The following is a 949,832-nucleotide window of genomic DNA, read 5'->3' as shown; positions in this document are numbered from 1 at the left end:
TTCGACAGACAATTTGATGTCTGTAATGTTTACGAATATAGTACTCACTGTCCGAGTCATTTGCGAATTTTTATAAGATAAATCACGATTTGAATTCACGAGAAAACACGACGAATAAATAAGTCGATAATATGCGGAATATTTGATCACGATACGTATAATTTTTATATTTGATCGCGCGATGTATATACTTAATATGTATATACTTTAGACGGCACTCACGGTTTCGGTACGAGCGAAAATCCCATTTCACTTACGAGACTCAGCTTTGAGTCAACAGGTCGGGAATGCAACGATACAACGAGCAAGGACTAGGCCCAAACCGGAAAGAAGACAAAACGATTGACGGAAATAGAGGAAAATGAAGTTCACCAGCTCTTTTTCGCGCATAATTATCCTATCTCGTATCGAACCTGGACCCGCTAAGCACGATTTCAGGTGACCCGCACGGATGCTATATCACTAGCGCAGTACACAAGGCTGATAGACGGTAAAAGAAGAGGATACTCACATTTTTTAAATGCTAACATTCAGCAATTTAAAAAATGGAGAGGCAACCCCTTTTACCGAGCAAAAATCGTGCCTAGGGGAATCCACTCGACTCCTCGACAGGGTTAACACACGCTGGGCGTGTGGCTGTAGACGAGCAAAGAGAAGGGACCCATTAACGACCATTCCGAACAATCGATCGAGTCCTAGACAATTCGGGCCGAATCACTTGACGAAGTAGAGCGTGACCATCACTAAGCCGATCGAGCGCGAAGCTCGAATCCGCGCGCCCATGTACATTTTGTACTGGACATACGTTCTGCGCGGCCGGCATCACCAAGTGCCGCGATGCACAAGGCGCGAGTGTACGTTGCATAGCAACGTGTGCAAACTCGGTGAAACATCCCAGTTAATTGGCATCGGAAGTAGAGACTCGTGACAATAAATGAAATTGGGATTTTATATGAAAAAGTCCAAAAGTTCCGCGAAAACGCGACGACGCGATAATACTACAACGCGGAAACGCGGTAACGAAATGCCGCCGTCCGCGACACGTTGACGGCACCGACGACGGAAAGTCGACGACGCAATGTGCGTTCAACGCATTAAAAGAGCATTATGGGATCTTACAATAAAAATGCCCAATTTTTAACAGGGCACCGAACTAGACGTCGCGAATGGATCTCACAAGAACCGATGAGAAATAATTCTCCATGATGAAAATCGTTTTGACTCGTCGGCGGTACGAGCCACGCAACTTTCATTAACGTTTATTTAACGAAAGGGACAACGACAATCTCGTCTATGAACGCGAAGAGAACGAGGGAAAAGCACGGTGTTTTCGCAACCGTAATTTATTAATTTATTTATAAATATTTTCCGATACGAAATTCGTAAATACACAAATATAACCGAAGAAACAAATTATTAAATTCATAATAATTAACTCGCGATTTTATAATATCGAAGGTGATCGTTAAATTCTGTGAAGCTAATATTTAATCGTTGACTTATAACATCGAATCTTCACTTATTCGATATTTCTTTATATATAATTAGCAATATTTAGGAATATTATCTAACGAGAGGGAAAATTCTTTTGTTAAAACAATAATTTTGTATAAGAACGCGAAAACAACGCGAAAAGAACGCGGAAATGCACGGTATTTTCGTAATCATAATTTATTCATTTATTTTACGAAGACGAGTATTCAGTTCCGCGCAATATGGAATTCATAAATAGATAAATCTAACGAAAAGTATATCATTAAATTTATAATAATTGACTCGCGATTCTATAACGAAGACGTTCGTCATATTTTATAAAGCTTACATTTAATCATTAATTTAGCATCGAATTTTTACATTTCATATAAAAATTTCCCGAATTTATTAATGATTCTTTGATATGAATATATAAATAGTTACTCTTTTATGAATATTTCAAAAATATGTACTATAGAAACAAATATGTTAATTTAACAAATTACTATTATATAACCATTATACGTATACTTTCGACCATTTTTCCTGTAATTTACATAAGAATGCATTGATATAATTGACAATCTTAAATACAATTTTATATAATATAATTATAGTTATAATTGTATTTTATACACAATTATCTCAATAAAATAAAAATATCAATATTAAATATCAATATCAAAAATATCAATAATTAAAAATATCAATATTAAATTATAATTAATATACAATTATAACTATTTACAATTTATAAAACACAATTTACTACTTACAAATTACAACTTACAAAATAGAATTTATGATGTTATCAATATCAAATAAATGGATTCGTTTTATTATCAAATGTTTAATAACATAAATAATTTGATATTGACAGCATTAACATTTGGACTTAATATTATATATCACATATATGTGTAAATTATATATTTAATTTTTAATTTTTTAAATAAAATATAACATGTTAAAATATATTTTGAACATTTACAATTATGCAATTTGTTTTATCTTTTTGAAAATAACTGATAATTTAAATTTCATTTTTGAAATATTTTTAAAAATAAATTACATTTAATTTTTTAAAAACAATTTTAATTTATTACAAAGAATTACACGAAAGTATTTAAAATATACGTATACTATAAAATTTATTAAAAAGTTCTACAAACAAGACTGATTAGCGATGATGAATTACGCGATATTTATTATTATTAATCGACATAATAGAATTTTATTCAAAACGCGAAAAGATAGATCAAGCTTCGATGTAAGTCAAAATACATTAAAATACAAGATCAATAACGATTTAAAATTCGTGAGAAAACGGATAAATACGATAACGAATAAATAAATCGATAATATTAGGAATATTCGATTACGATATGCATAATTTTTGTAATAATAATGAATAATTTATGTAATTGATAATCGAAACCGCCAACAGACAGCGCGCGACATAATTATTATCAAACAAATGCGAAAATATTTCGAGACATTTGAGATCTATAATATTTGCGGATATAGAATTTATTGTCTGATATATTTGCGAATATTTAGAAGATATATCGCGATTTACAATTTCCGAGAAGACGCGACAAATAAATAAATCGACAATATTCGGAATATTTGATTGCGGTATGTATAATTTTTATAATATAATCGGAGCCCTAATAAACACGCGCGATATAATTACTATCACACACAAGTGCGAAGACATTTCAACAGACATTTAAGGTCTGTAATATTTGCGAATTTATTTGCGATTAATATAAATGTCTATTTTATATAAATGTCGCGATTGAAAAAATACATGTTGAAAATAAATATTGCATCTCGCGCATAATTAGTTAAATGAAATAAAATGAATCTTAAGACTTTACATATTTTAAATGTAATTAACATATAATTAAAAAATCGCGTTGTTCGCCACGTTTAATAGGGAATAACGGAACGAATGATTTTATCAAAGTCCCTCTCTAATAATTTAACTATCTAACTATATCTCTAACTGTCGATGTATTAGTAGAGTTTAATAAGATTTAAATAATGATTTAAACAATCGCGATTAATCATTAATAAAATTATCGTCTTTTTAAATAGTAAAGAAAAATATTTGCACTATTAGCGCAGACTATAAAAGACAATATTCAAACACGTGGAAAGATAGACAAAGCTTCGACGTACAAGTCAACGATTAAATTAAGATAATATTAAGTTATAAGATAAATCGCGATTTAAAATTCTCGAGAAAACGCGACGACTAAATAAATCGATAGTATTCGGAATATCCGATTGCGATATGTATATCTTTTATAATATAATAATCAAAGCGCCCTCAATAGACATTATTATCGCGCGCGATATAATTATTATCACATAAATGCGAAGATATTTCGACAGACAATTTGATGTCTGTAATGTTTACGAATATAGTACTCACTGTCCGAGTCATTTGCGAATCTTTATAAGATAAATCATGATTTGAAATCACGAGAAAACGCGACGAATAAATAAGTCGATAATATGCGGAATATTTGTTCACGATACATATAATTTTTATATTTGATCGCGCGATGTATATACTTAATATGTATATACTTTGGACAGCATTCCCGGTTTCGGTACGAGCGAAAATCCCATTTCACTTACTAAAATCAGCTTCGAGCCAACCGGTCGGGAATGCAACGATACAACGAGCAAGGACTAGGCCCAAACTGGAAAGAAGACGAAACGATTGACGGAAATAGAGGAAAATGAAGTTCACCAGCTCTTTTTCGCGCATAATTATCCTATCTCGTATCGAACCTGGACCCGCTAAGCACGATTTCAGGTGACCCGCACGGATGCTATATCACTAGCGCAGTACACAAGGCTAGTAGACGGTAAAAGAAGAGGATACCCACATTTTTTAAATGCTAACATTCAGCAATTTAGAAAATGGGGAGGCAACCCCTTTTACCGAGCGAAAATCGTGCCTAGGGGAATCCACTCGACTCCTCGACAGGGTTAACACACGCTGGGCGTGTGGCTGTAGACGAGCAAAGAGAAGGGACCCATTAACGACCATTCCGAACAATCGATCGAGTCCTAGACAATTCGGGCCGAATCACTTGACGAAGTAGAGCGTGACCATCACTAAGCCGATCGAGCGCGAAGCTCGAACCCGCGCGCCCATGTACATTTTGTACTGGACATACGTTCTGCGCGGCCGGCATCACCAAGTGCCGCGATGCACAAGGCGCGAGTGTACGTTGCATAGCAACGTGTGCAAACTCGGTGAAACATCCCAGTTAATTGGCATCGGAAGTAGAGACTCGTGACAATAAATGAAATTGGGATTTTATATGAAAAAGTCCAAAAGTTCCGCGAAAACGCGATGACGCGATAATACTACAACGCGAAAACGCGGTAACGAGACGCCGCCGTCCGCGACACGTTGACGGCACCGACGACGCAATGCGTTCAACGCATTAAATGCACGTGCCACATAAGAGCCATTGTGGGATCTTACAATAAAAATTCGCAATTTTCAACAGGGCACCGAACTAGACGTCGCGAATGGATCTCACAAGAACCGATGAGAAAAAATTCTCCATGATGAAAATCGTTTCGACTCCTCGGCGGTACGAGCCACGCAACTTTCATTAACGTTTATTTAACGAAAGGAACAACGACAATCTCGTCTAAGAATGCGAAAAGAACGCGGGAAAAACACCGTGTTTTCGCAACCGTAATTTATTAATTTATTTATGAATATTTTCCGATACGAAATTCGTAAATATAAATATAACTGAAGAAACAAATTATTAAATTCATAATAATTAATTCGCGATTCTTTAATAGCGAAGGTTATCGCGATAAATTTTGTGAAGCTAATATTTAATCGTTGACTTATCACATCGAATCTTCACTCTCTTATTCGATATTTCTTTATATTTAAATAGCAATATTTAGGAATATTATCTGACGAGAGGGACAGGGATAAAATTCTTTTGTTAAAACGATAATCTTGTATAATTACGCGAAAAGAACGCGGAAAGAGCACGGAATTTCGCAATCATAATTTATTAATTTATTTTACGAATACGAGTATTCAGTTCCGCGTGACATGAAATTCATAAATAGATAAATCTAACGAAAAGCATATCATTAAATTTATAATAATTGAATCGCGATTCTATAACGAAGGCGTTCGTCAAATTTTGTAAAGCTTATATTCGATCATTAATTTAGTATCGAATTTTTACATTAATATTATATAATCGTTATACGTATACTTTCAATTATTTTTCGTGTAATTTACATAAGAATGTATTCACGTAATTTAAAATCGTAAATACAATTTTATGTAATATCATTATAGTTATAATTGTATTTCATACAAAACTATGTCAATAATTAAAAATATCAATATTGGATTATAATTAATATACAATTATAACTATTTACAATTTACAAAATACAATTTATGATGTTATCAATATCAAATATATGTACTCGATTTATTCAAATGTTTAATAACATAAATAATTTGATATTAATAGCATCAATATTTGGACTTAATATTATAGCTATATATTAATTTACACATATATATGATATATTTTTAATTTTTAAAATATATCTTGAACATTTATAATTATACAATTTGTTGAATCTTCTTGAAAATAATTTTGATAATTTAAATTTCATTTTTAAAACTTTTTAAAAACTAAATTCAATTTAATTTTTTAAAAATAATTTTAATTTATTACAAAGAATTACACGAAAGTATCCAAAATATATGAATAATATAAAATTTATTAAAAATTTCTACATAGTCCAAACAAGACTGATTAGCAATGATGAATTACGCGATATTTATTATTAATAATTGACATACAATAATAAAATTTAAGAATAGAAATTAGTTTTATATAAATAACGTTTAAACGTAAATAATCGTGATCAAAAGAGTCATTAATAAAATTATTGATCGTTTTTTTGATTGTAGAGAAAAGTATTTGCATTACTGGCGCATTTTATGTAGGTTATCAATATTCAAAACGCGAAAAGATAGAGCAAGCGTCGATTATAAATCAGTGATTTAAATACAAAATAAATGACGATTTAAAATTTGCGAGAAAAAATAACGAATAAATAAATCGATAATATTAGGAATATTCGATTACGATACGCATAATTTTTGTATAATATGAAAATTGAAACCGTCGATAGACAGCGCGCGACGAAATTATTATCAAACAAATACGAAGATATTTCGAGATCTATAATATTTGCTAATATAGAATTTATTGTCTGATTTATTTGCGAATTTTTAGAAGATAAATCACGATTTACAATTCGCGAGAAGACGCGACAAATAAATAAATCGACAATATTCGGAATATTCGATTGCGATATGTATAATTTTTATAATATAATCGGTGCCGCTATAGACACGCGCGATATAATTACTATCACACACAAGTGCGAAGATATTTCGACAGACATTTAAGGTCTGTAATATTCGCGAATTTATTTGCGATTTATTTGCGATTAATACGCTATTTTATATAAATGTCGCGATTGAAAAAATACATATTGAAAATACATGTTGCATCTCGCGCATGATTAGTTAAATGAAATAAAATGAATCTTAAGACTTTACAATTTTGAATATAATTAACATATAATTAAAAAATCGCGTTGTTCGTCACGCTTAATAGAGAATAACGGAACGAATGATTTTATCAAAGTCCCTCTCTAATAATTTAACTATCTAACTATATCTCTAATTGTCGATGTATTAGTAGAGTTTAATAAGATTTATATAATGATTTAAATAGTCGCGATTAATCATTAATAAAATTATCGTCTATTTAAATAGTAGAAAAAAAATATTTGCACTACTAGCGCAGACTATAAAAGACAATATTCAAACACGTGGAAAGATAGACAAAGTTTCGATGTAAGTCAGCGATTAAGTTAGATAAATCGTGATTTAAAATTCGTGAGAAAACGCGACGAATAAATAAATTGATAATACACGGAATATTCGATACGTATAATTTTTATAATATAATAATCGCGAAGTCCTCAATAGATACGCGCGCAATATAATTATGCTGTCACATATAAGTGCGAAGATATATATCGACAGACATTCGAGGTCTGTAATATTTGCGAATATAAAATTCACTATCCGATTTATTTGCGATTAACACGCAATTTTATATGAACGCCGTCAAATAAGATACATATCCTATCTCGCGTATGATTAGTTAAATAAGATAAAATGGAAAATTTTTATAATATGATAATCGAAATCATCAAGACGCGTGCGCGATATATTATTATCACTCAAATTATCACACAATTTGTAAATAATCGCGATTAAAACATTCATTAAGAAAATTATCGATCGTCTTTTAAATAGTAGCAAAAAATATTCGCACTACTAGCGCCTTTTGCGCGGACTATTAAAAACAATATTCAAAGACGTGGAAGGATAAACAAAGGTTCAATGTATAAGTCAACGATTAAATTATAAGATAAATCACGATTTAAAATTCCCGAGAAAACGCGACAAATAAATAAATCGGTAATATTCGGAATATCCGATTGCGCGATATCTATATTAATTTTTATAATATAATAACCGAAGCGCTTCTCGATAGACATTATTATCGCGCGCGATATAATTATTATCATAAATGCGAAGATATTTCGACAGACAATTTGATGTCTATAATGTTTGCCAATATAGTTCTCACTATCCGAGTCATTTGCGAATCTTTATAAGATAAATCGCGATTTGAATTTACGAGAAAACGCGACGAATAAAATAAATCGATAATATTCGGAATATCCGATTGCGACATGTATTAATTTTTATAATATGATAATCGAAGCGCCCTCAATAGACACGAATAAATAAATCTATAATATTCAAAATATACGATTGCGCATAATTCTTATAATATAATTCGACGTCATTTGATACGCGGATGACATACCGGTAATATCCAATAAAAGAGGAGCGATCTTAAAAATGGAGAACGATTAACATCTTGTTTCTCATCAGATTTCGCAAGATCAATCTGCGAAGAAAAGTTAAGTGATCCATTGAACGTCGGGAACTTCACTGTAGGAGGGAACGAATCCCGGATCTTCCGGACTATTCCCAATAGCAATGATTTCAGTAATAAATCAACGACAATTCCCTCGTCATTATCTTCTATTCACGAAATTGATATGCACGTCAGAAAACATGTTCTTTCATTATTAAGAAATATATTTCTTTATTGAAAATTAAATGGATATAACGATTTTTTTTATAGAAATGTGATTACGAACGATTATATTTATAAATAATAAAATCCATGCACCATTGAAGTTTGTGTTAAATGTGCGAACACAATAATTTTGGGGTACCGTTTGCGCGCGCGAGACGAATCGAACCCGATAACAGCAAGATTTAAAAAATTTCAATTCGAATAGTGTGCAAAATAAAATAAATCAAATAATTTTAAATATATAATTAATTCTAGATTAATTTTCTAAATTCTTATTCTTATAATGTTTAAATTAATAATTTTTTTTCTTTTAATCAATATCTTGCTGATATAAGGGTACCCATTCGATTCGTCTCAAAATTTTTAAGTATTCGCACATTTTATGTAACATTCATGTATAATTTCGCGTACATATAATATATAATATTAATAAAAATTATAAAAATATTTTGGATACGTTAATTTGTGCATGTATTTTATTATACATATATATAAAATGGTATATATCTAAAAACTAATATTCTAAAATGGCGATGGATGTCCAATACCTGCAAATAGTTTCTTAAAAGAAACTAAAAACTAATATTAATATCCCCAGTACCTAGAAATAATTAATAATTAATAATAAAATATATTCGTTCGTAATCATTTTTATCAAACAATTAATAAAAACTATTACAATATGAAATTACTTGAAAAATAAAAATTTATACACAACGCTATATCCATATTTAATCTACTATTAAATCTTTCTGGCATTAGACAATAATAATACCAATCCTAATAATGACAGAACATTTTTAACGAGAAGAAAAAAATAGATGCATTTTCTCTCACATCTAAATATATATTATTTAAATTAATTCGACTTTAAAGAAGCGTATGGCGTTCGTCGTTGAATGACTACCGAAATCATTGCTGTCGGAAATTGCCAGGAAAACCTGGGATTAGTTCCAATCTTACAATAAAAATTCCCAATTTTCAACGAGGCACCGAACTAGACGTCGCGAATGGATCTTACAAAAACCGATAAGAAATAATTCTCCATGATGAAAATCGTTTCGACTCCTCGGCGGTACGAGTTACGCAACTTTCATTAACGTTTACCTAACGAAAAAAACAACGATAAGACTCTTATATTACAACGACAATCTCGTCTAAGAACGCGAAAAAAACGAGGGAAAAACACGGTGTTTTCGCAACCGTAATTTATTAATTTATTTATAAATATTTTCCGATACGAAATTCGTAAATACACAAATATAACCGAAGAAACAAATTATTAAATTCATAATAATTAACTCGCGATTCTATAATATCGAAGGTGATCGTTTAATTTTATGAAGCTAATATTTAATCGTTGACTTAACATCGAATCTTCACACTCTTATTCCATATTTCTTTTATTTAATTAGCGCAATATTCAGGAATATTATTTCACGAAAGGGACAGCGATAAGATCCTTTATTAAAATGGCAATTTCGTCTAAGAACGCGAAAAGAACGAAGGAAAAACACGGTGTTTTCGCAACCGTAATTTATTAATTTATTAATGAATATTTTCCGGCACGAAATTCGTAAGTGTACCAATATAATAACTGAAAAAATAAATTATTAAATTCATAATAATTAACGCGCGATTCTATAATATTGAGGGCGATCGTTAAATTTTGTGATGCTAATACTTAATCGCTAACTTAACATCGACTCTTTATACTCTTATTCGATATTTTTTTATTTTTAATTAGCAATATTTAAGAATATTATTTGAGAGGGACGGCAATAAGATTTATTAAAACGGCAATCTCGTCTAAAAACGCGAAAAGAACGCGGAAAGAGCACGGTATTTTCGCTATCATAATTTATTTAATGAATATTCAGTTCCGCGCGATATGGAATTCATAAATCTAACGAAATAGATAAATCTAACGAAAAGTGTATCATTAAATTTATAATTGAGCCGCGATTCTATAACGAAGACGTTCGTCAAATTTTGTGAAGCTTGTATTTAATCATTAATTTAACATCGTATTTTTACATTTTTACATTTTTTATATTTAATACCGACACGAAAATTAGCAATATTAGTAAAGTTTCTAATCAAATATTTATGAAATTTAAAATATATAAAATTATACATATATATCTAAAATTTATATATAAAAATTTTCCGAATTTATTAATGACTCTTTGATATGGAAATACAAACAGTTACTCTTTTATGATTATTTCAATAAATATATAGAATTAAATATGTTAATTTAATAAATTATTATTATATAATTATTATACGTATACTTTGGATAATTTTTCGTGTAATTTGCATAAGAATGTATTCATGATATTTTTTAAACACTAATAATTATGTACAATTTTCTTAATATTCCTGAAAAAAATAATTTAAATAATTTAGATTTTATTTTTAAAACATTTTTAAAAATAAATTCAATTTCATTTTTTAAACTGAAATAAAGCCAAATTACAAATTTCTATATATTGTATTAGAGTGCTAACACGGCCATATTTCATATGGTAAAATATAAAACAAGAGCAACCGTTTATAATTGGGCAGAATTTATTCCGGGTATCACAGAATTTAATATAACACTGTCACTCTCGAAAGATGCAATTGTAATTTATATAATTATTGCTTGTATATTTATTTTAATACTATATTTTAATATTTTATAACTGCTTATATTTATTTTTATCTCGTTGCAGTTTATATTTATTTTAATAAATGCCGGCGAAATGAAATAATATGTATATATTAATCTAATCTGTATATGTATCCTGCCCAATTGTAAATGGTTATCCTGACTTTAGTTGTTAGCAGCCTAGTATAATATATAAAATTCTGATAATATAAAAACCTCTGTCCAGATTACCAATAAAGATTGATTGATATTATAATAATATATATAAATAATAAATTTTTATAGTAATACACAATTTATAATAAAATATAAAATTAATATGTGTATAACATTAATCATATTACATTTATCATATTACAAGTTATTTCATTAATGATTTATTTGGCTTTATATTAAGCTTAAAAACAATATCTACAACAAATTCTATAATGGATGAGCTATAAGATATTAGAAATAAGATAAGTGAATAAGATAAATGCGCGTTATAAAAATAAATTAGCATCAGATGTAATTGATAAAATTTTTAGTGTTCTTTTCAATAAATTAGGTAAAATTTATACAAAAATAATCTTTTCTCGATCTTCTTTCTTTATAGTTAAAAAATACTGCAATATATTTTCGTGATGCATTACATTTCGAACGAATCTATTAAAAATTATTTAATTTAAACTATCCTAGCTCATCCATTTTAAGGCAACGGATTTATCTACAATCTACATCTGCAATCTCTATGGATCCGTTACATTAAAATTAAATAAAAGTTTTTGTCACTCACCGGGCCATTGATGTGCAATAACGGAGTTGTCGTTATCGAAGTTACAGGATTGTTATTGAAGTTACGGAGTTGTCTTTATCGAAACTATGTTGTCGTTATTGAAACTACGTCTGTAACATGCAAATATAAAATTCATTTATAACACAGCTCAAAATACAATCAATATTTCAAAAAATTATTATTGTGCGGAATTTCATATCCGGTGTGTAAAATAATAAGCAGATATAAACACGTATGGAAAGAATTTATAAAGTTTGAAATTATTTTTTAAATAGAAATTTTTAATATGATTTTTATAAAAATCTTTCTCTTTAATTTTTTCTTTAATTCCTTTAAATTATAAGAACGAATTATTGTGCGATTTATAACAATCGATATACAAATAATAAATATTCACCATCAAGTTGCTTCGCCGATGCAAGATGCCTCTCCCAGGCCTCCTCCTCCTCTCACAATAGTTCATTGATCTGTAACATACAAAGAAGATTCCAATTGTAGTTACGGTCAAAAAATTAACATTTCAAAAAATTATTATTATATGTATTTAATTTTATATCCAACGCATATAACAATAAGCAGATAAACAATTTTATAAATTTTGAAAAAGATTCTACTATTATTGTGCGATTTATAACAATCGATATACAAATATTTTATTGTGCGATTTATAACAATCGATATACAAATAATAAATATTCACCATCAAGTTGCTTCGCCGATGCAAGATGCCTCTCCCAGGCCTCCTCCTCCTCTCACAATAGTTCATTGATCTGTAACATACAAAGAAGATTCCAATTGTAGTTACGGTCAAAAAATTAACATTTCAAAAAATTATTACTATATGTATTTAATTTTATATCCAACGCATATAACAATAAGCAGATAAACAATTTTATAAATTTTGAAAAAGATTCTACTATTATTGTGCGATTTATAACAATCGATATACAAATATTTTATTGTGCGATTTATAACAATCGATATACAAATAATAAATATTCACCATCAAGTTGCTTCGCCGATGCAAGATGCCTCTCCCAGGCCTCCTCCTCCTCTCACAATAGTTCATTGATCTGTAACATACAAAGAAGATTCCAATTGTAGTTACGGTCAAAAAATTAACATTTCAAAAAATTATTATTATATGTATTTAATTTTATATCCAACGCATATAACAATAAGCAGATAAACAATTTTATAAATTTTGAAAAAGATTCTACTATTAACTAATAATTTAATATTTCTATTAAGAAGTTTATAATTATAATTCTATTAATAAATTATAATTCTTTTTAATAAGTTTAATGATTTAATAATACTATTAAAAGCTATTCAAAAGTAAAAACTTTTAGATTACAGTTTTCATGTAAAAATTTCTCGCTTTTTTCTCTTGTTTAAGTCATGTAAATAAAAAGTTAAATTACGCGATTAATTACTTAATTTAAATCTCGCGTAGAAATTAATAAATAATTATATATAAGTAATATAATTTATTTACCATAGAGTTGCTTTACCGGTGCCTGATGTCTCTCCCAGACCTCCTCCTTCTCTGATGTTGTTAACGCGCGATACTTTCAACGACACTCCCGCACTCACGAGCGATATTTTTATATCGCTATTTCCGCTATTTTACGCGCGATACTTAACGATGTCCGCACTATTTCGATGCGATTAAAAATTGTATATTTGATCGCGCGTGTATATACTTAATATGTATATACTTTTAACGGCACCCGGTTTCGGTACGAGCGAAAATCCCATTTCACTTTTGAGAATCAGCTTCGAGCCAACCGGTCGGGAATGCAACGATACAACGAGCAAGGACTAGGCCCAAACCGGAAAGAAGACGAAACGATTGACGGAAATAGAGGAAAATGAAGTTCACCAGCTCTTTTTCGCGCATAATTATCCTATCTCATATCGAACCTGGACCCGCTAAGCACGATTTCAGGTGACCCGCACGGATGCTATATCACTAGCGCAGTACACAAGGCTAGTAGACGGTAAAAGAAGAGGATACCCACATTTTTTAAATGCTAACATTCAGCAATTTAGAAAATGGGGAGGCAACCCCTTTTACCGAGCGAAAATTGTGCCTAGGGGAATCCACTCGACTCCTCGACAGGGTTAACACACGCTGGGCGTGTGGCTGTAGACGAGCAAAGAGAAGGGACCCATTAACGACCATTCCGAACAATCGATCGAGTCCTAGACAATTCGGGCCGAATCACTTGACGAAGCAGAGCGTGACCATCACTAAGCCGATCGAGCGCGAAGCTCGAACCCGCGCGCCCATGTACATTTTGTACTGGACATACGTTCTGCGCGGCCGGCATCACCAAGTGCCACGATGCACAAGGCGCGAGTGTACGTTGCATAGCAACGTGTGCAAACTCGGTGAAACATCCCAGTTAATTGGCATCTGAAGTAGAGACTCGTGACAATAAATGAAATTGGGATTTTATATGAAAAAGTCCAAAAGTTTCGCGAAAACGCGACGACGCGAGAATACTACAACGCGAAAACGCGGTAACGAAGCGCTTGCCGTCCGCGGCACGTTGACGGCACCGACGACGCGAAAGGGTACTTGGCTTCCTCTTCAGGCTCCTTAAGATTTATCATAAATAGAAAAATTTAAGATAAACCTCAAGGCACCATCCAAGTACTAAGCCCTCCCACCGCGACAAGGTGTACCCCATGGGAGGGTTATATTATATATAATTTTATATATAATATAATATATAATTTATTTTGTAACATACTATATAAATTTTAATTCGCAAATATAAACGATAAATAAAAATATAAAAGATAAGAGAAAATCTATTATATAAAGCAATGTTCAAAATAATTGATTTTAAAACTAATTATTGCGCGCAATTAATTTTTACATTTTTACTTTTAAATAGATATATTTTAATGTTATAAATTGCATATTACAAAATAATTTATATTTCTTAGATATAAACTTTTAAAAATATGATAAATAAAAAAATTTCTATTTTTTTCTATTTTTTCTATATTACAATTTAAAATCACTATTGAATCACAATTAAAGAAATAAAACCAAACGAGAAATATATAAATTTTCAATATATTGTTACATCCGCGGCGGTGACTTCGAGATATCGAAGCGCGTTCAACACAATCGGGCACTCGCGTACCGCGTAAAATAACAAGACACTCTTAACGGAAATTAAGAATTTTAATTAGAAACACAGAATACACAAACAACAAATAATAACAGGGGAAATCTCGCGTTAACGACCCATAATGTAAAACGCGTCCGGAAGAATAGCTTGACAGCTATCCTTCGACTCAGTTGACCGTCGTTGTTATACTACAATATATACTATTGATAAATAATTTATACATTGTTGCGTCCGCGAAACGATATATATCGAACGTGTGTGACACAATCGATCGACACACGCTTCAGAAAAATTCAGAATAATCGTAAAACGGATCAGAGATAGACGCGCGTCCGCACAGTTTGACAGCTGGGCTCAGACTCTCTGACAGTCGTTGTTTATAACATCTTGACAACGCGCGCGGAAACAATCTTGTTCCGTCGACGTACTTCCCGCCGAAAGAATTCAACGGGTGACGAATACATCCAAGGGGATGGGACGCGGGGACGCAACAATATAATAAATAATTAATGTAATAAATAATTAAAATATTAATGACTTACATCATATCTTATTGATCCATCCATTTCCAAGATCTCCTTTTTTCTTTTGCTTTCTTCGCTTTTTCCTCGTGGCACTTCAATCCTCGTTACACTCGATTGAACTCCTCGTTGCACTTACACTCACTCACGAAAAGTTTCTCGTTGCACTTGCAATTGTCGTTAGAGAAAGAATTTGATAATATATGGAACGTCTCACATCACTACCTCACTGCTCGAGAGCCACTGAGCGAATGATCGTAAGTCAGAAACATTACCGCGGTACTGTTTATATCGCCAAGGTTGACTATGGAAAGGAAGAATTTGATAATATATGAAACGTCACTACTTTATTGTTCAAGGATACTGTGCGAATGATCGTATCATAAACATTATCGCGATACTGTTTATATCGCCAAGGCCGACTTATACTATGTTATTGTTATAATTCGTCGTTGAAATATTCTATGAGTGATTGCCGATTAAGAAAATTTAAAATTGATCGAAATTTATTTAATTTTAATAAGTATCGTTAGAGAAATTATTATAATAAGCATTAATAATCGAAAGATTATAACAAAATTAATTCTTTTATCCCCTTTTATGTATCCTTTGTTTCAATTGTTATTCGCAGTAATTAATGATTACGATTCGATAAGGATTTATCGCTGCGATACAATTTTATATCGTTTTTCATAAGTTAATTAATTTTTAATTATTAATAATTATATCAAATTGTTTCGATATTAATCGTAATCGTATTTAGAAAGAAATTCGATAATATGCGAAGCGTTTCGTACCACTTTATTGCTCGAGTATCACCGTGCGAATGATAACAAAGCCGTAACATATTAATAATAGCGTGCTATTGTTTATATTGTCAAAAGTCGAACACCGTGTTATTGATAATTCGTTGCCGAAATATTTTACGTACTATAATATATACATGAAAATATTAAATTGTAGAAGTTTTTCAATTTATAGATTAATTAAACGATTATTTATTAAACAATTAATTAACATACAAAGCATTTCGCATCATTACTTTACTGCTCGAATGTCACCGAGCAAATGATAACAAAACCATAACATACAAACAATAGCACGCTATTGTTTACGTTGTAAAAGTCGACCATTATGTTATTGATAATTCGTCGAAATATTTTATATACTATAAAATATACACGAGCGGAATATTAAATTATTAGATTTTAATTTATTGATTAAATTTGATTATTTATTAAACAATTCATCACGGAGCTAATTATTTGAATTTATTCGATTGTTTTTGAATAATGTATTAATTAATTCAATTTTGTTTTTTCGCGCAGGGAGAAATACACTTTATAGCGCATCGATCGGATCTGATGGGGTAGTGTTGGGCAACTAAAAAACCTCTCAGACGACTCATCTTTGAACACTAATATCCGGTCTCTGGGAACTATTCGCACAATCACCTAGGACCCATACTGGGATTTATTTAATCAAAGGTAATCTTAAAATTTAATATAACTGTAATTTTGAAGCCTTAAAACATTTTTACATCTATACACACACACACACACACACACATACACACACACACACACATACACACACACACACACACACACACACACACACACACACACATGACAACGAGACCGTAATATGTAAACAATAACGCGTTACTGTTTATATCAGCAAAGCTGAACATATTATTGGTAATTCGTTGCCGAAATATTCTATGCATTATATATTATACACGCGAAATATTAATGAAGAATTTTAATATTTATAGATTATTTAATTGATTATTTATAAAACAATTAAATCATTATTTTGAAAATAATATATAAACGTGATAAATAATTTTTATAAATTACTTATCTATACGTACTTACCTGTATGTGTGTGCCCATACGTTGGAAATTGTTACACAACTATTTTAATAACTGTACGGAATCTTAAGACGCGATCTAAGATCATTATTAAAATGAATTTAAATATAAGAATATGAATATCAGCGTATGTTACCGCCGGCATAGCTCTCAGGTTCATAAGAGTACTGAAACCTTCTCACCCAGCAAATGTCTTCGTTAAGGTGGGGAGATACATTGAGGAGGAAAATTTTTATTTTATTTTTATTTTCTTTTTAATACAGAGTTTCCAAACAGAGAATATAATACATATATAAAATATATATTTATATATGTATTAATATATATATAATTATAATGTATACAACGTAAATTATAATTATAATTTGCAATTTACATAAAAAACACATTACAAAATATTAAATTATGTAGTATAAAAATAATTACATTACAAATATATATATTACAAAATATATTACAAAATATATTACAAAATTTAATACAGAATATATAATATACAATGTATATTACAAAATATAATACAAATTTAATATAAAATATTTGAAATTTAATACAAAATAAAATTTATTATACAGAATTACACGAAAGTGTCCAAAGTATACGTATAATATAAAATTTACTAAAAATTTTTATATAGACCAGACAAGACTGATTAGTGATGATTAATTACGCGATATTTATTATTAATAATCGACATACAATAATAGAATTTAATAGAATTTAATTAGATTTATATAAATAACGTATAAACGTAAATAATCATGATCAAAAAAGTCATTAATAAAATTATTGATCGTTTCTTCGATTGTAGGAGAAAGTATTTGCATTATTGGTGCATTTTGCGCGGACTATTAAAGACAATATTCAAAGACGTGGAAAGATAGACAAAGATTCGATGTAAGTCAACGATTAAATTATAAAATATTAAATTATAAAATAAATCGCGATTTAAAATTCCCGACGAATAATTAAATCGATAATATCTGGAATATCCGATTGCGATATGTATATCTTTTATAATATAATAATCGAAGCGCCCTCAATAGACATTATTATCGCGCGCGATATAATTAATATCATATAAATGCGAAAATATTTCGACAGACAATTTGATGTCTATAATGTTTACGAATATAGTACTCACTGTCCGATTCATTTGCGAATCCTTTATAAGATAAATCGCGACTTGAATTCACGAGAAAACGCGACGAATAAATAAATCGATAATATTTCAAATATTTAATTGCATATAATTTTTATAATATAATAATCGAAGTTATCAAATACGCGGGTGATATACCGGTAATATGCGATAAAAAGAGGAGCGATCTTAAAAATGGAAAACGATTAGCATCTTGTTTCTCATCAGATTTCGCAAGATCAATCTGCGAAAAAAAGTTAAGTGATCCATTGAACGTCGGGAACTTCACTGTAGGAGGGAACGAATCTCGGATCTTCCGGACTATTCCCAATAGCAATGATTTCAGTAATAAATCAACGACAATTCCCTCGTCATTAACTTCGATTCACGAAATTGATATTCACGTCAGAAAACATGTTCTTCCATTATTAAGAAATATATTTCTTTATTAAAAATTAAATGGATATAGCAATTTTTATAGAAATGTGATTACGAACGATTATATTTATAAATAATAAAATCCATGCACCATTGGAGTTTGTGTTAAATGTGCGAACACAATAATTTTGGGGTACCGTTTGCGCGCGCGAGACGAATCGAACCCGATAACAGCAAGATTTAAAAAATTTCAATTCGAATAGTGTGCAAAATAAAATAAATCAAATAATTTTAAATATATAATTAATTCTAGATTAATTTTCTAAAATTTTCTTATTCTTATAATGTTTAAATTAATAATTTTTTTTTTTTAATCAATATCTTGCTGATATAAGGGTACCCATTCGATTCGTCTCAAAATTTTTAAGTATTCGCACATTTTATGTAACATTCATGTATAATTTCGCGTATATATAATATATAATATTAATAAAAATTATAAAAATATTTTGGATACGTTAATTTGTGCATGTATTTTATTATACATATATATAAAATGGTATATATCTAAAAACTAATATTCTAAAATGGCGATGGATGTCCAATACCTGCAAATAGTTTCTTAAAAGAAACTAAAAACTAATATTAATATCCCCAGTACCTAGAAATAATTAATAATTAATAATAAAATATATTCGTTCGTAATCATTTTTATCAAACAATTAATAAAAACTATTACAATATGAAATTACTTGAAAAATAAAAATTTATACACAACGCTATATCCATATTTAATCTACTATTAAATCTTTCTGGCATTAGACAATAATAATACCAATCCTAATAATGACAGAACATTTTTAACGAGAAGAAAAAGATAGATGCATTTTCTCTCACATCTAAATATATATTATTTAAATTAATTCGACTTTAAAGAAGCGTATGGCGTTCGTCGTTGAATGACTACCGAAATCATTGCTGTCGGAAATTGCCAGGAAAACCTGGGATTAGTTCCAATCTTACAATAAAAATTCCCAATTTTCAACGGGGCACCGAACTAGACGTCGCGAATGGATCTTACAAAAACCGATAAGAAATAATTCTCCATGATGAAAATCGTTTCGACTCCTCGGTGGTACGAGTCACGCAACTTTCATTAACGTTTACCTAACGAAAAGAACAACGATTACTCTTTTATTAAAACGATAATCTCGTCTAAGAACGCGAAGAGAACGAGGGAAAAGCACGGTGTTTTCGCAACCGTAATTTATTAATTTATTTATAAATATTTTCCGATACGAAATTCGTAAATACACAAATATAACCGAAGAAACAAATTATTAAATTCATAATAATTAACTCGCGATTTTATAATATCGAAGGTGATCGTTAAATTCTGTGAAGCTAATATTTAATCGTTGACTTATAACATCGAATCTTCACTTATTCGATATTTCTTTATATATAATTAGCAATATTTAGGAATATTATCTAACGAGAGGGAAAATTCTTTTGTTAAAACAATAATTTTGTATAAGAACGCGAAAACAACGCGAAAAGAACGCGGAAATGCACGGTATTTTCGTAATCATAATTTATTCATTTATTTTACGAAGACGAGTATTCAGTTCCGCGCAATATGGAATTCATAAATAGATAAATCTAACGAAAAGTATATCATTAAATTTATAATAATTGACTCGCGATTCTATAACGAAGACGTTCGTCATATTTTATAAAGCTTACATTTAATCATTAATTTAGCATCGAATTTTTACATTTCATATAAAAATTTCCCGAATTTATTAATGATTCTTTGATATGAATATATAAATAGTTACTCTTTTATGAATATTTCAAAAATATGTACTATAGAAACAAATATGTTAATTTAACAAATTACTATTATATAACCATTATACGTATACTTTCGACCATTTTTCCTGTAATTTACATAAGAATGCATTGATATAATTGACAATCTTAAATACAATTTTATATAATATAATTATAGTTATAATTGTATTTTATACACAATTATCTCAATAAAATAAAAATATCAATATTAAATATCAATATCAAAAATATCAATAATTAAAAATATCAATATTAAATTATAATTAATATACAATTATAACTATTTACAATTTATAAAACACAATTTACTACTTACAAATTACAACTTACAAAATAGAATTTATGATGTTATCAATATCAAATAAATGGATTCGTTTTATTATCAAATGTTTAATAACATAAATAATTTGATATTGACAGCATTAACATTTGGACTTAATATTATATATCACATATATGTGTAAATTATATATTTAATTTTTAATTTTTTAAATAAAATATAACATGTTAAAATATATTTTGAACATTTACAATTATGCAATTTGTTTTATCTTTTTGAAAATAACTGATAATTTAAATTTCATTTTTGAAATATTTTTAAAAATAAATTACATTTAATTTTTTAAAAACAATTTTAATTTATTACAAAGAATTACACGAAAGTATTTAAAATATACGTATACTATAAAATTTATTAAAAAGTTCTACAAACAAGACTGATTAGCGATGATGAATTACGCGATATTTATTATTATTAATCGACATAATAGAATTTTATTCAAAACGCGAAAAGATAGATCAAGCTTCGATGTAAGTCAAAATACATTAAAATACAAGATCAATAACGATTTAAAATTCGTGAGAAAACGGATAAATACGATAACGAATAAATAAATCGATAATATTAGGAATATTCGATTACGATATGCATAATTTTTGTAATAATAATGAATAATTTATGTAATTGATAATCGAAACCGCCAACAGACAGCGCGCGACATAATTATTATCAAACAAATGCGAAAATATTTCGAGACATTTGAGATCTATAATATTTGCGGATATAGAATTTATTGTCTGATATATTTGCGAATATTTAGAAGATATATCGCGATTTACAATTTCCGAGAAGACGCGACAAATAAATAAATCGACAATATTCGGAATATTTGATTGCGGTATGTATAATTTTTATAATATAATCGGAGCCCTAATAAACACGCGCGATATAATTACTATCACACACAAGTGCGAAGACATTTCAACAGACATTTAAGGTCTGTAATATTTGCGAATTTATTTGCGATTAATATAAATGTCTATTTTATATAAATGTCGCGATTGAAAAAATACATGTTGAAAATAAATATTGCATCTCGCGCATAATTAGTTAAATGAAATAAAATGAATCTTAAGACTTTACATATTTTAAATGTAATTAACATATAATTAAAAAATCGCGTTGTTCGCCACGTTTAATAGGGAATAACGGAACGAATGATTTTATCAAAGTCCCTCTCTAATAATTTAACTATCTAACTATATCTCTAACTGTCGATGTATTAGTAGAGTTTAATAAGATTTAAATAATGATTTAAACAATCGCGATTAATCATTAATAAAATTATCGTCTTTTTAAATAGTAAAGAAAAATATTTGCACTATTAGCGCAGACTATAAAAGACAATATTCAAACACGTGGAAAGATAGACAAAGCTTCGACGTACAAGTCAACGATTAAATTAAGATAATATTAAGTTATAAGATAAATCGCGATTTAAAATTCTCGAGAAAACGCGACGACTAAATAAATCGATAGTATTCGGAATATCCGATTGCGATATGTATATCTTTTATAATATAATAATCAAAGCGCCCTCAATAGACATTATTATCGCGCGCGATATAATTATTATCACATAAATGCGAAGATATTTCGACAGACAATTTGATGTCTGTAATGTTTACGAATATAGTACTCACTGTCCGAGTCATTTGCGAATCTTTATAAGATAAATCATGATTTGAAATCACGAGAAAACGCGACGAATAAATAAGTCGATAATATGCGGAATATTTGTTCACGATACATATAATTTTTATATTTGATCGCGCGATGTATATACTTAATATGTATATACTTTGGACAGCATTCCCGGTTTCGGTACGAGCGAAAATCCCATTTCACTTACTAAAATCAGCTTCGAGCCAACCGGTCGGGAATGCAACGATACAACGAGCAAGGACTAGGCCCAAACTGGAAAGAAGACGAAACGATTGACGGAAATAGAGGAAAATGAAGTTCACCAGCTCTTTTTCGCGCATAATTATCCTATCTCGTATCGAACCTGGACCCGCTAAGCACGATTTCAGGTGACCCGCACGGATGCTATATCACTAGCGCAGTACACAAGGCTAGTAGACGGTAAAAGAAGAGGATACCCACATTTTTTAAATGCTAACATTCAGCAATTTAGAAAATGGGGAGGCAACCCCTTTTACCGAGCGAAAATCGTGCCTAGGGGAATCCACTCGACTCCTCGACAGGGTTAACACACGCTGGGCGTGTGGCTGTAGACGAGCAAAGAGAAGGGACCCATTAACGACCATTCCGAACAATCGATCGAGTCCTAGACAATTCGGGCCGAATCACTTGACGAAGTAGAGCGTGACCATCACTAAGCCGATCGAGCGCGAAGCTCGAACCCGCGCGCCCATGTACATTTTGTACTGGACATACGTTCTGCGCGGCCGGCATCACCAAGTGCCGCGATGCACAAGGCGCGAGTGTACGTTGCATAGCAACGTGTGCAAACTCGGTGAAACATCCCAGTTAATTGGCATCGGAAGTAGAGACTCGTGACAATAAATGAAATTGGGATTTTATATGAAAAAGTCCAAAAGTTCCGCGAAAACGCGATGACGCGATAATACTACAACGCGAAAACGCGGTAACGAGACGCCGCCGTCCGCGACACGTTGACGGCACCGACGACGCAATGCGTTCAACGCATTAAATGCACGTGCCACATAAGAGCCATTGTGGGATCTTACAATAAAAATTCGCAATTTTCAACAGGGCACCGAACTAGACGTCGCGAATGGATCTCACAAGAACCGATGAGAAAAAATTCTCCATGATGAAAATCGTTTCGACTCCTCGGCGGTACGAGCCACGCAACTTTCATTAACGTTTATTTAACGAAAGGAACAACGACAATCTCGTCTAAGAATGCGAAAAGAACGCGGGAAAAACACCGTGTTTTCGCAACCGTAATTTATTAATTTATTTATGAATATTTTCCGATACGAAATTCGTAAATATAAATATAACTGAAGAAACAAATTATTAAATTCATAATAATTAATTCGCGATTCTTTAATAGCGAAGGTTATCGCGATAAATTTTGTGAAGCTAATATTTAATCGTTGACTTATCACATCGAATCTTCACTCTCTTATTCGATATTTCTTTATATTTAAATAGCAATATTTAGGAATATTATCTGACGAGAGGGACAGGGATAAAATTCTTTTGTTAAAACGATAATCTTGTATAATTACGCGAAAAGAACGCGGAAAGAGCACGGAATTTCGCAATCATAATTTATTAATTTATTTTACGAATACGAGTATTCAGTTCCGCGTGACATGAAATTCATAAATAGATAAATCTAACGAAAAGCATATCATTAAATTTATAATAATTGAATCGCGATTCTATAACGAAGGCGTTCGTCAAATTTTGTAAAGCTTATATTCGATCATTAATTTAGTATCGAATTTTTACATTAATATTATATAATCGTTATACGTATACTTTCAATTATTTTTCGTGTAATTTACATAAGAATGTATTCACGTAATTTAAAATCGTAAATACAATTTTATGTAATATCATTATAGTTATAATTGTATTTCATACAAAACTATGTCAATAATTAAAAATATCAATATTGGATTATAATTAATATACAATTATAACTATTTACAATTTACAAAATACAATTTATGATGTTATCAATATCAAATATATGTACTCGATTTATTCAAATGTTTAATAACATAAATAATTTGATATTAATAGCATCAATATTTGGACTTAATATTATAGCTATATATTAATTTACACATATATATGATATATTTTTAATTTTTAAAATATATCTTGAACATTTATAATTATACAATTTGTTGAATCTTCTTGAAAATAATTTTGATAATTTAAATTTCATTTTTAAAACTTTTTAAAAACTAAATTCAATTTAATTTTTTAAAAATAATTTTAATTTATTACAAAGAATTACACGAAAGTATCCAAAATATATGAATAATATAAAATTTATTAAAAATTTCTACATAGTCCAAACAAGACTGATTAGCAATGATGAATTACGCGATATTTATTATTAATAATTGACATACAATAATAAAATTTAAGAATAGAAATTAGTTTTATATAAATAACGTTTAAACGTAAATAATCGTGATCAAAAGAGTCATTAATAAAATTATTGATCGTTTTTTTGATTGTAGAGAAAAGTATTTGCATTACTGGCGCATTTTATGTAGGTTATCAATATTCAAAACGCGAAAAGATAGAGCAAGCGTCGATTATAAATCAGTGATTTAAATACAAAATAAATGACGATTTAAAATTTGCGAGAAAAAATAACGAATAAATAAATCGATAATATTAGGAATATTCGATTACGATACGCATAATTTTTGTATAATATGAAAATTGAAACCGTCGATAGACAGCGCGCGACGAAATTATTATCAAACAAATACGAAGATATTTCGAGATCTATAATATTTGCTAATATAGAATTTATTGTCTGATTTATTTGCGAATTTTTAGAAGATAAATCACGATTTACAATTCGCGAGAAGACGCGACAAATAAATAAATCGACAATATTCGGAATATTCGATTGCGATATGTATAATTTTTATAATATAATCGGTGCCGCTATAGACACGCGCGATATAATTACTATCACACACAAGTGCGAAGATATTTCGACAGACATTTAAGGTCTGTAATATTCGCGAATTTATTTGCGATTTATTTGCGATTAATACGCTATTTTATATAAATGTCGCGATTGAAAAAATACATATTGAAAATACATGTTGCATCTCGCGCATGATTAGTTAAATGAAATAAAATGAATCTTAAGACTTTACAATTTTGAATATAATTAACATATAATTAAAAAATCGCGTTGTTCGTCACGCTTAATAGAGAATAACGGAACGAATGATTTTATCAAAGTCCCTCTCTAATAATTTAACTATCTAACTATATCTCTAATTGTCGATGTATTAGTAGAGTTTAATAAGATTTATATAATGATTTAAATAGTCGCGATTAATCATTAATAAAATTATCGTCTATTTAAATAGTAGAAAAAAAATATTTGCACTACTAGCGCAGACTATAAAAGACAATATTCAAACACGTGGAAAGATAGACAAAGTTTCGATGTAAGTCAGCGATTAAGTTAGATAAATCGTGATTTAAAATTCGTGAGAAAACGCGACGAATAAATAAATTGATAATACACGGAATATTCGATACGTATAATTTTTATAATATAATAATCGCGAAGTCCTCAATAGATACGCGCGCAATATAATTATGCTGTCACATATAAGTGCGAAGATATATATCGACAGACATTCGAGGTCTGTAATATTTGCGAATATAAAATTCACTATCCGATTTATTTGCGATTAACACGCAATTTTATATGAACGCCGTCAAATAAGATACATATCCTATCTCGCGTATGATTAGTTAAATAAGATAAAATGGAAAATTTTTATAATATGATAATCGAAATCATCAAGACGCGTGCGCGATATATTATTATCACTCAAATTATCACACAATTTGTAAATAATCGCGATTAAAACATTCATTAAGAAAATTATCGATCGTCTTTTAAATAGTAGCAAAAAATATTCGCACTACTAGCGCCTTTTGCGCGGACTATTAAAAACAATATTCAAAGACGTGGAAGGATAAACAAAGGTTCAATGTATAAGTCAACGATTAAATTATAAGATAAATCACGATTTAAAATTCCCGAGAAAACGCGACAAATAAATAAATCGGTAATATTCGGAATATCCGATTGCGCGATATCTATATTAATTTTTATAATATAATAACCGAAGCGCTTCTCGATAGACATTATTATCGCGCGCGATATAATTATTATCATAAATGCGAAGATATTTCGACAGACAATTTGATGTCTATAATGTTTGCCAATATAGTTCTCACTATCCGAGTCATTTGCGAATCTTTATAAGATAAATCGCGATTTGAATTTACGAGAAAACGCGACGAATAAAATAAATCGATAATATTCGGAATATCCGATTGCGACATGTATTAATTTTTATAATATGATAATCGAAGCGCCCTCAATAGACACGAATAAATAAATCTATAATATTCAAAATATACGATTGCGCATAATTCTTATAATATAATTCGACGTCATTTGATACGCGGATGACATACCGGTAATATCCAATAAAAGAGGAGCGATCTTAAAAATGGAGAACGATTAACATCTTGTTTCTCATCAGATTTCGCAAGATCAATCTGCGAAGAAAAGTTAAGTGATCCATTGAACGTCGGGAACTTCACTGTAGGAGGGAACGAATCCCGGATCTTCCGGACTATTCCCAATAGCAATGATTTCAGTAATAAATCAACGACAATTCCCTCGTCATTATCTTCTATTCACGAAATTGATATGCACGTCAGAAAACATGTTCTTTCATTATTAAGAAATATATTTCTTTATTGAAAATTAAATGGATATAACGATTTTTTTTATAGAAATGTGATTACGAACGATTATATTTATAAATAATAAAATCCATGCACCATTGAAGTTTGTGTTAAATGTGCGAACACAATAATTTTGGGGTACCGTTTGCGCGCGCGAGACGAATCGAACCCGATAACAGCAAGATTTAAAAAATTTCAATTCGAATAGTGTGCAAAATAAAATAAATCAAATAATTTTAAATATATAATTAATTCTAGATTAATTTTCTAAATTCTTATTCTTATAATGTTTAAATTAATAATTTTTTTTCTTTTAATCAATATCTTGCTGATATAAGGGTACCCATTCGATTCGTCTCAAAATTTTTAAGTATTCGCACATTTTATGTAACATTCATGTATAATTTCGCGTACATATAATATATAATATTAATAAAAATTATAAAAATATTTTGGATACGTTAATTTGTGCATGTATTTTATTATACATATATATAAAATGGTATATATCTAAAAACTAATATTCTAAAATGGCGATGGATGTCCAATACCTGCAAATAGTTTCTTAAAAGAAACTAAAAACTAATATTAATATCCCCAGTACCTAGAAATAATTAATAATTAATAATAAAATATATTCGTTCGTAATCATTTTTATCAAACAATTAATAAAAACTATTACAATATGAAATTACTTGAAAAATAAAAATTTATACACAACGCTATATCCATATTTAATCTACTATTAAATCTTTCTGGCATTAGACAATAATAATACCAATCCTAATAATGACAGAACATTTTTAACGAGAAGAAAAACATAGATGCATTTTCTCTCACATCTAAATATATATTATTTAAATTAATTCGACTTTAAAGAAGCGTATGGCGTTCGTCGTTGAATGACTACCGAAATCATTGCTGTCGGAAATTGCCAGGAAAACCTGGGATTAGTTCCAATCTTACAATAAAAATTCCCAATTTTCAACGAGGCACCGAACTAGACGTCGCGAATGGATCTTACAAAAACCGATAAGAAATAATTCTCCATGATGAAAATCGTTTCGACTCCTCGGCGGTACGAGTCACGCAACTTTCATTAACGTTTACCTAACGAAAAAAACAACGATAAGACTCTTATATTACAACGACAATCTCGTCTAAGAACGCGAAAAGAACGAGGGAAAAACACGGTGTTTTCGCAACCGTAATTTATTAATTTATTTATAAATATTTTCCGATACGAAATTCGTAAATACACAAATATAACCGAAGAAACAAATTATTAAATTCATAATAATTAACTCGCGATTCTATAATATCGAAGGTGATCGTTTAATTTTATGAAGCTAATATTTAATCGTTGACTTAACATCGAATCTTCACACTCTTATTCCATATTTCTTTTATTTAATTAGCGCAATATTCAGGAATATTATTTCACGAAAGGGACAGCGATAAGATCCTTTATTAAAATGGCAATTTCGTCTAAGAACACGAAAAGAACGAAGGAAAAACACGGTGTTTTCGCAACCGTAATTTATTAATTTATTAATGAATATTTTCCGGCACGAAATTCGTAAGTGTACCAATATAATAACTGAAAAAATAAATTATTAAATTCATAATAATTAACGCGCGATTCTATAATATTGAGGGCGATCGTTAAATTTTGTGATGCTAATACTTAATCGCTAACTTAACATCGACTCTTTATACTCTTATTCGATATTTTTTTATTTTTAATTAGCAATATTTAAGAATATTATTTGAGAGGGACGGCAATAAGATCCTTTATTAAAACGGCAATCTCGTCTAAAAACGCGAAAAGAACGCGGAAAGAGCACGGTATTTTCGCTATCATAATTTATTTAATGAATATTCAGTTCCGCGCGATATGGAATTCATAAATAGATAAATCTAACGAAAAGTGTATCATTAAATTTATAATTGAGCCGCGATTCTATAACGAAGACATTCGTCAAATTTTGTGAAGCTTGTATTTAATCATTAATTTAACATCGTATTTTTACATTTTTACATTTTTTATATTTAATACCGACACGAAAATTAGCAATATTTGTAAAGTTTCTAATCAAATATTTATGAAATTTAAAATATATAAAATTATACATATATATCTAAAATTTATATATAAAAATTTTCCGAATTTATTAATGACTCTTTGATATGGAAATACAAACAGTTACTCGTTTATGATTATTTCAATAAATATATAGAATTAAATATGTTAATTTAATAAATTATTATTATATAATTATTATACGTATACTTTGGATAATTTTTCGTGTAATTTGCATAAGAATGTATTCATGATATTTTTTAAACACTAATAATTATGTACAATTTTCTTAATATTCCTGAAAAAAATAATTTAAATAATTTAGATTTTATTTTTAAAGCATTTTTAAAAATAAATTCAATTTCATTTTTTAAACTGAAATAAAGCCAAATTACAAATTTCTATATATTGTATTAGAGTGCTAACACGGCCATATTTCATATGGTAAAATATAAAACAAGAGCAACCGTTTATAATTGGGCAGAATTTATTCCGGGTATCACAGAATTTAACATAACACTGTCACTCTCGAAAGATGCAATTGTAATTTATATAATTATTGCTTGTATATTTATTTTAGTACTATATTTTAATATTTTATAACTGCTTATATTTATTTTTATCTCGTTGCAGTTTATATTTATTTTAATAAATGCCGGCGAAATGAAATAATATGTATATATTAATCTAATCTGTATATGTATCCTGCCCAATTGTAAATGGTTATCCTGACTTTAGTTGTTAGCAGCCTAGTATAATATATAAAATTCTGATAATATAAAAACCTCTGTCCAGATTACCAATAAAGATTGATTGATATTATAATAATATATATAAATAATAAATTTTTATAGTAATACACAATTTATAATAAAATATAAAATTAATATGTGTATAACATTAATCATATTACATTTATCATATTACAAGTTATTTCATTAATGATTTATTTGGCTTTATATTAAGCTTAAAAACAATATCTACAACAAATTCTATAATGGATGAGCTATAAGATATTAGAAATAAGATAAGTGAATAAGATAAATGCGCGTTATAAAAATAAATTAGCATCAGATGTAATTGATAAAATTTTTAGTGTTCTTTTCAAAAAATTAAATAAAATTTATACAAAAATAATCTTTTCTCGATCTTCTTTCTTTATAATTAAAATACTGCAATATATTTTCGCGATGGATGCATTACATTTCGAACGAATCTATTAAAAGTTATTTAATTTAAACTATCCTAGCTCATCCATAAGGCAACGGATTTATCTACAATCTACATCTGCAATCTCTATGGATCCGTTACATTAAAATTAAATAAAAATTTTTGTCACTCACGGGGCCATTGATGTGCAACAGCGGAGTTGTCGTTATCGAAGTTACGGAATTGTCGTTATTAAAACTACATCTGTAACATGCGAATATAAAATTCATTTATAACAGCTCAAAATACAATCAATATTTCAAAAAATTATTATTGTGCGGAATTTCATATCCGGTGTGTAAAATATAATAAGCAGATATAAACACGTATGGGAAGAATTTATAAAGTTTGAAATTATTTTTTTAATAGAAATTTTTATATATGATTTTTATAAAAATCTTTTTCTTTAATTTTTTCTTTAATTCCTTTAAATTATAAGAACGAATTATTGTGCGATTTATAACAATTGATATACAAATAATAAATATTCACCATCAAGTTGCTTCGCCGATGCAAGATGTCTCTCCCAGGCCTCCTCCTCATCTCACAATAGTTCATTGATCTGTAACATACAAAGAAGATTCCAATTGTAGTCACGGTCAAAAAATTAACATTTCAAAAAATTATTATTATATGCATTTAATTTTATATCCGACTCATATAACAATAAGCAGATAAACAATTTTATAAATTTTGAAAAATATTCTACTATTAACTAATAATTTGATATTTCTATTAATAAATTTATAATTATAATTCTATTAATAAATTATAATTCTTTTTAATAAGTTTAATGATTTAATAATTCTATTAAAAGCTATTCGAAAGTAAAAGCTTTTAGATTACAGTTTTCATGTAAAAATTTCTCACTTTTTCTCTTGTTTAAGTCATGTAAATAAAAAGTTAAATTACGCGATTAATTACTTAATTTAAATCTCGCGTACGCAATTAATAAATTATATATAAGCGATAATTTATTTACCATAGAGTTGCTTTATCGGTGCCTGATGTTTCTCCCAGGCCTCCTCCTTCTCTGATGTTGTTAACGCGCGATACTTTCAACGGCACTCCCGCACTCACGAGCGATATTTTTATATCGCTATTTCCTCTATTTTACGCGCGATACTTAACGGTGTCCGCACTATTTCGATGCGAAGCTCGAACCCGCGCGCCCATGTACATTTTGTACTGGACATACGTTCTGCGCGGCCGGCATCATCAAGTGCCGCGATGCACAAGGCGCGAGTGTACGTTGCATAGCAGCATGTGCAAACTCGGTGAAACATCCCAGTTAATTGGCATCGGAAGTAGAGACTCGTGACAATAAATGAAATTGGGATTTTTATATGAAAAAGTCCAAAAGTTCCGCGAAAACGCGACGACGCGAGAATACTACAACGCGAAAACGCGGTAACGAAGCACTTGCCGTCCGCGACACGTTGACGGCACCGATGACGCAAAAGGGTACTTAGCTTCCCATTCAGGCACCTTAAGATTTATCATAAATAGAAAAATTTAAGATAAACCTCAAGGCACCATCCAAGTACTAAGCCCTCCCACCGCGACAAGGTGTACCCCATGGGAGGGTTATATTATATATAATTTTATATATAATATAATATATAATTTATTTTGTAATATACTATATGAATTTTAATTTGCAAATATAAACGATAAATAAAAATATAAAAGATAAGAGAAAATCTATTATATAAAACAATGTTCAAAATAATTAATTTTAAAACTAATTATTGTGCGGAATTAACTTTTACATTTTTACTTTTAAATAGATATATTTTTATGTTATAAATTGCATAATTACAAAATAATTTATATTTCTTAGATATAAACTTTTAAAAATATGATAAATAAAAAGGTTTCTATTTTTTTTTATTTTTTCTACGTTACAATTTAAAATCACTATTGAATCACAATTAAAGAAATAAAAACAAACAAGAAATATGTAAATTTTGAATATATTGTTACGTTCGCTGTGGCGACTTCGAGATATCGGAGCGCGTTCAACATAATCGGGCACTCGCGTACCGCGTAAAATAACAAGACACTCTTAACGGAAATTAAGAATTTTAATTAGAAACACAGAATACACAAACAACAAATAATAACACGGGAAATCTCGCGATAACGACCGATAATGTAAAACGCGTCCGGAAGAATAGCTTGACAGCTATCCTCAGCTGACCATCGTTGTTATACAACAATATATACTATTGGTAAATAATTTATATATTGTTGCGTCCGCGAAACGATATATATCGAACGCGCGCGACACAATCGATCGGCACACGCTGACGATCGCGCAGTAAATAATAACGCGGTTTAAGGTACACAAGAACTTTAATAACCACGAGTAACATATAAGAATTCAGAATAATCGTAAAACGGATTACAGATAGACACGCGTCCGCACAGCTTGACAGCTGGGCTCAGACTCTCTGACAGTCGTTGTTTATAACAACATCTTGACAACGCGCGCGGAAACGATCTTGTTCCGTCGACGTACTTCCCGCCGAAAGAATTCAACGGGTGGCGAATACATCCAGTGACGCGGGGACGTAACAGTATAATAAATAACGAATGTGATAAATAATTTATATTAATGACTTACATCATATCTCTTATTGATCCATTCATTTCCAAAATCTTCTTTTTTCTTTTACTTTCTTCTCCCTTTCCTCGTGGCACTTCAATCCTCGTTACACTCATTTGAATTCCTCGTTGCACTTACACTCATACACGAAAAGTTCCTCGTTGTACTTGTAATTGTGTTTAGAGAAAGAATTTGATAATATATGGAACGTCTCATATCACTACTTCACTGCTCAAGAGCCACTGAGCGAATGATCATAAGTCAGAAACATTACCGCGGTACTGTTTATATCGCCAAGGTTGACTATGTAAAGGAAGAATTTGATAATATATGGAACGTCTCACATCACTACTTCACTGCTCAAGAGCCACTGAGCGAATGATCGTAAGTCAGAAACATTACCACGGTACTGTTTATATCGCCAAGTTCGACTATGTAAAGGAAGAATTTGATAATATATGGAACGTCTCACATCACTACTTCAATGCTCAAGAGCCACTGAGCGAATGATCGTAAGTCAGAAACATTATCACGGTACTATTTATATCGCCAAGTTCGACTATGTAAAGAAAGAATTTGATAATATGTGAAACGTCTCTCACATTCCTACTTTATTACCCAAGGTTACTGTGCGAATGATAATAAAGCCGTGTAACGTATTAACAATAGCGCGCGATACTGTTTATCAAGGTCGAACACGGTGTTATTGATAATTCTCTCGTTGCCGAAATATTTTCTGTAATATAAAATATTCGCGCGCGGAATATTAAAGTATAGAAGTATTTTAATTTACTGATTAAGATTAATTGATTATTTATTAAACTATTCATCATGAAGTCTTTCGTTATGCTAATTATTTGCATTTATAATTCGATTGTTTTATTTCGTGTTCCCTCATAATCCAAATTATATTTAGATTGTCAAGTAAAATGGTAAATTAACACGGATGAAATATATTTGACTTTAAGTATTAAAATAATAATTATTGCCCGTAAAGATCGCAATAATCGAAATGATTATTTGATGTTTTGGATTTGTATCACTTAATCGATTCTCAATTAAATTGTATACATCGTGAAATATGCATTTTGAGATCTATCGTCGCGACGTAATTTTACGTATTATTTAACATATATGAAATTAAGTATTAATCATATCAAATTATTTCTCAATGTACTTATCAAATTAATCGCGTTTAGAAAAGGAATTTGACGGAGCTTCTCGCGTCATTTTTCTGTTCAAGTATCATTGCGCGAATGATAAGAACCATAACACTTTTAAATATCAATGCGTTATATGTTGCAAAGATCGAACGCGGTATTATTATTAATTTGTTGCAAAAATATTTTATATATTATTACATATATATTTACGCGATATATTAAACTAATGTAGAGAAGTATTTTAAATTATTAATTTATTATACGATTGATGTATCACGAATCTTTTTGTTAATTACTCGATCATGCGATTTCACTGTCAGGCTAAAGAAACGATAACGAAATAAATACATTTAGTCAAGTTAATAATTTTTGATTAATAATTTTTTTCTGTGTATAATATATGTCTTAACTATTATATAGATAAAAGATTAAAATGAATTTTTTTAAGGGAGAGAGAGAGAGGAAGAGAGAATTATATATTAAAATAATTTTAAGTACTATATTATATAATATCAATTACTAACAATACTTAGCCGTAAATTGAGCTTTAATATTCATCAATTTTTTTAAGTAATTAGATTTTAATTAGTAATGCATATATAGAATTTGTCAAAATGATTCTTTTGAGGTATCAGTATATAAAGCTCCAAAAATGCTCCAAAAATACAGACATTGCAAAATATCTCAAATGCTTTTTCCTTTATATAAGATTTTCGAAAGTTCCACTCTATATAGCAAACATATTTTATAATATTTTACTATAGTTTCTATAATAGTAAAATATTACTAAATTATAAAATGTAACATAATTAAAAAATATTATTATTAACGGATCGTATATAATTGCAAGCTGTTTTTTCGTTCGTACTGTGCATTTTTATTCAACGCATCCTCTTCTTTGAATCTTTAGATTGTTATGGATTGTTGCATTCTCAAGACCATAGGCACTTGTCGTGTTTCTTTCTTCTTATGATGTTTATCGTGATGATTAATATCTTCTAGCCATTTATATATATATATATATATAGTTAGGAATTCTTAAAAAGTGTTCAAATCACACAAAATTTTTTTTCTACTCTCTCAATTGCTATTTCTTTTACTTCTGATTTATTTAAAAATATTATATATAATATATATGTATTTTTGTGTATCTCTCTTAGTCTGACTCTTCCCCTTCGACCTGTCCGACATGGGTGACCCTACCGGTAACTACCACCGGTATTCATGGTTTTATATTTAAGATCATAAATAAAATTTGGAAATGTGTTATACTACTATTTGTCGAACATAATCTTAAGACGCGATCTAAGATATTTAATATGATTAAATATAAGAATAGACACTGTATGAATACCAGCTTATGTTACCGCCGGCATAGATCTCCGGATCATTAAAATATTCAAACCTCCTCACCCGGCAAATGCCTTCGTTAAGGAGATACCATCAAGGAGGAAAAATTTTTATTATAATTATTATATTTATATACAAGTTATTCTATATTGTAAAATAAAGAGGATATATATGTAATATATATTCTCTTTATTTTACAATATAGAATAAGTATGTAATATACAATTTAATAATTATGGAATACTATACATTATTAATATCTAACTCTATATTATGAATAATATATATAGAATATATATAACAATATAGAATTACTAATATAATATATAATTTATAAAATACAATATTATTACATATATAAAAATATTTATAAATTATACAAATATCTTATCTATTATTTATAGAATTGCACGAAAATGTCTGAAATGCGTACAACACAAAATTTATTCAAAATTTTTAAATCAGATGATTAACTAAGCGATACTCGATTCTCGATTTTCAGTTACAAAACTTATTAACGATTAGAGTCCCGCTACAGGATGGAACAAATCTTGAATCTTCCGAACTGTTCCCAATAGCAATGATTTTAATATTTCAATGTCATCAACGACAAATATCATTTTCATCTTCAATTCATAAGATCAAAATTTACGCGAGAAAACGTTCTTCCATTATTCAGAAATATCTCATATATTTATGAAAAATTGAAAATAAATTAATATTGAATTTATTTTTTATTGAAAAATAATTATGAATATAATTATTTTTATGAAAATATGGTTACGAACGAGTATATTTAAGGATAATGAAATATATGCGCATTTATTGCTTGTTAAATGTACAAATACAATAATTCTCGGGTACCAACTGTTCGAGACAAATCGAACCCAATATCAGCAAGATTTAAAAAAAATCATATTTACATATTTATATTTATTTATTAAATAAATAATTATCCATTTTGGATTTTTCTATAACATTTAGATATTTTAATATGTCTCAATATCTTACAGATATCAGGATACCCATTTGATTTGCCTGGAATTTTTTAGTACTTATACATTTCATGTTACACATTTATGTACATTAATAATATAATATATTAACAATAGAAAAGTTTTTAAATAATATGTCACATATTACGCATATATTTTATTATACATGTATACAGATATCTAACGAATTATATTTAAGAATTAATATTGATGACCTGGAATGGTGGGATGTCCAATACCTAGAAATGATTTCTCAAAAAAAACCAAAAATGAAATTAAAAATTAATTAATAAAACATATTCGTCCATAACCATATGCTGTGTTAAAAAAATCGCCACAGATACAAACAGATTATAATTTAAAATTGCCATTTAATAAATTAATATTTATCTATTAACATGGTTCAATTTTTATGTTCAATGTTTTACTATTAAGTTTTCTTCAAAGGCAATATTAATATTAACAAAAATAATAATAGAAGAACACTTAATAAGAAAAGAAGAAACTTTTTCTTCAAAATATACTATTTAAAGGATCATTAAAAAATATATATAATCGACCAAAACTAGCCAAAATTCTTGTTTATTTATTAAAAATTACGACGTTTCGACCATATGGTTGTGGTCCTTTTCAAGTATACACTGGAATAATGAAATTGATAATTAGATTTTTAACGGTTTGAATAAAAACAGCAATAGACATGAATTTACTGTGAACAATTTGAGTACATACGGTTCAGATAAAAGAGTATAACAATGTAAATCTTAATTTTGTAAACTCCACATATCACAGTTACAAGATCATTAACGTCTTGCCACATTTGAAAAAGAGAGATAAAACGTTGTGTCAGTGTGAGACTTCGTCAAAAACTGAATATGTTAAATCAAAGAATAATAAACTACACGACCTTTATTATTTTGTCGTAGATGTTGTTTAAGCTATCCGTGTCCTTCTGTAGGTTGATTGAATTATTGAATTTTTTAATATAAAACATTTCAGCAATTTCTCTCTTTCGCACGTATTTCTCATTGTGTAATATATTAGGTTTCGTCCAGTCAAATTCGTGTCCTGATTCTAATTTATGTTTACTTATAACGGAATGATTCGTTTCATGCAATTTTATATTACTAGAATGCTCTTTCACTCGAGTACGTAAATGCCTTTTTGTTTGCCCAATATATGACACATTACAATTTTTGCAATTTAATTTATATACAACATTTGTTTTATCGTTATTATGTAAAATATCCTTGCCACGTTTTATTAAGGTATTTAGTTTTTTTGTTATTTTATAGACGATGTTAAAGCCATTGCCTCGCAATAAACGGCACAAGTCATGACTCACATCTTTAACGTATGGTAATGAAATAAAAGATGTCCTGTCGAAATGTATAAGATTTGCGTCAACGTTCTTGTTGTGGTCACGCTTATTTAAAAAATTAATTCTTTTTTGTATGTGTCGTTTTATGATATGTTCAGGGAAACAGTTGTTGAGTAAAATATCATGTACTAACTCAATGTTTTTTTGTTGGAAACTGTCATTAGATAATAAAATTGCATAGTCAACTAAATTATAAATAGTATTAATTTTATATTTCAACGGGTGGTTGGAATGGTAGTTTATATATCTCCCAGACCAAGTAGGTTTTCTATACCAGTTAGTAATAAGTCTGTTGTCGAACCGAATGACAGTTGCATTTAAAAAACTAATAGACGAATTAACTTCAATTTCATAAGTGAATTTCAAGCGTTGGTGGTAATTATTAAAAGTCGTTAAAATCTCGTCTATTTTTGTACGTGGCACTATGGCAAAAACATCGTCTACAAATCTATAATAAATGGGAACAGTAAAATTCAAAGAATTTAAACATTGTGTCTCCAGATCGTCCATCACCATATCTGCTAAATATCTTAATAAAACGTGGCAAGGATATTTTACATAATAACGATAAAACAAATGTTGTATATAAATTAAATTGCAAAAATTGTAATGTGTCATATTGTCATATTGTAATGTGTCATATTGTAATTGTGTATATTGGGCAAACAAAAAGGCATTTACGTACTCGAGTGAAAGAGCATTCTAGTAATATAAAATTGCATGAAACGAATCATTCCGTTATAAGTAAACATAAATTAGAATCAGGACACGAATTTGACTGGACGAAACCTAATATATTACACAATGAGAAATACGTGCGAAAGAGAGAAATTGCTGAAATGTTTTATATTAAAAAATTCAATAATTCAATCAACCTACAGAAGGACACGGATAGCTTAAACAACATCTACGACAAAATAATAAAGGTCGTGTAGTTTATTATTTTTTGATTTAACATATTCAGTTTTTGACGAAGTCTCACACTGACACAACGTTTTATCTCTCTTTTTCAAATGTGGCAAGACGTTAATGATCTTGTAACTGTAATATGTGGAGTTTACAAAATTAAGATTTACATTGTTATACTCTTTTATCTGAACCGTATGTACTCAAATTGTTCACAGTCAATTCATGTCTATTGCTGTTTTTATTCAAACCGTCAAAAATCGAATTATCAATTTCATTATTCCAGTGTATACTTGAAAAAGATCACAACCATATGGTCGAAACGTCGTAATTTTTAATAAATAAACAAGAATTTTGGCTAGTTTTGGTCGATTATATATATTTTTTAATGATCCTTTGATTATTCTACTAGCGATATTAAGATAATTTAAGAATATACTATTTAATTGATTTCTCGTGATTCGACTTTAAAAAATCGGTCGTTAACTCATTGTTAAAATCATTGCTCTCAGGAACTGTCAAGAAAACCCAAGTTTAATTCCAACTCTATAACGAAAACCCCTAGTTTTCAACGAGACATCGAATTAGACGTCGTAAATTAATTTCATAAAAGCCAACGAAAAATGACCTCTCCGTAATAAAGATCATTTCGATTCTTCGATAGTACGAACTACGTATTCGTTAGTGTTTACAAGGAACAACAATAAAATAGTAATTATGCCTCAGATCAAAAATGCAAAGAAACGTAATGTTTACAATATTAATTTATTAACTTATTTAACAAATATTTAATTTCAATATGGAATTCACGAATACATTTAATTCAATTTTCGATATTAAATCCCGAACTTTTCAATAATTTTGTCGAATTGCGATTTTGCATTGTCGAAAGAACAAGTATTAAATTTCACGAGTGAGAAACTTATTGAATCGATGGTTTAATATTAAATCTTTACACACATTATTTAATCATTTTTATGTTATACATTAAAATAATCAGAGAGATAAGTGAAATCACGGAATTTGGAAACAAAAATTTTCTATATTTATTGATTTTATCAAAAGCAAAGTATTAAGTTCTAGAATAATTTTAAACTAAAAAGTTTAAAAGACAACGAGTATTTATTGAATATATTAATTTAATAAACTTTGCATTATATATTGTATGCATTCTTTCAGTTTCTTTCGTGCAATTATTACAATATTATTACAAAATATTGTTACAATAATATTACAATAATATTACATTACACGTTATTATAATATATGTATATAAATTACAATGTATAGATTGTACATATATAGATTTAGATATAAATAATATAGATTCACAATATAAATTATATTTGATGCTATCACTATCGAATAAATCGATATTAGTTGAATTTATAAAGACCTTTCAAAATAAGTGCAATACTTTTATTATTTAAATCGATAAATAACAAATTTTATCAAATTAAATAAATTAGAAATTTTAAAAGAATTTTTTTTTATTTTTTCAAGAAATTACTTATGTTTTAGTATAATTTAGATTTATTTAATATTATCAGAATTATTGGATACTGACAGCATTTACATTTGAACTTAACATTATATAAAATGTTTATAATAATATACAATTTACATAATATAAATTATATATATATATATATATATATATATATATATATATATATATATATATATATATATAAAATTCATACAATATAAAAATGTAATTTACAATACAATCAATTATTAAACATTCACATTACGTGTAATTCACATACGTAATGTAAATGTTTATAAAAAAATCAAGAATGATGTCAAACATCAATCATACATCAATTTTGATTGTACAACTTTTTTAAAAGTAATATATAAATATGCGATCTTAAATTATAATCTTATACTTTAAGAAAGGAAAGGCTTTATATTATATTATATAGCGATCATGCTATATAAAATACTATAATCTAACAATTTACAGCCCTATCAATTCTAATAGCCCTACCGATCTTAACAGCTCTATTGATCCTAACAGTCCTATCAATCTTAACAATCCACAATTGATCCTAACAGCCCTATCAATCCTAACAATCCACAATCGATCCTAACAGCCCTATCAATCCTAACAATCCTATCGATCCTAACAGCCCTATCAATCCTAACAATCCTATCGATCCTAACAGCCTTATCAATCCTAACAGCCCTATCGGTTCTAATAGTCCTACTGATCCTAATAGCCCTATCAGTCTTAACGGTTCTATTTATTAATTATGCCAGCGGAGATCCGCGATTCCTCAAGATCTGAGAAATGTGTTTTAATCAAGATTTTGTTCACGAGTCGATAGCGTTTTTTTATTTATTTTTCGCGTCTCTGTTTATTTTTTAAATGTTATTATTTATTTTATGTCTACCCCATTTATTTTATATGTTTATTTTATTATATTTATTTATTTATATTATTATATTTATTTTATTTATGCCATTGTGCACGTATAAATGCATATATATTTTTCGTTTTTTTTTCAGATATTATTTATACGCCTTTTGACCAATATTTTGGTCTCTCATCTATCTTGTTTAAAATAATTATTCGTTAGATCAGTTAAACTTACTTTTTACTGACTCGGTCGTGTTTAATTTGGCTACTTTTAGCCAAAAACTTCGACTTCTCTATTATAGTAGAAGTCAATGAAGAAGAAAAACTCCTTTCATTGCAGGGTATTTATTTTTACACCTTGATACATGAGTGTAATTTTACGCTCGTTTATGATCGTAATATATAACGACTATTGTTGTATGTCGTTTTAATATAACTTTGCTTTAACTAATATATAATGCTAAATTATCAATCAAAATTGATTGATTGAAATTTTTATATGTAATGTAATATATATTTTTATAATATATAATAATATTTATAAAATAAATAAAATTTGTAATAAAATAAAATAAATTAAATATTTATTTTTATATTTTTATTTATTATATTTTTTCTTTATACTAATTTATTTATTTAATAATCTTTTTAAATATTTATATGATGTATTGATAATTTAGATTGATAATTTAGATTTATATCCGTCAAAGCAAAGTTTTCGACATGCATATACACTACATGATATACACTACACTACAGAGACGAATGGACTACAACAAATTAAAATAAAATCAGCATGTTATAAAAAAATTAATTATTATGTACAATATTAATAAAATTATTAACGCGTTATTTATTAAATAAAATAAATAATTAATTATAATAAAGAATTGAAATTTTTTTCTATATTCATTTAATTTTAGTTTGCATTCGTAATATACTGTATTAATATATATTGAAAAAACCTATTAAAAGTTATGTAGTTTGTAATTTATCTAATTTATTCTAGCCCATCCATTTTAAGATAATGGACACTACAAGCTCTACAAATCCGTTACCTTAAAATTAAATAAAAGTTTTTCACTCACCGACACTGATGCGCAACAGCGGAGTTGTCAATATTGAAGCTACGTTGTCTATAACATACAAATATAAAATTCAAATTATAGTATCTTTTAAAATAATTAATATTTTATTATATTTCATTATAATTCAATTATTATTGTACGCAATTTTATATCCGAATTTTATATCCAATGCGTGCAATAATAAACAAATATATAAATCTGCAATAATTTTTTAAATTCTGAAAAGACTATTTTTTAAATAGCAACTTTTATAGGATTTACATAAAATCACTTTTTTTAATTTTTCTTGTTTAATCATTCAACTAAATGAGCCAAATTAATATGTGTGTATGCGATATAATAATTAATATAAGTAATAATATTCACCATCAGGTTGTTCCGCCGGTGCAGGATGCCTCTCCTAGGCCTGCTCCTCCTCTCAGATGATCAGAGTTGTTGCATCGATCTATAACATACAAAAGAAGATGCCAATGTAGCAGTATTATTTATTCAAAATAATTAATATTTCAAAAATTATTGTATACATTGAATTTTATATTCGATGCATATAATAATAGCAGATTAATAAAATAATTCTATAAATTTTAAAAAAAATTACTAATAATTCTCTTATAACTTTATAAAAGCTTACGCCTTTACAAGATTATAGCTTTAATTTAAAAATCTTTTTCTTTAATTCTCTCTTATTTAAATATAAATAAAAAAATATAAATAAAAACATCAAATTAATTGTTGCGATTAATTGTTTAATTTAAATTATAATAAATATATTTAATATTTAATATGTAATTACAAATAAATAAATTGCTTACCAGAAGGTCGCTCTGCCGGAGCCTGATGCCTCTCCTAGGCCTCCTCCTCCTCTCAGTCTTAGACGCGCGATACTTAACGGCACTCCCGCACTCACGAGCGATATTTTTATATCGCTATTTTCGCTATTTTACGCGCGATACTAAACGGTTCTCGCACTATTTCGGTACAATAAAAAATGTTCTATTTGATCGCACGATGTATATACTTAATATATATATATATTTGTACGACACTCCCGGTTTCGGTACAAGCGAAAATCCCATTTTACTTACGAGAATCAGCTTCGAGTCAACAGATCGGGAATGCAACGATACAACGAGCAAGGACTAAGCCCAAACCAGAAAGAAGACGAAACGATTAACGGAAATAGAGGAAAATGAAGTTCACCAACTCTTTTTCGCGCATAATTCCTATCTCGTCTCGAACCTGGACCCGCTAAGCACGATTTCAGGTGCTCCGCCCGGACATATTATGCCTCCCGCGGTTGCTATATGCTACACCAGGCTGGTAGACGGCAAAAGAAGAGGATACCCACATTTTTTAAATGCTAACATTCAGCAATTTAGAAAATGGGGAGGCAACTCCTTTTCCGAGCGAAAATCGTGCCTAGGGGAATCCACTCGACTCCTCGACAGGGTTAACACACGCTGTTCGTGTGGCTGTTGACGAACAAAGAGAAGGGACCCATTGACGACCATTCCGAACAATCGATCGAGTTCTAACTAATTCGGACCGAATCACTTGACGAAGCACGAAGCGCGATTGTACGTGGCATAGCAACGTGTGCAAACTCGAAACATTCCAGTTAGTTGGCATCGGAAGTAGAGACTCGTGACAATAAATGAAATTGGGATTTTATATGAAAAAGTCTAAAAGTTCCGCGAAAACGCGACGACGCGAGAATACTACAACGCGAAAACGCGGTAACGAAGCGTTTGCCGTCCGCGGCACGTTAACGGCACCGACGACACGAAAGGGTACTTAGCTTCCTATTCAGGCACCTTAAGATTTATCATAAATAGAAAAATTTAAGATAAACCTCAAGGCACCATCCAAGTACTAAGCCCTCCCACCGCGACAAGGTGTACCCCATGGGAGGGTTATATTATATATAATTTTATATATAATATAATACATAATTTGAAATTTATTTTGTAATATAAATTTAAATTCGCAAATATAAACGATAAATAAAAATATAAAGGATAAGAGAACATCTATATTATATAAAGCAATATTCAAAATAATTAATTTTAAACCTAATTATTGCGCGCAATTAATTTTTACATTTTTACTTTTAAATAGATATATTTTAATATTATAAATTACGTAATTACAAAATAATTTATATTTCTTAGACATAAACTTTTAAAAATATAATAAATAAAAAAGTTTCTATTTTTTTATGTATGAAATATTTAAATAAATATATTAATTTAAAATGTTTTATAAAATATAAGAAATATCTGAAAATATTAATTAATAAAAAATTTTATAAATGTTTTAATTATTTTAAAATAAAATGAAATATTTTTTATAAGTATATGTATTATATATGTTACAATTTAAAATCACTATCAAATCACAATCAAAGAAATAAAACAAAACGAGAAATATGTATATTTTGAATATATAAACTGATAAATGACTAATTGATAAATAATTTATATATATTGTTGCGTCCGCGGAACGATATATATCGAACGCGCACAACCAACCAATCGGCACACGCTGACGCTTGTAAATAATAACGCGGTTTAAGGTACACAAGAACTTTAATAACCACGAGTAACATACAAGAATTCAGAATAATCGTAAAACGGATTACAGATAGACACGCGTCCGCACAGCTTGACAGCTGGGCTCAGACTCTCTGACAGTCGTTGTTTATAACAACATCTTGACAACGCGCGCGGAAACGATCTTGTTCCGTCGACGTACTTCCCGCCGAAAGAATTCAACGGGTGGCGAATACATCCAGGGACGCGGGGACGCAACAATATAATAAATAACGAATGTGATAAATAATTTATATTAATGACTTACATCATATCTCTTATTGATTCATTCATTTCCATTCATTTCTTCTTTTTTCTTTTACTTTCTTCTCCCTTTCCTCGTGGCACTTCAAACCTCGTTACACTCATTTGAATTCCTCGTTGCACTTACACTCATACACGAAAAGTTCCTCGTTGTACTTGTAATTGTGTTTAGAGAAAGAATTTGATAATATATGGAACGTCTCATATCATTACTTCACTGCTCAAGAGCCACTGAGCGAATGATCATAAGTCAGAAACATTACCGCGGTACTGTTTATATCGCCAAGGTTGACTATGTAAAGGAAGAATTTGATAATATATGGAACGTCTCACATCACTACTTCACTGCTCAAGAGCCACTGAGCGAATGATCGTAAGTCAGAAACATTACCACGGTACTGTTTATATCGCCAAGTTCGACTATGTAAAGAAGGAATTTGATAATATGTGAAACGTCTCTCACATTCCTACTTTATTACCCAAGGTTACTGTGCGAATGATAATAAAGCCGTGTAACGTATTAACAATAGCGCGCGATACTGTTTATCAAGGTCGAACACGGTGTTATTGATAATTCTCTCGTTGCCGAAATATTTTCTGTAATATAAAATATTCGCGCGCGGAATATTACATTATAGAAGTATTTTAATTTATTGATTAAGATTGATTATTTATTAAACTATTTGCGGAGCCTTTCGTTTTGCTATTTATTTGCATCTATAATTCGATTGTTTTACTTCGTGTTCTCTCATAATCCCCCCTCCCAAATTATATTTAGATTGTCAAGTAGAATGATAAAGTAACACTGATGGAATATATTTGTGACTTTAAGTATTAAAATAATAATTATTGTCCGTAAAAATTGCAAACATCGATGTGATTATTTAATATGTTGGATTCCTATCACATTAAATCGATTCTCAATTAAATTGTATATTGTTTAATTAACCAGTCTCGTGTAAATGTCATGTTGCTCTCTTATAATATAATAAGTGCGTGTATAAGTTTCGTATGATTATAAAAGGAGATAAAAGAATTAATTATGTTATGATATCGATCATTAATGTTTATTATAATATTTCTTTAACAATATTAGAATTAACTATATTTCGACCAATGCTTTAAATTTTCCCAATCCTTGTTAATTAAACAATATACAATTTAATCCAGAATCGAATGAATGATGGAAATCCAAAATATTAAATCATCACTTTGATCGTTGCGATCTTTACGGACAATAATTATTATTTTAATACTTAGAATCACAGATATATTTTATCCGTGTTACTCTTTATCGTTCTACTTGACAATCTAAATATAATTTGGGGAGGGGGGGATTGTGAGAGAACACGAAGTAAAACATTCGAATTATATATGCAAATAATTAGCATAACGAAAGGCTCCGCGAATTGTTTAATAAATAATCAATTTTAATCAGTAAATTAAAATACTTTCATAATTTAATATTCCGCGTTATTGTATATTTTATAATATATAAAATATTTCAGCAACGAATTATCGATAACATGGCGTTCGACTTTGGCAATATAAAATATAAACAGTAGCGTCCTATACGTTACCGCTTTGTTATCATTCGCACGGTGACTCTGGAGTAATAAAGTAGTGGTGAGAAACGCTTCGTATATTGTAATTTTTTTAATAAACACGATTACGATTAGTATCGAAACATAATTTACTATAAATATTAATAAAAATTAATTAATTAAAAACTAATTAGCGACATGAAACAGTATCGCAACGATAAATCTTTATCGAATCGCAATCATTCATTACTGCGAATAAAAATTGAAGCATGGGATACGTAAAAGGAGATAAAAGAATTAATTATGTTATGATATCGATCATTAATGTTTATTATAATATTTCTTTAACAATATTAGAATTAACTATATTTCGACCAATGCTTTAAATTTTCCCAATCCTTGTTAATTAAACAATATATAATTTAATCCAGAATCGAATGAATGATGGAAATCCAAAATATTAAATCATCTCTTCAATCGTTACGATCTTTACGGACAATAATTATTATTTTAATACTTAAAATCACAAATATATTTTATCCGTATTACTTTATCGTTCTACTTGACAATCTAAATATAATTTGGGGGGGGGGATTGTGAGAGAACACGAAGTAAAGGAATGGAATTATATATGCAAATAATTAGCATAACGAAAGGCTCCGTGAATTGTTTAATAAATAATCAATTTTAATCAGTAAATTAAAATACTTTCATAATTTAATATTCCGCGTTATTGTATATTTTATAATATATAAAATATTTCAGCAACGAATTATCGATAACACGGCGTTCGACTTTGGCAATATAAAATATAAACAGTAGCGTCCTATACGTTACCGCTTTGTTATCATTCGCACGGTGACTCTGGAGTAATAAAGTAGTGGTGAGAAACGCTTCGTATATTGTAATTTTTTTAATAAACACGATTACGATTAGTATCGAAACATAATTTACTATAAATATTAATAAAAATTAATTAATTAAAAATTAATTAGCGACATGAAACAGTATCGCAACGATAAATCTTTATCGAATCGCAATCATTCATTACTGCGAATAAAAATTGAAGCATGGGATACGTAAAAGGAGATAAAAGAATTAATTATGTTATGATATCGATCATTAATGTTTATTATAATATTTCTTTAACAATATTAGAATTAACTATATTTCGACCAATGCTTTAAATTTTCCCAATCCTTGTTAATTAAACAATATATAATTTAATCCAGAATCGAATGAATGATGGAAATCCAAAATATTAAATCATCTCTTCAATCGTTACGATCTTTACGGACAATAATTATTATTTTAATACTTAAAATCACAAATATATTTTATCCGTATTACTTTATCGTTCTACTTGACAATCTAAATATAATTTGGGGAGGGGGGGATTGTGAGAGAACACGAAGTAAAACATTCGAATTATAGATGCAAATAATTAGCATAACGAAAGGCTCCGTAAATTGTTTAATAAATAATCAATTTTAATCAGTAAATTAAAATACTTTCATAATTTAATATTCCGCGTTAATGTATATTTTATAATATATAAAATATTTCGGCAACGAATTATCGATAACTCGGCGTTCGACTTTGGCAGTATAAAATATAAACAGTAGCGTCCTATACGTTACCGCTTTGTTATCATTCGCACGGTGACTCTGGAGTAATAAAGTAGTGGTGAGAAACGCTTCGTATATTGTAATTTTTTTACTAAACACGATTACGATTAGTATCGAAACATAATTTACTATCAATATTAATAAAAATTAATTAATTAAAAATTAATTAGCGACATGAAACAGTATCGCAACGATAAATCTTTATCGAATCGCAATAATTCATTACTGCGAATAAAAATTGAAACATGGGATACGTAAAAGGAGATAAAAGAATTAATTATGTTATGATATCGATCATTAATGTTTATTATAATATTTCTTTAACAATATTAGAATTAACTATATTTCGACCAATGCTTTAAATTTTCCCAATCCTTGTTAATTAAACAATATATAATACAATTTAATCCAGAATCGAATGAATGATGGAAATCCAAAATATTAAATCATCACTTTGATCGTTGCGATCTTTACGGACAATAATTATTATTTTAATACTTAGAATCACAGATATATTTTATCCGTGTTACTCTTTATCGTTCTACTTGACAATCTAAATATAATTTGGGGGGGGGGGATTGTGAGAGAACACGAAGTAAAGGAATGGAATTATATATGCAAATAATTAGCATAACGAAAGGCTCCGCGAATTGTTTAATAAATAATCAATTTTAATCAGTAAATTAAAATACTTTCATAATTTAATATTCCGCGTTAATGTATATTTTATAATATATAAAATATTTCGGCAACGAATTATCGATAACTCGGCGTTCGACTTTGGCAGTATAAAATATAAACAGTAGCGTCCTATACGTTACCGCTTTGTTATCATTCGCACGGTGACTCTGGAGTAATAAAGTAGTGGTGAGAAACGCTTCGTATATTGTAATTTTTTTACTAAACACGATTACGATTAGTATCGAAACATAATTTACTATCAATATTAATAAAAATTAATTAATTAAAAATTAATTAGCGACATGAAACAGTATCGCAACGATAAATCTTTATCGAATCGCAATAATTCATTACTGCGAATAAAAATTGAAACATGGGATACGTAAAAGGAGATAAAAGAATTAATTATGTTATGATATCGATCATTAATGTTTATTATAATATTTCTTTAACAATATTAGAATTAACTATATTTCGACCAATGCTTTAAATTTTCCCAATCCTTGTTAATTAAACAATATACAATTTAATCCAGAATCGAATGAATGATGGAAATCCAAAATATTAAATCATCACTTTGATCGTTGCGATCTTTACGGACAATAATTATTATTTTAATACTTAGAATCACAGATATATTTTATCCGTGTTACTCTTTATCGTTCTACTTGACAATCTAAATATAATTTGGGGGGGGGGGGATTGTGAGAGAACACGAAGTAAAGGAATGGAATTATATATGCAAATAATTAGCATAACGAAAGGCTCCGCGAATTGTTTAATAAATAATCAATTTTAATCAGTAAATTAAAATACTTTCATAATTTAATATTCCGCGTTATTGTATATTTTATAATATATAAAATATTTCAGCAACGAATTATCGATAACACGGCGTTCGACTTTGGCAATATAAAATATAAACAGTAGCGTCCTATACGTTACCGCTTTGTTATCATTCGCACGGTGACTCTGGAGTAATAAAGTAGTGGTGAGAAACGCTTCGTATATTGTAATTTTTTTAATAAACACGATTACGATTAGTATCGAAACATAATTTACTATAAATATTAATAAAAATTAATTAACTAAAAATTAATTAGCGACATGAAACTGTATTGCAACGATAAATCTTTATCGAATCGCAATCATTCATTACTGCGAATAAAAATTGAAACATGGGATGCGTAAAAAGGGATAAGAGAATTAATTGTGTTATGATATCGATCATTGATGCTTATTATAATATTTCTTTAACAATATTAGAATTAATTATATTTTGACCAATGCTTTAAATATTCTCCTTGTTAATTAAATCCTTGTTAATTAAACAATAGTTATGTATCACAACATGTAATTATTTTAATTTTTTAATTTTACGATACATTAATACGTTAGATATATGAGATACATTAATATGTTAAAATATTTCAGCATTGAATTAACAACAACATAGTATTCGACATAAACAGTACCGCCTTAATGATTTTGTTTTACGGTCTTGTTATGCAAATTTAAATTTATATACTATATTACAAAATAAATTCCAAATTATATATATTATATTATATATAAAAAGAAATTATATATAATATAACCCTCCCATGGGGTACACCTTGTCGCGGTGGGAGGGCTTAGTACTTGGATGGTGCCTTGAGATTTATCTTAAATTTTTCTATTTATGATAAATCTTATGGTGCCTGAAAGGGAAGCTAAGTACCCTTTCGCGTCGTCGGTGCCGTTAACGTGCCGCGGACGGCTGCGCTTCGTAACCGCGTTTTCGCGTTGTAGCATTCTCGCGTTATCGCGTTTTCGCGTTTTCAAAATCCCAATTTCGTTTTTGTCAACGAGTCTCTCCTTCCGACGCCAACTAACTGGGATGTTTCATCGAGTCGTTGCTTTGCGACGTACTCGCGCCTTGTGCATCGCGGCACTTGGTGATGCCGGCCGCGCAGAACGTATGTCCAGTACAAAATGTGCATGGGCGCGCGGGTTCGAGCTTTGCGCTCGATCGGCTTAGTGATGGACACGCTCTGCTTCGTCAATTGATTTGGCCCGAATCGGTTAGAACTCGATCGATTGTTCGGAATGGTCGTTAATGGGTCCCTTCTCTTTGCTCGTCTACAGCCATACGCCCAGCGTGTGTTAACCCTGTCGAGACTCTGTCGAGTGGATTCCCCTAGGCACGATTTTCGCTCGGTAAAAGGGGTTGCCTCCCCATTTTCTAAATTGCTGAATGTTAGCATTTAAAAAATGTGGGTATCCTCTTCTTTTACCGTCTACCAGCCTTGTGTACTGCGCTAGTGATATAGCATCCGTGCGGGTCACCTGAAATCGTGCTTAGCGGGTCCAGGTTCGATACGAGATAGGATAATTATGCGCGAAAAAGAGCTGGTGAACTTCATTTTCCTCTATTTCGTCAATCGTTTCGTCTTCTTTCCGGTTCGGGCCTAATCTTTGCTCGTTGTATCGTTGCATTCTCGACCTGTTGGCTCTAAGTTGATTCTCGTGAAATGAAATGGGATTTTCGCTCGTACCGAAACCGGGAGTGTCGTACAAAGTATATATATTTATTAAATATATACATCGCGCGACCAAATTTTTAATCGTACCAAAATAGTGCGGGAGTGCCGTTCAGTATCGCGCGTAAAATAACGAAAATAGCGATATAAAAATATCGCTCGTGAGTGCGGGAGTGCCGTTAAAAGAATCGCGCGTCAACGACATGAGAGGAGGAGGAGGCCTGGGAAAAGCATCAAGCATCTGTGAAGCAACTCTATGGTAAATAAATTATCGCTTATATATAATTATTTATTAATTGCGTACGCGCGATTTAAATTAAATAATTAATCGCGTAATTTGATTTTTTATTTACATGACTTAAACAAGAGAAAAAGAGAGAAATTTTTACATGAAAACTGTAATTTAAAAGTTTCTACGTTCGAATAGCTTTTAATAGAATTATTAAAGCATTACTTATTAGTAGAATTTTTTTCAAAATTTATAAAATTGTTTATTATTTATCTGCTTATTATTTATGTGCATCGGATATAAAATTAAATGCATATAATAATAATTTTTTGACCGTGACTACAATTTTAATCTTTTTTGTATGTTACAGACCAACAAACTATTGTGAGAGGAGGAGGAGGCCTTGGAGAGGCATCTTGCATCAGCGGAGCAACCTGATGGTGAGTATCTATTATTTGTATATCAATTGTTATAAATTGTTATAAACAAACAATAATTCGATCTTATTATTTAAATGAATTAAAAAGAAAATTAGAGAGAAAGATTTTTATAAAAGTCATATAAAACTTTCTATTTAAAAAACAGTTTCAAACATTTATAAAATTTTTGCACACGTGTTTATCTCTGCTTATTATTTTACACATCGGATATAAAATTTCGCACGATAAAAATTTTTTGAAATATTGATTTTATTTTGAGCATTGTTGTAAATGAATTTTATATTTGTATGTTACAGACAACGTAGCTACGATAACTCCGCTGTTGCGCATCAGTGCCGGTGAGTGAAAAAAACTTTTATTTAATTTTAAGGTAACGGTTTCGTAGAGATTGTAGATGTAGATGTAGATTGTAGATTGTAGATAAATCCGTTGCCTTAAAATGGATGAGCTAGGATAGATTAAGTTAAATAAATTTTAATAAGTCCTTTTTTGAAATGCTTTGCATCTATTGCGAAAATATATTGAAGTATTAATTAAAAAAAAGAAGATCAAGAAAAGATTTTTTTGTAAAGATTTTGTCTAATTTATTAAATTAAGAATACGCATTAATAATTTTATCAATTTTATCAATTTCTGATGCTACTTTATTTTTATAACGAGCGCTTAACTTATTCTAATTTCTTAGCTCATCCATTGTAGAATTTATTTGTAGATATTGTTTTTAAACTTTACTTTAACTTAATATATAAAGCCAAATGATTAATTAATTAAATAATTTGTAATATGATAAAAGTTCTACACACACATTAATTTTATATTTTATTAGAAAATATAAAATATATAGAAATTTATAGTAATTTGGCTTTATTTGAGTTAATATAAAGTTATATTCAAATATTTAACGAACGATCGTTACGATGAGCGAAATATTTACGCTCATTTGCCGGTAATTAGCCGGCAAAAGAAGGAGTGTTTATCTCCTTTTTCGATCTCTGATTAGAGAGCTCTGAAAAGAGCTCTGAAAGAGAGCGAGAAAGTGGCCAGGATCAACGAAAAGTAAGTTCAACTGGCCTGAAGAAAAGCTTTACGTGCAATAGTACGTAATGTCGGACATTTATTCATGCGGTTAGGGCACACTGTTAGGGAATGTAATTAGGGCACGTAATTAAAATATACGTGATTAGAGATAGGCTCTCCTCGAATAATTTCACTTAATCCAGAAGTTGAATTGTTAGGGCTGTGAGGTGATTATTAAGATTTTTTTAATATTCCTTTCAAGAGGTGTAGAGGATTGTTAGGGATATTAGGTGATTAATATATTATGTATTTTTTAGAGAGTCAGGAAATGTAGGGTTAAATAATATTAGGGAAAACAGATTAATTAATATTTCAATAATTATATTATTAATATTAAGAATTTTTAGGGCGTCAATATTTTTTGTGTTTTTTTATAGGTATTTTATTTATTTGAAGATAAAAATTAAATTGTTAACAATTATTTTTATAGTAATACGAATCTTTTTGTAAATTTATGCATATGAAAAATTTATAATACAAATTTATATATTCAGATATTTCAGATATTTTTTTAGTTCAATATGGATAATAAATTTAATTTATGAATTTATAAGCCATTTTTAAATATAGGAATAAAAAGATTTAAAATAGATAAAGAATGAATAGAATTTATAGAAAAGGATTTATTATTAAAATTTATAAAAGGTTTTAATTTAAATTATAATTTTGAATAATAATTTTTATAAAATTTATATATTTATATATTTATATATTTATTTATTTATATATGTAAGGTTTTAATTTAAATAATAATTTTTATAAAATTTATATATTTATATATTTATGTATTTATTATTATTTATTTATTTATTTATATATTTAATGTTTCAATTTAAATAATAATTTTTATATAATTTATATATTTGTATATTTATTTATTTATATAGTTAAGGTTTTAATTTAAATAATAATTTTTATAAAATTTATATATTTATATATTTATGTATTTATTTATTTAGTTAAGGTTTTATATAGTTAAGGTTTTAATTTAAATAATAATTTTAATAAAATTTTTATATTTATATCTATTATAAGAGTAATTTCATTAATTGTATTTCATTAATTATATTTATATAAATTTATCTAATTAGCTTATATTATTAAAGTTTAATATTGAAAATATTAAGAAAATTATTTTTTTTAGATATTTATGAATGTATATTATATATATGAATAGAAATTTAATTATATTAAATATTATTTTTATAATGAAAATATAATGTTTTATTATTAAATTATATAAATTAAAGAAGTAAAATAAAATAAATCATTAAAATTTTTTTAATATTCCTTTCAAGGAGTAGGATTGTTAGAGCTATTAGGTGATCATTAAAATTTCTTTAATATTCCTTTCAAGAAGTAGGATAGTAGTTTGTTAGGGCTACTCCGGATGTAATGCTTACACGGTTTCGAGGGCCCGAGCGTTGGAAGACTAAGGGCGCGTGGGGTTTTTAGTTGGTAGGCCCCGCCGTTAGAATGGCGGCGGGGAGAGCCCAACACTACCCCGGCAGGACCTATTTAGCGGTCCTGCCGGGGTGTGCATAAGGAGCATTTTCCCCACGTAAAAAAAAAAAAAAAAAAAGTATTGTTAGGGCTATTAGGCGATCATTAAAATTTTTTAAATATTCCTTTAATGCTAAGGAAAATATATTAAAATTCCAATAATCTTAGGGATTAATCATCGCTAATCTTGTCTCGACTATGTAAAAATTTTTAGTAAATTTATATTTTAATTCGTCTAATTATTTTTTTATTATTGGAAATGTATTCTTTTATGTAACTCTCTTAAGAACGAAATGAACGTTTCCATTTTAATAAAAAGTACTATTTTACATTATCAATAATGTAAAAATCTATTTAGCTACAGAACACAGAGTAAGTTTTCTTCAGAATTTTGTACTATAGATTTCAAAATTATATTTACATGAATTGTGTATGTATTGTTTATATGATGTTTCCACGGAAATTTTTTCATGTAAATATATAAATAAACTATTATAAATTAAATATCAAAATACAAAAGAAAATAGTAATTATATATACATTATGAAAATAATATGTTATAATATAAAATATTAAAATATATATAATTTTATTAATTTTCTTTTCTTATCAGTATGAAATTCAGTTTGTTGAATCTTTTTTCTGATTTTTCGTGGCATCATAAGATAATAAAATTGTACCGTTATGCAACATAAACGTAACATATGTTCAATAAACGATATTTCTTAAATTACTCATTTTTTATATATGTAGATGATACATTAAACATAATTTACATTATTTAATGAAATTTATAGCTCAAATTTTTACTAAGTTTTTTCTAATTTGTACGTTAATTTTCATAAGGAAATTCTGACTGTCTTTATTATATTTCATTGGTATTTTGAGAGACGATGAGTCAAGGCAGTTTATGGTAGATTCCATATCTTATCTACATATTTTTAGCAGTTAATACGTAACGTATCCGTTGGTGGCGTTCGCTGCAGTCTGAGTGAGTCTGACCATGGTGTAAGTAGAAAGGTGAACCATTCCGATAGATGCGCAGTAGGTTAAAATAAGTGGGGGACAGTCAGCCAATTACGCTTTGAGCTTTTATGCGAAATTCAATATGGCTGCTTATATACTTTCACTGTCACATTGAATGAGTTGAACATGAGTTGAACTGATCGTTATTAATTATCGGTTGAATGTTGTTCTCATCGTGATTAAAATGTGCTGAAAATGCCAGTGTGCTGCGTTAAAAATTGCAAAATACAAAACTGTACTAAAAAAGAAAAAAAAAAACTCAAACATATGTGCAATAAACAATCTGTATAGTCATACTTCGCATCTGTAATATTTATATTAAATATAACATATTTTTATCCAAATTGCGTTAGATACAATCTCATTTCATTTTTGAAACTTTCAAACAGCGCGCTGCCTAGAAGCTCAAGTTCTGATTGGTCAAGATCTCAGACCTCTGCCATTGGCTGCGTTCAGCAGAAAAAGCTGCTTTGCAACTGTTGTAAAATTCATGAATCTGATTGGTGTATGCTCTTAGATTCAGTCAAAATTAAGAGCATACACCAATCAGGCTCACGAATTTTACAACAGTTGCAAAGCAGCTTTTTCTGCTGAACGCAGCCATTATGCGCAATGGTTCATCTTTCTACTTACACCATGGGTCTGTTCTTTTTAGCTGCACTGCTACACTAGTGCAATAAGTTGGAAAGAGACAAACGTACTTTCTTTCACTCTAACTAATTGCACTAGTGCAGCAGTGCAGCTAAAAAGAACAGGCCCTATGAGTCTGACATATATCGCGCGTCGGTCACGTAGCCTGGTTTTCTATCAATTATAATATGTGATTATTGTCATTGTGATTGCATATAAATGCATGAATTATTCATCAAATAACGCAACGATTTCCGCAGAATTTGCTGGTGACATAAATGCTGGTAAGTATATCGTGGAAATTCTTTTATTGTCGCTTTTCGTCATGTTTCTAACCTTACTTTACCAAATTTTCAAGTAAACTGTTTTGTACTTTTATGTTCTCGCTTTTAATTTAGAAACTGTAAGGTTAAAGTTAATAAACTATATGAGCGAAAGTAAAAGATCCCAGACAGCACACATGTCCAAAAGACGACTTAAAGACGTTTGAAAATCTTTTAGACATTTTTTGGCCTTTTTGCGCTGTCTGAGATGTTACATTAACATATTTCTAAAAATATTTGCATAATATTTCGCATTTGTATTTTTTTGTTTGTATTGTATTTCTCTGTTGTCATAATACAAAGGTTAATAACTAATTAATGCTGTTTAGATTAATATGAGGCACAGCTGTCTGCGCTATATAGATGACAGTTAGATTTTCTGTTTCTAAATTAAAACTTATTTTTTCTGCTTCTGAATTAAAACTTATTTTTTATCGATAATTTCTATCTTTTTGCATTACAGATTTGTTATTTGAAAGCTGACTTAATGAATTATTGAAAATGGCCGATACACAATCAAATACAGAAAAGTCGGAAAAACAAGATGATCCTATGAAGAACTATGAGTTTGACGGACAAACTTACATCTATACCGATAAAGCAACAAATATTACCTACAAATTTGATCAGGAGAATACTAAATGGGTAGTAAAAGATGATAATGTGAGCTCCGATAACAAGGAAAGCTCCAATAGAAAAGAGAAAAAAGAAAATTCTGGTCCTGAAGTTAGTTCAGCTGGTACTTTTGGCTTTGAAAATGATACACATACTTATACAGATCCAAATGATGGTAGCGTTTACTTCTGGGATAAGGAGAAAAACGCTTGGTTTCCAAAAGTTGATCAGGATTTCATGGCTAGATATCAAATGAACTATGGTTTTGCGGATACTAGTGCGCCACAGCCAAATCCATCAGAGCCAAAACAGCCTACATCCCTTCAGAAAGCCAAAGAAGAAAAGGAACAGAGAAGAACAGATGCAAAACGAAAAGCTCAGGAACCGCCGACTTGGTTTGAGGTCGATGAGGCGCATAACACTGCTATTTACGTATCTGGCCTACCTCTGAACATTACCATGGAAGAGCTTACGGAACTCTTCACCAAGTGCGGCCTCATAGCTAGGGACGAAAGAGGGAAAGATAAAATCAAGCTGTACAAAGACGTCAATGGTGAACCAAAGGGAGATGCTCTTTGTACTTATATCAAGGTAAGAATAAGTATATGTTTTTCGACTTTTCTTTATACATATATTAGTTAATACAGTTCATCCTTGATTTATTTCTTAATATTACTAATAATATTAATCATAAGAATTCGTGTATCAATATTTTATATTTTATTATACATCATTAAATACACAGGGGTTATATATTGATGATCCTATGTTGATATATTTACAAACGAAGCGGTGAAAAAATAACGAACACGAAAGAGTAGATCGAAATATGAAGATACGAATTATTATATTCATTATTATACGAATTATTTTACTTTTTGATTCACTATCTGATTACATAATATAAAACCTATGATTAGCATATATTGTGAAATAATTATTGAATAATAATTGTAGATTATTTAATTCGTGTAATAATCTAATCCATCGCGAGTACCAGTGATAAGAATCGGCAGTTTTAGATTTCTAATTGATACATAAACTATTCACGCGTTACAATTAATCAATTAATCAATTGCACAAGACGCTTAGCAAAATATTCGCGAGATAGAGAAAGATAGAGAGAAAGATAAGAGAAACAATGAATAATTTTTTATATTATGATAAATAAGTACAGAGAATATTTAAACGAATGTTTTTAATAATATCGAATGCAATTGATAATGAACTACATAAATATCGTATGATCATTACTTATCATTATTTATTATATTTATATTATATGATTGATCTATATTCATTAATTAGTAAATTTTTGAAATTTTTACGAACATGAATATTCAGGAACATTAAGAAATCTATTCTGAAATTAATCTTGATTGCAATAATTCTTTGCAATTCTACAAAATTTATTTTTGCAATTGGTGATATATATTGCAATGATTGTTTCGGCATATTGGCAGTTCGCTAGTATTATTATAACAAAAATTTCATACTGTAAATATTTTTTTTAGTTGCGTACGTTATTTAATATAGAGAGTAATAAAGTCAAAATTGCAACCGTAATTAATCATTAATGATTCATTCATTCATTTTTCTTTACGGTTTCAACAAAATCTCCTCCCGCGCGAAATCATTTATTTTATTGTGGAATTGCGAAAGAACATTATTTATGTCCAAATTTTGTGACTGGCTATCGAGTCTGCCGCCCTGAAAAGCGCCGTATTCTCGCCCTTGAGGCAATACTTGGGCAACTCTTGGCACAACTGGTTGCAAACGGGTTCTATTTGAACGATGTCGCGTGCGTTCTCTAGGCTGCGTCACTTTGGTACTGTCAAAAGAAATTTTGAAAAGATCATTAATTGTAGAAAATCTTGATTACTAATAATTTAAATTAAAAAATTTTTTTTCGAGTTTTACATTAAAATTTATTTAGTGTAATCGAATTATCATACTTGGGTGGCCGTGATCCCAGTTTGACACCATGAGCCCATTGTTCATTCTCTCTTCGATCCGTCCAATTTCTTCTCCAGTTTACCCGATTCTTCTTCTTTCCCTCTAGCTTCCTCTTTTCGTCCAGGTATTTCTTACCCTTCTTTCTGGGTTTTAATCTTTGGTTTTGCGGCGCAAAAGGATCCGACTTCTTGCGTCTTCTTGCTGAAGGTAAAAATATCATATGGTTAAAATGAATTATAAACTGTATCGACATTAAATACGATTAAAATGCGACACTAAATACGATTTAAATATTTTTACACAGCTTTTTCTGCTGTCTTTCGAATTTCGAATGCATTTCTTACCTAAACGACCGGCGGGCACTTCGCATATATAATACTTCCGTTCGACGCAGCTTCTCGCGCTCCACTTGTATTTCAATGCGGGATCCATTATGATACAATGCCACGCGTACTTCTCAGATTTCCCGGGTTCCATTTTTCCGAAACTCTGGAAAACCATCTTCTCACCCGTCACACCCCATTCCCAGGCCATCTGTTGCCAGTTGAAAATTCCGCCGATCCATCGCTCCAATTTTGCTGTCGAGTTCCGTTGAATTTAGGCGGAGTTGCACGGCATTATAGTCAGAGACGAGACGAGAATAGCTTATACTCACTGAACTGATCCCCCATCAAGTACTTTCTCAGCATCCTGTCCTTTCCATTTCTGTCCAATATAGCCAAGGTGGCATTTCTGTCCTTGCAATGGAAATACGCGTCCCTCCATGGTGCTGTGCCGGCGCTCAAGTAATAACAGAATCGTTTCAATCGAAAAAACCCAATGGGACACGCGAATCGTCTCACGGGTTCGTGCTGTCGCACTGTTCTGGATTGATTAGTCGTCAAGGAATTAACGCTGAAGTTCGACAAGTCCGAAACAGCCGAGGATAAGCCTGGAAAGGAAAATCAGACATATATAATCATACATCAGTTTCTTATCACATTGCAATTATAAATGGGCACTTTGATAAATTTCTGAATATTTTATAACACATATGAAATTTTAGACGAATGGAAAATTCAAGTTATTCCGATATTTTTCGCTCATTAAACTCGTTTTTTCAGCATCAATAATTTCCAGCAGTTGGGCATTTGATAGGAATTTCTTGTTCTGATAAATCTCGATATTTTAAAATCCATAATTTCCTCTTTTGCTGGTATAATTTATGCGCATATCTGATGCGCATTTCGTTCCATGTGAATACATTTTTGTTCCGTGGCCTTGAGCGGAATTTAAGCATTATGTAATGCCGTCTGCAGTTCATGCGTGACTAGGCGCCACATCATTGCATAGCTAAGATATAGTATCGAGTATTGAATTATCGAGTATTGTCTCATAAAATAGATTCTTTTCCATTTCTGGCCCGATAACAAATTTGCAACGTTTTCAGGCTTATCATTAAGACGTAAATATCTTATTTTGATGGAACGCCTGTTTGTGATCTAATTTTTCTTGTGACATGTATTAAATCATAATTTTATCTCTCACATATTCTTTTTAAATATGCGTTTATATAATTCTGCAGATTTTATTTATCTAAAAAGAGAAATAAAGTACAACAGAAAGAAAAGCATCATGACTTGTTTTCGAAAGATACAGAGAAATTTTCGTTCATTATAATTTTACATAATCTGCCTGCGGAGGATTAGGTAATTCTCTTGATTGAAACTTTTTAGGGCGTGACAAGTCCTTCGAATGGAACCGGTAAAGCAATTTTTATGACAGCTATACTGTATGCGCATACAATAGGTATTCAAAATTTAACTGCCTGTTTAAGAAGCTAGTTAATGAGAATCTCAAAATATAAATAATTCAACACATTTTAAAGATTGCATAATGTTCGAAAATATTGAAAACAATAAGCAACTTATGTATTACAGATTTTCTGAAAAAGTATAGAACAATTTGCCTGATATGTGTCGATATTTATTGCAAATTAATATAACTTTTTAAAGTATGCGCAGTTATAAAGTCAGCGCAGCAGGCAATTATTGTCATATATCCAATTAATTCTCAAAAAGCCATTTCTATGAGTCATTGTCGCATAGAAGAATCTCGTGGCACGCACACCGCCATAAATTTCATTTATGATACACAACTAATATCGTATGACTATTAATAAATACCAGAGATTTAACCTTTATACGGGAAGCCCGCAGGCTTCTAGTATAGAAAATATATTCTTGTTCGCACGACAATTAGCCATAGAACTAATTATTCTATTTATTATATTTAACCATAGCACGCATTTAATTTACAATAACATCTCTAGCGGATCATTTCATGAGATAAACAAGTTTGAAAGGGACTCTATAAAATCAGACAATTTTAATGGCGAAATAATGTAATGGTCTTAATATCATATCAGTTTTGACTTTTATGATAAACGACATAAGATTAATAAATTGGGTAGCAAGTTTATCTACATTCTTTTATTATTATTTTATGAACGTAAAAAGGAGTAATTACACGTAAGATGAAGTAGAAAAACAGAACTAAAATTGCGTTTCAATCGAGCTCGAATGTGTTACGGTTTTTTATTGTCTTATCATTTTATGCATTTTACTTTGACAGGATCATTATTCAAATTGTTAGAACGAAACATAAAGAACACACGTCGCTTTATGCTAAGTATAGTTTATATTTGTATTACGTAGCATTTTCTAAGTGAACATTTAATTACTATTCGCGGAATCTTGATTTTGAGTTACGAGTACATATAGATCATAGATATAAATGAGTTAAATTTAAATGGACCAGATCAATTTAATTGGTTAGTTAATACTTGGAGCACGTGTTAAAGCATAGCGATTGTACTCAGAATTTATTCGAGCATTCAAATGGATGGATGTTTACATAACAGAATTATGCGAGAACTAGTTTCCACGAATAATAAAAACCAGTAGCTGCTGATTACAATTTCACGCCTCTTAATTACAGTACGATTGATTTTAGTTAGTCATCAACTCAAAGTAGTACTGTGCACATATCAATCTGAAATAATTATAACTGGCTGCAGAACAAAATTTTAATAAAAATAAAATTAATTAAAGAATTAAAAAATTATCTTGTCTAAAAAGAACATGGTTCGCGAAATTGTTACGAAATTTATAAAATGTTCTTGTTGGAATTTTTTTACATGCCGTTCCTCTCAACCGCACGTAAATTTGCGAACTATGTTAAAGTTCGTTGCAGCTTTGGATACCGCGATATACGACTTGCTTTAAAATGCGAGACATAACAAACGAGATGGCCAGCGCGTATGTTGCATATTTCATTTTGACTTGAAATTCTCAGGTTCCGAGGGGCCATATCTAAATCTTTAACGTGGAAATTCACCCAGTTTCCTGAGTTTCAAATATACAAAGTGCTATTTTTTGCGAATACTGATGATAAAAAAAATTAGATTTCCTATCTTACAATATGTATTTCACGTATTTAAAAATTTAAAAATCGATGAGTCATAAACCTTTATTTCTCAGAAACATGATGTTTATGAGAATAGGAACAATAAATATTTCTTTGTCAAGCAAAGTACTTTGCACGTACGTATCTTTGTGTAATCATTTAATCGTATGCGTTTCCTTATCACAGGTGTGTGCACAAACTGTTGTCTGATACTAAAATATCTTTTTACACCAGCCGCAGAAAATATCGTGCGACTTATTCACATAAATATTCAGTCACGCAGAAAGTCATGCAAAACTCTATTTTTTCCTTTTTTAAATAGGCAATTGTATATAATTATTAATAAATTAAATTAAATAATTATATTTTAATATTAAATTGCCAAGCATTTATTATTTCTATTTAAGAAGATTGTAAAAAAATAAGGAAAAATATTTTTTTGCTTATATTGGAATGATATTTCCATGCAAATATCCTCGCATATCTATCTAGGAATTGTGTAAATGCTGCAAAACAAAGTCAATGAATTTGCGTAAATACATCCGCTGAGATTAATTATGATCACGTTAGCAATTAAAATCGAAATTATAAAGTTAATAAGTTTACCTCATTTATCATCGATAATATTGTTTCATGGTATACACTTTAAGTAAATGTCATCTGATATTTTCAAACTCGTCTAATCGACTGATATTGATAGACATGACAGAATTATATTTATGGTATATGTCTACCCACAACTTACACTTTCATTCATGTAACATTTGTGGGACAAGGCTAACCTCGGTGACTTGGATGAACATTCTTCTCATATTTCCAGAATTTATCGTCATCTTCGCGAACAAGTTGGTATTATTAGTAATTGGTCAATTAATTTTTAATTTATACGTATACCACGTTATTGAAGGCAATTTATTAATTCAGGTCAAAGTTTTGTTTGACATAATGACTGCACTCGATTATAATTAGCAGTCATTAGGTCATTTTTATCAATGAAAGCAAATTTTGTCAAATAATATTGAGAAATTTTTTACATGACAGCCACATTGTTGACTTTAATTCTTAAGAAGTTTTTTTTCGATAGCCACAAGCAGGTTTACGATTGTTGCGATCGAAGCTATTCTCGACACAGATTCGATTTGATGGTATCGTTTCGTTGGTATCATTCCCGCCTAGATCCGATCTCGCGAAAATAGATTGCTGCGTCTGCTCAGAAACTGTCTATCTGTATGAGGACATGTGCTTCGATCGTTAATTTATTTGCGGTTTCCATTAGAAAATGCTTGGTAAAATATGCGCGTCCCGAAACTGTCTGTGCAACGTAGTCGTTTCACTTGCAGGCTGGTTAATCTTATATGCAGAAATTTCACGTGTGTTCGATATAAAGTATGCATCTCGCAACGTGCATCCCATTTAAGGTCTGTTAGGAATTTTTTCTTAAATTTTATTAAGGAAATTTTTGTTAAATTATATTAAAATCAGCTGCCTTGGTAAAAACAAATATATTTAAATTTAAAAAAGATAAAAAATATATAAGCAGACAGAATTAATAATTAAAATAGCTCTTTCAGGAGAAAAAATCGTTATATAATTTATCTTAAAGATATAGATTATCTATATTATTCTATACAGACATTCAATTATCTGTATTAATACAATTGTACAATTGTTTAACACATCAAAACTTGATAGATACTCATCAATTATAGTCATTAAAGTATTACGCAATTTCAAAAATCATATAGATAATTATATGTTGCGTTATTGTATCTCTCAGAGTTGCTATTAGGTTGCCAATTAGCAAAGTGCATAACTGCTAATAGGTACAACAACCAACACAGCTGTATCTCAGCATCTGAAAGATATCTTCTCACGATTATACTTCTCTACATCAGGTGAATTACCTTAAGTATCATCAAGATTTTAACGGCATTTAGCTTTTAAATTCGCGAATTCTGGAGTTTCAGTTTCTCATCAGTTCAATTCAATCGTTTATGTTAATCAATAAATAATAAATGCGCGCGAACAAATTGCAGAAATTTAATTTTGTGAAATTATAATAGATGTAAAATTAATCCAGATATCTCGCTTGTTTTAATAGAGTGATTTTAATTGATGTTGCTTACATTTTCGCGGTCAACAGAATTGCATTTGGCATTTCAATATATACACTACATTGATATATTAACTGGAGGTTAAATATTGATTAATTATATGATAATACTGAATTATATATTATTTTATTAGAGGAAATATATATAATTGTTTGCAAAGAGGAGGCATCAAATTTTTTTTCATTAAGAAACCGTTTATTATCGCAATTTCATTGTTTAGATGCAATTATTTGTACTGACATCCTTCAATCATCGTACAAAAAAATTACCATTTCGTATACATTATTTTATGATACTTTTTTCCGCAAATTTTAATTACGATTTTTATCTCAGAATTTAATGATCATCTTTCTTTACTACTTATCTCTTTGAATTAATCGCTTCTTACAATCTCGCCGCATTTACCTACTCATTCGTGCTTTCGCGCGTACCTCGCTGTTAACACCTCGGACTCTCCCTCTCATTAGGATCATCCGCGATCTACTTAAACCCATCGCGCACTTCAAACGATTAATTACCTGCAAAGCACAGAAACAGGATCCAACACTTCCACATGTCTACTCTACAGGTCGCTTACTCGTCGAAGTATTCGATACAAAGGTCACAATTCGCGCTCAGGATTGTCCTCATTCTCGTTTCTTGAATCTCGCCTCGCTTCCGATTTCGCGCATTGTCATAATCGCACTGGTTTGCAAATTTTCGCGACGAAAAAGAGAGAAAAAATCGGCCGCTTCACTTTTATACTCCTCGATTGGTTTCCCTGGAGATCGCAGGTACACTCTATCGCGATCGATAGGGTGCCCGGACTACGTCGATCGTAGAGACCGTTCTTCGACGGAGGTTCGCGCCCGACTGAAGCCGTTGCTTCCATTCCGCTCGGCGCGTACCTTCGCGCGCTCCACGAGCTTACGAGAGGAATTCTCTCGCGCTTCCCCTAACTCCAGATGTTACCGCGTTTATTTTCTGAATCCAAAGAGCCATGGATCCGCCGTACAGAGAATCCTTCTAGCTTACTGCGATTTCTATTCGAATCAACGAATGTGCTTCATGCGGTTACGCACACACTCGCGGAGATACATGCGGACTGTATGACAGATATGCTGTTCTTTCGCATGCTCTGCTTATTTTAGGAAAAACATGTATGTGACGTTTCCCCGAGAAAATTTTTCATGGGCAACGCCGCAGAGCACATGTAGAACATTTATTTATGTCCATATGTCGTTTTTATGTAAAAATGTTAGAGCGAATTTTAAGTCTGTATTCCTTTAATATCTGGCCTTGATTTTTTACGCTATTTCAAAATAGTAAAGTTTATTACTACACACGGCATATACAAATGCGTATACACAATTTAATAGATTTCTATTCACGGTTTGCATAACGCCACCAATCGTCTTCGGTCGGACTCAAGGATGTACGAGCTTAGCAAACATAGAACGTGCGATAATTGCGCGCCAATATAGGAATTGTTAAACAAATTCTACGTAGTTGCGTCGATAACTCGCAAAATGTTTGAAAAACTACGTGTCAACAAAGCTAAAGCATCTAATATTCTGCACTTAATATTCCTATCATAAAACAGGATTAAAATATATATATTAATCAATAACTATACAGGGTGTCCCGAAACTAACGCTTGATATTTTACAGGCAGATTCTCTGGCTAATTTAAAAACGACTTTTCCTCAGCGAAAATGTCGAGGGAGATCATTATTTTTTGCATATTCCCAATTTTTGTCATCATGTATCTTTCTAACTAAGCCTTAAATTAAAATTCTATTAAAGTAAACTCTACCTAAAATTAACTAAAGAATGTGACTTTATTAATATTTTATTCCCATAAGCCTTAGTTTGCGAAAAATCCTTTATTTTCAATCGTTTATAACTCGAAAACTATTAGTGCCGCGACATTTTCGCTGAGGAAAAATCGTTTTTAAATTTGCCAGAGAATCCGCCTTTAAAATATCAAGCGTTAGTTTCGGGGCACCCTGTATATCAGAATATGTGAGAGAAAGGACTATCCAAAAATATGAAAAATTTTAGGTCAGAATTTCATGAATATTGAAAGAGCGAAGGATTATTTTTTTCGCGTATAAAATAATGCAAAGTTATGTAAGTTAGCAAAAATAAAAGCAAGTGAGAAATAATGTATGTAAAAGCGGTCGCTTGTTATTTACGATGATAATAATTTGAAATTAATTCAGAATTAATCAACTTATTTATATGGAAGAATTATCTGACGATAACTTTATCCCCTCTTGTCGATCAATTTTTAATGTTTGAGTTTATCTCTGGATAAATGTTCATCTGAATGAATGTTCATTTATTATTGATTATTTATTATTAATTGATAATGTGAGAATAAGATGCGTGATTGGCAAATTCGATATTTATATAATATAATTAACAATATACAACAGTTTATATAAGGCAGTATCAAGGCACGACGACCTCAAATCGAGCCCACTTTTAAAATATCATCGCGCTAGTAGACCAGCATTTCCGTTTAATGGCAAGCTGCCAATTGGGTGCATTAACATCTATCTGTCCGATAGTATCTTTTAGGAAATTAACGTCTAAATTGAATTGATTAAAACATAGTAGCAGAAGTAAAAGGAAATGTTAGTATGTAAGTAAATCTGAGATAGCGCGGAACTAGAAGCGTAATTTGCTATCGTTGAATCGGATTTCGCGAATCTTTTAATAATATCTCTACTTACTTATCACTCGCAGAGACATGGCGATAATAATGTGGAAAAAGTATGTCAACAACAGCTGCAAAAAAAGAGAGAAATTGAGGACTAGCCAGAAAGGAAATACAATGCATGCGCGCATGAAATGCATGAGATGCATTCTGAAAATTCGACTATTGTATTACACATGTATTATAAATATCATCTCTGTGACATTTTACTTAATATCTCTAAAAAATACACCGATATACTCATTTGTAATTATTATGTATTCTGTACAATGTTCTGTACAATGTACTTGTTATCGCGGTTGCATAATTTAGATATATTTATATTTTTCTTCTTTTTCTGTACCATAGATAGCTATTTTTACATACATCGTATACCTATATATTTCTCGTGCACGCAAATATATAAATAGCGACTACATTCTTGTTATTTACACAGTGATGAAAGTATCGTTCAAAATAATCTAAAACATTTAAATATTGCCCATTCGAACAACGTATATATTTAAATACTGCACGTTTGATGTTGGAATGTTTTATATGCTTGAAACATCAAAGAGAAAAAGAGAGAAACGCGAATTTTATTTTTTATTACCTATATAAATACGGGCTGCATTTGGGTGACGACGTGGCCGAGATTACGTTCAAACTACTATGACGACGATTCATTTGCGCATTCCTGATGCTTTGAAAGGTACACTAGGAATGCTGCAATTCGCGGAATTGCAATTTGGGGATGGGTTGACAACTGCGTGCCTGAAATCACAACGGAGCGATTGACAGATTCAAATAATTCTAGATATTGCGTCAGGCATTATGGAGATGTAGATGCAGTGGTCATGTTTATGGCTTCAGGAACATTATCATCATTACGTCAGTATAATCTGACGTCATTTACAAGTGTAGCTTACGTTTTCAAGCTTATAGTCTGATTAGTATATAGAAAAAAAATGTCTTAACTTCCATGCTCTTGAATTAATTCCACTTTAGTTCTTTAGTATAGTGGAACAACTATTTTTAGAATAGAATAACTACATTTTATTTTCTTTATAAACTGGACTTTAATATTTCAGATGCGATGTAATATTTCAAGTTCAATTCAATGGTACAAATGAAAAGGCAATTCTGGGCGAGACATGCATCTCCATATTAGGCAAGACCGCGCATGCTTTTAACGCACGTGTGTCGTTAAATTTCTCTCAAGGACAGAGAAATATACATTAGAAAATTTAAATTTTGTAAAGCGCTACATCTCTCAACAATAAAGCTGAGAAGTTTGGCATTCTCTCAAAATTAAGTTTAACTATGATACAAACATACCGCGCAGACATCAAGGCATTGCCATTTGCCACTGCAATCGAAATGTCGGGAGAACTCGATCTTCCTGAGACTGTCTGGCTATGGATTTATAAGCGAGCGCGTTCTTCTTCCACATGTAATCACCGAGAAAGGAAGCGGTCGGCTCTTACGAAGCAACAGGAAGGTCAGGTGCACCATTAAAACTGCGAATGCAGGTGACACATTCAATATGTTAACCAAATATTCCTAAATATCGATTTCCTTATTTGCTCCTAAGAGAGTTAAGTAACCTTTCATTCGTCGCCGAAAGGTCAAGGAAAAGATCGGCGTAACATGTCTGGCCATCGGCGACTCTCATATTCATTCACAACTCATTTTTTTTTTTGCCGCGTGAGAATATCTCGCCGGCGCGAATCTGCAATTTTGCGGAGCCGTAATTTTCGGCGACGTCGTTAGTTAGATACCGATTCGTTAACAGTTTCCTAATTGTACTGTCGGCGAGGAACGGTTCTCCCTTTTGCGCCGCAAAAACGACGAGAAACACAAAACGGCGTTTTTTACGAGCGCTCCCATGCGCGCTCGCGGACACTTCGGACTTTATGGAATTCTGGAAACCGGTTTTGTGCAAAATCTGCCGCGCATATATCCGCTCACGATGCGCGGTGTCATCTCTTAGGAGCCTAATATGGGAAGGGTTTTATCGTAGAGTCTCTACGGTTTCAGAACAATCGAGCAAAATGGCGAAAGGATGCTTCACTCGTTATATTAATCAGAAGAAATAACTTACTAAATGAATTTGACTGTTAGAATTTGAAAGGACAGCCCAAGAACAGCTCATACGATATTTTGCGGAGACAGAGATCAAAGAAATGCTAAATTGATGAAGATTTAGCACCTACGCTAATATATAAATAGTCATTTTTAATAAAATGTAGCGTAATATGTTCTTAGAAAAGATTATTTTATTTTATTTTATTCGAGGGTATCTTGATAAATAAAATTTGAGTCAGAGTTCGAGAGATATCCTGCAGCTTTTCCCTTGGCGTTTATCTGCAAAGTGAAATGCATCTCGAAATATACTTCTCAAGAGAAACCGGAGCTGCCTGGTACCACTTGAGATATCGCGCTGCAAGATACAGCGATGTATTATCTAATGTAAAACAAAATCATTTCTTAATGAATGTTGCATCTTTGAAGGAAGAGACTTTATTGATCTTCAATTGCATTTTATTGCATTTACCTATCAACTTTATGTCGAACTTTATATTTAAATTTGCTCCAATATGAAAGCCATGGAGTTTCATGTAATAACAATTTTTTCTTATGACTTTTTAAGTCAAAGGGACTTTTTGATTGGCGTCGTAATCTCGTGAAGCAAATTAGGCTATAAAAATTCGGCTCGCGCTTCATGCGATGATACGTTCGGCTGGGCCGCGACTGTAAATCGGCCACGATGTAATGAAACTTGCATGCGCGATCATCAAGTGCAATTGTTTGACTCATCTCGGTGTTTCATGCGATGCAAATTAGTGCAAATAGCCGCGATCTTAAATGTCAATAGCGTAGGCGTAGCGCCAATCATTCTCATGATAATTCAGTTTGATCCTTCAGTTGAGTCAACATATGACGCGATATATATATATATATAAATATATAAGCGTTCTCGTCATTTATGCTGTCTTCAAGTCATCGCGATATGAATACCATTGCTTAATATGTCTTTGTTTTATTCCTTTTATTCCTCATTTCTTTTTTCTTGCCCTAAGGGGCAAGATGTATGTATGTTAAAAAGATGACGAGATGTCGCGTTGAGATTTTTACAATATCACTCGAGAGATTTTTACTGTCTAGTCGAGAAAGGATTTCAAATAATCTTTAATCGTCGTCGAAAAATTTTTTTCCATCGACAGCCTCTTCCGAATGCGAGTGTTCTTCGAATCTTCTGCGTTCTTCTTAGCTTTACACTTCAACTTGTCTCTTCACAGTTACAAAAATGGCAGTGGCTAGAATGCAGAATATGCAAGATATAATAGTACACGTCAACCGTGTAAAATTTAGAGGAAGCAACATTTGTTTACAAATTGTAAATTATCATCGTTTGTATAAACACCCAGTAGTAATTGATTATATTTTGCTAGGGATTATTTCGGGTTTGATATTTTCTCGTATTCGTGTAATCGATTAGATAAATAAGTCCTTCGAGGAAAGATCTTTCCTGCTCTTGAGGATTCCAGCGAATTTTCTTGTCGCGCGTGCAACGGTATTTAATGCATCTCCGCGAGAAATTTGGCCCGGCGCCAGTACAGTAATGATAATAGACGTCGGCTAACTATAGTTACTTAGGGGGGAACGTCAGTATTCATTTCAAGGCGTGTTAGAAACACGACATCCCGTAATAACTGTGATCCATGGTGCCTCAAAATCTCATCGTCTGTCATTAATCAACGTTACACGTAGATAAATGCATACTTCCGACGACGTCTTGCACATACGTACCGTTTCGTGTATCTGTTCCGCATCTCGTATATTACGATAAACGCAGAGCTTGACTTTTTATTAAATTATTCAATGGGATTTTAAACTGCTGTGCGTACGCGGTTACATCGTTAGGTATTAGTCATTAAGGAAATCGCGCCACGATGTGTACCTTCGGGGAAGCTTATCTTATCACGGAACCACCTTGGCAAGCAGTCACGTAATTGTCTAATTTATGTATTCTTAGTACGTAGCCATGACTATATGGGAGAAACGAGAGAGCTAATTACACACGTAGGAAGACAAACATGAAATACCAAAGTGCCGAACTTTTCCCATTATCAAATATATTAATTATGGAAAAATATTTCCACGTTCTCCTGTCTTTCCCCTCCCCCTTTCTTTCTCTCTCTTTCCCTATATATATACTATATATTTTTTTTTCTGACAATAAGAGCTATTGACGATTGTGACGCTTTACGTGTACATCGACTGGAGGAACGCGTGTAATTTAACGTGAACTGGATGCGAGGGTATACCGTAATTGCAGTGATCTAACATAGGCTGTATGTGCGGCAAGATGACCGCGGGAACCTGCGTCTGGGTGGTCGAGAATCCTGACAATAAGTCGAGTTCCGTTTCTCATTGGTCGAGAGCGTTGCCTCTGGAAAGGCTGAAATCACATTCCCAGCAAAACCAGCATTTTAATCACTGCTGGGCGTTTACGCGTGAACGATAATCTATGTCTGTTATGTTGACTATGTAGATCATCGCTTCACGCGTTATCTAGTGCACGCGCTCTGCCTTCTCCACCTTAATCCTGTTTAGCGGAATTGAGTTTGAATCAATCTTGTTTCCGAGAAGCTAATCTTAATAGAAGAAAATAATTATATATGTGGATATTGCGTGATTAACTTCCTCGACATCGCCATACCGTGTATCAAGACCTAACAGCTTTAACAACCGTGGCGGGAAAGTGCTGCCTCACGAGAGAGACAGATCATGCGATAGGAATTGAGAAAGGAGATCCTATTTAAATCACTTTGCAAGTCCTGTGAAGATGATGACGTCAGCGATCACGTCGCTTTCCGCTCGCGCCCCGCTGGTTAAGGGTTAAACGAAAGCGAGACGTGCTAAGAGAAAAAAAAAATAGAAAAGAGCGAAGCCTTGAAGCCTGTCTGGCGCGTAGGTGTTGCAGGATGATGCATCAAAGGAATATCGCGAGGCCCTTTATGTCCGCAGGTTCTCGAGGTGTATTTACACGACTCTTTATTTTTCGTGTGTGTGGATATCCTTGAGACTAGAAGTCTTACGTGCCCAGATAAACACGCGGCGCCGATTGGCTGTAGCATTGCATCTCTCCCCCAGCTAATTTCCTCCAAATGAAGTTGCTTTAAATTCTTCATCAGTAGCAATTTTATGACACATCGCATCGAAAATTATTCTTCTTTTCTTCAGCCTTTCACTGGAGTAAACGATAGATCGCTTTGAATCTAAGAATTTCGCTTAAGTGGGTCGACGGTAAATCATTGCGACCGCCTCTGAATACTTCCCAGAATATTCTCTACACTTGGTTTCTCGATCTTCTTGAGATATCAAGCATAGTAGGGAAGCTATTTTTTAGGTCATCGTTACAAGGGAGAGTTGTCTCGGGATCGTTACGTCATCCATCGCCGGCATCACGTCGTGTGCATATTTAGACACTCTGACCATTCTCGTCACGTGTTGCTTCATCATGTACATTATCATACCGAATTCATGTATAACAAAAGCCAACCGTCCTATTATATCCAGAAAAAAATGTAAAATTTTATTCATGCTTCCACTATTTTTCTCCCGAAAATTTTTTTATGGCTACAAAAATTCTTATTCTCGATTTATCGCACTTTTCATTTACCCGTTTATTGATACACAATATTCGTATCTTTCTTTGAAGTATGAAAGGAGTCAACAAATATAGTTATTTCTTGTCATTTATTTCGTGCTTTATTTCCAGTATTCGTCCAAGAGTGGCATGAAGTCACGGTTAAAATGGCCCTAAGCGGTTTATGTTTTACGTGTTTGGTAGCAATAAGCGTGACACCATTACCACGGAAACAGTTTGCTATTTCTGATATATTTTATATGTTTTTTTCGACACATCGGATGTTCAAAACGAACGATGATGCAACAGCTGAAAATAATTCTCGAAATGCTGCGAATATAAAATTTACCCTCTATGTGCACGTACATATAACTGTCTGTGTTTTTGAAGCAATAAGTTATTTAAGTTTTTATGACTTCCTTATACTATGAGCTCTATGGGATTTCTTTGAAGCTATTAAGAATGCTGAGAAATGTAACTTACGTTTGACAATATAAACCCACATTGATGGCTAAGTTCGGAATTCATGTTTAATTTCAATCTCCTTATCTGTAATCTTCTCATTTGTAGTCATAATTTTTTTCCGCATGTGCTGCTAAAGTTTCATGAAATACATCTCTTCTCTGCTCGATGAAAAATATAGAAGAAAAATTTTTTTTCAAATAATAAATTCATTAAAATAATAAAATTATTAATTAAGAAATAACATAAAATACAAACTTAATTCGTTCATCGTTTACTTAGCTAACGTAATCGCGCGTGAACCGTGCAAATTCGAATTACGTATATGTCGGTCGAAAGACCGGATTGCGCAATGAAAAGACCGATCCGCTTAATTAAATGGCCATTATAAATGGAGAATACGCCCATTTCATAAATCTAGGGCCAAACCTTTTGCATGTAAGCCGGAATTTGTTTTTTCGGCGATTGTGTATGTCGAGGGCGTAGCCGGTTAATGAAACGTATTTAAATCGATCGCGAATTTTTATCACATGGACTTATCGCCCTTACACATTGCTAGGCAACAATGGCAATTACTTTGGCACAATAAATAGGAAGTGCAGCCTATTAACGCCGCCTCTTTTACATCCTGCGTTAATAACTATCGGTACAAAATACGCAAAAAAATTGTTGAATAACACATCATCCGTTTCTTGTTTAATCTCGAATGAATTTTTATGAACTCGCGATTTATCGTCGGTTATTTAATATTTATTTCAGGTCGAGTCGGTGGATTTGGCCCTAAAAATTTTGGACGGCTCGCAAATCCGAGGGAAAACATTATCGGTCCAGAGAGCAAAGTTCCAAATGAAGGGCGCATATGATCCCGCGCTAAAACCAAAGCGGAAAAAAAAGGATAAGGAGCGGCAGAAGAAGATGCAAGAAAAGTAAGTCTCTACATATTTTACGAATCTTAAAACGATAATGTTGATTAACTTTTAATTAAAGTAATGGCGCGTGCAAGTGTGTCTTTTTTAGAATAAATATATATAATTTAATTTTATCTATATTTTTATTACTCATTTATATTTTTTAATTTATTTATAAATTTTATAAGTATAAATTTTGTTACTGGAAATGCTTGCCGCGCCTTCTTTACCGATTTAAAGCGTAGTGTTACTTCCTGCCGAGTATAATTCGGTCCGTATAATTCGGGTTCGGTGAATCGCGTTGCAAAATCATGATCGCGTTTCTCCTCGGTTTCTCCTCGGTCCATTCATCTCTCTTTTCGCTCGCGTCCATGCGAGACGACGTATCCTCGGAGGGAGATCAAGATACGTTTCATCCACGATGCGTCCGCCACGCGTGTATCTTATTAAGGCCTAACCGCGTTACACACGTGTCGCAAGCGGCTCGTTGAAAACAGTATCGGGATGATTTTGAATCACGATGCTCGCTTGTGGGCGATAATATGAAGGAAACGTTTTCACATACGTGCCTTTCGCGCATGTAACGCGTATTGCAGTGTGCGTAAAGGCTCTTATAATTGCACTGCCATCGGCTCGCAGTCGCCAGACTGCCAGACTGCTTGGCGTTGGCGGTTCCGGCAAAGGCAGCTGCGCACGTCGATTACCCGCATTTAGTCTGTCAGTCCGTGTATACAGGCGAACCCAAAATTATACGGGCAGGGTATGCTTCCAGGAAGATTGCAACGGAGACTTGATTCGTTAATCGAAACGTACGATTGCGTCGAGTGACATTGATTTTTTCGCGCATACATTAATGTATAATGAATAATGACGTGAGAGCGAAATCTATTTTTTATTTGATCCAGAAAAAAAATATGCTTGATATTAGGCACATTGATAACGATTTTTTACTGATTCAATTATAATTGAATTAAAATACAACCATGAAATGTAGGAATAATTAAATGATTTACTTTTAAAAATGGCCCGCTTATATCGCTTCATGCGTTGCATCTTTAACATCGATTCGAAGATTTCGCGCCACGTCATATTTCATTGTATTGTCCAGTCGCGAGACGCATCTCTGTCATTTTTATCGTCTGCATCGTCTCGTTATCCGGCGTAGGTCGCGAGTACAGGGTCAATGCCCTGAACTTTGCGAAAACCAGTTATCGGCGAACGTGCACGGGCCCACGTTTGTCGGCCGGAAGTAGTCTTTGCAGCAACACGCTCTTTCAACACCCGTCGTGAATCTACGCGCATTGGTGCACTATAACGTTTCCTATCGACATTATTTCCCCCGAGCCATTCCGAGAAGCAGAATCGTGAGCCACGATCTGTCGATCATCGCGACTATTCTCACGATGATGACGAGTTGTTCTCGATTATGCAGCTCGATATTGGCAATTATTATTATTACTGGCAGTGCTGCATCAGCAATATTTGCCGGCGTCTTTTAATCATTGAAGAACGCCACTTTCAATAATGATAGCAAGTGAGTCGACATGATATTGTATAACGTGTAGAATCGAAAGATGCAGTATTCCAATAGCTCGCTGTTATTTTCGTTAATTGGAAGCGATGTTTTTTGAAGACTGCAATTGCTAATAAGAAGAAACATTCATGATTGATCTAAATAAAATTTTTATTGCCACATCTTCTCATTAGATCTTGTGCCATTTTTTGTTTACAATAGATTGTTTGACTGGCGACCAGATCGCATGCGGGGTGAACCGTTAAAGTGCGAAAGGGTCGTTATATTAAAGAACCTTTTCACACCGGAGGATTTTGACAGGGATGTCAAGCTGCTTCTAGAATACCAGCAGGATATCCGATCCGAATGTCTCAAGTGCGGCGACGTCAGAAAAGTCATCATTTATGACGTGAGTTTTTCTTTTTTACTTCTATGTATTCTTGCTATTCTTGTTATTCTTTGCGCTGATTGTGAATGCTATTAAGTTTAATCGCTGAATAATTATTAAATATGCACAATTCAATTAATAATTAAAATTACCTTTATTCACATTCTCTCTAATATGTAAAAAAATGCCGATACGAATCTAAAAACTTTTGGCATATCTAAAATCTTTGTTGAAATCGCCGTTTCTCCTTCAAATTAAATCAAGTGATTGACCCTTTTCAGAGTATTTTTAGCAATTGAATTTCATGAATAGGCGACAGTTAGAAAATGCCTTCGAAAGGGGATGCCCTAACCCCCATAAATCGAGAGGCGAGAAGCAAGATACTCCCAGTCTTTGCGTCTCAGCCGTGAAACTATTCAATGTCAAAGTACATTCCATTCGCACGACGTGTGACACTCCTCTCCGCGTATATCTCTCTACTTTTCTATTTTTGTTTAGACATGTCTTTTATGTTGTCACATACACATGTCCATTTCTAATCATTTCTATTTAGTATTATTTAAAAGATTAAGTATTTATATATTATTATTATTTTGACGCATTTATGATGAATTCTTTTAACGCATTTGCTAATGAATTTGTTCTGATTATGGATTTTTGCAAAATAAAAATCCACGTATATATATATATATATATATATATATATATATATATATATATATAACATCATGTATATATATCACGCATATATAATCTTATTTTATCAGAACCTCGTTCTTTTGGTGCGATGTGAAAAATAACATCGACTCCAAAAACTATGCGAGGTATTTCATGTTCTGCTACCTAATTTACCATAAGCATCTCACTGCTATTTTTTCTCATTCTGAGAGCACGTGTTACCGCCAATGCTCCAGAGTGAACCATGACCCTTTACTGTCGTGCTTGTCGTACGGTTGCTGAAGCAGTGGATCAAAGAAGGTCCGCTGAAAGTTTTATAGAATTCGTTTTATAGAACTCCTATAATTTTTTAAATGAGAAAAAGATACGAAATTTAACATTAAAACTTGTAAATTCTAATTAAAACTAATATTAGAAACAGAAAGTAAATTAATTTGAAATTTATGTATGGACTTTATTCAACAAAAAATCAATTTTATATGTTGAAATATATATTATTTTATACGTCTAAATATATATAATATGATATTATATATATGCCAAAAAATATATTACTACTGAAGTTGCCTGTATGTATTTTTGTATATTCAATTAAATAGAAAGGATCTATCAATTATTCGACAAAACGAAATACTCAAGCAGTAAGTTTTAATTAAAATTATTTAATTAAAATTATTTTAATTGAAATTATTCTTGTTTATTCTTATATGTTCTGTTTAATTTCCAGTGATATTGGCTTCAACAGGCATCTAAAATGTGATTCAATAAAATAAAACGGTTTATATTTGATCCATATTTTTAATGGATCGCCTTGTTTTTGTCTTTCTTTTTTAGAGGCATCCTGAAGGAGTAGCGCAAGTCACATTCCGAGAACCAGCAGAGGCGCAAGCTTGCATACAGCTTCTGAACGGCCGTTGGTTCAGCCAGAGAAAGATCTCAGCGGAGATCTGGGATGGCAAGACCAAATACAAGTGAGTATTATTACATTGCTGATTCCTACTATACCGGCTTTAGAATCAACACCGATAGTTGCTGGAACAGGTATCCGCGGATCGATCAGGAACCTAAAACATATATTTCCTGTATTCCCTTGCATATTTGTTGTTTTAAAAAATATTATAAAAGATATATAATTTATCACATTATATTATTGATGTTTATATATATTGGTGTTTTCGAGATATATTTCATTGGCATCTATTCCTGAATAAATCCGCTCACTTGAATCAAGAGAGGAATGTTCCTTGTTGATATCCGTACCATTTATCAATTGTTGGTATCTATCTTTATTTAATTAGCATACAATAAACGCTGTAGTTTAATTGCAGTACTGATTGCAAACACTTCTCAAAGTTGCCATACAATTGATTCATAATTACACGTCCTGGAATTAAAGATATAGCTGTTAATGCATCGAAATATGCTTCACAGAATTACAGAAACTGATGCGGAGATTGAAGCGCGACTAACAAACTGGGACATATACCTGGAGCAAGAAGATGAGCAAAAGGAAGAAACGGAGCAGGAAACAAAAAGCAGTAACCTAGAACAAAAAACATCGCAATGAGAATGCATTCCACGACCGATAAAATTGTAATTATATTTTAACGGATTCTATTTTCCTTATTTCCAAAAATCCTCGTCGTCGTTTCGCACTGAATGTTAAGCTCAGAGCTTTTTCTTTGAGCGTTTTAATGAGAACGCGATGATTAATCGATTCTGTCAACGACGACGTGGTTGAGATTATAAGCTGCTCGTAATCTTCGTCGTTGAATCGACGCTACTGTTGTATTAGTAACATATTGTTAGTCGTTGCAACAATAAAGATATCTCTTCGGGTTATCTTCTCATCGCATTCATTTGCCAAGATGTCACGCCGCATCAATCTATTTTCTTGAGTCTCCTTCCTCAATTCCAAACCTGTATAGATAAGAAGAGTCACGCACACGTGATATGATGAAATCATATATTAAAGAAATATAATAATACGCTAGAAGTAATTAAAAAGCAAATTTTAGATATATATTATTAGAATTAAATTTAAAACGTGATCAAAACGCCAACAATATGTTAATGTGGCTTAATATTCTATAAATATAATCTCTCAATATTCGGACTTCAGAACATTTATAAAGAAAAAAATAAGAATAAAATAAGAAAAAGAGACAGAGAGCCAGGAATTCCTTGGAATTCTCTAATTTGCTATTTCGACGTTCCTGACAATCTCCTTTCGTGGGACTGCATCAGCGGGAGATCGTTGCTGCCGACTTGTCAAAAAACATGGTTTGCAGCATCCTTGGACCGCAGCATTCTTTCTCGCGGTGATCCACTCGAATTGTTCGTCGAAGTCACCTGATCGGCAGTAAATGCTATTTACCGGAGATACTTTGAAACGTCAGTTGAAAAACCAAAGTTAATGGTCGCTTTTGTCTCTCGAAATTTTCTTGAGACTTAAGCCTCGCGAGTTTTTCTCTGAAGATTTCTTTTGCAAGATATTGTAAAATTATTCTGAAATAAATATAAGATTTTTTAGATTCTTAATTTTTCTTGTATCTAGATATCTTAATATTCTTATAATTAAATTTTGTAAGATTCTTTGTAATATTCTTATATTTAAATTTTGTTAAATTAAAGATTCTTAAATGAGACATAATGGAAATAATTTTTAAAATATATTTAACTACTTAAACGTCTATATCTTTTTTTTAACAATGATCAAGCAACTAAATTGACACCGATTTTTCGATCGGCACACGTGGCGAAAAAGAACAACACTTCAAAGCGCGAGGGTTTATTCGAGCAGTGTCTTTGCTTCCTATTGTTCGGCGTATATTCGAGCCATCCCCCTCGCAATGGGGATAAAAGCACGAGGCATATTTCGCGTCATTCATGATCCAGAGAGCAAGACGATCCCATCGGCAATATCACTGACAAATTTAATGCCCAGCTATTAGGCAGCGGGGGGGTTCACTTCGCCCCTTCTATCTGTCTATTGTCGAAGTGGCCACGTGCAAGATGACTACTGTCCCTCTCGCCCGGGCGAAAACGTTTAATCGTCATGTTGTCCGGAGATCTCCTGCGAAAAAACCCCCGCGCCCTTGTCACGCTTGTCGAGGGTTATTGGATTTGCCCGTCGCATGGAAGTGCTAAGTCGTTCGGGAACCTGCTAAGTTACACGCGAGATTACACCGACCGGTGTAATGTCGATTTGATACGGTCAAGTGTTTGTCGAATATTACGTGTTTTTCGCCATACGCAATTATTTACTCTGCAAATATATAATAAGAATTAAATGAAATTTATTTTATGAAACTAAATTTCTTTGTAATCTTTGAGATAAAAAATTAGTTATGAAATATTTGAAGGACATAACTAATATAAAGTCGCAATTAGTTTTTACCCAATCTTTAAAATGATACATCAATCTATCTAAGATCTCAACGTTAAGGACAACTATTTTATTTATATGATAAAGTACTTATATATTAAATATATACATACATATTAACAGAAAAAAATATTTCTATAAAAAAATTTTATTTATATAAATATATGATATTAAATACACGCGTATGTTACATAATATTTTGTGAAACAGCCTCAAAATATAATTTCTTATAAATTTATGTATATATATATATATATATATATATATATATATATATATATATATAAAATATCGATTTAAATATTAATCTAAGATTTAATACTCTTCGGCAGATATTGCTTCATCGACATCTTCAGTTTCTCTTCTGAATCGAAAGCCACCACTTACACTACCCGAGGGGGAGAGTCCACTGCCTCCTGGACGTGGTTGAAATTGAGTGTGACCTCTGATGAAACCATTCTTGCCAATGTTTCTTTCAGCCTGGATGCCGAAATGCGGCTGCGCTCGTTGTCCAGGTACTTTGCTCATTCCTCCATAGATATCCGCTGTTGTACGACCATTGTTATAAATATTGCGATTGGCATTAAGATCCCAGCTTGGTTGGCGCATTGGGCCGCTTAGAGGCTGTGTCCCCTGGAAGCTTAGTGAAGTTCCTTGTGGTTCTGCTTCTCGCCTGAAGCGAAAGCCACCACTTACACCAACCGAGGGGGAGAGTCCATTGCCTCCCGGGCGTGGTTGAAATTGAGTGTGACCTCTGATGAAACCGTTATTGCCGAAGTTCCTTTCAGCCTGGACGCCAAAGTGCGGCTGCACTCGTTGTCCAGGTACTTTGCTCATTCCTCCGTAGACATCCGCTGTTGTGCGACCATTGTTATAAATATTACGATTAGCGTTAAGATCCCAGCTTGGTTGGCGCATCGGGCCGCTCAGAGGCTGCGTCCCCTGGAAGCTTAGTGAAGTTCCTTGTGGTTCTGCTTCTCGCCTGAAGCGAAAACCACCACTTACACCAACCGAGGGGGAGAGTCCATTGCCTCCCGGGCGTGGTTGAAATTGAGTGTGACCTCTGATGAAACCATTCTTGCCAATGTTCCTTTCAGCCTGGATGCCGAAGTGCGGCTGCACTCGTTGTCCAGGTACTTTACTCATTCCTCCGTAGATATCCGCTGTTGTGCGACCATTGTTATAAATATTACGATTAGCGTTAAGATCCCAGCTTGGTTGGCGCATCGGGCCGCTCAGAGGCTGCGTCCCCTGGAAGCTTAGTGAAGTTCCTTGTGGTTCTGCCTCTCGCCTGAAGCGGTAGCCAGCACTTATACCACCTGAGGGGGAGAGTCCATTGCCTCCCGGGCGTGGTTGAAATTGAGTGTGACCTCTGATGAAACCATTCTTGCCAATGTTCCTTTCAGCTTGGATGCCGAAGTGCGGTTGCGCTCGTTGTCCAGGTACTTTACTCATTCCTCCATAGATATCCGCTGTTGTGCGACCATTGTTATAAATATTGCGATTGGCATTAAGATCCCAGCTTGGTTGGCGCATTGGGCCGCTTAGAGGCTGTGTCCCCTGGAAGCTTAGTGAAGTTCCTTGTGGTTCTGCTTCTCGCCTGAAGCGAAAGCCACCACTTACACCAACCGAGGGGGAGAGTCCATTGCCTCCCGGGCGTGGTTGAAATTGAGTGTGACCTCTGATGAAACCGTTATTGCCGAAGTTCCTTTCAGCCTGGACGCCAAAGTGCGGCTGCACTCGTTGTCCAGGTACTTTGCTCATTCCTCCGTAGACATCCGCTGTTGTGCGACCATTGTTATAAATATTACGATTAGCGTTAAGATCCCAGCTTGGTTGGCGCATCGGGCCGCTCAGAGGCTGCGTCCCCTGGAAGCTTAGTGAAGTTCCTTGTGGTTCTGCTTCTCGCCTGAAGCGAAAACCACCACTTACACCAACCGAGGGGGAGAGTCCATTGCCTCCCGGGCGTGGTTGAAATTGAGTGTGACCTCTGATGAAACCGTTATTGCCGAAGTTTCTTTCAGCCTGGACGCCAAAGTGCGGCTGCACTCGTTGTCCAGGTACTTTGCTCATTCCTCCGTAGACATCCGCTGTTGTGCGACCATTGTTATAAATATTACGATTAGCGTTAAGATCCCAGCTTGGTTGGCGCATCGGGCCGCTCAGAGGCTGCGTCCCCTGGAAGCTTAGTGAAGTTCCTTGTGGTTCTGCTTCTCGCCTGAAGCGAAAGCCACCACTTACACCAACCGAGGGGGAGAGTCCATTGCCTCCCGGGCGTGGTTGAAATTGAGTGTGACCTCTGATGAAACCGTTATTGCCGAAGTTTCTTTCAGCCTGGACGCCAAAGTGCGGCTGCACTCGTTGTCTAGGTACTTTGCTCATTCCGCCGTAGACATCCGCTGTTGTGCGACCATTGTTATAAATATTACGATTAGCGTTAAGATCCCAGCTTGGTTGGCGCATCGGGCCGCTTAGAGGCTGCGTCCCCTGGAAGCTTAGTGAAGTTCCTTGTGGTTCTGCCTCTCGCCTGAAGCGGTAGCCAGCACTTATACCACCTGAGGGGGAGAGTCCATTGCCTCCCGGGCGTGGTTGAAATTGAGTGTGACCTCTGATGAAACCATTCTTGCCAATGTTCCTTTCAGCTTGGATGCCGAAGTGCGGTTGCGCTCGTTGTCCAGGTACTTTACTCATTCCTCCATAGATATCCGCTGTTGTGCGACCATTGTTATAAATATTACGATTAGCGTTAAGATCCCAGCTTGGTTGGCGCATCGGGCCGCTCAGAGGCTGCGTCCCCTGGAAGCTTAGTGAAGTTCCTTGTGGTTTTGCCTCTCGCCTGAAGCGGTAGCCAGCACTTATACCACTCGAGGGGGAGAGTCCATTGCCTCCCGGGCGTGGTTGAAATTGAGTGTGACCTCTGATGAAACCATTCTTGCCAATGTTCCTTTCAGCCTGGATGCCGAAGTGCGGCTGCACTCGTTGTCCAGGTACTTTACTCATTCCTCCATAGATATCCGCTGTTGTGCGACCATTGTTATAAATATTACGATTAGTGTTAAGATCCCAGCTTGGTTGGCGCATCGGGCCGCTGAGAGGCTGTGTGCCCTGGAAACTTATCGAACCCTTTTCGGCATCACGACGTAGACGCGAATCCTACGAAGAAAAGAGAAAATTAATAATTTTTGTGTATACAAAATACATGTTTTTCTCGACATATTTATTTTAAATTCTATTTATAGTTTTAAATTAATTTTTAAATAAAATTTTTTTTTAATTTGATTATTAAATTATCTAAATTGAAATATTAATATTTTATATTTAAGAATAAAAAACTTTAAATAATCATATATATTGCATATTTTTATATATACAATAAATGATGCCTTGCTTATATGATAATATAATAAATTGATGACACATTATATATAGTTACATATAAATATATAAGAACAATAGAAATTATTGGAAAATTCCTGCCACAAAGCTTTTTATTTATTATCATATTTGGAAGTTAGAAATAAGTATGCAGGAACGATAAAAGTCATTTGCGAAAGCGGAAAGGTACTTTCCAATCTAGGAAATTCCGATTCAATGACAATTTCCATATCTGACAATTGTCTTTGTGAGTCAGTAAGTGAGAAATACAAGATAATTATGGTGCAACATGTTATTATAATGTATGCAAAACCACACAGTCATTGATTTTTCATACTACATCAAGTAGAGCGATATTTAATGTGCTCTCATATAAAAAAAAGGATATTTTTTATTTAGAAAACGTGTAAATCGATATATACTTAATTTCAATAATTTAATTTAATTTAATTTAGATTTAAAAAGAAAAGATTAATGAGAATCAGTAGCTATGAATTTAAATTTCAAATAAATTTATAGATTTCAGTTTTGATTTATTTTTTTAGTATATTGATTTATTTTGTAATATATTAAGTAAGCAATTACTTACATGTGGAATAATCGGATCGGGCAGTTGATATTGGACGAGTTCCTTTGATGAAGTTTCCTGGGCACTCGCATAAGCGATAGCGCACGATAAGGCCAACACAAAAATTAACAGCTTCATAGTTGATATTAACTGTGTTCCTTTGAGAAAGTAAGGAATGTTTTCGTTTCTACTGTGAAACTACTTCTGATGCCTGTCTGTCTTACCTCGGTCGCTTATATACAAATTTCTGACTCGGGGATGTACTATCAAGATTTTTTCCAATATTCCCGTTACATTATCTGTCGCTCTGGGTAATACCCAACAGTAGATTTCGTGCGCCTGTGAGTTGAGCTCACAGTAAGCATCGCATTACGGTCGGGAACCCCTCGCGCAATAAACAGCTGTAAAACTGTCACTGTGCGCGAACATGTTTCCTTCAACACGTGCATTGTCACAACATTGTATTCACATATCGCACCTTTGTTTCCAGTAATATGAGTAATGATATTTTCAATTATCTCATTTGACGTTATTTGGACGCCGAATACGAAATAAATGACAAATCATCAATGTCGTCATATGTTCTTAATTTCTCTTTTAAATAATAGATATTATTAATTTCTCTTTTTAAATCATAGATATTATTCTAAATAATTATACAATTGTTAATAAAATTTTAGGAAACGAAAGAAACTTAACTTTGCTTTTGTACATTTGAAAATCTTATTACCATAAATGTTCAAAATAATGATTTGTTCCATTTTTTTCGATTCGTAAAATGTATATATTTTTGTGATTTAAACATAATATTCTTATAACGTTGTCTCTCTTTTTCTCGCTTTCTCTCGCACATATATACGTACATACCTATATTTTTGAAATAAAATATAAAAAAAAGTCTATCGGAAATCTCAAGTTATTTTTTTAAGTTATTTAAGGCCTATCTCAATCTTTATATTACTTTTACAAAAATATAAATTATGTAAAATTATGGATTATATTTGCGTAAGATACAAAAAATAGTATACAAAATAAATGATATCACAAACATATGCACATATATATATATATAGATATGCACTTAATCATTAAATGTCGAAACGGCAAGATAATAGGAAAAATAATATGAGTGATACGTTTTACGTAATCGAGGTGAGAGTTCACGGAGATGTCAGTAATCCGCGAATCGGGAATGTCCCTCATTCTGTCATCACGAAGGCATTAACCTCGACAACCGTTTGTGGTTATTAGATAAAAACTCTCTATATTTATAAAAAAATAAAAAGCCGGTAATATCCCGTAGAAATGACGTAGGCTTGAAAATCCTAAATCTTAATTAAATGTTAAGACTTCTCATATTTGTCTCGTAGAATCTCATCTGCGCTCAATGGATTCACTTATCGCTATATTATCTCTTACAATTACTTTTCTCTTATTTATTTCTTCAATTAATAATCAAAATGAAGCTCGCGCTCATTTTGATTTTATCTCAATTACTATTGCTTTCACTACTTTAGTTAATAAAAAAAATTAGTAGAAACAAAGGGAAATCTGTAAGTAATTATATAATTAAGTAATCTTTAAGTTATTAAACACTAAATAATTTACGTTTAATAAAATTCGATTTAATTCGAATTAATTGTTATAACTGTATTATATGCAAATTAAAAAATAAATTTTTTAATTACGATTTTTTATACACCATTTATAATGTTATTAGTTATGCATATTTTTGCAATATAATAAATAAATAAATAAATAATATTGTGAACAAGTTTTATCATTATTTTAAATAGAAAATTATTATCTGATGACAATATTAATATACGAAAAATTACATTTAATTTTAATAAAACAAATATCATTTTTAACTCACATTCGACTCTTAGACTCTATCCTAACAAGCAATAACATGCCGCAAACATGTGGAAACTAAAACATTCATATATTTTACAATAAACAGATGATTGTTGATTTTACTGAAATGTGAAACATAATCTAACGTCCAGTCGAGCATCTGGTAAGCAAGATTAATTATTTCAAGGTCTACAATAGTTTCCCGTTAGAGACTGTTCGAAATTTTGAAATCAGCAATAGGTTCTACTGAAGAAAAGAAACCGACATGTGCAGCCAAATTGTTGTTTTAAAGATAAAACGCAACAAAAACATTTCATTAAATAAATTTTTTAACAAAGAGCGACCATGTGTGTAGAATACAGTTTTTCTTCAACGCTACTGCTGGTATCTGTTTCAGAAAATCGAGCAAATGAAACAAAACTGAGGATGTGAAAAGTCATACAATGTATTTAATTATTTCTTCTTGTATTTATTCCAATAATATGTTCTAATAATGTTATTCTAGTTTATGCAATATGATTATTAAGCGATGATACTAAATAATAAAAGATATTTGAAAAAATATTTTAATGTATGTTTTCACCGAAGAAAGTACATAGTTTTTCATATCGTTCTTATATGAAACCATGCTCCAGTTTCATTTGAATTATTTTAATATTTAAAGAAATATATATATATATATATATATATATATATATATATATATATAATATTTCCACGAATATACATACATTTATTTACAAATTTAAATTATCCATTCGTAATATTAAGGGTGGATTTAGCATTTTTCTTTCTTTTCACTCATCCTTGTGTAAATTCAAATTCATCTTGAAGATTATGCCGGATGTATCTGAAACCAGACCGTAAGTCGGTCGATCGGTGCCGCGTGAAAATGCGATTTCCACGACAGCAACATTTCCGTAGGAATTCCATCCTGAAGACGCCATCTTCTCCCCCTCTCTCCTTCCCTTTCGCCACGGCAAATTAAGCTTCCCAAAACACCACGAAACTGTTAATTAAGACTCATTATGCGCGCTGCGGGGGATGGTTGCCTGGGATGGAAGGAAGGTGGCCGTAGCGGAGGATGAAGACCACGAAGAAGCCGGAGGAAGGGGTAGAAGGTGGCAGGGGACGGAGATAGGCGGGGGTGGTTTAACCCGAGTACGAACTTCTTAATACCACAGCTGCAGTCGGGTTCATTGTGGGATCAATACGGGGAGAATCCGTGGTAGTGGCAGGCCAAGTGCGATTGGTTCCAACAATCGGGCACGGTGATTGGCCAACACCGGCACTACCAGGAGGCGGGTTCTGTCGCCACGAACCCGACGTGTTGGGGTGGCGGAAAAGAGGAAGAGGACATGCGGCGTCGCCGCTCGCTCGAAAAGGACGGCGACGGGAACGGTTCAGAAAAAGACAGCGACAAGCTCCAGGGAGAGAGAGGGTGACACACGGTGTCGTGTCTGGGGGGTTTCAGTCTGTGTTCACCCATGAGAGACACACCACCAGCGGCGACACGCTCCGCTCACATTGCGAGGGTGAGGGCTCGTTTTTCGCTCGCCAACTGGTCGTCCTTTGCCACTTGTCTTCCGCGTTGAATTCAAACACATCGCGATCGGAGTCTTACCGCCGTAGAGGATCTAAACGAGAGTAAATCGGTTCATCAAGACCGGCGAAAAAAACCGTGGAATAAATTGTGAGAGGAATTGTACGTGTCATCTTGAACTGCAGGTGGTCCTGCATATGACGTATGAAATGAAGTGTCAGAAGCGGTGACAACAGTTCTGTTACTAGCTAAGTGAAGTGTCAATGAAGTGTTAATAAACAAAAAATTAGACAGCTCGAGACAATTAAACAAACCTCTTCATCGACACAAACTGTAATTGAGAACAATTAAAATTTATCAAACTAAGAATCATGAAGAAAATCGTGCGCGTTATTAAAAGTAATCTTACACGATAAGTTGATCCGTATTGGAAAGTTTCGGAAACAGATACCTGAAAGGAAAAAAGTTTTGAATAGAAAAGAAAACTTTACAAGTATTAATTATTGGCAATAAAAAATTCGAAGTCAAGTTTCTGAAACCAAAATCATAGAAGAAAAAATTTTCATGAGGACTGTTACTAGGCATATGCCTAGCATATGCCTTCGTTTATCTTGTACATCTTCGTAGAATTCTTTGTAAGTAAGATATATGTCGCAATTCAATCTATCCAACTGATGACAATTATCTGAATCCTTTCGCATTTGTACTAAGGAAAAGAAAGGAGAGCGATCGACTTGTGCAACTTTTTGTATTGCTTCAACTATCTTGAAGAATTAACTGCGTGTATTTATTATAGTTCAGTGGTTCTTGAAAAATAAGAAAGAACGCGTTTAAAAACTCTGCTATAAAATATTCTACTACATTTTAATAAAAAAAGAAAAAATTGTGTCTAAACGAAATTGATGAGCATATGTTATGTTGTGATCAACTTGAAAATGTCTAATCTTTCGCAATTATTTTTTCTGCTTTCTTCGCGATATATGCATGAAGGCTTTTGTGATTATGATATAACGCTGAAAAATTAAACATTTTTCTACAATAATATAATTAAATAAAAATAAATTGTGATATAATTGGATGAACGTCCGCAACATATTTAAAAAAATATAAATATTGAAATTAAGTATACAATAATACAACCAAAATATGTTCATTATCATCCTTGTGTGTTTTACTTGTGTAATTTACGTTGATTTGATAAATTTTTAAATAAACGTATCTTAGACAATTGAAATAATTAGTGTAAAAAAGAATAAAAGAAGACAAGACTGTTAAAAACAGTATTCAACAGCATACTATCCAATTTTTCACGAACGGTATAATATGCTGTTAATTATAACATTGATTTGATGTATCTTGTAGATCGTGAATAATTTTAAATATTTAAATTATTAATCGTGTGAAGCCATCGAAGAAATTAAAATTATCCAAGATAGATACATATATATCAGAACATTTGACAACAATATATTAAACTACCTCACTGTCGCTATGTGTTACAGCACGGACTGTTATCCTTAGTGTCGAATCTAGTGATTTCGAATGACTCTTCACGCTTGAGCCGATCGAGGTGCGCCATTGACGGAATTGGAGGACGAGTTAAGGAGTGGTGTTATTCAAAAGGGTGGTGCGACGTTCGGGTACGCAAGTCTGCAGGCCAGCTCTGGGGTGCCGGGCCCGGGCGGGGTGATGAGCTGCTCCGATGTGATGTATCAATATTATCCTTATCTTTACCAGACCCACCGGCCACCGCCGCCGCATCCGACCCACCCCCATGCGGCCCCGCACAGTCACCCCCATGCCAATCCACACGCGGCCCACCACAGCCCGGCCAGACCGGCGCCCTTTCAACCCTTCCCGGCGGCTACGGCGACGCATCAGTATGACAGGGTGAGTCTACGGTTTTTATTTCAATCATTGGTTTAACGTTCTTACCGGAAGCTCCTTGGCTTTGAGAGAGGAGAGGTGTAAGCTCCTTGTCAATCTTAATAATTTGTATAAAAATCATTAATAGTAAAATTAAAAATAATAATAATAAGTGATATAAAGTTATGAAGCTAATTCACGTTTATCTGTATAATTAAAATAAATTAAATAGGTAGATTATTCGATTAATCGCTGATTAATCAATTTATTTAATAATGCTACGATATGAGATAAAATCTGTCATTATATAATAGACGAGATAGAAAATTGTACAAAGGCGCGAATAGAATACATCAAAACGCCCACATTTCTAAAGTGGTCTATCAACACATTTTTATAACCCCGCTTTAGAACGTTGTAGCCAGCATTCTTGAATTGCCTAAAGCAATTAAAAATGGATCCACGTTCGTTAGTCATTAAGTTTGACGCGTTTGGTAAAAAAAATTACGTCCCCATTTATGGCGAACAGACACTCTTTACTGCTATATAAATTAAATTGAGGAGAGATAATTTTATGTCATGCAAAATATATAATTTTTTTCATTTATATAATAAATAAATAGCAAAATGAAGTGAGATAAAATACATTGTTAAAGTAAGCAAATATTCGATTCGCGCGCGCGAAATCTCGTATCTATTGTGTACAAATATGATTTAATTTTTGCTAAAAGTTATTGTTTCTTTGAATTTTGGATTTCTCTTGAATTTTTGCTCTTTGGTCCTTTTTCCTCGGTTTTTATTTAATCTGCTGATTCTCAGATTGTATAGCAAGTTCTCCGAGTTGCCGAATAGCAAGCAGTCCTTCGAATCACTCGATTGTCGAATCCTCGATCCGCGAATATCTTGCCAGTGGCCTTTCTTAGAAATCGAGGAACACTGTCGCCAGAATAATATTGCGCCCAACTATACTCATCCTGAAATAGTTTCGAAACCGCAAGCAAGAAGTAAGTTTTCTCGGGTAACGCGTGGAATCGTCTATGCATCATTTTAATTTGTCTGCTGGGAGATCAGGCGTGCTTCTGCATTCATGCACCCATGCGTGCATCGTAGGGTGTCGAGCACCGTTTCGTTATTTTTTCCAGCTCGGTAGGAAAGTAACGTTTCTTTTTTCCAGTATCAAATCTTTCGCATAAATAAAATTAAACTTGTAATTAACGATGCGAACTGAGAAATTCTTGAGAGTAGCTCTTCGGAAAACGAAGACATTAAGAATGAAAATGTGAGAGAATTTTTAAAAAATATTTTTTAAATATTATTTGAAACAAAAAGAATTAGTATACATTATACATTACACTTCGAAAATATTATCAAAAAGTAAAAAATTTTACGCTGAAAAACTCCATCATAAAATAAAATATTGCAATTGATTAAACTTTTAATTATAAAAAACGAATCTCGATATCACATTACAATCTTAATAAAATAAAAGCTGTTAAAATTTGATAATGAAATGAGAAAAAGAAAAGAAGGAAAAAGAGCAACTGTTATCTCTCAGAAGTAAAGTACGTTAAAAATTGTGTGAAATTAAAAACCTTTCCATCATAAAAAATTAGAAATTCAATCCTAGTTTAGACATTTAAATTAATGCGACTTTTTTTAAATTTTGCAAAAAGTTTTACTTATAATTTCAGAATTTTCTCGGATACTTGGAATCTTTAATTTTTCTATTCTACATATCACATATATTCTTGTTCAGAAATTTATTTAAAATGTAACATTAGATTGACCAGAGTTTAATTAATCAAAGAAAACCGGCTATCTCTCTTCCTCTTCTTCCAAGATATATAGTTATGAGCATCGTTGGCCCATTTATCTATCAATCTCCCAGCGACATTGTAGAAACACGTCCCGACGTTCTCGCCACTTTTCTCTTTCTCTCTCGTGGTCTCGCGATCGCGAGATAACATCCGGCGAGAGCGTTAAGCGCGCGCGATACGAGCGAAGAGGAGGAAAGGAGGGAAAGCCGATCCCGGACAGCCAGACAGGACAGGTTCTCCACAAAGGAGGCTCCCCCGAGGGAAGAAGAGGGAGCACCGGGGCTCACACCGGCTCATATCCTCGGGGTCCGGGTAGTTCACGCGAACGCGGCGCGACACGAGTTTACTTTTATTTAAATCTCTCTCCTGCTCTTTTTATTTAGGGCCCTGAGAAACGCCGCTCATTTTGTTCCTTTGCCGGTCTCCGCTCTCTGTGTCCCCCTGGTCTCTGAATTAATAGCCGCGCTAGTGTTTTTCGCAGTGTGTCGGCCGCAACGTGCATGCGTACGAAGGCGCGTACCGACGTGACGCACGTTAAAAATGCGCCTCGTTTTCTCATGGGACGCACCGAAACCGCCATGCTTTATCGCTCCCGCTCGCTTGGTCGAGTAAACGAGCGAGTGTTCAACTCGTGCCGAGGACTCCACTCGCGAAGAATGATATACGAAGTGTCGCAGAAGCTGCGCGATTCTTTGGAGAACCGCAGACATTACTTAATTCCTTCAAAAAATATTTTAAAAAGGACTTGAGTATCATTATATCAGTAATTTTTATCCTTAAATATGAAGAAGAGAAAATTGATGAGAAGAACTCGACGTGAATATATAATTAGATCCCTTGAAATGAAATCGAACCTTATTAAGAAGAAGCATAGAATATCCATTAACTGATATCATCTTCGCATAATGCGAAGGCTCGCAAGAAATTAGGGGAAATAGAGAGAGAAATGCAGAGATCGCAATACGCACAATCGTTTCGTCGGAGAAACGCATGCATCGAGGAAGAGGCAGGTGCTGGTCGCAGGAGAAGTCCACAAGAACTCGACTATCCTTCATTAGCACTCTCGTTACTCGACTGCCGTTTCTTCTACGCGCAGCGAATGCACACATTCGGAGACTGCATCGCTGTACGGACAGTCTTGCAACATCGTCGCAAGTTATGTCATGCAGTTTGCACTCGAGAGTCAGTTAACGAATATAGGATAGATATAAAGACGGCTTAATGTATTCAACGCCGAGTACGTATCTATCTGAAAAAGTGTACAAGGTTTAAGAAATTTAATATATTATATTTAATCTGTGTTTATCTTATTTTAATATCTTGTCTTCGCGATATATAAAATTTAAAAAATTTGAAATTTAAAGTATCTAGTCACGAAGATTTTAGAATTGAAAAGGAACCTAGCATTTAGCAGCCAACAATAAGTCTAAGGAAACTGAGATATATCTGGAATTCAAGGAATCTAAATTTGAAGCTAATAGAATTCAAAATATGTAGAATCTGGAGCATTTAAGGACAAAGAATTTTATGAACTCGTGTAATTCGGAGCTCGAGCCGACGTATCAATGGCTGGTCGCGAATGAAATCGAAACAACGTTGTCAAGTATCGCGTTAATCGAGTTCTACCCAGTAATTACCTGGTTTCTCTTCCCGTGATCTTCTCGGCGAACGATAATAAGCCACCGGGCGCCTCTTTCACGAAACTGGTAGAGACACCGTGACACACCATGGTAATCGAGAAGGGGAAGGAGAACGAGAGATTGGGAGCGAGAGAGAGCAAACGAAGAGCAAAGGCGAGATAGAGTGAGGAAGAGAGAGTAGTCGTAAAAGCGCATTTTTCTCGGGTATCTGGCCGATTAATGAACCGATGTCGTCGCCAGGACCACCCCGAAGGACGCGCGTACGGGACGCATCCCTCGCGAGAGATAGACCGACAGCGCGGTCCAAGACTATAATGCCTATCCTATAACCAGCTCCTGTCCGTCCTCCTAGCAGCAGGTCTCAAACGGACCGCGCCTTTACCTGACCAAGTTTTACGATCGTCGCGTCGAGGTGGCGATGTGTCCTCGTGTTATCGTCCCGGCGGGATCTGGCCTGGCTAAAGCAGCCTCCTGCCACGGTTTCTTTTATTATATTTCTCATTCTTCCCCTTTCTTTCCTCCTTTCCTCACGTGCACCTCCTCGTCGTTGCCTTCGCGATTAAAGAACGAAGGACACCGCTTTGCCATGTTCATCAATTTGACTTAGTCGCCGTGCTGTTTTGGAGAGAAAAAATAATAGCAATGACGATAAGCAGGATCGCTTTATCAATCTTTTATGCATGAACAAGTATATAGTATTTAAATGTATATTATTTAATGTAAAATTGACTTCACCAATAATTCTCTTATATTATATAAGAATGCATGCTTAATTTTTATGCGGCAATTTTTTTATGTTCTCTAGGTTTTCTTCCCAAATTTTTAACGTATCGCATAATTTGATTCACTTGCTACTATTTTTTCCATAATTAATTATAATTAAAGAAGCCACCGGAGCGGACTTGCTTTTCAGCGAACTGTCAACACATTGTCAATCTTTCACGCAATGTCGACATCGCGCCGAGTTTCAAACTCTGGCATTTCCGTCGCGTCTTATTAGGAGAGATCGACTATCGTCCGGTAATTTGTTGTTCTCGCTTCGCCGGAATAAATTTTCACCGGGACTAGTTTCTCGGCCAGAACGCCAGAGCCCTACGCGAACGCACGCCCTTTCCCCTGCCGTCTTTGCATTCCATTTATGAGATCGCTGTCGCAAGCGTTTATACAACCTGTCGCGGAAAATCGCCGCAGAATGCGACGTCGATTTCTAAAACCGCGAAACGATCGCAGCAGCCGAACGGAACTCGACCTGTTGATCGCAAAGTCGCGAGGCGGGGAGCCGATATAGTCGCGATTAAAATTCCATAAAATTCTCGATAAAATTATAAGTCAAGAAAGCGGAATTATACAATCTCGTGCATCTCAAATCAACCGCGAATAAAGATTAACGATCGCGTTTACTAATGAGAAAAGAAAGTATGAGTGATTAAACAGCCCGATGCATTGGCATCGCTTAAAGATTTTTGATCTGGCAATAATTTATATTTTTTATACAACATTTTTGTCTAGTTATTACTTGGTAAATTACTAGTTAATATACATATCGGAGATTGCATCGAAGTCTCTCGAGACAATATCTGGAACATACGTATTATTCCAAGATTATATCGAGTAACATCCTGATCATTTTAATAATAATATCCCATTAATACACATATGTTTTTTCACATATTTTTGCCATTTTATGTTCATTCGTTTCATCTGACGAAACAAATTCGAATTTCGGTCTTCCCTTTCATCATCGATTTTTTCCAAGAATGTTTTTTGGATCCGAATTTCGGGAATCTACGCCACTGTGCGAGTCACGCAGAAAATTCGCTCATAAAGCGCGCGGAACGACCGCGCGCTCGTCCGTAAAAGAAAGAAGAAGCGAACCGAGCGGTACATTTAAACGCTTCCCGGGCGCACAGGAGTTCCCAGAGAGAAGCACGCAAGACTTTACGCTTACGTCTTTACTTAACCCCTTGACCATACGATGAACGGCAACATTTTTCCGACGCGGGATCAACAGGAGGGAATCTTCCTGCCCCCCCATCGCATGAATCGCCTTCAATATTCGCCGGCGCGATCACGCGAGTATCTGGTACCTGGCGTGGCATTTCGATATCTCACCGGGTATACCACGGTGCCCGCAGCGCGTAGGAAAAACTAATTAATTACGATCAATCTACGCGTCGTAAAAGCCAGCCAGATCCGCCGCCCGTTCGACCGGCTGACCCTGTCGAAGTCGAGAAGGCGTTGCTATACCGGGTATGAGCTACGATCGCCGTTTTCGTCGTGCTCGGCCGAGCAGGGAGCATCGACATCGGCAAAAGCTTTTTTCTCCACGCGACTCTTCTCGCTGTATCATCTACGAAAATCAACGCGGCGCATTGTCGGTCATTTGCAAAGAGAAATACCGAGAACACAATTGCATTTTTTAAATTATATTGAACTTTTAGGTGTTTAGATTGGAAGTTAATCAAGAATGCCGTTGCATCCTAGATTCCTTTGGAATCTAAAATATAGCTGTTCTTAGATTCTTTTATTGTTTAAATATATATTATATAAAGACGTTTCAAATTTTAAATCTGAGGAATAGTGTTTTATTTCGTAGATGTCTTTTGATTTTAAATTACGCACATCCTCACGCATAAATTACAGTTATCTTGATGTATCAGAGAATCCACGATTTTAAAAATTTTCAAATATTTTAACAATAGATCCATCGTACAGACGATACATAGATAATTTTATTAAATAGATAAAAATTTGTGACAATGATGGATACTTTGAGCAGCTTACTCGTCGAAAGAATCTTGATCAGCTGATAAAATTTTGTGCACCGACTTTTCCTTGTTGCACGCCAATGTGCGTAAGAGATATAAAAAGAAAGAAAAATTGAAAATAAAAGACACACGACCGGGTAATATCGAGAGACGCTCGCCATGACGACGATGATACTTCAGACCGGTACAGCAACGGCATCCTCGACCGCGGTACGATCAAACGGTGCGGTACGGATAGAAAGAGGGCCGTAAGTAGGGGTGTTGCGAGGTCTCGATAAATTCAGGATCTGGAAGTCCGAGTCGTTGACTTTTTTATCGCCAGTTAAACGGGAAAATGGTGTTTCTGCCAGCCTCCTGGCATTCGACCCCGTATGCATATATTATGCAATAAATGTTATTTATTATTTATTTCCAGAAAACACTCTGCCCTCTCTCGCACCTTATCCCATCGACATTGCACGAATAAATAAATCTTCTCGAGTGTTTTTTATTAATGTAAAAATAAAGGTTTTATGAATTTTATTTATTGATTATTAATGTTAATACATTATGAATTCTCTTGTTTATGAAGAGGAAATTATAATATTTGAAATCCTGCGGAGAATATATGCAGTTTTCTCTGTTCACTATATAATTCTCGCTTCTAGAACAAATCGCATGATTAAAAGTATTGAATGATTTACTCGACTCGTGAGTTATTGACGTTATCTTTTGCGACATGAAAAAAACGGCGGTCAGTTGCACAGTGACATAGCGCGCTAAGAAGGGACGCGCAAAACTTTCACCGAATCGTCGCGAAATCGAGGTGAACTCGCCTTACCGGTTTAAACGAAAAAATTAATACGTGACCCAGCGCGGCGGCGGAGATCGGCGACCGCGTGGCTGAGATAAAACGGCGTCCAGGTATCGGGAATCGGGTACCACGAGCGCGCGCCAGGTAAAGACAACACACCGCGCGGTGGACAATCCGTTGCTCATCGGGCAAAAAAACGATCGGGCCGCTCCTGGCGTAAGACCTGATCTGGCTGCCCAAAGACCGGGATGATGATGATTCTGTCGTAACCGCTCGCGAATACTATCTGTTTCTCAGGATATAGACATTCTTCAATTTAACGTACCACGTGGTATAATCGCGGGTACAATGATTTTAAAATCTTATAATGTAGAATAATAACTAACAATTCATGAGTGAGATCTATAAATGTAACATAATTGCAATTAATAGCAATATAAGATTTTTATCTAAGAAAAAGGTAAGATTAATTAATAAAACCGCTGACGAATGGGAATGATATCCAAGGGAACACGAGGCGGAAGACGAGCAAGGAGAAGGAAGTATCGCGGAAGCGACAGCCGCTTCTTTTGTGCCGTCGGATTGGTGTCCTCCTCGTCAGAGAGCGTGGATGCGTTTCTGCTCGAGGCGGTTGCATTGAATTGCAGATCGCGCGCGGACAGATGGACATGTCCATGGACGAACTCGCGGTCGCTTGTTGCGACAGCAGAAAAAAAAAGAGACCCTGGAAATCTTCCGATCTTGCCGATCCCGTATCGTATCCTCGTAACCTCGATTCCACACGGCCATTCGTATTCTAGGATCTCTAGATATCCTGAATAAAGAAAAGAACAATGAAGAAATTGTACATATACTCTCTAAGGAAAGAGAGAATACATCGTACTTTGACATTTCTTCAATCGTACTCCCTAAATCGTTTGAATTTTTCATAGTTTCACCTGCTATCTGAAAAAAACGCGAAAGGCTTAATATTATCCTCATCTCTTCGGGGTATCGGTTCGTCAGGACGAGGAACCGATGGCGATCGAATCTTTTGGTGAAAAAAAATCCCACGTCAGCTATCAGCCCGTTCGTCGTTAGTCACGTGCGCCGCGCGACTCGGCCATTTGTCTTTGTTCACTTTGCGCACCCGGTGTCCGAGAAAATGCCCGCGTGTCTATTTGTTACGAAGCCGAAGCCACAAATCACACGCCGCTGCTGCATCCCTCTCCGCGTGTCCTCGTCGCCGAACTCTTCCTCGCGGGCGACCACACGCTCGAGTATATTTAAACGCAATTACGCACAAGAGAGCGGCCGCACCCGGTAATCCCGCCGAAACGCGCACCACCGCGAGATTAACTGCCGCAAACATCGGGCAAAGTCAGAAGTCTGGAATCCAGACGTCGGATATCTCTCCCGTACGTTATTATAACTTTGCGCGATTCTTGATGAACACGCATTGCGGTGCGACACGCATTTCTCGCAGTTCGGGATGAAATCGTCGTCCACATGCCTGCTAACTCCAAGGAGCCATGAGAGAGATCTGAAATCCATCATCCTTGCAGATAGGCAATGATACTTATTAGTGGCAAAAATTATGCTGAATACTTTATGAAAAATGCAAACGTATAAAAACATCACAAGTCTCCAGGATCCACACAGTAATAAATAACTGTTTTAAGTGCAATTTATAAAAATTGAAATCGCTTAGCACTTATAGTTAGTCGTATCGCGACGGAAAATGTATTTACAACATGGCGATTTTGACGGCGACTTCGTCGAGCGTATGCATAATTTAAGGGGATGATAAACGCGGCGTTATTTTCTCATCTCTATCGGAAGAAACGAGCCGCGTGTATTCACGGTAAGTGGCGAAAATTAATAAACACCGTCGAGACTCGGTGTGACTGACGTCGTGACTCGAGAGACCGAGGCTCGAATGCACCAGCTGCCGACTTTGTCGCCGCCGAGGACTCGGACTTCTGCGGTAGCCGGCGATAAGACTCCATTATTGAAATACCGGCTGTTTAACTCCGCGGAATTCTCTCGCCCCTCTCTTCAGGACTTCTTCCTTTTACTTCTCCCGATGCCGCCTTTCTGCGCGGCGAGTTGTCTATTTTCTCTCGCCGAGGACTCGCGGACTCTCTTTCGCAGCATTCTGCCTCTCTCTTTCTCCTCTTCCTCTAGTTAGGCAATTCCGTTAACAGAATACTAATGGAATGGGATTGTATTAACCCGTCGCGTTTGAGAAACTAATATACAGCGTGTTCCTGAAGAAGATGATAATCTATATGAGAATCCTCCTTTCTTCGATAGCTCGGGACCGATACTTGCTGAGCAAAATTAAACGTCTTTAGAGACGGAAGTACTAACATAACTTCGAAGATGACTGCGTTATACTTATATGCAATTTTTGCGTTCTTGAATTTAAATATTTTGGCCACTTGTCGTTAACGAGAATGAGAATAATGATAAGATTCTGCATTGTTAGAGCCAGTCCTCCGTCAAAATACCTTATATATGGATATGTCCAAGAGAGTGATCGAGCTAGATCCTCAATCGCTCAATGCATCGATAGACATTTCGCCGGCTCTCTCTGGCTGTCGACTACCACGTGACACGTGTGTTGGGCCAGATATTATTTCGACCGGACGGCAAGCAGAGAACTGGTCCGGTCGGGCAGTTGACGTATCAAAGAGATACCGACGAATGTCGCTCGTCCACAGCTTGATCTCTCGCTTAGATATCGCTATTTCTAATTAATCGCTCCACGCGATTCGAATACAACCGATCGGGATACAGCGTCCGTTTATCCTCGAGAGGTTTGCGATTCTAGCCGATCAAGTCTTCGTTGAGGGAAGTTCTTCAAAGATATTTTTCAAGTTCGTCCAAGGGTCTCCTGTTCACCAGTAGTTTTAGACTCTCTGTATAGACTATGTGTTTTTTGCCCGTTTGAGAATTCGTCGAGAATACTGAGACACTCTGGCTGTTTAAGTAGATGAGCGTAAAACCAGAACGGCGCCTCATAAATTTAAGGGCGATCCGTCGAAGGATTCGCAAGACGGAAAGAGAACAAGAGAGAGAGAGAAAGAGAGAGAGTTTAGAGATCCGCCACCGGTTACATTGCTATGTTCGTCTTGCACGTGCTCGCTCGGTTTTGCGCGGGACGCTCGAGCGCCAGTCGACGTGTAGGCTGTCCAGTAGGCTATGATTTGTCGCATCGCCAACCAGCTGCCGTCCTCGTGTTGCCGCAGATTTTTCGTTAGCGATGAACGTTTAACCCGGCAAAAATATCTCTGTCCAATCGCTTCTCATTTCTTCTCGTTGCTTCGTCGTTTGGCGAAGATTATTAACCTTTTGATTCTCGAAAAACGCTTCAATTTGATATCTAAGAAAATCGATTTAAATTTCAAGAACAAAATAAAGAAAGAGAAACTAAAATGCAAGATATCATTCCTAGAAATCTAGGATGCGGAAGATTCAGAATCCCAAAAAACTTAAACTTTCTCGAGTCTCTCAGGATCGGTCTAAAAATTTAACATTGGAATGGTCTAGGATCCCAGCATCTGTTTCCGTGATGAATCACTCGAGCGGGCCACTGACTTTGGGGCATGTAAATATAGAGACGACGCGTTGTTCGACGTCCCAGCGTCGTCGTGCTGAAGGAAGAATACTCAGACATTGTCTTAGCTACAAAAACGCCGCATGTCTGTCGACATTTTGTTCGTTTTTTATGACGTTCTCCAAAGTTCTCCGACAGCTTAAACTAACAAACAACGTTTCAAGCAGGAGAGCTAGGAAGCTAGCAAGGAACAATAGAGTATTCGTAACTGTGATGATAAGCTGACTGCAATGTATAACGTTCAAACATTATGAATATTAATTTTTATGTTTTAGTAGAGAAGATATATGTTCATAATACGTAATACATTTTTCAATGTACATGTCTTATTAATATTTTATTACATAAGAAGCTTCAAGAACTACTTAACATGAGAATTCATTAAGACAGTGCGAATTTCTTAACTAATAGCATAATGATTTTATCGATTATCAAGCATTCATTTTACGCAATTATTTCTCGATTAACTTTTATTTTGAGATGGCAATTTTGTACTTTGCGATTAAGACGAACATGATTACGATGAAAGTAATTCGACAATTTAATTTATAATACGATGCGGTCGAGGACAATGTATCGGGCAAACATTCCGATGCATTTTATGCGACCACTAAAACCTGGCGGTACGCCAACCGACCAAAGGTCTATTATAGTTTTGTTATGACAGCGGGTCGTTTTCGTAAATTAATGTCGAAACAAATGTATCTCGTTTTAAGGGACCGCTGGTTGTATCCCTAATTGAATCGGTAAACACCATAAGTTAGCCAGTAACTAGTCATGTCGACATAAATCTCTTTTTGGAAGATGGGCCGTCACCTCGTGTCTCATAGACTTCTTTAATCTCATAAACGAACAAGATTGACGAAATAAAAAGATACAAATGTCGTTAAACTCTAAACTAAATATCGCATAAACCTGCGATCGATAACCATGTATGTCCAGGTTTTCATAAGTAATTCAACAATTCATAAAATTTATTATTGAAAAACATTTTTTAATTATTTTATTTTTTTATCAAATAGTTTATATTATTATTTTAGTGTGATGTTTTATATATATGTGACTTTGGATGACTCTTTACAGTAGGTAGACATATATCCTCGCTAGATATTCTGTGATTAGAAGTTCCTTGGATCCTTCTCGCGTGTGCTCTTAATTGCACGCATCGTAGCATGCGGTGTCTGTATTATCCTGAGAAACTGGAGAGAAGCGTTCGCACCTCATAGAAGGAGGACCTCTATATTAACTCACTTTACGCCAACATCGTGCTTTCCATTAAATTAAGTCCAAGTCTTGCTGCAAGTCTTACTCTCGACGCACCGAATTTTAATTCGTAACTTTCTTTTTATTCATCGATGTTTACTCCTGAATTTAAATTACATGTTTTGACATGTTTAAAATAAAAATTGCTATTAATTCTTTTTATAAATTTTTGTTGTCAAAATTTTACGTGAACGGTGGTTTGCGCAATAAAGTAATTTATTTAAAACGTTATTATGAGAGCGTCGAAATAACAAGATATTATTTAAAAAATATATTATATAACACATTTCGCACACATAAAATTCATACGGGGTCGAATATTAAATTTACTTGAACGACAACTTTGAAATTTATATAAAACGAATATTTCTCATATAGTCTGACTATCGCGTTTTTATCTACTGATTACGAACTTTTCATCTTAACTACTTGAGAAGCTAAATTACATGTGAAAATTGTATCGAGTATCTCACCTTTAGCTAAACAATTATTTATCTGATTGCCTAAGAATGTGCATTAATTTCCGGTATCGAATAATAAATTTACTTGAACGGCAACTTTGAAATTTAGATAAAACGAATATTTCTCATACAGTCTGACTATCGCGTTTTTATCTACTGATTACAAACTTTTCATTCTAACTACTTGAGAAGCTAAATTACATGTGAAAATTGCATCGAGTATTTCACCTTTAGCTAAACAATTATTTATCTGATTGCTTAAGAATGTGCATTAACTTCCGGTGTCGAATAATAAATTTATTTGAACGACAACTTTGAAATTTATATAAAACGAATATTTCTCATACAGTCTGACTATCGCGTTTTTATCTACTGATTACAAACTTTTCATTCTAACTACTTGAGAAGCTAAATTACATGTGAAAATTGCATCGAGTATCTCACCTTTAACTAAACAATTATTTATCTGATTGCCTAAGAATGTGCATTAACTTCCGGTGTCGAATATTAATTTATTTGAACGACAACTTTGAAATTTATATAAGACAAGTATTTCTCATACAGCCTCAGTATCGCGTTTCTATCTATTGATTACAAACTTTTCTGGCTACTTGAGAAGCTAAATTATGTGCGAAAATTTCATCGAGTATTTCACCTTTAGCTAAAAAGTCATTTATCTGATTGCCTAAGAATGTGCACTAGCTTCCCGGTGCTTTTGACCAGGATCAGACCTCCCTTTCTCTTTGTTGACGATAATGTCGACGCTTTCTTGGAGAACTGTCATCTCCATCATATATAATTCTTTTCCGCGTGACGGCAGGCGGTTTGGATGGATACAAGACATTAACTCTACGTGCGGAGAACGTAATATGTTAATGTCACCGATGACAACTGGTCGTTTAATCACTTAACGCCTCCTTTGAATGCCAGAAATCGCGTGCCCGGAATGATTCATCGGCCGCAACGGCATCTCCTCTAATCTCGAAATTCCTTTCAAATAGTCGCAGCAGCTGCCTACTTCACGCACGAAGCATTTTCATTTTTTACGTTCTCTTAATAAATCCGTTACCGATCCGACGTACATTATAGCATATATTACTTGTAAACATCGATGTAGAAAGGGAATGCTGTTTTTATAATAATTCTTACGTGGACGAAGACACTTTGCAATTTGTCAATATTTCCATAAAATATATAAACCTCCGAGAAATTACATATATATATAAATTCTTTGGATACTGCATTCCTTGGACCGTCAGTATTTCTTGTGCTGAGATTTCCAGTTTCTCGACTTTTGCTTTTACACATCTTTTATACTTTCGCTTTCATAAATCCGATTTTTAGATTCTTCACTCAATTAGAGCTCAGATTTATCATATTTATGGAATTTAATGTTCTCAGATCCGAGTTTTCAAACTTAAAATATTATCAAGATTATAACGATAAGAGAGGAATTGTCGATTGTCATTAATTAACAACAACTAATTATTCGAAGATAATTATCGTGAAATTCAACTCTGCGAGATTATGTATTTCGACGACCTTATATTATCGCAAAGTACTCGCCATGTGGCATACAAATGAGGCTATTAATGTCGGTTCTTAGCTGTATCTGTTTTACAAGGAGAGTTCGCTTCTTTTGCCATAAGTTATACTTTGCGGGCCGTGTACTGAGGAGACACGTGAGAAAAAGGACGATTGTCGTGTATTCGTTTTCCGTTCTTAGTTGCCGCTCGTAGCCGTCACTCGCGTTTCCATTCCACGCGAAGTGAATCCATCACGTCGGATCTGATCGGTAGACGAGATGCGCCGAGCCTGCAACAATGAATGAGCACGCGCGTGAAGATCCGGATGCAAGAATCGAACGAGGTCACATTTTTCACGCATTACACGCAAGTCCGAGATATTTCGAAATTTCGTGCAATATTTTACACATAATTTCAAGATATCTAAAACAGATAAGAAAGATTAAAAAAAAAATTAATCAATTATCAGTTAATAATTAGTTTTAATAACGATAATTATGATGTTTTTGTTAGTTATCAATTTTTTATCATTACTTTCCGGCAAAAGTTGATTTTAAAACCTTTTCTATTAAAAAGTTAAATAAATATCAATTAATATATAAGGTTTACACTTATCTTTGATAGACTATTACATTTTTTATTATCTATTGAGGAATTTTCTGATTGTTCTATAGCTGAAATCTAAATTTATGCAATAAAGCCGAACAATCGCAGAATATATTAAATATGCTGGAAACTTTACATCTCTCTTCAAAGAGAAAGAAGATGTTATCATACAGAAGGAATTGTACGATTTTACCGCGAACGATGCGGCTGATTTTCTCGTTTCTTGAAGGTGGTCTGTCCGTATTCGTTAAATCTGGCCGGAGACCGATACGAAGATAAACAGAAGTTACACCTTGGCTAACACGCGCGGGAATTAACATAGCTGTGCGCGGTTCGACGTTTAAAGGCCGATTGCATTTCCATACCGGTGCTATTCGGTCCCGTTCGGCCCATCGGGAATCCTTTCCTCTTGATGTCCTATCCTGGTCTATATTTGCCCTCGGACTGCGGCCAGGGCCCATTTATATCCCCTTATCCGTACATCTTTGCGCAGCGGGTCTCCGCGGGGCCCGAAGGCCGAAACTGCACCCTCTCTCTTTCTTTCTTTCTCTCTTTGGTTCTCATCTCTTTCCCTCCAGTTTGTCCCAGGAAGATGAAGTGTCGACTCCTTCGCCGTGAAATTTTGACCCTTCACCTTCGAAGTTAAGTGAGAGAAGTGAATGCATCAACCTCCGCCTAAACAGAGAAAATGTTGCGTTTTAGATAATAAATTACCTAGTTCTTAATCTCTCCTAACTGGATGCAATGTATCTTAATCGTCTAATTTTATCTTGTTTCGATCGAAGAGAAAAATTCAGTTAAGATTTTTCGCTCGTAGAACCCTTGTCTTTAATTATTCGTATTAAAATGTAAGAGGAAATAAACGCGAATGCGCGCGTCAGACTCTTGACAAAATACTTGGTCGGCGTTCGACTTTTGTTAGCGGCTTGCTGCGACGTGATCGATGCAGATTCTGGCTGACGCGAATAACTCGCGAGACCGCAACACACTTCGTAATTGGATGTATTCGAAGCCGTCGACATTAAAATGCGTATGGCGGCCTCGCCTGATCTCGCCCCCGTTCAGGATCAAAAGACGAGAGCGAGAGATGGATTTCTGTGCGTGCCCATCTGTTTTTCATTCATTCGCGCGAACGAGTTGATTTCCGCGCGCGAGATTCCTCGTCTCTTCGTCCGCGCGCGATTTGCGCATCCAGCCGCGAACAGGGACGCGAATCTCGCCGGGAATGTTCCTTCATTAATAAAGAACAGAGAGGAGAGAGAAAGAGAGCACAGGCGAATCGTCGTCGTAGGTGCTCGCGCGAATCCGCTCCGCTCCGCTCGACGGCAAACCCGAGCGGAATGCGTGCAGCGCGCATACTTCCATCAATTTCACGTGTCTCGCAGCACCGCTCGCAGCTATTTCATTGACGACCTGTCGGCGAGGAAAAGGGTGAGAAAGAGAGAAAGAGATTGAGAGGGAGGGACAGAGCCGTGTATTTTGGGAACGCAAGGAAACATCGAGATTATAAAGACAGCGGGAGCACAATGAAAGTGCAATCTGACAACGTACACTTCGAAATATTTGCCACGAAGGATCGCGGAAGGGGTAATCAGCTGTTAGAGGGTGGATGGGGAGGGAAGGGCTCTAAGCATCCGCGCCTCCCGATCTCCCCCCACGACGAGAAAGTGCTCTTCATCGTCCGAATATCGAAGAGTTTGTCGCTCGGCTTGCCTCCACCCGAGCGAGAATACATCAAAGCGTTTTACCCACCTTCGTCTCACCCCCGCATCTCCATCCTGCCCTTTCTTCGCGATGGCGTAATAATCATTTATTATCCCGGCAAGTAATAACGACCGCGACTATGCTATGAAGTTGCGGAAATTAGGCTTTGTTTAAAAATTAGCTGCTCATCTGGAGGGGCTCATAAACTTTCCTCCGCTCGCTTCATCAGCCAGCAAATTTCCCCATTTTCGCCGAAAAACTTTCCACAAAGCATCCTCTGTGTCTTCTTTACTCTTGCCGCTCATCGAAATGGCTTATTATTTAGTAAGAAGCCTAAAAAAATACTGCTACAGCGATACAATTCTACCAACCATATCAACGATGCAATACTTTCCTCCTCTGAGAAATAAATTATTTATATTAAAATATTTATTTATTTATATTAAAATATTTTAATTTCTTTGCTATGCTCTAGTGTAATAAGAAAAATTAAAGGCAAAAGGAATATTTATTGCGTTTAAAAATATTTAAATCTGAGACATGAAAATTTCTCAAATTGATGCAAAAAAATTAGGATACATACTCACGTACGAACTCTCGGCATATCTCGATGAATGCAGTTAGAGGAACCGATGATGGTTCAATTATGTGTTAATGCGGCCACTCGTTTGACACTCAACCGAGAGAAAGAAAATTCGCATGCAAAGAAAATCGCGAATCCGATTAATCCGCAGTTGATTCGTTAAAACCCGGAAGTGCGACCCTGTGTTCGGCGAACTCTCCGTTAATTGTCTTAGTCTTCGATCGTGTCCCTTCCTCTCCATCTCTCTCGTCCACTAATTGAAATTCTTACCTAAGTACCTGCGCAAACACAGAATTCACTGTTAATTGATCGGAGATTAACTCATTGAATTATCGTGCACGTTAGGATACGATGATCCAAGAATTCTAAGACTCAACAAGTCGTGAACCGAAAGAGCCAATATTCCAAAAAATCCGCGAAATCGAGCTTCAAACGCAAAAACTGTAAAATTATTAACAAATGTCGATGATTGTTATAGTTAAAATAACAAATTTTATTTATTTAATAAAAATAATTTATTCATTTATTGTAGATGTCAATTTTTAAAAAAATATTTTAAACGATCTTTTAGTAATATTTTACAAGATAAAATAATCGATAATAATATAAGAAGGTGAATTTACTATAATTGCACGCAGAATTCGAGCAATTAAAAAAATCGGCTTGAAACTCATAGGTTTTTGTTTCACACTAGGCAATATTTTCTCTATTTCTCTATTTTTACTAACGCAAATATTTTTGTGCAAAAAAAGAGAAAGATAAATTTATAAAAATGTTTAGCTAAGATAAATTTTTAGCAGCCGCCTTGCTTTTTCTTCTTCTCAACGAAGCATTTCATTCCCTTTCTTCTCTCTTTAACCACGTACATGCCAACCGTCAGTCTAGACATGTAATTGAAGAAACAAAGGGGCAATTATAATGTGCAATTATATCGTGTGTCTCACAATTACCGTGTCGCGTCTGCGCGTGCCAACAAGTATGGCAGCCGCGACTTGCATTTTTAACGAAATCATTTACCCCGAAGAGATAGCGGAAATCATCTTACGATATGAATGTTAATTGAAATCATTTATTTTATATTTTTTATTGTATTTTAACATTATTTTATAAATTTTGGTCTAAAAGATATAATAATTAAAATAAAAATATCGACATATTCATTGATTATTTGGTTGCTAATAAATAAGCATTTTTGTTATCATTATCAGATTTAAAAAATTTATAAGAATCCAAGATAATATCCATACATATCGTATATTGTTTTGTTTCTTGTCTAGTTTAAACCGGCACAAACTTATCTCAATGTATCACTAATCGTTAATCGCTATGCAATCGCGCGAAAGACAATATGGAAATGATTCCTCTTATTTCTCATTTCCGATCTAGCAGGACATTTTCATTAGTCACGAGACGCGACGGACAGAAAGACACTGGCGCTGCCCGATGACTCAAGGATTGACTCGAGGACTGTCGATTCGTCACTGTCAGCTAATGCAATGTCACGAGTGCCGAGATGAGACGAGCGATTACGGGAGTGAAAAATGATCCGCGAAAAGTCTCGGCATTTCGTCCATAATTTCTCTATGGTGAACCATGATCGCCTATGTACTGCTGAAAACGAGACGACGGAGCGTCTTCTTAGCTTCAACATCCGCGTCTCGAATTTTATCGAGGCAAATATAAAAGTTTTTAGTTGTCTAAATTTTTTCGATCCTTGAAGAAGTATGAATCTCTGAATATTTACCTCTCTAAAATTGAGTATTTTGAGATTCAATGATTTAAAAAATACGTCAAAATATTATAAAATCTACGAAAAAAAAAAAATAATTTCAAAAATATATAATTTTCTACGAAAAAAAAATTTTTATCGCGAATTATTATGACTATGCCCAGATAGCTGCTACAATTGGACCGCTCTATTTTTCGCCGTGAATTCGATATAGATGTTTCCTAGCTCGTGGATTGGATTTTTGAACGATCGTCGCCTCTGACTGGAATGCACTTGCCGCCCCGGGCTCGAGGAGGTTCAAAGGTTAAACAGAAAATGTCGTACGGAGGCATGCCGAGGAGGCGGCAGTCGGAGGATATGGCCGCGACGAGAGAGAAGAAAGCCGGAGGCATCGCGAGCCCGAGCTACCGGCGGAAGCTAAACGCATATTAAAGAGGCTCGTAAAATCATAAACATTCCGCAAGATTCGCTAATACGTCGACGAGCTTCAATGTTGCCCGTCGGCGTGCGGTGGGTGTAATGAATGTACGTTAATGTTAATAACGGCGATGAGACGCGCCGCCGACTCTAGGGAAGATCGCGCGATCGTGCATTTCCCGAATGCCAGATTCGACGCGAGCTATCTGGAACGATTACGATACTACAATAAACATTATAAATACCTTAATATTTATTACAAGTATTTTATGAAAGCTATTTCACCCCCAAAATTCACAATATTCCCCTTTGATCTTTAGATTCCTTGAATTTTGCATTCGTTTTGCATATTTTATACATATTCCGCGAATTTTATCTACGAAGGTGAACCTGAAGGTGTAGCTTCTCCAGGAATCTAGTTTCCGGATTCCTTTTAAAAATCACAATTCATCGTCAATCTTTACGTAGTGAGAATACTCTCATCATTCGGAACGGCCGTAAATGCCGAGCGCAATAGCTTCCAGGCCGCGATCTCGAGATCGAGTACTCGATTCTGTTTGCTGCGGCATTAGAATTGAATTGAATGAGGTTTTCCTCGAGAGCCAGTTTCCACGGAGCGGGCTCGTGTCGCCATTGAGACGCCTTTTGCCTTTTTTCCTTCCCTTCAGGAGCATAGGCGTCGACTTTGAAACATTTTTGCGAGAAATACTTCAGATAAAATTCTCCAAGTTGAGATGGGTACAATTCGCATTTTGCGCGACTTTTAATATTAATTAATTTAATAATGAATAATTCTTTACAAAATTAAAAAGACTAAGCTAATAAAGTTAAGTTAGAAATATAGAAAAGTACAAAATAAATATAAGGCTTATTTATATATATAATAAAAAATTTCAAGTCATAATTGCAAATTGTTCCATTATAATTTTCACTAGCATAATCTTTTGGTAAACATCATAATTATTAAAACATGATGATAATGATACGTGAACAATAGAATCGCAAATATTGGACATCATGCAACGTTCGTGCAAACAGCTCGAAGAATTCTTATTGTCGGCATCTATGTCCGCTTACTTTCGTTTTACCGCATTGATCCGGTCGATCGATCGATCAGATGAGGAATCCTTGAGAGCGTGATTTGTGTCCGCGAAAATTAATTGCTGCGCGTCGCGCGCTTTTATGCAGCGAAATCGTCGCCGATGCTTCGTAGAATCGCGGAAGCCACGCGACCTGTTGTTATTTATGATCGGCAACCGGACGCTATTACCCGGCACAGATTTCTCAACCTAGTTGCCTCCACATTGCCGAACACTGACGTATCACATACGGAACGTACCTGAAACGGCAAAGAATGGAAAAGAACACGCGACTCGCACATGATAGATACAGATATGAATCGCATGGCAAGAAATTCTAGTGGAATTATTTTTATAAAAAGAAATGAAAAGAGTGTAAAACATTGTTATTATATTATAGCATAATTAAATAGACCTTCCATTGTTTTAAATATTTCATAAATTTCACTATAAATTATGTAGAAATTTTTTTATCAAATTATTAATAGAATTTTTATATGAAATGACGGTGAGAGTTATCGGTTCCTCAACGTTTGTCGTTGTAATCTGGCGGAAAGTAACATGTCGTGCTGGTCGACAAGGAAGTCGTTGGAATCGTCGGGATATGCGACAATTATTGGCGCGACTTTGCCATATCTCACACGCGTCACGTGATGATCGAGTCGTAAGTCCGTCGTCGTGCGAGTGTTGGACTCGCTGTCAACTGCCGGCAGCAAGGTGTGCCGCAATGCGTTGCATTCCTTGGAGCTGTTCTGTTTTTAGTCTAGGATCGCCATTCTTTGCGACACGCGCATCGCTACGCTTCGCGTCCGCTATTCCGCACGCACGCACGCACGCGCCCGCTCTCGGCGAGCACGCATTCCGCGCGGAGAGACGCGGGGATCCAGAGATATTCACGGCGAATCGAGACATCGATATCGAATATTTTCACACTCGCTTTTTCTCGATATTATGAAAGAAATAAAAAAAAAATGATAAAGATCCTTCATGCGTGTCTATCAATTTTTTTTAAATGCTTCATTTCTTAAAACGTTCTTCCAATTGAACTAGTTATCAACACGGGGAGTTTTTCTGTTCGACGTAATAAGAGTCCTCGCTGCATCGGAGACGGAGTCGAACGAGTGTCCTCAATATTCTTGCATCGGGGGTAATGGGATGCGCGGAAAAAAATGATTGATCCGCAGCATGCGATGAAGAAGTTTCCAAGTTATGCGAGAAAAGTTAAGTTCGATCGATTGGCAGTAGCCTCGCGCTGTCGTCGTCGTCGTCGTCGAGCGTTCAATATTAATCGAGTCACGCCGCCGTGGATCGCGTTCCTCGATCTCCGGGTCGGCTCATTCGCCGCTATAATGAATCAGAAAAACGCGAGTGCCGACACGATCGACGAGAATTATTCGTAAAATCTGATCGGTTACGTCTTAGTATCCGGCAGTTTATTATTCGCATGTACTCGTAACTTCTCGAAGGTATTCAGCATCCATTGTTCATTTCTGGACGTTACGTAGTGTCTTTGAAAATACAAGTGAAAAGAAAGGAAAAAATAAATTAAATCAAGATTAATATATTTTTTATTCTAATTGAATTAAATTTAAATATTATTTAATTTCAATAATCGATAGATTTATTTTCTTTCGGACAATGTCGCTTAAAAGCTTCCGTCTAAAGATTGCTTTCAGTTTCGAAATTCTGGCCGCGGAATAGATAAAAATATAACGAAGAACTTCGAATTGAAGGTCGATCTCTGATTAAAGAAAAAAAAAAGACAGAAACGGTGAGAAGGTTTCGAGATGCGAGGCGCTTTTAACGCTCTCTTATCAGACCTGATCCGATATGGTGACCAGTAACGACGGCTACCTACCGCAGCGTCCGTGGGTTATACTCTCGCCGACCAGGACCATTACCAGCTTATTACTATGTACCTCGGCAGCTTATTGAAAGTTCGCGGTTGAGCACATGTTGTCTAATAAAAACGTGATGTTTACGTCCCAGCTGTGCTCACCGTTGCCGCGAAACTTGCCGCGCTCTTCTGCGTTTCGCTATGACTCCTCAGCGTTTCTAGATTTTGAGATATCTGGATCTTGAAATTGAAAATGACGTTATGTCCCATTTTAGGATTTTAATTATCCTTTTGTTGAAAATTTTGAATATTTATGGCTAAAGTTCAACATCTCAGTATCTCTATTTTTTTATGTTTTTTAGATATTTTCAGATTTCTATCCCTTTTTATCTTATTTATTATATATTATATATTTTTATCTTTTATATATTATCTTGAATTTATAAATCATTTGACGTTTTAAGCTTAATCGGTGCGATACCAAGTACAAACATAAAAGCGATTATTCAGGACAATTGATGTCGCAAAATTGAAATAATTTTCAAAAAAATAATTATCCGCTGAAATAATTATGGCAGAAATATTTTCTCTTCCTTTTGATCTCTTGTACTTATCGTTGGCTCTTTCTCTCTTTCTTTATCGGGAAGTAATCCAAAATGGCTGAGAAAGATTATCCTATGCGAAGAAGATGAAGGACGAGTGGTGCGGAGTAGGGAGCCGGTAACAAGCTGCCATGGCGTATCTTGCAATTTGTTTGCCAGACACGGCCATTCATCGACGCGATTCTCCTATCTTCCATGAAGATGAGAGGAGTCCGAGTGTGGGGATCGTTTCTATCGATAAGCCACGCCACTGAGCGAACAGGCTGCCTTCGCTTTTAAATTTAGTTCATTAGCGGCTTCGCCAGGTGGACGATGCCGCGATTTCGTCGACAAATTACAGTGGAATCGCACCAGACGTTACTATGTCGATTCGATATAATTCTACTAGTTCGAAAAATTCCTTAAAGCATATTTATTTGGGAGACTTAATAGAAAAAAGGAAAAATTAATAGTAAGAAATTAAATTTTTGCTTCTCTAACAATTAAATCTCTATTTCAGATCAAAAATTCTATTTGTTTCTTTTTAACTTTTTAAATTTCTTTTTTAGCTTATTATCTATCGTATTTAATTCTTCTTAATCTAAAAATAATCTATCGAAACTTATGTTACCGATGGGAAATCGTATGCAATGGGAAAAATTATCAATTATCAAATTATCAAACTGAGTGACATGATAATTCAGACTAAAAGCAATGCAACGATAAGCGTTATCGTTTGTGCAGAAAGTATCATACTCGCGGAAATTCTGATGCTACCCGAATAAACTGACCCTATGAATTTCGCCCGATAGCATAATCGTAAAGTCGATAAATAGACCCGGATTCCAGTCGGCATTTAACGACGCATCATTTCGATCATACTTGCACCTCGCGCTAATTAATTGAACGATTTACAGACTCTCGTGGACAGTTATCGGTTAACGTTGTGTTGGCAAAGACGGTAAACGTGTCAATCGAAGGATTCCTCTAGGAAGTACCTAGCTATCGCTCGTCTCAATTACCATCTTACGCGAATGCGAAAACATTGGCCGATCATGCAAGAAGATAACGTAGAAACGCGTGTAACGCTTCCTCGCGACAATATTTTCGACAGTCTTCCTTCGGTGTCAACGGGATGTCTTCGCGATTGCGAATGCGTCTCAAGATAAACAACATCATGTCGCTAGATGCCTGAAATTCCTGATTTGATTTCTGATTTGATCGATCGTCACTGCGGTGGATCTTATAAGCACGTGATGCTACCTCAAAGTACTACAAGCTTACGTTATCATTTCGGTCATCAATCTCTTCTGTTTTAATGTTCTTCTAATTGTGACTTATTTATAATATTTTTACATATATTTTATATATTTTCTATGTTATTATATTTTATTTTATATTTTATTCTTTTATATATCTTATATTATTCATTTATTAAAACCGTTTCTGGATATTATTCTGGATATTATTCTCAATTTTTGTACTTTTTAATATTTTACATATATTTTATATATTTTCTATGTTATTATATTTTATTTTATATATCTTATATTATTCATTTATTAAAACCGTTTCTGGATATTATTCTCAATTTTTGTACTCTTTAAATTTCAAGTTTCTTGAACGCTTCTTCAACGTGTTAAATGATTCACAATTAAAATCACGATCTCTGAACACTCGATATTTTATTTTCAATATTCTTGACCCTCGTTTTCCCAGATCTCGAGAGTCCTTTGCACTCTTTACATCCTATTCCTTCTTTACTTCCCACGTTCGCTATTCCTGCGCGCCTCGCAATTCCAGCTAATCGTTTGGTTTCAGCGTGTACTATTCGCTTTATCTCCCGCGGGACTTCGCTTCATAATAACAGCTAAGTGCTACCAGACGTCCACAAATGAGTAAACGGTGTGCCACCCGCTGATAAGGGTATTCCGCCGCAAGAAAGAAGCGCGCCGGTATCCGCTTAATGCGGCTCCGCTGCAAAGATACACACCGTGAATAATATCGCCGGTTCGCGATATAAATGCAAACGCGCGGTCCAGGTTTGACTAAAGGGTTTACCTGCTCGTTACCACCTTCGGCTGCCCGTCGTACCCCACACGAGACGATAAATAGTATCAGCTTGCACATTTCTTCCCTCCCTCCGCTGCTTTATACGATGACGTCGACCTTAAACCCTTGAACGATGAAGAGAATCATGGAACATCTGTGAAACGTGAAAATTAACAGGTCGAGAAGCAGGAGAATCAAGTGACGTTCGGTTCAGTGAACTTCAAACAAGGACTCTCGAAACCAATGAGCATAGGATCAGGAGCTACGATCTATGAGACCTAAAAGATCCTAAGATACATATCGTTGGTCTCAGATCTATAAGACAAAAGGGAAAGAAATAAAGATGCGGTCTCTCAGGCCTTTCGTGAAATGACTCGACACCGGCAGGAAGGGGAACGCGGGAGGGAGGGAGGGAGGAAAGGAGAGGGTGCAAGAAGAAGAAGAAGCGAGCGGAGGCTGTGGAGAGGAACGGGCGGACTCGCGCTTTGGAATGCTTTGAAAGGCCGCGAGCAGCTCTCTCTTTCTCTCTTTCTCTCTTGGCTAGAGCTGCCTGTTGGCTGCGAGGCGAAGAAGGGAGAAAAAGCAAAAGAGGAAGAGGGGCTGTCGGGGACGGTCTTGCTTCAATTAATTACCACATTGTCGTCCGGTCGACCGGCGCTGGATGTTCCACCGGGCACGGTAATCTATGGAAGACCCGCAGCTCCCCTTGATTTAATCTCCTACGCGCGCTTTCGTCCTCGCGGACGGTGAGTTTCGCAATTGAACGGGCATCGATTGAACGGGCGTCAACAAAATATTTGAAGCTTCCGATAAATTCACAAAATAATAATCCTTCGATTTGAGATTCTTTTATGTATTTATTTCACTATAATTTTGTTCAGCGAAGTAAACACGTTGCATAATTAGATTGATCCTCATCAAATCCTAATTATCAAAATCAAGCGACATTATTTTAATAGCTGCACCATATAATGCTCGTTATTTCTGATGCAATCGTCTGGAATACTCGTTCGCCGTAAACGAATCACGCGAGTGTCCGAATATTTGTAGTTATGTGCGCCGAGTTTATAAAGCTACTCCGCCTTTCATCGCGAACCGCCTACCAATCAGCAGTCGCAAAGGCCGCGGATGACAAGCGAATATAGTTTCATTCGACGACGCCTACTCCGGGTCATCGTTCGTCATCACTTTGTGAATCAGGACGGTGATGTACTGCACCATGAAGCGCGCCGAGTCCGAGTTTATTGGAGTAGATAACGATAACATCTTTCTCTTTCGGAGGCGTAGTCGTTCGTCTTTTTCCTCTTCTTCATCGCTTCCTTCACCCTCGTCCCGCACACCCTTCCGCCGACCGGCACATACATCAGCGTCAGCTTATTTCCGTGCATCGCTGATGCATGCACGTAATTGGCGGGGTGGCGAACGAAACGCTCGTCTCGTCGTCCATACCGCCGACGAGGGGCAGGAAAAGCACAATTCGCAGTGATTTGTTGGACATCGATACGCATTCTTGCTTCAGCAACATCGGGGAACTAATTAAAAAATATATCTACGTATAAAACCAGTAGTAAAACAGCAATATAAATTCATATACCCATCGGTCGAAATTAATTTATAGCGGATAAGAAATGTTGTAATTTATTTAATTCTTCCATTCTTTAATTCGTCAACTATAGTTTCTGATAATAAATATTTTTATAATGCATTAACATTCGTCACTTTTAAAATTAATCTTACGCAAGGAAAGCTCGACTTCAGATTTCTTCTAGTTCTGATGTTTCAAAAATTAGGGCATTTCACGTATGTGCTATCACCTAATCTTTAAGAATAATGCTCGTTTCAAGAATGCACGCAACGATCGAAAGGGTTGAATCGGTAGGCCGCTGCGATGTCGAATTGTGAGCGTGCCGACAACGTGGAAGTCAATGGGCCACCGTTCGTCGCCGTTCCCGTCGTCGACATTCTCTTTATAGCGCGCGAGAAAACGCATGGCCTCGATGTCACGCGGAAAATCCCGGCTATCGCCGTTAAAACGCACCGGTATTTACACGCTCGTATTTCTCTTGTCGTCCCATCATCGCGATCACTGCGTCACGCGAGCAATGCGATCGTCGTGATTACGTTTCACCTTGGCTCGCACGATTTGCCATTCGAGAATTTCGTCGATCGATTATGACGAGATGTTGACGTTCTAGAGGATACAGAATGATCGAGGAAGTCGACGAAAATTTAAAATTGCATCATTATAATTTCGAAAAGTTCGATTCAAGTCCTCATAAACGTGAAGATTCAAGATTCTAAAAGTGTTTGAAATTAAAGAAAATTGAATTTAAAGAATCTCAAAGGAGCATTTAAAATGATTTAAAAAATTCCGGGTTATTTTAAAACAATCTTAAATTTCTCATATTCCAGAATTCGATCATTTCTAATAGATTTTTTTTCACTCTTTGATCTGCCAGCGGTACAGTTAACTAATCATAACGATTGTGCAAATTGTATCGACTAATTAAACCGGTTAAATAGTTATCATTAATGATTGGTCAAGTCTTAAGCTAACCGGTTAAGCAATGTCATTAACCTAATAACCGATAAACAGCACGCATGAGTTACACAAGCAATTATATTTTTCTTTACAAATCCTTCATTTTTATTTCATCATATCTGACTAAAAAGATAACTGGTAATTTATGTTATTTTATGACTTGAAATCAAGAAATTTAGTATATCAGATAGAAAGAGAAAGAATTAGGGTCGATAAAAACTTATTACATCAAATAGAATTTTACAATTACATCCACGAGAATTGTAGAATTTGTTATAAAAAAACATGTACAAAAATCTAATAATAAGATATAAAAATATATAGATATAATATCGAGACATAATTGAATATATATATAATCTCAAACTATAAATATACATATATATATATATATATATATATATATATATTTAATAATCATATTTAATCATATTTAATAATCATATTTAATCTTCAAATATCATATTTAATAATACCTTTAATTCGAAAGCCAAAATTTACCGTGATATTGCATTATATTGTTGCAAAATATTAAAAATCATTGATTATTTCTCGTTGACAATTTAGAATCTTACTAAGGCTATTATATAACTATTATATAACTATTATGATCGTCACATATAAAATCAAGAAATTTTTATAATACCGAAATGGATAAAATGGATTAAAAAATCTGAGTAAAGAATAACATTTTAAAGATCGATAACATTGCACGCGAGATTAATGTTATGAATCGCGTCTCATTCCAGCTGAATGTCCATCAAAGGTCGTTGGAAGCAGCTGGTATCGAGCTTTGCGGCACCGGCGGAAGTGTCCCTCAAGGTCAGCCGAGTAGCGCGGGTTCCGTAGGGTCCGCGCCGAGTCCCGCATCCCCAAGGCCAACGCCGCAACCGCGACCACCCCTTGCAACCACCACCTCGCAACCCTCGCGAACACTAGACGACGACAGGTCGACAGACGGTAAGGCGGATGATTAATTGAAATCGTTCTCAATTTGAGGCGATGTGTGTACTTGTTACTTTAATATCTATTTAATATGTATTTTAATCGGTTAATTCAGGCGTAGGTGCTGGTACCGCCACTGAGGACTCCGAGGACGGCGAGAGGGCAGCGCAATATGTTAATGCAAATTGCGTAGTGTTTACGCATTATCGAGGCGACGCGGCGTCGGAAGTCGAGGAACACTTTCAGAGAGCCCTCGCTCACGACAAGTTAAAGGGTGAGTAAATACATGTATCTAGATAAAATTAAATATTCATTTTTGTATTGAAGGAAACGAATAACTTATTTAAAAAGTACACCTATACTTTTATATACATATATTATAAACTTACGGACATTTTGAGGGCTCCAAAAAGATTAAAGTTTGCACTTTCGTTTATCAGAATTCATCTTTTCGATCTCGATGAAGTCGAGCAACATCGAGAAACGTTTCTGAGGCGGGTAATAAAGTACGCCATTAGCCGGCGACAAGGCTAACAAGCCTCGTGACAATTGTAACTCGCCTGTCGTACTCGCGCCGAGCTTAAAACGCGGGCAGGGCAGCAGTGGGGAGAAAAGAGCAGAGGGAACATCCCGACCGCAGAAGAGAGGATGGGAGGCAGGGTGGGATAAGAGGGAGGATTGTCAGCACGCGAGCGGGTTTGGCAAGCGATCGGCAAGCTCGTCTATATCGGTGTCGTTTAAGGCCGCATTTATCCCGACTACGAGGTGCCGAGGATCAGTTCAGTAGCCTGCTTAGAATTCAAGACAACACGACCTAATTGTTACGCCTCACCACTTCCCTGCCCTCCCTCCCTCCCTCCCCTTTCCTCCGCCCTTTATCCTCTCTCTCTTCTGCTGCGCGTTAACTTCCCGCGACCGTGTTCGTACGAAAGGTAAATTAAGAGCTTCTGCGTTGGGAAAAGAGGGATGGTGGTGGAGGGCTGAGGAAAGACATTGTGAGGGAAAAGGAGGGATAGAGGGGTGACATCGCGGGAGACAGTTTTAGCCGCGGAATGCCGGGTAACGTACGTACAAGGACTGAAGCAGCTTTAAGCTTAAACGCGCGTACTGCCAAAACAAAGAGGAAGAGGATAGGATGGTTGGAGGGAGAAAGGTTTACTCTTGGAATTAAAAAGGTATTCGAATAATTGGCTTGAAAAAATATGGCCGGGTTCCGGTTTGAAGTAAACAAAAACTGTTCTATAACAAAGACAGTTATTTTCGGGATTGTGTATGGATGAAAGAATAAAAGAGAGTTAATATAATTTATAATTAATAAATAATAAATTAATAAATAATTTATAATTAATTTATAATAAATAAATTAATAAATAATTTATAATTAATATAAATAAATTCAAATGTGTGTGTAAAACATTTCATATTTAATATATTATATATACGTGTATTAGTGTCTTTTTCGAATATCATCGTTGCGTGCTATGTGCGAGAATATTTTACTATTAATTTCGTGAAAATGCGACTGCAAGAGCGATATCGAGATTCGCAAGCCGTCGATTAAAACGTCGGCGTTTTCTAAAGTTCTAAGGAACACACTGGTACTTATTGGCGAACCAAGCATCGACAACCCTTTCTACTCGATCCTTCCCTTCGCTCCCCTTTACATAGAACGATACCTTTTCTCTCTTCGGTCGCGGCATCGGCAAAGAATAAAGCTGGCCGCAGACGGTCGACACTCTGTTTCTTTAATTGCGTTAATAAATAAAGGACAGTCGGCGAACCGAGACCGAGGTAGATACTAGATGGGAAAGGAGAGAGGAGTCACAATCGGTCCCACGAGATTCTCAGCTATATTCTTGTCTCTCGAGGATTGAAGTATCATACTGTGATGACAACATGGAATTTTTTAATTGTCATTTAATTACTCTTTAAAAGTAAATTAAATATATATGTTAATTTAATTTCGCGATTAATTCCTGAAATATCTGTATTCAATTCTGTTAAAGAACATTTCTCTGTTGACACTTTATAACTCTTTAATTTCTTAATTAATTTCTTTAATTAATTTTCAGGAAAAAGCTCTTGCTAACATTTAATTAAATACAAAAATTAAAAAAATTGGTACGTAAGAGCCACAGCGCGGTAGTTGGAGCGCAAAGCAACACTTCCTTCTTTTTTATTATTGGTTTATTTCAAAATTAAAATTATAGTAATAAAAAGCGAACGTTTCGGATCATCTTTTGATCCTTCCTCAGCGCGATGTTAATAAATATTACGAATTATGACGCATTATAAAAGTTTATTTCTCGACGCGCAGGTGACGCTAAATTACATCCCGCGGAGATCTAGCAAGTGCGCTGCTTCCAACAGTCCATCAAATATATTATAATTTTGTTGTGCAAAGTCGCAACAGATTTAACAAATCGAGTAAAAATCGAGATATATTATACGTGAATTAGTTTTTTTGTTTAAATTAATAGTTATAGCATGACTCACCAGATTCCGCGCTTTTTAAATTAATAATAGTATGCCGTTGTGTATCTGTCATGCCAATTTAAAATTAGATGTTGGAATGTATAAGCATATCTTCGATGATAACAAAGTCAACTGAGTCACTTTGTCGTCGGTTAAATCTATGTTTACGTCTTAACAATCGAGGACATGCTTATACATTTCATCATCGAATCTTAAACCGACATGACAGATACATAACGGCATACTGTTATTAATTTAAAAAGCGCGGAATCTGGTGAGTCATGTCAATTTTTAATCATTTGAGCCAAAATTCAAATTATTAAATTTAAATTAAATACATGTTAACCTATATTACATATATATTAAATATACATATATTAAATATATATATTACATATCACGCATTAATCATTATTCCATATATAATTAATATTAATACTATTATGACAATATAATAATTTAATCGCGATTGTTGGAAATCTTTATTAAAATATTCCGCATCGTTCCCACGGATTTTAAAGGACCTCGCTAAACGGGCAAGCAGAATCCCACGGGATCGAATCGGCGGAAGGCAGAAGGGTACCGCTCGGTTGTTTTACAAGCGGCCACTCTGAAGCCAGAAGCTTGTCGTGTATCCTCCCGCAATCCTCTCGCGCGGTCCTCGCTCACGTTGAATTCCTCTTCTTTTCTTTATTTTTTTTCTCCCTCTTTTTTTTCACCCATCCCCCCCGGCCAATCGAAACGCGCGCCCGAAGGTTGCGTGGACCAACGCGAGGTCGACCGCACGGTCCACGATTTATACCCTCCAATTCCCTCCCCGCGCACACGATTTCATCTCCGGCTAAGTCACTTCGATTATCTGCTACGGGAGGCATACCGGCTGCTAATTTACTCCGTCGTTACAAACTACGATGATTTAGCCGGCCAGCTGCGTTATTTATTTCCGCTGGTTAGGACGAGTGGTTTCTGGTGGAAGCGCGACTGCTTGAGAACCCGTTTTCCGGGAGAAGATCGTCCTCTCCCCCGGGGAAAAGAAACACAACGAGTTATCGGTAGAATTCATCACTCAAGGATCATCGGTTTGTTACCGGTATTTATGATGCTGCCTGCGCTCCAAACACCGTTTCCCTTAACAATACGATCGACTTTTAAACGAAAAAATAATAACGGTGCGATATTTATATAGCTGTAAATATAATTGTTTTCCTCAATCAGATTCCGACGAAAAAGTGCCAAAGCGTTCGGGAATGATTAAAATTACGGAAACAATCGATAATTTTTTAATTTTTTTTTTCTTATTTTCTCAAGACCAAGAATCTTCACCAGGAAAATAAAAAGAGACGAGAGATTTCTCTCTCTTTCTTTCTCTTGCTCTCTTTCTTTCTTGAAGATTTTTCGTAGGCATGCGTTTTCTCGCACAGTCCATTAAAAGCGCACGTCGCTGAAACTGTTTTCTTTTTTTATTGCAGAAAATATCTCTCCCATGTCCATGAGGAATTTCCCCCCTTCCTTTTGGAATAGTCAGCATCCCGGTGATGTCTACGAGTACCCGACGGATCCGTGGCATTACCCGCAGTATCACCACAGGTCAGTTACCGATTATTGTCGCTTTTCTTTATTTTTTCTCTCTCTTTCTGTCTTGATCTTTCTATATCTCTTCTTCGTTTTACATAGATAGGATTTTTTCCCGTCCCTTAATAAGCATTCTTTACAACGTTGCGTGAATCGGCGCCGTATTCCGTGACGTCTCATTGATTCTTAAACGCGCGGATCGAGTAATGGCGTGTGACTCCAGTATCTAACCACACCATAAAGACGTAAAACCGGGATCGCATACCGAAGATTTTTCTAACGAGCTCACCATTAATGCAGCTCGAGCGTTAATTATCGAGATGAGTCATATACATTTTCTGAATACAATCTTCAGTCGGATTAATTATTTGATAAGTCATTATTTCCTTTTCTTTTTTCATGATTTGTCCGGTTTTTCATAGCTTACATTTTCATCCACGTTCTCGAAATAACACTGATAACGTTGAATGCAATCTTTGCGTTAATAGAATCAAGTTCAATATCCGCCAATCACACTTACAATTAGTAGGTATATATATATTACACGTGATTAAGAAGCGAATGCTCGTCGATATTTTTAAAATACGATAAAATCCCGAAAGAGAGAAAATTACATATGGAAAAGAGGAGCGCGAAGAGGGAAAAATTGAATGAGAGGGAAGAAAGGAGTCGCCAATATCTTCCGTCCTCTTTCTACGGCGACGGTGACAGAGACTCGTAATTTATACGAGTGGTCGTGGTCGGATCAGTGTTAAAGATCTCGGCGTTACCTGCTGCTCCCGACGGTTTTCAGTATTTTTCACATGCTCGTGCTCTTTCTTTTTTCTCTTGAAGCGCGTCGCTATCCTTCTTCTTCGCCGCATCTCTTTTTTCTCTTTTTCTCTACCTTTTATCTCACCTCTTTAGGGTATCTCTTATCCAAAATATTACATTAATCTTTTTTATTCTACACATTTTTCTATATATACAACTTTACTGCTTTAATCATCTTGGAATAAGATTTGCATTTGACGGCGTATATTTATATCTCATTGCCATTTAAATACTAGTGCTGTAATTAAGGCAACCATATTGGCATGCTGAGGCTCGCGATACTATTTTTGCATCACTTTGCAACGCATTTCTATCAGCGTACGCCAAAACACGCTACGCATCATTAGTGGTTAATTTTAATCATCTCTGACCCGAAAATTTATACGTGCTCTATTTCGGAGTATTTTTCCCTCACGCTATCTCAGATACGCTATCCGCGATTCTCATTTCGCCACTCGGGTCGCGAATTTTTTCGCATTTTTTTTTCTTTTTTTTCTGTTTTTAGAGCTGTGCACGAGTACCACCACCACAATATGGCGGCGGCAGCGAGTTACGGTGGCCTTCTGCTTGGTGGTGCACGCGGCCTCGGTCATCATACATCTCACCATGCGGCGCATCACGCGCACGCCGCAGCATCCTACAAGGAGTGGACGTCGACGACGCCGTCGCAGTCCCTCGTCGACGCTTCCTCGGCGCCGCCCTATCCTCACGGCCACTACGCACCCCTCTCCGGTAAGTAAGTAGACTTTTGGTTTCACCAAACGGCGAATGGATTCCGAGAGTAACGCTTCGTTTCAAGAGCATATCTATTTATAACTCGTCTAAAAGTAATTGCCTACTTAAATAAGTGGCAATCTTTCGTCGTTGGCGAAAAATTGCGAAATCCTCACGTTTGCTTTCAGCACAGTGAAAAACAGAATATGCGAAAAGCGCGTAATTTAATTAAAATGGATTTTCGCGAATTCTTAATATTAATTTTAAGGTAAAAAAAAATTAGCTCTTTGTCGAAATCTTGACATAGTGTGATCTTAATTTAACCGAACAAAAAGATATTATTATTTACAATTTCTAATTTAGTATCGCGATTATTTGAAGCAATGAAATAATTAAGTAAATTATTAAAGGAAAATTTTCAAATTAAGTACTTTCTTAGAGAAAATTTTCGATTCCTAATTTATCATAAATCCTCATTATTTCATCTGATATACTCGCGTACGAATCGTCGGTATATCGAAGGTACATCAAAGCATCCTGCCATGTCCTGATTGTGTCGAACGACAGCAGGACGAGCTTTACTCGGCTAACGGATGGTACGCAGGTAGCGCAAGAAAGATCGGTCGGTCCTTTAGATGCTCGCAATTAATAAGGGCTTAATGGGAGCCGCGATCCATACGGCGTCCTCGTTCGACTCGCTGTTCACCCACCAAAATCGTCCGCAGGACAAAAAGCCGCGGATACGTCTGCAAAACATCTTGCTCCTATTGCCGCCAGGATCTTGCCGCTCGCATCCTCGTTCCTTGAACGCGCCGCTTCTCTGTCGGTGAATTATGCGAGGCTGAAAAATAGCGTCAAATTATGCGACATAGAAAAATGGCATTTCTCTTCATCGCCGATCTAATTTTTTGCGAGGAAAAATCGCCGATGTAGTCGTATAGTCGAAACATACACACACACAAATCTAATATGTTATTAAAATATTTCGTCTCTTCGTATAGTTATATATGCGAAATGTTCTGAAAAGAACAGATCGATAATATTGTGATTCCTGCATAACTTGGAGAGAAATAATTATTTAATTTTTTTGTTCTGTTATCGAATAATTTATTCTTTGGTAAAAATGACAGATTCGAATTGCTCACATATGGGATGCAGATGCAGTTATGAAAAACCACATTGTTATGGGGAAACCATTCTTCTCAATTGTATACCTTTCTTTCATCTTGATATAACTACTATACAATTTCGAATTTTCTGTTATACGTCAACATATGTTGGAATTTTCGATATTTTGTATTTTCATGACTTTATTTTAGTCCTCTTTCTTCGGCTTCTTGTGCTTTCAATCAAGATTATAATTCTCATATTTTTTATTTACTACTTTAATTTTTTAGATTTTTTAGATTCTTTCTATGTAGCTTTTACACATTCTGTGATACATAATTTTTCTAGAATTGTGAATTTTCCAATTCTTGATTTAATTTTATATTGTTTGGATTTTTATTGCATGATGAAATCTGAAAGTAATTTCTACTTTTGTAAAAATTCTCAGATCCTCTAAATGCTATATCATTTCAACGCGACTGTCAAGATCTAAGACTATCCGAATTTCTCCTTAGAAAGGCATGGCTGCCAAGCACGGAAACAGTGACATCCATCCCGAGTAGGGAGAGGAGGTCTAGTATCGATTTTGTACCCTCACTTTGCTATACGCCGAGACCAAGCATCGCGCCGCAAAATGAATCCCAACCCTCTACCATCTCTCTTACTAGACCCTCTCATTCGAGCGATGGAAAATGTAATGGGATAAAACTAAAAGTCATAAATATAATGTTTTGTATGATTAAAAAAAATATATACATAAGCGAGAATTTAGAAGAAAAGCAGCAGAAGTACTTTGTATAAAGGAAAATAGTTTTATTATATAACAAAAATTTAAATCTCTAAATTAAATTTTCTTTTAATAACGTAACTAAATACATTACAAATTAAATTCTTTAATTGTCATTTTTTTTAAATTAATATATAAACAAATTCAAAAAATGTACATAGTATGGAATTTTATAAAGAAAAGCGTTTAATCTTATCAATTTGTAAAAACACATTTTGGTTCACAACTGTTAAAAACATAATAGAAACTCACGTCTCCTCGAAGGATTCGCGAAGAGTTTCGCGAAAGATAATAGAGGGTAAAAACACCGAGTTGAAACCGGGGTGAATTGCAAAGTGTACGTAAAGTCGTCAAAATGCCTTTAAATTTAAATGCTGCCATTAAATGTGCGCTTTGCTCGATTCAAACCGATTAGGTTTGTTGCCCGCACGATGGTCGCTGGGCTCGGTAATTATATAATTGCGCGAAATTAACTCGAATCGCATAAATCGGCTACCGTTTACGCGACGATTAAGAGAAATAAATCGCAATTACCGGATGACGCGTCCGCGTCTTAACATGGCGAGACGTCTGTCATGCTACTTTTATTTCGCGGCCTGCCACTGTTGTTCGTCTCGTGAGACGTCGTCATGTTAGCTTCAATATTGGACAGTTCGCCATTTTCGAATGATGGGAGTGAATTACTCGAATCATTTGATTTGAGAATAACTCAAGTTTAGTTTTGAAAATTTTATTAAAATAAATCACATCGATTTATTCAAGATTTTAAAATTTAATCTTTATTAATAATTTTTCTTCCTCGAGATAAAGTTAATTATAATTAAGCTATTATTCAACATATATCGCTCTAGTTTAAATGATTAATTTTGATGATTATTATCTTTTGCATTAAATCTAAATAAATTTAAAGGAATCTGAGCATTACATTGCATTTCTCTATGGAATTTAGAATACAGTTGGAGAACATGAACAAATAACATGCAAGTACAACTGTGTGTTGAAACACTTTCTATATGAATTTACCATTAATTTACTTTCAAAGAGTAGAGATTGACAAATTCGATATGGCGCGGTGAATTATTTGTTCTGTCACGTGTACACAACTTTGATCTTACAGTTTGATTTTAAATAAATTAGCGCAACTTTCCCCTAAAACTATATTTGATACATAAAGAGTGTTCACTGTGTTTTAAAATATATTGATTTCAAAATGTACGATAAAATGAATTATTTGTTTGCAATTCAGACACAGGTACGATTCTAATCTGTGTAGTCTGGTTTTAGATAAACACGCTCAACATTCTTACTGTTCTGATAAATGAACTGTGTTCGGAATGCAGCGAACCCGAAGCAGGATCTAAAGATGCTGTGCTTTAAACCATTGCAGCAGTGTTTTACCCATTGCTTTAAACCAGCAACTAAGGTTCCAAGGTATGCAAGTTCAAAGAATTATGGATTTAGCACTTAACGAATCAGGAACCGTATAATCCGGAAACAGTCTTCTATTAAATTAGGAAAATCGATTAATCTAAATAGTTTTTATTAAAAAGGAAGATAACAAAATATAAAATAAGAAATCAGGATTTTTTTTTAATGCAAAATATAAGAAATTTAGAATCGGAGAGAAACTATGAAATCTAGGCTCTCTCTCTACGTGAAAATCTAGAATCGAGAAAATTTGAGGCCCAATTTAAGATTTAAGAATAATAAGTTTCTTTTCGCGTTCTTTTCTCGAATGACATTCTTTATAGAACATTCTCGCGCGACGTAATCCGTCGGGGTGCTCCGATCATTCGTACGCTTTCTGGCACGCGCCTCGAAAATGGCGTCGTACAATGACGTCACGTAATTCACCGTTGCAAGAGAAGAAGGGAAAAGAGAGACCAGACTCAGGCCAGAGCCGGGGATGACCATCCTCGATTGGTCAGCCTGCGAACGGAGGGAGTGGTCGAGCAGTTGCTGGGGTTCTATCGATCTCTCAAACTCTGCTTTGCTACGAATGAAGCGAACCAGACAGGTCGCCGCATTGGCGAACGCGAGAGATTCATGGTGCCTCTTCGGCGCAGATCTTTTTTAATTTCTTGGTTTAGGATTTTGAAAGTAGATCGACACCGTTGCATTTTTTTTTTCATCTAGATTTCTAGATTTTATAGAGATGAATTCTTTAATTGCCAGATATTAGCTTCGCGCTTTGAAATAAAAGATGTTAAATTTTTATAATTAAAAAAATCATCAAATAAAATTAAAAAATCTTCAGGAATCTTGACTTATCAATTTCGATCGTTATCTTCTTGTTCTTTGAATTCTTTACGTCTCTCGTTACACTGTAAAACGAAAGCGATCACTTTTCTCACCGCGTGAAGAATGCGCTCGATGTACAGAAACAAGGGCATCGAAATTAAATTAAATCGAACACCCTCGCTCTGCAAAAAGTGAGGAGTCGACCCTTGCTATCCCTTCACCGGCGGGAGATGTGCGCACACGGGGCGAGTATTGTGATGACCCTTATCAATGGGGGCGGAAGGGTCAGACCCCTCGCCGTCTCTGGAATCCAATATACTTGAACTCGTTGTAACCCTGGTCGGCCGGCGCCCCTCGCAAACTCGTATGCATCGATGAACGACTATTAATTACAAATTAAACCTCTCCAAATCTCTCCGGGATCACTGACGTGCGTCGGACGCAATATTGTACATGTCGGAATAATCACCAGGTCATTCTTAGACAAAAACGAGTATTTATAAAAGCAAAGCATCTGCTTAATAGTTTTTGAGTTCAAAACGCATGTCATATTTTTCTTGTTTTGACAAGTAGAAAAATTATTATGCATATAAGTCTATGTAAATATTTTTAAAACGGTCTGTTTTTGATTTATTGTTTGATCATATTAAGGATTTAAATTCTTAAATACGGTCATTATCTAAAACATCGTAAATCGAACACCTAGTTTTAAAAATTTTTTTAAAATTTTCAATAAATTTTCTACGTGTTAAGTAATTAAGACCGATTAAAACCGATGCGGTTACGATTCACCATTAAACATCCACTTCGAAATTAGGCAGTTATCATGTGGCTCTCTTACTGCAAACACCGGAGGGTGACTTCAGGGTAATATGGCAAACATCGAGCAATATTGTTCGGGTTATTCGACACACCATTTACCAAGCCACCCCTTGCGTCGCCATTTTCCCCGTGTTGTATCGGCTTCGCATGTGCGTCGGTGAAAACGCGTATATATGCGGTTCGCATAAATCGTCCCAGCCGGTGACACTTATGGCATATTATGCTCGGCATTCGTGATATCGCAGGACATATTGAATCAGAACATTCTCCCATGAGGATTATACGCTGACCTTTCAGGACTTTCATGAGGGATTAACGATGTTATAAGGATCATACTGACCATATTGGATTATCATTTTTCTCGAGAAGTTCCCATTAGTAATAGAATGATACGAGAAGATTTATAATTTTGAATGCATTTGATTTCTATTTAGAAAATCTCGTGGTATTAATTTAATTATTCGCAGTATTTTATCGACGTGTTTCTCTCTCATCTCTGCTTTACTTTGTCTTATCTTATTTTATTAAATATAACGATTCGTTTAAATTATATATTTTATTAATATAAGTTATACTTAATTTAATTTATTGACTTTTGCACAAACTTTAGGGTAACATTTCGCGAAGAAATCATTCAAGAAATTTATCATATTCTTAAGAAATGCAGAACGGGATGTTTCCGTTTGAAACCTCAAACGCACACACAAATCAGCGGAATACAAAGTTACGGACGGACGCACCTGTTATGAATGTTCCAACATTCAATATCGTGATATCAAAGAGCAGTGCGAGATCCCGCGCGAAGGAATTCCCTTTAGTCCTACCGACAAAGAAGTGAAGCGTACAAACTCCAAGGAAACCAGCGAAACGAAACGTTTTGTCAGAAATTGCCAAGAATTTCTTCGCTCTATCTTACTAAAAATTTAACCTTGAAAAATAACATTTTAAATAAATTAGCAAAAATGCTGCAATAATTAATAAATTATTTAGAGAAATTTCATGTATACCTACACATATATACAAATTAATGGTATCAAAGATCACACAATGTATGTATTTGTGTGTGTATATTAATTTGTGTAGCACACACATAATTATATCTGCGTAAAAGAAAGACTATTATAATCTCATTGCATTTTTTAGACAAAATATATTTGTTTAAAACCGCTCTAAATTAGAATTTTAAAATTATAATAAGTCTTTGATTTTTAATTTCAATTAATAATTAATTATTTTCATTTTATCCCATTTTATATAATTTATCGATAAGTTTCGAAGACTGTTTTTCTTCCTACCTCCACCAATGCCTTTTTCTGGGATCATTTTCCAGCTCAGTGACTCTCGATCAAATAATACTTCGCGTTTCATGCGACGATTACTCATATGATCGTGTCTTTTGTGTTTGCATCCGTGTATGTATATTCTTGCGCCAATACGGCGACATATCGTGAGTCGCACGCTGACTTTGAAGCAGGTAGATACGTCCACGTGCCGACACGTGCGTATCGATGGATACAAACTCAATCTCCCGTATCACGTGCTAGCAATTCACGATGTCGAAACGTCGATGTGTTGCGCGATAATCGATGGCGAAGTTCGCTTGTGATCCGATCAAGAAATATTAAAAGAGAAATTGAAAAGATATCTGCAATTTTAATACTTTTGATCTTTGCAATGATTTAATATATATATATATATTTTAAGAATGACTTTTTATATTACATTTATTCTTAAAAAAGATATTTTCTAAAAAATTAATTTGATTTTTTCCTTCTTCGAAAATAATTATGAAAAATTTTATGAGGTTGTTCTCAATTCTAAATGAAAATAAAAACAATATCTTGCAAAGTGTTCCACATTCATAGCTTGAAATTTCAACGATTATAGAGTATCTTTTATCCGGATATAAGGATACTATATAAGGATGCTGTATCGGCGACGATGATCTGTCATTTCAGTCTTCGGTATATCGAGATAAGAGATAAATTCGGTCGCAAGAGACATGAGATCTTAACTGACCAGTCTCGTGACATCGGGCCCCATCTGTCTAGCCGTTCGTTCGTCCATCCGTTTGTTCGTCCGTGTTGCTCAGCGGGTGCCATCACCAGTTCTGCACCTTCGCATCCGTCATAACGTTGTCTCTCCTTTTATTACTGCCGATAAATAATTTCAAGCAACGACAAGAGACGCCTTTCAAATCAGAAAGCAGCTTTAAACAGCTGATCGCTTGTATAACGTTTAGGAATCTCTCACTGGAATGCCGGAAGCCTCTTTATATGAGATCGATCTTTTATTTAGTAATGTAGCTCTTGAACAATTTACAAAATATTTTCTAAAAAGCAGCTGTTTTATAATCTGAAGAAAAATTTAGAGAAATGTTTTATGTTTTTTTGTAAGTATAAAATAAAATTTTAATTTTAATTATTTATACGAACAGATCTCAGAAATATTGATAGGTTAAATAAAAATTGTATATTTAACGATATTTCTTTTGTTTCGTGTTGCAGGACTCGAGTCTCAAGTTCAAGATTCCAAGGACCTCTACTGGTTCTAGGATCGAGTGTTGCAGATCGGCAGGAGGCATGCAGTTTCCTTACATTCAGAGGACGACTGAACGATTGTGTTTCGATTAATGAGAAAATTTAATAACACAATTCATAAATGAAACGTAAGAGGAATGAGAACGTTGTTGAGCAAAAATGACGACCGAGCATTCGTCGTTGTCGTTTGTTCATCGTTGTACATAATGTTACCTACGTCTTTTAAGGATCTACTACTAGCATAAAGAGGATAGTATTAGACGAATTATTTGCGCGCACTATTACCTTTATAGTGACTGCTGTCTGACATTAAAGAGAAATTGGCCGTGGGAATGCGATCGAGAATTGTCTTCAGCTGGTACAATAGCGTAGCGCGATCTAGATCGTCAAGGCACATCTAAATTTTCCAAATAATTATATAATGATACGCGTCTTCGATTTTTGCTACAAGATATTATCTTTGAATTTCTTTATTCATTAAGAATGCGATGATTAAATGAAAATAACCTCCCTATGAATATTCGATAAATTATTTATTATATTGGTAATTTATTAAAAGCAAGTTAAAAACTATAAGAGAGGAAAAGAAAAATTCTTCTTTCAGAATTTAAATAGAGACATTACACCAGATTAGCAAATAATTATTTGGTAAATTTAGCTGCCGATTTAAGTGAAGTATTTATTGACCAATGATCTTGCCATATATATATATATATATATATAAATATATTATTATTAATTATTATTAATTATTATTATTATTATTAATGTATTATAAACAATGGGCGCTGCAGATATGAAATCTTCTCGAGAGAGTTAGCGAATTAAAATAGTTATTATCCGACGAGTCAACTATTCTTTACACCCTAATTACACCCCACATGCATCTTACCTTCATCTTTCACAAGTCTTTCTTACTCGCTACTTCACCATTTAGTATCTGTCCGGTATAATCACTATCGTATTACATTAAGCACATCGTATCCATTTCATGTTATTGCCTGCCTAATTGTTAAATAAATAATTCACATATCACGTCATTTGCTTCTTTTTCACTTACCGTCGATATCATTTTTTTCTCAAAAAAAAAAAATTGATTTATTTTTGATTTTAAAATTTTTACATTCTTAATTTTCCTGTTCAATTATTTTAATAAATTATCGCGCTAATAAGAGTAACATTTGTTATTCTTGCCTAGAAATATGTTTTATATAAGATTTATAATTTATTTTTTAATTTATACATTTATTATGTTTTTTTTCATTGATTTTAATCATCTAATTCCTAAAAAGTAATTTTCCGCCATGGGAAATAGGATTTTATGTTTTTCGCGGTTCGTTACGCTCACCCTGGTTAATTACACATCGTTGGATTTAGTGGTGCTCCAGGCACGGAAAGTTAATCGAGCACGTAATAAGAACAGGAAGTTTAATCTGTTCTCTGTCCAACGGCTTTCTATCTCGCTTTGAAAAGTGCAGGTAAGTGAATTATTGCAAATTATAACATAAAATACATTATTAAAACTTCGGTATTAAAACTGTAATTTCTCTCTATTACACTCTATTATTTTCTTCGAGGAAATTATTTTTGATTAACAAAGAGGGTACCAAGAGGCATTTTGTCTTCTGGAGGATCTTGAAGAAAACTCGATGTTCTACATGCAGCTTAATAACTCGAGGGTATTAATTTAAACCCGTAACACGTGGGCATTTGTTTTCCCGACACAGGCGGAAGTAACGCTAACGAGATGAGAAAACGAGCAATTAACTTCGTCACTTCGGCCGAGGAGGAAACGCGCAGATGATCGACGGGCGTGTTATCACGTGTAAAGCATATGCCGTTCGTAGCTCGCGTCTGCTTTAAGATAAATGGTGTGTATATGTATGTATGTATAGTCTTTAATAAATTATTGCTTCTATCTCGGGTTTTTATCGGGCATTATTATTTTGACTCACAGTGATATTACGTAAAAATAAAAATCTTTAGAACGATTTTACTCTAAGACACTAGTCATAATCTTAATTTGAGAGAGAAAATAAATCTCTCGTTTTGTGCAAAACTATAAGAATTGAATCGGCTTTTGAGATGTAAAAATACATGCAATTTTTTTGCTTAATTTTCTTTTATATGATCCAAAAAGATACAATAAATCTCAAAACTTCAGAATTTTTGCATCATTTTGCGATATATTAAATAATATATCTTCGAGATTCGAGTAAATATAGTTAATAGTATTTTACAAAGAATAATTCGAGTATTTTTATTGTATCATGTAGCAGTGATGCTTATATTGTGTCAGCTTATATACGCTATAAATGTTCTGCAAAGGATCGCGTTTTGTCCGGCGATTTAACATCGTCGACTTTAGTCGGGACATCGCCCCGGCAACGTACATAAATCAGTCTGTTCCGTTTCTTCTGCCATTTCGTATGATCCCCGTGTTTTCTTACGCAATCGTGCATATGCCATGGCTAGACGCGGAAAAACTACCGACAGGAAACCACGTGAGACCCACGTGAAGAACGGCGAAATGCTGAGCTTCCTAGTTTTCATTGTCTAGATATACATATATTATTAGCATAATTTCATTTTCTTTCTTTGTGTGATGATAAAATTATATATAAATTGTATTAAACTTAATTGCAATATAAAAATCCACTTATATATAATTTAAAATATATAATCTTTAATATTTTTATAAAAATAGTTAAAAATAGATATAATACATATAGAATAATTTAATTTTTCATCGATGGAAATTTATAGCATTTTCAATTTTTTTATTTTTTACCTACCAAATTAATAGAATAAAATTAAAATTGTTCTAAAATTAAATAATAAAATTTACGTCGTTAAATAGGATGTTTGATTTATTGCCATTAATAATAGTTCTATGAGCTTTTCGTATGCAAGATTTATGTGATGATAAAATTCCGAGACACATTTTCAAAATGCATTTAAGCTTTGCTGAGCCTATCGCGCGTAGGCGTAAGAAAGCGCGTAGGCGCTTTGCGTTTACCGAAGAAATATCTTTTGTAATGTGTCAGTTTCGTCGAGTTTGTTTCGTTTTAGTAATAATTAAACGCCTCATAATGACGACGGACGTTGCCCCGTTATTGCCTTGTAATCTCAGCTCGGGATCTGATTTCAATAAACGGTAGCCCCATTAAATCTAGCATATAATAAAATAAATTCTTGCACGGCAATAACTAAGAAAGGCCTTTCGATTCTCGGATAAGAGGAAAACGATTGATATACAAGGTGTCAATTCTCTTCACATGATTAGAATTGATTTTTTATTAACAAAAATTCAATGCAAGAATTATAAATAATTAAATTATATACTTAATGCTATTTGCAATATAACTTACAATAGTACAAATAAATTTCAACGCCAAATTCTTCAAAGAGTTTAGTATGAACAAGAAAGATAATAGCAGAAACACCATGTATATACAGAAGACGAAAAGGTTGAAGGAAGATGGAGAGAGGAAAGGAGAGTAGAGGCGAGATTTATTGCAGACTCTAGAATATACTATGCTGTTGTAATTACCAAACTGGCTTTTGTTTGGTCGATAGTTTATTCACTGTTCCTATTACGCTCGCGATAGGATCGCATATGCAAATTTATTAGCGCATTTGAACTTTCTTCTATAATGTAAAAAATTAATGTTAAAAATCGAAATCAAAAAATTAGAATATTAAAATAAATAACTGCTTTTTTGTCTATTGCGATTCTCTTATCTTTAAAAATTTAACTTATTCTGTATATCTATCAAAGAATTATAACTGGAAGAAAATGTTACAAATAAAATAAATATTATAATATATTAAATGTTAAAAATAAAATTGATTAACCTTTTGTGTGTGGATGAAACATTAAAAGCACCAAAATATTTATGATAAATAATCAAACACTCTTGCGCGAATCACCCCTCAAACTTTGCGGTAATTAAATACCAAATACATGTGAGCTCCCCTCTTTATTGTAACTCACTGGGATAATATAAGGGGGGTCGAATCATCGATATTGCACCAGTGCAATAAATGGCTCGACCGTGAATATGAATATTAATTTTTCTTTGAATTTGTCGACCATTTGTCAAAGTCCAAATTTATCATCCATATAAATGAAACAATTTTAATGACAATGGAATGTAAAAAGCTGCATGTCTCCAATCTTTGAATCAATTTTAGTTATGGAAATAGGCTTCTATAACTTCTTTGCTCTATTTTTATGTGTCTATTTTGACGTGTTTGTATTAAATTCTTCTAACTAATATTTTCGACTAATATTTCTAAGAGTTTGCCAGAACGTGGCCAGAACATAAATGAAGAAATAAAAAATATCGGAAGCTTCTCTTCTCTAGATTTACTTAAATTCCTATTTTACCCAAAATTACCATCAGCCTCGATGTACCTTTGTCTTCACCCTGGACCCCACATGATATCAGCGTCTTCTCCCACGAGGTAGATTTATGATCGGGGAAATATAGGATCTCTCTCTTTCCTCTTCCCCGTCCCTCTGTTGTCCTCCTGCCACCAGCACGCTATCCACGGTAGGAATCCCCTATTACATAAACGAGCCGCATGTTCTCTCGTACATAGAACAGGGACATTCGGCTATCTCTCGTAGCTGACATAGGCGTAGATAAACGTATAGATATAATCGGCCACGCTGACAGAAGTCTCTCCCCCCTTCTCGCGCAAGAGGCTACCTGCCGCGCGGGATGTCTCTTCAAGCATAGATCGTAGACGATCGCGGTAGATCTTCGTATAGTCGGCCTGGATCATCGAGGAATTAGGGAGCATGATTCGAGCATTCCACGGCGTCGCGATCCTCGAATCGAGGAATGCAGCCGGTCAACTGCGATCGGCAGGACATCTTTTCCAAGGACGGAAGTCCGGAAGCCACTACTATATCTGTTAAGCTCGTTATACATTACGATAGAATTATCTTACAACGGATTTTACGAAAGTACATACATTTTATATAATATACTGGCAATTAATAAAATAAATAAATCACTCAGTCATGAAACATCGCCCAATGAAATTTTCAGTCATCAGAAAGGATGCTTATGACTTATCACCAACATTATTTAACTTTGATTTCATTTCTCTTTATTATTTAATTTTTTATTTCGTTGATGAATATTTATATTTATAATTTTTAAAAGATTAAAGCCAATATTTGTAAAAATCGCTTTTATAATTTGTTATTATTTACTGCGTCATTGAGACGTCGATGAGATGAGAAGTAAGAGGTGTCTATCTGAGTCAAGGGGATTGTCCTTCCTCTTTCTCTCGTCGTCGTGCGCCAAGGAGCCGGCAAGCAGCTGTGGAATGTCTTCATTAAAATACTCGGGCTCATCATTTATGCAGAGCAAAAACGCAACGAGGTGAGCGTCTCGCGAACGAATCCGACGTCAACGAGATTCGCACTCTATTCACGGACATCCTTTGATTCTATTTCACGTATATTCTAACGATACAGACGCTTTCATTCTCGTTTATTAAACAACGTAGGATATCATACATTTTCGAAGTTTTGCTGAAATTCTTAAAACCTTTTATCATCTTATTCTTTCTTATCAAAATTTAAATTCTATTCTTTCTATAATTTCATAAATATTAAAAGTTAAGAAGGTAAATTAATTAATTTAAACATTAATTTTCTATATATCATAGAAATAAGAGTACAAAATACAGGATAAACAAGTGAGTGTTGCCTTTATTTGTTTGATTAAAAAAGAAATCCTAAAGCAGCGGAATGATTTATATCATCATGATTGTTCCCGAAGCGCATCGGCATAACAATAGTTACGCGAGTGCATCGTCAGGCGCACGTGGGTTCCCTTTAAAAGTCCTACTATGGGCAAGCAGTTCGATCCCTACTCATTTTTCCGGTCACGTCTCATTTAGCGTATTCAGCGTGTCGTTAGGGTTCGCCATCCATTAAAACGCTCTCGCGAGAAGGCAGGTGCACAGTGATTCGCGAAAAATCATAAAAAATCAACTGAACTATTAAATCGAGAGTCCGATTAAAATTCTCTTGTCTACTCGCTTCGTTCAATTTCTTTCGAAGAAATCTCTTAACGTTCGATATAAAATTAATAGTTATATGTTTTACTCAAATTTTCGTATTTCAAAAAGTCATTTTCGAAGTCAGACAATACGCTCTTTGATAAACTCAACATTGAGTTATGATCAAATATCGATCCGATCATGATACAACGTCGTACAATCGCGCGCTCGACAAAGGCAGAAAAAATCTCTAGGAATGTCGGCGGACATTTTTCGGCGGTGTCACCTCAGAGAGAGAGGGAGGGATTCACTATTCCTTCTTCCAATCTTCTGTCTTCCTCTCACATGCGCTCTTGCATACTCGTTTTGTCTCCCTCTGTAGCTCATGTTGTCTTTCTCTGTAGCTTCTTCGTCGCCTGACTCGTCTAGGCAGACCCTTGTTGTCTACCTGGAGCACGGGCCCAGGGGGGCCTCGAGCAGGGCCCCCGTTGTCGGACTTGTAGGCATCTTGTGTTCCCACGAGCTCGGGCTCCTCTGACGTACGATGTCCCGAATGTGCGGCTACAAGGCGTCCTCCTTTACTCGATATCGTCGATTTTTTCTCCTCTCTGTCGATCCTCTCACGCATTTCACTGGTTTCGTCCTCCTCCTCGTCCCTCCTTTTCGTTTCTATCCTTTCCATTTTATTTTGGAACTCGCGAGGAAACCGGTAGCTCGAGCTTAGTCGTCGGCGCCGATCTTTGAACGACTTCCGGATCTTTCGAGAGACTTCATTTGTTTTTACAGTTATGCGAAGAAGATTAATACGTAGCCTATTCATTCAGTATAAGCCTTATATAATAATTATATAAATGCTATAGCTTGTTAAATTCCATTAATTGAGAATCTTAATCATCTTTATAAAATCAAATAATGCGTTTTTTTAAATATTGGAATAAAACGAAACAAAAATATACAAAAAACTATATAAAATGTAACTTATGTGGCCACATCTAATAATGTGCACCGAGCAAATCGACACACACAGTCAGTTATTCGTTTAACAAATGCATCGGAAGCGTACATAAGTCATTGCGTGGATACAAATGCAAGTTTCCGTTGCCCAACTGTCTGATATGCATACAATGTCACGACTGCCGTATGTCCGTCCTCTGCGAAATTTTGGTATAATGGATAAGTTCGCGTTGACATTGATTTGCGTACTCTGATAAACTGATAATCGGTTCGATCAAAAATCCCAAATTTGCAAAGAATTCTAAACTATTAATATCAATTCGGAAACGTATTTTTGAAAATATTTTGAAAACATTAGTAATACGTATTTATAAAAACAAATTTACGTGTTTGTGTGGTAAGAATAACATGTTGGATATATAAAATAAGATATAAGATTTCATACAACATAATGTATGTTGAATTATTGAAATTTCGTTTCAAATTCTATTGATTTTTGAAACAATTTTATTGATATATCATATAGATATTTTTGGAGTTTGCATTTTTATCTTAGAATATTATCGAAGTGAGGATAGTAGATCGTCGTTTAATTAAAATTAAATAAATACAGGTTCAAATTCATGGCTTCCGCGTCTTTCTTCCTCATTTTTGATCCTATTCCACCATCTGGCCTGTGCCATCAGTATCAAAGCAGCAATAATTATTATAACAAATGCCCAAGATTTCTGCAATATTAAGAGAAAAGGAAATATTCTTTAAATTATTATTTCATTCATATTTAATATCTCCTATTATATTGTATAATAATTTTAAAGAGAAAGATTGCAATATCTTTAAATATACATCTCATATTTTCCAAAATTAATTTATAATTCACAAATCTAAAAACTTTTATCATAGAATGCCAGATTATAAAACTTTATAAGTTTCTCTATCTTATTTGTCTAAATAGTATAAATTTTTTCGGAAATTTTAAGACTTAAATATTTCAAAATCTTATGTTCCATTATTTAAATATTTAAATTTTTTAAATTTAGGATTTAAAGCAAGCACATTCTATAAAATATATCTACACATGTAAAAATTATATCATGACACTCAGAAATTTGATACAAAAGCTAGCACAAAATTTTTTTTCTTCCGAAATAATCATTCGATGCAATCAAAATCAACACTATGTAGCTATCAGATTGATGATTAATCGAATTAACAATGGACACTTACGTTCAACATGATTACTGCGATTTTCTCTTAATACAGGTCTGTTCAGTTCGCGACTGACAGTATTGAATAGTACTGATATTGCTTCGAATTTCGAACATCTTTATACTGACGGCAACAGCTGTGCAAATAAACGAAGTTGATTACGTCCTTTCTTTTTAATTTACAATTGTCAATCAATGAAATTTAGGCACTATCTCTCCTCAAATAAAGTTTAACAAATTTTTTATAAGACACAGATTGTAGAATGATCGAAAAGATAAAAAAAAAAAGAAAATGTTAAAAATTATCGTGTATTATTGCAACATATTTCTTCGCAGGTTAAATGATTAAGAAAAAATCCGAGGAATCAGTGATGTCAATTCGAGCCGAAATCGACGGCGATTCTATCGGCGTTAATCGGTAACTGATCTCATGCAAATCTGCAGTAGCACCTCGAAGATTCAGAAAGAAAACAAGAGGAAAAAGAGAAGCCTGAGAGAATCCCTTTACTCGGCCCTCGAGCGTTGTGACCGAGATAAAATCTTCGCTTGTACCACGCTGTCTTCGCGCTGGACCACGATCTCAATACACAAGATTGCGTTTATCTCTTCACATAGCACGAATCGCCAATTAGTTACGTCTTTCTATTTCGCGTTAATTGATATGCATTGATGTTGATAAATTATATTAGAGTTGACAAAAAAGCATGTTCATTAAACATGCTTCATATATCTCTTTCTTTGTTTTTATGCATTTATGCTTAAGATAAAGATTATGCTTAAGATAAAGGAATTTTTGTCATTGAACTAAGGAGAGGAGAGAGGGAATATGAATCGAATATACCGTATTTGCGATATGTGCAACGAGCCTTATGAGATCAACCACTGAGAAGGAAGGCAGAGGAGGTGAGTCTCGTTTCAACTCTCGCAAATGCCGGACCGCGCGTTGATCCAGGAGGCCGTGTTGTACGTTGCCGGTACGTACGTATCTGAAATACTCTTCGTCCCTGGCACAACGGACAGGAAATCGTCGTTAGGGCCGGCGGAATTCAACGAGTGACACCACAAGTCACCGGAATTTGAGCATCGCATAGCGTAGGTACCGCGCGAATCGCGAGTCTCTTTCCGTGTCGGATTCTGATGAATCCGTACTTCTCATGGACTCTTGGATATGCGAATTTGGAAATTGATGCGAGGGGCTCGAACGAGATGAGAGACTGAGTTTTTCTTGATCATTTAATCTGAAGTAATGCTGCGAATCTGATGAAACTTTTTTGAAGATTTAAAAATCCACCTTCTCGTTTTTAAATATAACTATTTTAGGTATTTATTAAATAAGAGAAACATCTCACTTTGTGTACTTTTGTATATAGATATTTCGAATCACTTGGAAGACTAGTATACATCTGAATTTTTAAGTTTTCCATAATTTTTGTAATTCTTACAGATTTTTGAAACTCATAGACTTTTAAATATTTCTAATTCTTTTTGTTTTTTTGTTTGTTTCTCTGTGGATTGTTTAAGTGCTTCGGCCTTCTTTCGCATTCTTGCGTTCCCCGGTTCGCGACCTCGTCTCGTTTGAAAGCGAGGGTATTCTCTCCTCGCGAATCCTTCCTCTTATTTTTATCCCGCAATGAACTTCCGAGTGGCGAGCAAAGCGCGGCGCTTTTCGATTGTCGATTTAACCCCCCCGCTCCATCACGAAACCGCCAACCCGTCCGCTCATCCCCGCACAACCCCTGATGTGGCACCCTACCTTCCCCATCAATTATTATCGTCCTTCTCGTCCTCGCAGGGCCGACGTCGACTCGGTGTAGGCGCCCTACGATTGGGCGCCGGGACGCCCGGCATCGCCATGGCAACCGACCCCCTTCGACGAGGGTTGCGCAGGGGGATGGGAGAGCGAATAACTCGCGAAAACACGTAAATTAAACGCACTATGGGGGTTGATGGGGCGGAATGGGGCCGAGTGGGTGTCTCAGACTGTGAAACATAGCCGTCATAAGCGGATATTAAAGCGTCCTTCCTTGGGGCAGGGTCCTTCCGCAGCCCTGAATCGGCTCTTAAACGCCAAATAAAAATTTTCATCCCCTTCCAAGAATCTCTCCGTTCCATCCTCCTCTCTGTCTTTCTACCTCTCTTCCTATCGTGATAATGAGATGAATCTCCATAAGGTGAATATCTCTAAAGACTTGTTTCTTTTTGTTTAAACATTTTATATCATTTCTTGTAAAAACTAATGAAAGAATTGTGAATTTTCAGCCCGTAAAACAGTAAAAAAGACTTTCTCTCGGATAAATTTGATTCGATATCAAGAGTGCTACGTTCGAGAATAGATAAAGTTTCTTTTGCGCAAAATAAATATACATATTACAGTCGCTAAAATACGATAAAGAGGTCTCGCTTTTATTATCTTATCGTTTTTTGTAGTGACAAGGTCGCGCTATGCAAACGTCTGTCGTTTGATTACTCGCAAAAAAGTAAAAAAAATAATCTCTCTTGACATAAATTACACCTTGCGTAAAAGAATCAAAAGATATACGTATGATCAGTTGATCGGGTATGATGCATTCGGTACTCGTCGCTGAATGAACAGGTGTCCCTGGCCATTTGTACGCATAGATTACCGTCACTCGCCGTCTCGGCGACGACGGTGTACTTGCTGACAGTTCTCCAGTTCAACAGTCACCGAACGTGCAACGTCCACTCGAACAGGTGACCACCGGTCGTCGAAGAAGTCGACTAATATCGTCACGGTTTCTGCGCGACGGGTGACACGTGGACACGGTGCGATCCGTCTCCTTCTTCGGATTCCTCGCGCAGAGAGAAAGAGAGAATGCGTTCTCCATAAATTAACTTCTTAACTACGCCATTACTCGTCGTGCAAGAAATGTCGACACACTTTGATCGTCAGTATTTTCGGTGTCGTAATGTAATACCGTATTTCTCTTCGTTTTAAATGTATTTCAAATAATTTCGGACAAATTCTAGACTTCTATTCTCACATCTTTTATCGTATATTACTTTAGGAAAGAAGAGATGGATTTCGATATTAAAAAAAAATAATATCCGCTATAAAACACTGATAAATTTTCTGATAGTAGCACATAATAATAATATCTAGAATAATATTTCAAGATTCTCGGATCAAAGGACGGAAGAAAAGCGGAGAGAGAGACGACGTGAATGCGCCAAGACGAACACGGCGTGATTTACGTCGACATGTAAAAACGGCCGGTGAAACGTATTCGAAATAATGTCGTGGAATGTCCATATATTTCAGCGGAACGTTAAACGTTTACGCAGCAGACGTTTAACGCATATTGACCGCACGGTTATTCTTCGCGTTGTCAACGCTGACTCGCGCCAGTAGGTCGTTATCGCTTCTCTCCTCTTGTCACGAAAAACACGAGCGACATCTTTACAATGATGTTTCCGACCGTTCGTGCCAGAATTGCATCGTATAAATGAAATGTCTGAAAATTACGTCTTTATATCTCGTATGTGATGTTTAATTTTGAATTCTAAGTCATACAGAATCTGAATATACTTTGAAGCCAACATTATTTAGATTCTATATTTTATGGTTTTTTTTGTTTAGATTTTTTATTTTGACTTCTTTAAAATTCTACCTACTTTCATTCTGTTTATTTCGACATAGAATAATTTCTGTTATATTGTATATGTCATTGTTTATATTCGCCATATAACTAAGAAAAAAAACGGCAAAGAGAGATGGATCGCAAGTAGAGAAAGCGGCGGAGAGGAGCAGATTAGTGGTTAATCGAAGGACGATCTACCAATGAGGAGTAGTCGAGGGGAGAGAGAGGATAGAAGATGGAAAGGCTGATGGACCAGATCGAAGGACGCGAATTGCATTTCAATGGGCCCAACGCGTACGTAAAAGCGTTTCGTGGATTCCACGAGGGTAAAAACCCTCGACGGTCGTCGGCGAAGGAGGACCTCAAAGGCTGTCGGTGTTTTCGCGATAGCGAGCGAGGACTGCCGGGAATGCCGGGATCATCGCGCCGACTTTTCGGTTCCCGAATGCGAAGGAAAGTAGTTCGAGAAGCACGGATTTACGACGCCTAGGATTAATGATGTTCGGAATGTATGAAATGCAGAATTTGCTACGATTTTAAACGTGATTAATCCACAATAATCGAAGTGCTAAATAGACAAATTATTGTCTTCTTGAATGAAATTATTTATCGGTAAAACGACTTATCAATTGCATGTAGAATAATCGTCAGAAAAAGATCTTTAATCCTTCTAATATTCTTTTTATTATGCACACATGCATATGTGTATGTCTCTTATATATAAATCTAATCGAATTTTCTCTATTCTCTTTTATTTAAGAAATAATCTAAATAATTATGCAATGCTTGTAAATATTTCTATATAAAAGTATTAATTACTGTATAAAAATATTGATTACAAATATTTTATTAAATAAGAACTTTAACTATTTAAAAAAATAAAATTTAGAGTATTTTTATATCCAGTTATATAATGATATAAATGATTTATTAGTACTGAGGAGGTAATCGAACAATTTATTTCATAGGTATAATAAATTAATTAAATAATAAAAAATTTAATAATTAATTAAATAAGTTTTTACTCACCTCTATAATTGTCCCGTTATCAATCCAGGATTTCTCTTTCCCTCTGATTCACTTCATCCTTTGTTGTTCTTAATTAACATTCACTCGCGAAAACGCACGCGTGCAGTAATCAAGAATACAGAATACAATAATCGTGCGAACTTTGCACGGCACTCCCGATATTATCGCACGCGATTTTATATTGCACTTTATTACATTTCGACGATTCACTCAACCATCGTTCGTCAATCAAATTCACGTATCGTTCACCGTGAATGCTATTTCTATTGTTAACAAATGCGCTCGCGTTTTACAATAATTTTGCTATCGCGCGTTATAAATGGACAAAGAATTCACAATGCGAGGTAAAATATATTCCAAATATATTTGTAAAAATAGTAATCGCCTACGAATACTGTAATAAAACTATTTATGATTTCGATTTTCTATCATTTAACCTTAGTTCTTATTGAAAATATATCGATTGCGCAAGTCAAAATTATATTAATATGAATATATTATATAGCCGTCACTTCCGATATGTTTACTCGTTAACAGCGAAAATTAATCGAGCTGATAATCTACTCGTAATAAGAATCACGATTATATATTTCGAGAGATAATAATACGACGACACATCACACTGCTACCTTCTCACTCAAGCCTTGTCATGTGAATGACAACAAGGCCACGGCCTTGTAGACATAGCGTGTTATGATAGCGCGTTATACGTCACTAGAATCAAAGGTCACGCGTACATACAATGTTTAGTGTCGTTACGAAATATTTAACACAATACGAGAAGTAAATTCATGCAGTAGTTTTACTCCGTCAATTTTTCAAAACCAATATTATATAGTGCGGTATCAGTGCGACATTAATATCATTTTTAATATAATCTTTACGCAGTATTATTAGCATGTATTTAAATGTATTTTTAAAAATTTAGCAGTGTTTTTTACAAAGTTTTGTGTATTTATAAAGTTAATTGTTAAAAAATTTTATTTTGTTTACAACAAGAAAGCAAAAGTTTATTTAGGTAAGTACATTTATGTGTATATTTCCTATTATTTCTTTTATTTTTAATTTTCTATCAAGAATTTGATACAAAGATTAATCATAGTTATTAAAAATATACTACAAAATAATTATTTTACATGTAAATATTTTTGTACAATATATTTTATACGTATATGTGTGTGTGTGTGTGTGTACATATGATTTTCTTTTGAATTAGCGCAATGAGAGCATTATTTTCACCTGATCTCTGGATGTATCTTAATTTTTCAAATCAATTTAATGAATTTCTAATTCATTTTAAACCTGCTTCTACGTAACTTATATTTATCCTAAAATTTATATCTCTTTTAAGAACTTTTAAGAGGCACGTGGCTCGACGACAGACCTCAGGATTTGACGCTCGAAAAGCGCTTAGATAAGGCACTTAGATTTAGGTGACACGCGCTACGAAAATACACGGTGAAAGACTGGCCGGAACGACAAGACAGAATTAGAAGCGGAGAAAGAGAGAGGCGCGACGTCCGACCGTTTGTTTTACGGCTTCGCCCGTTTCCACGACATCGAGCGCAATTTTTCTCTCTTGGCGCATCCTCCTCCTTTTTCTCGTTTCCATTCTCCTTCTTCTTCTTCAGCCTCGCCCGATCGAGACTCCTTCATTCCGGAGAGAGCTCGCATCCTCCCGACCCCGGTAGCGGAGAATTAATGCCCGCCTTGACGTAATTGCTCGTGATACCGTGATAATATTCTCGAATCTTGAGATTTATTCGTGAAACATGTATATAAAAGTACAGAATATATGGTATACACGGTGAATCGTAAGGAAAATTTTATTTTTTTTATTTTTTATTTCTAAATAAATAATTTTCTATAATAATATCAAAAATTACAATGTATTTCGAGAAATTTTACATTTTTTTATATTTTTTTACATTTTTTACATTTTTAAAATATTTTTATTTAATTTTTTTATCATTATGAATACTAAAGTAGTAGATTTTATTGTGTTTTTCATGTTCAATTAATTCTTTTATGTATCAAAACCCATTTTTTCTATAAAGCACTAATTATTTTAAAGGAAACATTATCAATACCGTTGGCATCCTATTATATTTAAACACCCTTAGAAAAGGGTCGGACAAAGATATTGTTAGTGTTCCATTTACGACGCGTCCGCAAATTCGTCAACAGGCACTCCGTTTAAAAATAAGACGTAAGAACTCACCATCCCTCTGCCGAGGACCGAAGACGCACTAGCTTATTGGCGTTTCTGCTCATTAGGATAACCCAGGGGGTTCTCCGACGCGATAACTCATTCAGCTCTGAGAAAAAGTAAATAGAGCGAGAAACGGAGAAGCACGCTAGTCGGGAATTCTGCGAGCAACCGAGATTATCGAGGAAACGTTTTATTTTTGCTTGTTAATTTCACGTCTCGCTTCCGTCGCTCGTTTATCTCTTGCCCTTTTCATAATCTACATATCCCTTTTGGTCTTGACTCATTCGAATTCAAGCATAGATAGTTCTCCAACATTTCCCAAAATAATTTCCTTTTAAGAATCAATGCCTGAAAAATCTGTCCAAATTCATATGTAATGTTTCTCATAAAAATTTCTCGAATTCGCCTCATGATATCAAGAATAATGATAATTTGCAACATTTAATACAAATTTTGTAAAAATTTAATATGAAGTTTGAAATCTTTACAAGAACAAGTGAATTGAATGACGAGATTTATAATTTTTTTTATTAATTAATAATGTTGCATATTATCCTATCAATTTAATATCATCATTAATATTAATTGATGCTCAGTTTTTGCATCATATAATTACTTATCTGTGTGCCTTATTTTTTATTATCTGTATCTTTAATTTAATAATAAAAACTTTATTACAATTAGAATTACCAGGAATAATACTATTTGTTTTTAGCGAAAAGCATGGTAATTTTTCGTGCGTAGAGGAATTGAAAAGATTATTATTAATGCTGCATAATTAATTAAAAAATCAAGATTGCAAAAATTTTTATGTAATCAAGGGAATCATTACAGGGTCAGAAATTATATATTATTGCAGCGTAAAAAATATATATATAGTAGAGTTTTGATTTTATTTTTACATTAATTATATCTTGGAAAAGACTATCTATCTTCTGAAATATCGTTACAATATTTAGAATCCTATTACTATTGACAATCGATTACATCTATAACTAGGTTTACTTCTATGCCACAAATCGATATGAGAGAATTAGTACCAACATAGGATTGCTCAGTCTCTTGTACATATTTAAATAATGAACTCTTATGAATCTTTTGTTATTACAAAAAATTAATAGGTGTTAGATCATAAAAATCATTAGATATTTTTCAGAATCAAAATTAAAACAATAAATGATAACATTTTTTATTAGTATAGCATATTATATCTTAAACTAGCATTCACGTAAAATCTGTCTATAACGTAGAGATCTATAAACATTAAATGATATTCTCCTAAATTCCAATTATTAAATTTTTTTCTTTAAGAATAGTCGTGATTAATTTCGTTCAACTACATGAATTTGTATTAAGCATTTGAAAGAGCTGAAAAGATTTACTAATCTTTTATTTTCTAATTAATAGAATAATAAATAGCTTTATGCAGAAAAGAATATTCTTCTAGGCAAAATATATTGAATAAAAATTTATAGAATAAAAAAATCAATAGTGCAAGGTTTTTACAAATAGTTTTTTCCTTCAAATTTAAGAATATAGAATTAAAAATATAGATATTACTACAGAATTGGAAATGAAAAATTAAATATCTTTTTATTGATTAATAAAATAGTTTCTTATTTCTCATCTCTTCATCTTGACATGAGGCTATCTCCGAGGAAACTGTCGGTAGAGCAGAAAAATCAATAGCCTGCAACGTTGCCGCGTTGAACATGTCAAAGGTCGAGTGTCGGAGTTTTCACGAGAAAGCGATTTTCGTTGCGGAGGGTGAGAAAGAAGTAAAGGGAAAATTCAAGGAAGTCTGATCACACGTGGGTCATGACTACGTCGCACATCGCGAGTACGTAGCTCGAGTGTTGTATGTTCTTTACGGTTCGTTCTGTGTGTTCAATGTTGCGAGAGAACTGCTGTCCAGAAGATGTATTGTTGATGTCACGCATGTTCTTCAGGGAATGTGTATCTTTCGTGTAAATTTTCTTACGTTTTGGTCATGGCAAACGGATGGATAAGTAATTAAATTGTTACATCCAATCAAGATCTTTGAAAAAAATTTAAAATTTAAGAAACGGAAAAGACAATCTAAAAATCCGATAATTTTGAAAATAAAAAAATATTAAAATTTAATCTAAATCAAGGTTCTTAGAGAGCTTAAAAATTATCAAGGATGTATAAAAATCTAAAAACACAAAATATAATAATATATATCCAAGAATTTTAGAAACGCTCAAAGAAAAAATAAATAAGCAAACTCTCTCAAGAACCTGCAGATCTGTCTAAAAGCACTGATACTTTCTTATCGATTTCTGCGATAAGTTAAATATGTTTGAGGTTTCAAATCCAGTTACATGTAGCTATTTATAGATTGACCTGTAAGATATTCGATAATGCTTTCGATTCAAATTACTAGACATTTTTTGATTTTCAGGATATCAGCATGAGTCTCTGCCCACGGAGACGCTTTCGCATCACTCCTATGCGAGCTCTAGCAGCGTTCTTTTTAATGGTCGTGCTCTTCTGGTATAGCCTCAGTCGGCAAGAAATTCCACAGCAACCTTGTAGCGTGCCCGAAGAATTTACCGAGAAATTACATGAGCTTGCTTACAGGTCCGTATTTATGATACTCGAAGAGAAGATCTAAAAAAATTAAAATATAAAGAGTACATGGAGTGTCTCTTTCTCCCTGGTGAACTCACGCTTTTCGTTTCAATTATAAACATTAGATTAAACTGCAACAATAGATATATGTTTAATGAAATTTTATTTTTAATTCGTTTCGTATATTAAATTTAAATTAAAAGATCTCCACGTAATATGTAAGGCTTATAATTGTAATACCAAGTCTTCAAATATACTAACATTAAAAATTTTAGAAAAGGGAAAGAGAAAATTTTAATTCTAAAATATTAAATTAGAAATCTTCCTTGAATATGCAAATATTTTTCAAATTTTACCAGGGCTCATTTGGTTCTCTCTAAGTTGAACATCGTTCACTTTCTCTGTCTGGGTGGCCTTTGGGGTCAAGTTCGTATAGGCCGTGCACTGCCGTGGGCTCGCAAAGTGGAACTATGCTTGGTGGACACTCTCCGCGACGATGTCTTGATCACGAAGGCCTTTCGAGAGGTCGGTCTGAGTGCAACCTATCTTCACGCGGCAGGAATTTACAGAATACAGGAACACGAGGTCGGCGAGGATGCACCCAAAGTGGAGGTGGTTGTTTTCGAGGAAGACGCAGTGGTAAGAAACTTTTCCTCGCACGAAGAAATAGTTTTATATTTAAAATAAATTTTATATTAATAAAAGTTATTAAATTTTGAAATTTAAATTTGAACGACTCAATTTTTTAAAGATGCAAAGATACATTCGTAGACAAAAATAAAAAATAAATTAAAATCGAAGATGAGTACTATTTCTTTCGTTAATATTTCGCTTCACATTTAGATCCATTTCAATGTTATTTTATTGTTTTGTTATTGACACTTTATTGTTTAGTTAATATCCATTTCATATTTAAAATCATTTTATCGTCATTTTAATCGCCGGCTGTAACTTTAACGATTCTTCCTTGCTTTTATGTCGAGAGCAGAATTTGTATTCAGTAAGGTTGCATTTTATGTATCTGGCATGTGAATGTCAGTTTACGCTTTGAGCACTATTTCCATTTCTATGAAAGAACTAAAAAAACTAAAATATCTGCAATTTTTATGTTATTTTACAACGTATTTTATGGGCAAACAAAAAGAGCTCGTTTAGCAGTGCATTTGTTTATAAATCGACAATAGACGTTTTATTACTCTTTATTTAAGAATTATGACCCAGATTTTTTGACAAATCATTAATTTGCTATATCGACTTTAATTTTAGATTTATATAACTTATAATATTTAATTTCATTAAACCAAATTTCTTTCGATTTAAGATAAAAAATTTTTTAAAGATCATCCAAACGAAAAAAGATATATATTGAAAAACATGTTGTTACAACACTTCGAAAAGATTTAGTTACTTATATGACACTTACAGACACAGATGGTAAGGAGAGTTGGTTGGACCAGAAGGGTCCTGCCTCCGGATTGCGAGTTCTCGCCAAGTTTACAATGCTTTCCACCGCAATTAGTAATACCGCCCTTACCGGCGAAACAATTTGGCGGTCGACTGATACCCGTGCCACGAGAAGGCATAGAATTACAAAAGTATCATTATCCCAACGACTGGTGGCTAGAAATCAAGCCCACTGATTGTACTGAACCTCAAGAGACGAATGTGTAATCCTTGTGTGAGAAATTAATCCTAGTGCAATTAGATTGTCTTCGTTAAATCATAACATTTCCTATGATTTAATCAGCCTGAATAGAATCTAAGTATTATGTTTTAGTTGACTTAAACACAGTGTCGAAACCGAAATAATTTAACCGAATTAATTTAAAATTTAAACTATACATATTATAGAAAAAAAGAGGGTGACAGATTTTATTATAGCATAGATATTTTCTAGAAATAGACGTGACGAGTAGAAGAGGTTGCATGTGATAAGAATGATAGGAATATGAATATTTTCTAATTGTTTACAAATTTAATTTAAATTAAGAAAAAAGAAAAGAATGAATGAGTTTGATTTGTGACTTCAATGTGGCGACGCGATTACTACTTATAGAAAGTATTCAAGTGTCGTTAAATGAAATCTATTAATAATAATGTTATTGATAATGACTGATTACTATAATTATCGTAGCGACTATATTATTAGAATTATGAGCGGTGTCAATTAGAATTAAGTTATATTTTCTAACCATTTTTTATTCCAGATGTTCTTCTATCGTTGCCATTTTCACCATTTCCATTTTTATATCTTGTATTTTCTCATTTTTTTCTTTAGATATATTTTTATCCATATTTAAATAAGAATTTTTATAAGAGCTGAAAATTTATATTTACAGCAGACAATTAATTAAGATTTTTTTATATAACTTTGTAATTGTTTTGAAAATTTCCTAATTCTTTTTAGGCTAGGAATTTTTAAATACATATTTACTACCAGAAGTGCTAAGAAGATTTAAATACATGTGAATTATAATATTCATACATTCTTTGAAGCGCAAAGTATTATATTTAATCGTGAAGTTATACTGAAAGTAGATGTTATACTACGATAAGAAGAAAGCGAACTTTTAATTAAAATACCTAACTTTAATGTACTTAATTATATACTTATTTACATATTCCTCCAATGTTTTTTTATGGGTTTAAAAATGACGTACTTTGTTTAAACGCTTAATTATAGATGACTGTTATTTAAGTAAGCAATCCTGTTATAATTTATTATAAGCTTTAATTGCAATTGTAATTATTATTCAGTGCAAAATAGCGAGAACAATAATGTGCAGTATAATAAAATGTATGAAGAGTTGTACTTTTATGATATGAACTGAATTCACGAATCTGTACTAATTACGAATGTAATTATAACAATACATTCTGTAATGTTATAGTTATATCCCGAAATCTTCCAAAAGTTGAATAAAAATCTGTACAAGATACGTGCAAACGTGCCTTTGATTCATAGTGATTATATACTGCGTGAAATATTCTCTTCTATAATTAAAAAAAGAAAGTACTCAAGAACTTGAGCAAAAAATCCGTGATAACTAAATTGACAAAATGGACAGCAAAGCAATAGCTTCATTTACAACGATGAGCACTTTTTCTAAAGAAATCTTCTCGAAAGTAAGTACATGTATCGCACGTGTTTGAAAGTATCTCGAAAGTATAGTACTTTTATAGACGTCCTCATTCACTTTTCTTTCTGCTGGCTTCACGGCTCATCAACTATTTCTCAACGTAAACATCTTTTTTACTCTATCACTTTTCTAAGAGTGTGATGTTTTAATGATTAAAAATAATTCTAAATTATTTATAAATTTATAAAAATGTATTTTAATTTTTATTTATATATATATTGACGAAAAATTTATGTAACTTAGCAATTTTGAAAAGTATTTTATAATATATGTTAAATTTAAAAAAACTTTTAAAAAAATTTTTAGTTGATAGCTATTTTGTTGAAAAAGAAACTGTTTTTATCTAATATTTTTATATGATTTAATCATTTACACAGATGCATGTATCTACAAGATTACAAACAATATTAATATTCTACAAGTGAAGAAAATAACTAATAATGCAACACATAAATCATATATTTAATTTGCAAATGACTCATTTGTTTGAGTATATGATCCCTCATATCACAAATTATTATATATCGAAATTTCCTTGAATTTTTTATGTTAATTATATGCCATTTGATACATTTAATTTGATTTATCAAATAATTTCTTGTTTTATCCACTTGCTTATTTGCAAGCATAGTTTAAATATATATTTTCTGTAGTAAATTTGCTTTATTAAAAAAAATTGTAATAAATTTGATCTCAGTGTTACGACGACATGTGTAAACCATTGTACACGTACATTGTGTCTTGGTCGATTTAGAAGAAATGGGGAAGGGAACATATAAAAGAAAGTCGCCCGTTCGAAGACTTTCGAGTTATTGGTTTCATTTCGGTCCATTCAAGTTCCATCCGACCACATGAACATTTCTCTTTATCCAAAACTTCAGTGATGACAAAGATTAATGTGGCCTGAATTTTGTTTCGAGAAAGAACACGGATTGACACACGATATTAATAACAATTTAAAATCGACGAATTTTATTGCTAGTGATATCTAACAAGTTAAATTGCTCATTTTTCGAATGTGTGGTATGAAAATTTTGCTTTTAAAATTATTAAAATTATTAAAATGATTAAAATAGAAATTAAGAAATAATTATTTTAGAGAAAGTGATAAATTAACAAATACCAGTTGGTAAAGAAAAGAGATGATAAAAAGAATCTCTAGGAAATGTCATTCCGTTCCAGTACATACATAAATCAACTATGTATTCATTTAATTACTAATTTAATTAAGGTGGGTTAAGTGCATTGGAAAGAGACACATTCGTATTAATTAAAGGAATATTCCACATTATATCGCAAATGCAGGTAAGTTAATTAATTAATACTAAAAAGAATGAATATTTCCAGTTGCGAGAATCGATATTAATTAAATTTGATACGCTAATAATAATTTCCAGCTATCTGTGATTGTTCTGTTTTTTGCCTTAATATTGGAATTCGTGGAATTTAATGAAACTTATAAAATTATAAGACCATATAAATTTTACAATCGCCATTCATGGCATCCACCATCCGTTTGGCGTCCGTTTCCAAAACCCCAAAGACACTACCATTCCAAAAAAATACGACCGCCTAAATATCATTCTCACGAACCAGATTACCATAAGTAAAACCATTATATTTATTTAAGAAAATTTTATCTTTATTTTATTAATTTGATAATATTTTTTGTTAATTGTGCTTATTTTTATTATTATATAGATATGTACCGCATTCTGAGGATTCAGTAGATACATTTAACAATGACAAACCTTATGTCATAATCATACAATTTCCACAAAAAAAGGAGAAAAAGGAAAAGAAGGAACATCAGTCTCATCAGCGTCAACATATTATAGATTCTCCACGAGATACTGATTATATTGAGGATGATGATGATGATGATGATGATGAATTGAAACTATATGAGATTGATGATAAAGGAGTACAAGTAAAAATAAATCACTGATTGTCGTTGCTTGCTTCGTAACAAGTAATGAGATTTTATAAGCTAATTAACAAATTCTAACGAAATAACGAATTAAGTTTTCAGTTTTTGTCTCTTTATTTGTTGCTATATTTTATATGTTGCTCTTTATTTGTTGCTATATTTTATATGTTAATCTTTTTTGCATATTTAAAGGATACTGCTAATTTAAGATATATGCTTATTTAAATGTATAATTTATGTTACTCTGAAAATATATATATATATATTCTCTTTATGTCTAAATATATATTATAGAATATGTATGTAGAATATTAATTCTTGAAATTATATTTCATTTTTATTTGCAATTTCTGAATTATATTATATTGTGAATTATAATAATAGCGAGAAAAACCATAAGTTAGAACGAGGATAAGTTGGCTCATTTTTAATGTTACACCTCACATTTTTCAATGTATTTTTATTTCTAACATAATAGTCAACGAACATATTGTAATCGTAAATAATAATAATATACAATGTCGTGATGTTGATGTGTCGCTGCTGCAGTCTCCATCTCACGCAATTTGTTTTGCTTTCGTTTATTCTCTCTTGAACGTCGACAAAGATCACTCAAACAAATCCATTCGTACTTTAGGCTCGTGTCTACGTCGGAAAATAGATCAGTCTTGCACAAATAAATTTTCTCAAAATTCAAATTAATCCTAAAATCAATCCGACAAATATATCGCGACAATATTAATCAATTTAGAGAGGAAATATTGCAAATATTATTCAAACTAACAAACTTACAATACCAGTCAGCAACTCAGTCTTTTCAAAATTTCGATTATTATAAATATATAAAGTTATTATATATATATTTTTCGATTTATTATATATATATTTATATGTCCAGTTGTTACAAAAGCAACTACATAACGATGGAATATTACAATGATATTTCGTCTGATTTGACGAAAGTAATTTCTACTTGAACGACGGCGATCCTTTCCGACGTGCGCCTCTTAGAACATACTCTGCACACACTCCTTCGTAACGTTACAATACTCTACAGCCATTTTTGCATTTTTTAACATTTACACTCGACTCTACACAGCCGTTTTAATTAATTTTATTTCCTTTACGTGTTTTGTTTAATCGTTTGTGCGTCTTTATTGATCTTCTACAGCCTCGCTCTCACACGCGGCGATTATATAAACATAGAAACATACAAACACACATGTTTTTTTTTTCTTCTACGTTATGCACGACGTATATTTTTTCCCGTTTAATCTGCGTGAATAATTAAACTTTGTTTTATAATTTGTATCTCGCCATCAACTACTTTTTTCGAAGCACTTTATTGCAGGCTTTTTTTTTTTTAACGAAGCACTTATTGTTTTACTCTTGAGTTATTCGACATGTGTTTCCATTTCACTTTTTCAGTTTTTTTTCTGTTTATTTATTTAACGCGTTTTATATTTGATTAAGGAAGTGCAAATGGAATTTCTTTCCGTTCGCCGGATAAAATCTGCTGCGTGTTTTCTCAATATATCACATTTATCGTGAATGCGCATTTTATGCACTAATTTTATACAACGATTCCAATTTGTGCTATTCAGATGTCTTTCGCTAATATAATATAATTTTACTTTCTAAAGAGCATATATGTAATAATGTAAAGATATATAAAAATTCGACAATTTACGGAGAGCAAACGTTTGTATAAAAAAATTAAAGGCTTCACGGAAGCATCGAAAACAGAAATCCGCCGGAAACGTATAAAACAAATAAAAATTTGTGTAAAATTAGAAATCTTGTAAATGCAGGATTATCCTAAACCGAAAATCGTCGCACGCTTTTTAACGGAGGACACCTGAATTCACGCAAGCGTTAGGATTGATCATGCGTGTGTGATTACCGCGGCAGCTAATTAACGCACGTGTCTCTTTTTGTATGTGTATATAATCAGCGTTTCTCTGAAAGACTTAATAATTATATCCGTTGTAATCACAGTCGATGTAAAGGTGTGTGTACATAGAGACGATGCTCATCGATACATTATATTCTATATTTAGTCTTTCGTTTACGATTTTCATCGTACTCTATCTCTCTCCACGTTAATTCACGAACGATTCACGTCACCTTTCGATCCACCTCAAAATTCCGACGGACGTCCCGATCTCGTAGGGACATCGGAATTGTCTTCACGGCTATCATCGCGGTTTCGAGTTCACACGTGCATGCGTGTCTATGTAAGGCGTGGCACTTGCAGGATATGAAAATCAATGGCACACCCCAAAACTGCACCCGCAACAACTTCGTTTTCTTCCGCGTTCTCTCTTGCATTTACGCGGTACCAAGAAGGCTTCCATGATATCTTAAAGAATACCCGTACCGTGATCGTCGCATTCTCCCTTCCCATTCGAGGAGGTAGGCCATTCGTTGACCGGAAGTTCAAAGAGTGAGTTTTGCGATGTGCTTTAGGGTGACAACGAGACCACGACGGGGCTAGGTAGAGCGCTGCGGCGACAGTGAAAGCAGAGGCACGCTGGCAGGACCTTCCCCGTCAAGTGAGCGTCATACCGGCGTCTCGAAGGTCACCTGGAGGAGAGCATCATTATTTTACAAATTCGTGAAACGCATAAAATTATTTGTTCGAAATGCAAACAAATAATAATAAAAGATATTTTTTATTTTGTTATACGCAATATATTATTGGAAACGATATCATCAATCATATCTTAATGCATGCATATCTAGATGCCTGCTTATGAAGCTATCGAAATAGATCGATATGGTTGTTATCTCTAAATCGGTCAAAGTCTTAATAAACGCAAATATATGAAATGCCCACAACTAAACGCATAAGACAATATAATTACAGTGTTAGAATTATATAAACAATAACTACGTTGCATTTAAGTACACTAGAGAATTTATGCACATTTGCTGGGTATATTTGCTTGAAGGATAAGTTTACAAATATCTCTCTTGATATATCCAGGTGTACATAGCATATAAAGTACACTTGGAATGACAATCAGGACTACTATAACTCTCTCGTAATAGCGCAGTATACATATAGTTTGATTGTTTGAAAGGAAAGCGTTAATGATGGTGCGCGCGATAAGGTTCTCTTCCAACAATATCATATATTATTATACGTGACATTCCTACATATCAAAAGAAGGACGATTAGATTTAAATAAAAATTAAATAAAAATACTTTTTGAGATATTACATTTCTTGTTAATCTTAAAAAATATAAAAAGGCGTTTAATTAAATATCTCTAATAAGATATCGATTAAGCGATGAATATGATAAAACATTAAATGTGTTAATTCATTTCAAATTTGCGTGTGCCTTTTGCTTTATCTACATCTAAAAATAGTTGCTACATCTTTTGTGCCATGGAAAAGGCACTTAAGCCACTATCTTCATAATAAGGTTAAAGTAATAAAGTCAAAGAATGACATCGACCCACCTCTCTAGTCCCTTTTTTCGATCGTTTCCTCTCGAGCTTCGGTGTCTGAGGTAGCAGGGTGTAATCGCCGCCAGCACCTCCGCTTCGTTGCCGCGCCACAGGGGGGTGAGACAGGGCGGGTGCTCGCGGAGGTGGCGAAAATTGGACACCCTGCGGCAGTAACGAGTAGCCGAGGTTTTGGCTCTGAATAAACGGCGAAGTCGGCGGAAAGTGGTTGGCAACCACCGGCGTCCAATATTGATGCGAATTCCGGGCTGGGGAATATCCTGAAGAGGGAGGGCATAAAGATTGCGACCATCTCTTGATACAACTCTTTGTCTTAGCCTTTAAAAATCCAACGTCAGGATATTCCAATCGAAATGACTGATTATGTAAATCGAATTAGTGAAGATTATAAATTATAGGGAGATAATATGCAAAATTGTATGAGGTAAATGTGAAATGACGTGAACATATATCGGAATCTTTATGAAAGACTAAAATTCAAGATCTACAGACAGATGATATAGATGATATAGAATAAGGAAAATGTCATTTAGTACAAAGGAAAAGGTTACGAGAGACTCACTGTCATTACGCGGGTTGCTGTACCGCCTCTGCGCCTTCCAGGTCGTCGATCGAACCTTTCCGGCGGTTTCCATGTTAACGGCGTCGACGCTGACGCTTCTCGAGACTCCCCTGTAAGGATTCGACGTGGCGTTCTCACTGGCGGTCGCGACACCAGCGAGCTGCTCGTTAAGGGCGTACAACTTGGACGTAATGTCCTTACCGATGAGGGTGTTGAGAACGACCTTGAGCAGCGGCCTGTGCCGGAGCACCCTGAGCAACTTCATTCTCGTCCAACAGATGTAAGTGCTAGGCTCCTCGGCTCGTATTGTCACCTGGAAGACGTCGGCGTCGTTTTCGTGCATGGCCTCCCATTCGGGTGAGTCGACGAATTGGTAAGCTCTGATATAATGCAAGTGTGTTCCATCGCAAGTTACCTTCAGTCTGGAATCGAAAGCGAGATTTAATATAATATCGACACACCACACACACTGTAGGCGACTTTTCTACGCCCGACAAAAAAATGTTGAATAAGATCTTTTTTTTTCCAATTGATAATAATGGATGAATACAACTAATAAAAAGATTAATTAAAGGATATAAAAAAGGTTTCACAAGTTCCTTTCTCTTTTTGATATTAATTTTACTTCATAAAAATCATAGAAATAATATAAAAAGGTATTAGCATTTTTATTAATCCAGCTTCAATTAGTCTTCTATTAGGAACAATTTTCTTTCACAGAAAATAATATCTTTATTCGGAAGGAATTAACTTTTAATTAAAAAGAAGAATACTCACTTTCCACGTAAAAGAATGGACAGCCTTTTATCTGCCGGCGTAACTCCTTCCGTTGCGTACGTCTGATCGGAATCCAGCTTAAGTATTCTCGCCTCTTTCGCCAACTCCTGGAAGTGTTTCTTGCTGACTTTGTAGGGCTTGAAGAGCTTAAGATAGAGCTCGGCTAATTCGGGACTGAGAGCCGGGGGCAGGAATCGACAGGCGAGTATCAATGAGTGAATACCATTCAGCAGACCGAGGGCCAAGCACCACAACATAGCATCCAGGGCGCATATAGTGATTCCGGCCCAGAGAGCCGCCAACATAAAGCCCGCCGTAAGAAACGTGCGAAGAGCTAAGACGGAAGCTTTAAACGAGCGCGGCACCAGAAACGCAGCCGCAAAAAATAAATTCGCTGCCTGAAATTAATGTATAATCAATAACAAATTTTTAAATTTTCCAAGAAAACGGAAAAAAGTTTTTAGAAAGAAAAATAAAAGACATTGATAATCCAATATTACATAAAATATTTAAAGGAAATTAAATTTAACTTCGACTTTAATTAAACTTTATTATTAAATGAATTATTAATATTAAATTTAACTTTAATGTCTTCGAAAGCGAATTGTCACCTGGAAGAGCTTGTGCTGAGCAGCCTCCCATTCGTCACAGTAGCCACCCGGTATCAATACTGTCGCATTCAGCCTCTCAGTGACATTGTTGACCTCGGTGCCATTCCAGACGTCCAGCCACGTATAGTTGAGATCATCCAGCGAATAGCCGCCTAGACTGGGCAGACCGCTATAGTTGAGGGTATAACCCTCACTCGAGTAGGTCGCCGCCGATGTCGATGAGTTGGTAAACGGCGTCGTCGTCGAGGACGAGAGGAGGCTGCCGCCGGCCGTCGCGGGTGAATCAGTCGTATTCGCCATTTTTTGTCGAGGGCGCGTGACACGTGCCATCACCATCGACCTCTGCAATACCAGGAGCATTAATCCCTTTTAGATATCGATCTTTGAAGATCTGTACCTGTAAATTCTTATTATATATATGTATGCTATATTTAATTATTTTCATAATTTTAAAAAGATATTCAATGTTATTATGTAAAAATTTTATAGAAAATGTAGTTATAAAACCATTATTATAAAAAAGAAAACGATTCTTGATAATAAGAAAGTGAAATACTGTAGATTTTTCGAGAAGATAACTTTAATATCATGACCTTTATATATCTCTTCGAGATAACTAAAATCTTGATTGCCAAATGAATATTAGCAACTAATTAAGCTATCGTATTTTGAGTCAGAGAAGTTTTTTTTATATGAACAATTTTCGATATCCGTTAGTCGCTTAAGCTGACCTTTCATATCTGAGCGCTATATATATTCTTGCCCTTAATTTATCGAAAATATAGTTAAGTACTGACTGTCAGATTTACAGTGGAAGCCACAAACAACTGTGCGATTAACGTAGAATATTGATTCGGCTCTTCGTGATTCGGGATGCAATATCTGAGCTTTATTATCTTCGAGGTCGCGCCGAAGGGCTGCGTGACTTTAGCCTTTCGTTTCGCCGCCGGCTCAAAGATTTCGCGGGATATTTTCTGACCAAACGGCGAAAATCTCAAAATAGCATGCAGTTAAGGATCGATTACGTCATTGCCCAGAGAAGTCGATCTTATCTGCTTTCAAGCTGAATTGTGCCCCGAAATTGCGCGAATGACTTCCAAACCGCGAAACCGAACAAAATCTCTTGGCACGTACCGGCTTTTAGATCACTCCATTTTCCAAGATATATCTGCATAACTTTTATACTATAAAACAAGATTTTAGATTTTATACGCAAATTCCCTTTTATATAAAATCTACTTTTTGCCATCGTTTTGATCCAACAATTTCACGTGATTTCTTACCATATAAGCTAAAACTAGCAAATTGTGTTTCTTAGATTGAAGAGAATAAATGCATGCAATTCTTATTCAGAATTAAAAACTGCATATCTAACGATAACAAAAATACCTATCTTTATATGAAAGTAAAGAGAAAAAGAAAAAAAATATATACATATATATTTATATCTTATATATAAAATATATGTTATAAAATTACATAGATTAAAATAATTTTAAATAAATGTCCTTCATTTATTCTGTAAAGAAAAGCAATTCATATCATTGATTCAGAATCGATTGCGATTCAACAAAAACATCGTCGGTTATCTTGATTATCTAAAAATTGATTAAAAAAAAATAAAATTACACAAAAGAAATGTCAGTTATCTTTTATTGCGAGACACTGTTATCGATGCGAGCTACGCAACCAGTTAGAAATGGCCAAAAATGCCATTAAAGTCCTTTCCGCTGACACAGTATGCGCCAATAAGCGTGAATCCGCTCTCGGAATGATTCAATATTATTATTCGATTTTCGATATTTCCGTCCGAGGTAGGCCGATGCCACGCTTTCATCTAACGGAACTACGTTCCATTGAACGGAAATTCGTTAGGACACTCTTTCCGGCCTGATTCAACTACCGTACAATAGGTGTAAACTGACACCCAAGATCGTAGGAGACATGAATATTCATGGATAACTGTAGTCACAGGATTTCGACCGTATTTTTTTACAGTTGAATATTTTTTACACATTTAACTGCAAAAAAACAGAGAGCGATTGCGTATATATCTAGAATCTATATCCAAAAGAGATCACTATATTTACTCAAATATTCTGGACTATAAATAAAAATTTCATCTATTTCTTGTGCAACATTTTTGTGTCGTATCATGAAATAATGCATACAAATATAAATATCCTTTTTTTGTGAGATATTTTTCTCAAAAGAGTTATAAATTGGCGACCGAGATTCTTCAAATAGTCAATGTAGAACCTGTATTTAAAATAGCTATTATATAGGTCATATTACATTGCGAATTCTGGAGATAATTACATCTAGGGCAAACCATTATTACTGTTAAAGCTTGATTTATCTTTGTGATACAGTCTAGTTTTCTCTAAACGTATTAACTTAATTTCGTGTTCGTGCGATCCCTAAAGAGTTAACGTCTGTTTGCTACAAGGGTAGCTCATCCGTTTCGTTATGCAAATCCTAATTTGCGGCTTAGACCGCACCGCGATACAAGTTTGAACATATCTTGATATCTTTTCGCTTAAATCTCGTTGTGACGTGAACCGTTCTTCGCAAACGGAAACGGGAAGTAGCCAGAGATAGTCGGCTTTACAGACGAGATTTCAACTATAGATTTCATCAGAATTGCTGTATCTGAAGATTAGGTTGCTATGCCGTGTGAATTCCAATTATCCTAATACATTCCATAAACATAAATAGAATAAATAGAATATTCTAATCATTTTATATAATCTTTTTCTATTTAAAATTTTAATATGAATAATTGTGAAGGCGAAAATGTATATTTATTTTAGAATATTATGCCAGAGAGTTATAAAAATTGATTTCTATATAAATCTTACGATTATTATAAGTTTAAGAAACTGAATTTTGTCTTTATTCATCTATTTTTCATAAGAAAATCTAAAATTTCTCTATTATCTGTGTGGCGTTACTTCTATTGTATTCCAGCTCGCGTTGATCGATTGATCTACTCGATGACATTACAGAAGCAATTCGCACGAAACGAATGAATTAGCCGAAGATGCTTCTTACAGACAGACGAAAAGTTTCAAGGTCATCGTGCCGCTGTATCGACTTAGCTCGTATGCTAATTAAGGACGAAGGTGGAGGAGAGGCTTTCGTGACTGGCCGTGCTCACTATCGCCCCAGAAGACTTATTCGCGGGTTCTATGTGGGCTCGGCTGGGTCAGGGTAAATCACATGACATTATAACAGGGTGTGGTGATTTACACTAGGCTCTAAATGCCGCCCTGCAATGTGTGCAGTTTGCATATTTACGAAGTGTCGAATTTTTGCTCGACCGATGTCACGGATTTGAAAAGATTGATTTTTCCTGCAGGGAATTTTGAAAAAAAGTTTTGCAAAGGATCGATGGTAAAGAGAAATACATAATACGTAATCATAGAGTCACGCGATTCAAACATGTTTATACGTATATTATATTTAGCGCATATCGTGCGCTAAGTATCTTATTTATCTCGACTACTTTGAATTACTGCATGTTACATTTTTGTGCTTTAAATTTCTGTTTAAAAATTAATTATTAAATTAAATTAAATTAAATTATTAAATTAAAAATTAATAATTTTATTTGAAAAAAATGAATCACACACACAAAATTTTGACGAAAGGTCAATGAAGTAGAAGAACAATAGCATTTCAAAAGATCAAATAATATATGCATTATATATTGATTTAAACGCTACGATATTTTCTTCTTGAGTGCATTTCTATGCAAATTACGTTAATTGAGTTGATTCGAGCGAACAAATTATCATCGATGATATATCGGGAGAAAATGAAGAAACCAATATGCTCTCTTTTATTACTTGTGCCGTGAGTCCGTATGTAAATTAGGTCTCCTGAAAATATGAAAATAATCTTGTCGACGGGCAAGATACGGCTTGCGTGACGACAAGCTTCCTTGAGATTTTACTTCCGTTTGCCACTTTGTTCCGACCTCGAAGATGTCGGCTTGCGGTATAGAAAACATTGATTTCGCTAATTGCAGGATATTTTTAGAAAATCGAGAAAATTTAAATCCGGAAAAATCATAGATATTTAAATTGTACATACTGTAGATATAAACACATGCGGAAAAAATACATTTTTCTTTATAATATATACATGCATTATAAAAGAAAATCTTAATGTACAAACGGTCGCTTAGAAACTAATTTTATCATTCTATTATTTGATATAAAATCAATCAAAAGGATTAAAGTAGGTAATAAAAATGTAAATGAGAAAAATGACTGAAATTCAGCAGCGATAACGTTACGTGACTATTCTAAAATCACCCTGGAATTGCCAAGCGAACACATTCTGTCACTCCCCGATTCGTTTTACGATGGGCTGCGGTGGCTTGTCGGACAGCTTTCGAATTAGATTAAAGCCGCATATTGAGGGTCTGATGCCAACCCTTTACTCTATCCCATGAATTTCACTAAAATGGTAACCGACAAGTCATAGAAGACAGAAACTGCGGCGCTTGATCGGTCAATCCAATTTATGCTGATGGAATTACTTATTTCCTATGCTCTCCATGAAAATGGTTCATCCGTTCCAGATCATCACCGAGATCCTTCGTGAGTTATTGAATTCGTAATTTCTTTCTCCTTATACTGAATATTATTATATTTATTTTATTTGTGACTTTATCATTTTAAATCTCAAGAAACCGCGCTAATAATTATGCTTAAGAATAATTAAATTGGAAGAATAATTAAAGATTCATTAGAATTATATAGAAATGGTCATTAATTATTATTATATTCTATCTTAATTTTTTAATTGAAATTAAAAAGACATATAAAGTATTAAATTATTATTCCTTCGACAAAATTTATTGCAAATTAATAATTGAAGTAAATTGATTCATATAGTAGATTTTAGATTTTACAATGAAAAATAGTGATATAAAATTTAAAAAATAACAATGTTTGCAAAAAATGCATGTCAATTTTTGCAAAAATACCGTTTGCCAAGTCATGAAGATCTTCGCCAGAATATATTGGATTTGCGTTTGGACTTGGGCCGGAAACACTTGTTGCCCCGTCAAGCTTATCGTGTGCGAGTCCATCGCACATAAATTGTTTCGTGCGATTTTCTCGAGCTCCGCGTCTGGAATTCGCGATTACTTCATAAGTAAATCGAAATAGTGTGTAGCAGCATTATTCTTTTCTCGTCTTTTACATATCGTTATTAATTGTCACCCAAATTATTTTTACACTCTAAACTATTTTTTTCAAATGCGATATTATCAATGTTTTATCCGTGTTACAGATTAATTGCATTAACTGCTTGATGTTGAACAAATCGCCTTTTATCGCAAGTCCTCTTCTACTTAAGCGAGTAGTGAAGGACTTAACTACTCGGACGGATAACCCAGTAAAACCCAATTGCCACAGTTAAGCACAGTAAGATTCTGCTCGATTCTTACGAAGCACGATACTACTTATCATATAAAGTGGCAATCTTAACCCGAAGACGGAGGAGAAAGAATGAATACAGGGTGATGCAAAGAAACCTTCGTGAATTTTACGAAATGTGATATCGAAGCGATTTCGAATAATGAATCAATGATACGACATCAAAGAAAAGAGAATTAATTTCTCAAATTACGAAGGTCGACAATTTTGTGTAAAATACTCCGACGAGACAGCCTTTTGCCGTAGTAAACAGCCAACAGCTGAAAGCAACTGTAACGAGGCGCGTGGGGTTGGCGCGAGCGCTGTGCGAAGAGAGAGAGGGCTATCGACCCTTTCGACGGTGACGGAGGAACCACGCGGTCTACTACGTGCAACTCTCCTTCTTAAAGGCCGCTACACACTACGAACACACGTGTCGGCAAATCGACTGTATAATCTCCAGTTTTATCGAGACGTGATCTGAATTCAAATTCCAGCTCGCAAGGCGTATCTTGTAGGTTTTTTTTTGTTCGTCCAGAATGAAAAATATTAATGCACAGCTTACGTGCAGTCGCGGGCTTCAGCGTATGAATGTTGCGTCATATCGTGATATTCAAAGGCATATCGCATACGTATACATAAAATGACCAATTTTATAAAATGCTGAATTATTCAAAAGGCATCATTATACTAATAATAATTTATAATTAAATCTGAATACGTGGAAAACGAGTTGAATTATAAATTACAACTATTTCGTCCAATATTAGATTATAAATTTATGTATACTTATATTATTATTATGAAAATCAAATTATACATTTGATATATTCACAATTAAGTCAGTTTGCAGATTCAAAATTAAAAGCATTTTCTTTTGATAAAATATTACTCGTCTTGGCTTTCCTTGAATATTTGAAGGATTATGTTCAATTTCACCGAATTGTTACAAATTACGAAGTTAGCGACCCGTTACTTGCAAGTCTCGTCACCTCTTTGCACGAACGTAAAGCAACAGGTAAATGCTCTAACGTCGCATGTCACAATTAATTCTTTTTTTTTACGTCGAGACAACGCGAACACGACCACGATTAGAGAGATTATCACGTAAGAGATAGAGATCTTAATGGCTAAAAAGTGTTTAATTTCTCTCGTAACGCGACTTTTTTTCGCGAAAAGACGTAATCTTCCATTATTTGCAGCTTACATCTAGTATTCTTATTGCATGTCGTACTATCTCTCAATCGAACGACTCAATTGTTACTATGCTATGTGTGATTCATTTAACTTATACTAATATCTTCTATATTCTTACCTTATGGTGGATAAGCGATATGTCTTTTGAAGTGCAGGATGATACACCTCAGTCTACTGTGAGTATGTGACGACAGCAGCGAGCACGAAGACGCTGGGCTTCCTCTGTCCTCGTCGAAATCCGCGACGCGAACGAGCATCATTGCGCGCGACACCATCGCAACCAATTACTTTTTGACCTCGGTAAGCTTGCCACGCAAGGAAAGGTCTCACCACAAATAGAGTCACAATAATTATCGTGAGTTTGCTGTAATTTGTTTTAACGAAACGTTTCTTTGCTTTCTTCGCGGCCTTATCGTAGATGCCTGAAACATTACACGATTTGTTGGAATCAACGAGAATCCTTCATTGAACTATTAAAAATATAAGCAAGCGTCTCATAATCTTGTCTCTCTGATATTACAAAGTTCAGATGAGTTAACGTCAGTTAATAGAGTTTTCATGATTAACTCGTGCGAAGTGATTATAAGCGCCAGCTACTTTGTCATTAATCTGAATTAGAATTTAATTGATAAACTGTGAAGTGAAGTACCTTTTTCCAATTAATTTTTAAATTTTTTAATCTTTCACAACATCCATAAATGAATAGACATAAGAAATCCGTTTTCTTTTTTAAATTGATTTAAATTTAAATTTCTTAAACACTCGTCTGAAATAAATCATCATCAGAGTTTTATTCTCGGTTAATTTAAACTAAACTTTTTGAGAAGACTAAAAGTTCTGCTAAATATGAATTAAAACGGAGTTTGACGGAATACCAGTTTTACAATTAATTTCATTTAAAATTGATACAATTCAAACAGCTATTAATTTAAAATAATTTCAAATTATAACTTTGTCAAATGGGAGGAAAAATGTTTTATCATAAAACCATCACTTTTATATAATCATCAAACTATTATTTTATCATAAAACCATTACTTTTATATAATCGTCACATTATTCTCGTCGTTATTACAAAGCAATTTACTACATATAGACAGCAAGATGAATAGATATCTCATCCATCATTAACAACTGCTTATCAAATATCATCGTTTTATTCATAATTCAATTAATCTTTACTGATTGCGATATGGTATCAACTCAAACGACCACTATCATTTTTCGTAATTTTCGTGAAATAAACGCGGATCATCTCTTTCAGCGTTTCGTAAATTAAAACATCATATATTCTTGCATCAGCTGTAGATCAATTGGAATCAATTTTCATAAACTTGTCTATACAAAAATTAAAATAGCCAAATTAAAAGATATTTCTTTTCTGTCACAATATTTAAGAGCCAACAACCATATACACGCATACGCACACGTACACGCGCGAACACATACACGCACATACACATACATGCACACATATACACACTTGAAAGCATCACTTTGGATCAATATATATATATAGTAATCAGATATTATTCATTTCTCACTCTTTCTAGAACTCTTTTGAAGCTTTTTGGGAAGATATTCTTACCACTATATCGAGATCAGAGCAACTTACACAAATAAGGAGTACAATCGCCGATTCACGCTACAGTCTCTCACGAGTCAACAACCGTGCGTCCGAGATGCGTGTTCTCATCATATTATTGATCAATAACATTCACACATCATGCTTATCAATTCTTTCGTTCACGATTCTTCATCAACCTCCAACGCGATCATACGCCACCAGAAATAAGATCATCATCAACACTCTCTCCTCTGGTAGCTTCGTTGGAAGCTGCTCGACATTCTCTCTTTTTCTCTCCTTCCTCTTTCTCTTTTCTCTCTCTTTCTCTTTCTCTCTCTCTTTCTCTCTCTTTCTCCAGCATCCCTTGTTCTCAACGCACCAGATGTTCCGTCCGCTCGTCAGCAAGGGCACAACGACAGCATCATTAATCTGGAAAACGGACCGTATCCTCCGCTAGAACACTGTTTACACGACAGGACTGGCGCCATGGTCACTGCCGCCAGGAGCGATGGAAAACGATGGTTCTCGATGGCGATGTATCCTTCGTCCTGCCGATGGTGATGGTGGCGATGACGTTCTCCTGCTCTCCGTATGGAATCCTTTTCCGGCAAGGACACGACGTCATCGGAGGGAGAACGAGGCATACAGGACGGCGATCACTCGTACGCTCATCTCCGCGCGAAATCTTCGCTTGTCGATGTATGCGCGGAGTACGCCAGCCTTGCTCTCTCGTTGGTCACCCCCTAAGCGGAGCTTTTCTCACCCCTTCTTCGCTGCCCCTTCTTCAATTTGCCCACCTGCCCGCTTTCGACCCCCTCGCGCTCGCTCGATCGCTCAAGCGCGCGTCCCTCTCGCTCTTAACCACCCTGATCCAAGGGCGCGAAACTGTGCACTCCGGAGGTTGCGTTCCATGCGATGATGCGCCTCTGGAGGCCCTCGCGACACTAAATCACCCTTGGAACTAGCGCCACGCCCTCCGCGTAGGTGGCACCACCGCTTGTTAACCCTCTTTCCGAAGCGAATGCTGGATCTCATTCAAGAGTCCTTCAATTGGTTTTCTTCTACTACTACCTGTTAAGGGCTTTCTTTCTTTCTTTTTCTCTTTCTTTTCCCTTCTTATAGATTTCTTAGATTTTTCTATATGCACTTCCTTTTCTATTTGAACTTGGCTTTTTTTATAAACATGCATAAAAAATATAAATTTATTAAAAAAAAAATAAAAGAAAATATTTCCTGAAAAATTTGACAATTAGACTACAGTTACAATTAGAACAATGTAAAAACAGACATATAATTAATAGTAACAAACATATACAATATAATTATTATAAATATATACACTTTTTATAAATATTTATAAAAAGATATTTAATTTTTATACTCTTCTCCAAATTTTGTTTGAAAGTATCCAGGAGCTCATAAAGGATAAAAGGATAAAATAAAAATCATTGATAGAATGTTGGGATTAACGAGCCGCTTTTTGTTGCATATTATGTTTTTATTTATTTAATTATAAATATGTTGCTTTAAAATTTGAGTAAATATGTTATGTGTATTTTTCTTATATTTTTCGTAAAAATCTTTTTAGTAAGAAATTCTAGATTCTCTCTTATACGATTCTTCGATTGATCTTGATATTTACAAAAATTTTATAGGCGTATTTGTGTGCATTTATTTATATAAATATTAGATTTACTTAACTCGTTTTAGCTTTTTCCGAAAATTGATTAAAATATTTTCGTAAGCATCGTTTTTTTTTCCTCGGACTAGAGTTTCTATTCTCCGAGTTCGTCATTAAGTTTGATATTTACAAATATGTACAAAGCTAAATTTATATTACATTATATTTATATTACTTTTCGAAAGGTGCTTTCGTTGCAAATGTCGTTGCTGAGCAACAAATCTACAGAATATATCGTACAATGTTGTGTCTAGTGAAGATATATTCTTTGATGAATTTTGTTGCTGTTGATGAATTTACTATCAAAAATTCAAGAAATGTCTAATTATGAAATTAATATTAAAATATTAAAAAACTCTAAAATTAAACCGTCTTAACGGTTTTATTAAAGTCCAACAGTGTCAACGCTTTGAACGGAAATAAAAGCTGATGCTTCTATTTACCGCCATTTTGTTTATCGTTAGTCGTCGTATGATCCCCAATAATCAGTACTCTTGTAATCAAAAAGCTGTATATCGTGCTCGGCGTCCTCAGCATCACCGAGCAAACTCTCGTAATTCGAGTAGGAAGCGTAATGCTATTCCTCATCGACAATTTCACAACTGTGATACTTGCTGGAGGAGTCCAACCAGCTCTCCACACCACTGGAGGCCAGGTCATCGCAGGACGGCAGCTCCGGAAGAGGTTCCATGTTCGGCGCACCCTTCTTCGTTAGATTATTCACCGTGCGTTCTTTAGACTTTACGCTAACTAAAATGCAATCAATTAATATTAATACAAATAATATTTTTGAAATATAATTTTTGTTATAATTAGTGCACACACAGAATTTTTAAAAGAATAATTTGGATTATTTAATATGATCTATTGTCTTAGATAACAAATATACCATTGTTAGGTGTCGGTTTAGTTTCTTTCTTGCGGATCAATGCCTGTCTGTAAGCTCGAGGACTCCTATACTCGGTACTGATACCTAAACCAGCGCTAATCGTAGGAAGACGAATGTCCAAGTGTGATCCTTTGTCTGTAACTATCTAAGATATCGATAAAATATCAATCAAAACTCCAATAAAAAATTTAATAAGAAATAGTGCATATATATATAATATTTTATTATATATTAATTAAGAAAATATATAATTTCATAAATATTTATAAAAATATAATAAAAAAATTAAAAAGTTAAAGAAAAAGAAGCTAGATTCTACAGTAAAAATTAAAAAATAAAATATATCATTACAATTTATTTTTTGTAAGTCTAAAAGTTTACGATTTTATTCTATTATCAAATACCTTATTATTCATTGCATATAATTTCGTTGCTATATCTCTTGCTACCAACGTAGTTAAGACGGTTGCAAGATAAGTTTCCTTTACGAGGAGGTACTCCAAGGCTGATCTTTGCCAATACAGATACCTGCAGGAACTCGCCGCTATGATAGACACCTGAAGGATTTAATTTTATTTCGGATTTTTACTAATTAGATAGGAAATAAATAAAATCGTACCTTAAATTTATCATCGACAGAGGCTCGAGAACTTTCGAATTCCGGTGAATCTAGGAATTCGCAAGGCAATATGGGATGCAGAAAATTGGTATCGCTCAAAACATTAACTTTACCCGTGAGAAGCAAACCTAATCTATCTGTTCTCGTTAGATTTTGCATCGCGTACGCCTCGCCGGCATGAAGAGCCATTATCGTTGCAAATTCTGGCGATACTAATCGTTTGAATTGCAGTCGTGAAACCTGCATTAAGAAAAAAGGAATTAATTCCAAGACGCTTTAGAAAAATGGATCATATTTACGAATTTGCAACATTATTGTAAAAAATTTACCTTGAAAGGGTAAAAGAGCGTATGATAAACTTCTTCCAATTCGGGATCAAATTTGATTGGTCTCATCTGATAAACGATGTAGACTAATTGACCGATATTGAGCAATAAAAAGCTAAAGTTCCAGGAGAAGATATCTGGTGCACATATCACGTGCCAAGCCCACCCTGATAGCAACATAAAACCTGAAAGAAATATTGTAAAATTACAAAAGAATTTTATAATTGCAAGTTAAGATTAGAATGATAGAATTACATGCGCCTAGTAGAGTAAATAAAAATAGCAATAAAAAAATGTTCAAATTATTTCGCGATCTTTTTAATGCAATATATTATTTTAGAATAAATTTTTTCGAAATTACTTTACATAAATTCTGTTTACATTATTAATTACTTACCTAAGATTAACACTGAATGCATGAACAAAATCCCCTTTTTAGAGGACGGCGCCGAATATGATAACGCGAAGCAGAAGTTTGCCAACTGGAACAAAACGTGTTGCGGCTGTTGCCACAAGCAAAGAGCAGTGTTTCCTTGAAAAGAATGAAAAAGAACTGATAGATTGATTTATTGCTTTTCACATAAACTTTCTATTCACGTAAACGCGGCAATATTCCTGCGGGCGACAACTTTTCATTCATACGGTGGACGTCTCTTATTATTGCGCTTTCGTGTCTTTAACAAGGAAAAAAAGATGAGAAAAAGTAATTTGTTTTTTTTTTCTCGTAATTTCACGAATAAATAATTGTGATATTTCGTGCGAATACGAGAGATAATAAATCTTGCTCCAAAAAAAATATAAGGGTCATTCTTCTCTCAAACTCACCGAGAGTAGTGATGTTGTACGATGGCAAAGGATCGTGCCCCAAGCCAGGACTCATTTTTCTCAGAACGAAAATGCACTATTACGTATTAACAAGGATATCGGAATCGGCTGTACATGTTCACTGATATTTCTCGGATAAGAACTCAGTGTGTTTTCACCCCTCGCACACGCGGACGCTGAAGGATATTCTTCAGGGCGCATGTGCTAACTTTGCAAGATCGATATTATTTCCTGTCGGTCCGAAGGGATTAAAGATGACAATTTTGCAATACCGATATGCGATAAAGGAAAAGGACAAGATAATGTGTAAAAAGAATGAATTATTATAACAACACTGAATTGTTATAACTGGAAACAATAATAAAGACTGTAATACGCTTTTCAGGAAGTGCATTGTTAAAGTGAACTTAAAAGAGATTTTTTTGTAATTTTATTATCAGATTTTTTAATTCTTTTTACACAAACATACATAAAATTTTAATTCTAATATTTCAAAATCATATTGTATTTCTCATATCAATTCTTTGAATGAATTTCTAATTCAATTTATGGAAATTTTTTACATAATATGTAATTTATAATATAATTAATATATTATATATAATATATTCTTTTTTTTATTATACAAGTATAATTATCTTTTTCTTTTTTAATCATATCTTTTTTTCATATTACATTCTTTTTAATCAATTACAATTTTTAAAAACAAATTTATTAAATTTTAAAATATGTAGTATGTGATAGACGCGCAACATATATAATAAAGACATATAGCTAAGATATATAGCTAAGAAAATGAAACAATTATTTAAAAATAATTAAATTTATTTCTTCTTTGTCTAAAATTTAATTGCTAATAACAAGATATTTTAATATTTCTATATATATAATAATTATAATATATCTCAGAATACACACCACGTGTTGTTCAAATTTTTAAACGATTAGTGACATTTTATCGTAGAATAATATTTTTATTTCTCATCGTTTGCAACACTGACACGACACAACGCGCACTTCCGTTCGACCGGCAAGGCGCTGAAGTTACTACGGAATCGATAAAGAGTTCAGAATGGAAGCCAGTCATAAACAGCTTATTTATCTTCGCAATAATCGGCCGCCGCGAGCGCTTGCGACGTGCGACAAATCATTTTGGGGTTTCAAGTGAGTGCAAAGGAAAATGCGCCGTTAATATCGAAGCTGATTAAAGACTGACATTTGTTTCTTCGCACGATTAAACAGCTGACGTATAAGTTTACGCGTTTCTTGCACGACTTAACCTCCCAGAAGAAACTCAAAGTGCGTCTCTCAAGATCTTTTTATTCATTTTATTATATTTATTCGGTTATTTTCGAGATGTTTCTTTATTATTGGATAACTTTACTTTTTAGTTTAACTTTATATGATTCGCGATACAACTTTTGTATTGCAATGTTGAGTAAGATAATTTTGATCAAAAAGAAAGTAGAAAGAGAATTTTTGATAAATACTGTTATCTTTAAAAAGAATTTTCTTTTACAGTTGCAGATGATCAATGTTGGAAGGATGGTATTGCAGATCCATTGCCAACAACAATGCAGACGCAGAAGAGGAAGACGATGAAGATAGTCCTGAGGAAGAAGTGCCTAACTATAAGGACCAGTACCGCAATCTCAAAAGGAAGCTGAAATTCCTGATTTATGTATGCAAGAAACATTTTCGTGTTTAGTGCTTTCTTCTTCTTTCATTTTAATCAAATATATATTCCATTACAGGAAAATGAGTGTTTCCAAGAAGCTCTGCGTTCTACACAAAGAAAATTGCTCAAGGTGAATAGAGACAAGAGTTTCCTATTGGATCGCTTGCTGCAATATGAAAAGGTAGATGCATCGTTCAGTGAAAGCGACGAAACAGAGTCATCAGATGAGGAAGTTGTTCGTCTTGACAATTCTAAAAGGTATAATTCTATACACATATACATATATGTATATATTATAACAATTATACATACACATATATGTATATAACAATTTAATTTTGAAAAATTTTATTTTAAATTGATAAGGAATTATAAAAATTTATTCAATTAATAACTTATTTAATTGTAATTATTATATCATAATAGAAACTTGTATCATAAAATGAATAATAAAATTTTATGATATAATAGGGAAAATAATATAGAAAAAATCTTTATTTAATCACAATTTTATATGCAATTTTTAGGAAAAAAGTTGAGGTGAATATCAACAATCATACTTCTCATCATTCATCAACAATTACAAAACCACTCAGTACCAGTAAGAAAAAAAAGAGTACACCAAAAGTTGCAAAAACAAACAATACACCTATAGTAAGTGCACTTATATATTCTGCATAATGTACTTAAAGAACAAATATGTATAAATTGTAAGAATAACTGATATACTTTCATCTTCAGGTACAATCTTCAAATAATGTAGTTCCAATGTCTTTAATGTCTGATGGACACATGACGCCAGAGGAAGTGGAGAGACATTTGGAATCTCGTCAAACATATCTGGAACTTGTACCAGAAAAAGCACCACCCACAGTTCCAACGGAAATGTTTAGTAACGATCCTTCCTTGGACAGGTGAGCCTTCTCTTACTAATATTTCTTTTTCTAAATCTTTTATTAAAAACAAAATATTAAAATGAAGAATTTATAGCGAATCAAATGAAATTGGAGAACTTGAGACATCCCCTAGTAATATGGGGGAAGATTGCCTCAGTGTGGACATGATGGCGGAGTGACAAACATTCGTTTATAGTTTACTCATTAATTATTACAAAGTGCACATAGTTACATGGCTCTTTAAGATATTCACGCGACTAACTCAATTGTATCCACTATAACATAATACAAATTTTTATACACAATAATAAAGGACGCTCCTCGCTTTAAGTCCCTTTTCTAAGAACATCTATAAGTTACAAGGATACATCTGTCTTATGTTTTATGCAATTGTTTATGAATATATTTGCAGAAATTCTCACTATGATTGAATTCTCTCACTATGACTGCAAAAAGTTCGGTGATTAGCATTTTAGATAGCATAATTTCAAAAATAGAAATAGAAGTCGAATTAGAACAAGAGACGGCATCATTATATACAAATCAATCAGAGCTGGAAAATTCTGTAACCTCAAATAAAAGGAGCAAATTATCATGCAATTCAATGGAAGATATAAACTGTCGCATTTGTTATGATCCTAATCAAGAATTGCCTGTTATATATCCATGCAAGTGCAAGGTTTGAGAAAATTTTATAAATGACAATTCAAATATCAAAAAATTTTGAGATCTAAAAATCCAAACCTGGAATATCAAAAATTATTTAATTTTACAATAAATCACATTAATCTATGGAATGACTTATTTGACGTTATTGATTGAAAACATATATTTGAAAAAAAGTTTTAATAATTACATAATTACAAATTTGACAACTGGAATTAGGGAACAATGGGTGCAATCCATCTGAAATGTTTGGAACGATGGCTAGAAGAGAGCAATAGAAATAATTGCGAATTATGTGGCTATGAATTCCAAATAGAACGAACACCTCGTTACAAAGTTCTCCGCTCCATCATTGTTTGGTTGTGCCTAAATCAGGATGAGCATCAAATGTACGCTCGCAATGTGAAAGCCGATTTACTCAGATGTCTTATAGTCATTCCTGTAACCATCGCGTGTTCCTACATCTGCGTAGTTGCTGCGGATTTTTATGCTATGAACAATTACGACAATTTCCCACCCGCGCGATGGACCACCTGCTCCCTGTTGTCAATGATGGCATTACTGATTTTATCTTTCTTCGTCTGGATTTACATGGCATTACAATATCATCAAAAAGCATGGTTTCATTGGTGGCAGAAGTCCAGCATTGTGAAGATAATTAATTTGACGCGGGAAAATGCTGCTTTAGAAATTAGAAATGAAAAACGAAATATAGAGATCTGACAATGGATGTCGAGTTAATCGAGACATTGATTAAGAGGCCCGTCGTTTGATAGAGATCTTCCCACGACTCAATTGCGATATGTAAATGCGTACTTTGCTGCTGTCTGAAACCTTTTTCACCCAGATCTGAAAAAAATAACATCTTGCGATGATATGCGATTTATATAATATATCTCGAATACTTACCGCCTCAGTACCAATTGCCGAAATATGTGCTGCGAATCTGTTAAGATCCTTGCCTTCGACATAAACAGGTTGACCACGATGAAACCTGATATTAAAAAATTTGTAATAAAGTATTTTTTTATATTTTTGAGAAAAATTAAGCTTTAAATATAAAATAGTAAAAAATAAAAGTACCATCTTCGTTCATATGACAATTTGCCGTCCTCTATCCGAGTTTCCACCAATGGAGTCTCAGGCGGTTGCGGTATATGTTGAGATGATATATTTACCGCGTTGTAATGTGGTAAAACTACTGTAAATACAAACAGTTATAATTATTTATTAAAAAATTTATTTCTTATTTTTAGTTTTTACATACATATATATGTATTTGTTTTTTTATATTTATACATAGTGTTTCAAAATTTGTGAAACAAATTAACTAGAGCAGAAATAACTAAGTAAAATAAATTTTTGAATGATTTATCCCAAGCATTAATTTCTTATAAGAATTTAAAAGTAGTAACCAAGTTATGATTAAGCACCAATTGAAAAATGCTTGAAATTAAAAACTGTAAATTTGTATTACTTAGTTTTTCAAGAACTTTTATACTAAAGAATATTTATGAATTTTGAAACAGCCTGTAGATGTGCACCTGGTTTACGAACAGCTGCAGACGTTTTCGCGCGATTAATCGCTTTCAAATCGAGCTCGATCTCTTTATCCTCCAATATATAATTTAATGTTGCCGGAGGTGGTTTTCGTCGTTTTTCTACTTTTTCAGGTACTGGATCATTGGGACGTCTGCGTAATTTTCTTGTCATTACTGGTTTCACCTAATTAATAAAATAGTAATGTTGAAAAATATATATTATTTTAGCAAGCATAATCTTCAATACCTCCATCGAATCACCAGTAAGTTCCATTGTATGACGGTCTGATTCAATTATTTTCCTCTTTTCTTCCATATCGGTAAGCAGATTTTCCTTCAGATCAATTTTTTTCTCTTCAAATTCTTTCACCGCTGCTTTTTTCTCTAATATATAATCTCGTTCAACCCATTCTGTCAAATAGTCTCGATAGATTATATTCAATCTCAATCTAATAAAAATAAAAGATTAATTAATAGGATTATTAAAGTTTTCCACAAATAATTATTATATATTAATTACAATGATAAATTAATTACCGTTCTTTATATTGTGCTTCTAATCGTTTTAATTTTCGATTATATTCAGGATGTGTCCCATCTTTCAATTGCTGTAACTGTTTTTTCAAGCTTGCTAACTTATCTTGATACATCCTGAAAAATTGAATATTGAATATAGTTCGAGCACTAAATTTATTGTTGATATGCAAATATAAATGTTTCGTAAACTTACTGTTCTTTAATTTCTGTATATTCTTCAGATTTTCTTTCTCCCATATCAGTTTCACTTGCTTCTTCGGTATCTAAAAAATTTCCACTTGCTTTATTAGTTTTACACAAATATTTCATTATTATTTAAAATGTTTATGTCATAAAAAAAACTATACAATTCTAAAAATAAAAACCAAAAAAACAAGAAATAATAGAATTTATCTTTATCTCATATATTATTATTTATTATTACAGATACCTTCATCGCTATCATCTTGTTCCTCGGCGTCCCTGTCTTCTTCCAAATATTCCTCGTTGTCCTCGTCGAGATCATAATCGTCTTGGCGATCGTACATCGTGCAAAATTGTGAATCTTGATAAGACATGATCATTTATACTCGTACAATGCATTCTTCAATCATTGACTAGTTGTTTATGGTCATGTTAGGTTAAATCTGGGTTAGGTTCAATCTATTTTACGGGCTGCGGTCAAAGAGACGCTGAGGATGCTTTGAAGCGTTTGATTGACCAATCAGGTTAAAGAAATCCTTACTCCTTTTACCCTGATTGGTCCATCAAACGCTTCAAAGCATCTTTAGCGTCCTCTTGACCGCAGCCATGATCGCACGCGACGAAGCGCTGCAAAACTGAACACATGGTGATCACGTGATCAGCTGACTCAAAATGGTCGCCGCGCGCGGTAACTGCGTCAAACGTGCCTCTGCGTTTCTTTGCAAATATCGGAAAAGTGATAATTAAAAGTGCTAATTAATTGAAAAAAGTCTATCGTAGTGATCCGTCTGGTGTTTTTACTCTTGAATATCGAGAAACCGCGCCGCGATATTGCGTACGTCGAATGTTAGCTTGCAAAGTATCTGTCAATTTCAATTTTGCGCCGCTATTCGAGAAGTGTTAAATGTAACCGATAAAAAATCCTTACTTTGAGATTATACTGTCGTATCGAGGGATCAAACAGGTATGTAAAACAGCTTTTGAAACTTCTCAAGTTTTCGCATTGCATTTATATGATTATGTATATATATATAACAAGATATATTTATATAAAATTTGACAACGCTAGATAGTTTTGATAACGCTAGTTTCTCGAGCTTCTTTATTCGACTAAATAAATTCATGAATTAATTTATTCATTAATTACGATTACTGTGAGATGTTGAAGAAGATAAAGTTGCAAGAAGATAAAATAACAGACACAATGAAATTTGAGTAAATCGTTTTACTAATGTTTATTAATAAACATTTCATATAGATTATTTGAATTTAATATAATTTAATACGTGTGTTGTTGTTGTTATAATCGTCGCAATTACAGTTTATCGTTATTTACACTATTCAGTATAAAATGCGAGTTCGAGATTAAATCATCGTCATCATCGTCATCATTGTCACACCACTATACTGTTTTATTATTATTATTATTATTAGTATCATTATTATTATTATTATTATTATTATTATTATTATTACGACTTTTTTCCCTTTTCTCTCCTTTTTCCTCAGACACTATCTGTCATCGATTAATTAATTATCAATGCTTGTACTCAGGAAAATGCGTGGGGGGCAGTAGGGCAGTATTTTCGTTATCACTAGAGTTGTTGGTAATTAATTCTTTGGGGGAACCATTATTCATTATGTTACAATCTAGACTAAAGTTATCGTCTAGTGGGCGTTTGTTAATATTAGGCAAATGATTAACATCGATTCCACGAACGTCGCTTAGCGTTTGCTGTTGGGATTGAGCAGATTCGGCCTCGGCGTTGTTGCCAGCGTCGGGGCTGTTTTCGGTTTGTGGGGGGGATGGATAATAGCCGCGCTGCTTTATTGGCAGTTGTTCCACCGGCAGTTGGTGTTGCTGTTGCTGCTGCTGTTGTTGCTGCACCGGCAACGGCATCGCAGGTGGCGGGGGTGGTTGCTGCGGCGGCCGGTGCTGCACTCCTCCTCCTCCACCATCCTCACTAGTCCACCGGGCTACTTGTTGTTGAGCTTGAATAAATGCATCACTAGAAAATAATAAGATTACACGAGCCCATTGGATCTAGTCCACCGCCACTAATGCTGCATTCGAACGCGAGACATAACAACATTCAGTAAAACGGAGCCAATCGGGAGACCAAGTTGACCTAAGAAGCGAAAGCTTCGGTGCATACGTGATTTTCCAAGCTGTTATTTGATGGGATAAATGATATATAAAAAGAATAAAAAATTTATAAAGAAAAAATAAAAAGTATGTCATATATATATTAAACTGACACGAGCATCGGTCAATTTTTAATAATATTCTTAATTTCAATTAATTAACAGCTTTTTAAAAAATAATAGTTAAGTTAATAATAGTTAGTTGAATAAATTACATTCATAATTTAACAATTAGACTTATTATTATTATTATTATTGTTTTTATCTAATAAAGACACTTTTATATTTATTTCATAAAGTTTTCCATATAATTTTATTTTAATGAGCTCTAAATTAAATTAAAAAATTAAGCTCGAATCCTGAGAAAACATCACGTATGCACAAGAAGTAAAAAGTTAATTAAGACATTCAAAGCGCGCGTGCGAAGCCTTATGATTTACCACTACGATTATTCTATTTAAAATTCAACATTCCTTATACACATTATCTTCGAACAAACCAACACGAAGAAAAACTTCAGATAAGGATAAGTGCGCATATTGGTTACAATGTAAATTATTTGATTAAAAGATGAATTAGAAGTAGATGTCTCTTACAATCGCTTGAAAAATTAAAAATTCGTTCCGCATTTTAATTTTACAATAAAAAAAAAACTAGAAGCAGCATGCGCGAGATTCGACCATAATTGTGGACTTTATCAAGTGTCCCAGATCTGTTTAGATGTTAACTTTCATTAAGTAAAACTGGAAAAAAACACAAAATTTAGTTATTTGAAAAATATAAATTAACGATGTTTTGATCAACGCTATTTGAAAGAATATTTGTGAAGTAGATTTGGGACATACTTGATCGAGCTCACTAGCCGGATATGTGTGTTGTTATTGTTCGATTGTTTAGAGTAACATTCATACAATGCAAAAGCGAACGAAAAAGCGTGCAGACTTCCATGTATATTTTGCTTCTCAATATATTTCTTTTTCAATATTTTTTAAACATTATTGTTGATGAACATTTTTACATCTCATTGTGAATTTTCTGATTCATTTGATAATATATGCAATTGCGGAATTACAAATTAAATTGTATGCTGAGTCCATTTATACTTTACGTAAACTTCAAATCCTTTCTAGCTAATAATAATAATTTCTTATAATACAATTTTTTACTGTTCTTGAATATTAGCGACGTGTACATAACAATTATATATGTAATGAGATTAAAAATATAGTTTTGTCTAAAATATGTAGAATCTTGCTTTTTTCAAATTGCGCCATAATTTTTATATTGTTTACAATTATTTCGTTGTCAACTTGTCAATATTTTTTATTCTTTTTTTTTACAAACAACAATACATGCACCATCCTTATCTGAGGTATGCGCGATTATCGTAGGATTCGTGATAGTGGGAGTGTAGACGTAAACCGAGAAATAATATCAGTGAATAATCGCTACTAGTGAAGCCGTAGGATTTTTCGTGATGCAAGAATCTTGCGATACCTTTCACAATCGGGTGTTTCACCCCTAGTATTTGAGCCTCTGTCAGGATCGGCAGTTTCATAGATACCCTCGTCCTCAGGGTGCATTTGATGGGAGTGTTGATGGGTGTGTTGATGGTTGCCGTAAGGACTTCGGGACGTCGGCTGACGATATCTACCGTAGACGAATCTACTAGCGTCCTCGTCGCGGCCGCGGCTACATCTTCTGCTTCTACGTAGGAAATCTAATCAATTCCTACATAGATCTACGCGACTTGTATTCGCTTTCTATCTAAGACTTTTATCTGCTATTTATAGTTTCTGTTCTTGATATTTGATAAATTAATTTAGAAACAGAGAAAGATATTAATATTTGATAATTATATAAAAAATACTCAGGGCGCTTATCTATTTATTTGTTTACTCCATTTCTTGTATAATTAATTCGTCTATATATTTGTATAATTCATGATATAAACAATTATTCTCTTTATGTTCTCTAGGGTGCAGCAACAGCGACATTCACACCTGTGGTATCGGTAAATCAATTTTACTTGACGTTCACAGCGACATTCACACTGTGGTATTGGTAAGTCAATTTTGACGTTGAAGAATTTATACAATTTCACTGCTACTCGGCGCTTAATATTTTAATTGTATTACAATTAATTTATTATAATCAAGCTCGTTGCGATTATTTAGTATAAACAGACTCCGCATTTTACCTTGAATAAATTTTCTCTATGTAAATATTTATTGTATATGCTATATTAAATGTGTATTCTTTTCCGTTATCCTTGCGCGTGTTTTGTAATCTATAGTTTCGCAAAACATGAATATAGTGTCTGATATACATAAATAAATGCGTCGAGTTTGACAGCCTTTTGATGCGTAAGATAGAAAAAGCAGAATAAGATAATAAATTAACCCTCTCATTTTATTATAATTATTGAAATATTTTCATTATTTTAACAAAAAGTGCATTAATTTGTATACTTTTTTATTTTTATTTTTTGCTTTTTACGCATTTGAAATATGTTAGAATTATATAACGCCAAATTTTCTAAGAAAAGTTTAACTTGATTTCTGCAAAGTGATAAAAATATACAATAATAAAAACGAGAAAAGATTTATACATGCAATATACGTATAGAATATATTATTGAATATAAAAATTATATCTCAAATTATATATATTAATTTAAAGAGAGAAATCAAATCGATATAAATTTATAAAAATGTAATTTAGAAATATTTATAAAATATTTACAAAAATATATTTATAAAATATCTTTTGCGACAATTTGCAACTAATTAATGTATGAGAGGGTTAAGATAATATAAATTAGCGAAAGAGAAGATAGTAAGCAATTCACAGTGAGAGTTATAGCAGCGTGTGAAATGTCTGCTGACAATAATCGTGATTAACAAAGTATGAAAAAGCTCAAATGTATTTAGTCGGTTGTTTCGGTAAGTACATATTGTTGAAAATTGAATTGAAACGAATATCTATTTTACAAATCATTACTAAAACATCTAAGAATATTTTTTGTGTATTGTAATAAACATTTTCGAATAATTCGAAATTAGAATCTGCATTTTTTTTTAAATTCAGGCTCTAAGTTTAAAAGCTTGTCTTATATAAGCGCGTATTTTATCTCGCAAGTTCTTACCCTTGAGATGACTCGCTACAGACAGAAGAATCGATTCTGTAGTGTCGATCCGGTTCGCCCTCGGATATTCGAATCTCTTCGGATCCACTCGGACTCATTTGACCAGTCAAATAGGGTCTGATGACAGATTTAGTCATTAATATCATTTTAATTTAAAAAAAATTTTAAATAATTATTACATTTTATAAAAATCGAGCAACTAGCGAATGCAATATGTTAAGATTAAAGAACTGAAAATTTCAAATTCTTAAAAATTGTATGATCTGAGGCATCGAAATCGATATTCGAATAGCACGTATTTAAAGAGCTATGAGTCAAAGCATCTGACAATCTAAAGCAACATCAAGAAATTACTGCTGCACGTAAGAATCATCTTACCTCGTTGCACGATGCTCGAGCTGACGAATGAGATCCTCGAGAGTGCGTATACGAATAGTGCCGCATGGCGGTTGCAACTCTACGTCGTCGTCGTCCTCCTCTTGTCCATTATCGATGCCGTTGTCCTGACCATCGGTGTCCTTGCGGTAAACATCGGGATAACCGCATTCGGCCAACGATTTGCGTAGCGCGTCCTCATCCAAAAGATTACTGCTGCCCGACGGGGTACCCGCGAGATCGCGACGACTCGCCGCGTTTTTCAACACCTCGAGTATGTCCTCATGATAGCCATTCAGCTGATTCAAGGTCCTCTCTACATGCTCAATTGCGCCTCCACCTAGTCCTGGCAAACACGTGACTTAGAGTTACCGCTCCATAAAAGAGGATTCTCGTGATGCAATTTGCTTTAACTCTTTCGTGCGCAATTCATTTCTTCTTCAGAGATTTCTTTCATGTATATTTGCAGATTAATATCTTGTTAATTTTCGGGGGATGTAAAAATTATCTGAATAATCTGATATATTTTATTTACATGTAATAAAATGTTAATTTACGATCTAGGATTAATCAGCGCATGAGAGAGTTAAGGGATTATAAAATTCTTTAGAAGATTTTTAAAAAATAATCCTGTATTAACCCTTTATATCTTGGGATAATATTAAATCCTACAGTAAATTTTTAATAATATTATATAGTATTTAAAGTTGTATATGTTGAGTTTATTTCTTATGATGAGTCAGATGATGAAAATGAAATATATGAATATTATTGATTTATAAAAGGTTAACGTTCGTGAAGGATCGATGCAAGAAGTTCAATTTTGCAAGGAATCGAAAGATACAATGCATGTAGCGTGCGCAATTGATAATTTTTTTTAGAGATATTTAATTACTTTGATTCTAAAATAAAAATGCAAATTTACCTGCAACAAATATATCTGCATGTAATAGTACAAAGTAGGAAATATATTTACTTAGTTTCATAATCAAAAATATTTTCTTGATCAGGAAAGATAGCTAAGAACTAAATATTTTCACTTGATTTAATCTATATGTGTCAAAAAATAGATAATTATAATTCGATAATTTATAGAATAACTTTTTAAACGAATAATTTGTTAAAATTATCACTAATATTTTCAAAAATAGAATCAAAATATTTAATATTGATAATTATTTAAAATGCTCAATAAGCGCTGAAGAAGAATATTCTATTAAAGTCTTTTTACATCGATTATGTAAGGTTGATAATTATTCGTATAACTTAAACTACAAGTTAGCTATTTGATCTTTCAACTCGTCAAAGTTCGAACTTCTTCTAGCTACTCTTCACGAGATATCATGAGTCATTACGCCCGCTTGTTGTGTTACAACTATCAGGTATTACAATACCGTAACCACCGTGTTTCTTTAAAATTCCCTTCTCAGGCAACTTTGTGAGATTGTTCGGTGGAAGATCAATGAAAGAGACAACCTCCTCTGCTCCCGTACCTCCATCTTCCTCCTCCACGTGTCTCTTCGGCTGCGGTTTATGCTCCCTGAAAGATCGATCAGACGTATATCGAGATATTTTAACATTATTTTCTTAATATTTTATACTATTTTCTGTGTTTCCGAAAAGAAATGTGCAGTAACTCAATCAAATCAATTTTTTAAAGGTGTATCATAAAAACAAAATTTTTAAATTTTATTTCCTTATATTTCCATCTCATAATATTATAATTCTTATATTTATAACCTTATGTATTATATTACATAATTTTTTCTATATTTATCTCATAAATATAAATCCAACACAAAAATATAAGTCAAGACAATACGTCTGTAAATTTTTGAAACTAATATTATTATTAGGATTGTTTTAGTATAGGTTTTTTAAATACAATTATGTCTGTTTGATTTTTCTTTACTTTTTCATTAGACAACTATTTTATTAGACCATCCAAATCTGACAATAATTTATAAAAAATAAATCGTCTAATTGTAGATAACAATCTTCTCTTTGAACAAAAAGAAACAGAATTTTGACTTAGTTATCGATAATCACAATATTTTTATTCAAGTATATTGTTTTAAAATAAAGATTTAAAAAACTATAATAAATTATAGAGTGATGGAGAGCACTTGCAATGTGTGCTGAAATTTATTTTCAAAATAAATTGTCGATAAATCGCAATTATTATTGCAATTTTTTTCTCATTGCCTACTTGCATCAGTCTGATTGTGAAAATGAACGGTGATAATATTTAATGATATTTAATGCTCTTGCGATGAAATGCCAAGTGAGAAATTAATTTTTGGTGAATTTCGTGTACAGTATCGTTCACGTTTAATAGCATAATTAAAAATCATATGCTAATTAGCATCTGTACACGAGATACACTGATTTTATCTTGCGAAGAAAAAGGATATCTTGATGACAAAATACTTGCACTTATATACGGGATATCCCGTATATAAGTGCACTTATTTTCATGCAATAAAGAAAAAATTCTAGCGGGATAAAATAATATCAATGCAATGGATAGCAATAAGCGTGCGAGGATCAAATTATTTATATTTGGTTCGACCGCAGCGTGTGTTGCAAAGTTAGCTGAATTGAAATTGCGATTGTGCAGAAAATGATTTCGTGCGAAATACGAGAAGAGAAATGAAAGAGGACTCCAGGTCGGATTATTTATTTTAATGCAGATTAATTGGATGCAGAGAAGACTTGACTCTGTACATCGGTAGAAATTGCGAAACTGTAATTACAGTAACAGCAACGCGACAAACACTATTTTCGATATCATTAAAACGCAGATGGACTACCGATCGATAATCTATCGAATCGGAGCAATGCTATGGCCCAAATAAGGAATAAAAGCTAAATTTATACACAGATGTACAATTTTAAATGGATATTATTTCATTTAGCTTTTTTCAAATTTTAATTAACGATTATTATATCGATGATTTATTGATTTTTAATAGCTAATAAAATAGAAATGAATGTCGATGATTATTATAATGGCAATTATACATATCAATCAAGAATTATTTACCAAATTAAATTTTTCAAGTCTTCGAAAACATTTTAGAAAAATCTGTTGAAAGAAAATCAAAATTGATTTAAAAAATGACTCCTTGATTGGACCAACTGATTGATAGTGAGACATGACGACGAGACACATGAGACTTACTTGACTCTTGGCCCGTCGGCGGCGGCGACGTTATTCGGGGGTCGAAACAGCACGCGCTGGGTCTCGCCGCGGCTAGAAATATACTAATATAGGCATGCCGCGGCTATTCTTATTAACCCTCAACTACCATGTGCACCGTTCATTTAATCCGCTTGTCATTCTAATTCCGATAAGAAATATATTATACATCTATTTTCATAATTTCAATAATAAAAATATTCTTTATTTATATTATAATTAATTTAATTACTTCATTATTTGTTGGATAGTGATATCTGTTGTGATATTTGTTAGATCGTGATTCTCCACGCGCATGAAATTATAATATAATGAAAACTTTAATACATTATACTTGAACTATTTTACTTGAATTATTTCTGTCTGTAACATTAATCTATAAACTTACATTGAAAAATTATCATAGATTATTCTTTAATAATCAAAATATTTTATTTGAAAAAATATCTTATTTGAAAACTTTAATTATTTAGAAAGATATTTGAAGACAATTGTATACAGATATCTAGCCGAAATAAGTAAAATTATTAGAGATTGCAATTAATATTTTTTACCATGTTTAAATTATTTACACTGAGATTAGCGCTGCACTCTTTATAATTGAGGGTTAATAAAATTTTGTGTGTAATGCCATCTTCCACTTCCTTACTTGCGGAATAAAAAAATTGACCGAGCTAGTCTCGTAATTTTCTGTCGTTCGCGCGCTTCGATTTTATTACCGATAAACAGGATTAATAAATAAATTATTTTTTTTAATAATATTTAAACTATTTTACAGAACAAAATCTTTATTATTTTAGTTTAAAAACTTTAAAGTGAACAATTTATATAAAATGTTATAATTTGGTATTATAATGAAGATTATTATCAAGATATTTATGAATCAGAATAAAGTTTTATGGAAAAAAATACATATTTCATTAAAGTATAATAATTTCACATTACTATATAATAATTCATTATATGTACATATTATTTTGTAATTCTTCAAAAATTCAGTATTTTATATTCAAAAATTTAACGCAATTAACAGTATCATAATAGGAAGATCATTACGAAGCGCATACTAAAAGCTTATGTAAAGTTGAGGAGTCAAGATTTACCTGAAATAAAAAGGTATTGAACTCCTCGCAAAATCACATTGATTCAAGCAAACTTCAGCTCATTTTTTATATAAAGCTGCTTATGCATTTTTATTAATAAGCTCATTATTATACAGAATGAGCCAAAAGTACAATCAAAAGTCGATTTATAAAAAGAATGATTAAAAAAGAGAAGAAAAGAAAGGAATAAAATATTATAAAAGTTTTCTCAAATGTAGTAATAATTGATCACCTTTGGCTCTTTCTGTAGCTATCTATATTAGGAAGATGCGAACTGCGTTCATCGTTACATAATGACGATATTTCTCGAAAACGATCGAACGACAGAAGCATTTCGAGCTGCAATCAATCCTACATTATACATCGATAAATGCATGTTACTTATTAATATCTGTAGGATATATTCTGGGACATCGCGATGGTTTAATAAAAGAATATGTTTAACATGCATGTTAAGATTTGCCGATTGAGAGAAATGATGAGAAATATGATGAAAAATAAAATGGGATGTAAGATGTAATGAGATGCTCTTATTACAATGTGTACGTCATATTTATATATTAATGTGTATATTCTGTTAATGTAGTAATTTGTAATTTCATTATTGTGAAAATTTTTACTTTGAAACCTTCAGTAAGAAAACCAACATCAAGTTGTAAGTTAAATAGGATTATATTACAATCATGTAAATTATTCCATTAACAATTTGTTTAAGATTTCTAGTCTCCCGTGGTAGGCCCGACAACTATATCAATATATGTTATCTAAATCAACGCAATGCATTTAATTAACATCAAAATATTTCAATCATGTGAAATGAGAAAGAAAGAGAGTTTTAAGTAAAATAATAAAATTAAAAATATTTATTGTTATAAGATTTTTAAATTTTTTCAAGTAAACAAGATTTCATATGTACATTTTTTGCTAAAGTATAAATTACATTTAGTGAAATCAGTTTAATCAATTGAATTTAGTGGAATCAGAAAATCAAACTAGCTAATATATTCGTAAATACATTAAAAATTTACGGTATTTTTTATAATTTATGAACATTAACTAATGTATATGTGTTTGACTATAAATGACATAATTTTTAAAATCGATTCTTTACTTTAAATACATATTAATTCCATTTAACAAATTCAATTTTGATGTGCTATATATACTTCACCTATTTCTTATAAAATTTGATAATTTTTTGACAAGTTCTTCGAATATATTAGAATATTCTGTAATCTAAAATAGCCAGTGACTAGCAAAATAAACAACGAAATGAATCAGTACATACAGTCGTACCTGTAATGAGGCATTCTGCCGAAAGTGAGGATTTTATTGACCGTGTCCAACGCCGCAGCTTCCGCATGATGATTACCGGAAACTCCGCTATAGCTCTTCTGCTGCGGCTTTTTCGAGTATGGCGGGTCATATTTCTGGACGGTGCTCTTCCTTCTGCGAGAAATTCGCCCATTACGCATAGCTTATATTACGGGAAAAATGGCAAAGCACATGCAGACTAGCAGCAGGTTCGTTTGAATATCAGAAAATTATTCAATGGTTTTAATGATGTTAACAGAGATTATCAATTGTGAGAATTGTGATTAATCTTGTTATTGATTACGAACATATTTGCCAATGTACAATTAATTAGTTGAAAAAAACTTGAGTTTTTTGTTAGTTGTATTAATGGATCAAAAAATTACCTGAATTAACTAGATTTGTGAAAGATATAAATGTTACTATATAACATACCAATCAAAGAATTTATCGATATAATTTAAAGCGCCGATGAATGTAAAGAAAATTTAGATAATATAAACGTCTATGTAATACAAATCTAAAAATTCTGAGCCTTTTTAAGTATATATAATTCTTTACACAGATCCAATATAGAAATAAATATTTCTAATGCTAATCAATGTATTGATCGAATCTTAATTGACATTGATTAATATGCAACACTTTTTTTAATATAATTATTGCAAATATAATTATACATATAATATTACATAATACATATAATTATTATTCATAATTATCAATATTCAACAAAGTTCAATACTTTGCAATGATTATCCTTGTATTGATTTATTCTGACAAACGAATCCATCGATGCAAACTTGAAATTGATAATCCCTCTTAAGCTGGTGGAGGAGGCTCATCAGAGTTTATGTACATAATTCTGTGATCAAAAATATTACAGATAATACAAAGTTACATCACAAAAATTCGCGTTTCAATCAACGTCGTCAATTTACATTCTTGCTACAAAGTCATCGAATTTTTTTGGCATGCAAAAGTTAATAGCTGAAGCAAAATAGATAACCAGTCAATTGGTACATCCGCAGCTGCCCTTACAGGGGTCACCTTCCACTGCAGTACCCATTAACCAATCAGCAAAAAACAAAGCAGTTTAACCCTAAACAGCATTAAATTCAACAATGTGAGAAAAAACATTTAAAAGATATTTACCAAGTGATTAATTTATTTTATCGTTTTGATATAGAAGATATAAACAAAAAAAATGTACAAATATAAAAAAGATATAAATTTTGAAATTATTATTTTAAAGAATTAAGATTATTACATTTCAAAATATATATAACATTTTCAATATATATATATATATATATATATATATATATATATGTATGTATGTACATATAGAAATATATTATACATATACTGTTTAAGGTTAAATAGATAAGAGATAAGTCAAGCTTAAAAGGAATAGTGACTCACAAGTGGGTAATATTCATTTCCGAGTAATAAACAATTATTTCAAATTTTTTTGTAAAATAATAAATTTTGAAATGTGCGTAATATTAATCGAGAAATACACTGTAAATATTCCTGATAACATGGATAATTTGAGACAAACTCATTAATTATTGTATTCTTAAGGGCAAACGTTATAATATTTTAATATGAAACTCCTTTCACCATTAGCAAAGGAAATAAAAATTATGGTAAAGAATCATGATAGAGAAGAGAAACTCAAAGTGAAGAAATGTAGAAAAGACATAAATATTGAAAATTTAATGGATATATGCATGAATATATGCATGTATATATGCATATAAGTACATATGTACATGTATAAAAAGAAAAGCTTATGCTAGGAGCGAAGCATCATTCTCTTCGAGGAATTTGAAATCATATTTCTTACATTCTTCTATATTTGAAACTTCTATTTGCAATAATCTTTTAATTAATAATTAAAAAATAAATATTTCTTAAAACAAAATCAACTTCTTTCTGTAAAATTCATAAAATATATGAGCGCTACTAAAACCTACAGTTCAAGAGATTCTAAAGAGGATTTAATAGATCTAATTATATTAATATCTATATTAAATAATTGTAATAAATGTTATTAATTAGAAACTATATTCAATTTTATCAGAAGTATATTGTTATAAATAGACGTTTATCATGAGAACGAATTATGTAATCAAATTAGATAAAGATGTAATAATAAAATTAAACCTATATATACCAAAACATATGTCACTGCGCATTATTATGGACACTAGTCTGAAAGCGAACATGAAGCAACAAAACAGAATGCTGGCTGAAGAAAAGAAGCGATATGCAAATTTCCCGAAGAGCAGCATGCCACTCTTAACACACTCTTTCCACCCCGCGCATCATACATACAGAGAAAGGAAGAGAAGAAAAGAGAGACAGAAAGAAAGAAAAACGACAAAAATGACAGAAACAGAAAAAGAAAGAACACAGAGAGAAAAATTCTACTTGTGTATGTTTCTGCACACTAACCTGAGACAGAGGGAGAAGTTTTTATGTACTACGACTGACCTGTAGCAGAGAGCCATCAGAGCAAATACTACGAAAACACCCCCTACCACCGACATGAGCATACCAACTAAAAATACAGTGTTAGAGCCGTGGTAGTTCTCTGTATGCGTATTGTATGTATGTAATTCGTCGTCATCATATCGTCATCATTATTATAGCATACATCACCAGCATCACCATCATTATCATCATCATCAACATCATCATCGTTATTAGCGGATGTGGCGAGCCATCGATTACACCGTCATACATGAGTGGATTATTGTTTGTTCATTTATTTTTTGTTTTGCGAAACGAGGATTTACACCATTGCAGTTTACGCAGTGCAGGAGGGTGGTTCGATTCGGTATTTTCGTATCCGAGCGTCCCACAGCATGCAGACAGACAGAGATGGCAGACAGAAACAGATAAGAAACAGAGAAGCCAATATCAGCACGTGAAAAAAGACATACATATATATGTATATTATTGTATATACGTAAATGTTTGAGATCTAACACAGAGTATTCATTTTTAAAATAATGCCATCAAAGTTTTATTTATGTTATCATTATTATTATAATGTTTAAAAACGCGATATACGATTACAAACTTATTGCAGTCTACTCTAGTATTATATTGTATTATATTTTGTGTATTAAATTTCTATAATTAATATAAAAGCAGAATATATATATATATATATATATATATATATATATATATATATATATATATATATATATATATTTCGAGTTTTAAAATGAACACTCTATATATGATTCTAATTACCAAACTTCATAACTCAAAAAATGCAGATTCAGCGTTACATTTTTAACATTGAAATTTGATTGTCAGCAATAAAAATAAAAATCTGCAAATTTGTAGTTATCAAGTTTCATAATTAAGACATGGTTATGCTTGACAAATTTTTAGAATTTCTTGATTCTCAGATCTGAGAATCTATTTTAGTATTCAAAGACTTAAAATCTTAATCTTAAGAATATTATGAATAATTCAAAGATTAGTAAGATTTCCAAACTCTTAGAAATCAAGGAATTCAATATTAAGGAAAAACATTAAAATCTATAGATCTCGGTATCCAAAGATTCAATGACATGTAGATTCGTAGATTTGAGAGAACCCAAAGATCACGTATCATAATCCTGCCCTTGTATTCTTTCTAGGAAAAGACAGCTCCTCTCTCTTGAACCCTTTCAGTTTTAAATATTCTTTTATCAGTTATATAATAATGCTTAACTATAAATAGATTAAATGATATAGAGGATAAAATATATCTTGAGCGAACAATTGTAGAAAGGGTTAATCTAATTACTTAATTCATCGAAATATCGATTTTTCGCAAAGAACCTATTTCGTTGACTCGAAAAAAATCGATCGTTCTAACTTGCAAGCGTCCTCCAAATTGCACACAATTATTAGTAAATGACGATGTCCAATAGGTTGTTCGCTAATCAGCTTCTTTCATGCTTTCATAGGGCATACAAGCAGCTGGCACATTGTATAGTTTTTTTGACGTCGCCTTTTGAGGGACAGTCAAAAATTATGTATAATGTAAACTTTTTTAATATTTGACAAATTTTATTTATAATTATCTGACATCTCTTCTCTTGATATATAATTATTTAAAAGAAATGTCACACGAAATATAACGAATTTAAAGAAATATGACATTTCCAAATTTATATTTATATTATATTCTTTCTACTCATTTAACCGATTCTACTCTTATTTTTTAATTCACAGCGTTTTTTTTCACTGTTATCCCTCGAAACGCGATAATCAACTAATATCGAAGTCTTCGTTCGAAACAACATAGTCACGATCATAAATCACTATGCCATGAGCACATTCATAGCACACCACATAGTGACAATATATTATTAATATATAATATATAATATATAAAAAAAGATGTACATATATTTTGTCATGTATACGAGCGGTACAGACACAAAATTAGCTGCATTCTATTTTCATGAAAAATATTATTAAATACAGCTGAGAAAAAGAGAGAAAGATAAAAAACATTAAGTATAAATATTTGAATTGTTAATAATTAATAACTGCTTTTAACTTTTATTAATTTATAATTATTTTTTAATAAACACTCAAATACTAACAATAAATAATTTAATATATCTAGGATTTAAGGATTTTAGGGAAATTAACTATATGTTGTCTAAAATAACATACAAGTAACTTAAGATTCATGAAGCATAGAGTTATATATGTGATGCGAATTAAACAATCTCGAATTCATAGCATTCTAGGACAATTATACTTTTCTGAGGAACTTTTTAGCGAGGAATCTAGGATGCGAGATAACTAATCTAAGTAAATTGAAAGCTGAAGTATCGAGAAAGCTAAGGACACAAGCAATCTAAATTGCAAAACACTATAATAGGATCGAAGAAAGTTTCAAAAGATTATTTGTATTGACGGTTCTTGCACCTTAATCAATATCAAACGGAGCCAAAGAAAAACGAAAGATAAATAAGAGACATCAACATATAAATAATTTTATCGTTGTATGAGCTGAACACAGCAATTTTTGTTTCTGCAACTCTCGCGTTTGTATGAATATGTGAGTAAGAGTAAACACCGAGTAGAATAGGCTAAGAGTGATCGATATCATGATAGAGCATTTATGGCCGCGTGCGATGCCTCCGTATCATCATCATCATCATCATTATCATCATCATCCAGCTAGCCACGAATTACGACGACGAAGACGACAGGCCTTGATCGCGGGCGATCTGTTCCCGCTGTTACTGTACCTGTAGCAAACAGCCATTAGTGCAAAACAAAGGAAGACGCCAGTCACGACACCCACTAGGATCACTACCATCAATCCTGTAGAGAGATTGTTGTTGGTGCCTCCTGAAATGATCAAGCATTTTGTATCCTGCGCATGCGGTGTGCACGTGTGTGTCTTATTCGGTGTGTACGTGAGTGTGTGTGTATTCCGTAGTGTGATTCCATCCTAATATAATATGAAGATATCGTCTCTTTCATCGTAAAACTTTGTAACTCCAAAGATTCTGAAATCTTCCTCTTCTCAATAATTTTAAAGACACGCCGTTAGAAAGTTCTACAATAGCGAGCGACTTTTACAACACGCATCATTTTTAATATATCGCTATACTAATTGTAAGATATGCTACTTAATATGAAAAGGAAGGTATAGTGAATCGGAAGGTACAGTGAATTTAAGAAATATAAAACGGAAAACATATGATTTTAGGAATTTAGCAAACTCAAGGATCTAAAAGTCTGAAGTTTTAAATATAATTTGTGATCTTTTTTTCGGCTTAAAAGTATTGCTTGAGGGATAAAAGCGGGGATGTCGCATCCGGAAGGACCGAGAAAGTACTAAAAGGATATATAGTAGGATACAAAAGGATCCTTCTATTCCACTTTCGCACGATATATGAATTCACATCATGAGTACGCATCTAATTTTATGTGCACAGCTGATAGTATGACCCTAAAAAATCCTAACTTTGTCTTATCGCGAGCCTAAAGTCGATTAGGACGATCGACTGGACCTATATTGCTAGAATTGAAGGTACAGTAGACTTCCTTTTTATCGGAACATCGGACATTACTTCCGGCTCAAATGCTCATCGTTTTTCGACGATGAGACAAGGCTTATCGCTAATCGAATGTGGAATCGATTTAGAAAAGTAGCTTCTACCTATCTATCGATCTACTCTCTTCCCTGAGATTCTATTTTCAAATAGATTTTATTTAGTTTACTCTTCTTGAGATTAATCTTGAAATTAAATATGTATAATACTTATTTGGAACTCACAATTTCTATATAAATTTTATTTATGTAACGATTATTATAATAAATGTAGTCTTTTTAAACAAAAACTTAAATATGACTCTTATAAGAATTACGATAGATTTAAAAATTTCGATCGAGAAACCGGAAAGTAATTAAAATTTTGTAATAATTACAATTTTCTGAACGGATACATCACATTTCGCATAATTGTGAGTGATAACGGTTCAATGGAAGTCTTCTGTACTCTCACATGATAATTAATAATGATTAAATAACTTGATAATTAATAATGGCAAAATATGAAAACAAGTATTATGATGTAATATAATTATAAGTATTACATATTTTTACGCTTAAATCCTACGATATAAAATTAATGCGAAATATTGGAGCTGTTATTCACTCTTATTTATTTTCTCTCGTATCGTAATAATATTATATATAATAATTTTTAAATAACGTACTTTATGTAATATATCGAGAACTCAATTTAAATATCAACAGTACAACATCCTAAATTTAACTTTTATTCGCATCTTTGTACGTAAAGGATTAATAGCGTATTTTTTTAATAATATTTAAAAAATTATTATAATATCTAAAAAATTATTAAAATATCTAAATATTTTTTACATAATCTATGAATTCCTTTAAATTTCAGATTACATATTCCTTTATTTGCTGTCTTTTTAAAGTGAGTCATCGATAATATAAGAATGATAAATAATCATAGCAGTAACAAATGTGTCAAGACTATTATTCGATTATTTGCCCCTTGTAGGCAATTAAGTCTCTAGAAAGCACGCATATAGTAAAAACAAATTCACACTTAACTCGCATAATAGAAAGTTACATAAAAGTCCTGTGTGTTAATTTATATGCCTGCTCTCTAGAGAGTTAATTATATGTATAACATATAATTATATGTATCAGTTAATTATATGTATAACATATAAAAAAATTCTGCAACATATAAAAAATGGATGATGGCGCATCAATTTCCCGCTTTTATCCTCTATATATACATGTATAAAAATGTATGTACAATTGACAATTATGAAAAAAATAAGAAACCAAATAGCTTACCGTAGGGGGTCTCTTTCTTCTCCATTATTTTAGAATCAGATTTTGATTGGACTACTTCGGGCACGGCTGTTGTCGGCAATGCTGTCGGAATAGATTGCGCTAAGGAACAGTCCGGTCCGCTCCAACCGGGATAGCAGTAACACTTGTTGACGTTTGTACATACCTGTAACAAAACAGCAATTTTCAACAACATATATATTTAATATTTAATATAAACTAATATAATATTATATTATATAATATTATATTATATATTTAATATAAACTAATATAATTGTATAACTAATATGCCATTTTAAAACTTTAATCTCATATATAATCATAAAATCAAAAAAGAGAGAATTGAAATAAAAAGATTTTAGACATTATTGTATAGTTTTAATCGGGTATAAGAACATTATTTAAAAATCGACTCTTTCAAATATATAATTCAAATCGACATATGTATTCTCTTGTTTTAATTTTTTATATCAGAATTACTATTTGCCACTATCGTTTATTAGGAGTAAATTGCTCTAAATTATTCATTATGAAATATACTTACGCCATTTCCCGAACATTCGTTGTTATCGTGATTACTAGGACATTTCTCTTGATCGATGTGCGGAAATAAGCTCGTGCAAGTTTGATTCACGCAAATCTAGAATATATAATTAACTCATGTAATATGACGTATTAAAATCAGTTCTAAAAATTATTTAAAGGAGCATTATTAATGTAAAGCTACGTATATATATTTAATAATTTTCACTTAAATGCGCAATTTGGATATAGTATTATTTAACTAATAATTACCAAATTATCACCGCAAGATGTACCGTCTCGGACCAATCCCATTCCTGGTATATCAGATCCTTCCACTCTTCCAGTCGTAGCTCTTGCAAATCGGAATAATTGATTTAATAAAGTCGCAAATTATATCAAACACGATTGATTAAATATTAATATTCAATTTAATGAAATATTAATATTTCATTTGATCACATATTAGTAATAATTTGACTTGATTGTCAAATACTCACTTGCATTCATATTCCTGGCTTTTGATGGAAATTATAGTTCTAGAATAATAATCCTTCATTTCTTCGATTACCGGTTGCTTGCTTCCTTGCTGACATTGAAGAGATCCGCAACGAACGTTTCTATAGGAAAACATTTTCGATACTTCAATATTATAAATCAATATGTCTAAACTGAAATAAATGAGATTGAAATAAATCAGATTTTTATAATATTTAATTATAAATTTAGAAAAATAGGAATTTATGTTAATATAAATTTCTCTGTAATTTTTTTCCATTTAATTTGTGATTTTTTATATATTTTATTTTATATCTCTCTTATCAATATATGCAATAAAAACGGTTACTCACTCCGCCTCACACTTGATAAGATGACCGCTGGCGTCGGTGCCACAGTGACCGTTGATGGACCCCTTAGAATTGAACTGCTCGAAACATTGCTGATCGGCAACGACCCCGCCGTAACCCCAGACTTGCTCGCATTGCAAATCTAGAGCCGGACACACGCCGTTGAAGCAACTTCCGGCATTGTTCGAACACGGGCTACCGTTTTTCTTGTAAACATCCGGCGGACACTGGCCGGTATCGCCGGAACACATTTCCGGCAAATCGCACTCGTTCATTGAATCGCGGCAGATGACACCACGGGCATGGAGCTATAATTTTATATTGAAAAATTAGAATTAAAATGACAACAAATGCAAAAAATAACATATATATGACGTAAAGATTAATGAAATTATCTGTCTCTTCACGAATCTGCATTCGCTATATTATTATGTATTTTTTAAGAAGAATTTTATACAATTTAATGTTTTTTAGATTGTATTGGATGTTTGAAATATTTCTTTGGGGACAAGTTGAAACAATATATCTCAATATTAAGCACATCATGTGCATTTATCACTTATGCCATATTACTTCCACAGGTTGCTCGCTAAAGGGTAAACGGATCTTATCTCTCTTGCCTTGCAATTGCTACAACAAGGACCGGTCGCGCATTCAGCCTCCGTCGTCAGTTTGCAGGTGATAGGATCGCAGCAAGGATCGTACTCCTTGCATTCATCGATTGATCCACAATCACATTGTTCCCCGTCATCGATTACCCTGTTTCCGCATTTTCTCATCTCCACCTAACCCAAGGCAGATCCAATCGATTAATGTTAATTGAAATCCCGTTCGATCCCCTCTAATTCGATGGAAACGTTAATTAATCGCAAGTAGATTTCCGATTTACCTCGTTTGGTTTGTTAAAAAGGCAGAATCCCTGGCCGTTCTTCAAGGCTTCTATATAATCAGTTTTACTACACTCGGAAAACTTATACGGCTGAACGTTTTCTAAGCCGACGATGGATTGAGCCATGATGCATCCATGCCAGTCGCGGCAATTGCAATCGTTTCCTAGAATTTTTGACAGAAAATTTTATCGCTCTCGGAGAGGAAAATTATTTTTCTGCTTGCACAAGAGATCCGATTGCTATGTCAGAAAATTAAAATAGATAAATGCATGATATACTAACTTCCATCGTCGTGACTCATGCCGATATTGTGACCGATCATGTGAGCCATGGTACCAGCTAAAAGATGAGGCTCATAAGTGTTTAAATCGACGCTGATTCCTACGGATCTTTGGGTGCACACGGTCGAGGATACAGCCACCCCTGATTCTCCACCTGAGAATGTCTCACCCCTGCCATCACGAGAATATATCTTCAATTATTATTCAGAAAATTAATAATATTAGACAAAATAAAAGTATCGAAATAGGCTGTTTAATATTTAGCATTAAAAAAATTAAATTGGATTGAGGGAAGGGTCAAAAATCGAAAGACAAATAATGAACTCACGTGAGCAATTGGGTGGTATCCTGAGAAACTTGAAACATTCTCCGCATCGTATAATCGTTAAAATTTAACAAGGCTTGACCGATGTCGATACCGTTATCGATTTGCGCCTGGTTGCTACCTTTCCAAGTTTCGATGTATACGACGGAGACTCTAGTATTTAACGTACGGAAATACTGTAAAAGAAATTCACAAGAATTAGCGCATATTTTATCGTAATGAATTATGCGCGTATCGAGCTTACCAAATCTGCGATATTAGCGACTTGGATGGCATCGTGAACAACCTCAGCTCTGGTACTACCGTTTCTTTTGTCAAACTGTATGCATATAAATATAAAAAAGTATTATTAATATATAAATATATATTATAAAATAAATATATTTAAAAAAATATAAATAATAAAATAATAATCAAAATATATGTAATAATAAAGCGTACCATAGCCTTATCGATAATGATGGCAGTTTCGATGTATTTGGTTGCTTCACGGACGTCTCTTTTATATCGATCGGAAGTGATCTTTGATAGTCCGTAAATGTGCTTCTGCCGGCGGTTTTTTGTACGCCAGTCAAGACTTCCCGAATTAGCGCAGCCTTTGTTAACTTTTGTTCGGGCTTCAAATATAATGTGAGGATGTTTCTGCTAAAAGAGAGGCCTGCATATAGTTTATGTTCTTGCCGGCCATCTTGCATCCGTTCCCGACACTCGACATTCCATTTAATTATAGCACGACCTAAACTTCCGCAAAGTTATGTCTAATCTAGTAATAAAATCGAGCCAAATTAACCAGCTCGAATTCAAAGCTTTTGATTCGGATTTAGTCGTCTCGACGAATTATTTCGACATAGTGCACGCTTTGTGTATGTGAGTTGGCACAAATTAGGTTTTCGTTCATTTTATTGCATATATATGTGTGTAAGATAATTATTATTATAAATTATTAGTTTAAAATTTTTCTAATATTTTTTGGCAATAATAAAAGTAATTATTAATCTTTTTTGTTAATTGTTATTAATAATCTGTAGTATACAAATATTATTTTGGAAGCATTTGATTAAAAAGCATTCGTTAAAGAATTTTGTGATAGTTCCTATAAAAATATCACATACACAATTATTTTAACATTTCCTTATAATAATTAATGAGAAGTAATTTCACTGACCGACAAATCGCCGCCGTAAAATGGATGAATGACGAAAGTCTCGTTGCCTAAATGAATGACACCACTGACACCATTACACGTATGAAAAGCAGCGCTTGCTCCTGGATAATCTCTCACAGTGCCATGATAATAACAATGTTCTATCTCCTGCAAGGATTAATAACATCATCCTGAATATTATACTATACGCTATACTCGAGAGTGTCTTTCTCTTAATACTCAAGTTTCACGTAAATTTTAAATTTTATATAAATCTCCCATTTATATAGAGTGGACTCTGCTTTTGCAAATAAACGCAATTTCATTTAACAAAATGAATAATATAACAGTGTATATATACTTATATATGTGACATTTTTTCCCTTCGTGATATTAAAATAACTCGTTAACTCTGTCGATATAAAGAGCTTTTTTTTATTCCTTTTTAGCGCTCATGTCTGGAAAGATCTCTGACACGGTAATGAGATCATTTATATCGAAAGTAATTGATTAAACTAAATTCGTTTTGTAACAGCTTACAGAGCGAAATAATCAATTATGCAAGAACATGCTTTTATTAATAACCATAAATGCGTCGGTTCGTATCACGTGAATATTGAAGTGTCATTAGATTGTTGTATATATTTTTACTGGAATTATTTTACCTGTTTACTTATTTGTTCCGCACCGGATAAAAAGTCTTTCTGCATAAGATTTGGAGCTAGAAGTTGCCTGCAACAAGAAAAAAGATTTTTTTCATCAAAAACGTATACTAATCTTTTAATAAATATAAAATTGTTTTAATTAAACTTCTTACAATTCGAATCATTTGTAAAATATTATCAATATATTAAAAATATATTTTAATTACTATATAATCGGAAACACACACTTACGTATTTAATTCTAAATCTAGGCGAAATTTGTGATTAAAGGCCTTGATTAGAAGGGACGTCCGGTGAAAATGTCTCCCTGTCTGAAAATACCAACATTGCAATTAATTTTCATCGCTAAAAATATATTTCAAGGACAATTATTTGCCTCGAAAATTCCATTTTAATAATTAAATAATTATCAAAATATCTATATTATAAAACTTACTCTCATTCTGCCTCTAGCATTTTGATATCCTCCATCTCCGTAACCTCTTTGAGGAAACTAAATTGAATTCATAGTACAATTAACCATTATATTAATGGGAATATTAAATAATTATGGCATTAAAGAGAGATAATATAAATACATTAGATATAATATGTATTAATTAAAATGTATATATAATGTATAAAAATTATAAGACTCTTTCATAATATAATTTCTTTCATTATATAATTTTCTATAATTTTTAATGTGTTTAATTTTTATTGTGTATAATGTGCTTAATTTTTATTGAATTTCAAAAGTATCTCCATGTGTAAAAAACAGTATAGAAAGCAACGTGACTTTACCTTCGACACACCAACTTCTCTCGTGGATATCCCCATTTTCTCGTGATGCCGTAGCTGTACCGGATAGATGATCTGATAGAAATGGCCACCGATATTTCGTACTAGCTCCTGGTTTTGTCGATATTCGCGTAGTAGTCGTTCGACCTCACCTGAAATCAATTTCCACGTTCAATCGAACGCCCTAATTTTACCCCCCACTCTTTGGCCGTCCCTCTTTACCCCTACGATCTCTAATTTTATCTCGAATGGACTTTGGAGAGATTCATCGCGCTGTTGCCATTAACCTGCCCTCTCAACCATCACCATGGAAATTTTAGTTCATATGACTCAATAATAATGGTAGTAATAAAGTAGATTTTATTGTCCCATTTCCTCTGTATCCACGTATTAGACCCCTTAATCTCGATTGATCCGATTTCTTGTATGTATAAAAGGAAATCGGCTTTTTCCCCTCAAATCTTCAAGTCTCATACGCGAGTCAATTGATGATATGCATATATTTTTCTTAAAATATTATGAGATATTATATATTTAATATTCGTAAACTATTGAAACTTTACACTTTTAAATTAATAATTTAATGATTTAAATTTAAAATTATTGCCACATTGTTTTAATTCATATTTTTGATCCTTCACAAACAATTTATATTTTTCATTGCCACTTCCGTTTATATCCCATCTGAGAGATTGCAAAACACCTTGCATGTGGAGAATTGCCATTACCTAGATAGACATTGATTGTTTGAGAGCTCCTCTGGGCCAATGCTTATTCAACGATGCTTATTCAACGTAATTCAAGAATTATTTCGTATTCTTCTTTCAAGAAGTTTGTCAAATAAGATTTGCGAAATTAATTTTTATTTTTAATCCTCAAACGTCGCCTAAACTCGTTAAGATTACTCGCCAATTAATTTATTCATATTATTCGTAATCTCCCGTCTTTTTTCTCTCGCTGATTATTGTTGTTACCGCAGAAATGGCACAAGTATTTTGCAATTGATTTATTCGATATGATATCATTATTATATTTTACTCTGCAATAATATCTATTGCGGCAGAAATTCTTTTTCAACGGTTTTAATTTTTCATCAGAAGGCTGTAACGTTTATTTTTAGACTTCATAATTCTTGGAATTTCTCGTAGAATAATCTTTTACGACACTTTACGATTGTCGAATCTTATATTCTCGTACAACACAATGTCCAACATTACTTTAAACTTTAGTTTTTAATTAAATTTCTTAATTTTTTGTATTTCTAGGTTCTCTGTTACCAGCATGCCCGTAATGTGTTTTCCGACGCTTTCAATCTAGGATTAATTAAGTCATAAATTAAATTTCTGAGTAAATATTCAAGTAGTATATCAAATTAAATTAAATTTTATATTATGCGTTATTGCTGTTTGCTCATGTACATACGCTCAACATCGCTTTACACCCTAATCTCTAATTAAACTTCTTAATTCCAACGAATCTTGCATTCAATGTTACATTATGTAGAATTTTCTCAGCTTTTAAAGAGAGATTAAAATAGAGCTGAAATAACTCGAAATTTTTCTTCTCTTAAGGCAGATTTCCTATTACACAATCATCGTAATATCTAGGCCGGAATTCGCGCCGTCGAGTTCTGTCCCCGTGCATTGTCCCCGTCTAAAATGTAATCCAATTTAAGTTTCGCGTTTCCGACCAATCAGTGGTGTTGACTTAACAATAAACCGCTCTCGAGGATTTGTCGTATCCTCAAGGATCAAGTTTCTAACGAAAGTGCTGCATTGCGGTCCTTCCACTTTACGGTGGTTTGTTTACGCAGAGTCTTATCCCACAGCCATCGCAATTACGCAAAAATTGCGGTAGCAGATCTTTGTAAATTTTTGCAATAGTATATTAATTACGTTATAGATTTGTTATGTAAAATAATGATGGGACTAAAGTTCAACTGTTTAGTTAAATCGAAATTAATCACATAGAGGGAAAAGAATAAATCAATTAATTTGTTCATAAAGCTTTGCACATCGAATTTCGATAATTTTACAAATTAGTCGATTATATATTTTAAACTATGTAATTATTATTTATGATAATAAAATTATCGATAATTAAGCTTAACGTTAATTTGGACTGATTATACATTATGTAGTACTATATATGTATAATGTATGTGCATATATTTACTTACCAACGGGAGTTTCCTCTTCTTTCCAAAAGGAATCATCTAAAGTGTAGTCGGCTTCTAAAACATAACAGAAAATGTGCGATTTAATAAATAATAATAATAATAATAGATAATTTTCTATATATATACATATACAAATAAACATATACATGTAAATATACATATACAAATAAACAATACATATAAATATACATATACAAATAAACATATAAATATACATATCCATATAAATATACAAATAATATACTTAAATATAATATACGATGATAATGGCGTTCAAAAATAAAAACAGTTTTTAATAAAAAATAATTAATATGTAAAACAAACATGCATAGATACATGAAAACTACTTTCTACAATAGGAAGATTACAAGATTGATGTCTCAAAGATCAACAATGCATTAACGTAATATGTGTTTAGACGTTTTAGTGGTTCACTTGAGAGTTTTAAACAAAACGAACTTTAGCGAACTTTCTCGAGCAAAGCAAACTCTTTGTTGATTATGTTGAAAAAATCGAGGATCAGAAAAAATAAAAGATCAAAGAATTTAAGAAGCTTATAATTTTTAATATCTTATTTCAAAATATCAGAATATAAAAAAAAATCTTAGGAGACAGTTACTTTATACTTTACGATAAACTCTAATTAAAAATCGAGTTTTAATTTGAGCATTAATTGCAAAAATGTTTAATGTATTGATTATTGAAATATTTAAAACATACAAGATTTCATTAAATTTTTGCTTACAATTAGCTTTTATTATCGATTCTGAAATTTTATAACTTTAGTATAAAATATAATATATTAATATATTTAGTATAAAATATAAATAATATAAAATATATATTATTTATCTAATCAATCTACTTATTGACTTTAAAAGCATTTTGTTTAAAATGTCAAATATTATAACAGTAAAGAAGACAAACAACGAACGTTAAATATTTCAATATTGAAACATCCGTAATAAATCCATTAATTATGCATCAGTTGTTCGTCATATTATTGTCGTACATATTTACTTAACTTCCTCTGTTCATCTGTTACATAAGATTAATTCAGAAAATTACAATCTTTTTCTATTCGTGTATACAAACAGAATAATTTATTTATATTGCTCAAATATATTAGATATATTATCTCCTATTTGTATATGTTGATTCAAGCTTTTTTATTCTTTTATATGATTATCGTAATACCATGCTATGTGTTCCTTTCATATAAAAATCGTGGAAATGACCGCGCTATTTATCACATCCTGAATCTGGATTGTGCAGAACGTCCATGTGGTCAGCGGGAAAATGAATATACGACGATATTTGCACTTTTATCCTGCGTAAAGACAAGAATGGATGGCGAAACTTTTTCATTTTCGCACGAAATTTCTCGCCTAAAAATTCATAAGACGGACATAATGCCGGATAAGGGGATGGCGGTTTGCACTGGCCTACTTCCGACACTGTAACACAAAAAAATCAGCCGTAGGCGAAGTCGACCCCGAATGGATCAGAGTCAATGACGCGACGGCTTTATAACGGTATTTCTAAATCTTTTGGAGCTCTTTCGTGCGAAACCGGAGTACTCGGTAAAATCTTTTCATCACTGTAGTATTCATCGAGTAGATAGTTTTTAAATACTAACAATAGATGCATGATAAATTATTATAATTTATAATCGTACACATTTTTGTGTAAAATACAATAATATTAGAGTCTTTAAAATTTTTTGCATGGATGAAAGCAAAAGAGTGTGAAAGATCGATCACTTGATAAATTTAATAATTGAGTTACCTAGAACTTGAAGAGCTTGAAGGACTCTGACATCGCTTAAGTTCATGGTATCATTTGCGACGAAACACAGCTGTATCTTAAGAGCTATATAAATCTGCAGAAAATTCATATCTAGTACATATACACGAGGAGTTTTAATCTAATTATCTTAAAATAAATAATCGGAAGCTTGAAAATCTCTGAATAAACGATTCAAATGATTCGAACAATATTTGAGAAGAGAAATAAACACGCGAGAGGGATAAAGCGTCCCCAAGGAAACTTTACTAGGTTCGAGATAAGCATCATGTTGCCGCGTATAGAATTGAACAATCGGTTTATCTAAAACTCAAAGAAGAATCAGGCTTCAAAGGAGAAATCCTAAAATCCTTTAAGTTTCGAAACATACTCGAGAAAAGTGTATGAGTGTACAAAAGAATGCGTAAGAATGTAAGATGTTTAAGATTAGGTTCGAACTAGGACATAAACTTGAATAATCTAATTTTAATTAAAATAGATCAATCCAGTTATTTATTATTCAAGTTTGGAAAATTTCTGAAAAAGACTAAAGTTCCGAATAATATATGAAAGAAAAAAGATAACCAAGTAAGAGAGATAGAGAAGGTCCCCGGGGAAGGTTGGAGACATCGGGTTGTCGCGTATGGGACTGAACAGTCGGTTTATCTAGGACTCGAAGAGTCGAGCTTCAAAAGGAGTCCAAGTTTCGAAGCACGCTCGAGAAGATAGGGCAAAAGGGCACGCGTAAAAGAGAAGAAGAAAACGAGTGAGAATGAGAGAGAGGGAGCGAGAGGGGGAGGGGGGAGAGAGAGAGAGAGAGAGAGAGAGAGAGAGAGAGAGAGAGAGAGAGAGAGAGAGAGAGAGAGAGAGAGAGAGAGAGAGAGAGAGAGAGAGAGAGAGAGAGAGAGAGAGAGAGAGAGAGAGAGATACTTTTGAACAAGGTTCGACTAGGTTCAGTTCGGTGGCATTGCATATCCCGGCACATCTCGCAGGTGCAGGGCGTGGTGCCTTGTCGGCAATATCGATTACAAACCCGGGCGGTTGCGCATTCACGTCGACACGTGGACGTGGACCGGCAGCCAGACTAAATTTGTGTTGCCCTATATTTTAGGTTCCCGCACTCATCTGCCTCTCAAAGATTGATTGCTTTCCCTCTGTCTCTTACCTTCCGCCCTTCCTTTTCATTCTCTATGTTCCTTTGTCTCTATCTCTCTCTTTCTCTTCTTCTTCCCCCTCGCTGTAATGGTGTTGTACCGGAAGTTACGGCCCTAGAGTCGCAGATTGAGGATCTAAGGTTCAAGCGCACGAAAGCCCAAGGATGCAGAAATTCATACAAAAGAGTTTAAGGATAAAAGCCACTTAATATCACGAGTTATAAGTAAAAAGATTGAAGAGTCTATTTAACTAAAAATCTAAGCCAAAAAATATGCTTTTTTCAGATACATTGTATCTTTTATCGGCTTTTAAATTTTTTTTTAATTTGAAATAATTTATAAAATTAATTAAATTTTATAACAATGAATATTTCCAAGGTAGAAAATAATTCCAAATATTTGTGGTTGTATCTATTTTCGTAAAAAGACTGAAGGTTTTTAGAAAGTTGGAACTGCAGGTAGTGGTTCTCTGAGGTAGTGGAGTCACACACATTCATGAAGTATATGTTTCCGAGTTCCTAAAATTTCTTCGCGACTCGTTACCGGAAAATAAACTTTCTAGGATGGCGGCTCACTTCGTCCGTTCCGTTGAATTCATTTTGTACAAAAACCACATTACTTGGCAAACGCCTTAAGCTTAAACTGCCTCTTTACTTTAAGGCCTCTTAACTTTATTGCCGCAGAAAGCGGCAGCTGTCGATTCTTTCGTGGCCAAGACTCTTCCTGCCGGCCCATATTGATTTCTTTTCACAGTCGCGTAAACTATTTCCGCAAAAGACTCATTGTGCTCAACAAAGACAAGTCCGCGAGTTTAGAATCAGTAACTACATAATTTTTTATATACATATATATATATATATTCTGAAAATTAAATAATTTGACCATACACATATCGAAAAAATCGATAAAGAAAATTATAAATTATAATCTCTTGAATGGAGAAAACTTTAAAGATATTTAAAAGATATTTAATGATCTATAATTTTAAAAGATATTGAAAAATATATAAAAGAAATTAAAAAAAAAATTGATTAAATCATACATAAATCTCTATATTTCGGATAAAATATATAATTAACATGTACTAATAGAACTTCATTTTATTGATTTATTATTATAATTAATTAATAAGTTATTAAAAAATATTTTAATAATGTGATAAAAAGTTTTTAAAAAATGATATTCAATTAATATTTATTAAATTGTTACTTTTTGCTCTTTTTTCGAAGAAGAAGCAGTTATGTACAGAAGAAGCAATAATCTACACTGGTAAAAATAAAAATTATCGAAAATCTCGACACGATCATACGCAAAGTAATTTCCTCCGAAATTATCGGCGGCCTTGTCGTCGTGTTCCAAGCGTCCCGAAATCCTACGATTACAGCCCTAAATCCATGCGCAATCCCAAATCCGCAACATCCTACACTCTCCAGACTCAAAGAGTTGCGTCTCCGCTTAATGGAGCCGCGTACGTTCGAGATAAATTGCCGGCGTGGAGAAATCCTTTTCCTGTGCAAACTATTTATCCCGAAGACCGGCATAGAAACGTTTTCCCATGGAATGAGAAGCGGCGAGAAGAGCGAGAAATAAGCGAGAAGAAAGAGAAGAGTGAGCAAAGTACTGTGTGAATGGCGGATTGGTTGAAACACAACTTCAACCCCTTCGCCACTTCTATTTACTTGCTTTTTTCTTAATTCCTCGAGACTCCTCGGAAATTCAAGGACTTCAAGATTTATGGATTAAGATAGGAAATCTAAGAGGTGGAGGATTTGATTCTTAAAATATATATACATATATATACATTGTCCAATTTTTGAATGCTTAAAAATTGTTACGTTAATTTTTATATAATTGTATAATTATGCGTATGTACAAAATTAAGAAGCAGAAGTCCGAAATTGAAAAAGAGGAATGAAATCAGTTCTTTATGTAATATTACAAGAAGAAACCTGCAGATTCAAGATTAACGAGGAGAACCGACATTAAAGTCATTTTAGAAATGCGTTTTTAATTTATTTTTTAAAGCGATAAAGTGCATCGCATAATTACTGCGCATTAACTTGAAAAGTGAATTAAAATGAAAGTGCATAAATTCGTATTTGCAGCTAAACTTTTCCTGGTTGCGCCAGTTTCTTTCGCTTCAGCTTTTGATTTCTGATTTGTCCCGTCAACATTTCGTCGCATACGAGAAAGATCTAAAATCGAATAAATATGCAATCAAACACCAACGGAGATTTGCTTTGAACCGTTTTCCCTCTCAGAATTTGTCTCTCTTTTTCGTGTTTGTCGCAACTGTTTATTTCCTGCATTTATGGAAGATTGGCGAATCTCAGGCTGTAGGTTGAATAAATACTTGTATATACGACATCTCGGAAATACTGACGGAAATGCTTTCGTCTATGAATTCTTTGACCAATTTAAAATCGTTCGTAACGAAACTTTCTCCAGATATTATATTTCCTAGTTTACAATGTTAAACATCTCAATAAATAGTCTGTTAAAGTTTGAGAATAACTAAATCTAAATTTATGCTTTTGTTTCTAAGGAAAAAATTAACTTTCAGCTCAACAAAGGAATGCAATTTCACTAATGTGTTTCTCATATTTTATAATACTCTACAAAGGGAAACATGGAAATATATAAAGAGAAAGAATCTTTTTCAAAAATAAATGAGCATTATTATATTTGCGTGCGAGGTCGCAATCAAAGTAAAAACCTGCAAAATTCACGCATAATAAAAGGCTTCTAACGAACGACACAGGTCGAAATTCTCCACTTTTCCCACACATATGATGTTCCAACATAATATCACATTCTCCCAGCAGGACATCATAGCACAAGACAAAAATAATATACCAACGGTGCGTAATTCCAGAGGGAGTGGAGACAATGATTAATAACGCTCAAGTGGCTCACTTTTCCCTTCACGCAGTGACCTCATGCATGTAGGATCTCGCATCTCTTCCACGGATTATGACTCACCTGGCTAAGATGAAGATTTGCGCGCATTCGTTTCAGATTTCAAACGCTTTGCCACTTCGAACATCGGTAAAGCGTAGGAATTCTAAAACAAATACCACGCTTTGCGCTCGTCCTGGCCTGCGCTCCTCTCTTCGATATCTCGATCCTTTCTCGCGTCGTATCAGGATATGATTCAACAGATCCAAATCCTTTGATTGCCAAATTTGACGACGTTAGATCCTTGAACCTTTGCATTTTTAAATCTTTCGTTTTTTAATACCTAATTTCTACATTTTTTTCAAATTTTAAGATTCACATAATAAGATTCAATTCTAGAGAATTATAAATCCAAGATATCCAGCTAAAGAATCAACAATCTAGCGAATTCTTTGTGTATTACGCCGTCGGATGTTCGCGATTTAAAAATTTATATATTGTGGCAATTTAACAAAGTAGACATTTCCGCCACAGCAAACCTGCGTCGTCATATTTATCTCTTGTCGTAACACCCTGTCACTGCCGTTTGCCGGTTCCCACAATATTCGCCGCGTATCGAGATAGAGAATGATGACAGTCATTCCCGAAAAAGGAAAATGGACGAGAGGTTGTGGGGGAATCGGCCGGAAAAGCGGCAGCCAGGTTCGAGCGGAATTTCTCAGGCGTCAAGAACGATTTAAGAGAACATCCGGGAAAAATGATCCGCCACGAGTCCAGCAGATTTTGATCCCGAGCTACGATTTGCGGCTAATTCAAAAATTCAGAATTATTATTCTGAAAAATAACAATATACATATATATTATTACGTAATATATATATATATATAATAATTCTGAATAATAACATTACTGAGTAATGACAAATTTTTAAAAACTTGATTACTATATTTGTGATATAGACATTTATTATTTATACTGTTAACATTATTACTAATATTATTATTTTCATGCAATTAAAATAAAATGTTTCAATTTTTGTTTTTTGAAAATTTTTATAAATTTAAAATATAAAATATAAAATAAGATGTTTCAATTTTTATTTTTTGAAAATTTTTATAAATTATTATAAGATATATTGAGATATATTCTACGTATATGTGTGTGTGTATTAAATTGCGTATTTGTACCATATATTCAATTTAGATATTAAATTAAAAATAATCTGTAATTTAAAATATTTAACGGTATAAAAAATGACTACAATATTTATTATATAAAATGCAGCCATATCAAAAAGATTATTGGATATAAATTCGAACAGAATTTTTCACACATCAATGCGTCTCAGGCAACATGTGGAGAAAACGATCCGGAAATTTGCTAACCCCACTCCACCATGGTATTGTTTGTACACAAGTAAGCAATACGACGTGACACGTCTCGCCATCAGAAAGGGGTGAATGTAACAGCTGCGGAACGAATTGATATCTCGTTCTTTTAGCGATAATCTGTTCGAGTAGCTCTCTGAAATTCTTTAGATTCTCGCTCGTCCAAGTCGTCGAAATTCTTTTTTCTCGATTCGCATAAATTAACCGAGCAGACAGGTGCCCGCACAAATCTAATAATGCGATTTCGAGGCGAAATAAAGGGTGTGCGGAGGCGCATAAAAGAGCATCTTTCGCGTATACAGCCCAGTTTCGTTGCCGCTTTCAGAGATCATGCAAAAATTGGAGATCTTTTCACTTCACCGGTGAGGTGAGGTGTCTCGGCCTCTTTCCGCGAGAAATTTAATTTCGACCCGCGTTCGTTCAACCCCTTGCGCGCCATCCCGCGCTGCCAGAGCTCTACTACCCTCCCTGAATTTTCATCGCTACGTGACCAAGTTTTCAATTCTGCGAAAAACGTCAAAATTCCCGCGGAAGACAAAATTTGAACGGGGGGAGCAACAACAAATTTGCGGGAAAAGACGACATAATTCATGAAGTACGATCAAATTTGTTTCGAACATAAGGGTAGGTCATCTTTTGTTCATTGATAATCGACATGATACGCTAGGTGCATCCGATCTATTTTATTCAAAGTCTGCGGCGTTTCTTCTTCGTATTATCACACGAAAATATTCTAAAAGTCGATTGTCCACGGAGTCGCTCGAGCAAAATAGCCGATATACAATTTACATTTGAAGGTAGAGAAAACTGAGATCAGATTGACCCACATCATGCATTCCAGGGTTTAGTGAATCCATCGTTCTTCCGTCACTCGATAACCGCGTAAGATCCCCTTTCCCGTCCGACCCTCCCCCGTCGCCTCCTACCCCTTCTCTTCGCGTTTCCACCCTCATTACGTCATCACTACCAACGCATACGTCAATGTAGACTGCAGGCGCTCTGCAGTTGACTACCTCGTTATTTCGCGATTTCCTGTTGATCGCCACCCTACGATATCGCGAGAGATCGATCGAATAGATATATACGAATGAAAGGACACGCGTGTACATGTGTTTAAATCGATTGTCCTTTTACATACTTGTGTATATGTTGATATGCGAATAGAACTTTTATCATACAATCGCTATCGTTAAAATGCAACGTCGATCGATATTTCGGATCGATTTGTGACTTAGTCGGAATATTAACGCTATTTGTGTGCGATTCCATTAATCGCATTCTGTCTACCGGAAAGGATAGCAATAGAGAATGAAATTTGAAAAATAAATTGTCCTACATTTTCTATAGAACCTACTTATCCCCATTTCGGTGAAAACCATTTCACGAAAATACAGAATGTCCCAGACCAAACCAAGTCGTCTTTTATCTGAAAGTTCTTTCATCAATTTGTGGAGCTGATTTTTCCTTAATAAATGGGAAAGCTATATAACACACACACATATACACACACGCGCGCTCTTTAAGATGTTCAATCTTTAAAAAAATATCGATTCCAGATTGATCAAAGAGCACATAGGTGAAAGATGACTCGATAGATCTAGGGCATTCTTTACAAATCGACAAAATGTCACATTATTGATAATTAAGTTTCTCTTCTTTTCTTTCTCTTTTTTTCTTCATTTCATAAATCTTACATATTGGAAAAAATATTAAGAAAAACATGCATATTAAAAGATAATATACTAAATTATATATTACATTATTGAACAAGAAATATTAAAATATTACGAGTTAAGTTTACAAGAGCAAACCAAAGGCGAGCGTTAATCGTAGATAATAATACAGGAAAATATATTCACACTAAGGAAATGAGTTAAACAAGTGGATACATAAGCAGGTAGACTCGAATGAATGAGCATTTAATCGTTGTAAAGACTATATCTTTACTATTATTTATCGGCTTGCTTAGAACTTCTATTATTCTTCAGTATTTACTAATATTGCACTAATCATCATCAAATTATGAGAATCATTATTTCTGTTCTTATACAAAATATTATACATATCTTCTATCTATCATAAAAGGGAGCAATCATTTGTTTGAATTATTCTGTGCGATAAAGTTCTTGAATCTAAGGCATTTAATCTTCAACTTCTGAAATCTTGTCATCTCGAATGGCGATAAATTTCGCATTAAATCCGTGCGCATTATTTCGATTTTTCGAAGAGCTGTCGTTCTATTTCGTTGAGCTGCAAAATCGGCCGCGGATTCACGTATTAAAAGCCAATAAGTTAGAACTGGCACGCTGCCATTTCAATCTCGTGGGTCTTGCTCGAGGAAACTCGTCGACAAGCCGTCTTCCCGTTTTACGTCCTTGATTAATTGCAGGATACAAGTTGATTGATTTCGCGTATAACGGGTAAACAAAATATTCGTCGGCTATAACCCCTTCGTTATAGCCGATGTCATTTTTTCTCTCTCTCAAGAGAGTTTGGTCGATTCTTAAAAGTATGGATACATTTAACACTATAATTAATTATTGTAAAAATAGCTTTTTTAAAATGCTTGATATATTTAAGATACTTTAATTGGGAATTTTCAATATTTCTTTAATTGCGATTATTTTTGTAATTTCATTTATTTATATATATTACGCTTTGTGTCTGCAAACTGGCGGCAAGAGAATGCATTACAGGATGATATCATTTACAAATGTATTTTGCAACGACTAGAGATAAATATCATTTAATGTGCAACTACTTGTGAATGTTTCATAGATGCTTATATCGGAGCTTATAGCTATAGCTTGAGCACATTTTACGATTATGGAAATATCTAGTAAACATATACGGGTATCTCCCCGGAAGTATGTCGCGTTTACGGCTCCTCCGAACAATTTGATATCGATCTTTCCTTAACGAAAATATGATTAGGCGCCATCTTGCTACGCAGCTTGTGCAGTTTTCGCGTTAGCTGACTTTATAACTAAGCTTCAAATGAAAATTTTTATCAAAGTAAGTTTGCTGAAATTAACTTAAAAGGAGGATTATGTTTCCTCATTATCATTTTTTAATTTTAAGTAGATTTAAACATGGCCCAATGAAGCTGGTTGTAAAAGATGTTGTTTTTTCAGTCGATATTCTTCTTCCAATCATATAAGAAGAGCGTTAAAACTGTCATCAAAATATATTAGTGACTCACAACAAGCTATATATTTTTGAAACCGGTCTTTAAGAACCTGTCTTATAAACATTTTATGGCTGTTATATTAAAACGTTTCTTAAAAATATTTTACAGGAACAAAAAGCACACGATACAAATAAAATCAAATCGCCCAATGTTAATATGTAACTCCAAGAATCTATCATTTATCGAAATTTTATTACTTCCGCTCGTGGAAGTAATAAAATTACCCGATAATTTTGGGGACATTTCGCGGGGAATTGTGCGGCCTTTTAACATTGCGACACAAATATCCGATTATTAAGGAACGCCTCATCATCGTCGCCGTTGTCGTTGGGAAAATCGACGGTGCGATAAGCCGCTGCGGTGCGATGATGCATGTGCAAAGCGCACATTCGCATGCTCCGCGGTTTTACGCGGCGATGAGCGGCGACGGCATGCAAAGTGAGCGAGCGAGCGAGTGTAATTCCACGCTATAACATTATGAATAATGCAGCGGCGGGATTTGAAGCTCGACGGAAATGTACGTAACGATTACGCGCATTCCGACGCCCGGCGTCGCGTTTTCCCGCGGCCGTTCCGGGAAAATCCGCGGCGTGCCGTATGCAGAGTCATAAGCACCGTCGTTCCGCTGATCTATATTCGCATTTTCCGCCGCCGGCAAATACCAGAATGCGCGAATCTGCGGAATTTATGAGGAGCGCCACGCGCGCGGTCAGCGGTTTTTATTACGTGCGAGTTAGCGAAATTAACAAGATGCTTCTTGCGACAACGCGTGGCAGCGGATATTATATCGGGTTTTCGTAGGTTCTAGATTTTACACGAATCAACATGTTGATTTGCATGAATTATATATTCGGATAATTTTTCATAAAATTAAATATATTAGACAAATTAAAATATATACTATTTAAACTAAATAATTTAATATAAATGCGCACGCTTTATTTGCATCGTAAAATATTCGTTTCGTTATTCGCCGTTTACAGTTCACTTATATTATATTTTATGCTAACATTATTTGCGTTTTCCTACCATAAGAAAATAATTATGTAATAAGATATATATGTAATAAGAAAGTACATGTGTAACAAATCATGCATGACAACAAATTGTCGACATATCGTAAGGAGCAAACATGCATTACAAAGATACATATTGATAATTGATAAAAAATCTAAAAAATAGAAGGAAACGTAATAAGAGATGTAAGTCTCGACATGTTAGGATGCTGATGCTTTTTAAAAGATCTGATTAAAGATAACAGATTAAGATTTAACGCAAAAACTCGAGGATCCAAAGACTCGAGAATATTAAGATTCATGGATCCAAGAAATTAAGGATGTTAAAATTCAAAAGGATCTAAGGAATAAAGAATGTATATTCCTAAATGCAGAAAATTGAAAATTTCTTCAACAATTCGAAGATCTAAAAAATCTAGTACCTAAAGGTTCAAGAACTCGATAAGTTGAAGGTGTAAGAATTTAACTCGATAATTTAAGAGGTCGAGGATTGCAACCCGATGGGGTGCTCATCCTTGTTCAAGGATGCAGAGAGCTAGCGAGCTCTCTGCAGTATCCTGGGAACGGCGAAGACTCGATCGAGCGGTCCTCTCAGTTCCTTAGATTTTAATGTGAAATTCTCGAATATTCTCGAAAGTTTCAAGTTTCTAAATTTTTAAATTATTAGATTTCGCAATTTTTTAAATTTCTACTTTTCGCGAGATCAAAATTTTTTACATTCTATAACTTTATCTAGTTGCGTAGATCCTGGATCTTTGATTTTGTTAAATACTTTGGTATGCTTTAATATTAAATTAAATTTTAAATTGCTTTTTAATCTTTAAATCCTGGTATTTGTAAACTCCACACGGATTTCCTTCACTGGAGATTAATCTAATCTCTAGATTAAATTATTTGAATCCTACATTCTCTGAATTTCTCGAATTCTGAGAGTTCCAACCAACACGACATTATAAGTTCTTTGACGTTAAAAGCAACGACATTCTTCGATTCCGAGAGGAATCTGTAATTCAATGGATCGAAGATCAAAACAACTTTGATTCAAAAAACATAAAACTTTATGTATCCGACACTAAAAGAACCTCTTAGACACTTAAAGTTTAAAAATCTGCCGACCAAAAAACTTAAACTAACTAGCTAGAAAAGTTTAGAATCTATATATTTTATTAATTTAAAAATTTTAAAAAGAAATGTGTGTGACATAAAAATATTAAAATTATCTAATTATATAATCTAAAAAATGATTTCTCTCAAAACTAAATAAACAATATACTGCTTGATATGATTGCACTCGGTTATCTAGATAAATGTGGTAACTCGATGAATAATTCGCGCTCGCGTTTAATTATAAACCAGATTGTTATCCGTTCACACTAGAAATTATTACAGTAAAATTATTCTAGTTTATGAGGCAGACACGGTTAGTTAATAAATAATATGGACCAGTTCTCACGTTAAATTAATTTAAATTAGAAGGTTGTTTTTTATGTAGATAATTTCAATTATTTGCATAGAATGACAGTCGAGAAATTTTAGATCTTTCTTGAACCCGTAGATGTCTTAAATTCAGTTCTCCTTTCGTGAGTGCTATCTCCTTAAGACTATTAAGCGGATAGGGTGGCCAAGCAAGGTGCGCAGGTAGGTGCAATACCTCCATAACGATCAGCGCTTTACATCCATTCATTCAAGCAGCCATCTGTACAGAGAATCGTAACTCCTAGTTAGCCCGATAAATAATTTTTACTATTTTATGTCGAATTACGCGACTCGGATCACGCTATCTTTTTCGAAATAGGCGCATCCAGCTTGTCGACAAACATGATAGCTTAGTTAAAAATTCGAACCGATTAAAAACCCGAATTTGATTGATCGAATTATGATTTCTCTGGACCGATATCGCGGATTGATTGTCTGATACATCAGACAAACAAACGAACAAAAGATAAACTAAGACAGGCAGGTAAGCAGGCAGGCATTACCTCGCTTGGATGTAGTGTCGGCTAAGCTGCTAATAAATCCACGTACGGCAATCACGAGAACAAAGAGTCCACAGTGTAGCCAGAACATGTTTACGTCTTAACAACATTGTTTAATTCCATATTACATGACGCTCGTGAAACACTGCGACGATGGCGGCTGCTGCGATCCCGACGGGCTTTATAGGATTACTCATTACTACGCGCATAATCACCGACATCTACCACCTTTTTGCTCATCAGACGCGATACGCGGAGCCGAGCGGATCGGAGACGCAATGAAGCTGTACGAAGCGGATGACGGAGACGATCCTCGATACGACGATAGTATACTAGCGATCTCGTGTACCGATCTTTGGGATACGCGCGTTCGCGTGGGCGATTGTATATGTACGGCGACGAAAAAAACGACAGAAAAACAGCGAGACGGACACGTCGCGCGAGCGGAGCGTAGCCGAGCGAAGCGGAGCGGAGCGGTGCGGATCTCTCTTATTCTGCCTCTCTTTCTCCCTTTCTCTCCCTCTCTCTGACCGTCTTTCTTTCAGCGTTAGTCAATCAGTCTCTCTTTCTCTCTCTTTCTCTCTCCCTCGTTCTATTTCTCCTCAAATCATTTTCCGGGAGCTTCCTTCCGGGATTTTTCGAGCCACGGGCACCGACAACGAGGAGACCGAGCCACGAAGGGAGAGCACACTATTTTCCGGCGACTTCTTCCTCTCAAACCCGGAGCGGATTGCGGCCCTGCTACTCTCGCGCGCGCGCGGCCAGAAGAGAGGAAACTGCCCGGACCGAATCACGCCTCGGCTGCCATCTTCTACCTACGCCGGGAGTCTGGAGTATGAAAATATTCTCCGCTCCCTCTCTCCCGGTTCTCCTCCTCGCACTCTACCTCTCCCTCCTCTACCTGCTCGCTTCCACAACCCCCACAAAGCCCTCCGCGGCTCGTTCGCTCGCTCTAGAGCGCTCGCTACATCAGCGGTCTTCCTTCTTCTTGCGCGCGCGCACCCCCGCGCAGCGCACCACCGGCAGCTTTGGACCACCACTTCCTCTTATCGATTCCTGCGCCATTCCGCCTGCTGTCGTTCCTGTCAAATCAATAACTCGCGCCGGCCGCGCCGGCGGCTTCCTCGCTACCGCCGCGGGGGCAGAAGCGGCATCGAGATACGAAAACCCCCTCTGGCTGGGGTAGCGCACAGGGCAGGAGAGAGAGAACGAACCCTGGACCAGGTGGCGGGAGTTGCCACGGAGCATCAACCGCCTGGAGATGGTGATCCTACCGGTGACTGGATCCTACGATACGAAGAGTCGCGGAAAGTGCTGACGTGGATGCGAAGAGAGAGGGTTACAGATGAATGGTGAATATATAGGGAATAGGAGAAGGGGGACGAAGAAAGAGAAGGGACGAAGCTGGGATGTATCTCAGAATCAAGTACTCAGTGGAACGCAAAGTTGGAAACGGAGGACTAAGAAGCTTACTCCGTGTCTTGATTCCGCGGATTCTAAATTTTGCATAAAAAGTCTGGTTTTTCCAGACTGGTTTTCCACTTTTGTAATTCTCAGCAACGGAGAAAAATAAGGAGAGGCATAAACAGAGAAATAAAAAGAAAGAAAATGAGATATAAGAGTAAAAATATATTGCTTTTAAATTTAGTCATCTTAAGATATTATATAGATGATTAAAATTGTAATTAAAATTATAATTAATAAAGTAAAAGAAAATTAGACCGAATATAAAAATATTATGGATGCACAGTACATTAAAACAAAGGCAAATTAATAATTGAAATATCAATCATAGAAACTTTATCTTCAGTTTCGTTTGACAGAAATGAAGAAAATGCACACGTAAGCCACTAATTGATAGTACGATCATTAGCGTCAATCAAACAAGTGAATTGGAAAGGAAAGAGGGGAAGAGACAGAAAGAGAGAGAGAGGGCGGGGGGGGATGAAGCTGGATTAGGTGACGATAGTTGGAATGGAGCATGAGATATTGGAGATGGTGGATCAAATGGAGATTGTGGAACGAAGAGTAGAGGAATTATTGAAGTGTAGTAGTAATGGTATGCGAAGAGCGTTTGAGATTGCTCTGAATAAGAGGAGATCTGTGGATGCTCTAGGTACGAAGTAGCTGGAATGAAAAGAATTAGGGACTTGTGTGAACCAGAGTAAGGTTTCAAAAATTCCTGGAACGTGAGGCGCTAGATAGGCGAACGCTAAATAATTTAAGATCTGTAGAACCTAGAATTTAAGGAATCCTGATCCCGAGATAGTTGCTTTGCAACAAATATGAGAGTTAGAGTAACTGGAGTGCGAGGAATATATAAAAGCACAAGTTTCTAGAAAGCCGGAAAAATTTATGAGTTATAATATATCCAACATTTCAGGAAGATCGAAGATTTAATTTATAGTTGAAGAGATTCTCTATAAGTCAAGGAAAATTTATATATATAACGTAATTTATAGAGAACATACTAAATTTAGGATCTAGAAAATCTCTGATTTACTTGAAATTTGCTTAAGATCTAGAAACTTACTGAATTTAATTGCAATAATTAGTTTGCTGCTTCCTATCGTTTATTATTCTTTTAGCACGCAAGGACAAATTTACTACTTCCTACATAATTTGATTCAATTATTGTTGTTTGCGTGACTCGGATTCCTGGGAGATTTATCAGTAACAGAATCTTCTTACCTGTTGGTTAATCTTACAGCAGTCTGTCGCGTGGCTTTCTCGTCTCATTTCTAAATTTAAACGCACAACAGCTTGCATAGCTTGCAAAAACAATCTGTCATTTATAGCTGACCCAGCTGTTCCATGTTCGCGTTCTGTAGTCTACCCTTACCTCTGATGGGGTAACTCAATAAAAATTTCAAGATTTGCTGATGTGTAAATTATTAAGTAAAGTTTAAGAAGTACAAAATCTAAAGAAGATCGAAAAGTTTTTAGAAATCTAAAAATATGTACATAATATGCATAATAAAAGCATAGTTCACTAAAGAATTTATCATAAAACATTTCAGAAGAATTAAATTTTAAAAAAATCGTAAAAAAGTTAACTGAAAATTTTTAGAAATCTAAATGTTATGAATTATTATTACAATTTTTGAATTTTTTCTCTCTTGGAGAAGGAAAAATAAAATTTCCTTCGAATTTCTATCAACAAAACAAATATAAATCGCATCACTAAGAAAAGCGATAGCATAACGTGCCGAAACTATTTTGTAACAAGCGTAATAATCGATTTTAGTTTATACGAGAAATGGGGAGTCAACACAACGAGAGGCACGTGAGAGATTCATTCACGTGTTGGTCTAAATATAGGTCGCCGCGTTGGCTGCACTGCAGACGATTCGGCTGACAGTTATTTATTTATTACAGACAGCGTGAGTGCAATAATACTATATTTTTCAAATTTGATAGACTCTACTAAAAATTTTATTAAAATAAAAAAATTTATTAGAAAATATAGAAACGAGAAAATAATATTGTTTAAATTATTCATTATAAATAAATTATTTAATTTCTTTATTTAACGTATTAATTTAGATATATACACTGTAAATAATTATCTAACATATGTTAGATTTTAATTATGAAAACTGAATTGTTTTCTTTAGACTTTGTAGAGATAGGTATATACATAGCAAAAACAACTAAAAATTAGATAAGAGAAAATAGTCGATTATACTATAATAATAATTTTTTTAAATATTTAAATAAATATGACAGGTTAATATAATATATATATATTAAAAAACAATAATTATGCAACAAAAGTGATTATCTGATAAATTAATTTCTAACAAGAACATGCATTTTTACGCGAATATTGAAAAATACGTAAAATACTAACTATTTTTATATTGAACGGAAAATAATAACTATTTTTAAATAATAGAAAAGATACCGAACGGCCTAATCTCCGCCTTCTCACTTTGTTCCATTTATTCGTTTATTTATTTATTTATTTATTTACGTATGGTAGGTACATTTCGGCTGTATATTAATCCGTCGAGAGAAACAAATTCGCAGCGGAACTCACTTGCCGCGCACAGAATTCGCCGACGCGTTTTCTGCGGCGAGGGGAGAAAATAATGGAGAAAAACACTTTTGCGCCAGCGGAAAACGGAATCAACGTACAGTGTGAAATTTTACCAATTCGGGAGAACAAAAATATTTTATCTAATTGCGTCTAAATATTGATTTTACGAAAAATGTTTAATTCTATTTATTAATTTCATAATTATATATATAGTTATGGTGCGTATATATTGGTGCGTATATATATAGTTTGCATTCTTTTAAAAGCATATGTAAAAATTTAAAATTTTATTATATATATTTTAATAAATCTACATAAAAAGATCCTAAGGTTTAGAATGCGGAAATGATTGGAATTTATCTTTTTCTATATTTCACTCATCAATATCAATTTGAACACGAGATTTTAATTTGTTGGAGCATTTCTATTGAAAAGTTAATATGTTATAAAATTTATACATGAAAGCAATTAATTCAATAATAAAAATCAGTTATTTTCAATACAGAATATGCATATATATAATCAAAATATGTTTATATATTTTCTCGCACTGAAAAGATTGAAAAAAATAGAATTTATTTATAACTTACTTCTTTTCCTATTTCTTGAAAAAAATTATATATAAATTATATGTAATTTATTTTTTATTTTTTTACTCGAGATATGTTGTGCAATTTATATTTTTCAAATATATATCTAAATTTTATATTTTAATATAAAATTATTTAAATCATATAATCTTAAAATAAAAGAAAATACAGATAGGTAAAACATCTTTGTTCTCTTCTTGATAGTTTGGGTAAAAATTTCATACTGTGCGGCGGCGATAGACATGCGCGTCAGCCACCGAAACAAACAATTGTAATCTTATGTCATTGTAAAGTGGCAGTCGTGTAAAAACATTTTTCTAACATTAAGTAACTTTATAAGCTCGACGTCAGCGCGGAACATTCCTCTTCAACAATCGAGCAATCTCTCCCGGCATTATCCTGCGACTTCTCTCTAGTGATTTTTTTTAATAATCGTATCAATTACATCGGTTATGATGGAAGGATTAACCCTTCCTGCGCGTGGCACGAAATAGGATCTATCGAACCCCACGAAATTTATATACGATAAACAGGATGAAAAATTTCACTTTCATCTTCTTCTTGATTTACCTATTTTTGAGTGAAAAAAATAGGACTACACATCTTAAGCTATAAATGGCGTGAAATCTGATCATAGTTTTAAGTATCCAGGAAAGAACGCCATTATACATATGCCCAGAAAGGGTTAACGAGGAATGTCTAATTATTGATGATATTCATATATCAGAAATCATTTTGCACCGCTTTTTTGTTGGTGAATTTTTCTAACAACGATTATTGGCGACAGTTCAGATATAACTTTCAAAAAAAATAAAACAAAATAAAATTTTCAGAGGAATTCTCAGAGAATTTTCAAAGGATTTAAGGAGTGATAAATTCAAGAAAGGATTCAGGGGGAGAAGCAGTGGATTTATAGGTCTAATAATCCAATTGTTTGTGAGAATTCAAAAAATCCAGAAAGAGTAAAATATTGTGTCGATATTTTTATTAGTCGCAAATTTCTTTAAACATTATTTTGCAAGAAAATTCACGAACAAAGTGGTGCAAAAATTTGCTTGCCAGAAAATCGCACAGGATAATGCGATTGTCACTATTGTGTGTGCATCGAACTCATATATTATATATATATATATATATATATATATATATATATATATATATATGACGTATGTATTGTGTGTGGCTTATACACTTGGTAATTATAGATCCTCGTGGATAATCATGGTATTATACGGTCTTTATTATTTACATGCTTGCTGCACACTTGATCAGACATGCACACGCACACTTTCACGCACGCGCGATTATATGAATTGTATATATATGTATATACATAGACACATGTGGTCTACGTGTGTTCTTGCTGTGGGTACATGTTATGCATTTATGTATATATACACATATTATACTCCGTAACGCGATAAAACGTTAAAAAAGTCGTCATCGTCAGTACATTAGTTCTCTCTTTTTCTTTCATCGTTAATGCTTAAAAAACCTTAATTTGCACTACTTGTTTTATGTTTCGTTTTCGACAGTGCACTGTAGGATTGCAAATCATGATTAGTTTATATTATATAGTATATATTATGTATAAATATGCATGGTATGCAAAGAAAGCACTCGCGTCATACTTCATCTAAAAAGATAGTCTTAATTAAGCGCTAAATGTATTTTATGTAATAATATATTTCTATGAAAAATTGCGTAAATGTAGTAACTTAAAATCCAATTAAATGAATATTCAAATAATTTCAAAGTTTCTCTCTCTATGATTTAAATATGTAATTATTTATATGTAAATATATATGTATTTTGATGATGAATAATTTTTAGAAGATTTAGAATTACAAGAGTTTTATAGAATTTAAAAAAACTTGAGATTTTATAATTTAATAAAAACTTATATATATATTAAATTTACAATAAATCTCTATACTTATGCTAATGAATAATTTTGTTTGCCACATAACGTAAATACATATAATCCACGATGAAAAAAGTATAACATAATAGTCGTGTATTAAAACCATGATGATGTGCGAGCGCTTTGTTGGCATATTGTATACGTGTATATAGGGCAATGTGCCTCTCGCGAGGGAAGACTCCTCCTAAGTACCTCGTCTTGAATAAATCTCGCAGGAATCCCCGTCTTTTGATTTACTCCCCTGCTTCATTGTTTCGAATCTTACCTTCATAAGTTAACGCAATTAATTAATTATTTTATTTATCCATTAATACGAGCTAATCGCTACGCGACAAGAGATGCTAAATGTACATATTTCGCGATCGATACGAATATTTATACAGAATGCTCCGAAAGTCTTGCGCGATAATAATTAATTTTTCGCGACAAAAATGAATGTCTTGCAACGTATATCTCACTTGAAAAAAAGAATTTTATCTTATTCGAATCCAGAATCATATACGAAGATTTATGGAATCCGTGAATTTATGAATTATTGTTTAGATATTTTTAAAAATCCTGTATTCGAAAAGCACTCGAAAGAAACGCTCAAACATATTCAAGAGAAGTATTCTTACTTAATAATTCTCACAATAAGAATTATATAAAAGGACATTTACAATGGGAAAGATTGTCGTCGCGAAGGTAAAATACTAACACCGAGTACTCTTGACACGCATTTGGCACATACTTTTGGAACGCTCTGTATAGAGTTTTTTTCTGCTACATTGAGTAGTGGCTATGTTTTTTCTTCTTTTAAAAGTAGTTAAAGGTTATTGTAATGTGGTCATGCAGATACATAGAGGTAATCATAATGCGAGGTTGCTTACGCTAGATCTCTCCCTTACGTTGATCGTCAGTTACTTGCTGTAGAACGATCAATCGATAGGTCGTGGAAAAATCGCGTTATTATGCGTTATACGTAAAATGACAGAAGAATCGCAACAATATTTTAGGCAACAAATCGCATAAATAAGAATAGCGTGAACTAGAATGTCACAAAAATATTCTTGTAAAAAATAAAGCTCTTCTCCGATAAGATTAATAATATTTTATACGATCAGAAACATTTAAGAGAATGTATCGTAGATAATATAAATTACTTGATAATATAAAAATTATGTATAGTGTAAATATATGTATAAATATTATCAGGATTATAAGATCAGGATTAAAAGATCTGATATGAATATTAGGGTTTCAGAAGAATTTAAGAAAAATTCAAGAATCTATGAATTTATGGCTCTTGTTCTAGAAAGATACAAGAAATCTATAATAATTATAAGTAAATTGCTCTATGTTTGTGCGATACAAGTGAAATATATGAAATACGGGTTCATTTCTCTGTCTTATATATATAATTCCAGGACATTATAATCTTTGCATAAAAGGATCATAGGATGAAGTTTTGTTTAAATAAACAACAGAGGCCATATCCTTATAGTTTAGGGTGTGTATAGTATCTGCATGTACCAGAAACAACAGTTACAACTTATAACAATTTTTTTATTCTTTTTATCATTATTATTTTATTGTTATTATTAATATATTATTTGTTGTTGTTTTATTTTATTATATTATTATTCATTATTATTTAAAGTGGCACTACGAGACCAGAAACCTGTAAAAGGTTTTTTTTCTTATCATGAAATAGTTCTCGGGAGCAGAAATCGTTTCACATTTTTTTTATTGCAAAAGCATGTGTTCTTTTACAACGAAAAAAATGCATGATTGATTCGACAAATCATTCTATTCATAGTTTCCCTCTTCTCCTTTTGCTCTTGCGACTTCTTTCTCATATTTTATTTTTTGTGATTATCTTAAGTTCCTTCTTTATGTGATCTTAGGTGAAAATATCAAGGTTCAAAAATCCATGAAGAAAGTTTAATATGATGATCTAGAAAAATAATAGAGTTTAAATTATCTGTATATCAAGAAATACAAGATCCACAAAATCTAGAGTCTTATAATAACTTGGGAGAATCGCATATATAAGTTTAAATTGGAAAAAGATCTATTTTCGAGAAGATTCTCCATGGAATTTGGAATTTCAAATCTGAGGGATCTAAAATCCCGAAGAAATTAAAATCCTAGATTCTAAGGATTCAAGTAAATCGGCGAATGCGGAAGATTCGAAAGATCCGCAGGATCGTGGAACCCAGATTATTCCTAGATTTTCAAGATTTAATAAAGCGCATTAAAGATAAGATGATCACGAATGAAGTATGAGATGAGATAAGACACATGGAAAAATCTTAATGTCAACGTAACAACGAATTTAACTCCTTTCTCTATTCGCGGGTGCATCTTTTTTCTTTTTTTATCTTTTTTTTCATTTTTTTTGAGTCGCCCCAAATTCGCCCTCGAGTGTTCCTCGAATCGGCCTTAACGAAACGACCCGTATATGTAAAGTAGTTTCCTCACGACAGTTCGCTGTATTATTATATAATATATGTATATCTATATATATATATATGTATATATGTATATATTTATATACGCTATCGAATACCTCCCGCGCGTCGTGTGCCATCTCCTCTTTCTTCCTCTTTCTTTCTCTTTCTATTTATCTCACACACATACACACAGACACACACATACAGTTTCTCGAGTATACTTACAATAGAAATATATTAAAATTGCAAAGTTTCACATAGAGCGTATCCCCGACACGTATCGATATATCACTTATATAATCATGTAATACATCCGCTAACGTAAATTCCGAATAATTCCGACTATATTTATATCATTACACGTAATCTATACGCGCGTATATGTATGCATATGTGTTTTTGAAGCACCGTTCGAAACTTTCAATTTTTCCTTTCTTCTCGTAAAATCAATTCAATGTTAATTTCTTGTTAAAAAGAGGGCTAAATTAGAGCTTAATACTTTGATAGTAATAAGTATGTAAAAAAAGTCAATAAATTAATTAAAAAATTCGAGAATATTATCTTATTGTATATAGAATAGCTCATAAGAAGGAGACCATATATAACGGGTTCCTTAATTCCATCTTAATTCCTCAAATATTTTTGCTTTATTGCCATTTGAGAGCTAAAAATATATAGAATTAGAAAAAAAATAAGATTCTCTACTATTGGGTTAATAACTTGACAATAGCAATTATTAGACAAGAAGAAATAAAATGTAATTACGCACAGAACAATTTGATATCTTAAAGGAAGAGAAGCAAGCTTTGAACGATGCTGTCTTTGTGTATGTGCTCCGCCTCGAATGAAATGCAATTTTCATTCGCGGATCCAATCTGAAATATCGCAGCTGCAACGAGCCAAAATGAGTGAAGTGAGTACTAGATTCTGTGAGAATTAGTAGAATAAGAATTTCGGATTTAAAGAAGAATAAACGAATTTTAAGAAATAAGCAAATCGAAAGATTGAATATTGAAAAATTTCGTTAACTTAGATTTATAATTTATTATAAAATTCACGAAAAAAACTTATAAAAAAATTAAAATTTTTAAATCTAGAAATTGAAATTAATCCTTCTACAAAAAATTATTTAAATTATTTAGATTATAAAAAAATGGAATTTAAAGAACCCAGTACTCAGATGATCGAAGATCGGAGAATCCGAAGGATCCAAGGATCTTAGGCTACGAGAACATGTTTCACAAGTCTACGTCGGCGAGAATTTACGTCGGCGAGAAATCAACAGATTCATTGTCGCGTCACTTTCTCATTAACTTTGATGTCGATCTTTGCGCAGTGAATCGTTCGCGATGTTCGATGAATAAAAGGCAGCCACGCGATTACATTTATCCATATTTAATATCGATAGTGAGCATTCTGACATGTGGCGATCTGATGGATCGATATATGTGCTCGCCACGTGTTATCTATCCGCTGTTCGAGATCATCGATCGTTCCTGACGTCAATGATCAATCTTGCATCTTCGCGAGATTTTCACATTCTTGATCATCATCGCCTATTAAAAGTGTAGATTAATCTTTTATTGCAAGATATGTCTCAGAATTTTATTTGAAAAAAAGATATAATATTCATAGATCCATTTACTATGTTAATTATTTACGAGCTATAAATTCTTAAGTGCACTCACATTTTTGGCGAGCTAAATTTTTAAATGTATCGCTTAAGAAAGTTAAAAATTCGAAAATAATTATAATCTAGAAATTGTGTAATCAACAATTAAAAAACTTAAAGAATTTAATATTTAGCTACACTGAAATTCAAAAAACTATTTGCTTTAGAACTTTTCATAAATCTAAATTATATATATTTTATATATATTATATATATATTTTAGAATATCGAGATAAAATTAAATTAATCAAGATTATGAAAAGGTTTACAAAGATTACATTTGAATCTTGCAATAAGAGATTAATTAACGGCGCATCACGAGCGAAGAAAAAGAATTATGTCATTGAGTTTAGTTAAGTCTCGAATAGTTACATTGTATATATATTCATATCTTTTAGTTCATTCTCTTTCCTCTCTCCTTCTTTCTCTATTTCTCACTCTCTCCTACTTTGTCTCTCCACTTTAGATAGGGCAGTGTTGTGGACGGTTACGGAATCGGCGTCCGTAATCCCAAAAATGTTTCCTACAAGTATACATGCTAGTTTTAATAAGTACATATTTCTCAACAACCGTCTTTAGAACTAGGTTTTTAATAAAGTTGTATCATATTACATGATTCCAATATGATGCGCTCTTTTCTTTCCCTTCCGTTTTGTTTTCTCTTCTGCTCTTTTTTATTACGAAACATCTCCGGAAGGGAAAAGCGGCGCTTTTCGTCGATCTACCCTCTGTCATCTTTCGATCTTAGAATTAGATTTTTCCCGCAACGCAAATGCAATTCGCGCACTTTTCGCTTTTTCGTGAACCTTATCTTCGATTCGAGGATTTCATGAATACCAAAAAAACTGAAAATCCTTAGGCTGCTCACAAATTCGTCGTAAATGATGGATAATTGATATGATTTGGCACAACAATACAGTTTAGTACAACATTACTCATTTTTGTAAAAACTTTAGAAAATTGATCTATATTTAATTTTTTAAATTCGCGAATACTTATATTCATACATCCGTACAAGTGAAAAAAGAAATTATATTAATAATTGCACAGAATTTAATTATTATCTATCTATTCAGCAAAATGTAGCATTAAATTGAAATTTATCATCTTTTCTATTCTTCTCCTATAATTTCTCTTTATAGCCAGAATTATAAGGAGATAAGAAAATTTGTAAGAAATTGTGTAATAATTCGAGGAATGATTTACAGCATACAGGCCTAAAAAATCAAAAATATGTCAAGATTTAAAAAATTTAAAATTCATATCAAGATTGCGACTCTACGAAAAATCTAAGATCTAAAAAACCTAGAATTTATATCTGCGATCTAAGACATCTAAAATGTTTGACTCTAAAATCTGTGCGATTTTAGATATCTGAAATCTAAGGCATTTAAGATTATAATGTTCAAGAGTCTACAAAGATGCTTCGTAACATTTCTAATATCGTAAGTTTTACGGCGCATTCAAAATTAAACTTTAAATTTATCCACACAAATAAGCTATTGAAATTTAAAAGAATTAGTATCTCTTATACTTTAAAAATCATAACAATATTTTTTAGATAATTTTAAAACTAAAAATTTTTGAAAGACCTAAAAAATTAATGAGATTAATATTATAAATTCTACACGTACAGAATCTTAGGGAGATAATCTTAAATTTCTACAAGATATAGGAAATTTCTAAATGAAATTTTTTGAGAATTCTGAAAAAAGGAAATCTTAAAATCTTAAAAAAAGTTTAAGATCATCCTAAAAAATCTTAGAAGGCTAGATTTAGAGAATTCTTAATTCACCAAATCTTGGATGATTTCTACATAGTTATATATTATTCAAGAATTGCGAAATTCTATGTTAATTCTGTAGAACATTTATAAATGTATTTGGCACAAGACAACGCTATCTCGTTTCTTGATCTTAAAAGCATATTTGGCAATCATAGGAAGACTCAAGGGTAGGAAGCTCTTGGGAAATTCTTGACAGATTGTGAAAATTTTAAGGAGATTCCAAAAAATATTATGACTTTCGAAAAAGAAATCACAAAAAAGTTGGAAAATCCTCGAATCTAAGAATGAGACCACATAATGTTCCCCATCCTTATTTCCGTTTACAACATGTCCTAAGTTAATAATAACCAGGAATAGGTGTATAATCTATCTATCTATCTATCTAGTAAAACAGCATCATATTAAAGTCTATCCTCCTCCTCCTCCTCATTATCCTCGTTATTCTCCTCGGACTCCTCCTTGTAGCCGGGATGCTCCGAAATCGCGTAGTAGTTCCCGTTATAAATCACTCCGAGCTCCCGCAGAACATCGCCTCGGATGATCGCCTTGATCGTCCAATTGTAGCACTCTTCGCTTTCGCTTTCGCGATCCAATCGCTCAACGTCGAGGATCTTGGAGCTAAGTCGTTCTAGTATAATGCCGATGTCCTTGATGCTAAGATGATGCTTCTGATCAACCGTTAATTGATCGATCAAAAGCAGAAATTTCTCCGAGGTCACGATCTCGTCTTCCATTATCGTGTTCTCCGTCTCAGACTCGGAGCTGTCATGCTCTTGATGATGATGATGATTATGATGCAGATGGAAACTGGTGGCGCCGATTAGACGCGAGGTCGACTCCTCGTCGGCGGTGTCACGAAAGCGAACGTGACCTTTGCTGAGGCCGGGTCGCTTAGTGCCATCCGACAGGGAGGATGGCGGCTGCGGCGATGGTGTCTGCGTCTGCGTCTGCTGTTGTTGCTGTTGATGCGGATGATGCGGATGTTGATACTGTGCGTGCTGCGCGTCCTGGATCGGCGACGTCGCCACCGATTTATGCACAGCGATTCTGCGACCTTCCTCGTGCAGGGCGCAGCAGTGGAAGTCGCACTCGCCGACGGCGCCGCCGTCAGCGCCGTTCACCGGACTACCGTTTCGCGCGACCGGCTGATGAATGTGGTTGGAGCACTCTGGCGTGTGAATGTGGATGGTCGTGCTGTCAAACGAATTCGTGCCCTGTTTCACTAGGCGGCCCGGCATGTGCGGCTGTGTTGGTTGCTGTTATCGAAATGAAAATTAATTTAATAATGATTGTTTAATTTGTGTCAAATAAAAAGAGAGAAGTAATGTAATTAAAATCGAAAAATTTAAAACGATGCAATAATGCAACGATGTGATATATCTAGCGCATTGTTTTAAAAATTTGAACAAAATTAACTTAGAAAATTAGTGAATATTGTATCGACTTCTTTAATTAGAGGTGATATACGACGGTTTATCGATAAAATTTAAAAAATTGAAATTGTCGTAAGATTATAATCTAAAAGATGAAGCATTCAATCTAGTTGACATTGAAAAATTCAATGTGTGTACAATAGTTTTATTTTCTTAATAATATCCGGCAAATAGTTTTCTCGGAATCTTAAGAAAATGAATTAAATCACTGTCGCACCATTAATCCCTTTAATTACAGATGACACAACAGTTTCAGGAAATCACAAACTAGTAAAAATTGTCGAGCTAAAATCTGGAAAGGGAGAACGCTTGAACTAATAAAAGCATAGTTTTAATACCATATCGTCATGATTTATCACAGTGATTCGCGGGCTGGTATACCGCGTCGGACCGATCTCGCCGGGCAAATGCGTCGCCTTGCCATCATAGCCGAGTTTGTCCAAGCTGGTCTGGATCACCAAGGATGGTCGTTGAGCACCGCTCAGGTCGACTTTCTTGGTCGGCGAGTACTTGGAGGTTTGGGCATCCTGGCCTGCCTTGGATTGCTGCTGCTGTACCTGCGACGACGACGACGAACGCTGGTCCCAGTGTAGCACCACTGTGACTCGGCCTTTATTGTCCATGATTTTCCACGATGGCGTCTCATCGTGCAACTCCAGCGCGTGGATCGTCTCGCAGACTATTTTCGGGATCGCCGAAATTGCTGAGAATACAAAAAGAGAACGAATTGTAAATTATTGCCGGATGCGAAGACAAAGATACGGGTGGTGTTTGGTGCTGCAAGACGTGACAATCAGTGCTGATGATCCATCGCAAAAGTGCGAGATCCACAGATCTTAAGGGAGCTAAAGAATTTACAGATTTAAAAGTCTAAATAAAGGCTTTGGGTATAAAGAAGATTGTAAAAGAATTCAAAACATCTAAAGAGAGCTTAAGAATAGAAAAAAACCTACTTGGTTGATCGTTTAAAGGCTTGTGTGTGTGTAAAGATTCAGTTTGATCCACGTGTAATTCAGTTTGATCAATTTTATCAGTTGCCTCGAAGTTAGTTTCCTCAACCAAGTTGCCGATTTCCATCAACCAAAGTTGATCGTTGTAATATCCCCTTTACATAGCAGCGCGTATGATTCTAAAGCAGCTATATATTCGAGGGTTCAAAAATCCAGAAAATCGAGACATTTGATAGTAGAAGAAGAGCTACTTGGTTGATCATTTAAAGGTCTATGTAAGAAACCAATTTTTATTTGTAAAATAATTCAATAAGAATTTAATTTTTCAAATAATATACGTTTAAAAAGACACCGTGACTTCCTGATATCTCTCGTAATCTTTTAGGTCCTTTACATTATCGTTTTCTTCAAACATCCTTTCGAATTTTCTGTCGTCCGTGTTGCTTCAACCTTAAATCTCTCAACCAAGCTGCCGATTTCCCCTAAGATCGATGGATGCAACGGGCCTTTTCACCTACCAGCGCGAATGATGTCGACGCCAGTGGGGCACCAGCGTTCACCATGCCGCAGCAGGAGCAAGATCGTGTTGTTGCCTAATGTCTTGAAGTACTCGCCGTCCTCGACTTGCGTGCCGTCCGATTCCAAAACTAGCGAGACATTCTCGTTTTGTGGCACGCCCAGTTTTTCCTTACCTGAAATCAAGGATTGGCCGAGGATTGAATGTCAAATGACATTCAACATTACAAGCGATAACGCTTCAACATCAGCGTGTATTGGTATATGCATATGCATGTGTATCACGTATTTGTGCCTGTATTAGTGTGCGTATGCCACGTGTCGCTTGTGTAATCGTGTGAATGGCGTAGTTGCAAATAATAGTGGTGTGTCCTCGAACGAACGAACGGCGCTTTGTCTCTGAGAAATGTTGCGAGAAATGTGTGTTGCGGGAGCGACATTTTCAAAGGAACTTTGCAGATAATGCAATTCCGCGCTGCGATACGCCGCGCGGAAATATTTCCGACCGGAAATATTTCTTCGCCACCGGACAGGTAAAAAATGTATCTCGAAAAGATGATGCGTGATGCTCGGCAGAAATTATCCTCGACGAGACATGTATTGATTTTTCATAAAAAATGAATCTGATATCTGATTCCTTCACGTGTGATCTTGAAATCTTTTTTAAATTTATTTTCTTCTGAGAAAATGTTCTGTATAAAAGAAAAATGATACCTCTTATAACCTCTTGTAAGTATTGTAAAAAAGAAAAGATTTACATACAATACGTTGTGCTGCTAATTTGTAATATTACGAAATAATAGATGGATAGGAAATTACTGTTTAAAAAGTATTTGTTCTGATAAATACGATATTTTGGAAGCGAAATTTTTTAAACGAAAATGTTTCAACGATAACACGAAAACCACTATAATATCAAAGTTATATTATTAAAGTACGTATTTAATTGTTTAATATTAAATTTAATGGCTAATCTTTTAGATCTTAACATATTCTCTTTACCCCGGACAATCAATTCTTCAAAATTGCTAACGACCAGTCCTTTTCTTACGTTACGCCAGCTGTCCCATATCTTAAAAGGTCTCTTGGTCCGTAACTCCTGCAAAAATTAAATAAGATACAATTAACTTTCTTTTAAATAATATTATTGACAGCTATTAAAATATATGTATAAAATATAATAAAAAAATAAATTATACTATAAATACTAAATTATAATTCTTTAATAATTCTTATATAATTCTAAATATAATTCTTTAAAAAAAAATATAGATTAGAAATTTATAGAATATTAGATGTGTAAATAGAATTGTAAATTAAATATCAAAGATTGCTAAGTAAAAATTAAATGTCAAAAGAAAAAAAAGACAAAAGTTCTATGGTGAAAAAGGTTTTATGATTTTATTCTGGTGGAAAGGGCATGTGATATCTGGCATCGATTAATTTTAATATAGTGAAAAAATACAGTGTGTATTGGACTTTAACGCACGGTAAAGTTAAAAATGGTTGACATTTGCGATTTATTATTGACCTTAAATATTCTCCGGAAGTTCATGCGAGTTAAAACGCTTTGTAAAAATAAAGATATTGAACATTAGAAAAAGGGTAAAATAGCAGATTTATATCGGCATTGTTTAAGTTACAATTTACTACTTATTCGCACGCATGTTAGAATGCAATTCTGTGCGAATCTTATATTTTGGAAGAGTATTTTAACTTACATAAAAGTTCCCGAAATTTAGATAACTATATTATAGATTATAATAGATTTGTCATGCATCTCGTAGCAAATTAACAGACTTTGCAAATAAGCAATAACTCACACATAAATTAAAAATAATTTGCAGCAAGAAAAGCTATGTGAAGGCCTGAAGAGGTGACCCCGGGAAACGCTTGTCGCCCAGATGTTAAGTGGGGTAAATAATTTTCCAGCAAGCTTTGTACACATAGTAACCATGTAGAACGGCTGATAAATAAAATCTTTCATATAAAACTTTCACTCTGTTGTGAATGAAATTAACACGACATTTTGGTCTATCAAAAATGTCACAAAATTGAAAACGGCAATATTTTTAGTAGTTTAACTTGCTTATATTTATCGTTCTTTTAAGAAAGAAGTTATAAATCAAATTTAAAATATTTTATTCGATGATTGCTGAACTTAATTTTTTAATTTTTATCATAATATCACAATAAGCATTAAAGAAAATATTGCTCAGCTTATATTTATTATTTATACAAATTTTATATAAATTTAGATAAAAATTAATACATGTTATTAATTATACAAAATGTATAGGACCAAATAAAATTATCCTAAATCCATTAACATGTGATTAACATATTTATAATAAACAAAAAAAGGGAGAAAGAAAAAATTACCCTAGGTCCATTAACATGCGATTAACATATTGATAATTGATACGAAGAAGCGATAAAAATATAATATGAAATAAAAACTATATAGAAAAAAATGAAAATCAACATTTAGATGTATGCAAAGTGTCCCAAAACTATTGCACTTTAATGTAACATATTACGGAAGACTTAAAAATTCTAGTTTTATTCTAAATTATTCACACATCTAAAAATACATCTAAAAATCTGAAGATATATCTTTTCTTGTAAATTCTGAGACTATTTAGATTCTAAATATCCACAAATTTTTTCTTTCCTTTCTTTTCTTTTTCCCTCCATGAGTATTCAAAATTCTCTTCTATTTATGTTACATTTATTTATATATAAAATAGTATAAAATTTATTATATATATCAAATCATAAACGAGATAATATTTAATTATATCTGTATTAAAAGCATACAAAAATAAATAAAAGTAAGACACTTACTATAATAATTTACACGAATTTTTCTATAAACTTTCCACTCGAGAGCTTTACGATGTTTATTGAAAGAAAATTATTTTATTAATTTATTTTAGGATTGTGTTTATTTTACATGATTCATTCGCGAATATTTGCTGGACTCGTTTCATACACTTTATCATACTTTACACTGTAGATACACTTTGCACTGTTCGATCGGCGAAATTGCATCCCGACGACGTCGCTAGCGATCTCGGAATAATGCGAGCCGAAGGGGTGCATTATGTTTGGGGTTGTCCCTAGTCTTCATCGGGGTGGCGCTAAGTGTACAGGACGCGTGCGCAGTTTATGCTCGAAAGCACTGACCTGGTTCAACCGGTCTTAACTCGTAATATCGCTTATTTATTCTGTGCAGTGGTCGAATAATATGCCGGTCATTCATCATCTATATATCAATGTATTACATTTGTTAAGCATTTATTATTATTAAGTATATATGCCACAGCAAAAGATACGAATATTCAATTTAACCGAAAAGAGGAATTCTATTTAATTATTTGTTTTTATTTCATGATAAGTTTATTACGTTATTATTCTCCAAATTTTATTATCATATTGTTCTCCAAATTAATTTTCAAAATTGACATATGCAGAGATTTAAACTGAGACGACGTTTCAAAAACTCATTCTTTTACGTGTACAACGATATAATTAAATTATGATGTAATTAATTTAAAATTTCAAAACTTAACCGAGAGAGAGAGAGAGAGAGTTACAGGATATATAAATGTATATATAATAATCTAAATAATATTACATATAAAAATACAGAAAAATTATAACAAGAAGATACAATAAATTTGGAATTTTGAATCAGGTATCTCAAAGCGGTCAACATCTTTAAGAATTCAGAAATTCAGAGATTGAAAAATTCAAAGATCTAAAATTGGAATGTTTATTTGAGCAATATAAGCCCCTCTCTTCGCATTCGCAAAGTCGCCATGGATGGAACTTAGTAAACAACATCGCAACGTGCTAACGAGCAAATAGGGAACTGCCTGCAGCTGCAGCGGGTTGTGCAACGTGGATGTACCCAGGTGTATCCCTTAACGAAGTATCGCCGAGAACCGCTGCCGTTGCTGACGATTCCTCTGCGAATTTTTGATTTACTGAAACTCATCACACTCGAAGGATTCTAAAGTCATGGAATTCCAAGTAATCAATAAGAAAATAACGCTAAACAAATATTTAACGAAATTCTTCATTTTATGACAATGTTTCTTCAATGTGCCTATGTACTGAAACGTTTTTAAATATATATTCATGTTAAATATATCTTTTAAAATTTTTTTAAATTTTTTGAATTTTTTTCTTTTCTTTTTTACATATTTGTCCTTTGATTTATTTATACATGAAAAATTAAATACAGATAATCTACAAAAATGATTTTTTTTACTAGAATTCATGAACTCAGGTGTATTCTTTAAGAAATCTGTTGGGCTTTACCATCTCAAAAAATTGTTTTTTCTTAATTTTTATTAAATTAATTTAATTAAGGATCTAAAGATTTGCTCTTATACATATGTAATTTACTTAGTTTTTTGTTCTGTCCGAATTTGTTTATTTTAAAAATTATAATAAAGCCAAACACTGCAAATCCGAAAGTCTTTTTTAAATATTCCAAAGGATCTGACACGAGACCGCAAATGTGCGAAGAAGCTTCTACAATGAAACAAAAAGGTATATAGGAATTCCGTAAAACGTGACAAACGATGATAAGGATTTTGCATGAAAGAGTCTGCGAACGTGCAAAACGACGAGAAGAATTTTGTGAGCATGCAAAGTAGCGACGAACGAACATACAATGAGGTAAAGAACGTTCTACGAACGAGAAAAGCATTCCAGCAATGAAAGAGTAACATTCTCGCGACTCTGCTCTGCTCTGTATAATTTTTAACATAATAAATAGACTGAGAGAGAATATTTGAAAAAAGCGTATCGAATTAAAAATTTGTGTCCTGATTTTCTTTAAAAGAAGACTCGAGCAATCCAACTGATACAAGATGATACGAGGATTCTAAGATCCTGCAAATCAGTGAAGCAAAATTTACGAGTGAATAGTGAGATGGATTGTAAGAAGATGAAAAGCAATGAGGACGAGTCTATATGAGCGGGAAAAGCGTGAATAAAAAAAGTTCCTTACCAGTGAACAAAACGGACGCAAGGATTCTGTGAACGCGCAGAGCGATAAAGGAGTTTCTAGGAATAAAACGATGAAATGAAATTTTGCGAGTGTAAAAAATATCAAAAACGCACGAATAAAACAAAAAAGAATGAGAGGAACAACGAGAAGAATACCACTAATGCTAAAAACATCGTTGAAAGTTTCACTAATGGAAGAGAAATATTGGCAACAAATGATAAGGAGCAAATGCAAGACGCATTCTAGTCATTTGAGAGAGACATAAAATAAAATTACAAGAAATATAAACTAGAAAAAATAAGAATAAAAATTACGTTTTTAAAAAATATGCAAAAATAAGTATTCATTAATACTAGACAGATAATTAAGAATCATCATTAAATAATTATTAATTAAATTAATAAGAAAAATATCTTGCAAGGAGAATTTGAATATCCTATGAAAAAAATTTTGTTTAATTAATAAAGAGATGGAAAGAAACCTAATAAAATATTTTTTTAAGAAAAAGAAGATGAAAGAGGATGATCATATAAGGAAAATATCAAAGATAATTCTGTATTTATCAAGAGATACATTCGAATATATTTTTCCCTATTTATTATTCCCCTTGGAAGTCGCGGATGGTGATAAACGACTCGAATCATAACTCAGAACATGTTCATAAACTAGGACAACAGCAGCGAGTATCTCTACAACTATGTGCTTCCATATTACAAATGAAGAAAAAGTGTGTCCATCACAATGGGTGCTAGATGCGAAGGGATTAGGAATCTCAGGAATTATCGGAAAATGTTACAGAAGAATTTTCAACTGATAAAATCTAGCGAGAAGAGATTTCTGATTGAATTTGAAATACATCCGCGAAACAATAAAAAGAAATGCGAAATTATTCTTAAAAGCATAATTTCTGAGAGAGATTCTAAACAGATAAAGAAATAGAACGAGATTTCTGAAAAAGCAATCGTAGAATAACTCAAAAGAATGAAACAAGGCTGAAAAATTTAGCGAGCGAGAAACTAGAGCATTCGCGCGAATATCAATCTTTTCGTGAAGAAACGCGAACTTATCGAGAAAGAAAGAAGGGGCCAAAGGGCTCGTCCCTTCGGCTGTTCGGCCTTGCCAAGAGGGTGATGCACTCTAGGGGGGTGCAAGCCGAGGACCGACCGTCGGGTGTCACGAGGTCACGTGAAAATAGGTCACCGAGAGGCGTCCTCTCCGCTAAAAGAAGATTTCCACGACGACAGGTTCCTTTGTTCGCAATTTAAATAGGCAGGAATTTCCACGAGAATTTCCTCCCGGTTGCGGGAATGGATCCGCGGGGTGGATGCTGCATGCGCGCGAGAAAGGAGAGAAGGAGCTACCGGAAGAACATACATACCTCTCTTGCCATTACGTCATAGCCCTGCAGGTAAGGAACCGTCCCAGCAGCAAGCGCGCGGTTTTATTCCGAAGGAACGACCACCAAGGTGAGGAAGAAGAAGGCTGTACGTCGCATTATATATCGGTGGATGCTGCTCTCTGGTCGCGCTGCTGTCCGCCCAACCTGCTCGCGCGTACACCCTCGCAAGGTGTCTCTCTCTCTCTCTTTCTCTCTCTCTCTCCCTTGCACCGTCTCTGCCTCTCTTTCCCTTTCCGTCTTTCTCTTCCTCCTCTGTCTCTCGAGCGCGAGGACAAAACGCGTTGCGACACCGCGTCTGGCTGGCTGCACTCTGACTGGACCCACTGATCGAACAGCAGCGGACTGTATCTACTGACGGCTGGCTGGCTTCACTGGCTGTCAACGATCGTGCTGTCTTTCCTTCCTCACGCAGCTGCTTCTCACCGAGACGCTGTCGCTGTCTTTGTTGAACCCGCGGCGCCGCGCCTCGCTCCGTCCCGCTCGCTCGCACGCACGTATGCGAGGTAGACGAGAGCGAGGAGCGCACAACACTCGCCGTTATATCCCCCGCGATTAAAGCACGGCCACCCCCGGCCGGCCACCCCTGTGCTGCCGTGCCGCCAGGAGAAACGGAGGAGAAAGAGGGAGAGAGAGAGAGAGTGAGAGAGAGGGCGAGCGGAACGGAGGAGCGCGTGACTAGCAGGGGTTGCGGCGACGTACGTACGTTCGTCGACGTGGACGTACCTGGCCCCGACGACCGTGCGATTAACCGACCGTACGTTTAAGATTTCACTGGCGCATACGACGGGGGCCCTCGTCGCGAATTGTAACACTAGCTTCCTCCCAGCGGTTACTGCGGCGACTCCTAGTTTTAGGATCGATTCTCCTACAGTACGTACCGCCGCGAGGGGTCGGAAGGGCCGCTCTGCACGTATCTTCTCCCCGTGCGTCCCAGTCACCCGCTTCGCCAACCCCGCCGCCGCCCGAAACCCCTAGGAAACCTCGCCCCGCGAGCGCCACCGACAGCCAGCATCCACGACTACTATGTGGGAAATGTCATCCTCGCGTCCATCCGCCGGGAGGGTGCAACGAAGGTGATCTTGAGAGAAGATGTCTCCGAGGGTAAAATCAATGCAGTTCTGTGGACAATGCTGTTATTATAATTTTTTCTCAGGATTACCCGAAGAACAAGATTTTTCTCTTGACCGAGAGCTGAAATAAAAGGTAGCGGATGGAAAATAAACAATCCCATCGTGTATGTTCAGAAAGCTGAGTCCTATATGAGAAGATTCCTGAAAATATGAAAACTGCAATTATATATATTTCAGAATAAATATACATTAAAAAACAAAAAGACAAATTCTTCATTTAAAATTGCGCCCTTTGAAGAGAATAATGCATAAGATTCTCTTGCTATGTGAATATCATAAATAATATAAATAATACATTTTGACCAAGTAGAAAAGGATAATTATAAAAAAGGTGTTCCCTTCGTTACAATTTAATTAACTTATGCACATGCACTGTAAAGTGCTTTTCCGATTGTATCACCACCCCTCTTTGTAACACGTGCATTGCCATAGCGATCGCCAATAAATAGAAGCGTCTGCGCCTTGCGCCCCAATCCTCAATGCATGTACGAAAGTTTGTCGACTAGCTTAGCTTCAACAACACGCGTGTTTTTTTTCTATAAAAGTAGATATGTCAAACGTAGAAGAGAATTTTTGCGAAAAGAAACATGATTTCAATCAAAATTTGATCGAGCCGCCTAACTCGTTCGAACAATTGTGCAACATGATAAACCAACTGGAAAAAGATAGCAGTATTGAAATTGCGGAATACAATCGAATTGATTTATTGGCTACTGACATAAAACACGATGTCAATCTAGAGCTAGCATTACACAAGTATCTGGAACATGTAAGCAAAAGTTTTACTTGTCACAATTTCTTAATTTTTAAAATAAAGATTGACTTATATTTCATATAATTGCATTATATTATTATTATACTAAATGTAACAATTTTATTAATGTTGTAAATCAAATATGATCAAGTCCAGATTGAACCGGAAAAAGATGTCACCGCAAATAAATGTGATTCAGTTGCAACGACTTACGAAGACATGATGTCTTTCCTAGAAAATATTGAAAATGGTATTAAAAGTTAGAAGATTAAATTTCTTTCTCTCTCTTTCTTCCTTTCTAATTGTATTTAAATTCGCATTTTAAAATTTTACTTATCTCATTACATTAAAACAATTTTTCAACAATGTTATAGACGTGCAAGCGAATAACGTCATTAAGGAAAATGCAGCTACTATAATCTCGTCGTGTCAAAATCCTAGGTGACAATATTAATAATTAATTGACTGGCATAGACATTATTATATACGAAATACGGGGAAAGAATCTTGTATATATAAAAAATGTTTCTTTCGGCAGAAATGACATACAAAACAGCCGGATTTTCGACTGTCAGCAGAATGATTTAGAAACCGCGAGATTGCAAATCGAAGAAAAGAACGCGACAATAGAATGTTTGAAAAATCAATTAAAATCCGAACGCAAAGCAGCATGCGACAAAATGATGTCACAAAAACGGTGCAACGCTACCAAGATAAAAGAGCTGGAGAATAAGTACAGGATGATCGTGAAACGTCATCAGAAGTTTATCGAACAGCTGATCGCCGAAAAGACGGATCTCGCGCAAAAATGTGACTCTCTGGCACAACAGATAAAAAATACAGAACAGAAAATTCAGCGAGATTTGAAAGTAATTAGTGAAAGACACGCCGTTGAGCTGCAACGCGCGAAAGAAAATATAGTTGCGTCCGAAAAGATCCGGCGCGAGCGATGGTTGGAGATGAAAACTTCAAAAATTAAGGTTGTCATTAATTTACGTTGATTATTATTAACAAACCTAATTCAAGAACTTGTTTTAGCTCTTCTATAAAATGATGATTGAAAATAATAATTTATTGTAGAAGACTCTCAATTCCTTTGTGAAAAAGGAACGATATTAAATAGCTTATATCTTTGAATTATAATAATGATAAAAATGTTGTGCATAACATAATAATTACACAGTTTGTGATAAATAACAGAAATTATTAATATCACAGGAAATGACAGTGAAAGGATTAGAACCAGAGCTGCACAACATGATGGAACAACATCAACGAGAAATACAGGAATTGAGACGCGCGCATATAAAAGAATTACAAGACACAGAATTGCGTGCGATGCGTAGATCAAATCAACAATTAGAGCAATTGCGAATCGAATTAACAGACAATCATGAGAAAATGTTGGCCAAGGAGAAAGATATACTAACGACAAGGCGAGACATTAATTCATGCATGAATTGATTTTAATATATTTTTAATTAAGTATTATATAAATTATAACAAAATTTTGCATTTGATTAGATATAAGGAAAAACTGGAAGAGCAAGAAGCGCACTATCAGGTCCAACAAAAAACATTTGCGGAGCATTTCGAAAGAGAAAAGTCTATACTTATTGCAGAGCAAAAGAAACGCGACCAGGAAACAAGCATGATGATACAACAAACGCAGTTGCATTTTCAGGTTTGTTTTAGAATAAAATTATTCTCTTATTATTGACAAGAGGAAAATTGTATGGTAGACTTTTCTTTGCAGAAAGAAACAGAAAGATTGAAAGAGCAACAAGAAATTGCTAAGAGAAATTTTGAGGAATCCCTGAGGAATAAATGGCTCGCATGGGCAGATAATTATAAAAAACAACAAAGCGCAAATTTGATAAAGGCAGAGACTGCAATTCGTAGTGATTGTCAAAAGGAAAGAGACAAGCAGATAGAAATCGCTATAGCTAGATTGGAAAAAGAATCTCGTGAGATGCGAGCTAAGTTGCAGCAAAGTTTCGATAATAAATTGGAGTAAGTTTAATGATATGACTTTTGTGTATGAAAATACACATACATAATTATAACAATTTTGTGCCAAAATAATTTTTAGATTAATGAAAGAAGATTACGATACGAAATTGCAATCTGCAACTAAAAGCGAAAGTATTCATAAAAATAAATTATTATTATTAGAAGAAAGATTTAAGTGTACAGAAATCCAATTTGAGAAAACAGAAAATAGATTGAAGGAATGCATGTCCAATTTAAATGATATGAATGAGGTAAATTTTTTATAAATGTAAACACATTTTAAAACATAAACATATTGATTGTGATCATATAATTACAATTTCTTTAATTTCTTTATTTATAATTTATAGATAATCGTAAAATTGACCACAGAAAAAGATAATGCAAAAGAGTTAGCAAAGCAAGAAATTGAAACAGAAAAAAGAGAATTGGAAGACAAGATTGCATCGCTTTATCAAGAAATAATTCAGAATAATGCTAATAGAGATCAATTTATGGCACAATTGCAGAGCAGGTTAAAATTTAATATTCAACAGTAAAATATTAAAAAAATTAAACATATGCGTCGTTTAAAAATGAGTACACTATATAGCACATATAGCACAATATATAGCACATTCACTAAAATATTTTTGTTTCAGGATAAAATTGATAATTACTCAAAAAGCTTTAACTATAAAAAATCTCAACAAAAAACTCCATGATGCTAATTCAAGGTGCGAACACTTGGAAAAATTGCTAGATCAGCAAAGAAAAGAATATATTTTAAAAACTTTATAAATTTTATTTATGTATAAAAATGTGTGCATATATATGTTATTTGTAAGATGAATTAATATTTTTACTATATATACATACACAACAAAAATAGCTTTCAATGTAAAATGCAAATTGTGTATGTTTTTCCGTGAACATGAAAAAAATTATATGCTATATAAAATATTGGGTTGGCAAATAAGTTCGTTCGGTTTTTTAGGGTGGAATAAAACACAATTTTTTTGATACACAAAATAAATTTTAATCAATTATATATTGACCATTTTTATCAATGACCTCTTGCCATCTTTCCACCAACTTCATTATGCCGCGTTCGTAGAACATCTGTGGCTTATCGGCGAAAAACCAATCCAAATGCTTTTTGACCGTCTCCTCATTATTGAAGGATTTCCCGTTCATAGAGTTCTGCAACGATCGGAATAAGTGATAGTCGGAAGGGGCCAGGTCCGGTGAGTACGCAGGATGAGGCAAAACATCCCAGCCAAGACTAATCAATTTGTTCCGAGTGATCAATGACGTATGCGGTCTGGCATTGTCATAATGGAAGACAACACCTTTGCGATTTGCTAATTCTGGACGTTTTGTGCGGATTGCTTGGTCCAATTTTGTTAATTGCGAGCAGTATACGGTTGAATCAATCGTTTTGCCTAACGGTAACAGCTCGTAGTAAATGACACCTTTAAAATCCCACCATACGGATAACATGATCTTCTTCGGATGCAATCCCGCTTTTGAAGTTGTTTGCGGCGGCTTACTGCTGTGCTTCCATGATCTTTTACGCACTATATTATCATAGACGATCCATTTTTCATTTCCCGTCACCATTCGCTTTAAAAATGGGTCGTTTTCTTGGCGTTTCCGTAGCAAATCGCAGATGGATATACGAGTGGCCAAGTTGGCTTCGGTTAATTTATGCGGCACCCAAACATTGAGACAAGAAACATATCCCAGCTGGTGCAAATGGTTTTCTACGCTTGTATGGGATATATTAAGTGCTGTAGCAATCTCTCGCACCGATTGGGATGGATCTTTATCGATGATGGCCTTGACACTATCCGAATCAATCTCGGTCGAGCGACCAGAGCGGGGCGCATCATTGATGTCAAAATCTCCAGAACGGAATTTGGCGAACCACTTTTGGCATACGCGTTCTGTTAAGGCATCATCCCCATATACACGGCATATCTTTTTATGAGCCTCCGCAGCTCGTTTACCTTTTTTGAAATAAAAGAGCAAAATATGACGAAAATGCACGTTATTTACTTCCATCTTTACAGCTATGCAGCACACAATATCACAATGTTAGCCAAACCAAAATTCATAGAAAGATTAAGTGAAACATAACCTTTCAAATGCGCAATCGAGTTACGCGAAGTTAGGCGAGAAAAAAAAAGTGAATCGGAATAAATCTGTATCAACATAAAAACCGAACGAACTTATTTGCCAACCCAATACAATATTAGATAAGTATAAAAAAAAATTATCAAACTAATTAATAATATATCAATATATATAATATGTAAATGTAACTATATAAAAATAGATTTATACTTTATATTATATATAGATTATAGTGTTAAGAAGAAAAAGATTAAATAACAGACAGATATATAAAAACAAAATTATTTTATACATAATTTTACATATAAAATCTATAATGCTGTAAAAATTAAACATACTTTCATCAATTGCATTTGTGCATATTCTATTTATCAAATGTGACAGTAATTTAAACATATTATATGTGCATATATATATAACATACAATCATATATATAATTTATTAAAATGTAATCTTTTTACAAATCTGATCATTAATCTCATCGGTAAAGTTTTTATTTGCGCTAAAAAATGACCATATAAGAAAAAATCACACTTTTTTTACAATCTGCACAACATCTTCGTCACAAAGAAGATGATCCTTCCCCACTTTTTGTGGCTGGTGTTTCACTGATGAGCCCCATACCAAAGCACTGCAATATAACGATTTAGTTACAATATTTATGAAAAAATATACAAAATCTAAAAACTAAAAATACAAAAGACTATACACATACTATTTAAATTCTTTTGCAATCGATCTGTGTAGTTTATTACAAAAGTCTTCAACGGTTCGCCTTTCAGTATTTAATACTACAGGTGCATTATAGTCAGGGAGTTGTCCTTTAGGTTTGGTATAACTGTTGTAAAAATTCAAATTAATCTTAAACGTTGATAAACTTACATAAATTATATAATAGTTATATATAAATTAAGTTATAAAATTAAATAAACTTACATTCTAACGAGTTGCAAATAATCCCACATCTTCTCTAGCAAATCATCAAAGTTCCATTTGTGATGGGCTGAGATTGGTACACAATGTGGAATTTTATAAATAACATCCAATTCTTCTATACTTATTTGATCTGTTCGAAAATTCCCATTCATAAATATCATTTTTTTTATTATATGAACAATATAGATCACATAGTTATCATAGTTATTGAAATTACCTATTTTATTTAAGAGATAAATGCAAGGAACATAAACACGATTCCCTTCTATAACGTCGATCAGATCGTCGGAGGTAGCATCGTACCTTAATGTAATATCCGCATTGCTGATTTTGTATTCCGACAAAATCATTCTCACTGTATCATAATCGAGTTCGGATTGTGGACACTGAATCAAACACAATAGTATCTTATAGTATTTTTTGCCCTATATATATTATTTATATTAATCGATTATTCTCTCAACACATTATTCTCTTACCATGGTTTGTAGATTAATACCGCCTTTGTCCTTCTTCTTGAAAGTTATATTTGGTGGTTGTTTGTTCAATCGCAAACCAAAACCTTCCAATTCATGCTCGATTAATCGTTTATGCCCAAGTGGTTTGAGGACATCCAAAACAATGAAGATTAAGCTGCATGTTCGTGCTACGGCAATGACTTGTCGTCCACGTCCTTTACCATCCTTTGCACCTTCTATAATACCTGGAAGATCTAACAGCTGCAAGATGCATTCTGTTACAATCTTAACTTGATTTTATTTCTGTATACAAATGATTCTAAATCTTAATTCTAAGTAAGAAATATACAAAATAACAAATATGTTAATCCCAAAATTATTTATAAAAATTCATACAGAACATAAAACCAAATATTTCTTAACAATAATTCAGGTTAGATTTTGAATTACCTGTATCTTTGCTCCTTTATATTTTATACAACCAGGAACAGTTGTAAGTGTTGTAAATTCATATTCAGCTACCTCAGAATAGACACCAGCAAGTGTACTCAATAGTGTGGATTTTCCAACAGATGGAAAGCCTATAAAAATTTAATCCTTACATAAATCTTTATAAATCCTTATAAAATCATATACAAGATGAAATGTAAAATATTGTCATATGTAATCTATAAATGTTTGTTACATTCTCCAAGATGTAAATTATATGGAATATGAATAAAAAGAGACTGTCAGAAATTGACATATTATAATAGACTGCCAGACTGACATTAAGTTTTATAATGCAACTATTATACGGATTATAAAATATCGACGCAATTACGAGAAACGCACCGACAAAACCAATACGAGCATCACCGGTCTTGGCAACCTCGAAACCCTGTTCGCCACCTCCGCCGCCACCCTTTGGAGTGATTAGCTCGCGTCTGAGTTTGGCTAGCTTCGCTTTCAGCAGACCCAAGTGTCCAGAAGTCGCCTTGTTCTTCTGAGTACGGGCCATCTGGAAGAAAAAAATCATCGTGAGTGAGATAACATATAGATAAATTGCGAAAAATTCGTTGTGATTTTCAAAATAGAAGGTTACCTCGGCCTCGATGGAGGCAATTTTTTCCAGAATCGTGCTCATTCTTGAATCTGCAAAGAATCGTGGAAAATAGCTTCAAGCTTAAAAACAAATCATCCAGCTGAAGGAACCTGTCACATTATTAGAATCACAGAATCATCGAAATAATAAAGCAACCGGGCACGTTACACGTGCACACATGCATATGTTAATTCTGCCAACACAGCCATAGATCATGTGAAATCTCTGAAATCTCTAGATGAGAAACCGAGTAGGTAAAATTGGAACACTAAGAAGACACTAGACACAATATTACGTAATTGGCTGCGATCAGGAAAACGCTAAAAATGCTTTGAAGCATTTGACCAATCAGATTAAAGAAATCTTTATTCCTTTTATCTCTATTCCTTTTTCCATTTGACAACCAATCATGTGACATTGTTTCTATGTATGATTCTTGCTTGGAAGCTTTCATTGATATACGATAAATCAATGGAATCAGATGCTGAATGACAAATATCTGAAGTCATTTCCCAGTTTTACAAAACTTACAAAATTTTTTTTTAATGAATCTATATAATATGGTATTTAAAATTGTATTATTAAAAAATTTTAAGATTTCAAATTACATAAATGTATAAGGAACACATACTTATAGAGAAATTTATTTATTAAATGCATTTTTACTAATTTTTATACAAATCTGAATAGGCATTTGTGGAATCGTTTGAATAAATTTTCATATGATTTCATTCATAAATTCCACCCGTATAAAACGAACCTGAAGGCAAAGTCTAATCGGTCTCGACGCCAGCGCGCCACGTGACCGCGCACCAAGTCGATCGTCAACGCCAACCCTTTCGTGCACCCCATGTAAGCGAATGGTTTTAGTGTGGTGTATGAACGATAAGTTACGATAAGCGTGAGGATCACGCTAGCTTCCCATCTTACGATTCCCACGAGACTAGATAGAGCATATAAAACGAGAAATAGAGAGAGAGGATGGCGCTGAGACGGCTGTGAGAGTCGTCAATTGCGAAGCGATTGAGGAAAACGAGACGAGGAAAAAAGAAAGAAGAATGCGTGTTGTAATGTCATTCTCCCCGGTCGCGTGCTGGTAAGCGCGACACTCGATCAGTATCATTTCGCGCGATGCAATCCATCTACTGGACCGGACGGCTGCTGTCGCGTGCACTCTGGAACGGCATCGCGAGCTACAGCAACTCGTGCAGCTCCGAGCAGCAACCGAACGCGGTCGTCGCGAGCAGCAGCAGGCGCCGCGAAGCCTCGCTCATCTCCGCCGTATGCGGCTTCCCGAAGGAACTTGTCCGAAGCCGAATACGCAAGGGTCAATTCGGCGACGACGCCTGGTTCACCGCCAAATTCAGGACGGCCGAAGTCATAGGTGAGGCAAAAGAAACGTGACTTTTTTGACGATTACATCCTCTCTGATTCACAATAAAAGTTTGTCTTTTCTTTTCATGTCTTATTATATTTTTTTTTTGACGTTTATCATTATATCTTCTTTTGACATTTATCATAATGTTTAATTATCTTGACGTTTTCTCTCTTTTCTCCTTTGAATCCGGTGTACTTATTTCAAATACAAAAAATGCAACGCTGCTGAAAGGATCTTCCTAGTCTATTTTTCTCAGCTAGCTTCTGTACTTTTGTATAAATGTTCTCTTCTTCTTCCTACTTTCCCTCATCTTGATTATATTGCTTCACTTTGATTGCAAAAAATTAAATATAATGTATCTGAAAAAATAGACTTACTTTGGTATTGATGCAAGAAATGAGTCACTATTGGAGACAATGCATAATTTTTAAATTGCTAAATTTTTCACAGGCTTTTAAATTTAAATTCTAAATATATTCATCAGAAAAATCAAACAGATCTGTTTACTATATTTAAAAAAAAAATAAGTATAACATATATAGCTTTCTTTGGAAAAAGAGAAAGAAGAGACAATTTTGGAAACAAAAAGAAAAAATACAAGAAAGTACAGAAAGCAGTTAAAAAAAGTAAAATTTAGAGTTCAATGTAAAACAAAATTTAAATTATATTTTTTTAAATAAATTTTAAAGTCATATTCTCTTTTTTGTTTCATGTAATTATTTATATTATTTATGTTATATTATTTATATTATTCATGTAATTATAGATGGTTATATTCTTTCTTCTTGCAATTATGTTTTATTATAAAAATATAAAATTTTTTGACTAGCATTATATAGATAATATTACATAAAGTGTTAAAGATAATATTACATACATTTGGTGCTAATTAGTTTAAATTATAATTTTCCAGGTGTAGCTGATGGTGTTGGAGGATGGCGACACTATGGAATCGATCCAGGAGAGTTTTCCAATTTCTTGATGAGAACTTGTGAGAGGCTAGTTTCTATGGGTAAATTCAGACCTACAGAACCAGCCGGCTTATTAGCACGTAGTTATTATGAATTATTAGAAAATAAACAACCAATATTAGGTAAGCAAACAGATAAATTAAAAAAACGTCAAAATTGATTTATGACAATATATAACTAGTATTGATTTACAATATATAATATTTTTTCGAGATTAATTTCAGATTGATAATACCTTTTTTAGGTAGCAGCACGGCATGTGTTATAGTTCTCAATAAAGAGACAAGCAGCATTTATGCAGCTAATATAGGAGATAGCGGCTTTGTAGTCGTGCGAAGGGGAGAAGTAGTGCATCGCTCTTCAGAGCAACAACATTATTTCAACACTCCCTTCCAATTGTCGCTTCCACCTCCAGGACATTCTAATATGGTACTTCGCGATAGGTACATCATTTTTTATATGTTTATATTTTAGCTACATATTTAACCGCATGCAATAAGACTTATATAATACCATAATTACCATGAAGAAGTTATAAATAATAATCTTCTCTCTTCTTTTTTAGTCCAGAATCTGCTGACACTTCGAGTTTCGGTGTTGAGGATGGCGACGTGATTCTCTTAGCAACCGACGGGGTATTCGACAATGTGCCTGACCAGTTGCTAGTCACCGAGATGCAGAAAATCGAAGGCGAAAGGGATCCGACAAAAATACAGTGCGTCGCTAACACGATAGCATGGATGGCCCGTCGTTTGGCCTTTGACGACGCCTTCATGTCTCCGTTTGCTCAAAGTGCTCGAGAAAATGGGATTGATGCAATAGGTATGTAAGAGAAAATTTTATTAATTATTTCATATATCTCGTTTCAAGCAGCTTTGATATAAACAGAGAAATTGCTTTATAAGAACATCCTAAAAAATTAAATTTTTAATATGTTGCAATATTTTATTCCTTTTTTTTCTTGTTGTAAGAATTGAATCTTAATTGCAGTTCCTTTTTTATTTTATTGATTATATTAGAATTTGATCCATTAATGTGAATAAATTAATAAATGCAATGTTTAAATTAAGAATGCTTGATGATAGAAAAAGTGTGCAAAAATAGATTCACAATTTTCAGGTGGTAAACCGGACGATATTACGGTGCTTTTAGCAACGGTGGCGATATGATAAAACAATAAGCAACAAGTGTATAATAGAGCCCTGATGATCATTGTATTATAGTCCATGTCATTGCGTATATGTATTTAGTTATACATCATTATATTAATCTTACACATATATATGTACATACATACATATATATATGTATGTGTGTGTATGTATGTATGTATATATTTGTATATATAATCCTAATCATTTATTATTTAAATCGAAATAAATGATTTTATAAAATCATTTCTTATTCTCTATTCATTATTATTCATTTCTTTACAACTCTTTGATAATTAATAACGTACTCTTTGGCGATTATGGATGCACTTGTCGATTCACCCTTTCAGCACTCTTATGTGTATATTTATTTACAATAAATTTGTCATTTTTTTTTATAAGCCTTTGCTTAAAAAAAAATGTTTAAGAATTAGAGACAAATCAAGATTGGAGACAAATTAAGATTGGTGAGAAAACATCTTATGTTATGCTTTGTATATTTAATGAGATACTGAAAGAGTTAATACAAATGCATTCTAACAAGAAATGATTAAAGATGTAATTGTCATTAATGACATCGATTGTCGGAATGACAATATATTAATGTCTAATAAGCCAGGAATCCCAGGATTAACGATTAAAAAATTTAAAATCAAATATAATATCAAAATTAGAAGTATATATTAATTATAAGTATTAAATATTTAGCAAGAATTTAATATAGATATGAAATTACATAAAGTTAAGAATTAAGGAAATAAATCGTGCAAAGGGTAAGCATCCTAGGATTCTGGAAGCCAAAAATATAAGAAAAGATAAATATAGGCAAATCTAAAAGAAATTAAAATTTTATAATGATTTAAATCTAGAATTTAAAAGAGAAAATATTTGAAGAATTTAAAGCACACTTGAGAAATCGCGTTAAAAATGATTATTTCTCATAATTTGAATTCCCTCTTTTCTTTGTTTAAATTAGTATATTGCAAAATAAATTCATATTAATATTTAGAGACAATCTGCATTAAAAATTCACGTTTGTTTAGCTTAGAATACCATTGCGCATAACATTTACAAGGATCACAGAAAAAGTTATATCAAAGTTAGTTATTAATCACACATGGTAAAGTAATGTCTACTTTCAAAATAAAAAAGAATTTTAACTTACACAAAATTGTATTGTAATTTAAGAATTCACTCTTTTAAAGCCTTAAGATAGTCTCTTTTGCTTGTCTTTTTCTTTCTCTTTTATTAAAGAATTCAAGAGAAAAATAATATGCAAAATTTGTTATAACATTTATTAATATTAAACAATAACTACAAACAAAAAAAGGAAAAAACATTACTTTTCCATTATTCCCACAGTGAAATGAAGAAGCAATAGTTATTAACTATAATCAATGCAAATCTTCAATGTATTCACATAGTACATAATATACATGTATAAACAAAGTGTGGGAAGTGTGTATATATTATTTCTTTAGATTATATTTAACGATTTGTACTTTGTAGATGTTGCCTAGATTACACTTCACTATTAATAAATATAAATAAATGCTTCAATACACTTTAAAATAGTTTCCCTTGCACAATGGCATTTTTTCTTTCTCTCTCTCTTTTTTTTCCATTGTTACTTGCAAAACTATGAATACGATGAATGTATCACAAAATTACCATCAATCGCAGATATCGTTCTTACAAAAATGACGCTCTCGATATAGTAAATCTAATTAATTTGCGAAAAATTACAACTTCCGTGCACAAAACCGGAAGTATATTCGCGATAGATAGATTTAACCCTCGGAATGCCAATTTAATTGCACTTGCGTGCATATGAAACACTATTTCTATTGAATTGCAGAATTCAGATATAAATCTGCAAAAATTTTAATACTCATTACTATTACAATATGTTAGGATGAAATAAGCTACCGTACACGACATTAGAATCATATATAAACAGTCTGTACACATTGTATATATCTACATAATAACAATTAAAATTACTAATTTTTACAGTTGGATTCACACATTTCAAATTAGTTATAGAATAATCTTCTGAGATTAAAAAATAATATAATTTTATTTATATATTTTAAATAAATCAAGTTAATTTATTTTTTGCAATAACGCTAGAAGCGCAAAGTTTGGCTTCCAAAGAGTTAATCGATAGAGGCCGGATTTTGTATGCAAAAACGAATAATGAAGAACATGTCTGTAAATGTCTGTAAATATGTATGTACAAAATTAAGAAAATAATAACTCCCTGATGATAAACGTCTTACATATCTTCAGCTCTTGTTCATATATAGAATGTACAAGAATTTGTATGCTTTTTCTTATTAAATTCCTTGAAAAACTATCAATTTTCATAATTTAATTATAGACAAGATTATCAATTTTCATCAAACAATTTCTAAATTAAAGAAAATTTCTCTAATATATATATCTTATATATTATTCTTTACATTCTATATACATCTTGGCGCATATTCTGAGTTTTCTTTTATCAATAAAAGTGGTTTGTGTAGCCAATCAGAAGACTTATAAGCCATTTTTAAAGGCACTTTTATTGATAAAAGAGAATTCAGAATATAGGCTCTTGTATATATTATCCTTGTCATATTCTTGTCATATGTGTCTTTGCATACACAAATCCAAATATCAAGTTATTAATAATTCTAAAGATGAAGGAACAACGATAGGGACACGCGCTTCCGCAATGTTCTCGAATAATTTGACATAAGAAACAACATTAGGAAGAAAACTATTGAATGTTTTGATCACTGCACATTGGCTTCCTGCCCCCAATTGAAGCCACCTGGCCTGTCTTCCGGCGGCGGCATGTAATCCGGATCTTCAGGATGTGCGTCGAACAAAGTCTTACTATGGAAAAGGAAAGAAAGATTATATATTATCTTTTCACCAATAATCTCTTATTTTTTACCTATTATTAATTAATTCTATGACATTTCTCAATAAGAAAAGTTTCTCGATTAATGTTTTTATTAATTTTGCAAAGAGAGAGAGAAAGAGAGAGAGAGAGAGAGAGAGATAAAGAAAGAGAGAGAAACAATTTCAACTTATTTAATCATAAGAATTTTTATAATTTTAATTTTAATTTTGCATGACTGTAGCAGTATACTTACAGTATTTGTGGAGTTTTCAAAATCCGGAAACCGCCTCTTAACCGCGGGAATACATCCTCTGCGAAATAATAAGTATGTCCTACTGCCATTCCAACAAGATCGACCCATATTGTATTACCAAGCAATACAGAGAAACCTAACAGTACCCATGGTAGATATGGAGCCTATGAAATATAAAAATAATATCAATAATAATATAAATAATCGTTAGACAAATCATTTATCTAATACAATAATATATCATAACTAGTTTATATCTAACATAAATAATAATGAAAGAATAAATGATAATACAATTTAAGTCAACTTTTAAAATAAAAAAGTAAGACCTACTTGAAAATTTAAAAGTCCGAAGAAGTTCATCCTGACGAAAGGATTTCGTCGCGACCATACATATACTAACATTATAGTAAATGCATGCCCCAGAAATAGCAAATTCACGAAGAATGCAAAAGTCTGTAGATATTTAAGGAATAATAATAATAAAGGACAAAAATATTGTCAACAATATAATCTTAATCTTTGAGTAGCAATATTACTAATTATAACAGACAATATATTTTCCCAAGGATACAATCATGCATATTCCGCCAAAAATGAACATCATTACAAAATCAGCTGTTCTCCTGCGAAAAGATCCTTCTTCCAACATACGGCAATATCGATATGTGAATATCATATTGAACAACAGATTGAACCCAATATTTCCAAAAAACAAGAATGTTGTTATTAACCGCCATATCTGTAATAAATCAAAGTGACATTTCTTAAAAAGCACTTTAAAATGAGTATTGATTATATAATTCTAAACTACCAATAATTTTTAAAACAATTGTATGCAATATGTACTGTCGCAATATATAACACAACAAAGAACAATATAAATCGACATATGCGTTTTTTCTAGCAGTAATGACTTTTGGACTGTCTTATATAATGAAGTCAAGTTTGCATAATTATTTGCATATCTGTATTTTCATACCTGGTACTGTTCCACAATAAGAATGGGATTGAAATACAGTTGAAATGGGGATACCAAGTCCAATTGCTAAAATATTTAAAGTAATTAAGTTCAAGTATACTTAACTCACAAATATATTTCAAAGCGCTTTATTTACAATTAAGTTTAATATTCAATATTCAATATTAATATTCATACAATTAAGTTTACTATAAAATTTATTAATTTAACAAAAATTATTTGTAAATTCATAAATTTGTAATATTATAAAAAATGTATTTATTTTTACAGAATTTTCATTAGTTATTATCTTTTTTACATAATTAAAAAGATAGCAAAGGGGGGAATTGCACTGATATAAATTGTTATTAAATATATAGGATATATCACATGTAAGATTTAATGCTCTCAAAGACAGAGATTTATAAATCTTTCAAGTGCAGACATTTAAAACTGGGAGAAATGAAAGGTCTGAATAGGGGCTAAGAAGTATGCCTCAAGAATTTAGAAATTTAGAAATTCAAAGGATTCTGAGTTATGAAAATATATGCACAGAATAGAAGTCGTCCCGAGATAGAAATCGTCTAAGAAATCGCGATGACAACGAAAGATACGTAGAACGTACGCAATTAAAAAGAGAGAGACAGAGAGAAAGAAGAAAAAAAAGGCATAAATACCACGGCAAGGGTCGTGATGACACAGGCAGTAGTGTAAGCCCGCGTCACCACGGGCATCTGCATGTACTCATGCCATAATGCTTCGTAGGCCATTGGCATTGATTATCGGCGATCTTACGCCCGTATTCCTTCCTTGAGACCTCGCTGCACTCTCGCCGCTCCTTATCCTCTTTCCGCTTCACCATCGCATGTTGCACCAGCGTGGCGGTGTTATCTGCACATCGTATCACGAATTTGTTGTCCGCACGATTTTTGTACACGTAACACGTGAAATTGTCGCCGATTTGCCAAATCTTCGACACGTTGTCGCCAATTGCCGAGAAGTGACTTTTTCTCTCGCAAGTTGCCGATCTGTTCATCGATCATCTGTTCGCGAAGCAGCGAACTTCATCCGTCATCCTTGGATTGTTTACGATCGGACGCTGACCAGGCTGAATTAGACGCTGAAAATTCGTAAAGTTGATTCTTTGCGCGATCGCTCAACGAGAGTACTCGCGAATATAAAGTCGGTTAATATTGCTGTGATTAACCGTTAATAAATAATTAAGAATGGTTCTCACCAAGGAATATCGCATTTGTATGCCGCTCACTACGGAAGAGGTAGTCTTTTCATGCGTTATTTAATTATTTAATTATGCCTCCGGGTAGTAGAGTTATCTACTTATCTGAAAATTTATTATTACAATTATATATTTTTAAATGTTTATCTATATTAATTCTTTTCATGCAAGATAATATTTTTAAAAACTTTTGTTTATATTAATCAATTTTATTTCAGTATCATATTGGTCAGTTATATATGATAGCCAGACATAGCCATGAACAATCTGATAACGATGAGGGAGTAGAAGTAGTAGAAAATACTGCCTGTGAAGATCCTGTTCATGGGAAAGGTCAATACACTGAAAAAAGGATTCATCTCTCCAGGTAAATTTTTTTTTATAATATACTGTAAAATATATATTTATATATATGTATATATAGACAGCATATAGACTTATACATCATGGCCCGTATTCAGAACGCGCTTATAAAGATGTTAGTGCGTTGTTATCCAATAAAAGTATCTGTTTTATGTAAAACAGATACTTCTATTGGATAACAACGCACTAACATCTTTATAAGCGCGTTCTGAATACGGGCCCATGATTTCATCTTTGTCTTTTTAAAATAATTACTATGTTATTTTTTTTTTGTAGTAAACTCCCTTATTGGATACAGTCTATCCTACCGCGAATATTTTACGTAACGGAAAAAGCATGGAATTATTATCCTTTCACTATCACAGGTATGCTATTTTATTTATATAGTACACTGTATCTTTTATAAAGTTTCATATTAGATGCTTTTCTAATAAATATCACTAATTTTATATAAAAATATCCTTGATGAAGATAATATATTCAAATATATTAAAATTTTATACTTTTCTCAATAAAAAAAAATTGGATTTTCTTATTAACATTGTTCTTTTTCTTGCATATTTTCTTGATGACTGCAGAATATACTGTGAGTAATATATAGTATAAGAATTCTTATAAAATTTCCTAAATTTTATCTTTAAATTTTTCTTTTTCAGTGTTCTTTTATACCAAAGTTTCATATAGCAATAAACACTCGGTATGAAAACAACAATGGTTCCACAGAGAATGTAAGTAACATTGTATCTTTCTTACATTAAATATTTTGTCATACTAATTAATATTTTATAATTAATATATAATGTTATTAGTAATAATAATAATTTTATTATTATTTCTAAATTGTAGTGCTTAGGTTTGTCACCTATTGAATTGATCCATCGCGAGGTTGATTTTGTGGACATTGCATATGATGAGATTTCTGCGAAACATTACAAAGAAGAAGAAGTAAGCTTACACAATATAAAATGACACACATTTAATTTTTAACAATTTATTCTAAATAAAATATTATTTTAATACTTGTAACAGGATCCGAAGTTTTTCCAATCAAAACGAACAGGACGCGGTCCTTTGGTTGAAGGTTGGAGAGATACGACACAACCCATAATGTGTTCGTATAAATTAGTTCACGCATCATTCGAAGTCTGGGGCATGCAAACACGAGTTGAGGATTTCATACATAGAGTAAGTTTATCCAGTTAGTTATTTGCTTGCCTCATATTTTAATAATGTTATTTTCTTAATAATATCTAATATGAAGATCGTGATTATCTAGAAGATATTTAAATGCTACATATCATTATATGTTTGATTCAACTTGCACACAGAATGAGGCTGAAACATTTAAAAAAATTTGATATTTACTATTCATTCATTTTTCATAATTTTAGTGTATAAGGGACATCCTGCTGCTGGGTCACAGACAAGCTTTTGCCTGGATTGACGAGTGGTACGACATGAACTTGGAGGACGTCCGGCAGTATGAGCAGAAGATGCAGGCCGAGACGAATGAAAAAGTCAGATTAAGGAATCAGCTCAACGAGAAGCAGCCCGGTACACCAACTTCGCCCGCGCCGACCACACCGACGGCAAAGTCGCCCACGCAATTGAATCGATCGTGGTTTTCTTGGTCGTAGCCACAAGATTAGCGCGACAGTTGATCTCGGGTGCTAAAGCAATTCTTTGTCGATTTAGTTAATATTCAAGTGATTTTCTCTATTTTTCACATTCAAGTATATCGACTATTCTGGAGAATGTGCAAATCGATAACAATGATATATTCTTTCAATGAATTCTATATTAATAATTTAATCAACAGTTTGATTGCTTGCAACTTTAAAGCATTTTTTAAAAATATATATATTTCTTTAATAAAGTTTATGTTTTTATCACATTGATCTGTGGTTTTTCCACAAATAGAATATCAGTATTTTTTTTATAAAAAAAGATTTTTCATATAGGAGATTAGAAGATAATTAATTTATTAATAGTGATTTTAATTACATATATATAAAGATATAATTCCTCTCTTTATATATAGTTACATATATAAAGAGTAGTCAATAAAAATATATTAAAAGAATATGTCTTTGTAATTGATTACAGCATTTCTAGGGATGTCTCATATACATATGAACAATTCTGTGTACGTAGGCTTGTCGTAAAACGATTTTTATTTCCGTTTCAATGTACAAGTGCACTCCGAAATGTCGCATACTAGTTAAATTGCATGGTTCAAGTTCAGGAATAAAGGAGCTGATCTAAGTTGATCATTTCAAAAATAGCGTACAGTCAAATTTTGAAATACTTGTTTTTTAGATATAATTAAGATATTATAATTTAGATTTCGAGGTTCCACATATTTAGGCTTTCCACACAACTTATACATATAAATTACTTTTGTCTCATTTGTGTTTTACTCGTGAATTAGCAATAAATTAATTTTATCGTTTAAATTATATTTTATAAGTTATATAGCGTAATTTATTAAGAATAAGTTAAATTTTTATCTGCAGTTTATGTATAGAAGCACTTAAAAATATATGTATTTGCAAATAATTCAAATTTATTCAAATATGAATATATATCCACTATATTATGCATATAGTTATATATTTACATTATTTTTAGATCAATAATTTATTTTATTCTTCATTGGCCAGCATATAATATTTACCAATAAATACATAATGTTTTAATTGAAATACAATTGAGTCATTCAGTATTAATACAAATAAAATTGCAACAATATAGACACAATAATTTATACTCAAAAATAATTTGCATATTTGCTCCATTACCGCCTAATTAGGATTAACAAATATCGAATGTAATCTGCTGACGACCGGATGTTGTAACGGTGTAATGAGAACACGTGCCATTTCGCCAACATGACCTATCAGCAAAATTTCGTTTGAATCATCAGCTGCTACTAAATCGCTAACATACTATTAAGTTAATAAAAAATGGATTAAAATAATGAAATCTTCTACAACTTATTATATTAATAAGATTAAAATATCAAAATTATTATTTTACAAAATTGTTCATAAAAATTAATATCTTACAAGCATTACAATGATCTGTAAGTTGAACAAGAGGATATAACAAAGAAAGTTCTTGCAATCTCATTAATTCCTCAGGTTCTTCTAACGAAGTCGAAGCTATCTAAAAATACATGATAAATGACATTGGATGTGTTCTTTTTCTCCTTAGTTCATCAAAATTTAAAACTAAAATAACCATGTAGTACGATTTGTAGTAAAGTTGATACAAAACGAAAAAATTTTAATCGGCTTTTAACTGCTCTTCTCCAGTAGAAATTTCTTACATTGGCATAACTTGTCGCGGAATTTAACATAGTTTCCGAATGAATGCCACGTTGCTCATTCCGATGGAGTTGCGTGGCGGCTTCCGTAATTAATTCGCTGAATCTAGCTGCTACTTCCTTCCATCTCATCAAATCACTAGGCTATAAAATAAAATTGGAATGAAATATAAGGAAAATATTTAAGAATATATTTAAGAATGAGTTGTATTTAAATATATGATTTTCATCATATAAAGTTAAAGAAGAGCAAATTAATATATAATTAAAAATTAATATATGTGAAAGTATATATATATATATATATATATATATATATATATATATATATAAATTTTTAATTCTTAATTAAATTTAATTTAATGAAATAATGTCTCTCTTTTTGTTTGATATTAAGCAAATAAATATGATCACCGATAAATTAAAAAACACTGGCAAAAGAGCGATAGGCAAGGGAGATCCACGCAATTCAGAACATTCAGACGGCGGTCCTGATAAAGTCAAATATCTCAAAAGATCCAAGATATCAATCAAAAGCTCGCCATGACGACCACCGACATCCTGTCTAATGAGCCCTAAAGCATCCTGCGCGATAACTTGTGCTTCCACACCTGGATTATCAGCTGTTCATAAAATATTTATTTAAAACTTGTGTATTACATTCATAAAACATATATCACAAAAAAGTTATTAAAATATTTAACATTGAAAATTAATATGTTAATAAGAATCTATAGAAAATTAAGTGGACAAAAAAGATTAACTACAAATTCTTGTTTTAACATTAAAGACATTTTTTAGACATTTAATCTTGATTAAAATTTTAATTAAGTTTTTAATAAAGTTATCATGATATCATAATTGGCAAAACTTGAATTTTGCTGACGATGTATTTATAAATGTATGTCGAAGAATATTGCGTTTTTCGCATTGTGATTTTAATAACAAATAAGTTGCGATATAAGAAATAATTTCACCACTATTCTCTCTCTTTCTTTCTCTTTCTCTCTCTTGTATAATTTAAATGCATTCTTAATTTTTATTTTTTATTTATCATTATTTACTTACCGAGGATCAATTCTTGTACATGCTGCGGCATAATCGGCTTTTTTAGGTGACTGAGAAAAATCTGTAAAGCCGCTGCACATTCCAAAGCCGCATTGTTTGACCCTTCAAAGTACGGTTTATGGCCCTTCTTTAAAGAATTAAGGATATATCGTCGAAGTTCACGACGTCCTGCCCGACGAAATAGTCCTTCCACTCTAGCATCTTTAATGAACAATTAAAAAAAATATTGTTATATATATAAAATAAATATTTTGTACAACGCATAAAGTAAATTCTTACTTTTCTTCAAAAAATGTATAAGTTCTCTCACTGCATCTAAAGACTTTTGCGATATTATGTCATCACCTGCGTCTTGTCTGAAAATTAAAAGAATACGGAAGTGAATAATGAGAAACATTAAACAAATAAGCAATTTTTTTAAAGTTAACGGATGTATGTAAAAAGTTGGTAAATGATTTGATGCAAATCAAAAAACATTTTTGTTCTCAGCATCATGTGTCCTTGTTACATCCTTCATATACGAGTTTATAAAGAGCTGTAACAATCCCCTTGTTCGAATCTTTTAAGTATGTCGAGACAAATTTTTCATCGCTATTTGTTATTTTATTTATCTGTGAGCGCGATCCTAGTTTGTGGATTGTCGCGAAGAGTTCCTAGAGGTGCGTCCTGTCCCTCATGTAGTCAAGATTGTCCAGAAGCTTTGACTGTTCAGTTACCATGGTAAGAATAATTTAAATATAAGAGTTTTATATAAATAGGCATCCTTTTAAAGGATTTCAGAATTAAAATTTTTAATATATATTAATTTAAAAATTCAATTATATCAGATTCGAAAGATTCATATAAAACATACTCTTAAAATTCCACTTAATATCAGATATTAAAAGACTAGAAAAATTTAAAAAAATTGTTTAAGAGCTTATTTTTTAAGTTTAAAGAAAATTAAAAAATTTACACAAATGTTCCAGGTATCCAGAACAAGAATCAAATTTGCAGCCGCGAGTCTTACAAGATTCTCCTGTTAATTCGCTTCAAAATTCTTTTCACTCCAGTTTGATAAAAGGAGGAATTTCCCAGGATATAACATACGACAATAATATTTTATCAAGTCAAAATTCAGCGTCTCTCGGAAACTACAAGAGTTTCTCTCCACAAGAACCTGCGAGCGAAAATTTATTATTCAAAAACTCTGTTAATAAGTATCCGAAATTTATAGACAGGCGAGAAATCTTTTCTCAGGACAAATCTGCGACTAGATATCCTCTTGCTCGCGTTCTTCCATTAAGGCAAATTTTCAAACCGGAAAATATTTTCAGAAATCCTCGTAATAAATATTCTAGCTCTTCATTAGAAGATAGAAGCTTCGCGAATAATATAAAAGACAAAAAAGAGCCTACAAATAAAATGTTCATTTATCGTGCCGATAGAGACACAGAGTCTTTAAATTCAAACAACGCTTCTTCTTCAAATGTCATCTGGCCACAGAAATTCAGCCCGAAGACTGAAAATACTTTTCGATTCCGCCCGGATCCAGCTTTTCGCATCTTCGATAGAAAAAGAAATGCAATTAGAAAATCTCTGAGTCCTGTTAATCAGCAGCATAATCTAACGTATCCTCGAAAAAGATATAATTCCGTAGATTTCGTTCTGCCAGAACTTAAACGTGATTCTTACGTTCATCCTCTTAAAGATATTTGGAAGCCGACGAAAAACGATGAGTTCTCCGATAATTGGGACAACAAAATAGAATATTTATCACAGTCTTCAAATCAAGAACAGTTAAAACAAGCTGATAATTTCTTAGAAATGTATCCTGCGAAAGAACAAGAAATTACTACCGAGGATAATAGTAAGCAAATCAATAAGTCTTATGTGTTCCCTCAGAATTTAGATACCTGGAAATTGACGGACAATAAGGAATCCTTCGGTAATTGGGATTACATCGCATACAAAGATTCGCAGGAATCTGCAAAAATTAATCAATTGCAAGAAGCTGAAAATAATTGGCTACAAATGTTCCCCGCGATGGAAAAGAATATTAAACACTTTGAAAATGAGAAAGACAAAGATAAGGAATTCGCGGAGCAAGAAAATATGAATGAGGAATATTTTGAAGATGAGATTGTACAAGATGCCCTTGAAGAAATTGAACAAAGGAGATATAATCCTTATGCTTTTCCACAAAATATGAATTGGAAGACAACGCAAGATAAAGAACTTTTCGATAACTTAGATTATACGCACAAAAATTTACAACAGACAGATCAATTGAAAATATATTCTGAAGAGAATAATGATAAATTCTTTCAGAATAAAGGAAACGAAAATATAATTCTTGAAACACAAGCTGATGATGATCAAATTAATCCTGCACTCATGCTTAGTACCCATAATGCTTACATTCTTCCTCAATATTTAAATAATGCGAAATATCCTGTCGATTCCTTAGAGATGCACAAAATACCAGAAGCTAAAAATAATATATTACATGTGAATTCTATGGAAGAAAGCGATGAGAGCTTCTTTGTAAACGAAGATATTATTCAGAATAACGCGCCTATTCAAGATTTGCCTCTATCTAAGCACATTTTTGATATGGATAAATATAGCAGCCGTATTATAAATAAAGAAAATAAAGATAACACTCAAGTTTTGACGAGACTTGATCCTGATCTGTTGGATGATATTGAAGATCTCCCACTAGAACCAACCGAATCGACATCAGTAGAATCTCTTGCAGAATTTTCCACATCCGAGCAATAATAATATAAAATTAGCATTATACGTAGTGTGCCACACTTTACGAGTTATTGATTTATTTAAAATTGTCATTAATATAACTGATACTTAATCAAGAACTTGTTGTATATGTTATATGTTTGAAAAAAAAATTTTATATGTAGATTTCATATGTATATTATTTGTAATGAAACGGATTGTTTCAAACTTCATTATTATCATTCATCAAAATAAATAAGAAACCAAAGATTTGTGTGGTTTTATTGCATTATTTGATTTCGTAAATTATTATCATTCTCCAAAAATATAGAATATATGTGTAAAAATTAATATAAATATAAAAAAATTAATACGCAATAAAAAGTAATTTGCAATAGATGATTTCTTTTTCTCAAGCAATTATATTAAATATTTTATTCTATTATTTTATAAAAATCTTTTGTTCAAAATTAGCTTTGAATGAATATTGCAACTTGTATCCTCTATATAATAATTACGCACAAAAATTTACAATAGATGGATCAATTGAAAATATATTCTGAAGAGAATAATGATAGGTCTTTCAGAATAAGAGAAACCAAAATATAATTTTTGAAAGTAAAACACAAGCTAGTGATGCTCAAATCCCACACCCGTGATTAATATTTATAATGCTTACATCTCAATACTTAATTCTTCCTCAATATTTAAATATTTTAAATGATGCGAAATATCCTGTCGATTCCTTGGAGATGCAGAAAATACCAGAAGTTAAAAATAATATATTACATGTAAATCCTATGGCATAAAAAATTCTTTGTAAACAAATATATTATTCAGATATCATTCATTATTTACTTTTTTGACATGAATTTGTTCTGCTCTTATTGTAATTAATAAATACATAATAAAAAATAAAATGTATATATGTTTTTGAACATTCGTATGAATGAATGAGTTATCTGCTGATCCACATAAATTTTTCTACATGCAAAAAGCGAATATGCTTCTTATTGCCTGTTAGATCCATCAAACCTATGGAATTTGATATATAAGCGAAAAGAAGTGCGTACAAAGAAATCAGAACGATATGTGTAATTTCGTTGCGACATGAATGGAAATGCAATTAAATCGATGAAGTTTTGCAAGTTAATAATACGCAGCAAATTGTCAAGGTGTTGTAATACACGTATTTACCCGTATTTATAAACAATTTGCTTTGCAAAGAAAAATTCAGGACATGTATGTATAATTAATAAATGTATAAAAATGTTATTGATTATGTAAATTAGGTAGGTACAGAAGATTTTTTTATTATTACTTCCCCTTCAATATTTTTATGTTTTAATTTCATAAATTCCATCTTAAATGTTTTTATAAATGCTAGGAATCGCAAAAAGAATATTTCTTATTATATCAATAATTAATTATTTTCTGTAATTTTGAACGGACTATAATTGAATAGTATAATAAAGTGTAATTTATAGAATAGTATAATTTAATTTAGCTAGAAAAATAATTATTAGTAGTCAAAGAGGTAATAAATAATTTTAATTTAAATAATTTTTAAATTAATATTTTTTCAAGTTTTTGATTACCCAGATATCTACGATTAAATTTAATAAATAAAGAGACAAACAAATAATAAATAAATAGATAAATAATAAATTAAATAAACAGGAACCGTATATAATAAAACAATTGAATAAGATTAAGTAATTAAATAAAAACAAGACATTTATCAAAAAAACGATATAAAATATTGTTGATCACGTGCTATATTATTTCTATTTATTAAAAAATATGAAATTAAATATATAATAAAAAAGCAATTATCTTCTTTTTAATTTTCCTTTAATTTTACCTACATAACTTGATCGTCACGCGCAATTCCGCGGTAACGCAATAATGAAGGAGCATATATTGATTAATCATGTGTTGAAATTTGCCGATGCATCGAATTGTTCGCATAATTTCGCAACGTGGGTGATTTCGTCGTCAACTCCGATTTCGCAGCTAGTCGCGGATTCCCTTAAAAAACCGACGCACTCGTCGTGCTTCATCAGTTCGGTTTCAACTCTGATTTCGACTTGCCAACATGCATTCGAAGAGTTGCTACGCGTTATTCCTGCTGGCGCTAGTCGCCTGTCAGGCTGCACCTTCACACAAGATAATCGAGAAGTCAAACAACGAAACAGAAGCCAAGCTTGCCAAAGAAGACCTCAAGTTAGAAAGTACTGGTGCGGATAAAGATAGAGCAAAGAAGTCGACAACTTTCTGCGTGCAGGTCCACTCGGGAAAGGAAGAAATAGTTCCTTGTAAGCAGGAGATAAAAGAAACGCCGGTTGTAAATATCAAATCTCCCGAGTACAGACCGCAAACCGCACCGCTACAGTATCCAGTTTCGAATATCGTGATCCAACAACCGGTACCGCAATCCTCTTCGAGCGTTCCTGTGCATCAAGCTCCTCAAGTAATTCCTCAGCAGACCGTCGTACATGTTCCGGTTCAGCCTCAACAGAGCGCCAGCTTTACAGCTCCTCAGCTAGTTCCTCAGCCAATACCTCAACAACACGTCCATGTTCAAACTCAACCGCAACACTTCTCCGTGCCAGAGCTAGTTCCTCAAGTTCATGTGCAACAGCCTGTAGTACCAGCTCCGGCTCCAACGCCGATCATTAACATCGTACCGGCTCCCGCCGCACCCTGCGAAAAACCAGAACCCCAGCCACCACAACAAATTCATACAGTCCACGTTGTTCAACCATCCCAACCGGCACCACAATTACCTGTGAACCATCCCGTTGTTCAACCATCCCAACCGGCACCACAATTACCTGTGAACCATCCCGTTGTTCAACCACCCCAACCGGCACCACAACCGCCTGCGATCCACGAGAAACCACTGGTCAGACCGATAAAAGTGGAGCAAGAAAGGCCACCACAGGTAGGAAGAGAATAAGTTCAGATATAAATATATATAGAGTACACACAGGATATGTTACAAAAGTTATAAGTCAATACATGATATAAATTTAACTTCTTTTGAAAACTATCGATATTTAAAAATTTAATTGTAGATAAAAAAGATCTAGATAAAAAATTGGAAAAAATTAATTTAAAAATTATTTAAAAATTGATTACTTATCTTGCTATCTTTGCTATTAATAATTATCTTTCTAATTGAATTAGATTAGTTATTATACTATTCGATTATATAAAGTTCGTTTGAAATTAACAAAGAAGTAATTAAAAAATTATTGATATATTAATAAATATTTTTCGCAACAGGAAATAAATGTACCTGTCGCACATCTTCCCTGTAAATCCAACGTGATATTTGCAGCACCTTCTCCTGTGGAAGTTATTTACCGTGAGGAAGAGCCGGCAAAGTTCGTCGAGGTACAATGTCATATGTATAAGATTTGTCAATTTGGCAAATTGTTAAATTTTTGAATTTTCTTTTTCAAAAGTTCTTGTAGTTTTAATTTTCTGAATCTGCAAACTTTTTTTTAATAACTACTATATCTCACATAAAATATCAATACCATATAAAATGTTATTTCTCGTTCTAATATGTGTTCCATTATCATGCAGTATGTACCAGTATCGCAAGAATCATATGAGTGCAGTTGTCGATCCGAACAGCAGTCTAAGGTCAAGCCATCCAAGCATCACGTAACGTTATATCCTACCAGCGGAAGTATGTCCCTTAGGTCTCCGATGATGGCCGTACAATACAATCCCAGCATGGGAAGTGAAGACACATCGCCCGTAGTTTTTGCCACACAGACCAGAGAAGCGGTGAGTATCACACCGATTAGAATTAAACACATAATCTGACACTGATATGCAACAGCTTGTGATATTAAACGAGCAATATCTTGTGATTTCGATTGTGCGATTTTTAAAAAGCAAAAAACCTTGAAGAAAACGACATCAAAAGATTCCTATCTACGCTATTCTATTTTTTCCATGAAGAATTGATATAATAAAGAGAGATTCTTTCTTCTTTAAAGATTCGACAGTTCGATTGAAAGACCTAAAAATATAATATTTGGTTTTACGCACACAGGTTTAATCCTTTATATCCTCGGTGACCTCGTTAAGGAAATTGGACCAAGCGACTTAAAGATTGTACTGCAAATTTTGATTCAACGTCTATGACGTTGTATTGAACGTGTATTTTTGACTTCCTTGAAATTTTCTTATGTATTATATTTGTTTAGAAAATAAAAAGAATTATATATAAAACCTTTTCGATTGTTCTCCTCCGACTCCCGATATACACATCCACTTCTATCATATATAATATAGCGTAATATATCAGTTATTGCGTTACGTGGAATCTTTTGATGCGTATGAAGCGAAACACTAGTCAAGTGCTTAACTAAGGGTAGAAATTGAATACTGAAAATTAAAAATCGATTCTAAATACAGATGCATTCAAACTATAAAAAAATGCAAGTCCTGACCTTGAAAAGAATTAAGAAAAGAAAAAAATAATTACATATACCAAATATATTAGAAAATACAATTTTTACATAGATAATAAATATCACATTATCTTTTTTCAGGAAGGAAGACATCATCATAAAAAAAAGCTCCCTTTGCATCTCTCGGTACAATATCCTGCATATAGTTCCTTCAATCCTCCTACATATGAATCTAACTCATATCTTCCCTCGACATATAATAATTACCCTTATGCATATTCATCTTCCGGAACCTATAGCTCTTACCCTGCGACAAATTACAATTCTTATTCCAAGGAATACTCTTATCCCTACAGTACCGTACCGCTGATCACTGTAAATACAGGAGGACCATTTTATAGGAATTTAGAAAACGAAAACTCACAGGAGTTTTCGACAGATAACAAAAGTATACAAGAAACCCTTTCAAATGTGGAGGATGTCTCTTTCAGTAATCAAAAGCGAGGGGCTATCTCCACTCAATTTACGAATGACAAACAGAAAGAAATCACGAAAGAATTATCGGTGGAGGAAGAAAACATTAAACAGATCGGTCCAAAAACTGACGAGATTTTGAAACAAAAAGAAGAATAGAACGAGCTCTCAAATCTTTGAAGACATGCCTAAATAATTTGTTAATTGACTTAACGTAAATATGTATTTAATAACTACATATTTTATTATTTATATATAACGTTATTAATTTTTATCTAATTTTTTTAATTTTTTATACATATATTGTAAATGTTAAGAAATGGAAAATTTTTCCCTATTAATAAATATAATAAAATATTAAACTTTTTTTTCAATTGTAATTTATAAGTTCAAACACTCACCGTCTCGAGCTCTGCACTCCCATTTTTATAATGTTCCTCTATGTATCTTTCGGCCGATATAGGTTTTTTCAACACGAGACATATTTACACACGTGATTTGTTTTCTGATCGTACGTTTACAAATTTTAAAGTTGTCAGATTTGAGGTTGAAATTTTTCGAAACGCTTCAATTAATTTTCATGAACAAATTCATGTTGTTAATTGAAGAATCTAAATCCTGCAAAATATTAAATGTGACAATAAAAAATTCATCATATGCATATAATTTTATGGTTTAAAAATTTACTTTTCACGATTTTTTTGTTGTATTAATATATGTAAAATATTTTTATATATTTTACATACACATATGAAATATAGAATATACCCTATATTCTAAGAATATTGTGTCTTATAGGGTATGAAAATTTTTTCTATATATTAACATAATAAAAATGTCTTATATATATATGTTTCTTATATAGTTAAAAAATATATTCATTTCATTTATTGAGAAGATTTGCAGTATAAACTAAATGCAGTATAAATTACATGACTCATAATATAAATATGAATGTAGCAATATAAAAAATTATTATGTAAATATTATTATGTAGCATATTTTTACAGTTTAAAAATTAAATTATTAACTCTTTTATACATATATTGAAGTCATGTTATTGAGGTGTCTGAAATCTATGGACAAAATCATTTAATATTTCTTCTAAATTTGCTCCGAATTGTTGGAAACACCATTTACTTGTTGCTGGATATATCAACGCTATAACAATGGCGCTTATTGTTAAAGGAATGAACAACTTCCAAATCAACTATAAAAAAATTAATTATGATTAATTATAAATTAATCAAATGCATTTTAAATACACACGTGAAATATCCAAGATATAAGCAGCCATCCCATCAACATTATCGCAACTGTGATTAAATACGGAATGTATTCCGAACGAAGAATATATTTCAAATAGGGAATTTTATCGCTCAAATCCATTAACATGATTTCCAGCTGTATTATTAAAAATATTTATAATAGATCCTAATTATTATAATAAATTCAATTGAAAACATTAACTCACATCCATTTCCTCTTCAATAAATTTATGAAACAGAAACAATTTCTTTCAATTTAATGCAAGTAAAAAACGATTATAATGTAACATACAAGATACTACATTTTGATATAAAAAATAATTTTCTTAATGGTTTGCAAGAGAAGCAAAATTTTGTCAACCGATTTGGTCAATTGCAACTTCGATCGATCGTATTAATATGGCAATAAACTGATTACTTCATCGCGTTTGTTTTTATGTACTCATAATACACTGTGTATTTATTGAAATAATTTTTAGCATTCGTTACCTTTTCATAAATTCCACAAAATTTAATTCTCTTAGAATGTATGTAATGCACATACACAAATTTATTATGCAATAAAAAAAAATATATATGTATATATACATATACATATACATATACATATGTACATATATATATATAATTTTATATAAAAAAAATTTTTGTATAAAATTATTTCTTTATACAAATATCTTTTCTATAAATAATCCATTTTTATGTATCCGTAATACACAGCATACATTAACAATCAATCATATTCTTGCATGTTATTTATTCCATCGAACTATTATTCTGTGATTGATTTTGCGGAGATTCGATGATACCCTTCTCTGCCGATGATGTGGAAAATTCGTTTTTTGAAAGCAAAATGTCTTCTGGTATTTCTTCAAGAATGCTTCTCTTGTATGGTACGAACGGAGTTTGCACATCGAGAAATTGAGGTAATTCTGGCGAAGGAGGAATTCTTTCTTGTTGAGGAATTCTTTCTGATTGATCAACCAGATATTGATCACGTTTAACAAGTGCGCACAGTTTCTGAAACGCTGAGGACGTCATTCTTGCTGTCAGGATTGTTAGAAGCTGTGCAAGACCAGGTGTTCAAAATTAACTGACCACGGGGCTATTTTGCCCTGTTGGTCTTGATTATGCATATTGCTTAATAAGACATTTATTAATATTCATAATATAAAATTCTTGCAGAGAAAGACAAAGATATTTACAAATAGATATAGAAATATAAAATAGATATAGAAACAAAAATTAATTAGTAGTAGAAGATTGAAATTGAAATACAACTATATACTCACAATGATTAAATTTGCAGACTGTCTCAATAAAAATACAGTAGTAGGATATATCAGAATAATCATTATTTCCATCAAACGTGAAATGGCAGCAACAGAAAATAGAATACCAGACAACATCAATAGGATTACAAGTTGGAAAAGTCCAATCAATGCCTATGAGAAAAATATCCAAAATCATGAAATTAAAAAAAATAATTCTTTAAAATTCTGTGACTGTAAAACTATAAATATACTTATATAAATTTTTTCATTTTTTAAATATTAAAACAATATATAACTGTGTGAATATGTATGTGTATATATCCATATACATATAAGATCCTTGTATATCTCAATTACAAATTACCAAAAGTAATTCTTACACAAAAAATCCACATGGTTAATGTTTCCTTGTGTTAATGAAGAATTGCATTTGCAGTACTGTCAATTGCAGATTGTTCACAATTCTGCTGCTGAAGATTCACGTTCGATTCACATTTAATGATTTGCATTCCACATTTCTTGATTTAATTTTATTTGACAACATATGAACTTTCTTTCAAACTCTTGGAGAAGTTTTTATCATTCAATGTCACATGAATAATATACTATTCATACTAGTTATTTTTATTATTACATTAACTGCTAAATTAACTAAAATATGAATGTCTAACTTCACATTGCACTGTCATATTTATAGAAAAAAATTTAAATGATATTAATATAAATTATTGTTGATATATATATATATATATATATATATATATATATGTAATATTATATAAAATATTATCTAAAATATCTATTTAATCATAAATTTTCATTGATAATAAAAATATAATTTAATAAATATAAATATAATGCAAATCTTTATAAGAGTATTGTAATGTCATGCAAATCTTTTTAAGAGTCTTTTTTACTCTTGCTTGCAAATTTCGAGTTCCTAAAATAAAAAATATATTTTAATTCATATATTATTTTGAAAAATATAATAGATAATAATTCATATATTTTACACACACACAATATACTTAAAAAAAATGTATATATACACAACTATACATAGCATGAAGATTTTAATAACTTATGATTTAATTATATACATTAAAATATGATCAATATTACTCACATTAGCAATTTCATTATTATAAATTTTTTCCCAATTGTAGATAAGAACTGCAGTTTCTTCCTCTTTTTTCTTAATGTCTGCTTCTAAGTTATTCTTTTTTAAATATTTCTCATTGATGTAGACTTGATTTGTATCAAATTTAGTTTTCTGTTCTTTTTTCTCACTAAAAATATTATCCAATTTTAATTATCTTTAAAATCGGAGTATTTATTTTATATATATATATATATATATATATATATATATATATATATATATATGTGTGTGTGTGTGTGTGTGTGTGTGTGTGTATGTAAAATCAAAATTAAAAAATATATGTATATAAAATAAAAATTAAGAAATAATGTGTAAAAAAATTCTCTTTCAAAAAATTTAACTTTTAAGCCAAACTTAAGCAATATTACCTCAATAGTTGGTTACACAAGTTGCGTAATGGGACAATATCTTCTTCACGATGTAACTGTAGTTTGTTCATTTCTGTATCCATTTGATCTTTATGCATTATTAATTTATTTTGCCATTCATTCAATGTATTATTTAATGAGTCAATCTGCTTTTGAATATTATTTACCTTTGTTTTCTTACTTCTATAAGAAAAATAGAGTAATATATGTGTGTATATATATATATGCATAAAATTATTGATAGCATAAACAATCTGAACATGAATAAAAACATACATCAATTCTTTATCTGTATCTATTAAAGTAGAGAATATATCATTCATTTTTGGGACAAAATTTAATTTTTCTCCTATTTGCTTTATGGATTGTTTCTTTTCCTGAATAGCTTCCTGTATTATATCACGTTCTTCTAATTTTAATTTCTTTTGTTCTTTGAGTGCATCTAAACGGGATTGATATTCTTCTGGTGAATATACAATTTCTGACTGTAATTCAGCTATCTCCTTGGATAACTAAAAATTATATTGTACACGCATATTACAAATTTATCATTTATTTTTTGGCAAATAAAAATATCACATAATTATGAAAGATCAAGATTTAAATAAAGATATTTACTTTTCCCATTGCTGTTTTAACAGACCCACATTGTTCCTTGGCAATCTGGTTTTCTTTTTGTACTTCATTTTTCGTTACTTCAAGTTGTAATTCACTTTTATTAATTTTTTCTATTTGTGATGATATATGATGTATATCACTCTCCAGCTAATATACAAAAATATGTAATCATTGCATACTGTAGTAAAATATTAGTTAAAAGCAAAAATATATTTTAATAAAAATTATTTTTTATTACTTTCTTTATCATAGATGACTGATTTGATTTGTGCTTAGCTTTATCATTAATTGACTCCACAATTTGAACATTTCTTTCTTTTAGTTCTTCTAGTAGCCTTGATGTAGCTTCAATTTGATCATTTTTATCATTATATTCTGGCTTTTTGTGCATTGTGTACAATACAAAATTAGAAAGAAATTTTGCATGTTTTTTAAGTCGTTTTTGCCCTATAAAATTTGTAATATCACAAATATTAATTTTTGTATCTATATGTAGATATAATCTTTTAAAAATTTTTAAATTGAAATTTGTACCAGGATTAGTGATATCAGTAAAACAAAAATCATGTAGAAATATCTTATCAAATATTTGTGTCACAACTGTATGTAAATTTATCAGATTGATTAAATCAGAATCCTCATAATGCGTCATAACAATGTGTTGTTCCGGAAGCGGCTGTAAAATTTTGTTCGGATAATAAATATATATATACATATATATCCAAGAAATATAATCCACATCTAACATGTAAGTGAAAAGTAAAGTCTTACCTGATTAATTAAGTTTACTTCGATACAAAATCGTGATAAGAATACTGTCAACAAATTCACAATATAGTCTTCTTTTGGATTTTTGAGATCTTCAATAGTTGATGGTAATGCAGCATCCACTAAAATGTGATGGATTTTATTGATAGACAGATCCATGATGATCGATTAAGAGTTATCTGCAAATCAATTGATTCTAAAAAAATGAGAAAAAGAATAATGAAATAAATACAATAAGAAATCTTTACATAAAATATAACATGTATAATAATATTCAATAATATTAATTATATTAATATCAATAAATAATATAAATAATATCAATATATATTTTATTTTCATTATTACTTTAAATAGAGTTGCATACACACATAACATTTATCGAAGATACAGGTAAATCTTTTACTAAAGACTTTTTTAATGAAAACTTACTATATATTTCAAAAGCAGTTTTAATTTTTCGCGTTATTCCTGTACTCTCTTAGAAACACGCAGCTTCTTCTGTGCTGTGGATGATGATTGCGATGACTTGTTCCGTAACGCTCCGGAAAATATTTGAATCTGTTTGAATCTAGTACTTTTCTATCTTTATGTCATCGATCATATAATTTTCCCCAGAATATTCCTATAAAAAAAATTATTATTAGAACTATTTGAAAGATAAAGTTGGACAACGCTCAACATCACCAGATTATGCCGCATGGCGGTCGTGACGTCATTGTAGTTGCGTTCCAATATCCTTGCCACGTATTTTTGCTGCTTGAGTGTCTCCAAGTATCTTGCGCGATCAACAATTGATTTAATGTCTTTTACTTGCTTGTCTCAAGTGACTTAAAAAGTTTTTGGCAGAAATGGGATCGTCTCAAAGCGTGGAGATACCAGGAGGTGGTACAGAAGGTTATCATGTATTAAGGGTAAGGTGATCTGTCAAGAATATTTAATTACTCTAAATATATTATTTATTTTTCAAATTTGTTTGTATATAAATGTTGTAAAGAATGAACAATAATAAAACTTAACAAAATATTAAGTTACTTGTGTAGCTATTTGTATTCATGTATCTGTCATGGTCCAATTTGACATATTGATATATTGACTATTAGAAATGTCATCCATGTGTAATACATTTGTTGTTTCTTTTCATTTTCCTTGATACACATATTATAGAAAATTTTACTCAATTCTATTAAATTTTTACTAAATTGTTTTGTATTACAAGTTCTTTGAACAATTCTAGATCTATTTCTCCTTCGATAAAAATATTAAGAAAAGTCTCAATATTTTTCATAAACTCTATCAATCTTTTTTATTAAATATTTTTTTTTCATTGAATCTAAAATTGTAATTAGAATATAAAATCGATTTAAAATTAAATGATATGGAAATTCAAATTACATCTTGTTTTAGTTTTTGCTATGAAAAAAATACAGAAATGAGAAATATTAAATACAGGACATTTTATATATTATTTATGTATGTGTATATATATTATGGTTTACTGATTGTCAATATGATGTATATTAGAAATTAGGAAAATAAAATTTTTAATTCACAATACATACTAAAAATACAAGTATATATGCATAAGATGATATATCTTTTTTTAACAGGTTCAGGAAGGTTCTCCTGGCCAGCAAGCAGGACTTGAAGCATTTTTTGATTTTATTGTGGCAATTGGAAATACTCGACTAGTATGTTTACTAATAATTTTTATTGATAAAGATTCCTTGTGCAGTTCCAGTAATTATTGTAGTACAATATACTGTACCTGCATTTTAAAGTGCTGCATATTTGTTCCTCATAGGACCAAGATAATGATACTTTGAAGGAACTTCTAAAGGCTGGTGTAAATAAAGAATTAACAATTACAGTGTATAGTAGTAAAACACAATCTGTAAGGCGAACAAAAATTGTACCAAGCATGACATGGGGTGGACAGGGTTTATTGGGTGTTAGTATACGGTTTTGTTCATTTGAAGGCGCAAACGAAAACGTTTGGCATGTACTTGTGAGTGCTTTAAATTCCATATTAATTTTATATAATGATATGTTATTTTATAGTGAAAAAAAGGTTAATATATAAATTTGTAGGAAGTACATCCATCATCTCCTGCAGAATTGGCTGGTTTACAACCATTTACTGATTACATTATTGGTGCAGATTCCATTCTCCATGAAAGTGAAGATTTATTTACTTTAATAGAGGCACATGAATCACGATCTCTTAAATTGTATGTATACAATACTAAGGATGATTCCTGCAGAGAAGTGACTATTACACCTAATAATACCTGGGGTGGAGAAGGAAGGTAACAACTTTTTACAAAGTATCCAAGATATAATAATTATTAAAATCATAATGCAATGTGTAGATATTATTATTGTATTCTTATTTAATAGCTTAGGATGTGGAATTGGATATGGATATTTGCATAGAATACCTGTTAGAAGTGTGCCGGAGTCTAAGCCTGTTAATTCATATGTGGTAAAAAGTAGCATTATAAATTTTTAAAAAGTGGCAATATAAACTTCTATAAATTATCTATAAATATTTTGCTTCTTCTTTGCTATATATATATATATATATATATATATATATATATATATATATAAAATTATTATTATTATTATTATATATTTATGTATATTTTATGAGTATTTCTATTTAAGAATGTCAAGATTGCTACACAAACTCAACCAGCAATGACAACAATTACTACAACTACTGCAGCAGAAATCAATCCAGCTATCAATACACCACTTGAGTTATCTGTTCCACCAAATTATACTGCCTCATTGAATAACTCTGAACATACTGTGAAAATTTTGAAAAACGAACAGGAAGTTAAATTAATTGAAAATATATCTAACTTAAATATACAACCACAGACAACAAGTCATCTTAATTTCACTGGTGCTGCTAGTAGCTACACACCAGTCAGTTCAGTTCCTCACACGTTTTCGAATCAGCCTTCTGTTAGTTTCACACCTGGTAAGCATGAAAAAAATTTTATATATATATATATTCTCTTAATATGTACTTTTATTTTTCAAATTGCATAACTATATTTAAGAATTTAAAAGAAAATAGTAAGAAATTAATAAAAAATGGATAAAATTTTATTTATAATTTTCTTTTTTTCATGGAATTTAAAACATTAATTTACTCTAATGTATTGCTAAGTTTCTGTTAAAAATTTTATTAAATTTTTCGAAATTTTTATGTCTATAGATATCAAATTTTCAATAAAAAAAAAGAAACTGATAGATTTTTGAATTTATATTTTTGTAATCTTTAGCTATTTAAACCATTATTTATTTAATTATTTAGGCACTTATCAAGCAACTCCAAGCATTCCTGGTATGCCAACTATTCCGGTATTACCAACAACATTACCTACGAGCGTCACCAATTCTTATGAAGCAGCAACAGCTGGACCAATCAATATCCCAAGACAGCAGAGAGAACAAAACTTTGTTCAAGGTGCTAGTATAGTCAATGTTTCAGAATTGCAAAGAGAACAAAATCCTATCCATAGTGCAACTATGACTACTAGATTTAATGTGCCTCAGTCTCATATTGTGACGACACCCATTTCACTGCCAGGAATGCCGCCTATTACAGTTAGCGCCTCTCTCCCACAAAACACTCCCCTCTATCCTTCTGTTCTTCAACAACAAAATCAATTTTCACCTAATATCAGCACTACTACTGTTGCTCCAACATTGACTCCAACATCGTCATCGTCTATACAGCAAAATGCGCATTCTTAAAAATTAAATTTAAAAAAAGATGTGATTTTTCACTTTAATAAAACGTACTTTTAATCATGTTAGTAAAGTAAAACCGGATTAATTTGCTTGTTATAAATATGATTATAGCTCGATAAAATTAAGTTAATTTTTTTTTTCATAAATATGAAGTATACACAACTCATAATAAATTTTTTAATGTGTATTAAAGAAAATATATAATTAATATAATATTGTAATATTGTACATAAATAAAACAATTATAAGATCTTAATTATATATTGTAGCACAAAATTCCCAAAATTTATTCTACAAGTAATATTTTACTTTCTATGTGTTATCTACAAAGCTTTAATTATACAATAACAATAGATATATAAAATTGGACAGTATACACATATGTATGCATATGTTTTTATATTGAAAACATTTTATTTCAATTGAGGATTTGAAAGATAAGAGATTGTACAATGTAGGTACGTTTTTCAATTTGAAAGAGATTTAATTCATAAAAGCAATATTTATTATATATACATAATCCTCAATTAACATTATTATAACAAGTACTAAGTTTATACAGATAGGCAGCAATGAGATACTTGAATTTCATCAAACAAAATTCTTCTCTTCATTGTCAACACATTTTTAAATAATAATCTCGGTATCACCTAATTCCTCATCGCTTGGCAGTATTATCTTAGATGGATCGATTAGATTAGGATCGATGAGAGGAAGTCCATGTTCCTCTCTATAACGAAGTTGCAGATATGCTTCTCGTTGCGCCCAGTCTCTGCCTCTTACATCGGGCAGATAAGCCATAACAGTGAATCCAAGTACAAAGACTATAGTTACAAGGACGAACATAGTCACATGCAGAGTATGACGATCTTCCTCTTCGTTTTCCTCGCTGAAGCCATAACTCACCCATTTTTTCTTGACAAGCGATTTCTCTTTGACATTATCGTAATATCTCGGTGTCGTCGCTATCCTGCGATATATCATCGTCTCCTTGGGTATCATTAAAGCTAACCCTCTGCGCAAACCTTGCACGCAACTCATGCGAAATAACGTTGTCATTGTTAATTGTCTTCACTCGCTGTGTGACAATTGTCACGAAAAATACGAGAGATTATCAATGCTGATTTTTTTATGAGTACTGCATTAAAAGAGCGAGACTTGAAATTAGATAATGTTTCTTCAATACTGTTCAATACTCGCGTAATTCATATACATGCGAGTATACATATAGGGCCTGTTCTTTTTAGCTGCACTGCTGCACTAGTGCAATTAGTTAGAGTGAAAGGTCCATATTTTGAATCCTCTTTTATCGATAAAAGTGCCTCTAAAAGTGGTTTATAAGCCTTCTAATTGGCTATAAGTCACTTTTACATGCACTTTTATCGATAAAAGAGGATTCAGAATATGGACCAAAGAAAGTATGGATGCATCCAGAAGCACAACCGCTCACTGAGCGGCTAAGTAGCACTCGAATGTGATTGGTGAATTCAAAGATAGAAACCAATCACATTCAATTGCTACTTAGCCGCTCAGAGAGCGGTTGTGCTTCTGGATGCACCCTATGTTTGTCTCTTTCTAACTTATTGCACTAGTGCAGCAGTGCAGCTAAAAAGAACAGACTCATAGCCATGATAATCAATGGCCGCATTCAGCGGACTCAACAGTTGGCAACATTATTAGATTTTCCGATGTAATTCGACGCTGATTGGTCGGACCTGAAAGTAGAAACCAATCATATTCGATTGCTACTTAGCGGTTGAGTCCGCTGAATGCGACCAATGGCTGCGTTCAGCAGAAAAAGCTGCTTTGCAACTGTTGTAAAATTCGTGAGCCTGATTGGTGTATGCTCTTAATTTTGACTGAATCTAAGAGCATACACCAATCAGGCTCACGAATTTTACAACAGTTGCAAAGCAGCTTTTTCTGCTGAACGCAGCCAATGATTCCTACTTTCAGATCCAGCAAATCAGCGTCGAATATTACAAGAATATGACACATGTATGGTTACATTCTTCAGAAGAATGGCTGTGATTCGTCAATGACATCTAGAAAACTACCCCGGAACGATTAAACCCGACCATTCGAACAGAGAGAAGACTGATGTCATGGCCCGCTTTTAGGTGATCCCTGGAAGCGATACTCCCTCTGTGGACATTAAAAACGTGAACATGAACTACAAAGCCAATGTCCACGAATGTTCTCAGAGGGTAACATATATGTCTCTCTGATAATATAAATAATATAAATAAAAATATAAATAATTTAATTAATAATAATTTATATAAAAATATTAGTATGTTCTCTCTTTCCACGCTATTATTTATTTATTTATTTATGTGTGTTCTTTTTCTTCTCAACATCATTTATTTATTTTTTATTTATTTATTTATTTATTTAGCTCGCTCTAAATCAGTCTTCTAAAATGCAAAACTAAATATTATAGAATTTGACTTTGAAAATAAAATAATCGAATAAATTCAAATAATTAGCAAAACGAAAGGTTCCGTGATAAGTTATTTAATAAATAATCAATTTTAATTAATTAATGAAAATACTTCTATAATTTAATATTCCGCGTTAGCGTATATTTTATAATATATAAAATATTTCAGCAACGAATTATCGATAACACGGTGTTCGACTTTGGCAATACAAAAAATAAACAGTAGCGCGCTATGTTAAAGCTTTAATATTAGAATTAACTATATTTCGACCAATGCTTTAAATTTTCTCAATCCTTGTTATTAAACAATATATAATTTAATCGAAAATCGATTAAATGATAGAAATCCAAAATATTAAATAATTACTTCGATCGTTGCGATTTTTACGGACAATAATAATTATTATAATATTTAGAGTCACAAATATATTTCATCCGTGTTACTTTATCGTTCTACTTGACAATCTAAATGTAATTTGGATTGTGAGAGAACACGAAGTAAATCAATCGAATTATAGATGCAAATAATTAGCATAATGAAAGGATAAATTGTTTAATAAATAATCAATTTTAATCAATAAATTAAAATACTTCATTAATTTAATATTCCGCGTTAATATGTACATTTTATAATATATAAAATATTTTGGCAACGAATTATTGATAACATGGTGTTCGACTTTGGCAATATAAAATATAAACAGTAGCGCGCTATGTTTCAGCTTTGTCATCATTCGCACGGTGACTCTCGAGTAATAAGATAGTGGTGAGAAACGTTTCGTATTGTATTGTAATTTTTTTACTAAACACCGATTACGATTAGTATCGAAACATAATTTGCTTTAAATATTAATATAAATTAATTAATTAAAAATTAATTCACGACATGAAACTGTATCGCAACTATAAATTTTTATCGAATCGCGCAATCATTCATTACCGTGATTAAAAATTGAAACAAAATATACATAAAAGGGGATAAGAGACTTAATTATGTTATGAACTTTCGATTATGCTCATTGATGCTTATTATATTTCATTAACAATATTAGAATTAATTATATTTCGACCAATACCTTAAATTTTTACAATCCTTGTTAATTAAACAATGTACAATTTAATCGAGAATCGATTAAATGATAGGAATCCAAAATGTTAAATAAATGCTTCGATCGTTGCGATCTTTACGGACAATAATTATTATTTCAATACCTAGAGTCACAAATATATTTCATCCGTGTTACTTTATCGTTCTACTTGAAAATCTAAAAATAATTTGGATTATGAGAAAATACAAAGTAAAACAATCGAATTATAGATGCAAATAAATAGCATAACGAAAGTCTCCGTGATAAATTGTTAAAAAATAATCAATTTAAATCAATAAATTAAAATACTTCTATAATTTAATATTCCGCGCGCGAATATTTTATATTACAGAAAATATTTCGGCAACGAGAGAATTATCAATAACACCGTGTTCGACCTTGATAAACAGTATCGCGCTATTGTTAATACGGCTATTGTTACACGGCTTTATTATCATTCGCACAGTAACCTTGAGCAATAAAGTAGTGACGTTTCATATATTATCAAATTCTTTCTTTACATAGTCGACCCTGACGATATAAACAGTACCGCGATAATGTTCTTGACTTACGATCATTCGCTCAGTGACTCTTGAGCAATAAAGTAGTGACGTTTCATATATTATCAAATTCTTTCTATACATAGTCGACTCTGACGATATAAACAGTACCGCGGTAACGTTCTTGACTTACGATCATTCGCTCAGTGGCTCTTGAGCAGTGAAGTAGTGATGTGAGATATTTCATATATTATCAAATTCTTTCTCTAAACACAATTGCAAGTGCAACGAGGAACTTTTCGTGAATAAGTGTAAGTGCAACGAGGATTAAAGTGCCACGAGAAAAGAGCGAAGGAAGCAAAAGAAAAAAGGAGGTTTTGGAAATGGATGGATCAATAAGATATGATGTAAGTCATTAATATAAATTATTTATCACATTCATTATTTATTATATTGTTGCGTCCCCGCGTCCCGTCCCGCTGAATGTATTCGTCACCCGTTGAATTCTTTCGAAGAAGATCGTTTTCGCACGCGTTGTCAAGATATTGTTATAAACAACGACTGTCAGAGAGTCTAAGCCCAGCTGTCAAGTTGTGCGGACGCGCGTCTATTTGTGATCCGTTTTACAATTATTCTGAATTCTTGTATGTTACTCGCGATTTATTAAAATTCTTGTGCACCTTAAATCGCGTTATTATTTACGAGTGCACGAGCGTCAGCGTATGCTATGTATTTTGCCGATTGTGTCGCGCGCGTTCGATATATATCGCGTTCGATATATACCGCGGACGCAACAATATATAAATTATTTATCAATAATATATATATTCAAAATATACATATTTCTCGTTTCGTTTTATTTCTTTGATTGTGATTTAATAGTGATTTTAAATTGTAACATATATAATACATATACTTATAAAAAATATTCCATTTTATTTTAAAATAATTAAAACATTTATAAAATTTTTTATTAATTAATATTTTCAGATACTTTTGTTTTATAAAACATTTCAAATTAATATATTTATTTAAATATTTCATATATAAAAAAATAGAAATTTTTTTATTTATCATATTTTTAAAAGTTTATATCTAAGAAATATAAATTATTTTGTAATTACGCAGTTTATAATATTAAAATATATCTATTTAAAAGTGAAAATGTAAAAATTAATTGCGCGCAATAATTAGGTTTAAAATCAATTATTTTGAACATTGCTTTGTATAATAGATGTTCTCTTATCCTTTATATTTTTATTTATCGTATATTTATTTATATTTGCAAATTTAAACTTATGTACTATATTACAAAATAAATTTCAAATTATGTATTATATTATATATAAAATTATATATAATATAACCCTCCCATGGGGTACACCTTGTCGCGGTGGGAGGGCTTAGTACTTGGATGGTGCCTTGAGGTTTATCTGAAATTTTTCTATTTATGATAAATCTTAAGGTGCCTGAATGGGAAGCTAAGTACCCTTTCGCGTCGTCGGTGCCGTCAACGTGCCACGGACGGCAAGCGCTTCGTTACCGCGTTTTCGCGTTGTAGTATTCTCGCGTCGTCGCGTTTTCGCGGAACTTTTGGACTTTTCATATAAAATCCCAATTTCAATTATTGTCACGAGTCTCTACTTCCGATGCCAACTAACTGGGATGTTTCGAGTTTGCACACGTTGCTATGCAACGTACACTCTTGCTTCGTGCTTCGTCAAGTGATTCGGCCCGAATTAGTTAGAACTCGATCGATTGCTCGGAATGGTCGTCAATGGGTCCCTTTTCTTTGCTCGTCTACAGCCACACGCACTGCGTGTGTTAACCCTGTCGAGGAGTCGAGTGGATTCCCCTAGGCACGATTTTCGCTCGGTAAAAGGGGTTGCCTCCCCATTTTCTAAATTGCTGGATGTTAGCATTTAAAAAATGTGGGTATCCTCTTCTTTTGCCGTCTACTAGCCTGGTGTAGCATATAGCAACCGCGAGAGGCATAATATGTCCGGGCGGAGCACCTGAAATCGTGCTTAGCGGGTCCAGGTTCGATACGAGATAGGATAATTGCGCGAAAAAGAGTTGGTGAACTTCATTTTCCTCTATTTCCGTCAATCGTTTCGTCTTCTTTCCGGTTTGGGCTTAGTCCTTGCTCGTTGTATCGTTGCAATCCCGACAGGTTGACTCGAAGTTGATTCTCGTAAGTGAAATGGGATTTTCGCTCGTATCGAAACCGGGAGTGCCGTCTAATGTATAGGTATACATATTAAGTATATACATCGCGCGATCAAATATAAAATTTTTGATCGCATCGAAATAGTGCGGAAATCGTTAAGTATCGCGCGTAAAATAGCGAAAATAGCGATATAAAAATATCGCTCGTGAGTGCGGGAGTGCCGTTGAAAGTATCGCGCGTCAACAACATGAAAGGAGGAGGAGGCCTGGGAGAGGCATCAGGCACCTGTGAAGCAACTCTATGGTAAATAAATTATCGCTTATATATAATTATTTATTAATTGCGTACGCGCGATTTAAATTAAATAATTAATCGCGTAATTTGATTTTTTATTTACATGACTTAAACAAGAGAAAAAGAGAGAAATTTTTACATAAAAACTGTAATTTAAAAGTTTCTACGTTCGAATAGCTTTTGATAGAATTATTAAAATTATTACTTATCAGTAGAATTTTTCTCAAAATTTATAAAATTGTTTATCTGCTTATTATTTATGTGCGTCGGATATAAAATTAAATGCATATAATAATAATTTTTTGACCGTGACTACAAGTTGAATCTTCTTTGTATGTTACAGACCAACAAAAACTATTGTGAGAGGAGGAGGAGGCCTGGGAGAGGCATCGACGAAGCAACCTGATGGTAAATATTTATTATTTATATATCAATTGTTATAAATCGTACGCATAATAATTCGTTCTTATAATTTAAAGGAATTAAAAAGAAAATTAGAGAGAAAGATTTTTATAAATATAAAAATTTCTATTTAAAAAATAATTTCAAAATTCATAAAATCTTCCCATACGTGTTTATATCTGCTTATTACTTTTGCACACTGGATATGAAATGCCGCACAATAATAATTTTTTGAAATATTGAATGTATTTTGAGCTTTGTTATATATGAATTTTATATTTGTTATATATGAATTTTATATGTATGTTACAGACGTAGTTTTAATAACGACAATGTAGTTTCGATAACAACAATTCCGTAGTTTCGATAACGACAACTCTGCTGCTGCACATCAATGTCTCGGTGAGTGACAAACACTTTTATTTAATTTTAAGGTAACTGTAGAGATTGTAGATAAATCTGTTAACTTAAAATGGATGAGCTAGGATAGATTAAATTAAATAACTTTTAATAAATTCTCTCGTTCGAAATGTATTGCATCCATCGCGAAAATATATTGCAGTATTTTAATTATAAAGAAAGAACATCGAGAAAAAATTATTTTTGTATAAATTTTACCTAATTTATTGAAAAGAACATTAAAAATAAATTCTAAATTATTAAAATTATTTTTATTTATTATTGTTTCAGGAATATTAAGAAAATTGTACATAATTATTAATGAATTTAAGAAATATCTTAACATATTTACATTGTAAATATTTATAATTATATTTTAATTATAATATTGATATTATAATTGTGTAAAATACAATATAATTATAAACTATAATTAATTTAACTATAATTATATTACATGAAATTGTATTTTACGATTGTAAATTACATGAATACATTCTTATGTAAATTACACGAAAAATTATCCGAAGTATACGTATAATGATTACATAATAGTAATTCATTAAATTAAGATATTTAATTCCATAGTATATATTTTTGAAATTTTCATAAAAGAATAATTGTTTGTATTTTCATATCAAAGAGTCATTAATAAAAAATAAATTCGGAATCTATTTATGAATTCCATATCGCGCGGAACTGAATATTCATGAAATAAATTATGATTGCGAAAATACCGTACTCTTTCCGCGTTTTTTTCGCGTTCTTAGATAAGATTGCCGTTTTAATAAAGGATCTTATTGCCGTCCCTCTCAAATAATATTCTTAAATATTGCTAATTAAAAGTAAAAAGATATCAAAGAAGAGTATAAAGAGTCGATGTTAAGTTAGCGATTAAGTATTAGCTTCACAAAATTTAACGATCGCCTTCGATGTTATGAAGTTGCGAGTCAATTATTATACGGATTTAGTGATACTTTCAATTCGATTTATGTATTTACGAATTTCGTATCCGAAATAAATATTCGTAAAATTAATAAATTACGGAAACATATCATATTTATTTCCGCATTCTTTCCCTATTCTTAGACAAAATTGCCATTGTAATAAAGGATCTTACCCCTGTCCCTCTCGTGAAATAATATTCCTGAATATTGCGCTAACTAAATTTAAAGAAATATGGAATAAGAGTGTGAAGATTCAATGTGTTAAGTCAACGATTAAATATTAGCTTTATAAAATTAAACGATCACCTTTGATATTATAGAATCGCGAGTTAATTATTATGAATTTAATAATTTGTTTCTTCGGTTATATTTGTGTATTTACGAATTTCGTATCGGAAAATATTCATAAATAAATTAATAAATTACGGTTGCGAAAACACCGTGTTTTTCCCGCGTTCTTTTCGTGTTCTTATACGAGATTAATGAAAGAGTTATCGTTGTTCCTTTCGTTAGATAAACGTTAATGAAAGTTGCGTAACTCGTACCGCCGAGGAGTCGAAACGATTTTCATTATGGAGAATTATTTCTCATCGGTTCTTGTAAGATCCATTCGCGACGTCTAGTTCGGTACCCTGTTGAAAATTGAGGATTTTTATTGTAGGAATGGAACTAATCCCAGGTTTTCCTGGCAATTTCCGTCAGCAATGATTTCGGTAGTCATTCAACGACGAACGCCATACGCTTCTTTAAAGTCGAATTAATTTAAATAATATATATATAGATGTGAGAGAAATGCATCTATTCTTTTCTTCGTTAAAAATGTTTTGTCATTATTAGGATTGGTATTATTATTGCCTAATGCCAGAAATATTTAATAGTAGATTAAATATGGATATAGCGTTGTGTATAAATTTCTATTTTTCAAGTAATTTCATATTATAATTAGTTTTTATTAACTTTTTGGATAAAAATGATTACGAACGAATATATTTTATTAATTATTAATTAATTATCTCATTTGAAAAATTATTTCTAGGTACTGGGGATATTAATATTAGTTTTTAGTTTCTTTTAAGAAACTATTTGCAGGTATTGGACATCCATCGCCATTTTAGAATATTAGTTTTTAGATATATACTATTTTATATATATGTATAATAAAATACATGCACAAATTAACGTATCCAAAATATTTTTATAATTTTTATTAATATGATATATTATATATACGCGAAATTATGCATGAATGTTACATAAAATGTGCGAATACTTAAAAATTTAGAGACGAATCGAATGGGTACCCTTATATCAGTAAGATATTGATTAAAAGAAAAAAAATTATTAATTTAAACGTTATAAGAATAAGAATCTAGAGAATTAATCTAGAATTAATTATATATTTAAAACTATTTCATTTATTTTATTTTGCACACTATTCGAAATGAAATTTTTAAATCTTGCTGTTATCGGGTTCGATTCGTCTCGCGCGCGCAAACGGTACCCCAAATTATGTGTTCGCACATTTAACACAAACTCCAATGATGCATGTATTTTATTATTTATAAATATAATCGTTCGTAATCACATTTCTATAAAAAAATTGTTATATCCATTTATTTGTCAATAAAGAAATATATTTCTTAATAATGTGAGAACATGTTTTCTGACGTGAATATCAATTTCGTGAATTAAAGATAATGACGAGGGATAATTGTCGTTGATTTATTACTGAAATCATTGCTATTGGGAATAGTCCGGAAGATCCGGGATTCGTTTCCTCCTACAGTGAAGTTCCCGACGTTCAATGGATCACTTAACTTTTCTTCGCAAATTGATCTTGCGAAATCTGATGTAGAAACAAGATGTAATATCGTTCTTCATTTTTAAGGTCGCTCCTATTTTTATCGGATATTACCAGTATGTCATCCGCGTATCAAATGGCGTCGAATTATATTATAAAATTTATGCGCAATCGATTATTTTGAATATTATAGATTTATTTATTCGTTGCGTTTTATCGCAATTTATCTTATAAAAATTCGCACGTAAATCAGTCGATGAATTATATATTCGCAAACATTACAGACCTCAAATTGTCTATCGAAATATCTTCGCCTTTGTGTGATAATAATTATATCGCGCGCGTGTCTATTGAGGGCGCTTTGATTATTATATTATAAAAATTATAGATATCGCGGAATCGGTTATTCCGAATATTATCAATTTATTTATTTGTCGCGTTTTCTCGGGAATTTTAAATCGCGATGTGTCTTATATTTTAATATTATCTTATAATTTAATCGTTGACTTATACATCGAAGTTTTGTCTATCTTTTTACGTCTTTGAATACTGTTTCTAATAGTCCGCGCAAAATGCGCTAGTAGTGCAAATATTTTTTTCTACTATTTAAAAAACGATCGATAATTTTTTTAATGACTATTTTAATCGCGATTATTTACAAATTGTGTGATAATTTGAGTGGTAATAATTATGTCGCGCGCACGTCTATTGATGATTTCGATTATCATATTATAAAAATTTTCTATTTTATCTTATTTAGTTAGTCATGCGCGAGATATGTATCTTATTTTCAGTCGCGGCGTTCATATAAAATTGCATATTAATCGCAAATAAATCAGATAGTGAATTTTATATTCGCAAATATTACAGACCTCGAATGTCTGTCGAAATATATCTTCGCATTTATATGTGACAGCATAATTACATTGCGCGTATCTATTGAGGATTTCGCGATTATTATATTATAAAAATTATACATATCGAATATTCCGTGTATTATCAATTTATTTATTCGTCGCGTTTTCCCGCGAATTTTAAATCGCGATTTACCTAACTTAATCACTGACTTACATCGAAGCTTTGTTTATCTTTCCATGTCTTTGAATATTGTCGTTAATAGTCTGCGCTAGTAGGGCAAATATTTTTTTCTACTATTTAAAAGACGATTGATAATTTTATTAATGACTGTTTTAATCGCGATTTTTTTTACATTATTTAAATCTTATTAAACTCTACTATTACATTGATAGTTACAGATATAGTTAAATATGTAGAGTATTAGAGGGACGTTGATAAAATCATTTGTTCCGTTATTCTCTTAAACGTGGTGATAACGCGATTTTTTAATTATATATTAATTATATATTAAAATTGTAAAGTTTTAAGATTTATTTTATTTCATTGAATTAATCATGCGCAAGATGTAATATGTATTTTCAATGCGTCTTCTCAATCGCGACATTTATATAAAATAGCGTATTAATCGCAAATAAATCGCAAATAAATTCGTAAATATTTACAGACCTTAAATGTCTATCGAAATATCTTCGCACTTGTGTGTGATAGTAATTATATCGCGCGTGTCTATTAGGGGCTCCGATTATATTATTAAAATTATACATATCGCAATCAAATATTTCGAATATTGTCGATTTATTTATTTGTCGCGTCTTCTCGCAAATTGTAAATCGTGATTTATCTTCTAAAAATTCGCAAATGAATCAGACAATAAATTCTATATTTGCAAATATTATAGATCTCAAATGTCTCGAAATATCTTCGTATTTGTTTGATAATAATTATGTCGCGCGCTGTCTATTGGCGGTTTCGATTATCGTATTATAAAAATTATGCATATCGTAATCGAATATTACTACTATTATCGATTTATTTATTCGTTATCGTTTCCTCGCTAATTTTAAATCGTTATTTATCTTGTATTATGCGCCAATAATGCAAATATTTTCTTCTACAATCGAAAAAACGACCAATAATTTTATTAATGACTCTTTTGATCACGATTATATATATTTACGTTACATAAAACTTATTAAATTCTATTATTGCCTATCAATTATTAATAATGAATATCGCATAATTCACCAACGCTAATCAGTCTTGTTTTGACTATGTAGAAATTTTTAATAAATTTTATATTATACGTATATTTTGGATACTTTCGTGTAATTCTTTGTAATAAATTAAAATTATTTTTAAGAAATTAAATTAAATGTATTTTTAAAAATGTTTTAAAAATGAAATTTAAATTATTAAAATTATTTTCAAAAAGATTAAACAAATTGCATAATTATAGATGTTCAAGATATTTTTTAACATGTTATATTTTATTTAGAAATTAAAAATATATAAATATATAATTTACACATATATATGATATATAACATTAAATCCAAATGTTAATGCTGTCAATATCAAATTATTTATGTTATTAAACATTTGAATAAATCGAATCCATTTATTTGATATTGATAACATTATAAATTGTGTTTTGTAAATTGTATTTTGTAAATTGTAATTTGTAATTTGTAAATTGTAAATAGTTATAATTGTATATTAATTATAATCTAATATTGATATTTTTAATTATTGACATAAATGTGTATAAAATACAATTATAACTATAATTTAATGATATGCTTTCCGTTAGAATTATCTATTTATGAATTCCATATCGCGCGGAACTGAATATTCGTATTCGTAAAATAAATTAATAAATTATGATTGCGAAAATACCGTGCTTTTTCCGCGTTCTTTTCGAGTTCTTATAAAAGATTACCGTTTTAACAAAAGAATTTTATCTGTCCCTCTCGTCAGATAATATTCCTGAACATTGCGCTAATTAAATATAAAGAAATATGGAATAAGTATGTGAAGATTCGATGTGATAAGTCGACAATTAAATATTAGCTTTACACAATTTATCGCGGTCACCTTTGCTATTATAGAATCGCAAGTTAATTATTATAAATTTAATAATTTATTTCTTGAGTTATATTTGTGTATTTACGAATTTCGTATCGGAAAATATTCATAAATAAATTAATAAATTACGGTTGCGAAAAAATTACGGTGTTTTTCCCGCATTCTTTTCGCCCTCTTAGACGAGATTGACGTTTTAATAAAAAAGTAATCGTTGTTCCTTTCGTTAGATAAACGTTAATGAAAGTTGCGTGGCTCATACCGCCGAGGAGTCGAACCGATTTCCATCATGGAGAATTATTTCTCATCGGTTCTTGTGAGATCCATTCGCGACGTCTAATTCGGTGCCCTGTTAAAAATTGGGGATTTTTATTGTAAGATCTCACAATGGCTCTTATGTAGAACGCGCATTTAATGCGTTAACGCACATTGCGTCGTCGACTTTCCATCGTCGGTGCTGTCAACGTGTCGCGGACGGCGGCATTTCGTTACCGTGTTTCCGCGTGTAGTATTCTCGCGTCGTCGCGTTTTCGCGCTTCCGCGTTGTATAAAACTTTTTGTATAAAAATCCCAATTTCATTGATTGTCACGAGTCTCTACTTCCGATGCCAATTAACTGGGATATTCGAGTTTGCACACGTTGTTATGCAACGTATACTCGCGCTTCGTGCTTCGTCAAGTGATTCGGCCCGAATTGATTAGAACTCGATCGATTGCTCGGAATGGTCGTCAATGGGTCCCTTCTCTTTGCTCGTCTACAGCCACACGCACTGCGTGTGTTAACCCTGTCGAGGAGTCGAGTGGATTCCCCTAGGCACGATTTTCGCTCGGTAAAAGGGGTTGCCTCCCCATTTTCTAAATTGCTGAATGTTAGCATTTAAAAAATGTGGGTATCCTCTTCTTTTGCCGTCTACTAGCCTGGTGTAGCATATAGCAACCGCGAGAGGCATAATATGTCCGGGCGGAGCACCTGAAATCGTGCTTAGCGGGTCCAGGTTCGATACGAGATAGGATAATTGCGCGAAAAAGAGTTGGTGAACTTCATTTTCCTCTATTTCTGTCAATCGTTTCGTCTTCTTTCCGGTTTGGGCTTAGTCCTTGCTCGTTGTATCGTTGCGTTCCCGACCTATTGGCTCGAAGCTGATTCTCGTAAGTGAAATGAGATTTTTGCTCGTACTGAAACCGGGACTGCCGTCTAAAGTATATACATATTAAGTATATACACATGGCGTGATCAAATATAAAATTTTTAATCGTTCTTATACAAGATTACCGTTTTAACAAAAGAATTTTATCGCTGTCCCTCTGCAATTGAGTATTTTGAATATTATCGATTTATTTATTCGTCGCGTTTTATCACGAATTCAAAAGCGCGATTTATCTTATAAAAATTCGGATGTAATTCGGTCGGTGAATTGTATATTCGCAAACATTACAGATCTCAAATGATAGTGAAAATATTTTCGATTTTCTATATTTACGTGATAATAATTATACCGTGCTCGTGTCTGTTGAGAGCTTCGATTATTATATTATAAAAATTATACGTATCGGAATCAGATATTCCGAATATTATCGATTTATTTAGTCGTCGTGTTTTCTCGGGAATTTTAAATCGCGATTTATCTTAATATTATCTTATAATTTAATCGTTGACTTTTACGTCGAAACTTTGTCTGTCTTTCCACGTCTTTGAATATTATCTTTTATAGTCTGCGCTAGTAGTGCAAATATTTTTTTACTATTTAAAAAGATGATGGATAATTTTATTAATGATTAATCGCGATTGTTTAAATCATTATATAAATCTTATTAAACTCTACTAATACATCGATAGTTAGAGATATAGTTAGATAATTAAATTATTAGAGAGGAACTTTGGTAAAATCATTCGTTCCGTTATTCTCTATTAAGTGGCGAACAACGTGATTTTTTAATTATATTTAGAATTGTAAAGTCTTAAGATTCATTTTATTTCATTTAACTAATTATACGCGAATTGAATTTACTTTTAAAAATGTTTTAAAAATAAAATTTAAATTATCAAAATTATTTTCAACAATATTAAACAAATTGCATAATTATAAATGTTCAAGATATATTTTAACATGTTATATTTTATTTTAAAAATTAAAAGTATATCATATATATGTGTAAATTAATATATAGCTATAATATTAAGTCCAAATGTTAATGCTGTCAATATCAAATTATTTATGCTATTAAACATTTGAATAAATCAAGTACATTTATTTGATATTGATAACATAAATTGTATTTTGTAAATTGTAAATAGTTATAATTGTATATTAATTATAACCTAATATTGATATTTTTAATTATTGACATAAATGTGTATAAAATACAATTATAACTATAATTATATTATATGAAATTGTATTTACGATTGTAAATTACGTAAATACATTCTTATGTAAATTACACGAAAGTTATCGAAACTATACGTATAATGATGATATAATAGTAATTTCATTAAATTAACATATTTGATTCTATAGTATATATTTTTGAAATATTCATAAAAGAGTAACTGTTTATATTTTCATATCAAAGAGTCACTAATAAATTCGGAAAATTTTTATATAAAATGTAAAAATTTGGTGCTAAATTAATGATCAAATATAAGCTTTACAAAATTTGACGAACGCCTTCGTTATAGAATCGCGAGTCAAATTATTATAAATTTAATGATATGCTTTCCGTTAGATTTATCTATTTATGAATTCCATATCGCGCGTAATTAAATAATCGTAAAATAAATTAATAAATTATGATTATGAAAATACCGTGCTCTTTCCGCGTTCTTTCTGCGTTTTTAAACGAGATTGAATTAATAAAGAATCTTATCGCTGTCTCTCTTGTCAAATAATATTGCTAAATATTGTTAATTAAATATAAAGAAATATGGAATAAGAATGTGAAGATTCGATGTGATAAGTCAACGATTATTACGAAATATTAGCTTCACAAAATTTAACGGTCACCTTCGATTATAGAATCGCGAGTTAATTATTATGAATTTAATAATTTGTTTCTTCGGTTATATTTGTGTATTTACGAATTTCGTATCGGAAAATATTCATAAATAAATTAATAAATTACGGTTGCGAAAACACCGTGTTTTTCCCGCGTTCTTTTCGTGTTCTTATACGAGATTAATGAAAGAGTTATCGTTGTTCCTTTCGTTAGATAAACGTTAATGAAAGTTGCGTGACTCGTACCGCCGAGGAGTCGAAACGATTTTCATTATGGAGAATTATTTCTCATCGGTTCTTGTAAGATCCATTCGCGACCTCTAGTTCGGTACCCTGTTGAAAATTGAGGATTTTTATTGTAGGAATGGAACTAATCCCAGGTTTTCCTGGCAATTTCCGTCAGCAATGATTTCGGTAGTCATTCAACGACGAACGCCATACGCTTCTTTAAAGTCGAATTAATTTAAATAATATATATATAGATGTGAGAGAAATGCATCTATTCTTTTCTTCGTTAAAAATGTTCTGTCATTATTAGGATTGGTATTATTATTGCCTAATGCCAGAAATATTTAATAGTAGATTAAATATGGATATAGCGTTGTGTATAAATTTCTATTTTTCAAGTAATTTCATATTATAATTAGTTTTTATTAACTTTTTGGATAAAAATGATTACGAACGAATATATTTTATTAATTATTAATTAATTATCTCATTTGAAAAATTATTTCTAGGTACTGGGGATATTAATATTAGTTTTTAGTTTCTTTTAAGAAACTATTTGCAGGTATTGGACATCCATCGCCATTTTAGAATATTAGTTTTTAGATATATATTATTTTATATATATGTATAATAAAATACATGCACAAATTAACGTATCCAAAATATTTTTATAATTTTTATTAATATGATATATTATACATACGCGAAATTATACATGAATGTTACATAAAATGTGCGAATACTTAAAAATTTAGAGACGAATCGAATGGGTACCCTTATATCAGTAAGATATTGATTAAAAAAAAAAATTATTAATTTAAACGTTACAAGAATAAGAATCTAGATAATTAATCTAGAATTAATTTTATATATAAAATTATTTCATTTATTTTATTTTGAACACTATTCGAATTGAAATTTTTTAAATCTTGCTGTTATCGGATTCGATTCGTCTCGCGCGCGCAGACGGTACCCCAAATTATGTGTTCGCACATTTAACACAAACTCCAATAATGCATGTATTTTATTATTTATAAATATAATCGTTCGTAATCACATTTCAATAACAAAGGTTATATCCATTTAATTTTCAATAAAGAAATATATTTCTTAGTAATGGAAGAACATGTTTTCTGACGTGAATATCAATTTGAATTGAAAATAATGACGAGGGATAATTGTCTTTGATTTAATACTGAAATCATTGCTATCGGGAATAGTCCGGAAGATCCAGGATTCGTTCTCTCCTACAGTGGAATTCCCGACGTTCAATGGATCACTTAACTTTTCTTTGCAGATTGATCTTGCGAAATCTGATGTAGAAACAAGATGTTAATCGTTCTCCATTTTTAAGGTTGCTCCTCTTTTTATCGGATTACCGGTATGTCATTCGCGTATCTGCAATTGAATATTTTGAATATTATCGATTTATTTATCGTCGCGTTTTATCGCGAATTTTAAATCGCGATATATCTTATAAAAATTCGCAGTAATTCGGTCGCTGAATTGCATATTCACAAACATTACAGACTTCAAATGATTGTTGAAATATTTTCGATTTTCTATATTTACGTGATAATAATTATATCGCGCACGTGTCTATTGAGAGCTTCGATTATTATATTATAAAAATTATACGTATCGCGATCAAATATTCCGCATATTATCGACTTATTTATTCGTCGCGTTTTCTCGTGAATTTTAAATCGCGATTTATCTTATAATTTAATCGTTGACTTATACATTGAAGCTTTGTTTATCTTTCCACGTCTTTGAATATTGTTTTTAATTCGTGCAAAATGCTGGTAGTGTAAATATTTTCTTCTATAATTTAAAAGACGATCGATAACTATATTAATGAAAATCATTCGTTCCGTTATTTTCTATTAAACGTGGCCACAACGCGATTTTTAATTATATTTTAGAACTTATAGAGCTCATTTCTTCTTATTCAGCTAATCATGCGAGAAATAGGATATGTATTTTATTCTCAATCGTGAAATTCGTATAAAGTCGCGTATATATTAATCGCAAATAAATCGGACAGTGAATTTTATGTTCATAAATAATACGGATCACAAATGTTTGTTAAAATATCTTCGTCTGTCAACATTTGTGTGATAATAATTATACCGCACGCCTGTCTATTGATTCGATTATTATATTATAAAAATTATGCGTATCTCGCAATTGAATATCCGATTATTGTCGATTTATTTATTCGTCGCGTTTTCTCGCGAATTTTAAATCGCAATTTATTTTGTAATTTAATCTTTGATTTACATCAAAGCTTGTTCTATCTTTACACGTTTTAAATATTTCTTTTCATGGTCTGCACGAAATGCGTCAATAATGCAAATACTTTGTTTTACAATCGAAGAAATGATCAATAATTTTATTAATGACTCTTTTGATCATGATTATTTACGTTTATACGTTATTTATATCAAACTAATTAAATTCTATTATTCTATGTCGATTATTAATAATAAATATCGCGTAATTAATCATCACTAATCAATCTTGTCTGGTCTATGTAAAAATTTTTAGTAAATTTTATATTATACGTATACTTTGGACACTTTGGTGTAATAAATTTTATTTTGTATTAAGTTTAAAATGATAGTTTATATTAAATTTGTATTATATTTTGTAATACATATTTCTAATGCATTGTATTTTATATATTCTGAATTAAATTTTGTAATATGTATATATATTTGTAATGTAATTATTTTTATATTACATAATTTAATATTTTGTAATATGTTTTTTATGTAATTGCAAATTAATTATAATTTACGTTGTATATATTATAATTATGTAATATATATTTTTTATATGTATTATATTCTCTGTTTAAAAACTCTATTAAAAAAAATAAAAAAAATAAAAAAATTTTCCTCAATTTTTCCTCCCCTGTATTTCCGCCTTAACGAAGGCATTTGCCAGGTGAGGAGGTTTCAGTACTCTCATGAACCTGAGAGCTATGCCGGCGGTAACATACGCCGATATTCATATAGTCTATTCTTATATTTAAAATCATTTGGACAACGTATGGGCACACATACATATACATATAGGTAAGTAATTTATAAAAATTATTTTTATAAAAATTATTATTTATCATATTTATATATTATTTTCAAAATAATGATTGTTATACTCTGGTGCTACCGGCATTTCGTGCACATAGCACGGAATAAAACCAGAAATTGTGCACATTATATATTACCCTCTGAGAACATTCATGGACATTGGCTTTGTAGTTCATGTCCACGTTTTCAATGTCCATAGAGGGAGTATCGCTTTCAGGGATCACCTAAAAACAGGCCATGACATCTCTCAGTCTTCTCTCTGATTCGAAAACGCCACAGCTAGTGTTTTCTCTAAGGCCGATACTCATAGTTTGTTCTTATATTTATGTTATGAATCACCAATCACTGAGCTGTATTAGCATCTTAAGGTCTTGAAATAAGAACGGACTATAAATGCAGAATCGTGAATATCCATCGAGTCTGCTATCAAGTGAGATGCGGATTCGTGGTCGATCGTTGTATGGTGGCTCTTGCACGAACGAACGAAGGAATTGTTGAATAGCGTCGTCGGGATTACGATTTCTCGTCGAGGACGCGGCATATTTATGTGTCACCGAGGCTGCCGGCGGACACGAAGCCTTTAATTAAGTACAAACGAACGCAGCACGAGAAAATCGAGTGAGTAACCATCACTGTCGCAGTCATCGCCGCCGCTGAGGGAGGCTCGCGCGCGAATTTACACTGATAACCACAAACCGGAATGAGTTAGATCGATCGACGAATTCGAAGGAGACCTCGACCTTGGCTGCGGCGAGCGATTGACTACAATGCGTACGAATTCCTGAGTACTGATCTGTGAAAAGAGGTGGTGAGATGATAGTCTGAATGACAGTCCAAGTGATATGGATTGTGATCTAATAAATCGCGATTACATATTTCCGCCAATCACCATTAGATCGCGACGCGCGAAATGAATATGGAGGCAATATATGTAATGTGTATACGTCTTTGTATATATGTGCGTTTGATGCCTCAATTGTTGAAAAATATGTAAAACTTGCTACTCCAGATGAATGTTTTATTTTTAAGCTATATTAAAAATTTTATCAAATCTATATCATGATAGATTACATGGGAAAACATTGATATAATTTGTAAACATTTTATGATTATATGTTGTAATCTCAGATAACTGGATAAATTAAATATGCATGATTATAACAATTTTGTTATTCTTTAGGTATGAGGCGCAAGAGTGAAAGAAATAAAGCAAAGGGATCTCCAGAGAAGAAAATTGAGAAACCAACGAGGAAGTCAATGCGTAGACGTAAGAAATCGCCTTCCACTTCGCCTTCTAAGCAAGATAATTTTGTCGAAGAAGCGGCTAAAAGCGCCGCTCCACTCAAAGAAATTGAGAAGGAAACAAGCGTACAAACGCGCTTACAAAGTAAAGAATTGGAACAGACGCCACATGGGCGCGAAGAAAAAGTGTCGTCTACTGAGAGAGACGTGAAGGCAGACTCACCAGAAAATGAAGAGGATAACGGCGGCTCTGTGTGGAAAGTAGCGAGGGCGGATGCATCACCTGGCGAGATACAGAAGTTGAAGCTATGTAGGCAGCGCAACACATCAGAAGCATCATCAGATACAGCATCTTCTAGTAGGAAAAGTGTTAAGTCAAGTAGCAAGTGGCAAGAAAGTGGTGAGGGCGTTGCAGAGGAGGCTGACTCGGCGGATGAGCAACTGGTTTCTTGTACAAGAATGCTTAGTAGCACTGAACAGCCGAACGATCCCTCCTCTTCATACCCAGGTCAGGACTCCAACGAAGAGGTAAGTGATAGCAAGGAGATCCTGCCTGAAACCACTTCAGTCAACTTGTTGTCTGACGATAAACCAAACATAGATCAGCATGGTGAATCAAATGAGGCAAATTGCGCTGCCCAAATCGTTGATAACGAATCTGGTAGCACGAAACCGGGTAGCACGACAACCGCGCTGACTCCTAGTGCAGACAGCGATTATCTTTGTGAGAAGCCAGCTGCCACTGTCACCGTTCAGGAAGAGAAGTCTATGGAAGATATCAGCGAAAAATCAACAGAAATATTCAGTCATGAGACTAATGTGGAAAATGTCCATAAAGATACTAGTAGTGAGGATGAGGAAGATGATAAAGCGAAAACGCATCGTCCGGTAGACTCGTCGTCTGATTCTAACGATGAGTCGCGTCCTAAAAGAAGAACAAGTAGCGACCGAACATCGCCACGCGCGATTCGCAGAAAACATCGAAACAAATATGGAGATTCATCTAATTCTGATACACCTGATTCCGAAGATGAAACTGTTGATAGTAAAGTCTCCAAACCTTATGTCGAGGAGGAGGAAGAGGAAGAGGATGAGAAACCAACTACAGAGTATTCACAAGAAAACGATAAGGAACGATCGGTCTCGCCGGAAAGAACAAACTCTCACTCAAACAATGTAGAGAAAATAGAGATTGAGCAGTGTGAAACTGTGCAGGATAAATCAGAGGAAAATACAACTGAAAAATCGGAACAAACTGCACCAGCCGGTACTCAGACGATCGCTCATAAGCCAGTGAAAGTCAACTTGAAGAGATCATTGTAAGAATAATTATCCTTGTGCAATGAGTATTTTTCTTTAATAAGGAAATTTTATCTACAAAAAATACACAGTTTATAATAGATATTATTAAAAATTTTTGAACATATATCATTATCTGCAGATTTGATTTAAATGATATTTCAATACTTTTAATGACAATTAAAGAAATAATTTAACTTATTCTTTCGATTTTTTAATTATATGTATATATCAAATAAATCTAATAATTTCTATCTCATTTTTCAGTTCAACAAGGATATTATCTGAAAAGAACGAAATGAAAAGAGACGATGCTGATACAAGCGTCGACAATGAATCCAATAGTCAAAATAAGGTATATGATGTTTCTATAACACTATTAATCTTGTGAAAAAATATTTTCCCTTTCTAAATTTGTATATATATGTTATATATAAGTGATATGTATTTCAGGAAAACGGCAACGAACAAGAACCTAAATGTGTGCCGAGGAAACGGCGATGGGGAACTGCGCTTTCTACAGATACTGCACCTTCATTCTCTATCTCGACTGATTCACTCAAAGTAACTAATTCATTTTATTATGTATATATATATATATATATATATATATATATATATATATATCATCTTTATTTTTATGAATATCGAAATTCAATAACAATAATGTCGATAGGCATTGGTACCGGGTGCAAAACCATTATCTATCAATGAAGTTCGTCTCTCGAAAGATGACGACGAGGATAAAGATCGTCATAGAAGTAATGACAAACGGCACAATTCCAATGACAGTACAAATGATAATAAAATAACAGACGAAAATTTACAGAAGAATGGCACTGCTAAAAAGGGCAATGGAAAAACAGATAATCACATTGGTATGTAATTTATATTTGTAACTTATTAATATCGATAAATTATATATTATCTGAAATATATAATGTTTCAATTCTTCCTATACAGCGACAAGGCGGAAGATATCGATCGTGAAAGAAATGCCACATATAAAATCACCGAGTCCGCCTACGTCTAAACCTACTAATATTCTCCTGATTAAGAATCTAGTTCGCCCTTTTACATTAAATCAGATTAAGGAACTTCTTTCGCGTACTGGCACTATTGTGGAGAACGGATTTTGGATGGATCGGATTAAGTCCAAATGCATTGTTGAGGTACATAAAATGAATTACATAAAATATAAAATACTACAATTACTATTGAACCGAATATTTCATGTTATTCTAATATTATAGTATTCCAACGAGGATCAGGCTTTTGAGACAAGACAGGCACTTCACGGAATTTCTTGGCCTATGTCGAATCCAAAGAAGCTCCATGTGGAATACGCTACAAAGGAGGACATGGAGGCTGCACGGGAATCATCCAAGGAACAACCAGTCGCTCGCAAAGCCGAGCCGCTTTCGTCGGATCCATGGCAACAGGATTGGAGTCGCGACGAAAAGATCAATACAACTAAAGTAAGAGAGAATTTTCACAAATAAGATAACATAATCTCACTCATGATAATTTAAAACATCAGAGCATTTTGAGTCAACAAGATATGTTCATATATTAGGTGACCGTAGTGAGAGAATGGGATTTAGGTAAAGAGGATGGCCAACAGCACATCAGGGAGAAGGAACGTGAGAAAAAGGAACACGACAAAAAGCGACGAGCGAGAAGTCGGAGCCCTGCATTGGACGCGCATTTATCGGCACCAGCTCGTAAATTCAAGAAGAAGGAGGATGATCCGCCGCCAGCCAAGCTCCTGGATGATCTCTTCAGAAAGACGAAGGCGACACCTTGCATATATTGGCTGCCACTTACGAATGAGCAAGTAAGTTAATTCAATAAAGAGTTATAAGAAATAACGATATAAGTTATCTAATTTTATTATGGCCGGTATTCATAATCCGTTCTTATATTTAAGATCATCTTAAGTCTGGTTTTAAATCGTCTTAAGATTTTGTTTAGCCAATGAATGGCCATATAACATTTTCAACTTAAGACGATCTTAAATATAAGGACGAATTATGATTACTAGCTTATGAAATACATTTGTCGGAATAGAATTGTAAATATAAAGTACAGTAAGATGCTTTTAAAAAAATGTTTTACAATTTTATTACTTAAGCCTTTACCTTGTCGATTAAAAAATGTTCCATTCCGGAAATTTGGATTATGAAGCAAATAAATGAATTAACAATGAAATATAAAATTGTTTACGATATGTACAGATAGTCGTCAAGGAAGAAATGCGACGGCAACACATGGCCGAACACGCGCGCAGATTAGAAGAGATGAGACGTGCTGACAGAAATAGAGATGGCCGGCGTCGACGTAGTCCGAGAAAATAGAGAAGATAAATGTATCATCGGCAACGATAAACGTACCTTTCCTTTAACCTAATTTGATCCAAACCTAAACTTGATTCAACTTTAATCAATCCTCTCAATCATTCTTGTAGTTCTAGATCCCCATTGTTTTTTATTATATGTTACTTATCACAGATATATATATATATATATATATATATATTTTTTTTTAATCAAAAACATCCAAGATGATAAATTGATAATTCATTTGTTAATACATTTATGTTCTGATTTTTTTCTTTCATAAGGATGAGACAATTTAATTGTTTCATAGTAGTTTCCTTTGTATTGTTTTCTCTCTTCATCCTATTTTTTATATTTCTTTTCTTAGTTTGTTTCCAAATCGCTTACAAATGATACGATTTGATGCATGACTATCAAGAATCCTTCCAATTCCTTTCCTTATATATCAGAATTAAACCATACTTCTTACAGGTCAACATTTATCTATCCTACAGAGAGCCAATAATTAGATCAGACATGGTGTAGTGATACTGTGTATTGCATCGACCACAACAGGTGATACTGATTTATGATCTCTACGTCATATTAAGATCATATGTGAGAGACATCTACTCGCAAGTATCCACATGAAACATTTTACAACGTGGGAAGCTCTTTGAAGAAAATAGACGAGACACATGTCGAATGTGAAATGGACTTGACACGATTGACTAATTTTCGTTTCTTCGTTCTATTGTTATTTTGTTTCTTTTTTTTTACAAATTAAACATTGACAAGTTTATTTGGATTGATATGACGTAATCTGGTTGGAAAATATTGCCGCTCGAACTATAGAAGAACATTGTTGTGAAGACGTTGTCTCGAACATCGTTTGATGAATGAAAAAGAAACTATATCTCTGCATTAAAAAAAATATTCTTCTTCATAGTCTGTTTCGATCTCAGCGAGCTCGACGACTACCAACCATTCAATTTTGATAGTGGCTACACTTGAAAACGTCGCGTCAGTGTTTTAATTGTGCGATAGACTAGCGCAGAACGAAGACATATATGTAAATATAACCGATATTCCATAGTGTGACACATGTAAAATTATTAATAAATCTTAAACAAAAAAAAGAGAATATACTACTAGGATATATAGAAATACATTTACCGCTTACTTTTTACAATACATCTATCGGAAACTTTGTTATTCATCTGTAGACAAAAGATTAAGAAGAACGTGGATAAGCAAATACATTCATGCTTAAAACAAAGCACTGTCTATTGTATGTTATGTTCTTAAAATTGTATTTAATAAATTTCTAACAAAAAATATCTCGCGAAGTAGAAACGCGGCAAGATAAATATCTCTACAAAATATATAAACTTATTCGATAATTTTATTTGTATTTTCTTAATAACATTACCACCGACGAGATAATACCTCGTCGGTGCCAACGCTAACATCGTAATTATTTTAATTTACAAAATCAAGCTACAGAAAGTATACATATCGACTATTAAATATATATCACGATTACAAATATTAGTAATAACAATGAAAAAAAGAAAGAGAGACTGATTAAGATTGGTTCTCAATTTATACACATTTACTTGGGTAAATTTATATAATTTGAAAAACATGATACGGTTTCGTTTTATTTAATGAAATTGTACTTTTCTCTCATGTACCTCACCATTAATACTTTTATCAATTTTTAATATAAAGAAATCATCTTTGCATTTCTTTAGTAAATAGATAAATAAACTATAAATAATCTGAGTCAGATTTTATATAACATCAAAGATTAATATTACGAGAGATATTGAACTCAAAACGTAACTGCACATTGTATAAGATTTCTTCAAATGTTCCAAAAACAAAAAAATGAAGTAAAATACTTATGTGTAATAGATAATTTTTTCGAATATCTAAAACACACATCAATATGCATAATGTATGTTAGATGCTTATTCGGAAAAATATTTCTGAAGAATGTCAGATAGTCGATAACGCGATATTGATGTGTATCTAAAAATGTACCTCTTTTATATTAATAAAATAAATCACATTTATTATTTATGACGATGAAATACGAGGTAATTCAACAATAACGACGCGAAGAGTATATTAATATTCGCTCATTATTATCGTAACAAATTTTTCTTTTCTGTTCTAATACCAGTTTATGTAATATCGACTATCGCTCATTCTCATTTCAATCAGTTTTGCACTAATTTTACCACATTCATGAAACAGGCATTGTTCTCGCCTCTCACCAGTTTTATTTAATCAACCTTCACAACACTATAAATCTTGCGCACAAACCAAAAACAGGCGAAGAAACCAATGGAACCTGGAAAAAAGATATATTTGCTTGTTTTTTAAATACTGCAGAAGTATACATATAATGAATAATATTTACCAGTCAAGAGGAAGAATAAGTAAACCATGATAAACGTATATCCAAAATACAGGAACGTGGAAATGGCGCCTTCAATATCTAATTTAGTGACGAAAAAGTGTATACAATAAATTAACAAGTATACAGCAGTAAAACCGGATGTGAGAAAACTGCGCCACCACCAGTGATAGTCCTACAAATAATTTTCATTATTTATTACATGATATTTAACAAAAGAGATTCAAGCTCTCATTATTTATATATATATATATATGTATATATATATATATATATATATATATATATATATATATATATGTATATGTATATGTGTGTGTATATATATATATATATATATATATATATATATATATATATATATATATATATTTACCTCCGCGCAAAGATGGAAATAACAGAGTAGAATTGTCGTCTCGGAACACGTGATAACGAGTATAAGGAAAACCAAAAAGAGAAATCCAAACATATAATACACTTGGCTTGACCTATGAAAAGTGATTTATTATTTATTAATAAAGATATATATATATATATATATATATATATATATATATATATAATGTAAAAATATACTTGCCAAAGGGAATTAAGTATGAAGAATAATTGTATAAATATGCAACCGAATGGTAAAACGCCACCCATTATGACACCAGGTACTGGTTGCGTATAGAAATTTTGCTCTGGTATCTGTCGAGGAATCTGATTAGTCCGCACTGGATGTTCCAAAGCCTATGGCATTATTTATAATATTATTTATAGTTATTTGTATATATATATTATGGTGAAGTAACATTAATCGATAATTACTCTTTTTTTAAAACCAAAATAGGCACCGATGAATGTTAATGGTACTGATACTCCAAACCATAATGCCAGTAGCGCGATTAAAGTACTGAAAGGTACTGCAGCAGAACTTCCATTAACCCAGAATATCAAATTCATTATAAAAAATAAGCTAAATACGATTCTGAAAAAGGAAACATAATCTTATAATATATATCTCTTTCTATGTCTCAAATATAAGTGATAAAAGAGAGACAAATATCTCTTATTTCAAATACAACAAAATTAACAAATTTATAATTATATATTTTACCCTGGACTAAGCATGGATGTAAGTAAGACATTGGATTTCCATTTTTCTCCGCCGAAACTCTTATATATTCGTGCGGCTGCGTATCCCGCAGTGGTTCCCAAACAAACATATAAAACCATTGCACAAGTCATCAGCGCGCCTCTATTAGCAGGTGAAAGGAAACCCAAGCAAGCGAATGCTAGAATTATAATATTTGTAATTTATCGTTTGAGAAAGATAAAAGAAAAATGAAGCATGAATCTAATTTAATTAATATATGTTAAAAACTTAAAAATTTTTCATAATTCTAAAATAATCTTTAAATTTAAGTTTTAAATTTAAATTAAAATTAAATTCTTAATTAATTTCGTAAATACGATCTACCTAGTGTAACTAACGTCATGAAAAACATTTGAACACCAGATCCAAGCAGAACTGAAAGCAACATTCCTTTACGCGGAGGGCGGAATACATCGCCGTGTACCAATTTCCACCCAAACTCCTCTTGTGCATCCTCTCCTGATTCTATCTGGAAGTAGGCCTGCGTTATCACAACACAGACAAACAGATCACAATTTTGTAAAAGTGAAGAAAACTTGGTTACCTTCCAAAAATTTGGTTACCTTCACCTTTTTATAAAATATGTTATATTGTTCTATAAATATATTATATTGTTCAATTTTGCGCAATTGGTTAAATTATTCAAAGCATTTCTTATTATTAGTATGGGATATCTGAATTATTGAATTAAAAGGGCATAATTCAATAAAACTAAATTTTGAGAAAATTTAAAATTTCTAATATAAAAGTGGAAAGTTTTTTTGCGAAAAACATCAGAGCACATTAAGTTATGGATGTTCCATATGATGTTTTGATCAATCAGAGTAAATGGACAGAACAAATATTTCTTTATCTTGATTGATCAATCAAATATTTCAAAGTATTTATAATATTAAATGTAGTGCACTCTATATGTCTGTATTTTTGAATAATTCTGTAAAATTTCATTAAATTTTAATACTTTCAACACAAACACATATACTGTGTGAAATAAGATCTTTAATAAAAAAAAAAGAGAAAAAAATTAATTTTTAAAAAATTTCTCCCTTTAATATATCCTTTTAATATATAATTCAATTGTTAATGTTATTATCAAAAAGACTTTTAGAAATGTATTTTATTTATTCATTTTGTAATAAAATAAAAGGATGTGTATAGAATATAGGGAAAATTATGTGCAATTATGTTAAGTTAAAGCTATTTAAAAATATTTATAAAGTTAAAAAAATATTTAAGCTATTTAAATAAAAAGTTCTATAAAATGATTGATTGTGATATATAAGTACCTGATTATATCGAGCGATATCTTTGTGCAGTGTGCGAAGCATTATCATAGCCACCATACCAGAGAGAAACAGAACAATTATCAGTGAGTTAAGAATACTAAACCACTGAATATTTGTATGTGGCATTGATTCCAAAATGTAATCCCATCTGGATGACCATTTGATCGTGTTATTTCTCTGAAATGATAACAAATATACAATAATAAATTATGATATATAAAATAAAAAATAAATTTTGCAAATTGTTATTAAAATATTCTTATATTATCATACTATTTCATATTTATTATTTCATATTTCATATTAACTTACCACAAATTTAACGGAATATGTGTATTTCACTTCAAATCGAGGTGGGAGCTCATTGGGTATCTCTAATGGTATTTGACTTTCACAATCAATTGCACTGGGATGCTTAATACTGTGAGGCACTACTTTTGCAGCTATTACAAATATATAATTAATACAATATTTTTAATACATAAACGTTGTTAAAATTGAATTAGATTTAATTTAATTTACGAATACTCACATATGATACGACCACCGTTATCCTTAAAGTTTGATCCCCATTCTTCTGTAGCACCACTATGATAAGTTATAGTAAGATTCACATGATTGAACAGATAGTAAGTTTTCGGTTTGTTGTATGGACCCTAACATACATAAAGAAAAATATAATTTAATATTTCTATAATATTTAAATAATTCAATAACTCTTCCTTTACTCACATGTATAGTACAAGTATCTTGCTGAGATCTAGACTCTTTGGAATAGCAACCCATAGGGAAACCAGTACTACAATACTGTCGTTCATCTTCTAACTGATAACACCATGTTACTGGCATATTATCTGACAGAAATAGAACACATTAATGAAGTATTAGCAAAATCTTATAAATATATAGATAACAATGAAAGTATTGTAATTACAAAATTGTAACTTTTCAAGAGAATTATGTTACAATAATCTTTCTCATATAAGTTTGTTAATCAATTAGAATAAAGAAATAAAATAAATTAATAAATGATTTAATAGAAAATAAATAAAAAATTATTGAGTAAATATAAGTTAAATGTGCTATTTTTTTAAGTAATTTATATAATTTTTGTATATTTTGAATATATTTCTGTATATTAAATCACACACACGTGCACACACATACACATACATTCTTTCTCTTTTTCACACACACACACACACACACGAGTTCAAAATAATTTTATTGACATTTATCATTTCTTTATTTTTTCATTTTTTTAAAATAAATAAATAATAATATATATTTTGTAATAATATAAATAATATACCTTTCTAATATTAACAAAATAATATTTTCTGGGAAGTAATTATAGTTGAAAATTTATCCAAAGAAACAATTTTAATCACTAAATATATTTCGATTGTTTAAAGTTTTTTTGATACTTTACCAACAATCCAGTGATGTTGATAATTGACTGCTATCCCTTTTCTCAATAACTGTATCTTCTTTTCAGAGTTTTCATCACCTCCTGTATATACTTTCATACAAGTGGCGGCACACTTGATGTCTTTTAAAAATTCCAACTAAAAATACAATATATTTTAATTAATTTTTTTGCAAATTAAGCTTTAAAAAAATTAATCTTGAATCTTATTGCTTCTACCTTGTATGGAGATGGCCGTATACGTTCTCCGAATACAACTTGTCCCAAATTTTCAACTGGGGATGGTTCATCTTCCACCGTACAGAAGTCAAAACTAGATTAAAATTTTGTAAAATATTAAAAACGTACAAAAATTATACATGTTACAAAAGTTATATATTTTATATTAGAAAATTAAAAAATAGATTAAATATTATATTACTTACTGACTATATTCATATGGTATGACATACTTCTCCGTGTTTAGACGATTTACATACAGTTTAATCTGAGACTGAAACAAATTTAAATAGACATATATAATTTTACTAATTAAATGCATATAAAATTTAGATAAAAATTGCAAAATTTACTTTGATATATTAGAAAAAGAGACAAAAATAATTATAAGGAAATAAGACACTGATACAATTTGCTTGTATTGAAATTTATATTAAAAATTAACGAGATAAGAGATATAATTAAGGAGATAAGAGATAAAATTTAGTACGTAATAAAAAAGATAAAGGACATAATGTATGCGCGCAGGTGCATCAAAAATATATAATGACACGGACATTCATGATCCATGATCCGTCATAACCAACCGGTCGCAATTCTTATACATGCGTACCTTGCAGGTTGCAGTAGTCTCACCGGCCTTGCAGTAATTCACAGGCGCCAGGCCGGGCAAATAGAAGGCCGAGGCACCGTGAAATACGCATAGCGTATAAAAGATCACCGTCGTCGTCGTCGTCGTCGTCGTCGTCGTTCTTATCGCCGTCATCGTCGACGCAATAGCTGTTCTTCTTAAAGCCTTCTGTCGTCTCGTTCGCGTTCTAAAATATACTATACTCTCCTACATGAAAGCGTCCGATCGCATCATACACCCCACGGGTTTCTCTCGTTTACGAGGGATTGTGCGAAACGTCGTCGCGAGCGCACGTAAACGCGTATCACATCTCGAACGCTGCCATGACACGTCATGCAGTAATGCCAGAATCGAGACGCGAGACGCGAGCACACGCAACTACAGTGGAGGGGAGATAACGCACACAAGCGAAACTGCGTGTGTCATACATGTCACTTGACGATTCGGCTAATTAAAGATAACAGAAGACAGATGTGTTCCCTGTCTCCTTCCAAGTCGAGAACGAAAATGACGAGCTGTATTATATTAAACGGATAAATTGATGCTGATTTATATTAAACGAATTTTTTTACAATCTTGTATCATATGTGCCTTCCATAAATCGACACCGTTGTCAGTTTTGAATTTCGTGCCATTTAGGCTGCGGTCAAAGTATCACTCAGTATCAGATTGGTCAATCAAACGCTTCAAAGCATCTTCAGCGTCCCCTTGACCGCAGCCTTAGGGTGCTTTCCATTTAGCGACACAAATCGACACAAGTGTCATTCTATCTTTGTTTGTGTTATTCACTGAAAAAAGATAGAATAATGCTTGTGTCGACTTGTGTCGCTAAATGGAAAGCACCCTTAGTTAACGCAAGAGGTGGTGACGCACACCATTCGCAACGATTCGTGCTTAGGGATTTTTACTACATGGACCAATCAGAAAGTTTCGCGGGCAAACGAGTGTCGTTCTGATTGTAAACCTAAAGCCTATTTACATGTATTATTTTTCAGATTCAATCCTCAGCATACCTATCGTGATACTCGATAGTACATGGACGAATCGAACCAGCAGCTGATAACAGCTGAAATTTTCTAATATACATGTATAAACTATATGTATATATCTGTGACAATTGTATAAAAATCTAAAAAAAACAGTAAGATAATGCAATGTAAGCCTCAATTAGGATAAATTAGGACTTTGTTCGTGACGAGCTCTGATCCCTCGATTATACATCAGTGTACTCCGATCAATGTCAGCGATGCGGCGGTGATACAGTGATCTTAACGGCGTCAGTACGTCGTCCAAGCAAGTCTTATTAAATTTACGATGATGCGCACAAATGTAAATTTCGCAACGTCGATTAATAAATGTTACGCGTATTCACAATTTACACGCATAAAAGTTCTGTTTACGTAGTTAGAATAGTTATAGCAGCTATAATGTTCACGATCGTGTATGTACTCTAACAATTCCTTGCATCCAATTGTACTATGATGGGCATATTGTACGAGAAAAGGCCGCTGAAGAGGCCGAGACTGGGTCCTCCAGACGTTTATCCGCAGGAGCCGAAGCAAAAAGAGGATGAGCTTTCGCTTACAAACGTCAAGCATGGCTTTACTACTATACCTCAACTCGCGGATGAATTTGGAACAGCCAGAAGTTCCAATGTCACTGCCGCCAAAGTTGGCGCGTATTTTAACGCGATCCTCGCCAAAAAGGAAGAACTCGCGACGATGCCTGACACTGGTAGGAAGAGACAGCAGATTAATCCCAAAGATAACTTTTGGCCAGTGACAGCTAGAACTAAAAATGGTATTGAAGCATGGTTTAAAGATCTTTCGGGTAGCAAGCCGTTGGTTGCCCTCGCGAAGAAAGCTCCAAACTTCAATAAAAAGGAGGAGATATTTATGATGCTCTGCGAATACCAAGTGCCAATGCTGAGAGCAGCTTGGTTTATCAAGCTTAGTTCAGCTTATACGGTTGCAGTTTCAGAGGCCAAGATAAAAAAGCGTCAGCTACCTGATCCAACTACAGGTAAAACACAACTTTATTTCATATACTGTCAGGAAATACAGCTATTGTTGTCTCTTATAAAATTGGTAAAATATAGAATCATTAAATAGAAAAATACTTTGTAAATTTTATAGGATTATTTTCTAGTTATTATTTTAAACTTCATAATTTATTGTTTAAAACACCATAACTTAATAAGAATTTATAAAATTTCGTGATTATAAGGAATATTACTAAATGTGATTGTTTTTCTTCTTGCAGAATGGACAGGTACCTTGATAAAATTTTTAAAAGATCAATTATCTAAACTGCAAGAATACTATCATATGGGTAATCATGTAGCCAATACCAGCAACAATAGTAGTACAACAAACAATTCCTGCAACAGTAATGGAACTGCTGTAACAAATAATAGCAGTACCAACAATAGTAACAATAACAATATTAATACTAATAATGCAAGCAATAATAACAATTCTATCAATAATCAACCACCCACACCTACTTCGAGCAGTCAGCCTGTAACAGGCAATACAATGAATGAAGAACATAAATTAGCGCTTAAACAATGGCACTATTGTGTACAGTTGGCTAAATACATGTTTGAGGAAGGTTTGCTGGATAGACAAGAATTGTTACAATGGATCCTAGAATTATTAGATAAGATTAGATCTTCACCTTCGGAAGATGGTATATTGAAGCTTTTATTACCATTGGCTCTGCAATATTTAGAGGAGTTTATACAATCTGAATTATTAGCCAGACGATTGGCATACTTGTGTTGTCGTAAATTAGCACATATGTGCAATAATATTGAAAGTAACAACAATCCTCAGAGTCCTTCTATTATTAAGAATGAAGTTAATAGCAGTAAAGATGCTAATGTTGCTGTCCAAGCACCATTAAATCCTTTGACAATTGCTTTTAATGATTATTTGACTTGTGCGCATCACAGAGATATAATTTACAGTTTATCTACTATAATACAGGTAAACAAAATGTTATTATTCTCTATAGAATATATTATTAATATATATATATATATATATATATATATATATATATATATATATATATATATATATTACTAATTTAGATATATTATTAATTTACATAAATTAATTCTATCACAATATTAAGAAATAATAAGAAATTTATTTAATTTTAGGTCATAACATTGGAGTGCTCCACAGCATTGGTCTGGAATAGCGTTGGTGAGGGAAAGGCTCCATCAGTTTTAAATGGATCACCCTTAGACTATTTACCATGTCCTCCTGCAGCTTTGCCATGTCCACCAGCGAGTTCCAGTAATCCTACAATGAAACAGCTCAGAATTGCACAGGAAAATATAAGAGCACGATCTCAAGCAGCAGAAGGTAGATGGTCGTGCGACAAATGGCAACAGAGTAGTGCTGGAACAACGACTACTAAAGTGTTGGCTGCATTAGATGCTCTTGATCGGCATAGTTTTGATAGAATGGATGCCTCTAATTCACTCGATACGTTGTATGCAAAAATCTTTACATCATCCCCGAAAGACAGCTGTAACGAACGTGACACAAAAACAGAATATAATCCACAACAGGATTCAGCAGTGGTTGAAATTTTATGCGAATGGGCTGTAAGCGCTGAACGTTGGGGAGAACACAGAGCAATGGCGGTCGCTAAGCTTCTTGAAAAAAGACAAAGTGAGGCTACTGGTGAGACTAATGATAATGATGATAAAGATAGTACATGCAGTAATGGAAGTCCGCCTGTACTTCCAATCTTTCAACCTCTACTCATGAAATTCTTGGATATGGACGCTCCCGTATTGGATAATACTTCTTCTCAATCTAAGACTCAGTTTACAAATTTAGTTCATCTGTTCTCAGAATTAATAAGGCATGACGTTTTCTCACATGATGCATACATGTGCACTCTTATTTCAAGAGGTGATCTTATACAAGGTAATGTCAATATATATTTACTTACTCTAAAAACTACTTGTTTATATGTTTCAGTTTGTGTTTGTAAAGAAAAATTAAATTATATATAAATTTATAATTTTTCAAAATCAAGAAATGTATTTAATAATATTTTGCACTAATTTGCAATTTTTTAACATAACAGTAAAGTACAAAAGAGATGCTAAAGCATCTTAACATATTCAAAATGTTTCAAAGATATTTCTTAGACATAAATATTAAGTGCATGTTTTTTCTATCTTATTTTTTATAAAATATTTTTCTGGAAATTGGTAAATTATTTAATCGATCATAAAATTATCTATCTTAACTAGGTCCAGTAGCTAGCAAACCTGGAACACCCAGTAACAGGGAACCAATCGATGAAGATAGCCTTTTTCCGGGTATAGATTTAAAACCGACTAAATTGGAAGTATCAGATCATGGACGTACTATGGACTATGATGACAGTAAAATTGATGATGATTTAGACAAAATATTACAACATATTAAAGAAGACCAACAAAATAGCATGGATGCACCAGACAGTCCCAAAGAGGATGCATTAACTGGACATGGTGGTCATGAAAGTCTTGATTCAAAGATGCCTTCAAGTCATAGCAGGCATTTATTGTATACTACTCATTTCCCTCTGCCACAAGTAATTTTTTTTTAATATTTCCTTTATCAAACAATTTCAGCAAATTGTTAGATCAAATTGTGATCTCATATCTTTAGTATCTTTTATATGCTTGTTAAAATCGTTTGAATACAGATTATATACATAAATATTTTTAATACAATGTTCTCAATATTAAAACTTTTTTTTTATAATTTATAAATATTTATAAATATTTACTGATATAGGATGAAACATGTAGTCAGCATGATTGTAATCAGCGACATGTATTACTTTATGGTGTTGGACGTGTCAGAGACGAGGCCAGACATGTCGTGAAAAAAATGACGAAAGAAGTATGTAAATTATTTGGCAAAAAATTTAGTATTGATGTCGCAGAAGGTGGTAAAGTAAAAAAACATTCTCGAAGTGAATTTAATTTTGAAGCTGTCACTATGAAATTTCAAAATCTAAGTTACTTTGATCAACATGTTGTGACATGGCAGTGTGCAACACAAGTTATAGAAATGCTCAACTCATTTTCAACTACTCAATTCTATTATTTGCCAGTTCATGAGCATGTAGCTTTTCTTTTTGATCTAATGGAGCTGGCATTGAATATATATGGCCTAATTGATGTTTGTATACAAATCCTGAAAGAGCTACCAGAAGTAGAAGTCCAATTGACAACTAGAAGTAGTCAATTAGTTCGAAGTTATACCACAAATTTGAGTTTGTATGTGGTTGGTGTATTAAGAAGATATCACTGTTGTTTATTATGTAAGTATTGATATCACTATCTTACATATATATTTAAATTATATATTCATATATAGAATATCATGTATTATGATATATATTAATTTTGCATTTAAATAATTGTTACAGTATCACCTGAGCAGACGACAGCAGTGTTTGATTTATTGTGTAAAGTAGTGAAGCATGTTTCAAATCCAAGCGATTGTAGCTCGGCCGAACGATGCGTATTAGCGCATTTATATGATTTATATTCGACATGTTCTCTTCTGAAAACGAAGTCACACGGAGTGGAAGCATTTAGTAACGCTTATCCGAAAATTCGCGCTGCTCTTTATAGTACATTGCAACCAACACCTTCGAGCCATGTTTATAATTCGCAATTTATGGTGGATGTCTTTACTAGTCCACGAAGAGGTGGAAAAATTGAGGCGCAATGGGCGAGACAATTAAATGAAACGCCAGCCAATCGTTATAGTTTCGTTTGTAATGCGATTGTTGCTGTCTGTAGCGAAACGGATAACGATAAACTCAATGACATCGCTATAACTTGTGCAGAATTAACTGCATGTTGCAATGCTCTCAATGCTGAATGGTTAGGAGTACTTATGGCACTTTGTTGTTCCTCCAATAGTTCTGCTTTTTATATCGATGTGTTAAATCAAGTTGATGTACAAGATTTGAGTATACACAATTCTCTGGCTATATTCACATCAATTTTAATCGGTAAGTTATAAGGGTATTATATTTCGTGATTATTAAATATAAGGTGTTGTAATAGCACTTACATAATCCAGAGCATTTTATAATTCAGTGATTTATTATATTTACAGCAAGGCACTGTTTCTCTTTGGAAGATTTTGTTGTGCATATAGCATTGCCATCATTGGTAAAAACTTGTAATGACGGTCGTGGCGACATCGATATTGAAGCAGAAGCAGGTGCACGTTTAACCTGTCATTTATTATTGAGACTCTTTAAAACTGTCGAATGTCCGCAACCGGCTTTATACTCAGTTAGCACAAGTCCTCATCCACTTCCAAGTGGAAATACAAGAGGTTACAGCATAAAATTAAGTTGCGATAGGCACTTACTAGCAGCTGCACACAATAATATAAGAGTAGGGCCTGTATTGGCAGTGCTCAAGGCTATATTAGTTGTAGGGGATGCTACAGCTACTAAGCAACCCCCGAAAAAGGTAGATATACCCCTAAGCCATTCCAGTAAAGGAGGTGGTCCAGCTAGTGTCGGAGTTGGAGTCGGTGTAAGCAGTAGCGGACCCGGCGAATTATCAATCAGCCACATTTTAGGAACTAGTGATATCTTAGGCGGTGGTGATGATCTCGGTCTCGATTTAGCTATGTCTTCGTCCAGCAGTAGCGCCGGTATGACAACGGAAAACGTTAAGGGATTTTCTGATTTTGCTCATCATGTTTTACGTCAGATCTGTAGTCAGGAATGGGTGCTAGAGAGATGTTTACAAAATCCGGAAGAACTTTGTCATCAAGATATGTTACTAGACAATATGTTGATACCACGGCAAGCGCAAAAATTATTACATATGATTTGTTATCCTGAAACTCCTATCGAAGCTTTTATCGATCAGAAAACTCATATTACGAATATTTTGGAGAATTTGGAGCAGTGGAGTCTGAGAATGTCGTGGCTGGATTTACAACTTATGTATAAACAATTCGCGCCAGGCTGTAACGATCTTTCTCAATGGTTGGATACAGTTGCAAAAGCTGCAATTGATGTTTTTCAATTAAATAATAGTTTGAGTAGCAAACCTGATAAAAGATCCGGTTCTATATGGCTAGTTGCTCCGCTAGTTTCAAAGTTGCCGAGTGCGGTACAAGGCAGAGTTCTCAAAGTAGCAGGACAAGTATTAGAATCTGGTAATTGGTCGAAAACAGCTGGTCGCGAAAGAGGTAGATCCAAATCCCCTTCCTTATTTAATCATCAGCCATTTTTATCATTGGTATTAACATGTCTGAAAGGTCAAGATGATCAGAGAGAAGGCTTATTGACATCACTACATTCACAGCTTTCACAGTTTCTGAATACCAGTAAAGAGGAAAAACATATTGGCTCTGAAGATCCTAAGACCAGAGAGGTACTGCAAGATGCACTGCAATTAAGATTCAGTCTCGTTGGAGGTGTATTTGACACAATACAGAGAAATACGACTGCTACAACGGACTGGGCAATTTTATTAGTTCAATTGGTCAGCTATGGTGTTATAGATTTAAATAATAATGCGGAACTTTTCACAACCGTTATAGATATGCTAGCAACGTTAATCCACTCTACTCTAGTGTCAGATTCGCAGTCTGAAAAAGATGAAAATAAAAAGCATTATCAGAATTTAATGAAAAAATTGAAGAAAGAATTGGGTGATAGAAATTCTCCGAGCATTCGTTTTGTTAGACAACTTTTACCATTACCAAAGTTGGCTATGGAAGTCATCACGTGCGAACCGGTTGGCTGTTTGACTGATACTAAAGGCAATAAAATTGCTGGTTTTGATAGCATCGATAAAAAGCAGGTACATTTATTTGATTAATATCTTTAAAGAAAAATATTTCTTTTCATATTACATAAAAATGTTTTTTTTTTAAGTATATTAATGTATTATATTTAAAATTAGGGATTGCAAGTATGCGATTCTCAAAGAGTATCAGCGTGGGAGCTCTTAGAAGGTCATAAAAATCCTGCACCGCTTTCTTGGGCTTGGTTCAGAGCTGTTCGGTTGGAACGTAAACCTCTTACATATCAAAATGCCCACAAATTATTGCGATATCATACACACAGTCAAATTCGTCAGGCTAGTCATTATCTGGATCCGCCACCATTACCACCGGAAGATTTAGAACCTGATAAGAAAGAATCGGAACCTGGCAAAGCTGATACTCCAATGAGTATTGATTCACCAGGACGAGTTGGTGGTAGCGTGGGTAACGTCGGAGTGGGCAATGCTAGCACTAATGGTAAAGGGAAAGCTATGAAAACTAAACGTAATAGTAGACGTGTGAAAGGTGCTGCTACACCCACAACACCCATATCACAGCAGATGCAGGTGAATTTAATTATATATGATAATTAAATGATAATGATAATGATATAGTACTATATAAGATATTATTAAATTTAATATTTTTTTTCTTTTATAACTAATAGCAACCACCATCTCAATTGCAACAAATGGCATTCGCCAATCAACAAGCTCCTGTTACACAACAACCCGGAATGTTTACTGGACAACCACCGCAACCTCAACAGCAATGGTATGGCAATCAACAAACTCATACACCTGCGCAACAGTATGGCTATGGACAACAGTTGCCGCCTGCGCCGGTCGGTGGCCCGCGTTATGAGAGACCGGGGATGAATAATCAATCCAAGCAAGCTCTATCCAATATGCTGCGCTTGCGATTACCGTCCACTCAATTCATGGGCTCGCAGCAGCAGCCACCGAATGCTACGCCGGTTGCCGGACCGGGCGCATTCCAAGGAATGCAGAGGCAACAGTTTATCAGACAACAATTGAGAGCGCAGCATGGAGCACCTGGCATAAATCCGCAACAGGGCATGTTCGCGGCACAGCAGCAACAACAGCAACAACAACAACAACAAGGAATATATGCTGGAATTCAACAAGGTATGTATAAAAAATATAATTCACAGGCTTATATGTTGCCTTAATAAATAGTACTTTCTTTAAAGAAAATACAGTTATTAAAATGCGTTTAACAAATTAAATAAGTGCGACATATTATGAAACATTATATAGTTGCAATTTTAGTTAATGGTCTAATAAAAAAATTCATCAACATAGTTTACGACTATTTTTCTTAATGGTTTAATAAAAATATTCTTTAACATAGTTTACGACAATTTTCCTTTACAGGTATGAATCAGAATTATGCAGGATATGGTGGACAGCAAATGATACAGCAACAGCAGCAGCAGCAACAACAGCAGCAAACGCCACAGCAAACACAGCAGCAGCAACAACAGTTGCTCCAACAGCAGCAGCAGCAACAGCAACAAGGCATTTTAAATCAACAACAAAATATGATGTTTAATCAACAACAGCAAATGATGGCTCCGCAGAGAGGACAAGAATATATGCCACAACAGAGAATGCAACCTGGTACTGCAAGACCGCCCTATTTACAGGTATATTCAAAAATACATTTATGATATTCGATGATTAATGTGATAAAAAATAACTAATTCATATATGATCCTCTCACTATTTATTTAAAATTTTTTTAATTGATAATGTAAAGAATGAGAGATATTGTATTACTCATTTAGGCGCCGAACGTAACAATGAATGCAATGGGACCAATGGGTGGAGGTGTTCAGAATCAACCTGCTCCTCCTTACCGACAATCTGCCGGGAAACCAGGTGCAGTTGGAGTAACGGGGGTAGGAACGACAAACGTTAGCTTACAGCAAAATCAACAATTTCAGCAGGTACGCAAATTAAGACATCGTGCGATAGCAGCATAATATTTGTAAAAAATTTCACGAATTATTGTTGTTAATTGTTTTTATATATATAGCAACAAGCGATTAATCAACAACGCATAAGGCAACAGATGTTGGCCATGCAACAACAGCAGCAAGCACAGCAGCAACAGCAGCAGGCCGCTCAACAGCAGCAGCAACAACAAGGTGGTGCTGGTGGCCAACAACCAACTCCTCAACTCGTGACGCATTTGCAAAGGCACTTGAGTCAACCACCACAACATTCCTATCAGCATCAACCGCCACCTTATTGAAAATATAAAAGAAAAATTCTACTGATTGAAAATGTGCTAATGAGATATCAATGGAACTTATAAATAATTGAAATAGATTATTTTATTCCGGATTTCACGTTGCAAACTAAATGAATAAGCGACGCCTATAACAAAAGGTAAGGTCTAAAGAAATTTTTATCAGATTGGCTGCAGTCTTTTTTACTGGTCAATATTTTTTACATATTTGGTGTTGAGATGCTATTATGTTTCTTGATATAGAGAAATCACTAAATTACAAAACTTGTATCAAGCCGAATGTCACGATTATTTTTATTATTGGATATTTGACAATTATTGTGGTAGGTTTTATCACATAAAATAGTTAATTGAGAAATTAAAGATAAAAATACTTTACATTCTACGTAGAAATTTTTTTAGCACATATAAAAAATTATGTTTAAATGATTATTCGATATATTATATATTGACTTGATATACTTCTGTAATCAAAAAAATCATAAACAAAGATTTTAGAAAAGAAAGAACATTGATTTTTTTCTTTATGCAAATTCTTGTAAAATATTATTATTACTATGTAAAATCTCCAAAGCATATTAGTGAATGATAATGAGTAAGGTAACAAGTATTGTATAAGATCATGTGTATTATAACTTGTGTAGCTCACAAAGTAGATTTATTGTTATTGTTATCTGATTATTTAAGCGCTACTTGTATATCATATTTTTTACATAGAATTGTATATTATAACATTAATTATATATATACTAATAATAAAAACAAGTGTATTTAACAAGAGTGCATTTAACACAAAGTCTCAGTAATAAAGAATTGCTCAATAATTATTAAAATTCATAGACATAATTATAATCGCATATAAATTAGTATTTCTATTATTGTTATTTAAGAGCAAATTTCATTCAATTATTATTATTTAAAAGCAAATTTCATGGGCAAAAAATTTTTCCATTATAATAAAATCCTTTCGGAAATATCTTTGCTACTCGATAATGTTTGGAAAAAGTACAATTCGATCTAAATAATCAAAATGTTATTATGCTAATTAAAATAAGTACGCACATACACAACGATATTTAAAACATTTAATACAGAGAGATAAAAAACACGCAAGAAAAGTTGCGCTATTTTTTAATATTTGCATCTAATAGAGATTTCCAATATTCCAATAGCTTATTGAAATAAGTGGAACATAACCTATAATTATCATAGTCATGCTCGAGAATCGATTGTGACGACACTCGACTGTGATTGGTCCGCTGCTTCGATCGATCCTATCGCGAGAAATCCTCCGATTCTCGAAAGTTGAAGAGCAGTCAGTAAAATTGCGCCGTGTCAGTAAAATCGTACTCGTATCGCTCCGAATATTTCTCGCGATTATTACTGTCGAAAGGTGAATTTCGCGCGCGATTCTTTGTCGGCAGTGCTTTGAAGTTACGTCGTAAAGTGAATATACCAAGTACAATTCATAATACACGCCGATATCGCCAATTTCGAAAGTATTGGCAATCGCATTTTGTGCACCCGGATTCGAGGAAAGATAACCTTGCGTATTTCGCGTTATTTTCTCGCCGAAGCTGGACACAATCCGTCAGGTATGCAATCATTATCGTATGCTAACATCGCGATTCGAATATCGCCGATTTGTCTTTTTATGCTCGATAATGTCCGAAAGAAAGCGCGATTAATATATTAATATATCGGTTATAATTTTCTGAGAAAAGATTCGTCTACGAAATTCATGATTTTAAATATATATTTCTATATGAAAATTGAGAAAATTAGCATTCAATATAATTATAAGTGTGGTCGGTTTGGCATAAGTGTCAAAGCGCTTGATTAATCGATCGGAACAAAGAAATCTTTGTTCCTTTCTGATCGACCAATTAGACGCCTTGAAATATTTGTAATATCAATTCAAACGGGTCCAATGTGTCATGGTATATGTAACAAATAATAGAAGTGCAAATAATGGGCAATACGAAGATCACTAGAAAAAAGTCACTAGAATCATTATGCCATCTTTCTAATATTCACTTCTTCAAATAAGCGTATCTATGTTATTTACAGGCTGGAGATTATATCGATTGTGCGACTCTCAACTGCGATTGGTCCGCTGCTTCGATCGAGAAATGTGCACATCTGTTCTTTAGAGCTGAACTGGCTGCACTGGACTGCACTAGTGCAGAGGTTATCCTTTTTACTCTACATTGGGAGGAAAGAGATAACTTCTGAACTAGTGCAGCCCAGTGCAACTAGTTCAGCTATAAAGAACAGATCTTGCGATTCTCGAAGCACAGTCAGGGCGCGTCGCGAAGATTCATATTCGTGTCGTAACGGATATTTTTCGGGATTATTAGTGTCGAAAAGTGAATAGTCGTGATTCGTGCGCGATTCATTATCGAGAGTGTTTCAAAGTTCCTCGTATATGCGAATACGTCGCGTATAATCCTTATAATAACGCCGATATCGCGAATTTGAAAGTTCGGCAATCGTGCTTTGTGTGCTTCGAAGAAGGACCCCCCCCATCCATTCCGTATCAGTTTCTCATCGGAGTATAATTCATCGAGATAAAGATGCAATTGGCGGGCAATTGTTGTCAGGTACTTACATATCATCATTTTTACGTTTATTATTGCACATAATAATCATTGTTCGGAATTTATTGTCTCTTACAGTTCGCTTTTTCATCTTATGCGCTTATACTTGAGAATAGCATGTCATAAATACTGGTATAAATTTATTTCTCGATCCCTCTTCGATATATGTATTGTGTATTCATGTATTAACATTCGGTTTCCACCAGTTAATACAGTCTATCTATCTAGTATTTGCGCCATTGCTATTCTCAATATTTGACTCTACGATGAAGAAGCTAATTGTAAGAGAAGGTAATATCTCGAGCAGGTTAAATTTATATGATACATGATCATCATCGTAATCTTATCGATAATCGGTCATGTAAAGATTTTTCAATTATTTCCTACATTATAGTTGATAACTGAGAGAATTGATGGTAATACTAATTTTGAAATAGAAATTATCGATTGTGCACGACGATGTTTTATCGATAACTGTCAAATTGTTCTTTACCTCATCATGAGAGATGGAGATAACATTAACTTTTTACACGAAATTATTCAAGTCTTTTTTTGTTGGGTAATTAATTTAATTTTGTCATTATAAATGAAACGAGCTTTTAATTACTGTAACGATCATGTATTATTGATTATTATTTTATATGCATATGTATATAATTTCATTTTATTAAAATAAAATTATTGCATATACATGTGTAGAACATTTAAAAGTTGTAAATAATAATAATTGCAGGACATTATTATTAATACAATTTATAATGTCTATAAATTTAAATGCATCATATATATTATTCTTATTTTATATTGAATTAACTATAAAAATATCCATTAAAAACAGGATCCATTTTTAATTATTCATTAATAAAATTTTTTATTAAAAAAAAATTAATACTTTATAGTGAAGCAGAAAATTATGTAATATTAAAAATTAAAATATAAATTGCTTTAATAGTTTATTATGAAACATAGTAAATGAAAGGCAGAAATTACTAAAACATTATTTTTTATAATTTATTCAACAAGCTTTACTAATAATAAGTTTAATGATGAAAGTATTTTTCAAATTTATTTAGATCGACATCGAAATTAATATATTAAAATATAACTTATTTTAAATATAAATTATTTTATTTGCATTGTGTAAAATTTATTTTAAACTTTTTTTTTATATTAATTGATTTAATATTTAAGCAATGATTTCTTTTTTCTGTGAAAGTTAATAAAATTAAAATAGTCATACAAATAAAAAATCTAGTTTTGAAAGTTTCTTATTCTTATAATCTGAATATCTTTAACTTATTGAATATATTTAACATGTTATTGTGCTTTTGGAATACGAAGAGAAAACAACACATAAAAATATCATATTTAAAGTATTTCCATGCCATAATCTTTCCAATAACTGCTTGATAAGCATTGTACAACTTTATGTAAATATATCACAATCATATACGAAAAGGACGCGGTTTGGAATCTCTATTAAATTATAAAAGATATTTTTCGCAATTTCCAATATTCTCGATATTTTACGTATCAAACGAAAATCAGACCGTTAAGAAAGATGAATTTAATTGTAAATCAGAATGTCTTTGTTTTACCGTGCTCGCTACTTATGATACACGAAATAAGCGCGAGCCTTTATGCCAAAAACCGCAAGCGGCAATCTCGTAAATGCGATTGGTCGTTGATGCCAACCCGACCTAGACTGTATCTGATTAGAGTCGAGCTCGTAGCTCTCATCCCAAGTTTCTGCGGACGCTTCGGAAATCGCAGACTAAATCGCAGAGCACGAAACATCGCGGGCGAATTTGGAGCCTGCTCGCGAAACTTGATAAGCCAGCGCAATATTTTTCCTAGATGCATCTAAAATGCGTATGACTTGGAATCCTATTTCTGCCTCGGCGCTCCGATTTTTATATTTCGTACGATGGAATATGACTCGGCAAAATATATTTGATATGCTATTTAATAGGTCTGCTGTCTTCAATTCTACATTTCGTACTTTATTTTATTATTCATTCTAGTAATGTCAAGTATATTTCTTTAAAAAAGTATTTTAATATAGTTGATATTAATAGAAAATTAATAATAAAATAAACTATAGACAAATGCAAAATAATAAATAAATCCGAATATTAATAGGATTGCTCCAAAACTGAGGATAAATATAAATTAAAATTATATTTCTCTCCCTCTTTTTCTCTTTTTTTTTTCTTTTTATCGATATTTTTTGAACATAACGGTAGAATATCACGGGATACATTATTTGTTGTAATTAACATTAACAAGATAATAAAATGAAAAATTTGGTGCACACGTGTAGAAAATTAGATTTATTTATTTCAATTAATATTGTATCTTGATTTTATCAAGTTATGTCTAAAATTAATCAATATCAAAGTCGCTCGTTCAAATGAATCCGATATTTTTCTTTTTCTTTTATTTTTTTATCAAAGTTATAATAATTATATGTAATCAATACGTATAATTTTTAACATAAATTTACAAAACTTTATTTTTTATATATAAGGTGACTCTTTAATTGATATCTAGCTGTGATAGCGAAGAAATTAATTTATTATAGCACGTAGCATTTGCTAATATACTGAGATTGTTGAATAATTGAAATTGAGATATATATGGTGTTCCTTGAAACAGCAGCTCGACTAAACTACTGTTCTTCGCGGTTACGTGCCACATTTTCCGACATTTCTCTCGAGTGCTCGCTTCTGTCGCGGCATTATCGCAAAAACGTTCCGTCGAATATTTCGGAAAAAAAGACGTCACGAGAAAAGCGGCGGATAAGCGACGGTGGAGGTGGTTACGAGAAGCGCCTTAACGAAATTCCGCTCGCACTTGGATGCACGGCCTGGCAAAGTGACACTCCTCCGACGAGTAATCGAGTTATTCGACGTCTTCCCGGGCCCTATCCTCGTCTTACCATCTCCTGCGATCGCTTGCCAGCATCGCTCAGCGATTTGCTTCACGAGTTAAAAAGAAAAAGAGTTCGACATGAAAGAGAAGAACGCGAACTGAAACAAGCGAATTTTTCCGCGAGTCTATCTCATGTGTGACATAAAATTTTTCCCTCATCCTTGAATCATATAGGTGAAGTGTTGCTGCTAAATCGGTGATATAATTAACAAAATTATTGATCATCTGTCAAACAATGAGGTCAAAACAGGTCTAGCGAAAGACGATTACATGCGATTATAATTATCACCGGGCATGTAATATTAGTGTACAATATTTATAGATATTATTAATATTATAAAATAAACAATATATAGAGAATATTTATAGTTCAATTACAATTTTTAAATATTTACGAAATAGTAGTGTTACTAAGAAATACATCATATTATTTAATACTCGTCTTGATATTTTTTATTCATTATCTTAGACATAATAAATATTATAATTGAAAGATTTAATATTTATTTTAGCTAGAGAAGAGTGTTTTTCATTTATTTATGAGTGAATGAAGTGAGATAGAGAATTACATATAGATATTCGACTTTATACTTATGATTCTTGTTTCTTTTAATCGCAAAATAAATGACAAAAGTTACTTTTTAGCTTTTTACTATCTTTATTGGCAAAATTGTCAATCGAAAAGTTGTAGAAATTATGGAAAGCATGCGTGTCTCTCTCATATTTAGTATAGTCGAGTATATTAATTTTTTGCGATGCTTATCGGCGATGTAGACGAAACATGTCTTATCTTCGTCATTGGAGATGGCTTCACTAATTGGACAAATCTTTTCGTCGGCTGCATGACCAAGCATTGAGTTCCCAATTACCTTAGCACTTCGTAAGAAAGTAAAAAGCTATCGAGATTAAGATACTTTCGATAAAAGAACAAGCGTAGGAGATATTAAAATCATATAATATCAAGGAAAGAGAATAATTTTTTTTCTCTAGCTTCGATATCAATGCACATAATCGCACATATAATATTAATCATTTTTTTTATTGAGCGCGTATCTAAGTTTATATTGAAAAGATTCTACCATAAGGAAAATAAATTCGTTTCACCGGAAATCGTTGAGCGACGAAGACGAGAATTCAATGTGACGCGGACGATATGGTGTTCTGTATGTTCCACTTCGCGATACACGTGGTAGTCCTGAAGATTTCCGCCGGTTGGATATTCCTTGTTTTTAACAATCGCGGAATCCGCAGCAGATCTCCAAGGGTACGTTGAGGGAGAGCGGGGGAGAGGGGGATCGAGGTCGGGAGATACGAGGGGTGGTGGTTGGCTTTGTAGCACGGCCCAGCTCGGCCAATATTTCAAACGGCCAGACATTCGGAAAGAATTGACAAGGTACGCGCGCGTTCTCTCCTTTCGCAAAACAACCCTTTCGTCCGCGGGCCAGGCTGGCGTCGCGGCGCACCCCCTGGCAGAACCGAGAGGAGGGGGCGGGAGGGCGCCGAAGGAGCCCCGCCGGCGGCCATCTTGTTGTTTGTGCAACCACCCTCGGCCGTCACACTCGCACCCGTCGCAGGGCGCCACCCTCCATCGTGTCCCATTGGCGCATTTAATCGCCAACAACCGGCTAACGTCGAAAAGCGGATTAATCCTTAAGGATAATTGGAAGGGAATCGTCCCGACTGCATTTATGCGGAAAAATAAGGGAATCGAGAGGTGGAAGCAGTTGACGGGCAAAAGAGGAGAGCGAATCATTGGTAACGCGCCAAGTTTCGCTTCCTTGTGTCGCAATTCGCGTGTTTTTTTTATTTTCAAACGTACAAAGATATAGAAATAATAATAAAAATTTATCTTTTGCGTGGCAAGATAGACTGGTGTACGGATCGTTTTGGATTTAAAGCGTGTTCCAATCACGATACCGATTCTTGAATACAGTATTTCGATATTATCTCAACGCGGCAATAAATAAAAGGCAAGGATAAACTGCAACTCTTATATCTCCGTAGCAAAGAGAAAATGCGATTTTTATTAGAATTTATTTAGATGCGGCGAAATTAATTACAGCAATGGAATAAGTCACGTGTCACACTTGCCGGATACCGACGATTCCATGAAAGATCCTGTTTTCCGGAAAGCAAATGCATTTTGCAGGGGCCAATGCTCGCGTTTTGTTCGCGCCACGCGAAAAAATATTTTCACGCCATGCCAGAATTGTTTTCGCGGTCGCGCGCGGATTTAACGGAAAATGTCCCCGGGCGTGAAAGCGCTCGCTTTTAACGCGTCATGTGTAGTCCGCGACTCGTAAATCCGGCCGCGTCGATTTGAAACGCCCGGTAGCGCGACAGAGGATGCCGATAGAGTCTCCGATAGAAAGCGAGGGGGTCAATAACCCCGATGTACCCATCGCTTTTTCCATAGCCGCGAAATGGATGTGGAGGCCCGTTGCGGCCGGCAGCCGAAAACGCGCAAGTATTTCTTCGACGGAGATGATCGAGTTTCGCCGCAATTGAAATTGATATTGATATTTTTTTTTTACACGACCGCCGTCGCCGCGTCGCTGTTGCGAGGGAAGTATATTCATTCAAATGCGTTGTTAAATGCTTGAAACTTTGAAATATTTAATATTTCTATAATTCTATGTCTCTCTCAATTTTTCTTTTCCCTTCGAATAATGTCTTTAATTTAAAAATTTGATTATTAAATGTTTAGCTTTCCCTCGGAAGAGATGTAGTATTCTTGTGCTATAATTAATAATTTTATAACTTTAACAGTAAATCTATTTGTAATCACTCATGAATCATCATTATAATTAATCTCAATTTATGGAGGAATATACAATATATTTATATATTCCTATAATCGCATAATATATTCTTTTTTATTAAATAGCACAAAATACTCTCGGCTTTTGAGAATAACATTTCTACAACACTAACTGTAATTAATTTTTTATCCGAAATAAAGCTAGTATTATGATATAATATATATGTGTGTGGTTGCATGAAACCACTTGATTTTAAAATTATTATAAAGTTTCGTTTTGGAAAGCATAGAGGAGATTTAATAATAAAATTGGGACAACTGAGGATTTTTTCAAAAATTCTAATAGTAAACTTTATTAAAAGTATTATTAAACCTGGCAGAATTTTAGTAAAACAAGTTTAACTTTTGGAGCACTTTAATATTTAGCGACCGAATTCCTCGAGAATAGTATAAACATGTTATGTAATGATATATGATATTAACTAATTCGCGCGTGCGCTGCAAACTGAGAAAAATTAAAATTAAATATAAATTTAATGAAAAAAGCAATTATTTTACGAATTATGGATTTAATTATATTATACGATTAAGAGCGTTGATAAAAACTATTATTAACGTCATAACGATGCATGACATTAAAAACGATCTTGTATATTTCTTTGTAAGGCGAAAGGAATAAAAGTATTTTTTCCGTCCTGAAAGAAACAATAAAGAACGTGCCTTCTTGGATCGTTTGCCGATTGTTGAAACAGAACGAGAAAACCTCCTTTTGCGGTATAGATAGTGTAGACGGAAATCGTAAACTCGCGAAAGGATCGTGCGACAGTCCGGAACTCGTAGAAACGAATGCGGAAACAGGACGCGGAAGAAGAAAAGGGAGCACTCGCGCTTTCTCGGGGGTATCGGTCGGCGAGGATGAGACGAGGGAAGGGGGATATAACGCGAGGGTGGCCCGAAACGGCGCTTTGAAACTTTTCCACTTTAACAATTATGAGCCGGAATTGAATACAGCTTGGTCCGATTGTGAGTTCGCTCGATTTGCTGTCCTTATCGCTATCGGCCGCCTCCATAAATAACGTGCGCGATTTCTCGGAGTTTGGAACGATAGTGCTCTCTCGATTAGATCACGGCATTCTCATTCTTATCCGGCGTTTCCCTGACGCGCCATAGATTGCATTTATGAAATTTAATACGGACGAGCGGCACAACGAAATTGAAAAGATTGTCGGAAGATTGTGAAGATGGTCGAAATCGTTACTAAGTATGATGGCAATATGGAATATTCGGGTTTGGGAAGTAAGAAAGGAAACACATAGCGAATAAAACTGATATGAAGAGCTCGTTGAAGTAGATCATAGATGTAGATCCAATGATTCATAGCTAGGAAGATAATCTCACGAAAATATAGGATATACAGAATAAAATTAGCGTTGAAAGGATATTGAAATATACATCATAACAGTAGATCAAAAGCAGATTGACAATGCAAAATGAAACATTGTAAATGATATAAAAGGTCGTTAAAATTTTTTAAATGCTATAAAAAGTATCAAGTTGTCGTCGCTATTAAAATTATTTAGGAAATTAATTGAGAATTTTAAATAAGAGTTCATTAAATATTAAAAATCTTTAAGTATTGCAGTGAGATTCTTGCACCATCTAAAGCATCGAAAGGGTTAACTATTCAAGGCGTGATTTAGATTCGCGAATATTTTACGCGGCTGAAGTTATATACCGGCTAACCCGAAAGTCTCGAACCCCGAAAACTGTGGTGAAACGAATTCGAAAATTGCATTTGAAAGTTGTCGAAGGTTCCGTCAAGTCTCGCCAAGCGCATTCGAGGCTGAAGTTCGGCCTGTAGCTTGTTTGTTTGCGACAGAAGGGAAAAGACCGAAGTTAGAAAGAGGAACAGCGAGGAATCGGCACGAAGGGAGGACGGAAAGAGGGAAAGGAAAGAGAGAGGGAGGAAAGCCCTTCTAACCGATGCAAAAACGCCGGGAATCGTCGCAAAAGTTAAACAAACGACAGTGGCAGTTGCCCGTTTCCGCTCCATGCTCGTCGAAGAAACTTTCTTTCAAACTGCTTTTTTACCGCGTTCACATTGCGGCATAATCGTTTCAATTCGACATTATCGCCGAGGAGGTTTGAACGAGAGCAATATTTCGCCGCACTCAACCCTTTCAATGCTTGCAAAAATGGATTAATCCTAGAAATTAGATAAAAAACGAGCCAAATACTATTATCTGATGACGGATTAGTCTGCTTTTTTAATTGTAACATTAACTTATTAATGTTTATTTCTGTATCATTTTCATTATTTGAATTTGCGATTCGACAATTCCCATATTATTTCGCGTTGTCAATTCGAAAATAATAAAAAAATTATACTTACATTTGAAGTAAATAATTCAAGGTGTGCAAAATCAACTGTTACATTCTTGCATATTATTTATTACACGAACTAAATAATCGCTTTTAATAATCGTTACGAATAATTACAGCACCTTCTCGCGATCGCGTGACAGATAGTGTGATGACACACTTTACACTATTTCCTATATGTGTATATGTATTGTGTGTATCTTATTATGTTTTTTATATAATATCGAGTAATGTGTAAATATGATATTACTATATATTTCATTAATATATTTGTTGGTCGCGCGTAGAAAAAAAACAAAAAACTTATTCTAATAGTATTTGATATATTAATGAAAAATTATAATTAGAGAAACTATAATTAATTATACTTCAATTATAATTAATTATTAAATATATATTTCTTTTTTGAAAATAAAAAAGACTAAAAAATTGAACAGACTTCCAAAGATTTTAAATGTCATTTTCAGAAAATAAAATAAAATAAAAATTAATAATGGGAGGTGTTCTCTGTAAGCATATTTAATTATGTACTTACAAAATTGTTAATCTTTCACTGATACTTACTGTTGACCCATATTAAAATAAGCCAATATTAAAATATAAAACCATATTAAAATAAGCCAATTTTATTGAAAATCCTGTCGTTGACAAGGAACAGCTGTTAATTCTAGTAGATGCTATACATGTTGAACGAAGTGGAATAATGTAATGTAAAAAAAAATTATGCGTCATTTCTCATTTCCCGGGGGCATCGCTTTGATTCGAGATCCGCGATACCTAATAAAGCTACATTTTTGGCGAGCGCAGTCCCCGTTCCATAGTTCCGGCCGAACCCGAAAGCTTCTGATAGTGGCTTAGCCAGGATCCGCCAGTCAGTCGACGGATTAGGGTATCTCTCGGCGGCCGCGCGTAATCTCTCCCCGCCACCGGACATTTTCGCCATCCAAATCGTTTATCGTCTCCACGCTCCCGTTACGTCGACCGTTTGAACGCACTATCGTATAACCGTGCGCGTTCCCATGTCGTCATATTTCTCCTTTATCCCGCGTATCCCCGCAAAACAGGCTCTTCCGTGCACGAAATTACTCATACGCCACAAGCTGCAGCAATTTTCGTTTTTTTCCCCTCTCTTTTCTTCCTTTTCTATCCGTATCGATGGACTCAGCCTTTCCGTGTCGATTGCTTTTTTATTATTGAAGATATAAATATAATCTTTGACTTTTAAGTAACGTGTTCAATAATATTAGAATTGAAGCGGTGATATTGAAAAAATTTATATATAAAGACAAGAAACCTGTTTTAAAAAAAATTAAAATTTTATTTTTTTTATGATATTCTTGTTATTATATTAGACATACTATAGATAACATTTTCGCTCTTTCTCTCTTAATGAGAATGGATTTTAATTAGAACCAAGTAATATTACACTAACTACATGAAAGTATATTCTTCTAATTTTTTAAATGAGTCAAGTATCATGTAAAATTACGTATTCATAAAATTATCTATATATATTTATGATTTAAATAATTGCTAAATTTCTTATTTATAAATTGCATAAAAAATTTAGTTACCTTCTCTTAAGTAAGTATGGAATAAAATATGAAAAATAAAAATTCTTAATTATTATAGCACGTTATCTTTAAAATTATATATGTGTGTGTGTGATAAAACAATACGTAATATATACTTATTTGGAATTCAAAAAAATATATAGAGATTTAATAAATTATAATACACCTAAGATACCGCATAGAAAATAAAGTCAAGAATTTTGATCGACTGCGGTATCCGTCGATATTTCCGTTCCGTTTGGAATATGGAACTACTTCGCGATATCTTCCGGTATTTCCTGTTCGGAATGTAGAATCGCCAGTTTGACATTAACGCGATAGGACCTTCACTTAAAAGGACCTAGGAATATTGCGTTGCCGCGACATTTCTGGCATGAGAACGCAACTTTTCCCGACCGCGCGATTATGTATCGACGACGCCCGGCGTCGGGGTTGTTTTATGGCGCGTCTCTCGCGTTCTCGGTTTACTCACGAAGACGCTCGTCTTCCTCGTCTACGTCGGGGAGGACTGAAAGATGGAGAGGATGCGCGTGTAGGGTGGATATATATCGGGTGGATCGCGGGGAGGAATCCGGCTGCTTCTTGCCGAGTTGACGATAAACTTTCGTACAAGTTAAATACGAGCGGGATGAAGATGCATTACCCGGGTGCGTCCTTCGCCGGCGGTGGACGCCACTAAATTGAAGGGAGATTCGGTGCTGTCCGGAAAACTGAGAGGAAGCGAAACGAGTTTTGCGATTTCTTTGTGCAGCGACGATTCGGAGAGATTTCCTTCCGTCTCGTTGTCATCGCGCTTTCTCTTGAATTTCCGGCTGATTGCCTCTGCTGTTTTCGCCTTTATTCATTATGGCTGAATTGAATATTCTTTTCCTTTAGCGTGTTTATATAATATCTTCCTCTTCTCTTTTAGATATTAATAAAACTATTAAAATATAAAATTTTATTACGATATAAAAATATGATATTGAAATATAAATAAGCTTATCTTTTTGACAATTATAATCGTTGTGATTTATAAACGCACGTATTTTTTTATATAAAAACTTAACTCCCGCTCTTTTTAATTCTCGCACAGAAATTTTATACACGGACAACTCTGACAAATAGTCATTTCAACTCAAAGAATGTTTAAATTGCAAATGTGGTTTTCACTTCTATTGTAAATGCATATTTAGTATTAACATATATATATATATAAGTATCAGAATGAGGTAATCTCTCTTTTAATCCAGCCATTTCATTCAGTTTTAAAAATAGAACAATAGCTTTTAACGAGTTAAACGAAAAGCCGTATTCCATTTTCGGATGTAATTCATGAAAACGCTGACGTAACTTACACCAGAATTATAACTGTCAGGCAATGAGATTGCGCTTTTGTTTCCGGAAAAGGATAAACGTCACGTTTTATTATTCCCATTCTCAAATTAGTTGACTAGATATTGTATCGAAACTCGCATATGTTCCTTGACCTAATTTATTTTATTCATTTTACATCAATATATGTTTATATGTCATTAAATATTTGATTATTATAATTAATGTAATTATTATATTATTTTAATTGAACCTATATTTAACTTAAATGCAGATTTATTGAAACATTTAGAATGTAATGGAATAAATAAAAGCTTATTAATTTCTGATGTTTTGATTGCTAATACATATATATTAGGAAATTTTGAAATTTTATTATAGTGAAAGAAAGACAACAAAAAACTAAAGTCGTTTTATTTTCTGTATTTAAAAATTAAATTTACTTTGTCAATTATGTTCTTTTTTTTAAATTACGAAATCTTGTTATCAATACTCAATTAATTGTCTTTAGGTTCTTTCGCAAGAAAGACTTTACTGATTTTATTAAAATTATGTTCATGTCCTTTTCGCTCTTTTAATTAATTAATTAATCAGTCCACTATTAATGAATATATCAATCAAGTATTTTCTTTGGTACTAGTTGATCCGCGAGTTCACGTCAGGTAGAAACGTAAGTTTGTCACGTTTCGACGAGAAAATTAAAAATCAGGATACATTGGTTGATGTGACAGTGATGTCTCTCTCTCTTTCCCAAGGCCTCCGACCTCTATGGCTGTGTCCTACCGTGATTGTTCGCGGTGGTTGCGACGCAACGTGTATTAGCCGGCGCGCGAGATGCAGGCCTGAGAGGCCTGAAGGGCCTGAGTTAGCAATAGTGAAGAGCACCCACTCGCTGCGACACTCGTGAGCGGCCTCATTGTCTCTCGAGGGTCTCCTTCAGCTTCATCCTTTCCCCACACCATCCCTAGTCATCTCCTAGTCCCTTCTCGTCCTCGCGACTTGTTCTGCTTGCGCCTTTGCAATTCCCTTGCCTCTCTGCATCCTCATGCACACTCGCCGTCCCCTTTTCTTTGAAATTGTCCGCTCGATCCGACGAGCAACCCTCTCGGGACACGACGTCGGTACGGTAGATTCCGTTTTTGCGTCGCACGAACCTGAGGAGAGTTGTGAGCGGAGGCTGAGACACGAAGAGACAGGCTTGTCCTGTCTTACTTAGCTTGTCTCGCCTTGTCTTGCCTTAACAAGCTTATGCAGCACTCTCCAACTGCATCGGCCGCCACCTCCAGTCGATATCTTCATCTCTGGAAAGATGCTGCGGAATAGCAAAATATCTAGTGTAGGCTCTGTCAAATCGACTAGTAGGAATTTAAATCGAAACTTTGCTTCTATTTTCAATCTCTTTTTTATTTTCAACAGTTTCCCATTTGTTAGGGGTTTAAAAGAGGAGTTTTTGGCAAAAAACTAGACTAAATAATTTCAAAATTTTAAAATGATCTGATTGTTTAAAGTATCATAAAATAAATTGAATAATAAAGTTGAAAGTTGAAGAAAAATTTTGATTTATTATGTACCTTATCGTGGATTATCTTTCTTTTTTTTATAACAAAAGGATATTATGCTCCTTCTCTCTTACAATTTCATGATAAATTTATCATTTGTTGATTGATTAATTAATAAATTTAAAAATAAGACAAAAATAAATTTTAGTTGAAAAGATTGTTGTGTTGAATGATATTTAAAATTATTGATTTAGTTCGCATCTTATATAAAATATTATGAAAAATAAGAGTATGTTGCGATTATTTGTTTTCCTCCACGTTTATAAATAACAGGTTTTGCTGAGAGAGATTAATTTAAGACTGTAAATTTTTTTTCAATTATATACTACTTTTGCATAAAAGATTGAAGAAGGCCAATGGATTAATTGATTCATATAAATGTTAGAATCGTGAGTTCTGCTTAGAGATATGTCCCTGTACGTTTTATCAGTTCATTATACGAAAGATCGATGGCATCTACGAGGCCGTAACATTTTTCGGATAAGACCGTTCTAACCCTCCGTCACTTTCTTGGTCGTTGTTTGTATGTGCGTGTGCGCGCTCCGCAGACCCGTCTTATCTTAGCGTTTCCGGTCCAGCGAGCCGGAAATGCGTAATAGAGGGAGTAGACGAGTAGACGCGAGGGACCGGCAGGGCGAAACGAGAGAAAGAACGCGAGCACGTGCGGAAAATGGAGAGGGAAAACACGCGCGAATATCGCTTCTGGTATAACGAGTGCCCTCGCTCTCTTGCGCTCTTTTTCCTTCTTTTTCTTTCCTCTAGCTTCCGCAAACTAATCCCGAACAAAATCCCAAAGTCCCCTTCAAAAATTATAAACCAGGCTAGTCTGTTTTCAACGACATTATTATACAGTCTTTTGCAACTTTATATGTTTTGTCATGCGTTGTTAAGTGAGAGAATTCTGGAAATGTTTATTAATTCGAGAAACAAAACGTGTGTATTTATTTCAGAATAAAATTTCATACAATAGGTGGCAATGTTTGTTAACGTAAGAAATTATATGTTGTATAAGTGATATTTATACAATATATTTATACAATATTTTAACCTAAAAGAATATAAAATTAAATCTTTATTAATGAAATTGTTTCATTAATTTTATAGACATATTTATAAAAATGTATTGAAAGTGTATTGAAATTATTACGTGGTGATAAAATAAAGTATAATCGATTACGATTTATTTTACCGTTCTTGGAACAGCCTGTATAATAATGTTGAATCAATGATCCTTTAAGTCGGTTATATGCCAGCATTAAATTAAATTTGCGATCCCCTCAATATCTTCGTTTGAAATTTGAATATTATTTAACTGAAACCTTGTTCTTCCTGAGAAGAGGAGGACTTTTATCGTTGACAAGTAAGGATCAGTAATTGAAGATGGCGGAGTCAAATTTCTGCGCGAAGAAAATAGTTTGACCGCCTGATAGCGTGATCCTGGAAATTAAAGATGCAGGAAGACAGCGTAGGATCTCCTTAAGCCCCTGCTTCGTATAAATTAATCCTGAAGCCTTCACACTCGTCGGATTACGGGAATTATCCGGATCATAGGAAATCCGCGGTCCAATTAATCTGAATAGGACTTTGAAATAAACTCGGTATGAAGTAGCAATTGCGACGACTATTTAGGTAGCGAACAAAACTGAAAATTTATGTGCCTATCCGTCTATCAAATTAAAATAAATTGTGTAGACAAAACTAAAAGGGTGTCAATTTGTATTTATACTCGGAACTTTTTATTTTTTTTAATTATTAGAAAATTTGAATACCTTGAGAATATTGATTTCGAATTTGAAATTGTATAGTTTTTCGAGTTTGAAAGTAAAATATATTCAAACTTGATTGAAGTAAAATAATAAAGTTTGGAGATATTTTGTGAGAACAGTTTTCTGCCTGCAACAAATACTATTCAAATTTTTTATATCTTTTTTTTATTTGATCTTTTTTTACATTTATGTTTCCCTTGAACAATTAAATCTTTATAGATTGTAAATTGATTAAACAATCTAATCATGCTGCTGTTAAAGAATAATATACTTAAAATCGAATGAATAAAGCTATATTAATATCTCTCTATATTTTCTTACTAAAATTCTTAAAATTCAATTCTTGAGAGAGAGATAAAGAGATGTAAAAGTTATCGACATCAAAATTTTTATTAAAAAACAATTTAATTCAAATAGATTAGAAAGAACAAGTAAAAAAGATATTGTGAACAATTACCGCAGCCAGAAGAAAGTTAAAAAATTATAGTATATTATGATATGTGTTCAATATTATATACACATACACATAACAGAGAAGGCCGCGGCGATTTCGACACAGAGACGCTTCACATCGGCGAATTCGAGTACCATCGAAGTCGACGAAACGCCTGACGTTGCAGTCGCTTCGCGAGTTCGCCGTAGCGTGAAGTACAGCAGGATACGCTTTCGCCTTTCGCCCCCGTTCCTTTAGTTCCCCTCCCTCCCCTTTTCGTCTCTCCCTTTTTATCCCATCGCTGTTGACGACTTTGGAAAACGCCACTTCGCCTCGCACCCACCGTCCCGCTGGCAACGGGTATGAATATCGTCAGCTCTTTTTCACCCTCGTCGAACATATTTCAACGACAGTAGGCGTCGAGAGAGAATCGACTGATGCCTCGGCACAATTCCGAATACGCCGCGGGGGTGGCTCAATCGCTCGTTCACTTCGATTGGGATTCCACCACTTCCGGGGAAAGAATGCACGGCTGCCAAAGAATGGGGGAGGACGTTGAAAGGGTTGAGATCTGGTGAAGTTCTCCATTTCTTGCGGTGGCGATTACATGTGATGAAGTTTATACACAGATTTAGAAATAAATTCAGACACACATACAAATTTAGATTCGTTTCAATCAATGTCAACAATTCTAAGGAAATGAAAAAAAATGTTTTATTAAAATATAAATTTGTTAAAATATAATAATACATTATATAAAGATAGTTTTATCGAAAGATAAAGAAGATTTAATGATTTGAAATTTTTCTATATCTAAAAATTTAATAAAAAGATATCTTGAGATAATATAGGCTTTAAGTAAAGCATAACTTTTGCAGTAGTTATACGACGAGAGAAAAACTAAAATAACAGAGTTATCTTCCTTATAGTCGAATAAAATTTTTATAACAGTGCTTTGACGTCTTCTGCGGTTTAGTTCTCTTCTTTTGCTTACTTTACTTAATTCAACCATTTAATTTGAGTTACGGGAGCTATATGAGTTAATTATCTGTCGCAGCTTGCAGAGATTCTATTGTTGGTTGACACGGCTAATTAACTTGTGTTGCTTGCTTTAGTTGAGTTTCATTTAACTCAACCGTATAAGTATAGATAGCATTTACTTAACTTAATTGTTTAACTAGAATTAACGAAGATGTGAGTAACATACAAATTAATACGGAAAAATAATTAGTATGCCAAGCACAGTAATATGAGTCAATCTGAAATACACATAAGTATCTTTCTGATAAAAGAAAATGTTTAAAACAAATGTATACCGAGAAAAGAATGCTTTTCAGATTAAATGGATTTAAATATTATTTTTTGCAAAAATTGAATGATTGAAAAACGAGAGAAATAGTACGAAAATTGTACGAATATTCTTTTTAGCGTAACAATATCCGTATTAATAAAATTAATAAATTAATATTAATAAATAAAAAAATGAATCTTTCGTAATAATATTAAGAAATAAGAAGATTTGGAGAAAACTTTTACAGAATCACAAAAATTCTTCTAAAAGCGCTTCTACCAATTCGACAAATTATTAACTCACGTTAATTTAAAATACTGCCGTTATGTCTACACTTTATTTTTCGGGAAAAATGGAACATCGTCTTTACGGAAAATTCGCACGGCGGTGCGTCAGGAAACCGAATCCCCCGGAGTCGTTCTCTAGAGAAGTGGGTCGAAATTCGTTGAAGTACCAAAAAATATATCGCCTGGATGTTGCCGCGAAGATCGCGGAGAAGAGCTCCGGAACGTCCGTGGGATCGTCGTCGCCCCTCGAGAACGATTTATAAGCCAGCCGTTCCGACGAGTTCGCCCGGCGCTCTCTCCTTTCGGAGCAGCCCGGCTCCCTTTTTGCAGCTTTGAGGCTCCCGATTCTTTACGCCGCGCCTCATTTTAAGGATGAATTTGCGCGAAACTTCTTCCACGAGCTTCGCGTCTTACCGCTCCTTCGTCGTCTCGACGTCGAGAGAAATTGCGGCGCGAAGCGACGAGAAGCGGCTTCATCTTATCGAGATTGAATTTTATTCCTTTACGGAACGCACTATTAATGTAGAGAGGAAATTGTTTTATATAAGAATTTTATTATCTTATATCTCAACACATCTTTTTCTACATATAATGTATAATGGAATAATATGTAATAGAGTATAGTGCATTAGGGATTAGCAAATTTCGTAATATTTTCTTATTATTTTACTTGTGATTATTTCTCCAACTTTTGCTTTAACAGATAAATCATTAGCAAAAATTTCAATGAAAAAAATTATAAGTAAATGGGTATAAATCCTTAACGTAATAATTTAAAAGCAATTTAAAACTCAGCAGAAACTAGCAGAAACTTATTTCAATAAAAAAATTTAGCAATTAACGAAATTAATAATAAATCTACTTCTTCTTTTCTTTTTCTTTTCCTTTAATATTTAGAACTATTCGAAATGAAAACTCACTAAATTATTGACAAATAAATCTTATTATATTTATGTGTCCCAAAATATGTAACTTTATTTTGAATTTCAAAATTTAGAAAAAAAGAGAATAACATTTATGCTTAATTAATTAGAATTTAGATTTTTTGCTTAGAAAATGGAGAATTTTATATTAATATTATTCTTTAATTTCTCTTTCAAGAAATATCACACATGATATTTATTGATAGAAACATAAATATATATAACGTATAGCACTTTTAAGATGTGTAGTTCCTTCTCGTATCCAGAGATGGTAGCACATGTTTTTCGCGAGAGTTTATATTTAACTACATAAAATGTTTTTTTCGTAAAAGAGATGTGCATATGTATATACATAAGAAATGTATAATTTGTGTACATTTTTTCTTAGCAGAAATATTAAATAAAATAATGAAAAAGGTAAATTAGTGAAAGAGAATATTCATACAATTCATCTTTTGACTAAATAAACATTTTATCTTATATATTTATCTATTAAATATTGTATAAGATTTATATTTTTATTTACTATTATTTTTATGGCTGGTTTATAAATTATTCTCGATGATGATCCTACAGACATTACAAAATTTTTTTTTATGATTTTCGACATGTAAAAATATTTTTAATTCATAATTTTATTACGAAAAATAGAAATTTAGTTTATATTATTATTATCTATTACTTTTATATATCTCACATCTAGCTTTATCTCTCTATTTTAAAATTCATACTTTTCTAATCGAAAAAATTACAGTTATTGTGCATCAAACTTTATCATTGTAAGATTTATTTCAACTTTATTAACAAAGAATGTGTGCCGCCTGTGACAAAGAATGCTAGCGGAGGTAGAACCTCGGGAACTTCGTAAGATCCTTTATGATCTAAGGTCCACGAAGTGGCTGTGTTCTGCGCGATAACCGTTTCTAATCTACTTTTCGCGCCTTCGTGGTGCTCGGAGACATCTCTTTGCGAGGGTTAATGGAATTAAAGTTCAGTCTCGGAATGCGGTTTTCCACATAGACCACGATAAGACTAATTGATACGCTCTCCCGAATGAAGCGTTGCTCGCAAAGTCGATTCGTTTAACTGACGATCTTTCAAGTCTTCTGAAAAGGCAAAGGAAAATCTTTTCCAAACAATTCCAAGGTTCTTTTTCATCCATTCAATATCTTATTTTTCATGATCTAAATTTGATTGATTGTTCTTTTTAAGCTGTATAGTTCCAATTATAACATAAAAAACAAAATTTAAATTGATGATAGTGATTTAACGCGATTTTTCTGCGTAAAAAATGTAATCTCGATAAATTTAGTCAAAGAAAATGTACAAATTATGATATTTTTGCTATTATATTTTATGATTTTTTTATTTAAATTAATGGAACAAGAAATATGAATTTATATAGAGAGTAAGGGTTAAGTGGTTATTAACTGATATTGTTACAAGCGGCTTTACACCAGTCATCACGAGCACTTGCAGAATGAAGAGATACATTATGTCTTCTCCTGCGCTTCTCTATCTTAAGAAGAAGCGCGGTCTTTGTGCTCGAAACAACGTTCGCTGTCACTCTCAGCTATTCACTCGCTACCGCGTGAGAGTTGCGAAGTTTGCCTGAAAGTTTTACCGAAAGTCAGCAGGCCGAGTGACGCCCGTAAGAAACTGCTGCGAAGCTTGGGAGTGAGTGGAATCGATTATTATACACAAGCAGCCCAACAATCTACGGAAATTTCTCAATACGGAATTTTGTTGCAGTGCGAAATTTAATTCGTAATTGAATTTTGATTGATGTGAAATTCAAACACTTTTAATTGTTTTTTATAGATTTATGACACTAACATTAATAACACTTTTATGTATTACATTTTTTTCTCTGTAGATAATAAATATTTTTTTATAATTATTTTTACACAAAGTTAGAGAGATTGGTTAAAGTTAAAAAAAATACTTAAATGAAAAAATGTAATTTTATAATTAAAATAAAACAACATAATTATTTCATTTCTTTTCTGTTAATTATTAATAATAATTTTTGTTAATTAATAGTAATAATTTGTTTAAAAAATACATCACAGAATAGAACTCCTATTAATAAAAAAATGTTAATAAATTGTATCATCATATTTTGATGTAATACGTAAACAGTTATAACACAGTTTAAAGCTTTACAATAAGATTATATTGTGAACAGATTGAAAGGGCGTGACTATTCTTTAAGATTTCGATGTTACTCTTACATGGAAAATAGCGAACGTATGTAAGGTTGGAATGCGTTTTCTTCCTGTCGATAAATTGTCGGGATTCCTGTTATTCCCTTTTCGTCAAGAAGTTTTCATTCGATGCAAGAAGTGTAGGCGAAATATTTGTAAGCAAACTTAAGCGATACATCTCTTTTCGCTTACTATCACGTTTATTTAATTATTATCTTGCCATTATATTAGATGATGCACAAATTAAAAATAAAATAATCTTCATACATTAAAAAATCTAGGCAATGTGTATATCGAACATAAATATAAAATGCAATTTCTTTTAATATTCAAAAAATAAAATGATTACAAACAAAATTATAAAAAGATACTATTCTCGTTTAACAGTTATTGTGAAATTATTAAAATTATCTACAAATTATCTACAGTATGATAATTTACTTTTTTACTCTCTTTTGATTAAAATATAGATGTTCATGTAATTATTCTCTTTTATTGAGAAACAGACTATTTCGTTAGAAAATAATATTATTTTATTCATACAAATTTTGTGCATATAAATCAATTATGTCCGAAAATGAATAAGATTTTAGAAAATTACGAAATGTCGCTTTGGTCTCTTATTTCTATGATTATTCACGAAATGAATTCTCACTTCTGTTTTAGCCTCGTTCATCGATGTGACCCTCTGCATCGTCAGCCACGTCGTTTAAACACCTGCGGGTATTTGTTCAGGACGAACGGCAGCGCGAGTTCGCTAATTGACCGGTTTCGACTTATTAGAGTGTCTGCGGCGCATTTTAAAACTGGATTAACTGTGCTCTGCGCCTTCACCCGCCTTGTTCGATGTGGTCTTTCTTCTGGAACACTATTCATCAGGTAAGTCCTTCGTAATGAAATCGGCAAATTTGCCTTCATTTGGATGAAAATCGCGGAAGAAAGTAGGCTTGGTTATAATTAAAAGATAGGTGAGCGTGTCCAAATTTAACGTCTCTCCTTTCAATTAATCGAATGCCAGATTTGATTATTTGATTCTCATTAGGTTTTTTAAGTTTGATATTTATATGTTTCTTGAAGAAATCAGCATCTCTTATTTATACTTTTGTGTAAAATGATTTTTAATAATTATATTCTTGATCACACGCGAAAGCATTAAATGTTAACGTATAAGTCGTAAATTGCAATATGGGATATCGTTTGCAAGGAGGAAAATCGTTAGCGCAATGTCGAAATATCACGTTTGATGTGATAAATCTGATGCGATATTGAGTTGCAAGTTGTCTCTCACAAAATATTAATTAGATCGCGAGATAACTCACCTATGAGCACGAGGGGATTAATTACCCGCGAAAACCACGTTTCCCGTGTCTTCTTGGTATTTCGCGTTCCGAAACACGCACCGTTACCGCGCGGTCCTTTGTCGACATAGAAACGCCTGAGGCCTGTTGAACCACGTGTATATACACAATAGAGAGAGAGAGAGAGAGAGAGAGAGAGGGAGGAAGGAAGGGAGAGAGAAACAGAGAGAGGGGGCGGATGAAAACGAGTGAGGAGGGAGTCTCTCAATCAGACGTTGAATTGGGGCGCGTGTCGCGTGAACGAAATCCACATCGATCAACTCAATTAACTAATTGCCCCGCAGGTCTCCCGCTTACCTCCCGTGTTACTCCGTCCTCATCATCCTCAGTCTCTCTTATTCGCAGCCACTTCAGAGGAAGCCAGGTGAATTCCGTCGAATTTTGCCACGCGCTCTCTTACGCCGCGTTTTCTGCTTCGATCGCGTTTTGCCGAGCTCAAAATATGCCATGGCTGCCAATTGACAGCGGAGTTTATTGGTCAACAGTGATTCGCATCGACGAACCTTTCCTACTATGTTATTCCGAGGCGGATATGGAAAGCGACGGATTGAAGCTCGTTTTATTTGCCCATACATTCGTTACATGTTTCACTGCTCGATTCTTTCTAACGCGTTACGGTATTGATATGCAATGTGTTACAAAAGTACTGCGGAGCAATTATAGAATAAGAAAAATCGATAAAGAGAATCATGAGTCCTCGTTAGAATTCATAATTTACGCCAAAGAATTTTCAGGAGATAAAACATTAATTTTATTAATTAAATTATTATGCTATATAATAGATTTGTTCGCGGAATCATGGGGTTTTACCTTTTTTTTTAAAGAAAACTTTTATTTTTGTGGAAGTATTAAATATATAATAATTTTTTTGACAGACTTAATGAGTTAATATCTTTGTACTCTACATATTTCAACCTTAAATATTTAATTTATTTTGTATTTAGCGACTGTAAACATAGTTATTTCCTTTTTTTCAATTATTGTCTTTTTTAAAGTAATAACTAGGAGGATATTATCTGTTCCATCGTATTTTGAAATCAATTTGAAATAGATTTGCCGATGGTGTTAACGTAACTATACGCATAACAGGAGGCTACGTGAAAAATAAAGTATGACGAGGCGCAGAAAGTCGATAAAAATTTGATCGACGTTCTTACGGTCCGCTTACGGCACTATCATCTTCATAGCATCCTTTATTTCGTACTCACGAACACGTGAATATCTCAAAATCGTTTTTGGCTCGGGGCGACATAAAGCTCTTGTCAGCACTGGAGAAATATGATTTTATCTTGAACAAATAACGCGCGTCTAAGACGATGATGAGGACATCCCTGAAATTTAATTTTCTAAAGTTCTTCAATTTTCAACGTTAAAAATAACTTCATAATTATGACTCATTTTAAATTTTTGCCGAAAGGCAAATCAAAGTGTAAAAAAGTTTGTTTATTTTGAAATTTATCGCACAGTTTTTTTACAAAACAAAAGCTATGCAATAAAGGGATGATAAAAATTATGAAAATTATTAAATTGTGATATATAACTAATAATAATTGTATATACAATATTTATATTTTTATACTGTTTTATCTTAAAATTTTACAGATAGAAGAAAATTTAAAAATTTCAAGATTCTGGATTAATTGCATACAATTATTTTTAATTTTATTCTTATTTGTGTAACTATATATGATTCTGTGTGTATGTGTTAAACGTATCATGTGTGAATAAAATATAGTTACACAAATAAGAATAAGACTAAAAATAATTTTATATAAAATTACTCTAGAGAATTTGTAAATTTTTTTAAATTTTCTTCTATCTGTAAAATTTTAAGATAAAACTGTATAAAATTGTAAAAATTGTATAATATATATATACTACTAAATTTAAATTCTCTTCTCTCTATTTCTCTTATTCTCTCATTTCGTATTATGCAAATCCGCGGGATGAGTGCGAACCTTTGGCTGAAGGATGCAGTACAGTTGGGCGATGTCATAGCTTAGGACGATTTTGTATGAGCTACCACGAGGGGTCACTTCTGGGACGTAAATCCCCGAATAGTGATTGGCAAGTTCCCGGCGATCTCATGGGATATATCATCAGGTGCAGACGGTCACGACTGCGACAGTTTCAGTCTAGGAAGTCTTTTCTTCGCGACTACTTATTGTGAATACCGATTTCTTGTGAATCGTCTGCTCTGCTTCACAAGAAATTGCGAATTTTACATGTATATTCGATAAAACTCTTATTAATTTAATAAAATATTGGAATAGCGCAAGAAACTGTGAAGATTTTAGAAATTTATTAATCTATATTTTTTTATAAATCTAATCTCTTTATCGCTTAAAAATATTATAACATTCCTATATAAAGGAAAAATAAAGAAGAATAAATAGATAACAGAAAAGTATATTTTTCTATCAATTTTTTAATGCAAAACAATATATGCATCTATTTTGCTATATCGATAGCGGATAGAATTTTGAAATATATCGGTTAAAACATAGATTCTTTTTTATCTTTTTCAAATTTTTAGAAAAATGGGTTTAGAGTTTATTTTGTTATATTAAATCTTTTAATTCATAAATATATTTAATAATGCATGAAATGTTAAAATAAGCCCTTTTATAATAGATAATAGGAATTTCACTTCCAATTAGGAACATATTATTATCGACTAATGCTGCCCGATTATATTTTGCTCATTTTGATTCCTATTCTTATCCAACATTTTGATAGAAAAGAGTAAGGGGAAAAAAACATTTCTTCGAGCGTGTGAAGATCTCATGCGATCATCAGTTATTGTTCCGCGGATGAGATTGTGGGAAGAAATATTGCGCTAGAATAGTGTAACGCAACTGACAACTTGCTATCTTAAAAGAACACGTGTGCACGTATAGTCTATTTTCCACGCCAGACTGTTCCAACAGTTATAATCCTCGAGAATGCAATGAGAGATTACGAATAAGATAATCGAATCAGTATATTTGATAATTATATAATTACTTTAATATTAATGATACGTTTTCTAGACCATTCATCTCTTAAAATATGCATGATTGATCAATTTTTTAAATAGCATATATATATAAAGTTTTAATCGATAAATTAATCATTAACGATACACATATTGTTATATCGAATTAATATCAGGAATTATCATATAATTAATTGGTTATTGTCATTAAATATGACATTTTAAGAAGCGTAATAAATGTAATAAAAGCACGGGAAAAAATGCAATAAAAAGCACGCAAAGTACATATTGTAGCACGTATCAATATCGTGTGTTAAATTATCACTTCTACATATCGCGATGCATATGTATCATCCTCTCACAAGCTATTGAATATAATAATAGAGATATACAAGTCGCAAAAATCGTTTATAGCAGTTGTGTTAATTTAATTAGTTCTGCAAACATGACAATTGCTACGTTGTATTTGACGTGACATTTATTAACACGTTTAAAGTATTTATATATGAATCTTCGTGTACAAAATATTAAATTTATCGTTTAATCTGTAATTTATGTACTCTTTTAAATTGAGTTTTTCTTAATGTTATAAATGTAACAAGTAAAATTACGAATCTATTTTGGTAATGAAATTAATTATTTATACATGCAATACAAACAAGTATCTAAAGATTTCAAATATGCTATATATAAAGATCTTAAATATGTCTGTAAAACAATTATATGCGTGTTCAAATTCAGCGCGTCGCTAAAAATATTTTATAATTAAGCTTTATATTTTGAGTCTTTAAGTCTTTGTCAAAGCAGCTGTTTAAAATTAAGTGAATAAGGTTCCATAATATTCTCAATATTTAATCCGCTAAAACGTATTTACGTTCAGTACGCAGTATCGACTTAATTAAGCTACTGTTCAGTATTTTGCTCCAAAGGACTGCCGATTGCAAATTATCACGAGAAATCGCGTTATCACAAGCGTTGGGTAAATCATACGATCGCGTAGAAAATTCGATTAGGTCGACGTCAAATCGAAAGGCAAACGACTGGGAATGATTTGTTGCACAAACGAACCGCTCATTCGACGGTTCTATTAAAACTAGTGGAAACGCGCGGTCCGATAAACTTTAGAAGCAAGCAAAAATTCTGCCGGAGGTTTCGACCGATCAAATCGATAATCACCGGCACTGCATTGAAAGGCAAATTAATAGTCGACAGGGAGTGAGATGTGCACGAACGAGGGAAACGGGCAACTATTAACCCCTTGCTTTCCATACTGGCAGTAGGTCGACAGTCACTTCCGCTTGTTTTTTTTTCGTGTAATTGGGTTGAACGATAAAACATGATGCATGCATGAAAGTCTGCATAAATCAGTATAGTCGAAAAAAATGCAATATGAAACATTTGTTATATTTGGTGAGAAATACTTGGAGGATGACAGAATTAAAACGAGCGATATTTGCATGGATTTTAAGGATAATTGGATACGAATGGAGAAATGCATCCGATAAAATGTTAAATTTTAATTATTAGTCGTTTAGTGCATAAAATAATATGTGGATAATATGACTGTTTTTGAAATGAGAGGATTCTGCACGTGCTTCATACGACACAATTCTTCGACTATTCTTTAACGATGATAAAACATGGTGATTACAACTATTTTCTAAAGACAAATAATTATTAAATCTCTGTTTATCATATGTTGCATAATGACAATATTTTTTTATTATTATTTCTTCCTTCAATCGCATATCTGCATTTAATATCTTTTTACAGACAATACGAAAAAAGGTATGATTAAAAAAGAGGAGCGTATGAAAGATGAAATGAAAAAAATAAGTAAATTTTTCACAATAGCCATTCGTTACTCGCACGAGGGTTGTGCTTTCGGTCGCGGGTCACGCGGAGGCGAGGAAGTGGAGCAAGTAGTGAAGGAGCGCGGGTGGTCGGCCTTCCTCGCGTGAGGATCACGCTAGTTTTTCTCGCTCGCCCGTGTTCGCGCTAGCGCGAATGTTAATGTTAGCGCTACCGCGAGCGAGCGAGCGAGCGAGCAGGCGAGCAGGCCGCGATCGGAGGCGGGTACGCGGTCGTGGCGGTCCCTTCTCCGCTTCGCGGCTAGCACGCTACGTGGGGATGGCGCAAGCGCACTATCCTCTCCGTTCCCCTGTCGTCGTTACCATCGCCACGACCGCCACCATCACCACCACCGCCTTCGTCGTCGCTGCTGCTGCTGCTGCTGCTGCCGTTGCCGCCGCCGCCGCCGCCGCCGCCGCCGCCGCAGCCGCCGCCGCCGCCGCCGCCGCCGCCGCCGCCGCCGCCGCCGCCGCCGCCGCCGCCGCCACCACCGCCACCGCCGCCGCCGCCGCCGCCGCCGCCGCCGCCGCCGCCGCCGCCGCCGCCGCCGCCGCCGCCGCTGCCGCCGCCACCGCCGCCGCCGTATGCCCCTCTCCCCGCGATGCCCCTTCCCCCCGCCCCGCGCCGAGAGCGCAGTGTCGCGTCGAACCTCTCGCAGAGCGCGTCGCACGTCCAAGTACCGGCCGCCGCCCGTCATCAGTAGTCGCCGTACCGCGCAGCCACGTAACCTCTCACCTTCTCCTTAGTTTTTAGTAGTCGGTAGTGTGAGGAGAGTGCGGAGAAAGAAAGAGAGAGAGAAAGAGAGAGAGAGAGAGCGAAAGGGAAGGAGAAAGCAATCGGCGAAGAGACAAGGGAAGAGTAATATCGGAGTCAAGAGAGCGAGCGAGAGGTCGACAGCCTTTTTCCCTCGTGTACACTCTATTTAGTCGTCGTCGTCATCATCCTCGTACTCGTCATCCTCGTCGTTGTCGTCGTCACCTTCACCGCCGTCGCTGTCATCGTCGTTGTCATCGTCGTTATTCGGCGCGACGAGCGCGGGTATCCTCCGGCCCGCAAAATCCGTTCGCACATCTCCTTTTCGCCGTCAATAATCGCGCTCTCATTGTAGTGCCGCGCGCGATTATCAACATCTCCGTAATCCGCGGAGTGAACGAAAGATAAGTGGAGCGAGAGAAGGGGAAGACGGAAGGAAAGACGTAGTCGCGAGAGGAAGAGTTTCCGAAAGGCAGCGGGAGAATCACCGGCGACGAGCAAGTTCTCGAGAAAATCTTGTGTGCGCGTCGTTGTGTGACAGCACCCCTTCACGCACGTCACGAGCATCACCGCGGCTCGACGAGGCTCGCCGCTGCCGTCGGCGACGAGGACACAACCGTCCGCGACTGCGGTAACAACGTCAACGTCAACAACAACAACAACAACGACTAGCGCGACAACTGTAGTGGACAGCATCGCTCCGGACGGATACGCAGAGCAAACCTCGACGAGCACCGTCGCTTCCACACCGGGCACGCGAGAATCTCGCGACGACGACGACGACAACGAGTAATCGTGCGCCGCGCGTCGCTATGGAGTCCCAGAATCAGGAGATCGTAGCAAGTGGCTCACCCGCCGAGGTGCCGAACGATCCAGGGTACGGAGAAAGAGAGAAAACACGAGAGAGAATGCGGGAGGTTGTCACCGTCCACCACGTGAACGGCGCGGCCTCCGTTTAAAACTCCCAGACAACCCCGAAATGTTTCACTACATCGACCATCAACGATCGACCACACGAGAGAGAACGGATAGAGAGGGAGGGAGGGAGGGAGGGAGAGAAAGAGAGGGAGAATGAGAGAAAGAGCGGGTGCAAGAGAAGATGTGTGCATGCATGAATGCGTGGGTGAGTGTGAAAGGAGAAAGAGGATGGACGAGAGGGGGGAAAATGGAGCACGTTCGTTCTCAGTGCGTTGATATGATGCCGCGCGACGTTCGTTCGTTCTCGGGGAAATCTTGTGTTTTCTGTTATCCTGTTTCGTGTTAGTGCCGGTTTTGACGTCGGTCGCTTCCTAAAACGGATCGGTACTCTTGCCTCGTGGCCTCGACCTGACCGGTCACCGTCGACGACGCGGATGCCGCCGTGGATCACGCATGGTGTTTATGTTTGCCGGGCGCATGAATATGCGTACCTCTCCTCGGACCGGTGGCGCCTTCTTTCAATGTTTGGTACTCCCTCTCCCCCGCATACTGCTTGGGGGCGGTTGCGGGGATAGGGGTGGGGAAGAGGGTCAGATGAATGGAAAAGAAGGAGGAGAGAGGTTGAGGAGATGCCGCCACCTTCGAATCTGCCGCCAGCCGTCACACTTCACAGGCGCGAAAGAACGCGAAATTCTGGAATACGTACACATGTGAAGACACATGGAATACACCGTGGAATACACCACGTCTTGGCCACGTGGTAGATCGAAATCTCTTTCAACGAAATCACGCGTGTATCTGTCACGTGATTGCTCCGAAAGACGCGACAGATGCTCCACTCCCCTTCTGAGCAATGTGCAGTGATCTTGTATTGAACGAGATTTAAAAGTTGCCGTCTTAATTATTCTTATATATTTGAAATGATGCGTAGTTTCGTTTAGATTTAGTTGTGGTTGATTAATTAATTATGTTCATGTCGAATAGATTCTATTCGTTAGATTGTTCTGGTTTAACATATTTTCTGATAGCTCTTTAATGTTTGAGGCAATGTGATAGTTTCATTCAATTTTGATTGTGCTTGGCGTATGATAAAATCATACTTTTGATTATAATTTTACTTTTGATTGTGGAATAACAAGTTGATTGGATATTGCTTAGATTGCACTGTGGTTCATCCTAGTCTTGAAAGTTTGAAAGATGTGACAATTCCGTTTAGTTTCGTTCATGATTATTGAATTAATCAAACTATATTACTATTATTAACGCGAGATATCGATCAGTATTCATTCTATACTTGATTTGATGTTTATTCGGTGGCGTTATATTTTTGATTATCAATTTGATTGAATCATACTTTTATTCTACATACTGACGATCGTGAAATAATAAACAATTCGAATTTTCTTCTCCGGAAATTGCCTTAATGTGTTGTTATCCGTTCAATTGCTTTTCACATAACGAGAAATTATGAATCTTTAATTTTGTGATGAACATTTCGCCATTTATTTTATTTTTAATAATGCTGAAAAAATACAATAATCTCTATTTATGTTCAATTTGAATCATATTTAATATACAGAATATATTTACCAGAAGAAAATTATAAATGTATAATTTATTGAGTACACATATTCAAATTTTTTAAGATCATATTTCTTAAATATTTAAACTACGTTTGGCGCGATTTTAAAGTCAGCAGTAATATCCAACTGTAGTATGTATCATTGATGTATTAAATTAAAGATTAATTCTGGAACTGATTATATTGATAAGAAAATAGGCAAAATTGTTGATACAATTCATGCAACTTTTAAGAATCATGATATAATGTTAATTGAAAAAAAAAATGTTTTGAATAAAATTTGACGTTTATTTTCCGAATCGATATTAAATGTATTCTGAAACATGAATACATCTCCATAAAGTGATTCCAATGAAAACTGTATGGTATTGAAAAGTCTTTAATCACGTGTTTAAATTTTACAAAGAAAATTAAAGTATTGGAATTTTGATACTTTCTTTAAATGAATGCATAAACATATTTATGATTTATATAATGTCTGACTATAAAATATCTGATTAGATTTTTTTAATAATATGATGATAGTCTGCTTTAAATTCAATGATATCGAAATTAAATGTAGTTTATCTTGATTCATTTATCTTGTCGATAGATATATAATGCCAAACATACAATCAACATAAAATAATTACATAACAACCGAGATATTGATAATTTATTTTTATTCAAAGAGAAAATAATAATATTGAATGATATTAATATAAAACTTTATGATTTTCACATTGAAACAATCTCCAATATGATAACCAGTTCCAGATTTAACTTTCGCTGATTAGGAGCTAGAAAACAGTAGCCTACTTTGATTCCTCCAATTCGGAAGATCTATATGGATAGCTGGATGGCGATAGAACTAGGGAGAAGGCGGGGGAAGAAGAGGTAGCAGGAGGGAAGGGGGAGGAGAATACGCGTGGGAGGAAGATGGCTATATTGCGGCCTCGGAAAATCGATGTTCAAATGCACCACCACGTGATTACGTCCACAAAGCGGGAGCGTTATCTCGGCGTGTAATAATGCGAGGCGCGATTATTTACGACGACGATGATGAAGAGCGAGCAGGAATGGGAAGGGGAGGAAGGGGGGTTTCTCGTTCGTGAGATGGAAGAGGGAGGGGATCATGAATGAAAAGGATGGGAGGTCGTTTCCTTATCGACGCGCGCTGACGGATACTTAAGCCAGCTAATTAATGACGCGTACGTGGATCGATTATGGTCATTGCCGAGAACTTCCCCACTTATACGGGAAGTGCGATTCGCTTCCTCCAAGATCGGCGATTACACCAGCCGGTGGCGATCTTTTCCGATCGGCCAGTTTATTTACAAACCCAATTGTGCCGCGTTCATGCGGCCTATCTAAAAAGTCCAAGTGCCGTCGTTTTTTTATCGTTGATGACCTTGATAGCAAAAGGTTTCTATCTAAAATTCTTTTCATGGCGCTAAAATTATCGTAAAACTTGGCAAACGCACGTTGTGCTCAGTCGTAGAAATTATTAGTCTCAATCATCATGTATATTATTTATTTATCGATCTTCATAACGATGCCCTATAATAATTAGCACTCATTAGTTTTTCCATGTTGGATTAGTGATTGATGAGCGATTGTTCACGTTAAGCTCTTTTTCGATAGAGAAATTTTAAACGAATTAATATTATTATTAATTTCCTGTTATTGTTCAATTTTTTGTTATATTCAAAGATTTAAGAATTAAAATTTTTTTAAATAATCATAAAATTTGTTTCACTCTAAAAATTTAAAAAAAGATGCGAAAATTCTAAACTGTAAAATATGGATTCTTTACTCTGATAATTTTTCAAACTTTGCAACTGTGGTAAAAGATAAGTAAATTAGTAAAGTTTTCACCTAGAACATTATGAATATTACATTGCTTAGATCTAATTCTATATTCTAATATTTTTTATTTATATATTCGTTTATTTTAATAACCTATTTCGAAAGAGTATAAGATATTGATAGATAGCATTGTACGTTATCTAACAGCACAAAATCGAGATGGAAGGAACTTTCATTGTTCCGGAAAAGAAAATAGCAAAGATTTGGTTGATGGATTAGTGGATTGATTCATTGGTGGATGTGTGAGGGAGAACGTATACGAGGAAAAGAAGGATATGGAACGCAGGTACCGGTTCGAGGAAGAGAAATGCGTTTTGGCCGCGATCGGAAGATCCGGTCTTCGGGCGCGCCGTGATCGAAACGTGTTCGCGAGGAAAGACGAAACGAGGGTGTTGTTCGATTGTTGGTTGATGTGTGGTGACACCTGCTGCCGAGGGCGGGAGACTGCGCAGGGGGTCGCAAAGTAGTACCGGAAGTTACCCTCTGCTGGCAGTCTCCCCGCATCCGCTTCCTCTTCCGCCGATGACCCGCGACCGGATGGCGAGCCTGATGGAATCGTCTTTCTTTTCTAGGAAAATGTTCATCGGCGGCCTGTCTTGGCAGACCAGTCCAGGTATGTGACAGACACGTAATAGAGATCGAATCATGTCGATTTGACAATTCTGTACGATGGATGCCAGTGGCGGCGATGGCATCCACCGTTCGGTCAAGAACGAATCCCGTTTTGCAAGAGCGCGAGTCTGACTGTTGCAGATATTATTTCCTTCTATACGTCTTCGATTATTATTTACCAACTTATACATAGACTTCCGTTTTTCTCGCGATGTGCTGAGTATCATTGAAGAATATCGTTATTGACAAGTTGAAAAGCGGCTTTTTTATAAGGACGCCATTAACGACAACTTAACTAACGGACTTTGATGACTGAATTCTTCTTTGAAAGTTTGAGTTTATTATATGTTGCGCTTTTCAAACTTTAATTATTATATTCAATAATTAAATTGATTAAATTTAAAATTAACAATTAAAATTACGTTAAAAGAAGTAAAAGCAATTTTACATCAGTTAAACAAGAAAATATTTGTTTATATTTAAATGGAAACAATTTACTGAAACATTTTAAAATAGTTTCATATTAAAATAATTTATAATTAAATTTTTCATTAAATTTTTACCAAGAAAATACCAAAGATTTGAAAATTCCTCTTTATTTTATAACAGAGAATAATGCCTCATATATCATCTCTTAAAAATAATTTTTTATGAAAAATATATTTATAGCAGTATATATAACAATTTTATCATCACATTGCGAAATACTGTTTTGAAATAGTCCATTATTTTTTAGAAAATAAAAAGTAACGTAAAAAATTAGGATTATTTATAAAAAAAATATTTTTAAAAAATAGTAGCGAATGTTTCAGTTGCGGTAAAAATTTTGGCAGTGATTTAAAAATTATTTTACACTAACACTATTTTATAATTTGATACGTCCTCTTTTATTCCATGGCGAATAATATTGTTGAAAAATGTCATCAAAAAGTTGGAAAGAGTATGCTTTCTAAAACTTTAGGAAATATCAAATTTTTATATTTTTTACTATTTTACAACATGACGTATTTCTTTATTTTGTGTCATAAAGTGCGTTGAGAGTTATATATTTACCTCTATAAAATACCTTTTTGTTTAAAAAGAGAAATATATATGAAAAAATGAATTTAATGTCAAATTTTACGCGTTACGTAACGACGACTATATTTTTATAAATTTACACAATTTTGTAAAGACTATTATCTACGTTTATACATTTGGAATCTTAAACAAAGATAGGCTCCTTTTTATTATATCTGCATTATATCTTTCTGCGATACAAAACATTTGGAAAGAAATGTTTTTTTTGACGCTTAAGAAGAAAGAATAATGAGAAAACTTGAGTGATAGAACTAGATCTGTCCTGCATAAGATGTATCTTTAAAGAAATGAAAAACATATATGAAAAATTAATGTCAATCTTTATTATATAATATCACTTACATATATTTTTGCAAATTTATTAAGTTTAAAAACTAAAGATGATGCGACTTTTTGACACAATTGTGATGTTCCAAAATATAAATAGTTTTATATAAATACTATTTATATAAATACTATCTTTTTACATATTATTTATATGCTTTTTATATGGGTCTCTTAAAATATACAGAAATATATGGTAAAAAGTATATTTTGAGAAAGCTATGTAAAAATGTGTGATGAGGAAAATAGAATATATTCGAATCTTTCTTTCTCTACCTCTGTTCTATAATATGCGATTAAATTTTATTACATTGGCACAATAATAATACATATACGATACGTCACTTTATAATACCTCGCCGAGGAAACACATTACGAAATAAACGAACAGAGATGCTCACGGTTGTATTTTGCGGAATACTTATTACGGTCATGTATTAGCGTCGGTTTTTTCGCGATATCTAATCAGATCGACTTAATGATGCCCGCGTGCTAATCTTATTCACTTTCGTTACCTGTACATTCGCATTCATTAAGGGTGTTGCCGACGATCTCTCAGTAAGATTGATTATATTTTGTCATGATAATATTTATAACGTTTTATATGTGGAAGTTTATTGAATTAAATTAAAATATATAAACAAAAGATGATTGTTGTATAACAAAAAATATATTTATAATATATTCGTATAAAAATATATCTATAATATATTCGTATAATATATTGTATAAAGCATATTATTATTATTAATATTGTTTAAATAGAGGAGGATAAATATTTATTATCATTGCTAGTATTATTAAAGGGGAAGGACAATAAATATTATTATTATTATTATTATTATTATATATAATTATATTATTATTATATAATAATTAATAACATATAATATATCTTTATGTGTATATGTGCTGTGAGATATAATTATTATATATGTAGGATTATGTAATACATAGTATACGATTTTGTCTCGCAATTATGTCGCTAGTTTTTGTTCCAATATTCTTCAGTAACGAGTTCTTTCAAGTATAGCTAAAAGAATGGAAGAGTGCGAGGAGCGAACTCATTAGCGTTATTTGCCATTGTTGCATAAGTCGTGCCTCTATCTCGCATGTTTCTTGCCATCCCACTCGCTTCTCGCTTCGCTTTTCGCACCACAATTCGCTTTCTTCGCAAGCCATTTACAGAATGTAGACAAATAACTTTTATAAACTTCGTAGAAACGCCGGTACATGTAAGCTTTCGAGCAAAATATAGAGTCCGTGAAATCCCATGTTGACGTTCTAGGACGATAAAAGCTACTCATGTAACATGAACTCGTAAATTAACTTTCGTTAAACTTACACTCCTGCTGTTATGTTTCAAATGGGTTTATTAATACTAAATTGCATGAAAATGAGGTAATCAATATTCTCTCATCAGATTTTCTGGCGCAAAATAGAGTTTACACGGAACCTCTGTTACATTTTCAAAGTTATTTGTATTGAGAAAGGATTAAGTTGCTTGTGCATTATATTGTCTACGCATTCATGAAGTTTGTAAAATATCTATTTACATTTTACATAATTGGAGCATGTATATGTGAAGTTCTTATTTTCGTACTTTTCTGGTATTTTTAATGAACTCAGTTTAAGCGTACAAGTATATGACTAATATATTCCATTTAAAAAGTACACACATTTAAAAGTCATTATAAATTTTATGATGTTTATTTAAAAGTTTAAAATTAAAATTTTTCTAAAGCAAATTTTTTAAGCCACAAGAAGTATAAATGTTTTTCAGAGATATTAACTATAATTGCGATTTTCATACAAGTGAAACCTTAATAAATCATGATTCTTCTCTCTTGATTTATATAATAAGAGAAATTTAATACATAATAAGAGCGAAAGTGTATAGATAAACTGTACATGTTTTTTTACACATTTTTTTACATGATACGATACCCGATCTAGAAAAGCAATAACTGATGAAATAACATTTTTCTTTGCGTGTTTGCTACTATGACTCGACTGCGTGCTGCTGATATTATTCGAGATGAATAGTTGTCGATCAAATTATTTGCAACGTTCAACAACATTGAATATTCTTGTAAAGTGTATCAGTAATGATAATTATGTATAATTTAACTGTATTATTTTATTTATATGATTCTAATTAGCTTATTTTTATTAATGGAAAATTTTCTTATTTAACACAATATACATTTTTTAAAATATATTGCTGAATTTGCTCGGATATATAGGAATATGATATAAAGTTTATTATTTTATGATAGATTAATTCACGAATGATTCTAAACAATTCAGATTATTCTATCTACATTTATTATGTAATCTCCTGATTTATAATACAATACCCTTCCTCAATGTGTGATTGATTTTATATTAAATTACCAGAGATATTCATTCATAGATAAATCGGAAATAATACCGCGATTAATTAATTATACAGCGTTAATGTGATTGTTACTAAAATTATTTAACTATTAATGCGATAGGAGCTTACAAGCATGCGTCAGTTTACGCCTGATTTTCGATATACATTTGTCTTATTCGGGCATTTATGGAAATTAAATATTAAGTTATTATGTAACTTTTGATCGAAAACACATACTCTGCAATTCATGACTGCTCATATAAGCGTGTTTCCTAACAAGCGCTACGACATCTTTGGCGATTCAAACATTAGACTAACGCTTTGGGACCAGTCCAGAGGTTGTGGAAACAATGTACACTACTCGGAGCTTACAAGCATGCGTCAGTTTACGCCTGATTTTCGTCACTCTCACCGAGAGTTAATGTACGAGGTTTACAACAGCTGAGAAATTGTGGCACAAATACAAACGTGCCTCGCGTGATTGTTCTGAATAGAGCAATTTCATGATATGTCTTGTTCATTTTCGAAACTATTTTGCTGTTTGATTTGAAGCAATACGAATACAATACAGAAAATATATCAGCATTTATTTATTATATTCGCTTTAAAAATAAAATCGAATATGAATTTTTCAAACATAGGAAACATATGGCAACACACAATTGTAATGAATTAGTGTAATGAATTATTATAATAACAAAATTTTATTTTTTACTTAATAATAATCTCAGACCTCGTAACATTTTTTCAATTTGAAATTTCAGAATTGAAATTACAAAGATATTTTAAGAATGTATTATATTAAAATGTTGTAAAAGAATAATCTACTTGAGTTATTATTAAAAAAATTATTTTGCAATTGATCAAAATTTTGTAATCAAAAGATTTGTATAGATGTATGTAAATCTGTGAAATCTAAAACGCTTTAATTTTTCTTTTTTTTCTTTTTCTTCATATGTTTCTTATAATTTATTTATGTTATTATGATATATGCTTTTATTCCGAGATTTATTTATAATAATATAATACATTCTTGTCAGACAATTTTTTAAACGAAAAATAAAGATAACGATTACAAAGTTAGAGATTAGTATTATTCTCTTTGCACGATAATGTATGGCATGCAAAACATGAACGAGCATACTATCGAATCTCACAGCTAAAGCAAGTCGATCGCAAAGTGCAGACGAGCGAAACCTTTGACGTTTCCCTGTCGTCGTTGTCGTTGTTGGCCTCTTTGTCCTTGTCGTCGTCGTCTTCGTTGTCGTCGTCGTTGTGGTTGCTTCCTCCGCCGCCATCCGCTTCGTCGTCGTCGTCGTCGTCGACATCGTCATCGTTGTCGTCGTTGTCGTAGTAGTGTCTGATGCAATCGAGCGCAACAGACTCTACTCTCGACTCTCGCTATTTTTAAACGTAATTGCACCCGGCCATTTTAATGGGCGACCAGGCATAGTGACGGAGATAGAGCCACGACATGGAGAAATAACGGCAAAAATTCGCCGACAAATTTCACCGAGTGCATTAACTCGGATGAGAAGATATTGATATTTAATCGTTGCCTAGGGAGATAATTTAAGATGGGAGAAATTTTTATGCTTTATGTAAGTGTGATTATTAACTTGTACAGATAATAAACATATATATTTGTGATTCATGTGGAATTTTCGCAAAAAAAATATAAGTTATTACTTGAAGAAAATACTCGTACTTGATATTACAGTCTCGATATTCGATAACGATACTTCCGTTTGATTAGCAAATGTCGATCGTATTTTGTCCATATTCGAAGGTGACCGGATCGATTTTTAATTACCATGAATTATGCACTTTGCGATAAGATCACAATGACGAAGTTTGTCACGCGCCACTCCGCCTGCTCCAGCTTAATGTGGAGCGAAACGAGAGACGTCAGTCGATTAGTCACAGAACACCGCCGTCGTCATCCCTAAACAACGCCAATTAGTACCACTCTAAAGCGGATTATAAATAGCACGTTAGATAGGTCTGGGTTGAATTAGACGAGCTTTAAGCCGTGTATTAACGTGAATGACGTATTTCGTATGAATGTGTGTTGTTCGACACATTTTTAGGCTAATTTCAACAAGTGCGTAGTAATTCAATTGCACCGACAATACATTAGTTAATTATATTTATCGATATTTGATCGTTTCTGGATCATATAATATATGCACAGATCAAAATTTAATTAAATCGTTTATCTAATTTCAATTTAAGGTTTGGTAATAATTAATTTTAATACACATATAGAAAGAGAGAGTAGAGGGAGTATTTAATTAATTAACATAGAGAGAGCAAGGAAACATATATCATGTATTTACATGTATTTGATTGATTTAATAAATTGATAGTACTATAAGAAAGATTTCTATTAGGAGGATATTTCTTCTGCAAAAGCAAAAGCGATTTTGCGATTTATAATTTTATATTCGATATAATTAATATATTTTACATTTCTCAGTTATTTATCTTATATTTAGTTTTATGATTTATAAATATTGAACAATTTTATACTGTGTATCAATAAAATATATTTATTTCGTACGATTGATGTCAACAACATGTGTGAAGATTTTTGCATCGTACTATAACTGGGTATTCAAAATATCGATGAACAAAATAAATACTCTCTTTTATTTTCCAGAAATATTAACGCAAATCGGGGCTTGTTTTGATCAGGAGCGGGCAAACGTTATTTCCGCTATATTTCACTGAAACATGCAGCACATACACACACAGTGCGGTATGGCAAATTTCGACCAGTAGAATGTATATCCGTCGAATGCGCGACCTGTCGTGGCATCAGAAATATTATTCGCAGATGGATGCCGTTTATAATTTAACGAGTGTTTCAATAAATATTTTTCGCCTCGCAACGTTTTATCATCACGTGTTCACTGTTGACTTAACCATTGAATACTTTTCTTATGAAAAAAAAATATATTGATAGTATTATATATAAAAGTATTACTTGAAAAGAATAATATATTTCTTTTTTTAGAGCGTTAATTATTAGTTTAAAGTATTAGTTAGTAAAAATATTAGTTTAAAACTTTATGTATTTTATAATTATATATATATATGATATTGAAGTAAGAAAAAAGTGAATCGAAATGTTGGATAAAATAATAATAAAATAAAAGAAAATCATATATTGAAAAATTATCTTGAAAATATAACACGAATTAGAGATATAGTACATAATAATAAGATAAAATAAATAGAATTATCTCCTTTTAAGAGATATCTTTTTTATTTTAAGATTTAGGTAACATTTAGGTAATGCTAGTTTTCTTTAAAATTTTATAAATTTTTTTTTATCGTATGGTTGTAAATATAATATTTTAAAGTAAGGTGAGAAAAAAATATTTTAAAGGATTTATATTTTATTCTTTTAATAATGCATATATAAATTTTTATTTATTTCATTTTTTATTACTGTCCTAAAACTGTTACACTGTTGTTTTACAAGAAAAAAGTTCAATTTCATAAAAAAATTGCAAAGAGTGCGGACAAGTGCCCATAGGTTTGTTGTCCAAAATTTTCCAAACATGAGATTGTACTTTATTTTTAGCTTAAAATGAAGTTTATATAACGCATAGATTATAAATATGCAAATTTCCAGATGGGCCGAGTTACCGTTTAATATTTTCACTCTTATAAAAATTTAAATTTTTATCGTTATAAAAGATACTTATTTTATACCGGCCATTTTCTCTAAAACGATAATTCGGTCCATCTGGAAACTTGCATATTCGTAATTTACGCGTCATAAACTTTATTTTAAGAAATTTCAAAAATAAAGTTTAATCTCGAGTTGGAAAAATTTTGGGCAACAGTCCGCACTTTTTATTAAAATTGTTTACGTGGAAATTCGTATGCGAAATTTATACTGCGAATTTAAGAATTAAAAGGTTTAAAAAGGGATTTAAATAGAATCTAAGTACTATTTAAAAATTTTTAAAGCTTTATATTTTTTAGAATGGGTTATAATTCTTATTTTATATCTCTCAAAACTTTAAAATGATCGATATCCCTCGACGTGGAAACAAGCATTCTTGTTTAGCTCGACTTTTTAAAACAACGATCGAGAGAAATGGCGGTATATCCTGCAACACTTTTGCACATAGATCTCTTTTCGGAAGAAACGAATGGATTGACAACAGTGAGCGTGGTTTTGAATATATGTATATATGGATGTATGTATACATCGGATTTATGTATGCATCGGCAGTCTTTCGCACGGTCGACGAACACTCTTATCCGTGAGCATCTCGTTTTGCCGGCTCGCAGATCTCGAACAAGAAACGCCTTGTGCCGATATGCGTATGTTAGAAAGAATCTCATAACAGTCGTTGCCTCTTTCCTTATCGGGCAAAAACGTCGTCACGACGTGCTTCTTTTTTTCCTCCTTTCTCCCTCTTCAGTCTCATATGCGTCGCAAAAGATAAGCCAAAGCTTAGAGATAAAGGGAAATATTGCATGCAATCGGAAGTTGCGAAAGGATAGTTAAATAAATGAGATATGTCATAATTATAATAATACAATTTTTTTTATAACGTGCTTAAAAAATGCTAAATATCTATCGCAAATCGGCACAAAAACCCGGAATCTCGAGTTTTCAATATTACTCTTATGTCTATTTTTGGATAGGGATAATTAATGTTGTCATTATAATGTATAATCTGACGTATATGTGTGATCGGCGCAAGTATATTTACGTCATCATGCTTCTTAAGATTGCAATCAAGAGTTTGAAAGAAATTTGCTATGCTATTGTGTTAATTACATAAAGTTAGTGATACCATATAATACATATATAATCCATACCATATATAATTAATAAATATTATATTAATATATATATTATATTAATATATATAATATTATATTAATTAATATTATAAATATTATAAATGTTACATTAATATAATTAATGTATTAAGGATTAATAGAAAAAATATGTTAATGAAAAATGTATTAATAGAACAAATATGATTAACTCTTGAGATCTTTTTTATTTTACGTACATATATTGCTTACACTGATCTGATATTCTTGGCTTTTTAAATAAATCCAGATAAGCTATAAACGATCGCGTAACACCTAATCAAACGAAAGATATCGCATTATGAATTTTTTTATGTATTCTAAATTTATTTTTTTCGATAATATTGCATAACAATTCTCTATCTTTGAATATCAATAAGTTCTCGTTTAAAACTAACGAATGGCGATAGAAAAAGTAGGACAAATCGCGGACTTGACCTAGATTACGATTTATAACAGCAATTCTTTGATTTGTTTCAATCGAACATTAAAATTCAGGAGAAAAATAAAAAAAGCGCTGCATTAAAATTTGAAAGAAAATTTACTTTACTAAAATATCATAAAAAATACTTCTATTTAATTATGTTCTACTTTAATTGTGCTTTAATTTTCAATCATGATATAGGCTTTTTTACTTTATTATTATTGCAATTTTATCCGCTATATACATTAATTCACTTTTTCTTTTTCATTTATACGTATATTTGACATTTTCCAGATTATAATATTAATGTAATGCAATGTGGAGCGCATCGAGTGCACAGTTTAAATCATCGTTTACATTGCTATTGATTCATTGCTATTGATGCTGCTCAATAATATCTTAATTTCTCTCAAATAACTCGCGATAATCTTTATTTATAATATTTTTGTTTCACGGAAAAGATATGAAAACACTTGCGTTTAAGATACATTGTTATTGCCTCACATGCTCCCATTTGCTACTAGGATATATTTGCCGAGTGCATGTAGCGCTTAAGTTGCGACTTTATTTAATGCAACTGCGAATTTTTCTCAGATTGGATTACAATGTTTTCATTTTATTAAAGGAACGCTCGCGTATTTAAAGGATCTATGTTAACATTTCTAAGACTAGCCAACAGTAAGTAATTATTAATAAGATAATCTCTTATATAAAATCTTATATAAAAGAAAGTAAAGTATAATAAATTGATTTTTACATTGATGAAAGATTCGACATTCTGTTCCTTTGTAACTTTTTTTCTCCCTAGCTCTGTACGTCATAGAATTTATTATTATTTGAAATCACCGTCAGTGTAAATAATAATAAGATGCAGAAACGCACTGCTTCACATAAATAGGAGTGGATTAAGCATAAACTCTTGCATTAGAGAGAGAGAGAGAGACTTACCACAGTTCCGTAATGGTTAATAATAATAACCGGCCATATATACGCTACATCTCCTAATAGAAGCAGGATTATTACCTTTGACATTTCCGTTTTACGATACTGTAGCGTTTACATATAACAGCTGCATCCAATGCCTCACATGTTACGAATTGCAGTGGAATCCGTCCACGACGACGATGGACGCGGAGTAAGTGCATCGCGGAGTGCATCCCAGCGCATCGTTCCCACTGCTTCCCTCCCTCCCTTCCTCCCTCCTCCCGCTACCTATCCCGTCAGCGGTCGTTCGCGCCAGATGCTTCGTCGTTTTCTCCTGTCGGGCGCACGTGCTGCTCGTATCGTTCGTTCGTTCGGGCACCGGCCGTTCGGAGATTGTATGTACGAGATGGAGGAGGAGAGGACGGATGGCGCGAGAGGATCGCGTCGATGCGAGCATAAATGTTTATGCTTCGTGTCGCTCGATAACGTTCGTTATCGGCACTCTTTGGAGTTCCGCGTCGTGTCGTGCAGCTCATCGAGTCCGGATGCATTTTGACTTGAACCGCAGAGATGCGGACGAAGCGCTATAAATCTTTTTTTTAGAGAGAGAGAGAGAGAGATAAAGAAAATAGGGAAGTCGCATTAAAATAGAATCGACTGTCTTAAATGTAATCGTTTTCATTAGGTTTCGATAGCATGCATGGGCTTTATAATTCTTTAATGATTCCGAAGAAATCTGGAAAATTGATTTTTGAGAGATAATAAATATATATATAAAGATAATAAATATATATAAATGGATGGAAGTTAAATAATATTAGAATTTTGAAAATTGTCCGAATCTTAAAAATTTCATATATATTTCGGTACTTTTAGAATTCAGAGGGAGAATTTTCAACATCTTAAAAAATCAATGCACATATATAAATACGATATAATTATATTCGAAAAGAATTGAAATATTTTTAATATTATTATGCTATTCATTTTTTTTTAATCCATTGATTTGATAATTTGTATGTTTAAACTGCTTTAAATAACATCATTAAGTACACCACAGTGAAAGCCACGGTACCGAATTAAGATTCGCATCGCGTATTGTATTTGCGGCGACTAAAAGATTCAATTAAACGATTCGACGATGTGAATAAGAAATGGAATTAATCGGTGCTAATTAGCGTACCGCTCAAGAACATGATGGTGTACAGTTAAGCGGGACAAATAAACGATTTCCTCCGATCGCTTATGTTTTCTTTTGATTACGAATATATTAAATGATTAATTTTTATGCATATTTAAATGCGTTGAAAAATTATTCTAAAAATAGAGTACGCAAATTATTTATTCCGAAAGTTAAAATAATCATTGCTACTCATGTCTTGTTCTAGTAAATTTTGCTTGATCATTGAAAAGACTCTATCATTTAAAAGATAATCACGGCTAAATACAAATTATTTTATTCTTCACGGATTATAGTGTAATTCCAAATATCAGTACAAATTCTGATCCTAAATTTTAATGCATTAAAACGCGTCTTTCAATTTTACATTTTATACCGCGCGTTGTTGAAACTCAAATTCTTTGGGATTTGACAGGAGAGAGTTTTGGGAGTTTCGGGATGCTGGGACGAGAGTATGATAGTTGTAATTGGCAAAGCTACGCAGGAACAAAAAAAAAATCATTGTCGAACACGTGAACGAGGTCGATGCAGGGGCGCGGGTGGCTGCGCATCGCGAGGATTTCCTGTGCGGCATCGGAGCGCTTTAGTTTCCAACAATGGCAGTCATATTGCCCTGCCCCGCGTTTCCTCCCCCTCTCGCGCTCGATCCTTTCCCACCGCACTCAAATTCATTCAACGTTTCCAATTAAGGGGTTAGTCCACTTTGCGTCGGCAGTGAGGTGTGACTTTGCACCGCGAATGCGCGCCGTTCTCGCATGTTCTAGAACTTTATTCGACTGAAACGCTCATCATTAAAGCCGCACGATTACACGCGTCTCGATCAAAAGTTTACCGCACAGATTCGAAAAAATAGGAAAAAATTTTTTAGTTTAAAAAGTAGTCAGAAACTTCACAAATCTCCTTAAAAATTTCAAGATTTTCTTATCCGGTTCATAAGTTCTACCAACATATCATCTCTTGCATTCTAGCATTCGAGAAGGTACACAATGAGGACTAACAATGTATAAACAGATTATGTCTGCTAATTTCTAGATTTTAGAATTTTACCTTGAAAGCCTCTGTAAATAATTGTAAAATCTTTAACATCTAAATTTATTCATTTGTTTTATCATAAGCTCCACCTTTGTTTCATCACATGTTCCTAATCTCTGTGATTTTAAAATTTCAAAACTTCTGTATTTAAAATTCTTTTATTTTAAAATACTTATAATTTTTTTCTCTGTGAAATACTTTCGCTTTTTAAATCCTAGAAATTCATACGGACATTGCTTACATAACACTATTACACACATCACTCTTCGCATTAAGATCTTTGAGATATACATTATAGTTAAATATATTCCATATATATTGATGTAATCAATATATATGTCTTGTAAATTTTATTCGTTTTCTGTTTCGTAACGGTTCGATTCATTGAAATAAATGCTTGTTCACATGTGGATTAGAGACAGTTGCAGCCAATCAGCTAGCGATTACTACTACCGTGACCGTTCATCATTTCATGTATCGTTAACTTTAATCAGTATTTATCTCTTTCAAACTGATATCAATTAATATATATACGGTTGTCGTGCGTCAAAATTGTACGCTGCGGATCAATTTTCAAAGGGATGTTTTATCTGCAGTAGTCCAAAACATATAGTGAGTAAATCGATTATCGTGTATCTAACATGTTCACTCAAATGTAACGTTTATTACATTTATTTCGATAGACATCAGATGGATATGAAAAGTAGCAAGCAACTCGTTATAGCCTATTTTATAATATTTTATATTAAAGTTTTATTTTATGAATATGTAAGTACGTATGTATACAACTTGGGTTTGTAAACACATTTATAAAATATATTTCTGATGTGTATTATAGATATTTACTTTATTGCTATATATATTTATACATTTATATATAAATATGTGCTGTTATATAGAGATTTTAAAAGAAAAATGTATGGAAAAATATTTGCATTTCATATGAAATAACGCTCGATATAAAGCATTACAAGTATGTCATTCTTGACTTTTTGAAACTTTGAATTTAATATCGAATAAATATTTAATATTGAATTTAATATTTATATAAGCAATATTATTATTTCAGATATTACATTAAATCTGCGGAAGAACTCAGTCGGTATTTAATTTTAAATATTGGCAATTTTGTTTTTTTTACGATGAAAGCAAAAAAAAAACTGGAGCAAATCTTTCTACATGTAATCAAGATGGTATAAAAATCGCGAATTTCGTTCGTTAACATGTATAGCGATCGCGAAAAATATTGAAGTCGAGGGCCTCTTCCGCAATAGGAGCGACACGGTGCGCATAAGCTTATCGAGATCATCCGAAACGAGCCATTGTCAGCACGTGGTTAACCGTGACTATCTAAATTAGAATCGGTGTTGACGACGCCTCGGCCTCCCTCGTACTCGGCGCGTCGGCGTTTGCGGCCAACTTTTACATCGCCTTTTACGTCCGTGGTTTTTACACCGAGTGAAAAACTTTCGCGAAGCGGTTCATATGCGAGAAAAGCAAAAGCGAATATACGCGGCTTATCCTCGACGATTATCCTGAAGGAAACGCATAAAGCGAGGGTGTCGAATGAGCAAATTTTTGTATGAACATGTCCTAATAAAACGTAATTATTCATAATTTCTTAATTTAAATTTGTAGTATGAATTGGAATTTATTTGGTAAAAAAATATATATTAAATTACATAGTAAAAAATATATATTAAAATTCATATGTGTATATTTATATTTTTTTAAAATATTAAAATTTTAGTTTGAATATTTTAGCATTCAAGAAAAAAGGTGAAACGAGATTAGAGAATAATTTAATTTTTTTCATTATTTATCTTTTGATTATTATTTTGGTTATTTGTATGATACTTTAATTCAAAATAAGAACTCATCTTAGATCATTTTCGTGAAACTTGCGAGAACTTTCTGTGACATGATAAAAGGCGGTCGGATGTAGATAGAAGCGAGTAAGGTGATAGGTTTTTGCGCTGACTCGTCGCTGACACGAAGTGGTTTGGGTTACGTCGCGATGGTGAGATGATCGTCGAAAGGGAACAGCATGCTTCGACGGTCGGAAAATGTCATGTAGTAAACGTGATGCATCTCGAATATAAGTCATCTTTAGCTTACAGAGCTAAATAAACGTCAAATGTTCGCCTGGTGCACACACTTGTATCAGTTGTACAATTTTCAGTAAAAACTTTTTGAATGCTCATTATAAAATTGCATATATTATGATTCAGACATATCTAATAACAAAATTTTACTTTGCATCATCGTAAACAGATAATCTTATTTTTACATATCTGATGCATATATTAAAGATTTTATTTTATCACGTCAAAAAAGAGAAAAATTTCTGCAAATGAGAAAAATTAATTTCAGACATACAATTTCATTTTATCACGTTTTACAGGGGAATTAATAGAGTTATAAAATACAGTACAAATAAAATTCTTGATTATACTTGATTATATTTTCTTATACTTTTATTGTTTTAATTTTGTAGAATATATGAAACATGTTTTTTCTGAATTTTATTAAAAATGAATTAATTTGTTTGTGTCTTTCTTTAACGCCTAGTTTAAATAGTCTTTAAATAGTCTTTCTCTATGATATAAATTAAGTAATAATGCAATAGAATAAGTAACTATTTTTTACTTTAATCATTTATATATACTATGTATAATTGAAATAAATGGAAAAAAGTTAATAATATGTAATAGAAAAAGATGGAGAAGTAACAGATAGTGAAATTGCAAAAAAGCGAGGAGGAAAGTTCTTTCCTACTAGGCATAGTATCATTTTACCCAGTTTAACATTTCAACATGTGAATGCGCCATCCCGTGCAGGTAACTGCGAACAGTAATATCTTATGTCCCCGATACATTCAGGAATTTCTAACGATCGATTAATGTTTAGTAGTAAGTCGCCAGTAGTGTATCGTTCTGAAAGTGGCGCGTATAGCACGTTCCGGAAGTTTGTTTAACTCTTTAACCGATATGTTGCTTTTCTCATCGCAAGTGTTATCATTGAAGAACAAAGAGATATTCATATTTCTGTTTTAGATTCATTTATTATAGAGATAAACGTTTGATTCACTAATTGTGAGAATAATTTTTATTTTTTATTGTGTATACATAAAATCTAATAATTTAGCTTTATTAATTTGATGCAGGAATTTTGAAGACATAATTAAATTTATGCTAATTTATTGTTAATTTGTTCTTTTAATTTATCGCTTCTATCAAGTAATGAGAAATTTATATTAAAAATAAAATATTGATTTTTATCATCACTTATCAAAAATACATATAACGAATCGTAAATAAGAAATAAATATTATTAATTGATTGTATTAATTAGTTGTTTTCCAGATACTGCAAATAGATTTTAAAAACATTAAATTTTTATGGATGTGTGTATCAACTCGAACTCTACTATTACGTCATAAGAAGACAAAATGATTAAAAGTCAAAAGTCGAGAATTAACTCGATAACAAACTATCTTCTGAATTCACTATCATCGAAATGTCCTATGTAATTTTGAATTTATTTGCGAAAAAAATAAGTGTGAGAAATAATAGAAAATCGCTTTAACTGATATCGCTACTAAAATAAATTATGTTGAACAATTAATTGCTTTTCTTTGAAATGTTTAATATTGTACATTTTTCCCGAATTATTTATTTTTCAGATATGCCGAATTTATTTCTTATAGTATAATTTTATTTAAAAAACGCAATATATTAAAAAAATTAATTGATTCTTTTGGTAGAAGATTTTTCGAATTCATTGTTAAAAAAATCACTGTCGTGAAACTAAGGAAGTAATTAATTTTACATAAATAACAAATAATAAATATATCTATGTTAAAATAAAAATTTGCTCACCTCATGTTGCTCCGCCGTCTTCCTTGTATTTCCCTCTTCTCTTGTTTATCGTTTGCTACTCCTTTATGACACTTACTCATAAAAGCACAGTTAATTATGATCGCCCGACACATTACATAATATTTTCGACGTTAATTTAACATGACACGCACTTTATTTTATTATAAATTTTTCTGCAAAGCACACACACACGCGAGAAGAACAGTTAGATGAAGCTACGATACAATCGGGAAATCACGCGGCCAAATTTATACAATGCTATTTCTGTTACTACCGAATATTATAAGCACGCATTATAAACAGTTCGAGTATCAGTTTTGTACTGATAATACAACGACCTTGTGTCTGTAACGACGTTGTTTATATGTGATGTACTCAAGGTTATTTGCGTAGTTCATTCGAGAGAGTGAGACGCGTCGCAGGACGCTCCGTGTGTTACCTTATTATTTGATGGTTAAAATTCGTTTTAAAGTGCGTGCTTGTACTATTCATTAGTAAACTTTGTAAAAGATAACATTGTGTGAATTCGGCCGTGTGATTTTCCACTGCCGATCGGATCAATGCCTTTCTGTGACATAATCGTTAATGTTCGCGTTCTTTCGACGTAAAATAAAGTGCGCGTTATGTCGAGGATATATGTAAGATGCCGGGCGATTGTAATTAACCGTGTTTTCACGAGTGAGTGTTATGTGAGTGCCAAAAAGCAACAAATGAGGAGGAAATCCGAGGAAACAGCGGGCGATAGTAAAGCATCTACGAGGTGAGCAATTTATACTTTTGTTGTTCAATACATCGTATTTTTCGATGGCGTTTTGTTAAAAAGTGTGATGCGTGCGAAGAAAATTTTTATTATGATAAAATATAGAGAATAATATAACAAATTAATCAACTCTTAAAATTTTTAAATAAATATATTGTCACAAAAAATAAACCATCTTACCAGTATATCTTTCTCACATTAAAATAAAAAATGTTATCACTTAATATACGTGGATTTTTGCGTCTGTAAATTCATAAAATTTTATGAATATAAGTAAATCGAAGAATCATTGATTAGAGAAAATAAATATGTGAGAAATGGATGCTATGTTAAATGAAGAGGGAAGTAAAGAGATAAGTGCGCAGACAACTCGTTCTTTTTTTTTGCGTGTTCTCCGTTTTTATCGTAGGCGTAAGTAGGAATATTTCTCTCATCGGAATCGTGTCGGCTCCCTTACTGTGTTTGCGCGTTATAGGCTAGGTCAGGTCTCTAGATAGGGACGCTACAAGTACGGTACAAATGCACTTGCACGCATGCAAGCACGAATGAATAGATCATCCCGTTTGCCGTATCGAACGAGTTAGACGAACAACGGTTACTTCTTAATGGACTCACCATGCTCGTCCATTACCCTAGGCTGACACGCTTGTATCCCCCTCGACGTGCACACGCACGCAATAAGGCATACGTGACACCATTGTCATATGGTTGTAACTAACTCGCACGAGCTCTCGTTGACAAACGCGACCTTTTATTCCGACATGCGGCTCTAACGCGAGAAAATCGGTGAAAACATAACGGGACGCTTAGCTCTTTAGAGCTAATTTAAAGCCCGGGTCTATATTCGCGTTTCATGTTCACCATGAAATGTGATGTTACGATTTTGCGAGTTATATTTGTCTAATACACACCTGAAGACCGTATATTACAGCGGATTTTTGAAGCTATATTTAATTCTAGATACGAACGCGTAATTATTAATATGCTTTCTCTGTAAATTCTTGAACTGTCAAAAATATCTGTTGCTTAGATTTTAGAATTTTCTTTGCGAATTTATGTCGACAACACAATGTCAATATGAATTCGCAATGATAGATTCTATTGTTTGCATTCTCTCTAAAGTTTAATATCGCGTGGCTTTTGAAATGTTACTATTATAGTCACAAAATTGAGTTTGAAAATAATTCTAAATAAATTATTGAACCGTCAAATATTTAATGCTTAGATTTTAGAATCTCTTATGTGAATTTATATCGATTATATCAATTATATCGGTAGATTCTGTTTATTCTCTTTAAAGTTCATTATCGCTCTTGGGTTTTAGAATTATTATAATTAGAATTTAATTTGAGATACTACAACTATTAATAATGTTGGAGTAAATTCATAGTTACGTATATCTCAAGTTTATAAATTAATTTATCGCACTCTCAAGTGTTATATCACACTTCCCTTACTATTTCACTACGCTCACTGTACTCTTGGCCAAGTTTTTCTGAAAAAATGCCACCGTGCGGCGTTTACATAATCCGGCACGAAGCTCAGCGTGCGTGCGGAATCCGTCACGCGGTTCTCGCAAATTTGCGGCTAACCACGTGGGCGGCTGATATTTTCGGGCGCTTTCATGAACCACGGAGCAGAAATTTATGCGGACCCCTGGGAATGCGTTCGCGGAAGCGTGAGAGAAAGCGGAAGGAATACGACAACTTTAATCCTCGGTTGTTAGCGCGGCTTGCACGACACAGCCGCTCACGTAGAGCATTTTACACGCCACATTAGGAAATAAAACGTTATTCTTGAGGCAGTTGGTTTTTATATATCTCGAAGTTAGTTTTTATATCTCGAAAAGTTAGATTGCTTTGTAAGTGGGACGACTGAGGATATCTTTCTGCGAAGATATTGTTTCGAAAAGCGAATCTATTGTGTTTAGCATTAAATTTGGCTTATACCAAAATTTTGATTACACACGCATTGAAAATTCGCCAAGATTTAATCTAATGATTTAACTAAATTTATAGTTATTTTTTACATATATATATATACTAATTCTTTATATATATGATACAAAATATAACACTTATCATAAAACAATTTTGTTTTACATGATATAATGATATAATGCTCTTATCGTAAAACAATTCTGTTTCACGTGACATTCTAGCATTATCATTATTCTCTTTAGTATAGAATGAGGATTTTCGAGAGAAATTATTGTCGAGTTAGTAGAGAGAGAACATAAAATATTTTATGAATTATATTTTTTTTAAATATAAATAGAATCTTTTTTTTATATTTTTTAATTAATTGCAATTAATTGTAATTTGAGAGCATAATAATCAAATATTCTCATTAATTAATTATAATAATTATTAAATACAAAATGTTTAATATTATAAGATAAAAAATTGCAAAAAAAAGAAGCTGGACAATTTTTTCTCGAGAAACATCAAATTATTGAATTGACATTAAAAAAAATCATTAGATTTAATCTTAGAATATTTTGTACATATTTGCAAAAAAAACTTTTGGGAAAATAATGGGTATAAGTTTGCTAGATACACGATGCGCTAGTTTGCAAAGAGTCAACCAAATGAAGATGCTTACGCTAAGTAACACTTTCGTGCAGCTTCTCTTCGTCTCTCTCTTTTTCGTCGCGTCATTCTCGATCCCTTCCTGCGCTGCTCGTCCGTCGAACTAAGTAGATTACTCAACAAGTGGCTGCCAAACCTTGCACGGTCACCGACCGCCACAGTTTTAACGCCGAACGTTTTCCGTCACTCCATGATGTAAATCGAACTGTCGTCGAACTTTGAGTGTCCGTGTATTTAATTAGTTCACTCTACTAGTGATATTAAATCAACACGAAAGCGACGTAAATTAATAATTTTATGTATATACATATATAACTTTAAGATTCAATTATATGTATAAGGACGAATATATTTTGAAAAATTCAACAATTAAAAGCAATTTAAAATACAATTTATTTTTTTAAATTTTATTTGCATCAATAGCATGTTTTAGTATTCCTTGAGACATGCTTAATTATCACTCAATTATCGTTTGATCGATCATTATTCTCTGAATACTATTTGATGATTAATTCATTTATTCAAGATAACAAACACAATCGCTGGATTTCGCAAGTTTACCATTTCTGTAATTCGGTCAGCGGGAAAAAGCTAAACGCGCGGGAAACGAGAAATGCGTCCTGTATATATAGATTCGATCAAGTAGGTTAGTAGAAATCATTCTATACATCGTAGTGGTCTAACAGTCGCAAACGCGCGGCGGAAGTTTCGTCGTGAATATTACATACCGGCTGCAAACGGTAACGATTTCTTTCAGTCGAGGGATTGCCGCAAACTAGGTAGACTGCATTATCGGTCTTATAGACGGAGAGACAGACGCGAAATGTCATCAGGGAACGATATCTTGATGTCAGAATATTAAATATCGCAGTTGGACGAAGTACATTCGTTTCAATTTAGGATAAAAAATTCGAAAATTTGTTAGAAAATCGGCATTAGTGTAAAAGTAATATTTTTTTATATCAAATTGAATCTAATTTCTGTTAAAGCGAATAATCTACAAATGATGAATATCATATTCTTTTTATAAATTAATTTTCTTTGTAAAAAGTATAATAATATTGTATGTTTAATTTATGAAAATAAAGATATAACCGTTTAAGCAATTGCGAACATTGCGTGACATTGGAGATAGTTAAATAAATTCCCATGGGAGATGTCGGGAAAGAGAAGAGTAAATTCGCGCGCAAGATTTCAGTCCGCGCTTCCATACACGCTACATTTTTCAAGCATTGAATTTCCAGCTTGTATTTCAGACGGATTTCCAATTTATCATCCCGCCATTATACACATTACTGCACTTGTTATTCTTATATCATGGTATACTCCTACTACTTTCTAAAACTCCAGCCTTTCTTTCTTCACCTTTTCTCGGTTTCTCGGTTTCTTTCAACCGCGACGGATTCGCCAGACTCCTTACTGCTTCTTTTTCTCCTGCCTGCTCTTTTTTTCTCGTTCCTCCCACAGTTTCGTCTTATTTCCCTTTGTCTTTACCTCTCTTTCCATCTCCTTTCATCTCTTATTCTCTTCTATCGACTAAACATCCTACGAACCTTTGCCGTAGCCGAAGGTACTAAAGTTGAAGGTACTGATGGCCTTGCGCGCCTTTTTGCCGTGAGACTTCTTCCGGTACAGTCGCCGTCAACATTGCAACATCTCCGCGTTATATTATTTTGAAATAATCGGAATCGGACTATAAATTGTTATTATGAGAAGATGATAATTTATTAACAAGCAAAAGCCGGATATTAACTCTAAACGCAATATTTTGAAATCTTTTTTTTTATAAATATGAAAATGGATATCTAAATCAATATATTCAAAAAACAATTAGATATCATTGCTTCCTTCATTAATTAATAAATATTTTGAAAATTTAGTAAATATTATTCCATAAAATTTGCAATCTTTTTTCTTGTTGAAAATTTTTATATTTACTATTGTTTTTTTTATTTATATAATATATTTTTTTATTTTTATTACTTTATACTTAATTTATTAGTATTAAAATTGGAAGAAACTATTTTTTATTCATTATAATCATTAAATATGATATAATTTTTGCTTCTTGAAAGAGTCTTGAGATTTAATTATGCAGTATGTTTTTCGTTGAAAAGAATAAAAGAAATTAAACTAAAATTTTATTTAGATTAGTTAGATACATTCAATCTTCCAGAAATGATGTAAAGTTAGTTCGAGTTGAATTAGCTCGATAAATTGACGTAGAACCAATATCGGAATGTACTGTGCAAATGCATTCTTATTTAACCGCTGCTAAAAATAAAATATGCAAACTTATTTTGAGACACGATTGCCCATGCGCTTGAATGCAAATACGTACGCGCATGTAATTATGCCCACGCGGATCGATTAAAAAAGATGGAATTGTCGAAAGCGAATATATCGTGGGATGTGCATGAAAAATATCAACGATATAGACCCTGATTGGAAACTTCGATATGCGTACAAAATATTTTAGGTCAAACACTTTTTTTATAGATGAGAGTTGTAATAGTTCAGAGAATTGCTATTGATCCAGTTAGCTTGCATCATGTGATAGAGGCCACGATATTAAAATGTTACTATAAATGGTACCCTAGAATATCACAAATAAACATTGATGAATGAAATTTTTAATTAATTTTTATTTATAGATACGTTTGTACGACGTTTATAAAATTTATTAGTATGTTCATAAAAATGTCAAAACTCACTTAGGCACAAAACGGTGATGAATAAATCTGCTGGACGAATAAAGTACTGCAAAGATGTATTTATTAAAAATTAACGTATCGGGATTTATTAAACGATTTATTAAAAATCTTTAAATATATTCGACATGTAAAACATCTCAGATTCTCTTATATATTACTTTTTATGCAGAAAAATAGCTAATTTAAATTAAATTTTAAAAGTATTGACCGATATTATAATTATATTTGTTTTTTAATTGAACTTGAGTGGTGATCGCCAACTATCGTCGCAGGTAGAAATGTAACGCGGCGCACGCGCGCACGTACATCATTACGCGTGCATCCTGCACTCGTCATACGCATTATTCCGCGGTGGTTTATGCGTCACGTCGTATTCGTTTGTGCATCCATCCCCACTCTGACCTCGACACACATGCATACGTGCGCATAGCGCATACCCGCTTCCCCTGTCGCTCTTTCCTTCCTATTTGTCTAATAGTACGTCCGCGTGTTTCTCGCTGCGACAGCACGCGTATGCGTGCGAATTCCCTCGGTGAGGGGAGGAAAATGAGCAGGGAGGAGGGAAGCGCTGTTGCTGCGCTATAGAAATTGAAGGGTTGCACATTGCGGGGGACGGCGGGGTTAGGCGCGTGTGTAAGCGACGTGTTAATGACATTACGTAATACCGAGCAAGCCAATCAATATGGCAGACACTGTGTGCACTCCGATGTACGTCATGTCTCTCCGCGCGTTATTGCATCGGGCAACGTCAGTGTCGCATTCGAGTGTCCACGTGCGACATGGGGCTCGTCGGTTCTCGACGCGTAGTCCAGCAGTCGAGATTTGTAAGATTTGATATGTAAAACATTCCTCTCTGACGGGAAATTCCGAGATCGAAACATTGAATCGATTTCTTACGGAAATGCATTGTCCTTGTTATCACTAAATAAAGCAACGTGTCCGAACATATGAAACAAATTTCTTCTCTTCCTGAGAATAATATTCTTGCAATATTTTTATTTTGTAAATCCTTTAAATAGGAAATATTAGATCTTTGTTTTGTCATATTGTTCAATTCTTAGTTGTTAATATTAAATGTTTAATTAATATTAAATCGAAAATCTATCGCTACGTATATATCGTTGAGATTACATCGGGTATGAAAATAAATTACCGTTTTGTTATCGGAAAATTTATGGTGATTTGAATTTGCAACAATTGCGTATGAAAATAAAAAGACGAAAAGTGATTTGTGGCTCGAGTCAAAAGTCGTAATTCGGTATACAACGATTGCAAGGAAAGTCTTCGAGGAAATGCAGAAATAATTGCAAACGAGGCATGTCCGGTACAACGAAGTGACAGTCGCGGCAGGATGCAACGGTATGCACCGCTGCACGACCATGCGCATTGGACAGGTCGAGGGGGAACGATCGCATGGTTGCGCAATCGATCATTGCGTGTTAGGGCCCGTTTCTACGTGACGAGGTGTCACGACATTTCGCTGTCATGTCCAGAGCCATAACTAAAGTCGAGCCATAACTAAAGTGAGAATAAATTCGCGCGTTGCCTATATAAAAACTGAATTAATTAGAACACGAAATAATTAATTGGAAATTTTTTATAATAAATTTACAAGCACATTTATCAATTTTCAATAAGAACATTATTTAGAAGAGCACATTTATAATATTTAATAAACATGTTCAATATTATAATGCTCTTTTGTAACTGCCCTAGAAATTAAAACTCTATTAATGCGAATCTGCAAAGTTTTCTGTAAATTAATTGAGTTGCTTTTATAGTTTGTGAAAAATTTGAACATTTTTTTTTATTTAAATATTATTGTTCTCTGAAATAAATGTATAAGAAAATTTGAAATTAATCGAGGAACACGCGAGGGATTGAACGTAACACGATAATAATTCCGAGACACTTTGTGTATGGAAGCCTGTGGGCCAGTCGCTGATTATCATTACCGCAAAGTGAGTCTCCTCGTGTTGCTTTGCGCAGGATTGCGTGCTCGATCACGTGCTGCGGCTTACGCACACGTTTGTCATGCGACATAGCGGGAAACAAGTTTCCCTGGTTTCAAACGCCCACGGAGACAATCAGCTGATTCCTGTCAGGTTTTTAAATCCACGATTAGCACATATGCATATCGCGTATATACACACTAATCCTTATACGATAGTATATGCGTAGGCGATTCTAAAATTTTTTTTACTACAGAGAGCATATCAAATAGCATTTATTATGATGCATTCAAACAAAGATTAAATATACATTAAAATGCTTTTCTTTATTTCATTTTTTTAATTACAAGCAACAATATTTTCTAGTAAAACAAAATCAAAATCCACAGATTTTATATATCTTGTTCGATTACGAAACGAAAATTGGCTCGATTTTTGCTACCAATCATACTTTGTTGACAGATTGTTCGATTTTTGCTGAAATTCTATTGACGTCACTGAAAAAAATATGACAGAGCCTATATCAAATCTGTCATTTTCTGCTAACAAAATCTCTAATAAACGTTCTGTGAAATCGATAAATTTAGCTATCTCTCAGCATATTTCTATTAATATTTATTTTCAATTATTTTATTTTTTTCGAATGAAATTTTGCTTATAATTCTATTGAGAACTTTTCTTACGACGCTTTGTTCGATAAAAGTATATACACGTATTTTTTTCTAACTGATAAACATCAGAAACACATGAATGTCAATTTCAACTTGATGTTTCTTTTAATAGGTAGATAAGATAAGACTTATTACACGCGAGAAGTTTAATTGCGCGCGAATGTAGAATGATTGGCGACGTGGATATAAAAAATGTTCTATAAATCAAGTTACGTCCTTCTTCCGCATATTATAAAAACGAGATCTTTGATATATGCAGTTTCATGTAACTACACTTCTAGATTACTTCATTGTCCGTTGAAGGAAACAGGAAACCATGTGTCCAGTAATGTCGTTCTTATGAATATCATGCAACTACGAGTTACTCAGTCTGTGCCTTTCTTCCATTCACGTCATCAATTTGTCGAAATCGTGGCAACAAGAGCTCGTGCGCGTGAACGTGTTGCACGGTAGAAAGTAATGTGTCAGGTAGACCTACGCTACATACCTGCCTACGAGCGTGTTCGCAGGTGGAAAAGAAACATCTTTCCTTACATCTTCCGCCTCACCCCTCGAGCAGTAAGTGCGTCACGCGTGCATGCATGCGTGATCGATCGGTGTCGCGTGTGTTGCGCCGCGTGCGCGGTCACGTGCCGTGTCACGAGGAGAAAATGACGACGTCATGAGAAAACTTTCAAGAATTATACGCGTGTAGATATGTATTTAACATGTGCGTATGGGACGACACGTGCTACGTTGCTAGCTTCTCGCGTAAACTTTGATAATAACTAGTGAAGAAAAATATCACGTTATCACAAGACATACAAGCTTGATCTCGGAGAAATATATTTAACATTTATATATAACTTTCTGATTTTTTAACATTAAATTAAAGGAGTTGCATAGTAGTTGATATAGTTTAATCTATATTAATTAATGCGAAATACATTTACTTTTCTTAGATATACATCTTTGAATATATAATCTTATAAAAAACCACATCTTGTAAAATCATATCTTATAAAACAGTTGGTGTATAGTTTGTTTCATGCAAATTATTTGCAAGAAAAATTGGTCTTTATTATTTCTTTGAACTTATCTTTTATCGTATAATTCCTCTTATCATATTTTTATCATACAGTACCTTTTCGTAGATCGTAAAAAAGTTGTCTGATCGCTGTTTCACGAAAACGCTTGCTCGATACATAAGTTCGTAAAGTTCGTTTTACTCGGTTATTTCGTGATTACGTTTGCATTCGCTCAAATGGCTTACATCCGCGCGAACACATTTGGCGAACTATGTTAAATCACATCTTACACGATATTCACGGCTCGAAATCATCACCGCACTTTCCCGTTGAGTTTGACCTCCTTTGCTTTTGACCAATTGCAACGAGTTTATTCTACTCCGAAAAGGGAAAATGTCTATCATTCTATTTCTTGCAAATTGCATTGTTCAAGAGATTGGAAATTCGATTATTATATCTTTCGAGAGATTCTTTTTTCGATATGTTATGGAACAAGAAGTCCTTGTATCATAAAGAATCGGAGCAAGATGAAGTAAAAGCGGAAAGAGTAACTTATATCGCGTTATTAATATTATATTTATCAAGCTAAATATTAATATATAATTACTATGATAGTTGTACATTATTGATATTACTCAGTTAATAATCCGACATTTAAAATAATATTAAGTTACTTTCCAGCTTATCTCTGTAATTTTCTTTAGCTTTATTAAATAAGTTTAGCTTTTTATTAATAAATTTTTTATTTGTCAGAGATGTATATATATATATATATACATACACACACACTATTATAAGAATTTTTCATTTGAATTTATTGTACATTTGTTTTACTATTTTTTCTTTATACTAAATTTATACTCGCACTAGACGAGTATAGTTTGGTATAAAAAAACATCAGTCTTGGAGTTTTTTCGATCATCCCCATTCGATAATATCTTGACTGTTTGCTTCCATATTCATGTACATTAATATCACAAGCTTTAAGATCGATATATGAACGAACCTCGGTTGTACAAAGAGCTCGAAGATGTTTTTGCGTAGATGCGGACGCATCGATCGATAGTCACTTTATCAGAATACTGGAACTTACTCGTTCGATTAATTGAGGAAGGAAGTAAGCGATGAGTTTTAAAAGAAAGTTTTGTATCTCAGAATTAGATTAAAAATTTGCGAAAAAGACAAGAAATCTATACAATATACGTGTTTGGTTTCTTTCTTGTAAAATTAAGATCCAGAAATTTTATTCGCAAATTTTAATTATTAGTATTATTTATAAATTAGAATTATTTCACGTGTTGAAAAGAAAATGCGATTAATATAAAAGTATTCAAATTAGGTCGCGCTGTAAATATATGTAATTATACATAGAGTTGCATATATTTGAGTATCGGTATATTTTTATATAATTTAAATTCTTCATATACATTATATATTATTTTTAAACTCTTAATTGATTTATTTTTGAACTGTTAATTGATTTATTTTTGAACTCTTAATTGATTAATTATTTAAGTTGCATTTTCTCTGTTGCTCGACGATACGAACGATTATTATCATAGAAATATTGTTTATATAATTCGCTTTTTTTTCATTCTGGATGATTTATGCGGGACCATGATCAAGAGTGAAATTCGTGCGAATTCGCTTTAAGAAATGTCGAGGGTGCGGCAGCGACACCGAGGACGTAAATCAGACGAAACTGTACCGTGGAATTAAAGGACTCTCCACCGGCCTTAATGAATGTACCGCCGCCACTAATTAGACGTCCTTAGTGCCGCGCGCGTCGCTTTATACCGGGAGGAAAGAGAACGGAGAGAAAGTATCGTCATAACCGCTATTCATAAGCGATTTAGGTTGCGAATTACGAGCTGAGAAGCTAAAATTTTATTGATAAGGATTAAGCAGTTTATATATTTAGATGCAACAAGTAAACATAAATTGATTCTAATTTTTAAATTTTCTAGATTGAAATTCTAAGAAAGTTTTATTAATTGTTAAAATTATTATATTGATTTCGAAATCACTTTTTTCTGCTTCCGTTTCTTCTTCGGTAGAAAGTGATAGTAAAGATATTTAGCGTCCCATATATCTAGAAATCTACGAGACTAGTGTTGTTTGGGTGCACCCGTTTCCTTGACATCGAAAGGCAAATACATATCTACAAAGGCAAGCATTGAAGCTTGTAGAGAACGGATCGTAATATCGATACATACATTAGTTTCTCGTCTATCATATCGCTGGCGTTCGGCCGATCGGTCAATCACTGTAGTCAAACGTCAACGTAACAGGTTGCACCGTTGAACATCGTTTGAGGGTTGGTAGTTACCTCGACCGGTTCCCTTCAGGGGTCGAGAGTGGGTACGGATTGCAAGCAGACACAGTCGGAGTAATTTCTATCTACGAGGGTCGCTGGAAATGGTGGTTGTTCCCTTTCCCCTCTCTTCTCCCTATTTCTCTCTCCCCTCCTCTTCTCTCTCTCTGTCTCTATCCTTTCCAGAAGGAATCTAGATGAAAGGCTACTCTCTAAAGCTAAGGACCCTTTGCTCTTCGTCCCTCGTCGACCACAATTCTGTCTTCGAAGACCGATTATGGATAATTATCCGCAACCTATTACGCGCTAAAATCTTGTCACTGCGATTATTGGCGGAGCGTGAAGAAGCTGCTTTCTGTGTGATGCCATGACATTGAATAGAGCACTCGACGCTCGCCATCATCTTCGAGTATCGACGTCGAGACTTAGTACTTGACGAACTGAATCTTTGCCGTATCGAGAAATCTTAGAATGATAGAACTATTATTATAGAGCTATATTTTTCTCACTTTTTTTATTGGAAACGATAAAATTATTTATCCAGCGTATCATATAATCATATTATTTATCTTTCAGCGTATTTTTACTTTTAAGTGATGAGTATTATTACTTATTGATAGCTATTACAACATATAAATAATCAACAATGAGGTTCTGTAGTAGCGAGACGAGATTTACTTTTTTTTGAGTACGAAAAGTGAATGTGTAATAAAAAAATTTGATGTAGAAATTTTTTAAATTGCAGAATTTGGAATAATGCATTTTAACTTTTCGTAGAGATTGAAATTTAAAACTTAAATCTTATTTCGGATTTTCGGATTTTTTAGAATTTTGATATTTGGAATATTATGATGATAGAATATTTAAAATTAAAATTTTAAAATATGTATTTCCTGAAACTTTAATACTTTAAGAAATTCAAATGTGGTTTAAATTTTAAAATTATAAATTCCACACATATAAGACTCGAAATTTATAAATCAAAATTTCGATCATCGAAATCATTTTCCAACAGAAGGAAACAGACCGATAGAGACAAAGAGAAAAAGAAGCGGCAAGAAAGAATATTTCAAGATTACATTTCATATAAATATTGGAAATGTTGTAACTATCTTGACTATACTAGTTAAATAATATAGGTAAATTGTACCGTGTGTGTTCACTAGATACATTGTACTTTCTGTCGCAGTGCAGCTTTGAGCGCTGTAATAAGCCGAAGAAAGATTAGCTATCCATCTAAACAGCTGCTTTACAATCCGCAATGTAGGGCATTTAGTTAGCACCGAATCGGTTGCGGCATTATTTCTGCGCAAAGTCGCGACAGCCAGAATATTATATTCGACGCGGAATTATGCCATCCATCAAAATACCGATGCCTAGGATAATTGATGCCATCGGAACGGCGACGCCAGTCACGCTAGACAGCGCATGGCGTAAAATTGAATATCGATTAGACGTTCGGAGAGGGTTCGAAATGGGGCTCGCCGCGTTAAAGTTATTAATTCCCCTCGCAAGCAAAATCTCGCGATTAAATGGCAGCAACAACGCCCGGTTTGCAATGTAAATTCGCCATTAGTTAGTCTCTCTCCTAATTAATTCTTAGTTTCGGTAAAGTTAACTATGCAAGTATTTTAAGACTTCGAAGTTCCAAGAGATGTTAAGGTTTCGATATTTTTAGAATAATAACATCCCAAAATGCTGAGGACTTAAAATATTAATTTTAATACGCATGCAATGTCTGTTTTCAGATTTTAATGTTCGATTATTCAAAAGTTCCAAACTTCTTATATTTCGGTAGTTAATTTATAATTAAAAAATTGTTCTTCTCAGTCTCGAAACTGTGAAATTATAGATTTTGATATATTGAAGACATTCTCGGACTATGAAATTTCAGGCAAAATATTGATATTTTATAATTGAATTGAATTGAATGGAGAGAATCATGCGATTCGTGCGACTTGATATTTTGGTAGTTGGGAATTTTGATATCACGATATTGACATATGATATAATATCTATCCATATATGAAAATAATTGCTCCTATATACTATTCGCGTTTTATTCCGCTTCATTTATTGTTTCATTCCGGAACAACGAGTGAAACGCGAACATCTTTGTGCAAACCCATTTCCGTGGAACGGATTGTAACTTATCAGATTTGATGAAATTTCCGGCGGCGGTTTTATCACAGGTTTTTGCAAGTGTTTACGCTCTTCGCGTCCTATACTCCATTGGTCCAATAGTAAGACGATTTTATTTTTGCTCTTTTTTTGCTCTCTCGCCTCCTTCGCGGTAGGATCCGTTTCCGACCGAGGAAGAGTGAAGAGGAAACCATTCTGCTTCGCTCTCTTTCGATCGATATTTTAACGGAGAATGGACGGACTCTCGAGAGGGTAGAAGCCTTTACGTAAGCGCGCGACATGAAATCGGAAAATGAAACTCGCATCGACCTTTGATCCTTTCGCGTAACGTCGAAAGAAGGATGACGCTCGGACACGCCAGAGTTTTCTATGTATGTAACTTTTTCGGGACATGGAAAGCATTGTAGAGAAGATTATTTCTTGTTATAGGTGGAGATATAAAATCCCCGAGAGAGACGCGAGAAAAGAAACGAATTTTGGATAAAATTTGAAAAACAAAATTACTTGTAGAACATAAAAAGATCTAATAATTTGATATTATATGCAAGATTTATTTATTTTAAAAAATTACGTAAAAGTTAATTTTATGGGAAAAATTCGACAAATGTTGAACGAAGTGTTTGCACGTACATACAATACATTTACATTGAAATAATATAAATATAAATTAAGATTCCAGACGTTAATATGTTAATTGAAATCAAAACGAAATCGGAACGAATGCAGTAAGTGACGTCGCAATCGTTACGTCGGGAATACAGAGACGACGGTATTACTTTAATGACGTTAATGCACGGCTAGATACTAGTAGAGCATGTAGCATTTGCATTTTAAAAACGCCGCTGTGCATAATTGAAGTTGAAAGTGAGCAAGTCGTTCGCTCTCTCTCTTCTCTCTCGATTTCTCTCTACACTTTTGTCGATATTACACTCGATTCGCAGTTATCGAATTACACGCATTATGAAACACATATTTGCTACGAGCAAATAAGCGGACGTAGTAGTACTACATCGTTATAAACTAGTGCTTTCTCTAAAGAAATAGACAATATATAGACGATATATAAATTAATAAGTAATAAGATAAATATTTCAGAAGCAATACTTTTTCTTCATTTTTATTGTTTATTTTTTTCTTATATATTTCTTTTTTCTTTTGAAAATTCGTCCTCGTTGATCTTATTTTCATGAAAAATGTTTTGCATGCAAAACGGAGATATTTAGAAGGAACATATGTCGCGTAAGAAGAAAGCAATTTCGCATCTGAGCTCATAGCGTAAACTCGCAAATTAATCGCGATCACCAACGCAGCCCGAGGTGCACTCACATACTTGATATGTGCAATAAAGGGAGACATGCGAAATTACCGCGGCTACAAAATCAGCTTCCGAAAGACCGCGGAAGCAGTTGCGTAATATCCTTGGGCTTACACGTGTTTCCCTGGCTTAGGACAAGGTTGTACGTATAATAACGACGCAAGATAAATCACGTGAGGGTTGCGTATAAAGATCCTGCAAAGTCAGAATGCTGCGTGCAATATCATATTCAGAATGCTGTAGACTAAGGTTTTGATTAACCCTTTTGAGACCGTTAGTATTAGTGCGATATTGTGCAGCGCATGTTACATAATGCTTCATTTTGAACAATTATATCTAACGCTATATAAACGCGAATATAATTGTACGTTCATTTTTAATCATGCAAATATTGAAGCTGGCATTTATTTTAATTATAAATATATATATAATTAAAATTAATTTTAATTATATATATATATATATATAAAATTAAAATAAATAGTTAAAAAGTTGTATCCATATTTAATACATTTAATATAAGCCTAAAATAGACGTAAATAAAGATAACAATTTTGTAATTTTTTGATGCTTTATAATTCTCGTTTTGAATGATATGTCAGTCTCATCGGACTGCGCTCTTTACTATAGAGAATGTAATATGCCCGAAGGCATATAGAGAATATCCGCTTTCATTGAAATATACGGTAATCCACAAACAAAACCGCACAGATGTTCATAGGATATTTTCTGCCCTACTGTACTACATTGCATTGTTTACATTGCGTAGTGCGCTATATTTATCTGTATTCATGAAAGTTGCTCGACATACGAAAATTCATATCGTAACGATGAATGACTTTAAAAAAAGAATTTTTGCACGGGAAAGTTGTATATTGTTCCGAAACGTGTCGGAAAATTCAAAATATATAGATTGACATATACACATCTGCATACATTTTTATACGTTTGTTATTCATGCTCTTTATATTTCGTTTACGTCTATTTTTTATATGCATATTATACATACGTACATACTAATATATATACAGGGTGTTCCTAAATTCACGATAAATATTTTAATGACATTCTTTGTAACATTTTAAGACGAAAAGTCTAATACGAAAATGTCGAGGCTATAAAAAATGAGAGGCTATGAAATCCTTGAATATTTTCACAATAATTTCACCAGTGTCGAAAGTATTCGATTCATGGAAGCACCTTTATCATTAGCCATTCACCCCTGAGCGTGCGAAACTCTAGCTCTGTCATCAGTGATTTTTAAACTTTCCCATTTGAAAACTATTATAGCCTCGACATTTTCGTATTAGACTTTTCGTCTTAAAATGTTACAAAGAATTTGTCATTAAAATATTTATCGCGAATTTAGGAACAACCCTATATATGTAAATTTTCAGTAATAATCATACAACACACGACTGTTACTATTTGCGGGAATTGATTTATGTGCTTTTTTATTTTCGAACGTTGAGCAGCATTGCTGCTAACATCCGTCGCCGATATCCAGCGTGCCGTGAGCGCGAAAATCCGAAAGCGTGACGACGGGGACGTCACGGCGTGTCGCCGCGCGACCAGGTTAACGAAAACTGATGCGGAATGACCGGCCGTTTCGCTCGTTTCCCCGCGCGCGACACGAGAGGCTCGTATATTTAGAACGCGGGCCTTTACTTCGCGAAATCTTCGAGACGTTTCCGCAACCGGAGACAAATCGTCGGCTCTAGTCACGTTGACGTTGGCGTTTTGAAAGAAAAGAACCGTTGATCGCGACAGTTAGCGGTTGCCTGCCTGTCGACGTTCCTCCATAAATAAAATGTCTATTTTAAAAACAACGCATCTCATATTTCAAAAATCCTATTGGAGAATTGACGTATCGTAAGAATAGTAAGTGCTTAACTCAAGAGACACTTTGAGTCTCCTGTGAACAAAATTACGAAAAGTAAATGATCGTGCACGCGAATTACACGAGTTAAATTTTTATGGTTATTAAGACGCAGCGTTATTTTTATATTTGAGTTTTTATATTTTATTGTGCCTTTATTCATAAATGTCACCTGTCAATTGATCAGAATTTATTAAACGCGAAACGAACTTTGGACGAATATAGAAAGACCTGTTGTTAACTTTTATACTTGTCAATACAAAATCGAGTATTAAATTAATTGCATTTATTTTTAACGCGTATATATTTTAACGATTTATTATATTTTAAATCCACTCCAAAATTTTGTTACCGCATCTGTTGCGATCTGATACGGTCCCGTGCATTAGAAATTCACGAAATTAAAATTATACATTTGATTTCTATAGAGTATTTACAGTCGCCAATAATATGGTTGGGTCGATCCCTACAATGGAGATAGCCGATGGTGTGACTAAAGTTTAATTGACGTCGGGATTTGCATTCGTTCGTTGTTCCATTCGCGAGCTTACATTGGCGCGCCGATAAAAATTCAGACCGGCCCATTGTATTCAAATTCCTGCGTGGCAACCTCGCCGGCTGGTATTCTCGTCCTGGTACACTTGTAAAACGAGCGTGTAAAAAGGAGCGCGACGACATAACGGCCGTGATTTCGCGTACAGGCTTAACCGTTTCGAATCTAACAATAAGTTCAGTTTTTTACCTTTCGCATTCTCGCCTTTTGAAACTTTAGTTTGATCGGTTCCATTTTCAATAGCAAAACTACTAGCTCGAGGTGTCGGATAATTAGTCGACGGTGCTGTGTCTGCATTGTTATCATTGTCATTGTCATTGTCAGCCATTAGTATCTCTTTGTCGTCCTCGAGGTACACGTGTCATTTCCATTGACATTCTTACATAATTGTCGTTAACGCCAAATTTTATAGTACTGAAGCTTAATATGCATTTTAAATTTTAAAATGCTGAATCTAATATGCATATACATGAGTGTAATATATAAACATACACGTACGATATTATTTTTACCATGATTTTTATTTGCTTAAGTGTAAGTAAATCTCTAACGTAGAATTTAGTGTAATAACAGCGTAATAATAGATTTATGTGCTATCACAATATTTGTCAAATAATATTTATAGAGGATATTTCGCACATACACGTGCCTCTTTTAAAGAACTCGCTTATTGTTGGTCTTAAGAGTAACACTCATTTGTCTACTACATCTGCGCCTCGTTTAAACAATGCTCGTATCCTTCCTCGAAGCTCTTAGCTTCGTCACGGATGTCCCGGAGGATCGTGTTAGCCCTGACCTTCGGTCTCGTTATCCGCGAGCAGAAGGGAGAAATTGGAGGTGAAGGGCGGAGGAAAGATTGGGGCAAAGAGTCCCGGAATAAGGCGAGTACTCTTGTTTTGCCGCTCGTACAGCCTCCGCGGTATGCGATTTCCGTGGAGGCTCGAGGGGTCTATCGACGTCGCGGGAGGGCACAGAGAGGACAAGGGGAGAGGGGGAGGGAGGGAGGAAGAGGCTTGGTACGCCAGGGCGGTCGTGTGGATGCGTGGGCTCGGGTTCGACCCCGAAAGCGAGACGGAGATAGAGGGCACGCGGTGAAGCAGGGGGTTGCGCAGGAAGGCGGCTACGGGCAGAGGGAGGAGAGGAGAGGAGAGGAGAGGAGCGGAGAGGTGAGAGGCGAGAGAGGGTTGGACGGGTTGGATTCGCCGGCTCGCCGCTATTGATTTTTCCCGTCAGACTCGCGGCCTCTTCGTTCCGCTCTTGGTCCTCGTTCTCCTACTCCCCCTACGTTCCTCTCTCGTTCCCTCTTTCCCTCTTCCCCGGCGTCCCCGTCCCGCGCATCCGGCATCCCCTCCCCCCTCCCCCTCCCCGCCCCCGCCGTTCCTTCCATTCTCGCTCACTCGCTCCCTCTTTGTTCTCTGGCTCGTTAATACCTTGCCGCCCTTCGACTCTCGATTTGCGCTCTCTCTCTTTTTCTTTTTGCCTCTCCTTTTTCCATACATTTGCATCCGAAGATCTTTCTTTATTGTTCTTTCGCTCTTCTCCTCTCTTTCTTTCCATATTCTACTCTTTTCCACTTTTATTTTTTTTTATTTTTTTCTCCTTCACTCATAGTTCTTAAGGGATTTAATTTCTGTCCCTCTATTCCTTTTTGCAACACTTTGTTACATTTCTTACCTCTATACCTTATCTTTATTTTTGACTTGCTCATTACTTTTATAGTTTTCACACTTTTAGCAAATAATTCTTTTTATGTCTTGAAGCGACTTGCATAAGTCCCAGGATGTGTAATTATCTCTATTCTGTTCTATTCTCTGTAATCTAGTCTTGTTCCTTTTATTCTTACCTTTCTCTTCTGTTCTCTTTCTTTTAATGAGTCCATTCATTTGACTTTTCTTCTTCTTACCTCTCATTATTGGAGATCTGTTGCGAATGTATGTGTATGTGTGTGTGTGTGTGTGTATATGTATATATATATGAATCTATCCCAATGCGAGCGATTAAATATGGATTATACATGCGCACGAAAGATCTGCTTAATAATCAATTGATCTAGATTCTTGCATCTATGAAATAGACCGCTTCCGATCGTCCCGCTTTCCATCCGTCATTTTTTAAACGTCGCAAAAACTTTGAATGATGCCGATCACCAGCTCTTACCGCGTTGTCATAGAATTACGTTTCTGATTAATTAACAGGATTTCAAGTTCTTGGATAGATTGAAAGATAAATAGTTAGGTTAATGAATGACGCTTTTATTATATTAATTTACCTTACAGCAGATAATTATTTTCTTCGACACAGTGAAAAAAATCCTCTTAGCAAATTGTCTCTTTATTAACTTTATTAGAAGAGAAAGTTATTAAAATATTTTTTGCAATAGCGTATACAGTTTATACACGACATGTCGAGGTTCTAGAAGATTTAATATTATACTATAATCAATTGTCATGGCAATTCTTATTTAGACTCATCATACATTTAATGTACAAACGGTATAACGTTTGTTATCGTATCTGGAATACGTTATTGCAAGAAGTCTCTTTTAAGGAGCAGTCTAGAAGACCTTAAAATGAGATTAATGTCATTAATCGCAATTGAAGCTATTCTTCCCTTGTTCGTATTTGATAGCTTTTATCTGCTACACATTTCACGAACCTGCTCCTTGAGATTGTCCGGGCATTCCGCCGTCGTACAACAATGTTTTCTTATACGGTAGTTATACCAATCGTGTGTATTTCCATATCTCGATCGAGAGTACTCTCGTAAAAGTTTTCACGATCTCCGTAAAACGGCGCTATCAGTATCTCCAGCGCTATCTGCGATCTAGTTTCAGAACCGATTAAACTATATCAATTTTGTATCTGCTACTTCCTCTTCGATCGAAGGCGGAAATTGCGTCTGCGTTCGTGCAGTCAGTGAGATTGATAATCCTTAACTCTTTCCGTCCTAGTAATTTCGAATGGACTTACATCTGTTATGTTTAAAATATGCTGATCGCTCATAAAATGGTAAACTTTCTTCTTTAAATGCTTACTACAAAAAATAAAGCATTATATATGTATGTGTGTGTAATTTCGAATGGATAATAGAAAAATACTCCGATAAAACATGTATATCTTTATTTTTCAAAACTGGTATAAAACTGGTATAAACATGTGTAATTTATTTGACACGTGAAAATATTTTGAGGAATTCTCATGCAATGTAAAACCATGTGTACGATTGAAATACGATGAATAAAATTTCAACGCGCGGAATTCATGTAATATAATTTTCCCGCTTTCATAATTTTTAGTAGATAATTTTACACTATAAAATACTATTAATCGAAAATTATTTATATGAGTATCAACACGAAAGCAATGTCAATTTAATCAAGTATCATATATTTCTATTATATAACGTATATTTTATAAATATTATATAAATTATTTTATTCGAATCAAAACGTGAAAAAGAGTAACACGCTTTTTAAAACGTAGCGCATACATTCGATGAATTTTAAAAATATTGGTAAATTTTAATAATAGATACGTGTAGTGCTTATATATAAAAGGTAATTCTTGAATGACATTTACATTTCGTTTATAAGTTCGCGCTTGGTCAGGGCATCATCACCAGAGTTTATCACTTTCGACCTATCTGCAGGCTAATCGTATCGGGTCTAGACCGTTTATCGGCTTCCTTGGCCTTTCTTGATAGGAGAGAAAGAAAGAGAAAAATAGGAAGAGACAAAGATGGAAAAAAGATGCAGAGGAGAGCCTGCAAATTCACTCTCCGTCTGCCTTCGTTACCTCGTAAAGTAGAGTGACAAGTTTGGCCTGTGTCATGCTTGTGTTTCACGTAAATTCAATCAATCTTATGATCCGAATACTTCCGATAATCCTTTCTAAAAATCTTTCCTTAAAAAAACACTTACTTTTTTCCAGAAGAAAATAGAGTTTTCTTGTTTTAAAAATTCTCTTTTATTCAGAAAAAGATTATACATTTTATCATTAAATAAATTTTGTATTTGTTATTTTATAACTTTTATATAGTTGCTGATATATTGAAAATGATAAATTTATATAATATACGCAATAAAATTATAATGCTGATGAAGTAAAAATTTTTTTAATTTTTTGTTTTTATATCTTTCTATGTGAAATGCTTTATAGATATATAAATTTTAGAGCATAGATATATCAATTTCATTGCGAAAGTACTATCTATAGCATAAGATATTTTTTAAATATCTATCAATAGACGAAGTGACATATAAAAAATTGAAAATTGATTTTGTTACCCAAAATGTAAAAATCCAACAAATCTCCGAAAAAAGAAATTCACATAGAAAATTAATACTGTTTAATCTTTGTTTTTTCTCTCTCTTGACTTGAATAAAAAATAAATATTTGGGAAATATAAAACTCAAAATAAGAACGCTTCTATGAATATAAATTACTAACCGCCGAATGTGTCCACCGTTGCGACATTTTCCTCCTAGATTCGGAGGAGTACCATGTTGCCTATACTGTTCATGACTATGCTTCGGGAGTAATTTCCATGAGCCCGCGTACGAGAGCGTTCTCATACATAAACAATTTGCGTTTCCCGCTCGAAAAAGCGAAAAAAAGATCTATCGTAAAAGCGAGTCTTTCGACGGCGATGATTATGGATCTGGGACGGTATGCATGCGAATAGGGAACATAATCTTGTTGCTTGGCCAGAGATGCATAAAGATACGACGTGATTAATTACGTAGGCGCCCTTTACGAGGCGAATAATGCGCGCCAAATATTTTCATACTATGGCGATCCGTCAATTGCATCTAATAACTGGGTATCGATAAATGTAAACAGATTCTATCGCGTTGTACAGAATTTTCTAATAAAATATTAGCAGATTAAAGATTTTTCCTCGTGTTAGCTTCGCGATCAGAATGCTCTCAAAATATTTTGAAGGTAAACATTTTACTTCTGTTAATTTTACGGTCGTGGTGTATTATTTTTATCACATCTTTCAATTTTGACATGCATGCCTTATTCATGCATATCGTTCATGCGAGAATCTGGATGGAGAATAGTGGAACATGTTATTTCCACACTTTTTGTGAATAGTACATTGATGGATTTCTTTATTATTATACGCATGCGATTTTTTTGTACGTGTCAGTTTTTTTTATTTTTTGCTCGCTTTACTTTTAAAGTATCATTCAGTTTTCCACAAGACAAGTTATTCTTTTACATCTCTTCCATCTATGCAATGAGCAAATTACAAGCGTGATTTGGAAATGATCTCCGATTTCTTCGCATGAATATCTCGGTAATAAAGGACAATAGGATGGGGTATATACCTTTTTCTTCCATCTCGGTTTCGTTCGTACGCTTATTTTCTGCATCTCACCGCGAACGAAACCACGGAGACGACGAATCTCGGTTGCGCAGCAACCACGTTTCCTTGTGAGGTGAATAAGCGGACTCTTCCGGAAAAGAGAAATTGGAAACGGATGTATATGTATATACACATACACACGCATATATACGTAGCATGTATATAGATATGTATGTGTATACTTCCATGCGAAATTGCGCGAAACTCGCGAAGACGAGATTGGGATGAAACAACTTTAAACTGCATTCCAGTGATCTGCTTGATTGAATAGCAAATTGGTAGACGATATAACGTACACTTGCGGCCGCTTGTTTCCGAGGAGAATACGAAAGCAGCGTCAAGTAATCGCCATGCTGCACGTTGCGATCGATCTTTTCCATCTGACGAAACGATTTCGAGATGGGAAACGCGTAAACTTGGCATATTTCATTCCCAACATAAGTGTTGAACGGATCGTTTAATCGCAACGTTTGCTGCCTGCAAAAATTCATATTTTGCGGAATATCATAAAACCGCTAACCATAAAAAATATTTCAAAATATAAATTAATTTTTTTATTTCGTCACGCACACACATTTATTCTCTCTCTTTCTCTTTCTTTCCTCTTCTTTTTTCTTATCTAATTCATTAATTTAAAAATATTATTTTATAGCATTCATTTTAAATTATTTATTTTATCTGCAAATTTGAAAAAATAAGGTTTATAACTTTTTTTTATTTAAATAAAGTTATTGAACGATCTAAAATATACTAAAAATAATTTATTTGTATATAAGAAAAATTAATATAATTAAGGTAATAAATTTATTTAAATTATTGTATAAAAATTTGCATTATGGCGTAAAGATGATTTTTTTATCATATATTGATACTCTGATTTTGTGATAGGTTTTGGGTTTGATGATAAATAAAGAATACGAAACGTGAAACAGTACGTACATGAATATACACATACACACATGTACATATACAAGAAAGACGAATCGCTTTGTTCGAATCGCGGCAACGTTAACAGTCTGAGAATAAAGTTTCCTTTTGCGACGTTTGCCAAATCTAGTTCGCGTCGTGCGTGGGTCGTGAGAAATGCGAACGATGACAGTAAGCGGAATTCGAAGGAGCTGCAGCTGAAGATTGACGATGCTCTGCGAAGGGCAGAGATACGGGGAGAGTGCCAATATATATGGTGTGCAGAAAACGATTCTTACATCTAGGCAAATCTTTTTTTGGAATTTTATTTATGATTATCAATTTCGGTAATATTTTTATACTACTTATTAACTTTATCATACACATACGTACTAAGAATCGTTGTTTCATTAATTAATTTACTTCATTTCAATTACTACGTTCGATGTTATTTGAAAATGGGCAAAAAAGAAAGTAGGCCTCCTGCTAGTTCATTTACTGAATCTATAAGAAGACAAAAAATTGCATGATAGAATCAGTCTTTGAATAATCGAACCTAGATAGATATTTATCTGGATGATACTAAAATATATTGCTTATTTTGATAAATTTTGTTTTTTGCTAGAATCAGCATTATTTTTCGTACACTCTATATAAAATGCGAGAAAATGCTGAATAAGGTAAACAAAGTGGGATAGAGATAGGAAGGGCTGCGACTGATTCACATAGAGCCCTCGTAAAATCGGTGCACTTCGTCGAGAATTCCGTTACGTCGTTTTTCCGCAGCGCGTTCGGATTCCGCGGGATGCGATTTCTTTTTGATATCATTCTACCCGCAGGCATCTACAGGGTGTCTTATAATGTATATATTAAATAGCTGATATATCAAATTTATTTCCCATTTTTTTGCGACTTTTCAAATTATTAGAATTTATCCAAGTATGCATATTTTGAATTTGAAATAAATTTTTGCTCTTTTCTAAAAATTTAAATTAATATGTTGTATATTGCTATTTCTGTATATTGATAATAAATAATGTTCTAATAAGTAAGAATTGAATTTAAAAAAACAGTTAAAAAATAAATTTATTTATAATTAAACATCTCTTTTTGCTTTTGAGGCTTTTGAATTATTTTAATTTCTTAATTTTCGAGAATTTTCTCAAATAATTCAATTATAAAAAATCAGTATTTTATTATAATTGATTTTGTGAGATAATAAAAGAAATTAGGGCTGTAATTAAAAAAAAAGAACAAAATTATAAGACGTTAATTTTCATATAATCTTATAATCAAAATTATATTGTACTTTATTAATTATTTATAATTATTCGATGTGCATACCGCATAGCATATGCATACACTTCACATTTATGTTTAAATATTGCTTAAATAAATTGCAGTGAGAAATGGAACAATGATATTCTGTTTGGTGTTTTTAAATTTTAAAACACAGCGTAGGAGAAATAGAATAAAATACATGTAACTTTTTCATGTTTTTTAAATGAAAAACTGGGACAAACTAAGACAAATTTCAAAGTGCACGAGTACATTCGAGGATACCTTAAGAAAAAAGGAAAGAAAGAAAGAAAGGATATGTTCTTGAAAATGAAGACATCTAGCCAACTTATTTTATTGAAAACTTCTTAAAGAGCAAGTTGACGTTATAATCTGATTAAATATTTTATAGAGGAAGATCGTCTTTATATAGTACTGCATATTTTTTCTTGACACTGTCTACATTCTATCAGTAATCGTACGAAATAAAATTAATTTGATAATCATTGCTTTCGCGAATTGACAGAAAGATCGATATTGAATTTCATATAATCAGTTGGTTTATTAGGAATGATAGCTGGGAGAGAGAGGAGAGAAATGTTTTCATTAATTACGCGGCGATTGTATCATCGTTTTTATTTCGGGCTTCATTCAGCATTCGCCGACGTTTCCATTTTTGTCCGTTTCGATTGTGACGTATCCGCAGCTAGTAATTTTTTTGTCCACATACAAGAACGCGCCATCGATCCCGGCTGGGAACCTGTTACCGCGTCAATGACGCTTTCACAAAGCTCTACGAAGCACGTGCTCTCCTCTGTAATCGCGTTCATTTGTCGATTTGATTCTTTAAATCGTTCATAGTATATTTTGCGATACAGATATAATGACTATAAATATGTATATTATATGTCATATTTAAAGATGATATAATATGTAATATGATAAATATCACATGTATTTAAATGAAATCATAATATACTAACATTTATTACTCGAACAATATTTCTCGAAAATATTAATTTGATATAGCGCACTCACTTTACATTTGTATTTCATTAAAATTTATGATGTTTTAAAATCGATCCGTTTTACAACAAGTGATTACAATAAAGTTTCCGTCACGTGTATTTCGTTGTATCGTTTTATCGATACGCTACTGCAATGTTTATACCTATCTGAGATGACCCGGGCTCATTTTCGCGCATTGCACCGAATGATTTATAACAGCCCGCCGATTCGTAACGTTATTAACTCGCATGATTGATTTCCGGCGCTGGAATGGCAGGCGTGATTATACTGGCCGAAGGACGCGCGCGGATAATCACTCTTGTCAGATCCATTAAGGGATTAAAACCCCTACGAAGCCGACCCGCGTAACAGATTCCTCATCGTCGCTCGAGGAGGTCATGCAATCTGTTGGAGAAGATTTTTTTAAGTCATTATGATAAATCGATATTTTGAACGTAGAACGCGCGACCAATGTCGTTCCATCGAAAAGGTAAAAGAAATAAAATATTATCGGATACTGTCTGGGAAGGCAGAAAAAAAGTCAAAAAAAATATGACGGTGATTTTATGATATAGAGAATATGAGAGGATTGAACAAAATTAATGGAATGTAATTTAGTTTTGGAATTTATAAATTATTATAAGATATTTTGAGATTTCAAGATAAATCTGTTTTCAAAGCATTTTATTAGAGATCCTAAAAATATATAAAGTGGGAAAAATTTTGAAGGCTACTATTATATTTTAATAATTAATATAAATTTTATAAATATGAAATATTCTATTTATATGTTCATACGACTTTACGATCATAAAAGTATAAGTAGATGATAAAGATGTTTTTCTTTTTAAATATTTGAAATAAATCTTAATGAAAAAAAATTCTTAGGATATAATAAAAGATTGATAACACACGTTAAATCGACGATATTTGCAAATGGTTATCGAGAAGTTTTCTAGGATCTTTTCGATATCAGCAATTTAGATTTCCTATTTCGAAGAGAGAAGTTTTATTCGACTTGGGAGATTACTGGCGGATCACCTTGTTTAACCTCATCTCACCTAATATTCTCAAGTTCGATCTCTATGATATTTAAACGGCAATAGAGGGCAAAGGGTGAGATAAGAACGGAGAGAAAGGGAGAGAAAATGAAAGAGAGAAACAGAGCCGCAGAGGTTCCTTTCTTTCCCACGCTTGAGAATCGTTATGAGTCGTATAGGTATAAACTAGCAGTTCGATCAGACGTGATGGTGATATACCGAACGATATTGCGAGAGGATAGCTCGAGTATAGGAGAGTATCGATATGGAATACACCTCCATCCTCTCTTTCTCTCTGTGGCACGTTTCTCGTCCTCTCGCTCTTTTTTCTCCTTTTTCACCATTGCAATTCGCCGCTCTTCCTTTTACCACTTCGGAACTCGCGGGACGCTCGAGAGGGAGGGGGTCAACGATCCCGATGGGGATTTTCAGGGATCTGCCGACTGAAACCACCGACGGGACTCGTCACGACTCAATTCCAATTGCTGGGGCGATATAAAAAAGGTAAAAAGAGTAAAAGCGAGGAGGAACGGCACTTCGCGCGGGAATCCGAACGTGTGCTACTCACTTTCGATTCGCATTCTGGAACGTATGGATCCCGAAGCGTATTATTTGTACATTGGAAATGTAAAAGCGTTATAGACGTTAAAAAAGACAATTGTGTGGATAAATTGAGGAAAAGAGCTCCTTACAAAATTGCACACATCGACATTATATATCAACATGTATTACAATATACAAAATATATTTTATATAATATTATATATATTTTTTTTTATTATTTACGCGCGTCGTAAATTGTCTTTTTTTTTTAAACAAGCTGCATATATTTCCAAATATTTATGCATTCCAAGACTTTTGAATACTCTTATATTTCATAAATAATACTCCGTTGAAGCGCGACTACAGCGTCACTGAGACATGACCATTTCTACGAAATAAATCAGACCTGAGTCTTCACGAGGCGAAAGCGCAAAGCGCGCTCATCGTTCGTTCTATTCCGGAGCCGATGTCCCGGAAAATGTAAAGAAATTCACGCTGGAATTTCCGCCTGGGGAATCTTTTGACCTCTCGCGCGACAAAATTCAACTGAGAAATGATTTTCGGGGGCGTCGTCAGTTGTGTAAAAATAATTGAGTCGGCGAGAGCGCGCGCGTACTCCCTTTCGTGCTGTTATAAAATGTTTTAACTACCTTCGGCGAGATCAACGAACATTGCGCACGTTGCTGCTCTGCGCGCAATTGGTTCGCGAAGTGGTGTTGAAAAAAACGTATGCCCGACGTGGGGGCCCAGTATTGAAGTTTTTAAAGCGGAAACACTGAATTTAATTGGCGAACGAAAAATGTTTTAATTATGTCGTGTTGCATATGAAAGAGAGATTAGTCTTTATTATTTCTGATTATATAAATGTTTTTATATATTTATTTGTTATTATATAATTATTATGAGATAATAAAAATTGTTACGAAATTTTTATCGGGTGATAAAACAAATACCGCTAAAAAAATAAAGGAAAAAGATAAAGAGACTGGTCTTTTTTCTATTTATTATTTTATCTCACAATCAGATACTTGCAGTTTATATCTAAATTTATAATTCAAATATATATAATTATTATTTGCAAGTGCCACTTATTTATTAAACAAATCTATGACTCAAAGAAGCATGATAACAATTTTTATTGCTGTTTTATTACATATACAGGGTGTCCCGTAACTAACGCTTGATATTTTAAAGGCAGATTCTCTGGCCAATTTAAAAACGATTTTTCCTCAGCGAAAATGTCGCGGCACTAATAGTTTTCGAGTTATAAACGATTGAAAATAAAGGGTTTTTCGCAAACTAAGGCTTATGGGAATAAAATATTAATAAAGTCACACATTCTTTAGTTAATTTTAGGTAGAGTTTACTTTAATAGAATTTTAATTTAAGGCTTAGTTAGAAAGATACATGATGACAAAAATTGGGAATATGCAAAAAATAATGATCCTCCTCGACATTTTCGCTGAGGAAAAATCGTTTTTAAATTGGCCAGAAAATCTGCCTTTAAAATATCAAGCGTTAGTTTCGGGACACCCTGTATGTATTTTTTTTCAATTAATGCGGCAAAGATATAGTATAATAAATAAATATAGTAATTATAATAAATAATAAATAATAATTTTTTAAAAATATAAATATTAATTTTTTATAAATATAAATATAAATTGTTTTCAAAGATTGTTAAATGTACATAAAAGGCGAATTTTCTTTGTGTGAAGAATGAAAACTTATTTTTTATATCAAGAGTGGCTCGAAATTATTGGACTTGGCTACATCGCAGTCACTTTTAAATCGAATATCTAATACTTCAAAATATCGAGTACTCGCATGTCCCTGATACCCTCATTCTTCCAACGAAAGCTAGAATCGATCGGCGTTTACCCAAGTAATCCTGCACGACGTTTATTCAATTTGATCGCAAGTACGGTGGCGCGACGTGTGCGTTACGTCGGACGATCCAATTAATAGTTCAATTAAATAAACCGATAATTGCCTGAAAATGGAATATAGCCGCTGAATATTGGATCTTCCGGTTTCTCATATTCATTATTCTCCATCCTCGGCAGTATTCGCGGAGATTGCAGACACTCTCATGCACAGAGGCATATGTATTGGCGCATATGCATAGCCCTGTGCGCTGCACATATACATATTAAAATCTCTTATTTTCCAATGCCTGAGTTATAAACAACGCATCGATAGTTTATCGACGTTATCATCTCGTAGCGATTATTAAAATTTTTTACAGGACAGATATTACATGTATCTATAGTGTATCGAGCTTTGGAAAATAGATAACTAGATAAAACGATAAAATATTAATAAATAGATAAAATGTTATTTTTTATTTAATTCAAGTAAAACTTGATGTAGAAAAATTACGTTTGAATATTATATAATGTTTAATGGTATTAGTGTAAGATTTTCCATCGGATTTTTGAAAGAAAAATCCGAGAAACATTGAAGCGAAGATGAAACGCGGCGAACTTGGCGAACACCCAGTATAAGCGACGCTCTAATGCGCATATCCTCGCATGGTCGTGCGTCAAAACGCGGACGGAAGACGCTGTGTAATGTGTGTGCCGAGGCAATATTAGGTGTATTAGTCATTGCAAACAGGGACCGTGCCGTCTACGTCGGACGTGCGCACGCAAGCACGACACACGACGACCGGGAAACACGCGTGCACGCGATATGCATACACGACGTAAGTATGTGCGATTACGTAAACTTGAGTCACGACGCATTCTCGGCGTCTGGCGCGGTTCTTTAACTCGCGAGATATTTACCATACAAACGGTTTCTTTCGGAAGTGGCGTAAAATCAAACTCGTTTAGACTTCGTTAGTCTTTGCAAAGCCGATTCCTTTTCGCCGAGAAACAATTCCCGATTTCCCGTACACTACCAATACACTCGACTGGCGCTGTCGGATAAGTAGAGGTAGAAAATAACGAAAGTTTCGAGCAGACTAAAGCTATCTTTTTCTGTTGTTTTTAAAGAGCTTGGAGTTAATTAGAAAAAATCGGAGTCGTTAAATTTAAAAACTGAATTTATAAATAATTTTGTGGCCATCAATTCGGGTCAATTTTTTAATTTAATATTCGAAATAAAGAGAAGTACCTATTAAGGACTTAAAGAAGAGATTGATTGACTTGTTTTAATGTATTAAAATACATTAGACATATATATGGCGATATCATTACTTCGATATACTCCGAAGATTTTAACATCCTCTTGCACGATAATATTATCGGATACGACCGTTTATTATAATTCTTAATTTCCGACGTTCATATCTCGCGACGGTACGCGCTTTCCCTAAAGAACCTCCTCTATTCTTCAAAAAGAGAGACAAACTTCCCTTCTACGCGCTATCGCACCAGCTAGCGTTTTGTAAACGCCGGCTGAGCGACTTTAAACTTTTATCTCGCTGCAATTTTCCGGCCGCATCGCGGCGTAAAAGGCGGCTTGGAGCAAAACAGCGCTCTGCCGACGAGCGCAAAAAGTCTGCAAAAAGGAAGGAGAGCGGAAGAGAACGCAGTGCGTTTACAAGATTACGGTTGCGGTACTCAGGAGGGATGGAGGCAGAGGGAGAAGAAAAACTGTTCGGTCGTGAAAGTTAACATCTTCCGGAGTTAAACGAGCCACGCCGCCGCGACTCGAAGTCGCGGATTTACGCGACTCATTCTTAATAATCGCCTTGAATAATTCAAAACGCACGTAACGTTCGAAAACATTTGTTTATCACTTTAGAAATAAACGCATGCAACGCATCCCACACATTCGTCAAATGGGATAAAATGAGAGACATATGAGAGCTTAACCGTGTAGAGGCTATATACAGTTGTATGCACTCACAATATCGTTTCAGTATAACAGCTAATGGATTCTATTCCATCAATCTGGAAAAGATTTCTCTTCAGCAAAATTGTCGTTTGATATGTTTTTTTTACAATTATTTTTTAATATACAACTTGAAATATGTTTAAATATTTGATATATAAAAAATTTTTTTAGTTATATATTACATATATGTTTAAATATCGCAATTTAAATTATTTAATAGTCCTGAAATTAAAAATCTATTAAAATAAATGCCAGTTGAAATTAAACTAAAAAAACGTTTCATCTTATTTTTACTATAAAAAGTTTAATACACAAGTCTATCTAAAATATTTGATCACTTATAATACAAAGACACCTTGATACTTTAACACCTTGACATTTTTGACATGCACTATTATAAATTCTAATGAGATTTTATAAGTGAAAAGGATTGAATTGAGAATTTACACACATCTCATATACATACTATACATTCTCTCACGAATGAGATGAAATCATCTCACGAGTCGTACAGAGGACGCAATTTACATGTTTTACCTTAGGTGATTTTACCGTGGTAATTATACCAAAGTAAAATTGATTGGAAGCCATGTACGCGTTCATAACTCTTGTTTACACTCTTATTACTAAATTTACTGAAGCTCTTTAATATCTAGTTGCTTGTAATTGGAATACATATTATTGAAAAATCTCTCTTTAGAGATAGTAGATATTCTATTCAATAACTCGAGAAAAATAATTTCTATGACACTTTACAACAAGCTAATTAAAGACTATCTTGTTTTATTTGTTAAAATTTTAGTTTTTTATGATTGCTAAAAAATCAATGCATTTATCGCTGTTATTCGTTTCGAATTCACACTTGATTGAAATGTGTGTGTGACTGATTAATATTTTCATTTGAAAAAGAGAATTCATCTTTAGATAAGAACATATCTAATTTATACAAACAACAGGAAGCTGAATATTTCTTTCTGATTTTCTATTTAATATTATTTTTTGATATTCATACGAAATACTTATTTTGTTACAAGGATATTTCGAGCGCAACGAAAATTTATGAAAATTAATTGTGCTCTTTAAAATCTCTAAATAAAAAGCGTGCGCGAATACACTGTTTCATAAGCTATACAACTTGCGCCTTTATTCCTCTTTTTTTTTATAAAAGCACTTCTGAAAATTGTCTTGTTCATCATCTAAGATCAATTTTGACGAACCACAGCTTGTACATACTTCGCGGAGCCAAGAGTCATTTGTGTTGCGGGGGAGGGAAAAGCGCGGGAGGAAAAGAGAGAAGAGTAGGAGGTAGAGAAGAGTAGGGGGTGGAGTGGGATACGGAGGTTCAGAGCGGCGCGCTCTTGCCTCTCCAGTCACGTGTTCGCCCACACTCATTCATTTGTGCGGTCGCAGAGGCGCTCAACCTGTAGCGCGGATCCCGGCGACCACCCACTTCGTATGCGTTGGATGCAAGTCTTGTATGTGGGTCGTGATCTTGTATTGTGAACACACGCGCTTTTTCTCTCTCTCGTTCTCTATCTCTTTCTCTCTTTCTCTCGAATGCGATGCAGCAGCGGCTCTCAGCCGACATCTGTCAAAGCGACCACATTATCTCGTTACCGTCTGCAAACATCTATGCCTTATGTAATTGTGTTGCTAAATCGCACTGATGACCTCGTCTTAATATTTGAAACTTTTAAAAGTTTAGGCAATCATTTTTTTATTTTAACATCGATCTCGCGGTATTTTACTGGTTTTTTTTCATATCGATCAAGATAATGAGATAATGTTGAGTGTAATAGAAGAATTATACGTGTTAAGAAGAAATAGAAGAAGAGTGTAATATAAAATTATGGATTGTATGATTCAATTCCGTAAAATAACGAATTTGATATTTTTCTTTGTTTTTCCTTCTTTATTTTTCTTTTCTTTTTTTAACAATTCAACAAATTTTGTTTCTCTGCAGTATGAAAAAGTTGAAGATCATGAAAATTTACAGAATAAATTAAAATGTAAAAATATATAATAATACTCTTACAATAGTATCGCAATTGTGAGAATAATTGACAGAATTTATCGAAATTCTTAGTTAAACACGATGAAGCAAAGTAACTATTTTCAAGAGATAACGAGATATTCCGATCGCTCTTTGTAGAATGCATAATGCTGATGAATCAGATGAGTCGGCTCATTGAGTATAAACAATGACTGAGTAAAGATTAAATTGCTGCGTAGCATGAAAGCGCGGAATGATTCAAGATGATCCGACATTCCTAACAATCAAGAAATTAAGACAGATTAAATGAATTCTAGTTTGTGCTTTATCATACTAACCCTCTTTTCTTTCTGTTGCAGGTGAGTGATCATTTCTGTAAGTGACTGTGAAGTCAGGAAAGCAATGTAACTTTGGTGAGTCTTTTTTTCGATCTTTTTCCTCGAAATATAACATTATAATTTAATCGACAAAGTATAGAAATCAGAGTAAAGCTAAGAATACATAGCAGGAAGAAAGGGGAAAAAATTTCGCGAAACATGAAAAAGTAGACGGGCTAGAGATCTTAATACCGTTTTACACAGTGTACCAAAAAAATGGAAAAGAGAAGAAATAATTGATGGAAATGTATTTTCAACCGACAGGAGAGTGTCAAGTCTCAAATGTTCGCTATTAACGGATCACAATTTAAATCTACTGACGCGAAGTTTGCACTTCTAAGACAGTGTTGTATGACATTGCTCTCGAAGACACGAATATCACGCGAATAATATTGCCAAAATGGGAATTTAGATTCGTCCAATAACGATATATTTAGTCTTTGCAATAATAATATATCATCGATATAGGTAGATGTAACAAAACTTGAAATTCTCTCATTTATATTTTCTAGTTTGACAAATTTAGTCACGTATGATTCCTGATATGACTTTTAGAAAACGTTAGTATAAATGTCACATTTTAAAATATAGTGTAGTATTTTCGGAGTAGATCAAGAGAAATACATATTTTGAACGATTTGTAGGTATAAATTAAAAATATCTAAGGAATTAGGTATACATATCAGCGTGATTAAACCATCTTTTTTTGTGAAAATAGTAAAAATATCGGAATGACAAAAATATAAAAATGAGATAAAATAGCGTAAAGAAGCGTATTGAGAATATCACACGTCCACAGGTCTTTAACCTCTGCACGTGCGCAAAGATACCGGCGGCGAATGCCGTAGATTTCCGCCGACGATTGCCGCTACCCTTAAACCACCGTCGCGGGTTGAAACTCGTGTAACGCGAGACGACTCATAATCAAAGTTAAATGGGGCAAAAATCGTTCCGCGGGAAACATGATAAAGCCGTCTTCATATAATTCGCAGTCCGATATACACCTGCTTATTTGCCGTGTAAGAGGTGTGATTTCGACGACGACGGTCTCGACAAAGAGAGATGTTCACTAAACGCTGAAGCGAAGGATAAAGATATAAAGAGAAAGAGAAAATAAGAAAAGCGGAAGAGATGGGGAGGAAATTCTCTTCTCGAAAGGACAGAGATTCCTCTGGAGACCCTTGATCGGAGGAACTCCGTTGTTCTTTCGAATCACCCTCGACTCGTTCGAGGACGATAATGGAGTCCCCCAATTTATCGTATCGGAAGCCACGCGATCGGCAGCACGTTGCGTGTATCATTATTTACACGATCATTCGCGAACGAGAATCCTCCGGGATCGAGCCCTTTTCACGGTCGTTTCTCTCTCTGGGAAATGTTATAGTGTCCGAAAGTTTGATTTCTCTTTCTCTTTCTCTCTTTAAGTATTTAATCTTTAGACGAAACATCCGAAAAATCTGATATCTAATTCTTTCACAATTTTGACAGAAAGAATCGTCGGCGCGTAAATAATTTTGAAATGATAAGGAATTTATTAGGTGAAGATTATTGTGCCAATTAATTTTTAAAAATTAAATCACAATTACATTTATGAAATCTCTCGCAATTGTATTCAAAATTAAATCTCGACAAATTAAATTTTGTTTCAAGTCAACATCAAAAGAATGTATAAAGTAGCACGTTTAGTGGTAAAACTTTCGCGATATGAAATTCATCATTTTAACGCGTTTGTGTCTCTCTGTGCCGCCTATCTTTGTGATGCAAAACCCAAGTTCACATGTTGGAACTTGCATCTGTATCGTGAGTTATATTTCAACGTCTCGTTCCGGGCGAGAAACACGATGCTCGCATTGCAACTTAAAATCTCGCTTGAAATCATGTTTCAACAATCGCCATATCATGAAACTGTTTTATGAGAGGTCGGGTTTCTGGTTTACGGGATACACGGTTTTCGCTCGAAGCGAGAAACCTCAAAATACAATTCATGACACCGACGGCAGTTTTTAAAGTGCGTACGCGCGTGTTACGCTACGTGTTATCAAAATGTTATCTTGCATTGTGTAAAAATAGTTGCGTCACACTCTGTGCAAAATATTATTTATATTTCTCAACAATAATTTACGATGGAATTCATAAATCTCTCTCTCTCCCTCTCTCTCATTCAATTTTAGATTAACGTATTGAATGAAACAGAAATTAATGATTATACAATACAATTCGATTGACTATAAATAACAAGTGAAAATGATGTCTAAATATTTAATATTCGTCTGAATGCTTTTGAATTTCAACATACATAGAGTGCAATGCGCATTACATATTTCATTCCAAAAATTAAAAGCGGTACAATTTATCAGATATCAGATTTCGGTGTAGCCACACGAAAATGATCTCTTAATTATTCGGAACAATGAAAACGCGCGACAATTGGAAAGGACGATGGACAGGAGCATGCGAGGGAGAGGTGTGTGTATATATATATATATATATATATATATATATATATATTTTTTTTTTTTTATTTTTTTTTTATTTTTTACATATATTTTATATATATATATTTTTTATATATTTTTTTCTTCACTTTTTCGTATAAAATCGAAAATCGAACGTATTCTGAAATCGTGCAGTTTTCAGTCTGTGCTTCGTACATGCGCGGCCATCGTGTATAGATGGATACGCTTTCGTGTACCGACGATGGTCACGCGCGAGGCGCATCACGGATAGTGCACACGACGCGCCCACGTGCACGCGCGTGCACAGTGCACGCCTACGGGCGGCACGGCAGTTGCGTGCATATCTGATCACACGGAACGGCAGCGTGCATCCAAATGCATTCCGTCGGTCTTCCTTGTCGCCGGCCTGTCTGAATTGACCCTCCGATGCGCTTTGAATTTCGAAATGATCGTGTATATTCGTTTTTTTTACTGCGCGTGAAACATTTTCAGCGCATCGGCCCGCGTTCGCATTTTATTTTAAGCTCTTATCAAAAATTCAAATGTCAAATTTATCATATTAAAGTTGTACAGTATTGTAAATTACGATGTATAATTTTTTCATTGGTTATGAAATAATTCATCGGAGCATTAAATTATTAAAACTCATAATTCGTTTTTTTTTTCGCGAAATTGTTATTTTTTTGTAAACAGGAGTTTGTTAACAATCGCTATGTGCAGTATCAAGTAGAGAAAGCCGTGCCAATCAAGTTTTCCATCAGAATTTAATGGATTAAAATTGGGGAAAAACGAATAAATTTCGGCAAATATTTTTTGACATATTATAAATATAATATTATGCGACTCTTCAAACATACATATTGATACAATTAAACTAAACTAATTAATTAATGATACAAGGGAAAAAATAAAACCGAAAAAAAGTGAAGACAAATCTATATTATAATAATCGGACAACCTATAGCATAAATAAAAATGTTTTCAATTATCATTGCGATAATCATGACAACATTATAATATTACATTACAACATATTTAATTGCTCCAACTTTTAGAACCGAGTTTTATTGTAGCGGTATCTGGACCAAATTAAAGAGATTTACCAAGAGATACCCGCAGATGTAGAAATAAAATCGTACTATACACGAGATCGCGAAACAAAGAGTTATCAGTAATCAACAAAGCCGCCCACGCGTACTGCGCGTTGCTTCTTGGCTGGAAAACAAACGCGAGGCGCACATCGGGAACGCGGCTCGGATGCATCACGTTGACCTCGGGGGAAACGTGATGCACTCGGTAGCCATTATAGCGCGATGAACCGCGGAGCTGCTACGGGGAATACCACTAAATAACTCGTTACAGCGGCGAATCAAAGGAGTGCGCGGGTGTTTTCGCAATGATCATCTGCCCGATCTTGCACAGTCACTGTGTTTCCTTCGGCGAATTATTCTTCGTCGGAATACAGCGAAGCAAATACGAGAATTGCCCTTCGTTCATGAATCTTTTCCCACGCAATTCACTTTCAGATCCTTATTTATATTGCCGACTTTTTCTTTCTTTGAATTGAAATCTAGACCAGAATTATTATATAACGATAAGGAAAGGATGAAGATTTTTTAGTTGCGAATATACGTATAAATTATTAAGTTGCTGTATATGAAATGTGTCAATATTGTATCAATAATCTTCGAATTTCTCTCGAGAGTCGTTGATGTAAAATCGATATTTAATTTCGAGAAAATTAACGTATTTTATTGAAATAATACGTGTTATATTCTCTTTGCAATCAGAAATTAATTGTATAATCCTATTTCGATAAAATCCGGCGAAATTTCCGAGCTAAAGTGAATTAATTTTTTTTTATTTTACCGAGAAACCTATGTTGTTCTCGCGCGAATTGCATATTTCGAATTATTTTATAAATATAAGAGTTTATGCTTTATACATATATTTGCATATACTTTTTTCAAAAGAAAATATAGGAAAAATATAGAAATAATAGAGAATTAAAACATTATAAAAGATTACTAGAAATATTTGTTTTAAAGAAATCTTTAAATTATAAATTTAAGGACACATTTTGCTAAATATTAGGTATCTTCTAAAATTATAGAATAAATTCGATATTTTTTTTTATCGGATGAAGTACAGCATTTTTCTTAAATCTTCAATAATGATTTGAGTATGACTTAAAAGCAAAGCATCAACAAGCATCGACAATGCTGCGTCAGCAGGATCGATAAATTAACTTAATAGCTCGAGTTATGAAAGCGTAGTCACTCGAATGCGAGTTCGACGTCGACCTAAAGAACAGCGAGCATACTCAAGTACATATCTTATTCAGGAAGCATCGTAACTTGCCGCGAAACGTCTATTAAATTATAGTCGCCGCAGATGTTGCATACTTGGGTCATAATTCTCATTCGAATAACAACTGTTCCCACCGTTGTAGAAATCCGTGAGTTTAAATAATTAGACCGAGTTATGACAACGATAAATATAGCCCCTATATATAAGTTTAAAGTTCGCCGCACAACCTTTCAAAATGTTATTTTATGATTAATTTAAAGCTACATATATATATCTGCTCTTTTATAAAATTAATAATTTATATGCATAAAGTAACGCGTAATATAATCTAAATGAATATTACAAGGCGTGTTATTACAATATGTAGAGAGATTCTCCCCCCATCAGTCTGCGTCAGTTGATTTAACACCCTTACGTAATCCAGGTAGTATCTAGCGTTATTTAGCATTGTAATTGACATTATCGATCCGATACCTGTTCAATTCAGCTGCCGTTTTGTCGTTTACGTTTCCGCGAATTTGCTGCATTTGTTCGATGGGATTCGCGCGGCGGCATTTACGAATCAGAGCTTCGCAAAGCAAATTCTCCGTAAATCAGCGTTTGCGTGGCTGATCGACCGCGCGTGCAAACGTATCGCGGTGCGCGTGTTGGAATTGTTTTCAGCGACAATAACATCCTCGATTATTTATTCACCGCTGGAAAATGAATCAGCGTAATCCGTCGAATTTTATCTTTCTGGGCGAGCGACGAGATTAAATCGCTCTTTTCGTCGCCGCTATTCGCTATTGTTTAACATACTGACGACCGCGCGTTACATATGATAATCGATAGTATGCTCTGTATGATTAATATTCCGCGATTAATATTCATCCCTTGTTAAACATATATAATCGTGATATTATCTCTGACAACACAGTTCCAGGGAAAAAAAAGTACATCGATGATTGAAAGAAGCAATTGATTTTGAATACTTTGGAAAATAATTATTATTAATAATCATTAATCATAATTATAATTTTATAACATGATTTAATGATACATTACATCGCTACAATCTCAGCGAATTATTAATGATAATATCTTTGATAACGTTTTTTTTGTACATGGCATTTCTTGGGGAATATGTATAATCGCATTGTTTTTTTTCGACGACGAAGCTGAACGTTGCAAAGGAAGCGACGTATTGCGATCGATGCATGGCAATTACACGGTACACGGTTCTTGTAATAATTTCCATTTTTGAGCGGATAATCCATATTCGATAACCACGCGAGTTCCAATCCGTTCCGATATCGTAATGCTGATCGCTTCTCGCTTGAGGTGGTATCGATCCGGCCAGGTACCAACTCGTTTCTTGGAACTGTACGTTGCTATACTCAACAAATTCCAATAAGAAGATAGATATAACTTGACATACATAATTGTACTGTAAAACAAGGTTTTTAAGAAACTTCAATTTATTAAAATCAATACATAATAGTGATAATTATAATAGTAATTAAGAAAATATTTCCAAACATGTATACATAGAATATCGTTAAAAAGATATGCAAATTTTGTTTTCGAGATAATATAAAATCTACACATTTTTATCTGAAATTGTATCTTATTTAAAATCATAATTTTTATTTTTATTTTTAGTGTTGGAAAATAAAGATTATCTTTGAATTGGAGTTTTAAGCCTGAACCTATCTTAATTAATAATATAAAATTTTTTTTCATAAATTAAATTAAATTAAATTTTTTATTTAGAATAGACGCATCTAAACTTGTAATTAAATCATGTTATTTCCCTCTCTCTCTCTCTCTCTCTCTCTCTCTCTCTCTCTCTCTCTCTCTCTCTCTGTCTCTCTCTCTCCCTACTTATTCTCTTTTTGTGTTTTCTATAACTATAGAAATATTTATCTGAGAACATTCTCTCTTATCTTCACAGTTAATTCTTATCAGCAAGCGAGGACTCGCGGCTCAGAATGACATAAAGCGCTAAAGCGATAAAAATTCACCCCATGTTGCATAGAAGAGATTAGCAGTAGTGAGAAAGAGAGAGAAAGAGAACACACTGTTCTCGCCGTTAGTCCCCTCCACTGCGGCAGCGTCATTTACGACGTTTAAAAACTCGTTAAAAACTTGGCCGATGCGAGCATAGAGATCCGTCGGCGTTTAAAGCAGCTACACTCCTTCTCTGCCCCGTCCCCGTCCCGCATCGGGATTATGAAAGTTTGATAAGGCGATAAATAATTATCCACGAGCCCATCGCGAGCTCCGACGTAACTTTTGAGTTAGTCCAACAGTTTCGTGCCGCCTCCCCATCCTACTTCCTCCACCCTCCCTCCTCCTCTCCTCTCCTACTATCACATCCTTCCGTACCCTATTCAACTTTTCTCTCTCTCTCTCTCTTTTACTTCGCCTTTTCTCTTCCTTTCCGCCGATCCTCCGTTCACCCTCTCCTCTTCTCCCCTCCGCTACTTTATCTGCTTCTTTTTCTTCAACCTCACCATCAAACTTTCGAACCCCCTCACGGCTGATCCGTATGGAGTTGATGGAGGGCACAGGAGGACGGTAGAACTCGTTGCACCGTACGTCCCATGTCGACGTCGGCGATATTCGCTGTCGTATCCATACCGCACCGCTGGCTCCCCTCGAGCTTTACGGGCCGCTATCGAGCTTCGTGACCGGGAATCCGAGCCGAGCCGCGTGTGGATTTTCGGTTCCCGACAGAGGGGAACGACCTGGGTTTGCTTGGCCTCGGGCTGCCATCGTCCGGTGCGCCTTATGTATGGTGACCATACGTTTTGAATTTTTTGGGAATGCTCGGAATTTAAACGGTGTCAAAACAGCCTTTTTCTGGAGGCAAAAGAGCGTAAACGTCCTTCAAAATATCACGACCATGCTATTAATCTTTCTTATATTAATAACTTTAATTTAATGGCATACATATATTTTACGATATATACGTAACATTCCTATGTGACAGCTGATGCATATACGCATCATATAAATTTTGTAATTAATTTTACTGAACTTTATATGAAAGATTAATTATCACGCTCTTATAATTAAAAACAATAAAAAATGTAAGTCTATTGATCTGTACGTTGATCATTTCGCTCTGAAAATCGCAACAATGTCTAATGGTTTGAATAATTTTAATCTCGAAGGGGAAATAACTTTTTTGTTAATTATACATGTATTGATGTTTTTCAAACATTTTTCTAACATCGTTTAAATATATAAAAAATAAATAGAGAAATTAAAAAGAACTTTTAAAAGCTTTCTGATAAATTATCAATTAGAAATATTTAATTAATATACGTATATATAATTATGGTCATTATATTATTGTGGTTCATAAAAGCGTGCAGTTCAGAATTAATTTTTCCGCTATTTAAATAGCAGGACGTTGGCAGGAACAATAATGCAGGCATCTTAAGGCAATGATCTTCCAGCCAGGACACATCAAATTTGTCGGGAAACTGGCTGGGAGAGGATAAATCGTTGCATTGGTAATGGCGGCCATTGTGAGTGGATGCGAATCGTCGTCCTCGTGTTCGTCCTATCGTTTGCCATTCGGCGCGTATTTCGGGGTCCGCTATCGGCACATAGTAGTAGGTAACTCCCGGATTATGCAGAGCTCTGAAGGGATGGGAGAAGAGGAGAGAGAACGGATCCCGTATGCACTTGTGTACATGTATATGCAGTTGCGCGACGAATGGAGAGACAGAGCGATCAAGCAGAGACCAAAGGCTCGATTTCAAAAGAGATCCTTGAAAGAGGCCTGAAAGATTTATAAATTTGTCCGCGTGATGAGAAGTAAGTAATCGTTTCCGTATCACATTTACGATAATCCTCAAATGTTATATACGATCAAAAAATTAATTTATCTTATCTCTTGAATGTACGCGATAAGAAAATATTATGGTATTTCTCAATGCAATTAAAATTTAAGAGGCAATTTTATGTTACACATTTTTAAAAATAAAAAGTCATTGTTAGTAATTTCATCGTGAAAAAATTTTGTATAAAAATATTTGCCACATTAAACAACTTTAGAAATGTTAAAAAGTTCAATATAAAAGCGAAAGTTTAATACATTTTCCTTTAAATATTGAAAATAATTTATATATAATATATAATTTATATTTATATTTATATAATATATATGTTTATAGTCGTTAAATATCGTTTTAAATCTAGGAGATGAAATTACTCTGGAAGATATGAAATTTTATTTCTTAGTGCAGTGTACAATATACATGACATAGAGTTTTATTATTTATTTATTCGACTCTGTTTTTCATTTAACTAACAGTTTCTTTAAATGCATATATATGATTATAAGGAGACATGATATTCTTATTCTGTCACTTCTCTCTTGAGTACAATGAAAAGCGACGACGACGAATTTATCCGCATAATCGCAGTCAGGCATATCATAGCGCTATTCGCGCATTGCAGAAGAGATCCGGTATATAACAGATTCACCGTAGAGGAGCTTCGGACGCGAGGGACAATTTATATGCTAATTTATATGCGCTTAATAACGATGTCCGACGGTGCTTACCGACACGCCCTGCGGGCGGTGCCTGACGATTAAATCGATGCGAACGGCGTCTCTATATAGCCGATCCAGTTGTCATTGCCCCAATTATCCGTGTCTTGCATTTGCGGCGAGTTTATTTCGGCTAGTCAGCTGCAACGACGGGTTTTGTTGTTTGGTCGTCCTATTAGCGGTCCTCCTTTCCCTTTCTAGATCACGGCTCATGTAATATGTAAGCGGTTTCCACTGTGCCTATTAATATTAAGTATTTGATGGCAGGTTTAATTAGAAGTTACCTGTGAGCTATTTAGTCTCAATCTTAAGATATTTATGTAGAAATATTTTCTTAGTAAATATATATACTGTCAAGTTATATCTTAATATAAATCTCTCTTCAAAAATTGAAGGAAATGTATAAAACTAAGAGATTCTTGAATGTAAAATCTTATTAAATATATGCATGTGTGGATTTTATTTGTTTTTAATAGGAATTTAATGCGAGTCTTAATTACAAAGATATTTAATGTTGCGAATTTATATCTCACATTATAGTATCTAAAGATGAAATGAGATTAACGAATTGAGATAATATTTAAATTATTTTACGTGATATTTAATACATATAATCGCGCCTTGAAATTTGAATAAAACATGAAACTGAAGTATTTTTTAAATATATTATTTGATGCTTATTATGATACAAAGCCATTCCATATCGAATTTAAAAAATCGAGACTCATAATTTATATCGCAGAAAGTACATAAAATAATCAACAGTTGCAGACTTCAGGTATACAAGGACCGTTGGACTATTACCAGGGCATAGTTTCATCAAGAGGTTTCCATAATGAATGCCGCGTACTGAAAGATACCGTTCTTGAGAAGTTATGAAAGTTTAACACGTCAGAACTCGAGTTCTGACTGAATGTTAACACGTTTAACTCTTTTTCTACGCCATCTCTCTCTCTCTCTCTCTCTCTCTCTCCTTTCTTTGTGTGTGTTTTTTCTCATTCATGAATATGTTCTCGAAATTTGTGAATTTATATGTGTTTTCATAAGAGATTAAAAAAAATATTACAATATATACTTAATATTTGTTAATCCACTTACTTTTGTGCAGCTAGTTCCGAATACTTACGCGGAATTTAGACTTTGCATATTCATTACTATTTATAACATGTTAATTTTATCGATTTACATATTTTTTTAATATTTTGACACACTATCCAACTTTTCATTTTATTCGAAAGTTAGACATTTAAAACTATTTTTATAAGTAAACTTTCATACTATATACGCACAGTTCAATTTCTCTCTCTGTCTCTCTCAAGACTATAAAACAAAATTAAGATTCGTATTTTAAAAATCCAATACCTGCCTAATAAATATTCCGCAAGTTGTAGGATAATTTTAATCTCTAAAAGAGAAAGAGAGAGAGACATATTTTACAAAGTTGTATCTCAATGATACACTTTAAAATTATTCGTGGGAATGAATAATGATGTTGAAATAATTTTATTCTTCTCTCTTTTCCCCTCGAGATTGCCTCTCTGCACTAGTCTCTCCACTACTCTGCTTGACCAATAAGCGGATCAAAAGCATCCTTTGACTGCGGCACTGGCGCGTTTCCTCGTTCGCCAGTTTATTAACTACGGACGAAAAGGCGAGAGGCTTCGTGCTCGGAAGTGACGAAAGTATAGCCGTTAACCCCCTATCGATTTCCTATCTCGCCGACGAGACCGGTCCTGACCTCGGGGCACGCAGCACCCCAACGTCGATTTATTTAACCGGTGCACGTCCACGCGCTGTAAAATGTTTCCGCGCGGAAAACACGCGGGATAACCGTTTCTCCTCGCGTTTACGCGAGGGATTCAACGGATGGAACTAGTATTTTCGGGGATTTCCGCATAAAATGCTCCTGCCGTGCATCTCGCGCGTTAGAATCCACTTTTCCGCGTTTAGGTCCAGCTGCCAGTTGGCCTGAAATGTTTCTGGAATAAATGTTTATTTTACATCTGCCACTATGATTTCTGAGAAGGCATGTCGGGATTTAAATATGACGCTTTGCACGTTATTCTTCAAATAAATAAATGGATAAGTGCTGGAAGAGATCAGTAGTTATCGGGGATATAAAATAGTTTTGAGCAAGTTTGATAAATAAGTGATCTTGACTCGCATTTTTATTAAAGTATGCTCTTTGACTTTTTATTAGTACGGAAATTTATTCGAAAACTTTAACTTGGCTGCTTCGTAATAATCATCAAATGAAAACAAGAGGAACAGCATGTGGCGTGAAATTATATAAGACATTTATAATTATGAATAATCTGTGTACAAGTCTCATTTTCGCATTTTCTTTATCGACATCTGTCTCATATATATAGTTACTTTGATATTTGTAATTAATTTTCACATTCAAAATTATTTTTGAAGGAATCAATGAAAATAAAGGATGTTTTTTTTCACTTTTTTGTATTTTTATGTATTTTTTCGTTTAATCTTAAATTTGTTGTGTACGTATTTCTGTTTTTTGTACTCGCGATTTCCATACTTGCAGTTTTATACAACGCCATTTTTGCAAAAATGGAGCTTTTAATCTCCAACGACATAAAAAGCTTTCCTGCAGCACGCTTGAAATCTTCTTCGATGAGATTTTTCTGCAATCTTTCTGATTCCGCGTATCTCTATCATTTACGGTAGCGATTTTTTAAAGAATCCAAGCGTATAAAATTTGCTCCTTTAATAAATAGCGTACGATCAAAGTAGTTAGAAAGATTTTACAAGGCAACGCGGGAGCGGAGTATGGGCAACTTGCGACACAAGTAAGAAAAATTGTCAAAGAAGTAGCACGATCCGTTTCTTATTTTTCGACGTCGCGACGCGATTTCAGCATTGATCCGCGGAGAATTGCAGTACGGTGTGTATGTACCTCTACCGATGCACTTGCCCCGACCTCGACCACAGTATACACAGACGATTCTCGCGTTCAAAGAATGCTGAGGATGTTTGCCGAGCCGAAGCTGAGCGCGAGCAAACCGTGTACCTAATCCACCGGCCGTGAGACCTTGCTCGCCCCGTCTAGGCGTTCTCTCGCTCTCGTGTGTACATATATATATATACAACCGAGGACGCAGATAATACACGGTGTTCGAGTACATGCGAGAAAACTGGCCGTGGGTAACCGAGAGAGTGTGATGAACCCTGGACGAGCAGAGCGTACGCGAGTGGTTTTCCCACCGAATCAAAGACGCGGAAGTCGAGTATCTCTCGTATTCTTTTTCGATGCCACGATTTTCACGTGATAGATCGTTATCCTATTCCAAATTAACGCGAAATATATACGGATATAAATCTCTCTGCATTTTTCTTTTTAATATATACTGATGTTTTTTACAATATTCTTTTTCGTCTGATATTTTGTCTTTCGCTGTATTATCTTGAAACAATGTCTACATTGAAATATATTAATTGTATCGATTGTACAATCAATGTATGTATATTGTTCTAATAATGAGAGAATTATCTTTTTAATCTCTTCATTCCCTTTAAATATCAAGATATTATTGGATCGTCATGTTATAGACTTGGCAAAAAAAATTATAATTAAACTTACGAGATTTGTTTCACTAATTTAATATTGATTTTTCGTAAATGAAAATTTATCCAAAGTTAAATAGATGTGACAATTCTTGTGAATTATGATATAATATATTAGTATTATATTATTTTCTCTCTAATTCTAAATAAAAAATGATGAAATAAAATCGAAAGAATGACAAGAATAAACGCTGTTATCAAGTGTGATAAACGCATTATATCGCATGACTATGTGTGAGCATGTTGTCTCATAGATAACATCTCAACGTCGAAATGAATAGATTTCGTCACGTACAAGAATGCAATGGTCGACAATAGTTTCTGGGATCCGCTTGTCAAGAGAAGCATGCTGATGGGTTATCATATTAAGATCATCGTGATCGTCTCAACCGAATGAGTTTCCCGTTTCTATAGCTTGTACAAAAATAAAGAAACATTGCTCTCTCTGCAAATAGGCCGATATATTAATATGTACTACTAGTAAGCGAATAGTATTAAAAACACACATGTAATGTGAGTTCAAGATAGATAATGCTTGGAAAAGGAAATAATAATTAGATATATTAGATAAATAATTAGATAAATATTAAATAAATAATAATTAGATATATTTATTTCTAAAAATTGTTATACATATTTGCAGAGATTTATTTAAAGAACAAATTTAGCCTATTACTTATTTCTGCCTTTTTTTTTGTTTAAACATCTACTATATTTTTAGCTCTTCTCTGTTTGTTTTTTTTTTCTTGCACGATTATTTTCTTTCCACTTCCTTTAACCGTGACTTTTCGTTTCTCCTTTCTTAGTCAAGTCGCGGGAGATCTACATACATATTATTAAGATCATTCCCGTTTGACAAACACGTCTCCCTATTCGTTGGAGCGTATGATGCAGCGCGTATGCAACGCGATGCAACGCATGGAGCGTCAATCCGCCTCCGTAATCTCGCGTGTCTCGCGCCGACGGATTCCGCCGTGCGAATATCGCTTGCCGGATAGGATAAATGGCAGCACTTTGGAGTACGACACATTTCCATTGTCGCCATGGCGTTGTAGATTGAAACGACTTGGCGGTTCCGTGAGTTATACGCCGACGCCGAGAATCGGCCGGGCGCCTCGGTGTCCGATCGCGATGCCGGCCGATTACAATGTAAATGATTGATTATGCTTACGCGACGATGACAGTCGATAAATCTCGAGGAGCGCACGATGTACGCGGCGCGTGCGCCCCATCGGCAGGGGTCGAAGCGTGGTAAACTCCGTAAAGCATAGGGATTAAGGGATTAAGGGATGAGAGAGACGTTTTTTTATTAATGCATGTATATTATATATATATATATATATATATATATATATAATATATATATATATATAAACACATGTATGTATATATGAATTCATAAGGCTTCCAAACTAACTAGGTCAATTTAATAAGATACAGATTAGGATAATTGCGTTTTTATTTTATTAAAATATTCATGACGCACGAATAAGAGATGAATATAGTGCTTTCGAATTACAGAAAACGATGATGTAGAATACGGATGTGAACAATTATATTTAATTATATTATTAATTTATTTATAACATTTGCTTTTTAGTTATCAATTAATAGAATTGTTGGATGGACACGTACACTTGGCAGAATTGTGCAAAATGTGACATTACGCTCATTTCTATGTTATCATATTAATCGGTAATTTCGGGTTGACACTTCTTATTATATTATTTTATCGTAATTATTATTTATCGTTCTACGGCATGCTTTATTTGTTACATTACGTATTCATATTCCACATTTGGAACATTGACTGAGTTAAATCATTAAATAATTTTGCTGTTGCAACAAAGCAAGATTCTAAAAAGACTTCGAAATTTGTATGTATATTTTATTTAAATTAATAGTGCGTATTTGTCATGTATTCAAATTTATAGCTTGTCACTCTGTATTTATTCTTATACTATATTTTATCTCAGTTTTAATTTAATAAATAAACTTCAGCTTGACGTGCCATTCTTATCATTATCTCATCTGTTTATAGAACATTGACCATAAGTTTCAACGATATCAGTATGATATATCGATTATTAAAGTATGCAATACATAAACATGCATCGCGGTTCTGCGTAACGAAAAGTTGGTTACCGTTCTTTCGAACAGGTTTGCCCATGATTATTACGTTGAATATAATTTTCAACAATGTCAGCTTGCCATCCTTTAGCGTGTCAGTTGGAACATTTGTAATACTTTATTACCGCCTCTCGTATGAACGTATATTTCTACGAGTGATCGTATTAGTGAGATTGTAAATCTAACCTGGCTCAACTTTCAACGGTGTCGGTGTTAGACCAATCGCTTCAGTCACAAGCTGTAAAGCCCGTCGTATATTTTATCACGTGCCCCGCCCGCTGTACGCGCGTAACCAGTCGTTATAATTATTCGCACTATACTCTCGGTACAATATCTTCGGCGTGCCAGACTTCTGAAACACAATATTACGTTAAAAGCCAAGCTATCCGGTTTCTCGACGCGAGCCTCGCGCACTCCGCGAAATCCAAGTCGAATCTATTATTCCCACCGCGTTATTCCAGTAATTGCACGAAGAGATTAAACTCGAGCCAGCGGTCGAAATGGCTCGCAAACGGGACGGAGAGGCAAGGAATCGAGATACGAGCGCCATGCTATTTTAGCTGCATGGAAGTTAAATTGCAGGATGCATCACTCGGAGCACATTTTCTCAAGTGCCGATGTTACGATCATATTTATATTTGATGAACCCACCATGGAAATCATCCATATATGTATCACATGTGTGATTGACTGTGAAAGACTGTGGAAGTAAAATATTATATATTATATATATTATATTTTTTTTATATTTTCTAAATATCTACATCATTAACGATAATTAGAATTATTTATTGTATATGAAAACCGCTTGATTGATTTGAAAAAGGAATTGCATATATATTGTATATAGAGAGAAAGAGAGGACAATCTAATATAATGATATTCCAAAGTTTATTTGAAGAATAATAATTCTAATATCACGCTTCTTGATAAATAATTTGTTAGTGATGAGAATCGCAGAGTTGATTACATCCGGGAGAATTTTTTTCCTTTTGAATCATGATATCTAGAAATATTTATCGTATCGTGGCTACTGATCATTTAAAATTCACTTTCCGCAGACTTTCAATATAGTATATTTATTCAACATAGATTTCTATGTCGGTTGATTGGGAAAAAAGGGATCGATCGAGATGGGTATTAGATCGATTTCAATGCGGGCGAAGGCAGGATAATAAAACGGTGTGAAAGAACTTTTTTTCGCGTGTACGTGTATGCGTGCGCGCGTGTATTGCCGCATCGTGTCTCAGTCTTTGAGAGAGGCATGTCAACGAGCGCTGATCGGAGCTTTCTGCTGATCCTTTTCGAGCCGCGAAGCCTCGCCGTGACTATCCAGCGCGAGTGACGACTCGCGTCGTGCCCGGTAATTGCATCGTGCTCGCTCGCTTTTCTGTCCGTCAGGCGGGAGGAGTGACTCCGACAACAAAATGCCTTTCGTCAAAGTAGAGCTGCGCCAGCTTTTTCCAGTCAACGATGGCCACCCTCCTCCCTTCTCCCCCTCCCCCATCCATCTAGTGTTGCCTCTGTGTGTTCCCTCCTCGTGCCTCCTCGCCCATCAGTCTCTGTTGGAGAAGTCCGCTCGATGGACGTCGGCTCGTGCCTCGGGCCCCGTGCCATTAACGGCGGATCCTTTAGCGGCAGCGTTACCTATCAGAACTACTCCAGGAACGCGATGAGAGCACGATGCACTCATCCGTCTTAACTCTTATATATTCTTATATACGTATCTATTACATATTTTACGCGATTATTGTTAAATTGATTCGAAACGAAGATAGCAACATCCTTATCTTAAGCCACTTCCTTTGCAGATTAATATAAGATAAAACATATGAGGAATTTTCCCCCTCCTTTCTGTAGGTCTAAATAAAAAAATGTGTTTCCGAGATAAAATTAATCTAACAGTTAATTATTTAAAATTAATACAAAATGATAGAGATGTGTTTATTTAATAATTATCAAGGTTTCTTCAAAATTATAATTATTAATTTGATTATTGGAAATTTATTTTATTTACGTTTAAATTAATTTTATTTTATTACACTTAAATTTTTGTAATTATTTGAACGAGTCCAAGATAATCGTTAGTCGCACAAATTCATCTTTATTATTATTTGCTAGAGGAAGATCCTTCTGTGGGAAAGATTTTCTCGAGCGAAGAGGCAGAGCTCGGCTCTCGGCCTATCTCGGTCGTATATCGGCGCGCGGAAACCGCGCGCGGCGGTTACGAATCGCGGTCCGTCTTATTTACGAGCCTCTTGAAAGTGGGGTACCACCGCATCGGCTCTTCTTCTCCGGCGGGTTTGCTCGGTCCGCTTGCTTGCTGACGGCCGAGCAAAAATAGCTGTAAATTAGGCGTCGTGACGTTTACGTCGCGGTCGGCTTTTGCGCGCATGGCGAGTTGCGCAAACACGGCGCTCCTCATCCATCCTTCTGCGAAGACAAAGGAAATGCAGCGCATAGAACTGCTTAAAGAATTATCGATCGATAGAGAAAACAGGTCGTCTTTCTAATGGAATGTCAATAAAGTCAATTTTGTGGGGAAAAATTCGAGTACTTTATCATAATTTGTATCACGAATCGTGCATTTTTATGTCAGATTTTATATAAAACAGATTTTATAATAAAATGTTTACTTTTGTATTGATTTTTTTGCTGTTGGATGTAATATATGAATTGAATATGTGGTTGATACGATGACAATTGTGATGGAATAATCGGCATGACTTCTTTTCTCTCTCTAAGATTTTTTCCGCGAATTTAATAATCAATTTTTCGATCTATTATATTTCTCTCAACCTTGAGAAAATTCTTTCTTTCCGACGCATTAATTATCTTCCAAGAGAGGAAAAGAAATTGTCTTCGAAAAAGAACCTCGAGTCGATGCGGACTCATAGAAGCCTTAGTCTACCGCGCAGTATGAAAGGCAAAAGGGAGGATCGTAGCTGGGTGATCCCAGGCATAGGGTCTCAGGTCGAGCGTGACGATAGCAACCCTCCAGAAGGTCGGACAATAATTCCCGACCAGACCCAAAGTCGATTGAGCCTTGACGAGGCGGAAGCGCGCGGGCCCGGTGATCCGGAACACGCTTCTACATCCGGACGTATCTTGAACGTTCAGTCCAGCGGCAAACGGCGGCTTCGCGGCGCATCCACGACAAGACGATCCGATGTAAAAAGAAGCGGTGAGGAAAGAGAGAGAGGGAGAGAGTGAGAGAATGAGAGAGGAGAGCCATAAGGGCGGTTGGCATCAGGGAGACAGGGACCGTTTGTGCGTCTAGACACGAGTCCGTATTCGTTCTACCGTGAATCGAATAAATGGCTTGGGCCTTCCTAAGCGTCCATCCCTCCTCGACTTTCCACCACGGCGATGGCCTTCCGTCGCCACGATGCGATTAACCTTGAGTACTTCCTATCTGCCGCTTCTTTTTCTTCTTCTTCGTAGCTCTCTTCGAGTTGTCTCTTTTTGCGAAAGTCATTGACTTTGGAAAATTTAGCAAGCTTCTTTGGAATTGAACCATGATGAGTTTAATAAGAAAGTAGAAATTATACAGTTTTTTTTCCACATATAAATATTGTATTTGTTTAAACTAAAATGCAGTATTTAAAAATATATATACAGAGGAATTTAAAAAGAACTAAGAATAAGAAAGAAAGAAAGAAAGATTCAATAGTAATGAATAATAGAAAAGAATTAATAGTAAAAAGTTTTATGAAAAATTGAGAATTTAAAGAACACGATAATTCTAAGGGAAATGGTCAGTCCATTTAATAATAATAAAAAATAAAAAATTTTACAAATGCAAGAATTCATGCATCGAGAAATGTTCTTTCTTTCTTCGCTTTTTACGTATACATTTGCGATCGTATTTGCATACAGTTTTCGAAGAAAGAGTAAAAAATCGATTATCGAGTTCGTGCGATCGGTACGTGTATCGGGGTGTGGTTGCGATACATTAATTAATAACACTTTGCCGATAGCGTCTTAATTGCTCTCCATACCGACGCTGGGCCACGTCGCATTTAATTAAATTAGCAATTAAAATGCCACAAATACGACGTCCATCGGTTATTCAATCAGCGACGCGATTTACACGTATCGAAATGCAGAACTCGGTACTTTAATGCGTGCGTGAAACTATACGCGATTATTCCGCGTGCAGATCGGTTCGATTTGTCTCGTGCGATATAATTTGAATATGCGAAATATTGTGGAGACACTGTCTCTTCTTTCTGTTGATTTTGTCTAAATGCGGAAATGTGTAATTAATTCTAATATTTTATCAATAGCGGTCTTTTTTTTATAATATATAACATTGGGTATTTAGCTAACCGTTTAATAATAATTTCAATTTAAAATTTAATTAAAGTTTCACGCGAAATCGAACGAGAGCTTATATTGTTTTCCATATTTACATCCTGAAATTTTAATCGTTCGAAACATTAATTTTTATTCACTTATAAATTTCTTATTAGGTTCATATATCTCTCGTTATTCTGTCTCCTTGCATATTGATGCGTCTGATTATCGTGAATTACCATGGCAATTCATGATGAATGTTATACTGTATACTGTATTGAATATTAAATCACTTTGCTTCACGCGATCGATCAGATGGTTCACTTTTTGTCGATCGCGTGCAGTTTCAGTCGACAGCTGACTTGATATTGGAAGCTGAGATGATTATACATGAAATATATGCATATAACATTGCATTTCGCTCGAGCCATAAATACTGCAAGAAAAGAGACGATGACTTTTGCATTATAAGTTAACGATTAGATTAGAATCTAAAGTGGCCTAATCTTAGGCCATCTGGAAAGTTAATTTACCGAACTTCATCTAGCATTGGCCGAGCTGGAGGAGAAATCGCGGCCTAGCCGACAACGCGATATATCATTACCTACGTTGTCACCATGACGCGGCCATTATTATCGTCGATTTGCAATTTTCTAGCTTTATTCCTGACCTTAATCATCCGCGGCAAATGTAACACGTCACTGCCGCGTTCGTTGCGCACGTGCGCAATGTTTCCATTATCCTGGGCGTTAAATCGGCTCGTCGTATCTTGGCGCAGGATCACGAGTGATTCCTAGTCTGGCACGATTGTAATGTTTGCGCGGGAGAAACGAGTCGGCGAATATCGCGATTTCGCTCCGGAATGACGCGACGTTCTCTCGCGTTCTCTCTCCGTTCCGTTTGCGCGACCCGTCTCCCTAGGGCGATGCTTGAAATTGAGATTAATTCGAGTCTTCCGGGTGTGCACGTAACGTGTAGCGCGGCGGTGAATTAACGCGAGTCCGTCGCTCTCGCCGCGGGAGCGAAAGATTACGATTCTATTAACGCGTGAACGAAGCAACCGCTGTCGGCCGGATTTTGCTTCACGCATTGATTCGCGTTGTAGTCTCATCATCTCCTTCGCGATTCAATTCGATACGTACGGAGAGATCCGCGTCTTTGATCTCTTGGATTTTTCGTTCCCTGAAAATCTCCCTATCGATCGATGATCAATCGATCCTCCGGATCTTCGATATGAACGAGGCGAAATGTAATTACGCGACGGTGTTGTGTCGCTTTACATTTAACAATGTCGCAAATAATTCCACGGGATGGTGTAACTGTCGGAATTTTAATTGAAGAAAATTGATATTGGATGTTTTGGCTCCGGGAGTAACTGGGATTGTAATGTAATTGGCATACTTTCGATCGCGCTTAGAACCACGAGTGATTCGGACGGTTGCGCCGGCATGCGCGAATTAACGAGCGATTTTGTCACTTGCCGCGTGTGCAAAAGCCCGCGTCAATTTAATTATCGGACCAAGGCCGACGCTATTGTTCGCCGTAGCTCGCCCTCGGTTTTGCGCGTTTGAATTTGTGCTGTTTGCACTTGTCGTTGGGATGATCTCTCGACACTAGCAGGTTCGATACACGCGCGAAAACACGTCCGGATAGCTTTAATTCCAACTCGTTTGTAATTTTTTGCTTTTACACAGCTCGATTAATCCTTTTTTTATTCATTCACGTTATATTCGATTCGTCATATTCCAGATGAACTCGATATTCTTGATGGTAATCATGTTTTTTTTTTGTTTTTTTTCCATATCTGTGCGATATCGCGAGCAATATTTTGTCATCGGGTTAAGGGCGGCACATGTTCCTGTATTTCGTTAAATTAAAATGGAATTTAATAACGTTACAAAACGCGAGTTTTGAGTTACGCAATATTCACATAACATTCGTTACTTATCTCGTATGAAATTATTTTCAAAAATAAAAATAAATGTCAAAATAACGTTTATTCGATACGATGATATGCGCGTTTAGAATGCTTCTTATACGACGTACTAACTGTACGTTATGAAAAATGAATGAAAATACTCAATTTTGATTTAACAGCCAGTATACCATGTTTACCTTAGAAGAAAGTTAAATAATAGAATTCAATAAATTTAATTTTCTCGAAGAAGGTAGATATATTCTTTTTATATACGTTTCATTAATTTAGAAAGCGATGTACTTAATTTTGCCTATTCTTTTTATTGAGATAAAGTAAAATGTTGGAAAAATATAAATCTTTTTTTATTTTTCTCTGAATTATTTAAATTTCTTCCATTAATACTGGCAATCTAATAAAATCTTAAACATCCGAAAGATTAATATACAAATTAAATATTTAAACTTATAAAAACTTTAGGATATGCAAAATAATTCTTAAATTTTTTACATTTACAATGTTAGATTTTCTTAGTTTTTGATCCAGAAACCAATGATTTTTGAAGATTAAGAATGTTTAAAGTTTTACGGACAAAGGATCGTACAGCCTAAATAAGCATAAAAAATAAATAAGGATTTATAAAACATGCTCATTACGAGAAATGAGGGAGAATTTCGTTTTGCGACGCGGATTTTGCTCGCAGCATCCAGCTTCCGTTTGAGATGTAAGATATCGAAAGTTGTGCGCCTACGCGCACGGTCGCGCTCTTTGCTTTCATCGGGTTATTCACCACCCGTGCGAAAAAGAAACACGAGAAACTACGCATTGGCGCCGCCAGAATTTTTTGCACAAGATATCGAAGAAATCTTTTTATCACATTCATTTTATTTATCTCGAAAAATATAGCGCAGTATCCATATCCTATATCGAAATTTTCCATAGTCCATTGAAACGTTTCATAAAAATCTATTCTATCTCATGAAACGAAATATATCACACGTTATACGAAGAAATTTCATTAAATAGAGTGCTTGAAATAATTGTTTTTTTTTTCTATTTTGACGAGTTGAGAGCGCAAGTGCAATTGCAACTCGTTGCTAGTTGATTGTGAAATTCTTACGACGCCCATGAGCAGGGTTACAAACGGGACGAGGGCCCATGGACCCCTCGCGGTGTGCAGAGCTCTTCCTCGACGGTAATTGGTGTTCGGGCCTCATTGTGTAACTGGTATCGCCGTGTACTCGTCGAGGTATCGTCACGTACGATCTCCGGACGGTGGCGAGCCTCTCTATGACGCCGCTTCAGCGTCGAGATAAGCCATTGTAGGTATATACGTGTGTACCTCAGGGCTGCCAGTAAATCTTTGCAGAGCATCATGGACCATCATAGATCATTTTCCAGACTTTCCTTGCTACGGTTAATACCTGTTAGAGCTTTGACAATCTCTTACTAAGTAGACCTGTCATCTGTGAACACGTGAATTATATGTAACTTTGAAATAGGATTACAAATTGAAAAATGTAATGTATTATTTTAAGTTTTTCTAAATATAGATATTTTTTCTTTTGTTTTTAAATTGTAAATTATCTGTAAAAATTGATGAAATAATTTGGAAGAAAATAATAAAAAGAGCGAAATCTTTAAATCGGGATTTAACCGCAGCTGAGAAATCTTACCATTTGTTCGTCGTCTTTAGTGGTAATAATTGTCTAGAATTTGATACCTTTTGAACATTCGTCGTAAATTGAATTTACGATCGCTAAAATCGTTTCGTTAAATCGCGGAAATGTATTTGAGCACATGTGAAGCATTGATAATTCGATAACATACTTTATCGACCGATATTCGTAGAAGCGATATAACATTTATAGGCATCATTTTACACAATTGCTTTACAAATTTCTTGTTTCTGTAAATCTAATTTTAAAATAAAATAATATATATGTATATATAAAAAGATAAAAACAACAAATTTAATATTTTGAGAGGATCAGTGTACCTTGAAATAAGAAAACTTGCACGTGAAAAAATAATCATTAGGTTCTTTATATAAATATACGCTAAAAATATAAGATCTGTGTTGATTTATTACGATTTATAACATTTAGAAATTTTTCCAAATATATCAATATCCTCTCTTTAACGACATGGAATACTTTTCTCTTTTTGCTTCATAGACAAAATTCACTTTACGTCGACGACTCTCAGGTTTATTTAGGACGGCTTGTACGTAATCTGTCGTTGATGGGCGTATGACCTGCTTCTTGCAATGAAGGCCCCCGTGAGCGATTGTCACAAAAACTGGTCTTTCTGCTCGCACGAGGCCGAGGACGTGGCCTTTACGCTTGTTAAGAGATCAGTCTCCACTAGTTTCCGACTTACATAAACTCTTAGAACTCTTTTCTTTTCATAATATTTCTGTTTTAATTTGTCGATTATTTTGGCAATCAAAATTTAAAGTAATAAACAATCGAAAAATGTGTATATAATTAGCTTTGAAATCTTTTAAATTACAATCTTCTCAGGCGACATAAAAAGATTTATTACAAAAGAAAATTGTATCAAGATATCGCTTAAGAAGATAATTTTTTTTGGAATTTATTTTTGACATTCTTTTTTAATTTTAAGCATTTGCTTGTCTTTAATTACTTATATGAATAGAAATAATAGTATTCCTCATGCGTTTTTGATGTCGAATTTCGTGTGTCTTTGTATATGAAAACAAATTTTACATATTTTCATGCCGTTTGTTGCATACATCTATCATATTTCATAGAATGCTTATTAATTATTTTTATTAAAGTATAACTATCTCTAAGCTATCGTAGAAGTGTGATTATTGTACATAGCAGATGCACAGTTTGCACCAATTGTGACTGTAAAACTGCCAATTAATGACAACTGTTTGTCTCGTGAGACTGGCTCGATAACGAGGTGGATGTCGGGTGTAAATCAGTCGATTTCGTTGCTCGTTTTGCAGCGGTCGAAGGGTAGACGGATCAACCGGAGAATTCGAGACGAACTTCTGGGAATTGTTAACGACTCGACATTAGTTGCGTGAGGAAACAATCATCGATTCAACTTATGGTCGTTATATTTGACACGTTAAGAACGTCGAGGCAATAATGCTTTTTTTTGGCGTTAATTTTTTTTACTTTTACTTTGATACGTCACCATCTAATACATGTATGCATTTACGTATTTACTATTTTTATAATAAATATGATTTAATTTCAATAATCGCATCATTTCTCTTTATAATTAAATATTTTTATCATTTTAGAAAGAATACAGAATCATTTTAAATCTAATATTTCAACATGCTAAATAAAATATATTAAACGAAATAATTTTTAATAATAGACAAGAATAATTTACAAGAATGTTATTACATGAAGCGCTAATCTCTTTTTCATTAAATTAATAATTCAATTTGATATTAATTTCTTGGTGTGTAAAATTATAAATGTATTAATTTTATAAAATGGCTTTATCACACATGTGAAAAAATTTCTATATTTTATTAGAGGCAGAAAATAAATTATATTATTTCACTTTTGTTGTATAATCTAATACACTTCGCTTTATAAAATGGATATTGATCAGGTGTTTTAACGCAATCAAAGGAAATTGTTCTTTCCGGTCATATTCGCTGATAGGATAGCGCGTGTATGTATGCGGCAAAATGGCAAATGTCGATGCGCCTAGCGTGCTTCCCCGAATCATTAAGCTACGAGACCGAGTTCGTTCTTATGGTTGGTTGATTGCAAATGATTATGGACACTCTTCAAACAACAGCGGCATTTGTGCGCGCATAATTATCATAAATCACCAGCCTTCATTTTATGTCGGCCACTATGCAAGTCTTGTTATGTCAAATCCGCCACAGAGCTTATTTCCTCTCTCTCTCTCTCTATCAATAGTTTCGAAACCAATATCTATTTTGGCTGCGTCGCAACCGAACAACGCAGATGTTCGTCCGCAAGATATCGATATTGCATTGCGTTGGTTATCAACATTCCAGTGTGACAAACCAAATATCACAATTTTAAACTACACTTTTTATGTGTTATTCAACACGCGTTATTGCAATAAGTCAATGAGTTTATGCATGCATTTGTGAAAGATAAAATAGATTTAAATTTGATATGAATCAAAATGAAAGTTCTATGAAAATCAGTGTAAAAGAAAATTTGAGAGAAGTCCCATTAATATTTGATGCATATTATATCATATAAATATAGAGCGCATGATTTAATGAAATAAGAAAAATATTAAATTCGTACAGTTTAGTTAGAGTATATTTTTACCCTTTGCACTTTAATGAAACGAGCATAGTCATTGAAAGAGATAGAGACAGAGAAGGAAGAATGTAAGTGGGAAAACGTAAGGTATATGTGTGGCACACGAACGTAAAGTGCTATGTGTGCACTTTTTCTTATTTGTTATCTCGTTCAATATACTTTATCAATTCTCTCATGCTTGTGACACATCGATACCCGGTCAAGAGGAATCGATATCTCGCGTAAGACTGTCCGACACCTCTCGAAAAAAGGACGCATGTGCAACAGGACATCCAATATCTCGCATGCAGGCATCGTCGCCATCACTATCGGTAACGTAGCGTGTACTCTCGATGCGGAGCGATAAATTTTCCCGAATTAATTCGCCTTTTGTGCGTTGCATCTCTCTCTCTCTTTCTCTTTCCCTATTGCCTCGGTTCGTTCTCGTAAAATCGTGCGATTAATGGCCGTACACTTGGTGTCCGCTTGTCGACCGGGGACCCGACGTCGATGCTACCGAGCGATGCTGCAAGCTTAAGTTAGGTTTATTACTGATTTAGTGTGCTTCAGGCTTTAACCCTCGACTACCGCGGTTCAATCGCTCAATTCGCGTAACAAGATTACGAATGTCTTTTTTAGCTTGATCTTACCGAAAGGAGACCTCGTACGCTATAAAAAGCTTTTCGATTTTACTATATCAATTTTAGCATTATCAAAAACGAGCTGTTGCTAGATTTATACAGAGGAAGTTGAAATTAGATAGTTAAATATTCGATTATGATTTCTAACGATAGAAATTCTGTATGTTGCTAAACAGTTATTTAATATGAATTAAAATGTAAATATGTAAATATTGCGAGCGGTATATAAAATTTTTCATTCATGACTTTTAACTTGCAAAATTAAAAAATAAAAAATTCTATGTATCATTAAAAATATTCATTTTTATATTTTAAAATAATTACAAAATATTTACATTTTAATTTTTATTATTGAATTTTCAAGAAAGATAACTATTAAATCTTTTGAATATCTCTTGCAGAGTTTATATATATCTAAATTCTCGCCGTAATAATAATAATTGGAAATCTCTCTTTCTTAATAGGATTTTTCAAAAGTAATTGACTTATTACTTAATCAGTATATTGCATCATTAAAGATTAATTATAAATAATTTCAATAATATCATTTGCATACTAGTTATACTTCACATATTAGTACTCAAAAAAGCACATTTGCTCTTAATATCCTATATCCTGATTTGAAGCTGTAATATGTTGAATGTGCATTCTGCCATCCCGTTGATCGCACTGTCCATATGTCGTGATCTAATGCCCTCAGGAACGGGTGATCGGCTGAAATTAATTGCCAGATTATGCAGAGCAGATTATGCGCCATAGACACGGACATAATTACGTGAAACGGATAAGATTAGAATTGGACTCGTGAGATTTTCGTTGTCAGAAACTGGAACAGATCCATTTATTTCCTTTCAAATCGATTCTCCTTCTTTCTTGAAACTTATAGCAGCACTTATATAACACTCTTTGATTTCGTAATACAATTCTAGATTAAATTTTAAATATTCAATTTTATTATTATTTTTCTAGGATATATACTGTCTCGAAATAATTAATCCTTAATAGATACAAAAAATGTGTTCCTTGTTAAATCATTAAGTACTTATATAAACACACACGATTTTATTTATTTTTTATAAAGTTTTGCCGTCAGAGCGTATTGTTTGCAATTTTAATTAGAATTTAATTTCAAGTCTGAAATTTTTGTTCCCCACTAAAAATTCAAATTGCATTTCAAAATTAAAATGCAATTTCACGCAGAATTTAAATTTAATTCCGCGTCCTTTTAAAAGCTCTCGGCCACATCACCAGTTACGTCGTTACGTGAAGCGGATGGAACACTTGTGGTGTATTAATTACTATTTTATTTCGCACGTAACACACGTAGCGACGTGCAATGCACGGTAAATAACCAGAAAAAAACAAAAGTGTTCGTAAAAAATATATCGTTATAATTTATAGTTGCATATATAGCAACAATCAAAGTATTTATGAATTAGTTGCAAGATACAGAGTTTTACAAAATATATATTAAATATATTTTTTCTTAGTGCAAATATCCTAATTTAATTAATAATTTATTTGAGTTAGCTCTCTTAAAGTTAATTTTTTTCTACATACGAATTGAATTTGACGTCATTTTTACGAGGTATTTGTTAATGTTAACTAGATTAATAAGTAAAAAATAAATATTTTTACTAAATAAATAAATAATAAATAAAATAAATAAAACTTTTATGTCATATCTTTTGTTTAAAAGATTTTAATATTTATAATCGATTTTTTTAGTGTATAAATTCATAAATTGACTATAATTGAACTTTTTATATTTATACAACAATTTTTTCGGATAATTGCATCTTTCTCTCTCTCTCTTTCTCTCCAAGTTAATTAGAGATTTACAAAAAGTCGGGCATTAGTATGAAAAAATTATGAAAATTGCTTGACAGCGTCTCGTTAATGTCACGTGATTGACAGTTTCGAGTTCCACATGTGGGCTCATGGAACGATAGACCTCACGCGGTTCCCCAAGCTCATGTTTCACTGATGATTTCCGCGATTCCGGAAAAACACAAATTCATTGTGGAAACGATGGCGACAGACGGAGACACGCTGGTTTCCTCCCTTTCCGTAGAGGAAGAGTCCCCTTCGGCAGCTAGTGCGCTTAACGATTTGTTTCCCCATGAGGTGTCGGGCGCATTGAAACATTCTTTTCCGATTTTCTTTTCTTATCATCGCGAGAATGATCGTCTTCGACGAAATAAACGATAAATTCGATTCTTAATGACTTTTTAATAAATATTAAAGAAATGAAAGAATACTATTTATAGCAACTATTATTTTTTTTCATGAGAGAAAAAATCACAATGTTATGTAATACTGTCTCGAGTGTTGTGTATTTAAGCTTTTTATTTCTTATACATATATGTTCTTATACATATATTTAGAAATATATTGAAGTATATTAATAGAATACATTAATAGAAGAAAAATAACGATGCTAATGAGCGCAAAAAACTGTTAATAGTTAGAAGTATCGATTTTGTATTCATGTATAGTATGTATGTGTAATATATGTGGTACACTCACAGAGAGATAGTAACAACACTTAACGCGATGAATGCACTAGCGAAGAGTTGTTCGCGATAATTGATGATTAGCGGCGAACTTTGGTGCGCCGTATAATTAAAACAAATTAATAACGACAATAATAAGGTGAAATAAGACGACAAGATCACTGGGAGTCGTTAAGAACGCGCCGATACCACGACAGTGGGAAAGGACGAATGTGGGGAAAGAGGGAGGGAAGAGAGGAGGCGGGGGGGAGGAAGACGATGGACGAGGAAGGAGAGAGGAAAATCTGCGGTTCTTTCGCGGCGAAAATTTGCGGTTCGGGGGATTTCGGGAGGGGAAAGGGAACTAGGGCGCTACGGTTTAATTAAAGGCTCTCTTCTTCTCCCAGCCGCGACTTTCCTTCCCAGGCGGTTAACGAATCTAATTTTTCCTCGGATTTTAGATTACTACAGGGATTCATCCGTACTCGATCTTATAATGCAGCTTTCACAGAAAAGTGATGGGAGGGGACAGGAGGATATCACGTTCGTTAGCCGAAGCGAAGCGGATAACTGAATCTTTTAATCGCACATTGCGACCGACGTTCGCAAATCCGTTTTTCGATATATCGAAGGAGCCTACGGAGAGAGCGATGAATCTCTATTCAGTGATGAGTGTATCTCTCGACTTGGTGTTTTATCTCAATTGTAGATTATAGAGATTTAGCTAGGATGAATGGGAAATATTTCATATCCTGATACAGGCAGTTTTTAAGTTATGAATGTTCGATAATATTTAGTAAATATTAAAATTTTCTTTTAAATTAAATTTATACGGATATAGTTTTAAACGGATTTTTTAATTGAGATTTAAATGATGAGATATTTAAAGTGTTGGGGATATAAAAAAACCATATAATATACTTAATTAATATTGATTCAAATTTATATGTTATTCTGTATCCTGTTATTCTGTGTCCTTTTTCGAATGATAATTTATTAATTAATTTATCCGCAGTGTTTTTTAAAATATGATATCGGATTTGAAAGTAATAAGATTGAGATTGATTAATCGTTTTAACATCGGTAATGATGCTAATTCAAAGCTCACGCATACGAGAATAATTGAAATTTTAACGCACGGCACAAATTGAAATTGCTACGATCTTATCTAATAATTTTCATCGTGGGTTGCTTTAAAATTCGCGAATCCCGCATCGACATTTTTCGGCGAAATTTTCGCGTATAACGACTGATTTTTAATAATGAACGCTCCGAGAAACGCACGCTCGGAGATACACTCGGTGTAAATCCGGCGGCCGGCGCGATATCGCATCGAACCATGCAAATTTTCGACACGCGAGTTTTATGGAATGCAAAACGCAAGCGTGCTGGAATATATATTTTAGCCTCCGCCACCGAAACAGCGATTCCTTCTGGCCACTGACGTTGCTGTGCCGTAAAAATTTATGACTTTGCTCGCCACAAATGCTGCGCGAAACGAATATTTCTCACGCCCATACTCCTGCATGCACAATCCGATTGCCCAGTTTTGCTTAGGGTAGCATGCGAGTTAAAGTATATATTTCAACTGGTAATGTGCACAAAATGATGCATCTAATGTATTACGTGAAATTTTTTTTCTTTCAACTTTGAAACTTTATGCAATGCACACGCGACGACGGAAAAGCGCATCTAGAGCACTGTATCGAAGTATTTTCTTTTCGAATTTGCATGAAAAAATATTTCACATGATAAATGAATCGTATAAATGTATTCACATATGTAGAGATATAACAACGTAAATTTTGAATAAATAAAAGCATGTTAAATCGAAACGAAGCACGTTAAATCAGATGTAAAATTGGATAAAATTGCAAAACTTGAGGCTAATATTAAATAATACGATTTTAAATTAAAATGTTTTAATATATATCCTAAAAATAGATTATCATTTGCTTTTTAAAATTTCATTATACGAGTGTATTCTTTATGTCATACATATTTGTTTATTGAAGAAATAATGCGAGCAATGGAACGTATTGCACATTTACAGTTCGTATTTCATGGGACTGCCATTCGTATCACTGTCGCATCGCATTGCACTCTACTATGCAACGATGTGGAATTGGACAGTCGTGGTTTACAGACGCGTCAACTAATTAACCAACAAATTAGTAGCGTCTCGTCACTGCCGTTTCTCAAACTTTGCGAACGTTTAGCAGCTACACTCGTCTCGCGCATTTCGCGTTATATAGGCAAACTTTACCTTACTGGGAATTAGTTGTTCCGTGCACCAGCAACACGTTATTTATTTTAACGCGTAACACAAGTAACATTGTTTTGCAATTTCGTATTTTAGCGCACCGCAATTAAGCCGATATTCGTTTTTCTAACGCGATCAATATAATAGCGAATGCTGAATATTAAATCTAATTATTTAGGAAATTGCAATTACGGCAACGAATATAAATTTGTTTTAATTAATAACATAAAGTGTGTCGGATTACCAAAATAATTAAATAATGAAACATGAAATTGAATATATAATTATCATATTGTTATATAATTTGGAGCTTCATTGACAGTTCATTCTAGTTTCATAGTTTCGCGTTTCTTTCTCTCTCTCTCTTTTATTGATATTTTTCTTATTTTTTTAACGTGTACAATAAATTCAATAAATCAAATTTTTAAGAAAATGTTAAATTGATGTTTAATTTAGAAATAATTTTTTTTGTTAAAAGTACGTATGTATGTATATATGATTTAATTATCATATTTATCATATCAGTAAAAGGAGACGCGAAAAGTTAATCTTATTTTACAAAATGCCAACACATTACTAAAATTCATTTTATACAGTTAATATGCAGTATATTAATGATAAATTATACATGTTATTTCATAGATTGTATCATCATGTTCGAGACCACTAATTAGCCAGTATTTTTTTTTTTTCATTGTGTCTCCAACGACGCGTAATGGTGCTGTTTGATTTGGCCAGGGCGGGGGGGGTCTGATTGAATCGGGGGAAGATTCCATAGCAACCGCGTTGCAATCGAAAGTTACGGCAGACCGCTAACTAGCAATGGACATCCTGTTGAGCGTGAGAGATCCTGTGATCTAGATTGTGATCCTGTTATTTACCGATAATGATGTTCAGCGTTTGACACTGATTGCAACATTTCCCCCATCTCAAGATAAAGATACCGTTATGTATCGGTTCTTGTATGCGTTGTAGTTTTTTTTTAGATTTTACATTTCCATTTATCTACTCTACATTATTATTGTTTGTACTTTATGATAAGATTCTAATTATATAATTAAATTTTATTTTTTAAAAATAAAACTTGAAAATACTTTTTTAAAATATTTTGATGAAGTCAGAAAACTATTGAATAAACATTATATTAATAATTGTATTGTTATAGATTTAAAGAATGTAATGATTAACTTTAGAAATTTAGAGATTTGATTTGATTTTAATAGAATGATTATATTACTTAAGTTAGTAATGATTTTAATTGCAATTTAAAGAAAGTCTAGCGTGTTCAATCTTTTGTGAAAAAACAAATTAATAATTTTTATCAATGTTATTAAGTACAATAAATAAATAAATAAATTGATAGATAAATAGAGACGCTTAAGAAATTTATGAGATAGTATTATTTAATTAACGGGATGTGTTTAATTTTTAATTAAATTCAAAATGACATGCACACATTTAAATTTTTTAAGTTGTTTAAATTCTTAAAATTCTTGGATTGATAAGATAAATAGGTAGATATTTTTATCGTTGTAAGAGAGAGATTGTGACACCACCCTCCCGATCGATCGTGGTTTATCCACGCGAGCAGGATAAGGTGGGGCATATTTCGTAAATCTTTGCGGTTTCTCGGCTTTTTCATTGATGGTGCGATTTTTGAATATACATGAGAAGCGACGATAGCGCGCGCGACCATGCCATAAACTTCGCATAAGCCATCGAAATCTCCGTATTCTTCTCGCACAAGTTTTGTCGTAGCACGAATGGGACGAGCCCCTGCCACCGACCGGAAAACGAAAGAACGAAACAAAGCGAATGAACAAAAGAACGCGTTCTCCGTCGCTCTTTCTCTCTTTTTCTGTCGCTTTCTGTCGCCGGAAACAAAAGCGCCTTCGTACTTTCGCGGCGAAGTGTAAATCGGATTTTAATAAGACCGGTGAAAATGAGGACGCGCTACACGTTCTTTAAGGTCTATTATCATACGACATGATATCTCGATGTCAGTTGTCACAGCAGAGATTCTCACAATAAGTGTCAGTCATAATTATAAGAGTTGATGTTTGTTCTAATAGCGGCTTATGGCGGTTTACAGGCTCCAAACGGAAATTATGTAATCTCTTAAAAGATAATATAAATATAAAATTAAGAATACTTTAAAAGACATATTAAATATTTATATTTTGGAGAATTAATAATGTGATAAATTTCTCATGCAAAAAGAGAAGAGATTAAATTTTTAAAGTCTACAAATTTCAAAATGTTACGGTAAAAGTTATTACGAATAGAATCTTAGAAAACAAAAACTAGGCAGAGGAAATAAGAACATAAATTTATAATGCATCATTATTGTAAGAATGAGTTTTAAATGGCAACAATGTCACGCTGAAAAGTTGAAACTTTATTTTCATTAATTAACTCAACCGCTGTTCCGTAATCACGCTGGGAAATCGTTAAACTGGGACACCGTGTAATGAGCGAGTCTAGAGAGAGAGTCTATGAGAGTTTCACGATGGTTGTCGTTTAACCCTTTCGTTAGCAATGGTGGGTCATAGTCGCATCTCCGCAGTGTTCACTTTGTAAAAACGGTTCTTCAACGGAAACTGACATCCCTGTATTTTTTATGATATTCGGATGCAGCAATTTGTTGAAACTCTTCTTATGTAGGTACGCATATATTTCTATAAGAATATAAATACAAGAAGTCTTGAAACTTTTGAATCTTTTTTGCAGATATTTTTCACAAAAGAAAATTAAGAGGAATATATTTGTATTTAAATAAATAGTAAGACTTTACATATTATTTGATTACGTCTCACGGAATTGGTATAAGTGGCAATACGAGTCTAGTGTCGATATTATCGTTCGCAATCTACTCACATGTATACTTATTATGTATACTTATATGAATATTTTTATATGATTGTTTTTGTACAATAAATAACGGTGTAATAATATCGACACTAAACTCGTATTGCCACTTATATCAATTTACATTTAATTATACATTAGAAAATTCATTATTAAAATGAATTCATTATTGACGAGAAAGTTTTTCTTTACCTTCCGCGTTGAATGTTCAATATTTTATTGATTGATGAATTATTGATGTCAAAGTTTAATTGCGCAGTAAGACGATAAAATACATAAACAAAGCTTATGGAATATATTTTGCATCTTTCTGTGAATTTCCGGGCTTCCTTAATTCCGGCTACATGATAACTACGCTCCTATTAGTTACTTGGGAAGGCAAGGGTTACGAATGCCCCTAGAGGCTCTCGTGGTCCGATTTAAAGAGTCAATAAATTGCGCGGCCAGGAAAAGGGCTCCGAAGGGAGGCAGAGAAGGGGAGATAGAACGAGGCTCGGCGCGATAGTTCGCCGCATTAATAACGCGGCTGGGACACGATTTCGCGCTCTTTATTGCCGGTCGGCGCACATATCGGCGCGACCATCCATCGTCCAGGATCTCTCGGGTTTGCACACGACATATCCGCTTACGGGATATATCGCAACGACGACGACAACGACGACGACGACGACGACGACGACGGCGTTAAGGTGCCTCGTATAACGTGTCGCTAGTTTATTGCCTGGCCGAGAACAGGCGAGAGAACCTTGCGCTGCACTAGCACGTGCACGTTAATGAAACCTACCGGTTGACGACCTCGTATCCGCAGGTGTGTACGGCGTTTTTTTTTCCTTTTTTAATTGAGGATCATAAAAGTAAAACCGATCGTGTTACAGATAGAAACGTATTTCTCACTGCATTGGAATATATATTTCGATAAATTTGCGTTTTCAGTTTTTTGAGCAGCAGATATGTTTAAAAAAAATTTCATATATGATTAACAATATTTAAAAGGCGATTATTAAACATTGTATAAAATTAAGAAGCTTTCAGAGTATATTTCCTGGTAAGTTTGATATTGCTTTTTTCATAAAAATTTGAATAAAGTAATATTAAATTTAATTATTAATAAAATAGAAGAGAGAAATATACATGAAAACGTACGATAATATATAATGATTTAACGATAAATTTGCAATTCTAAATCTCTTAGGCAAAAATAGTATGTGCAATTAAATTAATTAATTCAATTCGTTACATTCTTCTTGGACAAGACACACGTGGCGACAACTTTTTGCGACAAGAACGCAGATAGGGCTTCGAAAACCTGATGGTTCCTCGAAAAATCGAGGCGCGCGTATACAGATTGACGCGATGTATGTAAGAAAAAAAAAATTAACGGGCGAACCGCTAACGATATCGACTTTATTTCTGCCCGTTAAGCTCGAAACTTCAGTTTAGCGGAGTTTCATGTGGCCGGCGGATTCGATAATAAAAGCTAGCAGGTCGACGTTTACGACTGGCCGTGACTATCGTTCCTTGCCCGTGTATTTCCCTGGCATATATGCATAAACGTACGTATCACTTACGTTGACAGTTATGCCTTTATTTACGGACGGCGTGTGACGCGTTGCGTAGCGATAAAAATCGACGCGTATCGACGCATCGTGATATGGTAGCGTCGCGTTCCCGTGTGATTTTGCGCCCGGCTTGATTTCTTATTAAGATACCGGGGCTGAACCTATGGACAGCCTCGACACGGATACGTCCCGTAGATAAGGATCGGCCTCTCCACAATGGCTGGTCTGGCAGAAACGAGCTTCTGCTGTCGTCGCATACAAAGAAGCGCTTTATGAATGAGCATCTGCAGTTGCACGTCGTCGCATTCCGATAACGTGCCGCTGGAACGTTGATTAACCTTTTACGGGGATATAGCGCGTCTCTCTGTTACGGAAAAATATTGTAATTGTGGCTCGCGCGGCGGGGGAGGCAACGGGAGGGAGATATTCATGGGAGAGCAACGAGCAATTTAACTGTCAACGTTCTCTCTTTCCCATTCTTTGGAATGAAAAGCTCGTACAATCACGGACATTGAAAATAACACATAAAGACAATTTATACGAACATCGATTATATAACTAAATTTTTTTATGGATTTAGGGATCCAATCCAAAGGCTATGTTGCCCGGAAAGAAACAATTTTAGATATTGCAATTGTAATAAAAATTATACAATAGTGAAAAAAATAATTACTAGCGCGTAGTAAAATAAATATATTTTTATTTTTATGATATAAAACTTTATACATAATTAGTATTTTTTTTCAACGATAATTGACTACAAAAATTCGTCGAAAAATGCGTAGGAGAAGGAATGGACGATAGTATTGCACTATGCACGTAAAGCCAATCTCCGGCGCGCAGTTCTATTCAACCGACGGATATATGTCGCATTAATTATATCTCTGTCAATGCGCCGTCAGACCGAAGCAACGTGTCAGTAACCACAGTCGGCCATTGTTCGCCGGACTAGTTGGATACCTGGCGGTGGCCACCGCGGGAATTGTTGCGCTTATTAGCTCCCCCAAAGTGCCTGGCGACCAACGTCGTTGAAGATATCATATTGAGAAATGTCCTGATATATTACACATGATTGATTGCAAATAAAATATCGCAATGAAATATCCATAATTTGGTTGCAAATAAAAATACTCGCAATTTATTTAAATTTAACAATGAATATTTATACTTGAATATTTATACTATATTAAAAAAATTTTGGGAAATGACATATTTTTAACGGCGGAATATAGACTTTAAGTTTTAAATGATAAACGATTAAAACTCTGCGCAGTTTGAATGACGGAAATTTGATTAAATGAATTTGATTTTACGAATTTTATGAATTTTTTAACAAATGTACAGATGCAAATATATTATAAAAAGTAGGCGTAAGAATTGCATTTTCAATATGCGTTTAATCGAAGGAAATGTGTATAAGTGAAACTAATTGATTATCAAATAGTCTCCCTTTATGGAACATATTGTTCGGAAAAACAAGAAGAAGAGATTGATTAATTATTCAAAAATGGAAATGACAATACATCATCATACGTGAAACGAACCCTATTGCTGCCCAGAGAATGTTCTGATTTAGTCGATTCGATTGACCTTTAGAACAATTGATACACTTCGCCGATGATTAATCGAAATTAGCAATATGCCGCATGCGCCGTGACTAATGTGTTTGAAGATTTACCTTACATGTGACACTCCCAACATACTTGAGATGTGAGCCATACACACATATAACTTTGATATATTTAAATATTACTTAATATTTCAGAAACACTTTATCTTTTCATCTGTATTTGAAAATTTAACACAGCAATTATTAACTAAATTATTTGATGTGACGCGTAAAAGATCTGAGAAAATAATTTCATATTACAATAGGTACATAAATTTCTATACAAAATATTGCCATTGCGACCGATAAAGCTTTAAATATTAAATACGCATAATAAAAGAGTTGAGAGTTTTGCGCTTCCTTATTTTAATTAAAATTCAATCTAAATTACAATAGAGTCTCTCAATAATTAAGTTTAACGCAAACTAACGGATACGTCATTGTTTTGAAATTTATGGATGAAGTCCTGATGCGCGCATGCATATCCGTATGACACACACGGACACCACCACGTTCATTTGGACACATGAGATGGTATAAGTTAATACTCGGCCGAGGTTACCTCCGCTTCCTGTTCGGAGGCCGGAGTTCTCCGACGCGGCGGATAATAATTGAAAATCGGTCCGGTCGACGAAATATTTTCCATAGCTCGGTGGAACCGGTCGGTCGGTCGTTGGTTGATCTTTTGTAGCGCGGCGCCAGAAAGTGCGACGCAGGAAGATGAAAGCCGGAAAAAAAGAACGCGCGCGTGGTATGACCGTGGAGAGTAGGTGGATAAAGAGCGGCAAGGTAGAATCGCGAATAAAGAGACGCGAGGGGAGGAGGAGGTGGAGGAGAAAGAAGAGGATGACCGCGAATAAAGAGGCGCGGACGAAGAGCGGGAAGAGAGACGGGAGACAGCGGGGGTAGGCGTGGGAGAGGAGAGAGGGGAATGCGGCAGGCTCTCTCTTCACTTTTCATCCAATATTCAACAAAGGTTCATTCAATTCATCCTTACACGCTAGCGCATGAAACACCGCGCGACGTATGCAAATGGCTGGTGACAAATGATCTTGTTATTCCCGTCGCTCCTCTCGCTCCCGGCCGCCGTGTCCGTTCAGGCATTATACGATGTCGTGCGTCCCTTTGAACCCGGGCGCTCTGGCATTTCCCCTGCACGTCGTCGCTCGATGCGTTCGCGCTCGCGCGTCGACGTTCATGAGAGCGAATAGGGCGAAGATGAACGAAAATTCAGAATCTGATCAATCAATTGTAAGGAACAGAAGGTGTAATCAAATTATGTCGTTTCGATATATTTTTCATAACGTTGCGACATATTTTATTCAACTGTAATCATCGTATTTCACAATCGTTCGTGACAATCGATATATGTATATGTGTGTATGGGCGCGTGAAATACGTCATTTTTATCTTACAATGTAAACAATAGAATATTTTTGCCACAATTTGTCGAGCGTACTATCATATGAGACGAGATGAATTTCAAATGCTTGATTAATGAAAGAAAAATGATTTGGATTATGTACAATGTCTGTTTAATCAAGCGGGAGAGCATTAAAGTGGGCCAAAGTGTCTGCAATCTACGTCGTAATCGACCTAAACTTTGGATCGAAAAGTATGTACGGCGTCGAGAGAAATTACAGGGGAACGCCGGAGGATTCGCGACACCGAGAGAGAGAGAAAGAGAGATCCCGCCGTTTACGATTCTCTCGTTTCCCTGTCATCTGCTTCCTTTTTTTGCGCGCGCGACGTGTGTAATCTTCTGGGACGTGACCGTGAACGCTGTCGGAATTTTTCACAGAGGGCCGGGGGCGAAAACGAGTTTTCGTACCTCGCTAGAAGAGAACGGGCCGCGCTATTTTTCGAAACGGTTCGCCAAAAATCGTCAGACAAATACGTGAACACCGTCACATATTACATACGACTCGTTTATTTACATACGTTCTTGATTAGCTATTATATGCGAAGAAGAAAAAAATAACCGTAAAATTGATGATAAAACGGAGTGCATTTTATCTGACAGTTCTCGCATGAACTAGGAAAATGATATAAAAAACGATTATAATTTCTCTCGCGATCGAATACTCATTTTCCTTGCGCCGTGGCTGTCATATAAATCGCAAGACAATCTCGAAAGAATTCCAACTCTCGCGCGAGATGTATGTGTGCTTTCCGATATCGAACCTTCCCTCTGTCTCGGTACTTTTCCTTTTTTTTTTATTTTATTAAAGTTATTCCGCGAGTGTGTGCGCCGAGACTTGGGCGTAACTTTTTTAATATTCGCTGCGTCTTCGCTCGGAAGAAAACGTTTCTTATTATCCGGAAAATCGCGTAGATAACCTTCCCCCCCCGCCTTTCGAGTAAAAAATTTCCCGAGGACGCGTGCGTATTTCAAACCGACCAAGGGTACCGAGAGGAGGCAAGGAAAGAGGGAAAGGAAGGAAATTATTTAGCCCCCATTAATGTCAGTCGCATTTATTCGTCGGGATGTATTCCTTTCGTCTTTCTGCCGTTTTCTCATTTTCACTTAAAGTTCGTTTCTCTCGTTCCCTCTCTTTCTCACCTCCACTTTCTCCCTTTTTCCTTCGCGACTTCGGTTTCCTCTCCTCTTTCGACGTCGGAAACCCACCGTAGCTCGTTATTTAACCTCCTCACTCGACGACGGGGGAACGGCGGATTTGATTTCATTCGTTTCGCGGGAGAAGGATAATATTATGTTATTCTCGTAACTCTAATAATAACGCGGCTACTTGCACTAACGACCTAAACGCTTACGCTAGTTAACTCAAAGTGCCTTATATACGCTGCAGATATAAGCCCGCGTGCTCGAGCCGTACATTAGTTTCCCAGAAGCGTCGAGAATTCGCCGGCTAAATGGGGAAAAAAATACGCCCCCGGCAATTTGCTTTGCCGAATGTTAAGCTGTTAACGTTCCGGTGTACAATTCCGTTAGGCATTTGTCACTTATTCGGAAATTAAAGAAAAATCTGAACGCCAGCGTTTAACGACATTGAATTAATAACTCGAGTTGACAATTTTAGGAATACATGCATGTTATATGGCATTGAAAATATTTGTAAAAAGATTATTAAATTAAATAAACGCAATATTTTTCTTAGATTTTTCATGGCATCTCAATAAGAACATGAATGAATGCGAATAGAGCAACAAAGTAATGCAGAAATTATGTGGTCGAATTTCTATTAGAGTTATAGAAGTGGCTATATATATAAAAAAATTTGCAAGATATTCATCATTAATTAAATTTCAAACTGGTTGAATTTGTTCGAGACGACTTTATCGCGGTTATTTCACTCGCGTCTTTCGATTCCACCTTTTCCTCCTTATATTCCTCATTTCGCGAAGCGGTGCGAGAACTAATATTTCCTCGCAACATCCGCATCCAGGACTCGGGAGGAATCGAGAAGGGGACTTTCTCTCTCTTCATCGGGGCGCACTCTTTTATAAATATTTATCCTCATTTGAATCTATCGGGGACCGAGCTTCGGCCTCTCCCTTCTCTGCCTCTTTTCCTCCCATCCGTTGTTCTTCGCGCCCTCCTCATCTCCGAGACCGAACTCTCGGGCGTGTATTTGTTCTTGCAAATCTTTTATACGTTTCGTACGCGGATTTGCATCCATAACGGCCATGGACGACCCGAACCGGCTCTTCCATCTCGGCTTCTCCTTTTTATGCCTTTTTCCTGTTTCTCTTCTGTTCTTCTTTTTCCGCTTTTTGTCATGCGCTGCAAGTTTTCAACAATTCTGTCTACTAAACTTGCACTTTTTTGACGAAGTGGCAGTCGGTACTTTTGCACTTTGGTCATTCATATCAGCATGTCATTTTCATATTATTTTTTAGCTCCTATATAAAAATAATAAATATTAAAGAAAAATAAAATATGAAATAGCATTGAATATAATATCGTTTAATATATTTAAAATCTGCCTCGATTGACTTTGCAAAATTACGTCACCAATTGACCCTCGAAAAAGTATCGAGTCCATAGTTAAACTCTTAAGTGGTAGAAAGAAACTACGATCACTCTCGTTGCGTTGTAAAAAAATGACGACAAAGAGGATCGTTTTGTCTTCTGCGTAATTGATCTCTGAGTCCACGGTCACGAGGCGGATAAGTAGTATGCGCTTTCTCGTGTACGCGATTCTCGAGGATATCACGGTCGACCTCGGTCAACGGCAATGGGCGCTCTCTTCGTGGTGAGCCAGCAGTCGGTGCACTATTACTGTCTTTCCGAGAATATTAATTACACGGCGAACGAGACGGGAAAAGCCATTCCAGGCTTCGAGGAAACACGCTGAGGTCGACGAGAGCCGGCTTAACCCTTCCGCGTTCGAGATGGTTTACTTTTGCGTTTAACCCTTTCGCTCCTGCCGCTCGTGAACGTCGCTGCAATATTTAAGCGATCCCAACTTACGGCTCGCTCTGGATAATTACTTTACTTTTACAAATTGCAAACTTTCTTACCTAATTGAAATGTAAATATTTTATTCTGCATTGACTTCTTATTGCATAACGCTTTTTTTTGCAAAGTAAATTTTCTAAGAGCGGAGAATAATCTTAATATAAGAGAAGAAGATGCCTGAAAAATATTCAGATAATTATTATCATTAAGCGATTATATACATATCGTATGCTACAAGAATTAATATTTTAGAATCATTTATCATTTATAATAGATGAATATGTGCGGTTGTTTAGATGATTTTTTATGAGGCATAATGCATGATACTTTGAAAGATATTATTAAAATAATGTTATAGATACACATTCATCTCTAAATAAAATCTCTAGATGCGACATATATAATTCTCTATGTTTTATAAGACCACTTATTCTGTTTCTGGTGGTTATCCTCGTGTCCATGTTCCTCTCGCATTTATTTGCAAGTTAAAAGTTGAGCACCATCGAAGCCGTACGATGTCACAAATACGATTCTTGATGCACTTTCCTCTCTCGTTTCTGCCCCAGACTGCTCTTGAGTTTGATTATACGTCATGGCCTTCCGTTTCTTCTCTCTCTCTTCCTTCCTATACCTTCGGTTCTCTTCATCTATCCGACAAACCCTTTGGCGTCGCAGGTGCGTGCGCGCACGATACGCGCATTGAATTCGCGCGTACGGCAAATGGATCGATCTCGTTTGCGAAATGTCATGCGAAACGAAGATTAATCGCACGTGGAATCGACCGCGTCCATTGTCGCGGGTTTTTCGATTTTGACGCTCGCCACGAGGGCGGTGATCGACGGTGATAACACGAGGGCATCGACGGACACCCATTAAAGAGATCACTCTTCGCGTCACTCTTCAAGGCCAGATGAGACATGTAGCGCGAAAATGATTCCGAACACGTTTTCATATCACACCTTAAGCGATATAGGACGGCTCTGGCTTAGCAGCTTGTCGGTAACACGCAACATCTTTTAGTGGCTTTCCAGATAGACAGCAAGAAAGTGCAAGAAAGTTTATCATAAGACAACTAAAAATTTATAAATACTATTTCACACACACACATGCAACTTCAATATATATTTAATTTATATCGTATATTTATATTTTTATATAATGTATGTATGTATATATAAACTTCCGATCTATCATATAATGATTAATGAATGATTATTTTCACTTTGCAAGTCCGGGATTTGTCTTTAGACAAATTAGATTAAAGAATGATATAAATTTATTTACACTTTTTCTTACTGCTTAGAGTCACTAGTTAGATATTCGAGCATAATTCTTCTTCTCACTATGTTAAAAAGTATCGCAAACATATTCTACCGTTACATTGTCATTGTCAGCTGTAACGCTCTGCGGCGCAGCATCACGACTCTACTTAGCGCATCCGCTTCCGGAGTATCTCGTTAGAACGAATCGACGAGTATCGCGTTGGCACGCATACCCAAAATCTCGCGGGCTTTTCCGATGCCCGTCTCTTCTGTCCCTCGAGTGCGAGCGCAAAAGGAAAAAAAAAGAGACCTGAAGAGACGGCCTCGCGCGTTGCCAAAAACCGAAATGAAGCGCGCCTCGGGGGAAAAGCAATGCGCCGTCGACGACGATGGCTCTGGCAGCCATCGTCGTCGTGGTTGTTGTACTCATTTTCCAGTGTAATCGCAAAGCTAAAACAAAAACCACGTAAATAAAGGCAGTCGCAGCAAGCAGAATGAGAAGAGGAGAGGGATTGAAAGGTGATGGGATGAGAGGTCTAGATTTATTTAAGAGTGGAAGCGATAGAGAAAAGGAGAGAGATAGGAAAAAAGCAATGGGATGAATTCGAAAAATTTAAAATACGATATGAAGAGTTATATAGGATAATTGCAGAATATGTTTTTTAATTTTTGGAATATATAGGATTATATAATATAAGGAATAAGCTAAATATATTAATAAATGAATAGAAGCAGAGTGATATACAGGTACTTTAGTTTCACATGAAAACAAAATTATATAGATAGATTTTATCAACTTAATTAAGTGTCTGTAAAATTGATATTTTGTTTAAAACTAGAAAATAAAAGAAAAGACAATTTATATCGAATAAATTTCTATTAACAATTATTGTCATTAGTCATTACAAAAGATATAAGAAGTATTAATAAATTAAAAGTTTCGAATGTTAACGAAATGATGATAAATATAAATGCTAAGTTAGAAAAGAGAGACTCAAACCAAGAGTTTTAACTACATATTAACAATAGTAGTATAATATTAAAGATTGCGGTGACAATAACAATAGTAATGAAAATGGTAGTCGTAATATTTTATAGTCAATAAAGAATCATTTCGCAATAAGTAGAACATAATCTCATGAACCAATACAATAAGCACCGGATTGTGAGAGGAAGAAGGTGGGGAAAGGGGGAAGCGGAAATAAGCAGAATAGAAAGACTTCTTCCTTCTGTATCTCGACCATGTAATGAACCGCGCGGTAAGAAATGAACAAAGATGTGGAGAGGGAAGGGAAAACTAGAACCTAAAAGGGCAAAGTAAGAAGTAAGAAGAGAGAAAAGTTGTAATTGTGGAAGAGGAGGGGGTGTGGAATGGAGTTGGAGAGAAATACAAGATAAACATAATCGTGGTATCGGCTTCGCGGTGCCAGCCAGCAAGTCGGTGCCTCCTCTCGAGAAGAGAAAAGCGTCGCTGAATTAGGGGACTTAAATTTCCGGTTGGGTCTGCGCTGGTCTTAGCCGACCCTTTGCGATGCCTACCATCGGGTGAGAGAAAATCCAAGTAGTCGTAAAAGTCGCCTCTTGGCACTCGTCTCGACGCCATTTCGGACGCCATTTCGGTAATCGCGGTGTCTTAGGCGAAGTCCCTTATGATTTCGCGCACAGAGTGCTTGCGAAGGGTCTCCGCGACAGATATCTAACTCTTTCTTGATTTTATGTCCTTGAGCTTGAAAACTTCAGATCTGATACCATCGCTGGCTTTCTGAAATTTAAAGAAACGGAGAGATACTTTACGAAATTTTATGAGGAGAAGTTTAAATGACGTGATGTACAGATTAGAGTCTCGCAATTATTGGCATGTTCCAATTAAAAAATTTCTTTGTTCTTTCTGTGTTTTTATTCGAATTTAAATTATTTAAAAAAGCAACTTACTCACAGAGTTTTATTTTAAGTTTATTTCTCTCTTACTCTCTATTATAAATATGTCACTTATCAAATCAATACACTCGATGTAATATTCGATAAATAGTGACCTATTAAATTTATCATTACATAAACATCAAATGTATTTCAATACTTCAAATTTCACTTTAACATACAAAAGGAACGAAACGTGCAATTCAATTAAAATTTGACATTCGACAAATACAAAATTGCGATTATGCATTTGTTAATGAAGCAAAAAAGACTTGGTGAATTTTTAAAATGTCTTCGACAGAAATGTAACGTTTGAAAAAATTAACTCGAAGTTTCCGAACTTTTGGTATATCATTTTAACATCGTCGAAAAGTAACAATTACACGTTTTAGCAACTTCCGGTGTCATTCCTTCGTCGTTAACTACGACGACGTTAGCGATTAAAGTTGGCGGTCGCGATCATCATCCGGGAGATTAGCGAAAATGGAATTTTCGCTTGGCGCACTCCAAATTCGATGCGCCGTCCCAGTTCGGGGATGGAGAAACTTCCGGTTAATGTTGCTAACGTTAATTTTAACGTGCAGTAAAGTCGTTCCACTTTCGCTACCATCGAAAAGGACCTCAAAGAGAAAGAGATGCGAGAGAAGGGGACAAGGGGGAAAAATCGGCTGAAGGCCACCTGGAGATTTGAAGACACCTCAACAGTTGCGGCAGCGGCGTTTTAACGAGCCTTTTATGCCGTCAGCTTCATTACCTTCGTTAACGACCAGAAGTCGGTAGTTTGGTATGCAAATCGATTCGAATCGCGAGACATAAACCGAGTGTCGGGTGTCAATGGAACTTCCGCGAAAGTTGCACGTAATTTGCATGACGTCCTGTCACATTTACTATCGTGTTGCCCCTCGCAGGATAGAAAAATTATACAGAATGAGAATTTCGATTTATTGTATATTCCAATTATCGTTTTCGAATAACACACTATTAGTATTATCCTTTATCATAAAAAAACGCTTGATTTATTTTATTATGAATCATTTGACATAATTCTGTCTCAATGAGCTTTTTTAAATGTTGAATATAACAATTAAAATGCAGCTGTCTGCACGCGATAAAAAAGAAAAAACTGTAGTAAGCAAAGTTACTAATGAGCCGTACTCTGGAAACAAATGGATTAAGAACTTGCAAATGAAAGGTTCGTGCGTGGAAAAAAATGGTTCAGGTTTCGAGTAAAATATAATTTAGCATTTTAATGTTAATAACGATAAAAAATCATAATTGCCATGCGAAAACGATTATGACATAGATACAACAGTATCATATCGTGTTCGTAAACGTTATGACGTTTAAACGTTATGTACGTTTAACATTACGTGAAATAGAGCCTTGTCTCGCAACTTTTCTTTCTTCGTAATATTTCTTACTGTAATTCTTTGTAAATTTCTTAATCCGCACGCTGAATGCATACATTAACATGCAATTATTATACTATAACGCATTGATATCACATAGAAAATGGATTGTTATGCTAATATTATGCACACTTATATTTTATTTGTTATCTTTGTCTCATATAATGAAATATGATTCATGTATAATAAAAGAATTACATGTCTGTATTTCAACTATTATTCTTTGATTAAACTTTTATGATCAATTTTATAAAAATAAAATTTTACATTCTCTGTAAATTCATGTACAAATTATAGTATATGGTCCACTTTCAATTTGCGAAATAAGCGCATTTAAAATTTGCGAGATATAAAAAAGAACGAGATAAAAAGAGATGTTAATTAAAATATAAATATAAGATGATAAATATACGTTGATAGCTGTTCTCTCTTGTACGATTGTTCTATAACTTGATATATAAAATATAATAATATCATAAATTTGAAAATTAACATCATTATTGTACATCACGATCGTGCAACTTTCAACGTCGTGTGAAATAAATCTTTAATGCTCGTTTTAATTTATCCCCTTGCACAGTTTTTCTTGCAGATTCCTATTTTACGAGTGGCTCATTATTCGCGAGGACAATCGACATCAGATCTCTCTTGCAGGTTCCTTATTCTATTTGTTCTTTCTCTTTCCGTGTAACGAAATCAGCGATTCATTAGCGTGGATTTACGTTTGGGTCATCATGTCATCTCACGAATCCCATTTAATTAAACGTGGCTACTCCGATCAGTGAGTGCTTTAAATGAAATTACAAATGATTCCGACGATTATATTAAGAATCATACTAAAAAAATTCTCGAGTAAACATACATAAGAAAAGTTCTTGTAAATATATATTATTGAAAAGCATATAATATATGTATATCGCAGAATTAATATTTTCTATATCATTTTTTGAAGTTATGGATTAGAATCGATATTTATTCGAAATATTATCAGAGAAATATTTGATGTATAAAATTACGATTTTTCAAACACAGGTGGATTAAACTGTTGAAATTTTATTACATCAAATTGCTCATATAATGAGTGTTTTAAAAAAATATATGTCATAATAAACTTGTTGAAATTTTACAATGTTTCTTTTGCAAATATATAGATTAAAAAATAAAAGGAGAGAAGCACATGTTCTAAAAAAGTTCACCAAGTTCACAAATTTAAGATAGAAATAAAATTAAAGTATAATATACTGCTTTATATTGCAATATATTTTGCATTTTTTTTTAATTATTTTTCGTAAAACTAACAACACATTTTACTTTTTCTTTCTTATTTTTCTTCTGACTTCTTTATATTTTATTCAAATTTACAATTAGCATGGTACACACTTACGTTGCAAGACGCTCGCATAAAATGCATAAAATTCTTTTCGCATGAATTCCGAAATGCGAAGCGAACGGAATTATGGTGGCAAACGCGAGGATCGTAACGTCCACCGCATGTCGGACACAGAAAGCCCATTAAGAACGAACTCGTATGCTCAATGCCCAGCTTCGCAACAATGCGGCACTTTTGCTGGACAAACACACGCTCCCGCGAAACCCTTCCCTCCGTTAGGAGCCTTTCCTCTTCCTGGAAGTTTACAACGACAAAACGGTACACTCCACAAAATTCGTTGCCATTTGTCGTCATACATAGCAAAGTTTGAGGATTTCAAAGTTGACACGAGAAGTAATAATAACACAAACTCACACAACGCACCGCGAATAACAGTCGATTGACGTACGGGAAATATCGCTGTTTGAATATTACTTAATCGATTGAAATTTATGAATTCGAAAGTCGATATAAATATCTACAAAGAGATTATATTTTCACAATAAGTCTTATCTCTCGTGTATCAATTCCTGTTGGTCGTTGTGGACCGCAAATTGAATTTTCTCAACCTGAAAGTTTTTAATTGTTTCAAGGCTAGATAAACATTGAAAGTAACGGAATGAACTTCCAAGACTTCTCCATTAATTTCTATACCGAGGGACTCAACCATGCGATACGCTTAAAGCAAAGTCACAGAGCAACACCAGTTTTGCAATAATCAAGATCGTAACGTCGGTCAAGCCTTCTGGAGGGAGAAAGGGAGAGAAGGAGAGGCTTGGGCACGAAGAGGCTCATACCAGAAAGATGAAAGAAGGCGTAGAATCGCGATGGGAAAATGAAAGGAAGCGACTAGAGCAACGAGAAAACGATAGACATAGAGAAAGAGAGCGAGAGAGCAAATGAGAGAAAAATCCGAGAGCTTCGTCGACATCCGGTCTACTCGGCACGGCGGACTCATTAAGGGGTTATTTCAAAGTTTAACTGAATCGAGTCGGGAGGAAGAGATGATAAAAACTCAGAGCACCTCCCTCCTTCTCCCCCTCTCCCTTCCTCTCCTCTCTCGCTATTCCTGCGTACCACTGTCTTCTTTCAATCCTGCCCGACATCCCCGCACTCGGGCGGACTTCTTCATCTCTCCGTCGACACTCCGTTGGCAATATTAATTAACGTCATCCTGCAGCCGCAGTTCAGTTATTTGCAGTTTGTTAGCCGGAAGGATGCTAAATCGCGACGCTCTTCCTTCTTCTACTCCCTCTTCGTCCCTTCCATCGTATCTTTCTTTACTGCTTAGCAGCGCATTGCTATATCTTTCATACTGCATTATTAAAGGACGTGACATACTTTCTCTCTTTCGCGACAATCGGGAATCACGAAAATGAGAGAGAGAAATATTCTGTCAAAGGGCAATCTTGACAAATAACGATTAAAATATTAATCGTCTCCATTATTTATAATCGTTAATACTATGTGTTATCTAGGTCGAATATATTTAAAGTTTGATTTATGGCAACTAGTAACTTAATCATCAAAAAATTTAATAGTTAAATATAAGAAAATTGCAACATACACATATATATATTATGCTTTACATTAATTTTTTTTTCTTCTCTAGCATTTGATATTAAATTTTATAATAAATTTTTATTCTTATACATATAATAATAAATTTTTATTTTTATATTATTTTTATGTTTCATACATATTCGAAATATTTTTAATATTGTTGTGAGATTCTCTAAATTCTGAGACAAGTAACGGATACGAAAAGCACTCGAAATTTTGAAGACGAAGGCGGAAGACGGTTTGTCTGCCAGAGTCGCCCCTTTTTCCTCCTCAATTCAATTATAAAGTGATCAACGTCCACCCTCGCTCGGTGGCACGATTAACGATTCCAGATGGAAAACTTCAGCTTTACGTAATTCCCCTTTACACTCGGCGAAATCCGCTCGTTAGTGTGTAAAACGTACTCATACAATCTCACATATCTGCGCGCGTGAAAGCGAATACATCTATAGCTATCTCATTCCTGCTTCTACGTTTAACGATAAGTCTTCCAGAATAGCTACCACTAAGACCCGATATTCACAGATAGAAGTAGACTCTTCGTTTTTCGCGAAATGGATATCGAGCCAAAAAGAATAATAAAAATGTAAGATAAAATACTTCTATTATCCATTTAGAATAATCTTGATTATGCATCTGCAAACTTTATATTTTTTTTAATGGAAAATAAATTGTATATCTTTATCTTTGGGAGAAGCGCTTAGACATGTAACATTTTATCAGAAATAAAACTGTGTTATGAAAAATTTTATTATGTCAATGATACACTGCTTTACGCAAATATAATCACAAGGATTTTCAATACATTAATCATTTGACAGATGTTCATCCTCATTTATTAAAAAAAAAATAGCAGTAATATGTGCACTTGGACTTAAGATAAAAACGATGTAAATTTTAATATTGCGGATGTGTGAGATTGTAGCACATATTAGCATTAGGATATTAGTAGAGAGTCGTACGTTCCAATAATTCAACATGTATGCTAGGCGCGCTTTGCCTGCTTGACTTATCCACCTGATAAATACATGGAATCCTCGAGGAGGCCCGTTCCAGAGTTCCAACCTCGTGTTACCGGCTATCCGGCGGCGTGTAAACAAATTGGCAGTAATGACGTTGCAATTTGTCAGATCGCCCGTACCATACGAACGCGTGCGTATCTGGCTTTGTGTGTATGTGCGTGTGTTACATATGTGATATCTGAAGCCAAGATTGCTACCTGATGTGCCTGAGATCGTGCACTAGATACATGCTCTGTCTTATTTGCATATATGCACACTTAGAGTTTTATGCTAAAAAAACTGATGCAATCGTAATAATTGCGCAGGATTTGAAAGAAATCGTTTAATAGTTTTTAACTTTTGAAATTAACAAACTTATCAAACATGGTAATATCGATCATTGCATTTCAAGATTTGCTTTTTATCTATTTAATATATTATGCGTCCACTGGATAAGTTGAAATTCTTTATTTCGCCCTTTTTACCTGAGCACAAGAAAGAAATGTTATTTTAAACATGCAATTTTTGTGTGTGTGTTATTAATTTATGTTTGCTTCGTAATCGAGGAAAGAGACAATTTGACGAGAAAACAAGCTTAAGTTAAAAGTCGGTGGTGCGCGCGTTTACCGTGTTGCGTCGTGTAATGCAATTAAAATGACTACGCGCATATAAAAATTAGTCGGATGTTAGGCTAATAAAGAAACTTACTTAACGAGTTACGACGCGACTCGGTATTTTCTGAGCAAACCGCCAATTTAGTCATACATAGCAATTTCAAGAAAAATATGTTACATAATCATCGCAGTTTTAGCATACACACACACATGCATACACGCGCTTGTGAAATGTGTAATATATGAAATCAAAATATATGGTAAAATGTACTTTAATATTAATGCATTAACATTACGTATGCTAATATGTAATATATATTTTCATGTTAATATTTATACCTTTGTAGATATACCTGTCGGGGTAGTTAGAAATAAAATTTCACATTGAAATGACATATTATACATGTGGAAACAGTTACAGCTTTCATTTTATTTTAACACATGGGTGACAAAATATTTCAATATTCATGAAACCAAAATTACTTTTAAAGAGAGGAGGCAATCAATTACATACGTTATACCAACTTTTACCGGAGTAAAATAATTTCCCTTGTTTCTTCATTTTGTCATTCTTGAATTATTGCTTCTATATTGTTATTGACTGTTATTTATGGAGTAGAATGTTCAAAATACCTGTCAATACATCGTTTACTTCAAATCATACCGATTCTAATTTTGGAGACTCTCGCAGGAAGTCTCTCTTTAAAGTCGTTAAAATCTAAGTCTCCAGATTTAGTAAGTAAGCCCTCATCGCTCCGTGCCACGTCTCTCATGTTCTTTATTAACGTTGACGTCGCTAATGATCGATGGGATAGTAACGAGCATTTTTTATTTCTGTTTTAGGTAAGCAGACGTCCGAGTCGAACGAGCGGAAAGTGTGTTACGCTCGCATATGTTAGTCGTCACCCACGTGGTCCACAAAGTGAGTACACCCCCGCCGTCTTGTTCGATAATCAGCGCGTCACATATACAAGGCGGCCGTCTCTTACGGCGACCGTAAATTCTCAACGAAATGAGGGGAAGCCGAGCTATCTGTTCTGAAAATCGCGCTAATCGTTATCGCGATGTCTTATACACGTCCGCTATCCCTCGTTTCTCGCGTTTTCCTTGGTTTTCGTAGAATTAATTATTTGATTCCGCTTTAATTATTTTACAGTTGGATAATGATAGGGAAAGCAATTTCGCTCTCGATTTTATATAATTCAAACGAATTTAGTGACTCTGAAATAATAATTTGACGTAGTACATTTTGACAAGTACCAATATATTTTTAATAGATGAGTGAATGATTATAGAAGTATAACAAAATAAATTCCAGTCAATTATATATTTTTTCAGTACTTCGAATTTTGTGACAAGAATAAGTAAACACTTTCGCATCAAAAATTTATGATATCTATATTAACATTTGTTTTATACATCTTAAGCTCTTATAATAAAATAGACTGTTCTTTTTGTGTTGATTATATTATTGTAAAATTCACTTTAAATTAGCATAAAATTATTTACAATTATATACACATCACTTTCACTTATCTAATATTCTTAAAAGTCTCAATATAATTTTCTAATTATATGTAAATTCATTTACGAAGTTTATGTCACGAGAAATGATTACTCGTATCAACGCAAATATACGTATGGAAATAATTATCGTCAAAATTCTTGAAAAGTCAATACCGATTCCGTTCGTGAAGAAGGAGCATAATTAATTAAGAGGAGGGGTTGATCCTGACATATATTCACGAAACGATGGAGAGAGAGAGAGAGAGCTCTGCTTTGATATTGCCAGGGTCACAGGGGCGGATGAACGCGTTTGGGGCGAGGTCAGAGGGGGAAAGGAAGCGAGACTGGTCGCTTTAATTACGTAGAGCCATTGTTGCGGCTGGTTGTTTATAATTAATCGTTCGAAAGCCTGTCCCTGCCAGCGACAGATATGACGGCCAATAAAGTACGTCGCTACCAGCCGCTACCGGCCGGGCCGATGGGGAATTTCGGTTATGGCGGAATTTCGGTTTGTCGAAACGGCACACGCTGTATCGAAACGCGAGCGTGTCGCGGTCGATCGTCGCTAACGAGCGGCCGATCTCTAGCTTCCGGAAATAGCTCATCATGATTGAATGCGAATTTCGCGTAACAGACGATGCGCTATCGAATCATTACGATTGAAAGTCGTAGTCTCGATATTATCGAATAAATTTGAACCAAGTATAAATAATATATACAACAGTAACGCGGTATACGAGCAAAACTATCCCATAATGATAGTAATATCAAGCGTAGATTAATACGAAGTAAATCTCCTTGTACTATTAGTGCAATTCTGACTTAGTGAAACTAGAAACTAAACTTGTAGACTACTTATTCAAGGACTGCTAGTATAGTCTCAACTTATTACTAAACTTACGAACCATGAACTTAGAGATTATCAATGCGGAGTTCAACTTGTTAGTGAAATTAGAAGGACTACTAATCCACACAAGTACTAGAAATATAATTCCGACTTAATGAGAATTTGTCATTGGTATCAACGTTATATATGTGATTTTATATTGCAGTGTAATGCAATAAGACGGTAGAGTGCGTCTCGTACTCCTTGCCAGAGTGTTCGAATTAACTATTCCACGTGTTTGACAAGGGCGGCGAGGGAGGGAAGAAGGGAGGGGACGATCTCTGCGGAGCTCGCTTTTTACGAGGTGCTCGACCATGCCAGATTCAAATGAGGCATGCTTTAATGCCGCCTGTGCGTGCTCGGCTATATCCGTCTTGCCAAGTCGAATAGCAACCCTTCTGTTTTCGTTTCCTTTCATTGGCATTAACCGTTACCATCGCTATGTTCCTTGACCGAGTTTTCTCCGCCGCCGACCTCTTGTCCGCCCGCAAACGCGGGCGCGTTCGTTATCACAGTTTTCGGGAAGTAATTCGTAACTTGTCCAAAGTTTCCTTTTCCCCATCATACGGAATAAATCGTAAAGAAGGTTAAATCGTATCCGATGGATATGTTTAACCTGGTGGACGTAGATTGCATCAGCTGAGTAAACAAATTATTATCGAGTCAATTGTTGCGAATGATAAATCACGAGGATGATAAATCACTATAATATGTTACATTTATGTGAAAATAAAAAAGCTGTAATTACACAGTACATTTAGATGCAAAAAGTCATTTTAAGCCATTTAAAATTTTCTATTTTGTAAATTTTATTCCATGATACCTTTCATAAACGTTTTCTAATGTATAAAAAAATAAACTTGTTATATGAAATAATGATGACAGAAATTATATAATAATAACTAGAAACTTTAAAAGCTTATTATCCAGTTTCAACATCATGTTGCATTACAAGAGATATTAAATTTCATTTTAAATGTATCACACAAAACTATTTAATTAAAATTCAATTTTCTTTTACATCACCGGTCGCATTGTTTTATAAATCACATTTTGCATTTTTCAAGTGTGTCTGAAGTAGAATTTTTAAGTACCAGAAATTATTAAATGACGCATTAGAGACATTCCACGCGATTATTATCTCTAGGAGTGCCAGCGGCATTCGCAGAATTAATTCTCGTGTCAGTTTTTTTTTCTCAATTGACTCCACCATTGTTGAATCAGCGAACGTTAAATGACGCACGAGCGACGTTAAAGCGCTAAATTTCCAGTGCGGCGAGCGCCGTTTCTTCTTCTTTCGGGAAGGAGAGCCGGCTCCCCTTTGTATTCCGTCCCCGAAGAAAAGCAGCCGGTTGTGACAGCGCGGATGAAATAATGCGCGAGTATGGGCGGCGAGAGCAGGGTCGATATTCCAGAGGGGGCTCTCCAAAACTTTCCGCAGAAGTCACTCGATAAAGTGATTAGGTAACTTTCGGCGAAACGGAGGAAAGGGACGGGAGGAAAATGGAGAGGCAATCGGTCAACGGCCATTACAAGTTGTCCCGCCATCAAGACAAAATGACTTATTAGGTCGCAAAACGGTTCGGATGCTTGCGTTTCGCGGGAAGTTAAAGCATGATTCGAAATGAAGCCAAATTTTATAATCTTACTTATCGCTTAATTTTGCGAAGGATCTTGAAAAAATTAAGCGAATGAGAAACATACAACATTGATTTTTACAGTCATAATTCATGATAATAACTAAATATTTTTTTATAATTTTTTAGACAAATCTTAATTTTTTAAAATTTCATTTAATCGCGTTTAAAGCTGTTATTTAAATTATCACAACAATCATTATCATTTTAATCAGCTTTTATCTCGCATAATTAGCTATTATAAGTTCGTTTTAGATTTTATTATTAAAGGCTCGTGAATATATCCAGTGAATATTAGATTAAACTATAATGTACTCAACTATTTTAATGATACGAATATGTTGTAAAATTGTACATAATTATTCATGAGCATCTCACGCTAGCTGATCGATGCAATATCGTCCAATGTTGCAAACTATCACTATTGCAAACTCAGAGTTATCCCTTGGGTCATCATTGCACCTTGCTATGCTTTCCCACGAGCACTGCCCAATTTGTGTATATTTCGACTGTCATTTTGGGACACACGTGAGTGTACAACATTGCGTGGGCGCGAACACGACGGTGACAAGATTGCTCTTGACCCGTTGTGATGACTGCCGTTACATATCACATTGTTTTATCAACCGTACAATTTGTGATGACGAACGTCAGACTAGCATGGGATAAAACAAGGTGCCATGCTTTCATTGTTTATCATCGCACGTATTTCATAGTATATCATCTGCACACGTGCCAGTGGCGTAACTTTCAACCAGAAAGATATGACCAGTGTGATAAATATATAATATAATAAATTACGTAGTCAATAGCAATCACAATCGAATATCACCAGAAAATATAAATTTATTTTAAAAATGGAATCAACGAAATTTTTTTTACATATTTATTCGTAATATGTTTTTTGTCGTTGATCTCGTTTAATTTATTTATTGTTAATTAGCACATTATAAATCGATTTTTCATGAAGAATGTTATAAGATTAATACCGCTGTAATATTGAAATTTATACTATTGACATGTTTCCACGATACTAACAATTTGATCAGTGTGTACTTATTTAATGTGTTAATTGAACTATTGTATCTCCGTTACGCCACTATTCTCATCACGCATCACGTTTCAGCTTGACATTGTACGCGAGATGAATTCAAATGTTCGAAAGTCATCTCCGTTCGCGATACATTTAATGTGGACATGGATATTACATTTGCTTTCGCGAAAGTCTCTGCATTACTTGTCGGAACGTCATCGAGGTATCAGATTAAACGAGGTGACAAAATGATGGATATTTATGTTTATTAAACGACACGATGACGCTGCTGATGTGCTCTCTCGGAGATGAAGTACATACTCTCACGAGTCATCTCGTGTGATGCAGCGGATTTGCGATACGCGCGCGTATTTCACGTTGCATAGTACGCGCGTCGTGAAGTGATTGTTCGTCACTTGCCGCGATCAAGCACGTAGAATCGAGTACGTTTGAGCCGAGAAATTGGTAAGATACTTTTTAAATATTTTCCCACTTGTGTGCTCTTAGATTGACATGTGTTTTGAAAGAGCGAAACACGTCGTGTCATAACTTACGCTTTATTGAATGCGATCATCCTGCTCATCAATCTTGAACAAAATCCCGAATATTATTCAAAGATCCGAATTAATTAAACATTTTTAAATAATTTCAAGTGCGAACGGATAACGAATTAATCTTACCGTATTCTCTCGTTGGGGATGATAATTAAGCGGGGCCAATTATAAAATTCGTGACGTGAAAAAAGTTTCTCGAGAGCGAAATCTATCGTCGAGAAGAGGATATCCAGAGAATACGCTTGTGCATTATTTGACGCAAATCTTACGAAACGCTCGGTGCTGCTGCGGCAAACTCGCGCACGCACACGCGTCACCGTCCACGTACGTCATTCGCTCGCTCGTTCGTTCGTTCGTTTCTTCGTTCTAGCCAGCGGCAAAGCAGCCTTGTGGCCAAGGTTGCGCAACGGATGGGCGCAGCAGCACGTGGTGCGCCAGGCTGTGACGCAGAGCTTGGACGCATACATATATACATGCACACGTACACAAGCACACATACGTGTGCGCGAACGCTGCACACGCATACTCGCATACACGAAGCGTAAGTAACTAGGCGCGCTCGCGGCCCCGCCAATTGACTCAAATGCACATTTACCCTACATCCTCGCCGATTACATAATGAAACTCGGCGGAGTCGCGCAGATCCCGACCGATTTTTCTTCCTCTTAAACGCGCGCATGTCGACGCGAGCGCGGTGAAAGAACGGTGATTTTCCATCTGAATATAGATCAGGTAGTCGGAGAAAGATTATTCGCACATACAGATGAGTAATGTTGCGTGCGATTTCCTCGATAGATTTAGCGCGTTGAAATTAGTTAGAGAAAGCTTATCTCATTATTTGTAATTTTGAGCTTTGGTTCTCATATCACCGATCATTCTCATTTACTTATTTTTAGATGTAAATGCCTTAAGATATTTAAATATCTATCAATAAATATGCCCATAATTATAAAGATTCCTCTGAAAAAAAAATTTGAATACCTATGTCTGTATATTGCTTTATTTAAATAATGCAATTTTTATTTTATTAATGAATTAATATATTTTATATGTGAATTAATTTTTATTATGAATTAATTTTATTATGAATTAATTTTTATATATGAATTAATATATTTTATGAATTAATATATTTAACAGATTTTATATGTATATATTTATTTTAATAATATTTACACAAATATTTAACACAATAAAAAACTCAAACATGTATAATATAAAAATACGTTCAACAAATGATTAATTCTATCCAAAATATTTTGAATAATAGGATCAAAAAGAAAATGCAAATTTTTTTACTCTCTTGCGCTTATCGGTCACTTTACACATATATGAATAGAAGCCAATAGCAAAAGGAAGAGACGGGAAATTCTCCGTATGTAGATTTGTAGATGCCGCATGTCCTCGCGACTTTTAGTCACGACGCGGCCTTAACTTTTGTCCGCTGCTGCGGTTGAAACGCAACGTCGTGCGCTTTTTACGGCGCTGTAATTCGCGTTTCCCCAGAACAGGCAATTGCAGTGCACATGATCGCTGGTCGTGTATCGTCGATACGTAACGATTGTACGGCTTGTTGCAGAGCGCGTTCAAGAATATCGCGCGGCCGCTCGATTGTCGTACGAACGTAAGTGGGACAGTAAATGCCAATTGGGTGGCTTTATGCCGCGGCGAGCTATGCGCAAACTTTGTAAAAGTGAGTTATCGTCGCGAATCGACTTCAGCAGCATTGATCTCGCTTACGACGACGCGAACTCTTATAAGCGGTCTCGGCAGAATAAGAGGAAAGTAAAGTGCACGTATACGTTAGAGATACGGGGCTCTTGTTAACGCGATCGCCAAATTGATATTCGATAACAGACCAAAGTCGATCTCTCGAGATATATTGATTCGCGATGATTAAGCTCGATTTATCTTTAAATTGAATCATGTGACGAAATATTATGTTGCTTGAATAAATATCGCGTGCGTCATCGGACGGCGCAAACGCGACCATCGGGCAAGAGTGACTTTCTTCTCGATGTTACAAATGCGTGACACATTTTTCTTCTTCTTCTCCTCTCTCTTAAATTACTTCTGGACACTCTGCGTACGAGTGGAGATAATTAGCAGTTTGTCTCCCGCGACGGTAATGTCTTCCAGCATAAATAAATAAATTACCGCGTGGGTTTTAAACGCAGGCGTTGAACGCGACGAGCGTAATCATCGACCGCTGTACGCAATTACGATGTCATTATACGACTCACTGTTAATCGCTAATGACTTCTTGATCCCATCCCCGGAACTGTTTAATGGGGCGACATCCTGTGCGTGGCTCGGTAAGCTTCTAGTGGGGCTTGGAACCAGCTCGCCTCGATCGTTATGCGGATATTCAGGGATATGAAGAGATTTCCCTCGAAAATGAGACTCGTGGTTACGTATTGCGTGGGGCGATTAATGTAGATGATTAATAAGTGCTTTACTTCAAATGAATTCAAGCGCGCAAGAATACACGAAAATTCAATTTGCGAAATATTTGCAAATGTTCGGAGAAGGGAGGTTTTTTGTTTTACTTTTTAATTGTGTGTTGTATTATATAACAAATTAAAAGTGTCGATTATATTTAGTATATAATCGCATCTATAATTCATCTGTTTGCAGTTCAAAAATAAATATCATGCATTAAATTTTAGCTACAAATAATTAAATAGAGGAACTTTTTTCTTAGAATACTTCTGGAATATTTTATTAATAAAATTTCCTGTATGATAAAAAATTACTTTAGAGTTGATTAGCTTCTGTTTAAATATCTTATGTGTTTTTTATATTATTTTTAGATATTTATTAAATATTTTACTATTTTGAATGAATATTCTCAAAAATTTATTCTTTATTTCATTTTATTCTCTTATTTGTCTACATTTAATCTCAATGACTAATCTTTCCATAACTGTTTCAATGTAATAATCTAATGTCAGGATAAAACTCAGTTTGAATCGCGTATAATGTTTCTTCATCGAATAAAGATCTTACAATCAGATGGCAATTCACATTGCGCGAAGTGATGCGTACATTATCATTAGGTGACTCGTCGAAATTCCGTTCTTCGATCCGGATGTTATTGTGAACACGTGATTTCGTTGGTAACCGATCATCATGAAGAGGCGAGCAAAAAAAGAAGGCCTCCAGTGATGATGAGAACTCGCGATACGCTCTCGAAGACGCAAAAAAGAATGGCGTGGGAGGGGAGCGAAGCGAAACGAAACGCCGGTAAATGCGTCTGGCGGTCTCGCACCTGGGTAAGAAGTTACCTGGATCAAGGTGCCGCTAACCGCCGTGTCGAGACACCGTTTAACGTCACCGGAAATCCGGTTTTTCGCTTGAACACGATTACCGAACTGACATTGCTTTTTTTCAGTCCTTTCCTCTCTCTCTCTCTTTCTTTGAAACTCGTTATCTCTATCATAATTCTCGATTCTGAAACTTTGAATATTCTTCAAAAAAATATTCGATATGTTTTTGATCTGAAAACGATGATACATGTTTCAACTGATGCGCGCAATCATTATTTTAATTTTTGCTGTTTTCCATTTCATTTAGTTTGTCTCTTGGAACAATTTTCCGCATTGCACGAGTTCCATAAATATAAAAGACCTCCATGTTGTAATTCCTGTAATAATTACAAAACTATTTTCCTGTAAATTAATTTCGTTCCGAATCACTTCTTGTGCTTTATATTTATTTCGTACACAAAAGCTTGCCATCTGCACTCGTGAAATTTATTCGGCCGATCAAACGTGCTCTACGCTAATCCCGCCTGGTTGTTTGGACCTTCCTCGGCCACTCCCTTCCTGCAAATTCACTATACCATGACTATTCCGTCGCCGTTCTCCACTCTCTGGTGGGGAACGCACCGGCATAATTATCAACGCTAACTGCCGGTACTGTTACTCGACTCGCACATCCCTTTGTCTTCAGGGTCCTCCAACCGCTTGTATCTAAAGCACGAATACAAACCTATGCATATGTGTATGCACGCGTTCCTTCCTACAGTTGAATTGCCCCCCCTCATCTTTATCTTTCTGCCATCTCTATCTTCCTTTCTCTTTTCCTTTATTAAACAACCACTAGTTCCTTCTGGACTAGTTCGAGGTAATGCAAATGGATCAGAGCAACTTCTAATTATCATACCACCATGTATATAAATATGTTTTATATTTGCATTTGCACGTTTTCTTTATAGTATTGTCTTGATGAGTTTTCAATGATTTCTTGAAGATATTTAGGAATTCTGAATTAATAATGCAGTAATACACGAAAAGTCGTTTATTGTAATATCTCCCTGTTCTTGGATGTTCGCCATATTCGTTAATGTATTAAGCGATTCCGCATTAATAGTTCGTCGATAAATCATTAAAAGACATAAATTATTCTGCTAACAGGATGTAATTAATACCACGAGACTTCTATTTATTTCTCATTTGCCTCCATGATTATGTGTTTGTTCTTAGAAAAATTTTTACAGAACAATAATTTTTCTTTCTCTGCATTATTCCCTTCTTTATTTCTTTCCTTCTCTTGTTTTTCTATCACTATACTCGCGTATTAGGTGATTTTACATCTAGATACACGTGTGTGCGTGTGTATGTACGTGTGTATGGGCATTCGCCGCAAGAGTTACGATGTGCTCCCCGCAACAGGTCCGTCGTGGTTTCCCCCCTTGGCCACTATGCTAAAGGGAGAGAAGAGACGGCAAAACGAGGGAGGAACGATAGGGAGGGACGGAGTGATGGAGCAAAGTGGAAACGCGTTTCTCGTTCTTCGTCTTGGCTCGAAATCTCTCTGTCAACTTGGCAATAACACTGATATGTTATATGGTAGCTAGGAAGGTATCGTGGGGTACACTTGCGTCTTGCTGTGTATCCGTGTAAAGAGAACATCTATTTAAAAAGTGCAATTTTTTTGCATAAGTTTTACGTCAAATTTACGTCAAATTTAGATAAAAATATAAATTACGTATATATATAAATCATTAAATATAATCATACATATAAAAGTTATTAAATATATAATCGTCTTTTTTCTAAGAATTTGTATATTTGCTCGTCTTTTCTCTTTTATACGTGTGCGCGTTGCATGTATGCCCCCTTCTCTTTTTTTCCGTCCAGTCGGTTGTGGCTAAAGGCAGTATATAAATCAGGAAGACGACTATACCCACCAACGACGATGTATAGAACCGATGAGCGAGAACGACATGAAGGGGAAAGGGAGGAAAGGCGCTCCAGGAGAGCGAGCACGAGCGAGGGAACAGAGGGGCGCGATCGGTCCCGCTGCTGCATCCGGTGCAACGAAGCGACCTCGATGCATTGTGGGATATTCCGTGACTGGAATCTCGGACGCGCGTTACGGCCTCACGATTCTTTTTTCCCTCCGCTTTTTTCGTTTCTTGATCTCTCTTGCACTTCCCCCCCGATGCCGCTTTCCCCCTGTTTTTCTTGCTACTGTCTACGTTTGACTTGTTTGCGATACATAGATACATTGACTTTTGACACCTGTTTTTCATAGAAATCATTATTAAGATTGTAATAGAATTGATTAGAGAAAATCGATTTATATTATCGACTTGTTTACTTTGTTTTACTCGAATAAGACACTGGAAATGAACAAATATTTTTGATAAAATTCAGTGTTTTCTTTTATAAAATTATGCAATGTAATTAAATGTTATATATAATTTGTGAGAATATTAATCAATTTTATAAGAGATCTTTATATTGAGCTTCATAATTCTTGATATTTTTATTTGATTATTTCTCCAAAAATTTATTAAAGTACATGATTAAAAATTTTTGAACAATTTTCAAAGAGGATTTATGTTTATACATGCAGACACTCAACTAATTTTACTTGTTTCAATTTTTGTTATAATAGCAATCTCAATTCGAATTTTCTAATCAAAAATTATATTTTATTCAAATCTTATCAAAACATCTAATGATAAATATTCAAAGAACCACACATTTATGTACAAATACTTCAATCAACGAGCATTTATTCGAAAATTTTGAAAAAGGCTGCTTACATTGATGAAATATGTTTTACGTTTAGCTATCAAAAATAATCTCCGAGAAGCAAGGTTGATTAGTGAGTGAAAAAAATCATGGTAAAACTAGTTTCTACTCGGATTTTACCCAATCAAATTAATTGACAAAAACTATAAAAATAACTAGTATGCAAAAACTATATAAATAACTAATAACACTAAAATATATTTATATAATTTTATGTAAAAAACATTTTTGCTTCAATTAATAAATCATACTAATCCTTATAATTTAAAAAATGAAGACAATGTAATAATAAAATCCTCTTTAATTTAAATTAATATGTTAAATTTTTAAAGCAGAAACTTTGGAGATATAAATGTCACTAAATTTTATATTAATTTTTAATTTAATAAGAGAAATATGTAGCAATTCAAAATTTTTACCAATCCAGATCCGATTTGCATTTATCTTTCAACATTTTTTAACAAAAACTTAATTAATTTTCTACGTCGATTCTTAATCTATTATGATTTTTTTGGATAAAGCTTAAATTTAAAAATTTTTAAATGATGAATATTGATAAAAAAAGTTTCCTATTTATTTTAACATTTTTAATAAAAAAGACCAGTTTTGCCGTTTTTTTTCTTTCGGAAAATATCGATTTTTATAACTGGCATGTATTTTAACCAAAAAGTGTGGAATTTTGCCAATCCTGCTGAGAAGACAATGATTATGGTGCGAATAGCAAACTATAGTTTAGTCAATTTTTTTGTTTTCGTTCGTTTAAAAGTTCTTTATAGTTCCACTAGGCAATAGCTACAATTCGAGCCGGACATCATCGATAAAAAAGGGTTGCCATAAATGCCGTATAGCACAATCGTTTCGATCCCAACGACAAATCGCGAAAGAGATGGCCGATCCTATCTCCCGTCCGAATCGCTATCCACTATCCGCGCGTCCGATTGTTGTTTCGGTACAATAAACGCCATTGTCCGGTCGTCTAGTCGCGTTACGTCTCCGATAAACTCGAAACTCGACAATGATTTCGACATTTGTGGACCGCCAAAGATTAACTCCTTTTCGAATAATGAAATCGACAATTGCTGAAGAGATCAAAATAAATTTATTTTTTGGTGCACAAATTTTTAATTATTTAAAATAAAGGTATAAAGATGATTTAAATACACGAGTGCGAACGTGATATTGCGATTTTAACATTAATTTTACATTTGCGATTAAGAAGTAACATCGTTAATTTTAAAAAATTCAACGAGCAGCCAGATCTGGAGGATATACTTCCCAAGTTGAGAGATCAAACGAAACGCCGTACTAGATTTGCTATTTTATTATTCGAAATCGTAAAGAACGATACTTAAGTATACGTGCGTCCTGCAGTCACCGGTGATTCGTTGCACTCGACATCGTATCGTAAAAAGAGGGGGAATTCGCTCTTTCTATTCCCGATCGCGCGTTTGAGTCGCATATAAAGGACTTCGAAAGGTTCACGGTCGGGCGGAAACGGCGCGGAAATTTCCCTAAGCGGTAAAACATCGCTTCGGTTGATCCGCTACGCTACCGTCTCGCTCCACATATATTTACTTAACGTCTCTTCGCAAAGACCGGATAGGATATATCACGAGTGCTGCCAGCCCCAAGTATCCTAGATATTTAATCTTCCATTTTATGAATGCTTTAGTTTCGCGAATAGCAAAAAAATTCGGAAAATTTATTTTCCACAAATCGATTTTTTTCCTTCAAGCTTCAACTGATGTAACACGCTTATTATTTAGAGGCAATTAAATATATGATATATTTTTAATGTATTTTTAGAGTACAAATTCTCGAACAGGATTATATTTATTAAAAAAAAATTATTTACATATATATACTTTTGTGAAAGTACTCGATAAAATGTATAAAATATGTTATATTGATGTTAGGATAAGATTTTTATTAATGTAAAAGTATATATATTGAATTATTTTATACTGAAATATTTTTTAAACAACCTGCTGTTCGGATTATCATATCGGTAATTAAATCATAATTAAATTTCTCAGAAAAATAGTTTATTTCTAAAATCAGATTTTTTAAACTTTATTTCTTAAACATTAATATGTTTCTGTTTTAAATATTGATGAATAAATTATTTTTTAAAAATAAACTATCTCTTAAGATGATTAACTGTAAATTAAACAAAACAAATATATTTTAAATATAAGTTTTAATAAAAAACAACCGAGAAAAATATATTTGTTATAGATATGTGATTATAAAATATCTTGCGGTAGCATAGTCTTAATATAAGCTCAAAGAGAGAAAGAGAGAAAGAGATAGAGAAAAGGTGAATCACACGAATAGATTATGTATATCTGTGCGTGAATGTCTGTCTGAGCGAAGGATGTTATTTCGTGAATGGAGGGATGCGCGCGTTTCACGGTGCCTAAAACTAATCAAATCTTAATAGAGGCGCTAATGAGAGGGCATTCAGCGCGGTGAAGCGGCGAACCGAAGGGACGGCTGTTAAGAGAAGGGCTCGCCCTTTCGCTCTGAATTAGCCTTTGCGGTTTCGCGGGTCTGCATTCCAACATTCGTCTCACGTCTTCTCGTCAGGTGAGGTAACAATTATTACCATTCGCCAGTGTGCGACTTTTTCAATTTTATTTTTTTCATACCTGTTCTGTATCTTTCTCTTTCTCCTTTCCTTTTTAATCGTCTTTGACATGATGTATTTCTTCCACATTCGTTCAACCAAATAATTCGCTGACATGTAGATTCTTACTACAAATTGGATAGTTACTAGAAAAATGCTTTTTGTAATGGAACAATTTATGAGAAATTGATTTTTATGGGATCTAGAACATCTATATATGTTTGCAAATTTTACCACATAATTTGATTTATTAGTCAAAGTTGTTTAATAATAATGACAAAATTATGCATGTAATTATAAATAGTATCAGTATCCATGAAAATTGGAAGACTCTTATCTTGGACGAAATAAATAATTTACTTGATTTGCAAATATGATTCATAAAAACACAAACTATAATATACAAATTTTTTGCATTTTATTAAATATATTATTCTAGCTTCATTTTAAAAATACATTATCGATGTGTAGATGTTTTATTCTTCAGATTCTTTATACTTCAGATCTGTGTATATTTTCATTCTATTCAATTTTTTTCAATTATAAAAGCATATAAAAAATATTGATCCTAAGATTGCAAAAATATTGATCTTAAAATTTTTATATTATGGTTTTATTCATCTCGTTTTTTTACGATATAGTTAAAGACACACTTGTGAATACGAACTTGATATAAAATCTGACATACACGGTATTACTTAAATAATTATAATTTATTTTCTGCATTACTATTATACATATGTTTACAAAAAAATAAGCAATCTGAAGCAAGAGACTCTCTTCTGTGCTCATAATTATGAACACGTGACTAGCTTAATTTCCTGGCTGAACTCGACCAACCAATTTCCTCCGTCCGGTTAGCAGTGTCGATCGGCTAACGGTAGCTTCTCAACCGTAAACGTCATTTTTTTCCTTTTTGTCTTCTTCTCTTTCTCTTCACTCGAGGATTACGGACCAGTTGAGAGAAAGAGAGATTTTACTCGACGTGAAATATCGAGGCATCGCCGTTTGCACGACGTCTCGCGCCTGAAGCTAATGAAATAGCTACTGCATTGCGGTTTGTTTTTTCAATCTTGTATACTGTGCGATTTTCAGAGATAAATTTACAAGAGTAGCAAGATAATTGTGTTGATGCTCGAGAGTAAAATATGCTTGAAATTTATAGCTTTTAATATAATTTTTATAATTTTAATTTTAATGTCAGATAAAATAAATTATCGCAAAATGAAATCTTGATGAGATATTAATGAAATATTGGTATTTGGCTAATTCTTCCGTTTTTGAAATAACTCCAGAAACCATTTGTTTACAAGATCATTATTCAACATTATGTTTACGAGAAAACTATTGAGATTCGGTTCTTGATCCGAAGTATCATTGCACAAGCAGAACCAGACAATCCAGAACCAGTCTCAAGTTCTCCGCTACGGGAGGTAAGCAAGCATCGAGTGGCCTTTGACCCGAGAATCAGGGCATCGGCTGCTTTCTCACGTAATGGTTACGAAAGTGAGCCATGTATCTGCTGATGGTCAGTTCGCGTTGAGTGAACGTGCAATAATAAAAAAAACTATCATTAAAATTTTATCGTTCCACAGCACCTTTGTTTATACATATAAGAGAGAAAGAGATATAATTATATTTTAATTTATATCTATATTTTTACTTAATAAAATTAAATTACATTTTTATTTATTTTAACATTTAACATAAAACGTACTTACTCGTTTATCGTTATTTACTGTATCATCATCTCATACACACAGAAAAGCATTTTTACTTCAATGTATTTCTTGATAGTTCCAACATTTACATACAAACTTATATGTTTCGATACATATAATTTATGCATCCCTAATTAGATATTTATTACATATATTTAATGTAATTAAACGAATATAAACGCGAGGAGGGAAAAGGAAAAGAGAGAAAGAGTCAAAATGTAGGAAGTAGAGAGGGACAAAGGCAATGCGCCGACTTAGACGTGCACGAGCACGTCGCATGATCGCTGAATTATCGCCGAGAAACGCGGCATAAATATGTATGCGACAGAGCAGCAGCGGTATTCCGGATTGCGGAATGCACGTACGGGAGCATGCACCGCGTTCCCATTCCCCTTCCTCCCTCGGGCTCTTCGTGCTCCAAATGAAGCCCCTCTCTCCCCCACCCACCCTTCCTTGTTCGTTTTCCCTGCCGCCGTCTAACCGCTTCTTCGCGCACGCGTGTCTACCTCTAGTTAGTCACTTTTGCCGGTTAGCTACTTCCTAACTTTTAAGCGGAAGCTCCGGTCGCCGGGGGTGGGAGAGGAGGGAGGGAGGGATGGTGATCTTCGTGTTTTCGAAAGCCGCGTTCTATCGCTCTGAGTTATGCGCCGAGTCTCTTTTCACCTCTCTTTTTCTCTCCTCTTTTTCTTTTGATCTCTTTTCTTTTTACCCTCCTTCCCCTGTTCCTCCACTCCACGCCACGTGCGCCGCTTCTAGTGATTAATCTCGCCGGGAGCATTCCCGAAGGATACTTAGTTCTGATCTACGAGCTACGTGTCGTACGACCGGCTGGAAGGGAGTATTTACTTTTTTTTCTAGTCTCCTCCTTTCGCGCTTCTTTTTCCTTTTCTACGAAAATGCATCCGGTACGGCGGCGATTCAATTTCGATTGTCGATTAAATTTCGCAAAATGTGATTTTCGGGAAATGAGATCGTTAATCTGGCCAATCTGGATAGGTTTGTTTCTCGGCATAAATTCGACCTGTTTGCGTGCAGCGCGCGGTGACTTTGCGCGTCTACATGGATTTATTACTAAGATCGAAATCATGCTAATTAATCCCTTAGATCCCTTAGACCTAGTATCAAAAGTTTTTAATTTAATACGTAATTAATCAGAAAGTCAGAGTCAAGAATATCAAGAGCCTTGACAACATTATTTCCACGATGTTCACGCGACTGCTTTAATTTAAAACAATTATATTACTGTTGCGTAGAGTTTTAAATTGAAACTGCCGTATCGCGGAATCGTTTCGAGTCCACTCGCTCTTCCAATTTTAATTCCGCGTCGCACGTTCGTCTTTTCGCCCATGGAGAGAGAAATATAACGTCCAGCCTCTCCTTGAGATGACGCGAGATCAGCCAGGAATGCAATTAAGACGTCTTGCTAGAACGATAATGATAACGAGCCTCTAACCGACATAGGAATTTCAGATCCGCGGGTCTCGCCCCGTACAAACGAGGGGTTGTGTGAATGTGTTCTTATAGAAGATACTATTTCGCTAGTGACCTACTTGTTCGCAATTCGGTTTCTCGAATAATATGTCGTTTTCGTTCATACATGTTGGTATTTTTGCAATGACATCTTTCTCGCAAATTATTTCATACATCGTCATGTCTTGAAAATGGCATTAGTATGTCTACGGTTGTCATAATTAAATTTTCCTTCAAATTTCGCATCACTTTGAATATATTATAACGTGATATGGTTGGCACTTTTAATCAAATTCTATAAAATTTGAAATCTCTCGACGTTATTTCTTTGTCTCTCGTTTGCGCGAATTTCCCCATCGGATGATTATGCGAGAAAGAAATTGATTGTGTTAGGGCAAATGGAGCTAGTTATCCACTTAATTGTTTAATCATGGTAGGATACGGAAACCAGATCTGGATTGGGGATATCTTGAGACATCAGATATCTTCGGTCGGCATCGCTATTAGCACACCGAGCCGAAGTGGTCGACGGTATTGGCATAATTCGGTGTCTCGATGAGAGGACGCGACGGACAATCCTCTTACGTCGATAATCGTCTCAATTACGGCGGAGTTCCTGTAAACCGTGAAATCGAGCGTCCCTATGGGCACTACATCGAGCCATTAAATCCGCCACCGGCGGGTGATATACGCGCGATACCATCTGCAAGAATGCATCGCGTAAATTTCCGCGACGTTCGTATCGTTTGATAAAACTCCGCCGTCTCGGCGCTTCTAATAACAAAATTGCAATTTCCTGTTCCTGAACTCCCCGCGAAACTCCGAATTTTTCGCATATTTTCTCGTGACGTTTAATCGCAAAGTCGTATCGAATTAATGTCGTCCAGGTGAATTATATCTTCGATCTATGTCTTTTATCGACCTATATTTTTCCTCACGAGAGAATAGAATTTTCTCTAATTCAAAGAAAAAGTAGTTTGCTCTGAAATACTGATAAATTACTGATTTCTTCATGTTGATTAATTTGAATTAACAAACAAATTAATGAATCACATCTCCGTGTGATTTTGTGCTAGAATAATTACTAAAAGATATATTAAAATCTCTCGGTTCAATATAAATTAAATTTAAATACATTTGAGATGATAGATAAATGAGCAGTTTATTCACACATTCAATTTGTATCTGAAACTTTCCATGTCGACTGATGCAGAAACGACGTGGAAAATATATTTATTTTATTGTACTATATTTTTCATATTTTATTAAAAAGGCAATTTATCGCAAAATGAAGAGTAATATGCATAAAATACGATATTTAACCGAAACAAAATAAACAATTTTACATATTACATATCTATGTAATTTCGCAGACAGTCTCGACTGCTTCTCCCGTTCTCTATGTTCACGTGAATATCGTTGTTCTACTGCAGTATCGGTTATATTAGTATCGATAACACCCCGTCGACTCTCGTTGTCACGTCAGGACTGCTCGATGCGTGGCCGCATTGTGATGATAAACAGCCGATGGACAAATCATCGAGATTTACATCTGAAACCGTTGCGTTCGCTACGCAATTACGTGATTTACATGTTCCTACGAACGCGATTGGTCCACGTCGATCGCTACTAGGAACCATCTACTGCCTCGTAATTCATGTAAACGCAAGCGTACCAGCAATACTATTATACTGGTCTGAGCAAGTAGATAGGGTAAACGACACAGTTATTGACCACTTAAGGAATATTTGCTCTTTGTTGCGAAAAGATCGATAGCTTTCTCGTTAAAGATAATGTATGAGCACACAATTGTAATTCTACTTTATTACTAGTTTCGCATAGAAAGTATGAAATGTAAGCGAAACTTAGTAGTCTTTCAAATTTGATTTTATATTATACGTGCGAGAAAATTCATGGCTATTTTTAGTACACTTATTGTTCGTTATTTGCGATTATCTGTGAAAAAAGAAATATTTACATACAAATTAGTGGTATAAATAAGCGCGCGTGCTTATTTAAATTAATGTCTTAAATAGAGATCTTGGAATAATCAATTCAGAAAAATATATCATATTAGATGAAGATCTTTCGGGAAAATATAATAACTCGAGCAATTTATATATTGAAATTCAATCGAGTCATAATTACGCAACGAACAGGAAACATCTGTAACTCCACGCTCCTCGAATTAATCTCGCTATATATAATTCGGGCAGATCTGTCTGTTTGTTTGCCAGGCACGAAGAATATGGAGAGAGATAAAGAGAGAGCGCATATGTCATTGATCTAATTCCAAATTATTGCACTTAGAAGTAACTTAAAAGCGGAGCAGACTTTAGAAACTGTGGATGTAGAGATTAATGAAGTTATAGCAATTTATAAATGTAATATGATTCAGCGAGCTATCTATAGATTTAGATATCTATAGATCTAGAAATTTAGTGGAGAGCTGTAAGTGCGTAGATCGTAAATTTATGAACGTAGCCATGATTCAATAGTTTATAGTTTATAAATATATAGATTGAAAATATCTATGGCCTTATAGAGAATCATGGGACTATATTTAGAGAAATATACGTTAAGTTGCATTCTGTATTTTAATCGATGTAAAGTTATATGTATTGATCTACATATTACATATGAATACTGTGGATTTATAGACGTATAAATTATGAACGTAGTATTTTTTAATATAGAACATCACAGAATTTTATTGGAGCAAGTAAAATAAATGTATTATATAGTGTCATGGTATTTTTGATTGATAACATTAATAATTAATATTTTTGATATAACAATTTTAACTTATGGTTCTACGATAATTTAATTGCTTAATTTTATTCTTGAATAATATTTCGATGTCCTATATTTTTCTACTATCGCAGTTCTTCTCCAATTGATTTTATTATTATTATAGTTTAGTTTTTTTAATAAACCTAGCAATAACCATACAATAACTATTCCATAGTTGGAGATTAAAATAATCCTATTGTGCACAATCTTACAGAATTTGTATCATCATACATGGACGCAGATTGATTTTACGCAAAGCAGGAGATATGCTAGCGATGCGATAAACGGATAATCACATCGGATATCGCGTTGCTGCGTTCTCGATGGCTCGGAGGTGAATCATGCTTACGCTGCTGCTGCAACATTTCGAGTGCAGCGATGAGCTATTATATCACTGATCATTCTGAAAAGTGAAGTAACGAGATTTACATTTGCGTTCATGACATAAGCACTCTTCATAATGTCATCTTGTAATTTGCATCTTAAATAGAAATTTATCATCACCGACAATTAAAAGCATTATATCGATGTTTGATAAGTTATTAATACATTTATTATTAATAGATTTTTGTATCGTTTACCACTTTGTTATAACATTGATATGATATATATTTTTAATTCATTTAAGTAGGAATGTTTCATACTATTTGTATTAAGTTAATAATTTGAATAATTAATAATTTTATTGTTCCAGTAAAATAGACTGTTCCATTTTTTCAGGAGATAGAGAATAAAATCTAATGGATCATTTTTTAGAAATATTATAGATAGTGTAGTACTTATTTACGCTATCTCTTATTAATATCCAACGAGGAATATTATAGAAATCATGATCGTACGTAGTCATCTTCTTTTAAGATTCATAGCATCTTAATCCGAAGTGCATATGATGCATCCGAAGTCTATTTGAAATCGTAATAAACAGATCGTGGAGAGCATCGTAAAACGTTAATCCAGATCTACACGTGCTGCGTATGCAATATTGCAGCACGATTGCACACGCGACTGCGTGCGTTGAGATCAATCGACTCGATTCACCGCGGATAGACTCGCGAATAAGTGCACGATTCGCGTAAACGATCGACCACAAAGCTGTTTATCCTTGCCTTTATGACAAATGCGGCTTACCAATCGGCGATATTTTCATAATTCGAGCTTCCGGATTGAAATGTTATAGAGAAACACTTGCGCAAATCGCCTTATCCAGAAACCGGTTTTACGCAAAGGGAAAGTTTTTTCAAAGTGTCGTTACGAAAGTCGTACGTGCGCTCTCGTGATTGAATAGATAAATGTCGTTCTACAAAAACAGATGTTATCACTAGACATTATCTTTTGAAAAAGTTTAATACGAGTAAGTCATAAAGAATTCATGAATATATGCGTGCAATAATCTGAATATGAATTCTACTACACTATCCATTTTTCCATGACAGAGAAATAATGTTGGGAATATATTAATCTAAGCTGTACGCTATACAGAGCATAAAGAAAATGTATTTTACACATATATGACTGTCATTTCTTTTTTCACAGAGATTATTTTATCACATACGTGTACACTTTATTATATTTCGATGAACTGAATTACAAGATTGATATGATTGTTGATCGCTGATATCTTTCCAGAACAATTGATATTATTTTTTTATCGTGTCATGTACTCTCTAAATTTCTTAGAGTGAAAATGCACTCGAAAAATTGAGTGACTGGTCAAGTCACTCTAGTTAGAGTGATTTTTCACTCATAGGAGTGAATTCTTCTCACTTTTTGTTGTAGAGTAAAAAATTCACTCTGCAAAATAGAGTAAATATGTATACTCTATTTTGTAGAGTGAATATTTTCACTCTATGTAGCATTTTCACTCTATATAGAGTGAAAATTTTCACTCATGAAGAGTGAATAAAGCGCATGTGAAACGCGCATGAGTCCGCCATTAGCAACACTGTCGTATCGTTGTCTCGCGACGTTACCAACTCGTCGCACGTGTACTTGGTATACAAGACATATTAAAGTAACTTCTTAGGGATATATCTTTTTATTTTAACATATTTCGAAATGTAAACATATTTTTGTGTGTGTAACGTTAAATATATTTATATAGCTGTGACAAGAAAAAAGGAGGTTAATCGGCTTTTACACCGACAATGAGATAACATGCTGTGTGCGATGTTCAGCTTCGATTAATTCAAGTAAAAAGCAATGATTGCTTCTCATTTCAACTAATCAAAGCTTCACGTCATATACGTAACGTGTTATCTTATTATTAGTAAAAGACGGCTTAGAATCTCACTTCCTAAGAGTGAATCTGTTCACTTGTAATTGAGTGAAAAATAACTTGACGAAAGTGATGACTCCACTCTGATTGAGTGAATTATTCACTTCAAACCGAGTGACACATTCACTTTACGTTCAGAGTTAAACAGTTCACTTTTGTGAAAAGTGAATGTTCACTAATTACGAGTGGCAGTATTTTCACTATCACTTGGAGTGAATATTCACTCGTTTGGAGTTAGATTTCACTCTAAGAAATTTAGAGAGTAGATGAATATTTAATATTATTTATGTAGAACAATTTCGTTCGGCACTCGGCTATATTTACAAGTAATTTACAGGTAAATGCGCGCGGAGCGCGAACAATTCTGGTCAGCGCGACATGTTTGCAGATGCGCCAGCGAAGTCAATATCTGCGAAGAATCATCAAGATTTGTATCGAACGGCGCGCCATTGGCGATGCATTTTCGCGGTTTACATAGGACGCTGGTACGTTATTGACCTCTCGCAAATTGGAATTCGGAATCACCTGGCGCGGCGGCCGCGCCTGCGACTCGTGTAAACGCGTAATACATATGGGCGAGCGCTCTGCTATTGGGCTCGCGCAAATTGAAACTCGGAAAAGCTACTGCAGCTTCGTTTACGATTTATGCGACCGTGTAACTCGCATTGTAACAGGGGGGTATTTATCGCTCGCGTGTAACTGCCGCATTAACAAAAACGAGAAAAAGGGGGAAACACGCGAATGGGTAGAGTAAAGATTGATCGACGGTTTGCGCATTTGAATCGCAAAATTCTCTCAAGCAATGAAAGTGTATTCATAGCGGAATTATGAAAATTGTTCTTACGTCTCTGCTTGACCCCTTTCAAAGTGTTCTTTTAAGGCAAGTCATCACAATTCGTAACAATTCTAAAGAGAGTTTGAGCAAAGTTATGTGTTTATCTAAATATGAATTTATTTTCCATAATATTCCAAGAGCGATCGCATCTAAAGCTTCTAACAATAAGTATCTCGATTCGCCATTACGTGTGATTTCAGAGAAATGTATCAAGCTACAGTGATAGCTTCTCAAATGCATTATTATGAACTTCTTAGGAAATATCCGATTTCTCACAGCTCGTTCTTTTAAAGTAAAGGGACAATCGCTTTAGAATGGTTCGGGCAATGCAAGGAGGCGAAAGGGAGTAGTAAGGACGCCGGGAAGAGAAAAGGGGAAAGCGAACAAACGGGATCCAATCTAATTATCTGTAATGCGCCGGAACTCGGAAACGAAGGCTTGTCGTTTTGCCTCACCCTTTCCGGTCGTCGATGTTATTCATTTGTTTGTCCGGAACGCGGGACTTTCCTTCCTTCTTTCAGCTTCTCTTCTTTTGATATTTATGTGCCTCGTCCATATTGGAAAGCTTGGCGATGATTCGCACATCGATGGCTGAGAAATTGGTGGAATATATATTTAAAAAATATCACTGTGTGTGTTTTAAATTACGCGAGATCTGTGAAAAGGTTGTAAATATTATACTTTATTTCATTCAAAAGAAACAGATTATAAAAGTGTCACGATTTTAAATATATTCATGTGTAAAAATATTTTGTCAAACTGGAATTTTAATCGTAGATGAATTATTATCTTCTATTGCATACATTATTAATTTGATGATAAAAATGGATCGATAATAAATAGCTGTAATGTAGTGTCGTGATGTCGAGCCATTTTATTGTATCTATAAATTTAATTATTAAAAATGTCAGACTCGAGAATATAAAATTAAATGTATAAATTGGTATAAGTGGCAATACGAGTCTAGTGTCGATATTATTACACCGTTATTTATTGTACAAGAACAGTCATATAAAAAACATTCATATAATAAATATACATGTGAGTGGATAGCGAACGTTTCGATCTTATTTTTGGGTCATCTTCAGCGCAAATGTAAACGGACAAAGTAATGATACAATAGAAATATTACAAAATTGGAGTCAAGCATAAATGTGCTGTCTAAAAATACGTTACAGCTGAATGATGCGGTGTTTCATTGTCGCTTTGACGATGTCTGTAATTTAATAAGTCCGAATCCTTCAATAAATAAATTACATCCAACCGAACAACAATTTGAATTAAAGTAATAACTTAAAAGAATTAGGATAAATGAAAAGACTAAAAGTAGATAAATAAAATAAAAATTTTTAAAATTTAAACAAATAAGAAGTTAAAACTGTAAAAGGAGCACAAAAAAAATTTCCACTTACTTCCAGACATCGAAAACAATGGTAGACCGTAAAGGTGAAGAGAGACCTATAAATTTAATTTTTTAGACAGACAACTTTGAAATGAATACCTTTCTTAGATCGATGGGTTATTCAATTTCAGGCTAAGTGGCAAATAACTCATTTATCGGAAAAGGTGAATTTTTTTTGTCTTATATCTTAATTGTCAATATTTCTTGGTAGAGTTTTAGCATAATTAAAATTCTTAACGCGGAAAAGGACGTAGAAAAGTCATAAGATGAACATAATTAAGTTACACTGTATCGCAATTTAGCGCCCAATTTAATGTAGTTTTAGACTTGCTTTATTTAGCTTTATGCGACATCTCTAATATTAATTTCGCACTCAGTCAGAAAAGTGGTTGATTTAATTACCTGAAAGAAATATGAGAATTCCCTAAAGTCGCTCGAATCATAAATTAAACCGTAAAGTAAATTACGATAGTATAATCATCGAATGTTGTATAATTATCGGCTGCTTAAAAAATTGACTTTTTCGTTTACGGAGTAATTACTGCATTCCAACGTACTGAAGGCGCATAAAATTCGCGATTTAAACGCTAATAATTTAAAGTCGAGCGGTGCGATTAAGATTACTCGAATATGTTGCGTCGTAAATTTTCTTCGTACATATATCGATTTATCCGTTTCCTCTACGCGCTTACAGTTTACGTGAGGGGGAAGCTTCCCGTATATGCCATGTATACGGACGTGAAGAAAACCACGTGAACGTAATTTCGAGTAGTACGCGGCGCAACCGTGCTTCCTGCATTCTGTGACCCAGCAGCTGAGGTCTTCTGGGTGAGAGATCGACCGTGCCTCCGTTCGGTCACGCATTGTTTCCCCCGCATCCGCGTTTCTCGCCGCATCCCTTCGCGGAATGACGGCGAAGACTGTCCGAAATTTATGGCGCATAAACTCGTCCGCGTGCCGCGTGCTTTTATGACGAGCGCACTGTAGCTCGTGTCAGGCTCAGAACGAGCTTTGCGTATCCGCGCGAAAAGCTTGCGCCTGTCTCCCGCTGGACTCTCGCCGTCCGCCCCCGCCACCCTCCTGGTCGTCTGCGTCGTCCGCAGCCGCGCGTTTCCCGCCCTATTTAATAAAGAGTGATTTACACGCGTTTCTATGCACCGACCGCTTTTATCGTGACTTAAAAGCGGTCTCGCCGCTCGCGTCGCGATTCAATGGCGACCGATAAAGTTTGGCTTTTGTACGTACACGTTCGACTTCCGCCTGCGTCCCCTTCCCCCGCTGCTTTCTCAAAAAGAATAATTTATGATTTTGAGACTGAATAGATAAACGCTCTACACATGTTCCGGTTGCTCCGGATTTAATCAATATTCGTTTAATCATAGATATTACAAGTTTGACTTGTAAGAGAAACATTCTGGTTGTTTTAATATTCGGACACCTATAATTAATCAAGTTTTCTTTCTCTTTCTCTCTTTATGATCGAGAGAGATTATAGGAATCAAACAGTGCGGCTGTGCAATAATTTCAATTGATTTTATCTTCATCTTAACTAACTAAGTAATTTATATTTTAATTATTATAATGGTCATTCTATTGAAAATGAAAATGTACGATAAATAATAGCCAACCATTGCGCTCTTGACATGGACATTAATTTATCAATGAATATTTGGGAGAAATTAGTTTATCGTGATTCTGCAAAATGCATTTCGAAATTAATATGGATTTATATTTTGTATTAATATATATCGCGTTTTCGTCGTTTTCTTTCTGAAATAATTATTTTCACAGAGAAAAATGAGGTATAATTAGACGTAAGCTAAAATGATGAAATCTGATTTTTCCACCGTTAATGACACAACAACTTTGTCTGATTCTATGCTTCTATTCAATGCATTACAGTTTCCAATTCAGTTGACGGTCTTGCCATATAACTCGTCAGATGTTTAAACATGTGTCCTACATTTTTTTGATCCTACAAATACGTGAGAGTGAATAACACCGACTCTTTTCTCTTTGTAAATTTTTCAAGAACCCTCGCGCACATTCACAATGACTATGTGTGTTTCGTTGAAATTACGGTTTTACAACTTTTTCGCGCAAACGTCAATTCGGCTCGTATATTTGCGGTCGTTTCGCAGCTACACACACGACGGTACTTAAAAATTAATGCAATAAAGCCGCGTGAGATGCCAGCGGTCGAAAGTATTTTTGTTGCTTCTTTCGAAACCGTCTAAACTGCATAGTTTCCACGGTACAAACAGTCGAAACAGTTTACGGTTTTACAACTTTTCTCGTAGTAACGTCAATGCAGTTTTCGCGACGGTCGTGTCGGAGATGTACATGGCGGCGCTTAAAACTTAATGCAATAAAGCTACGCGGGATACCCTGTGCGCGCGCGTGTGATATATCAGTTGATATTTTTATTAAGGCCCACGGCGTGCGAAAAGCTCGTCTACCGAGCTTTCGTTCGCAGCCACGCTTCCTGCTGTACTTAATAAAAAATGATTTACACGAGTTTCGTTTTCGCGCCGCAGTGAATATCGTTCTCGTTGCAACCGTTATAAAAGCTGCGTAATCAGAAATTTAATGTCGGCGATGCGGACATCGTTCGAGTTGCCTTCATCTTGCAATTGTATCAGTATAAATATATGTACATCGATATTGAAGATCTCAGTATTCCTCGTCGAAAAATTCGAATTTGCACATCTAATTATTGCAATTTAAGGAGTAAATGCATAAGCTGGTATTGAAATAAAATTGATACATATGCAATAGAAACAAATGTCAAATTCAGAGTATAAATATATCATATAACGAAGATAAAAAATGTTTATTAAGTTCTGTTAAATTATTCTCTTTAATGTAAATTTACAAATTAATATCTTTCGTTATATTTTTTAAAATTTAATTATCTACTGATAAAGTAATCAAAGAGATTGATATTTTTGTTGGATCAACCGAATTGCTTAAAATTGAGGCATCATAATAACGGTTGTTCATTAACGCTATTTTCATATAATTAAGCAGAGGAGCAAAAGCGCCGGTCGTATCTATTAATAGAATATGTAGGCGTGTTAGCGTATTAATTTACTAGCGCGCGTGAATGGGGTATTTCATAAAGGGTGTAAGAGACAAATTCTAGCCGATCTTCCCGCTAATTAAAATTTTAATTTGGTCTCGTACAATGCAACATTTAATGCACACATTGTTGACCATTTTAATAATTAAATCCCATAAAGTTTAAAGCTAAACCGTTGTTAAAATATATAATGATACTTTAATCTCAATCTTAATTAATCATTAAGGAAATTTAGTTATAACACAAGGATTTAATAAATTTAAAGATCTAATATAAAAAAAATAAGAATTAAAGGATCTCATTGTTTAAAGATCGAAAAATTCGATTTAATATAAATAAAATTTAAGAATAATTTTTAATTTAAAGACAAGAATAAGAATGTAACTATCTATAATTAAGAAGGAACTAAAAATCTGAGAATTCAGCAATCGTATTGATTCCAACTTTCGTCACACATTCGCACGTATCTTTCTCGGAACACCCAGTATAGACACGAGTATTCTTCATATTCTTCGTGACCCGGCTTCCCCTGTCCGTAACAACGTTAACATACACGCTCGGCATCGGCTTACAACATACGGTGTTATTCTAAGCAACGCTTTGCGCTCTCTGGGAAACGGGCATTAGTCATTTTCCGCGCTGACAGCCGCTTTAAAGCGGTTTCCACCAACACCGTTATTTCCACGCTCGCCTCGCACTTTTCCACGTCCCCGACACTCCAGATGCTTCCTGTTCCGGTCTTTCTACGGAGGCAAACGGAAATCCCTTCCTGCGCTGAAACACGGAGATTATCTATCCTGTTGTTTTCACCTTATTCTCCTCTCTTTCTTTCTCCCTCCCTCTTTCTCTCTCTCTTTCCCGCTCTTTTTCGCCCTCCTCGCTTCTGTCTTGCCCTCGACTCCCAACAAACGTCTGCGTTTCTACCGCGAAGGAGGTAAAAAGCACTCGTACGCCAATCCTTCCGACTTACCGGGCGTGTTGTTTCTTGGAGTCGCGTCGGATGCTTCGTATCTTCGTAGGGAGTGCACCATGGCGGAAGGAGATAGCTTGGCAATTGCAGCCTGTACGTTTCGATGTTCAACGTGTGTGTTCCGATATTAATCCCGGAATATCCGCCAGAGGTAGATATTCATCTCACCACGATGAGCTCATGTTGCATGGGGCTACGTCAATGATATAATTTTTTGGACATATTATGTGGTAGCATTTTGAGAATTTTGAAAATTATTAGTAAAATAAATCTATTATAACAGTTTTGATAATAATAAATAAAAATATCTCTAAATATTTCAAATAGACATGTATATTGAAAAAAGCAATAACTAGCTAATATATAATCTCAAAATAAAAAAATAATAAATAGTTAAAAATAATAAAAATAGAAGAGAGAATAATTTTAAGTTAGTGGAATCTATTACATAATACATATATATTACGGCGTCATCAGTAGGCATGGTGGTATTTAATTTACGGATAATCACAGAAAGAAGGTTGAGGGGGAGGAAACCGAGCGTCTTTCAAGAAGGATCTGTCGAGCGTATAATTCCTCCCCTCGACTCGCTCGTCAATGCTTTCAAGATATTGCGCCGCGGTTCTCCGCGATGTTTTCGGCCACTTTTAATCCTGGATTTATATTAGCTCTCTCTTTTGCCTCGCCTCGCCTCGTCTCATCCCTCTTGGCGATGCCTTTCACGGTTCTAAAGCCGCGGCCTCATAACCCCGACCCTATAATCCATCGTAATCCTTAAGACAACTAAAAGCGACTCCAGCCTTCCTCTCGAGGAATAGCGCCTTGACTTTTGCGAAAAATAAACGAATGAAAAATTCAGGAATTTCTCAGAGACAAATTTCGGTGTTCATTGAATAGATGATTGATGTCAGAAAATTAGGCAATCTCTCTCAATTTTAATCTCAATTTAAAACTAAAGAAGAATATCTCTTTATATTTTCGTTCGCCTTTTTTTTACTTTTTAGAATATAAATAACATTGTTTACAGCGTGAAAAAATTGCGCAGAAGAAATTTTTGTAAATTTGCTGAATTTTAATATGTTAAATAAAGTTATATCCTACGTACGTCAATAAAAATATTTTATTGATTAGATGATAAAAAAGTTCAACAAATATATACGCAAACATAAAATTTGTTATAAAAATAATGATTTCTAAATCATTAATTTGACTAATATAATTATATTTTCGTAATCTTTAATCTGCATCTTTTGCTTCTTCTTTCTTTTTACTTAAACTTTTCCTGAAAGATTCGATTATTATCCATTATTATATCCCGGAACAAAAGTTGGGGGAGATAAATATAAATTTATTTTTCAATTTTATACGTATATAATTAAAGATAAAGAGAGATTTATAAGTTTGCAAAATACAAGATTTTTCCGATCATGATCTATCGTTCGGTCCTCCCTCCCTCGACTAAAGTTTTCGCTAAAAGCTCGTTCGCCGGCGCGTTTAAGCGCAAGGGCGCGAACGCGCCGGCCAATGAAATTCGCCTCTCTCTCTTACCTTCCGCCCGCATTGCAGCGTAGCCAAGGGACGATTTACGAATCGTCGTCGATGCGAAGTCCCCCCCCTCCCTCCCTTCCTTCGTTCTCATCCCTTCCAACCCCCGCATCCCGCCGCCCTTCCGCCGTTCGTGCCCCTGGATCGATCTGCTGCACCAGGGAGAGAATTTAGGGACGCTTCGTTAAACTGCGCTGCAAAAAAGTTCACCCACCGATTGGGCTGCCAGCCCTGAAGCCTCCTCGAGGGGAAAGAGGGGACATTAGGGGGGAAGAGGAGCAAGAGGATGTTGGTGGCGTGGGGATTCTTTTCTCCCTCCGCTTCCACTCTTTTTCCTCGTTTTAAAGATGGATCCCTCCCCCGTCTCGCCTTACCCCGGATGGATCCGCTCGACGATGGCTTTTGGATAGCCGCCCAATCGCTGCCACATATTCCTATCGGCCTCCACTTCCTATCACTTCTCCATCGTGCCCTCATCCACTTGTCACTATTCGGGTTGCTTTACTATGCAATTCTTCTAATCCTCTTTAACTCTCTATGAGCACCAGTAGAACCTTTCGTCAAAAAATCGCGCGAAATCTTGTAGGAATAATGCAATGCTTTGGAAATCTACAACTCTTGTTATAATCATTTTATTTTATTTTTTGCAAAATATACACATGATAAAATTTATAATCCATTTTAATAATAATTAATTTTTTAATTGAAAATTATGTAAAAGAATACAATACTCTTTTTCTTACAATTCTTCATGTCTCGCATTCTCATTGCGTCATTCTTGTAGCACATGTTGGATTAATTGTCGTAACTATAAAAAGTTATAGGATAAAAGGATATGAGAGAATAAAAAATCATGGAAACATTGAGATACTATTTTGGAAATTGTATTCATTTTTTACACATCTCGTGCCATTACGTGTAGCATAGATATGTCTCCGGACCGAGATATACACTCGAGCAAGCGAAAAACGCACAAGTACTCTTAACATTATTATCTTTATTAAATTGCGCTGTGCACTTCTTCGAGATGCATTCGCACCGTCAGCCGCGCGGGATCTTCCGGCGTGCTTTACGACCAAAATGGAGGCGTGGTTGGATCCAATCCAGTTGAGACTGGAGCATCCTCCCTCGAATGCAGCGTTACCGGCGTGTAAATTCGTCCTCTTCGCTTTGAGAGACGTTCTTGCATGATTTTTAAAATGTCCCGTGAATTCGACTTTCATTGTCTTGCCGAAATTAAGAAGAAATCATTATTGTCTCTAGGATGTTTGGAAGGAGTTAGAAAAATCGAAGGTGTGAAAACGATGTATTATAGTTATCAAATTAATAGTAATGAGAAAGTCTGATCATATGAAGAAAAATATAATAATGTGTCAATAAAAATTTAATCTTCAAATTTATTCTATTTAGTAATGAAAGGCACTCTTTCTCTCTCACAATTCGTCACCATTTTATACATGCAAATATATTTAAATAAACATGATTGTGTGTTTTAAAGAAAGTTAGATAACTATATTTTCTTATTGTTGATTCTTATCTACTCCAAAAAGTTCTTTTAGAAAGTGAAACACGATAAATTCTCTTTCTTTCTCTCTTACTTTCGTTCTCGTTAAGAATGCTTGTTTTATTCGATATAATAAACGGTATTAGTAATATACGTATGTAACATGTGGGCGTTCGGGAACGGTAATAAATCTAATAAAGCATTCCCCGCTAATCAGGAAATAACACTTTAATAAAGACGAACGATCTGGCCGGTGCTGTCGACTCGTGCTGCGCAATCGACCGGGAAAAACATTTTCCAGCGAGTGAAAATTTTCTCGTGAATCTCTATATAACGTTGTATAGCATTGAAAATAATGAACACAATGTGTCAGCGTGTTGTAAATAATTAATATCCCACGGTTAGGTGGCATATGGAGACAGCTATTCGATTCTTGACACGCGACATCAACGCATTCGCTCGATTGTAAATAAAAAATGCTTTTATTATTTTTTATTCACTTTTATACATGCATAAAAAATAAATCTGATTCATATTAAACGTGTTATATATATGTGTTCGGTATTTATGTTGATTTTTATTCTCATGTTTGTTGATAGAATTATTAGAAATTATTATACTGTCTTGCTTTTTTTGCGACAATTTTGTATATCATGGATAGAAAGTATTCATAATTTTCATAAATCAACAAACATGAAGCTCAGAAATTAGCGGTTAATTAGGACCGAGAAATTAGATTTTATGTTTCGTTATTTTGCACCCCGCTGACGACTGAGTGGGATGAGAGCGAGGGTGAAACGCATGTGAACTCGCCAGATGATCACATTGATACCGAATAATAAGCTCGCTTAAAATTGTCTGACGCGGTGATAACATGTGCCGAAAATGGCGTTCTAGATGCCTTTCTTCATTGATCTCACAACTCTTTATTGTTTTTCTTTTTTCCTTTTATTATAAATTCGGATTGTTTTGTGTTTTAAATTATTATATTTTAAAAGATTATCTAATTTTTAGATACATCACAAGTATCTCTAATCTTTTCTTAATAAATTTTTGTTTTTAGGATAAGATCAATTTATTTCGAAAGAAGATTTTCTTTTTTTTTATTAAAATTGTTTTCTATTTTTTTTGTATATGTGATTTGGTTACATACTTTTTAATTAATTTTACTAATATATATATTGAGTAAAATTTATTACATATTGATTGCACTGTAATTTTATCATTACAGCTTTAGTTTAAAAGCATTATTAGTGATTTTTTGATATATTGTGAGAAATTAAACCATTAAAGAGTCAGCACTAGAGGAAAAAATAAATTTTTAGAATGCTTAGAGTAGACTATTAAAAATCATTGAATAATATTACAATATTAGTTTAAAATGACATACACATTACAATATATTATAAATATTTCTTATATTATAAATCTATTGTAAAGTATTGCATTATTTATTTCGCATTAACTTTTAGTACGTATACTTATATATTTAAGTGTTTCGCATGGGATTTAGTCTGGAAATGTACAATAAATTTAACCTAATCTAATCTCTCTTTCGTTCATAATTTTACGTGATACAAACGTAGTTGTGCACTGTTTAACTCGCCATTTCTAACATGAAACGCCATAGCTGTGTGCACGCATTTGCGCTTTCCCATGTATATTCTAAAGCTTACATGCATATCAACAATACTACATGTTTGAAGAGCTTCACCCCAAGGTATCATAAAATTTACTTCTCTGTCTCTCTCATCCTCTCTCTCTTTCTTCGCCACTAAATCGACTTCTCACCCTTTCTCGTTCCTCTTACGATATTTCATTCTGCGTCCTTCTCTTCCTAGATCCAACTGCATCCGCCAAAGTGCGCGCAGCCTTCATGTGTTGCAACGTACGTTTTCTCGCGCGTTATCCAGATTGGCGCATCACATTCTCTACCTGCGTCCCTTGCCTCGTCTCTTCCGACCCACCTCCGACTGCATTTTTCATTTCGCTCCCGGTTCATGACGTTATTACCCTTTATCCCGTACTTTTGATACGACTTTATACATCAAGCTGTAGCAATCCTATTACCGCGCGCGAGCGCGACGGAGCGGATAATCGCGCGCGCCCGCTCGCAGAATGTCTCAGGACGAACGTTTTAATCCTAATAATTGGATCCGCTCCAATTTTTCATGCTGATTCGTGCGGTCCACATGCGTCTTACGGATTTCTCTTTCTCGCAGCATTATTGCGCTCGCCCGAGTACAATTGTGGAGGTTGCGCGATGAGAGATTACGCTTGTTTGCATGCGGATCGCGGCCTGTTCCCCGTGTTGCAAATTGTTATGTGCAAAGTTTCGCTTGATGCAGCATTAAAATTTCCCGATGCTATGAATGGACGCGTTCGGATCAGATATTTCGACGATACCATCTCTCTCCGCTTCTCCGAAGATTTAATTTTTTATCGCCGTTGAATTAATAGACGCGTATTGCTCTGCGACAAAAATTGTTTCTATACATATATACAGTCGTTCAATTATACTTCTGTTCTGTTTGAAAAAACAATTCACACCTTTGTTTTATTATTTTTTAATATTTACTCTTTGCAAATTTATCTGTATAAATTTTTACAGAATTTATTTTTGACATATAAACTTTTCCAACTGTTGATTTATTAGTAGAGAGATTCCACAGACACATTTATATATACCTTTCTCTCCCTCTCTCTCTCTCTCTCTTTCTCTACAAGAAGATGTTTTATAATACTAGATATAACTTTTACAATATCAATCTCTATTTTATAATATGAAGAGAGAAAGAAAGAGGGAAGAGAAGAAGGAGAGAGGGAAGAAAAATGAGAAAAATACTTAGGAACATTATTTCACAAAAATGTTTCATTTCTAGAAAATGCAATTTTTCGGATATTTATTAAAGTTAGCGATATACCAATTTCGCGCAACTCAGGCCATTCGTTCTCATGCGAATTTATGGTTTCACAGCGACAGCGCGTCGAGCTGGCTAACGAACCGACCTGCCGCGCGTTTAATTTAAAACCGTCGGCGTGGGTCTCTCTTCCGGTCGATTAGGAGCTGGACAAGTCTTTCCTGAAGAAGGGCCAGCGTCGCTATCTGTCTCTCTCTCTCTCTCTCTCTTTCTCTCTCTCTCTCTATTTCTCTATTTTTCCTCTTTTCATCGCCTCTCACTCGTTTTCCACCACCCACGCTGTTTCTACTCGCGGTGTTATCCGGCCGCGTTTATTTACTGATACCGCGTTCTCGAGTTGGCCACACGATCGTGTACATAAATCCAGTTAGCCCTTTGCGCTCGTTCTTCTTCCCCTGTCCCGCTATCACTCCTCCGTTCTACTTCTTCCGTTCGTTGCGACTTTCTCAGCAAGCGCTTCCGACTTCTCACTAAGGTTATCACGTTATTTAGCTCGGTTTTTACGAGAAGACCACATATGTTGATTGAACTTGTTAAAGCAATCGTGAATGGGCGGTTATTTAGAGCAATTTTCTAATGCGCGATGTCTAGTTTAAGTTTTATATTATTTATGTTCATATAAGTATCTGCTTGTATTGGGAAAAATTTATAGGGTAAAAGTTAATACGGACTACATTGTTTTTTTTATTAAGGATTAATAGTTGATGTGGAAACTTTATCAATTTTTTTCAATATGAAAAATATCAACATTTCATCTTTTTTGAAAAAGGAATTGAAAAATTTCTTTTCAAATAAAAAATAGTATATAAATTCAAATAAAGAAAAAGAGAGTATATAAAACAGAACAATAAATATTGCTTGACTTGATTGTCAATTTTGACAAAAATATTTTTGACAAAAATATAAGCATAATATAGATAAACATAATATATGATTTTCTAAATGTAATTTCGTGTGCATAATTCTATTATTTTATTATTATAATGTATTGCAGTAATTTAAAATTTAATTACATCACATTATACATATACATATTATTTTTTCTGTTGTAATATATATAGTGCTCATGATATAATATCCCATTTAGATACAATCTACGCGCATATAATCATATTATTCGAAGATAATATTTATGATATCATTATCTCTTCCTCTTTATCTCTCTTTTTCTCTATCTACAACATCGTTATCTCTCTTTATCCCTCTTTTTTATCTATCTTTCTACTGCATGGAACATTCATGATGTAATATTCCATTTACGTTAGAACGAGGTTTTAACAGGACGGTTATTCGCGGATGAATTCGCGCTGTTGCGACGACCGGTTAGCGAACTTGGTGAGCGCAGTGCACTCGCGGAATGCAATTTTACGTACGAAATGTGACGTTACATAAGTTATCGTGGGTAATGCACCGGGAACGAGGTCGCCGCTAATTGTAAGATGGCGCAGAGGAAGCGCACATGGAAGAGGATAAGCTACAGGGCAACATTCGCTGGCACGTACAGAATACGCGTGTGCGTGCAATTATGACATGCGGCTGCAGGTGCATTCTCGACATGCTCGACAACATTCAACGAATGTTCGCACATACTTGCAAATCTTTCCTCTCTCCTCTCGATTCTCAGCACTTTATTTCTTTTTTATTTTTTTTTCTCTATTTTTAGACGCATTAAGAAAATTTATTATTTTATTTTTACTTTCGCGATTTATATTATTTAATCATCGCATTTTTATTCATACATCCAAACATTAAAATCTAGAACATGTATAAATCCAATTTATAAGATATATAAATCCTCTAATTCTATTCAATTTTTTGTGTATCGTGTTCTTTCTCTCGTTTTAATCTTCCATTTCTTTTCCCTTTACTGTTTTCTCTTGTCCTCTCGAGAAAATTAATATTTGTCTCTTTTCCTCTTCTTTTTCTTTCTTTCTCTTGTTCTTTCCTTTTTTAATCTGGGTTTTTTCTTTTATTTTGTGTCTTTTACCTTCTCCATCCAATGTCATCTCTTTTTTTCCTTGTAACTTCTTTCAACACGTATTAGCATTCAGTGGACACGCGTTACCGCACATATTTGCAGATGTAAGGCAAATAACCGCGCGAGCGCGTCGCACACGTGCTCTGCTCGTAACATTCGTCTGTTTGAGCAGGAGGATATTGTCCCTTTTGAGCTCTTTTCTCTATCTCTCTTCCTTTACATTACATCTCGCAACTTCCTATCTTTCTTTGTTTCATGATTTTGCATCTTTTTCTCTTTACTTGCCTTACTCTATCTTCTTATTATGATTTATCTATTGATTAAAAAATTTACTTCTTAAGCGGATTTAAAAAGTAAGAACTTATATACATATTTTTTTCAAATATTTATATAGATATTAATGTCAAATATTTATATAGATATTAATGATTAATTTAATTTTATTATTTAATTTAATTTAAAACAATAATATTAGATACAATGCAATTAGTTTAAAAAAATGTAAATAAAAGTTAAGTTCAAACTTTTTATTTCGGTACATATATTAATATACATTGCCTTCCATTGTTCTGGGCATCTTTTATTTACTAATACTCGGACACTTTTAACATCAGTATAGTATTATATAATATTTTTCATTCACTACATAAATAATGTTTTTTGATGTCATCTTCAAAATGATTTTTCTTTACTTGCACTGATTAATTTATAGTGTTTGCTTCAATGATATTAAATCGTCATAGACTAGCATGTAACAAATCAGTCTTTATTCAGATTCCCTTCTGTGTCTACCTTTTTCTGAATAAAACCTCCCCTCGATGCGACATTCTCGCTGCGCCAGGCCGCGATGTTTGTTCTCCCAGGAAGGAATATGCGCGGGCAACTCGGTTTTCCGGACTGGAAAAACCATCGAAAAACAGAACAATTTGTATCCGCGGCAGTCGGAAGCGCTCGGTTTCGTCCGAGCCATAAATCGGCGCGCTCATCTTTAAAATATGGGGACGCGGAGATATTTGGATTTGGGCACGTCGAAGCGAGCAAGAACCACGGGTAGAACCAAAGAGGCGAGGAGGAGGGATGGCGGAACTAGGGTGTGGAGTGCATGGAGGAAGTCGCAAAGGTCCGTAGTAAAGATGTCATCTCCCCGCCACTCGCGGGTTTATTTGCAATGGGTGCATTGCCTGCGACTCAGAGTCGCGCGTTCCCTTCACTCCTTCCTCGTCCCCTCCCCCCTCCCCCTCGTCTCTCCCTTTCGGTCCTTCCCGCCAATGTAGCCTCGTAAATTACACGGCAAATAATTGATAGGCGAAGGCGATGTCTCTATTCCCGTTGGCAGCACTTGTAAAGGAGCCGCGATTTATTCCGCCTCACCGCCTCGCTGTCCGCCGACGATATAAATGGCTGCCCTCGGAGAACATGCGAGAGACAGAAAGAGAGAGAGAGGGTCTGAAGGGGAAAAGGTAGAGGGTACCGTTGCCGTGAGAAAGAAAATGTTTGTGGGGCCCTCCCGGAGGAGGAGGAGAAGGAAGGAGGCGCCGCGGAAAATTTCACGAGAAATTCCGCATCGGTCGGACTTTCCCCTTCCCTTTTCTTCCCGTCCGCGTCTCTTCATCTCCCTCTTTGCCCCCTTCACCAAACACGCCGCGTATCCGCGTTTTACGCTTTAAATGACGGCCCGCTTCCGCTTCTTCCTCCCCGTCACCCTCCCGCTTTGGCAAGCGGATGACCAGGATAGGAAACATCGCTGTCTGGAGCGCTGCCATTTTTGCGGCGGGGATATGTCGGCTCGTAAATTACTTCGAGGCTATCGTATCAGTTCGATGTTTCGTTATAGCTTTTTTCCAGTCCGAAGGATCGTATTCGATAACGTATTCAACGTATCGTTAATGAGTCTCTTTTCAATTCTGTGAAATTACTGTGCTGATGAATCTGTAATCTTGCTCTGTAATCTTTTTTTAATCTTGCTTATTCTCAAATTGCAAGGCTCAATTGTGGCATTGATTGCCATATCAACGTGTCAATATTACCGGCTACTTTTTTTTTTAATGAGAAAATAGTATAGAATGTGTTTTATATTATTCTGTCATGATTATATTTATTATATTGATAATTAATTAAAAGAATTAAACGCACCTATATACGAATTAATCCTGGAATATGCGATCCAGCATTCTCTCCTTTTACGTTTTTTCTACGTTTAATAGAAAGGATAATGGAAGAAATTAGAGGCAATCGGGCGTTATGGGATCCGCTAGGTCCGTGTATGCTAATGATAGTCGGAGAAATTGAGATTAAATAACAATTTTAACCAAATACCAGTGCTACGTAACAATGTCCTTCGGATAGATTCAGAGATTCGAGTTTTTTTTCGTAGCTTTATTCGTGGATAAAGGACCGCTCCGCTCGATTGCCATCGAAGACGCGGTCTAACAAGCGCATTCACGCGAGCGTCGTTATATCCTGCGCCCCGAACGAGGCAATAACGTGCATTCTCGTTCTTTCCTTCTCTCTTTCTCTCTGCGAAAATTTCTTTTAACGATCCTCCTCAATATCGCGGCCGACAATGCGGCCGGGATTGCCAACGACTTCCTTCAGACGGTATTTCCGCGAATTTGTAGATGATTTGACATTGTGCGCTCCGAAAAAAGTTTTGTTATAATGAAAGTAGCATGCAGGCATTTGCAATCATATGATCGTGACAAAGAAGCTATTATTAATTATCACAGCTATTATTAATTGTCATATAAATTTATCTGCCTTGTCATATTTCGTTGTAAATAATAATATTACTAAAATTATTATCGATTTGCGATTACTTTTTATGTATAAGATCTGATATTTTATGATTTTAAAGTATTAAAATTTTAATTTATATATTTAATTTCAAATAAGCTTTAAAACGTTTTTTTCTAATTTAACTAATAGTTACACAAAGTTATTTTCCCACTAAATATTTTCAATTGCATATGCACGCAAAAACTATATACTTAATAATCATAAACTAATTTAGAATTTGTAAATAAAAAAAAATCCAGAAGAGATTTGTATAAGTTAAAGCAAACGATTAAACATAGTCGTCAAAATATTTTATTTCATTCAAAATTTATTATATCTCGTTGCATATCGTGAAACTACGAAAATAGAGGCGCAAGGAATGTTGGCGAATCAAATAAATAAAGAAACACGAGATACTGAGAGAGAGAGAATGAGGCTAAAAGACGACAGAACAGGTGGAAAAGAAGGGCGAACATTGTCGGCCGCGGTCCGTAATTAGGCTGAATGGCGCTTTTCATAGAAACAGCCCTTTTTGAAACAAATGCGGCCTGACGCCACGACGAAATATCACCGGGCGATAATTAACGCGTTATCGCGGCCGGTTTGGACGCAGTGTGTAGCGGGAGAATTTAACCGCGCGATTAACGAATTCGTCGAGAGTTGTAGCGCATGGTCCGACATCGCTCTTCGCGTTATTTTCAGGAACGAGCTGAAAAATAATATCATACGCGTATTTCACAGCGCGTTTTTCTCGCAAAATAATACCGCGCTGAATGAAATATTTGAAAAATTTGTCGCATGCGATGGCGTTCGTTTGTAGATAAATATCGGTCGAGGTATTATAATAATATACTTACGTATATTTACTTCGCCCATTCTTTTATCACGGCCTGTAAAAATGCTTTCATACTTTGTATGTTTACGTCATTTACGGATTTTAATAATTAAATAAATTTTTACTTTTTATTTCCATCTTCGTTAGCTATATTCTTTTTAATTAAATTTCTTTACAATTAAATTTTTTGTGACTCTGGTTCATAATAGCTCGTGACGAATTATTTTATTTGGATTCTAAAAAAGCGGTTCTATTTATTGGAATTTACATTAAAGCCATTCTGTTTTATATAAGCCCAGAACTAAAAATATATTTATACAATTCAATAAAACAACGTATATTAAGATTACTACGAAATACAGGGAAGTGATTGGCAAGATAATCGAAGCATAGCGTCCGCAGATTAAAGCGAAACTTTTTCTTGAAATTTATTATCGGGAGGATTTCCTAAATGTTCATCTACGCTTCGTTACGTAGCGTAGACCATGGGGCTGCAAATTGCAAAAGGACAGCGAATTGCTAACTAGAGTTAATTGAGCGAGGCTGTCGGTGCAAGTGACTCTGAAAATACGCCTGTACTCGTCGCAGTGTGCGCGACAGCTAGTCATTTTGTTGTACGGCGTCGCGTTAAAATATCCACGCCGCTCGCAATTCGGTACGAAGCGTTTATCAGGCGAATAATATTCGCGAGTCACGTCGACAAAATGTTTAACGGTTCGCGCGACGGCGATTAATGAGATATTTTAACTGGGCGAAATAGATTACGCGGGCCGACCGCCATTCGAAACAATCAAACTGCCCGTTTGGAACGCCGCCAGTCGTTCGACCGCATAAACGCGCGAATTTATTATAAATCTATGACGGGCGCGTTCGCGATTCGCAACCCCCATTGATCGCGAGAGCAAAAATCGATGTGGATTGATTAATTTCCCGTCACATCGTTCGCGTGCCCTTTTTTATGCACGAATATACAATATTCCTCGCGTACGAATGCAGAAATCTGCAATTGAATAACGAAACGTGGTCGCCGCTCGCTGCAGTGACAGCAATCAGAGAAACAGCATTATGAGGCAAATAATAACGTGATATTATGATGAGTTATTATGCGCCAAAATCGAATTCTGTTCGGATAAGGGAGGGAGAGCGTGCAACACGGTATAGTAAACATAGGTAAATTATATTACCAATTTAGCTAGCGAGAAAAGATATAACGATGCACGACGAACACATGCATTATTAATGTTGCCGATAAAATAGGGGAATTTTATAAGAATTAAAAATTTATTAAGAATTAAAAATTTCAAGATTTTAAATTTAATATTTAGGTTATAGATATTAAATAATTTTATACTTGAATCAATTTTTTTTATAGAATCTTAAAATCGATACATCAAGCATATATAATCGCTAAAGAACATTTTAAAACTTTTGGGACTTCAAGATACCAAGATTCAGAAATATATAGGTTTTATATTGATCAGAGATCTAGGATATCAATGGCATGATTTACATAATTCGCAAGATCTCTAGTTTTGCAATTGCGCATCATGGATCAACACGCATGCACACGTTCTTACACACGTTCTTATATTAGGATCCCGATTACTTCCGGTCCCAGGAAATACACTTCGACGTGAGGATTCTGGATTATCCTGTCGCTCGCGAGGCAAGCGAATCCGCGCAAAAAGCGACTCGAGTGTGTACACCGGGCGGTCGTATAGTAGTAGTCGGTAGCGAAACGGCCGCCATAAATCCCGGGGCGAACACATGCTTTGCATAATATAAGCTTCGCTTCTCCCGAAGCGAGCCCCGTCGCCTCGCGTTTTCTCCCTTTCCCTCCCTCTCCTCCCCCCTCCCCTTGTTGCGATTCTCCCCCCGTTTACCCGTTGCTACCTCGTCCTTTTACTTTCATTCTTCTCCGCCGTCGTACCACCTGCGTGTACAAAACCGTCCCATAAGAAACAGAACTGGGCTCGTTGCTCTTATTGAATTATAAGCGAGTTCTTGCTTGTTCGCGCTATTCACTAAATTCTTCCGGAGAAATAATTGAACGTAATGTAAGACTAATTTCGAATAAAAGTTTCTCTCCGTAAAACGAAAAGCCTATAAATCAAACAATACAGAAATATAGAACATTTTTTATACTGAATCAAGATTCTCGTCAAGATTAAATTTTATATTATTATGATAACTGATATATGCTGTCAAAATGTAAACGACTGAAAAATTAAAATACACTTGAAAATGAAATTTAATAAAAAAAAAACATTAATATAATGTATATATTTATAATCAATTTATAAATCTTTTCAATGTGACTTGGCAACTATAAGACTTTTTCAGAATGTCGTCTAGATTCCTTTAAATATAAATTATTTTTCTCACATTTTACATGAGATTATGAAGATAAGATGTTAATTAGATACATTGCACGAAATCAATTTGACAGAGCAATAAAAAGTTGCAACGGAGAGCTTGTGCTCCGATTTCATATTAATATTGGCGCGTGAGAAATTATAGTCCTTGCGATTCTTCAATAAGGAGCTAGTCAGACCGGCGACGCATCCTCGCGACGATCAACAACGTTATTTATCGCGACGGTAAGTTTTCAATTGCGGTCTCGCGAGAAGTTATGGTGCAAAACCCGATTCTTTTCCTAGAGAAGACGCGCTCGCGTCGCCGGAAGAAGCCCTCGCGGCCAATAAATCATCGTTAATGATTCGACCTCTGGCACAATCTCAGATCTCTCATCCCCCGTTGTAAGTATTAATGTCAGTCGCGATATTGCTCTATCAACGTGTACCGTAATTTATAGCGAGCCATGCTCACGTCCCGGGAACTAATAAGCCCGTCCAATGCTATTCTCCGGGCCGACCTATTCCTCTTTCGATTGCTCTTCAGCCCTTCGTACAATGGCGTGTTGAAATTTCTTCCATGGAACCGCAATTCTTTCAAGAATCGCCAACTTGCGGAGGTCAAATCGTATGGATTCCCAATATTCCTTCGCGACGAACGGGAAGAAATATAGAAATGAATTTTAACGGAATTGAAAACCAAATGGAACTCCTTAAGTCATTTTTTTATGTTGAAACATAATTTCTCTTATCTTCGTGTCACTTTTGTTCATGTCTGTGTGCATCAAGCATTATTTCTTATTCATTACGTTACTTGATTTCATGCGCGAAATCTTCTTGTTAAATTTTTGTGCTCACTTGATCATCGACAATTTTTTTCCTCCTTTTAATCGCGTTTAACGAGTATTTTAACAAGTTCTATCGGTTTACGCGTGAAATCGAACCGCAAGAAAGTAAGGGGAATTAGGAAGAGAGAATGAGACACATAGGAAGCAAAAGAGAAAAGAAGGTAAACTGGTTCTTCGAAAGAATGGTGAGACTTGCGGGTGGAAATGTTAAGGAAAAGAAGAGCTTAGATAGATTCTGTCGATGAGGATCGGTACCTTGGCTCTCTTTCGAGATTTTCGCGACGATAATCATCCCGCTCGAGATCCTCGAGGCGAAGCGTCGAAGAAATCGAGTAGGAAAGAAAGAAGGACGACGAAGATGGTACAAGGAGGAGAATATTCCCCTCAGCAGAGGGTTCGGAGGGGATATGGGCGACGAACTTATTCTTTCGGCGGAGTGGGAAATCGACCTTGGTAATCCAGCGTTCCCGAGGGTCGACTCTTCCACGTTTCTTACGGAGCAATCTGCTTGATGATTTCTTCTTCAGGGTTCGAGCAGTCGCCAGCCACTTGGCTCTGCGCCTTTCTGAAAGTCGGAAGACTTCCCTTCGGGTCGCGGCAGCTTGACGAGCACGACGATAGATAAACCAGGATAAATAGGAGAAGAGTCGCTCTTAAAAGTTTGGAAAGTCGGCTGTTCTTATTTATTTCGTAGATACTCCATCAGAATTACACTGCAGCCTCATACTTATCTAATGGAATCGAATCTGATTTACTCACAATTGTGACGATGATAGTGGATTTATTCTACAATTTATATGAGTAAAATTCTGTTGATATTTCTAATTCCATTAAAAATTAAAGAATTTTGATGTAAATTTTAGAGAGATTTGAATAAATAACAAAATACTAATCTTAATCTCAGGTAGAATAATTTTCGACAAGAATAGATTGACAATCTCCAAATTCAATATAGAATCTAAAGAAAATGTGGTATTTTAGTGAGGTAAAGGAAGTTACTTATAAAATAATATATTTTGCATCGTTATAAAGTTGAATTTATTTGGAAAATAAAATTTGCAAGATAATTTTTAGCTGTCTATATATTTTTAACATAAAATAACTAATGCAATTTATATAAATAAAAATTTTATATGAATAAAAAATTTATATGAATAATCGACTATCGATATTTGCGGACGTTTTTATGACGAGTTGATTGCGGAACTTAGAAAAGTAATCTCCCCGATTTGACGAGACCAAACGAAAGAACTGAAAACGACTTCGAAGAGGACGAAAAAAAAGATGAAGGGGAGAACAGACCGCACGTGAAGGCGGCGATTTGCGTGCAGATCACGTTTTTATGCAACGCGTCTCTGGCATTGTGATTTTGCCGTAATGAGAGAGCATGCACGTGCGAATAAATCCATCCTCTTCTTCCCGACTGTGTGACATATCTCTTTCTCTTTCTTCCGCATTCACTTACTCAATCTTATTCTTCTTTTATTGTTCGTATATGTGTCATTATAATTTTCGGAGTTATTGCATGCTTATATTTTTAACGTTTAAATACTTATATATATATATATATATATATATATATATATATATGTATAAGTAATTATATAAATGTAATTATATAAATTATATGTATATATATATATATATATTTTATAATATTAATACACGCTTGTATATGTTTATTTCTCCCTCTAAATATACCATATTTTTCAGAAATATAAAGAGCCGAGAATATTTGAGCGAGTGCTGGATATTTTTTTCTTTCATTTAGTGCTTACTTTTTATTTCTTGTTTGTCACGTATAATTAATTTTCCTCACTTTATTATATTTAATTTTATATACAGGGTGAGCCATTTTAAGTTACCCACCCCAATAACTTTTTTATTTTTGAATGTACAACAAAATGTTTCAAATAAAAGTTGCTTGACTTCGAGGGGACAGAAGATGGTGGCAAAAATTTGATAGTCATTTGAAGGTCACATAAAGGTCACATAGTTGTTTCGAAGAAAAAATATGTAATTGTTAAGTGCAAATTACATATTTTTTTTTCGAAACAACTATGTGTTTTCTTTACACCAATTGATTCCTCTCATTATTTTGTACATAAAAGTATTAAGGTAAGATAATCGAAAAATGAATATTTTACAAGATATTTTACGGTTTATGTAAAATTAAGAAATTATTTCAAGCCTCATAACTCAAAAAGTACTTCACGAAAAGGTACTTAATTATAGTGTTTTGGAAAGCTCTCGAAATAAGCTACAAGAATATGCAATGAAAAATAGTAGGTTCCATTTAAGAAATTGAAGGTGACCTTTATGTGACCTTCAAATGACTATCCAAGGTCAAATTTTTGCCACCATCTTCTGTCCCCCTCGAAGTCAAGCAACTTTTATTTGAAACATTTTGTTGTACATTCAAAAATAAAAAAGTTATTGGGGTGGGTAACTTAAAATGGCTCACCCTGTATATTATTGCGCATATGATTTTTTTTACATTTTTATTTATGTTTTACTTTACAAGATTTTATTTTTATCGTATATTGTTTTTTCTCTAGTCTGTAAAATAAATGTTATCTTATAATTGTCTTATAATTCAATTTTCCAGAACATCTTATTCTCTTTTTCTTTTTTTCTTACTTGCTTATTCATTTACACATTTGTTCACTTTCTCTTTCTTTCCTGTATTTTTCTCCCGGTTCTCCTCTTTTTCTTTATTGTTGTAGCTTCCGTAGCATCCTTTATGCAAATTCTAATGGTCACGACTACCGAAAGCCACGAGTTATAGTTAGCCACAGCCCTCGCTTACTATCGTATGTGATCTCGGTTGCACCTTCCTTTCTGTCTATCCTTCCTTCCTATTCTCCTATTTTCCTTCACCTCGTCGTCCATTCTCGCCATTCTCTTCCTTTTCGCGACTCTCTGGAATTAGATTCGGGGAGAATAAGGGCGAAAGATGACGCAGCTCTTTTATCGCGAACCTGTTGATTTTCACGAAAAATTCAGAGCGATAACGATTCCAATTAACACGAGCGGGCAATGAAACAGTATCACGACGATGATTAATGAGTAAATGATCATCCGAGTAATTTCGATATCGATATTTTCGTGCGAGTTTGAAGATGATTAATGTTCCGAATATAGAAATTTGTCCGACGAAAAGTTCCAATGATATGCGATTGAAAAACCTTTAATTTTTGAAGAATAAAATAATAAATTTACCGAAGCGTAAAATAATAAATTTGCCGAAGATAAATAAATATCCTAAAGAATTTTAAAAAATATCTCGTATGTCTTTTATGATAATATTTTAATAATTTATATTGCCATTAAAATTAAAATAAAGAGGAATTGTAAAAAATATAATAGTAGAAAGTATAAATAGGAAGATTAATAGCAGGATACCACAGGATGCTGGATAAGTCATCTGGGAATCTTTGACGGAATATCGAGTCTCTCCCTCGATATATCGATAGACTTTGACATCTATCTCTCAATTGTGTATAGTATATATGCATATACACATATATATGTACATGTATATATGTGTATATATATATTTATTTATATTTAATATATATATTTATGTATGGCATATATTACGCGATACATTACACGGCATTCGTGCACAAAGGAGGATAAAAAAAGGGAAGTAAGGTGGCAGGCACAGGATCGGAAGGGGATGATATAAGTGAGAATCGTGTGTGCTGTTTGCGGTTTCTTTCTGTCACAGTCGAATTCTTATCGAACGCCCCCTTTTTCTCCCCGTTCCTCTTTTCTTGCATTCGCCTCTCATGCTCTTTCTCTTCTTCTTCGTCTTCTTCTGAATCTTCTACGTGCCCTCTCGCCCTGCCGTAATTTTCCACGCCAAGATATCCACTCTCGATCATGGAGCGTGTCGGCGTTTAGTCTTGCTTTTATTTGAAATTGAAACGAAATTGAGACCTCGATACGCTTCTCAATCCGATCTTGGACACACTCTTTCCGTCTCATCTCCGTCCTCCGTCCATTCCTCCTACCATCCGGCGGGATAAAACCTTTCCTGCTCTGGTTCACCAACCGAATGAACTTCTACTGAAGGTAGAAATAAATTCGAAGTCGAAGAGACGAAGTCAAGTACGCTCTCGTGAATTCTCACCGCTAACAATATTTCGATGAACTTTTGACTTCCATTACTCAAAAATATTCCATAGTTGCAGTCAATATTATTTCGATGAATTAAATTTTCAATTATATATATATATATGCATGTGTAAATAGATATATTTTATCTCAATTATTATATTCTTATTGTCATGAAATATGAAATATTTTTATATATTTCCAGCATTGAAACTTTAAAAAATTATATTTATTTCACTTTAAAAAATTATATTTATTTCTATTTCGATACACATACATGAGCAATAAAAGAATGACATAGCTAATATATACATCATTTACTATATACATCATTTTATAAGAAAATTTAATACATATTATTTATTCATATCGTAGAATTCTTTTTTTAAGTCGTCTTTCTCTATTTTTCCTTTTTGTCTTCATAATAAATTAAATAGATGATAATATATTAAATAGATGATTAATATATTAAATAGATGATAATATATTAAATAGTTGATTAATATATTAAATAGATGAATTAAAAGTAAATTACAGTTTGCGCATCCAGAGAAAATATTAAATAATATCTTTTAAGTTATAAAATATACACGATTATATATAATAATATTGGTTTATTAATTCGTATTTAGAAATCTGTACCGATAAATTTTCGTCGATCGGTATAAAGTAGACTCGAAACAACATGCAGAAAAACGGAGCATTGGCTGCCTGGAATGTCCAGGATAAAATCTCGTGACCTATCGAGACGAGAATTCTTCGCGTCAGGATATTTCACGATAACTACACGCGGTGCCGAGCTGTGCTTACCCGGGGTCTTTCCCGGCGACAAATTAGACCAGCGTTGGTTTCTCTCCTTTCTTTCAGAATCGGCATTTCTTAATGGATTCTTGACGCTCTAGCTGCTGCGCGGACTACGCTCCATGACGTGAAAGAATGCGCCACGTCGCTCGAGATATGCGATAGTGTACGTTCATGATAACGGTGAAGACATTAAATTATCCGCAAAGTCGATCGTTCGTTCGAGAAAGTCGTGATATCATCTGACGAGTTTTATTCGCGTTACACGAAAGAGAGATTTGTGATTGAAATTTTAATCTATCAATGAGTGAAAATAGGTAATAATTATAAAATAATCTGTTTGGAAAATTACGATACTCCAATGACAATTGAACTAGGATATATAATATAAAACAGAAGGTCTAACATTCAAGTTTAAAATAGATTTTAATAAATATATTGTTTTTTTATGTTTAACTAATATTTTTAATTTTTTAATCAATTTTTAATTTTTATACTCATTTTCTATTTTACAGATTTTATTATTGACAGAACATTATATTGCACTTCTCTCGAGAGAGAGAAATGTTCAATACAAAAATTAAACTTTCTCTTAGAGTTATCCAAATCCAACTTATATATATCAAGAAAAATCCCGCCTTATAAATCTAGAATCTTGAATTTATACTTTAAAGAAATTAATTCATATCAATCTTTATAATTTATACGTAATATTTTTTTTCAACAAAATACGTACGCTATAAATTAAATTTCGCTTCTGCAACATTCAATTTAGTCATGCGAAAGCTAGGCAGGACATCTTAGGATAATGTAGGGGAAAGGAGTTTTCTTCCTACATATTAATTTCGGCGGAAACAGATCAGCAATGGTATTTCAAGAATCGAGGACGCGCGCGATCGAGCGCGCATTCACGCGCGAGCACTCGCCCGACAGCGAGGCCGTCTTTGCCAGCCAACGTCTCTCTCCCAGATTCTCTAGCGCCGCTCCCTTCCGTCAACTCTCCTCTACTCCATTCCGTCTAATCCCCGATGCTGGTACTGAGAAACTCGCTGGAGTGCTTCTAATCAGCGGCAAGACCCGTCAAGTTCCTTCGCGTCGAGTTACAGTTAGAGGGTGAGAAGTTGCTCTCTCCATCCATTCCTCCCTCTATCTCTCTCTTTTTCCCGTTCCCTTCTTCGGTTCGCACTATCGTACGCTGCTCTCGCCGCCATCTTTCTCGAGCTGCCTTCGTAGGAGATTCAACAACTTTGATCCCTGATTCTGGTTTTACTTGCGGAAACCCCTCCAACTTTGTCTAAGCTTGTTCTTGTCGTTTCCTTTCTCTATCTTTCCTTTTCATTATCTGTACTTACTACCTATTATATGCATTATTTCCCAATTATTATCACTTTTTTACTTTACAATCAACAATGTTGCATCAATAAGCTTTGAATTATATGATTTAAAATTTGAGTGATTTAAAGTTTTTCGGGGGAAGCCGGGGGAAGAGGAAAATAATTTCTATATCATTTCTGTGCATATTATCTATGAGCATAGAAATACGAAACAAGAGCCTTTGATACTTTAAATATTAAGTATATAAAATTAAATTAATATTTTAAATATGGACATGGATTATTTGATGTTTCTTTATCTAAATTTCTAGTAAATTTTTTGATGACTCGATAAAAAAATTTCATTGCATTGGATTTCGTGCATTGGATAATTTCGATATCTTAAGATCTGTATTCACATTATTGTGTATTTTCTAAATAATAATTGAAAATTTAAGAAGTTTAAAAATTTATATATATTGCTATATAATAATAATAATAATAATAATAATAATAATAATAAAATATTTTTTCTCAACCAATTTCAATAGTAGTTTATTTTAAATGAAATTTTTTTGAATCTAGAAAACAGATGTTTAATATTGAAAGATAAATTTTCTTTAGGAAAAGATAGAGAGAGAATTTATTAAGAAAATTTATGAAAAATCTATGATTAAGCTAAGTTCTGCGGTAGGTTCTAGTCCTACTTTGTGTGCGTCTATGAACACAATAACGAATCGGGTTGATGGTCTACGTGAAACACAGGGCGGAGTAGGGTTAATTTCATAAGGACTCGTAACTAATGTAATATTAGTTAGCCCATGTTATCCGCCGTGGGCTCTAACTCCGACTTGTTTCGAGATCATCCTTCGTCGCTCCCGGCTTCTCTTCCCCTCCTTACATTTCTCCTCGATACCGGATTACGGAGCGTTACAGAGGGTGCGTCCGCGTAACCCCCGGACTTGGAACTTTTCGAAGTTTGCCAGGTATCTCTCGCGAATTTATCACGAAGGAAAATTGTTTGCGATCAGCGCAACATCCTCGTCGAGGAGATTGAATGCGTGATTCATTTCGTATCGAAGGAATGTCAAAATAAAGTGAGAATAATATTGAGTATTTGTGACGAATGTAATAAATATTCAAGATAAATAAGTTGCTGCAAGATGTAACGTTCTTTTAAAATTATAGAAAAGCACAAATACATCTCTAAAACGTGCACTTTTGAGCTCTGTAAAATACTTTCTTTTGATTTTAAATAGTTTCCGAGAAAAATGACTCCCGCCTTTTTCTCTTTCAAATGTTTTATTTGAACCACCTGTATATTTTACAGCATCGTTATAGGATCGTTCTCACTTAATGACTGCTATTGAGAGCAATAACAAATTCGAGAGATGCTTATGTGGTTTTATGCGAAGTTAAACGATCGGCGAGTTTCATGGTAACGCTCCTTTATAAACGCGAAGCCCGTGAAGGATAGTATCCGAGCGTATCGCTCACATCCAAATGCCGTTTGGCAGTCGCGCGTGTCGAATAACTTAATTAATACCGGTAATCGGTGTTATTTTATGCATGGCGTATGATATGGTCGTTTCTTTTACCGTTTCTGGTACCGACGCTCGAGAAATTCTCTTAGAGAAATTATTTGGAATATGGGTATATGAATTTCTACTCTCACAAGATTGCATAGGACATTCAAAGTTGGTATTGCTTTTCACAAGGGTATTTTTACGAATTTAAATTTATTTTAATTAAAATTAAATAATAATGAAAATTGGAGAAGTGGCAATGAGATAATGAAATTTAAATATTCGGAATATAAATGTGTATAACAAATATTTCTGATTAATATTAGAAATTTTAATAGATTCTTACGTTGTTTTTTAATACAATGAATTATCTATATCTACGTAGAATTAAAATATAATTATAGAAATGATGGCATTCATTTAAATTTTTATTTAATGAAAAGAGAAAATATACTCTTAAAATGTGCGAATAGTAAGTTGTACAAGATAACATACAATATGTATTTTCTATAATTAAAAGTCTGCAAAAAAGTTTGTATGTATAAAAGTCATATATAATTTCTGCACAAACATAATCTCAGTTATAATTTTTATAGATAAATAATTTTGTTTCTTTTTTATAATTGGAAACTATAAGAACGATATCGCGAATAAGACGAAGAGATGTCTCTTTTTATTGAAATGGTTTTGATGATAACTGGAGCAAGTAACGACGGAAGTACATAATGAGAATGGCGGTGACATTCGACTTTAAAGCTTTCTTGAAACGATCTTGAAAGCGAATTTCATTCTAAGCACATCAACAACTGACGACAATTTCGAAGAAAAGTCTTTCTCTCTATCTTTTTTTATTTCTCACAATCAGACTGCTTTTACTGATACATTAAAAGAAATATGAAATACAACATACAGGGTGTCCCGAAACTAACGCTTGATATTTTAAAGGCAGATTCTCTGGTCAATTTAAAAACGATTTTTCCTCAGCGAAAATGTCGCGGCGCTAATAGTTTTCGAGTTATAAACGATTGAAAATAAAGGGTTTTTCGCAAACTAAGGCTTATGGGAATAAAATATTAATAAAATCACATTCTTTAGTTAATTTTAGGTAGAGTTTACTTTAATAGAATTTTAATTTAAGGCTTAGTTAGAAAGATACATGATGACAAAAATTGGAAATATGCAAAAAATAATGATCTCCCTCGACATTTTCGCTGAGGAAAAATCGTTTTTAAATTGGCCAGAGAATCTGCCTTTAAAATATCAAGCGTTAGTTTCGGGACACCCTGTATATGTATGTGTATATGTATATATCAAGTATGGAAAAATATATTATAATAAAATAAATTAATTAATTAAATAAATAAAATTATGGTAGTATAATAAAATAAATAAATAAAATTATGAAGGAATCAAGAAATATATATTTCGTTGAAAATATTAAAATGGCTAAAAATTTGTGACGTTTTTTGTAAATTTATAATTAAATTTAAATTTGTATAATTTTTTTAAGAATATACTTGTTAAATGTTTATATTGAAAACATAAGTGAATAAGAAAAATTCATAAAAGAATTTTATGAAATGTTGAAAAGAATCATCAACTATAACAAAACGGAATAAAAAGACACTTTCAAAAAGCAAAAGAAATCTCTTTTATTTATGTTTTGTTTTCATTTTATAATTTGTGTTTTATACTTACAAAATTGTACAGCTCTCCGAATGTACAATTTAATAATCTCATCCCTTTTAATATTTCTTTTCTATACGTTTACGTTTCATTGAATTTTTATACTGTCACGCTTTTTTAAGCGAGCTAAATAAATTGGCCGTCTAACAGATAAGAATACATGCGTAATTTGGCTAAATTAAAATTCTATTTTAGCGAGGACGGGAAGAGAGAAGGGAAATTCAAACGTGTTAACGACATCGGCGCCATAATTTTCTCTCCATGCGATATAATTTCGTCGTCGTTACAATTTAATCAGGGATTGTTTTACGTTAATTGCCAGGACGTATTTGCCGCTGCGCGGATAATCCATCGACATTGTCGCGTTGTATAACGGCGTACGCGCGTAATGTCTATAATACACGTCATAGGATGACCCCACGCTGCGACGGACATATCGGTATTCGTTAATGTAGTATTGATTTTGGTTGACGGATATGTAAAGGGCGCGCGGACGTGTTGAAGGGTAGTTTACGGTACTACGGGCAATCGCGTAAAATAGCCGTATTAATGACGCGCTTAATTTCCCATATGCTAATAACATCGACGTCATCCCTTCGATCGAGTTATGCGATATCTCTCTAACGGAGACTCTTTTCGACCTCTCGCCACGGGAAATGTAGATGAATAAAATTTGATTTTTGCGACTGCACATTATTTCATGAACATGAGCCACGCAAAATTTTATCGTGACGGTAATCATTTTCATTTTGAGTTATGCGAGGAAATCGATCATTTCATTGCTCTCGTAATGTCACCGGTGGAATAAACTTCGTAGCGCAAATTGTAATTGACGGCCGTAAGCTAATAAAACACGAACCACCTGTACATCCTCGCGTACCATGTCAGATAATGCGTAGATAACGTGCATTTGTACGGCATGTGTGTTAGAAAGAAACCTTATGATTCTGATAGAGCTTTACATACATACATCTTTATATAATTGGAATAGTAAATGAATTAATACAATTTCTCAAGTTTAATTTTCCTAATCTAATTATTATAATTTAAAGAACAAAGTATATGTGTGACATATAGGTTTCGAATTACTTGACGAATCGAAAATTTAAGATTAATAACGAGATGGAGATGTATTATAAAAAATCCTAATAATGGTTTCATCTTTCTGAAACATTTTTTTAATTAAAATTTAAATAATTACTTTTTTTCTACAAGAATTTCCAAATATCCAAATCATGTATCGGTTGAAAGCAGGCCGCTTATACCGAGTATTTAGAAATGCGAAGGGATTGGAGGTGTGTCGCGAAAGAGTCGAAATACGTGGATAAAAGAGGAGCACAGGGTATTCGAGGAATCAGAGTATAGGAGCTCGCGGGACTCACAGGGGCGAGGGATCGCGATGGGCAACAATACCGGTAAATGAACCGACGGTAACTCTCGAGCAACCCCCGCTGCATCTTCAGCGACGTCTGCTACTGGAGATAGTGTCCCGTCCTGTGTATACGACGGCTGTTTTCATCCCTTCCGCAGTGTGTGTTTCACGACGCCGAAGGGTGAAGTGCCTGCGGTTTGCGAGGACGCGTGTGTATGTGCACGTATGTAGGTACTACCATGAGTATGTGTGTCTGTGTGTTCCCCGGCATATGAGCGTGACGAGGTGTGCGCAGGTTTCTGCCCGTGGTTGTTACACCAGCGCCGTCGAGTGTCGGTGAATCCATAATTATGCACAGACTTGGGGATCGACGCCAGCGATTATTAAGCGTCTGCATCCTCTACGCGGATTAGAGAAAAATAAAAGGGGGCGACACAGGATATTTAGGTCATTTTCTGAGATTGTGAGATTATCTCGTGTAATGTAGGAGAATCCCGACATTATAGAGTGTCATCCTTTAGGAAATATTAATGTTTTATAACATTCCTGAAGATCATATCGGTAACTTTTAGAAATAGAAATAAAGAAGTAGTTCTTTTAGGGAAAAGATTATTTGGCACGTAAATTCATATTCGAAATGTTAACTCGTCTCATTTTTTAGCTTATGTCAACATTAAATAATATAACTCAAAATTAAAGATATTTATATTCTTAATAACGATACTTAAGTATCAGAATATAATTATTTTCATAATTATTTTTATTTGATCCAAGACGTTTTCCCAACTCTATGTCAATCTATCGTTGTTTATAATACATAGATGACATAAAAGATGTGTGTTTCAACGGGTTTCATAAAGAAGAACATTTCCCACAATGTTTCCTTCCTCCTAACCGTTAACGATGAAGATACATTACACGGACTCGTTAACGCATGCTCTCGATGTACTCTATCAGCTTACACTGGGAAAATTGTTTATTGCGAGGAGGAGGATATACGTTATTCGCGAGGTTACTGCGAACTGGCGTGTTACAACGGGACGGCGTCGGGTTTATATGCATAGAACCGCGAGCAAAAGCACCAACCTCGTTGCGGAAACGACCTGGCTTTAGCCGTTCTGTTTTGTTCCGTTTCTCCTTTTCCTCCGTTACTTCCTTCTCGTTTCTCTCTCTTATCCCACCGCTCTCCGTCGCGTCGTCGTGCGGCAGGAATTATCGGATTTTCTCGGATGCGAGTACGCGGCTGGTGGATGTAAGAGGCTGAAAGCGATGGTATTAGTAGCGCAGTGAATGGGAAAGAGCCGGGAAAGAAAGAGAGAGACGGAAAGAAAGACATAGCGTAAAGCGAAAAAGAATGCGCGTCGTTCGAAGAAGCCGCGTAATGCAATCTCGACACGCAAGGCAAACAGGATGACAATTATACGTAGCGTTAATTACTATATCGATGTAACACGAGATATGAATACAGTTATGTCCTAACACACATTGTCGCCTGATATACATTGTCTTCGGATTGTTGTCAAGTTTAACAAATAATACTTGATATATAATTATCTTTTATTTCTTTTTTTTTCATTAATAATGATATTCGAAACGTTCCCAAATTTTGATCCTTTTCATGTATTTTATATTATGGAAATTCATGTTATTATTATTATTATTATTATTATTATTATTATTATTATTATTACTAGGAAGATAAAAGGTGGGAAAATAGTTAGAGCGAGAGTGGAAAATAATGTATGTGTCGACACGTAAGCTGGGAAATGTCGGGATTCAATGATGGCGTAAAACCCGGATCCGCTCGGTTCGATAGTCATTTGCATGCTAAATGTGCTTCGATTTCGCTACTAAATAATTAAGCGACCTCACAGTGGCCCAATTATTCCCTCTATGAGTGATTGCTTGCTATCACTTCGTCAGCGTTTATCCGCTTATTTTTAGACTATAACTCTTCAAATCATTATGTTAGGCATTTAAAGAAGAAAGAACATCGTTTTAAATATCAGAAGATTAAAATTTCTCTTCCAGGGAATCCCATATTAATCGTTCCTATCTTTTGATTAATAAAAGTATCGATACAAAGAGAGATACTTAATTATTGTTTAACTGTTCTTTTTTATATTATCAGTTTAGCAGAGTAATAGTAAAATATTTAGCAGAATAACTTATAAACTAAATAATTACTCACTAATAAATGAGCACAATTAAAATTAAAATTAATTGTAATTAAAGTTGTATTAAATTGATTTACTCATAAATATTTAATAATATTTTGTAATTTAATATTTAATTATTTTTTGTACACGTAACTCGGTTAAGATAAATTAAATATTATCATATATTTAGCAAGTTGACACATTATTGTTACACGGAAAACTTTATTAGTTTTTGAATTGGATAGTTTCCAACTGATGATTTAAGCATATCGTACACATGGAAATCTTTTTTATTTATGGGTTAAATTTGAGTTAAAAAAGTTTTTAATCAACAATTTCTCGATATGTAAAAATGTGGTTTATATGTAAATTATGGAAGAAAATGAGTGACACACTTTGGATATGTGAATTATACTATTCATTTCTCTAATAACGGGCAATTAAGGATAACGATACACATATTTGTATTTATTACAGATATAAAATTTATATCGAACTAACTTATATATTTAACTAACTTGTGTGTGCACAGTACAATATTATCACATATTGCACAAAAATTGAGTTATACAGAGCAATCGAGAATTGTTCACTTTTTTTGCTACTGTGATCTCCAAACTAATAAAAAATATAAACGCATTTTTTTATTAATCTAATACTATGTAAATATTTTAATAAAATTTTTCGTTTAAAAATTACATCGTTCGCATGTAATCGTACCAATAATCGTTTTCGATACTCTTCATATTAAATATTTCGCCAATTAATTCTGATATTAAATTTCGCGTATGATGAAAATGGACTAACAATTGGCATTCATTAGCTATAAAATTTGTATGTCTGAATTTGCGTAGTTTAATATTACCGCATACTTTATGAGAAGAGTAAATTATTGTATGTGTAAATAATAAGATTCTTTTTTCCCATTAGCGTTTGTACAGCCATTTAATACACGATATTAAACATTTTGCCAATTAATTTTGAAATTAAATTTCTTGCACGATAAACGGACTAATTATTATCATTTAAATGCTTATATATTGATCGCATATATGGGAAAAAGATTGGAGTAATAATATAAAGAACGACGATGCAATAGAGTAAAGGGCCGACGAATCGTGTCCTCTATAGGTTGTCACATATTCTATTGCATAACTAGGGATCGCCAATGCATAAGTGTGCATGGAGGTCGCGAGAAAAGTTTGTAGGAAATGATACCCCTGTCTCGCGACGTTCGCGACAGCATACGGCCGTAAATAGCGGCTTCCCGGCTCTATAGCGAGGTCGTGCAGTATTTATATCAGCGATCGACGTAAACGCATAAATGTTGCAAGTCCACCGTTTCCTGGTAGGTATCTATGCCGCTCACGAATGTCGGTCGAGCGGTCAGGTGTTGCCGATTCGTAGCGGAACGCGAGGGACATCATGTAGACACGAGACGAGCTGCAAATTACACTGTTTGAGTGATACTCGATACAGAAGTATCCTATATAGTTGGACTATTTTATTTGCATCGATAGGTTCGTGCGAATTATATATTTGAGATTATGAAAACTGAATTTTAATAAGTTTTCTTGGAATATATTGTAAACTTCTTACAAATTTTTTTTAAATTTTGTGGGAATATGACTCTGCGCCTTCTTTGTTGGAATTTAATTGCGAACACCTTTATTTTAAGCTTGCATATTTGAATCTCAATTTTGCACAAATAAATTATTAATATTGTAAATATTAGAATTTGATTATCTCTATAGAATTATAATTAAATTACTCTTTTTCATAATACTTATATATATTATCATTTTGATTAATATAGGTAATGCTCAGCATAATGTTCGGTAAAGTTGCACTATCGGTTAAAGGTTCATACGCAATATTAGAGCATACCTATGTTATGACCATCAATTTAACTTAGTCGATAAGCGTAAAGCAACTATAAATGGAACATAGTTGCTTCATGTACTTGTTTATTCAACCAGTATATTATGGTAGACGTTAAGTATATATAAGATTAATAACATGTATAATAAAGTAATTAAATTATGATGATCGATTAACGTGTTTTGCCTTTTCTCTTGCATTATATTACAACGCCAAATTAAAAGTTTAATTTAAAAGAGATCGTACATATATGTATATAAATTATTCGGACAAAATTTATAATTTTTGCTGCTGTTTTTTCAACTTTGTATATTGATATTTTAAATTTCTTGCATTAAAATGCACTTCCTGCATTCAGTGTATTAAATTTTTTAACGATAGCAGAGCTGTCACAATAACGTTGTACAGAAAATACTAATACTAATACTATTGAGGAAAGTCAAAAAATAAATCTCCTGTGTCTAAAAAATATAGACTCATTCTTGAATTTTAATTCGCTCGAAAATTGTAATAAACATAGGCGCATTAAATTCGATTAGAGTTTAGTTATGGGACAGCATGGTACAATCATCCGTGGCACGTATGGCAGTCCGATATCTTCTTTGTCGAAAGTATCCGTGCCCAGAATGAAACAGAATGGACATAAATGGACTCCGCGATGCGGTTCGCCCCTCTTTGGCGAGATTTCTCTCGATCGGAGCTCGACGGCAGCGGCCAGGCCTCCTCTTTCATACGTCCCGAGTTTTATTGACGACGCCGAAGAGAAAAAGGAAAAAAAACGATGGGAGGGCAGTGCGGATGGCGTCGTCTCGTTCTATGAGCTTTGCCAACGCAAGTAGAAATAAAATATTTGAAACACGCGCGCGGATTCTGGCTCTCGCGTATATTCGTTGTACTTTTCCTTTTCGCTATCAGCCTCCTTTTACCCGCTTCCTCTCCTCTCGTCCTCTCTAATCTTTACATCTCGTCCGCTCTTCCTTTTTTCTTCCCGTGTTCGATAACACTTCGCGTTCGTGAATCCATCGATAGGAGAAAAATTCTCTCGTTTGCCGCCGACAGAAGATGCATTACATTTGGCAGCAAATTCACTCAGCAAGATTAAGCTTATTTTCGCTAGGCCGATATCCTACATATTCTACAGTTACTCGATCTTTTAGACCAAATGAGACAGAATCTCACCTTGGCGTCCTTTTTCCCTGCAACTGAGACTAATCAGCTATCCTTGTAAATAGATAACCTTGTAAAGGTATCCTTGTAAATAGATTAGATCTATTTTTCCGTCGCTTATTTTCAGTAAGTGCTTCCAATGAAAACATAAAACACTTATTATATATGCATGCACTGTTGAAGCGTTATTTCATTGACTAGAAATTTTAGATTCAGAAGTTTTAATATCGAAAATTAAAATATGAAATCAGTGAATCTTGTTTTGACGATGTTAATAATATTTAATTAAACTCTTATTATTTATTTAAAGTAGTTATTATTTATGTAAAGTAGATTAACTAAAGTGAGTTTCATGTCCAGCTGTGTTTAGCCTTTTTTTTCTTGTTTATGATCTATCTATCTATAGTTTATATCTCATTTATTTCTGAAACCATATATATCATGTTAAAAAAAAATTCGATTAATTTTTTCATTTTTTACTTTTCTATAAGTTCTGTCTTTTATACCTAATGTAATTTTAAATCGGGTCATATTCATATTCTTCAAGTAGAAAATTAAACAAGCTTATTTTTTATGTGATAGAGATTATTATGAATTTTCGATTTGACTTCTCCAATTAGAATTGAATATTGGTTGGATATTTGAATTATTACTTGCTAAGATTCTCTCGTTAGAATGGATACTACCCGATTAAATAAATTCTTGAAAGCAGCGAAAGTGCTGCGCGAAATGAACCGACCGTCTTTCCTTTGAAGATCCCTTCAGAGTTTTGGCGTTAATTGATGCGAGTCTGGACTTCGGGAAGATCGCACTTCTGGTCATCTTCCCCGACTTGGTTCAAGATTCTCCTCAGATTCCCGAGCAAGCCGAGATTACTTTATCGGTTCAGCATCCGCTCTCTTCTCGTTGACCTCAACGATGAATAATTCTCCTCAGCAAAAATATCTTCATTCAGACATTAATTTTTCAAAATTCTTTCCATCGAATATATATTATATATCTAATATAATATATCATAGATCTAATATAATTTCTATCAAAACACATATACATGCACGCAGTTATGATCTTTTCATAATAGCGCGGAAATTCTCTGAATTGGTGGAGAATCTTGGAGTTTGTGTTCGCCGAAGAGTAAATCGAAAGGGGGATGACGCTTAACCGCGGGATTTATTGTACGGAAAACAATAGCGAGAAACGCGAGACCGGGCCCACAACCGCATAAATTAGACTGAGGCATTCCGGCTTCGTAGCGTGCATATTAAACGCGCCTCATCTTGTATCTCTGCAGTGATTTAGCGAACTCTGTCCTTTCGAATGGCATCAATTTGGGTAAATTTGTATCAATGAGCACTCGCTGTGAGATTTGAATACATATAAAATTGCCTTTTAAAGTGCAAACTAAATATCAAGTATGTAAATAAATATCGGGTAAAAAAAAAATACTCATAATCGAAGTATAATTGAGAATATGAATCAGAAAGTTTATTTATTTTATTTCTCTATTCTTTTTAGCCGGTTTATAGGTTTTTAGTGACCGCCCTTTTATAAGTTTCGTTCCTTTTGTCGGATTTATAAGCAAACTTTAGCTTTTCATATGACGACATGCATTTTGTATGACGATCGATGTTACGAAAAGCTTGAATGCGCTTAACTATCTTTTTGATATCGCCGAGCGGTCTTTTTTGGAAGATGTTTTCTCAAGAGTTACTCTTAAGATCGCGTTACGATATTTGTATTTTTTGCTTTTACAATATTTTTAATTTAAGATATTTTTCTCACTTTCTCTTCATAACTATTAAAAAATATTAATATAATACAAATATAATACATATAGTACAAAGTATTTCTCCGTTTAAAATGTTTTTTATAAAGTATAAAAAATCTTGCATGTATTTCATTAATTATTACTTGAAATAATATAAAAAGAAAATATCTTATTCGAAAAAATATTTAAAAAATGTTAGTCCAAATTAAAGATATAAACTCTATAAATAGAAAATTTAAATTTGACCTTATTTCGTCTATTTAGATACAGAATTTCTTGCAAATCTCGATAACACGAAGAAAAATTGCGTCGACGAATTCTCGTACTCCGCAATTAAATCTTACTGGGAGGTTACTCTGGGAAGAAACTTGTTCTCTTCCTATCCCTTTTCTCTCCTTGTCGCTTCTGTCGATTTATATTCGGCAATCGTTGTAATCGTGAAAAGTACGGAACACGAATCAATTCCCTCACCCCTAAGAACGTGGAAAATGTGAGGGGGAGGGGCGCAGGAGGTGGCAAGCTGGTCGAGGGGGCGAAGAAGCGAAGGGGCTGGTTGTCCGTACGAAGAACTTTTCAAGACTCGGGTTAAAGTAGCCGATCTCTTGCGTTCTCCTCTCTTGCTCCTTTACTTTCTTTTTCCTTTTTCTTGTCCCCATCGCACTCTCCTGCCAGCCTTTTTAGCCGTCCTCCTTTCGAAACTGATCGTAGGAATCGGCTTTCGGCTAAAGAAAAAGCCGCGCCGATCCCATCGCTCTCTCTCTTTCAAAAGTTTCTCGGATAATTGATTGTTTTGCCAGAGCACGCTTTCCATCCCCTTGTCGATGCCCGGCTGTCGCCCTCTTCTTACTGCGTGAAAGGGATGTATCTTGACTTCGTCTCTCTGTGTTGTCTTTCCGGAAGAACGCTTCGATGTTCTGCGTCATTTCTGCATAAATGATTTAAATTCCGATCCAGTGCTTAAAAAAAACCACTCACGTATAAACTAAATTAACGATTATTTTATTACAAGTGAATTTTACACGAGGAATTTTTTATTTGTATATTTTATTTTTATAGATTTTCATTAATATAAAATGTACAGTATATTCTAATATAATGCACATACAATAAATCAGCTATGTTTTAAAAATCATCTACATATATTGGAAAATAACGCTTAAAGTTTTAAGAGACGCTTAAAAGATACGTTTTAGTGATTGTGGTAAACTAAAAATAATTTAACAGTATTGAAAATATTTCCAATCTCAATATCATTATTTTTTTGTCAAGCTTTTAGAGAACATGATGTATTATATATACCTGTATTAAAATATCTGTATCTCTCTGTACCTATATCCAAAAATTAAAACTGCACTCGATTGTTTTTGTCGAATAAAATGGGCGAGTGTTGATAATACCTTTATCCGAGCGCAACCATGAGTGTCAATTCATTAATGAGTTGACCCAGTGGCAAAGTCAAATCATTGGTACAAGAGTGTTTGTTCCACTTTGATAACGATTGAATTGATCTTGTTTACTTGTTTACAAAAATACTTATAGCATAGCTTTTAACTTCACATGTAACGTCATAATATCATAGTATCATACAGATTTTTAGAATGTTTAATCTGTTTTAATTTTCTAATATTTGTCACATTTTAATTGTTAATATTTTTATAAATGTATAAATGTTTATAAATGCTTTTTAATTATTTTTACATATTTATTACATTACATTTGATTGATTGTAAAAGTACAATTGTAAAGGTAAATAGAAAATTGACTCGCGTTTCTATTTAAAATTTAAAAGAAGTAGAGAAAATTTTACGATATTTTTACATTATAACGTTAAATATGTGTGTTACATCTTATTCTCAGACTACGACACATCTCATCATATTAGATGAGCGAAATTAGATGGCTATATTTAGCGCTAAATGTGGGACATGAAAACAAATCCGCAATATACAGTACCTTTTAAACGAGAGCTATTCCAATATCAAATCTGGATATTTCGAGATTCTGTGTTTCTTTCTCAAGAATACGAAGCTCGATGGAGGAAGACACCCTCTAGGACGGTAGAAAGGAAAGAGGGAGGGGTGCGAGGGTTATGTAAGTCTCGGAAAGTTGGCGGAAATGTCAAATTCTCGAGCGCTCGCTTCAAATCAGCGTCCAAATAAGACGCCTTCTCGCAGGGCTTGCGCTTCTCTACCCTTGTCTTCGCTGCTTTAGGTCTCCCTCGCTTCGAAATTCTTCGTCACCTTCTCTACCTTGCCCTCTCCCCTCTTCCCTCGTGCTCTCAACCCCTTTTCTTCCCACAGGACTCGCTCGCGTCTTCCACGCTGACGACCAACGCCGTCAACGGCTAAGACGTCTCACTTTGCCGAGACGCGCGCTACACCGGATGCTGGAAAACGTGTCCTCATCCCCTTCTTACCGTTCCTCTTTGCCTTCCCCCTGCTTACTCGTTTTGCTTGTGCCTCTGCCACCCTTTTCCGCGTCTCTCACGGTGCCGGATGGAAATCACGCGAGAGACTTGCCGGCAGCCATGTTGACGAAATATTCTCGTATTCTCCCGGCGATAGCCGGATTGTCTGCTTCGATGTGCATATTTACTTAACGGGAATATCTACGGAGTTGTTCCGCCAGCTAGAGTTGTTCTCGGGACAGTGATTCACTTGTCGCACAGGAATTCCTCGGAGATAACGATCTTATTCTCCGCGAAAAATTCCCCATTTTCAAAGTTGGGATTTAACTCTGCAAATGCGAGAGATCAGAGAACAGGAGATCCTTTAATTTGAGAAGAAATTAGTAATCACTCAATTTTTCGAATATAAAATTAAAGTGGCATTCTTGGATTTGAAGAATTAAAAGTAAATGAACAAGTTTGTTCTGTGAAATTGTTTCAGCGAGAGTTTCTAAAAATAGCGGTTTTTATCTTGTGATATCTTTAGAGATAAGATCTTTTGCGAAAAATTGTTTATTTTTTCTAATCCTATTTCCTCGAATGCGCACATATATATATATTTTTTTAAATAAAATAATCTTGCAATTTTTTAAATTTTAAAAAGAAATTTAATCGATTAGTCCTTCTTCGAATATAAAAACGGACAATAATAGACATCCAACTCAGTCTATAGTTTGTTTGAATATTTACACATGGGGATGTAGTGAACTTTTCAAATGTCAAAGTTGGCTTCGTGCCGGTTTGTCAAGCGCTAAACTAACAGCACCGATATCCTCGTGGTAGCTGCTGGAATAACGCGAATGTCACGTGGCGATCGATTTCTCGTTTATCTCTCGAGCAATGACGTAAATACAATAGCTTATGATGACGTAACAGTATAATACTATATCTTCGTCGCTTCGACGGCGGGATTTTTACCGTTAAAACCTATTGCGAATTTTTTACGCATCAGGATGAAACAAAACGGATTTTTCATACAAATGTACGATATCAAACGATCAATTATTCAGCGTGAATCGCATGTCAGTTAATCGCACTTAAATATATAAAAGCCATGTAAATTTTTTTTTAACCTTTACTTTTTAGATAAGAGAAGAAAAATTTCTGACTCATTTCCACATCTAGGAAATCCACGTACATTTATTGGTATCGAAGTTATATATACACACATCTATAAATTGCACATACATACAAACACACATATAGACATTGCCACATGTACCCGTCCACGTGTCTGCGAATACGACGAGGTGGGAGGGTGGTTTTGCGCAGTGGTCGCAGAAACAGCGAAATGCGAATGCTCGAATTATTTACGCTAAATTTGTGCGACGACGTGCGCGAGACGAGCGCACGTAGCAAACTACAGAATGCAAAATGCCGAATGCCGGTGGACTCGGTCAGAGAAGGCGAGGCCCTCAGGGACGAAGAGAGAACGGAATCGGGATTGGAGATCTACGGTATTGCAGTAAACTCGACCGATTGAAAACTAGAACGCGGGCCTCTGTAATCTCTCAAATTGTTCATCGTGTTATTTTTCGCCCTCGTTCGATCAAGATGTTTGTTTGAGATTCCTATCTCCATCTTTTCTCCCGCTCTTTTTCTTTCTATTATTTAGTTTTATCAGTTTCGCTGCTTTTCTTTTAAACATGTTTTTATAGAGCGAATAAATGTAATTTATTTTTTGCAATTATTTTGCCTTTGATAGCATTAATTAAATAAATAAATTTTATATTTTTTACGCTGATGAATTATATCATAACTTCTCTTACTTCATTATTATTATTGCGGTTTGTACGGATTATATCAAAGATTTCTTTTTTAGAGATGGTATTTTTTCTTAACCAAAATTTCAATCAAATAAAAAAATATGCCGGAAACATGTGTAAATGTTCTTTACTTCAGTAATCGAATCTAAAATTAGGATTGAGGTGAAAGCGCAAAGTTCACTTGAATTTGGCTGTAGAACGCGCTTTTGTCAGCAACTTTGAAACTCGCCAAAATCCTTCATGAACGTCACGACGTTAATACAGCCGCCAATCTCTTAGTATCTGCCAATAACAACACAAACGATGAGCCTGGCACGACCGCGTGCAACGGTACGACGAGTTCATTAATCGTCACCCCTTCGTCCACGTGTTCGCGTTCTTTCCCGCCATTGGCGGCGACGGCGGCGGCAGTAGATCCATTTAGTACCGTAGTTTCGTAGTTTCGCAGTTCCCCGGGTTGTCGGTGGCGTCCATTTGTATCGGGCGAAACGGCTTCGAGAACCCGAGATACTGGCCGCTGGCCAGGAATTTATCCCGTTCCCTTCCCGTCGTTCCGTGGAGAACGACCCAGGCCGCGTCGGTGCCGTGCCGTGCGGTGCAGGTGGACCCCGTGTAAACGCCATATTTATTGCCTCGTTCCCGGATGTAAATGCGCGTGCCGCGGATTATTGGGAACTGATCTTCCGGTTCCGGGGATAATTCTGGCGACGTGATCGCCGCTACCGATATCCCGAGTTTCGGCGATACGCCAAATCGCGTCCACTTGCTGATGCTTGTCTATGCATATGCCTTTACATTCGTTACAATGAGAAGTAATTATCACTAATTAATAGCGATTACATAAGACCGATCCACGAATTACGACAGCGATATAGCAAAAAATTATTATGACGTAAATCTGAAATGGTAAAATCGTCGGTTTCTGCAAAATCGATTATTTTATAATACATGATAATTTTATTCATTATGCTATCGTGCTCACTTTATTATCGCAATTATACTAATTATTTCTGTACATGATCAGAGTTTCCCAGTAAAACATTCAAAACACGGATTAAAAGAATGTATATTTTTAATCTAAATTCTTACGCAAAATTTCAAAAAACATTGCTCGCTTTTATATTGACTCAGCTTAATTAGTAGTGTATCCGTTAATTATCCAGTCCTTGTAACGTCAGAAATTACACGATCGACGTGTATGTGACTAAAGCGGTAAACGTTCGCGGTTTCTGCGAACATTCGACCCGTGCCACGAGAACATGGTTGAACATCGTCGTTGGTTTTCTTTATCAAAGATTCAGTCCGGTGCAGGCGGCGGCAGAGATTTGTGCGTATTTCAGACATCCGCCTGGACTAATTTTGCGACGTGAGTCTCTAAAGATGAATTTACACGATTATCTTTAAATTTAGACGATTATCTGGGATAGAATATTCGGAACGAGACAGACTTAATTTACGTATATTTAATATCATAGAAAAATTTAGCCCATTTTATGTATTTGCAATATATATTTTTCATGCATTAAAAAGAATATTAAAATTAAAATAATAGCCTTAAAGGACACTATTTTATTCTAATGTGATTTTAAGATAAAAAAAATAAAGGTCATAATTTGCAAGCTAAGAAATTATTTATGAGAAATTATCTATATATGAGATGCTTAATTTTCGCGTGTGAGCAGCATTTTGGTCGTAGTCCACTTTCGTAAAAATCACGTTTATTTAACGAGGTCACATTGGACGATTCATTTGGAATAATCATCGAGAGCGAACCGCAGAAATTCATTTTAACTCCCGTACGCAGTGACGTTAACATACCGCGGGATTGTCAGAGGAAGGCAGCAGTGGTTGCCAGCGCAGTGGGTTTCCGGTGTCTGCGGTCGAGCCTCGAGGTTCCGAATATCAAGAATTCATATCTGATCTACAGCACCGAGCTCATCCTCGAGTTACGAACATAAATCGCGCTATCATGTATCTCATTCTTTTCGTAATTAATAATTGCTTTAATTTTATGTATTACTTGTCAATGATACGCTAAGAAATTCTTTTTCATCAAGATGCTTAAAACTTTCATGCTTCTAAAAATCTTGTAGAAAGAGATATTTTTGTAGAATTTATTTGGAATTTTTGTATCAGTAGCAGCTCTTTTAAATCGTCTTTCACGGATAAGATAAACTTTTAATCGCTGGAAGCTATTATAACGTAACTACCGCGATGCGCACGGTCAATTTAATTTTCGCAACAAATGGAATTATATTTTTCTCGATTTTTGATAGCTCGGGAGAAGCGTGATACGCCTCAAAGGCATCTTACGTTCATTGTTACTCCCGTTTCAATACCAAGCCGAGCAGACTCGGTATTCGGTCCCCGGACTTGAGGAGTTACGCGAATACCATACATCACTCAGAGTGCTATTTCACAAATTGCATGCACGTAACATTTCTCCCGATAACACATCGATTTCTCAGGGATGCATTTTTTAAGCGACCCGTCGTGTCGCCGAGAGACGTCGAGCGAGCCGATAGCGGTCTAAGAAAATTACTTTCGTCGCCGAGACGCGGCGCGAGGAAGTGCATCGGTGGGCGATAAAAGGCGACGCCTCCGCCGCTGCCGCCTCCGTCGTCTCCGTCGCCGCCGCCGACGCCGCCGCCTTCGCTTCTCGAGCCCCGAGATCAATTTGCGATCCCGACCTCACGCCTCTCGCGCTGGAACTCGAGCTCCCCAAGTCCCGCCAATCTAGCCCCGTAAATAACGACCGCCGGAAGTTGCCGGGGCGCGGCGGAAGATCCCTCGGCGAGCTCGCACTTTGTCAGAGACGGATGACGCCGCGGCGCTCGCCGCGATCGGATCGACCGGTGATTTACGATGGGCGCCGTCACGCCGATCGTTCTTGTGTGTCTCGAGATTATTTCGATGCGCGCAAATTACGGAGGCGAGAATGGGACGATGAGGAAAACGCGCTCCGGCCGCCGAGCTTCGGCTTCCTGGTTTCCGCGCTTTGGATCGGAACTATGCTGCGCAATATACAGATAATTAACTCCTCCGGTGTCAATTAATTTTCATTCTGTGCGAAGATTATTCATAGCGCGTGTCTCTCATCGCTTCTTCGTTTCTTTCTCTCCGACGTAATTTTTCCTCGACTAGTTCGATATTGATGTTTGAGCGATATTTTCCGCAACGATCGAGAAAATTTTGCCCCCGAGTGGAATTAAGTGACATTAAAGTTTTTCTATGCTGATAACTTTTTTAAAATATCCTCTTTTTGAAAATTGCTCAAAGAATATTTTGAACGATAGTTTTCTTTGCTTAGAAGTCTATCGTTTCATCTTGATTGATGATAGATCAACTTGTCTGTTGACGAGTAAACAATAATCTTCTGTCATTTTCTATTATTTCAGCTGCAAACGCAATTCACTTCTTTTCCCAGAAGTCTATTACTCTATGTTGATTGATGATAGAGTAGTAGATTTATGAGTAAACAGTCATTTTCTTTTGATCTTTCGTACTTTGAATGTAAACGATATTCGTAAATCGATAATTTTTTATAAAGTATATAAATTATTTCTCATGTTACGGAATCATGTATCGATTTTAATAATGGGTAACGAACAAGATTGTATTGAAATCGCCTTCATAAATTTCAGTGATTATCAATCGATTAAAACATCTTTTGATTGCAGATGGTTTTCTTAGTAATATGTCGTTATACCTTTAATTGATACAATTATTTCATTCATTTCGCGATTCACTCATCTTTATTACATCCTCCAAATTATAAGTAATAACATGAGTCTTTTTTGCTTTCTGTTTCAGGTAAGATTACGTTGCATCTTTATGATTGGATATAATTTACCAGAGATTACAGATATGGCAAGTAAAAAATACACCTCACATACATACGAGAATTGATCTATCGTTAAGGATTGTCAGTTATTTGAACACTGCTGTTTCTTCAACATTTTGATATCAATGATTTTTAGCTATATCTATTAACTATATCTATATCTGAAGATAAAAGTTGAAGCCGAGCGTAACATATGATCTCATATTTTAATATCAGTCTATAGGATCATTGTGTGTCAACACGAATGATCGCTAGAGCAAATCATCGCAAACGAAAATTTTTGGCACGTCGTCTCGACTCTTCTTCATCGGACACATTGACGTAAATTCGATCTCACGGTTTTGCGATGCGTTTGAAATGCTTTTTCGGATACGTAAGTGAAGGCACACTCCTTCACAAAGTGTTTGCGCATCAAAGTGTTTGTCGCTTGGACGGATTACAGTTCTCTACGTCAACGCGTAGATGGCGGTAGAATGCGCTTTCGGATTTAAAATCTCTATACGGAATTTCAGCGGGCGTGACATCGATTCGTCGATTTCGTCGCTTAATCCTGAGGATACCAAATCCGGATAAGAAGTATCTGGAAGTTCCTTAATCCTCCATCGGCTGCTATGTTTGTGAGAACAAAGTCGGTTGCAGAGTAGTTTTATGAAACAAAAAGGGTGAAATAAAATACAGGGAAACTTCTTTCGATCGACTGAGAATCAAAAAGAAATATACAGTTTATAGAAAGCGTTACAAAAAATGTCATTTATAAAATATTTCAATTTTTAACATACTCAAGTCTTGTTTGATTCTTACTATCGAGCTGTATGAATTATTTTATTTCTTTTTTATTTCTCTCTATCTTACTCTTATCCAACATTTTCTATTATTGTAAGAAATGCAGAAAAGGCATTGTCACGACTGTTTCCTCCATGAGCAAAATTATAGAAAGTAGATATTTGCATAGATGCATGGAATATTTCTATCATCAGGATTTTTTTGGAAAGAAAGAATAATTACCTAGCTTTGACAAACTATCATCAATCGTATAATTGCATAATAATTGAAATTTAGAAACGTCGCTTCCGTTTTCGCATTATATGACGTTGGCACGTTTCACGATTAACGATTGAAACAGTTTCGTATGTTTCGCGACGGCGATAATTGAAATTCATTGTCTCGCAACATTTACGGGGCTGAAACACGCGCGTGCGTTTCTCCCTTCTCTCGAAAAACCGGTCGGTTTTTTCGCGCCGCGTTCGTCTCCCCGTTTTTCCGTGGGTCGCCGGATTACGGGCGGCTGCGTTTTATCGGTCGGGCCGCGGTAATTAACAACGAACGATAATTAATTCGATTGGATCTCGCCCCGCGCTACCGATTCAACAGCATTTCGCCAACGGCGACGAGGGGCGCGAGTGGATATACGCATCGTGTCGACAATCCCGGCTTATAACGCCACTCGCCTCGCTCCGCGGCCCTTTGAGTAGCCTTTCAAAAAGGGCTTAATATCGTGATATTAAAACGCGCGATAATCGCGCGGTACGTTGAGGTCCCCGATGAAATAATAAACGGCTCGGCCGTTTGATCACGCTGCGTAAAATTGCGTTAAACTTTGGACGGCTCTCTCAATTAAAACCGCGAGTCATCATTTTCGTCCTGATAACGGAGACAATGGAAGGAGGAAGAGACAAGCGAAAGGATGTAAACGAGAAGGAAATAGATTTTGGAATGGGTTTTTTAAAATAGACATTTGACTCAGAATTATCGCCTATTCCTTCATTGAAAAATGTTTGAGATTACAATAGTTGTTAAATAAAAAGAAAATTATAATAAAAAATTAATCTTATTTATATGTGTGTAGTAATGCAAATATTAAAATGTATGAAAGTTATAAAATCTCTTTCGAGGAAGCTTCAAATTTAATTAAATCTTAATTGAAGAAAATTTGATTCGCAAAATCCGGTTTATTTAATAGTAAATAAGTAAAGTAACACGATAGTTTTCGAAAAACCTGGATTTAAATACACACGAAAAATATCCAAATATAAAGAGAAATTATAAACGCATAAGAAACTTCTGATAATCAGATATCAGAAGTAGAAAGAGAGAGAGAAAGTACCACGAAATTTTACAAGCAATATCTAATTTCAAACACTATTATACCCATATATGACTATAGTAGTAAATAATAGAAATCACAGAGAAAAGAATGCGAGGCAGAGAGTGAATCAGAAAATTATTCGTTTGGTTATTTCGTGTAATATTTAATTAACGGCCGTGTATTGCATTTGTAGCAAATCGATACCATCTCGATAATGAACCTTATCAATTATAACTGTGGTCGATGAGTCGATAAAGTATCCACACAGAATTCAATATGTATAACTTCACTTTTTGCGAAGTATATTTTATGTACAATTTCCCTCCATAAAATGCGCGAGTTAATGTTACAAATAAATATTTCCACATATATATTGTTGCATTTCTGCAAAATAATAATGATTAGATCTACAAAATTGAAAGATTATCTATAGCAATACTTTCAATATAGCACTTTTATTCGCAAAATATGTATAATCGCTCACTTTTTACATATGTATTTAAATGCAGATTTTTCTGTCAAAAACTGTCGCGTTATTTTATTCATTTACTAATTTATTAAATAAACTAGATTTTTTGACGAATCAATTTTTCTTCAATTAAAATTTGACTACATTTAAAGTTGCCTCGAAAGATTTTATAACTTTTGTGTTATTAACTAGATAGAAAAAAATGATCTGTAAACGATCTGTAAATGATCTGAATCGATGTCGAACAATTAATAGTTAATAAATAACGATTGCGTTAGATATATAATACGATATACGCGATATACAGTGTCGTTTTACGAAGCTTTCCATACGTGAATCTAAGATTATTTCTTTTCATATATGTACATTTTTATTTTGATAATAAATTTTCTGTTAACGAAGCTTTAAAATAATATTTACTCTCGTAAATTTATTCGATAAACAAGATCCTGTTATATTTCTCTTAATTAAAATTTGACAAAAATTTTTTTTAATTATTTATAATTTCAAATGTATATCAAATGTACAAATGTAGTACAAGTAATTATTACTATAATTTTGAGCTTTGTTCATAACGTTCTGTAAATAGGAAACGCGTGATTTTAGGGACACCCTATATGTCCGTTGATACGCGATCGGTGCATTAGCAGCATTACCATATGGAATCGTGAACAGAGTCCCAGAGATTTTGCCGCGATCGCAATTTGCATGATTGATTGCCCTAAAGCTCCTCCGGCTTTTAGCTCCTAGGTGATACTCTTGTTTCCATTAGGAATTAGCCGCTTCATAGAATGCAAAATGCATATGCGTTTAATTTCACGATTGTAACGTTTCTGCCTCGCATTTGTATTTCGAGTGGAAAAAGTGACTATGTTATACCTATATCGTTACATATCCGGCAAAAGCACATTGTGCAAAACGCTGTTTTAATATAATCATGCAACATATATAGAAAGTAGTTTTCAAATGGACGCACATGCGAACTTTTTTTTAATAATATTGTAAAAACCTGGTTCTAAAAATATTTTAAAAAGTATGTATACAGGGTGTTTCTTAATAAGTGCGAAAAATTTTAGGAGATGATTCTTTGTCGAAAATTAAGAGGGGTTTTTCATATAAACATTAAAAAGTTCTAATAAAAAATTGAAGGGGTTTCATCCCCTTATAACAATACAGGAGGCTGAAAAATATTAATAAATAACCTTTTTACCAGTAGAAAATATCCTAATTTCATTTCTTCAACTTGTTCAATTCAATTTGAGAAAAAAAATAACCTAATTTTTACTCCCATTTTTGGAGGAGTGTAACTCCACAGGTAGGGATGTAGGAGTATATGTTTATATGAAAAATCCCCCCTTAATTTTCGGCAAAGAATTATCTCCTAAAATTTTTCGCACTTATTAAGAAACATCTTTCTTCTCTCTTTTCTCTCTCCTCTCTTTCTCTCTGTAAATCTTATTTCAAGTACACAATTTTGCGTGTAAAATACATTGTGGGTTTAAAAATTTAAAAACTAACTACAAGGCCTATATTTCGAGTCTCTTACACAATCTAAAACGCATAATTCTGTGATACGTCAAATCTCTGTTACGCAACGATCGCAAGGCGCAAGATAGACGGAGCGCGGTAAATCAAAAGCAACTTCCTCCTCGAGCGTTATCGCTCTCACGTTGCGCGTCGAGGCATCGTCGTGGGACTCGAGGGTAAGGAACGCGCGTTTGCGACAGTGCCTCGTCCGTGTCCGCGTGCCACCCCTCCTGCGGTATCCTATTCCCTGCTGTATTACATTCTTGTCGCGGGTAAGACAAGTAAGACGGAAACGCAGTTGTAATCCGAAGCGACACGATCCGGTAATGCCGGCGCGCCGGCTGTAATTTCAGATCGGTATTCGCTCGCGATTTAATCGCGCCCCTGCTGCTCGCGCGTCGCGAATTAGCCCGTACGACGTAACCGCGATTAGACGCGCATTGCTATTAGACCCGATTTGCGAATTTATCCCGCGATGTGCTCCTCCCGATGGTAACGAAATCCGTGCAATCGGATTACCGCCGTCGATCGAAATAGCGCTTCGGAAATACTCGTGGAAGGAGAAGGAAAAAAAGACCTTGGAATACGCCTCCTTCTTGCAAAAGTGCGATACTGATGTAACGAAAAGATTCCTTCATTTTGACAGCGTCGATCGAAAATATTGAAAAAGAAATATTTTAAAATATTAAAAAAAATATTGTATTATATAATAACATAATGAAAATAAAAAGTAACATTCGTAGAGTAATAGAAGAGAGAAAAGGAGATGCGTAATTTTTTTCTAACGTTTCCATTACATATTATTACGAACGTTATGTATTTGATTACTCAGGATTCTTTCGCGATATGGCGCGAGAAAAATTTGCCGCTTGTAGGACCCGAATATAATCGATGTTTTGTCTCGTGACACTTTATTACAGCGTGCGTCCAATTACGAGGCGGTACGTGTAAGCATGTGAAACACGTCCACGGGGGCTACCTCGTTTCCGCGCGCGCGATGGTTACGTGGCTCGTTACGTCGCAGATTATTTTTTTATGCTGTATAATTATGAAAAACTGTTATGCTTTACAACGGCGCACGCAGACCGCCGTTACAAAATCCTTATGCACGCTGTTGCATTTTGCGATGCTCTGATAATATAATTTCTCTAATTAATGTCACGTGGTAATATATTCGTGTAAATGAAAGAATTAAATTTTTACTTGAGAATTTTTTAACGTCACAGCGCAAATAAAATATAAATAAGTAAATATAATACAAGTATACTCAGTTTTGTACGTTGCTTCGTAATCATCGTGCTTCGTCGAAGAATTACACAGTTGAAAATAAAGCTAAAACTATTGGTAAATTATGAATTTTTCCACGAAATGATACGTGTCAGTTTCACACACATGTGACTATCGTCCGTAACAAAGTAAGGAAGGAACGCGAATGTCGTGGTTCTCGTAAAAAATAAATCGCGGACATCGTCGTCGCTCTTACTCTGACGGATTAGCCGGATAAATCTTGGGCATTTCCACGCGCGCGCAATTCCGTGACTTACACGATGGATGCCGAAACGGGTAGTAACCGGAGCATCCATGAGAGAAGCGGATTAAACGACGGTACGTGCTCCACTCACGCTTTGATCGCCAAACTAGCCGGCCAGGGGACGAGCGTGCAACATGTTCCCGTGACAGAGAGGGGGAATCAGGACGATAAGGAGAAGAAACGGGATAGAATGGAAGGACCAGTGAAATAACGTTCATCATTTCGGAGCCAGAGTTCTATAAAAGCTATCGTAGCGAGGAAACGTAACGTGTAATGATATAAACATAGCTTAAACGGAGACGATATTTTCGTATTATTATTATATTCATAAATTCTGTATAAAAAATTTATATTATGCAGATAGATTTTATTCACGAGAAATCGAGAATAACTAATATAATATTAGCAATAATATTTTGACTTGCTAAAATTGTGATTCATCTAAGAATCATAATTTGACAATTATCTAGTATATCGAAGGTATTCATGCAAGATGTTTATGATCAGATAAATACACGAGGACAAGCAAAAGGATGGTTCGCATAACCAAATCCAGGGTTTTCACCCGACAACGTGTTCACCTGGAAAGTAAAGGAAAGCGTGTATCGAGAGAGAAAGAGAGAGAGAGAGAGAGAGAGAGAGAGCGCTCGGTTGCTTCTCTCGCTTAACCTGTCGGCTTAGCGCGAGAGTTCCGCAGGATAGATTGCTTTAATTTAAGTGGAGTTAGGCTAGCAGCCCGACCCTTGGCACGCATACTACCCCCGTGAGTTAGGTTACCGACGAAGAGTCCGGCGCGTCCGGGCTTAATTCGACCCTCCGCCCTCTGCTTTCACGGAGTCTCTTCTTCGCTCCCTCTGACAGCTCGGGCTTAACTCCCCTCCCCTCCCATCCAGATTAGTCCTATGCTCGCGAGAGGGCATACGGCGGCGGGGGGGGATGAGAAGGGGTTCGAAAGGTGCCCGGACTATGTGGATCATTCGATATCCACTCTCGCCGTTAAGGCAAAATCGAACCTGGCCGACTGCAATATCCGCATCCACTCGAACCCGCCCTCGTCGCTCACCCTCCTCCTTCAACCCCTCTACGAAACCGCTGGCTTTCATGCCCTCGTCTCGCTCGGCGCTATCCCTCTTCGGCTTTTTTTCGCCCTCGCCCCCTTTTCTACTCTCTCGTTCCGTTCTATTTCGACGGTGGCGGTCGTTACCGCCGCGAGTTGTGCAGACTCTCTTCGATTCGATTCTCGAGAGTTCGTCTCGTCGAGTGAATTTCGTACGCGGGCTCGTAACAATCGAACCGCGTCGCTCGGAAATCAGAACAAAGTGAGTCGCTTGGATTAAGTTCGTGTCAATTAAAAATGCAATTTGGTGGTGAAAATCGTAAATCTTACGTAATCTTTTTATAACAAACTCAAACATTCAAGAGAAATGTTGATTTGTTAGAAAAATGTTAATCTTAACAAATCAATTTGCTATATTTATATCATTTATATTATTAAGAATAATGTACAAAATTTAGTTAATATTCTTAACTGTATCAATAAAAATTAGAATTATATATATACAATTGTATATAATTGTACATATGTATATATGTATTAAAATTATACATATATTATTATAATTAGATTAGAAATAAATATAATTAGATATATAATTAGATATATAATTAGATTAGAAATATATTATTATAATTAGATTAGAAATAATTAGATAATTATTTATTATAATTAGAAATTTAACAAAAAATTCTGTTTCGGAAAAATATTTGTACAGAGACTGACAAAAATGACATTGACAATAACGTATACATATTACGCTACATTTATATATCACTCTTATTGTCAAGTCACATACATATCTGTGGGAGAGAAAATTCATTTGACGTATAACGTAATTACATTTTATAAAAAGTGATTGCGTACATCCTGTTTAATTTCAATCGCGGGGATATCATTTTTCACGTATTATAATTTTAATATAATAAGTCTATGCATAATTTACATGATGTAATTAATTTTTGCTTTTTTGTTGTTTTGAATTATTCTGTTCAAACGGTACGTATCATTTTGGTTTTCAACTCAGTTCAAGTATTTGCGTAACGAGAGCCACATAGATTTTTCAACGGTGTGAGAATTGTATATTGGAGCTCTTCCGGCGGTTCGGGCGTATCGATTTTGCCCGTGAAAATCCCGCGGGAATTAAATATTTATACAGCGAATTTGGGTACGGCGCTTCGCTGAATGTGAAACGCGAGCTCGCGCACACAACCGGAAATAGCTGGAACGAAAAGTGCAATGAAATGTCTCGCGTTGACGTGCACGGCAATCTCAACCTCCGAAAATAGCCTCTAATCGAGAATGGTAAATCAGAAGGTATAAATAAAGTAATTCAGATATGTAAACTATGTAATATACATTCGTTAAGAAAATCTTTTACAATGATAAGTATCTGTTTTTATATCGCAGTCGAACTTTTCTTTTTGTAAAATTATAGATTTTTATTTTCAATGTTATATATTCGTAGTTTTTTACGCACTATCCTTACTATTACTTTGAAAGAAATCGCGAGATGTTAAATATCTATCAAATATTAAATTATAATCAATAATTGAATAACAATTAAAAATTTATTTTTATTATATGTATATTTGCACACAGGTATCGACAGCGAAATTGCGTTTAACTCACGCAAAATTGCGTTTAAATTACGCAAAATTACTCTCTATTGCAGAGAAGCTTTTAAAAAAAATCACATATATAAAGACTGAAACTAAAACAAAACCTGACCGACATAGTCGTCATAAATCAAACGATATTCGCGAACGCACATTTAACCGGGTACTCTACGCGGCATAAATATTTCAATCCGCGGCAGGGCAAGGCCGACATTTGTCGCGCGTTGGCTGACATGAACGAAATTCACAAATTACAGTTTCCAAGGCTTAGGTGTGAAAGCAGGGCAGGATAGGCTTTAGGGCAGATTTTTTTTCCCTGGCACTGTTCCATCCTGGTCATGAGCGCGGTTGGAGAGAGCGATTCAGGAAATGAAAGTGTAACAGCATCACTCCTTTCCCTTGTTTAATATTTTTTTGGTATAAAAGATCTATATTTATTAGTGTTTTCGGATCGATCGCCATATATTGTATCAGCTTTTAATTCCCTTATTTGGATGAAATATATTCAAAAGTGTAAACATAGTGTAAAATCAACAACAAATATTGTTGAAAATGCGTAATTTCAAAGTGCTGTGCGCGAATTGAATGGTTGTTTTTTGCGGCGAGTTTAACAGTTGTTTATTTTTTGTTAAAAATTACGCATACAATTGAATTAACATTGAGTTTCCTGCTTTAAAATATTAAAAATAATTTTCAAATAATAAAACTTATTAGTACTAGCTATTCACTCGGAAATCATAGTTTTCTCATATTTTCTCGTTTCCCTCTAAAATTTAATTTTTGTACTTTAATTTTTTATTATTTTTTTTAGTTTTGTTATTTACGGCACGTTATAGAATAAAATGTGAAATGCGAAATTGCACTTTATCTGACAACTGCTCACATAGTTCTTTTATAATAATTTAATTGAATACGTAAAAGCAAAATCATATTTTCAAGGAAAAAATTTGATTTTTAAAATACATCTTACACACCTTTTTTTTCGACAAATTTATGAGTTGCATGCTTTCAAGTATTTAATATATAGTAATATCGAGTTGACGGGAGATCATATCATTCTGTAATCACCGATTTCCGAAAGCCGAATCATCCCCTCAGAGAATGCGAAGAATGATATTCGGCAAGATGACCCTACCATTGACACGGCAACATCAATTTTCCATGCTTTTTGCGGTCGCGATGATCATTATGAGTCGCGCGGTGACGTAATCGCGTTATGATAAATGACGTTTGTTTGGCATTTTGATGATAATTTATTTAACGAGCGAATTGGGTCATCACAAAAACGAGTGAATTATTTACGCAGAGTTTTTGGGAAACGAGACACGCGATATCGTAAATACGAAATTTATATTTAATCGCAAAATGATGATATGTGTTGGAAATTGGCGAATGTGCTATTCGTAAATTCAATGATTTGAAAATTTGCATATTTATTTTCGACTTTAAGATTAAAATTTCAAAGAGATAAGATACAATAAAACGCAGAAAATTATTATTTAAATAATAATAATAATAATTATTATTATTATTATAAAATTATTATTTAAAAAAATTTTTTTTAAATCATGTTTTACTATACACATGCGACTTTAATATGCGAATAAAGTTTCGTACGGTACATTTGCCAAAACGCGTAATCGCGGAACGTCGATAAAACGTTACGGCTGCGTCATGGCAAGCTTGAGCGTTTAATTTCGCGGATCTGCCTGGTTTTTCTCTCGATTCGGTCGTTATGCCGGTCTCTTTTGGTCGCTAATCCGCGCGCCGTAATCGTCGGAAGTAACGCGCTAGATTATCGGAACGCCGCTCGTCTCTTCTTCGCTTTCATCTCGCCGAGGATTAAGACCTTAAAGCCTTATCTTCGTAAAACACGACGCGCTATTTCCACGATGGCCTCGAAGATCGAGCTGTCTGTGAAAAATGGTACTCGTCTTATCCATCGCATGAATGAAATTCACGCTGGATTTTGACATTATAATTTAATGAATAGTTATATGCAATCATTATATGGTGCCTAATTAAAATTAAGCGATCTTTTGGTAAGCTTTAATAACAGATACGGATAAAAAGTGGAATAAAAAACTTAATATTATTAATTATTAATATTTATCTATGTCTTATAATGATAATTTAATAATATATGCATTCTTCTCTCGATTATATTATTTTTCGTCAAAGATATCTGTTTTTGGAAAATTCGAAGGTTTTTAAATGTGTAGAAGTTTTAAAAATATGGAAACTTGAAGTAAGAGGAAAGGAAATTTGATCTCTAAATTTGACGTCAGACATATTATGGGCATTTATTAAAAATCGAAAGTTCTATTGCTCCGGGGTGAAAATCTTGATGTGTTATCGTGCGCTTTGCGGCGAACCATTGCGAGCGACGGACATTAAAACCACGTCGATGTCGATTGTCGGGCGGGTATTTTGCGAGTTCTCGCGTCGCCGCGTTCTCGTTGTTCGTTCGCGGGATTGATATGGAGGGAAATGAGTCTCGTCGTTATGGCCGATTTTATCGCGCTCGTTGCGCGGAACGCCGTGCTTCGTTTCTACCTTGAAATACGAGTCACCGGGTGTGCCGAGTTGTACGGCAGAGAAATCGGAATACGCGAACGCGACACCGCGCAATCGATACTCTCCGCGCTGCGGTTAAGTTTAATGTGTCCCTCGTTATGTCAATTACTGTCTTTTTGAGCGAGATTATTCAGACCGATCTGTACTTCGAATCGGATTTTATCTTATTTTTAACTGTTCCAATGAAAGATCTTTTTGATTGCTAAACTTTATGAAGAAGTGTGGAATATTTGAATTCGGAATAAACATAATTTCCGCACATATCACTTTTCGAATATAACGTCTCAGAGTCTTAAAATAGTGTCAGTGCAATTCGAAAAATAATTAAAAAATTCAGAAAAATTATAGAAGATACTAAATAAATGAAATGTACAATCATAGTAATAAAATACTAAATTATAAAATTATAGTGAATAATTATGTAAATGAAACTGGAGAATAAATCAAGAATGAAATGTGTACAGTCGAATAACGTAAGATATGAGCGCGTTGTTTAACGCTATTTTTTTCTATTGACAAACAATTATATTCATCACATATTTGATCGAGCGCAGTTTTATTGATCGTTTATACAATATACATATAGCTATTGAAGAGATTATGCAGTTGCTCACAGATAGAATATCTTTTAATCGAGACTGCTGCGAAAGCATCAGAGTAAGCGCGAGTTGCAGTTGACGAGAAAAAGTTCACCGTGAAATTTTTTCAATTAAAAACCGTCGGCGCGTACTGTCCACCGAGCAGCGTGGGCGGTGGGCAGGGGCTGGAGGGGAGAAAGGTACTTTTAATTACTGCGGCGTCGTAACGCATGGGCCGTTTCGGTATAAGATCCGGCTAGAAAAATTCCGGCGGCAGCTGCGAGCGAATCTCTCGGCGAGCCCGGAGTAACGCAAGGAAAGAATCTGCAGAAATTAGGTGGGAAGCGCGTGTTGCTCGCTGTTGTACATTTTTTATGCGCAGCATAGTTTTTAATTAGATTAAAGATCCGCGAACGAAAACACATGAAATAGTTCTCTTTCCCTGGCAAATTTTAATAGATTTTAATTGAATATTTTTATTAACCGCGAGCTCATTTTTGTTGCGAGGTCACGTTGAAATAAAATTTATTAGTAAAAAAAATACAAATAATCTTTCTCTTTACACAATACATTAACTGCATAAGAGAAAAATTAAAATTTTTTGTGTATTTACAATATATCACATACATAAATATGAAATTATATGTCGGAATTTTAAAATAATTCAATTTGACGCTGCAAATAAAATACGTTACGTTAAAATATATGTTATTTTTAATATTTATGTCAATAATCTTACCGAAGATGGACCAAGGAAAACTGAAACGTTTAAAATAGAAAAATTTCTTTTGAATTCTTCATTTAATGTTATATTAAAGAAATTACAAAGCGAGCCGCAATAATCGTTTAAACTTTGATTTGCCTCGAGAAACGCAAAGATGTCGAGTATTTAATGAACGCACGGTGGAGGAGAGTTGGAAGAGACGATTCCTGCAAACGTTTCGCTAGCGAGAGGCAAACGGGGAGAAGAGCGGATCAGGACGCGTATTTATAGCGAGTGACGGAGATCGTCACGTGGGAACGCGCGGCGTCCATTGACGCGATAAATGTCGCCGTCGGCCATTAACGACGCTCGCCTTGCCTCATAATCAATGGGAGAGCCCCGGCGGCAGTTCTCTCGGGCATCTCTCGGGCATCTCCCCAGGCTCCACCCCGAACTCTCGCCACCCTTCTGTACCTCGTTTCCCGCACTCTCCGTCGGGCATCGCGCACGACAAATTAATTCTCTCCGTTTTTCTGCCTTCCAATTACTGTTACCGCCGCGACTGGATCACGTTGTCTACCCTGAAGAAGAGAGTGGAGTATTTGGGACGTTAGAGCGGATCTACTCATCGAGCTTTCGGAAGAATGGAAAATGGCGCCGTGATACCTGTTCGCGACGCGGAATTTTTGTCTTGTGTAAAGGGACAACTGTGAAAAGATTGAATTTTTGTAAATGATTCCTTTTCTTCATTAATAGGCAATATGGGCTGATTCTTTCTCAGTCATTGAATTAAATTAAAATATTTTTAGCTTAAAACTAGAAGCTGACATAAGCATACATATGATGTAGATATATTTAAAAATTTTTCACAATTATTTAATTATCGCTTGAAACGTAAAAATTATTTATTGCTGTGCGTAACATTACTAATAAATTTTGTTTATCCTTGAAAAAATTATTGAAATGGAAATAAGCAAATTTATATTCTTATGTCTCATGAGAATTCTTTCTCTATTACAAGATAAAATAAATAAAATTTTAATACAATAATACAATAATTTTAATAGCTACTAATTTTGATAGGAATCATATTAAACATTAATCCGAAACATGGATCATTTATTAAGCAGGAAGCCGCCGACGCGCGAAAGGGCATCTTCCCTCAGCTCTGACTCACCTTCGCTTTTAACGAGATAATAACCGTGCGATTACGCGTTTAATTCTCCGCGCTTAAGATGCGCGTCGGCGATAAGACGTGACAAATATTGGCCATAACTATACCTCTAACAGCCGCCTGCTGCGCTGACACGAGCGGCTCGTGGCACCGATGAGGAGGAACCAAACGGTTGGAAAAAAGAGCATGCAAAACGTCATCACGCGGTCCTACAAAGGGGAATGAGTCCAGAAAAACCTGTTTCGAATTTGTTCAGGTGTCGTCGACTGTCACTGCAATCTTTTTTCTTCTTATATAATTTTTCTGCTTCGTTCTCGAGATCGGCGATTTGAATAAAAAGAGTGTGTGTTTAGTATACAGTCTGCGTATTATTATAATAAGTACATAATGGAATAAATATTCACAAAACTACATATAACATTATCAAGAGTAAATTTTTATGATTTTGTATACATGTGATATATGCGAATTTAATAGTAATGATAAATAATTTAATAATAATGATTAAATCGCAATCTATATCAAGTTAATTCCCTCTTTTTATTTGATTACGTTTGCTAAAGTAAACGCTCCGTTCTTTAATACAATGTGATGTGGCAAAACGTAAAATCATGCGACGTGATAATATTATATTGCTAGTTTAATCCGTGCAGGCGATTCAAGGCTCGGACAAAAGAGCGCGAAGGACTTTTTCCGGGTTACCTCGGGGCCAGGCAAGAAATTTAAGCCGACCGTGAACCATGTACGTGGAAATTAACAGCTTAACTTGGTTACCTAAGAAGAGCTCCCGGTAGTCCCTTGAAAGTGCCACGCGCTCGCGAGCTCGACCCGGAAATTCGCCGGAGCACGACGGCGAAACTTAACCCATTATATTTCTCCGTACCCCGCCGACCGACCTCCACATCCTCCTCCACCATATCCTCTCCGCAATATCTGCGTCATTATTTCCTCCGCGTTGTATAATCTCGTGCGACACACCCCGAGATTTCGGTCGACCTTCTTCAATCGGCCATTGGTATAATTTTGCTTCAAGAGCGGCAGGTAGATCAGCAAAGTGCGTTATATTATGACAAAGTTATCTTCATAACTAGATAAAGTATTTTTTAATGTCTCATTATAATAACATTTTCCAGATATTTTACTAATTTTTATGTCACATTTATCTGAGCAAAAATTTTATTGCGAGAAAGAATTTACTATCTGCTTTGAGAGTCCTTTAATATTTAATATTACATATTTTAATAACAAAGCCTCGAATTTATATAAATTATATTATATAAATTATTTTATTATATTAATTTCAATATAAAATATGTATAATATACACAATATACAGTATATAATTAAAACGAATAAATTTATTATACATATCTCAATTCTTTCATAGCAAGCTCACTATTCATTTTTGTTGTAATATCTCATTCTTCCTATTTTTCTTGGTCCAAAAATCCTGCCGCAATCAGACTGCAATCTCTACAGAGGGAAGCTCGCGATAAAAATTCGCAGCAAACGGCAATAAAGCGCATCAAGCCGCGGCAGCTAATTGCCGCGGTTGGCAATAATCGGCCGTGCGCCGCTACGAGCGGCGGGCAATTATTTTTACGACGAGGATGATATTGTCCATTTATTTAGCGGAGCTTGGCGCGGCGCGTCGTGTCGCGGCACTTTGCTATCGATACGACCGTCCGTGTTAACCCGCGACGGTAACAGTCGTATAAATTTCCCGCTATTTCCTGCAGTACCGCGACGACTCTATTGCGATAATTTCCCTGCGTGTTTCTCGTACGTGCGGATCGCTTTCGTCGACCCATAATCTTCTGTATGATTAATAAGAGGGTAATAAACAGAATAATAATCATTAAATTTCATTGGAAGAAGAAAAATTGTAGTTACCAGAAATATTAAATCGTAAAGGAAAGAGATAATATTATTCAGAGGAGTTTATTTTTAGAGTAGCAGGATAGCAATAATCAGCGTTATGTTCGAAAACTAATACAAGCTTTTGCGTCACAGCTTTTAAAATCTTTACGAAGTACGAAGAATATTTTACAGTACGAAAATAAAATTAATGTTATTGTAAATTTTAAATATTAACTGTAATTTTCTAAATTTTCTGAGAAAAAATCTCTAAAAAAAATAAAACATTGCTCTTCTTTTAAATGAATTTAGATAATTACGTTTATTTGTTTTTTGAAATAAATGTTAGCAAAATAATATCAGGTGACAAAGTTTTGCATAAAGTTAGAAAAGATTATGCAAAAATTAAGCAATTAATGATAAATCCATAGATTTATGGTCTCGCAATAATCAAGATCGCTTATCTAAATGGAAGTCGGCATAGCGCAAAAGACATGTAAGAAGCCGACAGAGATAATTACGGTGGAAGTGTGGGCGTGGATTAGGAAATTACAAGGAAACGCTTATTAACTGCGAGGAGAATCGCGCAAGCGACAGAAACGACGCTTGACGAAATTTGATAAGATTTTCGTCCAAAACACATTCAAGAGTCGGTTGTTTTTAATTCGATTAACGTTAATATAACTTAATTAAAATATGCGTACACTTATTATGCGTTATTTAATTGATAATAATTGACTTGTTGACATAAGATAACCAAGTTTTATAAACTACATAAATAACTACATGATAATAATATTGAATTTAGAAAATTTTTATCTTTTAAAGCTTTGCCAAATTAATATCCGAAATACATGTATTTGGTAAAATAAATTGATATTTTGTTAAAATATAATAATTAATGAAAATATTATTATACAAATTAGGATATATTATTCTTATTATAAAAAAATTACTCTAAAAGAATAGAGACTTAGTCACCAAACATGTTTTTGTGTTGCTAAATTTTCAATTTTGTTGCTCTTATCTTAAGTCGCCTATGGACTTTGTTAATTAAAATAAAGGCAATTAGGATCTCTCGAAATACTCTTGGCACTGGCCAGGCGATGTCGAAATTTAGATCTGGCGTACAGCGTGTTAATTACTCACGGCTGTTTTGCAGTAGCCTCTGGCTCTCATCGACGAAGCCATGAGATAGACGGCCGACACATTCATCAGAATCGTAAATTTGCTATGCGAAATGCTTTAATGCGCCTACGCAATACACTACGTAAGTGCATATTTATACCTACACGAAGTATAAATATTCTTCGTTATATATACAAGTTTATTAGAATAAAAATAGTTTCATTTTGATTATTTTTGTTTTGTGTAATAAATGATATATTATTATATATGCTTATATATACATATGCACACACACACACATACACACGCATTATGTTTGAATTCGTTTTCTTCTTCTCAATGAAAAATATTCGTGAATTTAAATCAATCTTTTCTCAGTAATAATTATCGAGTGGTTATTACAGGTTTAATTTTTATCATTTAGTCACGTGATTATTATAATTTACATAAAATTCTGTTAAAATTCGCTTAAAATTAATTTCCCGGGAAATCAGATCTTATTGTCTATATTTACACTTCCCTAGTTTAAAAGGTAAAAAAGAATTACACACGTTTACATGTTAATTTTCCCAGAAGCCAAGTTAAAGCTCTTGAACGCTGCTGTAATTCGAGCTTTTTCTATCGCGTTTCCTTTGCGAAGTACCTTTGCAAATTTTTTTAATGGATCCCGTTTCCTCGCTTATGCGAGGAGATATAGCCGGAGTGCATTCAACGGCGCTTAATAACGCGCCGGCTTTACATGCGCGGGCGAGGCACGTGAGGGCGAGTATTTCGAAAAATATGGACGAGGCGCGCTTCGACGGCGCGCCTCGTGCACGGGGCGCTGTTTAAACAGTGGCCGGCGCTATTTGCATGTAATTACCGCGTCGGCGATTTAACATTAGCAACGCTGCATTTATACAGCGCCGTTCGTCACGCTCCGCTCGCGTCTCGCTTCGCATCCCGCTTCGCTGCGGACTCATGTATCCTCTCTAGACTATCTGAAATATCTGTTACATTAACGCTACCGCGAATACACGACTGAATTCGCCAGGCACGGTGTACATTATCGAGAAACGCCGTTGGAAAGTTCAGCACGAATAACGTCGCGAAAGATTATCAAAACATTTTTAATTTCTCGATTAATAATTTCATTTGTTTGTAGGGAGGTACACAGATTTTTCTACAATCATGTAGTCGCCTCATTTTTGGTATCACTATATATTTTATCGAATCCATCTATTAATTACATACTGAGATAAATTTAGAGTCTCAGAACTTTATAAATGTGATATTACCACTTTCATGCGCCATGATTTATAATCCTTTTCACCTAGTACAACCCTAGATTCTAGAACCCTGCACGCGATTATCGCTGGCGATCTTCCGGCGCGATAAGCCCGCTTAAAATTCCCGTCTCGCTCGCGTAAGTACTCGTCGATCGTCGCGGCGGAGAAGCATCTCGATAAACTTGCCTGGTTATTGATTTATTTGGGTGCTTAATATGTATCACCGGCGTTATTCCGGGGGTCGACTCGCGTGATTCGGCACCGCTGCTCGGCGTAATCCTCGCCGTTCCGGCGAGGAGTTACGAGCCCGGGCTGTCGTTAGGCGAATTCGCGGACTGCAGTTGGCCGCCGCTGCAATTCCGGCCGATCAATTTTGCCGAGGAGAGAAGAGAGAGCTCTCGCGAATTCTCTCTTTCCTCCTTCACGTTCGCCAAACACGAGAACTCTCGCTCGCTAGCACGATCGCAACACATAGTCCGTCGCTAATTTTAAGCATTCCGCACAATTGCTCGATCCACGACACGATCTCTACCCATTGACCGCTGCAGCTGTTATGAGGATCTCAATGAGACGAGCGACAGCGGCAGGTGTGACCTTTTCATTCTCCTTTCGCGCTCCTTTCTCCATCTCCGTTCTTTGCTCTCTCTGCGCCTTGTCTATTTCCGCCGTTGATCCGCGGCGAGCTCGTTACCGTCGTTCGAAAGCGTCGTATTTATAACTCGGAGAATAATGTACGGGGAATCGACGACTGTCCCGAAGATCCACCGAGGTCAACGACGACCTCGTGGATGGATGAACGACCGACCAGAGGAATCGGTCGGGATACCGGATACCTCTGTAAATTTTGAGAGAGTCGAAACTTTCGTTCGTTTCAACCACTCACTTAAACTTTATTTCGATTTTCGTAACAAAATCGCGTTAATTTTTTTAAGAGACGAAATTACACATAGATTATTAGAGAAGAATATTAAACATAAAAGATAGCGAACAAAATGGAATTATAATCAGAATGATTTGTTCGTGCTATTAGTAGTTTTGTTTTCATTTTCATTTCCTAAAAATTGAATTATTTTAATATATTTGTAGAAACGGATGTGTAGGTGAAAATGCGTACAATGAAAGCACTGGGCCAGAAGCAGCCTCCGATCAGCGGCGCTATATTTATCGTCGTTCAGTGACATTCTTTAATGATGCGGCCGCCGTGGCGCGAAATAGCTCAGACATCGATCGTATAGTTGCGACGGTCGCGATTTCCATTCGGCGCACGCAGATGGTACCGCCGAATTTCCGACGAGTTACATTGTCGTAGATCTGCCGCGGTCGACACTGTCTACAAGCTCGTCCGAAATTGGCAATATGTTTCGCCCATACGATTGAGTACTTTCGGCGGACACTTCCGCGAATGCTCGTCCCGCTCTCGATCCGGAAAGCCGTTACTCCGATATTTTCGTAGATCGAAGTTTCCGCGAGAGCCATGTGTGCGGAAAGCAGATATGATATTACGGGAATTTAATTAGCCCGAACTTGGTGAGTCTGCGATATCGCTCGCGGAGCGATCGGCGCCCGAGGAGCGATTGTTCGAGGATTAGCGCGAGCTCCTCCGCTATTAATTGAAATTCATTGTTATTCTCCCAACTGACTGGATAATGGTATTTTTCAAGACTAAGAAAATATTCTCAAGAAAAGGAGAGAGAGAGAGAAAATTTTGTTATCTTAAGATTTCTATTGTTAAAAGACAGAAAGAAACAGTAAGTTGCAAAATTGGGAAAGTTGTGAAATGCTATTATATTTTATTCAGAGGATTAAATAGTCTTCAAAGTTTCTTCTTATTTTAATTTTAACAATATATTTAAGATACTTTGTTATAATATTAAACAATATTATTTTCTATTTAATTGCATCTCAAAATCTCAATTTGCGAAAAATATAATATGTATACGTGTCACAGGAGTTTTATTATTTTGATATATTAGTTACAAAAATTTTAAAGGATCTATCATCGAGATGAAAAACGAAATGGATTAGGTTTTTTTAGAAATAAAAGTTTTAAAACATTTTTGAATACTTTTAACATATGTCGTATTTTAATTAAAACATTAAAACATTCTTGTGGCTAGTTTTAATTGGATCAATTACATTTGTCGATAGTTGATTAAATAAAATTTGCGCATATCGTATTTGTATTGAACTACTCTGAAAAGCTTATTTTAAGCGAGATAGGAAAGTGCAATGTGATAAACGGAGTTCCATCTCCTTCTCTTGGCGCTTCTAGAATACTCATGGCGGAGGCCATCAATAAATCAAGCTGGAATTCGCGTATTAAGTGAAACCGAGTTCAAGCGTTGCAGCAGGTTCACTGCAATTAAGTCGCGCACTTATCAGAGTGCTAAGTTAGAGTGCTCGTCTAGCTAGGAGACCGCTGCGGAAGGGAATGGAATGAGCGAATAGGAAGAACAAGTACAAAGATGTCGAGGAGTAAGGAATTATTTTTACTGATGTATTTGCGACATGGAATTTTGCCAAATGCGCCATCAAAATTTTCTAACGTTAATTCAATATGTTCCGTAAATTAAACTTGGAAGAGAGAGAAATATATCAGCTATTTATTAAAATTCAATTTTGTCGATGTAATTAACAATAGATCCATTTTTCTCTATGCTTAAGTTTTAAATAATTTTTATTTTATAGAATTTTAAATCTCGCGAATTTTTCTCTCAATTGTCGAGAGATTTAATATTGGAAATGAAAAATATATGACACCCAATCAAATTTTTATTGTAAAAGTGATTCTAAATTTAGTCGAAAAAATCAGAAAGAAAGGATTTCTGAACATGCGGGGAGAAAGAGAAATTTCTTTTTTATTTAAGATATCCTTTTCAAATTGCTTTTTTATATTTCTTTTTCTTGTAAATGCAATATAACAATAGCTTCAAAGATGCATAAGAATAAATGTCTTTTCGTGCATCCTTTTATTTGAAGTTCATTACAAAAGAGACGATTGTGGACTGACAGGTGTAATTCGTCTACCGACATCACCCGGAAGTGAGAAATGACGGTCCAGAATAACTCCAGGCAACGTTTCAGTGCACATTCATCGCCAGAAATCTTATCGCGATTCGGGCAGCAACGACATGACGATTGGTCTAGAGCCAAGAACGACGACCTCTTGCCGAGGTATCCAGATGGGGAACGAGGGAAACTTAATGTTGGAACATACCGAAAATTAATACTCTAAATGCTTCACCAGATTCTCTATAGATTATCCACTTTTATTTCTCACGTTGATGTCTACTGATGAATATGAGATTAATGTAAGTTATATTGCAATAGATTCTATAATATTAGGTTGTTGTGTGCCTGTGGAATGTTAGGTTAAGATTATAGCAGCTACGGATGATTTGCGGAATATGTTTAATCAAAATAATTTCGCTGAGAGTCTTGTCGTTTCCAGTGAATAACCATCTTTAAAAAGCAAAATGTATTAAGATTTTGTAAAATTACAATATAATAGATTTTACAAAATACTACAACAGAATATAACGAATGATTTAAAGAATAGAAATAAGAAAATAAAATAAAAGTAAAACAAATAAAAAAACATATGAATAACATAATAATGAAAAATAAAATGTGATGTATAAAGCTCAAGAACTTGCATTTTTTAAATTTATATTAAAATATTAAAATAAAAATTTTTTATATTGTTTAAAAATATAACCATAATAAAAGAGAAAATTTTACTATATTAATAATTTTGTATTTTTCTGTTAAGTAAAAAAATATTGAATATCTTTAGAAATTCAATAATGACAATTTATATTTCTAAATCAAGATTTAAAAATAAATTTAATAGAGAAAGAGAGAAGAATTATAAAATTTTATCGGGAAAAAAATGTATAATTTTTATGTATTTTTAAGACCGGTGTCGTGCTCCTCGATAGTGAGTTAATGGAACTGGCATGAATGGGAATAGCTGTTGAGCAAAGTTAAGTGAAGGAAGCAGAGAGCGTCTGCTCTTACCGTCCCGACAGGTCTAACGCCATTAACACCCGAGCGGCGAATTATGCTGGATTTGCGCTGCTATCGTAAGATTTCTCGAAAGTATCTCTAGTCTGCTTGACTTTGGCGCGCAGCGTATATATAGCTGGCGTTTAACATTAATGAAACCCGAACGTCCATTTAAAATACATTTATCAGCGAGTGGAAGAGTATGCGACGCACGGAGCTTCGTTGAGCTTGCAAATATTCGCAAATATTATACAGTTTCTTATGAGCATAACTTACAATTTTTGTATTTTATTAATTATTGTCCGCATGCTTATTTCACTTAAACAAGAATAAATCACGAAAAATATGCGACATTTATACGACAAGATATATAATTGCAACAAGAATAACAGTGTCATTTATAACAAGTTATAAATAATAACGCGCAATTCTAAGTTTAGATTAATTATATATAATTTAATTAATTATATTTAATTATATATAATTAATTATATAAATATTTTCGCTGTAATGAAGCCATTTACGATATTCTCATTAGTGACTTCCCTTTTGAGATGACCACGTTATGTGGAGAATAAATTTAACTCAACATTGCTGTCAGTTTCGATAACATCGCTGGAAGTCATCCAAATTTTAGCGCGTCAAGTTCTGCTTTCGAATTATTTTGGATGACGGGAATCACAGTGTCTTTGTGCTTTGAACCTCGCTTTGAAAGGCGGAAATGGATTAAATGGAAGCCAGGATATGAAGAGACATTTTTGTTCAAAATATGATATTATTTTCAAACTGGGTAACTGGAGCATTTCCTGAGTAAATAAGACAAAATTTCGAGAGAAATTCGATTTTCAAATAATATTTAATTGATGAAAGAAAAAAATTATTAATGTGAAATTAAGTTATAAAATACCATAGCGGAGAGTCCAATGTAAATTTTGTTAAACTTTCACAAAAGAGATTTATATATTAAGTGGAGAAATAAATTTGTAAAGCTCGAGATTTCTTTTATTATGGGATAAAACTTTTTAGAAACGGTCAGTAACAGAAAGGTAAAAAGTATTTTATTATATCATCTCATTACGAATATTGAAACTGGTGTTCTCACTGCAGCCGTATTAAATTACGTCAAAAGTAAAAAATTATATGAATTTTTTCCTTCTGAAATACATTAAAATAAATGATTTTTTCGTACGCTATTATTTGTGTTCGATAATATAAATTAGTAAAACATATCGAAAAAACTTTCCTTTGTTATCCTGCATTAGTAAATGCATATGTAATTTATTTATATATGCCTTACATTTTAAATCGAAAATAGATATTATGATCATTTGTGATTAAAATTTGCAACTATCATTTATTAATCTATGAATCGAAAAGAATTTTTAGTATATTTTATCAATCTAGAATTTGGATTAAATGCAAGTGATAGCATTTATTATAAAAAAATGATTTTGATGTATTTCGCAAGGAACAAGTTAACACGATTTTTTACTTCTGTCATCATAATTCAATATGATGTGTCAATAAAAGATCAAAAATCTTAACGAAATAATAAAACTCTCGTTTTAAGTAAATTGTATAAAATGTAGAGAGTATAACAGTAAACTCTTCTAGAATTTTTGTATTATTGTAGAAAATACAAAGACACGTGATAATAATGCTCTTATTGGTCGTCCATCGTTGGAAAAATATTCCGAGCTCTCCGCAGTGCAAATAGAGGAGACAAAACGGTTGGAGAAAGAGAAAATGCTAAGCTGTTGGTCCCGTTTGGATCACTACGGGAAGGTCAAAGAGCAATTCTGGTCACGTATCTTCGTAGGATTAGGTTTCGCTCTCGCGAAATGGCCAACCGCGTTTTGTCCCGCTTCAGAATTTACACCGTGCGATTCTTTCGCGCGACGATACCGAAATCCAAAGTTACTTCCCGCTCCTTTTCTTGACATTCATTGCTTCGGCAATTGTTTTAAAAGCGGATTCCCGTAATGGAACGATTGCCGTGGCTTAGGGAAGGAATTCAAAGTTAGAAAAAAGCAATTAAATACAATGCGCAGCCATTGTAGAAGAGCAAGATAGTGATTTTATCTCATGGTGCATTATCAAGATCTTGTATATATTGCACTATATTCATAATTTTATTCAGCTCTCTCTTAGTCTCTTTGGGAAAAACCTTTTTACGTGATGGTTAAAATACATCAAGTTTTAGGAGTTTTAAAGAATTTGAAAGAAGTGCGCGTTCGCAAAAGTTTTTCGGGAGGAATTTCTTATGAAGGGAGACAAATAAATCTACTAAACTATTCATCTTATATTGTACGAAAGTAGGATGCTGGTAAAAACAATATAGTTTTTCTGTCGCTTTTGATCTTTGCATGATTAAAAACGGGTAAACTTTTGAAAACTATCTCAATTATTGTCTAACACTGTGAGCGTAATAATTTTTCACAAGGGAAGAGATAGCGCATATTCTTATCCTAATATGCGATTAAATTAGAGGATTTTTCAGCTCGTTATTATTTTATTATAATTTAATGCAATTGATTATTCCATAATTTATTGATATGTCTTATATGATAATTTTATTGGTACAACATAGTATATATTATACTATTTACATTTAAAGAGAAGAATTTTTTTTCAATGAAACTTAACTTTTGTTGATTAAATAGCGGCTTGACATTTGCGAGAAATATCAATTCTCGAGATTTATCAGTTAGTGCGGCAAGCTGCAATCTAGCGGTGAATTGCAGTCTAACGCAAACATAAAGAGTCGCCCTTAAATTTAGCGACCCCTCGATTCTCGAAGGACTCGTTTCCACCGCCCTCGCAAGGAACTTACGACCCTCGTCGAAGGAACTTATTAAATTTCACAGGGCGGTTTTATTCCGCTTCTCGAACGCGGCTCTCCGATCTGCCGGCCGAGATAGCGGCGGGATCTATGCGAAGAGTTTTTAAGTGACCGCGAGATTAAAACGTCCACCGTCGCATATTTCCGCAAGATCTCGCGATGGCGGCGACGTAATTAAAAGGTATTCCGGCGACTATACTTTGCCGTCCCTTTATCTCGCTGCTACAGTGTGAATGAACAACGGTCGTGACTTTGTCATACCGCAGTTTCCACGAGAATCTTCTTGAGAAAATAGATCCATCTGTTTACTGTAAAATGGTGTAGCGTTTCATAGGCAACGCAGAGAGCGGGATATTGCTATTTTTTTCCACAACGTGTGATATTATGCATTAAAATAAAATAATTTTGCATTTCTAGAGGTATCTCTCTTTTAGAGATTAATTTATTATAAAATATATTGAAATTTTATATAATTATTGGTTACGTATTAACTCTGAAAAGCATTCTTATTATCATTGTTATTGTACGATTTTGTACAACTAATTACATATTATATTGTAAATTTAACAAAAGTCTCTTTTTTTATTGATGTTACAATTTCTGTTTCAGGTAAGGAAAACAAGATTTGGAGATATATATAATCGTCCGTGTATGTAAGTTTAAAAGAATCTTTGCTTTCTTTTAGTTGTAAAACTCTTAATTAATAATAATTGGATCTTTTAAGATAAATTTAATGATAACGATAGAATCGCAGAGAGAGGACAAGCGATTCTCCGTACATCACGTAATCGCATATTTAAGAGCGGAGGGTTGCCTCGGCAAGATGGCGTCTAACGCTTTATAAACACCGTAGCGAGGCGTGACGCGAAATAATTAATTCGCCAAAGCGAGCGAGCCGGCAGTGCCGGGCAAGTTTGCCAAGGCGGAGAGCTTGGTCTCCGAATCGTCGATCAGCGCACCAAGTCTCGCGAGTGGCTAATTAGGTATTATAATGGCGCTGAATCGGCACTGAGTCGTGGTTTTGAATAATTTCGCTTAAGAAATAATCTAAACCGAACGTTCACACAAACGCGGGTCAAATTAATGCCAAATTAATAAACTTTGCTCGTGACGATCGGCAAAAAGTACCGTTATAATTAACGTATCACATTAATGATGATTTGTATTTAACTTGTCATTAAGTGTAAAGGCAATTGAATTATTGGAGCTGTTAGCGATAGAAATTCTTAATTGCGATAAATAATTAAAAAATTAGAATTCTACTTATCACTACAAAAGCCTTAATATATTTCAATCTTGATAACTTTTCGACTCACGATTTGCATTTCACAAATTTTCGACTTTATATATTACAAACGCTGCATATTTTGTAGAAAATGTTTCACATTATATTTTATTTTTCTTATTTTACACATGTGTTCCATATCTTACGTCTTACAAATTCTCGAATCCATGGAGAGATTCTACCTTTTACAAATTTTATATTCCTATGGAGCCTATATCTCACAAGTTCTATGTCTCACAAACTCTACGTTCAGACGTTTACGTTTCACAAATTCAAGCTCTCATAGAATCCACGTGTTCCACAAACTTTAAATTCTATTGATTTTATATTCAACTTCTTCCCTCTGATACCGCGAGGTCCTGATACCGCTGTATTCTTTTTTATCTACGAAAAATGAAGTATTCGAGTCGTTTATATTCCCAACTAATTGCTTTCTTTTGCGGCGCGAAAAATCGCTCGATCGTTTCTCGATTCAGCCCCGAAGAACTCGCGAATTTCCTCTTGGCACGCGAATTTTCTGCATGCATCGTCTTCGCGACGGAGAGGGAGGGTGGGAGGAAAGGGCCACGAAGAGAGAGTCAATACCTTTCCTTTCGGCGCGGTCGGCGAAGGTGGGAGAGGTAGATTTATAAGAAGGAACTCAGGTCGAAATCTCATGCAAATCAATGCAGGCCGACGGGGGGATGTGGGACGGCGGGGAAATAGGGGAGGGAGATGTTGTCGATCGTTCTTCGTAGATACACGTAGATACGCTACGCGATGCGGAAAACAGGAACGGAGGAGAGAGAAAGAGAGAGAGAGAGCAAAGACGGAGAGGGTTGAAACGTAGGTGTGTGACTGTATTATATATCCCCTATCGTTGGTTTATGCAGCCATAAATAGCGTTTATACGCTCGGTAAAGTATTCCCGAAGCACCAGCGGGCCCCGGCTTTCCGCCTATCCGCTATCTATTCTATTATGCCTCGACATAGTACCTAACTACATCTACCCCGACGCCGCCGAGCGATTCGTGCTTCTCACACATAAACGCACGTGCGCGCGCGCGCGCGCGCACACACACACGTGTCCGCCATTCCCATTCCTTTTTCCACCGCGAACTCTGCCGCCTCCGCGGATTCCATCTTTCGAAAATTCACGTGTCGCGGGAATCCTGCTCGATATATTCGCTGTCGCGCCCGATCCACCGTCGCACAGAAGGTTGCACCTCCTTCCAGAAGGTTATCGCTATATTTGGAAATAGACGCCGCTCTCTCTCTCTCTCTCTCTCTTATTCGCGACCGCAACTCTGACTCGCGACGATTTGTCAACGAAATTCGTGAATGTTTCTCGAAATTCTCGAGAGTAGCTAGCTGGCATTATGTCGAGAATGCAGGTTACTATTGTAATGTTTATTGCCACTGTGATTATTGTATTTTTGATATATCACTGTAAATTTTTTGAAATTAGATTTTTTTTAAATACAGTTGTAGAAGGAGATATGATTTTTATCTCTCAATGCGTTAAAAGTTATAGAACTTCTTAATAATCTATGATTATGAAAAATAAATAATAAAAAAATAATAATCTACGATTATGAAAAATAAAATGCAAATTTACGGTCTATTATACAGGAGGGAAGATTCCCACTGATATATAACTCTTTAACTTTGAATTGATCTTATGTTTTTTTGTTTTTATAATTTACTTATAATTATTCATAAAAAAATAGACGGCAGTCTTTATAAATGTACGTCGAAATAAGAGCCTAAGAGCGCGAAAGCTCTCAAAGAGGCTACCGAGCAAAGAAGGCGGAGACGGTAGATGAAGAAAGTGGGATTGCTGCGAGACACGCGGCTTGGCGTGTGCTTAGAGCTGAAGCCGGTTTAACTTCCGAGTATATAGCCGCAGTTGAGTTTATTGGGCCCCGAGCACTCCTCCTTTTCCTCGCACCCTCTCCCTGGCTGGCGCGCGCTGGATGTGTAACGTATTCCGATCTAATGCATTCTCGCAATAAACTTTATTACCGTGTTGCTTGCGTGGCTGTGCTGCTCCTTATGCATCGCGAACTTCAGCAACACCGATGCATGCGTCTACTCGCGGAATAGGTGGGTGCTGTCTTAGTCTTTACCGGAACTTGTAAGCCGATGTTATCGCGGATGTTGCGCGCCAATGGAAACAACCCTTCGTGATAGTCTTCCCTTATCGTTGCTATTGTGGGTGCGTTACCTGAGATTCGCTTCGGAGTTCGATGGCGTTCGCGTTGGCCGATGTTAATCGCGAATAATTATTTGCACAGGATGTTTACTTCTATCGCGTATCAAGTAATAATAGCAGAATTCTGAATAAATTTTACTTAGAGAGGCAATTAGTATTAAATTTAATTACGATAATTAATAATAACAAATTTAGCTTTTGTTATTTTAATTTTAAAGAATGTATAAATTATATTAAAGTAGTTGCCACAAAATTTGTAGAAAATACTTGTAGAAAAAGTTTATTTCTGGATTTCATAATATCAGTAAGTTTCATAATATCACAAGTTGTTGACGTTATTGCTGCTTATCGGTAAGTCACAACGTAAGCGACAAGTAGCACGTTGTATCATGTCCAGCATCCATGCCAAGGGCCATAGTTGCCCTGATGATGGAACATCGAATTCGAATTTCGCAGCGAGCAAGTTCCTCGTGACACGTGAAAGTTTTGTAAGGTAAACTTAGCCCTGTGCAAGCAGCACGGTTAGCGAATCAACTAGGTGGCAGGGAGGCTGTCTGGTTGGCTGCACGGCTGGCTTGTTGGCTGGCACGGTGGACTTGTTGTTCCAACTTCGTTCCCTTCGGCAATCTCTCTTCTCATATCTCTCTCTCTCTCTCTCTCTCTCTCTCTCTCTCTCTCTCTCTTTCTGTCTTCACCCGCGTTCGTTTTTCTTTATTTCTTCTTCAGTTTCTCCCAATTTCGTTCTGTTCTCCCTTGCATGCCTTCTTTCCGCTTGGCTGAAAACCGTCGCGGTAGCTGAGCCAAAAAAATGGTCATGTAAATTACCTTCAAGAACAATGGCCACTCCGCAACTCCTTACGATTCCTCCTTTCCTCAAAGATGCAGCCAGGAGTCGCACGATCGCCGTCTACTAGCCGGTGCGGCTACTTAAAACTTGATGCTCGAAACTTTGCTGTTTTCGTGACGATCGATGACGCGGAACTCTTGTCGGCATGTTGGCAAAGTCCTATTTCCCGGAAAGTTCGGGAGTACGATTGAGCTTGGAACACCGGTTAACGAAGCTTTTATCTCGCTCCGCATCTCGTTCGAAAGAAGAACCGAGAGAATTATTCGTCATTAGCGTCTAGCGACCGTAAGCCGAGCAACGTCCGATTGAGATGTTGCTATTGATGCTAATTTCGAACTTTGTTCAACGAGTTCTTACTCTGTATTGATCGGCAAAATGGTATTGTAATTAAGGCGAACTTATATATTTATCGTTAAATTTTATTCAGCAAATGCAAAATCTTTGTTCCTTTCAAAAAGAAACCTTTAGAGGTAAAAAATTATTGGTTTTCTACCGCGAGATACGTTTTTGCTTTTCATCTTCATAGAAACTTCCACAATGTTGTTTTTAATTTACGCTAATTATCCTTCCACATTGTATAACGTCAAATCCGATCTGTTCGATCTCGGCAACTCGTTCGGCGGAATTAATGAGAGAGAATCGCGAGCGTGACGTCGCGTTTCCAACTCCCGACGCGTACTCTCATTAAAAGACGAAAACAAGCTGGCTATTTAGCCCGACGATGTCGGACGGCGAAATTGTTTCGCTCGGCACGGAACGAAAGTTTTCCGATCGGGAACGCTCGATGCTGTTGCAAAAGCCACATCCGGCAACTTTTGACAGTCGGCGATCGCCCGTACAGGCTTGTCTCCGTTACCTGAAAGAGAAAGACTGGGGAGAGAAAGACTATCCGTGCTTGAGCGATCTATCTCTTTCGCTTTCGTTTTGCACGCGAACGGAGTTTCGCGAATCGATCCGTTTCACGGTGAACGCGCATTTCTCATTAAGCTCGAGCACCCGCCACTGAGAAATTATGAAGTGAGTTTAATTGTTCCGGCCCGTACCTTCTCGGCTTGGTCGGTACTTACGCCTATCGTTTCTGGCTCTAGCCCTTCCGCTTGTCATTATGCCGCTCAATCGGCGATAACGATTCGCCGGTGAATCTTACCGGTGGTGCAAATATACATGATTCGTCTCGAAAGCGGTGTATTGTGAAAAAAATATCGAGTTTAATTTTTTTTCAAGCGATATTTTGATGAACGAGATATGTTTGCTATTTTTTATAAATTATATATTTATATATTTTTTGGAAATTAATATTTTTAATTTAAGTTCCCTCATTTCATATAAAAAAATTATATAAACTAGACATTTATATTATTTTCAGCATCTTGGGTACAATTTAAAAGTTTTAATAAGAGTAAAATATATTTAAATATATGGTATACATTATTTCTCTCTCATAAAAATTCAGAAATATAAAATTCTAGGTATATATAGAACGCATATTTGAATTCCTAGAAATTTAAGGACCCCTCACCTAGATAGCTCGTTAATCAACCTCTGTTTAAACTTTTACTGCAAACAGATTGCAGTAAATGAAGTTCTGCGCTTCTTTCAGGACACTCTATATGTGTGCGTGCTTCTTCAACCAAGCGCGTCAGAATACGAGCATGAACTTTTAAATTGATTTGGCGTCTTGCCAGTGGCAAACGACTTTCTTATACCGCGCTCATGTCTTCCTGGACTTCTTTCACACACTCGGAGGGAGATGGCTCCCGTTTCTCGCGCCGCGCCTAATTGGTTTTATTGCACTTTAGTCGAGCGAGTTCCGCCATGCCTGGTCCTGGCGCGATAAGGAACGTACAATGAGTCCCCGCGTCGATTTAATCCCGGCTAAACTCAGGAAGCTCGAACCGTTCTTAAAATCGCCGCCAGAATTACGCCGGATGCGATCCGCTCGCATAAATTTATAAGAGAACGGACGCGCTCTTGAAGATCTCAAGAGTGCAATTTGTGGAGGTGCTATACTATAAACGATATCGATTACCGCGATGTCCCTTCTGGGCTTTCTTCCGAGCGATTATGAACGTTCTGGTGTTGACTTGTAATATGCATATTAAGATGTTTCTGATTCGTCGTGTGAGGATTATTATTTTTAGCTTTCGGCATTAAATCGATGGCTGAGTCAAATTTCTATTGAAATATTTCTCGAATTAATTGAAAGCGCTTATCCGTTTCTTTCCTATATTTCTTTCAACCGTTTATGATTTATAAACTATTATTAACTGTAATCACATCAGCTGATAAATTTTTCCCTCGCGAATATATTATAATTTTGTACGTAATCTTATCTTTTTTAAAGAGCAAGTACTTCCTCGCATCTGTAGTAAGTACTGCCCAAGAGGGAATAAAAAGATAAATATCTCTCACCGGCAAAAAGATGCGAGGCGATGGCAGACTGTGCGAAGTGTTGAGCGGCAGGAAAACATGGACAGCACAAAGGGCGACTCACCGGTAATTTTGTCGCGATTGCGGGAGCTGGACGTAGGTAGTTATACGTACGTAAAGAGGCATAATTACGTATCATTCGCGGCTACGGGCAATAAATTTCGCAGATTCGCACGCGAGATAACGGGGGATCTCCAGACGATAATTCACTGCCTGGCCGGGACCGAACGACGTTGTGGCAGTGGCGGTACCCTGTCCACGAACACGGTCAACAAGTAGCCGTGGACGTGGAGCTACGCTCCGCTAAGCGCAAACATGGCGACTGTAAAAAGTTCTACATTAAGCGGTCGCTTCGTTAGGAATAATAATTTATAGATGTAACAGAATTTTAGATCGATATTAGTTGTTGATATGTTTATTTAATTACGTATTTTTCATATAATTATTCGAAATTATAATCATTAGAATTTTATTCGAATTGTCGGATTTTTAGCGAAAATTTTCATCATGTAAAATGATTGATGAGACAATATTATATATATGTATGGAGCTCACAAGACTTAAACTCTAAAAGAAAATTTTTTTATATTATAAAATATAGATATGTATAAGTCTGAGTATTTTAAAAAGATTATCATAGAACTGTGCTCTTCTCTCTAAACCTTAAAAAGGAAGAAAGTCTAAATCTAAGATATTTTACATTGTGTACTTCTTGCGCTGTAAAAACGTTACGAGGAGCGCAGTCTTTTACAGAGAGTTTTATAGAGTCTAAAGATTTAGTGCAGACTTGTTGAGAACATAAAGACATTAGTATATAAGAGCGTTTCTCGAAACAAAAAGCGGAGAGTTTCTAAAAGATAGTCTTTGATGATTTTGCCATAATAAATTTCTTTTTTGAAATAATGAATCTTACTAACGGTAAGAAAACATTCGCAGAGTCGAGTTCCAACGAGTCGACGATAATTTATCTAACCGCTCACGTCCTCGAGCGTGTTCTCGAAAAGCGAGTTTCCCTCATCTGCCGCGCTCATGAGACGCATTTAACAGGATGAGGAAACGCGAAGTTCCTCACATGGGGCGTGACCGAATGGCGGTGACGCCGGGAAATTCGGATGCGAGTGTCTAACCAGCTGGTCGTCATAATTAGAAACTTCAACATCCACAATGTGTAAGCCTCGCCCTGGATCTTAATGACCCGCGTCCGTCGATCGGCCGGAAATAAAGCGTCTCGGCTCGACTGGGTCATGTCTATGATTAAACCGTCCAGCTACTATTTCCATCGCATTTACGTAAAGTTTATGCCAAGCATGCTATACTTTTAATACTGATCTATTTCAAGAATTTTATGAAAATATAGGAAAAGATATCTTGAGACATAAGTCTCTCGAATAAATAATATACATGTAAGCTTTCAACACTGTACATATTCTACTAGACACTTTATGAGATATATTTTACAGTACAAGATGTTTACAAAATTCAATATTAATTTAACACCATGTTAATAAATATCCCAGCTTATGTGCAATCATTATGTTAAGGGATTTAAGTTTTTAAGACGAGATATGTATACTCTAATTTACACGATTCTTATATGATATAATAGCGGAAAATATTTTGCAAGTTATTTTTAAATCAAATCAATTATATATATTTCCTTCTCATTCATTTATATAACGTGTCAATTTTCCGGATGTTATACTTTTTTAACTTCCGCTCTTTATGGAGATGTTACTTCTTTTTGTCCGCACGAGATCACGCGAATCGTCGCTCACACTCGTTGTGCATTCCAGCCGGTGTAAGATATTACTACTCATTTTTCAAAGAGGGTCCGCCGCTAAAATGTAGGCTGCGTCGTTAATATTCGCGCGACGCCGCGATTTCTAATTATGACATCCAACATGTTAGAGATCCTGTAGCTCATTACACGAGTGCATCGTCCTCGCCAATTCCAAATTCTCCGTCGGAGATGCCAAAATTTTCTCTTCATTTTTTATACAACATTAAAAGGAGGAGCACGTACACAAAATAATTAAAGAAAAGTCATTCTAATATTTGTATGCATGGATTGATCATTTTATTTTAATGAACTATCTACGTGATTATTTTAATGAACTATCTACGCGATCGATAATGCGCTTTTTACTAAAATGTGAGATATAACCTCAGGAATATGAAGAAACTGGATTAATAAAAAATTTTATGTAATGCATTGCTCAGTACCTATATATTTTATAATAACGAACTTTTTTCATATGTATTAGTTGTTAATTTTATACATAATTATTCTGCAATTATGCATATAATATAATATAATAGCAAAATATCTTTTCCACGAATACACAATTTTATATAATGATAAGAAAATGGGTATTTTTAGAATTCGAAACAAATAATTTAAGCATTGATTCGAATAAATGCGAATGAAAATACGGACGCGATATTGTTATTCTCCGTATGACAAATATAAAACTGAGTAAAAATGAGCAGATATATTCCAAGACTGCTTTTTCGAGTTACTGTTCTCATTTTTCGAAACATACTGTTCTCATTTTTCTTGGAAGCTATCAAGACACCTTTGTCTGCCGAAAAGAACTGATGCGTTTTACGAGGAAAATGCATAAAAGTGGTTTTTTGTTCTTTCTATTTTTGAGATCTGATATTTTGAAAGTTGTTTATGGCAACAACTGGACTCGTCCAACGATGTTAGTATCGGGCGCGAGTCGACGCCAGACGAAAGGCGACTTTTTGCGGGCATCGGCGCCCTTAGCACGTGGGCGGTGATGAGGATGACAGATAGCTGCGAATTTTCGTTGCGCGTACCGGATTGCCGGCGAAATCGCGGAGAAATGTTCGCGCTGCGATAGGGAAGGAGAAGACTTCGAATGATGCGTATTTATGGGATTACTTGGCACATGAGAGTAAGAAATCGCTCCGGCATAAACTTGACGCGTCCTGTCTAAAAAGATAAAAAATAAAAATCCATCTTGTCAAGATCCATCTTCGTCGACATACTAGTAAAAAATAAACAAGAGACTTCTCACGCGATGTATTATGTCGGAAAAATCTCCATTTTCATCAATATACATTTTAGTTTGCCTCATAAATGAATCTATCGCGATTTTGTAAACAGTATGAAAACAATATGAATAAATGGATATTTTAAAAATAAAAGTCTGGCAAGCATATTGCTCGTATTCGTCCAAGTTTCTTCTCGCTTATTAGGATATTAAAGAAGAAAATTAAAGAGAAAAGAGGTATTTTTATTAAATATTTGTGTGTTTTTGAGAAAATAAGATTTATGTGCTTAAATGGTAAAATGCAATACTAGTCAATAGCGTCTATTCTTTTTTTATTTTGAAAAATAAACGAAGATATAAAATGTGTTTGACTCACAATATGAATATTTTCTGGGCATCAGTATCATTGAATTCCCTCTTTGATTACATTTTAGGCAACATGTAATAAATCTATATAATATCGTGCGGCGTTGTCAATGTGACGTGATGCTCTTAATAACGCGTGAATGTTAATGGACTACGCTGGTATTATATTTTGCGGCGAAAACTCGATGTATCGTAGTTGGACTTCCACTCTGGTCGCGATAACGGGAAAATCGCACGATCCACTCTCAGATTAGTGTATTAATTACGGTTACGGTTTCCATATATACGTTATATGTACATCCGCATTCAATGTTTCCCCGTGTCAGTATTATCCGCATAGCTTCTCATTTTGAGTAGTAAGGTAAATTATAGTAAGGTAAATTAGTAAGGTAAATTATATATTTGACTCTGCATAAATATGTATATCTTTTGTCTTATTGTTACTAATTTAGAATATAAATATAGGGAAATCACACACACCTGATTTTTTATTTCTATATATGTATAGTCATCGTATTACGCATAAAATTTTGAATAAATATTATATAGATGTAAGTTAAAAAATACTTGAGCTTTCTCTCAATTTAGTTTGCAATGATACACATAACAATATATTTTTTTATTATGTTATTTAAGTACTAATAATATTCTTTATAATATTGTACTGATAATATTCTTTATAATTTATATATTGATGCTACATCTTTTCATATGTGAAATTATTTATATAGACAATTCAAATTTTATGTTGCACAATAGGTGCAGTTTTGATTCTTCTTTTTTTCCACGTTGATTACCGCGTCTCGCTTTTATGGGTTGGTTCTCGCTCATGGTTGGTTCTTTTTTTGTATCTGACTTGTCGTATAACGATTCCGAGTCCGCTAAAATAAAAAGGAATATACGCGGACGCGTTACTACAAGCGAACGAACAAAAGTGCGCAAGTGTATTTCACGTAATGGCCGTGAGCGAGAGTGGTTAAGTAGATCGGGGAATTGCGGATCATTTTAATGCTTGGTTAAATTGCGTGATTGCGAGTGGCGAACCAGGTAGGGAGAGAAAGAAAAAGGGGGAAAAAAGGAAAGATGGTGGGAAGGGAAGCATAAAGCAAGACAGTGAGAACTAGGAAGAAAGATATTCGAAGAGTGGTTTGTGCCGAGCAGGAGGAAGAGTTTCGGACTGGCTCTTGGTTAGATTCGTATTTACATGAGAAAGAGCGGGAGATTTATAGCCCGTATTAAGTTCGCCTCGGACGAGCTGTGAATGCCATCGACTTCAAGAGAGACAGCTAGAGAAAAAGAAAAAGATCTCTCTCCTTCTCTCTCTCTCTCTCTCTCTTTCTCATCCGACATCTCGCTGATCCGCTTTGCTCCGATGCGCCGCGACGATTAATGCGCCTCTCCTACTTTTGTTCACCGGCCGCCATAATTTCGTTTCGTTACGAAGCGGACGATTTATGAGACGCGTTTGTTAATTGGAACGCCAAGGTGCATAACTAACATTGCATCCACGAGTGTTGATGACTAAATTTAACATCCTAGATTCTCGTTACATCAATGAATCGAAGCATTAATCGTCGTTAATTGATTAAATAAATTGTCTTTTAATTAATTTGTTCAAGCTATTTTTATTAACGCATTCATTAACGCTGTCTATGCAACAGCAGTAATTATATTACACATTTATAAGGTATATATAAATAATAAATGACGAGAGGGGGTATTAAAGCGACCTTCTTTTTATATAAAAATTATTATATATAAAAAAGTTAATAATTAAGAACAAAGGATAGCGAAATATCAAGTTTAGCTAATGCTATGATTATATTACACATTAACGTTAAGTTTTATTATTCAGACAACTCTGATATAGCTTATAATCCATGCAGTTTAAAATCGAGGAAGCAATTTGCTTTAGTTTCTCCGAGAAATGCAACACGCTGTTCTTCACGAGAGAGGTAAGCGAGTTTCTCTTGCGAATACGAGCGAGAATCTTACACGTGCAATAAATGTTTCCTCTCTCTCTCTCTCTCTCTCTCTCTCTCTCTCTCTCTCTCTCTCTTTCTCTCTCTGTTTCTCTATCCAAAGGGTGCACCAACGAATTCACGTCGCGTCTTATGAACCCTGTAAACCGACTGCGAGCGACGGTTTAAAACCCCTCATCCTCCCGGAAGCGGTCTCTACCTCTCGGAAACAAAACACCGCCGTAAAGTATCACAGACGGAACTGTCCGGAGGGCGAATATAAGGGTGGAGAGGGGAAGGAGGCGAGCACGTAGGCCTTTATAAATTTCTCTCGAACTCATCCTGTGCGCCGGCCCTTACGACGGAGCTAAGATATGCTTCTTCTTCCCGTAGTATTCTCGGCACGCGCCGCTATTCCCTGCACTGCTACCGCGGCTTGTTCTCTGGCGCGCGTGCTGTCGGACAGTCGCGAAGACCTGGAAAGTTGCGGAAGTTCGCGCGCTATGCGATGTGAAGATGACTTCGTTTTTCACCGCGTTGAAGAAATTCCCGGATCTTTCTCCTTCCGATTTCACGCCATTCCTTTAGAATATGCGACATTACCGTCATATAAGTATCGATATTAAAAAAGAATTCCGAAAAGAATTTATTTTTAAAGAAACATCCTCTTTGTTGTACGTGTGATAGTGAAATACTTTTATTATATTTAAAAATTTTTTTTGAGAATTAACAGAAACAAATCAATATTTTTTATTTAATTAAAAAAATTACTTTTACTATTATAAAAAAAAATTTGGTTACAAATTTGCTCTTGTAACTCTCAAACTTTTTATATTTGTAAAGCTGTTTACTTTAAATCGTTTATAATTAAGATATTGTAATATTGATGTATTTTGATATTAACAAAAAATGGAATCCAAATTCGCTGTGAAATTTTTTGAAATAACTAATTCTCGTTGAAATTCACTGATATTTAATTACATCACTCTTTTTGCTTGTAAATACGTTCAAACTATTAATTATTGCAACTTTTAATTATTGCAGTATTTTCGATTTTAGTAGTCGCTGAAAATTTTCAGGAAAATACACATACATGGATTGATATAACAATAATAGTAACCCATAAAAAATGATATGCATTACGTTTATGGAGGGATCCGATATTGTGTAAAGGATAACAATTATATAGATATGTATGTGTTCGATTTTGCGTTTGCGAACGTTTTGCGCGGCGCGCTTCATCTCGCTGCGATTTTATTCTCCTCTCTACTCTGTCCATCTCTTTTCGATGGTACCGTTTACATCGTACGGATCGTCGAGTTTGATATCGCGACAATGGTCGATACAATATTCGAATGCGAGGCGCATAGAATGACGTTTAAGCGACAACAAATGTCGCGCGAAAGAAAGGGTGAATCGAGATAGGGACGAGACGGAAAAAGAGGGATGCATAGGGAGGGATAGTAAAGGGAGAAAACCAAACCGGTCGCTCGACTTTTGTTCTTCATTCGAGGTCGAGAACGACGAGAGAGTAGGGAGATAAAAACGTTCGAAAGGGGGATAGCGCTTGATCCGATTAAAAATGGCGTTTGATAAATTCGCGCGAGTGTTACGCCGGCCAAGCCCCGGATAATTAAAACGTTACGAACGAGTTCGGAGACATAATTTTTCTTGCCCTTTTCCGTATTCTACTAACACGATCTACACACTTTTTTAATTAATTTTAAGTGAACTTTAGCAGAATTTTAATTGAAAGCTTAATTACAAAGATACTTTATGTTGATAATTTAAAACTCTTTTATTAAATATAAGGCGTATATTTTTTTTCATGGGAGAAGATTTATTCCGAGTCGAACGAACCACGCGCGCTTGTAAAGCGAATAATAGACTTATATTTTTACAAATTTAATTTAATCTAATTAATTTAGAATCTAAATTTTAAATGTGTAATGCTGAAATTGCGAACAAGCGATAATTATGAATTAATAAGAAACTTGATAAAAAAACCATTTTTTAATAAAATTTAAATTTATTTTTTAATACAATTTATAAAGTCTATACTTTTACATTTATATATTTTTATATATTAAAAAAAAAATATACTGATTTTATAATTATTTTATTAAATTTGACATAAAACAATTCTGATTTTTCTAGATTCGAAATAGAGTCGAAAGATAGCCTCGCAATGTCATATAATGTATCATATTTTATCAGTATATTTGTTAATTGATTTTTAAATATATTTTATAGTGCGTACATCATTTTATCGCATTTTTATTTTGCATTATCGAGAATTATTTCATTCCAAAATTAAAATAAATGATTAACTTGAATTTCTCTACAAAAGCGAATAATCCATGGCGTTTTAAAAAATTCTACCGCTCAATATATACTCTGCCAGAGCACAGCAATGGCGGTTCGGACTTTTGAGAGCTCATTGACAAGCCCGTGGGCTTTTTCCGCATCGATGGCGCGCGTGAAAGTTTCAGGATAAACTTTCTGCCGGCACGATGCTCGAAATGCAGTCTCACTGGAATTATCGCTGCAGGAGTTTTTCAGATGTAGTGGGAGAAGAAGGGAAACAAGAGTACAACATCTAATCAAATTTTCGTTAAAATTGGAATTTAGAATATCTAGATGAAGCATAGGATAATTTAGAGTTTTAGGAGAGGATGTTTTTTATCTTTTCAGAAAATTATTTATTTTTTATTTTTCGACATATTATAGTGAAATTTCGAAATAATATAATTCTATTTCTATTGCGCCACATTTCCGTTTTCAAAGGTTGGCCGAACGGGGATAGTCATAGGATTGCGGTTTGCATAGCGAGGTCAAAGCCGCCCCCGCTTCTTCTCGCTCGACTGCGGCCTTTGTACGTTTGAGGTTTCATGGTCGGTAAAAAGTACGGAGTAATGCAGAAGTAGGTAAGGGGAAAAGAGGCAGTTTGAGGGCTAGGTCGCGAGAAAACGTTTCGTATGTTTCCTGTGTCGAACCAACCGGACGAGGTCAACACTGACCAGCTTAGATCCGCGGTGGATCGTGACTTTGTGGCTATGGGAGGGAAACGGCGAGAGGAAAAGTAGGAAGGACAAACGTAATGTACTTCCGAGGGCATTTTCATGCCAATCGGAAAGCGGATGTCGGTACCATTTGATTGCACATCATACTGACGAAAGCGTATGTGTCGATTTTCTAAGAAAAACGATTAGAGAGGTGAGAGAGAAGAAAGGGAGAGAGAGAGAGAGAAAGAGAACCAGTTAAAGATTAGTACATAAAATCTTTTTTTAACGTCAAAAAATTTGTCAAAGAATTATTAAAATATGCATATTAAAACATTCAATTCAAACAAGAAAATTTTAGATTATAAAAAGTGCTCAAGGAAAAAATTTATTTTAAATCAGATTTTGAAAAAGGATTTCGAATAGTCTTCAAGATTAACGTAAACGTTATAAACGGTTTATGAGTGAGTTAAAGAAAAAGAGGAAAATCAGAGAGAAGTTAATTTAAGCGTTGAATCTGTATTTTGGGTACACACGTGGATCGAGAAGGAACGAATGATACATAAGACCGAAATCACAAGGTTGGATCAGAGCTGGCTCAAAGCTACATAAAGGCGGTTACATTGGGATGCACGCCTCTGACTGCATTTGCTTGTTTCCGGATGGTATATAGCGAGAGACGGATAGCGGTTAGGTCACCGACGCGAGATACAGGCCGCTGGAACACGATTGTTGCATTATTCGGAGGCCGCGGCTTTCGAACTTGTGGCGGAGCTTGCGACCTTACCTTCGCAACGTGGCCGCGACGAAAGAATTAATCTCTTGAATGCACCGCGGCCGATCCTGGCTTTCTGGTATTGCGCTTCTTCCTTTTTCCCGCTTGATATTCTCCCTACGATATTTTCTTTTTTACAATTCTATCTTCAGCAGCTCAAAAGGCGAAATAATCTTTCGCAGAAGTTAATATTGCGTCTGGTTGAATAAGGTTTTGTCTTAAAGAAACGTAGCGCCAATTTTAATTATCATACTTTATGTTGAAGATATTTAACAACGCTCTTTTCTGCTTGAGAAGTTTGTATCGGCATATGTTTTTATATTGCGATTATGTTTAAAATGAAAGAATTATGGAAAATAAACTTAATATGAAAAAATTAATTAATGTTTCTTTATCGGTTAATATATTTATAGTAAAAATTATAAAAATGATATTAATCTTCAAAATAAAACTGTTAAACAATTAAAACTGTTTAAAATATTTAAATTATTGTTTTCTTTTATCTTTCATATGATTGCAACGATATCACTAAAATGTTTATTATATTAGATAATCCATACAAGATAATTTGCACGATTGTTAATTTGAAAAATAAAATTTATTCCTATAAAATTAACGATTTTTTTCTAAAGTTTATGCATTTTTACTACATTGCTCGAACAGGCATAAAATCGATTCATATATTTAACATTTTTTAATACATATATATTATATACATATATATTTATTAATACATATATTTAACATTGGGAAGAAATACGCGCGTTTTATCGATAACCGAAAATTACACACTCGTTATAGCGTTACTAACAAGCATACATTCTCGCGCGTTATGGTCTCTTTCTTAACACACTCGAACGAGTACAATATTTCGCCTCCGGTAAATCGAAATGACGGAAGCGGAAGCGCTTCGGGGTGCGCCGGCTTTTCTTGGGGAACGAGGCAGGAACGGACACTCGGGTTTATGCCGCAACTTCCACGGCCTCGACGTTTCATTTCCGTCGATTGGACGGAAGTTTCTCTCTCTATGCGAGGCAGGGTTTGTCTCGTGAAGCGAACAAACAGGAAGGAGAAAGCAAAAAAGGAGCAGGAGACGGTGGGAAACGAACAACGATGACGATGGTACGCGATAAAAAAGAATAGCTAGCAGCTCAAAGAGTTTAAATATACGTTAGGAATTAAGGCCTCTTACGTACGCAAACGTAATAGCCGGCGGAGATATTCCCTTTTCGCCTTTTTCCACTGACAATTTTTCTGTCGAGTCGCAACGAGCTGCCCGGGAAGTACATAATGTTTCAAGGAGGAACGGGGTTAGTTCATTCGTCGCATTTAATCGTTTTTTGCGTACGACGCGCTCTCACAGAGGCGGATTTACATCCTTATTTTTGCGAATCCACTTTATAAGAATCCTGATGTGAACAGTCTGAAATAAAACTTTGTTTTCTTGGTAATTATTAGATTTTTGAATTTTAAATTTAGAAGTTTTTGTGTTCTTTTTGTCTATTATATTGTTAATAATAAATTGATTTTAAAATTATAGATTTAAAATATTAATTGCGAAAAATATATTCTCAATTCTAGTCTGATATTATTTATTATACATATATGTGAACTATGCACGTATTTTTGTCAAATATCTCGTTGAAAAAATTTGAGTTTTTAATAATTTCATTAAAAAAATTTTAATAGATATGTAGTTGTATAGATGAAGTTTTATTAACAATATTAAAATTTAATAAAATCTATCAGCTTTTCTCGATATTATTAAAATACTATTTTTCACGACTATCGAGCTTGATTGGTAACAAATTTGGACATTTATAGAGAGGTAAAATATTTGTTAGTTTTGACAATAAATCCGTGCAATACCCTTAAGCTTTCGTCGTCACGTTGGAAAAGGGATATCGAGGCTAATGGAGCAAATTGCATCAGGGCGCCAAGCCACGCCAAGTTTAACCAAGGTTTGCTCGCGAAATCCGGCTCAAACATGACCGAAATAAATACTAATCATGAATCTTAATTGGCGAATCCTATTATCAGTATCGAATATATGCTAATACAAGTTACAGAATATAAAGGAATGCGCCATTATTTCGTCTAAAAATTATTATTCAATTGCCAGATAGTGGCAATTGAAAAATTATTCGAAATATCATTTTTATTATTTTTATTTATCATTAAATTTTCAAAAGGATTGAAAAAGAGTTCCTTAAAGTATCTATTACATTTTTAAAATATAAGATAGCGAAACAAGTTGAGAGAGATATATTCAATTTATAAGAGATGCAAAACGTATTTTAATATTAATATATTCATTATTTTATATATTTATATTCGCAAATTTATCTCACATTTATCTTTTATATTTAGATAGGTAAGAATATATAACAACAATTATCTTACTAACAATATTTAATAATATAATTATTATTTAAAAATATAATTATCTTACCTTTTTTTTAGAAAAAGTGTTTTAATAATAAATAATTTACTATCTTAAGAATTAACCAAGCTGTGGTCGAAGAGCAATATACGTTCTATCTTAATAAATTGTAAAAGACCTCGAAATTCATTATCCAAGTACGTTTGGCATGATCTCGTCTGTATTTGCTATTTTGCTGAGCTTGTTTTTGACTAGTGTGCAAGGCGAGTCCTTCGCACTTCTGACGTACTAAGTTAAGACCGCCCCTAAGTTACTAATTATAAGCGCGATCTATGTTTGGACGCGTCTTACCGATACTTTCTGGCATTGAACGTAGATACGATTGTTTTATATCTCATCGAGATTTTCTCAAACTATTAATTAATCGGTATAATGTCCTTGCTCGAAAAACTGAGACAATTATCATAAATTTTATTTAATTTGACAATTAGAGAAAATTGCAGAATTCTACACGAAAAGAGAAAGGATAATGAATAATAATATTCTCATTCTGTCTTGAAAAGAGAGAGAAAAAGTAATGGAATATAACAAGTTAAAATTCTAGTCGTTCTGACATCTTGTTCTGACACTTTCGCACGGTTTGCTTAGAATCGTAACTGTACGATATGAAACAGTTTGACGTCATCAATATATTGAATTCAACAGGCTAGGGTTAACGGAGGTTAACTCGCACATTTACGCATGGGTTCCCATCCTTCTGCTTTCTACTCTTCCTCGTTATAACAACAACATCGCAATTGCGCTCTCAGACTTCGATAATAAATCGCGATCTATTGCATCGCGCGTCTAGCTCGTCTGCGTCGTAATTCAAAAGCGCAGTTTCCATTATTTGTCAGCAGACGGATGAATTATATACACACGAATGTATACGCGATGTCTATAAAGTCTTCTGTTTCTACATGATGGAGTATCAAGTGGGCTTTCTTCGAAAGAACGGAATAAATTGCAACACGCATGTATAATTTTCATCTGCAAACTATCGATTGCCTTTGTGGAAAGTTTTTAATGCGAGATAGTTCAGTTTCCTTTATTCGAATTTTCTTATTTTAAACTGGATGGAAGTGTAAACGCGCAGAAAGTCGTTCGGCGCCGAACTTTTTCGATGTGTATCGCTATAGAAATGGAAGCGAAACGCAGGATCGTATTGAACCGTTTAGTTTTAAAGTAGCGCGAGTCAAGTTTGGAAAATGCTTACATCGATTTGTGCTTGTATGCTACTTGAATTTATCACATTTCAAAGTTTTATTTACGTCATTTTCAAAGCAAACAGCTCAATCAGCCAATTCTATTTCAATTCGTCCAGAAATTTGTAGCTGACAGAAAAACTCTTTTCTCTTCCTATAATGATCAGAATTAAACGAAAATATTAAATAGATCTTAAATTTAAAGAAATATTAAGTGGATCTTATCGTTAATTATAAGTAAATAGAAATATATGAAGAGAAGTTAGAAAAATAAAACAAATATGTGAATGGGTAAATAAGAGAGAATTAGAGAAGAGAGAGATGGAGAGAGAAGCATTATCTCTCAACTAGATAAATGAACGTGATCACTGCGTGCGCTTCTCCATTAAGTACCCACGATATTTATTAGATCGTCCTACATTCCGCGCTAACTAACGGGAGGCCAAAGCAAACCGACTGAAATCGATTCTGTAAGATCTAAACGCGATTTTCTAGACATAACGCGTGACTGTAAGGGCATGTTCGATAAATATCTTCTATATCTTCGTCGTGTGATCGCTCCATCGTATTTTCGCGCGTTTCTTTGGTGAATGAAACAGATATCTCATGGTGAAAGGAAAGAAAGGGTTGTACGCGCCGTCGATTGAAAGCGAGGCACACGCCACTGAAATCGGATTAAGAAATCGAGCTGGATATTGCATTTTTGATCGGGTTCCGCCGGTTCGTAACCGACCGGGGTTTCCTATTGAGCTGAATTATTAAATTCAATTTTTCGAGTACTGAGAGATTTGAATTATTAAGGCGGCCTTGGCACGAAGACTCTCTTTGCAATCGCGACCGTCTATCTTCCTCTCTTTCTCCTTTTCTTTTTTTTTCGTTTCTTACAACTTCAGAGGAAACAGAATATAACACTTTGTAATCGCGTAAACTTCTCTTCCTTATTGTAATATTGTTGGGTTTATATTAAATATCTAGAAATTTAATTTAAAATAAATATTATTTATTAGCATTATCTTTTATTTACTTAACTTTATATAATTTTGGACAAGTTACATAAAAATGCTACTTCTGTTTCTCCTTCTTTCCTTTTATTTTTTCTTCGTTTATTATATACCTTTTCTTTGAACTCGCTCGCTCAATCGCCATTTTCTCCTTCATTTCTTACTTGGCGATTCTTGAAATGGTTTCATTCGATGTATTGTACTGTCGAGGATGAAATCGTAATTTGATACGAAATATGACAGCTCACGAGCCGGCGGCCGACAACTCAAAAATTTAGAAGGTCTGACGCGATTATCGGAACGCATTGGGTCGTTTCGCCGTTGGCAGTTAATTCAACCAGGAATCTTATAAAAGAAGGGGAATGCTTTATATATATATATATATATATACGACGAGGTTGCACGAATAAACGCGATGCTTTCCATGAAAATTTCGTTTCTTTGGATAACGCTTCCGTTAGAGGCAGATTGGAAATTCCAATTTCTTCGCTTGTATTCTCAGTTACCCATCGTAACCGAGAGATTCAAAATGCAAACAAGGAGAGTTTATTCTTTAGCTAGACTCAAATGACTTTATCCTAGAGAACTTTAAGCTTTAGTTCGAGATATTTAATCACGAAAATAGCGAAACTACTAAATGAGACAGCATTTATTAGATCAAATAACTTTTTGGCATTTAACTTCAAATATTCGTGTAACTATGTCTTGAGATAAAATTTTGTTAAAATAAAATCTGCGTGGATCTAAATGAAGAAAAAATTTTTGATATTTATTAACACCTATGTATAAAATTTAATTCGCAAAAAACATCAGATTTTTGGCTGTTTGCAATTAAAAAGTTATCACTGTGTAATTTTTTAATCGTCTAATCGTTTGCGTTTCATGTTTTGTTTAATTTATAATCGATAAATATTTAAAGTCTTTGTTTTTATCTTTATCTTTCTATTTTATTTACAAATAAAACATTATAAAGAATAATTTATAAAGAATCGGAAATTACCGAAAGGTATCCAAGCGTGGCGATCTTGATATAAAAAAAAATAATAAAATCGATGTGAGTTGAAGTTTCCATCAGAGAGTGGACGCGATTCTTGATAGCGTCCAACTGTGAGACACACTGTGAGACGATCGGAGAGAAGGAAGAGATTGAAGAAGGGGATCGGGGAGAGAAGGGAGAATCTTTACTGGCTAGTTTTCTGCGCGATTTACCGCGAGAAACCCGAGAAAGGATTAAGGGTCCGAGATTGGAAGGAGTTGAGCGACGCGGAAGTAGAAGCCGAAGTGGATCGGAGATTCGGGACGAGACAGAGCCGAAAACGAAAAAGCCTGGCGCGAGAGCTTCTTAAATGGGTAGCACTAGTTGCGAAGGTGCAGATACATGAAGAGAAGCTTGGGGGAAGGGACGGGAAAGGGAGAAGTTGGACAGCGGGGTAAAATAGAGGTACGGTAGATATAAGGAAGACGTGGAACAGTGGCTTAGCGGTGAGTATTATCGTATGAGAATCTCTCATCGGGTCCGATAGTTCGAGCGCGCGGATGTGGAATAAAGCTCATCAGGGATTCAGCCCGCAATCCGCATTCGATGAATTAAAGATGTCGCCGGGAGTAACAAGAATGGAGCTCCGTTTCGTTCTCCGCTGCTTCTCCCTTTCCTTCACTCCTAGCGACTCCTTCGAGTCGTCCGAGCGCTTATCCGTTTTATTACGAATGGGATTAATCTCCGCTATCTTGGCCGCGATAAGATATTATTGAACCTGAAGTCTTGAACAAGACGGAAGTTTTTTCTTTTTAAAAAAAGAAGGTATTTAGTGTGAGAATACGTAATATCTTATTATTATGTTTCTATCTCTTATATGTTGTATATCTATATATTATATCTTATATAGTTGTCGTATTCTATAGCCTTTCTGTCATAAGTCATAAAGATATAATCTGTTATAATTATTTATTTTTTTATATTAAACACATAATTAGATTAATAAGTTTTAAAAGAAGAAAAACACGAGAGTAAAAAATAGATAAAATAATGAAAAATCTATTCGTTAAAGACAAATATCTATTTTTATCTATTAATTAAATCTTTTAATCTTAAAATTTAATTTATTAAAAAATAATACAGTAATTCTATTTATTTATTTTTTGCATATTTTTGTGACTATTATATTCGAATTGCTACGATATCACGAAATTATTTTTTGCAAATGTGATATCCATGATTTTCCTTCGAAAATGCTGTATTCGCTGTGAATGCTACGAGTGTTATTTGTTAAGTTAACCACCGTCGATCACGTATAAGCTTGTCACTGGGTCCAATCAACCCCAAGCGACGCGAAATAAAGATCAAGAGAGGCAAAAGAGAGCGGAGCTCTCGAGAACGAGGGAGCCATCAAGAAAATCAGTCGCGGTCAGCGAAAGCAGCGATGCTTCGCGGCAAAGTGTCAGCAGAAAAGCGGGGACCGACGACAAAGAAACCCGTGGGTTTCGTCGAGGAAGGGGGAGAAAGGTGAGAAGGGGAAAGGAGCGAAAGAACTGCGAGAAAGGGTGGCTTAAAGAGGGACGGTAAGGGTAGTACCTGCGTGGTTGCCATCATTAGAATGGTGGGCCATAGCTGCAATGCGGGCGCCCATGCGATCGAGTGATGGAGAAGAGAGGGGAAAGGGCAGAGTGGTGTGCGCCGGCCGGATGCCTACTATGCACTCTCTCTATCTCTCTCTTCCTCACTATGCATCAACCGTGGCACTATCGCGAATCCCGAAAGTGGGGTTGGCTCGCGGCCAGGTAGGCTCCAGATTCTGTCGTACCCCTTACATCTCGCCCCGTGATGGCCCTGCGCGCGTAGAGAATCAACCTATCTCTCCCGCCACCCTTCCGTCCATTACGACCCTTCTCATGGCGTTCGCTGCTTTGCGGCGCAGATTTGAGTTAATTCATTATAAATATCATTCGCTAAATATCGTTATTTTTAGATCTGCTGGAATTAAACATTTTATTATTGCAACAATAAAAATTAAGAGAGAGTTACATGCGATTAAACTTTTGAAATATATTATATACGATGAGTATACAAGTTGTGAATGGTTTTTTTAGAATTTTAAAGTAATCGAGATTAATAAATTTTTGCTGTAAGAGATGTTGATTCTTTGCTACTTTAATTTTCGTTTGAGCAGTTATTATCATACGAATTTTTACAGAAATACATATATTGATTCTCGTATAATATTCTTGCATGCAATTTAATATTTTTATATCTATTTAATATTTGTGTGTATGATATTTTAAATGGTCTATTTAAATGATGTTCGAGATCGATTGGCTCAGAGCTCGGTAAAGAAAAAAAAAGAAAAAAGAATACATGCCCAGAGCCTAAAAAAAAACTACGGCAGTTTGGAATTGGTTCTCTGCCGTTCGATTCCCTCGCGACTTGTTCGATCGGTACGCCACGATTCCAGCCGAACTCAAGTGTACGCTTACATTGCCGTTAATGACTCGTCGCTGCGCAAGAAGACAGCCACGGCAGATAGACGGTACGATCTTTTTGGGATGCTGCACGTTCGCCAAAATAGATGTCGGCACGCGAAGAGCGGCTCGAAGTAAGAGAGACGTAGCAGTATTTCGTCCGCGGCGTCTCTTCCCACGGGACACGCGAGAACGCAGGGACACGAATTTCCATTCGGTGGTCAACGCGGCAATGTTTATTTATTTACTCGATGTACATAACGCAATGATGTCGTTGGATGATTGCTGCTCTATTACTCGGACGGCCGAGAAGTTTGTCGAACCTGATCCCGGAAGGTCGCGCGGCAGTAATTGGGCTATCGTATGTATGGCCATCTATTGGACTTCTCTCACACGCGATAATTAATAGTATGTTGAATATTAATAGTCCTATTAATGGCCGAATGAGAAATTCGTCATCCTGATACACGGGATACACTGATGACGGTATTGATCGGTAATTGCGATATTTTGGGGTTTAACAATATTAATGATAGTTTAAGGATTATTTAATGAACGACAATGAAGAATTCATTCTGTTGGCTCGCTAACGAGATTTTAATCGATTATATGAATATTTTATTTATTCGATGAGAGAGATAATCAGTAAGTAAAGATCAAATAAATTATGAAATAATTTCATAATTTATTTAATCTTTACTTATTGATGTAACAGTAATAGAACAATCACTGAATATGTGTTTATCATACTAATGAACAAATAATATCAAAAATTACGTTGACAATATATTAATAATAATATTGATGATATAATAAATATCATCAATAAGAATTTTTAAAATCAGGAACTAGATTTTGTCACTTTCGAATATTATATTTTGTGATAAAATTTGATTTTAGATCATTATTAAATTGATTCTATGAGAGAAGAATAAACAATACTTTAATTACCTAATCTAAATTATAGATATTGCTAATAATATTAATTGCAGGAAACCACAGTAATAAACTGATCCTATAAACAACATGTGTTAATCACATATTAATGCCAGTAATAATATTCAATAATGAAGGATGGATGCGCGCGCCATGTCACAAGTTTAGAATTTTAATCATCATTCGCAATATTTATCCGATAATTCATGCGAGAACGTATTTATGCATCTGCGTAACATCTTTGACAGCACCGCTGTTTTACATTTATCGATGGAGCGCGTGAGCATCGTATTTGCGGATGGGTCGCTGAGTATTCGTTGCTAATTCTGGTATGCTCAGGTACAGAAATAGAGGCTTATTATTAACGTATAGCACGGATTTCAGGATGTTTTTTTCAGTTAACTTATGACTTGACACGAGGGATGAAAATAATAACGGAGATGTACTATTTATCATTTTCCTTCTTCATATGCGATTAAAAATAGGATAAATGTCTGAATTAATCTTATGCTCGTCAATGTCAAATCGTCCAACGAATTTTTAAAAAAAATTTAGATGAATAATGTTAAATGTAATGGATTGTATTATAACTAATTTATTTGAAAAGCTTTTGTATGATATCAAATCGATACAATTAATCTTTCGTTTTTTTGTATTCTTCAATTTATGTAAAATGAAGGATCGCATCTGAAATCTGCATAACAAAGTTTACATATCGATTTTGAAATGGAATATGATTTTGCATAGCCCAAATAATATTAAGTGCTTTTTTTACTTCTATCTATCTTCAGAGAAAGGCTACATCGTGTTTTTGATATTTTACAAGTAGTTATTAATAATGCCTTGTTAGCACATTTTTTTATTAATTTGTTAATTGTTTTAACGTGAATTAATAACTTCTCCAATTTCCAATATTTCTAAAAAGTTGTCATTAACGGCACTCTCGAAGCTATTTTATTCTATTTATCTCTGTAAATTTTATTTTTTACCTTCACTAAAAATAATGTCGTGCAATAAATTATCAAGATCGCGTGCTATTATTATTAACTGCTATTATTATCATTTACTGGTCATATTCCAAGAAATAACAAGAATTCCGCGATCATCGTAAACTAAATTAGACTTCTCTTCGCCTCGACGTGTCACTATAATGCACGAGTATCGTGACCCGTTGTTGAAGACGCGACGTCCTTGCTGACAGGAATCTCATCCCGCAGGTAATAGAGAGCGAGGAGGTTCTCTTTTTGCCCGAAGGTATCACGGCGCCATTAATATAGTTGTAGGACGCGCGCTAGAGAGTCTCTGTCTCTCTTCCGCTCTTGCCTGCCGGGAACAGGCGCGCAGTAACTTCGCGTTTATTCAAATGATGCTTTAGGTTGAGCCTTGAGCGTCCTTTGGCGGAAGATAAGTAATCCTGGCGGATTCGCGGGAGGCGTAACTCGAGGAAGAAGCGAAGAAAGAAGCGCGGCTGGAAATCGGAAAGGGAGGGGAGGAAAGGCACATTCGAGGGTCAGGGATAGAAGGGCAAGGAGAAAGAGAGAAAGGAAAAAAGAACGAGAGAGAGAGAGAGAGAGAGAGAGTGACAGAAACTGGAAGACCGCGAAGAGCGAGAAGAGTGAAGCAAGACAGAGAAGACGAAGGGACGAGGAGAAAGAGGCGGACAAGGCCATTCGTTTCAATGAACGACCCTCTGGAATGGGGGAACCGCCCCTTCGCCTCTCTTATCCCGTATCCTCCCTGGCTCCTGGGGAATCCGGGAGATAGGATAGGATAGAACTCGGTATATAGGACTTTATGCGAGCCTTCTCTGAATAGAAAAACACTCGAGCAGAGGCCAGCGTGCAGCGTGCTCGCTTCCGCCTCCCTTCTTCAGCCCCCTCTTCAGCTTCTTGGCATCTCTTCCGATTCTTCCCTAGCGCTGAATCTCATTTGAATGGAGCTCGCCACCTCGCCGTCTCCACTTCCGCCATTGACTACCGCGTGGATAGTCGGTTCTAGAGCTTTCTCATGCCACGGCGACCAATATGTTCCAAGTACGGCGCGATGCGACACGCGAGCTCTCTTAAGAGAGGATAAAAAGATCTAGGACAATTTTTTTTTAAGAATTACATCCGTGAATTTGAAAGAAAACATACCAAAAAAATTCTGAATTAGGATTTCGTTCTCTTAGCAATTTTTCAGGAGCTATTGCACTGTCTAGCTTCTCGAACTCTTCAGGACTCTATATATATCGCTATAATAAAAAAATTCAGTCAACTGCTAAACTTTAAAATGTCGTTAAGTAAGTCGATTTACAATCAACAATTTATAGTTATTTTTATATATTCAGAAAAGTCTATCAATTGTTTCTTAAATTTATAAATATACGCGAAATTGCAGCAATTTCTGTTATGTTTTCATGGATTTTACGTATAATTTCATACACAAAAAGTGTAATTTTTAGGGAGAACCTTTGTAGCGATGATTTTTTCACAATTCAAATATGACGTAATATATACTTAAATATATTATTTATGTATTTATAAGAATATGGAGTAAATATGTTATTTACTAACCATTATGTTTTGCATTAAGATGTATAAAACATATAAGATGTATGTTTGCAAACTCGACTGAAATGCAGCATTCGTTTGTGAAAAGCATGGCACATTACCAATGCAAAGAGCAGTACAATACATGTCATTTCGGAAAATTCACCACATAAACTTTTTAGCTTCAACTTTCTTCGCTATAGACCAAGTTTCTCAATCTCGTAAACATACGATTAAAAAATCTAAAATTATACTATAAAAATATTCGAATATAATATTCGAATATAATATTATATTAGAAATATTAGAACATAATGAAGCATGTTTCGCCCATTTTGAGACAACGTATTTATGATACATTATATTTTTGCTTAATAATTTTCTTAAGAATACATGTAATTAAGAATATAGTTGAGGATACATATAATTAAACACATCATATATGTATTACAATATTTATATCAAAATAATGTTTATTGCAAAATAATCAGTTTTTAATCTTCTTGAATCCTTCTTGGATCTATCTTTCATTATCCTTGATCGGATTCTTGATTTTTAGCCAAAAAACAAGAAAAAAGACAAACTTTTTTTATTGATGACTAATTATTATCGTTAGCAGAAAGAAGTACAAAATTTTTACTATATGCTTATTTACAATTATCAGACGATCATACAAGCATGTACTAGACTAGTGCTTTGTTCAGGTCGCGCATAAGATAAACAATATTCATTAAATTGTTAAATAAAAAGTTTTTTTCGCATGATTTATATCTCCTAGCATAATTTTTAATTTAAATTTGCCCAATGTAATTACTCTTATATAACAAAACATATTAGAATGAAGCATTTTTATTAATCTATAATTAATAGTTTAGCTTATTCATTAGAGCACTTGGTGAAATTGGTTAAATATTGCTTATTTCTAACAAAATTTTGCATATATGTGTATGTACTCAATTAGTTACTGCTATAACAACTGCAATTCTCTTTGTTCGCAACGTTATAAATTACTACATTCTTGAGAGAAAAGTTAAGGAAAGTTACAAGTAAACATTCCATTTCCTCCTAACACTACTTCATTTGGAGTCGGCAACGTATCGCTCTCGCTTCCGTTTGTTGCCATTCGAAGAAGGAAGAGTTCTGGGCTGAGTAAGCTAGTCGCGTCACCGGCAAAGGGCCAAGACACGAGCGTACCTTTCGAGCGACTGCAACGGCTGAAATGAGAATGCGGGACGGGCAAGGGCCGCGCGTGAAAAATAAGTTGTGCCGGAGAACAATTAAGGAAATGACAGCCGTAAATTTCGGCGGATCGCGGACACGTTTTAAGAGCGTCTTCTCGCAAGAACGACGAAATTGCTTCCATCAATCCGCCAGGACAAATTAAGGAAGCATTGGCAAGCCAGGCCTGTGGAATGGGGTACATTTCTCTTATTTTAACGACATTTTCATAGTAGGCTGACGTTACAGAAGTGAATCTAGAAAATTATCAAGGGGTTGTCACGAAATTAAGAGAATTATGTTATGAAAAATTTGTAAAGAGATATTTTCAAGCACGAAATGTACTAAAGAAATCAGAAAAACTTTTCTATACTGTAATTATATTTTTAATATTAATAGTTTACAAGAAAAAATTTAGGAAATTATTGGATGAATTAAAAAAAATTCAAAAAGTTATAATTTTTCAAAAGATTTAAATATTTAAATTTTATTTGTAAAAAAAATTAAACAAATTTAGGTTTCAAATAGAATGTGCGATAAGTCACTGTCGTTTTATCGCTCTTTGCGTATGAGTTTTCAAAATTTGAGGGTTCTTTCGTAATACATCTCTAAAGACTTCCTCTCTTTTGGTTCCCCGAAAAAGTTTCGCGAATTAAATGCAAATTACAAATCCATTAAGAAGTAATTCAACGGCACTCTCCGATAATGCTCTTTTTTATTAACAAAATCTTATTTTCGATGAGGAGGATGATGGCGTAATAAACGGCGACGTCGATATCTCTGGTCTAGCTTAATTGTCTTTTAAATGTTTCGTCATGAAACGAACATTAGCCGGTGTGGTTGATAACAGGTTCTCGCTGTATCGCCTCCTTAAGAATTCCGACTTGGTGTTACTAATTAACAGTGGAGCTGGGCGTAATTTATGCGCCAGGCTCGTTACCAAACAGGTGGTGCCCGACGGCTAATGACCTGGGGATACCAATAATTCATTGATTAATGCCGCGCGTTGAATTAGCAAGTCCAGTTATCTCGTATTTTCCGCGCCCCGGAAATAACAATTATCAAACACTTCAAGTTTTCACGATAATAGCCATCCATTCGTGTATTTTATACGAAAAACAATACTATACACATTTTATATATATATATATATTTATAATAGCTATCCAATTTACTTTCTATTATATTTGTCTTTTCATTTATGTATTCTTTAAATGAAACATTTTTATTGAATTTTAATTAAAAATATGTATAATGTCATATATTTTTTGTCATATACTATGATGTTAAATACTTTTTAAAATGAATCTTTAATTACAATTTCGTTAGAGAAATATCTTTGAGAAACTAACTAAGAAATAAATTTATTTATTTACTTGTAGTACAAAAATCTTTAATTCTTACAAACATATTATTTAATAGTTATTAATGCTTTAATATTGGAATAACAATTATTTTTTTCATTTTACTCTCTTTAATTAAAAACATATTTCAAGATTTATTTTTTATTTAAATAATATTATCGTGTATTTATGCAGTTGTGTTAAAAAATTAAAAAGTAAGAAAAAATATTTTTTACCTAAAATAAATTACATTTTTGTTATTTTTCAAAAGACAGTAGTTGTATATAAAATATATTATTAAATGTATTTTTTTAAATAGCTCATATATGTGTATATCATCGCTTTTTGAAAAGAATGTATCCTTTAGAATATATACATATATTATTCTTTCTCTTTCTCTCTCCTATTCCTTACGAATATATTTTATATAATCCATTGAATGAATACTAATTTAAAATAGCAAAGATATACATATTTAGCTTTGTGCGTTGTATATTGTAAAGCCATGTTGAAAATTTATTGAAACTTATTCGTGATCGAAGAGGCAAGTAACTGTCGAACATTACGAAGTCTTAGAACAGACTAGATAAAACAGCGTATAATTAGATAAGATGTAAGATATATTTGGAGCGCAGCCATGCTGGCCCATCGCCAGTATTCAGCCTTTTGCTATAAGCCTACGAAAAGGGTCAAGGGGGTGTCCCTGGCGGAAAAGAGCGAGAAAGCTCTACATTGGTTACATCGGTCGCATTGATCGTGTGGCACATATGTAATTGGACAATTTCTCGACCAACTAGAAAGTTAAAAGGAAACGGACATTGGTGTGATTTTTATATGCTCTTTCATTATTATGCTCTTTCTCATTGTTATGCAACAGATATTAATATTTTCGACTCTGAAAACTGTATTTAATTTGCAGGTTTCATTGTATGTGTGACATATAGATCTTTTCTGATGCTTTTATTTGAACATTCCGAATTATTTTTCCAATCGAAAAATTATAAAAGCTGATTGAAGATATTTGCTTTTCCGCATTATTCACTATATGTATTTTAAATATACCATTATTAATTATGTTTCGAATGTAATGTTTACTTGTCGTTATTTTTATTTTTTAATGTACGAAACTAATTTTGTTATTATCTGGTTTTACATAAATACAAATATAAAATGATGGTTGGACAGATTCATCATAGCAGGTGCAATATGTCGAATTAGCTGTCATCAAAGATAGGTCGTGCTAAGCTAAAGCTTTACTTTGAACGCACGCACCGCGTGTTTATCAAGCTATGAGGATTACGTTCCGAAGTGTCGACGCGTTGTTATCTATTAATTCCAATTAGCGTCAGTGATCTTCCGTGTTGCCAACTCTAACTTTGGTTGACAGATGCCTGTGCGAAGGGATATAATTTGGATGTTTTCGTCGCCGTAAACCAAAGATATCCATTTTTTTTGTAAAAGAGCATCTTCGTGAAAAATGGCGAAAATATATCATAATAAAGGCGACGTTCCGTGTGAATGAGGACAAATGCGATATTTTACAATAAGAAAAATGCAACATATGAGATGTTACAACGTCTAATAAATCTTAAATAGTCGCTGAAAATATTTTTGTATGATACTCTCTCGTTATATATAAAAAGTAATCAAATTGTCATTTTGTTTCAGAGAGTCTCAGGGAGTATTTCACCAAGTATGGAGACATCACAGAGGTCATGGTCATGAAAGATCCCACCACACGACGATCAAGGTGAGTACATATATTTTGTATCTATAAATATATTATTTTTATATTTTATATTATATTTTATTGTTTTATTAATATTTGTATGTGAATATATATTTTTTACTGTTCCAAATTCTTCAATTATTTTCCTAAAAGAAAAAATATATAAGTACACATTTATTCTTAAAAATTTTTTAATATAAATTCAAAATATATCTTTGTAGAAATTAACGCATTCATCTTCCAAAAATTTTCATTAGATTTTTTTATTTTGTCGTTGAACGTACATATGATTGACTCATCAAGGTTAACTTCGTTAAAAGCAGATAGCCCGTAAAAAATGTAAACCTTATATTTTTTCCTTACTTTATGTTTTCAATCTTCTTCCCAAGAAAATTATGGCAAAACTTATAACGCTGAAAGTTAATAACATGGTTGCAACATTGCAAATGATGAGATAACAATCAAAATTATAATAACTATTATTATGTGATTGTGTCAAAATAATGATGTAATAATAGTTATAGCCGAAGTTATAATAAAATTCTTAAAAGGAATGTGTGAGATTAAAGAAAAATTATGCAAACTATAAAACCCAGTACAAGTTAAAAAATGCGCTGCAAGATGCTTGCGGCGGTGTTTTTTATACTCGCTGCAGAATTAATTCACTGCGCTGTCCGCGTCATGAGAACTAATGCGCAGTATAATATAATGATATACAGCGTGTTGCGAGAATCGAGTTTCGCGTCGAGTCGCTGTTAAGCAGAAAACAGAGTAACGCTAAAGCGGATGGTAAATGCCAGAGCGCACCAGCATCGGAGTAATTACCGGTTTTTAAGTGGAGGAAACGAGGGGCGAGTCCAACGACGAGGGTCGAAAGAAAAGGGACCGAAGGTAGAGTCCGAAGGGTGCATCCAACAGCTATATACCATGTCACTCTAGTGTGAAAGGGAAGCGCGTCTTATTGCCCATCGAATGTAAAGTCGACGATGTTTTATTATTGTAAGCTCAACGAAGACAAACAAAGAGAACGATGTAATTCGCATTAATGCATAGTGATATTATTATCGAAATGCAGTATAAGATTCTTTTGAAGAGAAAGGAAAAAAGAGGAACATGTATAAATATTAATATATGTATCATATTTTGCGGTTGTACAAGCATTTTATTTAATATTTCATTCTTGATTTCGATTTAGATACGAGTGAATTATTACAAGATTAAATGTAGAGACACACATAAAATTTGTATATACTTAATGCTTGAGAAAAATAGCGGAAAAGACCACTGTGTGCATCATGATTATAAACAGAGTCATAGATGTTAATTAAATAAAAATTTATTATTTTTTGCTTTAATTATATTTTTAAATAGATAATTTTTTCATCATATAATCACGATTACCAAAGTATAAATTGAAAAGATATGATGCAAACAATTTTTTTTCTCCTTAAATATATTACACATGTATTTAAACTTTGTTCTCTAACATCTTTATATCCGCAATTTTTTTAGTCTTGAACTTTTTACTAATATAACATATTTGTTTTACTGTATTAATATTTAATGTGTTTCTTCTTTATTTCTATTTTAATGTTATCTTTTATCTATTCATTTCTTTTAATTTTAAATTCATAGCGTGCAGATTTTTTCCTTTATAATATTCAAGTCTCTAATATTCGCTATTATCAATTGAAGCTTTTATATTATAAAAGCGTGCCGTCAAGCGCCGTTTAGGCAACGATAATCGCAGTCGAATTGTCGCTGTTTAAATTGCCATCTCTGGCGTTTATGCGCCGGTTACCTCTGGTACCGTGCATTTCTCCGTCTAATTAATTGGCCAGAAACTTTCGGGCCGTGCCCGCCAACCTTCTCTAATTATTCGTTCCTTTCATTCTCGCGGGAGGAGCGGCAAGGGATGGAGGTCGGGACGCGGAGAAGAGAAGGAATTGCTGGACAACAAAACGAAACAGAAGACAACTTACTTCCGTCGAGTTACAAAGCACAAGCAACAGCGGGCCTATTCGCACCCGCTTATTAAGCGAAGATAAAGCCCGCAAAATCAAAGAGCATTTCCCATCCTCTTTCAGCTCCTGACATTTATTCGCGATTTTCTTTCTCTTTCTTATTTTCTCTCAATTTTCTTAAATTTGCCCCTTTCTCGTCTTTTCTCTCTTTCGTCTTCTGAATAGTTCGAAATCCACTGACAATTAAGAGTTTTGTTCTTCACTCTTCTTACCACTGATGAGCCCGTTATGAATATGCCGAACTGTTTCGTCGCTAAAAAAATTTAAAATCGAGATTGCAGCGTCTGAAGATGAACAGAAGCAGTTCTTTGGTTAGAAATATAAAATTAAACGATGCAGAACAATTAATAAAGATTATTTTACGTTATTTTTCTATTGTGTATTCTAATATAGTAAAGCATTTTGAATCATTAAATATAGAAATTCTTTTGTGAGAGAAAAAAAAAATATATATAATTATATATTTATTTATCTATCTAAAAGATTCTGTAAATACAAATGTAAGAATGCAGATAACAATTTACGAGCAAAACCAATCTACGCTGCGAGATTCATCCGCGGGTTATCGTTGCGGATTAACCGAGATGTGCTGTCGATAGATTTAAATTTCTTTCGCCGTGGTATAACGAGAAGTTTCTCGGGTAGATGGAGGTCGCTTAAGAGTTGGGAGGCAACGGAAACGGCGAACGAAGGAGACAGAATGGAGAGATAGAAGAGGGGGATCGTCCGGGAGAGAGTTGGGGCGGTTGAATCCCTCAGCGCCACGTCGTAGCTCATATCTGCCGCAAGGGGACGCGCGGATCCTGTATGCAGGGGTTGAGGCATGGGGTTACTCTGCGGGTTGTAAATTAATGGTTAGCCCGTGGCATGGTGGGGTTCGGCCTAAGGGTTCTGGGTTGATCTATGGGCGGCATGTGTGCCAGGTCAAACGGGCCTTGCCCACTGATACGGGAGCAAGAGAATCTCTCTCTCTCTCTCTCTCTCCCTCTTTCTCCTTCGCGTTCTCTACTTGCTCTTACTTTGTCATCCTCTTTCTTCTGGTTACGGTAGAATGTAAAATCGATAACTGTTTTGATAAGACTACTCGCTATAGATAGAGACAAATTTATCGGTAAGAGCGAATGCTTAAAATATAATTCGATTATTTTACATCTACCTTCGAAATTGATGTTACATATATGTGTATATATATATAAGATATATAAGTTATATATATATATATATAACTTATATATCATTAAATCTATTAACTCATAATTAATATATTTTCAAAACGTTTTATTATAATTCTGTTTCCGGAAAAATTCGTGTTTCTTTTTACTTTCAAGTCCAGAATAATATTGTTTCGATTACAAAGTAATCAATTACTCTTACATTAGAATATTCAATATTATTTCATGATCTTAAGGAATATTTGAACATATGATAATGGTACGTCCTTCTACTTCCACAAGTCTTACAATAAAGTTAATTATTCCAATTATGAAATATGTTTCTTTTTGTTTAAATTGTTAATCGATACTTTTTAAATTAACGGCCGTTGTATTTACATTAACATTATATGTACACGTCTCTAGAATATAAAAATAATATGATGTAGCCAAGCCAATCGCCTCTTTTACGAGTTTCTCTAGTCATAATAATAATGAGATCCCAGTTGCGATCAACATAATGGTGGATATTTGAACGCAGTTAACTTTAATATTCTCTGGAGTTATGCTTTGAAAGGGGCCAACAATGTGCGTTGAAAAATCGATAATCTTCTTTTTCTTATCTTTCCTTCTTCTATCGATCATATAAAATATTTGAGCTACAAATTAAACGCATCACACTGCTCGATTATATTTCGTAGATCCTGTAAGTCATCAATTTATTTTTTAAAAATTCATATTTGTACTATAATCTTTTCCTTGATCATTTTGAATTTTTTTATTTCGATCATCTTTCATCATGAGACTGAATCTGACTTAGAGTATTGACGGTGCATAATAATTAAAGTCTTTTAAAATAAACAACGTGGTAAATCAACAAAGCACTTTCTTGAGGAATTTACGTTTGTACACGATCTCCTTTAGACTGTGGAGTACTTCTGTACGACCGTTATTTCTCGTTAAACGAATCGAAATCCTCATTTCTGGCGATTCTGCTTCTTTCGAGGGAAGTAAGCACGCGGGCTCTTCTATCGACAGTCTCATTTCCTGCCTCGAACTTATCAAGACAAATATACGCCGAGCACGCTCCCTCGACTTACCTCTCGCCGTCCATCCGTCGGAAAATATCTCTAATGAACAAACTATCCGATTTGAGCCCGTGTTACACCATCTCGACACGCCTTCTTCTCAGGCGTCGATTCTCGCCTCGCGAGGAGGTTGCAGCGTCTTCGATAACCAATCTCAATTTTGCCACGATATATCTGTTACGCAGCCCCGAGATTTTATTGAGAGTCTTCCCTTTCGCTTTTCCCTCTTTTTCCCGAACAATCATGGTATAGCATTCACACTTATTAAATTGCACGGCGAACATCGCCAGATCTTGTCGAGAGTTGACAGGAAATAATGTTGATATTAAACATGGTTTCTTACTTTATTATTTATGTTATGATAATAAAAGAGAGTAATGGTTTCATAAAAATGGAAAGCAACTTTATTTTTATATTTTGTTCTGTTAATAAAATATTAAATTTTACTAAGTAAAGAGAACGGACAATCATTATCAGATACATTTGAATTACAGCAACAAATATAATCTCAATTAAATCTAATTTTGGATCCAAGTTCGAATATTAATTAATTTAATTTTTTATCTTATCTATCCTTTTTTCAATTTTCAAATATACTATAACATAGTGTAAAAAAATTAAGATCAATCAGTTCAGTGGTATAAGATATGATAGCGTATATAGAATGCGAAGGAGATCGAGGAATCCGAAATCTTTCTGGCGGGGCAATCTGTTAATTCGATCGTAACTCGTCGTTAAGAGAGAATTTAGTTGGTACTTGCGGTGATAATTACACGGGTTTTGCGGCGTAGTGGAACGGGGAGAGACGCGATGCCACAAAAGGCGAGAAAATTCGAAGAAGAAGAAAGGAAGTGAGACAGGCAGATGCTGGCTGAAGTAGAATTTATTGGGCGATAAGCGCCGTGCAACTTTCTTCCCTTACGATCGTCATTCTTTATCAGCCCACTCGTGGCCGACAGCATGGCGTATCGGCGCACCAGGATAGACTAGGCTTTATGAATCGGGATTATTAAGGTCTTTCTTAGATCATAGATCTTTTTTCCCCTCCTTTCCCTGCATCACCAAATGGAAACGTCGCCGTAGAGGAGTCCCGGTCCTTCGTCTTCGTGTATCTCGTTGAGATAGCAGTCGCGCTACTGGCATAAAACCATCCTTATTCACCGTAAGCAACTTTTGGAACATAATTATCGTTTCCAAACTTGATTCTGTTTAATGAGATAAATTTCACGTTTGATTCTCAATTTCGTATTTTAATAATGATTTATTGGATTTTGATAATTGAACAGATCTATTTTTGTTGCAAGCGTTTATCGAATTTATTTTTTTAACTTATCTTTTTAATTTCATGTAAGAGAGAAGGTTACGATAGTAAAAAAAATATCCAACAAAGATTCACGCGATATCAAGATATATAAATTTTGAAAGGAATAGAGAAGAAAAAAGATATCTTGTTCTTGACAAGATTAAATATTTTTCTTGTACGACTTGGAAATTTACGCATTGCGATACGAAGTAACGGCGATTATTTCTTTAGATAGAATCCTCGAATGTTTTCTAGGCGTACAGTTGAGGCCTCGACGGTTATCGAGTCACGCGTACCGATCGTTTCCCGGAGGTTATAAGGCGCACTCCGGCTGATAGCCGTGCACATGACCGCGCGCTCAGGATGGACGATAGAGGTCTTGAGTAATTTATCAGGGTGGCTGAAGGGCGTGGGTGGCGATGGGCGCAGGTGATGCGCGAAGCGCGAGGATCCGTGACCGGCGCCGTAGCGCGAAGTCTTATCTGCTCAGCGGGCGAGCGCACGAGGGTGCTCATCTACTCGCCGTTAGTTAGCGATGTTAGCGATCTCAGGTCTCACCGTGGCACAGAAACGTCACAGTCGCGACGTATACGTACGTAACTCGGTCGGCTCGAATCTAATTCTCCCAGTCTTAGACATGCTCGCGAAATAAAACAATATACTGGTAGTAACCTTTCGCAGGAATTAATGTTTATAAATTTGAAATGAAACAGTAAAATATTTTAATTCTTTTTTTATCTATTAAATTTATATATAAATATAAAATGCGAGTTTTTATTGAAAGATATATTTTCGAAGCTTTGTTTTTTTTTTAATTTTAATTAATTTATTACGACTTATGAAAGGTTGTTCATATTATGCATATTCACTATTTTTTCTGGTTATTATTCATTGATTATTTTCATATATTAATAATTTGTTATTGTCTTTATTATAAAATGATTATTATTATTGAACTTATTTTTATTATTATTTATGATGTCTACAAATTTTTGTTTATAACATTCTTATAAAATTTAATTAGATATATATATGTAACATGCGTTATAGATCTACTTAATTGTAATACTTTAATTTGCATCATGTCTTGAAATTACGATGAATATTAATGTATTATATAAATTGATTTCTTGTTTTATTAACAATGGAAACTATTTTTGTAATTTTAAAACAATCATCTATCTTAGGCTGAAAATAATTGCTCGAGGAGATACAAAATGTAATAAAGAGCGAAGTGTTAAAGGCGATCGAGATAGCTGCAAAGTATGTACGTACGTCGGTAGATCATTTGGGTGGAAGTTACGGGAGGGGAAGACGCGAAATGTGGAGGATGCAGAGGTGGGTTAATGTGAGTCCGCGTAAGGACACCCGCTGCGCCCTGCGGGAGTTAACGCGGGAATCGCGTGTTCTCCCTATGAAACACGAAACGCCGTAGAACGTAAGGGAGAAAGACGGCTGGAATAAAGCGGGATAAATAGAGGGAAAAAGGGAGAGGAGTAAGGATTTTCTGCGATTATTTTTCCGCTTGTGCTTGTTCGAAGGGAAAAAAGTATGTCGATTATGTGATGACACGTCGCGAGCGTGTTATGATGTTTGAGATTTTATTTGTAGTAATTTCGATATTTTAATATTAATAAAAAGAAATGTTATTAACATAGAAATATTTAACAAAACCTCATAATTATATTGTAGTTAACGTTAATTGATATTATATTAATTTTTCATTGAGATTTCCATAATTTTAAAGATTTATTTAGGAGTATTCTTTAAAATATCTGCAATAATATCAATATTTTTGAATACTTGATATAATAATTAACAAAAAAATACTTAATATATTAATGAAACAAAAAATATATAACTACAACTATTGTCCCATGGATGAAAATAATTTTTTAAAACATCTAACTTTATTAAAGTATCACCAAGACTTTAGCATCTATTTTTATGGTAATTTTTCGAATGTTTATAATAGTACGCTTTATGTATACAATGTTTATGTAGATACTGTATTCTCGTGCGCGTTTCTATAAATCCGCGTTACGATACGTTAATAATCGCGACAATATCCGCGCTTTAAGACGCGCTGCTGTGAAACATGCGAAGGGTGCTTTTATGGACATCCGTTGCATCGTTTTGGCCCTTTCATATGCGCTTTTATAGCGCGCGTTCTGTAACGTCAGCATCATACGGTGTGTGCGGAGATGTCTTACAACACCGTAAACTAAACTCTTATACTAGGGAGCGGCCGCTACTAGAGTAACGATGATTTGTTTTTCGCTTGACAACTTTTGAGCACCTAGTAACTATTGCAGTATCCGTTTCCGTATACGGATGGTCATGGCCATTGTAACGCCATAAGCGCGGATCGTGAACTCGCGGAAAGAAACGCGCATAAATATAAAATCGCACGTTGTCGCGATAATAGCAAAGTATCTGTATAAGTAAAGACTATTCATTGGCAATGATGTATCTCGTAGATACGGTAAAAACTAATGATTAATTAAATTACTGCACCATAGATGTCATCTTCATTTTTGATGAAATAAAAAAATTATAAATTTAGATTTTTGATTGGAAGATTTACAAGCAACTACAATTATATCAATTGAATAATTTTTTGATATTATCAGAAAAGATATCAATATATAAATAATATTTTATGTACGAAAACTCGATATAATTTGCGAACGAAGCTCCAAAATGGTTCGCAAGCAATCGTCATAAACATCCGTGTGTGAATATGTATGTGTTTGATTGTGTATGTGTATATCCGACATCTATGACCGCATTTCGTTAGTGCACAGTTGCATTGCGGATTTCTATTTAGATACGAGATATTAATAAGCGACTCTGGGGGAAGAAAGAGAGAGCGTCTTCGTGGTAGACTAAAAGCCACCGTTGCCCGGGTTTTGAGCGAGAAAACGAGGAATTTGTCTGTAAAAATCTGGTACTGACGTGTCGCGATTTATTAGTATCTCTCAAGCGACCGCGAATTCCGCGTTCACGAAAAGCCATGGCACGTGTCGCGACGCATCGCGTCGCGCCGCGTAGTTGTTATGCGACTTGGCGTCGAGATGTGTGAATGTAGCCAGCGACGTCATTAAGCAAATTATGTGGACTGATCCGTCTCAGATTTAACGGTTGTTTGCTTTTATCAAAACCGCGTTTTCTCCACTGTATATTTTATATCTGTATTAATTTTGTGATAGAGAGCTCTACAAGTTTATACGTTAATTCTTTATAATATGAACTTTGTTTTTCATAGATAGATTAGATATTTAATCCTTTAATTGTTTCTTCTATTGACAATCACTTTTCATATAATAAAAAAAAGTGTAAATCAAATTAATATGAAATTAATATTGACAAGTCACAATTTTTTATGAAAACCATAAGCTTGATGTGATATAAAATGATGATAGAAAAAAACTTTATTTTAATATCGTATATACTTAAAGTAAAATATACATCTATTTTTTATTTTTACAGAATCTCTCTCTTTTATATCTTGGATTTTTTTATAAATTTTACACGAAATACATGATTTTGTTATAATTAAAAAGCGCAAATGTTTAAGATTATGGATTTAGATGTATTATGGGTTTTTGTTCAAAAATAAATATTTTACAAAATAAACTTACCGAAAGATAAAATGTTACCGAACTGACGAGATATAAAATGAGATAGCAGTAATAAAATTTCATGAACAGCTATTCCGAAAGATTCGATCTATTTGGACAACATTCGAACGATACGCTTTCTGCGGATGATTGAAGGGGCAATATAGATTCTTGATCGTAAAACTATTTTTATTCGTTTTATAAAATATATTTTCATAGAGTGTCCATTGCACGACTAGTGTTATGCAAAATTGAGGAAAACGACTGACAGTCCGCTGTTTACGGCCGTATTCTTGATAGCGTATCTCGAATAGCATTTCCCGCGTATGTTGCACGCGCGATGAAGACGATGCACGATGTCGAGATTACACTTAAGACACAACCGACGTATCTCGCGTAGCGATCTTTCGATTACCTCCCTCTGTTCAGGAACTTTCCTCTTGTTTTATCCTAATTCCTTCTTATCATTTCGTTATACGGCTTAATACCGACGTTTTATTTACATACTTTTCCTCAATTCCTGTATTTGTTCCGGCAGATAAGTTAATAAAACGTTAAATCTTTTAAAATAGCTCTTAGGAATTTTTTTATTATGTTTCTGTCAACCCTTAGATTAATGAAATCAGATTATAATTTCACACAGATATGTATAATAATTACTAAAAAAAATATAATATAGTGAATATATTTATTCATTATAGACATATATTTATGACGTAAGAAAATTAATATTAAAATTGAGAAAGATTTAAAAATATTTTTATATTAATTTAAAATTTGCTAAATTGCTTATATTGATTTAATTATAAAAATTATTTTTTTTAACGCTATGTATTAATTTGTAAATAATAAAGTGATTATTCTCAAATAAAGATTTTGTCGGTAATATAATCTAGCATATAATCATCTTTATATTTTAATTTTCTCGATCTATGCAAAAGTGATATAAAAATCTTTTTATAATTAATTATTTAGTAAAATATTTAGCAATAAATTAATTTTATAATGTCTTGACTTATCTGTGTTGACCAATAGCGATTCTCCTGGTGAAACATTGAAAAATTATGCGACTCAACAATTTTAATTGCGATCGATTTAAAAGCAGGACACGCTAGGCATCGGCTAGTCTAATGCTCGTTGCACACGATAGTGCATACGCGGCCAAACCATTTTATTGTCCGAGAGAAGGGGAAAGAGGGAGAACTATATTCTCTACTGCATTATATGCTAACCGAGTGGAACAAACCGTATTGTATCCTACTGTCATTTGCTAAACGTAAATTAAACCACGTAATGGATGTAAATCTACTATTAGATAACATAGTTTAATTACTTTACATAGACTAACACGCGATTGATCGTAAAATTGCTTTTCTCTATATGGTGGTTTTTTTTAATCTATTATATTACTATTATATTACTTGAAAAATTGTTTTACTACATTAAGTAGATTATGATTTTATTCCAGTCGTTTTATTCCACGATTTAGAAAAACTGTGTTGAAACAACATAATCAAATGGCTTTCACGTAGATGTTATTTTCGTGCATTTGTAAATTGTGTGAGCTGTCACTTCAAATACGCAGATATCTTCAGACTTCGGTATGAAATACGGTATGGGGAGTCAGTCGGCTCGAGATGGCTATGTAGTGCTCCATCCTTCACTCCGACGTTTGCAAACTAACTTACCAGCGCGATGCATTCGCAGCATATCCATGTGCGTGCACGTGCATGCAAACTCACATGCGGGACGGATTGCCGCTGACCCGTTGTTAAGTTAGTTCGCCGTGCTTCGTGTCGCGCTGTCGGGGGAGTAGTTCTGCTAATTAAATTGGCGCCGCGCGATTGGCATGTGAGGGCAGCGAAAAATAGTGGTACGTTCCACGAGGTGACGTTGTCATGGCACTAGGTCACCGGGAAAACTACTGATGGACAGCAATCGGCAAACTTTCGAATTTATACCCGTTTAAACATTACCCTTAGATTTCACGAGATGAGTGAACGTTATTAAGAGATTAACGTTATCCATTAGTATTCATAGTTGAATTTTGATTTTAGACGACTGCCGCGAATGCAGTTTCCATGTTACAACTATTAATATGTATAAACTGAGACCTTTATCTACATTAAATTTGTTAAAAACTTTTTGAGACAGTTTTAATCAATTTTTTGTATGACATTTAGAATTTTATGATTAAGAACTTTTCAAAGAAAGATTCTTATACTTTAATTGCATGCAAAATAATTAGTTCAAGAATTTTTTAAACTATCATGTTTAAAATGCAAATTTATAAAGTTATTTAAAGTTGTGAAAAGAGAAGCATGTATTATAAATTGAATGCTATAAAAATGTGAAAAATAATTCAATTATCTACACGATTAAATACAATCATGCAAAATGTGTGAATTTTCTTGTTTGGAAGTATGGATTTTTTATTCTTGTTTGTTTTGCGCGTTCTTTTTATCGTCAACTCATTCAAGTTCATTTTGCAAAGATTCGATGGAAACTCGAAGTATGCTTGTTCAATATAAGCTCGTCCTTAACTTGACAACCGGATCTAGAAAAAGCTTGACTTTTCTCTCTGAAGTCCCAAGGGGGGACTTTTCATTCGAAAGAAAAAGATGTTTGCCGACCGCGATATTTTTGTCGTATCGCGCATTCGTTTTGTATTGGGCTCACTTCTCGACTTCGAGTGAAAACTTGGAGCATGCTTATTCAATTTGAGTCCGTCTTTAATTCGATAAGTGGATCTGGCGCGTTTGATTTTCCGTCTCGAATTGAGGAAAAAGAGAAATGTCGACGTGTGCAGCTCCTACTTTTCTTCATTATTTTGATCGCGCGTTTTCGATCTACTTCATTTTTCTAAAAATCGAGTAAAAACTTTGGCACTGCGTTTGCTTGATTAACTTAAGTTCGTCACTAATTCGATAACGGGACGTAGAAGTGTGCTTGATTTTTCGTTACGAAGTTCTTAGAAGGAGAAACATTGGAGATTTCCATTGTTGTTGATTGCTCTTTTTTCGATTGTATATTTACAATCGATTTTATTCTTTACGTATTTTAATAATTATTTTCATAATAATTCATTTTGCATTTATGTTTTGCTTCTTCATTATTAGTTATTTAAAAAATACGGATTCTCGTATTATTTTTAAATCGAAATTGTGTGAATTTATAGAATTTTGAAATAAATTGAATGTATATTTCAAAATTACACACATAAACATATCGTTGTTTTTCTCATCTTTATGGATTTTTTTGATCAATTTTAATTTAAATTTTCTCTGGAGATAAATATCAAGTTGTTAATAATTTTTCTCAAGTCGTAAATCAAAAGAGAGAAGGAGAGGAAATAAATAAATTTTATAAATATTTGATTATTTAATCTCTCTCTTTCTCTCTTTCTTTCTTAAATGGATTTTATTATTTAATTGTAAAATATCTAAAAATTGTATTGTGTTAGTAACTAGAAAAAGATTTAAATGACTATTTGCGAAGTATCCATTCGAAACTAACGAGAAAACTTCTTGATGAGTCATTTATTTTCGGATTTATTCGAACATTATTGCAAATTATTTTGTATAAACCGTGTCGATTTCAAACAATAAATGAATTTGAGAGCATTGTTTAATGAAATTGTAGTAGCACCGCTTTATACAATTCGCCGAGCACTTTGGTTTCGATAAATTTTTGTTTGCATTTATTCCCGGCATAAATCTCGCGTGCACGAAGTCGACCGAATGTATATCATAAATTTGCAACATTCGGGGGTGCAACATTGTTTTCGCGGATACTGGTTCGAAAAAGGAAAAACAGTGTTTGCGTAGTTTGTAGCGGGGGTAAAAAGTAACACGAGAACGAACGAGCGTTTCATTACACGAGGCGGAAGGAGCAGCGGACGGAAGAGGAGAGTTGGGAAACGACGAGGGGGTTAAAACGGAGAGTGGGTACGACGCGGTTGGTTACCGCGCGTAAACGCACGCTGCGCACAATTACAGTAACTAATCGCATTGTTTTCGTAGCTACGACACGGCGTAATACGTCATAACATTCGATCCAACCCCCGACCAACCCTTGATCCTTGGCTCGTCCCCTCAGGCGTTGACTCTCTCTTCCACGTATGCGTCTGGAAATTGTCGACCTACGTGATATACATATCCAGGAAAGTGCAGATTTACGCACGTTTACGTGCACCATGTTTGTTTGTAGGAATCCGCGAGAGTTAAACGTGTACGTTGCATACATTGTCATATTTACCGAATCGCGAAACAAGAATTGCCAAATTCTACAAATAGATAAAATTAATTCGCAAATTTAGATAATCGTTAGAATCACTAGAATTAACTGTTACTTATGTATCATACATGTGGAACTATACATATTATACCATAATACGTATATATTTGTGTTGATATAGCACACAGTATCATTTAAATTGCATTAAGATATAATATAACAAATGTAAGAATATATTATATTAAAACTTAAACACAAATATTACGCACAATGTAAATTTCATTTGTATAGAGATTCCCCGATACAGTGAATGAATCGTATAATTTAAAATTCACGTTTTAGTGTTAATAAAAATAATGCAAATTCTAGATTAATTTTCAATAAAAAGCTCGTTAGCCAGATGTTGTAGGGAAATTGAGAAAGCTATACGAACAAACGATTTCGAGCGTGCAAGCACCAGTGTTTCTGTATTTCGCCTTTTTCTTTAACTTTTTTTTTTACTGATTCGCCTGCTACCCCTTACCATACCACTTCGAATTTACGGCGAAATTGTTAAACGACGTTTGAAAAATTCGTGGCACATACCATCGCCCGGTTTCCCCGGTTTTCCTATGATCGTCGAATTTATATCTTCCACTTCCGTTGGATAGGAATGCGAGTAAAGTCGTGGGTGGAGGCAAGGGAAAAGGAAACACGTTAGCGTTACAAACCGTTGCGCGGTTGCAACGGATCATGATCCTGAAGGGAACATTTCGAAGTATTCGAAACCTTAGTAGTTAATGTATTCATAGCTTGTAATTAGAATTAATGTTTAGTTGCCACTTGATAGTAAATGAGTAGGTGTAGTACTAGCTTCCTGGAATTTGTGAGTTAATTAAAGAACTTGATTGACTTTGGCAATCCTAATACAATATAAAGTATTTTATATGCATTGTATTACATAATGATGTAAAATGTGTGGATCATTATTGCGGACATACCGAGCAATGTTTTTTATAATAAATAAATCATAATTTACATAAATCAACAAAAAACGATATGATCGCGAAATATATTCAATCAAAATTTATATTAAAATGGATCAAATTCTTTGAGAATTTTGGAATTTATTAAGTAGAAAGTATTATTTATGAGAGAGAGAGAGAGAGAGAGAGAGAGAGAACATTGCATCAATTTGTTACATGTAGCAATATATTTTACTTATTTTTTATAACTTGAGAATAGACTTGAAATGATCTGAATGCTAATATTTTACAAAATATAAAAAGAAACATAAAATAGCATAAAATTTGATGCTATGTTTTATATAGTCTTATTTGATTATCTCCTAATTTGGAAAATTAATTTACCCTCTGTTAATTCCGTTCCGCGATCATGTATCTAATTCTATCATATTAATCTGACTTGAACCAAATCAGCACATCAGTGATACGTTAAACGGAAATTTAGTTTACGATTAATTGCCAAGATATTCAGGTATTGGGAATTAAGGAAAGCAACGATACCGAATCGTCGAACGAGCGGAAAAGCGATGACGGTGGCTCCGTACGCGCAACATTCTGCGTACGATCATATTAAGCGCTCGTTCGAGAAACAAAGCGAGATTCTCGCGCGGAACTCGGAGATACGATTACGCCGCGTATCACGGCGGGATGCGTGATAATAGCTATTTGCATTAACGATCCGCCGCGCTCACGCATGCGGCACGTCGCATGATTGCGGGCCGGTTGCAGTCTCGGGCCGTCCCGACTCAGTCAATCCACAATTCGAGTCCGGTACATCAGAGAATCGTACTAACCCGACCAGGGATAATCGCGTTACCTTCCCGATTCTGATTACCGACCTTAATTAGACAATGGCAAAATGATGCGTGGCCCGGCCGAGAGCTTTCGCGATACGCGCTTGCCGTCGATGGCCTCCCATTTCGCAGAGCTTGATTATCCGATTAATCGAACTGCGCCGCGTCGTTCGGGCCCTCTCTCGAGGGATTAACTCTTGACTTTTCTATCCGCTCTTCCTCGAATTTTCGCGAACATCGATATTTATTAATCTTTCGTGGACGGGAGCGATTTGAAATTATCAAACATTTATTTTACTCTTCTTTTTCATCTTACATAATTAAATTTCTACAAATCACGCTTTTTCAAAGATCTAAGAGCATAATAATGTAATGCGAAATCTACTAATTTCCGTAATTTAGTATGCATTTTTTCTCTATATTTTCGTTTCATTCAATTTAGAGTTGACGACAAATGTGATTTGCCTCTAATTGAATGAATATCTCTCGCTTTTCTTGCATAGAATCAGAAATAAATTTTCTAATATTTGCAGTGTACGGCACTTTTCTATTTGATATTTTACAGGAATAAAATCAGTTAAGCATGTCTAGCCATGGACACCTTATATCTTCGAATTTGGCGCCGCCCAATTTGCAGCAAAATATCGAAAACATCCTCGCTATATCGAAGCATTGACTTTCTGCTCACGTTCGCCTTCTTTTTCAATATCTTTCTTTCTTGTCGCATTGACGCTGCAAAAAGAACACAAAGGGATGCATTTATGCTTCTTGATTTTTTAGAGAAATGAAATAAATTTGGATAAAAAATCCTGTTTTCTTGCATATAATTTAACGGGGCGACTTATTAATATGGAATTTGTTAAATCTTACTTTTAATCGAAGATTTGATCAGATAAGATTCATATTATAATTTGTAATATTTAAAAATTTATTTTTTAACATTCTTTTTCTATAAAAGATAGAAAATAATTTATATCTATCATGTTATAAATTAATCCTCGATAAATATAATATATATAAATGGCCATCATTTAAAAATTTATTTATTATCGCCATTATTTAAAAAAAGATTTAATTATGTAATTATGTAATTTCCATGTTCTTTTCAATAAATAACTAAGGAATTTTTTACTAGCATCCTACTCTGAGAAAAATCTCGTTGGCATCCATTGCCAGCATTTTAATCACTGATATATTTTTCTGAAATGTTTATACATGCGCGATAAATCAGCCACGAATAAAAGTCACGTCTCTATTTAAATGCCGAGGTTGGGTGCCGGTCGTTACCTCTTGTCGCTGGGCGACAACGCGGGGGGCGGAAAAGCGTAGGAGACACTTGTAAGAAATAATTGAAATGTCGAGCATGTTTGATTCATTTTCCGCAGTTTCTCATTTTACATCGGAAAATCTACGGATGGATGCGAGACGATTTGTTCGCTACAAAAGGGGAAAGAAGCTAGCACGACGAGAAGAAGACGAGGGATGAGATCGCGCGATAGGGCATGAGAAACGTCAAAGGCTGCGGTATATCTGATTGGGCGGCAAGTCCCGGCTTTATAGGAATGCACTTATCCGATTGGCTTCGCGAATCAGCCGCGTCAGCTTCTTCGTTTGCTTCTTCCTGGCTTGATTCTTTTCTGTGCTTCACGTTAGACGATGATGACGACAAGCGTCGTCGTTGCTGTTTGCCCATCCACTGATTTTATTCCAGCAACTTTCATATCAGATACGATTTGAATTTCTTTAGAGAGTTTTGCCGCATCGCTTTCGCCATCGGCGCACGATTTATTATAATACTAGCGATAGTTTTGATATTCTTGAGCCAAGTATCGAATATTTGCAGTGGATATAACAACAATACTTTCGATAGTTAGTCATTTGAATGTAATTTATAATAACGTTGGGTTATATAAAATAAAAAGGTGTATATATTTTTTTTTATGACTTCTAGTAGCTTAAAGTAACCGTTGAAGATATATATATTTTATATACATATATACATTTTTAACAGTTACTTTAAGCTACTAGGTCACCAACAAAAATCGCAAGATTCTTTCTAGAGTTTTGAATTAGACTCATCCGCTATGTTAAATGTCTTCATATAATTTTTTATTACGACAGATATTTTAAATCTAGAGTTATTTCAGCTCTGATTTCACTTGAGGTTGTACATAATTTCAATGATATTGCCAAGCTTCCGATCAGGACAAATGACAGCAACCGCCTTTTGCCTACGAGTCCTTATGATTGTAAATGTTCGCAACGGCAGGCAAGCTAGCATTTTCATTAGCCAAGATAATCTGTTTACTGTACGTTACAACGATACGGCAATCCAACGTTGCATACATACCGGCTCTCGGAAACCATGAAGCTCGCAACACACTCAACCATCTCGTACTCCCTCCTGTTCGCGTGGTTCCGCGCTGCTGGTGAATCTTGGGCGAACCGGTCATGAATAGTGCATGGTGGTCTGCGCCGGTATATGTATATATAGGCGCCCTATATAGCGCACTATAGTGCAACGACGGAGTCGTTCCCAACGCCATCCAAGCCCGGGCCGGCTGGGTGCGCAGAGAGCGAATTGAATAGTGGACGTCATCTAATATACAGGTTGTCCCACATGTTCCGCTACGCGTCACGTCGTTTCGGCCTGACATTATTTATTGCCACGGCGTTGGATACGCTGCTTCGTGTTCTAACCCTCTCTTCTTCCTCCCGCATTCTCTCCTTCCACTCACGATCGTTTCTCTCTTTCGCTCTCTATCCCTTTCTTTTTCTCCTATTCTCTTGCCGTTTGTTCATCGCTTTCTATCTTTCTCTGCTCCATGCCTTTCGTGTGCTTTTCAGCGGCTCTTTCCATTTTCGTGCGATGCATCTACATACATAGACTTCTTGCGCGACGCCTTGCGTGTATCGCAGCATCCACCCCCGACGATGCGCGCGACAGCATCCTGGTCCCGTGCTTTCCACTCCGCCCAGTGTTCCACTGTATCCTTGGATCTGTTTGTTTACCGCCGCAGCACAATTTCCAGTGATTTATACCTCCCGCGCGCCTCGGCCGGCTAGCTGCCCTCGAGTGGCTGCGCCGGAATAGCCAAGTTTTTCTGTCGTCCTGGGTCCAACGTTGCATCAACAATGCAAACAATATGAAAGCCACGTGTAGAGTATCCTACATTATTACTTTATCCAAGTAGATGTTTCTGTTTGCGGTAATTCAAGTAAAGTGGATATTAAAGGTAAAGTGATCACATATACTAAGAAAAAGCGGTGACTTCTTTTCTTATTTTTCATTAAAATTATTTACAAGTGTGATCTAATTAAAAGAAAATAACAATTTATTCACTTATTCTTTTAGTTCTACAAGTAATTTCTAACTTTTATCAAAATATAGATATCTTTTTTTTGTTAATTTTGTTTGCAGCATTGAATGCATGATCGGTATGAGATGTATTTGAATTATTAAGTGTTTAAGAGTTTCATTTCCAAATTCTCTTTGGTCATCCTACGCACGTCATCCACATAGCGGCATGTATCTTTTGTTACGCGACCGCCTACGCTAAATTGTTAACCAGGATCATATTCGTTTGAATGCATTGTCTGCATTCGTGTTCGTTAACCGAAAATTGTGCGCAACGAATAATTACGCGCGGTTACCAATAACGCAGCTGCGGAATCACTTTTCCGGAACGATCTGGAGATGCCATTCTATTTGAATGAGCATGCCAAATGACAGGGGAAAAATATAGAAAATAGAGTAATAAGAGTGCAGATTTATATTGAAATAAAATTACAAAAAACAGCGCTTCTACTCGAGAAGCTAGGAGCTTTTTCAGATAATCGAGTTTTTTGTCTGTCCAAGTAAGAGAAAAACAAGAAGCAGACTACAATTTAAAATTGAATTAAGTTTTGTAAAAAGAAAAAGAATATTGCTGGTTAATTGTTTTCCCTGAAAGTGTCTGCGATTAACATTATCGTTTAATAATTAAAGTCACGTTTAATTATATATTTAAAAATTGTTAATTTAATATATTCAATATTTAATTTATGATTTAATATATTCAATATTTAATTTATGATTTAATATATTCAATATTTTATGATATAGCACACATAACTCGATAGAAAATATTATCAATTAATATATAATCTAATGTATGTTCGCGATATGTGCATATAAGTTCTATAAGATACAATCGCGCAAGGAAGATTTAGATTAGTTTAGAAAAATGTCAAAAAAATATCTCGTTTTTTAAAGTAGAGAAAATCGTTTGATAATCCTTTATTCGGCCGATGTGACTGACCGTTCACGTTGCCGCTGGTATCGCTATCGGTTTATCCGATACATCCACCCTCGATTTTATACGACCCCGCGAATACCCGTACACGTGTAAACGTAATCTAGGTCATGCAGAAAAAGAGACAAGTTTACGCCGGGCGATTTTAGCTCACGCTAGTAAGACACACACCCGCAATGGATGAAAGCAGGGCGTGCGTGTACTAGAAGCTTAATATTTTACGTAAAAGGTCCGAAGTACGGATCACGAGGGGTGGCTTCCGCGGAAAAATTGATTGTAGCGGATTCTTACACGCTTCCCTTGTGAGCGCTTTGCTCCCCTAAAGCCTCGTTAAAGTTGTTAAAAGTAGGGTGATCGCCACACACAAAGTATTTTTCGTATTTGATTCATACTTAAACAATAAATAAAATGTTAATGAAATGTTAATTTAATATATATTTGTAAAATATATAGTTATGATAAATCTAATATATTTTTTCATGGAATGTTTATAAAAATATTAATTAAATTTATTATACTTATAAATTTCATAATTTTTCGACGCATGTATTTTTTTATTTTAGATAAAAGCAAAAAATATGTAATATAATATTAACAAGGAATATTTAATTTTTATAGCCGCATTTATGAGACGCAAGGGAGGTTGAAGGCATGAAATACAAAGTCCGAAGCGCAAAAGTTGGAAGTTGAATAAATGCGCGACAACCAAAGTCCATGAAACTGACCAGCGACTGTTCCTTTGATATTACAATACCCAGTGCGGTATAACGTCCGGACGAAATCGGCTTAAGTACTTTTGAATAATAACGAAGGGCACGCGCGTCAGCCTCGACAAATGCGAGCATTACGTCGGATCTGACTTTTGCTGGAAAATTAAAGGAGATTCGCTTTCATTGGGAGCGGCCATGCGCGACTACATAAAGAATAATTTAATTTTATATGTTCTGCAATTCGACTTTTTTCCCAACTTTTCGCGCAGTCAGCTTGCTGATGCACTTTAAGTGTTAAAATGACATTCTACGTTGCATTTAAATTTCGAATTGCACACATACTGCTTCACACACACACACACACACACACACACACACACACACACACACACACACAGATTACCTTTTATTAATATCTTTCCTTATCCTCCCATATTGTTTGAATAACATTGAAAGCAACAATGTTAAATTCAATTTTTATTCTCTTATGTATTATGTATATATATGTATAAATATTGAAAAATATATCAGAGAGAAATATTATATTCATTCATATAAATAATCTATCTCCATATTTATACATGTTTTTAAACGAAGTGTTGAATTAACAAATAAGTATATATTATTGAGTATATTATTTATAATAAATTATTTTAATTGGACAATTATATAATGTATTTGACAATTATATAATGTATATACATGCATACATACATATATATATCTGTTCTTTTTTCAGCAATTAGGATTATTTTTCTTTTGTAAATATATAAATAATTGTAACACTGATGAAAATGAAAACCATTATCATAATATTGTACAATAATTTGACTTGCAAATACATCAACATTTATTGCTGTGCTTTTCAAATTTTTCTGTAATTTTCTCTTAATTTTTCTTTTCATTTCTTTTTCTAATTAACTCGCGCAAACACTATTTATACAATATAATTGGGCTTAGCGCCGAGTAAATCCGAAGGGATATCTCGTAACTTCTACATTCTCATTCGCATATCTCTGTTAACCGACAAACTGCAATAAATCGTCGTTCCCGCGCGATGATGGGGAAGGACGACGCAGTCCGGAATTTCGAGAAAATCGACTATGGTCGCGATGACGACCGGTACAGTGCGGTGCGGTGCGGTGCGGTGTGGTAAATAAACGAGCGTGCATGCCCTTGCTCGCTCGTGGATATGGAATTATTGATCTATAGCTGTAGCGGCGATTTATGGTCGCGGATAATGCATTCGGAATGCGTTTAACGGCCGAAACGGAGTCGCCTGCGCCACCACGGACCGACTGGCGACTTTGTTTAGGCGACTCAGGAGGAAGGGAATCACATCGGACAAAGGCCCGGAAACATTCCCGGCGTGCCGCAGCGATTCAATTTGTTTTATTCATTTTCTCAAAACGCAAAAATACGCGTTAATCTCACCCTTGTCAAATTACTTTTAAACATTGAAAAGAGTATTTTCAAAGCTCCAATTTCATTTATATTGGAAATCTCGTTTTTAGATAAAAATATTTCCTTGCGAAAGTGTAAGGAAGTTTAATTTTCACGAGCACATCTACGGTTTTTATTCGCTCTCACGTAAAATTTTGTCGTCCGAACTTGTACTGGTTGCAATGTCGTGGATTATAAAAGCTGCCATAATGATTATCGCGCGGCACTCAAAATAATTTGCACAATTTCGAAATGTGTATACAGCTATTGTTATAACATTTTATTCTCGCGACGTTGCGCGCGGCTGGAGATAATTCCAAATATAATTTTCATTCGCTCACGGATCATAAAATATCGTTCGCTTATGAACATTGTATTTACATTTTAAAATGAGTTGTATCGACATTAAATTAATTAACAATACTAATTTAATTAATATCATGGTAATACGATTTTTGCATATTGGTTGCAGTTATTCGAAGTGCATTTGCATTTCAAAAGAAATTCTTAATTAAAGGAAATGCATTTAAAATAATTCGATGTACGCAGACCTTTTTGTACATTCATGTTTCTACTTAACCGTGTTAGATAACACGCTGCATTCATTAATTGTACGCGAATTGCACATAAAATGTGCTCCCGTCATACATTTTTTTCGCGAGTTGTTCCGCATATTACAAAATTATACACGCGCGACTGAAACGAGTCGTTTCGCCATGTTTTTCGCACGTCTCGACGAACCTCGAGAAAATTGCGACACCACTGCCGTTCTAGGCTCTCTCAACCCACAGGTCGATTTTCATCCCTTGCCTCGCGCGTCCGCGCGTTTCCTTCGACGTTCGGGTCGCAAAAAGCGAGCTCTCGTACCGAGCTCTCTCGCTTCATCCTCTCGACGAGAGCCGGTCTGAGGCTGTTTTGCCTTCTCGCGCGAGGACATTTAAATTGCGCGTCGGCCCTTTAAAAGGCCGTTCCTCTCACCTCAACCTTTCGCTCGGCGACGCGGGCGAACCGGGTCGAGAAAAAACGCGCAGCCATGCACGATTTTACGGAAAGCTGGGCTCGGAATTGCCGAAGCGACGAAAGGAGCCGCACGAGAAAGAACAAGAAGATGAATGAGAAAAAGGGAGGAACGGAGAATGACCCGATTTGATGATTTCCGGTGCGGCTAAGAGCAAGGCGTGGAAGAAAAGAAAGATGCGTATACATAAGGGATAGCGTGCAACGACGGAATAAATGAAAAGGATAAAAATTGGATATACCGTTTCGCTTAGACAATAGTGGATAAATAAAACGAGGCTACCTGATGCAGGTGCCGCCATCCTGCGGAAAGCACAGACAGTTGAGAAGGTCGGGAAACGCGTATCTATTTTTCACAGACCGCGTATATTTGCATGCCTTGTACATACTCACGACCGCGAGCATAAACTTCGATAAATTCGTAACGACAAGCACCTAATATCTTGAGGATCTGTCATCTACTTATTCTTACTTTTAGTAGAGATATTTTGTACGCGAGAATTTTTCTATTTCTCGTGTTACGCTATATTGTAAAGGGTTTACTTTCTTTTCTGTATTTATTTATGGTCTATTATGTAATGTAGAATTATTCTTTATTGTTATATATTTGATTTTAATTATTTATCTTATTTCTCTTTCTCTTTTCCTATTTTTTTAATCTTTATCTTATCTACGTGTAAATATAATTTTCGAAATCGTTGTACCTTGGATGATAGATTTATTCGGACGGATTGAATTTAATGAATCCGTCTCGTACTTTACCAACTTTTGAGAAATCTTCGCTCTCTCATCTCTATGTTCTCGAAATCTGTACATCACTCTTTCGAAGAAAACGGCACAAATAATTATGACGGACCGAAGTTTTCGCGACTTCGTGCGATAATCGACGCTCTTCGAGTGCCAGATTTAATCGGTGCGGGGTCGCATTTAATGAATTCGTTTCGCAATTTTCCGGCATCTCGGGATGCCTTCGACGTCATCTCATCATCTCGACTTTCTCAACTTTCCGGATTTCGCTCGCGAGAGTCCCGCTGCTCGTCGTCGGCTCTTATGAATCAAATTGGAATCGAAAAGCGATAATTACACCGTCGTAATGGCTGCCTTAAATACGGGACGAGCGTTCTCCTTTTTCGTGTCCCCGCCTGTCTCCCTAACGTCGGATGGCGCGGCAACTAATATAAACTGACTGACGGATGAGAAAGAAGGATGAAGAAAAACGGTGGGAGAGAGGGAGACAGAAAAGGAGTTGAGACATACAAAGCCTTCGATGTCTCGAAGGAAGATGGTGAAAGGAATTGGGGGATAGCAAATGGATCCCCTTCGCTATGCTTCGAAAACGGAAATGAACGAAATGGCCGCTAAGCGAAAAAGCTTCCCTTCTTTAAGCCATCGAAACCATCTAGAAATGAACCATGATTCGTTCATAACTGGTCGGTAGAAGAGAGGGTCGATTTCTTTATTTTTTTCCATATTATCTCGCCAATTTTTTATCTGTAAAAAATTATCAAGAGTTGTCATAAAATATGACATATAAATAATAAAATGCGCATACAATTAATATATTATCTATGTAATAAAAAATAAATGCATGTGATTATGATTGAAGATCCGCATAACTTTTTATTTTACGTTTTTGTAGACTTCCTTATCTACTTTTATGTCCTGTCAGTGAACTTGACATTCAAAAGGGCCAATATTTCACTTTTATCATTGCCGGGAGCACCCCTGCTTCGTTTTGAACGGCGAGAGAGTGATCATTACAATAAGTTTGGGAGATGATGCGGCATTAGTGTCGAGTACGTTAGCGGGCATATTTGTCAATGGGTTGCTGTTAATGACAGCGACCCACCCCTCGGCTCGTAGCCGCCGTTACCCTATCCACCGTTCATCCCCGTGTTCTATTAAACTTTCCGTACCATTAACATACGTAAATAACCCATCGTACTATCTATGAGCAATATTGCAAATGCAATATGAATTCCATAGGAGAAAATGCATTATTCGCTATGACATGCATATATGTATAATATTCAATATCTCCCGATCGATAAAATTCCAAATTTATATAGATTTTCCATTAGTACGACGCTTTAACTCAAATTTAGCAATTCAGGAGAATTACATTATGAATAATTCAAACGTCGAATTATGAAGTTTCTGTTATAAAATTTATACGTACGCTTGGCGAACATAATAATATATATTCTACGCTACACAAGCACGGGCACGTATTTTACAATGGTCAGTATAAGACGGTCTCTGAAAATACGTGCATTGTGCGAGTATCGCATAAAAGAGATGCGGGAGAAAGCAGCCAGTGCAGAGCATAAGTTATTTCTGTGTGCGCCAACTATATCGTACCCGTGGCAAGAAAGTTAGCACCGAAAGGGTTGATACGTACACGTACAACGTTACATTTACAACGGTATTAGTCGACTGCATCTCGCGTAAAAGGGAGCGGCATTCGCCGAGCGATGCGCATCGTCAAACGACGAGGATAACGGACGAAGGCTATGATGAAGACGACGAAGCGGGGGAGGGGACTCGGCGATAAACCTTACGCCTCGTGGCGCCCACGATGGGCATCAAACCGCGGCGGGCCCTAAACATTCCGCGCGTCTATAAGGCGTTAAACGTAGTAACTTTATCGCCACACGGCCAATCGGGATGCCAAGCCGAGAGGCGCTTTTACGAGCGCGCGAGACTTAGCCGCGCGTCCTGATACTCCGGTTAACTTTCCCGATCGTTATCGGCGACGCAGTCACGGTCATCGCTATATATGCCGACGACGCGAGAATGAAATGGAGATTTGTCCCCCCACGAGTCAAACACATCCGCATGTTCGTCCTGGAAAAAAATCACGTTTACGATGTTGCATTTACCTGGGTCGAGCTTACATCGAGTCGTATCGCCTGACATCATCCTCGTATCACGGCGAATAGACCACATCCGGTTGTAATAGTAACATCTCTTATCGCCACTTTCTCTTGATTATGCTGCGGACGTAAAAGTGTAGGTAAATGCAAAAAGGTGGAAAATCGCGGTAGTTAATCGCACGAGCGCATCAACATTCAAATATATGCATATCGGACTCTTGCTTAAATTATAGCAACCATCAAAAGTGCGAACATTGTTGTTTTAATATTAACATTTTTAGATAAATGGATGCATTTTTATGTCCGACATTTATTGTGATATATACGTGACTGTTTATGTTGAATATTTTATATTATTATGTTGAATATATTATGTTGAATATTTTATTCGTTTAATATAAAGATACGTAATGTTGTTATAGATTGATGTATCATATGGATAAAAAGCTAACCTTTCAACTGCCTAGCAATTATAGATAATTAAAGAACATGATGCATTCTTCGTATTTCAAATAGCCGATGAAAAAAATAATTTATTTAAAAAAATACTTTTTGTTTTAATGGTTCCGCTTCTCAGAGTGAACACCAGTAATCTTGATGGTTAATTTAAATGCAGAAACGATGGAAGATCCGCGTGAAATTAAAGGCGCAAACGACGAGCGGGTTGCATTAATTTTCGATGATCGTCCGCAAAAAATCCGAGATAATCAGTGTGAAAGGCGCGAGCATTAGGACGGGAAAAAATCGAGGGCTGCGCTCTTATCGGAGCGGACACCTCCTGGGTACGGTAACGACGGTCACGACGGTCACTGGTTCTCTCCAGAGATTCTCGTCGCGCGGCTCAGGATCGACGCAATATTCGAACCCTTACCCTGAAATCCACGGGGCAGCGCGCACTCTCTTTCTCTTAGCTGCAACCGCGGCGTTGCTGCTCAGGACTGATCCATATGTAACACGAATGAATATTCAATCCCGCTGCGCAAGAGTACCACCCTCTCACTCGGCTTACCATGTTCGTCTCTCTCTTCTCTCTCTCTTTCTCCCGCCTTCCATCATTCCGCCATCGTTGTCAACGACGTCGTGGTGAATGGCAACAGCCGGTGATGCCACAACGACGACGTTGGCTTCATTCTTGCGAGAAAGAGAGAAAGAGAGACAGAGGGAGAGACAGAGAGATCGCAAGTGCACCGATAACGTTGAACGACGATAGCACTATCTCCCCGTTGACGACGTCCTGCTCTTCACTGCGGTTATCCCGGATGACTGCCGTGGTAAATAGGGGACGAAAAATTCTATCTTGCTAGAGTGAGTGAGAGGAAGAGAGAGAAAGAGAAGGAGAAAAATTTATTCGGCACATGGATTCTCATTAGAGAGAGAGAATAAATACACTTTATGTGAAATCGCGAGATACAGACTTGTGTGGCGTTTGATATGTCCGTACATAATTATATATTATGATATATTGTCTTTTATAGTTTAAAAAAAGAACGAAATGGAATAGTGTTGTAACATACTTAAATGATGCATATAATGTAAGATAAGATAGGATTTATTATTTTATACGCCAAGAAGAGAGGGAGAATGAAAACGCATTGTCAGATGATTAAAGTGGATCTCAATACTTAAGAGATGTACACAACTGCCGCGCACGATAAACATATGTTCGTCCTTATGGGAGAACAAGCGAAAGCTCTCGTGAATGCGAAAGGTGGAAGTAAGCTTGCTGAAGAAATATTTGTTTACTGATTGGGTAAATGTGAATTTTTCGTAATACGTTGCTGTCGGAAATGCCTATGAAGGATGAAGAGGCAAGATTCAGACAACATTTGTATCGATTTGGTACATAAATAACTGCATCATCGAATGCGAAGACGTTTTAACGAACGTAACGAGATTTACATAGGTTTACGTTAACGGTTTTCGCTTTGGATTTTCCATTTGATATTTCTTTTGATATTTTTAATTATATAAATGGCATGCGCGCTTCTATACGCGCAATTTTTACATCTCTTGCAACTTGGTAGCTTTCTCTTTCTCTGAACCGGGGTAAAATTCCATTTCTACAGATTAAAGATTATCCGAAATAAAGTACTGCACAGATTATAAAGTAGCTCATATATATTGTGACTCTATTTTATCAAAAAACGTGAACTTTCCAGCAGGATTTATTTTTTCACTTTTTTGACAAATATATAATCTCCGAAATTGCATTCTATGTGAAAAATCTTCTCTTTTTTATCTTTTTATTATAATTTTAAACCTGTAAAAATATTTGCTTTTTTGAGCAATTTAAGCGTGTTATTTTATAATAATATAAAGAACTTAAATTAGAGATAAAATAAAAGAATATAAAATAATTGTATATAATTATATGGCATCGCTTGTAGAGTTATTCCTTCTCGTTTTCAATGTTGGAAAAAATGTAAAATTTGTAAAATAATGCAACATTTTTCAACAAGCGCATATTATTTAACATATTCGCATCAAGATGTAGTACGTTGTTTTTATGCAATAAATCGAGATCATAGGTATCCGTTGAGTTGGAAAAAATTGGCTTCGCTTTAGCAATTCTTATTTGGCTTACGAACGATAACGCGACTACTAAACGATCCCCCATACAAATGTGTTTACCGCGAAACTTCGGTGCGAAGACCCAGTTTACGTTTCCCTTGGATGCAGAAGGGAAATTCGAGATTTATCGCGCGCGCGTGCGATCTGAGCTTTTCTCGAAATTTATAGGGTCAAAATTCTCGCACTAGAATTTCTTTCGCCAGCACCAATAATTTCACGCGCAAAACTTCATATTTGCTGTGCTACGCTATAGTGTAAATAAGCGAAATTGCTTTCGTGAAAGTTTGGATGTTAAATATTTCTTTCCTTTGCTATGTCAACTATGTTTTCCAGAAAATGAGAAGATTAATCTATTTTTTGAATATTTTAATGTTATTTTTTTCAAATTATAACTTAGAAAACGCAAAAAACATGGGAAAAGTATTTCTTTTTAATAGTGTTTATCCATTTCATGTTAAGAGACAATAAAATACATAAAAAATGATTGATATTTTGATAAATTAAGCTTTCAAAACATAGGATGGTTTAATCTTTTAATTAATTTTAAACGAATCTTAAAAGAATCTTTAAGTAACGATTATTTAAAGTTTAAAGTGAACGTAACATTGCGAGAGAAAAAAATTCTTGTAACGAAATATTCCTTAAAAAAACGTCTGCATTAATTTTGTTAGGAAAAGCAATTATTATACTGCGGCGAATCTTATTATGAAAGGATTCCTTCGAGAATATCAGCTAAGAGATAGATCGGTTACATAGATTATGCGATTATATAGAGAATTCCATAGATACTTAAAGTCGCTTCTCCGGCAATAATTACAGCAATACAGCGGAAAATAATTTTTGTTTGAATATTCCCAAGAATCGATCTTCGGAGAGAGCATCGCGAAGAAGCTCACGATACTCGAGGGAACTCGAAGGTTTTAGTAGAAACGGTTGAAAGTTGGAAGAGCATTGCGCGCGTGGCGCGTACCGAGAAAGAAATTTATAGCAGTTCGGCAAGACTTTATGCGATCTGCTCCGCGAAATTGTTTTATGCGTTTTCCGTAACCGTATCAGCTAGTTTCGCGAATGGCTCTATGTCCACCATTGCTGATTGCTTCTCGCATTGGTCAGCAGATTTATACACACATGTAGTCTTGTCATTACTATTTGAGAATAATTATGAGTTAATTATACAAAGAGAAATATTTGTATGATTCTTTTTCTCTCTTGCTTTTTTTTCCTTTTCTCATCTTCTTAATACATGTCACAGTCACGTGTTGGTATTAACAATGATAAGCGAGATGTGCGTTCCGAGGGATTCTTCCTGCCTTCGGTTTTTCTGATAAAAAATTGGAGATGGTTCAGTGCGTCGGAAAAGGCCCGATGGGAAGAGCTCACGGCATTTGCGGTATGCGGTATCTGGTTTGCTTTGTCCGAATTTTTGTGTCCATTTATCTGCACATTTGTTCGCCAATTCTGGTATCCTCCGGCCAGGACTACCACCATCACTAGTACCGGCATCCCTTGTCACCGGCTTTCATTTCTAAAGCTAGCAAGCCCTTCTGACAAGCCCTTCTCTATATTCTCTGTCTCTCTTTGTGACGTTTTCTCTCTCCTTCTATCACTATCTCTGTTTCTGTTTATCTTTCTTTCGTTTTTTGCTTCTCTTCAGTACCGAAATGCCTTTGTTTTTGCTGACTGCCTCGTAGTGTTCTAAGCCCGATTGCAATTTCGACGAGCTCGTCTCGTTTCTGTAGCAAGTTGATGCCATCGACGGACAGTAAGAGACCTATCATCGTATGCCTCTGGATTTTTTCTTCTTTTAATATGAAAAGAAGCATGATGAAAATTCTTGACTAGTACAATCAAAGATTACAAATGATTCGAATAATCATTGTAGAGCATTATGTTTCTATATTTAAAGATTTAGTTGAGTAAAAAAAGATGCGAGAAATAATTTATATTATTACTCTCTCTCATATTTCGTAAAAATATATGACATATTTTTCTTATTCACTTTTAGATTTTTATTTAAGTAGGTTGATGTATTAAATGGTGTGCATTCAGAAAATGTCGGAAAAAGTTTGCATTTTTAATGCCGCTCAAACCAACGGAAAAGTGACTTTTTCATTATGAACCTTCACCTGGCACTTTGCTTACCATTCTTCAGCGACTTTTTCGAAATAACTTTCTCTCTTACTTCCTCTCTTTTATTGACTTCTATTACTTTCTCGAGAAGTCGAGGAAACGTCTTGCGACGCATTTTCCGTTTCGTCGTCATGGTTTCCGTTAGCGGTTAATAGAACTGACGTGAAAGATAGCATTGCCCGATTGCTTTACTAGCGAAATATGAGCTTTTCAACTCGTAAAGGTTTATCGGCGTAAAATTTTTAAAATATGAAGAAAACTGCAATTGGCTTGTTAATAAATATTATGTAATATCGGAAATTCTTTAAATAAAAATTCTAAATTCTGGAGAAAAAAAGGAGCGATGTCAAGTATAAGAGTTTTTAAAATAATAAAGTAAACAAAAATAATCAAAGATATAAAGTTTATAGAGTAAACAAGTTGAGACATTCGTCAATAAATATTTTTTTTTATTGCAGACGTATGCGTGATAACTTCAGGTTCAGATTCGTACTGATTTTTTTTAGAATAAATCTGTTCGCGTGCGTACATGTACGGAATAAACAGAGCAGGAAGATAAATGAAATCTAGGAGCGGTCATGTCGAGGTGTGGCTTTCGAAAGATTCGTGATCGACCCGAATAGCGATTTGACGTAACGCTATTAGTATATCCGTCGAATTGTTCGCTAACACGAACGTTCTATGTCAAACTTTTGCTTATCTGATTCTAATTCCCAACGTGCGAGCTTATAAGTTCATACTAAATATAGAAATAGAGATAATGCTCGCAAATATTGAAAGAGCATACGATATTTTTTAACTAAAATATATTATGGTTAAATTTTTGACTGTGTCTTATATTAATATTAATCTTATATCAAAATAATTTATTTCTTACTTAATAATTATGCTTTTTTTGATATTATACAAGGAATTTATCTCTTAAAGATTTAATTTAGTTTTATAAATAAAAAAAATAAACTAGTTATATAAATACACACATTTTTTGAAATATTGAGAGGACTATAGATTTTGTTTTTACGAGCACATCTATATTTCGATATTAAACTTTCCCAAACATGTTGAGTGTGCTAGTTTCAAAATTTAGATACTTGTATATGCCAATCATGTCACAGGATCGTGTCTTCGTACTCGCGTATATCGCGTAATCACCATGAGACGACAGCTGGACGTGCAAGCCTGATCGCCTAACCTCGACGGATCGGAAGGATGCGGGTTGCGAAGACAGGCGCTTATTGAAGTGCAATTAATCAAAACGGCAACGCGACTTAGGGACAGGCATCGGTGGCGATACACGTGTACGATCACGTCAGCGCGGATCCTCACTGGCGACGTCGATCCCCGGGTCACCGTGTCGTCGCGAGCCCTTGGCGGTGATCGATCGATCGCGCTTCGGGGTTACCGCAAACACATAGATACCGCTCCGCTTCGATTCCTCTTGGGAAAGCGATCTTGACGGTCTTTGATAGCACAGCGCTTCATGAATGTGCAAAGTAGACAGAGCGCTGGCGGTGGCTCTACAAATCGATACCCGGATGAGAAAGTATTGGTACGGCCCGTAAAAATCAAGATTATTATCGCCATTTTCTTTGAATATTCTATTATATGCAGAAGATATACTATTATTTTTTGGAATTACGAAATTTACATTTTTATTCTGCATAGGATATTCCGGAAGATTATTAGAGAATGTTTGATGCTAGAGATTTTCGGCTTCCTCAAAAAGAAATATATAGAGAAAGTCATACTACTGCTTAAAAAAATGTTATTAAGTACATCGCGCGAATGGAGTGCTATATATATGTATATGTATGTTAAAACTTTTTTGTCGCTTCGTTTAATTAATAATTTATTCATCGCTTTAGATAAACATAAATCGATATACGTTGCCAGAAAAAATTGGCATTTCGGCTGAAATGCTATCTTGGATGACCTCGTAGCCTGTAAAAGACTGCTACATATATTCGATAGTTTGGAGGTATCAGAGTTATCATTACACAGGTGACGGTATCAAAGCCATCGCTATAGAGTTCGTTTTTGCGGGTTTTCCAGCGTGCGGCTTGGAAGGAACGGTTCACGAAAGACGCTCTATACCTTGCCAAGAAGGAACAAGTCGCGCTGCGGGCCGCTCTTTGATCGCGTTATCAGGAAACAATAGCTGTTTTGCCTGGCTTCGCTCGACTTTGATCGCCCGCCATCTCGGGAAGTTTGCCTAACCCAGGGAGGGCCTTTGAGCGCGCGCACCTTTATCGGAATTCCCGTTCTAATGGACTCTTACGGGAAGTCTTTGCTTTTGCTCGCCCTCCCTCTGTGTCTCCGAAACTCGGCCGATGTTATGGTCTCGCGGATGTATTCTCGATGGTCCGATAATTTCTGCCGAGATTGATTTTTTATTCGTAATCCTTATCGAAAAACAACCTCAATTTTGATACTTTAACTGCGATTGCTCGACCAAAAGATTGAACAATAATCCAAACGGGTGCTATTGTTTGTATAGTGGATATATGAAATGCGTTTCATAATTACTATTATGTAAATTAATAATAATAATCGATATCGTATTAATTATATTTTATATATTTTTGTGTGTATGAGTTATAATATATATACTTTTCTCTATTATTTCAGTATTGAATTATATAACGAAATTTGCTGTGAATATATCAATATATGCATACAATGAATATATCTCCCATCTATTAATAATAATGCCAATATTGTAAAATACATTATTCGTCTTTTAGCCTCGATAATACCATATATGTATCATGTACAATATATTGCCTTTTTCATTAATTATATATTATATTTCATACGTTATTATGCTATCATATGTATTCTTAAAAAAGAATGTTTCTTTTATCATATAAAAAATTTGTAGAAACAAAATTGAAATATGAAAGCATGAAAGAGAGAGAGAGAAATGGGATTATTATAGAAAATAAAGAATAAAATTATTTTTGTTTATGGGTAAAAGTAAAAAATGAATTTTTATGGAAATCTTTGCAATCTATTGCGCGATTATAAATTATTAATTTTATTTTGAAAAATTAAATATAAGCTAATATTGAAGCAATATAACTTTACACAAATTAGAAATATGATAATTTTGTTTTAATCTCAACTTTTTTCTTCATAATTTGAATTTTATTACGCGTGAATTTCTATTATCCTTCTTTTAAAAAAAACGCAATTATGTAACAGATGTTAACAATATGTTTTGTTATGATAATAATATTTGTTGTATTAATAATACAATCTTGGAGACTCACTAAGAATTTACAGCTTCTCCAAGAACACTCACTTTCATAATCAATTGAATGTCCGAGTGCTGGTAACGCGATATCCATTATCGCGGATGTTTTGCAGTCAGCGAGCGGCAAGTCCGTGTCATTAGCGCGTCTCTGACTGATCCCCATCAGTCATCTTTACTCGTGGATGACAACCAAATTCGCAGTGCGCCGTCCCAGATTGATGGATCCCCAGTCCCTTTCTCGGTATATCCTTTGCGCATTGGGGATGAAAATCCACCGTAGTGATCCCACGCGCATACATCCGCCCGATGGTCCGAGCAATCCACTGGCCATTAGTTTCCAAATTATTACGTTTCCCGAGCGAGGACGGTAAGAAACGTTTATGCGCGTGTCACGATGATTTATGGGCCGCTTGCTCACAAACGTATATGTGGGGTTCCTTATGTGTGACTCGAACGTAATAATCAGCGAAGAAGGAAAAAAGATAGCTATAGCTAAATCTGATGATATCTCTATCTTTGAAATTTTGCTTTGCTTTCTTTTCCATACGTATAAATAATAAAAATCTCAAGGTGACAGCAACATATTAGCGTTCACAAAAGTTGAGAATTCTTATATATATATCATTTTAATTATTTATAATTATATAAATACACAATTGTGTGTTTAGTCTTATGATTTTCATCTTATATGTATATTGCATAAAAAAATACATAAAAATATATCAAGAGAGAAGCGGAGATCAATTTGAGACACGGTATATTGACAAATTCGGTTGTCATGTATGAATAAAGATAATTATTCAGTATTTTAGTTATTCAGAGTTTTATTTTAATTTTAATTATTAAGTTATACTTTAATTGCATAGTATTATAAAAAATGTCAATGTTATTTTTCATGTAAATTTAAATTAACAAAACTTCTAATAAAAGAGAGATGTATATGATTTTTCTTATAATGGAAATAATACATAAAGCATGTTTTCATACTTTAGATTGTGAATGGTATTGTAATGGGGAAAAATATTATAAAAAAATATGTAGAATAGTAACTAACTTTTTCTATGAAAAGAAAAACGTTTTAAAAGATAAACCATTTTGGCTTTACCAAACACTATTCTAAAGCAAGGCGAGCAATTTTAATGGTTTCCAAACACAGCGCGCATTACAATGAAACCGATGTTGCGAACGGCTACACGTTTTATGTTTTCCGGCGATGTATGCGAACAGCACTTTTATGGTATCATAGATTCATCTCGCGAGCTCGATTTTATCATCATAAACTCGATGGCGTAGAATACATGGCGTAGATCCGTGGTTCAATGATTCCTTCAAATTATAAAAGTCACGGTGCGTTGTAATGATCGAGGATCACGGATTTCTTCTCCCCGGAACTTTCTCTCTTTGGACCTTTCTTTCTATTAGAACGAGGGAAGGGAGGAAGTAGCGCGCTCGACTTTAACGTTTACGACGGATATAAAGGGACGACCTCCGGATAAAGGGAGACAATTGTCCGCCACGTTCCGAACCCTGCAACCCTTCTTTCGTCTGCGATCTCTCGCAGGACGGTGCGTCGCGGTCCAGCAAGACTGGGAATGGACGGCAAACTCGCTGACTCGATACCTTCCGTCGGCTGATGTTTCTGATAAAAAAAAGTCCGTTCCATATAAAGCGTGAGAAGACGATCACCGTTCTGAAGCCTAAAAAGTATTCTCGAAATTTTATCCCCGAAAGGATGAGTCGGATGCCCTGCGTCTCCCCCGTCTTGGCGCTAACATATTCCGCAGCGAATTACGAGATGGAAGACGCACTCTTTTTCGTGTAATTTGAAAATTGCCCGAGGAAAGAAAATCGCGATATAGTTCTCCGCGTGTTGTGTTTTACTTCGACGATAAAAGTTTACGCGATGAGTATTTCTCGAGAAGCACGAGAGGACGTTTCGCAATTCTCAAGCAATTTTCATACATTTATGTTATTCATGCGATATTCAAACTCAACGCGAATAATTTAATGTTATGCAGATACTGAAAAGAACATACTGTGCAGAAATAATAAGAGCTTCTTGCAAATATTGAGAAAAAACTGATTTTTTGATTATTTCTAACGAAAACTGCTTCGAAGAAAAAACTTCATTGAAAAATCCCTACTAAAATTAATAATAAAAGAGAAAACATCTCATGTTTATTGATAAGATGTGAAATTTTAAATAATCATAATCAAATTTCAGAGCGGAAATTTTAAAAGGGAAATTTCAAAATTGATGAGAAATTATATTTCCAGATGGAGAGATTTGTAAAATTATTAGATATATATTCTAAAAAAATGGTGTATATAATTTTATATTGATATTACGCTGTCTATATAAAATTTTAGAATTCAATGGAGAAATATCCAACCTATACATTCTTTATTGTAAACAGCATATTTATTTTATTTCATATATAAATATATTTATATATATTAATAATTTATTAAGCTATTAATTATTAATTATTAATCTCTCTTTAAATCCATTAAAAAATTTATTCCTTTTCTTTTCGTTCTTTCTCTTACTATATTGTTTTAAATTATTCTTATAAAACAAAATATAATATTCTTCTCATTAGAAATAACTAGATAATTATTTCTCAATTTTTATATAAAGACCAATAAAGGCACGCTCATTTATATAAAAAGATTTCCCAAATAGACATTACGGATACTAAATTCGTGAAAACCGATGCGACCACTTGAGTGTTAAAGACAGCGACGGCATAAAGAGGAATGGAATCGTTCGTAACAGATGAAAATAAAGCTTGCCGAATCGGAAGACGGCCTCGAATCAATTCGTATTCATTTAGCGCACAGGTGTTGCTAACGGTGAAAAATTGTCGTTACCTTTTTCGCAGCGCTCGTGGCCAATGAAAAGCACTCGTTATTTCGCGTCGGCAAACGATACCGCCTCACAAGGGTGGAACTTTCGTATGATTTATCGTTCGCAACATTCTCTCTTGCTCGCGTCGTTCCCTCGACGAGAGCAACTGCAAGTATCTCAGAGCGAAGGAAAGCCCGAGCTTCCATTATTGTTATGCGTAAGTGTGTATTCACGAGCGACAAAGTACAATTTCTTACGTTATTCTCGGTATCGTATTGTACTTTTACGATCAATTTATTGAGCACAGCAACGTTTCTTCAATGAATTGATAGAGACGTATTCACGTAATTGAATTCTTTGGAAAACTCAGTTAATTTCTCTAGTTTTTGATGCGATATTATATATATATATATATATATATATATATATATATATATATATAAATGATTATTATGTATATGATTATTTGACAACTCATCGTTATCTTTTTAATTTTCTTTGTTGCAGGTGAGTAGCTCAATCATCAATCATGTATGGAGTATTTTCATTGTAAGTCACGCAACTATAAAACTATAAAAAGGAATTGGTAAATGTCAAATTTTCGAAAGAAGCGTTCGGGATCATGTGAAAACAAAACTGAAAATAATAAATGAAAAATATATAATTCTATCATATCGATAGCATATAAGAAATAAGCAAATTCTCGTCCATTAACTTCGAAATAAATTATATTGCCTTTTTCAGTCTAAAATTGATTACAAAAAAATGCGAAACTTCATTCGACAAGAGTACGTAATTCTGATACTAAAGCTTGACCACGAAAGATTATTTATTTCTACATCGATCATTGGGTCATGATAAATTTATTCGCTCCTGACTCGGTCGACGTTGCGAAGGCTTTAAAGCTTTAACCGGGCGACGCGATAATCTCAACGAGGCAGGAGAAATGCGCGCGTTGATACGATATAAAGCGGAATTTCATTTTAATACGACATCGCGACACTTTGCGAGAATTAATTGAATCCATTCCGCCGTCACATACCGCCTCTCGTCTGGATCTCTTTTTTTCTTTTTTTATTTTTTAACGGGCCCCGCTTCTATTGAGAGGAACGCCATTTCGCTACGTCGTACCTAATTACGGAGTTGAGCGAACGATAGTTAATTACACAATTATCCCTGAGAGAGGGAGTAACGTATCTTTGGATTCGCACGTGGCATCATGTTCCTTACAAAAGTGTTTTATTAAGCGCGACAAAATTAAAAGGCAATAAAATAAAGTCTATAAATTCATATAATTTATAAAAAAATATCTAAAATATAAAAAATTTCGTTATTAATCTTTTTATTAACTCTATATATATTTGAAAATTAATTTGACAATATATATCATATTTAAAATAGTAAAAAGATTTTTACACAAAATAATTTTTTAAAAGAGATGAAAGAAAAAGAGAGAAGATACTTTTAGTCTTAGAAATTATATTTTGTTTTTACGTAGACTCTTAACTCGATATAATTAGTTTTTTGTTTTAATAAGAACAATATTTTCATTATAATTTTTTATTTTTTGATAAGCGAAAAAATTAATGTATTTTTTAGTTATTTTTGTAAATTATTTTTGATTCATAAGAATTTGTAATGTTAACAAATACCTTATTACTTTATTATTATATAATAAGATCGACACATTGCTTTTCGCGATACGGCGTGATATAATGTGACGTACGTGATAATACAATATACATAACAAAGGCATGAGCTCGAGCCTCTTGCGTATCAATATATCTCTAAACGTTTTTACGAGAATTTTTTTAAAAAGATGAAAGGAAAAGAGGTTCGAAAGCACAAGCGTACCTTGAAGAGTGAGCGTTCATTGAATAGCGAGTAGAAAAATTGCGTGATACATACTCTTACGGATGGAAGAGGGAGAAGGGACTGAGCCTTTTCCTTTTCTCACATCGTAAGCTGGGGATGATGGCGCGGAACGTCTCGATTCACATTCGACGATGAGGTCAGAAAAAACGAGAAAAAGGGCGAGAGGGAAAGATTTCCGAGCCAGATGTAAGAGAAGGATTATCTCGCGTCGGGTTTCGAATCTGATAGCGAGTGCTCGGGGGTGGCGACGAGGTTCCGGAAGAACCGGGCGAACTCCTCTCAAAAGCTACGGTTACGCGATAGAAGGGGGTGGTGCTTTTAAGGTATTGGTCCGGAAACAGAATGAGAATAAAAAGAACGATGCCGAGCTACTGTTCACGAACGTGCCATGACGTATTACGCGCGTAAAATGGAACTCTCACGGCATGGCGGTTATCCTGTAATGATGATGCCACTTACTCGGGGGAGGATGATGTTCCGCGTATCCTTATCGATCACGTCAATATAAATTGCGCCCGTACAACTGTAACTTTCCGCCAATATCGCGGCTTCAAGATGACACGAGATTAGCCCCGCAAATCGCCGATAAGGCGTCTATTTTTGTTCGCCGACTATCGTTGATCTTATATAGTCTTTGTGAGATTCGCAAGTTATCAGTCATCTTTTATTACGAATGTCTTCCGTTTGTCCGATCTGATTCGGATTAAAAACGCACATCTCGCATCATAACTTCGGAAAACTTTCTCATAGAACTGATCGAGTTATTTGACTTTCGGATACCTCGATCGATTTAAATGTTTCCGACAACTTTGCAAGCAAACAATAATGCATTACCAGATTAAGACATATTTACAGTACAATCATATTCTAAAATCAAGTATCTTATTCTTAGATTTTTATTAGAATATCTTAGTTTTTTATTAGAATATCTTATATTTTGGAAAATTGCTAGATAAATGAAAAGTTATTGCAACAAATAAATTGTATTGTAGATAAATAATTATAAAATATGAAAAATTTTAATGTGCGTCTGTTAAATCTGTTATTTTTATCGATATATTATTTTTTAATTTGTTTTCACTTCAAATTTGTATTCATTCCTTAATGATGATAACTGCTATTGTTATTTAATTATAACTAAAGCATTTTATAGCCTATCTTTTATAATAGCGCAAATTAATATATAATATATAATTAATATATATATGTAAATTTCATATTATTGTCTGAATATTATTAGAAAATTTTTATTTGAGAATTATTAGAATTATTATAGTAGTTATTGTAATATAAATATTATATTGTATTGTAATACATATATATTGTAATGTGTGTAAATTTATGTCAGAATTATTTATTATCGAGAAATCTATTTTGTGAGATTTTATTGCGCGAGAATTAATAATTTAAATTATTAATATCAGTTTCAAACTTTAAAAACATTTTTGTTGGCGATGTAATTTTAAACAATGACAACTTTTAAGTTATATTTCTTATATAGAACAAAAGAAAATAATGTGCTGTTGATGTATCATTTTAATAACTCATTGTTTTCAAATCGAGCAAAACGATAAGGGAACGATAAAAATTCTTATACCTTTTTTTATAAATCCTCACATCATCAAGTAATTATGATTTTTTTCATGCTAATTTTTTTATGATATAAAATTTTTTCTGAAATATAAAAAAATTATACACATAGAAAATATTTTTGCGTTGTAATTAGCAAATCCGGTTAAACGTATAACATCGCTGTATTCATGTACCAAGAATATATTTCGCGAATATACTGCGCTGCTTACACGGCAGGTTCTCCCACGGGAGAATCGTTCCTCTCTAGCTGCTTCCTTGCTCTTTGATCTCCGAACCGTCCCACAGAATCGTTCACGTGACTTCGAGTTTAAGAGCAGTTTGCAGATCTCGAGGTATATCTCCCAGGGCGCATTAATGCCGACTAAAAAATAGACAATTCTGTTATCCGTTTAACGAGGTATGTCTAGAAATTCTCCCGGGTATTCCCGGGTCAATAGCGGCGGTATCTCGGCGATTGAACAATCCTGACCCATCAGAATCTTCACGAGTGAGCACTGTATCTGTCGCGTCTCCTTGAGTCTCAGATTGATAAGAATTAGATCGGATTACTGTGACATCTATGTGTTTACCGCCGTGCGTCGGCTTGTCTTTCTACGAACTTCTCGCGACGCCAACAATTTCTCGATGAAATCGGCGCTAGCGGCTGCGAGGCGGCAGGTGTTGCTCGGAAATGAAGATGATGAAAGATGACGGGCCGTCGCCCCGGGTGAGGATCTCTCTGACTGGTACCTTCCATCGACCCCGTCAGTTCAAGCATGAAATTACCGGGCCGACTGAGGCGCGAGTGGTTGCTTGCGCGGAGATGCCGCGGGATGGGTAAACGAGATAGAGGGTTGGAGTCTGCGTTGGGCGTGATGGGTGCCGAGAGGGCGAGAGGGGAATACGCGGAAGAAGGAGAAAACGTCGGATAGAACCATATAAATACGAAAGAAAGAAAGAAGAGAGGAAGAAACAAGACGAGAGAAGATGTAGAAAGAGAAAGAGAGATGTAATTTATTAACTTATATCGTGATATATGAATAACAGCGCAATAGACTAGGAATAACAGGATATGTATAATCTCCATACCATTCTACAGAGTCATTCATATAACTTTTAATTAAAAAGAACAGTTTTTGTAAATATTAAATATATTTCTCAAAATGAATTACTGTTGTAAATGGAATAATACTAAACGGATTTTCTTTTTTTATACATTGATTTATATAATATTATTTTAGAAATAATTTTTAAGATATATTTTCATTTATTAATAGATAAAAATTGAGAAGCATTAATGATATTGATTCCATGTCATGCGAGATTTAAAAGTCGAGATTTCGAGCAAAAATTGTTTATCGTTCATTGTACGTGTTATTTATTGACATTTTTATTAACAAAAAGCTGCGATAAATAAACGAATAAAAATCTACTAATCAGATTAAGCTACAGTAGATTGGTAGAGAGCGAGTGAAAAAAGGGAAAACACAACAGGGAGAGAATAGAGAAAATAAAAGAAAGAGAGAGTGCCGGCGAAATCAATTATTGTCATTCTAGGCACTGATATATGTTGACGCTGTGATGAATGTAACACAACAATCTGTTATTCGCGCCAGGTTACGACCTATCTGCCTTGAAGCTTCTCACTTTGTCTTTCTCTTTCTGCGTCTACCTCTATCACGGTCGAGTTGCGCCGTCTCAAAATACCATTGCATCACGACCCGGCAATTTGTCACGAATAGCGCTTATTAGGCAATTCTCTCTCCACAGCATCGACGCGTTTACGATGCCGTGAATTTCATTAGAATCGAGCAACCGAGATTGGTATTAAGCGCCGTTCGTCTCGTTACATCAGCATTTCCGGTCGGTATGCGGCGAATCTCCACGGCGAATTCCCCGGCCAGGAGATCGTTTAATCCCGAAGCAATCGCTCATAATTAATCTGCGCCATGTGTCGCCTTCTTAACGAGCAGACAATGGCGGCTGGGAGGTGCCAGCTAAAGCGTTAATCTCCGTTTCTTCTTTCAAGCACGACAAGGACTCTGTTCGTTCAATAGTTGTTCTCAAAGGGGAGCCAAGCTAGATCGTTCAGTTATTATAACGAATTCTGTGGGAGGTTTTGATAAAAGAAGCAAAGAATTTGAGATAATAGAGAGGATGAGAAACTCAGGTGGAGAGAGATCGTTGAGATTTAATTAACCTGACGCAGCCTTGCCTACGAACCATTATTCACTGATACGCTTATTTGTTTTCTACATTAATTGCAACTAAATATAGAATTTTTATAATTAATTTTGAAAAAGGTAATAGAGTTAAAAGACTTTATTGACGAGTTTACAGCCGATGCAGTACTGTTAAATCTCGACAGAAATGTTGCGTGATTTTTACGCGTGAATTTTGACAGCGCGTTTTTTAATTTCACAATAAAGTTGCAACGTCAAAATACACATGTATACATATGTAATACCATTGTATTTCATATCGGGATCCCTGTAGAATGTTTGGTTAGAATTGCACGGTATTTTTAATGGATTTTTAACAGACTTTTTATCTCTATCACATGTCTCTGCGTATATGTATATTACTTACATACATATTAAATATTTATATTTCAGGTTACGATAAGAAAAAAGATACATACTTGACAAATCTGGTGGGATTACTTCAAACTTTCTCGTTGAATCTCGAGTCCAAAAATCCATTCCATCGTCCATCGGATCACCAAGTGCTTCTTCTCCGAGAAATTTGCTTCATCAGTCAAACAGCACTTTACACACACTTATATAACACTCGATATGTACAAGATTTATTTAATGAAGGTGAAAAATAGCACGAAAGATTTACATAATGTTGCAGTATTTCGCATTAAACTTAAATATAACCGTTTATAATTCAACTGTGCGTACGATAAGAAATATATGAAAGTCCCGATCGCGGAAATTTAAGCACACACGAGAGCGAATATTAACTAACGATATACACTATTTCACGCACATTCGTTTTTACACAATAGCATCGCGCGCGAATATTACACACACTTGATACGTGACGATTTCGCGTCGTTTGAAGGGCGTCTCGCACGCGAAACCCTGCCGAGATTTGTATGGCTCTCTGTAATGGCGGCTATAACTGTTTCCCGCGCGAAAATAACGCCCTCCCGCGAGCGAAACCAAAGGCTTCCCGCGCATGAGAAGAGATACTTTTCGCGACCTCGTTATTTCAATCAAAGTAAGAAATTGTAAAGTATTCGCGCGCGATAATACTATGGAAATAATTGCGTATAAAATAATGTTATAAATAATTATTGCGATTAAATTTGCTCGTGAACGCGTCGATAAACTCCCACGATCGCCATTTTGATGTCTTTTGTCGTACACGTACTCGAACTGTGAAGCTGGCGTTTATTTAAAATAAAAATGTAAACATACGAGAGCGAACATTAATAGCGACGTATATTATTCTACGCACACGTTCTCACAACAATATCGGACACACATATTATAAACACTTGGCAATTCCGCGTCATTTGCGAAAGAAAAAAGTCGCGCGCGTACCGACGTTTGTGTACTCGTGTGATGACGATTATGGCTTCGCGCGCGAGACCAGAGGCTTCTCGCGCCCCCACCGGGGCTGTCGCGAGTCTCGGCACGGCTGAATCTGTTCGTGAATGTGTTGACAAATTTCCGCGATCGCCACTTACGCGCTTCTCGTCGTACGCGTAGTCGAATTCTGAAGTTGATGTTTACTTTAACAGAAATGTAAGTATTATTCGATAATCTTTTCGATAAACTAAATATATAAACCAAGTTTGTAACTCGATTGCACGATTGCTAGTTTAGTTTGTTTCGGCGATTAAATCATAACACATGTATAGGACACTTGATACGTACGCGATATACACACAGTAAAGATATTTAATGATAACAAACAATAGCTCAAAAAAAAAATCGTCGTATAATACTCACACGTCGATATTTTGCTAAATATTAGCCTCACAATTCGATTGAACGTACGACGAGAAGGACGAAAACAACAATCACGGAAATTTATAGATGCATCCATGAGCAAGTATTAACAAGAGCGACGTACATTATTCTATATATGTGCACAATCGTTTTCATAACAATATCGGGCGCAAATACGAATACTTGATAATTTCGTACTATTTAAGAAAAGTACCTGATCTTCGCGGGCGAGATCAGACGCTTCTCGCGCGCGACACCAGACGTCTCCCCCTCCCTCGGAGCTATCACGTGACTTATCATGGCTTCCACGAAGACGCCCTTTGTAGTGACCGCGTTTTCCGGTGATTTTCCTACTTTAAAGGATGCGAAAGAAACGTAAGTACCGGTAATATTCGTGCGCGAAAACGATTATCGTGCGTAAAATAGTGCGTCGCGATTAATTTGCTCTTGAATGCGTTGGAAATTTCCGCGATCGCCACTTACGCGCTTCTTGTCGTACGCGTAGTCGAATTCTGAAGTTGATGTTTACTTTAACAGAAATGTAAGTATTATTCGATAATCTTTTCGATAAACTAAATATATAAACCAAGTTTGTAACTCGATTGCACGATTGCTAGTTTAGTTTGTTTCGGCGATTAAATCATAACACATGTATAGGACACTTGATACGTCCGCGATATACACACAGTAAAGATATTTAATGATAACAAACAATAGCTCAAAAAAAAAATCGTCGTATAATACTCACACGTCGATATTTTGCTAAATATTAGCCTCACAATTCGATTGAACGTACGACGAGAAGGACGAAAACAACAATCACGGAAATTTATAGATGCATCCATGAGCAAGTATTAACAAGAGCGACGTACATTATTCTATATATGTGCACAATCGTTTTCATAACAATATCGGGCGCAAATACGAATACTTGATAATTTCGTACTATTTAAGAAAAGTACCTGATCTTCGCGCGCGAGGTCAGACGCTTCTCGCGCGCGACACCAGACGTCTCCCCCTCCCTCGGAGCTATCACATGACTTATCATGGCTTCCACGAAGACGGACTCTTTGCAGTGACCGCGATTTTTCGATGATTTTCTCACTTCAAAGGACGTCAAACGTAAAGTACCGGTAATATTCGTGCGCGATAATACAGCGAAAACGATTATCGTGCGTAAAATAGTGCGTCGCGATTAATTTGCTCGTGAATGCGTTGACAAGTTTCCGCGATCGCCACTTATGCGCGGTTAAAAATTCTGAGATTAGTGTTTATTTTATCAGTGTCGAAATATGAGTATCATATGCCGTTTTTTCGCGCTACCGTTTATTACTGTTTATTAAACGACCTTGTCATTTGTATACGTATCGAGTGTTGTATATGTGTGTGTGTGCTTGTGTGTGATTCAACCGGCGCAGCAGGCTGAGCGCAGGATAAACACTCGATATATTTGCCAACGACGGGATGGATTTTTGGTCTCGAGGTACAACGACAAAGCTTCAAGTAATCCGGCCAGATTTATCAAGTACGTATTCAATTTCTTAACCTTCAACCTGTTGTCATACATATTCTCAACCGTCTTAACTTATGGTCGTGACGCGAAATTATATTTTCACTGTTAGTATATACGGAGGCGAATCCGATTAGGCGCCATGTAAATGCGTCCGTTAAAAGTGCCGCGCAATTTCGACCGCGCGCTCTACAAGGATTACACAAGTAGGGAAACGCTGCGATTCTCGCAGCGGGGGAGGAGGGGGGAAAAATTTTATTCCGCGCAGTGCAGTCTCGCGTAACAGCTTGCACAGAACCGTCGGTGATATACGAGTCTATGCGCGGGTAGCTACCTGGAACGAGGTCATCCGCATTAAAAATACGCGACCGCGCGCCACCCGCCGAAATTGATGGACGAGCCGCGCACACTACCTGTAATTATAATTATAAATCACTAGGAAAACGAGACGGCCACACACGGGTGGTGGTGGCTTACGCTCGCGATCTCGCGACGGCACCGAAATTTATTCGCCGAAGAGCAATTAGGAATTTGAATATGCAGCGCGTCGTTTTTATGCATCGTTGTATGTGCAGGAAGAGGAAGAGAGAGCGAGAGGGAGAGGAGGGAGGAACGAGACGCGGCGTTTTCGGTGGAAACTCGTGTTTCTTTCACGTTTCTTTTTCTTGCGACGGAGAGAATTATTAGCGGTTATGAACTACATGTATAATGATGGCAACTTGGTGGAAATATGTTTTTGATTTACACGAGGAGTCGCTTAAAAGAGCTAATGTAACAATTTATTTAATTTAGTTTGAATATTTATGAAATTTTTATCATTTTGTTTTATAATTTATGAATACATTAATAATTAAAAAAAAGAGTATTTATATATTTAAAAAGAAATTTTAAGTATAATATCGCGCGCGTTAACAATATATAAAATATATAATTTGTATTATATATATTAATTTAAAAATATAATATATGGTTAGTGCATTTAATTTTATTTAAAGTTTCTCGTAATTACTTAATATTATTACAATTACCTTAGTTTCTCTATTGTACATTAAGTGAATTACATTGTTAATTCTACTTGAAACAATTACAACAATAATATTGTCCTGTTTTCTCAAGATAGCGTGGGAAATTTTTAGAGAATTACGGCGAGACGCAGCGACACTTTATTTCAAGTAAACTGCGCTGCAACATGAAACTCGGATTTTCTCCTTGCTCTGCAATCCTTTTCAACGTAAAAGGAATATTTGTTATTATTGCCAAGGATTTGCGCGGAATGATTTGCGCACGATTTAACCTAAGATCGCGCTATTATATCTCCCGCGGGAACGATGAGGGGGTTAAGTTCGCGAGTAGTTTAGGAATCTCGTCGCCGTCAGCTGGTACCGCAATAATCGTTGCGATTCGGATTCGACGAGCGTCCCGTTCGAAAGCCGTCCACGAGAGCACAGTTTCTCTGAAGTTTCAGATCATTCATGGTTCTCGGACGAAGAGGCTACTTCATACACTTCCGCCGTCAGCTGGCACGGCGATAATCATAATTCGCGAAGAAGCTGAGAATATTGCTCCGATATGAGTTTCGCGAGTTTGGTTTTGTCACATTCGAAGCAGTTAGAATTCGTAGAACAGACGAGATCGTATTCTCCTTTCATATTTCGCATTTAAATTATCAAGATAAAAACGCAAGGAATATTCTTTCAATTACAAATATCGGAATTTGAAAAAATGTGAGCAAACAATACAATAGTATAACTAAAGATAAACATTATTCGAGATATCTTCCGTAGTGTCAGAATAATTTCTTACTTTTGGCTTATCAAGTAACATGTATATGCGCGATTATCGTTTGCAAAACCGCGGATCTAAAGTTTGCGCAGAATCGCCAGAAGGGAAGGAAAGAGACAGAAACGATAACGGCTCTAGAGAGGCTCGAAAGGAGAGAACGTTCGCTTCTCTCCTATAATTTGGCGCTTTCGATAAATTTAACAAGCTCGTCACGAAGGAAGGAAGGGCCCCTTGTATGTCCGGGCACAGTGCCAGGCTCTTGGCGCGTTCGCACAGCCACGACACCATTACCGTCCTGTATCCCGAGCGGACTCCCGGGTGTCTCCCGGGGGACGCCCGGGACGCGACGACGTCCACTTGGTAATACAGTTCCTTTCCCTACCGCTTGCCCCCTCCCCCTCCCACCCTCTTGCAGGCCGATTGTAGTCGGAGACTCTCGCAGACTGGCATCGTTACGACATTCTCCACCGTTTCTCGAAGCCGACCGACCGAACCGTCCCGCACGTCTCGTTCGTGTTGTCATTGCTGGGAAAATTCGTCCCTTCGCTCCTCTCTCTCTTTCTCTCTCTATCTCTCTCTCTTGAAATCGTGGCGCGCGTCGAATAGAAAACACGTCGATTATTCATGGCAATGAACTGAAACTGCACGCGTTCCGCGACAAGTCCTTTTCCGATGCAAAGCAGGTCGGACATTCTCCTACTACTGGTTGTACCGTCTGTTCGCGTTTGCTGTTCCTCTAACGCGGCTTCCTTTGTGATGGACGGAAATGAACGGCTCGGTGCAATAACATGCTAAGTTGTACGACAGAAGGCTGCCCCACTCTTGACTTGTGTTTATTTACGGGTTTGATATGTTCACGATCGGGGAAGCTCTTGTTTTTTTGTTAAAAGTAATATGTCTCGATCAAACAATAAGCTGAACAAATGCGAGATTAATGTAAGACGCTTTTGTGTACAATATTTAGATGTGTAATTATTTAAAGGATTACTGGTTTTGACATAAAATAAAGTTACAGGTATTGCATACGTCAACAAACGCAACGTTATCTGGGATAATTTGCATGTAAATGATATTAATTTTTTTGTTTATTTCAATTCCGGTGTCTCACTTTGTAACTTAATATTGTATATATTTTAAATTAATCTCTGCAAAAAATAATGATTACACGATTGCAATTAAGAAGATTAAGATAGGATAATACTAAGAATTTGAAAAGAAAGAATATCATTTTGAGATAAAGACCGCAGATATTTGATTGTTCAACTTCTGAAACTTTATAAATATAAACTTTATAATATATAAACACTATATTTTTCATGTCGAATTAATCGTCTGCATTTAATTATTCGAGTGTTAAGTAACTTTAAATTAAAAGAGAGATTAAAATAGGAAAACACACACATACAAATACATAGAAACATCGCCTTCGTCGATCGAGGTATACATATATACGAACAAAGAAGTATCGGAAAGACTACTTGCCATGCAATCGGAATCAGGTTTCAACATTATGGGACTAATAAAACACGGCGGACCAACCGCGCATAGAGGCCGCGAATCGTTAGCCGCTTAAAATTCAAAGGATACCAAAAGTCGCATTTACGACATTTCGATAGAAATTCTCGGAACTCGGAACTGTACACGTACATTAGGAGCCGGTACCGTCGACATTTCGCGTTCGAATGACGATGGCGATTTAGTCTGTATCCTCCCTTCGCGATTCTTTTCGGCTTCGCTCGCGAGGACGTTGTGCCACGGAAGGCAAATTGCTCGATAACTTTTGCTTCGATCGTGCATCACCGGTGCTCCGAAACTTTGCCGAAGCGGTAAAATCACAGATACCATTTCGGGGAGTCGTGGCATCTGCCACTGTTACCACTATTGAATGCACGGGATGTTTATTTTAAAGCGCAATTAAAGTCTAGTGATATTATATCGGTAGAAACCGAATAACTCAAATATTCTATGGATTTTTACAATGTTTTTTTATTGATTTAGATTTAGAATTATCGTATATATAAAATAATATATATATATATATTTTTTTAAAGAAGATTTTCGAGATATTTAATATATTTGATTGCGAATACTATATGAGAAAAATTTCAAGTTACACTGAATCTTTTCTATAATGTCAGTCTAAAGAAGGAGGATGTTACTATGGAAAGGCAGGCTTTTTTAAGGACCTATTAATATCTCAAAACTAGATCAGTCAATGTCACTGCGCGGTATGCACATTGAGGGGTGCTCTGAACCCGTGACATTTCTTTAGTTCATTTCTGAGCAGCGGAATTAAATTAGCTGTTCCAACTCCGCGAGATATTACTGTTTTATATAACACATTTTCACCCTTGCTCTCGGCGCGGGACGCATCCCAGAAGCTCGATCGTGGAATTCTTTCGGGACACCCCGTATACACGCACGTACGTCGTAAGACCAGCGTCTCTCGAGTTCATTTCGCAGGGAGTTAATAAACGTTTTACGCGCGGGAGGATTGCGACGCTTTTCATAAGTTACACCCCTAGGAGGAGCGCGAGGTCGCACAATGTGAAACAATATCACCGGCTGTGCCCTAAAATTTCGGACGGCGAGTCTTCCTCGGCCCGAGAACCCGCTTCCGAGAACGAAACCAGAGGATAGAGCGGCAAATGAGGGAGGAAACGCGCGGGGATGGCAAATTTTCTCGTATCGTCCAATTTTGAAGCGATGAGGAAGAGATGAGGGCATCGAGAGCGCCCAAGAAGAGAGGATAGGACGAAAAGAGAAGGAGGCGAGGACAGGATGAGAGCAAAGGTGGCCTTGTCAATTGTTGAAAAGATGCGGAACAATCTTGCAAGGGAGAAAAATCAGGATTCCTCGAGTCAGTAAACTCTAACTCTCCCATATCGTTCGTCCTGCCTCTTTCACATTTCTCTTTCTTACGCATTCGCCGTCTCTTTTTTCATCACCGTTTCTCTCTTTCTCGATTGCGCTCTTTGTTACGCTTATCGGTATGTATCATATGAGGGAGGAGTACGAGTAGAGCGCACCAACATAACCCGAGCGAAGTGAAAATTGCTCAAGCTATTCGCCAGGATTGACCTTACGTGCCACCTTACATCCCCATCGTCATTCGCCCAGGACTCGTGTATACACGTGTACATACGTCCGCACTTCCGTGCACGAGCGTGCGCAGAATACGCCAACTTCCCGCGCACGTAAATATCCGACTCACATCGTCGCACCGCTTCTGCTTCCCGTTACGATTGTTGTCTCTTCGAAATTTTCAATAGAGCTACAAATAAGTTTACTAATATCGCTGGATGAGACGGGATAAATTAGACAAGTTCACGGAAAAGAACAGAGAAAATAAAATAACATTCTAAAACAAAAATAAAATAAAAGATTTAAGCAGTTCTATAAACTACTATCCCATAAATCTGAAAACAATGCGCGTAGAAGCTAATTTAAATATAAGAAAAAAAGCAGTTATTGTACCGCGGAGATGAAATAGAAATTCGTAGAAAGAGCAAGGGAGAGACCTTGAAGAAAGATTTGATATGCGAAGCGAATGACAAAGTAGTCACGGGGGGGAGAATCTTCGATAGTTTAATCCGTCCGGTTTTTCAGAAGTGCTAGATAAACGCACGAGATTAGCGGGATGAGGTACAAGAGGGATAAAGTTAGAGGAAGATGAAGAGGATGCGATCGAGCGCGGTTCTTTTATAAAACGCGACACGACAATGACAACGAAGAGTGAGGGTGGGAAAGAGATTGGAAAAGAGGAATTCGTTAAAGGGAAAGGTCGGAGAAGCGAGATCTTTTTACTTTAAGCATCGTCAAGATAGAGCAGTAAAATGTAATTGTACGATACTTATAGGTCTCAGAGTTCAAGATAATGTTCTGTGAAGTTGTTATTTTTTTAATAGCGTGATTAAATAATACACAATACTATTAATTTATTTTTATATCAATATAGTGATGCATATATATGTAATACGAATATAAAACGCACCTAAATTCGTATTTTTAAATTTGAAAAATGAGCGGTATTTCTTGGTCTTCCGTTTTTTTCGTAGGATTTATTAACATGGCTGTACGAAAATGAAATGTCTTGTTCTTGATAAGAACGACGGCTCAAGCGGACTAAAATTTCGCACTTTCTCTTCATTTTTTCTTCTTTTATCGAATTTTTCCCCTCGTAACACTAGCCCACTTTCTTCGTACGCGCTTAGGAAAGTAATCAAACTTTTTCTCCACGCAAATTGCACGAAGTAGTCGGCTGCCTCGTGCAAAAGCGACGATAGAGAGCGAAAGAGAGAGAGAGAGAGAGAGAGAGAGAAAAAGAGAGAGAAAACGAGAACGTTAATGTAACGGCAGATGGATATAGGGTGCTCGAGTGATAAGGGGCAAATCGAAATCTCCGAGGCGGTCGATTGGTCGGCAAAGCGTGCGGACAATGAAAGAGTAAGTCGGCCCGAGTTGTCTAATACATATTAATGAGAGCTAGAGTGTCCGCAAAACTCAGTTTACGTTTCGATGTTGGTGATTCTGCGCGAATGTCTTGCCTAAAATGGCCAGACGTGCTGATTTTAATCAGTATCAGCTCTGTCGTAGAAAAATCGTTGATGAATATATCTTCAAAAAAATTATTTCTTTTCTTTTAATACACATTTATTATTGCGTCTCTTCAGAAATTCGATAAATAGACGTAGGTTAGTCTTTGACTTTGTTTCTGTTAACGATACGGGCACTTTATTAGTTTAGTCGCGAAAATTAATAATGTTCTGTAACAATTTCATCTTCAAATTGCTTTAGAATCTCGAAGCTGCGATATAAAGTCATGGAGCATCTTGTGTATTCTGTATTAAATATGCAAAGTGTCGGCGTAGCTTTTGCAGCGTTAGCGAGCGAATCTCGTTGCCGACAAATTGGGACGCGTTTAAGAATCTGTCGTGCTTTTCGAGGGAACGCCGTAAGGGTGTCGTGCCGTGACATTTCGTACGAGCTAGGGCGAGGCGTGATTTGAGGGAGTCTGCGGGAGAACCCGACGAACACTGGGTAAGTCGGGTAAGTCGGGTAGGACTGCCTAATGCATGCTAATAAGGCAGAGCGTGGCTCTCGTTCGTCACACGCGGCACTCAAATCGACCGACTGCTCAAAATAGCTTTTTAGATGCTTTTTACCAGTATCGATTATACGTAAAGATAAAAAGATTTATTTTTTGGATAGTAGATATATATATTACCACATTATTATAAATCATAATCATCTTGACAATCTGTGATGTATAAATTGTTTGAAATCTTTTATTATCAAAGAATGTAATTTGTAAATTGTTTTAGAGTACTTTTCCTATTGTATATCGATTCTAGATAAATATTTTATGGAATTGCATATTGCTTTAACATATACATCTCATTATGTGGTGTCAGTTAATTCAGAGAGAGTGTCAAAAAATATTTTATTAATTATTATATATGTATGCGGATTTACATTATTATTAATATAAAATTTTGCATCATATTTAAAAAAAATTATAAAAAACATCACAGAAAGAAAGATAGATAGATGCGCAAATAATCGTGTATCTTATTACGTTATAATATGAATGAGCTGGAAGACTGATTTTCGCGACGATGTACTCGATACATACAATCGGCTACGATCATTTTTATCTCTTGAATTGGGTATACTTCTTTCTCCCGATATTGGATATACTTCTTTGATTTTATTCCAATGTCGAACGCGCGCAGGCGGCGATGCTGGGTTTATTCGGAAATTACATTCGTTCCCTCGACGGATGTTCTTCCTTCGGATTATTGCTCGCGCTACAAAACCGATCTCTCACTCCTTCCCTTTCTCCGATCATCTTATACTCGCTTTTATTTTCTCGTTGATCGCCTCTTCTTTTAGATCAACATCATCTTTCCTGGCAACCTCTCATTTTCCAGTCAAGTTCCGTAGGTGTTCTTTTAAAAGCGCGTTCTTACTGGGAAATATCATATCCTTTCCCTCCTTTGTCTATAATCTTACATAAATCTTTCATAAATATGGTGTATACTCCTTGAAATCCTCCTCCTCTTATTCCAGTCTTCTTTCGGAATGCTCACGTAATTTGCCTTTACATGCTTTTACATAATAGCTTTTTAGGCATGAATTACCGATCAAATTATCACATATTTATTTTTAATTGCATTTAAAAAGTAAATTCTTTTTGTGAATAGAAATTTTGGAAGCTAAGATCAATCATGAACCACATATATAGATGATTATATTAATATCAGCTGAGAAAATGTAATGAAAAAAATATATCATTATGGCTATTAGTAATTTCTTTTTTCAATGTCTTTACAATATCGTTATCATTACAAAATATTATAGTGTCAAAAGCGCGCGCGCGCGCGAGAGAGAGAGAGAGAGAGAGAGAGAGAGAGAGAGAGTTATTATAATTTTCTTTTTATTAAATTTATTAATTTTAATACCAGAGTACTAATTATTTATTCTGACGTACTGTACTGTAATTAAGAAATTTAATAGAAATGAAGTTGATTATAGTTTGGCTTTTAAGAGGTTTAATATGCACATATGTTCTAATTGAGATTTATATCTCTAATTGACATTTATATATATGTATCATTTTAATAGAACTGGCGTGTTGCATATTTATAAGTCGCAAATTTTGCAAAACGGATTTATTCTCATGGTACCAAATGCGTTGTTGTTTATTCCCACCTGGCAAATCCATCATGAATTAGATCTCGGCACATCTGAATTCATTCGCCGTCAATCTTCAGTGTTATTCATTTTAACTTGAAGTATACTCCATCACTTTCCCTCCTCTCTTCGAAAATCCGTTTCAAATTTTCGAAAAATCCTTACCATACATTCACCTTCGCACATTTCTGTGTTCGTTTCTCATTTCATCATATTTTTCGTCTTTATTAGCATGTCGCCATTTCCGCCGAGGGAAAATTCCCAACTTCTTCCTATAAACTCGATCTTTTTACGCATTCATAATTTTCTTCTGAATTCTGAAAAATGTGGGTTATATAAGCGATTTAAATTGCTTCTCTGTGACGTAAACGTAATAAAAAGACCCCTTTTCATATCTCTTCTGAAAAACGTGAAATGGACATATTCCTTCGTAGCACTAAAGTCAGCCATTTTCGTTCGTTCGCAAGACTCGCGAGTCGAGGAACCGTGAGTTATTCCGGTAACTGAACGAGTTACTCTTCGAGGTCGCTTAGGGCCAGAAAGAATCGAGAGAAAAGACGATAGTATAAGGGAAGGATCAGAGAGTGAAGCGGGGGAGAGGGTAGGGCGCAAGGCGACGAAAAGAGAAGGAGCTTCGGCTAGGCGTTTCACATGGTAATCCTCTCATGAATATCCTCAAAGGACCCCCTCACATACGCACATGCATGCGTTCGCACACCGTCGAGAGCTTGTAAGGCGGAAGACGTAGACGTATCACTGCTCGCATTTATACATCCGGCCGGTAATGGAAGCGCGAGAGGGGAAAGGGCCGGGGCGCGACTACGGGACTGGCGCGTTGGCGTAAGACCCCTCTTATTCGATTAAAGCGAAGCAAAAGCTTGGTGACACGCTCGCTCGTTGTAGCCGAGTAATGTGATTAAAACTCCGATAGAGCTTGTAGCCATCAATGTCGAGTGCCTTTCCATGGGCGAAGTCATATTTCCGCGAGAGCTATTGCCGAACACATAATCGACGACGTCCTTCATAATTCGCGAATGTTCTTTCGCATATTTCCGAATGAAAAGATACACATTTATTATTATTTATTATTATTATTATTTGTTTATACATATTTATTGTGTATTTATATATATAAATTTGTGGGACTCTTTTAGAAATGTTTTACATTTCTGTTAGAGTAAACGACGTGGTCGATATCGAAAAAATCTCGATAATACGTTTAACGGATAACTGAAAACTTTGGAAGCTTCAAAGAAGTTTCGCGAGCTTTTTCTTATTATATGCGCCGCATTTTCTTTCTACGTTGATTCAACGGGTATTCGATTAACATACTGACTCGAGCATTCCCCGACAACCGAATACATATACATATATATATATATATATATATATATATATATATATATATATATATATATATATATATCGGGGGGGTTCCGGTCACGGTGGCCCCCCTCGAAAAATATGAGACGAAAGAGCTGCCCAGGCAAAGAGAACCAGGGGAGCTATAGAGAGGGAATGCACGGGGTGGAAAGCGATGGGCAAAGCGTTCTTTCACATGCTAATCTACCAGGCAGGCTGCGCTCATGAATACCTATGGTCAAAGCGCGCCTTTCTGTCTTTTTCCTCCTTTCGTCTCTCGTTCTCTGCCACTATTTTTGCCAATTCTCTCGCTCTCTCATTGTGTATACACGCTGTTTCAAAACTTTCGCTCTTTCTCTTAACCGCGGATGATAAAAAGATAAATTGTACAAAATGGTGATTACGTTTTAGTATTTTAAATTCTTTAAATATCATATTTTATTTTCCTTCAAGTGTGATATAAATATTGAGTTATTGATAAAAATAAATAGACTTATTAAGGGAAATTAGAAAACAGGTACATTATAAAATAGACATTAATGCATTTTTTTATTAAATAAATTAAAAATTTTATGTAATTTTAATAATTATAATAATATAATTTAAATTGTTTTATGTATAATTATTGGATTACTTATTTTGAATTTTTTTATATACGTATCTATGTAATAGGAATATATATATATATATATATATATATATATATATATATATATATGTAATAAAAATATCAATTATAAAAATATTTTATTATAAATATTTTAAATATTTTTAAATGTAGAATCTGAAACATTTCACACGCGTCATATTAAACAATTATGCAAAAAACTGGATCGTGATCGCAGACATTGAGGAGCAATTAATCTCTCAAGTAACAAATAATAAATTAAATTATAAATCGTTTATCTCGTTTATCTCTTGGTTCCTCCGTTGTCATCCGATATGTCTTCCCCTCTTCTTTCTCTCTTGTTCGTTCTTTGCTGTTTCGGTATTTGCAATATCCACTCGTGAACATGATTAATTACGATAGCGCGCGCACTAATCAACAAAACGACGAATTGCGTACGTACTGCATGGCACTCCCACTGTTAATCACGACATGCACTTTATTGTATTGCAAGAACAACTGAGAAACAATATGGAAACTACTGAAGCAAAAGTATTATTTGTTAACAACGAATATAGCGTCGTTAAGATAAATGGCATGTAAATTTGTTCGCACAATTTTCGGATATTAAACAGATCGTGTAAGCTTTCTACGATTGTAGTTTCTACGTGTTGTTCGTTTCTTCTCGCACTATAATAAAGTACATATCACAACTAATATCAGCAGTGCCGTGCAGAGTATCTCCCGATTATATTATTTTATTAATTAGTGCGCGCATCATAATTAATCGTGTGGGTATTGCAAGTACTATGAAAGAACAACAAAAGAGGAATAAAAAAGAAAGAGGTCTGAGAGGCATCGAGCGATGGTAGAGCAACCATCAGATGAAATAAAAATAAGCAATTTACAATTTGTTTAAGTTATTATTTCTTACCCGTTAGATTAATTGCTTATTTATTTCTGCGATTGCGATCCAATTCTCTTTATATGATCATTTAGTGCATGTAAAGTATTCTAAATTTTATATTAAAATATATATATTACAAATACATATAATAAAAATTTTTGTAATAATTAATTTTTATATAGATATGCATATGAAAATTTTAACATGTGTTTAAATCATTTACATTACTCGGAAAAATTATTTTCGTAAAAAAGTAAGAAAACCTTACATAATTTTTGTATTTATTTAAAAGAATAAAGAATTTAATTGTGCGCACATAATTTTTTAAGTATCAATTAATATATGTATTTTAAATATTGCTTTTTAATTTGAATATATTTGTTTTTTATATGTTTTTATTTGTTTTTTATATAAATAGCATTGCACACACACATATACTACAACTTTATCGTGTCCATTAAATTATTTTTATTTTAATGGGAGATAATATAGATTATAACTAATATTTTTTATCACATTCATACATAAGATATATTTTATGAAACAGAGAATTTTTTCGGAATTAATAAATATACATGTATAGAAAGATTCAAAGTGATGCAGAAAGCAATGATAAAATATCATTTTTGATTAAATATCTTCGCGGTAACTTTATGTTATACATTTATCTAATTTCCATAATCAATAAAATCCTCACAATATCCAGGATGGAGGTACCTTTAATTTATTTTTTCTAGTGTTCTTCGCCTTTTCTCTGTTTTTCATATATTTCCCCCCGCTTATCGTTTACAGCTACCTTTTTCGCGTTCACGAGAGAATTTCTCTCTATAGTCGACTCGTTTCCTTTCCCTTTTCTCTCCGTGAGATAGAGAACGCGGCAAGAAAGGCCTCGGGAGAAATGGTGGCGCTTTGTGTCTCGAATTTGTGCCACACCGTTCTCTGTGCTCCTTTACGAGCAACGATAAGTCAGGAGTGGCTCTTGCCCTTAAACTCCCTTCTCACCCTTCAGAGTCCTTTCCCTACCGACCCACCGCTTCCGTTCTCGCCTACACGCAAAATTATCGCGACCGCACTTAGAATAACGCGATCGTATCTGCGTCCGGTTCGACTTTAGCGTACCTGTTAAATATTACCCGTCCTTAAGCTGTTCCAAGCGCGTAGAGTAACCCTCACGTTATATTCCGCTGTAGTAAAGATGTTTACGGTTATATCTAATAATTGCGTGCACGCGCGTTTGTGAGTTTAATTTACTTAAAATTTGTGTGTAAGCATGAAGTTAATACTGAAAATTGCGTGCGTAATTATTATAAAAAATTCTTAGGAATCGTTTTAGGAATATTTTATCACCAAAGGATGGAGAGAGAAAGAAAGATAAGGGAACAACGCGACATATTTTTTAATTTTTTTCCTGTATTATCCTGTATATTATCCTTATTATACATATGAGCAATTTATTCAAAATACATTTCTTATCTCATTATCAAAATTCGAATTTGAAATTAAATTTGCATATGAATGTAATCTTTTGTCTATTATATTTAGAGAATCTTATAAATTGAAATTGCAGTATATATATCAATTCGTATTTTTTTATATCAAATCATTAGTACATTAAACCGGATGTATGAAACGTGAATTACGAGGCTAAATTATTTACTATTATAAATATGAAATTTCGGAGGTACACATCATTGTCACTAGAATTGGTATTCTATTCATCATATATGAACTTTCAAAAGCTTCAGACTTTGTTTCTATATATGTTTGACTGGATGCAATATCATTACTTATTCATTATTTTATCATGTTTATCCTCCGAGGAATAGCATATACATAAATAGTATCTCTCTATGCCTCTCTCTCTCTCTCTCTTTCTTCTGATCTGTTCTATTTTATCCTTTCACATCCACTGTAGGATCGTCGCCGCAGGAGCCGAAAAACGTCGCGGTCGTTCAATTTCGTCTCGCGAGCACCGCGTAATTGGAAGCATGCTCGGCGGGCTCGTTGCCGAGAATTTAGTTTCCGGTTCGCGGTATGCCCGGTCTACGTATATGCGTGTCGGCGCGTTGGATAGCAATGGTGGAAGAAAGAGGGAAAGAAAGAGAACAGGTACCTGTGCCACCGAGATGATGACCGAGGGGGCAGGGATACAGGCAAAAGAGAAGAGGGTTAAAAGAGGCGACAGGAAGAGCGCAGAGAGAGCCGAAGAGCTAGCGACGAGGGTGGATGCAGGGGAGAGGGGGTGGAAAGGGGGAAGGCGCGAAAGGGATGGCTATCCCACGTGCTGCGCTCCCATGCATAGAGAGGGCTCATGTTTCCCTAATGCAGCCCGATAAATATTTAAGCATAACGTAATCGGTTGGATTATCCCGAGCGAGCAAGACAGTGATACGGTAGAAATGCAAGCGTGAGAGAGAAAGGGAGAAAGATAGAAAGAGAGATAGAGTGAACCAGAACGAGGACGCAATCCGTAATGCTCTTGAGCGTGCAGCAGTTGTTTCGCGAAATGGCGTCTTTCGCAATCTCGTACATACGCTATGTACGACGATCGAGATCGAAATTTGTCCGCCGATGCGTTTCCCATCCTCGTAGGAAAACGTTTAACGCGATGGAGATTCGCGAGATAGAGAAGCTCGAAGATAGAGAATGACAGTGGAAACTTTACGGCCGTTTGAATTGCGCGATGCATATTGAAAAGAGCTATTGTTCTTTATCCCGATCTGAATGCGCGTGCTTTGAAAATGGCCATTGCATCGCGAAGATATTTTTCGGTATTTTTCTTTGCTGCGAGAGTTGAATTTAAATGTTAATATGCGATTATTTCATTCTGTATATCGGTCACCTATTCCAATATTCCAGAGAACATATTAAATTTCTTGTTATATAATTCCAAATTTTTAGTCGATTTATTTTTTTATTTGTTACTTTTATTTATTGTTTTTAATAATAGAAACAAAATACATGGGAGCAATTATATACATATGCCGTTGTTAAAGTCATCTCGTTTAAATTGCTAAATTTCATTGGTAAATTCGCATGACATTTGATTAATTCTTCCAGCTGACGCGTGGACGCATACACCCATATATGTCACCCTCTCCGTCCTATTCATTCAACACGCGAACAAAAATTACGTGCCTATTGGAGGCTTAATCGTTGCAACACATAGCGGATTGTAAATTGTACAGTCGACGTTTCCAATTTCGCGAACTCGACGTGCGCAAAGAACGCGACGGAGTACTGACATCTCGTTTCGATATAGATAGCTTTCGATCGTGATACACGCTCGTGGATTCGTGCAACCCCCCGGCTGGACGTTTGCAGGACACTGAAACCCCCGGAGGGTGCCAGTCCATCGTGTCACGTCTAGTCGGGCGAGGCAGAATTTTCGGCGAGGGCATGAAGGGAACGGAGCGGTCGCGGCAGCCGACAAGGGAGGCAATGTGGGACTTTGGGGAACGCGAGAGCATTTAAGCGTAAATGGTTTTTGTAACTGGAAGAGCGTAAAATTGCCTAAACGCCCCGTGCATCTCTTGACGCTTTTGAATGAACTCGACCAATCTTTTCGCATTGCAATTCTTTCACTCCTATCTATATAAGTTATTTCAAACTTTCACGCAATTTTTGAACCATAATTCGTTAATTCTATTCCAATCTCTTCATAATAAAAATTGGCAATTTATTTCCCTAATATAATATAAATTATATAATAGCAAATAGATAAAGTGTGCTAACAAGAATTATCGACATTATTAATTCTGTCAGTTTTGATTCTGTCAAATAAATGAAATTTAATTAAAGAATACCGTGTGATTTTTCAAGAGAAATATTGATAAGCGATACATCGAAATACGAATATGCGTGCATATTGAAATTCGAGAATAATACCTCGGGAATTAGGGCGTTGGGGTAAAAACTGCGGCGAACCGCGCGGCGCGGGTATAATGAATATTTAATGAGCGAAGAAAAAACCGCGTCTGCACCGGAAGGCAGGTGCGTGCCAACGATATGGGTAGGCCCCATGGGTGAACCTGGAAATCGCGTATTCATCATCGGTCCATTCGTAATCCGTCGCACGGTTAAGGAAGGGAGAAGGGGGTGGATAAGCGGGTGGTAGCGTGTGTGGGGGAGAGGATTGGAGGAAGCGATTAATTTCACAGCGTGATTCATAATGGAGCCCCCATCAATCATCGCCGCCGGTTACGCGCGCGCCGCTCGAACTCTGCGGCGATAATTAATTCCAAAAAATTATTAATCGCAATAATGTCCTCATTTACCATAGCCGGCTGTTGCATCGCGCGACATTCGCCGAGCGATTCGTCGAAACTCCGTTGACGCGTGCTTCGCCGAGCACTTAATTATATACGATTTGTCTAATCGAGGATCAGTGATAGTATTATAGGATTTGTAATTGTGTTATACGTACATCACGCGATATATCGTTTTCGTGTGGATTGGTCACGTGCAGGATACTCGCGAGTGCTAAACTTGCTTAGCCACAAACGTAAGAAACGTAATCAAATTTACATAGATCTGAATATTGTGGGATGCATGTCCTATATTTCATAATTTTCCGATTATCAAAATATTTGTAATTGTATATATAAATGTATTAAAATAATTTTGTATGTTATATGAATTTTTTTAATGCAATATATGTGATTCTCAATCACATATTTACGAAAATATACAATGTTAATATTGTCATATTAAAATTAAATTTCAATCAATAGTGCGAATTATTAATAAATTATAATATTGCATATATGTTTTACTTTTTATTAATATAAAATTAATTTTCAAAATTTTTTAATATTATATATACACATATATTACGAGGAAAAGTTTATTTTATAATTAAAAATATTTTTAAATATGGATTACATATGTATGGGCATAATTGAAATGAAGTTGATGAATAATAAAAGTCGCCTAAATTTAGCATATATAAATTTTCAGTGGATGCAAAAATTGTGCGTTATGGATAAAAAATGTGTGCAAAAATATACAAACAAAACTTTGTTTAAATATTTTTGCAATATCGAAACATTAAAACATCGGAACATTCCTGAAACATTTAGATAGTCGAAATATGTAAAATCTTTTAAATCTTCTTTTTAAATATAAAATCTTTTCACTTATTATTCAGTAAAGCTTTAACGTTCATCATAAGCATTAGAATGCAAAATCAGATGTTTTAATACGTGTTGCATTTGATCAAATATATTTCCCGAGACATTTATTTCAAGTTTTATAAATATATGATTTTTATATAATACTGAATATATTACAAAATATATTAATTCTTAAAAAATATATTAATCCCCCCTTAAAACAATGTATAAAAGCTCTCTTTTTTTCAAAAATATACAATACCTGGTGTTGAAGAAAGATATAAACACGTCATTTATTATGCGTTGCTTTATATTATAAAAAAAGAAGTCAGTATGTGTGATAAATATTTAAATATTGATAAGATTTTTGGAAAGAAATAATTCTTGAACACACGTATCTCATTCTTTGACCTCTATATTCTTTGATATTTGCCTTTATTTTACTACAGAAACAATAAGAAATAGAAGACGATATCTCGAAAAGAAATCAAAGTATCGCGAAAAGATGAGTTAGCGGCGTAACCTTTACGATATATATATATATATATATATATATATATATATATATATATATCTTCTTAGTACGTAAAGCCACGTGTATATGTATGTATACCGCGGGTCGTGGTTAACAGCCCGCGACGTCGTAAATTGATAGTAAATGTCACATCCGGATTGCAGAATAAGAACGCGCTCCTGTGGGAAATTCCCCACTGGCGGCAATCACTTAGTCGCTCACTTGGTGGGACACGAATGCGCCTTACATTGGTCTCGCTGACGGTCGTAATTCCATGACATTGATATTCCTGTAGAAGTCGGAATCCACCGAAAAATAATTCGTCGGCATAACGCATCTCAAAATGTATCTCGCAAAATTTGTATCTCGTAAAAAATCATTTCAAATTGGATGTGAGCGCGTTATTATTTTTACTATCATTATCGTAGCAATTTGAAAAACAGAATTTCTCTTCATTTAAACGTACTTCTTTTCGCTTCTTAATCTAAACAAAAAAAAATTGATGTGAATTTTTATTTATACTTATTCAATAAATTTTATTGATGTATGTTATGATTAATCTAATAAATTATTGATAGTTTAATAGCGAGCTATTTATACGTACCAATAATTTAGTATTATACACATAATTTGCTACAACATGAAGCGAATCTACCATCTGTTTGATATACTTCTAAATTGCGTTCGTGCTCAGATTATAATCGAAGCAATGAATGATATCGCAAAGTAAAAATAAGAAATGTTGAAGTGCAATACGATATGATCTCATATTTTCTTTCGCCAGCTGATCAATACGAGATGGATGACTTGATCAAATAAATTTATCGACGCGCATCTAATTTTAAATGTCTGATTCAACAAATCTATTATCTGCTAAGATTTATCAGCACTTATAAACATTAAAATTTTAATCAGCGTGTGCCAATACTTTTGACCTTTTCTCTTGCATGACGTAAGTGCTCTTACACTGGCGAAATCGGTTAACTTATTTATAAACCGCTAATATAGAGCAAAGTTCAGGTGGCAATGAGAGCGTCACGAGATTATTTCTAATGGCACAACCATTCGTTGGTTATTCTTATTGCGACGGATATTAGATAATCTAAGTTTGAGATCTCGGCAAAGCATCAAATTGCTATCCTTCAAAAATGATATAGTATTTTTACGAAATTTTCCTTTTCGTGTCCTCAACCTGATTTCTTTATTGTCGTGAAGTCCACGCGATCCATGGATTTTTTACCATTCCGTGCACCTGGAACGGCAAAGCTAAGAATGTATTTCACGGAAGACTTGCATTATTCAGGAAATTACTTCCCCGCATTAGAATGTCTCGCAATACATTTAGGACGATATACGGCCGGAATATTCGTTAGTTCTGCAATCTTCTTATAGAAGAATTATACGAGTTATGTAAGAGAGGAAACACATCCATTTATATTTTTATTTATTTATTCTTTAAAAATTTTGACATTTTTTATATAAATATTTTATATATATATATATATATATATATATATATATATATATATATATAAAAGAATACCTCTATTCATATAATTTTGATATGTTAAAAGCGTTAGATTTTAAAGAGAGTATATTATATTATTATATTATTTATTATTATAATATTTTTAGCATATAATTCCCACTCAATAAATTGAATTATAAAACTATTTGAGTTAAAATAATACGCAGTTCTCAGTACTTTTCTCTCTTATTTTTGTCTCTTACTCTATTAACTCAAAAATAACTCTTACAATTAGCTGTGAATTGACATTTTCGGAATTGATTTTATAACATTTCAATTATCGGTAAATCGTGTCCGTTTTCCACATTTGAGAATCTTATAAACGATTCACACAGACGTTCCTCTATTTCACTTCGGTAACGGATGAAGTTGTGAGAAGAGGAAAACGGATAAACGCGCGTATTCGTTGAAGTAACTGCCAGACAATCGATAGCTCGACGACTGTCTCTGGTAACGTTTCGTTGTGTCTCTCAATTTCGAGCGGGGCTTCATGAATAACCAATGGCCTGGGAGGGACCCCGTCCCAGGAACACCGACTGGCACCGAGGCCCGCTTCCATCCTTTCGGAATCGACGTTGCAACACGCGATCCCGGGCCGGGCCGGGTCGGACCGGGCGCTCTGTGATTCCGATGAACCAATAAGACGACGATTGCGGGCGTCGTCGAGGGTGACGTTTTCGTTTCGTCCCTTTTCACTTCCTCGTTCTATGTTCGTCGATCGTTTCGAAATAGAGGAGAATCGAGAGCTAAGAGCACACCTACGATTCACTCCTGATGATCGTTCGCGGTGCGCGAAAGCAGAAAATGGCTTTCTTATTGGCTGTCTTCTTAAGTTCAATAAGTTCAATATAATGCACATGGGATTCACTGGTGAATGCATCGTGGCGAACAATACAATTGCGCCATCATCAAAATCTATCAATGAGTTTAACTATTGTAACTACTCGTAAGAGAGAGAGAAAGAGAGAGAGAGATAGCTTACAAAAAAAAATAAATGACATAAATCTGGAAAAATAAAATAAATACTTATACACAAAAATAATTATATATGTATTAACAAAGTATAATTTATATAATATCAAATAATTAAGAATTTAATAAAATAATTAAAATAGTAATTCTTCATTATTAGTGTTACTTTAATTCAATCTTAATTAATCTCGTAATCAAGTCGCAAACGTCTTCACGGGATTCTTCATAGCTGAAACACCCGCGCAGATTAAAAGTTTCTCCGCAGGCAGCTTAAACGAGTTTTAGCGACTCTTTAACGAGCTTCTCGCACCAAATCCAAAATGCTCCTTTCTGATCCGCAACTTACTAAAAGCCGGCGATTGCAACTGTGCTTTCGAAAGTTTCTTGGGCGTCCGCTAGCGGAACATCGGATGCGAGATAGTGGTACGGTCCGTGAAATGCTGACCGCTCCTTGAGTACGTTACGAATCTGGCGACCGTCAGAAAATTAGGTCGTCCCGTGTTCGGTGTACTTCGATTAAATCCTTAGTCTCAGCCACTGTCCAGTTTCATTCTCAAAGTTTCCGCGCACAATGGAACGTTCCTGTCCCTAGGATCCGCGACCGGTCGAATGAAGGACTCCGCCTGGACACAGGAGTTCCTACTTCACGGAGATCCCGCTGTCGAAGCTCCGCGCGACGATAACCTCGCCGTAATTGCGTCCGAACGTCGCACGTCCCCGAACTCTTGATCCCGATCTCTGTCCAGGAACTTCTCAGATTAAACGCTTAATTGCACCGTCGCTATCTCTTTCGACCAAGATTCCTCCTTTACGGTAGCCGATCACACTATTCCACCGTTCTAGATGCTGCGATTACCGCGCGTAATTCGACCACATTTGATCGAGAGATGGTCCTTCGTTCGAGTCCTTTAAAGATCTTAATTAAGTCTTCTTCGAATCAGCTGACCCGCGGAGCCCTTCCGAGGAAAGTCTAATCATTTAACTTAGGTCAAAAGTTAATTCGGCACACATCTGCTGGATGATTAGGGGCTAGATTTGCTTGTGGAGGTTGTGTAACTTGATGGAAGAATCCGAATGTTTTTAAAGGCATTTTTAATTTTTCTTTTAATATTTTTTAATTAGTTTTTGTAAATTTCTTCATTCGTGATGTACGAATAAAGAAATATTTTAGTGAGAATTACTTTCGATTGTTTAGAAAGTAATTAATAAGAATTAATTAAATCAGAAGTGTCTCACAAGAAAGTTATATAATAATAATAATTATGTCATTAAAACAACATGTATTTTGATAACTAATTCTCTTTCAAACTAAACTTTTGCAAAAATAAAATATATGTGTTTACATGAAATTAATTAAAGAAAATTATATTTTCTATATTCTACTTTTTATAAGCTTTATTGATACATTCTCTCTTATTCGCAATTGTTAATAATTCAAGAGCATTTTCTCTTATCGATATTGAATTAATTGAAGAATTTGTAATTAAAAAGAATAGCGAATGTGTTGATGGACACGATATATAATTCAAAATATATAATAATAATTAATAACACGATATATGATTCAAAATATATAATAATTCATCAAAGTATTTTGAAAAAATTCCTTCATGATGAAACATGAATAAAAACTTTGTCTTGAAAGTTCTGAGTGCTTTCGAGAGCTTTCGAAGAACCTTTGTTAGCCAGTGGAAGTTCTTTTTGAGGTCGCTAGCTTGTGATTCGCACCTAGTGTCGAAATTTTACCCGCCTTCTCGAGATTGGTCATTAACCTACGCTTGAACTATTGTTCTCGTTTGCGAATTGGCTAAGACGCGTACAATACACTCTGAGATCATCCATTATCCTTCCGAAATTACCGTTGACTACTACTACTTCGAGTTCTTAACTTCGATGAGATCGAAAGAGCCGAACTTTGAGCTGCGTCGTTCGTTTTAATCTCGAAAATGAATAGCTCGATACGGGCGTTTAAATCATTATAATCACGGTTGTTCGACGATTATTAGTATTCTGAAAGATTATAAATATTGTATAGAAAATTGTCATACTGTCCGTAACGCATTTCAAATGATTAAATAAAAATATAGATTTTCATAAGTAAATATAAATTTATAAAAATATAAGATTTTATTATCTCAAAATATAAATATACTATAATGTCTAATGTGTGTGTGTCAGTTTTTTATATTCTGTTTTACGAGAGATGAATTTTTGTTAAATCAATGTAAACTCATATAATTAATTATAGATAAATTATATAATTTAGTATTCTTTTGTTTTTAATGAAATAATATTGCAAGAAATATTACGATATGGAATATTATAATTCAACCGACAGTTCTTTCTATTGATCAGAAATTTACTTTTTAAGTTGATGAAAGTAATATATAAAATGAAAGATATCAGATATAAAAGGTATTAGAATATATAGAAATAAAGGGTATTAGAAAATACAGTATTTTCTAATCTTTCGCAGTTTGCGGCTACGCAGTAAGGTTAGATGATCGCGGGGGGATGAAACAGATTAGAACAACTTAGTTTGGGAATCTCATGAATTTCCAATTATCAACTTGGTGTTCCACGACGACGACCTACCATTTCCTCTGTCTACGCCATGAATTCTGCCGCCTCTCCTCTCGTCGATTCGCACTGTTACGTCGGGAAAGTAATCATTCCGATGATCCGTGAATATGTACTATTTTCTCGCGTTTAAACGTTAATTTGCCGCAGTTATTAAATCTCGATTATCAAAATTAACGTATATGAAAGCGCATTTTGATGTTATGGAAGATTAAAAGATTTAGATGCGTAAATAAAATATTTAATTACTATTCAAAAGATCAATTAAGGAAATTAATGTTACAATTTTTAATAATAATTATAAATAGTAATATAATTATTAATTATTGAGAAAATTAATGGTATAATATAAAATTTATGATATAATTTTTGAAATAACTACATAAATTATAAATGAAGCATTTACAATGCTATAAATGTTTTAAAAAGTGAAAATTATATGTACAATTCTCCCGGGGATTAAATAATATGATAATAATAATATTAATAATAATAATAAAGCGTTCGACATGTTTACAATATAAGCATTATTTTTCATTAAAGAAATTTTTGCGTAAAAGAAAAGCAAGAAAATGAGAAATGAAGATACATTCTAGGAAAATAACATAATAGGATGAGACATTTTATGCCGAGCTCAGCTCGTTATGTTTCATTAATTTGATGCAATATAATGTGGCTGAGACTTTGAACATTATAAAAATCTCTAAAAATGATAAAATACAGTAAAATAAGTAGAAACTAGGAACGCGAATGAAGAAATCCATGCCAAGATAGAGATTCTATCGTTAGTCTTTCATAATTAAATATAATTACGGAGATCAGATTGGCAGCGATATAGTTCGACTTTTTTCTAGATGAGCGTCTAATTCTCGAGTTACCGGAACTCTGTAGTTTACAGTCGATAGCTCTCGATATTTCGAGAGATATCTATCTCGCGCGAGTTCCCCGTTGTCGGTGAGAGGAGAGAGGTACAGAGAAAGGAAGAGGAAGGGTGAGAAAGGGACAGGATCTGGAAACTTTTTCAATCGGCGTCCCTCTCCCGATTCGACCGCGCCGACGTCGGGAATGTCGGGTATCCTGTAACTATTCGCCAATGAATTTCAGGCTTTTCAGAGATCTCTTTCGTTTTTCTTATCGGGAAGGATCGAAGTCGGCGAAGTTATCTCGCGGATATCCCCTTACAATGTCCACGCGAATGGGATCGGATTGCTGCGGCTATATCGCGGAATTGGTCTCAATAATATCACTCGACATATCGAATCTTAATTTCGGTGAATGTTCTTTGTTGTATAATAGTTATCTCTGATTGTAATTTGATCGGCTCCTCATCTTGTAATTTGATGATCGAATACATTGACATTTTATCAAGTGTCACATTCGTCGCATTAATTACAATTAGTATCTCGATTGACTTTTCTTATAGATGCCTTCAAGTGTAATATAAAGGTGATTCAATCGCATCTTTAATTATTGACTCAACTGAAATAGTAGAACAATCACGTTAATTAATTTGCGAATCCGATAATTAGATTTTCACCCAACTTAGCCAAAGTCTTTATTTCTCTCGCAAACTTCTGCAGGAAAGATTTTGAAGGAAATTTCTTTTATTAAGAATATAATTTCTCGTGCGCTCAGAAATAAAATTCCAAGATTAAAAATTAAGATATGATGCAAAAAATGCAAATAAAAAAAGTGATGCAAATAATTTTGATTATTGAAAACTAAGAGTTATATTAATCGTACTACGTTGCAATTATAATGTTGGTCATATTTCTACATCATGAAAAAATAAACGCGTTTTTTTGTATAAAGTTTGTATAAAACATCATGAAATTATATAAAGTTATTCTTCTCTCTCTCTCTTTCTCTCTCTTCCTTTTTTATAATTACATAACAATTGACTACCAACGGCAATTAATTCGAATTCATTAATTAGATCTTTCTTTCTTGTCTTTGGCCGAAACTCTTGATTCCCCAGCGAGCGTTTGACGGAGATACTACTTCACGAACGTGAATGAACGACGAAAAAGAAGCGCGCGGCGAGTTTCTCCTCTAGTTTCCGCGGCGGTAAACACCCCCGGCACCATCGATGGTAACGGTGGCCACGAGACGAAAGTGTGCGGGACAAAAAGTAGATAAATGGTAGCCGGATGGCGAGGGTGGGCCAATCTATCACGCCCCGGGGGAGTGTTATTGACAGTACAAGAACTGTCTAACCCTCGACCTCGCTGCTCTCGACTGCTGTCTTCTACGGTATATTCCGTGCTCGAGCCTCTTCCTTGCCGTGCGCGATCCTCATTCTTCTTTTCACGACTTTCGATACGAAGAATTCCGAGATAATAGAAGTTGTTGCCGCTACCCCGGAAACTTTGCGTAAAATACATCGGTGACGTAGGTGTCTCCTCTCGCGCCAGCATCTGGCCCAGGAAAAACGAATCAAACTTTTCTCGCACGAAACATCGTGGGATTCGCCGACCCGTGGAACCTGCTGTTTTCTTGCCGCGGCACGATTGGTTGTTGTCACTTCCGGTCGTAGCGAAATCTAATGCATCTATTATCGACGACACGATATTTTGTAAAGAGTCTAGAAATTTATTAAATTAATGATAAGAGTAAATTATTATTTAAATACCGGTTCTCTCGATTTATCTATCGAGAGTAAATATCCATGTAAATATAGCTTAAATTCATAAAATAATCATAAGAAATAAGCCGTAATTAAAATTGCAGAAAATGTATTTAAATAATATAAAATTAAATTATTTTTACTCAAAGATACTTGCAATAAAATTACAATTATAATTTTAAAAGCACAAATAATGTTGATCAAATATAATGTAAATTTTAAGTCTTTAAAAAGCATTTATGTATAATATACAGACAACGATTTAAATCTTCTTTCATAAATAATTATATAATTTATAAATTGTAAACGGCTTTTGTTCTTTAGATTCTGGGACATCATTGCATCCAAAAGCACGATATACAAATACATACACAAATACAAAAAGGATCCTATACACAGAATTCTAGCTAAAGAAGGTCGCATCGACATTGATCACGATGACGTTGGTCGCTTAATGCCATTTCGAGATCCTCGGTTTTAGCGGCGATTCCCGTAACGGGTTAGTTCTGTTGTAACTCGTCGACTTTCCTCTCTCTCTCCCTGACCTCTGAAATGACCGTGAGACGTTAGCATCGCACGTGTATCCGCTCTTGTTCGGGCTGCACCAGCGCCGATTGGGAGTCCCGAGACCCGGGATTTCCTCCTCGAGACCGGAAGCTTAAGAGCGGCTTGCCGGCGGAGTTCGGCTAATGCCTAATGACGGGTCGTTTCAAATATTTACCGCCCGATTCCGCGTGCGAAATCCGACCGGTGCCGCCGTAAACGCGATTATAGCCGGTCGCACGGTATGCACGAACGTCTATTCCGCGGAGGGAAAGCCAACTCTTATGGAAGGCAACGCGATCGATCGGGTTCGTCTCTCATGAATCTGCTCAAATTACGCGGTCGGCGGATCAGCTAGAATGTCCCCGAACGCAATATCCAGAGCGATATAATCCGCCGGTCTTTACGGCGAATTTATTCCTAATGCCTTATTCATGCATCAGCCTGAGGACTCATTATAAAAGTCGTACGGGGGCGATTGGATAGTTCGTGCAGAGTGCAGCTGTGCTCATTCACAGGCTCGGTTCATAGTTTCAATTTGAAACTCTATTTTCTTCCTCGTATGATTAATCCTTTATTTCGTATAAATTAGTGGGTAAAAATTCATACTTCTTTTCATTAATATATTATTGTAAAAGTATTTTACGTTTATTATTATCTTTCTTCTTCTTTTATATTTGTACATTATACATATGTTTGTGCGTATAAGAATTTAAGTCAGTTTTAAAGTTATGTGAGAGTAATTTGTAAAAAGTATAAAAATATCTCAAACACCCTTATATATTTATTGAAAAACATCTTATACATATTCAAATTTTTCTTCTATTTTTTTTCTCAACTTGTAAAACATGCTCATAAGACGTTCGTCAAAAATCTCTCCAAAGCGATGGAAATTATTATAAAGAACCTACCTATTTAACATGCGATGTAGTTGCATAAAATTCAATTTGTTATACATCGACCGGCTCTTTCATGTTGCGCGCAAATTATTTTCTCTCATGATAGGGAGAAGTTTTTTTAACATGTTGCATCAATTAATAAACATACACATTTGTTATGTGTAAGTTGTTAAAGGTAGAAAAAATATACGCATATATATTTAAAAGAGAAAAATTAGACGATTAATAGAATTAAACGTGAAGACGAAGGGATATAAGGAATTGCATATGATTACTAATGTATCTAACGTATAATAATAATAATACACAAATTAAATATTGAAAAAATAATTTTATAAATTTTGTCTTAAAGAATAAGGAATCAAATTTTTATTTTCTGTAAATTTTTTAATTCGATTTATTTTCGCCTGATTTTCTCTTATATTTAAATTGACTATTTCGCTCATTGTGTGCTTGCAAAATGTGAAACTTTGCATTGTTTTGAACAGAATGCTACTCCTATACTGCCATCATCATTTTCAATTAGTCTGTAATCACTGATGACACTGTGCTCGTTGAACGAACGCGAAAGCAGGAGGATGATAGCGTTCCCGTCAAGAAAGACTTATTAGTTATTAAGTTACTTCACGCATTAATTAAACATTCTCAAATAACGCCCAAAGCAACTTCTTCTATCCGTTTTAACTTGCTTCTCTAGTTACCTTTTGCCTTTTACATTTCGCCTTTTTTGCTGTCAGAAGGCTTTCACTTTCTATTTTTCGTACTTCTCTTGTGCATTTATATATATATTTATATATATATCCTCTTTTCTTGACAGATGAAAAAGGTTTATTACGTACATCTTCTAAAACGCTTTTACAACTTTGATTGAAGTAATATTTCTTCTCTAACGTGATTCAGCCGTCAATTAGATTGAAAGACGGAAAACTCGTATGCAATTATATGATTCACTATCCACAAAAACCAGTAATCTTATCCCTTTAAAATCGAAAATAGATTCTTTGATTTTACAATATTATTCAATTGGAATTTTTGGATCAAGGCATTATTTTATAATATCAAAAACTATTTCTAGTTTTTGAATGCATTAAATATGCTATCTCTATCTTGATTACTTACACAATCAAATTTTCTAAGAAAAGATTCATATACTAAATTTGTAAAAGAATTTTGCAATTAACACGACTGCAATTAACCTAGACGCGAATAGTAAACTCGATATCAATTGATATCTATATTAACAAGTTACAACAAATGATAATATATTAATAATATATTGATTCTGTTAATATTGCAGAATTGTTTTGTCCTCGTCATTATCTATTTCTACGTTTCTATCTTCTATCAACTTCCCTCTCTCTCTTCGCGCTTCACTCTCCGCGCTTTGCGCGTTCGCCAGGTTGAGCTCGAATTAGCATAACCAGAGCAGCTTTGATCAATCGCAATGGCACCTCGTTGCGCGACTATGGCCATTAGTATGCACCATTGACCGTGAGCGGCCACTGCGTAATTAGCATAATATAGCAATATCATAACGCGCGTACCGGGAAATGTGTTGGCTGCGGCGATCGTTGGCGGGATAGGGTAGGGAAAAGGGGGATGGCCGGAGGGTGGGCAGGAGAAGCGAGTACCAGCGTGTAGACCCCCTGGGGATCCGAGTCTCGGTGATGCTGGAGCATATGCGAAGCGGTTACACCGACCACCGTAATGAACTCGGACGTCGTCAACCCTGAAACGGAACAAGCTCGGACAGTTACGTCCGCTTCTAGACGACAAGATTCCTGATAAATAACAAATCGGACTCGCCGCATATCGCTCAGTGGCGTTGGCCTTCCACTGCTTTCGATTTGCATGCCTTTACGTTACAACATATTATAAGAATATCATCCAAAAGACTGTTCTCTTGACAGCATGTCATTTTCTAAAGACATTTTTTCACAAAATGTTATTGTTTGGTAGTCTTTTTTTTAATTTTTTACAAAATACGTATTATAAGGTTTGAATTAATGAAACACTGAATTTTTTCAAGAATTCTTTATTCTTGATTGAAGATTTATTTTCGTAAATTTAGATATTTATTGTATTTCATAATTACATTTTTATTAATAATCTCGAGATATTAATGTTGATGTACATATAAGATATGCAGTTTGATAAGAGGATTTATTAAGCACCGTCAGCTGCGATCGATTAGAGTGATTGGATTTCGCGATGCGCATTGCGATAGTATCGTTCATAATGGCAATTAATGTATCGCGATCATCGTAAGAAAACAGCCGCGTGACGTTCCCGTGCGGGCTGAGCGTTAAGGGTATAAAATACACGAGTAACAGCATCGCGATAATCATCGTAGCAGAACAATTAACCTCGCAAATGGGAGTACCCCGCAATTATGGGCCGTTGATTATCGTCGGATAATACCTGGCGCGAGTAACAGGGTGACACGGCTGTTATTATGACGAGCGATTAGCGCTATTCACATCGTCCATCGTTTGCCACGTGCGATGCACGGCATTAGTGTCTTATGAATTCGCTGATTGCGTTTTTTGCCCGCGTATCCCGGTAATGTCATTATCGCGACGGTAGGATCAAAATCAAGATCGTAAAATTTTGGTGATTTTCTTGAATACTACAAATACGGGAAATCACATCGAATCCCACATCGATTGTTTCAATGTTTACGAATAGAGATGGAGATTTTCTTCATATGTATACGTGGCACCGAAACCTCGAATGTTTGCTAAAGTTACACCGGTTTATTCTCGACAGAAACTTTTTATAAAGGCAAAATCAATTTCGGATTTACCAAAGAACCTGCCATTAAAATATTTTCCACCAATACTGGGATATTCTCCGCATGCATGTCGATTATTGATTGGGGATACCGGTCGTCCATCCCCGAAGTGGCTCTATACGCCCGTCACATTGACCGAACAAACATGATAGCCGCGTTCGTTCGATCGGAACGGGGTGGAGACTGCCGCACAAGGGGGTCGACGGAGTGAGAGGAAGCTAGGTTAAGATACGATATTTGCAGGGTTATTAGACGACGGTAGCAGCAGTTCCCCGCTTTTGGTACGCGATATCGATCGTGCATTTGCCTGATGAGTTGCGTTATGAATCTAGGAGAAAGGGAGAGAGGAGGGAGAGAGAAGAAGAGGAGCGGAGGAGGTGGGGAGGTTCAACCAAGTTTGACGTGCAAAGAGTTTAATACGCCGTTGATTACGCTCATCGCGATATTCCATGACCCTCGCTTCGTAAATTCACGTTCGCTCTTTCGGTCTCTCTCTTTTTTTTTTTTATTCCCTTACCGCCCTCTTCTCTTCTCTTTTATTGTGAAATGCATAAAAACCACCGTTTTCGCGAGGTAAAACGCAGCGACGCGTGACCACGTGTCGTCACGGATGCGGAGCCAATGAAACCGACGGCCGATTTGTGAAACGCAACGACCCGTAAAAGCGATTTTTGATAGGATATAACGAAACTGCTGTCGTTCGGTCGGAGGGTTCTTCTCGATTCTATCTCGTTCTCTTTTCCTCGCCTGACGTTTGCTCGCGCTAACGCTTCTAAATATATAAAGTTTCTATATTTGTTGCGTTAGACAGAATATGTGTGTGTGGAACTATCTATCACCGAGTCTCTCTTTTTTGTTCTTTTTATACTACCATTGCTATTTGCGAAAGATTGAGATCAAAATGACAATGAACGATGGAAATATCGATATATAACTTACGACTTAATATCTGAAATAAATGATTCTAATCTTAACGAGAGTGGAAAAAAGAGACAAAAGAATGACAAAATTAACGATCGTAATATTTGCAACACTTTTCAGTTATATTTTCATCGTTGATTATTACTTTAGATCAAATGTAAACTATTTAGCATCGATTTAGGATTATTATGTTCTAGCCACCGGCACATCATCTAATATCTTCCATTTTCATCGTGTGATTTATTTCTCGAATAGTATATATATATATATATATTGTCCTCTGGGGCTACCGGTGTCCGAAGATATCGCGTCTTCAAACGTCCATGAAAGTAGTCTCTCGTTTCCGTTTGCATCTCCCTCCTTCGTTTCGCTTGTCTTCGTCATGTACGAGAGACGCGCCTCGGTTTCTAGGTCAAGATGCCTCGAGGTGTCTCGCAATTGTGCGGCAGTTGCAATTCCGGGTAGAATTGACCGAATCACGACAATAGTTCGTCGTCGGACTATCGTAAGTAGGTTATTATAGGAAACTGTCTGGTGCCTCCAACGCGGAAATTGCTTATGCATTTAGCAGATACGAAAAGAGAAGGGAGGGAGGGGAGAAAGAAAGACGATACGAAAAGCGAATTATCACATTTCGGATATCTATGGAATCAATCGTATTGATTTTTAAGATGTATTGTTAATACACGTTTCATTTATTTGTCGTCTTTTTTGATGATTCATATTTTTCACATACACCCGTGTGGAATAAAATTCATTTTCTTAGGATATATGTTAATATTTAATGCATATATAATGGTGAGAATACATCGTGAATGTTGTTGTATAATTATAATATAAGATACTATAATTGCAATATGTAATACAAGGAATATACAATATTGTACATTTGTATTATATATTCTACAGTTGCGGATGCGCTTCTTCGCATAGCTTGACAAAACCTATTTTCTTATAGCTTATTGCTACAGTAATACTTGACATATAATAGTGAGATCGTGCTATGTACGGTATACCGCAATATTTGACGTTATGTCTACACGTTAGTATACATTAGCCAAGTGTTGTTAAAGGGAGTTTGAAACCACTCGATTTCCAGAGTTCTCGGTTAAGAAGCTCTCAAGCCTAAGGAATTGCTAAGGCAAGAATCTTTATTACTTTGCTGAGATATGTTTTCATTCAACTTATGAATAGTACTCTAGCAAGTGGAGTAATTGCACGTAGCGCAATTCATTCTATTATTTGAAAACGGAACAATTTCACAATTTTTTTTATTATTTTCTCGTTTTTATATGAATATGTTTTATATATCATATATTATACGGTTTCTCTCATTATTTTTGTTATATTTCATTACAATACTTTGTTATTTTAAATCATGATATTACATATATATTGCAACTTCATCATTATACGTAATAGAATGGCATGCGTACATTATTTCGAATTTTTTTTAATTTTTTTATGTAACATCTCGCAAAATTTTTTGTGACAAGCCGATTAAAAAATTAAGTGATAGTTAAATAATTAAGAGACAAGTCGATGAAATGTACAGTGCTTGTCATTCTGGAAGATTGTTTAGTATTCCGCTGATCGTTCTATTCCATGATTATCTACGCGATTCATCGCGTCGATATGTCTTCCACGTTGACCGCATGTCAAATAAATATCGATCGTTCGTGCCCACTTAGGGGTTTTCAGCGACGATCTCGGGAAAAATGCGCGCTATGAACGTTTGACAAGTTCCGGGAGGAGGCCTTAATTATCCGTCGAAGCGGCGAGCACGTGGCAATTTAAACTTCACGACCTTAACTGCTAGCGCGGTCAGCCAATGGCGAATAAACGGATCGAGAGAGATGGGCAGCAAGGTAAAAAGATCGCGGAAGAGAGCGAGGGAGCGAGAAGTGAATAAAATTCGAGTCGCTCGAGAACCAGTCACGCACGTTTCGTGTGTTAATCATTCTGACTTATGTACCGGCATCGCCTGGAACAAGCAACGTGATAAACGCCCGATGCTCCGACAAAGAGAGAGAGAGAGAGAGAGAGAGAGAGAGAGAGAGAGAGAGAGAGAGAGAGAGAGAAAGAGAGAACATTCGGAGGAAGAGGAAAGCTGGAAGAGAGCTTGCACGATGCTCGAAATTAATATTTGTGACTGTATACACATCGGCCTAAAAACGAAGTCGCATTGCATGAACGGTAGCTGGTAGTTGAGAGATCGTTACGAGCAAGTTGATGCACGTACACATTTTAGTTCTGTGGTGTTCTCTTTAGTTGCACTATCTATTTCCCTTTCTTTCTTAGCTACCTTGATTTAGAGATTGTAAATCTTACTATGGTTAGAACATATAGTGGGACATGGAAAGACTATGTTTGATGTGAGAGTAATATTGGCTTGAACCGTACGTGAAGAGCGTTAATTATTGTTATCATATATATTAGTTACTATGACATAATTAAGCAATATTATTATTTCTATAATATGACATAATATATATTTTTGAATAATCTTTATTTTTAGTTACATTCTCTCTCTCTCTCTCTCACTTTTTCATTGACTGAATAGATTATTAAAATACTTATTAATCATACATAAAACTAATGTCACTTAGTGATAGTTTTCATAAAAATTGATTGACATTTCAATATTCGTTCTTCGCTTGCATGTAATGATAGGTAGAAACACATTAATGCATTGTCTATCTTCATTTATAGCTTGCTTCCACCTTCATTTTATTTGCGCAATAAGGTCGGCTTTTGTTCATTGTTTAAATAACGACGATCTTTGAGTCGGAGACGCTTATTCGAGAATAAGTCGGAAGTTATCTCAGCGTGACGGCGTTAATTTTGTAGGTTGCATTAGCGGAAATAATACCGCGTCGGACCGAGAGCGCCTCGTCCGAGTCCGGTCGGACATCGAGCGGCCATTTCGTTCCCGAAAAAAGATAACGGTGTCTTTGGACACGAAGACAAATAAGAGAAAGAGATCTGGACCATGGCAAGGATGACGACGTCCGCTCGCGGATTGTTTGTTCTGCGAGCAGCTAAGAGTTGGCGAAGTTTCTTCCTGTCGGCGTCGCTTCTGCGTTTTCAATCTGAACTCTGTTATCGTCGACCGTCCTCATTCGTGATTTTTCGCAAGTGCGAATTTACACCCGAGGAAAAAAAGCACGCGAGAAACGAGGACAAGACGGAAGAGGAAGCGGAGGAAAAACGGGACGATGGGACGTCGAGAGGATGGAAGGACGCGCGAGAGAGGAACTTCCGCCGAAGTAGCGAACGGCTGACTTTTGACCGTACGACGGACAGAAGTGGATGAATCTCGATGGAAGCCGGGATCGCGGAATAGCGGAAGAGGATGGTGGAACTGGGGATGGGGCGCGGCGAGAGGTTGCCGGATAGGCGACGAGCTGAGATTGCAGCAAGGCGGTAAATAACACGTCACTCGCCACTCCGTTTACTTTGCGCCGCCGTCGGCGGCGCTTGCGGAGAAAGGAACGAGACGTAGCTCGTCGACGAACGTCAGCTGTGAGGAGGAAAAGAGGCTGAAACGGTGTAAATCGTATCGACAGAAAAGGCGATCGAGACTTAATTAAAGGTTTCAATAATTAAACCCGTAGGACACGGGTTTCGAAACTTGTCGGATATGATGTTACATTTCTTGCGTAAAATTGAAATATCTGGGAAATAATGATAAAATTAATAAATATAAGAAAATCAATGTTGGTATAAAATAGAAAACAAATTTGACCAAGTGAGAATAAGATGTATGGCTATCGATTTTTTAAATTTAAGCCTGCAACAAGAAAAATAACAAAATTCACATGTATCACATGGTGTTATAAGTAAAATCTGAATTGCGGAAAATCATGTTTATTAACGTATCAGTTCATAATTATAACGGTGTCAATCATTCCGCTTATACACTCTGCTATTCAGGAATTATAATTGAAATTTTCGGCGAGGAAATTATATGGCAGAAATGTCGAAGGACGCGATATCAATCGTTCTCTCTGGCATTATCTACTATCCTATCTTTCATTTTCGAAATCGCGATGCCCTTTGATATTCCCTATAACTTCCGTCAGTCATTGCCACGCTGCGACACGATAACGTCACCGATGATCTACGATCAATCTCTGCCGAGGAAGGGAGGGAAGGAGACGATCTACGAACAATGACTTAGGCATGGAGGGCATAAAACGACGGGCACAGCTCGGTGAAAGCCACTTCATGGTAATTACGGCGGGCGATCCCCTGATCATCTGGAAGGCGTTAAAGCGCAAATGAAATCAGCCGACAGCCCGGGGAAAAAGTGCTCCGGGGAAAGGGGAGTTGTGCACCAGCCCGCGAAGAGCGACGAAGGATGATGGATCGGTTCACGCCGGAGTAACCGCCGGCGTTCCTAACAGCCATTTCGTAATTACACCAGCAGCGATTCGTTCGCCCTCGCGTCTTATCTATCGGAACCCATCAATAATCCCTCCTTTTCGTCCTTCCCACCTCGTGCTGTCCGTCTTCTCATTCTGCCGGCACGTAAGCGCCTTTTTCCGATATGCAACCGTTACGAGGCTCAATGCTCTTTTCGTGGTTCTAGACAAAAACGTATACCTCTTAGGTACGCAGGGATCGGGGAAGAGGCAGGCTTTTAGAGAATATTACATACCTTCTCGAAGGATATTAAATTCTGAGATTTATCTCAGGGGCCCGTCAAATTCTCGTACTCGACCGCGCGATTATCGAGTCGAGGTCGATTTCCATCTTGTGCGCTTCAAGGGAATCTCGACAAAACCTTTTGAAGTTTTATTTTAATAGATATATTAGTTTGAGCATAGATCTGGAAAATCGCAACACTGTTTATCTGATGAATTTTGAGTTGCAAGATCGATAAAAGAAATATAAAATTATATCTATTAAATATTTATTAAATATTAAATTAGTTGATTATGTCGTCCACTTTTACCTACGAATCGTACAAAGCATCATTTTATAAGCTCGGTAATAATGAGAAAATGTAGGAGAATTGAAAGTCTTTATTCATTATATTATCTTGAAATGAAAAACCGTGTTCGAAAAATTATTCTTTTATCTGCTACAATATATATTGGAAGTTTTATGAAGCTCAATTTTCTTTCCATAGATTCGAAATTCAATGCAGAAGACAAAAACATTTATCAATATGCTGAAATCAAAATTTACTTTTACATGAACGTTTTCTACTTACAAAAATATCCATGTTTCCAAAAATTTAAGATTTGCATTGTATTTCTATATTTAAAAATATAACATTCGCAAATAGATATGCGTGTATAATATATAATTATGTATTATATATTATTAAGTACATTACATTGGTCGAGAGAACCGAATTGTATGCATGAAATCGAGTTCTCATTGCGTATTTATCGAGCTTCCAGTATAGCTCGAGCTTTCTAATTGCGCGATCTGGTTTCGCTGTTCGATCGAAGTATCGCTTTGTAAGCTAAGCAATAGAGAATTATCTGCATAGAACTAATTCAAACTCCTGCAGGGGTTATTTTCGATTATTGTATTTCCTGGATAAAGCCATTAGATTAATACTTTTATTTATATTTATAATTTAATTGTATGGGGATATATTACGAGGAACCAGGTATTGCTATAATTTTAATCAAACTTGAAATATCAATTATGCGACTTTATTGTTTCTTCGCATTTAGAATAAAAAATTAAGTTTACATTTACATCTAAAATCTGCTCTCTGTCACATTTTTATATTATTATTAATAAAACAGAGACATGTGAAGTTTGACATTTCTGCTATTATGATTGTCATTTTAAGATGTTGCAATCTTTTTGTTTTGTTTAAATAATTTGATTAGTATTTTATTTATACATTCGATATCGCTATAAAAAAATTACACGAGAACCATTAGAATGCTGCTTCGAACTTGACTCAGCTACATTGATTAAATGAAATTGCAGTCCCTTCGCGCTTAATACTACTAAAAAGTTTTATTTTTGAGATGATCTCTCAATCGTGTGAGAACATTTTTATCGTATGGCAATTAACATCATAAATTTGTCTACTATCGCGTGTCAATATCTCAATATCCTTAATACCTTGAATTATGTCTCCGTTGTGCTATGAATTTTTTACGAATAACCTGTTATATATGTATGTCGTAAGTCATTGTGGCATTTGTTAAGTACAAAGTATAATCCCCCTTATCTGCGATCGTAACGTGGCTATCTCGCCAACATAATTGATCGTTCGTTCCTATGCGATGGAAGACCGGAAATGAGACATGTGACGCTAAACATAAAAAGACTGCTCGTTCTACTTTTTTTTTTCATATCTGCATATATATATATATATATATATATATATATATATATATAATACAGAAGAATAAATATTCTCCATTTTAAAAAAGACATACTCTGTTTAAATATTTATGAGAAAAATGGCCTTAGAAAAGTTCAAAATTTTGCTAGACTCATTTAATTATTTATTTGAAGAATAATTTTATATAAAAATCGTTATCAACGATTTTTATTGATTAACTTGTTTTTTTCGATGTTGCTATTAATTCGATTTTCTAATAATTATAAGTAGTTAAATAAATAAGGAAAAATTAATCATTAGAGATCACAATGAATATGATATCATTTTAACTATCAGTCTATCCGGGATTAGATCATTGCAATATTGTGATCTTTCTTTCTACGTTGCATATTTTAGATCTCATGTCTTTTGCATGTTTATTATAGCAGTGCTCATTAAAAGATTATGAATTATCTCTTAGTAGACGTTTTCTTAAAACAATTTTTTAAAATGCGCGAAAAATGCGATTGTCATATATCGATTGAAATTGCTCACTAACTGATAATAAAAATGAAATCTAAAGAAACTATTATAGAATTCATGATAAAGTGATTCTTTTTGACAGTGCGATATATATCGCGCGTAAATCTCAATCAGTATGTATTCCAAAGTGAATTTTGTTAATTAAACAAAAATATGTAAGCTTAAGGAAATTAAAATGTTTATTCAAGATTATCAAACGAGATTCGATAATTATATGACGATAATCGTTCGATAAACAAACACAAAGATCTGAAAAAATTCTGCAAAATATTTTTAAATTATAAAATATGTTCCAGAGGGAGAACAAATCGTATTTGATTTCTCGCATTTGCTACGAGTAATAAAATTTTAGTTGCAGTTGCGTTAATATTGGCGTTAAAATCTTGTTTTATCCATGATCCGAGACGGTTGGTTCGTTACTGGAGACAAAAGGCATGCCCGACCGTCCGCCCTCCAACCACCGTGCACGAATGTGCTAATTATAATTCAATTTGCCCGTACGGATTTCGTTACCATCAGTCACAGTGGTCCTCCACTCGCCACGCTCTTCCAATCGTGGTGGCGTTTTGTTTCGTTATAACGAGTATCCTTCCTCTCATTTTCCTTTTTTTGCGGCAGCATATCCAATTTCTGCCGGATATTATTAGTATCGACATTTTCTGCTGGGATATAATAGACATTGTGCGTTCCGCGGAACGCGTTGAGAGGTGAAACGCTCTGAAAAATTCCTTTCTCCTCGCAGAATTTTTTTTTAACTCGGATATATTATGAAATTCTCCCCGGTATTCGATCGTAATGCCGAAATGTAGCGTTAATAACAGCGCATAATGCAAAGGGATATAGCTGAAAATTTATTCAACATGTAAGAAAGTTTCCCGTGAGAATTTCTCCAAATACAAGGGAAATATAATACAATGATCATGTCGAATTAATTTTATTATTATACTCGGCTGAGAGTCTTATTGATATATGTCTAAAATAGTTCAATTGTCATTTGACGTAGCTTTATTTTTTGAATATTTGTTATCGTTTTTAAGAAATTGTGATAATGAAAATGAATATTTTCAAAGAGAGCTAAGAGAACTGAGTTTATATTCATAAACTGTGAACTAATAAGAATTTATATTTCAGACTATTTTCTTTAATTGCATGTTTAAGTACTTTCTTGCCATATTTTATACAAATTTGAATGTTTTAACATTGTGAGGGTTCTTTAAAGAACTGTTTAAATTTATTTTAAATTTATTCTCTATTTTTTCTTGTTCTTTTACTCCTCTTCTAGTTGAACATTAATGTAATATGCGATGTCTACCCACGCTAAGTTATACATTGTGTCCCAGGATTACCGCGTCGTTGCTTATCTGCGTTCTCCAGCTGCATGTTGGCACGCCACGAGGACGAGGATATTTGTCTTCGGAGATATACATGTTTCAATTTATTGTACTTTACAAGATGTTCTGAGAAATAAATACCAGTGTAACAGAATCATATTTCTATAATTTGAAACGATTTCTTGGAAAGAGTTTGATCGAGTACTTGGAACAGTTAAACAACATATATCATATTTATTTACGATGATATTTATAGTGCTAACAGGAGAAAATCGTGATCAGATTTTATGCTATAAAAATAGAACGTCGATAAAGAAATTGGTATGCAACATAATTTTATTATCTCAATAAAATCAGCTTTGATTTCAATAGTTTCAATTCTATCGATAAGTACGCGATAAGAATTGTTAAAGTAAAGTAAAGTTATCGACAAGTAGAACGCATAAATTCGCAATTTATGTCCGAGCCGATCGCGAACATATGCGAAAGTCGGTCGCGCGTACGAAACGTACGTTGTACGGATACGCGGCAAGTGGAAGGGCGAGAGGGACCAATATGCCGAGGGTCGAAGGAGCCAGGGAGACCCGGAGGAAGGCGATTTCGTCGCGCGAGCACCGAAGGGTTCAATAACGAAGATGATTGGGAGCGCGATTGGTGGCGACGGTAACTGCGTTAACGGGGTAATAATAACCAATCTCGAGGCGATTTCCTCCCGACCCGACCAATCAGAAGACGCGCCCCCATTTCCGGAGCTGGGACCGTCTCTCTCTCTCTTCGTACTTCCCTCCGATCCCCCCTACCTCGTAACGGTAATCGAATTTTTGAGCAGCTCGTTTTCAAATCCCGAGAGCCATTCGCCGCGCCGTCGACGTCGACGTCGACGTCGCCGTCGTCGTCGTCGTCATCGTCGTCGTCGTCGTCGCCACCGTCGTCGCTGCATTTCCGCTGTCGTCTCTTTGTGCGACACTCGTAAGTTTACTCTCCTTCCTTTCCGGTTACACTCAAGAGCATCTCGATTTTCCCCCCCCCGTCCTGTTTCGTGGCATCCCTCTCTCCCTTATTGCGCGAAACGACTACCTGTGCGTTGGAGCGGAACGATATCGGAGAATCTTCTCGCCGACGCGCTCTTTTCTCGCGTTCGCTCGTAATAACGATCTTTTTTACGACGGCGATTCTTCACCCTCGCCCGTTCCCTTCCCTTCTTCACCCGCTCATAGACCGCGCGAGCTGGTGCCGGTGCCAAATTTCAATCAAATTTGGCCGAATTTCAGGACTTCCGGTACGAATGGCGATACGACATATCATCTCGCTGATTCGGGCGACCCTTTTCTTTTTCGCTCTCTCTCCTTCCGATATTGCGGCCGCTTTTAAGCGATTTGTCTCTCCTAAGCGTCTATCTTGTGGCCAGATATGAACGGGCTTTCTCTACTTCTTTCTTTGGCGTTATGACTGGTTACGAACAGTCTATCTTTCCCTCAATATCGCAGTTGGTTATGAGCAATTTTTTTTCCACTTCTCTCGAGATATATTCTCAAAAACAATATTAGTATATTATGACCTATGCAATTTCCTTATATCATGTGTAAAAAGTACATGATTCGTTTTATTATTTACATTTCTAAAATTTAAATTACAAAATCTCACATTTTTTTCTTAAAGAAACATTTTATGTAAAATATTTTCTTTTGCTTGTATCATTATAAATATTGAACGAGTAAATAAAACCATTTGATAAGAGAGTGTGCGCCATTTAATTATTCCGATATTTAGATTTTCAAGAATTTAAAAAAATATGATTCTTTGTTATACCGATATTCATTTTTCACACATACATACACAGGACATCATTTTATAGAGAAATTTAAATGTGCGTACAATAATTAATAAATTTAATTGAAATGTGTATATTTTCGAAAATAACATTTGCCGAGAAATAATTTTTTAATAAGTTGGAAATGCTTCTGTCAAACGCGAATGATTTATTACATATAAAGATCTATTTATTATATATATATATATATATATATATATATATATATATATATATATATATATAATATTCTTATATATATTTTGCTCTTATTATCGCGCGTTTTACTAGTTTCTGGATTTTGATACAATTATATCTAGCAAAAATAAAAAAGCATAAGCATACGCCTTCGCTCGTGAATTTGCTGCCAGCCTCATCGCCGAGTTTTGCCGTTTGCGTACATCTCGTCAGCGAGTTTGCCCGTTGCCGCTCAAAGTATACACCACCTGCCTAGCGTCACGGCGAGCAAACAGTCATAACGGCCGTAACAGTCATAAGAAAATCAGATTTCGCTCGGCACGCTGATGTTCCTTTTTCTCTACATACCGTTCGTTCTTTCTTTTCTTGCGAGTTGCGTTCACTTAACGTTAGAGTTTGATTATATTCCTATAATTATATAATAAAAAGGTGACATATTTCGATCGAAATCGAAATTTTATTTTTATATAATTGAAAGTTTATGAGAAATTTGTGCTAAGATATGTTAAATAAGGAAATTAAACTGATATATATTTTAACCAACTGATATACAAAGTACTCATGATAAAAAATGACACAAAATGGTTAAAATAATCTGGACAATTATTTATGTAAATTTAATAGGGACAATATTTCCACATGTCTCAGTCAGATTTTTTAAAGTTAATTGAATATTACATCGTTACTACTCTATGGACACATGAAATTCTACGGCGTCTCGCCAACTTAGGCGAACGTCGCACATTCGCCAAGTTATGTGGACGTCTCGGTTTAGATGGGTGGTTCTTCGGATAGTTGTCTGGCGCAAAGATCGCTTTCGATGGCCGGTAAATCGCAGAAGGGACTCGATTGCCCCTAAGAAAAGCGTTTATGGGGCTAAGCTGACTCGTAGAGGAGGCGTGTCCTGGCCCGGAGACAAAGCAGCCAGATGTGCCTGACGGTCCCGCCATCGTGTCCTTCCGATTATCCTTTACCCTCGTCTCGTCCCTGTCGCTTATATTTTTTACTTTTTATCCGCGCCTCTCATCCTCGCCTCGAATGTTCGGATCGTTAAGATTACGCAGACTTTTCTGTCGTCGTCGCAAGAGAGTTGAATCAGAGCTGACCTGCTTGAAATTTGCTCATTTCAAGCATATGTTATATGAAATGATGTAATGGGATAGATGAAATGTGTGATATGGATTCTTTATTATGTAAAATTAAAGCAAATATTATATAAATAATAATTTATTAATTTTTATATCAACGAAACTGCAATAAAAATACAAATCATAATGATTTAAATTATACGTATATGTCTACAAAAAGTATTTATGTAATTTTTAAAATATTTTTTACCGCTTATCCTACGAAAGAAGAAAAGATTATTGCACAAAAACATAAATTTTACGATATTTTCATTTACGCTTCGTTAACTTACTTGACTTTACATCAGTGAGATGTTATTTTTGCAAATTGAGTACTTCAAAAGAATTTCTACTCTTTATGTAAACATGCATGAGCCTTTCGAACATGTGAGATTAATCAATAGAATGTAAAAGATAGAAAGAGCGGAAGATGTGGCAGTTATAATATTGTTAATCATTTATTCGCTTCTCTTAATATATGTGTAATTTGTTATAATCTCTTTATATAATCTCTCTATGTAATCTCTTTATACAATATACACATATTTGTTGTCAATCTTTTGAGAATTTAATAGGAAGTTTCTGTCTTTTTCATTTAAAAATTTACTTGAAACGAAAAAGTAATTGCATTTTTAATATTATCGAAGAATATTTTAATGTTTATTAAAAGGTTTATAAAATTTTTAATATTTTAATATTTTATTATATTCTTTTTATTTATATTTCCTTTAGACAGTGAATTCGATATTTAACAAAACTGTCAAGGTATTAAAAACTTTTTAGTTATGCGCAACAAGAATAATAATTGAAATGTAACATAGAAAACTTTTGTCGAATTAGTTTCTAGTAAAGTGTACGTAAACAAAAAAATTTATTTAATCAATTTGAAATGGTTCTTTTATAATATTTAATATATTATATATATTTAATATTAAACAATACATAATATTTAATATTAAACAAATTACATTAAAAGATTATGATTAAATATTAGATTATGATTAAATATTTCGTTAAGAAGAGATCGATTTTGAATAGTAAAGAGCGTTAATATACTTGTATAAATGTAGTATAAACGATAGTTTTAGTAACATCGGTAAGACGAGAGGACGAAGAGAAGAATATTATCGGACTCTTTAAACGGAAAAGAGCCGGTAGCGCATTTCTCGGTCTGAAACAAGTTAGACTATTTTCTCAGCAAGTTCGGTATAAGTTTCTGGATATAAGCTCCTCGCCCTTATTTTGCTCCATTTCCGGACTCTTAATTATTTCGCTAATTCTTAACTGGGAATCTCGGCGTCGTCTCGAAGTCTGAAATAACAACTCTCATCCCCGATCTCAATTCTCTTCACTCCGTATCTCCCTTGCAAATCGCTAAACCGAGAAGATTATTTTTTTTCAGCCTTATTCTCGCTTATTTCGTTTATTCGGCTATTGAACTAGCCATTTAACTTGGTTAGAAATCAATTTTTTCCCTTTAATTATTTTTAATGAAACATTCTTTTTTCATAGTTTAAAGTTTATAGAATGCAATATACATATTTGTAACTTATATATATATATATATATAGGGTGTCCCGAAACTAACGCTTGATATTTTAAAGGCAGATTCTCTGGCCAATTTAAAAACGATTTTTCCTCAGCGAAAATGTCGTGGCACTAATAGTTTTCGAGTTATAAACGAAAATAAAGAGTTTTTCGCAAACTAAGGCTTATGGGAATAAAATATTAATAAAGTCACATTCCTTAGTTAATTTTAGGTAGAGTTTACTTTAATAGAATTTTAATTTAAGGCTTAGTTAGAAAGATACATGATGACAAAAATTGGGAATGTGCAAAATATAATGATCTCCCTCGACATTTTCGCTGAGGAAAAATCGTTTTTAAATTGGCCAGAGAATCTGCCTTTAAAATATCAAGCGTTAGTTTCGGGACACCTTGTATATCCATGACTTTTACATACTTTTTTATAAATTTTAATTATGGAGATAACATATGCATAATTTAATATATAGAGATTAGAGTATATGTACAATTTTAAATTGAATTATTTCAAACATATTATTCTTGGAATATTAGAACTATTGCTAATATATTTTTCACAATCTACCGCGCAGTTTTTTTATTTAGAAATTATGGAATTTTTGAACAATACTAAAAGTAAAGCTTTACACTTAAATTGTTACGTATATAAAATATTATATGTTTATAATATTGTAATTCTAATTTATCTTCTAAAATCTATCGTAGGTTTTGGACTATATATATTGTATATATAATGAAAAAAACCTATTTTAAAGAACTTAAAAAATAAATTTAACGAATATTTTTACTTTTTGTTTAACGAAAATCTGGTTTGCGATCAACTATTTTCGAACGAAATAGAGTGATATGTTTTTCGTAATTTTACGTATGCCAATAACATACATATTGCACATTACGAAATATATTTCAGTAAATTATAGTCAATATTCTCCGTAAGCGACTATTTTTAAATAATGTTATTCATGGTCGGTATAAATTACGCGGATGGAAAAGAGAGGAGGAGCGTAGAGTCGGCGAGATTTATGACGCTAAATGAAGCATGAAGAAGTTGCGGATCTGATGCGCTGAAAGTTAGATTCGACGGTATTTGCGCCGGCTGATATTGGGCTCATTGAAATTATACAGTTATCGATCACTGTCGCCATAAGCATAATCTGACAGCGGATCGATTCCGCCTCGTGCTGCCCCAATTCTAAACTGAATACCATTATCGTCGCATTAACGTTAATTTAATGACGATACTGACACGGGCTGAATTGAATCGTTCTTTTCATATGTTATCCGATTCAGGAAAATTAAAAAATAAACGATGTTCTTATACAAAATAGGGCAATGATGCTTCGTGATTTTATCTACACATTCACACATATAGCAGTATAAGTTTGTGATATATAGAATATATAAATTTTCATAAATTATTTTTTTATTATTCCAACATATAAATAAATATTGATTTAATTTCACATTGCAATTATCTTCTCGAAGTTTTAATCGTTATTTTTATTTTTATTTTTATTTTTCGGATTTTATAATGACAAAGTGTTTGGAAAGAAGTAATAATTAACTTGGCAAATTTAATCATGAACATCTCGCTACACAATGTTCAAATTTCTCTGTTTGAATCTCGTTTTTCAAAAGATTTTCTTTTTCTCCGTTTCGGTCTCGTTTTTCAAAAGATTTTCTTTTTCTCGCTAATTTTATTTTCCCACCCGACGGGAATTTTCGAGTGCACCAGTATGCGCGTCGTGAATCGACGATTGGGGGGGTGCATCGAATATCTCGCTGGAAGATCGTCGAGAGTGACTTCGCTCGAGATGCGGAAACTCATACGTACGCGTCATAAATTTTACCATTCTCTCGGTCCCCTCTTCTCCTTCCCCATCTTTCCCTCTTCCTCCTGACAGTGGTTCCTCTCACCCTCTTTTTCCGGGGGGTTGTTCGGCCGGCCGTTGTTAAACTTGCGGCCGATAAATCAGACGATCCCGTATAAATTTGTTACCCGCGAAATCGCACGGATACTCGGCGCGCGGGGTGCGTCTTTTCTCTCTCCCTCCGATTCATACCCCGGGATACCCCGGGGAAACCTCTCTCTGCGCGCGTTCCCAACCCCTTCTTTGTTTTCGGCGCGCGTTTACCGCCGTTTCCGCGCGCATTTTTACCTCTCGCGTAAATAACTACCGCGCCCATAAAACCTGATATACCGCCGCCGATACGAATCTATATATTGTTGTTCGCGATAGATGCATCCTCTCACAGCCGGTCGGCCCCCGGCACTTCGCGAATTTATAGAGCGTTTCGACCCGGGGAAACAAAGTGTATATAGAGACCAAAGCCTCTTTCACGTGCATGCCATTAGACGCCATTTCATTGCGAATTCATTCGGAGTAGCGCGATTCGAAGTCAGTAACCTGCACCTCTAATCGCTTTAAAGCAGCAACAAATAGTTTTCCTTCGAACTAATTTAAATTTTAACCGTCATATTTTGAGCATTATTGTTCTGTATAAATATTTATTACAAGTAATTAAAAGTCTAAAAGGAGAGAATTTCTATTCTTAAAATAAATAACTGTATTAGATACATAATCTTTTATCATTTTACAAAATTGTTTTATTTTTATTAGCTTTTATTAATTAAAAAGATTAATAAAAATATCATTTTGAATTGATAATTTTTTATAATTATAACAGGAATCTCATGATTCTTTCAAACAGCAGTTTTGAAATCACTCTGATCTCGTTAGCAAAAGACTGAAAAGACGTAGCTATCGCGATTAAAGTAATTTCAACTATCGATATTGATGTGATGGAAAGTTAGACGAGATTCGGAGAAGCAGAGATGAAGCAGAGTGTGGATAATACATGGCATAACAGTAGAAATAGAGGGGTAGCGCGACGCCAAATGTGCTGAACATTGTCCAATCAATGCACATTGAGACGAAGAGAGAGCGAAGCTTCCCCGTCTTCCTCGTCTCTTCTTCCTATCTCCTATCGTCTCCACGCCCGCATCTTCTCGCTGCTGTATCGGCAGCATCATGATACCCGCAGGCATCATAGCCTATCTGCCAGCCACTGATGTTACTCCGGTGATTTAGGCGCCTCGCTAATTATCTCGAAAGACCATTCTAGATTCACTTAGCCAGGATCTTGGTATTTCTGTCTCTATCGTCGTGATTGATGCTTTAATAGTGGTTACCAATTAAGTTCCTCATCATGTTGTTCTTCCTCCGATTATTCGTTCGCCAAACGAAACTTTCGATTAAGTATTCATTTGTTTAGGGTAATAATTTATTTTTTTTTGTATTAAACACTTCTTGATATGAATAGAATATCACGAATATAAATTAAAGATTTTCATGATTTAGAAATATGTATACCAAAAGTCTTTTACGAAGAATATGGAAATGCTGTGATTTTTCTAAATTTTTCTCGATTTCTCGAAAAAAATAATATACTAAACTTACTAATATAATAATAACTTAATAATATACTAAACTTACTAATATAATAATAACTTAATAATATACTAAACTTACTAATATAATAATAACTTAATAATATACTAAACTTACTAATATACTAAATCTTGATTGATTTATAATATAATTAAAATATAATCAATATAGAGCATTACCAAAAAGAAATAATAGAATTAAAATTTAAAAATACTTAGAAGAGACAATTTGTTTAGTGAATTTATTAAATTTCTTGCGGGACTGTATGGAATATATAAAATTTATTGAGACCAGAAGAATTTTGAATTGCTGTTTCACAATTTAAAAACCTCTTAAAATACATAGACAAATGCTGAATAAATGTGTTTTGAAGCTTCAAGCTTACTTCAGTACAACATTTCAGTACATTTTATTCTATTTTATTCTATGTGTGTATGTGTGTGATTGAAATTCTAACTCACGTGGAAATCTGGAAATCCATTTGCTGACTTGTAATGTTCACTGTCCCACGAGGAATCGTAGCACGGCTCTAAACGATGTCGCGCATCGGCAACGATAGCTCTCTAATTAGAGGCATGTCCTCTGTTAATTATTCTTGCATGATTAATGGTGACGGATGTCCTGCAGCGTCCTCGCCAAACCTAAGCCAGGATCGCCTCAGCAGTCGTGCAGCAACCTCTGGGACGCACCGGGCCCGATAGTGACACTACTCCGATGGTGGTAGCGTTCCTAATCAACGGATCGCACCCCCAGGAGCCAGAGTTCTGATAAATGAAAAGAGAATGAAAGGCGGCGACTGCGAGAAGGGGTGGATTCACGTGTGCGCGTTTCTTAATTAAATTTTTGCTGACCGAGAATGCTCTCTTCGAGAGAAGCAATGAGTGGGAAGAGAGAGATTGAAAAGAGCGAATACGCATTAACAATACTTTGAAAAATCGCTTTCGTTCACTCTTATGATTTATGTTCCAACATTGTTAAATTATAAATTCTTTCTAAGTAAATCCTTGTCCTTTTTAAATAAGGTGTTTTAGTGTATTAAAGCTGGAAGATAATTTGAATATATGTAGAATAAAACAGAGGCAAGAGATTTGATAAATGCAATGTAAAAAATTTTTGATATATATTTATAAAAAAAATATATATAAATGTATCAATTTTTTCTGATATCAAATACAAAAATGTCATTACTATTTTGTGTAACAGTTTCATAATAATAAATTCTATAGTTTCATAAATTCTATATTTGGAAATATTTTTTCTAACATTATTCACATTAGGTATTGTTGCATTTATTGTCACATTTTTCTAGACATAATTGTGCTATTGTTATCTAATTGTCTTTCTCCGTTATTGTTATTTACTGTCAGAAATATTTTATTTGTTAATATATAAATAAGCCTAACTTTTATTACATTCATGCACGCGAAAACAAATATGAAATTCTTTTACTAGAATCTGAAATTAAACATGCATTATTGCGGAAGATCGATTAATAACAAAAATATGAGAAAATATTTCAGCTTGCTCTCGTTTAACTATACAGTACAGTGAAGAAAATAAACAGTCATATAAAAATTGGTTCGTTGGCGAAAATAGTAAAATAAATTTAACAATGAGAACTTGGAAAACGATAAAAACTGCACTAGTTTTGAAAACTAACTTTTATTTTCGAACAGGATGTCTAGATAATAGTATTACACTGGAATGGCATATTATATAAACTTGTTATTTTTGTACACAGATTACACTTTTGCACTTTTAGATCATGGTTTTAGCAATATTGTTTCTTGAAAATTATAAAATTTCGTTATTTGTAATTTGATTGTTTGTGATTTGATGTTTTTTTTCCGATTCGCATAATGCATAAATTACTTGAATACACAACTTTATGAACAATATTAGCTGCAAAAATATTTATAATTTGTTTAATAATTTATATATTTTTATGTGTGGGAACGAGTACATATAACTGAAAAATGCTGAAATATTTTAAAGCTATGCTCTATTGTTCGCCAATCAGCGAACCAACCATGCGCAATATGACGTTATAAAGTTTATTTAGTCGACATACTGCAGGCTTAGAAGATCATTTATAGCGATCTAAAATTGATGCAACAACAACAACAACAATATTAACTATATTGCAGACGCGTTTTCATATTAATGTAATTGGATCATGTAACGATCGGTGTCAGGCAAGTTATAAACAGTCGTGCAGTCTTCGTTGAATCTATATCGATATTTTGGGACAAATAATTTGAAGCAAAGAAAAATATACCGCATGTTTGTTACGCTAGTATTTTTATCTTAATTGTTCCATTTTCGCGAGCTATATAAAGACAAATTTGGACGTAAAACTTGTGAAATCGAAATATGCAAGATTGAGTTTTAGAAAGCAAGTTATTGCTGTATCATTTATTGTATTATATTTTATACAATTACTTTAATGAAAATTTGACAAAGAGATTTGTGCGTCTGGTAGTCGAGACATTAAATAAACACATTGCAATATTGACTTGCCCTGTGCTTAGGATTGACTGCCCTCATGCGTATTATGTTTCGCAAGGAGCCTATTATATTAAGTAGCAGAGGGACGGTACATAACAAATGAAATGTCCTAAAGTTACGAGGATCGCGAGCCAAGGTAACGTAACACCGTTCCTTTGTATAATTCTACACTACTGAGGTCGTAACTGCCGGCTACGATGTGCTTAGATTATGGAGAATGCACTCGCGTTACGTAGTCAGTCTCGCCGATATTCCGAGAGTGTCTCTTCACAGTACAGTGCTTCTCGAGAAACGCTTGCGTAAAAATTCTTGTCTTTTATGTCCATATAAACCTTCACAAAGAATTGTATTTCAGTCTATAAACAATGGTAAAGTCTTCCTTACGTCCAAAATAATTTATCCTTATGTATACAACTTCTCTCTTTCTCTTTCTATCTCTTTCATTTTGTAATCTAATTTTTGATGTTTTATTAAATTAAAAACTAATCAAAGTAATCTTCTTGAGATTATTAGAAATAAATTTGAATTATGTATATTTAGATTTAATTTCTAGCTCTAGATATAAATATTTGTTATTTTATTGTATATAAAAGAGTATTATTAGAAAATTATTCACTATTAATTTTATACATAGGCATAAAAATCCCGGATATATCTACTGTATTATACATAAAATACTGAGTTCCTTCGTATGAATGTTATTAAAGTTTAGAGAAAGCACAAAATTTCTCTTTATCGATAATTCATATTTCGAGCGTTCAATAATTTCTCGCAAGCGACTTAGTTTTACCGGTGCGTGCTTCATTTCAACCATAAACTCGCGCGATTTTATATTACTGTAGATATACGCGCGTTTTTCCTCCCGATTGGAGACATCCCGCGGCACAGCGCGCGTTAACTTACTTCCGCTCCTCCTTCGTTCACCTGCACTCTTTTACACGGCACGTGCTGTTTCACAACGCGGTCGCTGGCATTATTCCGGCCGTGGTGCAATTTACGCCGGGAATTAACGGCACGAGGGAACTTTCCCTCAGGAACTGTAAAACCACGGATACCTCGCGAATAAAGCAACTTAAAAATTGTAGCGAGTTGCTGGTATAAATTCCGAGCTGATGTATGGCGGCGCGTAGCGAGAATAATCCGACATCGTTGGTCGATAAATTTATTCTCGCGAGATCAGTTGCCAATTTTATGAAGTTGGAAGACCCAAAGCGAAAGCTGAAATTGCATGTGGAAAATACTCGATTGGTGAGAGAGCAATTTTGGAATTTTGAAACGAAAAAGAAATACGATGTGTGACCGGTCTTCTTTGAATATTATTTATTAAATATTATTTATTCATTAAAAATGGGAATTTATGAATTAAAAAAATAAAAAATAATTTGTTAACGATATGAAGATAAAAGTTACAAGGGTGGTTCTATGCAAGGGGATCTCTGCCTATTTACATTAATTTAAAATCCATAAATATCTCTATTAATGTCGATTTGCAAGAGGTTCAAGCGTACTCATCTGTCCTTTTTCACTAGCGATCGCCGCGGGCCGATTTATTTCACCAGTCGGCGTGACTCGTAGGGCGCGTACAGCGGCGCCTGTTAATAATTCGCAGCGGTTGTTACCCTGCGGGCTTTCCATTCCCCTTGCCGCTCTTCCGCTCTCACGCCACCCGCGCCGCGCTAGTAACGCAAACACACCACCGTCTAATTCGGTTAGCCGGCCCGCAAAAATTATATCCAATTACGCTCCCGTGGCCCTACCAGAGAAGCGTTGCAACTTCCATCCCTCAACTGTCGTGTTTACCGCCCCGTCTCTATGGGACTTTTTACCTTTCGTCTCGCGAAGCTTTTCGTTCACGAGCTTCTCGATCATTGGTAGCGAGTCTGGTCTGCCGTTTACACCAAAAATATTTATTATTTACGTTAAACCTAATAAAGTGAAAGATTCTTTTCAAATACGGTAGTTAATTTCAAAGTATAATATGTAATTAAGGAATGTCAAAGTTCGGTAAATGTTGACAGCAAATCGAACCGTCAACATGAAAACACGAGGAGCGAAAATGAGAATTGCAGGGAAACGTGAAACAATCGCAAAATCTCATTTAGTCACTCGGGCTATTAGAAATCTCTTTGTCTTTTTATTTCTTTTAACATAAACGACCGGTCATTGTCTTCCACGCTGTTGGTCCTTGCGGTACTTCCGATTCGACAAACGTCTACGATTGCATCGCAGGCGTTGAAACGATTTTAGCGTGAGGAACAGAAATGGAGTTGAAACGCGATAAGACACGCATTTGCATTCTTAGTAAGGACGATTCTCGTTTGCAATAACAAGCGGTCCACGAGGAGCCAGGACTAACTGTTGCAAACTGTTCACATTTTCCGTAACGAGGTTCGGCTAATCGATAGTTCTCATCGTTCAACTTTTCAATCAGAAAGAAGTGTTCTTTAGTTACGTCCCGAAGAGATTTGTAAGAAGAGAATTCTGAGAAAAGAATCTTAATTTGATTCTTTTTTTAATCTTCTCATATATCTTTAAAAAAGAAAAAAATAAGTAACTATTATATCTCACTAACGAAAATATTCGTATTCATTTAAATTTCATTAAATAAAATATTCGTATTCATTTAAATTTCATTAAATCAAATATTCGTATTCATTTAAATTTTATTTATTTTATAATCTTATATCTCTTAATCTTATTTACATCTTTTTCTCTGCTACTAATCAAAATTAGTTTCCTCGTATTTATATGTTAATATTCTTTATTTCACATAATTAATATTTAATTAGCTAGTTTTTTATTATATTATATTTAATTTTCTAAATTTTATTATCACGTTTTCTCATAGAAAGAAATGTCTGAAAAATGAATTGCGAAATTGCGTATTTTAGGGAATTTCAATGACATTCGAGGAATTTTGACGTTCGATCGCGCTTATACACGCTTGTTACAGTTTAAATCGCGCTCTCACGAAAAAGCGTATTTTCTCCTCACGTCACCCTGTCTTGACAACGAGCAGTAAATACACTCTACCCTATCATCCCTTATCGACGAGAGGGAATGCGTGGCGGTTCGCGAAAAGGAACGGAGAAAGGAGATGCGAGAAGAGGTTTCGCTCGCACTTTCCGGCATGTCCTCGAGAGACTACGTGTCCCAGGACTCAATAAACCTCTCCACTTCCTCGCTTTTCAAAGGCGGAGGAGATTTTCCCTCCCGCAGGTGTCTCGCCGAGTGGTTGGTAAAGATTCGAATCCGCTTTCTCCTCTTTTTCTTCTTCTCCGCGTTCACCGCGCGTCCGCCAAGCACCTTCGCCAGTCTCCTCCTCGTCCGTATTCCCTTTTCACCCGGTAGCGCCGTGTCAACAGCCGAGGCTACCAATGACGCGGTCGTATCAATTGGAAATTGGCAGATTTAGATGGCGAGGGGCGCGCTAAACCTACCAATCTTCAGTCGCGGCAATAATCTGGGTCGCTGTTTGCGCGCATTGGGAATCACCCGTCGAAGATTCCTTCATACGCATAATGCGTACGATTCTTCCTACGAAAAAGGAGTAAAGCTCGTGAGAATGGCAGCGATTCTCTCTCTTTTGACATTTTTCGATGAGACTCCTGTCATTTTTTCAAACTATTTCCAACCGTTGTGATATATCACGATATTTCAAGAATATTTATTTCACTAAGGCTAAATCATTATATAACACATTAATAAAATTGCGTTAAATATATATATATATATATATATATATATATATATATATATATATATATACACACATCACATTTAATTTATATATTAAAAAAATAGAGAGAGAGGAAGAGGATGCTTAACGCTAATTGATATTTTGTTTGTTATTTTCTAACCGATTATAAAATATAATTGCCATTTAATTCATTATAATAGTAATAACATGTGAAAATTTTCAAAAAAATATCTTATATTTAGAATAATTGTAAAATTGACATTTAACTTGCTTAAATAAAAGCCATCTATATCGATGCAATGATAAAAGTATCTCGTCGCAATCTTTGTCACTTTAAATCTCTTATGCTATCCTTTTAACAATTCGCCATATCATATGTGTGATTCGTTTTTATTTGTCGGATTATAATTTCGTTTTGTCATTTGCAAGAGGAAAGGATAGCGGCGGCTCTAGATCTGTCGGATAAGAGACACATTGCTGCCCCCGCGCGTCAGTTTCCATGGCGGCGATGTGTAACGTGTGACGTTCGTACTCAGCTGAGGGTGACATAAACTTATATTAAACAATAAAATGCAAATAGAATGCTTTATACCGCGTGAGGCGGCCTCGCTGCAACTCGGGTTGCATGCAGTCCGACTTTCGCTGCATTTCGCATGCCATATATGTATACAGGGTGTTTTCACAGCTTTCTCGAAAAATTCTAGGGACAAATTCTGCAACAAATGTGGAATTTTTCTTGGGCGAAATGTTCAGAAAGATCTGTTTATGTAAAGATTTTTTACACCAGAAAATATGTCCCGCGAATTAAATTTTAAACACACGAATGATAAAAATTTATCTCTCAGTTTTAGTTTATTTCGATATATAAATTATATTTCATGAGTATAATGACATCGATATTTTTATTAAGAAGCAATTGACATTAAATTAACCAAAGAATTCGTCAAAATATCTTTTATCAGGTTCTTTAACGCAATTTTCGTTAGATTTAGTTAAAAAGATATTTATTATCAGAAACTAAGAGAGGAAGATGTAATGTTCAATAGAATTTCCGTTAAAGAGAAATCGGCTCTAAATAGTTCAAAGAATTGGCGAGCTAAAGGAACGGTGATAGTTTTGAGTCACCGTGTGTGTAGCAACGTATACAGAGAACCGTCGTACAATTGAGTTTGCCGTGGAGACGTGGTTGGTTAGAGAGCTCACCGAGAGCAACAAGAGCTTGGTCCAAGCCGAGCCCGAGAGGACGTAATTAAAAAATCACTCGAAGTGACCAATAAAGGTGGCGACTGGGCTTATCTCCTTCACATGGCAAATCCTATTGCGGCCCGTTCAAGGAAACTCGCCGTTCTATAGACTATTGTTCAGCGGCTATTATTTGTTCCTGTCTTGATTAACGGCGTACTTTTATTACGCTGCTTTTGAAAAGCCGCAGTATTACGTAAATATTACATTGTGGCCGTGCGCAAATTGCAACTTTGAATTCTACGCAGTGCAAGATGCGCAGGATGTATAAATTTGCATTAAAAAAAACAATTTCGCGTTTGCGTGACATTTTACGATGTGTATTCATAATTAATGTTCATAAATTTCATAAATTTACACACAAAACATAATCACGCGGAAATAAAATTATGATTATAATTTTCTTAAATATACAAATAGTTAAATAAATAGTTTAATAAATATAACAATAATACACAAATAGTTAAATAAATAGTTTAATAAATATAACAAATAGTTAGCAATAGAATAATAGCAAATAAAGAAATTTGAAGATTAAAAATTGCACGAGCATTGTATACAATATATGTATTATGAATAAACTCTTAATAATCTATATCTATTTATTTAATATCTAGAGAGATTTTTCATAATAATTTTATCTTTGGTTTGTTTTTTTTTCTGCGCACACAACTGAAATACATGTTTGAAAATTACTGTAAAAGAGCAAAACATTTTAATATAATATAAATATAATATAAAATATAATATAAATACAATATAATATAAAATTTATGCGATGTATAAAATGAGATATCACGAAACATTTAAATTTGATCAGAGTTGAAATCTGCGTCGAGGGTGGCTGATAACTACCATTATTATGATGCTCAACTTCATTTTTCCAGTGAAATATTTCTGTAACTGGTCTCGCAGAGATGCGTTCGGGGCTTGCTCTATTTACTGTTCCCGTTCTCCGTGTTCTTCTTTCGCGTGGCCAGTCAGCAGTATTTTAAAGCGTGTCTTTTTGCATTGCCACCATCTGGAACATCGCTCCTCCCCCGGCGTTAAAAACGCTGGTACTGCGCAATTACCTCGGAAGTTCCCGCGGACAACGCGAGCTTCTCCGGACGATAAATAAAATGTAAATGATTTCAGCGGCGAATAAATTCCAGCGGCGCGCCGGCCGAGAGGGCGGAAGTCGAGAGGAAGAAGGACGATCGAGAGGGACCGGGGGTTGCGAGGGTGGGTTGAAGGGAGTTCGGTAAAGTACGTCGTTATAAATGCACTCGGTGCACGCGAGACGAATTGTTCGTTTATTTCAGCCAACTTTAATTCGTGTTCCTTCTTTCGGTATGGATTTTCCGAAACATTTTTCCCACATTAATGCTCGACTATTGTATTGAAATCAGATCTGACTACTGTGCAAATATTTTGTAAGAGGTGTTATAGAGACTACGTTCTCTCTCAGCTTATTTCTCATCTTGCTTGTTTTTTTATAATTGTCTTTTAATTTACAATAATTTTTTCTGCTTTGTTGTTATGAAGATAAATAAGTAAGACTTTGCTAATGATATGAAATATTATACTTTTTACATTTTATCCAAATTTCATAATTTATTAAATATAAGTGTTGTATTGTAGTTAATAGTTAATTACATCACATATATAAATTTATATCCGCGTAACTTTTCTGCGCTTTGTCTTCATATTCATCTTGTACATTCATAACTTGCATAAATCATATTTCTGTCGAAGAGAAATTAAATACATAAAAAGTTTAACTATAGCCAATAAGGAAAAGCAGGTTATAAAAGAAATGTGTATCCTTACTGTGTAAGAGAAATAAGATCCACCGAATAATGTTTCCATACGAAAGGCAGGAAGAAGCTACGGTAACGGAAACGTGCACATGTCGCCGACAGTCCTGTCACGTTATCGTCACGTGTCGCATGAATCGAATGTTTTACCCCCTGAAAAGGCACCGCCTTTTCCGAATGCGTTTTATACCGCGGATCTCTGTGAGAACCTTGCATGGATACGCGAAGATCCGACGGCCCGTCCGATCCTTTATGCGATCCATATTTCCAAGGATACTCGCGGAATATGAAGTCGAACGATGGCTCTGGCCTATTTATGGCTTAGACCGCCGCACTTCGTAGCTTGTTATGCGACATAGGATTCACTAGACATCTTTGCGTCTCGTACGAACAAAGTGATGCTGCGGATAGGATAGGAATTTTATTCAGAAAATAGAGGTTCTTTAATCAATAAATTGATATAATGACTTTTCATCAGGTTATATTTACATTTGTTACATTATGCATTCTTGCCATTCTTTTATAATTGGCCTTCTTTTTCTGATTCGAAGATATTATATATATAATTAAGATATTTCTAATAAAAAGAGGTTTACTTTCAAACGGAATTTTCTTATATAATTTTTATTTTTTATTTTACATTTTATATTATAATTTTATTTAAAAGTTATGATTATAACTTCAAATTTTCAGACAGATTAAAATTGATTTAATTTCTCTTTTTAATTTATATATGTCTCACGTTTCTTCATTAAAATTTTTGATCAAACGTAAAAAGAAATTATAAAAACAGCAAAATATCGAGGGAAATTATTTGATATTTTCGTTGGTATTTCTTCTTGAGAGAGGAAGAAGGGTGGTCAGATAATATGGCCGAAATTGTTCGTCGTCTGAGACGCGGGTGGCGTCTTAGAATGCTGACAGGGGCGGAAGGCGCGGGACGTCGCAAGTATTCGCTAATGTAGCTCGTAGCTCTCGCGGGATAGGAGTTTGCTATGGCCTCCAGTGACACTTAGAATGCGCGGTCCTTATCCGAATCTATGCGAACGCTTATGCAGTGGGCGACTCGTCGCGCACATTCGAGAATCCGAAAATTGCATTCCTGGCACTCGCCTGGTAAACGGCGCCTCTTACCGTTTCTCTGCACCTCCATTCCGCGTCTCTACTCTCCCCCTTTTGTCACAAACAATATTTGCGTATTGTTAATGTATAGCATATCTCAGCATATCATATTATCACATTTTTCTTAATCGCAATATACAGAGAATAAATTAAGGCATGTTAAAGTGCTAATAGTGTTTCAATTATAATAAGCAAGGAATTAAATAATTTGTCATCAAGTTAAACAAATGATGAGATCTGGTTCTAAAATATGTAATGAGTGAATTTTATTACTTTATCTAAACATTTAAAACAAATTAAAAACAAGTTTATTATATATTATTAGATATTTGATAAGATATAAAAATTGCTGCTTAGACGCGAGAGAACAGTATATATAATTGCATGCAAAATATATTCTCGTTATTATGATGAAGAATTCTCTAGCTTAGAAGATAAAGAGAACGTTTACTTATATGTTAGATCATTTTATATAATCATTTCGCAAAGCACAAATAAAATAACGTTTTTCTCTCTCTCTCTTTCCCTCTCTTCCTTCTATCTCTATATCTCTTCCCTCTCCGTTTTCCACGAGTGCCGCAATGGAGGATATGCGACGAAACCAACTTTCGGAATTAGGTTGCATCGTCGAAGCTACGGGCCGCACAGGCGCTTCGTTTTCGAATCCCTGCTGCGGCTTAGAAATTCATCCCATCCGTGAAACGAATTTAGGCTGTGGAATGAAGCAAAGCTCTACAGGCGAATGCTCTCCTTCCTTCTCTCTTCCCTTCTCTTTCTCTCTCTTTCCTTTATCTACTCGGAGCAATGCCATGCATCTTGTCACTTACTTTTGTATGTATGTGTTATTACACATACATGAGAAAACCTGACGAGAATCGCGAAATTATGCGGAGATTCAACATGTTAGATGTAAATGTAATTTTTACGACTTGGCAAACAGCATAACAAAGCGCAATTTAGAAATAAATCCTGACTTAACGATAGGCATTAGGCGATATGAAGATAAACTAGAAAAATCTAAGGCAATTAACAGATTAATTTCAAATTAAAAATTAGATTAATTTAATTTTCGTAAACAAATTTTTTTTAACTTTTTTTATTTAACTATGTGAATGAATTATTAACATAATATTATATCAATGATGAAATTAACCAGGATTTTGATTATCTCATATAAATCGTTCAACTGTAAAATCTCCACGTTCTTTATGAAATGGAAATATTTGACAATTTGGGACAAAATATCCTCGCAATATTGTTAAGATTATAGGAGAATGGTTTATTCTCAATTTTGTTGAAGAAACGTGTTTCTTGAAAACTGAAGGAAAGCTGGACCAGCTGGACAGACATGTCGATGCCGAAGCGCAAGTGAAATATGAACGAATAGATAATAATGCGAAGGAATGAAAAACGAACGAATGAAAATTTTCTATCGGAAATGTCGCGATTGCTGGAAAGCGGATTACAAAGACGAACGGCAAGTCGCCGCTTGCGAAAATCCCGATTTCTCATATCGTGCGATTGAGAGCGCAAGAAAATACGTAAATAAGCTTTCTCAGACCAACGGAAGTGAGATATATTTATCTCTGGATATTTAGCTAGTTTTAGAAGAAAAGTTAAATAAATAAAATTTATAAAGAACATTTATTATTAAATAATAACAAAAATTTAACTAACATTTAAAAATCTAAAAATAGTTAAATAAGATAAATGGAAACTGATAAATATTTTCACTCTTGCGATCGAGATATTCTCGAACGAATCTATTTTTCATCGCTTAATGAAATGATAAACTTTTCAAAAATTTCATAATGATTCAAGACATCTTTCCCAAAACTGAAATGTTAGAAGTAAGCTCTTCCTTCTTACATGTCGTTATGTCAAACAAAGGCCGACGATACAATAAGAAATTCTTCAGCATGCGAGGCGGACGTCACGTGACACGACGATACGAACAGTAACGTGACGTAGGGACAAACGAAAACGAAATCCGCATGTGGATGTGTCGCGACGTCTCGATGCGTGTGCAAAGCGTCGCTTCTCGACGGGCCGGATTGTAAAATGGCAATCCGCGAGATTATTGTACGTACAAGAGATTTACCGTCCGTGGCCCTTTCGCCGCGCCAAAGGTCGGCCGAGGTCGCTATGGCAACAGACAGACGGAAGCTAGCACCTACCCTTCTATTTCCCCGGATGCAAGCCGTCGGCCCGCCGTCTCTCGCCCTCTTTGCGTCAAGTGATTCTGTTGCATCGCATCCTGCGGCCTCTGCGATACTCTTTTTTTTTCTCTCGTATTTTTCCTCTGTTTCTTCGCCGTCTCGTTCCGCGTCGTCTCCTCGCTTGCTGTCGGATTCTCAAACTTTGTTGCGAACTTACTACGCTCGATGATTCTGTTTGTTGCGGTTCTTTCTTTCTGTTGACGGAATTTTCGATGACTAAAAGGATGATATAACTTTTGCACGCATGTTATCAATCTTAACACGCTGGCTCTAGCTGGTGTGGAAACATGTATGCTCATTGAAAATATGAAAATATGTGTTTGATAGGCAGAGAGTATTTTTTTACATTTTGATTATGCTTTATATTTTCTGTGAATACAATATACATTCTTGGATAGAAAAAAATTATAAATCGAATTTATAGCTCATAATAATGCATAAATCAAATAATAAGCGTATTTTCGGATGCACATGTAGGATTAACTTTAATTCAATGAACAAATTTTTAGCTGCTATAAAGCTGCTATAAAGCATATTTTTTATTAAATTAATATCAGAATTTAATTTATTGGATTAATAAATGTAATGTATGTACTTTAAAATTTGGTTATTACTTATAATACTTATAGTATTGATAATAACGCGAAACAAATAGTATACAAAACTTATAAAATAATCTTTCTCTTTAATTTATTCGATTATATTCAATTATATTTATAATTGAAGAATTGAATAACGTATATATTATATAGTAACACATAGCAAAGAAACAGACACGGAAAATTTTATGCAAACTTTGTGATGGCATCAATCTAAAACAAAAATGTTTAGAGAAATGATTTAGCTGTTTAGAATTTTATGATGGGTTGTAATTAAATATTTGTAATAATCAGTCAACAAGACGCGTGACGAATATTTAGGACGATATCAACAGGTGGCCATCTGCTACTTTTTTTTTCTCCCTGCTTCTTCCTCGGTCTTGGTATATCCGGTGTTGGGTTAGCACACGCGAATCGTTTAATTCGTAAATAACTTTTTACCGACGACTGACCAGTTAATATTTTCAAGCATGTTTTCATGAGATAGATTGCGTGCTGTCTACGAATCATCGCAGAATCTGATAAATTTCCGTGTTTTCTGCTAATTAATTGAGCTGTGAATTTTTCATCCTTTGTATTCTTTTGAATTAATCCTCGATTATTAGATGTAATAATATAGATGGAAAAGATATTAAATATTTTAATATGTAATAGCAAATTAATTAACCTATTTTTTTAAAATATATATCTGAAACTGAAAGTTGAAAAGTTTGGAATTAATTCTCGATATACAATGTGTTTAAAATTGTTTTCCACGCTTAAAATATAATGGCATTGTTAAAACTGATCCCACCATCGTGGAATTAAATTATGATAGTCGACAGTTTATATTAATAGAGAATAAACTAAAGTTGAAGGCTTTTATGAGAGGAAGAGCCGAAAAAGCGATGCTAGAAAACGCCAAGTCAGGATCGCGCGCGCTATCAAGTTATTTCAGCGTTGTGAGATAAGCTTTATCCTCCACGGTCATGAATATTAACGAATTCCGGCGCAGTAGGATGGACAAGACTTGAAAGGGACGAACTGGACTGCGGTGTGTGCGTGACAATCCGCGAATGAAATTAATTTTCCAGCTCCGCGACAAGCCATTCTCTCTATATGATGCCTCATCCAACATAAATTATCCATCGAGAGGCGAGCATAAAAGGAATATCAAGCATTTCTTCGACAACACAAATAAGCATAAAATATTTTAAAAATCAACATTCGATTTTATAGGTGAACAAATGTTGCGAAGAAAAGATATATTAATCATGATAACATTTCTAACATTATTGATCCTGCATCGTATGAAATGCTACGAAATTTTTCTCTCTTTCTCCATTATATTGTAAAAGATCATTTCTTCTAAATAAAAAACAGAAACAGAATGTTCGTTTTCAAAGGGATTAAAAATCACACTCGAGCGAGAGTGACCCAAGAAGTTTACCGACAAATCAGACAGAAACGGATTAGGTTTCTCCTCGTCCTAGCTTGTTACCGTACTTCCGTCGTGCGGAGAACAATAATTCCGTCACTAATTGAGTTACGTCGCGGCCTAAATGCCCGATGAATATTCATATTTTCCCTGTGTAGTACCTTGCGTTTCTCGTTGCGCCGCCATGGGAAGAAAAAAGTTGTCGTGAATTAAAAACTCAGTAAAATTAGAAAATTGCGTTTGCCCATAATTTGGTAGGAATGTTGCGAATTTTTACTATTTCCATTTTTTTATATATTACGTTTTTTCCCGTATATTAACTCTTTCAAGATTAGAGAAGATCATAATCTTTAAGAAAAATAAACTGATAAGATATAGTTACGTTTATGAAAGATATGAAAATATATAATCGTGATAATAATATTATATAACTAACACAATATTTTATTATGTAACGTATACTTTGCCATTTGCGATAATCATCAGTACAATTACCTAGATAAGCTAGCGACTATAATTAATTAAAAATGTTTTGCTTTTAAATTGCAATATTTTATAATTTCCATATCGCAAAAAAGATTGAAAATTACTATTAACAAGCATGAATCTTCTGGAATATTACGGATAGAGAAGTAATATTCTTGCAGTTTTGTAAGTCATATTTCAAAAAATTTGCACTCGCTTAATCAACTTTCAGGATGATAGATACTTATACATGGAGGAAAAGTTTGTCGGTATATAATGCAATAATGTGATAAAATAGAAATACAAATTCGTTCCTAGGTACATCGCAATCTCATACTCTCGTACAAGAACTTGCCACCTTATCATTAGCGGCGAACGACTGCAGCTACGGATATCGTTATCGCGTCGACCACACCGAGCGAGCTATTGAGCAGATTTTTCCTCGCGTTTTTCCTGCTCGAGACTTAAACGTCTCCCCTGGTCGCAGCCCGCGGCGGCCGGGGCGGGCTGACTTAGGGAGATTGCGATTTGCATAATGCAATTCAACGGGATCCCGTTTCAAGGAAAAGTCAAGAAGAACAGGGCAATTACAATGAGACTTCATGGGACGCGGCGGCTTTCACGGCCTTGCTACTGGCCACCTAGACGATGTCAGCTTTATAAATATTCAGCCGGTCATTAAGGCGGCGAGGATAGAGAGAAGCGAAGGGGCGAGAAGGGAGAGAAGGAGAAGCGGAGATAGAAGGAAGAGATGGAAAGATAGAGAGAGAAGACTAAAGATAAAAGGAGATTTAAAAAAAGAAAATGTAAAAGAGTCGTCCGCAGCTTGACGCGTTCTTGTGCTCGCTCGTGTAATGCGATTCGATGTACTACCGCTATAATGGCGACGAGAGTGTGTGTGTGTGTGTAGTGTGTGTATGGATGTATATGTGTGTAGCTAGCTTTTAATGCAGCCGCACAGCTTGTATCCGGAATTATTACGCGGTTAAGTTGATCCCGCGGAAACATTTCAATTCACGTCGCGGCGGAAGTCCTGCGAGAGCAGTTTTATGAGCGCAAAATGAAAAGCTATTGTCTTGCTGGAGAATTGAAGGGGAACATTACGGATATAAAAAGTTGGAGATTTGAGATTCTGGAATGACTTTATAATATTGTTTAGTTAAATTTATCATCTCTTTTTTTACACATATTGTAATTGATGAAGTAGAAATAACGTCATCGTACGACATGCGTTTCAATTTTTTTTTATCTAATTATTTCATCACAATCGGTCGTCTTTCTCTTTGTCCTGTTATTAAAATTAATGCTACAACTTTTTTCTACATAAAAAAGACATTTAGTTAATAAAGAATTAATTATATATAATCCTTTTGAATAGTATTTTATTAAGTATAAATTGTTATTAAAAGTAATGTGTTGAGAAGCATCTCAATTGCTTTTATTTAATATTTAAAATACAAATAAATGAAATTCTCTTTCCTTTTTTCTCTGTCTCTGTACAGCAGTTTCTGCAATAGTTTATACAAAACAAGACGAAGAAGAAGAGATTGTTTAGCAACACAATATCTCATGTAAACGCGAAAAGAGGGATAGCGGGGAAAGCTACTCGGAAGCGAGTCGGAAGATCGGCGAGCTTCGCAGCGAGTTTCGCATGTTTCTCGCCTCGACGGTGGAGCTTGATTGTCTACACCTCGGCGGGAGGCAAGCGGATTAAAGCGGTTAGTTAAAGAGCAGTTACCATACAGTCGGTACGACAAAGCAGCGAGGTGGATGAAAGTTTCGAGGTGGCGAGAGACGTAGCGAACGGGGCGAGGGACGTCCGGGAACGAGGGGGAGACGCCCCGGCGGAGGAAAAGGAGCCGTTTTCTAGACTCTCAACCCGGTGATGGTGGTGGAATGCGCGTGGGGTAGCGCGCTCGCTCTTATCCCCGAAACCGGGTCCGTAACTGGCTTCAGCTACGAAGCTACACCGGCCCGAGCCGGGTATATCGTAGCCGACTGCAATAGCAGAAACTGTCGGGCTAAGTAACTGCCGGTACTTACAGTAAGTTCGCGCGCAATGAGACCGCCTACATAAATACACCTAATACACTGGCGTCCTCTTCCCCCGGCCCTCTTCCTAGGTCGTACCCTTATCCTACCTCGCGGTAAATTCTCCAACTGCGAGTGTAACCTTTCGACGCGATACGAGAGTAAAGGTATGCGCGCGAGCTGTGTCGAGCTGATTTATCTTGCATTTTATTATTTCCTCCTCTTGTGCCTGACACATCTTATTCGCGGTGCATGGTAAAATCGTGCTCGGTTATATTACAATAGCGGCGGGATGTGTATGCGCAGTACGCTGTTGTTAAAATTAATGCTACAACTTTTCTCGATATAAAAAAGACATTTAGTTAATAAATAATTAATTATATATAAACGTGGTAGATATATAGAGAGGTTTCTTGACAAGTTTATATTCTCTTTAAGTTTTATGAGAGGTTATTATTATTCGTGCGATTAATGTTTAATATACCATAATTTTATAACTACGCTGAGAAAAAAGTTGTTAATTTGATTAAAAGCGTTTACTTGATTATAATTTCTTAGTAGAAATATTTAAATACTTAAGTTAAATATATATTTAACTTAAATACTTAAATATTTCAACTAAAAAGATAATCAACGAAACGCATGTAATCAAGTTAACAACTTTGTTTTCTCGGTCTATTTATTATATGTGCATATTTCAAAACAAAAAACAGTTAATCATACAAATTTCTTTTTCAAAAATTTATTATAAATCTATCTTGAGTTTTAAGGCAATTGATTATTTCATTAGAATGTTTGAAGAAAGACAATTGTTTAAAAAATAATCACTAGACAATTGTTTCAAAATAATAAAACTTTAAATTGTTGGAGAAATTTTAATTTTAGTAATTTATTTTACATAAAAAATACTAGCAGTATACATTTTATATTTATAATTTGAGCCACATTATATTTGTGAATACGGAAGATAAATATCTTCACAAATTTTAGACTTAACTTTTGAAATTATCTCAAAGTTATCCCTTCGTTATATCAAAGTCTTCAAATCCCGCGGAGAAACTTCCAATAATCGATGAACTTATACCGCAGATATCTCTGCCACTTACTCTTGGATTTTTATTTCTCAAATTACAAGCAAGAAGCTTCACGAATTTTGAACTGATTTCGGTCGGGATTTTTTCTCGCAGCACGTGTCCGGGATGCTCTTGCGTATGTTAGAAAGACTCCCTGCTCTCCTCTCCTGCGGTAGAGCAAGAGAGGCCGTGACAAACAAATGCACCACGTCAGCCCAGTGTGACACCCTTCCGTAGCTGAAACGACGGGATGGGAAGGTAAGCGAAAAGGGCGACGAGAGCGTCGGTGGACGAGGATGGGTAGAGTAAGGACGAGAAGAGAGAGGAGGCGGTGGTCGAGCGGTGGAGAACGAGTAGAAGGATGAGGAGCAGGATGAAAAGTAGAGGATCGTGGAAGCCGTGCTCAAGTAGACAAGGGACACGTCAGCCGCCATCCTTCTCTACTCAGCCTTTTATAGATTATTCACGTACAATGGTCGGGGGTGACAAGTGGCGCGGTGCACGGGGCCTCGATGGTACGATGGGTCCGCCAGATGGATCCCTTCCTTTATCCTGGAGATGACTGTGGAGTGGTCCTCGACTTTTCTGATATATCGTCATAAGATTCGTGACTCGCCGTGATACGATTCCTTTCGTCATTCATGCGAATAATTGTCATAAATAAAGGACGAATCTCTTAGAGTTTGAAAAAATGAAGATTATATTGTAGCATTATATTAAGAGAAAAATCTATAAATCTATTTTTTCTCTTTTAATTAAATTATAATATTCCGGCTTGATGGATTTTTTGGGAAAATGTGACAATTTAAATCTCTTGACGTAAAATCATTATTTTTAAAATTATCTAATAATAAAATATATTTGAAACTAAATGTGTGAAATGTAGCGATAAATATGTTATATCTGTTTCTTTTTATATTTTCATTTTGTATAAAAATAAATAAAAATCGAAAATATTATTTACGACGACGATGAATTCGATCGCATATGTGAGTGATAAAATACCTCGAACATCTCGTTTTTGCTGCATAATAGATTATGTTGTCATCGTACAATTGGTCAATCTATACTATCTCAATGATAATTGGTGACCTGCGAATTCTAATTAAATTCCGGTGCGATGTTCGGTGGAAAATGGATGAATTATTCGCGTGATTTTCCGAGGGCAGTGTCCATGATTTTGGTGTACATTGGGCGTACACCGTCATAAACGCGATGTCGTAAAAGAGAGCGTGGGAGAGACAAAAAGAGAGTGGGAGTGAGAGAACGTCCGGACGGCCTCGTCGTTTCGTTGTATGCAAATGCGAGCCGCCCGTGGTGTTCTCGCTCGTGTTGTTTGGCGTTTTAATGCTGATTGGACGACTGCCGATTCAGCGGCTGTTCGTTTGCCGCGATTGTGCGTTCCGCGAAAATCTCCCAAAATTCGGTATATTGTCGTAGCCGCATGAGCGAATCGCGAGCTCAGTAACGTCGAGTACCTTCATGTCCTGATTCGTCTACAGTGCTTTTCACTTATGTTCAATTCTTTAAACAATTTTAATCAATTGTTGAAAAGATATATTTCTTGGTAGAAATTAGAAAATTGACAAATTAGACAGTCAGAAATTAGACAATCTCCCTTGATGTTAATCTTCCTTGATAAATATCAAAGAAAAATTAATCTTAAATTGTCAAATTTAAGTGAAAAATTTCTTGCAATTTCTGATTTGTAGGTACATTGTAAATTTTTAATGATTTTATTAGATTCGATAGAGAGCATTTATGTGAAATCAAAACTGAAAATTAAGAAGCTGTTAATATATCATTTAATAAATTTTTTGTTGATATAAAAATTGTACACATTCTTATACACGGTTTCTGTATGTTAATTGTATAGCAACGTTGCGATATCTATGATAGCTACTGCGATTCTTTGTTATAACCAGAAGTAAAATTAATTGTATACAACGCCACACTAGAAACATAGAACTTTCTATTGTACATTTTGTTGAACTTTACTGATGCGGAATAACGATCGCTGAGATTTTTATCTTTCAATTTTGTGTACGTAATGCGTGCATCGCTACTTCTCCATTCTTCTTAGATGTACCCTTTTCAACTTTGTTCGAAATCGTATCGCGTGCTTGAAGAAATCGATATAGAAAGAGGAAGTCGTCGCGACGCTTTCACGCAGTTCGTGCTAGATGCACGAGCACCGTAGACGCGAAGGAAAGAGGTGATGGGTGGATTGAAGGGTATGGGTCGAGGGCCCGGAGGGGTCGGCTCCATCAAAAATTCAATCCATACGAGTATTCGTTGTTTCGTCTGCGAAAAGAAAGCGGAAGCAGTAAGAGAGGCGTGAAACGTTTTGTAGAATTCTCGAGACGTTGCCGGCAGGTTTCGGAGGGATTCGTGAGCGGATGAAGGAGATGAGTGAGAGGAAGAGAAAGAGAGGAAAAGGAGCAACGGCGGAACCTGCCATTCCGCAAAACAGAAAAAGGTAGGCAGCCGAAGAGGAAAAGAAGCGGAAAAGGGGTTTGCACGAAAGGTGGAAGAGAGTATGAGCAGACGAAGGGGGAGAAGGTAAAAGCGGGTAGCACGGTGGCGCGTTTGGTTCTTGAAGCATGTGTGCCCCATAAATAACATGTAAATATTTTCAATAACTGCCGGGGCGGCCCCGGCATGAAAAATGCAAACCGCTTTGCGTCCGGCCCTCGACGCGTTGCATTCCCTCGTATCGTCGTATCACTCATCCCCTGTTCGTGGATCGGCCGGCGGCAGCCACCCCCTTAGCTCACGGCGTCGAACTGTCTTTTAATATATCCGTGTGTACACCATGTCTCGCGTGAAATTTATGATATAACGGGCCGTGCCGGGCCCGATATTCGTTTCGCTTTAATCTTTCAGTTTCCAATGTCGCCGGCGGCTCTTTCAAATTTGCATAGGTTTCTGAAAAATTATTAGCTACTCTCGTGTCTAGTATTTTCATTTGTATAAGAAATATTACTATAAAGTATCATTTTGTTAAATTTACAAATTTTTAATCTATAGTCAATATATCGATCATTTTTTCAGTATTGTTTTTGTAGCGCTATAGAGGTTTTAATATATAAAATAAATTTATTTTATTGTCAACTATAAAACGAAAAATTAACTCAGTGTTAATTTTTCTATTATAGATAAGCTTATAATAAATAAAGTCGATATATCTCGTGAAATATTTCAAAGTGATGAAATATTTCCTGCCAAAGTAATCGTTTTGGATAATTTTCAATTTACGGATTAAAAACCGACATTGATGAGTTACGTTAATGACTACTCTTAATCGCGGTTATAAAAAAGAGAAAATTACCTTATTTAGAGGATTAATACTATCGTATCCCGCGATTTACGAGAATTAATTAATGCAGAAATGTGTTACGCTTTCAGTTGGTTCTTTTTTATACGATCGTGCGCTTTGATGTATGTGCTACATCGAGATATGTATCTCGCAATTTATTCAATTGCAGCATGCAGTTACTACCTTTGTACGCGTTCACGATGGAAATACCATTACTATCAGTAACTGCTTGCTTCATTAATGTCGCGAGCAACATGCACACATTTATACTAAACATTTCCTTTTCGTTTGTTTATAGGGGCTTTGGGTTCATCACATTCGCAGACCCTGCCAGCGTAGATAAAGTGCTAGCACAGGGCAACCACGAGCTAGACGGCAAGAAAGTGAGTAATCGTTATATTTTACTAAATTAATTTTAATAATATAATCAAACCTTAAATTAATATTTCTAATTTTTCTATTATTAAATACGAACAACTGTATATTTATTGTCAATCAACTTTTCTATAGTTTATAATACTTTTATATTAATTTAATTTTGATTTTTGAAACATATGAAATTATTTTATATATGAGATATATCGGGAATATCGATTATATTGATTAAAGAAAGTAATTTCTTTTCCGCGAGATTCTTTTGATTACAAGTGCAATATTTACCGCGACAAGTGCAAGAACTGTCTTGTATTGTAGAAAAATATGGTTGGAAAAAATATACAAATTGTGCGTGCCTTGATCGAACGTGCGTCACGCGAGCAATTAATTTTCGCATTCAGTCGGAGCTGCCGTCCCGAAGTAATTGAAAGAGCATGCCACGAGTCGATCAAACCGATTGGTAACTGCAGTTCATAGGTATATTTCGGTCCAGGATGTGTTCCCAACATCGATTCCGGCAGCAAAATTTTATTCGCGTTTGAAACTTCATTAATTTAGCGTTCAAACGTTGTTTCATTTCGTTCGCTACAGCCTGAATATACCATTCATTACCTACATTTTATAATTGTATAAATAGTTCGGTTATTAACAAAATGTCTTCGCGAGTGGTCCGAAAAAGAAATCAATCGTAGGAATTAATTTAATATTTTCTTAAATAATAAATCTATTTAACATTATATTGTTTGTCACAATTTGTTTATTTTAATATTTTTAATATTGAAATTTTTTTCTATTGCAATATCGCTTTTTTGAGACACATGAGATTTAAAGTAAAGTTCAAATAAATCGTTTAATTTAAGATTAAAAAATTACATTTTTGAAGATTGTGTGAATTACGCGGATTAATTGAAAATTAAATTCTGACTATTTAATGATAGTTTGATATTTAATATTTGAAACTATTTAATCGTAACAAGACAAATCAAATATGATAATAAAGACATTTACATTTTTAAGTTTTATCAATATCGAAAAATCTGACATGCAATAAAATCTTTTTCTACTCTAATAAATTGCAGTTATATATTCAGAACGGCGACGCGCTTTTATTATTAAATTCGATAACAGAATTAAATCTATTGTAATTCAAGAGATGTAAATCGAAACAGTAAAGTAACGACTTATTCCAACTTTGTTTTATATCTGTCATGTCCCATGTTTAAAAGTGATAATTATTGCATAGCATCGTAAAAAACTTTTTCTAGTACTAGTTAAAATAAAGCCACGCTATTGATTGAGTTTCTACGTATAACAAATTTTTTCTCGCTATTTACCGAAAATATATCTCTATCGATTATCACCTTTTCCTAAGGGATACCTTACACACAGCAGTAGCGAGCACAGAACAATGCCGTCGGTGCGGCAATTAATCGTGGGTCGACGTAGTCGTTTGGCAAACGCGCCTCTTATTCGCTCTCTATTTCTGTCTCTCCCTTTCTCGGCAGAGCAATATTCGTGGAATAATATCGTAAGACGGCAAGCGGGCTGTATGGCGAGAGAAATAGTTGCGGACATTAGCTGTCCACTGTGCCATAAGTAGAACGACTCCAGCGCCAGGGCAGCCGCCTAAGTGGCCCCGAATACGCTTAAGCGAGGGGCAACCCCGTTCGTATCCCCGGCTCGCATAAATTTCGCGTAATTCGCTCCGGCTAATGCAAATTGCGAATGCACGGATCCGGAAGCTAACACCTTCCCGATAGCGGGAAGAGAATATCGCGCGTATAGGGCAACCGCCGGCGCATCCTATTAAGGCTCCCTCTTAAGGGATGAGATGTCCTCATCCTCTAGTACTCTATCTGCCTTTCTTCCTTCCTCCCTCTCTCTCTCTCTCTCTCTCTTTTTCTCCTCTCTCTCTCTCTCTCCCTTTCCCTCTGAACAAAAAGGGAGAAGCGAGAACGTACAAGGAATGCAAACGCGCGGAAGCGCCCGTTGCTTTGATTCGCTGACAAGTTTCGCCGCATTAATTAGCGCGGCCTTCGCCCCCGCTCTCGTTAACGAACCGGGGGACTCTTAACTTGCGCTAACACGCGAATATAAATAAAGTAGGACAAGAGCGAAACACGCGGTATATTCTACCGGTAAGTGTAGTTGTCACGAGAATATAGTTTCTCTTGCTTTGTGCTTCTCATTTTATGTGTATGAAGTTTCCTATAGAGAATAGAATACAAGTATTACCTGAAATATAATCGGAATTGTAATTTGTTGTGACATTTGTAAGCTTATAGTAATGATACGTCCCGTTAGTCGCAGATTAAAAAAGACAATTTTAATTAAATTATGTTAATTTTTTCATAAATTATATATAGATATATTTATACAGAAGAGATATAAATCTTAGAAGAACGATACAATTTATTAAATACGTGCATGATTGAGAAAAATTGAAAATATTTTGGCCAAAATGAGCGAGGAGAGATGTTTCCACGAATGCGAACTGGACGTCAATCCGATTATATATAACATTATCGAAAATCAGCGCAGGTTAGCTCACACGAGAGCAATTTTACGGGTCGATATGCCAGACGTTTCTCTCTGCCTGACATGGACAATGATTTTGCAACGTGCCGCGTAAGCACCCGCTGCGGCACAATGCTGATCGACGATCAGAATAGCCAGCAGATTCTGCTTAATCGGGCCGGGTGCTGATTAAAAGAATGCGCGGGTCGAACGTGCGCGTCCTCGTTTGCGTACCGTTTGATCTCGACAGGCGTAGCGGAAGTAGCCAAATCGGCTGTACTCGCGCATGTTTCGTCCATAATGCAGGCGCACGTAATACGGGATCCGGAGCTATTCTCCATTCTCTCATTGAAGATGAACAGCACAGATTTTCTTTGCTATACGGGACTCTACACAGATTAAAGCTTAAAAAAGAATAGTTATTACAATATAGTTACTAATAATATGAATTTAAAATTAGAAACAAAAGAGTTCACATTTTAAAAATATATATGAATAACAATATTTTATTCTTCGATCATATTTTACGAACAAGTTTTTTTTTATGTAATAAACCTGTAATTTTTAAGTGGTCAAAAGAATTGACATTATTTTTGCCAAAATATTCCATTTAAATTAAAAATAATCAAAAATGAAAAGATTTAATGAGATAAAGAATAATATAATTATATAATATATAATTATAGCTTTAATATTCTTGAAAAAATCTCACGGTAATTCATCAAACAATCCATACATAAAATTGTAGTTTTTAATTATAGAAGGAATATATGTTGCAGGAAAAATTTTATGAAAACTAAAAAATTTACATTTTAAACTTCTTGAATAAGTTCTAATTTCATGATTCCATTTTATGATACAACTACAGAGATGTACATGATATATAAAGATGACTTGAAATAATACGAAGAATACGGATGCGGGTGATGAGGTCTAAGAAGGAAATCGTGAGAAGGAAGGAACTTTCAAGGATGCACGCGCAATTGTGGAAACTCTTTAGAGCTCTGCATGGCCCGCATTCCTGGATACCTTCAGACGTCTCGACGGCTTTAAAGACGTATCGTACGAGAGCACGTGGCAGACGAGAGAGTCTCTCCTTTCCCTCATCCTTCTACTTCCTTTCCTCTTTAAAGAAGAACGTTTTTAACTCTTTTGAGAACATATCGGTTTTATTATACCAAGAACATTGTTAATATAAAATGCACAAACGATTGTTTACTTCCTTTTGACTATAATTTCTCCAACAAATGTGAAGTCAATTTTTCTTTCCTCTGGAAATACATCATATTTAATATTTTTCAATTTTTGTTATTCAAATATTTTATTTATAGAATTTTATTCATAGTTTCAAATATTAAATATATAGCTCAAAGAGATTTGTAACGCGCTGACTTGTTATCAATTTTGAAGAAATATTACATTAAATAAAGTAACAAGAAAGTAAAAGCATATATTTTTATTGAAGTTATCGGAGAAATAAAATTCTTGCGAGACTGTATGTATTAAAATATATACATTTTGTTGAGAATTAACTGAAATGGGGTAAAATCTATATAATGCTGAAATGCGGTTTTCCGATACTTCTGTGAATGTAGTTTATTATACTTATACAAATTGAAATTCTCGCAAATCCTGATTGCAATGTCGTAATGTAATTAAATGAGCTTTTTCATAAGATGGCATTAGAAATCGATATTTTTTAATATCGCAATTACATGCTCACAATAATATCAATTTTTATAATGACATAGATTGGAGTGGAGCATAGTGGAGAATTAGAGAGTAGAATCTCTTTTTGCTTCTTTTTCTTTTTATTTTGAAGATATGGAAGATTAAATATCGAATATTATACGCTTGTGATATGTTCAAGTCTTTGCAATTTTTTCTTGCTGCTATTTTATAGATTTTTAATTTACTTTATGTAAAACATTATTATAAACGTGCGCCTTTTCATGTATTAATCATTTGTTTCGAAAAAGTGATTAAATTTACAATTTGAAAACGTTGTAAATAATAACAATATATGGTTAATATTAGAAAAGATGGTCACAACTGGATTTGTGCGACTTTTAAACTAAACTGAATCTCTTTTTAATACTGTATTTCTAAAAGAGTCTTATCTAAAATATAATAAAATTTGCCTTCCAATTCTTTTTTTTATTATCTCTTTTTTTTTGTTTCTTTGCATTTTTTCTTTTTCGATCGATGCTTCTTAAATGCCTCGTGTGCGTTTCAAACTGTGGTTCGAAAAACGCTGAAAAATAAGCAGCGTCGCTCATCCGCGGAATAATTTATTTGGACAGCCCGAAGCCACTAAGCCCTGCGGAAATTGTCTGCAGTCCCTCACAAAACTCTGTGCTACCTCTCTCCTCGTTCTCAGTCACTGTTCTTTTCGGCCAACTCTTTTCACTTCTGTACACTTTCTTTTCTTACATCTCTCTCTTTCTTTTTCTCTTCCTCGGGTGAATCAACAATACGAGAAGCCTCCATTGTCGAATGCTTTTAAATTTGAAATACAAATCGTCCATCTTGCCACTTCTTATCTCGTCTATCCCACTCATTCTCTTGAGTTATCGTACATGTATAATGTTTGAAAAAAATCCTTCATTTGCATTTTTCCATATATCATTTTTTGTGTCCGCACATTCAAATCTTTTGATTTGATAGACTTTTCGAAAGAAATAAAATCTGAGGGCAATTGTTGATATGCGTTTCAAGAATATATACATCTTTTTATTATTTTTTTATATTATTTTTTATTTGGATTTGTAACGTATTTTTGTAATGTTAACTTCAGTTTTTAAAGTATTTGTTTGCTTGGAATATTTTAACGTTGTTTATTTATTATAACTTTTAAAACGATAAATCCTGAATTTTGACAGAAATCATTAAACTATGATCCAAATTGTGTTACTCCGAATACTTTTTCATATTGTTCACTCAGCATTAAGCCAATTCTTTATATCAATTCAAATCTGCAAAAAAGAATTATAATCTAAAGGATTTGCAATGTTAGTATTATGTGGCTTATTAAGATTTCGCTCGAGAGTGTTGATTCGCATCTTCCAAGAAGACTCGGGATTCCTTGGGAAACACAAATGTAATTAGAAGGCACGGAAGCGGAAGGGGGATTAGTCACTTTGTAATCGTAATTCGGGAAAGTTTATGGCCCGCGGTTTATGAAGACGCATCCCGTCGAGTCGCCGGGAAAGTTCTGGTTATCGCGCTAACGAATTAAACCGATACAGCCGGGTTGCGGCATCTGTTACTAACGGCTTAACTCACTCGCCCTTTGCGTTGGATATACGGAATACAGCCGGCATGAATATAAGTCGAAACTGGGGCACCTACATCAGACAGTTGCGGAAGGAATGGAAAATAAAAAAATCCCATATATCACGGGCAGAGAAATCAAGGAGCGGGATAGTGAATTCATGTAGCTGAACTATCTACGAAAAGAGCTGGGAGACTGCAGAAATAAAAGATGTTTTCTCACGTAATTTATTGTAACGATTCTTATCTTTTGTTATTGCGAAATTTATATAATAGATATATACATAAATGTAATCACATGTACATATGTATTTCTTTTGAATTTTCATGATACACTTTCATGAATATAAAAATTTTAATATAATAAAAATAAATAATTATATCTCATTTTTATTTCAAGATTTACTGTTGAATTACAATCAATATATAGGATTTTGAGTAAATTTTCATTGATAGTTGAAAGGATTACTGATATATTAGAATATTATTCAAACTTAAAAATATGAAATTATATTTAATCTTATTATAATTTTATATATTTTTTAACGTGTATAATAATATAATTAATACGTTAACAAAATACATTTTAATTAATGAAATAGATGAAACGGGCAATTAGCTTGTAAGTATCACAGTTAGCATGGCAGTGGATTTTTAGTTGATCGATTATTCGTCACGGTTTATGTATTCAACGTCTTTAGGGGAGCTTTAGGAAGGTTTTTGAAGGTATCCCTTCTCACAAATATAACAGAAAAGCCCACCCTTGCGGCTTTCGATGCCTCGCCCTTTGATTTCCGGCTTCAGAGAAATGCGATCTCATTAATGACGCATAACATCAACAGAAACTTTTCCGTTCAATTTCTTCTTCCTGTCACGAAATAAGCTATCGTCAGTCGAACAATCAGTACTAGAGATCTGTGGGAAAAGTGGAGTGTAGTTATAAATCATAAAGAAACAGGAAGCTTCAATCAAACAACTGTTATGCAAATGAATTTATGGCATATGACAAAAAAAGGAAAAGATATTTTAGAAAAATGATACATATATACAAATATATATATATATATTTGTACTGATTCTTCATAATTGCTATAGACATATTAAATTTATCTTTATTCATGTAAAACTGCTAAATTTATATTACATACACGTTTGCAGCCTTAACGAGCTTGGAAATTACAAATGTAAAAAAAAGGGATACACTATATCTTTCGTTAACAGCAAACATTTTATACTACAGCTGTATGTGTCATGTATATTGAGCACAGCGTTTAACTAGAAGCTGGTTATCAAATTTGTATGTGACACAAACAGAATGTCCACTACGCTTCCTGTATACCAAAAAGATTTTGATTCGGTATGTCAATTTTCTACGAAAAAATAGGGGCGATTGGAAACTTTACAATTTAGTGTTTCAATAGATGTGCCCGTTATTTTCTCGTTTCTAATTTTTAATCAACAAAAACACGTTCGTATATATTCTCTGTGTGATTTAATTGTTATATTTATATTTGCTGAAGCTTTCTCATTGACCTTACCTACAATTCGCTTTAATGACATTGAAGCTGACATAATCCATCAATTTTTAATGGCTTGTTATAATTTACAAGCATCAACGCCAACAAACGTCAATGAGGCAAGAAAAATTGCATTTGAGAAACCGTTAAAGATTCAACGGATGTTATCTGTCTCGTTGGTGAAGATTGATGGATCGTCAATGTCTTTAACGAGAATTTGAGGGAATTGATGAGTTGAAAGTTAAGTGCTTGTTTCATCAAACTTGAGATAATTTTTTTCTTGAATAATAAGGGTATTACGAAACAATATTAAGAAATATTATTTTAATAAAAATCAGTTTTAATCATAAATGCACGTATAATATATGATTAGTCCAATAATAACCGTTCGCTTCTGTTGATATATTTACTTCGTATTCATGGTCTTTTAAATGTAATGGCAAAACATATGGCTTCTATTAGAAAAATCAGATTATAAAATCTAAAAAATCTTGGAATAAAAAAATTAGATAATATTATCATTTATAGATGCAAATGAATATTTTATTTACATTTTATTTTATTACTTATTGTTTCTTAAATTCCCATTTTATTATTTATTATTAATAAATTGTAAAATTACTCAGAGGTTTTAAACTAGCACGATATTTCCTTCTCTCTTGAATCATATGGGTGGAATCCGTACGGCCTGTACGCTGTATATGACGATGTATCGTAAATGTAAAATACCGCGTGCGCGTTGTAGGCTGTAGGTGCCTCTGCCCCTGGTGTGCATGAAGTATAAATAATTAGTATAATATATAAGCGTCCTGTACGGCCGTACGCGGGTGCACCGAGCGCGGTTTATCGACATGACCCACGGCTTTATTTCGAGGACGGCTACATTTTATCCGTTAAATTAGCACGCGTTGTCCGGGATTTATGTCACTCGTTTTGAGGAAACCATTGCCGAGATAGATCATTTTGATGCGATATTAAGCGACAAACGGAAACAGATGCAGGATTCGATATTTAAAACAAAACACACCACCGGAGATCGACACTGCAGGTGTTTCATCTTATTAAATCAACATTAAAAGAGCGGGGCATGTGTGCTAAACGAACGGAATAAACGCGTTATCGATTTATTGAAAGCAAACTGATTTAAAGCTACAGAATTTAAGGCTATCTGCGAAAATAATGGACGTGGCGAATGCTGCGTGAGAGAAAAGCGAGATGCGTATGATGGTCCATTCTCCGCAACCCTAAGAGAGGACGGTGTCATGTTTCTTGATGCCGAAGATGATGCCCTAAAAGCGTTTCTCTGGCCGATTCCTTAACGCAACTTGAGCTAGTGACGGCGTGCGAAATTTTTATTTGCGATAACAAGCGATTAAAAGAAAAATAGGAAAAGCAAGGAAAAAATATGAAATATTTTTTTATGATATATTTGTCAAATATACTTATTGATATATATGTCAAATGTATTTAATCATTTATCTTTCATAAGTATGCATCATTTATATGAATCTTATAAATCTTGCTTATTTCAGGCACTATATTCTTGATTGCGCATTAATTATAAATTATGTATAATATATTCCAACAATATATTTATCCAAGAATATACATTACTCAGTATTGTTGCCGCATATTATGTATATAAAGATTGATTATATAAAAAGAAATATGCAAATATATCTGATATTTCTTGTAATGAAAATTCTTGACAAAATCTAAATTATATTTTTAGCGAAAATTATGTAACAAAATATTGCAGAGATGTTGCAAATTGATCAGATTTGACTTTATATGGAACTTTAAAAGTGTAAATAATTAGCAAGACAGTATTTCTCGATTTTTAAATGGACTTAAATTTAAGATAACTTTAATTCATAGTTGCGACAATTTTTAATATCAAAACTTAAAAATATATACAATATATACTAATTGAGATCTTTTTCATCTCGAGAACTACAGCGTACATCCTCGAATTTTTGTATCTTCTCTTCAACATTCTGCACAAATGTGTAATTTGCGTAATGAACCGCGATCGCAAGAAGTAATCCTCGCGGCTTCTAGGAGTTTGCTGGCCAGTTTGCGTCACGCGACTTGGCAAAAGGGAGAGCACGAAGATGAGGAAAAACGAGGATAAGGGCAGCAGGGAAAGGAAGAGACGACGAAACAGTCCATTTCACCTGTTTCTCTTGCTCTCTTTCTTTCGCTCTCGTTCTTCGTCTACTTCCCCTCCCAGCCTCTTCAACTCGTCTCATAGAGGCGCATTCTCAGGCGATCCATTTCCAGATTAAACACGCGTAAAACTCTACTCTCATGCAGTACACACAAGAACTACGCTCCTCTCCTTTGCTTTCTTCCGCCTTCCCATTCCTCTCTTTGCGTTTCAGGTCTTCTCTTCCCTTTGAACATATAGAGATCTCGAATATTTCCTTCGCTCCACACCTCGGAAAGTAGATGACAGGGGAAAAGGCTCGCGTGCTATCATTTAAAATCTTTGTAGAAACGAATTCCTTGATTTCTAACAAACGGGATATATTTGCTTAATCGTACGCCATCTTGAGGAAGCCCATCAAAAAGCATTACACATTTTTAAAATTTACCAATTATACAATATTATGCACTTTATTATTAAAATGGATTAATTTTGAATAGGGAACAGGATATTTTCAAGCATTAACGTGATATACATTTCTAACAATTAAATTTGCTACAAAATTACGTTAAATATTCATTAATATTAATATTGATATTCTAGAGGTATTAATATTAATGAACACGAGATAAGGCATAAGTATAATAAATGTTTTAATGATATTTCCGTCACGTGATCTTATCAAAGTTATCGGCAACGTCTGTTTCCTTAACGGACCAATTTCCGGTTATCGGGCATGTTCGAGGCGAGGTCAGGGTCAGCCGAGATCGATGAGAACGACGTTAACGAGGCGTTGGATGCAGGCACGGACGAAGGTACGAGGCAAGCGTTATCGTTTAAGATGGGACGTGACGTCGAAATGGAAAGTACGAAGGGGGAATCGCGCGACGAAGGGGGAGGACGAGACGCGTGCAAGGCATTCGGAGCACAAAGCTCGTCGGGATGATGGGAATGTTTTGCCGAGGAGGGTGAAACAACGGCACGACTCGACTCGCGGAAGATAGGCGAAATGAGAGATACAGGGTGGGATCTATTGAGCTCGTCGTGCGGCTCTGCTACGCGCATATTAACACGTCATAATAATTACGAATGTAATCAGCGACGCGCGCGAGAGTTTCCTGAATCGCGCGTTTTGCTTTCACCACGGTTGGCCGCCTCTTGCTCCTCCGAGGAAGAGCGGACTCGCGCGATGTAGATGAAAGATCTTTCCCCGCGAGGGTAGAATAAAAGTTCGGAGCATGGCGGAAGTGAAGGGAAGGTTCTGCCAGAGTTTTCACGCTACGATATCTCGCTACGCCAATTTGTATAATGAGACTGAGACTCATTAAAAGCGAACAATGTTGACTGATACGAATGTAAATATTAACAAATGTACGATATTTTTAAATAGTATATTAAAAAATATAATTTTCGATTGATTAAAAATAAAAAAAATAAGGAAATTGTGAACACAAACAATGTAGAAATGTAGAATTATTATTTTAAACATTAGTAGTTTCTGAAATAAATGTTGTGTGACAATTTCATTGTCGAGAAAATAAAATTTCCCCTTATTTTTGACAATTAATACAATGATGCTGAGTGACTTTGGTCCCTAAATGTTGGATTTAATAGCACAGAAAATACAATATAGAGGAGCAGCAGTTTCCAAAGAGAAACATTATAATCCATTGTACAAGTTGGAGAACGAAGAGCGACGGAAAGTCTTAAGTAATCGTTAGAAAATCAATGGCGAGTTCTCAGGCAGTGTCTCACGGACAATGTGCAATAATCCACGTCGAGAGCCGAGGAGGCTGCAGGCTTTCCCACGAAATAAGCGGTTAGGCAGTCGGGAATTGGGGAACGTGTTCGAAACGCGGAAGTGTGTCCTCCATCATCGAAGTTGCAACTTGTCAGCTAATTGCATAGTTCGCCTTCTTGCCTACAAACATCCAAATCGTTACGAATACTTGGTCGAACTTGAGCTTTTCTCTTTCAATCTTTAGTACGCGTATTTTCGATTTGCACGATTATGCTTCGTATAATATGTATTATTTAATATATAAAAAGTTATATTTGTTAGAAATAACAATATTAAAAACGATATTAGAAACAATAATAATTATTCAATACGAAATAATATTTTCGAGAGATGAAATGATAATTAAAATATATAAATAAAAATTACAACATATTTAAGGATTTATTCGCGTGGCATTTATGCAATGGATTATGAAATAAATAATAATAATAAAGTATGTATCTTAAATAATTGCACACATAATTGGGAAAATACTTGATAAAGCAAAAATATTATGTCAGAAGCTATTATTATACTAATTATACGTTATCTGACAAATGGTCATTAATTTTGAGAAATCTTGACGCGTTTACTGGATCAGAATTCTTAGCGAGATATTCCGTCGCGGAATCAAAACACAAGTAGACGAGGATGCGTTGTTGTTCCGGTCGCTTAAATAATTCATAAGCAATATCACGCCGTGGGTCGCGGTCACGTCTCGGCTTCCCTACTGATTGGCTCGAATTTACGAGCCATTGTCGCCTGATTGGCCGCGCTTGTGCGACGGATGGTGGTTTCGTAAAGAAAAGCACTTTATCGCCCGAGAGCATTGACGCGCCTGGGCGAGCGGCGTCGCCGTCAGGAAAGAGCATGAAACGCTTTCGGTAATTCCTCTAAGGCTCGCCGTTTTCTCCCGTTTCTTCGTCGTCAACCACACTCCCGATTTAACCCCGTCGAATTCTTTCGTCCCGCACAAAAGCTCCTCTCGCGATATTCCAATAGAAATGGGAAACATTGCGCGCTCACTCTTTCTTTCTCTCTGTTTCTCTTTTTTTTTTCTTTTCCTATGTGCTCCCTTTTCTTTCTAACATTCGTTGCTCTTTGCGCGGTACTTGTTGGCGCCATTTCATCCGCGAAACGATATCTACTTCGACTAGATGTACTCTTGGATACGGTTATAATCCCTGTATCAATCGAATTTCAAATTGAATGTTTATTAAAAATTTATTCACGTTTTATTTTTAGATATTTTTATGATTTACTTAACATAAAAATGAGAATACTCAAGAACGTAGCGAAAAATTTCACTACTCGGAAGAATAGATTACTGCATAGTTCCAATTTTTTTATTTAAATTTCTTAGATCACGTTTGTTATATCCGTGTGAAATTTCGGCGCAACGTGTCGATGCTTCGAAACCATTCCGTAAACTCTCCTGAAGTTTGCACGATACCTTCTTCCGCGACGACGGCGTGAGTTTGCGAAGGGATATTATTATGCCCGCTACACACGCCCTCGCGAGTTGCAATTTCGGTTCGGTCTGGTAGACCTCGTTGCCTGTGACACTTTGACGCAAGCTCGGAGCAGAGAACGGTGTCCGGAGACTGTCTGTGCCAGGCAGTTATGAGTTGCTTAATTGTTTTGTCACTGTTCGTCCCGACCTCGTCGCGGCAGCAACGTTCTCGTTGTCGTCGCTGTCGTTTGTCTACGTCGCGGGGAGTTTCTCGAAATCGTTTCCGGAATAGCCACGACTTGACCCTTCAATAACTTGGACGACACACGAGATTCTGATATCGCGCAAAATCAACAGAGAGGATTGCATTGTTCGTTAAAGATAAAGTTTGCAGTAATCATAGCGGACCAGCAGCGAATTGACAGTGCAACTTGTCTAAAATAATTTAGTTTTCATGACCTTTGATAAACATGGAGACACATGCATTGTGCTTCATGATACATTATATTTTTATTTTTAAAAGATTATTATTATTTTTAACAGACTTTTTAAATTTGCAAATTGCGTAAAAATAGCAATTTCACAGTTTTTTTGATTCCATAATATAATCAGCTTTTATCGGAGTATTTTATTATAGTATATTATATTTTTCATCGTTTAAATTTTTTTCATTATGAAATAATGTATCGGATTATAAATAATTCTAATTTATATGCTTTGTGCAATAATTTATAATAATTGTGTAATTTGTGTATATTTTATATAGTTTGATACTTGCACAATTTTTTATGATTATGTTTGTTATAATCCTTGTTGCAATTATATATATATTATAACTCTCTCTTCTTGTAACATTTAATTATTATCTAGTCGTTTTTATATTTCTTCCTGCTCCACTGCTGTCGGTGTAAAAAGCCAGATGGCAACCGTTAAAGGGATACATCGTGCCGTGATATTGGCTGGCGCCGAATGTCGGTGACGCTGTCGAAAAGATTTCTGACAAGCGTTGTTATTAAAAATCTGAAGATCCGTGAGCTCGAGAAACGAAACAAGTATCTGCCTGAGAGAGTTTGTGAAATAAGTTATCTATATATATTTGATATTTAAAATAGAATCTTTCAAATTCAAAAAGTGAAACATTAGTTTATGCATTCCGCATGAATTGCATCGTTCGGATGACAATCTTGGTGAATTTTTCCAGTTATTTACAGTGATAGAAAAGCTTAAACTAGATGGCCCAACTACCTAATCAATACAAAGTCGAGTTAAAATTAGTAGCATAAATTTAACATTTTCTGTTTATGGAGCAGCAACCTATTTGAATTAATTTTTGTTTATGCAATCGACCCTTCTCGATGTGATGTTTCGTTAAATATTTCAATTGATACGATAAAACCGCATTAAGCTCTTTTATGCTCCTAGCGAATTTTCATTAGCGAAATTTTCTGGGGTTTTCGCTTCGACCGACATCGCAATAACGACATATTCGTCGCGCGGGAAAAATAATGTGCGCCGAATCGAAACGGGAGTCCATTTTTATCGGCCTATACATCTTGACGGTAGTCGCGGTGGAACTGTGAACAAGACGCAGAAGGGTCTTGGTACGCAGCTGGCGCGAATATTAAAAGCAATCGCTCTCAGTCCGGCGTAATAACTGACCGCCCGATAGTATATAGTTGTACTTGCAGTTGTACTCACCCGCGCTTTGCAATCCGCACTTGTGCGAACAGAATAATAGTCGCCGCTAGGAGTTTCTTTTTTATTTAGTTTGACACGTTTCATACAACGTGAAAAGTTACATATATATAAAGTTCCTAATAACAGCAAAAAATTAAAATTATTTAAAATACTGACTTCAAATTCTAGATATTGAAAATTCTTTAATAAGTGAATAATGCTTAAAAAGAAAAATTAAATTATGTTTCAAAAAATAATGAAAAGTTTTCTTTTACTTCATAGCTTGGATTTAATCCAGAATACTTGACAAAGGAAAAATTGCTATACATGATAATATTTTATTATATTTTAAGAAAGAAATTAAATCATTAAAGTAAAAAGATGGAATTATTAAAATTTAACACAAATTCAAAGTACAAGAATCCGATATTAATGATGACGCATTCTGCATAATTATACGTGCAGAAAATATTTCTTTTTCATTAATACAATAGCGAGTGTGTAAAGCTAAGCGAGGATGAAATGTACGAGAAATGAAACAACTGATGTTTCTTCATCGTAAAACTAGAAAAAAGCTCGCGAATGACAAAGGTAACATTTCGCTCAAAGACTTGAGTTACATGAGACGAATACACACGACATCCCTGAGCGTCTATAGATCTGGTAAAGTAAAATAAGCTAAGTATACATATATAAAGCTGAGTTACATCTTTCATTTAACTTTTATAGATTCTAATTTTTGTAAAAATACATGTATAAATATAAATAAAAATAATCGTTTTGAAATTGTCCTATAAAAAAAAGTTGACATTAATTTTCGTAAACTAAAAGTAAATTAGAAAGCATAATAGAATTGCAAAAATAATTCCCTCTTAATAAGCATTTCTGAAGATTGAATCTAAAAGAAATGAAATATTTCTTTCCATGGCTCTCTTAGATAGCGCCTTCGTTTTCACGGAGGCGATGACGTCGACGATGAAATAATGGGAAGAAAACGGGGGAAAAAAGACCGACACGGGTCCGGCACGGCGGAAATGATCAGTTGCAAAATCGCAGCCGCGTATTTGCCTTTAATTTGCCGAGTGAATTAACCGAATATTTGAGGCGGGTAAACGCTATACCCGTCCCATTGAGGTTGGGGATGAAAACGAATCGGCAGTGTCTGAAATTTAATAATAATTCTCTCGTCTCCGAATCCCTACATCGCCAAATATGACATCCCCGATGAATTCCCGCTGTTTCTATCGCCATCTCGCGAGTTCGATGTTGTCCGAACGGAGACTACTCGAGATAGAAATAAATTATAAGCACTCTCTTTGTTTAAATAGCTAACGAGCTGACGGAAAACCGCTTCGTGGAAATAGAAATATAGATAAATAAACTATATAGCTTGCCCAACCGATCGATCACAGCGTGATTCTTAGTTAATCGTGGTATGATTCTTAGCTTAAAAATATGCGAAATAAGAAATACTTCACACAACATGATTAAAACTCCGCAATGTTACAGCCTGACAGATAAACATATGGAAGATTCAATGAAACTAACTCTTACGCATTATTCAATTTTCAATTTTTAATAGTTGAAGTGCAAGCGCAGCCATTATATTAATTTTTTTAAATTAATATTTTTAGATTATAAAGATATTCTCATAAATAAAAAAAAATTGTATAGTGTAAGTCAATACTTACTTATTTTCCTTGTAATGTAAGCTCTTCGTCTGAAACAAAAAAAAAGAAAATATGATGATCGATCAATGTAATAAAAGTCAATCACACTTTAATAAAAGTTGAGTAGGTCTGTTACATATAATATTTCGTCTCCAGAAAAGCATTTGATAAATTTAATGGAAGGAATGGATTTACACACATTTCTTCAGATCATTACTTATTTTTAAGAAAGTTGCACTATTTTTCATTTCATTAAAATAATTAAAATAACAGCATTACTACAGAAAATTCTGAAGACATGAGAAAAGTAAAACGTAGAATATCGTTCCTTGACAATGCAAATGCTTCAATGCCAATTGCCCCGGATTCATGGTTATTTTTAAAAATAAATTTCATCTCTAAATGACGAATGGTTCACGTGTACGCAGCTTTGGAATTCTGCCGTCGTAATTCGAGCCGCAAATCGTTTGTTCCCTCGACGTTATAATAGAAACTTTAACGTTATACGGCCTCCCCGGCTATTTCCATGTCTCTTCTGTCTTTGGTACGAGCGCGCGGCCACATACCTCGTATAACAGTTTAACCAGCATTCGAATTCCTACGGAATTAGCGCGAGTTCGCCTGTGAAATTTCTCGTTCGCGTTATCCGCGGATGCAGTTGGCCGTGGGAGAAGCAACGAGAGAGAGAGAGAGAGAGAGAAGAATCGGAGGAGAGGAGAGAATTGAGGTTTCGGAGGGAGGCCGCTTACGCGATGGTGGCAGCGACGGGACACGCGACGGAAGAGGGAAAGGTGCGGGGGTTCGCGAAGAATGGCATCGTGAATTACTTTTCCAAATGCTCCCGATCCGACTCGAGGCTCTCCTTTCTACCGCGCCCCTTCAGGGTAGAAGCATCCAGGGGTAGGTGGCTCTTCCAATTTCCAGGCGTGCCAACCAGATTGAATTTCTATCGTCGACGACGACGACGAAGACGACGAAGACGACGACGACGGTTGGCGGCCGATCATTTCGCGAGATATCGGGTAACTGGGTTATGTTTGCGAAAATGGCTTCGAGCCTTTCGATTTTTCTCGGTAATGCTACCCTCTCCGTTCCCGATAATGTTCTCTTTCTCTCTTGCCAGTTTCCACGCGCCTACATTCTCTCCCGTCTCTATCTTTTCTCTCTAGGTTTCGTTCTTCCTATCTCCTCGTTACCAACTCTCTGTCCCGTCCCTGCAAAACTATCGTTCGGTGAGACGAATCAAATGAATGCGACATCGAAGGCTCTTACGTTGATCGATCGAACGGCTGCGAATTGTGTCTCGTTGACAAACGTTTATTACATCAGATAGAGAAAAATGATTACGATAGATAGCATCATTCTCCTTGATATTTATCACCGTACGATGCAATATGAATCTCAAGAATCCTAAATTAAAAGTTTGGATTGTAAAAGCATATTAATTACAAATATATTAAACTACGACTTGCGGAATAGCTATCAAATTATAAAGCAATCTATATACATTATCAAATATAGAGCTTTATAGATATTTAATAAGGAAGAAATAATAACTGTGAAATATAAATTTATTAAAGTATATTTTTTTTGCAAAAAATAAGTCTCTGATGATTAATGCACTCAAATTCTTCCCGTCTCGTTTATCCTTGCCTCTATAAACTAGAATCGTTGGTTGTTTCACTTTGTCAGTATACATATATATACATACATACACATATATATATATATATATATATATATATATATATGTTTGCATGTATATATTCGAACCATAGTTATAGCGTGCAACTTCGTATCCGACGTACGACATGCGCAGCGAAATCCGTTGCAAATAGCTCCTGCGGGTGCAGTAGCGAAGTTTGAAACGTACTCTTCCTTCATCCCCGCCTACCTTTTCGTCGTATCGGCAGGCGAGATCAGAAGAAGAGGTATTACCGAAGCGAAAGAACGATGGAAAGACTCTCTCGTCGTCGTCGTCATCGTCGTCCTCGTCATCGTTGACGACGATGTTGAGACGCCTCTCGTCCGGGAGCGTGCGAGCGACCGGTGTGAACTTCGCCGTAGGGGATTATGCAAACGGGAGTGGTTCCCGAGATCGGGGGAGGAGAGAGATAGAGAGAACCGCGTCGGGGTGGATGATGACGGTGACGGCGGGCGGGTTCTCTTGCTTGTCATTACCACGTTCGTGGCTTCCACCGCCCGGGGTGTCGGCCGCTCTCTGTTACGAGGAAGCTTGGCGCACGGGAATAGTAAAACTCGCCCCCTCTCTCAGTTTGCGTACGAGAATACATTCTCTTTTGTTTTTTCTCTCTTCTTTTTTTTTTTAAGTGGCGCTCCGATGACGCTCTCAAAGCTAATTACAAGCGTTCGCTGGAAGCCTCGCATCGACCTGATAAAATAATTCGAGATCGCGAAAGAGCGCCAGGTGAAGCAAATGAGAAAATCAGGATTCTATAATTTGTGAACGATAACAACGGAAGCGACAGCTCAGCCGTTTCGAGGATATTCATATCATATATTAGCTTCGACTTGTTTTTGTTTACAAAATAAAATCTTAAGCGATAAAATAGATAAAAATAGAAATTTATTTTTGTTAATAATATACAGGTAATATTTTTGTTCTATCATAAATATATGTTGTAAGTATTTGTTAAAGAATTATCACATTTATGACTTGTAATAGTTAGCGAAACAGTGGTAATATGGCATGACGAAACTCAAAACTAGGTAGTCACGTTTAACACTGAATGCGCGCCGAGAATACAGATGTTGTTTCATTTAGCATTAGAACAACTGGTGAAATCGGCTGATCCCTTCATCGTGTTTAAGTAATAGGATGGTATTTTCAGCAAATGCTGTTAACAATAAATATTCTTGTGGATTTCCGTGAGCTTAATGTTCATGATGTTATTTATCTCACGGTACTGTAAGTAATACAAGTATTATATATATAGAGTAGCTCATAATAATGTAACATGTTCATTAGATCCTTCGTTAATATATGTACAATAATTTGTCTTACGTCAATTGTTTTAATTTAAACAAACTAATTTATACAATGCCATTTCTGTTTCACATACATAAGAGATTTTTAAACTTTATCTAAATATATATATATATATATGCTTTTATTTAATAATAACTGCGCGCATAATTAAATTTAAATTGCAGACTTTTCGTTATACATTCACTCATTTTTAATAGAATTTTGTTCATATAACTTATTAATTGAAATTGTGAAAAGAAGAGATAAATGAGTCAAATAAATTATGATTTTATTTTAATCTTGGAACATTCTTAGTCCGTTATTACTGTACACAATGTCTATTTGTTGTCCCATCGCTTCTGTCTTTGTTTTAATCGCGTTCCGTTATTGTTATTATGATTTTGAAATTTTTAATGTTTTGTTTATTTTCTAACGACATCTTGAACATTGAAAAGGATCTTGAAAAGATCGAAACGTACGTATGTAATTTTAATTTTAACTGATTATTAATATATTATGTCTCTTTCTTAGAGTCGTTATTATTTTTTACACTTTAACATTTTGTGCCACGGTCTTTCAGCCTTTCTTTCTTATTACTTGATTTGGAACATTCTCTTTGATATGATGATTTCGTTTTATGAGATTTATTCTTAAATTTATTTGATTCATAACAGAAATGATTGATGGCAGAAATAACTGTTTAGATATTGATCCGATATTACATAGTATGTAGTAAATTGAAGAGATCTAGATAATAACCGTTAATAACCAGAATGATAGATTCGCATGGTCAAAAGGAAAATGTAGTAACGTATATAAAAAGTAGTTGAAATATAGTCATGTGATCCAAAACAGACCTAATCAACATAGTTCTATTCATTGATCGAAATCGGCAGTTGGGGAATTTGAGATTAGATCTTCGGGATTTGGCCAAAACGTTCGGAAATACACTGTATGGATATTGGCGAGGAATAATGGCTTTAAATTTGAATCTGTGATATATAGAATCTACTCATATCACTTTACAGTCGAGAGTGGAATATAGATCGTCATACATTCGCAAAAATATCACACATTTCGTATAAAAAAAATTCTAATCAAATTTCACAAAAATTTACGCTATTTAAAAAATAACTATATCATAAGCCATATATGCCATCAAATTATATATTATAAAATATATATATTTATGTTATTATAAATATATAAATAATCTATTCTCTTTATTTTTTGTATAAAATATCAATATTTATAATACACATTGAATATATTCTACATAATACTTATAATACATTGAAAATATTCTTGAATGTAATTTTTTAAAGTTTCTTTTATTCTTGCAAAATAAAATTTGCTATTTTATATATATATCGAAATTCAATTTCTTGTTAAATTTCCAAGTATCTCTTAATTCATTATTAAACATGTTACATTTCATTGATCAATAAATGTATCCTGTAAATTTTAAATGATGAGAAGCGATTGTCGTGAAAAAATCGATAAAGGAGCATTTGAGTCGGTTCACCGCGTCAGAAATTTACGTGGGTGTTGCGCCGGAAGTTCCTTGGTTTTTGTGGCGTATAGAGTTCCCAAGCCTTCGCTTTTTAGTGGAGCGCGGAACATAAGGTGCGCTTATACGTTCGACTTAGTCGATGTGTTTCATCTCCCTCGGGATGGTCCGCGAAGTGAAAAGAGGCGGAGGTAACCGAGAGTTCGGTTAGTCGACTCGGAGTTCTCGAGAGCACCTACTCTTTATTACTATGTAATTAATTGTAATGGGGATTTCAACTGGGAAAACAGTCCGGCGAGAGAGCTTCCCCTTTTGTACGTTCGTTCATTCTTGTTTCCTCCCTTTTCTCCGCGTTTTCCCACTGCGCTCGCGTATAATACGTATTTTCATATTTGTTTCTTCTCTTTATCCTCGCAAACTCGCAGGCGAATAAGATTTGTCTCCGAGTTTGAATTCGCATGTGGCGCGTAATGTTCTTTCCGAGGTTATATCGTCGCTGTAGCGAAATTCTGGGATTGCGAGGCACTTTGTTTGAGATTTATTATTGAGAAATTTAAATAAGTTGCCAAACACAGATTCTTGTTATTTTATATATATAAAACACTTTCATGTATTAATTAAATTTTAGATATTTTATTTAATTTCTTTGTAATTTCTCTGTTTTAGATCGACCCAAAGGTAGCATTTCCTAGGAGAACACATCCAAAGGTAAGAAAACTTATTATATTAGTATCTCTGAAACTTATTATATTAGTAATTCGCTGTTATTATAATTTGAGTCTCTCTCTCTCTTTTTCTCTTTTCATCATTTATTACTTAATATTCAATTGCACGAAAATTTTTGAAAATTTTTAAAAATATGACCAAAGCGATATATAATAGCATGAAAACTATTAAAGCTAAATGCTGAAATAACGGTATCATCTCTGATACTATCAATAGTTTAATCTTGCGAGCATCGAAGTATTAAAGATTGCCATTACGGATGCAAACTTTATCGGAAGCAATTCTAACGCGAGAAATCGAAATGGTTCGTCCATTTGCGAACGCTGACGTTTATCATAGCAGTCCCAACGACGTGGCGGAAATAAAAAATAGTGGGTTAACGAGAATTACTCGTACCAGGATTCGCCACTACGTTCATTTGAAACTCGCTATTTTTGCCGTGCGTAGAAAAAGCACGGATGTGGAAATGCGGCGGCGGTATAACAGAGGCAAAGGGGCGAGAGGGGCAACCGGGAAAGGGACGAGCTTAAAAAGTCGAATGATGACGCATTCGGAGGGCGTGATTGAAGAGGGAATAATAAAGCCGTCTCGTCTCTATGCAATAAGAGCAATTAAACGTAATTTATTTCGAAACCCGAAATTACTTCCTTGCTAGCTAGGTAATCGCGGCAACGAGAAGGGATGTTCGGCCGCGTCGAGGAAACGCGCGCAAAGGACGAAAAACTGTAAAGTGGGACGGGAGGAATAGAGCGCCGATAGAGCGAGCTGGATAGAGGGAATTGTACGAGTGCACGCATACAGAAGCGACAACGGTAAAGTGGCGAGAGAAATTTGCGCGACTTAATAATATAAATGCCACGGACGCGAATTACCGGCGAGTGACTGAATTGCGCTAATTTTAATTGTACTCTTTCCCTTCTCTCAGTGCGACACGCTCTTTTTTTTCGCCGCGGCTATTCCTCCTACCTTTGTCCATCGTCGCGTTTTTACGTTTTTACGACGCGTGCGCGCGGCAATCTCTCTTTCCAGCCCCATCGCTCGACCCCTCGCTCGACCGCCACCCTTCCAGCGTTTTATTTCGATGGCAGAATCCGAAGGGACATAATTTACGACGCGCGTGTGGCCGAAATCACGACGCAGCGAGTGTCGCCATATATATATATATATGTGTATATATATATAATCACGCGTCTCACCAATCGAAAAGTGTCAGGCGACCTGAAAGTGAATGAAACATTTGCCGCAAGTCGAGGAAAATAAATTTTTAAATCATGAGAGAAATAGGACAATCTTTTTGGCGTAGACTTGAAATCGGAACAAATGTCACTTTTATGTTGCATATGACAATCTTGTTTGGAAGTTCCGACTAAATCTCATCTATCACAAACGCAGAATATTTCAGTGCCAAAATTTCGAATCTCGACTTTAGAACTTTAGCTGCGAGAAGTAAAATATTCTTGGAATAAACATAAGAGATGGAGATAACTTTTCGACGCAGACAAGGTTTCAGAATGTTTTTAATATTAGAAAAATAACAATCTACGTACATGTATATTTTATATTTTTTTATGATTGTTTTTCTAATGTTTTATAATAGCGTTTGAAATGCATTTTCTCTCTTTTATTCTAATCAAAATTAATCTGATTGAACGATATTTATCTTATCTTATATTTAAAATCTAATTAGACAATATTATATTGCTTATAATGTTTTAATAAGCAATATCACAGTAGAATCTATGGTCGTGAATATAAATAGAATGAAGTAATTAATTAGATATGTCAAGGTAAAAATACTTAGATTTAAAACTTGGACTCTAACAATAAAATATTTCACTAAGAATAAAGTATTTTCTTAGTATTAATCAAAATAATTCAATCTCATATTGTATAATATAATCCAATTGATGACTTTATAATCGAAATTTCAGTTTCTGAAACTTTCAGGAATATGAAATTTATGCCGCAAGCCGTCTCGCAAACTAATGTGCGAATACATGGTGTTCGAAATAACACAACCGGTGCAATGCATGTAATATATGTAACGGATGTAACATATATGAGTTTACCGTTTTGGGAAACGGATATGAGACAAGGGAAGTGTAATTTTCATAAAATAACGCACCGACTTCTCCAAGCTTCACCTTTATTCCGCGCCTTCGTACTTCGTAAAGATTTGAATAAGTTGCATTACCCGCTTTGAGATTAGAAACAATACCAGTAAATTCTTCATGCTTGGTTTGATTTGTAATATTTGCGTAAATAGAAAATAAGATATTTATTTCACATCCTCAGAGATTGTATTAATATCCTGTACGCATATCTTTTTATAATTGTATGAAAGGAATACAACATATGTTTATTATTCTTTAGAATAAAGAGAGATGTGAATCCTGACAATTTTTGTAACAGTTTCTGTAACAAACTAAAATACAATGTGTAACGAATTTATTCATATTGCACTTGACTATGGCTCGTTCAATTAACTTCAAATGTCTCTTCTTACGTCATAAGAATGTGATCCGTTATTTTGCACGACTACACACGATGCTTTTCGACGATTAGGAGAGTCAAATTAATATCACTCGCTCGCACAGTTACACAAAGGAACATTTAATACCGCCGGTTCGTCAACACCTAAAACGCATGTTAGATCCGCTGAACTTTAGGAGGAGAAACGGTACCCGCTGCAAAGTTCATTGAAATGTCACTGGGTGCTCCCGCGCTCGTCGTAACAACCTTCTTGAGACCGCACGCCGGAAACGCTTTGTTACCGCACTTCCGGTCTGACGGAAATGGCGCAATGCGCTTCCGACACGGCGGAAAAGTAGCGACAGTCATTACCGAGCCCTCTCTTTTTTGCTTTACACCGTTCCTTTGCGGCGAACGCACGAAAAAAGGCTCCGGCAAGGATTTTTACCGCTTTTTGGGAAAATGGCAAAAGGCGTACTTCAGATAATTGTCTGGAAGTTTCGTAGCCAAAGAAATGAATACTCGCGGTTAGAGATCCATTTTTAATGAAGAATATACTTACCTACAATGCGGTGTATGCAAAAAAGATTGAATGAATATTTATTAAATGAAGTAGATATATCTCTCGCCCTCTCATCTCTGAGAAAATGTCGGTAAAATTAAATAATGTAATGCGTGCAATTCAATACGAGAAGCAATAATAATCGCGAAATACAAATTGCGTAACAGTCTGTGCGTGTAATTTAAAAAAAATTGCATTTTTAAAATATCGTGTTTTGAAATCTGTTTAATCGTGTATTCCATTTCATTGCTAAAGATACGAGCGTCATGAGTGCGTCCGACCGCGAAGGGGTACTTTTACGTAATTCAGTTAGGGTAGGAAAGCCCCGTTTGGCGATAGTACGACGCGATAACTCGCGTCGTAACCACGATCTAGAAAACTATGGCGAAACGAGGGATAAGAGACGGAAGGTAACTAGCGCGACGCATAAACCTTGCTGGCCATCGATGGCATGGCCTCCCCTTAGTCGGAACGGACGATAATGGCATCGCCAACCCCGGTATAATACCCACTTGTTACTGAGTAGTAATACGTACACGCAAGATACACAGACGTTATACACGCGGGAAGATATTACTCCAACCGCGCCGCAAGCTCGAGAGGCGAGAGGCAAGATAGAGAAAATAAAGATGCGAAGAGGGAAAAAAAGGGACGGAGAAAGAGACGGAGAAAGCGAGAGAAGATGTATCTTCGAACGACGCGCGTGAGAAAGAGAGAGGATGCGGCAAGGGAGAAGCCGATGGGACGGGTCAGAGTGAAAAAAAGAGAGCGAGAAAAAGGGTGGTTGGCGGAGGGAAGGAAAAGCCCAGGAAGAGAGGGTGGGAGAGCCGGGATAGTTGCACCATGTCTCGCGTAACGAGCTGTCGGCTCCCCAGGGTGTTCAAGCTTCCCTTCGCCCGCTTCTCTCTCACTCTCTCTCTCTCTCTCTCTCTCTCTCTCTCTCTCTCTCTCTCTTCCTCTTTCTCTCTCTTTTCCTCTTTCTCTCTTGTTCTCCGGCCCTCTTCGTCCACCAGCAACGTCTCTACCTATGTACCCTCGCAGTGCCGTCCCGTACTCCGCCTTTCACGAACTCGTTTTGTTTCCTCTTCGAGAGATATCCACCTACTCGACGCGACCGGGGCGCCAAGTATCGTCGATACCCAGCAGCCTCCGATCGCGCGACATTCTTCACCATCGCCGCTGCCACCACCGCGTCTTAATGTTATCTTATATGATTTTTTTTACTTTGCCTCTCGCGGAAGCCTCCGGCTTCTCATCCTTCGCGCCATTTTTTGTCCTTTTTCTTCGGCGGGCACGCGAATGCAATTCGGATCGTAAAACTTGTATATTGCGGAACTAACTTTTCGGGGTGCGCTGCAAAACTATATCCTTCTTCCTAAACTATCGACAACTATTCAATTGTGTTACAACATAAGGGTAATAATGAAATAGTTTGAAATAATATATCAAGTTGAGAATATTTTAATTGAGACGAAGTTTTTGTAATATGATTAAATTGTAATTTTACTTAATTTTAAACTAAAAACTGAAGATTTATTGAAATAATATTATACGCGGTTATTTTATAGCTATAAGCTTAACTTAGCTAGAATTTAACTGTACAATATGAAGCAGGATGTAAAAAATACATTTAGCATATAATAAAGTAATCAGCAAACCATGGGAATTTCATGAATATTTAAATTAAAGCTTATGTTACTTTCTCAGGATAATTCTAATACATTTTTTATTTTACGAAGTTAATTTTACTAGAGTAATATCATTTCAATTTAACGTTAATTGCAAAGAAAATTCTTTATTACTTCTGCAATCATTATAATTTCCATGTAGATAGTATAATAACTATTTTACAAAGAATCATTCAAGAAAAACTTAATCAGGGATGATAAGTGGATGAATGAAGTCACAAAATATTGTTAAGAAAAAGAAATAGAATTTTTGGAATACACAATGAAAAAGAAGATAAGAGATTGACAATGATTCAAGTCCAAATAATTGACGCATGAAAAAACTTAGATAATACCTTGAAAAAACGAGAGGCAATAATCGCGAGCTTCTTTCCACTTACATTAGAGTTTAGTGATTCGTGTCATGACGCATCATACATAAAAGTGACGTAAAACCCGTTAGGGTTGAGCGTTAAGGATCGACCTACGTTATCGTAGCTCTCCCATGAGGCCTATTCGTAATTCCGACCGGAGCAAGGATTACGAATGTGTGCACATCCTTTGGCCGACCCCGGCTCCGTCTCGTCCCGCGCCGGTCGGCTCAAAAGGGACCTGTTACATACATCTGCCAAGGGTTGAGAGAAGGGGGGGAGGAGGGGTTAAATACGCTGCCAGGCAAACTCTACGGTCCGCATTAGAGCGAAATCCTATGCATTTTATACGCGGCCGGGTCATTCAGTGCGACGACTCGCCGGTTATGGCGGCTGTGTACTCTACGACGACCCCGTTCGCCGCGTCACACTTGTGGACACAACTCGTGGACCCCGAGGAGTCTCTCCCTCCTCCCACGCAACCTCCCGTCCGTCGGGCTTCTCTCTCCTTCCGTCGATTTGACGCGCTTACTTTCCTCCCTCGCGCGCGAGTCTTCCGGCTATACGGATGAGAAACACAGAAAAAGGGGACGACCGGAGGTGGTATGTTTGCGCGACGTAAGTGGCGTCTCTTTACTCCCCGTGCAATGTCGTTCCTCGTCCCCGAAGATCTGTCCGAGGCATTCCTCGTGCATGGATTGTTCGCGCTATTTGAGTGCTCGAGAGATGTTGCTGAGAAAAAGTACGATGTTTTACGTTCGAGGTATTGTGTTTTTGACATTATGATATTTTTGATGTTTGTATCATTATATTTAATTAATATATTTATACATAATATAATCATTATTATACGGTTACTATTGACAATACAATTTTGATAGCGTAGTTATATATTATGTGCATGTATTTATTATTAGTATTCGTTTAGCATCGCGGTTTAATAAAGCATGCAAAATTTTTTTCGAATGCCATCAAAAGAAAATGTTAGAAAAAATTAACATTAGCTTTGTTTTAATTTCTATTCTCGCTAGATAAGTGAGTCATTGGTTTTACTGCAACCATCAAGCAGAATGGCAGCGATAGCCATGGTAATGATCAGCCGCTTCCGAATCTACCTACCTACATACCTATCTTCCTTTCGTGATAAATCGCCAAGTTAATCTTCGAAGGAACTTCCTAAAACGAGCGGCCAGCTATGCCCGCGTATACTTTGACCGCGAATCGCTCCGGAGCCACCACCTGTCGCAGTTGACAGTAGTTTTCCCGTCGACGGGAGACGGAAGCCTCAGATATGTTGTGTCGCATTGAGATAAGCTAAGCCCCGCGTGATGGAGCAGCCCGTAAACTCCGACGGCCACACCATGATGCCACCGAAATGGCTGCTAGATAATGTATAGCTATACGTGATGCGCGTCGACCTCACGCTCCTCTGTCTTATGGCGCGTATGCATACGCGTATGTACATAACGGGTGTCCCGGAAACTATGTAATCTATGGGGAGGACGACGTATCGTGAAATCTATAGATATTTGATTCCTGAAATGGAAGAGTTGGATTTTTCCCGACTTGGCTGCGAAACAAAGAATATGTCTTTACATATAATTTTATTCTTATCTCATAAAGGAATTCCTTGTAACCTTCGTTTTTTTCTTTTTTTTTCTTTCAAGAAAAGATGGAAAATTTTTTTATATTCCATGCAATTTTTAATTTTAAGTCTTTATACTATAAAATATATCTCATATAAGATACTGAATGCTCCAGTTATATATTTTCTTAATTCTTTGCTGATTTAATTTAATATTTTAGAATTATTATTTTGATTATTTTTTTTAAATATGTAAGAAATTGCATTTAGGTAGAAAATGCAAATTTAAATTTAAAATTATTAACATAAATTCTTTGCTAAGAGAGAAAGAGAGAGAGTTGATTATCATTATACACTATTGTACATTCATAAACATAATGAACAATTCCACGTGAAAGCATAAAGGTTCGATCGATATTAAGACGAAGTTAGCGTAGACTGCATTTATATTATGTAGCACATTGCAATTAAAATCTTTTGATAAAAAAAAAAAGAGCAATTCGAAGAGCGAGCGAAACGTTGCAATTTTCAAGAATTCTTCACGTCACGTGGTATATTGACGTAGCGCAGTCTAATATACTCAACAGCACTGATTTTAATGACGATTCGCAATGGACTCCGGTGAATCGAGAAGCGGAAACAATGACGCGACTTGATGTAGACTGCGAGAGAAAAAGAGAGAGAGAGAGAGAGAAAGAGATTGACAACTCCACGTCGTGCGTTGCTTTTTCGCAAGTTCTATGTCTGGCTCGAAAGCTCTCTACTCGGCGCGCTTTTTATCAACGCGTTGAATCGACACGCGGCAAAAGAGAAGGAAAGTAAGCCTGCCTCTGCACGCGTCCTAGCATCTCTTCTCCTGCCTTTGTCTGTCCGTCCGTCCGTCCGTCCTTTCCTCTTTCGTATATGCGTCGTGTCGCATCGCGTGATGCACATCTCTCTGAATAGGCCTGGTAATTGCACGCTTAATATTTCAGAGCTTTTTTCGCGGCACGAGCGCACATACAGTGCGCGATTTAGCGAAAGGGGGAGGTCCGGTCCGCCGCCTTTCATCGTTCATCTTTCGTCTTGTGCTTGCCGCCTGTTTGCGATGCACCGGTCGAAAGTGGCAAAGCGCGTGCACTCGTATGTCTCTCGCTCCGACCCTTCCATCTCACCACCCTTATCTTTTTACTCGAACAAATGTGTTTCGCCTCGCGATTTTTTGTTTACGAGCTTGTATCCTTCTGTCGAGCTTTAAAGTATCAAAAAATATGCAAGAAAGTATAATTTATTCTTTTTTTTGTTTGATATCTGCCTTATTAATTTTCACGTCAATTGACATCGTATATTTTTCTACACTATTAAAAAATATATTTCAATTTTTTCTTATTGGTTACCTAAATTGCTGTGGATACTATACATAATGGATCGATCAAAGAATTAATTATCCTAATCAACAACATTATCGTAAAAAAATTCGTTTCGCAAGTGTGTCCGAACAATCGACAGAGAACGGCTTTTCCAAGAGGACCGACTATACTCGTGGTACTTCGATAAGGTACAAAGGGTGGCCTAATGCGAGCTTGCCGACAAAGCGCCATTTCAGGATCGCTTCTACTCTCTTCTCCGCCTTCCTCACCGTTATTCCCATCTTGAGGCGACAAAGACTCCGGCGATCTCAATCACAAATTGACAATAAAAAATGTCCAATTAACCCCAAGGAGCATCGAGGATAGATGGAATCGACTAGAATCGGCTCGACCCCGCACACTATCGTCGGCCGTCTTTTCACCGCAACCGAGCGCGAGGAGGGAAAGGCCGGGGGTTGGAAGCGGAAAAGGAAGAAAACTCGCGCGAAGTTGGAAGCAATCGAGAAGGTTTAATCCCGCTCGATTGCGTTCCTTGCCCGGCAACCTCGGCCGGCTCCCCTCGCTCTCCTTTCGCCCTTTCAGTTTCGCACCCTCCACTACCCCGCGGCCACCTTTTCCCCTATATTACAACCGACGAGGACGACAGACACGTAAGTGTGCGGAGGGGCTAAAGGGGTTCTTTTTTTCCTTCGAAAAGTCGCGAGCTCGTCGGTTCTGTATGTCCTACGCACGCACGAACACACGCATGTGTAAGGAGCTCGATAGGCTCGACGAATTGGCGGAGTCTTGGATGAATATTGCACGAGAAAAAATGGAGACGAGGTGAAACCACCTCGTAAATATTCCACGGTCAATTTCTTGCTGTAAGAGAATATAAGTCAGTGTTTAAATGAATCGATACGAGCATCGCGGTTTTCGCATTTATCGATTTATTTATTAGAGACGGATATTTATTATTTTGCTACAAATGTGCTAAATCAAAAGATACATCATGTCATTATTAAATGTTCCAAAATCCAATATTTGTACATGACATACATTTTTCGTCAACTTTCTAAAAATGTTAGACAAGTGAAGATTGAATACATATTTATATTCGTGCTTATAACTTATCACAATTGGATCACAATATCCATCGCAGATAGAAGGAGCGCAAAAAAACGACTGCATAATTTATCAAGAGCAAGAAAGAGAGAAGCTGAGAAAGGATCAGAGATTTGCAATTTCGTTGCGAAAATGCGCGCTTTCGACATCCCGAAAATTCGTAGCCGCGGCGCGTCGGGGCCAGGAATTAATCGTAAACGAATTTATCTTTGGCGCGCTCCGGGGTTGAACTAAAACGCTCAGATATTACGGGGAAGTAAGCTCGTTAGAGGGTTTACAGCATCGCCGGTGCGCGTCCCGGCCCCTGTCGGCCACTGTCCTCCCCGGCGACCCCTTGCCACCGTCGAAGCGGTAGTAGCTTGCGGTCTGGTAACCGCAGTCTCTACTGCTCTGTCGGTTGCGGATAGCCCGGACCTCGTGTGCAACCTCGCCGTCTGTTTTGCGTCGAGAGGGCTTTCAAAAACCGCGACTGCCGAACCGAACCGGCGCGGCGCGTTACCGCCGCCCTTGCGAGCCGACATGATGACGTAAGCCAGCGTCGGCCGAAGAACCTGCCGGGTGCACTTTCACGGTTGCCGTAATCAGGAATGCACACAACGTTTGGAAAAATCCGATTCGAAAGTGACATACGTTCCTTCCCCTCTCCCCTCTTCTAAGATTGGAGTAGCCTGTAAGATTTACTAATTGGAGTAGCCTGTAAGATTTACTAATTAGATTTACTAATACTTTGTAATTTCTATTGATTTATATCATATGAACCTCTTTTCTTTAATTTCATATTATTAGATTTACTAAAAATAATTTTTCTATTGAGCAATCAATTAATCTCTTGTACGAGAGAAATTATTTCTTGTAATAATTGTGTTAAGATGATTTATGGAGAATTGGAATAATTCTCTGACATTTATTGGTTTTGAAATTTTAACAGTATTTTTTTAGAGTATATTTGTTAACGTTTGACGATCGTGATAACTATCGTGATCGTGAAATGTACGGTGCATCGATGAGAAATGATGAGACAGACATCTCTCCAACTATGATAACTCTTACGGTAAGCCCATGTACGTTCTCGAATTAATTACGTGCTGAGATAATGCCGATCGATACGTTGTATTAATCACAACAGCGAGAGTAACGCGGTTAATATTAATCAGCATTTTAGTGCAGGCGCGGCGAACACGAGGAGACGAAAGATGATGTTTAATATATCGAAGGATATAATTATCTAATGCTGATAGCACATCAAAGATATAATTATGTCGATATTGAAAATTAAATGTAATAATGGCAGATAAAATTTCAGACATGCGAATAAATAGGGGATGTCTTTCGTATTTTCGGCGACTTCAAATGAATTTATTACCAAAAAAATTATATAAAACTCAGAATATATCATAAATGTTTAAAGATTTTTAATATTGATGAAATTTTTTGTACATTGCAAATGTGACTTACGATCAATTTTAGATTCCCTGAAAGAAAAATCACGTATGCTGGATCTTTTAAAATATTTTACAGCTATAATTGTATCTATAATTCTTACTGCACCACGAATGAATGCCTAACGATAGGTCAGTTAAAATACATGTTCGTTCGCCGACTTAATAGCGGCAATAATTTCTTTGCCGAGAAATAAATTTTCCAATGATAATTTGCACCGCCATATGTAACTAACGTACCTAATCGGGCACGATTTATCATACCCGCGTTCACACTTCTCTTAGCGAACGCGATTCCATTGCGCCTTTCTCCTTTTGGTAGGAATGGAGTTTACGCTTGATCATTCAGAATTTCATGGAAATCCAGGAATTAAAGATTCCACAAAAATTCGATAAAAAAGAATATAAAAATAAATAAAATAATTTTATTGTTTTTTATTTTTTAATCACATCTTGACACAAAATTGTTTGCTAAAATTAATTTTAATATCGATTAATATTGATTTTAATATTGTTTTTAATATTGTTTTTAGATTTTAAATATCATTATTCGATATAGTCACATAATCTTGTAATCATGTATTTTATTATAATCTCAGTATCGTTGACGATGCGAGACAACGCGATACAAACGATCAATTCCGCCAAATCTCTTATCGAGGTCACAGATTTACTAGAAAGGACCCTCTTTCCTCATTTCTCCCCAATTTTCTTGTCTCGTTTCACTCGACACGATTCTACGCGCGAGCACCGAATACGCCGTTTCGTCTGGCAGCGAATTAAGCTGCTTTATAAAAATGTAAAAGAATTCGCGAGCGCGAACCGTTTTCGCGAACTTGGAAGAGGTGAAGTAAGGAGCAGGATGTGGGCTCGGCTCGTACGATGGAACCGGAGAATAGCAAATGCGATTGGGAGCCTCATTGTTTCTAAGAGTGCGGGGGGAGGGAGGCGTCCGGAGGGTAGAAACTTGAGACCCGACGAGAGAGTTTAAGGCGTCGAGGAGGAACAGTGGGTGAGAAGAGGAATAAAGAGGAATAAAGAGAGGGGAAGGCGGTGCAAAGTTGAAGATGGAAAGGGATCGCGATAGGAACGGTCGTGGGCGACTGAGGATATTCTTTATTTATGCACGAACGGTTACGAAGACTTCCAAAGTAAGCGGCGGTAAAGGGCGCTACCTTCTCGCGTTCTCTTTGGCCAGCAAGTACCTCGGACATTATGCGAATCGCTCGCGTACACGGTATCAGTGACGCGGACTTTCAACCGTTTCGACGTTGTAACGTCGCAGCGTTTCATACTTTGCGAGTAACTTTACTAAGTCCTTTTGCAAAGCTAACTCCCGTCGTGCGCTATGTTCCAGAATTACCATAGTTTCTTTAGACGCTTTGACCAACACTTTGAACGCGTGAGTTTTATTTTATTTTTCAGCCAATGCCTGACTCAATATTGATGACGTTGCTACTATTTTTATCCGCTAATGACTTTAATCAAATGATATTATAATTCTTATAACGATATTTATAATGTAGAAGTCCAATATTCCATTTTCATTCGTTATATCTATAAATTTTCGAATAACAGCGAAAAAAGAACAATCAAATCTACCCACCTACAATATATCATATCTTGAACTTTATTGATCAAAGTGTCACAATATTTTTCCACTTTCGAACGTGGAGCTGTAACTAGGTCAGGGAATCGGAATTCTCTGCGAGGACACATACCGATAAACTAGCCTACAGGATCGTAATGTAACATTTTTGATAAGATCTCTCTTTTTTATTTACACAAATTATTATGTTCGTATTACTTTAAATTTTTACACTCATGAAATATCATAATAATAATAACGTCAATCAACTAAGAAATCATATGATGAAAATGAATCTTGACTGTTAATATAAGTCACAAATATAGATCATGATGCGACGATGAAAATATGAAAATACGTATCAACATATCAAGCTACAGACAGGAAAAAAGGAAGAATTTTTATTATTATATGACTAATAATTTTAATTTTAAAACAACCATTATATCTTTTTTTAAATCAACATATTATTATAATCTATATGTCATTGTACAATCTTGGCATACATAAGTGCTTAGATTCAGGATTGATTTTGATAATCTTCGTTCCTCGAATGCATAATGTATAATAATCGAAATTTCACACTTTGTAACTTTCTATTTGCGCAGATATCTTCGCTAAATAAAAAAAAATAAAATATTTGTATGTGTGCGCCAATAAAATGCACCATTGGAAAAACAGTTGGGCTGATTTCTGTCGCGGCCGTACAGAGACATATTACGTATTCATTTGTGATTTCCTTTAGTACAAGCATGGAGAGAGAAAAGAAGAGAATGAGGTGGAGGAAGAAAAAGAAATATACAGAAGAGGAGACGAGGCGAAAGAGCGAGAGATAGTGAAAGACCCGTCGGAAGTTGGAATGCGAGTGCACGAAATAAGATTTCGATTCCGAGGGCATTAATTGAGCCCGGCTATGTATTTCCCTATGGGATAGGCAGGGAATGGTGCCTTCCACTACCAATCTCCAGGAGTTTGGATTTCAACCGGCAGAAATGGAAGGAGGAGGACGAAGAAAGTGATGGCGAGCGAGGGGAGGAATGCGAGGGGGGAGTTAAACTTGCATGCGCGCCGTGTAATATGGCATAGGCACGGGATATTGGGGGAGAGGAGGTTGGGGAAGTAGAAGAGATCCGCGGTAAAGTGAAGAAACGAATACAAGATAATAGAATGTGCATGTAATAACCAGAGGAAATATACACCGCATGGTTTTCATATCGCGAAAGGAAGGAAGGAAGGAAAGAATAAAGAGAAGCAAGAGAGAGAAAGAGAGAGAGAAAGTTGGAGAGAGCCCTTTCGCGAAAGAGTACTGGCGTCCCTCCTACGTTCTTACACCCTACTTCTCTTCTCGACTTGGTCGCGTATATGAAATTCGCATTGAATCAGCCTCGCATGTTGAAAGATATAAGTCGTACATAATATAATTTCGTCGTGTAATCGGCAAGTGCTAAATGTGTCGCCGGAGACGTGAAATAAACTCTCCATATTGTGCAAAATGACGATATGTAAATATACGAACATAAAATTATCAGCGACATAGTTATATTTGTATCAAGTATTGAAATGGAACAAGCTATTGATATTTTGATTAATGAATGATATACGTTTTATAAAATTTATATAACGTGCAATATTAATATGTAAAATAAAAGGAAATTTGTGATGTAATAAAATAACATGTGCAGTGATCTTAATTGTTATAAAGTTACACTAATAAGAATGATATATATTTTTATCAGATATCATTATGCTTTTCAAACTTGTCAAAATTTGAATTTTTATTTTATACTTTAGGATTTCGTAAACAGGATTGTATTCATAAAAATGAGATTAGAAGACCACGAATAACATATATGATTTGTAAAAACGGAATTCTAGGAATGTACATAGAGCTTGTTCCATATTGTCTAATCCTTGCAGGATCCAGAGCACGTTTCGTTCATGGGATACCGCAATTAACTGTCTACGAGATCGTGTCAGCGCGTCCTACAAAGACATCCGACGTGAAACGTCAGCTTGTACGTAGATATTTCTGCGAAATATCTGTGACATCGAAATCGAAATTTGCAAAGGACGTAATCTGGAATAATTTAACTAGCATTCCTCTCTTTGAAGCAAAATACGTATATTAATGAAAAAGGCTACTATTTTATTAACTGACTAAATAAGACTTTCTTATCTATTTTTATGCTTCTAGAATTTAATTCACTAAAAGATTCTGATCTTTCTTCTTATATATTTCGACAACAATTTATATCTCGGAGTTTTGAAACAACCGTCATTCTTCTTATCTTGGCCGCCAGCTTCTATCATTAAAGTAATTTCCGGTGGTATGATGGACCACTTTGTATAATATATTCATGATATAAAAGATAAGAATTGAGAGAGATATCAAACGAAACAAAGGAAATGTTTAACGGAGCGTGTCGAAATTTAGATCTTGACCGATAAAGTCGAGATTTCCGAAGGTGACGAGTCCGTCACCGCGCGCGCGGTTCGACTTTTATTATACTAAAGTAGTAAAGCAGATAATAAAGCAAGGAAAATGTCCGCTCTTGTGTCCGTCAGGTTTACGACTGCCCATATGACATCTTATATCGCGTACTTACGTTCGATCATAACCGGTCCGCATCGCTCGCACGTATGTTCCCGTGTATGTCACCTTCCGTCCCATGTCTTTCGAGCACGAGGCACGTATCACGACTGGAATAACGATGAATGGCCACAATTTTCCCGTTATAAACCGCGCAATGGCACTGACGCCCTCACAGCGCGAATAAAGCCCGTAGAAAGAAATGCAGGAGCACGTATATTTAACGCGTATCTCAGGAGACACTGACAGTCAGTCAGTGACAAAAATATGCGATGCCTCACTTTGCGTCGCAAACAATTTTAAGAAGACAAATCATATGTACTGTAAAATTATATTTAATAATTATAGAGAGAATTAGACAAAAACATATTTTCAGACAGAGTATATTTTATATATATTTCTCTATTTTATTAATGATAATTAATATAATTTTTAAATAAATTTAAAAATTTATATATATAATTTTAAATAAATTTAAAAATTTATATATACAATTTCTAATGAATTTAAAAATTTATATATATAATTTTTAATAAATTTGAAAATTTTTATATATATAATTATTATTAAATTTAAAAATTTATATATATAATTTTTAAATAAATTTAAAAAGTGATATTCTTTAAATAAATGACATCTCTTATTGCGAGTAAAAATAGTAACATAGAAATATCATAATTTTTGAAATAATTTTTGAAATATTGTAGGAATATATATAAATGAAGCTACGCGCAATACAATTTTTGCGTTTAAAATTTAGTTTCTTTTCACTCGTCACGCATTTTTTGTTGCAATCGCTTTTGACATTCTCCCAGCAACATTGCACCCCAGTTTTGTTCATTTCACATTGTTATAATAAAAAACATTTCGCAATAGTTGTCAGCGTCTCCGAAATCCCAGCTTTCACAATGTTGCATGTCGGAATATTACTAAACTCCATCCTACTGTACCACCTTTCATTAGAAGATGTGATCGACCGTATTCCGAACGTTTATTTACGTTGTACGTGTTGGACCATGAAGTGGCTTTCGGCGGTAAGCGCAACGGATAAGGAGAGCGCAATCGAGAGATACGTCGCGTACATCGTATCAGAATGGAACCTGCACGGAGTCCCGAATGCACAGATCGCTCTCGATGTTGATTGAAGTGTAACGGAGATAACTCGAGTTGTGGGTAACGGAGCGCGGATGCACCTGCTCGCGCGAGTGCAGACGGGCAGAGATTAGCGAAAGGGCGTGTAATGGAGTTAGGCGGTAACTCAAAAAGGATCACGCTCCGTTGGAACGGTCCGTCGTCGCTGGACCGGTTCGATCTTCCGGCGTGGCCACGTGCCGCGCCCGGCTAATTCCTGATATAATGCGCGCCACGTGATTTATATCGGGCTCCTCGTCTTGCCTTTGTTTACGTAATAGCCGCCGCTCGCGTTGGAGTCCAGCCAACCGTGTCCGATGGCGATAACCGTTTGCGTCGCGCTCGATCAAAGTCGCGCCTGATAAGTGCGAGAGAATAAATCAGGAACGAGCGCGCAGCATTTATATCGGTTAATTTAATGTTAATCTCTTTTGGTGTCCGCATGGTATGGATTGCCTGGATTAAAAGCCGAGTTAATTAAAATTTTAGAGCCTCTGCATTTTACTCCAGATGTATTTGTCTCGGTTCTTGTTCAATTACTCTAATCTTGTATAGAAGTGGCATTTCTCGATGGCCATTGTATGTGCAAGTTGAATTGTTATCGTATATGAATTTAATTGATTAAAATTGAATTATTTAATTGATTAAAATTGAATTGAATTATTAAATTGATTAAAATTTACAAATAAGAGATTTAGGATTTTTATATTTATTTAACATTGATAGATTAAGAATGATTTTAAAATATCAATGTTGTTTGAGGATGTAAAATAATTTGCATTCTAGAAACTCATATTGTCATTGTACAAATAAAAATCATCTGGGCGAATGTCGACATGACGTTTCATGCGTAATTCTGTATTACGATCGGGATATTATATCGGGATATTACCAAGAAGGATATCGTGTTCGAAAGTGTTCGCGGATCGAGAGATCGGAGTCGCGTGCGTTACCGGGGTGGAAATGGGAGATCTTGGTGACGGGTAGCTCGCGCAGTGTTATGGCAATCTAAGTTGGCATGTTTAGTCAGCTCGAATAAAGCGCGCCGGTACCAGGTCTGATAGCTGGCTGAGTCAACATTCACGTATTTGCCGTGGCATTGCTACGAAGCCATCCGGTTGAAGCCCAGCCGGTGAATCAGGTAAAGGAGAAAGAGAGAGAGAGAGGGATATGAAGATGAGAAGCCACGAGAGAAAGAGACGGACGGAGAACGCGAGGAACGGCGGACGTGAGTGGAAGAGCTCGGAAGAGGGAAGGAGGAGTGTCTCGTACCGTGCACAATTTGGTGCAAGATATTGCTCGGGAATGCAACCCTCTTACTCTTCGCCGCCCAAGCAGTTACCGATGTTTACCTTGCATGCTTGACAGCACCACCGCGAGGGATTCATGCGTCTGTTTTCGATTCTAGCTATCTTAATCGAGCAGGGATCATCGGTACCTTCATTAATCCTAAGAGAGAGAGGTTCGTGGAGATTCTCTTCTTCGAGCCGAGAAATAAATTTATATCGCGTAATCGATTGATAGTTGGACGCATTCCAGAGAAACACACATTACTTTGGAGAGAACAACGGTGGAAGAGACTGCAGTTTACGTTGAGTTATGTTAGCGTAATTTACAAAGACAATAAACTAAATTAAACCATATATTTAACAGTTACATTCTGAATAGTCTCGCTGAAAATCACGTCGGACAGGTAAAACGCTCGCGACAATGGAAGAGAGACGGAAGAAACGCCTCGCGCGCGTTACACGCCGTCGTAAATTACAGAACGTGGGAAGTCGAGTTACATAAACCGCGAACACTACCAAGTAGCGCGGCTAAAGCGCTACGCGGCGCGATCACGACCGTCTTGCGAGATCGGCATTGTAAGCAAGGATGTTAAACAGTTGTCAAGTCCATCTCCCGCGTCAGTTGGCAGACGCTCGCTTCATTCCCCTCTCCCTCTCGCTATAATCCGACGGGGATCACGCGGTGAGGAAGACGTCAGGGCGGAAAGAGAGAAATAAGGAAGAGGACGCGAGTAAGCGAGTACCGGGAGGAACAGGCGGACGCCCCGTGAAATTGAATTACAATAAGCAAAGTAAAGTTGGATGATCCGACTATTGTGCACCGCCGCTCGTTGCTACCTCACTGCCAGTTATATTCCCTCCCCCCTTTGCTCTTACACCCGTCCTTCTTACTCTCTCTCTCTCTTTCTCTTCCCATCCTCCGTCTCGTCTCTCTTCAGCGAGGCGAGTCCCCGGTCGAGGAAGAAGTTCTCTGGAGTACGAGACAACGGTCGACGGTATTCTTACGCCTTTGTTCCCCGCAGGGCTGAATTAATTGCTGCGTTTTTGACATCCATTCATTGTCGGGTCCCGGCAGACGACGTCGGGATGAGCGGATAAAGGGAAAAGTTACGGAGCGCGCTATATCTGTCTGTCTCACCGTCCCGCTCTTCTTCCTCCGTCATTCGAATTCGCGGAATATTATTTCGCCGCGTGTAACCTCGCGGAAGTCGATAGCAATCTTTTATGACAGCTCGAGCTTCTTTGATGACGCAATTATCTGTTGTACAATTTTTACTCGATGAGATATACATAATTAACGTTTTTCGTAGAGATAAGATGCTTTAATATTGTTCTTTTTTCATTTATAATTTTATTATAATAACTGTTTATTAATAATTAAATTTTTGCTCGTTTTTTCATCGTCTGTCATTACAAATTACAATCATACAAATTGAAATTTATCAAAGATATGGATAAAATAGCTCAATTGAAAAGAATCTTTTAAATTTCATATTTATATATATCAAGATTTTGAGAATTTTTTACGTTGTATATTCTTACTCCAGAGTTTTTTAATTTAAATTAGCACGTGTTAGGTAGAAACTGGAAAATCACAAAATTTGTCTAGTTTTTGTTCTTCATTTCACGATGGGTAGTGCGCGCACCGTTCTCCTATATAGACGGAAAGTCGTTGAATATGCATAAGTTATATTAAATTGGGACACCAAGTGTATGGTGTATCAGCGAAGACGGCAAGGATAGTGGATACCAATTACAAGGACTTGGATAGACTTCGACTTCCTGCCGTGAACGTGAACAAGAAAGGGATTACAAGAGATTCGGGAAAGCATAAAGATATAACGCAGCGATGTCATATATTTCATGTTACATTATTTTGCGCCGATGAGCAGTTAGTTAATAGCAGTTTATTAGTGCAGGCTTGTAAAAGATTCGCAACACACTTGTGCGAAACGGAATCGCTAAGTAGTTAACGCCTTCAAGTTAGCGCCTTTTCACGTAGCATTATTACGCTGATTAAATATGTGTAACAGCGTGCTGAAAGTTGAGAAAGTCTCAAATATTTGTGACTGACATGACAGAATATAAAACTCGGTATAAATGCAAATATATCTGCACAGAAATAAAATCTGTAAATTTGTATAAGTATCTGTATAAGTAATCTGTAAATTTATTTGGAATAAAATAAGGGAGTGAAGCTTGCAAAATCAAGCAGAATTTTAAAAATGTTATTTAATTAACTACAGCTCTAGCGGTTACATCAAAGCTGATGAAACAATTTTTTAATAATAATATCATTTAGAGATATGCTTGCATTAATCAGAGTTGTTCACGAGCTACAGAGACGTTTACAATTGTTTGTCAGCCGGATAATTTGAATGCGTCCGAACAGATGCGTGTTGGAACGACGTTTACATAATCCCAGCATTATTTACGTCTCCTTTGGGGATCGACGGAGTTTCTGCCAAAAGAGCGAAGTGGAAAAGATTGAAGGACTGAAAGAGGCCCGTGGGCGGAGATGAGAGGCAGAAATATATACAGCGAAACACAAATAAAGAGAAACAAAAGTCTAGATGCGAATTTTTTTCTCATCGAAGAATTCCTCGCGTTATGTTTTCGCGTAAAAGAGCCGATAAAGGCCGAAGAAAAAGACGATAATAAAGGGAGCGGGCATAAAAACTTAATTTTCATTATCTCTGCTAATTCAGTTACGCCTAGCGGTAACGGTCACTTTAACGAGGAAAAATTTAATAGAGACTCGGTACAAAAACCGCATTTTCCGTATTTGGTTAACCGGTTAAGCGATCGCTTTGTCGAAAGGAATTAATGCCGTTAGCGTTAATTACCGGGATCCGGGAAGTTCGCTTATCAAGAGGCGTGCTTTCGGATGCTTAATGTGTGAAAAGTCGTTTGACGTTTACCCGTTCATTTTGCGCAGTTTGTCCCGCGAGTCGTCCCGCGTCCCGTACATTCGTTAACAAGCTTACGTCCCCTATGCCCTCCGGCTTCTCTGTACTCGGTCCTCGGGACAGTTTCTCCAGGTGTGCTTCCTGACCGCTTCTGACCGCTTTACGCTCGTTGACTTGGCTAATAACATAATACGTCGCGGACGTGTTCGGAATGAATGCCGAATACTCTTGGAATGTACAAACCGCGATATTGTTGGCTGCCTTTGACATCTCGTCTGCTAAAGCGAAGCATTTCAGGTTAAATTAGCCTTTCCGTCGTTTCTCCCTGTCTCTGTGTGCGAAAAAGTATTCGGATGTTTGCTTATTTTCTTTTTCGGAGCAGAAATTCAGTTGTGGATTCTTAGAATTCTCCAAAATTTACTACAACAAAATTAATGTAATAAAATAACTTGGATTTATCTTCGAAGAGATAGAAAGAAAGAGCTATTTTATCTCTTGCACATGGCATTTAAATCAAAATACTGCTGACTGAAATGTATTTCTGACTATTTGTATTCTCTACAAAAGAAAATAATACGTGACAAATAAATTAATATTGATTAATGCGTTTAGATAGGCCGTATCACTTTGTATAAATTAGCGAAACGATTTTCGCTCTCAGCATTCGTATTAAGCAACACGGTTTGCTAACACGGCTTCTGGACCTGGTTTACGGCGCGGCCGCTAACTCGAGTTAAACGAGATGAATGTCGGTTCGCTAATAGTTGTTACGTATTGCCACTGGAGTCTGTTTAGTCCGCTCAGGGAGAGATTTAGACGAGCAACTAAGATGAGCTCGGTGCCTAACAATCTCCCCCGCTTTAATCTCGCAACCCTCTCCTTTCTCTCTCTCTCTCTCTCTCTCTCTCTCCCTCTTCACCGCCATCTTATTCTCCTTCTTCGTTGAGATTAGAAGTCTCGCGCCCAGAACTTCGGCTGCGTTCTCGTGATCAAATTTGCAAGCCGCGGTTGACTTTACGTCGGTTTATTGCTATCGCGTTTCATTTTATCCTAAGTGTTTAAATACAGGAGGGCAATTGGACGAGGGATTAAAGATTAAATTAAAATTAAAAAACCCGTTGATTCGTTCATTCTTATTCTTATCTTCTTTAGAAGGGCTTATTCTATTAATTTTTCTGGGTTTTTTAATTTTAATTTAATCTTTAATACTATATATTCTGGAGCACAAGTTTTAATTTTAACAAGATTCACGTTTTAATAGCTAATTATTATATTTTCTGTTTAGTATTTTTTAGAAACTAATTTTGGTCGCTATACAATGAATGTTTTATTCTCGATATCTCGCGGGAATTCCTCCGGCGCGCGTTACATTCTTATCTCCACGATAAAGATACTACGAGTAAATTAGTCGTGTTATCTGACCATGAGCAATCTCGTGGTGAATTCTCGGGGGAGGTTGTCCGACCGGAAATCAACTCTCGCGATACCGAGATCTGGATAGCCCGAGCTGAGTAGAGTGATGTAGGATATATTAGCTACGTCAGAATTCTCCGCGAGATCCGGCTCAGGCCATCTTTCCCCTCGGTCTGTGAATGGAAGGTGTCTCTCCCGGGGATCTCCTTCTACCTCACGCGATGTATCGCAACGTCCTCTTGCTTTACCACCACGGCGTGTCTTTAAGCGGCAACAATCCGCTCAATATCGCGCCCTTTACTCGATACAGGAATTACAGCGCGTGCCTGTATACATTCGTATTTACACATGTGCGAATAGAAGTCGTAGTAATGCATCGCGATCTTTAGTCGCGCGTCTGTCTAACGCCGGGGATAAGCCGGAATCTCTTGGCGAGAGGAGGGTAGAGAGGAGAGGAGGCACGAAGGAGGCGGAGTTCCGGAGCTCATCAAGGTAATGCAGCTGGGATTATCCCGTAACCGAGTAGGTTCCCGACGAAGGGGCAAGGAGCACTGACACGACTCCGGGGGAAAGAGCGAACCTCTCACGATCCGGTATTAGTTGATCGTTTGATCAAGAGCCCGTTGAGATTTATAGCCACCCCTGACACGCTTTGTGTCCACTCGCCGGATAGGCAGCGTCAGAACTAACTGATTCGTTGAGCCGAAAGGTTCGCTCTGCCAATTTGTCGACAAGTCATTTGTCCAGAAAATTGTACAAATTTTTATTATACTTTTGCGCATAAAACATGTAAACAAGAGAGAATTAATTGCGCTCGATAATTCAGAATTTTTTATTCATGAACGAAATAGATTATTCGAATATTTAGTGGATGTACCTTGGGGCTAATTAATTCCGGTAAAATAAGTTTTACAGACGCTTGCCCGACCATGGCCAAATATATCTCCGTGGTTAATAGCTACATCGACGTCCCGACGTTCCAACGTTGCCCCGTCGTCCTGACGGGCAAGAATAAATAAGTGCGTTTAACAGATTGATTGTGTACAGGACGCTTTGGCGAGACTGGCTACGATCCAGTACGCTTTCACCATCGTTGCACCGAATATAAACTTAATTAAGTCTATCATGATCGTCGACCGTTCTACGCTCGGAATTAACTCTTTATTCCGTGATATATCTCACGATACCGCGCAATATTTTTAGTCGTTTAAGTAGGATTTATGCGAAGGAATGATTAATATATATTAGTATACTTCTCGAGCAGAATTATTTTACACATTTTATTTACAAGATTTATATCACTGGAAACATGAAAGAGGGAGAGGCTCGAAGGACGAGACAGAATGAAAGAAATCGCTTTCTAAATGCCAACGCAAGACGCGCCCTTATTCTTATCTCGCCCGACGACAGTTTGATTAAAATGCTCGTTGCCTTTTTGTTGCAGGTAAGAATCGAAGAGGCATTTTCTGTCGGCGGCTCGTATCGCGCATTTAATCGGTGAGTCTTTCCCGTGAGAAAGCAACAAGGAGAGATTCCAAATTAAAGCGACCGTCTCGCTCGTATTTATCTCGCTCATTGCCGATCGCGAAGTCGCGCTTCGAGGGAGACGCTCTTAATTACAGAGTGGTTGATTACGTTTCGGCGTGTCGATCGAGACGCGTCCGACCTAAAAATTATCGTCCGGAAATACGCGAGAGGAAAATCAGCAGTTCTGATATCGCAGCGAGAGTCGATATCATCTGAAAAATGTCACCAGACTGGACATTATTACATTTAAATTTTAACTTTGCATGACGAAGCTTTCGCGAAGAGAAACTCGGAGAAATCGATGTTTTTTTTTAGTCAGCTTTTTAAGTCAGCAACGCAAGTTTAAGAAATGTACATAGTAACAATCATTTTAATGTAATGAAAATTAATTTTCTGGAAATTATATTTTAGTATTATACGACGGCATTTTATAATTCAATATGCATATATTTCATATTTATTATTTATATATATTTCCTTTGACGTAAATTTAATATCAAGTGAGAAATTGGATGCGATCTTTAATAACGAATTTCGACGACTGTATAAAGTGATGCTAAATGAAACTGACAATACGGACTAATGTTTTGCGAGATTTTTCGTGACGATTTTATTTTCCTCCGCGTTTTCTCCTCGTTGACAATCAGCAATATTCTGAAAAGAAAATATAACGTCAGTTAAATTTTCTTAATCTCAAAAGTATAAAAGCGCTAATCTACGTTTTGTCGTAAGTAACGCAATCAGACGATACGTTCTCCGTGTTTCTCTTTTAACCTATTTGCATCGAAATACATAAATAAATTGGTGCCAGTATAGCAACCAATATTTTGTCAATATTATATCGTTATAAGCGCGTATTATTGTAATATCGAGTTATACGTCCAAATATGAAATTGAAATTGTTGCAACAGTGCAGTATAATGTTACACAATGTGTATATATATATATTCATATCTTAGTTAAAAGTTAATATTTTTGAAAGTACTAACAATATCCCGTGCATTTCGTAAAATCTATTCCACTGTGCACATTTTACAAAAATTCTGATTCTCTATTTTTATACAATTGAGGTGAGAATATTAAATTTTCCTCTACTTCTCGTTACTCGGAGATCGAGAAAAATCGCGTAAAATCCTGAAATCTTCTCGAATGAAGAAACCATCATACGTAGCGAGTGTGAGGCTCTTACGAGCCACGAAATTCATGTTGAGGCCTCAGACTCGCGTCGCTGCGGTGTAATATCTGAAACCGTAACACGCGCATGTTGTTGGTCGCCGAATCCCGCCTTTGCTACAAGAAAGAAGGCAAGATCCATTTCGAGCATTTAAGTCGACCGACAAGGCCGACGAGCGGTACTTCTAAGATTACCAGGCAGTTTCATTATGCTTACGAAAAGTCACTGCCGTGCCGCTTCCTCCGTGTATCGTGTCATCCCCTTTCTTCCCCCGCCTTCTCAACCTGGCGTCAACCCCGCGCACCTCCACGTTCATGGTCTCTTTCGCTTTGTGTCGCGCGGAGAGGCTCTCGAAAGCTCGGGACTATAGTCGACGTCAAGACCGGAGATGAGAGCACCCGGGAAGAACCGAGACGAGATTTCCTCTCTTCGCCCTCTGAAGTTTTCTAGACGCTCGTGCGGCTGATGAGTGTGAAATAGAGTCGATACTGCGTAACGAATGCGGGATTTTGTCGCACGCGCGTTGCTTTCCTCTTTTCGAGATTGCTCTAACGCATCAAAATACATCTGACCAATCGTATTTCCATCTACGATCGAATTTCTCGATTCACGAGGATAGTTGAAAATTGTACGTGTAATCGTGTTTTGAGTTTGATTGCTTTCGAACGGGAGATATGGTTCGCTCTACCAATATATGAGAGACAAACTCTACTTGTATATTTTAATTATTGAATTTATATTATTTTATCATGATGGATGCTTTGAATTCATCTTTATTAATCAGTTCTTTTAATTATTCACATTCTACGTATTATTGAAATCTTCCATATTTATATCTTCTATAGGACAGAGTAAATGTATAATATTGCTTGCAAGGTAGAGTATAGCGAACGATGCAATTTTGAAGATTTATGTACTGTCACACATAATTTATTATCAAGATGTAAGTTAAATATTGTACGCGTTATCATATAAATAATCATACATTAATCTGCAAAGGTAATTTTGAAAGAAAAACAAATTGGTCGGTTGGTTAAATGCGAATACGTGTATTTAGGATGGAATCTGATGACAAAGATTGCATTTTGTACCTACGTTTCACGACTATTCCGAGAGTGCGCTATTTTATACCTCTGTCGTTTTGTCGAAAGAACCGTAAATCCGAGTCTGATCCTCTTACGATCAACGTCATAAGAAGTGCGAAACGAGCAATATCCACTTCTTAAAGGTTTACACGAATAGAAGAAATTCCGCTTTCTTGCAAAAGTATCTGTGCGAGTGTAACATTTTCGTAATAGATTTTTTTCTTATATTCTCACCACCCAGCGGTATAATCCAAACTTTGCAAATCTTGATAAGTAAGATCAACGTCATATCGCATTCTATCGTAATGAGATAAAATCTGGATTTACATATATTTAAGAAAATATCTCTTATTGATTAGATATAGCCATTGTTTTGTGAAAAATATAAAAGTTACGCTCTCTTTTAAATATTATTAAATACACTATTACAACTAAATACATGCTACAGAATGCAGGCAAGTTTACGCAGACGAATGTGTGACAACTGTTTACATATTCAGGATAATTTTCTTCCGTATACGCGGATCTTAATATAACGCGAGTAGGCGACGCCGTCGGATTAATCGAGCATATAGTGTCACGTCGGTGGGCATATTACGCTCAAACCAATCTAACGACCGAGAGTCATTACCGAGCTTCACGGAACCGAGATACTATGGGCATACACATGCGTGTACATTTCCGCAGAGTTACCTTCTCCTTTCCTTCCTATCTATACCTTCTCCTTCTCTCCCCTCTTTAAGCAAACGCGAACGACGTCGCTAAACTCTGTCCTACATAAATGCTTTCGACGCTTCTACTAATCACATGTTTGCCAACTACAATCATTCGCTATTTCTCCAGCACTCGGATGCGATGAATCGGTCGTTATTCCTTCCTTCGCGTAAGAGGATCTTGTTTGCAATCTTAAAGGTGAGAAGATAAAGTTTAAAGAAATTGTAAACAAGTTCGAGAAAACAAAGGGATAAGCACACGATTTTCGAATAAATATATTTTACTATTAAATATGTGTGTACACATTATTTAAATTCATTATTTAAATTCACATACATATATCAAAGCGATAGAATTATATAATTTCAATAAACATAAATAGAATCATATTATATGAGTATTATGCGTAAATACGAATTTGTTTAATAGCTTAGTGATTAAGATTATTATCAATATAGATTATTATGGCATAGATAATTACATCATATGAATTACAAACATTTATGCTTCTCTATTAAAATTGATTAGTATACAGTTAGCATATAATGAATTTGATGTTAACTTTATATAAAAAGTGTATAAAGTTATAAAGTTTTTCTGATAATCTTTCTCTGAAATATAATCACAAAGTAATCAATCAAAATATATAAATGAGTATATAATATTATCAAATAGCATAAAAATTATTATATATTTATTATATAAGTCATGCTGCTTTATAAATTCTAATATTTATTAACGGAAAGAAGGCTTCATTTAAATTATGAATTCTACATTAAAATAGTCCTTCATATAGTCGCTAAATACCTCCATTTGTAATGAAACCGCTAAATATCATTTTTATCGATAAAAAGTCTTACATCTTGGTAATTGGTATGAAGATGGTAACTCTGTCTTATTAATGTCATTAATCACCGGATGAAAAACCGGCCATCGGGAAGAGAAAAATAAGGGCGTTCTGGAAAAAGGGAGAAGAATCTCGTAAATTTATCGCGCTGGTGAATTTTTCCGAGTACTTTTTCGCGAAGGCGAGAGTAAAACGGTACTGAGCATCGTATCGTTTCGCCGCAGTTTCTCGGCGATTTTTTTGCAGATTTTACTCGGTTCTCATCGAGCAAGGAACTAGCGCTGCTACCGAAGCGAATCCGGGGCCTTCTGTCTTCGATAAAAATTCATTTCCTTCCTTTGATTTACTCCAAGCACCTCAGCCAATTCTGCACGCGGCGTCCCTTTCCCTCTCGTCCTTGTCTTTACTTTCTTCTCGCCGTTCTCGTGAAGTGAATGAGATAAATGCTTGGGAAACGCGAGGCGTTCTTACGACCTAGGATATAAATTTTTGCGCGTAGAGATTTGCGAGTAAGATTCTAGCGAAAGGCGATTCTTACAAGCTGAATTTCCTAAGGCGTGAAATCTTGATGAAATGCTAGTCGCCAAGAATAAGACTTGACAAACAGTAAGTAGTAAGCTTAGTCGAAAATTATTGTAACTATTAAGGAAATAATAAATTTTCGGAAACAATAAAGATAATGCAATTGGAAGAATACTGTATTTTTAATTGTTATATAATTCAATGTTAGTATTTTTTTAAAGTAAAATCAAATCATTTTGTACAATTATTTCTAAAAATTATACATGAAAATTATTGAAGGAAAAGTGACTTTAATATTTAAAATCCTTGAAATTAATAAATTAAAAATAATTTGTTTAACACATACACAATTTACGATTTTGAAAAATAAAGAAATAAAATATAGATTTTTTATTTTACTTATATACGATACTTTTACGTGCATATATGTTTTAATGGAATATTTTCTTTCTCTCTTTCTTCTCTTTTCTTCCTCGCTTTCTTATTTTTCATAATTTTTACAACTCTATATATTCCATCTTTCCTTTTCATCAATCAGACTGGCTAGATTATTTACTTCTAATCTATTTTCATTGTAATGTAATCGTCACTATTCATTATTTCGTGAATAGTTAAGGTCCTATCCGTAGATCTTATCATCGTTTTACGAAAAAGGAGGGCGCATAAAACACTGTCAATATCGATTAAGACTTATCTCTGGAGACTCTAAGACTCTACGGCGGACAAGCTCTTCTCGGTGATGTGTAGCCGCTGGGAGGATCTTGAGGGTCGCTGATGGCGCAGTAGCTCGTTTTCGTGCGCCCTATTAATTACGAGGCAACGGCTCGCGTGATTCGAGCTATTTGCCCATCCATCCCTGGCTTTCTTGATCCGAACTATTCGCGTTTCTTCTCTCTTCGATCGTTCTTCTTTTTCTTTTTCTCATTTTTTTCTCTTATTCTCTATATCTGACTTCGGAAAACTCTTTGAACGAATTGTGAGCAACTGAGTTCAGAGTGAATGAGTATTGAATAGGAGGGGACGGGGAGAAAAATTGAAACGAGGAAGAGACCTGGACGAGTGGAGGGGGAGGAAAGTTCTCACGTCCTTTGAACACGTCGAACGTCTAATATTTTAGAAAAGTTTCAAGCTTCTCATTCTCAGCTTTTGCGGAGATGAGGAAGGAGACGAAGGACAAGTCGAGAGAATATCGAGAAGCGGTTTCGAGGTAGACAGACGAGAGGTGGGTCGTCCGGGATGAGCCATATTGCGGGGGATAAGTATCGAGCTCGAGAATCGCGACCAAAAATCCCGGCGACGTCATGCGGGAAAGGGCGAACTGGGTCGTGGAAGAGTTTCTACTGCGGTCGAACGGCGCAATCGAGCGATCCCTTCCTCCCTCTTCCGATTCCCTTTCCCTCCGCAATGTGCATCTTGCATGCGAGCCTCTGAAACTCGGCTGCTGTTCGAAAACACGCTGCCCTTGTACTGTTAGCGAAACAAATACCGATTGTGAGAGGCGGGTTAAAAGGGATTGAAGGCTGCATTGGCGTTCTCTTTCTTCGATATCGAGGTTTTCAAGAGTACGAATCCGCTCATCGATCTCGCGACCGAGTTAATGGTACTTTTTCATTTAGCCAATTTCAATGTTGCGATCCTGAATATCTGAGAATTTCTAACGTTGAAAGTGTAATCAATGAAACTAAATCTTTTTCTGATGATTTAATTTTTCTTGATAATTCAATTAGATTTCAGAGTATATTTATAAAATAGAAATAGAAATAGAATTCTTTTTATATAGTACAAATGATTAGAGAAATTTTTATAAAAAGATCTTGTATAAAAAATCTTTCTTGTGTATCATCTAGATATATCTTAAAATTTCGTGTGATATTTATATTGTTTCTATTGTAAAATATTTTAAAAGAAATTAATATAAAATAATTGCTATGAATATTTATTATAGAATTTAAATATACAAAAAATTATTAAATGAATACTTCACATTAAAAATGCTGTACATATAATCTAAATTCAACTAAAATTGCTAAAAAAAAATATATATATACTGAGATATATACATTTGCTAAGATATTTATGAAAATGTCAATATTTGATAAATATGTCAATATTCAAACGCGTTATTTGAAAATTTGTCACTCTCTCGAATTAGCCATCTCGATCAGACTTTTCATTTCTCAACGTGATAAGGAATCGTGAGAAGCATTTCACTTAGAGAGATTTACGTACCGCGTACGTTTCGATTGCGTTAACATCTCGTCGATCTGGTCACCGAGCGGAATATACATTGACCGTAGAGCACCCCAGGAAAGGGCGGACCCTCCCGTGTGGCGCGATAACTCAGTTACGTGCCAATATCATGATTACATGTCATCCTTGGCAGTCGACAGCCTCTAGAGTAATGATTATTGTGGGATCGTCGAAGCGCGGTTACGGGATCGCATTGACTGGCCGAAATCTCGAGGCCAGTGAATAATCCGTCATTCGCCCACTACTAACCGTTTCCGCGGTAACGCGCTGTTATTACATCATAAATACGCAACCGCAATGATATAATAATGGAGATTGAAGTAATTTCAAATTTTAAATTGAAAACGATTAATGGGAATATTTATTAATTGGATATTTACTGTAGTTTCAAGTTTCGAAATTATAATTTTTGCAATTCTTTATAGTGAACATATCATGTTCGAAGGTGACAAGTCTAGTGTGGCTGAAATCGATATCTATATCTGTATTGACACGCGCGCGCGCGCGCATTGAATTAAAATTGATGAAGTATTTTAATACTTAAGTTATTTAAGTCAAAACTACCTTCAAAAATAAATAACGCATTTCTCCATCTACATTTATAGATATGAAAAGAAGATAAGAATCTGAATAAAATTATAATTAACAACATTTAATGTCGATGCAACCGGCTTTTTTTTACATGTACGTGACGTAATAGTGTTGAATAGCTTTTTCAACAAAACCTATATATATGTATTACGAAAAATAAGACTGGGAGACAATATAAATTTATATACTAACGTGAGAAAGTCAATAAATTCCGAGGTTATCTTCAGTGTTATCTTCCAACATGGAGACGTCTCTACGCAGCCGGTGCAAGGATATTGCCAGCCATTGTAGTCGCGTCTGTCGTACGACAGAAGGAAACACGCGCCAATGCGGTTTTCCCGCCAAGTTCATTCAGCGTCTCGCTTTGGATGCAAGCCAAATGCACGCGAGCAAGCAACGCCCGCCTTTCCCCTTTACTCTTCGTCCCTCGGAAGCACCACCATCCAAGTATTAGGATATCCCGCTCTCGCTAACGTTATCGTCTCTCTTCCGTAGACCGTACGACAGACAAACAAACCGACATTCTTATCTTTCTCGGTGATAACGAAAGAACCGTAATATCGATATCGGTACACGTACTCCCGTAGAAGCTTGACCCGGGTTCTTACGATCAAACGGTTCTCTATTCCGTCCGATAACAGGAACCATTCGACCATATCCGAAGAGTCTCGACGGCACATTCCATAGCGGCGATATTTCTCTGAAAAAATGGCGATTCTTATGGCAGCTTCTCTTTCGCGAGCGATCATTGGGAGAGTCCGCGTAGAGAGGCCATACTACTGGCAGCCGGCCAAGTCACGTTGCGGCTCAATGAAATCTTTCTGGGTTAGGTTAGTTCCTTCCTTCCGCGTTAAGCGTAGGATACGTTCACACCGAGCCGTTAGACGTGCGAGAGAGGCGGTCCTGGCTTCCGGCCAGCCAGCCAGGCAGCGGAGCCGAGGAAACAGTTGACTTCGGTATCCGACGGGAGTAGTAGTGGTCAATATTGGCCGGACCGGGTTCCCGTTCTCGAGCGAGGTCTCGAACTACTTGGACGACGGGTCATCGCTGTTGCGTTATCTTGGCAGCTGTCGATAGAATATCGAGCGGACCGGATGTCCCTTGCACCTTCGTGCGGCCGTGTCATTGTCAAATTTTTAAATAATTCTTAATCGAAATTTCTCTCTCTGAATTCAAATTTTCTACTGTAATTGAAATTTGACGCTTCAAATTAAATATAATATACGTTACGTAATAATATAATCGAAATCTACTGACCAATGCGTATAATTAATGAAAATTTAATACGTATGATATATTTAAGACGAAGAGAAAGTGAATAAAATTTAACAGCGACACCGAGTTTAACACAAGAAAATGGAAACTTGATCATCACGATCAAATGTCGTCAGTGATATAGATTCTACAAAGTCTCGTCATTAACCGGGAATCAACTCGTAGACGCGTAACAAGTAGTCGCAAGGTTCGCGAGCAACATCCGGCGGTTCGCGCGAGCCTCTTCAACTTCCGTGTTGCCGATCTCCCTCGCTACCATCCCGCCGTCAAGCGAGCGTGGCTTGGCGCAAGCAGTCAGACAGTCAGCCTCTCTCCTGGCATTAAGTATTCCCGTTGGGTCGGCGTGGCGAGAAGGTTTTGTGGGCAGAGGGGGAGGATTGCGGGAGGGGAGAGGGGACGAAAGAGCGGCTCGGAGCAGCGTGGCGCGTCGGTCGATGCTGGGGTGTGCTGCTGGTGAAGGAAGGAAGGAAGCGAGCGCGAGAAGGAGAGGAGGGGAAGCTCCTTCTTCCTCTTTCTCTCACTCGTGCGCTCCTCCATCCCTCTCTCTCCCTCTAGCTCTCCCTTCGTCTTGCTCCGAAAACGTACTCCCCTCGAGCGACGGCAGCGCCCCGGGGGCGCCTGCGCGCCTCGGAGGGGTAGCGCTTGCTCGAGGGCGGAGGACGCGAAAGAGCGGGATGAAGGGGCCCCTTCCCGGAATACTCACTCGCCCCCTCTATCCGGCGCCCCACTATGCTGCCACCCGCGCGGCTTCTCTCCACCTCCCCTCGCTACGGCTTCACTCGCCCGGGCTTCCACGATCGCCCCATTCTGTTCTCGGCGTCATAGCGTGCAGCATTAAACCCGACGTACGACAACCAAGAGCGCGACGACGACCACCTGCCTGTGTGCTCGCAAGTCGATCTCTCTCCCTCTTTTTCTCTCTTTCTCTCTGTCTGTCCTGGGTGTTTATCCATTCGCCTCACTCGCACCCTCCTCGCGACGTGATAACAGCGAGGAATAAGCGACGATTCGTCCGACGCAAGGTTACCGGTTCCATTTCGAACAGACAGAAGCCGATTGCCGACTCAGGAAAGATCTGTCGGAAGAGGGAAAACACTGGACTTTACTCCGGTGGTCCCGTCACGTTCGCGCGTAACGTCGTCCGCTGAAGATTCGAGGATCGTATCTAGTGTCTTCCGTATCGCGAAAAAGTGTACGTTTGGCGCGAGTACCGATCGTACGTCCGGATTACCTGTCTAGTCCAACTTTTAGTGTGAAAAAAATTGGTGACAGTCGCCGAGAGAGGATCCTACGAGATCGAATCTTTCGGATCAATGGTCTACCGAGCCCGATTTAATCCGTTGTAAGGAGCACCATCGCGAGACTCGTTCTTCAGGATACATCCCAATCGTTAGTGAGAATACAGCAAGATCCACGGAAGTGTCAATCCACCTCGTACGTGTTGCACGATCGATCTCTCGCAACACGGACAACAGGTACACGCGCGTGTTGTGCTCGATAGAGGCGCGAAATCATCGCTCTCAGCCGGTCGATCAAACGATTTGATCGAAACGTCTCGCCCTCGTTCCTCTCTCGCGGAGGAAGAGCATCGCGCCGATCGCACGGCACTCGGTACTCCACACGGTGGTACTGAGTGACCTGCAAGCTTCTCTTCACCCGGTGATCATCGCAAGGTGTACACGACGGCGGTCACCACGTACATCACGCCGCTCATCACCCCCGAGAAGGTACGATGCGCAACTATATTTCGCAAATCCTTCTCGTCAATTCCGAGCGCAAAGCAGCCTATCTTCTTCTCGTTGAATCCCGTCGAGGGGCTCGCGGAGCTCACACAAGTGTCGCGGATATATCGCGCGCGCGAGCGCGGGTGTATGTGTGTCGGCTTTTAGTGTATTACGTGCGTGTGTGTGGCACACAAGTGTCTCATTGTACGTGTACGTGTATGCGTAGGCGCAAGTACGGATGCGTGTATGGCATGTGTGTGTGCGTGTGTGTATGTGTGTATGTGTGTGATTACGTGTGTGCGTTGGCTGGGGGCATGTGTGTGGGTGGAGCTTGATCGTGGACGTCATCCGTCGGACAGAAGCGGACCAACCAACCGGGGTGTCGGATATTTTCTCCCCCTCTCTCTCTCTCTCTCTCTCTTCTCTCCATCTCCCTTTCCACCCCTTCTTCCTTTTCACTCCCTTCTCACGCTTCATCTCTCTTGGTTCCTGTGTGCATTTCTCGCAACAATGTGCAGTGACTGAAATGTTCCACGGAGATGACAGCGAACAACTTCGCCTCTTGCGATTCGGCCGCGTTGTTCTCGAAATCTTTGTCGACTTCCGTTCTAGCCAATACGGCGATATGTAGATGACGTTTATTTTTCCTCGCGAATGCTCCTACGATGCTTGAAATAAATTTACATGGTTTATTCTTAAAGACGGCGATATAAACGAACTGGTTTCCATTTAGATACATCATTATCTGTCGGTTACTAAATGCATTTCAAAGCGGTTTATGCAAACTTTTTAAAATATCACGAGATTAATGAGATACGAAACTCTTGTTACTTAAAGAAGTCAACAGTCAATTTTATATTTTAAGATTTTTATTGCGGGAAAAAATAATTTTTTAGTGTACACACATGTTTCATTTCGACTAGTTGACTTTAAATGTTCAGTGAAAATAAAAAAAAAAAATAAAATGATTTTATTTCTTTTGAATATTTGATATGAAAAATCTTTTTTGGAAAAATATCATATTCATACGTATATACTACACATTTTTCTGTCACTAAATATAATCTACTCAATATTCTCACTGAAAGTGACCCACACAAATTTTCGTTTATATTGATTTTTATTTATATTGAATCTACAATATTCTATTTTAGCTAAATTAAATTTTAATTTCATGTTACTCGAATTCGTCAGATTTAATTATTGACTTGGATTTGTTGCAAATGGACCACAAATATGTTAAATCTCAAAGCCATTATACTTTTTTTTTAAATTAGAGTCGAAGCTGTTGTGTGCATCTTTTTTTATTTTATTATATTTTATTAAAAATATTATAATTATATTTTATTAAAAATATTATAATTATATTTTATTAAAAATATTATAAATAATTTTTTAATATTTCATAATATTAAATGATTATATTATAGGAATTAGTCTTTTTTGTTGATAGTTAAAAGAGATGTTCCGTATAAAAATCAAAGTAATTGCGTTGTAAAAAATAATCCACGAATAATATCATAGTAAAATGATTGAAATGAAACTTTTCCAATGAAGAGAGAATATTTATCCGATACTTCCGCATTCGAAGGCGATATCTAAGAATAATGTTGCGAAATAAATGAACAAGCTCTCTTATGCTTGACTGCCCATGGCATTTCGAGCAATATCCGAAAGGGTCGGTTAATTCTTTAAATAAGTACCGCGTAGTAATAAAGACGAAGTTTCCGAGGGTATTACGGCTCCTTCGCGCGCTTTTAATAATCTCGCCGCGTCGGTGCGTCAAATCGCATGAAAGAAATATTAATGGAATTAATAAGTTGAGTAGTCTGACGCGGATGATGGTAGAGTGTAAAAGAGAGCGAGAGAGAGAGAGAGAGAGAGAGAGAGAGAGAGAGAGAGAGAAAGATATAGATAAATAGATAGGTAGAGAGAGAGAGAGAGAGAAAGGGAAAGGTAAGCGAGCGCTATTTCCCTCTTGCGCGAGAGCGCTCCGGTTTCTTATTAAGGACTCTCCACCCTCTCATACAAACTTATTATCTTAAGTCCTTCGCTTCTCGAGGCAGAACGATAACGAGATCGTTACTTTCGAAGCGCCTTGTGGCAACCGTCCAGCAGGATTTTGCCTTCATCTCTTTTTTTCTTTCCCCTCTCTCTCTCTCTCTCTCTCTCTCTCTCTTTTGTCGTCTCTTCATCTCGATTGCTAGCCGCATTGATCCTTCTGTCATTCCTAGTCATCTCTATCTTTTTATGGTTATTTGATATCAATCGCATACATCATCATCTTTATTACTTCCGGATTACTTTTTTTGTTCTTTATATTTTTTTTCTTCATAGTTATCGTTTTTTACAAATCATTGATTTGTCATAAATATGTCTTTGTATCTAATTTAGTTGTAGAGAGAAGATTTACAACAAGTATCGTAATTATCGACAAATGAAATCGGAAGGAGTATTAGATTTTAAATTAAAGTTCGTACTGTTTATTTCACTTTGCTTACTTTTATTATACTAATACCGAGTTTTTTCAATTATCTAGAAAGCAATTAGTTGTACATCCTATAATTATATACTTTTCGTATTGCGTGAAATTGTCAGGTTCAATTTCTTCGAATTTACTTCTCGTTATATTCTATAGGAAATTATATTATGGAATGCACAATAAATTCCATTCAGGATTATCTTTTCCCATTCGATTATAGCAAGGCATTTAAATAGAGTTCTTAAAACTTCCTGCCACGTAGACGGAAATTGCGGTAACACATTGTCACGCGAGATAATCGTCACACGGACGATCCATCTACCCAGTTCTACCCTTATCTCCACCGCCTTCGCACTCTCCCCTTTCGTTGACCCATATATCGCATCGCGTTGTAAAATTCATCGTTATCTGAAATACAATCTCCGTTCAAAATATGTGTGGCGCGATTTTACAGCCTCGCTCGAGACGTCTAATATCTTTTTAATATCACGGGCATGGATCTGCAACGTGAGATTCGCGAAACAAGAAAGATAAATATATTTCAGCAGTAAATTATTATTATTTTCAGAACACACTTACTATCTCATCTTTGATGAAGAATTGATATTTTCTAATAAAAATGTGACTTTTATATCAAGATGGATAGAATTATAAAAATCGATAATGTTTCGCAAAAATAAAAACAGTCATCAATGCAACTTTTTCGTATCAACTATTGACACATTTTTAGAACATCGATATTCTGGTTATCGTATTCTTGAGTGAATATTTCTCTTAACGATACTTCCACTAAATAATTTGACGAGAGGAAAATTATCACGTAGCATGTATTGTATCGTGGTTTTAATTGTATTGCAGTTTTAACGAGAGAAAAATGACCTAACGTATCTTTGAGATGTAGAGCAATGTGTTTTCATTTTCCCGCATAAATGTTGCGTAGTTGACAAACGCGAGCGTTTCATATGGAAGAGATTTTGGATTTAAAGCGGCGGTAACGAAACGCGTTATTACGCGAACAAAAGCCTAAACTGCGCCCCTTTAAAGTTTGACGCGTTAGGATGGTAGAGGGTCGTTTTCCGCTGAGCACCCCACAGCGATGCGCCCTTCGGGGACAGGGCTTGATTGCTCTTCGCCTTTTCTCGAGGACGATATAGAGTCTTCTTCTCCTTCGAGATATAAAGCAAAATGCCAAAGTTTCCGGCTTGACGACTATGACGATGCGCTCTTTATATCGTCCGGCAACATCGCTTTTCGAGGAAAGTCCGAGTTACTCGTTTCGCGAATGGCAAAGGAAGTAAGCGGATTTGATGTCGCTCCCCGAGTTCATTCTTGAAAACATGAAGCACACGGAGAAAAAGAAGGCAATTAAAAACATTGGACGAGCTCTCAGATGGGAGATATTTATTCTAAAAGTCGCAAAAAGTGGTAATATGAAAACAAAAAATTGTTCATATTTTTATTATTTTAGCAGTCATTCTTAGAGAAATTGCAATTTTTTGTGGTATTGTATCGCAAATAATGCAGCAGAATGCGTAACTTATTGTAAAAATGTATCTTCCACGAACTGGTTTGGAATAAAAGTGTACAGTGAAGAGAGAATGGGAGATAAGTGCATCGATGAAGAAAAAATTAGGTAGTTGATGCCGCGAAAGACGCGGTTGTTTACATCGAAATGCTTTTAAATCTGGGATGGCAGCACAAGCAGACAGCCCTCGCGATTCTCAGGATTTTCCATACAAATGCATGGCCACAATCCCTTTCCTCTGCCGCCAACAAACGGCCGAGATGTAAAAACAGATGACTCGTTCGCGAACCACTCAAACTGGTCACTTTCATTTCGATATAAACGCAAGAGCTGCTAATGTCCACGTATCTGTTTCCAAATACTTCATACTTCTACGCGCAAAGAAGAAAAAAAAAGACAAAGACTTAATAATCAGATGTTAGTGCAACATATTTAAATAAATAAAAAAATATAAATGTCAAATTTAAATTCATTTTATTGTTTATATTTTTCATATCTAAATAATATCTTAAATATATAGAAAAAATATAAATTATAATAATACTCTTGCGCGCATATCTGTCACATGTTAACTTATTTAAAATTTTTTTTTTAATTTTTCGTTATATAAATGTTTATTTCTCCAGTTCAATTTAAGCTATAAAGCAATTGGATCGTCGACAATGTTGAGATATTTTAATTGCATATGCACTTGCTGACATATATGATGTTTTACTGAGAATTTAAAAGACCTCACCGCGAGTTATGCGATAAATAATAGAATCAACAACGCGCGTTAGAAGGGAATGGTTGCGGCGCGCATTCCGCGGTTACGCGAATCTCGCGGTAATTATTAACAATATAATCCGGAAGTGGTATGGACCGGAGAGAGTAGAGCGGTCTGCTGGAGAGATAGAAGTCGAACAATAACGATAGCAGATTACTTTATCGTCACACCGTACATGCATATTTGTATGTGCGAATTGTTTGCGCGCAATATGTACGTTTTGCGTTCGTGCAAACTGCATCACATGTTTTTGCCTCAACTATTTTCTCTCTTTTTATCTATTTCACTTCATCTCCCGTCCTTTCAATCGATTCTCGTTTTTTTAATTTCTTTGCGAGCGTTTTGCCAATTTGCACCTGCGCTCGCTTCGGGATGACTCTACTCACGCACGTATTCGATATTTAACGCGCGTGTAAATATATTGGCGTTATATTAATTAATACCCATCCTCTTGCGGGCGCGCTGTTCTAAAGTATGCACTTTCATATGCTAACCTTGATTGCAATCTGGGAAATTGTACCGATCGGAAATTCTCAAGTTTCTCATGAGATTTCAACAAAACGTAAAAGAGAAATGAAGCGATTCAAATTACTTGATGAAATTTGATTTGAGAAATTGGAAATAATATTGGAAATAATTCGATATAATTTCAGAATTATTTAAATCAAGAATAAATATTGATAAGAGAAACAAGTGTATAAACGTGTTAGATATACACATTCTTTACATTTTTAAGAAATTTAAATGTTATCAATTTTTCTATTTCTCAAGATATAGCAATAATATTCACGTCAATATTGTTAATTTACCTTAAATTTATCCGTGCATAGAAATTGTCACTGCTATTATTATATCGATGATATTTTTATTTATCTTTTACTATATCGATGTATTTTCACTTGTTTGTCCTTTAAAGCTGTCCTCTCTAAACTACGTTTTTTTAAATAACGAAAATGTTTTCGAAGAATTTCACTAATAATACTGACAGACACGTTTATGCAACGATATTTGATATCTGATAACAAGTAACTTCGACTAATGTTGTTGAAATTTCTTTTGAAATTGTAGAAAATTAACCAAGCAAGATAAATTGAAGGGACTATAGAATAATTGGACTGTCTTATGTCGAGATAAATTATGCGAAAAGATTACAGAACTGAGTTATTGTTATGAGTCGGCTATCAAAATATCGATGTCTTTTACGCGGAAAATTATGCCGAGGAGAATTTATTGCAGAATCGAACGGGAAAGTAATATTACTGTATATACATGCGTGTACATGTATATTTATATTATGCCAGAATATGAATCCGACGAGAATTGAGGCTTCCGCTTCGACGAACGTAGACATCGTTCAACATGCATCGCGACCGCGCGCACTCGGTACGCGATTCGTTAATTAATCCCTCGTCGGCGCACGTGCGGTACACCCAAGATCCGCACTAAGAGACCTCTAACCCCATTCGACCGTTGAATCGCGTTGGCATAATACGCGAATTGCGGTTTACGATGGTGATTTAACCGTCCGCGGCCAACCGGATTCGCTATGCGTCGCTGCGTCTCATCGCGCACCGCATTTGTTCATATTGCAATTTTCGCGAACATGCCCATGCCAGAATTTGTTGAAACTCGGACGATTTGAAAGACATAATGATGATTCCACGCATGAAACGAGAAAATTCGATTCGAGCAATCTCTTCTAAAAATAGAATTTTGGAATTTAATGTAATAGAGTTAGAATTAATAAAAAATATATATTTGAAATCACAAAGAATATTAAATTATAAAGGCTATTTCTTTTTTTATAAATTCCTATTTTATTTCATTATTATTAATTGTTTATTAACAATTTATTAATTACATACGCGCGTGTCATATTTTAAATGTACATTTACCAGACCGACTCTTAATTTTATTATTTGGAAATTTTATAATATCGTATATTTACTATTATTATGAACGCTTACTAATAATTTTTAAAGAATCGAAATTTTTCAAGTTAAAGACAATATTTAAAAAAAAATTATATTAATGACTTTCGCATAATAATTTATTAGCATATATTTTTGTAATAATGCGCGTTATCAGCTGATTTAGCGCTTCGATCCATCGACATTTAACAGCCGAGTGACGTGAATCGAGAGACAAGGTCGTTCCGGCTGTCGCTCTACATTTTAATTGGCAGCACCGTACATTGCCCCTAATGGTGTTTCTGTTGTCGGCGATTGAATAGCGCCTCACAATAGCCGCCTTTACGTCCTATTCAGCCCTTCCGCGAGGATAGCATGGACGGGCGGAGTCGGAGGGTAAACTACTATGAATGTGCTAACTCGTGGCCGTGGCGATTGAGTTTAGATCGCTATTGAATTTCTACGTGTCTGGACGGCTTAGATGCACGATTATGTCCTTTTACATCCCCTCCTCTTTGAAAGAGAACTTCTTCAAACGTGCGATTATTTAAAAATTTTTTAAAAAGACTACAAGTTAATAAAAGAAATAAATTTTAATGAATAGATTCATATAGCATTATACTTACAATTAAGGGGATTTTTTATTGCTTAGTCATCGTTGATTCTTCTTCGATAAGAATTTATGAAATTAAAATTTTCATGACTTGCATTTTAATGTTTTATTATCATGTTATAAATGATAATAAAACATTTTTATAATATATATATATATATATATATATATATATATATATATATATATATATGTGTGTGTAATATATAATCGAAATATATATATATATATATTTATTTAATGTTATGTCATTAATGTTATGTAATTAATAGTTTATTGAGTTTTCCGCTTTGATAAAATTATTGTTTGTTGCTATTTTTTGGAGCGTTCAAACATATTCTTTTCATTGTATTTTCTTTAACACACACACACACACACACAATATCGGATACGAAAAATATCTATCTCACAATATGTTGCGACGAGAGAGATAAGTTTGAAATTTTATTGGGCTGCAAACTAAGTTGGTTATCGCGTCTTGCCTGAATTTTTCACAGCGCGGAGGTACGAATAGAGTTTAAACCATTTTTCCATCGTTAAATCAAAACGGAAGAAAGCCCGTAAGCCGCTTAACTCTAAATACGATCCCGCGAGGGTCGGGCCGTTTCGGTGCTCAATTTATGGTCACCGACTCGCTCTCGCGCGTTCACAGCCAATGTTCATAGTCAGCGTGTCGACGAAACTGCATTACGCGGACGAGTTCAACATCGTGCCGTTGAATGCCGGTTATTTCGCAAAGCTCTCCGGAAGGGAATGATGTCCCGGAGGGTAAGGTTTACGAGCATCCCCGAAATCTCGGGCATGACTCGATAAAAAGCACCCTGCGGGACCTGGAGAGGCCGATCTCCCTTTTATCGTTTCTACGCTCGTGTGACAGAGTCGGTCACGGGGATATCGCAGGATCCATTCCACTTTCCTCGATTTGGATTTTGACTCTGCCAAGCTTCACGAAGATTCTTCGATATATATCGGAAATGTGATAACGTTATATATCCGTATCTATCAATTTAATAATTTGTAAATCCTTGAAGCAAACTAAAGGTTATTGAATTTCGAAATTAAGACAGATATTGAAAATTTGATTTATGTATAAATGTACATGTATGTATTTATTCGAATATATTTTGTATTGAAATTTTTGTGAAGTATAGAAAATATTAGAATTAATTTTAACATGTTTATTTAAAATAAAAATTAAAATAAATAAATATATATTATCTTGTCACAAGCTATAATTTCTCAGTTAGGAAGAATAGAACAGGGAGAATAACTTTGTTTAAAATTTTCTGTGAACAGTGCATGCGTTCGGATATTTAATTTATTGAATCTTGCCATCGAGATTTCGTGAGGCGTAACACAACAATGTGTCCCAAACAGATTAAAAATGCGGGCGGCTCCAGCCGTGGCATCGGCGTGCCGTTGGATCTAAAAGGATTGTGGATATATCGAGCGCCCGAATAAAACAAGAAGGCCTGATAATGCGCATCAAAGGCGCGGGCAGAAATAGAGAAGCGCTTAAGCCGGCATGCACTTGTCGAGCGTCAGCGCTTTCATCTTCGCTCTCAAAGAGCAACTCGTAAACGTTTGATGCCACAGGATCAATAAATGTATCATGCGCGGACCAATACACATTGGCATCGGGTTTCATCGGAAGAATGAAATCTCCGCCTGTTTTTCGCGTCTCTGATTTCCGCGGAAAACCGCGAGAATGATGAAACGCAGTCGCGATATCATGGAAAAGAGAAATACAGTGTGTCTACTCTGTGGAAAAATATGGAAAACCTCTGGAATTCTTGGGAATTTCTCTTTTGTGTTTGGAAACAATCAGGGAATTCTCATTGGAAATTTTATTGGGACTCAGGAATTTTTTATAAAATTTTATCTTTGATAATTTTTTTTGCTCTTATATTACAAGCAATCCGTCGGTAGGCTAATTATAAGTTGTGAATTGCATATGTGTTTAGAATATATTGTTGATATATGTTTCTATATCTTTGTTTATATATTTTTTCAATATCTTTAAAATATTCTTTATTGTCATTTTTAATTTTGATAAAAAAATGAAAATATGCAAGTGAAAAATATTTATCTGATAAAAGCTATTCAATATTTTTTTAGTATATTTGCAAATATAGCACTTGAAATTTAAGTGACTCTATTTTTTTCTTCGTATAAATAAAAAGCATTAGAAAATGCATACGATAAGAAAACTTATTTTAAAATATTGCATCAAAATATTTAGGAAATTTTTGATAAGATTTGAATATGTGCGTTATGGATATCCTGAAAATATATACAATTTCACTAGGTTTTTAGCCTCAACCATCTTATTGCAGTATATATTTCAACCGAACATTTTACACTTGAGATAATAAAATCTTTGAATTTAAGAGAATTTTTTTGTGGTTTTTTATAGACAACAGTAACTTTTTTAGTAAACCAACTATTTTTATAGATATGATAGGCATATACTTATTGTTAGTTAAAGTAATGTGTAAAATACTATGTGGTCCATAACAAAATGCATAACGAAAGCACCGGATTTACCGTGAAGCTTGGAAACGTTGTAAAGAAATTCGAGTGGCTACTATGGAAACTCTTTTATGGGAGTTTGCTCTCGTTCGAATTTTTTTACGGCAGTTGCTTTCTTCGAGATTCCGCTTGAATTTGCTGACGGCGCAAATGACTGTGGAAAAAGCTTTTAACTTCTTGCTAAAGTCTTATGTGCGATTTTTATCTGGACTAATTTCTAATTAACATTTATCAAAAATAATGTTACGTCACCTTTATTACTTTATTCTTATCTGACATTCAGCAAATTATAATTACATTTATAATGAAACGATTAATTTAGTGAATTGAATAATTTTAATTTATCTGAATAATTAACTATATAAGTTTCTCTATTATCAGCCAGCTATTATTCGCATTTCAATAAGATAGATTAAAATTGATCTATTCATTTCCTGCATAGAAAGAAATTTTGACTCGTTTGTAACATTTTTCGATTTTATTTTTTATTAATTTCTTATATATGCTAATATTTACGATATAATTTTTTGTTAACATCACAAGTGTTCCGATATTCCAGGCATTATCTTGAATATCGTAGCACCAAGATACGGAGATCTCGAAATAATCACCTAGGGTTGGAACTTCTCGAACGACGAAGGGGTTTGGCAGATTCCGTGGTAATCCGGTAAAGTCGCAACTCAAACAGTTTAAGTCAGAATAGTGGCCGAAGGGTGGTAGGTTGCGGTCGTTCAGAGGGTGTAATGGGTGGGATTTAGGATTACGAGTGCAAGTGTATGTAACGTTCAGTCTAGCAATTTATTGGTTTGACCTCCTATTTTTAACGATTGTCAATCGATATATTTTCTAATAATAGTTACATACATAAATATATTTTTTTAGACATATTTTTCTACTTTCATAACTTTAACTTTAAAAAGAGTGCGAACATGTGTCTATAGATCTGTTGCCCGAAATTTTCTCAATTCGAGATTGGACTTCAATTTTGACTTAAATTAAATCTTATGATGCGTAGATTACGCATAATTTTCAGAAGGACGTTTAATATATATATTTTCACTCTTATAAAAATTTGAATTTTACCTCTATAAAAATTACTTATTTTACCGGCCATTTTCTCTGAAACCATAACTCGGTCCATCTAGAAACTTGCATATTCGTAATTTATCATAAATTTTATTTTGAGCAAAAAATAAAGTCCAATCTCGAGTAATTGTCCTCTTTGTGAATTTTTTGAAATAACAAAAATGTATTCTATATTTACTAATTAAAGAAGCGAAATAAATTATAGCTACTACTATCGTGCCGCTATATGTCGCAGGCTCTCTTTTCTACACGTTTTAAAAAAATTATGAATTCCAGTCACGAAAGCCTTGCATTCGCTTCCTTTAAATTCGCAAAATCGACGCGTACCAAGGTTGATACAGGCGAGGTGGAATTTTCGGAATATTCCCCGACCGGAAAACGTAGGATGAGGCATGCGCGTATAATTTACGTGAGAGCACGTTCTGCGGTGAGCATCTCGAATCGTGCTATAGCGCGTAAAGCTAGAGCGAGAACGGAGTTAGAGCAAGGTAGGGTCAGGGCTGGACAGCGCGATAGCGATGTTCCGAGCGACGTTGAGCGCCTTACCTACCGCTCGGTTACTGATAACCTCTCTTCCTTCCTGTACCACCACCGCCCCGTAACCTCTTTTGCTATTTATGACCGGTAACTTAAATCGTTGAACGTCGCGATCGTGAGAGATTGTTGCAGCATGGCTGCCACGCCGAAATCCGCGTAGATAAAAAGCCCTAAGTAGCTTCTCTATTCCGAGGTAAGGAAAGGTTTGAAAAATGTTGGACACTGAAAAATTATGCGACTCACATTGCGGTTTATACATCAGGTGAATTGTATACAGTCTTACTTAGCAAATAAATGTTTCTCTTTGCCTTGTGCTTTGCGTCTAAATGATTACATTAAGACGAGGTAAAATCGAGGTGGTTCAGTAAAAGAAGAAAGACTCAGAGAGACGTCAAAGAACAAAAGCGAGTGACATTATCCGCGACGGATGGGGGCTACAGTCGTCGGAGCCAGGCCAGGATTAATTCTTTCCGAGCGAGGTTCAGGACGCCGGGATGGATCGCTCGGAAAGACAGAAGGGTTGGAAGAAAGACTATGGATTCTGCGGTACTGGGCTAGCTGGAGAAAAAGTAGGGCGAAAGGGCGAGGGACAGGCCGGGCGAATCGGTTATCATCCCGAGGGTTGCGAGCTTCGTCTCGGGATCCCACCGTCGCTTTTTCTTTCTTTCCTCTCTCCCATTTTTTCTCCTATCTCCGTCTATCCTTCTCTCCCGATCTTATCCTTCCCTTTTTTATATATTTGTCCCTATGACCTGGATTCGCGACAATGCGGAATTATTCTACGCAATTTTGATCGCTACTGCCCTGATTTGAAGATGCACTACTTGACATATATTAAATTGTAGCAAACGAAGAGATTATAATTATTAAGAATTGCTCGCAAGCATACTTGCAATGTTTCAGTTGAAATTATTGTGAGCAAACGTATTCAATAATTCAAGTTTAAAAAAAAAGAAATTGATATTTTTATTAAATAAGGTAAAAATCAATTTATATTTCACTTTACTATATTTCACTTTACTATATGTTTATGCATTCCTATCAATGTAACATTGTTGATACTATTCTGTACGATCGCTAAAGGGACATGGTGGACAGAGTAATATTCGCAATGCGTTAAGGTTATCGATTTTAAAGTTGAGTTGATTGCCTCAGTATTGCGATGTAATAATACAGATGGGCCATTCAACCATGGACACACGTTACCAAAAGCTATTGCGCCGCTAAATTGATAGTACACATGATATAATGGAAAACGATAATTTATTCGTAACGACAGATAACGCACTTGTACATCATTTTATTTCTTTCGAGCTTTCTCAGTTTTGTCTCATTTAGCGTTAACGTCGTTTGATAAAAATGTAAAATTTTCTTAATATTTATGTTTTGAACATATTACTTTACATATGTACAAAGCAAAGTAATCGCCGTATACATCTCGTGTCGTTATTTAATGACACGGATTTAACGACGCGCTCGTTAAAAGATCGTCCGCACTTTTAGCGAATTGCGTGATCTCGGATCGTGTTCCTCCATTGCGTAAATTCGCATGGTATCGGTGAACGCACGATTAAACTTGCAAAATGATCGCGAACGGAGGTAAAAGCGTTCGCCGTTAAAACGCGAACGCGAGACCGCTGATTAACGTTTATTCCAATATTTTTCTTGCCGTTCCCATCCTTCGTGCATTCATTGAAGGGATAGAAACGCCGTGAAAATGCGGGACTGATTATGACATTTACGAATACATCGCAATAATGTGGAACGATAATGCCCGATGGTCATAAAAGACACGCTGACTATTGTTCTTGTTTTTCTTTGTTCCTTTTTTATTCTTTATGGAATTGCGCGTCGTTATTAAACGCGCGCCTTTTATTACGAACTTTGCGTTTCCGCTCGTCATTTTTGTTACACAATAATTTTGTGATTTGTTTTGGGAATAAAATTTTTATTCCGCAAGTTTCAATCGTTGTAATAAAGTATAAAAGGTCCTGCACTTTGCGCGATAATGGTAGCTAATATCTTTTTATTTTTTATTTTATTTGTGCAATTTTCACGTTTTTTAAAACAAATTGTACTACCGTTAGTGGAGAGCGCAATATTTAAAATTAATATAAAATAATTTACATCATTATGAAATCATATTAAATTATACAGAGCGGTTTAATATATATTATAGATGAATATATTAAATTTGCGCAAATAGAGAGGTAGCTTTTACATCTTCCTCTCTCCTTTCTCCGGGACGATTTCATTTTCGTAGATACGGAAGCGCTAAAAGCGAGCCAGAAACATGTACGCGGTCATATCGGGTGAGAAAAGCAGGAGTTTGGTAAAGAGGAATGAGGTGACCCTCTCTCCCGGCTCCTCTCCCTCAACCGATGAAATTATAAAGCCACTCCTAGTAAGTTGTAAAATTGTAATAGCTTTCCGGTATTTACATAATGCTACGGCGTAATAAGTGGAATTCGCCGAGTTTCCATTACCATTCTACCGCTATCCGCTCTTATCTCCGCTAACGACCCGAGGGGCCCTGCTCCTCTCCTTGTTTCTCTCGTGACTTATATTTTTCCACCTTATTCTTCGCCGAGTTAACCGCGGCGAGAAGCGATCCAAACCCCAAACCTCATCTTTTGTTCGTGTCGCGTCTTCACGACGAAAATTCGACCACTTATTTTGTTAGTTGGTTTCCTTCCAAGCTCTTTAAATTCGCGGATTTCATTAGAAATGATAATTAACAAACCAGGCATCTGTTCAGCCTATATTGCGTGAAAAATTACGAGTTTTATTATGTCTTCTTTCATATCTTGCACGAAAAATTCGCAATTGATGACACTCGTTTTTCAAATGAAACTTTTAAGATTTATTTTGCGAATTGATTCAATGTAATATTTTACTAAGCGATAAAAACGTTTTACAAGGAAGTTATTTTTTCATACTTGTTATATTTTATCTTACATATTTTGTTTTTTTTTTTCATGTTCCATTTTCATTTCTAAACAAAAGTTTCTTTGTCACGAGCATCGTTGTCCAGAGCAATGGAAAACGCGGATAAAAGTCTTTCTAGTTTGCACAATGTGCTCATTACGCGATCGGCAACAGCAAAATGTAAAAAGATTGCAGACTGAAATTCTCGTTATATGTATCTATTTATCGAGAACATGAAAGAAGTCGAATTCTCGCTTTCGGCACTCGAGGAAAGGAATGGAAGCTGCAGCGGCTTCATTCGAATAAGTGGCCTCCTTAGTTTAGATTCGCCTTCTTCCATTGTTTCCTTCCTCTTCACCTTATCCATCCATGATATCATCCTTCTTTATCCCCGAGTGTGTCTCTTTCTCTTTGTTATTTTCCTACGATGAACTTCTCGCCGACGAAACCGGGGCGATTCGTTTATTTAATTTTCGAGATCCCCTGCCATTTTATTTTTATCCCCGAGACTTTATACACTTCGCTGATTAACCCACCTCGCGAGAAACCTTACCTCTCTCATTCCCCTTCAGTGGAGAACGTTGAAACGAAGAACGCTGCGAGTTTGCATGGGGTTGAGGAAGAGTTAGGGATGCGGAGAAGGAGAGGGAGTCGAATTCAGGAACGTAGGGGGATGGAAGGACTCGCGGGGTTTGCGTTACTCACCGGATATAGAGATGTCTAAGCCCAGCCATCACTGAAATTGCCAGAGTTTACCTCTTCCGCCCTTTTCGCCGCATATCCTCTCTCTTCTGTCTCTTCTTCTATCCCGATCGAGCTTTCGTTTTCTCAGCATGGAGTTTCTGCCCGTAAAATATTCGACTTCTACCTTTCATTCTCCCCAGCTTGCCCGCCCGCGGCTTTATTACAATGCGATTGTATTATCAAGATTTCAAGACTAGAAGTATCGGTTTTTCTCCTTCCTCTTCCTTTCAGCTCCTTTAAGTTCTTCATATTAATCTACCTTGTCGAAGTGGATGATTTTATGGAGAAATCGATGAGTCCTCTTTATCGAATTACTTCGCAGTGTTTATCCGACTACTAACGATCGCATTATCCGACTTATCACTGTCATTATTATTTGCATTTTACTCGTTCGAATTAAAATGCTATATAAATTTATGTCTCTTTCATTTTACATATTATAAACAAATGTAAAATATAATCGTGTAAATTTATTTAAAACTACGTTAATTTATTCAAAAATAAGAGATGAACTTTTGTTATATATTTGCTGAAATTAAATTAGATATTTTAGTATGTTTTAAATTTTTCATCATTGTGCCGTGTCAATTAAATGATTGTTAAATATGGAAATTTTTTCACGATTTTCATTTCTATAAGATATCTATATTCATTGATTATTAGACCATACTGATATCTACAAGACTTGATATAGTTTCCAATGGGTAATATCTGAATAACGTTCGATATCTAACGGAAGACACGAGGAATATCGGGGATCGGAGACGTCGAGTTTATCTAGTATTCGCATGTAGCCGTATCCGATGTAAGATCCGATGTCGCGCTTCGGATTCGCCATGAACAATCTTAAGGAACGATGCCGTGCTGCTTGTTCCGATGTCACTGTGCTTCTTCGTGTTTCTTTCAGTTCGCGATACGCACATTCGCGACATTGTATCTACAACAAATGTGCATCCAATAGCATTTCTTTCGATTTCGACCGTGACCTTTTACGTCGCCGTTCTCAGATTCCATTCTTTAAAGCATTATCTAGTAACATTTTCTGGCAACAGCTGTTTCTTTTCACTCTTCTGCTTCTTTCTTTACCGAGATTTCCGTAGCCGCTCGGGAGAGGAAATTGTGTACATTTTATTTTCGCTGGTGTTTCCTAAATTTTTCATAAAAAATTGAATATCGCACGAGTGTTTTCACCGTGTTTATGTATTGATACGTTATATTGAAGTAAGTTCGGCTATTAATAATGCACCTGCGTATCGATTATTTATAACTTTTTCATCGATAACCAGACAGTTAAGACAATATGAAAGCTGGAAGCAACGATAAAAAACACCAATAGAGTCAACCTGGAAATGTCGTAGCACATCTACACAGACACAAACCATTCATATTTAATAAATTCTTTATCAATTTCACACAGTCATATACTGAAAATGTTATTTCTTTTTTTCGAATATTAATTGTTTCGTTTTTATAAAAAAAAACAAGGAGTATAATTTAATATTATATATAACTTGTGTTGAAGAAAATTTATTTTAATTAATAAAAAAATTTATTAAATAATATGCTTCGAAAATAATTTATATTTCGTTCTAGTTGGAAGTCTTAAACTTAATCTTTTATCCTTTTTTTATAGATGGTGACAAGGACAAAGAAGATATTCGTCGGGGGATTATCGGCGCCGACGACGCTGGAGGACGTCAAAAACTACTTCGAACAATTCGGTCCGGTGAGTATAAATATCAGTATCAAATTTACATTATTACGTTGCATTGAAAAACTAAAACTGTGTGTGTCACATTCGGCGGATGATTATTTTAACGATTTATTTTAACAAAATGCTGAGCATAAATTTAGGAGAAATTTTCTTTATTATTAATATATTTATTGATTTCCATTTTTTAAATGGATGTTATATTTATAATTAATAATACAGGATTAAGATCCTATCATAAAAAATTTTTCACAAATATCTCTTTATAAAATTTTACATCGTTTCGAATTTATAAAATTTATAAACATTATGCAACGTAATGTAACATTTCGCTGGAATCATGAACGCGGTATCATTGACTATCATTTCAGTTGGTTACATTATCGATGTATCGCACATCCTCACCATTTCCTCTCGCGTCGCAAAATCGAGCGGCACTGTCGACGACTGTGATTCATGGGATTTACATTGTTTAGTACTTTTGCATATTTTATTGGCCATTTCGCGCGGAACGCTATTGATTTTTGGACGAACAAGTGCACTCATTTCCATTTACACAACGTCAACGGCGCGCGACGACAATTCTGCCTCGCTGTAGCTCCCATGAATTTTGATCGTTATGGCTCATAACGGTGATATCGAGGTATCGCTCTATTTGGATTGTTTCAAAATGCGCAATATAATATTATTCACGTGCGAATGATCTCATTTAGTCTAGCGGCCTAACTTGTTCATGGATTACAGAAAATCCACTTTAACGTCATCAGAAAATTGCATATTTTATTTTATCATACTTTTATTGTTCTTTATGAATAAAAAATTATTATGAATTAAATATGTACCGGAATGGTTAGAGAAAATAAAATTAAAAAAATGATTTTTACCAGAAAAGAAATCGACCCGCGCGATATTTATGAAATAATTAAAATTCGTAAGATTTGATATACTTTACATAAGCTGCCAAATATTCTGAAACGTCGAAACAATAATGAGCGAGCATGATATAAACAATTTGTTTCGTAAAATTACAATATATTGAGCAATAATTTAATCGTATTGTTGCAATGTTAAGAGCATTAATTTTATTATAAAATCTATTTAAGAAGGAATGCTATTAAAAGAATCTGCAAAGTTCGCATTAATGTTTCAAACAGCAGATCGAATGATTAGGCATTACTGGTTGAGGGAAAAAGTTTAGCTAATTAGCGTCTATCGATCCTCGAAAAATCCTTAGAATGCGTTATTGAGCGGGCTTCTTCGACTATTCATCGAGTTTGATCGCGATCGAATTAAACGTACGTGCGATCTTCAATCCAATTCCGATTCCAGTACGGTTGCTCTAAATGGCTTTCCACGAGGCAGTAATAATAAACGATTCTAATGGGCAGAGTGGAATAATTATTATGCGGAAAGTTTTCGGCTATCTCGTTTCCGTTTTGAAACGATATCATAAAATTAGTAGAATTGTTAAAGTTAAAGCGTCCTAGTTGAGTATTATTATTATTATTTAACATTTACGAGAGCATTATTTTCGGGCTAAACGAGATGTATATATGTGTGTCAATTATTTTATTTATATTTCTGCAACGTTATCACCATGTTTTTTAATAAATACATATACATTCATATTTTAAAAATATTAATGACAATCTTTAAAATTGCTCTTTTTCGACGTAAATAAATTTTGACGTCTCTAGTAGTAATCAAATAAAAAATAAGAGACTAATAAATACGATAATTATTCCATCGTTTAAATATGTTAGAATCGCATGTAACGAACATATCTTAGAATCGACACATCGATCTGTAACCTAATTCTTAGGTCACAATAAAAAAGTCACGTATACCATGCATGAAAATCGCGATAGTGTCCTTCCGTTATGGGGAATCTGATTTCTTGTCATGGTCAGACATGCATACCGTGCATGGAACGGTTAAAGCGGTCCCGCTGCAGCGGAACGTTCGGAAGAACCGACTCCGCTTATCATTGACGGCGGGAATCGAGATACGGAGAGAATTCGGCAGTGCCGAACGGCCGCATAATAAGGCAGTCCCCGGGTCGTCCGTTGCAGATGCACAGCCGGCGGATATAGAAATTTATTGGAAAACTTGGTCGACTCCAGCCGCGGCGGAGGATATATGCTCGGCTCTCAGGTGACACGATGTAGTTTCGAAGGGTCGAGGATAGTACGGAATATGACTGGGGGACGCGGAGAAAAGAGGGAAAGAGGGAAGAAAAGGAAGAAGCGAGGCAAGTTGGGGCGCGCACGACGTTTGTCGTGGCACGAGCCAGAAATGGACTCGAGATATCAGGGAGTCTGTCGCTTATCTCCGGCCTAACCCTCTCCCTTATCCCATCTCGTCCCCCCTGTCTCCCTCTCTCTCTCTCTTCCTCCCTTACATACTCTCGTTCTCCACCGAAAGTCCGGCTTTGAATGCAGAGTTTCCGGCTCGACTTCGTCTATATGTGTGACCCACATCGGAGATACGATCGGACGTGCACGCGCGCGCTGGCGAACGTACACGACGCCATTTCGGAATTCGACTCCTACGTATGATGACACACACGCGCATAAACACACGTACACTTGCACACACGTGAGTATACACAGGCTCGTGTCTGCGCCCACGTACTACTAACGGCGAGCATACACGATCGCGCTGTATTCACACCGGATGACTAACGGAATAAAAGTGAAGGGCGGAAATTTGGAGCTGTGCCATTTGTAAAGTAATCAGAATCTGTTTTCTTATGTACGTACAGCTGGCTATTTTACGGCTATTTTACTACAGCATTTATTTGATACTTACACCTTCGCGATAATATATTCGTCGCACATATTCGCACGACATATGACGCTCTATTACGCGAAACATTTACGTACTTTTAAATTCCATGATCGCATAAAACAGATTCTGTTTTTGGTACGACTAGCAACGATATTATAAGATAAGATATTAATATTCTGATGTGCTTTGTGCAATCGTAAATGTCTGCTGCTAAGGTAGCTCATGTTTGGAATGTAAAGGTACACAAGTGCGAGGCGAGTCCTGCCGTAAATTTCTATCGTTCGCTGGTCTTTGCGGCTTAGTCCGATGTTCCATCTCGCTGATACGTATCTGATCCCACTTTTGCTCCGCGGAAACACGAGGGAAAAAGGGAGCGCGCAAGCGGGAGATCTCTGTCGACGAAATAGCTAAAGGTAGCTGATAAAGCTAATGGCATTGCCGGGAAATGCGTTATACTCATTGCGTTCCGGATTATGAAACTTTTCAGGAACGACCATTTCGTTCTCACAAACATTTGTACGTATTCATGGCCGAAGGATTCGGACATATTTTCTGCATACATTTAATTCCTGTTTAAATAACGCGCTACTCGAATATTTTAATTTTGTTTTACATATTTCATGAGTCGAGTATGCGTGAATTTTCGTGATTCCAATGAAGCGATTTAAATTAAATTAGATCATATTCAAAAGCGTTTTATCCAAAGATAAATACACCATTTAAAGCTATTATTCGATTATTTACTCTGAAAAGGAAAAAATTATTCTTTTAACGAATTTTTTGATAAATATATTATGAGCTTTTCATAATGGGACAAGCGCATTTTAAAAATCATCATAAGGAATTTTTGGAGCATTAAGTGTAGACTCAAACGTGGTAGAATAATGATTTCAAAACATAGTCCAATGCTTTTAGGATAATTCAGACTTTCCGCGAGGAAGATTGTTTGACAGTTTGCTTTCACCGTTTCAATCTTGGCTTTCAATCTAACATCTTCAGAATACCAGCGCGCATAATTATGAGATTCGTTTAAGTAAAAAATAAAAGTTTCTACATCATTATGGACGCGATTGCGCATACCAAGATACGCTAGAAAATATCTAGCAGAGATTTCCTGCTGTCATTAAAATTTACAAAGAATCGAGTGTAATAGTTAGCGTGAATGCAAATCTCAATATACATAGCGGGCTCTGCTGTACCTTCTCTTCGTCCCCCTCGTCTAAGGACGGTCGTATATCGCAGACCGCCGCCAGCACGCGATTTAAAACTTAGATGAGGCCGTCCGGCGACGTTACCTGAAAAATGAATGGATCTGCGAAGAGAGCGAGAGCTTAATTGCGCTCGCTCTCAAACCTTCTCCTCTCCCTTCCGGCCCACCTCCTTCGACAGTCGAAGAGCCGGAAACGAGGATGGATGAAGCGGCAGGAAGATAAGAGAGAAGAACGTTGGTTGTCGATGGAAGGGCGGGCCTCTTTGACGCTGTACTTAACGGTCGACTTGAAATTAAGAAATTAAGAATTAATACGAATCTTGGAGAACCGGTTGGCTCGTCTTTTTCCGCCGGCCGTTGCATTTGATTCTCACATCGGGGAACGAATTTTCCACAGAAAAGGTCGTTCATTGATCCGCCGCGATGAAGTTTGCTCGTTCAGATATCGAAGAGTGCTCGGTAATCACTGCGCTCTTGTGATCGCGAGTGACAGATTTGAGGACCTTGATGATTGCTCTATTTTGAAGGTGCAAAATAACGAGTTTTTACATAGTCATTTGTTACTAATTTCGTTAAAACTTGGGCAAAATTTTACGTAGTCGTATACAAACCTAAGGCTCATGCGAACCAAAGATATTCTTTTTTCTTATATGTTTTTATAATAAAAATTAATAATAATTGTCTAAACAATAATTTCTTAAAGACAGGACAATAAAGATACAAGCATTATATGTATAATAAAAGAGGTATTTGCAATCCTCATCAATGTATATGTTTTAAATATATTATTTAAAATTTATTATTTTTTAAATACGTTATAAATTTTATTTTCAATGATCAAGCAAGAGAATTTTGTCCAAATTGATTAATGTTTTTCTAAAGTGCGCTCTAAGAACAATATTCTATAGTCGCTTGTGCTGTAATCAAATGAAATTACCATATGATTCGAGTGCGCTATGATCGAGGCGAAAGTAAATAGTTTCGCGTTGCGTCTGCTCGCACATTTCTCCCGCCTTCCATATTCGTCGGTAAATAATATTTCCAATGTTCGAGCACATTTCCGTTTTGTTTCTTTTCGCGTAGAATATTACCGCGGTCTACGATACATCACTTGCCATCGCGCACACGCTTCCAATATTCGTTCGCCGTTTCGTTTTCACCTGTAGAACACGCGGATACAGGAAGAGGGCGAGGCGGGGGAGGGGGGGAGATGGTGGGTTCCGGGGACTTCTGGGAGTTCTCCTGCGTCTGCGACCCTGCGCGGCTGCGTGGCTGAATAAATAAATTTAATGGCGCTTGTCACGTAGCAAAACGGGATAAATTCCGGGCGTCTGACAGCCATTTAAAACAATGCCGTCGCGAATACACGCCATTTGTAACCCGGTGCTTTTGTTTCACGTTGCTATTCATTCCCCTGCGAGCCCCGTACCTCTCGCGCCACCACCACCGTCACCTATTCTATATCCGCCGACGTCACCATCGTTCGACCAATCCGCGAACCGGGAATGCCGCGCCGGCACGTTGATAGCGCGCGAACTGCGCTGTCGGATTCATGCTTCATTTTTTATCCCCGATAAAAATGCAATTAAGGCTCTTTGATAAGGCTCGAGTCGTGCCCATTGTACCCCTTTCTCAACCTTATATCCCGATCCCATTCATCCCGACCGGTTGGAAATGCAGCGCTCATTATTTGCATGGAAAGATCGCTTACCGTAAAATGTCAACGACTTCTTCGGATGCAAATTCGCTCCGATGATCGTGTGCTAAGCCATATCATTGACGAATCATATATATAATAATTTTAACTTTTAATTATTTCTAAATTTTATTATATACTTTCCAGCTTCAAAATCTTTTTCAAAAAAATAATAAGAAATATAATATAGGGAAAATGTATTTCATTATCGTTTTATTTTCACACTTGTGGAATAGTTTCATTTAATTATATATTATTAATTATTCTTTAGCAGGAATGTATTTATCAGATAAATGTATTCAAAAATTAAGTAAACATTTTAAGAGAGTAATTTATTATTTATAAATTATTTCAAATTATTATTTATAAATTTTTTCGGTCAGGTAAATACATATCTCTTATGTAACATTATCTCTTACAATTATACATTTTATTGAGACCATCAAGAATAAAGTACGCATCGGGAAGAACTGACTGTCTAATCTAATATTCACCATTATCAGATTCTAAGAGTGGTTATTTTTTTCATAGACATCCGCAAATAAAGAAAAGTCGCGTAAAGTTTGACTCGATTTTCGCGGAACAAATTCTCCATTCTCGCGGAAATGCTGGAGGATTAGTTGCGCGCCCGTTTCGAGGGAGGGAAACCGGGCAAAATAGTCGCGTAACAGCATCTCGCGAGCGCTTTTTTCCCGTCGTCGCGACGTAACCGCCGTATATCACGTTATGGCGCTTATCAGACGGGCGTATATCTCGAGCGTTTCATGGCGACGAGAGAACGGAGAGGGAGAGAGAGAGAGAGCGTAATTCCCCGCTTCTTCTTTCGAAATTTCTCAGGCTCGAATGGCGGGAGCCAGCTCGACGCGATGCTGCTTGCGCGCGAGAGAGCATTCCTTCTTCGGGGATGAAGGGAACCATCGCCGTTCCCGTTCTCGCTCGGGCGAGGGTGCTCGGGCGTGCGGAATGAAATTTATGAGGGTCCTTTATTCCGGCACTTAAAGGGACGATGGAGGAGGGGGGGAAGCCTCGACTTAAGTTTGAGCAATTTATTAATTTCCCCGTATTTCGGCACGATGGTGGACGACGCGTCTCGTTCCGCCCCTTGAAAAAGAGATCACGCTCTCGAATGCGCCCCCTTCCTTCCCTTCCTCCTTAAGACCGTTCCATGGGCAAATCGTACATCACGCGCGTGTCACGAGAAGAAGTTTAACGTCGCCCACAAATCGCCGCGCGCATTTTTATGATCCTGCTAGTCGAGAAATTCTTAAGTCCCCGTCGAGCAGATCATAATTTATTATTTTGTTGCGTACGTCATTCTCTCCTTTATGATATCGTATCAGTGTTACCTTCGTAATAAATTCACGTTTGTAATTAATATTAATTATATTCTGAATTTATTAGCATACGCACATGCGCATTTATCATATTTAGAATAATGTAATTTGCATTTAGATAGTAACAAATTAGCACAAAATTTGACATTATTTTGATAACGCATGCATGCGCATCTTAGTATTTTTTAACAATTTGAAGTTTATTAAACTACTACTGTTTCTGTGCAACCTCTGACTTTTTTATTGCAATGAGCCATGTTGTCTTGTCACTTATTTGATGACAATTTGTGCGAAATTAATTGTCAGTTTCATTTCGTATATCTGTCGGTTCAGGAGACGCTTTTCTTCTTCTCCAATAAGCTCGTTGCATGATTGCTACATGTAGCTTTTGTCTAACGATACAAGCATCATTAGCGTTGAGCATAACGAGCACGCTAATCATCAGCAGACCGCGCGCTGTGCACTGGAGCGTCCTAGAGAGACAGAAAAAAAACTACACAAGCTAGGACACGTGTAAAACAACTGTAGAACCGCTATAAAAGCTAGAAAGAACAAGTATCAGAAATATACGTGTGTTTTATGTTTCAGTGTCAGAAATATATGTGTATTTGTGCGTATGAGAGAAAAATAAAGAATTGTTTTTTATAAATCCTTTCAACTGTTAAAATTTTGACAAGATGATAAAATCTGCGGTAGTTGTTATTGGTTTACTTTTGTTATTTATATCATATTTTAACTCTAACAATAAAAAGAGAAATTAGAGAATAAAACCAAAGAAAAAAATTAATCGGGAGAATAAAATGAAAAAAGAGAAAATTACTCCTAAAAAATAAACATAATTATTAGAGAATGAATGAGTTATTTTACATTCCGTTATTATATGCAATTAACATGCAGCATTGGGATACAAAGCTGTATGTTTTACAATTCAACATTATGTATGTATGCATGTACGTTGTAATATATGAAGAAATGTAAAGTGAGTACTAATAGTATCGATAACATCTACATATAGGTATGTATTGCTCAGAAACGCATTGAATCATTGCATAACGAATACTGTTTTACTGATTTATCGATTATTCTCTTTGTTCGGAAGGAGATTGAGTGCTGCCTAATTATCGCGATTCCGATTTACGATTGCATCTCTTTCGAGAGGGAAAGAGAAAGGGAGAGAGCTTTAGGATTTAATTCATTAGTCACGTTAAATAAGGCATTAATTATTTCGGTAATTACGTAAATGTAAATACGCCACTATTCATTTATCCGCGCTTATTATCATAATTAATTTGTACTCACAATCCTTATCTAGTATCATTTATCTTGAATTCTCATTTTATAATATATTAGACAACTATAACTCTCATTGTCAATTTTCATTGTTTCGTGTTATTTCAGATTGATAATTGTCGCAAATATAGATACATAAAAAATGAGAAAAAAAAATAATTTAGCACACTTTCAGATACCTATTCTGCTACTAGAACGATTCAATTCGTTTTTCATCGTTTTCTGTTAGTCAATTCCAAATTGAATTCTGTCAGTAATTTGCACGGACTAAACGAGTTGAAATTGAACGAAAAGCAATATTAGAAGTTATATATCGCATTTGGAAAATTAAGGTTACTTTTGTACACATTTTGCTCATCAGATAGAAATCTCTAATGTAAGAAGATTATTGATTGCGGAATCGTATACACATTACACATACGCGCATGTTCTATTTACCATAGATTTGAAACGAGCTGCTAAACTTTATTTTACTCGGCGATTTCGCAAAATCTGTTTAGAATTTATTTAAATCCGAGTCTAATTCTCTCTCGCAGCAGATTTGAATGGAGCGTAAGCCGGCGGCCATTTACATTCTCAGACAACGCGGTTCGTGTTGCGCAAGTATTTGCTTGGCCGTTTCGTAGCGTGAAACAGACACGAACAATTCCATGCGAAGTGCTGCTTTAGTGTCGAACTCATACTATTTTAAACCCGCATGTTTTGTTCCCTTATTTCGGCGTTAACTACGAGCGAGATGTGAGGCTCGTTTGTTCGTGTACGTTCTTGTAATTATCGCAATTATTGTCGTGAGCAAAAATTGTCGAAGTAACGCGTGGAGAAAGATTTTCATTGCCCTACTACAGCGAATACAGTAACATTTCGTTAACATTTGCTTGATTTGTTGGAACTATTCGAGCTTAAAAATATTCATGTCGAATGTGTATATTTTGGGAAGACCAGTTAAATCAAATTTACATGAAACAAATGTCAATTTAAATCCTTTACACAAATTAAAAGATGTATTAATTTTGAGATTCTATTTTTAATTGAGATTCTATTTTTAATTGAGATAATATTTTTAATTGAGTTATATATTTTTTTCTCTATCAACGTTTAATATGTCATAAACTTATGAAAACGTACATCTACATCAAAAGTTAATTATAAAGATTTAATTTATCATTCAATTTATATTTATATTTATATCTTTCTCATTTACACATCACGTTTTATAAGATATAATAAGCATGCGTTTAACATTATATCTTTCCTACAAGATTAAAATCGATGAAATGAAGGGAAAGATTGTATAGAACTAGATATTTCTCTTATATATATCAATGTTATTTGTCATCAAATTTTTGATGGACAATGTATTTATCTCATCGTTATTTACTAAATCCGCGTGATGATAACAGACCCATATTAAACATCGGACGCATGAGGGAGAAAGCGCTGAAAACAGCGAGAAGGGCTGCAGTTAACAGTCCCGTTAAACATTAACTGCCGTTCTGCAGTTTTCCCCTATAACTTCAGGTTAACTTTGATTGCAGCTAACGGCCCCCGGGGATACTACGTTTAAGAGAGAGTTAGGATAGGACGAGGGTTGCGCGTGGGGGAGTAGAATGGGTTGATGAAGGAGAGCGCGCAAGAAGGTGGTATGGGAGAAGGACGGTAGGAGAAAGGAGGGAGGAAAGAAGAGGAAAGGTTGGAATACAGGAGGCATCTTATAACTTCTTATAATTACTCAAGACTCGAAGCTTTAACTGCTGTTTAATTTCATTCGGCAATTAACCCGCGCTTTATCGGTGCTCGAAACACCTCGAGCCATCGTCTCGGATGGCCAGCTACTATTTTATTGTCCGTGGCATAGTATCCGCATTGTTCTGCATGCCGAATTGGTAATGGTGCTAATGCCTCGATTACGCTTTTGCGCGAAACGAATTATCACTGTTAAGTAACTTTTATATCGTGAAATAAAAAAGCGATAAAAAATTTCGGCTGTCAATTTTCTTCACGTTTTCTGTTTTCAATGTTGTCAATGATTTGACAACTATTGGATAGCGTCGTCGAATAGCACTTTCATCGCATTTTCATCGTATACAGACCAAATTTGCTTCGCGCAAGGATGCGTTTCGCGGCTGAGCAAAGAAGGACACCTATAATGTCGCTGAAATTGCAATCATCGCGGTGAGCTGTAAATTAAAAGGCAGACAACGAGCATTTGCAGCTGACAAGTAATGAGGCGTATAATGATTTTATCGGGCAATTGCCGGTGTTTCATGTTGCAATGCCGATTGGACGAGAATAATGGTTCGTCCGCATGAGGCATTCGATCGTTGATTGCCCATTCGGCCGTCTGGCCCGGACACTCGCTGCGTTTGACCGCCCCGACATCGTTTCCCCTCCCTCAGTTCTCCGAAAAGGGATACAACTATGAGCTTCTATACCAAAATCCCGCTGTACGATATACGTTACATCGATACATCGTAACGTTTCCTAATCTGATTTCAATAGCCCACACACCGCTTTCGCTAAAAAAAAATCTAGATTCTAAATCTGTCAAACGATTCCCGTTTCTTTTTGGACCTCGGTATTTACCTGAATTGCCGCTTTTACCAAGAAAAAGAGAGAGAGAGAGAGAGGGAGAGAGAAAGCGAAGTTGAAATGTAAAAACTTATCAAAATTATATTGATTTAATCGCATCAATAATTGTTGGATTAACGATAATTGCGAATGTAAATGGAACAGATGAAATAAAAATTGAATTGAATTGTTTCGCTCGCAATCAGTCGCCTTTCTTGCATCTACTCTGCGTCAAATTCTACACGCGCTCGTCGCGGATTTGCATATTCGTCGAAAATAATCCACTCGAATTAATTTAATTAGTCGAAAATCGCGATGGCGTAGAAGCGAGGACGAGAGAGAAATATAGTTGCGAGAGGAATATAAGCGAGGCTACTCTGCATATACAGAGACAGATAGAGCGACGTAGCGTTACCGGCATGTTGGATTCACTTCTGGTGAAATTTGTTTATGCAAATAATTCGCTACAGTTATGGAGAACCGTCAAAGCTGTAGTACTGCTCTCCTTTTCCTCCCGACTCGTCGTTCATCTGTATTTCAAGTAGTACAGCTGCTCTATAATCTGACTTTCTTCCTTCATCTTTTACACTGCTGAAGTTGAAGTGCCTCGGTTATTTGACATTGACAGCGTTATCTTAGAATAATAATTCAGAAAATAAATCAAACTATGCATTCTGTGTAGTTTTATTTAAAAAGTGCAATGTTTAGAATATTTTGTATCAATATCTTGAAACAATCAATATTATTTTGCTATATGAAAATGGAAAGACAAATATTTTATACATGAGAGCACATATAACTTCTATTTTCCAACCACAAAATTATACAGAATGAATTAGTGTTATGCGAGGTACGATGCCAAGCCAAAAAAGATTAAAATTGAGATAATTGATGCTGAGAGATACATCTTGAGATATAATGGTTGTCGGTATAATACATTTTCATTTTTAACTCCGATATTTGTCACGCTAAGAATATTTATATTAATTTATACTAACTGCATAAAAGATATTTAATTTAATGATTGTTGTTAGAAATTGATTTTTCTTCAACTTTATTTGATTTTCGTGATATTTAATTTTCTTAAATGTTTGTTTTTCAACGACTTCGAAAGTTAATATTTTCCGCTCTTGTTGTTCTGATTTAAGATCGATTTTAAATTTGATACGGACCAACACGGCGTGAAAGTGTTTTCGCACCCTTCGCAATCCAGATTCAACTGACTGAGACCTTCGTAGCGCCCACGGGAAAATATCTCAGCAAGAAAAACGGCGTCTAGATTACAAGTTTATCTAAATGATTTCCTTAAAACACGGTAATCATGCTAGAGTGGCGTTCAGATTATAGGGCGAGCAGTCTTAGTCGTGTCATGAGATGTTTATGGTTTCGTGACAAGGAAAATTGTGTTTTTCAGATAAACTTCCAGACAGACCTCTTTTCAAACAGGATAATTTCTAAAAAAATTTCTCACATCTCTTATTATTTTATATATGAGTAATAATTTTATATATTTTATATATGAATAACTTATTATTATAAATCGAATGTAATAATAAAAATAATTCCAAAATTAAAATGAGAGAATTTTAATTTTAAGAAAAAATGTAATACAATAAATAATTAAAATAACATTTTCTCTCGATGAAATTAGTATGTATTATATTAAAATCTATAATATTCAAAAATATTATATGTTAAAAGTTAAGAGGTTTTAAAGAAATATAAGAAATACCGACATTTTCAATAGAGCCAATAAGAACCAATGATACAAACTCGCCAAGAAAGCTATAAAAAATACATGATATTCCGTGATATTTCCTGACGAGAGTGCACAGGAGTTTGCGTTCGAGAGACGAGACATCCCTCGGCAAATAAGTGTTTTCATTCGAAATGTAGCGACATTCGTTGATCGAAATCGAAGCCACCGTCGGAAGATGAGGTTAAAATCCAATAGTCCGGCATAGCCCTCCGGGGGCGATGAAGGTGACAGGGGTTCTGGGGTTTGCACCGAGGCGCACCCTCCGAATTATGAGCGGATGACGAAATTTTGATTTTCTTGGCCGATGTTGCCCTCGCTTTGCCACACTTCATCCGTTTATTTGATTTTAAACCACGACGAAGCGACCCTTGCGACCCTTCGCTATCTCGTCGCAACTCCTTTCCTCAATTTCGCGCAGGGGATGTACGAGAAAACGTTTCTCTACGAAATCTCTTATTTCTTTCATCGCCTTCTACGATTTTTCTTTCCGGTCTTTTAGTGCGACTGTAATGGATTTTATCGTTTTGAAAGATTTAACGATTTCGGTAATAATGGTTTTACGCTAATACAAATATCTATGCAACAAATTATACATATATATGTAAAGCAAATATATAAACCAAAGAATGTATAATTAATAGCACACATGATAAAAATAATATCACACATAATTATCATATTGCATTTAACTGTCGAAGCTTTAGAGTCTCCCAAATATTATAATTTTCAAATTATATATAAGTTTTTTCCAAAACAAAGCTCAGATAAAGAAAGAATCAGACTTGTGATCATCTATGTAATTTTCTAAAAGTTAATTTATTTTAAAAGTTAAAATTCTCTCTTTTATTTTCTTTCAAAACATGATTGAATAAATATACATTAATATTTTGATTTTATTAAGAATAAATGGATTTTGAATTTATAAAGATGTATTAAATTAAGAAACAATGGGACACTTTTTCGAAGAACTTTGCGAAAATAATATTGCGGTAATGTGATATTAATAATTATTTTCTCTATTGCATAAGTGATGCTGACAGAAATGTCATTTAATCTAGCTGACGTTAGGTTAGCTGTATTAAGATATATGGGCGGCTTGCAGTTTGCAATTTTGTCTCTTGAGATCTGTGGGAGCTTCTGATGCCCGAAATCCTTTGAGTACGAGCCCGCAGCAGGATCTTCTTAAGATTAGTTGTTGGGCGGGTTAAGTTTCAGCCTACAAACAAAGCGGTCTTCCGTACTTGTTGTTGATTAAAGTGTTTTACTTGTTTTACTTGTAAATAACTGTCGGCAGAGAGTATTTATACGACTTATATCTTGGCAGATACGTATTATAAATGCGCAAATTATATTGCATGTGCAAGTTACTTTACATAGTAAATATTACATAGCGCAAAATATATTAATTTATACGACAAATATCTCTTATGTAATTGAAATAGTCATGTCAAAAACTAATCAAATTGCATTTACATCTTTACTTTATATTTAATCATATCCCTTGAAAAGATATAAATTATAAGATAAAGATATAAATTATTTACATTATCTAATAATTATATAATAATGGTGAAATGTGTAAAAAAAAATTATTACGTATGAATAATTTGAGAAACCCATATATCTTTCTTTATTAATAATATTTATATCAATGAAATGTTATTATAAAGAAAGATATATGGGTATATGATTTGATCAAAATCGAGAATTGTTACTTGCTGAGCTTTTACATTCAGCATACTAATTATCAATAAAAGTGCCTTTATAATCGTCGCTTGCTTCCGCGCATTACATGTATAAAAGCTAAAGCAAACAAACGGAGAAACAATAAACAGTTAAATTATTTAACCACTCCATTACTACTCGCTCGACGTACGATTTTATTTATTCAACATAGCAGAATACTGCATCAATTATTTTACTTGCTGATTGTGTTTTCAAAATTATCTTTCGATCAAAATTCGCATTTTACTATATATAAATCAAATATAATAGATATTTTTATCTAATACCGGACGTATTCATAATTATAATAATTAAAATATAATTTATTGAAAAATAAAAATTCTAGTAGATAATTTAATCTAGAAGGTATTTTGCTATTTATTAAATTGAGAAAAAATATAATGTACGGAAAAAAATTTATATGCGATATTAAAATTAGAAAAACTCTTATCTTTTTTTTTAAATTTTGGACACAATCGGGCAAACGTTAATCTTTCAGTGCCTATAGTTTTGAAACGAACGAATGGCAGCCTGTTTCTTCCCTATTTATCCACGCTTCATAGTCCCGTGATTTTTCCGCAACGGCGCTTTGTCGCGGCACATCCGGCCGCTTCCGGTGCGCCCGGGTCCGGAAGCAAGATGGCCGGCGCCGACGCAGCCGTGATGAAATATTAGCGGAAAAGCTGGTACTGAGGGGAAGCCGGGGGGGTTAGAGGGACGCGGATACTGGGCTCCCGGGAAATTTCGGAAAATCTTTCGCCCCGCTCTTCTCCAATTCTCTGATGGCACCAATATCAGTCGCGGCTGGACGCCTTGCCAGCGTGTACTTCTGTTCCGCCGGAAGTGAGCGTCCTCACGGTCGTAGGCTCTACATTCATCTTGGCACCTCGTGCTTCATCGCGCGGAATGCATACAACATTGCTAACTTGTGAAAACTTTATGAAGAGCGATATGAGAAGCAGGGACAGACGAGTAGTATTCCTTATGGGAGAAGAAATCTGACCAGAAGAAGATTGAAAATATGAAAAGAAAATGTATTAAGCTATCTAATTTTTTAAAAGATTGTTGAGACTTAGATTTGATCTATTATGCTATTTTATTTTTTTCCTAAATCTGGATTTAGGGTAATGCAGACAATATCTTATTGCGATAAGGATATTGATCATATGATATTTGCAGCAGGAATATAAAATTCAAAATAGCAATTGCGTATCCATGTATTATAGGGATGTATTATTATACGTGTAGAAGATAACAGAAAGTAACAATTATAGTAACGTTTGTGCCTCTTAGCAACCATGTAGCTATTAATTTTGATGAAATCTCTTGTATTAAAGACTTTTATATATTGAAGTTTAAATATATGGGAGCGAGAGAGGCATTTCAAATTACGTTAGTGGACCTCGTGAGAGTTCATTCGCAGACAGAATGCGGCGAAAAGGTCGGAGTTGCATCGCCGTTGCAAACACATGCAATGCATTTTTAAAACGTCATATATTTTGGTTAGACTACGCCGGTACATTTCACGGACACGGTAGCGTGCCTCGTTAATGTTTGCCATGCAACAAACACCACCTTGCTCGACCCACGACGTGTCTAGATAAATATTCCATAGAAAGTAAAACTTATGTTGTTGTACACAAAGGGGGGATGCATACAATACAAAATGTACAATTAAATTGGGGAATGTAAAATACATAAAAGTAATCTACCTGCAATTCTTTCTTTTCTTTTCTTATCAATAAATATAATCATGGCAAATATATATTTAAGCAAATTGCATAACCATTGGCTTAAAGGAAAAAAAATTTGAATTTGATTGACATATTTTAGATTTATTTTGCCATACTTGTAATCTTGATTATCATTTTTATTTTATATAAAAGAGATATAGTAGAGAAATTTTTCTCAATTATATAAAAAATTAATTCAAAAAGATACATATGTGCTGAAATAATGTAAAGGTTTAAATCTTTATTAATAACAAGAATGTTTAAATCTTTATTAATAACAAGAACGCGCGTGATTATTTCGAAAGAAGTTAGTAAAAAAATCATTACAATGTGTCGTGATGAGTCCATTAATATTGGCAAAACGGATTAGCTTCTTCATCTCGAGGAAGCAACGCGCTGCGACTATAACGCTTTGAAGGCTGCGATAATGGTGATTCATGGGTCGAGGAATTGCGACCGCGCATCGCCAATGCGGCGGATAAGCTCCGTGGAAAATCCGACGTTTATTTAGCTTCGACCTTCTCGCCGATAAATAATTCGACGCTCCGTGAATTCTCCCCCTTCTCTCTGTCTCTCTCTCTCTCTCTCTCTCTCTCTTTCTCTCCTCCACTTTTGCCTTCTTCCTCTATCATACTCGCCGCCCAATGGATGAATCGAGCGGACTCACGCGAGCGCTTCTTCCTTTATCAAACGGGTGTCCATTATTCACGCGTTTGCGAAACTCGGCCTGGTTTTACAATACTCATCCGCTCGTGTGGTCGGCTCGTACACGTTTGTTCGATCTTTCGATCGATCGAACGGACGAGAGCAGTTACGACCATTGTTTTTCACAGAATGACCATCTTTCCCCTTTCCCTTCATCCCTTGCACGTATGCGCTCGATCATTGCTCTCGTACATTTCTTTCTCATTTTTCATGCTTCGCTTTTCTTATCCTCAACCTCGCTTGAGAGTGAATAGGATAGAATAGAATAGAATTTATTTCATGTCTCAGGGAGATAAATCCATATGAAACATTCTAATACATAATTCAGATCAAAATTTACAAATCAATATCATAATACAGACCAAAATAATAATGTAAAAAAAGTAAACTAATCAATAATAACAGTAGAATAATTGAGCTTTAATAACTGGATAAGAAAAAAAGAGAGAGAGGGAGGGAGGGAGAGGAAGAAAAAAAGAGAGCGATTGTCAAGTAGAATTGCATACTGACTCTTTATTCTAATAATTATACGTAAAGAAGTGATAAATGTAAAAAACAAAAACTATTAGTTAAACTTAGAGAATGTCAGTTTCGGGAAAAAAAAATTGTACAAGGGCTTGAACCGTTCTAACGAAATATGCCAGACACTGTTTTCTTTCCAGAATTCGATCCTAAAAATTAAGGTTGTGAGACTGCGAACGCGTTTCTTTGACGCACCTAGTCGGGGAAAGTCGTCGGCTCGGTTCTCGAGGGAGCTTAGTTCGATTTTCATTCCGAGTAAGAAAGACTACAATTCGCCGGCGGCCACGTTTTCCAATCTCTTCCACGACCGACCGTCCGTCGTCGCTCGTCGGAGGGAACGTCGCCAACTTCGGCGTCTCGTGGTGAGGTTGCACTCACTCACGACTTCCCTCGAGGGAGGATGGATGGTTCGCGGCGTCGAGGTGGAGTCGCGAAGGCGTATCTCGACATGCAGGAATCGTTTTCGTAGCGGCGACGAAAAGCAAACGCCGCGCATCGACTTCGGGTCTCTATCGAACCAGCTGCTGATTCAATATTCGTTCCTGCGCGACATAACTTTCAATTTGCATACGCCCTGCCCAATTCCCGACCGACCTTTCGCGCTCTTTCGTAACCACCTTCTCTCCCTCGCTCTCCTGCTCCTTCGATTCCTCCTTCCTTTTTTTTCGCCTTTAACCGCCTTTTCGACGAGCGAGATGTCCTACCGGCGTCCAGATCGCGGATCGGGTAAATGTCGACATGTGTTGCATAATATCGAGATATTTTGATACTCCGCGCCGGGGGCTCTCGGCGATATTGTGGTATATTAAATCGAGAGCTCCGCCGAGAGAGCTAAAGCCTCTTGCCTGCTAGGTTTTCCTCCAAAGAGGAAAAGCGAGAAGCTTACCGTGCTACGCTCGTTCGCGTGTACGTGCCCACTCGATCACTGTTCACCTTCATCGGGAATTGGATTCGATTTTTGTGTGAAAATAAAGACGAATGACGTGCCCGGGCTTGTGCCGGCGAGTGCACACCGCTCGCTCGATAGCAACGTAACTTCAGATACGATTGATTAGATATGCAGCATCATTTAACTTCAATAACTGACACGTTGCAGCATGTGTAGAATAGAGATCAATATATTGGCTAAAATTTTCCTTTCGCTCATTTGGTTGTTTTTTAATTTACTCTCGCACCGTTGAAATGGAAATATAAGGATCATCTAAAGTGGAGATATTTTCAATGTTTCACCTGAGTCAATTTTTGAGGTTTTAAATATTTGAAATACTGCGCCAAAGAGATGATAAATATTATACAAAAATAAATGTAGGTAAAAAGTTATCAATAGCACTTTCCAACATTATTCAAATTTTATAATTCTTTTTCAGGCGCTATTTTACCAATAATTTTAAGTTTCTTTCACACATTTATTTTTATATTATATGTTAGCAATTTTTACACACAATTAATAATTTTAAAACGTTAACTCTTAAGCATTATTTCTATATTCGCATATTTTTAAATAATTTCTTTTTTAATCTCTTACTTAATCTCTATATTGAATTTAGGAAATTTAAATTGCTAGAAGTTCTTATTAAAATAGAATTAATTATCGTGGTTTTCTATAACAATACACAGAATCGTATTACCTCGCATTTCTTCTTCAAGGTAGTGCGGCTTGATTCGTTTATAGATTCTCCTCTCTTTGAGACAATCCACACGATGCAAAATCAGCGCAATCCTCTTGAACAAAGACGAGTCGGCGGAAGAAGGCTGATGCTATTTGTATATCAAACGAGTTTTTGTTCGGAGTCGATACGTAACTTCGTTCGCCTCGCGGAGCGCGCACTTCCGTTTCTCTGGGGGATGAGGCCCGTCTTCCGCTAGAAAGTTTTCAATAAATCCTGGCAAAAGTGTTGACGATCCCCTCGCGATGCACCTCGCGGCTATGTATGATTCTCACAAAGGATATTAGCGAAAGAAACATACGAGACCCTTTCTATACTTTTGGTTGTAATAATTCGACGTGAAATCGCGCTGTCCGTCCTCTTTCTGGAGTATATTGGATTTGCAATGTAAAGACTTGAAGGATTAAAAAATGATTAACTTGCTTTAAGCAGTCTCTCTCGAATCGACCTACCTACATAAAGGTTATACGATCGCGGCGTTGATTATACTATCGCGACTTAATTCGAAAAGTTTGACGCGAGTACAGCGCTGTCGCGAGTGCATGGAAGAGCGATGGCGGTTAGCCGCGAACAAGTCCAATTTGCGATTTTGCAATTCCAATTGCCTTGGCTATGCAGATGCGAAGAGCTCGCGAGTTCTCCTTCGTCGTCATCGTCTCTCTCTCTCTTTCTCTTTCTCCCTTTCGTGATTCATCCCTCCTGGGGCCCTTTAACGCGGCGAGGCACACCCCTACGTGCGCCTAACTCCTTCGCAGAGTCTGTCCCGACTTTAATGCACGTCCGACGGACCAGCGGAAGCGCATTTACGCGCATCACCGTAACAGGATGCGGTCGGCGAAATGTGTTGGCGACGAAAGGTGAACAAAGTCGAGGTTCTACGATGTGTTAGCAGAGTAATTTGTAGCGTTCAACAAAAGTGATTACTGTAAATTCAAAAGTTTGCGTAGATTACGTTTCAGACGTTGTCCGAAGGCGATCGATTTTTACAGACAATTGTATGTAGAATTATTATTTTGAAATCGAAACAAATGTAATTTCGAACAATCATTTTTGTATGCTACTTCATAATATGAGTCGATAAATATAATAGAGAGAATAAAGATCTCATTAAGTTTATTAAAATATTCCTTTGATATCAGTGAGCTCTATTGTTATCGAAAATATCCAACAATACATTACTTATTATTATATCATTAAAATTTCTTTTTTATGCATCAGCATGAATATCGCTCAATTTAAAATTCTGACCATCTAAAGGCGTTTTTCCGGGCAGAGTAGTATTTATAAGTATGCGATGAGAAAATCTGCAGCGTGTGTATGATTATTTTGATCTCCAAACTCTGTGTGTCGGGAGGTCAGAAGCACCGGACGCGAACGGCAAAATTGAGAACGCAGTGCGCGACGTTGGATTCAGTTAGACAGGTTATAAATTGCGAGTGCCTGCGAGCACCAAAGTCGGAGGAAAGGGCGGAGGAAAGTTTTCCGTTGGCTCTCCGCTAGTAACTCGAAACTCGCGCGGCTCCGGAAAACGGAAAAGAGCACCCTCGTACATCAGCTTCCCTTGCCCCCTCTTTCCCCCGTCCCGGAGTCGCTTTTTCTCTGATTAAGGTGATGCGAGGAGTTCACGAAACGCGAATAGCAGCAGCGCGCATTTCGCGGAGTTTGCTTGCGGTTCTTTGCGTCTGAATTTTCGTAAGGGCCTTTGGGCTGCTTTAAAAAATAGTTTTGCTAGTGCCGTTTATTTAGTTCTCGTTTGTTAACGACGGATCCCTTTGGTTAATTTTCTTGAAAATAAATAATACTTGTCGGATCTCTCTGAACAATTCATCCTCTTAGGGAGTGCGTTATTTTGTTTTAATGTGAATATAATATTTAATACGTTCAATTTTATACATCATTGTTAGATGTCGTAAATGTTGTCAACATTATAAAATGCACAATGTCATGTCGTTAAATCTCGAAAGAGCGCAAATAATTCTCAAAAACATTGCAGCGCATTCGTTAATAATTTTTCACTTTGAGCGAAAATAATGCAAAAAGTGGCACAACATTCAGTATGTATTCAGTTAAGCTTAACTCTGTGGTCGTTACCCGGATAAAAGAATGCTAAACGACTCCTTAATACATTCGCATTAGACGAATACATTAATAAGATTTACGGCGTTGTCGTTGTACGTCATTTTGACTCGCGGTTTTATAAATAACCGCAACTTCCTATCGCATGCATTATAATATATTATGCGGGCGGAGCAGAGTGAAGCCGCGCGGTTCTTCTCCCGCCAGTTTTTACGCCATAATCACGCAGTTAAGGAGATAAATATGACGTCAGTGGCAGAAGCCAGCAATGTGGTGCGCACATTAGGAAAAAGTATATCTTTCGCGCCCACTAAGCCGCTGTTTGCCCAGCGGCTGCGAGTTTAGCCGCTCTAGAAGGTACAAATAACGACTGCGAGAGGTAGGAAGACGAAAAATATTAAAAGGATGCTCGAGTAAAAAGCAATTTAAGGAAGCGTATTAAAAGGATTAAATATGCGCATACGTTAATTTTACGTTAATTACAGGAATATTTAAGTTGTCGAATTTCGTCAGCGTTCTTGTTCGCATCACCAGTCGTTTCTTATGGGAAAAACATGTAGTAATGCGTGTTGTAGAAAGGATTTGAAAACTAATTGACGCGAAAAATCTCCGTTGAAGAATGAGTTTCTCGATATCCCTAGATTTTCATAGCGAAGGAAACTTCAATGAGATTCATGTGGAACGGATGAAGCGCGAGCGCCGAGGGATAAGAGTCCCGGGGGATTATTAGAAGCTGGCCCACCCATCTGCCCTCCGTGCATTAAAGTCGTCCGCTAATTGGATCGGTTCCCGCTTCCTTCCCTCTCATTTTTCTTCCGACTTCTCCTCGATTCCCGCTTTCAATCCGCACGCCGTTCTCGAACCATTCGGTCCTTTTCTTCCCGACGTGGATGAAGGATGGAGGGAGTTTTCCCATGGCAGAGGGAGGGTGCGCTTTCGCGAGACGAAGGACGAAAAACGCGATCCATAATCGTCCGCGACACGAGCGCGCACCGCCATGATGCAACCGGGGGACTCTAATCGGGTTTAGTTTATCTCGCGGAGACACGCGCTGTACAAGTATTAGATACCTGCATCCGTTCCCATCGCTCCCGTCCCTTCCCCCTGCCTCTCTTCCGTGTTTCTACCGCAGACCGCCCGCCGCCCCGGCCATCTTGGCTCATCATCTTCTGGAAGCAGTTGGATAGGTCGGCGAGCGCTATAGGTGTAGCTTCGCTCTCTCTCTCTCTTTCTTTTCTCTCTCTCTCTCTCTCTCTTTCTCACCGGGTAGCTAACTCATAACTACGTCACATCCTGCAGGTAATTGAAAACGTTATCTCGCACCCGGCTGCCCCCGTTCCCTCTCCTATCTGTTGGTCGTGCACCCTGCCGCGCCGCACGGCAGTGGTGGCAGCGGTGGCGGCTTGCGGGGTGCTGTTACCCCATGCTCAGAACCGGCTGGTAATTAACACTCCACCTTTCCCCTCTCCTTCTGTCCGCTCGGGTAACTCCTGGAAAACTAGTAGGAAAACTCGCGATAGCGTTCTCCGTCTGCTCTCCCACGTGCGTTCGCTCCCACCCCCTCTTCTCGTTCTCTCTCTCTTTCTCTTTCTCTATATCTTCTCTTTTCGTCTACGATCTCTTCTTCCCTCTATCCGCTTGTTCTATCAACCCGCCGCCGCTCGGTTAGCCGACATAATTCGTAACCGCGAGTTGTATTCAGCAGAAAATGGACTTAGGATCGAGCTACCTCCTTCTCACGTTTTGCTCTCACGAGAACACGTATTTATGAAGAAAGGGAGGAAAATCGAGAAATGAGTCCGAATAGTTATCTATACAATGTATAGGCAAAACTTCCTTTTCGAAGTGAGCGTCGGAAGTTGAGTTTATTGTTGCTTGGAGCATTGCTGTTCGAATATCAATTTTAACCTTTCCTCTGTAATACCTGCATGTCGTACATCAATTTCCGTTGAGTATGATATATCGCAACTTGCACACACGTTGAAAGTGAGAAAAATTAAACTTAATAGAGAGGAATTTTTAATTTTTAAATGTTATATGAGATTTTGGAGATGAGAAGATTTTTATATAATTATTATTAAATTCTTTTAATTTATATATAATATATAAAAAAATTTTATAAATTGATTTTGATCTACATCTGAGCAATTAATTAATAATATATTCCTAATTTGAAAAAGTAATTAATTCAAATAAGAAAAAAATCCAATTCATATTTGTGTGTGTGCATGACACATATATATAATTTATACATAATATAATTTATTACATATATATAATATAATTTATATTATATAAATTTATTCTCTGTCATAAATTTATATAAATTTATAGTTATTTGTTTATATAATAAATATAGTTGTTTGTTTAAAAGCTTTAGATTTAAGTCTTAAAATCTTCAAGAAGATTTTGGGAGAGATTCTGAAAATCCCTCGATAATCTTATAAGAAATAAATTGAAAACAAATACGATTCTCATATAGAAAAATGATTCGGAAATCAATAAGATTTCTACTAATCAGATTGCTTCGGAATCAGTGAGAGAAGCATAATTATTACTAAAACACGCACAATACACGTATGTGTGATATCATGCGACATGAGACATGCGTGTCGATCATGCGTGACAGTTTCTCGTCTTCGGTCTCGCTAAGACAGGAGCGACAAAAGGAAAGGAGGATGACACGCAGGGGGATCGATTCTCCCGCCGTCTACTTCTGTCCTGGACAGTGACGGATGGAGGACGGCTTTCAGCGAACTCTCTCGCAGCAAAGTACCCTTCTCCTTTCTTACGTACTTTCGGACGACGTCCGACGTCCGTCGTTCCATTAATTAACGGGAATTAGAATCGTTCTCGCTCCGTAAGAGTGGAGCGAGACAAAAAACCAATCAGTAATTTTACGAGAACGTGAAATATATCGACGTATTCCATGTAAATGGAGAATATGAGATAGAGCATAATCATAATGATTATAAAAGTATAACTATATTTTCATCTAACGGAATCAAGATCGACGTTTTCGAAATTCTAACGATGCTACGAATAACAGTGTCTTTCGTTAATCGTAGCGATGACAATTCAGAAATCTCATTCTGTTAAAATATTAAAGTTAACGTTATCTATTATTTGAAAATATTGAATAGAAAATTAAAAATTTAAATGAAGCGTAATCTTTAATACTTTGCCTTTTAAATCGTTCGATACGCTTTGAAAATTTTGCGCCCGTCGACACTTGATGTCATACATATCGGCATAAACGATACCTCTACTCTCCTTCTCTCTCTTTCTCTTTCTCTCTCACGCGGTATTATAATTTTCTGTCGGAGCCTCTTGCCAAGCCGATCCCGCTGTTTGTCGACGCGTGCGAGGAACGGAACCATAATTCACGTCATGCCTTCTTAGCCTCTCGACGTCTCGGTGGTTTCGCCACTTGACTGTGAATAGCGAGAAGGAAGAGACAGAGGTGTAGAGCAAAGGAAGGACAGGGAAAGAGAGAGAGGGAAGAATGGAAAGAGGGAGGGAGAGAAAGAGAGAGAGAGAGCGAGAGTCAGCAAAGCCGGAAGCCTACTGGCTCCGTTCGTGGGCACCATTCATCAAAAGTGTCCACCCTGCCATCATCTCTTCTCTTTCCCGTTCCCGCTCCCCGGCCTTCAATCCGCGTGACGGTAGTCACTTCTGTTGGCATCCTCGAAGGGCACACACACCGCACCACCTCCGCCGTCACCTACGCCTAGCACCTCTCCGAAATGCCATTCCCATTGATTAATCGAAGCGAGGCATGTCGGGACTCGGCAACACCCTCCATTTCCTCCCTTATCCCCGTTAACCACTACTAATACTACCTACGACGTCGTCTACGACGATGACGGAGACAGGTTGCTCGCTAGCGCTTGCCATCATGCTCGCTCGTCACCCCATCAGCACCAATAGAGGCGGACGGTGCTATGATTTACCCTTGTACACGTCGGAGCTTCGATAGTCGGAACGAGATATCGACTGCCTCCTAGGGGAATGGCCTAACACCCCTGGAGGCCGATATCGTCGCTACTGTTCCACGTACTCGTCAATCTTGCGTATTCTCGCGATTCGATTCGATTCGGTTCGATTGCATGCATATTAAATAGACACACTTTTTTTCATTATACGACGTTGCGATATTGCATCAGTCGACGCTAAAATAGGCAAAAAACCGTTGTGTGTATCGAGAAAGATTGTTATGACGTATAAAAGAAGACAAGGATGATATTTTTATGAGTTTCACGAGATACTAACTTCAAAATACGTTATAACTTTGTATGTACAATGATTTCGAAGTAGTTTTCTTCTAGACAGTATAAAAGGTTGTCCCCGTTTGCTCTTATATGACCGTAAAATCATACAAGTCGAAATTAACAAAGTTTAGTTCAGTTAGAGATTCAAGTTCGGAAGTCGGCGGTCCACCGTTCTTCAAGAACATACATAAATGTCACGCGCCGGGGGATAATGCGAGATCTACAGCGGCAAACGCCGAAAACGTTCCTGTTGGTGCCGCGAACTTGGCAACTTATTTATCGCCTCGTAAAAGTAAATTTTCCATGTTGCCGCTCTATAGCACTCTAGATATCAGTGTACGTTACTATAATTTTCGCGCCCTGCTGAGTTTCGTCGGCGTTTGAAAATATCCCATTTCGCGGCAGGTCAGAAAAAGGGAAACTGAAACATCTGGCAGAACTCCGATAATCGGCAGTTTAAAAAGCCTTTTGTATAAACGTGCAATCGTTGTATTCTTGTTAGCATATTAATGAGATGCAAAAAGAATTCATGTTTATATTTGAAATAAAACAGCACTGCTATATTTTGAGAGTCGATTATTAATATCAGAATAAAAAAATCGTAATATGAATATCTGATATTTCGAAGAATACCAAGTAATTTTGTAATTTATTTATATTATTTTTTTATGTATATAAAATCTTTCTACGCATATATATACTTATTCTAAAACTAAGAAAATAAAATTTGAGAGTCTCACGTTATGATAAGTTTATTAATATAAAATATTATATATATTATTACTTATCATATTTTACTATTAATGAAATTAAATTACGTATTCCAGATTTAATCGTAATTTCTGGTTTAATCATTTTCATACGAAATGGGCGGATATCATCTTGCGGAAATTTCATTTCGAATGTGAAATAGAGTCGCGCGCGCCTTATTCCGACTTGATTTATAGACCAATCCATAATCTTGACGTTCTTAGCGTAGAATGATGCATTGCGTGACACACATTGAAATGTTCGAGAAGCACATCGGTGGTAAAGCATCTTTAAAAAAAGTATATATATTTCTCTTACACAATTTTTTTCTTTATGCGCACATAAATTATTTTTTTATGAGCACATTAATCTCACATTTGATGATGGTATCCTCAGCGTGTTAGTTCCAAACATATCGTAGCCAGTTATAACGTTTCTCCCCATCGAACGCATTTTATACGACAATGCGAGGCGAATGCCTCGAGAGAGAAGCACAAGACAGTTGTCAGCGGCTCGCGGAGGGCTCGTAGGAATATTCTGCAGTTCGGAACTTGTGTGTCACAAGCTGACCAACAATGCGGCGACGGAGATGGAGGGATAAAGCGGCGTGCGCGGACCGTGGGGCGGCAGGCCGACTCGCATAATGATTGAATTCCAACGTGGCGCCTTCCGCGTATTTACCGGATGCACGGAATTTCGACGGGGGCGCGAAGGAATTCCTCGCCGCGAGGGACAGTTTCGTTTTCACGGCCTCTTGGGGAGCTTTGATTCCCTCCGCTCTTTGCCGACGCCGTCTTTCATCCCCGGCGCGCCGCGAGGAATTTATTCGGATTACTTTATCGCCGCTTTATTATCGTCGACGTTTCAAAGGAAACGCTGTTAACGCAGACTGTAAATCGATGTTGCTCGCTGATGGATTCTCTATTCGACGTTGAAAGATATTAAAAAGACATCCTCTTTTGTACAGTAATTGTTGTTATCATTAATCTGTTGTTCTTAATTATTTCCATTTATTTATTTTATTATTTTATTGTTTATTTTATTTTATTATTTATTTTATTTTATTATTTTATTATTTATTTTATTTTATTATTTTATTATTATATTTTGTGCTTATTTTATTCACTAGTTCGCTCGTTTTAATTATTTTCAATTGCACTTTCCTCCATTTGATTCGGATTATACTTTTGTGAGCTAAATGACTATTCTTATTCCATATTTGATTTATAGTTTTAAATGGAATTCTTAAAAGTTTTACAGCATTATATTTAGCGCTAAATGTATGACAGAGAAATAAGATATAAATTGCTACAGTACTTATGTTTTGCAAATTAAATAAAAATAAATATTAATCTATAATGCAGTTTATATATGCAGTTGCAAAATATTCGACAAGATTTTGATATTGCGATTGAAGTTTATTCAACATCTTATTGCGAGGCATTTTCTGTAAAAGATATTTTTAATGTTGACGTAGTATCGTTTAAATTATCGAAGAGACAAAGCATTTTTCCGTAACCATTTTCTTCCTCTTTTCGCTTGGACGGTATCGAGTTTCGGCTTTGCCACTGCATATAGCAGGCTTAGTCGTCACTCTGCGGAATTAGATGCCGCGAAATGCCCTCGTAATATTCCTGCTTTTTCAGCATCCGAAGTGAGCTCCGCAGCACCGCCTTTCAAAAGTAGCGAGCGTCTCTTTAAGATTCTTATTCAACTCTCTCTAAAAATTCTGACATATCTATTAAGAGATTGGATAGCAGTTTCCCGTATCTCGTGGCATTATGAATTTTTAAAATGTCTTTTTTTAAAGGGAGATCCTGACTCGTTAATCGCATTAAGTGTGTTACTAATAGCAATAATATTCGCATAATTTTCACATGACACGATTGTCTTGGAACGGTGATTTTTTTCAGCACCTTTTATTTTAGGTTTTAAATCTTTAAAAATATAAAAATGCAAATAAGCATTTTGTGGAAGCGGAAATGTCTAAATCTATTTGACAGGTACATTTTTACATGCGAATTATAAATCGCTCTTGCGAAGTAGTCGTTCCCATTTGCTTTGAAAATGTATAGTTGTACCGGGATAAAATCGCGCTGAGGAGAAATGGGAAGGCGTGTGACGACGAACAATGGAAAATTGTTGTATTCGCGCGCAACTAAATTTTCCACATGACCGTGATTTTACTTCCGACGAACACGCCAATCGCGTGTGTGTGATCGCGTGCACGACTAGTGTCGCGGCACGTGATGCAAAGTAAATGGCGCGGTGCTTATAGGGAGCGGAGGGTAAGAATATCGCGTCGTGCAAGACGAACTACCCCCTGGAGAATTGTATTGCCCCCTCGACTCTCTCAACATCAACGTCCTCCGTGATGATGGTGTTATTAAAGACGCGATACACGCGCGCATGCCAACGTCATACCGCGCTGATTCTTTCTCTCTGTCTCTTTTCCTCTCCCTCTTTCTCCTTCTTGCATCTTGTTATATAATTCAACTATAAACAAGTTTTCTTTTAATAATTTTTTCCATTATGTTATATTATATTTTCTTTTAATAATTTTTTCCATTTTTTTATATTATGTTATATTATGTTTTTATATTATATTATGTTTCTTTAAAACAAATATAAAAAAATATTATTACAGAATTATGTTTAATGTTGGCAGTAAAAATTATCTTTGATTTTAAAAGTGACAAAATTGTTTTGGAACCGATTAAAACTGATAAATTCGGAATCCTAGAATGTAAGATCTTACTGTTCAGATTCACGTCAGGTTTTTTTGCGGATATTTTGCGCAGATGTGAAGTGATACGATATGTATATACGTACAAATATATATATATATATATATATATATATATATGTATGTAGAAAGCACTACAATTATACATGGTTGTTGGTTTCCCTCCTCGTGGATGGTACTCGACCTTCCTCTTTCGCCAACAACGACGATGACGATACCGTCGACGCGTATTTTCCCGGGGCTTGTTAGCGCCACGATGTATCCCGCGCGTGTGTCTCGCGACGTCTTATTTAATTAGACGCCTTTCGACGACATTGTTAGGCGCAGGGCATTATCGTGTCGCTGTCTGTACGTGTTCAAGTTGGCCTACGGCCAGCGAACCGCTCGAAATTACGGTTCTCTTCAAGATCTCCCGCGTCCCCGTCTCCCTCCGTTCTTTTTCCTCCGCGTCCTTTTCTTTTCTTCCGTCTATTCAGCGTCGATCAGGTACTTTCCGCTCGCTCGCGCTTTTATTGCGCTCGTACTCGGGATTCGAAGGAAATCTCCGCCCACGCGAAGGGAAAATGGACGAAGGACTCTCGCGCAACGTTGTTACGAGTGTCGGAGGAATCAAAGCTTCTAAAAAAGCTTCGGTCTCAAATCCCAGCCCCTCTCTTCCGCATCCGATCCGAATTATCGATCGCTCGGCAAGGATGTTTTAGTCGTGGAATTGTTGAAGAGAATATTGCGAGAACGAAGACGCATGAAATAATGAAAGAATGTAACAAAGAAATATTGGAGGAGGATATTTTATAAATGAACTTATAAATGAACTTATATTATGATCCAAAATATTTTTACTATTTTAATTTTCAATCGTCTTTAATATCTTTTAGCAAGAAACCGTTTTATATCCTAGTTCATTATAGTTTCTCATAGACTTATTACGTACTAGGTTTTCTATATGTATGGAATTATATAAGCCAATTGCACTTAATGCATCCATAAAACTGTACTTAAAGAAGTTTAAGTTGTAAAGGGTTAATTGCGTTGAATACCAACGACAGTTTATTAGTTTTGCAAAATTCTGCTACTGCATTGCTCTCTCAATAAAAGACAAAAAATATTTAAAAAACTAAGCGACGTATAATATGCTCTCTTAATTAAATAAATATTAAAATATAATATTAATTAAAGTTGCAACATGAAAGTTTTCACAATATATCAGATTATTTTTTTTTAAATAGGATATCTATTTCTTTTATTTCCTGTTTGCTTACATATTTTTTACCGATATTTATAGTATCGGTAAAATAATCGATTGTAATTAAACGATCATATGTTAGTTTCGAGGCGAATGGATTGGAATTTAGCTCGTGATTACAGGTTTCTATGTCACGTGTTATTAACACGTAGGCTAATAACACGTAGCACAGAGATGTAAGGAACTTGTTTTCCGAAAGTTGGCGAGGTGCTGCGGCCGATCATCATCCTCCAAGAGTGCACCGCGAATGCATTTAGCGCCATCTCCTTAGACCGAACTTCGCTGCTCAGGAATTTCCGTTGCACGAGGATATTCTTGCCCGCGTTCGCTACGTTTCCACGTGCACTCGTCCCGGCATACTTTCCGAGTTGGCGAATATCAGACGAACTTCTGCGGCGACGGCCGCATCCTGCGGCGGAAAAGCCGCGTGCGCCCGCTCGCGTATAAACCACCGAGTTTATCTCGTTGCGGTAACATTTATTCGCGCCGATACGCGCAACAAAGTTCTGCCGCAAATTCGTGGCTCCTTATGCAACACTTGAGAACAACCTGTTCTCATGGTAAACATCACGCTGCGAATAATTAAACGGAGCGCCTTGTCCAGAGGAACGAGCTTTGTTCATGTCAGTTGATTGTAACTTTTTCTTAATTTTTTGCGCCTTCTAAAAATTTTATGTACCTTAAGTCAATCTTCCCTCTCCATTGTATGCAATTAAATTCCTTATGTTATATTCATATCATTTTTTAAATACTAAATTGATTGATATCGGATTCAAATTTTATATTAATTAACAAAAATCTTGAGTATAAAATTTTCAATATTATTGATAATATATTTTTTTAAATTTTTAACTCTAATTCGAGAATAAATTCTTTTTAATATGATGATACTTATTATTAAGAAATGACAGCTATTATAGATAAACCAGGTCTTTCATGTCTCGTTAGACATGTACGCAGGTTTTAGAGGGTTAAAATGTGAGACGCGAGTATCGCTTAACATTCTCGGTTGCATCTCGCGTCTGATTTAACCCCTTGTTCTGTTGGAGGTTTGTCGCGCTTAAATCCCGGAAGGTTTACAATATGCGGGCGTATGCGGGCGCATATCATTCATTAGGATCACACAGAAGCGCACACCTGCACACTACGTCCGCCGGTAGTGTCGGTGGGGACCGAACCCGTGTACAACAGGGGGAACGGAGGGTGGCACTTGACACGTCACAGTAACGAAGTAGTGACGCGCATGCCACGGTACTTAATTAATTCTGATTAACCCGTAATCACGTAGTCGTTCCGCGGCGTTGGATCCCCCCTCTTCTCCTCTCCTCGTCCAATTTGTGCCGCCGGCTATTAATTCTCGGCCTTTACCCCTTCGCGAGTGTCCCGTTCGCGACATTTCGAATATTAACCGTGTGAGAAGTGCATAAGGATCTAGTGGATTTTTTTTTCTGAGAGAAGAGAATGGGCATTTATTAGAATTTTATATACAGCTTTTCGTTATTGAATGTAAATTTGAATGTAATTTTGAAACGCAGTCTGTAAAAATGGACATAGCATCGCGAAAAAAGCTTTGATTTTATTAAGTATCTAAAAAATTCTGACCATTCCCATTGAGAGAAAAAATTCAATGAAAAAGTTTGATTAACTGTTGCTAACTCATGCATGATGCATGTAATTATATAAAAATTTTGCGCGCGCAGCATTATTAATTCTTATAATGAAAAACATTTTTTATTCTCTTTTGAATATATATAATTTCGATACCAATCTATTCCGAGGTTATTGCAAATATTAAAGATAAACTAATAAATGTAAAGCAAATTTAGTAACGCTTTATGTGCTCTCCAATTAATAGAATTACTTCGCCGTTGTATTATCATAATACTCGCGCACACACATACACAGGCACATGAAACGCGCGGTAATATTCTACCAAAGTCTAACTGCCTCTGGTACGGTAGTTTCCGTGCTTGGCAAATGGAATTATTCGTTTCGAGGTCAAGTATGAGAAGGCTTCGCCAAAGGGCGCTTTGCGCATATTAATATCGCGCTCCCGATTGAATTTGGTCGTTCGATACTTCGAAAGGCCCGGGGGGGCTTAGTAAACTGCAGGCGAATAGGGCGCAGCTTAGCTGCGTTTTTGCAGGTCGGCAGGAACCTTTCTGTTAACGTCGTCGTAAAAGCCCTCGTATATTCATGAGTTCTTACAAACTCTTTTTGCTCGGCGCAGCCTTCGGAGCGTTGTAATTAAATCTCAAGCAGTATGCACCTTCCGAGGGGCGCCCCGATAGCATTGCTGCTCTTTATTTATTCCCTCATAAATGCATGCGCGGCTTAAAGATAATGCCGCTCGGCTGCGTCATAGTTTTGTTTTACTAAGCACGCCAAGAGGAGTAACTCGTGCGTTTTTATGTTACGACAATAGTAAATGAACCAACATATATAAAACAATACTCGTTTTATTATTTATAATTAGTTAGAACTCGGTTCTTTTTATTTTTTTAATCTTACAAAATAGACTATTATTATTATTTTTTAAATCTTAGAAAATAGACTATTAACATTTAAAAAAAAATTATACATACTCGTGCAATTTTTTCTCCTAAGTTATACATATGATAGATTGACATTCGGTCTAATTGTTATTTCGATCGAGCTTTTAGGGAAAGAGAGATGCGCATAATTAAGTATAAATCCCGGTTGAAAACTGCGAATTACGGACATAGCGCCGGCTGAATATTAACGCCCGATGGTGTAAATTATGATAAGCGATTTTACATAAATACACAACTAACGAACCAATCGGACGATGATTGTGCGAGCGCGATTACGCGCACGATTGGCGCACTCGTAATAAAAGTGCGGACGTATATACATTCGCTCGCTCGTTCGTTCGTTCGTTCGAGTTCGGTCCTTCGAGATTAAACGCCAAAAGTTCATCGCGGCTGTATCATGGTAATAAAAAAATATTTTTTATCCGGATGAAAATCCCCCGACGGATTCAGCAGTCGACTTCCATCGAAAACAGCACGCTGCAATATCGTCGCTTTGACATCGTTTCGTTTCCCGAAAATACTTCTCGCTCGATCGAGTCGATTTCAGTTGGAAATGTACCAGTGCGTATCATGGATCGCAAAAAAACCTTATTGCATGATTTTGTAGCTTGATTTATGTAACTTGAAGTCGATCTCCGTTTAACATTTGACGATTACATCTCATAAATTTTCGATTGAAACTTTAAAGGTTTGTTTTTTTAATTCTCTAATGGAAATAATTCAATTAATATTAGATCTTTATCGACGTAGACTCACATTACTTATATATATGCATATATACTCGTACATACAACACATATATAACCAGGTTTTACGATTTTAGCAGTTTTATGTTTCTAAAACCAAATATTTTTTGCGGAACAATAAAAATTTGCGCAGTAACCGGATTAAAGATATCCGCTGCTGCCGATAAAATACAATAAAGGGCGGAAAATTGGACTGTGTCTGCCGCCATGTCCGTGTTCGACTGACTGCGGACGCGCAAGAGTTTAAAAAAGCGATGGACGTCGAGGGAGGAAGGGGATAAAAGGGGGATGACCGTAGTGCATTGGAAACGTACCGTTTCCGTTTATGCGTGCCGGGACAGCGACGGGGACTCCCGCGGGAGACCGGCGTTACATCCGATCTGACCCGCCGCGGTTGTTACTGAAATTAGTTCGGCTCGTACGGCTCTCGACATAAATTGCAGGCAACTCGCATGGATGCGCTTATTGGTTCGCGAGAGAAGCGCATAGCAATACGTGCATATTTTTTTTACCTTGCTAAAAAATGCCAACTTTCTTCCATTTCCATTGTTTGTTTTGAATTTGAAAGTTTAATCGCGCGGATGACAAGATCGAGTACGCAGTGTCCCAGACATATTCCGGACTGCAGACTCTTTGAAATTTGAGAGCGATATTTTTTTTTATTAACCGGAAGTGAACTATGTATTTCGACATACGAAATTAAAATTCTGTTGAGCGCAGTTTGTGCTTGAAACTGAATGCGCCGATATTCTAATCTCTCTATAAAATTGCTTATAATCAAATAATAACGTTTTCCTATTTTACTGTTTTAAGTATTAATATGATAATAAATGCGATATAATATTGTTACATAATGCACTTTCAATAATTCATTTATATATCATAATAATCGCAGTTTACTTTTTTATCTTTTTATTCTTCTTGGATTTATAATGCTTGAAAATTTCTTTTATTATACATGCTTTCTATTTATTTCACTGATTTATTATCATATATTCTATGTATATCCGAACAAATATAGTGAACAGGAAATAAATTCTACTTCATTCTACTTCTTTATTTTTTCTTTTATTAACTGGTCGTGACCATTTTCCTCCAGGATCCACATTCTGTTTTTGTCACGGCTACCTTTGCTTCCTCGAGGGGAATCCCGTCGGCCGAACGATAAAAATTCACCTCGTGAATATCTCACTCGCGGGAATTTCCGTATCAATATGCGCTTGCGAGATTAGATCGTGGTTGATAACGTGACATGTCACGCGTAATGAGTAACTGTTAATTTGAGTAATGGCGAGAAGCCACGATATCAGTCAAGGACGATTCAAGGTTATTTTAACCCCATTTTGTGAACCCCAAGCGGCTTTTTCGTAATTGGAAAGATAGATTTGATACAGAAAATAATTAATGTAATTTTTAAAAAATATCTGAACACGCATGCATAGATTCTATTAGAAAATATAATGCATTGAATGCAGATAGTAATTTAAAAGAATTGAGAGAATGAGCTTTTGTAAAACTACTTTCAATCTTCGTATTTTTCACTTTTTCCGTAATAATCATTATATTCGCATTGGTCTTCCATCTACCTTGAGTCCAATTTCATCGACGCGGCATTACGTCGGTGCGAACATCGACGGATAAAGTGTCGGCGAATTTACTTTTCCTAAATAGAGAGAATGCTAGGAAATTGAGCGAAGCACAAAAATGGGACGATTTCGCGGATGTGAAACGACGCGCACAATGGCTACGGCGATCGCGATTGTACCGCGTTCTCATTATTGTCGTCGGACACGATGGACTTGTGCCGGAAAAATGGCCCGCACATTTTCAAAGCCGTTCTCGCCCGCCATCTTCTACCCTTCTCTATGGTGCATCGATCGTCGCCCTCGGAAAGTTTCCGCTCCTTTCCCGCCACCCTCGTCCGACTCTCCTCCTTTTTGCCCGCTCGCTTTCTCTCGTAGACAAATTTTAAAGTCGATTGAATTTCCGGTTGGCCAAACCACGAAGCTACCGCCAAACAACCCCGTAGTTGGTTTTTCAACACTGCAACGTCGACGTGAAATACATACTCTCGTATAATTTTCTGTTTTATTCGTGACAAAGTCAAATGTGGTTATAATAAACGCTTTTTTATATTTAAGATATTTATAATGCATTTATTGAGACGGGAAAAATAATCTCATGGCAGTACCAAATTAAATTTAAAAGAGATCTAAAAATGTTTTATCAATTTCAGATAATTTAGTGTTTCACTTTCCATCAATTATTTAAAATTCTTTTAAGGTTGGATATATATTTACATTAACGATAAATTCTAGCAACGAAGCTGATCTATTTCTGATATATATTCTGATATATATTTATATATTTTGATATGATATGATATATATATTCTGATATATTTTTTTCTTAAACTTAATAATTACTGCAATATTTTTTTGTTTATTTTATTTTATTCGGTCCAATCTTTTATGGATGAAATTATATTCTTCTGTTGCAAAAGAATACTATCTCAATTCATCATTGCACGAATAATGAAAATAAATTTATATTGAATATATTTTATATTTAAATTTATTAATTTATTAAATTTTATCTACAGATATTCCCGAATTTTATATAAGTTTTCACAATTATATAAATATATTCGTCTATAATTTCTATGAATCTTTCGAAGCATGTAAAGTAAAGCGTAAAAAAGAATTAAAAAATAGTTATTGATTATTCTTATTAAAATATATATATTCTTCCTCTTTCACAAAATATATTTTCATATTAAATAAATGAACTTGTGCGCCTATGCTGTAGAAAAATTCATCCGTTCCGCTTATTTGAATGTACCATTGACACAAATCGATACGATAGAATTCAGACATTCTGAATATCAAAATGAACGAAAAACGACATACCGTTGCGCGCTTTCGCATCGTTTCTCACATCGTCATTTTACACCATAGAAAAACGATATTAATTACAAAATTCCGCGGCAGTTGCGGCGTGTGATATCCTTTGAACGCGATCGTATCTCGCGACAAAAAATTTGGCGTCACCGAGCTCACTTCCCATGAGCATTGATTTGCACCACCCTTTGCCAATCAAAAATCGATACGTCAAATAGAAATGCTCGCGTGCGGGATGCACTTGTAGCATATTAATTAAAACGTCGGCAATTAGTCCGCGAGGGATGGGAACAAAAATGGCGATTTGGTTTGCCATACGACAGGGGGTGCATGCATGAATTACGGCCATTCTGCCGTAACATCAATTCGCATGACTCCGCGAAATGCAAAGTGCTATTTAACGGTAGAATTGCGGTAAAGGTTTTCAGTTACGGTGGATAAAAGAGACTAAATTCGGATGCTTTACAAAGAGAATTCAACACAATTTTATATTTCTCTATCTGTTCAAATAATTTATATGGACTCTGGTCTTTCAAAATTATTGCATCGGAAAATAATATTAAAAAAAATTAAATATAAAGGAGGAAAAACATTTAATCACATTTTCACTGAAAAGATTGAGATTTTAAAGAAACTGTGGAAGAGAGAGAGAGGGATTCGACGATATCGCTTCAGAAATCGATATGCGGCGATAGGAAAAGGCGCATAAGCTTGCGTATCAACAAAATAGCGAGTGAGAAATTATTCATTCGGGGAGCGCGCAGCAGACACTTTTTCATTAATATCGCTTTCGACGGATCGCCTAACTGCGAATGACCGCACCCTCGACATTTTTACGGGCGGTCGGTCGATTGGTGTGTGCCATAGCCGGGGGCGTAATCGCGCCCGCGGTTATTATCGCGACCCCGCGCGAAAATTACGCCGTTCGACGCTCGCGTGATTCGACGGTTAAGGTAAAACGTTAAGTAGATTAAACTTTTATGCGGCAGCGCGGACCGAGCGTTTCCACGCATTTTTACAGCCGCTAAATATCCCGATATCTCTCGCGCTCTCTCTCGCATCTCGTTTTATACACGCTTGTAATTTCGAAATCTTTCGTTTCATCGTCGCGCGCGATCATTTTCATCGCAGCGAGCTGCTAAGCTTGCGTAAATAATTATGTCGTTCTTGGAAATTACTAAAGTGTCATGGATTATTTTGACGGTGCAGCGCTATCGAAGAAAGCTCTAATTCAACGTGAAGATTTTGTAGTCGAATTGCTTTTCACAGTTTTTTCTTTGTATAATTCTTGCTGTTTTTTTTTAAGATATCCTCAGAAACAACTAGATTTAATGCAATTTTTATTTGTATTTATAGATATTACGCGATAAGTGATATTTATGTTTAACGTTCCAAAGTACAACTGGAATCTATTGTTGGGAATTATGGTTCTCGTAGTGACTATAGGGAACAAAAGTACGCGAGACGAAGTATATTACCGATAACGGTCTCCACATTGTAGCGCGGAAAGAAAGCGCCCAATACTATACTCTACACGGGGTGACTATAAATCCCGTTCTCCGCTCATCGGCTTCCTCGGCGCGAGGCGTTTCCTCTCCCTGGAAAGTTCGTTGCCTACGTTCACGCGGGCGAAACTTCCGGCCCGGAAGCGACTATAGCCGTCGCGGTACGATTAATAGTCAGTTCGAGAACCCGAACCGAGCCAACCCGGCCGCCCTCCGGTACCGGCGATGGCAGCGGCGAGGGGGATGCTTCGTTGGTGACACGGTGGCTGCGCTCTGCAACCCGGTAGACCGACGGAAGGGAAGGGGGAGCTGACTGGAACCGTGCTGCCATAACACTGCCGCTAATTAAACGATTAATCATGCAACGAATGACATGTATATAACCGGTTCCGCGGGAAATCGCTCCCGCTAGACTCTCCGCCGTCGACGTAGCCGACCAAGGTTATGCTCGCAATTCCCGCCCGATGTGCAGCATCTGCATATTCCGGTGCACGTATGAGCGTGTGATGCAATATTAACTCCTTGCACTCGAAATGATTTTTATCACGCTAGCGGAATACGCTATTTCATACCGGAGTAACATATGCGAATATCCGCGGCCGTTCACTTTATAGTCCACTCATGTCGAGCAGATCGTTTATCTTAATATCATTTATCATGATATTACACCGTTATTATTTTACGTGGATGAGGATTATAAGGAAACTCCAGGAAATGAAAGATCAATAAGTTGAATTGTATGTGTGAATACAAGTTTAATATATGAGTCACGACGAGGTTAATACCAAGATTAAGATATAATTGAGAGACACGATTACTTTATCCGAGAGTGAAATAATTCAAGGAGTATCGACATCTCAGTTGTAGAACGTACTTTCTACTCAGCTCGGTTCTTACTATCTGCGATGAAGGTTACCCGATAAGTCCGGAACACCCTATAGAGAGCACATTCGTGAAGAAGAGGGTAAAAAAACGAAATACGAGCGAGAGGGGGAGTTGGCAAGAGATGGTTACTAACTGATAGAGAAGGTCGGTCGGTACGGATAGCGCTTCGCAATCGAATCGCGTCCCATGTGGGTGGGACATGGGGGGCAGGGGGTCGATAGCGAGGTAAAGGGACCGGGGAAGAGGGAGGGGAGGATTGGTTGGTATCGAGGGGGACAGCAATCCCGGCCCTGCCGCTCCGCTCGTCCGTCCATCGGGGGATGGTTACCAGCTCCGCTTTCACGGTCCGTGTGCAGCCCTTCATTTCGATTGTCCGACGTATCGATACTCGACATCGGCTATACCCGTCTATTATTCGTTGCGGCCAATGGTCACTGGCACCGCCGTATACCCGCTTATGATTTGTTACTCTGTTTTCGACGTATGTTGCGGCAACCGTCCGAGTCCGATGTATCCTCTCCTCCTCGTCCCTCTTTCTTTCTCTCATTTTTCCCCCTCTCTTTCCCTCTTCAGTTTCTTTCAATCCCCCTCGTGCATCGCTCCTGTACGTTCTATCGTTCGCACCCGCACCGAGTATTATCTCTATTGATATTTTGCAGGGAATCGATCTATTAAAATTTGCGATTTTCAAATGGAACGAGTAATGATCCAAAGATCATCATATATGCGATGCATATTTTAAATATATATTGCTCATCAGACTGTTTTTAAAAAGATATTGCGGTATAATAGTAATATAGTTATATAATTTGTGTCTGAAAAATTTAAATATTTTTAAAAGGAAAGACAAAATATATATTCTCAAGTAACTATTAATCATTAATAAACTGGATTGAACGAAATTGAAGATTGAAGAAATTAGGTCAAAATTAGAAATTCATGCAAGAAATACAGTTAGACATAAAGTATAAGAATAGTTGTTCCCAACGAAACGACAAGAATAAATTACAAAGTGAATGGGAGCAATTCAGAGAGCGATATCTTGCAAAAATGATTACAAAAATTCGATTCATTATCCGATCTCATACAGTCAATCGTATACCTGTATAGAAAATTGCCAAAGTGAGTTTCACATAAATGAGGTCCCGAAGCAATTCGCGAATTTGCGTTTATCGCATTTTAGCGAAATCCAATAACGATGTAATCGCTTTAATCTAGTGAGCTCTTCTATAAATGTAATTTCATAACGTAGCACACGCGACAATGTTACGACTGCGTCATACGACGCGCTTATCGTCGGGTCGGAAATACACGCGCGAGAGGAGAGGAGGAAAGGAAATCGAGGACGTGTATCGCGATACCGCAAGAAGAGCGCGATATCGAAAAAGGTATAAGAATGGCTTTTCGCTTTGCCTCTCCGGTGTATCACATAATCCATCGATTCCACTATTATCCCGTTGTTTTTTTTCCTGCGCTCGTAGCCGCGTAATTTATTATACTCTCTCCCTCCTTCGCCCATCCTCTTCATCCCTCTGGCTTCGCTCGCTTGCTCGACACAACCCCCTTCTCTCGTTCCTTTCGAAGAGAGTCGATGCGCTACAGGTGTCGACGAGATACAGGTGTTGTTAGGGGGATAGTTGCCCGTGGGAAGGATAAAAGCATCCTCGCCTAACTCTCGCCTCCCTCTTTTCCTCCTACTCTCTCATTTCTTCTCAGTTTCGCTTCTGCATCTTCTTCGAGCTGGCACTCTTGTACTCTGTTGCCATCATTTCCGACAACCCGCGCGACTTCACGACCAAAACTTTTGGAGATTGCGAAGCTTCGAAAAGACTTCGAGGGGAACATAAACTGAATTAACCTCGGAATGCACATAAGGTGAACGCGTCACTCTCATTTAAGTAGATGCCATAAAGCCGGTTTATATACGGTGACTAGAAACTATTAACAAATTGCATAAAATATTAGTCAGGTTAAAATCAAAATTACTGACGTTTTTCATTTCTATGAACGCCATGAACAATTATATTTTTCTTTTCTGATTTAATTTATAAATTAAGATAAATGAATTTTGATAAAAAATATTTATAAGAACTATACATTTTTCTTCAAGATAATTTTTTTATAAAAAATGAGATTTTTAAAGAATACATATATTATTTATTTTCATTTCAATTTATCTAGATATATGTACAAACAAACCTACACTATTTTAACATTTTATGTAATAATTTTTTGATGAAACATTATTCTGCAATGAATTGTTGACTACAATAGAATTTATCGACACATGTATTACGTCATTTACAAAGTCAATGTAGGAATGTGTCTAATCTACAGTTCATAATGACAACTACCAACAAATCGGATCTCACGGGATGCACTCAGGAAATTAGCGGGACATATCTTTGTTTACTCTAGTTAGTCGGGGTCCAGATAAGAAGTAAAAACTAAGTAAAGAGAAAAGCGGAAAAAGCCGCGATGAAGGTGTACTCAAAGAGGAAGAGGTAGAAGACATGGAGAGAAAGAATCGGCGAGAGCGGATTCTTCACGAGCGAGCAGCCGAACGAACTTTTCTATCACCGACTTTCGCGACAATACAATTAAAAAGATTGTCTAAGAAAGTCCGTAGCACTCGCGAGAACTGCTACTCGCACGAAGTTAGCCTTCTCCGCCGATTTTTATTGGGAAAAAGAAGAAGAAGAGAAAGAGGAGGTACTTTTTAGTCGTCATTGTCGTCGACGTCGTGTCCTCGTCGTTGTCGTCTTACGCTTACCTCGTCAACGGCAACTGTTTGTCCACCAATCGGTGAACAGAACACTCGAGTGGAATCTTATACCGTTGGGACTTTTCTAGCAAACGCCTTCTTATGCTTTCAATATTGCAATCCTTTTTCAGTGGTTTGTTTGTTCCGCGGATCGAAGAAAATTTCCTCTCTCGCTCTTTGTTTTTGTCTCTTTTTTCACAGACTCGAGAATTTTGAGAGACGAATCGTCAAATTTAAATATTTTAGGTGTAAAGAATTATTGTATTACCTTTAGATATTCTTAATCTGGGTTGAGTTTTGGCGAATAATTCAAATTATTGATTATAAATCAATCAATTTCCCCTCGATCAGTTGTAACTTGATCAAGGCGATTAGTGGAAGATGCTACTTACTTAGATCAAGTAGATAACTACTCTACACTAAACTACTATTGGCTACACTAGTAGTTAACATGTCTAAATTTGTTTTAGTCTGTCTAACTAGCTATTGTACAAAGTTTTTATTATTAATTATTAGCTAATATTATTATTAAGATAAAGAAAAAACTCTTGAAGAAAAATAATAATTATAATATAAAAATAATAACTATATTTAATTTATTGTTTTAATTATAATATTATGTTTGCATAAATCGATTAATTATGGATTCATTATTCCTATACTGTTAATCTTACAAGTCTATATTATTTCATGTAAGTATTCATATTATGCAGCATTCACAACATTATTGCCAAATCTATTATTTTCAACTTGTTTGTTTACAGCTAAAGTTTTTAAAATTATATATATATATATTGTAGTAAATTTGAATATTATAATTATCATAATGTGATTAATTTTATCTTAATAAATGATTTATATTATTTAAATATATATCATTAATAATGATATATATTTTTTATTATTTTAAAAAGTCACTATAGTTGAGTTTTATTTTTCCTTTAACATCCAAAAATGTTCAGTATCATATTGTTCTCTCATCTATTAAGTAGTGAGCAATACTAATATTATCTGTATTGAAGTTTTGTATAGTTTTGAATCTTTATTTAGTTAATTTCATATCTTGATGTCTATCGTATCGCGCACATTGCTTTGATTTTTATATAATGCTTATGTTCTGAGAGATTTTCACAACACATACACACGTAGAATTATTCTTTCTTTCTCTCTCTTTTCTTTTTGGAAATATTCCAGTCACGTTTCTCGTTGTTTACAAGAGAATGACGTTCATACGCCGAAAATGCGCAGAGTGTCTCTTTACTCGGAAGCCGCGAGTGAAATATATCGGACGTATCATTGCTAATATTTTTCCCTAGGAAAGGCGAGCCCTTTGCGAGGCTGGAGCTGAGGGCGACAATAATTCACTTCCTGGAGAATCCTTAAGAACGCGATGGTAAAGTCGGATTGGAAGGGGGCAAAGGTGGAACAAAGCTTGGAGAAGGGAAAAGGAGAAAGAGGGAAGAGGAAGAAAACGAGGCTGCGAGAATAACTCAAATTTATGAGGTGTAGAGCCAGACCAAATTCCCGTTTGTACCATCCCTCTGGAGTCCACTTATACTCGACTGCTCCCCTATATATGTCGATCGTTTACCCTGCGCCATAATCTATCCTTTCCAAATTTCGCTGCCCTCATTTCCGTTGCCTCGCCGGAATTCGAATATCGCGTTCTTACGATTCTTTGCGAAAGTCGATATATATCGCACACGTTGGAATATCGGAGAAATTATTTTCGTAAAACGTTCCGAATGGTTTGTTATCGTGGTCAAATAATTGTCTTCATTTCTCTTATTCTTTGATTTATAATAACGTTTAATTGGCGTGTTTCCTTTTGATTGATTCTCGTACATAAAAATATTTTATTAGTTGCAAAAATCTTCATAAAACTCGCAATTTTTCTATTTTTGCATTAAATATCTCGCAAATTAAAATAAACAGTAAGATGCAATTAAATCTTACAAATTCTATTATCTATTTCCTGCTTTTTCGGCTCTTTCTCTATTTAATTTTTTAAAAATTAATTCATCAAAATTCTTTAAATATTAATGTTCCATATTTTCATTATTAGGTTTTTCATTTATTTCCTAATAGGACGAAATTAATTTCAAATACGCCTCAGAGAATCTTATAATTGAAAAATAATATATGATTTTTAATACTTTCTGTATATTAGTTGCTTTGTATTTATTTTATTTTTTGTATTTCTATGAAAAAAACTATAAAGAAAAAAGAGTTCCTTTGAATTTTTTAAAACTTTTATTAATAACTTAATACAAAAACATTATTATATTTGGCGTGAAATCTTTTACAATATCCAGATATTTTTTATAAAGTTTCCTCTTTATCTTTATTATGCATATCAACACATCGTAGGCAATTAATTCATTTTCTTCTGATAAATAAAAAATGTTGACTGTTATGATAGCGTTTATCATAGAGAAATTCGGTTGAAAAGATTCATAGAGATTGCCTAGGGAGGTAATACACCAGTCTTACAATTAGACAAGATGGAGCACAAATATGCTTGTGCACATATGTACACGCATTCAAATATAAATCTACGATCGTATAGGATACGTTGTTATTACTGTCATTATTAGCGCTGCTTGGTTTCCGCTCGGCCGGGTTGATCTTGGTGCTTAATGCAAAGTCACGGTGAACCTAGCAGATACATACACATACATACATACGTACAAGTCGGGAAACGCGTGCGCTACAAATTATTGACCTGTCGCGACTTTAGGCTACTGACTTTGCTGAGTGATTCCCTTCAAATCTAATTCAGAGTCTCTATTAACGTGATAAAACTTAGTCACGTTTATAAAGCGTAATATAAAGAAGAATAAGGTATTGAAAAGATAAGTTTAAAAATTGGAAAGAAAAAGCAGAGGAGAAAGAGAAAAATTTGGATAAATGGGGGTTTGAAAATCTATGAAAGTAATTCGATATACAAGTATTATAATATTAAAAGAAGGAAAAAAGTTTAAACCATTTTAAGATTTATAGTTTCTTACCCCATGATTAGGATTTTTAACGTAAAGAATTTTAGAAAATTTGTAAACAAATGATGTTGTTACAACTCAAGTTGATAAAACAATAATTTTCGATTAAACGTTTCTCTCTTCTCTTGAAGATTTAAAAAGATGCAGGTGCATTTTTTTGCATTTTGTCTCACGAGACGCCTTTGTGTCTGTAATACTCTTTACTTAAGCGACCATGCTCCGGTCGACATACGGCTCCGTCGCACGTTGAATACTTCATGTTACATACCCCGAAGAATGCGCTCGAGCCCGCACCGTGTCTGCGCGGATCGGTCTGGAAGGACGCGCTTATCCTTTTACGGCCAACGCGAAACGAGGTTGACGTATACTGAATAAACCATTCCGGCGCGGAAATGAAAACGCGGAAGAAACGGCCTGTCCGGATTGTCTTGGCTTCGGCGTCGATCGATTACAATGTAACGAGTACATGGGGGCATTTCGTGGGGTTCGTGAGATTCACGAGAGACACATGTCGGAATCGTATTCCTTCCTTTTAATAATTGAAATTGCAACATAATTCGAGCGTTGATTAGCCTTGAAAATTAAAAAGCCTCCTATAGAAATTAAGCTTCAATCCTGCAAATGTATGATAAAATCTTATTCTTTAGTCAGCTTTAAGAGGATTTTACTTTAAGAAGTTTAATACGAGACTTAATTAGCAAGATATTTAAACTTTATAATTAAAAAGTTGCATAGAGAAAGAAAGAGAGAAAGAGAGAGAAATAGCAATCGATCGATTCTTCGTTAAGCGGAAATCGCCTACATATTCATCAGAGAATAATACTCTCCAAGTTTGAAGCAAATTTTACGAAACACTCAGTATAACACACAGTTCAACAACTATCACAGTATAACAATGGTTATTTAAAGCTGTTACATAGTAAATTCGATCAACGATGCGGTCATCACGATGCCGTATACTCATTATTTTGTTCATTAATTGCTAACGCATCACTGTATCATAATTTTTACAGAAGAATTGGAATATTATAGAGACTTAAACTTTCTAATGGATAATCTCTTAGAGAAATTGCAGGCGATTAAAAAAATTAAACGCTTGATTTTTCCCAAAGATTAGGCACGAAATAAATATATTACGTTTATTTTATCATCGTGTGTTAATAGAAACATGAGAGAGACAGCTAACTGGAGATCACTATTTCTACGGAAACAAAATTAGACAGAAGTAATAGCATTAAGAAGCCTTTGAAGGTTGCAAAATGCAACCCCCTAACTGTCGCTTTCATATCTGATTCCATCACGTCTACGGTGACAATCAGACATCCTATAACTGATAGTGTTGACTCTACCTTAACCAGAACTTAACCCTTCAGCCACCCCCCTATTTAGAGAATTTTTTTCTAAAGCTATTTTTTATAAGCATTGAAAGTGACATTTTTTACTGTGATATATAGATACTACCAATATAATTATTATAGATATGTAAATCTGTCTAGTATGTTTGTACTAACTAAATAATAGCGAACATTAAAAAATGAGAATTATATATTACACATATTAATCCAAATATAAACTTTATTCATTATGTGATAAATTTTTTCATGAATTTTTATTAATATAAAATTTTATCATAAAAATATATATAAAGAGAAAATAAATGTTCTCTTATTATATTGTTTGTTTTGTCTAGGTGATAATTTTATATTAATTTGTTAAAATTTATATTTATTACAATTTTTTTAAGAGATTATCCACTAGAAATAAAGAGAAAAGGAAAATCTCACTACTCTCATTTTTTTCAAATATTATATTTAAACATTTTTTTACAAAAAGATTGCTAAAAAAATCATAAGAACAAAAAATCAAATTTAATAAAAAAGAAACCTCAATAAGAAAGAAAGTAAAAGATACACAAATAGTAAAAACAAACTTGTACTATTATATAAATAATTTTAATCAAATCAATCTTTATTTCTCTTTTTCTCTCTATAAACAAATCTCTTCTAGATGAAGAAAAAACAATATTATAATTTATGATAAATAAAACATACATATTTTACAATAATCTCGCGAGAAAATGCCGAGACGTGAAAATTTTAATCACTTGGTTTAAACTAAGAGTTCTCATATGATTCTCATCTCAGCATCTTGTCGAAGCTCTCACGACGAAATCAGCTGCGGTAGTTTCAGAGGCCGCGCAGCACGTGGTACGCCAGTTCAGTTTACGAGCACTTTGTGCAAATTGGTGGTAAAGTTAGCGTCTTAATATACATTGGCTAAACTGTTTACCGAAGTTTGTGAGCGGTGCTCGCGCTGCTTCGTCGGTCCACTATGTGCACCTATTCCAAAGTCCATAACTAATCCTGCAAAACCGTAACGAAACTCTTCGCATAACTAATTAATCGGCAGACAAAGTCCAGCGATTGTTTAAATTACATCTTGTAATTATATTTGAAAAAAGATTATGAAAAATGAGCTTTTTATCTGACAGATAATTGAATCATTTTTACACAAATCAAATCGAGATCTGTAAAAGCATCATTATTCACTTAGTGTATTTGCATAATAGAATATCTATAATACTTTATTCTATTCAGATTATATTTTACTACTAACTTTAATAAGATATAAATAGCAATATGTATTTTTTCATATTTTTAAATATTTTAGGTAATATACGAAACAAATTTTAAGATAAAAAGTTATAGACTTTATTTATAATTTAATTATAGTCATAACGATAGAAAACTAATTAATAACGAAATACTGTCAAAGTTACTCTAAATACAATGAGTGATGATCCGGCACCAATTTTTATATCAGCACAGAGCACAATGAATACAGTGCAGCCACATATTTTTTAAACAATAGTATAGTCGGACATGCATTTTACGAACGAATAGAAACGTTATAACGTCTGCATTATTTTGTTTGGTTAGGCGGATACCCACATGTATTTTTTTTTTTTAAATTCGGTACATGCCGTTACTTCTCTTTTTCCTGCAATATTTTTTGACAGAAATAATAAAAAAATACACAATGGATTAGGTCAAATTGCAGATCCATATTAATTTTCTTTTTTTTCATGCTATTGTGTAAATCAATCATGATATCATTTTGTGTGAACTAAAAATTAGTGATCAAATTAATTATTTAGTCTTAATTCGCACTTACGTCAAAAAAGTAATAGAATTTAATACAAAGAAAAATAAAATAATTTAAAAAAATTTATTTATTGTTAAAAATGATTTCTAACTTTTATATTGTATATTATGACACATTCTACAAAATAATCTCAATTAAAAACAAAATGTAAATTCGCAATGCTCCACTTGATTACGATAGGAGTATTCAATGCAATTAAATAAGCATGCATGTATATATTAATGACGAGTCGATTAAATAGAAATTCGAACGTAGAATGGCTGGAAGGTATTAATTGGACTCTTCTGTTATTTTGTAAATTTAAGCCAAGATAGCTAATTGGAAAACGATATCCGATAACATAAATTCTTGGTTAAATGTTATACGTGTGAGTGATAATGATTGAAAGATATACATGTTTATTTGCTTCCACTTAAAGTCGCTACATATCTCTCTCTGACGCAAAAAGAGAAAGAGCAGAATAAAAACAAATTTATTAAAATGTGGTTTTTTCTTGAAAAAAATTTGATCGAGAATGAAACCGAAATAATCTCGTAAAAAAGTAAATAATAAAATATATCTATAAAATAATATTTCTTTTACAAACAAATTTAAAAAAACTTATTATTTCCTATCTATATATAAAAGAATATTGTATCAAAATTAAATTATATGATAGAGAAGAATATTTTTTGAATTCTATTTTATTTATAAATTATTATTTATTAAGGATTAAAAAAGCTAGATTTTTTAATAATTATTATTTTTAATTTTATATATAAAAATTCTTGTAATCCTAAAGAATTTTGTTCAGTATAATATACGCGTCCTCTTTACAATGATTTAGTTTAGACAGTTACCCTATTTTAATATTGCAAGTATTATAAATGTTTTAAATCCCGTAAAGCTTGATTAGCATTCTATAACCACCCTGTATCACTTCCAACGTCACGGTCGGAACGTGCAACGCGATGAATTATCGTGCGGAGGCGAAAGGCGCGGAGAAATATATAAGATACCAACGTTGATACTACCGGGCCGCGATGGCTCCAATCGTACCTGGTACATCGCGGGTCACGAACCGGTACCTATCTACCTACCTACCTGGTTGAGAAACCGATGTGGGGCCAAAAGGTTTGATGGCGGGCGCGGAAGGAGGTCGCGTTTCGTAAATGGACCTTCGATCATTTTCCCGACGAATAAACTATTTTCCGTATCCTCACCCCAGTTCGATTTTTATTTGCGCGCGCCACGATATACATGTGGATATACAGGAAACGTAGCGCGTAGCGATTGATCGAATCGCGTGCGCGAAACGCCCGCGTTGGAAATTACGCAAAGCGACGCACGTGACAAGCACGAGAGAGTCGAAGAATAATAGGAACGAGATGGAGGGTTGTTTTTTCACATCGACACACGCGCATCTCAGTGTACCGATTGTAAACGATTTGTTTGCACGAGCAGCTTCCGGTCGGCCGTTATTTCGTCCAGCGATTGAAAGTACCATGTTATGTTTGTCCTTTCGCAGCTCGACCGCGATCGATCACGATTTGTGAGCTCTATCGTCGAACTCATACGGAAGTTTCGCGTTTATGATGTTTTTCATTATCAACGCGAGAATTCTCGCGATCGGCCATCCGGCTTCATCAGCGTGACGTATAAATATCTGATCGGAGCGTTATAGATGTGCACGCGCTGCGCAAAAGTTGACCGGCGAGATATGAATTTTGTGCGAGGCTAAACGGATTAAGCCAGAACTATTCATCGCCAGTCATTGTCAGAGTAACATTGATCTTTCATGTTTACAATGCGACCATGGATGATCGCGTACTCGTATTGCACGTTTCGACGCGCTTCAAACCGGGGTTTAGTCGAACCACAAAAATTGGCGTTTGTATTTCAATTTGCAATCGGAAAATTGACACCAAACAATTTTTACCTATACATATCAAAAATGTTTTTCATCGTATTTGAAAGGAGAAATTGATAGCGTGCATCAATTAGAGTACAAATATCTCAAAGGATTTAAAAACTAACGAGCTTCTGAATCATATAGATATGTGCAGTGTGGAAAAATGTGTTAATTGTTGCATTTTTAAATTAAATTTTACTCTAATCCCAACATTTACACATTTGCGAATAAAATTGCTTTAGTCTAATTAGAAATTTTTTCTCGTTTTAGCTATGATAAAAGGAGACTTAAATTTTTATTATTCTTATTGTATTTTTTGTTTTTTCATAAAAAAGCTCGATGCTAAATGGCAGTCGTTGAATGACGATTATATTATATGTCAAAATATGATAATAGATTTTATGCTGTCAGCTGATCAGGCTTGGCGAAAATGGCTTGTTACTTACATACTTTGAAATATTTGAAGGCATTTTGCTTTTATTTCGTCTCTTTCTTTAATAGTGAATTTTAGAAAGATACAATTAAAATCTTACCGTATCGAGCATCCATTTCGCGTCTTTCGTAATATTAGAAGACATTTTTAATTTTAGGAGCACAAACTTCTTTTAATTAATAAGTAAGAACATTTTTTGGACGAATTTTATAGGAAATGCCTTGTGTGCCTAAGAAAATTTTTGAGTTTGCGACATTAAAATAAAAAAAAAAGAGATATCGCAATATTATTCAATGATTAGTGAAAGGGATATATATGTGTATGCATAAATTATATTATTTTTTATAAAAATATTTTTACTTATTGAAATATTTTTGCATTTTCTTAGTGTGTGCACTAGAAGATATATTTTTATCGTTCTTTTCGTGTATTTGAATGTAATTGAGGAGCAAAACGACCCTCGGAATATTATGCCATTCGAAAGGAAAAGGTTAGATGTTACAAATGGCGCTCGATAGTTCGCATAAGAAAGAGATCGGTAGGATGTAACCGGAGGGTGAAAGGCGAACTTACTTCGTTCAGAGATTAGGTAGATGGTACTTTCTTTGAAAGCGATCATTGGCAGGCAATCGATGCTTGTCCGAATGGCATCATGAACGCCGAAAATACATTTGACGAACTTAAGGAACTTAGAATAGTATATAATCAGTCTTTTCAAGCACGAATTTCCGTAGCACAATGCAGTTTTAAACATTTGTATAAACTTTCCCAGTTTACATCTGAGTAATTACGCAAAGCTCGATTATTTTTAAAGACGATAATGACGCTGTCAATCTCGAAAATATTTGTAAAATAATTTTTTATTTTACAAGTTATCATCGTTCGTAAGATGCACACAATTATCGTCATTTAGTTGTCACAAATAGCAAAATATAAACTATCATGCATATATAGAATATAATTAGCATGCATTTTAACTCTCGGTCAGCAGGTTATTAAAAATACATATAGCATTAAAACTCACATCTCTTTTAACTAAAATTTTAGAAATATAAAAAGTTTAATATAAAATTTTATTTTGAGATATAAATACATTTAAAAGAAATTTTTTTTTATATATAAAACTGATCAAAATTCGTACATGCGATTTTCCCGCCGCCCGAGAGTTAGAAGCAATGGATTTATCTACATGCTTTTACAAATCCATTGCTTTAAAATAAAAGTTTGTCACTCACCGGCAGTGATGCGCAACAGCGGAGTTGTTGAATATCGAAGCTACGTTGTCTGTAACATACAAATATAAAATCTAAATTATAACAGTGCTTAAAAAATTACTATTTTTGAAAAATATTATTGTACGCATTGTGAATTTTATGCGTAAAATTATAAATAAATATGAAATAATTTTATAAGTAAAATTTTAAGTAGAAACTTCTCTAGAAAGAATTTTTAGAAAAAGTTTTCTAATTATTTTTGTTTAAATCATTCAAATAAATAAATCAAATTGATTTGTGTACGCGATTTATGTATAATTAATAATAATACTCACCATCAGATTGCTCCGCCGGTGCAGGATACCTCTCCTAGGTCTCCTCCTCCTCTCAGTCTTAGACGCGCGATACTTTTATCGACACTCCCGCACTGACGTGCGATATTTTTATCGCTATTTCCGCACTTTTACGCGCGATACTGAACGGCTCTCCCGCACTATTTTGGTACGATTAAAAATTTTCTATTTGGTCGCGCGATGTATATACTTAATATATATATACTTTGAACGGCACTCCCGGTTTCGTTGCGAAAATCCCATTTCACTTACGAGAATCATCTTCGAGTCAACAGGTCGGGAATTCAACGGTACCTCCGAACAAGAGTTAAGTCCGAAACGGAAGAAAACTATCGATTGATGGAATCGACGCGAAAGGAGTTCACTCAACTCTTTTTTTCGCATAATTATCCTATCTCATATCGAACGTGGACCCGTTAAGCACGATTTCAGGTGACCCGCACGGATGCTATATCACCAGTGCAATACACAAGGCAGGGTAGACGACGAAAGACTGAGGATACCCACATTTTTTAAATGCTAACAATCAGCAATTTAGAAAATGGGAAGGCAACCTCTTTCATCGAGTGAAAATCGTGCCTAAGGGAATCCACTCGACAGAGTCTCAATAGGATACACACGCTGTGCGTATGGCTGTAGACGGCAAAAGAGAAGGGACCCATTAACGACGATTCCAAGCATTCGATCGAATTCTAATCGATCCGTACCGAACTAGAGCCCGAAGTAGAGCGTGACCTCAATCAGTCGGATTTGAGCAGAAGCTCAAAACCGCGCACCCATATATGTACATAGGTACTGGACATACGTCCTACGCGGCCGTCATCACCAAGTGCCATGATGCACGAGGTGTGAGAACGTTGCATTGGCAACGACTCAATGAGACATCCCGGTTAGTTGGCATCGGAAGATGACAACTCGATGACAAATAAATGAAATTGGGATTGCGAAAAAGCTAAACGCGAAAACGCGGTAACGAAGCGCCGCCGTCCGCGGCACGTTGACGGCACCGACGACGGAAAGTCGATGACGCAATCTGCGTCCAACGCATCAAATGCGTGTGCCACATATGAGCCATGCGACTCGTGGCAATAATGTGCAAACGGGTACTTAGCTTCCCCTTCAGGCTCCTTAAGATTTATCCTAAATAAAAAAATTTAAGATAAACCTCAAGGCACCATCCAAGTACTGAGCCACCCCACCGCGTCAAGGTGTACCCATGGGGGGGTTATATTAGATAAATTTATAATATAATATAATTTATGAAAGAGGAAGAGAGAAATTTATATTATATATGATTTTATATAATTTGTATGTGGGATTTATTATATCATTTAATAATGTAATCTGAATCATTATAGCGCTTCCAATTTTTATATCATGTACACAATAAGTGCATTTAATTAAAATAATTTTTTTTCTCATTGTAATGTCTACTCTCTCTCTTATATATTATTAAATAAAAGATTACACGACAATTATTTTCTTTAATAAAGGAAAATTGGAATTTAATTCACAGAGATGTTATAATAATAAATAACAATGAGAAAAATATAATAATTATATTATATATAATATATTGTATATTACATATAATAATTATTGCCACAATTGCTGCTATTCTTAGATTTGCATAACAGCGTTCATATTAATCATAATAAATTCATATTTGCACAACTGCTTAACTCTTTTTCTTATTATTTATTTCCGTTTCTACATGCGAAATGTCGATCGAAAGATAGAAGCAATCTGGAGAAAGATGTCTAATTATTATAGATGTCTAATTTTATACATATAAAATTTTATTATCTTAAACTGAATCAATGAAAATTTTATTGATTAAAAATGTAACACAACGTATCATTTAAGTAAGCATTGTGTCTTTTTATAACATTCTTTGCGAATTATTTATATAGAACAATAAATGTGTTTTTAAAATCTGCAAATAATTTTTTAGAAGATATAGTTAAAATATTTTAAATATATTTTTTTTAAATGCGAATCGAAATCATCAATGAATTAATATTAATGTACGTTATTAATTACAACAATACTTTACAGCTGAAAATTAAAAGAATATATGTATATGTAAACATTTATACAGATGACATTGATTGCCTTAATCGTAATGATTGCCTTAATCGTAATATATGAATAATATATAAAGTGCGCCTTTAATAAGTCGAATTTAAAGAGAAAATGCTCAGAACTATACCGTTATAAACGAGTAAATAACTGAAATATACGAAATAAATTTGTGTGAGTAACTAAATTGAAACATAAATCTTGTACGCGATAAGAAAGTAATGACAAGTAGACTCGTAAATCGGTACATTATTTTGGTATAGTTTTTATTTGCGTATCGACTTACAATAGATAAAGTCGAGCCGATGCTCGTTCGAGCTTGCCCTTTAAAAGCAATTAGAGAAAAGGATGCAAAGAGAATGCGAGAAGAAATAAGACGCAAATAAGACGCGAGATCCTTCGCGAGTGACGAAATCCGAGTTTTCTATTCGATTTGAGGATCAAGGAACTATGATTATTGGCTATCGATCGAGTCCGCGTGGATTACTTAGGTCAGGAAAAATTCGGGATGCTACCGATCTATCGAACATCTGAACATGCGAATATTAATCGTTACGCAAAGACCAAACATAAATTAAGTGCAAATACATTAAATTTTAATATTTTTATAAATCTATTTTGTATGAAAGTAAGTATCTAAATTTATTGATTGTAAAATTAATTACGCGCAATCAATTTTTTTTCCTTCTAAACAGATATTTAATATTGTAAATTGTAATTATCAAGAATTATCAAAAATTGTCTTGAATATAAACTTTTAACAAATTCAATCTATTAAAAAATATCTAATTCATATATATAAAGTATATAATAATTACATTATTGTGAAATATTTTATAAAATATTGAACTATCTTAAAATATCAATTAATATGAAAAATATTTTATTATATTATTTGGAATATTTTAAAATAAAAACTGAAATATTTTTTATATATGCGTAATATATTCGTTATATAATATATTAGATGATAATTTAGAATAAATTACTTTCGAAAAGATGAAAAAGAAACAAGCAATATGTCTGAAAGTAATATGAATGATAAATAACTTATATAAATGACTTACACCGCATATTTCGTTGCTCCGTATGTGTTGTCCGATGCTTTCTCCCCTTTCTCTCTTGTTCGTTCTTTGCTATTTCTTCGTGGCACTCACATTCACTCCCGAAAATACGATTAATAATGATTAGTTATATATAGAATGATCGCGAGATTCTTTGCATGGCACTCCCGATCGCGAAATAATTATACGAGAAACGCACTTTATTATATCGTAAAGGATAAAGAACACATCTCTCAGCGATCGAGACATCGATTGTTCGAAATAAAATATCAATCAATCAATCAGAATAACAAATCAATCGGATAATCAGATGAAAAAATTATATAAAAAAATTTCGTAAAAAAATATTAAAACTAAATTAAAATTTGTTTGTAAAGCATTGAACTAAATAAGATGCATCGAATATATAAGTTGTATCGCGAAAAAAATGTCTATGGCCCATATTCGTATCTCACAATTAGTGTGCTAAATGGGATCGCATTCACATTTGACATTTAACGCTACATACGGTCGTTTGCTCGTGGGTTTTATCTAGAGCTGAATATGAGCACGGTCATATTTAGCGACGAGTATGTAATATGAACGTTCGTCCGTTATTCATAGGTCGTACGCTATATTCATGCCACATATGTAAAAAGGAATATCGAACGCGCAATTACTTATGGTCGTATCGAAGTGGTTTGATCGTGCGAGAACACGCCGCGATTCCGATACCAAACATTTATCCGATACGTTGATACTTATTTGATGCTCTTGCGAGAGAGATTCTCTCGGCGATATTAATATGCCTGCAGCGTATTATTGATATTTTTCCAACGATATGGTGTGTGTAAAGCGGCTCGGTTTTATCTGAAAATAACAAGCAGATGTCGGTCTGAGTACCATCATTATCCCCGAGAGTTGGCGGAAGAAGTGTTATATATCCATCCGCGTTGAAGGAAGAGAGAGGGAGGCTCCGTTCGCGGAGATCCAAAAAGAGAAGAGTTCTCCTTTTTTTCCCGCGAAAGTTATCCCCGCGGGAAAAACCGCCCTTTCCACTCGCGGAGTCTCGACCTACTCCGTGCATCCCTCCGGTTACAGGTCGGCTCGATATCGATTGAGTATCGAGCAGCAACTCCGGACAGCCGATTTGTTTGTCGGAAGCGCTCCGAGTTTTCCCGGGAACTTTTCCCTCCTTCGTCCCGGGAACACCGACATAGGCGGAGTCGACTTACGTGTTGTCGAATAACCGGATCGACCCTCGCCGCGTGTCCGTTCGCGAGCTACTTAAGTTCCTCGCCCTCTATCTCGCCCTTCTCGGATCATTATTCAATCCCGGGGCGACCGACGAACGAAATCGCATGAGTCACGGAGAAACACGACAGTGAAATTGAAGCGCTCGAAAACACCTTGATTAAGTTGGTGACATTGCAACAAAATAGCTTCCCTGCTCCCTCCCTACACTAGAATTAGGATATTAACTCTGAATGAGTAACGTGGTAAAATGTAATGGACTTGGCGGCGCCGACTTTAGAAGCTTTAATGTGACATTCAGATGACATCATTAATCTTTTCAGCTATTAATGAGAGAGAGAGATACAAGATATTCCATTTTATAACAGAAACTTTATATCATATTAATATATTTTTATACGTGGCAAAGGCATATTTTTTAAAAATAACCTGAACTACATTTTCCACACTTACGTATATTTTCGCAATGAGAATGCATTAATTTAAAATGCGCGTCAACGATGTCACGAACCGCAATTTCGTCGCAAATGAGCCGCGACTGTAAATTGTTTTACCGCATATACAAGTAATAGAATCCGACTTTGTAACTCTCGCACAGGGGACGCGCGCGGCGCGGCCTTTAATCAACTCGGGGAAAAAAAAAAAATCTCGATAGAGAGCGTTCTCGAAGCGGGGCGCGCTTCGTTCTCGTTTATCTTCGAAAAGGGAGCTCGGGACAAGTGAAGAACGGAGAAGCGAACAAAATAAAAAGGGTGCGCGTGCATACACACCCGCGCACACACGTACGAACGCACACAATGCGAGCCGCGCGCAGGACGGGGGTTGTGGAAACTCGATGCCCCGCGTTCGAAAATGAATTTAAGCACACCGAAGCCCGTGTTACCGAAGTATCCGGTTCTGTGAACTTTGGTGATAAGTTTCATGAAGTGCACTTCGGATGGCGTGGATGCACGTTTGCGCACTCGAAACGCGTATTGTATTGCAATGCGAATCGGAAACAAATTCAAGTGGGAATCACCGTTTCGGCTCGTTGCATTCGATTCGATGTCGCGATCGATTGAGATAACTTCTAGCTTTCACGCGCAGATTCGCAGTTTAGTTGCATAGTATACGAGTTGAGAAAATATATGGATTGTGGAGTTTTGTAATATGATAAATTGACCGAAAAGAGAGCGTACTCACTTCGAGAACGAATCGTTCACTTTTTCTCATTCGAAACTTAAGCTTCTTTATAAATCATATTTGTCACGAATACCTCTCCCTCATATTTTCAAATATCTCGATTTATAAACTACCAGAAGAGAGGGAGAGAGATGAATAAACCAGAAATTTTTAAATGTAAATTCCTAAACTTTTTCTTTTCTCTTTCTCTCTCTTCCTCCTTTTAAGGCTTTTAAAGTCAAAATTCCTTAGAATTTCATATAACAAATATTACATAAAAATATAATATCACTATAATAAGAAAAAAAATAACAAATGATTTACGTTCCCCCTTTATAAATATTTATAGCGATTGTCTCTATGCGCAGTAAAATACTTATTTAAATCTTAACAAGACGAATTAGAGTTATAACTATAAATCGCAATAGTTGTCTTAGCTAGTTCTCTCTGATGGTTCTCTTCTTAATGCAAATATTTAACGATGACAGTTTTTTACTCTGCGTTCCCGGGGATTACCGTAAAATGTAAAGGCAAACCGGAAAATGTTGAGAAGCGAAATCCAATGGAAAACGCAGGATAAAATCAACAGATGAATTGCAAATAGAGACTGTAAAGTTTGCCGAGCGGCATTATTGGCAACAGCAGCGAGTATTTTTTTTTTTTTTTTTTTGAGCGCTTCTTACAATATTTCGAAGAGAAATAAAAGCCTAAAAATATTCTGAGAGAACAGAAACGAAAATATTTATGCATGAGCAAATGTGATATATCAATTTACCATTTCATTTTAACGATTTATTCTTATGTTTACGCAACGCAGTTTTATTCGTATTGCGTTTGTTGCAAAGAGTCAGCTACATTTCCTTCTCGACAATGCTTATTAATAATAATTATTAGCGCGGAAAAATGAGCATTTTCAATACGTTATTTTGGCTTTCTCTTTATTGCACGTAATTGCGCGCATCGGAAATTCGAGCCGACTGCACATCCACGACTATTATTTTACAATGCAATACTAATGAAGCGATTTATAATTTAAATAATAATTTAAACGCGCGATAATTGATAAATATGTGTGTTTTTCTTAATATTTTCCAAATGAAATGATATTTTAAGCAAGTCGGAAGACTTTGTCGGTAAAACGCAGAAAAATCGGGTATAAAAAGTGATTCGCAAAAATGCTCTTTTGCCCGACACGCGTCCTCTTTAAAGTAATTGGTCAAACGGAGAGACTGAAGTCTCATACGTGCGTACGAACACACACAGTACGAATCTAGTAGAAGGGTGCCGGGAAAATGACACGGCCTTGCCTCGGAGAGAAGGGACTCGCGATATAAAGGGCGAGGGCAGTAAGACAGCAATCTACAGCTCGGTCCACCGAGAGCTGTAACACCGGTGGAATCGAACTTGTAATAAGGTACGTCTCGCCCACTCACCAGAACTCGATTGCTCTCCGGGGATGACGTCGCCGACTCCTGTCTTCCCTTCGCTTCCTTCTCCTCTTCGATAACCTTTTCGTACTACGTATTTTCCGAGCTCACGTAAAAGGAAGAAGTTTGGACAAGTTACAAGGCCAATTCACGTTACATTCTTCCGCCTTAAGGTTACACCGACGTGTCTTCAGAATTTCAATCTGCGTGCGAACTAAAATTCTCTCGTTCTCGGCGAAATTATTCTCTGTTTGGAACAAAGTGCTGATTTCAGTTGTCAAAAATAAATTGATATCCAGGAAATGTACTAGCTTGAATTAGATATTTTCAAAAGTTCTAATATGAGTAAATAAATCAGTAATACCAATTCGAAAGTATCATAATTGCATAGATCTAAATTAAAAAAAAAATTATTTGCATAATTTTCTTCTTTGAAGACTTTTAGCGTTTATTATTCACAATTAAAAAGTAATTCAACAAAATAAAATTATACAAATTAGAATTTTTCTACAATATTTTTTAAGTATGTTTCTAAAATAAGATTATAATAATTGTAATTGAGAGAAAATAGCTAAATAATTTTCAATATAATGCTATTAAATTTATTATTAGTCTTTTATTACATAACTCTACATTGTAGATCGTTATTTATTCTGGCATATGTTTACAGCGTCTGAGAAATCTAAGTAATATATGTATCACAGATCTTTTAAAAAAAAAAGTTTAATGTAAAATATTATTGGAAAAGAGATGTAAGTATTTATCGTGCGTAAAATTAGCTCGCACGTAAACGACAGTAGAATAACAAGTTTCCTATAATATTCTATTATCTCTCGTGCACGACGCGCGCACGCGTTACTGTGGTAATGCACTGCGTACGATAATTATATTAATTTATATCGAATCAATATTAAACACCGGGCAATGTATTTTTAATGAAGTAAATACGTGGATGCATAATGCGTCGAGCGCTGAATATTACATATCGCAGGAAATAGATACTCGCAATGCAACGATACACACGAAACCCGCAAAACTGCATCGCAACTCGCGATAATTGTTCGAAATAATGAAGAAAGTACACGATTGCGTATTTGCAAAGATTCTCGCGCTAAAAAAATAATACTATTATCAAAATTTCACACATTTCGATGACTGAAATAATTATTGTTTTGAATTAATTATTGTTGTTGAAAGAAAAATAATTTTAATTAAAGTAAAAGTGACAATTCAGACGAATGCTAATAAAGTTGAAAAAAATCGAAATCTCATGCAGTTATTGGAATAAAAAAAATCACTTCTTGATTGAAGTTATTATTACTGATACGAGAATCATTCCAACATCGTCAGACTGATTCAACCGAGACCGAGAGTACATCAATACAACAGTTGCAACAAAGACTACAACATTAAGGAATAATGAAAGGATGTATTTTATATGTACTTTATGAGAAGAGAGGGAGGAAAAGCATAAGCAATGATGACTCCTCCGGTGGCGGTCTTGTCTTATGCCGTGACGCTTCTTGCGTTTTCATTAAAAGCCCGCCTGTCCCCTCGTTTTGTGCGTTGCCGGCAACCCCCCTCGTAAAAGGCATATCACCTCTCGAAAAATAAAAGTCGCAACAAATGTCAGCTAAGACACCCGATTCCCTTGGCATTTTTCCGCGACTTTCTCGCCGCAGCGGCACGATCGTTACACGAAATTCATTAAAATTTTATTACACTGTCTGACGAGAAAATAAAATGAGAACGTGACGTGACTGGTATTGTTACGTGTTATTTTAAAGCATTTGGCATATTTAATTAGTAGTTGAAATCCTTTTAGAGGCCAAACTGATTAACTCTTAATTTTTTGTGGATCTCTTGTTTTAGAATCAAAATACATGATTAGCACGATATAAAATACTAAATTTACAAAAAAGAAGACAATAGAATTGGCCAGTTTGGCTGCTATCATTAATCAGAATTAAATTAAGTATTATGGTTAAATACAGCTTTGCTTGTATTTTTTTTCAATTTTTATACTGTATATATTTTGTACCTTTTTTCATGTATAAAACAAAAGAATATCCCAAAATTATATGTGATGATGAAATTAATTTTTATCTCACACAGTGTAAATTTAGGTATAAATTCTCCTATTATTTTAATACAGTTCATTCTATTTTATTTTATACGTGTGTGTCTTATTGTTTGTATTTGTGTTTTCCGTTTAATGTTGTTAAATTTAATTTTTGAAACATTTAAAATATAGTCTTTACGCGTAAAATATATAAAATCATAAAAAATTAAACGTCTATTCAATACATGACAGTTTACATGATTACTCAAACATCATGAGAAAAATATTGCTCGCGATGCTAACGTTATAAACTATCGATAGTTACTATGTGAAAAAGCGAGAAGAAATAAGCGGGCAAAGGAGGTAAGAGTAATCCTCTATTGTTTCTCTTGTCCCATAAATCCTACTAGCTCTTCCTACACCTCTTCGGGGCTCCGCTCGCGCTTTGGCCATATACAGAGCTATCTACCCCCGCTACTTTCGGCCATCCCTTCTTCGCCTTTCTCAGCAACATGCTCCGTAAATCTCTGGCCAGCTGTGCTTTACGACACGTACTAGTTCTCATAAGGCTACAAAACATTTTATTCATCATTCGACTGGCGTTTTCGGAAATCGCTTAAAAATCAATCATCTCTTTCGATAAGCAAATTTTATTTTTACGTAAGATCCATCAAATTGTAACACATTGTTACAATTAAATATATTGCTAAAACTTATTTATTATTCCGAGGATGACTGGTTTTATTTAATTGATGCAGATTACTTGATATTGTATTGCTAAATCTATATATATTCTACCTTTTAATGCATTTTGACAATTTTTTAGATTAGGCTGTTAATTGAAGTATTATTAACAATTTATGACGGTGTGCGCGCGCGATTATGCCATACAATAATTATATACTATAACTCCGTAATTAATTTTAATTGCATATACAGTTACTAATTTATTTATTTGTAATATGACTACATCGTATAAACGATGCGTTATATATTATGCGAATTGATCGTTTAACATTATGAGTTTATCAGATGAATATAATTATTATTATTTTTTTTTTAGAAAAATTTAAAAGTTTTATTTTTTTAATTCGTGAAAAAACATGTTAACTGTAAGAGATTTTATAATGAAAACAAATATTATTTTATGCTATGTAGCAATTCTATGAAAGTTTATTGTTCTATCATCAGCTAATTACCATTGTAAGCAGATGAACGTGTATATTTTATGCATTAACTATCGTGCGACTTTATGATCATTAAATCGTTCATTTATTTTATATAACTTTACTTTGATTGAAGTAAAGTTATCAATTAAATTAAAATTGATTAAAATTTTTATAATAATATATAATTTATAAAATGTAATTTATAATAGAATAAAATTAATTAGACATTTATGTTATTTATTATCATTACAGGTAATTCAATGATTGATCACTTGGCTTTACAATAGTTAAAGCAAAATTTAAGAATAGTTTTTAATAAACAACTATATTAGAACGTAAATAGAGGGGCTATGAAAAATTGGAGTAAGATCGGCGTGTACTATAATAATTAGTTATTATCATACAATTAATAAAATTATTAGCACACTTTTTAATAAATAAAGTAAATGAAATTTTCTAACTGAAAAAAAGTACTTATAATCCTCCTTGTCTAATTTATATTTTAATTTATTCTTGGAATAGAGGCATATTGAAAAAAATTATTAAAAATTATTTGATTTAATTTATTCTAATTCATCCATTTTAAAATAACGAATATTTACTTACAATCTACATCTATAATCTAATCCGTTACCTTAAAATATAAGTTCATCACTCACCAACCGATGCGCAATAGTGAAGTTGATGATATTCAAATTACAACAGCGCTCAAAATAAATATTTTAAAAAATTATTATAGTACGCGCCAAATTTTATATCCGATACATACAATAATAAGCAACTAAATATGAAATAATTTTATAATTTCTAAAAACACGTTTTTTTAATAAAAACTTTTATAGGATTTAAATTTATAGGATATTTATATAAGAAAAATTTTTCTCTGTGTGTGTATGCATGTGTATGTGATTCTATTCTATTAAAATTGCTCAAATAAACGAGCCGAATTAGAAGCCTGAGCGATTTATAGTACAACTAATATATAAATAATAAATACCTCAAGATTGCTCCGTTTAACGTCCGATATATTTCCCAGGTTTTTTCTTCCTTTTCTCAGATTGACAGAATCTGTTCATCAGAGTCTGTCAATTCACACGCGCGACACTTTGAATGATACTCCTGTACTTAAACGCGCGACACTTTGGACAATACTTCCGATTTCCACGATCGAAAATAAATACGAGTCATAACGACAATAATAAAATCGGGACAATAATAATACCAGATATTTCTAAAAATCGACCTTGAACGCAGCGACATGCTGACGTACACAACGTAAATAAACAGAACCGATTTGTTATCGTATATATTTTAATGTTTTAATACAATAATTGTTCACTAAATATTTTATTCCTCGTTCTCTAAATTTCTGATAAACGGATTGATATATGTATTTATACACAACGGCTTTTTCACATTACATCCAAATTATTTTATTCAGCGATTCATATGTCCTCTTTTTCAATTCCAAAATAATAATGATAACAAACTATATATCAGCTATTATATATCAAAAATTTAAAGCGCGATGCAAAATATATTCTAGTCAACAAGCATCGTTAAAGAAATAATTACTGGCCACATAAATGTCACAATATAATAAATATTAAAATTTTCTTTTTTTAATCCTTTTGAACTTACTTTAAATAAATAAACCATGCGCGACATATCTGCTTAAATATTCTAAATAACTTAATAGGCTTAATAATGAGAGTTAAATAGTCGGGATTAAAATATTACACACACACACATATGTGTGTGCGTGTACGTGCGCACTATAGTAAACATTTAAATTAAATGAAATTAATAAAATAATTTAATATATGAGATAAATAAAAAAACGATTTTAGTAAATTTAATTTACTTAATTAGATTAAGTTTTATAAATTATATGTATATATTTTTAATTGAAATAATCCCTTTCTAACAAAGTCACTTTTTTATATTTCAGATCGAAGATGCTATGCTGATGTTCGACAAGCAAACTAATAGGCATAGAGGTGAGTACATTAATTTTATTTTTTGAAAATATTGCGGAAGACTTTGTTATAACTTTGTTGCGTACAAACGTGCTGAAAATTTGTACGAAACTATCCTATTTAATGAGTCAATAATGTTCGCCGGTGAGATAATTAACGATGCGAGTTGAAAGCTGTAATTAGTAATCACGCTAAAGCCGCGATAAATACGAGGAAAGATAAATAATACAAAATTCGGAATATGCTGCTTGTGCAAATCATGACGGTATTTTGCGAATTTACATTTCACGGATTGATAGTTACGAAGGAGAAATTATCATAAAGTACAAAGGGATTGACACAAAGTAAAAAGAAAACGTTATTAAAAAGATTATCCTGCTTGTGCTTGAAACTTTAAGAGATTAAACATCATGTGATTTAGGAATTTTATACAATATTTATAAATTTTTCCTCCTTATTGTGAGGCTTTTTTATTATAATTCTACTCTTTCTGATGCATAGAAAATACAGTCTAATTAATTAGTAATTTACTAATATATATTTAAAACTAATAATAACATAATACTCCTTAATAATGTATAATAAAATATTTTTCTAGATTTACAAACTAATAAAAATATAAAAGTATAAAAAATTTTTCGCAAGCAGACCAATTTTTAATCATTCATAAAATAAATAATAAAATATTTATTAGCAATATGTTAATGTTCACTCAATCGATTAAAATCATTTTATCATGATAATGTAAATTTATAAGTATCAAATTTTAAATGCTTGTAGTAGAAAATACGTCATCACTTCTCATTCTTTTTATTTTTATTTTATATTCTTTATGTTTTTGCTAAAACTTGATATATAAAATTAGAAAGTCATTGGGATTAAAAGTCATCGATCTCCGACAAGGCGTACGTGACCAAGAAATTTTTAGTAGCAACACTTTACTAGCCATACCGACGAGAAGGAGGAACGGGATGAAAACGTTATTGAGATCGCGCGAGGAGCGCATGCCCAATTGAAAATCGAATGAGCAGAGAGAAGGGCCGAGGAGATCGAGAGGTCGCGATGAATGAAATATTGCGCGGCCGCGATAATATATAGGGCAGGTCTCTCGATTCCCTCAGCTCTCTTCCGCTCCGCTCGTCGGTAGCGATGCCTTGCGATCTCGCGAGTCTAGATCCATTCACATTGTCGCTTCAATAGGGTCGATAATCGTCAGCGATCGCGGCATCCCACCCCCCCGATAATCGGGAGATTCCCTCTATCTTTTTTATCGGTACCCACCACCTTTTCTATAGCTCTCGATCCTAGAGCGAGGGCGAGCGCCTGTGCCCGGGCCTCTTCGATGATAGATTCTAATATCGCTTATGAAAAATAGGGGCAAATGGGATATGAGAGCTGGCTCTCTCCCTTCAGTGTCACGGGGGGGTTCTTTCCATCCCGTGAGAGTTGCTGGAAGGGATCGGGAGCGACAGAGACGCTTCGAATGTGCGTCGCACATCGTACAACGAACGAATGACGTAGGGTGGTAGGAGTAACTGAAATAGCGACGCGCGCGGGATGACGATGGTGGATGGAGAAAGGAGGATGAATGGAAGTGGAAGAGAGATAGGGGCTCTTTCAAAGCCCCGTAATCTCTCTCGTGATGACATCCAATACCGTCCTCGTACGATGAGAGTTTGCAAACCTCGAACCTCGCGCTCGGCTGTTGCTGCTGCTGCTACTCGCCAGCAGATTCCGCGATATAGCACTTCCGCGCCAGGTCCCTGACCCCTAAGGGGATCATTCTCGAATTCTCCCGTAGACATACCGTGAGAAATTTCAGGCGAAATACGCGCGGAAGCGACGAGGATATTTATTACGCCGTATTTGATATTTCTCGTTCGGGCCAGCTACGCGTTCGTCGATCGCGGGATCTTACATATGTATAAATCTTTATGTTCTTTGAAATACATTTTAAAAATGCCCTTCGTCTAGATATGTCTGCCATTTTCGATTTCAAATAATAAATTTTGTTATTAATGTTACGTTTATATAGCCTTATTTTTAAAAAATTACATAAAATCGTAATTGTATATTACATGTTTTATATCCTTTTAATATATTAAAATTAATGCACAATAAATTTTTCAAGTATTAATCTTTTAAATAAATAAACATAATTTATTTTTTCTAACAATATGCAATTTTATCTTTTCAGATTTTGTTAAAGGATCAGCTGTTATTTAATTGTTCTTTGATTATCTTCGTGTTTCTTCCAAGAGCGATATTTTTTTCATATTTTATTTAAAATAATGAATCGTAATTCTATAGATATTTAAACAAGCTTGATTAATTTGAATAATTAATATAGTATTTTTCAAGAATCTAAAAAGCTTTCCATTTTATTGTACCTTTTGAAAAATCTATATACAGCTTGTATTTTTCTGAGCTCCAGAATCTATTAAATGCAATTGAAAATTTTTAACAATATTGATACTATTTTAAGCAATACAGTCTCAAACTTCTTTCTCCGTGATCGTAACATTTCTTTTAAAGAAAACGCGTCCGCTTTCGATATGCATTCGATTGACATTACACGTCTTCTCGAACGTTGCCATCGAATTATAAAGAGATCCTCAGACAATCTTCCGGGAGGTCTCTTTATGTCCAAATCCCCGAAGAAGTAGTCGGCTGGCTGTCGCGTCCTATCCTTCCTCTCTCTACGCTATGGAGGGAGGAAAGAAGACTCCGCCGAGAACACAGCCCGGCAAACGTTTCCGGACAATTTCGAGTCCCGATGGCTCCCGCAGCGAGCTATGATTTCCACGTGGATGGGCAAGCTGCGATTGCAGCAAAGCGAGCTTTTTCCTCCTCTCTCCTCCCTCCATTTTCTCCTTCCCACCTTCCTATCCTCTTTTCCCTCCTTGTCGGCATCCTTACCGCGACGGAGAGAAGCGCGTCTATAGCTCGAAGCGCGATTATCCAAGCTTCGCTGGCCAAAGGATTTTCCCTTCGCGAGCTTTCCTCCCCGCGCAGAGTCTACGTTTGTATGGGATGATAAGGAGGAATGAGAGAGAGCTCATAGCGCGTGTGTCCGTACACATAGCCTGCACATGTGAGCTCGTCTTCCTTGCACGGTAGTGAATGTATGGCGGGAATGCTCATAAGTTGCGATCACATTGCTCTTGTGCGTTCTTAGGTTCGATATGCCTGTGTGTGTGTATGTTTTATGACGCGTATGTGTTATACACTGACCTGTGTGTTCTTACTTGTCCGACGACAAGTCGCCTCCTGGCGACCGTGCTCCAAAAAGGAGGACTCCGCCTAGCCATGTATGAACACACGTCAAAGGGACAGCTCTACTGTCGATCGTTTATTGGATCGTATGCTCGCGTGCGCTTTGACGGTGGATTACCCGCGTTTGGCCTGGCGTCGTTTAAACGTCTCCGCCGGACGTCGCTTATGGAAATCGGAATGTCTTCCACGAGGTAGAAGTAGAGGGAAGACTCGGAACATGTTGAGAAAGACTGTCCTCCCGTCGAGAAACGGTCGATTGATCGTACAATTCCCGTCGACTTATCCGTCGCTTAATCCCATAACTGACTTTAACTTACAGAACATTTGAATTATTCTCTTCTTCGATTATTCTCCAAATAATTTCACCATGACAATTTTCTACAAATATGTAACGTAATATATAGATGCGATATTTTCATTACATAACCGGAAAAGTGTGTAGATTCAATATTTATAAATTAAATTTACTCAAGGACTTGTTTTCATGGAGTCCACTATTGAACGTTAAAAGCCAACTTTTTCGATATTTTTCTCGCACTCGGCAATCGTGTGACTGACGAGTCGTTTCTGATTTTCCGTCGAATTAACATAAGAATTGCGACTAACCCTGATTATATACTGGCATCATCTTTGAGGAAAAGAAAGAGACGGAGGGAGAGGGAGAGAGAGAAGCAACGAACGAGTCTCGCGTCATCGTGGTCTGAAGTTCGCAAGTCCGCAATCTGCCGTCTCTGACGGCATGCTGGGATAGATGCAATTACCTTAGCCACGTTTCCTCTCGAGCGAACGAGGAGAATTTCCGGGTGAAGTCTCAAGAGCGGCAAGTTCGCCAGTCAGCTAGCCGAGGCGGATGTGTGTTATGCCAGTTTGATGTAATCCGGCATCAGACGGAACTCAGGCAGTAAGGTTCCCTCCTTCTCTTTCCCTATCTCTCTTTCTCATGTCCTCGCGCGCGCGAATCTAGCGTTTCTCGAGAGCACGAAGCGATTCGCATGACACGCGCGTCGAGTCTGACCAACTTCCAGGTGCGTATGAATCCGTTCCGACTCTGCTTCGAATAGTTGCCGCGGAAAGTTCCTCACTGCTCCGAGATAGTTTCCCTTCCATCGTTTCTGACGCTCCGTCCTTGCTCTCTCTCTTGTGGAGAGTACAGAATACATACGGGAACTTGCAAGATCACGACGGGTCATTCACGAGTCTTCAGAAGCGTCTGCTCGTGCGGAAAAGCTGGATTGATTCCGATGCAAGTTCCGTCGCTTTCTGATTAGAGGGACAAAACGCGCACGTAATAACGCGCGTGCCTAATCTTTGATGTCTATCGAACAATTTCAGAATTTCCGTAATTAATATTTGTCACAAAGCGAGTCGAACTTTGTATTATTACGATTTAGCGTTTAACTGGTATTTTGCATATTCGTTATTGATTTAAAAAATTATTAATATATTTTTACATAATGCTATTCTAATATAATAATATAAAATCCTTCAAATTTTATAAGCTTCTTTCATATTTTCTTGACCAATGCTCTCTTAAGTTGCGATGAATGTAATTTTCTACAATTAAAAATGTTATTCAATTAAAGATGACATATGAAATATATCGAATAAATATATAATTTTAATATTAATATATTAATTGCATGTGAAAGAATTTATCTTTCAAATATATAATTTTAATATTAATATTAATTGTATTATATGTTAAAGAATTTATCTTTCAATTTTTAATAAGAACTTTTGTCTTCATGAATTTCTTCTTAATCGTAGTGGGATGCGCTTGATATTAATATTTAATTTTGGAAAGAGATGTATCGCGACTCTTTCGGAAAATATCTCGACGAGAATTTTTTTCCTCTCGAACGGATCTCAGTCGAGTGAAGAAACTCCGACTGCGGCGTCTTTTGGGAACGGCTAGCAATGGCGTCCGGGTATCTTTTTCGCTTGCCGACGGCATATCGGGAGGTTTCGCGCGTCGTTGCGAGTTTCGAAAAGTTCTCTGGAGGGAAACTCATCCAGCCGCGGCCTGGAAACTTCTGAACGATGGATGGTTCGGGGAAGTTACGTAAAGGATCACAAACGCGCGCGCGATAGAGCGTCGAGTATGCTTGAATGTGCCATCGGTTTTGGCCGATCCGGTCTTATCAGGTCTTCCTCATCCTGAGATTACCGAAAACGATCGATTTGTCACGGATTCAGCATTCTTCCTCGCCATTGATTGCTCGATCTCATCAAGTATAAGATGTATCACGCGTCTGACTCGTTCCGTTCTACTTCTACTGCCGAGAGTATATCGTGATATATAACTCTCTACACTTGTATCTAAAATATTACTATATAATCTACTATTACATTACGCTTAGAAATATTTCACCTTATAAAATTTTACAGCCACCTATAAAACTGTATTTTCTGTTTACTTCGTTGCGTGTTTCACTTCTATTGGCCTGCAAGCTTATAGCTATCATTATTTCTTAGTATGCGTCATACAGAAATATACTAACTGCTTATATTATCTATCGCATTATCTTATATTTAAAATAAAAATATTTTAATATATAAAATTTTAAACAATTATAAAATAAAAACAGTTCATTAAATATTTTTTATATAATTAATAAATATATATTTTGATTTCCATTATATCTAAAGGGAGAGTGAGATAGTTTGATTTTTATCAGCAGTATATTTCTATTTTTTGGATATATCTATATATTATCTATTTAAAATTATTATCAACACCTTTTCTTTCTCATTGAAATCATCAGTCTTCAATATCGAGAGACATTATTGCAAATGTATTATATTAATGCAATATTGCAAATGTATGATGTTATATTATTATAAAAAATATATAAAGTAGCCATATTTAATATATGTGGATTTTTTGATGTATCTTTCTTTTTTATTCTTCATATATAATATCGTTTCCATAACATTTTACTATCGAGGACTGTTCAACCAGTCGCATTACAGTCAGGAACATGGTTCTCTCCATGGTTGGTGACTACAACATCGCTATACGTAGCGGAAGGGTTAAGATCACGGTTGCTGATCTTTATCGAGGAGATGGCGAGCGATTTTCCGGTACGGTTCCGTCGCGGCGCGTAAAGTTCTCCGGGCAAATCTCGGTATAAAAGGAAACCGGAATCCGGAGGATAGGGAGAGACGTTCTATCCATTCCATTATAGGAATCTCGGGGCGCGGCGGTATCGACACGCTCCAATTGTCACCTGCATTACGACGCTACACTCCAAGTGGAGAATCCTTCGCGGCGGCAACGGTGGCGAAAACTCTAAAATATTGAAATGCGCACGTTGTTCCCGGTACTTTGCTTTCGTTCTTAACCGTGCTTCATCTTCGGCCGTGCTCTTTCGCCATGTCTTTCGTTCCTCCTTCATTCAGACTTCGCCAACTTAAACAACCGCATCTCGCGACTGAAGTCTCGGCAGTCGCGAAGAAATTTTCACTTATTTCGTCACGTGTTTGCTAGTTTTTATTCTTGAATGCATCTTCGATCTTTCCCTCATGTTTGTGAACGGAATTTTTCCCTACGTCTCGAATAAAACGATACTCGTAATATATTTTACAAAATATATTAGAGGCAGAATATACATATATATATATATATATATATATATATATATATATATATATATATATTTATATACCATCAAAGCAAAAATATATATTTTGACCTCGAACTTTATTGTTTTTATAGATAAAATTTTTTTAAATATCTTCTTTTTTTAATAATTTTTTTAACTATATGACTTGTTACTCAAATATATGATTAACATATGATTTGCAATTAATATATAGTTTATACTTATCAAAATAAAATTGAAATAAAGTGGAGAAGAAATATATTTTACTTTGACATTAGAGGATCTTTTACAAATTAATCAGATTACAGAAAGATCAGATTATTTAATAATTACGAAGAGTTGATATTACTTTCCCCAGCACATTTTTAGACTTTTAATTAAATATATTGGCCGTTTTTTTCTATCAAATATTCATCTAGTTTTCAAAAACTGTCTGAAATCTTTTATAATTTAATTTTTTTATATTTCTCTTATATTTACTTCTATTATATAATTTCTCTCGTTTAGAGAAATCGATATCGCGCTCGATTGGACGTATCGATATGACATTCAGTGGTTTTCGTTTTTTTATTTTCTCCTTTATGTTTTCTTCTATGCAACGTATAGAGTCGATTTTGAACGCGGTGCACAATGGTCTCATATAGGCGCACATACTTATTATCGAATCTGCTTCGTCTCGCGGATAATCCCGGATTCCAGGGCAAGGAAGTGCTTTTCGTCCCGCGCTCGTTTGCCGCCATTCTGTCGGCGTTTTCCTTCTACTTTCTTTCCTATGGTTCGTGCAGATCCAGCTTCTGCGAGCGATTGAACTGGGCCTTGCGATTTTATGGATCCGTTTTGAATCGAGAATCGACCTTCGCTGATGCGCTCCTGAAGTTGAAAAGAGAAAAAAGAATCCCGATAATAGAGAAAGAAAGAACGAAAAGGTATCTTAAGAAACCTCTAAAAAAAATCATTTTAACTTTCAACGTTGAGAGAATAGTACTTGATAATTACATTTTTAATTAAGATTCTGTTGTTGAAATAAAGTTCGCTTGGAAATAAACAAGACAGGCTGTTGTCTGTCTCTCTAAAGTTTAATTTGGCCGAATTCTCCGCCTCTCCGACATTTGTCAAAGAACAACATCACGAAGTTTGAGGCAATTCCAACGAAAGGTCCTTCATATACAAACCATTTGTCAAGGCAAGACTCCTTATCGTACAAGACTTCGTAAAGATAAGAATGCGAATGGTAATTGCGCGTTAAGAAGAAGGTAAATTCGTCTTTCGAGACGGAAGATCGCGATATCCCGCAGCTATAAAAGAAGGAGAAGGACGAGTGGACCGGTTCATCATCCAAGTATGAAATACGCATAGTGTCTCGTGCATTCCTCATCGCTTTTTCTTCGCTCTTCGCTTTTTTTTTTACATTTCCCCTTCTTATTTGTGTACGCTGCTCTGTAAAATGCTGATCTCATCAGAGACAACTTGACCCCTTCGACTCGTTCGTGCTTCGACGAGTTTAATCTCTTTCGCTTAGGTGTTCCTATCTTCTCAATCCCGTGCACTTCCGTCTCTCATTCTCCGTCATCGGAGAATCTTTCGTTCGTAGGGGAGAATTTAAAATTCAAACGTAAGTGGCTCTCTTTCGAGTCATCGTCGTCGTCGTCGTCGACGTCGACGCCATCGTTTCGCATCCCGCTCGTCTCTCTTTTCTGCTCTCTCTCTCTCTCTCTCTCTCTCTCTCTCTCTCTCTCTCTCTCTCTCTCTCTCTCTCTCTCTCTCTCTCTCTCTCTCTGTCTCGCTTTCTCTTCTCTCGCAACCTTGTACACCCTCGAGGCGCGGTCGTTCCAGATGCATGAATTTCGAGCTGTAACTCCCTGGTGTGGCTTGCACGAAGCGAGCGCTCGAACGGAAGGAGAATGATCGACGGGCGAAACGCGGTTGTACATTATCAAAGTGGATAGAAATGCGATTATAATAGGAGTCAGGTTACCCTTTATAACTTTAAAGTAACACAATCTACACGTGCTCTTTTGTATATTAATTTCAAACATGTATCGTTGTAGATTGTTGTAATTCACTTTTGAAGATTAACAAAGCAAAATGATGTATTGATATCTATTCTTCGACTTTGATACACGAATATACGATGTGTGTTAAATATAATATTTACGTAATTACAAAGTAACTCTTTCTGATTCTAAAATTTGAGAAATATCTTGAACGAACGAAAATAAAAAGATTTGAAACAAAAATATGAAATTATATTATAATAAATATTCTAATCTTTTTCTTTCGAATAGTTTTTAGTAATTTATGGGAAAGAAATAAAGCAGAAGAGAGGAGAAGAAGGGAGTGAGAGAAATGTCGTACAAACGTTGCATTCCAGATCCGAGTTGCCGTTGGATGCGTCTCCCTCGTCAAGTTTGAGTTACGAAACAATGAATATTCATTAATCTCCGGGACACCGCGGTTGCGAGAGCGCGAGTGCGCTTCCGGCGCAGCTACATCGGGATTTCCGCGCGTCGACAGAGGCGTCGTTATCGGGAATGTCGTTCGCGTTTGCATCCTCCTTCCTCTTCTCCATCCTAACGTTTCTCCAATAGCTAATTTAAGAGCCGTAAGTAATACTCGCGGCTCCGGAATAAATCTCTGATGATTCGCAATATCCGCGAGTGATCGATAAAGGGAAAGAATATTTTCTAGCATTTAACGGAAAGTTATAAGTCTCATATAATTGTTTAATTAATTAACTATATTATTAACTATATATATTAAATATATATTAAATATATTATATATTAAATATATTGAATAATTATATAATGTTTATAATAAATACAGATTGATGCATATATATATTATTGTTTCTTTTGAAAATGTTATATTGTAATTGATGTAAAAGCTTTTTCCTAACCTTTTGTTATTTAGTTATTTTTTCTTTGATGCATTATTTCGAGTGTAATAATTCATACCGGAAAACTTTAGAAAAATGTTTGCGATGAAGTCAGACTTAGAAAGATTAAAAAATGGAAAAACATGAATTTTAAGGAAAACGAAAGATGCGATATTTGAAATATCTGTCTTAAGTTGAAGAACATCGTCGCATTATTCTGTAATAGTCTTTTATGTACAAGACTCTCTCACAGTGACACGAATGGTTTATCCGCCGTGTACTAAAACGCGTTCCATAAATTTAAATAACATCACCGTTGCACTCGACAAAATGCGATTTGCTAGAGAAGAGCAAAATAACAAATATAACGACCGGTTCGCCAAAGATGGTGCAGCGATAAAAATTGAAAATTTTATGTGCAAAAGTCAAACAAGGCTCCGTCTTGTCTGATATCTCCCTCTTTCCCTTTCTCTTGTTATCGTTGTTGATAACATTTCGATAAAGCGAGAGGTGAACTCTCTCCTATATTCTATCTAGTGTCCTGATGATTGGCGTACTTGACCGATTGTATTTCACATTTTAAACGCCTCATTCTGTCAAACCTGTTAATCACTATAATTCTTGCTAGCTGTTCTGAGGATAGATTGCATGCGAAACCACGCAACGCATTTAATTCCATTGAATGGACAAGTCGAAATGCAATTGATAATGATTACATAGAATGACTCGGAAGTTCTTTCATTATAAATTTCTCAGCGAGTTTAAAATCGATTTATTTTACGAAGCGAAGTAACAAACTCTTTTATAATTTTGTTAGATGATTTATATGCAAAGCCATAAATTCATCACATGTGTAAATTTCGAAAAAAAATCTAAAAATCTCCTCGTGGAAATACTTTTTTGAAAATAAATTTTTATCATTGCAATAAATTTCATACATTGTTATTGAATTTAATATTTTTATCATCTCTGTCGAAATACATATATATCTTGTGTAAATTTTCAAGTTTTATATCTTGTGTAAATTTTCAAGTTTTATAATTTTTCAATAAAACTTGTAATATATAAGTATAATTTTCCAAGCTGACAATATATTAAGAAAATATTTTAATATTGAGAGAATGCAATTATTATTAATTCTTCTACGCATGTAAGATTCTTTTCGCCTCATCTTATGTATAAAAAAATTAAACTTAATCTCCGTTGAAATTCATTAAAATGCCACGCTTGTTTGTTTCTCCGAATCTTCATTCAATTGTTTAATTTTCAATGACTGGTATATAACTAAAATGACATTATATCCTTCTATGTAGCAACAACCGTCATTATTCTCAATTTAGCTTCCAGCATCTGCGTTTCAATATTTGCTTGAAAACTTGAATGCTTTTGCGTAATACGTGACATGAGCCGGGACAATACTCGTTACGGCGCATTATGAATAAGAGAGCAGAGGAGCGAGCACCTGTAGCAATCGATGGCAACCGATGACTCTATTATGCGCCGGTGCTCGTCTAGCACGCCGGCCATTATTCATCCCTCGCGGAGTCATACACGAGTCGAGTGTTCGAAATACAGGGAAGATGAATGGCGGGGGCCGCCGCCGGCGAGGCGCGCCGGGAAAGGGGAGTAGCAATAACCGGGGGATTAAAAGAGAATTAAAAGTATGTCGGTCGCGCATCTGTGTCAAGCGCAGAAAGGGCAGAGTCATCCGTCGTCGGGATATCGAAGCGGCCACGGCAGCGCGAATGAAAAGGAACGAGAGACGGAGAGGGATGCGGGGTAAACAAGCGGAACACCCTCCACCCTCGGCGTCTATGCACGCGCGCGCGTTCTTTTTGTCGTTGCTCATCGAGCCCTTTAGCTCGCGACGCCGCGTGATTTATCTCGCTTTTCGTCCGATTGGTTCTTCCGCTGAAATAATTACCGGCTCTTTTCGACGTGTAGTTATTCCGACGTAATTCGTTTAACTCGCGAATCCAGCGGAACAATTTCCGGCACGCTGTGTATACCGATCAACCGACGGGATTTATCTATTGTTCAAAGTAGATCTATTATTGGTCCACTGGATCGGGCGTGAAAACACCGAATTTTTTGCCAAAATCGATTTTTAGTCGTTTCAACTTTCATAAAAAATGACAGATTTTGCAGGACATTTTTTATATCGAAAATACAATACCAGAAAAAATGAAAAAAGGAATAGAAATATATAATTTATGCGTTATCAAGATATTTTTAAATCAAATATCGTTCAAATGAGGAAAGATTGATTTCAGATTTATTTAAGAATTTGCATCGTTGACAAAAATGCGCGACTTATAGTGCATTCTGATTTTCTTTCCATTTCGCAGGATATCACATCTTTCGTCTCATCATTCTATCGCTTATCATCGTTTCATTACGATGAATTTCGCGAGTAGTTCGGAGCAATACCTAACTGTCTGTGACGCGTCCTCGCTCCGAATGAAAGCAATATACGACCACTGTTCAATCATTTTCAGCTTATAGGACTACATCCCCGCGAGATTGGATTTTCCCGATACTTGATATTTTGCAATAGAACGTCGGGGCGTTGTGGCCCACAAATACGCATGCTATTTCCATTTATTATCGAATTGCCATACGTCGCGTACGATTAAGCCGGATTTGCGGGTGATTTATTATTCGCGTTTATTCTGCTGCCGTATCGATTCCCGGGCATAATTAACGACAAGGCTTTTACAAACCTCGCGCGCGATCATGTCGGACAACTCTCGTCGTTGCGAGTAGAATGTAAATCATCATCGCGATGAAATAACTGCGCGATCGCAGATGCTTGACGAGTCTATGCAAGGCAAATCATATTTCTGCATATGTAATGCGCCGAGTCAGCATTTTTTCCTGATATAGCTCTTCTAACTCACTCCTTTCTCTCATTTTTTCTCGCTTTCTCTCTCTCTCTCTCTCTCTCTCTCTCTCTCTCTCACGCACACACTTTCCATCAGAAAACAGCCAGGCCAGAAGTTGCGCAAACTCCTAGAGGGTCGTATTTGCTGGAAGGGCGGGTATTGCGAGTGACAGCTGGCTGTTCATTATTCCTGGATTACCGGACTGGTGCACGAGAGTGGAAGCGAGACGGATGGAGAGAAAGCTGAGGGTTGAAGAGAATGCAAGAAGAATGGAGAGAGAAAGAAAACGGACGTTGTTGAATGGGACGAGTGAGAAGAAGAAAGACGAGGAACCTTCAGCTCGAAACATTGAAATTCTCAGCTAGTCTATTCGATGTTCCGTATATCGTTAGGTAGTTGTAGTTTCGAACATTCTCCTATATATTTTTTTTACCTCTCCCTTTCTCTAACCAGTTTCGGCCGAGCATAAATAAAAGTTGTTGAAAATGTGATCAAAGTTTCAGAAATCTTCAATAAAGAGCGTATTGTTATTGCTGACAAAAGATTTATACTATGTCACGAAGTTTTTTTTTTACTATTTTCGTATACAAAGTACAGATTCGTTAAAAAGATTTACGATTACTAAGTTTGTTTCTAGCAAGCAACTAACAATAAGATACTCCGTAACGATATTAGTCGATCAATCGTTACGTCCGGTTTTCTGGATTCGTCGTTTTTTATACATATATCGTATACATGTATCGTTCAGACACCGCTCGTTATTTTCAATGTTTGTTCAACAACTGCAAACCCAACATTTCATTTCCGCACTTCGTGGATTGTGAGATTTTTTCGGTTACGAGCGTTTTTTCGCGTTTACAAATATCAATACACATGACATGAAAAATTGTTGTTCCAGTTTTACAAGCGTACATATACGCACTTATTATTTTATTATAAATGACGTGCATACAATTTAAAGTATATAATTAGTATCGAATATATTAAACAAAAATTATGTAGATAGATAGATAGAAATATGCAAATAAAAATTAATTATATGTATGCGTTATATGGATAACAAGGGAATTAAAACGCAATTGTTGCTAGCCTAGAGAGACAAAAAAATGACACTTGAATAAAATTGAGATTCTAGGGAAAAGAAAATTTATATATAAATTTAAATTGAAAATACTAGAAAAAAATTTTTGTAAAAAAAAAGAATTTAATAATAGTTGATAATAATAAGAATAGTAATAATAAAGATGAAAGTTATGTAGAGTCAATAAGACGATAATAATACGATGAAATCAATAAAAAATCTTATAACATTAAGTATGACTGGAAGTATATGTGTAAAACAAAAAGCACATGATGCTGTAATATTTGTTTTTATACAACCCATAAATTGAGCACTTCGCTTTAACAACCATTAAAAACCACCAACGCATCTTAATTCGATTTTCTGATCTCTTCGGTCGGTTCTTTCGACTATTGGTCTTCGCAACCTGTTCGAACGGATAATGTTTATCGATAGAATGAATTTTACGAGAGTTCATAAAAAAAACATTGCATTTTACCACGACTGAACACTTAATACTCGCGGGAGTTGACTATCGGAAGCCAAACGCGGATAGAGCGTTACGTTTTAATTACGCTTGATTCCGCTTTATGATCTTCCGACGAACCGGGATTATGAGTCTCCGTGGATGATCGTAACATCCGCGAAAACACATCTCTCATCGCTATTACGTTCTTTACACTCGGCGTAAGCATAAAAAAGACCTATACGACAAACTTGGAAAATTGTCCCACGAAGGATGGATATGCGTGCATCGGCCTTCTTTGGATAAAATAAAGTTGTAAAGAAATTATATCAACACTGCATAATATTTTATATAATACCGCGAATTTTTTTCGTTATCGCATTTATTTATGAAGAAAATAATTATACATATTGCGTTAAATGTGTTATATGTGTTGAACATTGTTTTTCGCCCGGTGATGAGATGAGATTCTCATTATTGGATGACAATAATGGACAGGATATTAAAATGTGCAACTTTTCTGAAAAATCTCTTCGTTGATTAATTAAATTATTAATTAAATTATGTTTTATATTGTCATCCAGTATTTTCATAATGCATATCGGTATTTAATATACCTACATAACAATTTAGCAAATATATAATATGCAAATATAATATGCAAATATAATAGGCAAATATAAGTACACACAATGCTACGAAACGTGATACCAAGTTCAATATATTTATACTAATAATAAATAATAAAAAATAAGAACAAAAATAATAACTTAAAATAACAATATGAATAATAATAATAGATAATTTCAGTTTAAATACTTTCTCTCTCTTTCTCTTTCATTCTAATAAAATTTTTTATTGAAATCTTTGATGAAATATCTGCATTTTATAGATTGCGAAATATATTTCCTTTACGAAATTGTAAATAACGCCTAATCATTTTTCATTGCACCTGGAAATATGTAAGAAAGCATTATTTTTCGCATTAAACATTCTTTGAAGCATATGTTCCTAGAGTCTTAAAAGGGTTAAATCTAGTTGCAACAGCCCTTTTCGTTCCCCTTCTAGTCTTCACGCCCCTACGGTTTTAATAAGGCTTGATTACGAGTTTTACGAGCAGTCGGCTCGCGTTGCGCATCCTGGTTGATGGCCTCCCTCAAGTGCTGCCTGGCTCTCGCGAGTAATTAAGTTTACAAGTGCAGCCTGTCTTCGTCGTAGCACAAGTGGCGGACCTTCTTCTTCGTGTTCGGGTTAAGTGAACGGCGCTTTCCGCGATGCAACGACCAATAACGAGTAATTTTAGATGAAGAAGCGTTTTCTTGACGTACTGTCCTCGCGACGAGGATATAATTATAATAAAGCGACAATAATAACGCGATGAAATACAAACCTCATTTCCACAATGATCGCGATTACGATTAATATAGTTACCGCTTCGTTTTTTTTCCCTCCACATAACGGTCTAATGTAATTGCTCAGTGCATTATATTCTGTTAACAATGATAATGATATCTGCCATATGGCTGAAATTCGCACTGTTGTCTCATTAACAATGATAATAGTGACAGCTTCAATGAGAGATATAATTTTATTATCATAGTAATTGCGGCACATAATTTTCTGGCAACATTTGCGCAAACTACAGAAATTTGCGTTATCGCCTCATTAACAATAATAATAATAATAATAATAATAATAATAATAATAATAATAATAACAGCAGTGAGAAATGCAATTTTGCTTTCGTAGCATCTACTAAGAAAGATCAAGATAATTGTTTTCTGGCGAATTAATATTTTACGTAAGCGGTCTCTCTCTCGAAAGTTTGCGTTACCGTCTCATTAACTCGTCCCGTCGTGGTTTCTCACTACACATGTAGTCGCCAGCAAATCGCGTCCGGGACAAGTAGTGGCAAGCGTCAACTTTTAACCGGCGCACACGCGGCCCGTATTTATCAAGATCACTTAACGGATAGAAGAGGATCTCTCTTTTTGTCATGCACGCGTCTAATTATTCTCCCCAATGTGTGTATCGCTACAAACATTCTCGTAAGAACATAATGAACCGTACAACGGAAATTGCGATAGCAATTAGAGCATTTAAAGACACAAGATTTATGAGATATTTTGCTTACTCTAAAATATAGCATCAAACTTTGTAACTTTCTACCTCTTCTATTATTGTTTTATTTAATATGTAAAATTTCTATAATTATATTTATATTATTATATAATTAATTAATTGTTTTGTACAGTAAATATTTATGAGCGTATCCTGGAATATTATATAATTTTTCATATGATAATTTGTATTTTTTTAAGTAATTTAAATAATTTAGCGAGTAAAATGTGTTATACAAGATGTTTTATCTCTCTTATATATTTACATGTTATTTAAAATTAACATTCTATTTTACTTTAATGGGATATGAAATAATGCTGTATAAATAATCAACGTTCCATAAAACGTAGGTAAAGTTTGCCATAATTTCCAGGGACATGAAATAATTCCATTTACCTCTGATGCTAGAATTGCCTCGCCTCGAATCGTCGAATATAAATGATACCGTGCGTAATTTCGGCATAAGTCAGCACGACGTTCTCGCGTGCATGATTCGGCTCATCGCCTGTGCGTGCGCCGAAATAAATCGTCTCGTGACAAAGACGGATTTTCACGGATTAGATTTCTCTTAATAAGACAGCCAGTTTGGTGTTTTTACATGTCCAACAATATTTAAACAATGTACAGCAATTACGCGATCAAGATTCACCAGAAATAAAAAATAATTTAAAATATTGACTAAATGTTATAAAGCAATATATGAAACAAATAATAAAAATAATAATCTACATAATAATTTATAGAATTCAATAAATAAAAACGATCAAAACCATATTTGTTAAGAAAGGGAAAATTATTAATTAAATTTAAATTTTAGAATTATTAATTAAATTTAAATTTAAATGTTTACTCGTGCTTTCTCTTAATATCTCAATATTTTAATTTTTACATTTAAAATTATATTTATTGATCATGAAAGAAATTATTTTTTCTCACGAAGAATCAAAAATAATCTCCGTACAATCATTGTCTCATTGTTTTGTATATTTGAAATATGTCTTCTTTAATTTACGGTAAAAATAGTACTTTACATTTTAACAGATATTTCAATGGATCTCTAATAAATTGTTATTATATATGTTTTACGCGTTTGAACATCAAAATAAATTTTTCTCGAAACGTTTCTAAATGGTTCTTGATCGTTATTGCCGTGCGCCCTCCATTTGTCATGGCCGATGGAAATCACGAGCATAAATCATGCGATTCTGTCACGCGCCGATCGCGTTCGATCCGAGTTCGATAGAGGGAAAATGTATTGGAAAGGATTCATTGAATAAAGTTCCTAAATTTCCATCGTCGAACGGCGAATAGATTTTCGCGATGTTCGCATGAGAGAACGTATATCGCAAATAAGTGTTTCGAGTAGAAAGAATTTATCGCCCGGCTTCCACGCTCTCGACACGTGTATATCTCCCGCGAAATCGATATGCGATTTCGACGCTCGCCGCATTTCCACCGCTGCCGGATGTTCGCGGAATACCGTCGCGTTCGACGAGCGATGATATGTTTTATTCATTTTTCGCACTCTAAATTCATAACATTTCGCAAAACAGACAGCTTTATTCCACGTGTGTTGAAACTTTTTTCGACCACCGTGCTCGACATAAACGATTACAGAAAAACGTAAATTGATTCCAGAACGAATTTCGCAAGCATCGACCTCCGAACACCGGCTCTCGATCCTCCGCGAACGAAGATAAAATGTTGCATTTGCGGCAACTTAGAGTCAGCCTTTACTACTGCTAAAAGCACGCTTTCACCCGCGTTACTTAGAGGACGTAAACCCAAAGTGCATAATTCAACACGGCTCAACGAGCGTCACGCATTTTGTTTACGATCCCTAACGAACCTTGTACGCTTTCGCGTGCTATTAAAATCCATTACTATAAACAAAATCGCTAACTTGCGAGTCACGTAGCGCAAACTTATCAATCCTGCTTATTATCCTGCCATTTTCAGTTAAATTTTATCGCTTATCGTCGTTTCTTATTCAAATTATAATGAACGAACTTTATTAGAGACAATATATTGCTTGCTACTGAATAAATGCTTGATATTCTAATAAAAGTGCGGCCATTTTTGAGGGGGGATATATATAATATATAATATTAGTCGACTGATTTTAGCAAAAATACTATAACTAGAACGTCTTAAAAATTTCTTAATTTATCGCATGTTGAATGAAGCTTCCACATAACTAGGATTTTTCGTGAAATTTACAGTCAAAAATTTATACGCTGTACAACTGTAAAAGAAATTGGATATCAAATGCATCTGAAGCTATCATGCGCACGCATAGATTTACATAATACCGATACAGGTGGACCGCAAGGGTATAATCCTCTCAGGGCCGGCTTCGAAATATCACATGCCACATTCCGCATGACATAATCCCATTTCTTTAATTTGCATATTAAATACATATTCGAGTCCCTACTCTCTTTCTCTCTCTTTCTTTCTCTATTTCTCTCTTCGCCATCCCTTTAAACCCCTCGACACATATTTGTTGTATATGTATCCGTGGATACATTCCGAATTCTATGTGCTCGCTTTCACATACAGTATTTGAGCGAATATACAAGAGCGGAAAAGACAAAAAATTCAGCTCGCCAGAGAATTCGTTAAACAAGAAATTGTTCATTACGTCGGATGATCCTCGGCTTTGCGTTCATGCGGCGCGCTTGGTGTGATTACGTTGTAATTATATGTGCGTTGCTTTACTTAATAACCGCATAGTAAAACGCTGGGCTTTTAATTTGGTCTTTAACATAAAATAAGTATGACATAGATTTGAAATAATTTACATTTAGATGTTCTCCTTGCGGTCTAATGGAAACTAAAATGTCACGAGAAAACTTAAATTATGAAATTTATTTCACGTATATCTTCATTCCACGCTTTTACTAAAGATATAATGATGAAAATATTATGATTTTTTAAATATTTACTTAAAAATATATTTGTATGAATATTTTAAAGTTTTATCGGCTTATTCTTCTCACACGGGATAATCATGTTATACGTCAAAAAAACGAAGCTTGCATGACAAAGCATATTTTAATATGCTTTATTTAAATCTATTACTTAATTGAATTTGCACAATCAGTTTTTAACAAGTTATTAGAAATACCTATATGAATGTTTTGATCTTATTAAACAGCAATATAAAAAAATATAATTACAATCTCTTGTTACAATTATTTCTCAAATAAAATTAATAATATAAGTAATTTTCTCTGTAAGTACAATTGGATAAATGTCAAATGCTGGTAATAATTATAACACGCACACATATACACACATATAGTAATTATATAAAATGTAATAATATTGTATATAATATAGTAATTATATAAAATATAATATTCTATCTATGACACATTTTTTTGTAAAATCTTCTGATATTTGATGGCGCATCGGAAGATTTTACGAGAAAAAAAACGTATCGTAAAATATTCATCAATAATCGATCCTTGGATAAAATCACTCGCATGTGATTGAATAGGTTTTGATCCTTCGCGCGTGCACGACCCTGTGTCGTCTCTTTCGCGTTCTCTTTCCGCTCCCTGTTCGACTGCTTCCAGAACGCGAAACGCGAGTAGAAGATATAGAGTGCTGGGAAGAATCAAAGGAGACAATAAGAGAGGAGGAAACGAGACTGTCGTGTCAGAAAGAAATGAAGACAGAGCTATCAGTTACAGAACGCCGTCTGCACGGAAGCAATTCATTCCGCTTCACTGTTCAACCCTTATCCGTCCAACGTTTTCCTTCCACCTTTCTGATTCTATCCCCACTGCCGCCGAAATCTTTTGATCTCGCCTGCTGCTCACCTGCGCCATGTGCTTGAGCAAAGGAGATATTTCTTAGAAAAAAAGGAAACTCTGGGGGAAAATAATCACATTTCTAACAATTATGAGTTTTGTATTGATCCAAAAAGATTAAAATATCTCTTGCGATATTCTGAAATGTCAAATTTCTTGATGAAAAATTCTGTGATTCAGAAATTGCGGAGATAAAAAAATTTGTCTTCATGTTTCATTATAAGATTTTGTTAATAATTTCTGACTTAATGATAAATCAGTTATACAAGCAAATATTTTTTTTGTAGCTAGTACAAAACTAAATATAAAATGCATATTATTCTTTCAAATGTATTATACATATAGTAACAAATCTAATCTCCGTATAAAATCAATTAATGTCTGTAAATTAATTGTAAATAATTCTGTTAGATTCGAAAAAATCAACATAGGAAAATAAGCCATCGGCATAACTGCATGCATATTCTATAATTGCAACTTAATTTATAGAAAAAAATCATATTTATTACAGGCACATTATATTCTTGAGGCTTTATCTAAAATAATAAATTTTCTTTTACGTCAGTCAACTTTATACTTTCACATCGCAAATATCTGCCAAATATACGTTTCAAGTGACAATGAAAAATTCTGATGGCGTACGACGGGAGGTTATAAAGCATGGTACGCGTCGCCGATAGAATTACGAGAGCTTGATCGGCCTTAATCTTACCGGCTCGTAACTCATAATACCGCTTTACGAGTCTGCACGATCTGGTGTGCTTGTATTAAGAACGAAATTCGTGCTAGAAAGCGTAAGGAGCAATTCTTAGCATCTCAATAACATTTCTTTCTATGCATGTCGAGAAGAAAGGAGCCAGCAAATTTCGGGGTTTATTCCATCGACGATACTGATTTTCACACCTTTATTATAACAAAGGATAGATACTGTGTGTGTGTGTTTTACCTTTATTATAACAATAGAAATACATACCGTTAAATAAAATGAAAAATTAAGTTGATAATAAAATTTTTGTTCCCATTAAGAAGTGTAGAAAAAAACATTATTGGCGATTATTATTTTTATTTTTATCTGCGCGTAGATAAGTTAATTTAAAAAAACTTTTTAATGTTATACTCTTAGAATACATATATCAATTTTACAAAGATATTTTTAATAATTTCTTGCAAAAGTGCATTCAATAGTCCTCGAATTATATTTAAAAATTACAAAAAGGAGAATCTATTCTTTAATTCTCAAATTTTTTTATTGTAAAATTTGATATGTATGTACATATATTTTTTCCCTCCATATGAAAACACTCGACTTTAATTATGTGAACTAATTATATGAATTAACGCGAATTAACCCCGTGGTCCGTTTGACCTGGCTCCATTCCGGTCTGAAACCCCTTGATAATTCGGATGTGGCGCACTGATTACCGAAGATTGGTGAGATCTCCCTGCACTTACCGCAAACTGAAAATCGAAACGCTAGCCTTTGAAGGCGTATCACGTTAATTTTCGCTCCTGTTTACCACTGTAAGGTCTATAGGGATGATTAATTTACATGGCGAATCACGTAGATGAGAACTTTGAAACGGCGAAACATTGCTTTAATTTTACAATTTTGTACTATAATTCTGCTTCTATATCTTATTCATTTATGTACAAGAAAGAATTTTCTCATGAGATTTAGTATAAAGGAATATAAATAGATGAAGTAATAAAGATAATACAGCGTAAATATTAATGTAACAATAAGAACAGATAATTAATGATAATTAGGGAAAATATAGTAGAGAGTGATAAGTAGAGAAAATAATAAATAAGGCAAAGAATGGCAGGAAAAAATACTGATGTATACGTAATAGTATAAACCAGTCTGTCTGTCAATAAATGATTAATCAAAACGGAGAAAAACGAGAATTTTTTTGTATTTATTATAGAGATCGTTATAAAAGAACGTTGCTATTTGGCTTACTAAAATAACATTAATTTTATGCTGGTATGTGTGTTGATTGACGCGCGCAACGTAATGTCACAAAGGGACGATTCACCGCTTTCTTGTACGAGGCGGTGCGCGGCTCGTCTTTCCGGCTAGCCGACGTTCCGATATCGCTCGTTATTAAAATTAAATTGCATTATTAACGCTTCGCGAACGATTTCCGACGGTTTGTACGGCAATTTGCGGCCGAGAGAGCGTCCGTGGAAATTCGAAAAGGGATTAACCAACACCAGCCCCTGTCCCCACCGTTCTATCCCGATTCGCCTCTCGCCTTCCGTTTTCCCCCTCCCCCCCTCTCTCCTATTTTCAAAGCCTCTCTCCCTACTGTGCTTTGCAGGCCGAGGGATTTATACAATTAATTCTCTAATTTGTCGCGCTCACGTCGGATTTCGTCCGTAATAGATTTTCATCGATCGTTACAACCCGTTCCTGCCCGAGCTTTACTACTATCTCTCTCTCTCCCCCTCTTTTATCCCTACCATGGCTGCGGACGTTTTACTCAATTTTCGTGCGTCATAAAAATTAATTCTCTGTGCTGCCAAATAGACCTAACCACGGCAATGTAACTCTCGATTAATCGCGTACCGTAACAAAAACTTCGTTCTTGTTATGATTTCGCGAGTTTGATTAAAAGACGAACGCGCGATAATTTATTATGTATGAGAATTTTTATTGTTTCTCTTCTTTATTATGGTTTACACACATAATATACACGCTTATATATATAATTTTCTTATATTTTATAGATATACAATTAATATTTATAGCAAGATTAATGCATGTATGAATATGAATTTTTTCTATTTATATTGTACGACTTACTAAATTTTTTATTATATATATGTCATGCCAAGTGTATGTGTGTGTGTATGTATTATACATTGTATTATACTGTTCTATTTCTTATAGTGTTAATTTTACCGTATCTCTTTCTTATTTATTTTGTCATTTATTTTTCATCAATTTTATATAGGAAATGTTTTTGTTTTGTAAATAAATAATAAAGGGAAAGAGTATACACGCGAAATATAATGAGTTCAATATTATGTAACAATTAATTCACATATCACATTATATGATAATTAATTCATTGTTGATAATACATTACAAATATTATTAAATGTAAAACATTCATTCACCTGTTTCTTCAATTAATATCCAACAGATTTCTGTTGATTAAAAAATAAAATTGGGAATTTGAGAATGCTAGCATGTTTAGTTTAATAGTCCATTTTATCACGTACGCAGTTACGCATAAAGTATTATTTTACACGAATATAATTTTTTTTACTCAAATATAATCTTTCTCTACGCTAAAAAATGAAAATTTTGATATGAATCTTGAAACATAATATTTTTTTACCGCAATATCACGGTTATTTTCATAAAATCCAATCTATTCTGCACGTTGCAAGCAAAAATTTAATTTTTATTGCTTTACGCATCACGCATGTTAAGGCACGAGTAGGCGCACATTTTACGCCAAATTAATAACAACGGTATTGTCGTGGAATATTGCAAACAACATAATGAACAAACATTGAATAATTATTGATTCATGATATTTAATGCTGAGAAATAACCAATAATTTCTAAACTTTAGCGACAGTTTGCAAAATTCACATGCCATTTATTCATATTTATTGAAAATATATAAAAGATTTATTTAGTTACACAACACAAAGATTGATTTAGTTAATTCATTAAATCAACATTGTCGAGTAATATTGCGACGGTTATAAGGGTGACACAATTTATCGAATTACTTTTGTTGCATGCTTTTTCATCTGCGAATTAATACACGAGAAAAATGCATTAAAGATTTTGTCGTAATACCTGAATGAGTCTATAGGTCAAAAGGCTCTTTCCAGGGAAAGCCCAGGTAATGTCGAATTCTCTTCCGAAGTGTTGGCTCTTTTGGCCTGGGGTTTCTTCGAGTTTTCACGAGTGGCACTCACACGGATATTTGCAGGGATAATAAGATTGTCGCGTGGATCTGCGGCCGGAAAAGTCCGATCTCTTCTTAAAGAGTATACGTTCGAAGCGACCTTTCGAAAGCCTCTTGCCCTTCGAGAATCGTCCGTGATATAATAGCGCCAAGGAGAATAAGGAGAAAGAAAGAGAAAGAGAGATAAAGAGGACAGATTTGTTTCGCATTCAATTAACGCCAACAATTTGCCTTTGCTCGAAGACGAGTGTAAGATGCTCGAGTGCTGGTGCTTATAATAACCTGGTTTTGTCGAGCGTCATCGTTCTACTGAAACTTGTCATAAGAAGAAAGAAAAGCAATAGTGATAGAAATAGAAAGAAATAAAAAGAAAAAGAAATAAAATTAGAGAGAGAGAGAGAAAAGAAAAGAGAAAAGAGAGCAGAGAATTAAAATTTACTATATATTAAAAAGGTTTTTTAGAGAAACAAAGTTACACAATATCTATAAATAAAAATAATTGTAGAAATAAAAAAAATATAAATTGAAACAATGTAACGTTATAAAAACATGTATGTTTGTGTACAAGGAAAATTTTAGGCAATATACTAATTTTTTAGACATATTTCATATAATGGAAGACTAAAAATTAATTGATTATATTATCACGGCATGCAATTGACGAGAAAAAAATAGCAAGGAGATGTACTTATCTCTTGCTAACTATATTCCCGGTTATCTCTTCGATCTCGACAAACGTCATAACGTCGGTGAAAGAGTTGCTAAAATAGTAGAATAATAATATTCCACGCCATTCCGTCTAGCATTAGTGATTCTTTGAGCGAGTAATGAAGGAATTTGAATATTTCCCTCGCGCGCCACTCCCCCCGGCGCACGAGCTTCCAAGTCAATTACCGGATTCAACCACCGTCCTACGTTCCGCGGCCGCTTTATTAAAACAATTCGCCCGATCTCATCCTCCCACGCCACCCCCTTCGCCAGTCTTCCCCCTCCCCCCAGCGGCAGCATCGCGCGAGAGCATGGGCTGCTGCGACTTCGTCTCTTCCGCCTTCCCTTGCCTCCCCCTTCGCTTCCATCATCGACTTCCTCGCGGCGCCTTGGATTATTATCGCGATGGAACTCGAGACTCGAGGAGAACGAAACTGTTGCTCGTAACAATGGCCGTCATAAAGGGGTTATGGTCTTGGGGTAAATGACTCGTAGGCAGAAATTTCTGTCAACGTCATAGCATCATTCTTGTCGACTTAAAACTCGGTATATGCTATATTTTTTATAGTTAATTATATATATTGAGTTGTCCATTTATATCTAAATTAATATTTTAGTGTGAGATAAAATTTTATTCTTTTTATTGATGATTGAAAAGCAATTTATAAATCCTAGCATTGATCTTTGACAAAATTTTAAAATTATTTTTTAACATTATTTTATAAGAGTATTCCTCATATATTTTTCATATTTTTCACATACATTTATATGAGTGATAAATTTTTTTTGCTAAATTTAATTTTGCTTGCTAATAATATATTATCAAAGTAATGGCATTATATTCATTGATATTAATATGTCACATACTTATTATGATAATTTCGTTGAACATATATTTAATACACGTATTATACATTATACAGAATCGATCTCTTTTAACAAATAATTCATGAAAATAAATATTATCTTATCAGATCGCATTCGCCTTGTTAATCAATTATTTGTCGCCCTATTTGTATAATCTACGGCAAATCGATGTCTCTATCGTCTGTGACGGCAAAATCGGATACGGATAATATTTTAATGCGAATCGATCGTTACGCAAGAACTCATTCGTAATTCGTCGTAGCAATCACGCGATGGATATCGCGATGGACGTTGGCTATCCTATCGCGTTGCAATTAATATTTTAGTAGGAAATAGCCGAGCAATGCCTAAACCTAGCGAATGGAGGCACTCGTCCTTTCCTCGAAGCCACCAACGCGAGGCTGCGTGTACATTAATTGCCTGATTGAATATGAAACGCGTATCGATTCGCCCAGATGCGAATCGAAACTCGATATTATTCTGCCTTTCAGATATGAGACTGGCCATGTTATAATGGTGAAGTACGCCAAGCATCAACGCTAATTAGCACAACTGGCAAAGAATCTATTATAGATTCCGCAACAATCCGCTATAGGAAGCTTAATTATACCAGATTTTAATACACCCACACGTAGCGATGATTTTATTGTTGCACATAAAACAAAATGGATATTTAATAAATAAAGACCAGTAACTGTACTTTACTATTGATATCATGTTTGTACTAAATCGATAGTAACTTGAATAGTTTTCGCTAATTAATAGACTATGCTCATAATCTTCTGCATTTCCCTGACAACTTTATTACATATATTTGCTTCAACACACGCAAATTAATTTTATAATATGATATAACTTTTAGCGTGTATCAATATATTAAGATAAATTAAAATAACATTTTTAAATTTAATAAAAAGATGTGACACATCGCGCGAGAAATGATTGACAGATCTTAAAAAAGACAGTTAGGAAAACAGTCGGTATTTTAATATACCTTCTGTATATAGCTTCTTTATGATTAGAACATGGAAATCTCCCGGTTATTTTCTTCGCATTTAGCTCGTTTTGTGTTACGGCGGATTTTAGCGGAATCAGCAGCCGACCGAAATAACTCTTTTTCTATTGCCGCCCTTTCTCTCCCGCCCTTCCAAGGATCGTCAGAGACGAAGGGGACATGCGGGAAAACTTCTTCTCTCGGACACAATTAATGCGATCGCTTAGTTTTCTTCTTGTTACCTATTACGCTGTCCTCCGTCTATTTGTAACACAAATTGTCCTCGACGTATCCTCCCCTCTGTACTCTTTCCGTTCTTTCGCCGTTGCCGGAGCTAGGACGATTAAAAATTGCGTGGCTGGCGAAATTCACGAAAAGAGGAACAGAGAGGAGGAAAGAGAGACAAAGAGAGGAGCTTTTAATCAAAGGCCAAAAGCACTAAATGACAGCGAAACTAATTTATCTTCGCTCCATACACTATCCAATTTTCCCGACAGTGGAAAACTTTGAAAATATACGTCGGTAGTTTTCCCACGCGGAAAATATTATATTAACAATTATTCGAAGTGCTATTGTCAAGCGGATAAATGTACTTAATATACCCGCTACAATATTGCAGTATATATTATTACATAATCGTTTACATTATTATATTATAGCTTACATTATCAGTCAATTTTTTATAGATAATCATGCCAGATAGAAAGGAATTTTTAATAAATAATCATACCACACAGAAAAAAAATTTACTTCAAATTTTGAATATTTAAAATTATGTGCCAGTTTTAACATGTTAGTTTTTGTTGCTAATATAGATTAATAATTTACCAATAATAGTATTGATAAGTTAAATCGGTATTCTTATACTCGAAATAAAAATAAATATAATCAAAATTAATGACCAAATTAATTATCATATATGTAACAATCTTTTTGTAGAATTATATTTACGGATGTTAAATTCGCCATTTATTCTCCACCTCTATATCCTAAGGGGAAATTTTAAACAGCCTGAGATTAAAAATCGGCTTTTGCGGTATCTCTCAAAGCAATTTTATTTCTCGTGTAAATGTAAAGAAGGATTCGTTAAAGAGAAACGCTGATAAAATAATTAGCAGTTGCTAGTGCATGTCATGTGTGCGTGCATCCGATCGCAACCGCGTACGTGTCACTCTTGCACGTGTTGCGCGCATTACGTTCGCGAGCAGTATTAAGCTAAATGTGCATGTTCACGCGCATCTATCGCGATAAGGGATGCTGCCGTCTCATGTAGCGAGGTAGATATGGCTCAAAGAGGATTAGATAGGCTGACTAGAGAAGCTGATGTACACACGGTATACGAACGTCTATTGAAAATGGTTGAATTAATGTTTTAATTATTTACATATTGCACATTCCGTTTTTTATTTTAAAATAAAAAGTCAATGTGTGAACTATAATCGAAATAAATCGAAATAAAATTTTATAAATATAAATAGAAATAAAATTTTATAAATTTTCATTAAATTTGATATTTTTAAGACAAAACAGTAAATCATTACATTATCACGTGCGCGTTTGCAAGTATCTACTTATACAGGATGTTTCTTAATAAGTGCGAAAAATTTTAGATGATTCTTTGTCGAAAATTAAGGCGGGGCTTTTCATATAAGCTTTAAAAAGTTCCAATAAAAAATTGAATAGGGATTGCTAGTTTCATCTCCTTAAATTTTTTGCATTTATTAACAAACACCTTGTATATATCGTCATTTTTAATAACTTCACAGGCGTAATTTAAATTTTTTTCAAAAGTGTTCGAAAAGGTATGGCACTTGAAGAAGAAAAAATTAAGAGAAACGCGCTTATGCTCAGCAATTTCAATTCATAATAAGATATGCATCTTGCATAGCGAATAATTAATCGCCATTCAGACAGTTCGAACAACCGGACACCGAGGAGCTTCCCTTTTATTAAAAAAGTTGCGAAGCTGTCTAACACCGAGTGGAGCTCGACGACCGAGTTTATTTATATGTTAATGCGAACCTAACAATGGGGTCGTGACTTCCGGCTGTTTCTCATCCCTCTGTCGCAGTGGCATTCGGCGAAAGTTCATCTGAAACCGCTGCCCATCTCTCTAGCATCCCCCGCAGCAGATATCGCTGATTTAATTACCATTTATCCTGCCTGCAATTTGTCGTATTCCGCGTAACACTAACTATCGCACACATAGAGGATACAGAAGCGACGACAAAAATCGACGGAATTGTGACAAAAAAACGCTCGCTTTATACATTCACGTGTAATACGATTGTAACGTAAAAGGGTGCGACCATAATCGAATTTCGGCGTTGCCGAGCGCAAACGTCGAATCCGTCGAAAACGGAATCGGTTTAACCAGTCCGAAGGGCGGTTAAACGCTATTGATCGGTTCCTATTGCTTGGAAACGTGGTATTAAGCCTATGTACGCACCTGGCGTCCCGCTCCGCCTCGCAGAATATCGTGCTTAATCGTACACGGCGCGATCCGATCGGCAGACAATTCCTCGACCATTGATTCAACCGATCGTATCAATCTCTTGTTGGTTGACTTTGTTTTCCGCACTTTGCGCGATTCAACAATTTAAAGCCGTTTGTGTGACGGCTCTAATCCTGAAAGAGAGATATTCAAATTTTTCTACGACACAAGCAAAAATACGCACGACAAAAATATTACGACATTTATCATTCCGATTTTTGAGAACGAGCTCGAGTCGAAACATTTTTCGAACGCAATTTAATAGGGTATTGTTAAAATGAAGTATAAATTATAGGATTATTAAGTTAAATAAGAATATTTTTGAGCTTTTCTTTTTCTCTGTGTATATTCTCAAGACATATTACTCGTCAACTTATATATTGTCATTTATAGGCAAATGAAACAGATTTAACTTGGGAGAAAATATAAATATCTATCAAAAAGGACGAAATATTAAATATAAATATTTTTTTTTGCTTACGAATTTATTACAATATTATCAAATATATTATATTTTTCGAAAATTAGAAAATCAATCTTAATTATATAAATAATAATGATTATATGATAGCAACGATAGAATCAGCCTAGCGTGGCACATGGAACCATAAATCGAGCTTATCAATTTGGAAAAATCTTGTTTTCACGGACGATTTAACGCGCAGCATAGATCAATATACATCAGTGATATATCCCGAGAATGATCAGACAAGGACGGAAAGAAACGAAAGTTATGGGAATTGCTTTGCGGTGTCAAGCATCAACCGTTAATATTGGTGGGTGAAATTGGCAGCATCCATGTTGCACCCATATTGTTGTTTCTATTTACAAGAGCCTACTCTGTGTGCGGTTTGACCTCGCCTGTAGAAGGATTATACCTACACGCATCTTCTTCCTACGTGCGCTCCTCCACGACCACGCGAGCTCAGCTAATGAGACACGATATTTAAAGTATTGTCATTCTATATTGGAATTAATTCAATGAAACGAACAATTCCTTGATAATCATCAGTTTCCCACGATCCTCTCTCTTTCTCTCTCAATCCCTCTTATTTATTATTTAAAAAAAATATACTCTGCGGCGTAATGACATCGAGTAATGTGTTAAATAATTAATGAGTATCCGAAAAGGGAGTGGAATGATGCGTTTCTCGCGTAGAGAAATTTAATCTTTCAAACAGTAAACGAATTTTTAAACAGAGAAATAGTGAGATAGATTCAAAGTTTTACTTACTGAAATGAAACTCTGTTGCAAAACTATTCATCAAACCTTGATGCGAGTTAAATATTCATGTTACAAACATATATTAAAACCTATTTTCTAGAGAGAAAGAGAGAGAGAGAGAAACAGAGGGAGAAAGCTAAAAAGATAAATTACATTAAACATAATATAAATTATATTATTTTATATATATAACAAAACAATTCAAATAAACATGTTAAATATTCCTTAACTATTTGTACATCTTAAGAGTTTTCTTTAAACGTAAGCTACTTGTATAACTTGATTTCTAGATTAAAAGTCTCAAATAACTTGTAAAAAATTAATGTAATTAAATATTTAATATATTTTAAATTGCATATAAATATTTATCATATTTATTATTAAATTACTTAAATAATTATTAAGCTTTGATACATCAAGAGCAAAAGATAATTACATTTCTCTCGCTTGAAAAAAAATCGAATATTTTAGTATTATCAGATTTCATAAATCGCTAAAAATACATCGCTCTCTTTATTTTGAAATCCATGAACGTGTTTGAGTGTCATTAGAGAATTTAAGTACTGTGAAACATGACACAGTGTCATCTGTTCTAGTTGATTACATCGAAAGGGCGCTAATCCTCACGTACGTCGTTATCAGTCGCAGCGCACACGCCATCTCCGTTTCTCGTTCCGGTGCTACCGTGGCGCGGATGTGTGACAACCGGGGTCGGGAATCGTTAACGTATCGCTAACTCGTTCGATATCAGGGGGTACTGGTTTAAGCCCGCGCTTCCCTAAGTACTGCCGTCATTACTGCGAAGCGCGGCACCCTTCCAATCTCTCCCCTTTCCCCTTTCGACCACCACTTGCCAGCAATCTGCCGCGCAACCCGCTGCACCAACACGTCCACGGCATCCCCCTCCGTCGCTCGTCGGTGAATCGGGCAATTGCATACCAACGAGAGAAGCTGTGTTTGCTCGTTAGTGCGAGACTGCTTGAATCCCCGTGATCGCGACTCGAAAACGGCTGTTTTTCCGACGGCGAGGTTGAATCTCGAACGACGCGAATCACCATCCGCGTTGTAAACGACGGCGTTAAATCGTTCTCGGTCGTCGGGCGCATTCTGTTAACTCGTTGGTCGCATAGTTTTCCATTCTTTCGAACGGATACGTCTCTCACGAATGCAAGCGGGCCGCGCAGTGTTTAATTGTTGACACAATTAAATTTTAATTGCTTTCTGCGTTGACCGAATTTTTTAACATGCATTATTTAACGGCGACGGAAAGCGACAAAATAAAAATAAATATATTTAATATTTAATTGGAATTAATGGAATTTGAATTTCCTGTCGCCTATATTTAAGCGCGGGAACGCAAGTTATCGGTTTTTATCTGAGAACTTGTAAGGGAATAAAAGGTTAAACAAAATTGAATAATTCCATATGAAAAATAGTATTATAAGAATGATACTTTCTCAAATAATATCGCAAGTGAAACGTAAATTAAAGCGATTGTTTGCTAGCGATAACCACGAACAGCCTGTAAGGTAACTTTGCTCTTACACGCTTACGGTATCGAAAAGGCCAAGGGCGTAGAATCGACTTTCGTTAAATAGCAACCGAACGAGCGCGTTTGTTGGAGAATTTTCACGTTTGCGAACGCCAATTTATCCCGTTGAAATGCGGAGGCAGATTTCGTAGGACGCAAGCGAAGGGAAGTTTCGACGAAAGGCTTTTCGTTAACCAATGATGTGGTAGGGCGGTCCCTTCCTATATTGGACAGGAAGAGAGAGAGAGGAAGCACTTGCTAAAACCTAACCCAGTTTCCACTGCGGTCGGGGCCAGTATGCTAATCCGCTACAACGTTCGGGCATCTATTGAAACCGCAGCCTCCTCGTGCTGTTTCTGGCCGGAGTTCCTCTAACCACGGCAGCTCGCGCAACAATGATCTATGTAGCAGGACGAGGCGGCCGACGTGTTTGGTGCGCTACACAGAGCCGCTAGATCAGGACCGGACGTTAATTACTGCCACCAATCAGCGACGGTGCACTGGCTCGCCTGTTAGTCGGGGTGCTAAGGGCAGTTCGCTGCCAACCAGACCCGCTAACCATCTCCCTCCTCTCCCCCGTGTTCTCTCGTCTCTTCCGGCCGCATTGACGAATTCGACCCGTCTTCCTGAGCGCGAATCGATTAATCCGGGTGGCTTTATTCGGTCACGTGGACGAATTGTGTGATTGTCGAAGCGTAATCATACACCCGATAGCAGAGCACGTCGATCGTTGCTAGAGTCTCCTCTGTCAATCTGTCTTGATCGACAGGTATGATTGTACGCGAATACAGGATAAAATATTCGAACTTTAAAGAAGCTTTAATATTAGCCCCTTTTTCCAGGTCATATTTTTAAGAGAAAAAAGTCGGAGGAGCATCTTATTATATCTTGTCGTCGCGACTCCGAGTATTAGCCAATGACTTTCGTAGTTCCGATCTAGATTGGATGCGAGGGGTGAGTAATTGGCGATTAATAACACGCCTCGCCGAATATCGGTAACGTAAGACGTGGGGGCCATCGGGTATTGTAATTAAGGCCGAACTACGGCGCGTCTGTGGCCCGCGCAAACCTTCCGGAGCTCTATCGCATCCATCACGTGCCACCTGGCGATTAATACAGGGACGTTTGGACGCTTATCTGGGTTATCTTCGCCATCGATAATATATCACTTCATTCGAGGTATCGCGTGCGTCTCTCCGCCGAAGTCTCCCTTTCTCTGTCTCTCTCTCTTTCCTTCTCGTCCCCGCGTCTTTGTCTCTGTCAAGTTTAATCGCGCCTAAGGACGAATACAGTGTCATAATTCCCGCGCGATAGCGTGTCACAATTAATCGCAGGTATCGCAACTTCAATGAACGTCGTCGGATAATTAAATAAACGCTATTCGCTTCGAGCTTCTTTGCTTCAATTTCTTAAACAGCACTCTTTTATTTGCGATGAAAATTTTTATTCTTAAATATTTTAATTCTATAAGATCAAGCATTATATGTCTGCATTATCTTTTTGCTGCTATATTCGATAATTTTACAATATCTTTCAAGATATTAATATAAGTAATATGTTAACGAATGTTTTCCGAGCGATGTTATCAATTCTATCAATATGTTTGCTGAAATATAACTGTTAACGTTTACAGGAAAAATATATATTTGCTTTTTTTCTACCTGAAGTTCCATTAATTTTCACATTACATCATCCATCAACGGCATTGCTAGTCATAAGTCTCATCTATAACATTACTGATTTCTCTTTTTCCTTGCAATATTATTTCACTGTGCTTAGGAAACTTTAATAGGTGTTTTCAAGTCTTCCGCCTTTATAATTAATTTAAGCAGAAAGAAATACGTATGTATATTGTTGCTATTTTCGTTCCATTTAAATAAGTGTCTGAAGGAACGACATAATTTCATGAACAGAGACCAGGACAAGCGTTAGTGGCTTAAACATACGTATTCAAACTCGAGAGCTCGAGTGAAGAAAATCTCAGCAACCCGCGGTACCGAGTGGAAGCGCTTCTAAGTCATTAAACCATCAAGCAGCGAGTCGGGTAACCGATTCAGTGCGAGCAAACCGGGGATAGAGCACCTTGGTCGTTTATACCGGGTTTCGGGGGAGATTTACCGAGCTACTGTACCCCGTTTAGTTTCGGGGCCCATTATTGCTGATATACTGAGAGATTAAGAGCACGTGTTACGTACGTTGTGTCGTGATAGTGAGACATTTCGACGTTATGCGACGCTAAATATATATAGGTCATCTTCCCATGAAAGCTATACGTATACATACGTGTGCATATGTATAAATATGTCGTTCTGATATTTTCCTCGATAATATGATATCATATTCTCGTCGCTTCGCCGTTATCGGCATCGATAATATACGCTGCGAACACGAATTTGACCGTGCGATGGAAATCGTAAAGTAATTTCAGACCGGCGTGACAAATAATTTCGCGCGAACGATTCTAATCGCGCGAATTTACGATAGCGCGATCGTTCGATTAAAACTAAACTCGGCGATTTTAATTAAATTTAACTGGCGCACGAAAAGAGCATTGCGATTGATGGTGCGTCACTTAATCCTTATTAAACCACGATTAAATCTGAATACCGGCCAAACGTGATTCGCAGAGCACTGAGTATATTTCTGGATTTCATTCCCGATTAGTAGTCGGCGGCGAAATCCTTTCGAGCAACACGGCGCGCATCCTGGTTTACATGGCTGACTAGATTTGTTTGCATTCCGAGATATCTCGGATTAGCCAAATTTCGTACGATTGAAAAATCGAATTACGAGTTTGAGGAGCGAATTCTCTGCTGCGTACAGGGATGAGTCGGATCGGAGAATTAGCAATGTTGCTATTTCCGTGGAACGTCTGGATTCTGACGAATGCTTCGAAATTCTCCCGTCGGAAGATTATGAATTAGAGAATGCGATGGATAAGTAATATCAATATTTTTTTATATATAAACTTATTATCAGTTTGTAATAATAAGTTGTACCGTGTTCAAAACAGTTTGGATTATTCAATCTAATTCTAAGAATTCTTCACTCTTCTAAAAATTAAATTAATTAAATTAAAATTATCCTAAAAATTATAAAATTTTAAATCATATTCACAATAAAATTACTTTTAAGATAAAATTATAAAAATATGATAATGATAGTCTAGTTGAGAATTTATGCATTGCATTATAATAAACAAAGTGTTATATGTTTATAGAAAATTGTATATATTATATATTTTTACATTAATCTATCTTCCTCTTTTCTAAAAAAAGATTAAAGTCTAATTTATATTAGCAAATTTAAAAATTTTTTTGTGAGCTGAAATCTAATTTATAAATAACAATGATTATCCTCTTAGTTTTCTGCGGAATTGTAAAATTTTAATTACATATAAAATATATATATAATTTCTGTTCTTGCATTAAATCCAATAAATCACTTTCAAGTGAAGTTAATTACGATAGCTCGTTTAGAAACGTAAGTTTAATTAATTTCCTCTCTTTTCCACTCTGTGTTAGTATTACGCTCCGACGATTTCTGCATTGCATCTTTATAATAATGCGATAATTATATGTGTACTTTCAAAGAAACAGATCAATCTTTTTAATGCACCAGATCCAGTCGACCAATCGCATTTTATAGCAATTTTTCCTTGTACGATTTTACATATTCAGTGGTTCGTATAATGAAGAAATTTTAATAGGCTGGTGTTACAATATGCTCAAATGAGAAATCTCGCTCGTTAGGACGAATGTATAAAAGACTTGATAAAATCAAACAATGTTACGACAAGATAAGTGGACGCGATCATTCAACACCTTCCTTTATGGAGACCGAAGGCTAATTACGAAATTCTGTGGCCTTCGATTATCTCCTATAGCTGTTATTCGAGGGGAGAGATCGCCAGAATAGCAGTTGATCCGAACACAATTACCTCGATGACGTCCTTCGTGCATAGACGACGCTAATTAACGGGAGTAACGATAATGAAGAGGGAATCCTATAAAAATCATTATTGCGAATATTACCTCGACCATATAAAATGAATTTATAGCCACGGTATTTCATTTAAAAAATACGACTCAACAAGCGTCTTTGAAAGATTATGAATAAAATTTATATCACGGCGCAATTAACTGTGTTAATTACGTTTGCATTTCAGTCCAAAAAAATCTTAATGCTAAGACTTCCATTTAAAAAATTCTATTTAAAAAGAAATTGCTGTGTAATTGACATAATCAATTAATTAATCTTTTAATTTGATAAGTAGCTATATTAATATATAGACTGAGTACATTGAGATATGATTTCATTAAACTTTTGCTAACTTGATAAAAAATAGAATACAACATTATATTAATTAATTAATTCTATTGGCAATAAAGTGAACTAATTGATAATATACGTGCAAAACGCATAAAATGCGAACACATTGAAAAACGTAAAATTACTTTGTATTCACTTAACTCATTATTCCATTTTATCGATTTTGCAATCGTCCTGTCCGTTCGTATGTTTGCTAAACGTATCGATAATCAAGACAACAAAGGTTTTATCTATTATCTTCGCTTTAACTCAATTAGAGTACCATCCGACGTTAATCGACGCGCGTTGATAACGTTTTCCGCGTCGCAACCCTCAAAGCACAAACGAGTAGGTCAACTTCCGCTCCCGCTTCGCCTCTGTTTTACAACGTAACTTCGTTAACAACTCGGAAGCTGACAGGGTTAAGGTCGTGTATTTCTAAAATCGTCTTAACGGATTTTCTTTCTGAATTCTAATTGATTGAAACAAGCTTTGATGTATTTATCCGATTTGTATTGTAAATTTAATTTGATGAAAAGAATTGAAAAGACTTTTGTTTCTTCAAAGAGAAAGAGAGAATTATTCCACTATACCTATATTTATTCATATATTTATTTTTTTATGACAAAATCTTTATTATTTCTTTTTTTTCCACGATGTTTATTGGTGTACTCCCTAATAAACACTTATAAAATATTAAAAGAAAGAAAATTTTGTTAATGCAGAAAATTATTAATTGTTGAATGAAAAAAAATTTTTGCATAATTTCTAAAGAGGAATTAGAGAGAGAAAGAAGAGATTAGATGATTAAATAAATTGAATTAATATACTACAGAATTATTACAGACAATTGCTTATTGCAATCAAAAATTTAAATAACCGACATTTTTTAAATAATTTTTATTAAAATATTAAACTATGTGTCTGTATGCAAACAAGATTGTTAACATAATTTAATTATGTTGTTAAGATTGTTGAAAAACATAATTTAATTCTGTGAATAATAAATTAACTCTTGTTAATTTAAAATTAATAATTATATATATACTTTTTATTGTTAACAATAGCATCAGCTTCTAAAAAAAAGTCAAACGAGAGAGAAAGAAAGAGAGAGTTTATTTAGCTAACTACATGTTTTTTGTTAGGATATCGAAGAGTATTCTAGAGCGAAAGTTACGCAATGAAAATTAGTTTACGAAGCGGACGTCAATGTTATACTATATAAGTATATACAATTTCCACAGGATACTACAGTAAAATATTGATATAATTAGAAGACGATAATAGTAAGTTATAACAAGTTTCTTAGTAACGAAGCTAAGAATCCTTCTAAAAAAGAAGAAAAAGTATTCAAAACAGCGAATCGCTTTGAAATCTTTTCTTTCTGGCGCAGAAAAGAAATGTATTCAAGTATAAAGCTCAAATCTCTCCAGTGATGTATAGATATAAATCACGAAGAGTGCGTGGGACGAAAGGATATTACGGAATTACAGAACAGATAGAAAGGAGAACATCCGAGATAAAAATGAAGGCAACAATATAGCGATGTGCGAGCGCAATGGGAGATTGATTCGATTAAAATCAAACAGATTTTTGTAAGATTATTGTCTGCGTATTCACGTATTTCGATTGAATTTAGATCCATGTCGGGATTCTATAAAGGTTGTGACGAAGAACTCGTGATGATATCACAGACGCAAATCGAACGAGGGGTTTGGTTGCGCGCTTTAATGGCAACGCCAGCAATCGGTAGAAAGCATCCGTCTTCATTTCCTGCCGAATGCCATTACTCACGTGATAGAAAGTCGCGTGTACGCAACCGGCTCCGCACGCACGACATAGCCGCCATGTAAATTGTAACAGTTACGGGGAAAGGGCGAAGGCCATCAATTTTTAATTGAATCTTGATTGGCAGAGATTACTCGAGGGCACTGGGTCCTATCCCGAGGTTCGATTGATTATTCAATTATCAAAATCGATTCGGAAATGGCGATAATCCGGGCCGACCTGACTCCCGTGTCTGCTGATGCTTTGAAATTTCCTGTTTATTGCTTCATCTATGTTTTACTCTATCTGACTTTTTTATAAAAAGAAACGTAAAGATTAACATCATATTTAATACGGGAAATCGCGTCATTAAATATTCGAAGAATAAATCATGGAAAATTCATTGTTAGACATTTTCTATAACAATATACTTTTTTATTATTATACTTCATCTCTGTATCACTCTGTATCTAATATATCAGTATGTATTTTTTTTCTCACGTTTTCTTCGTGAGGAATAAAAAAGCTTTAACGAAAGTAAATCAATATTTAATCAATCACGTTTTCTTTATAAAGATTATTAACTCGATAGTCAAGATATATTTTTAATGTTTCAATGGTCATAAATTTTATCGTTTGATAAATAGAGCGATTTATTTCACAATCACTTCAGATGACCTCACATTGCTTACAAATGTTGTAAAAATCGGTTTTCCATAAAGATAAATCAGAATTTTCCCAGTACATATGTGGAACAAATACGATAAGAAGGGAGGGTTTGTATTTTTATTGCTATGCGTTACGTAGGCGTTTATATGTTTTTATTATATCTGGATATGGCGTCCTTTTATCGATCTAATATCTTCCGTTATTGTAGATACGGCGTGCTATCTAGACGATATTGTATCACGAACTTAAAAAAAAGAATAAGCGGAGGCGCGACAGAGAAAAATTGCAGAAGTATACCGGGTCCACTGAGTTATTACACGCTTTTTCCGAAGCATCTTGGACGAGTCTGTTCGCGATACGGTTAATACATTGCTCATCGTCGAATTCCAAGATGTCATATCCCACGTGAAACACTTTGAAACATTTTATTCTTTAGCTGTAGAATAAAAAATTTCCGCGAGTATTTGTTGTTAATTTGTTGTAATTGCGATATCATACAAAAATTGAACTTTTCGTTGACAAAGTATTCGAGATAATAACACAATCGCTCGCGAATCGGATTAAATCTGATACTGCACCTTTAATATCAATATTATAACAAGTTATTTAAAATTTCAGCCGATTTATTTCAATAGAATTGTGTTTAATAATACATTTATATTGTTTATATTAAAGATTAAAACGATATTATTGCAATTAAACTGTATTAATACATGATTTTTGTATTTGATGTAGATAATCCTTTTTTTTCTTGATACATCTGCTTTAATATTTATGACTAAAGTAATCAAGGATATTCTCTCGAGACATAAAGTAGATTCATTAGCAACAATATTTGCGGAATATGATTACTGGAAAAAATCTAGTATAGTACTTTCCATCGTAATTGTTCCGAAGTGACAGTGGTGTCCAATTAAAGCAAATCGAACCGCGTCGGTAAAATGGGAGAAAAAAAAACGACATTATTCTTCCCCTCGCCCGCTTTAACGACTTAATTAAGGATGCCGCGAACTCGTCGCGAAAAACAATAACGCCGTGCAATCTTAATCAAAGTTTCCGCTATAATCTGTATTCGTGAAGCTTATTCTCCCCGGCGTCACGAATCCCCCTTCTCTTTCTCTTTCTCCCTCAGAAAGACGAACTCAACAGGGGCTGGGTCGGATAAATCCGCGCCGGTAAAAAGTGGTATAACGCGCCTTGCTGATAGGAGCGGCTTCTACCGAAGAGCCTAGATAAAGCCATCCGTGCGTCTTAAAAGGAAACGAGAGAGGACGAGATCGCCGTCGTTTTCTAAGCGGCTCAGGAGAACTTTTTTCCGTGCTTAAAAGCGGCCGCTAGTCTAGCTTCACCTTCAAGCTAAGGAGAATCGTGGAATTTTGGATCATGGCCACTCGACCATGCTACAGGCTTTTTTTCTTTTTCCAAAAAAAAATGGAAAACGCGATAACGTTCACAAAATCTAAACAATATATTTATAATTATTAATTTGATATATTTATGTTATATAATTAAAATATAATATTTAATCTAATTTAATTTAATTTATGATTATTTAAAATACAGAATATCAAAAATATTGAATATTGTTCGGAAAATTAAAAAATTTTTTTTTCTATGGAATATATGAAATAGAAAAATAAAAGATAAATAACTAGAAAAACTTTTAAGCAATTAAATGTGTGTGTGTATTGATTGTGTGATACATATACTCAATTTCATTATGATTAATTTTACTTTTCTGTGAAACGTATTATACCTTTTCATATTTACTTTCCATAAATTTTTAAAAAGAGATCTTTGTTATTTTGAAAAATTTTAATTATAATTGAAAATTAAATATTATAATTAAAAGTTTAAAAAACCATTTTTTAAAATAATATATAATATAACTAATTACAATTTATTTAAAAGTAACAGAGGCATTTTTTCAAATATGTGAATAACAAACGCATAGGAGAGAGATATGTGAGACATGTTGAAGAAGCGTAAATTAATGTGCCACGTCTCCAGATAAGCAAAATAAATTGTACTTTTTTGTATGATATTAAAGGACATACGTTTAACATGTTCTACCGACAAAAAATATGGTTAATTTTTCATATTTCTAAATTATGACTATGTATATATGTAGATATTTATCTCTTATTTATTTGATGAATAAATAGTAATGTGGTATTTAATAATTTCTTCTCTGTACTATTTATTCACACAAATTGTTTACTGACAAATTTTATCATTTGCGTCGGTAATTACTAGTACAAAGATAATTCCGTCGTGCGGAAACAAATAGAAATAGACGCATATATATGGTTAAACAGTTCTTATTCAAACTGGCTGAATTTATGCGAGCTATGAGTTTTTGGTTTCCTCAAAAAATTTGTCGACACATAAATTTTTCAGATTTCACAAAAGCGGATGAGTTCATGCGTGATGATAACAAGTCACGAGAGACGTTTTTAAGATTTGTCCAATTTTCAAAAACAATCGAGCGGTAGTGATCTTGAAAAAGGAGCTCATGGGAAAAACACACATTCTTCGAACGCAACCTCGTTACCCTCGTCACTTTCAGTCGACGGAGAAGAAAAAAATCGCCAGTTGCGTCGACACTTTCAATTCTCACTTCAGCAGTTTCAGTCTCTCTCTTCCCTTCTGTCTTCGCCACTTCTGCGATCCTGGAAATGTTCATCGCGAAACTCCTTATTTCTGGCACGACGTATCTTTCTTTTATTTTTCTCACTTCTACGATTTATTAGAAAACCGACTTTAATAAAACTTTAAAACTTCCATATATATAAAGATTTCAAAATTTCCATGACAGATTAAAATCGTTGTAATAGTATAGAAAAATTACGTACTGAATTACGTGTGAATTCTTTTTTTTTACAATGCTTTTTCAATATTTTTATCAATATTATTTTTTTTTGTATAAAACTTCCATATAAAATGCGTTATAATAATTCGAACAATTTTTATAACGTGCGATTACGTGCCAATTCGACATATATTCCGCTTGCCGGATATTAGTGGAAATGTTTTCAGAGCGTATAAAAAGAGAAATGGGCATTCTGATGACTATTTTTCTCCATAATCGCGTATAAAGGTGGCGAAAATCCGGCGCGCGTTTTCTGACAAAAAAATCGCAATCAATCTTTATCGCGAGGTCGCTTATCAAGGGAGATGCTTTAATCGTGCTCGTGGGTGCCGTTTGTCTTATCACGAAGCGTGCATCCCCTATCCTTTGTACAATAATACGAGGGATGACATAACAGCTGACTGCTCGCATTATCCCCCAACTGTAATTCGCATACAAACCATAACTGAGGTTGCCACTGTATTCGCCTACCCTATACGACACAAACAATATTAAGTGACGTCGAATTGCCCTGCGACGTTGAGACCGATTACTACCCTTGTTTTCTCTCCTCTCTCTCTTTTCTTTGAATAATACAAACATCGTCTTGTTTGATGGATCCTAGGTAATCCCGGAATCGACAAACCTTTCGGATAGATGACTGCGCTTTACGTGCCATATTCTTTTCGACTGTGTCGTAAACCCAACTTTTATATTAGAAGTAGCCATACGAGAACTTTATGATCATTACACACATCGGTATATGTTTCCCTAATGTTGTTCTAAGTATAAAGTTTATTAAAAATAATATGATTCAAATTTTTAGTTATTCCTTTATGATTTTCATGCAAAAAACAAAATGTGAGAGCAGGTTAAAAATATAATTTGCGCGAACACTAAAAAGTATTGGAATAATGAATTTAAAAAAAGGCTCTGTACGAAGTTAGCCGTTTGGATTGGCTGCGTTAATTAGAATTGATTAATTTCCTCGCTCTGACCCTCTTTCTCGTTCGCTTTCAGTCGGTCGGAATATAAATTATCTGATGTCAGAGGCAGATCTAAAATGATTCGTTTAATGCTCCGTAAAACGTTGGTGTTTCAATAGTATATGCTCTACTGTATAATACAGATCAGAATAATATATATTATGGAAAAAGTACATGTAAGATCTTTTTCTTCTTATTACGGAGAATCTCGGTAAAGGTGGGCAGTCTCTCGTGGGCGTAAAGCAAATAAAAATAAATCCGTAAGTTCCTATAAAATTTTTTTCTACACGAGAGCCTTGCCCATCTTTACCGAAACACCTTGTGTATTTTTCTAAATGTTACATGCATTCAAAAATAAAATTCGTATTTGCAATTTTAACTGTATTAACGGAAATTCTACTTTTTTAATTATTTCTCTCTAGATTTTCGACCATTATAATTATTCACGTTGATATTTTCAGGTTCTATTTTTACGTAAAAAGTTCATTTATATGCAAGAGAATGTTTAAATATTGAATTGCGAGTCGATATAAATTCTTCATCGTACGAGCATGAAGAATATTAAGTTTATTTAATTATTGGAACACTTTAAATGTTTAAACGGCAGAAAGCCGTTGAGCGGGTTGATTATTAATATCGTCATCAAAAGTGATTCCCGCTGCAATGACGAGTGTCAAACTGACGTTAAATTCGCGCGACATTCAATCTTCGGGAGTTCTCCGGAACCTCATGGCTGAAGAGCGCGCACAGACTTGACAGAGACGAACGAGCGCAAATCCCCGACTCTGACGCTCGTATGCATCTCGTCGAGTTCAGCAATTTGCATGAAGCGAAACGGTACCGTCGTGCAACGTGACTGACTCACACACAAAGCGGTTGAAACAAACCTTGGTGCTGGAATTCGGGTAACGAACACCAGCGGGAGAAGACGCCTAAAAACGTTACTAGAAAGCAAAAAGAGGAGTTATTTATTTCTTATTTCGAATGGATAAACGATTTGCCATTGCATTCGAAGGAACGAAAAAGATCATTTTTGAGAGAGATACTTAAAGCTCTATTAAATAATTTCTGTTTATATAAATGGTAACCCCCTAAACGTCTTTCTTCATAGATATATTTTTATACAAGTCAAATGTCTGTAAATATATGATATAAATTATTTTTTCTCTACTAATTCTCTATTATTTTATTTTCCATGCTCAGAATATTTTGTTATACCTTCAACATAAGACGTTTTCATGCAAGGAGAATTGATAAGAGGTTGCAATCTCTACCCTAGAAATTTTACGGATATATAGAGCTACAGATCTTTCAATCACGCTCCGGCGGATACGTCAGTGTCAAACCCTCCTCTCTCGAGGATATCGAGACGGCATCTCGTAGGTCTACACGCATTTCCAAATGCCTCCCACGTAGAATTCACTTATTTCGCCGCGCGTTTCGCCGTCTTTGTTCGCCCGGATATCGTGAAGGCGTAACAAGATGTCTCTTCACACCATGTCAAAGTCGAGCATCCTTAACCCGGTTTCCATTCTGTCTTCGAGACAGAGATCCCTCAAAAATTCTAAGGTGTCTCGTTGTCGAGAAAAATTATGCGCGATTTCCATAAAATGTAGACAGCTCATGGTTATGAATTGAAAATTTTCATCTTTATACATGGTAAAAAGAGACGGATCTTGTATCTTGAATTGTTATAATTGGATGTGAAATATGATGTACAATTTGTGATTATTTGAATTTATCTTGATTAAAATTTTCTTGTGGGAAGAAAAAAAAAGATCTCTCATAAACTTCATCTTAATATCCGATTGTTATGAGATTTTGAAACATTCTATATCTTTCAATTGTCAGCCTCGTGCGTTTTTACTCTCATCCGGGAGTGATCGACAAAGCACTAAGCAAAGACGAACAGGATTTTTGGCAGTAATTATTCGCGAAGTATAATATTCTCTAATTTTCATCAAAAATCATTTCCAACATATATCTCATGATTTACATAATTAAAACGAAAGTTATCTTTGTATAAAAAAATTTTAAATGTAAGGTATCTTATTGTAATTTCAGTAGAGTGATGTTTTAGCGAAAGTTGGATGTGAAATATGATGTACAATTTGTGATTATTTGAATTTATCTTGATTAAAATTTTCTTGTGGGAAGAAGAAAAAGATCTCTCATAAACTTCATTTTAATATCCGATTGTTATGAGATTTTGAAACATTCTATATCTTTCAATTGTCAGCCTCGTGCGTTTTTACTCTCATCCGGGAGTGATCGACAAAGCACTAAGTAAAGACGAACAGGATTTTTGGCAGTACTTAGTGTAAGCCAGTGAGACAACGACGGGTCCGTACAGTCGACGGGAGTCCTTTCCGCGGTCTTGAATGGGGATCCGGAGGTTTTCGGGAACAGTGTCGTGATCCCGGGATTTAGTGCCGTGCACTGTCCGCCGAAGTGTTCTTCGTGTCCATTCTACGTATGCCGTCGGACGTATAGTAACGTCTCGTGTCAGCTCGGCATAATCCCGGGATCTGGAAGGCGCCATGGTCAGGAAACACGATCGAATCGACCAATTTCTTCGTAGAGAGGGAACGCGGTTCCGTCAAGGACAGAGAGAAACAGAGAAATGTTCTTTGCTCGAAATCTCTACATACTTTTCTACAATTTAGACGTAGATCCCGGCAGATCTTGTCAGATTTTACGAGATCCATTTAAAGTTTGCTTGTTTTTAGATATTTGAAATATTGTCTTTGTCGTACGACATAAAGTTAGTTGATTTAGGACCATCACTGACTCCAGATTGAATGTAAATGTATGTTTCGAGCCTTTGGTTACGCAGTATGTGCGTATGATGGAATATTGAAATTATTATGAGAAAAACGAAATGATATTATTGGAAAACATTAGATATTATATAAATAATTTGAATAAACCGGAGTAATTAAATAATGTGTAAAAAGTTTTAGATAGATAAACGAAAACTATCATGAATTATTATCAAAATTTAGTATTTTTTCTATAATTTCTAAACTTATTAATCATATTGTTACATTTATAAGTATTGTAATCTACATACACAGTTTTATTCAAATTATATAAATAATCGAACCTATGCAAATAAATATGTAATAGAGAGAAGAAACTTTTATTTATATTTATCAAGAGATTTTAAATCCTTCATAACAAGATTATAGATTAATCTTGTAGAGATTATATAAATATATTATATTTTGCAAGAAGTCTAATCTAGTGTCTGTGTTTATAGAGTAAATAATTAAAAAATATATAGATTAACGTATAAAATAAACTTGAGGAAGAAATAAAAGACTTAAAATCTCTATAGAATAGAATATATTATCAAAAGTTTTAATTATATATTTCTCTTTTTAATTAAAATCTTCCGTGTATGATATATTTTAAATATTTCTACTTATAATGTAAAATATTATAAAATATTATACAATGCTTAAGTTGAACTCTAATTTATTGAGAGTAGCCTAGGAAAACTATGTTACGTTTTCGGCGATATAACTCAACTCGTTGAGCATATTCTAATAATATAATCGCTCCAAACATTTAATTGAAACACATCCGCGATAACCGGCGAATTTAACATGCGGTATGCTTTTCTAACTTTTTAATGCAATTAAAACAATTTAACTTTCGCGCTATTTAATGGGTCGACATTATTATCGGAGACGCGGATAGCTTTGGTTGCGATATGAAATGAAATAAATTATACATGAAAACGCGTTTCGCGTTTTCCAAATAAACGTTGGTCATCTTCGACGCAAACAATTCCTTGCGCAAATTCCGTAATTACATTTGGCACGTAATGGAGTGAATATTTCACCAGTCGAAACACGAATTTCACAATCGTCCGGCGAAACAAAGCGATAAATAATAAGCGTCAATGTAAAACCGAATTATTAATTCCCATCGCCGCTGGAAAACGGACGACAAAACATTGTTCAAGAGTCAACATTTATTTCTTTTGTTTTCTTCTTTTATTTTCTCTTTTCTCTTCCCTTTTTTTCCAAACACAAAAATGATGTTATACGCATTACTTAAATTTATCCGCTTGCATAATTTTTTCGGACGTTGGCTACAGGGGATAAAAAAGAAATCCCGGTATAAAAGATACGAAACTCGACTAAATAATTTTAACGTAATAATGAAAACAAAAAAGCGAACGCGAGTGAAACAATTATTATGTAAGATATAATTTCGTGATGCAGCATTCGCGTTCGCAAAAATGATTTATTGATGGATTATTGATATATAACCATAATATTTAAGAAATACTAAGATATCTCAGCAATCGTTTCAACTGTTAAAACTCATAACGCATAGATAAGTGAATTTCTAATTCTGGAAACATGTGTGGACTGTATATATACCGTTTAATATTTTTATAAACTTTTTTAGAGTTTTTCTCTCGACACTAAGTATGTTAGTATGTGCATATGTTAATAACTTTTCATGCTACCTCAAATATATTTTTTAATTCTTTAAGTAATTTAAAAATTTTTTAATTATCTAAGTAATTTAAACGCACATATAAGATGTGCACTTTTGGAAATTATTTTGTTAACTCACCGACGATGTGCAGCAGCAGAATTGTGGCACAATGTTGATCTGTAAAATACAAGTATATTTAAATTATTAAAGCAGTGTTTAAAATAATTAATACCTCATAGATAATTATTACGCGCAATTAATGAAAAATTCAAAACGCAGGGTCAAATATATTTGACACAAACTTATCTAATGAAATAATTGTCGCGAAATATCATAGTATTTTATGTAATATATAATAATTACATAATATTGAAACACAATAATGTACAATTTTGATCGTCTTTAATTTCTATTTAAAGTAAATATATTACGAGAATTATGTACCTGTTTTGACAAGTAGCTATCACCTACTTTTACGAGTCGTCAATCACTCACGTCATCATCAATCACGAGAGTTTATTAACTGTGCAGATTAATAATATCTAATTATTCGAAGAACCATTGATCGTATATATTTTCTAGAAATCTTTTAATACTTATTGCGATCGTACTTCGACAAATAATAAGACGACACACGGAACACCTCGCCTTGTTACTTTTTCACTCGAGTCTCGCCACGCAAATGACAACAAAGCCGTACAAACACCGTCGTATCGCATATAAACAACAGAGTGCTAAAGGTCGCAAAAAACGAACGTCAAATTGTCCGATGTATTCAAGGTTCAAGGTGTTATTATTTATACATGGTCGTTCTATTATCACATAAAACGCTCTAAATTCTTTCAGCTTGAGATAATAATTTATTACTGAAATGTATTACTTAAATTCAGATTCCCCGCCATTTCTACCCATATATATCAATTTATCTATCTAAATGGATCAGTATTCTCTGGTGGAAAGTTTCTCGTATATTGTTTGATCTTGAATATAACAGGTTTACTGTGTAGGATGGTTCAAGCACATATAAAGCACGTTGGAAATCGAGTTCGAGTTCTCTGTAAAGCCGTACAAACCTAACGAGTTCCACGCGACGAAGCAATACCTTTTCAAGATTTAAAAGCGCCTTCTTCCGGCCGAGATACTTTCCCTTGTCAGATCCAGGTCAGACATTCTTCGTACTACGAGAGGTCACCTTTGAAAACGTGGGATATGTTGGTATCTCGAATTTCACCTAGGCAACCGAATGCATCCTACAGATGAAGGATTCAGGTGTCCGATATTTAGCCATTTGACATTTCTATTATACTGAATGAACGCTAAGATGCATGTAAATACGCAAAAGATTCATATTTCAATTATACGAAAGGCGCATACTAAAATTACTGACATTTCTCTCAAATAACAGTTCTTCCTACAAATTTCTTGACTCATTTATCGTCGAATTTTCTTTAATGAAGATACAATTAATTGTGACGTTTATTATTTCAGAACTTTTTTATCTTTAAGATTAAGTATTCTAATAATTAAATTTTTCAAATAAAAAATCCGATACACTCAAAAACATTTTATTGAAGAGTAAAGTTTTGGTATATATTTTTCCTCCAGAAATTTATTTCATGTTTTATTGATTATCAATCAATAGACGATTTATGCTTCGACATTTCTATTAAGAAATAATTGACTTTAAATCGGTAAAAGAATTCTAAGAAGAGAACTCTGGGATATCCTGTATAATATGCCGACATATGCTCCAGATTCGAAACTAGCGCACCGAAATTTCAATTTAGCTGAGCATTTCAGTCACGTGCATCTCCGCCTACTCCGAGACTGTTTCCTCGTAAGGAAAGCATGAATAATTCTTGCATCTTGGGACAAGACAGAATTCAAGCGCGGCACAATTCCTGTTATGAAGCGCGACATAATTGCTCGTATGTCTCGTTAATTATAAACGAAAATCAATCGACAATTCTCGAGTCAAATTATTCTCTTGTGCAGAATCTGGTACAATTAATCCAGTCGTTTTACAGAAAATTAATTTAAAAAACAGGATGTGATTGATTTTCCAATTACATCGCAGCTTTTAAACAAGCTTGTCAAATCTTATGAGATATAAATAGAGTTATCAATGATACAAACGAGCTTGCGAAGTCATGAATCCATCGTAAAGTTAATTATTTATTTCTTTTATTTGCGTAGCCAGATTATTAATTTCGCAAGCTATCTCCAGATAACATTTCATTATCTCCAGAATATCGTGTACTTTGCAAGCATATATGTGAATTTTATTCGAAATTAACCTATTCACCTGAATTTTATCTACGACAATCTCTATTCTGTATATTTGTAAAGCATAAAATATCATTTTATTTATGTAAAAAACGAGACTAGCCGTTCGGTTTATCGTGGCGCGAGTATGGAAAGCGATCTGACATCGTCTGCGGACGAACCATTCGAATCTAAACGAGGAACGCCCGAAATCCCTGGATCTCCGCTATATAGGAATTAATCGTATGTTGTATACGCGCCGAATGTATCCCGAAAGCGAATCGACGAAAAGCTCATTTGTCAAGATGCGGCAAGAAACGGGTGGAATTTCGGTCCGTTCGTCACCGGCCGGCCGTGCCATTAATTGAATGCGTTCGCGGTGCGCCAGCCTTCGCAAGCTCCGCCGATCGATCTCGACACATTACCCGTACCAAAGAGGATTAAATGGCAGAGAAGCTGGCGTACATGATATCAACTGAAAATGGCTGATATTTAATGTTGTGAAATGTAGCGGTGGCAGACGATAAATTACAATGCATTATGCCCGAGGTGTATTAATTGTGCGCTTAGATTATCGTATACCGGTCGCATGATAAAAAGCATCGTAACCGAGATACAAACTCGCATTTATTTTTATCTCGTGTTATCGAGGAATGTAACTTTGAAATTTATGATCGGTGAAAAGCGAAAGAAAAAGATTAAAAAATACGATTTATAGCAGAATATATTAAATGATATATATATTTAATTCCGTGAAATCTGAGTGATATTAATTATGTGTTGAGATTATTGTACACTGATTAACACTGTGTAACAAAGAGCGTGTTGTATGTGAAGATAAAAATTTTTATCGTACATTTCTCTACCTTTAAATTCTTTCCAATTCACAAACGATAGAAAAGGAGAAAAATATTACGTCATTTGCGTTGTTATAAAACTTTATATGACTGATTGCGAGAGTGAGATTTTATTATGAAAGCTTCTACGCGCTTTGATCCTGGTATATGTAATTTATTTTTTTTATGTCATAAAAGAAGTGATTACGCGTTTATACATTGCAAATGAAAAAATAATTGCTGATAATTAAAAAATTAATATTTATAACAACTCTTTTCGTGAATGCGGTAAATGGCTTTAAACATTTACAAGTTTTTTTCACCTTTTAAGCGCGTATACACAACAGTTAATATGATAATAATATTCCACACACTATTATTTTTTCGTATTTTATATAAAATTTGTATGACTAAAAAAATAAAAATTATTTCCACAAAAGCTTTATTTTCACTGGTTTGGTCGTTGTATGTGCTGACGTGTACCATTAGCATTTATTGTGACACGTGCAATTTATCTAATGAATTGCAGTATACGATGAATTCTTTTTACGCAACTACTTATATCCGTCCGCATTTTTACCGAACTGTCACGAGCTTCCTCAATAAGTGCTCGCAGGATCGAGGTGACAAACCAGAAACGATAAAGAGCACAGCAACGCTGGATAGAGGTCGCGTCTTTACTGACACTTTCATTCATTTCCTCCGCTTTACGAGCGATAAAACCGCGGAACCCATAACGCTGCGAAATGCCGCAAAAAATCCTAACCCGCGTCTAAATTTAAACTGCAGAGAGTAGTCACCTCTTTCTTTCTCCTTATCGTGCACGCTCTTTACTATTCTCGTTTGATGAAATGACGCCATTGTAATCTGGTTTAGGCGAACGGCAAGGCTGTTAATGGCATTCGCAATTGCAGTGGAACTGCATTTTCTTGAACGTTTTGACGATTCGAAAAAAATGCACTTTGCGCGATCGCGCGAACCTTATTATCTGGTTTTATGCTAGCTACTCGATAATTTCCCTCAGGTACGTCGAAAGCTCATCGTCGGGTATTATCGTGCTTAAAGGATCGTATCACCCAAAGGGGTTGTTACCATCTTCAAGCCATCGAACCATCTCCCTCTTGGGCACTGCGGGGAGACGTTAACGACCACCTCTAACGTCGTCTTAAACCGTCTTTTTAATCAACGATCGTTTTCGCCCTTAATACCGTCGCGCTATACTTGTTCACGTCATGTTAAGTATCCTGCTCTTATTTCTAAGATTAAATCAAGAAAATTAATTACCTTACACTAAAAAAGAGAGAGAAGGAAAGTTTTATTTTGTGAAAATTATGGATTATACTGTGATGACTTTGATTTACATATTAAATATGATTTCTGATTTACAAGTTTCTTTTAATACGAATTTCTACGATGTCAATTTTTTATAATAAAAATGTATGTGTGTTGCTCCATATTTATAATAAACTTTGATAAATTACATTCTATTGTACCGTGGCAATTGTATATTGTATTGTAGCCTGATTCATACGTAATTTGATAGCGAGTGCCTCTTTAAAACAGATAAATATTCCGTGAAATCATACGGCTATTCTTGATTTTATTTTAATCGCAATGACTCTTAATCGATACGCGCTATCTTGCGTAATAAGTATCGACTCCGAAGACGGGAGAAGAGGGTTGTTGTCGGGAGGATCGAATGTACGGCGGATGGCATTGATTCGGCCGGCAATTAAGCTCGGATTACACTGGATAGGCCGTACTGTGTGCCCTGGGGCTAAATGGATACACATAGCTGAGATTACTGCGGCCACTATGGCCTAATGTAATGCCGTCGTACGAGCCGTTACAACGACGTAGTCAGGAAGATGCTTACAAGTGAGATCAAGAGAGAAAGCGAGGACGGTGGGTTGAGTGGGGTGATGTTCGAACGGTCGCAGAAGTGTGAGAGACGGGGTAGACAATCGCGAAACAACCCGTTCTATCGGTCCCCGCAATGGCATTCCGGTATCCCCATCCCCCGCTTGCTTTTCCTCTCTGTCCCTGGCTTGGGATATAATATTTTCGAAAACGAGATATTCTCCGTTAAGTACGGAAATTATACGAGCGCAGTTTATTTCAGGCACCCAATCCCTTCCTCGCTCTCACCCATCGCTGGCCATTTTAATCGTTTTCGAAGGGAGGAAAAACACCGACCGTGGAGCGAAACACTCTGATTTATAGATGCACCGCGATCCACCCGCGGCCCGATTATAACGAAGGTAATTAATAATTTGCGGTGCTTAAGCGGCGCTTGGGAATACACTTCATTCGATATTCCTATAGTAATTCGTTATTATCTGCGCTTGCCTCATCGAACGGGGGAGCAATTAACTATTGTAATACTGCGGTCGATAGTGATTATTATTGTCGGTGATCAAGCACAGGCGGACGTACCGCGATGCGCGCGCGTTAATAAATAAAGCGAATTAACTTTTATTACGCGATAGTGCAGTTTGCGAACGCTTCAGTTCGAAGGAGTATCATAAAACAGTTTCAGTTGCACTGATGTTAATTGAAATTTCTGTTAAAAGGTATTAGCTTTGCCTACTAAATACGCCTGTAATTAAATATACAGAATTGTTTAAAGGTAAATACTAAACGAATTTTCATCGCATGTAATATTAACTAGAGAGATAGAGAAAATTGAGGATATTTATTAAATTGGCTGGTGAATTTTTAAGAAGTTCTCCAAATAAGATGTTATATAAAATTAAAATTAAAATTACATAATATTATGACAAAGCTTAAATCTTACAAAGACAGTATTAACTATTATAACGAGTAGAGCGAAATGCAATTTAAAAAGTTTTAGACAATCGTCAAGCAGTATTAATTAATCGAATCAGTCAATGCATCCCGGAATTAAGAATCGCCTCCAGCTGTTCCGCGATAATACAGAATTACAGAAAAATGACAATAGACAGTTAGATGAGAGAGAAACGGAAAGAAATGGGAAAGAGGGGTGGGGGTGGGAAAGAGGCAATAGCTCGCGGCACCCGTCAACTCTGGAAGGAGCCAACAACGACGAGCATAAACCGCTATCACGGACTATAACCATCCGCGCCATAAACCTCAGCCTCAGCCCTATAACGAGAATAATGCGTGCCGCTAGAGTATCCGCCTCTATTACGTTTGAAATCCCCCATGGACTCGCCCTCATCCCTTCGTGCTGTCGTGCCCACGCGCGTTACATTTTTTTCTTTTTCGTGCCTATCCTTTCGCGCGTGTTTCATTTAGACGACATGTGTATAATAGGGGTTATCTCATTAGTCACAGATTTTTTCCAGCAATCTGGAACGGATTTCTCTTTAGCCGAAATTTAATGAGGATCTGTCATTCAGTAGTTTTTAATTTTCTATGTTACCATATGTTCGCAATCCAAGAATGTCTATTAAATTTATGCTACATATTCCTGAATCTTTTAATTATATTAATTGCAATTAATTACTATATACATCCAATTTTCTGCAGCAATGTTTACAAGCAATTATTATCGAAGCATAAAATAGCGAAGAAGAATGTTTTTCACGAAAATTAGTAACTTTACGTCAGTCTTTAATCTTTGTCGGTTATTTCATTTAGCTGTCCAACATGAAGATTCTTTCTTGTGATAAAATAAGGACAATTAATATTATGAAACAATTAATTTCTATCCAGTGGTTTGGTTAACCAGCCAGGTTAACCGTTCAGGCCATGGGAATCTTTTTGTATAAAGATTGGTAAGGTCGTTACAGAGTAATTAATTTCTTTGCATACTTTAGCTATTCATTTTAGATTGTAATAATCCTAGCCGCAAAATGTATCACGAAGAAATGTTAATCATGTTGCGGCATCGTTAAGTACAATATTTAAAGTAGATTGGAAAAGAGCGCGTGTTTATATATGTATCCTTTTTACGAAATTACAAGGAAGACTTAAGAAAGACACATAAATAAGAAGAATAAAGCGACTACCACTGCGATAATTGAACTAGGTATACTCTTCTTCTTGCTCTTCTTCACTCTGATGCTTTATACCACTACCACCCCATCTTTCTCCTTACATTTCTTTCTCTGTCTTCTAATCGAGTTATATGGGGTTGCGTTCGACTCGCCATTCGCTTGGTGAAAACTGGAAAGTTTTTCAAGACACTGCTAAGCCGTAATGTCCTGACGATAAAGTCTTGTTCGAAAGAAACGAACAGGAAACAAGATTCGACACAAAGAAAGAGAAAGAAAGAGGTAGTGTAACTTCGCGATACTGCTGGAACTCGCGCATATTGTGAGACCTTCCGCAAATCGAGGGAAAATTCGATCAAGAGGAATAAGAGAATCAATCTTGTAAAGGGAAAAACTATTTTTAAATCATAGGGGAGGGACAGAATTTCTACATTTGACTTATACTTTTAGGTATAGAATACATATCAAGTTTGATTCGTTTTTATCAAATAAAATGTTACAAAAAAAAAATTATTATTGATATTAGAAAAAACACACTAACGTATTGAAAATTTTCAAAGAATTATTTAAATTGTGTATGCGTTGCATCGAACCTAAAAATAAAGAAAGTAAATATTTTTAATGTTATTTTAATATTTTTAATATTATTGAAGCTATTTGGAAAATGCAATATCTAACTACTTTAATTTACTTTAAACTACTTTAATTAACATAAATATATTGAAGCTTGCGTTAGATATCATTTTAAAAATATATAATTATAATTTAGCCATCATTTTATTTTAATTGTTCCACGTTAAGAATTGAAAAAGATGATTTGTTTATCTTTCAAAGATAAAAAGAGCAAAAACTATAATATTTCATATTTCATTAGCGAATTATATCATAACATATATACGTTCATATCATAACATCAAGATTCTTGAGAGGAAGTATCGCGTCTGGCATAATTCGCTTTTATCCATATAGCATGAGCGTTCGAATCTTGAATTTGGCACGTGTAAACCTGACCCTGTGTCAGCCCGGAGGGATTTCGAGAAGATAGTAGAACGAGGGAATATGACTTCTGTACACCTTCGATATCGCCTTATGCCATTGTTTCCCTTCTGGACTATCATCTCTCTTCTTCCTCCTTTATCCTCTTCCGTTCATGTCGACGAGTCAGGAAATGGCTTGAACTTTCTAATGTAAAATGCAAGGCGCAATATTACCGGATAAGACCACAGTCATTCGCATCTCTTTCTCTCATCTCCTTCTTCTTTGCCTTTTCGCGCACTTTCTCCGACTCGATACGATAAAACTTGGACTGTAAATCAAAGCTCCCATACAGGGTCTGATTCTCACATATTTTATTATTTCATAATAAAACTTTGCGCAGTTTCGATACGAAGGAAAACGAGAAGGATAGGCTATAACAACGTGGCGCGGAGGCTTTACGATCTTACAAATCTGATGGGGAGATACTCTGCCGATTTTTGTCCCTATTCAGCTCCTTTATGGACACCATCTCTCGTGACGGAAAAGCGGAAAAGTTCGATGAAGCGTTCCTCCTTGGATTTTCATATGGCAGACTGAATTGAGATCATGCTGTTCTCGAGGCACCTACTATTGTGACTTCAAAATAACCTGCTTTAAAATCATTCTTTCACCTTGCAAATAGAATTATTAATAGAATATAGAATACATGAAAAAAATGATGTATAAAAAGAATGAATTATTTTATAATAAAAATAGAATAGTTTAAAATTATAACCATTCACATAGAAATTCTTTAAGAATTTATAAAAATAAAAGATAAACTTTTCTAACAATATGCGTTTTAAGAGAATTTAAAAATAATTATTACGCAACGAAATGTTTTATTATTAATAAAGAAAATTAATTTCTTATGTTAATTTTCTATGTCTCAAAATTGTCAAGCTCTTCTCAGATGTAACATAATCTTAACATAATCTTATTTACTGCGCCTGATTCTTTTAAACTCCATACGACCAAGTATAATATGTAATGCGTATATATACATATATACCTGTCGACGCGTCTGTAAATTCGCAGGCGGATCAGCGCGGGCGGTGGTAATTGCAGCGTAAACATTTTCCCAGACGCTGATTGCGAGACTCATTATTTCGGCGAGGGTACGAATCGAGAATCGCGCTCGACATTCGACGACTCTAAGACACCGCCGACGAGCCATTCCACCGGCCTTGATTAAGGCGAGGGGATGCTCTCATTATTGCTCATAATCAAGACGCTACAATAAGGAGAGGCCACCGAGCGGGAAGATGTTCCGCCACGACAGCATCCGCGCCCCTATTTCTCATCTGCCAGACGTAAAGACTCGATCCTTTTATGACAACTATAGCTGCCTCGACGCGGATTTTGCCGTCTAAGAAATGAATACGAAAATAAACGGGACATTCTATGATTAAGGAGTTGGCGGTTCATTCGTAAAACTAGCTCCTTCATTTCCCTTCGACTGTATTGAACGTCGAAAATGCAACATATTCGAAGAATACGAAGCGCCATCAGAATTGTGCGCCGAAATTTCGCATTTATTTCGTATTCAAAATATCCGTATTCATTCTGCATGCGAACTGATTCATTTATCCGTACTGCTGTAATGAAATTTATATTCTGTTTTTAGCATTTAACTAGGTATCGCCGTATCAAATTTTTAGAAAAACGAAAGCATTATATCGAAAGCCAGCAAATATCTGTTATATTTTTCCTTCAACCATATCGGGAATGATTCCGCGATATTTTCTGAAATTTACATCTTATTTGCATCTTTAATGCTGTTATCCGACTGCATCTGATTCTCTGTGAAAAGATGATAGCAAGATTTGGATGATTTATAGACGAAAATAACAACGCTGAAATGAAACTATTATTTGTTTTAAATATATATTTCTGTAAGTAAATTTCATATTTTTCTCAATTTTTAATTAATAACTAATACGTATAACACAGAAACATTGTGTATGTATTCTATATTATTCTATATGCAATATGTTTTCCATATTAGTTGGAAATCAATTTTCTAATTTTTTTCACATATAAAATAAATAATAATTTAATTATTTGCCATTTTTTAATCATCGTAACATTACAATGAATTTTTACTAAATTTTAATTTTCGTATATGTGATGATCTTTATAGAATACAATGATTGTATTCTATAAAGATTGCACAACAATAGTATTCGCGATAAGCGGCAAATATATCTTTAGTATCCTCAGAAAAGATTGCCGAAGACGATATAGAAGATGTCGTTACGCATCAAGTTCTCAAAGCTATACGAGGGTGCGTTTCACGTCGTTGGCATTTCTTAGCGAGGGCAGGCGATAATAAATCGCCACAATTTCGCGGGAAGGAACCCGCGGTGCGACTTACATACGAAATGGTGCTCTACTTTCCTTTCTAGGCACCTGACAAATACGATACGTAGGTCGAGCTTTTCGAGTACGACCCGGATACCGGGAGAAAGTACGAGAGATGCGGGAAGCAGAACGGCGAAAGGGCGAAGAGACTCTGTCTCTCTCTTCCCATCGTCCGACAAATGAAGGCCGAAATGCTCGTCGGATGATGGGTGCTCCTAATAGAGAAGGATTCCGTTCAATTATGTCTTATGGCGCCATTCCACCAGCAATTCGCCGCGATTTTCAATGGCCAATAAGATTCTTCCAAGAGAGAATAAAAGATAGCTTTAAAATAGGGATGAAAGGTGGAAAATGCGTAGAATGGAATGAAATTTGTATGGGCAATTTAATCCGACTCGCGTGCTAAATTTCAAACGGGGAAATCATAGACAGTACATTATGCAGTTTCAGTCGTAGATACAAATTATGCGACTACACAATGATATCAACTAAGAGATGATATAGCATCGATAATATTAATTAATACAGTACGAATCGTTTAGTTTGAAAATGATTTCAATTATTTTTTGCGGTATTATCATGCGAAAATATAACACTACGTTAATATATATCGTTCAATTTTTATCTTTCTCTGATAAAAATCCTCACTAAAGAAATTAAAATCATCTTGTTATTTCTTGTAATTTCGACTTTGAATCTGCCACAGTCTCTTGAGATTATTTACTACATTCCAGCGGAGCCTTCAACTTAATTTTCCGACAGTTCTCCAAGCTCAAAAATGACGCGCATAGAGGACGAATTTTCAACTTCTACAGTGTGTCATGGAAATTCACAAGTTCTTTCTACCGCCTGGTTTGATCATCGGTAAAGAGATATCAGAGTTTCGTGGTTTAGTGAACGTATGCATAAAGCAGCCCAGCTCGGAGAGAGAAGCACAGTTTCGTCTAATCTTCCTGCATCTCGCTTCTCTTTCTTGGTCTCTTTCCCTTTATCCCGCTCTCTCTCTCTTCATCGCGCGTGCGCTTTCAACCTCTCACCCTCTTTGCCTCTGCTTCTTGACGACTTAAGCACCTCAATTTGGTACATTCGCTTAATCCCCTTCCCAAAGGACTCGAAGAGGGGTAACAAAGTAAGGGAAGATGGCGGGAAGATAGAACGAGGCCGACGTCTGACGCCAGCACAGCTGCGTGCTAAGCAAAATGCGAGATGCGGTAAAGTGCAGTTTGCAGTTCCGTTCGTCCCCGATGAAGCCTGTCAGCCAACGACGCGCAAAAAGCGGCTGACTCACATCTAAGAAACTTACATCTAATTAACAGTGATTAATTAACGTGCTACGCTCCGCGTTTCTGCCATCGTTCTGTTCAGTAAGATATCATTGTGCTTCTCGTATGTCAGACATTACCGTACTTTGCGACTTTCTTATAATCACTGTGACGTTGTAGAAATTCTTTTTTATCTTGACGCGATTTTGACAGATGAGAGAAGATGATTTAAAAGTCACAAAATATTTTTTGAAATCTTTATAATAAGAAATAAAGCGAAAAAATCGAAAGCAAACTTTTTATTTAAAAAATTAAAAAAATTAAAGATAAAAATTAAGGACTCCTTGAATAATTTATTCTATTTTTTTATTTTCAAAATATGATTTCTAATTAATTAATATTTTAATTTCAATCCACGAAATTTCAAGAAGCATTTATGTTCTATGATGCTTAATCACACGTATAGTAAATCATTATATAATCATTCATAAAAGAATGTAGAAATAATTTTTCACAATACGTGATAAAGGAGAGCATATTTAAACATAGTAGAAATTATTAACTACGTCAACATGTAGTAAATGCAGACGAGGCATCTCTCTCCTATGTCTTTTTACTCCGACAACCTACGGTTATATAGGCACTTACTCGCGACATCTCCGAAAATTTATGGCGACATAACTCCACGAGAGACGGCCACACAAACGCGAAACAAAAACGTATTTCGAATGTTTTGTTTGACGTACAGATCTGTAATCTATGCCTGTTATCATTCACGCACGCGCGTACATTAATGTATTGACTTTGGCAGATTCTTAGCAGCATCACTGCGTTTTATGACGATATAAATAATAAACGTACTTTGTAAACTATTATATATTGTGAGATTTTATGTATAGAAAGAAGAATCAATTTTGTTAGTATATAAGTAAAAGATTTCATAACTTCAAAAATATATATTTCGTTGAATTTGGGAAGAGTTGACTTTTCCTTTAAAAATATTTAAACCAAGCCATAATATTAAAATTATGTATATATGTAATTATAATATAGTTAACATTAAAGATTAAAAAGATTAAGAAAAATAGCGAATCGTATGTGCTGCAGATATAATGTGTAAATAAAAATAACAAAATGTTATTTTTCAATTAAGTTTAAGTAAGTTTTGTTGAAAAAAAGAAATAAATAATGTAGATATTTAATTACGAATATAATGGTAAGGATTAAGAAATTTCATTTTTATTTTTCTTGATAAAAGAGCAAATAAACTCTCCAAATTCGCTAGTTTTTAATTTTTAATTAAGAGAAAGTACGTCAATATACTTTATATGTAGAAACAGCAACATATATATACAGAACAAATATCTTTCGGGACACTTTGTACATAGAATATCTCGGAATATGTATTTCTAATGCATGCTCGTATTCCCACAATGTAGGGATGTCATATGAAATGTGTGTGATAATACCCGTCTGTGAATAATTCAGGGATTAATAACGACGAATACCCAGGTGGCTCAAATGCGGCAGGACTGTAGCGCTGATCGATGCCAAGGAGTAACGGATCGGTGTAGCTATATTCGAGTTTTAGGGCGGCTATTAGAAAGTGATGGCTTGCCAAGAGAGTTCGGACGCCTCGAAACCGCAGCTTCGCGGTTGGCACGGTAAATCAACAAGTTGATATCCGTTACTCGGCCCAACTGAGACCACATCAGAGAATGAGAAAAGCAGAGAGACATAGAGACGGAGACAAAAAGGTAGGAGGAGGGAGGAGGCAGAGAAGAGAAAGAGAGAGACGGAAAATAAGAGAGAAAGAGAGATAGAAAGAGAGAGGGGTAGAGAATTTGAAACGTTAGATACAATGATTATACCAAACGATAAAACTGTCTTCAAAGTGCATAATCTAGTACATAAACCCGTTCAATATTGCAAACACGTTAACTCTCAAGACGCATCCGGTGGCGCGATTTCCTACAGAGAGTGTCTGCGAAATATAAATATTATATAACTTAGAATCGCAACGTCGAAAAAGCGTTATCCGTTGGGAGCAAACTTACTCTAGCAAATTTCACAAGCAGCTCGGAATTGTTAATAAACTTGGAGACGTTGATGTCTCGGGGGATTCTCTCATGACGCGATAAGATATTTTAAATTATATAGGCCGCGCGCACGCCTATACATACACGCTTGGAAAACTGATACTTAATAATTTCCTTGCTGAATTCGAAGTTATGTGATTATATTAAAACATTTTTTTGGAAGAATGTTTTTATAAATTTTATTAATTGCAAGTTTTAATATATATTTAACGTAATATTTACAACGAAAATTATGTCAACTTTTTATTTTTTGAATCATACATTATTATTTACATCTGTAGTAATATGATATTTTAAATCATTATATATATGTACATATATATGTATGTTCGTATGTAGATGTGTTATGTGTATATATACATGTATATTTACACTTAAAAATTTTGAAGTTTTTTTAAAGACTTTTAAAAAATTATAATTATGAGATGATTGAGAAAATAATTTTTCCAGACTTTTTCGAGATTTATTTACATATTTATTATTTTTAATCTTGCACTTTGAAAAAAAATAGAAGACAATTTTGTGTAGCAATTTGCATTCTAGTAAATCAGTAACAAACGTACTTTTAAAATAGTAGCAATCAAGCATTTACAGCCAGCTTTATATCCCTCATTCAACAATCATTACGAATGAAAAGGTCGCGTGAGAAACTGAGGAGTGGCAGATATTTAAAGTTTGTCGTGGAGGAACTTTAGGAACAGTCATCGGTATAACAGTCAATAAGGGGAGAGTCTATAGACTGTGTACAGCCTGTACGTGATAACATATTAATCGGTTATAAAGGAGTACGTCCGTAATGAAAGTGTGGTAACTTGAGTCTATGACTAGTATTAATGCGTGGTGCAGACATTTACCAGCCAACTTTCTGTCTAAAACAGGTTTGGATCGATCAGTAATAATCGTTATTGCTAAGTCCCCTCTCTTTAGGAAAGACTTAAAAGTCTCATATTCGATGACAGTCAAAAACTTCATCTTTTATTACTTTTATTATTTTCTCAATTCTGAATTGAATTTTATTAATTATTATTTTATTAATTATTATTAATTATTATTTTATTAATTCTGAATTAAATTTACTAAATTAAAAATTAAAAAAAATTATACTGGAATTATATTATACTATTGTAGGAATTATATTATACTATTGCGTAGAATAAAAGGGACGCAATGAACGAGTTATTCGCAATACACATGAAATTGTTTTTGAAAAGCAATACATATTTGAAAACAAAATTTAACAATATTGTTTTATTCTATGTTTATTATATTTGGAATTTTTTTTGGAATTAGAATCTTAACAATATATATATATATATATATATATATATATATATATATATATATATATATTTGAATCATAATATATAATATTTGAATCATAATAATACAGTTCTTTAAAAATATATGATATGTCCTATATTCTATCATTCTTAAAACTTCAATTCAATTCTCGATCTCGAGAGTGACGGAATGAGCGAGTACGCGATCGATTTATCGTAGAAATGCGGAGAGTACTGATACAAGTACTGATAAGAATACTTATACGTTAAAGGAAGTGAATCGATTGATAAGGCGATCCGTGGCAATCGCGACGTGAAATCACGACTTGGGCGACGAATCGCACGAGAAATCGCTCTTCGAGAGCTGAAATGGTTATCTAGGCGCGTTGATCGCTGTTTCGGAAACTTAGATTATGGTCGTCTCGGAGAAAGCGATTAGGTTCATGGTACGCTGGGGCGCAAATTGGTTCTTGGGTGGTTTGCTTGATTTATTGCTGTTTCAATCGACAACCGTATCGCTACGTAATATACAGCTAATTACACAGTAAGGCGCTAGCTGATAACTACCTTTGTTGCTTCGAGCTTGGTATCGGTATCGATATCGAGGAGATAACGCACACGATATCCAGTATTGCTGTTATGAGGGTGCTTGACGATTGATTACGTACATAAATTTTGTATTCGCGGAACTTTTATGGTAGAATTAATAAGCGATACAAAGGAAAACCTATAATCGTCTTTATTACTTCGAGACTTAGAATATTACTACCTCAAAGAGAAATGATTGAGGTCATGGCAAAATGAGAAGATTGAAATTAATTCCAACATTCTTGTATTCCGTCGTTTTGCCATTTAAAACTAATGATTATACTGTGCGTACTGCAATATCTGTATAATCGATAATCGAGAATAATGATGTATCTATAATAATGATAGCCTTCGATGTGAATTGAGATCACGGCTGACTAACTAGCGATTCAGAATGGAACATTTAAGGAAATGAGGGATTTGATACATATTTAGTAATGGATATTGAGGGCAATTATTATTAATGATTGCTAAAATGACGTTACATATATATATGTCAGTCCATGAAATCATGTCATTTTTGCTCAATTATCGACAATTTACTGCATTCTCTACAGGACAAATATAATTGATTATCTGATAATAAATAGGAAGAAAGACATCTGTCATCAGAATTTAATTATAATAAATATGTCATAATAAATAAGATAATTTTAGGCAGAAAATTGAATAATAATCCTATGAATAATTACAAGTAGTAAATTATGTTACGACGATAAAGAAAATTAATTACATAAATCTTAAATAATACGTAACAATATTAGAGTCATTTAAAAGAATCATTGCCTTTATAAATTGATATTATTCGTAAAATGGATCATCAAAATTTGATTAAAAATCAAATGATATTATTAGTTCGAATATAATTACAACGTAATACGTGTACAATCAATGAATTACTTATATGATTTGCGGTATAATGATATACGCCAGATTTGAAATAATCCGTTTCATAACACATTAGATGCAACTATATATTATTAATCGGCTTGATGCTCGATTATTTATGAATTGATTGTAGTTCAACGATATTATAAATCAAAATAACCGTAATAAATAATATTATGAAGCATAGTTAAGAAAAATGAGACTGCTGTCAAAAAAAAACTAATTACAAGACTTTTTAGCGTTATAGTAGCGTGCAGAATTTCAACCAAAAAGAAGGTGCAATGGAAATGAGCTTTACAAAGTGTTAAATCGATGTAGAAATAACGTTATCGTTATCATCGGTGTTCCTCGTAAAACGAACCATCAAAATTCAACGACATTAAAAATAAAATAGTCGCTTCGTTTCCTAGCAGCTCTTTCGGTATCGATCACCGAGATTCCACATCGTAAATACGTCGCGGGAAACAAACAAAAGTTCGCACAAGTTTTATGTGCTGACGGGGGCGAAGATGGAGAGGGTGAGACCAGGGGGAGAAGACGGAAAGAGCGCGGAGGTCTAACTCCTCGTATCCATTTACAAGTTTTAAATCGTTCCGCTGGCGTGCCTTTTGAAAGAAACCTTTTACCTTTATTCTCAATGCACGATAAAATTCTGAAACGCGCGTTCGCCGGCCGCGCGGCTTTTAAACGTTAACACGCGCTTGCTTGGTACAATGGCGGCGGGGTCGCATTATACTCGAGAATCGGAGGGAGAACAAGTGATATAGGAAGAAACAAGGGTCGACGAGTGGTGACGAAGGGGTGAAGAAGAGTGCCGGGCTACTAAGTGGAAAGAAGACGGCGGAGAGAACAGAACTGCTGTTCCTCCTCACCGTCGTCGTCGTCGTCGTCGTCGTCGTCGTCATCGTCGTCGTCGTCGTCGTCGTCGTCGTCGTCGTCGTCGTCGTCGTCGTCGCTGTTTGCTACTTCGATTTCTTTGTATAAAACAGAATAGAGCTGCATCAACAAGGATAAAAATTTTATTTCGTATAATGCATATTTATTCGTATATTGATGGTACAATTTTTATACCACTGTTCTACATATTGCTCTATCTAATAAATATCTTAATAGATCTTAAAGATCTTAATAGATGTCTTTATATAACACGGAGAGGAGATACTTTTTTCTTCACGAAATGTCTTCCTATGTATATTTCATCGAAATCAATTATCGATAAATGCTGTGAGAATTATTAATTATCTAATTTAAGTTGGACGATTTAATTTGATATAGTAATGACACCAATTCATGATAATGAGAGATATATGTCAGCTTTCGCTTCATCGATCCGATATGTATTTAAGTGAATGTTCGCGAAATCATAAATAATCGTTTTTGCCATAATCGCTCCGTTCGACTATTTGTACGGCTTTTATGAAACCGTAAGATATTCCCGTTTAATTTGCATCCTCGTTGAACGAGGAAAGGATACGCTGTAACCTCGCGACCTGACAGGTCGCGACGATAATTCCATGCCATTGGAACAGCTTATGGATCATTTAAGGGGCTCTCGAAGGTCAAGAGGACGGGAATGGACGAGGGATTCAAGGTTTTTTTTTTTATTGAAATGAGCGCATCTGCGGCGACCAGCAATGGCTCGGCCAGCTGAGCACGCATTTTTTTCCTCGCCTCGTTCAACTCCACAGCGTCTGGTCGATCGCTGAGAGCGGTTACATCCCTCTGTATGTCGACCACGGTGCGAAAATGGAGCTTTGCGGGAAGGCCACGAGGTCCGGTTACGGAGATAAATTTCCTTATGAAAATTCGAATTCGATCGGGGAAGAGATGCCCCGCTATTCGCAATTTATTGGGGCTTTTGTGAATCGCTGACCGTGCTCTTACATGCCTCTCGGTCATTCTTTGTCGTTTTCAGCGCCGTAAAAGAAACGCGCCTTAAAGATGACAAATATTTTATCCTTGCAACGATTAAAGATTTAATTTTGTTGGAAATACTTTAAAATATTATTCACTAAAATATCTCTCGAGAAGTAATCTTTCCCTCGTAGAAATTATAATTCTCGATTCTGTTCTAAAGGAATGCGACTTCTTGATACCTCGTGTAATATCGCTTGAAAAGATAAACGCTATCAAGGAGTGTCAATGGTAGTCCACGATGCCACACTACACTCGTAAGGGAGAGAACAGTCAAAGTGATGGAAGCAGTGGGCCGCGAAGCAGAGTAGTTAAATGTTACCGGTGTCAGGACATGGCCTTTGTGTTAGGGGAGTGCTTGGGCTCCGTGGAGTTAGCTAGACTGGCAGAGTACTATAAATTACATAAATGAAGTAAGCCCCTTCCGCGCTCAAACGGACGTCTTGCCAAGTTTATAACTTAATCACTCGTGCTACCTCGTAGCAAGAGGAGAAGCTTAGGTGGATGAGAGGATGCGAGAGACGCAACGAAACGGCTCGAGACGAGAGCGGGAATGTCGGAGACAGATAGCGTGAAGGATGTAAGAGAGAAAGAATCCGGCGAAGAACAAGCCGGACGATTAATGGTGTCAGCGTTGAATAATTGAATATGTCGCGCACATATTGTTTCAACACGTTTTCAGCAAGTTTTTTTTCTCCGCGACCTGCTTGTTTTAAAGCAAGATGTATAAATAAAGATACATTATCTCTCTCTTAAATCAATAATTATTTTCTCAATTATTTAATTATTAATTTTATTAATTTCGATCAATTATCATGATTAAACTTCTAATTTAAATAATCTAATTTAAATATATCCTAATTAAATTTCTAATAAATATCAACGGTTTTTAAGTATTTACGTGAACTGTATAAAAATATATATTTTCTTTTCTTACTTTCTTTATCTTATTATTTCTTATGTTTATTATTTGCTAAATATTTAAAGATATACATATTTGAAAATTTCATCAAGCACTATAATGTTTTCTCTCTAAACTCACGATGGGAGATAACTTTTGAAAATGTTAGGAAAAATATGATTAATTATATGGAAATTAATTATCTCGATACTCTTTGACGTATCTTTATGGAAATGAATTAAAATCATGCATTGCTGACTTTTATTTTTCCCGAATGACTATTGGGTGCTTTTTATTATGAAACATCTATCTTTAGCAATTGCTTCAATACGAAAATACTAAACTCGCTAACTCCTTATCTTAAGCAACATCGTGCGTTGAATTCGTCTAACTCGCGCTCGCCGGATATCTCGAGTCTGAATTACTAGCCAAGAGAGAAGCGCCGGCGCGAGGAAAGAGCGAGATTAAAATCGCCCGGAGAGCAATGCAAAGTTTTTAATAACCCTTGATGCTTGATTAAGTTACGGCTCTCTCTTCGCCGGCTCGCTGTCTCTCCTTCCCGCTGTTCGTCTTGAGCTACGGAGATAAATTTCGCGGAGATTTCGCTTAGACCGCGTTCGAGCGGTACGAGGGAAGAAGCGAGGCTCGTTTGCTCCGTCAGCTAAATTAATGGAAATCTGGATGGTTTCTTATTTCCGCGAATATGCAGGAGAAACTTGCGGAGAGCTTGCATTCTCGCCAATACCGCTTACTCCAATTCAAAATTATGTAGATATATTTATTAATGCGGATTGAGATCCGGTTGAATGTCGAGTACCTTTTTACTTATAATATATGATAAATATAATTTGACTTTTTTATAATTTAATCCGCCATGTATTGATACATGGCACAATAATATTAAAAAATACTCATGATAGAAAATTAAATTAGCAAACACATTTTTATTATATATTTAAGTATTTTATATTCTAAGTCTAATAAAAGCCTTATTAACATTTAATAAGATCTTGTGTGTTTTTTCCAGGCTTTGGATTCGTCACATTTCAAAGCGAGGATGTTGTCGACAAAGTCTGTGAGATCCATTTCCATGAAATCAACAACAAAATGGTAAGTCGCCAGGCAAAAAAATTTGTAAAATTAAGAATGTTCCTTTTATTTGTAAGTATTCGCAGAGGTCGCATCAAAAGATATTTGCTCCTTGCAGATGCAACATTAAGCAGAATTAATTTTCTATATAATCATCTTTCCGTTATATACATTTGATACACATGTGGAATATGCAAAAGTACATACAAAAGTAGTTATGTAAAAGATTACGTAAAAGATGTGGAAGAGCTGGATTCTCTAGTAAGAGAAATCTCTGTTTACATTCTATTACAACGAAAAGCTCTCTCACGCGTCGGTTAAATATTTTCTTGATGCCGCTTTGTAACAACCCCAAAGTAAACTCGCATCCAATTCAAAGCCTCTTCCAATTTTTCTTATTCTCAACAATTACTTATTTTTCTACGAAATTTTTAGCAAGACTACTTTTAGTACTAGCAAGAGCCAACAATTATCCGATAAATTAACGGAAGAAATCTTTCCAAATACGAATAAAATATCTATTGTAATTTCTCTTTCAATTTACTACCAAGGATAATTTACCATAATGAACGACACACGCACACAAGTTTAGAACTCTAACGATTCCGATAAACAATAACGAAACACCTTCCGAGATCTATCTCAATCATCTTCCTTGCCGAACCTCGTTCGAAGGCGATCGGACGCTTCACCCTTCTCTCCGTCTCCTCACCTCACCTGTCTCTATCTGACATTTCAAGGTCGAGTGCAAGAAGGCACAACCGAAGGAAGTGATGCTCCCAGCGAATCTGGCCAAGACGCGAGCGGCCAGCAGAGGCGCATACGGTGAGTTGGTGATGGTCGCGACACCCACCCCCGCCACCTATCGCTACGCGCCGTACCCCCTGCCGACGGCGGCCGCCGCCGCTGCCCACGCGGCCGCGGCGGCCACCGCCGGACCCCCTCACCACCACTTGCTGGCTCCGATAGTCGCTACCGCTGCACCGAGCGCGGCCGCTACCTACCAATATGCGGCCAACGCGGCCGCACCTTCGGCCGCCGCGGCAGCCACCACCGCGGCGGCGGTCTACGATGTGAAGCGCGCGATCGCGGCCGCGGCCGCGGCCGCGGCGGCGGCCTCTTACCGTCCGCATCCGGTCGCGGCCGCGTCCCGCGCCGCCGCGCTCACCTACTCCATGAGCGATCTGCTCGGCGTGCAGGGCCTCGACATGGGCGCCGTTTACCACCCGATACCGACCATCGGCCTATGACCTACGATACTCACGCCCCTCTCGCGACCGCAATAAATCGCCGCGCGATTTCCCGGGGGCTCGTGCTTGCGCGTTCGACCCTTGTTTTTCGTTTCAGTCGGTCGGTTTTAGTCAGTTTTCCTTTCTACGTTTCTTATTCTCGACAGCAAAGTTTCTCTCGGTCTCGTTGTAGCATGGATAAGTCGTAAAGATAAGTTTAATGATCCGCGCGTGTCAAAAAATGATGTAGTCATGTAATTTCAAAATGCAAACGCGATACTCTCTCTAATTTTGTTCGGAGATTGTATTTTGATATGTGCCAAAATAATTAGATTCGTCAGATAAATCGCATAAAAATTACGCAGTTCGAAGCTCAATAAGTTGACTATATTTTTATAAGGGAAATTAGCATTTTATCGAGTCTATCTAATGTAAGATTCAATTAGCTAACATTGTTCGAGATCTTTACTTGTTAATCATAGATTCCAGATGAAAAACTAGTCTCTCTCGTAGCATGTGAGTTATTTTTCTCAACGAAATATTACATTAGATTTTAAACGATATTTTGTACATTCCTCGATTGAGACTGTTTTAGACTTCGTTTTGAAGTAAGTAGTCAACGAAGAAAATCGAAAGTATTAATTAATATATGTCGATTAGAGGAATGATCGAACAATCGGATGTGATAGATGTCGATATCGAAAAAGTGCAATATCGTAGATTAGAAAGGCAGCTCGTTCTCATTTGCCGGTTTGAGATACATATCGAGGACGCGATACTGTTCGTGGTTTACAATGTTCGGCAAAACTGTGATCGTAGAAACAGAACGCGTAGCAAATTGCAGATTTACTCGACGCGTAGTAGTTACCTATGTGGCCTCATTTTCTTAGCGAAAAATTTAGAACAACGAGACGACGTATCACAAAAGACTGGTAGTTATTTCGTAGATAATTAGTAACGCAGGTAGTAGGACAATAAACGAAGTGTTCAAATGTAGAGAAAAAAGCGGACCGAAATGATCCAACGTTGCTCAATAGAAGATTGCCGTCGCGATGAACGTATCTCCTTCGGGGATTGTCTTTCAATTTATATATTTGCAGTATTCAATGAAACAATTTAGTCATCTATGATATATAGCAAAAATCTCTAAAAATTTATTACTTCTCCAAATAAACAATACTAAATATAAGAATAAAATTTATGGAACTCTTGATCTTTTGACCTTTAGAAGGTAATCATTTATTCTGATGTTTCTGGATGTAAAACATTTCTGTACGATCGTAATATTTTTAATTCAAAACTGGTGCATCAATACATGTTAGAAACTTATAAAGGATTAAGAGAGAGAGAGGATGTTAATGATTTAAGATACTTGATGTGCTGGTGTTTAATATATCAAAAAGTATATATTATATATACTTTGAAAGGTTAAATATAATGATAGAAATATCTTAATTAATAAGGATAGACAAAATGTACGAAGGAAACTGGTATAAGTCATGTCTAATCAAGTTTCGATCATCTACCAACATCGATAATTAAGTTCTCGGCGTCTATCACACTTGCCGTTAAAAGCATTTCAATTAAAACGCTGTAGAACTTAACGCCGACATCGAGCCTTCAACGAAGGAGAAACGATAGAACAGGAAATCGAAGGACAGGTGAGCTCCTGTCGCGCGACAATTTTCAGGTCACCCCGATGGGAAAACGAAACGACAATTCCCCGATGGAGAGATCGTATGTTCGCCTGGTGGCTGTCAATTCGTTGGTAGAACTTAGTTGAAATTTTAGCGAACAAAACTGTAAACGTAGAAATGGCCGTCTGCGAGGTTACGCGACCGGACCGGATGACAATTAAAAGCCGCGAAATGGAAAGATGCGGGGGAAAAAAACAGTTTCGCGTTTTTCGTGGCATATTTTCGAGCGTTGTCAAAAAACGGCGGGATATTTATCGGGGCGAAACAATCGTTCGCTCGATCGGCGAGCGCGCTCTTCGTCGAGGCCGTTGATTACGAATATTTTATCAAAAAACAGAAATATAAAATAAAAAAGAAAAACACATTCCCAGGTAACGGTGCGCCGCGTGTGCCGCGATACGAGCGATAATTGAAGGAAATCAATTAGCGGCGACGCGACGAGGGGGCGGTTAGCGCGACGAGAGCTCGCAGCAAATGGTCGGTGTATTTCTCATTTGTCGCGCCTTCCGGAATATTTTTCGCAAGTGACTTCATGAAATTTCATAATTTCGAAGCAAAAAAGAACTTCAGTGTTCTCTAAACGATATTAAGATACTCAGAAGAAAAGAAACACAAACCTTCGACACTATCTATATGTATATACATGCATACGTGAATCTATATACATATACGCGTATAATATATTTATATTCTATATACTTTGTATGGGATGTCCCAAAATTAGCGATAATGTGTTTTATTTAAGCATAAGAAATAGAACTCGAAGAATAGGAAATTAAATAATTTCGTGACAAGACGCGTTCTAGAATATAAATAAATAGAAATGAAATGAATCTCTAAATGGATGTGAACAAAAAATTGTCATTTGAAACTTAGTTATTGCTCGAATTAATAACAATGCGACAGACGATATAAAACTTATTTAGAAAGCAACAAAAATAGATTCCGGATAATATGTCGCCCATGATTTTCGGACATCCCGTATAGATATGTACCTAACGACCCATTATAGATTACGCCAGACGATATATAAGTTATATTGTTTTGTATATCTACCTATTTGGTAATACTATAGCATTTGATATGATATCGATATATTTTGTGAGAGCCGCATATTACACCTTATAGTTTTTTGTAATAGATTAAACAGATATACATATCTCGAAACTATATATACATATATATATATCTATCTATCTATCTATACATATTTAGGTAATTAGGTAAACATTTGTGTTGTTACCAGACCTTAGACGTTATTGATACTCTAGGCGCTCTAGGTTCGATTAGTTAGAGCGAATCAGTTTTGGGCGAATTAATATACTATGTACACGTTCCTACCGTTGAGACTACTAGTGGACTATAGCTTTTGGGAAGTCACTATATAATATCGTTAGCTTAGATTATACTTTAGGCACTTCTTCGCGGAAGATCATGTGTAGGCTCGCTTGCGATTATCGACAGAGAATTATCCAAAAAAAGATTAGAATCTCGCCTCTGTCGTAACATTCCTTCGCGTTCGCTTTAGAAAAGCTTATTCACAATCAGTTTTTTTGGAGAAACAAAAATATACAGCGAGAACCTCAGCGTCTTCCGCAAAGAAAATGCATTTTAACAGCGGCTTCAAAAGAGACCTATTACATTGTACCTACTTACTTAACGAGCTACGTTACATAGTACATTTATATTACGTTACACGTAATATTATACCTCTCTATATAGGATACATACTAAATATATATCGTGCGTACACCTATCTATACCTATGCCTCAGTCTCCCAGTATTCCTACTTATATATACTACTTGTTACATAGTATTTAACTCTTCTTAAACCACATAGCATCGTTTATCTTGATAATAATGCGTGAGTCGTGTGTGTCTTAGACAATACGTACTTAGCCCGAGAGGCGCAACACTGTCAGTTTCGTAAGTAGACCTTGAAGAGATTCGTTTGAACGAAACGCACTTTCGTTCCGTTGACCTTTGTGACGCTTGGCTGGGGCCGGATTTTGGTTTTATGGGATTACAGAATATCTTATAGAATATCACGAAGATTTGTAACGGGGGCGCAGAACGACTCAAGACGGAATGCACCCCCGATACACGGCCTCGCGAATGTTCTCATCCCCCCCCAAGTGGAACGCATCGAAAGGGGGAAACATAAAATTCTAGTAAGAGTAGCTCAATGAATTCCACGTTGCCGAAGCTCCATCGATGTGACGTAAATGTTAATCGACCGGCAACTCGATCGTAAACTCGAGCTGAGACAGGCTTTATGCGCTCCTCGGAACTGCGAGAGACTGTTAATGTTAATGTCGTACGTAAACGTCTGCTCTACGTGAGATCGATATGTTGCATCTGAGAAAGTACACAGGGTGTATTACGTAGATGCCGTATAGAAAGCATGCGCGTAATTCGCGCAACAATTATTTACGTAGTATCGTCGAGATCTATTCACGTGTGTTTCGATGACAAAGATATATCTATATTATGCTGCAAACAATTCCATTGAAATAAATGCGAGATAGTGCTCGACGTATACATGCAAATTTTATTGTAGCTCGGAAGAATTTAGAAAGCCATTAAGACAGAGAAAAAAAAAGAGAGCAAAACGATAGTAAAACGCCATTGAGCGCGCTTGACGTAATCAAAACCAGCCCGGTAGAGAGACTTTAGGTACGGAATTACTAATACTATTAATATGTATCAGTGTATATTTTAATGGCTAGAATAAACGCTCTTATACTTTTTCCATCTGCGTATATTGTGAGAGCAACGTCGATATGGACACTAGTATAGTGAGTCAGTAGTGTAGTATTGTGGTCGGTGTTTTTTTCAATATTGTATCGTCAATATAAATGTGGTAGTGGTGCCAGTAATATGCCACGCACGCGACGCAGCAACAAATATTAGAATGTTCCATCGACATCCACATGTGTTTCGCTCAAATTATTCCGCAAACAGTTTGTCAGAGTTTGCGGAACAACAATCGAGTGGTGGCATACTACCGACCCTTAGTCGATATCTAATAAGCTATATAGACAGCCTAGCAAATATTACTTAACGGTAAATAATTAACTAATATATATCTTTGGAGGCTACAATAACCATAGTTTATAGGAGGGTTTATTTTGTCGTAGATTGGAGACACCTCGGCCGCGCGTAGTTACTAGTACCTTGTCACACAGTTTAGTCGATGCGCTATATAGTCGATGCGATATACATATATACATAGTGAAAATCTTAGTTGTGTGGTCTTTTGGATTAGTATCGAATTATGAAATTTCATGAATGCCTTGATCTCTCTGTCATTCTCTTTCTTACTCTTTCTCTATATCTTTCTTTCCCTTTCTTTCTCTCTCTTTTTGTTTCTCACTCTCACATATATTTTCTTATTCTCTGATTAACCTAGAGAGCTTCTAATTCTGTTTTTTCTTCTCTTCTTTTCTTTTTTACGTTCTCTTTATCGTTTGGACCTAGTCATCCGTTACACTTTAAATCGTTGATCCCGACGAATTTCTGCAACGCTTTGCTTCATATATTTAACTTATCTCCATGTAAATATTCTTAAATGTCTATGCCTATATCTTTCGCCTGCTCGAAGAAAAATATTGGTCCTACGTTATATAATTTTAAAGGAATTGACACGTGAAAACTTGATTTCCGACGTTAAAGTCACTTGTAAAGTTTTCAAGCGATCAATATCTTTCTTCGTACGTAGTTGCAGAAATTTTGATGGAGACTTGAAATCGTTGCACTAACGAACACGCAATATGAATGAAGGGAAAAGAATTGAAAAAAAGTGAAAAACGAGAAAAGAAAAAAAGAGAAAAAAATGCGTTGTGCTCACAACACATTGATCTGCCTCGAATCTACATTTTAATCGAATTTATTTTTCCTTATAGATTTTATGTGGTCTCTGGGAGCATTACCTGATGGTGAGTATGAAATATATTAATATATATATCAACTTTTATATCTCTCTAGTGTAAACTCGATATTGACGGTTGCTATTATAATTGAAGGACGTAGCTGAAATAATAATGATACCGTATGATTTAACAATCTTGATACATAATCATCTATTTCATTTAACATATATTTTATCTACATAACATATGTAAGTTATTTTTATATATAACATATTTTTTAATTGACTAATATGAATGCATAAAATACATATGTTAGAATTTGCCGAATTAACTATTAACTTTGTTAGCTTCTATATTAATGGAAATTTAACTTGATTATAAATTAGAATATACGGTTATAATAGAAATAACTTAATAGGTTTTATTTTATATATTTTTATCAATTTTTCTATTATTAATCCAACTTATGATAATTTACAAAATTATGATAAAAGTCTTTTTTATTTTCTACCGATTTTTTAAATAAAAATTATGTTATAATAGTTGAATATGATATTAGACATTTGTGTATTTTTTCATTTGTGATTTGCGATTTATGAAATGAGATAAAAGTGTTTTCTATTTTTTAAAAATATTCTTAATATCCTCTTTAAACTTCTCAAGATATAAATTCAACAACAATAATATATTAAATAATTTATAAAATTATAATTGAGAACATATATATGAAAAAGGTCAGAAATAAATTCAAATTATATATCTATAGAAAGCAGAACCTGAAAATAAAATTATTATACATTTTCACATATTACACAAATTGAAACATATGTAATTATAATAAATAGTGCTACTAAAAACACAAAAGAATTAAATGACTCTTTGTATTTAACAGCATTGCCATTCAAAAGCGCAGAAACCATCGCATGATTTCGAATATGAGAGAAGGAGAATATAACGAGAGATTTTCGTTATATTTGCAGGTTTCCCAGCGGCAGCGTACGCGGCATACGCGGCGGGTCGCGGCTATTCTGGGTACCCTAGTTTCGGATTACCCTACCCGACAGGTAACCATCTTAGTCTTAACCATCTTAATCACCACAATGCGGCCCACATCGCGCCCCTGAACTTGAACTTAAACCTCATACAGGCGCAGCCCGCGCCCCACCATAATCCGCCCACCCCGACACCGCTCTTTTACCATCCTAATCTGGACCTCTACAACGCCATGCCTCTGTGAACTAACTCGCCGACTAACGGTACCGACCCGAGCTGTGTGCGCGCACTCTAACCCATCGCTACACGCTAATTGACTATGCTGTTGCTTCGTCCATCCGATCCCATCGCGATGAGAGAGCGTGTCGCGACGCGATTAATATGCCGGGCCGGAGATAGGCTCCGTGTTATCGAGGAGACTCGTGCAATTCGCGGAGAGCGCGACAGAACCATGCGATACACGCGTGGAAACTGTACGCGAGACAAGTGGTCCTCTGTCGGAGGCTGCGGACAGAACGACGGCCCGGAACGCTAGAGCAGGTTCCGCTGAATGTGCTGTCGCTATTCCTCTTCGCACAGAAAAGGACGATAAAATTTCTTAAAATGCGGCGAGAGGATTCCTCTTTAAAGCAGGGACCGCTCCGATTTCACAAAGTTTCGCGCCACTCTCGACAGCGCAAAAGTCGGGATAGGACAGGCGAAAAGGAAACGGGAACGGGAATGGGGACGCGAAAAATGCTGCGTCGTGAGAAACTTTGCCCGGTGTTACAAGATATTCGGGGATAAATTATTAATGTCGAGCGATGTCGGCTTGCCGACACGACCGCTCGCTCCGGCTGCGATATCGGCCTCGCTTCTCTATGAAAAAGTTTGTACATTATTGGAGTGCTTATTCGATACTTGTCGCGATGTTGGTTTCGCGTATTTTCTTACAAAACGAGGATACCGTCGGGCAGCAGCCGCCAGTGAAAATCGTACAAATCGATAAAACTTACTATATTGAAGTTCCCCTGCCGCGTTAATCTAAGAACACTAAAGAAAGATTTGTTACTTTGCTACCGATAAACGAATTTTAATCTACATTTATTTGCGCGCATTAATTAGAAAAATGTTTGAGATGAATTTCGACTATCACCTTGTTATACTTTATTTTTCTACTATATTTTTAAATAACTTTTTTTTAAAGAGAACAATGGATTCTACAGAATATAAGTAATCTATTCTCTTTCTCGTTCTGCGATAGACAATAAATCACCGGGTGTTTGCGAAAAAGTGGCGTTACCCGTGGATTTGGAATTTATTGAGCTGTTATAGCCGCGGTATACTATTGACCCTCCCTCTTGCGTTGAGGCTATAATTTTTAAAGAATTTAAAATCTCAAAAAATCGCGTGTATTGTACACATGAACGAAAATGTAGAGAATGTAGGTAGAAAAAGAAATACACATGAATATATTACATTGCGTGTAAAATGACTCGCAATTCAAACAATTTTATTCAATTTATAGATGTATTATCGTTTGAAAATATTTCGGTAAGCCACTCTATGCGAAATCAATCATTCCTTCCAATAACGAGTGCGTTGCAATAGTAATCCCAATAAAAGCAAATATCCAATCAATGTTTTGAATACATCAGCGAATGCCACTAAATATTGAAATAGCCGATAAAAGTTATTAGAAAATACTTTTGCTTTTAAAGCATTTATTAGCCAAAACTATATAGGACGCGGTAAAACCAATATTATATATTTTGCGAATACGCATTGGTATTTCGAAAATACGATGTCAGTGAAATTGAGTTTGAGCTGTTCAGAGCTGTTTGGCTCGGTTAACGGATTGTGAAATCGATCGTAATATAAAATGTGCGGCAAAAGCAGAGTAAAATGTCATTGTTGATATCTCGTAACGAGTACATATCGATTGACAATGATACGCGAGGGAACCGCATCGCGGTCCACTCTGACACATGCATGCAGCTATTGGCATACGTGTACGTATGGCTACAGCGATTAATAGGGTACCCGAGGAAAATGAGCACGTCCATCTTTCACTATCGATCTATATTGGAATCGGAATGGATGATAGCTCGCTGGTGAACCTTTCGAAGTCGAGCCTTCTTCATATTGCATTTGCAAAATGAAAATCACAGATGCATTGCATTTGAATAAGTTCAAGGAGAATGCATCTCTCTTCTACTATATATTATCATCACGAGATGTTTATATTTGATGGAAATAATAAATTATTAGCTTATGTTTTCGCGAACTTTGTATTTATTCACTTATTTCATTCTCCATTTTTGGAATTATTCTTTTTTAATGATATTTAATTATTATTTAAATTTTTATTATTATTTCGTATAAATTTTTATTTTATAATTAAATAAATATTTCTGAGGTAATATTAAATTAAAATGTCAGACAAAAAGTAGTAGCAAAGTAGCAAAAGAAAAAGTAATAAAAGTAGTAGAAAAAAATACATTTTGTTTAAATCTATCTAAGTATATTGCATCTGTGAATTTCATTTTGAAAAATTGAAATGAGAAAACAAGTCAATTTTTAATTATTTTTTAAAAATTTGCAATAAATATTTACAAAAGTTTTCAAGTGGTTTATTTTAGTTCAAATGCGAATCGTTTCGCAGATTTCGTGTAACTATAACGCTCTCTTAAGGGCTTTTTTATCCTTCTTGACGCCTTGCAGGACATTATACACGCTATCGCTCTCATGTGCTATGTGCTTGCTTGTCTCTATCAATCCTATCTGGTAAATGTACGCACGTTTTGTTCCGCGTGTTCCGCGAAAGGCGATTGCGATCAAAGTTACGCACTCCCCTATAATTTTAACCCTCGCACACGGTTTACCGCTCCTCTGTGTCAAGCATGTAAAGCGATAATAACGCGTCACGTCGTTAGCGTTGGACAAACTGCGACCGGTGCCTCGTCACGATCGGGATTAATTATCGCGGGAGATAGTATCGCGTCATATTCGCGAAGAATGCTTTGAGGAAACGCACGAAACGCGATTCCTCTTACCGAAGAATCAGAATCTACGCAGCAAAGTACATTGACTCTTAGAACAATATACGCGGATGGGAAGGGATCTCATAAATTATGTATAATGTTTTTCGGACATTGACCCATCCCTCAAGAAGCCTGTTTCCCTCCTCCCTTCTTCACGTCCTTTCTCGAACCGATCCTCGCTCTTCTCCAGGGATGTGCTCAATGCTTTCAGAATCGTTTCCAATTTCCTTCGGCAACCGCTACTTAAAGCATTTGAATAACTTTTCGGAAACTCCTTTCCCTCCCCGCGCGACCACCTTTCCAACCTCTTCGTCCATATCTTTGATCCTCCCGTCCCGACTTGTCTTATTGCGTACAGTTCACGAGGCATGGTGGTAGAAGGAAAAGTGGATATCATCCGCGATGATTGATCGCTATAGAGGAGTATTCCTCGCCACCCCCTCCCCCCCCCGCCTGTCCGTCTCCCTCAATGTATTTCCAATGTCCGAAAAACATTCGTCTGTTAAGCCACCCTCTACGCAAACACGGAAACGGGGCGCGCTTCTACGCAAGAACGAATCCGACATGGGGTTGGAAAGATATTTCTGAGTAGGGGCGGCGATGTATATTCGAGAATATATTCGCTTCGCGGGAGAACTTCTTTGGGGAAAGTCTTCTGCTCGAATGTTCCTGAACTGCAAATATTCCGAGAGCAGGCAAATGGCAGTCGTGATTTAACGATCATTGCTAGACATTCACCTTCGCGTCACGAAACGAAAGCGCCGGGAAACGCGAACTGAATTCGAACCGATTCGCGTATCATATATTGACAAATATTCTTCAGGAGACTTAGACATGAAGAGGCGCGTGCTAAAGTTGTTTTCACGAAAGTCAAGTTGCGCGTTCTCACCGATAAATAATTGATTTATATCATATATGATTTATATATGATATATTAGATTCTCTTTACAGAATCTTGTATTTCAATTTTTAAGATTAAATTTATATCCTTAGCCATTTTATCATCTTCTATCTGGGTTTCAGGAAAAATATGCATATCATCTTAAGATTTATAAGTGGATAGTATGACATTTTCATTATAGAGTCACATTATTGTAATTATTAATTAAACTTCAAATAAAGCGAAAATTACAAACAAATTTGATTCTGTCATTTGCTGTTTTGAATCGTATTCTAAGATGGATGAGATATTTAGTGCGTCAGCGCGACATTATGTAGCAAATTCGCTCTAGTTACGCTGCAAGTTTCTTGAAAGCAAAGTAGTTTCCGCCAGTAGTTTATTTATTAAATATTGACGTGAGATCGGCGTGTCTCAATTACGTATCCGAAACTACATTGCCGTTCACAAGTTAATTGACTAAAGAAGATAATGTTTACGTGAAACATTATCAATGAGCATAAAATTAGTCGATTATGAATTTATTTCTATATAATATGTAACATAAAAAACAATCAGTTTCTCATACACAAATTTCACGTAATTGTAAACTATTATTACTATTTTTTATTACAATATATAATTTCGATAAACATTACTTGATATCTCGGCGCAATGAAAACAATTGAATAAACGCGATAAACGAGAGGCATCGTTTTCGCAGTTTGTCTGACACATTAAACATCTCTCGACGTTTAACAAAATTCGATCCAACTTCTTATTTTCTTGTGGGGCTCCTCCTAATAATCAACATTTTTAATGTATTTGATCATCAAACTAATAAAAACGAGACGAAAGGGATAACAGCGGCGTATCACGAAATAATTTAATGAAATTTAGCGAAGAAAAGAGAGAATCAGAGATACAAGAGGTTGATAAGTTCAGATTTTGAAATTACTCTTCTCTCTCCCTTCTATTAGATCACTGCAGGGCTACTCCGCGGAATCATTCTCGAGTAATGAGCATAGGAAATGACGGAGATCGCGCAAAGAGATGAAAATTAGAAAAGAGCAAGACGCTCAATCTTCGTATGAATTGAGAAGCATCGAAAAAGAGAGACATGAGGAGAGAAGAGACTATGAGGAGCAATTTCTCGCAAACGTACCGACCTGTCGTTTTCTGATACGCGTTAAAATAACTTCCCAGTTGGTTAGATTCTCTCGGTTCGGTCGCGAGACGGATGGTAAAAGGCCGAATCTTTTTTAAACCGTGTGACCCGTTTTTTACGAGAAAATAACGAGCTGCAACGTCTCCATATTTTTCCCGGGATAACGCCGCTTGAGTAGACAACGTAACGACGATGGCAACGACAACGACGATTTCCTCTTAGAATGCAAACGCGATATAACGAGCTTCTCTTCTCTTCCCTGCTCGAAGAAGGACGGTAGTCCTAGACGCCTCATTGAACATCAGTCGGTTTTTCAGAGGAATTCGAAAGGACATCTCCTTTTCTTTTTGTCGGTTTACCTCGTCTGCGTGCGCGGACGTTGCGAGAATATCGAGCTCTTCTCTCCCCTCATCGCTCTTTCTCGACGCGTAACGAATCTATCATACGAGGATCAATTTTCTTGTACAAGAGCCGATTTGAGTTCATACGATTCTCTCCGGTTGGATTATACGAATAGTAGAATATCGGAGAGAGGAAACAGGACAATCTCGTAAAGGATAAAACTGGCGCGTGCGCTGTTAACGAGAATATTTGTTATCCATTTATTGTTCGATTGACGTCAATGTGTTATCAATGCGATTGTTCTTTCAGATTCTTGTTTTTATTGCTCTTCCTTTCAACACGTCGGATTGTATGAACAGCGCGCCATTTGTAGAGTAGGTTACGGTCGATAAACGAGAATGAATAGGGATTTAAAACTCATTATTGTCAATTAAAACCATCCCAATTTTTGCTTCAATACGCGTTTTTGTAGATGGACAATGGAAGATTATCTATTGGACTTATCTGTTTTAGATAATACATAACTTTATGTATGTTAATGACGTTTTTTGATAACGTTTAATAATAATAATCGCTTCAAATGCCATATGTTAAGCAATCATACATTGCCGTCCATTGCTAAACAACGTTATCCTTTCATCACACGAATCAAAATATTGTTTTTATAAAATAAATATAATAGATTTCTAAAAAAGGAGAATAATATCAAAATTAACATCGTCGAACACAAGCCCATGTTGTAAAGTACTTACAGTATATCTCTCATATTATATGTTGTTTTCCGCATCAAAGTATATGCTCCGTAGTAGTATTTGAATCTTCACACATATCCTTGTCCTTCAAAGATTGAAAATTAAATGAATAAAATTTCAGGCCTCCTTATATGCGTGTAGCACGTAATATATTTATAATGTAACTCGCTCCAGTGTTCGGGTCGGTGAGTCATTGTAAACAAATAGTATAACTGGGAGGTCACTTCAGATTAAGGCTACGACCTACAGTTTTATTCAGTCAGTTATCAATCTTTATAACCGAAGAAGATCTGTGAATGAAGATTTAAACTAACATTACTACGAAAGACAGCGGAGAGGAGCATAAATATTACGAGAAGTATACTGTAAGTACTATATAATAGAGAATAGATATCTAACAGTTAAAAAATTTTTCTAAGAAAATGTATCAAAATTTATTCCTATTTTTCTCTCGAATATAATGTTTTATATTAATTATAATTATATTAAATTATTTCGCGAGATTTCGATTTCAATGAACACTAACGTATCCAACAATAATTTAGAGAGCTACTACATTTAACTCAGTTTCACTGCAACTGTAGTTTATATCATTTTCAAATGCGCTTCAATTCACATCGCGCGTCGCGTTATTTATTATTTATTACCCCTAGTATAGCAACGGGTACTTGAGATAGCAATATCGGGTGCCAGGACAATCGATTACACTCCTCCGAAAACATCCTCTAAACGCGGAATATTTCTATTCGTATTTGATTCGATTAGAGAACGAGAGGGAGAACGAGAAGGAGAGAAAAGAGAGACGAGAGTTTTACACGCTCGCGATTCGCGTACATACACGCGAATCGAAACTCAGTCCTTTCAGAGCTAGGGGGTGGCCGGGCAGCTGCGGCGAAGCGGAAGGGTTGCGCGGGTAGGAGGGGGTGGTAGCAGAGGCGCACCGTCGTATTTCACAGTCATTACCGTAACGTGTTACCGTGCGCGCTCGTTGCGCCACGCAATAAATCGTCGGTTACCGTTACCATACCAGTGGATGGAGAAGGGGGGTAGGGTAAGGGAGATGAACACGAGGGGGTTATTGTGGTGCTTCAACCTGCCGTCGTGCGTTTCTACTAACTTGCAACAATCGCGACCTCCTTCCGATTCTTTGCGCTTGTGAATCTCTTTCCTTCTTTTCTCGTTTTTTTTTAAATGCTACTTAGTTTCGTTCTTACATTTCGAATAATATACATTAAGCAATAGAATATCTTCTTTATTACAAATGGTTAATTGTATCCTTTTTTTATACTTAATCATTATGGCTTTTCAGTAATCGTCCCATTTAATTTGAAAATTATATTGTATAAATTAACATATAAATTAATAAATTTCCTTTTATCTGCAATTGTTTTAATATAACAAAAGACCTAAGATAATTATCTGTTTCTTTAGAATTTAAAGGTTAATGATGAAATATACTCGCGCCCACGCTGCGTTTTCATTAAAATATTTTCTCATACATTATAGAGAAAATACCATTTTATAATTTTATCCATGTTTACTCTTTTAAAATTCTTTAAATCATACATAATTTTAAAAATAAAGACGTTTATATATATGCATTATTTTTTTATAATAAATATGAAATGTATGAATACACACGGCACTATAGTACTTTATTTAGAATCGCCAGATCTCTCTTTATGATCTGCGTTTATCTGCCAATTTTTCTTATTTTTGCTCCAATCGATACTATATGTCTCTAAGAACATCGCAACGCGACGTATAGGTAATATTGTATGATTCAATACTCACGTAATATTAATTCCACGACAACCTCGATTCTTGCGTTACTTTGGAGAGCGTCATTACGTTTCATCGCGTAACCGTGACAGATTTTTCTTTTTTTTCCTCCGCTTTTATTTCCGTTTTTGCGCTTCTGGCCTTTGTTTCGTTCTATCGACGGGCAATGCACATAACTCTCGTACTCTTTCCGCTTTCTCCCTTCCGTCGTTTCGGTCTTTGTCTAACGCGAACAGCCGACTCGCTTCCATTGGCGAATTCAAGCCGCGAGTAGATATCGCCGGAAATAAAACCTGGCGAACCTGGAAGAGAGTAAGAGGGAGGGAATGATTTGAATTTCAATTATTCTTGCGAGCGATACTGCAGTTTCTTTGCGGATGCGCGCGAATTGATTTGGTTTGTCTAAAATCTTAACGAGTACGAAAAAAGTTACAGATCCGATGCAATGATTACAGTTTACAACGTATAGAGGTATAGCTGACAGGAAATAGCAAGAAGAAAGTAGATATGCGTTATATTTAAATATAAATCTACGTAGTGTGTGCATTTATTTCCTGCAAATATCTCTTCACATCAAGAAAAATTCTTTAATATACAATCATCTTGTCATCTTTCCTTCCTAATATTTTGTATCAGCATCCGCGAACATGTCCAGCAATGCTAATTATAAGGGCATTTAACAGAATAAAACGACAAGAGAGAATATCGATTGTGAATACAGTAATAATAGGTATAAATAATATTATATTTTAATCTTACTGTTATTTAACTTCAGTCCAATTTGCTGAATAAATTTGCTGCATAAATTTTGAATATCGCAAACACAAGAACTTTACACGAAAAAATATATTGCTACAGTGGTCGAAATGATTTTATGGAATATAAGATTAATGCCGAGTCTTTTCGACCGCGCAATATCGGGCGCGAATTGCTCTCTCCTCTTACATTCGCGCCGACGAGAGATATATTTTCTATGGATCGTGTATCTCTCGCTGTATCATATATATACATACATATATATATAAATATATACATATAAACTCCCCGTGTTGTACATATCGTTCCACGAGGCAAGGCTAAGGTAATACGTTATAGTTTAAGGAAAACCTCAACTCCGCGCTAAGAATCCCAAATATCCGAAGCTTATATATAACGCGTGCCGTTTCGGGAGATTTACGATATCGCCGTCATGAGAGACACATGCAGTATATACGGCGGCACCTGCTCGCGTCCGGGAACACAAATGCAAACTCGCCCTCGCAACGAGTTGCGTACAAACATGTGCGCGCGTGCACGAGAGCGCGCACACAAAAGCGCTCGAGAAATTTCGCTCCGGAAATGCACTGGGTCACGAAAGTCTACGTACATCCGAGGAAACTTCAAGAAAGTGTCGGAACTGATGTAAGGTCCTGCATTTTTGAAAAGTATCCATGTTTCACTAGGAACAAAACAATCGAACCTTTTAGAGGAAGACGCATTGAACTCAGAAATATATGATATTAAAGTAGCAAAATATCGTTAAATGCTCTCCCGCTAATATTTTATCGATAAATTAATCGATAACGTAATTATTTTACATTTTATATAAATATATATTTTTCTCGTTTGCAAATGTAATTATGAATATTTTGTAAAGGTTTTGTGATTTTATTTTTCATAGACCGCGTATATAATTGAGTAGATATAAATATACATTTAAAATAATCGAGGAAACTGGATTTTATTATATTATTATCTCTCTCGCGTTAATTTTGTATATTTTCGGAAATAATACATTTTCCATCAAACAGTATATGCGGCAACCTCTTTTAATTCTTCTCTTCTTTTTCTCTCCAAGTTTTTTTCTCAAGCAAATCGCGTTTTATGTCTAAATTTATTATATCTAATTCTCCATGCTTTCTGCAACATCTTGTAAATACGCGTAATTGTACAGTCATTTATTCACATCGCAAATATTATTATGTATACACGAGATATAAATAAAAAACAATATAAATAAATATAAATATATATGTATACAAAGCGCGGAGATAATATATACAGAGCGGGTGATGTAAATTAATGTTGCTCATATTTGTTGAAATACGAATTGTTTTGTGAATTATAAATGGAATCTCATTTATTTGTACGATGTATAGCGATCATTTATCGGTGATAAATATGGAATTGTTACGATTAATATAATACGCGGCGCTATTCGTCGGGCCAATCTTGATTGTTTGTCACTAGAATCACTGGATTTCGCAACATTTGCAAGTGCATTTGCAATAGACACAACGCTACATCTGGCTCGATAAATATTGCGTTTATTAAACGATAAACAAAAAGTTTGCATCTTGAAACTTTCAAATGTAACATCTCAATTTCGATGCAAATTTTTCTCCGATATCATTCTAATCGATTCAACGCGCGAATGTGATAAATTTATAATTCAAAATATATATCGAACCGACATTTTCGCGCGTACATATATTCCGATTTTTGCAACCACTTGATAAAATTGAACATTATTCTGATAGCTGTAATGCTCAGAATATTTATGTGAAATAAAATAGAAAATTTGTCCGTTACCATACCCATTTTTGAAATGAGAAAACTCACTATATAAAATAACATTTGCGTGAACTAACACACATTTTTATGTATTTCAAAACTCATGAAATTAATTTTTAATTTTATTTGTTTGTGTTATTATTTACCGTTATATGTTAAAAGTTGAAACTATCTCATAATGAATAATTCCTCTTAAAATCGCCTATGATAATTTTGTCGCTTGGAATAACCCTTCGCTGTTAACATAAACCGCACAAATTTTGTCACCTTATACGTCATGTTAGAATGAGACGTCATCGCAGTTATCATCGAAAGGTTAATCCGAGACTCTATCTGTGTGATATTGTGTGCAACGAACAAATATTTTTATTACCGGTAACCATCGAAAGCCGATTCTGAATTTTGAAATAGATCTGTTCTCACGTGAATCGCTTGACCGGAAATTAAAAAATGTTCACAGACGCATGGCTGGCAAACTCTGTGGTCCTTCGTCAAGCAAAGCGTCGCCTGCCTCTACCCCCATTCCATTAGGTACTGCCAAACACAAGACTTTAAAATGAAAAAAGAACACACACACACACATACACATACACACGCACGCACATACGCATCGCATATCGATATACACGAATACCTTCGACAGAAATATCTCGCGCGAAAAAGTGCTCGCCCTCCTGCAAAAGCATTCACTCTCAAGCAAACAGGAATGAAGGAATGGCAAGGAAAGAAACGGGTAAACGCGTAAATGCCGAGGCAGAGGAAAGAGAGAGAAAAAAATAGGGCATGCGAAAAAAATAAAAAAAGACATGGAAGTCAAGCGGCAAGATTTAATGGTTCATCGATAGAAATCGAGTGCCATCCACCTTCTCTCTCTTTCTATTCTTCCACTTTGTCTTCTTCTTCTCGTTCGCGTAGAAGTAGACAGATTCCTTCGTCGTTAATTTGAAAAGCGCCTGAGAATGAAGATGAGCGTTCATCCGAATCTATGTGATGCTCAATGACAAGACTACTTCTATCGCGAAATTGAAATGAAATATAAATGAATATTATAAAATTATGAAATTTAAATCATGAAATTTAAATGAATATTAAAGAATTCACTTTCTATGAAATGTATCAATGTAAAGCTATGCAAACGGATACATTGTCAAATTAAAAAAATATTTCAATAATTACGAATATTAAATGTATTGAAATAACGATAGATTAATTAATACTTTTTACGTGATTATTATAATAAATCAAAGTTTTCATTAAACTGTTTTAAAAATAAAATTAGCGGTTGTCAAAAACAGATTGTCAGAATATCGTGAAGTAGCCTTGTCATCAACAATTATCACCTATGGTGAAAACGTAGATAACGCAGAAATCATGCCGAGATAATTCTTACCCCTTCGTCACAGTGCGTGTGTAGGGGGAGGGGATATAGCAAATATATTAAACTCGCACAAAATACGCGATAATAATAAATTGATGATATAATCCGAGGTAGATGTCTTAATGCGAAGTTTTAATGAGCCATAATAAGAATGCAAGTCAGATTATGGCTATATGTAGAAAATTAACGATTATTAAATATCACGACCTGTTTTACCCCGTGCTTCCTTAGAGTGCCCCTCCTCCAATCCCCTTTCCGTACTCCTATCTTTCGCCGGTCCACATCATTCTTTTCCATTCATTCTAAACTTAACGCGTTTCTCTCACGTAGATGTTGATCTCACGTAGCGATTCAAGATGTAGCCACGTTCTATGTAATCTCTAAGCTAAACACTTTAATCGAAAAACACTTAGTGTAGGACATATATACGTAGATATAACGATATAGAGGTTTCCGAGTGCTTCGATTACGGCTCCTTGTTGAAGCGACGTGCGCCAAAGTTATACATCAATATTTGATAATAACTCCCAAATTCGCTACTAATAATTATAATCGATATTATTGATCGGATTTTGTACGCGTGATTCGTAACGATGCAAAATTACCAAAATTGCAATAAACGTGTAAAGTTGAATTGCATACAAATTAGATTGTTAATATCAAACAAAATGGAACAACAATAACACATTTTATTCTAAAGCAGTCCTCTCTTTCCAAATAACATTTCCAGAGCGTTTAATTATGCGGAATGTTCTGCTGTATTAACGAATATATTTTTTATCAAAAAAATGTTAAACAAACTTTGCAAACGTTTTTTTTCAGTTAAAATATAATAATGTACGAATGGGAGAAAGGACAAGAGTATTTATCATTAATTTTCTCATATTCCAAGAAATATCTTGGCAGCAGGAAATTAAATTTTTACTAAGAGATAGCTTATCATGATATAAATTTCTATTAAGGTAATGATAAAGGAGAAGAATCAACTGAAATAAATCGAAAAAGAAGTAAATTTAAAATAAATGATTTGCACGTTTTAACACTCCCCATAGTCAGCATATATTTGTCGATTGTAAAATTATTACGGGAGGATTAAAATGCATCGCTCAAGTGCGTCGCGAACAAGGTGCTGTTGTCGCGGCGCATGACTATTTCTTAACCAGAAAAAAGTTACATATTGCTAAATGTAGAATAAGGCATAAGTCGAGTTAGGCGAAAGTGAAACGTAAGAAAAAGAGTACCGACCCTCGTAGGAGAGATTAGCATCGAAATAAGCCGCACAAGGACCGTTGGCCATTTTGTGCTTCTTGTTATTATTACACGTTAAACTCATTCCAGGCCTTTCCGAAGTTCCGCATTTCCGTCCCTCAATAAAGCATCAAGAAACCACGGAAGCAAGGACGAAGCGACACACGAAACGCGATTAAATAGATTTAATACATTTAATACGACAGTAACAGTCATGTAATCGAGGATTTACGGTAAAATCCCTTGCATATTAATTATGCTCTCTCGCTACGCGTTGCATTTTTTAAACATTTTTTTATTTAATTAAAATAACATTCTAAATTGCGCACACTTGCATACGGAAGATAAGGGAGATTAATTTTTAAAGATATTAAAAATATCTAAAATTAAAAGAAGAAGAGTAGATTATAATGCACGCGAAAATTGCAGTGACGCGGTGCTTTCATGTTCCTGCACATTGCACGCATACATTTACCTTCGTACGTAATGAAGATTAAGATTAATTAATTATAGCGCGGATTTATTAACGGTAAATAGAGGAGACGCAAGTGCGGTAATATCGCGCTAATTCCTTCGCCTTGCTTTCTCAGTTTCATCCTTCCCACCCCTTGCTGGCCCGCATCCCTCTGGCATTATTCCACCCGTACCGCAACGTATTATACGTTCGAGAGCTGTGATCGAGTTTGGATTCCGTTGTGTGTTCTCGAGTTTGTCATTAATGAAGATCCTACGAACCATCCGTGTGGATCGCAGGGCGAGAAAATGAAGAAAAAAAGACATATGTACGAAATATATGTTAACGATAAGTCTCGCGCGCATAGAAAAGAGACAGAAAGGCGACGAGCGAATTGTCCGTCCTCGTCCCCCTAAGACGTTATGGAGATTCACGAAGAGAGCAGCCAGATTTACGCTCATTCCCGCAAATTGTCTCGCTGAAACTATAGCGAATCGCCGATAACATAAATTGTTAAAGGCTTGCATTCTCGTTTTAGTTTAATGCTGCGTTTAAGCGTAAACGTAGTTGCCTAACTTTGTTATTTCTGACTTATATAAAAATTCATCTAATATTTTATTACGAATTGGAAATTTAATAGCTATTTAATGTTGAACATATCGGTATCTTGAAACTCCTTATTAAGTTTGCATTTAATGTTATTCTGGGAATTGAAAATTAGATAATCCTTGGTGTGGTTGCCTAATTTTGAGATTTGTTTGCTTAATATACAGATAATGTACGTTACCTACAGTTATCTTCTAAATGTCAGGCAATTACATTTAACGTTAAACGCGATACGAATGCAAGCTTGAGAGTTTGTGAGCGGGACAATTGAGTGGCAGGAGTAAGTCAAATCCAAGAGGAGACACTTATGTCCTGAGCTTATACATTTGTTAACGACAGGATGCTTAAATAATATTATTGATACTTTTATGCGCGGCTATAGTTCGTTCGCGTTAACATCGTCCTATCTGGAAATAAAATTTCGCAATTTCGTAAGTGCATTCTTCTGTTTACTTGACAAATTTTATTTGAGCCGCTAATATCGCGATATATTCTCGCGTAAAGATAAAAAAAATGTCAAAATTTTTTTTGAACTTTCCCAGAACGACGCGGTTAACGTTATCGAGCTATGGTCCGATTGTTGCTATTCGTAAGATTGTTGTTAAATCACTATGATCGCGCGTGGATAAAAGTAAAACTTTGGCCCGATCCCGAGAATGACTCTCACAATGCCATTTGCACTCACAGAGATGATCTGATGATGCCGAACCGCATGCCACGCAAGATTACTTGAAGAACATGACTAGAAATAAAATATTATGAAATTAAAAAGCAATTGGACTACATTTAAAAAATATAAGGAAATATACCGTCCAAGATAATACAACGTTTGTGAGAGCAATATATGGCGTAATTTTGAAGCCGATTGACTCGCGGGTTATGCTTGGGATTGAATTAAAACGTCAATTAGGGATTAGGAATAAAAAAAAAAGGGAGAAATTTAATTTTGATTTCGGAGTAAATAGGAACTTCTCTAATATGTTTATTAATCTCTAAGTACCATGGTGAAAAATTGTAATTTTTGTATGATCAAAAATTGTAACATTTGTATGATCAATATTTAATATGTAATAAATTTGCGTAATATACTTTTTTATTAAATTATCAAATTAATTTATAAATAATTTTTACATTATGTTTTAATTTAAAAAGACAATTATATAAAATAAATATAACAATTTTAGATGCATTAATATAACAAAACATAAAGAGGAAATAATGAAAGAGGTAAAACAAATAAATGTTTGTTTAAAGTCGCATATAGTCCTACCATGGTACTTATAGATTGATGATGCCTGGCATTTAATGATCATCTCTTCGTATTCTAAAAAATATCGCACACTTAAGATATTTATGTTTTTTTAAATTCAAACAGACATGTTTTTAAGTTAAAATTGTATAAATGAGATTTTTACGACTTGCTGAGAGAATCTCTTCAAGTTTTCTTGCACGCGAAATCGTCTTATTCGACAATCGCCACTCTTTCTTAATGCGTAAGATTTCGTACAGTATAGAATCATGCTTCCGACGTTGCTCCTTTCCTCGGCTTGCGCTATTATACGCGCCTTAAGAATAACACACTCGTGAAAGTAATTAATTTATCAGGCGATCGATGAGGGCTCGGACGATTTATTAAGCTACCAACGATAAGATGCGTAAAAAAAGGTGATGAAGAGAGAACTTGCAATCACGAAAGTTTTGTAAATGGGTACTCAATAACGTAACACTTAATGCCCGTCAAAGATCGCTCTGGAACTGAATGACGGAGTGAGTCACTCACGCACGCGCGTATACGTATTAACGCCGCCATATAACGATTCTCTAAAGCTCTATTATTATAATGATTAAGGATTATAAATAATAAATGTCTGTAACAAATAAAAAATACCACGCAATGAACGAAAAAGTAGACTTTCTCGATACTGTGTGCTGGAAGAAGCGATAGAAGAGAGACGAAGTTAAACAAACTCTCCTTTTATCGAGGCTTGAGAAAATATTTTATTTATCTTTCTTGCAGCACGATATAGTGATGTAACATATTTGAGTTCTGCTATGAGCTAGGTGTCACCTCACACGATCAGTACAATTTGATCCGTCATTTTATAAAAGAACGATTGATAGAGAAAGTATATATCCTTTTTTTAAGATTTAAAACTTTTGAAAATTAATTATTATTTGTATACTATACATTGAAATTATATTTATGTATATTATACTATATATTTCATGTTTGAAATGATGTTCCGACACGAATACACATACTCTTGAACATAATTTGAAATTAAAAGTTCAAATTTTATATATATATATATATATATATATATATATATATATGTATATATATATATATATGTATATGTATATGTATATGTATATAATGATGCTTATAAAGAGAGCTTTTAATTATGAAGAAACTCAATTTATCTATAGGAACCGCGTGCCTTAGCCGATAGAGAATTACAGAAATTACAACTTTATTAACGCGTAGATGAAACAAGTATAACGAAATAGTAAATCACTCCTAATTTAGAAATGTCATATGTATGGAATGCACGGTGCTGAATTAATGTCGTTGACCAATCATATTAATTTTGCAAAGGCTGTTCTTTCATGTTATTTATTCTACGCATTACTGCAACAGCAATTATATCTTTATGTAGTAGTAATAATCTCAATATATTAATGCAATGTAAATTTTTACCTCTTCTCTCTTTAAATGTATACATAAATCTTTTTCAGTATATATTTGATAATATATATTTGCTAACATAATTTTTCTCGTAAAATTTCTATATATTATTTGTAATTAGCTCCGAAATTTCAAAACATGAATTTTCCAAAAGAGCAAAAAAAACATAAATATAGAAATATATAAGTAATTGTTGTGCATTTTACATATTTATCCTAAAAAGTGTGAGTAAATCTATGTATAGAAACAATACATAATTTATTTATGAATTTATTTATATTTATAGCTTTACAATCGCGAAATTGAAAATTAATTCAGTACCAAGTCATCCAATCGGTAGACGATAAAATTATCGCGTATATTTAATTAGCGCGTTTGACAGAAATTTCTATATAATGTAAGATCGGTGATGTCTCTTGTTGGGTAGGAGCGGTTGTGTACCGCGCAGTGGGGCCAAGGGTAGGCCGAGTGTCCGTGAGCCCCAGCGGGGGTTGCACCGGTAAGCTTCAACCCCAAAGTGCCAGGTTGTTCCACCAAGTTCTCGTGTTCTCGCTCGTGTTGACGGTAACCGTAATCCGTAGTACGTAGTACATACCCAGATTCCATATCCACATTCACACATTATACAAATATTACATATACTCAATTTACAACAAACACCAATTAAGATTATCATATGTAAATCAAAATTTTTTTTTTAAATTATATGAAATCGGTGACGAATTTAAAGCTATATTTTGTCTTTTGCTAATTTTGGTTTCCTATATTTTAAAAATAGTTATTTGTGAGAAAAAATTTGATGTCTTTTAATTGAAAAGCTTGACATTTTAAATTAACACTAAAAATATTATGAACAGTATCTTTTTCTGAATATATATTTAATATTTTAGTTGTTTCTTCAATTTATATAATTGTTATAATATTTAAATTTTTTTCATTATAATATTAAAACGAAAAATTTAAATTCTTTTCATATTAAAATTACTATGAGTTTATTATTTATCGATGATAAAATAATAATTTGTGAAATGGAAACTATTATAACTTTCTCTTTATGTGCATAATAATCAAGATCAATTATTTACATTAAATACGAATTGATATTTTATTACACTACACTTTCTCATTTTCTTACACATCTTACATTACTTGATTTTAATTGACATATAAGACATCTGTCACTCTGTTACTATCTAGTTACTTTAGGTATCCATTAGTTCAAGTATTGTCATCGATAGTATTTATTATTGGATTGAATTTTTGTATACAGATATATACACACATGTATATTTTATACGTATATATATTCTTATGGAATGCTTAGGAAACAGAGAACCGTATGTTAGCTGTGCATCCGTTGTTCATTGTATCGCCTACGCGATCTGTATTCGTCTCGTCCGCCTTTTCTATGACGTGCAATTTTAAAAATCACTCAATTCACGTAAGAAAAATGCACTCGCTCGTATTTGCGACGGAAATAGAATGTGCATTAAAATACCCGCGTTGTTCCACTTTTTATATTAGTGTAACTTGAATGTAAAAATCAACAGTTTTAATAAGTTTTCTCTTTTTTTTATTTAAATATTTATATTAACGTTAAAGAACTTTGTTGATCCTATAATTAATATAAAATTTACGGCACTTAACAATTTCCTAATTTCATTATTCTAGACCTATTCTATCATATTAAAATAAATTTGCGTATAGATTGAGCATAAATTGTGTAAAATGATATATATTGTTTTTTTTTAAATCAGCATTATACTTTCACTGAATTGGAAATCAGATAATCGATGCTTTCAACGAACAGGCGATTAAAATAAATTAATATGATTGTTCGATTAATCGTTATAAAAAATAACCGCGTTATTTCACTGTAATAATCTGGGCTATTTTATTACATTGCAATTTAATTACGGGAATAATTAGCTCTTCAATCGGATAATTCGATTGACGAAGAGTAGATATCGAAGAAGCGATATAAGTTGCAGCCTTGTACGATTTCGCTGCAGCAGTAAAAGTTTGTATTACTTTCTTAGCTCTATCTCGAGTTGATTTGTTCCCTGCACATTTGTTACACCGTATCTACGTTTTCGAATCTGCTTTAAAGCCCTTTCTAATTGCTATTTAACACGCTACGAAGTTGATCTTTATAACCTAATTCGCTTCTTCGATAATTCTACTGCCCGAAATAATTCTGGTAATTGAACATGGGGAGATGTTTAATTATGATTTTCAAATTTCTTTTTCTCAGATCGCTTTTCGGTTACAAACCGTAAGATTATTACCGTACGATAAATAATTCGCTAATAATACACTTATATACGGATTTTTGATAAAATTTGATAGTATTCATCCGCGTGAGTCATCCATACGCATATCATAAATATGTATCGAAGCTATTTTCTGAAATATGTGTCAAGTTATTCAACGGAATATTGATAGAGTTATTCGATAGAATAATACCATACCGTTTGGCATACACATTTCCCGGGGCATCCTGCATATATAATCTATCGTATAAACAAGCAGCGGATTGCAATTCTGTGTTCTAAAAATGGAATCGGTGCACATATTGCTCAATCCATTAGAGGCTAGAGACGCCTGGATGTTCATACGGTAAATACGAAAAGTTCGATATGTTTTACAGCACATTATGAAATTCTCGTATTTACTGTATGAAAATATGGATATATAGATAACTTCTCTCTGATCAGTTAGGAATCTATATCTATACATATATATATATAAATAAATCTCGTATTTTACTTCATAGTATTTAGAATAGTCTACAAGTAATCGTAATGAGAACCATATTTGGTTCCTAATGTGTGTATATATATACACACATTTAAATCCCGTATCTCGTACTGGTGTTGGATGACTGCCTAGCTCATAGTACATAGTTATATCCAAAATTTCTATCGTTTTATACTATCCGTATGAGTATTCGAGTCTAACATTAGTTTTCACTAGAACTTAGTCTGATGTCTATAGGTTTGTTTTAAAAAAAGAAACCCGTGTTAAACGAGAAATTTATGTGTACATTACGTCGCATGACAAGAGAATTGTTAGATCCTTTCCCGATCTGTTCCACGGAAAGGATTCTCGTTAAAATCGAGGCGAAGTCACGGCCAGTCACAAAACGCCGGAAAATCTCAATTTACAGAGCTTGTTTTAGAGCTATCGATACCCGATACTTGGCTCGTATTCTCATCGTGTTTAGCGCTAAATGAGGTCATCAGATTTTCATCTCTCGCTGAGACATTAAAGGTGATTATATTAAACGAATAAGATTAGATCTCTCGCTATAGTTAATGCAAAAGAGAGAATGTGAACTTCTATGCTAATTAAGAAAGTACATGGATATTGATCCTTTTTTGAGTATTTTTCTACTTATGAATATTTATCACTCTTTAAATATCTTTGATTATTATTTTGTGCGTCAGTCAGAGCGACGCTTGCATGTATTCAGACTTGATTGTATGTAGTTCTAGTGAAAACTGAAATCAGTTTCGTGAAAGTATTTCTGCGAGGATCCATAGCCCATCGAAAGTGTTAAAAAGCACACTGAAGGAAATTATTTAAAATAAAAAAAATATTTTTTTTTCGAATTTCTTATTATATATATATATATATATATATATATATATATATATATATATTTATTATTTTTACATCTTCTATCATTATTTTTTCTAATATTGCGATACGCGTGAAATTGCATTACGTTGCGCGGCTATGGATCAATTTTTTCGTGAGACAAAACGAATTCGAGTTGAGTATCGCAAAAAAATGGAGGGAAGGCGATTTCGGGACAGAATCATTGCCGAGATCGATGACGAAGACTTCGTTGAAGATGCAGTTATCTAGGGGCGAGTAATCTACCATCTATACCTACACCTATTATCTTATAGAAAATATCGTCGTATAAAGTGTTTTTAATTATATTATATATTGTTCATAGTAAAAGAACCGTCTAGTTTAACCACAACGGGTCGATTATTCATTTCGTGAATTATAAAACATTATTAAAATGAAATATTTATTTACCAAAACGGTGGCGAAATGTTGTTGAATGAAGAGAATAGTGTTCGCGATTGAAATTAGTATATCTAAATCTTCCCGCGGTGGTACAAGGATGTAGATAATCTAGATAAATCGAATTAAATGATTATATATAGTCTCTGATTAGAAACAGCCTAGTAGTATAACATAAGTCGTTGTCGACTAATCTTTGTAATTAACATTGATAGTAAATAACTTAGATAACGCTAAGATTGCCCACATAATTTTGATGCAAATTTTCGCAGATTTTATCGAAAATGAATTTCTATGTCACACGATATATGCAAATATTTTAATATGATAGAGTATTATTAAGCGCGAAAAAGCATTATTTTTTTACTCTATATTTATTCACTTATCGTAGAAAAATGTAGTTGGCAACCTTGGCTGATGTTTAGGCTATAGTTACAGACCCGAGTTATAAAATAGTGTATTTCGAGCGACACCGTATCGAGTATCTTCGTGTATGACAAAAATTTTTTGAGTGTTGTTTGAGTTTATTGAAGAAATTATATTTATAGATAAAGTAGTTTTTTTTCGAAGAAATTGTTAGAAACGGTAAGGCGATGTTTCGCCTACAGTTTCTATTTAGAATTCATAGAACAGTAGATAGAAAATTAGATATGTAGATAGAATGAGAGTGATTATCTTCTTTGTGTGTCGTGTGTTCGTCTGTCAATTTTATTATCTCTTCCGGTATTTCCTTGTACAATTGTACAAGTTCCCGCTACGTATTTGCGGCTAGTATCCGAATTAGAAGCGGTCATAAAATTTACCGCTCCAACATCGTTATTTCTTGTCGTTTATTTGACCGCTAGCTATTAAAACGCTAATTAGAGTTAGCAGAGTGATACACTAATGAATACGTAGTTTAGAAACTTTGATCTGTCACAATGATATTTATATATGTTTATACATCTGGTTACAATATAAATTATGATTATTGCCGGCATATAGCCATTAAAGTGTGTGTAGTTTAGGACATGCTAATGATTCTGCCGCGCTCCGAAAATATTTATTATAATTTATTTTATTTACAACTTCATTATTTAACAACTCCATCGTTGCCGAGCATGGATGCGCGAATTAACGACTCACTATGACAATCATCTTTAACTGTACGATGCTTATTAATAACATGACTCGTTTAATGTGTTGCTTCGTCAAAAGTATCTATGCACTACGCTCTTTAATTATAGGAAAATAACAATTTCTCGTCATAAAAGTGATCAGGATCTATTCGCTTCAACATATGCTTATGATGCAAATCGACATTATTACGCATACGAAAATCATTTATAAGATTCTTCTTACACAGCAGCATTCTCTTCTATAGTTTCGTTTTTGATATTGAATCGGGATATGAACCAGAACATGAATAAAATGTTTTTAGGGATTTTGACATTCCAAAAATTCTCGTAATTTACTAAAGGACACTAATATTTTGCAATATATATCCTTGCATTCCACTTATCCTATCATTATATCACAAATCTGCATTATAAAATAATAAATAATAAAATAATAAATACTTAAATACATTTATTTATAAATACTATTTTATATACATACACACACACATACACACCATTTACTTGTAATAAAGAATTCTAGAATAGAATACATATTTATAGAGATGAATTGAATAGAATTAATTAATTATGGTATTTTTCAGGCCTCTCTTTTCTTGAAATTAAATTTTCTTAAATTAAAATCTTTAAAGTGATGGCATAATAAAAAGTAGATATTTTTCATATTTTACAATGAGTAGATTTGATAAAAATCAAAAGAAAAAGAAAACTTCTAATAATAAAGCTCTTATAACATTAGAGCTATTTACGAAACGATCAATATCGTTTCCTCAAGAATACGTCAAATATATGGATATATTAAATATATGGAGTGTAAAGAAAATATCTTCTAAAGATAGCAAGAATTTGCTAACAATTTTTGCTTTTGCAGAATTTCACGTGGAATTTATTGTTAAAGTCATCCACATTATAAAGAAAAAGAGAGAGAGATCCAGATTTTGACTTCGACCTAGAACCAATTTTAGGATAGAATTATCGCGTGATAGACGTATTGGCATGTCCTTTATGTGTCGGATAGTTCTTCTTGGTAACCTTTGATTCATCCTTGGCTCTCCGTTTAACCAATTCTAAGTTGCGCGAATAATCCTATGCGAGAATTGGGGACTCAAAACTCACATTCGGAGTCCCCTGGGTAGATTTCGCGGTTCGAAACCCTTATCTAAAGTCTCGATCTCGTTTACGTCAGCTGGAGATACACTCGAAATAGATGAACTCTTGGCCTAGATCCCTACGCGTCGGTCGTTTCGATGAACGGCCAAACCCGGGCAATAAGGATTTTCACGGACAGACTTAGTATGTGTATACATATATATAAAACAGTTTCTTGTTATAAGACTGGCACTTTGCTTAAAGTCTATTTACAAAATAAAATTTCATATGTTTACAATTTAAAAATTGTCATTTCTAATATATTCAATTATTTATTAATACATAATATTTTGACATTAAAGTGAATCCCCTTTAATACTTTTCTAATTTATATTGTAATATTACACATAGTATTCTTATATCTTTTTTTTAGTTAATACATTATATCTATAATTCAGAAAACGCGATTTCGGAAGCACCCTGTATATACATGCCTAGCCCAGTTGTACATATGGGAATATCTGTGTGCTTGTATGTATGTGTATCGCTATTTTTGGCCGGATCGAGATACGACCCCAAGAGCTATCGGTGCAGCCGTCGGTTGTCGCGAAATCCGGAAGCCGCACCCGTTTCGACGGCTGGACGTGGACGTCCCCTTTCTTTTTATGAAACTTCCGATAAACGCCCGCTGGCAAGGATTTCCGTTTCATTCGTCAACCTGTCTAATCCAAGGCCGTGTGCGACACACTCTTTTTCTTCCTCTTATATGAAAAAGTACTATTATTATATTTTTTCTTTTCCCTCATATATTATCCGTTTTTAATCAAAAAATACGAATCATGGTATGTACGTATGTGTGTAATTATGAAAGAAAGTATTTTAATATACTCAGAAAATAGTTATTAAGTTAAAATTGTGTATCTTTGAAAATAGATTTAAATTACGTAAATAATTTTTGTTATTCTCCAATTCAATATCAAGTTGAAATCCAATACATCTATGGAATTCTCCCATCATCATCTCATCTGTTCTTCTATTACTATCTAATAAAAGCGTCCATATCTAGCTTTTCTATTTGTGCAATTTCCACTAGACACATGATTCATTCATATAATACAATGTAAATCGTTAAGTTAGGGCGGACAGATCTATAGAGTGCTTCCCCTTTAACTATAGCAGTTCGGAACTTCCGGTCAGAACACGTCGATATAGACAAGCCACACCATTAAGCGCCGTGATACCCCATACAAATCACGTCGATCCACGATTTATGGTCCATTCACCCTCTCTCGCAATCGCGTTATCAGTGCCGGTTGCTCGGCCAAAACGAGGCTTCTCCATGAAAACACGTTGTTGCAATAGTATAGAAGCGACAGTATAGACATAACGTTCCCTCATATTAACAGTACATCAAAAACGCGTTTTGATCTTCAACAATATATATATTTCCATTCTCATTATTCACATATATTGCAAATACAATTCACACAGCCGCTTAATGTATAATATAATATAATTCATATATTAAGATTATTCCCTTGTTCTAAATTTTTTGAGTTGCTTCGAATAAAGATAAAATTTTTTTTCTTTTTCTCTATATAATTAGAAACTTAATTAGAAATATCAAACTTTTATTGATTATAATGATTGTAATATTAAGAGAGGAAAATTGCATTATTTGCTCTTTACTTTTTACAAATTTCTATTTATTTGCATCTTATGATTATATTATAGATATCGAGTGTTTATAATATAAAAATTATAAAATAGTTATAATATAAAAATTATTTTGAAATTCATAAAGTATATGTATATATTTTTTTCAAAATAAAAGTTAGAGAGGAGAGATTAGCGCTTTTTTTTCTCTATTTGTTTTTGATTCGACATGTTTTTAGATACTTGGATATTTTAAATTGCTTCGAAATAACAATATGCACACAATTAAAATTGTTGTATATAATTTACATAGTTTAATGAGATTAAAATACCTACCCAAAAAGTATATATGACCAAATTTTTGAATATTTAAAAGAAAAATTTAATTTAAATAAAAAATGTTTACGGTAAATAGTGTCTGGAAATACATTCGTAAAATTTTTCAAAAATTACCACTATATTAAATATTTATTTCTTAATGTGGGAATATTGTGATTATACATTTTATGCTTTGCACTTCTTACAAATATTGTTTACAATTGTGAATGTTCTTATTTTAGATTTATAATATTTGTGATTCATGTAAAATTCGCGCGCGATTTCTGAAATATCTTATATCTCGCTACTAGTAAAGAAAAAAACGCTTTATTACGCTGAGAAATTAATCTTTAACATTTCATGCCATGATCGCTCATAGATATGAAAATATATAAGCTTTTATTCCCCGCTTTTATATATATTACTAGTCATTTCCATTGTACCTTATTTGCATTCCAGTTTCTCCACAATCTCTCTTCCCACGTATAACATACTATGAGGTATATAATATCTACCAAATTGAGAGATTATTTTCATTCATATGTTAATATTAGACACTTTATTTAATCCTTTAGTATAATTTTCCTTTTTAATTTCTCTCAAAATGTTTATGTAATGCGTGACGATTATATTCATTATAATCTAGTTAAGCTATTAACAATAAAAAAGAGCAGTATTTAATCCGCAGGCAACAATTTGTCACAAATAAGATAATCGCATTAGAAAGTAAATAAAGTTAATTTTTCTAATAAATATTATTTAAAATACATATGAATATGCAGAACAAACTAATAAATAAAATTGTTAATAAAATAAAAAATGAAAGTAAAATGTAATAGTTTAGAATAAAAATGATATGACGTTAGAAAATAGAAAATAATATATAAAACGTAAAAAACAATTTATGTATGGCATTAAGTTTGAAATGTTAAATATTATATACGTCACGATATATCATTTACTTACACAAGACTACGTGCATTGGGATAAAACTACGAAGTATCTGCACATATCTTGGAGTATATTAATTCACGCAGTACGTTAACATAAATCCACGTTTCCTTTTTTCCCCGGTAACAATTCGCATTACAGATCATACTCCCAGTCCCCGTTTTTGTTTCTCATCATTCTCAGCCTTCTTGTTGTTCTTTATTAATGTCAGGAGTGCCGGCGGTGTACTACCACGGAACAGGAAGTGAGAATGCAAGCCGCGCGTATACGGAGGCGCCGATGCAACACGTCCAACGCAATGCACTCCGGAAGAAATGTATGAAGTCGACATTCACTTTGCTCGAAACACACACCGAAATACCTTTTTCTTCGTCTGTCTATCTCTCACACGCACACGCACACACATGCTCGCGTACTTTTTGTCGTCATCATTAATCTTTCTCTTTCTCTCTCTCTCTCCCTCCCTTTTCTTCTTTTTCTTTCTCTATCTAAAACAGAAATATCTTTGCGAGCTTTCAAAATATAATCATTCTTCGAGAATTCTTCTCAAATCGTCCCGCCTCGTTTATCGCGTTTCGTACGTTTCTGCCTTCGTCTGTTGCATACGGAAAATGCATATTAATACCAAAGTATACTTCGAGGCATCGAGTGCTACTCCAGGGAATCCCGTTTCGTAGTTTCGACGGCGATCGATACCCGTAGGTTCCATTATTGCCACAGCCAGTTGATGCATCCGAATCGAAACCGTAGTCGTGGCAGTAAACGCCAACGCGGTTTCGAGCATCCTCGCTCGATGGAGAAAGCTGATACCGTCGATACGAGCGAAAGCTTTCTAAGTGCCTAGAGGAAACACCTGTCACACTTTTCGGCGACGTATGGCGCTTCCGTTATTTTCGATGTGTTTCCTTTCAACGTGTTTCACCACGCGCGAACTCATCCATCGAATGTAATTTTCCGCGATAGAAGAACTATCGTATATACGAGCGTTTAAGAGCTATTTTTCACACTTTAGTGTGTCAAAGACGAGAGGCAGAAGGCACGCATACTCGAGGACCGTCGAACATCCTCGGACGAAACTCGAGAAAACAAGAGAGACGATTGACAAAGCAACACATTCGGGAAAATCTTACTGTTCTGCGTCTATTTTCCTTTCAGTCATCCATCTGGCGCGCCATCAAACTTCTTTGTTCTTTCGTTCCATTTCTTTATTTTTCATTTTTTTTAAATATATTAGTTTCCAGATTATATTGTCGAGTGTGACAATCGACGGAAATGAATAGCGAAAGCACATTCGCGCATTGCAAGAGTGGCGCAGTTGTGACTGAAGTTTTATGTTTCAGTGGATCTAACCAATGGACAGCTCACCCCAAACAACAACACGCCCTTACTTACACAAGCACTTTCTGGTACGTCTTAAAAATCTTTCTTCTCCTTGGCTGCACTTTTTCTACTCGCTTAGTCGCGCTGCGATCGATTCACCCGGAAATGCAAACAATTTCAGCTATGACAGCTTTTTCGTTAACTGGTCACGCGAGATCGCGAGTAATAAAGATCGTGCGCTATTCATTTGGAATTAGTATTTGCTTGAACGAAATACTACGATGAAATGTTGAAAGTAGTATTACGTTCGAATTAGCTTCTGCCATCTCATTTTAATGTCGTTTAGTATTTGGGATTGGTATTTTTGCAAATTGGATTCTGCTTGTGTAGGCTGGACAATTTTGTGAAAGATTGTTCTTTTAATGTTTCCAATTTTATTATTTAATGGATCGCTTAGTAGTTAGTTTCATGAATCAATCTCCATTTACTGAAACATGATGACAGTCCAACAATAAGATTTTAGTCAGTTAATATCCATCATTTCAGGAGACAATTCCAATTCGTATGCGAGCAACAGAAAGCATGACTGATTTACTTATAAGCATGATTACTCTGCATGATTGTTTTACGTGAAATTATTTTTGCAATTGTACTTAATTAAAGAAAAAGCAAATCTTAATTAATCCACAAAAATTCCGTGGCGCGTAATCAATGATACTCGTTGTACTCGCAATGTTATCTATGAACAAAGTAAATGAGACAATATTTTGTTTAATTCTGCGATAGAGTCGTACATAATTTTCCAATTTAGGTAATTTTTTTCGTTTCAAAACACCTATATTTCGCGATAAAGTAATATTCCTTCGCGAAGAAACCATCCGATCTTAACTAAGATACTCTTTTACCAAGTTACTTTGCATCTCTTCATTTTCGCGCGGACGCTTCCTGTCGAAGACGTCGAGAGACACGAGAAAACGGAAGGAATGGATGCGGTGAGAGAGGCAAAGGACGCCGAGCGTCTCCCCGAGAGAAGTGTCGCACATGCGAGGGCGCCGAGATGCCGGCAGCGAAATACGCCTTCGTACTTTTCTTTTTTTTCCTCATTTTCCCCATCTCTAGAATCTGTCCCCGATCTGCCCGCCGTCGCGTCGTCGTGCCGTCCGCAATCTCCTCTCAAATAAATCAAACTTTTGAATCGCGCTCGTCCCTCCCCCGCGTCCTCCCACGCGCGCCGCCCTCCCTGTGCCAAGGCACCGGCACAAAACTTTGTAACCGGCCGCCATTGTCAAGAGTTTAAAAGCTGAATGGGTTTTTAGATTGTACGCCGGGGTGCTTTCGGTTTCCCGTAGCCCCGTCGCCATCGGACCCTCTCTTCCTCCCCCGACGTCGAGAGAGTTTCAAATTCTTCGCGTACCGCCCGCTTACGATCCCATCCCCACGCTCTACTTCTTCCTCTTTTCTTCTTCTTCCTCCTCCTCCTCCTTGTTCTGGTCGTCTTTTATCTCCTCTCTGCTTTCGTGGCCGCCGTTAATCCAAAAGTACGTACCGTATGACATTTACACGGGCTTTCGTGCGAACGCGATATACGGAATCGTTCAAGTCAGATGCATTAATCTCCGCCGCTTCTTATTGGCTATCTGTCAGAGTTTTTACGAGTGTTAAAGTTCCGGAATGCGAACGACGCGCAGAGATAATGTCCCGTGTGCTGCAATGCAGCTTTGAGCGTAACACAAAGTAGTTTCGCTGTGATTTTACTCTTTGTTACTTTTATTCGCGAAATATATGAAACGGGACACAGTTGCATTGGCAGGATTTAAAGAGAGATGTTTGACAGTAGCTTTTATACCATGCATTAGTCTTTAATTCATATTATTGTGTATTACGTGTATATTAAATGTCACGTGTTAACAGTAGTATTGCAGTAAATGTTCGTCAGACTAACACATGTATTTCCTTTAACATTATTTACTGAAGCAACGTAATATATAAGCGTTTGCCAGAACGGAAGGAAAGCATGATAAAAGATTCAAAGTATTAAAAAATTTAAATTTGTTAGAAAGCATTACTTGATGTTTATGTATTTAAAGATAAAGTCTAGATCGAGTTTAAAATTATTTTTAGCAATTGTTGTTCTCCTGTTAATAACTGAATTTGATGCAAGAGAAAAGATAGGATTGTTTTACGCAATTCTTCACAACAAATGGAAAACTGATTATCAAATTTCTTGTCCTATAATCAGCACGAAGAGCAAAATAACTTATTAATTAAATTTTTAATCTTTGTTTTCTCAGTAAATTTATTCAACATCAATATCATAAGAAAGAAAAAAAACAATGTTCTTTCTGGAAATATTGGCACAAAACTCTTGATTTTGGATTTATCTTCTCTTACATCGGATTCCATGATTGTCCGCATCACCCATAATTTCCCCTGCTTTCCTCGTTTATATTCTCACGCGGGATTTTTTACTTCGAAAGTCGAGTGCGAAATTGGGTAAGTTTACTTTTTGTCGCTTGGCTTTCTTAATCGTGTCAATCTTTGTTCCGCTTTAATCTCTTAACAGCACGAAGAAAAATTAGCGGATTTCGTGAGATCTATGTGTATGGACCAAACGCTAGAACAGTAACCGTAGTCGAAAGTCTGTTGTGTATCTCGTAAACTTTTCAAATCGATCGCCATCACTGCCTCGTGCGATTGCGTTGCTTGTCCCAGCGACGTGTCATACATACATACATATACATATATATATATATATAATATATGTGCGCTTTTTTTATTATCTCTATGGTCGTATGTAAAGGCTGTCTTGCAATGCGCTTCATGAGTGTCCTTTTTTTTTATTCGTTCCTTTTTTTTTACTTCAATGAAATGCATTGCGAGAAAATTCGTTAAATGGACTCTATCCTTTTCCTTGTATTCGATGTGTGTGTATCGTGATGTAATCGCAATTTCCGCGATCATTAAACATAACGCGAGAAATATATACAGTTTTCGAAGCAAAGTGTAGACCAGAAATATTCGTCGTTCGCTTATGCACGAATGTGCGTGAGTTCGTTACAACAGTCACATTGTGTATAGTATATGAGTTAAAGAATCTTATCTCTAATGAGATTTAGCTAAAGCATACTGTTATACAACTGCAATGAGTTTGATATGAGTAAGCGGAAAGAAGCAAAAAAGCTAAAAACTAGGGGAACGCCAACGGAACAACGTGCCTCAAGGTACTTGCATGGAAGATTCCTAAAAGGGATAAGGCATGCAAAACGCTCATATCGCTCTCACGGGTAGAAGAGAATGAATTAATCAAAATATTCACCTTCAGTAATTGTCATTTAGATTATTTAATTGTCATAAAATATCATTACACTACAATTACAAAAATTACAACTGAAAATTAAACGCGACTCAATGTCACTTATATAAAAAAGTTTCTTAAATCTTTTTGAATCCTCAATTTTCAATCATCCTCTATACTAATCGAATTATAGTGGAAAAATATATGCAATTATTACTCGATCAGCTTCTTCATTTATCATCAGACATTCACTTACATTGATGTAAAATAACGTCATTATCATTAGTTGAATCGATTGTAATAGCTATATTATCAAAATGTTGTCACAGTAATTGAGGATTTCACTAAATTATTCTTTGGAAGCTTCATTTTCGAAAGCAAATGTACGAGTACGTGCACACTCCGCGAAAGACAAGGTCGAGCCTCGGTGAGGCTCGTCCTCGTCACGACGACAACGTCCGTTTCGATCGGGTTGAGAGGGTGAACATTGACGCGGGTTCGTTGCAGTGATGAACAACTACCAGGCGGCCGCAGCGCAGGCCGGATTCCCGCCGGCGTCGCCGCACGCGGCCGGCGGACACGGTGGGCCGCAGGGACGGTCTTTCCCGGCGGCCAATTCGCCGGGCCCGATTGACATGTACAGCTCGAGCGCCGCCGCCGCAGCAGCAGCCGCAGCCGCGGATTCCGCAGTCGCAAGCTACGTCCAGGCCGCAGCTAGCCCGCAGCCCCCCACGACCGCGTTCCCCGCGATCGCCGTATCCCGTGCCCCGCTCAACTACAGTCCCGTAAGTCCACTTAATGCTCCCCCTTTGTTCACCGAATCGGGCCCTTCCCGAGAATAATGGAACGAAAGGATGAAGAGCGCGGTCGTCAACGTATTTGACGCTTCGTATCTTTCATATCTGACCGGTATCGCGCGAAAATTTTTTATTCCATTTAAAAAAAAACAAACCGATTGTCTTCCGTCTCGCGAATGTAATTTTGTGCTACTGAATAAGATCAGTTGATATGGAGATATACAAGAAAAGCCGGATAAAATAGTCGGTTTAGACTAAAAAAACAATTATAAACGAAAATCTAATTTAAGGAAAGATTTACACGGTGTTTTATGATGAATACGGAAGAATCTGCTAAAGTATTTTCGCTGAATCTCCAATTTTTCTTTAATAAATTTTTTTATATGACTGATAAAACAAATTATCCAATTAAAATCGGTGATATTCAAAAATATTCGCATTTTTATGTTTAAAAATCCATATCGCATGCAAGAATTTGAGTAATGCATTTTACAAAATGCTGACAAAGTATTGCGAAATGAAAGAATTGTTTAACTATCGACTAAGCTCTTTATCGTTTCGTTCCATACTGCATTTTCACCAGTTTTATGCATTTCATGGATCTGATAAGCAAATATGAATATACAATACCCTCTTGCGAAAAGTAAATTATGTTTGATGCGTTCGGTTCATCTCTCTCAATTTTATAAAAAAATATTGCAAAAAAATATTGCTTTTATGTACATATATTATTACGCTTTATATATCCTATATATTTTGATTCTACATTTTATAAATGGTCTCTGATCTGTATAGGTCTCTAATCAGGTATAGTATGATTTAATATAATTATTATCTTGATTCGAAAATATACCTAATATTTCACATTTATAAGTTTTTCTAATCTATTTTTCTCTCTGAAATTTTAATATTATCTGAAACTTTCCGCGAAACATCCTTCGCATATATTTCGTCACTTATTATCTTTATATTATGTGCAATACTTTCGAGTAAAAAAAAATGTTTGAAAGCACAAAAAGAGACTACAACCTCAAAGGCCAAGTACCGCAATTGCACGCTGCAATTTTAGATATGCAGGCAAATGTAAGGGTTTATCTTGCGCTCGCCCTTGTAATAATTATTATTTTTATGGAAAGGTTGATGAGACCGATATCTTGCACTGTTTCAGGGTCCTCTAATACCAGCGGCGTTCACTAATGGCTACCATTGAGCCTTGTTAAGACCTAATAACAGGTATGTGTGTCGGCAACAATATTTCGACCGAATAAAATATAGAGTTTACGTTGAAGTAAAATTCTTAGATTAGCCAAGTTCAATATATGAAATTAGATTGACCAAGTTCAATATATGAAATAGTCAATTTCATAATTTTTGATGTAGCATTTCTACGAAGATTTATGAGAAATGACTTTCTACGTGACGGCAATAAAATATTAATAACAACAATAATAAAACATTTTATTTTTTTTAATAATTAAAAAAAGATACGAATAATCTCACTTTTACGTATTCAAATTAACTATACAATTTTACCCAATATATTTTGTAAAAAGAATTTTGCATTTACATACACACATCTTTATTTTTTTATTAACTGTATGAATGAATTCCAAATCAATTAAAATGACCATGTTTGCCAGATAAACATCTAACATGTTGAACTCATAATATCTTTTCCACCAGAATGGACGAGATGGCAGAACGCAGCACGGTCGCCTGATGTAATAAGCAACATGGACGACTTGAGGCAGCTAAACATAGTAGATGATCTCTGGACGAAAAAGAAAACACACACATCTACTGCAAATGATGATCGATGGTTGCAATACATTCATATATGCATAATATTGAACAGAAGGGGATGTTTAAAGAATAGAATTTAATCAATGCAACTTCAAAGTCCAGATTGTATAAACAATCATCGGACAAAATATTACGCGAATATATATAACAACGCATTAAAAAAGAATTTAGAGCATTAGTTCAGTTATATAATTTAGTTGAGTTGGATGCAATTGTAGAGAGAGGGGAGAAAATTATTAAAGTATTACTGAAGGAAGAGAAGAAAAACTGAAGCAACGGGGAAAACGTCCAGAGAAGATTATAGAAAAAAGATAAGAAAAGCGACAGGAAGATCGACCGTCGGACGGAAACAGAAAGAAGAAACAACGCGCGCTGCAATATAAGGTAACTATGGCCGAAACTGCGTATGACGCCAGCCCGTTCTCCGACACGTTAATAAAAGAAATAATAATATAATGTATATATATTATAACATATAATATAATATATATATGTTATATAGAATAAATTAAATTAATATTATTAATTGCTAAATATTTAAACATTTAAGTCTAGAATATATAAATAGTATATATATATAAAGATATAAATATATATATATATACATATATATATAAATATATAAATAATTGATAATTATTAGACGATAACCTTTAATATTTAAGGCAAATAAAGAGACGGAAGAGATATATATATATATACCAACTCTCACGAATATATATTATAACTATTAATTATATATTACATGATATTATTATGGCGATTGCAATTATTAACGAGCGCCCTGCGCACTGCGCGTGTCCGCGTAAATACATTATAATAAATAGACACATGCGCGTTCACACCTGGGAAAGACTTTGTTTCTGGGCTTTCAAGTTTTAATCGTATGCGCGGGAAAGGTTGAGGAATTTAATAGCGGCCGAGAAAGAACGATGACGCGGGAAAGAGAGAAAAGGAGAAGAGGGATAAAGGCTGACGAAAAAGTAAAGTGGATAAATCAAGAGATCTTTTTTGCTGCCCATTCTCTACGTCTGCACGTGCAGACATTCAAGCTCCTTCTTCTCTCCCAACGTGCCTTTTCGCTGGTTAAATGGCGGAACGGTGCTTCTCTCCTATCCTGTCGCAGTTTTACTTTCCCGGGTGCGCAACGAAATAACAGAAGGATATAGCGGCAGGTGAATGAGGGAGTTACATACGTAGGCGTGTTATATATTTGACGTCACGCTGTTAGCATTATTTGCGGATAGAAGGAGAGATATGCGAGAAAACTGCGTTAAATTTATCGGGCCGTCGAGGTAAGTCCGAAACAATGAGAAACGCAATATCGGAATACTTCCAGAAGGAAGAAACTAGATGATATCGTTAGAATTACAGAGTAGCATTTTAGTCATATTGCGTCGTTTATGTCGCAGAAAGAATAAACGTGTTTAACGTACGAATATGATTTATTGTAGATTTATGATTATAAACTTTATAGAAAAAATACGATGGATTACGGCAATAAAAGATATTTTGCGGTAATCGAAAGAGCCTGCAAGAGCCGTCATTCATAATTCCTTTATTATTATATTGGTTGTAACTAACTTATGTCATATAATGCGATATCGTTTAATGCGATAGCGATGTCCTTGCTTTCAAAAAGAAAAAAAAAAAAAGAAAAGAAAAAGGAAAACATAGCAAAATACAAGGATGAAAATAAGGACGACTAAAATACGGCTTTATGCTACTCTGTAATTCTAATTGACATCGAATGTTCGCTTCAAAGTTCCGCTCGGAGTTTCCGCTTCCGGAGGCGCCGGACGATGACTGTTATGAATCTAATCGGCCACTGTATAGCTTTAAAACCGATTACGTGCAGTAACCCCCGTTATATATACACATATATTACGCGTACGCGAATTACCGTATAATTAATTTAAAATAATGCTGTATATGCATGACCCTATAGACGAGCCAACGCGATAAAATAAGAAGAAAATACGAGAGTTTTTTCAGCGGCAAATAACCGCAACACACTTTACACAAACACACACGTACACGCGCACACACGAGAATTACGAAACACATCCCCGGCGTCTAATCGTCTAAGGCTGAGTTACACCGACAGACTGGATTAACTAATTCTGGTTAGCTTATGAGTCTAGCAATTTGTCTTTTATTAGATTATAATCCTTCTTACATATAACACAAGACAGGCAGAGAAAGTTTAATTAACCAGCGTCGGTGTCAACCAATGTAGGTGCAAACTTAAAATTCACACAGAGGGAGATCAAACGATCGGAAAAAGATCGAGCTGAAAAAGAAGGCTAGCAAATGTATACATAGAAATATCGCGTAATCTTCGTCGATGTACAGAGCATCGATCGACGATACATCTTAAATACTAACTTAACAGGAGAATGAAGAGGTATTAAGAAAGAAAAAAAGAAACAGAAAACCTAAAATTATGCGAGAGAAAGACCGAGAGCGAAAGGAATAGGGAGAAAGATGATAAGAGCGTGCGTGAGAGTGCGAAAAAAGTTACACTTTAGAATTAAAACGCGCGATCGTTAATTAGCGTCGCGATTAGATCTAGGGACTAAACGGGCTAGCGAGGAAAGACATAAACGTGAGAGTGAATATTATATTATAATCTATATATCGCAAAATATGGCTGGACATCGGATGTTGCGTTCATTCGCGCTTCCAGTAATGCAATTGTTAAAAGAGGCCAAAATCCTTAACGAAAATAAGGAGTGGGCCTCTTTTGAAATCCGAATCTCAATTGGACTATGCTATACAATGCAGAAACAAGGACATTTTTAAATGTCGAGTTCTGAGGTCCTTTTCTCGCGTTCTCAGTGAACGTTATTTGATCACTCCTTGTTTTCAGAGGGCATCACTCTTCTAAGTTGTATAATGCGGTCCAATTGACGAGTGAATGAGCGAAGATTGGAGAGATTCCAATGGATTATTCGTGATTGGTTTAGATTTAAATTTCTCGTGATCTTATGATATTGCGCGGAAAGATGAGAGGAATTTTTCAATTAACGTAAGAATAAAATTGATTTTTCAAGGAATGAATTTCTCATTACCAAAGTATAATCCATATGTAATATTATTTCTTTGAATAATCGAGCAGTTTAATTTTGTAAAAATTTAATGTATAACTATAATTATCATTTGTAAATTAAGTTGCATCAACAATCGTATTCAATTAACTTTCACATTATTGTTTGATATTTTTTCCTAGATTAAAATCTTAACTATAATATAAAAGAAATGCAAATATATAAATATTGCAATAAGTTTATATTAATCTTGATTTGTACCAACTGATTTAGAACAATCACTTAGATTTTTATTACACATGCATTTGTTGCCATGTATCACAGCATTGCTTCTAAAAGTGGATGATAGTAAATCATCATTTATGAAGTCGTATTATAAAGTCTCTCGATTTTTAGAAAATCACACGAAGACAATTGTTGGTGTGGTAAAATAATAGTGCATTTAAAATTATAATATATAAAGGTGTGGAAAATCTTGCCAGAACAAGAACATTGACAGAAGAATTTGTGAAAGATTCCTCTCTTCTTTCTGATGACAAGGGTTACATTGTCCTTAATAAGTTATGCGCGTATAATATATATGACTGGGACATTCGCGTTTTGTTGATATCGCTAAATAAATAGTTCCTTATTGCACATTATCATTACTATAACTGAATTCGCGCAAGAAAATTGAGTCATCAAAATCGATTAATTATAATTATATAAATGATGAATAAACGCGCGATTATTATGTGCGTGCTGTTATTATTATTATTGCATTAAACACAACAGGGTAAACAAAAAAAAGAAAAAAGAGAAATAACTTTAAATTAGATACGTGCGTCACGTGGAATGGCAGCCACTTTGTTTTTTTTCGATGAATGTGCACGCAGAAGAAAGAGAGGAAAAAAAGAAAACAGATATAATATGCGTGCGAAACGAGTCAATTCTTAACGAACGTTAGCAATACTTTTTCATGACCACAAAGAGACGTACAGTGACAGAATAGCGGAGACTAGGGCATATTGACAAGAGAAGTCACAGTATTCCTAAGTTCCTAAATTATGTGCGCGATGTATAAACTCGGAGGAATAATGCATCGAGACGGAAAGAGAAATGGAGAGGACGAACTATCGCATGTGTCACCCACGTTTTGTATACCGCCCATTCTCTTGTGAACAAAACAAAAATAAATTGTCTCATTATGACCCAGAGATTGATAAAGCGTGAAAGAGAGAAGCGTGATATCTTCAAACAGATATTCAAAATAAACATATTGTAAGATATAAAAAAGTGATTAAGCTTATCCAGACGATTGCCTTTTTTAATCAAAAGTATAAGTAAATTTTTTTGTTTTGGAATTATTAGTTAATAAAAATCAATATTACGTATATGACGAAAAGTTAACATATATTTTAAACACATTGAAAGATGAACCAAATATCAAAATAGATTCGAAACATTTTTTTTCATTTACAAAAATAGGAGATTAAAATGTTGATTGCTGGAAAAAATTATTTAGCTAAATATAAATGTGATTAAATATAAAGTAGAGATAATTTGTGACTACAATATGCTCTGACTTGAAAATCGATTAAAATGAAAGCATGCGTTAATGAAACTTGAATATAATACGCTTGTTATACATAATAAACGAAAGAATAATGTGTTCACAATATCCTCTTTATCAAAAATTAAATCGGCTTTTTAATAGCTTAATAAATTGAAATTAAATTAATATATAAATAAATTATCAAAAAATATATTATGTTAAATTTATTAACAATTGTTAAATAATTTTATTTATTAATATATATTTTGATTCCTCTTGTATCTATTTTATTATCAATACTTATTAATATTTATTAATCAATTACTACATATTTTTAAATCATATTTATATAATTAATATTAAAAATTACATACATACATATATATATATATATATATATATATATATATATATATATATAAATTTTATGTAATTGATTTATACATTTATATCAGATATCTTTTTTACTATATATATATTTCATTGAAGTTTTTTGCAAGCTCGCAGTCACAAAATATCCCCGCTTTAAAATTATAAAGATGCGTGTTCGCGCGTTCTTGTTCTCTCGTTCTCTACGTTTTATTTAGTAATTCTTTTCTTTCGCTACGCAATAATGTTAAATATATATCACTGCATAAAATCCGAAGCTGAAGTTTTCGCAGTGTATTTTGTATTCATCATGCATTTCAATTTATATTTTATTTTTTTTGTTTCATTTTTTTTTTTAATTTGATTAGCGGAGATGAATCGTAAGAATATGATGCAACCATATTGGCCGAAATGACATACTTTACGTGACAGTAACAAATAAAAATATATAATTACACGGGTGAGCTTTGTAAAAAAAAACGTAAAGATTAAAATACAAGTACATTCACATACACATACATATAAACAAGGACATAACACCAGCTCAACAGAATGTAGAGCGTAAACGCGAAATTCGTCGTATATAGGCTTAAGAAAAGACGCGCGAGATAGCAGTGAAGAGAGAAGATAAAAAAAAAATTTTAAATAGAAAAAAGAAAAAGTAACAAAAACAGAAATAGAGAAAAAGGTCGCAATTAAACATACAAGTAATTTTCCGTAATTAGGAAGAGAAAGCCGAGAGAATTCCGGAATTGTTTTTGTCCATCTATTCTCAATGGACAGCAGATTTAATGTTCAGAACGAATTTTGAACAAAAGAGTTTACTGCATCTTATTCTCTTTAAAGATAAATTACTGATTGTGAGTTTTATTCCTGATTGCTCAAAATACTTATGGAAAAAATTGTAAAAATTCTATGTTTTTTTCAGTTTTACATAATAACGCTTTTCTCTGCAAAAATATCGAATAATTCAGAAATGTGATTTAAACTACAATGAATAGAGATCAAACAATAAATTATCAATTCGATGATCTAGTTCAAAAAGTTAATATAATACAACTTAATTTTTCAATATTTTACTTGAATTCTCTCAAGCCATTTAGAAAAACCCAATTATAAGATTGTCTCTGATAAAAGAGAATGTCAAACTGAATATTTTAGCGAAATCTAATTTTATATTTAATATTATCGCACATTCTCCTAATTACTACATATATACATACATATTTTCCAAAGCGTGTGTGTATATATACATTTATTGTGTATTATTTTATAAAATTTAAAGAAAAGAAATAGAGTTAATATATAAATCATTCTTGTTTAATTTATTATTATGTAATATTATCATAAATTATAAGAGATATTTATTTCAGATAAAAACTCAGAAAGATAAATATAAATAGATTTTATTTGCATCTATATATTAAAAAGTTGGTAACTTTATGTTATGTTACTTTATTTTAATGCTCTAGTGATATAATGACTAGAAAAATTTTTCATAGTTTACACATTTTATTCAAATATATATAGTATATGTGAATCATATATATATAAATTATAATTCAAGTATATATAAATTATGCATAATTATTAATATATATATATATATATATATATATATATATATATATATATATATATATAATTACTATAAATATATATATTTATTTATTTTATTAATATAAATTTAAAAAAAAAAAATATATATATATATATATATGTATGTATAATTTATATTCTTTTAAATTAAAAGTTTATGAAATTATTTTTTGAAATGTTAATTTTGTGAACAGGATTATCGAATTATTTACTACTGCCAATCAAATTTAAGATGATATATTCTCACAAAAAAATGTAGCATTAACAATTTCAGAGAAGAAACATGCATTTTCTGATTGAATATTTTATCTAATAACTGTTTAATGAAAATGGAGTACTACGAAGAAAATTAAATACTTATTAAATATTATATTTTGTATATATGAAATCTCTTCTTCCACACGATGTATATCGCCATTTGTGAAAAGGCAATCATTTATTACGAAGTATGGCAGTATATATCTACGTTTAGATCTCTCCATATAATACCACTATTAAAATCTATCGATTTATCAAATTCTTCATAGTATTCTAGTTTCTTTGAACAATAGTTAATTTTAATTTCTCTTTATTTCACATCTTTCTCGCTTTACATCTCGTTTACTTCTTTGAATCATAATTCAAATAATATTTTATAAGATTAATATATCAAAATTCAAAAAGGAGCACTCACCAAAAAAATAAAAGCTCTGAAATAATCGGAGTTCTTCCGGCAACCTTTCCTGAAAAGAAGAGAAGAAAAAAAATATATATATATATATATATGTATATATGTATATGTATGTGTGTATATGTACATGTATATGTATATATACACACATATATATACATATAAACATACACATACACACATATATATATGTATATGAATGTATACATATTCGAAAAATCTACGATCAATTATTAATTAGCAAAAGACGCGATCGTAATAATATACAAATAAGTTGGTAAATGAGTAAGAGTGAAAGAAAACGAGAGAAAGAGAGAGAGAGAAAGTGAACGAATGAAGAAGAATATGGGAAAGGTATATAAGAGAAATAAAAGCAGATAATAGAAGAAGAAAAAAAGTAAAGAAAGATAGAGAAAGGGAGAAGAAAAGACAGAGAAAGAGAAATGAGTCTGTAAGAAACAAGAACAAGCAAAATATATGTGAGTATATATATAGTCCATGCGTTTATATTTATATATAAATATGAAAAATATAATAATATTAAAATATATTACATATATATATCTATATCTAAAACATATACAAAAATATAAATATATAAATATGAATATAAATATATATATATACATATATATATATAAATATACATATTGAATGAATAAGGAAAGCAAAATATATATATATTATAATTATATATATATATATATATATATATATATATATATATATATATATATATATATATACATATATACATATATATGAAAGGCGAAAAAAGATAGGATTATGGAGATGGACAGATATATTGAAACATTGTGTTTTATGCATTTGTATATATAGTTATTGATGTTTTAAAACTAATATACTATTGTACTGAGACTTTTGGATCACCACCGATTGCGATATAATTAATTGGGGGGCAACGGGGTGACTAAAGAGGAGGGTTATGCGCGAGGCGCGGCTAGAGTAGGCTAAACCCTGTGAGCCTATTCGCGATCTTCAAGAGCTTTTTTTACAAGACCTATTTAGATGAAAAAAGAGTTAATTATGTGGATATGAGAAGTAGATGAGATGAAATAAGACGACATCGATCGCTCGTCGTATTCAGCCGCCCCTCGTGCGACTGCACATGATATATATATATACATATATACGTATAAATAATAAGATAATAATTACAATGACCGACATATATATATACATAATGAGGAGAAAAAGTGGAGAGAAAAGGAGGGGCAAAATTATGCGAAGCAGATATTGATTAATTTGTTAAGTAATTCATTACTACGTAAATGAGCGGTAAATCGAGAAATTTTGGAGCACATGACCGAAGATTGAACGAGAGACGCTAACATCTCACACACACATACACATTCATTCGCAGACACATACAGACACAAATGCACAAACACGTATGTACATAATCGCAATGATCCCGAGTTTGCGTCGCAACATAAATTCTCATTGCGAATCAGTAAGAATTATTTAACGTCCGGGTACAAACGAGAAGAGGAAAAAGAAGGAAATGTATTATATATAAACAAATATACATATGATGATATCAGAGTATTATCAAGGAACTTGAATAAATTTAATCATGAAATATTGTAAGAGGCATGTATAACATAAGAAAATATTCTATAGATGAAATCAAAGCACTATTAACTTAACAATTATGATCAATTATCGTTTCCTTCGTGGTATTCGGATATCAGCAAATGAATGAATGCAATTAAAAAAAGATTAATACTAAATTTTGGCTTTACAATGGTCCTTTGATCAAGTTAAGCGATTTCTTTTTCCCCCCTCGTTTCTCGCATTGAGAATCACATTATTTAAGGCGCTGCCAAGTGAAAAGAATGAAGAAACAAGCGAGTATCGTTGAAGCACACCTTACTTCATATGGAAAAAAGCAATATCGAGTAATAATTTAAACGAAGCGCAGTAGCAGGTCGCACGCGCGAATCCTTCGTGATTAATTGTTGTTATTGCCTACATGGCGGATGAAGTATTACAGCGCACTATACGCGAGCGCGTATACAATCCATTATGAAGTTTACGCGAAACTTTTTCGCGTTTCTGCCTAATTGCGCGGCAATAATTGCCCACGCAACGGGTTCACCGTTGAACTATGCAAAATGCTACACTCGTTCAAGCTCAAACATTCAAAGTCACACGCAGCTTTCCATAATAGGCAGATATAATATTTAAACATGATCTTCTTCGCACACACAATCGCAATTTCACGCCATCGTCAACATTTAAGATCATTCCGATCTAATAGAACTCTTTCTCGTTGGAGATCTTTACACAACACAATTTCATAAAAAAACTGCGATCAGGATATATTGTAATAATTATACACGCATTTGCTACACGATAAATAAATACGATACATTCGCTGACATGCGCGTGCGTTCACCAGGAACATATTCACACAAACGTAGCACACATTGAGAAATCAGATTGCACTTTTTCTCACAGAATTGTCGATATCGATTCTTCGATCACTTTTCACGCACTCTCTAATTCCTCCTCTAAGATAGGTTTTTTTAAAACAGATGGTTTAGCGTGTCTTTGCTGCGGGACACGAAATTACGCGCTTGATTTTGGTTTCCTCGAAAGTTTCGCTTGTCAAGATAGTTTATAAAAAAAGTGCGATCACGTGAATTCCTATAGTTTTTCCGACAATGTGAATAGCTCCGAAAATATCAAAAAAATACAATAGAACTCGTAGATAGGTAGCAATTATGAAATAAATATTTCATGCAGTAGCACTAACAGTGGTTCCCGAAATGACGTGCTTCGCTTTCAGAGAGACATGTATATTCGATCCAAAAAAGATTGTGAATTATTTATTTAAGAATCTTCTACGTTTATGTGTGAATAACTCAAAGTATAAACTATAAATCTCTTTGTAAAAATAAAAAAAATCATTTTCAAAATATTAAATAAGAATACATTAATTGGTGATTTAGATGGATTGAGAATAATTTTTAATATTATGTATTTATTATATATAGACAATTAAAATATATATTGCCACTTTAGAAAAGTTACAAGTTAATTATTACAAATTGAATATCATCAAAGATTGATATAAAGTCATGTAAAGTCACTTCTAATTCACGCGCGCGCGCGATAAAAAGTTTTATTATCAAAAATCATACTATAAGCATGATAGATAGAACGAAAGACTTCTATGTTTTTTTTAAGTCAAATTTAATATAATTTCTAATGAATAAAACTCTTGAATAAATCACCGTAAGCGTAAATTCACTTCTCATTTACAGAACATACATGCAAATTAATAACTTTGCCGAATCTCTGTCGGCAGTTATCTTAAAAACACTTCGGACAGAAAAAAAGAAGCACAATCGGTTGAACCTCAAGTAGAAAGAATTTCAAGTTAGGTAATTGACTGTTTGGCATTGCGTGAATCTAGTCTTAAGTTTGAATCATGGAGCCAAGTAGGACGAGAGTCTTATTTGAAGTTTAATCATTTTTATCATAAGAAATTGATTATTTTTTCTGTTATTTTTTGAGTTCTGTGTTGTGTGTCTACGCTCTTTTTCGTTACAATTTAATTGCGTTTACACTAACTCGTTCACTGCCGATCATAGTGCACTGTTGTCTATGCAAGTTCTGAATAATCAGGCTATCAGTGAATTGCTCGTACAAATAAGAACCGGCAGTGAATGAGTTCAACTTCCTTATCAGATTTCCGACACGTGTTCTGAGGGACGGTGGTCGTTCCTAAGTTACTTATGTTAATAGAGGCTTGCTAAATAATAAATACGTTCGATATATTATTGAAGTAGCGGACGACGACGATCCATTTTGGGGGATACGCACGAACATGATATAAATATAACCCCATATACAAAATATGTATATAAGTTATATATACACTCACAAGGCATCATGCTATATTCTAAGTATATGATGTAATTACACTCTTGGCGTACGTTCATATGTGCCGTTACACGTAAACTGACAACTATTAATATTCTTCCTGCGTGCAAAGTACGAACTTCGGTAAGGATTTGCTAATTGTCGAATTAATCAATGTTATAGGATTTTAACAAAATTGTCATTACTATAGTTATTCGTACGTTATGTAATTCTTATCAATTTTTATTGATACACGTGCGCAGCGGTAGTAATTACAGAAACGGAACGATTTGACAAAAAATGAATCTTTTGAGATGTTACTTCCGATCAGTTAGCATAATAATATCTCGTAGCATTATAATTTTCGAATCTGCTAATCAATTTTTTCAAAAGATTCATTATTTGATAAATGCGGTATTATAATTGCGAAGTATTATCAGTTCTTCAATTAGTTGGTCTTTGGATCAACTAAATATTTGAATCTATATCTTTGAGATATATATATAGTTTCTGTTTTATATATAATCTCTTTATTTATCACATAAGATATATATCGAATCGTCTGCAAGACTGTAATTCAATTGATGCTACTCAGAACGATCGTTTAATAATTTGGAATATACACTCTCTCATACAGACTCTGGTTATATTGCATTACATGAATTAATATAACACAAGTTTTTATGCCATTAGAACAATCTTTCATTTTGCAATATCTTAATAGCCGTGTTATATCAGTATCCATTTACATCGGCTGCACACGAGCGATAGAAAGATGTATGAATATTGCGTCAATTTATTGCGCAATAAATAAAAATATACTGCGCAATAAATAAAAATTTTAAACAATATATGGAAGATAATGAAGCAATGTGGGTGTACATGTACATGTAACACATTGTATTGTTATCGTTTTGATATTATATCTTGTTTAAAAATGCGTGAAATTAATGCAGTGTTCATGTGCAACTAGCTTAAATTTCAAAAAATATGAATATGATTTACGATTGCGTTTCTATATTTATTTTTCTCGTTTATTAATAATTTATTGTGTCATCATTTAATAATACACATAAAATTAATATATATATGAAAATAAGATTTATATGCAATGACATTATATTAATTATAAAATCACAAGACGAGAAAAGTTAATTTTTGGCATATATTAGAATTTATACGTTAAATGGATTTGAAACATATATAACATGGCTCAGAAACAGTAATTTATTATTATAAGTTATTCAAAAAAATTTATTTTATTTTCTTGTGCAATAAATAACAACCTATAAAATTATTATTTATGAGGAATTACAATAATTAAACGGTGTTAAAATAATCTTTTTTAGCTTTCTAATATCTTTTTTAGATTTCTAATATTTTTAAAAAATTACGTGTAAATATATTATTTCAGAAATTACATACAAATGCGTATTATTCGATACATTCATGTGCAATGTTATAATCCTGTATATTTTTCAGAAATTTATATAATGAATGATTCATAATCATACTAGCAATTTGTTCGCATTATATTGTTATTGAAAGCTGAATGATATATAAATTTTTATAGATTATCATTTTATCACATACACATAATACATACACACACACATACACACTGACGACGCCAATTGATGAATTAAGAATACCATCGTCGATTTTAGACATTTTAAACAAGTTCCGATTTGTTTCTACGGCTACAAATTATAATAATTCGACAAATATTGTACGTTAGGTTTAATCATCTTATTATTCATATCGGACATGTAGCAAACGAGAGGAAAACCAAACTTTCGGGCATACTTTCTGTGATTCGCAGCGAAAGGATCGCAATAGCGGTAAAGAAGAGCAACGGCGAAAAAGCTCGATGGCATGGCATATAGCTTGCAATGAGGAGAAACTTGCAATATAACAAGCAATAACTAAGCCCCTTTTAATTCCATGTATATTAAACGATTATGTGGATGCTTAAACGAGATTTATTGAATTATACGAGCAAGCCAAGGGATAAGATGAAATACCAATTTTACATATTCTTACTAATCGTAAACGATTAC

The 949,832-nt window shown here is 34.9% G+C and overlaps 28 protein-coding genes, 4 long non-coding RNA genes and 1 pseudogene across 93 annotated transcripts; 17 read left to right on the top strand and 16 right to left on the bottom strand.

Moving 5' to 3' along the window:
• The first annotated feature begins 57,301 nt into the window (after positions 1 to 57,301).
• On the top strand, positions 57,302 to 132,603 carry Barc (RRM1_TatSF1_like and RRM2_TatSF1_like domain-containing protein barc). 4 transcript variants are annotated; one of them, XR_014435806.1, is made up of 12 exons: positions 57,302 to 57,497; positions 58,000 to 58,742; positions 75,229 to 75,395; positions 77,113 to 77,299; positions 90,190 to 90,327; positions 90,425 to 90,577; positions 118,302 to 118,512; positions 118,613 to 118,771; positions 122,442 to 122,559; positions 123,863 to 124,089; positions 127,250 to 127,396; positions 131,536 to 131,622. XR_014435806.1 is itself a non-coding variant. In XM_083082907.1 (11 exons), the coding sequence occupies exons 2-11, from the start codon at positions 58,038 to 58,040 to the stop codon at positions 131,672 to 131,674; spliced, it is 2,208 nt and encodes a 735-aa protein (XP_082939033.1). In that variant the 5' UTR covers positions 57,302 to 57,497; positions 58,000 to 58,037; the 3' UTR covers positions 131,675 to 132,603. The 4 variants fall into 4 exon arrangements, 3 of the variants coding, with proteins under 3 accessions (XP_082939033.1, XP_082939034.1, XP_082939035.1); XM_083082907.1 differs by lacking the exon at positions 127,250 to 127,396 and having other exon boundaries at positions 123,863 to 124,093; positions 131,536 to 132,603; XM_083082908.1 differs by lacking the exon at positions 127,250 to 127,396 and having other exon boundaries at positions 57,303 to 57,497; positions 131,536 to 132,603.
• On the bottom strand, positions 58,849 to 66,535 carry LOC145962096 (uncharacterized). Its single transcript, XM_083082910.1, has 5 exons — positions 66,187 to 66,535; positions 60,763 to 61,038; positions 60,452 to 60,685; positions 60,107 to 60,308; positions 58,849 to 59,982 (listed from the first exon to the last, which is right to left on the bottom strand). Exons 1-5 carry the CDS (start codon positions 66,221 to 66,223, stop codon positions 59,751 to 59,753), a joined length of 981 nt encoding a protein of 326 aa, XP_082939036.1. The 5' UTR covers positions 66,224 to 66,535; the 3' UTR covers positions 58,849 to 59,750.
• LOC145961643 (uncharacterized) lies at positions 81,474 to 85,504 on the bottom strand. Its single transcript, XM_083082071.1, has 2 exons — positions 85,309 to 85,504; positions 81,474 to 84,497 (listed from the first exon to the last, which is right to left on the bottom strand). Exons 1-2 carry the CDS (start codon positions 85,423 to 85,425, stop codon positions 81,660 to 81,662), a joined length of 2,955 nt encoding a protein of 984 aa, XP_082938197.1. The 5' UTR covers positions 85,426 to 85,504; the 3' UTR covers positions 81,474 to 81,659.
• On the bottom strand, positions 101,457 to 145,072 carry LOC145962097 (uncharacterized). Of its 8 annotated transcripts, none has more exons than XR_014435807.1 (5): positions 144,386 to 145,072; positions 124,782 to 124,912; positions 115,643 to 116,542; positions 115,020 to 115,164; positions 114,625 to 114,935 (listed from the first exon to the last, which is right to left on the bottom strand). XR_014435807.1 is itself a non-coding variant. In XM_083082911.1 (4 exons), the coding sequence occupies exons 3-4, from the start codon at positions 105,487 to 105,489 to the stop codon at positions 104,619 to 104,621; spliced, it is 495 nt and encodes a 164-aa protein (XP_082939037.1). In that variant the 5' UTR covers positions 105,490 to 105,703; positions 106,781 to 107,593; positions 144,386 to 145,072; the 3' UTR covers positions 101,457 to 104,618. The 8 variants fall into 8 exon arrangements, 1 of the variants encoding a protein (XP_082939037.1); XR_014435810.1 differs by having other exon boundaries at positions 115,020 to 115,135; XR_014435812.1 differs by lacking the exons at positions 114,625 to 114,935; positions 115,020 to 115,164; positions 115,643 to 116,542; positions 124,782 to 124,912 and adding exons at positions 101,457 to 104,711; positions 105,394 to 105,703; positions 106,781 to 107,593.
• A 102-nt stretch (positions 145,073 to 145,174) lies between these two features.
• LOC145961955 (uncharacterized) lies at positions 145,175 to 152,208 on the top strand. Of its 3 annotated transcripts, none has more exons than XM_083082621.1 (4): positions 145,175 to 145,403; positions 149,023 to 149,201; positions 149,552 to 149,831; positions 150,618 to 152,208. In XM_083082621.1, exons 2-4 carry the CDS (start codon positions 149,032 to 149,034, stop codon positions 150,861 to 150,863), a joined length of 696 nt encoding a protein of 231 aa, XP_082938747.1. In that variant the 5' UTR covers positions 145,175 to 145,403; positions 149,023 to 149,031; the 3' UTR covers positions 150,864 to 152,208. The 3 variants fall into 3 exon arrangements, with proteins under 3 accessions (XP_082938747.1, XP_082938745.1, XP_082938746.1); XM_083082619.1 differs by lacking the exon at positions 145,175 to 145,403 and adding an exon at positions 148,260 to 148,437 and having other exon boundaries at positions 150,618 to 152,205; XM_083082620.1 differs by lacking the exon at positions 145,175 to 145,403 and adding an exon at positions 148,455 to 148,606.
• A 3,493-nt stretch (positions 152,209 to 155,701) lies between these two features.
• Positions 155,702 to 168,811, bottom strand: LOC145961954 (popeye domain-containing protein 1-B-like). 2 transcript variants are annotated; one of them, XM_083082617.1, is made up of 7 exons: positions 167,933 to 168,811; positions 166,436 to 166,739; positions 159,689 to 160,030; positions 159,078 to 159,475; positions 158,301 to 158,722; positions 157,733 to 157,998; positions 155,702 to 156,848 (listed from the first exon to the last, which is right to left on the bottom strand). In XM_083082617.1, exons 3-7 carry the CDS (start codon positions 160,022 to 160,024, stop codon positions 156,825 to 156,827), a joined length of 1,446 nt encoding a protein of 481 aa, XP_082938743.1. In that variant the 5' UTR covers positions 160,025 to 160,030; positions 166,436 to 166,739; positions 167,933 to 168,811; the 3' UTR covers positions 155,702 to 156,824. The 2 variants fall into 2 exon arrangements, with proteins under 2 accessions (XP_082938743.1, XP_082938742.1); XM_083082616.1 differs by having other exon boundaries at positions 168,264 to 168,811.
• A 616-nt stretch (positions 168,812 to 169,427) lies between these two features.
• On the bottom strand, positions 169,428 to 172,382 carry LOC145961953 (popeye domain-containing protein 3). Its single transcript, XM_083082615.1, has 7 exons — positions 172,225 to 172,382; positions 171,797 to 171,931; positions 171,403 to 171,584; positions 171,074 to 171,313; positions 170,859 to 171,011; positions 170,455 to 170,599; positions 169,428 to 170,315 (listed from the first exon to the last, which is right to left on the bottom strand). The coding sequence occupies exons 1-7, from the start codon at positions 172,277 to 172,279 to the stop codon at positions 170,143 to 170,145; spliced, it is 1,083 nt and encodes a 360-aa protein (XP_082938741.1). The 5' UTR covers positions 172,280 to 172,382; the 3' UTR covers positions 169,428 to 170,142.
• Positions 172,383 to 173,252: 870 nt separating this feature from the next.
• On the top strand, positions 173,253 to 175,128 carry LOC145961951 (uncharacterized). 3 transcript variants are annotated; one of them, XM_083082613.1, is made up of 6 exons: positions 173,253 to 173,388; positions 173,746 to 173,905; positions 173,979 to 174,160; positions 174,430 to 174,556; positions 174,644 to 174,816; positions 174,893 to 175,128. In XM_083082613.1, exons 2-6 carry the CDS (start codon positions 173,759 to 173,761, stop codon positions 174,975 to 174,977), a joined length of 714 nt encoding a protein of 237 aa, XP_082938739.1. In that variant the 5' UTR covers positions 173,253 to 173,388; positions 173,746 to 173,758; the 3' UTR covers positions 174,978 to 175,128. The 3 variants fall into 3 exon arrangements, with proteins under 3 accessions (XP_082938739.1, XP_082938738.1, XP_082938740.1); XM_083082612.1 differs by having other exon boundaries at positions 173,270 to 173,523; XM_083082614.1 differs by lacking the exon at positions 173,253 to 173,388 and adding an exon at positions 173,603 to 173,662.
• Positions 175,129 to 175,235: 107 nt separating this feature from the next.
• On the top strand, positions 175,236 to 176,816 carry LOC145961950 (E3 ubiquitin-protein ligase MARCHF3). 2 transcript variants are annotated; one of them, XM_083082611.1, is made up of 3 exons: positions 175,236 to 175,477; positions 175,684 to 175,853; positions 175,937 to 176,816. In XM_083082611.1, exons 1-3 carry the CDS (start codon positions 175,241 to 175,243, stop codon positions 176,124 to 176,126), a joined length of 597 nt encoding a protein of 198 aa, XP_082938737.1. In that variant the 5' UTR covers positions 175,236 to 175,240; the 3' UTR covers positions 176,127 to 176,816. The 2 variants fall into 2 exon arrangements, with proteins under 2 accessions (XP_082938737.1, XP_082938736.1); XM_083082610.1 differs by having other exon boundaries at positions 175,684 to 176,760.
• On the bottom strand, positions 175,628 to 178,248 carry LOC145961949 (sin3 histone deacetylase corepressor complex component SDS3). 4 transcript variants are annotated; one of them, XM_083082608.1, is made up of 8 exons: positions 177,973 to 178,233; positions 177,736 to 177,805; positions 177,543 to 177,656; positions 177,253 to 177,454; positions 177,009 to 177,189; positions 176,548 to 176,662; positions 176,374 to 176,458; positions 175,628 to 176,313 (listed from the first exon to the last, which is right to left on the bottom strand). In XM_083082608.1, the coding sequence occupies exons 1-8, from the start codon at positions 178,103 to 178,105 to the stop codon at positions 176,218 to 176,220; spliced, it is 996 nt and encodes a 331-aa protein (XP_082938734.1). In that variant the 5' UTR covers positions 178,106 to 178,233; the 3' UTR covers positions 175,628 to 176,217. The 4 variants fall into 4 exon arrangements, with proteins under 4 accessions (XP_082938734.1, XP_082938733.1, XP_082938732.1 ...); XM_083082607.1 differs by having other exon boundaries at positions 176,548 to 176,665; positions 177,973 to 178,226; XM_083082606.1 differs by having other exon boundaries at positions 175,628 to 176,458; positions 177,973 to 178,248.
• Positions 177,976 to 238,163, top strand: LOC145961952 (uncharacterized). Its single transcript, XR_014435752.1, has 4 exons — positions 177,976 to 178,689; positions 181,849 to 181,934; positions 236,486 to 236,823; positions 237,295 to 238,163. It is a non-coding gene; the product is annotated as an uncharacterized LOC145961952 (long non-coding RNA).
• Positions 178,936 to 218,340, bottom strand: Mmd (disintegrin and metalloproteinase domain-containing protein mind-meld). 19 transcript variants are annotated; one of them, XM_083082590.1, is made up of 26 exons: positions 217,441 to 218,340; positions 204,031 to 204,084; positions 201,855 to 202,003; positions 201,508 to 201,564; positions 201,303 to 201,382; positions 201,072 to 201,138; positions 200,428 to 200,574; positions 199,704 to 199,907; positions 199,507 to 199,581; positions 199,266 to 199,438; positions 198,939 to 199,108; positions 198,656 to 198,819; positions 198,387 to 198,551; positions 197,770 to 198,074; positions 197,419 to 197,538; positions 197,192 to 197,273; positions 196,941 to 197,036; positions 196,397 to 196,559; positions 194,295 to 194,397; positions 188,995 to 189,147; positions 186,578 to 186,649; positions 184,788 to 184,933; positions 183,397 to 183,739; positions 183,019 to 183,135; positions 181,368 to 181,577; positions 178,936 to 179,734 (listed from the first exon to the last, which is right to left on the bottom strand). In XM_083082590.1, the coding sequence occupies exons 1-26, from the start codon at positions 217,526 to 217,528 to the stop codon at positions 179,263 to 179,265; spliced, it is 3,975 nt and encodes a 1,324-aa protein (XP_082938716.1). In that variant the 5' UTR covers positions 217,529 to 218,340; the 3' UTR covers positions 178,936 to 179,262. The 19 variants fall into 19 exon arrangements, with proteins under 19 accessions (XP_082938716.1, XP_082938718.1, XP_082938712.1 ...); XM_083082592.1 differs by having other exon boundaries at positions 188,995 to 189,144; XM_083082586.1 differs by lacking the exon at positions 194,295 to 194,397 and adding an exon at positions 191,476 to 191,614 and having other exon boundaries at positions 181,368 to 181,571.
• Positions 223,286 to 240,150, bottom strand: Drep2 (DNA fragmentation factor-related protein 2). 2 transcript variants are annotated; one of them, XM_083082603.1, is made up of 5 exons: positions 239,190 to 240,150; positions 233,788 to 233,884; positions 232,788 to 232,961; positions 231,658 to 232,022; positions 223,286 to 231,142 (listed from the first exon to the last, which is right to left on the bottom strand). In XM_083082603.1, exons 1-5 carry the CDS (start codon positions 239,199 to 239,201, stop codon positions 230,288 to 230,290), a joined length of 1,503 nt encoding a protein of 500 aa, XP_082938729.1. In that variant the 5' UTR covers positions 239,202 to 240,150; the 3' UTR covers positions 223,286 to 230,287. The 2 variants fall into 2 exon arrangements, with proteins under 2 accessions (XP_082938729.1, XP_082938730.1); XM_083082604.1 differs by lacking the exons at positions 233,788 to 233,884; positions 239,190 to 240,150 and adding an exon at positions 232,273 to 232,457 and having other exon boundaries at positions 232,788 to 232,925.
• A 643-nt stretch (positions 240,151 to 240,793) lies between these two features.
• On the top strand, positions 240,794 to 244,137 carry Dila (centrosomal protein dilatory). Of its 2 annotated transcripts, none has more exons than XM_083081682.1 (10): positions 240,794 to 241,109; positions 241,251 to 241,344; positions 241,469 to 241,535; positions 241,633 to 242,074; positions 242,313 to 242,530; positions 242,619 to 242,778; positions 242,851 to 243,107; positions 243,187 to 243,358; positions 243,458 to 243,621; positions 243,749 to 244,137. In XM_083081682.1, the coding sequence occupies exons 1-10, from the start codon at positions 240,891 to 240,893 to the stop codon at positions 243,885 to 243,887; spliced, it is 1,932 nt and encodes a 643-aa protein (XP_082937808.1). In that variant the 5' UTR covers positions 240,794 to 240,890; the 3' UTR covers positions 243,888 to 244,137. The 2 variants fall into 2 exon arrangements, with proteins under 2 accessions (XP_082937808.1, XP_082937809.1); XM_083081683.1 differs by having other exon boundaries at positions 241,023 to 241,109; positions 241,246 to 241,344.
• A 1,356-nt stretch (positions 244,138 to 245,493) lies between these two features.
• 128up (GTP-binding protein 128up) lies at positions 245,494 to 247,915 on the bottom strand. The gene is made up of 8 exons (XM_083081667.1): positions 247,705 to 247,915; positions 247,455 to 247,620; positions 247,071 to 247,201; positions 246,642 to 246,881; positions 246,380 to 246,548; positions 246,163 to 246,292; positions 245,942 to 246,064; positions 245,494 to 245,857 (listed from the first exon to the last, which is right to left on the bottom strand). The coding sequence occupies exons 1-8, from the start codon at positions 247,744 to 247,746 to the stop codon at positions 245,755 to 245,757; spliced, it is 1,104 nt and encodes a 367-aa protein (XP_082937793.1). The 5' UTR covers positions 247,747 to 247,915; the 3' UTR covers positions 245,494 to 245,754.
• A 454-nt stretch (positions 247,916 to 248,369) lies between these two features.
• On the top strand, positions 248,370 to 252,781 carry LOC145961463 (protein phosphatase PTC7 homolog). The gene is made up of 5 exons (XM_083081669.1): positions 248,370 to 249,088; positions 249,996 to 250,175; positions 250,298 to 250,496; positions 250,619 to 250,875; positions 251,173 to 252,781. Exons 1-5 carry the CDS (start codon positions 248,836 to 248,838, stop codon positions 251,220 to 251,222), a joined length of 939 nt encoding a protein of 312 aa, XP_082937795.1. The 5' UTR covers positions 248,370 to 248,835; the 3' UTR covers positions 251,223 to 252,781.
• Der-2 (Derlin 2) lies at positions 252,599 to 256,333 on the bottom strand. The gene is made up of 6 exons (XM_083081677.1): positions 255,989 to 256,333; positions 255,333 to 255,398; positions 254,925 to 255,092; positions 254,684 to 254,806; positions 254,351 to 254,514; positions 252,599 to 254,087 (listed from the first exon to the last, which is right to left on the bottom strand). The coding sequence occupies exons 1-6, from the start codon at positions 256,085 to 256,087 to the stop codon at positions 253,985 to 253,987; spliced, it is 723 nt and encodes a 240-aa protein (XP_082937803.1). The 5' UTR covers positions 256,088 to 256,333; the 3' UTR covers positions 252,599 to 253,984.
• On the top strand, positions 256,016 to 260,091 carry Rdgbbeta (cytoplasmic phosphatidylinositol transfer protein 1). Its single transcript, XM_083081670.1, has 8 exons — positions 256,016 to 256,588; positions 256,767 to 256,915; positions 257,188 to 257,276; positions 257,490 to 257,497; positions 257,568 to 257,639; positions 257,758 to 257,856; positions 257,941 to 258,096; positions 258,303 to 260,091. Exons 1-8 carry the CDS (start codon positions 256,538 to 256,540, stop codon positions 258,546 to 258,548), a joined length of 870 nt encoding a protein of 289 aa, XP_082937796.1. The 5' UTR covers positions 256,016 to 256,537; the 3' UTR covers positions 258,549 to 260,091.
• LOC145961465 (uncharacterized) lies at positions 259,545 to 270,295 on the bottom strand. Of its 6 annotated transcripts, none has more exons than XM_083081672.1 (13): positions 270,205 to 270,295; positions 269,977 to 270,145; positions 269,337 to 269,553; positions 267,630 to 267,716; positions 267,330 to 267,530; positions 262,263 to 262,466; positions 261,783 to 262,011; positions 261,587 to 261,663; positions 261,308 to 261,508; positions 260,654 to 260,862; positions 260,243 to 260,383; positions 259,980 to 260,079; positions 259,545 to 259,807 (listed from the first exon to the last, which is right to left on the bottom strand). In XM_083081672.1, the coding sequence occupies exons 7-13, from the start codon at positions 261,800 to 261,802 to the stop codon at positions 259,716 to 259,718; spliced, it is 840 nt and encodes a 279-aa protein (XP_082937798.1). In that variant the 5' UTR covers positions 261,803 to 262,011; positions 262,263 to 262,466; positions 267,330 to 267,530; positions 267,630 to 267,716; positions 269,337 to 269,553; positions 269,977 to 270,145; positions 270,205 to 270,295; the 3' UTR covers positions 259,545 to 259,715. The 6 variants fall into 6 exon arrangements, with proteins under 6 accessions (XP_082937798.1, XP_082937800.1, XP_082937802.1 ...); XM_083081674.1 differs by having other exon boundaries at positions 262,317 to 262,466; XM_083081676.1 differs by lacking the exons at positions 261,783 to 262,011; positions 262,263 to 262,466 and having other exon boundaries at positions 267,330 to 267,380.
• LOC145961470 (uncharacterized) lies at positions 261,875 to 264,105 on the top strand. Its single transcript, XM_083081680.1, has 2 exons — positions 261,875 to 262,027; positions 262,276 to 264,105. The coding sequence occupies exons 1-2, from the start codon at positions 261,876 to 261,878 to the stop codon at positions 264,068 to 264,070; spliced, it is 1,947 nt and encodes a 648-aa protein (XP_082937806.1). The 5' UTR covers position 261,875; the 3' UTR covers positions 264,071 to 264,105.
• Positions 265,842 to 269,118, top strand: LOC145961458 (uncharacterized). Of its 2 annotated transcripts, none has more exons than XM_083081650.1 (4): positions 265,842 to 266,972; positions 267,317 to 267,427; positions 267,623 to 267,829; positions 268,603 to 269,118. In XM_083081650.1, exons 1-4 carry the CDS (start codon positions 266,124 to 266,126, stop codon positions 269,092 to 269,094), a joined length of 1,659 nt encoding a protein of 552 aa, XP_082937776.1. In that variant the 5' UTR covers positions 265,842 to 266,123; the 3' UTR covers positions 269,095 to 269,118. The 2 variants fall into 2 exon arrangements, with proteins under 2 accessions (XP_082937776.1, XP_082937777.1); XM_083081651.1 differs by lacking the exon at positions 268,603 to 269,118 and adding an exon at positions 268,101 to 268,292.
• Positions 270,296 to 270,443: 148 nt separating the features above from the next.
• On the bottom strand, positions 270,444 to 272,080 carry LOC145961468 (uncharacterized). The gene is made up of 3 exons (XM_083081678.1): positions 271,858 to 272,080; positions 271,496 to 271,648; positions 270,444 to 271,268 (listed from the first exon to the last, which is right to left on the bottom strand). Exons 1-3 carry the CDS (start codon positions 271,870 to 271,872, stop codon positions 270,960 to 270,962), a joined length of 477 nt encoding a protein of 158 aa, XP_082937804.1. The 5' UTR covers positions 271,873 to 272,080; the 3' UTR covers positions 270,444 to 270,959.
• A 200-nt stretch (positions 272,081 to 272,280) lies between these two features.
• Positions 272,281 to 275,282, bottom strand: LOC145961460 (uncharacterized). 4 transcript variants are annotated; one of them, XM_083081655.1, is made up of 10 exons: positions 275,081 to 275,282; positions 274,826 to 275,018; positions 274,415 to 274,589; positions 274,160 to 274,301; positions 273,864 to 274,072; positions 273,626 to 273,772; positions 273,284 to 273,519; positions 273,008 to 273,190; positions 272,604 to 272,766; positions 272,281 to 272,417 (listed from the first exon to the last, which is right to left on the bottom strand). In XM_083081655.1, the coding sequence occupies exons 3-10, from the start codon at positions 274,550 to 274,552 to the stop codon at positions 272,391 to 272,393; spliced, it is 1,245 nt and encodes a 414-aa protein (XP_082937781.1). In that variant the 5' UTR covers positions 274,553 to 274,589; positions 274,826 to 275,018; positions 275,081 to 275,282; the 3' UTR covers positions 272,281 to 272,390. The 4 variants fall into 4 exon arrangements, with proteins under 4 accessions (XP_082937781.1, XP_082937780.1, XP_082937782.1 ...); XM_083081654.1 differs by having other exon boundaries at positions 274,397 to 274,572; positions 275,081 to 275,274; XM_083081656.1 differs by having other exon boundaries at positions 274,397 to 274,515; positions 275,081 to 275,274.
• On the top strand, positions 275,089 to 278,420 carry Grasp65 (Golgi reassembly-stacking protein 2). Its single transcript, XM_083081652.1, has 7 exons — positions 275,089 to 275,307; positions 276,004 to 276,084; positions 276,198 to 276,401; positions 276,485 to 276,702; positions 276,794 to 276,878; positions 277,064 to 277,385; positions 277,725 to 278,420. The coding sequence occupies exons 1-7, from the start codon at positions 275,245 to 275,247 to the stop codon at positions 278,165 to 278,167; spliced, it is 1,416 nt and encodes a 471-aa protein (XP_082937778.1). The 5' UTR covers positions 275,089 to 275,244; the 3' UTR covers positions 278,168 to 278,420.
• A 203-nt stretch (positions 278,421 to 278,623) lies between these two features.
• Positions 278,624 to 279,424, bottom strand: Np15.6 (NADH dehydrogenase [ubiquinone] 1 beta subcomplex subunit NP15.6). The gene has a single exon (XM_083081679.1). The coding sequence runs from the start codon at positions 279,221 to 279,223 to the stop codon at positions 278,792 to 278,794; it is 432 nt and encodes a 143-aa protein (XP_082937805.1). The 5' UTR covers positions 279,224 to 279,424; the 3' UTR covers positions 278,624 to 278,791.
• An 18,483-nt stretch (positions 279,425 to 297,907) lies between these two features.
• Positions 297,908 to 303,498, top strand: Acn (apoptotic chromatin condensation inducer acinus). 5 transcript variants are annotated; one of them, XM_083083378.1, is made up of 10 exons: positions 297,908 to 298,088; positions 298,651 to 300,031; positions 300,279 to 300,366; positions 300,465 to 300,575; positions 300,688 to 300,889; positions 300,975 to 301,183; positions 301,265 to 301,489; positions 301,588 to 301,848; positions 302,249 to 302,379; positions 302,845 to 303,498. In XM_083083378.1, the coding sequence occupies exons 2-9, from the start codon at positions 298,653 to 298,655 to the stop codon at positions 302,366 to 302,368; spliced, it is 2,595 nt and encodes an 864-aa protein (XP_082939504.1). In that variant the 5' UTR covers positions 297,908 to 298,088; positions 298,651 to 298,652; the 3' UTR covers positions 302,369 to 302,379; positions 302,845 to 303,498. The 5 variants fall into 5 exon arrangements, with proteins under 5 accessions (XP_082939504.1, XP_082939503.1, XP_082939502.1 ...); XM_083083377.1 differs by having other exon boundaries at positions 302,822 to 303,498; XM_083083376.1 differs by having other exon boundaries at positions 302,249 to 302,400.
• Positions 303,499 to 303,716: 218 nt separating this feature from the next.
• Positions 303,717 to 309,822, bottom strand: Tm9sf2 (transmembrane 9 superfamily protein member 2). 2 transcript variants are annotated; one of them, XM_083083379.1, is made up of 15 exons: positions 309,443 to 309,822; positions 309,036 to 309,103; positions 308,830 to 308,923; positions 308,614 to 308,749; positions 307,914 to 308,035; positions 307,714 to 307,837; positions 307,494 to 307,624; positions 307,182 to 307,358; positions 306,220 to 306,376; positions 305,857 to 306,034; positions 305,568 to 305,727; positions 305,338 to 305,489; positions 305,134 to 305,245; positions 304,761 to 304,932; positions 303,717 to 304,691 (listed from the first exon to the last, which is right to left on the bottom strand). In XM_083083379.1, the coding sequence occupies exons 1-15, from the start codon at positions 309,593 to 309,595 to the stop codon at positions 304,624 to 304,626; spliced, it is 2,004 nt and encodes a 667-aa protein (XP_082939505.1). In that variant the 5' UTR covers positions 309,596 to 309,822; the 3' UTR covers positions 303,717 to 304,623. The 2 variants fall into 2 exon arrangements, with proteins under 2 accessions (XP_082939505.1, XP_082939506.1); XM_083083380.1 differs by having other exon boundaries at positions 306,220 to 306,364.
• A 682-nt stretch (positions 309,823 to 310,504) lies between these two features.
• On the top strand, positions 310,505 to 320,350 carry Kto (mediator complex subunit kohtalo). Its single transcript, XM_083083372.1, has 12 exons — positions 310,505 to 311,482; positions 311,723 to 312,450; positions 312,630 to 313,410; positions 313,743 to 314,068; positions 314,275 to 314,806; positions 314,915 to 315,508; positions 315,616 to 317,330; positions 317,433 to 317,861; positions 317,963 to 318,443; positions 318,693 to 318,964; positions 319,106 to 319,267; positions 319,357 to 320,350. The coding sequence occupies exons 1-12, from the start codon at positions 310,939 to 310,941 to the stop codon at positions 319,573 to 319,575; spliced, it is 6,783 nt and encodes a 2,260-aa protein (XP_082939498.1). The 5' UTR covers positions 310,505 to 310,938; the 3' UTR covers positions 319,576 to 320,350.
• A 1,458-nt stretch (positions 320,351 to 321,808) lies between these two features.
• On the top strand, positions 321,809 to 942,228 carry Rbp6 (RNA-binding protein 6). Of its 9 annotated transcripts, none has more exons than XM_083081660.1 (16): positions 321,809 to 322,175; positions 342,270 to 342,482; positions 579,890 to 579,971; positions 693,192 to 693,276; positions 714,470 to 714,511; positions 764,464 to 764,556; positions 828,186 to 828,234; positions 895,543 to 895,625; positions 896,345 to 896,429; positions 902,437 to 902,469; positions 903,384 to 903,467; positions 929,653 to 929,757; positions 930,782 to 930,847; positions 934,564 to 934,841; positions 936,022 to 936,086; positions 936,537 to 942,228. In XM_083081660.1, the coding sequence occupies exons 3-15, from the start codon at positions 579,937 to 579,939 to the stop codon at positions 936,061 to 936,063; spliced, it is 1,080 nt and encodes a 359-aa protein (XP_082937786.1). In that variant the 5' UTR covers positions 321,809 to 322,175; positions 342,270 to 342,482; positions 579,890 to 579,936; the 3' UTR covers positions 936,064 to 936,086; positions 936,537 to 942,228. The 9 variants fall into 9 exon arrangements, with proteins under 9 accessions (XP_082937786.1, XP_082937783.1, XP_082937789.1 ...); XM_083081657.1 differs by lacking the exons at positions 321,809 to 322,175; positions 342,270 to 342,482 and adding exons at positions 348,407 to 349,419; positions 353,463 to 353,503; XM_083081659.1 differs by lacking the exons at positions 321,809 to 322,175; positions 342,270 to 342,482; positions 929,653 to 929,757 and adding exons at positions 348,408 to 349,419; positions 353,463 to 353,503.
• Positions 402,849 to 455,615, top strand: LOC145961472 (uncharacterized). Its single transcript, XR_014435643.1, has 3 exons — positions 402,849 to 402,942; positions 403,820 to 403,873; positions 455,201 to 455,615. It is a non-coding gene; the product is annotated as an uncharacterized LOC145961472 (long non-coding RNA).
• Positions 611,269 to 612,709, top strand: LOC145961471 (uncharacterized). Its single transcript, XR_014435642.1, has 4 exons — positions 611,269 to 611,764; positions 611,881 to 611,987; positions 612,081 to 612,193; positions 612,268 to 612,709. It is a non-coding gene; the product is annotated as an uncharacterized LOC145961471 (long non-coding RNA).
• On the bottom strand, positions 616,839 to 621,704 carry LOC145961729 (uncharacterized; annotated as a pseudogene).
• On the top strand, positions 765,442 to 776,964 carry LOC145961644 (uncharacterized). Its single transcript, XR_014435669.1, has 3 exons — positions 765,442 to 766,695; positions 776,578 to 776,744; positions 776,844 to 776,964. It is a non-coding gene; the product is annotated as an uncharacterized LOC145961644 (long non-coding RNA).
• Positions 942,229 to 949,832: the final 7,604 nt, after the last annotated feature.

Source organism: Camponotus vicinus, unplaced genomic scaffold (genome assembly GCF_025532165.1).
Source record: "Camponotus vicinus isolate PSW18456_S1 unplaced genomic scaffold, iyCamVici1.0 SCAF_11, whole genome shotgun sequence".
NCBI lineage: Eukaryota > Metazoa > Arthropoda > Insecta > Hymenoptera > Formicidae > Camponotus > Camponotus vicinus.
The sequence above is the reverse complement of the archived record's forward strand: the minus strand, read 5'-3'. Positions and strand labels throughout refer to the sequence as shown.

Excerpts from the sequence above, each read along its gene's own strand:
- Np15.6 (XM_083081679.1), bottom strand. The coding sequence starts at position 279,223 with ATGACAACGTTATTTCGCATGAGTTGCGTGCAAGGTTTGCGCAGAGGG.
- Mmd (XM_083082582.1), bottom strand. The coding sequence starts at position 217,528 with ATGTTCTGGCTACACTGTGGACTCTTTGTTCTCGTGATTGCCGTACGT. Across the intron at positions 199,582-199,703 it reads TCATTATCGATAAGGCTATG|TTTGACAAAAGAAACGGTAG; the intron begins GTACGCTTTATT and ends ATATGCATACAG. Across the intron at positions 191,615-196,396 it reads GAAGAAAGAGACCCCCTACG|AGAACTACCACGGCTCTAAC; the intron begins GTAAGCTATTTG and ends ATACGCATACAG.
- Dila (XM_083081682.1), top strand. The coding sequence starts at position 240,891 with ATGTCAAACGTAGAAGAGAATTTTTGCGAAAAGAAACATGATTTCAAT. Across the intron at positions 242,075-242,312 it reads TGAAAACTTCAAAAATTAAG|GAAATGACAGTGAAAGGATT; the intron begins GTTGTCATTAAT and ends TTAATATCACAG. Across the intron at positions 243,359-243,457 it reads ATTTAAATGATATGAATGAG|ATAATCGTAAAATTGACCAC; the intron begins GTAAATTTTTTA and ends TATAATTTATAG.
- 128up (XM_083081667.1), bottom strand. The coding sequence starts at position 247,746 with ATGAGCACGATTCTGGAAAAAATTGCCTCCATCGAGGCCGAG. Across the intron at positions 246,882-247,070 it reads ATAAAGGAGCAAAGATACAG|CTGTTAGATCTTCCAGGTAT; the intron begins GTAATTCAAAAT and ends TGCATCTTGCAG. Across the intron at positions 246,293-246,379 it reads TTATCTCTTAAATAAAATAG|ATCAAATAAGTATAGAAGAA; the intron begins GTAATTTCAATA and ends ATTTTCGAACAG.
- Der-2 (XM_083081677.1), bottom strand. The coding sequence starts at position 256,087 with ATGCCAATGGCCTACGAAGCATTATGGCATGAGTACATGCAGATGCCC. Across the intron at positions 254,515-254,683 it reads TCGGACTTTTAAATTTTCAA|GCTCCATATCTACCATGGGT; the intron begins GTAGGTCTTACT and ends TATATTTCATAG. Across the intron at positions 254,088-254,350 it reads TTGAAAACTCCACAAATACT|TAAGACTTTGTTCGACGCAC; the intron begins GTAAGTATACTG and ends CCTTTTCCATAG.
- LOC145961954 (XM_083082617.1), bottom strand. The coding sequence starts at position 160,024 with ATGGTGATGGCACGTGTCACGCGCCCTCGACAAAAAATGGCGAATACG. Across the intron at positions 159,476-159,688 it reads CTCAGCACAAGCTCTTCCAG|GCAGCGAATTTATTTTTTGC; the intron begins GTGACAATTCGC and ends CATTAATTTCAG. Across the intron at positions 156,849-157,732 it reads CGAAAAAAGGGACTAGAGAG|GTGACCTTCGAGACGCCGGT; the intron begins GTGGGTCGATGT and ends GCTCTCCTCCAG.
- Rdgbbeta (XM_083081670.1), top strand. The coding sequence starts at position 256,538 with ATGGTTCTCACCAAGGAATATCGCATTTGTATGCCGCTCACTACGGAA. Across the intron at positions 256,589-256,766 it reads TGCCGCTCACTACGGAAGAG|TATCATATTGGTCAGTTATA; the intron begins GTAGTCTTTTCA and ends ATTTTATTTCAG. Across the intron at positions 257,640-257,757 it reads ACAATGGTTCCACAGAGAAT|TGCTTAGGTTTGTCACCTAT; the intron begins GTAAGTAACATT and ends TCTAAATTGTAG.
- Drep2 (XM_083082603.1), bottom strand. Across the intron at positions 232,023-232,787 it reads CGTCGACATCATTCGCGCTG|CAATTTCGGCGATCCCGAAA; the intron begins GTAGGTGAAAAG and ends TTGTATTCTCAG. Across the intron at positions 231,143-231,657 it reads TGATAAATCATGACGATATG|CAACCAACACAGCCGCACAT; the intron begins GTATTAAAACTA and ends TTTCGATAACAG.
- Kto (XM_083083372.1), top strand. The coding sequence starts at position 310,939 with ATGATGGGCATATTGTACGAGAAAAGGCCGCTGAAGAGGCCGAGACTG. Across the intron at positions 317,331-317,432 it reads ATAGCATCGATAAAAAGCAG|GGATTGCAAGTATGCGATTC; the intron begins GTACATTTATTT and ends ATTTAAAATTAG. Across the intron at positions 318,965-319,105 it reads CAAGACCGCCCTATTTACAG|GCGCCGAACGTAACAATGAA; the intron begins GTATATTCAAAA and ends TTACTCATTTAG.
- LOC145961463 (XM_083081669.1), top strand. The coding sequence starts at position 248,836 with ATGCAATCCATCTACTGGACCGGACGGCTGCTGTCGCGTGCACTCTGG. Across the intron at positions 249,089-249,995 it reads CAGGACGGCCGAAGTCATAG|GTGTAGCTGATGGTGTTGGA; the intron begins GTGAGGCAAAAG and ends ATAATTTTCCAG. Across the intron at positions 250,497-250,618 it reads AATATGGTACTTCGCGATAG|TCCAGAATCTGCTGACACTT; the intron begins GTACATCATTTT and ends CTTCTTTTTTAG.
- LOC145961953 (XM_083082615.1), bottom strand. The coding sequence starts at position 172,279 with ATGAGTCCTGGCTTGGGGCACGATCCTTTGCCATCGTACAACATCACT. Across the intron at positions 171,585-171,796 it reads GCATTCAGTGTTAATCTTAG|GTTTTATGTTGCTATCAGGG; the intron begins GTAAGTAATTAA and ends TATTTCTTTCAG. Across the intron at positions 171,012-171,073 it reads CTGTCGATGATAAATTTAAG|GTGTCTATCATAGCGGCGAG; the intron begins GTACGATTTTAT and ends TAAATCCTTCAG.
- LOC145961465 (XM_083081671.1), bottom strand. The coding sequence starts at position 269,359 with ATGGGAGTGCAGAGCTCGAGACG. Across the intron at positions 261,664-269,336 it reads GGAGTGCAGAGCTCGAGACG|ACAAGACGCAGGTGATGACA; the intron begins GTGAGTGTTTGA and ends TTTAATTTTCAG. Across the intron at positions 261,509-261,586 it reads TATACATTTTTTGAAGAAAA|ATGCTAGAGTGGAAGGACTA; the intron begins GTAAGAATTTAC and ends TGTTCATTAAAG.
- LOC145961955 (XM_083082621.1), top strand. The coding sequence starts at position 149,032 with ATGAGTCTCTGCCCACGGAGACGCTTTCGCATCACTCCTATGCGAGCT. Across the intron at positions 149,202-149,551 it reads TTACATGAGCTTGCTTACAG|GGCTCATTTGGTTCTCTCTA; the intron begins GTCCGTATTTAT and ends AAATTTTACCAG. Across the intron at positions 149,832-150,617 it reads TTTTCGAGGAAGACGCAGTG|ACACAGATGGTAAGGAGAGT; the intron begins GTAAGAAACTTT and ends TGACACTTACAG.
- LOC145961950 (XM_083082610.1), top strand. The coding sequence starts at position 175,241 with ATGACTGCAAAAAGTTCGGTGATTAGCATTTTAGATAGCATAATTTCA. Across the intron at positions 175,478-175,683 it reads TATATCCATGCAAGTGCAAG|GGAACAATGGGTGCAATCCA; the intron begins GTTTGAGAAAAT and ends AACTGGAATTAG.
- LOC145961951 (XM_083082613.1), top strand. The coding sequence starts at position 173,759 with ATGTTGGAAGGATGGTATTGCAGATCCATTGCCAACAACAATGCAGAC. Across the intron at positions 174,161-174,429 it reads CGTCTTGACAATTCTAAAAG|GAAAAAAGTTGAGGTGAATA; the intron begins GTATAATTCTAT and ends TGCAATTTTTAG. Across the intron at positions 174,557-174,643 it reads AAACAAACAATACACCTATA|GTACAATCTTCAAATAATGT; the intron begins GTAAGTGCACTT and ends TTTCATCTTCAG.
- LOC145961470 (XM_083081680.1), top strand. The coding sequence starts at position 261,876 with ATGTCGAGACAAATTTTTCATCGCTATTTGTTATTTTATTTATCTGTG. Across the intron at positions 262,028-262,275 it reads TTGACTGTTCAGTTACCATG|GTATCCAGAACAAGAATCAA; the intron begins GTAAGAATAATT and ends CAAATGTTCCAG.
- Tm9sf2 (XM_083083379.1), bottom strand. The coding sequence starts at position 309,595 with ATGACGGCGATAAGAACGACGACGACGACGACGACGACGACGACGGTG. Across the intron at positions 309,104-309,442 it reads AGACTACTGCAACCTGCAAG|TCTCAGATTAAACTGTATGT; the intron begins GTACGCATGTAT and ends AATTTGTTTCAG. Across the intron at positions 305,490-305,567 it reads ATTTTGGTTTTAAAAAAAGA|GCTTTGGAACATCCAGTGCG; the intron begins GTAATTATCGAT and ends ATAATGCCATAG.
- LOC145961468 (XM_083081678.1), bottom strand. Across the intron at positions 271,269-271,495 it reads AGTCTGCAAATTTAATCATT|CTTCTAACAATCCTGACAGC; the intron begins GTGAGTATATAG and ends GGTCTTGCACAG.
- LOC145961949 (XM_083082605.1), bottom strand. The coding sequence starts at position 178,105 with ATGATCATGTCTTATCAAGATTCACAATTTTGCACGATGTACGATCGC. Across the intron at positions 177,657-177,735 it reads TATACAGAAATTAAAGAACA|GATGTATCAAGATAAGTTAG; the intron begins GTAAGTTTACGA and ends TCAATTTTTCAG. Across the intron at positions 177,455-177,542 it reads GAAGCACAATATAAAGAACG|ATTGAGATTGAATATAATCT; the intron begins GTAATTAATTTA and ends TATTTTTATTAG.
- LOC145961460 (XM_083081654.1), bottom strand. The coding sequence starts at position 274,552 with ATGGATCTGTCTATCAATAAAATCCATCACATTTTAGTGGATGCTGCA. Across the intron at positions 273,773-273,863 it reads AGTCATCTATGATAAAGAAA|CTGGAGAGTGATATACATCA; the intron begins GTAATAAAAAAT and ends TTTGTATATTAG. Across the intron at positions 273,191-273,283 it reads GATACAGATAAAGAATTGAT|AAGTAAGAAAACAAAGGTAA; the intron begins GTATGTTTTTAT and ends TTTTTCTTATAG.
- Grasp65 (XM_083081652.1), top strand. The coding sequence starts at position 275,245 with ATGGGATCGTCTCAAAGCGTGGAGATACCAGGAGGTGGTACAGAAGGT. Across the intron at positions 276,402-276,484 it reads AAAACGTTTGGCATGTACTT|GAAGTACATCCATCATCTCC; the intron begins GTGAGTGCTTTA and ends ATAAATTTGTAG. Across the intron at positions 277,386-277,724 it reads TTCTGTTAGTTTCACACCTG|GCACTTATCAAGCAACTCCA; the intron begins GTAAGCATGAAA and ends TTAATTATTTAG.
- LOC145961643 (XM_083082071.1), bottom strand. The coding sequence starts at position 85,425 with ATGAAGCTGTTAATTTTTGTGTTGGCCTTATCGTGCGCTATCGCTTAT. Across the intron at positions 84,498-85,308 it reads CCGATCCGATTATTCCACAT|GATTCGCGTCTACGTCGTGA; the intron begins GTAAGTAATTGC and ends TTTTCTTCGTAG.
- LOC145961458 (XM_083081650.1), top strand. The coding sequence starts at position 266,124 with ATGCATTCGAAGAGTTGCTACGCGTTATTCCTGCTGGCGCTAGTCGCC. Across the intron at positions 266,973-267,316 it reads AGCAAGAAAGGCCACCACAG|GAAATAAATGTACCTGTCGC; the intron begins GTAGGAAGAGAA and ends TTTTCGCAACAG. Across the intron at positions 267,428-267,622 it reads AGCCGGCAAAGTTCGTCGAG|TATGTACCAGTATCGCAAGA; the intron begins GTACAATGTCAT and ends ATTATCATGCAG.
- LOC145962097 (XM_083082911.1), bottom strand. The coding sequence starts at position 105,489 with ATGGGCCCTGGCCGCAGTCCGAGGGCAAATATAGACCAGGATAGGACA. Across the intron at positions 104,846-105,221 it reads AATCAGCCGCATCGTTCGCG|ATATCTTGAAATTATGTGTA; the intron begins GTAAAATCGTAC and ends TATCTGTTTTAG.
- Acn (XM_083083378.1), top strand. The coding sequence starts at position 298,653 with ATGAGGCGCAAGAGTGAAAGAAATAAAGCAAAGGGATCTCCAGAGAAG. Across the intron at positions 300,890-300,974 it reads AAAAACAGATAATCACATTG|CGACAAGGCGGAAGATATCG; the intron begins GTATGTAATTTA and ends CTTCCTATACAG. Across the intron at positions 301,490-301,587 it reads AAAAGATCAATACAACTAAA|GTGACCGTAGTGAGAGAATG; the intron begins GTAAGAGAGAAT and ends TTCATATATTAG.
- LOC145962096 (XM_083082910.1), bottom strand. The coding sequence starts at position 66,223 with ATGTGGAAGTGTTGGATCCTGTTTCTGTGCTTTGCAG. Across the intron at positions 60,686-60,762 it reads CTTGATGGGGGATCAGTTCA|CAAAATTGGAGCGATGGATC; the intron begins GTGAGTATAAGC and ends GGAACTCGACAG. Across the intron at positions 60,309-60,451 it reads AGTGCCCGCCGGTCGTTTAG|CAAGAAGACGCAAGAAGTCG; the intron begins GTAAGAAATGCA and ends TTTTACCTTCAG.
- Barc (XM_083082907.1), top strand. The coding sequence starts at position 58,038 with ATGGCCGATACACAATCAAATACAGAAAAGTCGGAAAAACAAGATGAT. Across the intron at positions 90,578-118,301 it reads CGACGCATCAGTATGACAGG|CTGAATGTCCATCAAAGGTC; the intron begins GTGAGTCTACGG and ends GTCTCATTCCAG. Across the intron at positions 122,560-123,862 it reads TACCCGCAGTATCACCACAG|AGCTGTGCACGAGTACCACC; the intron begins GTCAGTTACCGA and ends TTCTGTTTTTAG.
- Rbp6 (XM_083081657.1), top strand. The coding sequence starts at position 349,355 with ATGGAGTCCCAGAATCAGGAGATCGTAGCAAGTGGCTCACCCGCCGAG. Across the intron at positions 353,504-579,889 it reads GTCTTGGCAGACCAGTCCAG|AGAGTCTCAGGGAGTATTTC; the intron begins GTATGTGACAGA and ends ATTTTGTTTCAG. Across the intron at positions 896,430-902,436 it reads GGCCAGCAGAGGCGCATACG|ATTTTATGTGGTCTCTGGGA; the intron begins GTGAGTTGGTGA and ends TTTTCCTTATAG.